At 39.6% G+C, this 1,118,392-nt stretch overlaps 6 protein-coding genes across 13 annotated transcripts; 3 read left to right on the top strand and 3 right to left on the bottom strand.

Annotated features, from left to right (window-relative positions):
- Positions 1 to 60,949: 60,949 nt before the first annotated feature.
- Positions 60,950 to 68,602, top strand: LOC136876323 (mitochondrial potassium channel). The gene is made up of 2 exons (XM_067150174.2): positions 60,950 to 62,227; positions 68,496 to 68,602. Exon 1 carries the CDS (start codon positions 60,960 to 60,962, stop codon positions 62,037 to 62,039), a length of 1,080 nt encoding a protein of 359 aa, XP_067006275.1. The 5' UTR covers positions 60,950 to 60,959; the 3' UTR covers positions 62,040 to 62,227; positions 68,496 to 68,602.
- Positions 68,603 to 105,461: 36,859 nt separating this feature from the next.
- Positions 105,462 to 178,800, bottom strand: LOC136876324 (CCAAT/enhancer-binding protein gamma). Of its 4 annotated transcripts, XR_010860569.2 has the most exons (6): positions 178,638 to 178,800; positions 147,347 to 147,503; positions 130,333 to 130,496; positions 113,439 to 113,566; positions 109,735 to 109,945; positions 105,462 to 106,275 (listed from the first exon to the last, which is right to left on the bottom strand). XR_010860569.2 is itself a non-coding variant. In XM_067150175.2 (4 exons), the coding sequence occupies exons 1-3, from the start codon at positions 178,788 to 178,790 to the stop codon at positions 130,336 to 130,338; spliced, it is 471 nt and encodes a 156-aa protein (XP_067006276.1). In that variant the 5' UTR covers positions 178,791 to 178,800; the 3' UTR covers positions 105,462 to 106,275; positions 130,333 to 130,335. The 4 variants fall into 4 exon arrangements, 1 of the variants encoding a protein (XP_067006276.1); XR_010860568.2 differs by lacking the exon at positions 109,735 to 109,945; XR_010860567.2 differs by lacking the exon at positions 113,439 to 113,566.
- Positions 178,801 to 179,509: 709 nt separating this feature from the next.
- On the top strand, positions 179,510 to 287,831 carry LOC136876322 (trafficking protein particle complex subunit 12). 2 transcript variants are annotated; one of them, XM_067150171.2, is made up of 9 exons: positions 179,510 to 179,633; positions 179,961 to 180,966; positions 188,677 to 188,796; positions 194,929 to 195,039; positions 218,494 to 218,745; positions 221,342 to 221,488; positions 221,569 to 221,744; positions 256,355 to 256,505; positions 287,414 to 287,831. In XM_067150171.2, exons 2-9 carry the CDS (start codon positions 179,968 to 179,970, stop codon positions 287,657 to 287,659), a joined length of 2,202 nt encoding a protein of 733 aa, XP_067006272.1. In that variant the 5' UTR covers positions 179,510 to 179,633; positions 179,961 to 179,967; the 3' UTR covers positions 287,660 to 287,831. The 2 variants fall into 2 exon arrangements, with proteins under 2 accessions (XP_067006272.1, XP_067006273.1); XM_067150172.2 differs by lacking the exon at positions 179,510 to 179,633 and adding an exon at positions 179,654 to 179,824.
- A 56,580-nt stretch (positions 287,832 to 344,411) lies between these two features.
- Positions 344,412 to 361,485, bottom strand: ND-B22 (NADH dehydrogenase (ubiquinone) B22 subunit). Its single transcript, XM_067150169.2, has 3 exons — positions 361,326 to 361,485; positions 360,957 to 361,099; positions 344,412 to 344,691 (listed from the first exon to the last, which is right to left on the bottom strand). Exons 1-3 carry the CDS (start codon positions 361,415 to 361,417, stop codon positions 344,498 to 344,500), a joined length of 429 nt encoding a protein of 142 aa, XP_067006270.2. The 5' UTR covers positions 361,418 to 361,485; the 3' UTR covers positions 344,412 to 344,497.
- Positions 361,486 to 361,775: 290 nt separating this feature from the next.
- LOC136876320 (tRNA (cytidine(32)/guanosine(34)-2'-O)-methyltransferase) lies at positions 361,776 to 447,956 on the top strand. Of its 2 annotated transcripts, XM_067150168.2 has the most exons (7): positions 361,986 to 362,118; positions 380,429 to 380,568; positions 388,655 to 388,724; positions 403,861 to 404,030; positions 404,157 to 404,366; positions 432,800 to 432,984; positions 447,670 to 447,956. In XM_067150168.2, exons 2-7 carry the CDS (start codon positions 380,538 to 380,540, stop codon positions 447,796 to 447,798), a joined length of 795 nt encoding a protein of 264 aa, XP_067006269.1. In that variant the 5' UTR covers positions 361,986 to 362,118; positions 380,429 to 380,537; the 3' UTR covers positions 447,799 to 447,956. The 2 variants fall into 2 exon arrangements, with proteins under 2 accessions (XP_067006268.1, XP_067006269.1); XM_067150167.2 differs by lacking the exon at positions 380,429 to 380,568 and having other exon boundaries at positions 361,776 to 362,118.
- Positions 447,957 to 581,878: 133,922 nt separating this feature from the next.
- Positions 581,879 to 1,107,400, bottom strand: Galphas (G protein alpha s subunit). 3 transcript variants are annotated; one of them, XM_068228382.1, is made up of 11 exons: positions 1,106,603 to 1,107,400; positions 1,106,398 to 1,106,470; positions 850,015 to 850,069; positions 782,357 to 782,476; positions 720,007 to 720,104; positions 645,058 to 645,112; positions 641,332 to 641,405; positions 624,671 to 624,850; positions 612,451 to 612,649; positions 600,503 to 600,783; positions 581,879 to 581,977 (listed from the first exon to the last, which is right to left on the bottom strand). In XM_068228382.1, the coding sequence occupies exons 1-10, from the start codon at positions 1,106,739 to 1,106,741 to the stop codon at positions 600,637 to 600,639; spliced, it is 1,140 nt and encodes a 379-aa protein (XP_068084483.1). In that variant the 5' UTR covers positions 1,106,742 to 1,107,400; the 3' UTR covers positions 581,879 to 581,977; positions 600,503 to 600,636. The 3 variants fall into 3 exon arrangements, 2 of the variants coding, with proteins under 2 accessions (XP_068084483.1, XP_068084484.1); XM_068228383.1 differs by lacking the exon at positions 782,357 to 782,476; XR_010860565.2 differs by lacking the exons at positions 581,879 to 581,977; positions 600,503 to 600,783; positions 612,451 to 612,649; ... (4 more) ...; positions 782,357 to 782,476; positions 850,015 to 850,069 and adding an exon at positions 1,017,378 to 1,017,817 and having other exon boundaries at positions 1,106,603 to 1,106,667.
- Positions 1,107,401 to 1,118,392: the final 10,992 nt, after the last annotated feature.

Here is a 1,118,392-nt window from a genome sequence, read left to right as displayed (position 1 = left end):
CATACTTAATCTCATTCACGCTGAGAGAAATGGTAGTTTAGGGGGATGCCTAAAATTTAATTCTCGAATATTTATGTTTTAGTGGTCCTATCTTAATGAAAAGCGAAATGTAAAGTACGGGAATAAGTCGCTATAACCTAGGCTATAAGTAATCTTTCACGCTGAGAGAAAACGAAGTTTAGGGGAAGGCCTAAAACTTAACTCTCAAATATTTATGTTAATCATGGTCCTGTCTTAATGAACATCGGTATGCAAAGTCGGAGAATAAGTCGCTATAATTTAGGTCACAATTCAATTCTCGCTGAGAGAAATGGTAATTTAGGGGAAGGTCTAATATTTTGTTCTCAAATATTTATGTTATTAGTGGCCCTACCTTAATGAAAATCGGTATGCAAAGTTGGAGAGCGAAATGGTAGTTTAGGGGATGGCCTAAAATGTAATTCTCAAATATTTATTATTAGTGGTCCTATCGACAAATGCTACATAACTGAAGCTACAGAGTATTAAATTTTCAATTATTTATGTCTTACATTTTCAATTAATTAATGTTATTTCTTTTACGTCCCACTAACTACTTTTAAGGTCTTCGGAGACGCCGAGGTGCCGGAATTTAGTCCCGCAGGAGTTCTTTTTACGTGCCAGTAAATCTACCGACACGGGGCTATGATAACAGAGATATTCATGAATTTGGATTTTTGTTGCTAAGTCCAAATCAGCGCCGAGTCACGAGAAAATGGGTAAACATAATTTATTGAAAATCCTTATGTAAAGTCGGGGAATAAGGAACTACAGTCTACGCTATTAATAATAAGGGAAGACGGTCTAATATCACAGAGTCGAAAGAAAACTAAATGTGAAGGCCTACAATACAGAAAGCTCATAACATTGATCAACAATAACATTACACTGACCATTGTTTATTGTGACGTGCTTTGTGTCTTTTGTTGCCACTCATCTCTTACAGACGGAATTACTGCTGTATACCGAGTATTTTTTTTAAAATTTGCTCTACGTCGCACCGACACAGATAGATTTTACGCCGACGATGGAATAAGAAAGGGCTAGAAGTGGGAAGGAATAGGCTCTGGCCTTAATTACGGTACAGACCCAGCATTTGCCTGGTGTGAAAATTGAAGAACACTTGAAACCATTTTCAGGGCTGTCGGCAGTGGGGTTCGAACCACTACCTCCAGGAGCGCACGGCCAACACGCCCGGTCGTACCGAGTATAACAGCCTGCCTGAATATCGGCAGGAAGTAGCTGGGGAGTTAGATAACTTTCTTCTTAAGCATGCCATTCCTCTGATATATACATTTTCTGATACTGCTGGTACGTAACAAACTGGTTCATCATAGCATTCGAACAATTCAATCCCTACTCTGAGGCACTGATTGGAATGTGCAGTGTGCATATTTAACGGAATAATGGCAGAGGAGTGTTCACGGCTGTCTGCGGCCTGGTCATTCCAGCACTGGAACTTTCGTCTGTTAGATCGCCACCGTAGTAATGTTCGTTAAAAGTGAGAAAATGTGCAGTTTTTTATTTGATCGAGTACCGGTATTTTATATGATAACGTTGGTTTTACTCGATACAATCTACTGATGTTTTTATAATGGCCTAAGCTGACATCGGTTAGGAAAACCATAAAAAAAGTCTTTCTGAGAATCCCGTAGCGAAGCACGGGTACATCAGCTAGTATAATAGAAATATAATAATAATGTTATTTGCTTTACGTCCCACTAACTTCTTTTTAAGGTCTTCGGAGACGCCGAGGTGCCGGAATTTAGTCTCGCAGGAGTTCTTTAACGTGCCAGTAAATCTACTGACACGGGGCTGTCGTATTTGAGCACCTTCAAATACCACCGGACTGAGCCAGTATCGAACCTGCCAAGTTGGGGTTAGAAGGCCAGCGCATTAACCGTCTGAGCCACTCAGCCCGGCTATAATAGAAATTGATGATATTCTAAGCTATTCTATGCTGCAATACCAATGTATCAAAGATAAAGTGCAAAGAATAAAACACTTCGTCTTCTTCTTGGGGAGAAATGTTTGGGCTCTTTTATTTCACCTATTCACAAGTGCTCTGCCTATACAGTATCATGTCTATACACGAGCCTGCGCTGTGCTACGAATCAGTTCGGTTGTACAGTGTGAAAGTTATTTACTTGGTGGTAGTGAGGAGTTCGTTCGTGCTTTGTGTATTGTGAAGTTAGCGTGTGATGGCTGCCACCAGTGGTGGGAGGCTCCCTCTCGATATCTCACAGTTACCAGTTGAAAAGGAGATTGAGATGGAAATGGAAGATATTTCTCTAAATAGTCAATCTAATACTCTGCGAACCATGTGACCTTGCCGTGGTGGGGAGGCTTGCGTGTCCCAATGATGCAGATAGCCGAGCCGCAGGTGCAACCATATCGGATGGGTATCTGTTGAGAGACCAGACTAACGAATGGTTCATCGCAAGGGGGGTAGCAGCCTTTCGGTAGTTGCAAGGGCGGCAGTCTAGATGATTGACTGATACGGCCTTGTAATAATACTCAACATGGCTTAGCTGTGTTGATACTGCTACACGGCTGAAAGCAACGGGAAACTACAGACGTAACTAACTCCCGAGGACATGCAGCTCTCTCTGTATGAATGATGTACTGATGATGGCTTCCTCCCGGGTAAAATATTCTGGAGGTAAACTAGTCCCCCATTCGGATCTCCGGGTGGGGACTACACGAGAGGGGGCGATCATCAGGAAGATGGATACTGACATTCTGCGAGTCGGAGCGTGGAATGTTAGAAGTTTCAATCGTTGTGGTAGGTTAGAGAATCTGAAAAGGGAGATGGATAGGCTAAAGTTAGATGTAGTTGGCATAAGTGAAGTACGTTGGCAGGAAGAACAAGATTTTTGGTCAGGCGACTACCGAATTATCAACACAAAATCAAACAGAGGAAATGCAGGAGTTGGTTTAATAATGAATAAGAAAATAGGGCAGCGGGTAAGCTACTACGACCAGCATAGTGAAAGAATTATTGTCGTCAAGATAGACACCAAACCAATGCCCACCACAATAGTGCAGGTCTATATGCCTACTAGTTCAGCGGATGATGAAGAAATTGAAAGAATATATGAGGAGATAGAAGATTTAATACAATATGTAAAAGGTGACGAGAATCTAATTGTGATGGGACTGGAATGCAGTGGTAGGCCAAGGAAGAGAAGGTAGTACAGTAGGAGAATTTGGATTGGGACAAAGGAACGAAAGAGGAAGTCGGCTGGTTGAATTCTGCACTGATCATAATTTAGTCCTTGCCAATACTTGGTTCAAACACCACAAACGACGGCTGTATACGTGGACGAGCCCTGGAGACACTGGAAGGTATCAAATAGACTTCATTATGATTAGGCAGAGATAAAGAAACCAGGTGTTGGATTGCAAAACTTTCCCAGTAGCAGATGTGGACTCTGACCACAACTTGTTGGTCATGAAATGCCATCTGAAGTTGAAGAAATTGAAGAAAGGAAAGAATGCAAAAAGATGGGATCTAGACAAGTTGAAAGAAAAGAGTGTGAGGGATTGTTTCAAGGAACATGTTGCACAGGGACTAAATGAAAAGTCTGAAGGAAACACTATAGAGGAAGAGTGGAGAGTCATGAAAAATGAAGTCAGTAGGGCTGCTGAAGAAATGTTAGGAAGGAAGAAAAGATCAACTAAGAATCGGTGGATAACTCAGGAGATACTAGACCTGATTGATTGATGAACGACGAAAATACAAGAATGCTAGAAATGAAGAGGGCAGAAAAGAATACAGGCGATTAAAGAATGAAGTGGATAGAAAGCGCAAGATAGCTAAGGAAGAATAGCTGAAGGAGAAGTGCAAGGATGTCGAAGACTGTATGGTCCTGGGAAAGGTACTAAGTCTGCTTGCCAGAGATCATCTTTTCCTCGTGTAATAACGCGTCTGCGACAGTAGGTGCGACGTGCTGGTTTATGTAACTCATGTGCGATGTTTACCTTTACAGGTGAGATCTTCTCTTGACGAGCCATTACAAAATAATACCGGCATAACGTAGTTCTCTTTCTATTTCTAGAATTTCTGATCCGTGACCAGTGTGACCAGCCTCTTGCGCTCTTAAAAGTTGTAATCGTTCAACGAGTAAGTTTGGGTCATTCCAGTATCTTACATCCACATACGGCAACAAAGGCTTGTAGATAACGTCTAGACTACGTGCAGTCGGAAACAGCTTAGAAATAAACTCACGATACTTGTAAATCTTATTCGAATTTACAGCTTCTGTTCTCTTGTAATTACGTCGTGTTGCGTCAGTAGCAAAAAGTATTGCTTTATATTTTTTAAGATCATCTTGTAAAATTATATCCTTGTCAGGTATTCGTGAGAAAAGAAGTTCTAAGAGTCCTTTCGTAGGTTTATAGGTAACACATTTACAATGAGTTTGTTGCTATTAATCTTAACATTTGAATTTCCTATCCGGAAACAGTCATCTTCGTAGCGAATACCGTAGGTAGTGTCAGTTTGTCCTGTAAAACGTTTTTCTATATAAGGTGCAAAGAGAGATCCATAGGTATCTTGAATAAAAGTTCTAAACTGATTGCGATACTCTGGTGTAATCATAACCTCAGACAAAGATGGTAGATTTTGCGTCGATGTAGTAGGTGTTTCAGCAATAACATCTGTAGTTAAAAACTCAACACGCTTAGATGGTGATGTATCATTAAGTTCTTCTTCTTCTTCTTTATCTTCCTCTTCCTCTTCTTGATCTACATCCTGCTTCTTCTCTTCCGTATGTTCTTCATGCTTTTCTTCTTCATGCTTCTCTTTATGATATGATGTTTGCATAGAAGCAAAACTTGAAGTAGACTGCGGTAATGAAGTAGAATTAAAAATTTCTTTGAGTGGTGTACTTAGTTGTGTTTTTAAAAATAAAAACGTGTCTGCTTGAATACGTTTAAGCTCTTTAAATTTCCATCGAATATTGTTTCGAGCTTGGATGATATGTTTTGTGATCTCCTTGCTAGATGTTAACATGATGGTGGTTTTTAATCAAGTAGTTACTGTAATTCTGTGTTAATGCATATAAAATGATCGAAACCCATGCGATATCGTCCATGCTGTACATCACTTTCTTTATCAATAACTAAAAAGCTGTAACGGTGTAATGACCAACATTTAGCACACATACGTTTAAAGTCATCGAATGCCATATCAGTGTTAACATGATCGTTATACACATGTCGCATGTTGCGCTCATCTTGCCGAAAAAGCACAATAACATTTGCGTTGTCGCGTATCAACTGCTTAGGCACACGAGAATAGGTTTGGCACAAATAGATGCAATCGACATATTTATGCCGACCCATACTAAAGAATACACGAATAACGTTTTGCTGTTCTGTTGCGACATCATCAAAGATCATAAGAGAATTAGGAAGCACATCGTCTGGTGATGGTACTTGCTCATGTGAATTAAATTTAAAATATCTTATTCCATCTTTAACTAGATCATGCATTACAGTTTGTAGAATAGTATATAGCGGCTGATAGAGTGACTTTGCGAAAACGTAAATATTCTCGAAGCGTACACCATTTACAGAAGTAATAAGTGTGAGTAAAAGATTTGTTTTACCGCATCCCGACGGACATACATCGAACAGTAAAAGGAAACAACGTTCCATGACGTTTTCTTGTAGTTGTACTAGAACTAGGTAAGAGATGTGGTACAATGTCGGTAACAGGTAGCGTGTCTTGCTGCTTTATAATCTTCATGATAACTGAATCATAAAGTACGTAATAGTAATATATATATTAAACGAAACAAGAGGCAACGGTTAGTTTATGATTTGCTCTTGACTAGTAAAGTCGTGTCCAGCATGGTGAAACAACGATATCCAAACGACATGAAGAAGAAGAAGAAAGTAAAAACTGTTGGATGGAAAGATGTTATAAAGGCTGCGCATAAAGCTATTCGAGGGGAATACAATCCTCGTGTAGCTATTACTAAGGCGTTACGCGCAGCAAGAGCGAGAATTTCTCCAAAGTGCAGAGCAATATTTAGTAAACGTGCACGAATTATTCCTGTACCAAAACGAGGAGGATTTCTTCCTGCGCTGTTTGCTGGCTTAGCAGCTTTAGGGTCATTGCTAGGTGGTGCTAGTGCTGTAGCGAGAACTGTCAAAGCTGTAGAAGAAGCGAAACAACAGTTGAAAGAGAGTGAACGTCATAACAAGACGATGGAGGCAATTGCGTTACGAGGCAAAGGTGTGAACATGAAGCTAGCGCCATACAAGAAAGGGCTTGGTATCTACATTTCTCCAAAAAACGTCTACTGAATGCACTGCCATATCGAGCTCTAACGCATGATGAAGTTTTTACGTTTGCTAAACAACTAGGAATTCATTATTTTCGAGGAGTGTATATGCGCGATCAACTACCAGTGTGCCCACGTGAACGTGAAAGTGCCGTAATTAACTTGGACGACAGTCGTGGACCTGGAACTCATTACGTTGCTTATGTAAAACGTAAATCTAAAGTATAGTATTTTGATAGCTATGGAGATTTACCTCCTCCTTTTGAGCTCATACGTTATTTCGGAAGCAGTGCAGACATTGTTTACAATAAAAACCGCGTGCAAAACTTTAATACACGCATGTGCGGACGATTATGTCTTATGTTCTTATATCAAGCCCAGACAGTAGAGAAAGTGCATTAGTGTCTACGTGATGACGAACAGTGAAAGAACGTTTGCTGTACGTGGAGAAGGACATGAAACAACCGTCTATTTTTATCCACCAATCGAACTTGATTATCAACCGCATAGTCTTGGACTAGTATCGTTTGAAAGCTACAATAAAATCTATAATGTGCGTGATGGTTTAAACAAGTTCTATTACGATGAGTATGTGCTAACACTACCCTCAGGTAGTTATACAGTAGACGATATTCACGACTATATTGAAAGTACGTTAATTGATCAGTTTAGGGAAGATAGTTTTAGTAATCATAATTACAAGTTCTCAATCACTATAAGCAACATTACACATAAATGTATTATTGAATCATCATTTAAGATTGACTTAAAATCACAACCTGATTCGATTGGACCACTGCTTGGATTTTCATCGAGGGAGCTCCTACCGAACGTACGTTACGAGTCTGATCAACCTATAAAACTCTTCGATGATTATAATGTGAACATTACTTGTAATATTATTACAGACTTGAATAGTAATCTACAACCTTCGCACGCCCTGCACGACTTTATTGTTACAGAGGAACGTGGATATACTATTTGTGAGAAACCAGCAGTAGTTCTTTATCATCCTGTGTCTGTAAAACACATTAGCAACATTACTCTTAGACTTGTAAATAAACATAATCAGCTTATTCATTTAGATCAGCACGCGTACGTAGCTTACAAACTACATCTTAAACCAGTATGAAAACCATCTATAAAACACGGTGTACATTCCGAAGACATACCACATGTGTGCAGAGACTCATCGAGTTAACAGATACCCATAAGCAGATACTCCAAGATTTAGGATATACACTACTACTTCAGAATGGAGGAAATGCTAGACATTACGAATACAGTAGAAAGTCGTGAAGGTGTAGTACGAAGTGAGCTTCATTCCTATCAACCTTTTACGTTTGGATTAAATAACAATGATGAAATTCATTTCATTATTAATCAACAAGATGTTTACACCTCACCACACGAAAGCTACCTCTATATTGAAGGACGATTAGAAAAGTCTGATGGAAGTGGACCGAGCACTTCACAACTAAACAACCATGCTCTAGCTTTTCTCTTTTCTGAAGCGCGGTATGAAGTAAATAATGTTGAAATAGATCGAACGAAGAATGTTGGTATTACAAGTGCAATGAAACTCTACCCTTCTTTCTGTGATGAAGAAAGTAATCTTTTGCGGATGGCTGGATGGTGTCCAAAAGCTACTAACAACTGGATGATTAATGAGGATGGAACTTTTACGGGTATGTTATCACTGAAACATATTTTTGGATTCGCAGAAGACTTTACACGTATTATAATCAACGCAAAACAAGAGCTTATTCTAATCCGTGATCGAAGTGATTACAATTCTCTTAAAGCAGTAGAAACACCTGTAGAATCGAAAATAACACTGCATCGTATACTGTGGCGGATTCCACATGTAACCTTATCTGATCGTGAAAAACTTCGATTGCTCAAGATTGTAGAAAATGATACACCATTACCTATACGTTTTAGAAGTTGGGAGCTGCATGAATATCCTGTGTTACCACCTACAAACAAGCATAGCTGGGCTGTTAAAACATCACGTTTTACTGAGAAGCCCTTGTACATTAATTTTTGGATTTCAAACTAATCGTAAATTCAATCACGAAAAAGATAGCTCACTGTTTGATCACTGCAAATTAAGACACGTTAGACTATATCTCAACGGAATTACGTATCCCTACGAAAACATCGACATTAACTTTGAGAAAAGTAAGTTTGGGATGCTCTATGACATGTTTTGTAAATTTCAATCATCGTATTATCAGAAAGAAGATCGTCCGCTATTTACACCTCAAGAATTTAAAAATAAAGCACCGATTGTAGTTATAGACTGCTCTTATCATGAAGAATCTATAAAAGAATCTCCAGTTGATATTCGTTTAGAATTTGAAACATCTGAAAACATTCCTGCTAACACAGCAGCCTATTGTCTTATTATTCATATGAGTGATGTTACTTACCATCCGCTAACGAATATTGTTACGAGACTATAAATAAGAATAGATCATTATCATTTTCATTAGTGTGTGCTTCGACATCGTACGCTATGGAACAAAAATGTAAATGTGCATGCTGTTTGCATGCTCATACGCAACATCTTATTTATGTTTCACGAGTGAGTAAGGCTATTAAGATGTTCTATAAACGTAGATCGTCGATGCCGAAACATCTTATTCAATACTTACCACCAGGATTTTTATATACGTACGCTGCCTCTTACGTACATAATTTTTGGGACATCCTTCCTCTACACAGTAAGATGTCGATCGAAGTAGCTTTATGCAGAACTTGTGAACGACATTGCAAGCATCGAGGAGAAAATGGTGATGATGATTGGGATGGACCAAATTCGAGGATTGAACACTGTACACAGTGTATGAATGAACTTTCTCTAGTACCTCATGATGATGATGATGATGATGATGATTCCGAAAAGGAATAACAGCAAGGTAAGAAGTATATGATCTTCTCTGTAAAGCATAACATACTTAGTATAATATATTTCTAAATGCTTTGTTTAATTTGAATGTTGCAGGAGGCATTACAGAAGCATACGTTGTTAAGAAGCACACTAACCTTGTCAGCAGCAAAAACGAACACTGTTGTAGTACATTTGTAAATAAATATTTGATCGCATTCAAAAAATGTTGTACTTATTGCATTGCTTTACACCGACTTACTCTTACGAAAAACGATCAGGTCTAAACATGCACAATGACGTCATCACAACAGCACGTGCTTACTCTAGCTTTCCCGATGCATGTTTAAACTTGTTCGAATTTACCGCTACCACATTCCTTTACACCGACTTACTCTTAAGAAAAACGGACAAGTCTAAACATGCATGATGACGTCATCACTGCAGCACGTGCTTACTCTAGCTTTCCCGATGCGTGATTAAACTTGTTCGAATTTACCGCCACCAAATTTCAACTAAAGAGTGCAGCAGCGAGGTAAGCGATGTAAGATAGCGGTAGCTAAAGATAGCAGCACGGTGCTCTGTTGATTAAAGATGGCTGCTTGTCAAAAAAGATTTTTTCAAATTATCCGCCACCACATAGAGTGCAGCACTGAGGTTTGCGATGCAAGATGGAATTTACCCGCAAGATAGCACCACGATGCTCTTTTCATTAAAGACGGCAGCTTGTTAAATAGAATTTTTCAAATTAACCGCCTCAAAGGTAAGTAGCTAAAGAGGGCAGCACTGTTCTCTCAGGATTAAAGATGGCTGCCTGTCGAAAATAATTTTTCAAATTAACCGCCTCAAAGGTAAGTAGCTAAAGAGGGCAGCACTGTTCTCTCTGGATTAAAGATGGCTGCTTGTCGAAAAGAATTTTTTCAAATCATCCGCCACCACAAAGAGGGCAGCACGGTGCTCTCTTGATTAAAGATGATGGATGACAGCTGAAGAGCGAGTAGAATTTGTTTCCAAACAAGAGCACGTGGAATTTGCCGCCACCACATAGAGTGCGGCACTGTTCTCTCTAGATTAAAGATGGCGGATGACAGCTGTCAGAAAAGCGCATAGGTTTGTTTCCAAACAAGAGCACGTCGAATTTGCCACCACCACATTTCAACTAAAGAGTGCAGCACTGTTCTCTCTGGATTAAAGATGGTGGATGACAGCTGTCAGGAAAGCACATAGGTTTGTTTCCAAACAAGAGCACGTGGAATTTGCCGCCACCACATTTCAACTAAAGAGTGCAGCACTGTTCTCTCTGGATTAAAGATGGTGGGTGACAGCTGAAGAGCGAGTAGAATTTGTTTCCAAACAAGAGCACGTAGAATTTGCCGCCACCACATTTCAACTAAAGAGGGCAGCACGGTGCTCTCTGGATTAAAGATGGCGGATGATAGCTGTCAAAAAAGCGCATAGGTTTGTTTCCAAACAAGTGCACGTGGAATTTACCGCCACCACATAGAGTGCAGCACTGTTCTCTCTGGATTAAAAATGGCGGATGATAGCTGTCAAAAAAGCACATGGGTTTACTTCCAAACAAGAGGACGTGGAATTTGCCGCCGCCACATTTCAAAGGTAAGTAGCTAAAGAGGGCAGCACGGTTCTCTCCGGATTAAAGATGGCGGATGATAGCTGTCAGAAAAGCACATGGGTTTGTTTCCAAACAAGAGCATGTAGAATTTGCCGCCACCACATTTCAACTAAAGAGTGTAGCACTGAGGTTAGTGATGCAAGATGGCGGATGACAGCTGTCAGAAAATAGCACGTGAATTTGTTTCCAAACAAGAGCACGTGGAATTTCCCGCCGCCACAAAGAGGGGCAGCGCTGTGCTCAAAGATGGCTGCTGTCACGTGGAATTGTCTGCCACCACAGGTATCTAGCTAAAGAGGGCAGCACTGAGGTTTGCGATGCAAGATGGCTGCTGTCAAAAAGCATTTTTCAAATTATCCGCCACCACATTTCAAAGGTAAGTAGCTAAAGAGGGCAGCACTGTGATTAAAGATGGCGGATGACAGCTGCACTTGGATTTGTTTATCTCGAGCAATGAGGTTAAGTTGGTAGCACTAAGGTTTAGGCCCGTCAAGATGGCAGCACTGCCGATGACAGGTGACGAATTTTACATCTACTACGATAAAGAGGGCAGCACAGTGCTCTGTAGTTTAAAGATGGCGGATGACAGCTGTCAAAAAAGCACGTGGCTGTCAAAAAGCACGTGGCTTTGTTTACTACGCGCTAGTTAGGTTATGTTGGCACTACTGAGGTTTAGGCCCGTCAAGATGGCAGTACTGCCGATGACAGGTGACGAATTTTACATCTACTACGATAAAGAGGGCAGCACAGAGCTCTGTGGTTTAAAGATGGCAGATGACAGCTGTCAAAAAAGCACGTGGCTGTCAAAAAGCACGTGGATTTGTTTACTACGCGCTAGTTAGGTTAAGTTGGCACTACTGAGGTTTAGGCCCGTCAAGATAGCAGTACTGAGGTTAGCGGTGCGTTGTTGTCTGTCAAAAAGCACGTGGCTTTGTTTACAAATTCAAATTTCGCGCTAGTTAGGTTAAGTTGGCAGCACTGGAAGAGGCCTCTGGCTGAGGTGGAGGAGGCATCTGGGAGGCCTCTGGCTGAGGTGGAGGTGGAGGTGGCATCTGGGAGGCCTCTGGCTGAGGTGGAGGTGGCCTCTGGGAGCCCGAGGTGGAGGTGGCGCTAGAACCCGCTTATTGTACTACTAACCACGCTGAGACAATATTAAATAGTGTGAGCCTCCCCCTTATTACATTTTGGACTGGCTTTGCGCCCTAGAATATCTGTGTCAATTGGCTGCTCTGCAATATCCCGTTTTAAGCTAATGTATCCCGCGCGCCATTCGTCTGGCCTTGTGTTTGGTTGCGCATAACTGCGCATGCGCCGGCCTACTACCAGAGTGACTTGCTGCTTCCTCGCGTCTGACGCGAGAGCTAGTTCGCTTGGGTCAGCCATGACGCGCGCTTGTGTACTGGTGTGCTGCACCATGGAGAGGTGGATTACCAGAAAACCTCCTTAATTGCTTCATTAACGGGGATTTTCCCCGGTGGAACCAGTTGGAGACCTCCTGCCATTTCTTCTGATCATATTTTAGCATCTATATTTCGTCTGGATACTCGGTAACAAGGTCTGATGCTGGTCGTGTGACTGCATTCTTCGTCAACAATGGCCAGGTTTGAAATTCTCACAATTTCTTCACCACCAAAGGTATGTACCAGTGTTTGAAACATTTTTAACGTCGTCCCGAAGAGGATTTTGATATTTTCGAAGATTTCAGGAAAAATAATAATAATAATAACGATTTGAACTTCGTCGCTAAATTGGTACCTATTTGACGTGTGCAGTTGTGAAAATCTGAAAAACAGTTTCGGCAACTAATCACAGTAATGTGGAAGGTTCACAGTGAACTGAATTGGGATTATTAATTTAAAATTTAAATGAGTTCTTTTTGGCACTTTAAATTGTAACCTTCCTTGTGAACCAAGGTACAGTCTCCAAGGTATCGGGCTTTACTTTCTTCGGCTTTCTGTTTGGTTTCCTGTGTTTTGTTTTCCAATTCGTTTGGCATGTTTTCTTCTCCCCTCCCCCTTCTGGGGTTTTTGGTGAATTAAAATTTTCTCTCGCCTGTTTTCCTCCTTGTTTTTGGAGGCGTTGCTTTTGTTTGGTGGTTACCTTGGCAACGGTTTGGTGTGGGTATTGTTGTCGGGTTTTAATGTTGTCTGGCGCATGGAGCCTGTGTGGATCTTGAATTATATATTTCTGAGTTGAGTGTATCGTTTTCTGTTTAAATGTTAATTTATTAATTTTGACCACCCTTTAAGGTTGTGTTACCATTTTCTTGCCCCGGGCTGTGTGTATTTTTACGTAAAATTCTATATGTCTTGGAAACCGTCCTTGGTGGAAACTGAACGTTTTTAATTTTGGTAATTATGAGAAGCGGCCGCGTTGAAGATCCATTTTATTGAAAACTTGTTAACTGAATATATTTTTTAAATTAATTAACTATCCGTGATCGATCACATTTTATTTCAAGGTAGTATTTATGTAAGGAAGTCAATTGGTTTTCCGTTGTTTTCTGATCACATTTTATTAGGTACGGAGGTCATCCTTTTCCTTTCTTTGTTGTTTTCATAAAAATTTCAATTTATTATCTGTTAAAGAGTATTTATTTACCATTAATTGTTAATTGATAATGAATTAATTTTTCTTTAAAACCATACCTGGGTATTTTCTGATTTATTTTATTTATTGCTAATTACTTTTCCACTTTTCAACCTTACGTTGACTTGATTTACATTTTGGCTTTACGTCTTAAAATAAACATAGGTTTTATCAACTTAATGACTTGGTTTGTTACCTACAATTTGCCCTTCAATTAAAATTCTTTAACTTCATTGGAGTGCTGGTTTTCATTCGCCACATTCGGTGGAGCACTGCCACCGATTTTCTTGTGTATTTTCTTCCACGGCCTTAAGTCGTCTTCCTCCGCTGCTCCCGGTAAATTATTTCTATGGTTTCTTGTTTTTTTTATTGTGCTTGAACTTTTGTTGTTGCTCTACTTGTGCCCATCTTCTCCCTCGTGTTCGCTATAACTCCCATTTTGGGGCGGACACGCTAGCAACCTTCTCACCAGGGTCTCTATCTATCTATCTCTCTCTCTCTCTCGTCCTCTCTCTCTCTGTCCTTTTTCCTCTCTCTTCTACTCTCACCCTGGTGGGTAAGGTTATTCACCTCATCATCCCTAGGTCGTACCGGGGACCTAGAGGGTGGTGACCGGTGAGAGTGGTATCAGAGCGGTGGTTGTTTGTTGTTCCACTGTTGTTCTGAACCCGATTTGAGTGGTAGCAGACCTGTTGTTGTTGTTGTTGTTGTTGCTCTGCTGCCTAATCTCAGTTGTTTCTGCCTTGTGCAGCCTAACTTTCCTCCCCTCCTACCCTTGCTTGGTGCAGTGCTGTGGCGAATGTTGGTGGATGGAAATCAAAAACTAAGAAGCTAAAAGTGTTATTGTCAATAACTATTGTAAAAGGAAATGCAAGGATCTCGTGTAATTCCCTATGTTATTTGTTTCATGTACCTGTGTTTTGGAGTTCCCTGTTGCTTTCAACTGTGTTATGCTGAGCTGTATGGACTTACCTACTTGCTGATTATGATTTTGAAACCCTTTGGGTACCTGTGCTGTGAATTCTGCTTCTGCCTTGCTGTTTCGAGGTGACCTGTAAATTTTTCTTCCTCTTCCTGGCGGATTTGGTGAGTGACTGCATGTAATTAATTATTCTGGGTTGGTGGAAGTTGTAAAAATTGAACAACTTGTAATGGAGTATGACTTGGTTGACTCAGGGCTACTGGTGTACTACCGCTTAGTACATGTCCTGTATTATGTGTACTGGCTGTCAACCTTGTATTTTTGCTGCCTACCTCCATACTGTGGTTGCGATTTCGGTGGGAAGTAATCTGGTTTTATCTTGGAGAGCTTTTCTGATCATTATGTTATGTGAAGGTTGCTCGGTTGCTTTTGGAGAGTGACATAGGGTGTCCTGGGATCATTTTATTGCGTTATCTGTTCTGGCCTTGCTTTGGGCTCCGAGACTTAATGATGTTACTATCATTTCTAGCATATTTCCTGTATGGTACCTCGGTGGTGTACATGCTAACAGTTTATTTGTCTTCTAAATTTAATACCTTCTTACTGCGTTAACTCTGGTGTGTGATTCTGATTATAATTTGACCTGGCCACTAAGCATGTCCAAATATGCCTACTTATATTTGTAAACGGTTATGTGCTGTAGTGTACGGTGATGTGTTATGCCCTTTCATGGTTTTGAACTGTGACCTGGTGTTATGGCGTTGATGGTTGTATGTGCTTTTCATTTAATTGGGGCTGTGTGGGTAAAGTTATTTGCCCCTACTAACTTATGGCTAACCTCTGTTGTTTCCATGCCAGTAACCGTTCTTGGCTGTTAGTATCTGATAATCTAGTGGGCAACATCATGGTATTCTGAAACTTACTAGCCTGTAATGTTTCTGTTCTCTTTGGTTGGTGTTTAATTTGGAAATTGCTTACCCTTACTCGTCTATTGTTATTTCTTTAAATTTGGTTTAGGTTACTGTTATCTGAAGTGTAGTTGGCTTTTAGTGTGCCGTTAAATATGCACCCTTGTGAGATCATGTCTGGGTTGTTTGACCTGTTACTAGAGACGTGTTCCCATCCTTGTGTGGAATTTGGTATATTGAAATCTGCCTATATGATGTGCCTCAATCATTACCGAGCTTTTGTGTGTTTGTGCTCTGGCTGAGTGCTGTGTGTTGTTGGCATGAGTGTCCTTTCATTTCATCATCCCATCCGTGAATATGTATGTATGCCTGGTCTTGGTTTGTGATTGGAGTTATCCTTTGGTCAACTGTTTGTGAGGCAGTTATCAGTTGTGGTTGGGCCATGTTGGCCGGTATTAGGTTGGAATAACTAGATGGCCTTGTGCCTGAGCTGCAATAGTTTTACCTGGTTTTTTCCTTCCTGATTATTGGTCGGACGTGCTTAGCTATTTCTGGTGTGTCGTGAACCATCTTCCTCGTGTAACCTATCAGCTAGTTGAAGTACATTTATCTGGTGTCTGGGCCACTTTTAGTTTTCCTACTCGTAACTTGTCTTGCTGTGTATTAATTAATCTGACTGACCTTTTCTGAACTACTGCTTTGGATTTCATCCTGCTGTAAATGTTACTTGGTAATTTGGTGTTTCTTATGCCTGATTATTCTCTCCATTTGGTATCGTGCACTGCCATGGTAATTATAGGCCTAGAAAATGTGTTGTCAAAATTTGTTAACCTATTGGTACTTATCTAATTCCTTTGAGTTGTAGGTTCAAGTATCCCTTACCATATCTACTTGTCGGGTCTTGTGTTGTGTTGTTGATGATCCTCTGCCTGAGGGGTGGTATATGCCCTTTTGAACCTTCATTGGGATGGCTTTGGACATATGTAAGGTGGTTGTGTTGTGACGGTACCGTGGATTATTTTTGGGGAACTATTTTGGGGTGGCATGAGAACTTCACGGCATGTTGTTGAGGATGTTTGTGTTCCTTTAATCCCTTTGTGGGGCTGACACATGTCCGGTGTGGTTTGTCATGGTTGGGTTATTCTTTTGTGTTGTATTATTTGGTGATGTTGGCACCTTGGTATGGGCAGTGTTCGTGTCTGTCTTTGATTTACCTCCGTGTTCTGTGGATATGGCCATTTTCTTCTACATGAATCTACTACTCTCAGAATTAGCTTGTTGGTTTTCAGTAATGTGTCTGTTTGGTATGCTCGGGTTTTACCTTCCCTGTCTCCATGCTTTTCCTATTGATCTGATGTCGTGTCTGTAACTTCTTCTACTGTACCGGGGACCTAGAGGGTGGTGACCGGTGAGAAAGTTTATCAACGTACCATTGCCTACTCTCCATCTCACAACATTTTCGAGGTCACGTTGCAGTTACTCACAATCTTGTAACTTATTTATTACTCTATAGATGATAACATCTGATTCCATTCCTTTACTCATATCATCCATGCTAAGTAAGCTACGCGAGCACTTGTCCCATGAGATGAGATAGACGCTGACGGCACGTTTCAATGTCATAATGGGAGTAAGAATGAACTATATCAACTGCATGCGCAAGAATTCTGGCAGAACGCGTAACCAATTGTTCAAGGTCGCTCATGCATAAGGCAAAAAGCAATCCAGTAGGATGTCCCCCTGGTGTAAACCAATGGATGAATGACGAGACCGCATAGAATGATGAGCAGATTGAATAATGAGGTTCCGATGGACTAACAAGCTGCGCAGAATATGTAAAAAACATTGTGCCGGTAGTCCTTTCTGAGCAAGGATGCTCCCCAGAATATGAAGAGGAACCGAATCAAAGGCACCAAGTATATCCAAGAAGGTCACAGTGGTGCTATTCTTACGGAATTTAGATAGTAAAATGTCTATAATTAGAATGTTAACGGCATCCTGAGCACTACGACCTTTCAAATAGGCAAATTTATATTTTGGTAATAACTGATAATATTAGAGACCCCACATGAGTCGCTGAAGTAATATATTTAAAAAGGTCTTTTAAGTCACGAACCGAGAACAATGCCTCGAAAATTACGAATCAGTAGGCAGATGACGTGGTTTAATAGGTAGCAAGAAATCATTCCAGGTTTAGGGGGCAACAGTAGTTAGCAAGATATTGTTGTAAAGGTTTAACGGTGTCGTTTTAGCACGTAGAAGGAGTAATCGAAGCATAATATATGAGATGTAATCGGGGCCAGGAATAAAGCTATTGGCCTAATGCTGGGCTGACTCAAGTTCATTGAGATTAATAATTTTCAACAAAACGCAAAGTTGAGGAGTGGAAGAAGACAGAGCGGGGTGAAATTCAGGCACTGTATAATCTGGGGTAAGCGAAGTAAGAAATGAGGATAATATATGTTTTGGAATTACAAAGGGGGTATGATGTGAGAAGCCCGGGTAAGGGCCTATAGGGCGTTCCATAGCCGTGAAGGAGTGATGTGGGTGTTTAATGAAAAGATGAATGATTGTCATGCAACACGACGTTTAGAATTGAATACAGGCTTGGAATGGGCTATAGATGTTTGAGACGGAAATAGTGTTGAGGAGCTAATGTTTTCCGATATATGCGACATAATCTGCGCCGTTTCATTACCAGTTGATGACACTCAGCATTCCACCACTTCAATCATTGATGATGTAGTTGGTGAGATGAGACAATTCTATATGGATGATGGATGTCTATATAATCTCGTATGATGGGAATAAAGTTTGAAAATGTAAATCGCAATCGGAAAGAAGGTCTATACGATGTGTAACGTCTGATGTGAAAGAGATACTATCAAAATTCCGCAGAGAGCGAACATTACTTACACGTGCATGGGAGAAACGGGTGAGAGGGGTCTACCTATACCATACGTAATCAAAATAGGAAAATGGTCGCTGATATGCGTGTCCGATAAGGTACACCAAGTGATTTCGCCAATGATGGTTCGACATTGCGATAGGTTTACCGCAGTTGGAGGGGAACCAGGAGGGGTTAGACGAGTAGGGGAACCATCATTTAATATAACAAAATCGTAATACTGTGAGGCGGCAAAGAGATGGAAACACTGAGTGGTATCAACTCAACATCCCCATGCAATATGATGTATGTTTAGGTCTTCAAGTATTAAAACCTCAGCCGAGAAAGAAATTGCAAAAATAATTGATACCAGAGAGAGTGTTTGATATAAATATCAGGCGGGCAATAAATATTAACAATATGAAGGTTTTTATATATAATGCCGAAGACAAAGGTATTTGGTATGCGGTACGATATCTGGAGAAGTTGATATGTTAACTGATGGTGAATAAACATGGCTACACCACCATAGCCAACATCATCACAGCGTTCAACATTAAATCCTTTGAGATGAATATCCGTAGATGGTGTAAAACAAATCTCCTGTAATGCTATTATCTCGAGGACACTCATTAATTCGAGAAGTGGATGTCATAGGTGACTCAGAGGATGTGGATCGTTGTAGGGGAAAGACTGATATATGCAAAGGCATGGGTGGAGGTCGGATAATATTTAGATATCCAGACCCATCAAATGCACGCTGGGAAGCTGTTCGTGGATCTTTACAACAACTTGCGTAAATTTACGCTTTCTGGGGTTTTTAACACGCGAGGAAGTTACGGGAGGGGGAGGAGATGTGCATTATCAGCAAGATTGAATTCAGGCGCCAGCATTCTTGAGGATGCTCCTGAAAATGGAATGTTTTCCAAATACATAATTATATGATAGCTGTTTGATGCTTATGTGTTGGACAGTCTAATGAACCGGTTGAATGTTCTTATTGACAATGTACATATCTTCACATATTTTCTAAGAACTCTGATGTAAGATGATTCAGAGAGCAATTACAGCAACGTGGCATCCTAGGTTGGACATTTTTTAGTATGGCCATATCGCTGGCTTTGGAGCAATGTTTTTATTATTTGCTTTACGTCGCACCGACACAGATCTGTCTTATGGCGAAGATGGGATAGGAAGGGCCTAGGAATTTGAAGGACGCGGCCGTGGCCTTAATTAAGGTACAGCCCCGGCAATTGCCTGGTGTGAAAATTGCAAACCAAGGAAAACCATCTTCTGGTCTGCCGACAGTGGGACTCGAACCCACTATCTCCGATTACTGGATACTGGCCGCATTTAAGCGACTGCAGCTATCAAGTTCGGTGGAGCAAATTATAGGAGAAAAATATATGGTTGAACCTCCAAAGGGATTTGGTATAATGATACGTACTGTGGAGGATATTGCGATCGAAACACAACTTTAATAGATCATGTAGGTACATACGTCACTCCACTCGGTTGAAAGACCTTACGTTTAAATCGCTGTACCGATTTGACTTTGATCGTAGACTAAAGTATTTAAGTATGTCCTCATCAGTTATATCCTTTTCATCACCACGAATTATGACAACTCTGATGATATTGGAGCTAGGAATGTACGCTTTGAGAACATTGGTAGATAAAATAGAATGGCATAAAAAGGTTCAATGGTGGAACTAGATTCCACCTACAAGCGGTTACGACCTTTAGGGGTTATGCCTTTAACGTAGATACAATGATCAAAGAACATACGTCCTAACGCCATCGGATGCAATCGTCCAATATTGTAAGTCCCCTTAACATGGACAAAAATAATGAACAGGCCATAATGGGCCTGCTGATTCAAACTCCGGTTCAATAGAAAGTGGGGTCAGTGAAACATTGCCTTCGGACGGATGAGATGATAAAGACTGTTGCTGAGTATTCACGATGTGAGTTAGATTTTTCGTGTCTGTATTCATGCACACATGCTCTTCGTGTTCAACGTTTTCATTTGAAGCAGGATCTGGTGCTTCGTCCCGTCCACTATCGGCATCCATGATAATTCAAAAGGACACAAAGTATTGGTCACTACTCGACAATGAAGGCCAAACACACAACACAATTATCGCCACACACCGACTGTCTCGGAGCACGATTCAGAACGGAATGTAAACTGAACGTGATTTCTTACTCAAAGAACTGTATATACTAATGAGCATGCGCACTTGGTAGGAGTATATTCTCAGCCCAACTAGTATGTACTCCGTTTGGTAAGAATAAAAAGTGTCTCCTCTGATGGAGTAGATACTCAAGCGCGCCTTGTGGATCATTTGAAATTGAGTAGATACTCATCTTGTGTAAGATCGTCAACTGTCGTCTTTGGTTACAATCCCAACAAAAAAAAACTAGATCTGGTTTACCTTGTAGTTTTTTATCGGTTGTTCGTTCGTCGATATGGAAAGCATTCCTTCGTTGACATTTTCAAATATTTTGCGGGAACATGCGGTACTATTGAGCACTCCCTGCTCGGTACGCACCCGATGGCTGCTTACACTGCCTGCTCATTCCATACTCAAAGGTGTAACACGACTTGCGAAGAATCCGCCCCTCCCTGGCAGCACCAAAATGGCCCTGGTTATAGCGGGAACATAGGTTGATAAGTACATAAGCGACGTTGAATCTCTGAAAACAAACTAGGAAAAGGAAATAGTTTTACTTATAAAGTTGTCCCCTAGAGATGTATAGCTTCAGGACTTCTGGAGAAGTAGGTTTCGACGGACAAGAACCTGGAAACTTCGTCTGTATTAGACTCCTCTACATTACTAAGCACGTCATAATTACGTGTTCAAAAGAGGTTAACACAAGCACACACAGCAAGCCTAAAAGGCGATGCGTGGAGAAGATGACGTGAGAGTCACGTGATGAACGGAGTAGGCAGGCAGCAAGTGAGCAGAGCAGTAGAGTGAGAGAAGCAGCGGCGGCGTGATCGGAGAAAGAGCAGCATGCGAAGGTAGGAAATATACGTAACATTTAGCGAAGATCGTAACACAGGGGTGGCCAGGATCCGCACATGACAGCAATATTTTTAGGAATTCTAGAACTCATGCCCAATTTGAAGCTGGAGTATTTCCCCTATATATGCTGTTGGGAGATAGTGGATACCGCTGTTATCACTATTTACTTACACCTACAATGCACGAAGAATGCCGCGCAGAACGAGCAAAATTACAGGGCATACAAGAAGAAAAGGTCAGTGATCGAACGGTCTTTCGGTGTTGTCAAAAGGCGATTTCCGTGTCTGAGAATGAAACTAGCAATAAAGTTACTTCGAGTTCCACCTATCATAGTGGTAACATTTGTACTACATACCTTGGCCATTAACGCAGATGAAGACACTCCTTATGTTGATGATACTGTTTTCAGAGGAAGGGTGATTTATCAAGAACTGCATGAACATGCTGTAAATCGGGGAAATGGAAGAGAAAACACATCACTTAGAACTGCACTGATTAACAACACTTTCCGGTATTTCTGAACTTTTAATTACACTATAATTTGTTATTAACACATTCTGAACTTTTAATTACATTATAACTTGTTATTTCAACTTATTCATTTTTCTGATATTCTTTCATTCTTATTTCTAGTCGCAAGTTCAATATCTTCATTTTCACTGCGTGCTCTTCCTCCAGACACTCGAGCCTCCTCTTATAAAAAGCCTTCCCTAAGTCTTCCTTCTTCCTTCTTCCTTCTTCCTTCTTCCTTCTTCCTTCTTCCTCTTTTAAGGCAGTGAAATTGAGGATCCTGGGTTGGAACTGCACACGGCCTCTTCATTTCGCTCTTCTACTTGAAATTCCTCACCTACAGTTATCACTAATAATCTTTAAGGACATTCGGGATCTGTAGTGACTACACCATATCCTTCACTTCGATGATAACTTCCGCATGGAAGCCAACATCAGCGACGAACTCGCTGACGATGGGATGAAGCTGCGGCTCGAGTACAGCAATAAGTTTCTGCCTACTATTGTCTAAGGAAGGCGGCATATACTGACTGCCCCCATTTTGTACAACTCTACCTTACACTCGGCATTTGCCTGTTTTGAACTCTTCTTCTTGTTCTCATAACATAATTTGAGGGACTTCCATTCCCGCTGGACCACGTTCCTGGAATTGTACTCCAATGCTAAGCGTTTCCAAGCTTCCTCCTTAGACTTCGCAGTGGAGCTGTTGGTCTTTTTATTTTCTATAACTTCCTTGTGTTCTAACGCAATATCAATTAACATATCTTTCTCTTCTTAAACTTTGCAGTACACGTCTTCTTACTTCTCCAATTTGCGGCTTTGTTTACGTATCGCAGACAAATGAATGTCGAATGGTGTCGAGAATTGTCGATCGTTTCCATACAAATCGCAAGTTCGATAGAACTCGATTCGATACAATCGCAATTATCTCTCTTATTTAGCGTTGTTGTCAACTCTGTTTTGTCGAACTTAGTTCAACACTGAACTTGGTTCAGTGATCTGAGATTAGTGTTATACAACTCACACAGAGAACAGAACGAAGTTCATTTCTGATCTTCGATCAAAACTGAACTGCAGTTAGTGATTTTTATGCAACCGGCCATTAGAGTAGTAGGTGACAAACTAACGTTGTCGTGGTAGTATGAAATATATAAGGGACTACTTAAGCGACAACAACTAACGTTTAGGACTATATCTCCTGAAGTATTAAAGATATTTTCATTTTCTTTCCACCACATGAATGATAGAAGATTAGTCATTCAAATAATTCATTTAAAATATTTTTTAGATCCTGAAACGTGTACCTCTCCTCTTTTAAATATGGTTCGTCCATAATTGGAATATGCAAACAGTGTTTGGGTTCCTCACCAGGTATACCTAATAAAAGAAATAGATGGCATGCAAACGAAAGTAGCAAGATTTGTAACAGGGGATTTCAAGAGAAAAAGTAGTGTATCAGAAATGCTACAGAAACTTGGGTGGGAAACTTTAAGTAAGAGAAGGGAGAAAAAATAGTCTTATAAGATTATATAGAGCCTATACAGGAGAGAGAGCATGGGGGGGAAAATCCGTGAGGGGCTTCAGTTGGAAATTAATTACAAGTATAAAATTACAAATTACAAATAATTACAAGAATAAAATCAGAATGGATTTTAGCAGAAGCGATTGGGGTAAATGTTAATTCATTGGGAAGTGCGTGAAGGAGTGGAAAGGTTTGCTCGGGGAAGTATTTGATACTTTTCCAAAATCTGTACAGATATTCAAGAAAAAATTAACTGCAACAGAGAAAATAAGTGTTAGAGGGCATGTTGTAGTAAATATAGAATTTTTGTGAATAAATTAATTCCATCCCCTGGTCTATGGAGATTGGACAGCCGAAGTAGGTGATTTCCTGTAGGTGTGAAGTACGGTGGGGAATTCGGGGGCCCTGGGACCGCTACGGTAGCTGTGAAGGCCCTTCAGGTACTCTTAAAGGTGGTGGCAAACGGGGCTCTGGTTAAGACACAGCAGGTCTTTATGCTTGTTAGGTACCAAAATGGGTTTATAAATGCAATTTAAATCTTAAACTTATAGCATTGTATGGTATTATTTGAAGCAATTCCACATACTGTATATGAGTTTATTATGTTTGTAAGTACAGAGATATTATTAGTGGAGATGTGCAAATAATCTAAATTTATTAAGGATGAGCTGTGTGTTTAATAGCATCATTGTTAGAGTCAATCGTATAATACTGTATTTTGGGATAATGTCTTTTTCTTCTGTTAATTTAAAATTTAGTGCTAGATAATAATGTATTTTTGTGTACCATTTGCCACCGTGGTAGACACCTCATTTGGAAATAAAATGATATTGATTGATTGATTATTCGATTGATTGATTGATTGATTGATTGACTGCTTGATTTATTGATTGATTTGTTGATTGATAGATCGATTGATTTATTGATTGATTAGTCGTTTTCATTCAATTACAACGTGTTTAACCGATGTGAATTCTATGTCTGATATCTTCGGCGTTTAACAGGGAGATTTTCAACATGATATCTGAAGAACGTTTTTCTGTCGCTCCATGGCATTTTATTCCGGAAATTATTAAATACCAGTTTCCTCTGTTGTTCTGGAACCACACTGCAACTTATATTCTTATTTAGACGAGTGTGTTTATATGTAAATCGTCCTTACTTTATTCGTTTATTCCTAGGCAGAATATAACTCGTTTTCCAAAATTCGTCTTTTCGCATCCTTGACGGTTTTTTTATTTAAGCACTGTTGTGACGGACCCCTTCCTTTTTTAGGTTTATGGGACTATCTTCCTTACTAGTTACAGCAGTAACCTGAAATTATAAATAATTGAGCAAATTATTAAGTATCTACTGAAATTTTGAGATATTTTTAGGATTCTAAGTATAAAATGAACATTAATGTATTAGGTGTATTACATTTTTAAATCACTTTGGACGCCCTTCTTCCTTTTGATTCTGTAGACTTCCTTTTATCGTCTTCATCCCTTATAGTACTGCTTACTCACTTTTATCCCATTCTGGGTTATAATTATCACTGCTGCCGCTAGACAAATCTGCATTGTCACTATCTACTTCACCACAACTTCTTGAAACACAATTTTCTGATGTAATTGAAATAGTTCCCACATCACGTAAAACAATATACCTATTGTCAATAAATTTTAAAAATCATATTTATGCACCAAAATGAAGCTTTTTTGACTAATTTACCTTCTTTTGTTAATCCAACAACCTGTGCATCACGGGTAGGAACCTGACTACAACACCGTTCTGATCGTTCTATCGTGTATGTGCTGAGCCCCCTTCATTGTTTTACAAGTTTAAGGATGAGTGTTGTTCTCTCACTCATATCTGAAAGCATAGTACTTACTGTAGAATCTGTGCATTGTAACGTATATCAGCAGTGACTGGAATCGAAACGGTGGTACCAATGTGGAAAAAAGTTCCCGGTCGTGATGTAGTTAGTTTAACTGAGTTCGTAGATGATAAAAAAATATATATATAGAGAGAGATGTTAGGTAAAAATATTGAATTAAGTTTAGAGATTGTAAACTTCGTAAGTAGCCCCATGAACACTGCTATGTGTGGTAAGAACACGCCACTACACATGCATTTAAACAGTTTCATTCCGAAGCTTAAATAGTTGTATTATAATTGTACCGAGGGTACACTTACTCCGTCCAGTTGTCTGCGCGCCTTCTAGAAGGCCATCTGAGCTGCAAATCCTAAACTATGTATCTGAAGATACTTAGACCTTTAATTTTTAGATGTCTCTACTAACGGCTTGTGGCCCCCCTCTGGTAGGAGGACGGACAATTAATTTAAAGGAAATTTTCAATTTTCTATATTGGTGAACCTTAAGCGTTGGTGGATTGTTTTTTGTGCTAAGGTTATCAGCACTTCCACGGATTCCTTCTTCCTTAGCTTTTAACCAATCAGGAATTTTTGCGTATTTTTCTCTAGCCAATTAAAATTGGTGGGTGTGTACTGTCCCCGACGTAGTCAGTCAGCGAACACGAGACACCCCAGGGGTGCTCAGTTCGATGGCTGTAGGCTTATAAATAAATGAATGTGGCAGGATTAGCATAGGGTTCATCGAATAAGCATGTTCCAGGTATAGAACAAATATGACACTTTTATTTAATTAAATGAAATATTAACCATCCTGAAGTCTGTGATTATGACTATGATCGCTACTTTATGTAATTTAATATGGCTCTTGATGTAACAAACCTAAGTGTAAACAAATGGGATGGTACACGGCAGTTGTTTCCCTAATATTCTGACAGAGTATTTTACATTGTTAATTTTCTTTATCGTCTTTAAAGTCATCAAATTATTTATTTAAAGTTGAATAAAAATTGTCATTCAGAAAAATGAGGTCTGGGCCAAGCCTTCATCGACAATCTGGAAAAAATGCAATAATTGTAAGAACGAGTATAGTAAAGAAATATCCAAAATTCAATAAGTTAACAATTATAGCAAAATAAATTTACGTTCGTTATATTAACAAATTTGTAGTTATAAAATGAAAAGTTGAATTTCCCTTGGTTTTCTCTAAGTTAATCCGAGACGTCGGATATACCTGTTCACGTCGTCTCACATCTCTTTTCGTGAGAATTAATACTGAACTTTAAGCATCTGATCGATAATTAAACAAAATAAAACGCCTTCTGAGCTTACGAACATAAGTAAATGGGGAGAATATCATCCATGTGGAAATCCCATCCACTATCCACCAATAATATCAAAGTGTCACACATTATCAGAAGAAAAACACATAGAAAATAATTCTCTAACTACTAGCAAATTACTACATCTACCGCTAACTACGGAAATTATCAAGAAGACTGTGATTACCAAGAGGAAAATATCTACACTATTTACATGTCGACGAGTGTCGATCAACTATATTACTCTCCTGTTAACAGATTTATTACGTTCCAGCAAGATTGAGTTACCTCATGAGAGCGAAAAATTGCATCACCGAATGAACTTGCATAGTCACGAATCACATATTATTGAGATATTTCATCGAAGATCTGTTCTTCAGACCTAAAGCCTTCGCGAACATTCACCTGTACCTTCAACTTGAAATTATTGAATTACTTGAGAAAAATTGGGATATTCCCACGAATTAAGAAGTACATCGATTAACATGGACTTTCATTCACTTCATCTGAAGACACTAATATTAGACTACACTGCATTCATCTCGAATAATTCATATTCACCTTACAACCTAATCAACACCAGGCATAATAATATCACGACATTAACATGTGAAAAGCTCAGTTTCATGAAGATTCATATCATGCGCAATTATTCCATATGCTTTACACGTACAGTATACCACAATGACGACTCTAACTTGTCGCATCCTAATCTCAAATATGTGTAGCCACGAAATATCAGGACCTACCATCGTCCTACAAATACATAATATCCACTTAAATGTGTCTCGATGATTAATTACGCCAATTAATTATCGCATGCCCCAATGCACATATTCACATTAAATTCGTACACAGAATTCAGACTTAATATCCCGATGACACGTTATCTCAGACACGAGGTACAAGTAGAAGTTCCATTACAAGGAAAATATGGAAAATATTGACAAAATATCCTATCATTAAATCCATCGGACATAAATTAACTCATATTCGTGACGAAATTCACTCAATAAGCAAAGATGGTGTCGATAACACATGGATAACTCTATCAGAACCCTCGCTATCAAATTCATGGCCACATGGTCATTAAGCAATCGCATGTGTCAGTTTTACGACATATTCGAGCAAATATACAACCATAAAATGTGTCAAAATAGATTACTAAGAAGAAAGAAAGAATAGAACAAAACTACATAGAACAGATATAAATGAGACGTAATCGACTTAACTTAAGGAGAAATCTTCACGTCTGGAAGTCTGGATTCTCAATCAGCCATGCTAGGATGAAAGAATCTGCATCCCGACGCCGCCGACGGTGGTCGATGGTTTAGAACTTCATGGTGAAGCACTGGTAATCCATAATGTGAAGTTCCGTCCTCTCCTGGAAATGATCACGTTCAAGTCTTCCACGTTCACTCGTGAGAAAGCTGAAACTTACACAAAGTGCTTTAGAATAAACTCCAAACACACACGTAACTGTATTTTGGAAATGACACGTACTTAAGGGATTAATATCTGCACATTCGACGTCTGATCACAGCACTGTTCTAAGTTGTGTACAATTATCAGAAGTGTAGAGCACAGGAGTGAAGCCACTGTTCCTGACGACAGTATTCACGATGTTCTACGTTGAAAACCTTGCTGTCAAGGGCTCTGAGCGACTGAAGATGATAGTTCGGGAACACGTCAGTATGTGAGAGTGAGTACTCTTATCACATGACTTAAATATCGTGTCTGGTACACATGCACGGAAGTAAAGTCAATTTAGATACTAAATTCTTCTACCGTATGAATATACAATTTTATCACCATTTTAGCCAAAAGGTCGTGTAAATTAGTTCAAAATTTTAGTTTGTAATTTATATCCTCTAAATGTGCTATTATTTATCCAGTTTATTTTAATTTAATCCTTGAGCCTTCCGTAATTATGCATGTCACGCCACCAAGGATATTATAAATATTTCATTCATATCGTTCCTCGCAATTACCAGTGACACGCGCTAGCATCTTTTTCTCTCGCCAACCTTCATTTTTTATTTTTTATTTTGTTAGCCGACCGGCCGCCCTCTTCACGTAAAAAAACTTGTTCTCGTCCTCGTCAAGGTCGTGCGCACCCCATCTCGCCGACAAGCGAACACAAGCCACACACCAACACCTGTCCAGTCAATTGTGACCTCCTCACGGTCACAGTACAAGCGTTCTGCCTAGCTCAAGAGTGTTTTGGAACTTTCCCCTCTGCGATGCTATAATAGCTGGGCGCGTTTGGGCCGTATTGTCAGCTTCATCACTCCGATCTAGTGTGTGTATGTGTGTGCATACGGTGATATAGGAGGCAATGGAAGCCTTGCCGTCATAGGAACACTCAACTACTCAGGGTAATGGCATATATCTCTTAACATGTGACTGATCCAGGCAGATTACTTGAGGGGAAGTTTTCAAACTTCTTTTCTTAACGCGAAATTCTAAAGTTTCTGTTTATATGTAAATTCTCGGCAAGTCTAAGGACTCTGCTGAAATCTCTGCTTGGAAATATCTAATTGAGGGTATAAAGAGTGTTCACCCACAATTAATTCCCACTCAACTTTGTATGGGGTGACTAAGATTTTCTAAAAGGTTAAATTCTACACACTATTTTGGTACATAATATTTCGAACCTTGCCACCCCTTTGTAGTATAAGCTTAGCCTCTGCTATTTCGGGCCATACGCTGATTTAGGATTTTAAAGTGTCTTTCAAAGTTAGTGCAAGTGTTTCGCCTCCTAGCATTTTGTTCATGGCCGATCGTCTTAAAACTTTGACTTTGTACATTAAGGATTTGATTTTCTGTTTCTAGTTTGATTGGGATATTATCGTCTGGATATTTGATGTTGTCCAAAAATCTTTAAACATGAAGAAGTTTGATTTGTGATTGTCTGTCACAATTCTTATGACAAGGAATCCACAATCCTCCACGGCTTTACTCACCTCCTGAAAAAGTCCGCAGCCTGATTCCAGTAATTTGAGAGGGTCAGGAATGGAATGAATGAAGCTCCTATATAGCGGCGAGGATAGGAATTGTACCAGCTGCCGAAGCCTGTTGCACTCCTATTGGGCAATGATTAATGAATGACTGATGAAATGAAATGATATTCAAGAGTGTTGCTGGAATGGAATATGATAGAGAGTTCCCGGAGAAAAACCTGTCCTGCCTCAGCTTTGTCCAGAACAAATCTCGCATGGAGTGACCGGGATTTGTACCACGGAACCCAGTGGTGAGAGGCAGGCATGCTGCTGCCTGAGCCTCGGAGGCTCCGCCACCTGCTTAAAAAACGTGTAAAGGCACAGATGCGAGAGTAATTTGATTATATACAGTTACTTCTTTTATTAGGTTCTTTCCTAGATAAAGCCGATAGCCGTTTTCCTTTTAATTACCTTCTAGGCGATATTTAATGGAGTCGTATATTTTCTGGCTGCGAAGAACCTTGCCGAGATTGGCAAAATAGTACACAACAGTTAAATATTTCTGTGAAAGAATCTGACGTTTCAGTTCTACAAAAAAATATACCTTGCACAAACGGAAACAAACAAGTACACTTTAAAATCACTTTGGTATATATATATATATATATATATAAGCGTAACATGACTAATTCATTTCACAGTCCTATACAAAATATCTCTTGAACGAACGGAAGTGACCAGACACGTTTACTCATTGTAAGAAATAACTCAGCTTTTCACACACATTCATGCACAAATAACACAATTCTACACCCTCACTAACAGCGATAATTGTTCGTCTACTACTTCAGGCTTACGGCGACTTGAAGAAATATTAGCATTCACGCCTTCATGTGTTAAACCAGTGGCACAGAGCAGGAAGTAGAGGATCGAGACGGCGGTGCGCGGGAGATACATTTTCATTTCTCCTCCTAGATAGCGACACTGTGCAGCGCGAAGTTCGTGTTTTCTACAGGCTAAGCAACGCATCATATTTTACTGCGTTGATTACTGGAATTGCGTGGTTTTCACAGGTTGATGCTGTTACGAGGTTTTCATTGCCTACCGTCGATATATGTTTTTCTTTTTTGAGTGGCATAATAACAAATTTTGAAAGCATGCTAGTAATGTTAAATCAACTGGACCCTAAACCAGACATTATAATACTCTCTGAAAACCAACCAAACAGGGACATACCGTTCTCTATATTTGGATATAATGACTACTTCTTACACCCACAAAATACACACATGTATCCCTGATATTAAATGCCCGCCTGGTAGCCATGATCGTTAAGGCGCTGAAGTCTAAAGTGGTCTGATACCGACGTTATCCGGATCGAGTCCCGTAGGTCGAAAAAATTTTCTACATCAGAATGTTGGCCGGTAGGGGAGGTGGTGGTATACAATTTCTAATCACTAGATTGCGTGCGAAGAGCCTTAGTGCTCATATTGAGTGAGGGCATATGACGCTGGCGATATTGATTCGTCCCTCGGATGGGGACGTTAAGCCTTGAGAAGACTCCTTGGTGCTAGTCGACAGGAGTAGTCTATGTGCCGGCACCGGGTTTCACCCTCTCCATACTATCATACATCGCGTCCTTCATTTCATCTCATTAACTCCTCTGATGATGTTGACGTCAAGAAGGGAATCCGATCATACAAAACCCACCAAGACAGATTCATCTCACCTCACACCCGACCCCGTAGGAAAAGGGACAAATTTTGGACAAACAACAAACAACCCTGATATAAAATGTTGAAATATCTACTGTGAAAGCTCCTAAAAGCAACAAATGTTAGCCTATTCAACTTAAAATCTAATAAAGAATGTTACTTGATACGTGCTATGTAGAGACCACCTTCCATAAGCCCAAAGAAATTCATAGAAGAACTAGGAAATACACTTCAGCGGCTACCTTTACCCACACATTATATAATAATAGGAGACATGATTGGGATTATGCCGTGTCAAGAAAATAAGGTGAAATTCTTGACATGATATCATGTCAATAAGCACGGGCCGTGAAAGCATCAATGGCAACAATAACAGGAGGTGTTAACATTGACATTTTAAGCACAACTGGTCAGTACGCTCAACAAATTAAAATTGAATACTTAAACACCTTAAGTGCTAATGGTTTCATTTTATACATCAACTCTGAAACAAGGATAACTCCAAAATCTAGAACCTGTATAGATCACATACATGTTAAATCCCATAAAAATAACAATTTTGAGTCGTATGTTCTACATACTAGTATCACAGATCACGTCCTATTTTTTTAATGCAAAAACAATATCAGAAATATCATATACCACAAATTAAACGAAAAACACAGAGCAATGCCAGAATAAATGATGAACCTTTAAATAAAGCCTTAGAAAAGGAAAACTGGGAATTTGTCCTGTATTTATATCATGTCCATCAAGCGACCGGTAGTTATCTTGGGATATTAACTGAATATAACTCTGGACACTCTATTAACACAAGACATGTAAGATCAAAATTCAGAAAGATAACACCATAGATCACAGATGGAATCCTAACTTCCATTAGAATAAGGGACAAATTACATCAGACAATTGTAAAACAATTGATGATAACCTCAAATAATGACGAAATCACAAACACTTTTAAGAAACACAAACATACCGAAACTGGACAAACAGGTTCATTAAAGTAGGAAGCAAAAGTACTACTCTAATAAAATTATGGCAAGCTCAAACAATTCTAAGATTCTATGGAATAGGAAAAATGATATAACAAGTAGGTAGGAGAACAGAAATTGAGATATAGATAGCATAAATCTTACAGAATTACAAGAAACAACCCAACCAATTACCATTGCAGACAAATTCGTAGATTATTTCAGTGGTATTGTTTAGAACTTGCTAAAATATTAAATACCAGCAAAGAACCGAATGACACATGTACACATTGTTTAATTCTGTTTATTCATTAATAAGCGATATTTAACGCAGAAGTAATATTGCGCAACATGACGCCAACTGTAAGGGCGTGATGCCATATAGAACGCGGGAATTCAGGAGGTGATTCTCTAGGCAGAGTGTGGTTATGCACATGCGAAACAGAAGATATGTGGGAGAAGGAAAGAGAGATAAGAATTTTGTTTTGGAAGTACCATACCACCCTAACAATATTTTAAGCGGGAGTAGTCAGGTTCACCACATCACGGGAATCGAGTGATATATCCTCTATCTGAAGGGTTTCCAGAATGACAAAAGGATGAAAATTATCTCCAGAATTTATGAAATCAATGATACGTTTAATGCTGTTAACAAGTAATGAGATTAATAACTACGTAATAATCCGACCACCGTGGGAAACTGCTTAGTGGCTGCATAGCAGACTCAAGAGTATTTCGAGGGACTTTCCCTCGGGTCGCTTCGCTTTTTGCCCCCTATAAGGGATGAGAGATGGGGAGGGAGGTTGTTCATTCGAAGGTGAAACTGCTGCTAGTTCGTGTCGCGTGTCTGTATGTATTTGCGCCAGAAACCATGGTTTAGGACAAAGACTGTGCTTACTTTAGTGCAGTTGTGCCGATCGGTGATCCATAAACTTTCCAGTAATTATTCAAATGTATGATGGTATTTAGACGCTGTACAGTGAGGTCTCGAGGGCCTAATTAACCGACTGTAGATGAGGCAGTACATATAGACTTTATCATGAAGCGGTATGGGTAACCCCGCAAATATATTGCGAAGTGCGGAGGAAGTGCAAACTAAGGCCAATTGTATTATTCCGCTAGACTTATGAGTCTGAATCAGTCGAGCATGAGATAATGACAATTTCAATCAATCAATCAGTACTGATCTGCATTTAGTATCAATCAATCAATTTGTTCGATCGATTAAGTTGCTGATTCCAGACAGTAGATATATGGCATACATACATTCGTGCGCGGTTAAGCAGCTAAAGGGGAACAATGACTTTTAGCGTCGCAGATCGCCAGTACTGATTTCTGCCTCGAAAATTAAATAAAAGTACCGGGAGTGATGTGCTGTTAATAAATTAGGCATTTCATTCTAGTGAAGACCTGTGCCGTGTTTCGAAAGACGTGTGATACGAGACTTTCCGACCACAACAGCAAGAAGACGACCTCATGAACGAGTCATCCTTCAAGAAGACGGCCTCATGAACGAGCTACGCACGGAGACTGGACCCAGAGGATCGACCCAGGACCACATCGCTACCATGATGGGCTGAGCGGGCACAGCCTAACCCTGACAGAGGGATAAGGAGGTCATCAAATGACAGATTAGTGAACCGTATTAGTATGCATGTGTTGGGATTGGGGGTTCGTTACACAGGAATGTAGTAGTTAAATTTGTAAATATTAGTATATGACTAGATTATAGCCCATCAGGATATTTATTGGATGATTTTAAAAGTACTAACATTGTAAAGTATAAATAATTTATGTAGCAGATAGCGACGTGAGTATGTTACGTGGTGGAAGAAGAGTATCTAAGGTTTTTAAGTTTGTTTAGTGGATATTAGATCAGTATATTCCTTAATGTCTATCGTCAGATAAAATTTTCTTGAAAGTAAGGATTATTTGGAGTAGTTTATCATTCTCTCTATTTCGAAGGATAGATAGATCTGCTTAACGTGGTGTTTGCATGCTGCCTGAATATGTTTTATAGCCATGTATTTATTTTATCGACTCCGGGTGGAATTAAACCACATCGTAGGATGTGTCATTAAAATCTTTGACTCCGTTTTACTCTGCCAAACACGGACTTGAACCTTAGACCTAGAAGCTACCAAGAGCACGTCATAAGTATAGACTGTGGTAATTATAAGAGAAGTAGCACGGTATAGTACTTATATGAGATAAATTAGGCCCATGGTGGTCAGTTAATATATAGCCTGATTTGTTCTATGGCTTGTTGGTTTGTCAAGAGAAGACGTGATTAAAAGAGCTTTTGTGAAGTTAGTCCCGAAAGCAGAGAAACCAGGCCACTGGCACCTTTATTTATGAATTTTTTGTGAGGGATGGGGAAGGCTTTACTGGCGAGACGAGCAGGGCAATGTCCCAACCCTTCACTCCGGGGAGCCACAGTCATTTTTAAAAGCCAAGTGTGGTAAATTATTCTTCTTCAGGCAGAGAATTATTTATGACAGCGTTTCTTTCTTTTCCCCTTTTCTTTTCCACTTGTCAATATATATGTGTATTTATATATATGATATCTTGGTACTGAGGAATTAGGATTATTAGTTTATCTAGTATCGATAAAGATTACTTGGAGGATGTGGGTTCACATCCCTATGTATTTTATATGTGGTCGGGTAACATGTAGTTTCAGTGTTGGGTTATTTTAGTCGGCGTTTGTAACATGCAGAGTTGCTATTTAGATGTAAATATTTCCCCAAAATATGAGGGAACTTATAATAATAACCTTATATCTGCGAAACGTCTCTAATCCTAGCATCATGCCTTTTTATTTTGAATTTCTATTGGTGCTGTTCCATATAGGGGACACGTTCTTTTTTGAATTCTCTGATCTACTCCTCCGCAAGGCATGATCACGCTATTTTATTTTGTAACGTCATTCATTCTATTCTTTGGAAATTATAAATGAAAGCCTTTATGGCATTTATCTTTTACACTACGAGTACAATCTACTGTAAAAAGGGAAATGGTTTTTAAAAACAGAAACTTATGACTTGTCAAATTATATATTTAAATAGCAACTCTATGAACATGGACCGTACACGCCCTGGCGTCAATCCATATTCTCCACTAAGCTGAAGTACGGGCGTTCCTGTTTCAATATATTGAGGCCAGGATTACTTCTAGAAACACGTAGTTTTTTAAAGGAGGGCCATGCAGTGAAAAACACGAAATAATGGAAGAAAACGTGATGCAGGGGAGACAATGATAGAAGGTACGAGAAATAAAGAGTTAACCGAATAAAACGGAAGAGCAAGTGTGCGTAAGATGGAATGTTTATAGGAGAGAAGAACGTGATAGGCATATAACAAACGACGAACTTGCGATAGAACGGAGAAGTCATTTAATAACTGTAATTTGGAAAGCAACGGGTGTTAACCTACAGCAAAGCGTTTAAATAAACATTTAGATGTGTTCATGTTACGACGAATTGGAACAGGGAGCTCACCGGTCTCAACAAGAAGAGCATTAGTAGGGGTGGACAACAAGGCTCCAACATAAATACTCAGGGCTTTAAATTGAATCGTATTTAAGTGGTTAAGAGAAGATTCAGACGCTGTATCGATAACATGCGCACAGTAGTCAAGTCTGGAGTGAATAGTAGCCGAGTATAACAACTGTGCTGTACCTGGTTCTGCACCCCATGATCGTCTCGTAACCGATTGGAGAATTTTAATATGCGCATCAGAGGAATTACGTAACCAAGTGATATGATGTTTCCAAGGTAAGGAGCGGTCTAAAATTACCCTAAGGTATTTATGAGAGGAACAAAAGGGAATGACATGTGGATCAAAAATAAATGGCTCAGAATTAAATCTACAATTAGAAGTAATACGCATAGCACATCATTTAGAGGTTAAAAGTTGAAGGCGATGGAAATTAAGCCTCCTTATTACTTGTTCCATTATCTGATGTAGATGATGACGACACACATCTACGTCACTGTGAGAATAATAAATGACAATATCATCAGCATAAGAGAGAATGCGAGCATTTTGTGTTACTGAGTGTTCAAGATTACTCATATACAGGGCGAACAAAAGACCACTTAAAATATCCTCCTGAGGAACTTCGACAGGCGAGTGACGAGATGGAAGGAAAGAATGAGCAGATTTAAGTGAGAGTTTCCGATAGATGAAAAAATTACGCAGGATATGGAGAAAATGAGCAGGAAATCCTTTCTGCGTAAGACTTTCCCAGAGAAGATGAAGGTGTATGGAATCAAAGGCGTCGCGTATGTCCAAAAAATAGTAATGGCACTTTCCTTACGAATTTTAGCCAACAAGATAATCGAGAATTAAAATGTTAACAGCATCTTGAGAACGACAACCTTTAAAGTATGCGAAATGATATTTGGGAATGAAATTATAATATTCAAGGGACCATAGGAGACGCTGAAGGGGAGTTTAAAGAAAAGTATTTTGGATACATGAACCTAGGACAATCCCTCGGTAACTATTAGCATCAGTGGAAATTTGACGAGGTTTAAGGATAGGCACCAAAAAATCACTCCAAGAGGTGGGAACAGAAGTAGTGAAAAGAATGTTATTGTAGAGACCTAATAAAGCTTGTTTAGCACGTAGGGGAAGAATACGGAGCATCCGTATGATATGCAATCAGGGCCTGGAGACGAACTCTTTGCGTTACACAAGGTGGCCTCAAGTTCAGGAAGTTGTATAGGTTGAAGTAAGACACAAAAGCGAGAAGGGAAAGGAGACATGGGAATAGTAATATCTGGCACGACATAATCAGGAGTGAGCGGAATTAAGAAAGACAGATAGGACCTGTGAGGGGTGACAGAGGGCGGAATATATTGAGAAGCTCGAGTAAGTGAGCGAATTGCACTCCCTAATTGAGAAGATGAAATGTGAGCGTTCAAGGAGGAGATGAAGGATCGCCATGCAGCACAGCGTTTAGAAAGAAAAACTCGTCGAGACTAAGAAGAAATACTTATGTTGTTTAAGACGAAAATAATGATGAGGTGCTAATGTTTTCCGATATATCCGAAATAAGCGGCGTCGTTTGAGCACGAGATTATGACACTCAGAATCCCACCATCGCAAACGGGAATAGGGACGAGTAGAGCGGGGGGAAACAAGTTTATATGGATGGTAAAGATCTAGATAATCCTGTATAAATTGAAATATTGTAGAAAAGGGCAAAACATTATCTGAAAGAAGCTCAAGACTATGTGTAACATAAGGGATGAAAGATACGCGATCAAAAATATCGAGAGAGCGAACATCACTGACACAGGTATGAGAAGGAGGAGAGCGAGAAAACCTACCAAGACCATACGTAAGGATAATAGGGAAGTAGTCGCTGGTATGAGTATCAGAAAGGCGATGCGAAGTTACAACCGAAGCCATTGCAGTACGACATAATGATAAATCGACGGCACTTGGAGGGGAACCGGGAGGAGTAAGGCGCGTGGGAGATCCATAATTCAAAATGACAAGGTCATGCGATTGAGATGCAGCGAGGAAATAAGAGCAAAGGGAAGTATTAATAGTACTTCGCCATACTGAATGATGAATACTGAAGTCACCTAAGAGGAAAAGCTCATCAGTGGAAAAAATGCTGTAAAAATTTATGCCATTGAATATGAGAAATAGAAATATCTGGAGGGCAGTACAGGTTAACAATGGAAAGGCGATTATAGGATATACCAATTACAAAGGTATGTTGTATACAATATGAGATATGAAGACGTTGGTAGGATAAACTATGGTGAATAAATAAAGCGACACCACCGAAGCCAAGACCATCACAACGCTCGACATTACAGCCGTTAAAATAAAACTCAGAGGAAGGGAAAAACAATGTCTCCTGTAATGCCATGATGAAAGGGATAGTTTCTGTTAACAAGAGTTGTAATTCATATCGTTTAGAAAGAACACTCCTAGCATTCCACTGCACGATTCGTAACATCTACAGAGAGAACATAGTATTAACACAATCACGGAGCTGATAAAGCGTATGTGTAAAATGGGGCTGATCCCCTAATAATTGAATAAGTTGAAGAAGTAGTTGTTGAATGTCATGTTGGAGATGAGCCTTTTGGCGTAGCACAGGGGAACTAGATGATTGAGAAGGAATTGGAGGGGAACACTAAGAATTTCTGGATGTAGACGGAAGAGGGGACGGGGAGGATGAAGATGATGTGGATGAAAAAACCGAGGTAAAAGAAGACACTGGAATGGGTCGACTGAGATTGAGATACCCGGACTTATCAAAGCCCAGGGGAGGAAGAGGAGGACAATCTTTCATAATCACCTGAGTAATTTTTTCCCTGGAAGTTTAAAATTCGGAAGAGGAACGATTAGAAGGAAGAGTTGGGAAATTATTGGAATTATTGGAGAGGTCAAATGAGGCCGACGGCATTCTAGCAGAAGCTTAAGAAAAGGAAAGATTTTATGTACACTTAAGTTTTTGATAGCAGTTTGCTGCTGATGTGCGGGACAGTTTGATGAAGCAGCATAGTGTTCCTGTTGACAGTAGACGCAGTGGCGAGTGTTTTCCTGACACTTGGATGTAAGGTGATGTAACCAACAATGACCACATCGGGGTGAAGTGGCCTGACAGTTTTTGATCATATGACCATATCGCTGGTACTTGGAGCATATTATCGGAGAAAATATGAAAGGGTGAACTTCCAGATGAACTTGAAACAGCGATACATGTTGGGGGAGAGTCTGAGAGGGAAAAACAATCTTTATTGTTCCAGTAGGAACACATGACACTCCTTGGGTTTAACAACCTTACGGTTAAGTCTCTTTACCGATTTGACCCAAACAGAGGATTTGAGATATTTGAGGATGTCAGAATCAGAAACGTTCTTTTCCACACCACGTATAAGTCCAACGCGGAAAATATTTGAGCTGGGAATATATGCCTTGAAAGACTGAGTTTCAAGCATCGAATGGCGTAAAAAGGAATTAGCTTGAATCGCGGAATTAAATTCCACTAGTAACCTATTAGTCGTTTCGCCGTTATACCTTTCACAAAAATATTACTATCATAGAACCATCGCCCAAGCGCCATTGGATGTAATCCACCAATGTTTTTAGACCTAGTCGATTGCACAAAGACAATGAAAAGCCCAAAATGAGCCTGTTGATAAACCTCCATCTCCACAGGAGATGGGGGACGTGGCGGAGTGTCATTATACTGTTGAGGTGTTAATGACTGTTGTAACGAATTCATATTGGAATTGAGATTATTCTAATCAGTTTGCATAGGCACAGTTTCCTCATGTACGACATTTCCAGTATAAGGGGGATCCGGTGCCTCATCTCCTCCATTATCGGTATCCATCGTCGAAGCCGACACGGACACACACTCACAGACATCTCTCACACCACTTGTCACTAAAAGCAAACACCACACTGCAATCAACGAATGACTGGCTCCGTACGATACACACGGACGGACTGAACGATAACGGTGTAATTTTATGAATTTTCCGTACCACGCACAACTGCATGTGTAATGCCAACCACTGCCTTCTATATTAACCCTCCAAAAGGGAATTTTACATTTCACTTGTTGGCGGAGATTGAGGGACCAATCTGGGAACTGCTTGGGACGCTCCCTGGGAAGGTCGAAGACCGACTCCAATCCTCAGACCTTAATGCTACTCCCGATCGTTCAAAGGTGGCGAATCGAGTAGCCGGAATTGTTGGAAATCTGGGTTTGTTTTTGTTTGTTGTTATCGTATGTAGTCTGTGTAATTTTTACGAAAGTTGACGATAAATGTTAGTTTCTTTTTAGAATAAAGTATGCGAGTGTATTTATATGAGTCAGTCGGCGTATACGATCTGTAATTATACGCAGTAATGTGAGAATACTTGTTTCGATCGCGTTTTTACCCATTAATGAATATGAGTGCACTAGGTGGACCAGGTTTTAGTCTAACTATGGCAATGCCTCTCGTACAACTATTCTTAAGTTTCCTAGGGAATAGAAAATTATGATAGAAATGAATTAGGAATATACATTTTGATTATTTTGAAGTTCATGACAATGCTGTAGCGTGCATGCATCATTTTGAGAATAAGTCTGGGGTTATGGAAACCATTTCTCTACATCCAAACTATTCGTGTTCCTCGAAAAAAAAAATGATTTAGATAGAATATAATTGATATTGTGTTATTCCATCAGTGTCTATCTGCTTCAAATTGTCGAGTGATTTAGATGCAAGTTTATTTTACAATAATCTGTGCTTTGCCTGCGGAAATGTTTGGCTGGATCTTGGAGTACCGGTATATCAAAACTTATAAGTGTGACAGTTGCAGCAATCTGTATACTGTTACACAGAATATATGGTGACCTGAGGGATTAGCTGGGTTTGTAACGCAGGTTTTACTCTACCAACACCTTCCGATTCATGCTATGGTTATGTGTTATCAAGCAGACTGCGCCGAACTGAAACTCGTGCATGTGGTAAAATATCAAAGTTTTTGCACTCATGTTCTTTAATGGGTAAAAACCTATTATATCTTTAGTGTCTGGACGTTTCATTACTAAAATTACTACTGTAACTTTGTGTGAAGTGCTGTTATGCCATATTTCAACATTATGCTAACATTACCAGGGCCGTTCATTGGGTTAACATAATAATTTCGGGTGTATTTGGGCTGAGTGACTCAGACGGTTAGGGCGCTGGCCTTCTGATTCCAAGTTGGCAGAATCGGTCCTGGCTCAATCCGGTGATATTTGATGGTGCTCAAATACGTCGGCCTCGTGTTGGTAGATTTACTGGCATGTAAAAGAACTGCTGCAGGACTAAGTTTCGGCACTTCCACGTCTCCGAAAACCGTAACAAATGTAGTTAGTGGGACGTAAAACCAATAACATTATTATTTCGGGTGTACTTCCTATTCGTTGGGTACTGAATTTATGGAATTGTCCACCACTTCAAAACTAAGGCAACAAATTGTGTTTCACAGTTCTCATGAGAGCGAATAAATCGAGGAATTTCGTACCTTAATTTATTTTGAAGTCCGCCTCTGTGGTGTAGTTGTTAGTGTGATTAGCTGCCACTCCCGGAGGCCCGGGTTCGATTCCAGGCTCTGCCACGAAATTTGAAAAGTGGTATGAGGGATGGAACGGGGTCTACTCAGCCCCGCGAGGTCAACTGAGTAGAGGTGTGTTCGATTCCCACCTCAGCCATTCTGAAAGTGTTTTCCTGTGGTTTCCCACTTCTCCTTCAGGCATATGCCGGGATGGTACCTAACTTAAGGCTTCCCTCTTCCTTGTCTATCCCTTCCAGTTCAGCATAGCAGGTGAGGCCGTCTGGGCGAGGCATTGGCCATCCTCCCCAGTTGTATATCCGACCCAGAGTCTGAAGCTCCAGGACACTGCCCTTGAGGCGTTAGAGATGGGATCCCTCGCTGAGTCCGAGGGAAAAGCCATCCCTGGAGGGTAAACAGATCAAAAAAGAGAATTTATTTTGAAACAGTCAAAATGATGTTAGAAGTAACATTTCAACAGTTTTGTCATGTATTTTCATCTATCCAGCGAAGTGAAATCTAAGAAAAGGCGTTATTTGACGAATTGAAATTTCTAAATAATCAGCTTCTTGGTCTCTTTTCTAGTAGAATATGTGTTATTCTTGTTGGCGGAGCGTTTTCATACGTGTAAAACTGATTTTCCCTATGATGTTATATTTATCAGGTTTATTTACCGCCGTTTTTCATGTTAGCCAATACCAGCAATCCGGCTACTTCGGCCGCCATGTTTTTATATTACGGTCTGAGCAAGATCAACTACAATTACATCAGACCAAGTCCCCACACCGCTGGCTGCACAGTAGCGTGTGACTGGGGAAGACATGTCCATGCGCGTACCGCCATGTTGCGGGCGCTCCCCAGCTTGACACGGAGATCGTATGGAATACGTGCTTTAACTTAAATTTCGCACTCATGAAAACATCCACCCTACAAAATTAATGACAGCCTACACCGACTACCGTGTACACACGCAATAAGTATTCATAGTATGAAGACTGTGGTAATATTAAAATATATTTCTCTATAAAAACGGAACAATCTACACAAATCCTTTGGATAGCCCATAGGTGGCGCACCTAAAAAATACAATAAGAAGACTGGAAAATACACTACTACGAAAATACACTAGCAGTACCTCGAAAATTATCACGTCGCTCACTTTAATAATGTATAAGGGTCAAGTTTGTAACTCATTTGTTAGAACATTGTACGTATCGCAAGAAGGCCAGACTCAAAGGACGAGGATCACGTGACAATCTGTCTCTTGAGAAACCTAGACTCCACAATTTAGCTTTATTGAAAATAAGAAGACATGTTCCAAGAGCAGTCTACAACTTAAGTATGATTACATATCGTGAGATAAAAATTGCCTGTCTCTCAGCAGACTGCAGAAGACAAATACGAGTATTTATAAACTCCTGTACCGATAATAATAATCTTCAATATCAACAAAAAAGGAAACATGTGAAATAAGGTGTTTCTATGAAAGGTAACATAGCTTACGATTCCTCTCTGATAAGTCATTAGGCCTACAGAAAAATTTTACTCAATTCTCTGAGTACATTGTTCAAAAGGTACATGACTGCAGAAATCATTCTAAAAATCAGATACATGTTTTATCATTTTCTGAATATGAAATGCCGGCTCTGCGGTGTAGGGGTAGCCTGTCTACTTCTTACCCGGAGGCCCCGGGTTCAATCCCCGGCCAGGTCACAGATATGTACCTGGATTTGAGTGCTGGTTCAAGGTCCGCTCAGACTACGTGATTACAATTACGGAGATATCTGACGGTGAGATAACGGCCGAAAGGATTCGCCGTGCTGACTACATGACACCTCGTAATCTGTAGGCCTTCAGGCTGAGCAGCGGTACCTTGGTAGGCCATGGCCTTTCGGACCTTTTGTGCCATGGGATTTGGTTTGGTTTGGATATGAAATAACGTAACTGGATGAGCAGAAGTTAAGTTACTGTATCATTATTGTGTGATTTGAATTTAGGTAAATGCTGCTTGACATTTGTTACACTAGTGCTAGTCTTCTGTTGTGTATTCTTAAAATGAAATGAATGTATACAGTAGGGTTAGTTCGAGTTTCTCTGCGTGATTTAGGGTTAAGTTTTATTTTTACCAACTTGCTTTACGTCGCACCGATACAGATAGGTCTTATCGCGACGATGGGATAGGAAGGGCTTAGGAATGAGAAGGAGGACCCCGTGGCCTTAATTAAAGTCAGCCCCAGCATTTGCCGGGTGTGAAAATGGGAAACCACAGAAAACCATCTTGAGGGCTGCCGACAGTGGGGTTCGAACCCACTATATCCCGGATGCAAGCTCACAGCTGCGCGGTCCTAACCGCAAGGTCAACTTGCCCGGTTAGGCTTAAGTAAGAATGGTATCATTTAAGGTGTAAAACCCTCCTCATAATATTATCTTCTTGAATATTACTGCTTTTACAAACTCATTCTGAATTAACATTATCTGAGCACATAAAAATTGAAAGTGCGTTCTAATTTTTCTCTAATATGAGCACCATGATTTACACCAGAATGAAAATAGGTGAAACTGAAAGTAAAGCACTTGCAAACAAAAAGATTAATATCATAGTGAATAATTATTTTGATAAGCGTTTTGTACTGCAGACTAGGATTGACAAGACTGTAATGAGCTTTATTTAGATTTTATATTGTCAGATCTTACTGGAATAGCGTATTAACAATTGTATTCTTTTATTATAAAGCAAATAGGAAAAATTGGAGAAATGAAGACATACGATACTAATAAATCATTTTTCAGATAATTGATAATTTGAAGCAATACCTTACCCTAATATTAAAAGGTTTTATCAAGTTGTATCAATCATATCTTACGGATTCTAGGCCTAGGTTTATCAAATGTATAATACCGCAACACAGTTTATGTGAAAACAATTATCTCCGATGAATTGGAAATAGGCAAACAAAATAAGAAGAAGCCTAAATATTCTAAATGTCATGTCCATGCGTTCTCGGAATCAATCACCCTATAACCTGTTTAGTTCTCGATTAACGCAAAATTAAAGTTGTTTTATAACAGTTCCATTTCTACTCACATGTGAAAAGAAATACCAGATCCCTTCCGATAGCAACCTGTACAGATGAAGGCTGCACACGAATTCACCCTCTTGAATATCTTTCCATTCTACAGGTAAGGCCTAACTTTAGGCCTAATATTGCCGAAACTACTGTAATATATCAGCTCCCATATTCCTTGAAAATATTTGACAATATATTAACACTCCGTCACATATAATACTAAAACAGATCCACTAACATGCATGATTAAAATGAAATCGAAAACATGCAAGGGTCTGTAAACATTACAACGTGCTAGTCATCCATTCGAAGCTGAAGCACCCGCAACATGGCGATGCGCGAAAGTGTTCCATATTCCGCATAGCATCAGCGCGCTCTGTGAGTCTAGATAAGTAATATTAAAGTCTTTGCATCAGACCGTAATCCAGAATAAGTATGGCGGACGTCGGTGTGCGATATGAGAGGTTGAGGGAAAGGTTATGCATGTTTATTTCGAGTCACCTAAATAAAATATCACAAGTCTAAAGTCATGAAATGCAACTCACAACTGAAAATATGAATAACTAAAGACCAAAAGTAGCATTATAGCGTATTGTAAGTCTAAATGAAATTTCAGAGGGGAAGAAAACGAAGGGAGAATTATTGTATGAACGTCAGGTTAAAACAAACACAGACTATAAAATTATTTCACATATGAATCTCCAGTTAGCAAATACGATATATAGATGTCAACAATGAACATTATTAACCTTACATGAAATACTATGTAACACCACCATTAACCACAGCCCATTATGTAAGACACGCAAACAAATTTCTCCAAAAAATTTTAACCCTCCAAAATCCACCTGTATTGTTGAGTAGGTACAAGCGATATTTGTATGATACACTTGACCATCTAAAGCACTCGTCAGCTTAAAATTCACCAGAATTGATGGTATAATTGTATTTTATATATAAAAAACATAATGCTCATGTTCACTCCACGGGAAATGGGGTTAGGTTTAGTTTACGCATGTTCATTGTAAAACGTTGAAAAGTAATTACATCATTTTTGCACCACCGTTTAAGAATAATTTAGTCTCTAAATCATACATTTTCGTCATGTCTGGGACTTATTTAATGTTCTTTGTAGTAAGGTACGTTGGCTGATAAGGCAAATGCTAGAATAGGCATCATTAGTTTGAACTTCGAAGTTTGCGCGGCACTCGAATTAGATAACTACCCTCTATGGGTATACAATACATTTGATTTCAAAAATGATAAGATGATTAATCCACACAACATTATTAGTCCTACAATTCGGTTCGAACTTTTCCTTACGAATGCTCTTAACCTAATTTTGTCTTAATGCTAGCTCTTACTTATATCCAGGCACACAGCATATTAAACTAAAATCATATTGCATAGGTAACTAAAAATGTAGGAAGAACTTCCAGAGAAGAACACGAGAATCAACATTAACCTTATCACCACCGATATTGTTGGAATAAATAAGCTCTTTGAGAACAAATAGCTTTTTACGGCACTGAAAGATGATCTGTAACCTTCTTAAGACTATAAATAAATATAATGTACGATTAATAATATTCAAATTTCCGTAAATATTTGGTGACAACACGGCTTACACAAATCAAAACAAACGCATGCTAGTACTCCAGCTGCTGCCATTATGGACAGTTTCGATAGGTATGTTAAGGTCTGAGCACTGCCTGCTCGATCTGCATCCGATGGCTGCTTATAATGACTGCTCATTACCATATTTTAACATGGCACTAAATGAAACACTCCGTTTACAAATACCCACAGCAGATGGCAGCACCAACCGGCTCCTGAACTGTCGGAATGAAATAGCGGGAAATACGGTACTAGTAGTACTGTATTTGTTTACAGTGAAAATGGTGTACTGCTGCGTGCCTTTCTGCAAATCAAAGAAGGGAAACCAGAATGCCGTGGTATTTCATTCCATGACACGGGCTTTTTCAGGAGATCCAGTTGAAGCCATGTTTAGTTCTATAAGAATGGGAGAAGAGTGCAATGACATGACTGACTCCCGGGCTACTCAGAATTCCATAAAAAGAATTCTGAAAGTCCGCCTCTCTGGTGTAGTGGTTAGGTCCGGGTTCGATTCCCGGCTCTGCCACGAAATTTGAAAAGTGGTACGAGGGCTGGAACGGGGTCCATTCAGCCTCGGGAGGTCAACTGAGTAGAGGTGGGTTCGATTCCCACCTCAGCCATCCTCGAAGTGGTTTTCCGTGGTTTCCCACTTCACCTCCAGGCGAATGCCGGGATGGTACTTAACTTAAGGCCACGGCCGCTTCCTTCCCTCATCCTTGCCTATCCCTTCCAATCTTCCCATCCCCCTACAAGGCCCCTGTTCACCATAACAGGTGAGGCCGTCTGGGCGACGTACTGGTCATACTCCCCAGTTGTATCCCCCGACCAAGAGTCTGAAGCTCCAGGACACTGCCCTTGAGGCGGTAGAGGTGGGATCCCTCGCTGAGTCCGAGGGAAAAGCCGAACCTGGAGGGTAAACAAATGATGATGATGAGCATTCTGAAATCCGGTATTTTAATGTCCACCGATGGTGCTAACGTTGTCCACAAAAAAATTCAAAATTTTCTGCCTCAGTATCCTCTCCCGGACTTGACGAAACAGAACCAGTGATGTCCGCTGAGTATGTACTTGATTTACTGGAAGATGTTCGTGAGCCCCCTGAGTCAGTGTATGTCACTTTGGAAACTGCTTCCCATGCATTAGTGTGTGGTTATTTAGTGCATGTAATCAAAGAAAAAACAATGCAGCACGTGCTTGAGTAACGTTTCCACCTCAGTTAATGCATCCCCATTGATGAACTTAATCAGACAGTCTGACAAAGGAGGCCTGCGCTACCCCCAGCAAGGATTTATTGGCATAATTATGGGGCTACAGAAATTTGTTGAGGCAGCTCTACCGTACTGCAAGAAATCTGCAAGTCTGCTCCAGACTATAAAAAACTATGTTCTACCCTCTTTAAATAATAATAATGTTATTTGTTTTACGTCCCACTACCTACTTTTACGGTCTTCGGAGACGCCGAGGTGCCGGAATTTAGTCACGCAGGAGTTCTTTTACGTGCCAATAAATCTACCGACACGAGGCTGTCGTATTTGAGCACCTTCAAATACCATTGGAGTGAGCCAGGATCAAATCTGCCAAGTTGGGGTTAGAAGGCCAGCGCCTTAACTGTCTGAGCCACTCAGCCAGGCTCTACCCTCTATGTGCCACTGTAAGATTTTAAAGTGTGTTAATAACAATAAGCACCAGGAACTTGTGTCAGAAACTGTGGTGGCCAAATTCGTGAAACCTCTACTTATTAATGTAGGGAAGTACCATACAGACAAACTTTACAGGTTTTCTTATTCGTCGAAATCTCTTTCTCGAAAAGTCCTGAAGCTATCACTCTCTAGAGCACAACTTTGTGCATACAATTCTTTAATTTTTCTGTTCCTTTCAGATTTAAAATTTTGCTTGTATATTTATCTAGCTGTATTCACGCGATAACTGGGTACGTCTGGTGCTGCGATCTAGCGCCAGATTGTTTGTAAGTCGTGTTACACGTTTGAATATGGAATGAGCAGGCAGTATAAGCAGCCATCGGATGCGGATCGAGCAGGCAGTGGGTCCGAGATATTGTAGTTGGTCTTGGTCTGAGCAAGACCGGTGCCTACGAGAGATACAAGGCCGGGACATAGCTACTGGCCCGACCGTGTTCACGGATTGGCCGCTAGATGTCAGGTTTCCATTCTGTTCTTGGCGGATTTGAACATATGCGGAGCAATTGTGATGCTGTGTTGATTTTGTGCAATTTATTGAGAATATTGTTTCTGTCGGTGAGTGTCTGTGAGGGTGAGAAGAATGTGCACTGTTGTGTACCTCTCTATTTCCGATGACACTGAAAAAGCATGAAAATTGACGTTCCATAGTTTCCCTTCCGAGTGTTGTTTAACGGAGAAATGGAAGCAAACTATTTCTAGGCAAAGTGATATAGTAGGATCTCTTTAGGTACCTAGCAATTCTTCTCATGAAACAGATTTCAGTGAAAGCACATCAATCAAATTTCCTTCTGTTTTAATTGTGTATCCTGTTCACAAACAGGAAAATGTCAAAAGCAGGAAGCGTCCAGCTCCCAAAAAATGATGTATTGCCATCAAAATTTAGTAAACGTTCCGATTCAGATAACGATGTGCATACCATATCTTTATACGTCAGCCACAAACGAAAAAGGAGTACGAGTCTCATTTCTATATCAAAGAAAGTCTACGAGTATCTCTGTTAAATCCAAAAAAATTACGGATGAGAAAATTAAATACCAGATTATAGAAAATAATCTGTAAATAGAGAAGTAGGATACGGGAAATGATAAAAAGGAAGTTTTACGGTATTTGAACTTGACCAAAAAGCAAACCAAATTGAAAAGCATGCTAAAATTGGTCATTTAGGAGCTTTATTCCTGTTAGAACGAATTTAATTTTTTCTTCCTTCTTCTTCCCTTTACCCTCCAGGCTCGGTTTTCCCCTCGGACTCAACAAGGGATCCCACCTATACCGCTCAAGGGTAGTGTCCTGGAGCACCAGACTTTGGGTTGGGGGATACAGCTGGGGAGGATGACTAGTACCTCGCCCAGGTAGCCTCACCTGCTATGCTGAATAGGAACCTTGTGGAGGGATGGGAAGATTGGAAATGACAGGCAGGGAAGAGGGATGGAAGCGGCCGTGACCTTAATTTAGGTACTATCCTGGCATTTGCCTGGCGGAGAAGTGGAATACCACTTCGAGGATGGCTGAGGTGGGAATTGAACCCACCTATACTTAGTTGACCTCCTGAGGCTGAATGGACCCCGTTTCAGCCCTCGTACCACTTTTCAAATTTCGTGGCAGGGCCGGGAATCGAACCCGGACCTCCGGGGGTGACAGCTAATAATACTAACCACTACACCATAGAGGCGAACACAAATTTTATTTTACGGGAAGAAAAAAGAGAAATACGGTGAAACGACGCTAAATATTTGCGTAACGGGCATAACATCGCCCACCAAACAGCGGCTTCAATACGAATGTCAAAATATCAGATGTGCGGAGGAAAAGATTGGATCGCTGATAATTGGATAAAGGGCGATTAAACTCAAAGTTATTTATGACCGCAACCTTTATCCGTTTATCGGATACTCTGAGGCACAATTAAAGGAATCGGTAAGAAGTGACAAACTCGGTATCAGATTTCTCTGCTTCTTTCGTGAATTGTAAGCATATTGTAAGAAATACGTTGTAGAAAATAAGTCAGACAATTGGTCCTGGTCTATCTTTGATCTCATATCTGTTTGCTGCCTTCTGAAATTACTAGTTTTATTGAATTTTTATAGTTTTTCATATTCGAACGTGTTGTAATGAGCGGGCGAGACAGAACAGTAAAGAGAACTCAAGCGGCACTTGCCGGAAGTATCTCGAGGACGAGTCTAGTGTGCTGTATTTCCCGGCCTTGAAAAAATCTCGTAGGCAGCGGCAAGACCAACAACAATATCAGACCGTAATCCAGAATAAACATGGCGGACATCGGTGTGCGATATTGTAGTTGTTAATCTACAGGAAAAATTTAAAGAGGAAATTAAAAGAGCAATGGAAGATGAAAATAGGACGCTCAAGAGGGAGACTGTAATAAGGAATGTAACGGAACGACGCACAGGCCTCTCGGCGAAAGAAAGAAAAGAAACAGAACCCGGCAGCATCATCCAAAGACCAAGAAGCTCTAGCGAGGGAGACCGTCCAGCAGAATATATACAGATGGAAACACGACAAACCGGCAGCATGGGAGTGAGAATGGAAGAGAAAGAGGTAGAAAAAGGGTATGATGGTCCTTGGACAATGCAGCGTAGCCGTAGAAGGCACACAAAATTAACGGGCACCACGGAAGAAGGACGGACAAAACAGGGAAGCCAACTTCAGAGACCCGGGTCTCATGAGAAAAGGGAGCTATTGCGCGGCAGTAAGCAAGGAGAGAGCAAGATCAAAGCAGCTGAGGGCAAGGGCTGTATATACATCGGAAGGCTCATTGCCGACACAACGAATGAGGACCTCGAGGAATACCTAAAAGAAAGCGGAATAAGTGACACTGACAGTCAACTAGTGAGCTCCAGACCTTCTAGTCGAGCATTCAAAATTGGCGTGCCCCTGAAAGACCTCGAGAAGGTATATAACAGCAAGTTCTGGCCGGAAAATGTAATCTGTCGTACTTTTCGTGCCCCTTGGAAATATAGAGGAAGAGACGAACAAAACCGTCAAATGTCTGTCGTGGAATATTGAGGGTCTAGTAAATGCCATGAATATGATGCCTAAAGACATACTCGAAGAATACGACATAGTTATTTTAGTGGAGACATTTTTGACAAAGGAGTGGTGTCCAAATAACGTTAATGCAGCGCATGTTCTTGCTATACAAGGAGAGAAAGGCAGACCGAAAGGCGGCACAACATGCCTGGTGAGTCCGAGACTAGCCCCGATCAGGACGATATATAATACTGACAATGTATTGGCAGTGAGAACAAACTCATGTGTAATTATAGGAGCATACTTCCAAGCAGAATGCAAAGAGGAAGAAATAATAGACGACATAGGCACAAGGCTAGCTAAAATTCACAGTAGTGAGACAGTTATACTAGCAGGAGACTTGAACTGTCGGGTGGACCGAGTTAACAAGAAAACAGACAGTATACTCAGTTATATACAAGGGAAAGGGCTGTCCCTTGTAAATGATCCCCACCACATGACGTATATATGCAGCAATGGAAGCAGCACAATAGACCTTGTTTTTACAAACATGAAAACGTGCACAATAACAGGTGGTAGAGTAAGGGATGTTGTGGTCATCAGAAAACATTTACCAGTAGAAATCACACTCTGTGTAGAACGAATGTCACCGAAGAAGACCGAAGCCAGAAATCCATACTCCAGGAAACTAAATCAAGAGATTCTTAAAAAGGCACGCGAAGACAAAAATCCCACAGATGGGCGAGATCTGAATCAGATACTGGATTATCTAGAGAGAATTATCAAAATAGCTGCCGAACGACCATTAGTTAACCCCAGACGTGCAAAGCCATGGCTTAATAAGCTATCCTACAAAGCCCGTAAGGAAGCGCTTCAAGCGCTGCACATATTCAGAAAATCCCAGTCTCAGTCTGACCGACAGGAATATACAAAGAAAAATAGGGAATACAAAACCATATCGAGAGCTACAAGGAAAGATTTTCTGCTGGATGAAGAAAAGAATCTAATAGAAGAAGCCAAGGCACATCCATATAAAACCCTGAAAGCAAAACAACCTCAATTCTCCAGGGATATACCCATGGAGATCTGGGAAGCGCATTTCAAAGATGTGTTACAGAAGGAAGAAACACGACCGGCACCAGTTGAAGATCACAAGAGCAGCGTAAACGTAGAACTGTTTACTGAAAAGGAAGTAGAAACAGCATTAAAAAAGCTGAATAAGAAAAAAGCATGCGGCCCTGACCAGATTTTCAACGAACACATAACAGAGAGCACAAATGTACTGACAGAAGACTGGACACACTTCCTTAATAACTGCCTACTAGAGTGCAACGTGCCAGACAAGTGGAGAAGCTCATTACTAAAGGTGTTATACAAGGGAAAAGGAGACATAGGTGACCCTAACTCATATCGGGGCATTACTTTTGAATGTGCAGGCTTTAAACTACTGACAAGATTATTGACGGAAAGACTATCAGACTTAGTGGACAGAAGATTACCTGAGGAACAACTTGGTTTCCGGAAGGGTCGTTCAACAATCGACGGCATAAAATGCCTACAAAATGATATCGAGAGATCATTGAGACTAAAAGGTGGCAAATTACATGCCATATTTATTGACTACTGCAAGGCCTTCGGCCTGGTGAGCAGAAAGCTTATAATAGAGAAGCTAGAATCCCTAATTGGACCTCAAAACTACATATCAATGCTTATAAGGAGTATTCTTGCGAACAACGTGGTCCAGATTGACGACAACAGATCAGTATCCAGTGTGTTAGAACAAACGAACGTTATATTGCAGGGCGACTCACTAAGCCCCCTACTGTTCAACATAGCTGTTTTGGATGTAGTACAAGTAGTTAGCATGAACAACGTCGCGATCTATATGTATGCGGACGACATGGTTCTAACTTCGGAATCGATTCAGCAGTTACAAGCAGCCTTCGACAAATTACTGAAATGGTCTAAAGAGAATAGGCTAAGGCTGAATAAAGTGAAAACGGTCATGATGACCTTCAGAAAGGGAGGAAGACTAGCTGCAAACCAAGTTATTAAATTAGAAGGGTCAAACCTGCAAATAGTGAACAGTTTCAAGTGTCTGGGTCTGACATTCCAAACCCATGGCGATATCTTCTCCATACATATAAAAGAGAAGGTAGCGTGCGCAGTGGCATCAATGAGTGAAGTGATGAATATCTGTAAACTCTCGCTCAAAACGGCTATGGACCTATTTAAGCTGAAAGTGACACCCGTCCAGACGTATGCTCTGGAATGTATATGGGACCACCTGAAGAAGAAAGACCTGAAACTATTAGAAAGTGTCAAAGCAAGGTATCTGAAAAAGGCTATGAATCTTCCAAAATTCACCCCTTCCCGCCTGGTGTATGTTCTGGCTCGGCAGGAATACTACATGGTAGAAATTCGCATGAAGTTGCATCTGCCATCTACTGAGGCATATCAACAATTATTGCACGAGCTGCAAGAGAAACGGAAGGAAATATTGGGTCTATTTCTATGCGACCGAAGCAATGATGTCAACTGACTGGATGGACTCGAACTACGAGCTTCGACATATAGTTACCCGCCTTGCAGTTCATGGTTTTCACCATAGAGTGTGTAGCATGAAGAAGTTCCACGACCCGGATATACAGTGTCTGTGTGAACTATTAGTCGGCCATGTGACAGATATCACGTACTGTGGTGTAATCGACGCGGTTCCTCTCTAAGAAAGTTCTGTGAAAATTAACTACTCCATGCACATTGTGCGAAATTATATACTATTATTATATTGTAGTTAAGATGGCGTCTTACAACAAACAAGAATATTTCGACACTAAAATATCAATTTTCTGGATTGTTTTCCTTGGCAACCGTAGAGAGGTATTGTTTGAACTTCAGCAAATAGTTTGAAGTTTATTTACTGGTATATTTTGAAGAAATTTGTGCCTCCAGTCGCTACCTAGTACTTACACAGTACGATACGCTTAGTCGTGTGCTCCGTGTTTTCAGTACTTGGTTGTGAGGATTCTTTTTTCTTGTTTTAGTGCTAGTGCCTAGTGTTATTACGGCTGCCTCCAGTGGAGGTGATAGCCTTTTGTTAGGAGATAAGTTAGTTGTCGCGCAGGAGGAAGAAGTTCGGATGTAAGACGAATCTTCTGGAAACCCGGCAGCTCAATCAAGTTTGACAGACACACAATTATCACAAAATTCTAATTCTAATGGTGACAATGTACTGCCGCCTATGGAACGTGAACAGTATTCGCATTCACACCTTGGACCTTATATTATATACGTTGAATCTCTGGAAAACAAAAATTTAGGGCAACTCCATCCTATGGCCCTTGGGAGACATTTTTATGAACGTGATATTTCCGTCCAGTCTATCTCCCGTAAAGGTCGTAATCGCCTACAAATAATTTTTAATACTGCTGGGCAAGCCAACGATTTTTTGTGCCACCCTCTGCTCACATCTCTACATCTTAAAGCATACATCCCGTCTTCTAATATTTTTCGTGTGGGGATTATTCGAGATGTGGATAAGAACCTTTCTGAAGACGACATTCGACTTTATCTTACTTCAACCGTGCCGGTTAAAGCAGTACAACGTCTCAATCGTCGCATTGTTTCCAATGACGGTGTTGGATATGTTCCCACTGGGTCAATTAAAATTACTTTTCGAGCCCAAAAGTTGCCTACACAAGTGTCTTTATTCCAAGTCTACTTGCATGTTGAGCCTTTCATTTTTTCCCCTGTTCTCTGCAGAAAATGCTTCCGACAGGCGACATGGCCATACACAGGCCCAATGTCGTGCACAGGTAGCACGCTGCGGGAAGTGCTCAATGGGGCACGCCACCGATCATTGTACATCTCAGATTGCAAAATGTGTGTATTGCAAAGGCCCACATCCAACGGGAGCAATAACTTGTCCGGAACACAAATATCAACAAGATATAAAGAAGGTCATGAGCACGGAACATATCTCATTTCAAGATGCTAAGAACAAGACTTCCCTCCCTCATTATCATCCTCTGTGGATCAGCGGTAGAGTGTCGGCCTCCGGATCCCAAGATAGTGGGTTCAAACCCGGCAGAGGTAGTCGGATTTTTGAAGGGCGGAAAAAAGTCCATTCGACACTCCATGTCGTACGATGTCGGCATGTAAAAGATCTCTGGTGACACATTTGGTGTTTACCCGACAAAATTAATTAAATCTCAGCCATAGACGCCCAAGAGAGTTTCGGTTTACTCGGTCTGCCACCTAGTGGGGGCCTAGAGTAAAACGGAACGTCAAAATTGACGAGCAGACAGCCAGATGGCGTCAAATTGAAATGTCTGCACACGGTAGCTGAGGCCATACGATTATTATTATTATTATTATTATTATTATTATTATTATTATTATTATTATTATTATTATTATCCGTCTCAACACCCCCAGGATTCCCCCCCTGGTACCAGAACAAGTCTCTTCTTCCCCTGTTCCAGGTTCTTCTAGAAAACGTAAATTTACACAAGTAATCCAGAAATCTGCCCCTCCGTCTTTGACTCCGGGTTATGATAGAACTGGTTATCTTGCCTTGGTACGCCCTGACCCTGGTTCTACGGGCCGGGTTCCATTATCTTCTCCTCCACCTGCTACAACATCATCTTCACTTCCCACAGCACCACCTCCCTCTACTTCGGGTCCTAGTTACCCGCCCCGATCCCACGACTCGCAACTGTTAATGCAAAGAAACCAAGTACATCAAGAAATCCAAAAAATCTTATTCTTGCTTCTTCAGAATGTGGGAGGAGAGTCTCCCTTTTCACCGGTAATTTATCAACTACGAGATCGCATCGCTCATATCCTTACCCTATATGATACGCGTTTTGCAGTGGAATGCAAGAAGTCTTTTTCATAAAAAACATGAACTTCAACTATTAATTCAGGAAACATGTGCTAACATCATTATAATACAAGAAACGTGGTTTTATGCAGACACCCTTTTTCATCTTCCTGAGTTTCGTGTCGAACGCCTTGATACTAATGGAAGTGAAGTCCTTGCCATTTTTATTCATAAGTCTATTCCATATGTCCCCTTTCCTCTGACGCATTGCATTCCAAATACTCTTGCTTTAGGTATTATCGTGCGAAATATATATTTCATCAATGTGTATTGTCCTCCTGATGTTTATATCTCTACCTCTTACTGGTCCCACTTCCTTACCCAATTTGATTCCATTGACTATGTTTTTCTCTTTGGTGATTTTAATTGTTCCCATACTGCCTGGGGTAGTTCTAAAGATACATCTAAAGGGACAAATTTTCTTACGGCATCTCAATCCCATCACTTTACCCTTTTAAATGACGGGTCCCCAACTCGACTCACCCCTCCTGGTTCACCCCCTAGTGCTGTTGATCTTTCGCACTGCCATGACCACATGACTCCTAATACCGTGTAGCATACACTCCGTGACACTCATCTGAGTGATCATTTCCCTATTCTTATTTCTTTTGGTGTTTGTAAACCACCCTTTTCCTCATCCCCACCCTCCCAGCTCAGTAATATTTGGTCTTTCCGAAATTTTGATAAACAATCGAATTGTAGTTTCCTTCACACCCGTTTCCTTCAATACACGCCCAATACCTTAGACTATCCTACCCTTCTACGCATTCTCTCCTCATATGTTGAGACTTTTCATCCATGCAAATTCATTCCCTCCCTCTGTCCCTGTCCTTATCAGAAAATACATTGGTGGGACGACGAATGTCACAAGTTAATACTGCGGCGAACAGCTTTATTTAAATTGTATCGTAAGAATATGACGCTAGCTAATTATTTAACACTGAAACGCCATAATGCATGTATCAAACGCATATTTAATGCAAAGAGACGCGAGTCTTGGAGAGCCTTCATCTCCTCTCTTAATCATCACGTATCTGCAACATCCCTTTGGAACGCCATTCGCGCGCTCATCCGTGTTACTTCTGTGCACCCTGCGCATTCGATTATTCTGCCTAATGCCCTTCTTTCTTTTCTATATACTGTAACACCTGACTTCACAATTCCGCCTCCATTTTCTCCCTTCCGTCCCATATCCCCACAATTTTCTGTTTTATTTCAACCCACCCAACTGTCCGAAATACAGTCCGTTTTACAAGCAGTTCGTAGTTCATCTCCTGGTCCTGATAGTATCACTTACACTATGCTCGGACTTTTACCCCATACCGGTCTTCTTGTTTTACTTTCTCTTTTTAATAATATCCTTCTCACCTTACAGGTACCGACACAGTGTAACAACTTTCATTTAGTCCCAATTCTTAAACCTGGGAAAGATCCCTCTTCTCTTTTAAGTTATCGTGGCGTTGTTTTAAGTTCCTGTGTTAGGAAACTTTTTCAAAAAATTCTACTACGGCGTCTTCTCTGGGTTATGGAGAAACATCAAATCCTTCCTAAATATCAAGTATGCCTTTTTTAAAGGACGTAGCACACAAGATGCACTCAATATTTTGTTGACTAATCTCCTACTAGCTAGACATCGTAAACATAGCACTATTACTGTTTTTCTTGATATTCAAGGAGCTTATGATTCCGTTCCTTTACACCTATTATGGTCTTGCCTTGATTCGCTTGGCTTTCCCTCTGCTTTTATTTCTCTATTAGAACGCCTGTATACTTCTCGTACTCTCATTCTCAAATCCCCCTTCCCCCCGTTTCCAGGAAGACACGTTTCGCATGGAGTCCCACAGGGTGATATACTAAGCGGTATCCTCTTTGCGCTTTATATGCGAGATTTAGAACGTATAATTACAAAGAACGCACGAGTTTTAGCTTACGCGGACGACTATGTTTTATACGTATCACTTGATAGTGTTGATGTGTGTAGGAGAAAAATAGAGTGTGTCCTTATTGAGGTTGCTCTCTGGTTACATGAACATGGCTTCTCACTCTCGCCTTCCAAATGTGCTGCAATCCTTTTTACCCATGCTCGCGCACCTAACCGTTCTCCTCTCCTTTTTGATCGTCTTACCATCCCCTTTGTCAATCAGCATCCCTACCTTGGAGTCATATTGGACCACAAATTATCGTGGACTCCTTCAACGTAAAACTGATCGTTTTATTTCTATATGACGTACGACCACCCGTCGAAGTTGGGGCGCTGACCCCGTTACAGCCATTCTCCTTTACAGAGCAATTATTCGATCCTTACTAGATTACTGTGCTCTTTTTATCGACACCGCTTCTGCTAATACCCTTGCACGTTTAAATACAATACAATACCGCGCACTACGTGTCTGTTTAGGAGCACTTAAAACTACACCAACCAATGCCTTATTAATAGAAGCCGGTGAACAGCCTTTAAAGATTCGGCGACAGACCATAGCCGCTAAGTATGTCCTCAAACATTTTACTGTCACCCGGTCTCAGCTTATCCCCAAGCTACGACTTTTACATTCTTATTATTCTTCCAAATCTCCCCGTGGAAACCGTGTCCCTGCTTTATATACCGCATTTCGTTCTCTTATACCAAGAGAAGTTGAGCTCCTCCGTTTACCCACATTGCTTTTATACTCTATCCCTTATGACAGTCAGTCCTTTTGTCCTCAAGTAATTATATCTTCTTATGAATCATTTTCTTGTCTAACACATTCTACTCCTCTTTCCCCTCTTGCAACTAAACGTACGGTATTCGACTTTCCCTCTACATAAGGGAAGTAAGTATTTATACTGACGGATCAAAATCAGCACACGGCGTTGGAGCGGCCTTTTATATCCCCCAACCGTATACTCTCTCTGAGTTTTCCCTCCCTTCTGCCTTTTCTGTTTTTACCGCTGAATTGTTTGTTATTCGACAAGCCCTCATTACCATCAGGTCACATGCTTATGATAAGGTTACGATTTTCACGGATGCACAAAATGTTCTGCATGCCTTATGCTCGAGTCTTTCTTCCGATAATTGGTACTCATATAGAGCGTTAAGTATCTCTTATATATCCTTACTCGTTCTGATGTTTATATAACTCTAGTTTGGGTTCCCAGTCACTCTGGTATCATGGGGAATGAGACTGCTGATCAAGCAGCTAAACGAGCATCACAACAATCTCCCCCTCTTTCTCTTGCGATCGCCCCTCCTGATCTCATTCATGAAGTGCGGGATATAGCATATCGACATTGGCGGACCGATTGGAATGAAACGTCACGAGAAAAGGGACGTTTTAATCATCAATTACAACCTGTTATTCCTCCTAAACCGTGGTTTTATTATGGTACGTACTCTCGGCGCCATATCTCATCTATTATACGTCTGAGTTTTAATCATGCCCTTACTCCCCAATATAAAAATCGTTTTTATCTTCCTCCCCCAACTTCCTGTGCTTGTGGCTTGTCTGATACTGACAGTAATCACCTCCTGTTACAATGTCCTGCTTTTGATGTTCCCCGCCAGCGCTTCCTATCCTCTTTGCTTAACATGGGCATCCCCTTCCCCACAAGTATTTCGTGTTTATTATCCTCTCTAACTCCTACTCTTTTTAACAGCATAAATCAGTTTCTTGATGCTGCACATATTGTATTATAATCATCTGTCAGTCTCTTTATGCTCACTCTTCCATTGCAAAATGTTTGTCATAATTTTGGTGGGATATAAATCACTTTAACCTCTGTCTTATATGTCATCATCGTTTCTTGTGAGACTCCTATGTTATTTTTTCTATCAATTACATTTTAACGTACAATACGAGTGATACATGTGTCAGTGTTGAAGGAATTAATGTTTTCGTGACTGGACGATAACACATGAGTCCAACCACACCTTTGAAGAAAAAGAAGAAGAATTATATTGTACTTGTTCCTGGCGTTGCCTACGAGATACATAAGGCCGGGAAATAGGAAGCAATTTGCCGCTGAAAAAGCGGCCCGATTGTGTTCACGGCTTGGCCGCTAGATGTCAGGTTTCCGTTCTGTTCTTGGCGGACTTTTAACATTGTGATGTGCGGACTAATAGTGATGTTGTGTTGATTTTGTGCAATTTATTGTCAGTATTTTTTCTGTCGGTGTGTGTATGTGAGGTTGAGAAGATGGCGAACTGTTGTGTACCTCTGTGTACTTCTGATACTGCTAAAAAGCAAGAAAATGTGACGTTTCATAGCTTCTCTTCGGAGCGCGGTTTAAGAGAGAAGTGGAGGCAAGCCATTTCGAGGCAAGGTGATAAACTAGGATGTGTTTAGGTACCTAACAATTCTTATCGAGTGTGTAGCTCGCATTTTAATACGTCAGATTCACCGAGCTCGATAGGTGCAGTCGCTTAAGTGCGGCCAGTATCCAGTATTCGGGAGATAGTAGGTTCGAACCCCACTGTCGTCAGCCCTGAATATGGTTTTCCGTGGTTTCCCATTTTCACACCAGGAAAATGCTGGGGCTGTACCTTAATTAAGGCCACGGATGCTTCCTTCCCACTCCTAGCCCTTTCCAGTCCTCTCATCGCCATAAGACATATCTGTGTCTGTGCGACGTAAAGCAACTAGCAAAAAAAAAAAAGTCAGATTTTAGTGTAAGCACATCAATCAAGCGAATTCTTCCCAACAAAGTTCCTTCTGTTTTTAGTGTGTACCCTGTTCATAAACAGAACAGCAACAAGCGCAGGAAGGATCCAGCTCCCAGAAATTACGTACCATCAAAATTTAGTAGAATTTCTGATTCAGATAATGATATATCTTCAAAAAGTAACGGTTCTACACCAGTCACAAACGAAAAAGGGTTACAAGTCTCGTTTCTATGTAAGGGAAAGTCTACGAGTAGCTCTTTTAAATCGAAATATTTATTGACGAGAAAGTCAAATACCACGTTAAGGGAAACAATATTTAAATTTAGAAGTAGGATACGGGCAATGAAATCAGAAAAAACGTTTTAAGATATCTGAACTTCATCGAAAATTTCCGATCAGGATGATGCGTTCAAGAATTTCCGAAGGAAATCCCTGAACCGCAAAGTGCTGAAATTTTGATAACTTCCTGCACCTCAGGTAAGCTAATCTTATGTATCGGTACGTCATACATTATAGATAATATTCTATGAGATTAAATGAATTGTTTCTTGTGATTATTTGAACATTAATGCTGCTGATATGTATTTGTCTTAATTGATCACAAAGTTTTCGTGAATTACTTATTTCGTCTTAACACAGTGTGAGACAAAGGCCTACGTTCTAGAAAATAAGTCATACAATTGCTCTTAGTCTATTTTTTATCTTATATTTGTTTGGTGTCCTCTGAAATTACTAGTTTTAATTAAATTTTATAGTTTTTCGCAAACCAACGTGTTGCAATGAGGGCGCGAGACAGAATAGTAAAGAGAACTCTAGCGGCGCTTGTCGGAAGTATCTTGACACAAGTTTAGAGTGCTGTATTTCCCGGCCTTGATGTATCTCGTAGGCAACGTTCCTGGTCTGAGGATTGGAGTCGATCTTGGACGGTAGATATCCGTCGATTACATCTTCTTATTCTAGTCGATACTCGGAAATTTTACATCATGGCCGCCCCGGTGAGGTACTTGGTGACAGGTATTCGGGGAAAAAGTTACGTGCGCAAGTGTAAGCAGGTAAATGATCATCGTTATGTGCAAACATGTAATTATGCAGGAGTCATTCAGTCTGCTGCGGAGAAATCTGACGGCTTTGTAAAGCGAAAACTTGCTGAACTTGTGATATGGTATGAACAGGTTACTGGTCTGGATGAAGTAAGGTTGGCTCAGCGTAGAGTGTTGGAGGCAGAAATGAAGTTTATATCTGCTCAAGAGAGAAGGAGGGAAGCAAATAAAAAAGTGTCAGACATTCAGAACAGGTTGAAGGACTTGTATGCTGAGTTGGATAACACTACAAGGGGTGAAGACCGTTATGTTCAGCTTGTTACTCAAGAACACAGAATGTTAAAGGAAGAGAAACAAATTGTTGAAGAATTCCATCGGTATGAGCGCGAAGAACGCGAACAGTTTTCTTTATTATCATCCTCTGTTAAAGAAAGCCATGAAAAAGAAAGAGCTCAAGCAGAAAGGACGAAATATTGGTCGATAATCGGATCTGTGATTGGTACTGTAATAGGCATCGCCGGTAGCTCAATTAATAACGAACTGAAAATGCGTGAGCTGAAGAGGTTAGTGAAGGAGTCATTAGTGCATAATAAATCTGGTATTGCTACAGAAGTTCCTGATGCCTTGTCCAGACATGAGAAAGAGTTGTCCATGATTTTAAGCGAATTAAAAAGTTCTACAAGCTTGCCAGCTGACCATGTGATCGGACGATTGAATGAACTGTTGCACACTTTGGACAATAAAGTGAATATAGACTCTGGGCAAGTTTCAGGTACTAGGGAAATCTTGGAGGCTATTAACAGGCAAGAAAATACAATCAAAAGGAACATTGATGAACTGAAATCAATTCTTACATCCTTACCTGTAGTACATCAAATTGGGGAAAAGGAATTTGTTACATTTACATTTGGTGTTGAAGAGAGGTTACAAAAAGAACATCGACAAACTCAATATTTGCTTATAGGATCTACTGTGATTGCAATTCTTATTCCGTTGATGTCAAGATATCTTGGTTTAATGTAATCTCAATTAAGGAGATATGAAGGCTGTTGGATCATTCTTGAATATTTATCCTGTGTTCTTGTTGATAAACTTTTTAAAAGTATATGTTATATATTTTTCAGATTATTATGAACTGTAGACTGTTCTTTTTATGCATTCATCTTACAGTCTGCAAAACAGGATGGAAGATACACAGCCACTTTTTTTTGGTGAGAATTTTCATAGTTATATGATTTGAATTCTTCAGTAGACTTGAACCTCTTTCCTCATGTATTATAACTTGCCAGCTTGTATTTTCAGGTATTGATCTAGAAATGTAACTTTTGTAGTTATATGCAATTTATTTATTATTTTTTTTTTTTTTTGAAAGCAACTGAAGATATTGAAAATGAGTGAAAAGATGATAATAATAATACTTTTTGTAGGCCTATAATGTCTCAACTTTTACTGGCCTTTAGGGTTGCCTGAATTTTGCCTAGGAAAGGGGTTCATAACTTGATGATAAATCTATTATACAGGTCTCTGTAAAACTCTCGAACAGTGGGTGCCACTGACATCATGATTGATCGCTACCTACCTCAATCAGCAGTGATATTTCATTGTGTACACACGTTAGAAAGAAGTATTAATACTCAACTCCTTGTGCCTCATTGTGCTAAGCATAGCAGAAGATGATATACTATAGACTGACCAGTTGTAGTAAATTAATACACTTGCATACAAGAAGTCTGATTCCCTGATGTCTTGCTTTGTTTGCGTATAGGGAGAGTAGAGCCACATTAATCTGTCACCTTTGGAACTGAGGGCATGGTACAAACACTAGGAAAGTCAGATTATAAGAGGAGCAATAATTTCTTTAATAGTATACATACCAATAAAAGTAAAATAAGTACATACAGTACAATAATAGACAGACATACCGTAAACACTTTAAGAATATAAATTGTCTGTAATGCTCGTTTGCCTGGTAGTCGATGATTTTTGGTTGCCATAAGGTGAGCAAATTTTTTACTGTAAAATACAAAAACTGTTCACTTTGTCAAGAAACACTGCATTAATGACGAGCACTCTCTAAACATAACACCAGAATGCACTAGTTGGTCAAATAGCACCAGCCAACTGACACAACAGTGTATTAGTACCAGTATTATATGTAATGTTTCAAGTGCTGACATGTCTTACAATGTACATAAGTTTTGTACATGCCTGGACCTGTGTCATGGTTATTATTGAATTATGCAGTATCAAACCATCTGAGGTTGGATTAATAGTGTTCTACTCTATACAGAAAAGAGGCCAGTAATTATAATTTGGCAGTTCACATGAATTCACTGTTGTAGTTTTGATGACTGCATTGCCCAGCATTCATCACAACTTTGAATTGGGACCCATCATTCAAAAATTTTACCCAGATATCTCAGATTTAAGTAGGTTGTACTTAAACATGGATTGATTGGGCTAATCAACTATGCTATGCAAATCAGACTCACTTTGGTAAATCAGTTACTGTAGCATAATATAATTACTTACAATGTGAAATGAATTAAATGAATCCATATTTCATATAGCATATTTATTTAGGGTTTTTAAAACCCATTTTTATTGTATATTTGCAAAATCTTGTGAATATTTTGTAAATATTTGTTTATATATGAAACAATTCTAGAATATATCAGTATGGATTTCATTGGCATCAATGAGAGAAACAGTTGTAACCATGCCAAGTCGTTAGAAGAAGAAATCGGGTTTCATTATTGCCGTTGTACGACTCCGCAGTTGTACAGTAAAGCTGACAAAGTTGCATTTGTTATATAGTCCGCGCACCTTTTAGCGATACTTCTTTTTATGGTGATGAGGTGTAAGGAGGGAGCTCTCCCAGTTCCGGTAATACTGCCAACTGAATGGAAATGAAATCTGAATATGATCAATCAATATGAATTTTCTGAACCTATATTATCTTAAGCTGTGTCATACACACATTATATAACATTTCTCGATGCAAATCTTGTTCCTAGCATGAATTTTATAGTTTGGATTTGCTGTGTAAACGACGACAGTACTAGTACGTAAAGTGTATGCCAGATGTCGCACAGCGATGCATAAGTGATTCATAGTTTGTGTTTCAAAGGTTGCCAATATGAATCTCGAAAATACCCGAGGTCGACCGATTCAGCTCTAGGGTATCCATGTATCGCTAAAAGGTGTGCGAACTATAGGAACCCATATAACGTGGATTTTTGTCTGTACGTAGGTTGGAATTTTTTTTAAATTGGTGTTTGGTTTAGGGTTGCCACTTTTTTTATATAAGAAATAAGGGACATTTAACTAAATATATGGAATTTTTCACAAAAACAAGGCACAGTCCTAAATAAGGGACATTTACCTAAAAATGCAGGGTTTTTCCACAAAAATGGACAGTTCATAAATAGGCCTACTTGAAAATAAAATGTTAGGTACTGTTTTCCCCTAACAATTTGCTTTTTGTCGCAACATAACAAATAGGAAAGGAAGCGACCATTGCCTTAATTAAGGTACATTTGCCTGGTGAGGAAATGGGAAACCAACTTCAGGGCTGCCAACAGGGGGGGGTTCGAACCCATTATCTCTGGAATGCAAAGGACCAATTTCAATTAGGTTATAATTAGTTTCATTAATAGGTTATAATTAGTTTCATTAACAGAATAAGATAATTATTGAAATTCATAGAAGAAGCTAACTTACACCCTGTTTACATACAGTACATGCATTAGGTATGGCAAAACATGCAGAATTTTTTTAAATTAGGGATAATTTCCTTCTTCTGAGGCTACAAAGAGAAAAAAAATGGAGCTACTTTGAACTTCAATGGCGCTTAAATCAAATACTGATTTAAAAATATTTAGTGACAAAAAAAAACGAGAGAGGGAGAGAGAGAGACAGAAATGCTCGTTTTTACAGGACAACGGCTCATAATATGGTACACAAAATTTTCACTTCAAATACGGGATGTCCTGTACAATATGGGACAGGTTAAAAAAAACCATGGCACTACAGCCCTTGAAGGGCCTTGGCCTACCAAGCGACCGCTGCTCAGCCTGAAGGCCTGCAGATTACAAGGTGTCGTGTGGTCAGCACGACAAATTCTTGGCTTTCTAGACCGGGGCCACAATCTCACAGTCAGATAGCTCCTCGATTCTAATTACGTAGGCTGAGTGGACCTTGAACCAGCCCTCAGGTCCAGGTAAAAATCCCTGACCTGGCTGGGAATCGAACCTGGGGCCTCTGGCTAAGAGGCAGGTAGGCTACCCGTACACCACGGGGCTGGCAGCAACCCTAATTTGGGTGTCCGTCATGTCTAAAAAATGGAACTTTTAAATTTTCGTCATATCTGTATGTATGCACATCACAAGAAAATGTCTGATAGAATTTAATGAAAATTGGTGTTTAAGCTGTGGGAGTAAGGGACTGGAATCTGAGCTATAAATAATGTTATTCATGCTGGGTGAAATAGTAGTTTAGGGGAAGGTCAAAACATCAATTCAAAAACCATAAATTCAAACATACCTCCAGTAAATGCTATTAAAAGAAAAGTTGTAAAAAATAAAATATCTGTTCTTATGCACAATACAAATTGATGTACGTTGAATAATAACTGTAACAGAAATTATATTTCCTTCCTTGCCTGTGTCATACCGATCTTGGCAAAGTGCTTTTTGTAATAAGGAGAGAAGGAATAGTAAATTCCGTTCGTGCACTTTTATCATAGTAGGTTACCCGTCCCAAAACTTGAATGTGTCGCCTGTCCCAAATTGGGCTGTGAGTGGACATTTGTGACATAGCACTTAGTTAAGCAGCTCGTCTTCTTTCTCCCAAGTTTTTCCAGCCCAAATTTTGCAACATTTTCATACGCTACTCTTTTGTCGGAAATCACCCAGAACAAATCGAGCTGCATTTCTTTGGATTTTTTCCATTTCTTGAATCAAGTAATTCTGGTGAGGGTCCCATACACTGGAACCATATTCTGGTTGGGGTCTTACCAGAGACTTGCATGCCCTCTTCTTTACATCCTTACTACAACCCCTAAATACCCTCATAATCATATTTACAATACTGTTTATGTGATTACCCCAATGAAGATCTTTCATCATATTACCACCTAGATACATACAGTGACCCCCATAAGGAATTTTCACTCGATCAAAGCAGTAATTAAAACTGAGAGGACTTTTCCTATTATTCAAACTCACAACCTGACTTTTAACCCCATTGTTCATTATACCGTTGCCTGCTGTCCATCTTATATTATTCTTGAGGTCTTTTTTCAGTTGCTTACAATCTTGTAATTTATTTATTACTGTACCAGGGAAATTTCACAGGTTCTGTAAAATGGTGTAATTGTCACTACTTCAAATTCTGTTCTTATTGTAGTTTAAGGAATAATGTTCACTTACTGTCTAAAATGTATATATATTTAGATGTTGATAGTCGTGACGTGATTTTTAAAAATCATTGCTTCAAGATATGGCATACGATCAGAAATACCTACTCGTTTCAGTTTGTTTTCATTTGCCTGTGTTAAGAAGAAACAGAGTTTTAACATTGTGTTTATCACACACAGTATTTGGTGGTGGTTTTTCATGAAGGCTATTACATTTGATTTTTAATGCCAAATAAATGATTTGCCAAATTACACTCTTCATTAAGGTCTGGAAGTTCATGTTCTAAAAACCTACTAAATATGCTCTTAAAGACCTCAAAATATTCCAATTAGTAGGCACTGTAAAATTGTCGCTTGACAGTGGAAAAGATGAGCTAGTAATAAATTGATAAACTTGCATTATTCCATAGAGCTTGAAGCAGAAGTCCCGTTGCTAATGTTTGCTAATGAATTATTTACAACCATTACTTTACATAAGTTTTCAATTGAAAAGCTTTATCTGTAGTCCCTTAAACCCCCCCTGGAAAATTCCATACTTTGCACATGCAATATGCTGTACATATATTATAAGCATACATAATCCCTATGGAAAAAATATGCAAATGCTTAAACTTCCAGGCCCTACTCATATACCTGAGTCAGGTGTTTTACTTAAGTATTTAAATCTTGCCAGGGTCGGGCTGGGTGGCTCAGACGGTTAAGGCGCTGGCCTTCTGACCCCAACTTGGCAGGGTCGATCCTGGCTCAGTCCGGTGGTATTTGAAGGTGCTCAAATACGTCACCCTCGTGTCGGTATATTTACTGGCACGTAAAAGAACTCCTGTGGGACTAAATTCCAGCACCTCGGCATCTTCGAAAACCGTAAAAGAGTAGTTAGTAGGACGTAAAGCAAATAACATTATTATTAAATCTTGCCATTTTTATTATTTATTTTATTTTTTTAAATTTTACGGCCTTCATTATTGGACTACTCTAGTCAGTTTTATAAAAAAGCATTTTTCAGTTAGAATGTGATTTAATAGTGCATGTACATATTTTCAATATTTTAATACTTATATGGCATATTTTAAAGAATTTTATGGTTTTCTCTTTTTTTCTTCTGGATGATACCACTGGCAGTAACATTGCATTTGATGCACAATTCGTCATGTACAAATAATTTTTTCTATAATTCCCCTGATGATCCTGTTTTATTGTGTCCTCAGTAGATGCCCAAAGAATAAGATTTGTTTCTTCCTGATGTTGTTCATTACCAGTACCATTTCCTTGTAGACTGTTTCATTAGAAGCTAGTCCCTGGTGTCCAATTTCTTGGTAGTTTTTGTTTATGCATGTTTTGATTATTCTTATTTCAGTCTTTAGTTCTCTATTTGTGCAGTGTTAGTTGTTTTACTTGCACATGTTTTTTCTGGTTGTGTAATTGTTTTATACCGGGCAAGCTGGCTGTGCAGTTAGGAGTGTGCAGCTGCGAGCTAGCACCCGGGATATAGTGGGTTCAAATCCCATTGTCAGCAACCCTGAAGATGGTTTTCCGTGGTTTCCCATTTTCACACCAAGCAAATGCTGGGGCTCTACCTTAATTAAAGCCACGGCCGCTTCATTTCCACTCCTAGGCCTTTCCTATCCCATCGTTGCCATAAGACCTATCTGTGTCGGTGTGACGTAAAGCAAAATAGCAAAAAAAAAAAAAAAAAAAAAAAAACCAGTGTTTTAATTTTGTGGCTATTGAGAGCCCTTTTTTTATTGTATGCGTTCTTGGTTATATATTCTGCTCTTTTTTATTTTATTACTGTTAGGTTATTCAGTCCTCCAAAACTAATTTTTAGTAATACATTTATAAACTGCCTGAAAGAGAAAACATATGGTAACAGTATTATACTTGAAAAAAGAAACAACTTAATTAAAATGGAATGATATGTTTCGTTCTTGGAAGAACATCATCAGATTCTATCAAATCACACTCAGATATTTAGAAATGTATAAACATTTGTTATTTCTGTTTAAATACTTAGGAACTTGAAATCTGGAACCTATCTTAATGGTGTCCTCTTTTCTCTCTAGCACAGAATGTGAGGTGTTGAAAAGCCCTTGTTCTGTCATTGGTGCAAGTCTAGCTGACTAGCCAGTCCATTGATCTTCGGCCACACCGCGCTCCCTGCCCTGGCTAGGTCAGTGGCACACTGTATTTTACTTTTATGTGTTTTATTGTGTTTTGGCCAATTTATTTATTCTCTTGTGCCATATTGGCTTTTCGTTGATGTTATCTATATATTAAAAGAGTTTACTAAAAACAGCCTGGCAAATCTGTCAGAGTCGACAAACTTGACCATGTAGGATGCTAAAAGGTTTGTTTTGTCAGCTATTCAATACATATAAAATTTACAATTTAGCAATTTATTACTGATTCCACTTGAGACATGTTTCACCCTTCATTGAGGGCATCATCAGTCAAATTATCTCCTCAAGGCAAAAATCAGGTACCTGGTTAGTAGTTGACATGCACAATAATACATATTATTAATACACATTACAAAAATTAAGTATGAGAAACAGTTGTACAATAGTGATGGTTGAACATATAGGTTTATAGAATAAGAAGTCAGCACCAATGCGTAAAATTAAAATAGTAGAGTTCGGCAGCTTATTTGTATATCGACCGTATTTCGCCAGAAGGGCGAATGTGCCATTTACAAAAATTTTCAGTATCAACAAAAAACTTATTTGTACTTACGTTAGTAAAGTAGTATTAATGTTCTATACAAATTTATGAAGCCTTATTTATTTTTCAGCTTCTAATAAAGATTATTTACCACTGAACCCTTTCATTTGTCACCCAAAAGTAAAAAAATTGTGAATTCTTGGTGTATTCGCCCTTTTGGTGAAGTAGAGTTTCCATACTTATCCTATTCGCCCCTACGTTCGCCTTTTTGGCGGCATCTGAAAGTTATATTCAACTTCCCATTTGTACTGCTTTAACTAGCTCTGTGTTTATTTTGATACATTTGTACCTGTTTCAAGGATACGAGTATATCAAATAAAGAAGGAATGATAAACGGGTATGATTTATTGAATCCCAAATCAATAATCAACTTTAATTTATTGCATTACTTAAACAAGTGTGTACAGGTGCTCTAATGGCTGCGTGATGATGGGAAGGAAAACACTGAAATTGAAAAGTTCCTTTGGGTACTCATTTCCTTCATCAGTTTCTTCCAAATTGTCTTAAACATTTCCAGAATTTGGCAACTGTAGGTATTCCTGATGGTAAATTGCTGGGATAATGTTGATTGAGCATATCTTCTCTAGGTTCTTGAATTTCTTCATAGGCAGAGGAAGTACGGTTTCGTAGGGCTGTTGGAGTATCTGCTGCTTTTTCTTATATCTGTTCCCTCTCACTGGCAGCATTTCTGCAATTGTCTTACTGTTCTCAAAGTGTGTGGGTGATATAAAGCCACTTTTCTCCCTTCAAAAACTTGACCGCACGGATGTTTTTAAAGGAAATTCTCTCCTTATTAACCATTATTTTAGTATCAGCAGATTTGCTCTTCCAGTCTTCAAAGTCATAATTGTTCAACACGTGACATACGTATGTTCAAGGATTAGTTCTGGAATTCCTGATCATTGTTGGCCATTCACTCGGAGCCCAGAATGTTATTTTATGGCAAACTGCTTCATTTGAGGCATGCATTGAATCCACTGGCATGTATGTGTGGTCTGGAACAAGATACGTCAGTTGTGCATTTCTGCAACATTTGGCTGAGGGTGTACTATCACCTGCTTATTCTGTCCTTAACAAGAATCACAATATAAATTTAAGGTAGTTATTTCATTTCTCTCAACGTCATGAATGTATTTCTTAAGAATGTTGCATTCTCCCCAAACATACGAAAAGCCACTTCTACTTAACTTTCATTAAAACATAAATTATATACAGCGTACCTCCTACTGTAATGCAACAACGTGCTGTCTCCCATCGGTGTACTGAGTACCTTCTGTAGGTCAAATAATGTAGTGAGGATACTGGAGTCTTCCATATGCACCTTCTGATCCTTTATGAATATCTCTTCTACATGTTGCTTTTCTTTAAGGTGGACATCCAACTCTGATCTTTGTTCTGCAGTTACGCTTTTTTCTGGCACATTTGTCTTTCTTTTGACTGTGAAAGCCGATATTAAAGGAAGTATTGAAATATCTTCTTAAACATTTGGATACTCACGGGATCAGTTGCCTGCTGCTTGAACTGTCTGTACACATCTTAAATATTTTTCATTTCAGCTGGAAGGTACTTTCATACTGTATTCTTCCTGCAATAATATGAAGGTACTGCTGGCAACCACATAATAAATTCCTTTACTTCTTTTACACTGCTATTCTTGCTTTAGTTATGTGGCTCATGGCGACCACGCATATATGGCTTAGCAACAATTAAATCTATTGAGTTTTCGACAGTGTATCCATTCCGTTTTCCTGTTTATCAATAATGCAGATAATGTGTCTGTGTACAAGAAAACGGATGCAGTAAGAACGAAAACAATAACTTTAAACTCTTATTTCTATAGAATTCTGTGGACATTGCCCTTCTGGTGGCAAGTATTACCCACGTTCGCCTTTCTAGATGTGAGATTCGCCTTTTTGGTGACAAACATTTATCTCATTCACCCTTATAACTTCTAAAACAAGTTCCTTTCCCGCCGTTATTTCCAATACTAGACGTTCGCCCTTGTGGCAATAGATTTTCAACATATCAATATTAGAAATGGCATAAAGTGAAAATCGCAAAAATTGGTCTATTCACTCTTGTGGCAAAATACGGTTGATATAGTAACTAACAGGTACTTTGCAAAAAGAAATGAAATAGAACAAAATCCAGTTTAGGAACTCCCCAAAAACAGATAAAATATTATTTGCAATTAAATAGAATGATGTACCTTTGACTGACGCTTTCTCTTGCCTTTTTAAACTTGGAATTTACAAAATTATAACTAAAAAAGGAAAAAAAAAAAAATGACCGAAGAAGAATGAAACATAGTTTTAACTACAAACTCAGCCTGCAAAATAGTAAAGCTACTAGCTGATGCTTGAGTACCTTGAATTGGTCTCATGGCTATTCAAACAATAAATCATACCCAGTGTATATTTGCTTTTGAAAGTTCACCACTGCAAATGTTAGATTGCACTTTGTTTTCTAGGTCTTCTGTGAAACACTATCAGGCTCATGACTTTCTCTTGGTAGCCATAAATGTGCACTAAAAATAATAATTAACCCCAACCCCATGGCACTACAACCCTGAAGGGCCTTCGCCTACCAAGTGACTGTTGTTCAGCCCGAAGGCCTGCAGTTTATGACGTGTGTTCAGCACGACAAATCCCTGACCTGGCCAGGAATCGAACCCAGGGCTTCCGGGTAAGAGGCAGGCATGCTACCCCTATGCCATGGGGCCGGCCAAAAATAATAATTACATTCAATAAATTATGAACAGGAGGGCACAGATTTTTCTCGTCCACCATAAATCAAAGGCTCTGGCTTAAATAACACGACAGTTTGTACTATCCACCTTATGGGTTGGTTAGAGTAAATCAGACCTACCACCTTTCTTGCACATATCCATAGCTATTTGCTCATTGGCTGTGAATGGAAGACTAAACCAACTCCAAATTCATCCAGATGACCAAGACATAGCAGTGTGTTATTGTTCTCGGGGTAACTATTCTTGAAAATCCCATATGACACATCTCATCGGCAAGGTGTAAAAAAGTTCTCCGGTTTGTCAAAACATGCACTCTTGTTTCCCATTGTTAGTTACGATGGGTTGATAGAGAATTGAGAGAAAGGCTAGTTGTTTTACGTCGCACCGACACAGATAGGTCTTATGGCGACGATGGGACAGGAAAGGGCTAGGAGTGGGAAGGAAGCGGCTGTGGCCTTAATTAAGGTACAGCCCCAGCATTTGCCTGGTGTGAAAATGGGAAACCATGGAAAACCATTTTCAGGGCTGCCGACAGTGGGGTTCGAACCTACTATCTCCTGAATACTGGATACTGGCCGCACTTAAGCGACTGCAGCTATCGAGCTCGGTAATAGAGAATTAATCATGCATCAGGTATGGGAAGTAGCAATACAGAGTAGAACCTACTTTGTTGTCACGTGGGCAGTATTTACAAAAATGATCAATCGTGTATTTTGCCTTTGCTTTTATGTTTTTCTCATCAAGAAGTTCTATATTTGCAAACATCATCATCATTTGTATTAATTCCTAGTCTTGCCATTTTTATTTACTATTGTTTACTTGATATGACTGAGCTTCTTAAACCTGAATATTATATGGAAATACTATACATTTCTAGACAAAGGCCTAATTTTTTTTTTAATCTGCTCAAATTTTGAGTTTGATGATTTGTTGTCCAACTGAAGAACCCAAGTCATTGTTCTAAAGAGATTGTGGATGAAATTCTTGCTGAAAAATCTCGGTAGCACATATAGCTGGAGTTCTCAGCTTCTCTCTTGGGTGATATGAGTAGAAACACATAATAGGATAAACACAATAACTGGTCATTACTGGAAGAGTGAACAGCAAGAGGAGACAAGAACATTTCCACAAGATGCACAAGTGTACGAAGATGTGTGACACGCAAATTTTGCTCTAAATATCAATTCTTCTCTTAGTTTTTACCAGTAATCAACACAGCTACATGAAGTTTGCACCCTATTATTTAAATAATGTACCAGCATGGGACAAAATATCTTTGCAGCTGGCAGCTACCAAGTTAGTTACATATACTTACCCAAAATCACAGAGCTGTTTTGAATTATTCCAAATGATGATAACTAGGAAAGAAAAAAAAAGAAAAAAACTCGAAGTTGTTTTATTTACAGCTTAACATTTAAAAAAACTTCTTCATTAAGTTCATTATGATTAGAAAAAATTCACAACATGAAACCAAAGAATGAGACCAAATTTTAAAAATGAGTAGGCATTTTTAATGTTATGTTATAACAATTTTGTACACATTTTTATAAGTGCTGTTTTTTCTGTTTTTACTATAAGAATTATAGAGGAATAAGAGAATTGTTAAACCTGAAATTTAGATTATGAATTATTCCTTTAACCATATCCCTAGTATTTCCCAGTACCAGGGAGTGAATACATAAGGTAGTTACCAATATCTGGAAATGATTTGATTAATGTACTCTGGCTCTGCAACACAACTGCTAACTTGAGAATGAGGCCATTAATTGCTGCATATCTGCTGAATGCATCACCGTATCAATCTGAGAAGGTAGTGCAATATTGAACTATTTTTTTTGTTTGGTATTTTTCTGCTCTAATTGAAAATTCAGTTGCAGTGCCATCATAAACAAATGTCAGTAGTATAGTTTCTGTGTGTCAGAGATAATGATATCCCATAAGATAATTTGAAACAGTTGAATTATAGAACCTTGAAGTCATCAGAATTGCTAAAACTAATCTGACAAGGCATCTTAATGTCTATAATAGTATTATCGACTGCAATCTTAGTGTAGAAGTATCACAAGCACCTCCATGCCTTCATTTGCATTGCAGTACAGATAGTAGTAGTAGGAACACAGTCTGGTAGAAGATAAAAATTAAGGAATCCCCTTATGAATGCATGAAACTCAGCACAATGACAGGGACAATAATGGTTTTCAAAAGCATTTGTAATGGATTTAAGATCACTGCAGACTACAGCTCCAATTTTAAGTCTACAGTAGCTTATGTTTAGTGTCCTAAACATAAAACCAGTGTTCTGGCCCCAGTTTGCGAACTGTAATCTTTATTCTCTACACCAGTCACAGTCTGTCTTCATGATGATAATCTCAGGTCCTATGTACTTATAGGTGCCACTTTTGGGGTTATGAAGTACAGGAAATGGTAATCCCTACAATGAAGTTGTGCTGTAACCATGGATTTCTGTACTTAGGTCTTAAAAAAGTATTGTTAGATGTGTGTGATCTTGCACAATTAATGGCCTTTGAAAAACCCCTCCAGAATGGGAAAAAAATGTATGTTTGTGTTGTACGATTAAGCCTTCTCCAACTGAAGTTAAGGCTGCATGAGAGATATCCAGAAAGAAGGTGCAAATTACAGAGAACATTGCCGTAAATTACATTTAAAAAAATTTAGAAATTTGTAATTTATTAGATATTATATACCATAGTGTTAACATGCGAGAGATTGCACCTGCGGCAATTTGCTGCACTTTTAAAATATTTGTTAATTTCGTTGCTAGCCACTGTAGGGCTTAGGGTGCTCGTTTCATCCCTCCCCTCCCTCTCTCCTGCCTTACATTGATTATCGTCAGTGTATTGCCTGCTGAGTTCTGGAGTAGTTTAAGTTTTCTTTCACTCTCGCATCTGCTGCGGCAAATTGCCTTCGAGCGACCCCTCGGGTAGTGTATTCTTACAATATTGCATTTCCAAGAATGTTTCTTAAATAAAGTTCATGAGGTTTATGGTGGCTTTCAGTGAAGTGTGGTGCTGTAGTTTTATTCTGAATTGTGACCAAATCATTCTTTGAAATGTACAAATGCAAACGTTGAGGCAATTTGCTCATGCACAACCTCTCGCGTTCTTTAAAAACTCATGTAATTTTACCAGATTTTGCAAAAACATTTCATTAATTTTTTACATTGAGAAAATATTGTTACTGGGTAATTTTTATGTTAGTACTAGTTGAAAGGCAGTTAAACAGGGTACATATTTATATTTTTATCAGAGCATTCACCGCAAAAGGAAAATAGCAGCTCATTAGAATATTAAGCGTGAGCAATTTGCCTTTGCGCGACCTCTCGCATTTTAAAACGGGTGCAACCTCTCGCATTTTAAAACGGGTGCGACCTCTTGAGTGTTAAAGAGGAAATTTCTGTACATCATATTATTGTATTTATTGGTAATGTTATGTTTTATGGACAGTTTAATAAAATGTTTCTTGACTGCACATTAAAATTGTTTTCTTACAATGAATTTCTTTCTTTTCAATGGATGTAACCCTCCACTTAGGAAGGACATTTAGCCATACAACAGGGCCAAATTCACATATGCATTTCAGTTTGTACCCACAACCCCATCAATGAGTGGTAGGGGAGAAGCGGTGGATAAAGAAGAAAGACTACAAAGGTCATCTTTATGCATTTCTTTTTTGGTTAGTGAATAAAGTTTTTCTAATCATGCTTATAGCGATTTAGAAATAAGAATGCGGGGAAAGTTGAATTACTTACAACCTCAAGCAGAAAAGGAATGCACATATTATTTTTACAATGCAAATATATTAGAATCTGGAAATATACTGGTTGGTTCATCAGCTCATTATGATCCATCCTGCATCCTGCCACTTTTACTACAATTCCGAAATACATCGGTCCCTCTCTCTAAACCATGGTAATATAACGAGATGTGTGGTTATGGGCTAAAAACTAGCAGGAATTGTGAGCGCCACTATTAATTCATTGTGAGTAGCCTGAATGAACCAGAAAAACAAGCAAAGATACAAAGAATATGAACCTTACAACAGGAGGTACACACTCAGAACAGAAACAGGTATTGTACAGGCTGGAAAGTGCACGCTGCATGTTAAGCCTTGCAATAACTCATTTGGCAGGGCACAGTGAGAGTTGTGATAGTGAACGGTCACCTACATGTGGAGCCCTGCGAAGGCAGGGCTCACCCATTCCTTATCTGTCTGATAGTGAACGGCGCTCAAAAGTTCAAATCCCACGCAAGTGTGGTTTTTTTTTACAATCAGTTGACTGGGATGTGGCAAAATTGCACACTTAATAGTTTCCAGACTTGATTTCTTTGGCCTTGAAAAGGGCCACTGGTATTGAGCTGGATTATAAGATGCTAGGAAACGTGACAGGATTTCAGTTAACTACGTCTTTTAACCTGCTCGAAATGATGACCTCCTTGGCCTTTACAGAGCTGCATGTGATGCAGTAAAGGACCGTATGGCACGTTGCAACATCTCTGGCATAACGGATCAGCATGCCTTGGTGATGAGCTGTCTAAAGCGACTAGGACTGCTTGTCTCCTGTGCATACACTAGTTTTATATAGTCCCACAGAAAAAATCCAGGGTCATAAGATTGGGCGATCTGACGAGTCAGGGGACAGGTCCTCCCCCATCCTATTCATTTATTAGGATACGTCTCATGAAGATGGTTCCGGATGACCACCACAGTGTTAAGTTGATCTCCATGATGTTCAAACCACATCCTGCAGCGGTCAAGGAATGGCACATGTTCCTAGAATGAAGGTAGATCATCTTGGAGAAACTGCAGATAGCATTCTCCCATCAGGGGTCACTCAAAGAAATGGGGGCCAATGAGGTGATCATGCTCGATGCCACACCATATGTTCGTGCCCCACTGTACCTGAAAAGCTGCCCGTCATATACAATTGGGATTATCCACAATCCAGTAATGCATATTATGTCGGTTAACAGTTCTATTGTTGTGGAACCGCGCTTTGTCCATAAATAAGATGGTCGCTAAAAAGGCAGGATCAGTGTCCACATGGTGTAGGTTCCATTGAGAGAATGCCACCTGTACTTCGAAATCATGACCATGGAGCTCCTGGTGTAAGTGTAAATGGTACGGGTGAAACCGCTGAGTATGCACTATCTGCATAACAAATGCCCGGCTAATGTTCGTATCTGCAGTGGCCCATGTGCTAGTGTGAGTGTAATGCCGGACAGCGTCCAACATAACCTTTTCATTGTGAGCTGACGTCACAAGATGAATCGAACAGGTCGTGTCCTTCCCAGGGGTGCAGTAGCTTGTAGATATCTTTCCACACTCCGAAATGTCATGCCAGTTAGTTGTCTATCTGGATAGCGTTCTTGATACAGGCATTGCATTGCGCCTGGTATGCATTCTGTCTAGTTTCTTTATAGATGAGTAGTATATCCACATACTCGTTGGTAACTTTCCATTTGTCATGCTCTGGTGATGTCTCTGGTTTTCATGGAAATGTAGTTATAGTATTTGAAATTTATAGGTTTTTTTTGTTGTCCTTTGTTCATATTTGAAATTGTTTTTGGAAATAATTTTGGGGTGTCTATTGAGCATTAATGAATTAATGAAATTTAAAGTGTAAATGAAGTGTGAAATTTTGGGCTTTACGATATATGACTTAATTTAGAGAGCGAATAACAGGGAATTTTTCTAGGTGTGTGTGATCATTGAAATTATTTTGGATGGCTTTTTTGTGATGTAAATAGTTTTTTTTTTACAATTTTGCTTTGCGTCGCACTGACACAGATAGGTCTTATGGCTACGATGGGATAGGAAAGGCCTAGGAGTGGGAAGGAAGCAGCCGTGGCTTTAATTAAGGTACTGCCCCAGCATTTGGCTGGTGTGAAAATGGGAAACCACGGAAAACATCTTCAGGGCTACCGACACCTAGGCCTATCTCCTGGATGCAAGCTCATAGCTACGCGTCCCTAACCGCACGGCCAACTTGCCCGGTGATGTGTATTTTTATTGTCTTTATATTTAATGATTTTCTATTATTTTTGATGTATAATATTTTAAGATTTGTGCTGATGTCTGTGAATTGGTGGGAGATGACGTATGTGTGTATACAGAAGGCTGAATGCCCGTTACATCCAATTGCGTTTTTGTGTTCTTTGTATTTATGTGGAAATTACGTTTATTTGGCCATCATGTGTGGCACTACAATTTGGTTCTTGGCATTTGAGTGTACATACTTCCAATGTGGAGTTTTTATATGCCCACCGCCCCATTTTTGGGGCAGCTGGAATTTTATTTTTATATTTCAAGGCATTTCTTCCTGAGGTAAGTTTGATATTATATCTCAAGAGGGTTGGTATTGGTGGATAAGACCTCGGTCCCTGCCAACACACGGCTGCTTCAACAGAACAGTTATTCATTGTTGACTACAGCTCATTCTGAACATGCAACATGACCCCTCAGAACAAGTAAGTATTTTAATTATTATTGATAATTATTAATGTGTCTGTGTGATTCCTTATGGTATATAACTTGCATAATGTTGCTGTAATATAATATAGCTGGTTATTTATAATTTGAGTACTGTTTCCAGTCATTTCTTTCAATGCCCCAAAAATGGGGCAATGAGCATTGGCGGGTACACCATATTTTATGATACAATAGTTACGGCAGCATATGTTCTACTTACTAAAATAATTTGTGGTATGATATGTACATATACACGAGTTACAGATTCCCTATCCTATGCCTTAACTGGTTATAAAAACACAATATGCACCGAGTAATCCAGCAAAAATGTTGTAAAAATAACGGAACAAATGATTATAGACTGTCATCTGCATTATATCAGTATTGTTACCTAATGTAGATATATCGTTAAAATATTTTCACATGTTTCTTATAACATTTTAGGTTGACCATCGATGAAATCTTGACAATTCTTGAGAGTGACGACCAACAATTTGCAAGTGATACAATATACACTTGTCCCCCAGAAAATCATCTTCACAGTGATGAAGAAAGTGGTGACGAAGACGAAAACATCAATCATCTATCAACTTCGGGCTGAGGGAGAGCTGCGGGCTACTGTCGTGGTATGGGAGTACCTGAGATTCGGGATGATACAACTAGCTGTGCTGACCAAGTAGCATCATCAGGTAGTCACAATGAACAGACTGCATCTTCAGCTATTTCTAGTGATAACTACATGTTATCACCTCCCTGAAAAAAAACATTGCTACCAACACGTAAGTGGGAACATGTTGATATACCCTCTAAACCTGAACGTCAATGGACAAGACCAGAATTTTTAAACACAAACAAATCTCCTATAGAGCTTTTCGAACTATTTTGGGATGCCCAATTAAAAAACGCCATTGCTAAGGAGACGAAACCATATGCCATGTTCAAAGGTAACCATAACTTTGATGTTGAAGTTAATGAAATCAGGTTACTTATTGCCATATTACTTTTGAGTGAATATTGTACTGTTGCTAGGCATCGTCTCTACTGGGATTCAGGTGCTGATACTTACCATCCCGGGGTCGCAGGTGCTATTTCAAGGAATAGATTTGGAGAATTACTTCGCTACTTACACATTTCTGATAATAACACTCTAAATCCCAACGATAAATTCGCAAAAGTGCGCCCACTTTGGGATCATGTAAATGAAAAATGGTTGAAATTCTTTCCTAAAGATGCGTATTTGAGCATTGTTGAATCCATGGTCCCATACTTTGGAAGACATGGAACCAAACAGCCCATCCAAAATAAACCGGTAAGGTTCAGCTTCAAAGTGTGGTCTATGTGTTCGCGATTAGGGTATCTTGTTCAAGCTGAGCCTTATCAAGGTGCCTCTACAGGTAACACAAACCCTGACCTTGATGTTGGAGGATCAGTAGTTGTAGACATGGTAAATAAACTGCCTCAAGTTTCGGCATGTAGTATATTTGCTGATCAGCTACTTGACATCCCTGCCTCTCTTATCAAAACTAGGACGAAGTGGTCATGACTGCACTGACACGATTCGTAATAATCGTATTGAAAAGGCCCCTCTCCAGGACCCTGCTGTAATGAAAAAGCTTGCATGAGGTAGTTATGACCAAGTCACAGATGTAAACTCAGGAATAACTCTCGTAAGGTTTAACGACAATAATATTGTAACTCTGGCAACCAACAGAACAGGTGTTTCGCCAATGGGCATGAGCAGTCGTTGGAGTTCCAAGGAAAGAAAGAGGATATCCGTAAAACAGGTAGCGCTTGCTGCTCAGTATAATCTATATATGGGAGGAGTGGACTGGCTGGACCAAACTGTGTCAGCTTATCAGCCTGGTAGGATGAAAAAATGGTACTGGCAGTTTATAGTGTTCCCGTTGAGCTGCAGTATCAATAATGCATACCAGCTGTATAGGATGACTCCTGCAGGAATGGATAAAGGCGCTTGTGATCTTTTTGGGCTTCATAGGTTATATTGTCCAATGTTACCTAGGAAAGTACATCAATCGTCCAGCAATTGGTAGACCTCTGAAATCTGTGAAACAGCGCGTGCAAGATGAAGTGCGGTTGGATGGTGTTGGGCATGTAATAATATCAAACCAAACCCAGATTCGATGCGCAGAATGCCATAAGAACACTACCAAGAAATGTAGAAAATGTGATGTGGGCTGCCATGCTAATTGCTTTGAGAAGTTCCATTGTTAAGTCACATAAAGCAAGTGATTTCCATCAAATGTTCTTATATTTTTACGTGTATAATGGTGACAAATGGAAATAATTTAACAATCTGTCTAACTTGGACACTATTCTTTGTTTATTTGACGAGTTTTATATTTTGTATCTGTATTTCTTGTGATGTAATTGAATATGTGAACGTAGTAAACTTCTAGTCGAAAGGGAAAGTAATTTGCTTTACATGCACCCTCCCATGCCCACCGCCCCATTTATGGGGCGGCACTTTCCTCACGACTGGAATAGGAAACAATTTATTTTTCATTTTTTACAACATCAGTGCTTCCATTTGACCATTTTATGTGAAGATGGAAGACGTTCAAAACGAAAAAAAAAGTTGGGCATATATGGGTTACATTCGCGAGTATGTTTATTGTGAATGCTATTTTTGAACCTTGCATTTTGAATACGTTAGCTGTTTTGTACATGTTCTTGTCAACCAAATTGAGAACTATATATTTATTGTTTATGGGTAGTGGTTCAAGTACACTTTTTCATTGTTTTTCAAATAAATGGGTTGTTGGGTGGATGGAATTTTCTTCCACAGTTTGTTTTATTTGCTGTGTTCATTGATATGGTTATTGCTCTGTGTTTCATTGTGTTCAGTCCTGCTAATTTGTGCATGTTTGGGTGATTGGATTCATTGTCTGTTGCGCATGTAGTTTGAGTGGATTTCCTGTATATTTTGTGACAGGTTATTTCTACTGATTCTGATGACTAAAAAGTTGATCTTTCTGTTTGTTTCTGGTTCCACTGTGAACTTGATTGAACTGTCTAAAGAGTTCATTGTGTTTAGTAAGTGTTAAATATTTCTGACATCATACTGAACTCAGTACACAGTTTAATCAAATTCACAGTGGAACCACAAACAGGAAAATCAACTATACACCACAATCAGTAGAAATAACGTGACATACAAAATATACAGGAAACCCATTCAAACTTCACACGCAATAGGAAAGTCCTGTCTCCTGAACACACACAAATTAGCAGGACTGAACACAATGATTCACAGAACTATAATTATACCAATGAACAAAACAGATTTTAACAACAAAATACCAGTACTAAAACAAATCACATAACAGAACAACCATCCACCCAACATAGTAGACCGTCTATTAAAAAATCAACAAATAAATATGTGATTCTGAATTTCATTAACAAAAACGTACAAAACAGCTAACTTACTCAAAATGCAAGGTTTAAAAATAGCAATCAGAACAAACACGTTAGCAAATGCAACTAAAAAGACCATTTTTCCAAACCAGGAGTGTATGAACTCTAATGGCAAGAACCAAAAGGTATTGTCACTTATTTTGGTCAAACAAACATAATTTCCACACCAGATACAAAGAACACAAAAATGCAACTAGACAACAGACACTCGCCCTTCTGTGAACGCCCCCACCAATTCAGAGATATCAGAACAGACCTTAAAATATTGCTCATGAAAATAATAGAAAGTCACTGGATATAAGAGGAGGCAATAGGAACACACTACCGAGCTCGATAGCTGCAGTCGCTTAAGTGCGGCCAGTGTCCAGTATTCGGAAGATAGTGGGTTCGAACCCCACTGTCGGCAGCCCTGAAGATGGTTTTCCGTGGTTTCCCATTTTCACACCAGGCAAATGCTGGGGTTGTACCTTAATTAAGGCCACGGCCGCTTCCTTCCCATTCCTAGGCCTTTCCTATCCCATCGCCGCCGTAAGACCTACCTGTGTCGGTGCGACGTAAAGCAAATGGTAAAAAAAAAAAAAAAAAAAAAAAATAAAAAAATAAAAAAAAAAAGGGAACACATAGTGAAAAATGCCAACGAAAATAACCAATGATCATGGACATCTCAAAAATTCCCTGCTATTCACTCTATGAAATTTCATCACATGGCCTTGGCCTACCAAGCGGCCGCTGCTCAGCCCGAAGGCCGGCATATTACGAGGAGTTGTGTGGTCAGCACGGCGAATCCTCCCAGCCGGTATTCTTGGCTTTCTAGACCGGGGTCGCCATCTCACCGTCAGATAGCTCCTCAACTCTAATCACGTAGGCTGAGTGGACCTCGAAGCAGCCCTCGAATACAGGTAAAAATCCCTGACCTGGCGGGGAATCGAACCTGGACCCTCCAGGTAAGAGGAAGGCACGCTACCCCTACACCACAGGGCCAGCACTAATGCTCAATAGGCATCCTAAAATAATGTCAAATATGAACAAAAACAAATGGACTACGCTGTAAGTACATTTCCATGGACGCCAATATCACCAGAGCGATGGAAAGGTACAGGCAAGACCGGCCAGCTGGCATGACACCAGCAATCATGTGATTTGTGATTCAGTCCACCCTAGACATCTGTGAGGAAGTACAATAGATGGAGTGCATTATTGAGATAAGTTCAAAAGCTTTTCCACATTTGTTAAGATGCTGAAAACGAATTTTAACATAAACGTGTTTCACTTGTTCAGAATAGTTGTCAATTGTTTTTTAAAATAATAATAATAATAAAAAGTGAGATTTGATATTTGATAATGTTCCTTCAAGAACAAAACATGTTATTCTTCTTTCCGGTGAGGCTTGCTAAGGACCACGTGTCAATTTCAATTCAGTTCTTCATACTTTGTTGTTTTCTCTTCCGCTCCTTCCAATATTCTTTCATCCTTTCACTATGCTGTTTCTTTCTGTCCTCAGACCACTTCGCACCAGGCTTCTTGTTCAATCTTCCTTGGAATCCTTCCATACTTACTACCCTAAAAAAATTTCTGTCCATAGTTTCTTCTTTTATATTATTTCTTTCTAAATCTTTCTTTACTTCTTGAATCCAGCTAGTTGTTGCCTTTTGGTTCCAAAGGGACTTGAAAATATTTTTTGTTAATCTGGAATCATCCATTCTGTAAATATGTCTGAAAAATTGCTTTTCTTATGGTTTCTGTTATGTTTGCTATGTTCCTGTATATTTCATCATTAGATCTTAATTTCCATACTACTGTTGTTTTCACAGGGCAAAAGATTTTTCTCATTATTCTCCCTTCTAGTACCTCAAGTTTATGTAATCTATAGTTTAGTACCAGGCATTCACTTGCATATAAGCATTCCAGTTTCACCACTGTAGTGTAGTGCCTTATTTTAAGATTTTTTAGACACACTTTTTGTTTAAAAATTCTTTGTGATACCATATGCTCTTTCCATCTTCTGTACCCTTTCTTCTACTGCAGATTTGTCTAAACCATTTTCTTGAATTATTTCTCCCTGATATTTGAATTTTGTTAATCTTTCCACTGGACCAATATCTGTTACCAAAAATTTTGGAGCGATCTTGATGTTTGTAATAAATTGTTTTTTTCTACAGAGATTCTCAAACCTATCTTGTTGGCTATTTCTTCCAAGAGATTGATTTGTATTGTTGCATTTGTTAGGTTTCCTGACAATGTAGCAAAATTGTCTGCAAATGCTAGGCAATTTATTTCAATGCCTTTGTCCTTTCTCCCCAAAGTTACTGGCAAAATATTATGTTCTTTAAGCTTTACATTCCAAATTCTTACAATTTTCTCTAGAACGCAGTTGAACAGAAGGGGTGACAAACCATCACCTTGCCGTACCCCTGTATTTATCTTAATAGGTTTTGATATCTCACCCATAAATTTCACCTTTGAAATTGTGTCCGTAATTGTTTCACGTATTAGGTTTGCTAATTTAGTTTTCACTCCAAATTCACAAATTGTTTTATCTATGGTTTCTCTATCAACAGAGTCAAAGGCCTTTTTAAAATCTACAAAAGACAAAACAATGTCTTTTGAATGTCATTCTGTTATTAAATGTTTTCTTTCTCAGGTATTTTCTAGTTTTATTAATCTTGCATTAGCTTCAACAGCCTGGTTATCTCCAACTAAGTCAAAACTGAAAAGAAAATGGCTTCCACTTTAACAACAACAACAACAACAACAACAAATATGGGAAATTTAAAAGCCAACTGAAGGTTGAAGAAAGGGGGAGATCACTATAACATTCTGGAAATGTGATTCTAGTTACAATCTTGAACTATAATATTATCCAAAATACCACATAACGTAAGGTTACAAAGGATGACGGTAAAAAAAATATGAAATTAAGCTTAGTCTCACAAATATCTTGGTTAACTTTACTGAAGGTCCTTTCCTTAACTACCTTTCAATTTTTTCCTGAAAAAGGATTCTTTAACATGCTCATTAATCTACTTAAATGTTGTCACTGCCAGGATTCAGTCTTGCAATCTTCAGCAAACAAGGCGAGCACCTATGTTACACAGCTACTATGTTCTTTTGAACCATGTGCATCTGATGAGAGTTCTTCTTAATTCTCAATCCGAAGATTGGTTGCTAACAATTCTCCTCCTCCACTCCTCTCTGCAATCTGTTAATCTCCTCATTTCCTCATGCGAACCTGCTCCTACATCTCTGATCTGTCTAGAGAATTGCAATCTAGGTCTTCCTCTTCCACTATTGCCCTGAATCATTCCTTCCATGACATTCACTATAAAACTACTGTGCCTGTAGAAATGGTCCATTAATTGTTCTCTTTTCTTCCTTATTGTTGATGATAAAGATTTTATTTTTGCATATTCTTCTAAGAATTCCTTTATTTGTGAGTTTTGCTGTCCATGACATCTTTTCCATCCTCCTCCAACTCACCACATCTCAAACTCCTCCAGACATTTCTTATCACATGCACCAATAGTTAACGTTTCTGAACCATACAAGGCCACACTCCCAACATAGCATTACATAAATCTCTTTTTTGTTGCCACATTTAGATTCCTTAATGTAAGCAGCACCCTGTTCTTATAATAGGTGATATTTGCCTGTGCAATTCTGCTCTTTATGTTGGCTGAACATTTTCTAGTGTCATTATTCATTCTAATGTCAACTGCAGAGGAATAATCATGATGGCGGAAGAGGATAGTCATGATATTGATAGTGCTCTCAAAAGTATCCTCGTTGTCGTGGATGAAAATAAAAATTTAAAGAAGCAATCAAAGACGTCAGTATTAGAATCAGTAAGTACTATCAGAAAACTCTTTTTTGATTTAAATAAGAGAGTAGACGATTTGACACGTGAAAATAATGAAATGCATAAAGAGGTTATTAATGTCAAAGAGAAGATCGACAGACTAGACACATGCATAATACCAATATAATGGTCCGTTATTGGACATTATAAATTTTCCAGCTAACTCATTCTTGGTTGCCTGCGTTTCGCCCTCGTGTGCTAAGTTGGGCTCATCAGTTGGGACTTAGCACACCTCCCAAGACGCAAGGCTAGTGCATACTGTGGAGGCCACTGCATAGGCTACTTGAAGCCACCAGCCGTGCCAATGCACTATGAGAGCTATGTCTCATTTCCAAAAATTGATGCCTGCCTGGCCATCAGATGATATAGATGTTGATACCCATAGGGAACTTATAAATTTACTCATTCAGGACAAATATTTTAAGTTCCCTATGGGTATCAACATCTATATCATAGACACATGCATGGCGGGACAAGTGGCGCAGTCTACAGGCCACAGCCGTAAACAGGATTTTAACAGCACAGCTGATGCACGCAGGGAGAGTAGGAGTCCATCTGGTGACATAAACAAGAAATCATTTGCAGATGTTGTTGCCAATAAATGGAAAGAGAGTAAGTTTAAGCTTATAGTAAAGACTAAAGGAAATCATTCTGCAGAAACATTTAAGAATATTCTGAAAACGAACCTTAATCCAGTTGAGATGAAAGTCGGCATCAGCGCATTCACGTCTCTTAAAGATGGAAGAATATTAATAGAAACATGCAGTAAGGAAGAGATAGAGAAAATAAGTAAATCTGTAGAAGAGAAATGTGGGAGAGAACTGGAAGCTAAGGTACAGGAATTACGTCAGCCACGACTAGCTATACAGGGTGAAGCATAATTCGCGCACTCGGGCATCGCAGCGCGACTCCTCACATGCCAGCAATAAAAAAATGTCTCTTACAAAATTTCGTCTTGCAAGTATATCCGGCAGAAAAACGACGTTGAAGAGTAGCAATCTGGCAACACTGTAACCACATGTATGGTAACTACCTCTGTCAACAGGTGCTAGTCGTACTGTACAGTTGGTGCAGTGGATAGAGTTTTGGGTTACTATGCAGGAGGTCGAGTGGTCGATCCTGGGTTCAGGAGTATGTTTTTTCTTTCGTAAATGTAGTCCAGGTGGTATGGTATCTGGCATCTTAATTCGTCAACAGCGATTGCAGTGGGTCCTCTAGAAACCATTTGCACTTACATACTACGATCCTAGAAATGGACGAACACGTCCACGTCGTGAGCGTGAATTTATTCGCAGCACTTCATCTACTAGATTTGAAACCTGTTTAGCTGTCTATTTCTTATTAGTCTAACCAGGTATTTGTTGTTTCAGCGTTACAAAATGTTGTAAATGCAGGATACATGTCACCTCTCAAACGGTGTCTTACTGTATTACAGTAGGTAATGTCAGATGGAAATTAGCAGATAAAAAATGCGCCTCAACCCAGGATCGAACAATCGACCTCCTGCATGCCAGCCAAAAACTCTACCCACTGCACCAACTGTACAGCACGACGAGAACATGCTGACAGCGGTAGTTACCCTACATATGGTTACAGTGTTGCCAGATTGCTACTCTTCAACGTCCGTTTTCTACCGGATATACTCGCAAGACGAAATTTTGTAAGAGACATTTTTTTATTGCTGGCATGTGAGGAGTCGCGCTGTGACGCCCGAGTACGCAAATTACGCTTCACCCTGTATATAATACTCCTGAAGAAATTACAACGGAAAACGCATATAATGTAATAATAAATCAAAACCCTGAATTACAATCGGAAGAGTTTAAGATCACGCCAAAATTCATATTTAACACTAAGTGAAATAAAAGGAATCTAGTGACTGAAGTTTAACTCCCAAACCCGAAGGTTGATCCAGACAATAAAGATGAAAATAGGATGGTTGATTTGCAATGTTGAAGATTATTTTTGAGTTAATCGTTGCTTTAAGTGTAGTAGTAAATACAATCATAGACATACAGATTGTAAAGGAGAAGTAACTTGCTCCATATGTACAGGCCCTCATAATTTAAAGGAATGCAAAGTTTCAGAAGAAGAATACAAATGCATCAATTGCTTAACCTATAATAAGTATAACCGTAATCACACAACGTGCATAAATCACACGTCCCTTGACAAGAATTGCCCAAGCTTGCAAGCTGCAATTATGAAGCAAATTTGGAATACAGGCTACTAATATGGATACAGCAACCAACACCAAGAAATTAACAGGTCTTAAAAACTCAAATAATTATGATAATATCAACTGCATACAGATAAATTTACAACACTCGATAGCAGCAACTGATAACTTGATGAATCTGATAGTACATGAAGGAATAGACATGGTATTTATACAAGAGCCATGAATTATCAACAATAGGCCTATTGGTATCGCAAATAGATACAGGAAGTTTGCGGCAAGTGAAGGTCGATATCGAACAGTAATGTTGGTGACAAACCCACAAATAGATGCTCTACTTATAAATGAATTGACTGACAAAGACACAGTAGTTGTAGAATTAACATACAGGGGTTTAAAATTTTTTCTGTTAACATGTATTTTGATAGTCAAGTAACAATAGAAAGGGACCTTAACAAAATCAACATCATCTTGAAGTATACAAGTGGACAAGGGCTACTCATTGCAATGGACAGTAATTCCAGATCTACAACATGGCACGATATACTCGCCAATGAAAGGGGAAAGAATCTAGAGGAATTCCTTATAATAAATCAGCTGTTTGTACATAATGGAAGCAGTAATTTAACCACTTTCCAAAGTAGTAGGGGGAAAAGTAACGTGGACTTGACCATCAGCAATAATAAACTTCTTAAGGAAATATATAACTGGAGGATAAGCAAAGAAGAGAGCTGTGCAGATCACAGAATCTTACAATTCTCAGTAGCACAAAACTTGTGTTATCATTCAACAGAAACCACATTCACTGGTATAAAATATATAACGAGAGAAGAGGATTGAGAATTATATCAAGAAATATTAAAGAAAGAAATAGTACGACAGTTCTGGGGAACAAGACATGAAGAACTTACTGAAGATCTTGACAATAGACTATCAGTGCACATAAATAATTCTGAAGATATGGAGGACATAGTAAATAAATTTAGTACTGCCCAAATAAAAGCTTGTATGCAGGCTTTCAAAGTTAGTAGACCATCTGAAAAAACTATTAGCCCAAAACACAGAACAGTGCCTTGGTGGAATGAAGAACTTACGATAATGCGGAAGAAAGTAAATTCCAGAGAACGTTAAATAACAATGTCCTCCGAGATCAGTGCAAAACTGAATACTTTGCTGAAAAAGCTAAATACCAAGCAAAAATCAGAAATGCAAAGATACTGTCATGGAAAGAATATTGTAGTAATATATCTTAAAATCCCTGGGACAAAGTCTATAAATCAGCGTCAGGTAAAATTAAGAACACTCAAATTGTATCACAACTCTTATGAACAATGAAGGTCACTACATAAGAGATTTAAAGGAAACGATGCAGTGCATATTAAACCATCTCATTCAGAAAGATGATGAAATGGAAAATACTGTTCAGCAAAAGCAAATACGGAAGGAAGTAGAGGAACCAACAGACACTCCGGACGACTGGGAATTTACAGAAGAAGTAATAAAATCTGCAATCAAAGACATAGGTCTTAAAAAGACACCAGGTGAAGATGGAATCACGAGCAAAATATTATGGTGGACGAATGAAAGTATCCCTAGAACTATGACATCATTATATAATGGTTGCTTGAAGAATGCTTGTTTCCCGAAGCGATGGAAAAATGCGAGAATCATACCAATCACAAAAACAGGGAAAGAGAAGCTTCAGGATCCATCCAAATTCCGACCAATAAGCCTGCTAAATGTGGCGGGCAAAGTACTAGAGAAACTTCTAATAAATAGAATTAATCACTACCTTCATACCAGTAAATTACTGAACGAAAATCAGTATGGCTTCACAGCTCAAAAGTGTACTACTGATGCAGCTATTGCACTTAAGTAATTTATAACTGAAGCATTCAAAAATGGTCAAATAACCATTATTGTTAGTTTTGATGTAAAAGAAACTTTTGACTCTGCGTGGTGGCCATGTGTCCTAGAGGCCCTAAAAGATTTTAAATGCCTGAGAAATTTGTACTACCTTACTAAGAGCTACTTTAAGGACAGAACAGCATTCATGAATTCCAATAGTATCCAAGTAGAAACAGTAGTTAATAAAGGATGTCCTCAAGGTTCATGTTGTGGACTGGGGTACAGTATAATGCACTGCTCAGTTTGGAATACGGGAAAAACACCAAAGCTATAGCATTTGCTGATGACCTTATAATTGCAGTCAGGGATGAAACTGAAATTGAAGCAGAAAATATTGTGAATATGGAATTACAGAAAGTTACTAAGTGGTCAGCAGACAACAAAACCCGTTTCAATTAAAGTAAGTCAAAAGTTATGTTGATTTCAAGAAGAAGAAAAGAAAAAAAGATAATTGACATCTTTATGAATTGGAAACGTCTTGAACAAGAAGAATAACTATAGACTTAATAAAGTCAGTGAAAAATGTATTAAATTAATAAACGCGTTATCAAAATCGGCAAGAATAAGATTGGGTCTAAAACACCAGGCTTTGGAAATAATATATAAAGGAGCAATATTACCAATGCTGCACCGATCTGGATAGTATCCCTGGAAAAGAAATGCAATCTGATTAAATACGTGAGAGTGCAAAGACTTCTATTGAGAATAGCAAGATCGTACTATACTGTATCACATGAGGCACTGTGCATCATCACAGGAATTACTCCAATAGATATCAAGGCTAGAGAGGTTGTTACTCTATACAATATCAAATCAGGCAAAACAACTATGAATTATGTCATTGATCACCCAGAAAAACCTATGAGATGGCTCCACCCAGCCAAGTTTCCTGGTACCGAAGACACAAGAATAGCATTAAATGAATATATCCCATGGAAAATTTACACAGATGGAAGCAAAAGTGAAGGAGTGGGAGGGGCATAGCTATATACAGATCTCATGAATTAATAGATCAATTGAAATTTAAATTGTAAGACAACTGTTCGAATAATCAGGCGGAGCAATTAGCCATATTAAAATCTCTGGAATTCTTAGTAACTACTAGGACAGAGGATGATGAAGATAAGAAAGCAATTATTTACACAGATAGTAAGATAGCAATCGACTCCATTGCAGACTTCAGAAATCATAACCAACTGACTGAGAATAAAAGAAAGACTACAGCTACTCTAAAAAGAAATAATTGGAGAATAAAATTTGAATGGGTTAAGGCACATATAGGAGTTGAAGGCAATGAACTGGCTGATAAAATTGCAAAGGAGGCGGCAAAATTAAGTGAAATCTGTTTCGATAGAACACCCATCTCTACATTAAAGAAAAATCTCAGAGAAGAATCAATTCATGAATGGCAGCAAAAATGGGAACAAACTTCAAAAGGCACACTTACAAAGGAATTCTTTCCAACAGTTGCAGGCAGATTAAAATCCAGTCAACTTAACACCAAATATGACTACAATACTGACTGGACATGGAAATATTGCTTCATACTTATGCAGACTTAAAATTATACGTAACTCCGAGTGTTCCTGTAACAGCAGCCCTCAGACAATAGATCATATAATTTTCGAGTGCAATGAAGTGAAAAATATTAGGCAATTCTTGATAAATAGTGTTAATAGAGGTGATAATTGGTCAATGCAGAAATCTGTGCTATTAAAAAAGTATTTAAAGGAATTTTCCAAATTTGTTAATGCTCTGGACTTTCAAGCTCTCAGGAAAAAGGAAGACTGATATTGATTGATATTGGTAAGATTAACAGTCATCTAGAAATTTAATTATTCAAATGTAATTTATGTTTGTGCATTTGCACGGAAATGTATTGTAAGTGCATGCAGTACTACTCATGTAGTGGAGCATGCAGAGAGTATGTACAGTAAATGAAAAAAAAGGCAACTGCAATATGTTGGCAGTTGCATATTGTAATTTCAGTCTTCTTTGTATTAATTTTTGCATGTTATTCTCTCTCAATATCTTGTTAATGCTTTTTGTAGTTTCTCTTCATTCCCCTCAATGACAGCTATGTCATCAGCAAATCTTATCATTTTGACTTCCACTCCATTGATCTTTATCCCTTCCATATCCGCTATACATTTCTCAATACCTTCCTCAATATACAGGTTGAACAACACTGGTGAGAAAGTACATCCCTGTTGCACTCCTTTCTGTATGTAAGCCTCCTGTACATCACCATGTATGTTTATGATGCCTCTTTGGATTTTATAGAGTTCATATACTGTTCATCTGTCTCTAAAATCTAGACCAACACTACCCATAATCTTCATGAACATATTTCAGTTCACATTATGGAAGGTACCGAGCACGGTAGCTGCAGTCGCATAAGTGCGGCCAGTATCCAGTATTTGGGAGATAGTGGGTTCGAACCCTAATGTCAGCAGACCTGAAGATGGTTTTTTGTGGTTTCCCATTTTCACACCAGGCAAATGCTGGGGCTGTACCTTAAGGCCATGCCCGATTCCTTCCCATTACTATCCCATCATCGCCATAAGACCTATCTGTGTCAGTGCAACGTAAAAACAACTTGTAAAAAAAAAAATATCAAAGGCTTTTTCGAAATCTACAAATGAGTAAACAATGGTTTTCTTACGTCCAGAATTTTTTTCTATAACTAGCCGTAACATTAAGATAGCTTTCCTTGTACTTCTGTTCTATCTAAATCCAAACTGGTCTTCAGCTAAATTTGGTTCAATTTTATTGCTTATTCGGTTATATATTATTCTCATCAATATTTTTGACGTGTGACAATAGGCTCAGGGTGCGATATTCTTCACATTTTAGAATTCCAGGTTTCTTTGGTAAATGGATTATGGGGCACTTCTTAAAATCATCTGGAAATAAATTTCCATGATCAGTTTATAAACTGTGGGTTTCAGCATCCAATCACTGTATAATTTCCCCAGTCACTTCATCGCATCCTCGTGCTTTATTAGTCTTCAGTTCTTTCACAGCCTTAAGATACTCTTCCTTTCTTAAAGAGGGTCCCAGTTGAGTTGTTTTGGTATCTTCATTTTCAAGATCATTTGTCCGCTAGATCTTCATATCATTTTTCTCTGTATCGCTTCGAAATTTCTCCCACTTCTTTGCTCTCAAAAAACAGTTTCCCATTTTTGTTTAATATGCTGCTACTATGGCCAATGTACAGGGTAGGTTCTACTCAAATGTCAACCTCATCTGCACGTGGTGCACCTTGCTTTTGACTGACGAGGTTCTGGCAACCGAGCAACTCCTGGGATAAGGAGTCCCCCTTTGCTATGCCAACGGCTTCCTATGAAGGTGGATGACCTGGCAGGGGCTGGGAAACCACCTCTAAAGGCGGAAGAACCATACATGATCAATGGCATAGAAAGTCCTCTACGGCGGACTGGGCATAGGAAAAACTAAAGCTTCCCTGACGGTTGGGAAGGTGGACAAAGGTTACAGCAGTTTCGGAGCCTCCAGTCGTCGTAACTCTTTTGCCACTGGGGGCAGGTTCTGAGTCTGTCAAGAAATGTGTGATTGTTGATGTGATGCAACATTCCTACACTAAAAGATGTCATGCACAGGCATCTTACGAAAAACTCAGCACAACACTACAAGTCCTGCGGCGATCGGGGAGCTGTGATAGGAGCAGGTTTGTGTAGTCTGGGAGCTCCTAGTGAAAAACCGGTGGGTAGGTGACGAATGTGCGATTGCTCTTTTGCTTGAGGAGAGGCTGTAAAGCAACTCGTATGCTGCATTCGTGACTGAGCAGGGCTATTCAGGAGCCACTTGGCGCACTCTAAATGGAGAGGGGGCTATGAAAGGTGGCCTAAACATAGTCAGCCTCAATACAACCCGAATGGGAAACCGCGGCCAGACAGTACATCATAAGTGGTCAGAAGAAAATAAAGATGAATTTTGCAAACTGGAACATCCGTATTCTAATGGACAATGATACAGCTAACTGGCCAGAAAGGAGAACAACTACCATGGCTCGTGAACTAAAAAGATTTAATATCGATATTGCAGCACTGAGTGAAATTAAAAGGCTCGATGAAGGACAAATTAAAGAACAAGCAGGTGGATACACTTTCTTTTGGAAAGGTAAAAATAAAAACATTCATGAGCCCCGCATTCATAGTGTTGGTTTTGCCATTGCAAACGAACTTGTTCCTCATCTTGATGAACTTCCTTCTGGCATAAATGAAAGACTCATGAGCTTAAGCCTCAAGCTCACTAACAATCAACCAGTTACAGTATTTAGTACACATACCCTGACCCTCACTTGTGAAGAAGGTGAAAAGGAAGCATTCCATTGGCAACTTGACATACCTCTAACAAGAATACCTCAAGCTGAGAAAATCATTCTCTTGGGCGACTTCAACATGCGAGTTGGTAGAGATTCAACACTATGGCCCAAAGTAATTGGAAAAGAGGGAGCAGGAAATTGCAATTCTAATGGAACCCTTCTGCTCACAAAGTTCTTAGAGCACAATCTAGTTATCACTAATACCCTCTTCAGCCAGAAGGATAAATTTAACACATCATGGAAACATCCATGATCAAAACACTGGTATCTAATTGATTACATAATTGTACACGCCCGAGACCAACACGATGTGTTAATCACAAAGGCTCTAACAAGTGCTGATGACTGCTCGATGGACCACTGACTTATACAGTCTATCATGACCCTTCACATCCACGTGCAGCGAAGGAAACAGAGAAAACTCACGAGACCTAAAATGAACACAGACCATCTCAAGGATTATAGTACTAAAGCAAAATTTCATCAACTCCTAGATGATAACCTGCTGGATGAATATCCTGAAAGCACTGAAGAACACTATGTAACACTGAAGACTATAATACTATCAGCTGGTGAAGAATCGGTAGGACACCGTAGGGACAAACACCAAGACTGGTTTGATCAAAATGACCAAGAAATTCAGACTCTAATAGACAAAAGGAGAACAGCTCACCAAGCTTGGCACATCAATCACTATCTAAGAAACGAGAATATCAAGAAGCGAAAACAGATGTTCAGAGGAAAACCCGTGTTCTGAAAAACGGTTGGTGGACGATGAAGCCTCAAGGAATGCAACATCTAGCAGAAACTAACAACACCAGAGCTTTTTTCAGCATGATAAAAACCATACATTGCCCAACAGCTCAAGGACTAAACCCTCTTAAATCTAGGGATGGCCCTACCCTCCTAAATGACAGCAATTCCATGAATGCACGATGGAAAGAACATCTCCATGAAGTACTGAACAAGGATCCAGACATCAACGAACTAGAAGTCTTGAAAATACCACAAAAATCTTCAAAATCTCATCTTGGCAAAGTTCCTTCTTTACAAGAAGTTGAAAATGTTATTAAACAACTCAAAAACAATAAAGCTGCTGGATCAGATAGAATTCCTGCTGAATTTTTCAAGGAAGTTGAACGAATTCTTGCTGAACATACACTAATGCTCATAGTCAAAATATGGAACACTGAAACAATACCTCCTGATCTCAGAGATGTTCTGATATTTACTATCTAGAGTCGAGGGGATAACTTAAAAAACATTTAATGAGGCCTCCTCAATAACAAGAATAACACAATATTCGGAAATAATTTACATGCTTCATTTTCATTGCAGATATTTTCAACATGTTATCTACAATCCACAAGCAACACCTACATATTATCTAATATTAAAGTTGAGTATCCCTTTAGACGAACGTCACAACAAGAGGCAGCAATTCCAACTTCAAATCAAGTAAGTACAAACAATTCTCTCTGACATTTCCATTAATTATACTGACAACAGGACCGAAGAATCAAGCCGGCTGTTATTCTTACGTATTTTATAATCTAGTGCCATTTTTCAAACAATCTAAACAAGAACTTGTAAAATAGACTATTAAGCCTGTACAATGTAGAAACTAAGCAGTATTTTAGAACATAATCAGGATCCTGATTATTGACTATGAGGTGTGATGTTGGCTGATGATGCCTGGCAGAAGAGTGAAACATGTCCCAATTACATGATTAAAATAAGGAATAAGTCCTAACTATAAGAACATTGCATGTATTGAATAGGTGGATTGTTTGAATAAATATTTGTGATTTTTAAGACAAATACCCTGGCTTGATGAAAATAATAATACTTCTGGGCTACAATAATTCATGTTTTAAACAGGATACTTCAATGAAATCATACCTACATACAGCATAGGTCAATGATTTGTAGATGAACATAACAATCAACAAGAAATCCATGTTAAACAGTAGCAGGCGGAGTGAATATTGCTTTGGCGGATACATAACAGGACTTCCTTGATAAATTAAGCAGATATGCAATAATGGAAAAAGGCTTTACACAATAAAACTTGTTGCCATTGATGCTTTCATGGCCCGTACTTACAGACATGATTTAGGCTTTTGGGCTTATGCCGTGTCAAGAAAAATGTTTCAATGATCATTGTTTAAGAAGCCTTTCTTGTGCACAGTCTACATTTTCTTCTGATGACACAGAGCACAGTTCTCTGCGAAACGTAAAGAATTTCACCTTATTTTTTTGACACGGCATAAGCCCAATAAAACTTGTTTAACGTAACACAGGCAAGATATAATAAATTACACACTGCAAATCACATGCTAGTTCGACTTAAAAGTCATACTTATTATTATAATTAGTCATATACAGTCGTATCAGCATACTAAATTTTATTTCAGAACTGGTTTTAAGACTCTAAGGTCCATCAACAGTGTTGAAATATTTTTAAAACATTTGATTTTACATGAGTGTGTTGTCACTGAGTTTTAAAACAGTTAAAATGGAGCCCTCTTGAGATCAACTGTGAAATAAGAAAAAGTGTAAAAGTATGCATACAGTACATATAAAACTTAATGATGATGTAAAAATATATATATATATATGACGTACCATATGAAGGGCTGGATTATTCTCATGATCTAGTATTAGACAAACATTCAGCTTTAAGTATGGGGCACGCTGGAAACACATGGTAATATGTCACCTCAAGGCTGCGAACAATATGTTGCTTGCGACTGTTTCATTTAAAATTTTATCAGGTTCCGTTATCTGCGCCAGGAATATTTCAATGTTTTCGCAGGTATTTAGTTCAAATCCATAATTACCTTTAACAATCAATTTCATGTCCTTTTTGATCCCTAAAAAGTTATAATTATTGTTATAAATGTGTTCCACAGAAGCTGAATATGTGTTGTACTTTATTCCCTTTATTGCCTTGAAATGTTCTTGGTTGTTTAACTTGCTTGACAGCAACATCAAATTCACAATGGAAAAAAAAAAAAAATGATAAGAAGTTAAATTTCTTGGACCTCACATTAACAAAAATCAACAATAGAATAGATTTTGATATTGTCAGAAAACCCATACAGTCCATCACCAACATCAACAAAAAGGTCTAACCACCCAGGAACTCACAAACAAGCAGCTTACAACAGCTATATTAATAGATTATTAAAAATTCCCACGAGTAATGAAAACAAACTGGAAGAAAACAAATTGCCAAAGCAAATAGCTACAACCCAGAAATGAAAGACAAAATTATACGTAAAAAATAAAATGGAGAAAAAAAGGAAAACCATGAGAGAAGGAAGGAAATCTTTGAACACAGTCAATTTGTAACATTTACGCATTTTGAAAATCAAGTTTTAAAAATCACTAATATATTCGAGAAATTTCAACTCAAAACACCATTTAGAATCAGAATAAAATATCAGAACAGATATATAATGCACATAGTATCAACAATCAATTCGGGAGTATATATGCTAATTTGTAAAGACTGCAAAATGTTTTACATAGGAAGGACTGGCCGAGCCTTAAATCAAAGATAGCAAGAACATTTGAAGGCAATAAAGTACAACAAATATTCAGCTTTTGCGGAACACATTTACAACAATAATCATAAATTTTTAGGGATCGAAAAGGACATGAAATAATTGTTAAAGGTAATTATGGATTTAACTAAATACCCGCGAAAACAATTAAATATTTCTGGCGCAGATAACGGAACCTGATAAAAATTTTAATAAAACAATCGCAAGCAACATATTGTTCACAACCTTCTTCTTCTTCTTTTCCTACCGCTTTTCTCCTCACCTGTTGGGTCGCAGGTCGAACTGTGTCACACATATGTGGATTTTGCCCTGTTTTACGGCCGGATGCCCTTCCTGACGCCAACCCTATATGGAGGGATGTAAGCACTATTGCATGTTTCTGTGGTGGTTGAGAGTATGGTATGTTGTCTGAATATGTTGAAGAGAGTGTTGGGACGGACATATACACCCAGTCCCCAAGCCAGAAGAATTAATCAGAAGCGATTAAAATCTCCGACTTGGCCGGGAATCGAACCCGGGACCCTCTGAACTGAAGGCCAGTATGCTGACCATTCAGCCAACGAGTCGGACATATTGTACACAACCTTGAGGTGACGTATTATCAGGTGCTTCCAGCGTGCCCCGTACTTAAAGCTGTACGTTTGTCTATACTAGATCACGAGGATAATCCAGCCCTTCCTATAGGGTATGCCATATATATATTTTTTACATCATCATTAAGTTTTATATGCACAGTATGCATACTTTAACACCTTTTCTTTGTCTTATTTTACAGGTGATCTCAAGAGGGCTCCATTTTAACCGTTTTAAAACTCAATGTGACAACACACTCACGTAAAATCGAATGTTTAAAAAAATATTTCAACACTGATGATGGACCTTAAAGTCCAAAACCCAGTTCTGAAATAAAATTTAGTGTGCCAATACAACTGTACTGTATATGACTAATTATAATAATCAGTACCACCATCAGTAGAACCCTGTGCTGATATATAAAATAATATCTGCATCTGCGAATGGTTATCACATCCGCAAAACGGTTATCCACGGATAATTTAAATATTTAACTACAGAATCTTAAAGACATACCATTTAGCGTAAGCCTACTCACACAAATCGCTACCTCCATGCAGATTCTCACCACCACCCAGCACAAAAACCGGACATTCTCATGACACTCATCACAAGAGCGACACGAATTACACCCAAGATATTGAAACGGGTAGATCTGTTAACATAATACAATAGGCCTGACACCTGGCACCATAACCCCTACAGTCGCATGTTTATGAGGGATTTTCTCATAACAAACTACCGACGTATTGATATTTGTTCCGTCCATTAATTGCGGGCAGGAGCCAGTTAGTCTTAGGTCAGATTTACAGCTTTATGGTCTCAAGGCTCTTTATATATCACTATTCTCCCATACCAATGTCAAGGGCCGCCTAACCAGAAACAAAAACACGAGTATACTTGAGTGAAAATCAATCAACGTCATTATTTAGAAATTATCAGCAAAATTATCCACAGTGCCATACAGTTTGTATCTGCTAAGACACTAACTTCGCAGATATCTGCATCCATGTAGGGCTCTAACAATCAGCACTGTTAATAAGATGGCTTTGATATTTTATAAGGATTATAATTTAAAAGTCATAGTTGTGGCCTTTATAGCTCCTGCAAACATTTTTTTTGTCATAACAAGGACCAGAACTTCTGGTCTTCAAAATAGAAATAGACTCTAGAGATTCATTGGACATGGGTGATATGAACTCCTTTCTATTTTTCTTCACAAGGCTGAAAACACGTTCACATTCTGCATTGCTATGGGTTACGGTGAGAATATAGAACATTACTCTAGAAATTTGGTTGTACTTAAGAAGTCCATTGGCTCCACGAATTCTTGATATTTGTGCCCAACTGGAATCACTTACAGCATCTTGATTTGCAGCCAAAGTGTCATCTACCTGAAGAGCTGTGAACTGCCTTTGAAACTCATTCACCACCTTATCTGTAGTTTCATTCTCTTCCTTACGTAACATGATAGGAAAATTTTCCAAGAAAAAACAAATGGAAAAAAACTGTGCATTTTCAATTTTGTCTAACCTAGCAATTTGAGCATGCTTTAATACATTATCCTTGAGTGGAAACTTGATGATGTAGTCACAGGTAGTACAAAATTAGTTTCTCACTAATGAAAAGAAAAGAGATTTATCTGTATCTTGGAGATCATTCACTATGTTCGAAGTCTGAATGCCAATAACTAACTCATCACTTCTTTGATTCTGAATCAAGTTGTACTCAACTTCAAGCAATGAGCTTTTGACAATTTTGGGCTTAACAAACTTGGTGAACAACTGCTTTAGCAAATCCATTAGAAGTTCAAATAAAAGTGAACTTGTGAGGAAGAAGTCTGAAGGGGAACATTGAATTAGTCAAATACAGGAATAGTCACATGAAGGAAAGTGCAAAAGGACTTGTTCAAATTTAAGGACAGGAACATAAACAATTTTTCTTGACATATTGTAGCAGAAGTCTTACTTTTAGGATGGGTTTGTCACATTTGTAAGAATGTGCTATTCTTTTAGGGGCATGTGTAGTAGCAAAACCAAGAATTCTCTTCTTCTGATACATTTTGGATCCACTTTGTTCAACTCTAGGTATTCTGAAAGATGTCAAGTTTGTGGAAATGTTTTGGGTACATAATATTCCTTCCTCCTTAAAGAAAGAAAGAAGCGGATCCCACTGTTCCAGTAGTCTATCCAAATATCTGCCTAAAGATAACCACCTAGTACATACACGCTTTAGAATTTTCTTTGCCTCTTTATTGTGCAAGTTCTGAAATTTCTGAAGGCGTTCTTTTCTTTTGACTCTCTTCTCTAAGAAATAAAATATATCTACAAGGATCTTATCCTCTTTAAGTGGTAATCTTCCAGCACCTTTTTCAGCTGCTAGATTAATCAGGTGGCAAATGCAACCTATGATGATAATACCTGGTTGAACTTTTTTCAGAACTGCAGAATCCCCATTTTTGTGTTCTATCATAACGAGCATTGTCGGAGCAGAAAGCCACACAGTTTTCAATTAGTATGTTATGAGAATTCAGCTGTGATAACGTCAGGTTACCTATGTTTCACCCTGTTCAGTCCCCGTCTAACGCTGGTACGGATAGCACAGTGCTCACTATTTTCTCCTGTGGAATATCATAGAATGTAGCAACAACAGGATACAACTTGGCATTCATATCATTGCTTACATCCGTTGCCAAAGAAAATGGTCCATTCTGAAGGCACTTAACAACTTCAGAAGATACATTTTTGCCATTTTATTTACAATGCATGTCGTTTTTGAGCGACCATAGCTCTATTTCTTTGCAACTTCTGATGTGGAAAACATCTTAAATAAAGCAGCAGCATGATCAGCCGCTCTTAAGGGCACATTGTGTTCCACCAAAAAGGAAGTAAAGAGACACTCGGCCCTAATTACGTCACTGTCAACGTTTCCAGACTGGGCAAAAACGGTGTTGAATTTCTTGTAATCTTCCTTCGATTTAAGAAAACTTACATGTTTACCGCACTTTACTTAAAGTTTCTTCCACCATATGCAATATTAATATCACATCCATATAACGTGCAAAAGGCAAATTTTTCTCCCTTTCCTGACTTTAGTATGCACAGAAAATCAACAGAATATGATTCTATAAATGTCTGGAGGTGCTGTTTCTTATTGGAATTATTCATGAATCCTACAACAGGAATATAGCTTATGAATATGTCTAAGAACAAATGTCTCGATATTTACTGAAACACCAACAGGAACCTGAATTACCAAACGTCACATAAAATTATAACATAAACACTCAAGGCAGTCAAACACTTCATTAAAACATGTCAAAACACACAAAGTCTTAAAACATTAAACGAATACGATGCCAACCTCGTGAACAAAGAATATGCGCATGGTAAAAAAAAAAAAAAACTGCACACACATATGGAATGAATGTAATTAGTCCAAGGCATGCAGGAAACTGCGAAGCGCAAAGTTACAACACAAAAACTTGAACACTTCATTAAAATAAGTCATAACCTTAAAAGGCCAACTTTGTGAACAAAGCACAACACTCACGTGGTCAAAGAATATGGGTTAAGTCACAACAAGCAAACGGAACGGAACAAAGAATTTGCAGAGCAGAGCCTGTCGACACCTAAGATTCACATGGAAAAACGGTTATCCCGGCTTCAAATTCAATTCCAATGATGACACAAAGATCACACGGTTAAAAGTACCAATCATATCAAAGAATGAGTTATCGACTATCGTGGACTTGCCTTTGACCCACGCAAACAATAGATTGTACGGATGTGGGTTTATTATCGAATGTTAACGTTTCAAATTTTTGTCCGCAAAGTCGTAAAATGACACTGTTTATCCATAAAACCGTAAAACGCTGCAATTTCCGTAAATTTTACGGATAAACCATAAAAGTTGGCAGGTATGTAAAAACAGTGAAAATGAACAACAAATGCACTTGTATTTGCTGATGATGTTGTGCTATGGGGTGATACAGAAGCAGAATCAAGTTAAACTAGATCTTTGGCAAGAAGAATTTGAAAGAATTGAAATGATCATCAGCCGAACTAAAATCATGGGTTAAGTGATGAGTCAAAATTCTGAAGCAGTCCACCTGTGAGTGCAAAATGAAGAAGTACACATTATCAATACCTTTAAATACTTGGAAAGCTTTGTTTCTTCTGACAATATCATAAACCAAGAAATAGGCAGTGGAATACAAGCTGCATCAAAATTCTACCATTCTGTTCATCAATTACTTTTTGATAACTCATTGCCCCAAACTTGCAAGCTCACGCTGTACAATACATATCTTGTACCGTTTCTAACATAGGGACTGGAAGCAGCAACATTGACTAGATCTGCACAAAGTCGCCTACAGGCCAATGAAATGAAGTTCCTTCGGTCATGTCTACAAAAGACAAGGAGAGACAAAATAAGGAATGAAAGTATTCAGTAACAACATGGATTTGACAGGAGCCTGTTGGAAACCTTAGAATTAAGTAGATTATGATGGTATGGACAAGAAAATTTTCAAAAACCTTGCCAAACATGACACAAATTTGCAGCAAAAGGTAGAACATCAGCTGTGGATAGACAGGACGAACTGGAAGAGGCTCATAAACACCCGCACTCGGCTTGCTGGAGCGGAAAATCGATGATGATGATGATGATGATGATGACTGTAATTTTATCTGAGTTTGCAGAAGATCTGGAGAAACTTCTAAATGCTATGGATTGTGGAGGAGTACAAGATGAAAATAAGTAAGTCCAAAACAAAAGTGAGTGCAGTCGAATAAAGTTAGGTGATGCAAGAAGTATTGGGAAATTAAGTCTTAAAGGGAGTAGATGAATATTATTACTTGGGCAGTAAAATAACCAACAATGGCAGAAGTAAGGAGGACATAAAATGCAGACTAGCACAAGCAAGGAAGGCCTTTCTTAAGAAAAGAAATTTGCCCAACTCAAACATTGATATAGGAATTAGAAATATATTTTTGAGGACTTTCGTCTTAAGTGTGACAATGTATGGAAGTGAAACATGGACAATAACTAGCTCATAAAGAAAAGAGAATGGAAGCTTTTGAAATGTGGTGTAACAGAAGAATGCTGAGGGTGAGATGCGTAGATCGACTCACGAATGAAGAGATACTGATTTGAATTGGTTAGAGGACATAGATTTGGCTAAATTTGACCAGTAGAAGAGATAGAATGACAGGACACATCTTACAAGAGACACCCAGGTCTTGTTCAACTGGTTTCTGAGGGAAGTGCAGGTGGAAAGAATGGCAGGGGTAGACCTAGGTATGCATATGACAAGCAGATTAAAGCACATGTAGGATGCAGCAGTTACATAGAAATGAAAAGGTTAGCACACGATAGGGTAGCATGAAGAGCTGCATCAAACCAGTCTATGGACTGATTGTCCAAACAACAACAAAAACAACAGTGGGGTTAACTAACTTATAAATAATGTTTTATCAGTAAGTTATCTGATCACTCATTTTCTTTGACTAACCATTCAACTCACCTCTTTATTGTAATGGATAAGAACTGGGCTTCTACTGAACTTAGAATCCAAATCACAACTACTGAACTTCATCAACATATTTGTTATGCATTGATCAAGATCTGAACAATAGCAAATAAATCACTGAGCTTACATGTATACTTCTAGTTCCCACAATGGATCAGTAGTGAAAGGAAACTATATTTTTTGTAGAAAACCAATGATCAGGCCACCAGAGAGAGAGTACTAAAAAAAGAAAAGGTCTGAAATGTAATTCAGTGAACAACTATTATCTGAATGTTGACATCCCACCAGTATGGAGTTAGAATTTCTACCAGGTGTGCCACAGTTAAAGGAATCAGCCTTGTTTCACAAAGAAGGCTATGAATACCTTGGCTATCAGTCCTCAGTATGAGTGTGAAAGTACCCAAAATACATATTCAGTGATGTAATAGTGTTTGCATTTGTAATTAACAATGACAAAGATTGAGAATGAAGTTGCTGTGCCCTTTGATAAAAGTACTATTGTCCGGCTCCATGGCTAAATGGTTAGCGTGCTGGCCTTTGGTCACAGGGGTCCCGGGTTCGATTCCCGACAGGGTTGGGAATTTTAACCATCATTGGTTAATTTCGCTGGCACGGGGACTGGGTGTATTTGACGTCTTCATCATTTTCCTCCTCATGACGCGCAGGTCGTCTACAGGCGTCAAACCAAAGACCTGCATTTGGCGAGCCGAACTTGTCCTTGGACACTCCCGGCACTAAAAGCCATACGCCATTTCAAAGTACTATTCAAGCAATTTCCTGAAAATGAACTAGAGAAACATTTTCCAAAATAGTTGATGACTGGATTCAAATTCAACTGTCTGCAGAGTCCAGGCAAATAGACACAGTGTAGTGAGCTTTAGCACACAAATCTATCTTATTTGCTGTGGGACTGTCTTAGTACCCACTTATGGTCAAATATATTTTATGTTCCAATTCTCAAAGTACTTTTTTTTTTTTTAATGCTGCTGGATTTTATGAAAGAGAGGTAGAGCACAGCCAACAAACACAAACTGCTGACATAATATCAGAAAAGAAGTTAAGAGAGAGCTTGGTAATATGTAAAATGGGGAATATTCTGTAATGAAAACAAGTAACTTGTTTTTGTTGATATTTGTTTTATGTCGCATCGACACAGATAGATCTTATGGCGACGATGGGATAGAAAAGGCCTGGGAGTGGGAAGGAAGCGGCTGTCGCCTTAATTAAGGTACACCCCAACACTTGCCTGGTGTGAAAATGGGAAACCACAGAAAACCATCTTGAGGGCTGCCAACAGTGGGGTTCGAACCAGTAACTTGTTCAAAGAGTTATAATGATCCACTGTATTTTCTTTACAAAGGACAGGTTGACAGATTTTTGTTGAGTAGTATTTCTGAAAGAGGATTGAGGACTCAATTTTTCTCACAACTCACTTTATTCACAAGTGTATTTATTAAATAGTGCTTCAGCTATGCGGGTGGGAGGGGGGAATGTCTAAAGGATCTTCATATCACTTCTATATAAGATAAAATGATATTTCTTCTATGCAATACCCAGCATAAGAGATTACATACATTTAAACAGAAATACAAATAAAACACAAATCTGCCTTTGACAAGATCTAACTTTCCAATTACTACAGAAGTTCCAAAAGTATAAACATTGGAAGTATTAATTATCTTTATTTTTTAATATACGGGTCATCAAATTTAATCATTCAAAATTATGACAAATACTTTTTACAAATGCAAAATCAAACGCAAAGTACATTGTAAAAATGCAAAATCTGGTTTGTTTTCAGGCAGCATTTTACAAAATAATTTAAAACACAGTAAAGCTAATGCAAGTCAATCTTATCTAAAAAAAGAAAAAAATCACTGTTTTCCTTCAAAAGCTGCACAAACAAACAAGGATTCATAACAAACTTATTTGCAACTTTCCAAGCATATCTATTTACACAAAAGGACAGTTAATTTTGAGGAAAAATAAAATAACACTGGTCTGTCTTCTCACAAACACTAACTACATGTCCCATTGCCTGCAGTTCCACATTAATACAGTACACCAGTTTCTAGCAACAATTCACACAATTTTCTTCAATTACTCATCACATCACTATCAAAACTGCTCTGCTTACAATATCCAGATCTACTGAACTGCAGAATGCAATGGCTACACAGCAAACCGAATTACTGAAAAAGGAATATCTAAGACAAATGTGTTCATCATAAGGACTTTTGATTTTCCAAACTGCACATGGAACAGTTATCTTTATATTATAATTAGTTTCACAATTTGAAGAGTATTTACTAAAATGCTTTTACCAAAATTTCTCTTTTAACAGTGCCACGAGTACAATTTCATTTTCCTGAGACTAACACTGTTTATGTACATTATCTGCTTCAGTACCAGGCTGCCCCTCAAATAGGAAAGGTGTAACACATGTTTACTGATTCATGTCAGTTTTGATGATGGGTAACCTAGAATGAAAAATATTTCAAATATACATTATGCAGTAATTACTGTTAGATAATTTGTGCACTGTTATATGCATACACCCATTTGAAAAAAAAAAAAGAAAAAAAAAAACCTGCACACCAAACCAAATCACTCCACGAGAATGAAGATTCCCACACAGTACTGTCATAGGTTGACATGTCCCGTTGGTATTTAATGCTGTTTGCTTGCATGGAAGAGTTACCATAGGGAATACATGTCTCTCCTCATTCATAGATGCAAGATACCGAACGTTGCATGCATCAACAACACATTTGACAAGCATCTGATCAGCTAGACATGCCTGAGAGAGAGGCTGAACCATCAGACTAAGAGAAGCAGGATGGACATTTCAGCATATTGCTCACCATTTGAACCATTCTCACAATACTGCAAGTCAGTGTTGGATGCAGGTATGTACAGGGTAAATACATGAGTCGAGAAGGGTCGCGTCGATCCTGGCAAAGCACCTGGGGAGGACTGTTTTGTTATCACGCAACAGGCTGTAATAAGCACTCAAAAGGCGTTGTTGTACACCATCCAGAGACATGTCACAACAGCTGGCAATATGCCTGTGTCTACCGTTACCACACCCAGGCTGCTAGCAGAGCAAGATCTGTTGACGTCTATCATTACGACCTAAGCATCGCCAAGCACATGTGAACTCCTGCCAGGAACGGGCAGCATAATAGTGTACGAATTGGTGCCAAGTGGGATTCAACAACAAATTACAGTTCTGTCTGGATAAAGTTGACTGCTGAATTTTGAGTCTAAAGACAGAATCGATCCATGCTTCATTTAGAGTGGCACACTGCCCCAAAGAGGGTTGCCATGATGAGTGATGCCATTTCCTACGATTCCTACTTCTCACTGGTGGTAACTAAAGGACCAGAAGGACCCTGATGGCTCGAAAATACATCCAGGAAATTCTGCGACCGTACATGCTTCATGTCCTGGTGCAGCTCGATAACCCCATTTTCCAGCAGGGTAATGTCCGGCATCACACAACACTGGTCTGCCTTCAAGTGTCAAAATGCTTCTTTGGCTAGCAAGCCCATCGAGAACATATGGGATCAGACTGGACAGCAACTTCAGCAGACTTGGAGGGTAAGTTGCACCAGTTATAGCAGGATCTTCCTTAGGAGAACATCTGGTGACTGTATGTTCCCACGCCTGACTGTACTGTTGCCTGTCTCCCTGTTAGGAGAGGTCCAAAACCAAACTAAGTGCATACTGCAGGCGTTTGTTACCCTGTAATAAATGTTTTGTGTGGGACAATATTCTGATGTTTTCTTTATACTACCATGTTCTTTGCCTATACCCATGCAGGTGCTCCTGAGATGGCTCCTTCATGGTTCACAATTATTTATTTTTTGCAAATGAGTGTATATTAATACATGTCAGTCATATAGAGAGACAGGAACAAGAACAGAAACACATAATAGGGTAAACAGAAGGTCAGCAGGAAGAGGAAGCGACAGAAAACAAGACAAGAACGAAGATGAAAACACAGAACGACAAGGATAATTTCTACATCTTCTTTATACACTGCTGGCTTCAAATAGACAGGTTCTCTTCTCATCAATCCCAGTGAAAGTCAACTCAAGAGCTGAGGAAAAGTATCCTTCCGTGTGTGAGCACTTTCCGTTTCCTCTTCCCGTCTCCGCCACAACAGGCTTATTAACGTCGAGCATCTATCTGACAAACACTTCATTCTCAAATAGTGTAGCATGAAAAGAAATTACTTCCTTTCACGTCGTCGTACTTTGTTTACATACCGTATCTATTTATTCCTTTATTGATCATGTACAACCTACAGATTACTGACGAATACCGAGACAAGAGAAGCAAGGTTTATTTTTATTTCATAATGCAATTTGTCTGAGGCACATGGGGACTTATGGAACGCATGACAATTCAAGTATATGATTCCACTCTCGTGCAACGACTGTCAGTGGCAATGCAGTACAGAAATATTTAAAATACTTATATTTTTTATATTATAAGTTTTCTTTACTCATTGATATGGTGTATTAGGACACAATACTTCTTTGAATTGTAAAAACAAAAGATTGTGTTATGTTGTTTTATTCTTTGATCTGACCACTGATGAAGGGAATGGTTAAATTCCGAAAACATGTTTGGTTGAATAAATAATTTTCTTTCATTAATAAGTGTATTGACAAGGCTGATTTAAATATAACTATTTTAAATATTTCTGTACTACATTCAAACTAGTCAATACGGATCAAACAATCATTTTAACGATTATGGTTGAGATTATCAACTGTCAGTGGCAATTTCTCACAGTCCACCAAGCTGAAAACCCACCTGTGAGTGGGAATGACAAATACAGTTTTTTCAGAAACGTTATAAATATTGTCTCGTCATCCGCAAAGTTAAAACGAACTCATGACAACATTTCTGCAGGTACAGGACAGTTACGAATATAAAGTAGGTACAAATTATATTTTATGATTATTATTTCGAGTACGCTAATGATCCTATACCTACACCATATTAAGGTCCTTCCTGCTTTACTTACGACGAGTACATAATTCAAACTGAGCTGATACACAGGCCTACTGATGAACAACCAAACGTTTTCTGTCACATAAATCTGGCATGTAGCTCAGTTTAGTTACGTTTTGTTTCACTTTCCTTATCACCTTGATTGCTTGTTTACATAATTCAGACACATTCTTATAACTAAAACTAAATTTTCAGCGACTTTAAGAAGACATGTTGTCAGAAACACTCACAGCATACTTAAACAACCGCAGGGCAGCACATACGATATAGTACCACAAGAAGACGTACAAATTCCTTTAAATTCCATGCGAGCCGTGTAAACACTCTACGTAGCAACACCAGTCAGCTGCGCAGTTTTTTCACCACTTTTTCCTCAGTCCACAGCAGATTCTCATCTCATAGGCTACTGAAAACGTTCAAAACAATTTGTTTCGACTTCTTACTTAATTTTCCCCATTTTTATTAGCTTTAAAGTATTTCAGTGGTGACTCGAGCGACACAGCATCACCCACGTGCTGCTCACAGCTGGCAGCCATTATGAATACTGAGCATGCTATTACAGCCAGTATTGCCAACAGTTTTCTTGGATCTATCTTCACGTCGTAAAAATTAAACAAACAAAACAGCAATGGAATGAACTCAAACAAAGCTTATTAAGTACACAATGCAATAAGATATCAAGCTCATATTAAATAATTATATATTTTGCTACAAATACAGCTGAGAACAATAACTATTCACAGCCATCTGTGTATAAAAGATAGGAGTTGGTAACGAACCCAAATAACATACAACTTGTCAATTATTTTCCATATTTTTACAGGGCAAAAAATTGTAACTGGTCAATTCAATTCACCAGAATATTTAACGAAACTCAGGGAAGCGCCCGACTTCAGAAACAAGCAACAAACCTAGAAACTATTTACTGCTGCGGAAACCTCTTCACTGACCAGAAGTCTGGTTAACATCAAAGGGACCGCTTATGTCTTGAGTTGACTCTCAGTATATATCTGTTTCTTCTCAGCCTCTGGCGAACTTATTTCTGTTTCACAGCTTCATAAGGCGGACAGGCTTCTAGAATAATTGAGGGATCTTTGCATGCAGATCTTCACTCTTGATATGCTAAGTGTGGAATAAGAAAGAAGTTGGATAAATACAGGAACAGGGAAGAGACAAAAACATAAAGATGAATACAAGTGGTACATGTGTACTAGAAATGCAGGACGAGCACAAAAGAAAAGTAACCCAATGAGTAAATGTAAATGACACTTCTTTGTGTTACATATATTACTTATATATATTAATACATATATCAAAAGACTAAACCTAGTCAATAAACAGTAGTAAATAATCTCTATCTTGATCTACAGATCTTCTTCCCTTGTGGTAGGAATTCGGTATGAGGTTGCTTTGAAATTAATGCATACCTACATACATAGTGACAGCTGCTCAGCCTGAAGGCCTACAGATTACGAGGTGACGTAACAAATCCTCTTGGCCATTATTTTCTTTTAAGATTGAGGACGCCATCTCACCGTCAGATAATTCCTCAAATGTAATCAAATAATCTGAGTGGACCTCAAACCAGCTCTCCGATCCACGTAAAAATTATAATACTAATATAAATGATCCGTTATTGGACATTATAAATTTTCCAGCTAACTCATTCCTGGCTGCCAGCGTTTCGCCCCAGTGTGCTAAATTGGGCTCATCAGTTGGTAAATAGAACACCTACCAAGACGCATGGCTAGTGCATATCGTGGAGGCCACTGCATAGGCTGCTTGGAGCCACCGGCAGTGCCAATGAACTATGAGAGACTTTGGCTTATTACGAAAAATTGAAAACTGCCTAGCCATCAGATGATATAGATGTTGATTCCCATAGGGAACCTGAAATATTTGTCCCGAATGAGTAAATTTATAATACCAATATAAATGGTCCGTTATTGGACAGTAGAAATTTTCCAGTTAACTCATTCCTGGTTGCCAGCGTTTCGCCCCAGTGTGCTAAGTTGGGCTCATCAGCTGGTAAATAGCACACCCACCAAGACGCGTGGCTAGTGAATACCGTGGAGGCCACTGCATAGGCTGCTTGGAGCCACCGGCAGTGCAAATGCACTATGAGAGACTTTGTCTCATTACGATAAAATTGATGCCTGACTGGCCATCAGATGATATAATGTCCAATAACAGACCATTAAGATTGGTATTATAAATTTACCCATTTGGGACAAATATTTTAGGTTCCCTATGGGAATCAACATCTACAGTATATCACCACGTAAAAATTCCTGACCTGGCCAGGAATTGAGCCTGGGGCCTCCAGGTAAGAGGCAGGCTGCTACCCCTAGACCACAGGGCAGGCAAATACAAACATACATCTTTAAGCCTCTGCAAATTAACTAAGTGCCTCCACCATCCTGTACTTGCAGCTATTCTGTGGACTTGTTTAGTTCCACACCTCTTGATTTCAAATATCTGAGTCTAGCTACTGTTGCCTTGATCTCCTTCTGCCTCTCTTACATTTCATGAAAGAATCCATATTAGCCTCACATGACCGCAACACCAAAGTTAGTTTATGTGCGCCAAGTTCATTCCTAACTAGTTTTTTATATCTGCATACCAGGCAACTTCCTGTCACTGTTCCCACAACCCAGTGGCATATCCTGGAATCTCCACTGAGGCATGCAACTAGTAACCATGCAGTTAACACAATGTATTAAGTAAATTTCAATTCTACTCACCCTAATTACATGTAAGTGAACTCGAGCCAAACAGTTTTACTGTAAGTTCCTGGATTGAACGTGCGTACACAATTCTTGTTTTCTATTTTTAAATTTACGAGAGTCCGCCTCTGTGGTGTAGTGGTTAGTGTGATTAGCTGCCACCCCCGGAGGTCCGGGTTCGATTCCCGGCTCTGCCACGAAATTTGAAAAGTGGTACGAGGGCTGGAACAGGGTTCACTCAGCCTCGGGAGGTCAACTGAGTAGAGGTGGGTTTGATTCCCACCTCAGCCATTCTGGAAGTGGTTTTCTGTGGTTTCCCACTTCTCCAGGCAAATGCCGGGATGGTACCTAACTTCAGGCCACGACCGCTTCCTTCCCTCTTCCTTGTCTATCCCTTCCAATATTCCCATCCCCCGCAAGGCCCCTGTTCAGCATAGCAGGTGAGGCCGCCTGGGCGAGGTTCTGGTCATCCTCCCCAGTTTTGTCCCCGACGCAGAGTCTGAAGCTCCAGGACACTGCCCTTGAGGCGATACAGGTGGGATCCCTCGCTGAGTCCGAAAAGCCGAGGGAAAAGCCAACCCTGGAGGGTAAGCAGATTAAGAAGAAGGAGAAAAAGAAGAATTTTTTTTGCTACGGGCTTTACGTCGCACCGACACAGATAGGTCTTATGGCGACGATGGGATAGGAAAGGCCTAGGAGTTGGAAGGAAGCGGCCGTGGCCTTAATTAAGGTACAGCCCCAGCATTTGCCTGGTGTGAAAATGGGAAACCACGGAAAACCATCTTCAGGGCTGCCGATAGTGGGATTCGAACCTACTATCTCCCGGATGCAAGCTCACAGCCGCGCGCCTCTACACGCACGGCCAACTCGCCTGGTAAAGAAGAAATATACGAGGGAAGGTAGAGGTCTCCCAGCTTGAACTATTTGAATCTTTTCATCAAACGAACGGCCTGTAAACTGATTTACAATTATATCCGTTTTAGACTCATCCATTGTTAATACCACAATAAGCGCAAAATATAATAAAAGACCGAAAACGACGAATAGCACAGGAACAGCACACACAGAATGAACTCACTAATCAGCAAAACACACAATGAATTAACTCACTAGTTAGCCACAACTGAAGCACTGGTGGAAAGTCACCTCAGTGGCATTGGTCAGTTTCGTCCCGTTGGGTTCTCGCTGGGGGATAATCTGTGGGTCCCGTTCGCTGTAAACATGTCGACTTTCTCCAAGTTGCTAACAGATGGCAGAGGGTAGCACGGGTATGGGGTGACAAATTCTGACCAAGTTTCAATTGCAGCGACATCGTTCGGAGGGTTTCAGAACTACGTCTGCCACCGAATGCAATTTTAAGATTGAATGCCTTGCATCCTTAACTCCGCCATGCTGTCTCTTTCTTCCTAGAGAGGAGACCTTTTGAACTTCTGAGAGATGAAATCGTTAATATTTGACTTAAATCGACCTAAAATCGTACATCAGACAGTTCTTTGTGTTATCATAACGCATGCAGTGAATGCCTTGCATTCAAGGAGAATACGCCCCTGCCACAACCTTTATGTCTATAACATCCTACTTATGAGTAAGACATCGTCAGTTCAACCACCTTTCACCTCCAAGCATAAAGTTAGTTCGTAAACAGACTGGTGTAAAGATAATTTTGTTCAAGAGCTAGTTTCCTGGTTCTTGCTGTACCATACCGTCACTGGATGTTGGCTTTCATCAGGACAATCTAGCTCTTGTTCTCAACAAGTCGGAAAAAATGTGGGGGGTACCGAGTCCATACCATTCTTGTAGATTCCGTAGCCAAGATATTCTCCTCCTTCCTTTGCTTCTCCTTTCTTCAGTCTTACCTTGTAAGATAAGCTGAAAGAGTCTATACTTACCAATTTGAAAGATATAGCCAAAGTACTCTTCTTTTTTGATGTTGTACATGATCTCTAGCTCTTTGTTCGGATGTTGGAGTGCTGCAGTATTACATATTCTATCAACCCACGATATTCTGAGCAGGCATCTGTAACACATCTCCAAAGATTAAAATTCTTTGTTGGTGTTCTCCGTTAGGGTCCAGGTGTTAGTACCATAAAGTAAGACAGAGAGAATCCATAACACCACAATAAATGGTGACTGAGATTAATACTAGTCACCGAGCTCGATAGCTGCAATCGCCTAAGTGCGGCCAGTATCCAGTATTCAGGAGACAGTGGGTTCGAACCCCACTCTCGGCAGCCCTGAAAATGGCTTTCCGTGGTTTCCCATTTTCACACCAGGCAAATGCTGGGGCTGTACCTTAAATAAGGCCACGGCCACTTCCTTCCCACCCCTAGCAGTTTCCTGTCCCATCGTTGCCATAAGACCTATCTGTGTCTATGTGAGGTAAAACAAATTGCAAAAAAGTCCCCTTTACAGAGGATTTTACTCATTCTCTTGAATGCAGTCCTTGTGTGTTCAAGTTCGGACCTCATTTCGACAGCACTGTTCCAAGTGTGATCAAGTACGCAACTGGGGTACTTAAAGTATTGACTTGCTCCAGTGATGTGCCAGCTACTGTACAGGTAACAGGTTGAACGGCATTTCCTTACGACTATTACTTTGGTCCTTTTCATGTTTAAACACAAACCTACTGCAGCACTGTGTTCAACCACACAGTTTAGTAATGTTTGTAGATCTTAAGCACTTGTTGCAAGTAGAACAGTCTTGTCTACATATCGCAGATTATTTATTGTAATTCCATTAACACATTGACGACAGGCTTCAAATGAAGGCCGCTACCCCTGTTGACTGGATCGTTCAAAATTAGTTTTAAAATGTTACAAAAGTTTATTTAGATGCACCTATTCAATACAGCTGAGTTCTTAAAGCTAAGATTTACATCCTGTTATACTAATTTGATGGGACATGTTTCGCCTATTGTATGAGCATCATCAGCTGTACCCTCACGCCTAAAAAACAAAGATCAGGATCCTGATTGCTTTGGTCAAAATGTTACATAGAGAAATGTAAGTATTATAAAAATATGTGAACTTGTATGAGTTCTTAAATGACAATTTATACAATTAAAACTTGCTTAAAATTGTTTGCGAGAAAAGTAAATAATGTTGGTGCAATTTTACACTAATATTTTAAAACACTTTATAAAATAGCCAACTAGTCCATATTTACATAAATAATAAGAAAGTCTATGGCTAAAGTTGAGGTCTTGAGTTACAGTATCAAACTAAGAGTGGAATATGGTTAAAGGCAACCAAATTTGAAGTTGTAAAAAAGGTTGAAATGAACCTTAAGTAGCTTAATCATTTAATATGACATTGAAAGTTTCTTGATGGAAGCTTGTAATGTTAATATATAGTATGACGCTGTGTGTGTGTTAGAGTTGTTGGAACTATTAAACGCGTAGTTTGTGAAGTGAGTGACTACACTGTTTGAAACTTACAAATTCACCATCAGATTGTAGCAGTGAGCAAGGAAACGTGAGGTGTATAAAAATAAGATTTCTCGGGGCCTGTTGGCCATATATTAACAATGATGACCTCCTGTTTTCCTGTTCAAGATTGCAAGAACAAAATTACACTGCTGCACTCAAACTAATGTAACTCGAAAAGTATTCAAGATATCAACTTCAAATGTGGAATATGCTCGCACCAGGTTACTGACTAGATTTGTTCTTGGAGCCTGGCACCAACTGTTCGCGAGTGTACTACAGGTTTTTTCGGGGCCTGTCAGCCATATATTAACAATGATGCCCTCCTGTTTTCCTTTTCTATACCTTTTAAAGCAGTACCCTTTGCAGTACTGTACATTACCAACATTTACATCTTCATCAAATGTATTGGAGTCGTTGCTGTATTCCAACACACAAGTTCAATGTAGAAATTCCAAAATCACTTTTGGAACAACTAACATCATTAGAAATATCCAATTCACTGTCACGTAATTCTTCACAAATGTTAGTATATATTATCAGGAATACATCTACATTTCCATTATTATTTTGTTAACTTCACGAAGGTAGAAAGAAAGAAAGAAATCAAGAAAGAAAGATGCAACAATAGCTGCCTTACACCATTTATTCCATGACTACACTGTTTGAAACTTACAATCTCACCATCACATTGTAGCAGTGAGCAAGGAAATGTGAGGTATATAAAAAGAAGATTTCTCGGGGCCTGTTGGCCATATATTAACAATGCTGACCTCCTGTTTTCCTTCCAGTGCTTCAATAAATAACCTTCCAGAGTAAATATTGAGGCGGAGTGGAGACAGAACAAAGCCTTGCCTCACTTTTTACTTTATTTCAATTGTCTAGAAGCTGGTACTATCAACCTTAACTGATATGATCTGATTCCAATCCAGGTTGGCGATAATTCTGATGTCTCTACCATTCTGCCCATTATCATGTAGGATATGCAGCAATGTTTCACATTTCACACGACCAAAGGATTTTTCATAATTGATAAAACAATACATCCACAGATATATCTACTCATATTTGTAACAAAACCTCCATCCCCAGTAATGCCTCTCTGGTGCTATATTCATTACAAAATCAAAACTGGGAATGCCTAAGTATGATTCACATTTGCTACATTATAAATGCTAAGGAAGAAAGCTAGCAGGAGTGAAATAAATATATACATCTAAGAAATAGTTGAAGAGCAGTGATTTACCATGTAAACACTATGTGAGGTGAGGGGAGGGGAGTGGGGGACGAACAGACAAGAGAATGAGGGGGGGGAGAAAGGAGCGGTTATCTAATGTTAAGGCCAGGTGCTTTCCTGGACCTGAGCACTAATTGAGGTCCCACTTCGGAATCTCTAAGGGCGAGAGCGAGGGAAGTAGGGGATAAATGTTTGTGGACTTCAACTGTGAAACATTCATCAAACGTGGTTTGTTGGTGCCTGGTATAAATGGGGACAGGTTTGATCCTGGCTCGGTCCGGTGATATTTGAAGATGCTCAAATACATCAGGCCTTTGTCGGTAGATTTACTGGCACATAAAAGAACCGCTGCTGGACTAAATTCCAGCACCTCGGCATCTCCGAAAAACTTAAAATATAGTTAGTGGGGCATAAAGCCTATAACATATTATTGGAAAAGCTTGAACCCTTACCCTGCAACTATTCTGAAACTAGAAGAATTTCCTACTATTTATATTTACTGGAGCTTAGTTTCCAACACAGTAATAGCTCCACCCAGAGGCATAGTCCTCAATATTGGAAGGTGCAGCCAGAATGGATGGACTGTCTCTCCAACACACAAATTGAGCCCTCTCTGTTAGCAGGATTTGTGCTTATGTGCAAATTATTCACATGCACAGTTAATTATTGAAATTATAAATGTAAATGATATTCGTTTTATGTTGCACAAACAACTTTTATGGTTTGCAACAAGGTGCAGGAAATTTTGTCCCATGGGAGATACTTTATGTGCTGATAAATCTACTAAAATAAAGCTGGCACATCTGAGCACCTTCAAATACCATCAGACTGAGCTGGGATCAAATCCGCCAACTTGGGCTGAGAAAGCCAGCAAGTGCTCTAATATTTTGGCCACTCAGCCTGGCATAGTTACTGTACGGTAAAGGGCACAGTTATATCAAGTTGTTATCACTGTTAAATACATCAATGAATAAAGATTAATTGTTGACGAGATGTATTTCTTACTGAAAAAGTTGTTTGACTTAAGTATCCAAAATTCTCTGGGAATACACTATCAAAATCTCATTCTGTGGTTTGTTTAAATATGGTGTTATACAGGTTCTTTCTAATGAAGAGACCTTTAAAGAAAGACCTTACAAGGAAGGTTACCATGCAATCTCTTTTCCCTGAACATGTCCACTTTCTTGTTAAGTAAAAAGGGCATCTGGCTGGGTTTTCTTTTCAGATTAAAATGTCTGGGTTTTCAAAGTTTTCTACAAATCCTTAAAATTTAAAATGTTAAAAACAGAAAATAACAACCAAAGTAACAATCCAACCACTAGATGCCGCGGTAGATAGATTACGATTTACGACTGTGAACATCAATAAATCTATACTCACAAACCATCAATAGTGATCGATCTATACCGCATAAAACAGTAGAAAAGAATCTCATGTCTTGCATATCGCATAGTGACAATGCTATTAATCACCCTAAATTATTGAAACTTATCCAGTTTTGTTTTGTTATTCCAGCTAGTAAAATATTGTTGAGAGGGTACTTTCTTTAATGAAGACACAGCGGCCCAATGAAAGAAATAAGCTAACCCCTGATTATGCTAAGAATAATTTCATTCTTCAGTACAATTTAAAAAATATGTGTTATCAACAGTTCTATCAATATGTGGAAGGAATGTAAAATAGCTAGTTAAAACAGGATCATCTGATAAATACGACCAGGTAAAAACAAAACATAAACCGAATGTACACTGCCTTAAATTGTATTTTGAGACATACTTGTGACACGGCAGTGATGTTAGAAGATCACGTGGCTCGTTTTATGTTCTTTTCTGAATAACAGCGCATCGACAAGAATATTTCAATCGTATGTTAAATGGTCACATATACATGTTCATAATACGGCTAATAATTTTTCCGACGAACAACAATCACACGGTGTACAATGCACACACTGTGGAAAATATTATCGATCCGATAGGGGCGTAAGCATACATGTTAGCAGAGCTCACCCTGCAGTGCACAGAGATATTCTGGTCAAGAAGCAGAGTAAACTCAGCAATTTACGAAATTCCCCAGAGAATCGTCAGTCCAATGAAACCACAACCAATACCGCTACTACTCCAGGTCCGAATATGGATGAGTACAACCGCGATCTGATTAAATGGAAATCAAAGTTTTCTGAAAACCTAACAGACGATCACTTCGACGAGGCCATTAATGACTTAGCTTCAGTAACACATATTATTCCCGGGCCGAAACACCCCGCCCAGAAATATTATGAACTGAGAAGAAAAGGCCAACTTAATTCTGCCCAATGTTCATATAGGACCTCTTCAAACCCTGAAAGATCAACGAAAAGGGGAAGAGAGAAGAGAAGAAGGAAGTACATGTATGAATCCACTCAGTTCTGCTATTACAATCAGCGGCGAAAAGCCATACGCAATGTGTTTACAAACGAACAACCAATTTGCACCCTGAAAGAAGATGTATTGCACACATAATTTTTGGACATATTTTCTAGGCCGAACAACCACAAAAGACCAGAATACCCTCAAAAACGCACTGAGAGTGAACTCATGGAGACTAACGACCTATACAATCCGGTCATATCTAAAGAAGACATTATTCAGGCAACACAGAAAAATCAAGATAGACACCGCAAGCGGTCCTGACCATGTAATCGTCCGAGCCATTAAAAACACAGTCTTTGCTGAGCTGAGCTAGTGAGCAGACGTGCGTGGTAACGGTCCGGAATTGCAGAAAAAGCAGTATGGGCGTAACAATGCAGCAGTATAGGAGTGTGATAGGGCGATGGCACAACCGGGTCAAGTGGATTAAGACGGAGTGTAAATTAGGATTTAATATAGAAATAGGAATGACATAACTGTTGATGGTGGCAGCTGTAGTGGCTACTCTATTAGTCATCGGAGGCGTCGAGATGAACCCAGGCCCATTGACTTGGGAGGACATGGAGAAAATCAAGGAAGTTGTCCGCGATGCTTCTCAGGCTGACCAGACCAAAGAAATGCTCAAAGCACAGTTCCAACAAATCAACGATATGAAGGACAGCATAACCAAAGATCTAACAGAAATAAAGGCGAAGATAAAAGAAGACAAGGAAGAAAGAGCTATAATAAATCAGAGGATACAGGTGCTAGAAGAACAAGTACAGGTACTTCAATGGCGAGATAGCAGAAGAACGGAGGAGGAGAATCTAAGATGGAATTGATGAGCTCAGTCTTTAAGCTAATGAGAGAGATTGATTGTACCGAAAGGGAGATAGATGATGTGTATAGGATGGGAAAGAAAAGGGGAAGAAGACCTGTTAGAATTAAGTTTGTTTCCTTATTAATGGCAAGCCAAATTTTGAATAGTGCGAGGAACTTGAAGGTCAGCAGAATTTGGATAAAAAATATGGACAGAAAAAGCCTCCAAGAGCAAAGAGTTCTACAATTCCATTTCATTCAGCAAGATGGTGCAGCAACCCATTCTGCTCTAAATTTTATGTGAGCAATTAGAAATATGAGGTGTGGCTATTAATAAACAGGACTGCTTTTCTATCTTCTATGGATGTACTGAGAGAGGAAGTGTTGATTGAATCTACAGGAATGCAGTGCAGATGGTTTCGTCTCGTTGTCTTTGTCAGTCTGCTTTTGAGCTCAGTTTGAAGTGAAAGCTGTCTCGTCTTGTTGCCATATATCATGCCTACTTTTAAGATTGAGCTGGCAATTTAAATGTTTTAAGATTGAGCTAGCAATTTAAATTCTTTGTGAAAAAAAAGAAAGAAAAAAGCCCACAGAATACTTTAAACTTAATGAAGGTGATGAATGAGGATTCTTCTATATAATTTACACAAGTTTTTGGGTGGCAAAAAATGTTTAGTGAGGGTTGGGAGGAAACCCTGTTTACAGAGGGGACACTTAATTATATGCAAGCCAAGCTTCAAGTAAGGACATGAGTATCTGCGTCGCCCAATCACATAAAAAAATAATACAAGCACTTGGAAAATTACTGAAATTGTGCTTGCAGATAGACGACTGAATATCAGGATGACAGCAGATATGGTGAATATTGGTAAAGAGACTGTAATATAAATTCTGAGTGATAAACTTAACAAGAGAATAGCATGTTTCAAGTTGGCTCATGCATCAGGACAATGCACCAACTCACAATGCTCTTTTCTGTGAAGACATTTTGTGAGTGATAAACGCATTCCCATTCTTGAAAATTCCCAATGCTTACCAGACCTGGCCCCTTGTGACATTTTAATCTTCCCAGAAGTGAAAGGTGCATTCCTATTCTTGAAAATCCCCAATACTCACCAGATCCGACTCCTTGTGACATTTATATCTTCCCAGAAATGAAAAGTGTGCTGAAGAGAACTCATTTTCAGTCCGTGGAAGAGATAAAAGCAAACACGGTAAATAAATTGCATGGTACGACAGTTAATGACTTTCAGCATGGTTATCAACAATAGAAGATCCATTTGTAGCAGTGGACAGAGAAAGGGACTACTTTGAAGGTGATAAAGTGAAGCCAGGACGAATAGAAATGCATAGTATGACGACTTCTGCTGGCTGATATGTTCCTATACTACGCGGTTCTGATGTAGATAAAGAGTGATCAGCTGTCTACGAACATGTGCTTCTAAATGAGATCTGATGCGACATAATTCGGAATTTGTTGTTTAAATAAATGATTTAAACCCGTGTGTTCATTATTGTGAGGTTTCAGGACTGTGTATTCTGTTTAGTGACCGATGACTGTGTTTATGTGCTATCTGTGTTTCGTTCAAATTAAGATATAGTGTTCCTTGTTTTGAACGTAGTATGTGAAAAATACGTAGGAAATATTTTACATTTAGTAATGACGTTACTTCTGAAAACGGATATCTCATATATGTATATGTCTACAGAACTAAGTGATATTTCATTAATTCACCACGAAATGAAACTTAGTTCAATTATCAATTATAACCTTAAAAAAACACATGTTCAACTGTTAGTGTATATGCTACGTAATATAAACATATTAAAACTCTGCAGGCACCCACATGATTGTTACGTACCGGTATGTCATACACATTTAATTCCTACATAACTAATTATATTTATATGTTAACATGCTCAGCTTAATGAATCTTAACAACACTTCACCCTATCAGTCAGTTAACTGGACACCTCGGACATTTTCCGGGTACGTTTTGCGGTCGTACGGGCTTGCATTTCTTTCCTTACTTCTTTTATTCAGAAATAAAATTGGTATTGTATGTAATGGAAAATTAATTTTTGTACCAAGTCCTGAGCATGTTCAGTACAGCACCCGAGTCCATAAAATAAATGGCATGTGGCCTCCGAAGAGGCCTGGTGCAGGTCTTTGATTTGACATCCGTAGGCGACCTGCGCTTCGTGATGAGGATGAAACGATGATGGTGACGGCACATACACCCAGTCCCCACATCAGGTGAATTAACCAATTATGGTTAAAATTCCCAACCCTGCCGCGATTCGAACCCGGGACCCCTGTCACCAAAGGCCAGCACGCTAACCATTTCGCCATGGAGCTGGTCTCCCAAGTCCATGAGAAACAGTAGTTGGAGGTAAACTATCCAAGTATTCTTGAAATATTTCTCCCCATAATGCTTCTTGTACACTAAGATTTCTCACAAAAACTTCCTCTACATGAGAAAACATAAATAATAATCCATTTGATGGGTAAATGAGGTAGTCGGATGAGTTACCTTGTTCTTGTAGATTATTAGGACTGAAAACGGACTGCCTTTTGCCTTTTCTGTATTGTTTTGCAGAGAACCAATAAATGCTGTACAGCCTGACACTTTGCTTGCATGTTTAACAATATACTCACAGAAGTGATGAATAACATTCATTTTTGAACTGGTGAAAGGAGCTATTTGTTCATCTGCCCAACTTGATATTGGTGGCTGATCAAAGGTATGCTTGATGTAATTTCTTTCCTGAGCTGTACTTATTATTTTGGCATTCTCTTTGACAACAGCTTTTGCCATGGCTCTAATGTGACTGAAAAATGATGTTGACGGTACTATCACTTAAAGGCAGATCTTGATGTGGGATAGCATTCGACCACTTTGAGAACAGAGTAGGATATTTTGGCAGAGAAAATAAATGCCGTTTTTCATTCGAATGTTTATTGTAACCCGACTTACAACCCGGGACATAGCAAGTTGTAGGCATATTCACATGCGGTAGTAAATTGAGGCATTTGCCAAAGTATATGTCCTGCTTCTCAAATGCTTAATCTTTTTCACTTTTCAGTTCACGAAAAGTTAACACTAGATATTATGCACATATAAAACTGGAGAATGTATAAAACTATCGAAAAAAAGACCACAAACTGTTTACACACTTCCACATTAAGCCGACAAAAAGCACGCGTACTTGGACTTTTTACAGTTAAATTGAATAATAAATATGGTAGTTCAACCTATTCAATACAAGTAAATAAGAGATGTAGAGATTACATTCTTATTTAATTAAAAGTGGAAATGGTACCAGTTTCAACCCCAGTCTGGGTCATCATCAGCCGATTATAACTCGAAAAACAATGCAAAAGTAAGAAAGAAGTTAACGGTCAAGTCCACACAATATCAGTTGAGGAGGCGATAGAAAAATGACAGGGGTAGGCACTGTAAAATTCAGACGAAGTGGAATGTAAGTTACTTTAAAGAAGTAAAGCGTAATCTTCCGAGCATCAGCACGGCATACGCAATGTTTGGCACTGTCTCACAATGTTCACGAAAAGCAGAGAACAGTTAAATGAGCCAGACTGCATACACCGTCAGGCACAAAGTCACAACACAATCCAAATATGAAGATCTAAAGTCATGAACAAGCCGAAGACGAGCAGCTCAACCGAAGTAACTTGCAAGCTCCAGAAGATCGGCGCGGTGTTTACAACGTCATGCGAGACAGTGCCAAACATTGTGTGTGCCATGCTGATGCTCGGAAGATCACACATTACTTCTTTTAAGTAACTTACATTCCACTTCGTCTGAATTTTACAGTGCCTACCCCTGTCATTTTTATATCGCCTCTTCAACTGATATTGTGTGGACTTGACCGTTAACTTCTTTCTTACTTATGCATTGTTTTTCGAGTTATAATCGGCTGATGATGACCCAGACTGGGGTCGAAACCGGTACCATTTCCACTTTTAATTAAATAAGAATGTAATCTCTACATCTCTTATTTACTTGTATTGAATAGGCTGAACTACCATATTTATTACTTCAATTTAACTGTGATACTTTTCAATGCGGAACAATGAAATTTTTATCTTGGACTTTTTATCGACAGCAGCGCTGCAAATGGTGGAGAACATGTACACCGTGTCTGTTAACATGTGATTCAGAGGGAGTCATCACATTATTCATTTCTATTCGTCCTGGTGAAGCTTTAAGATTCTTGCAATAAATCATATTTATGATATTGGTCCTGTTTATTAACCCTTTGTCAAGAGTGATTTGACACTCAAATATTAGCTATCCGCTCTAATATAGACAATGCTATGTTTACCTTCCGCAGAGCCATCTTATGGAACTCATGAAAACATTTCCCTGCTTTATGATAGTTTGTGGGAATTCTGCACCAAGCTCGTTTCTAAACTAGTTCATCATCTTCAGTCACATATAGAGCTTCCTTATTTAGATGCTTGTACAAAAACACAAGCTTGGAAGCTTTGTCTACACCAAGTCTGTTTCTTAATTTTGAATGAACACCACCAAACGTAGCAAACACACGTTCTACGCCTGCGGATGATGCTCTAGCTGTTAATATTTGCATAACTTTGTCTGCCACAAACTTGCCAATGTCATTTTCTTGAGATTTCCACCACTGCAAAGCAGACACACCTTGCACCACTTCATTGGTTGAACATTGTTGGAATGAAGGGTTGAAATTTTACTTTGATATTTCAGAAGTTTTGATAGAAATTGAGTTCCCCCATATTTTTACTGGGCAAATTGAAATGCACGTTCATGTTCAGACGGATGTAAAACATATTCCGAGTTGATTAATACTGAATGAACAATGAAAGCCAGAAAATGTGGTGCAGCCAATGTTTGAACAGTTTTCAAACATCTTAGTTTTTGCATCATTAATTCCAGATTTCCTTAACACTTGTAATTCCTCCAAGTCATACTTTAGTATTTTTCCACACAGCTTGTCCAATGGCAGAGTAACTTCCCTGGGTTGCATCGAGAGTTCGAGCTATTGGTTTTACCATATTTAAAACTTCTTCAGCATTTTGCTTTAACTGAAGGTCACTAACCTTTCTCTTAACGGAATCTTGAATCTTGTCTCTATTTTCTTCACAAATCTTAAATAATGTTATTTGCTTTACGCCCCACTAACTGCTTTTACAGTTTTCGGAACTTCACAAGTATTGGCTAGCTTTTAATGTATGATGATCACAAGTAGTCACCAGTTTTTAATGTAAGACTGAAGGCAGTCGGACAACAAATTCCATCGAACTTCCTGAAACAAGATTAATGACTGTCCTCCTTTACTCCTAAATTTTCCAGAAGAAAAATTATTATTGCAGAAGTATTTTGCAATTCCTACTATGTTTTCCTTTACATCTTAGGTGTACTTGGTAAGATCCTGGGAGAGAAAATTCAAAATATGAGCAGAGCAGCCATATGTAATTTACATCAATATCTTTCCTTTCTTTCAGACCACTCCTCAGTTTTGCCAGATTGCTTACAATGTCTGTAATGAAATTCCTCGAAGTGGTCAATTAAGTGGCTTTCTGATCTAGCACTTAACTGTGTTGAACAGATGTACATCCCCATTTTCACTGGTCACTGTAACACACACAATGGGCTCATAATGTACATTTGACCATATGTTTAAGCTCATACAAACTGTATTCTCAAATAAATCCTTGAAACTACCTAGGCTCCAGGCTTTCTTTAATCCCTTCCTGAAAAACTATACAGATCACAGAGGTGCCAACCTTTGGAGTGGGTTATCAATAATCCCATTTTTTAAATTGCCCCCCCCTCCCCCCCCCCCCCTCAAAACTTGTACGAGTCAAATCCAAAGCACCCCGATTGTCCTTTCCTACAGCAACCTATTCTAAAGTATATCATATTACACAATAAAATTTGCTCATTACCTGTTAGTTCTGCAATAAAAGAATTCCTTGTAGCTTGTTTTGCTCCCAGCAGCTGCTTTTCAGTGTAGATTTTCTTGAAACATACTTCCCCCTGAGATGATATTTTTGTCTTCAGAACCATAAGTGATTACAGTGAAGATGTGCTTAATGTAGGCCTGAATTCTGTCTGAATTTTCCTAACAATACTGAAAATTCTTTCTGCGGGAGAGTTACTGTGAGATACATTTAGTACTGCAAATACAACATTACTTAAAGTTTTATACTTCATTTGTCCACTTTCAGTTTTTAGCTCTGCAATGTTGCCCCAGTTCACATCAATGTTAGGTCCATGTAGATTATATTCAGGGAAAGTATCACACTGGTAAACTGCAAATTCCTCTTCAAGTTTGACATGTTTACTTTCCTTCACCAAATTTGGGAATCTTCGGACAAAATATTCAAGAGATGAATAGGAAACCTTCATTCTGAGAGAGATGTCTACAACTTCGGCATGATGAAGAAATTCTTCATCAAGGGGAAATTTCCTGATAATGTAACTGCAAGCTGCCATATTAAACTCTCATATAGAATTATAAAACATCTCTTCATCACTGTCATTACCTTTCAAGTATGCCCTGGCTTTTGCTCCAATTACCAAGTCCTCATTGGTTTTCTGGTATCTCCTTCTCTTGAATTCAACACTCAAAAGGGGGGTAGATTCTGAGTGAATAGAACATGGCTGAACAAATCTGACCAAGTAAGTTTCCTCCTAAGAAGTATGGCTGGAGCATCTTGTTGCAGAAATAAATTCACCGAGTTAAAGACAGGAAGTGTACTCTGAAGAAAGTAGCAAAACAGTTTTGTGTGTGGGTCTTGTATGAAAGATTTTACAGTTTCAAACTGCTTGGTGCTCTCATTTTTATGGTGGGGCTCACTACATAACATAAGTGTCAATGCTTCCCGGTGCTCAAGAACTAGATTGAAGAAGCGAGAGCCAACGGGTACCGACACATTTCAAAATTTTGTGACCCTCTGTGCCACAAACAGCCTTTCAACGTGTTTTGCCTTTTAGAACCCTTATCAAGGTAGTAATATAACTGAACCCAAAAGTTCTCTACATTTACTGGTAATTGGGCTGTTGCTTTTTGTGCACAGATGTGTATGAGATGACATGAACAACCTGGGACATAAACAGAAAAATGCCTGTCCTTCACAAATTTGGCAGCACCTTTATTTGCCCTTATCACTGTGTATGCATTGTCAGATGAAAAAGAAATGCAATTTGCCCATGAAATGGCTAAAGAGGACAATTCACTATTAATAACAGAGAACATTCCCTTGCCTCTATTATAAGTACTCTCTAACAATGACAATAGAAGAGTTGATATTTGGCCCCTCTGAACATTAAAGAAAGAGACAACTATAGGATAAAGTTTAACTGCATTTGAATCCGTACTACCATCAGTAGCCAAGGAAAAAGACGTTATTTACAAAAGTTCACATACTTCCTTTTTTTCCACAGATGCTGTGTACTGAACTAAAGCAGAGGTTTTAGTTCTTGCACAACCATATTTCTGAGATATTTTAGAGTCGGGAAACATTTCCAGCGTGGTCTGAAAGTAATAATGGAATATTATGCTCCAAAAGAAATTATGTGAACAGCAATTTGGCATTTATCACCGCAGTTTCATTACTTTTTAAGAAGAACGATGAAACAGACTGGTTTTGTAATTTTGATTCACCATATGTGTGATGTTTCTTGGATTCTATGTGTCTTCTGCAATCAACTCGTCCACCGTGAGTCACAGAGAAATCACATGAATACACACTGCAGAACATGTGGTTTTCACTAACATGTGAAGCAAGTAGGCATGGCCATTACCTTGTCTAACCATCTCAATATTTCTGTAACACTGCTACCTTCTTAGAAGAAGGTGCAATTTGACAATTGCTCTGCTTCATTTTACAAAAGCAATTACTTCTTTTTGAATCAATGACTAGGATAATTAGAACTGAAATGCACTAAATATACCACTCACGTCTACGTACACAACAGAGAGAGCCAAATGTGCGCAGTGGAGAACAGCAGAGCAAGGAGTAGAGCCTATGGCCAACTTGATGTGTCATTCTAGCTAAGACAACAGCGTATATCTACGTAGCTGGCCGTGATTTCACAATGCTCGCAGGAAACAAAAGGAAGTGATGACCAAATAACTGCCAAATTGCCAACATTGAAATGAGGAGGGTTGACCAGTAACATTGAACATTTTTTACTTCTTTCCTTTTTTTCATAGAAATACATTTTTATTGTGATAATGTTGCTTTTCCATAATAATTTCCCCTTCGACCATAATCACAAAGTGAAATCTGTAATAGTTGGCACCTCTGAAATCATGACCAAGCAAAATTCACGTTGTGTTAACGTTTACAAAATTTTACAACTACGGGTTTCTGTTCAGTTTCCCACACCCACTGCATGACAAAAGCTTGAAGAAAAGAGCGGCAAGAGTCTCTCTTCATGCGAAACAACCACCCTATTTCTAGAAAAATAATGTCATGAGTTAGGCTTTAGAAGAAGGAAAATTACAAACAAACATTTTATTTCTTTCATTTTAAAATGAACCCAATCTCTCTCTCTCTCTCTCTCTCTCTCTCTCTCTCTCTCTCTCTCTCAACTTCTTTGTTTCATTTTCACCATCAGAGTATTTGCGTCAATTGTTTGTTGATCATACCAATTGGATTGCACTGTTATTAGCTCACAAATTTCATCATCAATTACCATCAGTTCCTTCTTATCTACAAGTTCACCTTGAATTCCAGCACTGTAATTTGTTGGAAACCTGAGCCTATATAGCCCAGTCACCCTGTACAGCAATAGTATGACCATGCTCACTTTCTGAATTGCTACTCTTCTCACTAGACTAAAAATTCTTAACTAATTCATGAAGTTCAAGAGATTCTCTACAAGGAATGCTTGTGCTCAGAGTATTTACGAATGGTATAGTTTCACTGTCACTTTCCAAATTAAATTCACTAAAGCTATCTTCTTCACTAAGTTCAAGTATATTACGAATATTTTTACTTGGAAGGTCAAGTATCTGACATACTGACAAAAGATGACCAATACATCAGAATAAAGGAACAACAACAACAACAGAACAATAAAGTACACCAAAACAAAATGACAGAAACTGTCACAGCATGCACATTCGCATTAATTCCCTTACTGCAGTCAAGCAGTGGCGCACTTAGGTGGTTCTTACCCTTCACATCTGGATGAGATATAAAGGGGATTTCCGAACACTATTTCCTTGTCCTATGAAAACTTCAGAAATATAGAAAGAGATGTAAGTACCTTGCAGCAGTGAATACACTATTGAAGTTTCAAAGCTCCCACTTGCTTCACAGAGGAGAAAAATTAATAATGGCTCAAACCCGAGTTTCTTTTCTCCTTGTCACCAATGTGTTCTACCAACTGTACAAAACACTTTTCGTTTTGTTTCTGTTCTTTCATAAGTTTTATTCAGTATTATCCTTATCTTACACTTCTACACAGTGGCCAAACATCTCCTAAGAGTGCCCCTCACCTTAATGAGTATAAAATTTCTCTTCCCTAATGGAGCTGGAAAGTAGAAATGAGGTTATAGGGAATTGAGAAGAACTAAATACATACCTACTACAGGGATATAACTCATGTATAAAGATACAATTTTGTGAAGATGTGTTTTTTCATGTTCATCCTGATAAGATTCAGCAACTCCTACTGACATGACACAGTGTTTTTGCTTTTAGGTCTGCTCGTATCTTTCTATGTAGCTTCCTATCTTCCAAGGGTATCCATTTGCAAGGAGGATGCTCATCCCATAACATATATATATATGCACACACTGAGTGGCCAAAAGTCATGGGAAGACACTGAATGTGATGTTAATAACGAGTTGCTCCTCTGTGAGCCCTCAAAACAGCAGCAATACAGCAATGCATCGACTCTACAAGCTGTCAGAATCATTCTGGAGGGACTGGACCCACGCATCTTGCACTGCTACCCACAACTGGTCTTGTGCAGTTGGTGTGGGGTTCATGAAGCCTACACCAGTATCAACAGCATTTCATAAAGCTCAACTGGATTAAGATCGGGGGATTAGGAGGGCCAAGCCAAGGTCGTACCTTCACTGGAGTGCTCCTCCAACCACCAATGTGCCACCATTGACACGGCACAACTGCAATAGAACAATAGACCAGACCTGAGTCACCTCCCGCCTGGACACAACCTTGTTGACACGCAGGATCCATAGCTTCGTGGGGCATACACCACACTCTCACATGCCCATCAGTTCGATACAACTGGAACCGGGATTCATCGGACCATACCACATGTCGTCACTGTTCCAGGGTCCATTGCCGATGTTCGCGGGCCCGTGCACGTTGTTGAGCTCTGTGTCGAGGTGTCACCAAAAGGTACACGAGTCGGTCGTCGGCTGGTGAAGCCTATGCGATGCAGTTGCCTCCTTACAGTCCTGGTAGAAATGGCCTCCTGACTCCCAACATTCAACTGGGTGGTGATCTGACTCACACTAGCCCATTAAGCACCGAATATGGTTTCCTCGGAGGCGACGTGATGTCTGTTCGTTAAACACCTGTGGTCCTCCCGTGCAGCGGTTTATGCGGGTGGTAACATTCTTTCTGAGATACTGAAGATTCACCCTCAACACTGTTAACCTCGAAAACCCAAATTTGAGTGAAATCTCAGTGCAGCTATGACCCATGCGCCGATGATAATCCCACGTTCAAAGAAGGTTAACTCGCGACGTGATGCCATCTTCAAGTCACTGGTGTCTGTGACAGACTGCTCAGCTACGCCGCTGCTAACCGCAATGCTGAGAGGTCATACATGGCCCATTTTCTAATGGAACACCCCTTCCCGTGACTGTGGGCCACTCAGTGTATATCAATAAAGCCCACCTACTGGTTCTCAGTTTATACCTACCATCTACTTGAAGAGTGACTTGCCATCTTCACGACCAAGATGTAACCGTTCACCATCTTGCAGAGATTTTATACGATCTGCCTCCAATCCATCACTGTCCTTGGGATCATCTTGCAACAGGGTGTCAAGATCAACATTTTCAAGGTTCACTCCATGGGCAGAACCTGGTTATTAAAGCAAATGTTACCTACATTATAATTAAACTATATATCAAATACAAGTACACTGAAAATGACAAACATAGCAATAAATCTTGAATAATGAAATCTAAATCTCTATTCTTCTTACAAAATTGGAATCAATGATTCAGGGAATAAGTACAGTATATCCAAACAATGTTTAATCATATTTTACATAATTTAGACAAGCTACCCCTTTTTGTTATTTTATACAAAGTCTTGAACATAAATAACAAAATGAAAATCAACTAAAGCAGATCTATCTCCAAATAAGCTGGACTTCTTCCCTTGTTAATGTTAATTGATTTAATCTAAATTCTATATATATAAAATAAGAGTTTTGTCTGTACATTGCTCAGAATTTAAAAAGGATGGTATTTCTGTATCGGTCGTGTCCATCATAACAAAGAAATGTACTTGTTTAATTTTCTGTAATTTCTGTCTGTCTGTATGCATGTATGTATGTACACGCATCACGAGAAAATGGCTGAGGAGAATTTAATCAAAATCGGTATGTAAAGTCCGGGAATAAGTCGATACAATCTAGGCCATAAATAATCTTATTCACGCTGAGAGAAATGGTAGTTTAGGGGAAGGCCTAAAATTTAATTCTCAAATATTTGTGTTATTAGTGGTCCTATCAACAAATGTCTTATAAATTTTTACCGTACCAGCTATGATAACAGAGATATTCATGAATTTGGATTTTTGTTGCTAAGTCCATATCAGCGCTGTCACGAGAAAATGGGTAAACAGAATTTCATCAAAATCGGTATGTAAAGTCGGGAAATAAGGAACTACAGTGTACGCTATAATTAATTTTGTAGGACGCCATAATATTACAGAGTCGAAAGAAAACTAAATGTGAAGGCCTACAATAGAGAAAGCTCATAACATTGATCAACAATAACAGTACATTGACATTGTTGCTGTGATGTGCTTTGTGTCTCTGTTGCCACTCATCTCCGATAGATGGAATTACTGCTGTATACCAAAGTTTTTTTAAAATTTGCTTTATGTTGCACTGACACAGATAGAACTCATGGTGACAATGGGATAGGAAAGGGCTAGGAGTGGGAAGGAAGCAGCCCTGGCCTTAATTATGTTATGCTCCAGCATTTGCCTAGTGTGAAAATGGGAGACCACGGGAAAACATCTTCAGGGCTGCTGACAGTGTGGTTCGAATCCACTGCCTCCCGGATGCAAGCTCACAGCTGCGCGCCCCTAACCGCAAGGCCCACTCGCCCGGTCGTACCGAGTATAAAGGCCTGCCTGAATACTGGCAGGAAGTAGCTGGGGAGTTAGATAACTTTCTTCTTTAGCATGCCGTTCCTCTGGTTCATAAATTTTCTGATACTACTGGTACGTAACAAATTGGTTCATCATAGCATTCGAGCTATTCAATCCCTACTCTGAGGCACTCATTGGAATGAGCAATGTGCATATTTAACGGAATAATGGCAGAGGAGTGTTCACGGCTGTCTGCGACCTGGTCATTCCAGCACTGGAACTTTGGACTGTTAGCTCAGCACCGTAGTACTGTTCGTTAAAAGTGAGAAAATATGTGGGTATTTTTTATTTGTGAGTAGTTTATATGATAACATTGCTTTTAATCGCTACATTCCTACTGACGTTTTTGTAATGGCCTAAGTTGACTTCAGTTAGGAAAACCACAAAGACAGTCTTTCTGAGAATCCCGTAGCAAAGCACGGGTACATCAGCTAGTTCAGTATAAAATTACAATGTACTGTACACTGTTCAACAAAACATGGAATGAACGAAAGGACAAATCTGAAAAAAAAAAAAAAAAAAAAAGATACGTTGGCAGTGCCAACTCAATGGGTAAAGTAAATAAAACGTAGCAACTACTCAGTAGAAGCTACAATGTAGTGATAGCTGTAAGTCAAATCAAAGTGAATAAACAAATGTTAACTAATGTATAAAGTCTGTATCATGAAAGATGAACGATGACAGCTGTCATCAGTGTATGATTGCGAAACAATTGCTTCCCTCACCTCATCGCTGGATAACAGATATTTTAGGCCTAAACATGTGCAGTCATCTACTGTAACCTTCTGCGCTGTAAAACATTTTCATCAACAGCAAAATAATATTATATTGAAATGTTTTCAATATTTGTATAACTACTAGTTGAGGCTTTCAGGTGTAATTTCATAAAATAATGTGGTGACTTGATTAAAGGGACAAAATGACCTAAAGAGACAAAATTCTCCAAATCAAGGAAAATGCTCTTAAAATGTAAAAAAATCAAAAAATGCAAAAAGTGCTAAATAATAAGGATATAGCTGTAATCGGGGTGCCATGAACAGTTTGTATGTATTGGAGCATTGCACCTGACCACTCAATAAAAAGATGACATGTCGTCAACATCTGGGCTTTATTGATCAATATATCAGACAAGGTGCCCCACTGGCATTTTGGAAGGGAGGGTGTAATCAGTAGTTGCGGGTAAGTTGGATGAAAACCAGTGTGGTTTCAGACCACAGAGGGGCTATCAGGATCAAGTTTTCAGAATGTGCCAGGTACTGAAAAATGCTATGAGAGGAATAGACAGTTATGCTTACATTTCATAAATCATAAAAGCCCTATGATAGAGTACCAAGTGAAAAGACCGGGGGACTATGGAATTAAAGGTAGATTACTAAAGGCAATCAAAGGTATTTATACTGACAACTGGGTTGCAGTCAGAATTGATGGTAGAATAAGTTCTAGGTTTACCTCTGCTGTTCATAGTTGACTGAAAGGTATAAAGTGTAAAGGACGGATTCAGTTAGGTGGAAATGTAGTAAGCAGTTTAGCCTATGCAGACAACTTGGTCTTAATGGGAGATTGTGCTGAAAGCCTGCAGTCTAATATCCTGGAACTTGAAAACAGGAGGCAGTGAGTATGATATGAAAATTGGCCTTTCAATGACTTAAGTGATGTCAGTGCAGATTTGCTGCAGTTAACACCAAAGAACCCACACCTGAACCGTATAATGATTTTGTTGAGGCTGTGAAAAGATGCTTCAGAAGGACCATACCTCGTGGACATCATACATCCCTGGTCTTACTTCAGAGCTTGCTGCTAAGTTTCCAGAGTATACACTAGCATCAGAAAGTTTAGACTCACCCATGAATTTTCACTTACCATGAAAGATAGGGGCTATCTGTTGAAGATCAACATGGAATTACCTATGTTTTTAGAACTAACTAGTTTTATTACACATTTCACTACATTTTCCTTTACAATGACCATTCACAGGAAGCTAGAAACACAATCACAACATCTTAAGCAATCACACCGGCTGTTCATCAATGTGTCCATCCTTTGCTTTGATTACTGCTTTACAGATGCGTGGCATTCTAGCTGTTAATTTTTCCAAAGTCTCGGTATTTATACATCCCCAGGTTTCTAACAGACATTGCCACAACTTATCCACACTGCCTGGCACCTTTTCTTTCACTTTCCTGTCAAGTTCTTCCCATAAAAGTTCAATAGGTGACAGATCAGGTGACTGAGGAGGCCAGACCATTAATTCCAATTTTCCTTCAGCTTGTTTCCTTTCCAGATACTGCTTGCACAAATGAGAGGTGTGTTTAGGATCATTGTCCTGCTGTAAAACAAATCCTTCACCAATCAGCTTCATTCCAAATGGCACGGCATTGCGCGAAAGGATACGAAGATATTGTTTCTTTTCCAGTATTCCTTCTACTTTCACCAAATCACCAACCTCATCATTTCCACAACATCCCCACACCATCACATTTCCTCCTCCATGCTTCAGAGACGGAATTATGCAGGATTCTATAATCTTTTCGCCGGGGTGGCGACAAACGAATTGGCGACAATTGGAAAAGAATTTTTCAAATTTAGATTTATCCGTCCAAAACACACTTTTCCATTGTTCAGCAGTCCACTTAGCATGCATTTTGGCCCATTGTAGCCTTTTCTGCTGGAGTGCAGTTTTCAACAATGGTTTCCGTGCTGCTACGCGACCAAACAATCCCACCTCATGCAGACAATTTTTCACTGTTGTCACAGACACAGGGTTTTCTCTTGTTTTATTTACCTCTAAGCAAATATCTACTATTGTATGCATTCTGTCACGCTTGCTGAGGATTAAAATAAGGTTAACTTCAATTTTAGAAGTCTTCCTTGGACGCCCATTGCGTGGTTGATCCTAATTTTTTAAAACATTTTGTGTAGTTATTTCTAGCCAAGTGCAGCCCTTGAAAGGCAGACCCTCCGATGAGGATGGGTGGCATCTGCCATGTGTAGGTAACTGCGTGTTAATGTGGTGGAGGATAGTGTTATGTGTGGTGAGTGAGTTGCAGGGACGTTGGGATCAGCACAAACACCCAGCCCCCGGGCCAATGGAATTAACCAATGAAGGTTAAAATCCCCGACCCGGCCGGGAATCGAACCCGGGACCTTCTGAACCGAAGGCCAGTACGCTGACCATTCAGCCAACGAGTCGGACGGTTGATCCTCATGACTACCCGTTTCCTCTCTGCGTTTTACTGCTCTGCGAACGCTGCACTCTGAAATTTTCAATTTTTCGGTTCGACCAGCCAATTTCTTTGTAAGCATAAAGTTTGGCTCTGTTTTCTTGGGTTATATTAGCCTTCTTCCCTATATTCGATTGTTTGATGTGCGTTGTTACCGTAGTTATGCCCAGATAACAACAATGTACAAAATAAACAATTTGGTACAGAGATTAACATACAACTGCTCAGGATAACTTCTGCAGGCTAACTGTCGACTTCCAAGACAGTGAGGAAACAAGGACAAGAAATCACGTGAAAGAGGCATGTTTGTTACCTGGGAAATGGCCGGAAGTTATCCAAGTAATCACGTGAGAGAGGCATGTTTATTACCTGGGAAAGGGCTCGAAGTTATCCCGGTAGAAGTAGGCAGTAAGAGCTGGGGACCATAAATCTGTCAACTTCTTTGAAAAGATAAAGTAAAATCTTGCAATATGCACTGAAATAGCTTTATGCTTTTTTTTTTTGCTATTTGCTTTATGTCGCACCGACACAGATAGGTCTTATGGCAACGATGGGATGGGAAATGCCTAGGAAGTGGAAGGATGCGGCCGTGGCCTTAATTAAGGTACAGCCCCAGCATTTGCCTGGTGTGAAAATGGGAAACCACGGAAAACCATCTTCGGGGCTGCCGACAGTGGGGCTCGAACCCACGATCTCCCGATTACTGGATACTGAATAGCTTTATGAAAATGCTGAAGCATCCATACATAAGCAACAGAACTAAAGTACCACTTATCGTCACACAGAAAACAATTATTTAAAACATTATTAATTTTCGAACTGGGAAACCAACCAGTTTAGACAACATCCAAATGGAGAAAATTAAGAATGTTTGTCCATCAACAAGAGAATCAATCTTGCAGATTTTCAATACTTGCATGAGCAAGTGCTAAATACCAGAGATCTGGTGAAAGAGAAGAGTGATAGCTCTTCTAAAACATGGCAAGGAAGCTAACCATCCCAAGAACTACAGACCCATTAGTCTTCTTAGCCACCTCTATAAACAGTTTGAGCATATGATTCTGAATAGAATCCTTCCTGTAACTGACCCTCTACTCATAACCGAGCAAGCAGGGTTTTGGCCTAAGAAAAGCTGTACAGTACAACTCTTGAATTTCACCCAGTTCATAGAGGATGGTTTTGAAACTCACCAGGTGAAAGGGGTGGTCTTTGTGGATCTAACAGCAGCATATAACACTGTCCATCACCTGTTACTCCATGTTGAGTTGTTCAGTCTAATCAAGGACTTCCATTTAACTAAACTTATCAGCACTCTACTTTAAAATTGCAGGGTTTTTTTGTCAACTTCCAACGCCAGTGGAGTCACTGGAGAGCACAGAAAAAGGTTCTACCCCTGGGACATGTCAATGGCTCCTAATTCCTTTCAACATCTATACCAACGACCAGCCACTGACCCCAAACACAAGAAGCTTCTTATATGCAGAGGGTCTAGCCCTTAGTGGACAAGGCTAAAGGAATATGACAATTGCTCTTACAAATCTGTCAAGATACTACAATCAGAACCCACAAGACCCAATCCTTCTAAGACACAAGTATGTGTTTTCCATTTAAGGAACAGGGAAGCTCATCGTGAGTTACGTCTAGAACAGTTAATGGCAATGTGTTTTTCTGCTGCTGAATATTCTACTGAATATCCTTCCTCAGTATGGTACAGCTCATCTCATGCCAGACAGGTAGATAAGGTCCTCAATGAAACCTGCAGGTTGATTACAGGTTGCTTAAGGCCTACTCTGACAGATAAGCTCTATTACCTGGCTGGAATAGCGCCACAATGGGAGAGGAACAGAACAGTGCCCTCCTGCTGCATGGATATAGTCCTCCTCAGCAATGTCTGAGATCGCAGAAAAGATTCCTGAAGACATCTGAGGTGCTTACTGTCACCCCAGAAAAGGCAAGGCTAGATCTGTAGAAGAAGAAGAAGACCTTTCACCTCTATGGATGGATGCTAGCAGCTGAGCAGTGGTACCTGGACATAATGAAAGCTGACTGATGTGGAGGTCCTTGAACAGGCTACGATCAGGAGTGGGAAGATCCAGGGATTACTTGAAGAAATGGGGGTTCAGTACAAGTGAATACGCACAGGAACAAGCCACAAGCCACAAGATTCAGTACCCTCTGAACCCAACATCTTTCACAGAGGATGATCTCCTACAAGCTGCTCTGAATGCAATAGACAGTGCAAAATACTGGACACATGTAATATGAAGATCTCATATGTTATGTTTTGTGTACTTCAAAATGACTCGTACATTAACTGTAAATTTGTATGTTTTTGATTTGAGAATAATGCATAACTTAGGAGTAACAGCCATGAAAGTAGCAAGAATGATCACTGGAACAAACAGGTGGGAACAGTGGCAGGAGGATACCTGGAATGAGCAGATAAAGGCTAAGTGAGGAATTAACTCTATTGATGAAGCTGTATGCATAAACCGGCTTCAGTGGTGGGGGTCATGTGAGGTGAATGGAGGAGGATAGGTTACCTAGAAGAATAGTGGACTCTCTCATGAAGGGTAAGAGAAACAGAAGGAGACCAAGACGATTGTGGTTTGACTCTGGTTTCTAATGATTTAAAGATGAGAGGTACAAAACTTAACAAGGCCCAGAGCTAGTAAAACACAGAGGATTGTAACAGAGTTCAGTAAATTCACAGAGACTTGCAGGCATAATAGTCTATAATGAAACTGCATGTATGTAGTTAACATTTTTAAATACTGTACATACTGCACAGCTGTAAGCTTGTATTTGGGACATAGTGGGTTCGAACCCCACTGTCAGCAGCCCTGACCATGGTTTTCTGTAGTTTTCCTTTTTTACACCAGGCAAATGCTGGAGCTGTACCTTAATCAAGGCCACAGCCGCTTCTTTCCCATTCCTATCGCATAGTTGCCATAAAACCTATCTCTGTTGGTGCAACGTTAAAGCAACTTAAAAATACATTCCATAATTTAGGAACCGCCTCCCCACAAAAACAAAAATAATTATAATCAGTTAGTTCAGAAGCATAATTTTGCCTCTTGTTCTCTTAAGTTGGTAATCTCCCTCATATATATTGCATCCCAATATTTAATGAATGTACACATTACTGTTTGTGTGTATTACTATAAAATTGATATTCGGTTCCATATTTACTTGACAATTTATAGAGTCTCCGTGGCTCAGGCGGCAGCGCGTTGGCCTCTCGCATATGGGTTCCGTGGTTCAAATCCCGGTATGTGAGATTTGTGATGGAAAAAGCGGAGATGGGACAGGTTTTTCTCTGAGTTTCTGGTTTTCCCTGTCATCTTTCATTCCAGCAACACTCTCCATTATCATTTAATTTCATCTGTCAGTTATTAAACATTGCTCCAAAGGAGTGTGAAGGCCTCGGCAGACGGCACAATTCCTATCCTCACCGCAAGATGGGGGCTTCATTCCATCCCTGACCTGATCACTGACTGGAAAACAGGTTGTAGGTTTTCATTCATTCACTTGACAATTTATGCCAATAATTCTTTTTAAGAATTTATTTATAATGGTCCACTCATTCAATGTAAATTACAACTATCTACATAACTCTAAATGGTATATAGAGTCCTATTAAAAATTAGTACAAGTTTCAACCTTTGTTAGGTCATCTTCAGCTAATAAACTTATGAAAAACATCTTAAAATGGATCAAATGTTAACATTGATGCTTTCATGGCCCGTACTTGTAGACATGATATGGGCTTTTGGGCTTATGCCATGTCAAGAAAATAAGGTGAAACTCGTAACGTTTCGCAGAAAACTTAGCTCCGCGTCTTCAGAAGAAAATCTCAACTGTTCACAAGGAAGACTTATCTGATAATCTGATAATAAAAGTTTTGATTTAGACATTAATAATAGAAGTGTAAGTTGGTACATTCTTTGTCACCAGATGGCTCACCATACATGGTACAGCGCTAGCATTCGAATTGGAAGCTGATGGCACCATCAGAATCAGTCTGGGAGGGGAGTATAACTGGTGTACACTCATAACGTGTGACACTGACACAAGCCTGGACTGAAACATCTGGTGATGAGGAACGTACGAATTTGGAAAACACTGAAACAAAATAACAATACAATAGTGAAAGGACGGGGAAGAGAACTACTATGTAAATTTTTTTTTGCTACTGGCTTTACGTAGCACCGACAGAGATAGGTCTTATGGCAACGATGGGACAGGAAAGGGCTAGGACTGGGAAGGAAGCGGCCGTGGCCTTAATTAAGGTACAGCCCCAGCATTTGCCTGGTGTGAAAATGGGAAACCACAAAAAAACATTTTCAGGGCTGCCGACAGTGGGGTTTCAACCCACTATCTCCCGAATACTGGATACTGACAACACTTAAGCGACTGCAGCTATCGAGCTCGGTATGTAAATCCTTAATGGCTGGCAACCATCTATTGCTTAATTGATAGCCAGTGTCCCTGTTGAAATTGTTAGGATTTCTACCTATTTCCACAGCTTTCTTTTTCTAGTTGCTTTACGTTGCACCGACACAGATAGGTCTTATGGCGATGATGGGATAGGAAAGGCCTAGGAGTTGGAAGGAAGTGGCCGTGGCCTTAATTAAGGTACATCCCCAGCATTTGCCTGGTGTGAAAATGGGAAACCATGGAAAACCATCTTCAGGGCTGCAGACAGTGGGATTTGAATCCACTATCTCCTGGAGGCAACACAGCTTTCCGTATAATCCTGGACCTGTAGTGTCTAGTGGGGTTAAGAGCTCGAACATCTTGCAACACGACATCATGACACATCGATAGGGCGTGCTCAGCTAATGCTAATTTTTCTGGCTGGTTGAGACGGATATTTCTTTGGTGTTCCTTGATGCGAGTCGCAATGGACCGGCATATTTGGCCAATGCATACCTTGCCGCAAGTACAGGGAATTTTGTATTCCCCAGGGTGTAATACTGGGGACAATCTGTCCTTGCTTTTACCTAAACTGTGAGCAATTTTTGTGACGATGCCAATCATGGATTTTATATTGTGTTTATGGAAGTCCTTGGCAATTCAGTCTGTGATCTTGTGGATGTAAGGCAGGTAGGCAGTCCCCTTCACTTCTTCTTTCTGTGAGCTTTGCGTAGTTGTCCCTCTGGGATGTAAGGCTCTATGAATCTGTATATAGGGTCGTAACCATTACCCTTGAACGCGACTTTGTGTGTATCCATCTCCTCCTGGATATGTGATGGTTCACAAATTCGTGTCGCTCTCGTGGCGAGTGTCGTGAGAATGCCCTGTTTCTTGAGCTGGATAGTGGTGAGAATCTGCATGGAGATAGCAATCTGTGTGATTAGGCTTATGATAGATGGCATGTCCTAAGGAGCCGTCTGGTTTCTTTCTTATTAGAACATCCAAGAAAGGAAGGCATCCATCTGACTCCATCTCCGTAGTAAATTGAATTGAAGGATGTTAGTGATTTAAGTGGTGTAAAATTATATGAAATTTCTCAGGATCTTCTGCCCAGACCACAAATGTATCGTCAACATACCTCCACCAAATTATAGGTTTGACGGGCGCCGAAGCAATAGCCTCCCTTTCAAAATGATCCATAAAGAAATTAGCCACTACCGGAGAGAGTGGACTTCCCAGATAGTGATGGGATATTTGATTCATTTTATTAAATCAATTCATTTGATTCATTTCGCGTTACTGAATCAATACAGTGATCCAATTCACGGCACATCAGAGTCACTGTTCCTATTGCATATGTCTAGTGTGCACTGATAAGACAGCAGCAACAACATTCAATGCTTACACCGGCCATCTTGTCTTCTTTCTATGAACTGCTTTCCTATGCGTCATCTAGCTTTCAGATTCAGGTTTCTCCTACAGCCTCCTCTTCATTTCAAGTTTTGATGTTACAAAGCCTTTCGCCCACAGGGACAACTCTATTAAATAAGTATATAGAATTAGATGAAAAAATATCTGTACACACAATCATCAATGATCTGCATTAAGAGCTGTCGCTCAGGTGGAAGATTACCTGTCAATTGTTTGCTTAGTCTTTCCTTAAACGATTTCAAAGAACATGGAATTTTCATTGTATTCTCAGTAAGTACACAATACAAAACAAATACACTAAAATGCATAAAAAATAGGTACTTGTGCAGTACTATACATGCTTATTTTATTAGAGTACAACACTTACATAGTTAATAATAATAATAATAATAATAATAATAATAATAATAATAATAATAATAATCGACACAACTAAAATTTTCTGCAAAGACTTCTGATTTTTCATACTTTTCAGAATGTAACAACTCCATGTTTACAATAAGTGGCTTACATATTAACATACAAATGTTAAAAAATAAATGCATGTAAAATTACCACTCCAGTACATAAATACATCCATATTGAGTTATAGTGCAAAAAATTACATACCGAATAATAATAATAATAATAATAATAATAATAATAATAATAATAATAATAATAATAATAATAATAATAATAATAATAATAATAATAATAATAATAATAATACCTGACATAACTCAAATTTTAAACACTAACTTACGGTTTTCCATAGTTCACTGAAAGTCACAACTCTAATATATATACAGAATTAGATGTAAAATTACCTGTGTTCCCAATAAGTAGCCTACATTATAAATCAAATAAGTTTCTTTACGCCGCACTGGACAGATCGGTCTTATCACAATTAGGATTCAAGAAGGTTCAGCCTATTCAATACAAAACGTGTTGTACAAGGTGTTCACAACATATTATTTATTATTACTAGTACCGGTTTCGACGCTTAATGGCGTCATCATCAGCTAGAAATCACAAAGTGGGCATAGTACATGTCATAAAAGTTGTATAGATAATACATACATTGCAAAATACAAATGATAGGCTGTTTTCTTATTAAAAGCTAGAAGAATGATGTGTAATTTATTTATTTATCGTGTCAGAAGTACAAAGTAAGAGAGACAAAAAATAAAAAAGGTAATTTTAAATATTGATATAGTATAACACATAGAGGCGTTATAGTCTGATGAGGCAAGTGACTATTATATAATAAAATTCGTCTGATGAATGAGAATAAAAAGTCTTCATGATAATAAAATGATGCAATAAAATTGTCCACTCTTCTATTGTTGTTCAATGGAGACATCTTCTATTGTTGTTCAATGGAGACATATATAAGTCCAGGTCCAGTGTTGTATGTGGTTGGCAAGACCATCAAATATTTGTCAAAAGCCGGGACACCTAACGTTGAGAGGTTGAATAAGGTTGATTTTTAAGGTTGTCTCAGCTCAACGTGGGTGGTGAAGCTTAAAAGGAAGCTAAAAATGGGATCGTGGCTGAATATGATAGGATACGAGACTCACATTGTTTAGCGTGCTGGTTTTATGTTGTGAGAAGAGTTGTGGACGAGTGAGATGGGTGTGAGTAAGTTGAGTGAGTGTGAAGGTAGGGTGGGAGGAGCGGGAAGAGGAGGGGGGAGGGGGAGAAGGAGAGAGGAATGGAATGGGAGGGATGGGAAGGCGGAGTTCAAGGCGGGTCAGGGGGACGTAGTGGCGATGGTGTGGGACATTGAAGAGTGTTTTGGAGCTATCCATTTCATTAACTTGGTTTTTCCTTCCTTTTAAGCTTCACCACCCACAATGAGTTGAGACAACCTTAAAAATCAACCTTATTCAACCTCTCAACGTCAGATGTCCCGACCTTAGACATATATTTGATGGTCTTGCCAACCACATACAACACTGGACCTGGACTTATATATGTCTCCATTGAACAACAATAGAAGAGTGGACAATTTTATTGCATCGTTTTATTATCATATGACGACTTTTATTCTCATTCATCAGACCAATTTTATTGTAAAATACTCACTTGCCTCATTAGACTATCGTAATCTATAATCTTCAATATACCGTTAACAAAAGAAGATCTAAACAAAGAACTACAACTAATTCATGACATAGCTAAGAACAATGGATACAAGAAAGAAATGGTTAACAAAATCATTCACAAAATAAAATCCCAACCCAAAACCAAACTAACAAAAGTAGACGAATCCAAGAAAGATTACGCACTATTCACCTTCAATAATGCACACATATACCCCATAACCAACATTTTTAAAAAACATAACCTAAGAATAGCTTTCAGAACTACACACAATAGTACCAACATCATACACAACGTCAGAACAATCAATAGCAACAACAAAAACAACCACTCAGGGGTATACCGTATCAAATGTAATAATTGCGAGACAAGCTATGTCGGACGCACCGGTAGAAACTTCCTAACCCGATATAACGAACACATAAATGCGGTAAAACACAATAATTTTTCCTCAATAAGACAACATGTTGCAGACTAGAAACACAGTTTTACAAACATCGATAACGATATGCAAATCCTAAACATAAACCCCAAAGGCCCCCTGCTCAACATAACAGAAGAATTTTACATTACTCTAGATCAGTACACCAATCCAAATTACAACATAAATGAAATCACAGAAAAAACTAACATCATCTTCAATACAGTTATCCCCACTCTAAAAAACTCTTACCTTAAGTTAATTGACAAACAGAATGTGACACGTAACAGAAAAACATCAAACAACACACCCAGCTCCACCCTTACCCCCACAACAACAACTCTCCCTACCCCTCCTTCCCTTCCCCTCACAGCAGCTAGTATGAGCCCAAGAAGAACACGAAGTAGTACACTACAAGCTCGCACGTCAAACGCAACTCGGCTACACCAACAATAGTAAGTACATATTCAAATTTACACACATAACCTTTAGACATTCCTCCAACATAATATCTCTCATAGCTCAATCTTATCTTCCACAGATTAACATAACACCATTGCACAGCTACAAATGGGAAAGGAGCCATTACTTTGAACCCAATTTTACGGACGCCACAGGACAACAAGATTTGATTCTAACGTAAGGCAACATACATAGCAGAGCTGAACATATTTTAGCCGAATTTTATCCATACATCTGGCAATTTTTTAAAATTGGAAAGTGTTTTATCCCACATGAAGACTATATCTTTTACTCATGCAATTTTACAACCATATCTTTTAAACTCCAAGAACAGCAGCTGAGTGTACAACTGTAAATGGGACTTAAATACGAGAGTTGATGAATTGACCAACAAGCAAGATACGAATGTTCATGTGCACGAAATGTTTTTTATATATTGTATTTTATCCTGTACATATATATATAAGTTAGTTTAAGTGAAGATATGTTTTATACACTAATTTTAGGACCTCAACATTATATTTTAGACATACAGTTGCAATATTGTACATACTGACATATATGCCAATTCACGTTAAGACATGCCCCATTTGTATGTGACTAAATGCACATCATCATATGACATTCCTTTGACAATGCAATTTTAATCAAAGCTTCATCATATAAATATGTATTCATGGTTCAGCTGAAGATGACCTTGTATATGGGGTCGAAACTGGTCCTGTAGCTTAATATAAGCAATAAACAAGTATTGATTGGTGGAAATCCTTTCCTATTTTTAATTGTCATTAGACTATAACGTCTCTATGTGTTATACTATATCACCATATTTTACACATCATTCTTCTAGCTTTTAATGAAAAAAAACCAGCCTATCATTTGTATTTTGCAATGTATGTATTATCTATACAACTTTTATGACATGTACTATGCCCACTTCGTGATTTCTAGCTGATGATGACGCCATTAAGCGTCGCAACCGGTACTAGTAATAATAAATAATATGTTGTGAACACCTTGTACAACACATTTTGTATTGCATAGGTTGAACCTTCTTGAATTCTAATTGTGAATCTAAGTTCAATACGGGAAAATGAAGTTCTTAACTTATAGATAGGTCTTATGGTAACAATGGGATAGGAAAGGGCTAGGAGAGGGAAGGAAGCAGCCGTACAGCACCAGCATTTGTCTGGTGTGAAAATGGAAAACCATCTTAACGGCTGCCAACGGTAGGATTCTAACCCACCATTCCCTAAATGCAAGCTCACGCAACCCCAACTGCTTTGCCAACTCGCTCAATGATTTTTGAAAATGTGTCTTCTTTTTATCAGCAAAGGATTTTTTAAATCGTCATATTTTGTATAGGCTAGCCGAGATGTACAGTAGCCTTCTGATTTTCTGATTCAACATCTTTTTTATTTCAGCTAATGCATCAGTCAGCTCCCTTACTCACTGTCCACGTACACCGGTGATCTCGTAATTCGATTATTGAAGTCTTGTGTATGATGTGACATACGAACTGAGAGAATACTGTGAGGTTCTTCCCAGTATAAAACAGACAATCTCGAGTGGTCATGAACACGAATCATAAGTCATAGGGTAGGCTAGAGAACTGAGATGAATTAATTGTCGAATGTTAACTAAGGAATAATACTAATTCATTAAACTAATAAGTAGAGTAACCTTACTAGCAAGGTACTTTGGAATTATACTTCAACTTCCTCCTCAACACTGCAAATAAATCCATCTATTATATAAACCTCCCTGCAAGAAGAGGACAGTGAATGCAAGTGGGTATTATTTTCAAATGAGCTAAGAGGGGTAGTCCGTGATTGCATACGATTCTTTCAGTGTGGCACGACTCTGTATGTCTCGCTGCAGCGGACGTTTGGCTCCCCGCCAATGTCCAGTGTGCAGATGTTGATAGCCATACGGAACCTGAAATATCTGTTCCGAATGTGTAAATTTATAATACCAATATAATTGGTCCTTTATTGGACATTATAAATTTTCCAGCTAACTCATTCCTGGTTGCCAGCATTTCGCCCCAGTGTGCTAAGTTGAACTCATCAGTTGGTAAATAACACACCCACCAAGACGCATGGTTAGTGCATACCGTGAAGGCCACTGCGTAAGCTACTTGGAGCCACCGGCAGTGCCAATGCACTATGAGAGACTTAGTCTCATTACCAAAAATTGATGGCTGCCTGGCCATCAGATGATACAGATGTTGATTCCCATAAGGAACCTGAAATATTTGTCCCGTATGAGTAAATTTATAATACTGTACCAATATAAATGGTCAATTATTGGACATTATAAATTTTCCAGCTACCTCATTCCTGGTTGCCAGCGTTTCACCCCAGTGTACCCACCAAGACGCATGGCTAGTGCATACCGTGGAGGCCACTGTGTAGGCTACTTGGAGCCACCGGCAGTGCCAATGCATTATGGGAGACTTAGTCTAATTACCAAATATTGATGCCTGCCTGGCCATCAGATGGTATAGATGTTAATTCCCATAGGGAAGCTAAGGAAACAAACCCTTGTCATATGTCTTCATCGACCTTGAGAAGGCCTATAATAGAATATCACAGAGAAATTGTTACGGAGATGTCTGTGTAGGAAAGGCATTGAAGAGAAGTACATAAAATTAGTACAGACAAGAAATATACAAGGATAGCACAATTAATATCAAATATGCAGCCCATATCACAAATACTTTTTCAGTGTAAGTGAGAGTGCACCAGGGCACCACTATTATTTGCAATTTTTATGTACATGTGAAGTGATAGCATGATGATGGAGGTGTCTTAGTGTAAGAAGTTTGCAGATGACACTGTATTTCGTAGACAGAAGAAGGAAGAGGTAGAGGATTTGCTGTGGAGGAGCATAAAAAAGACTGAGTGAGAGTGAAGTGGGAAATTCTTGCAGAAACTAAAAGAAGCTGTGTTCAGGTGGTACGGACATGTTAAATGGCAAAATGAAGAATGTTGGGAGGAAGATGTTGGAGATGAAGCCGCCAAGGAAAAGGAACAGAGGACCAAGGAAAATATACATATAGATAGATAGTATAAGGGTGCATGTAAGGAACAAAAGTAGATGACAATGGAGTGTAAAGCATGGAGGAGAAAGATCTGCACCAGCGACCCTATATAAGTGGGAATAATTAGCTGAAGAAGAAGATCAAGTAAAAAAGCAATACTATGATTCATTTATCATGTACAACTGTACTCAAATTCCAAATTATGATTATGATAATAAATAAAAATAACAATCAGGTAAGTGTCTTGGATAACATCTACATACAGTACAACATTTCTTCAGATCCAGTCTGACTAACTAAACAACTAAGCTCTTTTAAGCTATAAACATCATAATTCTAAGGAAAAGAAAGAATGGAGAAAAATAAAAGATTTAATACTACAAGGTACAGAAACAAGAGAAAACAACTTCCTTACAAACACCAGGATATAGAAAATGTGGAGGAACATTAAACTCACCGGCATGAGCAAGAAAGAGATCCTTCAAAAACCCCAATTCTTTTGTTAACATTCTAATCTTCTCCTCCAACATTTCATTTTCTGTCTTGAGTTGATGGACCCTCTGAAGGGTCTGCTGTGTCCGCAACTTACTTTTAACACGACTGCGTTTTACAGCCTATATAAACAAACAAGAACACTAAAAAGCATACATGGCAAGACAAAAATATTAAGAGGGAAAAAAACACATTATGACATAGCAGTGTAGCTCAAAACCATGGTCATTTTTTCCCTTTTAAATCAGAGACTCTCAATTTTAATACAAGGGTTATCTTTTTTTATTTTAAAAATTAGTTCATGTGAAATTAATAATACCGGTACTAATAATAATAATTCTTCAACTAATGGTATTAAGAGAAACAAGATTTCCACAATATCGCTCACAAAATGAACTTCCAAGTAGGCCCATGCCTGTAAATCTAGTGAAATGAGTACTTCAAATTCAAAAACTTTTTAAATACTTATTGACTATGCAAGGATTCAATTTCACTACCTACCTACATTCTACACACCAGGAGAACATTTAAATAACCACACACAGCTTGCTATCTTCAGGAAACAATTTTTTTTAAACACAAGCCCTTTTTTTGTTGACAATGTACCGTCTGAATGTATGAACTATTTATGGACCCCAGTATTTCAATATAGGCTACAACAAATGATTGGTTTTCATACATTTCAAAAAGGATGGTAGAGAAAAGAAATGGGAAGACACTAATTCAAACCATTTTAACCTTTTCGCTGGTAACACTGTGAGAGACTAACAGAACCCTCCGTGCTGAATTATTAAAAAAAAAAAAAAGTAATGTCTCAAAATACATTAAAAATATGAAAAGTGTACAAAAATGATAAGCTATTTTATATGAACTGGCAAAATAATTCCAGAACAGCTTTCAGTTTTATTTTTTTCCACTAAAATTAAGAACAGAGAAAATCAGGGTTGTCCATAGGAGCCAAAAATACTCTTTCCTATAAAAAGTTTGATATTCTTCTTTCACAAGTGCTAAATTTTGACCAAATTGCACAACACTATTTCAACAATTATGAATGAGACATTTTAGCTATTTTACAAATCAGGGTTGTCCATAATAGGCAAAGTACACACTGGTCATTGCCTTGAATAGATCCGGTATGATTAATTATTTCCTAATAAAAAGCAATCAAAGAACATTTCTTCTTTCTTGCGAACTGGCCAAACTTAGGACCACGCCAATACCACTTCACTTCCTTCTTATCATCCCTTCTTCCTTCCTCTTTCTCCACAGTGCCTTCATTCTTTCAGAATGTTGCGCTCTTATCTCTTCAGTCCATCTTCCCCCTCTGCGCTCTTTCTTTTCTTCAACAGAAACTTTTATGTTGGAAAGTCCTTTCCTGAATTGGTCTCCATCACGACATTCTTCATCTGCAATTCCTAACCTCTTGAGTTCTTTCTTCAACTGTTTGGCATATCCCCCCCTGGTTCTTCAAGTAGTATATTTTATTAAAAATTTGTTTATTTAACCTTGCTGGATCCATTCTGACCATGTGTCCATAGAATCGCAGCTGTCTTTTCCTTATTGTTGTTTCCAGGTCTTCTGTTCTTTTGTATATCTCCTTATTTGAACGTAATCTGTAGTTTCCCTCTACCATCCTTGGGCCTTAAATCCTCCTTAATATTCTCCTTTCAATCTTTAGTAGTTTTTCCAGGTTCATTAGTGTTGCTGTTTCCACCCCATACAGAATCACTGGTTTTACCACAGTGTCATAATGTCCTAGTTTGGCATTAATGGAAAGATTCTTTTTGTTGTAAATGGCTTTGGTGGCAGGGTTTAGCCTTTCCAACCTAAGTCTCCTATTTTCCATGGCCTCTTTATCCATCCCGTTGCTACTGATAATCTCTCCCAGGTATTTAAACTGCTCTGTGACTTTCACTTCGCCATATTTCGTCTTCATTGTTCTCTTCACATAATTCCTGTCCATGCTCATCTCATCTCTGTTTTTGTGAAGGAGGTTTTTAAACCTGTTTTCTCGGCTATCTCCTGTAGTTCATTTATCTGTGTTATTGCTTCCTCTTCTGTCTCAGCGAAGAGTGCCAAATCATCAGCAAAGGCCAAACACTTGGGTTTGACATGTTTATTTTGACTACCTATTGTAGCACCTGAGTCATTATGTTCCCACAGTGTTTCCATGTCCTTATCTAGAAACACACTGAAGAGTGTTGGGGATAATCTGTCACCCTGTCTCAGACCTGTTTTTATCTGGAAGGGTTTGCTGATCTCTCCTCGAAATTTCACTTTGGATATGGTGTTTGTTAGTGTTAACCTAAATAAGTTGAGTGTTTTTGGATCGATGCCATATTCCCTCAAAATTTCCATCAATGTGTGTCTATCTATTGAATCGCATGCTTTTTGAAAGTCAACGAAAGAGATGAAGATGTTCTTTGGTTGCGCATTGTAATATTTGATTATCATTTTTAGACTCAAGATATGATCCTGACAAGAGCGCCCTCTCCTGAAGCCACCCTGATACTCTCCCAACTTGTGGTCAATTTGCAGTGTCAGTCTGTTCAATAGGATTTTAGAAAAAATCTTATATGTGACAGATAAAAGTGATATTCCTCAGTAGTTGTTGACGTCTGTTTTTGGTCCCTTTTTATGTAGTGGGTGTATTAATGCCACTAGCCAGTCTTCTGCTATTTTTTCATGTCTCCAAAATATTCCAGAACGGTTCTGTCGCTTCAGTGATAAAGGCGTCATTGGCTATCTTCCACAATTCTGCTATTACTCCATCTTCACCAGATGCTTTGTTGCTCTTTAGGGAGTTTATTACTTCCCTTACTTCTTCCTCATCTGGTGGTTTGGAATCTGGGTTCTGGATTGTGTCCTTCTCAATCTCCAATTTTTCCCGTGGCGTTTCACAGGTAAGGAGGTCTTCAAAGTACTTTGCAAGGATCTCACAGATATCTTTATTGTTCAGGGCAAGAGTTCCGTCCATTTTCTTGAAATGCAGGCTCGGTGCTATATAGCCTTTGATTCTATTTCTAAAGGCCCTATGGAATAATCTGGTATTGTTTTTCTTTAAGTTTTCACCCATTTCTGTGACTTCTGCCCTAAGGTGTTCTCTTCTGACTCTTCTCCGTGTTTGGTGTGTTTGTTTCCTTATTTCTCGTGATTTTTCCAAATTTGTCACAGTCTTATTCTCATTCCATGCCTCAAATCTTTCTTTGATTGCATTTTCGCATTCTGCAATTCCACCATGCATGCTTGCTTCGATGTTTTGTAGATGCTAATTCATATCATTATTTAATAATGTAACAAAAATTAAATTTAAGTCAGAGTTGGCCAAAATAAGAAATATAGAGAAAACACTAAGTACTAAAATATCAACTCACATAATTTACTGTACACCAAATTTTTTCATTATTTACAGCAGACACTCCAATATGTCAGTCTTCAAAACTTCACTAATGTGTGGTATATTTCGAAGCAGAGGTGAACACAGAGAGTCATGTCTCATTTGACACACATTTACCAGGTTTCTTGTCTTTTCTTTTTGCCAGTTGTGTTGGAACAGACATGGCAGCATCTTGTTGGAAATTTTCTCTTTGGAGTAGGTTGTACAGGGGATGGGATATGGCTCTCCATCAGTCTGAGTGGTTGGTCACCAGATGTAGGGAGTCCTTTTACTGGTTTGCCTAGAAATGTGGTACTTCTGGATGAGTTCCCTTATAAGCTGTAGCCGGAAATCTGCTAGAGGTATATTCTGTCCAGTTTTGGCATTGAAGACAGCATGAAAATTTAGAACAGTGATGTCCAGCTGGTGGAAAAAGAACTTTCTGTACCATTTCATTGACTTCCACAAACACACTTGATAGAACTGATCATCATGTCTGTCCAGTCATCAGGACCCATGTACTTGTTATAGTCAATAACGCAATGGGGTTTCTCTACAGGCAGTCTTGTCTGTCTGTCCATCTTCCTTGTAGGTCTCATGTTGTCAGTATGTCGCGTGGTCAGTGTTCAAACTTTGCTATGATCGAACCACCTGATGGCAATCGTGTTATCTGTCGCTTTTGATTCAGTTTGTCCTTTCTTCAATTTTGTAGTAAATTTCGGCATACCCCTCCTGTTTTTCCTGACGGTACCACATGTATTGGTTTTGTTTTTGTGTAGGTGATCATACAGTTGTGGACTTGAATACTAGTTATCTATCTACAATGTATGTCCTTTCTGCAAGTACCTTTCAATTAGCGTCAAGACAGCTACACCTAATACCCCAAATTCATGTTCAGGAATTATTTCTGTAGTTGACCCTGTGTAAACAATAAAATCCAGGACATATCCAGTCTCCCAATCGCAGATAACAAATGTCTTTATTCCAAATCTGTCTCTCTTTGATGGGATAAACTGTATGAATGAAAGCCTGCCTTAGAAAAGCGTCAAACTTTCATCAATGAAACTGTTTTTGAACAGGGTAAACGTTTCTCTAAACTTGTTTCTGAAATGGTCAATTACAGGCTTTATTTTATACAGCCGGTCACTTTCAGACTGACTTGTCAATGAAATGTACCAACCGCAATAATAAGAGATACCTGTCTCTAGACATGAAATCCGAGAACTGCGGGGTAATTATTAGAGAATCAGTTGACCAGTATTCAAGAATTGTAAGTTTCTTCATTCTTGCCATAAGCATTGTCACAGCGAAAAAGAGGTACAGTTCTTCAGGTGTGGTTCCCTCCATTTCTGTAGCCTTGAACTTGGAGACGGTGGCATTGTTTGCGTAACAAATACAAAATACTTGTTTGTTTCAACTGCTATATGCTCCATAATTTCTCGTGAAAAGCAGCACTGAAATATGTCTAAAGCCGCTTGTCCATCATGAATTACACCGAATGATATACCCGAAGAACTGCCACCAAAACTGTGTATTACAGGACTGAACATATTACCTGTGCACCATTGAAAAAAATCAGGTTCAGAACAAATTATTTTCCTGGTTTGTGGAGCTGGTCCTTGAGGCTCAGCATTATCACTGTCACTACTACTGCTACTGCTACTACTACTACTACTACTACTACTACTACTACTACTACTACTAGGACTATAATCACTACCCAAATCACTGGTATCTGAGCACTCATCTTCTGATTCAAGAGTATTCACAGCTTCTATAACTTCGAAATCGGAAAGAACACGCCGTCCCCTACTTGAAGCCATTTTTACAAACCCTGGACACACGTGCTTTCTGGGACTCCCAATCTAGGTTGCGCACTGAACTGAGTGCATTAATTCAGATATTTGACCACAGATATTGTTAAAATGCAGTCTCCGTATTGAGTGATGGTCCATATGTTGCTAAAAGATGTAGCTTGTTGCCACTCAAGTTTGGAAAACAAAGGCAAGTGCAAAGGTATCTATTTCCTTTTCAGAAATGTAGCTAAAGTTACCGACGAGATATCTCGGGCGCAGCAAGGACGTGACGTACTACCACGCCCGAAATATCAAGGGCGTAACAGTGTAAGGGTAAATACTGAAGATGATGATGATGATCTTGATGCTGTTATTGTTTTAGACATCAGTCCATACACAGGTTTGATGCAGTTGTCCATGCCTTGCTATCTTGTGCTAATTTTTTCATTTCTATGTAACTACTACATCCTACATCTGTTCTAATCTGCTTGTTGTATTCATACCTTGGTCCACCCCTACTGTTCTTACGGCTTACACTTCCCTCAAAAACCAAAAGTCCTGGGTGTCTTAAAATGCGTCCTATCATTCTATCCCTTCTTCTCATCAAGTTTAGTCAAACTGATCCCCTATCACCAATTCGATTCAGTATCCCTTCATATGTGATTCGATCTACCCATCTCACCTTCAGCATTCTACCTGTAATACCACATTTCAAAAGCTTCTATTCTCTTTCTCTCTGAGCTAGTTATCATGCAGTGCTATGCTCCAGATGAACGTCTTTAAAATAATAATTCTAATTCCTATATCAATGTTAAGGAAATATTTTATTTTTATTTTTTAAAGAAAGGCCTTCCTTGTTTATGCTAGTCTACATTATATGTCCTCCTCACTTCTGCCATCATTCATTATTTTACTACCAAAGTAACAATGTTCATCTACTTCCTTTAAGCCTTCATTTCCTAATCTAATATTTACTGTATCACCTGACTTTGTTCGACTGCATTATATTACTTTTCTTTTGGACTCACTTATTTTCATCTTGTATTCCATCCCTCTTTCCATACCATTCAGCAGTTTCTCTAGATCTTCTGCAGACTCGGATAAAATAACAATATCATCGGCAAATCTCAGGGTTTCGATTTCCTCTCTTTGGATCGTGATTCCCTTTCCAAATTCCTCTTTGATTTCCTTTAGCGCTTGTTCTATATAATCATCAAAAAGGAGGGGGGGAGAGAGAGAGAGAGAGACAAACAGCAGCCTTGCATCGCTCCTTTCTGGATTGTTGCTTCTTTTTGAGAGTCCTCGATTCTTATCTATCAAAAATGCTGGATCTGTTGTTTGAAGAAAGGAAGACAAACATGTCTCACTCATGGATATAGATTTTATTATGAGCTTAACATCTACATATTTTGTGTGTTTCAGCATAACATAAAAACATTTCCAACCCCATTCTCACCATAAGTATTTTAACTGTATGTGTCAGTTTTGCATTTACATGTATTTAGCTGAAGATGTTCCACATTTTAGGAACGAAACGTGTACTAATTTTTTAGTTTAATAGGTTGTCTTTTTTACAAGTTGCTTTATGTCGCACCGACACAGATAGGTCTTATGGCGACGATGGGACAAGAATGGGCTAGGAGTGGAAAGGAAGTGGCCGTGATCTTAATTAAGGTACAGCCCTAGCATTTGCTTGGTGTGAAAATGGGAAGCCACAGAAAACCATCTTCTGGGCTGCCAACAGTGGGGTTCGAACCCAATATCTCCCGAATACCGGATACTGGCCGCACTTAAGCAACTGCAGCTATCGAGCTTGGTAGTTAAGTAGTCAGACTTGAAGCTGGATTATGTCTGTATTTTCATGAACTAGCTATAAAAACACTAAGAATGGAAGGTGGGATTCTTCTTTCAACCTTACCGAGCTTGATAGCTGCAGTCGCTTAAGTGCGGTCAGTATCCAGTATTCGGGAGATAGTAGGCTCGAACCGCACTGTCGGCAGCCCTGTAGATGGTTTTCCGTGGTTTCCCATTTTCACACCAGGCAAATGCTGGGGCTGTACCTTAATTAAGGCCACGGCCGCTTCCTTCCCACTCCCAGCCCTTTCCTGCCCCATCGTCGCCATAAGACCTATCTGTGTCGGTGCGACGCAAAGCAACTTGCATAAAATATATATGTTTCAACCTTAGGTTTGAGGGGTTGACTAATGTACATTAGGCAACAGACAATTGACAACGTTGACCTGAGCTTTTTCTACAGGATCTTAAATGGATATTTCTACTCCAAATGTCTCTTTTCACCGTTCTCCTTCCATGTCCTTTTCCACTCCACCAGATTCAAATATCTCCTTCCACATTCCTCACACACAGCACACAATAATCCAATGATCATTTCAAATCAGTCTCTCCTAAACAACTTAAACAATATTAACATGAGACACAAGCTTGATATATCAGGCAGTAAAGATATATTCCAAACCAAGACGAATAACATCTTAAAATAAGTCAATGTGAGATACAGTGAGTCAAAAAAGTATTCAACTGCTGTAGCTACAACACATAAGAGACAGGAAAAATGTACAAACTGTGGGGTGACAGACAAACGGACAAGGGCAGAGGTCATGCATACCTGTGCGGCAATAGGGAATCACAAACAACGTTATTAGCTTGCCCAGTTTCCCACCAGGGGACAAAATGTGATAGGCCTTGACGCAAGTGTGATAAACAGATATAACTTGAAAACAACATTCTCTCACCCATGCGTAAATAATGCAAGTATCGAGCTTGAATTATTATTATTATTATTATTATTATTATTATTATTATTATTACTTTACGATTATGATTATTATTATTACTTGTAATGTATGGCTATGAATTGTTACATCAAGTTAGTATTTGTATTATTATTACGAAATGATTGCACTGTTTGTGAGGTTATGTCATGAAACGTGTGCTGTACATAAATATTTGTATGAGTTCAGTTCATATAAATACCTGTAAATTAATACTATATAATTTATTATTGCCTGTATTGATGTGTAATCTGCTACAGAATTGTGAAACACACTGTAACTTCCAGAATGGCACTAGATCATGGTAGAGTATTCTGTTCATTATAACCATGCTGTTAGGCACTCGAGAATTTACAAGAAGGTATTTTGGTAATGTATCTTTCTAGAAGCCTGGCCAGGCACGCATATAAGGAGGTGGTCTTGATAGTAGTGACGAGTTTATTGTTCAGTAGAGTTATGAGTTAACAGGTTATACTTGTGACCGCGTGTTGTGACATGCTTTCAAGCAGTCATCTGTTTCAACTGTGTTTTAAGGTTGCAATCTCTATGTGCATTGATAGGCAATTGTCAAAATGGCGGTTTGTGATGTGTTTTGTTTGTGACAGCAGTGATTAAGGTTATGTGTGTGTTTAATTTGTAAATAGATGTGAATAAATAACTGTATCAACTGACAGTATTTCGTATGTGTCTTTGTGGATACATTAGCCTGTAAGACAAACAAGTATTCAACACGGGACTACGGGAAGAGCACGGACCTGCAGTAGCGCAACAGCTTGTAGTGGAGAAGTGTCGCCATGGTATAGGACTGAGTTGCAGAGTGGTTAAGTAAGTGGAGCAACAATGGGACATAAACAGAAGGAAACAGTACAAGAAGAACACAAAATTGCAGTGAGGTTGTATTGCAAGGGGAAAACATTTAAGGAAATTAATGAAATACTAGAGAGACCGATATATACAGTGAAGAGCATCATTTACAGGTTCCAGAAATCTCAGACTGTACAAAAAAACATGAAGTGGCCGCCCGTCACTCCTAACGCAGGCCGAAAAATGCAACATAGTATGAAATGTGAAGAAAGATCCTAAATTGAGAGTGCCGAAAATTAGAAATGAAGTGGCATGGGAACTAGGAAAGGAGGTGAATGCGCAAACAATAAAACATACTGTTGAAGCTGGCTACAATGGCTGCACAGCCTGACGAAAACCTTATACATCAGTAAGGCAAACAGGAAAAAGCAACTGCTCTATGCAAAAGAACACTGCAGTGATACACATGAGATGTGGCACATAAAAGCTGATGAAAGCAAATTTAATATGTTTAAAATGGATGGAGGAAAAGGAACTGTGAACTAGAGGAGCAAAATCTGACAGCTACAACAAAACATGGTAGGGGGTTAGTAATGCCGTGGGGCTGCATGAGTGCCAGTGGTGATTTATATTTCATTGATGGCAACATGGACCACATGTGCTATATTAACATTTTAAAGGCCCACTTGCCAAACAGTGTACAGCAGTTGCGTCTTCCAAATGATTACATCTTCACTCAGGACAACGATCCCAAACACACCGCTCACAACATGAAGCTGTGGTTGTTGTACAACACCCCATGTTGGATGGTGACCCCTCCCCAATCGCCGGACATAAATCCCGTCGAGAATTTATGGCATATTGTCAAAGAAAACAAAAAAAATCACATCTCCAGCAAAAGTGACTCGAAGCGTGTTTTGATGGAAGAATGGCAGAAAATCATACACAAAATTATAGAACCCTTGGTGCAATCCATTCCTCAAAGACTTCTGGAAATTATTAAGTGAAAAGGAGGCCCCACGAAGTACCAGGAACGTTACCAGGGTCACAAATACAGCTGAAAGTATTTCAGTTGAATACTTATTTGAGGTAACATTACTAGTGTGTTGTTGCATCTTATGTACTGCTTACATTTTCTTCCTAATTCTGTCACGTTTCGTTTGTATTCGTCTCACTGTGGACAGTAAATATGTCTTTGACCATGACTAGTCACGTTTGTTTTCCTTCGACCACCTCAACTACTGCATTGTAATGCGGTGAATACTTTTTTTTAACCCATTGTAGCCTAGTTTACCACCATCTTGACCCAAGATGACTTGGCTATCAACATGAACATTCCTGTGATTTTTCAATAGGACACTTATTATTATTTATTTTCCTTAAATTGTACATGTACAATTTAGGGGTGGTAGATGGAGAAAGGGCAAGCCCCACATACACGGAAGTGCCTCCATCTTCACATGTGTACATATACTCTACTGAATATTTACATACAAACTTATGTAGACAATTTTAAATTTACATATTTACACTACAAACACTGTACCCTTAGAATAATAATTATCTTGATTTATCCTGAAAATATTAGAGTAAGAACACCCAGCCATTTATACTCTCACTCAGACCCCTGTATACACACTCATTCACAACCACTCCCACACGCGCACGCATACACATTTGCCCACATACACCTGTACTCTGCCTTTGCTGGCAGGACCTAGTGTTTACAGTGCACTATGTCTTCTGGTATGGGCTACAGCAATTTTGTTACTTTCATTGATCTGTCTCTGTCTTATCCTTGGCTTTGACAATATGAAAGTGACTGAGGTATGAGCGATGCTAGTAATGCCATTCCTTATGCAGCCAGTCCCTGCTATGAATGGTGTGAAAACATTGTTCACAGGGTCGGTTGGTGCATGCATTTCAGTGGGCTTGGCAGACTGATATGTAATAGCAACTCTGGCTCGGTGAGGAAAGCAACAGGAAACTACCTCACTCCTCATTTCCCTAGTACGCCTCTTCAGTAATGCCTAGGCCATTTATGACAGCTGATGGCAGAGCTGTTGAGGATCCAACCAGCCTTAGGGCTGAAGACTGAACATACACATACACCTGTACTTGCACCCATCCTTCTTGCAATTCTAATTTATACAAGTTATATACATCGCATATGGGTTTCTATTTACATATACATTTTCTTTACTTCGCGGAGGAAGTGAGGAAGAGGAAGTAGCTTTACCACAGATGGTATAAAGTTCCAGGTACGAGCAGCCCTTGAGTAAAACCCATTTAAATATGAGGTTGTTCTAGCGAAGGGAGGGACAAGAGTAACTCCTTGGCCTCTTTTAACAGAGCGGTAATTGAGCTGCAGGCGGTGGAAAGGGGAGAGGTGTGTGTTATCTGTCAGGGATTTCCTAAGGAAGGCTACATCTATTTATGTACATAACGAGTTCACTGGTGGCAATGACCTGGCAGTGTTTAAGGGGATGTGTTTGTTAATTAAACGTTCTGCTCGTCGCTGGATACCTTCTAGTTTCCTCATATTTTCCATTATAGTTGGATGCCAGAAAGGAAGGCCATATAATAGTATGGGCCGCACAAGGGAAATATAAGCCGTTCGTAGGGCTTTACTTCTTACTCCCAAGAGACATCTACGGACGAAATCTAGCGCCCTGTATGCCTTACACCTCACTTCCTCCACGTGTTTATTCCATTTCAGATTGTCGATAATGTGAATACCGAGCAGTCTGATGGAGTCGGCAGTTGGATTCCACATAGAGTAGGTTGGTTCTGGAGTGGTTGTTTAGCTCTGCTTAGTCTTATATATTTACACTTCTTAATATTTATATACATTCTATTTACCTCACACCACAGAGCTATACTATCCAGATCCGATTGGAATTTTACAATATCATCACTGTTTTTCATGGCTCTGTAAATGACTGTGTCATCGGCATACTGCGCCATGGTCGAATTTACACAATCCGGTAAGTCGAGAGCATAAATTGTGTACAGGAGGGGCCCTATCACACTGCCCTGAATTACTCCAGAAGTAATTGTGGTTTGGTCTGATTTGGCTCCTCTGTTCACAACACATTGCGTTCGACCCACCAAAAATGACCTCAACCATGACAGCAGTTTACCCTGAATGCCGTAGTTGCTAAGTTTTAACAGAAGTCTTTGATGTGACACCTGGTCAAAAGCTTTGCTCCAGTCCAGAGTCACACAGTCTATTTGTGAGACATCAGTCTGCTCCAAAGAGAACTGCCAGTCATCAATGACTTTTGTTAGAAGTGTTGTGCAGGATTTTCCTGGAATGAAGCCATGCTGGTTTGAGTTCAGCAGGTTTCTCTCCTTGAGAAAATCCAACATATATTTAGCAACTAGACGTTCCATACATTTACAGGCCCCTGATGTTATAGAAACTGGGCGGTAATCATCTACATTTTCCTCATCTCCATCTTTGAAAACTGGCACTACGTTGGCTTCTTTCCACTCCAAAGGTACAGACCCGGTATTAATGGAATAGTTGAAGAGAGCGCAAAGCGAGGGCGCCAAGCGACTGCACAATTCTTGAGAATTCTTGCTGGCACTCGGTCCGGCCCGGTCGCGGCATGAGGTCTTGTTTTCAGAAGGCTCTCCTTTACTTCATTCGTTGAGAAATACAGGTTGGTTAGAGGGAAGAGAAGGGTAGATGTCCTTGAATATAGCATGTTCTCTTCCTCAGTAGGGACGGAGAAGTTACTTTTCAATTTCCTGTTGAAGGTGTCTGCAATGTCTTGTGGTGTGGAGACTGCCGTACCGTTATGTTTAAATACAGATGGAGCTCTGTTGCAACCTTTACTTCTGAAAAGAGCCCAGAGTTCCTTGGAGTTGGTGTTGAGACTGTGGATGTAAGAATCGCCGGAATCTCTGATAGATTGTTTAGCCTTGTTCCTAGCCAGCCTGTATTTCTCCCACTCACAATCGGTTGTATTTCTTTTCCATTTCTGGTACAGGCGGTCTCTTCTTCGAATTTCTCGCACTATCTCCTTGGTAATCCATGGAGATTTCCGTCTGCTGGTTATATTTACTGTTGGTGTGGTTTCTTCTATGCAATGAAAGAAAATTTTCTTCCAGTCGTTCCACATCTTGTTTATGTCAGTACTGCCGGTGAAATCTGAGGTGAGAACGGGGAGGCGGTTGGATAGTAAAGTGGATAGATCGTTCCAGTTTGTTCGGGAAAAATTATAAACTGTTCTGGTATGGAGTTTGGGGGATGGTTTTAAATGGGTCAGTGTTGCGAGAATTGCCTGATGGTCACAGAATCCAGGAACAGTATTAAGAGATTGGACGGACTGTGGTATATTACTTAGGAAAAGATCAAGGGTTGAGCGTGTTGTTTGCGTAATATGCGTGGCTTTGAACATTAATTGATGAAGGAATAAATCATAGAAAGCGGAAAGGAATTTATTGGCGAGGGGGTTATTTGGAACAGGTGCAGCATTTCTGGACCACGTAATTTCTAAGTTGAAATCACCGACAATATAAATGGCATCGTAATTTTGTTGTACATGTTGCACACGCTCGAGAGAGAGGATTAGTTCATCGTTCATTTCCGGCGACGACTTAGGGGCGTGATAAATTGATCCAATAACCTCTTCAGACCTGGGGTACACATATGTGCACCTTCGGTTATTACGTATTGACGGTGTGGGGATTTGACTTATCTGCATTCTGACCTCGCATACACATTTGTGTACCATTGGGTTCTTTAAATCTACACCAGATTGCAGCAGCGCGTTGAACAAGCTTTTGCTGCAGACGAAGAACGAAAGCAGAGTTACCAAGAAGGCGGCACGACCAACCTCGCTTACTGGTAAATCCGTTTTTAATCAATATATACCTATTTTCAGCCAGGAAAAAATGTATAAACTTTATTACATGACTAATTATCACATTCATGTTAAAAGTTCACACAATTTTTGTTGATGTGTGCACTATTTGAGCAAAAATTACAAGGTACACATATGTGCACCTCAGGTTCAAGTTAACAGAAAATGTCTGTATCTCCCTATTTATTCTTACAGATTCTGGCTTAGGTGGTGATGATATTAGTGCCCTTCTGAACGATAGTGATGGATAATTTTCAGATTATAGTGATGAGGAATACATAAATGAACCCCTGGAGGTGCCAAATAACGAAGAAGTTCAATCAGAACAAGAAATAAGTCATGATCCAGGTAGAAATGATTTGGCTGATTCCAGTGTTACAATGTCTCCTACAGAATTGCCATGGGTTTCTACGGAGTAAATCTTCAGAGTTTATTAATGTTTCTATAATATTGTTGCAATATTGGAGTAAACTCGTTAGAAAACTAGAAAAATTAGAAATTAGAATGAGAAAAGAATCACTCTTCAATCATAGGTACTAAAACGACATAATTTGATGCTGATTCATGTGCAAAATTCCCAAGTTATAATAGGAAATTAATTAATTTGTTATGAAGGAATAATTTGTGTAATAGTAACACAGCGCATTGTTGTTCCATAATGACACCCCGTGGAGTGACTACTGATGAGGTGCTACCTCGAGATTCAGATTATTCAAAGGAAAAGCTGTATTCAATTTTTGAATATTTCATTTTACAGTTCTGGCAACTAGTAGCAGATTAGACCAACCTAAATTCTGTGCAAAAGCGCAGTCATAGATCTGTGAGTACTACAGTGAAGGAGATTGTGAAATTCACTGGAAGTCAAGTGCTAATGGGAACACTGAAGTTTCCCCAAAGTAGAATGTATTGGTCATAAGATCTGGCAGTTCCACTTATATGTGAGGCTATGACAAGAGATCCATATTTTGAACTGAGAAGTTATCTCCATTTTCATGACAACGAGGTGTAAAGATAAACTATTGAACGTAAGACCGATTTTAGACTGTGTTCTAAGCAGTGCTATTCCTTACCTCGAACAGTCCACCTCTCCATAGATGGGCAGATGATTCCTTTCTCCAGAAGGTGCAAATTTAGACCGTTCGTGTCATCAAAACCAAACCCTATTTGGCTGAAGAACTTTGTTCTAGTGGCAAGAGATGGTACTGCACTTGACTTTTACTTGTACAGTTATGACAAACAGGACTGGTCCTGTATTGAAGGAACTGAAGAGTGACAAAGATATGAACAGGGGAGAATGGGATGAGGGAGTTCGACAGGACGAAAATATGTGTATTCTAAAATGGAAATACAGTAAGTACGTAGTGCTACTGTCAACTATTGTGGGAAGTAGACCAGCAGGCACGTTCCCACGGTGATCAAAGAAAGATAACTAGAAGATTGATGTATCACGACCAGCGATTGTAAAAGATTATAACGTCTCAATGGGAGGAACAGACTTGTGTGATAGGCTTGTGGCCTATTACAGAACTGATGTGCGGATCTGCAAATGGCCAGTAAGAATATATAGCCACTTCACTTATCTAGTAATTGTAAACTGCTGGCTTATGTACAAGCGCTTTTGTGCACGAGAAAAATTCCGAAGAAAGACCTACTTGGACTCCTTGCTTACTGTCTGGCTGTCGCAAGAGCTAAGAATCAGTATTGAAGATCAACACGGGTCAAGAGGCTGACATAACACCAAGGAAGCAAAGAAGAGTTGTGCCACAACCCGATGCTGACGTTCGAACAGACGGTTTTGAACACCTATTCCCTACAATGACGACAATTTTGCCTCAAAATGCCGTTTTCCGGGATGCAAGTCAAGATCACGAGTTACGTGCGTGAATTGTAAAGTGTATTTTTGCATAATGAAAAACAACTGTTTTGAGAACTATCTCATAAGAAAGTTGAACTGTGACCTGAGGTGCACATATGTGCACCTTCTGTATATTTTATGAATAAAATAAATATTTCTTTTTACCACCAAATATGACTTACTGAGGTCATTTTTAAGTCAAAAAAGCAAAGAAATAATTTTTATCCCAACTTCCTTGCTCTCGGGTCTGAAGAGGATAAGGAATTTGCGTTTGTTGCAAGTCACTTCCACCCACAGTGCTTCGGCTGCTGTCTCCAGGTGATGAACTCGAGTTGGATGACATTCTGGCTTGGCTGCAATTAGAACTCCGCCTGCAGAGCGGTGGGATCGGTCCTTACGGAACAATGTCAGCGAGTCAGGGAACACTTCTGAGTCATTAATTTTGCTGGACAACCACGTCTCATTGACACATACGATGGTCGGGTCACGGCTTTCAAGCGATGCGTGGATATTTTGTAACCGTCCAGGTCGCATAATACTGCGCGCATTGAAGGCAAAAAGTTATATATTTTTATTTACATATGTACATTTAGAATTATTTACTAAGTCACTGGGCGTATCACTGGTAACTGTAAAGAACAAGTCTGATAACAGCGGCATTTCAGACTTCCAGCATAACCATGTACGGGAACCGTTCTTTATTTTTCTGAATTCAGACACTGAGAGTTTTGCGCAGGTTCTATGGCCTTTTAGTAAGCAATTATTACAGTGGACAAATAATTGGTTCCTCCTACCACTATTTCCGCAAATTGTGCACTGTTGTGGACCCGGGTTTAGTTCGATGTCCCCACTTAGGGCAAGTGCCAAGCACAGCAGTGGCTGATTATCTACAGGCAGTCTGACAACACCGCTCCCGTCCCTTCGCCGAGGCCGACCTATGGCTGCCATCCCCAGACTTTCAGCACTGCACCACGTCAAACCGTTAAGAGTACATTTTTCACTCACCAATAGTTTTTCCAATAGAATTATGTTTTCCACGTATCCAGGAGGGTTATCTGAAGCGATTGTAGCACTTTTGGAGTATTGCACTGCAATCTTTACCACCAAAAATACAATAATACTGTGCATAACACTCAGCGTCACTTCTGCACAAGCCACCATCTTATAAATAAATAAATAAATAAATAAATAAATAAATAAATAAAACCAAAATAAATAAATAAATAAATAAATAAATAAATAAATAAATAAATAAATAAACAATAAAATAAATAAATAATCAATCAATCTTGGAAATAGCACTGGGGCTCTTTCATCTTAATTAACTTTATAATCCGCTGCTATTGTTCTCTAATCAGTTCAATAATTAAAGAAAGTACAGTTTCAATAGAACTGTATAATTCTTCACTAGTATGTTTTCTCAAGTAGATGTTATTTCGGTCACAACCCTTGAAAAGCACATAACTGAGGTTTCACAGTCAAATGGCGTATGGCTTTTAGCGCCGGGAGTGTCTGAGGACAAATTCAGCTCGCCAGATGCAGGTCTTTTGAATTGACTCCCGTAGGCGACCTGCACATTATGATAAGGATGAAATGATGATGAAGACGACTCATATACCCAGCCCTTGTACCAGCGAAATTAACCAATTTTGGTTAAAATTCCCGACCCTGCCGGGAATCAAACCCGGGACCCCTTGACCAAGGGCCAGCGCGCTAAACATTTAGCTATGGAGCCGGACAGGTTTTACAGTATGTTGTTTGATATTTATCATGAAGACTAAAACAGGAATGTCAAAATGATGAACGTTTCTACTTCTATTAAAACCTGCTGCAGAAGAATACTGCAGTGAACACATTATGAACAGTTGGATTTTGCACCAAGGAGCTGCACACTGCCATCCTTAAGTGGTTGAGGTGTCATTAATGATTCCAGTTTTGGGTACTCTGGAAATAGTTGAAGACAACTGTGTCCTTTTGCAACAATACTACCCAAGTGCATGAAACATAAAATTTAGATTATTTAAGTTATACCTGATTCTAATGGTAATTCCACGTGATGTCACCAGACATTCTGTGGCCTTGGGTAGATTCACACACAACATAAGGCATGTCATTATAATCCCTCTCTCCTGCACTCCACATGACTAATTTCAAGGTCTAATTTTCTCAGTAGTTGTGGACTCGTTTTTCTAGGACCCATCTGAAGAATGACCACCAGCCATCTGAATAACGACCACTATCACATTTACATATGATGCCATCCCTATAAACAACTACATTTTCATCTATTACTTAGATACCAGAAAATGAGGTAAAATGAGGGGGCAATCATCAGGAAGATGGATACTGACATTTTGTGAGTCAGAGCGTGGAATGTTAGAAGCTTGAATCGTTGTGGTAGGTTAGAGAATCTGCAAAGTTAGACGTAGTTGGTGTAAGTGGAGTACTTTGGCAGGAAGAGCAGGATTTTTTGTCAGGCAACTACAAAATTTTCAACACAAAAACAAACAGGGGAAATGCAGGAGTTGGTTTAATAATGAATAAGAAATTAGAGCAGCTGGTAAGCTAATAAGACCAGAATAGTGAAAGGATTATTGTTGTCATTGTTGTGAAATCCTGGTGTAGTATATAGTATTTCTTTCCTCTGAGATTTATATATTCATATAATAAGCTATTTTATTTGTATTGATATTTTCATATCCTGGGACCCCCATGACCAAAGGCTAGCACACTAACCATTTAGCCATAGATGTAAAAATAGGAGTCTGATGCGCAATAAGTGCTCACAGAATTATAGGGCCTATTTTTTTGTGAAACAATAAATGTTGATCGATATATAGACCAGAGACTTTTACAAAATGTTTGGAAGACAAGTACAAAAATTTGCCCCTCCCACATTAATGCTGAAAAGTGAGGATGGAAAAACAACACATAATGACAAGGAAACTGCCGAAATCATGGCAAAAGCATTCATTAAACTTTTGAATTGTGAAGAACCCGAGGAACTTTTAGCAATTAATACAGGCACACCAAAACCCCACCTGAACTCATAAACCCCCCAACAATCCAAGAGGTGGAAACAGCTTTCAAAGAGTTGAAAAATTATAAGACATGCGGAGAAGACTAAGTTTTTGCAGAAATGTGGAAATATGCCAGTGATACAGTTCGAAAATCCTTACACATGGTCCTAACAAAAATCTGGAAAACAGAAAAGTTCCCCAAACATTCGACCACAGCCATAATCCACCCACTCCACAAAAAAGGAGATAAAAGCAATCCAGATAATTACAGAGGTATCTCTCTCTTAGACTGCACATACAAGATTTTCTCAAGAATCCTATACAGGAGGATCAGAGAGCAATTAGAGGAAGAATTACGTGAATACCAAGGAGGCTTCAGACCTTGGAGAAGCTGTGCAGAACAAATCATCACTTTAAAATTAGCCATAGCATATTACAGGAAGCAAAACAAACCTCTTTCAATAACCTTTGTGGACTTTAAAAAGTTTACGACTGTATCCATAGACCTACAATGTTGAAAATTTTAAGAAATTTTGGGCTCCATCCAAAATTAATCAAATTGATTGAACTCACCTTAACAAACACTAAATCAAAAGTCAAGTTCAAAGGGGATTCTCTGAGCCATTCATCATAAAAACAGGCTTAAGGCAAGGAGATTGCTTGTCACCACTGCTGTTCAACTCTGTGTTGGAATATATAATGAGGGAATGGTACAAGAGTAACCCAAAGAACATCCGAATTGGAAGACCAAAAGACAACATTGCCTAGGTTTTGCCGATGACCTTGCTCTCTTGTCCAACAATATTCAGGAAACCAGACAACAAGTTATATCACTACAGGAAATAGCAGAGAAAATTGGTCTTGGAATATCTTGTGAAAAGACAGTAATCATGTTTACTGACCCACCACTCATAAACAAAATTGCCATAGGAGACCAAGAAATCAAAATTGTAGATAAATTTAAATATCTGGGAGAAATCATAACATATAACCTCAATGAAAAGCCAGCATGGCATAACAGAATAAATAAACTGACCAGAGCACAATATATTATCAAGAAAACCTACAACAAAAAGGGTCTGTCAATAGCAACAAAATTAAAACATTACAAAACAGTCACTCAACCAGAAATAACATACGCAAGCGAAACCATCTTCAAAACAACTAACACTGCACAAATAGACAAAATACTCAAGATAGAGATAAGAATCATTAGAACGTGCATCAACAAATCATACCAAAAAGATGGACACTGGAGAGTAGCTTCTAATGAAACAGTCTACAAGGAAACAGAACCAGTAATGAGCACAATCAGGAAGAAACGCATTTCATTTTTTGGACATCTAATCAGGACACCAGAGAACAGGATCATCAGGAGAATAATAGAAAAATTATGGAATAGTAAGTGCAACATTAAGTGGATTACAGAAATCAAGGAAGATATGGATGAACTACAAATTACAGTGGAAGACCTAAGAAACAAAACCGACAAAATCAAGAAACTCACAGACAAACAAACCAGACTGCAAATCAGAATCAACAAACAGACAATAGGAAGGGTGATTTCCGATGAAGAAAGAAGGATAAGATCAGAGAGAATGAAAAAGTACTGGGCTGACAGGAAATTGAAAAATTCTTTGTATAAAGTTGGCTAGAGTGGTCCAATGAAGGCCATAAAATGTAAATAATAAATAATAATATAGACATCATTCTCAGACCATTCTTTCAAGAGCTGATGGAAGAAGAAAGGAGTAATGGTTATTTCATGCAAGATAATGCGACGGCACACACTGCTAATTAGTCTATGGAGGTAATACGGGAAGTTTTCGAAGATCGTGTGGTTGATTATCCCCCTAGATCTCCTGATTTATATCCCGGTGATTATTACAGTGGGGGATGCTGAAGGGAAAAGTGTATGTGAACAACCCTCACACAAGAGAACTACAAGAGAACATTACACAAGTTATTTTGAACATCACATGGGCTGAGATTCGCCAAGTTTCTGTAAACCTGTTTACGAGGTGTCAGGCGTGTTTGAAAGCTGAGGGACAACATTGTGAACATCAAATGTAATGCCAGGTAGGTTTTAGACTAATAGTTTCACTAGAGATGGCTTTCTATAAGAGTGAATATCCGTGATGTAGTGGGGAGGAAAAGCGTGCGTAATACCGGCTAGCAACGGAGTGTCACTGCACTGGTCGTGCCGTGCTCTGAGTGGTGCTGCGGAGAGAGCCAAAAAAAAAAAAAAAAAAAAAAAAGACCCTGCACTTCTGGGTGCCATTACAATAGACATAATGGTTTTGTATTGCTTACATCTGCATTCATCTGTGTCCTATTATCAAGAACCTTCTTCCTACACACTACCACAGTATTACCTGTGCAAACCTCTACAACAGCAAAGGCGGAGATGGTGATCATCAGTACGACGGAAGTGGCAGAAGAGTCAGCCCTTTCGAACTAAGGCATGACGTTAAACTGCGTCCACCGAATGACCACCGGTTTAAGTGGTCGCCCTCTACCAAGTTCCAACGGCCTCCTCGGAGGGCAGATGAGCGGGTAGAGGTCCAGGGCACCCTCTTGTACTTGGGGTGGGAAGCTGCTCCTAAAGGCGGAAGAGCCACTGGATGGCCAACGACATAGGATCAGGAAGGCAAGGGGAAACCACCTGATTATCATCCCATGAGCACACCATGCAGAGTCAAAAAATGAATATTTGTATGCTGCGCGATCTGAGTAGCGACCGGCATCAGATTGGGTCCGGGCCGAACGATGTGAAATGTGCGACTGGACGTGCAGAGATTAACGATCAGGCCTCACACGGTAAATCTGCTACTGATTGATCAAATGCAGACCAACTTCGCAAAGGTAAAACAATAACTATATGGAATGTGAGAGGGTTACTTCAGATAGGAAAACTTTGCACTGTAGAAAGAGAACTCTAAAGAACATCAAATTGACATTTATGGACTGTCAGAAACTCACTGGAAAGGATGTGGGCATTTTGAAAGAGATGACCATGAAATATACATCACCGAGGCAAATGATACAGGTCAGAATGGCGTTAATTAAATTGAAACAATATGTTGAGGAATACAGACCTATCAATGAAAGAATACCGACCCTCACTCTCAACACCAAACCATATAAACTACATCTGATCCAGGTACATCTACCCACCATCGCTGCAGACGACCAAGAGATTAAAGACTTCTACGCAGACATAGAAGATACTATAGCATCACTTAAACCAAGAGGTATTACCATCACATCGGAAGACTTCAATGCAAAAGTAGGAACCACATCGATGGACAACCACTAACGAGAAACTGTAGGACAGTATGACCTGGGTACACATGAGTGAGGCAATCGGTTGATACAGTTTGCAACCGACAATAGTCTTTCCATTATGAATACCATGTTTAGACACCATAAACATCATGTCTTTACGTGGACCTCCCCGAATGGGCATTTTAAGAACCAAATTGATTACATCCTTGTCGATAAAAGATGGAGAACCTCCTTCCATAACGTGAAAACAAAACCTAGTGCTGAATGCGGTTTGGATCATCGTCTACTCTGGGCCTACCTTAGAATCAAACTGAGCAAACCAGTGGTCAAAATAAACCTGAAAAGTTAACAGCCCCTGAGTCAATTACTTTCCAAGAAACACTCTGAAGCACTGGACCACCTGACCTAGAGGGAAGTTGTGACATGGCTTGGAAGAGAATTGAAGAATACATCACAGAGACAGCGAGCAAGGTCCCAAAGATGAACACCATAGTGAAGAGACAGCATTGGATGATTGACAAAACTTTGGCATTGTTGAAATGAGACTTAACATCTGGCTCACAGTTACAGATCCAGAACAAGGACGACTAATGGAAAAAATTAACAATGATATCAAACACGCTTGTAGAAGAGACAAGAATGAACATACTAAGAAACTGTGTGCAAAACTAGAGGCACGTGCGACCAAAAATCACAGCGCAGAACTGTACGACAAGGTGAAATACTTAGCTCGAGAGTTTATATCTAAGGCTCAGATTATAAAAGACAAACAAGGGAATATCATCACAAATGCAGTGGGCATCGCCGAAGTATGGAGAGAATACTGTATCAAGCTGTTCACTGATGACCAAAACCAATGCCAGGTCACCAGAACCCAACAGACATTGAACCAACGATCCTTAGAGAAGAAGTGGAATGTGCAATGAAAAAGGTCTGGAACCCGAAAGCACCAGGCCAAGATGGAATCATTGCTGAAATCGTAAAGAACATGGGTGACCTAGGTGTTGACATCTTCCACAAGTTATGTTAGAAGATATGGACATCTGGAAATTGGCCGGACCAGTGGTGCCAGTCCATTTCGACCACTGTTCAAGAAAGGTTCTCCACTTGACTGTGCAAACTATCGAAGTTGAACCATCGACTCTCGAGAGCTGGATTCCGTAGTCAGAGAACACGGGTAAAACAAGAGGGTCATGTTGTTGTTGTTTGAGTCATCAGTCCATAGACTGGTTTGATGCAGCCCTCCATGCCACCCTATCCTGTGCTAACCTTTTCATTTCTACGTAACTATTGCATCCTACATCTGCTCTAATCTGTTTGTCATATTCATACCTTGGTCTACCCCTACCGTTCTTGCCACCTACACTTCCTTCAAAAACCAACTGAACGAGTCCTGGGTGTCTTAAGATGTGTCCTATCATTCTATCTCTTCTTCTCGTCAAATTTAGCCAAATCGATCTCCTCTCACCAATTCGATTCAGTATCTCTTCATTCGTGATTCGATCTATCCATCTCACCTTCAGCATTCTTCTATAACACCACATTTCAAAAGCTTCTATTCTCTTTCTTTCTGAGCTAGTTATCGTCCATGTTTCACTTCCATACAATGCCACGCTCCACACAAAAGTCTTCAAAAACATCTTTCTAATTCCGATATCAATGTTGGAAGTGAGCAAATTTCTTTTCTTAAGAAAGCTCTTCCTTGCTTGTGCTAGTCTGCATTTTATGTCCTCCTTACTTCTGCCATCGTTGGTTATTTTACTACCCAAGTAACAATATTCATCTACTTCCTTTAAGACTTCGTTTCCTAATCTAATATTTCCTATATCACCTGCCTTCGTTCGACTGCACTCCATTACTTTTGTTTTGGACTTATTTATTTTCATCTTGTACTCCTTTCCTAAGACTTCATCCATACCATTCAGCAACTTCTCGAGATCTTCTGCAGTCTCAGATAAAATAACAATATCATCGGCAAATCTCAAGGTTTTGATTTCCTCTCCTTGGACTGTGATTCCATTTCCAAATTTCTCTTTGATTTCCTTTACTGCCTGTTCTATGTAAACATTGAAAAGGAGAGGGGACAAACTGCAGCCTTGCCTCACTCCTTTCTGGATTGCTGCTTCTTTTTCAAAGCCCTCGATTCTTATCACTGCAGACTGATTTTTATACAGGTTGTAGATAATTCTTCGTTCTCGGTATCTGATCCCTATCATCTTCAGAATCATAAATAGCCTGGTCCAATCAACATTATCGAATGCCTTTTCTAGATCTACGAATGCCATGTACGTGGGCTTGTCCTTCTTGATTCGATCCTCTAAGATCAGACGTAAAGTCAGGATTGCTTCACGTGTTCCTACATTTCTTCTGAAGCCAAATTGATCTTCCCCCAACTCAGCTTCAACTTGTTTTTCCATTCTTCTGTAAATAATACGTGTTAAAATTTTGCAGGCATGAGATACTAAACTAATAGTGCGGTAATTTTCACACCTGTCAGCACCGGCTTTCTTGGGAATAGGTATAACAACATTCTGCCGAAAATCGGATGGGACTTCTCCTGTCTCATACATCTTGCACACTAAATGAAATAACCTTACCATGCTGGTTTCTCCTAAGGCAGTCAGTAATTCAGAGGGAATATCATCAATTCCAGGTGCCTTGTTCCTATTTAGGTCACTCACAGCTCTGTCAAACTCTGACCTCAAAATTGGGTCTCCTATTTCATCAGCATCAACAGCCTCTTCATGTTCCAGAACGAAATTATCTACATCGTTACCTTGATACAACTGTTGGATATGCTCCTGCCATCTTTCTGCTTTGTCTTCTTTCCCTAGAAGTGGCTTTCCATCTGAGCTCTTAATATTCATGCACCTAGATTTCCTTTCTCCAAAGGTTTCCTTGATTTTCCTGTATGCAGCATCTACCTTTCCCAGGACCATACAGCCTTCGACATCCTTGCACTTCTCCTTCAGCCATTCTTCCTTAGCTACCTTGCACTTTCTATCCACTTGATTCTTTAATCGCCTGTATTCTTTTCTGCCCTCTTCATTTCTAGCATTCTTGTATTTTCGTCGTTCATCAATCAGGTCTAGTATCTCCTGAGTTATCCACTGATTCTTAGTTGATCTTTTCTTCCTTCCTAACATTTCTTCAGCAGCCCTACTGACTTCATTTTTCATGACTCTCCACTCTTCCTCTACTGTGTTTCTTTCAGCCTTTTCATTTAGTCCTTGTGCAACATGTTCCTTGAAACGATCCATCACACTCTTTTCTTTCAACTTGTCTAGATCCCATCTTTTTGCATTCTTTCCTTTCTTCAATTTCTTCAACTTCAGATGGCATTTCATGACCAACAAGTTGTGGTCAGAGTCCACGTCTGCTCCTGGGAAAGTTTTGCAATCCAACACCTGGTTTCTGAATCTCTGCCTAATCATAATGAAGTCTATTTGATACCTTCCAGTGTCTCCAGGTCTCGTCCACGTATACAGCCGTCGTTTGTGGTGTTTGAACCAAGTATTGGCGAGGACTAAATTATGGTCAGTGCAGAATTCAACCAGCCGACTTCCTCTTTCGTTCCTTTGTCCCAATCCAAATTCTCCTACTGTGCTACCTTCTCTTCCTTGGCCTACCACTGCGTTCCAGTCTCCCATCACAATTAGATTCTCGTCACCTTTGACATATTGTATTAAATCTTCTATCTCCTCATATATTCTTTCAATTTCTTCATCATCCGCTGAACTAGTAGGCATATAGACCTGCACTATTGTGGTGGGCATTGGTTTGGTGTCTATCTTGGCGACAATAATTCTTTCACTATGCTGGTCGTAGTAGCTTATCCGCTGCCCTATTTTCCTATTCATTATTAAACCAACTCCTGCATTCCCCTGTTTGATTTCGTGTTGATAATTCGGTAGTCGCCTGACCAAAAATCCTGTTCTTCCTGCCAACGTACTTCACTTATACCAACTACATCTAACTTTAGCCTATCCATCTCCCTTTTCAGATTCTCTAACCTACCACAACGATTCAAACTCCTAACATTCCACGCTCCGACTCGCAGAATGTCAGTATCCATCTTCCTGATGATCGCCCCCTCTCGTGTAGTCCCCACCCGGAGATCCGAATGGGGGACTAGTTTACCTCCGGAATATTTTACCCGGGAGGAAGCCATCATCAGTACATCTTTCATACAGAGAGAGCTGCATGTCCTCGGGAGGTGGTTACGGCTGTAGTTTCCCGTTGCTTTCAGCCGTGTAGCAGTATCAACACAGCTAAGCCATGTTGAGTATTATTACAAGGCCGTATCAGTCAATCATCTAGACTGCCGCCCCTGCAACAACCGAAAGGCTGCTACCCCCCTTTCGATGAACCATTCGTTAGTCTGGTCTCTCAACAGATACCCATCCGATATGGTTGCACCTGCGGCTCGGCTATCTGCATCATTGGGACACGCAAGCCTCCCCACCGCGGCAAGGTCACATGGTTCGCAGAGGAGGGAGGGTCATGTAACACTAAAAAAATCAGACGGTTCAACTTTAATAATGCTTATGTATATCAGCCCATGTCGGAACACCACAACAACTACACAACTACAGATATCAGTTGAACCACTCCAAAGGACAACAAAAACATTGAAACAGAAAGACCTCCAGCTCAAGACTGTTTTAACGATCAACATTTCACAGTTTTTTAAACTTTCATCATGCTTTTAAAAAAAACTTTTTAACTAACATTTCATTTTGTGTGTTTCCTATGTTTTTAATTCATTTTACATCTCTTAATGAGGATGACCCAATGATGGGTCGAAAAGTCTATTTATGTGTGAAGTTTCGTCTTAACTGGACGTAAAATATATAGTACGGTAATGACTAGGAGGATTAAAATAATTTTGTATAATTTTGTAAGAAGCCCTAAATGCAGATCAATGAGGACTGATTGATTCCAAGTGTTTTTTTTAAACAAACGTGAAAAATGCAGACCATATGGTCTGGAGTCTGAGGACTAGGAAAGTCCACCCTGAATGAATGAATGAATGAATGAATGAATGAACATGGAAAACTAAGCTAGGACAACGATGATGGTTAGGGCTAATTCAACTGAGAATGGTCAAAATCTGAATGGCCTACAGGTGGAAAAAATGAAATTTCTGGGACATACTGTATGTTACAGAAGACAAGTAGAGTGTGAGTGAAAAATGTGGAAAGTAATACAGATGAAAAAGTTAGGTGATAAAATATACAGTAATTCATTTACAGAGATGGTTTGGGTATAGCTAATAATAGATGAATGAAGAAAGGATGCAAAAACAAATGTAAATGTATGGAAGGACTTTGTTAACACAGCAAAACTAGGACCTGGAATTGAAAACTTTGAGTGATGAGAGGTGAAGTCAATGAAACCTGCTTGTCTGTATGTTTACAGCCGTTTTAAGGTGCAAAACAACTACATGAAGTAAAATGACTACTGCAGTGTCAAAATGAAAGGCACACTCAGTCAAGACTCAATCTTCAAATATTAAAATCCTACATCTCGGAGACTTGTTTTCCCTATTTAGTTTACATTGCGCCAACACCTCCAAGTCTTTTGGCAATGATGTGGAAGAGGCCAGTGATGGGACTGGGAAGGAAGCATCTTTGTTCTGAAGCAAGGTACATCCCCAGCATTTAGCTGGTGTGAAAATGGGAAACCACGGAAAACCATCTTCAGCGATGCTGACAATGGGGTTCAAACACAATATCTCTTGAATGCAAACTCATAGCGACGTGATCCAAACAGTGTAGTCGACTGATGACAATAAAAAATCCTTGAGTGCAACATAAGAATATAGATAAGAAAAGTGTTTTTCCACCAATCAATACACAATTTATTTTAAATAGATTAAACTAGTACCGGTTTTGGCTTTTTAACGGCCATCATCAGCTAGTACATGATTTGTTTCCAGCCATTAGACAATTCACAAGTTGTTATTGTATTAGACATCCGGATGTCTAATGGGGGATGGAAATGTATACAGTAGCATGTAATTAAAATATCAGTAGTCAAGGTAAAAAGTTACAATAAGTTAGAACATGAGTATGTAGGACATATTAAAACATATGGGTCATAATATAAAACACTTAAAAAGTTTTGACACATTAAAATTTGGTAAGTATAGGTAGACACTTGTTAAAAATTTTTAGTTCATGTTACATAGGTTCCATTCTTCTATCTTCTGTGTAGTTCCTTTGCTTTTATGTTATGTTGATTTTAGCTGTGAATGGTAATCTTCGAGAAAGTTCTGAAGCTGGTATGCGTCATATTGATATGGACCTTTGTCATGAAGAAATTTTTTATATTGTGTTATATATTCCAACTTGTGATGTACTCTGGTAAGTTTTAATATAGTAAACAGCAGGTCTCGAGTTTGAATTAGAAGTAGTTGGTGGCAACACCTCTCTCGTCTACGTTTGTGGTTGTAGTCTGTAAAGATAAGGTAATATAAGTATACCAGTGGTGTGTGTATGAAGGAATGCCTGGTGTGTGTATGAAGGAATGCCTGGTGTGTGTATGGAAAGAGTACTTACTTTAGTTGTTGTGGAAGTCTTGTGCCGATGTGTTTGAAGGCTTGTTGTGTTCTACTGCGAGAGCGTCTGGGGCTCATATTAACTGAGGAGGGGGATGTAGGTGGAGGGGAAGAAGGAGTGGCCGTTGGGGAAGTAGGGGCGGGGTCGGGCTTGTGATTCGTTGGTTTGTTGGAGCGTGTGTTTACTATTTTGAGGTAATCATTCTTTAATGCCGGAATGGCTTTGTCAAAAATGATGCTGGTTTTTTCAGTAATATCATTAATGTTATGATTGGGGTTAGCGTATTGGTCTAAAGAAATGTAGAAATCTTCGGTTATGTTGAGCAGTGGGCCCTTGGAGTTTATGTTTAGTATCATCATGTCGTTATTGATGTTTGTGAAACTATGCTTGGATTATTCTACATGTTGGCCTATTGATGAGAAATGGTTATGTTTTACTGCATTTATATGTTCATTGTAGCGGATGGTGAAGTTTCTGCCTGTACGTCCTATGTAACTTGTGTCACAGTTGTTACATTTGATACGGTAGACACCTGATTGGTTGTATTTATTGTTATTATTGACTGTTTTAGTGTTATGTATAATGTTGGTACTATTGTGTGTGGTTTTGAATGCTATTTTCATGTTGTGCTTCTTGAAAATATTAGTTATAGTATATATATGGGTGTTGTTAAAGGTAAATAGGGCATAGTCTTTTTTGGGTTTGGTTGTTTTTGCTAATTTAGTTTTAGGCACAAGACTTCCACAACAACTAAAGAAAGTACTCTTTCCATACACACACCAGGCATTCCTTCATACACACACCACTGGTATACTTATATTACCTTATCTTTACAGACTACAACCACAAACGTAGACGAGAGAGGTGTAGCCACCAACTACTTCTAATTCAAACTCAAGACCTGCTGTTTACTATATTAAAATTTACCAGAGTACATCACAAGTTGGAATATATAACACAATATAAAAAATTTCTTCATGACAAAGGTCCATATCAATATGACGCATACCAGCTTCAGAACTTTCTCGAAGATTACCATACACAGCTAAAATCAACATTTAAAAAAAAAAAAAAAAAAAATGAACCCCAATTACCGTCCGCGAAAGCCTACCCAAAAATACATAAAGAAGACGTACCTATGAGACCAATTATAAACTATAGAGCCAGTCCAACCTACAAATTATTGCAATTCATCCAAAATTGCCTTGAATACGCACTAGAGGTGACGTGGAATCATACGCAATAGCGCCCCAAACCATGATGCCGCGTTGTCTAGCGGTAGGGCGCTCCACAGTTACTGCCGGATTTGACCTTTCTCCACGCCGACGCCACACTCGTCTGCGGTGACTATCACTGACAGGACAGAAGCGTGACTCATCGGAGAACACGACGTTCCACCATTCCCTCATCCAAGTCGCTCTAGCCCGGCACCATGCCAGGCGTGCACGTCTATGCTGTGGAGTCAATGGTAGTCTTCTGAGCGGACGCCAGGAGTGCAGGCCTCCTTCAACCAATCGACGGGAAATTGTTCTGGTCGATATTGGAACAGCACATGCTGAAGAATGGCGGTTGACGTGGCGTGCGGGGCTGCCACCACTTGGCGGCGGATGCGCTGATCCTCACGTGCTGACGTCACTCGGGCTGCGCCTGGACCCCTCGCACGTGCCACATGTCCCTGCGCCAACCATCTTCGCCACAGGCGCTGCACCGTGGACACATCCGTATGGGTATCGGCTGCGATTTGACGAAGCGACCAACCTGCCCTTCTCAGCCCTATCACCATACCCCTCGTAAAGTCGTCTGTCTGCTGGAAATGCCTCCGTTGACGGCGGCCTGGCATTCTTAGCTATACACGTGTCCTGTGGCACACGACAACATGTTCTACAATGACTGTCGGCTGAGAAATCACGGTACGAAATGGGCCATTCGCCAACGCCGTGTCCCATTTATCGTTCGCTACGTGCGCAGCACAGCGGCGCATTTCACATAATGAGCATACCTCAGTGACGTCAGTCTACCCTGCAATTGGCATAAAGTTCTGACCACTCCTTCTTGGTGTTGCATTTGCTCTGTCAGTCAGTGTATGTATGTATGTTTCTGTTCATGGGCTTCACTTGCAGCTCCATTCCATTCAACTTCAGGCAAGTTTAGATCTCCCCCAATTATTACCATATCATTATTATTCTTATGAGTATAATCTATTATTTTCTCAAATATTTCCATGTCTCTTTCCTCTCTTCCAGTCCTATACGTTCCTATAATTCCCACCTCCTTCATATTACCACAAACTAATTTTATCCCTAATATTTCATCCCTTTCATCAGTAAACCATTCATGTGAACAATAAGTTTCCTTCACCAGAATAAACACCCCCCCCCTCCCATTTTATCTCTTCGGTCTCTACGATAGACTGTATACCCTTCTGGAAATACTTCTGTATTACCCACCCCTTCTCTCAACCACGATTCCACTCCTATCACCACATCAGTCTCGTAAGATTCCATCATTGTACCAAATTTTAATTGTTTATTTACTACACTCTGACAGTTTACCAAGAGCAATCTCAGACCCCCTTCCTCCCTAAAACTTGACTGTTGCAATTGGGTAACGTTTGACTCATGAGTTGAGAACTTCCCTGGAAGACCGGTAGACTGTTTATTTACTATACAGATAATTTGCCCAAAACAACAGCATGTTCTAAAGGTACAGTAGGTTTCTACTTTCAAGACAAATATTTAGAAAAGTAGCTTTTATGCTTATTCATATTTAGAAAGAATAAATGCTAAACATCCCATCATTACCACCCAAACAAATGATCAATGTCAAATGTCAAAATGAATGGTATATACTTCTGGAATAATATCTATACTTAATTAAAACCAACTAACCTGATTATTTCGATCTCTTCGTCTCCTATAGTCATCATCATATCCATCACCTCCACTGCTATGTCCACTAGTTCTTTCTTCACTTTTTCTTCCTCCTCCTCTGTGAGTTTTCTTTTGTCCACTCCCATTATTTTCTTTATTCCTGGGAGCCATCAGTACAGTTATACAGAATGCGGTACTAAAATTCAGTTTTAGATTAATAACACACAGATTGTCAGCTATCTTAATTCATGAACTCAGGATATTTTGAGAGAGCATCAATAGCAGAGTTGGACACCAGCTGTTGTGGCCGGATTAACATACATTTTTTACAAGTTCTAGATCGAACTTCACTAAGCCAACACTTTCCTAAAAGAAAATGTCATGCACGTGATTCCTGACGTTTCAAACGCGCACTACTTATCCCTTTTAATAATACACAATATAACTTGCCAGTGTACAAACCATCATACTTGTCATACACGCTGTCTACTATTTGTTTACAAAACATTGACCCCATTCGTTATACACTGTACACTTCCGGACAAGTACTAAAAGCACACAACTGAAGCAACCGAATATTAGTTTCTATCATTCCCCATTCTCTATTTATTTTATTCTAAAGATAACATTTTCAAAACTACTCACAGGCAAGTACTGTACTTATGATCAATATAATAAATAAATGAATAAGAATGTCGACTTGCACAATGACCTCGAAAACGTCAATATTAGATCATTAAAACTATATATGCTCCAAAGTTCTCATTTCAACACAGTTGTAAATAATGCACGAATGCACCAAATCGAAATATGACAGGTACTTTTCTTTGTACTTCACGTCTCTCGATCATTTCGCGTCTTTCGCCATCATGTTTTCGGGTGACGAAATACTCACCAACAGATGGCCTTGACGGGCTAGACGATAAACGTGTTGCGGTTGGTGGGGTCGAAATTTCTTCTTATGATGTTTTGTGTGATTGCATCATCGCATGACATCACACCCGCTACACGATGGTAAGAGAATATTTTAGTGAAGTTCATTTACTATGCCATCTCTACTCATTCTCTTTCTGCCATCTGCCTCATTAGGTCCCTTCGTCGTCAGCTTGTCAGGTTTCTTTGCATCAAGGTTGTCACCGATGACAGAACGATTCCCCAAGCATACTTTAGCATGAACGATTCTCTCCTTCCAATGTTTACCTCTCGTATGTACGAATGTTTCATGTCTTATTCTACCCTTATGCAGTGATAATGAAGAATTGTAAAATAATAATTGCTGGGAATAACTTAGTCACACATCTATGTCTTTTTTCATATTCACTAGATTTCTTCCTTTTCCAGATAAAAAATGGACTTTTCAAGAAATGACACCCATGAAATATCTGAAGAATTCATTCTCGGAACTCGTCAAAACATAGTCATAGAAGCAAGTCAGTCAGGAAGCAATTTCAAAGTTAAATACGAATCCGATAAAATGGATAAATCTAGCGCTGCTAAAAAGGAAACCAAAGAACAGCCATCACTTAGTCAGTATTTCTCTCGAACATCTTCAGCATCATCTACTTCAGCAGCCAATTTTTTTGATCAAATATCATCTAGTGGAAATGGACCTGCAATGATGACAAGTGTACGTGAAAGTGCATCTTCTCAAGACCTCTTCCGTGCGGCAAATAATCCTGCCCTTCTGATAACAACATCGCAGCCTATTCAGGCAACAACTACAGTATCTTCTACTACAATTAATACCACATTCCCTAAGCCATCAAAAGTAGAAAATGTACCACAAGAGTCTGTGTCTAGTCAGAATTCTGTGTCTGAAAAAGTAGTGGAAGAAAAGTCTAAACAGGTGTCTAGAGATGAACCTGTAATTTGTAGGATATTTTCAGCAACTGAGGTACCACCTGATAAATCTAATTTAGCCTCAGGAAAAGCTTTCTTTGATATGCTTGGTGGTGCTTCAACAGCACAAAATCCGAGATCTCCATCTAGCATCCCCTCACCTGCTGCCCCCCAAATGCTAGGTATAGATTTATTGATTCCAAGTGGTGCCAGTAGTTTGGTAACTTCACCAGATTTTACCACTACGACTGAGGGCTCATTTCTTACTCCTACTTCACCTACCACACCAACACCAACTGGAGACACATTTGCATCTGTATTAAATGAGGACACTTTCAACAAAACTAGTAGTGTCCATCCTAGTGAAGCTGATCGGCGAAGAGATGCATGGATTCCTTCTGAAAGAACACGTCATTCACTCATCACAGCAGCTACATCACCACCAGGTTCTTATTTCCCAGAGAGAGAACTATTGACAATGCCAGGAGTTGTTTTAGAAGAAGATATGGTAAGTGCTGCATTAGCATAATAATAGACATTATTATTTGGGAATTTCATCTTTCTGTATGCATTCACTAGATTTTATTTACAAAACCAAAGATTTTAACTGTGTTTGTCTGATATATCAGATAACTTATCGGAGACTACTGGCAAAACTGAGTGCAGTTGGACTAGACAAAGGAGTGACTGACTAGATGGCTATACTTCTATAAAATAACAACTAGGCCCGATGATGTTTTGCAACTTCTCTAATACGATAACTCTCTTGATCGTATCAAAAGCCTTAGAATAATCAATAAAGATTGCATGAAGTTTTCCCTTTGGAATTGCGAGAGCTTCATTAATATACTGTTGTAGACAATCTATTGCTTGAATGGTTGATCTTCTTCTTCTGAAGCCCTGGGAATCTGGGAGCTTGTCGTCTATTAATATTGTGAGGCGCGTACATATTAACTGAGTCAGTGTCTTTAAGAGTATGCATTCCAGAGCAATTCCTCTGTACGAATTAGGGTCTGCTGTATCACCTTTGCCCTTATACATCATTTTTATTGTGGACTTAGCCCAGCTGTCTGGTATCCTACCCTGTTGTAAACATTCATTCAATAACTGGTAGATGGATTCTTTCAACGCTGGGAATATCCCTTTCAAATGTTCATTATAAATGTTATCTGGACCACATGCTTTCCCATTTTTTAGGCTTTTAACAGTTTCTTCTATTTCTTTAAGCGTAAATCTCTCTGAGTCATTCGGGATAACTGTTGGGTCGACATGAAAATTGATTGGCCGTGTGTCCCTCTCCTGAAGAATTGCACGAAGGTGCGCTTCCCAAACATCCATTGGTATATTACGAGAAAACTTTGGCTGTTTAGGACGCAAAGCTTTGTAAGGGTCCTGAGTAGCCTCTTCAATTAAACGTTTTTCTTCCTTTTCCAAAAACGTTTGATGGGCTTGTTTAGCTATGGCTTTACATTCTCTTCTTAAATTAGCAGAGTACTCCAGCCGTTCTTTCGTGCGCTGCAATTTTGCTGCGTGCAGGGCTGACAAAGCTGTTTTTCTTGCTTTGTAGCATGCATCTGTAAACCATGGTTTTGCTTTTCTATTGTTAATTACTGTAGGAGGTATTGCCTTCTTAAGAATTTCCTCCAGTTTTAAAGCAGCCTGATTCAGAGTCCCTTTGTTTAGTGTATCGATTATTGCTTTGTTGATATAGATGTTGATTCCCATAGGGAATCTGAAATATTTGTCCTGAATGAGCAAATTTATAATACCAATATAAATGGTCCGTTATTGGACATTATAAATTTTCCAGCTAGCTCATTCTTGGTTGCCAACGTTTCGCCCTCGTGTGCTAGGGTTGTCTGAATCCTCTAGTACTGTTAACTCCAATGTTCTTCTCAACTTTAAAGGCTGTAACTTCTTACTGTGTCTCATACCGTTTATTAGCAGTGTTGTTTTCACGGGCAGATGCTTTTTCTCAGCTTCCATGATAACACTTTGACATTTGGTGGTTATACTAGAATTTATGAAGACAAGATCAGTTGTACTCATGCCATTATAGCAAACATATGTTGGCTGTTCCTTCTTGTTGATTATTAGCCCTTCTTCTTCTAGATAACTCAAAACTTCTTTCGACTTCTGTAGTTCTGTATCTACACGACAATTGAGATCACCCGCTAGGATGATGGGATTGTCCTTAGTTACCATATTCAAGCAGTTACCTATTTCTTCTATAATATCTGTGGATGTAAACTCTGGTTGAAAATAAACACATATAAGTACGCACTGCCTTGTTCGTATTGCTAACGTGTTCTTTGACTTATGTTGTATAGCGAATGGAGCGAGATTCTCTTTGAAAAAGCAGGCGATTCCCCCTTTTGGCCTGCCAGTTGGGCCTTTATGCGCCAAGACATGAATTGAATAATGACTATTGATGTTCCACTCCGTAGTTAGGAAAGTTTCAACTAAAATTGCGATATCGTAAGTCTGTAACATATTCTGAACTGTGTGTAAACTGAGAATAGAATCCTTAACAAAATTCTGTACAGACGACTGCTCATAAGAATTTTTTCCATGCACATTTGTGCGCAATAAAACATTTATTATATTTCTATAAAATAGAACTACTGGGAAAGTTGGCCGTGCGGTCAGGGGCGTGCAGCTGTGAGCTTGCATCCAGGAGATAATGGGTTCGAACCCCACTGTCGGTAGCCCTGAAGAAGGTTTTCCATGGTTTCTCATTTTCACACCAAGCAAATGCTGGGGCTGTACCTTAATTAAGGCCACAGCCGCTTCCTTCCCACTCCTAGGACTTTATTATTCCATTGCCGCCATAAGACCTATCTGTTTCGGTGCAACGTAAAACTTATTGTAAAAAAAAAAATAGAACTAGAGAATTAGAGTAGGTGAAGCATTATGTGATCCTGTAATCATCAAGAGGGGAATTCTTAAAGGCAGTGTTATTGAACCTTTATATTTTCTTATATATATATATATATATATATATATATATATATATATATATATATATAAAATATGGGTAAAGAACCGAAATCAGTGATACAACTTTTTGTCGATGATATTATTCTGTGTAGAGTAATAAATAAGTTATAAGATTGTGAGCAACTACAAAAAGATCTCGACAATGTTGTGAGATGGGTATGATGATAAGTAGGGTTAAAAGTTAGGTTGTGAGTTTCACTAATAGGAAAAGTCTTCTCAGTTTTAATTACTGCATTGATAGGGTAAAAGTTTCTTATGGGGATCGCCGTAAGTACCTAGGTGTTAATACAGTATAAGGAAAGAACTTGGTATAGACCTAAGTCCAGGATTAAGTTACTTGATTCAGGAACTGGATAAAATCCACACACAAAAAAAACAGCTCAGTTTGTTCTGGGTGATTCCAACAAAAGAGTAGCGTTAAAAGAAATAAAAAAACACAACAGTTCCACCTGATAGATACTGTTTATTTGCTTGAAGGCAAATTAAAAAGTGTAGAACATGTTTAGTCTGCTTTGTAGACATCTTCAGCTACATATGTTTAGCCGCATTGCATAATTAACAAGGACACATTCCTGTTATCTTTTTAAAGTTAAAACACACATTAAATTTTTTAAAACTTAATATACTAAAAAGTACCTGCTATGGAAAGGGGGAGAGGTCGTTCATGGATGGAAAGGATTATAGTACATTAACTAATTCTCATTAAAATATCCTGTTAACAAAAATAGCTTTAACTAGAAGAGATAACAGGGAAAAACTGTTACACAAAGCTTATTAAGAATATATTATCAGGAAACTATGTGAGAATATGCGATGATTTAGCACAGTCAAAACCAATCCTTCAGACGGTAAGGGTCCTTCAACAGGATCCTCTGAGTCCACTTCTTTTTAATGTAATAACACGTGATGTTACAGAAGCAATTGCTACGATTCGTGCAAAAATGTATCTATGCGCTGATGACATGGTAATTGTATCGCCATATCGAGATGAACTTCAAAAAGCAGTCACCAATCTGACAAATTGGTCAAAAGAAAACAATTTAGAAATTAATGATCAGAAGACAGTAGTCATGGTTTTTAGAAGGGGAAGAAGAAGAGCAGCATCAGACATAATACGCTACGAAGGTTCACCTTTAAGGATTGTCAATTCATTCAAGTATCTCGGAATGACTTTTCAGAAAACTGGAACCACATTTACAGCTCACATAAAGGAAAGGACTCTGGCTGCAATCATAGCAATAAATGACATAGATCACCTTAGTCAACTGTCAATCAAAACGGCCTTGAAACTCTTCCGCCTCAAAGTTATTCCAACTGTCATGTACAGCATTGAAACAATTTGGACCTTCCTGAAAAAGAAAGATCTAAAAGAGATTGAAAGGGTGAAAGCAATTTTCCTTAAAAGAGCCCTATGTGTATCTAAATACACACCCTCTAGACTTGTGTATGAACTGACCCGAGAACCTTTCTTCATTGAGGACTTGCGACATACAATGACTCTACAATCAACAAAGGCATATCAAGAACTCTTACATGAATTAAAATTAAAGAAGACAAAAATTTGAAGTGATTTCTATATAACGGATGCAATGACAAGTCAATTGGTGTCAGAGTTGCTTCGACCTCAGACATACAGTGACCCATGCAGCTGTCCATGGCTTCCATCACAAGGCATGTGTTGTACCTAGATTTCACGATGCGAACCATGACTGTGTATGTCGATGGTGTGAGAAGTTCTGTGGTCGTTACCACGCACTGGAGTGCCCGAAGAGACTGTGTTCTCTGACAAAACTTTGTAGTGATTAAGTTTATACCCCTGCACATTGTGCGCTTTTCTGTGTAAATAAAAAAATAGCTTTAAAAGTTTGCCAGTGTTACAGTTCATATGTTATGTAAAAACTTCTTGTGGCAAATCTAGCTCAATTTACTAGGTGTATGATTGTTTGGTGTCCTTATGCTATTCTTTTTTTTTTTGTGTTTGGAAGGGAGCCATTGTTTTGTTGAGGATTCTTGTGACTGTCCTGTATTTAACTACTGGCAATGTAGATGGTGGCTTGCAACCAGTTCTGCAATTGGGAAGAAAGGAAAGTGTATAACATCAATACGGAAAATGTGAATGATTGCTTGCAAAAGAGTAGCATTATGAAAATGTTTAAAGTTCGGAATGGGAAGACTTGGGTGAAAGTAGACGAGCTGCTGGTATGTTCCAAGCTGTCAGTGGAGAGTTAGCGTGGAATGACATTAGACGAATAAGTTTGAGTGGTGTTTTTAAAAGTGGGAAAGATCAAAATATGAAGATAAAGTTGGAATCCAAGAGGACAAATTGGGGCAAATATTTGTTTATAGGAAGGGGGGTTAGGGATTGGAATAATTTACCAAGGGAGATGTTCAATAAATTTTCATATTCTTTGCAATTATTAGGAAACGACTAGGTAAATAACAGATAGGAAATCTACCACTGGGGCAACTGCCCTAAATGCAGATCAGTGGTGATTGATTGCTTGCTTGCTTGCTCGATTGATTGATTGATTGATTGATTGATTGATTGATTGATTGATTCATTCATTCATTCATTCATTCATTCATTCATTCATTCATTCATTCATTCATTCATTCATTCATTCATTCATTCATAAAAGTTAGCCATGATGACAGGGACAGAGCAAGCACAAAGCTGAGGTAACTGTGGTCAGATATGGCCAGAAAGAACACAAACATGCATACAAAAAATTTTGTAGAAATGCTGGAGACTGTGGGAAGAATGTTAAGCATTCAGAACATCATTCAGCTTGCTCCCCTGCCATTCATAACACAAGGAAGATGTGCTAATTCATTTGCAGAGTGCTTGGGCACATACCACTTGTTTAATCATGTGCTCAATGTGTTTGTCAAATCTCCTGGCTTGTTTAATCACCAGACCCATGCCCATTGAGCATGTCTGGGTTTGACATTGTCTGGGCTAGGTTTCTTTTTTTTTTGCTACGGGCTTTACGTCGCACCGACACAGATAGGTCTTACGGTGACGATGGGATAGGAAGGGCCTAGGAGTTGTAAGGAAGCGGCCGTGGCCTTAATTAAGGTACAGCCTCAGCATTTGCCTGCTGTGAAAATGGGAAACCACGGAAAACCATCTTCAGGGCTGCCGACAGTGGGATTCGAACCGACGATCTCCCAGATGCAAGCTCACAGCCGCACGCCTCTATGCGCACGGCCAACTCGCCCTGTCTGGGCTAGTTTTAACTCTTCTGACAAACCATAAACCATAGGCTACCCAACTGCACCACCAGATGGAATATATGTGAAAATCCATTCCTTAAGATATTTGTCTCTTCATGATTGTTTCTGTGCAAGAATTGTGACCTTCATTGCTGCTAGAGAAAGGTATTACATGTTCAAAATATGATTGTCCAGGGTCTTCATTTATGCTTGGCAAGAACTTTCTCGCTCGACCTTGGCCGCCAGTGACGGTTCAGTTGCCGGCTACCACACGTGCGTATGTACGGCAGAATACGGTGCTCAAAATCATTATCATGCATTTTTCACCATGTTTACAGTTTATGCTCAAAATCATTATCATGCATTTATCATGCCTCTTTCTCACCATTTTTACATTTTATGCTGAAAATGTTCCCCATGCGCTGCCAAACATAATCGGCATCTCCTAATTAAGTTTTCGGTTACTCTACCAAGTTCCTCAGCATTGATAGATGCAATTGCAGCTCTTATATTGTCTTTAAGTTCATCTAGTGTGTGAGGGTTGTTCCCATAAACTACATTTTTTAACATTCCCCACAAATAAAAATTACATGCCGTTAAATCTGGGCTACGAGGGGGCCACAGATTTTTACTTATGATCCTCGTACCAAACACGCTTCAGTAACGAGATAACGACCTTTACGTCTATTTTTATTGTTTACTGAACCTGTACGTTTGAATCTCTTGGCCAGTTGTTTTATTGTCCGATTGATAGGAATGGGTCTCCCTGGAAATTTCGCTCAAAACTTTTGTCTTGTCCTAGTGCATGATTTTCTGCACTTAATGTAAGTATTGTGCAGATATACACATTCACGTAACGAATATTTCACATACATTACAGCATTATACACAATCACAATAAAACACTATGCAATACGACATACAGTACGCAGTAGCTTCATTGAACACCCTACTGTCTTAGAGCTCAGCTCTCAGCAACTGCAGGAAGTGCCGGAAACCGCGTGCGCCAGCGCCCTGTCATCGGCGGCCACCTTGCATGCTGGCAACAGGACGGCAATCAATTCTTGTCACGAATAATCGCCATCGATGAATTTTGGGCCAGGGCCTACGAACCAGAACTGAAACATCAGTCCGCGGAGTGGCGACATGCTGGATCGCCAAGGAGGCAAAAGGTCCATCAGAATACTTCCCCAGTCAAATTGATGGTGATCGTCGCGTATAACGTCAGGGGTGTCATTGTTTGCCACTTTGTTCCACATGGCAGAACAGTGACCGCACAGTACTACAGGGACTTCCTGGTGCAACAGGTACAACGTGGCGTTTGGGAGAAACGTCCGGATCTTGTGGACAGTGCAATAATCCTGCACGACAATGCAAAACTACATAAAGCAGAGTGTGGAGGGCAGTTACTGCGACGTTGGGGATGGGAAGAATTGGAGCACCCACCGTACTCTCCCCGACATTTTGCCCTGTGACTTTGATCTCATTCGAAAGATTAAGGAACCACTACATGGTAGGCGGTTTGCAACATGAGAGGACATTGCTAATGCTGTGCGCCAACAGGTGACCCGATTCACACATGGTGCGGCAAATGCTGAGGCAGATGGTATTCAGCGCCTCCCACATCGTTGGCAGCATGTGGTGTCAGTAGCAGGGGACTACTTTGAGGGTCTTTAGGCCCAGGTTTGTCATGTCAACTTCATTGTCCACACATGTAGTTAACACCTTGTCCTTTCGTCTGTATATGTCACATTTTCTAACTGGGCTGGTATCTTCAAGAAAAAAATAGTTGCCATGACTTTTGCCCCAACCCTCTTATATGAAATACTGAATATCTTTTGACATGTCCTGAAAATACTATTCAAGTGACCTTGTATGCAAGACTGTATATTATTGTAATGTACTTATAGTTAGACTAAAATTTTCAAACTTAAGGCAAGAGTACATTCTTTCTTCTGTTAGTGTACTTCATTGATATGAAATACACTTTTATGTTCCCTAGGTTGATCCAGTCCATGAAATCGTGAATCATTATTTAGGTGAAACAGAGGCCAGCAAAAGGAAAGTTCTTACAGCTAATGATGTCACACAGGATGAACGAGGCCTGAGAGAGCTTATCAAGGTATGTGTCGTTTTTTTTTTTTTAATTTGCTATATATTGTGGTAGAATGTTGCATTATAAAATGTTGTCAAAGAGTACTGTTTTAACCACAAAAGGTCAAAATAGGAAGTGTAGGCCTAATCCAAGACCTCAAAAATACCTTAGGCAAAAATCAGTCTGTACTGTCATGGAGAGAAAAAGGAATTAAATACAAACTGTAAAATAAATATATCAATATATCTTGCAGCAGTTTCTTTTGGCAAATCTGCTTTTTATGAGAGCAAATTTAAAAAAATTAAAATGTCAGCATAAGATTGTTTAAATATTTTTCTCCCAGAGATGACTCAAAACTATGGATGACTAGGTAAAATTTGATGTACTAAAGATTAATGTATAATTCAAAATTAATAGATGAAAGAACTAGAACATCTGGGTGTAACCTGAATGGGTAAAACTTAGATACCCAGTTTGGCAAGTGTAGGTTATAGATCCAACATGGTATAGCTGGAATGATATCACAGAGGTTAAACATGCAACATGGCACGGCTCGGGCAATCTCACAGCCTGCTAGACAAGGCTGCCAACTTAGGAAGCAGTGATAAGACCAATCTTATCTTCTCTTCTCTTCTCTTCTCTTCTCTTCTCTTCTCTTCTCTTCTCTTCTCTTCTCTTCTCTTCTCTTCTCTTCTCTTCTCTTCTCTTCTCTTCTCTTCCCTCCGCTTTACTCGATCTTTCCACCAATCTTCTTCTAGTACTTTACTGCTTTTGACACCTCTATTTGCAATACAGTCCAAAACAGAACTCCTCCATCTCATTGTAGGCCGTCTGCTAGACCTCCTTGCAGTCTCTGTATCCATGAATGTTCTCTTTAGTATTCTCTCTCCTGGCATTCTTATCATGTGTCCAGACCATTTTAGCTTTTCTATATCAATCTCATCTTGAAGTTTACACACTGCCACGCTTCTCCTTTATTTCCTCATTTTGTATTCTATCTCATCTTGTCTTCCCTTGTATGCTCCATAAGAACCTCATTTAAGCTGCTTGTATCTTACTTTGGTTATGCTTAGTCAATGCCCAGGCAGCTGAAGCATAGGTCAGTCATCATCATCATCTTCATTTCCCATTTCCAGCTTCCCAGGTCGGGTTGTGAATCAAGGACCTCGATCGCTGCCTGTCTCTTGACTACTCTTCTTCTTTTTTAAGTACATCTTCTAGTTTTCGTCCCCTCTTCTCTATACCCTCCCACACTTAATCTGTCCACCTCTTCCAGGGTCTTCCTCGTGGTCTCTTTCCTGTTAACTTCTCTGAAAAAGCTTTCTTTGGCCCTCTCTCTTCTCCCATTCTCATCATATGCCCATACCACTTTAGCTTTGATGCTTCTATCCTGTCTTGAAGTTTCAGTATTCCTATCCTTTTCCTTATCTCTTCATTTCTGATTCTATCCTTTCTGGTCTTGCCCTCAATACCTCTTAGGAATTTCATCTCCGCTGCCTGTATTCTGCTCTCCTCTTGTTTTGTTGTAGTCCATGATCTAGCTGCATAGGTTAATATGGGTTCATAATAGGTTGAATATAATTCTTTCTTACATTTCTTCGGGATATCTCGGTTCTACAAAATACTCTTTAAACTCTGGTAGAAGCTGTTTGCTTGTTGTATTCTTTTCCCAATTTTCTTGGTTATCCTTCCATCTTCTGTGATCACACTTCCCAAGTACTTGAAACTTTTTAACCACTTCCAGAATGTTACCATTCAGTTTTATCTTTCTTCTTCCTTCCTTACTTCCCCTTGTCATCACTATTGTTTTACTTTTCTCTGTGCTTACTTGCATCCCAAATTTTTCTATCACTGGGCAAGTTGGCTGTGCGGTTAGGGGCGCGCAGCTGTGACCTTGCATCCGGGAGATAGTGGGTTCGAACCCCACTGTCGGCAGCCCTGAAGATGGTTTTCCGTGGTTTCCGATTTTCACACCAGGCAAATGCTGGGGCTGTACCTTAATTAAGGCCACGGCCGCTTCCTTCCCATTACTAGGCCTTTCCTAGTCGCCATAAGACCTATCTGTATCGGTGTGACCTAAAGTAAATAGCAATTTTTCTATCTCTTGATTCCATACATATGCTTGTTTTTTAACTTCCATTTCATCCTCGCCCTACATCACTATATCATCTGCAAACAACATGGATTTTGTTGCCTGTCTTCCCAATCTCTGTTTAATGTTCTTATGAATTAGACAAGTCTGCCAGCTTAGGAAGCAGTGACAAGACCACTCTTCTTCATCCATTCCCTTTTCCAGATTCTCTCTGCGTAGGGTAGCATACCAAAGCCCTCCACCTTACTCGATTTTTCCACACTCCTCTTCTAGTACTTTACTGCTGTCGACTCCTCTAGGTCAGTGTAGGTTTATAATAGGATGAGTATAAAACCTTGCACTTCATTGGCACAACTCTATTCCATACAATGTCTCTTACACACTGGAAGAAATTTGCAGACTGCTGTATTCTTAAACCAATTTCTCCATCCAAATTTCCATCTTATGACATCATGCTGCCCAAATGTTTAAAATTTTTCACTACTTCAAGAGGTTCATTTCCTATTTTTATCACTCCCCTGGATTTTCTGTTACTTCTCGTCATGATCAAACTCGTGCTTTTTGCAGTACTAATCTTCATTCAAAAATATCTTATCTCCTCATTCCGTAAATCAACTTGTGTCTTGAACCTCCTTTTCATTATCTCTCCAAACTGCAATGTCATCAGCAAAGAGCATAGACTTTTCTTGCTCGCCCATCATCTTCTTGATATTATGTAGAATTCTATCCATGATGATAACGAAGAGTAAGGGAGACAATATACTTCCCTGTCTTAAGCCTGTCTCAACTCTGAACCATTCAGTTTGACCCACTTTGGTTCTAAGACAGCTTTCACAATTTTGATACAATGCTATTACCATTTGCACTGGTTCATTCCCAGTCTGTGCCTCTGACATTGTTTTCCATACCAGATTCTTTGGGACACTGTCATATGCCTTTTTAGTATCTAGAATCGTTACTTCCATGTCCTTTCCATATTCCCAATACCTTTCCATCATTTGACACAATGTAAATATTGGGTCAGATATGGATGTGCCACTTCTGAATCCATACTGGTGATCTCCTTCAAAAGATTCACTTGGGAGGGCTGTTACATCTACCAATATTTTCCTGTTACCTTTCTCTACCAAAATGTAATCAATCAGAGTTTTGATTTTGTTCTCCCAGCTATATCTTGTTATCTTCTGACTGTTTTTCTTTCGAAACCAATGTTACCAATGATCAGCTCATTTCTTCTACAAAAGTCTACCAAAATATCTCCAGTCTTGTTTCTCTTCCCATATCCAAATGGTCCTATAATCTCTTCATCTCCTTTTCTTTCCTGACCTACTAGGGCATTCATGGCTCCTATGATCATGGCCTTCCAGATATTCAAGGTATTCCTCTAGATCCGTATCTGTATATCCTTTTTGTGGAGCATACCCTTGAATTATATCTGTAACACCAGTTTCAAGTCTCAATCTGACCTTAATCAACCTTATGTTTTCCACCAATTCTAGGTATTCCTTTAGGTCTTTTCTAATTATGAGACCTACACCATTTTTGGCTTCTCTTCCTCCACTATAGTATAAGGTGTATCCTTAGTTTCCTCCCACCTTTTCCTTTCCATTTGGTCTCACTGATTCCCAGCAATGCTATATCTTTGTCAACCATAAAATCTACAATTTCTTCCACTTTCCCTGTTAGTGTCACTATAGTGATGTATTTGGTTACTGGTCGCCCATTTCTCACATTTCTCCCAGCATCACAAGAACAGCACGTTACTTGTGGGGAACGCCCTAGCATTTTGCTTGCCACTTGTGGGGAACGCCCTAGCATTTTCCGAGGCTTCAGTACACTTGTCATCATACAGGCTTTTATTACGATGGGTTTGCCACTCCCAGAGGCATTTTAGAGCTACTGCCAGCCGAAACTTGTAGGCCGCTCCTAACATGGAGAACAGACACCTTTTGTAGCCACTCCTCTGGAGTTCAGACGCTCCAGTTTCAGTTCAGTGACATTTCCACCACTGAGGACCCATCTCCCTTCTATAAAGACTCCTCCGCCCTTAGCCATTGGTCCTTATAGTGGGTCAGGCTATTTACCGCCGCCCAATACTCAGTGTTGAGACACTGGCTGTATGGTTTACTCCATTACCATAGCAGATTTAACTAACAAGACCACTATCTTTTAACAAAACAAGGCTAGTGAATAAAAGATAATCGCTATGAATTGGCTAGGTCTGGCGAGTGACAAGACTGTTGGGCTGGTTAGGTTAAGTCTGGCCAGTGACAAACCATTGGGCTGGAGATTGGTTCAGTTAGTGACAAGACCATTGGTTTGGGGACAAGCAAAGGGGGCCAGGGGGCATAAGCACCTAGGTTAGGGCCGTGAAGCAACTAACAGGCTTCTAGCCTCTCTTTCTTGTGCTAAAATGCATAAGTTCTGTCCTGCTAAACTGTTACAAATGAGACGAAGTGACAAAAAGTAACGTACTAGGATGATGGTTAATTTCTTTTGATCAATGTACAAAACACTGAATATCATGTGATCATGCCCACTTCATGCCATGGCTGTTTTAAATGCTGCTCTCTTTCTTTTACTGAATGTTGTAATGCTGTGGCCACACATCATGCAAGCTCTATCCGAGACAATACGAACATTGCCTTCCTTACAGCTGGCCATTAGGAACAATGAAAATGATGGCAATTTGTATTTTGAGGCTGCCTTGGTCTTAATTCTTCTATGTAAGTAAAAACACTGTTTAGTGTGGGCGGGTTGCTCCCAAACAAGCAAGATCCCAATTAGAGTATGGCTCCAGTGTATGGTGACCCTAACCAAGTTGATCACATAATAAACACAACTTCTGTAAAAAGAACTTCCTATCTCTAGTCTTTCAAGGTGTTCTGGTTTTTATGAACATAAGTGTATTTTTGATTTTATATTGTTCCTAAATTGTTTATGTATATTAAGAAAAGTAATGGACCGATTATACTGCCCTGTGCAATTCCCTTCCAGACTTTCTTTTCCTGTAATACATGACTTCCTACTTTGACTTTATGAACTCTTCTTATACAACGTTTAACCTTTATGTCCTTATGTGTGGTGTCCCCTGTGATAGTTAGGTCAATGTAATTAAGAGATTTATTTACTTCAGTTTCAAAGGTGAATTGAATATGGGGGTCTATAAAGTATAATCGGTCCAATATTATTGAACCCTTACCTATTTGTTGGTCAGTTATAACAAAGATGTCATCCACATATCTCATCCAAACAGGGATACCATAAATTATTAATGATTTTCGTGTTTTTGAGTTTGTCAATGTAGATGTCTGCAAAAATGCCAGAGATGGAAGGTCCTTCTGCTGGTAAATTGTATTGTTGAATGTGAAATAGTTGTTTTGTAAAACAAAATCCAAAATAGAGCTAAACTCATCTATCTCTTGTTTACTAGGGGAAATATGACTATTTACATTATTTTTTATTATTGCAACCATCTTGTCTATTGGAATGCTTGGGCACATGTCAAGGGAATGTAATGTTTAATGAGGTTTAATTTCTAAATCCTTTGCTAATTTACAAAATTCAATAGAATTACAAACTGCTGTCCTATTTGTGAAGACAAAATGCTTTTTAAGAAGAGATCGCACAAACTGTGATACTTTATATGTAGGGCTGTGTCTGAAGTTAATGATGTATTTTCTGTCAACACACATTGCCTACCTGGTCATTGCTTTGTTTTCCCATTTCCAATTCGCAGTTACATCCTTGACAGTTAACTTGGGCAACTTAAGAAGGGTAGAAATGGCCCTGATTGCTTACTTACTGATATAGCAACCCATAACCATTCCATTTTCAAAATCACTAAGCTCCCTTGCTCCACACATTCTCCAGGTATATCTTAGTACTGAACACTGATTCCTTAGCCAGTTGTAGTAATATCTAGATTCTAGTCAATGTGTACAGAGGGGGGGGTCCAAATCCTTCTGTCATATATTGCGTGCATGTATGTTTGTATGTTTTGTAAATCTATTTATGCTATTGATTGTTAAGTAATAGTTACCGCAAAGTTTCCTTTTTGTTTCAAGGCTGGTTGTTATCGAGCTGCTGTGAATCTCACTGGCAGATTGCTCACCATTTATGGCCAAGGAGCTGGAAGGGCAGGACATCCCAGCAAACATACTGTCCACTCTATTCAGGTTGAGTTTCTTATAGATAGTTAATTATTGTTCTGAAATACAAACATTTATCATGATGTGATGAAGAAACAAATGACAAATTGTCATTTTTAACAGGTATTTTATAGTTTTCTACTTGTTATATTCATTTATTAAAAAATATTATTATTTCTGGATTCAAGCCACTTACATATATTAACAAATTTTTAACAAAAAGCCGAGCTTTCCGCCTAGTTTCAGTGGCTTTCAGCAGGGCAGAACATTTGAAGGACTGTTGCTGACAGTCTGCATAGAAGTGCTTCAGTGAATCTGGAAGTCTGGTGAGCGAATAACAACCGCATTATTCACGGCCCCCTACTGACTGGACTCAGGGATCACTGTGCTGTGCTGCAGTGGTCAGGAGGGAAGTTACTGACTCACTGCCCTCTGTCGACAGTCTCCATGGAGAACTGTACTCCAGAAATACATATAGAACACTATCAGAAAAAAGTCCAAAGAAAAGCAGCTCGATTTGTTCTGGGTGATTTCCGACAAAATAGTACCGTTACAAAAATGTTGCAAAGTTTGGGCTGGGAAGACTTGGGAGAAAACAGATGAGCTGATTGATTAAGTGGTATGTTCCGAACTGTCAGTGGAGAGATGGCGTGGGAGGACATCAGTAGACGAATAAGTTTGAGTGGTGTCTTTAAAAGTAGGAAAGATCACAGTATGAAGATAAGGTGGGAATTCAAGAGGACAAATTGGGGCAAATATTCATTTATAGGAAGGGGAGTCAGGGATTGGAATAACTTACCAAGGGAGATGTTCATTAATTTTCCAATTTCTTTGCGATCATTTAAGAAAAGGCTAGGAAAACAAAAGATGGGGGATCTGCCACCTGGGCGACTGCCCTAAATGCAGATCAGTAGTGATTGATTGATTGAACAGGCACAGTGCGACGCACTCCAGAAATAATCTAAATGTTAAAAGACTGTACTAAAAACAGCTTTGGCAAATCTGTCCGTCCATTCTACTGGATCAATTTACTTCATTATTGTTTCTCTGGAATTAGCTGCCAGTAAATCATGAGTAGGGCCCAGATTTTTAAAACTGCATATGTGCTTATGCAAATGCAGATTTTGAACATTAGTGCATATAAAGATATATTTTTGTCTTATGTGTGATCGATTACTTAAGATTTCTGAACAAAATGAAAAATCTAATGAACTCTATATGTTGTACATCCCGTGGTAACACAAGAAGCCTTTCCTGATCAAGGAAAGTGCTTTCAGTGTTGTAGTACAAGCAGGTAGAGGGTTAATGACCCTTTTCACAGCAGCTATTTCCTTCCTTCTGGCATTCCTTTCTCTTTACAGTAGCCTCCCAAGGTTTGAGGGTATGAGGGAGGAGTTGGAGAGTTCGAGGAAGATAATTAGGATTCTCACAGAAAGCAGGAAGGAAGATAGGCCTCCCTCAAACAATGTACAAGTTACAGTAGATGTACAAGAGGGAGGGGAAGGAAAGGGGGGACTTGTAGAAGACAGGTGGTCTAATGTTCTAAGGGGAAGGAGATTACAGGCTAAGGACCCTATTCAGGATCAGAATTCAGGACAGGTGTCTGTGCGAAATTGGTACAAGTCACTCCAGGTAGAACAACTGAGGGAAGATGAGGAACAGGGAACTGTTGCTGTGATGTGTGGAAGTAGGAGGAAGGGAAAAGGTAGAAAAGGGAAATGTAGAGTGGAGGATAGGAAAAGACAGGTGGAACAGGGTCACAGGAAGGAGAAAAGGGAGGAGGAAGTAGCTTCTGCAGCTATCAGGAAAGATAGGGCTGACCAGGAGGAGAGGGCATCAAATGAGGTAGGTAGGGTTGAGGCTCTGGTCATGGGGGATTCCATTGTTAGACATGTGGGGAAAGTGTGTGGAGGAAAGGGAACCAGGAATTAGGTTGAGGCAGATGTTGAGGAAAGTAGAAGAGAGGGAGGAGGGGAAGCAGAAGGTGGTAGTGTTTCACGTTGGTACCAACAACGTAAGGCAAGCTGATATAAGTACCAACATAGTTGGAGATGTGTGGGATCTGGTAAATGCAGCACGGGTGAGGTTTAAGGAAGTGGAGATTGTTATCAGTGGAATACTGTGTAGGAGGGATACTGACTGGAGGGTGATGGGGGATTTAAATGAGACTATGGAGTGTGTCTGTGGGAAACTGGGAGTGAAATTTCTAGATCCTAACGGGTGGGTAGGAGATAGGGATCTGCACTCAGATGGCCTTTACTTAAACTGCAGTGGTACATATAAGTTAGGAAATTTGTTTGGAAGGGTTATAGGGAGGTACATTCAGGGAAACGGGGTGGCCTAGGGAGTGGTGATACGGGAACAGGGAACTGGAAATCAAGTAGAGATGACATAAAAATGTTAGTGTTGAACTGTAGAAGTATTGTAAAGAAAGGAATAGAATTGACCTCTTAACATACCAATTATTTACAAAATTGTGATCTTTTTTACCTAATTTTTTTATTGTTAAAATGGGGTATTTATTGAAAACTAATGACAGTGATAACAATGAAAATACATTTTTCGAACTTAACAATGAAATATAAGCCACCGAAAAGTTCCTGTTTTAAAATCCCGAGTATACTCGTGATATTTTTTATGGGTTCTAAAACAAATAACTCAGCACTAAACAGATGGCAAGTAATACAACATGACACTCAATATACTGTTCATATGCTTGTGGCTGTGTGAAATGCCCTAAAACAAGGATCAACACACAATGCTATATCGCACTCCTTACACATGTACCTGGATTCCCTCCGTGCCTCCTTCCCTCTAGTATCGCGCACACTGCTACACATCCTACACATCCTTGTTGGGTTTTGCTGCTTATCCGTCGGAGGAATCACCGAAGGAAAATGGCGGCCAATAAGTTGCATTGGGGTTGCTTTTGTTGAAGGACGACCTGCTGCTTTCGGAGAAAATTCCTTTCTATGATGTTGTGCAATCATTTCCTCAATGACAGACACACGAAAGTCAAGAGCATTCGTCCTTCCTCCATGTTTTTTGAAGAGGACAAAAGCATTCCATACTGCTAGTTCCAAGAGGTGAAAAAATATCTTCTTATAAAACTGTTTTCCTCTCTTCCGTGGCAGAGGGCTAGTATCAGTGTGTTGATCTACTTTATCAACAGCCCCCATTGTTTCGTTATACGCGAACACAAATTTAGGTTTCACAACTTCCTTTTTCCGTCCTCTGTGTCTTTCCATTTCTGCATTATGGATGGTAGATAGGATGCAGACATCTCTCTTGTCTTTCCATTTTATTGCAGTCAGTTTACCTCCCTGGAATGCTGCAATCTCGTCCTTCTTGAGTTTCGTGCTCCGGAAATTTGGAGGCATATCTGCTCTATTGGGGCGCACAGTGCCTAACATATCTGTGCGATTGGTAATCAGAATGTTGGCCATTTGGAGAGAACTGTAATAGTTATCAACAGTTAGACAGTACCCCTTATTCAGCAGGGCTTTCGTCAGTCATAACTTATGATGACATGGGTAGATGTTTGTAGTCATCATCAAATTTAGAGCCCTTGCCCGTGTATATGATCAGGGACCAAACATAACCTGTAGCTGACTCACACAGCATGAATGTTTTGATACCAAATTTGGCTCTCTTGAGAGGCAGATATTGGACCCAGCCCAGTCGTCCTTTATACAGCAGCAAGCTTTCGTCAGTTGTCACATCCCTTTCCGGGTTACACACAGTTCCAAATTTAATAGACATGTGATTCAGGATAGGCCATATTTTGTTTAGTTTAGGTTGTGCATGATTTTCTGCAACATATGTACTATTGTCTGAAAAATGTAGTTACCTCTTCAAGTTAAGAAATCTTTGAAAAGGAAGAAGTTACATGTAATAAATATCATTTTTGGTCTGTATTGATGATATTTGATTGAAATAAAACAGTAAGTTATTTATTAGACCACCTAATCAATACAAAGTCTAGTCTTGGATGATTTACATAAATTTGTTAACTAATAGTGGTACATGTTTCGCCTTCCCTGAAGGCTGTAGGATGTTAACAGGTTTGTTTTTTTCACCTATTCAATACATATTTTATAAATTAGGAATTTATTGTAGATTCCACTTGAGACATGTTTCGCCCTTCATTGAGGGCATCATCAGTCAAAATATCACCTCAAGGTAAAAAAATCAGGTAACTGGTTAGTAGTAGACATGTACAAATTATTACATATTATTAACAACATATAAAAATTAAGTATGGGAAAAAATTTGCACAAAAGTGATGGTTGAACATGTAGGTTTAGATGAAAAGTCAGCACCAATGCCTAAAAATAACAAAGTAGAGTTCTGCAGTGGTGCTCTGGAGAAACAGTTGACGCAATCATATGAAAATAAAAAGTTTAAAAAATATTTACAATAAAACAATTAAGGGAGAAAAGGTGTAGTGTTTGGCATCAATGTTAGTAACCAAAAATTGATGTCAAAGGTTGGTAACTATACAGTATTTACATAGTTCAATTGAACAGTTGAGATAAAGTTTTTTAAAAATATTTACATTTAACATTCAGCGTAAATGTTTGTAATAAAAACTAATGTTAATGATTGGATAACAATGATTTTTATCACTTGCAACTTCCCTGAAGGCATCATCAGCCATAGTCTTAACCTTAAATTAAAAATAAGCGTCTAAATAACATGTAATAATGAAATGAATTTTAAAATCTTGAGGAGATTTGAAGTAAAATAATATTAAAAATAACAATGATGGTTTAAAAAATACAATGTGATGAGATATAATCGTGGAAGTATTAACAAAATTAACATTAGAAGGCTGCTAAAATAAGTGCAATGGATAAAACAACAGATTGTTATACAACAAGTAGTAAGATTGCATAAAAATAAAGTTGCTAGTCTGGCAGTTATAATTAGACGATGGCGAAAAATCGTATATAATCAAAGTAAAGAAGAGAGAATAAAAGTCAAAGGTTGGTCGAGAGATCCGAAGTTAATCATAATCTTGAAGATAAAAGACGAAAGTCAGAGGCATATGGTGAAGTTGTAGAACACGTTGAGGATATGAAGTTGACGAACAGTTTCAAATAGGATCTCTATGGACCATCTCAATATTTGAAGTAATGCTCAAATGTTGCAAGTTGTGAGTTTGTAGATATTCTAGTTGAAAAGGCATATAATAGTGGAATCTGTAAAAGGAAGCAAGAAACGTAGAGTTAATTGTGTGAAAAGATATTTGAAAATATTGAAGTAGAATCGTGTGCACTTACCATTTGACGGTGACAAAGATAGCTTGTAACGTTATGAGTTAGAAGTATTTGCAACAGTAGACTTCTTGCTACGTGTGTTATAGCTGAAGGTTTGTGTTGGAGGGGGATCTGTTTGCGTTGACATAACTATTGGCTTGTTTGTAGTATTTGGAGGGGGGCTGCTATTGGTGGGAGGGAAGGAAGAGAGTGTATTACTGCACGTGTTGTATCGGTGTAAGGCCATTGGAGGGAGCGATATTACGGTGGGTGTGGCTATGGGTTTATTGGTTGTATTTGAATTAGAGGTACTAGCGGTGGGGGAAAGGGAGGGTAGTATATTAGCTGTAGAGGAGGTGGGAACGCTAACCAAGAATTAAATCTATTAGATAAAGGCATCAAACATAATTGGCCTAATCACAAAAAAGCAGAAGACATCATCACTACCATCGCTGAAACCGAAACTAATATCGATAAACAAATCCCGATTGATAAACAGAATGATGTACGTTATGAAGTAAAAAAGAAACTCCCAACTTTGATTAATGAGATAACATCTAATAATAACCACAACGTCTCGAAACAAATTCTAAACCTGAAATCCAAAATCCATAACAACAACGTAGTAATTACAAAAGCAGATAAGGGCAACACCATTGTAATAATGAACACACAAGATTACATCAATAAAACTGAAACTTTTTTTCAGACAATACCTATACCTTAATTAACAAAGATCCAACAAACAAAATACAGCGTAACTTAAGAACCTTCTTAAAAATTCTAACTTCATTTTAAATGATCAAGATTATCAGAAATTAACTGTAATGAACCCAAAATTACCTACAGTCAGATCACTGCCCAAAATTCATAAAAAGGATGTCCCCATTCAGCCTATAATTAATAGTATAAATAGTCCTACCTATAAAACTTCTCAATTCCTACACAAATTCCTGAAAAAACATTTCAAATTTCACAACTCCAACCCCTTAAAGAACTCGATCGAACTTTGTAATTCCCTAAATAAGTTCAGTCTACAACCAAACCACGTTTTATGTTCTTTTGACATCACCAACATGTATACTAATATCCCTATCGACAATACTATTAACATCATAAAAAAACAATCTGTTGAAACATAGCACATTGAGTAAAATCGAAATTGATGAATGGTTAAAAATACTTAATTTCGCTTTAGACAACACAACTATTTTACCTTCAATAAGAAAATTTACAAACAAGAAGGTCTAGCGATGGGAGACCCGTTATCTGGAATACTAGCCGATATATACTTAGATAATCTCAAGCATAGGAAAATTATTAATAAAATCAGCGGACTCTGTCTTTGGCATCGCTATGTTGACGATATCATAGCTAGCATTGATAAACAAATCAACAACACCAATAACATACTATTATTTCTCAACAACTTAGATAATAATATTAAATTCACTAAAGAAGATGAGTTCAATAACTCTTTGAACTTCTTAGACATCAAAATCACACGAGCATTGAACAAATTCGACTTCCAAATATACAGAAAACCCACCTTTTCTCCAACAACCATAAAAAATGATTCTTTACATCCCATCTCACATAAAAAAGCCACTTATCACAGTTTAATATATAGAGCATTAAAGATCCCTATGTCCTGTATTAATTTAAAGAAGGAATTACTATTCATTAAGGAAATAGCTAAATTCAATGGATTTAACACGAGTATGATTGATAAAATCATTAATAAAACCAAACTGAAACTAGCTACAAATTTAACTCCATTGAAACCCGTCAAACCAAAATACGCTAAATTCACGTTCACTAACCATAGTATTTATCCGATAACCAATTCAGTAATGAAGCACGAAATAAAAATAGCCTACACAACAAAAAACACTAATCGTAATTTATTCTTTAATCACAACTCTATTAACATCACAAACAATAGTTACTCTGGATCAGGAATATACAGATTGAAATGCTCTACATGTAATTTTTATGTTGGCCAAACTGGCCGCAGCTTCTCCACCAGATACGCCGAGCATTACAATGCCCAAAGACACAACAAATTCTCCTCAATGGCCAACCACATGAGGGACACAGGGCATAAATTCACCACAATAGAACAAGACCTCCATATCCTAAAAAGAGTCGATAAAAGTAAACTCATGCCAGAATATGAAAACTTATTTATTTTCCTCGACCAACATTTTAACAAAGATAAGAACCTAAATGACACTTGATACAAAAAGCCCCTTGTATGAACAGATCCTTATTTTATTACGAGAATCAACTCCCCTAACCAGCATATTCTTAAAAATCTTCAACCTCACGTCAGTTAGCGTTCCCACCTCCTCTACAGCTAATATACCCCCCTCCCTTCCCCCCACCCCCCGCTAGTACCACTAATTCAAATACAACCAATAAACCCATAGCCACACCCATCGTAACATCGCTCCCTCCAATGGCCTTACGCCGATACAACACGCGCAGTAATACACTCTCTTCCTTCCCTCCCACCAATAGCAGCCCCCCTCCAAATACTACAAACAAGCCAATAGTTACGTCAACGCAAACAGATCCCCCTCCAACACAAACCTTCAGCTATAACACACGTAGCAAGAAGTCTACTGTTGCAAATACTTCTAACTCATAACATTACAAGCTATCTTTGTCACCGTCAAATGGTAAGTGCACACGATTCTACTTCAATATTTTCAAATATCTTTTCACACAATTAACTCTACGTTTCTTGCTTCCTTTTACAGATTCCACTATTATATGCCTTTTCGACTAGAATATCTACAAACTCACAACTTGCAACATTTGAGCATTACTTCAAATTTTGAGATGGTCCATAGAGATCCTATTTGAAACTGTTCGTCAACTTCATATCCTCAACGTGTTCTACAACTTCACCATATGCCTCTGACTTTCGTCTTTTATCTTCAAGATTATGATTAACTTCGGATCTCTCGACCAACCTTTGACTTTTATTCTTTCTTCTTTACTTTGATTATATACGATTTTTCGTCATCGTCTAATTATAACTGCCAGACTATCAACTTTATTTTTATGCAATCTTACTACTTGTTGTATAACAATCTGTTGTTTTATCCATTGCACTTCTTTTAGCAGCCTTCTAATGTTAATTTTGTTAATACTTCCACTATTATATCTCAACACATTGTATTTTTTAAACCATCATTGTTATTTTTAATGTTATTTTACTTCAAATCTCCTCAAGATTTTAAAATTCATTTCATTATTACATGTTATTTAGACGCTTATTTTTAATTTAAGGTTAAGGCTATGGCTGATGATGCCTTCAGGGAAGGCGAAACATGTACCACTATTAGTTAACAAATTTATGTAAATCATCCAAGACTAGACTTTGTATTGATTAGGTGGTCTAATAAATAACTTACTGTTATTATTTCAAGGAAGAAGTTGACGAAATATGGGTGTAGCTAATATAGGAGCCTTGGACCAGTACATTTGATATGTAGGTTTCTTTACAATGCTTTTCAGTATTGTCAGCGCAATAAAAATATACATTTCATCAATTGTTGTGTCCTTCCATTCCAGAGCATTAGTCTGTCTTGCATATCTGTTAGTCTCGATCACCAAAATATCTATAAAATCATCGTCAATGAACTGACTGATATAGTGCATAACATCCTCACAACACGGCTGGAAATGTATTTCAGGATTAGCCTTGAAAGGAAAACCGGTGGGGCAGGTGGTAGTGTTTCGGAAGTATCAATTTCACACCACTGTCTGGCACTTGCAATATCACAATCAGATGAACTAGAACTACCAATTTCTTCTTCTGAACTGTCCTCAAAAACTTCTTCAGAACTATCAGACTCACTAAACTCAAAGTCAAACTCTTCTTCACTCTCCATTTTCACCTAACAGACAAAGTACACTTAGATAGCAACAAATACGGGAAAGCCGCGAAAACGAACTGCCTGAGTGACCGACATCCACTAGTGTTGAGTCAGAGACATCTGTTGGCAAAAATAGGACCCTAAAGAAATAATTTCATAAACATCTGGCGGAAATATTGAGAAACAACAAGAAACAAGTATATTCAGGCTTTTAAATTAGGTACGGATCAATGAGCGATATTCCCGAGTATACTCGGGATTTTATTTTATATAACTCGGGGTTTCATGTTAAGAGGTTAAGTAATTTAATAGATATATATACTTACCAGATATTGTACCGTTTTCATCGTCCTGATAAGGAAATAAATGATGTCATACGGCGTTGAAATTTGCCATGCACGGTAATGAGATCACGGAGATTATGTAATTGAGCCGTACATCTAAAAAGAACGAATGTATTAAGTTAAATAGGCCGTGATTTCATAATATATAATACGGACGGGTTTCATGTTAAGAGGTTAAGTAATTTAATAGATATATATACTTACCAGATATTGTACCGTTTTCATCGTCCTGATAAGGAAATAAATGATGTCATACGGCGTTGAAATTTGCCATGCACGGTAATGAGATCACGGAGATTATGTAATTGAGCCGTACATCTAAAAAGAACGAATGTATTAAGTTAAATAGGCCGTGATTTCATAATATATAATACGGACGCATAAAATCAAGGAGGCCATGAATGTGACGGCAAAGATGTTCATTTGGCGAATCAAGTATGCCTAGGTCATGAAATTAGACATAAAGATATAAAGGATCCATGCGGCCGTGATAAAAATAGTAGAAAGTTTTTAAAATTGTTAAAAAAAGTGAGTGAACAATAAAAAAATTTTACGCAAGACTTCGAAGCACGTTCATCCACGAAGAAAATAGTGCTCGCGGGAAGAAGAAGGGAGATATATAAAAGAGCAAGAGCTAAAGATCCAGCACATTGAAGAATTTTTAAAGTTACGCCGATATCTGACCTAATATCGAGGCGGAAAAGCAGAAGAAATTAAATAATATTTGGACAGTAGTCGGAATACAAACTGAAGGTCGTCGCGAAATACCAAAACAAATTAGACTTCTCGTATGCTGATTGTCTGAATGAAAAATTAAGAGCTAATTCGATAGTTTACTTGTTAAAGTCTGTTACGAGAAATTGACATTGAATTTCTGCTATAATAACCTGATACAAAACTATAATCTAGCTTCTTTGTAGTACATTTTGAAGACTATGGTCATGACATTAATTACGATGCTGGAAATGTTTCTTTCACATATGACTAACGGCTACAACATGAGAAGCTAAATCGGAGATGGGGCCGACTTTCCGACGTAGACCGCCCAGCTGTTCCTGCTAGCCCGAGTCTTGAGACTACCGCCTGATGATGACATATCGGATGTTGGAGACTATCTATGCAGCCCTAAGATGACAACATCGGAGCCTAACCCAGTCATCTAACATCGGCAGTCTCAAGTTAAGTTCCAAAGAATTATTTTATAATCTTGAAATTTATGAGTCGTAGACGTAGTATATAAATATTTGCAGTAAACATTGGTATGTAGCTTGTTATGAAGTTCTTCGTGATGAAATCTCAATCGATACTATCTTTGCAATGAGGTTATCCTAGTTGATTTATCATTATGGGAGTAGGTATTCTTCGAGTGTATATAATCAATGTCATGATATAGGAATGCTTAAAGTTAAACAAGGAGAGATTTCAAATTATGTTTTCAACCATTATGGAAATGAAACGACGTACACAATGTGATATATTCCAGACGTAACGTTTTAAAGAAGATAATTAATTGCTGAGTTGTTTAGACTTGGTTACTATTACGACGCGACTACATGTGAGTAAATATTAACTTATTTTGTTTATACATGCGTTTCCTTTACAGAATAACGTGATCATGTGTATTGCAAGTGAAACTTAACCCAGAAATGCACCGCTGTAGTATATTAACGATATGTTAAGATGATTTGCCGCCTAGATGGAAATGATTTATGTTTATGTAGGAAAGTAAGGATTTGAGCGACTTGTTGATGTGGTTATACGTATAATTATTCGTTGAGATATATTTATGGTAATGAATGATGCGGTATTATAATATTTAATATTGGTATATGGAGAGATAAATATACTTATGAATTTTTGGTAGTAAATACGATGTGTTACTAACCAATAATGTTATTTAACGTATGCGGCATGACTTTAAAGTAGTAATGCAAGATATATTGGGTTAATGATACATGTATACAATGAAATACGTCGCAGAATTCGTATGTTGGTTACCGTAAATTGTCTTCAGATTAAATCTCCGAAATAAGGAATAAATAAGGGTAAACTTGTTGTCTTCATGGAGAATATGTCAATGTTGTAATGAATGTTATTTGATGTTTGGTCTCGAGGATATATTTTAATGGATAAAGCGACTTAATAATTTGAATCTCTACCACAATTAAATAAATAATGTTACTAAATACATTCCTACGAATTTTATGGTACTTGATTGGACATAGTTGCAACCATAAATCATGATAGGTATAATTTCTGATAGAACTACGATAATAACTGATCATTATACGATACCTACATTTAATTTTAGGATGTAATATGATTATTTTTACCAAATGACATGGTCAAACTGACCAATATTTTTCTTTTAATGATCGATATATGTTCAAAATAGCCATTTTGAGCTAATATATACTTGGAACTTACTTGCAACTGCTGACGTTACAATTTTGGAAGATATGCCTTTGTTTAGTGACAAAATATGAATTCAATATCAACGAAAATAAGCAATTTAAAAAAAAAAAACAAGAGCCGAGGGACTCTAATTAAGCATATTTATCATGCATTTTTGTAAGGCTTAGGTTTTTTTAAAAACCAATATTAATTTATCTGCTTACCAATTGATTGTCGTTATTAATATGAGATACTTAATTTCAAAGAATATTTGACTACATCCTCATCAAATATGACTGATACATACGATTTATGTGATTATGAGAATTTTTCTTTGTTTTTATGATGCGGATAACAAGTAATTAGCAAGAGGATTAATTGAATCAGATCGTAGATAGTTTAGGTTTATATTTTTCAACAGAAAGAAGAGAAAGGTGATTGATGTAAATGACTGTTATTATATTTTCTTTTATGATTCTAGAATCATGAATAAAAGTGTAGATTTATACAATTTAGAGGTTATTATTGAAAATAGGCTGATATAATTATGGTAGATAAGATGATTTCGAATTAATTAAAAAAAATTTTTTTTTTCTTTCTCGAATGAATGGACATGGACAACTTAACATCGATTCCGACGGATGGAGGGTATCGCTGGTAATTTATTAAAAGGAAATGCGGTTTCCCAGTTGACCTCACGTAAAAAATACTATTCACAGATGCATTTTAATTATCCCTGAGAGGTGTCGCGTGGCAATTTTGATGACAGATGTGACATGTGAAATGGAGATTGCGGCGTTGATTAATTCTTTTTTAATGGCGCGGTCACTGATTTATTCATTGATTGATAGAAGCAAGCATAGCTACCGACACTAAGCATCGTTTTCATAAATGCATTGATCCATTCTACTGATCCGAAGAGATGATAGTCGGAGGAGGGGAAAATAGCCGGAGCATTTGATAGGTCGCCCATGATGGTGCAAGAAAATTATTCCCCGCAGGATGGTGCAATATTGTAATAGGAGTTGAATCATAGCTGAGAAATGATATAATGGATGCAGAAATTTTCTCACGTAACTGGAGTGTGTATCGTAGATTTAGGATAGGAATGGTGGGAGGGGGAGTATTCATTCTGGTGAAAGAAGAATTTGTAAGCTACAAAAAAGTTAAAGATGAAAAACATGAAATTTTAGGTGTATGGCTCATTTCTAAAGATAATAGGCAACTTGATATCTTTGGAGTGTACAGACCAGGAATGGGTAGTGGTGACACAGATTCAGAATTATTTGATAAGATAATCAGCTATGTGGGAAACAACATGGAAAGGAATGTGATTGTTAGCGGGAGATCTGAATTTACCAGGTGTCAATTGGGAAGGAAATGCAAACGACAGGAAGCATGACCAACAAATGGCAAATAAGTTAATATGGGAAGGACAGCTGATTCAGAAAGTGATGGAACCAACCAGAGGGAAAAATATCCTGGATGTGGTGCTGGTAAAACCAGATGAGCTCTATAGAGAAACCGAAGTAATAGATGGTATTAGTGATCATGAAGCTGTTTTTGTCGTAGTTAAAAATAAATGTGATAGGAAGGAAGGTCTTAAAAGTAGGACTATTAGGCAGTACCATATGGCTGATAAAGCAGGCATGAGGCAATTTCTAAATAGTAACTATGACCGGTGGATAACGGTAAATAAAAATGTAAACAGACTCTTCGATGGGTTTAAAGCAATTGTTGAGGAATGTGAAAACAGGTTTGTACCTTTAAAGGTGGTAAGGAATGGTAAAGACCCACCTTATTACAGTAGAGAAATAGAGAGATTAAGAAGGAGGTGCAGATTGGAAAGAAATAGAGTTAGAAATGGCTGTGGAAGTAAGGAGAAATTGAAGGAACTTAGCAGGAAATTGAATCTAGCAAAGACGGCAGCTAAGGATAACATGATGGCAAGCATAATTGGCAGTCATACAAATTTTAGTGAAAAATGGAAGGGTATGTATAGGTATTTTAAGATAGAAACAGGTTCCAAGAAAGACATTCCAGGAATAATTAATGAACAGGTGGAGTGTGTATGTGAGGATCTTCAAAAGGCAGAAGTATTCAGTCAGCAGTATGTAAAGATTGTTGGTTACAAGGATAATGTCCAGATAGAGGAGGAGACTAATGCTAAAGAAGTATTAAAATTTACATATGATAACAATGACATTTACAATAAGATACATCATCATCATCATCATCATCATCATCATCAGTGTTCTGCCATACGCCAGTTCTTTACATGGCAGCTCTCCACGCAATCCTGTCTCTTGCCACCCTCTTTGTTTCCTCATACTTGTATTCTATCCTGATACTGTCCAGCATCTGTTATCTTCTCCGTCCTCTTTGTGTTTTTCCATTTACCGTTTTTTCTATAGCATCTATAAGCAAGCAATCTCTCCTCATCCAATAACCAATCCAATTGTGCTTTCTCTTCTTGATTACTTTTAATATATTTTTCTCTTCCCCAACTCTTCTCAAGACTTCTACATACTTTACTTTTTCTATCCATTGTATACTTTCCATTCTCCTCCAAATCCACATCTCAAATGCTTCCAGTCTTCTTTCGTCTTCTTTTCTCAATGTCCAAGTCTCAGCTCCATACAGTGCCACGCTCCATACAAAGCACTTCACGAATCGCTTCCTCAAGTCTCTATCCTTGCCCCGACAAAAAAGTCTGCTCTTCTTATTAAATTCTTCCTTCGCAATCCCAATACGAGTTTTCACCTCTCGACTGCACCTCATATCCTCTGTTATTACACTTCCCAAGTATTTGAAAGCATCCACCTGTTCTATTATTTCCTGCCCTAACTTTATAGTTGTCTTCACTTTTCTTGTGCTTATCACCATACATTTTGTCTTTTTCTTATTAATCCCCATTCCAAATTCTTCACAGACAGCATTTAGATCTGTTAGCATCGGCATCATAGTTCATTCACTCTCTGCCATTATGACCGTGTCATCAGCAAATCTAATACATTCTATTATCCTACCACCAACTTTCACTCCTCTTTTTCCATTCATGCATTTCTGGATAATCTCTTCCAAATACATTTTAAAAAGTATGGGGGGAGAGACAGCAGCCTTGTCTTACTCCCCTTCTAATTGCAGTTTCCTCTGTCATCTCATTCCCTATCTGCACTCTAATCTTCTGCTGTAGGTACAGATTCTTGATCAGCCTTGTCTCCTTCCAGTCTACTCCGTTCCTGCTTAGAATGTCCATTAACTTTTTCCACTGTACTCTGTCAAAAGCTTTTTCCAGGTTAATGAACACAGCATATATTTCTCTTTCTCTTTCAATGTATCTCTCTCCTAATGTTCTTAATAGTCCAATTGCATCCCTTGTTCCTTTACCTCTCATGAAGCCATACTGTTCCTCAGAGATACAGTTGTCTAACCTTCTATGAAGTCTTCTGTTCAGTACTCTCTGTAATACTTTGGCTGCATGTGTGATCAGACTGATGGTTCTAAAATCTTCACATTTCTTTGAATTCTTTTTCTTTTCAGTCGGTACCATTACTACTGAAAGAAAATTAAGATACAAAAGTTGAAAACTAGAAAAGTGGCTGGAATTGATAAGATATCTGGAAATATACTAAAGACAATGTGTTCGGATATAGTTCCATATCTGAAGTACTTATTTGTTTATTGTTTGGTTGAAGGAGCTATACCAAATGAATGGAGAGTTGCTATAGTAGCCCCTGTGTATAAAGGCAAGGTGATAGACATAGAGCCGAAAATTACAGGCCAGTAAGTTTGACATGCTTTGCATGTAGGCTTTGGGAAGGCATTCGCTCTGATTATATTAGACATGTTTGCAAAGTTAATAACTGGTTCGATAGAAGGCATTTCGGTTTTAGGGAAGGTTATTCCACTGAAGCTCAACTTATAGGATTCCAGAAAGATATAGCAGATATCTTGGATTCAGGAGGTCAAATGGGCTGTATCGCGATTGACCTGTCTAAAGCATTTGATAGGGTGGATCATGGGAGACTGCTGGCAAAAATGACCGCAATTGGACTAGACAAAAGAGTGACTGAATGGGTTGCTATATTTCTAGAAAATAGATTTCAGAGAATTAGAGTAGGCAAAGCTTTATCTGACCCTGTAATAATTAAGAGGGGAAATCCTCAAGGCAGTATTATTGGACCTTTATGTTTTCTTATATAAATGATATGAGTAAACAAGTGGAATCAGAGGTAAGGCTTTTTGCGGATGATGTTATTCTGTATAGAGTAATAAATAAGTTACAAGGTTGTGAGCAACTGCATCGTGACCTCGATAATGTTGTGAGATGGACAGCAGGCAATGGTATGTTGATAAACGGGGTTAAAAGTCAGGTTGTGAGTTTCACAAATAGAAAAAGTCCTCTCAGTTTTAATTACTGCGTTGATGGGGGTGAAAGTTCCTTTTGGGAATCATTGTAAGTATCTAGGTGTTAATATAAGGAAATATCTTCATTGGGGTTATCACATAAATGGGATTGTAGATAAAGGGTACAGATCTCTGCACATGGTTATGAGGGTGTTTAGGGGTTGTAGTAAGGATGTAAAGGGGAGGGCATATATGTCTCTGGTAAGACCCCAACTAGAGTATGGTTCCAGTGTATGGGACCCTCACCAGGATTACCTGAATCAAGAACTGGAAAAAATCCAAAGAAAAGCAGCTCGATTTGTTCTGGGTGATTTCCGACAAAATAGTAGTGTGTACAATATAACTATTTATAATAGTTTATTTAAATCCGCCTTGATCAATACACTCATTAAATGAAAGAAACATTATTTATTAAACCATACATGTTTCGGGAAATCTCAACCATTCCCTTCATCAGTGGTTAGATCAAAGAATAACATAACCACTGATGAAGGGAATGGTTGAGATTTCCCGAAACATGTATGGTTTAATAAATAATGTTTCTTTCATTTAATGAGTGTATTGATCAAGGCGGATTTAAATAAACTATTATAAATAGTTATATTGTACATTCAGACCAGTCAATACGGACCAAACACAATATTAACCTATCATGGTTAAGTTTATTAACAAAATAGTAGTGTTACAAAATTGTTGCAAAGTTTGGGCTGGGAAGAATTGGGAGAAAGAAGACAAGCTGCTCGACTAAGTGATATGTAATACCAATATAATGGTCCGTTATTGGACATTATAAATTTTCCAGCTAACTCATTCTTGGTTGCCTGCGTTTCGCCCTCGTGTGCTAAGTTAGGCTCGTCAGTTGGGACTTAGCACACCACCCAAGACGCAAGGCTGGTGCATACCGTGGAGGCCACTGCATAGGCTACTTGAAGCCACCAGCAGTGCCAGTGCACTATGAGAGCTATGTCTCATTTCCAAAACTTGATGCCTGCCTGGCCATCAAATGATGTAGATGTTGATTCCCATAGGGAACCTAAAATATTTGTACTGAATGAGTAAATTTATAATACCAATATAATGGTCCGTTATTGGACATTATAAATTTTCCAGCTAACTCATTCTTGGTTGCCTGCGTTTCGCCCTCGTGTGCTAAGTTAGGCTCATCAGTTGGGACTTAGCACACCACCCAAGACGCAAGGCTAGTGCATACCGTGGAGGCCACTGCATAGGCTACTTGAAGCCACCAGCAGTGCCAATGCACTATGAGAGCTATGTCTCATTTCCAAAAATTGATGCCTGCCTGGCCATCAAATGACGTAGATGTTGATTCCCATTGCAATTTCCGCATTTTTCTTATCTTTCCTCAAAGTGTCTAGTTCGTTCTTGAGGTCATCATATTTTTCGGAAAGAAAGGTTGCTAATTTCCATAATTCTTTGTTTTCTTCCGTTAGTACTTTGAGGGACTCTTCAAGTTGTTTAGAAAAGTTTGCCATAACCTCATTTATGTTAGGTTGTGCAATGCAGTCTTCATGTTTACACGACCATTGGAATTGTTCTTCTTTACGGAAATTTTGGAGAGTTTCTTTGTTCATTTTTTCCCCATGTTATGTGGAACCAACGTTCGCATTTACCATCACAGCCTACAGCCTGTTGATTGTTTTTTATTTTCTTGCCACACGGGGAGCACACGAACACCATGATGTTGTTTATCATATTTATTTAGTTGTAGGTGTTTGAGTAGTAATTAGCTTTTGTTTTAATGGTTTTCTGAGTTATTAATGTTGCTTATCTGCAGTATATTCCTGAAGAATTGTAGATATTACTCACATAAATGTGGTTTTTTCCTCACTTCACTTAATATCTCACACACTCACTGCCGCCGTTTTACTTGAGCTTGTTCCTTCCCTGTTGATGGTCATTTCCACTGTCTTTGTTTTGCTCATCTTCAGTCCAAAATTTTTGAAAGTGTTGTTCCAATCATTAAGTTTCTTCTGAACTTCAACTTCTGTCTCTCCCCATAAAAGCACATCATCAGCAAATACCAGGGCGTTTGGTTCACTGTCCATTTTCTTGATAGGTTTGATGACCTTGTCCATTACTATTACGAACAGGGGTGGTGACAGAGCACTTCCTTGTTGGACACCTCTCTTTGTTTCAAACCATTTTGATCGTCCGTTGCCTGTCTGGACACAGCTGTAGCACTTCTGGTATAGCATCTTGTACTTTGGCACCTTCCTTTACTAAACCTTGTTATTGGTATGTGTTATTGATTAATTACTGTGACTGGTCCTTGTCAATGAGGTTATGCATACTGTGATATGGAAAGTTGAACCTGTGTAAGTTGAAAATTTATTTAATGACCTTGATTGTGATTTTTGAATTTTTTTTTTTTTTTTTTTGAGATTTATTGCTCATCGTTTTGTTGTTCTGATGCTGTAATGTTGCCTTTATTCATATTACCTCTGTGTCATTGAAGTCATTGAAGTACTGGCTGTGATTTATTTATAGGTGCCTGCAACTCATCTGGAAGCACCTTAATTGTTAAATGTAACCTTCCGGGGTTCCTGGTGAAATGTCTTGTTTCTATCCCTGTATTTGCTTGCATGACCCACTTTTCTGACGTCATTATGAAACTGTCTTAATATGTTGTAATGCTTCTGGCTGTTGACCTACCTGTCCTTGGTATTATATCAGGGAAGTTGACCTCTGAGGTATTATTTTCGTCTCACCATGTTGAGTTCTTGCTGGATAAGTATGGGTTATTCTACCAATTCTAAGTTGGTGCTGAAGGCATCGACCTGCTATTGATTAGGGGGTCTTGTAGTGCTATGTCTCCCAGTCTTCATAGTCCTATTGAACATTGGTTATCAATCTATTTGTTTACCTGCCTTTAGAGGTTTACTAGTGGTGTATGATGTAGGATTACTGCTCCCTTGTTTTTCTGTGGTCACCTGGTTTGAGGTAAATTTCTTTACCTTTTTATCTAATTGGGTGCCCATCATGTAGGTATATTTTGGGGTATTTCTATGGATTTGGTTAAACAGCTGATTTCAGATCATTTTATGTTCATGTGTACTATTCCTAAAAACTTCTGTCCTGTCCCTCCCATGGTATTTATGGTTATCTTGTATTGAGTTATTGCCTCTTCTATCTTGGTGTTATGCTGTGCTTGGTGTTATTTGGTGAATCTGTTGTCGATGACAAACCTAACGCGTACCCTCCATCTAATTGAGCTCGAGGTCTCCAACTGTGTTCATCTAGTTTCTCCTTGCTTGGCATGTTGTTATTTAAAAAACCATGGATTTTGGATGTTCTCTTATCCTTGTTACTACTCTGTTATTATTCTGCCGGTGTGATGGATTTCTACCTTTATTCTTCTTCTTCTTCCTTTTTCTTCTTCATTTTCTTCGTTGTGTATTGTGTACATATGAGATGTGAACAAGGCCAGTTGGGAATAAATTACATGATTTGGTTATGTATTTTAGGGAATTTTGAATCAACTCACTGATTTGTAGTTCTGATGCTGTAATGTTCTAATTTGATTTTGGTTTTAAATTTTGATTTCTTATGTCCTGAGTCTGTAATGTTATTTTAAGATATGCTTCTTCAAGGTCATACCTGGGTATGTTTACTCACTATTCTGGTGGATTGTATTTGATCTACGTTTGTTCCTATGATCATTCTGTTTCTGGGTGAATGATGCTGATGTTGCCTGATGAAGGGATTGGAATGTAGTAGGTGTATATGTATTTATTTTATTGGTTTATTAACATTTGTGCACTGACTCGTTTAATTGTTTTTCCGTCTGCTTTCCTTGCCCTTCTTCCTTATTATTCTTTTTTATGTAATTTTTCGTACCTTGTGTGTTATAAAGTGAGGTAACCTTGCCTTCTCTAGTTTGGGAGTCCCGAACCTATGTTAGTAGTGTAAAATATTGGTCTAGATAATTACTGTTGAGCCCTGATTATCAGTAAGTCTGTTACTCTTCAAGCTTGGTGCAACATAAATTTTGAAAACGTTTTCATTGATGTGCTACCGGTATGAAAATTAACTGTTGCAGTACTGTGGTAAAGTACCTAGTTAGAGATGTGTTTCCATGAATGGACAGTGATACGTCATAGACTAAATAGAGGACAAACAATTGGTAACTAACTGGATCTCTCCCATATTGTGTCAACCGTGCCTGTTACTGCTACTATGTGTCAAGTAAGGGTATCAGATTTCTTCTAATGAAAACATGTTGAAAATTGTTCCCTGGTGAGCTGTATGCCTCACCCATGTTGAAGCTTTGTGGGGGGGAGGCTATGACTTGTTTATTATGTATTTTGGAGTATGTGTAACTTGAAATTGTTGTCAAAATGCAGTTTAGCATGTAATTGCATTTATTGATGTATCGTAAGGCTGTATTTCATCTGAAGAGCTAGCCTGCTATTGGTAGTACGCACGACTGGCGCTGTGCTTTAAATATTGATCTGTGTGTTCCTTCTGAGCTACACTGTGCTGCCGTCTGGGTGCATACAATGCACTACAGAGTCGCCAGCGGGATTATCGATTGTGGGCGACAATGTTTTGATGCTTGTTTGTTTGTAGTTGTTTGAGGTATGTTGAAAAAGACTTATTGTGGCTGGTCGCAGGTAGCAGTTTAAAACACAACCAAAAGAGAAAAGAGAGGAGGAATGATGAAGATATTTGATCCGGGTTGAATTTGTCGCCAACCAACGGCAATTTCTAGTTTGATTGCGGTTTGCCTTATCATATATTATGTATATGTTGGAAGTACATTGGAAGACTGTAAGTAACTGATCATGTTCTTTTGCCCGACTGCATTTTACTACTGAGATACCTCCAACATACCAAGGATACTTCGTTCGGACTGAGTTGTTAAAAAAAAAAAAAAAAAAAAAAAGATTTAAAATTGGGGAAGTGTTTGAATTTATTGTAATGAAGATAAATATTTTTTTTGAGGTGATTCGGTTCTCATTAATTTACATTAAATTACATTAAATTATCCTTGATATCTATGCCTAATCTCATTAATTTGCCGTGAATAGGATGTAATAATAATTCACGTGGCTCTAAGTTCTTAAGTACATTGTAATATTTTAATTTCTAAACTGTTGTTGTAATAGTATGTTAAATGGCAAATTTTATGAATTACTGGTGAAAATCAAGAGTTGTTTTGATTATGGCTATCTAGTAAGTGTTGGGAGCCATCTTTCCTGTACCATGTCACGTGATTGGTTTCCATGGGTGCCTGTTGTAAACAAATGGGGGTGTGTCATCGTTGACAAAAAAAAACAGGTGATTGTTATGATTGTATCATGTTGGTTCGGTATGATGAGACGTATTGTGCTCTGATCCTAGTTCATTTTGGCTGTATTATACGATTTTAATTGAATTGTGTCCACTATTGATGTAACCTAATCTTATTGAGTATTTTCTTCTAATGTCATTTACCTTTGTTGGTAACATTTATTTACGGTTCTTTTTTTTTTTTTAACGAACTGGTATTAGAAGTCCCGGAGAAACAAATCTCAACTTACTGCTAATTATTTTCACTGGTACTCCAATTAAACCTATGAGTAATTATTTTCCTTAATTTAATGTGCTGAATTATTTTGGTTCCAAAATATTGATATCTCTAATTTAAAGGGTCGACCCATCTTACATTATCCATTGTGATTTTTAAATGTGATAATAACTCTTTTCAATTTGCTTAATTATCTTAGAGTAAGTTCAAAAGATTATTGTTTATCTTAAATTGATATTTTGATTCATTAAATTACTTAAAATTTAATTGATCTATTCCTTTCAAGTCAGTATAATTTCTTTAGGTTGTTGATCCACCTAGCCTGTAGGCCCAGTTTGTTTGTTATTCACGCTTCTACATTGGGACCTATGTGGTAAAGTAGTTTGTCTCTATTGTTTGCCTTGAGAGGTCCCGTGTTGTCCAACCACTACCAATTGGGAACATCTTGGAGATACCAAGGTAGAGTTGGGTAAATTATACTGTGGTGTTGTGACAATGCGTTCAATTCATTAATCTGAAAAATGTATTTTTTCACCTACTTGGACAACAGTATTAAACTCTGATGACTTCCCCCAAATTCTGAACATCCCTTTATGCATCAGATTAATCAGGGCTGTGATAATAACCACTGCAAAGTTCTTGAAATGTTGATTCACTATAATATAGGTTAATTTGAATGAAGAATGTCTATTTATTATAAAAACTATATCAACGGGCGAGTTGGCCATGTGGTCAGGGGTGCGCGGCTGTGAGCTTGCATCCAGGAGATAGTGGGTTCGCATCCCAATGTCGGCAGCCCTGAAGATGGTTTTCCATGGTTTCCCATTTTCACACCAGGTAAATGCTGGGGCTGTAACTTAATTAAGGCCACGGCCGCTTCCTTCCAACTCCTAGGCCTTTCCTTTCCCATCGTCGCCATAAGACATATCTGTGTCGGTGCGACGTAAAGCCACTAGCAATAAAAATACTATATTACATTGTACAGTTATTCTTCTGTTTCTTTTCTTTCTTTTTTTTTTTTCTTTTAATAAGGATTAAATCCTGTAACTGTCATGCATATGTTGTGATAGATGAGACATTACAATATTTATTATATAGACAGCTATTCCCTACATGTACAGTAGTACAGTAGTATGATGTTGTACAATTAAATTATAGTACCTTATAGTTCACCTGTTACTGCATTTCGTTGATTTAAGCAGCCCGCCTAGCGTCAAGTCTATACGGTCTTATACTATAGTTAGCCGGTTTGAGTCCTGTTTGTGGAAGAAATTTGATCATCAAAATGTTGGTATAAAATTTCTGATCATTAGATTGCACACCAACATCCTGGATTCAGTTCCAAACCTCTCCACAGTGTTCACAGGGAGTGAGATCATATGCCACTGTTGATAGTGATTCATCTGTGAGATGGGGACATTAAAGCCTTCAGCAGACGCATTGGTGTTATTCGACAGCAGTAGGCTATGAGCCAACACCAGGTTTCACCCTCTCCCTACCTCATTATCATAATCCCACATCCAAATGTGCAGGCCGCCTTTGGGCGTCAAATAGAAATATTTGCACCAGGTGAGCCGAACATGTTTGGACACTGCCAGCACTAAAAGCCATTACAATAAATAATTGACTTAAGTTTCTTTTTTCTCCAACAGCTGTGGTTCACCCGTATTGCTCTGCTCATTAAACTACGCTCGTTCTCGTTAGCAGAGGTAGAATCTGAACCATTTGGTGATTTGGATCGTCCTGATTTGTACTTCCAATTTTATCCAGAATTATATGGTGGTCGAATGGGATCCATGGTTCCATTTGCATTTCGTCTTCTTGTAGCAGAATTACCTCAGTACCTTTTGAAGCCACAGGAGGCTTTGGAACGTTTGCATTCTCTTCTTGCTGTTGTCAGAAAGGTTAGTAAACATACTGTATGATCTTTAACTGGGAAAAATATTATTTTGCTTTTGATTTATTCTGTATTCTGCTTTTGTTCAGCAAATATTTTGCATTGATTTACTTTACTTTAAAATTTTTATGTTATGTTTTCCTTGAAGTATATCAAGATACACAGACTACCTCAGCTATCAAAATGCATACTGGATTGTTGTTTGAATTGCAGCAGTCAAGTCACTAATAACATGGTTTGAGGGATGACTGGAAATCCGAAGTTGATCATATCCTCTAAATCCTCCCTCACATAGGCTCATAACACTTGCCATAATCATAACCTCAATAATTACATTTATACACATAATTCGATATATTGCAATGCTGCAAGATATTAAACTGGCCATACTGTTTCGCTGAGAAGTTAGGGCACTAGCCTGTGGTATCCATATTGACAGGTTCGAAGGTGATCATATATGCCAACCTCATATCAGTAGATTTACTGGCATGTAAAGGAACTCCTGTGAGACAAATTTGAAATCATAAGAGCAGTTAGTGTGACATAAAAAAAATAACATTATTATTAAGATGTAAAATAGTATCCTCACACAGAAGGTTTATGGAACTGTTGGATGAGGATGTGTGTAAATCTTAAAATGAATCAACAAAATAAGCTGAATCCCTTGTTTCCTGCAAGTGACCATCCTAAAGTCGTGTGTCGCTTACTGTTTTGCTTTTTAATTACCCAGCAAAAGTTGGAATTAAGAAAAAAATATGCAAGACTAAGAGGTATAAATTGATGTTTAAATGTAACCTCATGATAATATGCTATTTTAAGCGTATTCAAAATATCCTGTTATAGACTTTGTGGTCACCTAATTGTTGTTGGAAAAATAATTCCCCCTCACGCGCACACACGCACGCACACACACAGAATATTAATCGAAGATAATAAATGTGGGTATCTGGAAAGGAAAGTTACAAGGATGTGAAACATGACAAAATGATCAACAGTTTTCTCAATAACATCAGAATTGGACAGAGGAGCAGCAGAGGAATATTCTTTTCACTGGTGAATAAGCTCGCTCTGTGGATCAGTGGTGGAATGTCGGCTTCCACATCCCAACATAGCGGTTTCAAACCCGACAGAGGTAGTCAGATTTTTGAAGGGCTGAAAAATGTCCATTCAACACTCCATGTTATATGATGTCGGCAATGAAAAGCTGTCTAATAACACATTTGGTTTACTGAACAAAATTAATTAAAACTCAGCCGTAGATGCCCAAGAGAGATTCAGTTTGATGATGCTTGTTGTTTAAAGAGGCCTAACATCTAGGTCATCGGCCCTGAGATTCAGTTTAGTCTGCCATCTAATATGCTTAGAGTAAAACAGAACGTCAAAAGTGACAAGCAAGCAGCCAAATGGCATCAAATTAAAATGCTCGCATACAGAAGCTGAGGCCATACGAGTATTATTTTTATTACTACTACTACTACTGATGAATCACAGTTCAGCATCAGATAACCAGCAGAAGTAAAAAAAAATATGGGGAAGATGTGGGTAATGTTATGCCTCTTACCTATTGTCCGCATGAATGGCCTATTGAGCTTCCATTGGGATAATGTGTCTTAGTGGGAAGTGAATTATACTAATGCTAAAAAGACGTACATCTTAACTTTTATTCCTGGGTTTCTACTTCTCTTTGTTAAAATTATCCTTATCTAAATAAAAGAGTAAATTGATATACTTTCAAATATTATGAAGATATAGTGTTATATGCATTTTTAAACATTTTTGTATTACATTCTTACACCTACCTTTTTTTTTTTTTTTTTTTTTTTTTTGCTTAATTACTGTATGTGTGATGTATATATTCTTTTCACTTCCAGGGAAGGCTTAATATTCATCGCTGGTCATTTTAAAAGACAATATTATAATCTGGAATATGTCGCTCATGGCGTGAATTTATATGCATTTATTTCAGCAACTCTAGAAATACCTGGGATAAACTCAGGAAAGTACATAAAATATTGCAATGCATTTATCTCTGCAGAGAAGTTGGATATCCTGTAAACAGGAATTTAAGTGGATGTATTAATTTGTGAACTTTCTTCAGCTTTTCCCAGGTATTTCTTGGGGTTGCTGGAGCCTTCCTGTCTCAGTTTGGTTTTGACCAAGGTTTCAAGGATGCTCTTCCTGGCACCACATAATCTTTCAAGTGAGAATTCCAATCCGGGATCGACTGAATTCAGACCTCAGCTGTTCAAGTGGAAAGCCAGTCACTGCACTAGTGACATCACCTGAAGTATTATTTTATGTGATTGTGTTCAATATAAGTAAAATGATACGCTGGAAATATAAGAAAGGACTCTGTCATAAAGCTATTAGAGAGGACACTGTCATAATGCTATTCAGTTGCCAGTCTCATTAGCACGTTCAGTTAATCCTTGTCATGTTAGAGATCTATGGGATCTGTGAATGTTAAAATGTGATAATTCTGTGTAGTTGGCTTCCAGTACATTAAAAAATACGTGTGGAAAATATGATGCATCGTTTAAAGTTTATAGCACAGCAAAGGTAAGAAATGTTTAATTTGTTTTTTACCTGATGTATTCTTTCAGATCCTTAACAATCTGAAATCTGGATTATGTGAAGATGGTAGTCCAGCTGAACTTAGTGCAAATGATCGAACTGAATCAAAGAAACTGTGGAGTGGTCGTGAGGCAAGAGTTCTACATTCCATTGTTAACTGTGCGTTATATCAGAAGGTAAAATGTTCTTCCTGGTTTTGTAAAAACATATTCGTGTGCATTTATACCATTCTGAGTGAGAGTTCTTGTTCCTTTAGGACTACTCATTGGCAGTTGAAGTGATGGAACTCTTATTGTCATCACATGAATGGAGTAACCATCAAAGGAGAGCTCTGCAGTCAGCACTTGGACGCATATATCTCCAGTTAGGAGATGTTGCTGGGGCTGAAAGAAATTTTTCCATTGCCCGAGAACAACATCGTCAGCAAATGAGGTATTTCTTTGCCACTATTATATAGAAAAACTGCTTTGCAAGTATTTTGAACTTGCATATTCCTCCTCCTCAGACCTTTGCCCTTGACTGGGTGTGGTGACATCTCATGAAGTAGTTCTCTTGATGTGATCCTTTCAAGTGTACAAGTCTGGTGCTCTGTATCACCTCATGGGGAGATTACCCCAAATGGGACTGCTGCTGGTCCATCCATATGGTTTGGAATCTTCTCCATGCTGTCTGCTCTTCTAGTAATGTGGCCAAAGAATCTGCATTATGCTTGGCATACTCACTTTATGAGTTTTGTTTTTATGCTAGGTTCATCCAGCACAGAGATGTTGGTGCAGTTATCAGTCTAGGAGATCTTGAGGATATGCTGATATACCCACATTTAGTTGTGTAATCTGCAATAGGGAAAATAAGGGCATTGGTCAGGTGGAGCTTGGTGTTCTTTGTAATAGTACAGGCCTTCCAAATGCGGCTGAGCTTCATGGTGGCTAAACAACTCACGGCTGTCCTGCTGATTTTGCCAGGGCATCCTCTGAGTTGGAGATGAATCTAAGTAGGCGAATTGATCGACTGCCTCAGAGATTGCTACCTCCCTCATGTACGGTTGATTCTTTGCCTGTTGATGATCATTACCTTTGTTTTAGCTCTATTGATTCCAAACCTGTATTCTCTTCTTACCAGAGTCAGCTTCCTCATTACAGCCTGCAGTACATGTACACTAGCTCCTAGGATGAATGTATCTTCAACGTATATCAATTTGCTGAACTTCTTTCCTCCCACCGACATTCTTCCTCAATTCTGAAAGACATTTCTCACTTTCTGCTCATTGTATATGTTGATCAGAGAGAATACAGTCCTGCCTCGTTCCAGTTTGTGCTTGTAGTTTGCTAGATGTTGTCTGATTCACTCTGGCACTGTGCTGTATTCATATAGATTCCTGACAAGCTTTACAAGGTGCTGCGGCATGCATATTTCCAGAAGAATGGCCCAGAATAGTGCCCACTTCATGGAGTCAGACACTTTGGTGTAATCTATGAAACATATCATCATTGCTGGGAAGAAACCTCCTGTGTATAAAACATAAAATTTTACAGGAGAGACAAAAAACTCAGTAGAGCTGTGAAGTTGCACTTGACAGGTTTCATATTTTAAATGCCAGGTAAAAGGAAAGAAAGAGTGCCTGTCGAAAGAAAGAAGCGTTTATGAATTTCGTATTCATTAGAAACAAAGTTAGAAGTTTTGTGTCCCTATGTGAAAGGTGAGCGTATTGTCGACATTCAGCGTGCTTTTGGACTTAGTGAATCCACTGTGAAAACTATTCATGACGATGCAGAATCAATTTGAAAAACTGTTCAATCTTCTACTAACTTAAGTGTAACTAGAGCGACCAAATCTTGCTCGGAAGTGATGGAAAGAATGGGAAAAAATGCTAAGCCATTGGATTGAGCATTACAACCAACAACACATGCCTCTCTCTGGAACAGCTCTTCAAGCTAAAGCCAAGAGCTTATATGCAGAGTTAACGAAAGAAGAGGACGATCCAGCCCCTTTCTCAGTGAGCTCAGGTTGGTTTGATCACTTCAAGCATCGTTTTGGATTTCATAACATTACAATAACAGGAGAGGCTGCTGCGGCAGATGAAGTTGGACCAGAGGAATTTAAAAAGATTTAAATAAATTGTGACAGGAAAAGACTATAATGCAAAGCAGGTTTTCAACCTTGATGAAACAGGCTTATTTTGGAAACACATGCCTATTACATGTTACATATCTCATAACTGATCCGTATTGAAATGTACATTAATTCAACAATGATACAAAAGTTTATTGAGATCCACCTATTCAGTACTAGGTGGATCTCAATAAACTTTTGGATCATTGTTGAATTAACACATGCCTAGTCACACATTCATTTCTATCGAAGGAAAAATAGCACTAGGATTAAAGGCTGCCAAGGACCAATGCACCCTTCCTTTTGGAGGAAATGCTGCAGGAGATTGCATATTAAAACTCCTTAGGATCTACCACTCTCAAAATCCTAGGGCATTAAAAGGTTGTGACAAGAGCAGACTGGGAGTTCATTGGAGATGGAATTTAAAAAAAGGTTGGATGACTTCTGTTATTTTTAGTGATTATTTTGTTAATGAACTGAATACGGAATTGAAGGCTACTGTGAGAAAGAAAAATTCCTTTCCAAATTCTCCTCCTCCTCGATAATGTTCCCAGCCACCCACATTCCATTATTAAATCAAATAAAAACAGCAAAGTCCTATTTCTGCCACAAACACTACATTTATCCTTCAACCCATGGACCAGGAAATTATTTCTACATTCAAGGTATACTATTTGCATATAACGTTTTTCAGTCTCATAGAAGAATGTGATTCAAATGACGAACTTACCATCAAGATTTTCTGGCAACAGTTTAATATTAAGATGACGATTGATATTATTAGAGACGCATGGACTGACATTACTCCGAAATGTATAAATGGTGTGTGGAGGAAACTGTGGCCCAATGCTGTGTTATTGCTAGATGATGAAGTCACTGGTGCAACAATTGAATTTGCGGATATGGCACTGCAGATTGGATTCACTGATATTGATGAAGAGAATGTGTGTGACCTCCTAAACTGTCATTCCGAAGATCTTTGCAACGGATATTTGTTCATTTTGATTGAGAATAGTAATAAAGAAGAAACAGAAGTTGAGGAAGTTCAGCCTTTTAGAAAGCTGATAACGAAGGAAATGGCCGAAGCCTTCAGAATGATCGACGCTGAAATGGCAATTTTTGAAGAACATGATTCTGAAGAAGTAAGGAAGGAGTGCAATAGTGAAGAGAGAAATTGAGCATTGTCTTAAATGTTACAAGGAGGTGTATAATCAACTGGCAACAATTAATCTATTAAACATTTCTTTGCAAAACAATGTGGCACTTCAAATGAATGTCAAGCGCCCTAGCGAGAACACTTCAGCTACAAAGGATTTGCACAAACGGAAATCTGCGATGGAAACTGAACTGACTACAGCATTATCAGATTCTTCTGTTGTAAATGGTCCAGATCCTATTTAGGGTATCTAGATTGACTTAATGAAATGATTTTAGTTTATAATTGTGTGTTTCAGTGTTAAATGTTTAAGTGTACAAATTTTGCTTTAAAATGTGTTTCAGAAACATGGTAATGGTTATTTTGTGTAAAAATACTAAGAATCTCTGCTATTTTAAATTTAGTATGTAAGTAAACGGAAACCTAACCCAATATTTAACATATAAAAAGACTCTCGATTTACGCAAATTCGGTATGCGCAGCAGTTCCGCGGAACGTAACTATCGCGTATAATGAGGTCTACCTGTACAATACAACATTTCACTTCTTTTATGTTATCGTGAATGAATATAATAATAAATATAATAATCTGTCAGGTAGGAGGTATAACTTTGCATTGTCACATAGGATAGTTTTGGTCAGATTGTAGAGCAAGGTCTGGGCTTTCCGTTAGTACCAAAATCTCATTTTTACCCATTGCTGCATATAAGAGGTTTCTCCCCGGGAGCGACAATATATGGGTTTTGGCATTGAATTCTCAGGTCTTCTCCACAAACTAGTGTTTATTTATGATTTGGTTCTTTGTCTTCTTCAGAGACCAAGAAGTTCTTTAGCTGGTCATGAATGATATGCGGAAGTATCTTGCTGGCGTGAAGAATTAACGCTACTGGCTATTATTTTGAGGAGTCTGTGGGAGAGCCCTTTATGTACATTGAGGATGAAAGATTGAGTGGCACCAATCTTCTGTCCTCACTCCCGTTCTCCTTAGGTTCATAGCTGCCCACTCTCCTGATATTTTTTATATTGCTTCCCAACCTCCTGATCAGTTAATTGTTCATGATTTTAAGTCAGTGCTTGCAGAATTTGGAATATGTTTTGAAATCCCTGCTGCTCCAGGGTGTTGCTTTAGTAGCTGTTCTTATGGAATGCAGAAAGTCCTCTTACTGGTAGCTATGAGTGGTGAACATATGTCTCTTATTATATACTGTGTGGCCCGAAGTCCTGTTGAACATTAAAAGTTAATGTAGCAATGCTCAAATCTGGTGTTCATTGTTCTCCTTTGTGTTGCCTCGTGTTTTTATTTGCCATGATCATATTCATTATTGTAGCCTTCAGGAGGTAGATCAGTGTGGCTTGAATAAATTTAGTTGTGGTCAGTTGTTAACACAGTTTTGTTTAAAAAAGTGGTGTTAAGTGTTGGTTCATATGATAGAGCCAAAAATGGTGCTAATTTTCACATAAGAGTTAGTTTATCCGGCGAGTTGGCCATGCAGTTAGAAGCGCGCAGCTGTGATCTTGCATCCGGGAGATAGTGGGTCGAACCCCACTGTCGGCAGCCCTGAAGTTGGTTTCCCATTTTCATACCAGGCGTACCTTAAATAAGGCCACAACTGCTTCCTTCCCACTCCTAGCCCTTCCCTCTCCCATCGACGCCATAAGACCTCTCTATGTCAGTGCGACGTAAAGCAAATTCTAAAATGAAAATGAAAACCTACAACCTGTTTTCCAGCCAGTGACCAGGTCAGGGATGTAATGAATGAAGCATATATAGGCTATTTGTACGATGGGGTTGCCACTCCCAAAGTGATTTATTAATGACTGATAGATGGTATGAAATGAGAATGGAGAGTGTTGCTGGAATGAAAGATGACAGGGAAAACCGGAATACCCGGAGAAAAACCTGTCCCGCCTCTGCTTTGTCCAGCACAAATCTCACATGGAGTGTCCGGGATTTGAACCACGGTATCCAGCGGTGAGAGGCCGATGCGCTGCCTTTGAGCCACGGAGGCTACCAAATTCTTTTTTTTTAATTTAATTTTTTGTATTTGTCATCATTACAATACAGCATGTAATGTTCACTCTAGGTTTGATGTTTAATTGTGGCAAAAAATATATAATTCAGTTTTTCTAAAACAGTTTTCATGTATTCAGAATCAATGCAGGATTCATATTTTTTTCTGCTGTTTGCTGGTGTGATTATTTGAGTATCGTATGGCAGAAAAAGCAATATATCTACACTCTTAACAATGTTTTGTTTTTGAAGGTTGGCAGGGCCCAAGGCCCATAATAATAATAATAATAATAATAATAATATTTATTATTATTATTATTATTATCACCACCACCATCTCATTAACTCCTCTGATGAGATTGACATCAGGAAGGGCATCCAGTTGTAAAATAATAATATTTGTTTTTACATCCCACTGACTACATTTATGGTTTTCGAAGATGCTGAGGTGCTGCAATTTAGTCCCACAGGAGTTCTTTTACATGCCAATAAATCTACCGACATGAAGCTGAGGTGTTTGAGCACCTTCAAATACCCTCGGACTGAGCCAGGATCGAACTTGCCAAGTTGGGGTCAGAAGGCCAGCAACTCAACCATGTGAGCCACTCAGCCTGGTTGTAAAAGCTCAATACGAACCTTCATTTCACTTCATACCCGACTCAGCTGGTCACAGTATTCCTGTAACTGAACACATCCAAACACAAATTAATTTTTTTAAACATAATTTTTGACCATATTGTTTTAAAATTAAGATTGGACAATCTTAGTATGTTTTACTTTTTTATTTTTTTATTTGAACTTCTTGTAACACTCAATTCCAAGATACATAATTTCTTCCATTTAGTGAAAAAGCATTCAAACTATTTATGAAAGTGTACCAAAATAAACCCCCATCCAAATGTAGATTTTTCAAGTCTGTTGTAAATGTCCTCATTACTTTTGAAGAGCATCTCAAACAACCCATGTTACCATTGAGTTATTTGTTGCCTCAAGTGTCCTGCTCATGACATCTCCGAAAGTCATTCGAGGAATGTAAAACCAGTAACATTATTATTATTGTTCTGCTGGTAATTAAATTTGGATTACCAGGCTCTGAGCATTTGAGCTTGACAACCACCACATTTGCCATATGATAACCTAAGACCTCTGTTGTTTCATTCACAGATACCTAGACGTTAGCATCACATGTGTCGTGCCGCATCTCCTCTATTACCTACAATTATATAAGGAAATTTGAATGCAACTTGCATATAGTACACCGACTAGCCATTGGCAACTTATTTTTCCATTAGAATACATAGAATACATCGTACCTGTCATAAGAGGTGACTAAAAGGGGTGACCTTGGCAAGGCTTGGGTGGGAGGGTGTGTATACATCCACAGGTAATCCCTGCCTGTCATAAAATGTGATTAAAAGGATCATTTGGTCATTGTTCCCTCTCTTGAGGGTTTGACGGATTCAAAATTTAATGTGCATGGTGCTTGGGGAAGGGCTTTTTATGTGCGTGACTGTATCGTGGATGATTTTCACATCCCATCGAGTAGGAGTGCCATGGAGTCGGGCAGTGTTATCTGCCAGAAAACACAATCGTCTTCGTACAGCCGGAGATGGAACCCCTCTTTATACACTGTGAGGTACATACCTGTATGGCATCATTTTAACATCAGACTCTGGGCTATACCTTCGAAGACAGGCAGGTGTTGCTATGGCTGCTTGGTGGTGACAGAAACAACTTATGGTCGGTGTCAATGGCGTTCAGGTAAGATACTTTTGAGTTTAGCTTCGAAAAGACCGAAACCTGTCAAGGTGGTCCAGCACACAGGTTTTTAATATTTGATTCCCTTAGCAGGGTAACCCACTGGGAAAAAGCGCAGTTTGAAAGATAGGCTTCTGGTTGCTACCAGAACCAATGGGAATTACTTTTAGCTGGTAAAATATATCCTCTTCAGTAGGTACATTGAAGGTGTCTATTGCAAACTTGAAAAATCTGAAGAAGATTCACAACAGAGGCTTGTTACTGAAGATGCATACTGCAGCACAGGTTGGTTGGTTGCTCATGTGTGACCATTGTGGCAAACTTCCCGGCAAAGTGGTAGAGCACAGATCTCTCAGTGTGGTTTGCAGAGTTATCTTCCACCCTGACCTGATCTTGAACACTGACGAGCTAATGGAAGTCATAAAAAACATGGCATCACGCGTCAGGTACATTACATGGAAAATCATTGGCGAAGACATTGCTGCTGGTGCCTTCATTGTCTTGTTTAAGCTGTCACTGTTACCACAGAAAGTCAAGGTAACAACCTCTTGTTGTGACACCAGGCCATGCACTCTGCCTTCGATGCAGTGCTGTAACTGCCAAAGGTTCAGACATATGGTATCTTGTCGTTCGAACAAGTCTGTTTACAGAACTTGTGGGAAAAAATGCTCATGGCATGGAGCAGTGCACGCCTCTGAATAAGTGCACTAATGGCCTGGTCTTCATTCTCCTCAAGATAGAAATTGTCCTGTTTATCTCAGTGAGAAGAAGATCCAGGAGATTAAGACTCTGGATTGGATTTCATATTAGGAAGCAAGCCATAAGTTTAATTCCTTGAATGCTCCATCAAAGAAGTTAGACCTCAGCATTATAGCTCATAGTCTCTCAAGTTTGCTTTTTGTCACATCTTAAACATCTTCAGGAAAGTTCACTGCGCTCAAAGTGATTGTTGCTCCGGTGAGTAACGCTACAAAGAGTGAAAGATCGAAGGTGAGATCCACCCTACCTTCAGCCATAAAGAAGATTGTGCTGGTAGAAGATCACAGCAGCTAACACTGTTACCCTAAAGGACCAAGTAATAGACTCAGCTATGTATCTTGGTATAGTATTAGACTCAAAACTCTCCTGGAAAAGCCATATTAATTATGTACACCAAAATTACCCCTTTGATAGGAATAATGCACAGATTAAGATACGGTAATTTCTCTCACCAACAGTTGAAGTGTATGTATTATGCAATGATACACCCATATCTAACATTTAGGGAAGATGTAGGAAAGATTATTAATTTGGAAATCCTACGAAAAAGAGCCGTCAAAATCATGTATGGATTCCCCTTCCTGAAACCATCGCATGAAGTTTTTTCAGAGTCAAATATTCTGCCATTCCATAAACAAATTGCATTTTCATCATCAATCTTTATGTATAAGCTAGTCAGGAAATCAGCCCACTCTGCTGTTAACTTCTCCCATTTTAGTGAAATTCATAGATATGAAACTAGAGGACCATTAAGGATATATTCCTCTCACTAATTCAGTAAAGTATGGAGTGAAAGGCATAGAATCATCAATGTTTAGGGAATATAATGTGTTGCCTCCTGTTATAAAGAACTCGAAATTGGTTCAATGTTTTAAGAAAAAACTGAAGCAATATTACTCTTATACAGATATCTTAATATAGCCTCTATATAACTTACGTTAATACATGAATATATTGTCCATATCTAATATCTTACAGTCATGCAGTATCTGAATATACTTATGAAAAACTATGCTAACATGTTAAAAAACAACAACTATAGCTTAGTTATCCAAAAATGTACTTGTCACTTTACTGCAAAAGTTGTTGTATATTGTACCCATTTAAAGTTAAAAACTTCATAATTGATCCGTATTGAACTGAGAATCACAAGACTAAACAGAGAGATGTTCCACCTATTCAATACAAAAAAATGGGCACTACACTAAATATAACGAAAGTAGGCTTCTCTATAATGTAAGGGAATACACTAATATTATTAAATGAGAAGAGTTTTGTTCCCAATATTTACCAAGAATGTTATTAAACTGATAGAACCACACGATAAAATACACAAGATAATGCCATATTATTACACATAAAAAATTAACAATAGCAAAAGAAATCTTTGTATACAGTATGCCTCAAAGTCTTTGTCAGTTCATACACTGTTTTGGCTATAGCTTGGCATACTTTGAATCACTTTATTAGTGCGCACTAATACTATATACGCTTTACACAAACATAGGTTTTATTTATCTCTGAGCAGTGATATTCGATGGTATCTATTCATTGAATGGATTGACCATAAGGTCTGAATGACACTATCTTATTAGGCCATACTATTAGTTGGCCGTCCTGGTTATGGAATTTAGGCAAATAATTTAGTACATTTTTCCACCCACGAGATCACATCGCCACATATCGAATACATGGTCAACTTGACCACATCAATTACATATTATACTGAACACATACACGTATTTCTGGGTTTACCTGACCCTGTTATATACGAAGCATATCAACACAATGTTGGTTTCCTACCCATCACCATAAACACTTAAGAACAACATAAATACCTGAATACATTATACAAAGAAATAATAAACACATTGGCAAATAATACATCTTGAAGATATGGCCTAGTTAAGCAATATGGTGTCACCTCAAATCCATAGTCCTGTCGCGGGTCGAACCCACATTCACCAGCTTCCAAGGTGCAAAAATCTGAAACTCCTGTCACGAGCTAATTTAATAAATAAAAATGGGGAGGAATACATCCTTCACAGAATCATAAAATTCTCAACGCTAGTCATAATATATCATTAGCATAACTCGTTGTTAATGCAGTGGTGAGTGAAGGGGACTTACTAGGGCAAATGTTCTGAGGGCTCTTAAAGACGACTCGGTCCGCACACGGGACCAGACAAATCCCTTGCATCATAAATCTCTCCCTCTTGTTGTGGTCAGAGTTCTACCTTGCGGCCACAAAAACGCTCAATCAATCAATCAATCAATACTGATCTGCATTTAGGGCAGTCTCCCACGTGGCAGATTCCCTATCTGTTGCTTTCCTAGCCTTTTCCGAAATGATTTCAAAGAAATTGGAAATTTATTGAACATCTCCCTTGGTAAGTTATTCCAATCCCTAACTCCCCTTCCTATAAATGAATATTTGCCGCAGTTTGCCCTCTTGAATTCCAACTTTATCTTCATATTGTGATCTTTCCTACTTTTATAGACGCCATTCAAACCTATTCGTCTACTAATGTCATTCCACGCCATCTCTCCGCTGACAGCTCAGAACATACCACTTAGTCGAGCAGCTCTTCTTCTTTCTCTCAATTCTTCCCAACCCAAACATTGCAACATTTTTGTAACGCTACTCTTTTGTCGGAAATCACTCAGAACAAATCGAGCTGCTTTTCTTTGGATTTTTTCCAGTTCTTGAATCAGGTAATCCTGGTGAGGGTCCCATACACTGGAACCATACTCTAGTTGGGGTCTTACCAGAGACTTATATGCACTCTCCTTTACATCCTTACTACAACCCCTAAACACCCTCATAACCATGTGCAGAGATCGGTACCCTTTATTTACAATCCCATTTATGTGATTACCCCAGTGAAGATCTTTCCTTATATTAACACCTAGATACTTACAATGATCCCCAAAAGGAACTTTCACCCCATCAACGCAGTAATTAAAACTGAGAGGACTTTCCCTATTTGTGAAACTCACAACCTGACTTTTAGCCCCGTTTATCAACATACCATTGCCTGTTGTCCATCTCACAATATTTTCGAGGTCACGTTGCAGTTGCTGACAATCTTGTAACTTATTTATCACTCTATAGAGAATAACATCATCCGCAAAAAGCCTTACCTCCGATTCCACTCCTTTACTCATATCATTTATATATATAAGAAAACATAAAGGTCCGATAACACTGCCCTGAGTAACTCCCCTCTCAACTATTACAGGGTCAGACAAAGCTTCACCTACTCTAACTCTCTGAGATCTATTTTCTAGAAATATAGCAACCCATTCAGTCACTCTTTTGTCTAGTCCAATTGCACTCATTTTTGCCAGTAGTCTCCCATGATCCACCCTATCAAATGCTTTAGACATGTCAATCGCGATACAGTCCATTTGACCTCCAGAATCCAAGATATCTGCTATATCTTGCTGGAATCCTACAAGTTGAGCTTCAGTGGAATAACCTTTCCTAAAACCGAATTGCCTTCTATCGAACCAGTTATTAATTTCACAAACATGTCTTAATATAATCAGAAAGAATGCCTTCCCAAAGCTTACATACAATGCATGTCAAACTTACTGGCCTGTAATTTTCAGCTTTATGTCTATCACCCTTTCCTTTATACACAGGAGCTACTATAGCAACTCTCCATTCATCTGGTATAGCTCCTTCGGTCAAACAATAATCAAATAAGTACTTCAGATATGGTACTATATCCCAACCCATTGTCTTTAGTATATCCCCAGAAATCTGATCAATTCCAGCCGCTTTTCTAGTTTTCAACTGTTTTCTTTCTTTCTTTCTTCTCATTTTGCTCGTTTCCAAGTACACAATTATTCCAGGGCCACCAATTCTTATTGCTTATTATTCTGGCCATATACCGCCTAATTCAATACGTTGTGATAACCATCATTATTCTAATTCTATGTCATTCTGTCATCTCGAACATTTCACAAGTCTCATCTTCCCCATTTCATGCTACTGCATCTCAAATTCACCTTATTCATTTATATGGAAGACTCTATTCCCACAGGTAATGTAACTAATACCATCTTACTCGCGTATCTATATAATTCATAAATTGCACCTCGGGCTTGAACATCTTCAATGATTATACTATTAATTATTATGAAATCTATAAAAATACATGCATTACCATGTGAAGCAACTACATATCTATATTCAAATTACTATAAAGATCCATATCAGTTAGTAAAATTAGGAAGAAATTATAAATTTAGCTAAAGTACTGTTCTCCCTTGAAATATATGCTTCACACGCACTTGAATTTTATGGGATCTTATGTGTTACTAATTCATGCAAATAAGCCCGCTGAGATATCAGTGATTATCCTTAAATCACAGAAGAAATCCTAATTAAATTAATAAAATAATCTTTCCTAGTAACATGCGTATAGTGTCCCCTACATTTAATATTATTATATAAAAATAAACAAGACTAGTATTTACAATTATATCAATATGCGAACATGCAGATCTCATGCTTAGTATATTTACAAAAATGTACTTATCAACAGTTCGTGTGGTTTGTTGTCATCTCGATGGTACACCTGGGGCTTTTAGACCTGCATTACAACAGCTTCACTCGTAAATAATCCTTGGTTCCTCTTCCTCATGGTGCTGTCCATGTCTCTAACTGAGGTCTCCTACCGTTGGAATATCTCGACGTTCCCTGAAGAGATGAATGCTGGCGCTAGGCGCGACTCTAGTTGATTCCAATCCTGGGTTCGACGATCACTTATGAACATACAGGCAAAATGGGAAATTGGTTAATGAACACTATTTGTGCGTTTTTCAAAGAACCTACTGGTGATTAGATCCACTTATTGACTTAAATGGACTAACCCGAATAGTGGTAAGTTTGTATAAATCACTATTCATTTCCCCTTTTATCACACAGCCTGACTAATAGTTCCCGTTGTTTTTCCCCACCAGCTAGGTAACCCGTACCAACCCAGCTGATCGGCAGTACCACTGCACCACCCATAGCTAAAAGGCCCAGTACAAGAGAAACAAATCAGGAAGCGTCACACACCACTACACACCGAGAACAAAATGAGAAATAAAAACAGATTAAAACTTACCTCCAGGTGGTAGAAAACAACAGCAAACCGGTGGATCAAGTTACTAAACTGTTAGTGTTTAACATTAAGAACTTCATTCTTTAGGTTCCGTATTGAATCCAGATTCACAACAGAGAATTGGGAAAAGTTAATATCCACCTTTTCAATACAATGTATTACGTGAGGGTTTTACATTTAAAACATCACGTTTATTTACATCTGGTACCGGTTTCGACAATGTTTGATATCATCAGCCAAGGACAATTGTACAAAGATATATTACATTAATCATGACTCCTACAGTAATATAACATGTAATGAATATAAACATGAAAATAATTAAAAAATATATACATATATAAGCTGACAGTCAATGGGATAAAAGATTGTTTTTTAAGGTGTACACCTTAGTATTTTAGTTAAAAAAGGAGAAAGTATTGAAAGTGAAGTATAATAATCAGCTTTTAGTGACATATTTGTCTGTTGAACAGTAGGGTTGTGTTTTTGGAGTCTTTATAGCCATGTTTAACATTATAAAAGTAGACACATGCTTAGTTATGAGTGTTTCTAAATAAAAATATGTACAGTAAAATCTAGAAAGTACCGTATTTGAATATGGCTTGAGCTTGAGCTTAAAAGATTGAATGTCACTGCACATTGATGTTGGCATATAAAATGTCCGTTGGTGGATTCTATGTATAAGTTGTTTGTACTCTAATTTATATCATATTAGATAGAGCATTTTAGATTAAGAGCAGTTCTGTTGTAATGGTATTGAAGAGATTCTTGTGCTATGAGTTGCAAGTACATAGGTTGTTCGAGAAGGATCTTGAACCAAGGCGGAACCTATAAGAAAATATAATCCGCGATTTTAGAATTACGTAAGCCAGGAATGTATATTATTAATAAAAGAATAGCAGACTCACCTCGGATGCCAAGCTGGTATCAGATGTGTCACAGAGGAACCAACGGACTAACTGAAGGTAGAGGCGGGTCTGCACGAGTGCAGTGAGGGGCGGAGTTTCTAAGTGGGAGGGAGGGGAAGGGGAAGGGCAATAGAGGCGGGACTATAGTCAGGTGGGCGCGGAGAGCGGTAGGGGTAATACTTGAGCATGTTATGTATTGTTTTGATGACTGATTGATTTTTGGGTATTTTTAGATTATTTAAAATTTTAATGAACGTGTCAAACAAGATCGTAGGTTTCTCAGAGAGGTCATTGAGATTATAATTAGGGTTATAGTACTGATCAAGTGATATATAGAATTGTTCTGTTAAATCAAGTGCAGGGCCTTTATTTATTATGTTAGTGTGTCAAATAGTTTTGAGCAGAAACAAGACAAAATTTTCTTTTAACCAAGAAAAATATAATTCATAAACTCAAAGGGGAATTAACAGATAAAATAAATTACAGATCATCCTCGACGATTTGTGCAACAAGATAAAATATTGGTTACATGAACTAAAATAAAATCAGTTTGAAATCAAATTATCTTAAAAAACATCAAATTAAATTAAATTAACAGTAAAACTCCAATTAATTTCAAGTTGAACAGAACACATTAAATAAACGAAATTAAATTAAAAACCGCCGGTCAGCAAGAAATGAATGAAAAGAAATGAAATGGTACAATCATACCTTTTTCAAAACCTTTTTCTTAACAGAAGAAATAATTCCTGAATTAGGTAAATGACACTTGGTAAGAATAGAATTTACCAACGTTCACAACCTCTCCAAATACACCTTGAGAGATGGTTACTTTCTCTCCCGATTTACATCTTTTATAGGGTAACAAGATACACTGGGAGGTCCACCACAGGATATCAAATGCTTTTAGTAAAATTCTCAAAGGGAAAGGAAAACCTCCACAACAAAGAAACCGGAAAAGAAAGGGAATGAGCGTAAATGAGGGCCAAAATGAATCAATCACACCTAACACGTGTTTCATAAAAACCACAGAACAATATTACGAGAGGGCTGTCTACCATATAAAAATAATCATCATCATCATCATCATCACTTCTTTTGAAAAACAATATCACCAAGGCAACCATAATTAATTGTTAAACCAGGGGAGAACCAATCCTGTTAGTGGACCAACAATGATAGGAAAAATGGAGGAGAGTAAGCAACAAACCATGCCCAGATACACGTAAAAACCCAAAAGAGAAATTTAACGATATTAAATTAAAAGCATAAGAAAAGAACTTAGAACAAACGGCATCACACAAGATAATCCTTACTGGAACTCCCATGTATTAACTCAGTTTTAAAATAAAGATTATTTTGAAACAGCAGTAACATCAAAAGCTGGTAATAATAATAACAAAAATTTCCCATTTCTTACTTTTATTTACAATTTTGCCCAGAAACATTTTAAATTCCATAATGTGAAAGTTTACACACTAGGGGTATGAATAAACAGAACTAATACATTTTCAACCCAATGCTAGAAGTACCGCATGTTCATTAAATTTTCACCAGAATGGTTATCATAATTTTACGCTGCATACCACTTATTTGATGATAAAAGAGGTTCTTCGAAGAAATCACAGAAGTAGTTCACCGCCAATGAAAATAGCAATGTAAGTAAAGATGTGGACTTACAGTTTGGTTGCTCCAGCAGTAGAAAACTTTCAAACATGGCCAAGCCGTGCTAGCTTACCAGATGAAGATCACAAATTGCGAGAAAACAACAAATCTTATACAACGAGGATGAAAAAAAAGAAACTCCTGAGGGTGTGGAGCACAACCCTCCACCTCTTATGCTATTATCCATAGTCCATGTCGCTACTCCAGTACATAACGCAGCGACAAATACATAAGCGTCTTCTCTCCATGATGGGAGCTTAGCGAGTGCAAGGCTCCGCTTCCCTTCTTCCCTGGTGTCGAAAGTTTCCAAAATGGCCGACTCAGGCGTTGATTGGCCAGAGCAAGATGAAGGGGGAGGGCAGGAGATAGTTAGCATTACTGCCGTAAGGTGGCAGTAACAATCAGACCATCCAAGCGCTCAAAGAATTAAACATAACTAGGCGAAGCATAAGAAATAATTGTGAGAACACAGTTTAAGTTGTAGAATAATTGACACAAATTTCTACGCTGTAACAGCCCATGCGAAAACTTAGGCAGAGAGGAGACTAATACGAAACCTCGGTTTCAATTTACCATGAGTGTCCATGGAGTATACAAACGTTTTCCTATCACGAACACCGTTCTTTTAATTTACTGAGCAACACTCACTGTTTAAATGCCTTAAAATCAGCCACTATTAATTACTGAATATAATCGGCTGTCTCACTAATTCTGAGCGACCTTATGCGTTTGCCCATTCTTTGATAATTGCATCATAAGCCTTCATTGAAGTCACAAGTATTTAAAGCAATAAATGTTGAAATAACATCTCTATTACTCACTACCGTACTTTGTCTCATACCACACGGCTTATTTTGTGATATTTACACTGCGCTGATATGTTTTTTCTTCGACACAGCACTTCACACACTGTTATCTATTTTTGCATAGTTCCACACTGACACGTAAGTACAACGGCCGCACAAATTACAATGGGTTCCCACAACTAGGTCTGGGTTCCATTTATAGTATTTTGTCTGAGTGGTCGGAGAGGTGGTAAACCACGCCCCGATTCGAAATTCCGCTCCGCTAAATGTAATCTTCCAGTGCCGTGAGGGTAATCAAATTATAGCTCTTGACCCCTGTTTTATACTGATCTCGTTTCATATCTATCCGATCAGTGGGTCATTCACAATCTCAAAAGCGTCCTTTTCTAAATTCACGCGTCATGGTTTATCTCGTAACAACTCCCACCTTTTTCCTCACGTTGCTGCCAAATCTTAGCACTTGGCTTCAGTCTGTACACTGCTAAATAACGTGCATCATTACTGATCCACTATTAAAATATTGCATTTTTATGCATCAACAATTTGCATAAAATACGCTGGTTTGAATGAGTCCTGACTTATAAATTTCCATAGCTTATCTCAGAAAAAGGTATTCTTATTCTTATTCTTATTAGTCAAATATGGTGGATTGGCACCAATGAGTGCGCTATTGAATCGGTAAGGATTTTTATTTCTTGTGGGTTACCACACCTTAATTCACCCCATTCTCTGATAAAATACACTTTTACGCATAGCGTCCTCCCTTTTTCTTTCTCGTTCCAAGTGAGAGCGCAATTTCAAGGTTCCGCGGTAATACGCTATCCTTCTCTCTGTACAACACAGAGACCTGCTCCCTTCGATCTTGCGTACCGCAACTCATGTCGTGGTTTGGGGCTTAAATTGCTAATTTCAACACTATATGTCGCAGAATGTTGTGGAAAATGGCATATGTTGTTGCCTTGGCGTCCTATCATGCTTATGGTGTGGTGATGAACGGTTACATCATGAAATGTAATTATTGTGCTGCTTTAAGAAAAATATGTACTGTACTGTCCCTATCACGAGCCAGAGGCTCATGGGACCTTTTGTCACCAATAAATAAATAAAGAAAGCAACTAAGCCGGCACAGTAGGGGAGGAAAGCCAAGTGTCAGCGCCAGCTCTGTAGCCAGTGCATTCTCCTTGTAGAAGATCCCTCGCTGCTGAAAAGCATCGTGGAGGCCTTCCAGGTATCCTTTACTCCTCTGCAACCTCGTCAGATGACGAGGTAATGGAGGTCAAAGATTTACCTCGATCCTAGGATGGACATGGAAGCAGTGTTTAGGTCTGAGAGTGGCATGCTGCATAAAGTCTAACACAGATCAGCAAGAGTCCACACTATGGCACTGATATGACGGTTATGACAAACATCCTACTGAACTGAACTAGCTAATCGAGAAACAAAGCTCGGACCAGGTCACCATATGAACATGAGAATTTTCAGACTACTCGAGAAAACGAGATAATCCCAAATCTGCTGCCAGTGGCATTGATATCTTCACTCGTTCTGATACCTACAGTGAACCAGTTTCGTTAAGAAACAGGCTGGAAGCAGTAGCGGTACATGTTCCCTACAGTTTGTAATGTATATTTCCCATCAAACCAGCCTCTTAATATCAATAATGTATTTGACCTTATTGATCAGCTGTCAACAACTTTCCAGTTATTGAGTGATTTTAATGCTCATCATCCATTGTAAGGCTCTCAAATTGCCTTGAACCAGAGGAAGGAAGTTGGAGAAACTTATAATAGGAGAGCTGGAAGTATGTTTTTTGATTGCAGGGGAACCAACTCATTGTAGCATAGCACACAGAACAACTGCAACTGTGCGCTCAGTTCCCTGTTTCGGTTGGATGTACTGTATACAAGCACCACTGTGGTCATTTGCTTATCGTTCTTACTTTATTGAGACATCGAATAAGGCTCCTCCTCCTTGATGGATTTTGACACATGCTGATTAGCCTTTGTTCACACAACATGCTGTCTTTGCTGACTTTCCTGGCCAGAGCATAGATGAGGATGTGATGTATGTTACAGCATTTATTCTTGTTGCTGCTGAGGAATCCATTCCATCTTTCTCTGGGACTTTGATGTAAACTCTTCCCTGGTGGAATGAAGATACAGGAGCTGCTATTAAAAAACATTGTTGTGCTCATAATGCTATTGAAGGCAGTCCACTGTGTTTGATTTGATAACATTTAAGAAACTCCGTGCCAAAGCACAAGTTCTTATTCGACAGAGTAAGAAAACTTCATGGTGGTGCACGAATAATTTTTTGTACTGGGAATTTCCATTGTGGGCAGTATCGTCACTGACTTACCTTGAGTTGCTACAGTGGCCAGCATGAAATTAGAAAACTCAAAGTCACACTAAGTACATATTACATATTATTGCAAATGAACGATTTCAGAGTTTTGATATTAAGTCCGCAACATATACTAGGAAACAGTACAGTCCCCTGTATATACCACCACCCTCACTTATTGCCCATGACAAGCAACAAATGGATATTCCTTATGGAAGTAGTGCAGGATAGTATCTCCCTTAATATAATGCCACTCCCGCCTACTGCCATGTGCCATTGGTGGCTCGGGTATAGAAGTGCTGGATAATGTTATTACTTTACTTGATATATTGCCAACTACCGGTTTAAAATTATCTGATGGAACCTGGAAACGTTTTCTTTAAATGGAAACATGGCTTTTATCTGATTCTTTAGGAATGTGAGCAGATTGAGCATGCTACCGACCCTCATTATCTGTAGTTAATTATCTCGAGTAGCATAGTGCCGGGGATTTACTTGCTCTGGGACCAAATCATCTTGCCATAGATGGGAATTTCTTTAAGGTTTACCATAATGGACTGTTTCCGAGAAAAGCTTTTGAAGCCTGGACAAAGCGATTTGAAGATAAACAGCTTGACATTAGTACATCTTGACTTGCTTTAAACTTCAGTTTTGTCTATCTGTCCTGTGCGTACCAGTTTCTACGATGAATAAACAAATAATTTTATGTGTGAAACAAAATCGAGAAGTGTGTACTTATAAAGAACAGTATCCTCCTGTTAGTCAGCAGAACAATGCAAACCGTTTTTGAACATTTTGGGGGAAAAGTATAATTATGTTTCCTCTTATTATAGTCAGATTAAGTATTAGAGTATGTAACATATTCTGTCATGGGATTGTTGTAATGTAAAATACAGAATTCTTAAATGTTGATTAATAATATTAAGGAAATGTCCTGAATTACAGAGGTGTAAGAAGCGTGAGGGATGAGTGGGAGGACAAGGAATTGACTAGAGAAAAATTTAACACAATAAATTTTGAGATTTTATCCCTTTCCCTTTTTTTAAAATTTGATAAATAGAAGATCTGTATAGACAATAACATTCTTATAATGAGCCCATTAGCTCCAACAACATAGTGGACTTACAAGTCCGAATATCAGGTCCAAAAATTGAGAGAATTACAAACAATAAATTACATACAAAAGAGCTGAATTGCTCTTGGAAGGTGCCAAATTTACAAGAGTACGATTTGCTCCTACCTTTTACACCACAGGGGAGCCTGCGCTCCAATTATACCATAGTCCAGCCTCGCAGAGGCATCAATTTCTAATTGCGCACTTAGAACCTATCAGTTGTCCTTCAAGGTGGGCTTATCTATTGCTCAACAGTTTATGACTTCCTGTTCTTCAAGGGAACTTCACACCAGAAACAATTCTACACACCACAGTAAATTTACAGGGGCACAATTGCCCGTACTAAATGGCCTTAATGACAAAAGAAATGGTTGGTTGTAACTGGCCATGAACAAAATGCAAGGAGGCAAAACACCTGCACTCATTATAGAAAAACTTAAAACCCTAAGTGGGCTTATGGCCCAATGACACAGAGGCTAAGCCTATTGAACAGCAGGGTGAGAAAGTAAGAAATATTAAAGCCAAATAAGTGTTAAGAATTTTAGAGGTTTAGAAACTTTAGTCACCCCATACCAAGTTGAATGGGAATCAACAGAGGGTAATCACTCTTTGTTCCCGTACATTACCATATTTTCCAGTAGGGAATAGAACAGAGTCCTCAGACTGGCCAAAAAATTCTACATTCATACCACCGACTTTGAAATTTACATGAAATAAAAGAGATTGGAACCTTCCTCTAAAGCTATCTGCAAGAGTTATCACATGTTTATGAAAATTCTGCCATTACCTTGCTTTGCTGGGCCTTCCAAACGCCGCCTGCACCCTCTGCCTCCTTAGTACATGCTGCACTCAAATAACTGGAGCAAGATAAAGGCAATATGGCCCTAAAGCACCCAGCTTTTATAGTATTTTTGAGAGGGAAGTTTCCAGAACTCTTTACTGATAGGCTGGATTCCTGTACATCATCATCATCATCATCATCATCATCATCATCATCAATGTCCCACTCCAGCCGCCCGGGTGTGGTTAACAAGCCTCCTGCACTCCATTCTGTCCTTCCACATATCCTGCTCCATTACTTACGCCACATCCAATCCGGCTTCTTTAATGTCTTTCCAAATCTGATCCATCCACCTTCTTCTTGGTCTTCCAACTGGCCTCTTTCCCATAACTTCTCTTTCCAATTCCCTTCTTGCTACCCATTCCTTTCCCATTCTTTTTACATGTTCAAACCATCTCAGTCTTGCTTTCTGTATTTTGTGTACTAATGGTTCTATATTTAGCTCTTCTCTGATTTTAATATTTTGAATTCTCTCTCTTCTTATCTTTTTAACCGATGTTTTTAAAAATTTCATTTGTACTGCTTGGATCTTACTATCTTGTCTCTTTAGTTACCAGCGTTTCTAGTCCGTATGTTACAATTGGTATGAAATACTGTTTATATAATGTTAATTTCATTCTCTTGGGTACTTTGTCATCCCATACAAGCTCTCAGGTATTTTCTAAATTTTATTTCATGATTAATTAGGTTCTTTTTCAGGTATAATCTGTTGTTAAATGTTTTCTTTTTTAGGTATTTTCTAAGTTTTATTTAATCATTGATTAGTTTTGATAGACTGAATACCGTAACAGTTATAGATTAACAAAGTCAAAACTAAAAAGAAATTACTCCACTGTAACAAAACTATCTTCTTGTTCTATCACCACATTATTTCTTATTAAGCTGTATATTGTGTTTTGGAATTTAGGTTACTAGACCACCGTGTTCTATATTACTAAAAATATGGTTTTCCATTTTCACACCAATGGGGCCATGGCTGCTGCCTTTCCATTCCTGGCCTTTTCCTACCCCAGCATCACCGAAAACTTATCCAAGGTGATGTGATGTTAAAAGAAAGTAACAAAAACCAACTACATCAAGATGTCACCAATGTAGTTTATATTTCATGTACACTTTCTGCTATCATATATGATTTGATTCATTTCTTCTCATTAACTCCTCTGATGAGGTTGACATCAGAAAGGACATCCGTTTATGAAAACTTGTTGCAAAGACTCATCTCATTTCATACCGAATCCTGTAGACAAACCGGACAAGGGTTGAACATACATACATACATACATACATACATACATACATACATACATACATACATACATACATACAGTACCCGAAATGGTCACATGTATGACTCCCTCCCGATGTTTCCTGGGCGCATGTGTTTTTTGTCTTCACGATGTATTCTTTGGACCACACGGTAATACTGGGAAGTGATCCATCTTTCTGCCCGATGTCTTTGGACAACATGGAGGGAAATAAAACAGGCGCAGAGAAGAACTTTGTTCTCTATACATCCCGAAACACCGTCTTTACAACAGCGAAGTGTCTGTACATTGTCAGTTGTTCGAAATCTTGAGAAGGTTGTCATAAGATTTAAACATGTGTTCATAAACTTTACTTTGTTCGAGACAGTAGTTTCTACCACATCAAATTGGGCACTTGGATTTTGAACACTAACCCACATTAATGCCAGTATGCATAAATGGGTTGGAGCATTTGTTAAATTGTTAAATTGAACAGTAATCTTGAAGTATGACAGTAGAAGCTCATGCACGTTTGGATAGGGCATATTGGAACATTAATATGATTTACTTTGAAATGAACTACCAAACGCAGAGAAGTAACACATAATTAGTGTAAATATCCAGTGATTTTGTTAACAAAACAGTGTTCTTGTGTTTTACAAACTGTGACATGTGCACGTCAATCCTTGACATATGGTCAAGCTACATTTTCTTTTATGTGCATTCATTCTACAAAGTGTGACGTGCACGTCAATCCTTGACATATAGTCAAGTTACATTTTCTTTTATGTGGTTCATCATGTTGAACTTGAGTGTATTGAAACATGAATAGTTTATAATGCAAAGTAGAAAGCAGATATATATATAAAATAACTTGTCCTGAGTGACTGACTGACTGATTCATCATCGCCGAGCCAAAACTACTAGACATAAAGAAATGAAATTTTGGGGATATATTCATATTAAGATGTAGGTGCTCGCTAAGAGAGGATTTTTTGATATTCCGTCGCTAAGGGGGTGAAAAGGGGGGGGTGAAATTTTAAAATGATTGTATCTATATCTCAAAAGTTTAAAAGTTTACAGATGTAAAAATTGGTATTTAGAATCTTCTTTAAAAATAAGGAAACACATATTTTTTTGTTCTCAGAAAATCCCAATAGGAGGGGTGAAAAAAGGGTGAAAAAGTTGTTGAATGCCTTTAATCATGATACCGGTACTTATATCCCAGAAACTGAATATATTACAGACCTGAAAATTGGTACTTTTGATCTCCTTTAAAAATAAAGATACAGGTATTTTTCTGTTTTTGGAAAATCCAATTAATGGGAGGGTGAAAAGGGGGGGGGGGGGTGAATTTTAAAAATGAGTGTATCTATATCTCAAAACATTTAAAGTTCATAGATGTAAAAATTGGCATTTAAAATCTCCTTTAAAAATAAAGAAACATGTATTTTTTTGTTTTCGGAAAATCACAACAGGAAGGGTGGAAAAGGGTGAAAAGGGGGTTGAATGCCTTTAATGAGGCTGCTTATATTTCAGAACCTGAAGATATTACAGACCTGAAAATTGGTATTTGGGATCTACTTTAAAAATAAAGAAACAGGTATTTTTTCTTTTTTGGAAAATCCAAATAACGGGGGATGAAAAGGGGGGTGAATTTTTAAAATGTGTGTGTCTACATCTTAAAACTTTAAAAGTTTACAGATGTAAAAATTGGTATTTAAAATCTCCTTTAAAAATAAAGTAACGCGTATTTTTTTGTTTTCTGTAAATCCCAATAGGAGGGGAGTAAAAGGGTGAATAATGGGTGGAATGCCTTTAATGAGGATACATGTATCTCAGAAACTGAAGATATTACAGAACTGAAATTTTGTATATGGTATCTCCTTTAAAATTAAAGAAACACATACTTTTTTGTTTTTGGAAAATCCAATTAATGGCGGTTAAACAGGAGTGACAAATTGGGGTGAATTTTTTGAAAGACTATATCTAGAGAATATCTGAGAAACGTAAAATATTACAGACGTAAAAAGTGGGTATTTGGAATCTCCTGTAAATGTAAGGAAACATAGGTGATTTGATTCTGGAAACTCCACTTAAGGGGAACTCAAAATGGGTGAAATTTTAAAATGAGAATTTCTACAGTGTATCTCAAAAAACTTAACATGTTACAGAAGTGATGAATTGTATTTTTATCTCTATTAAAAATAAAGAAACGTGTATTTTTAGTTTTCGGAAACACCACGTGGGTGGGGGTGTGGGGTAAAAGTGACTGAAAATGGTGTTGAATTCATTTAATTAGGCTGCTGATATCTCAAAATTGAAGATGTTACAGACATGAAATTTGATATTTGGAATCTGCTTTAAAAGTAAAGAAACACGTATCCTCGAAAAATCCAATGAAGGGGGGGGGGGGTGCTGAAAGAATTCAAAAATTAATTGACTTAATTGTATGAGAATACATACATCTAATAAAAACTAAAGTTGTTACAGACGTGAAAATTGGTATTTGGATCTCCTGAAAATAGAAAGATAAACGCGTTTTGTTGGGGGGGGGGAACAATCTTGGGGGGCAGGAGTGAAAAGGAGTTGAATTCCTTTCGTGAGGATACATACATCAAAAACTGAAGAAGTTAGAGTCGTGATAATTGGTACTTTAGAAGATTCTTTCTATTAAATAAACAAGTATTTTTTGCTGGAAAATTCACTTAGTGGGGGGGGGGCGGGAGTGTGAAAGGAAGTGAAAAAAGTGAATTAATTTTAAGGGGATACTTATATCTCAAAACTGAAGGTAATAGACGTGAACATTGGTGTTTGGAATCTCCTTTAAACATAAATAAACACGCCTTCTATTAATTTTTTTGGAAAGGGGGGGTAAATAAACTTAACGGCGGTGGGGTGTAAAAGGAGGTGAGACCAATTGATTTTACTGTTCATAATGTACTTATGAGGAGCCACCGTTGCTCAGGCGACAGCGCGCCGGCCTCTCACAGCTGGGTTCCGTGGTTCAAATCCTGGTCACTCCATGTGACATTCGTGCGGGACAAAACGGAGGCTGGAAAGGTTTTACTCCGAATACTCCGGTTTTCCTTGTCATCATTCATTCCAGCAACACTGCCCAATATTTCATTTCATTTGTCATTCATCGATCGTTGCCCCAGAGGAGTGCCTCGGCAGCCGGCACAATTCCTAATGTCGCCGCTAGATGGGGCTTTATTCATTCCATTCCTGACCCTGTCGAATGACTGGAAACAGGCTGTAGATTTTCGATGTACTTATTCTGATCATAAACCGATCATTTTTAATCTTTCCTGGGTTCGTTTTTAACAGCCATCTTTTCCTTCGAAGGACATTCTTAGATTACAGTAGATTCTCCTGGCATATAAATAAAAATTTAAACACATTTGAAATAAACGATAGGAATGAGATGGACCGTCAAATTGTTCACCTCTATAATAAGGTCAATAATGCACGGAAGTATGTCATTGGTATTGCCAGAAATCCCGCACACTTGCCTACGCATGACGATGGTGCTGGTCACATTGTAACAATGACACTGGCAGCAGATGTCATTTACCGCCAAGTAGCGGTTTTGCATCTTGCTGTGGGGTCCAGAACATCTTTTAATAATAAATAATAATAATAATAATAATAATGTTCTGGACCGTTGTCAAATGTGCGGACCACCCTGGAAACGGGTCCTGGACGGGTAATGACTAAGAATGCAGTCCGGCCGCGGGTTCAGTACCGCCAAGGCACCCAAGACGACACCACGCCGGATCTCCTGAAGGATTTGATCCATATTAAAAACGCTTATAGGAAAAGATGGCAAAGATTTAGGGACCCAACTGACCGGGTGGAATATCTGGACCTAGCCCGGGAAGTACGAAATCGATTGCTGGATAGAAAGATTGATAAATGGGAGGAAACATTCCGTAATCTATTAGAAAACAAGTCAGATCGCGAATTTTGGCGGATTCTCGCAGAAAACGAGTCAGATCGCGAATTTCGGCGGATTATATATCTAAAACAATAAGCATTCAATTGTAAATTCCAGTATAATACCGTAGCGAAGCACGGGTATCTTGCTAGTATATATATATGAGCCACTGAGAGCCAAAGTGGTCTAAGTCAATTTTTTTCCATTCTGAGAAATTAAAGGTTTCACGTTTCATTTCATGTAAATTCAGGCTTTAGAAGAATTCATGATTCATTTGATGAAATATGCAGACGATACATTAAAATTATATTTAATAAAGACATTTAGTTATTTGTTTCGTAAATCGCTTTTTATCGGTCCTAAAATTTGGAATACCACTTTTCCTGTCGGCAGTTTACTCATAGCGAAAGGTAAAGTGGTACAAATCAAGAGTTGTACCACTCTTCCGATAAGTGTTTTGGCGAAGATGAATAAAAGGAAAATGTACCGTCAACACGGGTTACTTGGACCCAATTTTCAAGTCCTTTTCCACTTTTTTGCTTTATTAGTCGAATAAAAATTTAAAATGGGCCTGATAACTTTTATTTTATATAACTGTAGGTGTTATTTAAAAGCTTGGGAGTAGTTGTAATTGTATGTATTGAACACAACGTACAGGGGAGCTTTTTGCAAATTGGGTCCAAGTAACACTCATGTTTGGGCTACTTGAACCCATGTCGTGTTTTCCCATTATAAAACCATTGTAAGTAGCTCTGGGTCCAAGTAGGACTTAGGTTCTTTAATGACACCATTCGCATACACTGAAAAACATACAGCAAACATTTTAATAACCACCAGATGATAGGCACTGGACAACTTATTTTAGTTTTGAACAATATATTTTTATAACAAAATATTAATACCTCTGTGCTAGTTTGTCTGTTCTAATGTCACTAATTCATTTCAATTAACTAAGAGAAATAAAAAATCACACGCTTTGTCAAAGTGGCTCACGAAGGCTAGCTCTTCTTGTTCAGTAAACACTTTGGGATTACCCCGTTCCTGACTGAATTTGTTTTTTAATCTTCTCTTGATGGTTGATCGACTTATTTTAAAGACTTATTCAGCTTGCCTTTGCGACATTTGCCCTGACTGAATCACTGTTAAACATTCTTCAAGCTGTTGGTCAGTATAATCTGCATATTTTCGACTTCCAGGCAGTCTTTTATATTTGTACACCATAATGCTCAGACCTCTGAAGAACAGAGAACGAAGTTACATTTTAAAGTATGTAAAATATAGAAACAGGCCAGTTATCACATTCTATAAGATAAATTGAATGTTGCAAGCTACTTGGACCCATGTCAGCCCGGTTCTCGTGGTTATGTGTACTCACCCTATATATCACAAATTTCTACAAAAACCTTGCTACATCTGAAAAAGAATCCTACAGCATGTTATTGTCCTATATGTAATTGCTTACATGTTTACTTACCAATGTTCCGGCTTCCATGAAAATACAGTAGACAGATAAAAGTTTGTAGTGAACAAATCGCGTCACTTTAGTCAAACCACTGTATAGACCGCACTGCTGCTTAGTGGATTACTGCAAAACTAGTTTGAACGTGCATAGTCCTACATTGTGATGCCACCTAACGGAACGAACAGCAAAATATTTGGATAACACATTGTATAACGGGCTTGAGAACATGAAAACATTTTTTTCATGTAGGTCCAAGTAACACCTTAAGGGTCCAAGTAGCCCATCATTACGGTATAGGTTGTGTTTTAACCTTTAATATGGCAATGTATTTATAAAATAATTGTTAACGAAACATAATGTTGTACAATAGATGTGAAACTGCACGTACGGCTTCCATTACAACTTTTTCTCTCACAGACTGAGTTAAAATAATTGCTCTGTTTTTAAATGCTAGCTATGCAATCTGATCTAATAGTTCAGCAATACGAACACTCATGAATTATAAATAAATTGTTTTTCCCAAATGTCGAAATTTCTGAAAATTAAATTATCATGCTGAAATTTAAACAGACTTTATACTGGAAGATGCCAGTTTACTCAATTTCACAATCTGCGTCATCTTCCTCTTGTAATGGGTTGACATAATCAGGTCCATACTCTACAGCCAAATTCACAGTTGTTCGTTGATTGAAGAAAGTGTGGTGTACCGGAAGGATGCATGGGAGAAGGGTTATCATGTATCTCTTCTTAGCCTCGGTGATAGGTCGCACAGCATTGTTGAGAGGGATGAGTTGAACACCAGACAAAAGAGGATGGCCACGAACGCGATGTGAAGGAGTAATGTCCAAAGTTTTGAAAGGGATTCTTTCATCGATAGATTCCTTGTAGAGAATGAGATGAGGAGAGTCTTTATGAAAATGAAACCATTGAAATGAAGCCAACTGAACTTTTCATTCTGCGTGTTCATCTTTATAAATGTTACACTTTTCTCTATGTCTTTTGTGGAGACAAAGTCATTCAGAGCCATTCTATAAACGGCAAAGGGTTGTTTTCTCCTTGCCTTTTGAATGGTATTACACCAATCATCCGGAGTGAAAATTTGAGCAGTTCTTGATTTTCTCTTGATAACTCCGAAATCTCGATCGTTTGGAAGAAAGGAGTGTTCTGAAACCATGAACATATGGTCAACCACTTCGATTTCATTTCTCGAGTTCTTTACTATCTAGAATTTCAACATGCAGAGCGAATTTCCCTTATAAAGACTATTGTTACTTTAATAACACCTGAATATTACAAATCTAAATAAAGAAAACAATACTGATACTTACTAGTACAGTTACAAGGACTTTTTTATTTTAGAACGTAAATAACGATTATAATGAACACAGAACAACACAACCATATGGCCGTGATGCTTGACTTATACCACTATTCCTGTAAATGCGCTCCACTCTGGTGTGATAGGAAGAATGCATATAGCACTCTCAAGCGTCTCCCATGGGAGTTATCGTTATACCACTTCTTCACAACAAATTTTCATGCGTTATAAATACACTCAAAAACTGACATTTATTGACTTAGACCACTTTGGCTCTCAGTGGCTCATATATATATATATATAAAATTATTTCAACAAAGAGGTTATTTTGTGTTAAAGTTCAAAATTAAGTTACAATCACCTTACGGTATGTTACTCATGGTGTTAGATATCGAACAGTTCGAGGTGATCGTTTTTGCAAAAGTGAAGTGCAAATCTGTAAGTTCATTTCATCGTGGCACGAGTTCATTAGGGATAAGGTATCATATTATGACCTGCAAGACTTCACAAATATGTCCACATCCCTTTTCACCTGGATTTGGCATATATAGGAATTTGATAACGACCAACTAACCAGCAACCCTTTTCAATCTCAAGATGGAAGCTTAAGTCTTGGAGGAGAGCTGAAGAGTAAGACACATGTCGTAAAGGACTTCCAAAAAGAGACAGCAATGAGGTATGAATCTTGGAGACCGCCATGACCACATGGCGAGTGCAGAAGATCTATTGTGGATGTTGATAAAATTTATATTTTAGAGTTCAAGTGATAACCAAACCATGATTCATCCTTTAACATGCGTGAAGTTTAGATTCAGAATTTTTTTAAGTATGTACAGTTCTCAATGGCTGATATAATTTATTTGTGTGATCTCTTTGACATGTCTTAATCCAGCTTTAAAGTTGCCTTATTTGTATATTTTCTCTGACACTTTCTAGTCAGATGTTACTGTTGCCACTGAATTTGTTTATGCACCAGTTGGTCATCTTAAGTTTAATAAAACCTTATAAAAGGTGATTACATGTTCTTTCACATCAATTTATTAAACTTAAGAAGAAAGCAAGATAATGGAAAAATTACTTCGTCCGGAACGTTCAAGAACTTCATTTTGGCGTATCAAGTAAGTGACGCTGACAAATTACGCATATTGATCAACCATGTTTCACCTACCGTTTACGAATATATCAATGAAGCCAAAACTTATAATGACGCCATTAGTATCCTGGTTAGTATTTTTTCCAAGCCCGTGAACGAGATATTTGCCCGACACAAATTGGCAACTAGGAAGCAGCTATCTGGCAAAACTGTATCGATATATATACAGTCTTTAAAGCTTCTGAGCAAGGATTGTAATTTTAAAGCTGTGACGGCAGAAGTGATCAGAGACGATTGTATTCGCGATGCTTTCATTGCCGGCCTTCTCGACTCAAGCATTCGTCAGAGGTTATTGGAGAATCCTAATCTTACTCTCGAGGAGGCTTCGATGAAAGCAAAGGCTTTAGAGTCGGCACTGGAACAATCTATTCAGTACCAAGGACCTGCTTTAGTCAATACTGTCCAGGAGCATGGTTTCTATAGTTCATCTCACTCAATCTGCGAAAGACGTGAATGTAGCTCGGCGAGTAGTGAAATATCAGGTGAGGTTGTCGCCGCAACAACAAAGAAATGCTACTTCTGTGGACTTAATTATCACAATAGAAACTCTTATCCAGCAAGGGAGGCCATTTGCCGTGCCTGCTCAAAAATCGGCCACTACGCAAAGGTGTATAAGAGCTCAAAATCTTCAAGCTCCAACAAATGTTGCCATTGTCATGGAGACATTACCTGCTAGGAAGACATTTTCAACTCATCACTGACCAGAAGTCAGTAGCCTTTATGTTTGATACTAGACATCTTGGTAAGGTGAAGAATGAGAAGATATTGCGCTGGAGACTTGAACTCTCGTGTTTTGATTATGAAATAGTTTACAGACCAGGACAATATAACGAAGCTGCAGATGCCTTCTCCAGAGTTTGTTTGGCTATTGAGTGTTGCGGACCTAAACTGAAAATCCTCCATGAAGCTTTATGTCACCCTGGTATAACACGGCTTAATCACTTTATTAAGTCGAAGAACTTGCCTTATGATGTGGATGTTGATTCCCATAGGGAACCTAAAATATTTGTCCTGAATGAGTAAATTTATAATACCAATATAATGGTCCGTTATTGGACATCATAAATTTTCCAGCTAACTCATTCTTGGTTGCCTGCGTTTCGCCCTCGTGTGCTAAGAATGAGTTAGCTGGAAAATTTATGATGTCCCATAACGGACCATTATATTGGTATTATAAATTTACTCATTCAGGACAAATATTTTAGGTTCCGTATGGGAATCAACATCCACATCATTTGATGGCCAGGCAGGCATCAATTTTTGGAAATGAGACATAGCTCTCATAGTGCATTGGCACTGCTGGTGGCTTCAAGTAGCCTATGCAGTGGCCTCCACGGTATGCACTAGCCTTGCGTCTTGGGTGGTGTGCTAAGTCCCAACTGACGAGCCTAACTTAGCACACGAGGACGAAACGCAGGCAACCAAGAATGAGTTAGCTGGAAAATTTATGATGTCCAATAACGGACCATTATATTGAACTTGCCTTATTCGCTAGAAGATGTAAAGAAGGTCATATCAGCTTGTAAAATTTGTGCTGAATTGAAACCTAGATTCATCAGGCATGAAGGTAATCTCGTCAAAGCTACCCGTCCCTTTGAGCGCATCAACATGGACTTTAAGGGACCTCTACCATCCAAATCTAGAAACCGTTATCTCCTCATATTAGTTGATGAATATTCCAGATTCCCCTTCGCCTTTTCTTGCCCAGATGTCACCTCATCCACTGTCATTTCTAAACTTAAGCAACTTTTCTCCATATTTGGATTGCCTTCATATGTTCATTCCGATCGAGGCTCAGCATTCATGTCCCAGGAATTGAAGACATTCTTCACGGCTGTTGGTGTGGCGACAAGCAGAACGACTCCATACAATCCAAGAGGTAATGGCCAAGCAGAAAAATATGTTGGAGTTGTGTGGAAAACTATAGAACTAGCTTTGAAATCAAGGGAAATGCATATCCAACAGTGGGAAGAAGTTGTACATGATGCCCTCTATGCTGTCAGATAACTGCTGTGTACTACTACCAATGAAACTCCCCACGAGCGGATGTTTAAGCACCAGAGAAAATCCAGTTATGGACACTCAATCCCCTCGTGGCTTCTGACTCCAGGTCCAGTACTCCTAAGGAAGCATGTCAGGCAATCTAAGTTCGGACCACTCGTGGAAGAAGTTACTCTTCTTGAAGCAAATCCCGAGTATGCTCATATACAACACCAAGATGGAAGGGAAACTACTGTTTCGACTAGAGACCTGGCACCATTACCTTCTTCAATAGGCATTTCTGAAGAAAGGGGAGAAGATGATGCCGGAGGAGTAATAGATGGACAACGTTCCCATGGAAGCCCAGAACATTACCACACCCCTGTCTCCTCACCCAGATCTTCAGATCCAGCTCCATACGAGACGGAATCTCCTGAATCATTAAGGTTAGAAGAAAGGGGTCCAACCGCGTCTCCCACTCCTGACCAGCTACCGAGACGGAGCACAAGAATCCGTCGCTGTCCCGCCCACCTTAAGGACTATTATATAGGTGGGGGTGGATGATATAATTTATTTGTGTGATCTCTTTGACATGTCTTAATCCAGCTTTCAAGTTGCCTTATTTGTATATTTTCTCTGACACTTTCTAGTCAGATGTTACTGTTGCCACTGAATTTGTTTATGCACCAGTTGGCCGTCTTAAGTTTAATAAAACCTTATAAAAGGTGATTACATGTTCTTTCACATCATTGGGTGTACTTTGGTAACATTACATGTACGTCAATGCAAGCTTATTTTGGACTAGTTTAATTAACATTTAAATATTTATGAATTACCTGGATGAGTGTGATATTTGTAATTTAAGTATCTTTGACCTCATTTTCATAAGATGGCTATGGAGTACTAAAATATATGGTTTGAAGTTATTTGAATCCAACAATAAAGGACATTCAAGTGACTATGAGAGTTAATAAAGTGAAGAATTTAATAGTTGAATTGTAATAGAAGAGGAAGTAAAGCCACACCTGATTATAAAACTTATGTTCTGTCAAGGTCAAGGTAAATTCTTACTCACTGATGATTATGCCATAGCACAATTTTGGTTTATCAGTAGTGTAACTTGCCCCCCCCCCCCCCAACACAAAAAAAAGAGCACAATATGAAAAAGATGTCATTCTGTTTCAGATCTCTTAGTTTTATTTTTATTTTTGATGGATGTTTACCTTGAAAGTTAGGAATTTGTCAGTGCAATTATGACAGGCTGATATCTGTTTTATTTGATATCATGCTGGATTTGTGATGTAATGTTAATTTCCAAATTTTGTGTTTTGTAATATACATATATTCTTGGATGTTGTTTTTTTTTCCTTCCTCATTCAACTATAACCTTCTCTGTGTGAATCTAATCATCCCACAGCACTCATTGTTCCATGGCATTCTAGTTACCTATGGTAGGCGGGTATAATTCTCATAAATTCTACTTTTGTCCAGGGAATACCGATGATAATACGAGTAATAATGTAAATTTCAAATACTCATGAAATGACAACGCTTAAATACAAGAAACTCTAACATTTATTTTAACTTATGGACTCGAAGTAAAACAACAGATCAAATTGGCAATGAGCCATTTATAAATATTCATTCATTAGGCCAATAATTTCTGGTTGGTACTGTATTAATATTGGGTTAAGATCGTGTGGACAGTTACGGCTGGAGGCTAAATCATATTGAAATCACTTTCATTTCATATTCAATTCCGTATGGCATAAATAATTTCAAAATATGGTCACAATTGTTGGAATTAAAGAAAATTATCATGATCAATTTGAAATGAATAATTTATTTTCAAATAATATGTCAAAATTAATTATCATCAAAATGAAATATTTGTGCTTGTGACACCAGAATACCATGCCTTTACATGTCCTAACATTATTCCTTCATAAATTAAATATTTTTGAATCATTCTTTTAAATTATATAAAAGCAATTAAATCATAAACAATTCAAGTTTTAATTATATTTTACTTGAATGAAGCATAGATTCAGAATTACTGATTACATTAGTATTCTTGAAATAAGGCAATAAGAAAATATTCAAATCAAGACAACGAACCCTGTCACCTGCATCTGGTAACTCTCAACCTAAACAAATATTCGTAATTGCAAATAACTTGAACAGAGAAATACAAATACAAAGATCAACACTACACATAAATAAATCTCAAACGTAATAACTCTATAATATAGCATTTGCTGGAATAAAACATCAGAATCTACTCTACATGGTAATGTATAATTTTTTATGTTGTCACTTGTGGACTTTAATCAGTGTGACAATAAAGAATGCATGCTTAAATGAAAAAAATATTTTAAAATGATCTAAAATTCTTCAAATTATTACATATTGCCTCAAATCTCCTTGAAAGTTGAAATAATGACTGTTCATCCCAAATCGGCAAAAAATGCAAAAGAATGCAAAATAAAAATCTGTTATTATAGTTTGTTATATTGCACAATTAATTTCTGTGCTACTGAGCAACATCCTAATGCAAAGGGAAAAAGGATGACATTTCAACATCTGCCCCCTAATGATGATATTAATTAGATTCATGTGATATCTTCTTTCTTTAGCACTTTATTCTTTTTAATATTGTATTCACTTCACAACGCTTGTTTTTACAGAAAGAATTATTTCCTAATTTACTTGAAAGTGTATATAAATATGGACGTAATGATTTGCTGGATGTAGTGCTAGCACTTCGCCCTCAAAGAATCTGAGAACACTTGTTCTTTGCACTTGTTACAGCTTTCAGATGTTTTTCTCGTTTAATGTACTGTTGTACAACAAACTTCCTTTCCGCACTCACTTTAACAGTCTCTGGCACTCAAAGTTCTTTGTTGCAATGCAAAGGGAAAAAAATATGACATTTCAACAACAGCCACTTCCTAATGATGATATTAATTAGATTCACATAATATCTTCTTTCTTTGGCAGTTTATTATTAATATTCTGCTTCTTTAATTCAACCAACTTGCTTAAAATTCACCTTAATAAATCAGGTGGCAATATATTTCTGACAGTTATTGCCATGAAACACAAAGAATATCAATCCTAATAATAATAATAATAATAATAACAACACATTAAAACTCTAGATTTCATCTTAGTTCATGCATGACTATTCCATGATTAGATACCACCTTGATTCCATGATGTATGTTCCTTAAAAAGCTGTTTGGCCGTCTGCCATGTTTGATGCAACCTGATGTAAGGTCTTAATACATACATACATACATACATACATACATACTGGGGGAGAGAAGAACTAACATTATATCTTTTTTTACAGTGTGAGCGGTGTTGTGCCATCAGTCACTAGTTCCTCACCTGATCTTAGAGAACTTGTGGACCATGGATTAATGGCTGTGGCTCAGAATGGATTCCAGGAAGCTTATGAATATTTTCGTAAGGCTTCAGCTCTTGATCCAGGCAATGTTATGGTGAGTTCAACATGTTACACTAAACAGAATTTATTTTTTCACTGTTTTAACTTATAAATTATGTCAATCATTATAATGACAGAATTAATTTGAAATTTGAATTTGAAATTGAAGGTCAGAAACACAAATCTAAAGCTAAATTATTGTGCATTTCTGTTGAGAAATAATATCAGTCATGATAATTCCCACAGCTATAAATATTATTTTTTGAGATTAAAGTTTCCACCTTCTAAATCAGGCAGGTTCTTCATTGCTTTCATGATAGTGTGTCATCAGAGCATTGTAAGTTTAGCATACATGCACTGAAAGTAAGTTTGCACCTCATAATTATGCAATCAAGACATTTAATATAGAAATGTAAATATACCATATTTCTAGTACCTTTCACTAGAGGTGGTGATCTTTTGCTATTGTGACATTATACAAAATGCTTATAAAAACTGAAATTTTTGTATCTTTCATGACCGTTAAATCATTTTTAATGAGTTTTGAAACCACGATAAATGTTAAATTTACTCAAAATATGACATTTACACCAAATTGCTATATAAAAGCAAAAACTGATTTTTTGTAAATTAAAGCTTTATTTACGTTGTTTATTCTTATTCTGGAAACTTAAATAGAGAAATCCTTGGACTGCCTGCAAATGCTGTTGATTGTTAATGGGGAATGTTGAAGAGGAATGGAAAAGATTTAAGGAAGCACTAGTTGGATGTGCAGAAAAGGTGTGTGGTAGAACATCAGGAAATGTGAAAGACAAAGAAACACACTGGTGGAATGATAGGGTAAAGATTAAAGTGAAGGAAAAGAAAATGGCATGGAAGGCATGGAAAACATCTAAGACTGAAGAAAGTAGAAGAAAATATGTGGAGGCAAAGAATTTGGCCAAGAAAGTAGTGGAGGAAGAAAAGAGGAAAAGCTGGGCCTTATTCACACAGAAATTGAGAGATGATACGCAGGGCAGCAAGAAATTACTGTATGGTATCTTAAGAAACAAAAAGAGAGATCAAGTAAACACCAGATTTGTGAAGGATGAAGGTGGCATAATTTTAACAAAGCCGGAAGAAATAAGAAATAGATGGAGAGAGTATTTTCAGAAGCTGCTGAACATAAGAACGGATGACAGTCATTCAATGGACGACCAGGAAAGACAATTAGTTGACGAAGAAATGGATAAAGAAATTACAATGAATGAAATTGAAATGGCAGTAAGAAAGATGAAGAATGGAAAAGCTGTTGGAATAGATGAAATTTCAGTGGAGATGATAAAGGCAGCTGGAGCTGTAGGCCTGCAGTGGACATATCGGGTTCTCAGGAATGTCTGGGAGAATAAGGAGGTCCCTGACGATTGGCAAAAAGGAATAATCATCCCAATTTTCAAGAAAGGTGATAAGAAAGTTTTGAAGAACTACAGGGGAATTACTCTAATATCCCATGTTGCTAAGATAATGGAAAGAATACTGGAAAGTAGAATAAGGTTGAGGGTTGAGAAGCAGATACAGGAAAATCAGTTTGGTTTCAGAAGTGGAAGATCAACAATAGAGCCCATTTTCATTATGAGACAACTAATGGAAAAGCATTGGGAGTACGGGAATGATATGGTGATGACATTCATTGATATTGAAAAGGCATATGACAGTGTCCCTAGGACGAAAGTTTGGGACAGTCTGGTGCAAAAAGGAATTGGACAGGGATTAATAAAAATGATCATGGCATTGTATAAGGAATGTTGTAGTTGCGTGCAAACACAAGTTGGCAGGACAAGTTGGTTCAAAATAACTAGTGGGCTGAGACAGGGAAGTGTTCTATCACCAATCCTGTTTACAATAGTAATGGATGACATCATGAGAACAGCAAAAGCAGCATATAGAGGAAGAGAAATGAACATGATGTTATTTGCAGATGATATTGTGATTTGGGGAGAAGACGACAGGAAGGTTCAAGAACAGTTGAATGTGGTGAATGGGAAGATTGAAGAATGTGGATTGAAAATAAGTGTAGAAAAGAGTAAAACTCTTGTTATGACGAGAGGGGAGAAAGAAGGGAAAGGTCAGATTAGACTTGCAGACAAGCCCCTGGAAGTAGTGGAAACGTTTAAATACCTGGGGAGTGAATTAATGGAGAATGCTCGACTGGATGCTGAGATTAGTAAAAGGATTCAAGCTGGAAGTTGTTTCTATCATAGTGTAAGAAATATGTTATGGGACAAAGATGTGCCAGTGGAAGCAAAGGATACTATGTACAAGATGTATTACGTACCCATAACAACTTACGGAGCAGAAACTTGGACAATGACAAAGAAGGATGAGAGTCGAATACAGGCAGCCGAAATGAAATTCTTGAGGAGTATGATACAGAAGAGTAGACGAGACAAAATAAGGAACGAGAAAATCCGGGAAGAAATTGGAGTGGAAAAAATGAATGATAGAATAGAGAAGAGCCGACTAAGATGGTTTGGGCACATAAAGCGAATGAGCGACGAAAGAATGCCAAAAAAGGTGATGGAAATGCAAATCCAAGGAAGGAGAGGCCGTGGACGACCACGATTGAGATGGAAGGATACCATCCAACGCAGCATTATAGAAAGAAACCTGGACTGGGACACAGTGTTGGAGGAGGAGTGGTGGAAAGACCGAAGAAAGTGGAGAGGAACCATATTTGCCCCTACCCGGCTACAGCTGGATAAAGGGAAATGATGATGATGATGATGATGATGATGATGATGTAAGTGATAGGAGAAAAATGACAAAATAAAATGTTCAGGTATGTTCTATGATTTTCTAAAACAGTGTCACTGATTCATGTACATAGGTTGGTTTTTAAGTTTTGGCAATCGTGCTCCAGTGCAGCCAGGTAATGGTGCCGGGCTGTGTTATTCTTACTAGAGGTTGCTGACCTGCGTCCCCTCCCTCAGAGCACTTGACTTCGTTCTCCCCCCTTCACATGCTTTCACACTGGCCAGGTGAAGATGAGCAGTTGTGAGCAAGTGCTCACGAAAGACACTCGCCATGTTTTTCAAGTATGAACAGAGAAGCTGTTTGAAAATCCAGTGTGCTAGAGGTCACACGTCACAACATTGTCACCAAGGACTGCAAGAGACATGTAGTGAAGCTGCATTACCTTAGAGAATGGTAGCAAGGTGGGTTGCAGCCTTCCAACAAGGATGGAAACATGTTGGACATGCCTAGATCTGGTCACTCACTAGTGACGAACATGTACAGACTGTATCTGCATTAGCGGAGACAGGTCAGAACATAACGATATGTGAATTAGCACGAGATACAGGCCTGGCGCATTCGACTGTGCTTCACATCCTGAAAGCCCACCTGAAAATTGTGTCAGAATGGGTTCCGCATGAGTTAACACACATACATACGTCATCATTATAGATCGATATGCCTTTCAGCATTCAGTCTGCAAGCCTCTGTGATTTTACTAAATGTTGCCACAATCCTCTGTTTGCAACTAGTGCTGTGGCCTCATATTTCTATACCTCTTATCTTAAATCGTGTGAAACTGGGTCTAACCATTGTCGTCTTGGTCTCCCTCTACTTCTCTTACCCTCCATAATGGAGTCCATTATTCTCCTAGGTAACCTATCCTCCTCCATTCGCCTCACATGACCCCACCACCAAAGTTGGTTTATGTGTACAGCTTCATCTATCAAGTTCATTCCTAACTTGGCCTTTATCTTCTCATTTCGAGTACCCTCCTGCCATTGTTCCCACCTTTTGTACCAGCAATCATTCTCACTACTTTCATGCCTGTTACTTCTAACCTATGAATAAGATATCCTGAGTCCACCCAGCTTTTGCTCCCGTAAAGCAAAGTTGGTCTGTAAAGATAGTTTTTTCCGGGAGCTGACTTCCTTCTTAAGGAATACTCTTGATCGCAACTGCGAGCTCACTGCATTAGCTTTACTGCACTTTGATTCAATCTCACTTACTATATTACCATCTTGGGAGAACACACATCCTAAATACTTGAAATTATCTACCTGTTCCAGATTTGTATCACCAATCTGACATTCAATTCTGTTTAATTTTTTACCTACTGACATCAGTTTAGTCTTCGAGGGGCTAATTTTCATACCATACTTATTGCACCTATTTTCAAGTTCCAAGATATTAGACTGCAGGCTTTCAGCACAATCTGCCATTAAGGCCAAGTCGTCAGCATAGGCCAGATTGCTTACTACATCTCCACCTAACGGAATCCCTCCCTACTACTTTATACCTTTCAGCAGATGATCCATGTAATCTACGAACAACAAAGGTGAAAGATTACAGCCTTGTCTAAGTCCTGTAAGTACCCTGAACCAAGAACTAATTCTACCATAAACTTTCACAGCAGCCCAATTGTCAACATAAATGCCTTTGATTGATTTTAATAATCTATCCTTGATCCCATAGTCCCCCCCAGTATGGTGAACATCTTGTCCCTCCGTACTCTGTCATATGCTTTCCCTAGATTTATGAAACATAATGCACCATTCCGAGTCCAAATCACGCAGCGTTCAAGAAAATCCACAGCTAGTGTTGGTGAACATCTCAGGGATTACATCAAATATTTAGTTATTTTTTAACGTGAAATCAAATGAGAGTTATTCAATGCAACGCTTCCATTTACGCCAGACAAGTTTTGCGGATGTTTCACATTTAAATCAACCGCAGACTCGGCAAACATTTACTAGCTATGCCATAATATTAATTTATTTATTAATACTATATATTCTATAAATAATAATAATAATAATAATAATAATAATAATAATAATAATAATAATAATAATAATAATAATAATGAATTAAATATTAATAACTATTATTTTTATTGAAAAATATAGAATATGATGGGTAAATTAAATCTATCTGAAGCTTGAATATTTATCAGTATTTACAATAATATTCCTTTAAAAGCTTTGGTTGAATATCATCCTCTTCATCTAAACTGTCATAGCATTCAACAAAAGAATTTTAATCTCAGCTTCTCTCTAAGCTTTTGATTTTAAAATTAAATATATAATTGACCTCATATAAGACTTCATAGATTGGAATTATTTAAATAAAATTATCCTATCTTACACAAATTGTTTCTCACATCTTCAAGGTTTAAGCTTCTTATTAAAGTATTAAACATTCAAGAGCTTGTTATGTCAAAAGTAAATTATTTGAATAAAATGTTGGAAATGTTTAAAATCTCATAACAGGAAATAAAATATCTTTGATACCAATATTAAATATATTAAGAATATTAAGTACATTAAGAATGATTATTTTGATGGGTTTTTTTCATTATCAGGTGTACTCAATTCGATGTACACAATTAGGCATACACAGAATAAGATCAGTTTCATATATGTAGCTTCCAATGGCTACCTACCATAATATATATATTTTTTTTTTAATAAATAAATAACTAATCATAAACAATTATATTTGAAATATCTTCTCTGGAAATAAGGTGAAATTGCCCTAAATAGATTCAATAGTTTCATTGTCATTGTCAGGTTGCAATTATGTCTTATCACCTCATAAAATTCAATCATTTTGTTACAAGTTTTGGAAATATGAACAATAATGCTCCACATTAATGGTCTGCCGGGGGATATCGAGGGGAAGGTATGCATTAAGATCACACCATCCCTATCATAGGCAAAAATCAGCATTGTCTTCACACTTCCGAACTGTTTGTTTTCATGGCGAAGCATGATGACTCCACTCGTTCAATTGGCGTTTCAACTGTTGTTCATAAGATTTGGCCCAGGTCGCATCAATGGCAATGACATGCTGTAAGAAGTTCTCTCCTTCGCGCTCATAACACTGCAAGTGCATATGAGAAGCCTCATATCGCAGCCATTTATGCATGTCTGTTCAGAACATTTTAAGCAAGCCTCGGACCTATGGGAGTAACGGAGTCCCATTCCCATTTGACAGGCAAGGGACTTCTTGGAAATAACTTGGCGAACAAAATGGAATTCGATGGGGAGCTATCAATATCAATGGGGCTTGTGGAAGAAAGAAAGTAGAACTGGCTTAGTCAGCAAAGAGGATGCATCTGGATATTCTAGGAGTAAGTGATATTCGGGTAAGGAGTTACTGCCTGACCATCGCTAAGGAACTTTTACTGCCATCATGCTTGTTGTTTCTAAACTGTATCAGTAGAGAACTTTGCATTCAATCTTTGTAGGTTTAACATCCTTCCACGCTAAAAGGAAAGCAAGTGTGTAATTAATAGCACTTCTTAAATACTGCTACTAACTGAGCACTGTCGCTGCATTTAATGGACATTGAAGTATACAGTGCCAGTTTCAAAAGTCTCATTCATGTTTGATCCACCTTCATATTCTGAACCCTTTGTGCTATGGCAAATGAAATTCTCTCAATATGAGCAAACTAATATTTAATGGCCTTGGTGACAAATAGAAGAACTGTAACATGAACTGATACATATGTTTACATAGGTCATTAGGACCATATTTCGGAGTACATGACCCTCCAAAATAAAAATAAAACCTCACATGACGAAATGATTTTGTATCAAAAATTAAGTTCCCAGAAGGAAACCATAATTTAATTTCATTGATTGCAAATGTTAAAAACTTTTAAGCTCTTTAGGCCTTTTCAATCGTGAAATTACCAGAATTTCACCCCAGTGTAGCAGTGGGCTCATCAGTTGGATTGCTACTCCTTCCCAAGACGCTGGCGGCTAGTGCACCGTTGAGACACCACTGCAAGCCTCTTATGTAGGACAATGCAGTGACGGTGCACTAGGGAAAGCATGTGCCTCCACTTGTATAAATGCCTGCCTTTGGACTTTATTTCGTATTTCTGGGACCAAAGTTAAAATTAAACAAGAATAATACTTGAAGCTATTTGAGTGGTTAATGCCCACCTACCATTTACAAAAATATATCTATATATAAATACACTTGGTTTAAAGCCGTAAAATTACAGCCAGAAAATAAACATCTTGAGGCAATAAAGGGCACGACGGTTCCACATGTTAGTGGCGGTACCCCAACAGCGTCTGTTTCACATGTTAGGGGCGGCTGAATAAATATCTTCTACGGCTGACAACCGTAGTTGTAAATCGGAGCTTGCTCCACTTAAGGTAGATAACCTTTGATAGTCAGATATGGAAAAAAAAATTAGTAAAAGAATTCCACTGTCCAATGCCTCAAGGATGGAGAAGACTACATTGGATTCGGTGGGTAGTCGCCTAAAAGACAAGAATGAATATGAACACTCAAAAATACATACATATAACCAAATATACAAACATAGAATCAAACATAAGCATATTAACTACATTGCGATGCACAATATAACCTCCTTACTGAAAACTGTAAAGCTCAAGAACTTTACAGATGAATTAGATAGGCAAAATATTCTTGTGGTAGAGCTGTAAGAAATGAGAAATTTAACAGAAGATCCGTTTGAATCTCAAGGTTATAGAGTGTACAATGGGAAACCAGGCCAGAGGGTCATGAAACATTGCCCCCAATTTGCTGCAGGATTTATAGTAAATTTGGAGATCATAGATTCTGTAATTGATTTTAAAGCCATCTCACCGAGAATTGAAATTCTAACTTTACAAACCAAAAAACTTTACACCATCAGAAATGCTCATGCACCTACCAATGAAAAAAATTTCCTAACAAAAACTCTGCAAGAAGTCGATAATTTCTGGGATAAAATAAATATGAATAACATCTAGATCCTTATAGGGGACTTTAAACGCTCAACTGGGTAAGGAAAAGAAGTATCGAGATGTAGTAGGAAAGTGGGCTCCTCATAAATATACTAACAGAAATGGCCAAACACTCATAGAAATTTGCAGAACCCGTAGACTAATCTCCAAATCTACATATTTTAAAGGAAAACCACAGAAACTTAAAACATGGAAACTTCCTGATTGGACAAAAAGAGAATGGTAGGTAGACCATGTATGTATGGACAAATTCTTTCATAAGGAAATCCACAATGTCGAAGTTCTAAGGGGAACGACACTGGTTCAGATCATTACTTAATTGAAATCAAGATTAAATTTAATCCATAAGAAGAAAAAGAACAAAATAGAGTTGGAGAGAAAAGGACATACGACACTCATCAGTTAATCCAGAATGCCCAGTATCAACAAAGAACATGAACTAAAAGACTAACAGACAATAAGATGACCTAATACCAATTCTTAAACAGAGTGCAGAAGATCTAGCTCCATTAAATCCAACCTTCCTTGTGGAATGTAAATATGGACTTGCTTAAATGTATTTCCTTTCTCTCACTGGCAGTCATCACGCTCCTAAAGAAGGCCATCCATTAACACTGACAGTTGAGGGTTGACACATAACAGACATGGTCTGCCATTCGCATCGCTGGCACAGTCCTTCACCACACAGAGCCCTTCCCTGCATGAAAACCTCATACAGTACTTAAAACATGTCATTCTATTAAGAACATAATCTCTTTAATCCCATCTTGCACAAATGTCACTGCCAATACCCTTAGCAGGATAAACAAATCACAACTTAAAATAATCATATCGTTCTCACTATCCAATTCCTGCTGACACAGTCTCAAGAAATGTAGACCGGGGTTCATGACCTGATCACGTCCAAGGAAAAGCAACCCTCTTAAACTCAAATGACCTGTCATATAAAAAAAAAAAAAATACTTCTTTAAAATTCAGGAGAGTAAAGGAAATTAATATGAAAGTGCTTCCTTACGGAAAACTCCATCTACATGGAGGTCTTGGATTCGAATCCTACCACCGTTCATAGTACTCCATACAGCAAATCTGCAGCCACGAACCATATGCTACAAAACTCCTACTAATTTACATAAAAAAGAATATCATTATACCATTATTTACCAACAATTTAACCTTTATACTAATGCACTCACAAAATAAATAAAAAATTCCTATTCTGGAACGTTACATCTAATACATTCCCAAAATGTGAACTACATGATGACTGTGAACTAATAATTTAAGTTGAGTAATTACAAAGATCCCTTCATGATTTCTTGCAAATTTTAACTAAATTAACTCACTCAAAAGCTTCCTATACTAAATCTCTGAATAGGATAAATAGACATCCTAATCTAATAATGAATTATTTACAACCTACGCATTCATAATTACGTATAATGGGATTATGCACGTATATGATTACTGCATTGTGCTTTCCGTTCGAGCCTCGGGAAGACCCATGCTGAGAAGACTTAAAACAGCAGCGATCGTCCTTGGAACATAACAAGTACTATATCTGCACAGTTTACTTTCCCCCAAATTCACACTTAGATGCCTACTTATAATTTTTTAGTCAGTTAGAACAATATATTAATTTACTTGGAAATAACGTTATTATAGTGGGTGACTTAAATATCTCTGAAATAGTTGACAGTACGTATGATTTCAACAAAGGAAGTAATATAAGTCAAGAATTAAGCAGGGTCTTACATTTTTCGAATCTCCACTCTGTTAACAATGTACAGAATAGTAATAATAAGACACTTGATCTTGTGTTAACAAATTTATTAGGCATACGTATTGTTGAGGAAATTGATCCAATCATTCCAAAAGACGGGTATCATCTTCCCCTTCAGATAATACTTATAAACTTAATCGAAATAGGAGAAAAGAAAATAATCATCGTTAAGGAGTGCCCAATTCGAGCATTTAACGGTGATCTGAGGCTTCTACACCAAGTGACTCCGAGTGCTCTGGACTGGTTATCAAATTTGGACATTTCCATTTGATATTAGTTTTTTTGTGTACTTGTAAACCCATACGATATATATCATAGAAGGTATAATTTCACAAAGGCTGATTTTGAGAAACTTTACAGTCTGTTGAAGGAAATGGATTGGATTAATACTAAAGAATGCAGAGATGTTAATTTAGCCACACAACTTTTCTATGATAAAATGTATGCTGTATTGGATCAGTGCGTTCCGAAAACGAAAAGCTGCAAGAAAAAATTTCCCATCTGGTTTACAAATTACAAATTAAATTAAAAGAAAAGATTAGAAAGAAGAAATACTCTAAGTATTGCATGCATATATTTAAAACTCTCAGAGCAAAAATAAAAAGAGATATAGCTATTGCATTGTGATAGTACATATATCACACTCCCGAATTATATGTAGAAGTTACAGATATTATTGTCAGTATTTGATTTATTATTATTATTATTATTATTATTATTATTATTATTATTTGTATTGCATTTGTATATTTTGTCATTTATATTTGTAAGCTGGGAGATATCCACATATGTAGGTATGAGTAATTTGTTTTGCACGAGTGGGAAAACATTGCTATCTTGGACTCTGGTAATTCGTATGACTCATGTGGGCATCCCAGTGTCTGATGAGATGTGTTTGTTGATGTTATTGTACTAGGAAAGTTCTATGAGTCATGTGATATACCCCAGCGTTTGTTTATTTCTTGGGACCAAGTATGAGTTCAGAGCATGGTCTTGACGAGAGCATCACACATGATTGGCTGGCAAGGACCAATCCAGACGTATCATCTGAGAGGTAGGGAGAAGCGGATGTATATAAAAACTTCGACATCACTGTATGAAGGAACCACAACTGACTCGGTACGGAGGACAAGAAGGAGTACTGACACACTGTATGAGAAGGAAGTAGTGCTGGATATACGGTATTCGAGTGACACAGCTAAAAGGGACTGGACTTCAAACGTTTGTGGAACGTAGTCTTGTTATGTTCGTGGAAAGTGGCTGATCGACAAATTGTGGAGTGTTTACGCATTAATTATTGTAGCACTTGTGGCGGCCTGGCATTATATGTTGGTGAAAGCTATCTCAGACTTTCCATAATTTATGTTCAGGATCGATAAGCGTGTGTAGCTCAAATGTATATATCTTTACAACAAGTGTTAAAGTCTGTGAACACAGTATTACGAGGTACAGTATCTGTGTGATGTTAGAAGTGCTGATTATGAGAATAGGCAAGTCATATTGATGCAGAGACAGTAAAGGGTATTTATCTACATATATGTACATTGTTCATCGGACTATCTACAAATGGTAGTTAGTTCTCGCTTTCGTTTTCCCACTGTTTTCATTGTTGTTGTAAATATGGAGTCTTCCAGCAATATTTTATGTGTCTATTATATGTATAATTTTGTGTGTTGATGAGGTGCTCATGCACGGATTTTGTTAAGAATATAGTTAGCTATTTTAGAATCAGTGGAGTTATTGATGAACCTAGGTGCAGTTCCTACCTGTTTAGTTGTTTTCAGGAGGTTAGGTAAGGCCTGCAGTAGATGTACCAGTACGCAGCATTATGTACACGCCCTGGGATATAAAGTTTATCATGCTCTATCATAATTCGAGGGATCCATTCTGGTGAACTCTGGCGCCCATACTACGGACATTTCGATACATTATTTTGAGTAATATTAATTTATTTCAAGTATTTTATGAAGTTTTTGAATATTTTCATTTATGATATTTTATTGATTATATTTATTATTATCATCAAAAAGTTACAGCATACAACCAATATGTCCAGAAGATTGAAAATAACTTGAGTAATGATTGTAATGTATTCTGGAACTTTATTAATAATAAGAGGAGATGCTTAAAAAATAACCCACAGTTTGAATTTCAGGGTTGTTAGTTACAAGCACCAGATGACATACCTAATGGATTTGCAGACTATTTCAAAACTATATACTCTCAGTAAAAGTCGAAATATAATTTGGAATTTAGGAATAATGATCAATTAAACGAAATAGGTGTACTTAATATACAGCGTATAACTATACAAGAGGTCCTTAAAGCAATTGACAACCTAAAACCGAAGAAATCAGTAGGACCTGATGATATTCCCTCGTATATTTTGAAAGGTTGTAGAGAAGTGTTAGTGTATCCTTTAACCATTCTCTTCAACCTAATTGTAAAAACAGAGACATTCCCTGACTTATGGAAACATACCAAGGTTATCGTTCTACGTTGCGATTTTATTTTACGTAAATAAATATCATTGCACTTTATAAATTTCATACACGAGAACACGTTCACTTCCTTGTATGAACTACTTTATTTACACTGTACATCTCAACACACAATTATACACAGTAGTAAATTACACACTATATACAACACTCAATAGCGGAGTACCCTGAAGTCGATTCTGACAACTACAGATATCAACAACGCTGACGCGCACACTGTAACATATTCAGACTTGAATTCACTGCCTCGCTCACTTGAGTCCAGTACTCAGACTCCACCTCGGAGCCCAACAGTCACTCCCAGTCCATCACTTGCCTGATTCCCAAGAACCAAGATCTGCGAACTTAGAACTAAGAACTGACTTCACTGACTGACAGCTCGATATTTATACTACTCGATCAACCATCTTAGAATGATCGACTTCTGGAAGAGTTCTTACAGCACTCTAATGAAACACACTCGAAACATTGATCGACCAGCTAGTCGAATGGGTACTCGAACGTTTCTCCGATGTGTATGGAAATATCTACAACATTCATAATGTCTCTACATGTATCTGGATAATAAAACCTTACAGTAAGTTTCCAGAACCTTTCACCTGTACCAAATTATTATAGTAAAATAAGTCTAACATACGAACATTATGAAATTTTCTACCGCTTTAACTCTATAGATTTTGAGGTTATCCAATTTTATACTACATATTTACAAAGAAACCATATACTAGTCATGTTTAACACTTAATAAAAGATAATTTTTACTTTACAATGGCGAAAAATGAAAGTATCCTCCTATTCAATACATCATATATTCCGTCGTTAGATGGAGTAAACAAGTTCAGACATGTTTCGGCTCGTTTGAGCCATCTTCAGTGAAAAAATTAGGGGGGTTGGAATAATTTACATAATATGAGTTGAAAAAATGCTAAAAAACATAATGAAAGCGCAAATGAAAAAACAAACAAAAGAGAGCCTAGACGGAAACAAAATAGCACAAATATACAATATTTACATCAATATGCAGAGCAAAAAACAACTTATTGCAACAAAATTCAGTGAAACAGGAGTTAATTTGAAATAATAATTATTATTTCAAATTCAAAATAATAATAATAATAATAATAATAATAATAATAATAATTATTATTATTATTATTATTATTATTATTATTATTATTTCAAATTCAAATTAACTCCTGTTTCACTGAATTTTGTTGCAATAAGTTGTTTTTTGCTCTGCATATTGATGTAAATATTGTATATTTGTGCTATTTTGTTTCCGTCTAGGCTCTCTTTTGTTTGTTTTTTCATTTGCGCTTTCATTATGTTTTTTAGCATTTTTTCAACTCATATTATGTAAATTATTCCAACCCCCCTAATTTTTTCACTGAAGATGGCTCAAACGAGCCGAAACATGTCTGAACTTGTTTACTCCGTCTAACGACAGAATATATGATGTATTGAATAGGAGGATACTTTCATTTTTCGCCATTGTAAAGTGAAAACCGTCAATACGGAATGATTCTAATATCTTGTAATAAAAAATAAAAAAAAAGATAATTTAGCATTAAATAATCTATAATTAGAATATATTAAACATAGTAATTGAAGGTTTTACACCAATTACGATGTCGTACCTACGACAATTATCCCCCCTAAAACCTTCAATATCTACCCTGTGCATTCCTTACTCTAGGTCTTAAATTATATGTAGGTGTCCTTATATCTATTTTTACGTCTCTCTTAGTCCTCACTATTTAAATTACACCTAGACTACCTCAATCACACTGTCTTCTCGTTGGCGTTGTTGAAGTTCACATATCGCAGCCAGATAGTTCAATCGATGGCCACCACCTTCCCATGGGGGATCCGCTGGGTCCAGTTGACAGTGTCCCTGTTCTCCGTAGCAATGATCCACAGGTCCTCGCGCGGCAGTCGACTCTCCACTGACTTTCCCCTTGGTCGTGCCTTTGTGTTCTGCCAGGATGTACGCATCTTCGTAGTCCACTGGTGTGATGCACGGGAGAGGCTCACACGTCGTGGTCTTGGTCCTTTTGAGTCTCCTCTTTTTCCAGGGTGCTGAATTCAACGTTCCTCCCGGCATATGATTTTGTGCCGGGACTAGTGTCCTGGTCAGGTGGCACCCTTGTATGTTGGTTGTCGTCGCCACAATGATCCCGTCATCCCGTGGAGTTTCCATCTTCACGACGCCGGAGCTGCCATCACTGCTAGCAGGCTTCACCCGTGTCTCCAGAGCTGTCGTACTTTCACACAGCGCACTCGCTGTTTCCGCTGGGCCTTGAACTACGGACTCCACCGAGTCTCATACTTCGTTGTCCAACGACTTGATTTGGTCCTTTATTCCTTGAGACTGGGCCTCGGTTTTCCACCTGAGTTTTTCAGACTGGGCCTCGATTATCTGCCCGAGTTTTTTGGACTAGGCCTGAATTTTACCCTCGAGTTTTTTGGACTGGGCCTGAATCAACGCAGTTAGTTGTGCTAACATAGTGCTTACCCGGTCGTTGGTTTCTTCCTCCGAGGTGACTTCGAAGTTGAAACTGTCTAGGTCCTCTCCGTTGTCTATCAAATCCTGGTGCAGCATCTCTTGTAAATTCGCTTTTCTTCCAGCCGTCGGTAAACCTCGGGATGTCAGCGCTTTCCGTAACATCACCAAGCTCATTTGGTCAATCTTCATTGCTGAAGTTTTGAAGTGTCCTGTCATGGTCGCCAATTTATCATTCTACATTGCAATTTTATTTTATGTAAATAAATATCACACGAGAACACGTTCACTTCCTTGTCTAAACTACTTTATTTACACTGTACGTCACAACACACAATTATACACAGTAGTAAATTACACTATATACAACACTCAAGAGCGGAGTACCCTGAAGTCGATTCTGACAAGTACAGATATCAACAATGCTGATGCGTGCACTATAACATATTCAGACTTGAATTCACCGCCTCACTCACTTGAGTCCAGTACTCAGACTCCACCTCGGAGCCCAACAGTCACTCCCAAGTCCCAAGAACCAAGATCTTCGAAGTATTCTGAGAAGTATTCGATCGTCTCAAATAACCAACAAGACTAGTCACCACTCTGTCAACACTAGGGTTTTCAACACGCGCTACATTGCGAATTCTCCCACATCTAAGGCTTTATTGAACACCCTATTTGTTGAATCTACGCTAGACAGCTCGCGACTACAATCTATTACATTATTCTAGAAGGAAACACAACACTTCTATACTGATGCTTCAAGCGCCTTTTGACCTTATTACGCAACCACTTGGAGTCAATAACTCTGCTGTATTACACGTACCTGATTCTCAGTCAACAACGCTCGAAGATTTATTTTTCAATATTTTTAATTAATCCACGCTTCATTAATGTCAAACAATCTGTACAATCCAAATGTATGTCAGATCATTATGACTATGTCTCGTTCTACAAATAACTAATGTGTACTTTTTTAGATGAACACTAGTATTCATTCCATGTACATATAATACTATGACAAGTTCATTATTGAATTTTATTTGCATTTAAGTATTGCTTTTTCCACAAACTGGATTTTATGACTGTTTTATCTTGTATTAAAGCATGTATTATACTTTAATGAGAAACCCAGTTCAGAGCCCTGACTTAGCTTTAGATTAAGTATGGCTGAAGATGCTTACAAAGCCTAAATGAAACATGTCCCATTTTAACATGTATGTATTATTTGTATCTTAGACTTAGAGATTGTAAAGTATTGGAATGGTGGTTTTAAAATAAATTTGAAACTTTTACATTCTGTACTCCAATACGGCTATCATAATGAGACTCATAACGTGTAATAATAACTGGAGGGTGTATCGTAGAGATAGGATAGGAATGGTAGGAGGGGGAGTATTCATTCTCGTGAAAGAAGAATTTGTAATCTACGAAAAGTTAAAGATGACAACACGAAATTCTAAGGGCTAAAGATAATAGGCAATTTGATGTCTTTGGAGTGTACAGACCAGGGAAGGGTAGCGCAGATGCTGATTCCGAATTATTTTATAAGATAATCAGCTATGTGGGAAACGATAAGGAAAGGAACGTGATTGTAGCGGGTGATCTCAATTTACCAAATGTCAATTGGGAAGGTAATGCGAACGACAGGAAGCATGACCAACAAATGGCAAATAAGTTAATATGGGAAGGGCACCTAATTAAGAAAGTGATGGAACCAACTAGAGGGAAGAATATTCTGGATGTGGTGCTGGTAAAACCAGATGAGCTCTATAGAGAAACCGAAGTAATAGGTGGTATTTAGTGATCACGAAGCTGTTTTTGTGGTAATTAAAAATAAATGTGAAAGAAAGGAAGAGATTAAAATTAGGACTGTTAGGCAGTACCATATGGCTTTTAAAACAGGTGTGAGGGAGTTTTTAATAAATTACTATGAGCGGTGGAAAACGGTAAATAAAAATGTAAACAGACTCTTGAATGGGTTTAAAACAATTATTGAGGAATGTGAAAATAGGTTTGTACCTTTAAAGGTGGTAAGGAATGGTAAAGATCCACTATATTGTAACAGGGAAGTAAAGAGACTAAGAAGGAGGTGCAGTTTGTAAAGAAATAGAGTTAGAAACGGCTGTGGATGTAAGGAGAAATTGAAGGAACTTACTAGGAAATTGAATCTAGCAAAGAAGTCAGCTAAGGATAACATGATGGCAAGCATAATTGGTGGCCTTACTAATTCGAGTGAAAAATGGAAGTGTATGTATAGGTACTTTAAGGCAGAAACAGGTTCCAGGAAAGACATTCCAGGATTCATTAATGAACAAGGGGAGTGTGTATGCGAGGATCTTCAAAAGAGTGAATGAATACTGATCTGCATTTAGGGCAGTCGCCCAGGTGGCAGATTCCCTATCTGTTGCTTTCCTAGCCTTTTCCTAAATTATTTCAAAAACATTGGAAATTTATTGAACATCTCCTTTGGTAAGTTATTCCAATCCCTAACTCCCCTTCCTATAAATGAATATTTTCCCCAGTTTGTCCTCTTGAATTCCAACTTTATCTTCATATTGTGATCTTTCCTACTATTATAAACGCCACTCAAACTTTTTCGTCTACTAATGTCATTCCACGCCATTTCTCCGCTGACAGCTCGGAACATACCACTTACATAAAATCAGCTTCATGGTCCGTATCGCACTTCAATAGATTCACAATGAAGTATTTATTTATTTTCCACCTAGTCGATACAATGATTGCCTAAGGCAATTTTTATTGGTCAAAAGTGGTACATGTTTCGTATATTATCAACATCTTCAGCCACATAACACAGTTTAGATGAAAAATATAAAATTGACAAAGTAATGCTTTAGAGGAAGTGTCCTTGAAATTAACATAAGATTGACAAGATTAAAACAAACAAATAACTCAAGAGAAAATATATAAATTATTTCTACAATAGAAAGCAGTCGTCAAGGAAACACTTGTACAATATTCCATAGAGAAATTGTCCTAATAAATATTCTTTTCTTAATAATCCATGAAAAAAGATCAATTTATAAATTAAAAATTATACATTTTATAAGTAATTATTGAAATGAAGAAATCCTGATATCACAGTGCGGCTCTTATTATTAATGTAGATGAAAATATAACTAATTCCTAGTTGTCAAATCTTATTAAGCCTGCTTTCCTTTGGAACAGTAACGCATCATCAATATTACACCCGGCGCAAAACTGTGAAAGAATGACAGGAGTTACTGTTCCAAAGGAAAGCAGGCTTAATAAGATTTGACAACTAGGAATTAGTTATATTTTCATCTACATTAATAATAAGAGCCGCACTGTGATATCAGGATTTCTTCATTTCAATAATTACTTATAAAATGTATAATTTTTAATTTATAAATTGATCTTTTTTTATGGATTATTAAGAAAAGAATATTTATTAGGACAATTTCTCTATGGAATATTGTACAAGTGTTTCCTTGACGACTGCTTTCTATTGTAGAAATAATTTATATATTTTCTCTTGAGTTATTTGTTTGTTTTAATCTTGTCAATCTTATGTTAATTTCAAGGACACTTCCTCTAAAGCATTACTTTGTCAATTTTATATTTTTCATCTAAACTGTGTTATGTGGCTGAAGATGTTGATAATATACGAAACATGTACCACTTTTGACCAATAAAAATTGCCTTAGGCAATCATTGTATCGACTAGGTGGAAAATAAATAAATACTTCATTGTGAACATACCACTTAGTCGAGCAGCTCTTCTTCTTTCTCTCAATTCTTCCCAACCCAAACTTTGCAACATTTTTGTAACGCTACTCTTTTGTCGGAAATCACCCAGAAGAAATCGAGCTGCTTTTCTTTGGATTTTTTCCAGTTCTTGAATCAGGTAATCCTGGTGAGGGTCCCATACACTGGAACCATACTCTAGTTGGGGTCTTACCAGAGAAAAGTATTCAGACAGCAGTATGTATATATTGTTGGTTACAAGGATAATGTCCAGATAGAGGAGGTGACTAATACTAAATAAGTATTAAAATTTACCTATGACAGCAATGATATTTACAGTAAGATACAAAAGTTGAAAACTAGAAAAGCAGCTGGAATTGATAAGGTTTCCGGGGATATACTAAAGACAATGAGTTGGGATATAGTACCATATCTGAAGTACTTGTTTGATTATTGTTTGCATGAAGGAACTTTACCAAATGAATGGAGAGTTGCTATAGTAGCCCCTGTATATAAAGGAAAGGGTGATAGACATAAAGCTGAAAATTACAGGCCAGTGAGTTTGACATGCATTGTATGTAAGCTTTGGGAAAGCATTCTTTCTGATTATATAAGACATGTTTGCAAAATTAATCACTGGTTTGATAGAAGGCAGTTTGGATTTAGGAAAGGTTATTCCACTGAAGCCCAACTTGTAGGATTCCAGCAAGATATAGCAGATATCCTGGAATCAGGAGGTCAGTTGGACTGTATCGCGATTGACCTGACTAAGGCATTTGATAGGGTAGATCATGGGAGACTACTGGCAAAAATGAGTGCAATTGGACTTGACAAAAGAGTGACTGAATGGGTGGCTCTGTTTCTAGAAAATAGAACTCAGAGAATTAGAGTAGGTGAAGCTTTATCTGTCCCTGTAATAATTAAGAGGGGAATTCCTCAAGGCAGTATTATTGGACCTTTATGTTTTCTTATATACTGGTATATCAATGATGTGTAAAGAAGTGGTTCAGAGATAAGGCTTTTCACAGATGATGTTATTTTGTACAGAGTAATAAATAAGTTACAAGATTGTGAGCAACTGCAAAATGACCTCAATAATGTTGTGACTCGACTAAGTGGTATGTTGGTATAGATGTTGATTCCCATTTATGTCCAAGTAGGCATCAATTTTTGGTAATGAGCAGGGAACGGATTTATATGTAAATACATATCTCTTTAGGAAGCTAAAATTAATTATATTTTGCATTATCTTTACGAATCATGACGTGTGGAGTTGAAAAATGGAGTATTCATTTTCCATATTTTTCCATATTTTGGAGTTTAGCACATATGTTCCATATTCTTTGTCATTAAAATCAATATAGTCCATATTTCGACTAAAAAGTAGTCCTGTCAATAATGGAGAAATAAATTTAAAATCTATATTCGAAAAATTAATATTTTAACTGGTGTGCAGGTGATTATCACGCCTGTCTACGTCTGGGCTGATAAAATAAGCTCATAAGCCGGTGCGAAGAAAGAGACAGGTTGAGCCCGGAAGTGGTGGAGATCAGCCGGTCAGTACCCACTTACAGCAAATACAGTAGAGACAATACGCGACACTTACGGATTTCGCCTTGCTAAAATGGAAGACAATTCGACGGTGGCGCTCCTAGTGACTTGACCTGAACAAATCACGCTAAATTCAAATATCAATGGAAATGTATATACAGAAATGGATAAATAAATTACGTCTAGAAAGAAAGTGGTATTGAGATATTAACTTCGAAGTTGCTAAAGCAATTCTGGATAAATGAATGAAGAATTATTTAAAAGGTTATTATTCAAAGACTGAAATTAGACATATAAACAAGATATGAAATGGGCTGCTGTGAAATAGCTTTATCTTTCATTTATGCATTACTTTTTTAGCTTTAACATTCCTGCCTGAACTCTTACGGTTGGATTCGTCTTTTTTCTCATTTTAAAACATTGTATCATCACATTAAGACACTTGTCAATAAAAATATCAGCACATTCCTTACACATATGATGCAATGAATTAACATTTAATAGCTGGACAATTTTCCTCTTAACATGAAGCCTACTAACAGAAAGAAAATCTATAAAATCCCGGCTTTAATCTGAGAAGAGGGATAAAAGAAAGAAAAGTATGAAAATGTTGTCGATAGTGATGCTTTGAGGAATATTTGCGTACAATTAGAGTAAAAATGTAACATACCCTTGGCTGTATAGTTGAGGATTTTTAAAGTCGCTGGCCTGGAAATGATCTGAACAGATCTTATAATTCTTATATAAGCGTAACATCCCTTCTTTCTTGTACACCTTATCCAAATCACTTCCGTGACATTTCAAAACCCACAGATCACACCTACAACAACACATCGGTATTGAAAGTTAACTGCTGCACTATACAATAAAATATGCGTATTACATTTTTATGGGTCGAGCAGGTCAGAAGATTATGAAGTACTATAAAAATCTCTGTCACTGGAAGAGTATATATCCAAACACAATATTACTTACATGTTCTTGTTACGGGTGAACCTGAAGAACGACCGCGCATTTTTCTCTACTTCGTAATTACTGCAGCCAAACACAGCACTTACCTTTCCCCTCATGTTGAGGGGAGATATCAAGGAATGACACACGCTACTATTTAATTATGTCAACTCACTGAAAACGCATAAATAACACCAAAAACTTCACACAAAAATACACGTGCTCTTATGAGAGAATCAGTACTGTTCAGGTCTATCCGCTAGAGTGAGCTCCAATAGCTGTCCCTCGATATCTCGCTCAGTGTCGCGTATTCTCTCTACTGTATTTGCTTACAGCACTGATAAGCTGCATTACATAACATCGACTGTGTCTGTGACGTAATTTTGTAACTAGGGAAATCTCATTCATCGACTATGTGCTGGTGGTTTCCGGATTAGTTCGTAATTCTCGCATTCCCTTTGATTGCTTCATAACTCCATCTAGTTCACTACCAGTCATTCACAGTTTGAATTAGCAGTGAGACGGATCATAGTGTTCTTGTACGTTAAGTGTGTGCAGTTGTATAGTGATATTCATAGAAGACATTAACGTTGTTACAATATGCCTAAAGTAGCTCAGTCAACCAGTTTAAAATTGAAAAGTTACGTATCAGAATTTAAAGAAGATGGTTTATCAACTGACAGTAAGATATTATTTTGTAATTTGTGTCATTGTACAGTGACATCTACTCAAAGGTTCCTTGTGCAACAGCACGTTTCAACCAGTAAACACCAGGCTAACAAAAAACGAGATTCCAAGCAGAGACAGTTGTTTCCGACGCAACCAGCAACTTCCAGTGTAACGTCCGAGTTCAGCACCGATCTCTGCCGTGATCTCATCTCTGCTGACATACCTCTCTTCAAACTGAATAATCAGTGCTTCAGGGAATTTCTCGAGAAATGTACTAAACGATCCATCCCGGATGAGTCAACGTTCAGAAAAACGTACTGTTCAGCCATATACGATGAAACTGTTCAGAAGATAAGGCAAGAGATTAAAGACGGTCCAATTTGGGTTTCCATTGATGAGACAACAGACAAAGAAGGCAGGCTAATTGGCAATGTAGTCATTGGTTTGTTAAGCGAAGATTATTGTAAACGGATTCTCTTAGACTGTGATGTTCTAGAAAAGTGCGATAACAAAACTATAGCAAAACTGTTCAATGAGGCTATGGGTATCCCCTGGCCACAGGGCGTTAAGTATAATAAAGTGTTACTTTTTATTAGCGATGCCGCACCTTATATGATAAAAGCCGGAGAAGCATTATGTGTTGTATATCCTAAGATGACTCATTTAACATGTGTAGCACATGCCTTTCATCGTGTGGCAGAAGTGATAAGAGGCAGTTACCCCAAAGTAGATTTATTGATTTACTCAGTGAAAAATGTTTTTCTCAAAGCCCACAGAAGAGTTCATCTTTTGAAAGAAATGTACCCAGAGATTCCATTGCCGCCTAAGCCGATTCTAACTAGGTGGGGTACGTGGTTGCAAGCGGTTGAATATTATGTTGAATATATAGACTGTATTAAGAACGTTCTGCATGCCATGGACTCTGAAGATGCAGCCTCACTTGAAGCCGCGAAAACAGTTGTCTGCGATACAAGTGTGAGAAATGACTTATGTTACATTCAGCATAATTTTTCATGCATCACAAAAACACTGAAAAGGCTCCAAAACTCGCATCTCTCACTTTCTGAAAGTTGTGAAATTGTGAATAAAACTGTGGAACAACTAAATCGTGGTACAGGTTAAGTTACAGATGTAGCAAACATGAAGATGGCCACTGTACTTTCAAAGAACCCTGGATATGAAGAAATGACAAAGGTTTCTGCAATGCTGTGTGGAGATTTAAGTGTAAAATTAACATTGGATTTAACCCCAGCAGATATTGTGAAAGTGAATTATGCCCCTATTACCTCTTCCAATGTTGAACACAGTTTCACTCAATATAAATCTGTCCTTAGAGATAATAGGAGATGATTCACTTTCCAGCACGACCATTTTGTAATCCATTGTTTTGGTAATTGAGAATAAAGGATTGTGTGTTCTTCAAATATATTAAAATGAGAAATGCAACATTATGTTGCATGTAGATCTACTTTATTTAGCTTCTTCGAACTTTGATATTAAATAGAAATTAATGTTATATGTGTAATTTTAAGTCCATATATAATTCCACATTTTAATAAAAATAACTAAATATATATGTACATATTTCAGTAATTATTAGTACATATAAATCCGTTCCCTGGTAATGAGACAGGGTCTCTCATAGTGCATTGGCACTGCCGGTGGCTCCAGTTGGCCTACGCAGTGGCCTACGCGAATGCACTAGCTATGCGTCTTGGTAGGTGTGCTAGGTACCAACTGATGAGCCCAGCCTAGCACACGGGGGCGAAACGCTGGTTGCCATGAATGAGTTGGCTGGAAAATTTATAATGTCCAATAACGGACCCTTTATATTGGATTATAAGTGGTATGTTCCAAGCTGTCAGTGAAGAGATGGCATGGGCTTGCTTGCTTGCTTGCTTGCTTGTTTGCTTGCTTGCTTGCTTTTAATAGGAACTTTTGTAGGACTTTATATGTAAGGGTCCTTAAAATAGATTGAGTACCTTTGACAATTCCCATATGGTAAAATCAAAAATCAGTATGTGTGCCCCAAGTCGGCTTAGTATCCAAATAAAAATCCTAACAGCTTAATGGGTTCATTATCTTCATTAATTAGATGAGTAAAAATTAAAGCAAAGTAGCAAAGTCATCTCCGTACAGGCCATGAGGGCCCCTGGAGGGGTGGAAGGTAAAGGCTTCCACCATCCGTAACCTCGGCACTTGGTGGGGTAGAGTGGTTTGCTCTACGCCCGACCGCCTTTGCCCCCAGGAATTAACCTGGTACTCAATTTTGGTGTAGGCCGAGTGAACCTCAGGGCCATGTGCACCTCCGGAAGTGGAAATCTTGTTTCTAAAATTTTACGACTTCCTGACAGGGAATCAAACCCACGTCCTTTCGGGTAAACCGAGCCCGCCTTTATCGCCTCGGCCAGGCAGCCCCTTAATTAGACTTTGTTAACTGTCTAACTTTGTCTACAGTATTAACATTTGCTATAAAAGTTGTATCTTCCGCATATAAGACTGAACTGGCTGTATAGTTCACACTGTAAACTAGATAATTTATTAGCACACACCGCCTTGTGCCATGTTTAATATAAAGATTACATGACCCCACGCCTTCCACTTCAACTGCTTGTTTACGACGATCTAGGTATGATCTCAGCATACCTAGCTGCTTATCTTTAACTTATTAATGTGATTTTGCAATAAAATTTGTAACGTAATCTGAGCAAGCCTCTTCTTTTCTAAAGCAAAGAAAATGTGTTCAGGCAGGGAGTCAATTGGTCCAATAGTAGGTTTACCCAGTCAAAATCCAAAATGTTCATTACTTAGATTATTAGTTTTTAAAAATCTACCCATTGCTTTACCATAATACAGCCTAGAATTTTTCAAAATACTGGGACAACTGAAACTTACTGGTTGTTGCCCAACTCATTATGTTTGCCATTTTAAATACTAGGTTTACTCTTGAATACTGTTGAGTTTCTGGAAACACTCCCGTTTCCAAACTGTCTTTAATACAGATAGTGAAAGGTTTAAGAACATGATCTGTTATTGATTTCAGAAAATGATTTGATATGCCGTATGATTTGGCTGTGTGAAGCTTTAAGTTTCTTCACCATACTTTTAACTTCACGAATAGATACAGTCTTCCACCTAAAATCAAATTTTGGAACTGTATGGGTTCGGGCAGTCAAGTCCATAAAATCAATATTGAGGAGTCACCCATGTTTTGATACTAATCATCCACTGACTGGGACCAATGACCTATAGATGTTGGTCCCTTTAAACAGCATCATGTACTGACTGAACAAAATGATGAATAAATGAATTGCTTGCTTGTTGTTTAAAGGGAACTAACATCTAAAGTCATTGACCCAGTAAATTCATTGAAGGATATATCAGTTTTTTTTTTTTTTTTACCTAATTCTATTAATCTCCTTATTAATTACCACTTTTTATTTATTTACTGTCCCAGCAATAAAATTCTCATTGGCTTTCAACTTTAATTACTGCTTGTTTATATGATTTACTTTCATTCTTGTATAAATCTATATATTCCTTATTCCCATTCTCTGACAATATATAGCTTAACATGACTCGATTCCTCATATTCTCCAACTCTACTGTATACCAGTTTAATCCATTTAAGATTGGTCCAGAATTTTGACTAGGCCTACTATAATGAGAGGGAAGCACCTTTCAAACAATATTAAAAAGGTCTTGAAAAAAATAATCAAATTTTCTACCTTTGATATTATTTTGAACTCCACCCATCAATCTCCCCAATATACATAACTTAACCTTGCTATTACATTTTAGCCTTCTGTCTTCCAAAAAAATTAATATGCTCAAGGATGTATCCAGCTCACACGTAAGTAAAACAAACAAACAAACAAACAAACAAACAAAAACAACAACAACACGCACACGTTTATACAACCTATTTAACAGGCACTCTCTATCAGTTATTCTGATACCTACCTTCCTTTCTTCTTTCTCAGATTTTTTAAAATGACCTGAGGGAACGCAAGTATGAAGAGAGGAGCACCCACAACTAGCTTTCCTTGATTTCAATATGTCACGCACAGCAACATAAACCTTAATAAGGAAGTCTAATACAAACTAGCTTGTTTTTTATCATTGATATAGACTGAGAAAGAGCTATGTATCTGTAAACAGGTTACTAAACCTCTTATTCTAATGAACACGATGTCCCCGCATATTTGCGGCCCAACAATGCACTTTGAATAACCGTTGGACGTAGTACTGGCATTTAACATTAGATATCTGAGCCTGACACCAGTATGTCAATGATTCTTCATAAATTCTAAGAATTGTATCCAATTTCAACCTCAGCATATAGAACTTTTGTAATATCTAGTAATCTTGGGGCCAGTGTAAAACCCTTCAACCCCAAAACGGTACCATATGTATACATCTTAATGTTAAGTATTTTTTAGAATAGTGGCAATCACTAACATATTTTTCAGCAGTGATATAGATAGAGTATAAGCTATGTGTCCGTGAACTGGTTGCTGAAGCTCTTATTCTAAGGAACATGACGCCTCCGCATATTTTCGGCACAACAATGTACCTTAAATATCTCATAAACCATTGTACATAATAGTGGCATTTAGCAGTCCGACTCGTTGGCTGAATGGTCAGCGTACTGGCCTTCGGTTCAGAGGGTCCCGGGTTCGATTCCTGGCCGGGTTGGTGATTTTAACCTTCATTGGTTAATTCCAATGGCCCAGGGGCTGGGTGTTTGTGCTGTCCCCAACATCCCTGCAATTCACACACCACACATAACACTATCCTCCACTACAATAACATGCAGTTACCTACACATGGCAGATGCCGCCCACCCTCATCGGAGGGTCTGCCTTACAAGGGCTGCACTCGGCTAGAAATAGTCACACTAAATTATAATTATTAATATTATTATTATTATTATTATTATTATTATTATTATTATTATTATTATTATTATTATTATTATTATTATTATTATTGTACCGGGTGGTACACCTCCACGCTGCTAGTTCAAATATTGCGCCAATTGAAACTCCTCTACAGGAGAAGGTCTGAACTTTAAAAAACTGTATCAACTCACTGTTTCTCCGAAGATGGCTCTGTGTGAATTTTGAAGTGTTTTTGTTTATCATTGATCAAGAAGTGTGGACATTCTCTAACAGATGTCTCTACAAAAAAAAAAACTATGATCATGCACTCTGGTGCAAAGGAATGAACCTTCTTGAAGAAATTTTGTATTCAAAAGTTGTTGTCTTTACTAAAATTTTGTCTTTTATTTTTGGGTTGGCAATATTAATCCTTTCTTCCGCCAGGTTTGAACTTAGCCAATCCCGAATTTATTTAATTAATTCTTAGCCAATCATGTATGTCTTCTTCGATATGGATATGTAGCTCTAAGCTATCCAATAAAGTTGAGGGGGTGTGTCTACTCATTCTTGAAAGGTCTCGAATTTTCCACGAGGGTATAAAAACTGCTGATTTTCTTGTCTCCGGGCCACTGGTATAACATCTAACTCAGTGTGTGAATATGTAGCAGGGGGCGGGAAGCGCCTAGTTCTTCAGTCAGCAGATCTTCAACAAGGTAATGGCCTTTTAACATCTTTATTTCTTGCTAGCTCAGCAGTCTAACTCTCGGGGAGGGTTCGAATCCTTTAATATGTAACCCATCTTTTTAAAATGTAAATTCCTTTTCTGTCTATGTAAAATCTACAAATCTCTTCTACTGTAAAGCGGGGATAGAGAGTGCTTTACCCTCTCGAGCTCCCCTTCATTTTGAAATTGAGGTGACTACGTTTTCATAACTGTTTCTTCTCTTCCTTAATGTATTAAAGTTTTCTCATACAAGTCACCTCCCTAGCTTGGGAATAGCCCCTGTATTATCGGCCTAGCGCCACATAGGTTTTAAAAAAAAATTTAGTGTAGGAGTGCAAGTAATCGCCTCCATTCAATTATGTATTTTGGGCCATTTATTTAACTCGTTTTGTTTTCCTTCCTGAGAAGGCCCAGTAGATTGGGTACAAGGTACCCCTGTACCATTATATGTGTGCCTTGAGGGCAGTTAGTGTGAAGTCTGCTTATGGCCTCTTGATAGGCTTGAACTTTGAGAGCGGGTCTGTTTTCTAAATTTCATTTCTTAACATTGTAATTAGGAGCAAGTGCTCCTTGGCATGATGGGGTTTTCTGCCCCTTTGTTCAATTTTGTACCTTGGTAAAGTTGGGCTAATAGCTCAAGGATTGTGATTGTGGGGCTCGAAGCCCAGTCCTTGTAAATATCCCCTAACACTTGTAATTTCTTTGTATCTGATTTTGGCCTGTTGTTGACTTGTTAAGTTTTCAAATTCTATGTCTCCATTGTTAAGTTTTGAAAATATAACCTTTGTTGAAATTTTAATTCATCTTTCGAACTTGTAGTTAGACCCATTCCAGCCCGCACCTTCTTTCACTTCTGCCTTCCACGGATAACTCCGTAACAATTATTATTTATGGCATTTAGCACAGATAACTTGACACCTGAATGTCAGTGATTCTTGTTAAACTCTAAAAATTATATCCAAGTCCAACCTCAGTAATGTAATTTTTGAAAATAGTCCCTTAACCCCAAAACTGTACCATATGTATATATCTTAACATTAAGTAATTTTAGAATAGTGGTATCATGTTTATTTATTGGCATCCTTGTTTAATTTTAATTTTAGTAGTATTTATTCTGTACAGTCGCTATTAAGTAGGTTCTCTAGCGGCTGAAGATGACCTATTTACGGGTCGAAATTGGTATTGTCCTTTTATGTAAATAACATTGACACTGTAAAATAAAGTATTGATTAGGTGGAGAACTCATCCTTCATACTTGAACTGATTATTTGGCAGATTTTCTAGGTATAGTGTTCTCTAGCTTCAGTCAAAGGGCTTGATGATCGAAGCCTAGGCCAGTCATGGCTGTGTTGAGTGTGAAATGAAAAATGAAAATCTACAGCCTGTTTCCTGTCATTCGACCCGGTCAGGAATGGAATGAATGGAACCCCCATCTAACAGCGAGGATAGGACGAAGCCTGTCGCACTCCTCTGGGGCAATGATAAATGACTGACAGATGAAATGTTAATGGAGTGTGTTGCTGGAATGAAAGATGACAGGGAAAACCAGAGTACCCAGATAAAAACATGTCCTGCCTCCACTTTGTCCAGCACAAATCTCACATGGAGTGACCTTGGTTTGAACCACGCTATCCAGCGGCAAGAGGCCGGCACGCTGCCGCCAGAGCCATAGAGGCTCCTGTGTTGGGTGTACTAGTGTTAAAGATATTATCAAGGACTGCTTTCCCTCCTGTAGGACAGTAGTTAGCATAATAAAAATTGAAAGAACACAGCAAATTTAGAAAAAAATAGGTATGTTTTTTATCTTGAGTGACGTCGAAATTGATTTCTCCACAGATATACACCTAAACCCATTATATCAAACTAATTATAATGACAACCTTTCCATCTGTTCAAGAAATACATCTACATCCCTATTAGGAGAATGAAACAACAACCATATCAAGATCATATATGAACATTGCAGTAACATCAAAATCTAATCCTACACATAAAACGGAAACTTGTATTACCTTACATTTTAAAGTACCATACTCAAAGCAAATGCTGCCACATCCCCGTTTTTGTGCTCCTTTGTACAATATGTTGACTGCAGTACATAACCATTTGACATTACGGTAAGGGAAGAAGTTAATACTGTAGTCTGTACTGTGGAAAAGATCTTGAGTTGTTGACAACGTGGTAAACTATAGAAAAGATGGTCTTATTGCCAACATGGATGATAATAAACCGGTGGCCTATTTAGAGGAAAACGATATAATAGCAGTTGAACTAGATTCCAAAAATGATTGTGATAGTGATACGATAACAGGAACCCCAGTAGCATCACCAGCATCAAAGAGGGAGTGCTATTATGGTCGCAGTATATCGGATGAATGCAAACTTTTAAATATCTCCAGAAATATTACTTCTACCGAAAATGTTAATAATAATGATAGAAAATTGAATATCCAATTATATGTATCTAACACATTTTACAAGGCATATTTTTTAAGTAAGTACCATTTTGAAATAAATGAAAAACAAACAGAGATTTTTAACAATTTTATTTTTATATGAAAGCCCGTACATTACTCTACTTTTCAACATAATTCCCACCAATATTGAGGCACTTGTCGTATCATACGAGCTTTTGCATACCATCCTCATAGAATTTGGCCACCTGATTTGTCAGCCACTGCAACACGGCCATCTTGACACCATCATTGTCGTCGTGGCGTTTGCCGGCCATATATTTCTTCAATTGCACCAAATCTTCACTAAAGACTGAAGGTCACCCACTCCGTTCTTCATCATGCACATCTGCGGCCACCTTTAAATGCTTGAACTTATTTCCTAACCGTTCCATCGCTCGTAATGTTTAGTCCGTAAACTGCACAGATCTCACGATGAATATCGATAGCTTTCAAACCTTTTGCACTCAGAAAACGAATAATAGACTGGACTTCACAATGGGCGGGACTCTCGATCGGCGAGGCCATTTCAAATGCTTGCCAACAAACGTACACAGGGGCGACTATTGCCGTAATGCCGACCGCAGCGCTGCATCGGTGGAATATCAAAATGGTACTTACTTAAAAAACATGCCTCTTACAAAATATACCATATCCTTCACCATTACAAAATGTTGGTAGAATGATCTGGTTCCAGTAATTATTTTTCTTATCAGCAGTATAAAGAAACTTAGAGGTGCAGGCTATATTGTTGTGTACATTGTAATTTTGCAGTTTTAATGAATAACTTGAATGTAGAAGAAAATGACTACAAAATATGGATGAGATGGTCTGGTGGCATGATGTTTCTTTTCTTTCAGCTATTGAATAGAATTTAAGGGTGTATGTTCTTGAATTGTATTCATTGTTGCAGTTTTCATTAGTAATTAGGATAAACTGCAAAATGGATGAGCAATAATATTTAGTACCTGTTACGATAGACAGGAGAACATGATATTCAGAAACAGAAGGGATGAGTGCATTTTAAAAATACTGGTAACTTTTTGGGGTGGTTGAATTTAACAAATTTGTATTAATCGTTTTGTTAAAAATTGAGTGTAGATTTCACTTATGTTCTTGGATTCGTGCAATATGACACATGTATTTCTGAAATGAGACTTATAGTTCAAAAATAAATGTTTTTTTATAAACAGTTTTCACATTGATACCAATTTAAAAATAATATGCAAGTATTTTTTTTCCTTTTATGAGCATTTACTATTAAAGCATGACATATTGATTATAAAATGTGGCATGAATAATGCATCAGTCTTAAAGTTCAATTTTTACAGTAATTACCAGTAATACTTTTGTATAAAAAACTGCAGTGTCACTGAAAATGGCTTGGCACTTTTACCCAATATTTTAGGAAATGGCTTGGCACTAAGAGGGTTACTCTTTGTTTACAGCTGCTGAACAACATGGGCGTTTGTCTTCTGTACCTGGGACGTCTCAAAGAAGCATTATCCTTGTTGGAGGGAGCAGTGAATAATAACCCCACCCGTGGACTGCATGAGTCTCTTCTTCTTAATGTCTGTACTCTCTATGAGTTGGAGAGTTCCTTAAGTGATCAGAAAAAACTCAATATGCTCAAGCTTATTAGCACCCATAAAGGAGATGGCATATATGTTGGCTGTCTAAAACTGCAGATGTAGACTGTTATCTTTACGTAAAGGGCATGTTTTTATTCTCAAGTCTAAAGCTAGTATATCAAAATAATATAGGCACGTTTTGTTTCACATTTTGAAATTTCTGTATCACTCACTTCTGTTTATATATTCTTATGTACAGTATTTATCTTGTGAAAAATATAACTGTAAATTATGATTTAGTGTTATCATGTGAAGTTAAGAAAGGACAATGATGCTGATTCTCTAAAACTTTATTGCATCCTTCCCTCAATTGCTGAACAAGCTTTGTTATAGCTGTATGTTTTATGTTTAGGCAATTGCCGATGTAAAATGTGCCACCTTAGGGGCACCTATAGCCCCTAGAGGACGTCTTCAGGTGGTGATTGATAGTGAGGTTCACATACAAATGGATTTGGTTCAAAGACCCTGCAAATAATACCTTGAAAACCAACAGGTAGCTCACTCCTAGGAGCTTTATAATACGGGGACACCCTCTTTCCAGAGGTCATAAATATGGAGAGCCCAAGCACAAGGGTATGAGGGAAAATTCCAACATTTCACTTGAGAGAGAATATGGCTTCGATACAGCAAATGAAGCAGAAGAGGCATCTTTTTGAAATGTTCAACAGCTAAACAAGTGAAGGAGGAACCTTTATTGTAGCTTTGGTTTCCAGCGGCTGAGCAGGTGGAAAAGGCTATTGCCAGACGGCCTGGCTATAAAGGCACATCTCAATTATTCTTGAATCTGGAGCAGTTTGTTGCCTTACCGATGCTTGATACTTCATGTTGCCTGCAATATTCGTCATTGTGAATAGTTCTGAAATCATAGTGCATGGGTCACCTCCTGGCAAGTACAGATCCACCTTGAACTAATTCATGCCAGTGCCACTTTCTCCAAGTCACTTTTCACTCCATTTCAAAGTCCTATGGCAGTGGAATAAGGACACTGGGAGAAGGTTTTTGGATAAAACTAGAAGCCTCTGCACGTTGGCAGGAGGTGTGTGATAGTCATCTTTTTTGAGAACTGAGGCTACATGGAAATTTGGTCCAGTATCTGTGTTTGGGCAGGCCTATTTAAGATCACCACTACCCACCCCACAAAGGGAAGACCCTAGAAAAGGTGGGCTAAACATTAGAAATTACACGTGCAGTCAGAATACGAAATTGAATCAGTCATTGACAACTGTAACTTTGAATATTAGAACTTCAGTTGATGTGAAAGACAGTGACAGACCTGAAAGACTCTTGTTACCTATGAGCTTTAAACATTCATATTGCTGTGTTGTGTGAAACAAGATTATCTAGAGAAGACAAAATCATTGAGATCAGTTAAGATTTTACCGTCGTTTGGAAGAGTAAGGAGAAAAGAGATCATCACGTTCTTGGTGTAGGATTTGCTCTGAAGACATAATTGTTTTAATACTCTCCAGCTTACTCCCACTGCAATCAGCAAAATATTTATGACTCTCCATATTCCATATCAGGAGATATCTTTATGACTCTTCTCTACCCATGCTCCAACCTTAGATGCTGATGAAGTAGTTAAGAACCAATTTTATAACCAACTAGCCACAGCCAACTCCAGAGTACAAACCAAGATACGCTCTTGTTGCTTGTTAACTTCAATGCCAGAGTCAAGAGAGATAATCAACAATGGGAAAATATTATTGTTAAGCAGGGCCTCAGCAAATGCAATGCCAATGGACTTCTGATCCCTATGTGCAGTGTTATGAAAATGTTGCAAACTTACGGCTGGGAAGACTTTGGGAGTAAGGGGATGAGCTGCTCAGCTAAGCAGTTTATTCTGAGTTGTCAGTGTTAAGAAGGTGTGGAATGACATGAGTAGATGAATAAGCTTGAATAGAGTTTTTTAAAGTAGGAAAGATCATAATACAAAAACAAAGTTGGAATTCAAGAGGACAAATTTGGGCAAATATTCATTTATAGGAAGAGGAATTAGGGATTGTAATAATTTACCAAGGAAGATATTTGATAAATTTCCAACTTTGAAATCATTTCAGAAAAGACTAGGTAAACAAATGATAGGGAATCTGTCACCTGGGCATAGCTCTAAATACAGATCAGTGGTGATTGATTCATTATTTCTGAATGGCTCACAACCTCCTAATCTGTACTCAGGATCCCTCTCCAGTGTAAACCACATAGTAGTGATGGGCAGTCTGAGATGGGGCCTCAAGATTTCTCGAGACTAGTCTAGTGTTGGCACTGTTTCTCACGACAAATTTCAAGAGATCTTTAGAGCATTGTTCTCGCATTGTGTGGCAAGCAGCATGTCGTAGGCCTACGGGTAGATGGAGCTGAATGTTGTTTGTGCAGAATATGCAAATAGCCAACCACGGGCCTTCTCCCTTCCATTAATATGTGTCAACAAGCGGCTAGGGCATTCATTTCTACCAAGGTCTATTTTGACGCAGTATTACATAATTATAAAGGATACCCATTCTGGCAATGTATGCATCAGTAAGTAAACAAATGAGTAGGCCATGTACAGAACCTCACGGCTACTGTATGTGTACATCGTTATCAGATCCCACATTCTATATCCATATGACCCGTGCTTGTGTTTACCGATTTTTTTGTTACTAAGAAAATAATTACTTACAATGTTTTAAAGTATTTGCATCATAATTAGGTACTTCAGTATATGTCGGTGCAAAGTGTGACTGTGTCTAATTGTATACGACCTCATTAAGACGATGTCTGAAACGTGAAATAAGTCGTGGATGTAGGTTATTTTTAAGGGAGGCCACATAACACAGCCCGCTGTGTTGTTTATTCAAAATAAGTCAAATACGGCAGCAGAAATACTTCTGGGATGATCTGGCACTTAAAAACACATAATAGCGCTGAAGGGGAATCGTCACAGAGAACACCTCCGACCCGGCCTGCATCATAAGAAGCTATCCTCATCATCATCATCATTTAACTGTCTCTGGTTTCCCAGGTACGGTGCAAGAGTGCTCTCCACTTATGTCTATGCAAGTACATGTCTTCTTCCTCAGCATTACTCAATTCCACTCCTCTTCCTCGCATATCATCTTTTATTTGGGAGATCCATCATGTCCTGGGTGTGCCTCTAGGTCACTTTCCCTCCAGATCTTTGTTAAACCATTTTCGTGCTACCCTTTTCAAATCCATCCTCTTCAAGTGACCAAACCATCTCAATCTTGATGTTGCTAGAATTTCGTTGAGTGGTTTCACCTGGATGTCTTTGTGGACCTTTTCATTCCAGATCTTATCTCGTCTTGTTTTCTGCAGCATTGACCTCAGAAATTTCATTTCTGCAGCCTGGAGTCTGCTGTTATCCCTTCTGTTTATGGTGCAAGTTTCTACACCGTATGTTGTTATTGGTGCAAAGTAGGCCTGATACAAAGTTTTCTTAGACATTAAAGGAATTTGGCTGTCCCAGAGGTGGTTCCTGACTTGATGGTACAAATGAGCTCCTTTCTGAATCCTGTTGGTGATTTCATCTGAGCAACAGCGATCTTGAGTTACAATACTGCCAAGGTATTGGAACTGATCAACTTCTGCTACCTTCTTTCCATCCAACATAATATTCATACTTCTTTGCCTGCTAACCTTCATGGCTGCCATCTTCGTAGGGCTAATTTTTAGGTCAAACTCCTTAAATTGGTTGTTCTACAGTAGTTTCTGATGTACTTCATCCTCTGTGCAATCCCAAATCACCACATCGTTTGCAAAAGCCAATGCCTTGAAATCAGTACCGAAACACTTTTGTTTCATACTCGTTATGATTTCGTCCATGACACAGATTTATAGCAGTGGTGACAATGCACTGCCTTGTTGCACTCCCTTAGAGTAACATACCAATCTGAATATCAGCTTCCTGTTTGGACACAGCTCTGACAATAGGTATACAACATTTTTACATTTCTGATAAGAGAGTCTGGAGTGTTTCTTCTCGATAGACAATCTCTGACCTTGTCCCTAGGCATGCTGTCATAAGCCTTTTCAAGACCCAAGAAGACAAAGATGATTTCTCTTAGTATATCTCTATAATCATCTTAACAGCAAAGATGGGGTCAATGGTTGTTCTATCAATTCTACATCCACATTGTTCTCCTTCTAGCTGAGGTTCAATGTTGTTCCTGAGCTGTTTATCAATAATTTTTCTTCATAACCTTTAATCCATGAGACAGGAGTGTGATTCCTCTGTAGTTGCTAATTGGCATCTGCTTCTCTTTTTGAAGAGAGAAATTATAATCCCCTTTGTCCAATATTCTGGAATCCTATCTTCCTTCCAGATGGCATTCATAACTCTGAACAACCAATGAAGTCCAGGAATTCCCTCAGCTTTTTTCATGCCAGCACTCACTTGCCTTTTCGTATGTTCTTTAAAGCATTTTCAATTATTGACCAGGTTAGGGGAGGCTCACTTTCATACCTCTCACTCTTAGCTTCTAAACCTTCTTCTGCCTTTTCCATTGCATCTTTTCCAATGTATAACTGTGCAAAACAGTCCATCATCACTTATCTTATGTCTGTCTCTTTCCATACAACCGTTCCATCCTCATTTCCTATAGCTTTCACTGGTATATATGGTTTTCTTCTATTTTTAACAATGTTGTACAAGAGCTTGTTGTTTTTGCTGTCCTTTTCTAATTTGGCAGTGAAATCCAACCAACATTTTTCTTTCTCTGATTTGATTAATCTCTTAGCTTTAAGTTTCAAGTGTCTGTACTTCTGATCTAATTCTCTCAGTCTGATTCCCTCTTCCTTACAATCTTCTCGTTCTCCTTGTCCTTATCTTTCCTAGCCATATTCCTTTCCTTTATCGCTTTCTGGATAGTGGCATTCCACCAGGGGGTTTCTTTCTTCTTTACTTTGGTGTTTGTTTTACCAACTATATTGACTGCAGTGCACACAATTATTTCTTTAAACCTGTTCCACTCTTCTTGGTCTGGTCTTAATTCATCATGTGGTAGGTTGTCTTTGATTTTCTGTTGGTATGCTTCCTTTTTCTCAGGATATTCTAGATCCCAAACATTTATCTTTGGTTTTGCCCTTCCCATTTGAATGTTTCGCAAAGTGGCAGTTAGTAGCCGATGGTTACTATCGAGGCTTTCACGTGGAAAGACCTTTACATATGTGATGAGAGTTCCAGATTCTTTGTCAGATATAATATAGTTTATTAGGGATTTCAGGTTTCCATGCCAGCTGTACCTTGTGATTTTGTGGCCCAGTTGTTTCTTAAAATAAGTATTTTTAGTAAGGGGGGTTATTCTTCAGGCAGAAATCTAAGAGGTGTTCTTCTGCATTCCTGTTTCCAAACCCATTGGGGCCAATTACATTTTCATATCCCTGTCTATCAACACCAACTTGGGCATTAAGATCTCCCATCACTATTACGTTGTCCTCTTCGACATGTTCTTCCAGGTCTTCAAGGAAGGCATCTTTCTCCTCTTGAGTGCAACCTGACAGGCACATACTCCTGAACAATGGTCAAGATCTTCTTATTTGTTTTCCATTGTGACTTCATTATCCTCTCACTGAAATATTTTATGTCTGAAATTGCATGTACGTGTTTACTTAGGAGGAATGCTACACCAGGGGTTCCCAAACTGGGGGGCGTGGGGCTTTATCACGGGGGGTGGGGCAGGAAGTGATTTCTGAATTAATTCTTTTAACTCAAATATTACAATTTTGTGTAATAAACATTTTTTAAATCTCTCCAAGTGATTGTCATGCCAAGTCAATTGTTCAAAAGCACTGGTAATTGCCAGCTGTCGTCACAAACCTCTGTGGAGCCGCGAGGTTGGAGGTGAAATAAGGAATTTGCTGTGTTGTGAGGAGCAAAATGAAGCCTGAGAGCAGGTGCGAGAACAAGACCACTCAACGCATTTTAATTGCACGCTTTGTGGACCTACTTGTGTGAAAGTAAACTATGACCATACGCAACATGTTTCAACTCATCAACGATGTAGTAATTCCTTTCATTTTCCAGTATTACTGTTACATACTGTACGTCCGACTCGTTGGCTGAATGGTCAGCGTACTGACCTTCGGTTCAGAGGGTCCCGGGTTCGATTCCCGGCCGGGTCGGGGATTTTAATCGCTTCTGATTAATTCTTCTGGCTTGGGGACTGGGTGTTTGTATCCGTCCCAACACTCTCCTCTTCATATTCACACAACACACTACACTACCAACCACCACAGAAACACGCAATAGTGATTACATCCTTCCATATAGGGTTGGCGTCAGGAAGGGCATCCGGCCGTAAAACAGGGCCAAATCCACATGTGCGACACAGATCGCACCCGCGACCCCACAGGTGTGGGAAAAGCGGTAGGAAAAGAAGAAGAAGAAGAAGAAGACTGTTACATACTGTACAAGGGTTTTCTCATAAACAAAATATATTACATGAAGGAGGTTTTTTTTGCTAGTTGCTTTACGTCGCACCAACACTACATGAAGGAGGTACTCGTATAAATGTTGGTATTATATCAAATTGATCTAGTAGCAAGAACAACAGGAGATAAGGCAATAATAGTTGGCTCAATTATAGTAAACTTATTTAATATTACTTGTTAGGCTTTCACGGCTAGCGTGAAATTTTATGCAGGCCTACTGGTATTTTGTGCTACAACTAATTAATGTTTAACCAAAGCAATTAATGAAACAGTGACATTTTCTCACCAAAGATCTTAACTGGCACTAAGTTACTACAGTCAGCAGTCAACATTAACTCTGAAGAGCAAAGAATATTGGAGTTTCAGAAGCAACAAATGAAGTGGAAGTTCCTCCTTTCCTCTCACTCTGCGGCATATAGACTCATTTTGTGGGTAGCTCGTCCTTGAATGTTCTGTTCCCACCCCTACACATTCTTATTCTTCCCTTGCAGTCAAATTGGCGAGAGCTACGTAGTACAAATGTCCCATCAGAGATGGGCCAGTAATGGCCATGACAACACATCAGTGGCCAGGCCCTTCGACTGTTGATTCTGTGCCTCTTTTACTTTCGCAGTGGACATGTCTGTCAAGTTGTTTATTGTGAGTGTTGTGTATGCTTTGCTGTAACAGTGCACCTGTGTGAATTGTTTTATTTAATATTGTGACTTTTAAAAAGTTGATAACAATGTCCAAGAAGAGGCTGTACAATGATGACTGCATTAAATATGGCTTCACAGTCGTTGAACGGAGCGGAATACAACAGCCTCAATGCGTAATCTGCCACTGTGTTCTGAGTAATGATGCGATGAGGCCTGTGCGTTTGGAGAGACATTTAAACACGAATCATTCAGGCTTAAAGATAATTACAAAATATTAGGCCTGGGCAACTTTTAGGTAAACTGTCTTTCAGTGTATCCTGAAATAGCCAAAGTAGCATTGCGTGTCATTGTCCCGTTTTCAACGACATATTTATGCGAGTCAGGATTTTCAACGCTGAGTGTCATAAAAACAAGCAGCACTGTCTGCTTGATGTTGCGAGTGATCTCCGCTGTGCTCTGTCAAATATCAAACCAAACATACCGAATCTTACCAAGAGAAAACAGTGTCAACCCGATCACTGACATTTGTTGACTAATTTAAGGATTTATTGTAAAAGTGTGTTCTTTGTATTGGGCTAAAATGAAGTTAGTATGTCATAGATATAAAGCGTGTACTTCATATTATTTTTTCATAAATAATTGAATAATGGAATAATTCATTATGTAGTGTCATTAGGTTAGATCTATATCCTCCACGTCAGTTTATTGGAGAGGTTATAGAAGCGACAGGGGGGGTAGGGAGGGGAGCGTGATGACCACACGTATCTGAAAAGGAGGGTGTCAGCTGGCAAAGGTTGGGAACCACTGTGCTACACCATTACGTGCTTCATTTGTATTGCCATGCCAGTGGAGAGTGTAACCTTTGTGAAGAAATTTTACACCTTTCCCTTTCCACTTCATTTCACTCAACCCTAGGACCTCTAATCTTCCTTCTTTCCATGAGATCAATGAGCTCTTCACATTTAGCAGTCAGGATCATGATGTTTAAAGCCCCAATTCGTGACTTATTCTGTCTTATAGTGTTTTTCTCTTGGCATGGCTCTGTTTAACATCAGGGTGCTGACCGTCATTCCTAGTTGAGCCATGCAAAGATGAAGTCGCATTTGGGATTTTATTATGGTATCTTTTTAGTTTTGAAAGCAATTCCAATGTCTCTCTTTGCCGGCCTGCTAAGCGTAATGCTAGAGAGGATGTTTCTGTTGGTATGTTCTCCCTTAGCCTTTGATAGTCCCCTATCCAACCTGCAAGGCAGCAGGTTGTACTCATATTAATCCCCAAGTACAGGGCTACCCCTTCCGCTATCTCCACCGTACTAAAGTCCAACTTTTCCGCTGTAGATACCGTTGAGGTCTTCACTCGTGACCCTGAGCTAGGAACTTTACCAGATGTTACACACTGGGTCAGTGTGCTCTGGGACTCACATAGGCAGGGGTGCCACTCCCAGAGGAGGGCTGCCTCCAAAGTGGGGTCCCTACCTGCTACCTGTATCACAAGAAGCTACCCTGTTGACAACAATTGCGAGGTATCCAGGTAGGTCTACATCCTATCTACAGTTTTTCACAAATTATACAGGGTTATTCAGCTAAGATCTCCACCTCAAATAACTCATGAAACGTTTAAGGTACTGACATTCTGTTTTTACTTTCGTTAAAGGTATAAAGGGGCTCAAAGTTGAACATGGAGTACTTTTCTAGGCTTTTTACAAAATTTATCAGCACATATTGTCCCTGGAAAGGCAAAGTATCGTAAACGACAAAATATGAATTTTACCGGAGAGGATAAATTTGATTAGTGAGTTGAATACTTACAGTTTAGACAATTTCTATGTTTATTCTATTCCAGAAATGAATTTTTCACGTTACGTATTTATTCAATCGTAGTGAAAAGGAATTTACATTGAAGTTATGAGTGTCACTTATGATTGTTGGCAAATCATCGTTGAGTGCATTGCTTAACAAAGTGGTCCTCTTAGGATAGCTTTTGTAGCGCTTACAATATTTTGGAGAGATTGGTTTGAAGGACTATAAGGCATGAGAATAATAAGAGATTTTCTTAAATGACTGTATTAAGAAATTAGGAAAATTGACTTACTACACTACAAGAAGAGAATGAAAGTGGAAATTACACTGATTACAGTACAATATTTAGAAAAGAACATCTTTATCAGTCTTCTCCATCTGTTTCTGGTAATAGATCACTGCTTTTGGAGTCGTAAGTAATGTTTAGACACTCGTCTTGTGTCACCTGCTAATCTTCTTGTTGGATATCTCCCATCACTAGTCAGAAGTACACTCAGTTTCCGTAGTAACTCGCTCACAAATTTATTCACAAGATAACTACTGTCATGTCATGGCGTGTGGCCTTCAGAAAGACCCGGTGCAGGTCTTTTGCCATATAGGCGACCTTGATTAAAACCCTTCTGTTATTTCTAATCTCCTTCCAGTTGAAGCATAATACTTTTACAATACTTCTCAAACTGATACAACCTCCTTGAAAACCAATCCTCTCTCCTGACACAGATCCTGATTTAGTTACTGATGGAGTTGTTTTCTGATGAATGTAAAATTCATGGATTGTGCGTCGAAATCTTTAAAATCCGTTATGCGCTTTTTCCCTTTCCTCATTTTTTCCTGGTGTACCAAATGAAGTTTCTTCAGTCTCGTGCTGTCTCTGTTCTACTTTTTTTTTTTTCCTTAATGTCACACAAACACATTAAAGGTTTTGGCAACAGAGGGATGGGAAAGGACTAGGATTGGGAAGGTAGCGGTTTTGGCCTTAATCCAGGTACATTCCTGGCATTTGCCTTGTGTGAAAGTGGGAAACTACGGAAAACCATATTCAGGATTGCAAACAGCGAGATTCAAATCCACTACCTCCCGAATGCAAGCTCACAACTGCACGACTATAATTGCATGGCCAACTTGCTCGGTTAAAATTCTCTTGACCGTCTTCTACAGCACTTTAGTTGCATCTGTTATTCTTTGTTGTACTTTCAACAACTCCCTTCTATACTGTTCTTGTGTTTTATTCTTTCTGTCCTCACCTTCCTTCTTCTTAAAACTATGAACACTGAACAATCTCTCACGTTTCTCCTCTTGTTGTCGCAAACTTCAGTTTAGAATTTTCAGTGGCATAATTCATTTCGGGCACGAAAGGCAGGAGTATGTAGGGACAATGAACCGATTTGTTTAACTTACTGACCGTACTTGGTCAGTCAAGTCTGTCACAAGAAGCAGCCCCTTCTCTTCTCTTCCCACCCCTCTTCTGTATTCCAATAGTATACTAGCTATCAATCAACATACGATAGGTCCACCAGCAGACTTTGCCTTCTATTTCAAGTCCGAAATTGATTTGAGGCAGTTATAAAACATTTACAACAATGACCCGACAACAGTCATGAACAATGAAACTGACACATCTCACATTCCCTCCAGAATTAAAACTTGTCGCGTACGATAATCTGTATGCAAATTCCAAGATTCTAACTCAGGCGTTTACGATAACTTCGTGGTCTGTATATTACTGATCGTGGTTACAATAATTTATTTTTTATATTGTTTTTACCCTCTAGATTCATTTGACATTTACAATACTTTGCCAGCATGTGCAGTGGAGTCCGATTGACATAAACATCATAACCTAAATTTTGACAAAAGGTCGCTTGCCCTTCCAGGGACGATGTGTTTCCATATGAGAATTGGTGATCATATACTATCAAGCTTATGCTCATAGTTGGACATCACACAGATCGCAGCACAGGAAAACTGGTCTTGAGAGCATTGCCCTTCACTACCCTGTCGAAGGAAATTGAGAAAACTCGGGCATTTTAGATTACACGTTCCACTCGTGTGTAATAGCAGTTGCATATGGAGCAAGGCATATCTTGCCCCGTCTCAAGTTTGAATAATGCATGCCTCCAATATCCAGGTAGGTATACATCCTGCCTACAGTTGTTCACAAATTATGCAGGGCTATTCAGCTAAGATGTCCGCTTCAAATATGTCGTGAACAGTTTAAGATATTGACATTCTGTTTTCACTTTCGTTAATGGTATTGAGGGGTTCATAGTTGAATGTGCAGTACTTTTCCAGGCTTTTGACAAAGTTTTTTGGCACACACGTTTCCATATGAGAATGTTATTTCATGCAATAACTGCTTATGATATACTATCAAGCTTATACTCGCAGTTACAGGGACATCACACAGATTCCAGCACAGGAGAATCAGTCTCGAGATTCTCGAGCAAGAGCATTGCCCACCACTGCCACATAGACATCTCCAGAATCTGTCTAAATGGAAGTATGGCACTTCTAAACTTCTGGGTGAAACTGCAGTTGCGGTTTTCGAGAATATGGTCTCTGCCCAACTGTCAAATACTGCACCCAACACACATGCTGTAGAGCTTGAATGGACCATATTGCAGAAGATTGTCATTGAGTCAGATGATGAAACCATTTATTTTTATTTATTTATTTTTTTTTTTAAAGAAGAAGAAATAGAAAAAGCAAGATTTATTTGATCAAAATAAGGGCATTTTGTGTCTCATTCATTCTAATTCTTGTGCAGTAGACACAGAAAATGAGTTGCTGTATGCGGCAGTTCAATGGTGAGGAATGACGAGCAGCTTTGATGTCTTGTATCTCTGCTATGAACATTTGAGAAGTAACTGAAACACGAAAAGGTAAGATGGGAAAGAAGTAGTAAGAACTCGGTGGAGGAGAGACAAGGAGGTGGAGGAGAGACAAGGAATGATTTTAATAGAACCATGAAACTACTTGTGATTAGTACCATCACGCGGGGAACACCATGGGTCACCTTTACTTGAGAGTAGTACCACTATGTTAGGTACACACTAGGTTTGTGATTAGTAGCAGCAGAGTGTGGAACCACTTACCGCATTAAGAGGTACAGCAGGATACAAGTGAAATGTGTATTTCTGGTGGTATATCATTGATCGTTCTATTGTTTTATTATCACTAGCTAATATTATTATGAGTATGGTGTCTCACTGGGGTGGAATTTTATTTCTGTACCCGTGATTAGTACCATTGTAAGAAACACTACGGGTCTGGGCATTGCTTGTGATTAGTACCACTATATGAGTGACACCGTTGGTCTGCGTTGCCTGTGATTAGTACCCAATATATGAGGAACACCATGGGAAGACCGGTGCCCGTGATTAGTACACCTAGGTGAGGAATACCATGGGTTTGCATTGCCTATGAGTGGCACCATTATGTGAGAAACACCAACGTACAATACTTGTGAGCATTACCATAATGTATGGAACACTATGAGTCTACACTACTTTTGATTAGTACTGCAACATGACAAATACCATGGTTCTACTTTACTAGTGATAAATACCATGAGGGGCCGTTGACCTGGATTTTGGACCCCTTTAGACAACAAGCATCTTTGATTCAGGATTGTGCTTTAGAAGCAGTCCCTTGGTCAGTAAGACTATTGTTTATGATATTTTCTGGGTCAGATCCACTGATTGTTTTAAATTCACATCCGTCCGTCCATCCATCCATTTTTTATTCTGGTCAGTGAAAGCTTTTGAACTTTTAAATTGTCATTACATTTTTACATTATGCCCCTTTAAGCAACAAGCATCATCATCATCATCAGGCAAAGTATGATGGTTATGACGAACATGCAGTCGCGATCACTCTAGTTTTAGGAAAGATGATGACACATGGTCATATTTTTTAAAATTGCATATATACCTCACATACATTTTGAGCATGTTGTAGTCTTAGGGACAACTGTGGCCTCAGATCATTGAAAACAATATCACAATAGTCAAAATGTGGTATTACAAGAGCTTTGATTAATTTCTGTTTATATTGGTAATATATGTTTATATAAAGAATGTAGAGCTGAGTAAACCTTTTGGCAGATATGTAAGATATGTCCACACCAAGTCATGTGTTCATCCATGATAACCTGAGATTCTTCACTTGTGATACAAAAGGAATTGAAACGTTCTGAAGGATTACTTTGGGCAATGGACATTTACTTATACTTATTATTTGATTTTTATGGCCAAGAAGGATTCATTTTTACTTTGTAGGGTTCAGTTTCAGGCCGTGCGCAGCAGACCAGTCACTAACAGTTTGTAAGTCTGTATTTTTCTGAAGGTTTCATGCTGTAGAGTCTCTGTAGAGTTGAAGGTCATCAGCAGACATATGGTCTTTGCAATGTCATAAGTTCAGTGATATGTCGCTCATGAAGAGTGTGAAAAGAAGAGGTCCAAGTCCTGAGCCTTGAGGGACTCCTCTATTCATGTGGTGCCACAAGTAAACGATTCCATTATTTAGAGGTGGGGACGGAGCGAGTAATACCGATGAGTAATCCGGTTGTAGCGGTAGAGCGCACCACCGATCCCCTCCGCTTACAACTGCAAGTACTCGCGGAGGACCAGAGCACAGTGTAGCGCACGACACATGTTTAACAAGGGGAGACCACGCCTTTGAGATCACGGATCATCTTCAAATTTTGTACACTTTTAGTAGTCTATTAGGGCAAGATAATGTGCAAATAGTAAGGCGTACTATTAAGGCGTTTTCAAGAAAATCGCAAGAGAATTTCGAATGTGTACCGGTGCGTTGCGGTCACGAGCACGAGGTGGCGACGGTCGAGTGGTTAGCGTTTAAGCTCCGTAATCGCTGGATCACTGGATCGAGTCTCGCTTTTCACTCTTTGTTTTTCAACACTGGTCATATTCTTTTATATATATTGCAGGTCAGAGAGTCCAGGTGCAAAGCAGTTCCGGGTACCTTACTCGATTTCACTGTCAGGTATGAGGGATTTCACAAATCACGATAGGCATACATTTTCAGGAATACTTTATGCATTGGGCCGTTTACTTGTTGATAATTTTAAATTATATACTTTTTTGTAGTCCACCTCTGTCGTGGAGTGGTTAGTGCGATTGGCTGCCACCCCCTGATGTCCGGGTTTGATTCCCGGCTCTGCCATGAAATTTGAAAAGTGGTACAAGGGCAGGAACGGGGTCCACTCAGTCTCGGGAGGTCAACTGAGTAGATGAGGGTTCGATTCCCTCCTCAGCCATCCTCGAAGTGGTTTTCCGTCGATTCCCATTTCTTTCTCTTTTGGGTAAATGCCGGGATGTAAGCCCCTACCTAATGTAAGGCCACGGCCACTTCATTCCCTCTTCCTTGCCTATCCCTTCCAATCTTCCCATCTCTCCACAAGGCTCCTGTTCAGCATAGCGGTGAGGTCGCCTGGACGAGGTACTGGTCATCCTACCCAGTTGTATACCCGACCCAAACTCTCGCGCTCCAGAGGTGGGATTCCTCGTTGAGTTCGAGGGAAAAATGGACCCTGGAGGGTAAACAGATTAAAGAAAGATTTTTTTTTGTAATGTTAAACATTAGTAAAGAGCCAAATAACATTGGAAATCCAATAAAAGTTCATGCAAATATACCTTTTTCAGTATATTACCTTTGAATTGTAATGTATATGAAAGAATTTGACCAGTGTTGAAAAAGAAAACGACAAGCGGGACTCGATCCAGCGAGCCAGCGATTACGGAGCTTGAACGCTAACTACTCGACCACCACCGTTTCGCGCTAATGATCGCAACGCACCGGTACATATTCGACGCGAAAACTTCTCTTGAGATTTTCTCGAGAACGCCTTAGTAGTACACCTTACTACTTTTTTTTTTTTTTTTTTTTTGCTAGGGGCTTTACGTCGCACCGACACAGATAGGTCTTATGGCGACGATGGGATAGGAAAGGCCTAGGAGTTGGAAGGAAGCGGCCGTGGCCTTAATTAAGGTACAGCCCCAGCATTTGCCTGGTGTGAAAATGGGAAACCACGGAAAACCATTTTCAGGGCTGCCGATAGTGGGATTCGAACCTACTATCTCCCGGATGCAAGCTCACAGCCGCGCGCCTCTACGCGCACGGCCAACTCGCCCGGTAAACACCTTACTACTTGCACATTATCTTGTCCTAATGGACTACTAAATGTGTACAAAGTTTAAAGATACTCCGAGATCCGAACGCCGTGGTCACCCCTTGTAAGAGTATTATGCCTGTATTCAGTCTGTGTTTCTTAATTTGCGTCTATATTTCATCCGCTTGTAGTGTTGTAGGCAATGCAAAGTATAGTAGATTATAATTGTGGCATTAGTTTGATATTTAATCCCATTTTGAGATGGTATTCATGTTTTAGAAAATTTAAGGAATTGCATACATTTTTACTGAAATTTGTACCACAAATGCCACGAAAACCGTCTGCTGCATGGCAGTTCTTTGAAATTACTGGTGATAAAAATAAGCAAAATGCAAATTTTGCGGCCGCATTTACGCGACGGGTGGTGGATTATCAAGTTTGTGGGATTATATCAACAGGCATCACAAGGATGAAATGAGCAGGTCGGCTTCTCCAGCAGAAAGCAACATTGCTGTATTCAGCAAAATGGTTATGTTGTGAGAAAAGGGCATTGAATTTACGTTGCCATACCAATAACGTATTTAAACGTGCCGCCACATTACATTCACTCGGTAGTTCACTCGGTACTACCGGGTGATGACGTCACAACAACTGCTCCGCTCCGTCCCCACCACTACCATTATTACCTTTCACATTGTTGACGTCCATGAAGGCAGGACTGCATCCAACCATAAAGCCAATTGTAAAAGAAAAAAGTGTATTTATATTTTTCAATGATTGATAGGTAATGAATTTCTGGGAGGGTTTTGATGGCCGGAGGTTATATGAGATGTATATTGCATCATGTGCAGAAATACCGAGAACTCTGTCTGAGGTGCTGGTAACTATAAAATCTAATAGCGTGTGCAAATGAGATACGCGGTGAGTTGGAGAGAGAGACCAGTTATCCATATTATAGGCTTGAAACAATGTTTTGAGTCGCGTGATTTCGGAAGAAGTTACGCCAATTTGGCAGTAGTTTAGTTAAGTCAGCTTCAAAATCTTCTAAGTGGCCTGTATTCGGAGGTTTGTAACCTGCTCCTGCATGGGCTGTAAACCTGTTCACTGTTACAGTATTTCTACAAACATGTATTCCAGATTCCGCTCATACCTGCTTGGCGAATGACCTAACAACTTGGGTTTGAAGCTGGTTTGTGAGTGCGGTCATTTCTCAGAAGGTAAAGGAGCCATATTTCAGATAGTGTTTAGCTTGTGGCAAAATAATTTGCTTGATTAAAGTGCTATAATTTAGCCCACCTGATGGCCATAATCGTTGATGCGTGAAGTCTATAAAGAGTCTGACACCATGGTAAGCCGGTTTGGTCGGAAAAAATTTCGTTTCAGAATGCTGACTCGCAGGATACGGGGAGGTAGTAGTATACAATTTCTAATCACTAGATTGCATGCCAAAAGCCTGGATCAAATTCCAAAAATCTCTGCAGTGCTCATATGGAGTGAACGCATATGATGCTGTTGATTATTCATCCGTCAGATGAGGACGTAAAGCCTTGTGCAGACCCTTGGTGCTATTCGACAGGAGTAGGCTATATGTCGGCACCAGGTTACCCTTTCCCTACTGTCATATATCACCTCATTCATTTCATCTCATTATCTCCTCTGAAGAGATTGACATCAGGAAGGGCATCTAGTTGAAAAAAAAATTGCTACGAAGATTCATCTCGCTTCATACCCTAGCCCGTAGAGAAATGGGACAAGGGTGAGACAGACAGATATACAGTTGAACCTGACATACGTATATCAAGGGGAAGAGAAAAAACTACTTGTAACTCAGAATTACTTAGAATTCAGACTTACACAATACATCACATATTTACTGAAAAACCAATGAAATAGACCTACATGTGTAAATCCTTGCTAATAATAAATCCATTAAGACAGAAAATATTATTTTGAACTTGGTCCAGCCTTAAAGAAAACAGATAGTTTGGCTTGTTTCACTTTTCTTGCATGAAGAGTATAACCTCCTTTTGCAAATTAGTAATGAATTCAAAGCATTTTCACTACAACTTTTCGCACTGATGTAACGCCTACACACATCGATTTCACTTAACACTTCACTCAGTTCAAGTGTTTCAAGATTCAAGTCATTATCTCCACCTCCATCACTATCGCTTATAGCTGGTTGGCATACATCAGCAATAATCTCTTCATCCGGTAGTTCTCCACATACAGCCAGATTATCATCGAAATGCACAAAAGTATCGAATTCTACACCCTCCGGTAGCGTTAGCTCATTGCCAGACAAAACTTCATCCTCATAATCATCATTAGAGGCAGCCTCTTCTAGTAAGACACGAGCTTTGCGGAAACAGTTGCTGATTGTGGAGGGCGACATCTGCTTCCAGGCAGCCGAAATAAAGTCCATGGCTTGTAGCAAATTAATGGAGAGAGGTTCATTTCCTGCATCACTCAGTGTTATTACATGTTGAACCAGCAATTTTCTATAATGCCCAAATGAAGCGGTTGTAGAACACTGGTACAGTTAGCAGGGAAATGTTCCATTCGGACATTCTCCAGAACGATTTGAGGTGGATTTTTGCACATCGATTCATAAGAAGTAGGGTCGACGTCTTCTGTTTATTTTCCATTTTAATGTCCAGTTTTGTCAACCAATGTTCCATTAGAAGCATAGTCATCCAAGAATTTCTGTTGGATTCAAATCCGTAGGTTTTGTTTTCGCACCCTTAAAACACCTCGGATTCTTCGATTTTCCTATCACAAGTGGAGGAAGTTTGTCAGATCCATCTGCATTGGTGGCGAGAAGTACTGTTGCACAAATTTTAATTTTCTTCCCTACATGACACGAGTCACCTTTTTCAGCTAATGTTGCATTAGGAAGGACATTGTAGAATAGGCCGGTCTCATCACAATTGTGGATGTTTGGAGGCTGATAATCGCTTATGATACTCGTCAGAACCTTTCCTTTCCAGTGTTGCACCGTGACGTCGTCCATAGCTTTTAAGTCGCCGCAAATTGTTTTCCCTGTGATTCCATGACGATCTTTAAATCCTTGCAACCATCCTGATGAAGCCTTGAAATCAGCAGTGATACTCATCATTTTAGCTAAATCTATCGCCTTCGCCTTAAATGCCGCCACTAATCGGTAGAGCTGCAGCCCGTTTTTGCTGGAACCATGTGAAAAGTGCATTCTCCAAATCTACCTACCTTCCTTCTGTCTGACGGCTGCGCTTTGCTGATTTTGAACCCAGTTTCAAGAACTCATCCAAAATAGCATTTCTTTTACTGATGACTGTACATAACGTGATACAAGCAATCCCTAAGACTGAAGCAATTTCAATTTTTGTTTTGTCTAGATTAGCGTCCACTTCTCGTATAAATTTTACTTTTTCATCCAGGGTATAAATTTTACTTTTTCTCTTTTCCATGGCTAATTAAAAGCAATTGTATGACAAAACTACTGCTCAACAGTAAACACCAAATACCAGCACCGTGGACATTTTATTTCTCTGTTGTTCCCATGAAAGAAATTCTCATATTCAAATTTACTGTATTTTCTTTTGTTTCCGCACGGAAACCGCCCACTTTGCTTGTAATGTATCTCTTTGGCGGCAATGAAAAGGTAAAAAACGACGAAGGTAGAGGAGAAGCGAGATAGAGAGTGAAGGGGACTCGCTCGGTTGGCCTTTGTTAAGCCACCAGTAAGTAATGATCAACAATGTCACTCGGCGAAACTCTTTGTGTTCTGTTTCAACACCGAAACCCGACCGCTCTACTTCGGTCTACGCCGACAAACAGGAAATTTCGTAAATACGGTAGTTTCTTTTAAAAAAGTACGTGCTCATTAGAATTACGTAAAACTCAGATATATTTCACTGACACTTAATATGTATAACAGCAAATTACGTATAAACGGATTACGTATAAATAAGGTTTAAGTAACACGCCTTTAAATTACATTTTGCCGGGACCTAAAGGAAATTACGTACAAATACAAATTACGCAGAACAGAGTTACGTATAAAACAGGTTCAACTGTACATACATTGAATTGAAGTGCTAATTTGGTATTACACAGACTATGAAATCTACCTTGAGGGTTGGGCATAATAATTGCTAGGGATTATGTAATACTTTGATAATCCCATAACAAATACAAAAACACATTAAGGCTGTGTCTAAAACCAGTTTACTATTTTACTTTGCTTTTGTTTTGGCCATCTATGAAACATGTTTGACAATCTTTGCATTTTTGTTAGCCCACTCTGCCAGTATCTTGCTATTTATTTATCATAACTATCATAACTATTCATAACTATAACTGTAAGATAACCCCTGAATAGTTTTAGTCTTAATTGGATAATCCTTTCATTCCAAAAAGTGTAGCTATCAATTGTTGATCTTAATCTTTTGTGTACCATGAGCAGTACACCTGCCTGTGCTCTAGTATCTCTGTCAACCCCACTGTAAAACTGTAAATAATTTACTGTCTCTTTTGATCCCTGAAGCTTTCTTTTTGTTTCTGAAATCGCTGCAATTAAAATGTCTTTTTTTGCGAGAATGTCGTCCAGCTGGTCATCTTTGTGTGAGATACCTTGACATTACAGGTAGCACATCTAAAAGGATTCTTCTTCTTCCAATCTTTGTCCATTTCACTGTCCATTTCTTTGCCAGGAGAGGTTATGTATTCCACATTAAGTTAATTTTGGATAATATACAGAACAATAACAAACAGGTTAATATGCCAAGTTCTTCATGGTATAGATAAAATACATATAAAGTGTATAAAATTTCATAATTTTAAAATATTCACCGTATAAGGAAACTTCAATCTTCAAAGAATATAAAAGACTTGTCTATAATAAGCATAGCAACTGTCACTAATCGTTCACAGCACCATAATTTTCATATTATCCAAAAGAAAACTACCAGTAAGTGTATATTACAAAGATGACTTTTAAGTTTCATAACAACAGCATCAAATCTATATCAATTCAGAAAAAACAGAATTATAATAGTACTAATACAGAGCTTCTCATATATGTAATGATATAGTCGTGGCCACCTAATAAAAATGTCCAACATTTAAGTATAAAAATGCCGAAAACTGAAGTCGCAACAGGTTTTTCGAGGGCCGAAGAATACAACAGTGAGGGGTTCTATGTATTTGATGCTGCTAGAAAGATTCTAATGTATCAATAGTGTACTGCCGCGGTGGGGAGGCTTGCGTGTCCCAATGATGCAGATAGCCGAGCCGCAGGTGCAACCATATCGGATGGGTATCTGTTGAGAGACCAGACTAACGAATGGTTCATCGAAAGGGGGCTAGCAGCCTTTCGGTAGTTGCAAGGGCGGCAGTCTAGATGATTGACTGATACGGCCTTGTAATAATACTCAACATGGCTTAGCTGTGTTGATACTGCTACACGGCTGAAAGCAACGGGAAACTACAGCCGTAACTAACTCCCGAGGACATGCAGCTCTCTCTGTATGAATGATGTACTGATGATGGCTTTCTCCCGGGTAAAATATTCCGGAGATAAACTAGTCCCCCATTCGGATCTCCGGGTGGGGACTACACGAGAGGGGGCGATCATCAGGAAGAAGGATACTGACATTCTGCGAGTCGGAGCGTAGAATGTTAGAAGTTTGAATCATTGTGGTAGGTTAGAGAATCTGAAAAGGAAGTTGGATAGGCTAAAGTTAGATGTAGTTGGTATAAGTGAAGTACGTTGGCAGGAAGAACAAGATTTTTGGTCAGGCGACTACCGAATTATCAACACAAAATCAAACAGGGTAAATGCAGGAGTTGGTTTAATAATGAATAAGAAAATAGGGCAGCGGGTAAGCTACTACTACCAGCATAGTGAAAGAATTATTGTCGTTAAGATAGACACCAAACCAATGCCCACCACAATAGTGCAGGTCTATATGCCTACTAGTTCAGCGGATGATGAAGAATTCGAAAGAATATACGAGGAGATAGAAGATTTAATACAATATGTTAAAGGTGACGAGAATCTAATTGTGATGGGAGACTGGAATGCAGTGGTAGGCCAAGGAAGAGAAGGTAGTGCGGTAGGAGAATTTGGATTGGGACAAAGGAACGAAAGAGGAAGTCGGCTGATTGAATTCTGCACTGATCATAATTTAGTCCTTGCCAATACTTGGTTCAAACACCACAAACGACGGCTGTATACGTGGACGAGACCTGCAGACACTGGAAGGTATCAAATAGACTTCATTATGATTAGGCAGAGATTCAGAAACCAGGTGTTGGATTGCAAAACTTTCCCAGGAGCAGATGTGGACTCTGACCACAACTTGTTGGTCATGAAATGTCATCTGAAGTTGAAGAAATTGAAGAAAGGAAAGAATGCAAAAAGATGGGATCTGGACAAGTTGAAAGAAAAGAGTGTGAGGGATTGTTTCAAGGAACATGTTGCACAAGGACTAAATGAAAAGGCTGAAGGAAACACTATAGAGGAAGAGTGGAGAATCATGAAAAATGAAGTCAGTAGGGCTGCTGAAGAAATGTTAGGAAGGAAGAAAAGATCAACTAAGAATCAGTGGATAACTCAGGAGATACTAGACCTGATTGATGAACGACGAAAATACAAGAATGCTAGAAATGAAGAGGGCAGAAAAGAATACAGGCGATTGAAGAATCAAGTGGATAGAAAGTGCAAGGTAGCTAAGGAAGAATGGCTGAAAGAGAAGTGCAAGGATGTCGAAGGCTGTCTGGTCCTGGGAAAGGTAGATGCTGCATACAGGAAAATCAAGGAAACCTTTGGAGAAAGGAAATCTAGGTGTATGAATATTAAGAGCTCAGATGGAAAGCCACTTCTAGGAAAAGAAGACAAAGCAGAAAGATGGCAGGAGCATATCAAACAGTTGTATCAAGGTAAAGATGTAGATAATTCGGTTCTGGAACATGAAGAGACTGTTGATACTGATGAAATGGGATATCCAATTTTGAGGTCAGTTTGACAGAGCTGTGAGTGACCTCAATAGGAACAAGGCACCTGGAATTGATGACATTCCCTCTGAATTACTGACTGCCTTAGGAGAAACCAGCATGGCAAGGTTATTTCATATAGTGTGGAAGATGTATGAGACAGGAGAAGTCCCATCCGATTTTCGGAAGAATATTGTTATACCTATTCCCAAGAAAGCCGGTGCTGACAGGTGTGAAAACTACCACACCATTAGTTTAGCATCTCATGCCTGCAAAATTTTAACACGTATTATTTACAGAAGAATGGAAAAACAAGTTGAAGCTGAGTTGGGAGAAGATCAATTTGGCTTCAGAAGAAATGTAGGAACAAGTGAAGCAATCCTGACTTTACGTCTGATCTTAGAGGATCGAATCAAGAAGGACAAGCCCATGTACATGGCATTCGTAGATCTAGAAAAGGCATTCGATAATGTTGATTGGACCAAGCTATTTATGATTCTGAAGATGATAAGGATCAGATACCGAGAACGAAGAATTATCGACAATCTGTATAAATATCAGTCTGCAGTGATACGAATCAAGGGCTTTGAAAAAGAAGCAGCAATCCAGAAAGGAGTGAGGCAAGGCTGCAGTTTGTCCCCTCTCCTTTTCAATGTTTACATAGAACAGGCAGTAAAGGAAATCAAAGAGAAATTTGGAAAGGGAATCACAGTCCAAGGAGAGGAAATCAAAACCTTGAGATTTGCCGATGACATTGTTATTTTATCTGAGACTGCAGAAGATCTCGAGAAGTTGCTGAATGGTATGAATGAAGTCTTGGGTAAGGAGTACAAGATGAAAATAAATAAGTCCAAAACAAAAGTAATGGAGTGCAGTCGAAGGAAGGCAGGTGATATAGGAAATATTAGATTAGGAAATGAAGTCTTAAAGGAAGTAGATGAATATTGTTACTTGGGTAGTAAAATAACTAACGATGGCAGAAGTAAGGAGGACATAAAATGCAGACTAGCACAAGCAAGGAAGAGCTTTCTTAACCCGTAGAGCGGGGCTTGCGTCTCCATCCGCGCTTCAAACTCTGCGCTAGGGTGGGCGATGCGGCTCCAGACGCGGGACTGTTTTTATTTTTTTCTTATCTTCAATATTAGGCGCGAGCCTTGAAACTTTCCTCACATGCTTTGGAAGGTGCTGCCATCTTGACGATTTTTTTTCGAACTACGTAGTAAGAACGGTATTGCGACAGGGAATCCCCTTTCTGTTTCGTTCGTATTTGTTCAGTGCAAAAATCGCTTAAGCGCCGCATCACATTCAGCCCGTGCATTCGTCAGTAGGCCGCATGACTGGCCCTGCGCTGTACTAAGTTCACGATAAATAGAAGCTTCAGTGTGTTCCTTTTGCGTTTTTGAAATGTTTATTTTGTTTTATATCATAATACAGTATGTTTAAAAGGGCGGGGGATATTCCAAGTGATTGTACTATTCGTGATATCCTTGAAAATAGCGAAGATGAAAGTTGTAGTGACTTCAGCTCGGAAAGTGACGATGAATCTCCGTTATTAGTAAATATTCCAGGAAGTAGCTTTTCTAGCAGTGTTCCAAGACCGGTTCAATCGGTGCGGAGTTCGAGTTCCAGTGAAAGCAGTGAAACTGAAACTGCGAATGACGGTAATCCTGCTGCTGTACAGGGTGAATGGGATGTGCGGGGTTGTAAGCGAGCAAGATTTCCAACAAATTACAATGCTGGAATTCAGGGTGAACTTTTGGATAAGAAACAGCCCGAAGAAATTTACGAATTTTTTATAGATGACGGACTTTGTGATCTTATTGCACAGCAAACAAATCTGTATGCTCAGCAAATAATTACCTCAAATTCGTTGATGGCAAAAGTGAAAAGAAGAAGTCGTGAGAGAGACTGGGTACCCACTAACAAAAATGAAATAAAACTCTTTTTAGGAATCTTATTACTGCAGGGTATTGTTCAGAAGCCGAAATTAGTCCATTACTTTTCTCGTAATAAACTGTTAGCTACTCCTGTATTTTATGAAATTATGTCTGAGAAACGATTTTTCCTTTTACTTAAATTTTTGCATTTTGCGGACAATGAAGCATATAATAGACAGGTTCACCCCAAATTGTATAAAGTGAAACCAGTTCTAGACGACCTATTATCAAAATTCAGAACTGCATATACTCCAGACGATCGCCTATCTATCGATGAGAGCCTGTTATTGTGGAAAGGTAGACTGGGATGGAAGGTATACATACCGAAGAAACGGTCGCGCTTTGGTATGGAATCTTATAAGTTATGTAAAGCTAAATCTGGGTATGTGTGGAACCTCCTATGGTATACGGGGAAGGAAACTGATCTGGTAAACGAAGTTTGTGGAATAGATATTTCTGAGTACACTAAGCCTTCCAAAGTTGTATTTACACTGGCCGAAGGTCTGCTGAATAAAGGTTATCTAATAGCTGTGGATAATTACTACAGTAGTCCGGAGCTATTTGACCTGCTCAATGACCTTCAGACAGATGCTGTAGGCACCGTAAGACCGAACAGGAAAAATCTCCCAAAAGATGTTATGGGGAAGAAACTAAAAAAGGGGGAAGTTGCGTTTGCTTATCGTAACAAACTCATTGCTCTCAAGTGGAGAGACAAGAGGGATGTGTGTATGCTAAGTAGCATACATGATGCCGAAATGCACACTGTGAAAAACAGGAAAGGGGACACAGTAGAAAAGCCTGTCATGTGTATAGATTACAATGACTCAATGGGTGGGGTCGATTTATCTGATCAGTGTATGGTCCCGTACAGTACAGCCCGAAAGCGAATCAAGAAATTCTACCAAAAGATTTTCAGGCACTTGTTGGACATAACAATGTTCAATTCCTTCGTTATTTATCAAAAACATGGAGGAAAATTCACTCACTTACAATTTCGTATGCACGTTATCCAGAAGCTTTTTGACAAGTATGATAAATCAATCCCTGCTGAAGCCCAGCCAGTCAGATCAGTAGTGTCACTGTCAAATGACCCTTCGGATCGATTCTCGGGAAGGCACTTCCCGGATTTCAATGCCCCTTCAAAGACGAAACCCATTGCAAGCAAGAGATGTGTTGTTTGCAATGCAAATAATAAAAGAAAGGAGACACAGCACTGCTGCAAAATCTGCGATGTAGCACTGTGCCCGGCTCCTTGTTTCGGAGTGTACCACACCGCTAAAATATGAACTGAGAGGTGTCCATTGAACGTGTATTGTGAATAGTGTCCCTAATTGTGTAAACTCGTGTGTGTGCGTGCGTGTAGACAGTGACGGCGACTAGCGGATAAAGAAATTAGAAACAAAAGGGTAGGACCTACATTTGAACTGCGAATTTAATTTCTTTTTTATACGGCTAAAATGCAATAAAAATGTTATTTTTCCCCAAAATGTGGAGGAGCACTACCCCTAACCGGTAACCCCCTCCCCCCCCCATTGTCACCGCCACTGCGTGTGTGGATATATAGACTAGTTAAAATCTATGAGTGAAATTAGTGACTCGGCAGTTTCATATCCAGAACAAGAGAAGAAAGTAGATATTCGGTGAGTACATTTTTCTCTGATCATTTTTATATTCTTCAATAGTGTAATAATAGTAAAGTATAACAATATATTATAGTGCTTGTGGGACTACAATGACAGTTTGATTCGTAAATGTTTACTGCTTATGTACAAGTTTCAGAAAGTAATTATTACAATGCCCATAAGAGAAAAAACGGGAAATATGAGACTTATGCCTTTGTTGCACTAAAAAACGTAGTGCTTTAAAATCATTCTTTATCGTGAATATGCGGTGCAGTATCGAAATTAATGTGTCTTATTGTCACAATATACAAGTAATATTAGATAGATACATGTCGGGTTGCATAAATCCAAGTATTTAAAAAAATAAATAATGATGAAAACACCTCCCCACCGTAGTGTGTAAAGAGGAAGAGCTCGCTCCCCACTTAACGGGTTAAGAAAAGAAATTTGCTCACTTCAAACATTGATATCGGAATTAGAAAGATGTTTTTGAAGACTTTCGTGTGGAGCGTGGCATTGTATGGAAGTGAAACATGGACAATAACTAACTCAGAAAGAAAGAGAATAGAAGCTTTTGAAATGTGGTGTTACAGAAGAATGCTGAAGGTGAGATGGATAGATCGAATCACGAATGAAGAGATACTGAATCAAATTGGTGAGAGGAGATCGATTTGGCTAAATTTGACGAGAAGAAGAGATAGAATGATAGGACACATCTTAAGACACCCAGGACTTGCTCAGTTGGTTTTTGAAGGAAGTGTTGGTGGTAAGAACGGTAGGGGTAGACCAAGGTATGAATATGACAAGCAGATTAGAGCAGATGTAGGATGCAATAGCTACGTAGAAATGAAAAGGTTAGCACAGGATAGGGTGGCATGAAGAGCTGCATCAAACCAGTCTATGGACTGATGACTCAAACAACAACATGGGTTTTAGGACCAAGAGTGTCCGAGGACATGATCGGCTTGCCTAAAGTAGGTCTTTGTATTTGATGCCCACGGGCAAGCTGCGCATCTGGATGTGGGATGATTATATGAGGTACGGAGAGGGTAAAACCTGGTGTCAGCACATAGCCTATAACAGCAAGGGATCTGCTGAAGGCTTAACGTCTCCATCCGATGGATGGATCATCATCAACAACATATGTCCTCACTCCATATGAACACTGCAGAGAGGTTTGGAATTGAATCCAGGCCTTTGGCACACAATCTAGTAATTAGAAATTATATACCACCACCTCTCCTACCCTGCCGGCCAACATTCTGATGGCGAAAATTTTTTCAACCTATGAAAGTCAAACCAGCTAATCACAGTGTCAATTTATTCTTGGGGTCTCTAAAAGTTCCTTTTAGTGTCAACCTCGAAGATTTTTGCTACCATGTGTTTTCCTTCATCCTCACCTAGTTATACCTGCTCCCTTCAAAAAGTTGCAAGTCCTCCTTATTGGGTCTTCTCAGATGTTTCTTCTCTCTTCACCAGGTAAACCCAGTGTGGAGATTCTGATTCTTTCCAGCGCCTCACATTCAAAGAGTAGGTATTCAGCTGATTTTTACGCATTGTTGCATTTCCTACATACATTGTCTCATTACTCCAATTCTATTGTAGGTTTTCTTTAAGATGGCAGTGTCCAGTCAGCAGTCCTACTACCCATATTATATTTTCTCTGCTGAGTTCCAGCAGTTCCTTAGTATGCTTCTTGTTTGGGCTCTTGATTAGTTCTTTCACAAGCCTGCATCCAGGAGCATTTTTCCAGTTTCCCATTTGTGCCTCTATGTAGAGGCAGGCTTGTCTATAAGAAATTCCACATACTGGTTCTGGACCCACAAAAGGTGTTTCTGACCCTTTTCTTTTTCATTACCTTCTATGCCTGCATATCCAGGTACCCATATTATTTTAACAACATTGTCATCTGAGAGCTTCAGGAGAAGTGTATGACAATACCAAACAATTTTGGATGTAACCCGGACAGCTTCAAGTGCCTTAATGGCTGCTTGGCTATCTGCAAACATGAAAATATTCTTATCTCTGTAGTTAATTTTCAGGTTTTTCCCAAGACATGTAATGATGGCTATCACTTCAGCTTGGAAAACTGTAGGTGTGTACCAAGGCTCATTTGGATTGATCTCTCCACCACACAATATCTTCTCTATTAGTTTTCCATCTGTTAATGTCACAGTCTTTCTTTTTTAGTTATCTGGGTCTCAAATGTTTTCTCAAAGATATATTTTAGAATCATATACTCAGCTGGCATGTGTAAAACTTCCTCTGTTATTACCAAGATTGGGCCTTTGAGCCTTTCAGCATCCATTTTGCTCCAATCGATATGAGCTCATTCTAGCCTGTGCCTCTATAAAATGACTTAATGGAAGGAGATCTAGTAGAGTGTTCAAGGCTTCTGTCAGCTAGTTTTCGTTGCCCTGGTTATGGCTATGCATGCCATTCTCTGAAGGCTATTTAGTTTGCTGCTGACTTTTCTTTGACTTACTTTCATCCACCAAATGATTGCTGCATAGGTCATCCGTAGTCTAATGATCATTATATATATCCACATTACCATTGCCGGCTTCAAACCCCATGTTGTCCTGACTGCCCTCTTGCATGCATACAATATGTTCTTAGCCCGGGTTATGTTTCTTTCTATATGTGGATTCCAGGTTAACTTTTTGTCTAATATTACACCTAAGTGTAACACCTGTTCTTCCATATAGATTTCTTGCCCAAAAAGCTTCAGTGTTCTCGTCCCCTCTAATTTCTTCCTTCTTGTGAAAGGGACCAGGATTATCTTGCTCGGGTTGACTGCGAGTTGTTCTTCCCGACATCAGTTCTCCACAAGGTTAAATGATCTTTCATGAGGTCCTGGATGACACTCATCACCTTACCTCTTACCATAATAACTAGATCATCCTTGTGTGTAAAATCCCTGATCGTTGAACATGGCTATGATTTCATTCACCACAAGGTTCCACAGAAGAGGAGAAAGAACTCCTCACTGTGCACAACCCCAAGTGGCTCTAACTGTTAGTGTCTCCTCAAACAGAGTTGCCTTTATTTTTCTCCTGCCTAATGGATCTAATCTATTTTACAACAGTCTTGCTCACCATACTCTCTTCAACAGCTTTAATCATTGAGTTGTAGGTTGTATTACTGAAGGCCCCTTCTATGTCTAGAAATGCCGCCAGCGCAATTTCTTTGTATTCTAGGCTTTCCTCTAGTTTGCAAACCAATTGATGGAGTGCTTTCTCAGTGGATCTCCCAGATCTGTATGCAAACTGATTTTCATGTACAGTTGAGTTCAGTTGCACCATTTTCCAGATGTATTTATCCAGTATTTTCTCCATTGCTTTTACCATGAAGGAGTTTAAGCATAATGGTCTATAGGCTTTGGCATAGTTCGCCCTTTCAGACTTCAATATAAATACTGCTTTAGACCATCATTTTGGCACGTACTCCAGAGGTAGGCTTGCTCTAAAAAGGTCTGTCAGGACCTTGATGATTATCTCCTGTCCTTCCTGCAGGAGTATCAGGAGTATCTCGTCTGGCTCCGGAGCCTTTATGGTCTGAAACGTGTTAATTGCCCACCTCATATGGTTAGGCTTAATTAATCGGTTGGCACAGTTCCAATCTGCTTTTTGTGGTCTGGCCTCTGTTTCAACCATTTCTACCCCTTCTACTTCCTCAGCCTCAGGAAAATGACAAGCTAGCAACACGTCCAGCGTCTCCTTTCCCATCTGAGTGTATGTTCCATCGGGATTTTCCAGTGTTCCCACTTCAGCCTTGCTGCTTCAGTGCTCGATTCCACTTTCTCACAGAACAGTCTCCAGGAGTTACTTTTTGCTCTCCCTATTTCTAGGTTATATTCAGTGAGTTTCCTATGATATACGTCCCACATACCATTTCTTGATGATATTTTGTACAACACTCTAACCTCTTTTTTCATTTTGGCTAGATTGTTAATCTACACCTAACATTTTTTGCAGTTTTCTTTTCTCTAAGGGGACAGTTGTCATGGTATGTAGCTGTAATGGCCTCATCCAATTCCCTCCATCCCCTTACATTCATTTCAATCTTTTGTACAGTCTGTTCTAGAACTTCTCTGTATCCATCCCAATTTGTTCTTTAAGGATCTCTGTACATTTCAATAACACATTGCCTCGCATCTGTCGCAAACTGGATATGCTGATGGTTTGCCAAGGATGGCTCCTCCAGCACCTTCCAATCCTTAATGAAGTTTGCAATTAAGCGTGGTGCTCCATGTGATATCTAATACTCCTTTATGATTCTTATTTATGAATGTAAGTTTATTTCCTAGGTTTAATATTATCAATTCTGTTTTAATAATAAACTCTAGTAAGGACTCACCTCTTGCATTGCAGTTAGTACTGACCCATGCAGTGTGATGTGCATTTGCATCTGCTCCAAGTACTAGGTGTTCACCTTTCCTCTTTGCTTTCCAAATTAATTCTTCCACGTCTTCCGATGGAGGCAAATCCGTTGAGTCGTATGGAAGGTATGCAGAGCCTATTGTTATTTCTCTGGGACCTTCCCATTTCTAAGTTTTGTCTTGGCCGCCACTAGATCCCTTGAACAATGATCCTGTAGCAGAATGCATGTTAACTTCCTGCTCACAAGTAAACATGTTCTGGGCATATCCGATGTAATATTGTACATTAGCTTACCTCCAGATTCTGCCAGTCCTGCTACTCTGCCCTTAACTACACATGGCTCTTGTATAATAGTCAATAGCCTCGGACTTGAACTTCCTGACGAACTACAGCTTCTTCTTTATGTTGAAGGTTGGCCTGAAGAACTTTCAGCATCATCCTTGCCAATGCTAGGTTTTGTTTTTCCTTTAATTACTTGAAATTAGGTCTGCCCAAGTCCAAGCTTGGCCTTAAGGCCTCTCTTCTTGAACTCTTCAAAATATCTTTCATTAAGGGCCAAAACAATTGTCCTTCCAGTATCTGGAAAGGTTTTAGTTATTATGGCTACCTTGACTGAAGTGTCTTTCCGAAAGGGACAATGGCCATTTCTTCTTTCTGTTTCTTGGCGGTTGGTTTTGTAGCCGAACTTGATGGCGTACTATCCTCCAACCTTAGCCTTTTGGGCGTTGTAGGATGGACAGCCTCTCGCCGATCCCTGTTCCTTGGATTCTTCTCCGTCCAAGTTTCAGCCGCTATTTTGGCTTCCTTCCTTGCTCTCCTCCTTTCCTTATACGAGTAGTATGCACTGTTGCGAGGTGGTGTGTCAATATGTAATCTGTTGATTTTTGATGCAGAGATCTTCAGTTCTGTCTCTACAGATGTTCCTGATTTGCTTGTGGGAGCAGTCTGCTCTACTGAAGCTTCTGTTGCCATTTCTTATTTTGTGTAGGTGACAGCCTGTCCTACTGGGACTTCTGTCTCCATTTTTTTCATCTTGGGCTTGCTCCCGGATCTGCTCTGCTGTAGCTTCCATGGCTTCCCTTGATGTTGGAGTTTTTGAAAATGGTTCTTCTTGAGCTTCCATGTTTCAATCATCGTAGGGTTTTTGCCCCTTCTAGGGTCCTGAGCATCGTTCTCACCATCTGTGATGTGGCATACAGTCGGACTTGTTCTCCCGCAACTCAGGCTCTCCGCAGCAGAAACCACGCCCCTCAGTCATCCATCCAGTAGTCCGCCCCTGGCCCGAACCTAGCCAGGTTTGTTCCCTCTTCAGTAGACCTACTCATGTGGTTTCCACTTGCCATTTCCATGACTGAGTTCACAGCCATGAGTTTCCCCCTAGGTTGGGTTCGCCCCTCTCCCAACCCGCAGCTCGTCCAGGCTACGTAGAGCACGTACTGGTTCCAGCACCCCGCAGTGAGCCTTCACCTCAATCACCAGTACCACTTCACCTGAACCACCGTATCACCCACGTGGAGTAACCATGGATGCCTCTCTAGCATGTGTGGGCGAGGCTTCCACCTCCAAGCCTTGGCTTGGGCTAGTAACAATCATAATGCTTTAAGACGTTTTCTGGCAATACCTGTTTTTGGTCCGCGAGAGGTATTTCATTTCCCTCAGTCCCTCCAGACAAGTCTGGTGAGACCCCCTATCCGCCACCTGGGACGCCCGATAGGGGAACAGGTAAAGAAAATCCCCATGGGTTGTTAGGAGTTCCTCAAATCAACATTGAGATATTAACTGATTTTTGCAAAGCACAGTCATGAACACAATAAATCACAGATGTACGTTTTCCATTGTCCACTCTCCGTTCCTGCACATAACTCAGGAGCCCATCTCACACACCTCGTGCATCTAATTCATTGTTTTCCACATTTGTCGTTAGAATATAGCTGACCATAGCACAAACATTCATTGTCCGCATCATCTTCGTCATCTATCAACGCTATAATTGGTTCATTAGAAGAGTCATCAGAGTCAGATTCTTGAAAGATTTCAACCCTTTTCTTGGTTGCTCATTTCAGAAATTATTTTTGTTTATAGGGTCTTTTCATGATGATCGATGACCCAGCATCCTTACAAGAAGCAGAGAGATTTTCCTATCTTTGCTGTAGGAGTTGTTGAATGCTGTTGATTTAGTCTGAAAGTTAAGTGGTTGGAGGTGGTTTCTGTTCCTTGGCTGTCATTGTGTCCTGCCCATGAGTCTTAGACATTGTTGATTGCTGGTTGGGTGGTGTTGCAAGCTGATAGTTGCGTGTTTTCTCTACAAAATTTTGACTCCGAAACCTTTGACGATTATACAGTGAAATGCCACATTTCCTCCATTCAGTGCCACTTCCATCCTAGCAACTCATATGTATGTCATGCCAATTAAAGAGCCGACTTGGTACACTGAGACTGGTCTAAAAGGGTAAGTAACGAACCAAGTTTATATTTCAGCTGAATATTATGACCTGAAAGGCTTCATGAAAGAAACATCAGAGGGTTGAAGACTGTGTGATGTATGAGGAAGTATGTAGACAATTACCAATTACCACTCTTTGTTGCCATGCTAAAGAAATTTTGTCCAAGTTCCTAGTATGAGAATAGTGCTCATCTGGTTTCAAGACAACGTGATTATTAACTGGTGGACGAGCATATTGCATGTAGTGCCTGTACTAGTCTGTAAAAGTATGTAGCTGCATTCGGCCAGACAAGTGACATGCAGGTATGGTACCCAGCGGAGCCCCTCGGAAACATTAGAAGTGACAGGATGAAATTGTCTGCAGCATTCATACAAGTGACCATGGTTATTAGTTTTACTCTCTCTCTATCTCTGCAGATGACAACTTGAAGACATTCTTTTTTCCCATTAATGCTGATCACTTTCGAATGAAAGCCCTGCACCACTGTCACACCTGTTTCATCAATGTTACTTATTCTGGAAGGATTGAAGTTGACTTTCTGCTACTCTGGTTGTAGCAAGTTAAAAAATGAGCCCATGGCCTCTTCTGAGAAACCTTTTGCTTTACTGATGGAGACATTGAGGAGTTCAGTACAACAAGTGTGGATGCCTTTGCTTTTCTTGAAGTTCCTTTTTCCCTTCCATGCCCTTTTCACTCAGAAAGGGATGATCCAAATTGTTTTAAATCTTCTTCTTCTTTTATGACCGCATAGGATCACTTTAGTCAGTCCATCGTTCAGGTCTCTTTGAAGGGATTGTTCGGGCTTTGCAGTCCTCCCAGTACTTCTTCAGACGCTGCGATCTTCATGCCCTTTCCTCAGTTGAAAATATACGTGTTGTTGGTTTGTTTTGTGTAAGGGTAATGTGGAGTTTTGTATTCAATTTTATCTTATTTGTGGTGTCTTCCGTTGTAAGGCCTATTTCCTTCAGATCCTCTCTTACTTCTCTGATCCATTTACATCCTAGCGTGGTACTTTTTGAGACAAGATTGTGTTGTACTAGTTGTTTCAGAAGTCTCGAATCCTGCATCCTCGTGATATGTCCAAAGAATCCCAGTCTCCTCTTATGCATAGTATCTGTAATGGGTTCTAGCTCTTTGTACAGGACTTTGTTAGGTATTATCCGCCATTGTCCATCTTTTGGTATTTTTTGTTGATGCACGTTCTTCCCATCCTTCTTTCAATTTTCTGAAGTCTGTCAGTCTTTGATTGTTTATTCAGGTGAAAAAGTGTTTCTGCTGCATATGTAGCTTCTGGTTTTATAACTGTGTTGTAGTGTTTTATTTTTGCATTTATTAATAGACATTTCTTTTTGTGGATATCCCATGTTAAATTTTGTGCTTTAGCTAATGTATTTGTTCTTGTTTGGATTGAAATTTTTTTCATTTATATTATGTGTTATTACTTCTCCCAGAATATTAATTTGAGTTACTATTTTGATTTTATTATCATTTATGGTAACTTCTTTTAGTTGTATTGGTTTCTGGGGCATAATTTCTGTTTTTTCAAATGATATTTTGAGGCCAATTTTATTTGCAATGTTTTGAAGTTCTGATATCTGGGTTTTTGCTTCTTTTATGTCCACTGCTAGTAATGCTAAATCGTCGGTGAAACCCAGGCAATTTGTTTTGATTTTTCGGCCAAACTTTATTTTGGGGGGACATTTGCTACACCATTCCCTCATTATCATTTATAGAGCACAATTAAATAATAGTGGTGAGAGCCCATCTCCCTGCCATAGTCCAGTTTTAATTTCAAATGTCTCTGATGTTTCACCTCCTAAACTTAACTTTTGATTTGGTGTTAGTGAGAGTCAATTTTATCATGTTTATTAATTTGGGGTGTAGTCCAAGGTGTCTTAAAATTTTAAACAGAGATTCTCTATGGATGCAATCATAAGCTTTCTTGAAATCTACAAATGTTATCACCATATCTCTGTTTCTTCTTCTGTTATAGTCCATTATCAACTTAAGACTCATGATCTGATCAGGACAGCTCCTCCAGGGTCTGAAACCTCCTTGATATTCTCCTAGTTCTTTCTCAAGTTGTAAACATATCCTATTGAGGATGATTATTGAAAACATTTTGTATGTTATGTCTAGGAGCAAGATTCCCCTGTAGTTATTAGGGTTGGTTTTGTCTCCTTTTCTGTGCAGTGGGTGAATGAGGGCTGTTGTCCAGTGTTCTGGTAGTTCTTCTTTAATCCAGATAGAGAAGTTGATGGAGGGCAACTTTTGTTGAACATCCTGCATATTTCCAGATTTCCGCAAAGGTCTGATCTTCTCCTGGCGCTTTATAGTTTTTTAAATTTATTCAGTGCTTGGTAGACTTCCTTTATTGTAGGGGGATTGATGTTCTCTGATGGTGTTTTCATCGGGGTGTTGGTGTCTAAATGAAGGAGTTCTGTAGGTTCCTCCAATTTAAAAGCTTGTTGAAATATTAAGCCAGAATTTCTGCATTCTTTATTATTATGAGCCAGCTTACCATTTTCATCCTTCATCAGTAGAGTCGGGGGTTCATATTTTTGGAGCTGTTTTCTGAAGATTTTGTAGCAGTCCCTTGATTGAGTTTTATTGAATTGTTCTTCAATTAACTGCAGTGTGTCCTTATGATGCTGTCTTTTTATTCTTCTTAAGACTTGGATAGTTTCTTTTCTGTTTTATTAGATTTTGATAGGATATTTCTGATTTTTGGGACTGATGTAATAGCCATGCCTGATGTCTTTTCTCCACTGTTCCATCACATTCACTGTGCCACCACTGGTGTTTTTTATGTGGTTTAACTGGAGCCAGGTCTTCTGCAATTTGTTTAAGGTTGTGTACTAAGTCTTCAAGTTTATCTGTGATTTTTATTTTTTCAGTTGCTTTCTGGTAATTTTTGTTGTTGATTAGCTGGCTAGGATCTATTTTTCTTTTAATTTTAGCGGCTTGCTTTTGTTGTCTCCTCTGAGGAGTGAGTTTAATTTTAACTACATTGTGATCTGACCTGAGTCTATTCCTCGGAGGACTTTGACGTTATAGATCTCTTTGTGGTGGTATTTGTCCAGGCATTTGTGATCCAGTTGCCATTCTCCTTTCATGTAGTCAGGGTATTTCAATGTTTTGAGTTTTTCTCTTAAAACATCTAGATTTTGAGATTAAGTTATGGTTTCTACACAGGTCAACTAGTCTCTCTCCATTTTTATTTGTTTTCTTGTGTGCTGGCCACTTTCCAATGATGTCACGGTATTTTCTTTCTCTGCCTAGTTGAGCGTTGAAGTCGCCTATTAATAATTTTACATGGTGTTTGGGGATGTTATCTATGGTCTGGTCCAATAGGTCCCAAAATTCTTCTGTTTCCTCATGCTCTTTTGAGGAGTTGTTTTCATCATTAGTGGGAGCATGGGCATTTATATAGTATACATTTTATTAGATGCCTTTAAGGCGAGCGTTGAGAGTCGTGGAGACTGTGATTTGAATTCTTGAACTGAGTTTTATATTTTTTAAGGTTAAGCAAAAATTCTGTTCCAAATTGTGGGACATTCTTCATCACTCTCTTCCCGGGTATACCTTTATAAAGTCTGTACCCTTGAGATTCCAAGGCATTCTGGTCAGTGTTTCGAATTTCCTGTAATCCCATGATAAGACATTGTGTTGGTCCATTATGTTGGTGATCATTTTTAGTTTACCGGTTTGCATGAGTGAGTTTATATTGTGTGTAGGGAAGTATGGTATCTGCTTCAGTTTTAATTCTTGATTTTTTCTCATTCGTATATGTGGTACTGGGGTATTTCCGTGCCTCCGACTTCGCGGTATCTTTTAAGTGGCGACCCACTGTATCCGAATGCTGCCTTCTCTGAACTCTTGGTTCAGCTGGTAGAGTATTCCTTAAAAGAACTTCCATGGTTGACTGTCAAGGTGTCACCTGTGTGGGACTAGGTCACGAATTACAACTCTGGACGTGATCCAGTAAGGTAATAATGAGGCCGCTCCTCTGGAGTACAGACGCCTTGTGCAGCCGCCCCTAACCTGGAGAACAGATGCTGCGTAATGGATTCCAGTGGCATTTCTTCCACTGTGGGGACCATCACCCCACCTAAAGTGGCTCATTCGCCCGAAGCCGTTGGCCCCCTTAGGGAGTCAGGTTATTTCCCGCCGCCCAACACTCGGCGCTGGCAGTTTTACAGCTGGGTGCGAGACCACCAAATCCTCCTCCTTTCTCATTCCAGACTTGGGACTATTTTTAAAAATGGATGTATGTATTGTACCGGTTACGACCTGTACATGCATATTTTTTTGAGAGTTGATCGTATTTTATCACCACGCGTATTACTCCGTGCAAGCCTGGTTTGTTTACATTCAGCAAGACGAGCGAGCAAGCTGAGAACAGCTGTATGCGTGACGTAGCCGCAGGGGCTAGTTAGATCACCCACCTGTCATGCCACGTGCAGCTAGCCTGAACTCGTATGTTCCAGATTCAAGCGTCACACCTTCCGGAACATTCGATGGAGAAAAAATTTAAAACTCCCATAATAATTGGGGTAGCGACTTGATCAACATGTCATCTTAAGAAAATCCGTCGAGGGATTCAGGAGATAACCAGCTTCACGGCATATGTGACGTAGATGTCCCAAACCAAATATAAGGAGGGCTCCATATAGCCTGATATCTCAGTCTATCGGTGACAGTCGAGCAGTTAACGTGTCCCTACTCGCTGCCATTATCGTCGGAAGCTATCTTCATGTGGTTATAGTCTTACTGAGGAACTCTGAATTCTTCTAAGTCTTTATAAATGGGACTTGCGATATTTATGAGTGTTGAGGAACTCTGAATTTTTCTAAGACCGGGCGAGTTGGCCGTGCGCGTAGAGGCGCGCGGCTGTGAGCTTGCATCCGGAAGATAGTAGGTTCGAATCCCACTATCGGCAGCCCTGAAGATGGTTTTCCGTGGTTTCCCATTTTCACACCAGCCAAATGCTGGGGCTGTACCTTAATTAAGGCCACGGCCGCTTCCTTCCAACTCCTAGGCCTTTCCTATCCCATCATCGCCATAAGACCTATCTGTGTCGGTGCGACGTAAAGCCCCTAGCAAAAAAAAATTTTTTTTCTAAGTCTTTATAAATGGGACTTGCAATATTTACGAGTGTTGAGGAACTCTGAATTTTTCTAAGTCTTTATAAATGGGACTTGCAATATTTACGAGTGTTGAGGAACTCTGAATTTTTCTAAGTCTTTATAAATGGGACTTGCAATATTTACGAGTGTTGAGGAACTCTGAATTTTTCTAAGTCTTTATAAATGGGACTTGCAATATTTACGAGTGTTGAGGAACTCCGAATTTTTCTAAGTCTTTAAAAATGGGACTTGCAATATTTATGAGTGTTGAGGAACTCCGAATTTTTCTAAGTTTATAAATGGGACTTGCAATATTTATGAGTGTTGAACTTTAACTTTTCGCCAGTAATTATTCAAAGACTTGTAATCTTTACCAGTGATGGACTCTTAACTTTTCGCCAGTAATTATTCATATTTAACAGTGATGGACTCTAACTTTTCGTCAGTGATTGTTCAAAGACTTGTCATATTTAGCAGTGATGGACTCTATCTTTTCGCCAGTAAGACTTGTAATACTTACCAGTGTTGGACTTTAACTTTTCGCCATTGATTATTCAAAGACTTGTCATATTCACGAGTGATGAACTCTAAATTTATACGAAGTTTCCTTGAGCCTAGGCTTGTGATCATTGCCAGTGATTACTTAAAGACTTGTAATTTTTTTTCATTGATGAACTACAACATTATTGAAAGTCTTCATGACCACGGACTTGTCATTTCCATGAGTGTTAAAGAGTGGATTCTTGAAAGTCTTTATGAACATTGTCTCGTGATTTTTACTAGTGGTGAGAAAACTCATTACTCAAGGTTTTCATGAACTTTGATTTATTCTGCGAGTGACGAAGAGCACATTTTCGGCGTTTGCATGGATTCTACCAACCTCATTGTACTTGGGTAATGTGACTGGTGGTGGTGATTATTGTTTTAAGAGGAAGTACAACTGGGCAACCATCCTCTATATAACACTAATCAGAGGGAAAAATGGAAGGGGTCCGACACTTCGAAAAATGAAGATATCGGCCAAAGTAAGACAAGGGCCACGAAGGGCGTGAAAATGAAAGACTCCCTAGCCCTCGCAAACCTAATAGCGTCGGGGTCGGAAAAGAACAAGAGTTGACCAAGGGAGGTCGGATAGGATAGATGAAAGTGAGGAGCCTGGCACAAGTAAGTGGAAGCAATGCCAGGACTCAGCTGAGGGCCCCATGGTCGCCAACCCACGCTCCAAAGTTCAGAGCCCCTGGGGCGGGTAATGTGACTACCCTCAACATCGTCAGGAACCAGCGGAGGTCATCACGAGCATCGGGAACTTGAGGCGTATTCCGGACCAACCAACCTGGATGGTCCGTCCGCATCTTGACGGAGTACTTGGGCATCTTCTGGAACGTGTTCCGGCCGGTGCGGCCTGCTGAGCTGGAGACCCGGGCCATTTAAAGGACAATGTGGAAGACAATCCCTATCTACCATGAGGTGATGTGCAATTTAACATGCATTACATGAATAAACTCTTATCAAATCAGATTCAAATTTCTCTTGTAGATAGGACCCTGCCTCCTGTACCAAGCCCTAGCTATTATTCATCCAGTTTAGCCCTGAGAACTATTCCATGCTTGCGTTGAAAATAAATCTTAAAGTCGGGCTCTTTTACTGGTACAGTATGTGTGTAAATGACAGATCTCCTAAACCACTGAAATAATTTCAATCAAATTTTGAACACTTATTATTTGTTATCTGGAGACGAGCACTGTGGGAGTAAGCCATCTCTAGCCCCCTTAGGAGCGGGGGTTAGGTATAAAAATAATCGACAATAGTGTCAAATCCATAGTTTTCAGGGTTGCTGAGGTGAGTAATAACACTTCGAATTCTTTTAAAATCCAAGTTCAGCCCTCTTTGTGCTGGGGAGCGAGGGGGGAGTGAGATATAAAAATAATTGAAAATAGTGTCGAATCCATAGTGTTTGGCATTGCTTAGATGAATAGTAACACTCCGAATTTTTAAAAGTCAAAGTTCAGCCCCCTTTGCATTGGGGGGTGAGGGGGCAGTGAGATATATTAAAAAAAAAAAAAAAATAGTGTCCAATCCATAGTTTTTGGGGTCGCTTAGATGAATAGTAACACTCCGAATTTTTTAAAGTCAAAGTTCAGCCCTCTTTGCGGTGGAGGGGAGGGCAGGGGGAAGTGAGATATAAAAATATATCTATGATGATGGTGATGCTTGTTGTTTTAAGGGGCCTAACATCGAAGGTCTTCGGCCCCTATCTATCTATCTATCTATCTATCTATCTATCTATCTACAGGGTGCACGAAAGGATATCTATGATGATGATGATGATGGTGATGCTTGTTGTTTTAAGGGGCCTAACATCGAAGGTCATCGGCCCCTATCTATCTATCTATCTATCTACAGGGTGCACGAAATGATTTGTGTGGTTTCAAAAAATTCCTGTTCGTTTATTATTTGTTGTAACATTATAAAATTATATAGACAGACAGAAAAACTCACATTTTTTATGAGCCTACAAGTGCTCGATATGTGCTTCATGAGTGACTCAACTCTATAGTCAAGTTCATCCCACGCCCGATGCAGCATGTCGCTGTCAATTTGACCAAAGGCGTTGATGATGCGGGCCCGTAGTTCTGTTAGATCAGCCGGTATTGGTGGCGTAAAAACTACGTCTTTCAAATAACCCCATACGAAGAAGTTGCAAGGGGAGAGATCAGGAGAGCGTGGAGGCCACGACCTTCATTCCTGATACAACCAATCCATCTTTCTGGAAATCTTCTGTTCAGAAAGTCACGAACATCAACATCAACATGGAAATGAGGTGGAGCACCAACTCCATTATCGATGATATCAACAGTTCAAAACCACTGGATGTCTGTGCTAGGGAGAATCAACAGGCCGGGCTAGTGTGCCTGAAGAAACGGTTGAGTGTGTGCCATCTTGAAATTTAAAGTTTACGGTCCCTTCTTCTTCACTGAAAAATCCATTACAGGGCACATCTACCTGGATATGCTGGAGAATTGGCTCATGCCACAGTTGGTGACCAATAGCATGAACTTCATCTACCAACAGGATGGTGCTTGTTTACTCACCACTTGAACACTAAAATGTTAAAGGCATGGCCTTAGTTTACAGGTACTTTAGCCGGGAGTATCAGAATCCATCCTCCCAACACTCAAATGTCTTCCAAAACACACGCCACGGCACGTCCATTTTGGAGCTCGGTTGAAGGACAAGTCAGCGCCTAGCAGGAACTGCCGGTCTAGAAATGAGTTTCGTGCATGCGCGCTAGTATTGATTTTCTACTGAACGAATGGGATAGATCAGAGTTTCGATGCAATAATAGCAGATTACAGATTACACCAATTAAAAACTTCTCCAAACAATGGACACTTAGGGGGAATAAAATCCCAAGTACACAAGCCAAATAAGCTCAAATAAATATGGTTCCTCATGCTCACGTCACAGAATTGACAACCTCCAACGTTAGTGAGGATCTAGCCATGAAAGGCACGAGTATCAAACTGGGGAGAGCTTTCAATCTCTGTCAGAACGTTTGTAAGTCCAAATCCATTTCCCTTCACTTCAAACTTCGACACTATGGAATTGTACTAAGACCTGGTACTGAATGCCTTAGAATCCCAGAATCCATGGTCAAAAAGGGACAACTCAGGAATCTGGAGTGGAAAGAACGAAAGAACCTGAAAAAAATTGTGGGCACCATTTAAAGAGGGAGGTGAATACAGAATCAGGCATAACAACAAGCTTTATCAACATTTAGAGCATAACATCAACCGTGAGAAAAGGGAGACATCTAGTCACATAGAACGGACAAGACACTGACCTCAAGAATCTTCAACACCATTTCTAGAGGGAAGGGGACAAATGCTAAATGGACGGAACTGGTTTGAAAAGATCTATAGCTCATTGAACGTTAAGAAAACAGTACTGCTCTTATGGAAGGTGTGAACACATACACCCCCTCTGAGGCACCAATAATTCCTCATGATTAAAATATATTATACTGTACTTTGTAATGTATTATGAAAGATAGATAAAAAGGATGAGGCATTTTTGCCTGTGAGTTATTAAAATAAGTACATAACATATTCTTTTTCATAAATATGTTCATAGGGAGGAAGCACAATGGCAGGAACAACCATCGCTTCATTGTCTTCGTTCATTTTCCTTCTTCTGTGTTGCTCTGGTACAAGCATCGTGTAGTCCCTCACGCTGTGAACTGCTGGTAGGTCACTTCTATAGTGAGGTCATCTACAGTATTTATTTGTTGGAGATGTGTTTTTAAGCTTTAAATCACTGCGTACTTCTCTTGTGTTGAGTGAGAGTTGGTTGTATATTGCACAGTATGTGTGTGTGTGTGTTCTATTATTTTCGTACTGTACAAAAGTTGTTACTGAAGATTTTGGTGTTGTGGTGAGCAGCAATACATCATGGCATAACTTGCACTGATAGCGCATTATAATTTTACTACTTGTTTTCATGACAAAATTTTAATTTTTACTATTGTTTTTATGAGTGATACGGCAGCACAGTAGTACCTCGCGTTGCCTGGGGAAATTTATTAAATGCATCTCTCTCCCCTCGAACCCATAAAAAAATATTATTTTTCTATTTTCTCCCCCAATTTGCCTTATACTTCAATGCTGAGGATTTTGTATGTGCCGTAGTTTACATCTGATCCTGTACAAACCAAAATTAGCCCCTGTACCCCGTCCCCTATAGTTCATAAAAATAATTTGCAGCTTAGTTTCTTCTCCTTTTTATCTTGAACTTAAATACTGAATTTCACAAATTTATGTGCCGCCGTTTACCCGTGATGGTGTTGAGCAGAGCTGTTCGATATGGCAACCCTGTTGTTGTATGAGCAATACTGTTTTCTTAACATGGAATGAGCTACAGAATTTTTAAAAATTGATCCCACGTATATATTCAACAGGGATGAATTTAGAATGCTGGTCAGAACATCCTACACACTCCAGTCACTGACAGCTAAAAGATTGCATCCTGAAGTGGACTCAGGGAAGGAAAAGAGCCCACAGTACAAAGATGAAGCAATACTGGGCTACGAAGAAAGCTCACCAGAGTTAGGAACCACATGGTCCAAGGGGCCTCAACGAAACAAGAAGAAACAAAATAAAAAATAAACCTTAAAAGAAAAAAGAACAGAAGAAGATGATGAATTTTGCAACATTCACCTTCAATAATGAAAATATCTATCAGATTACTCATGTTTTTAAGAAACTTAATTATAAAATAGCATTTTGCACAAATAACACTAACAGCCAATTAATCTACAACCACCACAGCATTATGCCAAACACTAGATATTTGAATTCTGGAATATACAAACTAAAATGTTCCCAATGTGAAACATCATACATTGGATATGGCTAGTGTTTGAGAAGTGAAGTGATTTATCCAGGACCAATGCCGTAATCCATCGCAAAATATGTGCATTGTGTGTTGTTTTGAGTTTACAAAATAAATATATTGAATATATGGAGTCAGATAAACTGTATTACAACATTTTGGTGATCCTGGACGTAATGAATGTTGTATGTTTATTTCTATCCTAGAGGAGAAGGAAACTGAAGTACAATAGCACAGGTACCAAATCAGTATTCCTTCCAAGACATGAAGTAATAAATATGGAGAAACTGAAGAAAGGTAGGATACCTGTGAAAAAAATGCTTCACAAAGAAGATAAATGACATAAAGGGAATTCTCGCAACAAATACATCTCCTAATCTTAATAACGCACTTACTTCAAATTTCAGTCGTTTAGACGCATTAATGTCGGAGCTTCATGAATAAGAGAGCAAAATAATGGATGCACTTTTTAAATAACAGTGATGATGACTGTAATTGTACCAGAAAAAGAAACTTCCGAGAAGTACAAAGAATTTGAGATTATATGGATACAGGTGAATAATGTTTTCATGCCCCAGAGATCAGACAGTGACGCAGAGGAAGGGACCTCATATCACAGTGAGGACTTCCTAAGATTGAAATTAAGAAATTTAATGATGATTTATGGGAGTGGTTAAATTTGTAGTCACAATTTCAGAAAATTCATGATGATAGTTTGCACGACAGTAACAAATTTCAGTATTTATTGCAAGTTACAGAAAAAGAACTTAACCTCACAAAATTGTGCTTAAATATCAACAGATGTCAGAAAATTACCCGAAGGTCCTTCAAACTCTGCAAGAACGGTTTGGAAAAGCGAATCTTCTCTTACAAGTGTACATAAGAGAATTATTGAAGTTCGTGATTTCAAATCCGACACAAAAGCACAAGCTTCCATTACCCCCACCTTGTTAATCAAGTTACCGGTATAGTCTCACCTTCGATCCATCAGTAGTTTGAATCTAGCATCTGCAGACCCAAGTATATGGCTCTTCCTATTAGTCGAATCTAGCTTCCCAGAAGAGACAATACGAGCTTGGCAAAGAAGTCTGTTCTTGAAACGAGAAGGAAGTACAAATGGAGAAGTTGGGTCTCGACTTGAGTGCCTCGCGGAATTTCTACGTACTGAAGTCCAAAACGAGCAATGGATTCTATTGGCTCAAGTAGGATTTAGTAATTTGGGTGTGAAAAGTAAGAATGAAAAGAAATTAGGTTCTTCCAAAACGCAGAAGAAACACAATAAAGAACATGTAGATAGACCCGTTCCTACTGTTGCTGCACTTTACAACAAACAGTCCTTCAGTGTCATGCATTTTCTGTAGTAAGTTTCATGAAAATGATAAATGTTCTTTTACTAGGAAATTGAGTATAGAAGAACGAAGATCAAAAATGAAAGAAAAAAGTCGCTGCTACTTGTGTACAACACCTAACCACTTAGCTAAGAACTGCAAATCTTCCATTCACTGCTTACTTTGCGGAAATAAGCACATTACAGTTGTAATCATATTCAGTTAACGAGCTGAGAAGAGTGAATTGAAGATTGAGAAGGAAACACAGCAAACACTAGTTACATCCAACCTAGCTAACCATACTTATATCAATCAAGTTGTCCTACAAACACTGATGATCATACTACAAGGGAATGATAAACAGAAAACAGTATGAGCATTCTTAGATTGTGGCTCACAATGAAACTACCTCCTTCAGAGTACAGTTAAAGAGTTGAGGCTAGAACCAAAAATAGTATCCCATGTTTTGTTTGGTGAAGATCAAACTTCTAGCATTAAACACAAGAGATATCAACATACAAAGAAATGGACAATTCAATTGTGAAATAGAGTTATGGAATCATACTAGAATTTGTCAATTGATTCCATGATTGGCAAGATCTTAAGACTTGCTGAAAGAGTTGAAAATGAATAGGATATGGATCACTGACCTGGGTGACGATATCCCCGAGACTGAGCTCCTCATACCAAGGATGTACATGCTAAGGTGGTTCAGTTGAAGAAGGGACTCCTAGCTATGGAAACAAAACTACAGTGGACTTTGGCTGGTGAGAGACAAGACCAATATGTTAATGCTAGTCTGAGCAACCTCACCATCTCAACGGCTTGTGATGATAAGTGAACCATAGCTGAGCTTTGGAACCTGGAGACTATTGTTATCTGTGACAGATAGAAAACAAAATGACTGAAGAGGTCAAGCAGAATCTCCTCAGCACTTTGAAAAGAGATGACAATCATCACTATATAATAAATCTCCTGTGGAGAAAAGGTCACCCCAAGACCAACTGTTAATAAGCATATTGCAGAGACGAGTTCTGAGTCTACAACTGAAAAGATGAGGAAGGCAAACAGGTTCACCAGTTATAACCAGATTTTCACCGACTGTGGAAGAAAGAAGGATTCATAGAAGAGGTACTGAATAAAGAATTGGAAAGATGCTGCCATTATCTTCCTCATCGGCCAGTAATTTTCTTTGACGCATCCTGCAAGATAGAAGAAGGTGTTTCTTTGAACGACCGCCTAGAGAAGAGGTTCAATCATATTCAGTTAACTGCAGAGATACTCCTCAGATTTAGAGAGAACGTAACTGGAGTTACTTCAGACATCCGAAAAGCCTTCCAAATGATGAGGTTGTAAGAATGGGTGGGAGAATGACTATGTGAAGAACATGGAAGTTTACAGACACTCGCGGGGTTTTTTACAACTACCTGCAGTCTGTTTATCCTGGGCGCTGTAATAGAACACCATATTAACAAAGTCCATAAGGAAGACAAGTCAACAGCACAAAATAATGGGGTCAATGTATGTCGACAACTGCGTGACATCCAATTGCTTCGAGGGACGAATTTGATATGTTTCAAACAGAGTGTTAAACTGCTGAATGGAACTTAGGAACTGGGAGTATTCAACAGGAGGAATATTACCGAGGAAGGACGGTGAAGTTGAACAGGGATACATTACAAAGGTCCTCAGACTATAGTGGAACAGAAGATCACATACACCAAGGGTGGCGTGCACCATCTTGGGAGTAAATTACTCCGGAAGTAGCGTTTACTAAAGAAGTCCATACTACACAAGTAAACTACAAGAGTATTTACTCCGGAAGTAACGTCAGAGAGTTGAAGTACAATGTACCCTTTTAGTTACTACTGTAGAAGTAGCATTCGTTACTCACAGAGTGTAGTTGTGTTTGCGTGTTTTCTTTAAAGAAATGTAAGTAGATAAGGTTGTGTGATAGGAAACAGGGGGAAAACCGTAAGCGAAAAAGATAAATGCTTGTTTGTAGAGATAATGAAGATCTATGCAAAGTATATAGAGTGTAAGAAACACGACAGAAAGATGCTGGGTAAGAAAATTAATTCATGGACAGCCGTGACAGAAGAATTCAATTCTTTGAGGGACGGAAAACGCAATGAAGAGCAAGTTAAAATTCTGTGGAAGGCCTTTTTTATGTATAAAAAAGCAGAACGTTATGGACACACAGGAAAAATTAAAACTAACGGTGGTTTCTTCATACAGATCACCTACATCCACAGCGAAATTGTTTCCCATTTTCACACCAGGCAAATGCTGGGTCTGAACCTCAATTAAGGCCACAGCCGCTTCCTTCCCACTTCTAGGCCTTTCCAATCCTGTCAGTTAAAAAAAAAAAAAAATCCCTTCCGATTTCTGAAAAGTTCACCATTGCCACCGGGAGGGCAAAAAATGGGAATATGCGTGCAGTCAATTACACCCACGATGTTTGGGAACCTGCCAACGTGAAGAATTTTATTTTATTTTCCGAACAATCATCATTTGCAGGCGTACTTCCCTCTTAACCTCACTAGTGCTTTAACTACGCGATGAAAGATACGGCCATCAGTCCTGCGGTAAACGTTAATTAGATCATCGGCAACTATACTGAAATGTTCCGGTATGAAACACTCGTAGGGCACACAATAACTGTACTCTCAGGAGATAGACACCCGTGAAGACCCCTTAGTTTCCAAAGTCTCATCTCAGAACATTCCCCAAGCATACAAAACCTGCAGTGGTCACACAGTGGCCACCAATTAAAAAATTCTGCTCTTAAGTTCTGGACAATGAAACTGTGCTGAAGGTCCTGTGATATTTGCAAGCATAAGTTATTTGCAATATTAAAGTGACTGAAATTATTCTCACAATTTCAAGGTGAGAGGAATGTTGAGAATTTAAGTTGTTTTTGACTTGTGTAGTTTTTCTCTTTGTTTTTGTTGTGTGTCGTGCCTATTGTTTGAGGAGTGAAGTTAATTATCAACGACCAAGGCTGTAATCCATCATGAAATATGTGCATCACTTGCTGTTTTCAGTTTACAATATAAATATATTGAATGTATGGAGTCACACTGACTGTATTACAACAACTATAATAGAACATGATTTAATTTAAAATTTTATGGCAGAAAAAGGTATCCTAATGAACATTTTACAAACAATCTATAAATTTCAACATAAATGAAATTACAGAAAACAAACATATTGTATTACTATTACAAGAAACTTTAAAAATATCTTCACAAAAATATGTAACTAAAAAATTACCTCAAAGTAGATAATGTTGTGTGGCTTTCTAAGAGGCCTGGTGCAGGTCTTCCAAGTTTGACGCCTGGTAGGCAAATTGAGCGTCTATGAGAATGGGGTCCTACCTATGATGAATTCTAATGATCAAGACATCACACACACCCAGCACCGAGCCATCGGAATTAACCAATTAAGGTTAATATCCCAGACAAGGCCGGGAATTGAACCCGGGACCCCCTGGACCAAAGGCCAGCACGCTAACCATTTAGCCATGGAGCCGGACACCAAAGTATATATGAACACCCTACCAATCATAAGCTCCTACTACTACAATAATACTTCAAACACTCCCTCTGCTACCCCTTCCACACTTTTAACCAGTCAGCTGTTTGGCGCTAGCAGTCAGCTACCAGCCACACGAGTGACAGTATCTAAAGGGACCAGCGACGAGGTCAGTATTTAATATTTGAACGTCCCCACACAGCAATGGCATGGTTTCTTCACACTAAACCTCTTTTCATCTTTTCCTCTTCTAGACTCCTAAATACAAAATTAGCATCACATTGGCCAATAGACAATACATTTGTATCATACCTCAGTTGCGGTCGAGTGGAGTTTCCTCAGCTAAGAGTCTCTTTTACTATCAACATCAAACACCAGTAAACAATTCAAAGAAAATGTTTATTTAAATTGAAATGAAAATGCCATCATAATATAACAACAGGAAGATAGTGTCTAATTTTAAGAAGAAAAAAAAGGTTGCTAAAATCAGACAAAAATAGTGACACAAAGTTTTTCTAGATTTTTTTTTGCTAGTGGCTTTACGTCACGCCGACACAGATAGGTCTTATGGCAATGATGGGATAGGAAAGGCCTAGGAGTTGGAAGGAAGCGGCTGTGGCCTTAAGGTACAGCCCCAGCATTTGCCTGGTGTGAAAATGGGATACCACGGAAAACCATCTTCGGGGCTGCCGACAGTGGGATTCGAACCCACTGTCTCCCGGATGCAAGCTCACAACCACGCGCCTCTGACCGCACGGCCAACTCGCCCGGTCTATATTTATTTTTATTTTTAAAAACTTGTCCACTGCCCTGTTTTAGATATAGCCTACAGTATACTGTTATACATACATAATCATTATAGACTGTTATGCCTTTCAGCGTTCAGTCTACAAGCCTCTGTGAATTTACTAAACGTCGCCACAATCCTCAATTTGCAACTAGTGTTGTGGCCTCATTTAGTTCTATACCTCTTATCTTCAAATCGTTAGAAACCGAGTCTAACCATCGTTGTCTTGGTCTCCCTCTACTTCTCTTACCCTCCATAGCAGAGCCCATTATTCTCCTAGGTAACCTATCCTCCTCCATTCGCCTCACATGACCCCACCATCGAAGCCGGTTTATGCGTACAGCTTCATCCATCAAGTTCATTCCTAAATTAGCCTTTATCTCCTCTTTCCAAATACCCTCCTGCCATTGTTCCCACCTGTTTGTACCAGCAATCATTCTCGCTACTTTCATGTCTGTTACTTCTAACTTATGAATAAGATATCCCGAGTCCACCCAGCTTTCGCTCCCGTAAAGCAAAGTTGGTCTGAAAACAGACCGATGTTAAGATAGTTTCATCTCGGAGCTGACTTCCTCCTTACAGAATACTGCTGATCGCAACTGCAAGCTCACTGCATTAGCTTTACTACATCTTGATTCAATCTCACTATATTACCATCCTGAGAGAACACACAACCTAAATGCTTGAAATTATCGACCTGTTCTAGCTTTGTATCACCAATCTGACATTCAATTCTTGTCGAGTTGGCAATGTCTGTTTCTTTACTCTTTGGGTTTTGTGTATTCTGTGGTCGGGTGTTAACATGTTTTTGATTGTGAATAAAAGTTGTTTATGAATGTTGAAAACTGAATTAGTTGATACAAAAAGAATGTGTATTTACGACATAATCTACATATGGCGACCGTGACAGGACTTAACGTAGACTATGTTGAGTTATAATTTGATAGCGAGTATAACTGTGTCTGTATATCCAGTATACCGTATCCTGTTGTTTACATTCGTACCGGTACATCGTAATCATGGCGTCTACACAAGTAACTAAGAAAAGAGCTGTTATCCGCACACTGTTCACGAAAACTTGCAATGCTATAGACGAACTAGTGACGCAGAGGGATGCAGATTTACAATTATTAAGCGCGCGTTTACTAGTGCTCGAAGAGAGAAGAAACGAGTTATCGGAACTGGACAGTCAGATTTGTGAAAACATCTGTGCTGAAACAAAGGAAGAGGAGATTGAAGAGGTGCTGATGGCAGAAATGGAGAAAGCAGAGGAGTATACCTTACGTTACCACAGCATTAAAGGTAAGGCATCTGATTTGATCACAATGAATAGTGCTGCCCTCACTTCATCTAGTTGTGTTGGTGATCGTTCGGGAAACGAAATATCTCTTCGTCTACCGAAATTGGAATTAAATAAGTACGACGGGGAAATAGCCGGTTGGATATCATTCTGGTCACAGTTCTCACAAATTGACGAGAGTCAGTCGTTAAGTAGGGAGGAAAAGTTTCAGTATTTAATTCAAGCTACGAAAGAAAATTCACGAGCACGCGCGGTTGTTATGAGTTTTCCTACCTCAGGTGAAAATTACGGGAGGGCTATTCAAGCACTTAAAGACAGATTTGGGCGTAATGACCTCCTTATCGAGTATTATGTTCGGGAGCTACTAAGTTTGGTTTTGGAAAAGAAGACAGTCAAGATCAGTATTTTGTATGACAAACTAGAAACTCAGTTACGGGCACTGGAGGCATTAAATGTCTTCTCGGATAATTACGCCGCATTATTGTTTCCGCTAATAGACTCGTGTCTGCCCACAGACATATTGAAGGTGTGGCAATGTTCCAATGAACCCAATAGGACACTCCAGGAGCAAATGGATAACTTAATGTTGTTTTTGAAAAGAGAAGTAGAAGGGGAGGAGAGAGTCGCAATGGCAAACAATCAGTCCCTTTCCTATAGCCAGGCTAAGAATCCGGGGAAATCACATGATAAGGACAAGGTTAATTTTGCCTCTGCAATCGATCTTGCTACTCTCGGAATTGAATCTGACTCTCAGAAGTGTGTATTTTGTAAAGGAGTGAATCATTATTCAACAGAATACCTCCATGCACAAAAAATGTCACTTGAAGATAGGAAAGGGGTTCTGTTTAAAGTTAAGCGCTGTTTTTCTTGTACCAAAGCAGGCCATTCTGCGCAGCAATGTCGAGCACGGTGTGTTGTTTGTCGTGGGCGGCATGTGCCATTATTATGCCCCTCTGTTGAGAAGTACCAAGTGGAAGAGAAAGAATGTATTGAGGGTAGCCATCCTGAGAGCAAACGAGAAGAGGTTTCCTTGTTCAATACTTCATCTCTTGATAACAATTTGACAGTTAGCTCCCAAACGGAGGTCTATCTACATACTCTGTTAGTTTATGTAAAGAATGGTGACAAAATCAAGAAGGCCAGGGTACTGATAGACAGTAACGTTCGTACATTTCTAGTAGTTTGTCCGAAGAAATGAACTACTTTCCGATTGGGGAAGAAAATATTATACACTCTCTTTTTGGTGGTAAGCCAACAGGGGTAGTCAAGCACAGATGCTATAAAGTGCACTTACTCAGCTTATGTAATGACTTTGCATGCAACTTCATGGCGCTAGACCAGAGAACAATTACAGCTGCGGTTCCATCAGTAGAAGTCAGGGAGGAAGTGAGGGAAGAGTTGCTGAGAGAACACATTCCAATGTACAGAGATCGTAGGGCTCCGATTGACATCTTGATAGGTTCTGACATCGCGGGAAAGTTGTGGACGGGCAAAATGAAGACTCTACCTTCTGGACTGGTTGCCATTGAAACCCGTTTAGGATGGACGGTAACGGGGAAGAAGAAGGAAGTATGCACCATAGGAAGAAACGATCTAGCCCAGCATGCAAGTATTGCTAATAGTCACTGCACTCAGTATTACTCAACTACCTGTATCTGATCTATGGAAAATGGAGACCATTGGGATCACCGATCCAATAGAGAATGCAACAAAGGAGGAGAAGAGGATGTCAGCACTCAGATATTTCAAAAATACGGTTAATTTTGTAGATGGTAGGTATGAGGTACGTCTTCCATGGAGGAGAGATGCTCCAGACCTTCCAACCAATAGAGAGATTGCAGAAGGCAGTTTAGTTCGAATGACCCGAAAATTAAAGGCAAAGTGTGGACTCTACGAAGAATATGATACCATCTTACAAGACTGGGTGAAAGAAGGCATTGTCGAAGGTACAATGGATCTATCTACAGGACACTACCTTCCTCACCGCCCGGTATTGAAGGAAACTAGTGCAACTACGAAAGTGCGTCCCGTATTCGATGCGTCGGCGAAAAAGAGAGGTTTCCCATTACTGAACGACTGCCTTGAAGAAGGACCGAACCTCGTTGAAATCATACCAGAATTGCTCTTGAGGTTTCGACAACGGAGGATAGGTATCACAGCTGATATAAAAAAAGGAATTTTTGCAGATAAGAATACACCCAGACGAGAGAGAGACTACTTGAAGTTCTTGTGGTATGAAGATAATGAGAAAGACCTACGAGTCCTTCGTCATGCCAGAGTGGTATTCGGTGTTACCAGTAGTCCGTTTCTTCTTGGAGCAGTTATTGGGTACCACCTAGAAAAATGTGTGGAATCAACTGATCCAAAGGAGGCAAAAAATCGCGGCATCGTTGAAGAATAATTTTTATGTTGATAATCTAGTGACAAGCCTCGACCGAGCAGAAGAAGTAGAGGAATTCGTTTATCTTTCGAAGACCATTATGGCGAGGGCCGGGTTCGACCTTCGAGGGTGGGAGTGGACTGGAGACAACTCTCCCCAGGAGTCTACACTGCTTGGCATTAGGTGGAATCATCGAAATGACACTTTGAAGATCAATATGGATTGGTGGGAGAAATCGTGGGAAATGGAAAATCTGACAAAAAGGACTGTTCTTTCAATAGTTCACCGCATTTTTGATACGATTGGACTAACCGTTCCAGTAACGATAAGGTTGAAAATGTTAATTCAAGTGTTATGGACCAGAAAGTTAGGATGGGACGACCCTATTGACAAAGATACTCAACGACAATTTGAGAGGTGGTTGAAGGACCTGCCTCACCTAAGAGAAATCGAGACGATGCGCCACCTCAGCAGCGAGGAGGATATCTCACTGCATGTATTCTGTGATGGAAGTCAGAATGCATATGCAGCTGTTGTCTTTATCAGGAGTGGTTACCAGGGAGAGGTACATATTCGGTTAGCGGTAGCCAAAGCAAGAGTAACACCGCTTAAGCGCCTGACCATTCCTCAAGTGGAATTATTAGGAACTCTTATTGGAGCTCGTCTACTGAAATCAGTTCGAGAAAGTCTAGATATGAAAGAAGTCCCTGTTCATTGTTGGACCGATTCAAGCACTGTGCTAGCCTGGATTCTTGGCAATGAAGACAAGACTGTGTTTGTTAGGAATCGAGTGAAGGAGATAAGGGAACTCACTGATGTACGAAGCTGGAGACACATACCAGGTGAGTTGAACCCCGCAGATCTGCCCTCAAGAGGATGTACTGTAGCGCAACTGCTCGAATCCGAATGGTGGAAAGGGCCTAAGTGGCTTGCTGAAGGAGAAGGAAACTGGCCTGAATCTCACATAAGCTATGGAGTGGCAAATGAATATAATCTTATTGCAGTCACTCACAATACTAAGTGGCTGTATCACCGGTTCAGCAAATGTGAAAATATTGTGCGGATGGTGGGATGGATCTTCAGATTTCTCAACAACTGTCGACACACTGAAATTAAAAGAAGAGGTTCGTTATCGACAAGTGAGGTAGCTGCAGCTGAAGATAAACTTGTTCTGCTCATTCAGGCAGAGTCCTTCGAATTCCCAGACGATCAGAGACTTAAGAATTTCCAAGTATTCCAAGATGAAAAAGGCATAATTAGACTCCAGACACGGATAGTCGAACGTGTGGACAAGGGCCCCTTCAGACTACCGGCCTTGCTGCCTCCCGAACATCCGGTGGTCAAAAGGTACGCGGAAGAAGTGCATCGTAAAAATAATCATCCCGGTCCAGCAACTCTCCTAGGTTTGTTACGCGAGAGATTCTGGATCATTAAAGGACGCCAGTTTGCGAGAGGAATCGTCAACAAATGTGTTATTTGCCGGCGTTTTCAAGCAAAAACTTTGACACTCAGTCCCCTCCTTTGCCTGATCTTCGAGTTAAGGATGCAGCTGTATTCGAAGTCATCGGGTTAGATTTTGCAGGACCTTTGTATCTTCGTGATTCGTCAAAGACATGGATTGCCCTATTCACGTGTGCTTGCTACCGGGCTGTCCATCTGGAACCAGTTCCGTCTCTGTCAACCGAGGCATTCATAAGAGCACTGAGGCGTTTCATCGCACGGCGTGGTCGACCTAAAGTGATCCTCTGTGATAATGGCACAAATCTTGATTAATAAATTTCATGATGTTCCGTATTGATATCTATAGTATGTCATAGAAAGAAAGAGATCCACCTTATCAATACTAAATTTAATAATGTTTTTTAAAACAGGACCGGTTTCGACTTATCACAAGTCATCCTCAGCTGTCATTTACATACACATTAGAATACATGTTTTAACAGTTGTATCTTACAAATAAACATGTCATGTTTGATAGACATTAGGTAGTATGCCTAGAAGTGAAATTCTGCTTCTTACATCTAAGTTTAGAGGATCAGGAATATTAAAAAGATATCTATCTTTAACACATTAAAAGAATTATAACACATGATAAAATTTGTTGTTTACACCTGACCTTGAATATAGCATTAACGTTCAAGTTTTACTAGTAATAGTTCTTTAAAAGGACTTTCATATTGCGTTCAAGGTCAGGTGTAAACAACAAATTTTATCATGTGTTATAATTCTTTTAATGTGTTAAAGATAGATATCTTTTTAATATTCTTGATCCTCTAAACTTAGATGTAAGAAGCAGAATTTCACTTCTAGACATACTACCTAATGTCTATCAAACATGACATGTTTATTTGTAAGATACAACTGTTAAAACATGTATTCTAATGTGTATGTAAATGACAGCTGAGGATGACTTGTGATAAGTCGAAACCGGTCCTGTTTTAAAAAACATTATTAAATTTAGTATTGATAAGGTGGATCTCTTTCTTTCTATGACAATGGCACAAATTTTCGAGGAACATGTAATGCTATGGAAAAGTTAGATTGGGATCAAATTGTTACATACAGCACCGGGGAACGTATAATTTGGAGGTTCAATCCGCCTACGGCTTTGAGGTGGGGAGGCTTCTGGGAACGATTAGTGAGCCTGGTGAAGCAAATTTTACGGAAGACCCTGGCGAAGGCCGCATTGTCATGGGATGAACTACAGACTGTACTTATTGACTGTGAAGCAGTGATCAATGCATATACTGGTGAAGATGATAAAGATTCTATTCCATTAACTCCATCAATGCTGCTACAAGAAGTACGAGAGGCAGGAGTGCCTGACTTGGACTGCATTGAGTCTGCAAGCATCACTCGGAAAATTCGGTATCTGCAAAGACTGAGAGAAGAGCTAAGAAGACGTTTCCGTTCAGAGTATCTGGGACAGTTAACTTGGACAAAACGACGTGAAACTCGGAAGCCTGTAGTTGGTGAGGTGGTAATAATAGGATCGGACAATCGAAAGAGGATGGATTGGCCTTTGGCAAGAATTGAGCATCTCATTCCAGGGCGAGATGGAAGAGTCCGGGTGGTTCAACTGAAGACTAGCAGTGGTACCGTTGTGCGTCCTCTACAGAGTGTGTACCCCTTAGAGGTTCACTCTAGCATCGAGAGTTGCCAAACAAAAGCCCAGCTCAAGGAAGAGGTTTTTTCTAAATCCCCTGAAGAATTAAGAACAAGAGCAGGAAGAAATGTGGTTCCTCCTAAAAGACTAAATCTTTGATTTCATGAGGCCGGGGAGAGAGAATCCACTTGGCATCCATTGTTCAGTTACCCTCAATGTTTTGATAATTTCCAATTTTGAGAAAATTGTAAATTAGGTGGGAGTATGTCGAGATATTTGTAGATGTTAAAGTTGGCAATGTCTGTTCCTTTACTCTTTGGGTTTTGTGTATTCTGTGGTCGGGTGTTAACATGTTTTTGATTGTGAATAAAAGTTGTTTATTAATGTTGAAAACTGAATTAGTTGATACAAAAATAATGTGTATTTACGACATAAGCTACGATTCTGTTGAATTTCTTACTTACTGACATCAATTTAGTCTTTGAGATGCTAATTTTCATACCATACTCATTGCACCTATTTTCAAGTTCCAAGATATTAGACTGCTATTAGACTGCAGGTTTTCGGCACAATCTGCCATTAAGACCAAGTCGTCAGCATAGGCCAAACTGCTTACTACATTTCCACCTAACTGAATCCCTCCCTGCCATTTTATACCTTTCAGCAGATGATCCATGTAAACTACGAACAGCAAAGGTGAGCCTTGTCTAACCCCTGTAAGTACCCTGAACCAAGAACTCATTCTACCATCAATTCTCACTGAAGCCCAATTGTCAACATAAATGCCTTTGATTGATTTTAATAATCTACCTTTAATTCCATAGCCCCCCAGTATAGTGAACATCTTTTCCCTCGGTACCCTGTCATATGCTTTCTCAACTGTTATTATAGCTGAACATATCTCGAAGTAGAGATAAAACAAGTCCTAATATTAGTGTAATATTCCATCACGAAATATGTGCATTATGTGCTGTTTTGAATTTACAATATAGATATAATGAATGTATGGAGTCAGACTGGCTGTATTACAACAACTACAATAGAACATGACTTAAAATTTTATGACAGAAGAAGGTATCCTAATGAACATTTTACAAACAATCTATTAATTTCAACATAAGTGAAATTAGAGAAAACAAACATACCAGGGATGGGGCTGATAAACAACATTCTTTACATACATGCATTTAGTGGGTCTGTAAGTCAGCATCATTCTGAAAAGGTAAACTTAGCTGTTTAACAGTTTAAGCAGCACAGTGATTATGTGTTTGTCCAAGATATAAAAAAACAATGATAAAAGTGTATTGAAAGGTGGAAAATTCTCTCTATTACAATTAATCTCGGGATAGTAAGGAAAAGGAATGGAAGGGCAAATATGTTTAGTAGTAAAGGGTGCAGCCCTAATTCACTTGGGCAAATCAAGGAAGCGGTTCAAAGTAGATCTGCGAAATCTTATATTTTATTATTTTTGAATAATTTACTGAAAACAGAATATATTTAAGAATTTATTATATTGCAATTTCTTATATAACAATTAAAATATACTAATATCATAAACTATACAGTAATTTACATCAATTAATGATGGGAAGCATCTTGCGTTGGTTTACCATATTGTTTCTCCCACATTTCAATAAATTCTTTTTTACGAAGCTCACGGCGAGCAAAGTATTCAGGATACTGAGCCTTCTCTAGGGGATGCCAGTAATCCAAAACCCAGTCTGGAGGTATCACTTCTCTACCAAAGGCCACACCACCAGGAGATCTGGGGACTGAAAAAAGAACAGAGAATCAATTCACAAACACCGCATAATTTGAAAATAGATTTAGCATATGATTTAGACATAAGTATTTTACCTGAGTCACCCAAAAATAAGCAAAATATGTTAAGGGTGTCTTCCCTCGGACTAACATTTATTAAAAGTTGTTTCCTGAAGGGTCACAGTTACAGCTCCAAGCATTAAGTGTTGCTTTTCAGAAAAAATGTGTTGCAACAAAATGTGTAAACAGAATCTATTTTAATGGCCAATCATAATTTGTCTGCAAGATGGAATACACACAGTTAAATAATCTCTTGCGTTTTGAAGCCAAGCCATGACAAGTTTGTAACAAGGATCGGTTAAGTCAGCATCATTCTGAAAATAAAAACTCAGCTGTTTAACAGTTTAAGCAGCAAAGTGATTCACAGATTCCCACACGGCAGCAGCAGTAGAAGCAGAGAACAGATGTTTTCTAAAATCATATGCAGCACATGCTAAAGAAACCTCCCTTAACTTGCAACATTCACAAAGTCTGTACCTTGGATATTTCCGCATTGCCACCAATGGAAGGAACAGCCAAACAGCACTCCTGCATGTACCACCAGGTGCAGCTGTGGCTGGGAACCTCCCAAACTCATGGGATGGGAGCGTAAGAAGAATCAGCTCATGCCAGTGAAAACTAAAAGACCTGTCACACCTGGGGCAGTTTTAAACTCCATATTCTGCAAGTGTACAACTGGCTGTGATGGAGGCAAGTGTGAATGCAGAGGGGTTGCAATGAATTGCAACATTATTTGTCATAAGTGCCATGGTGAATGCCTAAATGGCACTAGTGTAACCTTGGAAGACCATGAGGAACTGACATCTTGCTACCACTTCCTGAGACCAGTGTTGATGGTGACTGAGGACCGTTCATATTAGCCATTAATGAACCAATCTGAGCCATCCCACCCCAGGAAACGAAGAGAACTTCGTAAATCAAATTAGAACCAGATGTAATATGTAATGTAATATGCAATATCAATCTGTGATTCAATCAATGTTTAATAATTCAATCATGTAATTGAAAAATTAATAATATTATGAAAAATCAGTACAGTAATGAACTAACCAATGAATGAATGTTTTGTTTAAATTTAAAATTTTTCATTATATTTACCAACCCCTCTCCCTTAACACTCATACAGGTTTGATTCTATGTTACAATGATTGCATTTGATTGTGATAATTTGTAATATTAAGATTCACCTATTTATTGAACAGCTGGAATTAAAAAATTACACAAGATACTCATTTTGAAGACAACCTGATGCTCTGGCAATATTTTTTGTCAGCTCTTTCTTGAAACAACTCGCAATTCAGAAGATGTGAGCTTATTTGTATGAAAAACGTAGCAATAAATACAGTGATCAAAGAAAAAAAAAATACAACGGTGGCACCTTATTATTTCACAAAGTATTAAAAACACAAAGTGAATAGGACCTTTTTTGTAGGTAAGTTTGTTAACTATAATTTTTTACATAACTTGTTTTGGACTACAACCAATGTCTAGAGATATTCAAGAAAAAAACGAAAATCCGTACCAATTTTCAAGATGGAAGCTTGAGCTCACCTCAGATTTTACAGGATTTTTGATAAAATCTTCACTAGACTGCTAGGAAAAAGTGTGTCATGTTTCAAAACTCACATTTATCTCTTTTGAAAAAACCTACTTTGACTAGACTAATGAGAGGAAAATAAACAGTTCTGCTCGTTTCATCAACTTATTATCACATTTTTAGACAAGGACATCCATAAAAATATATAAATTAGGACTGTTTGTAAAGTTTTATAAAGACTTTATTATAATGCCTGTTGCTCACGGTAAAATTCTCTGTCAAATTTATTGTACAATAATTTAATTTTATAAAATTTCTGTTGCTCACGGTCAAATTCAAGTTTTATAAAACCTTTGATAAAACTTTTCATAAAATAGGACATGTTCTATTCTGTAAAATTAATTTTACGAAACGAACCAATCAGCGAAGCTGACATCACGATGATGCTGGCGCTACGTCGTGAGAAGATTGTAAAGCTCGATTGTAAACAAACACTTCTTTCTAAAATGGCAGGATCCGGATGGACTAAAGAAGCTGTTGGTGTTTTACAGGACTAATATCAGAAATATCCTTGTTTGTATGAAGTTAAAACGTCACTTTATCACAACAGAAATGCAAGAAGAGAGGCAGAAAACACAATCGCCAAATTCCAATATGAATGCTGGTCTTCTAACTTCAACTAATTTTCGACCAAGGACAGCAATCCTCCACCTTCTTCTCTTCTTTTGATCCAATCCTGAGTCCAGCATTTCCTGGCATTTCTTTTCTTCCATTTTACCACTGTACAACAAATAATTGCAGCTAAAGCAGCAAATTTTGCTTTGTTTGTTGGAGCCATACTCTCAAACACACTGTAAGTGGAACAGCTGATTCTTGGTTTAAAAGTTTTTCAATAGATGGCAGCACAGACAAACCTTAGTTCAGAAGTGAGTTCATAGATGGCCATCCTGATGCTTCCATGGATTTTATAAAATAATTTTACTGTGAGCAACACAACTTGTTTTCACCAAATTTTTATAAAATTAATTGTACAACATATTTTACAAAACATTTTACCGTGAGCAATGGGCATAAGAATATTTTAATTACTCTCATCCATCTCGCTCATTTTTTAACGCATGTACCTACATCATCATCCTCACATTTATAATTTGTAGTTTTTCTTTTTTAAAAAAACTACAATTAAGAGCAATCAGGATCCTGATTTATTATCTTTAGGGTTTGAGATTGGGGCTGAGGATGCCCTTAAAGAAGGGGCGAAGCATGTCCCTATAATTTACTTAAGTTTTGATTCTTGATTAAAATTACTCTATGTATTGAATGGGTGGAATTTGATAGGCATTAATTTTTCTTTGACTTTAATGTACAATTCAATACGGACCAAAATACGAGAATTATAACGTATAACGTGTAAGTGGTATGTTCCGAGCTGTCAGTGGAGAGATGGCGTAGAATGACATCAGTAGACTAGTAAGTTTTAGTGGTGTCTTTAAAAGTAGGAAAGATCACAATATGAAGATAAAGCTGGAATTCAAGAGGACAAATTGGGGCAAATATTCGTTTATAGGAAGGGGAGTTAGGGATTGGAGTAACTTACCAAGGGAGATGTTCAATAAATTTCCAATTTCTTTGAAATTATTCAAGAAAAGGTTAGGAAAACAACAGATAAGGAATCTGCCACCTGGGCAACTGCCCTAAATGCAGATCAGTAGCGACTGAAAAAATTGAAAATCGATGCCGAAATACTGATGACGATGATGATGATTGTTGTTTAAAAGGGCCTAACATTGAGGTCATCGGCCCCTAATGGTACAAAATGAAATAACAAAAGTTTCAAATTAATCCACTGACCAAAATAAAAAAAAATCATGAAGAATGAATGGATGGACATGATCCCTACAAAAAACAAACAAACAGACAAGAAAACAGTGGATCAAACTCAAAAAAGATCATAAATAACCGTATTACTGACCAAGGGACCACTCATAAAGCACAATGATGCTTGATGTCTACAGGGGTGCAAAATCCACGATTAAGGCCCCACAGAATGGTACATGTCACGAGTAAAGTAGAACCATGGTATTTGTCATTTTGGGGGACTGATCAAAAGTAGCGAAGACTCACGGTGGTCCACACAAGATGGTACTACTCACAAGTATTGCAATTCGTACAGGGAACACAGACCTATGGTGTTTCTCACACAATGGCGCCACTCATAGCCAACGCAAACCGGTAAGGTTCCTCACCTAGGTGTACTAGTCATGGGCGCCGGTATTCCCGTGGTGTTCCTCACATAGTGGGTACCAATCACAGGCAACGCTGACCCACCCACGGTGCCGCTCATATACCGGTACAACTCACAGGCTACGCCCAGACCCGCGGTGTTGCTCACATGAGTACAACGCACGGGTACTGGAATCCACCAGGCCAGGCTTTTTACTGCAACTAATCACAAACCTATTTCGTACCAATTTAGTGATACTACTCGGAAGTACATGCAACCCATGGTGTTCCCCGCATGATGGTACGAATCAAGAGTAGTTTCATGGTTCTAATTCAATCATCCCTTGGTCGCCCCTTATAGCCGCCTCTTACGACAGGCAGGGTATACCGCGGGTGTATTCTACATGTGCATCCCCACCCGCAGGGGATAGTGTGTTTGGTCCGCGAGAGGTATTTTATTTCCCTCAAGTCCGCCGGCAAGCCGGTTAGGACCCCCCTATCCGCCACCTGGGACGCGCCACGTGGGAGTATCACCTCTCCCCCTGCTACGCCTGCGTAGCAGGTTTATGGCCGAAATACTGAGAGAAGGGTAAGTTATTACAGTACAAGTTCAGTATGTCCTACGGAAGTTCAATAGCATTCTAATGGAGTTGAAATCAAATATGTTACAAAGATAACAACAGAAAGCTGGCGTGAAAACTTGAGACAGCGACTGTGACTCACTCTGGTGGCTCGAAGTGTACACTAACAACCCAACCAGGCATCAAAAACGGTGAAGAAAAACAATGTTAAGTGTGAATACTATTTAATTATTTGAAGGAAAAATTGCTGGAAGAGGCAGTATTTGCTCTATATACGGTTGTAATAATTACAGACAGTAAAATGTGCCAAAGTCTTTTATTTTAATGCTATTTGTTCGGGGCATCGACCCATGTGGATCTTTTGCCCCTACTGGCACCATATTGTATGAACCTGCATGTAATTGGAATGGTGGTAGTGTGGAATGTTGTGTGTGACAAAGGAAGATTAAGGATGTCACAAACCCCCAGGCCAGGGATATTAATCATTACAATTAAAAACCCCTGACCCGGCTGGGAATCGAACCCGGGGCTGCCGGGTGACAGGCGGACGCGTTGCCTCCTACACCGTGGGGCCGGAGTGCCAAAGTCTTTCTATAAATTTCCATGCATAAGTATGAGTGGAAATGTTGGTACATATGACGCATATGTGATAACTAGAGCCTGGATTTCCATGCAAATGCATGTTCCTAAATGAGCTGGTTACACTTTTGAAACTTAGCAAATATTCGTTTTATGACTAATCAATTTCAAACAACCGTACTTTTTCCAGACATGTTTGCACGTTTTGGCCTTTTTGGGAGAAAATTCATGCATAATGCATATTTTAACAATTTGGATTTAATAGCGAATGACTGAACATTTATATTGGATTATATGGCTTATCTTCTGGCTTTGACGCATATATTACGTTAACTTGCAGGATAGTGCCTTTTTTGTCCATGGGTTTGCGGAATTTGGGACCGTACATTCACGCTATTTGTATATTCTTGAGAGAGAAAGAAAATGTATTCCAAAGTTAGATGCATAGAGGTCCTACAATCCAGTTAGCCAAGCACTTTGTTTGGTGCTTGAGTAAACATTGACATAAGCAGGAAGACCCCGCGACGACCGCTCTAATCCTTAGAAATAAGGTGTCCCAGTAAAAACTGAACCCTATGTTAGACGAAGAAATCAAAACTCGAATCACACTACTGTGACGCCGCTTTACTGAGATAGTTACTTACGAACCTCTGTTTTGCACTGAATCCTGTTTTGTTTTCCTGGAATTTCCTACCCCGAACTCCGAACTCGCATTGTTCACACGTCTGAGGCCAAAATAATTGAGAAAAGAAGGGAGTTGGAAACAGCACGCTTACACGCTTCAAACTGCAATTTAGTGTTAGACTGTGCTGTTAAGTGTTGAGGTGTCATGCCACCTGTTAAGTCTACGAAAGTCCTCGTGTCTAAATGGACTGAGATAAGGAATTTCTAAGTTAATTTTCGAAAAAAGATCTTCAGATATATTTTGTCCTAAATGTCTTTAAGTCACTGTCACTTTTTGTGACGTAGAAAGATCATTTTCTGTGTTCAGGAATGTTCTGTCAGATAAACGAATGAACTTGAATGAGGAAAATGTGGAGAAATTAGTTGTACAAAGTTTCAAAAGGAAGTGAAACTATAACAATGTTGAACTGAATTTTGAGACTGCATATTTTCCAGTTTATTGTGCATGTTCCATCATTTGATAGCGCATGAATGCATGCATATTTTGGGATTTGATAGTGCATGAAAATCTGTGCTCTAGTGATAACTGTTTTCTTGTTGGCCCATAAATACTTTGGAGTCGTTTCAAGCCTTTGAAAATAACACATTCCTATACATCAACAGAAAAGGGGAAAAAATGTCAAATTACAGAAAGTAACACATGAGATTTCACGTTAATGTGGATCTACATAATATAGTATTTACATAATTATAGTATGGGCATAGTTGTCACTGTACACCTAAGTGAATTTAATGGAAAGATGGTTGCATGGCCTATACCGAGCAGAGTAGCAGCGCGTTACGTGCTACGGCTATGGAGCTAAGCTCTGCATTCAGGAGATGTGTGGGCTCCAACTCCACCGGCGGGTGCCCTGAGAATGGTTTTCTGTTACTTCCCATTTTCACTTCCAGGCAATATAGTAGTTGTCACTGTTCATGCCTTATCTGAAAACTGCAAACAGTATCACATGCAAGTGTAGGTGTCCCAGTTTTTGGTCTTGCTGGAGACCTAAAATGGATGTCAGTTTCATGCCTTATCTAATGACTTAAAAAATTTTATAAACCCAGATCAAATATTTTGTACTTGAAAACCAGCTCCAAAATTCCTTTAAACGAAACAATACATTTTCATACACAAGTGAATTTTCGAGATTTCTGGTTCAGGTATTATGTCATAGCAGCCAACAGCTGTAAGTAGTTATAACTGCAAGCCGCTGTATAGCGTTAGTGGCGCTGTCTTGTCTGAAAACTATGCATTTGAGATAGGTTTCGCTATTATCTTTGTAACCTATTTGCTTAAATGATGTAAATCTTATGTAGAATATCTTCTGGAGGAGAGCTGTGTTCACTGCAACATAGGGATCGACCCGCCAGCCCCCGGTACATTTACTTTTATACCTTAACTACTGGCCTATCGCAGCAATAGCTGCAAACTTATTTCTTGTAATACCAATACAAATGATCCGTTATTGGACTTTATAAATTTTCCAGGCAACTCATTCCCGGCTGCCAGCGCCTCGCCCCAGTGTGCTAAGTTGGGCGCATCAGCTGGCAAATAGCACACCCACCAAGACGCATGGCTAGTGATACTGTGGAGGCTGCTGCTGCTTAGTTATTTCATTCTCCCTGTTTGGGAGAGGGCCACCAGTCCAACTAGGAACTCTTTGGCTGGTGATTTTGGTAGTTTTTGTGTACTCTAGTTATTTATTGTAAGTGTGCTATGGCACACATATTTTTACATTGTTGACATGATATGGGTACTGGCGTGTGGATTGTCACAACAAGGCGTCGCCCAGTGTGAGTCCTGCACCAGATCCACCCAGCTTTTGACCTGCTATCCCCCGTTTATTGAAACTTTTTGAATTACAATTTTTACAGTATGTACATTATATGTTGTATTCATTTCATCTTCTTTTAGAGTTTTTGCTCATTATGAATTGATCATTATTCATATAATAATTTCACATTGGACTTCATTTCATTGCACTTTCCAGTGGGAGTCCTCTCTTGATGTTGATTTTTACATTTTTCGATCTTTGTTTTGCACATATGTTACATTTTGAAGGGGTGTAATGTGTTGTATCGTGTGTGACATACATATTTCAATTAGATTCACTGTAATATAATTTCATTTTCAGTTTGAGTTCTTTTGCTTGCTGTTTTGATATATTACAATTATTATAGTTGTGTTTTGTGTTGTTATTGTTACATTTTATATTCGTGTAGTGTGTTGTTTGTGTGTTCGTGTATAGGGATATAATTTAAACATTTTTGTGTATTGTGTGTCTGAGTGTTTAGATTAATTGGTGTATTTGTACTTTAGTTGATGGCGGTGGTGTCGCCTTCAAGTCAGTACTGTGTGTTGCCAATGGTAAAATTATTTGTGAGGTCTTAGCTACTTTTGCGCCATCTGCAAAGGTTTATTGTAATTTTCTTATCGTTTGTTATTTTCGGGCAGTGGCTGGGAATAGGTATGTGGTAGCGGGTGTTGGCTGTTGGTTTAGGATAGATTGAGCTAGCGGGGATAGGTTGATGGCTTCAATCGGTTGTGGGAGGTTGCAGGAATTAGCATTTTTAAGGTATTGCAATCTAAGAGAATGAAGGTAGGAGCGGATTGTAGGGAATGTGTATAAATCATTAATTGTCTCTATTCTAGTTTTAGGTCCGAGGCTGTATGCAAGTCGAATGGCGTGTCGGTCTAATTTTAAAATGTCTAAATAGTGAATGGGATGGGCTGAGATCCAGGTTAGGGAGGCATAGGTAATAATAGGTCGAACAAAGACTTTATACGTGTTAATTGAGTGGCTTTTAGTCCCCAGGTTTGACCTTTCAACCAGCGTAAGAGGTTAAACCTGTTGTATGCCTTTTTATAAATATTGTTAAAGTGTACATTCTATTTTAGATTATTTTGAAACGTGATACCAAGGTAGGTAAGGGTTGAGGTTTCTGTAAGCGGTTGATTATTAAATGTGAGATGGATTTTGTTAGTAGGTCGGTATCTACGGTTGCTGTTTCTAAAAACTATAAATTGGGTTTTGTTTACGTTAATTTTGATTTGCCAAAGATTTAGCCATTTTTTGAGTTGGTGGAGGTAGGGTTGTATGTGTGATTGGGGGGAGCGGTTGTAAGTTACAAGGGCGAGGATTGCCGTGTCGTCTGCAAACTGATATAGTTTGAGTGGGGATGAGGGTTGAGGGATATCTATACAATATAGGACGTATAATAGGTGACTCAGGGGTTGCCTTGTGGTACTCCAGCTAATAAGAGAAATTTATATGATAGGGTGTTGTGAATGGTTATTTGAGCACTATGTCGGTTGAGAAAGTTATCTAGGAAACGGGTGATTGTGACAGGTATTGGTAAATGTCGCAGTTTAAAAATGAGTCCTGAGATCCATACTTTGTAGAATGCTTTTTCTACATCTAAACTGATTAAAGCGGCTCGTTTCTTAGGTGGGAGATATGATGTAAGGGATGCTGAGATATGGAAGAGGTGATCTTGTGTAGAGTGGTGTGGGTGGAAACCTGCTTGTGATTGTGGAATTAGTTGGGAGTTCAAGAAGGAATAGATTCTACGGGCTAGGATGATTTCTAATATTTTACTTAGTCTGGTAACAGGCTTATTGGACGATTTGAAGTTACCTGGGAAGGTAGTTTGTTAGGCTTTAAAAATAGTAGGATTTTCGCATGTCCCCAGTGGGATGGGAAGGAACCTGTTTGGATTATAATATTGTATATATATTGCATAGTATTTGAAGGAAAAGGAGTGGTGCTTCTTTGATATGTCTATACGTAATTTGGTCAAGGCCAGGAGCTGTGTTCTCTTTGTGTTTTAAAAGCTTGTGTATGTCTTGTACTGTAATTGGTGTATTTAGAGGGTGTTGTTGTTCAATAGGTGGGGGAAAGGGGGGGGGGGGGGTGTTCGAACGTGGTGTGTAGTGGAGCTTTTGTAATGTCCTGTATATTCAGTTATTTCATGATCTGGATGGTAGAAATTAGGATCAGTAGGAGGTGAAAAGACTTGTCTGTAGTAGTCTGCAAAGAGATCAGCTTTTGCTTTTGGATTGTTTGGTGCAGTGTTTTTGTGTATTATTGGTTAGTGAGGGAATGATTTTTTAGTTTGTGTAAGTTGTTTCAATTTAGTCCAGTATTTACGTGTATTGTTTGTGTTAGATAGTTCACTGCAAGTGTTGTTTCCAGGCTTTTCGTTTTATGGCTTTAATAAAGGAGCGTGTGTGTCATAGGGTTGTTCTGAGTTCCCGAAGAGTGTTGGGGTCTCGTGTTCGAAGGTAGGCTTTGTACAGGTCGTGTGCGTATTGTAGTAGTTGAAGGGCTCTAGGTGGGAGTGGTGGTTTTGAAGGGTGTGAAGTATGGCGGATTATGTGGAGTTGGTCTACAGTAGTTAAGGCTGTTTCAAGTTGTTTTATTGTGTTGTGTAGTTCTTCTTGGTTTGTCAGTGTCATAATGTTGTGGATCATGTCTGTGATAATTTGTCTGTAGGCTGACCAATCAGTGCGGTTATAATGTCGTACTGGTGGGGGTCGTTGGTTGTGTTGGAAGGGGTTAGTAAACATGGTATATGGTCACTTCCGATAGATGGTAACATAAGTATATCACTATTATTTGCTAATGTTGGTGAAAGGATTATGATGCCACGTGTGTTATTATATATAGATCGTGTGGGAGAAGGGAAAAGGATATCCACGCTCTGGATGTCGCGTAGAATTTGTTCATAAGTTCTATCTTGAGCGCTATCATATGATGTAACATTAAAGTCTGCCATAATTAAATAGGTTGAAAAATTTTGATTAATATATTCTACAAATTCTTTAGGTGAAGGTGATCCTGGATTGATTGCCAATAGTTAGCTCAATTATTAAGTTTTCTGTTTGATATTCTTGTAATTGGTGATAGTGTATTTTTGATGTAATAGATTTGTGTACACTGCTACCCATCCACGGCCCCTGTTAGGGGGGTCGGAGCGGTAGAGTGTGTGATTTTTAATTTGTGGTTTTTGTTTTCAGTTAGAAATGTTTCATTAAAAATTATGACATCTGGGTTGTGTTGATCTGTCTGTAATTCAATGAGCGGTCGGTTGTTTCTTAATGAGCATACAGTACCATAGTAGACTTTCACTTTTTAAAGTAGCGGAAATGGATTTAGTGGAAAGAACGTGCAGTGCGTTTTAGTTCCTGAATACATGGCATCCAGATCGAGTCTGGAATACCAACCGAGTCGCCAATCGAATCTGATCGAGTACATGGGAATGTTGGAATGGTAGTACATTCTGTAGGACTAGGGTGATGAATCTAAGGATGTTCTCCGTGGAGGGGGGAGGGAGAGTGGAGGTAAAGGTTGGGGTGGGTAGGTTAATGGGTGTTATGGTTTCAGGTTGGGATGGGATGGGTTGAGGTTTACGCCTACATTTAGCGGAAAAAGTGGGGTGGTTTTCCTGACATTTACTGCACTTCGGTGAAGCCTTATTAGTGCAGTTTGCTGATGTGTGATTACCACTGCAGATAGCGCATACTTGATCTCGGGAAACACGGCTGGCTGGGTGGATGGTTGTATCTTTGGCAGCGTTCACAGTGTATGCATTGTGGTAGGGACGACCTTGACGACTCCACACGGTGACGTTTGGCGTAGATAAGGGCGCCATCTCTTAGCAGCTGGTCCAGGGTTGAGGTGTCACGTGACAGGATTCGAATGAGTAAGGTTGGTCCTCTGTCGTTCCTGATGTGTATAGTTCGAAAAATTTGCAGCTCTTGTTGTTGTAGTTGGGCTGCAACCTCATCGTCTGAATAGCTACGATCCACACCGTAGGCCACAATTGACAATGTGGGTGCTGGGCGCGTAGGTGGTGTATTGCGCCTTGGTTGTACTGCCATATTTTGAGCTATGGTGTGCTTACCGAAGTGTGCTAGTCCGATAGTGTTGACCAGTATGGATTAAAATGGCCTAGAAGTCTTGATATTGTGGTGCTCTTTACTTCTTTGTATTTCCAAGTTGTACTCCTTCTGTACGTTCGGAAGAAATCTTGTTATGATGGAGTGGATGGCCTTTGGCTGGTTTTTATCGGGGTCCAAGTTCTTTAATTTAATTATGTAGAATTGAGTTGGTATTCCTGTATTCGTAGCAGTTCCGCTCCAAAGTCTTACTTGGTTTGGTAGTGCCGGGTTCCGGGCAGCTTCTGCGTAGCTCAGAGTAGATAGTGGCATAAAGCCTGGCGAACGGTTTTCAGATGGTAGGTGAAATAGAGCCGTAATATCTGCTGTATTCATGTTAAGGGGCGACATGCCACTTGGTGATGGGTTTTCAGCATTGGAGAACAGGGTGTATGTGCTCCCCGTTGATGCACTTGGCTCTCGTTGTATTGCTCTACGTTTTCTATCCTCTGGGCTAGGCGAGTCCCAGTCGATTTTCCTCCTCAGCATTCTAATAGTTTCGTCTTCCATGGATGAAGCAGGAGATACAGAGTGATCTCTAACCGTGGAGTCGAAACTTGTAGGGTTTCGCATGGCGACATCTGATATTTTTCTGCCGTACTTCTTCCTTGTACCAGTGGGAGTGCTTTTGGCGACCTCTGGAGTAGTTGAGCCATATTTATTCATGGTTCCTTCTGTATCCGTCGCGCTTGAGACGGCATCTTTGGCTGGATGATTCAACATCGTCTTGGTATATACTAAGTCTGATGAAGCCTCTGGTGGCAGAGTTTCATACCTCGTAGTATCATAACCCGCAGCGGCCGAGCCTGGTTCTTTCTTGGCTCCCTGCTGCTTTACTTCATTTTCTAACTTCTTATTAGTTCCCGTATTGCTTGCCATCGTGACCCACTGGGCTAGACAGCGTAATACTGACTTGGATGCTGTGGAGGTCACTGTGTAGGCTACTACGAGCCACCGGCAGTGCCAATGCACTATGAGAGACTTTGTCTCATTACCAAAAATTGATGCCTTGTTGCTTGTTGTTTTAAGGGGCCTAACATCGAAGGTCATTGGCCCAAAATTGATGCCTGCCTGGCCATCAGATGATATAGATGTTGATTCCCATAAGGAACCTGAAATATTTGTCCCGAATGAGTAAATTTATAATACCAATACAAACGGTCCATTACTGGACATTATAAATTTTCCAGCCAACTCATTCCCGGCTACCAGCGCCTCGCCCCAGTGTGTTAAATGACCCTGTGCACCGTAACTTCATAAACAGCTCTTTGGTTTGGGCATAATGCCGAAGTTTGTTAACAAAAGTTTATTAACTATACTGAGAAATGTTTTCATTAACAATGTTTATTAACTTTGTTTTGTTAACAGTGTTTATTAATTTTGGTGTAGACTACCCGTAAGATGATCTCAGCTGGGAAGAAACTCAAGCGAAATGTGATTGGAGACATGGAAGATACATCATCACATTGTTTAACTTACATTCTGGAAATAAAGAAAAGGGTTAGATCAGCTACAGGCTCACCTGGCACTTGAAAACTTTTATACAAAGCCTACTACACAATGTTTCTTCAGCGCAGACATCCATTGCATAGTGAGGATAATTTGCTATCTATTTCAGTAGTGAAGTGCCGGTAGTTACCTTTTCATCATAAACTTTGTTAAATTAATTCACGAATGTCTAACCACTGCAAACTTAGAATTAATGGACATGTGGGTTATATGGTCACCAATGGCTATTAGCTGAAAAAGAAAAGTTTGTCAATTTTGGTCAACCGTTCTGTGATGTATATATACAGACATGGATGTAAGTAGGCCTATTCGTATAGTGAAACATGTTACAGTAAATGACTTATACCTCTTCTGATGTAACTTTGATTGACCGTGAGAGATCCAGGATCTAAGTGGGGACTTCGAGAATACCCTGCCTGTGATTGCGGTGCCCCTTTCCAGTCAGTGCAGCACATTGTTGAGGCGTGTCCTCTGAGGAAGTATGATGGACCAGCCCAAGATGTCATCAGTGCTACACCCCCCCTTCTTAGAATGGCTACAGCAACTGGACATTGATTTGTAAATGTGAACGCTACCAACATTCTTGTCCTTGTATATAGTGTAAATTTTCTTTTTCTTTGTGTATACGTGCCATACGATAAATAAAAATATAATAACTTATACCTCGATTAATATTTTGTGTGCATACTCTATTCCCCTTGGGTGCCACAGATCAGCTACAAGAGCAATACCGTATCTTTGTGTGAAAACGAGAAATGTTTATGTTGTAATGCCCAGATCTGTCCGGACAGAAGTATTCGAACAGTTGGCTGTCAACAAGGAAACAACAGGCAAACTCGCTGCCTACCACACTCAGTCTCTCGGGTACTGACTGCATGTTACATTAACTGTACTGACTAACTAGTGGATTCAACTGGTTTGGTTGAAAAAGAAAGAAAACTGCAGTGGAAATGAGTCTGCTGATTGTCTCATTAAATAGTGAAGGAAAATTGTATTCCAAAATTGCAAACATCAATGGGAGAAGTCATTTGACTGGGCAGAGTATAATTAAGTGATTCAAAGAAACAAACCTGCTAAAAACAAAGATTAAGTTGCCCACAAAAACTGACCACCAGGGAAACTAGGCAAGTGGTTCAAATGATCAAGAAGGACCCAAAATCTACATCTAGTGGGGTAGCTGCTTTTGTTGGAGAACAATTCGGAAAGCGACACCCCCGTGGAATAATGTCACTCATAAATCGTGCAGGATATAGAGCTAGGGCACCCAGAAAAATGCCCTACATTAACAAGAAGAATTAGAAGAGCAGATCAGAGTTTCCTAAAGCTTGTGTAGGCAAGGACCTCACTTTCTCGAACAGCGTTGTTTTCTTGTACAAAAGTAAATTCAACCTATAATAATAATAATAATAATAATAATAATAATAATATCTGCTTTACGTTGCACTAACTACTTTTGCGGTTTTCGGAGACGCCAGGGTGCCGGAATTCAGTCCTGCAGGAGTACTTTTACGTGCCAGTAAATCTACTGACACGAGGCTAACGTATTTCAGCACCTTCAAATACCACAGGACTGAGCAAGGATCGAACCTGCCAAGTTGGGGTCAGAAGGCCAGCGCCTCAACCGTCTGAGCCACTTAGCCCAGTGAAATTCAACCTGTTCCATAACGATTGCCGTGTTTTGGTTTGGAAAAGGACCAATACTGGTCTTGAGATCCAGAATCTTCAAGCTACTGTGAAGCATGGTGGAGTTAGTGTTATGGTCTCGGGATGTATGGCCGCATTAAGTGTCGGGGAATTAATTTTCAATGAAGGAACTATGGACAAATTTGCCCATATATATATATATATATATACTCAAATAAAATGTGAAGAGTGTAGAGAAAGTGGGTCTCGGAAACTAATAATACTTACAGCACAACAACGATGCAAGCACACAGCAGAGATTTTCAGATTATGGGTGCTTTATAATATGCCCCACATTCTAAAAATCCATGCACAGTCTCCCAATCTCAATCCTATTGAGAACCTCTGCAGTGAGCTGGAAAAAAAGAGTACAAAAAGACCACACCTCTAGCAAATCTCAACTAAAAGAATTGCTTCTGAAGGAATAGCATAATACTGAAGCAGAGACAACTGGAAATTTAGTGCACAATAAGAGCAAGAGACTGAGGGAAGTGATTCACAGGGGTGAGGCATACAAAGTACTAAGGGACAGAATTCACTGTTATTTCTCTCTCGAGAAGAATGTTACATGAGTGTACGAATACTTTTGTCTGGCTTAAAACTCCTACTGACCGAAGGAAACATGACTTTTTGTTTGAAGACCAGTAAAATCGTATCATTACCTTGTCCATACTTTTAAGTGACAAGTTATCTTCATGTATATAAGAAGTATTTAAGTTTGTTTGTACTCAGAGTTCCACAAAGGAAACGTTGATTGTGTCTTAATGGCTGTATGAATACGCAAGTCCATGTCTGTATATATATATAGTCGCTGCCGGGACAAAACCTATGTGAAATATTTTAGCTTAGAACTTGGCCAGTAAGGTTCTGTCATCTAAGGTGCAATATTGTGTGAATACTGTCAAGGTATTCTCGCTCTTCATAATGTATGTGCTGCGGGTCAATATGTCTCCAAAAATATTATCACATAGGAGGTTTTGTCCTGGCAACGATAATATATTCTTTTTCAATTTGTTTTACATTGCAGCAAAAGAGATAGGTCTTTCGGCGACGATGGGACAGGGAAGGGCTAAGGGGTGGGAAGGAATCAACCGTGATCTTGATTAAGGTACAGGCCCAGCATTTGCCTGGTGTGAAAATGGGATACCACAGAAAATCATCTTCAGAGCTGCCAACAGTGGAATTTGAACCTACTACCTCCCGAATGTAAGCTGACAGCTACGTGATCCAAACCACGCAGCCATTCGCTCGTAAATATATTCAAAACATCTAGTTTCAAGTGCACGGAAGCTATCAATAATTTCTCATTGGTGAAATCTATACTTGACAATGAAGTAAGACAGTTCATATATATATAAAGAAAACAATTTATGTCTTGCCAGTCTTTAACACTTACAAAGATTTGGGAATGTAATATAAATCAATACAAATCTACGACCATAATACTGCCATGAAGCAATACACTGTTCACCTGATCGAAACAAATGTTATACATACATTTCTTTGGTTGATAATGCTGATTATTGAAGAGCTCTTGCTCGCCTTGAATGAGAAGTTCTTTTGCTTTTCTCATGTCCACTTCACAGCGATTTTGCTCAAAGCGCTGTCTAAGCAGAACTGCTTGGTACCGGAAAGCAGGGCTGAAAGAGATTAACAGTGTATAGCAAGAACTACTAATGCCCACCCGGGTGATTAGTTTTTACTTAATGGAAATTAAAAGGGACGAGAAAGTCATACAATTATGCGTTCGCTTGGAAATCATAGCTTAAGTGAATCAAAGTTGAACAAAGTCAGTTGGATCATTTATTTGCAAATTGCCTTGATTCAGATCTTCAAAGTCCGGTATACTCTAATTCAAATACCCACCGTCTATCATACCAAGACTCCAAATTACGCAGAGCTCTCTTATATAGACTACAAACTTTCCGAGTGTGCGAAACTAATTCTCCAGTAGCCATTTTGCCGTAACCTTATTCAGTATTCACCCTGAACCCTGATTGAAAGAGAATGTGCTCTGATTCTCTATTCTATCCTCTTTGCTCCCAGCTGCATCTAAGTCTCAAAGAATACAAAGCAAAGAGATACACAGATGCAACAAGTCTCCACACTTTTAGCATTTATATCCATAGCCATGATTTATGCTATGGTTACTACACAAACATATCTTCATAACGACGATTGAAGAAAAAATAAAATGCATCCATGATCATATTATGGAATATTTTCATACAGCCAAATAACTTGCGACACTTTTGTCCTGTGTTGGAAACGTAGGGTTGGAAACACTGATTGTGATCATGGTGGCGCATCTGTCCACATGTGTTTAAAAACAAAAGAATTACGATCAGCAGGTTAAATGTAAACAAGTGTGTTGAATAAAATTCGTATTTTGAATATTTTTAAGCAACATACTCTTCCCTACATCTACTACCAAAAAAGATTGTTATAAAATACACCATTCCTCTCGGAACGTACCGTGGGTTGTTGGTCAAGAATATATTTACATCGAAGCGTCCAGCTTCGAAATATACATCTGTAATGGGAAGAACTTCTAAAGACAAGCGTGATATTTATTACCGACTTGCGAAGGAGAAGGGATGGAGAGCACGGAGTGCTTTCAAACTACTGCAAATAGACGAACAGTTTAAAATATTGGAAGGTATGCTCTGGATGTTTTTATTTGAAGTATATGTTGCATAAATATACAGTGTAGTTTATGATTTTTTTATAACTAGTGTTCCCATCTCTTATCTGAAATATGCAAAAGTGAATCATAATTTACTTCATAAAAGCAGTAAAAGACTATTCCCCATTTCAAACATCTTTATTTTCCACTTTTAAATAATTTGCCTTGAAATCATTAACCTAAATATCCAGTGTGATGACCCAACATATTTTCTTTCTGTACTATTTATTTATTTATTTATTTATTTTAAATTCTTCCTACAGTATCTGCAGGCTGCCTCAGAGACAAAGAGTACTTTACACATTTTGGTTAGACATGAACCTACATTTTAGAAATGTAATAATCAAAGAAAGAATCATGCGGCGTGTAATCTTCTTCTGTGAATCATGTACAGGCATAATTAATAAATAATTTATTAAGGTGCGCTCGAAAGAGCATTACTTAACCTAGTAAAAACATTTACAAATTAGCAATTTTTATATTCTCAGTTCGAAACTTTAGAGTTTTCCCTACTATATTCGCTAATTGATTTCACCCTTTTTGGACATTCCGTTATATGATATAAACTGCACTTCTGATCACAGAGGGTGCAAACGCACTCATTGTTTGGTTTATGAAAAGTGGTATTCCTGCAAATACAGTGATGAAAGCCATGTATGGCCAGCCTGGTAACAACATGGCTTTGTTCTTGACCTTCTTTAGTCCAGCTTCTGTCACATATAGCGCTTGTGCTGTAGAACTCCTCTTCTATCTCTTCTCTCTTCGCCTCTCTCTGTCGTTGAAGCTTCTGGCTTGATCTAGTAGCTGGCAAAGAGTGTTTTAATCGTATGTCTTCTATGAAGAAGGATTCCCTCATAAGAACATAAACTAGCCTAGAAGGTGATGCCTTACTCACACCCATAACTCTCTTCATGAAATACGCCTTCACCTTCTCAATTTCCGTTAAGTCACTAAATGACAGCTTTTCCCATATTATTTCAATACCATAGGTATCAGTTATGTTTATTTCATATCCTCTGTAGAACAGGCATATTTAATACTGGTATGAGTAAATGTTTGGTCCTCTAAGGGCATACTCATGATATGCTGTGACAGTTGTTGCAAAATAGGACTTCACCCCACTTGTTCATGAATGATGATAGGTTGGTACCTAGTTCAAACTCCTGAGATATCTTCTCCACACTTTGGAAGGTTTCAGAAGGAACAGTTTATTTCTAGAGACAACTTTAGGTAAATTTCTCAGATGGTGAATGCCAGTACATTGTCATATTGACTGCTGAATAATACAGTAATCAAAACTATTATGGTGAATTCATGTGGAATGTCAAATTATTGGTCTCCCTCCAGTATATACACCTCATTTAGTTTATGTGCATATGTGTGTGTATGTGTATGAATTTATCACCATTGGTTCATTTATAGTATATATGCTGAACAAAGCAGAGCGTAAGTGACTAGACTTCGTTCAAGTGTGTGTATGTGACCGAATATTTAAATATCACTGTTGCTCGAGATCGGTAACTTCCAGTGAATACCAGTAGGGTCTAGCACCTGCCGTTCAGGAGTTCTGCCCAACGTTTTTATTTTCTTGTAGCCACAAAATTCTATAATCTAGGATGTCATATTGACTGCCTTGAGAGGAAGCAAATACAGTAGAGACAATACACGACACTTACGGATTTCGCCTTGCTAAAATGGGAGACAATTCGACGGTGGCGCTCCTAATGACTTGACCTGAACAAATCGCGCTAAATTCAAATATCAATGGAAATGTATATACGGAAATGGATAAATAAATTACGTCTAGAAAGACAGTGGTATTGAGATATTAACTTCGAAGTTGCTAAAGCAATTCTGGATAAATGAATGAAGAATTATTTAAAAGGTTATTATTCAAAGACTGAAATTAGACATATAAACAAGGTGTGAAATGGACTGCTGTGAAATGGCTTGATCTTTCATTTATGCATTACTTTTTTAGCTTTAGCATACCTGCCTGAAATCTTACGGTTGGATTTGTCTTTTTTCCTCATTTAAAAACAATGTATCATCACATTAAGACATTTGTCAATAAAAATATCGGCACATTCCGTACACATATGATGCAATGAATTAACATTTAATAGCTGGACAATTTTCCTCTTAACATGAAGCCTACTAACAGAAAGAAAATCTATAAAATCCCGGCTTTAATCTGAGAAGAGGGATAAAAGAAAGAAAAGTTTGAAAATGTTGTCGATAGTGATGCTTTGAGGAATATTTACGTACAATTAGAGTAAAAATGTAACATACCCTTGGCTGTATAGTCGAGGATTTTTAAAGTCGCTGGCCTGGAAATGATCTGATCAGATCTTATAATTCTTATACAAGCGTAACGTCCCTTCTTTCTTGTACACTTTATCCAAATCGCTTCTGTGACATTTCAAAACCCACAGATCACACCTACAACAACACATCGGTATTGAAGGTTAACTGCTGCACTATACAATAAAATATGCGTATAATATTTTAAGCCCGTTAAAACATGGGTCGAGCAGGTTAGAGGATTATGAAGTACTATAAAAATCTCTGTCACTGGAAGAATATATATGCAAACACAATATTACTTACATGTTCTTGTCACGAGGGAACCTGAAGAACGAGCGCGCATTTTTCTCTACTTCGTAATTACTGCAGCCAAACACAGCACATACCTTTCCCCTCATGTTGAGAGGAGATATCAAGGAATGACACATGCTACTATTTAATTATGTCAACTCACTGAAAACGCATAAATAACACCAAACACTTCACACAAAAATACACGTGCTCTTATGACAGAATCAGTACCGTTCAGGTCTATCCGCTAGAGTGAGCTCCAATAGCTGTCCCTCGATATCTCGCTCAGTGTCGTGTATTGTCTCTACTGTATTTGGTGGAAGGTAGGTTTTGACAGTGTTATTCAAATTCATAATAGATTGCTCTTCTTCTATTTCTGCAGCGTTTGTCCCTCCTGATGGTAGGGTCTGCTACATGGATTTGTTGTCTCCATTTAGTTCTCTCTTGAGTCACGTCAGTGTGGATATTGACGCTCTTCATATCTTTATAAAGATTGAGCATTGGCTCACCAACGTTTTAGTTGCCCCTTTGGTCCCCTACCGACTTTGCGATAGTATCAACCCCTGTCCTTAGTACATGTCCAAACCATTATAGATGGCACTTGCGCATTTTGTCTTGAATCGGTGCAATGTCAAATATCTCCGTGATAGTTTCATTGGAGATGCAATCCAGATTAGTGACACCAGCTGTCCATCTCACTATCTTTGTCGCTTTGGTGCCCAGTTGACGCTCTGACTCAGCCGCAGTTGGCCAACATTTGCAACCGTAAGTTACAGTGCAACAGGTTGGACGACTGCTATAGATTTTTGATTTGAGATTATCTTTCATTCTTCATTCACAAGTGACGTTGGTTGTTGCTTGCAGTTTCATCCAGGCTGTGGTTATCCTTGCATTGATCTCTTCAACGAGGCTGCCATTATCAGCAATTGTTGAGCCAAAACACCCGAATCTTGTCATGAATGGTTCCAATTACTTGTGGACCTGACATCATATATTCAGTCTTCTTTTCATTGCGCACAGACCTTATTTTTCCAGCCGATTGTTCCATTTTTGGGTTTGCCGTTACAGACTAACCTGGGTCTCAGAGGCCAACATAACATCATCAGCGTAGAGAAGCGTCCATGGTAAAAGATGGTGCAAGTCTGCTGTTACAGTGTCATCACTAGATTGAACAGGAGTGGTGACAGTGCTGAACATTGGCGAATGCCAATGGTGATGGGAAAGTCATTGGATGCCCCTGCGGCGGCCTGAATGTAGCTCCTTGGGTCTACATAAAGCAGCTGCACCCAGCTGACAGGGTATTATCTTGCAGTGCTAGCCAAATGAGGTCATGTGGTATGCGATCAAAGGCCTTGTGAAGGTCCAGGAAAGCGAGATGGATTGGCTTATTCTTCTCATGATGTTTTCATCCAAGAGCCATGCAGCATGGATTGCATTGATTGTACTACAATTCTTAATAAATCCAGTTTGGTTGCTGGAAAGCCGAACGATCTTGCGAATCCTTTTATCAAGAACGCATTCAAGACTTATACTTTTCTTCACTATAGGTCGAGGAGACCTGTATGTAGGATAACGTACACGTCTATAACGTGGCATTGCTTCACTCAGGATGAGCAAGCAGCAGCTTGCACGCGCTTATATATCCCTCTAGCCACGCATGTGCAATAGCACTGATAAGGCACTTAGAAACTCAGAAGTCAGATTTGGCAGTAATCAGCAGGTTCAGCAGTGGTCCCTTTCATTTTGAAGATGGGTACAGTGATGCTCCATTGCCAATCAGTCTGTATTCGATCTTCTTTGATGATCTACTTGAAGAGTTGTATGAACCATTCTGCCGCATCCCACTGTTGAGCGTACCAGAGATTGCTGGAAGATCGCTTGGGCTAGTGGCTTTCCCTTGCTTTTTTTCCTTCAGAGCAACCTTCACCTCTTCAATATCGCTCTGACTGGTCCTTCCACAGCTGTACTGGCTGAGATTGGTGGATAGGGAAATTCCTCAGTTGACATCTACTCGAAGTAACTCCGCCAGCACTCTCTTGCCTTCTTCCAATCAACCAATAAGTTTCTTGTTTCATCATTGATGCTATCAAAGTGCTGGATGTGTTCTGTTTTATGATGTCTCGATTTGGTTAGTCAATATAATTCCCATCTGCCTTCACAGTTTTGTATAAAGATCTGCACAATGCACAGTTTTTGTTGTACCTATGATCTTTGCATTGTTGCTGGGTATCTTGTAGCATTCCAATTGCAGTGGCTTGTCTTTATTTTTCCTTTTTTATAACTATTACGTTCTTCAGTCAGCTGAAACTAACTTTGAGTAAATAAATTTATAAAGTACCTGCAAGAGAAAACATGTGGTAAGAGTATTACTCCTGCAAAAGAAAGAAAATTAAAATAGAATGACAAGTTTCATTCTTAAAAGAATATCGTCAGGTTCTATCAAAGGTAGGTAGATTTGATTAGGTACAGGAAGTATAAACGGAAAATAAGACACATTAAGTCCACCAATCAGTTCAAATCTACCTACTCGCCCCCCACCCGCCCCTCCTCCCACATCCCTCCTCCAATCCCTGCCATCATAAGCTATACTCCTGCTCCCTCTCAACAATCAGTCTGGTGTTGGTATCCGTACCAAGTGCATGTAACTTACGAACAACATAGGGGTGAGTCTCATATAGCTATAGGCCTACATACTTATCTTGATCTTCTTGCTTCCGTTATATTCTCAATTATTTACTTCAAATTATTTTGTTTTCAGACATTCACCTCCAATTAAATTAAACAATAGATCACTATATTGATAATAAGGAAAAACCTATTTAAAGTACGAATGTTCCCCTTAAAGCTACATAAGTCTTGACCCATATTACTATTGAACAAAAATATCAATCAAGTTGCTCGTCTATACAGAAAAGGATACCAATTCCCAGATCAACTCAAAAAGCAATGGCTGCTTTAGAAATGACAAAATAGTTTGCCATCAACCACAACATTCTTGATGTGTTATTTAGTTTTAAGTGTGGATATGTTATTTGGACTTCATCAGTGGTTTAAATTAAGACTATAAATTGTGTCATATCAGTGTTTATATCATTATTGGTTATATGTATTCTTGCCGGGCTGAGTGGCTCAGACGGTTAAGGCGCTGGCCTTCTGACCCCAACTTGGCAGGTTCGATCCAGGCTCAGTCCGGTGGTATTTGAAGGTGCTCAGATAAGTCAGCCTCGTGTCGATAGATTTGCTGGCATGTAAAAGAACTCCTGCGGGACTAAATCCCGGCACCTTGGCGTCTCCAAAAACCGTAAAAGTGTAGTTAATGGGACGTAAAACAAATAACATTATTATAATATATATTCTTATGTCTTCCAATTGGAGCGTGGCTGAAGATGACCCAATAAATATGGGGTCGAAACAAGTCCCAGTTTTATAAGACAATATACAAACTAAGAGTATTGAATAGGTGGACCCTTCCTACCCTTTGATATTGATATACTAAGGACACGATAACACTGCTAAATAAAAAGGTGGATTTGGTGACATGGGACAGGCGAGAAGGCCCATATTGTCAACATTAGGTACGATCAATTTATGCAATTCAACAAAAGTCCGCCTTTCTTTGACTCATTGCATGAAGCTAATTTAAGTATGGCATTAACTTGCACAGTCTATGTATACAGTCAATGATGTGTGCAATATTCATACAATGTTGTGGTATCAGCAATATCAATTCATTTCATAATGCCACTCATGCTGCATTAAATCTGTGCAATCCACGGACACAGTAATATATTAACCTGTGTAACATTTGGACATAGTATTTTACATCATATTCATCATATTCATGTCATTTTTAAGACTCATCCAATATATTACCAAGGTTTTATTAACAAGATGCCAACACATCGCGTTGCAACAAGGTGCAAAGATTTTTTATAAATTTATAGTATATACATACATTCATAATCATTATAGACTGTTATGCCTTTCAGTGTTCAGTCTGCAAGCCTCTGTGAATTTACTAAACGTTGCCACAATTCCCTGTTTGCAACTAGTGCTGTGGGCTCATTTAGTACTATACCTCTTATCTTTAAATCGTTAGACCGAGCTCGATAGCTGCAGTCGCTTAAGTGCGGCCAGTATCCAGTATTCGGGAGATAGTAGGTTCGAACCCCACTGTCGGCAGCCCTGAAGATGGTTTTCCGTGGTTTCCCATTTTCACACCAGGCAAATGCTGGGGCTGTACCTTAATTAAGGCCACGGCCGCTTCCTTCCCACTCCTAGCCCTTCCCTGTCCCATCGTCGCCATAAGACCTATCTGTGTCGGTGCGACGTAAAGCAACTAGCAAAAAAAAAAAAAAAAAAAAAAAATCGTTAGAAACTGAGTCTAATCATCGTCGTCTTGGTCTACCTCTACTTCTCTTACCTTCCATAAAAGAGTCCATTATTCTCCTAGGTAACCTATCCTCATCCATTCGCCCCACATGACCCCACCACCAAAGTCGGTTTATGCGTACAGCTTCATCCGTCGAGTTCATTCCTAAATGAGCCTTTATCTTATCGTTCCGAGTACTCTCCTGCCATTGTTCCCACCTTAATTTCATTTCAGTTAAGTGAAATTTACAGTAATATAGAAAAATACTCTCCTTCTCTCCAATGCCATTCCAGTGGAGCTGATGGTATCATGATATAACAAATGGTTTGAACTTGCACTATGCCTCTGTATAGTGCCATTGTAAAAGTTTGTGATGCTTTGCTATTAGTTTTGCGGTTCTACTAATTTTGGAAATATTTTTCAGTTTATCTGTATGGAATATTGTTATTAATTTACATTGTGAAATTTACGTATGATTATAAAGCCATTTACAAAAATTGAAAGATAGAAAAGATGATAGGATTGATAAGATTTCTGGGAATATATTAAAAGCAGTGGATTGGGATATAGTGCTATATCTGAAATATTTGATTACTGTATGCTTGAAAGAGTTACACCAAATTAATGGAGAGTTGCTATAGTAGCCCCAGTGTACAAAGGAAAGGGTGATAAAAATAGGCTAACCTTTACAGAACTGAGAGAAAACTCAATAAATACAGTTCAGAGAAAGAAACCGTAGCTTCTAGAACAAAGTTATGTAGGACATGTCTCAAACCCTGGAGCTCAGTTTACAATTATGAGTTATAAACGCTCTTTATTGGTTTAGGAGATCACATTAACCTCTTAACCGGGTGTGACAAGTAAATTTGTCTACCAATAGTTGTTACTCAATTGGCTAATGACCAATTAGCCAGGCTGAGTGGCTCAATCCGGTGGTATTTCAAGGTGCTCAAATACGTCAATATCATGTCAGTAGATTTACTGGGACATAAAAGAACTCCTGTGGGACTAAATTCCTGCACCTCGGCGTCTCCGAAAACCGTAAAAGTAATTTTTTTAAAAATGCTATTTGTTTGGGGCGTCGATCCATGTGGATCTTTTGCCCCTACTGGCACCATATTGTATGAGCCTGCGTGTAATTGGAATGGCGCTAGTGTGGAATGTTGTGTGTGAGTTAAGGAAGATTAAGGATGTCACAAACACCCAGTCCCCAGGCCAGGGATATTAATCATTACAATTAAAAACCCCTGACCCAGCCGGGAATCGAACCCGGGGCCGCCGGGTGACAGGCGGGTGCGTTGCCCCCTACACCGTGGGGCCAGACGTTAAAGTAGTTAGTGGGATGTAAAGCCAATAACATTATTATTAAATGACCAGTTAACTTATCTAGAGCCTTTGAAAACTGTTATCTACTGGGTGAAACATCTTATCTCGTCTCTTTTTGTTGCTGAGTGTAGTTTTATGATCACTTTGTAGATGTCAATATGTTCCAGACTTGCTGCGCCACACGGTGCCAGTATTTCATTGCATTTTCTTCCATACATAATTGCTAAGGCCTTTGGTTGTAGCATCATATACAACCATTAACCCGGCTCAAGGGAGACAGGACCACCTTCCCTGTCCTCAGCTTGAGTAATTGTTGCCTTGCGCGTCCACGTCGCGGGGGTGGGCATCCTACACTCCATGAGGTTGGAGTGATAGGATGGCTGAGTTCAGACAGGGACCCAGTCCCATGGGGTATATCATGGAACCCATGCCCAGGGTTATGGGTGAAGACCTCAACGGCAGTGAAGACGGAGATGATGATTCGGTACGGCAGAGCTGGCGGAAGAGGCAACCCATCCTCTGGGGTAGTACAGATGGAACCCACGGCCTTGTGGGATGAAGAGGGATCCTCAAAGGCTAAGGGAGTAAACCCCGAAAGAAAATCTTTCTTTATGTTAGGCCCAGTGAGCCAGTAAAGAAGTAATTGTTTGATTGCTTTCAGTGTACAGACAAGCCTCCGATCGAACATACCAGAAAAATACTCCATTTCTGGCTCTTCTGGAACGAATGATGACCCTAAGAAGGCTGACGCTTATCCTGAAAATGCAAGAAGATATACCGATCAAAGACATAACAACCAGAATAGACCTTACCAAGAAGCCAAACTGAGAGTAAGAACCCAGAATATAATTACACTGACCAACCAGTGTGAAGAGATAGTCGACCTGATGGAAAGGAGGAAGATTCATATATTAGAAATGAGTGAGACAAAATGGAAGGGGATTAAATCAAAGAAACTGAGGGAAGATTACAAGCTGTACTGGCATGGTAACAAGAAGGAAACAAAGAATGGAGTTGTGGATTTCTGCTGCATAAAGATATTGAAGACATAACAGATATCACATACATAAATTAAAGAATGATCAAAACCAGAGTAAAACTTGGCAGTAACAGTCTCACAACAATCATAGTATATGCTCTGCAGACAGGATGTAATGATGAAAAGCAAGAGTTCCTTGAGAATTTGGAGGACCCTGTACAAGAGGATAATATTATTATAATAGGGGATCTAAATGCCCAAGTTGGAGTAGATAGAACAGGCTATGAACAGGTAATGGAGCCCTTTGGATATGGGGGAAGGAATGCTGAAGGTGAGAATGTCCTAGATTTCTGTGCCAGAAATAACATGACAATAAAAACCACCTTCTTCAAGAAACAAGACAGCCATAAAATAACGAGATACAGCTGAGATGGAAGAACTAAAATAGTCATTGATTATGTAATAACAGATAGAAAAAGTGGAGAAGGCATGAGAGATGTGAAAGTTATTCCCAGTGAATGTTTAGACAGTGATCACAGGCCACTAATAGCTGACTTGAACTATAAGGTTGTGTGAACACCAAGTACACAGAAAATACCAAGAATAAAAGATTGGAAATTGAAAGATGAGGCAAATAAAAAGCTCTTCAAGAGTTGGTAATGGAAAAGGAACTGAAAAATAATAATAATAATAATAATGCTATTTGCTTTACGTCCCACTAACTACTTTTAAGGTCTTCGGAGACGCCGAGGTGCCGGAATTTAGTCCCGCAGGAGTTCTTTTACGTGCCAGTAAATCTACCGACACGGGGCTGTCATATTTGAGCACCTTCAAACACCACCGGACTGAGCCAGGATCGAACCTGCCAAGTTGAGGAACTGAAAAATGAAACACAAAGTGCACAGGAGGAATGGAACCTGTTTAAAACAAGATTAGTGAGTTAGAAGTATGTGGCAAAACAAGAGGAGGAAGAAAGAACAATTGGTGGAGTGAAAAAGTAAAAGAAGCTGTAAGACCGAAATATGGCAAAGAAACACAAAGATGTTGAGAAGCAAAAACAAATGCAAGGTGTCTTACCACAAAACCAAACCCTATGGCACTACAGCCCTTGAAGGGCTCTGGCCTGCTAAGCGACCGCTGCTCAGCCTGAAGGTCTGCAGATTATGAGGTGTCGTGTGGTCAGCACGACGAATCCTCTCTGCTGATATTCTTGGCTTTCTATACCGGGGCCCCTATCTCACTGTCAGATAGCTCCTCAATTCTAATCACGTAGGCTGAGTGGACCTCGAACCAGTCCTCGGGTCCAGGTAAAAATCCCTAACCTGGCCAGGAATCTAACCCAGGGCCTCCGGGTAAGAGGTAGGCACGCTACCCCTACACCACGGGGCTGGCTGGTGTCTTGCCACAAGATGACCAAAAAATAGCCGACCTCAAACAAATATATAGAGATAAGAAATTATTAGTGAAGAGAATTGTGAAGGAAGAGAAGGATAAGAGTTGGGAGATATTCACACAAAAACTAGAGGAGGTCTCAAAAGGGAATCAAAAGATGTTGTATGGAATATTGAAGAGTGGGAGATCAGACAAAGAGGACATTAAAGCAATTGAAACAGAGGATGGAATCGTAATCCGAAATATAGAACACATGAGAGAAGAAATGGGAAACTATTTCGACAATTTGTTAAATGGCAATGAAGAAGAGAAGCACGAAAACAATGAACCTATCCATGGAGAAGAAGAAACACCAATTACATGGTCATAAACAGAAAATACCATGAAGCTTATGAATGGAGGTAAATCACCAGGAGTAGATGGATTATCTGCAAATATAATCAAAGCGGCAGGCATACAAGGTCTTCAATGGCTACATTGTCCGACTCGTTGGCTGAACGATCAGCGTACTGGTCTTCGGTTCAGAGGGTCCCGGGTTTGATTCCCGGCCGGATTGGGGATTTTAACCTTAATTGGTTAATTCCAATGGCACGGGGGCTGGGTGTATGTGTTGTCTTCATCATCATTTCATCCTCATCACGACGTGCAGGTCGCCTGCGGGCGTTAAATAGAAAGACCTGCACCTGGCGAGCCGAACCCGTCCTGGGATATCCCGGCACTAAAAGCCATACGACATTTCATTTCAATGGCTACATTGAACACTAGGAGTAATCTGGAGAAAAATAAGATACCAGATGAATGGAAAAAAGGATTGATCATACCAGTATTCAAGAATGGAAGCAGAAGAAAGTGTATAAACTACAGAGGAATTGCCCTGCTACCACACTGCCTCAAGATGGTTGAGGCGCTGGCCTCCTGACCCCAACTTAACTGGTTTGATCCTGGCTCAGTCTGGTGGTATTTGTAGGTGCTCAAATATGTCAGCCCCGCGTCATAAAATTTACTGGCATGTAGAAGAACTCCTGTAGGACTAAATTCTGGCACCTCACAGTCTGCGAAAATCGTACAATTAGTTATTTTGACATAAAGCCAGGAACATTATTATTATTATTATTATTATTATTATTATTATTATTATTATTATTATTTAAGAATGATTTGAAGATTGTTTTAAAATTATGTACAGTATGCTACAGCACTTTACTTCTATTTTTCACTCCTTTTCTTGCTATATTGTTATACAACAAATTAATATCGTGTAATAATAATGTGGCCATGTGGTTAGGGGCGTGCAGTTGTGAACTTGCATTTGGGAGATAGTGGGTTCGAATCCCACTGTCTGTCTGCAGCCCCGAAGATGGTTTTCTATGGTTTTCCATTTTCATACCAGGCAAATGCTGGTGCTGTACCTTAATTAAGACCATAGTCGCTTCTTTCCCTCTCCTAGCCTTTTCCTATCCAATAGTGGTCATAAGACATATTTGTGAAGGTGCGATGTAAGGCAACTTGTAAAAAAAAAAAGTACTTCATTACAACAATGGCATTGTTTTATTGGCTGTTACTTAAGTGTCAGATGTAGTATCATAATGTAGTTGCAAGAAGTCAAATCAAGTATTGAATTTCCTAAATGATGCAGATCAAAAGAAACCACTTTTCTCTTTGTAAAAATCAAATGATCATAAATATGTTTCTCGGTCATGGCCATCCATCAAGGGCTGCTTATTTGAGATGACCACCAGTCATATGACATAGCCTACATGGTCGCTAGGGTTACACTATTGTCACACATTTTGTGACGCTAACTTCCGCAATGCAAATTTTCAGGTCACAACCAGCCATAAGACATATTTATGTCAAAATGGGCAGGACTAGATAACTCGTCTTCCGCGAAGGCATGCACGCACAGTGGGCGGGGCGAGTTCCTTTGTCATTCGCAGAAGAGGAATGGACGTGATTAGGTAGCTTGTAATCCACATCGTGATAATGGGCGTGAAGAATTAACTCGTTTTCAGTCAAAATATATTTCCCTCCACAAATGTTAGTTTGTCAGTGGAAACTCCCTGGTTAAGAGGTTAATGTTAATTGTCCAACACCACTGACACTTGGAGCAGCAAATACATTCTGCTCCAAATGCCCAAACACTACCCTTAACTTATAGGAAAGCCACATATGAAGAAGGATCAAAAGATCCGGATGGTTTACAGAGGCTAAAGCCCATACTACAAGTCTTGAAGAGAGAGAGAGAGAGAAGAAGGTACACTGAAAAAGTTGAGAACAAAATATGAAAAATGGAGGCTGGAACACTTAAAGCATTCCAGTATTTACGATCAAAGAAAAGCCTAAAAGTGGATAAGCAATACTACTTGGTGACTAAGGAAGGCAAAACTAAAGTCTGAAAGGAAGGTAGATGAATTTAGAAGGTAGAAAACTTAGTCAACCAAAGATAAAATGTGAAGAAGGGAAACGAGGGTACATGCTCATTCATCCGTACATTTTATAAAATCCCCTTTATAGGTGATAACTTTAAAGTACAAGGACTGCCTAGCAAACCTACATTTTAAGTAATAGGGAAAGCTATATACATTAAAGTCCAAGTAAAACGCAGGTCGACCTAGCTGTTACATGCTAAGGGGAAATGCTGGAATCTTCCCTTTATTCACATGTAGTTGATGCTCACATAGATGAAAATTCTGCCTTTACCTTGTGCCAACACCTTCTCACACCAGCCCCCACCTGAACATCTCCCGAGGGACACCTCCTCAGTAACGTAGTACACTCAAAGATACACTGGCGATAAACCTCTTAGCTCAAAAAATGTATAGTGTTTATAGGGGGCTGGCATATAGTTCTATAATAATAATAATAATAATAATAATGTCATGTCTTGTTTTATTGGTGGAATTGAATTTGATAACGAACTTGATAGGCGGATAAACTTTTTAACAGTGATTATAACTCCAACATAACAAATAAACAATTGAAGGGAGATTAGGTTCCAAACCTCCAAACACAAACATTCTCGATAATTAGTTATAGTACCAAACACAAGGTACCACTAGAAAATTGCTGCTAGGGACTTCTTGTTCCCTAAGTTAAAACTTCTAGCATATAGCAAGTTTGATCTGTCTCTGGTAGATTACACTACAGCCACACGGAATAACGGGGATTCAAACTCAAAATCAGGTTAACTATTGTCACAGATCTCCCCCTCCTAAAATTCTGGAAGAAGCAGTAAACAATTTATTTCTTGCAATCTTGAGAAAATTCAAAAAATTTGCAATCTTGATGAAATCAGAAAAAATTGCATAAAAGTCGATATTTACAATAGAAAATTCAGTCCGAAGTCCAAAGTAATTAATAAGTATGCATATTCAAGATGTCCAAGTCCAGGCAGCAGTGCCCCAGGTCGACGGCAAGCACAGGTACAAGGAGTCAGACCCCGAAGTACCCTCAGATACTGGCCCCTGAGAGCATACCCCGAAGTACTCTCAGATACTGGCCCCAGGTATAGTGAGAGCTAAAGTATGTGTGAAGGCAGGCCACAGCCAAGACCATAGCATGAGGCTGCATGTAAATGGGCGTTTTGAGGTTGAGTCGATGCAAGTTCTCCAAAATGAGAGAACTGGGCGAGCAACTAGTTGGTGTGGATGCTGGAACTGGACGTGGCCGGAGCAGAACAGCATATCTCCAAGGTAAATATCATCACACCCAAGGTGTTGTTTTTGTTATGGGAACTGCAATATAGCACCACTCGATGACAGAAAAAGTTTTTTACACTTCTGTATAGAAGTTAGATGTCGCTGTTCAAGAAGGGAGGGGAGCCATCGTCGCATGCAAAAATTTATCTTTAGAGGCAGGGGCAACTTAGCAGAATGTTTACAGAGAAGATATTACAATTAGAGACGCCAAAAATAATATTTTAAGAGTTTACCATTGCTTTAACTCTTCGCCGTCCCTAACACTCCAGAGCGCTTGAGTATTATCATCCGCCTGCCGTGCTGAATGCTCCAAAGCGCTTGTCTCAGTCGTATTCATTAGAAGTGTGTTAGGAGAAATATTGAAGGGTCTTGTGAAACCACACTATATTCCCTTGACTCAGCAAGCTGTTAGGACCTTGTAGACAGCATTTCCTATGTGTATTTTGTCTTTTATTTTTTGGCCTGGACTTAACAAAATCATGGATTGTCTGTGAAATCCATAGACATGGCAACCTTAATTTCACTTCAACTTCTCACACACAAGAAGCTACAGACAGCAGCAAATAAGCACAAAGAAATCGGAAGTTCTTGTTCCTGAACATCTCACAGAAGTATAGACGAGATTTTGTCAACCGAACAAACTGTAATTACTTTACATAACGAGAAATATACAGTGATTTTTTTAGATAATTAAAAGCAAATATGTAAAAAAAACTAGCCTCTGATTGGCTGATGGCCTAGCAGACTTTAAGACAGTATATGGTATGATTCACAAAAAAAAGGACAGTGTGTGTTCTGTATATTTTGCACAAGTTCAGAAGACAAACAGGTAGAGAATCCAGTTAATTTGCCAATCCACAATATACAGTATTCTTTTGAATTGTACCCATCTGGAGATCTAAATGGAAGATTATTTTGCATGGGAAGCAGCTATCATCAGTGTATCCTACAGTAGTGTAATACAAAGAGAGCTGCATATCTCTTGGTAAAATAATGGCTTACATTCAGCAGTGCAGAGCACCAACGTAGATAAGTTATTGTTGTTGCCGGTGAAAAATCTTCTGTGTGACTCCAAGGGCAGAGACAAGATTTTGGTACCAAATTAGGTCTACTTCCCAAACAACATTGAGCAAAAGCTCTTACAGTATATGCCTGAGAATGTTTAAGGTAGGATATACAAAATTTTGAAACCTAGCATGGGTCAGCAGATTTTTCAGCAAATTCCAACGTGAATTAGTTGAGAACATGCGTGAACTTAGGAGTTGTTCCACAGTATTCAAAGGGCTTAAACTCATGCCAAAACCTCTTATGTGAACCTGTTCTGGAGAGCAACACACACAGGATTTCTAAATGGTCTCTGTCGTCACCTGTAGTTACATAGGAGAATTTTCACTATCATTGATGTTATTTTGGATAGCCTTGCAAGGTCGTTTCAGTCTGTTGTTCAGGCATACCCTTGCAACTAATGAAAAGTCTATTGCCCCTTTATGAGAACCATTCATTAACCTGACCTCCCCATAAAGAGCCATTCAGTGTGATTTAACCTATGATTCTGCTTAGTATTCCCTTGAGATCAGCAAGCATCTGAGTGGCTCAGACGGTTGAGGCACTGGCCTTCTGACCCCAACTTGGCAGGTTCGATCCTGGCTCAGTCCGGTGGTATTTGAAGGTGCTCAAATACCTCAGCCTCATGTCGGTAGATTTACTGGCACGTAAAAGAACTCCTGCGGGACTAAATTCTGGCACCTCACCATCTCCGAAAACCGTAAAAGTAGTTAGTGGGATGAAAAGCCAATAATATTATTATCATCACAGCAAAGTAATGGGATCCTGAAGGAAGGTGTGATAAAATGTAAAATGCATATACTTAATTTCAAGCTTTAAATGCATTTAATTAAAAGTCTCTGTGTTTAATGTTAAGGCCAACACAGACTTGTGGAAGGACGTACTTTGTGTATCATTTCCTTGCTTTCATTCTTTATAGTGATCAATGTAGGTGCTGTTTCCTTGCTCTTCAGCAGACAATGCAGAATGAGAAAGTGAAAGACTTGACAAAAGTTGACAGACTGGAGGGAAAAAAAGGAGAGCGCCTATATCTCATCGTATAGCAGCGGTATGTCTTATATCCCATGTCAATAGAGATCTGAAAACTATGTTTATTTGCGAAGTGATGTAGCTCCAACATGTATTTATTTCCACTGTGTCTTATATCCGATTGACCAATCTGCTGGCACTGTACATGCTCTTGGCAGGGACTGGTATCTCTACATGTGGAAAACCTCAGCTAGGGAACATATTAAATCAAAACTGGATTTTAATATCTCAGAGTTAAAAACTCCTCAGATAAGTGGAAACCAAGTGTTCTGCAAATCCACATTTTCAGGGCTCTCAGGATGTTTTCACACATTGTTGAAGAGGGGTAAAATATGGTCTTGTCTCAAGCCCACACAAGAACAGTTAGGCCACCCAGTGAAACAGGAGAAGATAAAAAACATAAAAATGTTTCTAAATAAACTTGGCATAACGGAGGACCATCCTGCAACGCCATTTTATCAACATGTGTTTGCTCTAGCTGGCAATGTTCATGATGATAGTGATGGCGATGAATGAAGATGATGTAATGTACTCCATGTATTGAACATTATTTTAAAATGTATTTTACTCATGTAAGCATACATTGTTGTGTTTAAATCATTCAAATATCAATAAATGATTTGGTTCCAAAATGACCTAACTCCAACTTAGACAAGATAATTACCTCCATTTCCATTGATAAGAAATTTGTAACTCAGTCAAAGGTAGGGAAGGTACAATTCAGTACAATTAATTTTATGTTTCCTGTTTTATTAATAATGGTATTAGTTTTGACCTTTTTTACTTAGGTTATCTTCAGCCATGTGTACCAAAATAGAAACAATAGCAAGGCAAAAACATTCACCAAATATAAAATGAAACTTGGCATGTCTTAAATTTGTTGCCGAAGAAACATGTTCAAAAACACATTGAGTCTTAACCTGCCTGGCCCTGTGGTGTAGGGGGCAATGCGCCCGCCTGTCACCCGGCGGCCCCAGGCGGAGTCCTGCAGCCAGGCCCACCGCACAGCACTTCAAACCCATGGGCTTCGGCAGCCCAGCCCGTGCAGTGCCGTTCTCTTCTGACGCGGCAGCGTACTGGCCCACAGCACTGGTCTCATACAGCCCACCGCAGTCCACCGCACTGGGCGGGCTCAGTAGAATAACCTTGAGTACTTCTCCACAATAACATGTGCGCCGTGCACAACGAAATGTACACATCACACTACTATTCGGATCATTCACTCTACAAATTCCCGTATGCTAATAACATATTTTAAAGTAGGCTAATCGCATTTTGAAATTAAACGTTAGAGATTTCTCCTGCACTGTAATAATAATAATAATAATAATAATAATAATAATAATAATAATAATAATAATTTAAACAGAAACATTATTATAAACTAATATTCCTTTGCAATTGACATCAAGTTAACTGAAAATGAATCTAAATAACACAAAGCATATGCATAGGACTTCATTCGCATTTACCTCAAAATAAAATACAAACAGAAATGACGTGCAATGTAGCAACAACAGAAACAAACCTGAACATAGCTTTTACTAGTGTGCGTAGTTTATTGGTCATTGTTAATGTGGTGTAATGGAATTACTGTGAATGAAAAGATTATCAGCATTGTCTGGTTGTAGAAGAGACCATCGTGCGTTGAGAATGAAGCCCGCTGAACTGAAATTTCTCTCTGAGGCTAAACTTGATGCTTGCATACATATTACTTTCTTAGCAATCTGGTGAAATTTTGGATAGTTTTGTCCATTTTTTTTCCAATAGGATGCTATATCTATCTTCTTCCATTTCACAATTTTGCTTTAAATATATTTCCAGCTCATCTGTTGGAATAGGAGCATCATTGAACGTCAGTCCACGAAGAAAACTTCATTACTTTGGCAGGTTGTGGCATAGTCGTGGAGTCTGATGACACAGAAACATTAGAATGCTCATCATTCAAGCACACCTCGTTCATCGTAAGTTTTGTATCTAATTATAAAAAGACAAAATCGGTCCGACACCTTTAATCTATACTAATATAATAATGAGAGAGCGCGAATTTTGTTAGTTTGTGTAAGAGGTCGAAACCGGTCCTAATATACATGTGAATTCTATCATACATGTGATAGTAAATAAGTATTGATCAGGTGGAACAATTCTTTCTTTTATGACATTTAGTTTGTGTATATCTGGATGGTGATTTCAGAAACTACTGGACCGATTCTACAAATCCTTTTACCGAGCTCGATAGCTGCAGTCGCTTAAGTGCGGCCAGTATCCAGTATTCGGGAGATAGTAAGTTCGAACCCCACTGTCGGCAGCCCTGAAAATGGTTTTCCGTGGTTTCCCATTTTCACACCAGGCAAATGCTGGGGCTGTACCTTAATTAAGGTCACAAATCCTTTTACTAATGTAAATACACATTATCCCTGAGGGACATGGGCTGTATTTTATTTTCAAAACAATTCTAGGTGGGGGGCGATGGGGGAGATATAAAAATAATGGGCTAATATAGGCAAAATATCGAATTTGTTGTGCAAGGACGAAACTAAGCTCATTTTAAGCCCCTTGACCCAAAGAACAAATCTCGGTAAGCCCAAGACGCACGAAAACTATGTTTTAAGGCCCTAAAACCGACCGTTATGGAGATATTGTCACCACACTGCCCCTGCTCTCGGAATCGGATAAGGAAATGAACTGCCGTAACCATGGCAATGCCAGCTCGAGGATTCTACAGCAGCGAGATTATGCGTGTACGTTTGGGCATAGCTGCCAACCAAAATTTGTAGTCTTAATCCCTGAGCACATCTACAATATATTTCAAAAAGTTAACATGTTACAGACGTGAAGTGGTATTGATAATCTCTTTTAAAATTAAAGAGACATATATTATTTTGCTTTCGGAAAAGACACTTAAGGGGGGGAGGGGGGTTAAAAGGACTGAAATGTGGGTTGACGTGAATTTTTAAGATGAGCACATCTACAGTATATCTCAAACACTCAACATGCTACAGATGTGAAAATTGATATTTTTAATATTTTAAAAATGAAAAAAACAGGTATTATTGTATTTTTTGAAAAACCAATTAATTGGGGTGGGGGTAAAAGGGACTGAAAAGGGGGTTGAATTAATGTTATTAGGGTAGTGATATCTCAAAAACTGAAGTTGTTACAGACGTAAAAATTGGTATTTAGAGTCTCCTTTAAGAAGAGAGAAATACTTTTTTTTTTGCTTTTGAAAAATCCACTTAAGGGGGGGGGGGGGAGGGATGAAAGGACTGAAATATTAGTTGAATTATTTGTATGAGGATACTTATATCTAAAAACCTAAAGATGTTGCTGACGTGAAAATGGGTATTTGAAATCACCTTTAAAAATTAAAAAAACGCTCATTTTTTGGGGGTAAAATTAACTTCGGAGAGGGGGGGGGTGTTTGAAATAGGTGTTGAATTCTTTTTCATGAGGATACAAATATCTCAAGAACTGAAGATGTTACAGTCGTGATAATTGGTATTTGGCATCTCCTTTATCAATAAACATCACTTACGGGACTGAAAAGAATTGAAAAAGCAGGTGAATTTTTAAAATGAGTACCGGTATATGTACAGTGCATGTCAAAACTTTACATGTTACAGACATGGAACTTGGTACTTGGAATGTCCTTGAAAAATAAAGAAACATGTGTCTTTTTTTGTTTTTGGAAAATCCACGTAGGTGGGGGAATCAATCAATCAATATTGATCTGCATTTAGGGCAGTCGCCCAGGTGGCAGATTCCCTATCTGTTGCTTTCCTACCCTTTTCCTAAATGATTTCAAAGAAATTGGAAATTTATTGAACGTCTTCCTTGGTAAGTTATTTCAATCCCTAACTCCCTTTCCTATAAATGAATATTTGCCCCAGTTTGTCCTCTTGAATTCCAACTTTATCTTCATATTTTGATCTTTCCTACTTTTATAAACGCCACTCAAACTTATTCGTCTACTAATGTCATTCCACGCCATCTCTCCGCTGACAGCTCAAAGACGAAAGGACTCTATCAGCGTCGAAAAACCTTTAACTTTCGCTCATTCAAACAAGATAAATACATCTATAGACGGAATGCTTTTTCCTTACTCCTACAATTACTTAAAGAAGACAGTTATCTTATCATAACGCATTCAACTTTCACTCCTTCAGCCAGTTAAATAGTCTATAGGCAGCTGAACAGCCACTTAAGAAGGCTGTTGTCTTTTCACAACATACGAAATTGGCATCTGTGACAGTTTATCAGCTTTGCTTTTTCTGATCCTCTAACAGGAGTATTCAAGGAGGCACATTTCTGTTTCATTATAAAGACTGAGCTGTTTATTACTCTACCCCAACAAGTTTTTCAACGCTCCAGAAAGTATAATTTTGTGAACTTTTGACATGCAGCTTGATACTGCAATTTTAGCCAAGGACATTCTAACAATTTGTATGTTTGGACAGACACCTACAATATCATCTTTTTATGACTTGTAAGAGCAATCAGGATCCTGATTTTTCACCATACAGGTTTGAGTTTGAGGCTGATGATGCCCTTAATATGGGCGAAACATGTCTCTTAACATTTTGTAATAATATTTAATTTCTAAAAAGATCTCTTTGTATTGAATATGTGGATATAAATAATAATAACACTTGTAACATACTTTGTATTTACATACCACTTAGTCGAGCAGCTTTTCTTCTTTCTCTCAATTCTTCCCAACCCAAACTTTGCAACATTTTTGTAACGCTACTCTTTTGTCAGAAATCACCCAGAACAAATCGAGTTGCTTTTCTTTGGATTTTTTCCAGTTCTTGAATCATAATCTGAAGATGTTACAGATGTGGAAATATGTATTTGTAATCTCCTTTAAAAATAAAGAAATTTTTTTTTTTACTTGAGAGAAGACGTTCTCATGTGTACAGTTCTATGTTGCATTGTCATCTCAGCCCCAAAAGCCAATACCACAAACTTAGTTTACAAAGAGTTTCTGGGATAAATTAAACTTAATTTTTCAGTGAGGTTTCATACTTCAGGGATTTTCAGATAATGTCTTAGTACAGTACCGAGGACCGAGCTCGATAGCTTCAGTCGCTTAAGTGCGGCCAGTATCCAGTATTCAGGAGATAGTGGGTTCGAGCCCCACTGTCGGCAGCCCTGAAGATGGTTTTCCGTGGTTTCCCATTTTACACCAGGCAAAAGCTGGGGCTGTACCTTAATCAAGGCCACAGCTGCTTCCTTCCCACTCCTAGTCCCTTCCTGTCCCATCGTCGCCATAAGACCTATCTGTGTCGAAGCAACGTAAAGCAAAATAGCAAGTAAACAGTACCGAGGAACGATTACTTTTATCATATTATGAAATCCACACGAGAAGCTGCGGGTAACTGCTAGTATGTACATATAAAGTTCAAGTATCCAGTATTCGGGAGATAGTAGGTTCGAACCCCACTGTCAGCAGCCCTGCAGATGGTTTTCCGTGGTTTCCCATTTTCACACCAGGCAAATGCTCGGGCTGTACCTTAATTAAGGCCACGGCCGCTTCCTTCCCACACCTAGCCCTTCCCTGTCCCATCATCGCCATAAGACCTATCTGTGTCGGTGCAACGTAAAGCAACTAGTAATAAAAACATAAAGTTACCGCAGATCGTACAGCACACAAAATTAACGTCTTTCCCATCACCTTCAACTGCAGGCTTGAATACCAACCAAATACGATTTTTAAGTTTAGGATCCGGTTCAGAAGTCTTGTATTGTGTGGCTTTTAGTTAATTTGTTGCTTCTTTTTTTACTTCACGATGTTTTGCCATGGCTTCTTTCCTTTGGAACTACAGTCCACATTCGTTTCCGATAACAGGCTAGACGGAGAAGTCAAACTGAAAACACAGCTTGATCATCTCCACTCGACCGTAATGCAACGCACTCCGCTGACACGCAGTACACTGTACACATTAAAGCAGTCAGCCCATAGAACTACCACAGCGCTGTCCTTGGCTCACCGCGTACGAATTACAGAGCGCTGCCTAGACCGGCCCGTGCGATGACGTCAGGGGCTTCGTATGTTCGAGTCTTTCAAAGCCCATTGCAGTCTACTGCCGAAGCAGCTCATGGACTGGGCCTCTCTGCAGGACTCTGGCCCCGGGTTCAATTCCTGGATGGGTCAGGTTTTTTTAAATTGTAATGATTAATATCCCTGGCCTGGGGGCTGGGTGTTTGTGACATCCTTAATCTTCCTTTCCTCACACACAACATTCCACACTACCACCATTCCAATTACATGCAGGTTCATACAATATGGTGCCAGTATGGGCAAAAGATCCACATGGGTCGACACCCCAAACAAATAGCATTTTAAAATAAGAAGAAAAAGAGTCTTAACCAGGCTGATGTTGATCAGCTAGTAAATACAAAGTCTAATGGGGCTTGTGTGACAACTTATCTCCCCATATTAGAATGACTAGAATCTTAATTCATAAAATTGTGTACATGAATGTGAAATAATACAGTTAAAAACAAAGTGGAAGAAACACATTAAAACATATCTATAATTATGCTAAAAATTGTGGCAGTTGTTCTTGTATTTTCTTCTTGATTCTTGACTTGTCTTGAGGTCAGTTGATCAAACATATACAGGGTAGTGGGGCTAGGGAGCCACGAGCAACAATACTCCAGGTCACTGATAGGTGAAAGACTCAAAAATAGTGTAGTAAAAGATGCGTGGATTAGGAGAAAACAAGGTGAAATTTACGGTGTACATGGTAACCACTTGCAGTAGTTAACTACACAGTAGTATGCGTAAGACTAGAACCATGAAAAGTCTCCTAGGGATGAGTCAGTAGTTACCTCGTATTGTGGTCAGCACGAGATGATGAAGTGTGACAAACAGGTTTTATGTGTATAAACATCAAACATACCGATCAACATATCTGAGAAACATAAACAAGGTTACACGTGACAAACATGCAGCTATCAACCATGCCTGATCGACGGTTTCTTTCATGAGTACCAGATGAGTTATCAAGTGATAAACAATTTGCAGATGCTGAATGTATCAAAGAGGATTCTGCCACAATTAGATCCTACATTTTACTATGATGGCGCTAATAACAAATCACGGCAGATTACTCACCACATGTTAAGATGATGCCGGTAGTATACGCCTGCGATAAGACACAAGGCTCCAGAGGAGAAGGTAACACTAGCTTCACAGTCAAGCATGACATAGCCAAACAAGGCTCACATTAGTGACACAGACATAAGAGTAAAGTGTATTCCGTTTTAACTCATAATAAAAAATAAAAAACGAAAAAACATAAACTCCTCGAATAAATGTAAACTGTTTGGCGTCAGCCTCCATCCCGCTTATACACCCGATGCTGAGCACTTAAGAACATGTACCCCATACTGAATCACCAACAAATGAACAAACGGATCCTTTCATTGGACCAGAAAGCCCACAGATTCAAACTGTAAATATCCCACAGCCTTACAATAACTTATAAATGTATATCACCTGTTCAGCATGGAACAACTTTTTAAAATTTAAGCGCTTTTCATATATGTTTAATCAACTGACTTCAAGACAAGTCAAGAATCAAGAAAAAAATGCAAGGACCATTGCTACAAATTTTAGCATAAATATAGATGATAAGTTATAATGTGTTTTTTCCACTTTGTTTTTAACTGTATTGGTTCATATTCACACACACAATTTTATGAACCAAGATTCTAGTCATTCTAACATGGGGACGTAAGTTGTCACTCAAGCCCCATTAGACTTTGTATTCACTAGTTGATGAACATCAGATTAGTTAAGAATGAATGTGTTTTAGAACATGTTTCTTCGACAACAAATTTAAGACTGCCAAATTTTATATTTGGTGACTGTTTCTGCCATGATATAGTTTCCATTTTGGTACATATTGCTGAAGGTGACCTAAGTAAAAGAGGTCGAAACTACTGTAGTACCATTATTAATAAAACATAGAAACATCAAATTAATTGTATTCAATAGGTGGACCTTCCCTACCTTTGATTGTGATCAATTTGTCAATATGGATCCAGAATGAAATTCACTGCTTACGATTAAGAAATGTTTAAATGTTTAAAACACAATTGAAGTAATGAATGAAACTACATTATATTCATAATCATATCTGAATTTAATTTTAAGAAAATAATTGTGATTTATTAAGTTTTGCATTTCATGGATTTACGTCACTTTGGAAATAAGCTCTTCAGTTGATCTACAGAAATAGGGTCGATGTGATATTGAACAGACAGAACAATAAATTTCAATGAAGCTCATTCCCGAAATCGTGATTCTCGTCTTCCAAGCCTCCATCAAGATCTACAGCACTGAAATGTCACACTAAATTACTGTTTACCATATCTTTGTTATAATTTAGAGTTTTCTTCAATCAATATAACTGTATAGATAAAATTTGATATAATTTACCTTGTTTTAATGGCAGCCTGTAAATGCAGGAGGTTGTTCCTAAATAAATGGAAATGTATACACGGTAAAACGTGTTCAAAGCAGAACTTAAATAAAGCGGAAACTTGTCCACCACAGAATATTTTCTTGGTCCCGGTGAAGCTTACGGCGTTATAATGTTCTTACTTTTGTGTGATGCAAAATCTTCTCAATGCGGAAACAGAAACGAAAAATGAAAGAATTCTTTAAAATATACTTGTACAATGCAGAGAATATTAGCAACTGATGTAATTCTACACACAGTATTTGTGCATTTCTGGTGCTGGTATGATCAGTGTCATTGTTTGGACAAACTGACGCATGTGTTTGGAGAGAGTGATAATACTGATGGTGGAACGAATTATGTGCTTTAAAACGCATCAGCAATATCCAACTTGTGTTAAGAAATACATTTTCGAATATGCAAAACAAGATCCAAACCACGAGTAGGCTCACAGTGCTTTTGTGACGTAAAGCATTTTGCCATTACATCAAACTCTTCCACTTTTCTTGAACGAATGTACTCAGCTCAGGACTGCATCCAGAAGGATACAGTTAGAAAGAAGAAGCCTTTCTCGTGGACAGTTCATATTTTCTTCTGATGACGCAGTGCACAGTTCTCTGTGAAACGTAAAGAATTTCACCTTATTTTCTTGACACAGCATAAGCCCAAAAGCCTATACAGTATCATGCCTATAAGTACGGGCAAGAGGAAACAAGTTTCTTTGTTTGATCTGTGGAAGAAAGCTTAGTGTTGTCAAGTACTGTATAGAATTTTGTGATTTAAATAAGTTAAGGAGCATATATACCCAGTGTTCTGAAATAGTATAATATAGTGTTGTGATAGTGCCAAAATAATATACTGTGCATCATTCTGTATAAAATAATAAAGCACACCAATAATAATAATAATTAACAATTCGGTGTACTACAGTACTTTGTACATCAGTCTGGATATATCTCAAATATTATTATAATATTTGAGATATACGTCAACTTCAATACGGAACCAAAATGAGAATAGTTACTTGTAACTCAGTCTGGATAGTCGAACGTCATGCATAGGCCGATACAGGTAAGCTCTAAATAATATTTAAAATGACTGTTTACTGTTTGAAGACAAAACCTGATGTTTTATATAATTTGGAAACTTGTCTAAGATTTTTTTGTCCTTTTTTTAATTCTGCTTTTCGAGCAAGTTTTACTGTGTGTTGAATGCCAGTCTTAAGAGTTGTCAGAATTTGGCCCTAAAATGTTCTTAACCATTTTAGACAACCCACTGAACAATACTGTCAATCAATATATAGAATTAAACTAGAACCGAATGGAGCAGGAAGAAAATTTGAAATCCATTGGTTAATGAGACTCTGCATTCAAGCATCTTAACACACCACCCACCCTCATTGACTAGATGGAGATACAGTATTAAGTTTCTATGAGTGTACTGGCATTTCATCTAGATGGCTGAGGTTAATATCCCAGTGGATTCTTTGGTGGAATTGACCAAAACTTGACCAGTGTGGTTCGGTAATAGCTGAAAAACTGCTATAAGCTGAAGAAAGTTTTTTGTTTTTTTCCAGGTGTTACAAGAGCAGTAGATCTGTGTGCAGCACCTGGAAGTTGGAGTCAAGTTCTCTCAAGACATCTTCAGTGAGTTTTCATTTATGTCTGTATTTCTTATATCAGCATTCTAGCCTTATGGTCTGAGTATAATAAGTGTTCAGTGTTATTTTGCAGTCAGGAATCCATTATAATGAGTTAAGGGGAAAAACTTTTGTCTGGTTCCTGGGCCAAATGGTAGCATAACTGGACTTCGGTTGAGTGCAGGTTCAATTCCTGAATGGGCTGGCAATTGTAACTATGTATGGTTAATTCCCCTGGCTTGGAGACTGGGTGTTTATGTTCATCGTAATACAATTCTCTTCATACTGTATGTCACAGTTTTCTCTCTGGATGGTAGAATTGCCTGGCTGCCATTTGAAATGAGTGTCCGGCTCCTGGCTAAATGGTTAGAGTGCTGGCGTTTGGTCCAGGGTCTCCCGAGTTTGATTCCCGGCTGAGTTGGGGATTTTAACCTTCAATTGATTATTTCCGATGGTTTGGGGTCTTGGTGCATGTGCTGTTTTCGTCATTAGAATTCTTCATAGGTAGGGCTTCATCCTTATAGACGTGCAGGTCACATAATTTTTGCAGGTCTTTTCTGAAAGGTAGATGAACAGCAGATCTTCCTGTAGGATCTTTCATGGTATTTTGCACAAAGTGTGTTTCACATTGCTCTTATTCCTTTGTACACGGAGTCTGATGTAAACTCTTCAATCTCTCAGAACCTTGGAAACTGCTGTTGGACTTCACCATCTGTCTTAACAAAGCATGATGGTACTGGCCACCATGAATGCCTGAAGGATGTTTGCTAATGGGGATATTCATGCAAAACTTGTCCATTAGGCAGCGTAATGGTAATACATGGTATGCGCTTTCCGCTTCTCGATTGTTTTACACGAACCTTATATGGAGTATTCCTACAATTATGATAATCAAAACAAAACTGCTACTTTGATGCATGAAAATGAAATTACCATATTCTGCTGATGATTTGAAAGAGATGGGAAATAATATAGGTGCAATGACGATTGCGAATTTGAAAGGGGAATTGAAGGAAAAGGGCACAAAATTATCCGGAAAGAAGCAAGAGTTGACTGAAAGGGAAGGACTAAAAGTAGCAACATTTCTTTCAGTGTTTTTGTTCATATTGAATTGTTTAAGTGCAAATAGCATTTTGAAAACACGCGTAATAATATAGTTTAAGTTAGAGGTGTACGTAAAGCACGATATTGGTATGGCTGCAGTACCAGAGGCTATATCCAGTAGTTCTGAATTGAATTTCTCTTCAGTGCACGAATTTCAAGACCTTGTTTCATGTCATAAGACAGATATAAATATTTTAAATTTGGAATTGATGAATTATTTCATGTTCAGGAAGAAGTCTGGAATTGATGGTGCTCCACTGTCAAATTATAGGTCTCTCTGTGATTAAGCGTACACTACCACACATGGTGTCTCGGATGCTTCCTTACTTCTAAATATTCTTGCTCTCGGGATTATTTCCAAGGTGCCGGTGCCACTCCATAAAAATATCGAAGGTACAGTGTCCTCCTTGTGTCTTCATCTTTCACCTAAAATTATTGAATAATACTGAAAATGGAAATCCTCAGCCTGTTTCCAGTCATTCGACCAGGTCAAATGGATGAGCAAAGCCCCCATCCAGCGGCGAGGATATGAATTGTGCCGGCTGCCGAAGCCTGTCGCACTCCTCTGGGGCGATGATTAATGACTGACAGATGAAATTAAATTGGAGAGTGTTGCTGGAATGATCGATGACAGGGAAAACCGGAGTACCCGGAAGAAAAACCTGTCCCGCCTCCGCTTCTACATGGAGTGACCGAGATTTGAACCACGGAATCTAGCGGTGAGAGGCCGGTGCGCTGCCATGTAAGCCACGGAGGCTCATTGAATAATAATGTTGTCCCTGCAGGAGTTCTTTTATGTGCCAATAAATTTACCGACACGAGGCTGATGAATTTGAGCACCTTCAAATACCACCCAACCGAGCCAGGATCGAGCCTGCCAAGTTGGTCTTAGAAGGCCAGCGCTCTACCATCCGAGCTAAAATGATCCTGGCTAAAATGATTGAAATAGGTCATATTAACTAATCAGAACGTCACTAACTTATTATAAAATTATTTCCTAATTAGAATAATTATCTCATTCACTCGTTTCAGTAATGACAAAATCTTTAACTGCATAATGCTTTGAGCAGTCATTGCTATTATGATCACACTTTTATTTCTTAGGACCTGTCTACTAAGCGCACGGAACCACTTTTTACCAAAGTAAGATTGACACTGATTTTGGAACACTGGAATAGTGCAATAATCAAGCAAAACAATTTTCTTGTTTTCTTTTCTGCTATTGCGATATATTAAACTTTAACTTCATCAATTAACTGGTCAATTTCCATTAAAAACATTGAGGAACAAACGACGATCGACAAGCGCATACCGTGCACCACTCATGAGACATCTATCGGTAGTGTTTCAGTACATCCCTATTGTGTATCTTCTGGTTAGAACCCATCCCAGTTTGGCTTCCTGAAGAACGGGATGATTAGCTTCTTTGGTGAGCCTGCTGGCTGCTGAATGTACGGACAGACCTCAGCTCCTAGAAGGATGTTGATCTTACAGGGCTTATAAAACTCAGGATCAGCCAAATCAATGTTTTGGGGAATGTTCCAAGGTGCAGAATGAATAATGTGACCTGGAAAGTCATCTGTTACCTTAGGAAGCACAAAACAATTTGCTGAATTTTTGAAGTCACTAGTTCACAAGTCATGTTCTACTGAAACACAGTATTTGGTTTCTGAAATGGTGTCTTTCACACTAGGCAAATGCTGGAGCTATACCTTAATTAAGACCACGGCCACTTCCTTCCCACTCCTAGGCCTTTCCTATCTCATTGTCACCATAAGACCTATCTGTGGTGAAGTACTTTCTCAGTGTTATGTGTTGGTGAAATGTAGAGTCTACATGTACAAGAGTATGATGCCATTTGCCACAAGTGCGGCAAGTATCATAGTGTAAAACAAAAGCTAAAGGTTTCCACTTATTCAATACAGTTTGTTGTAACGTTAAAAAGTTATATACATATATATATATATATATATATTTGTTGAAACTAGTTTTGGTCTTACTAGAGACCATCATCAGTCAAAATCAAAGTAAAAGCAAGACATAAATTAAATAAATAAATAACAAATATATATATAAAGCAAGCATGAAATTCAAGACAGGTAAAGATTTTGAAAACATTCATCACAATCACATGTCCTTTGCAAGCTCTCAGCTTTCCTCCAATTGGAAGACTGTACCTCACAGAAGACCAGGTGAAACACTAAAATATCAGCACTAGAGGAATCTTCTAGAACTCAGCTCAGCTGAAACAAGTGCCGTGTCTTGCCTTGTCACACAAACACACACGCGCACGCATGCGCTTCATTGCAGTAATTGCACTGTGGAGTGGTCATCACATATGACTTCTGGGTTTGAAGCTGCTTACGGCAGGATGAAACGTGCATTCTGGTGTTTAAAAGGGTTGATTTTACAGGGAAACTAGAATTCACGATCTCGAGAAGACTTGCATTTCGTCCTCTCTGCGAATTGACGTTTCTGTTTGTTCAAGAAAGAGCTGTGAAACAGTGAAGTCATATAAAGATATATTTAGCTCTAAAGCCTTGCGAGCATTCTCATTACTCAGAGCCTAATAAAGAAAGTCTGAATCGAAGCGATGCGCCGAAAAGGGATCTAACCAACCTTTTTTCTGAAAGTGAGGTTTCATCGTAATAAGGATCTGAATGGACGTTCCTACGTAGTGGTGTAGTCATGTGGAAGAATTTGGAATGTGTTGCTGTGCTAGGGGTGCAGAACTTGTGTCTCATGCGAAAAAGGTATCTAAATCCAGTCCAAGATGGCAGAGCATAGTTCATTGCTTGTGATGACTGCATTCAAGCATGAAAATTCAACTAGGAAACGCAACCATAATGTGAATGAGTGGCAGGACATCAAGCGCAAATGTCTTAGGAATGTTGGCTTGGCATATAATTTAAAGAAAGGTGTCAGTCCCATCAAGAAAGGCACTGGAATTGGTGAGTATATTTGCATGGAATAGGGATCTAAATGCATGGAGTGGAGTTGGTCAGAATATTGAGTACGATTTTTAAAGCTCTCACTGATGAGTGCTGCTGTGTTTTGTTTATACTGAGCATGTAACTGAGTACGTTGTGCTGCTGGGTTAATAATCCTGCTATCGGGATGTCGTAGGACAGGTATCCTAATCATGATAAAACCTTCAATAATCATATTTTGTATAATAGAAAAATATTATCACCGAATGTATATGAATAGGTCCAGTGGAAAGGATTTGCTCTGAAGACTTGTAACATTGCAACAGACACTCAGACGTTCAATATGGCGACAGATACATCACCATTAGGTCTCTGATGTGAAATACATGTTTTCTTTGTAGATTGTTTTTGAGGAGTGATTGTTTTCTTCTTCTGGCAGGAAAGAAATAAAGTTAGCACTGTGGTGTTTAAAAAGAGAGATTGACGAGACTAGGATAACTTTCGTAGTGATAATAAAGTTGTTTAGAAATACGTAAACGTGTTCTCGGGTGATATTTTTATTTCGTAAAATAAAAAATCGCATATAGAGAACAATAAATTGGTGACCGTGACAGGACTTCCGAAACTTAACGATGAAAATTGATCAAATGACCGTAGTGATTTTACAAAAGGTGCTGATATCCCGAGGGTTACTGACGGCTGGGAGCAAGTCGGAACTACAAGAGAGGCTACGCCAGGATCTGATAGAAAATGAGGAAGACCCAGGCAGTTTCGATTTTGAAGTCGTCTCGGAGAAGGAAGCCAACAACCAGGTAGGCATTATGCTTACACAACTAACTACTTTGATTGGGACACAATCTGAAAAACTCGAAGGGAAAATAGAGGCCCAGGCTCAAGAGATAAAAGGCCGAATCGATTCCTTGGTAAGAGATCTGGAAGAGGATATTTCGAAAATTAATGAAAAAGTCAACAGCGTAGAATTAGATGTGGACAAAGTAGTAAATAATATGCATACCTCGGAAAACAAAGTCGAAGAGAAGATTGGAGAAATCGAGCACGAATCCAACCATTTTAGAACCGAAGTATACCAGAAACTTACGAAGTTTGAATCCGAGGTTAAGAGAAAAATTTCAACTCTGGAGGAAAACATTTCTGTAGGCAGTGGTCAACCTAACAGAGGTAGGGACCTTTCCCTTGGGATACTGGTCGATCCCAGAGTAATCAGAGATAGCCTACCAGAATTTCATGGGAGACTGGAAGAGTGTCCTAAAGCATTTTTAAAGACATCAGAATCTCTACTAGTTAGGACAAATATACCTACGGAGATATACTTACAAATTGTCAGTCAACAACTAAAAGCATCAGCGGGGACTTGGTGGCAGAATATAAAAGGGCTCAGCCTTGACTGGGAGGAATTTAGGAAGGAATTCGTCCAGAGATTTGACTCGGAGTCTGTCCAAACGTCGGCCCAAAAGAAGTTCCTCACTGAAACGCAACCCAGTGGGATGAGAGCAGGAGCTTTCGTAATTCAAAAACTCCAACTATTTAAGCGAGTCCATGAAAAAGAAAATATTGATACGAGCGTTCCTTATATAATCGAGTTGCTACATGATAAGATACGATCACTTGTTAAAGTGGCACAACCAAAAACTTTTGAAGAGCTCCGTCACATCGTAGCAAAACTGGACGAGGAAACAAGTTACCATTCCTCAAAAACGAAAACCTCAACAGCGGGGGAACCCAAGAAATGTTACCGTTGCGGGCAGACCGGGCATTTTAAGGAACAATGTACGGAAAACTAGCTTGAGACCGTTCGAGCTGGGGGAAGGAGGGTTCCGGAATGAAGAAGCCCCAGATACATGGCACGTGGCTGGAAGGTAAATATATTGGTCAAATCTGTAGTGATGATGAGCCTAGTTCACCCCACCCGGCTATTAATTTGACGATTGATGATAAGCCTGTAATCGCTATCCTTGACACTCAAGCTTCACACTCGTTTGTGAGCATGAATGTGGCTAAATTTTTAAAACTTATCCATCCTGATAAGGTGGTAACAGTCAGAGGAGCAATTCGCCACATACATTATCAGATTGAGGGTTGTACTTTTCTTCAAGCCAAATGCTCCACTGAAGTCATAGACATACCGGTGAAGGTTATCAAGGATTTGATACCTGAAATAATATTAGGACATGACTTCTTAACTAAATATGGGGTAGTGATAGATTACACAACTAATGAAATATTCTTTGGTAATAGGAAAAGATGTAGACTGGCATGAGTTGAAAATAAAGCTCTCGAGTCACAAACATTAGAACCCAAGGTTTGTGCGAAACTGAGAACAGGACGGTTGAGGGTGGAGGAGAAGGAAGATCTTGAGAAGTTACTGAATAAGTTCCCTGAGGTCATCACTGATAAAATTGGGTTTACCACAATGGTAAAACATAAAATAACATGCAAGGATAATACCCCAGTTAAACAAAGGCCCTACCCACTTAACCCAGATAAACGAGAATTTGTAATAAAAAAGGTCAAGGAAATGGAGAACCAGGGATTGATTGAACCTTCAGTATCAGGATGGGCTTCTCCGATAGTATTACCTAAGAAAAAAGTGGGGATTACCGACTTTGTGTAGATCTGCGTCAGGTAAATAACAAGACTATATCAGATGCCTACCCCATGCCGGATCTCCGACATCTGATAAAGCAATTGACTAGGGCAAAAGCCTTCAGTACCCTCGATTTGAACTCTGGCTACTGGCAAGTGGAAGTCGAAGAAGAGTCTCAACCGATGACTGCTTTTTCTACCCCAAGAGGACTTTATCAATTCAGAGTCATGCCATTTGGTCTTAAGAATGCTCCAGCCACCTTTATGCGTCTGATATACGAAGTCTTATCAGGATACACAGGAGAATTCTGACAGGTCTATTTGGATGACATTCTCGTGTATAGCAAGATATTTTCGGACCATTTGGAACACCTAGCTAGAATATTAGAAAGACTGAGGATTCACGCACTTACTTGCCAAGTCAAGAAGTGTCAGTTCGCATCAAACTCGATGTATTGACGGACAAGGGATTAGAGAGACAAATTGAGAAGAATAGGGCCATTCAGGAGCAAGAAAGACCTCGAACGAAATGCCAGGTACGTCAATTTTTAGGCCTCTGCGGGTGGTACAGTAGTTTTGTGCCGCACTTTGAGACAAAAGCTGCTCTGTTAACCGACCTCCTCAACAAAAACATACCATTTAAATGGACTCAGAGGGAAGAAACAGCCTTCCAGGAGATAAAAATATCTATTTGTGATGCTCCAAGTCTAGCCTATCTGGATACAAACCGGGAAGTCTGCTTACAGACGAATGCGAGTGACATCAGTCTTGGGGCTGTACTGTTCCACGAGAGAGAAGGAGGAAGCAAGGATATAATTGAGTATGCCAGTAGGAAACTTTCTGCTCCCGAGAGAAACTATTGTACAGCCGAGAAGGAAGCATTAGCAGTGGTGTGGGCTGTCGGGAAGTTTAGAGGTTATCTAGAGGGAAGGAAGTTCAGACTATTTACGGATAACTCTTCACTTCAGTGGTTGAACAAAGTATCTGGATCGAAGTCCAAACTGATGCGATGGGCCTTGATCCTTGCCGACTTTGACTTCGAGATCTGTCACGTTCCTGGGGCAACCAATCAAATGGCGGATAGCCTCTCAAGAAATCCTAAGGACGGGCAGGTATCAGCAACGAATTTATTAGAGAGAGAAATTCCTGTGCCAACTAAGAGGCCCCAAACCGATCATGTGCTTCTGGCTATCCAGCGAAGGAATAATGAGATCGATTTAGAATTAATAAGAAAATGGCAAACTGAGGACATGTCCTGTAACGGAATGAAATCCTGGATCAGCAAACGCAGCACTAATTGTCGATCTGTCCCAGTTCAGTTTAAGATGTGCTACAAGAACTTTCGACTCGAAGACGGCATATTTAAATACATTTCACATCTGCCTAGATCTTCTCCGGTCATCGTCATCCCGAAGTTGCAAACCACTAGGATTTTGAATAAATATCATGATGATCCAGAAGCCGGACATCCTGGTCAAGAGGAAACATATTCCTCGATTCGGCGACGTTTCTTCTGGAAACACATGCGGCAAGAAATTAAGAGCTAAGTCCAAGCATGTTATATCTGTACTCGCACTAAGGCGAACAATCAGAAGGCAAGTACCAGCATGAGAGGACGCCGACCCCATCAACCTTGGGAAGTACTCGCCAGTGACCTTATGGGACCCTACCCTAGGACATCTTGGGGAAAAACACAAATCCTCATGGTGACTGGCCTATTCACCAGATGGGTGGAAGCATCCACCATCCCTGAAGCTACATCGGGACGTATCATACAACTCTTAAAGACAGAAGTCTTCAGTCGTTATGTATATCCTCAGTGTATACTCACAGACAATGGTAGTCAATTCACTTCAAGACAGTGGTTGCAAACTTTGTCAGAATGGGGAATCGAACACTGGACGACACCGATCTACCACCCACAAGCGAATCCAACCGAACGGAGAAATCAGGAGCTGAAGAAGATGTTTCAAATTCACTTGGTTGACAAAGAACATACCAAGTGGGACTAACACCTTCTGGCCATCAGACAGCGGATTAATCGCGTCACAGGTTTCTCGCCTGCAGAACTTTTTCTTGGACGTCCAATCAAGAGAACCGGCGACTGGAACTTCATCCATGGGCTAGAAGAGGAACTGGAGGGTCTTGATACATGGCATGTGCAGAACCAGCAGCGTATTCAACAGGCGCATAACCAAGCTGAAGAGCGTTCCAGGAGAGAAGCCGAGAACAACGATACACCGGAAGAAATGGAGTTCAAACTGGGAACACTAGTTCTTCATCGAAACCATCCCCTCAGTAACAAGCTTCAAAGTTCCATGCTGGGATGGCTCCAAAATGGCTCGGACCTTTTGAGGTGGAGAAAAGGTTGGGAAATGGTGTGTTTCTTCTGAAAACTATACCGCCGACGAAGGTGCATACGTGAGAATTAAAGGTATTACCTCGATCCCTAAAAGAAGGCGGAGGGACCAGCGAGTGGGCTCTCTCTAAAGGACCCCTAGGTATAATTTAAGACCTAGAAAAATAAAGGTCTAGGATAGGTATTGAAGGTTTTAGGGGGGGAATAATTGTCGTAGGACAGCTGTCCTAATCATGATAAAACCTTCAATAATCATATTTTGTATAATAGAAAAATATTATCACCGAATGTATATGAGTAGGTCCAGTGGAAAGGATTTGCTCTGAAGACTTGTAACATTGCAACAGACACTCAGACGTCCAGTATGGCGGCAGAAACATCACCATTAGGTCTCTGATGTGAAACAATGTATATTTTCTTTGTAGATTGTTTTTGAGGAGTGATTATTTTCTTCGTCTGGCAGGAAAGAAATAAAGTTAGCACTGTGGTGTTTAAAAAGAGAGATTGACAAGACTAGGATAAGTTTCGTAGTGATAATAAAGTTGTTTAGAAATACGTAAACATGTTCTCGTGTGATATTTTTATTTCGTAAAATAAAAAATCGCATATAGAGAACGATAGGGAGACAGATCTGTTCGAATCTGTCCAGCAGCCATCCTGAAAGTGGTTTGCCATGTTTCCCAGGCAACTGTAGGGTTGGTCCCCTTCGAACAGGTCATGGCCGATTCCTCCATAACTTCTCATTCCAGCTCATCTTTGCCGATTGGAAACCAGAGATTGAATATTGTTAACCAAGGCATTATTTCTCTATGGCTATTTAGCCCTTTCGATTACGATTTATTTCTACTGACCAGAAAAATCTGTGGGTTTTTTTCCACACCAGTTAGGTAATGAGGAAAGAACACTATATGTAAATTTTCATGAATTTTTTTGCATGGTTTTGGAAATACATGATGTCCTCATTTGGGGACAAAAGTACTTATTGCATTGCATGCAAAGACTTCTCCTAGAAGCAGGATGAATGACCGTAGATACCAGTTCTATAATACATAATATTAAAGAATTCAGCTCTTCATTAAGCATGACCTACCCATTTCACAGCATGAAAAGTTCTGAAACACTTCATTTCCTTGGTCAGACCAAGAAAAACTTCACATTTTCAACAGTGCCTTTGTCATTTCCATGGGAAGATCTCAAATTCGATGTGGATGAGCAGGTCGTTCATTCCATTCCTACCCCTAATTCTGGCGCATGTAGTGGATAAAAGGATCTGTTTGCTTGGTTCCACAGCGGGCCTTTCGTATAGGCCTAGTTTCAACATCCACACGCTGCCAAGCTGAAGGCTCATCGCAAGAAGGGCTGCTTGTTGACCGACATCCTCTTTTGTTGCTTCTTGCATTCTTTCCTTTTTTGATGAGTGACTCATGAATTCTGATGTGAATACAGTATGTAGAATATCTTTTCTCTCTTGGTATGGTCAAATTAGTGTGGAAAAAAACCCAGTGAAACCCCATGCTATTACAGTCCCGATGGAATTGTCGTATCAGGTGGCACTGGTTGATGTTGAGGAGATGCATGGTCAGCGCGACGGAGCAGTTTGGCCGTTATTCGTGTATTTCTAAATTGAGGCTGCTATCTTACCATCGGATCCATAAATGTTCTCACATAGGCAGAGTGGATCTAGGTAAAAATTCTGATGTTGCCAGGAATTGAACCCGGGGCCTCTGCTTGAAACGCAGACGAGTTACCCGTATATTAAGGGGCAAGATCTATTCTCTGTCAGGTTTAGTATATCATATGCATTGAGGGATGAAAATTATATAGGATATTGCATGAATAAAATGATAACAATGTACCTCTTGGTTCATAAGCTGCAAGTTACTTTCTGTACAGATTGCTCCTTTGTGACACTGTGTCCTCAAATGAGGACAGGATATTTACAATGTTGTGCATTCTTTTAGGTTTCTGAAAAATCACAAAACAAATTAACATACATGAACATTATATCTTCAGCCATGTTTAACCACTCATCATCATCATCATTTTCCCATTTCCAGCTGACACCGGGTGAGAGCAAATATGATTCCTCTCCACTTTGTTCTGTCGTTCCACCATTCTTCTTCCGACACAACGTTCCAATCCATGTTTCATTTTCTAATGGCACTCTTCACCAAGTCCATCCACCACATTCGTGGTCTTCCTTGTCCTCTCTTCCCTGTCATCTGTCCTTCCAGTGCTCGTCTTGGTAGTCTTACTTCATTCATCCATCTGACATGTCCAAACCATTTCAATCTGTTTTGCTCCAGTTTGTCCTTTAATTTCTTTACTTCCAGTTCTTTCTGCATAGGTTTAAAATTTCTTAGTTATTGGCAGCTATATACGTATGTGGTGTGAAAAGTTCTCGGAATGTACTAGAATTAAGTATTTTACCTCAGTGGAACTGCTTTTATTTTTCAACATAGTCTCCCTGTAGACTAATGCATTTGGTCCAGCGTTGTTCCAATGCCTTGTTCCCATCTCGAAAACGAGATTCCTCCAGGCCTGCAAAATACCTCTCCAATTCGGCTGTCAGTTCTTCCCTTGTAGAAAATGTCCGTCCACTGAGGAAAATTTTCAGCTTGGGGAATAGATGAAAGTCTGATGGTGCCAAATCAGGTGAATAAGGTGGATGTGGCAACAATTCGTACCCCAGTTCATGAAGTTTTGCCATGGCAATAACACTTGTGTGCAGAGGAGCGTTGTCCTGATGAAAGATGACCTTTTTCCTTGCCAAACCAGGCCTTGTTTCGCGTATCTTCTCCTGTAGTTGGTCTAGGAGGTTTGCATAGTATTGTCCTGTAATTGTTTGGCCAGTAGGAAGATAATCTATCAGCAGAATGCCTTTTGCATCCCAGAAAACTGAGGCCATGACCTTTCCGGCCAAACGCACTGCCTTTGCTTTCTTTGGTGGTGGTGAATCAGCATGTTTCCACTGCTTTGACTACTGTTTTGTCTCTGGGGTATAGTAGTGGACCGAAGTTTCATCTGTAGTCACAAACCAGCACAAAAAATCTTGTTGGTTGCGTTGAAAATGGGCCAGACTTTGTTCGGACATTTCCAATCTGGTGCGTTTATTGTCCAATGTCAAGAGCTACGGCACCCATCTTGCGGATAATTTTTTCATACCCAATTCTTCGGTTAAAATATAATATACCCGTTGAGAAGACATCCCTACAGCTTCAGCAATCTCCCGCACTTTCAGTCGACGATCCTCCATGACCATTTTATGCACTTTTGCGATAAATTCTGGGGTCGTTACACTGTTTGGCCATCCACTACGCGGATCATCATCCAAGCTTTCCCGACCAAATTTAAACTCGCTAGTCCACTTGGCAACCGTTGAAAATGAAGGAGCAGAGTCCCCCAGTGTGTTCTGAAAGTCGGCATGAATTTCCTTTGCTTTCATACCTTTCTTTACAAAGTATTTAATCACTGCTCGAATCTCAGTTTTTTTCCATTGTCACAAATCGCTATGCGGGAACAACAACAAAGAGTCGTCACAACCACACTCCTGCAGCTAGAGCACTGACGCACCACGTGTTCACTCACAAAGGATGTGTGATTATTGCGCGGGAACCTCGTTGCTGTAGCACTGACACCTAGCGGTGGTTCCGAGAACTTTTCAAACCGTCCTCGTAATGTCAATCAATAATAGTCACCACTCCCCTTACTAGAGAAGCCAGCCATGACTCATTTCCTTATATTCTATTTCATAGTTGATCCAATTGAGACCAGCAAATTTCTAATGACTGCATAAAGGAAGGTCAGAAGAAAGATATATCAGATATCCAGGCCACTTCTTCGGCATGCCTAAGCATTCCAGACAGTTATGTCCTCTATAGTGATGAAAGGGTTAGAACAAGTTGACGTATTATTGAGCATAAATTCCTCTATACCCCCTGTGGGTAGGGGACGCAGACGAAGAATACACCCACAGTATCCACTGCCTGTCATAAGAGGTGACTAAAAGGGGCAACCAAGGGATGATTGTATTTGTACCATAAAACTACTTGTGATTAGTACCATCATGTGGTGAACACCATGGGTTGCCTTTACTTGCGAGTAGTACCACTATGTTAGGTACACAACTGGTTTGTGAATAGTAGCAGCAGAGAGTGGGTTCACTGTGGGTTTACATTACCAGTGATTAGTATCACTATACGAGTGACACCATGGTCTGCGTTGCCAGTGATTAGTACCCATTATGTGAGGAACACCACGGGAATACCGGCGCCCATCATTAATACACCTATGTGAGGAATATGATTGGTTTGTGTTGCCTAATAGTGGCGTCATTATGTGAGAAACACCATAGGTCTGCGTTACCTGTGCGACATATGGTACCTTTGAGTACTACCATAATGTGTGGAACACCGTGAGTCTACGCTACTTTTGATTAGTACCACAATATGACAAATACTATAGGCTAGTTCTACTTTACTAGCAATAAGTAGCATTATAAGGGGCCATTGACCTTGATTTTGGACCCCTTTAGACATCACACATCATCGTTTCAAGAATGTGCTTTAGAAGCAGTTCCTTGGTCAGTAATACTGTTGTTTTAAGATAGTTTCTGGGAAGGTGGGGCATTGCAGATCGGATCCACTGATTGTCTTAAATGTATATTCATCCATGCATTCTTCATCATCACGTTTTGAATTCTGATCAGTGGATGATTTTGGACTAATAAATTGTCATTACATTTTGTCTCATTTTGTTCCATTAGGATCTGATGACCTAGTTGTTAGGCCCCTTTAAACAACAATCATCATCATCATCATCATCAAATTCCTCTATTGATTTATTCATTATAGCCTACTTCATTCACAATTTCCATAAATGAAAAGCGTTTTTGCATGTGCCTGAAGATGTGTGGCATTTATGCTGTTAGTTATAAACATGTACCAAACTTACAGAAGAAAATGAAGAGTGGAATATGAACCCCAAAAGATGGATGGGGATTAAATAGAAATCAGCCACATCGAATATTAGATGATGATAAGCAACTCATTCGGGAGCATATTGCCTCGTTTCTAATGTATGAAAATCATTATTCCTGCAGGAAGAATATTGGGAAATCTGAGTATCTCAGCCCAAACCTTTCATCGAAAGCATACAGTAAAGTAAAATTTTGGCTCTACAGAAATGTATTCCACAATATTTTCAGTTAAAGTTTGGTCATCCAAGATCGGACACTTGCAAGTAATGTGATAAGCTGTACGTGAAACAGCTTCAAACCAAATTAAACAATAGAGCACTACATCTGATGAAAAGGAATACTTATTCAAATTATGAATTTTCACCTTCAGTAAACCATTACACATATTACTATTGTACAAAACAGTTTATAAACAAGGTGGCTCATTATACAGATGGGGAATGCCTACTCCCAGATCAGCTCAGGAACGTTTGGTCACTGTAAGAGCAACGGCATAGTTCGGCACCAACTGCAACAGTTTTGATGTCATTTGATTTCAATTTTGGATGTGTTATTGGACTTCATCAATATTTTAAATTTGGGTTGTAAATTGAGACATACCAGATTGTTTACTTTATTATTGGTTGTATGTGAGCATATGTTTTTTTCCAGTTGTATCGTGGCTGAAGATGACCCAGTGTATATGGGGTCGAAACTGGTCGCATTTACTGTATATAGAACACTATACAAGCTAATGGTATTGAATAGGTGGACCCTCCTCTACCCTTTCATAGTGATCAATTGTCAATACGGACCATAATGAAATTCATAACTTATGATTCCTGAGGCTAACGGCTTGTTCCTTGAAGGATGCAACTTACCCTATGAAGTTCAGAAATTCAAGGCATTTTAATGTTATCACGAAATTGTGGTGAGGGCTCTTTCTTACCTGAGTTGGAAATCGCATTCGTTTCACAAGGAATGAAAAATAACATTTTCAGGGCTAGGAAAAATGTGATCGTACTAAGCGGTAATAGTGAAAATTAATGACGCAATAGGTGAGGTATTTTTATATACATTTAATATGGTGAGAACCGGGACTTTGAACTTACGATTTATTAAGCAGGAAAACCTGTTAATTAGGAATGCACTAATGAGGTTTCACTGTATTTTGTTTTTCTCTCTTCAGAGGCGGCAAAGATCAAATGGTTGTGGCTGTGGACATCCAGTCAATGGCTCCTATGCCTGGTGTAATTCAAATTGAGGGGGACATAACAAAGCATTCTACTGCAGAGAAGATTATTCAGCATTTCCAAGGACATAAGGCTGATCTAGTGGTGTGTGATGGGGCACCTGATGGTTAGTGTTTTGTAAACCTTGTTAACTTTTCAATTGTTAAATATTGACATAATCTGGTTTTGTTGTTACTGTTATATGCATGCTATTTTCAAATATTTGTTCTGATAAAACATTTCTCCTTTTTAGTTACTGGACTACACGACATAGATGAATACATCCAGTCTCAGTTGCTGCTGGCTGCACTCAATATTTCAACGTTTGTCTTAAAACCAAAAGGCACTTTAGTATGCAAAATCTTCAGAGGAAAGGATGTCCATATTTTATATTCACAACTCAAGCTGTTTTTCACAACTGTCACTTTAGCCAAGCCAAGGAGTTCCCGTAACTCTAGTATAGGTAAGAAAAATGGATTTGGATATCATGGCATGAGCAAATTAAATTAATTTTCTGTAAGCTTAAGGTAAATTATTTCCATAATGAAGTTCCTAAGGATATTACAGATAAGATTATACAATAAAGAATATGTGATGAGAAGATGCAGGAAACAGTAAACAAACTTATACTAGTCAAGTTAAAGTGGTTTCAACACATGATGAGAATGTCAAAGGAGAGAATTCTGGAGAAAGAATGGAAACAAGGCTAGATCATCCTCGAATGAGAAGGAAGGACTTGATAGCAGAAGTTACAGAAACAAGAAGTGTTAGCAATTAATACCATACATTTAAAGATGAGAAGGGAATAGAATGAAATAATGAGTTGTGATATGCTACCCTACCCAGAACCAAGCTGGAAATGAGAACTAGTGAAGATAATTATTTCCATAATCCACTTGCTTCTCTGAAAAATATGCTGCATCTGCCTGTCGATCCCCACCTGTGAAAATCAGATGATGATGATGATGATGGTGATTATTATTATTATTATTATTATTATTATTATTATTATTATTATTATTATTTTGTATAAGTATCCTATTTCTCCAGTGCTGATTGATGCGGAGCAAAAGAGTTATCAGCTCTTCTTAAATCGTATCCTGGGAGAAAGAGGGGAAGTTCTGTCCTTTGAACAATGAAGGATTTTGTAAAGGAAGTGAAGGATTACGATACATGTGAAAATACTCCTTAGGTCTCGTAAACCTATCACTCTTGGAGAGGGAAAAGAACAAGAGTTTGGTAAGATACTTTGGATGGAAAAGGCTAATCAGAAGCACTGATGACAGCATTCATTGGGACCCTGTGATTACCTCTCCATATGCATAAGTTATGAGTTGCTGGGAAGTTTATTTCTGCATTGAAACAAATGGAAAGAAATGTTTTTTACTATCTGAAGAGATTGTTGGACGCGCTTGTGAATGGTCGTCTGTTGAGAAATGAATGGTCGTCTCTTGAGAAAGCTCTTGCATTATCGTAGTGATAAAGTAGTTAAAACCTATTGAAATTGTTTAATTTTTTGTATGTGTAATCCATTTAGTGCTATTTATATATTGGTGTTTAGTGCTTGTTGATATAAATTGGGAGTAGTGAAATTTATTTGAATTTTATATCAAGTAGTTCAGTTGGTGTTCAGTAGATTACGTTTTCTAGGTTAAGTAGGCTAGCTAGGTGTACTTTGTTTCGAATTTAGATTTCGGAAATAATTTAGGTAATAAAACTAACTTTCTTTAAATTTAAAAAAATATATATCTGTAGGTTCTTTGGTATAATACTTATCATAAGGAGCTGTAACTTCCGCAGCTTTTCCGGTATTTCATATAGATATCCGTTCAAGCTATCACAAAGGTAAAAATGTATTCAATTAAATAGTACAATACGCCTGTAAACTTTGATTAAAAAGAAGTTAAAGAGAGCACACAGTATTTCACTGGATAATTACTCAACAGTCTTTGGATTGTGGGCGATTGTATGCTGCATTCCGACGAGTTCAAGGAGTGTATGGTAGTTGAGTAAACAAAGAGAAAAATCAGCTGATTACTGTATTCTAATAATTTGTAGTTCTAAGTCCCAGGCATACTTTTTACTTTTGTTTATTCATCGAGTAAGAGTTAATAATCAAATTCCTTTATCCCAGTAATATTGCAGTTCAAGTCACCAGCATAGTTTTGACAGAAGGTTTTTTTCTTTTCTTAGAAATTGTCGTAGACATCCTCTTATTTTTCAGCATTTAAGGACACTTTTACTCTCCGCATAGAAGGGAAAATAATAGTAATCCACCAGCTGTAAAAATCATATAACCACATTTCAGTTGAGAATTGTGGTGTAGATACGATATATTAGGTAGTATCTTGCCTGCTATCTTCGTATGTATTTTTCGAGTGTATCTATTAGAGCATAATAAGGATAAAATAGTATTAATAATAATCTGTACGCATTTAGCTTTGTTGGTAATCTTTGAGTAGTTCTTGCGGATTTCAAACATGCAATTTTCATTTCTGTGTGTGCTTAGTAGTAGGCTGATTCCAGAGAATTGTCAACCAAAGAAGGAAAACAGCAAAGTTTAAAATAAAACTCAACAATTGGTTTTTATGATAGATAAAACATTAAATTTTATTAATTTTATGATATGTATTAATTTATTGATGTCTTTCAATTTTTAATTGTGTGGTTAATTGAACCTGTATGTGCAGTCTAAATTCATTTGATATTACTCAATGTTTTAGGAATTAATGTTTATTATGATGAAAAGGTATCAAAATAATTATGGTAAATGTTAATAATTCTAATGCTCTTTCTCTTCGTAGTAAAGTACTTATTTAGGTTATTAACAGTTTATATAAGGTATAATAAGGTGCCGAAAAAGGTATGAAATTTTCTATAGACGAAAAGTGCGTGGCTCAGTTTGAATAAAATTTTGGTATGCAAAGCCAATACTGTACACCCTTTCAAACTACTATATCATTCATTTAAAATTTCAAATGGATTCATATGAAGCTGATAGTAAAATACGTCGCATGTTTATGTTCTTGCGAGCGGGCGGCCGGGGAGTTCCCCGTTGCATGGAGCCATGCTGGAGACGAAATTGAGTGGTACCAGTGGCAAAGTGATGATGGAAATCATGTATCTTGAATTAATGATACTGGCACAGTTAGAGAGTGTTTTGATAAACTAGTAAAATCGTGTCCCTTGTTTATGAAACACACATTTATTAAAAGAATGCAAAGGAAAATGTTCAAAGTGCAGAAAAAACAAATTTTGCAAGTTTTGCAAGTGGATTTCGCAGAGAATTTCCCTGTTCTTCCACAAGATGAAATTCATAGTTGTTATTGGCATCAGTGACAAATTAAGATATTTACTGCTGTTGCGTGGTTTGCGGGAGGAAATCATGCTTCATATGCGATTATGTCTGAATTATGGAGCATGACAAATATGCCACGCACTCATTTTTTTGCAGAGTATTAACAGACATCAAGGAAAAACAACCGGAAATCACAAGAGTGTTCATCTTCTCGGATGGGGCGGCGAGCCACTTCACAAGCAAAGGTTCATGTTTGCAAACCTAACGTTTTTTAAGGAAACTTTTGGAATGAATGTAACTTGGAATTTTTTTTGTGCCTGGTCACGGGAAAGGTGCTGTTGACGGTGTTGACGGAACACTAAAACGTAATTTGACTGTTGCTCTACGTGCAAAAAGAGACCTTATAAACGTGCACGATGTCGTGGAAGTAGCAAAAAGAAATTCAGCAAACACAAATGTTATATGTTTTCCTTCTGAAGATATTAAAAGGAGTAAACCCTTTCTGAAAAGCCGCTTCGCTGATGTCTGTGCAGTACCAGGAACACATGATATTCACTATGTGGAATCATTAAAAGAATACATAGTTCAGGCAAGAAAATATTATTATTCAGAAACAACTACCACACACTCTCTACATCCAGATTGAAGCAGATGATAAAAATCCACCCCATGATATGTCTTTTGAAGTGGGAGACTTCGTCCTTGGAAAATACTGCGGAAAGAAACATTCCAAGTACTACGTGTGATGGTGATGTTTATTTTGTAACCAATTTTTGCAAGTGCAACGATGAAGCTAAACTGTTTTGTGAACCACCGACTGAAGACAAGTGCTTTTTAAATGAAAGTAGAATCAAAAGAAAATTATCGGTGCCTCGTTTTACTCGTGGGAAACAGTATTTTGATAAGTCTATACCAGAAGCAAAATGAACATAAATTGTTTTTTCATTTTTTAAAATTTTTTTTCCTGATCAAGCTTTCATTCAAACTGTAGGCTACATACCGGTAAGCTTTGAATCTCCAGATATTTAAAAATATTTTAGTTCATTTTACATTCACTGTTATTAGTGTTAAATAAATGTGTGACGATTCATAAAAGCACTTTACTTAGGCCACATGTCCGTACCAGTATCTGTAGTTATAAATATTATTATTATTATTATTATTATTATTATTATTATTATTATTATTATTATTATTATTATTATTATTATTATTATTATTATTATTATTATTATTATTATTATTGGGAGGAAGGAAGCTTGTAGTTTTACGTAACCAATATTCACACTATCATAAGCGACGGAACCTCATACTTTACGTGATATCCAAACCACCGGACGTGACTTTCATGTCGAAAATCACAGATGCATTAATCGGGACTCGAACCCAGTCCGTCTTGATGGTTGCAAGCAGTTTGACCGCTGCGCCATCATGCCCCTCGTTTATTATTACTTGCTGAGATATTAAATATACATTTTATCATTCAGTGATCGTATTTGATGCAGAGTTAAAGATTTATTAGCCCCTCATGCCATGTCACCATAGTGCAGATCCGCGTGTGTAATCCCACGACGCTGTCAAGCAAACACACGACGACGCTTTTAAATATATTATGCAGACATTATGCAACTTACACATTTGGTTTTTTTCACAAAATGTACATTTCTCCTTTAAACAATATATTAACATTACTAATAAAAGTTACCACAGTTCGCAGAATTTAGAAAAAACATAAAGGTATGGGAAGTTAAAAGTCCGTCCCATGTAAACACTGCTCATTACATTTAAAAGTTTATAAAATCGTATGAATCAGGTTTATAACAATGAAATTTGTGGGGGTTATTAAGTATCATCTAGATATTATTATGCATAAATCTCAGTTTGTTTAGGTGGTAAGTTTCATATATGTGTTAAAAAGAAATGTACAAATGTAAACATGCGACGCCTGGAATTGGCCAGTAACATATTGTAATTAGGATATGTTTGAACGTTTTTTAAAATTATTGTAGTGTATTGTAATATCTTATTAGAAATTAGCGTGCTTATTCTGTTATTGCAAAATATTTGTATGGTATAGTAGAACTATCTGTAGAAACTCGCTTACTAGAATTCTGTTGTAATTAGGACAGGATTAACTGCAGTTTAGAATTGTGTAATTCTTGTGTATTCTTTTCGGTATTCAGTAATTAATGGCAGTTATTAACCTGTTAGGGTGTTGTAGGATAAAATTTAGTACGACTAAGTAGTATTGAAGTGTAGTAATATATTAATTACTGTCGTGTGATCTTTGTGTACTATCCTAGACAATATTTCTTTCCTTTCACTTTTTGCACATAATAAGTTATATTATTTTTCCTTTTCTTTCCATTTTTCCATAAAGAATGGCTAAGAAGTGCAAGTGTAGGAACTGTGGGTATGGCCAGACATTAAGGAGTATGAGGGAGGAGTTGGAGATTTTGAGGGAGATAATTAGGATTCATTCAGAAAACAGGAAGGAAGGTAGGCCTCCCTCAAACAATGTACAGGATAGAGTAGGTGTAAAAGAGGGATTGGAAGGAAAGGGGGGGGGGGGAATTGTAGAAAACAGGTGGTCTAATGTTGTAAGGGGAAGGAGATTGCAGGCTAAGGGTTCTATTGAAGATCAGGATTCAGGACAGGTGTCTGTGAGAAATCAGTATGAGTCACTGAGTATAGAACAACTGAGGGAAGATGAGGAACAGGGAACTGTTGCTTAAGAGTGTGGAAATAGGAGGAAGTGTAAAGGTAGGAAAGGGAAATGTAGAATAGAGGATAGGAAAAGACAGGTGGAACAGGCTCATGGGAGAAAGTAGATTCTGCAACTGTCAGGAAAGATAAGACTGACCATGAGGGGAGGGGGTCAAATGAGGTGGGTAGGGTTGAGGCTCTCGTCATGGGGGAGAAGAAGGTGGTCGTGTTTTAACGTTGGTACCAACAATGAAAGGCAAGCATGTATAAGTACCAACATAGTTGGGGATGTGTGGGATCTGGTAAATGCTGCACAGGTGAAGTTTAAGGAAGCAGAGATTGTTATCAGTAGAATACTGTGTAGGAGGGATACTGACTAGAAGGAGATTGGGGATTTGAATGAGACTGTGTAGTGGGTATGTGGGTAACTAGGAGTGAGATTTTTAGAGCCTAATGTGTGAGTAGTTGATACGGATCTACGTTCAGATGGCCTTCACTTAAACCACAGTGGTACATGTAAGTTAGGAAATTTATTTAGAAGGGTTAAATGGAGGTACATTTCAGGAAACAGGGTGGTCTAGGAAGCGGTGATGAGGGTACAGAGATCTTGAAGTCAAGTAGGGATGAAATAAAAATGTTAGTGTTGAACAGTAGAAGTATTGTATAGAAAACAATATAATTAATTTAATAGATATATGCTTACCAGATATTGTAATGGGAGTAGAATCATGGCTGAGAAATGATATAAGGGATGCATAAATGTTCTCACAGAACTGGAGTGTGTTACATGCAATAACTAGAGTGTATCATAGAGATAGGATAGAAATGGTAGGAGGGGCAGTATTCATTCTGGTGAAAGAAGAATTTGTAAGCTACGAAAGAGTTAAAGATGACAAACATGAAATTCTAAGTGTAAGGCTCATTTCTAAAGATAATAGGCAACTTGATGTCTTTGGAGTGTACAGACCGGGAAAGGGTAGCACTGACGCTGATTCAGAATTATTTGATAAGTTAATCAGCTATGTAGGAAACGAATTGGAAAGGAATGTGATTGTAGCGGGAGATCTTAATTTACCAAATGTCAGTTGGGAAGGTAATGCGAACGGCAGGAAACATGACCAACAAATGGCAAATAAGTTAATATGGGAAGGACAGCTGATTTAAAAAGTGATAAATAAAAATGTAAACAGACTCTGGAATGGGTTTAAAGCAATTGTTGAGGAATGTGGAAACAGGTATGTTCCTTTAAAGGTGATAAGGAATGGTAAAGATCCACTTTATTATAACAGAGAAATAGAGAGACTAAGAAGAATGTGTAGATTGGAAAGAAATAGAGTTAGAAAGTAAGGAGAAATTGAAGGAACTTACTCGAAAATTGAATCTAGCAAAGAAATCAGCTAGGATAACATGATGGCAAGCATAATTGGCAGTCATACAAATTTTAGTGAAAAATGGAAGGGTATGTATAGGTACTTTAAGGCAGAAACAGGTTCCAAGAAGGACATTCCAGGAATTATTAATGAACAAGGGGAGTGTGTATGTGAGGATCTTCAAAAGGCAGAAGTATTAAGTCAGCAGCATGTAAAGATTGTTGGTTACAAGAATAATGTCCAGATAGAGCAGGTGACTAATACAAAAGACGTATTGAAATTTACCTATGATAACGAGGATATTTACAGTAAGATACAAAAGTTGAAAATTAGAAAAATGGCTAGAATTGTTAAGATTTCTGGGGATATACTAAAGACAATGGGTTGGGATATAGTACCATATCTGAAGTACTTATTTCATTATTGTTTGCATGAAGGAGCTATACCGAATGCATGGAGAGTTGTTATAGTAGCCCCTGTATATAAAGTAAAGCGTGATGGACATAAAGCTGAAAATTACAGGTCAGTCAGCTTTGGGAAAGCATTCTTTCTGATTATAACTGGTTCGATAGAAGCCAATTCAGTTTTAGAAAAGGTTATTCCACTGAAGCTCAACTTGTAGGATTCCAGCAAGATATAGCAGATATTTTGGATTCTGGAGGTCAAATGGACTGTATCGCGATTGACCTGTCTAAAGCATTTGATAGGGTGGATCATGGGAGACTACTGGCAAAAATGAGTGCAATTGGACTAGACAAAAGAGTGACTGAATGGGTTGCTATATTTCTAGAAAATAGATATCAGAAATTACAGTAGGCGAAGCTTTATCTGACCCTGTAATAATTAAGAGGGGAATTCCTCAAGGCAATATTATTGGACCTTTATGTTTTCTTATATATATAAATGATTTGAGTAAAGGAGTGGAATCAGAGTAGAATCTATAGAGTAATAAATAAGTTACAAGATTGTGAGCAACTGCAAAATGACCTCGATAATGTTGTGAGATGGGCAGCAGGCAATGGTATGATGATAAACAGGATTCAAAGTCAGGTTGTGAGTCTCACAAATAGGAAAATTCCTCTCACTTTTAATTACTGCATTGATGGGGTGAAAGTTCTGTATGGGGATTGCTGTAAGTACCTAGGTGTTAATATAAGGAAAGATCTTCATTGGAGTAATCGCATAAATGGGATTGTAAATTAAGGGTTATGAGGGTGTTTAGGAGTTGTAGTAAGGATGTAAAGGAGAGGGCATATTATAAGTCTCGGGTACGATGCGCAAAGGTATCACCGAGATATCACTATAAAATTTGTCACAAATGGAACATAGCAATTGCTTTTACGCATATCAAGTGAAAAATTCCTGGCAAATTAAGAAATATTTCATTTTTGGAGTATATTATGTATGCGTACTTTACCACTTTACAAGTACATTTGGTGTTACGCTCACAGTGACACACGTATGTCTTTTGTCTCACACGTTGAACAATTTCGTGTGTAATGTCTTTGTTCGCTGAAGTTCTTTGATCACGATGAGTTGTGGACTTGTGCCCTAACTGATTCATTAAGTTATTTATTGGTCCAGGGATCATGCTACTTCGGCAATAGCTTAAGGTCTTGTAATTTAACAATAACCTGTTCATTTGCCTCATCGAAAAATGAATACTGTTCACCTCCATTTTGCTTTTTGAACTAGCCGCTCTACTCATAATGGACAAAGATAATGAGAATCCACAGACATAGCACTCGCATTCCTCGGTGCTAGCCCTGGACCTCAAGAAACAAAAGACGGCATCAGCAGCGGAATACGACATAAACCAGTCCTGTCTACAAGCCTTAAGTATGTTTTCATATTTCTCAAATAACGACGGTATTTCTTAATGTGCCAGGAATTTTTCACTTGATATGTGTAAAAGCAATTGTTATGTTCCATTTGTGACAAATTTTATAGTGATATCTCGGTGATACCTTTGCGCATCATACCCATAAGTCTCTCGTAAGACCCCAAGTAGAATATGGTTCCAGTGTATAGGTCCCTCACCAGGATTACTTGATTCAAGAACTGGAAAAATCCAAAGAAAAGCAGCTTGATTTGTTCTGGGTGATTTCCGACAAAAAGAGTAGCGTACCAAAAATGTTGCAAAGTTTCTGTTGGGAAGACTTAGGGAGAAAGGAGGCGAGCAGCTCGACTAAGTGTTATGTAAATTCTAAGTTCCCATGGAGGGAATTAGATATTTTTCCACCAATAGAGCATACACCCCAGCGTCAGTGGGTAGGGTCTGACACATCCCACTCTGAGGAGTCTAGTGTCAGACCTAAGACGAAACGCTGGTTAATAGAGCAAACGCCTGAAAAGCCATAGATCTAATTTTTGTTCGGATTAAGTGGTATGTTACAAGTGATAAATATCATTTTTGATCCGTATTGTTGTTGAAATAATAACAGTAAGGTAATTTATTAATTTGTCCACCTAATCAGTACAATAAATCTTGTCTTTGTTGAATTACATTGACATGTTAATTAAAATGGTACATGTTTCGCCTTACATATAGGCACCATCAGCCATGGGTTTAACCTTGAAATAAAATCAGGCACCTGATTTACATATAAATAAGATAAAACTAATTTATAAAAAGTGTTGAAGAGACTTGAAAGAAAATTAACATATGGTAAAAGACTAGTACAGTGTTGGTTTTAAAGACAATGCTATGAGTGAGAAATTTATAATTGGGGAAAGTATTTACAATAGTAACATTGAAAGGCTATTAATACGAATAAAATGAATAAATCGACAGTTTGTTATAGACAAGTAATAAAATTGCTGTAAAATGATGTTGACTGGCTAGCGGTTAGAACTAGATAATAATTAGAGTGACGATCGGAATCGGATTTTTAAAACATAATGTTGAATAAAATAAAGTTGAGAGATCATCAAATGACCTGTGATAATTTGTTTACATAAGTTAAAAGTCAAAAATCAATAGCATATTGTGATGATGTGGTTCACTTTGATGAAGAAGTATGAGGTTGTTGTTGAAGGTTAATATACAATGTTTATATTGGACCTCTGTGGACCATCTCATTTGATATGATGTTATAACGTTGTCTAGAATATGGGTTTGTTGACGTGCTGGTCGAAAAGGCAATGTGACAGTAGAATGTAGCTAATATGTTGAATCAGAAGTAAAATCATTTGATGTTGGTGAGGGTAACTTGTTATGTTATGAGCTATAAGTTATTGATGACTCAACATCTAAACATATGCTGCATTCTAAGAAAGCCAAGAAATGAATACATTGGGAAAACACAAGAGCTCAGTGCTGAGCAGACCAAACATTATCACACCAGTGAAAGAGAAGAACTTACCGAAAATAGCAAAGAATTAAGAGGGTTGTTAATAAAGTGTGAATACAATGAAAAATGGTGTGAACTGAGTATTCATGTGAAAGGAGCTATACTTTAGCAAGAACATACACTACTGAAGCACCAGATTGAGACTCTGAATGGTTGAAATCTGAGTGGACGAAAACCCTCAAGCTACAGTATAATAACGTTCCAGTGTGTGCCCTCCCAGAACAAAGCTGAAATGGAATCTGCTGCAGACACTGCACCAAACCCAAAACCCTTGCACCATTCTCGGTTCTTATCAAGTAGTGGAGCTCCTTAGAAACACTAGTACTTGTGAATGAATATTGAATTTTTATAGTTTTTATACTTTTTAATATGTATATTTTAAATAATCCATGTCAATTTTATGGGATTGGCCTTTATTGTTTCTTTTTTATTCTTCACCATTAATCTGCAAGTTTATAACTAGTGGTAATTTCTGAAATTAAAAGTAAACCTCAACAAATGAAAAAAGGCTTAGTATGACTATGAGTATTGGAAAGGGACAAACCCAAAACACGAGGAGGAAACTTAATGAAACTTCATGTGTTGAGAGGGTATGTGATGTTATTTCAGTGATTACAAAATTGAGTCAAATTTACAAAGGACTGGCATTTATTAGCATGATGTTGCACTCCCTCTGGGCTGAATGAATGCACCGATTCGGTTGGGAAGAGTGTCATAAAGCCATTGTATCCTCTGCTGAGACAAGCTGGCCCACAATATTGTCAAACTGGTCCTTGATATCCTGGATACAGGCACTGGGATGGAATTGACATCCAAGCTGGTTCCACACATGTTCTAGCGGTGACAGATTTGGAGATTTTGGTGGCCATGGGAATACGTCAACATCATGCAGACAGTTCATAGAGACACGTGCTGTGTGTAGACAAGTTTTGTCCTGTTGAAAAATGGCACCACAATACTGATGCATGAGAGGTAACACATGAGGACGCAAGATGTCCATGACATGCCATTGTGCCATCTGAGTTCCCTCAATTACTACCAGCCATGACCTGAAGTCCTACCCGATGGCTCTCCACACCATGACGCCAGGAGTCACAATCGCTGTGCCTCTCCGAAACATAGGAAGAATGGGCCCTCTCCCCAGGTCGCCGCCAAACTCGCAGACGATGGTCATCTGGGTTAGTGCAGAACTGTGATTCATTGCTGAACACAGTGAGATGGAATTCATCAGCACTCCATTCTTTCCGGTCACAGTATCACTCCAAACATAACCGTTTGTCATGTGATGTTAACGGCAGCCTATGCATTGGACGTTAATTTCCCAGTCCAGCTGCTGCTAGTCTCTGACCAATAGATTGGTCACTGTTGTGAAGGGCTTATGATGTGCTTGGTGCCCAATATGGAAATCCTCCCATGTGGTGGTCAGACGTGGTAGACCTGAACCATAACGACAAGTATTATGCCTGCCCTAATGTTCCCATACAGTCCAACATTGGGCCACTGTCACATCCAAATGCCCCACAAATCTGGATATTGCACGATTTGACCAGCCGACCAAATGGAGACCCACACTGGGGCCCCTTTCAAACTCTGTCAGGTGCTGATAACGCTGTCTCCATGTCCTTCACAGTGATCACACAACATCTTATGGTGTTCATGCCCCTTATGTACCCTACCATGCCTGGTAACAACATTAATTCACTCTGGTGGTCTTTCTACCGTTCACAGAGAATTGTAGCTCTAAATCATTTACAGACCCGCCGATGGTGCGTATGTGATTACAAAATTGAGTCAAATTTACAAAGGACTGGCATTTATTAGTATGATGTTGCACTCCCTCTGGCCTGAATGAATGCACCGATTCGGTTGGGAAGAGTGTCATAAAGCCATTGTATCCTCTGCTGAGACAAGCTGGCCCACAATATTGTCAAACTGGTCCTTGATATCCTGGATACAGGCACTGGGATGGAGTTACATTGACATCTGATCATTTCTTTGGGAGGCTTCATTATTTTTTGTCAGGTAGTGTGTGTGCGCGCACACACACACGGACAACCGATTATACTGAGATAGGGAACGAATGGTCAGAAATGCATACTTATTGTGTTACAGATATACACAGTGTACACCCCATAACAAGAACAAGCTCATAATAGATATTCAAAGCGACAACGGCCAGTCTCACTTCATGTATTGCAACGGCACAAGCAGTTCTGGCGCACTCTTGCAAAAATCCTTGCGTGTCTGTTGTACACTAGAACAGGCAGCAGGTGATAAACAGTGTACACCCCTGACCACCAAACAGATGTACTATACACAACTTAGCACATAGCACATGTGCCATGTGACGACCGCATAAATCGCACCGGAACATTAACCTGTTTCAATTAACTAATCTCATTTTGTTCCGTATTGAAGATACAATAAGTAAAATTCTTTCTTGAATAAAATTACTGTGTCCATCTATTCAGTACAATACAATACAATTGTGTCCACCTATTCAATACAATACAATACAATAAAATTGTATTCAATACAATACAATAAAATTGTATTGAATAGGTGGACACAGTAATTTTATTCAAGAAAGAATTTTATATTAACCTGTGCCGCACGCACACCACTATCCCTGGTGACAGTTGTCTGTTGTATCAGACTGCTTGTGGTGTGTCCATGGTGAGGTGTGTTAATATGTACAGTGCATGTCGCATAGTCAAAGATGGAACGTTACTCTATCGTTCTCTATATGCGATAGATGTTAAAAAGGTAACATGATCGATAAAGAAACAAGATGAATTGAACCACAAGGTTTCTTCCCCCTGTGGGTGGGGGCGGTAGAATAGAACCCACGGTATCCCCTGCCTGTCGTAAGAGGCGACTAAATGGGGCTCCAGGGGCTCTGAACTTTGGAGCATGGGTTGGCAACCACAGGGCCCTTAGCTGAGTCCTGGCATTGCTTCCACTTACTTGTGCCAAGCTCCTCACTTTTATCTATCCTATCCGACCTCCCTTGGTCAACTCTTGTTCTTTTCTGACCCCGACGCTATTAGATTTGCGAGAGCTAGGTAATCTTTCATCTTCACGCCCTTCGTGGCCCTTGTCTTCCTTTGGCCGATATCTTCATTTTTCGAAGTGTCGGATCCCTTCCCTTTTTCCCTCTGATTAGTGTTATATAGAGGATGGTTGCCTAGTTGTACTTCCTCTTAAAACAATAATCACCACCACCACCACCACCACCACCACCACCACCACAAGGTTTCTATCGATCGTTCTTCAGAAAAAACAATAATCACCACCACCACCACAAGGTTTCTGTCGATCGTTCTTCAGAAAACCAAAATTGTAATAAAATATTATGATTACATTTAAGAAGGTGAGCATAACTTCGACAATGAAATTCACAAGGAAAATTTAACAGGGAATATAAACATAATTATAACCGTCTTATAAGGCAAATAGAAAAAGAGCTTTATAGATTATTACCAATGGTTTACAAAGAAAATGACAACGGAATTTAAAATTTATCGCAGAGGCCTTTAGAGATGCTGCCCTCTCCTAATACGCATCAGCGAGAGACGCATAGTTCAACAGGCTTACCCTAAATTGATACTGGACTACGGGTGACAACCCGGATGGAAAATTAAATTTTACATTACACAGTTGAAAATGTTAATAAAAGGGAATTGCCTTCAAAAGAAAGGATATCCCTAGCTGACGAGGTAAGGCATTACAATACAAAACAGCGAAAACCAGGGTGTAATGTAAACTCCGAAGCAATAAATTTACATGTTAATTAAAATTTCAAGAAAAGGAAACATGCTTACCCTGAAGTGCCTGGAGCCTCTGACCGGACCACCCCGATCGTGAGGACGTATGAAAACCAAAGACGTGGACAAGAGCCCTGCTCCTACCGAGGAGCCAAAAGCCGGAAATGGAGAAACACACAACAGCCAATCAGGGAAGCTTAGTACAATTCGACCCGGAATTTTCGCCAATGAAAAAGGTCGTTATTTTGACCAATTAAAATGCATTTCCATATATGGGCATATGGACAACACATTCTAGAGGTTTTGATTGCAAAACACAGCGATTTCGTGATCGAAGCCTCCATGTGGCAAATACAGGGTGATACAAAAGGTTATTTACCAGATTGTAAGTTATAACAAGCACAACTATGGGAGATCTCCAATACCAAAATAAATGTCTTTCTTCCCATACTCATAATGATTAAATAAATATAATTAACTGTCTTTCTTGTGAGTCCTGAAAATTCTTAATATTTCTACATAAATTAAATTCACAACAAAAAACTCAAATATTTAATTGACTTCTTCAAAAATGTCTGAGAGTTCCTTAGTTTTTTCAGTGGTGATTTTACAAAATTTTTTAGCATAATGACAAGAAGTAAATAATCCCATCCACGTTACAAACTTCTCAGGCGACATCCTCCACGTCCTAATCTCGAGTTCTGCTCGATTATTAAATTAAAAACACGTTAAATCAAATGGAGGTTTTAACTGGAGGCCTGAAATCTGTGGAAACGCACTGATTCCAACACATTGCACCCACATCTTGATGCGATTCTCACTAGGAATATCCTTTTGAAGCAGAATTTCCTAAGCTCGACAACAGGTATTGCTGTCCACAGGGTTGCTGACATCAGCTGCCTGCCAACAAGTAGTAAAGCATGGCACAGTACTGAGGAACTGCCACCACCAGGAACTTCGGGTCACTGCACTCCCAAGTTGGATGCAAACTGGTCAGGAATTCATAATGCCCCTTCCAACAGGCACAGCAGGTTCCCTGGATGGACCAGGTTATTGTGATCACTGGAACAGAGATCAATCCGCAGCAGAAAACAAATTTATACAGGAAAAGCCATAGCTCGGCTAAGCAGAAGAGTCTGTTTTTCTTGCCAAACTTATTACTAAATAAGAGGAACCGTTAAAATTCCGTGCGAGGAGGATAACCTCGCACCAAATATCTTTGCAAACTCCAAGCCCCCCCCCCCCCAGGGCAAGCATGTTTAATAATTTACCAAATATAAGAAACCAAATAAAATAAAAGTAGTTTACTTGAGTTTACCTTGATGCCCAAAAATTTTCCAAGTGATCCCTAGTTATGACAATGAATGAAGATCTTAACCTACCTGAAAACATTATACTAAATTAAACCTAAAGTGATCTCAAACGACCATCCTTATTACAACTAAAATTCCTAATTAAACTATAAATTCCAGGAGATTACGGCCAGACTTTTACCCAAAAGAAAATTTTGCTTATAACTAAATTCCATATAACTAGTAAAAAAAAAATTACTGTGTGCATTCTTAATTGCCCAACATTAAGAAAAAGAACAAAACAAAAGGAAAAATTTAGAATGTTGCAGGGAAACTCAAAACAGGGAAATAACTACTTAATTACGTTAGCTTGCAACCTTACTACAATATTCAATTGAATGAGGTTAGTAAGTCACTATTCATTTACCATATCATGTACTCATTAAAATTTTAACGCAGATAAAACTCACATTACGTATCATGTGTCACACCAGTCAAATTAAAACGCAATTAAGCCAGGAATACAAAATTGAAATCACATTACTTTACCGATGAACAGAAAATCCCAATGAAATGATGAAAGTAATTCAAGAGTGCGCGTACAGAAATCCAACTCACTGATATAAGCAATAAAACAGTACGAGTAACACCTTCATACCAGAGATTACCCGATAACAGCACGGCAAACAAGGCTACCGAGCCCATCTGTCCTTCAACACACGACACAAGAACACTCACGAAACACAAGTGCAACCAACGGTAAAAGGCAAAAACGACCTCAATACTGATTCCATCGCACGACATCACAAGAACACACAAACAACTGTGCAATGACACATCAAGTAGTACCCAGAAAGTAAAAGGACGAAACATGACCACAAATGGCAGAATATGACCTCAAGTACCTTTGAATTTATCACACAACAATGAGACTCTTAGGGCCAATATTGTACTCCCAGGAGAGGAACGGTCTCTCAGCACCTTAAGCCCTACGTCTAAGTACACACACAAATGCCTTCCCACATACAGTTATTTACAAAAGTAGGACAGATACAGCCTGGCTACCCAATTTTGAAAACTTACTCAGCCCACAAGATCCCATACTCTGGCAAACTGAGTAAATAAATTTAGAAGACACGAAAGCCGTAATGAAAGAAATTTTAACATCGAGAAAATAGAATAAAACAAAACAATCAGGAAAATGAATTGACTGGCTTAGCTAAAACATGACACCTCCAAAATTTCACTAGTGACGAATTTAAAATAACCGAAACAAAAAAATCTTGATGACCTGCAGGCCTACTACCAATTTAACATAAATGAATAGCTCAGCATGATGACACCAAAATGAACATTTGCAGAAAATCTTCCTACTAATCATTTTTACAATAACAAGGGATATCATTTTCCATCTAGCCACCTAATACAAAGAAAAAGATTACGAGGAATCTCATACCAGATGGACCAGATTTCAAACATAACACGAGCACAAGTGCAGATCTGTAACCCGTCAAAATTTGCCGGAATGGCCTCAGCGGACGCTGGACTATTAATATGGTGAGCACGTTTCACCCTATGAGACTATCTCTGTCGACGTAGACCCTCCCTAGCATGTATAGGGATACACGGATAAATAAAAAATAACGTGACCCGGAAACAAGACATGTACACGATGGAAATGCTCACAAGACACACTAGGAAATTTTCACTCAGATTAAGAGATCCCATATTCTCTAATCTGAATTTAGTAACTGGCTGGGAATAGCTCCAAATAGTCCCATACCTACTTGGAAACGAACCCAGATACAGCAAAAGACCAAACACAACACCACATGACCGGAAATTTAAAACCATACTGAGTTAAAACACGTCGTAAAAAATAATTTTAGAAGATCACACACGTAGAATACTGCCAAATAGAATACAACAGGCAATAAGAAACAAAATTTTGAAAATACTTTGCCAAAACATGAGATTTGCAAACAGAAGAAATAGACAAAAATTACGAACTTTAACGTCAAAATTATTGCTAAAAATTTACGAAAACAAGATGTTTCGAAAAAAACTAATGGAACTCCATGCTAAAAATTAACCAGAACACTATAGTATGACAATCGACTCGACAATTTACGTCATCTGGATGAAGAACAAGATTACAACACGAGTAAATTTATAAGATGCGTGCAGACTTGAGGTATAGGTCAGTAATCAGGTGTCTCTAACAGATAAGCACACCAGCTGTTTGAAAAATAACACGCAGTCAGACAAGGGAGTACAGTACTTCGCATAATTTCACGACGTAGTTTAAAGCAACCGACAATTATAGATGTTACAATCGGAACACGGATCGAAGAAACTACTGCAAGTTAACAACCACACCTTGAAATTTATCACGGAAGACTTCATTTAGAACACGGCACACGCAGTGTGATACAATAACTTTACCAAAAACACGTGGTCAGCTGAAGACCGGCCACGAACGAAAATTTAATGAAAATTAACAATGAAACAGAAACTTGTTATGGATAGTGACTTACCATTTCTTCCAACCGTTAATTACAAAGTGAAACACAGCAACACAAACTGCACATCGCGGAACGAAAAACACTTTCGGACTGCCTCATCGGGGAATAAGAAAGAAATGAACAGGAATTAAGAATGCACAAATAACAATTACAACCTAATTTTACAAGAGTTAGCCGAGAATTATTATCGTCAACCTTTCCTCCTTCCTCAAATGGAAAGGGGTAGGGACCAGACGAGACATGTTTACAAGAAATTATGTTAGGAGATGATACTAGGTTATTTTAGGTTAGTTCAGGGTTACCGCTTTCTCGTCTCTTTCTTTTACAACCATGCTCTGCTACCAGATGTGTGTGTGTGTCCCTGAGAGCTGGTCATATAAAATTTAGCACATATAAAACAAATTAAATATCAAAGTAACAAACCTGAAGGAATATACGTCAGCCAATAACACACCAATAAAAACATCGGAAGTTTCAAAACATACACATGGCCAGAAACAAAGATGCGCAGGATTACCAACATGACAACTAGAGAAAGGATGTACTGTAGGAAGCGGGCCGGAAACCCTAAGAGGACTTGATCTTACATGACGTAGGGAAAAAGACGTGAGAGCGTCTGGTTTTCAGTCTGGTTTACTAACAATAATAATAGCAAAAGGTAACATGATCAAAAAAGAAACAAGATGAATCGAACCACGAGGTTCCTGTCGATGGTTCTTCAGAAAACCAAAATTGTAATAAAATATTATGATTACATTTAAGAAGGTGAGCGTAACTTTGACAATGAAATTCACAAGGAAAATTTAACAGGGAATATAAACATAATTACAACCATCTTATAAGGCAAATAGCAAAAGAGCTTTACAGATTATTACCAATAGTTTACAGAGAAAATAACAACGGAATTTAAAATTTATTGCAGAGGCCTTTAGAGTTTCTGTCCTCTCCTAATACGCATCAGCAAGAAACGTACCTAAATTGATACTGGACTACTGGAGGCAACCCGGATGGAAAATTAAATTTTACATTACACAATTGAAAATTTTAATAAAAGGGAATTGCCTCGAAAAGAAAGAATATGCCTAGCTGATGAGCTAAGGCATTACAAAACAAAACGGCAAAAACCAGGGTCTAAGGTAAACTCCGAAGCAAATAAATTTACATGTTAATTAAAATTTCAAGAAAAGGAAACATGCTTACCCTGAGGTGACTAGATCCGATCGTGAGGACGTACGAAAACCAAAGACACGGACAAGAGCCCTGCTCCTACCGAGAAGCCAAAGGCCGGAAATGGAGAAACACACAACAGCCAATCCGGGAAGCTTAGTTCAATTCAACCCGAAATTTTCGCCAATGAAAAAGGTCGTTATTTCGACCAATTAAAATGCATTTCCAACACATGGGCATATGGACAACACATTCTAGAGGTTTTGATTGTGAAACGCATGATCAAAGCCTCCATGTGGCAAATACAGGGTGATACAAAAGGTTATGTACCAGATTGCAAGTTATAACAAGCACAACTATGGGAGATCTCCAATACCAAAATAAATGTCTTTCTTCCCCCACTCATAACGATTAAATGAATATAATTAACTGTCTTTCTTGTGATTCCTGAATATTCTTAATATTTTACATAAATTAAATTCACAAAAAACACAAATATTTAATTGTAATAATAATAATAATGCTACTTGTTTAACGTCCCACTAACTATTTTTACGGTTTTCGGAGACGCCGAGGTGCCGGAATTTTGTCCCGCAGGAGTTCTTTTACATGCCAGTAAATCTACCGACACGAGGCTGACATATTTGAGCACCTTCAAATATCACCGGACTGAGCCAGGATCGAACCTGCCAAGTTGGGGTCAGAAGGCCAGTGCCTTAACCGTCTGAGCCACTCAGCCCGGCAATATTTAATTGACTTCTTCGAAAATGTCTGAGAGTTCCGTACTTTTTAAGTGGCAGTTTCACAAAAAAAAATAGTATAATGACAAGAATTAAATAATCCCATCTATGTTACAAACTTCTCACCACCGGCGACAATTTCTTGAGACTGGGCCTCTATTTTCCTTTCTCGAGTTTTTCAGATTGGGTCTCTATCAAAGTAGTTAGTTGTGCAAGCATAATGCCTACCCGGTCGCTGGTTTCCTTCTCCGAGATGACTTCGAAATTGAAACTGCCTGGGTCCTCCTCATTTCCTATCAAATCCTGGTGCAGCTTTTCTCGTAAATCCGCCTTGCTTCCAGCCGTCGGTAAACCTCAGGGTGCCAGCGCCTTCCGTAAAATCACCACGGTCAAGTCATTTGATCAATCATCGCTGAGTTTCGAAAATCCTGCCGTGGTCGCCAATCCATTGTTCTCTATTTGCGATTTTTTATTTTACAAAATAAAAATATCACACGAGAACATGTTTACTTATATCTGAACAACTTTATTTTCACTACGAAACTGTTACTTGTCTCGTTAGTTGCTCTTTTTATATACCATTGGTTCACTTTTTTATTCCTCCCAGACTAATAATCACTCCTCTTAAACAATCTACAAAGAATATATACATGTTTCACACCAGAGACCTAATGGTGATGTTTCTTGACGCCATATTGGAAGTATTTGCGTCTTAGTACGTCCATTGCTATGTTAAGCAGGATAAGCATATGGATGTTATACGTCCAGGGACATGAAACATTAATATATATTAACATAATTTATAAATCATCTCAACTCCTATTATATTATCTATTATGTTCAATATGGTTATTGAAGGTTTTATCATAATTAGGATATGTGTCCTACGACAACTCGTCACAAGAGTTGGCCAACATGGATTTAATGTACGGTGCGGGGCAGGATGTAGTGCCTCATAAAGCAGCACGAATGTACAGAGAACGCTTTCTCAACAGGCGTCATTCTAATTGGAAGAGGTTTATCACCATGGATACCAATTTACGATAGACGGGTCGTTCACGCCACAGAGAGCCAGCCAAGGTTCCCGCCAAAGACTTCTATGAACACCAGATTTTGAGGAGATGGTGTTGGATCATGTGGCTGACCACCCAGCAATAAGCACCCGTCAGCTTGCCCATGAAATACACACTTCGAAGGATACTGTGCGGAGAGTACTGGCGGAACAATGTCGTAGGTATGACATCGTAACTGGTGTAAAACCTTCAATTACTGTGTTTAATATATTTTAATTACATTATATTAAATGCTATATTATGACTAATACATGGTTTCCCTGTAAATATGTATTATAAATTTGTATAACCTCAAATACGTATTGTATATAGGTTTAACGCCAAAATGTATATAATACCAATATAAATGGTCCGTTATTGGACATTATAAATTTTCCAGCTAACTCATTCCTGGTTGCCACCGTTTCGCCCCCGTGTGCTAGGCTGGGCTCATCAGTTGGTACCTAGCACACCTACCAAGACGCTGGATAGTGCATACCGTGGAAGCCACTGCATAGGCTAATTGTAGCCACCGGCAGTGCCAATGCACTATGAGAGACATTGTCTCATTATCAAAAATTGATGCCTGCTTGGCCATCAGATGATGTAGATGTTGATTCCCATAGGGAATCAGAAATAATTGTTCCGAATGAGTAAATTTATAATACCAATATAAATGGTCCGTTATTGGACATTATAAATTTTCCAGCTAACTCATTCCTGGTTGCCAGCGTTTCGCCCCCGTGTGCTAGGCTGGGCTCATCAGTTGGTACCTAGCACACCTACCAAGACGCTGGATAGTGCATACCGTGGAGGCCACTGCGTAGGCTAATTGTAGCCACCGGCAGTGCCAATGCACTATGAGAGACATTGTCTCATTATCAAAAATTGATGCCTGCTTGGCCATCAGATGATGTAGATGTTGATTCCCATAGGGAATCAGAAATAATTGTTCCGAATGAGTAAATTTATAATACCAATATAAATGGTCCGTTATTGGACATTATAAATTTTCCAGCTCCAGCCTAGCACACGGGGGCGAAACGCTGGCAACCAGGAATGAGTTAGCTGGAAAATTTATAATGTCCAATAACGGACCATTTATATTGGTATTATAAATTTACTCATTCGGAACAATTATTTCTGATTCCCTATGGGAATCAACATCTACATCATCTGATGGCCAAGCAGGCATCAATTTTTGACAATGAGACAATGTCTCTCATAGTGCATTGGCACTGCCGGTGGCTACAATTAGCCTACGCAGTGGCCTCCACGGTATGCATTATCCAGCATCTTGGTAGGTGTGCTAGGTACCAACTGATGAGCCCAGCCTAGCACACGGGGGCGAAACGCTGGCAACCAGGAATGAGTTAGCTGGAAAATTTATAATGTCCAATAACGGACCATTTATATTGGTATTATAAATTTACTCATTCGGAACAATTATTTCTGATTCCCTGCGGGAATCAACATCTACATCAAAATCTATATAGTCGAAAACGGTAGAAAACTCTATAATGTTCGTATATTAGATTTATTCTACTATAATTTGGTATATATGAAGGGTTCTGGAAATTTACTGTAAGGTTTATTATACAGATACATGTAGAGACATTAGGAATGTTGGAGAAATTTCCATGTGTATTGGTAAACAGTAACGAAAGTTCGAGTACTCCATTTGACTAGGTGGTCGATCGATGTTTCGAGTGTGTTCCATTAGAGTGTTGTAAGAACCCTTCCAGATATCGATAATTCTAGATGGTTGGTCGAACATTATATATATCGATGGCCTAGAATGGAAACCTCGTATCTGAAAATTTTTCAGAAATTACTTTTTTTTATTTTTGGATGTAAAACCTCGTATCTCATGTTCCTGGAAAAGAAAAAAGAATACTTCAACATCATGGTGGCCTCTATCAGGGAAAAATCAAACCTCGTATTCGGTGTGGTAGCCATGTTGAGTGTTAAAGGCATATTGTGAGCATTTACCGAGTTGTTTATACGAAATTTTACTGAACTTCTAGAAGAAATCAGCATCGTTTCATGCTGGATACTTACTCAGGTAAGAAAATTTTCTCTATATTGCTTATTTTAATAACTAAAACCCATGTAACAACCCGTTTTTTGCTGACCTGAATTGCTGCTATAACATGGAAAACCTCGTATGTAGGCTACAAAGTGGAAGTGTAGTATGAAAAACTTATAAGTCAGAGATACGAGTGTTTCATTTATAAATTGGCCATTGATGTTATAGTCCCTTGTGATTTCTTAATGAGTTACATGGTCTTCGAATTTGTATTTGAATCGGTGAGTTGAAAAATGTAGACAGTCCAAAATCCTTACTTTTCAGGAGAAAGGAAAATCTGTTTTGTAGCTAAAGGAGAGGTTTGATCAAAAAAGTTGCTATTAGGCATTTGTACATCATATATCTGCATATTCAACTACAAAGTATGGAAAAAATATTACATATGTTTTTCATGTTATACCATTGTTCATATAAAAGAATATTATGTTCACTTTTGCACTCACCAATTCATTTGAGCTCGTCAGTTTTTACTGCATTAAATTACAGGTTGATAATTATTTAATTATGGATTAAGTACACTAAATAGAGTAATTTTATGTTGTCGTCGACTGTTTAATGTAGTGGGTGGTAGTTTTTCAGATGGCAGACTCAAGGGGTTCTAGGCTTGTGAAGATGGCTCTTGAGATTCTTAAGGACCAGGATGGTAAAAGAATAGCTGAATCAAACAATACTGGTTCTATTTGTGCAGACACCAAAATCATTGCCGATAAATCTGAAGATGATACAGGTTAGTTTTCATCCATACAGTTTCACAGGATGTATTGGTAAACAACCACTCTCCTGTTGCGAGTTTGTCTGCATAAGCAAGGGAAGTTATTGGGTTATAAATTTTTTCTAATCCTAAACTGTTATTCTAGGTCAAGAATGCGACTCAGTTCAGCCCAGAAATGAAAACAGCTTTACTATCCCAGAAGCCAACGGAAGTGGTAACTACCTTCAGAAAATTCAGCCTCAAAATGTAGGAGATGCTTCCTATCTCCACACTTCACCAGACAATAATCTTCAGACTGTTAGAGGAGTAGAAAGCTTTCCATTATTGAAACCTTTCAATCTTAATGACTCATCATCACTAAACAATAGTAATTTTGGTTTTAATCCAGTTAATGTATTTGAAGATATTTTGTCACTGACAGTCATATTCAGTGATTCAGTTCTGCCAGTTGAACCAGGAAGTAAATCAATAGACGATACTGTATTGAATAATTCATTTAATTTGATTTCTGAAGAGTTAAGTGAGAGTACCAGTGGTCATTCAGTGAATAAGGCAAATAAAAATGTCGGAGAGAACTTGGGTACCGGTACTGTTTTAAAAGAAGTTGATCATCATGAAGAACCAATTCATCAGTTGAGTGATGTTGAGTTGGATGACCATCAGAAAGAAAATGAAGATTTACCCGACAACAGTTATGAACCGTCAAGTGAAAGCAGTCTTGATGACAGTTATGATGGAGTAAACCATAGTAAGGAATTGCCTCGAAAACAAAAACTTGCCAAACAAGAAAGAGCTGACCAAAGTAAATGGACAGCTACCAAAAACAAAATTAAACGAATGAAAGGAGAACAATACGAAGGACGGAGGAAGTCTAAGACGGGAAAAACAGCGTTTGATGTCAAAAGACCCGAAAGGATTATTCAACCTTGCTGTTAATGTGACAGAAAACAAAGGAACAAGTTCATATGTACACAGATCACTGATGAAAGAAGGCAACAAATGATCAGAAACTTTTGGGCATTAGATTGGAACCAGAGAAAGGTTGAAGCACATCATCTTGTAGATTTGAAGGATGTGCATCAAAGAACAGTATCTGGTACAAAATCTAGAAGGAATGCCTCTCTGTTGTATCATCCCAAACCTCAAAACAACTTACCAAAAATATGTGTATGTAAGACAATGTTCCTAAACTCCCTATGTGTAGGTGAATGGATGATAAGGAATTGGGTATGTCAGAATAAGATACAAGGACAAGGTGACCAAAATGTAATTAACGATGCACATGAACAGGACAATAAAGATAAAGAAACCGAGGATACAGCAACAACTAGAAAGGGAAAATGTATCAGTAATGAACGAAAACTTTTAACTGAATTTTTCAGTAATCTCCCCAAACTAGAGTCACACTATTGCCGAAAGGACATGAACAAACTTTACCTCGAACCTCATTGGCAGTCTAAAGCACAACTTTTCAGGGAGTACCAGTTGTATTGTAAAAATGACGAGAAAGAACACTTAGTTGTATCTAGTTTTACGTTCCACGAAGTGTTTGAGGCTCACAATTTCGGAATTTTCTCTCCCAAAAAAGATCAGTGCGATTTGTGTTGTGGTTACGAACAAGGCAATGTGAGTGAACCGGAGCATGTTGCCCATCTAATAAGAAAAAATGCAGCAAGAGAAGAAAAGACTAAGGACAAAGAAGAAACAGATGAAAGGACTGCCGTTATTACCATGGATGTTCAAGCAGTTTTCCTATGCCCTTCCTTAAAAGCTTCGGTTCTATATTATAGGAGGAAATTAAAAGTTCACATCTTTACATTTTATAATTTGAAATCTTGCGAAGGTTACTGCTACCTCGGGGATGAAAGTGAGGGGGGAGTAAATGCAGACGAATTTGCTACGATAGTTACTCACTTCATTTCAAAAGAAATCGATCTGGATATAGTCAAACACGTCATCTTGTACAGCGATGGTTGTACAAGCCGAAACAGGAATTCAGTATTGGCCAGTGCATTATTACTGTTTTTGCACAAAACTGGGGTGACAATAATCCAAAAATATTTAGAGAAAGGCCATACAAAATTGGAATGCAATAGCTTTCACAGTAATATTGAAAAAAAATGAGGAACAGAGAAATTTACTGCCCAGCTGGGTATTACAAGTGATCAGCTTTAACAGCTTCATTTCAAGTAATACTAATCCCGTATTGACTATAATCAATCAATGAATATTCAAGATAAACTGAAGTAAATAACATTTTAAATTATTTAGACTTGAAAATTACTAGAAATAGTCAAAACCTTTCCTTTAACATCTTCAGAAAACCAACACAGAGTGTCAACATGATCAAAAATGATTCTTTACACCCAGGAGCTCATAAAAGAGCCGGCTTCTTTAGCATGATTTACAGAGCTTTTAATATTCCGCTTTCAACCCAGGATTTAAAACAAGAAATTAATACTATATACCATTTAGCATACAAGAATGGCTATAATAAAGAGTTTGTAAACAGGATTATAAATAAAGTAAAAAGTAAGCCTAAGACACCGAGCTCGATAGCTGCAGTCGCTTAAGTGCGGCCAGTATCCAGTATTCGGGAGATAGTAGGTTCGAACCCCACTGTCGGCAGCCCTGAAAATGGTTTTCCGTGGTTTCCCATTTTCACACCAGGCAAATGCTGGGGCTGTACCTTAATTAAGGCCACGGCCGCTTCCTTCCCACTCCCAGGCATTTCCTGTCCCATCGTCGCCATAAGACCTATCTGTGTCGGTGCGACGTAAAGCAAGTAGCAAAAAAAAAAAAAAAAAAAAGCCTAAGACAATGTTAATACAAGAACAAAAAGAAAAAAAGAATAAGAAATTTGCCGTATTTACATATAATAGCAGTAAAATATATAGTATTACGAATCTATTTTTAAAAAATGTAATTTAAGAATCGCTTTTAGGACTAACAACACAAACTCGAAATTGTTTTATAACACTCATATCGTTAATAATAATAATAATAATAATAATAATAAAAAATTTCAAAATTCAGGTGTTTATAAACTGAAATGTGCTAGTTGTTTAAAAAGTTACATAGGACAAACAGGTAGGAACTTCATTATAAGATATCAGGAACACACCAGAGCCAAGAAATACAACAGATACTCGGCCATGAGCGAACACATGACCAACTCCAATCACATGTTTACAAACATAGATAATGACCTCAAAATACTGAAAACCTTAAAGAAAGGCCATTTATTAAACATATATGAGGAAATCTACATTTATCTGGACCAGAGAAACAATCCAACAAATAATATCAATGAGCTTTCTGAGAAGTATGACATTTTATATGAAGAACTATTAAAAGCGAAAGTTAGGAAGAAACGCCAGACTCTAACACGTCACATGCTTGGTGACACTCAGGTTATTCAACTTAGGACACACTCTCCTACTTCCCCTCCACACTCCCCGCTCAGCGTAGCAACTACCAGTACTTGTTTTAAAGCAGATGCACACTTACCTCGGTAGAAGTGAGTCCTTCTCCGCACATCGGGGCCAATAATAAGGAGTAAGTAATACGATTTTATTACATTACATTGTTTTTATTTCATCTTCCATTTCACGTTACTTACACTTATATTATTTTTTCATTTTATTTCAGATAAAGTTATATATATCCATTACCACACAGAACTTTACCATCACAGCCCCGATCTGACTTTAAATTCTGAAGCACTTAAATTTTAGTATACCATCTAAGGAATGCTTATTAAGTTTTAACAAATCTTTCACCAAGGAATACAAATCAAGTGTGCTTTTTACAACAAATGATATTTTAAGATTTTATAAGCAAAACTGGTATTTTCCAAGAACATCAACAAGAGAAATATGGACAATTTGACTGTTTTACCTGTCTTATGACTTACATTTTTAACAAAATTTGAAGATCTTATTTTAAATTGTCAAAATTTTAATGTGTCTTTCCAATTTTAATATTTATTACTGATATATTAATGTTAATTTGTTATTAGCTGATGATGTCCCTTAGGGGACGAAACATGTCCTAGATATTAATAAATTATATATTGTATTAATAGGCGGACCGCTCAATTATAATATTTAATTTTATCTTGAATATTCATTGATTCAGCTGGGTATGTCGAGGTTTGTAAAGTGGTTCAAATTAAACCCCAGCTATACAAAGTAGAACAACTGGATCACACTTTCTTCAAGAGGTATAACGACCTTAACCTTTTGTCAATGTATCCAGTATAAACCTGACTGCACAATACAAGTAAAACTGAACCATCAGGATCAATTTTCAGACCTCCCAAGAAGGAACAAAGGGAACAAGAAGCCTTCATTTAACAGTGTTGAACGTCCTCCATTATACAACTCGCGGTTACCCATTGATTTTGTAAAGTTTAAGCATCTTCAGGAGCTCAAATCTCTGATCCCCAAAGACATTCACTACTTCTATGACAATCTGCACAACCTGCCTTAAAGATTGTTTTCTGTGGTTTCCCATTTTGACACCAGGCAAATATTGGTGCTGTACTTCAATTAAAGCCATGGTTACTTCCTTAGCAGCCCTAGCCCTATCCTATCCCATCATTGCCATAAAACCTGTTTGTCTCAATCTGTCATAAAACAAAAGGCAAAAAAAGGCAAAATCTGTCATAATATGCAGAATAAACATTATGAGTCTCACTCCTAGTTCACTCTGCTGGGTGAGATAACTGTGACTTCAGAACTGTTTTGAGGTCAGTAAGTTAGTTACATAGTTTGGGTCAAAATTGCTGAAGTGTTCTGAGCTATTTCTTTCTGTTTGACAGAAGCCTTTGTTGTCTGCCAGAACTACAGTCCACCTGAGGGATATGAACCAACAATGTTGAATCCTCTTACTTTTCATAGTGAGGATGATCTGAGAAACACAAACGCAGTCAATCGCTACATCGTGCCATTTGTGGCTTGTGGTAATCTGTTACCTTTTGATTCAGACACAAATTCGTCATTACAGGTAATTTGTTTCAAGTTACTTAAGTTGCATGTTTTCATTTTATTATTCTCATAAAATAATGAGAATATTGTATTTGTAAATATCATTTTGCCTAACAAATTTTTAAAATTCTGACTGTGTATGTATAATGGGTTGCTCAGAAAAATGTATACACACTTTAATAGAGTATAGTTTATGTATTATCATATTATAACAATCTAAAGTGAAAGTCAGAATAGATGTATAGTTTGTTGGTGCAATTACAATAAGTGCTCATATTGCAAAGCATCAGTCTCCAAACACTTCTGAGCACAATGCGCAACACATATGGTGACATTTTCCAGAGTAGCCAAAGGGATTGTTGCACAAGCAATTACAATCTCGTGTTGCAATTGTGCTAATTTTGAGTGGCTTCATACCATACACCACGTTCTTGAAAGTCTCCCACAGGTAAAATTCAAGGTGGGGGGGATGTTCGTTCAGGTGAATGTTGTGGGTACTTAGTTGGGCGCCTTCATTTCATCCTATCCAATAGGCCAGTTGAGTGTCATTGAGATAGGTATGCACATTACTGTGAAAATGGACAGGGGCACCATCTTGTTGGAAGTAAAATGGATTATCACCAAACAAAACATGAATGGATGATATTATTAATGTGTCCTACATCTCCAAGTAAGTAAACCTGGCAAGTTACCATATATTTGAAAAAGAACGGTCCACTCAGTCCCTTTGGGTCCAATCAGTCCCTTTGATGATAGCCAGCACCAGACATTGAGTCCTGGAGCATTGATCACTTGCTCGACATGAGGATTTTGTGAGGCCCAGTACACACAATTATGCCGGTTAACCATGCCATTTAATTTAAACTGTCTCAAACCACACCACTTTGCTAACAAAATTCTTTTCATCTTCCATCTCCACATTCATGCTCATGGTCATGGAAGCATGCAAGGAAATCAGCTCTCTGTTGAAGCAAATTTTGTAGGTGAACAGAAGCAGTGTGTGGTGTGGAAAAGTGCATATCTGTGGAACTTGTGCCAGGGTTCAAGTTGAGACCAGTTTTAAATCGATATTGTTGTGTATATCAGAATAATATTAAAAATGGGTAGTCATCCTAATAAAACTAGCAGCGGTTGTGCCAGCAGTGGTGTCAATGAAATCGAACAGACAGTGAGAAAAGCACTGGATGAAGTCGTACTCTCCGAATGCTTCGTGGACAGTATTGTAAGTGCAGTGGTGAGACAGGTGACGGAAATTGTGGTGAAAGAACTTGAGCATAGTCTCCAGTTCAATGTCGAATTGGTGATTGAACTAAACTAAAAACTTGACTGCCGCGAAAGAGAAATAAAACATCTCAAAGAAGAAGTTGAGGCGAAGTGCGACTCCCTGGAACAATACCAAAGGAGGTCAAGTTTACGTCTGTTTGGTATTGCCGAAAGTGAGGGTGAGAACACAGAGAACATTGTTGTGAGCCTCTGCAATAAACTGGAGGGCAAGGTAACCAAAACTGACATTGACAGGAGCCACAGAGTAGAACCGAAGGTGCCTGGAAAACCTCGGCCCATCATTGTGAAGTTCATGTCGTAATTCTGAAGGCAGCCATCATTGTTCATGGACTGAAGAACACTTGGACTGATCACGGGGATGTCATAATTAAGTTGGCAGATGGTACAAGGCGTCGTATCAACCGCATGTGTGATTATTCCTAGATTGTAATCTGCAAACATCACTACCCATCACTACATCAGTACAGAACTACATTCGCTTTTAATGTGAGTACCAAAATATTGTCTTCCCTCGCTTTCATAGTAGGAATACACTACAGTTAACTAACACACACACACACACACACACACACACACACACACTCTCTCTCTCTCTCTCTCTCTCTCTCTCTCTCTCTCATAGCCAGTTAGAACCCTCTAATGTAAAATTTAGACTCATTTGTGTGATTTACGTTGTATAATTTGTCTGTAGTGTGTTCTATCATTGTTAATTAGCTTTGAATTGTATTTAACCGTAGTCCTCTCATTAGTCCTGTTTTAGTTTTACTTTCTGTTCCGAAGTTGGCATACCTTTTAACACAACAAGGACATGCTTTCGACGACTGCAGGCCTAAGCGCATTCCTTTAATTCCATCCCCTTACCCCCTGTTCTGTTAATGCTCCCTTCACACACATAGCTGCTAGAGCAAACCCGGGTCCTCTTCCAGCCGCTACTATCTTGAAGGAAACTGTGAAGCAATTTCCGAGGGTTCTATGTCATTGTAATGTGCAATCTTTGCTCTCCCAAACATGCATGGATGAAATGCATGACCTGTTTTCTTCGCGTCATTTCCATGCAGTTCTTATGTCTGAAATGTGGTTAAGCAGCAAATGCCCCAGCTCAGGTGTTGACATGGGCGAGTACGTCCTTCTATGAAATGACCGCAAGGGTAAAGGCGGTGGTGGGGGGTGTCTGCTTATGTTGCCAGAGACCTCAACCCTCAAGTAATTAGCCATTCACCTTCACAGTATGAACGTAAACCGGAGTTTTTGTTTGTAGAGATAACAGTGTTTAGAGCGAAATGCTTGCTAGGAGTGGTTTACAAGCCTTCGAAAGTAGGGTATTTGACCGAGCTTGAGACTGAAATACTAAACCTTCTGCCAGACTATGAACGTGTTATTATAATGGGAGACTTCAACACAAATTTGTCAGTACCGCAGCTTCAACTTGACAGTTGCGTAATATTTTTGAAGCATGTCACATGACCATTTTACCCCTCGGACCAACCCTTCACACTAATTGCAGTCACACTCTTCTCGATCTAATAACAACAAAACAATTCAGCAAAAGTTCTACAACATGGACATACAGCCCCGGGACTATCTGGACATGACATAATCTACCTGTCCCACCAATTACAAAACCCGAAACCAAGGACGAAAATATTATCATTCAGGGACCTCAGATGAATTGACGCAGACAAATTAGAAGATGATGCTCTTTCCATGCCGTAGATGGAGATAAATTGCACCGATAATGTAGAGGAAATGGTTTCATCATTTAATAACCTATTAACACATCTCTATGAGCGGCACTCCCCAGTGCGTACGGGGAAAGGTTCCAGAGCTCTAAAGCCGTGGATAGACGACAAAATTCATCACTTAATGGCTCAACAAGACACTGCTCATAGACAATACAAACACTACCCAATGGAAGTGAACCATCAGACTTATAAAACACTGGGTAATAAAACTACCTCTAAAATTTGAAGCACTAGACTACATTACACCCATAACTTGATTAGACCTGATGTACGCCCTGCAACGATGTGGAAATGTATGAAATATTCTGGCATCAGTAACCAGGAATCTAATGAAGAACTAAATGTTAACGTAGGTGAATTAAACGATCATTTCATCTCACCAACGGGAATTAATCCAGTCGTGAAAGAGAAAACAATTAGTACATATGGTAATACGCCATCTCCACACAGAGATAAATTTTACTTCAGTCACGCCACACTGCAAGATGTGATTGACTCAATAATACGCATCCAGACCAAGGCTAGGGGCGTAGATAATATAGGCCAAGAAATGTTCATGAAAATTCTCCACCACATCATTTCTCCATTGGTGAATATCTTTAATTATTCACTGCAATAGGGGACTTATCCAGAAATATGGAAAATGGCCATAGTTCACCCACTTCCAAAAATAAGACTGGCAAAGGACGTCAGCGACTATCGGCTGATTGGCATCTTACGCATATTGTCAAAAGCTTTAGAATTCATAGTTCTCAAGCAGATTACCAATTATCTTACTCAGCACAATCTCCTCGATATCCGCCAGTCCGGCTTCAGACCGAGATACAGCACTTGCAGTGCATTAACACATGTGACTGATGACATAAGGCAAACTATGGACAACAAACAATTGACAGTTCTAGCGTTATTGGACTTTAGTAAAGCTTTCGACACTATTAACAGAGACATACTTATATCCAAATTAAATAGTTTAAATTTCTCCGCGAGTGCACTCCTGTGGATCAGTTCTTATCTCGCTGGTCGCCGGCAGTGTGTACTTAATAACAACAAGGAATATTCAAAGTGGCGTACGGTTGACGTAGGAATACAACAAGGATCTGTACTAGGCCCCCTATTTTTCTCGTATAAATGGCATAGCTTCTGGATTAAAACATTGTAAATACCACTTACATGCAGATTATTTTCAGATATACGAAGGTTGACCAAATATAAATGGGATTTTTGTTCCTGAACATCAACAGTTGGTAGGATTGGCCCAGCACTTCCTAAGGAGTGGGGAGAGCATTGTACCGCACCTAGTGTTTTCTATACTTATTTTCCCAGAATGGGCTTGTTAGTCTATTCCCTGATACAGAATTCACATGTCTGTTATTCGGTAATGATAACTTTTCTCTGATTTGACATCTACCTCTTTCACGGTTAGACAGATGGCGCCTCATGCCGCTATGATTTTCCAAAGCATTTCTTTCAATTCTAATTTGTTTGCTTTACTCTCTGAGAAAGAAATGCCAGCCTTAATAAACAAGATGGACAGGCTGTATTATGAATCGTGTTTCATTTCATATAAGTGGTATATTAAGAAAGATTACTATTTAACATACGTGGCTCTCTGCCTGGAGCTAACGTACATGATTGATACATATGGACCTTTTTCCAGGTATTTATTTATTTCTTTACTTCCTTTGGGTTGCCACAACTATGCTAAGCTAGTGTTCATTGTGATCCCGGTTTTGTTCTTTGTTCCTTGTCTTGATTGTGGAGAACTTATATTCACTGTTCCCTTTTCATATTTTACAGAATATACATTTACGTATCTGTTCCTACGTAGAGACGAAAAGGTAGCAGCACTAACCCGTTTTAATTTACGGGTGTGTGGTGCCGTTTGATTGCGATGTATTTGTATTTGAGACCATGTCTCCTGCAATGTTTTGGTTGAGCTCATATGACGACGTGTATTTAATACGCTACTTAAAAAAAATTAATATTCGCTACCATGAAGCGATATGAGTACGTCCCATTGCGTATTTGTGGTTAGACTATTGCTATGAATGAGCATTGCCTTGTATTGCGGCTGCCCTGATATTTGGATCTGGACTCTCAGATCGAGCTTATGGACCTTGAGTCACTTATCTCATGCTACTGCGGTTTTGTCGCGGTGTGTCTTGAATCTGTATTTATATTGCCTTATGCGTCTGGTCTCTAGGTGTGCTTGTATGAATGCGTAGTATGAATGTCGGATTTGTGTTATTATTTTTTTGATACCTTATGTATGTTACTTTCCGTTTTTCTGATATGTGTGTGTATTTGATTGCTTTACCTCTATTCCTGGGTGGTTTAGCCATTTTATTTTTATATTTCAGGATCTGGTATTAATGTTTTTCATGCCGTCTTTGACAATGTTTATTTTCTGTGTGGGTATGGCAACGCCCCTTGCCTTTTCTCCATGTTACGTCTTTGGGGGTTGTAAAAAAATTTGTTGGCTGATGTGCGTCCCTTTTTTTATCTTTAAAACTTCCATGAGGAGTTACTCTGTGGGGATTGTTGTTGGTGGTGATGCTTTGAAAAAGAAGAGAGTTTTGCCCTTGTTTTATCCAGGGACATCGTATTTGATTCTCGGAGATATAATAGTTTCCTCCTTCACAAGAGAAATGTTTTGAAGTAAATACAACATACCTTTTGTTGGTAATGTCTGAATATATGAATATCATTTCTTCCTATGTACCCATATAAAAGGGAAGTAAGTGAGGAACTCTTTATGATGGTTTCTGTAGAAGTAAAAGGCTTCTATACTTGTTAATGAAAATGCTATCCTCCATGAATATGTATGTAAGTAACATTTATATTCTTTATGTATCCTTTGATTTGTGTTTTGCTCATCGTATTCTCTGCATCAGCCAGTATTATGAAAATAAACTCCAGTCTATGTTAAAACTATTTCTGTCTTGGGTTCTTGCCTTTTATGTGTGATTCATTTATATAAGTGGCCCGCGTTCAGCTCCTGGTTGTCATTTAGCCAGTTTCGAGTTTCGACCCATCCACATTTTAAAATCCTCGGGGTAGTGGGTGGAGTTGGTAGGCAGAGCGTGGTCTGGTGGAAATGTTTCACCAGAAGGTTGAATTTTGGTGAAGCAGAGCTGGATTCGTTGTAACCCAGACTTTTCTCATTTTATATCTGTGCATCGTAACCCAATATTCTCATATTTTCTAATTATATTGTTTCCTTGTGTGTGTATTTTGTTACGTCCTGCACGTAATTTTCGTGCCATTACCTTTAGCTTCCTTTAGTGGTGTGTTATACTTTCCATGTGTTGTCACACTCATTCAAACTGAAAATCATGGAGAAAGAAAGTGAAACTGTCCCAAAAACTTCTCCCAGGGTTGAATACATGAGTCTCATGCCATGACTAACAATTTTACTTCTCCTCAATCATGTACAAACTGCAGTGATAATGATAGTAGTAGGATTGATTATGATGGTAATGCACTCTTCCCTGATTCTGACAATAAGGTATTGGACCAGACTTCCCATTCGGTCGCGACTAGTTCGTCCTCTTTAAATTCTGCCTTTGACGTTGTACGCAAGTGGAATTTAAAATTCTCCGGTGAAGAAAGGGGTCTTTCTGTCATTGAGTTTCTGGAAAAATTAGATGATGTTGCTGCATGCACCTTGTTGTCTTTAGATTCTTTTGTATCAGTTATTCCCGATATGCTGGAAGGTTCTGCCAGCAAATGGTTTGTTGTGCAAACACAAAATTCTATGTTGGTCCGATTTTGCCAAAGAAATAAAAGTAAGACTCAGCTTGTCCGATATGGACTTTATACTTATATTTTATACAAGCATGAGGGTGCGGTAAAGAATTTTCCTGTTGTATTGAACTGAGAGATCATACACCCTCCCTTCAGTTGTTCTCCTCCCAAACTCACTGCCATGAGGAAGTGTGTTAACGAATTGTTAGAAAAGGGAGTGATAAGCCCATCTAAGTCACCTTTTAGGAGCCCCGTCTTTCTAATTCCCAAGAAAGACGGTACTTTATACCCAAGCAAAAAATTCTCAGACGGACTCAAGGCCGAGAAGAGTCTATCGATGATTACGCCACGGGCATTCTAACCTTGTTCAATCGCCTAGATATCAGGGTACACGAGTCCGAAATCTTCGATACTTTCTATCAGAATCTGGCCCCTCAATACAAGTTATCTATCAAACGTTCTGAAGTAAACTGCATCGACGACATTATAAGTCTCGGCCGTGAATTTGAATCAACTTTACAATTAAACAATTGGTACCAAGCCCCACCTCCTCCCAACAAATTTTTCCCTTTCCTGATGAGGCTTGCTGCGTTTGTCCCAAAGCTGTCTCCTTTGCTAGATCGCCCACCCATGGTCAGCATCCTAGAAGGCCAGTTGAGTATTTAGACTTGCTTCGCTCCTCTGATCGTGTAACCAGCGCCCTTCAGTGTCATATTGCGCCTAGTCGTTAAGGCAACGACTTCTGTAAAGTGTTGGAATTGCGGAAAAGAGGAACATATTTCTAGAAATTGTAGATCTAAGTCATCTCCAGTATGTTATCAGTGTGGTCTAAGAGGTGTGCACCGAAACATCTGTCCTAGATGCAACGGAAATCAGGGAAACTAGCTTCGCACCAACGTGGCGGCCCGTTGTTGGTGTCTAGTTGTAACTCAAATCGTAAAATTTGTGGACTCCCTTCGTCTTTGCCTTGTTTCTTGTGATTCGTGCATCATGTACGCCCTTTTAAATACTGGATCATGTAGCTCTTTTGTCGACCAGTCCTTTGTTGAAGGGATGGTGTTAAAATACATACATACATACATACATACATACATACATACATTATCATTATAGACTGTTATGCCTTTCAGCGTTCAGTCTGCAAGCCTCTGTGAATTTACTAAACGTTGCCACAATCGTCGATTTGCAACTAGTGTTGTGGCCTCATTTAGTTCTATACCTCTTATCTTTAAATCGTTAGAAACCGAGTCTAACCATCGTCGTCTTGGTTTACCTCTACTTCTCTTACCCTCCTTAGCAGAGTCCATTATTCTCCTAGGTAACCTATCCTCCTCCATTCGCCTCACATGACCCCACCACAGAGGCCGGTTTATGCGTACAGCTTCATCCATCGAGTTCATTCCTAAATTAGCCTTTATCTCATCATTCTGAGTACCCTCCTGCCATTGTTCCCACCTGTTTGTACCAGCAATCATTCTTGCTACTTTCATGTCTGTTACTTCTAACTTATGAATAAGATATCCTGAGTCCACCCAGCTTTCACTCCCGTAAAGCGAAGTTGGTCTGAAAACAGACCGATGTAAAGATAGTTTCGTCTGGGAGCTGACTTCCTTCTTACAGAATACAGTCGATCGCAGCTGCGAGCTCACTGCATTAGCTTTACGGCATCTTGATTCAATCTCGCTTACTATATTACCATCCTGGGAGAACACACAACCTAAATACTTGAAATTATCAACCTGTTCTAGCTTTGTATCACCAATCTGACATTCAATTCTGTTGAATTTCTTACCTACTGACATCAATTTAGTCTTTGAGAGGCTAATTTTCATACCATACTCATTGCACCTATTTTCAAGTTCCACGATATTAGACTGTAGGCTTTCGGCACAATCTGCCATTAAGACCAAGTCGTCAGCATAGGCCAGACTGCTTACTACATTTCCACCTAATTGAATCCCTCCCTGCCATTTTATACCTTTCAGCAGATGATCCATGTAAACTACAAACAGCAAAGGTGAAAGATTACAGCCTTGTCTAACCCCTGTACGTACCCTGAACCAAGAACTCATTCTGCCATCAATTCTCACTGAAGCCCAATTGTCAACATAAATGCCTTTGATTGCTTTTAATAATCTGCCTTTAATTCCATAGTCCCCCAGTATGGCGAACATCTTTTCCCTCGGTACCCTGTCAAATGCTTTCTCTAGATCTACGAAACATAAACACAACTGCCTATTCTTCTCGTAGCATTTTTCAATTACCTGGCGCATACTGAAAATCTGATCCTGACAGCCTCTCTGTGGTCTGAAACCACACTGGTTTTCATCCAACTTCCTTTCAACGACTGATCGCACCCTCCCTTCCAAGATGCCAGTGAATACTTTGCCTGGTATACTAATCAGTGAGATACCTCGATAGTTGTTGCAATCCTTCCTGTTCCCTTGCTTATAGGGGGTGCAATTACTGCTTTTGCCCAATCTGAAGGTACCTTACCAACACTCCACGCTAATTTTACTAGTCTATGAAGCCATTTCATCCCTGCCTTCCCACTATACTTCACCATTTCAGGTCTAATTTCATCTATTCCTGCTGCCTTATGACAATGGAGTTTATTTACCATACTTTCCACTTCCTCAAGCGTAATTTCACCAACATCATTTTCCTCCTCCCCATGAGCTTGGCTGTTTGCAACACCACCAGGATGATTTCCTTTTACATTGAAAAGATGTTCAAAATATTCCCTCCACCTCTCCAGTGATTCCCTGGGATCTATTATGAGTTCACCTGAATTACTCAAAACACTGTTCATTTCCTTTTTCCCTCCCTTCCTAAGATTCTTTATTACTGTCCAGAAAGGTTTCCCTGCTGCTTGACCTGGCCTTTCCAGGTTATTACCAAAATCTTCCCATGACTTCTTTTTGGATTCAACAATTATTTGTTTCGCTCTGTTTCTTTCATCTACATACAACTCCCTATCTGCCTCGGCCCTTGTTTGGAGCCATTTCTTATAAGCCTTCTTTTTACGTTTACAAGCTGCTCTCACTTCATCATTCCACCAAGATGTTCGCCTTTTCCCATCTTTACACACAGTTGTTCCAAGGCATTCCCTGGCTGTTTCTACTACAGCATCCCTGTATGCCACCCATTCACTTTCTACATCCTGAACCTGCTTAGTGTCTACTGTTCAAAACTTCTCACTAATCATATCCATGTACTTCCGTCTAATTTCCTCATCCTGGAGATTTTCTACCCTTATTCGTTTGCAGACAGATTTCACTTTCTCTACCTTAGGCCTAAAGATACTTAGTTCACTACAGATCAGATAGTGGTCTGTATCATCGAAAAATCCCCGGAAAACTCATACATTCCTAACAGATTTCCTGAATTCGAAGTCTGTTAAGATATACTCTATTATGGATCTGGTACCCCTAGCCTCCCATGTGTAGCGGTGAATAGCCTTATGCTTGAAGAATGTATTCGTAACAGCTAAACCCATACTAGCACAGAAGTCCAGCAAACGCTTCCCATTCCCATTAGCTTCCATATCTTCCCCACATTTACCAATCACCCTTTCGTATCCTTCAGTTCTATTCCCAACTCTCGCATTGAAATCGCCCATTAGCACTATTCTATCCTTGCTGTTTACCCTGACCACGATGTCACTCAATGCTTCATAAAACTTGTCAACTTCATCCTCATCTGCACCCTCACATGGTGAATACACGGACACAATTCTAGTCCTAATTCCTCCAACTGACAAATCTACCCACATCATTCGCTTTTACGTGCCTAACAGAAACTATGTTCCGTGCAATGCTATTCCTGATAAAGAGCCCTACCCCAGACTCTGCCCTTCCCTTTCTAATACCCGTCAAGTACACTTTATAATCTCCTATCTCTTCCTCGTTATCTCCCCTTACCCGAATATCACTTACTCCTAGCACATCCAGATGCATCCTCTTTGCTGATTCAGCCAGTTCTACTTTCTTTCTTCCATAAGCCCCATTAATATTGATAGCTCCCCATCGAATTCCATTTCATTCGCCAAGTTGTTTCCAAGGAGTCCTGAAACTTGTCCTGAAACTTATATGTCTGCCAATGGTCATCGTGTACTTCCGATAACACATATCAGAACTCATTTAAAGATTCACAATTTCTCTTGGGACTTCATTTTCGATCCTTCTCTTTCCGTTTAAAATCTAATGAAAATTTCCCTTTTGATTATCTTTTCAAAGAAAAACTATTGTGTGTCCTATCAGAGTGTAGCCCCCTTGTCAATCAATGCGATTTATCTGAAAGTCAAGCTCTCATCCTGAATAACCTTGTTGAAGAATTTCCTGAGGTACTCAAGGCGAGCACCTTGGGACTGGAATTTTAATGTTGTTCCAGGTTTGACCGTTCCACGTGCCAATTTTGACATATGGGAGTGAGACCTGGACCATGAGGAAAAAGGATGAAGCAAGGATTCAGGCAGCTGAATGAGATTCGTCTGAGCAATGGTTGGCAAAACAAGGCAACATAACATTCATAATGAGAACATCAGGGATATGGCTCAGGTTGGCAGAATGCAGGATAACATAACTCTGCGTGGACTCAAATGGTATGCTCACATGCGAAGGATGGACCCTGATCGCATACCCAGAAAAATGTATGATCTGCAGTTAAAATATTCAAGACCAAGAAGGCAGCCAAGAAAGCGATACACAGACATGGTGAAAAACAACATTCAGCAATGAGGAGGGGACTGGGACAGCATTGAAGAAGGAGAAAAGTACAAAGACAGAAGTTGGAGGAGGGGCTTCATTCGCCGACCCTTCATATAGATGGAACGACGTGGGATATGTATGTATGTACTAAAAGCCTTACAAACACCTTTTTTCTTGAAATTAAATTGTTAATAGCTAGAAATTGTGTGCGTATTTTTTCCACAGTAGGGTGCAATCCGTTTGTTAAGCTGGTTTTGGTTTTACATGTGTAAGAAGTAGTTGTATTGTGTTCTTCTTCTTCTTTCCCTTCTTTGCTGAAATTTCTTTTCACATTTCACTTCCTTCAAGCATACTTGACAATAGACGACAATGCCGTCAGTTGAATAATCACTATCACCTGACACCCACTGATTTAATAAATACTTTCTGATGCTCTTCTCTTTAGGCATTTTGAGTAAAGGATATGCAAACTATGAATAAAGTAACAAATTAACTGAAGAAACTCCTTACAAAACTAACCCCGTCGCTTAAGTGTGGCCAGTGTCCAGTATTTGGGAGATAGTAGGTTCGAACCCCACTATCGGCAGCCCTGAAGATGGTTTTCCGTGGTTTCCCATTTTCACACCAGGCAAATGCTGGAGCTGTACCTTAATTAAGGCCACGGCCGCTTCCTTCCCACTCCTGGCCCTTCCCTGTTCCATCGTCGCCATAAGACCTATCTGTGTCGGTGCGACGTAAAGAAAAAAGAAAAAAAAAACTAACCCCGGTCTAGTGGCTGCCAAGATGGTGAAAGGACTTGAAATAGCCAGCCAGCATGCTTGCATAAAATACTGTTATCTCATTATCTGTTTCTCAGAAAGTTGCTTACAAGGGATGTATCTAGGAAACCCACAAAATATACATCTACATATGCATTTTCAAAAATCCAGCCCCTAATGATGACATTCCTTGATTTAGAAAATTGCTAAGTTTGCCCAGAGCAAAGGTTTGGAAAACAACTGATAGAATATGTATAAGTAATGTACAAAAATTGTTGCAGCAGTACAGATGTGGGGAGGACAGAGTGGTTATGGATGAAATTGTGAAGGAGACCAAGGCAAAATATAGATACAGGGAGCTGAATGTAATACTGTTTGCAGATGATATTGAAGTGTGGGGAGCAAACAGAGAGGAAATACAACAGCAACTCGATATATTAAGTGAGATTATCAAAAATTATGAAATTAGAATCACATGGAAAAGAGTAAGGCAGTGTTGTAACTAGTGGAGAAAGGGAAGGAAGGGAAGGGAATTTTAAAAATAAAGCTAACAAAACCTTGATTGTGGAGAGCTACAAGATGCAGGGCTGAACATGGAGATCAGTAAAAGGATTCAGCAGGAAAATGCATTCTATCAGAGTATGAGAAACCTGGTGTGGAGAAAGGAATTACCTATGAAATGTAAATAGGTGATGTATAATATGTACCACCGCCCAATACTGACATATGCAACAGAGAACTGGACACTGATAAAAAGACAGGAGAATAAAATCCAGGCCAGTGAAATGACATTTTTAAGAAGAATGATAGGAAAAGTCAGAAAGGCCAGAGTAAGAAATGGGAATATCAGGAAAGAAATCCGAGTGGAGGAGCTTTACAAGAAAATGGAGAGGAATTTAGTTAGATGGTTTGGACATGTTAAGAGGATGGAAGAGGGAAGCTTGCTGAAGCAGGTGATGGAGACCCAGATAGGAGGGAGGGTAACTGGGAGATTCAGACTAAGTGGTTGAAAATAATCAAGAATAGTATAAGAAGAAGAAACTTGGATTAGAACACAGTTAAGGAGGAACAATGGTAGTTAGACAGAGGTAGATGGAAAGGTGCCATAAACATCCCACTCTGACAGAAGCTGGATGAGGGAAATTTTGTATGATTATGATAATGAATAGTTGTTATTATATTTCTTGTATTGATATTTATTGTGAAGTTGTTCAGCGTGCCTCCTAACTCTGTCACAAATAAAGGAATTATCTGTCTCTCTCTACTAATAAGAAACATTAAAAGTTCTTAATACGTAGACTTTCATGACCACTAAATGACATCATACTACATAATATTGGAGATGTTAAGTCATGTAGTACTTGTAATATGCTGATGCATTTTGAACCTGCAACGAGGATCATCTTCAGTGGAATAACAAAGATTTTATTGGCAGCTGTCTCGCCATAGTAGTCAGGCTCAAGATAGAGAGACCCTGTTAGAAATGCAGTTCATTAGTTCATTCCAGGGCCAATCAAGGAGAAAGATGTTGACAAGTTGATCTACGCAGTATATAGCTGTCCCTTTTGTTAAAATTATTTAGGTATTTGGCAATTTCTATCGCCTCACAAATGATTCTAGGTATAAAATGTTTCTTTTTACAATTGACAGAACTTGCATAAAAAATGATTTGATGGTCATTATGTATGGAATGTTCTGCCACAGCAAACTTCTCTGGCTGGTAAAGATGTAAGTGCCTGCGATGGTCCTTAACCCTCGTTGCTACCTTCCTACATGTTTTGTCAACACAAATTGATCCACAGGAGCAAGGAATAATATATATATTCCAGCACAGTTTAAACCAATAGGATCTTAAACAGATCGCAAGCTATTGCTGATGCTATCTCTGACAGATCACACGTATGGCAAGAAGGCCAGACTCAAAGAATCACATGATATTCTCTCTTTTGGCTTAGGATGTACTTAGAATCATTCATGTGGAGATGGAAATTGCAATGGCTATATACTGGGTAGATCATAGCTACCCTCTATAGTTAACTCGTCAACATCTTTCTCTTTGACTCTGGAGGCCCTGGAAAGAACTACATTTCTAATAGGGTTTCTCTGTATTTAGTTTGGTTACTATGGAGTGACAGTTGCCAATGAAATCTTTGTTATTGCTCTGAAGATGATCTTGCTTGCAGGTTCGAAACGCATCAGTATATTATAAGTACTAAACGACTTAACATCCTCAAAAAATTATGTATTATAATTAAAAGTTCTCCTTATCCAAAATAAATTGTGCATTTTGCTTGCATATTTTTAAGACTGACCTTCTAACGTTCTTAATCACTCTCCACATAAATAAAATGTGCAGTGATGTTCGGAAAAAGGGAATGTTTGCAGGCAAAATTCATACCATCCATTTAATGTTCAAGATCTGTTATAATGGTATAAATATTTTTTAAATTTGTTTATTTCTCAGGCAACAGATGACAACTACCAATTCCGAGAACCAGTGCAAAAGCCAATTGCTCCACCATATGCAGAATCTGTGGCGTTGAGAAGAAAAGCAGCTCTAGATAAACCAAGCTATCCTTCAGGATCAAGTTGACCAATTCAGACAGACTTGCCTCATCCCTTAGCGAGTTCAGTGACCTCATTGAATCTTACATGAAATTGCAGCCCAATATTTTTGCTGTGTATACTTACATCTGTATATTAATATTCAAAGAATGAAATAAAACAAATGGAACTATGTCCTGAAAAAAATGGCTTCTTCATCCACAGATTCAAATACAGTGTTCACAAAAATAATGTTGAATATGATTTGAGAGTTCTGCCAGAGGTTTTAATTTGCATATAAAATAAAATAACATTTCTCTATATTTTCATTCTTCACTGGCAGCATCCATTATGTAGTTACAATAACAATTCTGTGAAAAAGTTATTTAAGTTTCAAAATTCCAAGTAGGGCTACTGTACTTCTCTCTTTGATACACAGTAAATAAATATGTTTAATTAGGCTTCAGTATAATATTTAATTAAATACTGAATTTTACTGTTGTTTCTTATCCTAAATTTGTTCTACTGTACTGGTTTATTAAATGCATATAAGTTTATCTTTCAGGTTCCATGCTTAAAGTGGGGGAAGCTTTGTTCTGCAGTTTATTATTATTATTATTATTATTATTATTATTATTATTATTATTATTATTATTATTATTATTATTATTATTGTTCCGGGGTATTTGTGGACCGCAGAGGTGAAAGAAGGTGCCGGGATGAATGGGTCTAGCTACAATGTCAAGAAAAGAATTTAAAACTTAAACTGAAGGTTATATTTTTGAAAAACAAAATCAAAATCGAAGAAGGCAGCGGTGATAGGTTGAAAATTAATTACAGAAATTTGGGATTGGCTAGATTCAAAACTGGTGGAAAGAAAAAATAAATATTGCCAACCCAAAAATAAACTTTTCACTTAGTGAGATAACAATGACATTTCAGGTACAAAATAGAAAAAATCCAAGATTTCAGAACTTTAACACTCTTGGGCTTCAAGCCCCTAGTTTTACAATTTTTGAGCTCCCAGCACAAATTTACAAATGAGCACAAATTTGTTCAAAGGGCAGAAATCCCCTAATCCATGGAGCACTTGCTCCAGCAATTACAATATCAGGCCTCCCAGAGGCACTTTTATACACTTGAAAAAGAGCCAACATGCTCTCAGTTCTCAAGCCTACTCAAGGCAATACCAAAAATATCTTACATCTTTTGGCCTTCCGTGGCCCAACTTACAAATTGAAACAGGGGTATCTCGTACCCAACCTATAGGGCCTTCGTGTAATAGGAATAACAGTTAAATAAATGGCCCGAACACAAATGAAAGGAGGCTAATGCTTGCACTCCTAGATATGAACACTTAGAACTTAAGGGGCACTAGGCCAATGAAACAGGAGCTATTCCCAAACTATGGAGGTGACTCGTATAAGAATAAATTAGAATATTAGGGAAGGGAAGAAAACCAGTTTCAAAACATAGTCACCTCAGACCAATATGAAGGGGAGCTCAAGAGGGTACATCACTCTCTATCCCCGATTTACAGTTAAAGATTTTATGACGTTTTACATTAGCCGGCAGAAGGTTACATTTTTAGGAAAACTAGGTTACATAGTTAATGTTTCGGACCTTTCCCTCAGGTCAAGCTGCGGAGCTAGCAAGAAGGTAAGATGTTATGTGGCCATTACCTTGCTGAAGAACTGCTGCCTGATGAAAGAGGCGCCACCCACCTACTGCTTTGACACACACACTAGGTCAGATGACGATCAATTGGCCAAGAGACGTGAAAATCCGCAGTTTATAAACCCTCGGGGAAAGTTCGAGACCATTCCAGATTAAACTAGCCACACCCTCTCACATTTATTGGGTACTTTAAAAGTTACACTCAAAATCGAAGAAGGCGGCGGTGATAGGTTGAAAATTAATTACAGAAATTTGGGATTGGCTAGATTCAAAACTGGTGGAAAGAAAAGATAAATATTGCCAACCCAAAAATAAATGAGCATCAATTAGTAAAACAAAAACTTATGGATACAAAACTTCTTTAAATCAAAAGTTCTTTCACTTCGCACCAGTGTGCATGATCATAGTTTTTTTTGCAGTGACATCTATGGAAGAATGTCCAAACTTCTTGATGAATGGTTAACAAAACAAGTAGAAATTCACACAGTAGAGGAAACTTCAAAATAACAAAATTCCATCAGATGTTAGTGGTGACATCTTGTGTGTAAAGTTTTAAGTAGGTCTAGTTTCAAGTTCACGGTTTCTCCAGTAGAGGAGTTCTTTTAGGCGCTAGATTTAAATGCACGGTGTTGGGGTGTACCTCCCGGTACAATTATTATTATGATTATATTATTATCATTATTATTATTATTATTATTATTATTATTATTATTATTATTATTATTATTATTATTAAGAAACGGAATATTTGTTCATCGCAGTAAAATAGAGAAGTGAAAACTGTTTGAACATCCTATAGCAGGCCTGGCTGTTTCATTCTCACGTCTCGCTGATGACAGTAAGAATCCTTGGTTACTGTATTCTGGTTTATGTCAGTGTAGGAATGCCGCCAGAATGAAACCTTGTTTCAGGTGTTCTGGCAAACATCAGGGCGTTCTGGAGAATGTCAGAGTGTGTGGGAAATATTCCACCGTTATGTGAGAAGATTCGAAGACTGCTCGTTAAAGTTCTGCACATGATTGGTCGATTGGATTGGTTCCCTTGTTTTGGAAGGTTGTTGTGTAGAAACTGACGGGAGGGGGTTATATCTTAAGATACAATGTTAGCACCTCACTTCTGGGGCCTGTTTCATAAAACTAACTAATAATATTAGAACTCATAAAACAAATTATTAGTTATCAAAATTCTGTTTCATAAAGATGTATGCATGACTAATAAAATGGCTTCACTAATAATATTAGTTCATTAGTCAGCTGATACAGTTTGAGGTTAGAATCGATTTGTTGCATGTTCTTACAGTAGTTTGTTTACGTTCCTTGCAGTAGGCTAGCGCTTGACCCACTCATACTCTGTGCTTTTTGTGTTTGACTACAACCGGAACCGGCTATTCAGTGCAGTTTCAGATTCTTGTCAGTTTATATAGGCTACAGTGGGTAAAAGAAACGACAATAATGCCAGGAAAGAAAGTTTCCTTAGAAAAGTGCTGGAGTTGAAGGGGCAGTTGTTCAGAGCCTTTTCACTAACCGTGACAAAGGACTCGAAAAGGCAAGCGTGGATGGAACTACGGGATTTTGCTGTGGCTATTGGGCTGGTCACAGCCGACAAAGATCACACTTATGTGCGGGATGCTACTTGGCCTAACATGAGGAGCAGAACAATGGTAAGTTTTAGCTGTTGTTTTTCTCTTAGTTGGAGGTTATGTTAGTGTTTATTTACTAACTTCAAGCCACCCTTTTCTCAACTGGATGTCGATATTTTTTAAAGGGGGAGAGGGGGAAATAAGGAGACTATTAGCTCCGCAGTAGAGTTTACTGTGCTGTATACTACCCATAGTAATTTAACATTATGCATCATACATCCATCCTGTGTGTTTTTATGACTGTGACTGAGCAGAACATAACCTGAAATGAATTCCAGTGATATTTATAAATCTTTGTTATAATATGCAAAAAAGCATACAAAAATTATTGTATACAATAGATGTAGGTAGTACTTTAGTATAGTCAGTTATAACAGGATGTCCTTCTTCTAGACTTACATGGTTTCTTTTATTTACAGGCAAAAGTTGATAATGCTTATCAGACTGGAAGTGGGGGAGGAAGTAGCAAAAAATTAGATGTCATAGACCACCTGGTTCTTGACATTATCGGAAGAGAATCTCCTGTTTTACAGGGATTCGGAACAGAAGATTCTCTTGGAGAAATCGTTCTTCCTGCAATGGGACCAACTTCAGCTTCGACCAGCGACTATATAGTGGCGTTGGAAGAAAGTAGGCCTATATCTGCCACTGAAATTGATGGAAGCTGGCAAAATGGAGAGCTCCAGCATCAGCAGGAGACACCTAAGGCTAGAGGTAAGCTGGAAATGATTTAACTTAAGACTGTATTCTGGTATCTAATTCCACCTCTTGACTGCGACTTCTTTGTGTGACTTTAAACTTACAGGCTCAGGCTGCCCGCTAGTAACCAAGATCTGTTTTCTGGATTACATTTAGTGGAACACTGTACATAATAATGTGATGCTTGAGCATGTTTATCATACTCTGGTATAGTCATCTTGAAACATATTTTGCATGAACACTAATGGCATAAAGAACCTGAAATAAATGTATCATATGTCAAAAAAGCTACACTTTATCATAAAATATCAATCTGTGAAGTGGATCATCACCAATCCCATTGTACACAGCCACTACAACCAACAAAAATTGACTACATTGCTCACAGCAAGCCATCAGTCATTCTTCTAATGCCTGTGCTCATCAGGGAGCCTTTCTTGAAATTGGCACGAGTGAGCATACCAGTTTTAAACACGCTCATAACAGAAATGTGTGGATTAGTGTTCAGAAACTTGGCTACGTTCCCAGTTACTGTCGCAAATGGAAGTGTCGTTAAATATGTAAGCTGGTCAACTAGTGTGTACAAAAAAAACCCACCACTGACACAGTCCTTTATTTGTAGAATTCTTTTCTGTGATAACTCCCTTTTTCTATAATATTTTCTCCTTAATAGCAAGGGAAAATCTGGGACAAATATTCGTTTATAGGAAGGGGAGTTAGGGATTGGAATAACTTACCAAGGGAGATGTTCAATAAATTTCCAATTTCTTTGCAATCATTTAAGAAAAGGCTAGGAAAACAACAGATAGGGAATCTGCCACCTGGGCGACTGCCCTAAATGCAGATCAGTAGTGATTGATTGATTGATTGATTGATTGATTGATTGATTGATTGATTGATTGATTGATTGATTGATTGATTGATTGATTGATTGATTGATTGATTGACAATACTTGAGCACCTCTGCGGTATGTAAATTATATGGGCAGATTTTAAAACATTGGGCGTTTGAAAAAAAAAACATTAAGAAGATAAGAGTTATTGTCTTTTTAATCTGTAATATTATAATTTAAATTTTGGTTCAATGATTACAAGGCAATTAGGCCTACAAATTTATATTATTATTCCTAGCATTTACCCATTGGTCCAAGGTCCGCCATTTTGCACGATCTTGGGCATCGTGTGGTCTTAACATGAGAGTCTTCGTATCATTTACTGTGTCATGCCAGCTTTGCTCTGGACGTTCGTGTGGACGTTGCCCATTAATTTCAAAGGAGTGAGTTAAATTGGCTCCGGGCGAGTTGGCCATGCGGTTAGGGGTGCGCGGCTGTGAGGTTGGATCCGGGAGATAGTAGTTTTGAATCCCACTGCGGAAGCCCTGAAGATGGTTTTCTGTGATTTCCCATTTTCACACCAGGCAAATGCTGGGGCTGTACGTTAATTAAGGCTACAACCGCTTCCTTCCAACTCCTAACCCTTCCCTATCCCATCGTCGCCTTAAGACCTATCTGTGTTGGTGCGACATAAAGCCGCTAGCAAAAAAAAAGAAAGTTCCAGATGCGGCACACAGGATATGACCGTACCATTTGAGATGCTTTTCCTGTGCTTTCTCAGTGACGGGTGCAATGCTCATTTGCTAGTGAATGGTGTCATTTTTGACATGATACAAGTGTGATGCCTATCAACAGCAAAGCGTATACATTTCCATATTATACAATTTATTAACTTCATTATATATACCCGCATTGACTTTTGCTCACCTGTAATGGAGTGTGTTCCACCTTCCAATACCTATTTTATTGTAGGCCTTTATATGTTTAGGATTAACACATTACACACGGTATTGATAATATTTAGGACAAAAAATAGCTGAAGATGTCTCTAATAGAGACTAAAACATAATAGCCAAAGATGTCTCTATTACAGATTATTTATAAAGGCTGGTGTTTAACAATTTATTCCTGTCATTAGTCTCAGGGTACCCATTTTCTGGAAAAATAGGGAAAGCATGGAAAACACAGGGAAATGACTTGTTACATCAAAATTAATCTTTCAGTGTAATACTGTACCCAAACGTAATGATCGAGGGAGACTGATATTAGGCGCGACACGAGCCGAACGCAGTGAGTAGTATTTTGAGAGAGAGATAGAGACAGATAGTGAACACATGCGGTAATGAAGAAGAGTGAATGAAAAAGAGAGACATACTTGCACGAACCGCTCAAATGTTCCATCAGCCGTATTCTTCCAAATACAGTGTGTCCCACTCCCAGCATGGCCAGGAGACTACATGCATGTTCTGAGCGGTATATTCATAACCTTCTGCGTATTCTGTGTCCACTATTACAACATTTATTGCTTACTCATGCATCCAATAGCCTTCATCATGAACACTAACCTCTTTAATTTCACTATGTACGGAGGATTTTGAGATACCGACTTCTTGTGCAACACATTGTACAGATGTACTGGGAGATCGTACGAATGATGTGTTAATGTCGATATTTTTTCTAATAGAATCCTTCGTTTCAGTTTAGGAATCACAACATTAAGTGATCTTGTTAATTTATTCACGAGATATCTGTTTCTCTACCTGGAAGAGGAACCCCAGGAAATCTCTTCTGAAATTGCCTACTCACCTCTTTATGAGTCGGTTTTTACATATGTGTCATACATAAGAATTCTTTGTTCAAGTATGAATTTAACTGGCATTTCAACATTGTGATAATGTAATTAATCTAATTAATTCTACTGTAATTCAGCCCGACGCGATCTTGTAACAAATGTATCGCTTCACGGCTTCCCACAACACACAAACTCGAGTACTATATGCAAACTTTTTCTTGAGCCCGATTTTTACGGGGTGAGGGGTAAGTAGGGAGCGCTGATGGTTCCGGTTATACTGCCAACTGGGTGGAAATGAAATCTGAATTGAATCGATAATATGATCGATCGATATGAATTTTCTAAACATTTATTATCTTACGCCAACAACTCTGTTACACATATATTATTTAACATTATATAACATTTCTCGATGCGAATCTTGTTCCTAGCATGAATTATATAGTTTGGCTTTGCTGTGTAAACATCAGTACTAGTTTGTAAAGTGTACGCCAGATCTCGCACAGCGATGCATAGTTTGTAATAATAATAATAACGTAAATGTTTCCACCTTTTCAATACAATATATTCACAAAATTACAAAATTATACGGTACTAGTTTCGACCCATCTAGGGGTCATCATCAGCCGTATTGGAGCAAAGATCATTTGTGGCAATATGGATGTCGAAGATAACCGAGGTCTACCGATTCAGCACTAGGGAGCTCAGGGCTCAAGAAAGGGTTTGCATATACTAACTGACCTCCTCATGGCACTGCAGCGAGTCAGCGTGAGGTTATGAATACACCGCCCGGAGTGTGCATGTCGACTACCAGCTCCGCTGGGAGCGTGACACACTGTACCAGCTTCTCCACCGTAGCTACCATTGTGGACTTCACTCATAACCCTGGCTGGGACCCTCCGTATTTATTTGCGGATGCAGCCTCTGGAGGTTGGCGGGCTCCCCCGAGGCAATCACAAATCAATGGGGGAAAGTTATTATCTATGAACATTTAATTTTACTATCAAGGTCTGGAATTACGTTTCATTAAGAGTGAATTTTAAGCTACACCACATGTAATACTAGATACATCACACATCTCTTGCACTGCCTCCTTTAAGCGGTTACCACAAGTACCGGTATGTCTTTTTCATTAAATGTCTTTCGCTACCACACGTGCGCACTCTATCTGTCTCCATCTCTCTCTCTCAAACTACTATTCGCTGCGTATGACTCACGTCGCATCTAATATCAGTCTCTCTCGATCGTTCCATCTGGGGTACAGTCTTAGATTGAAAGATTAAATTTGTCCATAAAATGGCTACCCTGAGATCAATAGCGGGAATAAATTATTAAACATTAGCCAATATAAATTAGCTTAACTGTAAGTCTTAACTTTCACCTAATTTTCTCCTTTTTTTTTTTTTTAATAGGTACTGTCAAGAAGAGGGTACTCGTCCAGCATCCCCAGGAAAGCAAAGAAATAGAGTCCCTCAAAAAACGGAAGCTTCAACTTGAAGTCCGGAAGCTGGAGCTGGAGGTGTGGGAGAAGGAAAATTTACTCAATATTGAGCATTCACCCCTCACAAGTGGTGTTCAGGAACGTGGAAAAAAGGAACTTTTTTATTTTTTATTTGCTAGGGGCTTTACGTCGCACCGACACAGATAGGTCTTATGGCGACGATGGGATAGGAAAGGCCTAGGAGTTGGAAGGAAGCGGCCGTGGCCTTAATTAATGTACAGCCCCAGCATTTGCCTGGTGTGAAGATGGGAAACCACGGAAAACCATTTTCAGGGCTGCCGATAGTGGGATTCGAACCTACTATCTCCCGGATGCAAGCTTACAGCCGCGCGCCTCTACGCGCACGGCCAACTCGCCCGGTAAAAAAGGAACTTTCTGTACCAAACAATGAATATTCAATTGTAGAAAACAATGATGGTAACTTTGTTGTGGTTCAGCCTCAGATATAAAAAATGTAAATAAAAATCATAAAAAGCACAAAATTACTGTGTTGGGTGTTCATATGATTTGTCTTTTATTCATCACAGTGTCTGTTCACACGAAGTGGTCATAAAGGAATTGCAGTTTTTCTTGAGCCTGGACTGGAACCTCCTCACCCTCCTGAATATCCTCTTGCCCCAAATGATCCTCTTACATTTCAGGAGCCATGTAGTTATCTAGACGTCTTGACAGGTTACAAAGTACTACACAAGCATTGATAACTTTACAAGCAAAGGTGGGATTTATTCGCATACCAATGCTAAGGACAGGAAATTTTTCTTTAAGGAGTCCTATTGCACACTCTATAACCCTCCTTGTTTTTTTATGTGCTCTTAAAAATCTTTGTTGAGACTGACTAGCAAAATCTCGGATTACTGGTGGTATGAGCCAAGATTTTAAAGGATAGATGGAGTCTCCAAGCAGAACTGCACCAGGGAAAGGTCTCCAGCCATTAGCCATCCTATTGTTCAAGCCACTTAATCTTAGAACCCTAGCATCGCTGACACTGCCAGGCCAGTTTGCACATACATAGTAGAATTCTAAATTTGGCCCACATACTAGCAGAACATTCAAGGAATGTTTCCCATGTCGATCAACAAATGCCGGTTCATATGCACTTGGTGCATCAATTTTGATAAGTGTTCCATCAAGTACTCCACAAATTAAAGGAATACCACCAAGTTCAGTGAATCTGGCAACTACTTCACCACAGTCAGCTGGCCAACGTACAACATCCTGAAGAAGAGTGTCATTTATCGCAGTCACAACTCTGCAGACTGTTGCTTTTGAAACACCATGCATATCAGAAATACAATGATACTGTGCACCACTACCTAACCAGTGTAGTGCAATCTGAAGCTGCTGTTTTGAGGTTAGTGCTTCATTCTTTGCAGTGGGAGATTCTAAGATATTACCAATCCTATCAAGCACATATTCAAATGTTCTGTAATCTAACCTAAATCCCTCATTGTATTCATATGATTGTTCCATACCCGTATAGGCTGTTCTTGGCCTAAAAGTTCTTGGACGGCGAATATAAATTCTCTCCTCATCACTATTTGAATCAGAGTTAACCATTTCACTGATCTTCACAATTTTATGCCAATATATCAATATACCACACACTTTGGTTTCACTAATAATATGAAATATGAGTCAAAATACACTAATAGAAATAATCCCAATAATATGAGTAAATTTTATTAGTTATGTTGTCTATGAAACAATTTACTAATATTATTAGGAACATCTACTAATAATTTAGACTCATAAACTAATAACTAATATTATTAACTAATAATTTTATGAAACACAATACTAATATTATTAGTTAATATTATTGGTTTTTACTAATAATATTAGTGAAATATGTTTTACGAAACAGGGCCCTGGAGTACTCCATTCGACTAGCTGGTCGATCGATGTTTCGAGTGTGTTCCATTTAGAGTGTTGTAAGAATCCTTCCAGAAATCGATAATTCTAGGCGGTTGATCGAACAGTTATATATATCGAGCTGTCAGTCAGTTCAATCACGGCCGACTGAATCCCTCACTGCGATCCTTATACTAGCCTTGACAATCACTTGTGAAGCCCAGCATAAAGCTGTAATTGGAAAGTTTCACCGTATTCCCGATAGGGCGCTGGCCCCCTAAGTCACAGACGGGAAGCTGTATACTGCGAATTACCGCATTTTCAGTTTTATTTATATTGTTTTGCTGTCGTAAGTGTCGGTAATGTGTTCGCAATGAGGGCATTTGTTCGCTTGTTATTGAGAGTTCATAATTATGCACTAATTAGTTTATTTTTTTATTTTTATTTTTTAAATTGTGTTGACAAATTTTGGAATTTGTGATTTTGTGCGCCTTTTTGTACAGAAATTTTCTGCAAACAAGAACAAATGTAATGAGTGGCTCAAAGTGATTTCTTGCCGTAACTTTGTCCTAAGCAAGAAATCTAATTTATGCACTAATTTGTTTTTTTTAAATTGTGTAATGTAGTGATTTGTTTTTCTTTAACTGTGTTTGAAAATATTCAAACATGTATCGCTGTGTGCCTTTTTGTACTTCGAACAGGAAAAAGAACAAAGGGACACTATCATTTCATGAATTCCCTGTAGATCAGGACAAAACTAAGGAGTAGCTCAAAGCAATTTCTTGTGATAATTTTGTCCCTAACACTAATTCTGCTTCTTCTGTTGTCTGTAGCCTTCATTTCAAAGATGATGATTATTCATTTGTAGGCAAATGTAGAAGAGTACTAAAGGAAAGTTCTGTACCTCCCCTTATAGGGGACTAGTACCAAGAGTCCTAGAAGAACAATTATTAGAACCGCCCACCCTCACCCAAGAAACACAAATGAGTTGAAGCTGCTCATCATTTTCAGAATCCTGATGCAAGCCCTTCAATAGCCAATAATGAAGGTACAGGCAATTTTGAATCTAAAATTGATATAGGGGCACCCAGAGTGATGCCTTGAATATTGAGGAAATGCGAAGAACTATGAACCGGTTGTGTGTGAAGGTAACTCGACTAAACAGCACTTTACAAGAGAAGCAGAAAGAACTGACGAGGGCAAGAATAAAACTGAATGAGATTGAAAATTATAGTTTTTACAGGGCATTAATAGTCTTGAAGAAAGATGCTACAGAGGGCAACATCCATGCCAAATTCATTTTAGAACAGCTTCTTATGTCCCATAAATGCAGGCCAATTTGGAGTAGTGACATCTTTAGGGAATGCATTATTTTTCAGTAAAGGTTATTTGCATGTACACACCAGAGAACTCTTAAAAGTACCATCCACAAGAACTATCTGCAGATATTCTGGTGACAGTAATTGTGCCGCTCGTGTCACTAAATTTATTAAGGATAGACTGACCTTGCAGGCAAAAGATCTGCATGAAGTTGAACGCTTTTCTTTCTTGATTGTAAATGAGGCTGCAATCAATCCTAAAATAATTTATGATAGGAAACTTGACTGTTTTTTTGGGTACAAAGAAATAATCCCTGAACTTGACTGTTTTTTTGGGTACAAAGAAATAATCCCTGAAAAGTCAAATGAAGACAGCAAACCCAAATACCAGACCATCGCTAATAGAGTACTGTGTTTTGTGTTAAGGGGCCTTTCCACAAATTATCAAATAGCATGTGCTTTCTTCTTCATAAAACAGTTGTCAGGGTGAGAATTACATCAACTGGTGTTGAAAGTAATTGAAGAGGTGGAAAAATGTGGTTTTGTTATCATTAGGATTGTGTCTGACAACCACAAAGCCAACACTACCACGATGAGGCATTTAGGAGGAGGTACTTTACAACCAGTGGTTGAACATCCATTCGATGAAACTAGGAAGCTATTCCTTAGCTTTCATCAATGTCACATCCTCAAAAACATAAGAACACAGTTTCTTGAACAAGAGATGACTGATGGCATGGGGATAATATCAGCAAAATATTTGACCATTCTGTATAAAATGCAGAAGGATGAGATTGTGAAGCCTGTGAGACATCAGACAAAAAAAAAAAAGTATTGAGCCGAATCCATTTGAAAAGAATGTCAAACGCGCCAAAGAAACTTTCTCACCAGCAGTCATTGGTGCCATTACTGCTCTGAAGGAAAATACAAGTGCTCACCCAGAGGCACACAAATTTAAATATGCAGATGCAATCTTACTCTTCATGAAATATGTTGACAAATGGTTTGCCATACACAATATTAGTAATGCATACCAACATCTGCAGAGCAGAAATTGAGATAAGGAGCATTTCTTCTCATTGAATGACCATCGTCTGGATTGGCTGGAAAATGATTTCCATTCTTATCTTAAAACTGTGAAATCTGCTAACAGTGTACATGAGAAAGGTTTCCTGACCAGTGAGACATATGAAGCGATTAGACTGACAACCAAATCAGCTGTATAGTGCATAAAATATCTTCTGCAGAATGGCTACCACTATGTTCTGATCCGTGCTTTTTCCAGTGATCCTGTTGAGTCACTTTTCAGCACCTTTCGGCATATGTCAGGATCAAATGATACGCTGGACTCAAGATCAGTAAGTTTCACTTTGCAGAAGATACTGAAAACAGGAATTGTATGCAGTTTATTATTCAGCAACGTAGAGAACTCTGCATCAAACATCACAGATGGTCCAGATCTGGAGCTGATGCCATCAGATGCATCTGACTCAGAGGAAGAAAGGCCTGCCATTCCTGAAACAGTTATGAGCATACTACAGGAGCCAGGTTAGCATTGGCCTCTTAAGAGAAGTACAAAATGCAGTGGCGGCTCGTGGATATGAGCGGTGGGGGGCGCGCCTTAGTTTCATAATTCCATAATATATCTCAAGTTCTTCAAACCATGTCATCAAGATACACACTTCGAACACTATACGGTGCAATGCATATGCAATTATATTATTATTATTATTATTATGCGTGAATGGTCCCTTTTGGAACACACGAAGCTTTATTTATGATATGCTTTCATCTGTTGACTAAAGATCCTCTTCCTTTCTTACGTCCACTTGGTACCTGCTCTTTTTGGTACTTCATTCTCTGGAGTAACTTCCCACGTGTCAATTTTCTTTCTATATATGTTTCGATTCAAAATGTCTTCGGGTTGAATTTGTGCATTCTTCATGTCCGCTTTTGTTTGTATTATTATTATTATTATTATTATTATTAATATTTGCCTGTTCTTGTCCACGATCAAATTATGTTTACGAATAGTTTCGCTGTAGTGATCACTCAAACAAGACACAACATTGACTTTACCAAGCATTTCAAAGTCCATGGTACTATTGATATCACCCCTGTGGTGATCCATTTATCTCCTTTCCTAGAACGGGAGAATAGCAGGCAAGGAATGCAGTAAAAGGTTTCTGAGATATCACTTCCACATATCCGCGCATTCTTGTTATATACGTCAGGAGAATTAATTTGTCTTTGGAAAGCTCTATTTTCATTTTCCTTGGTCTCCGGTCTTTTCAACGAGAAGTCTGGTGTCGGCCTACCACACTCCTTCAGTTCGACTTTCTTCTTGATAGAAAGAGCAGAAAACGTTAGTTCTTTAATATGTTCGATGGTAATCATACTGTACGAAATGCAAACATAACACTACGCCTACATATAAATCACAACCTTTCTCCTAATTTCACCTCGTCACAGTCACCTCACGATATCATTCATCAACACACAGCTAAACATCTTCATAAAAGGAAAGAAAAATTCCACCTAATCAATACATTTATTTTCTTGTAAACTGTTACAATCTAGGACCAGTTTCGACCCTTCATAGGTCATCCTCAGCTATATCAGAATCACATTTGCATTTCTATCTTATACCTCTGAAAGACCTTCATGATGTATTGTTTCATAATTTTTCAGTGAAAACTTATCTAAAAACTTACAAATTTCTAAGCGTTGTGTTAAATTTAAAAATTAAAATTACAAAACTTTGTCTATTATATACATGCCCTTGGGCTGACAGAATGCATCCTTGGGTTGATTAAGCACATATCTTAAGTATTGCTTACTCTGTTGAATCGAAACCCTTTTATACTTATGTACAATCGTGAATAGACTATCAGTAAAATTTGATAAATAAAGCTTGCGTGATAATTATAATAAAATATCATGTTACATCTTTATACCTTATTGCTGGAGTGATATTATTTTAGGCAAAATATAAATGCGTGTTGACCTCTATAAAATATTTTTACATAAACACACTAATGCAATAAGTATTTTAGACTTTAAAGTACAGACTTTAAAGTACATTAGTGTGTTTATGTAAAAATATTTTATAGAGGTCAACACGCATTTATATTTTGCCTAAAATAATATCACTCCAGCAATAAGGTATAAAGATGTAACATGATATTTTATTATAATTATCACGCAAGCTTTATTTATCAAATTTTACTGATAGTCTATTCACGATTGTACATAAGTATAAAAGGGTTTCGATTCAACAGAGTAAGCAATACTTAAGATATGTGCTTAATCAACCCAAGGATGCATTCTGTCAGCCCAAGGGCATGTATATAATAGACAAAGTTTTGTAATTTTAATTTTTAAATTTAACACAACGCTTAGAAATTTGTAAGTTTTTAGATAAGTTTTCACTGAAAAATTATGAAACAATACATCATGAAGGTCTTTCAGAGGTATAAGATAGAAATGCAAATGTGATTCTGATATAGCTGAGGATGACCTATGAAGGGTCGAAACCGGTCCTAGATTGTAATAGTTTACAAGAAAATAAATGTATTGATTAGGTGGAATTTTTCTTTCCTTTTATGAAGATTGGTAAATGTCAATACGGAAAATGAAATTCATAAATCAACACAGCTAAACATCGCGCTCTCCAGTGTGTATGGCCAACATGAGTCAAGTGCGAGGAGACAGTAGTTACAGTCATTACTCGTTTCGTTAGTTAATAATCCTAAAAACTACAAGACTATTTTAAATATATACCGGCACATTTAACTCAGGTAAGTGCCTCAGTAAAATAGTTCCTAGTTTTAGGAGAGAAATGGCACAAACTGACCCCTGTTAAATAGAAATCAAATCAGCAATGTTTCGGGTAGGTTGGCTGCAACCATTGGCCGCGGCAGAAACGCGCCGGAATCTCCGTTAGAACAGCACATCTCTACTGTGCCTCTGATTGGCTCCCTCAAGGCCAGTCGAGCGAGACTCGGAGTATTTGGTCCGCTCTGAGAGAGCGCCCTCCTGCGCCGGGCCAGCAGCGCATCGGGCCGCAGTACAGTACAACTCGCGCCCTTGATAATAATAGTAAAATATTTCGCTTGTTAACATTTAAGATTAAAATTCCCTAATTTAATGGAACCCTGTGGGGGGCGCGCGCCTTAGCGCCTCCCAAACGAGCCGCCACTGACAAAATGAAAAACTTATTATAATATTAAGTTAACATTATTTAAGAAGTTTTGTTTCATTTTCAGCATCACCACTGCCAACCATGAAGACTGCAAGCCTGGCGTATATTGGTGGCTACACAGTGCGAGCAATAGAAGAAAGAGTTCATTGTATGGAATGTCTGAACTGCATTTCCCACAACTCCAACAATTTTCCCCTGATGAGTCTTATTTCAAATCAAGATGTGGGAAATCTGTGTTATCCCAAACCTACATTTGTAACAGTATTATCTATTCTTCAATATTTTGTTGAAATAACAGCACTGTATCTTTCAAGCAAAAATGTGTTGGAAATCATATGTTCACTTATTGTCCCTTTACTAGCTAGGTGCCCACTTCTTCAGTGCCCAATTCGTAATCAATTTGGTCACGAGCGACTTGCCAGCATTATTGCTGAGAAATTTGTCGGACCACTTTTAGACATTATAGCAGAAACTGTCGCTGAAAAGTTGGTGGCATCAAAGTATATTTCACACAAACCACTTAGCAGGAAAATCCTCAGAGCCTGACATAACTGTGCAGTGACAGAGATGTGCTTCATTGATGTGCTACAGTTACATAATAATAATAATGTTATTTGTTTTACGCCCCACTAACTACTTTTTAAGGTCTTCGGAGACGCCGCTACAATTACACTGTCATCAAACATCATTTAGGGCTGTCTTACAGGTGGCAGATTCAACTGCTTACCTAGTCTTTTCTTAAATTATTTGAAAGAACTTGCACATTAATCAACCATTTTCCTTTATAAATTATTGTAGTACAATCTCTAATTCGGATCCCACTGGTGTCTTATTGGCCATTTTTGTTCTGTACTTAACATCTCTTCAACACGTAGTAAATGTACGTAACATGACCTAATATGTTGAAAGTCGGTTTCGATTCCATTGAAGATTATTTATCTAGTAATGTCATTCCATGTTATCTCTCCAATGGCAGCTTGTAATGTACTGTTTAGTCGAGCAGGTCCCTAGTTTTCACAAACCAAAGATTGCTACATTTTTGTAATGCTACTCTGTTGTCTGAAATCATGCTACTTTCCTTTGGATCTCTTCCAGTTCCCACATCCAGTAATCCTGGAGTAGGTCCAATACACTGCAACCATACTGTAATTGCGGTCTTACCAGAAAGTTATGTGCCATTCTCTTTATGTACTTACTACAACCCATAAATACCCTCATACCGTATGTAGAGATCTGCAACATTTGTCTTGGTTATAAAAACTTCAGTTTTGATGATATCTGTAAACATTTGCTTCCATTATCAAAGTCTTTTTGGAGTTATTCACAATTCCCATAACTTATCTACTACTCTATACAGTATAACATCATCAGTCTGAGATGAGCAGTATGTCGTTACCTGTGGACAATATCATTTTACTGATTTCTCTAAATCAAGTAGGCTATTTAAAAAAAAGATGTTAGATGAGTCAATACAGTTATTGAGAAAGTGGTTAATATTCCAGTTTTAAAACTTCAGTTTGAAGATATCTGTACACATTAGTAGCACAGAGATAAGTAGGTATGGTATTTACAATGCTCTGAATTATTCTGTAATGTTAAGTGATGTTAACTAAGTATTGTATTTCCTTTCATAACCATTCCTTTTAAAACTCTTGTTAATATTTCAATTGTAAAAACTAGTTTTTAAGATATCTGTACAGTTTTACTACCAGAGAGAGATATATGTGTACTGTCCATCCCACAACACTGTCCAGGTCTTCTTGAAGTTAGCTCACATTCCTGTAACTTATGAACTCTATACAGTATAACATCATCAGTCTGAGACTAGCAGTAGGCCTACAGCATTTCATGTGAACAACATTATTTTACTGGTTTCCCTCAATCAAATACTTTTAAGAAAATGTAAGAGGGGTCAGTACAGTGTTTCTTTTGAGAAAATTATTGATAATATTCCAGTTCTTAAAACATCTGTACCCAATATTACCAGCGAGATAAAAAGGTGTGCTACTTACATGTGTTCTGAATTATTCTTTTCTGTGTTCATTGGTTTCTGAAATAATGGTATTAGGTGGTAAAATTTGTAATCTTTTAAGAAATCACTTCAAAGGTTTTGCATTTTTCACAAATCATTTATTGCCTCCCACTACAACAAACAAGCTGACACAAAGCTGAGAACATTACATTGAAATGTACAAAAACATAATCTGATGAATTCTGATATTGTTGAGATTTGCTTACAAATTAATTTTAAAATGCCATTTTCACTGTGGAACTACTAGCATAAAGTGAAGACATGCCGGAAGCAGAAATGACATTACAAGCACAAGGATGACTGAAACACCAAAGTTTGTATTACACAACCACCCTTTAGTTAGCACTTTCAGATTAGTTTTCCAATTCTATTTTCTGGTATTTATTACCCCTACATTTTTTTTCATTGAATAATCCTTTAGTGGGAGTCATATTTGCCATATGATAGCAACACAACACATTTTTATCCAAGATAATCTGAACTTTAATATAACATTTAAACACTGACAAGTTGGAACCATTACTGTTATGACAGTAAGGCCAATGTATGAAGCGAAGTGTTACCTTTGCAATGAACAGTTTACCAATTATTTACTCAAAATACTTTTCTCTCACCGAATGTTTATTTGAAATTCTAGTGCAGTGTATGGATGAAATTTAATCTGAAAACTATATATATTGAAATTAAAATTTAAACATGTTTAACATGTTTTTTCTACTTAAATATTCATGTATGGATAAGACTTTTATGTTTTGACCATGCCTCCTTTCTAACAGCAGCACTTGAAGAACTTTAAAACTCTAATTGAACAATGACTCTATTACTCAAGATTATCATCAGAAGAGAAAAGTATTGTAGTAAGTTCTGTTATGTATCTAAATACTATGCACAGTTACTATTATTCCTCACAGTTAAGGAATGTGAGTTGGACAACTCCATCAGTCCGCAGTTTCATTTCATGACATTATTTTGTCAAATATAAATGAAACTAGCCTTTAGGATTAACCTATTAATCTTTTTTAACAGTATTAGTCAATGTAACATAATCCTTCATTCCTCTAAATTACGATAAATCAGCAATCAAAGTCAATATCAGAACGTCAGCTGGACCACTCCATCTCAAATATCAGATCAAAAATTAGATGGATGGCTTTTCCAGCGTTTCGTCTTACGTCTGACACTGACTCTTCAGAGTGGGATGTGTCAGACCCTACCCACTGACGCTGGGGTGTATATGCAGTTATCAGACTGTGCTTCATAAATAAGCTTCTGATAAGTTCACCTGCATACACCCCAGCGTCAGTGGGTAGGGTCTGACACATCCCACTCTGAAGAGTCAGTGTCAGACCTAAGACGAAACGCTGGTTAATAGAGCAAACGCCGGAAAAGCCATCCATCTAATTTTTGATCTGATTTTTGATATGCTCTATTGGTGGAAAAGAATCTAATTCCCTCCATGGGAACTTAGAATTTCCACTCCATCTCTCCGCATTTTCATTTTACAACATTATTTTGGCAAATATAAACGAAACTAGCCTTTAGTATTAACTGATTAATCTTTTTAACAGTATTAGTCAATGTAACATAATCCTTCAATCCTCTAAATCGCTATAAATCGACAATCAAAGTCAATATCAGAACGTCACCTGGACCGCTCCATCTTTTTTTTTTTTTTTTTTTTGCTTTACGTCGCACCGACACAGACATGTCTTATGGCGACGATGGGATAGGAAAGGCCTAGGAATGGGAAGGAAGCGGCCGTGGCCTTAATTAGGGTACAGCCCCAGCATTTGCCTGGTGTGAAAATGGGAAACCACGGAAAACCATCTTCAGGGCTGCCGACAGTGGGGTTCGAACCCACTATCTCCCGATTACTGGATACTGGCCGCACTTAAGCGACTGCAGCTATCGAGCTCGGTGGACCGCTCCATCTCTCCGCAGTTTTATTTCACAACATTATTTTGGCAAATATCAATGAAAGTAACTTTTAGGATTAATCATTTTAACAGTATTAACCTATGTAACACACTCCATGCCTCTAAATTACGATAAATCGCCAATCAAAGTCAATATAATTCATAAAAAAGTATGCATTTCTACCGCAAATAGCTAGGCCGCCAGCGCCATGTGTCGAGCTGTGTAACTACTCCGATTACAGTGCGTGGACCCGATTGTCAAGGCCGGTAAGGAACTAGCTAGAGCGACGCATCAAGTCGGCCGTGGTTCAAGAGTGTGTGTGTTATAGTGAGCGAGTCAGTGTTGTTGATATCCGTACTTGTCAGAATCGACTTCAGAGTACTCCGCTATTAAGTGTTGTAGTGTCACTTGCTATTTTGTGTAATTGTGTGTTGTGACTTACGGTGACAATAAAGTTAGCCTCCAGTCAACCATAAACATCCATACACGCTGAGCTAGCCATTCTTGGGTAAGTGGGAACGGCACTCCACTGCACATTCCACTTATGAAATCACGATCAGATATTCCGCCTACTTTTTTTTTTATCAAGAATTGTTAACATCGTCACGCCACCAAGACGAACTCAATACCATTTTACTGGAACCCTCACTCATGTTTAACATATGTTTATCAATCGCCTTCATTCTACTAGAACTAAATATTGTGCTCCATATCACCAAGTTTCTACCGATACATCGGCAAACTGTATGTCAACACATCATCATCACGTTAAGAAGGACTCTATTACCAATTTTATTGAACCATCTCGTGGGGACGGGAGGAATCCTAGTAACTACAGGCCTATCTGTATTCTTTCCATAATCTCCAAAATATTAGAAACTATTGTTAAAAAGAGACTTCTCACTTTTTAAACAAAAATAATTTCTTTTACAATGCACAATATGGCTTTCGTGAGAACTCTAACACTGAAATAACAACCGTAGATCTCATAAATATGCTGCAAGAGTCAATAGATTTTAATAGTTTTGCTGGTGGTTTGTTTATAGATCTAAAGAAGGCCTTTGATACAGTAGACCATGAAAGACTGTTAGCTAAATTAGAGAGAGCAGGAGTTCGTGGTGTTGCATTGAAGTGGTTTGATAATTATCTGTCCGATAGAAAACAGTATGTAGTGCTGAAGAACTGTAGGAGCTCAGCAATTAGGGTAACCCATGGCGTTCCACAGGGTTCAGTATTAGGGCCGATTCTCTTCCTAGTCTACATCAATGATATTGCAACTTGCCGCTTGAAAGGACGTATCACACTGTATGCCGACGACACAAACTTGTTCTATACTGGTAGTAATATAGACTCCATTGTTAAGGATTTGCAGGAATACCTCAATACTCTGTGCTTTTGGTTTCAAGCAAATAAATTAACTATTAATGTGCAAAAGACTAATTATATGATAATGACAAAACAAGGTCAGAATGAAATCCCACACAGTAAAATATATATGCCGAATACTGAAATAAAACTAGTTAGAACTGTCAAATATCTTGGGTTGGTGATTGATAGGAACTTGAACTGGACAGACCATGTTGAATACATTACTAAAAAGATCACACCTGTTGCAGGAATTTTAAAGAAACTTAGTTATCTTATCCCAGAACATCTTCTAAAACACATCTACTACTCTTTAATTCATAGTCACCTACAATATTTGAATGTAATCTGGATGCGCTGTAAGAAATCCGACTTGAATGAGCTAATGGTAGTACAAAATAGAGCTGTTAGAAATATACTTAATCTTCCCTACTTAACTCCAATAAAATATCTATACCTAAGTGCTAAAATACCACCCCTAAGCATGAGTGCAGAATTCAATACAGCTGTACTCTTGTATAAAATAAAACATAAATTTATACAACACAACACTACATATACTCTGAATTCTGACAACCATCCATATAGTACTAGGCATGCAAATGACTTTGCCTTATACAATGTTTGCTCTTATAAATATGGTGTAAACAGCTTGAAGTTCTCTGCGATCCAGTTATTTAATAACATCCCTGTGGAGATAAAAACAGCACCAACTTTGGCAAAATTCAAACAAAGAGTCAAGCATTATTTTTGGGAAAGGTACAGTGCTGTTTAAATCAAAATATCAGATGTCATTTAAGGCATTCTCCCAAACAATCTTGCAAACTGTCCGGAACTATTCTTGTACCTCTACAACTTTTATGTTATGTAAATATAAATACTCTAATCTGTTCTTGTACCTCTGCAACTCTGTGTTATGTATATATACTGTAAATACTCTGTAATCAATTCCTGTACGTCTGCAACTTTTGTGTTATGTAATTGTAAATAATCTGAAATCTATTCTTGTACTTCAGCAACTCTTATGTAAATGAAAATACTCCATAATTCATTCTTGTACCTTTGCAACTTTCATGTTACGTAAATGTAAATACAGTCAGAAATAATTCTCTGTAATCTTCATATTGATGATGTACATATTTTATATATTGTATGTGTTTATGTGTTCAACCATTTACTAATTATCTTATATACACAAACTATATTTTGATGTGTAAGTGCCCGCCAGTATGTAATGTCCTGTACAATTCCTATGTATGAGCCTGCAGGCTCGTTGGAATTAATTGAAATAAATGAATGAATGAATGAATGAATGAATCTCATATGTACAATATTTTAATTTTCACTTTTAACAGTATTCAAGTGTTGTGCTCAGAACATTCCAGGATATTCTTCAACATTTTAACTGACGCATACGGCAGTCTGAATTATTTTTAATGTGTTTTTGTCCTTGTCCTTTGTGCTTAATCTTAAAAACGTTTTGGCTGATGATGTCTACAAGATAGATGAAACATGTTCCGTTATTTTTAAATGTTATTTAAATAATTAAATAAATTATTAATATTAGCATGTTATACAAGTAAAATACTTACAGACAACACCGCCTTTGTTAAGCCCCATTCACAATGCAAAGGTAACGTAAAGGCCGGTCTCCACTGATTAACATTTAACACCAACATGTTAAATTTAACATGTTACAATTGACATGTATATTGTGATTGTGTCTTCCAATTGGCTTTGCATGTTAACTCAGAATGTTGAGGTTAACACTTTTAACATGTTGGCGTGTTTTCCGCTCCAAGTGGAAAACATGTCAAGTCAATTTGTTGTTCGTGAGATGTTGGTACTGCTTCGGCAACTTCCTTGCCGTTACCATGTCAACATATAGGCAAACGACGTGCTTCTCGTGAAGTAGGATTATAGTTAGAACACTCCGCAACACGCATTCTCTTTGTTAAGGCCGGTCTCCACTGTTTAACATTTAACACCAACATGTTAAATTTAACACGTTACAGTTGACATGTATATTGTGATTGTGTCTTCCAATTGACTTTGCATGTTAACTCAGAATGTTGAGTTAACACTTTTAACATGTTGGCGTGTTTTCCGCTCCAAGTGGAAAACATGTCAAGTCAATTCGTTGTTCGTGCGTTGTCGGCACAGATTCGGCAACTTCCATGATGTTTCCATGCCAACACATAACCTAAACGATGAAAACGACGTGCTCCTCATGAAGTAGGATTATAATTACAACACTCCGCAATACTCCTTCTCTTTGTAATAAGCTACAAATACAGTACACGCACGTGTGTCGTTCTCTCTGCACTATACTAAAATGTCAGAAATGGGGTAGAGCAAGGAGATTACTCTGGACTTAATTAATGATATAATAGAAAGGCCTTATTTGTGAGATATCTCATCAGAGGAATACAGATATAAAGCGAAGAAAGCCGACAGTTTCCAGGAACTCAAAAATATCTATAATTGTTCCCGCGAGTAAATCGAAAAAAAAACTAGCGTCCCTCCGCTCCCGGTACAGTCGAGAATTGCAGAAAGTTCAGAAAAGTCGGTAGTCGGGAGCGGACGAAGTTTATACCCTGTACTTCAAAGTGGTTTGCTTTTGAAGCTATGAGCAGAGTGAGGGGAGAAAATGTGCCTAATAAAACTGAATTTCTAAATCATAACAAGAAGCAACAGCGGCAATAACAAAGGCCAGTTCCTCTTCATCTGAGTCCATTGTCCTTATTTAAAAATACTAGACACCATCTAAATGTATTACCATAAATTGATATGATGAACTACCTGTATATAAACAAAGGATGTCAAGTTTAACATGTTTATTAAGTGTGGACACAATGTTAAATGAAACAGTTTTTGACATTTAACATTTAACATGCTGATGGTGTCACCAGTTAACATTTAACACTTTTAACATTTAACATGTTGTTGTTAAATGTTAATCAGTGGAGACCGGCCTTTATAAGCTACAAATACAGTACCGGTACCGGTACGCGCACGCGTGTCGTTCTCTCTGAACTATACTAAAATTTATAGTCAGGAATGGAGTGGAGCAAGATTATTTTGGACTAAATTAATGACATAATAGAAAGGCCTTGTTTGTGGGATGTCTCATCAAAGGAATACAGAGATAAAGCGAACAAAGCCGACAGTTTCCAGGAACTCTAAATTATCTATAATTATTCCTGCGAGTGCTTCGAAAAATAAACCTGGCGTCCCTCCGCTCCCAGTACAGTTGAGTATTGCAAAAAAAAAAAAAAAAAAAAAAAAAAAAATCAGAAAAGTCGGGGGCGGGTGCGGGTGCGGACGAATTTTATACTTCAAAGAGGTTTGCTTTTGAAGCAATGAGCAGAATGAGGGGAGAAAATGTATCTAATAACTGCATTTCTAAATCATAACAAGAAGCAACAGTAGGAATAACAAAGGCCAAATTCTCTTCATCTGAGTCCATTTTCCTTGTTTGAAAATACTAGACACCACCTAAATGTATTACCGCAAATTGGTATGATGAACTACCAATATATAAACAAAGAAAGTCAAGTTTAACATGTTTATTAAGTGTGGACACAATGTTAAATGAAACAGTATTCAACATTTAACATGTTGTTGTTAAATGTTAATCAGTGGAGACCGGCCTTAACGTAAACTTAAAATTAACATTAACTTACAAGTTAGCGGCCATGTTATCTAATGGAACCATGCACAATGCGCCGACGTAAACTCGCACTGCACACTGGGGTCCCATAGACCCAGCGGAGATTTTGATTGCACCGAGCACGATAGCTGCAGTCGCTTAAGTGCGGCCAGTATCAAGTATTCGGGAGATAGTAGGTTCGAACCGCACTGTCGGCAGCCCTGAAAATGGTTTTCCGTGGTTTCCCATTTTCACACCAGGCAAATGCTGGGGCTGTACCTTAATTAAGGCCACGGCCGCTTCCTTCCCACTCCTAGCCCTTCCCTGTCCCATCGTCGCCACAAGACCTATCTGTGTCGGTGTGACGTAAAACAAGTAGCAAAAAAATTTGATTGCATAAGGTGCTACTATTTGTGACTGGATGATTTTATTTCCCACTTGTAAACTCAGTTGGCACCCCTGTGCCACTTTTACCAAGGTATGTCACAGTCATTGAACATTAGCAAGGGAGTGAAAGCAGTAGGGATTTCGGGTAAGCTGAACCCCAGTGTGCAGTCCGTGTTACATTCTTTTACGTCTTGTGATCTGCACTGTTTTAGATACCCAATAGACTTATTGCAGTATTGTTCTGCTGTTTTCATCTGGTGCTAAGGACTTTACATGCTAAGTAGTGGTAATCTAGTATGGCTTCAACATCTAAAATTTTAACGACAGAAGAGGAAACATGCGATGCTCTAAACAGTGTGTTATTAGATGAAAATTCAGACAGAGTGTATTTTGGTGAAGATAGAGGAGAGGAGTGCTGGGGAGGAAGATGATGATCACGAAGCTGTAAGACGGAACATTCGAACTCTAATGAGGAGATTGAGTAAAGGCTTTCTGAATGTCGGCAGCCATTTAGCTACCACACAAATATCAGTTCTAATGAAATAGATGCCTGCATTGGACTATTATATCTTAGCAGTGTTCAGAAGTCAGCCCACTTATGTCGAGAAGAGTTATGGTCTGACAAATTCGGACACTCTGTTTCGAGTTTACTGTGCCCATGCGGCGCTTTCAGATTTTGCTATCGTGTCTTCGGTTTGAAGATAGGAGAACTCTGAAAGAAAGACTAGTATCTGATATGTTTGCAACCATCGGAGGTATCTGGGAGATTTTTATTAGTAATTCTAAGGCATTGTATACTCCCTTTGAATACTGGGCGATAGATGAACAGTTGCTAAACTTCAGAGGAAACTGGCCATTCCGTGTTTATATTGCATCAAAGCCAGGGAAATACGGATAAAAATAGTCATGATGAATGACTCAAAAACATTTTATATGCTCTATGCAATTCCATTTGTAGGGAAGGTACCAATGGAATGAAAAGAAAGTGTTCCTTCTTACTATGTGAGAAAACTCTATGAACCGATACACAGAACGGGAAGAAATATCACCGTGGATAATTGGTTTTCATCCATACCACTGATACAATGACTCGGGACTTCAATTTGACGATACTGGGCACCTTGAGAAAAAACAAACCTGAGGTACCACCCATGTTCCTGGAAGGGAGAACTGTAGGAGAAGCCCTGTTTGTATACAACAACAAAACTCGTGTCCTTTACACAAAAAAGGAATAAAAAAGTAATTCTCATCTTGTCAACCATGCACGATTCATACACCTTTGACGATACCGCAGAAAGACCCGAAATGGTAATGGACAGCCATAATACAAAAGGAGGTACGGATACATTCGATCAACTATGTGGAAATTACAGTACAGCCCGAGCGACAAGAAGATAGCATCTGAGAGTAGTATTTGCGATCCTTGATGAGGCAAATGTAAATGGTATGGTACTCTTTTTCCTTGCAAACTCACAGTTGAAAAACCCTCCGCGGAACTTCATCCACGAACTAGCATGAGGTCTCATTGAATCCCACCTCCAAATCAGAGTAGAGATTGCAACAATGAGAAGACCTTTGAGGGTCGCATTTCAAGAATTACTGGGGATCGAACCGAGACCACAACAACAGAAATGACTTTTGAGGAAACATAGATGTTAATTTTTCCAAAGAAGTAAGGACAGGAAAACCAAATTGACCTGCCGTTCCTGCAAGAGACCAATGTTTGATGAACACCGTGCACAGATATGTGAGGAGTCTGTGTGAAAAACTGACAAGTTCAAAGTGCTGTGTAAGATAAAGAACTGTGATTTTCATGTGCATATTTGCTCTTGATTTCTACCAAAGGTTATTATAAACGATTTTATATCTTATCAATTACAAAACTTATTACTGGTTTTTAGCAAAAATCATAACTTTTCTTTTGTGTTTTTCATCAGAAAATGAATACTATATTACTTTTTGTGTGTTTATAAATAGGTAATTAATTTAAACTTTTCTTTTTGACATCATTCCTAAAGGATAGACTTTAAAAAGGTAACTAGTGGGTAAAGGAAGATTATAAAATTAAATATACATTCATATTTTAATAGTTATAAAATTGGGTCCAGCAGACCCCAGTTTGCAGTCCGCGTCACATTAAAATCAGTGTACATTGGCAGGGTTAACAGCGAGTCCGTAAAATTTAGGGATTGCAAACTCCAAGCTCTTGCGGTTAATTTTACGTTAGCTTTAATTGTAAAGGTGGAACATTTGACCATACCTTTTAAGTAGACAATAAAGTAGTTTACACAAGGAAGTGAACGTGTTCTCGTGTGATATTTATTTACATCAAATAAAATCGTATTTGAGAGCAACAAATTGGCGACCGTGACAGGACACTTCGAGACTCAGCAATGAAGATCGACCAAATGACCATGGCAATTTTACGAAAAGCGCTGGCATCCTGAGGTTTACCGACGGCTAAAAGCAAAGCGGACTTACAAGAGAGGCTGCGCCAGGATTTGATAGAAAACGAGGAGGTCCCAGGCAGTTTCGACTTCGAAGTTGCCTCGGAGGAAGGAACCAACGATCGGGTAAGCATTATGTTCGCACAAGTAACTGCTTTGATTCAGGCCCAGTCTAAAGATATCGAGACCCAGTCTGGAAAACTCGAGGCGAAAATCGAGGCCCAGTCTCAAGAAATAAAGGGCCGAATTAATTCTTTGGTCAAAGATCTGAAAGAAGATATTTCAAAAATTAATGACAAAACCAACAAATTAGAATTAGACGCAGATAAAGTAGTAAGTGATATGCACACCTTGGAAAACAAAGTCGAGAAAGAGATTGGAGAAACTGAGCAGGAAACCAACAATTTTAAAACCGAAGTAGGCCAGAAAAATACGAAGTTTGAAGCCGAGGTTAATAGAAAAATTTTAACCCTGGAGAAAAAACATTTCTGAAGGCAGCAGTCAATCTGGCAGAGGTATGGACATCCCCCTTGGGTAGTGATGTAAAATACCCAGATATTTATAAATCGGGGTAAATACCCAGGGTATATAATCAGATAAATACCCAATTTGGATAAATACCCAGGTATTTTAGACTTTTCATTAAAAATCCTGCGTCGTGGTAAGTTGAACCTTAAAAAAGGGTATCGGTATGCAAACTATTCTGTATTAACTTTTTAGAAATGTAACAACATTAGATAGTTAATAAAATTAAATTTAATTAGAATCGGGATTTAAAAACAGAATTAGAATTGGGAATTAGATCAGGAGATAAAATTCAATAGTTATAATTTGAAAAACTCGCATTGCCCGAGGATGTTAAATTAAAATTTTGGCTGCTACTTGAACTCAGCCCTGGATTTGATTCTTCTGGTTCAAAAGACACATCTGCTTCCAATTCCTCTTGCTGTTGAAGATATTCAAGTGTTTTCTTTTTGCTAGATTTATGAATGGAATGGCCAACTTTTGTACTTACAGTCTTTGGCTGAACAAGAATTTTCTTCATTTCTTCAGGACATTTAAAGCATTTTCTGATATGATTGGTCATTTTATTAATATTAGCATGTTATACAAGTACAATACTTGCAGACAACACCGCCTTTGTTAAGCCCCATTCACAATGCAAACGTAACGTAACATGAACTTAAAATTAAAGTTAACTACAAGTTAGCGGCCATGTTATCTAATGGAACCATTCCAAATGCGCCGACTTAAACTTAACAACGAATCCGTAAAATTAAAGGATTGCAAACTCCAAGCTCTTGCGGTTAATTTTACGTTACCTTTAAGAACCAGCCAATCAGAGCAAATGCAAACATTGTATTTTGTGCACGATATAATGACTTCTTTCGATGAAATACTTGTAATTCTCTTTCAAAATAATCTTTGTGTGTACCGTATGTATGATAAAAGGAAAAAGAATTAAAGACGCTGTACAGAAAAATAATAGCCTACATAGAAATAAATATCCTGTAGCAATGAAATATGACGGTAAATGGCAGGAGACATGCTCGCAGAGCTGGCGAACGGACGAGAGACATTCCCTCTCATGGATAAAACAGTGTCCCTGTATATTTCTTAACATTATGACGGACTACTAGTTTATGAAAACGATATCATCCAAACATACAGATACATACATCTCATCGGGGTGTGATAGCTAGGGTCACAGGAGACCTTACACTTCTTTTTATTAGAAAAGAGGAATCACATCGTAAGATAGTGTCAAACAGTTCACGTTTCATCCAAATGTACAAAACGAACTGATAAGGGTCATTTTTTACAGTAGATTACCGAAATCGCTCTGAGATAACATTTTTTGATTCAATGGATGAACCCATTTTCTGCACCGTTGCTTAGTTCGCCTTTTCAAGTACACAGCTTCCAGAAGCAAAGCAAGAGGTGTTTGAAGTAATATGAAATCCACTACCACGTTGTTTGATTCCATCGAGGTATTAAAATATAAAACTACGAGATAGCCCAAAACTTCCGTGCCAAATAACATGGCAGTGTTTTGATTGGCTGTTGGCTGCTGTGTACTCTTTTACGTACCTCCATTGTGAATATCTCAAATTTTACGTTAATTTTACGGTTACGTTACGTCGTTAAGTTTACGGTTGCGTTTGCATTGTGAATGGGCCTTATTGTCTTTAAATAACTGCCAAGCTGGACCTTTTTCTTTTTTGCCCATATTTCTCACATTAATAGTTCACAAAAATGATATCAAGTGTTTTGACATAAAACATCAACTTAAGCAAAATATCCCTTCATATACAAGTTCAGATAAAAGACTGAAATGAAAATCTGTTGCCACTACAAACTAGCAAATCCACTACACAGAAAAAGTTAGGTTACGTATAGTAGGCATCAAAGAATAGAAAATGGGAGGGAAGTACAATGGTACAGTGTCAGTTTGAATTCTGGGTAGGATAAGCTGAACAGTGTTGGCAACCCACATGCTCGCTGGCATACATCTTAACCCATCATAGAGCCCACATACTACAAAAACTTCCTGACCTGCATTTATATTATTCAGAGTATGATTTAAAAAATATTTAAAATTGAATGAAAAATAACTTAAAGCACTTTTACTAAGACTTTATTTATAAATGTACTTTCTATTGAATATAATTATTTTGTTACCTTTTGAGTTTTGGCATACACATATTTCAATTAATATGCATATAGCCTACTCTTACTACAAAAATAGCTTTTCCCTCCCACATCTTTGTCGCTCATTTCCAGTAGGCTACCGTAAAAAACTCGACCTTCTAAATATCTTAGTATTTATTAAAAATTTAAAACACAAAACAACCAGAAGGTTGTATCCAATACTTTACTTTAGTTCAAGGAAAAACACACACTTTAAGAACTAAGAAAGACAAGATTACAGTGCCAAAACATATAAATACCGAAAAAATACCCGGACGTCGATTTTCCTTTTTTTAGTTTTGAAAGATCAATATTGTTCCTGATTTCAATTAAGGCATCAAATATCTGTGTTTCAGTCCTTGTTTGTCCAACACTTCATCAACACATCAAAAAGTGATGTACAAAGCTCAAAAACAGAATATACCCTCATTTTGGGTATTTAAATGACCACTGGGTATATACCCGAGTAAATACCCAATTTATATTTACCTTCCCACTGGGTATTTACCCGGCCGACATCGCTACTCTTGGGGTACCAATTGATCCCAGAGTAATCAAAGACAGCATACCGGAATTTCGTTGGAGGCTCGAGGAGTGTCCTAAAACATTTCTACTGGGCGAGTTGGCCATGCGGTTAGAGGCGCGCGGCTGTGAGCTTGCATCCGGGAGATAGTGGGTTCGAATTCCACTGTTGGCAGTCTTGAAGATGGCTTTCCGTGGTTTCCCCTTTTCAAACCAGGCAAATGCTGGGGCTGTACATTAATTAAGGCGACGGCCGCTTCCTTCCAACTCCTAGGTCTTCCCTATCTCATCGTCGCCATACGACCTATGTGTGTCGGCAAATACAGTAGAGACAATACGCGACACTTACGGATTTAGCCTTGTTAAAATGGGAGACAATTCGACGGTGGCGCTCCTAGTGACTTGACCTGAAAAGTCGCGCTAAATTCAAATATCAATGAAAATGCATATACGAAAATTGATAAATAAATTACGTCTAGAAAGAAAGTATTATTGAGATATTAACTTCGAATTTGCCAAAGCAATTCTGGATAACTGAATGAAGAATTATTTAAAAGGTTATTATTTAAAGACTGAAATTAGACATATAAACAAGATGTGAAATGGACTGCTGTGAGGTGGCTTGATCTTTCATTTATTCATTACCTTTTTTGCTTTAGCATTCCTGCCTGAACGTTTACTGTTAGATTTGTCTTTTTCTCATTTAAAAGCATTGCATCATCACATTATAACACTTGTCAATAACAATATCGGCACATTCCTTACACGCATGCTGCAATGAATTAACATTTAAAAGCTGGACGATTTTCCTCTTAACATGAAGCCTACTAACAGAAAGAAAATCTATAAAATACCGACTTTAATCTGAGAAGAGGGATAAAAGAAAGAAAAGTATGAAAATGTTGTCGATAGTGATGCTTTGTGGTATATTTACGTACAATTAGAGTAAAAATGTAACATACGCTTGGCTGTATAGTCCAGGATTTCTAAAGTCGCTGACCTGAAATGATCTGAACAGATCTTATAATTCTTATATATGCGTAACGTCCCTTCTTTCTTGTACACCTTATCCAAATCACTTCTGTGACATTTTAAAACACACAGATCACACCTACAACAACACATCGGTATTGAAGGTTAACTGCTGCACTATACAATAAAATATGCGTAGGGTATTATATTTTAAGCCAGTTAAATTATGGGTCGAGCAGGTCAGAAGATTATGTGCTATAAAAATCTCTTTGTCACTGAAAGAATATATATGCAAACACAATATTACTTACATTTTCTTGTTACGAGGCAAACGGAAGAAAGACCGCGGATTCTTCTCTACTTCATAATTAAAGTAGCCAAACACAGCACATACCTTTCCCCTCATGTTGAGAGGAGATATCAAGGAATGACACACGCTACTATTTAATTATGTCAACTCACTGAAAACGCATGAATAACACCAAAACTGCACACACAAATACACGTGCTCTTATGACAGAATCAGTAGTACTCGGGTCTACCCGCTAGAGAGAGCTCTAATAGCTGTCCCTCGATATCTCGCTGAGTGTCACGTATTGTCTCTACTGTATTTGGTGTCGGTGCGCCGTAAAGCCACTAGCAAAACAAAACATTTCTAAAGACATCGGATTATCTATTGGGTAGGACAAATATACCTACAGAAATATACTTGCAGATTGTCAGCCAGCAACTAAAAGCGTCAGCAGGGGCTTGGGTGGCAGAACATTAAAGGGCTCAGCCTTGACTGGGAGGAATTCAAGAAAGAATTCGCCCAGAGATTTGACTCGGATGCTATCCAAACTTCGGTACAAAAATTTCCTAACTGAAGCAAACCCAGTGGAATGAGAGCAGGAGCTTTCGTAATTCAAAAACTCCAGCTATTTAAGAGAGTTTGCGTGCGGGAAAATATTGACACTAGCGTCCCTTATATAACTGAACTGCTGCATGATAAGGTTCGATTGCTTGTTAAGGTGGCACAACATTTAAAGAACTCCATCACATCGTAGCAAAATGAGACGAAGAAACAACGAAAATCTCAATAGCGGAGGAACCCCGGAAATGCTACCGATGTGGGCGGACTGGGCAGACTGCTGCCCAGAAAACTAGCTGGGACCGTTCGATTCGGGGTAAGGATGATTCCGGAAGAAGGAAGAAGCTGGCTAGAAGGTAAACATATTGGTCAAATCTATAGTGATGATGAACCTAATCCACCCCACGTGGCTATTAACTTGACGATTAATGACAAGCTTTCAATCGATATCCTTGACACTCAAGCTTCACACTCGTTTGTGAACATGAATGTGGCAAAATCATTAAGACCTGTTCGTCCTGCTAAGGTAGCAACAGTCAAGGGCGCAACCCATGACACACGTTACAAGATTGAGGGTTGTACCTTTCTTCAAGCCAAATGCTTTACTGAATTCATAGATATACCAGTAAAGATTGTCAAGGATTTGATACCTGACATAATATTAGGACACGACTTCTTAACTAAATATGGGGTAGTGATAGATTATACAGCCAATGAAATATTCTTTGGTAGTAGAAACAGAATTAGGTTGGCATGGGTAGAAAATAAAGCCTTTGAGTTGGAAACTTAAGAAACCAATGTATTGGCCGAACTGAAAACACGGCTGTTAAGGGTGGAGGAGAAGCAAGACCTTGAGAAGTTGATGAATAAGTTCCCTGAGGTCATTACTAATAGATTACCACAATGGTAAAACATAACATCACTTGTAAGGATAATGTCCCAGTTAAACAATCACCTTCCCCACTTAACCCAGATAAACGAAAATTTGTTATAGAAAAAATTCAAGGAAATGGAGAACCAAGAATTGATTGAACCTTCAGTTTCAGGATGGGCTTCTCCAATAGTACTACCTAAGAAGAAAAATGATGATTATCGACTGTGTGTGGACCTACGTCAGGTAAATAACAAGACTATATCAGATGCCTACCCCATGCCGGATCTCCGACATCTGATAAAGCAATTGACTAGGGCAAAAGCCTTCAGTACCCTCGATTTGAACTCTGGCTACTGGCAAGTGGAAGTCGAAGAAGAGTCTCGACCGATGACTGCTTTTTCCACCTCAAGAGGACTCTATCATTTCAGAGTCATGCCCTTTGTTCTTAAGAATGCTCCAGCCACCTTTATGCGTCTGATGGACGAAGTCTTGTCCGGAGAAACATGTGAATTTCGCCAGGTCTAACTAGACGACATCCTCGTGTACAGCAAGACGTTTTCAGACCATTTGGAACATCTAGCTAGAGTCTTAAGAGAGGTTGAGAATACACGGACTTACCTGCCAAGCCAAGAAGTGTCAGTTCGCATTAAACTCAGTTGAGTACCTAGGTCATGTATTGACGGACAAGAGCTTGGAGAGACAAACTGAGAAGAATAGGGCCAATCAGGAACAGGAAAGGCCTCATACGAAACATCAGGTAGTCAATTTTTAGGTCTCTGTGGGTGGTATAGTAGCTTTGTACTGCCCCAATTTTCCCGAGCTAAGCCCAGCCATCGAGCGAGAGATCCCAAGGTGGACCGTTCGATCGTTGGCTATCACTTTCTAGAGGCATTTAAGGGATGTTAGGGATTGATGACCAAGCAGGATAAAAAGAAATGTTAAAACAACACTCTGACATTTATTCACATAAGCAAACAAACAAATAAAATATTCTTGCTGATATTTTTTTCTTTAACAGAGAACTTTCATAATATTGCATTTCTTCCTCGATTTAGAGTGACACGTGTTCTTAATCTCCAGCCTTACTGTGCTGTAATGAAACCAAAGAAAAATTAGGCCTCTTGCCTTTTCAAATCAAAATATTTGACTGAAAGAATTAAGTAAATTAACATAGAAGTCCATAAAATCATAAACAGCTGTCTTGCTAACGAGGGTTTTACAATAAATGTGTTCAAAGCTTTACCAACTCAAAGTAGTCTCAACACGTGGTTTTAAGATGTACTTAACTGAATTCGTCATTTACGGTATTTAATAATAGTCAATGACACCAACATGAACTTCAGTAGAAAATGAAAATTGATTTCAAAATTCTCAAAATTAATTAATTATTATTCTGATTATTATTATTATTATTAATTTCTCATCATTTAATTAGCCCATGTTTCATTGTCACACGATCGTGTTCTTATTAATTTTCCACTGCATTATTTACCTAATGATCGTCATTAGCATTTCAGAATAATTATTTTGAATTAATTATTAATGACTTATTTTCACCATAACTCCAAATTAATCATGCGGCTAACAAATTTCTACCTCTGATCTTTATATTTCATTTCTATTTAAATTAATCTTAAAATATTTCAAATTTTAGAAATTTGCATTAACAACGTGTGAGCTAGTTAAATAAATTTTATTTACAAATCGAGTGCCTTCATAAAGTAACGAGATGATCTTTCCTTTTAAATCTCGCTAATTAAGAAAATAAATTCTTCCTAGTCTTCCTCGACTTAACTTAATCAAACTTTCCCTTAAGGGCATGAAAATTATTTCTTAAGGCAACACACAACGATGCGTGTAATCTGCGTCACAGCGAGTGCGTGACCAGATCAAAATTAAATGAAACCAACATGACACAAGAGAAATATACATATTTACATACACACACACATTCACACTAGGGAAACACGTTTTTATGTACATTATTTACATCGAATCCTGTTTTGGCAAGTTTATTTATGATTTTTATTGGTGGACAGGTCGCGTAATGTCTAGTAGAAATAATCCGTGTACTGAAATTATCCTTCATTTATAGTGGCTAGTGATCGAAGTCATGGGTATCACTTGGTAGAAACACATTTCACATATCAATGTAAGTTCATCTAACTCATGAAATTATAATGGAAGATTCTAGTAAAATCCATAAGCACTACCATCATTTGGGCTACAGGTTGAAATTACCGCAAGCGTGAGCCTTACTTGTATTACTTTTATTTCCTACCTGTGAAATACACTCGCAACACGTGCTCCAATAATTATAATCTATCTTGCGCTCCCAATACACAAGAATAAGTCAAATATCATCATTAAATCATCAACTGCACAATTATACAACAAGTATCCCTCAGGATTGGTCATATTCCAGACCCTTCATGAACAGAGCACATTCAATCTCACATATAAGGACTCTACAGTAATTTTATGGCTCACGAGCGTTTAATTCTGTTTTACCCGATCTTTAGTCAATATTATTATTATTTAAGTGATTATTACATCTACTGATCCTCGTGGAAAATCGTAAAACTAGATGACTTCATCATAAATACAACAAGTGATCTTAAAAGACGCTAGGTTCGACCCTATTCACTCAAAATGTACACGTAAATTTCAGTCCAGTAACTTCCAACATTACAAGGAAAGTAGATTTATCGCGTGGTCAGTGATTATTAAGTATAAAGCTCCTAAGCATGGGAAATCATTCAAAGACAACCTACATGTCTACTCTAATAGATTCCAAAATTTCATTCACACGTACCTAGTCTACCACGACACCTTAAGAAGTGGAAAAATGAAATATTTCTAACTACAACAAACTAATAGATCTACGACTTAAGAAGAAAGACCTCTAGTTGTACAAAAGATAAGACAGATAAATTAAATTAAAAAGGTACTCAAGTTTTGATGTAGTTCGATTCCCGTCGACAGTCAGTTATTCCAGCATACTCCTCCGGTCAGTCTCCTTCCAATTACCAGATGCGCCTCACATTTTACAGCTCCATGGAAGCTCTGCAACAGGTGCCCCTCGATGAAATGATGTTGTCGGTGGTTGCGGAATTATCCATCTTGAGATGTTCAATTCTACGACGACTTCCGTAAGATGCCGGTCACAAGCTGTAACTGAGATGACAAAATTAAGTACTTTGCACAAGCACACGCCGAATATAAATAGCTCGTCTACACTGTCACACTTAACTCGGCTCCTAGGCGTCTTTATTCCATAGAATTCACTAATGGTTTCTCTAAATTCTAGCAGAACGGCGTCGACTTGAACTGAAATTACTTCTCCACGTGGTCTGAGGATGTGGTGCAGCACAACACGACGAAGGATATTCAGAGTAAGAGCTTCAAGAACATTAAGAGCATTAAGAGAGCGATTTACTCGAAACAAGGCCTTTTATCTAATTAGCCAGGGAGGTGTGATCTTAAGCGAGGACGGTAATTGGCTGATGGTCTCGTTTAATTGGCTCAGACTATTCCAGAAACAAGCTGGGTTGCGCGCGTGCGAAGGTAGTCACGTGGTCTGCTCTGACCTTGGCACAGTCTTGCTGGTGTGTCACCCCTCTGAACGACGAAAAAAACTCGTTCTCGGCTCGCCACTACTCCCCAAATGATATACTGCAGTTACAAGCAGACAATAAAATTTTCACTTTCCACTTGTTAAAATATTCGTAATATCGCCAATTTTAACGGGGACATCTCTCCCTTGGTTGGAGTATAATTTCGTTAGCAGATGAAATTATAACATGACAGTATCCATTTCTATTGTTCCGGAAAATTGGCTGATAAATCACATGGTAGTGACGTAGTAGATCTCGCGACAGGTGTCCGTCCTCCTCGAGACTCGGAGTTTTTCGTTCCGCTCCTTGCATCCAGTAGCCTAGTCTCTCCATACAGGGTGTTCCACAAGTTTTGTCTCCATCTTCAATAACTAATTTTCCCTTCTCATAGATGGTTACACGGTGTCAGTTAATGGTGTAGGTGTTCGGTAGAGTCTTAAATTAGCGGCATTGTGGACAGCTTCGTAAGATTTATCCAGACTTTGTATTTTGTAAGAATTATTGCCAAAGACTTTAATAATCTTATATGGTCCCACAAACAAGGGTGCAAACTTTTGCATAGAATTTGCTCGTAGGCTCGGACACAGCAGGTCTCCTCAATAATACATATTCGTTTAATCGGAGAGGCCGGTGAAATTTTCTCCCTTGAACCCTTCGGTTACGCCTCTCAGCGTGGCGTCTCAATGATTCCGTTGCTTTTCAATGTTTTCCTGCGGAGTAGGTCTTACGGTACCAGGACACTGAATGATGTGATCCCAAGATCTCACAGGGTAATTATTAAAATGAAGCACTGATGGAATCTGGGAGGTTGCTTCGTGAACAGTGCCATTAGAACACTCCATAATAATTGGAAGTACATCTACCCATTTCCAATGAGCATTCCCACAAAATATTCTACAGAACTTGGCCAGCTCTTGCATTACACGTTCCGCTGGATTACTGGACGGATGTCTCACGGAATTTAGGACATGTTTGATGCCCAGTTGGGTCATGGCTTGCTTGAATTCGGCCGAGGTGAATTGCGGTCCGTGATCTGTTAGTATGGCCTGAGGCTTTCCCATGTGAGGAATTATATTCCGGGTGATTCTCCACAGAACGGCTTTAGTAGTGGCCTTCTGGATTGGATACAACGTCACGTACTTGGAAAATACATCGATGGTTACAACCACATGACGATTTCCTCTCTTAGAAGTTGGAATTTGACCGAACAAGTCCATTGCGTAGAGTTCTTTCGGAGCAGATGGCAAAATAGGAATGGGACTTTGCTGTAACAAATGAGAGATTGGTTTGACTCTCTGACAAGTGTCACACGTCCTGATGACATCATTTACAAAAGTTCTCAATCCTTCCCATGTGAATGATTCCAATATCGTGGCGACAGTCTTATCCACTCCACCATGACCTGTAATCCTATGGACGTGCCAAGTAAGAAGTTCCCGTAGCTTCGGTGGAATAACAGCTCGTAATTTCGTCTTGGCGGGGTCGATAAACTTATACAGGATTCCATTGATATAGCGGAAATTTTTAGCTTGCCTCCTTATTTTCCTAAATCCTGGCTCGTCTGGAGTAAGCTTGTCTTCAAGACAGTCAATGATAGGTCGTAACTTAAGGTCCCGTTTCTGTGCCTGTCGAAGGTAACCAAGTTTGCGTAGGAACTCGTGGTCTTCCTGTATTAATGTTATCTGATGTATCTCTGCGACTTCAGAATTAGGATTGCGACTTAAGCAGTCGGCTAACAAGTTGTTTTTCCCAGAGCAATGTTCTAACTGGAGATTAAATTGTTGTACAAAGAGTGTCACTAAGTTTTCTCTCTAAGTTTTTCTCTAAGTTCACCTGACTATTATTGAGTTCAAAGAGTCCTTTCTCTAAGTTCACCTGATTTTCACTAAGATCATTAAGTTTTTCTCTAAGTTTTTCTCTAGGTTAGTTTGACTAATATTCAAGTTGGCATTGATCCTCTCCTCCATAGCCAACAACATTTGCCTTAAGTCCTCCATAGTTACAATTATTCATTAAATGGCTATTCTGGTACTGGAAGGATTCTGATCGGGATACTGGAATGTTAGGAATCGAACTCCATCAAATTTATGAAGGCAACGATTTGTCGATATCATGAAAGTTCCGAATTTTCACCAATATCGGTCACAATTGTTAATTTAACTTTAATTAATTATCATCGCAGCAAATTCGAATTTCTAATTACCAGCAAGAATTTTTGTCGTAAACAAAATTCATATAAGTTACATTTAACATGTGCTTATGTTGGCCACAAGAATTTGGGCGAATAAATGTGTCAGAGTCAGCCTAATTTAATTGGTCATCTGATCTTGTCAATGTCATAAACACTGGACAGCACAAGACCATTTTCGAGCTTGGATAAGCCAATCTCGAGCCCCACGCTTGGATTAAGCCATCTTAAATGCCCCCATTTTTCCCGAGCTAAGCCCAGCCATCGAGCGAGAGATCCCAAGGTGGACCGTTCGATCGTTGGCTATCACTTTCTAGAGGCATTTAAGGGATGTTAGGGATTGATGACCAAGCAGGATAAAAAGAAATGTTAAAACAACACTCTGACATTTATTCACATAAGCAAACAAACAAATAAAATATTCTTGCTGATATTTTTTTCTTTAACAGAGAACTTTCATAATATTGCATTTCTTCCTCGATTTAGAGTGACACGTGTTCTTAATCTCCAGCCTTACTGTGCTGTAATGAAACCAAAGAAAAATTAGGCCTCTTGCCTTTTCAAATCAAAATATTTGACTGAAAGAATTAAGTAAATTAACATAGAAGTCCATAAAATCATAAACAGCTGTCTTGCTAACGAGGGTTTTACAATAAATGTGTTCAAAGCTTTACCAACTCAAAGTAGTCTCAACACGTGGTTTTAAGATGTACTTAACTGAATTCGTCATTTACGGTATTTAATAATAGTCAATGACACCAACATGAACTTCAGTAGAAAATGAAAATTGATTTCAAAATTCTCAAAATTAATTAATTATTATTCTGATTATTATTATTATTATTATTATTATTATTAATTTCTCATCATTTAATTAGCCCATGTTTCATTGTCACACGATCGTGTTCTTATTAATTTTCCACTGCATTATTTACCTAATGATCGTCATTAGCATTTCAGAATAATTATTTTGAATTAATTATTAATGACTTATTTTCACCATAACTCCAAATTAATCATGCGGCTAACAAATTTCTACCTCTGATCTTTATATTTCATTTCTATTCAAATTAATCTTAAAATATTTCAAATTTTAGAAATTTGCATTAACAACGTGTGAGCTAGTTAAATAAATTTTATTTACAAATCGAGTGCCTTCATAAAGTAACGAGATGATCTTTCCTTTTAAATCTCGCTAATTAAGAAAATAAATTCTTCCTAGTCTTCCTCGACTTAACTTAATCAAACTTTCCCTTAAGGGCATGAAAATTATTTCTTAAGGCAACACACAACGATGCGTGTAATCTGCGTCACAGCGAGTGCGTGACCAGATCAAAATTAAATGAAACCAACATGACACAAGAGAAATATACATATTTACATACACACACACATTCACACTAGGGAAACACGTTTTTATGTACATTATTTACATCGAATCCTGTTTTGGCAAGTTTATTTATGATTTTTATTGGTGGACAGGTCGCGTAATGTCTAGTAGAAATAATCCGTGTACTGAAATTATCCTTCATTTATAGTGGCTAGTGATCGAAGTCATGGGTATCACTTGGTAGAAACACATTTCACATATCAATGTAAGTTCATCTAACTCATGAAATTATAATGGAAGATTCTAGTAAAATCCATAAGCACTACCATCATTTGGGCTACAGGTTGAAATTACCGCAAGCGTGAGCCTTACTTGTATTACTTTTATTTCCTACCTGTGAAATACACTCGCAACACGTGCTCCAATAATTATAATCTATCTTGCGCTCCCAATACACAAGAATAAGTCAAATATCATCATTAAATCATCAACTGCACAATTATACAACAAGTATCCCTCAGGATTGGTCATATTCCAGACCCTTCATGAACAGAGCACATTCAATCTCACATATAAGGACTCTACAGTAATTTTATGGCTCACGAGCGTTTAATTCTGTTTTACCCGATCTTTAGTCAATATTATTATTATTTAAGTGATTATTACATCTACTGATCCTCGTGGAAAATCGTAAAACTAGATGACTTCATCATAAATACAACAAGTGATCTTAAAAGACGCTAGGTTCGACCCTATTCACTCAAAATGTACACGTAAATTTCAGTCCAGTAACTTCCAACATTACAAGGAAAGTAGATTTATCGCGTGGTCAGTGATTATTAAGTATAAAGCTCCTAAGCATGGGAAATCATTCAAAGACAACCTACATGTCTACTCTAATAGATTCCAAAATTTCATTCACACGTACCTAGTCTACCACGACACCTTAAGAAGTGGAAAAATGAAATATTTCTAACTACAACAAACTAATAGATCTACGACTTAAGAAGAAAGACCTCTAGTTGTACAAAAGATAAGACAGATAAATTAAATTAAAAAGGTACTCAAGTTTTGATGTAGTTCGATTCCCGTCGACAGTCAGTTATTCCAGCATACTCCTCCGGTCAGTCTCCTTCCAATTACCAGATGCGCCTCACATTTTACAGCTCCATGGAAGCTCTGCAACAGGTGCCCCTCGATGAAATGATGTTGTCGGTGGTTGCGGAATTATCCATCTTGAGATGTTCAATTCTACGACGACTTCCGTAAGATGCCGGTCACAAGCTGTAACTGAGATGACAAAATTAAGTACTTTGCACAAGCACACGCCGAATATAAATAGCTCGTCTACACTGTCACACTTAACTCGGCTCCTAGGCGTCTTTATTCCATAGAATTCACTAATGGTTTCTCTAAATTCTAGCAGAACGGCGTCGACTTGAACTGAAATTACTTCTCCACGTGGTCTGAGGATGTGGTGCAGCACAACACGACGAAGGATATTCAGAGTAAGAGCTTCAAGAACATTAAGAGCATTAAGAGAGCGATTTACTCGAAACAAGGCCTTTTATCTAATTAGCCAGGGAGGTGTGATCTTAAGCGAGGACGGTAATTGGCTGATGGTCTCGTTTAATTGGCTCAGACTATTCCAGAAACAAGCTGGGTTGCGCGCGTGCGAAGGTAGTCACGTGGTCTGCTCTGACCTTGGCACAGTCTTGCTGGTGTGTCACCCCTCTGAACGACGAAAAAAACTCGTTCTCGGCTCGCCACTACTCCCCAAATGATATACTGCAGTTACAAGCAGACAATAAAATTTTCACTTTCCACTTGTTAAAATATTCGTAATATCGCCAATTTTAACGGGGACAGTACCACACTTTGAAACGAAAGCTGCTACGCTAACTGACCTCCTCAATAAAAAATACCATTTAAATGGACCCAAAGGGAAGAAACAGCCTCCCAGGAAATAAAAAGATATTTGTGATGCTCCAAGTCTAGCTTATCTGAATACAAGCTAGGAGGTGCGAGTGAGATTGGTCTTGGGGCTGTACTGTTCTACTAGATAGGAGGAGGAGACAAGGATATAATTGAGTAGGCCAGTAGGAAACTCTCTGCTCCCTAGAGAATCTATTGTACAGCCGAGAAGGGATTAGCGGTTGTATGGGTTGTCAGAAAGTTCAGAGGATGTCTGGAAGGAAGGAAGGAAGGAAGGAAGGAAGGAAGGAAGGAAGGAAGGAAGGAAGGAAGGAAGGAAGTTAGTTCAGACTCTTTACAGACAACTCTTCACTTCAGTGGTTGAACCAAGTTTCGGAAACTATGGGCAAACTGATGCAATGGGCCTTGATCCCTGCCGATTTTGACTTCGAAATTTGTCATGTTCCTGGCGTAGCCAATCAAGCTGCCGACAGTCTACGAAGAAATCCTGAGGACGGACATAAATCAACCACGAATATACCAGAGAGAGATTCTTGGGCCAGGTAAGAAGTCTCTAACCGACCCTGTGCTTCTTGCTATCCGGTGAGGAAATAATGAGATAGATTGACATTTAATAAGGAAGTGGCAGGCTGAGGACATGCCCCGTAATAGAATGGCATCCTGGATCAGCAAATGCAGCAATAATTGTCAATTTGTCCCAGCTCAGTTTAAGATGTGCTACAAGAACTTCCAACTCCAAGATACTTAAGTATACTTCCCACCTGCTTGGATCTTCTCCGGTCATCGTCATTCCAAGATCCCAAATTGCGAGGCTTTTGAGAAAATACCATGATAATCCAAAAGCCGGTCATCCTGGTCAAGAGGAAACCTATTCTTCGATTCGGCGACATTTCCTCTGGGTACACATGAATTAGGACATCAAGAACTACGTCCAAGCCTGTGCAATCTGTGCTCGCACTAAGGCGAACAACCAGAATGTGAGTACCATCCGCAGGTGAATCCCACCGAACGGAGAAACCAGGAGGTAAAGAAAATGCTTCGAATTCACTTGGTCGACAGAGAACATACCAAATGAGACCAGCAGTCCCTTCTGGCCATCAAAGAGCGGGTTAACCACATCACAGGTTTCTCACCTGGCGAACTTTTCCTTGGACGTCCAATGAAAAGAACTGGCGACTGAGACTTTATCCATGGACATAGAGAGGAACCGGAGGATCCTGATGCATGACATGCGCGGAACTAGCGGCAGATTCAACAGATGCACCACCAAGCCAAAGACCGTTCAAGGAGAGAAGTTGAAAACAACATTGCACCGGAGGAAAGGGAGTTCAGACCTGGAACACTAGTTCTTCGTCGAAACCATCCCCTCAGCAACAAGCTTCGGAAGTTTTACTCTGGGATGGCTCCAAAGTGGCTTGGACCTTTCAAGATTGATAAGAAGCTGGGAAATGGTATTTATCTCCAGAAGACTACACTGCTGACGAAGGTGCATACGTCGGAATTGAAGGCGTTACCACCCCTACTAGAAGACGGAGAGACCGAGGAGTCGACACACTCTACGGAAGAATACGGACTTCATGGAGGATCAACACCGATACCTTGACACTTACCTCGGAGGATAAGAGAGATGAAGACAGATATAAGGACACCTAGATATAATTTAATACCTAGAGTAAGGAATATACAAGATAGATATCGAAGGTTTTAGGGGGATAATTGTCGTAGGTACAACATCCTAACTATTATGTTCAATGTATTTTATTAAATGTTAAATATGACTAATACATGGTTTCCCTGTAAATATGTATTATAATTTTGTATAACCTCAAGTACGTATTGTGTATAAGTTTAACCTCAAAATCTATATAGTTGAAAGCCGTAGGAAACTCTATAATGTTCGTACATATGAAGGGTTCTGGAAACTTACTGTAAGGTTTATTATCCAGATACATTTAGACACATTACGAATGTTGGAGAGATTTCCATGTGTATCGATAAACAGTAATTGAAAGTTCGAGCTGGATTTATTAATGGAGTATTCCATTCGACTAGCTGGTCGATCGATGTTTTATTCTTCTTCATATTTGATTGGGCTCGGTATTTAGATCGATGTTTTGAGTGTGTTCCATTTAGAGAGTTGTAAGAACCCTTCCAGAAATCGATAATTCTAGACGGTTGATCGAACATTATATATATCGAGCTGCCAGTCAGCGAGTCAGTCAGTTCAAAAGAGTGTGTGTTATAGTGAGCGAGTCAGTGTTGTTGATATCTGTACTTGTCAGAATCGACTTCAGGCTACTCAGCTATTAAGTGTTGTAGTGCCCTTGCTATTGTGTGTAATTGTGTGTTGTGACTTACGGTGACAATAAAGTAGTTTACACAAGGAAGTAAGCATGTTCTCGTGTGATATTTACGTCAAATAAAATCGCATTTGAGAGGGATAGAGATTGACTTCACCTGAACCAGTCAGGTTTGGTGAGACTAGGTGAACTCTTTTCGAGGGTTACCGAGTCCTTTTCCACCCAACCGGATGACGGCGCAGAACGGGCAGTCGAATGACGATCCACGACGGGACCAGCTACAGTGACAACGGGGCCACCAACAGGATATTGTGGGAGGCAGTGATACTGGATCGGGTAAGTATCTTAGATTGTTGCAGGTAAACTGTGAGAGTATTGGTAATAAAATCGCAAAATTCAAAAACTTAATTGATGCGAGTGACCCTAGTATAATGAAATGAAGTATGGCTTTTAGTGCCGGGATGTGTCCGAGGACTTCGGCTCACCAGGTCCAGGTCTTTTGATTTGACTCCCGTAGGCGACCTCCGCATCGTGATGAGGATGAAATGATGATGAAGACTACACATACACCCAGTCCCGGCCAGGGGAATTAACCAATTACGGTTAAAATTCCTCACCCAGCCGGGAATCGAACCCGGGACCCCTGTGACCAAAGGTCAGCACGCTAACCTATAGCCATAGAGCCGGACACCCTAATATAATTGTGGGAAAGGAAAGTTAGTTATCGGATAATATATATAATTCAGAAATATTCAGTTCAAAATTTCTAACGTTTAGATGGGATAGAGGGTCGAAGTGAGGAGAAATTTTCATTTGCATTAGGTCAGAGCTAAGCAGTGCGTTAAAATGGGTTTTCGATGACTGTAAAATAATTAGGGTGGAGGAAAATAATGCACCTAATACACAAAATATAGTCATTATAGGAGTTTTCGCCCGCCAAAATCAGGTTTAAACACGATCACTCGCCTTTCAGAATTGACATGTGCTAATATAAGCTACGGGAAAAGAACTATAATTGCAGGGGATCTTAATCTACTGTCAGTAAAAAGGAAGCATTTAACTTATTAGTGTGGAATAATGGCTTTTCCCAAGTCCTTAGAAAGAATAATAATTAACCAGTTCCAAGACTAAGAATGTAATGTGAACATTGCATAATATAGTATTCAAAAGGTGAACCGTTAAATCATAAGTTCAATTATTATTGTGATCACAATGAAGTTTATATCCTACGATCGTTACAAAGAACATGCGTAAATGAGCACTTTTGGATGTTTTTAGTCAGACCGAACTACATATATCTTCTGACGTAATTCAGGGGATTAGTGATCACAGTGCAGTGGTACTCGATCTCTCTTGGGGAACTTGTAATACGAGGCACGTGGGAATTTCTAAGACTATTTGGTGCTATGCGAGGGGAGACTCCGTAGATTTTCAAAACTATTTGATGTTGTACTATACTAATTGGTTAAAGGAGGGCAAGGGGATGGACGACATCTGGGAGAATTCAAAACCATTTTAAATGCAGGACTGAGCAAATTAGTTCCCAAAAAGATAATTAGGGAAAAATTAAGATCCACTGTACTATACCGTGACTATTAGTCAGCTTAAAAGTAAGACTAGGAGAAGCATTTCGGAAAGGTTTTTAATCTGGCAGCACAGTTATTCAGGGACAATTTTTCGAAAACGAATAATGATTTCCAAATTAAAGTTTTATTATTGCATGAAGGTCTTCCCAAACTCAAAAAAAATCTCGTGGGACAGTTTCTATTTCCGAGAGGTGAAGCGATCCTACCATACTTAATAAGAACTGAACAATACGAAGGTTCCAGACGATTGGAAATTGGCTATTGTAGTTCCTATTCACTGCCACAGACTGGTGAGTTTGACGTCAATCATATGCAAACAAATGGAGCAATTAATAGTAGATTATCGGTACTTGAGGTTAAAATGGGGCTCTTCTGGAATGATATTTAAGGGGCGGCACGGTTTTAGGGAATGCTTCTCCTGCGAAAGCCAGCTCTAATTCGTATGTCAAGATATGTCGAAAAATGGGTCAAGAATTAATGCTGTAGTGATTGATTTTGCTAAGGCATTCGAGCTTGTGCCACATGACATCCTTCTTAACAAATTAGCGCGTACGGACATTGACATCAGAGTGGTGAAATGGATACAAGAACTCCTCAATGGAAGATCTTTGAGGGTGCGCATGGGAGAAACGCTATCTTCTCCAGTAAACGTTACGTCTGGAATAGCTCAGGTTAGTGTTATTGGGCCATTCTTTTCATACTTTTCATGAATGACGTGCCTGATTCGATAAAATTGGAAGTGCACCTCTTTGTCGATGATTGCGTCATATATCGGGAGATAAAGGCAGAAGAGAACCAACTATTGGTTCAGCAGGATTTAGATACGATTGAAAAATGAGCGTGTGAAAATCGAATGAAAATCCGCAGCGGAAATAGCAAGATTGTGTTTCAGTAAAAGAAAAATTACAGGAAAGAGGGATTACGAACTTGGGAGGGAGTGTGTTATTGAAGTTGATAGTTGATAGTTATAAGTACTTAGGTGTTACTGTTAGAAAAGACTAAAACTGGTCAGAGCAAGTGGAAAATGTAGTTAAGAAATCCTGGAGATCGTTACATTTTATTATGCGGAATCTCAAGAAAGCTAATTCCTGGTGCCAAAAGTAAAGCTTACAAATGCTTAGTAAGACCGATTCTCGAATATGGGTCTGCGTGCTGGGATCCGTACAGGTTAGGTTTAATAAATTCGCTAGAAAAAGCTCAAGGAAGAGCGATGCGTTTCGTAAAGGGGAATAAGAGAAATACCATTAATTGGGAAAGTCTTGAATCTAGAATAACTAGAGCACGCCTGTGTGGTCTTTATAAGCGATACACGGGAGGGACTGCCTGGAGTAGTATTAGGAATAGGTTGGAACCTCCCTCGTACATCCCAAGAAATGATCACAAGCATAAAATTAGGGCCAGAAAAAATCATACTGATGTGGGCAAGTTTTACTTCGTAAACAGGACCATAAGGGATTGGAATAAATTACCTGCAGCAGTATTTGATAGATTCCCTTCCTGTTTCATATCATTTAAGAAGATGATTAGTGCTAGCGTAAAGTGAAAAGTAAAAAAATTGTAAACGACCGACATTGAATTTGTGATTTTTTGTCATATTTTCGATGGAATTTCTTGATGTACTCTAGTTGTTGTGTAATTATGTTAATTTCACTTCATTAGTACACTAATGTAAGTGACCATTGCCACCGGGATATTTCCCATTTGTGATGTATTATGTAATAATAATAATAATAAAAAAGTAAGATTGATTCAAGGTGCAATAAAGCTTATGCAGTGAGCTCGCAGTTGCAGTCAGCAGTATTCTGTAAGAAGGAAGTCAGCTCCAAGACTAAACTATTTTTATATCAATCTGTTTCCAGACCAACTTTACATTACGGGAGTGAAAGCTGAGAGGACTCAGAATATCGTATTCATAAGCTAGAAGTAACATACATGAAAGTAGCGAGAATGTGTAGAAGGTTCGTGACTCGTTTACTTACTTGTAAACATACTAACCTGAATTTAAATTGAAAAATATAAAGAATAATATTCACTAAATAAAATACTCAATCGCTGACCCTTGGTTCTTACCTGATTACTTACACATACGCTTCAATTCAATCACTACTGATCTGCATTTAGGGCAGTCGCCCAGGTGGCAGATTCCCTATCTGTTGTTTTCCTAGCCTTTTCTTAAGTGATTGCGAAGAAATTGGAAATTTATTGAACATCTCCCTTGGTAAGTTATTCCAATCACTAACTCACCTTCCTATAAACGAATATTTGCCCCAATTTGTCCTCTTGAATTCCAACTTTATCTTCATACTGTGATATTTCCTACTTTTAAAGACACCATCCAAACTTATTCGTCTACTGATGTCCTCCCACGCCATCTCTCCACTGACAGCTCGGAACAGACCACTTAGTCGAGCAGCTCGTCTCCTTTCTCCCAAGTCTTCCCAGCCCAAACTTTGCAACATTTTTGTAACGCTACTCTTTTGTCGGAAATCGCTCAGAACAAACCGAACTGCTTCTTTGGATTTTTTCCAGTTCCTGAATCAAGTAATCCTGGTAAGGGTCCCATACACTGGAACCATACTCAAGTAGAGGTCTCACCAGAGACAAATATGCTCTCTCCTTTACAGCCTAACTATAGCCCCTAAATACTCTCATAACCATGTGCAGAGATCTGTACCCTTTATTTACAACCATATTTATGTGATTTCCCCAATGAAGATCTTTCCTTATATTTATACTAGGTATTTACAATGATCCCCAAGGGGAACTTTCACCCCATCAACGCAGTAATTAAAACTGAGAGGACTTTTCCTATTTGTGAAACTCACAACCTGACTTTTACCCCCGTTTATCATCATACCATTGCCTACTATCCATCCCACAACATTATCGAGGTCATTTTGCAGTTGCTCACAATCTTGTAATTTATTACTCTGTACAGAATAACATCATTTGCGAAAAGCCTTATCTCTGATTCCACTTCTTTACACATATCATTGAAATATATAAGAAAACATAAAGGTCCAATAATACTGCCTTGAGGAATTCCCCTCTTAATTTTTACAGGGACAGATAAAACTTTACCTACTCTAATTCTCCCAGTTTCCCACATACCCACTCCATAGTCTCATAATAATATCCGTTTCCTTAAACTTCATCCGTGCTGCATTCACCAGATCCCACACATCCCCAACTATGTTGGTACTTATACCTGCTTGTCTTACGTTGTTAGTACCAACGTGAAACACTACCACCTTCTCCTTTCCCTCCTCCTTCTCTTCTACTTTCCTCAACATCTGCCTTAACCTAATTCCTGGATAACACTCTACCTTGGTACCCTTTCCTCCACACACTTTCCCAACATGTATAACGATAGAATCCCCCACGACCAGAGCCTCAACCCTACCCACCTAATTTGATCCCCTCCCCTCCCGGTCAGTCCTATCCTTCCTGACAGCTGCAGAAGCTACTTCCTTCTCCCTTTTCTCCATCCCATGACCCTGTTCCACCTGTCTTTTTCTACCCACTACTTCACATTTCCCTTTGCTACCTCTTCCCTTTCTCCTACTTCCAAACCTATCGGCAACAGTTCCCTGTTCCTCATCTTCCCTCGGTTGTTCTACCTGCAGTGACTCGTACCGATTTCTCACCGACACCTGTCCTGAATTTTGATCCTGAATGGAGCCCTTAGCCTGCAAACTCCTTCCCCTTAATACATTAGACCACCTGTCTTCCACAATTCCCCATTTCTCTCCAATCCCTCTATTTCACCTACTGTATCCTGTACATTCTTTGGAGGCCTACTTTCCTTCCTGTCCTCTGAGAGTATCCTAATTATCTCCCTCAAAATCTCCAACTCCTCCCTCATACTCCTGGCCACATCCACAGTTCCTACACTCGCACTGCTTAGACATTTTTTACTAAATAATGAAAAGAAAATGAAAAAGAAGGTTACTTATTCTGTGCAAAATAAAAATGAAAGGAAAGAAATATTGCCAAGGTAGTTCACAAAGAACACACGAAAGTAAGTTACTTAATATAGGCTACTACTACACTGAAATACTACTTAATTGTACTATCTTTATTCCTACAACACGCTAACACGATGAAAATTGCTGTTAATTACTGGAAACAGAGAATAATACACAAGAATTACACAATTCTTAACTGCAGTTAAGTCTACTCTAATTACAACAACAGAATTTTAGTAAGAGAGTTACTACAGATTCCACAGAAACGGTACTATACTATCTTCACAGTAATAGAATAAATACACTACTTTCTAATAAGATGCTATAATATACTACAATAATTTTAAACTACGTTCAAACTAAGTACAGATACTACAATACACTACAATAATTTTAAACTACGTTCAGACGTATTCTAATTACAACAGGTTATTACCAAGCAAAAACAGAAGAGAAAATTACCATTAAAGTTCGAAACTAGCAAAACTACTCAAAATTATAGAATAGGCACTTTGATGGGCGCCAGCTACCACTCAGTGCAGCAATAATAGAATGAGAATCTTGACTATCTCTACGGTGTGGGGTAATAAGCTTACTTTTGACAACATACCATGTAAGTTCTGGGAAAAGGAGATTAGCGTTCGGTTTGCCCATTTAATTCGAGGTTATCTAATTCTGTCATTCAAATAATACTACGAATTCATTTGATCGAACAAAATATATTCTTTAAATTGTATATAAAAATAGTAAGTCTTGCTGCGATAAAACAGTTGAGAATATGAAATTATGACATTGCAATTGTAAGAAACTGGGCATGAATTTGAATTCTTCTTGACCGGACATTTAACAATTATACACGAAATATATCCCTCACGTGTTCACTTGACTGTACCTTCAACACTTTGAGTGTAATTACAACGTATTCCTTTGATCTGGTGTTTACTGTAGATGTGTCACGCCTAATTTGGTGATGTATCCATGTGACTGCTTGTTCTCCGTATCATATGACTTCTTGGTAAGTCTGTATTGTAGGACTTCATTGCAAGTGTATCCTTCCGTGGCTCCATGGTAAGCCTTTACGTCCGTATCTTCAACTAAGTGACAGACCAACTGTAGCCTCACTCTCTCAATTACCAATGAGTAATGGCTTACTGAGTCTTCTCTATCTCGTTCACTCTCGTTGACTGACCGACTGAGGCCTCTCTATCTCGTTCACACTCCGACCAACTGTAGCCTCTGCTTCCAAATGAATAATGACTGACACTACAATATGCAGCCATGTAGACGTCGGTTGACACACGTAAGTAATCTCCAGAAATAACTATGATCTACTCCCATCTCGTGACAAATATTACACCCTATGGTGAAACCACCCGCGGCACCCTGGGTATCTCAAAGAAAGTGAGCTCATCGCTAAATGCTCACGATGACATAGCGATGACTTGCCAGTAACGCCAGCAGTATTGCACAATGTAACAATGTCATATCCACATCTGATATATAGCAACTCCTACTGTACATGTTTTTAGTGTTAATCTACACACACGTATATATGCATACATTTAACTACAATCACGCAAGCGACAAGCATTGCAGAATTGAATTGAATAATAATTATAAAACAAAAATAGTAAACTCACAGATAAAATAATAATAATAATAATAATAATAATAATAATAATAATAATAATAATAATAATAATAATAATATCACAGTTGAAATAATAATAAAAATATAGATATCACTTTGTAACGGGATATGAACTGCTACAAATGATTGCTTAACAAATAGGTGGGAACAATATCAGGAGGAAACTTGGAACGAGGAAATAAAGGCTAATTTAGGAATGAACTCAATGGATGAAGCTGTATGAATAAACTGGTTTCGGTGGTGGGGTCATGTGAGGCAAATGGAGGAGAATAGTTTACCTAGAAAAGTAAGGGAGTCTGTTATGGAGGGGAAGAGGGAGACCAGGGGGACGATGGTTAGATTCAGTTTTCAATGATTTAAAGATAAGAGATATAAAAATAAACGAGCCACAGAGCTTGTTACAAATAGAGGATTGTGATCCGATTAGTAAATTCACAGAGGCTTACAGACTGAATGCTGAAAGGCATAACAGTCTATAATGAAATGTATGTACTGTATATATGTTTGGGAAATACAGAGCTTAACACTTGAAAATTAGAAGCCACATCTGCATCAACAACTCGGGTCAGAACGATGACTTCACTATGGTAGCTACGCCAAAAGTTCTATTTCAATTCACGGGGTGACTATGTTGGAGGTTAGATTTTGTAAATCTCTCTCCTGATTGAACAGCTACAGCCCAAGCTGGGTACGTCATGACAAGTAGAAGGGGGAAGGTGGAGGAATATACAAGGTGTGGACCTTGTATATTGTTCCATTTCCATTACTAATTGTCACTAGTTGGTGAATATAGTATTTCTATCGTCGGGGTTACCTGGTGTCCTGTATTGTCCACTATTTTGGACCTCGCATTAAATACACCAGTGTTTCCACTTCTAATGAATACAGACAACTTCATTTATTTAAAAGGAACAGATTTCTTAATTCCAGAGTTGCTTCCTTTGGTATGGAAGTTCATGCCTAATATTTTTTGGTGGTTCTTGTGTTGATTTCATTGTGGCCCACATCTTCACAGTGTGTACCGATCTCTCTGGCCTAAGATAGAGCCTTGGCCTGCAGGAGACACTCAAGGCCGTGGCCTTAATTAAGGTACAGCATTTGCCTGGTGTGAAAATGGGAAACCACGGAAAACCATTTTCAGGGCTGCCGATAGTGTGGTTCGAACCTACTATCTCCCGAATACTGGATACTGGCCGCAATTAAGCGACTGCAGCTATCGAGCTCGGTCAAACTCATATTAGCTGATGACGCGACTGCTGCTGATCTCGTCATTCGCTTTATATCTGAGAGTGGATTAATCAAGGGTATGCAAATTTCAGGTGTTCTGTTACTCGGAGAACTTACATTCCCTTTTGATTAATTAATGACCTTTACAGCTTAATACATTAACTTTTGTTTTATTTTCTAATTCATTTCAAAATTCCTTTGTTGAATAAATAATTTTGTTTTATTTTAAACTTCTTTTCCATTTAATTTTTTCAGTGAGGATGATTACCTTGTACTTCCGCTTAACCTCTTAATTGGGTATTATGGATGTGCTTGGTGTAACCTGCCCTGTGTATTTTTTCAGCAGATTGTTGTTACACGGCAGGATAGGCAGAAAAGTTAGTAATATCATTTACATCATTCATCGGTGATACAAAAAGTAAAAAAAAAAGTTTTAATTATCATCATCATCATCATCTGTTTACCCTCCAGGTTCGGTTTTTCCCTCGGACTTAGCGAGGGATCCCACCTCTACCTCCTCAAGGGCAGTGTCCTCGAGCTTCAGACTCTTGGTCGGGGGATACAACTGGGGAGTATGACCAGTACCTCGCCCAGGCGGCCTCACCTGCTATGCTGAACAGGGGCCTTGTGGAGGAATGGGAAGATTGGAAGGGATAGGCAAGGAAGAGGGAAGGAAGCGGCCGTGGCCTTAAGTTAGGTACCATCCCGGCATTCGCCTGGAGGAGAAGTGGGAAACCACGGAAAACCACTTCCAGGATGGCTGAGGTGGGAATCGAACCCACCTCTACTCAGTTGACCTCCCGAGGCTGAGTGGACCCCGTTCCAGCCCTCGTACCACTTTTCAAATTTCGTGGCAGAGCCGGGAATCGAACCCGGACCTCCGGGGGTGGCAGCTAATCACGCTAACCACTACACCACAGAGGCGGCTTAAGTTTTAATTAATTAATTTTAATGTTAGAAAGATGTTCAACCATTCTTACACTAACTGCAAGGTCATCTACCTAGTTAGAATTTGAGAGTTTGGCCCATATTTTATAGCCGAAAGTTGAAGCAAATAAAAGCAAGGGTTTTTTTAATATTATGCATGTGACATTCTGAATCATTTTTATTAACTGCAAGGCCATTTTACCTGGTTGAAATTTGAGTCTTTTGTTCATATGCTAGCACATAAAATTAAAACAAATTAAAAAGGAATATCTATGAATTACACATCATGCCAGTGACATTGTGAAAGATTTTACATTAACTTCACGGTCAGTTATGTCATTTATCTCACTAGAACTGCAGTGATTTGTCTCAGAGTTAATTTTCGAAAAGTGAGGGGTTGCGATACTTTCCTATTTTGAGATGTACATACTGACTTATGGCTTATGAACTATCCCCTGCAGCATTAGAAGTCCATTTAGAGTTTTTTACTCAGTTGGATTTGTATCCACCAATCTCTCTCTCGTGACCGTGATTTCAATTTCAGATGGGCTTCTAAAATCTGTTTAGCGTACACATTGGTCTGTTCGGCAATAAGTTGAAACATATCATCGCCTTTGAACTGTTCAGCATATTCCAAAACATTCAATTCATCGACGAAATCCATATTTACATCACTAGCATCAGAAAATATGAATTTCTGACGTGAAACACCACGAGGCGGGAAAGGTTGAAACATGTCTAGCACTTCGCCTTCATCCGATTCGTCATGTTGTTCACCTTGTTCTTCATTCTCATTCTCTGAACCACTTTCACTATCAGACTCACCTTTATCTGTATCAAACCACTCATCTTTCGATTTCTGAGAAGATAAATCGTCACAATCATTCTCCAAGTGTTGAATAATCTCGTCTTCTTCGAGCGTTTTCAACTTATGCTTTGAACTAGATGGTGCCATATTTGGCCTACAGCGGACAAGTAGCACCGCACAGTTGTAAAATAAAAACAAATAAGCTTCAAGAAGCGTGACATGTGGTATTTGCTGTCTTCAAGCGGGAGAAACATCAATTAAGACGACAATACATGGCGTGGCAAAGTAGCTCGTCATACCCAGGATATATTCGCAGTTAAAAATGAGTACGGATATATTAGTTTCATGCCATTACCCTGTAACATTCAGCGTACGAATATATATCATGCCCAGTTAAGAGGTTAAAACAAAAATCCCCACGACCACCTCTTGTCTCTGTTAAATAAATCATAGAAACAATGCCTCAAATGTTGTTTTTCTTTTTCTTTTTTCAGCATTTTCTGGCACTTGCCAGAAGAATACTTTCCGTCTTACGTCTGGTGCATCACCAATCACTAACCGCCTTCTCCAACTCCATACTCATCTCCTAGCTTTTTAATTGTCTCCCCTTTATTGAGCCTTTTTAAAGCATCTAATTTCATTTTTAAACTTCCGTTTGCTTTTATACAACAGCACTCCTCAACCATTACGTACTGTATGCTGTTCTAGGTAGCAAGTCCAACACAAAGGTAGTGAGTGGGACCAGGCGCATATTCTACTGACAGGGAGGGAAGAACGTGTGACAAGCAAGTACATGATCTCACAAGGGAACACACGTGTTACACTCGGATCCTGTTGAAATTGGGTAGGAATATTCGTGGGAGGTAGTAGAATGCTAAGGTGAAAACTGCATGTGCCCTTCGCAAGTTTGAACACCAATATTGAACAAATAAATAGTCGTAAAATTAAAAGTGCTGCAGAAGTATCGGTGTGTGGCAGAGAGGTAGGGAGGAGCGAAGCAGGGGGCGTGATCCAGCCGGGCCGTGTCGAGCCGCACCATCAGCCAGGCAGCGTATAGTTAGTGGTTCCCCACAACTTCCCGATCAGATGTGCAAAACGTAAATAAGAAAACAGCACATGAAATGATTGTCCGCAAGGATGACCTTTAAACAATTGTCAATAAGGTTTGAAAAAATTCACGCCCGAGTTCTTTTTACTCATTGTAAATAGTTCAATAATGATTGTTTACAAGAAAGTGGACAAGGCGCAGATACTATGTGCACCATACACATCTTACAGAACTGTCGCTTTTACAAGTATTACGTTCACTATCGGAAGGTTCTTCTTTGAAACATTAATCGACTGGATTAACAAATTGAGAAGGTTTCTTATTAACATATCCACATTTGTACCAACTGTACTGCCACATGCTACGAAAACGTGGAGAGGAGAACTGGCTGTGCGTCAAAGATTATACTTTTAAAAGGTTGTTCCTTAAATGTGCGTTGATGTCTAACGAGTTTAACAAAATTAAAACGCACAAAAGATGAATAAATTGCTTCCAAATGCGGAAGCCCACACCTCTAATGACTGGATAAGTCCAATGGCTCCTTCAGAAATTGTTTGAACATTAATGGTTTTCTTACTCCTAACTTTATCATTTAAAATATTTTTTATTTCTGTCCGGTCCACGAATCCAGAACGAAAACATTGTACTCTGGTACTAACTAGCTCACAATAAACATCTCGTAACCATTTCTACACCAGTCATTTGGTCAGTTTTCCACTTTGAAGGCAAAGTGTACAAATTTGGTGTGGCAAATTGTTTTTTTCTATATTAGGACCAAATTTGCCATTTTTTCTTTGAATACCACTAGCATAAATTGTTAGTGTTGAACTGTAGAAGTATTGTAAAGAAAGGAATAGAATTAATTTAATAGATATATATTTACCAGATATTGTAATAGGAGTTGAATCATGGCTGAGAAATGATATAATGGATGCAGAAATTTTCTCACCGCACTGGAGTGTGTATCGTAGAGATAGGATAGGAATGGTGGGAGGGGGAGTGTTCATTATGGTGAAAGAAGAATTTGTAAGCTACGAAAAAGTTAAAGATGAGACACATGAAATTCTAGATGTAAGGCTCATTTCTAAAGATAACAGGCAACTTGATATATTTGGAGTGTACAGATCGGGAAAGGGTAGCACTGACGCGGATTCGGAATTATTTGATAGGATAGTCAGCTATGTGGGAAACGACATGGAAAGAAATGTGATTGTAGCGGGAGATCTGAATTTGCCAGATGTCAATTGGGAAGGAAATGCGAAAGACAGGAAGCATGACCAACAAATGGCAAATCAGTTAATATGGAAAGGAGAGCTGATTCAGAAAGTGATGGAACCAACCAGAGGGAAAAATATACTGGATGTGGTGCTGATAAAACCAGATGAGCTCTATAGGGAAACTGAAGTAATAGATGCTATTAGTGATCATGGAACTGTTTTTGTAGTAGTTAAAAATAAATGACCGAGCTCGATAGCTGCAGTCGCTTAAGTGCGGCCAGTATAAAGTATACGGGAGATAGTAGGTTCGAACCCCACTGTCGGCAGTCCTGAAGATGGTTTTCCGTGGTTTCCCATTTTCATACCAGGCAAATGCTGGGGCTGTACCTTAATTAAGGCCACGGCCGCTTCCTTCCAACTCCTAGCTCATCCCTGTCCCATCGTCGCCATAAGACCTATCCGTGTCGGTGTGACGTAAAGCAACTAGCAAAAAAAAGGGGGTTAGAAAGGAAGGTCTTAAAAGTAGGACTATTAGGCAGTACCATAGGGCTGATAAAGCAGGCATGAGGCAGTTTCTAAAAAGTAACTATGATCGGTGGAAAACGATAAATAAAAATGTAAACAGACTCTGGGATGGTTTTAACGAAATTGTTGAGGAATGCGAAAACAGGTTTGTACCTTTAAGGGTGGTAAGGAATGGTAAAGACCCACCTTATTATAATAGAGAAATAAAGAGACTAAGGAGGAGGTGCAGACTGGAAAGAAATAGCGTTAGAAATGGCTGCGGAAGTAAGGAGAAATTGAAGGAACTTACTAGAAAATTGAATCTAGCAAAGAAGGCAGCTAAGGATAACATGATGGCAAGCATAATTGGCAGTCATACAAATTTTAGTGAAAAATGGAAGGTTATGTATAGGTACTTTAAGGCAGAAACAGGTTCCAAGAAGGACATTCCAGGAATCATTAATGAAGAGGGGAAGTGTGTATGCAAGGTTCTTCAAAAGGCAGAAGTATTCAGTCAGCAGTATGTAAAGATTGTTGGTTACAAGGATAATGTCGAGATAGAGGAGGAGACTAAGGCCAAAGAAGTAATAAAATTTACATACGATAACAATGACATTTACAGTAAGATACAAAAGTTGAAAACTAGAAAAGCGGCTGGAATTGATAAGGTTTCGGGGGATATACTAAAGACAATGGGTTAGGATATAGTACCATATCTGAAGTACTTATTTGATTATTGTTTGGTCGGAGGAGCTATACCAGATGAATGGAGAGTTGCTATTGTAGCCCCAGTGTATAAAGGAAAGGGTGATAGACATAAAGCTGAAAATTACAGGCCAGTAAGTTTGATATGCATTGTATGTAAGCTTTGGTAAGGCATTCTTTCTTATTATATTAGACATGTTTGTGAAATTAATAACTGGTTCGATAGAAGGCAGTTCGGTTTTAAGAAACGTTATTCCACTGAAGCTTAACTTGTAGGATTCCAACATGATATAGCAGATATCTTGAATTCTGGAGGTCAAATGGACTGTATCGCGATTGACCTGTCTAAAGCATTTGATAGGGTGGATCATGGGAGACTACTGGCAAAAATGAGTGCAATCGGACTAGACAAAAGAGTGACCGAATGGGTTGCTATATTTCTAGAAAATAGATGTCGGAGAATTAGAGTAGGTGAAGCTTTATCTGACCCTGTAATAGTTAAGAGGGGAATTCCTCAAGGCAGTATTATCGGACCTTTATGTTTTCTTATATATATCAATGATATGTGTAAAGAAGTGGAATCCGAGAAGAGGGTTTTCGCAGATGATGTTATTCTGTACAGAGTAAAAAAATAAGTTACAATATTGTGAGCAACTGGAACGTGACCTCGAAAATGTTGTGAGGTGGACAGCAGGCAATGGTATGTTGATAAACAGGGTTAAAAGTCAGGTTGTGAGTTTCACAAATAAGGAAAGTCCTCTCTGTTTTAATTACTGCGTTCATGGGGTGAAAGTTCCTTTTGGAGATCATTGTAGGTTTCTGGGTGTTAATATACAGAAAGATCTTCATTGGGGTAATCAAATAAATGGGATTGTAAATAAAGGGTACAGATCTCTGCACATGGTTATGAGGGTGTTTAGGGGTTGTAGTAAGGATGTAAAGGAGAGGGCATATAAGTCTCTGGTAAGACCCCAACTAGAGTATGGTTCCAGTGTATGGGACCCTCACCAGGATTATCTGATTGAAGTACTGGAAAAAAATCCAAAGAAAAGCAGCTCGATTTGTTCTGGGTGATTTCCGACAAACGAGTAGCGTTACAAAAATGTTGCGAAGTTTGGGTTGGGAAGAATTGAGAGAAAGAAGAAGAGCTGCTCGACTAAGTGGTATGTTCCGAGCTGTCAGCGGAGAGATGGCGTGGAATGACATTAGTAGACGAATAAGTTTGTGTGGCGTTTATAAAAGTAGGAAAGATCACAATATGAAGACAAATTTGGAATTCAAGAGGACAAACTGGGGGAAAAATTCATTTATAGGAAGGGGAGTTAGGGATTGGAATAAATTACCAAGGGAAACTTTCAATAAATTTCCAATTTCTTTGAAATCATTTAGGAAAAGGCTAGGAAAGCAACAGATAGGGAATCTGCCACCTGGGCGACTGCCCTAATGCAGATCAGTATTCATTCATTCAATTCTTCCACAAACAGTGTCGCGTTACTATTAGTATCTTCTTGTTCAAATTGGTATTTTTAGACAAAAATTTGCAAATCGTTCTTGATCCAAGTTTAGATTTCTTTTTAGAACACATTAACAAGGAATAAGACGCTCGAAACGTGTCATAGCTAACTAGACGAACGTACTTTAAAGCCCATTTTTAATATGTATGTCATGAACAATTTTGTTTCGTTGTTTACTTTCTTTGATCTTATGATAAGTCTTCTTCTTCGTAACAAATTTATTTTTTTCTCTCGTTGTGCGCCGTTTTCCAATTGTTGTTCCCATCTGTAAAGCTCTTCCCGGCATTTTAATTCACGCATGATGTGTTTCACTGATGCGAAGCTCCTCTGTTTCCCACCTTTGTTTCACCAGTATTCGACGACCTTCTTCTTATAAGTTATTGGGATTAGGCATCGTTCAGCCATTGTTGTGGATGCAGGGTTAGAAGCATCAACTTCGGAGACGGGTTCAAATATCGGTGTTTCAATATTGTCTTCCTTGAAAACGAAGTCATCATCTGACATATCCAATGTGCCATCCAGTTCGACTGTCACTTCGGTATCCAAAACTCTGTCGGCAATTAGACCTGTAAAACGGAGACAAGAACACATTTCCTGTAAATGCATGTTTTTTCTTAAAAGGAAATATACAGTGGGCACCGTTTATTATAATCACGGATAATGTAATCAGTCATATTATATATAATCACTTTTATGTCCGGATCCATGGCTAAATGGTTAGTGTGCTGGCCTTTGGTCACAGGGGTCCCGAGTTCGATTCCCGACAGGGTCAGGAATTTCAACCATCATTAGTTAATTTCGCTGGTATGGGGGCTGGGTGTATGTGTTGTCTTCATGATCATTTCATCCTCATCACGACGCGCAGGTCGCCTACGGAAACAAATCAAAAGACCTGCACCTGGCGAGCCGAACCCATCCTGGGATTTTCCGGCACTAAAAGTCATACACCATTTAATTTATCATTACTTTTATGAAGTCCCGTATGGACAAATACTGAATCATTGAAAAATCTTCCGTTTATTGTGACAATGAATTCGGTTTATGTTATCACGTTAATATTCAAGGATTTAGTTCTCACGTATGCGAGTAGAGTGGATACAAAGAAAATGCTCCATACCTTTAAAATCGCGTTTTTACACTGCGCCTGTTTTCATGGCCACATTCACGTCTCGTCTTTTTTAGCAAGTGTACGGTAGAAAACCGATCAACGCAGGTGGTAACCCTCCCGCATACACTTTCTCTTTTATTTCTTCCCTTAAGGTAGTTTAGCCAAGGACCACTCATTCGAATCTTGCTAAAGTTTTCTTACTGTGAAGTTCTTAGCATTGTAATGCAGTGATGGCTAGTGTGAAAAGCAGACTTAAATACTTAACCATTAAAGAGAAACTTTCAATGATAGGATGTTATGACAAATTGCTTACAGTGAGTCAACGCAATGCTGCTGTTAAGTTACGAATTTCATAACCTCTTCTGTGCAAGCTATTGAAAAATCGAGACAATATTCTTAAGGCAGCAAAAGAAGACAAGACTTCAACTGTAAGCAAAATCGTGGTGGAAAAGACGGTCAAGTTGAATCAGCTCTAAAACTTTGGTTCTCAAATGTGCGTGAGAAAGCTGCTCGTGTTGACTGTCCTCTAATGCGGCTAAAGGCCAAAGAACTGGCAAATATATTGGGAAAAAATAATCTCGTGCCAACGGAAGGATGGGTTCACCGTTGGACAAACCGAGAAAATATAGTGTACAAACGAACGCATGATGATCAGAAGGACGCTGATTCTGTTGCTGCTGAGAAGTGGATAGAAGAGGAGTGGCCTAAAATTGCTTCTGAATTCCCTCCCGAGTGTGTGTGTATAATCCTGATGTGACTGCACTGTATTATAGCGCCTTGCCTGAACACACTTACTTGTTCAAAAATGAAAGTACTAAATGCTGTAAAACCTCCAAGGAACGAGTAACAGTTTTATGTTGTGCGAGTATGTCCGGTGAAAAGAGAAAACTGTTAGTGATTCGGAAAGTTAAGAACCGACGTCGCTTTACAGGCATCAATAAGTTTCCACTGGACTATCATTCCAACTCTAATGCATGGATGACTGTACTTATTTTCAGTGAATGACTAATGAAGTGGGATAATAGGCTGGACCGTAAAATAGTTTTACTGGTTGACAACTGTGCACCACACATTGTGAATTGTGAGCTCAAGAATATCAATGTGGTTTTCTTACCGGCAAATACGACTTCATTAATTCAACCATGCGATCAAGGAATCATTTGCACCATGAAAGCGTATTGCAGCCATGAAATGCGCACAACAATCTTAGAAAATATAGAGGACTCACATAAAACTAGTGCCAATGCCATTGCCAAAACAACCAGCCTCCTCGATGCCCTGCATCTTCTAACCATATCATAGGATAATGTCTCAGCACATACAATAAGGAACTGCTTCCGGCATGGAAGATTTTTAAGAGTTACCAGAAGTAAAGGCGGGTGTTGAGCTTTGTTTAACAGACTTAACGGAAGACGAATTTCAGGAATGGATGAACACTGATGAGGGCATCGTTACTGATGCGATACAGACAGAAGACGACATATGCGAGGTGGTTACTTCCGCAGAATTAGATATGAGAGGTGAAGAAAACGGAACATAAGATAGCGATGCTGATGATGACGATGTTGCTGAAACTTCCTGAACACCAACGAATGCTGAAATGCGACAGGCACTAGATATCTTGCGACGAGGTCAGTGGACTTCCAGAAACATTATGAATATGAAAGATTCATTAACAGACTTTTGAGAAACAACCAGAAGCAAACAACAATTAGAGACCGCAGCAATTTATGAGCAGTACAGATGTCATTTCATACAAGTGAAAGACTTGATATAACTTTTGTATAACATCATTGAAAATGATGAAATGGCACATAATGTATAGAACACTAGTGAGCATCAACATCATAGAAACTAGCAGTCTCGATCATGCACTAATTGAAAACAGTTCACTTCATGCAAAACGTATGGCACTCATAAAGTTCAGAATTAATTTCTAACGGAGCTTTGAGGCTTACCTCAGTATTTCTTATTTGTACTTCAGGTCAATACGGCGGCATGCTGTGGCAGCGAAAATGTCTATCACAGCATCGTAGAAATTAGGCCTCTTCATTAAGTCACTCAGAAATTTATTCTCAATCGCAATCAAATAAAGCGCAGAGAGCCTGTCCTGTACTTGTGAATTTCTTTGAAAGGTGTGTATGCTTTTTTGAGACTGGGAAGCTTCTTTCAGCGTAAGTGCTCGTTGCTGGGATGGTGAGAATGAGGTCAATCAATTTCGTTGCTTTTGGATATGCTTTCTTAAGACCACTGGTTTCAAATATTGGTAGAGGTCATACGCATTATTTTTCACAAGGTCCGGCTTCGTGTAGGGGACAGACAGTTCACTTTTAAGTTTCTTGCAGTCGTAATTTCGTCCATAGGTCTTCACTAACGATTGATAGGCACTGTTCGCGAACTTCTTCGCGAACCTGTTAATCTGGTCAATATCAATCAACTGAAGGAACTGTTGTTTGTTAATATCAGAAAATCTATCTGATAGTTGCAGAGATATGCTGTCAATTATATCCAAATACAATCGGAGGTACGAAGATTTCTTAGTTCCTATAAAATCAATTCTCTGGCTCTTTTGAGGGTAATCTTGCCTCCCTTCATTGTCTTGACCACATATTTTCAAAGTTATTTCTGGTAGTCTGCAAAATACGCTTTAATCTGTTGGATCTCTTTGGAGCCGAAGGCAACATTACATATTTGCTTCTGAAGGATCTGATACAGACGATCAAATTGAGGGAGCACTTCAGCAAATAAATTTAATAGGAAATAGAAATAAAAGTCTTGCAGAGTAACATAGTAACCCTTAGCTTGAATTATCATTCCACGACCCATTCGTCTGCGTTATATTTCATCTCTCTGAAGAATTCAAGGAGATGTATATAGACAGAGGACACAACTTCAACCAGCCTACCAGCATATACCCATCGGCTAGGCGCTACTGTTGGTAATCGTCCCTGTATTAATTTGTCAAAACATCGGCTCTTTTAGGGGATGATGAAAATCCCCCTGCTAACCCGGACAACGTCTGAAAAAATACTTTGCATTTTTTGATGTGGTTAACAGATTGCTGTAACATCGAGTTGAACCTATGACCATAGCAGTGAACAAATGCAGTCTGGTCATATCTATCCCTGACTAACTCCTGCAACCCACTGTGCTGTCCTGACATCACTGCTGCGCCATCAAATGTTTCTGCTACTAACTTTTCACCTCACTGAAATTCTTGTAACACTACAAAGAGATGTTTAGGGACAGAAACAGCAGAACGGTCACCGCTTACATTCCTGAATCTCAAAAGTCTCTTTTGAATTTCGTCTTTGGGACTAACATATCTAAATACAGTCGAGAGTTGTGTCCTGTTAGAAACGTCCGTACTTTCATCCAAAAATAACGGAAATAAAGTCTGCCGCCTTTATTTTCGCTGGTCATAAAAGCTGCTATGGCTTCAATAGTATCATTTTGTATATCAAATGAAAGTCCTCAGAAAACTGTAGATGTTTCTAAGTGGTGCCGAAATACGTCATCTTTCTTAGCCATTAACGCTAGTAACTCCCTGTAATTACCTCTGTTATCAGATTCTTCAGTTTCTCGATGACCCCTGAAAGGTAATCCTTGCTTTAAAAGAAAACACACAATATCTATTAAAGTGCTGACAATATACCTGTTATTTTGTTACTAGCTCATGATGCTCGTCAATTTTCTTTCTGTAAGCGGATCTTCCGAACTGATTCATATCGGAAACAGCGTGGATGTGTGCTTGAGACACCTCATGGCGTCTCCTTAAAACTCAAAAACTCAATTGTTCACAACGTCTTTCTCCAAGCATTATTTTCTGATGAAAATAGAATACATGACCAACAGTACAGTTCATTCATTTTCGCACAACCACATAACCACTCCAGATTTATGTACCACGAGTCACGAAAATATCGGCTGTCCTTTTCGATTCCTTGACTAAATTTTTAAGAGAAGTCGTGGGTTTACCCTTTTCAACTATGTTTTTCTTTTCCTTAAACTTTCTTAACGAAAATGGCGTGTTCATTAAACTTTCTATTATACATGAACATTCTGGACCCGCCAACTCACTTATTTTCGAGGTGGAAGCGACAGCGCTTATTTTTAAGGTTTAGTACGTTGTGCAGTTGTATAAGCTATCCTTACCTAACATAAATTAAATATAAATTCACACTTTAACAAGAGAAGTCACATCGTATTACAATAGGGAACAAAAGCACAATAATATAGCAATGCGCTGTCGAGCGTGGCGGAAAGAACAGGTGGAACAGCTCAGCCCATACGTTATAAGCTTTTGTTTCCACTTTCCACTGTGGTAACACGACCAGAGAACGTTGCAGGATACATCTCAGTGACCAGGGGAGAGGGCCTTTGCTTGGCGTAGGCGCAGTAATACTCGCCTTGCTGTTAGAAGAGACTCAACGCGTAACCACTGCATGGAGTGGAAACAGCCTCTTGCTCAGCTTTGGCGGTGGCAATCTGACGCAATAGAGTTCTCGCGACACGTCCAGGCGAAGAAACAAAAATATTAATATTAAAGAATATTCGACTTTTATATTTTCAAACTGTTAACCAGTGGTAACAGTGGATATTAGCACGTTTCGCGAATGCTCACCTTGACACTGTATTGAATATTCACACGCCAATAATTTCTTACCATCAGCCTTGTATGTTCTATGATCCGATAGGTGACGGAATTCTCCCAATTTTATATTTAAATGAGATCGGAATAGGGTTCTCAGACGCACCTCGAGGTCCAACTAACACGGGTTCGATACGGTGTGATATCGACGGCCTTAGATCGACACCAGGAGGCGTGTGAAGGGTCACAGTTTCAGAAGGCATTAATTGTGTGATTTATTTATTTATTTGTTTGTTTGTTTTACATGGGGTGGCTCAGGCTACGAAGCCTGCTGTTATGCCAATCCATTTCATATGAGCTACATTGTACAAACTACAGGGTATTGAAATTTCTAATTACAAATAATTAATTATACAATTAAACTTAAATAATAGTTATAAACAAAAGGTAAATTTCTGAGAGTTACTATAAAAAAGCATTAAATACTAATTTCTTAAGTCAATGTACCACTTATAACATTTTTTAAAGTACATTTCTACTATGTATGACTCTAATTACAGCCGAAAGGGAATTCCAGGAGCGTATGGTCGCGGGTATGAATGAGTTGCCGTAACCGGTCGTGCGGTAAATTGGGAAGCTCAGCAGGGAAGAAGTTTCGGACCTTAGGTATGCTGTTTGGGGATGACAAGTATTTAAGATCCATTCTCAGATAACTTGGTGTGTCTGTGCGGAGAACGTTGTGAACAAGCTAAACAGAGTGAAGGTTTCTTCTCTCCGCCAAATATAACAACGCCAGCTGTTCAAGACAAGGTGATATATGACAATACTTGGGCATATTTAATACAAAACGGACGCATGTATTATAAGCCCGCTGAAGTTTAGCGTTGTGTGTGGTGTTTAGGTTGTTGTATATTACGTCACCATAATCGAAGATTGGTAGAATTAGGCTTTACCACGAACCTACTACGATGACGGAGCAGGGGGACGTGATACTCCCACGTGGCGCGTCCCAGGTGGCGGATACGGGGGTCCTAACCGGCTTGCCGGCGGACTTGAAGGAAATAAAATACCTCTCGCGGACAAAAACACTACCCCCTGTGGGTGGGGGACGCAGATGAAGAACACACCCACGGTATCCCCTTCCTGTCGTAAGAGGCGACTAAAAGGGGCCCAAGGGGCTATCAACTTGGGAGTGTGGGTTGGCGACCACGGAGCCCTTAGCTGAGTCCTGGTATTGCTTCCACTTACTTGTGCCAGGCTCCTCACTTTCGTCTATCCTGTCCGACCTCCCTTGGTCAACTCTTGTTCTTTTCCGACCCCGACGGTATTAGAGTATTCGAGGCCTAGGGAGTCTTTCATTTTCACGCAGTTCGTGGCCCTTGCCTTTCTTTGTCCGTTACTTCATATTTTGAAGTGACGGATCACTACTTTTTCTTCTTTTTTCTCTTTATCTACCCCCTGTGGGTGGGGAACGCAGATAAAGAATACACCCACAGTATCCTCTACCTGTCGTACGAGGCGACTAAAAGGGGCGACTAAGGGATGATCAAATTAAAATCATGAAACTATTTGTGATTAGTACCACCACGCGAAGAACACCATGGGTCGCCTTAACTTGCGCGTAGTACCACTATGTTGGGTACCAAATAGGTTTGTGATTAGTAGCAAACGTTGGCACGACGGCTCTTACAGTACCCATGGTTCTGGCTTGCCTATGATTAGTACACCCTAAGTAGTATAATAGGCGGATTCTGCGGCCTCCTCCTCCTCCCGCGGGAAATTTGAATTTTGGCGGGAAATTTGATTTTGGCGCGAGATTTGAATTTGTAAACAAAGCCACGTGCTTTTTGACAGCTGTCATCGACAACAACGCATCGCTAACCTCACTGCTGCCATCTTGACGGGCCTAAACCTCAGTGGTACCAACTTAAACTAACTAGCGCGAGGTAAACAAAGCCACGTGTTTTTGATAGCCACGTGCTTTTTGACAGACAACAACGCATCGCTAACCTCACTGCTGCCATCTTGACGGGCCTAAACCTCAGTAGTACCAACTTAACCTCACAAGCGCGAGACAAACAAAGCCACGTGCTTTTTGACAGCCACGTGCTTTTTGACAGCTGACATCCGCCATTTTTAAACTATAGAGCACCGTGCCGCCCTCTTTATCGCAGTAGCCGCAAATTCGTCACCTGTCATCGGCAGTGCTGCCATCTTGGCAGGCCTAAACCTTAGTGCTACCAACTTAACCTCACTAGCGTGATATAAACAAAGCCACGTGAATTTTTTTGACAGCTGTCACCAGCCATCTTTAATCTATAGAGCGCAGTGGTGCCCTCTTTAGCTACTTACCTTTGAAATGTGGTGGCGGATAATTTGAAAAATGCTTTTTTGACAGCAGCCATCTTTAAGCACCGTGCTGCCCTCTTTAGCTACTTACCTTTGAAATGTGGTGGCGGTAAATTCCACGTGCTTTACAAACCTATATGCTTTTCTGACAGCTGTCATCCGCCATCTTTAATCCAGAGAGAACTGTGCTGCAATCTTTAGTTGAAATGTGGTGGCGGCAAATTCCACGTGCTGTTGTTTGGAAACAAATCAACATGCTTTTGGACAGCTGTCATCCGCCATCTTTAATCACAGTGCTGCCCTCTTTAGCTACTTACCTTTGAAATGTGGTGGTGGTAAATTCCACGCGCTCTTGTTTGGAAACAAACCCATGTGCTTTGCGGACAGCTGTCAACCACCATCTTTAATCCAGAGAGCACCGTGCTGCCCTCTTTGTGCCGGTGGCAAATTCCACGTGTTTTACAAACTCACGTGCTTTTTAACAGCCTTCATCCGCCATCTTGCATCACAAACCTCAGTGCTGTACTCTTTAGCTAGATACCTTTGAAATGTGGTGGCGGCAAATTCCACGTGCTCTTGTTTGGAAACAAAGCCACGTGCTTTTTTGACAGCTGTCATCCGCCATCTTTAATCAATAGAGCACTGTGCTGCTATCATGCGGGTAATTTCGTCAGCTGTCATCCGCCATCTTTAATCCACAGAGCACCGTGCTGCTCTCTGTAGTAGCGGGCAATTTGAAAAGTTCTGTTAGCTGTCATCCGCCATCTTTAATCAAGAGAGCACCGTGCTGCCATCTTTAGCTACATACCTTTGAAATGTGGTGGCGGCAAATTGAAAAATTCCACGTGCTCTTGTTTAGTAAACAAACTCACGCGCTTTTTGTCAGCTGTCATCCGCCATCTTACATCGCAAACCTCAGTGCTACACTCTTTAGTTGAAAAATGGTGGCGGATAATTTAAAAAGAAAAATTCTACAGCAGCCATCTCTCGACGCTAATTGCACAAGATGGTGGCTATACATGAGTCCTTAAAGGTGCTTATGCAAGATGATCGCTATACATAGGTTCTTATGAGACCCCCTTGGGACGCTTGCACAAGATGGCCGTTATACAAGGCTCCTTATGAGACACCCTAGGGATGCTTGCGAAAGATGGTGGTTGCTCTTATGAGGCGGCTTAAGGATCCTTGCACATGATGGCTAGAGTTGCCCCCTAAGGATGCTTGCGCAAGATGGCGGACGCAAGATGGCGGCTATACATAGCTCCTTATGAGACAGCCTAGGGGGTGCTCGCACAAGATGGCGGCTACTCTTATGAAGAAAGCTAGCTTAGAGGCTACTGCGCAAGACAACGGTTGCTGTTATGCATGCGGTGGAGAGCAAATTGAAATTCTATGTGCTTAATCAACAGAGCACCCTGCTGCCCTCTTTAGCTGAAATGTGGTGGTGGATAATTTGAAAAATTATTTTGACAGGTGTCATCTTTAAACAATGATGACTATACATAGGCTGTTAAGACCTTATCATTCTCCTCCTCCTCCTTCTCTTCCTCCTCCTCCTCCGCCTCTTATGTCAAGGCATAGCTTTATATCGAACAAGTTTAAACCTGCATCGCGAAGGCAAGCGTGTGCAGCGATAACATTATTGTACATGTTTAGACTTGCGAAACATAAGAAGAGTAGAATCAAACGCTGTACTCGATACAACATGTGATCAGAACATTGATTGATGTGTTCAGAACACAAAATAAGTGATCAAGACTAGAATCGAACACTGTACTCGATACAACATGTGATCAGAACATTGACTGATGTGTTCAGATCACTAAACAAGTAGAACCGAACACTGTACTCGATACAACATGTCAGGGGATAACTTTGTTCTAAGAAAATTAGATTGAAACATAACAAGACTAGAACCGAACACTGTACTCGATACAACATGTTAGGGGATGCCTTTGTTCTAAGAAAATTAGATTGAAACATAACAAGACTAGAATCGAACACTGCACTCGATGTCGTTAACCTTAACATGTGATCAGAACATTGATTGATGTGTTCAGATCACTAAACAAGTAGAACCGAACACTGTACTCGATACAACATGTCAGGGGATACCTTTGTTCTAACAAAATTAGATGGAAACATAACAAGACTAGAATCGAACACTACACTCGATGTCGTTAACCTTAACATGTGATCCGATACAACATGTTAGGGGATACCTTTGTTCTAAGAAAATTAGATTGAAACATAGCAAGACTAGAATCGAACACTGTACTCGATACAACATGTGATCAGAACATTGTTTGACGTGTTCAGAGCAAAAGTACAACTTCAATGATTTACCTAGTGTAAAAATCAAAAACACACTGTGCACATATCGCGAAGCTATCTCGCCTATCACTTGCCTAGTATGACAATCAAAAACACACTGTGCACAAATCGCATAGCTAACTCGGCAACACTTCAAATGATTTGCTTAGTACGAAAAAATCTATACCGCGTAGCTAACTCGTTCACCGCACTGCTAAGACGCTTAGTAATTGCAAATACACTGATATATGTCATGCGAAAATCAAGAAAGCACACTGCGTAGCCAACTCGCTCGGTCACTCGCTTGGTAATTGCAACACGACTAGAACACTGATACACGTTACTCTTTTTTTCTCGAAACACACACACACGGATAAGAATGTTGCGAGATACTACATACTTACATGTTTTTTAAAAAATATTGGGGGATGAAAGATCATAAATTATATGTACACATGTTGTCTCCTCCAAGTTGTAAGACGAAATAGCCGCAGTACTGCGAGTTTCCGCTATAGCTGGCGAACGGAAGTAGCATGATATCTCAACAAAAAAAAATACGCGTGAGCTTGCATACACGCAAGTCAGACACAATGATGGACACCGCGATTCAAATCCTGGCAAATTATGCCGTCAGGAAGGGCATCCGGCTAGATCATGTAATTACATGTTATGACGATCGCGCAGGTCCCTCGCCTATTATTTGCTATTTTTACGGCTTCCGACAGTAGGAGTTCGAACCCGCTATGTCCCGAAGTAGCGAGAATGATTGCGGTTACAAGAGTGTTGAGGGTGATTCATTTGTCGGATGGAGGCGATTCTACTGTTGCATAATACATTCTCAGGTAGTTTCGAGGGCGTGCAAAAAGCCAGCATTAAGTAAGGGCTGTTGATGGGGACGTTAAACCTTGTACAGGCTCTTTCGAAAACGATTGTGAGTACAAGGTGTTGATGGTGATTCATCTGTCGGATGGAGGCGATAAGCTGTGTGCAGGCTCTTTCGGCAGGAGTAGGCTATGTGCCGGCACCGGGTTTTACCCTCTCCCTACTGTAGTATATTACATTCTTAGGTAGTTTCGAGGGGCGTGCAAAAAGCCAGCATTAAGTAAGGGCTGTTGATGGGGACGTTAAACCTTGTGCAGACTCCTTCGAAAATGATTGTGAGTACAAGATGTTGAGGGCGATTCATCTGTCGGATGGAGGTGATAAGCTGTGTACAGGCTTAATCCGTAGGAGTAGGCTATGTGCCGGCACCGAGTTTTACCCTCTCCCTACTGTAGTATATTACATTCTTAGGTAGTTTCGAGGGCGTGCAAAAAGCCAGCATTAAGTAAGGGCTGTTGATGGGGGCGTTAAACCTTGTGCAGACTCCTTCAACAGGAGTAGTCTATATGCCGGCACCGTGCAGGCTCTTTCGATAGGGGTAGGCTATGTTCTGGCACTGTGTTTTAACCTCTCCGTACAATCACAATATTTTATGTTAGGAACTTACACGAGCTAAATGCTACACGGCTAAGAAAACGTTCCGTGAGTTACAAGTGGCTTATCAGCACACAGTGTCCTCGTTCAAGGTTAGTACAGCCGGAAGCCGAGTGTACAATTTCAGTCAACGCATTCATTCCTCACGTCGCTCTGACAGACTGCGCCGATGCAACTTCAAAGACTGTGGAACAAAAAAGCAGTGGAACAAAAAATGTAACCCATAGCCCGTTCCTAAAGCTTAACACTGTAAATGTTTGGAGCTCCTATTTTTACAGCTAGATGTGGTTCCTAACGTAACAGGGCCGGGATTAAAAATATATTTTACAGCCGAGTGCCCCTTCCTAACATAAGATTTTAAAACACAAGAATCTGTGTTACAACAGGATGCCCTTCTAGGATTTTAAAAAGCAGTATCTAGCCTCTTACATCATACACTATTGTTTTACGGTACGGCCGGTTGCCTTTCCTGACGCGAGATTTTAAATCACAAGAATCTGTTTTACAACTGGATGCCCTTCTGGGATTTTAAAAAGCAGTATCTAGCATCTTACATCATACACTATTGTTTTCGACCGGTTGCCCTTCCTGACGTCAAAGAACTGGAATTAAGAATCTGTTTTACAACTAGTGGCCCTTTCTAACACGAGAATCGGGGTTTTACAGCTAGATGCTCTTCTTGGTGCAGGAACTAAGATTTTAAATCGCAAGAATTTGTTTTAAAACTAGTTACCCTTCGAGATGCAAGAAATAAGATTTTAAATTACAGTATCTAGCCTCTTACATCATACACCATAGTTTTACGGCTATTTACTCTCCTTGACGCGAGGACTAAGATTTTAACTCGCAAGAATCTGTTTTACTGCTAGATACCCTTCCTAACGCGAGAACTAAAATTTTAAATCACAAGAATTAATTTTACAGCCGGGTGTTATTTTTGATGAGCGAAACAAGATTTTAAAGTGTGTCCCACACCACAAACTATTGTTTAATAGCTAGATGCCCTTCTTGATGCATAAACTATTAGTATCTAGCCTCTTACATCATACACCATAGTTTTACGACCGGTTACCCTTCCTGACGCTAAAGGACTAGGATTTTAAATCGCAGTATACGCGACAAATCTGTTGTAGCAGGTTTTATAACTAGATGTCCCGGTACCGGCACATAGCCTGCAGTGTTCGATTCTAGTCTTGTTATGTTTCCATCTAATTTTCTTAGAACAAAGGTTGTATAATGTTGTATCGGATCACATGTTGTACAGTGTACGGTTCTACTTGTTTAGTGATCTGAACACATCAATCAATGTTCTGATCACATGTTAAGGTTAACGACATCGAGTGCAGTGTTCAATTCTAGTCTTGTTATGTTTCAATCTGATCTTCTTAGAACAAAGGTATCCCCTAGCATGTTGTATTAAGTACAGCGTTCGATTCTACTTATGTAGTGTTCTGAACACACCAAACAATGTTTTAATCACATGTTGAAGTTAACGACATCGAGTACAGTGTTCGATTCAAGTCTTGTTATGTTTCAATCTGATCTTCTTAGAACAAGGGTATCCCCTGACATGTTGTATCGAGTACAGTGTTCGATTCTAGTCTTGATCACTTATTTTGTGTTCTGAACACATCAATCAATGTTCTGATCACATGTTGTATCGAGTACAGCGTTTGATTCTACTCTTCTTATGTTTCGCAAGTCTAAACATGTACAATAATGTTATCGCTGCACACGCTTGCCTTCGCGATGCAGGTTTAAACTTGTTCGATATAAAGCTATGCCTTGACATAAGAGGCGGAGGAGGAGGAGGAAGAGAAGGAGGAGGAGGAGAATGATAAGGTCTTAACAGCCTATGTATAGTCATCATTGTTTAAAGATGACACCTGTCAAAATAATTTTTCAAATTATCCACCACCACATTTCAGCTAAAGAGGGCAGCAGGGTGCTCTGTTGATTAAGCACATAGAATTTCAATTTGCTCTCCACCGCATGCATAACAGCAACCGTTGTCTTGCGCAGTAGCCTCTAAGCTAGCTTTCTTCATAAGAGTAGCCGCCATCTTGTGCGAGCACCCCCTAGGCTGTCTCATAAGGAGCTATGTATAGCCGCCATCTTGCGTCCGCCATCTTGCGCAAGCATCCTTAGGGGGCAACTCTAGCCATCATGTGCAAGGATCCTTAAGCCGCCTCATAAGAGCAACCACCATCTTTCGCAAGCATCCCTAGGGTGTCTCATAAGGAGCCTTGTATAACGGCCATCTTGTGCAAGCGTCCCAAGGGGGTCTCATAAGAACCTATGTATAGCGATCATCTTGCATAAGCACCTTTAAGGACTCATGTATAGCCACCATCTTGTGCAATTAGCGTCGAGAGATGGCTGCTGTAGAATTTTTCTTTTTAAATTATCCGCCACCATTTTTCAACTAAAGAGTGTAGCACTGAGGTTTGCGATGTAAGATGGCGGATGACAGCTGACAAAAAGCGCGTGAGTTTGTTTACTAAACAAGAGCACGTGGAATTTTTCAATTTGCCGCCACCACATTTCAAAGGTATGTAGCTAAAGATGGCAGCACGGTGCTCTCTTGATTAAAGATGGCGGATGACAGCTAACAGAACTTTTCAAATTGCCCGCTACTACAGAGAGCAGCACGGTGCTCTGTGGATTAAAGATGGCGGATGACAGCTGACGAAATTACCCGCATGATAGCAGCACAGTGCTCTATTGATTAAAGATGGCGGATGACAGCTGTCAAAAAAGCACGTGGCTTTGTTTCCAAACAAGAGCACGTGGAATTTGCCGCCACCACATTTCAAAGGTATCTAGCTAAAGAGTACAGCACTGAGGTTTGTGATGCAAGATGGCGGATGACAGCTGTCAAAAAGCACGTGAGTTTGTAAAACACGTGGAATTTGCCACCGGCACAAAGAGGGCAGCACGGTGCTCTCTGGATTAAAGATGGCGGTTGACAGCTGTCAGAAAAGCACATGGGTTTGTTTCCAAACAAGAGCGCGTGGAATTTACCACCACCACATTTCAAAGGTAAGTAGCTAAAGAGGGCAGCACTGTGATTAAAGATGGCGGATGACAGCTGTCCAAAAGCATGTTGATTTGTTTCCAAACAACAGCACGTGGAATTTGCCGCCACCACATTTCAACTAAAGATTGCAGCACTGTTCTCTCTGGATTAGAGATGGCGGATGACAGTTGTCAGAAAAGCATATAGGTTTGTAAAGCACGTGGAATTTACCGCCACCACATTTCAAAGGTAAGTAGCTAAAGAGGGCAGCACGGTGCTTAAAGATGGCTGCTGTCAAAAAAGCATTTTTCAAATTATCCGCCACCACATTTCAAAGGTAAGTAGTTAAAGAGGGCACCACTGCGCTCTATAGATTAAAGATGGCTGGTGACAGCTGTCAAAAAATTCACGTGGCTTTGTTTATCTCACGCTATTGAGGTTAAGTTGATAGCACTAAGGTTTAGGCCCGCCAAGATGGCAGCACTGCCGATGACAGGTGACGAATTTGCGGCTACTGCGATAAAGAGGGCAGCACGGTGCTCTATAGTTTAAAGATGGCGGATGTCAGCTGTCAAAAAAGCACGTGGCTGTCAAAAAGCACGTGGCTTTGTTTATCTCGCGCTTGTGAGGTTAAGTTGGTACTACTGAGGTTTAGGCCCGTCAAGATGGCAGCAGTGAGGTTAGCGATGCGTTGTTGTCTGTCAAAAAGCACGTGGTTGTCAAAAAACACGTGGATTTGTTTACCTCGCGCTAGTTAGGTTACGTTGGTACCACTGAGGTTTAGGCCCGTCATGATGGCAGCAGTGAGGTTAGCGATGCGTTGTTGTCAATGGCAGCTGTCAAAAAGCACGTGGCTTTGTTTACAAATTCAAACCTCGCGCCAAAATTCAAATTTCCCGCCAAAATTCAAAGTTCCCGCCAAAATTCAAATTTCCCGCGGGAGGAGGAGGAGGAGGCCGCAGAATCCGCCTATTATACTACTACCCTATATGAGGAACACCACGGGATAGTACGAGTCTCTGTGGTCAGTACTTAGGTTATGAACATGATTAACTAGTGCTGTTTAGTTCTTGGCAATTTGTGACCCGAATTTTCCTGTCACCTCGTTTCACTATCACTGTCCCGTCCTTCGACCACGTGTTTTTCATGCCGTACTTCGAAATTGCCTCCTGGAGAAGCTGTAGTCTCAGGGGAGTGAGATCTTCTCGGATAATTTTGTTTGTGCCCTTCAGTTTTTTCTTGTTTGTGAACATTGCGTTCCTCTTCCGATAGGACACAAACTTCACTATTATTGGTCTCGGACGACCGCCTTCTCTTTTCCCTACCCTGTGAAACCTATCAATGTCTTCTAGACAGAGATCGACCCCAATTTCCTCGGCGATATTTAAAATTATGTCGTCCGTGTTCTCATGTGCGGACTCGGCTACTCCGTACACTCGCAGGCACTGGCGCCTCGTGTACTGTTCCAGATCGTCGGTATTCTCCTGTAACTGGGACTCTAGTCTCTTTATGACTTTGTCCCTATCTTCGAGGGCACTCCGCAAGTCTTCAATTACCTTAGTAATGAAGTATCTAGATTCCTGCATTTGTTCTACCACTACATTTGTCACTTGCTCCTGTATTAGGTTGGCAAGCGTGCTCAAGATATCCTGCTACACAGCGCGTCCTGGACGGCTTGCTTCACCAAGCCAAGACCAACTACAACCTATCTGACCTTAATGCAGAATCCAACATGGCGTAAGCATTGGGCTCACTGTCTGCTGTGGGAAGCAGCTAGGCATTAATTCCTAACTAATATAATTAACGCCGATAACGTTCATAATTCATAATAATCGTAAAGAAGAATTAATACATGAAATATAAATCATGTTTCTATAGTTAGAAAGCACGGAACGGTTTAAAATAATGTACCAAAATCGAAATAAGTATTCAACCAACTTACACAACCCTACAATGACAAAATGTAAGTACCGTAATTAATATTTGTTGGTAAAACAACCACGCACAACACATTACAAAAAACTCCATAAGAGTGAAACGACACACTGTGCTTAGTAAGTAAGATATTTAGCAACCAGGTCAACTTTAAATATCACACGACTCAGTAACATAACCCTGCAACACTTGAAATCGACAACGTTTAATAATATTTGTTGGTAAAACAATAGTGCACACGCAAAACATTACAAGAGAAAAAACTCTTAGCACTGAAATAGCGTACCGTACTCAGAAAATAAGAAATTCAGCAACCAAGTCTACTTAAAATATTCACATGACTCACTAACATAACCCTACAGCCAGTACATTTGAAAATGACAAAATTAAAGCAGCATTTGTTGGTAAATCACATCAATACACAACACGTCAGAACTGGAGGCTGGTTTGATCCTCAACAGTTCCACCATCAGCTATCAGAGGTGGCCTAGGTGTCACTGAAGAGGCATATTAGGGAAATGAGAAGTGAAGTAGTTCTCCGTTGCTTTCCTCATTGAGCCAAAAGTTGCTATTATATATCAGTCTGCCAAGCCCACTAAAATGAACGCACCGACTGACCCTATGAGCAATATTTTCACACCATCCATCACAGAGACTGGCTGCATAAGAAATTGCATTACTAGCATCACTCATACCTCGGTCACTTTCATGTTAATACCAATATTGTTGGTCTGTTATTGGACATAATACATTTTGCAGCTAACTCATTCCTGGTTGCCAACGTTTTGCCCCAGTGTGCTTAGTTGGGCTCACCAGTTGGTGAATAGCACACCTACCAAGACACATGGCTAGTGCATACCGTGGAGGTCACTGCGTAGGCTACTGGAGCCACCGGCAGTGCCAATGCACTATGAGAGACTATGTCTCATTTTCAAAAATTGATGCTTGCCAGGCCATCATGTTCCCTATGGGAATCGACATCTATATCACTTTCATGTTGTCAAAGCCAAGAATCAATAACTCTGTTGGTGATAAATAAACAAATCAAACCAGAAGACATTGTGCACTGAGAACACTAGGTCTTGCCAGCAAAGGCATATTACATGAAAAATACAAATTAATCAGGACAGTGAAATAACATGCTCTACAAATACACATTCACCAGCTACATTGGTTAAATATGCAATTAAAGGTGTATTTATAAGAACATCAGGTTATTTTCAATGACACTAATCGAGATTAGAGACAAACTTAACTGATACATTTAAAAAAGCTTTTCAATCTGTCGAGCACACAAGTTAAATATAGGCTAACATGCTTCATTCTTAAAAGAACATCAGATTCTATCAAGTCACATTCAACATTTTTAAATATTTGTTTACTTTGTCCAAACACCTATGAATTTGAAATTTGGAACTTACGTTAATAAGGTCGTGCCTTCTCCAACTCCACCATACATTGTGAGGCGTCTGCAAAACTGTTACTCCTTCAATGGCTCGAATCCCAACAGCTACAAGTCCTCTGCTCTTTATTACATCACTGTCCCAACCTGGTCAGGTCAATGGCATGCTGCACTCCTCCTTCAGGTGCTTTACCTCTAGTGTGTTCATAGTAATACTATTCGTTGTAGTTGCTATCATTATTATTTCTCATATTACAATTATTTTTTTAAAACTACGCAAGGGTTTTTAATGAGCATTTAATGGTCTGCCTATTATACCAGAACATTTTTAATTAGAGAGTCCTTGTAAGATGTTATTTTTAGTGATAAATGATAATCAATTCAAGGATCATCTCAAGTGGCGAGGGCGGTACGTAAGTTCATAGAACCTACTATAGATAAGAATATCCTAACCCACATTCCAGGCGTTTAAGTCAGAGATTACCTCCTGTGTGATTCATTAAGCGCTAATGTAACAAGTGTGAACGAGTCAATACTGGAAAATAGGGCTTCCTTCTTAACAAATTAAACTGACACGTTATCTTCTGAAGACGATCATTTACTGCTAAGTTTCAACACTTTGCGTTGCTTAGCATTTTGACTTGGTTCTGCATTTGCAGCATCACAGGTAATTCTCTTGAAGTTTTTAGATTGAAGTTTCTTTGCCAGTTCTTTTGAGACATTTCTTTCCTCAAGGGCTTTACCATAATTATTGATGAAAACATTTGCTATCACGTGAATGCACTTTTTAATCATTGTTTTCAACTTCATACCACACTGATACTTATCACCAAGGTTGCACACACTACTCTCAATTAACTTAAATCCTAACACTACCAGTGCCTCTCTTTGATTGTGTAACTTAAGAAATTCTGGTTCGTAACTGTCACTAATTAATGCCTGGAAAAGTCTGAAAATGTTACAACACAAGGACATGACCATAGACGATGGACACTTCAAACCACCTCTGTTCACTAGATTAAAATACATCATCTTCCCTGTCACTATCCACAAGTAATTCATTTTCACTCTGCAACATTTTAATACAGTCATCACACTTTTTACACAATATTTCAATCACTTGCAAACTGGTGTAGCTAGCAATGCACACTAAAATCCGCAGTGTTTCAAGGGGAACCGTGATGTGAACTACTTCTTCTAATGCAGACTCTAATGCATCTAAATTATCAATAATTCCATCATGGCTATTGTTATGGACATTATGAGCAAAGTCTTTCAAGGAAAATTCACCTAGTTTTGCAGACCTCATCTTCAATACTCCTAACACTTTGAGCTTTCTTTCAGACTCAAGAATTTGTTCCACAGAAACATTATAAGTGCAACCACTCAATCTTCTATAGGCACCAAATCTTCCCTCTAAACTGTCTGTCTGCAATTTGGCAGTAAGCACATAAGACCAGTGGTATTTCCTGAAAATATATTTACATAGTTCTACCACTGTGGTAACAGTATGTGTCAAAGCAGTATACGTTTCACTTGTTAATCTTCCTTATGTTTGTGACATGTGCCATATGTCTACGTATGTTTTTAAACATGTAAGGAATGAAAGTTTCTTGTCATCAGGCCCAATAATTAGACTAGCCTCTTCATTCCTGGTATATGTACCTTTCATGGGATGAGGTACATTACAGATTGACCACCACTTTTGAATTAATTTTACAAACTGGATACTGCCATCAGAAACATCCACACCTTGACTTTTAAGCAATTCCAAAGCAGCAATATTCTTAGGATCAAAGATTTTTACTGCTAACGATACATTTTGTCTCTCTATTGGTGTTGGATACAGAGCCTTTCTAGATAAATTTGGAGCCATTTTTAACAACAATCTCTTCTCTGAGTGAAACAACTCTCTGAGGTTTGAAAATCTGGCCTCAGTAGTTGTAAATTTACAGACTGACTCTGTACCAACATCAACGTTCACCATTTCACTTAAAACAGCAAATGTCTCATCAACGTTTGGTATAATGAAGGTTTCATCTGATCTGTTTAACCAATTATTTCTAATGCACTTTACAATATGTACACTGTCAAAAAGAAGAAACAAGGACTTACATGGATCTGCTGGATTTTGAATACAAGGTTTCAAGTTATTACTACCACATAAAAGTTCAAACATTTTCCTGTTGGTGCGATGGTTATCAGCAATCAAGCAGACAACATCAAAACCTAATTCAAACATGACTTCTAAAACCTTAAGTGTGAGATCATGCAGTGTTTCAGAGTTCATATTCTTCACCGGAAAAGGACCAATTACATCTTTATTACCAGAATGCAATGACGAAGCCATAAATACTTGCATGGTAGATGCTGCATCATACTCTGAACTATTTCCAGCCATTCCTACTAATTTACCAGCTTTATATGAGATTTTCGAGTTTACATGAACCTCGTCAAGCTTTACTGACACAACCTTTTCATTCTCCTTCAAAAGTTTGCTTTTTTCTCTCAAACAAGCTACCTGTGCAGGACCTATTCCTGGACTGCTGGGGCCTATTTTCGATAAAAAAAACTGTCTTAAATATACATGATGAGGCAATGTCATTACATTTGTTTTACGCAAAAAATTGTATGCACCAGGGTACGAATAAGAGAAAGTCGCAGCCCATATCAGTAGTTCTGGGGAGTATCGTATTTGATTGTTTATAGAGAGCTCTAATTGTTCCAAGACAAATTGTATTTTACTAGTTCTCTCTTTACTAAACTCACAGTCTAAGTCAAGTGCATTTTTCACAAGCTTCATCAAAAAAGAAAGTTTATCAGTGAAACCAATATTATCATCCGAATAACTTGCGAGATGACTTACCAAAGTGTCAAACTTTGTCCATCTGTCACACTTCAGGTCTTCACAACCATCAGATTCCAATATAAACCTAAAATGCTCTGTAGGCAAACACACATTTTTGTAAAACACTTGAACTGTAAAAGAACTGGAAACCTTAAAGCTCACTGAAATTAATGGAACGTTAGTAAATGACTATCAGCATCCACCTTCACAAACAACACGTGATCTTCCTTCACTATTGCAGTGAATGGTTTAACACATTTTTTCTCAACTTCACAGATGAATGTGTTAAAATCAGTAATTTTGTCATTTTCACACCACTTATTGAAATTCTCCTCATCTCTCCTAATAAGCTCTTGGACTCTGTCTTCGGGATTTGTCCTTTGTTTTGAAACACTAACAGTGTGATAAGAGGGCTGATTAGGAAATATAGCGGGGTATGCATCAGGAGTCAGTTTTGGGATTTTTCTGTGCACTCTAATGGGATCACCGTTGAGCACAGGAAAAACATCTTCACTTATAATAAACTTAGGGTCAAAATGTTTAATGCATACCGAAGTATTATCATTAACCTCAAAATGGTCACGATGAATATTCCTAACCCATTTGTCTCGTAAAACATTGTCCTTAGGAAACCTAAAAGTTGTAGTATTGGAAGATCCATAATTTGATCGACAACCAGGCACAGAACATTTACGACCCATTGTACTTATCTAACACATTTATACACTCCACCAGACCAAACTCACCGAAGCAGCAGCAAATAATATACGGCACTAATAACCTCTAAAATACTAAAACTAATTCCACTCCACCAGATCAAACTCACTGAATCACCAACACATTACATACGGCCCTAATAACCTCTGAATACAACTAAAAACATCACTAGCGCTTTAAAAAATAACTAGATAACAAATAACAGGACAATGAAACATTATTTAACACACAAACATATTCGGTGGATAATTAACTTGCGAATTCCAGTAGCAAGATAACCTCAACGAACTAGACACGTGCTGAGCTTACACCAAACTTAATGTAAACATGGCCCTACATGCCGGATACACGCAGCCCAATGCGGCGGTCATTTTGTGACGTATCGATATGTGCCTTCAGGTCTGATAATATTGTAGTTGGTCTTGACCAAGCTTTCCATCGGCACTTGCTTCACTTTGCGCGGCATGATATTTTTGTCTGCTGTTAGGTGTTAATCACACGTATCACGTCACTAACACTTCTGTATAGGCATAACAATGCTAGGAAAAAGTATCAGCGTCACAAATGATTTACACTGCAAAAGTACACCTTCAAACTTAACGTTAATCAGGAGCCTTGTCTTGTCCGACTATGCACTGTCCGCCCATTTTTCATGTGTTTGTACTTTCGTGTTATATCATTGTGTGGTGACTTACAGGATACGAACGTTGTATGGGCCCGCTTTGTATAATAGCTGGATAAGATAATACCCCGGAGAAACGCGCATGTGCGATAAGTGATATATAACAAATGTAATCAAGTATATCTTATTTGCGACGAGCGATATGATTGTTATGGTTATGGTGGTATGCGGAATTGTAGCTTACAAATAGATCTCAAGACCATGATGAATGTTGTTAATATTTTCTTCACGAGAAATGCCATCTCTGTGAACATAAAGTGTGTGTTGTGTACCAATTCATTGCCCGATTTGCGTCATGATCGGGAGTTACATCCCTAATACTTGCCATGCACCGCGATAAAAATGACGGAGGTTACATAATGAAAGAGTATATTCTAGAGAGAAAATGCAGATATAACCAGTCAAGTAGGCCATGAGTTGATATTACGACGATCGGACCTTAGCAAACCAAATGGCCGTGATAAAAGAATCAGATTGTTGTCCCGAGTAAAAAAAAAGACGACACTTTTAGAAAAATGTATTGATCATCGGAACGAAATTGTGAGCAAGAACTGGTATCCAAGAAAAGAAGAGGTTGAATTCAGAGAAGAAAACTGCTAATAGTATAATTACGGCGGTATATAAACCATATATACGAATTAAACGCATCGGGCGAGAAAGAAGTGAAAGAAAAAAGAAGATATCGCCCATAATATTTCCCAATACAGACGCATAGCCGAAATCTTAAAGAAGATTTAGAGATCGGCAGCTTATTCTTTAAGCTAGCGACAAACAAGAAATACCTAAAGTATTACGCTAAATATTGCATCTTAACGAATAACTTACTAGATAGCTAAAATATATATTCAAAATCATTTATTCCCTGTCTGGAGAATGCACCTAATACTAGCCTTCATTATGTTTCAACCGCACGTAATCGACGGAGATACGATGGATGAGTAAACCAGAAGAATGGGATCACAATCCGGTGGGAGCCCTTGCCAGCCGTCATGACCCACACCCGAGGCCAGTCACCGGTAACCAATGATGACGTGAACCGCAACTCGAGTCGGGAGCCAAGGGAGATCCAGAATGAAGACCATCCCAGTCGAATAACGAAAGCAAGATAAGTCAAGTTCCTTATATTTAAATTTTCGTAGCTAAAATTACTTATATTTGGATGAACGATAGTAAATATTTAATTTAATATATGATGGTAGTATGGTCAATGTTTAATTCTTCAAGATAAAAGTTCTATGAGTAGGGTCATTAAAAAGGAATCCTTATAGCTTATTTAAGATATGGACTTAGGTAGTCTTTGACGTTTCAAATCTATAATCAATAAGTAGGAGTGCTTGTTTATTTTATGTGAAGCTTTGGAAAACCGACATTATCAATGTGATTCTCAAGATTCATGCTTTTCATTGGGTAATTCAACTCCATTGCAATGCAGAATGGTATTAGACCGTCTTCTAGAGTAAGAGAACTTAATTTAACGATAACTTGACACCAAAAGTAAGTAAGTAGAACCTGAAATATTAACACTCGCGTTATTTTGCTGAGAATATGTGATTGCGTGTGTTACGGAATACCGTAAAACCATGATAGGTGATGAGATTATGTGAATGGATTATACGTATACTGCACGACAGTTAAAGCAACGAATGATTTCACTAGGTGGAATCGTTGTTATGATCGATAATCTTAAGAGATTATAGGCTAATATAATGGAGATAGGGAAGTGTATAAGTAATGAGGAATTGTTATTGACAAAGTGCGTATTCGGTGAAATACGACTAGATTTGAGCAGTTGGTAATATTTAAGCAACATAATGCTAATGTTACGTTATAGTTGATGTTTTCGTCATGTGAATTGCGTAGCAGTATACGAAGTCGGGTTATGTGGCACATGCATACGATTGTAAGAGGTTAATGAACTTACAGGCTACGTATGGTATACGGTCATCAAACATTATATCCTAAAACAAGGCATTCGCGATTGAAAGTCAACATTTTTTTTTTCGGTTGAATCTCACATAATAAGCTAAGCCTAAGTTGAAGTTCTGTCAAACGCATGTTTGGAGGGAGGAAACGTCTTCATGACTAAAATGACTACTGCTTGTGGACAGGTAAATTTCCGATACCATTTTCTGTTTTAATTTCACGGAAAGATGTTTATTTACGAATGGAAGTATTGCATTCCTAGATGTTTGATTAGCTTGTTTGCACATGTATGTTATGATAGGCTACTCCTATTTATTTTCAGATGGTTTTATGACCAAATTAGTTTACCTAGTAAAAAGAATATTTTATTTTCGGTTTATTTGAGTCGATATATAGCTGTACGGTAATTTTTGAACCATAATTATGGAACTTACTTATGTTGTTTTCGTTATTACACAACGAAGACTTGAGAAAACAAAGAAAGCAAAGATCATACATATGAATTTTTTAGGGATATTCAATGAAATTCAAATGATATTTTAATGATGTCTAGTTGATATTTGAGTGGTACTTAGTTAATATTCTTGATATTTCGACAGTATGTCACCTATATTTCAAGGTACTTCAGTCATTTCGATGACTTTTCAACAATTTTTAAGCAATATTTAAACATTATTTCGCCGATATTCCAAGGTGCTTCAGTCACTTCAGTGACTTTTCAATAATTTTTAAGCAGTATTTAAACATTATTTCGCCGATATTCCATGGTGCTTCAGTCATGTCAATGACTTTTCAACAATTTTTAAGGAATATCTAAACATTATTTCGCCGATATTCCAAGGTGCTTCAGTCACTTCAGTGACTTTTCAATAATTTTTAAGGAATATCTAAATATTATCTCACCGATATTCCAAGGTATTTCAACCACTCCAACGACATCTCGACAATGTTTAGGGGATATTTTATAAGGTTTCAATAATATTTCGACGAATTATTAATATTTCAAAAATATTGAAACGAGATTGTAATATTAATATCGACGATTTTTCTTTATATGATAAGAAAATATTGAATTGTATTTCAATTTGGAATTGGAATTCCTAAGAGTGTAACTGAATATGTAATTGTAATTATACTTCATTCCAAGTACAATGAACTTTCAATAAAATAGGAGATAAGGATCTCAACCGGAATTCTTGTTATTTATTCAATTCACTATCGGAAGAGATATTAGATGGAGTACTTATAAATAATCAATAGATAAAGTCAAAGATGTATTTTATTGTTGGCTACAATTAATTGGAATTGGTTTTGCGGACGGATTTGGGGAAAAGGCTGTGCATTTCTCAGTTGAGTCCACGATAAAAAAGGTTAATTGAAATGAGTATCCCTGAAAGGTATTGTGCAGCAAACGAATATATGATTTGATAACAAAATATGGTTCTCATGTGTTATTCACCGAAATAAGCCAATATCGGTGTAGATAAATGAATGCACATGTTGGATGGGATGGAATATACAAATGATTTTTTTTGCAGATACAGATGATTGTAATATGATTTGGTCGCAGACCTAAGTTGATGTAATTATTTTATTCTTACATGCGTATCGTCCTGAATTTTTAGGAGATGATTATATTTATTTGTCCATCCAACATTTTATATTAGATTATTAGCCGGAGTATTTGAGGCAGTGAGGGAAAAGGCACAATACGAATAATGTACCCCGTACGGTGCAGTTGATAGAGATTAATATAACGGATACCAGCAGGTATCGATATTAGGTGACAGGGATGTACACCTATTTTATTATAAAGTGCAGGATACGTGTGTTCAGTGTTAATATAAGTTGATTTGGGAGAGCCAAAATGATATTCAGAAAATAGACTGATATGAACGTTATCGGTATACCCCATATGGCCGATGACCTTCGATGTTAGGCCCCTTTAAACAACAAGCATCATCATACCCCATATGATTTATTTTTTCTTTGTGTTTAATAACATGGCATTTGCTCGTGAGTATCAATTTCTCTGTGATTATCAGTATAGAACACCCTACTTTCAATATATTTAGAGTTAATGCTCACTTATTTGCGAACAGACCATTGGAACTTAGCCGCTGTGCCAGTGAAATAGGGAAGATGGGACTTCGATACCCGGGATTGATTTCCGAATTTCCTCATCCAGAAATTCATTTGTGGAATTTTTATAATCAGTGCCCTGCTGAGGCCGTGACAGGTGCAGTTGATATCCGTGAATTGGTGAGAGCTGTCATGTGTGTGTTCAGTCTGTCTCATTATGTTTTTGTTCTTTGTGCCTGCTTTGGAAATGACGTTTTGTCTGGCAAATGTACGTGGCGTTACAATTTGGTTTTTGGCATTTGAGTTCATAAATTCCTGATTTAGAAAATTGTTTTTATTAAATTCAGTTCACAATAACCTATTTGTTTCTGTAATGTCTTGTTTGTTCTGAATGCTATTTTAAACCCTTCCTTTTTGAACATGTTAGCTATTTTGTACGTATTTTTATTCACTAAAAATTAAGAACCACATATATCGTTTTCGGATACGGGTTTGCATATTATGTTTTCCATTGTTTTCTTATAGCCAGTCTGCTGTGATGGGCAAATGGTTTTCTACTGCGATTTGTTTTATTATTTGTATTTCGTTGTAAAATCTGTTTTGCTCATCGGTACAGTTATTGCTCTGTTATCCTGCTAACTTGTGAGAGGTTGGGTGATTAGAATCGTTGTCTATTGTGTGCGATATTTGAATTGGTTTCCAAAACATGTTTAACAACAAAATATAGGGTCTCTGCATAAGTTTGTGCGGTATTCTTCGGGTTGGCAACAATGCGGCGTGAAGGGATTGCTTATCGTTATTCTGTTGTTTTAACTGAGTTTGGAGTTTGTGTGTCGTGAAACACCTTTTTGATTGTGAACGTTATTATTTGTGTATATTTCAGACAAATGGATATGAAATGTCAAGTTCAGAAAAGTGAGCATTTCCGACAAATTTTACTCTTTGAGTTTAACCGAGGATCCAGTGCAGCAGGAGCTGCGAGAAAAATTTGTGAAGTGTACAGGAATAAATCAATTGCTGAAAGAGCACCATAAAACGGTTTTCCCGCTTTCGAGCAGGACGGTTTGTTTTGTCTGATGATCCATGTTCTGGAAGACCTTCAGATTTTGGCGAAAATCGCTTGAATGAGAATCCTCGTCAAACAACGCGGGAAATGGCGCAAGTTTTTGAATGTGATCAGTCAACTACTGTACGCAATTTCCATTCGATTGGTAAGGTACAGAAATTGCTAAGTGACAATACTAAAAATCAACGAGTACAAATCTGTTCGTCATTGCTTGCCTTGCACCGGTTGGCTTGTGATAGGGACGAAGCATTCCTTTCCCCTTTTTTGTTAGTGTTGACAATGTTGTTCGTCATTACTTATGAGGCTATTTACTGACAAAACACATTCGAGTGTGTACAGTGACACAGGCAGGTTCATTCTTTGGTGTGGCGTGTGCGAACAGAACGCGCTTGTATTAGTGCTCGTTAGTGCTATGAATTCAGGATAGCCGCCTCAAATGCTGGGGGGGGGGGGGGCGGTCAACCTACGGGTGAACGGTTAGTGAGTCAATAAGTTGTAGTGCCTATGCATATTGATACCAATGAAAATTCTACATTAGAACAGGATCAACCACCTCTTCAACAGCGTGAGCAAGTCGATAAAACTCCTCCGGCTAAAGTCGAACAGGAACAGTATCCCCAGAATCACTATGGCCTATTTACTGTTTTCGTAGAATCTACCAACGACAAAGTTATCGGCCAGTTAATTCCAATGGCATTAGGCCGTCATTTTCTTGAAACTAACATATACGTTAAATCTATCTCTCGTAAAGGGCAAAACCGTTTGAAAGTGACATTTAATTATGCAGTTCAGGCTAATGGTTTTTTGCGTTTCCCATACTGGAAGCTCTTAAGGTCAAGGCCTATATATCGTCCTTTAATTATGTATTACGAGTAGGTCTCATACGTGATGTGGATAAGGAAATATCGGAAGATGATATAATTTCCAATCTCAAATCGACAGCGCCAATTAAGTCGGTCCAACGGCTCAACCGAAAAGTTGTAAACAATGATAAAATTGAATATATCCCCACTGGCTCCATTACAATTATTTTTCGCACTCAGCAGTTGCCCGAGCAAGTGTCCTTATATAGTGCCTATTTACATGTAGAGCCGTTTATTATTGGTCCTACAATTTGTCGGAAGTGTTAAAGATATGGACATACAGTGAAGCAGTGCAAAGCACATGCCTTTCGGTGTGGTAAATGTTCTCTTTCCCATCTTACTTGTAATGTACTGAATCCTTTCGAAAATGTGTGCATTGTAATGGAGACCATTCGACGGATTTACTTTTGTGTCCGGAGCATAAATATCAACAGCAGATAAAAAACTTATGAGTACGGAGTATATCACATTTGAAGCAGCTAAATCAAACGTAGCCCTTCACGTTTATTATCCGAATAAGCACTAACAGCACTTCGTCCCGCTTTCCCCAGAAACCTCTGTTCCCCCCCCCCCAAGAGAAAATCCCAGAAAGAGGAAATTTACACAAGTTGTAATGCAGTCCCTTCGACTCATCCCTACTCCAGGATTTGATAGGGAGGGTTACCAGGCAATAATCCGTAATGAGAACATCCCGTCAGGGAGGCCTGTACTTTTCAACCACCTTCCACCCACCCCCACCTCCGCAGTCTGCCTCATCGGCTCCTCCAAATGTGGTACCAAATAATCGGGCACCGCAGCAAGAACACCGCTTACAAAGTCAAAAGGATTACTTATAAGAGGAAATTCATCAAATTTTATTTCTCCTACAAAATGTAGGCGGAAAATTGCACATTTCATACGTTGTCTACCAACTAAGAGATCGTATAGCACATATGCTTGAGTTATACGATAAATCTATTACACTGGAATGCTCGGAGCGTAGCTCCTAAAACTACGAATTACAATTACTCATACGAGAGACTTTATCTCAAATACTTGTAATTCAAGAAACATGGTTTTCAGATTCCACCCTATTTTTCCTTCCAGGTTTCAACATTAAGCGCCATGATGGACCCGGTAGTGCAAGAGGAGCGTTTTTTATACATAATTCTTTAAATTATCAATTGTTATCACTTTCTTTTCATATCCCCCACACATTTGTTGTGGGAATTCTGCATACACATATTCATTTGATTAACATATATTGTCCTACAATCAATTCCGTATTTTTGCGTGTGTTCGGTTTTACGATAGTGTGTGTTGCGTGTGTATAACATTAAAGAATCTATCGATAATCAGAGAGAACGAGTGTTCGAATCCATGATTTTTTCTAGAGTTTTTTTTTAATGTACGTCGGATAGGCATAAAGCCTTAGCGACGGTGTAGTTTTGGGCTCCCTCCGATTAACATGTTTTATCTTGTGTAAATCCTTAGCAACTGTGTAGTTAGGCTCCCTCCGAGGGGAAGGGGCATCTGTCCGTAAAACTGTGAGGAGGAGGTATTGTGCTGACCACTGAAACTGTAAGGAGGAGGAGGGATTGCGCTGACCTCCGTACCGGTACGCTGTCGAGAATAGGAGGGATGGTGCTGACCTCTGTAACTATAAGGAGCAGGAGGGATTGAGCTCACCTCCGTTACGTTACGCTGTCGAGAAGAGGAGGAGGGATTGTGCTGATCTCTGTAACTGTGAGGAGGAGGAGGGGGGATTGAGCTGATCTCCGTAACGTTACGCTGTCGAGGACAGCCAGCCTTAAATCTAGAATCCTGAGGCCCCCCTGTGTCAAGGAAGGCGCATATCGAGAAGTGGCAGCTAGGCTTTAAACTTTAATCCACTGAGGTTAAGTCCCCTCTAAGATGGTGTCGGGGAAGGAGGATGTCGAGAAGGGCAGCTAGCCTTAGAACTATATTCCTGTGTAGTTAGGCCCCTTGGCTATGTCAACAGCAGTGAGGTTAGGGTTGCTCAAATTCGCGTCAAAACAAGTGCAAGTGGTTAGGACTTGTCAAGATAGCAACAATCATCTTGACAGCTGTTTAAATTCCGCGCCCCCACCTACTTAAGATGACAGCAGTGATGTTAGGCCCTGTTAGGATGGCAGCAGTGTGGGATAGCCACGTTCACTTATTCAACAAGTGCACGTGGTAAGGACCTGTCATATTGATAGCTGTTTAAATTCCGTGCCCCCACGTAGTTGAGATGGCAGGAGTGAGGTTGGACCCTGTTAAGATGGCAGCAGTGAGGTTAGTGATGTTAACTTGTTCGAAAATCCGCGCCCACGTGGTTAGCACCTGTCAAGATGGCAGCTGTCAAAAGCATGTAGATTTTAAATTCCGCGCCCTATACGTCGTTAAGATTACAGCAGTGAGGTTCGGCCCTGTTAAGATGGCAGCAGTGAGGTTAGCGACGTTCACTTGTTCAAAATCCGCGCTCACGTGGTCAAGATGACAGCTGTCAAAAGCACGTGGCTATGTTTGTAAACAATGTGATGTCACGGTCACGTGGTCAAGACGCCATGGGTTCAATGACCTCGGGTGCTGACTCCGCAGAAAAATGCTGACGCCAGTGATTTAGAACATACATAGCCTTACTACTACAGTCGAAGTACACACGGCTCGATTAATATTCTCATTGTTGATATACTTCTGGCCGAACATTGTAAGCAGAGTACTGTTGCCGTATTTTTAGATATTAAAGGGGCATACGACTTTATACCTTTACATATCTTGTGGAAACAATTTGCTTCGAATGGATTACCTTTTCATTTTTATCAATATTGAATCAATTATTAACATATCCCTCACTTATTATTATATCTATTTTCAACTACCTGATCGTCTATTCTCGCAAGGCTTACCGCAGGGAGATATTTAAGTGGTATATTGTTTGCCTTGTATATGCACGGATTAGAACGGATTATTACACCTTATGGTAGGATCTTGGCTTATGCGGATGATCTAGTCGTATGTGCTTCCCATGATAACACCGAGGAGCGCAGAATGCTTTTGGATAACGTCATGCACAATGTGTCCATTTGGTTCGATATGGATGGTTTACAGCTATCTATTTCTAAATGTGCAGCTATGATCTTTACTCATAAGAGATCCTATGCACATTCTCCTTTTAAGTTCGATGATTCAGAAATCCCCCTTACTACCCATCATAAAATCCTAGGTATTATATTAGATCAAAAGCTCACTTGGAAGCAGCATATAGCTTCGATACAACATAAAGCGGACGGGTATATTAAAATCCTGTATTGAACAGATGGATCTATAAATATTATAATATTTGTGATATATGTTAAAATCTTTCGTACAGTAACTCGCCGGCAATGGGGAGCGGATCCCTCTACTGCCCTAGACCTTTATCGTGCCACGATACTTTCTATTATGGATTATTGTGCCCATATCATAGACACTGCGTCTCTCACAGCTTTACAACGTCTTAATACACTTCAATATGAGGCTTTAAGATTTGCATTGGAGCCCTCAAAACCACCCCGACTAATGATTTTCTGGTGGAAACGGGAGAATACCCCTTGTGAATTCGCAGACGAATGCTTTCATCGAAATATCTCCTTAAAAAATTCATCGTATCTCAGTCTCCCCTCATTCCGAAATTACAGCTACTGCATGAATACTATACTCGAACACCCTCCAAGAGGTGGACTTACTCCAGCAATATATCAAGCATACGAATTATTCTGCCGCCAGAAAATTTATTTCTTGCATCTCCCTGTACCTCCCATGTAGGCTACTCCTTTATGTTTGATAGTTTATTTTTTACTCCTCATACAGTAATATCCACGGTATCGCTATTCCCCGATCATTTATATCAGTCATATTGTTATACATCTGCACAAAAAAGGTTACGAGTATCTCTTTCTTCATGTGGTTCAAAAACCACTCACTGTGTTAGGGCCGCATTTTTATTCCAAATCCCCTTATCATCGAACGTTATCATTTACCGAATTATTTCTCCATATTTTCTGCTGAATTATTTGCAATCCGACAAGCTTTACTTTATGATAAGAGCCACGCTTACATAAAAAAAAAAAAAAAAAAAAAAAAAATTACGGACGCTCAAAGTGTACTGCAAGCGCTAGTTTCTCACACATCATCCTATAATACAATGCGAAATTTCTAATGTACCAACTTGAGCTTTCCGGAGTATACATTACGTTGGTATCGATTCCCGGCCATTCAGGAATTTATGGTAATGACAAAGCCAATCAAGCTGCTAAAGAAGCGAGTAGTCAGTCCATTAGACCACTTACAGTAGCTATTCCCCCACTTGATTATTTCCATCAAAGAAGCCGCGGTTCAAGCTTGGCAAGAGGAATGGCAACACTCTGCACGTAAAAAGGACAAGTCTTATATCACCTTCAACCTCACATTCCTTTTAAGCCATGGTACCTCAATGGTACATATGCCAGACGGCACACCACTAATATCATCCGTTTAAGGTTCAATCATGGGCTTACTCCGCAGTATAAATACCGTTTTCGCCTTTCTAATCTCCCCCATTGTTCATGTGGTGCTCTAAACGGGGACAGTAATCATTTATTGTTTCAATGTCCGAAATACGCTTTTCCGCGCTGTAAATTTACGTCTCGCTTGAAGAGTTTGTCTATCCCTTTTCCCACTAGTGTCTCCTGTCTATTAACTTCCCTCACTCCTACATTAATTGAATCTATAAACCAGTTTCTTGATGATTCCAAGTTGCTTTTGAAGGTACGCGTTGGTCTTTTATTTAACAAAGCTATGCTCCTATGTTAACATTGTAATTTGAGTTAACTATCGTGTATGTGATCCATTGTTCTGCATGTGTATATCGTAATACTTTTAGTGATTCTGATTATATGTGAACTCTACTCGCGTATATTTGGCGGAATCAGCTGTGTGTTAATATCCAAGTGAAACAATATTTGTGTGTTGTGACTGGGCGAAAGTTACAGAGGCCACCCCCACCCCACTCTCAAGTAGAAGAAGCAGCAGGATTCCTTTCGAACATTGTCACCGGTGACGAGAAATGGTGCCTGTATTTCAACATGAATAAGAGGAAAGAGTGGCTCAGCACATCAAATAAAGTAACTCTTCGTGCAAAGGATAGTGCCCATCCACAGGAAATCATGCGGTGTGTTTGGTGGAACAAAGATGGCATTCTTCACCATGACCTTCTTCCGAAAAACGTAACCAACCAGTCTTATAGCTCCATGATAAAGCGCAACTGTCCAAAGGTGTGATTGCTGAACTTGGCTAGGAATCTCTTCCTCATCCTCTGTATTACCCTGACCTTGCCCCCTCAGATTTCCATCTTTTCTGCTCTCTTTCTAACCATATTGAGGGGCAAGTGTTTCCTGACAAAGCTTCTCTAGACCAATGGCCAACAGATTTCTTCCAGTCAAAACCAAAACAGTTCTACAGGCGAGGCATTCAACTGCTGCCTGAACGTTGGCAGGTCATAGAGAGTGGAGGTGAATACATCACTGAGTGATTGTGAGTTCCAGTGCTTGACAGTGACAGTAAAATAAAATAAAATAAAATAAAATATAAGAACCGCACAAACTCATGCATTGACCCAATATATTCACAAAAAGAAGGATTAGCCATGGGTTCAACATTTTCAGGAATAATAGTGAACATACTCTTAATTATGTTATAGACAAGAAAGTTTCCATCTTTTCAATACAAATTTATTTATGTAAAATTCAATCTACAGTACCGGTTTCGACCTTTTTACACAACGGTCATCCTCAGCTGTACACTATTACTTTCACATAAGTCAAGTTCTTTGAATAGCCTTGTCCATTATAAAATCATGATATAGAATATGTCTTACGTTCTAATAGGGCATACATAAAGTTAAAAATGACTATATACACATCTAAAAAGAATGAATCTTTTTAGGCCTAAAAATTGTATAGATGAATTATTATTAAGTATACAGGTACATTATCATTTCAAAATATGTGGTACCGGTACATGTTGACTGATTTGTTAAAATATACAGTTCATGTTGAAATCTGTTATAATAAATTGGAACACTTTGTTAAATTGAGTTTGGCGTCTTGCATTCGTCGAATTTTCTATATTCAGTATGAATGGAGAATGTCCGATGGAATAATGTCCTGGAGAAGATACGTGGATGATGTAATGTGCATGTAATACAATGACGTCACAAATGTACAGTATGTAGAACATTTACTAGACACAATAAACTCGTTACACAATGCAATCAAGTTCACAATGGAACCAGAAACAAATGAGAAGATCACCTTTATGGACACCATGATCATTAGAAGTAAAGATATACAGGAAACCACTTCTAGGGAAAGAAAAGGAGGCAGATGGATGGCAGGAACATATCTAACAGTTGTATCAACGTAAAGGCATAGATTATATGGTTCTGGAGCAAGAAGAGGCTGTTGATACTGATGAAACGGGGGACCCAATATTGAGGTCAGAATTCAACAGAGCTTTGAGAGACCTGAATAAGAACAAGGCACCTGGAATTTATGACATTCCCTCTGAATTACTAACTGCCTTAGTAGAAATCACATGACAAGGTTATTCCATTTAGTGTGTAAGATCTATGATACAGGAGAAGTGACATCCGATTTTCAGCAGAATGTTGTTTTACCTATTCCCAAGAAAACCGGTGCTGACAAGTGTGAAAACTACTCCGCCATTAGGTTAGTATATCATGCCTGCAAAATTTTAACGCATATTATTTACAGAAAAATGGAAAGACAAGTTGAAATTAAGTTGGAAGATCCATTTGGCGCCAGAAGAAATGTAGGAACACGTGAAGCAATCCTGACTTTACATCTGATCTTAGCGGATTGAATTAAGAAGGATAAGCCCATGTACATGCGTTCGTAGTTCTAGAAGCATTCAGTAATGTTGATTGCACCAAGCTATTTGAGATTCGGAAAGTGATCGGGATCAGATACCGAGAACGAAGAATTATCTACAATCCATATAAAGATCAGTCTGCAGTGATAAGAATTGAGGATTTTGAAAAAGAAGCAGCAATCCACAAAGGAGTGAGGCAAGGCTGCAATTTTTCCCCCTCTCATTTTCAATGTTTATATAGAACAGGCAGTACAGGACGTCAAAGAAGAATTGAAAAGAGAATCACAGTCTGAGGAGAGGAAATCAAAACCCTGAGATTTGCCAATGATATTGTTATTTTATCTCAGACTAGAATAGATCAGGAGAAATTGGTGAATGGTATGGACAGAGTTTTGTGGAAGGACTACAAGATGAAAAAAAAAAAAGTTCAAAACAAAAAAATACTGGAGTTCTGTTGAACGAAGTGAGGCAATGCAGGAAAAATTAGATCAGGAAATGAAGTCTGAAAGTTGATGAATAGTATTACTTGTGTAGTCAAATAACTAACGATGGTAGAAGTAAGGACATAAAATGCAGACTAGCACAAGCAAGGAAAGCCTTTTTTAAGAAAAGAAATTTCCTTACTTCGAACATTGATACAGGAATTAGAAAGATCTTTTTAAGACATTCTTATAAAGCAATGCAGTGTATGGAAGTGAAAATGAATGATAACTCGCTCAGAAAGGAAGAGAGTAGAAGCTTTTGAAATGTGGTGCTATGGGAGAATGCTGAAGGCGAGATGGAATGATAGGACACATCTCAAGATACCCAGGACCAGTTCAGTTGGTTTTTGAGAGAAGTGCAGGCGGTAAGAACGGTAGGGGTTGACCAAGATGTGAATATGACAAGCACATTAGAGCAGATGTAGGATGCAGTAGTTATGTGGGAATAAAAAGGTTGGTGCAGGATAGGGTGATATGGAAGGCTGCATCAAACCAGTCTATGGATTGATGACTCTTAAAAAATAGTAGCTTTATTTAAATGAACTCTAATGTCAAGTAACGAACTGCAACAGCACATACATAGGCCAAGCAAACTAAATTTCCACACCAGATAAAAAAAAAAAAAAGAAGGAAGCGAAATATGACATAACGGACAATCACTGGTACAATAGGCAGACCATTAGATGCTCATTAACCAATTCGCATCCTATTTAAATACTGTAGCAGTTCACTGAGGCAACACATTTAAATCCCGCACTACGGCAGTCTGCACAGTATTATTTTAAAAAATCATAAAAAACCAACCAGTAAAGATTTCTTTCTGAAAATTTGCATGCATAATAATGGAGGAATAAGCTTACCAGGGCCGCTTTTCTAGTACATATGCTGAGTGTGGTACACCTCAAAACATTCTTCTAAGTGAAGTGCTACACCACACGTTTTGCATTGCCAGCAACTTTCACTTCTCTTACACTGGCTGTAGCACACAACACACCTTTTTGTGACTTTTGTTTTCTTCTCTGTTGGGGGAATATGCCTGGGAAAGTGGGCCCATGATTTAGTTTGTAATCCGGTAGGGGTGGTGCTCGCTGAAGGTCGACCTCGAACAGAGTACTCCGGCAACTGAACAGTTTCAAGTAACTGCTTTGCATTGCTAGTTCTGAAGTCAGTGCAGCTCGTCTTTTTGTTAGCAGCGATATTGTGATACACAGTGAAGGAATTGAAAATGCATATATCTAGGAGGTAAAATAATATTTTTCTACATCCTTTTACTGTGCGTTGCATGACAGGGAACAGAGCTGTCACCTGATCCTTAAGGTCAACCCCACCCATTCCCTTCTGGTATTCAAGGCTACACTTGGGCTTTATCACTTCCTCTCTAGGGGTTTGTCCTCTCTTTCGTCTGAGTTTGCCTGTCCCCGTCATGTCAGCTGAATTATGTTTAGTGGTGACAAAGCAAACATCCTTCTTATCTTTCCATTTCACACATAATATACTGTTGGCAGCCCATGTCTCATACTCTCAACGTTTGATATCGCGAGGCATGTCTTTTCAGTTCTTTCCAACAGTTCCAATTACATTTGTCTTCTTGTCATGCAGCCTTTAGAATCAGTCTGGGGAGGAATACCAGTTATCTAAAAACAATGTATGCCCTCGGCCTAACAATGGTTCACACATATTGAGCACAACGTTTGTACTTGCCGCCAGACTTGGATCCGTTACATCATCACCTAAATTATTTTGAAGGTTAGACAGTAGCCAGAACTAGATTTGCAAATTTTGTAAATTTTTATCCAAACCTTGAACGTTTAGACCTATTGCACTGGACATATGAAAGACGGCCTCTGAACTTCATTAGACTTTCGTCTAGAGCAATGTCTTGAGAAGGTAAATATAATTCAAAAAATTTGGAAAAGAAATGTTGTATTATAGGTCTAACCTTTCTGAGTTTGTCACTACTATTGACTCGTTCATCAACAAAATGTAAAAATCGTAAAATTATAATGAATCTTCATCTACTCGTGGTTTCACGAAAAATGGGAGTGTCTATACACCTGTTTTTACTCCAGTATAACTGAATTCTTGATTTTCACACTTGTGACATTAGTATAACTAATGCAAAGTATGCCCTAATTTCGCTCGGTATAGTCTCAAACCATTTGTCATCGTCTTTCACTTTCTTTCTGTCAGGATTGCTCAACTGTCTTGCTGCATAAGCATTTGTCTCGTCAGATATTTTGTCAAACAAAGGGTTCGTGTTTTCACAAAAAACTGCGAGTTCAGATAGTGACTGCATATCAAACTTTTTCAATAAGTTATCATTAACCCTACTGTATTCACTAAACATATGTACATATGTACAGTTTGTCCAGTTCCAATCATTCAAGTTAGTCTGCGCAGAGGTACGAACTCGTTTCGAAAGACTTGGCCCACATTTGTATCACTTTCCATGTCATCAGCACTATTATATGCATCACTCGAACTAAGACCTTCAAGGTCTATTTCGTCGTCACAAACATCACTGTCTTCATAATCACTCTCTAAAACACTATCTACTAGCTTTCGTATTCCATCTTCACCAATACCAACACATCTGCTTGACGCCATGATTGCAACCGATGTACCGGGCGAGTTAGCCGTGTGGTTAGGGGCGCGCAGCTGGGAGCTTGCATAGTGGGTTCGAATCCCACTGTCGGCAGCCCTGAAGACGGTTTTCCATGGTTTCTCATTTTCACACAAGGCAAATGCTGGGGCTGTACCTTAATTAAGGCCACGGCTGCATCCTTCTAACTCCTAATCCTTTCCTATCCCATCGTCGCCATAAGACCTGTCTGTGTTGGTGCAACGTAAAGCCACTAGGAAAAAAAAAAAAAAAAGAAAGAAAAGCAACCGACATGAGAGAAATAATATGAACAAAGATTCTTTTATCTCTTGTTCCAGAAGTGTGTGATAACCTGGGCATGGGAAATAACCGAAGCCACATGCCTAAACTTCAGCTCAGAATGCATACAAGTGGCATCTGTGAGTTAGTCTGAACCACATGTATTGATATACAGCAGTGCATCGCCGCGAGCTGAGCGTCACTGGATACATATGTCAAAAGATGCGATTGGGTTAAGATCATTTGCTTAGTTTACAAAAGAATTGTAATACGAGGATAACAATAATAATTTTTATGATAGTAATAATAATAGCAACAGCAGCAGTAATAATAATGATAAATAATAATAAAGGGGAGCACTAAAAATAAAATCCCTAAAAGTAAAAATACAGCACGTCAGTGACCTAACCAGGGCGGGTGCGGGGGATAGTGGAAGGTCAACAAACTGAACTGGCCAGTTAGAATCGTGCCAGTGACAGAGCAACGTTTGTTCATCACCTCGCATTCTATGCTGGAGTGGAGAGGAAACAGGACTGTATTAAAGTAAGTTCCAGATTTTCAAGTTCATAAGTATTTAAACAGAAATAAACATAAATGTTTATACTTTTCTAAATATTTGAGTGTGATGTGACAGAATCTGATAATGTTCTTTTAAGAATGAAACATGTCATTCTATATTAAGTTGTTTCTTTTTCCTGCATAACACCGTTACCATGTGTTTTCTTGCAGGTAGTTTATAAATTTATTATTCAAAATTAGTTTTGGCAAACTGAAGAACCTGACAGTTATAAGATAACCGAGTCAAAACAGAAAAGAAATGGTTTCAGATATATAACAAAAAAAATCTGAATTACATCCAACCTTTTCTGACTTTCACTTGATTAATCTGAATTGAACGTGACACTTTCTGACTTACAACTGAAAAAAAGGTGTAGTAAAGGTATAGTCAAATGTTTTTTATATCACTCCTTCCACCTTAAGCTATTTTTCTACATTGCCTCCTCCTTTGTTTCAATATTAATCAGGCCAATGACCTAGATGTCAGGCCCTTTAAACAACAACAACAACAATCATCATCCAACGTTTCTACAGGTGCACAAAATTTACATAGCTGTAGCCGATCAGACAAAGAATAACCCCCGTGTCAATAAATTACCATATGCCACAAATACTCACTGAGCTGCATCATTTAGGAATAATAATGAATAATTTTTGTCTTCTCCTACAGTATTTACTCAATACACACTTTTTAAATCATATGCTATTATCATAACTTGCATTACAATTTCACTGCACCCTCCCCTATTTTGATATCATCTGATGGGTTCATAAATATTACCTACAGTTCAGACAGGCACTTCATACTTTCCTTTTTTCCTTTTCTTCTTGGTCACTGGCCTGTATCCTACACTTCACTTAAAATACCATGACCCAATTGTGCCTCCGTTGAAACTAGGTCATCATCTATTGTTGCGTACACTTCACAGTCACATTGATTCAAAATGTAACAACACTTTTTTTTTGCAGCAATTCAGATAACAGTAAATTATCATTGCTGTCATCTTCAGCTTCAGAACGTTCAACTGATGATAGATAGAGATCTCAAATACATTGATTCTTAGAAAATCCTTATCCAAATCAAGGTCTGAATTGATGTTAAATACAAAGTGGAATGTTGTGTGTTACTGTAGTCACGTCCTAGTTCGTGAACCATGGGCAACGGCTGAGTGGCCTAGTAAGTGGTTCTGAGAGTCAGGATACCAGCTGCTATGGAATGGGAGTGAACATCTCAGATATATTCTGAGTCATGGCCCTCCTTGTGCTCAGGCGGCTAGGACTATACAATTCACCGGTGGTCCATAACCCGTTAGAGGAGAGATCCTCACTTGGACTATGTGCAAGTAGGGTAGCATCCTGCTTCATGAATTTACCGAGCTCAGAACATCTTAAGCACGCCTCGGACCTATGAGAGTAACGGAGTCCCACTCCCATTTGACAGGCGAGGAACTCCTTGGAAACAACTTGGCGAACAAAATGGAATTCGATGGGGAACTATCAATATTCATGGGGCTTATGGAAGAACGAAAGTAAAACTGGCTGAGTCAGCAAAGAGGATGCATCCAGATGTGCTAGGAGTAAGTGATATTCGGGTAAGGGGAGATAACAAGGAAGAGATAGGGGATTATAAAGTGTACTTGACGGGTGTTAGAAAGTGAAGGGCAGTCTGGGGTAGGGCTCTTTATCAGGAATACCATTGCACGCAACATAGTTTCTGTTAGGCACGTAAATGAGCGAATGATGTGGGTAGATTTGTCAGTTGGAGGAAATAGGACGAGAATTGTCTCCGTGTATTCACCGTGTGAGTGTGCAGATGAGGATGAAGTTGACAAGTTTTATGAAGCATTGAGTGACAGCGTGGTCAGGGTCAACAGCAAGGATAGAATAGTGCTAATGGGCAATTTCAATGCAAGAGTTGGGAATGAAACTGAAGGATACGAAAGGGCGATTGGTAAATGTGGGGAAGTTATGGAAGCTAATGGGAATGGGAAGCGATTGCTGGACTTATGTGCTAGTATGGGTTTAGCTGTTACGAATACATACTTCAAGCATAAGGCTATTCACCGCTACACATGGGAGGCTAGGGGTACCAGATCCATAATAGACTTTATCTTAACCAACTTCGAATTCAGGAAATCTGTTAGGAATGTACAAGTTTTCCGGGGATTTTTCGATGATACAGACCACTATCTGACCTGTAGTGAACTAAGTATCTCTAGGCCTAGGGTAGAGAAAGTGAAATCTGTCTGCATATGAATAAGAGCAGAAAATCTCCAGGACGAGGAAATTAGACAGAAGTACATGGATATATGATTAGTGAGAAAATTTGAACAGTGGACAGTAAGCAGGTTCAGGATATAGAAAGTGAATGGGTGGCATACAGGGATGCTGTAGTAGAAACAGCAAGAGAATGCCTAGGAACAACTGTGCGTAAAGATGGGAAAAGGCGAACATCTTGGTGGAATGATAAAGTGAGAGCAGCTTGTAAACGTAAAAAAAAGGCTTATCAGAAATGGCTCCAAACAAGGGCCCAGGCAGACAGGGATTTGTACATATATGAAAGAAACAGAGTGAAACAAACAGTTGTTGAATCCAGAAAGAAGTCATGGGAAGATTTAGGTAATAACCTGGAAAGGCTAGGTCAAGCAACAGGGAAACCTTTCTGGACAGAAATAAAGAATCTTAGGAAGGGAGGGAAAAAGGAAATAAACAGTGTTTTGAGTAATTCAGGTGAACTCGCAATAGATCCTAGGAAATCACTGGAGAGGTGGAGGGAATACTTTGAACATCTTCTCAATGTAAAAGGAAATCATCCTGGTGGTGTTGCGAACAGCCAAGCTCATGGGGAGGAGGAAAATGATGTTGGTGAAATTATGCTTGAGGAAGTGGAAAGGATGGTAAATAAACTCCATTGTCATAAAGCAGCAGGAATAGATGAAATTAGACCTGAAATGGTGAAGTATAGTGGGAAGGCAGGGATGAAATGGCTTCATGGAGTAGTAAGATTAGCATGGAGTGTTGGTAAGGTACCTTCAGATTGGACAAAAGCAGTAATTGCACCTATCTATAAGCAAGGGAACAGGAAGGATTGCAACAACTATTGAGGTATCACATTGATTAGTATACCAGGCAAAGTATTCACTGGCATCTTGGAAGGGAGGGTGCGATCAGTCGTTGAGAAGAAGTTGGATGAAAACCAGTGTGGTTTCAGACCACAGAGAGGCTGTCAGGATCAGATTTTTAGTATGCGGCAGGTAACTGAAAAATGCTACGAGAGGAATAGGCAGTTGTGTTTATGTTTCGTAGATCTAGAGAAAGCATATGACAGGGTACCGAGGGAAAAGATGTTTGCTATACTAGGGGACTATAGAATTAAAGGTAGATTATTAAAATCAATCAAAGGCATTTATGTTGACAATTGGGCTTCAGTGAGAATTGATGGTAGAATGAGTTCTTAGTTCAGGTTACTTACAGGGTTTAGACAAGGCTGCAATCTTTCACCTTTGCTGTTCGTAGTTTACATGGATCATCTGCTGAAAGATATAAAATGGCAGGGAGGGATTCAGTTAGGTGACGACTTGGTCTTAATGGCAGATTATGCCGAAAGCCTGCAGTCTAATATCTTGGAACTTGAAAATAGGTGCAATGAGTTTGGTATGAAAATTAGCCTCTCGAAGACTAAATTAATGTCAGTAGGTAAGAAATTCAACAGAATGGAATGTCAGATTGGTGATATAAAGCTAGAACAGGTCGATAATTTCAAGTATTTGGGTTGTGTGTTCTCCCAGAATGGTAATATAGTAAGTGAGATTGAATCAAGGTGTCGTAAAGTTAATGCAGTAAGCTCGCAGTTGCGATCAACATTATTCTGTAAGAAGGAAGTCAGCTCCCAGACGAAACTATCTTTACATCGGTCTGTTTTCAGACCAACTGTGGTTTACGGGAGCGAAAGCTGGGTGGATTCAGGATATCTTATTCATAAGTTAGAAGTAACAGACATGAAAGTAGCAAGAATGATTGCTGGTACAAACAGGTGGGAACAATGGCAGGAGGGTACTCGGAATGATGAGATAAAGGCTAATTTAGGATTGAATTCGATGGATGAAGCTGTACGCATAAACCAGCTTCGGTGGTGGGGTCATGTGAGGCGAATGGAGGACGGCAGGTTACCTAGGAGAATAATGGACTCCGTTATGGAGGGTAAGAGAAGTAGAGGTAGACCAAGACGACGATGGTTAGACTCGGTTTCTAACGATTTAAAGATAAAAGGTACAGAACTAAATGAGCCCACAACACTAGCTGCAAATTGAGGATTGTGGCGACGTTTAGTAAATTCACAGAGCCTTGCAGACTGAACGCTGAAAGGCATAACATTCTATAATGATTATGTATGTATAAAGTGGATGTGTTCATATTCAGCAATACTGAAAAATAATTTCCATATAAGGAACATGTTAGTACCGAGCACCTGGTGCTATAAACAATGTGCCACTTAAACCGATGTCACTATAACAACGTTCTACTGTATATACACATTTCTTTTTTTGAGAGAAATTCGAGAGAGAAAACTCTTACCCCAGTTATTTCTGGAGATTGCTGGAGCCACCCTGGCTCATTTTGGTTTTGGCTGAAGCTTTCAGGCTCGATGCCCTTCCTGATGCCACATGATTTTTGAGATGAAATATCTCAACCCAGAATCAACTGGGATTTGAACCTGTCGTAAGGATGGAAATCAGCAACCAAGCCACTGAGCTCATTAGAAAGGGGAATCCAAGAGGTAACAAGGTAATCTTTATTCATCTAGTGTCCTGAGTCCTAGTTAAACACTGCATAATATAATTTATACTGATTTGAAAGTGAAATTGCACACAATGAAGGAGCTATCGCAGAGGCATGCACACAAAGTGGATACAGGCAAAGGACATAGCAATATAAAGAAAATATTGAAAATATTGTATTATACTAAGCATTTATTGCAGGATGCACTTAGTAGGGTGCTGGACCACTTGTAGCAATGAGACAGGCAGCGATGCGACTGGCCATGGAGGCACACAGACGTCAGATGCTCCCCCAAGGAAGATCCTGCCACAGCTGACGTAACTCACCCACAGAATTTGCCATAGCTCCTGCTGGCTGAAGTTTCTGTGTGGCCAACGAGTGCTTCATTCTGATTGGCTCCGCCATGTTTTGGCCAAATGTCCTGTCAGTTGATTTAAAAGCATGTATTCCGTACAGGGTAAGATTGCTCAGTGTGCAATTTCAGGAGTACAGACTACCTGTTTCAACCTTAATACAACCAAAAATATGTTTTTATTAAAAACGGAAGATTATTTAGTATTATTAGTTTTGAAATGTGTGTGAATTTACGTATTTCTGAATTTTGAACAAAGTCATGCCAGGCTATTATGCTTATGGATTCAGAAACAGGTCCAGAAAGGGTTTTAAAATGAAATTGGACAATAATTACTTGTTTTCAGCTCTGAAAGTAGCAGGTTATAAGGCGCTTTCAGCAACGAGTATAAAACAGAGTTGTCTCATTGTCATTGCATTATAATGGAAACAATAACAACAAAATGGGTTAGTAATTTTATGGAGGCAAAGGCAGTAAATGTCAAATTTCTCCGTTAATATTCGCCGTATCGAAAACCTGTACATAACGAAAGTTGTTTAGAATATAGTTTCCTATCGTTTACGTTTCGTGCGATTTTACCATGTAGGGTAAGGAAAAATAACAGATTTTCACGATTGTATTATTTTTCACAAATTTTGACATTATCCCCGAAAATATCTGTTTTATCTAAAACCTGTACATAACAAAAGTTACAGGAAAGTTCACTCTCGATTATTTACTGGAAGTCTCATACATTTTAACCGTATCAGATATTATGATTGATATATTCTCGAATTCTAACTTTTATGGCTATTCATCTCTTACAAGACATGGTTATAAGTGCTGCCTAGCATCAAGCTCAGTTTTCCCATACATCACAATGATAGCAATAATAGTCCGACTCCGTGGCTGAATGGTCAGCGTACTGCTCTTCGGTTCAGTGTCCCGAGTTCGATTCCCGATCGGGTGGGGTATTTTAATAGTTCGGGCTTGGGGACTGGGTGCTTGTGTTTGTCCCAACACTTCCTTCTTCATATTCAGACAACACACCACACTAGAAATCACCACAGAAACACTCAATAGTGATTACATCTCTCCATATAGGCCTGCGATTGGCTTCAGGAAGGGCCCGGCCATTAATCAAGGCAAAATCCACATGTGTGATGCATTTCCCACCCACAACCCTACAGTTGTTTTGTAAGAGCGGTAGAAAAAAGAAGATAACGATAACAGTAGTAATAACAATGTATTAGCAAAACCGATGGTAGCAAATAGAATGTTTTAAAAATACAGCGGATATCTACCAGTACTAACCAAACCGCGGCACAGAATTAGTGGGATATCACGGAGATCGAATCGTGGGTGGTCGGTAATTGAGTCCTGAATACGAGTACTCCGGGACCAGGATAAGTGCTTGTTTTCACCGAACTACAAGTAGTATTTTCTCAAACTATAGGCCTATTGTATAATAATACTACTATTTAATTCCTCATTGCGGGGATCAAACCGTAGCCATCATTAAAGCAGCACTACACACAACTACCCGGGAACCATGGCAGTTGCTTGTTTTCACCACTAAAGACTAGCAGGTTTTTGTCATTACTTCTATTAGTGCCACGAGTAAAATAAATATGGAGCTAGGTAATACAATTTTGTCTACCCGTCAGTTAACTAATAATATTACTTTCTATCTTCTGCGTGTGTTAAGATTATATACATCAGCTACCGACAAGTCATATATAAAAAAGTACATTTCTATGTGTAGTTTGATGATACTGCATTGTATAGGAAAGCAACAGATAGGGAATCTGCCACCTAAATGCAGATCAGTATTGATTGATGATTGATCGATTCTGTTCAATCTGGTACCAAACACTCTTAATGGATTAAGTGTCTGGAGATCCTGTTGGCCAAAGAAAAGGAGAAAACCGTGCTCTGTGAAGCCAAGCATTATCCTGTCAAAGGCTTGTCGAATATGTCGCCGGGGCATGCTGCATATTAACTTAGCTCCATGACTCACACTATTATTAAGGCCTTATTCGGTGTCATGTATCTATGAATGAAGGGGAGTGGGGACATATGTCCAGTCTATGACAATACTGTGTGGCAACCTTCACTGAATTCATTTGATTCATTCATGGTGTGCAATTCCTTTGTTTGCAAATGTGTGTATTTTAGACATTAACTTCTAGTTCTACATGGTCCCTATCATATTAAAATGAAAATCATTTAGTAATGAAAGATTTTTATCCATATACTGTAAATAATACATCTAAACACTACTAACCATGTACATACAATAAAATGGACGGCTAACACTCTGCCTGACTTGATCATAACCAAAAATTCTTCAGAAAGTTTTAAATCATGGACAGCTTGCAGTGCTGGGTATTTCTACCCTTGATCTAATATTATATGTTTGCTGGTCATTAAAGATGCCAAAATATGAAGCTAAATATATAACATATAGGGATATAAAAAATCTGGACACAGAAAGAATATGGCACGAATAATATTACCTGCCGTGGAATGATATTTTACGGATGAATGATACTGATGTAAAAATAACCCAATTATCTGGTCTGGTATTAGAACTGCATAATAGAATTGCTCGCAAGAAAGAGATCCGGGTAACTCATCCTTCTCCGTTGTTCACTAATGAGATTAAATCAGAAATGGCAAAGCGTGACTCACGGCACAGGAGGTATAAATGAACGAGTAATGCTAATGACTTTGAAAATTACCATGTTCTCTGAAACAGGGTTAAACAGTTAAACAGAAACAGTAAATATTATAAACACATGTCAAGTATCAAAGAGCAAGAACTCGACACAAATATGAAAACAATTACGAACAATGGGTATAGGTTGAAAGTTATTAAAGCAAGCACTGAATGTATCCCCTCATGATTTAAATTTACACTTCATGTAAGTCAAATCAACTCTAAATAATAATAATTATTTTTATAATTATACAAATAACGTAACAATAATTTTTCTGCAATTCAAGATACATTTGTGTACTCTCTCAGATCAAATGGTGCTGAACACGATGACATACCTGTGACTTTCTACAAATATATCATTGGTGCCATTCTGCCAATCATAACACACATTTTAAACTATTGTTTGACCCACGGAATTTTTCCTATGGCATAGAAGGATGCCCTAGTCATCCCGATCCGGCAACAGGATGCATCAAGTATTCCTTCATATTACCGACCAGTTTCTATCCTACCACATTTCTCTAAAGAGCTGGGACGCCTTGTACACGAGCAAATCCTTATCTACTTACATAAATACTCTCTACTCGACTCTTGCCAGTCGGGCTAGAAAAAAAAGTACCGTGACAACTCTGCTGAAAGGGGCAGAAGACATTGGATACGCAATGGACAACAAACAAGTAACAATACTTACCTTTTTCTTTTTTTAAAGATTTTGGTAGCACATTCGATACTGTTGGTCTACAGCTGTTTCTTCCCAAATTACAGCCCTTAAACTTTAGACAGAAAGTGCTGGAATTTTTCTATTCGTACCAACTACCGGCAGTGTGTAGCTGTACATAATAATAAATCAACAATGCGAACAAAAAATCTTTGTGTCCCACAAGAGTCAGTTTTGGGCCGTGTCCTGTTCACTTCATACATAAAATTTATATCATTTAATGATATCATCAGATCAATTAAGTACTGCAAGTATCATCTCTATGCTGATATGCAAATATATTACCACATTAGAACTAACAATACAGCGTGATTCAGCCCCCCCCCTCAATGTAGTTTTATGCAACCCACAAACATCCTGAAAACATCTACCCTGCCGGTATGCTCAGACAACACAACCGGATATCTTGGTATTTACCGCCTCACCATGATAGGACGCCGTAATGTTATACACTTATTAAACACCGGAAGAAGTGCGTGTGCCTTCTAGATCATATGAACCTGACACGCCGTCGAAAAACTAAATTGATACTGTGACCGCAGTAAACCTAATACTTGCTATAAGCTGCCCAGTGTACCGTAAGGAATCGTAGTGTAGTTGGTAAAGGTGTGGCGGAGTGGGCTAGCATGTCAGGTGGGAGGCTCGATGCCGGGGTGAAGATAACAAATTTTTGAAAAATTTGTTTTATATATACCGCACGCAATGCAAGTTCAATACCTGCTTTTCATGCAAATTGTGTGTGAACGAATGTGTTTGCGGCCCTAAGAAGGGCCGATTAGTTAGCAGGCCGGAGACATACAGACTAGAAATTATAGGAACCCAACTGCCCTGACAATGTTTTATCGCAGCAAATCCTTGATGTGATGACCGTTTTGGTTTATGCACATTCGGGCCCGGTGTCCAATAGATCGTCTTGCACGGTAAAGCATTCCAGGTGTAATTTCTCGGCAGGCGTCTGCGACGAGTTGCCGGAGCTGGATGGGGTTTTCTTGTGCTTGAGTGTAAACGACATTCTTCAAATGTCCCCACAAGAAGAAGTCTAACACGTTAAATCCAGTGATCTGGTGCGCCAAGAAACAGGGTCTCCTCGTCCTATCCATTTCCCTGGCAGTTCCTCGTTCAGATGGTTACGAACGGGCAAAGTCGAATGTGGCAGAGCTCCATCCTGTTGCAACCACATCGTCACATGATCGTGCAAGGGCACATTCTCCAGCAGTAGTAGGAGTTCCTGACGCAGGAAGTCCAGGTAGCGTGGGCCCGTCCAATGGCCCTCAAAGAAATACGGTCCAATCAGGTGATCCACCAAGATTCCAAACCAAACATTCACTCCTCATCATACTTGATGGGCCACCTGTCGCACCCAATGAGCATTGTTCAGACTCCAATAGTGCATGTTGTGGCGAATGACGTTCCCATTATTGTGGAAGCACGATTCGTCTGAGAACAAGATATGCGGTATGAATGCTGCATCATTGTCCAGCCTGCCTAATAGCCACTGACAGAACTCCATTGGAACTTCGAAATCTCACCCATGGAGCTCTTGATGTAGCTCAAGATGGTATGGGTGAAATGTATGTTCATGCAGTATTCGCCAGTCGGATGGACGGCTGGTTGGTGTTCACCTGCCTTGCAATCGCCCCTGTATTGATGTGTGTATTATTATGAGTTGCCTCCAGAATGGCCTCTTCTCTTTCACCCGATTTAACGGGCCTATTGTGGACTGGTAGCTGGTAGGAAATCACACCTATTGTCCTTAGGTGTCTTTCAACATGGCAGAATGTCGCCTATCAGGATACCGTTCCTGGTACAGACACAGTGCCTCGCACGCGTTTTGTCTTGCTTCCCCATAAATGAGGAGCAACGTATTCCTCTGTGGAAAACATGCCGAATGTCAGCAGAGATTACAGTACATTCAGGCCCTAACCAGCAGAGTATGCACAGGGCACAAGATGAATAACAGCGTCATTCTACTGTTTGAATGTGGCAAACATGGGCCTGTGTTTACATATTCAAACATCATACCGATGCAGAATATTTGAACGATGCAGGATTCGAACTGCTGCTGGCACATCCCGTCGATTGCTAGGCAAACGCCTAACCACATCTGCTACGCTACACTGCTGGAAACATGCTGGTAGTACGATGAGAGCAGAGTACATACGCCATCCGGTTCGGTGTTTAAGACATTAATTACTGCACTGTTACCTAGTTTTATGCATTGATTCCCCTCTTCGTTACACCCGGTTACAAGGCACGACACATTAACATAGTTACATGGTAAAAGGATGTTGCTACATGATTTTGAGACGTCATGTTTTGCGAACGGATGATAAAATATTTCGGTAGGTTTGGAAGCATGTGCAAAATGTTCTCACTGGACATCCGTACCATACAGTACGCTTGCAGGGGAATAGCACCCCTATAACCATGTGCATGTTAACTGGGCTGCAGCAAATGATATTGAAAGTGGCTGCTGAATCACACTGTATACAACAAGCAATATTTAATGTAACTGCTGACCTTGAGCTAATTAATGGCTATGCAATTTAAAACAAGCCGACGTAAAACGCATGCCATTATCATTGGTATCCGGCCCCGTAGTGTAGGGGTAGCGTGCCTGCCTCTTACTCAGAGGTCCCAGGTTCGATTCCCAGCGACGTGAGAGATTTTTAATTGGATCTGAGGGCTGGCTCGACGTCTACTCAGCCTCCGTGATGAGAATTGAAGAGCTATCTGATGGTGAGATAGCAGCCCTGGTCCAGAAAGCCAAGAATAACAGCTGAGAGGATACGTCGTGATGATCACACAACACCTCATAATCTGCAGGCCTTCGGGTTGAGCAGCGGTCGCTTGGTAGGCCAAGGTTCAAGGTGCAGTGCCATGGGGTTAGTTTATTTTCATTGGCACATAAAAGAATCTTCATATTTTAAAACAAAATTGCATTTTTCCCATAACCTGAAATAATATTGTTGTACCTTATTGTGGAATAGTTACTAACCTTGGAGTTATTATAATGGAAACTTTAAATTTGTCAGCGCAAGTTACGAATATCTCTAAAAAGGTGTATCGTGGCTTGCATCCCCTAAAACGGTTCTGAAATATATTACCTCGATCACTAAAAATTCAGCTTGTTCGGTAATTATTATTTCCCATTTTCAATTACTATGGTGTAATTTTTATGGATATAAAAAGTGAATTAAGCCTGAAACGACAACGCACTCAAAATGCTTGCCTTAGATATGCTATGGATTTACAGTATGTTGCTAGAGTTTCTCCGTACAATTATTTTGGCTATGACTAGACTAGACATAAATGTCATTCAACTACTCTTGTGTACCAGGAACTGCTGGTAAGAGGTTTTAATTAAATACTTTTTGATGCAGCATCCTTGATGTCTTTAGGAGAGCATTCCACCATCTTCAAGGCAGTGACAGTGAATGATCGATGGTATGTGGTTGTTTGGTGTACAGGTATTTCTAGGAGGGGCACTGAGCAAGTATCATGGAGATGTAAAGATCCAAGGTGACAAAAATTGTTGGAGAGATAAGCAGGAATGACTTCTGAAAGCATACCTGCCAACTTTTGAAAAGGCCTATCAGTAAAACTCACGCGCGACAAAAAATTCTCAGGATTTTCGACATACCCTGGCTTGCTGAAAATAATAATACTTCTGGGCTACAAAATACAATAATTCATGCTTCAAACAGGATATTTCAATGAAATCAAATCTACTTACATCATAGGCCAATGATTTGTAGATGAACATAACAATCAAGAAGAAATCCATGTTAAACAGCAGCAGGTGTGGTGAATATTAGTTTGGAGCATACATACCAGGACTTTCTTGATAAATTAAGCAGATATGAGATAACTGAAAAAGGCTTTACACAATAAAACTTGTTTAATGTAACACAGGGAAGAAATAATAAAATACACACTGCAAAGCACACACTAGTTCGACTTTAAAGTCATAGTTGTGGCCTTTTTAGCTTCCTGCAAAAAGTCTTGAGAAAATGTTTTGTCATAACAGGGACCAGAACTCCTGGTCTTCAAAATAGAAATAGACTCCAGAGATTCATGGGACATGGACGATCTGAACTCTGTTCTATTTTTCTTCAAAGGCTGAAAACACGTTAACATTCTGCATTGCCATGAGGTATGGTGAGAATAGAAAAATTCAGTTATACTTCAGAAGTCCATCGGCTCCATGAATTCTTGATATCTGTGCCCAACTGGAATCACTCGCAGCATTTTGATTTGCAACCAAAGTGCCATCTACCTGAAGAGCTGTGAACTGCCTCTGAAGCTCATTCACCAACTCATCTGTAGTTTCATTTTCTTCATTGCATAACATGATAGGAAAATTTTCCAAGAAAAAACGAATGGAAGAAAACTGTGCAAGTACAAAAATAGTTTCTCACTTCATTCATTCATTCATTCATTCATATCCTAAAGGCAAGGCCTTGTAGCTGCAACCACATTTGTCTCTCCTCTGCTGAGCGTTTCAGGTCAACACAAATTTTCAAATTAAGCCTGTCCATCATGGAATCCAGATACTTCTTCCTCGGCCTTCCTCTTCCCTTCTTACCCAGAACTTTTCCTTCCAGTATAGTTGTGAGGATTCACGGCCATTGTGTAATATCTGGAAACGAGAAAGCTGATCTTCTGGCGAAAGCAGCGGCTACATCTAATTTGGAAATTTCTTATGACAAAACGTCACCTAGCTACGCTAAAAAAATCATAAAGAAGCACTTAATCCATCAATGGAACAACATTTGGACTTCTTCCACTAGAGGTCAAGTCACCAGAGAAATATTCTTCCCTGAGGTTTTCAACCGCCTGCAAAGTAACGTGTTGGTGCCAAGCTTTGAAATTACTCAATTTTTGACTGGTCATGGCAAACTTGGTTATTATTTTCACCGATTCACAATCAATCGTCCTGATGGCTATGTGTGTGTTTGCGGATCCTCACAAACAGTGGACCACCTACTATTTGAATGTGCTGCATTTGAAAGAAGAAGGCATGACTTGAACTCTCATTTGATTATTGCAACATTGCATTATCAAAACCCCTGTATCATTTGTTTAAGAAGCCGTGCTGTTACAAATATTTTATTAACTTCATCCACTTCATTTTCCGTCGATTATTTACATGAATTCATTTTCATTGTAAAAGTGAATATGTATTTTTACTACAACCCTAGTATACTATGTAAAATAGGGTTCCAAACTGCTTTGGATATTCAACAATAATAATAATAATAATAATAATAATAATAATAGTTGTGAGGAATGTGTTATGTCAAAGTGTGTGGCCAAGGATTTTGATTTTTATCTTTTCTACAGTATTGATCAATTCCCTTGTTTTGTCTATTTCCGTAAGGACCCTATTGTTTGACTTTTTCTCTGTCCGACTCATTTTCAGCATCCTCCTCCATATCCACATTTCCATTGCTTCCAGGCGTTTTATATCCTGTTTTGCTAAGAGTTTCTCACTGATGAAAAGAAAAGGTATTTATCTGTATCCTCGAGATCATTCACTATGTTCAAAATCTGAATGCCAATAACTAACTCATCATCACTTGTTTGATTTTGAATCAAGTTGTACTCAACTTCAAGCAATAAGGAGCTTTTGACAATACTGGGCTTAACAAAATTGGTGAACAACTGCTTTACCAAATCCATTAGAAGTTTTAATAAAAAGTGAACTTGTGGGGAAGAAGTCTGAAGGGCAACATTGAATTTGTCAAATTCAGCAACAGTCACATGAAGGAAAGTGCAAAAGGCCTTATTCACGTTTGAGGATAGGAACATAAACAATTTTTCCTCATATGTTGTAGCAGAAGTCTTACTTTTTAGGATGGGTTTATCACATATGGAAGAATATGCTATTCTTTTAAGGGCATGTGTAGTAGCAGAATCAAGAATTCTCTTCTTCTGATACTCTTTGGATCCACTTTGTTCAACACTAGGTATTCTGAAAGATGTCAAGCTTGTGGAAATGTTTTGGGTAGGTAATATTACTTCCTCCTTGAAGAAAGAAAGAAGCGGATCCCACTGGTCCAGTAGTCTATCCAAACATCTGCCTAAAGATAACCACCCAGTACATACATGCTTCAGAATTTTCTTTGCTTCTTTATTGTGCAAGTTCTGAAGTTTCTGATGGCGTTTTTTCCTTTTCTTTTCCTTTCTCTGCTCTAAGAAATAAATTATATCAACAAGGATCTCATCCACTTTAAGTGGTAATCTTCTACCACCTTTTCAGCTGCTAGATTAATCAGGTGGCAAATGCAACCTATGATGACAATACCAGGTTGAACTTCAGAACTGCAGAAACCCCATTTTTGTGTCCTACGAAGGTTATGCCGAAAGTTTTTACCAGCACGTGAACTGTAATTCTGAGGACAATGGGATTATTTTCATTTGAAAGAGCGATGTCTTTCGACCTTGGAACATGCGCGCGCAACCCCTCCTAGCAGTAGTTCCACCACAGGGAGGGAAAAAAGCACAGGCAGTGCTGAGTCAGACACGGTGCAAGATGGATCTGTCACGCCGCGATTTTTGAGCAAAGATTTTTTATGATTATAAAAAGTAATTAAGTGCTGAAGGATGCCATTATTCTTTGCTGCGCGTTTTTGGTGAGGCTGTCCCTTCCAGAGCCACTTTGCGAGTTTTCAAGGGGTCGGCAGTCAATTGAAGATGAACCTCGTCCCGGTCGCTCAGCAACAGCTGTGACTCAAGAAAACATTGATGCTGTGAGGGAAATGATCAAAATAGATCCACATCTTACATTTTGTGACATTGAAGGGACCTTAAATATTGGGTCAAGAGCAGCGCAGACCATCGTTCATGATTATTTAGGCCTTAGCAAGAGATGTGCCCGTTGGGTGCCACATTCCCTGACAGAAAGCCACAAGGAGGAGAGAGTGGACTGGTCATTTCATGCTAGAAAAATTCAATGGAGGACAGTCCGAAGACACCTACAATACCGTTACAGGTGATGAAACATGGGTCTACCATTATGACCCTGAAACGAAGAGACAGTCTTCTGTGTGGTGCTTTACTGGGGAGGAACCACCCACAAAAGTTTGACGAAGTCGGAGCTCCGGAAAGAAGATGGTGGAAACTTTTTTTTTTACGAAAATGGGGCATCTCACCTCTGTGACATTGGTCACACGTTGTACAGTCAATGCTGAACGGTATGTGAATGACTGTCTTCCCAAAGTCCTCGCCACTTGGAGGTCACAGCATGAGTGGGCATCTTCTGCTGTATCACGACAATGCATCTGCACACAGGGCTGCCAGAACAAGGGACTTTTTGGAAAGGGAAATAGTGGGAGTGTTACCTCATCCCCCCTATTCACCTGACCTGGCCCTATGTGACTTCTTTCTGTTCCCTAAGACCAAGGAAAAAATACGTGGGCAGCGGTTTTCGTCAGATGAAGAGGCCATTGCAGCGTACGAGAGTGTACTAAGTGACATCCTGAAAGAAGCTTGGACTGAAACATTTTCTAAGTGGTTTCAGAGAATGGAAAAATGCATACGTGCTAATGGACAGCATTTTGAAAAGTTGCAATTGTTGTTTTGCAAATCAATTTTTTTTCTCACACTCTGCTAAAAACTTTCGGCATAGCCCTCGTATCATAACAGAAGCATTGTCGGAGCAGAAAGCTACACAGTTTTCAATTGGTATGTTATGAGAATTCAGCTGTGATAATATCAGGTTACCTATGCTTCGCCCTGTTGAGTCCCCCTGTAACGCTGGTATGGATAGCACAGTGCTCACTACTTTTTCCTGCGGAATATCGTAGAATGTAACAACAATAGGATACAACTTGGCATTTGTATCACTACTTCCATCCACTGGAAATGGTCCTTTCTGAAAGCACTTAACAACTTCAGATGATGCATTTTTTTTCCCATTTTATTTACAATGCATGTTGTTTTTGTGCGACCAAAGCTGTATTTCTTTGCAACTTCTGATGTGGGAAACATCATCTTAAATAAAGCACCAGCATAATCAGCCACGCTTAAGGGCACATTGTGTTCCACCAAAGAGGAAGTAAACAGACACTCGGGCCTAATTACGTCACTGTCAACGTTTCCAGACTTGGCAAAAAAAGGTGTTGATTTTCTTGTTATCTTCCTTCAATTTAACGTAACTTACGTGTTCACCACACTTCACATGATTACTTAAATCGTTTCTTCCACCATGCGCAATATTAATATCACACGCACACACCGTGCAAAAGGCAAATTTTTCTTCCTTTCTTGATTTTAGTATGCATGGAAAATCAACAGAATATGATTCTTTAAATGTCTGGAAGTACTGTTTCTTGTTGGATTTATTCATGATAATCTACAATAGGAATGTAGCGTATGAAAATGTCCGAGAACAAATGTCTCTATATCCATTGAAACATCAAAAGGAACCTGGATCACTGAACGTCACATAAAATTATAACAAACACTCAATGCAGTCAATCATTAACCCATTCCAGTCTGGGCCTTAATATCCCTAACTAACGTTCTGGACTGGGCATTTTTAAGGATATTTAAAACATTATATCTCTGTACCTGTAGGAGATATTTGCATGATTCTTTTTTCTTTATGCTTGTTTGAGCATCTAGTTTTGAAAAACGCTGTTTTTAGTATGTCAACTATCACTTGAGATTTTAAAATTGCTTGCATATTATACCATGTTTTGCGAATGGAAAAAAGTTCTGACAGATAACTAAGCAAGTACAGTTTTCTGAAATACTGTTATATTTACCTTATTTTGCTAATAAAAATGTGCATTGCAATTACAAAACAATGACAATAATGAGTACGATATAAAATTTTTTTCAATAATAATAGTAATAATTACAATAATGAAAATGGGAGATCTTATGAAATTATATTTTAATTGATAAATTTTGTCAAAAGTTACTCAAATGTAAAAATATTGCTCCATTTACCACAAAGGACATCTAGAAAGAGAAAATACAGTCATCTAAACGGACAACTGTACTAATATGTAGAAATCTTACGTATTCTCGCAAATTTGAAATACGCGGGAACATGAGCTAGGCCGTAAAACGAACTCCAATAAATTAAATGTAAGAAGTTATTTCGAGTTCATATGTCAATAATATGTTCATTGGCGCACAAACATATTATATATCATAAAATATTGAGAATATCACTTTCGTCAAGCACATGTTTGCCGCAAGAAGCCATGTCTTGGTGCTCACCAAAGAGAAAGCTCACTGAGTGACAACATCTACTGATGCATGTTGATCGAAAATATCGTACATTCTCTGACTTAGACATATAAAACTGTCATCTGCTTAAATACTCTCGTAACTAATACACGAAGAAACACGATGTAACCACCAGAATGCGTGCATAGCTCGTTCTCGATTTTTAGTGAATTGTCAAACCTTACTACGGGCTATGCCCGCAGCGCGGCCTGAACGTAATTACGGCCGCTGCGAGCTATGCTCGCAGTTAGACTGGGAAGAGTTAAATGAACACGACTCTAATAATGTTATTTGTTTTACGTCCCACTAACTACTCTTTTACAGTTTTCGGAGACGCCGAGGTGCCGGAATTTAGTCCTGCAGGAGTTCTTTTACGTGCCAGTAAATCTACCGACACGAGGCTGACGTATTTGAGCACCTTCAAATACCACCGGACTGAGCCAGGATCGAACCTGCCAAGTTGGGGTCAGAAGGCCAGCGCCTTAACCGTCTGAGCCACTCAGCCCGGCGAACACGACTCTAACCTCGTGAACAAGGAATGTGCACATGGTAAAAAACATACACACACCTGGAACGAATGCAATTTTTCTTTTTTATAATTTAATGGGCTTCACTAATAGTGGTATACCCGGTCACTGGAACGAGTGTAATTAGTCCAGCAAATACAGGACACTGCGAAGCACGAAGTTATAACACAAAAACTCGAACACTTCATTAAAATGTCATAACCTTAAAAGGCCAACAAAGAACAACAATTACATGGTCAAAGAATATAGGTTAAATCATAACAAGCGAACGGAGCGGAACAAAGAATTTGCGGAACAGAGCCTGTCAACACCTACGATTCACACGGAAGAACTGTTATCCCGGCTTTAAATTCAATTCCAATAACGACACAAACATCACACGGTTAAAAATACCAATCATATCAAAGAATGTGTTATCGACTATCGTGGACTTGCCTTTGACCAAGACCGAGCATGGTTCAACCCATGCAAACAATCAACTGTACGGAAGTGGAGCGATTATCAAATGTTAACGTTTCAAATTTTCGGCCGTGAAGTCGTAAAATGCTCCAATTTTCGTAAATTTTACGGATAAACCATAAAAGTTGGCAGGTATGTGTATCCCAATCATTTAATTAAAATTATCAATATATACCAATTAGAAGTAAACATAGTAGAAATTACAGTACAGTGTTTAATTTTGATCCAATAGTGCAAGAGTTAGTTACATTTTATTTAATTTTTTTATTATTAGTATTTTCACTTCTGCATTTGTTTGAGTTACTTTATTGAAGTTAATGTTTTTCAAATCTGTATTATGTATACAGTTCCACTTTTTTGTGTATTTATATTTTTGACTTAAACATGAGTGTTATTTGTAGTTCTTAGTATTTGAAGTTTCAGTTAGTTTTATAGTAGGCCTATTAACCCTTTCACTCCAGTGTAGCGAGTACGGTGGCGTGATCCTCTGGATGCGAGCAGCGAGTGGCTGACGAGCTTGCTGTACGGGATCTTGTCTCGCTCCACTCTCCCGTCTGCATACAGCTCGCAACGTGAGGAGAGAACAGGAAGAGGTTAAGTGTATTTTATTTTATTTTATTTTTAATGCAAAATGCACCTGCAACCAACTTCTGAGAAAAGTATCTATTAGTCTCCTCGCACAGAAGCGTTATGATACTCGTGTTCAACAACAGCTGAAAGAAACTTATCATTGTCCACTTAACTTTTCAGTCCGAAAATAGCTGTGTCGAAATTATGTTTCTTTGGGTTGAGGTTCTCCTTTTTCCAATTTAGTTTTCTGCTCGGTGGTTCAGGCACATGATTTTCATTCCTACTATCTTCATCTTCAGTCGAATCATCGAAGTAGGCTGACCTTTTAGACGACGAAGCGGTAACTGAAGTAGAAGGTATGATTGAAGTCGTTCTGTCACCAAAATCAGATGATAAATCACTACCATCGTCATCTTCTTCTTCTTCTTCTTCAAAGTCACTACCCGATACGAGGCAAGAGATTTCTCCGCAGTATATATTTCTCCGTCATCAGGCCTTTCACAATTTAAAAGTGATTGAAAGCTAAAAAGGAGAAGCACAAGCACGTCAGTACAGGGGAGCAACTAGGCACGAAGTGAGTAGCATACCAGACATATTGCTTTCTTCTTCGAAATGAGTACTCCTGTCATCTGGTTATCATAGCCGTAACTATAGACTCCCACGTCAGCCATGAGAGACCTCCAAGGCCGAACTTCCCCAGCAGTCTATTGTAGCGAAACTGAAAACTGCCGAAAGACACACGACTTCTACAGCAGTCGACCGGCTATGAGGCACAGCTCCTGCACGACTGCTACAGCAGTCAACCGGGTGCGCAGCACAGCTCCCTCCTGACAGCTAGAGCAGTCGACCGGAGTGAAAGCGTTAATAAGTAATAGTATGTATATGGTTAAGTGTAAGAGAGGACCAGGAGCCCTAACTTTGCCATGGTTGATAAAGGCTTTATCTATCGATATAAACAGCATCACTTTGAATTAAGAAAATGATTAATACAAAAGGAGAGCAAGCAAAGGATATAAAATTCAATTGTGTAGTAACATTACTACTCATAAATAAGACATTGTAAATTTATTCACAGTTACACAATGTACAGTGATCAATAAAGCATTTGAGATGATTCAGCCAGAAATCGTGCTATTGTTCATTATATACGTATAACCATAATGATGACACATGGGTGGTTGTCTTGTTTAGCTGGACACTTCTCGGGAAAAGGTAATTTAATTTTTGTGTGTTTGTGTGTGTGTGTTTGTTTTTTAAATACATTGTACAAGATTACTACTTTGTATACCACAAGTGTGTTCTCTTTGAACACACATCTCTTTGTTATTTATGAAGATAAATGTAACCAATAAAGAGATGTCATAACTGAATCAATCAAAGGCAAACTGTGACAAACATCATAATAATCCAAATCCTGGCCAGAACTAATGCTACTTTCAGTAAACACAATTGGGCTTGAGAGGGCTTCATGAAATAATAACATTATTTAAAATGTTTTGTAATTTAATTCTATTTTGATAACATAAAAGAAGAACCAGAACAATAATTTAAATACTAAACACCACACTTTTGTACAAAATGACAAAAGCATTACTTCTTAGATCTCTTTTTCATGTTCTCATATATTATTCATCACAATGCATTCAAACAATCACACTTCAACACACACTAAACAAGAATCACTGTAACACATATACACTGGCTTGTGGACTATTTTTACACTAACATGATTTTATAATTCATTATACATTTTGTAACATAGCCAACTTCACACACTTCAATGAAGACAAATTATTTTACAGAAATAAGGTCTCTTACAGTTAAACAAAGTAACAATACTATTTCTTTTTATCTTTGCAGGTGTGTTATAACAGCTTGAATAAAAATGTACACCATTCATGAATGAGCATTTTAAATGTGCCATAGTAATTCATAGATCAGTATTTCTTTAAAGAAAGTTAGTCTCTAAAATTCCACCATAACAAAAACAATGCAACATTAAATTCACAACTTCAATATCTCTGATCATTATATAAACATAACAATAAATTACTTAAACACTAATTTTCTAAGAAAACATACTTTATGCTGATATGTAAACATTATATCACATATCACAAACACGTATAAGAATGTACTGTTAACTCAAAAATTATAATTGGAAATCATGAATTATCATAGCCATTTTAAATTGCCTATTTTATCAAATGTAATCACATACTGCACTATTTCATCAGAACTCTCATTTTGACACAAAGTTACACAAAAAAGTAAATAATTATGCTCGAGAACAAACTATTTCTCAACAACAGTAATTAACCAAGAATTAATGGATATAAAAGCAGAGGCAGATTTGTGATGATAATTTTCTCAATGATATTTTACACTGACTTTTTCTTATCCTGCTTTCAATACAAAACTCACTTTCATAAAGTGTATTCAGATTGCTTCTGATGTATACTAAGCTTATCATGAACTTCCATTTTAAACTGACTTGAGGCTTTCAGTGTAATTTTATACCGACTTCATAAGCTTTATCGTCAATAATTTTCTTCTGATATTTGTGTATAAATATTAAAAGAATTCCGACAAAAGGCAAAAATGTCTGTGGTAGACATGTGTGGTTACTTGTATGCTTAGGCCTTTAAACTATACTGTTAACCAGTTTCAGAAAATAAATAATAATAATAATAATAATAATAATAATAATAATAATAATAATAATAATAATAATAATAATAATGTTTTGAATTATACTTTCACAGCCCCCTACAGTTGGACACTCTCTCACAATAAAATTCCAAAGATGTCATGTCTAATAATAATAATAATAATAATAATTTAATGTTGCTTTTCACTGCTTTAAGTGCATGACAAAATCTCTTACATTTAAGCATCCTTGAAAGTTAACCAATTTTTTGTTTAGTATGTAAAAAGCCCTCTGAAAAGACTCAATGGTGCCTAATAAACTTAATTTTTTGATCAAAATGACTTAATTTAATTGAAGCGCTTTACAGTACAAAGTCAATGAAAATAGTTGGTTTCCTTCTACCTACATTGTTGTTGTACGGACATAAATTTCAGGCAGTACAATAGCAGAACAATATGGAAATTCTGTGTGTTTCATGGGGAACTATGCTTTGTGTTCAAGCTTTTTGCATGAATTTATGACTGTTTGGTTCTTCAGCCTGCCAAAACTAATTTTGAATAAATAAATTTATAAACTACCTGCAAAAGAAAACATATAGTAACAGAATTATACATGAAAAAGAAACAACTTAAGGACCTAACTGTTATAAATTAACTAAGGCAAAACTAAAAAGAGATGGCTTCAGATATCACTAACTATTTTTAATGCTTGAATAAAACATTAATTTAGAATACTGGGATACAAAAGCCATAAAACAAATACCTATATTCTTGCGTTGGGGTACCTTTTACTTATCCCAATGCAGCGGCTCCGACCCTATTTCCAGACTGTCACGTTACCGCTACTAATTTTTCAATATCCTTATTGTTATCCTAACTATCAAAGTTAATAGTTTTAATGCATAGTTATTAATTCCCAGAACCATTGTCTTACCTTAATTTTTAATTCCGTAACTGTCTAAAGTATCCAGTATTTCTTGCACCTACTTGGTATCGTATTTCCATACTTCGTTCTCTTTAGGATGTTTTCCAACAAAATGATAAATACCAAAGAGAACATAACATGGCCGTGTTATAAACCTTCTTTCATTCTAAATTAACTTCTAATTATATGTAGTTGTTTGCACTTTGATCATATCTCTCAATTTTTGCAAAAGTATCAGTCTTATTGTACAGTAATTTGATCTCTGAATACCTAGAAAGACAACAGTAACTCTGCTTAATTTTTCCTCCCAAAATATTCTTGCTTCAAAGACAAAGTCTGTAATGTTATTTTCTATTCTTCCAGTAATGTCACCTCTAAATGTTATTAAAAGTTCTGAAATTACTTTTTCAAAATTTGCATGGAATAACATGGAAGTGAAATTTCAGTCTCCACCCACATTAGATTTCCATTTATTCATTCAACAGAGGTACTGTTGCACCAATCACAGGGGTGATGACCTAGATGTTAGGCCTAAAAAGCAAGCTTTTAGTTTTATGTGACTATAGCTACAAGACCTCCATTTTAACGTGGAATTCAAATCACAGGGACTTGACTTTTCATTACAAAAATTCCACATGCACTGGTCACGATTCAAACGATGGCAGCTTTGGCGAGAAGCCGCTACTGACGCCACTCTGTCATGCCCCCCGCACTGTAGGCCACTTAAAATGGCAATTATAACTACAATAGTCATAGGATTTTAGTGACATTACTTTAGGAATGAAAATGAAAATCCACAGCCTGTTTCCTGTCATTGACCAGGTCAGGACTGGAATGACAAGTTGCTTTTATGTTGCACAGATAGGTCTTATGGTGACGATGGGACAGGATAGGGCTAGGAGTGGGAAGGAAGCGGCCGTGACCTTAATTAAGGCCTGGTGTAAAAATAGGAAACCACAGAAAACCACTTTCAGGGCTGCCGACAGTGGGGTTCAAACCTACTATCTCCTGAATGCCGGATACTAGCCACACTTAAGTGACTGCAACTATCGAGCTCAGTGGATTGGAATTAATGAAGCCCCCCACCCTGATGGTTTATTTGGAAACAAAAAATTTATTAGAGTGGGTAGTTTATAAAAGAAGTGGTTAAATTCAGGTATTTTGATACCAATGTTTGATGAAAAGCAACAATTCAAAGCAAATTATTTAAACAAAATAATATTCACCTTCCCTGATCTGATTATTATGTACATACCTATACTACACTGTAGTTCTTAAATTAGCCTAGTCCAATACTGATGATAAACTGATCCAACTACTTTTGCTTTGTTAAGTCTGCTATTATAGTTTTCTTTTTGGCTATTTATTTCAAGTCTCACTAACACAGGCAGGTGTTATGGCGATGATGGGATAGGACAGGGTTAGGACTGGGGAGGAAGTGACTGTGCCCTTTATTAAGGTATAGCTCAGGCATTTGCCTGGTATGAAAATGGGTAACTATGGGGAACTATGGAAAACAATCTTCAGAACTGATGACAATGGAGTTCAAACTCACTATCTCCCAAATGCCAATTCACGACTACATGACCCAAAGTGTATAGCCAATTTGCTAGGTCTGCTCTTATAATCTTTAGGTTAAATTATCATTCTACTTTCCCCACATGAAGAATTCATTGCATTTCTTTCGCCAAATTTAACAATTTTTCTGGTCGATTCTTAGCTGGAATTAAAACTATCATCCCGCATCTTCCTTGTCGTCCTTGAAGAAAACACGATTTGTAATTGCAAGTAGGTCTAACGAAACAAACACAACATGCATAAATATAAAAGTAGGAAACCAGCATCCTTCGAAATGCCTGTACTCATGCTTGTACGTATAAACAGATTAATAAGTACTGTTACAAAGAAAAATGCATGATGAATAGTACAACAACAGTGCAAATATATTTGAGAAGTAATTGAAAAAAATAACATGGATAATGTTGTCTAACGTCTCCTCAACTATTACACTATTATAGACTTTAAGAGTTCTTTAATGTGTGCAAAGCCAAATAACACAAGAGAATATGTTGAACTGCCTCCAACCTCAACAAGGATCAAACCTATCTTGACAACAGAGTGACAACGAATAAACTATTAGCACCAATAAACCAAAGCAAAGCAAAGCAAACCAAACCCCGTGGCACAACAGCTCCGAAGGGCCATGGTCTACCAAGCGACCACTGCTCAGCCTGAAGGCCTGCAGATTATGAGTTGTCGTATGGTCGGTATGATAAATCCTCGCTGCCATTCTTCTTGGCTTTCTAGACTGCGGCCAATATCTCATCGTCAGATAGCTCCTCAACTGCAATCACATCAGCCGAGTGGACTTCGAATCAGCCCTCAGATTCAGGTAAAAATCTCTGACATGGCCAGAAATTGAATGCAGGGCCTCTGGTTAAGAGGCAGACACGCTACTCCTACACCACAGAACTGCACCACTGAGACTGGTAGTTCTTGAGCACTTCCAATTCTTAACTCTGATATGTTTCCAAACATAGTTACTTCCCAACAATGAGAGAGAAAGAATTTGTCAGCAAATACACATTAGCTTCATTCTTTTCCAGCGAAGTGTATTGTGAAGGATTAAGTATCATTTTTGTTAAAAACGTTTAAACTTATGTTTACATATATAAGTTTAAACATTGACCCTATAGCCAAAGATAATGGGAATTTTGCCTTGTGTCTACACTGGTTGCCAAATGAGAAACCTCTGTAGAAAGTTAATCATTTCACCATAAGCCTAATATGTAATGATTCTATGATTAAAATCCTGGAGTTGACAGCAACTATCTTGCATGAAATTTTAATTTTGTCCCTGGTCTTTTCACACTTGCTCCAGCTGATTTCAGAATGATACCTTATATAAATACCCCAAGCAGAAAGGGGCCTAGTCAAATTTTTCATTTATGAGATTTTTTTATCATTCTGAAATGAGCATAAGGCAGAGAACATTATAAAAAAGAGTACATGCATCTAGGTGCAATACCACAGAAGATATTCATTATTGACTGTTGGTATTTAAAAAAAACCTGTATTTTGAGAAAAATGCAATTACACTTTGCACTAATTTTCTTGCCACTGTACCAAGTTTTCATGACATCGAGTGGCAGACTCGAACTGCTGAATAAGTTTCTTAAGAAGATCCACAGGTAGTGCAAGAAGTCAAAACATAGAAAGGTAATTTTTACATCACGGACTTCAGCACTCCTGTAAAATTGCCATTGCCGATTTTGATAGAGTCCCTTTCTGTGCAACGAGTCACAAGTGAATATCAATACAGACACAGAATTATCATCAATAACAATGTATAACTCCACAAATTCCCAATAGAGTTTAGATTTCTCTTCACCCTGGTAGAAAACAACAGATCATCAAAACTGTCATGTAGTCGACCTATTGTAAATGGCATCAAATGTAAATGTCTGCAACATGGCAGCTGAGGCCAAACAATGTTGTTGTTATTATTAAAAATTGTCTGGCTCCATGCCTAAATGGTTAGCGTGCTGGCATTTGGTCCAAGGGGTCCTGGGTTTGATTCCTGGCCAGGTCGAGGATTTTAACTTTCATTGGATAATTCCAATAACTCGAGGACTGGATGTGTGTGGCATCGTCAACATTAAAATTATTCGCTTGAAGTGACTTACGCTAGTGAAACATGATTTGAATTGAACACCAAAACAACAACATAGGGCCCAACCTCAATGATGCGCAGGTTACCTCTACGGCGTCAACTGAAAAGACCTGCACCAGGCCTATTTATAGAGGCCACATGCCATTATTATTACAAATTTAATTTGAAAAGAACAAAAGAAGCCAAACTTCAAAGTTGAAGCACCAACTGTTCTACCTAAACAATACCAACAAATTAAGATTGTAAATAAGTTTAAATATCTTTAAGAAATTAAAAGCTGGAACTCCAATGAGAGAGCTCCAATAGAAGACAGAACATTTAAATTAAAACATGCACAACGAATTACCTGGCCAACATACAAGAAGAAACCTTTAGATGAATGCCAAATTTCAACGTTACTATTACATCATTAAGCCTGAAGTGACTTATGCTAGTGAAACACTATTTAAACTGAACACCAAATCAACAACATACAGACTGCAAAAGGTTGACAGAAGTATTATCAGAACAATCATTAACAAAAAGCACCAGGTAGACGGCCAATGAAGATTGTTGCCTAAGGCAGTGGTATACCTGGAAAGTGAGTCAATAATAGACACAATGAGAAAAAGGAGAATTGCCTTTTTTCTGTCATACCAAAATTACATGAAACCAGGCTACTGAAACAACTATTTAAGCACTTTTGGAAAAGTAAAACAAAAAATAATTGGTTCAAAGAAGTCCAAGATGATTTAGAAGAATTAAGTATTACATACAATGCAACAAATTGCAAAGAAAGAAATGGGAAGAATACTGAAGAATAAACATATAAGACTTAAACTAAAAACTTTTCAACCAAAAACATTATATTTGATGATGAAAGGGCAGCCAGGTCAGAAAGAATGAAGAGGTTTTGGGAGAGGAGGAAGATGATGAAAACTGAATTCCCAGTTAAATCTTTGAAGACTTAGATGTATATGGTTTGATTAAGTGCTCCAATGTGGGCATGAAGTATGTAAATAAATAATAACAGCCTTCTTAGCTTCAACAATATGAAAGTAAGGCTAGTAATGCCATTTCTTAAGCAGCCAGTCCCTGTTATGATTGGTGTGAAAATGTTCCTTATAGGGTCAGTTGGTGTGTGCATTTCAGTGGGCTTGGTAGAGGAAAGCAATGGAAAACTACCTCACTCCTCATTTCCCTAGTATAACTTTTCAGCGTCCGTAGGTCATCTAGGACAACTGATGACAAAGCTGTTGAGGTTCCAACCAGCCTTCGGGCTGAGTACTCAACAACATTACCCCAAAAATAAGAACAGAAAGAAGAAAATTAGACAACAATTATCAACTATTATGGCATACAAGACTTCCTACTGATGAATATTTTTCACACTGTTATGTTAGTAGTAGTAGTAGTAGTAGTAGTAGTAGTAGTAGTAGTAGTAGTAGTAGTATTGAGGTATTGAAGTGTGAGAATTCTACACCAAGAGATGGTTCTTTAGTGTTTAAATGGATCTCTCAGATTTAACCACTCTTCACTGCCAAAGATTCTGCTAGGCTTTGATCCTGCAACCCTAGTTTCAACAAATGTGATGATTTTTGCAGAGAATGGATTATATATGGAAATAATACTTCTTTTTTGTTACAATATCTCATTGCTCTAATACTTCTAGTATAATATATACAATTATTGATTTTGTGAAGTCTGCAGAAAGGTGTTCTAATATTGAGTAATAAAATTTAAATCATTTGGAAAACTGCTTTTACATGGACAAGCAAATGGTTAGAAAAATACTGTAACTTGTCATAAGTTGTGGATAGCCAAAATAATTAAATTGAGATAAAAATGACTAATAAAGCAAGGACTCAAATCCAAGTGTATTTTAAACCAATAACAGCTACTGCACCTGAAGGAAGCCTCAAGGAACTTACAATATTGTTACTAATTTAAATTATAAGCTAAGAGACATCTTTCCTAATGTGCTTATGGACTAGAGAAGAATGTTTTCTTTCATACCAGCACAATTTCCTGAACACCTATTACAATGTTTTGTTCCTTCTAAATATACTTTATATAAGAATTCAGCAAACTGTCTATTATGATTTTTCTCTCAGAAGGTTAGCACAAATATCAAAATTCACTGCTGAAATCATCGTATCACCACCCAACAGTTTCCAGTCACTGGCCAGGTCTGTTTACTGTAGTCATATGCAGCTAGAGATGAGCTTAACCAATATTTCAGAATATCGATGACAGGCACATCTGTGAAACAAAAATATATGTGACTTTTATCTGTGACTCAGTCACAGGAAGCACGAGCATATGATTATCGTCACGGGTCATGGTTAGAGATGAGCTTAAATGATATTTCAGAAAATCGGTGACCGGCGTATCTGTGATACAAAAATATCTGACGTTTATCTGTGATTCAGTCACGGGAAGCACGAGCATATTTATGATTATCATCACGGTCCTCTTTGGTTGCGGGCGGCCAGTGTGGAAATACTTCTAGTTGATACGATGACAAAGTTGGGTTGTATTTTTCGGGAGATTCAGGACATTAGAAGTGGGAAAAATAATATTCACATTTATAATTTGAAATTTTAATAATGCATAGGGAAAAGGTTGTTAACATGATGCGCAATAAATTAACAAGCGGAATGTGATTACTCGTGTCGTGTCTCCGGGATACCAATTATTTACAGTACGGTACTTAATGTAGGTTTAAAAATAAAAATACTAAAAATAATAAATTTATGAACTTAATACAAAGATTTCTCCCATATACAGGGCTACTCAGGAAAGTTGTCCACCTCAAATAACCCGTGAAGGGTTAAAGGTATTGACATTTTGTTTTCACTTTCAGTAATGGCACCGAAGGGCTAAAATCAGACTAAGTACTGTGTCATGACATTAATATTTTCTGGGATCATGGTATGAACTTTTTTTTAAATGACACCACACTATTTTGTACACATAGCCTTACATCTACAAATATTACAAATTCAGCACCGTGATTATTTTGAAAATCGGACAAGTAATATTTGAAAAAAATATTTGTATTCAAACATGCCTCATTTGCATGCTAAGGACTAATCTGTTTGATTCGTGCTACGTATGAAACATGAGCTAGCTACTGACATATAGAGTTGTTAGACAGGTATTCTCTCTACTGTGCTCAAATACACTATGATAAAATGTATGTTTTAACACCTTTAATATCGCCGTAGGTAGCTGGTAAATGAAAAACGGATATAGACCTTGAGCTACAGTAAGCGTGATCCAAGTACACAATTTAAACTATATTTTGTCACAGATACTTCCGTAACAGCGTATCTGATATATCGGTGACAAAGTAACAGGCTGTGATTTATCAACCATCTCTATATGCAGCTAGTATGCCATAAAATGAGGTAAAACCGATCACACGTAGTAAAACTGACCGTTTGTGCCGGATGTCGTTAATCAATTGTTACCATCCAGTGGATTACTTATAGGACAGTTTTGTTTTCTGCACAGTGTGCCTCTTGCTCTCCTACAATTGACTTGGTATAACTGACAATCAACACTGAACAAACATTACTTAGAATTGCAAGATAGTTTGATCGAGCCTGTTGTCACATGACAATAAACAACTACTGCATGAAAAGTTCGATTGCAATTGAATCTCCTTCCAATAAACGTGAATACCAAGTACCATCAGTACAATTGTATAGTGTTGTGGTTTTCGTATGTCAATCTCCATTTTTCTTAGAGATCTGAATGTACGAATTTCTTATTTTATACAGTAAAGCGTATCATGTGATATTTTATAAGAAGAACAAAATTGCAATGTGGAGCGTCTGCAATAATGCAGTGTGTGCTCTACAGGAAGGTGTCTGCCACATACTCAATAAAGAAATTAAATTCGAAGAACCATTATTTCATGTTTACAGGAATATCGGACATACAGCACGTAAAAAAACATGAAACTCTTATGAAGGTTAAAGGATGTTTTCCATTAGATGAGGAAGGCATGTTTTTTGATGTTTAAATGATGCTGATGTTGAATAGGCACTGTAGTATTACTATCACTTCAAATGAAATATTTTAGATCTTAGATGAAACATCACAACAAATAGATGTTGCGTTATATATAATTTTTATATCATTAATTATTCTAGCAATTGATCATAGAAATTGCATTTAAGTTTTAAGTTACCCTGTTGCACTAACTCTTAAAACAATAATCTCCACCACTAATACCAGTAAATTACATCTATTACTGGGATATTTATAACTGTGATCAACTTCTGAATGATAACCTCGCCCGTTAACACAAGTACTGTACAATTTATTTTACCATGTTTTACATCACACCGACACAGATAGGTCTTATGGTGATGATGGAATAGCAAAGGGCAAGGAATGGGAAGGAAGTGACCATGGCCTTAGTTAACTTATAGCATTTGCCTAGTGTGAAAATGGGAAACCACAGAAAACCATGTTCAAATATTTGCACAATTTCTATGATATTTTTTAGTCATATTAATGCATACATCTCTGACATCTGAACGATATTTATATTTTGCATCTGTCTCACTTTGTTCACAAAGGTTTAAAGTGCTAATTTACCATTATTTTCAGTTGTAACTACTTAAAATAATTATTGTCATGCCATTTAAACTGTTAGTTCCTAAAGATGATCAGACAATCAAGGCAGGTAGAGTATTATACTATTTATTTAACAGAATCTACTTTTGCCTCAAAACTAACCATCGTTGTTCTTCATTTTGCCAAACAGCTTTTGTCAAAATTTGGACTTTGTTAGGAAATGGATATGACAAGATTCCACGAAACTCCCTAGAAATCCTTGAGTTGAGGTTGTTGACCATTACCTATTTAGACTACATAAAATTATAAAAATACATGTGGGGAAAAATGGCATTATATCACAGCCAGAGGCGTACAGATTCTGCTTTTAACTTGCCCACGCTTATTTGGAGAGCAAGCAGGCAAGCTGGTCACAGGTTAACAGCAGTACAGGCTGGCTGCTGTACTCCTGTCCATGCCAAGCTCAGACCAACTTGGGCAGGCTACAGACAACTTTGCTTGCTTGCTTTCCTTCTTTTCCCTACTGTACTATAAAATGTAGCACTAAGGTTGGCTTTTCTTCATCCTCATGATCAATAAATTTAGGCTTCCTTAAATATCTTAACACTATAAGGTGACATCATAGCCTAGCATTTTGTCGGAGTGGCACCTCGTTCTTTAAAAACGTTTCCACAGCATCTGCCTGAGAGAGAACTGATTGCAGCCTGTCAAAATAGCTGTTCCACTGAGTGGTAACACACTATTTTAATGATATGCTGGCCAGTAATATCCTGATCATAACCCAGCATTTTATCGGAACAGCCCCCATTCTCTGAAATTGTTCACTGCACCTGTCTGAGAGCGAACTGATTGCAGTATCTCAAAATAGCTGTTCCACTAAGTGATGACATACTATTTTAATGATGACTGTACTCTTGCTCATAGGAAACCAGAGATTTTACTGAATGTATAATAGCTAATACATCAGGAACATTTTATTTCAAAAAGGCTCCAAGACTGTATTAATAATAATAGTCATGGATGAAAGTGGTTTGTATATGTTGAGAGCGTAACAATATTGCTTTCTCCATTCGTTACAAATTTAACATTGCAAACATGTTCATGAAAAAAAAACGCTTTTCAAATTTTCTTCCAACTCGCTGCGAATATTTGCACTAGTTTTGGGACAGTCATGGAACGGTGAACATATTAATATTTATTCAAATATCACTCTACAGTTACATAGTGCATTCCCTTGAGATTATTTGCCCACAGATCAGTGGTACATGGACATATACTATCAGAAAACATCTTACAACTCACTTTGTCTGCAAATGTTTGTACTCTCCTGGCTACTGTGACTCAAAGGGGTATAAGACTTTTAGCAATACTTTTTGTCCATTTTGATCTACGTTTGACCTGAATTAAACAATAAAATTAAAGCATTCACCTTGATAGTAGTATATGCTCTCAAGTCCTTGGCACACATTTCCATGCATTTGTCAGCCTCAAGTTTTTACCCTTCTCAAAAATATTTAACGGCAATGGTAAGTTTAGGTCAATTTTGCTAACGTCTTAACATATTTGAGGGTCCTGAATGTGTGCTTAGTAGCTTTCTACAAAACAATGCATTGCAAGGAACCTGCTGACTTCTTTGATAGATGCTCATGAAACACATGAAAATGTTTGCAAAGCTGGAGTTAAGCCCTTTTTAGTATAAATCCACTATTTCTTAATCACTCCTCAATTTCTGTTACAGGTGGTTCGTTTATTTTATTTTCCTACTGCTTGGACCGCTAACAGCAACTGAGCTGTGCTGAAGCTACACTACACATAGCAACACAGTGATACACACTCTTGTCAAGTTTGGCAGTCAACGGATCCTGCGAAACTTGGCAGGCTTAAGCGAACCCAGGTTTGGTGGCTTTGGCTTGTACACTCCGTATGACTGCATGCCTCTTGCTTTGCTGACGTGCAGGCTAAGCTACTCTGCTTGTTCGTTATTTGGGGCAAGCAAGCGTGACGTAGAATTTGTACACCTTTGATCACAGCATGAAGTAAAAAAACCTCTCTGTTAGAACAAAGTTTTGAAAGAACCTTTCTGAAATCACTCTGATCAAGAAATTTCGTTCAAACTCTGCAATATCTTGCTTCTTTCTGGAGAAGTCAAAGTATTTCTCAAAAATTCTTTGCTTGGGGAAATTGAAGTACGGTAACCCAAAGCGTTTCTGCAAACAGCAACAACAACAACAACAACAACAACAACAGGACCACCACCAATCTATGGCTTCAGCTGTTAAGTTGCAAACCTCCTGAAGTGGTGCCATCTTAAGCAGATTGCTGATTGATATTCCTAAATCAGTTCTATTGGGATGACTTTATGGCCGAATTAGTTTAGTTTTTTAGGGTGATGAAGTGCGTCAACAGACATCTTTAATATGCCAACAACAACAACAACACAGAGTGCAAAGATTTTGGAGCACGCTTAACGAAAATAGACTGCCTCAGCTGGGATCTAACCCAGGACCTTAGGATCATGAGTTGGACACACTATCATTTGTCTACCAAGGAAGCTACTCAAACTACTGAATAGGTTCCTTGGTCACACAAGAGTCAGCAAAATTCAATTCATGTCAGTATTTTAAAACAATACCCTAATTATCTCTATTCCAATAAAGTTTTTAGTAGATGCACAGGGCTGATAATACTGTTATAATATCCATTAAAACAAAAATTGCTGATAATCTACATGCATGCATACATGTGCGCTCAGTCCTGAGTGAAGTAACATCGTCTTTAAAGAAGTTACAGATATATGCAAAAATGCAACAGATTTTAATAACCATAATACTGAATACCAAAAGTAATTTTTGATAAAAGTGCGTAATGCAAATTACAATGACTTATCAGGTAAAAATACAGTTATTACATCCAAGAATCATCTTACTTTCACTAGATTGGAGTATATGAACATTATTATTTGTGTCACCAACCATATTTTCACTGGGTAAATAACTGCATTTCATCAGTTTCTTTAATTTGCATTGTGCTGCACTTAAGTATATTTTTAAATTTTCCTAAGACTTTTGTTCATATTACCACTCTTTCTTCCATAGCCATTTCTTACATGAGACTATAATTTTTTACACACTTTGGTAGAAGATACTCAGTCCTAACCAAGGAAGGAAGGAAGGAAGGAAGGAAGGAAGGAAGGAAGGAAGGAAGCAAAACTTAAAGCATAACATATTATTGTTAATTTTTAGGTTTAAGTTCCTTTTTTATCCTTCACACTCTAAAAATCATAAACAAACATCAAAGCATAACATTTCCAAGTGGATATGATGCACGAGGATTTATTATGTAACAACAAAAACAACAACAACAACAAGATATAAGAAACATAACACACACTTTATTTAATCAAAATTATGGTCATTCTCCATAATCTTTTTACTGTTTTCTTTAATTCCAAACAAATTAAAAAGGTAATGAGAATAATAAATTACAAAGCCATCAGTTTAAAATATGGAGCTCATTTTAACCGTAATGTTACAGTCATCGAAACAACCCTGACATCATTCTCTATAAATCTCTTTCAATGACTTAGAATATACATTCGAATAACACATTAATTACTATTGATTTTACATGAAAAGGATAGCGATTTCTTTTTCAGGTAGTCTTGACCCTCTAGCAAAATGAGGAGATAAAATGACTAGAACTAAAAAAAAAAAGAAAAAGAAAAAGAGGAAAAAATGAATAGCATATACGAGCAAGTACCTCAAAGGTCACAAACTTTCTATTTTGAACAAATACTAATGAATGATTGATGACGACTAGGATAATCAATAACCAAATCTCATAGCAGTCTAATATATCTTCCCTTTGGATTGCAGCTTTAACCCTACAGGTTGCTAATTTCTTTCAAGCAATCTGAATACAGAGCAAAATTAAAAGTTTTTAAAATTTGGAATTTCAATAGCTTTTCAGTTGATAGTTTTGGAAAATAATATAATACACACATTTTTCTCACACATATACATATAAAAAGCAGCCATCTTTATTTCTCGGAAGATTCTACAAGTTTTGCACAGTCCTGTACAGATGGAGAGTGGTTACAAAGTTGATGAAGGGTTCCTGGCAAAATGGAAACATCAATGTTAATAGAGAGAAATACGGCAGTAATTACTAAAATATCAAGGACTTCTAAACATAAGAGAAAGAAGTGTACAGTTTCAAATGTGAATGAAAATTTCAGAAATCTTATCCAAACACAGTAGCATTTATAATGAACTGAAGAAAAAAAAAAAAAAACACACCTTTCAAATTAGTCATGAAAACACTTCAAGGTATTAAATCCTGCACTTTATTCTGAAGAAAATGAAGAAACCCAAAACTGCTATTCACAACTGAGAGCACTGGTAAATTTTGTCGGAAAATTCCAATATGCTGGTCCGGAAGTTTTAATTTCTTAATAAGATAATGAGCATAGCAATTCTGACTATCACTCTTCATATAAATATATTTAGTTTATATCAGCAAACAAGGGGATAAAAACCAAGATAGGTGAAACCAAGATACTTAAATGAAACCTTTCTACTTTTTATACTGGGGGATTTGTGGTTTAATTGAAGTTCATACAATGTATGGATTTGGAGTTATTGGATGTCTTGTCTTAGTCCTATGAGCCTACTCTCCAAAGGCTGAAATTCTAATTCATTCCACAGGAAAATCACCTACTGTAGGGTCCGTCATCTACTCTCTCGAAAAGGATTGAACATCACAGAACTTGAAGAGGTACCCATAGTTTAATCTGATATTGAAATGTTATCAATTTAGAGTGACTAGAACACACAATGACATGAATCCCCCAAATATATATAGTAGGACCAATAAAAATGGAAACGGACAGAACTTGAGACGTACTCTGAAGTCTAGTTTTCTTGTATATTTTAGATGACTAGAGTGATTTATTTATTTACAAACATGAATGCAGATTGAAATCATCTTGTTTTCTGGAAAGTAGAAATCAAATAAGAGTTAAATGGGCTATCTCTTGCATGGAATGTCTCAATGGGGGTCAAATGAAAATCCTGCGCTTGCCTTCTATTTATACATTTCAATGAGTAATAATTAATGGTAAATTACATTATTTTCAAAATTTATCATATTGCAACTCATCACTTAATATGGGATATTTATCTTGTGTCCTTCAAACCTAAGAAAAATCTGTGTTCAGCACCAAGTACAGTTGACATCACCACAGATCTGCCATGGCACAAAAAGAAACTTAAAAGTATACCAGTAATAATAAAATGTTTCACTAATCAAACAGTTGAATTTAAGATAACATCAGTAATCAGTATATCTCCAACACAACCTATGTATTTAAACATATGGTAGACTGTTGAAAAGCCAAGAGAACACTAAATTTCAGAAGGTTGTCAAAAATTAACTGGCATACAAAGTGGAAATTCGTAAGTATTACTGTGTTATTGCTATGTTATCAATTCAGAATGACTAGAACACACGACGACAACATGAATCCCCAAATATAAGTAATAGGCCCAAATAACATGGAAATACATTCATGCAACATACATACTATCAAAATACAGCAGATGATTTCATTATTTGTATACAAAACAAATAACAGATATTATAAAGAAATGTATCAAATAATGGTAAAAATTTGAAACAGAACATTCTACCGAGTTTCCAAAAGGACTAAAAATACTGTAGACCCATAATGCATCATATTAAATGTATGTATGGATGTATGTATGCCAAACTGTGCTGCAAAAGTATTTATCTCTGAGCTTAAGATCCCAGAACTTCTAGTCACATGTTATAGATATGCTAAAATTAATCACTAGCTGCATCAACAGGAGACTTTGCAAGTATTTTTACATAAAATTAACTATTCTGAAAATATCAGATTCTTCTATTGACAGTCCCCCCCCACCACACACACACTGTTTAGGTAGGATAAAGTTAAAAATTTCATTGTTCGGTACTGAAGAATATTACAGTTAAAATTGAAATAATTGATAAAGAGATTCAACCTATTCAATACAAAAGAATAAGAAATGTAGTGAATTACATTCTTATTTAATAATAAGTAGAAGTGGTACTGGTTTCGACCCTAGTCCAGGTCATCATCAGCCGATTAAAACATGAAAAACAATGCATAGGAAAAGGAAATAAAAGACCAAGTGCACTCCGGATCAGTAGAAGAGGCGATATAAAAATGAACCGGGTAGACACTGTAAAATTCAGAAGTAGTAAAATGTAAGTCACTTTTAAAAGAAAACAGTGCGTAATTTTCTGAGCGGCAGTATGGCACACGCAGTGTTAGGCAAAGTCTTATAATGTTTATGAATAGCGGAGAACGGTTAAACGAGCTAATTTTTAAACACTGTCAGGCACAGAGTCATATCATAATCGAACACATACGAAGATCCATAATCGTGCAGGAGTTGAAGATGAGTAGATCTACTGAAGTAACTTGCCAGCTCCCGGTCATCAGCGCGATATATTTAACATCAGGCACTGTGGTTTCAAACACCAAACAAAATGGAGAATAGCTTGATGATCCAGTAATTTTCTTCGGTTGCGGGAAAGTAAGTATATAGATAAATATAATTCAATATAATTGAATAAGTAATTGTGCTCCTATAGAATTCTTAGAACAGTTGACGTGAAAAAAACAATTGTGAAGAGAAAAAAAATAGTAAAAAGCGCAATACCGGAAACAAATGAAAACGTATATGCACAGTGTGCAATTTTTTAAAACGTAAAAAAATTCAGGTCATGATTGAAGTAGTCGAAATCGGCGCAAGGCAGGAGTTGAGTATGAATGAGAAGAACCGTAATGAAGGTGGAATTGATTTTTTTTTAAAGAAAAGATAGAATAAATTAATAGAGGAAGAGGAATAGTGGAATAAGAGAAGAATGAAAGAAATTGAAGTTAAATGGTGTTATTCTATCTTTTCTTTAAAAAAAAAAATCAATTCCACCTTCATTTCGGTTCTTCTCATTCATACTCAACTCCTGCCTTGCGCCAATTTCGACTACTTCAATCATGACCGGAATTTTTTTACGTTTTAAAAAATTGCACACTGTGCATATACGTTTTCATTTGTTTCCGGTATTGCGCTTTTTACTATATTTTTTTCTCTTCACAATTGTTTTTTTCATGTCAACTGTTCTAAGAATTCTATAGGAGCACAATTACTTATTCAATTATATTGAATTATATTATATTTATCTATATACTTACCTTCCCGCAACTGAAGAAAATTACTGGATCATCAAGCTACTCTCCATTTTACTTTGGTGTTTGAAACCACAGTGCCTGATGTTAAATATATCGCGCTGATCACCGAGAGCTGGCAAGTTACTTCAATAGATCTACTCATCTTCAACTCCTGCATGATTATGGATCTTCGTATGTGTTCGAATATGATATGACTTTGTGCCTGACAGTGTTTAAAAATTAGCTCATTTAACCGTTCTCCGCTATTCATAAACATTATAAGACTTTGCCTAACACTGCGTGTGCCATACTGCCGCTCAGAAAATTACGCACCGTTTTCTTTTAAGTGACTTACATTTTACTTCTTCTGAATTTTACAGTGTCTACCCCGTTCATTTTTATATCGCCTCTTCTACTGATCCGGAGTGTACTTGATCTTTTATTTCCTTTTCCTATGCATTGTTTTTCATGTTTTAATCGGCTGATGATGACCTGGACTAGGGTCGAAACCGGTACCACTTCTACTTATTATTAAATAAGAATGTAATTCACTACATTTCTTATTCTTTTGTATTGAACAGGTTGAATTTTATCAATTACTTCAATTTTAACTGTAGGTAGGATAAGGCAAGTTGATCTTGAAGGTAATAGAATCTTGAAGTTTTCACACATAACTGAAGCTGCTTACGCCACATGCTATTCCATTTACACTAATATTTCCAGGTATAAAACAACTAAAATTACAAGTTTATCACTACATTTGAAACTGCACCTTTCTTACTCAGCACATAAATGTTCCAAGACCGTTCACTATGTCCTCTTTAACAAAACACTGAAAATAAAGATGAAGGTGTGCTTCATTTCTGAAATTTTTTGGTGTCCATTAGAAGTATTTTTTCTCTTAATGCGAATGTATAATTTATTTTTATTTAGTAAATTAATGCCTCAGTATTTTCATGTTTTCCATTTAAAATAGTCTTAATTTCTATATACAAACACAAAAACAAGCTTTAATACATAGTCAAGCTGAACAATTACTTTTCCTTTTGAGTCCATCACGCAAAATAGATAGCTTTAGATAGAATAATTCATTTATTCTAATTATAGTACATATTTTTGCTTCCTTGTTATATTTTATACTTATAGCCCCATAACTGACACGTTTTCCTTCAGGTAAACTTATCACAATCCAGACAGTCTAAATGAAATGTTATTAGAAGAAGCTGATGCTAAATTTTACTCTCCAAAATCTGCTCTCCTAACAAGAATTTAAAGAACATGTTGCCTCCCACCTACAACACCTGCTAACAAACTTAATGCAAACAATCAACAGCAAGATTTAACAGCTTTTTCTGAACTTGATGCATGCTATAAAAATATGTAAGAATTAAAAACCTAACTAACCTTTAGGAAGGGCTTCATTTGTTATGCCATCCTTTCATCCCACAATTTTTGATTCAATATCTTTATGTAAGAGCTAATTCTAGCTCTGAATATGGAGATCAGAATTTCTTACACTGCATACAAATTATATGATTGAATACACAACTAAAATGAGATGTTAAATTAATTTAAATGTTTATTCTGTGTTTACTTCCTCTCAGACATAAAAGTCACAGCCCTCTCCATACAAGTTTTGAAAACCCTTAGAGAAATGGAAGGTAAAGTTTCTACTTCTGTATCCTAGACACTAAATCAGATGGAGTGGTTAGCCCTATGCCTGCTCGTTTTGGCAATTTGGAATCAGATTAGTTTCTGTTGTAGGCTGAATGAATCCCAAGGCAACATGCCATTCCAGAAACAGAAATCTTGTACATAAATTTCTTGACTGCCTGATAGATAATAAACACAGAGCATACCTAATCACCCGACTAGCCAACTCTCCCCATCATACAGGAACATACACTACTAAAATTTCTCAGTTTCGTGGAGCTGAGAAATTATGAGCATGGCAGGAATGGGCAGCATTTTCAATAATCTTGGAGGGAAACTTTTGAAAGTATAAAATAACTCCATAAAATTTATAATCTCTTGTTAAAAAACAAAAAACAACCCACATAAACTGCCACAACTCTATTTCAAAACCATTCCATTCTAACAAATATTTTACTTGAAAGAATCCTTCCTATATTATAATGCCTGAAATAAAAGTATGAAATTTACCACATGATCTTGTTTGGAAACAGGTCTCTCAATTTCACTCTCCCAATCCATAAACCTTGATAGCTTTTAAGGACCAATGTTATTAAAACTCCCCTCCCTAAGAATAACTGTCAGTTGTGGGGTTAATAAAAGTAATAGTTACTGTAATCCTCCTTCAACATATATAAAAATATACCTTTGCAATGCAAAGCAAATTAAATGTAACAACACTGGATATGTAAAACTTACTTGATGTGCGTGATTTCACAGTTTGCAGTTTCACTCTGTTTTCTTCCATTACACTTTACATTCCACTTTCCAGTGAACAAATGGTTATTTATTTCGAACTTATGAGTTAGTTTTATGTCAAATGAACAGTAAGAAAGAAAGAGAGAAAGAAAGAAAGAAAGAAAGAAAGAAAGAAAGAAAGAAAGACTACATGTTTCACACATTCAGATTTCTATGATAATTATTAGTGTGGAAATGGGCACAAATGAGGATTCACTCTTTCTCTTTTTGTAATTTTTCTTTCAGTTTTCCCCTTAAAATTTCCCTCCTTGAAGCTATCATCATGTGCTTCTAAGTTTATTGAGACGGAAGAGCAAGTACAAATAAGATATGAACATTATACACACATCCAAAAAATAGAAAATGAAAAGAAATAAATTATAATACATAGGACTAGCAACGCAAGAATTCTCTTTTTTTATATATATTTACTTTTCTCAATAATCCTTATACCTTTAATATACACTCTATTTATATATATTTATATATATAAAAAAATTCATATATCACGTTACCTAATGACATTTAAACCTACAGCTCAACACTCACACATGTACACACTCGCTCACACTTGCATGTGACTCATGGGTTTGGTTAGCTTGCAACAAGTTTTCCTAGTTTGCAGTTTTATCTTATTTGTAGAGATTGGGGTGAAATAAGTTGGACTTTCCAATTTACACTTGTCTTTTGCTTTCTTAGAACAATGATAATTTCCCAGAATATACAAATTCAATTAAAAACACAATAATGCACATATGTTATAATACTTCAACAATATTACATGATAATTGCAACAGATTATTAAAATGCACTAAACTTATTATATGAAATAAATGAACAAGTTAGTCATATTTTAAAATAAGAATGCTATTGCCAATGTCCCTTCATATACATATGATTCTTAAATAGAAATGAATACGAGTTCTTTAAAGGATATGGCTTCAGTAGTGACCCAGAAATATAAAATATCACAGCTTAGTGGCAGCAAATATAACTCTTCCATACATCATAAGCAGCAAGCACAGCAGACCATTTCTCAGCTCTGAAAGTATTTAGTACGCCTACAATACAGTTGACAAAAAAGAGAGTTAAACCAAATATCTACAATCATGAAAGTATTATAGTGAATTGGTTTTAAATTACTTGACAGTACTAACAGAACCGTAGACTAATTCCTTTAATTCTAGTCTCTCTATTAAGCACCAATGTGATACCACAACTGTTAAGTCTTTTAAGTCCTAGTTTTATTTACAGCTTGGCTGTGGAGAGGGTACAGTTTGTCAATAATATACAGCTCCAAAAAAGCCTGCCATTACACTGGATGTATTCTCCCATTTAATTTGTTCTCTCTTTAAAAACCAAGGGGAAAAAAATAAATGTTTAAGATGATGTCAACTGTTAACTTTAAACCAGCAACATGCACATACCTGTCAATAATATAAAAACTTTTGCAAATAGGGTTTCTCTGAAGCTCAACATGAAACAAATGATGAGACCCTTGCCCATTTTGCCTTACATCCTGTAAGCATGAAGACTCAATTTTAGCAAAAAGACAGTCAGCCTGGACTTTGCTTATTAACCCACTGGCGCAGGGTCACGGAACCATTCCGTGCTCCGCTACTATGAACGTGAGGTAGAACCATGGACCTGTTCTGTGTTGACGCATTACGATGCAATTTAACCGGTTCCACAATAGATGGAGATAGTTGTGACTCTGAATATGTGTGAGTGACATCTCTTTTCATATTCCTTGGATACATATATCAATAATCGACGATAGTATGGTGTCATTTGATATTTTCAAGTGGTTAGTTTTCAACTTTGACACAAGTACACGAACATGGCAGCTCATCAGCGGCTGAAAGAAAAAGAGATCGAATCTTTGCTTGAAAGTGATAATAATTATAATTCTTTTGATGAAAGTAACAAGTGAAGTGAGTAGTATCAGTTCTAGTTCTGATGATGAGACGAATTCAATAGTGCCGTAAATGAAGAGGAGGAGCAAAGAGAAGATAAATGTGATGCATACATGTGCCAACGGACTGGATATGGGTGTAGGACAATAACAGAATAAAACATATTCCATGTTCTGCAGTTCATGGAGTGATGTTGGTATGTTACGGAGGCTAGGAAATAATCGTACTGTTAGTGACGTATCAGAATTTCTATGTGATAAGTTTTTTTTACATGATCACCACAGAAACCAATGACAATGCAAAGGATTTACTGGGTAATCATAACAGAAGTAGACTGGAATCAGACTCATACCACACATGCCTGAACTACTAAAGAGACTGGAAAATATGTTTTAACATGAAATGTTCTGTGCTTTATCATATTCATTTTCTTTTTATGTTTCAAAAGTTCGAAAGTTCCCTAATTTTAATTCTTTTTCACAGAAAGTTGTAGACAAAAATTTCCTTTAAAATTATTCCTGCTCCAGGGCATATTCATTGCGCCAACAATGTCTGCCTTAATGGTTTAATAGATATGTACCTACCTCATTCTTGATCTCCTTTTTATTATTTATTTATTTATTTACATATTTTACGCCCACATTGGAGCACTGAAATCAATACATTTGAGTTAATTTCTTCTTCTTCTTCTCCCAGAACTTTTTCATCCTCTCCGACCTGGAAGCCCTTTGTGTGTCCGATATAGTATATTGTTTCCGTTCAACTGCTTTTAGTTTGAGACTTATGCTTTTGTTCTTCAAAATCCTCTTCTCTTTTCTGTCTTTGATTTGTTGCCGAGTTATACCCAATTCTTCCAAATCGTCCTGAACTTCTTTGAACCAATTATTATTGATTTTATTCTTCAAAAAGTAATCGAATAGTTGTTTCAATATCCTGGTGTCTGCTAATCTTGATATGTGACAGAAAAAGGAAATTCTTCTTTTACGCATTGTAGATATTATTGATTCACATTCACGATAGACAATGTTGTTAGGCAACAATCTCCACTGTCCATCAACTTGGTGTTTTTTATTAATAATTGTTCTAAGAATTCTTCTCTCAGTTTTCTGTAATTTGTCTGTTGTAGATTTTACATTTAATTTGAATAAAGTTTCACTAGCATAGGTTGCCTCTGGTTTAACTATGGAATTATAGTGTTTCAGCTTAGCGTTTATCGAAAGAGATTTTTTTTTATAGGTTGGCCAGGTAAGTCTTTGTGCTTGTTTAAATTTAGTTGTTCTGTGTTCTATTGCTTCTTTTTCATTTGTGTTCCATGTTATTATTTCCCCAAGATATTTGAATTTCTGAACAATTTTAATCTCTTTATTACTGTTCAGCTGAATAACTGGTAAATCAACTTTAAAAGTTGGCATCATTTCTGTTTTTTCAAATGAAATTTGTAATCCCATTTTTTTAGCTATAATTTCTAGTTGTTCAATTTGAAATTTAGCCTCTTCTATTGTATTTGCAAGTAATGCTAAATCGTCCGCAAAAGCAAGGCAGTTGAGTTTAATATTTCTACCGATCTTGATAGTTGGTTGGCATTTCTTGTTCCATTAAATAATAATAATAATAATAATATAATAATAATACCATTCACTTCCTGCTATGTATGAGTATTCTAGGTGATAATAGTTTTAGCATATAATGATAAAACAATAATGCAAGAAATGCATGTGTACAAATCAATACCTAGTTCTCTAACAAGGAAAAGACAAAAATGAAGTAATTGTATTTCAGTATACAGTATATTAAGAAAACTCTTGCAAAATTTTCCTACTTAACGAATATTAAGAATAATATTAAAACTTCTTTTTAAAAAAAGTAATTCAGAGCTGAAAATATTACATTTGTTAGGTATATAAATCTTAACCCCCTCCCCCCAGTTAGTTGTCAAGACATCTTTAACTTCTGATAAAAGGTTAGGGTGTTGAGTCTGATGCAAGTTTTGCATTTACAATTTTATGAATATGAAATATTTAAAGATGGTAAATACTAATCTCAATATATTTTACAGCATCAAAATCTTTTAAAAGTTCCATAATATGTGTATATATATTTATATGTATTTTATTTTTACAGCATTTCTATTGAATTTGCACGAGTGCTATAAAACCAAAATTTTGAAGTTAATACTGGTACTTTTGAAACTACCATTTCTCAGTTCTATACTGACAATTTAAATAATCTAATTAATGCACTTCTGTCCAAGGTAGTAAAGCCAGGCACCACTTCCATGGTGACATATAATTACGGACTATACCTGCGAAGTAATAAAGGCTAAGCAAACATTTGGAGAAATTAATATTTTCTTTTTTACTAGTAGCTTTACGTCACACCGACACAGATATGTCTTAATTCGACGATGGGATAGGAAAGGCCTAGGAGTGGGAAGGAAGCGGCCGTGACCTGAATTAAGGTACAGTCCCAGCATTTGTCTGGTGTGAAAATGGGAAACCACAGAAAACCATCTTCAGGGCAGCCAACGGTACGATTCGAACCCAATATCTCCCGGATGGAAGCTCACAGCCGCGTGCCCCTAACCGCACGGCCAACTCGCCCGGTGGAGAAACCTAAATTGCTTGAACTTATCCAGCATAGATTTCATAAACGGTTGCATAAATATGAACTTAGGATGCAGATTGTCATCTTATCATTTGAGCCAATGAGAAGAAAAATATCCTTCAGCGTGCCTGGGCTATTTGTGAAGTTGTTAAATGCACCCTAGGGTCATTTTACTAATTGCTTTTCCCATTTCAATCTATTCAAAATACCTCATTGTTTGTCTAAAAGTAGGATAGAAACCGAATGACAATAATGGTTCATTGTTCATTAGATAGAATCAATTACACATTTTTGTTGAAATTATTGGATTAGTACAACTAAATTAAGTGGAAAACTGTATACAGGAGAAATAAAAAGTAAAGCCATGCAATTCCAGTGTCAACAATGTTAATTAAATAATAAATATTGTTTATTATGTCCCTTGTTGTAGTTACAGCTGTAGGAACATTTTTAAAAATGTATAAAAATGACAATATGTTACAATACACTCCCTGTAGTTTAGCTTTGGTTAGATAGGTCGCTGGAAAGTCCAGTTGACACCTGTCTTTGAGTCATGCGTCCTTATCTACCACTCCGTTCAGACAGACGAGTTAGATCTTGGCTCTCTTGTTCCTGGTTACATGGTAATCATAGATCATTTGATTGATACAATAGTTCCATTAACGTGTAGACGTACTGTATAATATACTGTATTGTGTTCTATGCTTTCAAAAGGAAATGTACATATGTTAGTATGGAACGAAGACCACACAGCACATTGCTGAAGGTGAAACAGTACTAGCGTCTGTAATCTTAGTGTCAGAAAACGCATAGTTAATGACTTGCACCATAATAGAAAGTACTAAAAATTGTTTGTAGATGATGCATTGTGCACTTGTTTCATGCAAGAATGCTGAAGAGGCACTCCAATAAGTGGCTCATTTTAAAAGAAAAAGCCATTATTCTACACTCAAAACTTCAAAACGATGGCACAATGTTGGCTAGTAATGGATGGATGATGGAAGAAAAGTCATGGAATTAATTTCCTTAGTGTATGTGAAAAAAAAAACCAGAACTTTTAGCTGACCATTCAGTAGGAAGTCATTTTTCAAACAATTCAGTGGCGTCATTACTAAAGAAATTCTTACTCCAGAACAAGTGTATAATATGCCTGAAAAAAACTTTTGCTTGTGCTAAAGAAACTTAAGCCTCAATTCTTGTGGCCAGTTAAGAAAAAATTATGAATGTGTTATGTTTAAACACCTCAGGGGCCCATAAGCCGACCTTTTTCCTGATTGATAAAGAGGCAAAACCAAGGGTTGTTATGAACTAGAATATGTCATCTCTTCCAGTTTACTATAGGTAGAGCCCTGCGTGAATATACAAAATAATATCCGCATCCGCACTGCCTTCATCCACAAATGGTTATCCACATCCACAAAATGGTTATCCGTGGATAATCTAAATATTTAACTACAGTATATTACACCCAAGGTATTGAAACGGATAGATGTGTTAACTTAATACAGTAGGCCTAGCACCTGGCACCAGAACCCCTACAGTTGCAGATTTATGAAGAATTTTCTCTTGCGACAACTGCCAACGTATTGACTTTTTTCCCTTTTTTTCTATTAATTGCGGGCAGGAGCCAGTTAGGCTTAGGTCAGATTTATGGCTTTGTGGTTTCAAGGCTCTTTATATATCATTATTCTCCTATACTAATGTCAAGGGTCCCTTAACCACAAAAAAAAAAAAAAAAAAAAAAAAAAAAAAAAAAAAAAAAAAAAAAGAGAATACCTGAGTGAAAATCAATAAACATTATTATTTAGAAATTATCAGCAAAACTATCCACACTGCCATACAGTTTGTATCTGCCAAGACACTAACTTTGCGGATAGCCACGGATATATCAGCATCCGGACAGGGCTTAACTATAGATCACAAAAATCAGCTTGGATCAGCTCTTGTCTATTGAAGGAGGGGTCTATTAGTGAACTTGTTCCTAGAGTGAAATGCCTCTTAAGTTTGAAGTTGATAGTAAAAGCACTGCTAGTGCTAGCAACGCACCCACCTGTCCAGGGAACTTGAATGCGAAGGCAAGAGTGGTACTTAATTATTGCTTGTCACTGAATGTTAACAAGCATTGTACAGCCAATGGACTAAAGAGTTTTTTTTTTTTTAATAGTTGCATTACGTCGCAGCGACACAGATAGGTCTTATGACGATGATGGAACAGGAAAGGCCTAGGAATGGGAAGGAAGCGATCGTGGCGTTAATTAAGGTACAGCCCCAGCATTTGCCTGGTGTGAAAATGGGAAACCACAGAAAACCATTTTCAGGGCTGCCGACAGTGGGGTTTGAACCCACTATTTCCCGGATACAAGCTCACAGCTGCGCGCTCCTAACCACATGGCCAACTTGCCCGGAAAGGATTTTTTAAACGTCTTAAGAAGAAGAAGATGAAGAACCACAAAAGCTTCTTTCCAAGATTTTAGTAAGGTTGAATAATGAAGACAATCCAAATCTGACCGAGGTCTTGAAGAAAATCAACAAGGGAAATGTTATATGACCAAAGAACGTGATGAAATACCAGCATCCATTGTAAATTCTTGGAGAAAAGCCTGGTCAAATGTAAAAGTCATTGTTGAAACATATAAAGAAGAACTCCCTAGAGCAAATGACCAGCCTTAATCGTCAGGTTTCTGGCCAAGATGACACTGCAACTCTGTTAACAACTATCTAACCTTGGCAATCTTGTAAAACAAGATTTTCTGGATTGGACTGATGGTGAACAAGAACTTGACAGTGAAACTTTGCAAGCCGTCATTTGTCAGGACAGAGATAAAGAAGTAGAAGAAGGCATCGGAGAAGAAAGTGAAGATGGAAAAATGAGCCATGCTGAGGGAAAAGTAGCTTTACAATTGGCAGTGACTTACATCAAGCAGCAGACAGAAGCAACAGCAATTGATAAAATGTTTATAAAGAAGTGGAATCATTTTGCTTCCAATAAAAGCACTTGAAACCCCCCCCCCCCCCAAAAAAACTGATTTTTTTGTTTTTATATTTTTGAGTTCTGCAGAGTTTAAATCACAGCACTACTGTATATAGTAGTTTGATTTGTTTTTGTTTACAATGCTACAACAGTGTATGTGATTTTTATACGAAGTGTTATGTTATTTTTACCAATTAAATACAAAGTTTTTGTAATAATATTTTGTGAGTGAGGTGAGTGAAACAGGAATACAGCATGGAGATATTAACTCATTTTGGGCGAGTACACTTAGTAAATACTATCTTACAGTTAATGATACTGTATTTCATTTAGGCTAAATATCAGTATTTATAGCGTATTGTCAGTTAATCCAGCTATTTTCTAGTCTAGCCTAGGGTTGGTCCTGAGGTGGCCGAATAAGAGGGAGTTTACTTTAGTTATGTGATAAACAAAAAATTTACATTGAAGTATTCTTGAATACAACAACAACAACAACTGTAACAATGTTATTTTCAAAATATAGCTCTCTGCTTAAATTTTGTTAGGTTATTACACTTCAATAACAGTAGTAGAAAAATCACAATCCACTATGATGTATATATTACAATGAAACTTGTTAATATGGAGTGGCTAGGTGCCACACTTTTTATCTGTTGCACAACGGTTTCAACACAGAATTTAGTGAACCACGGACATTTTGAAGATGTGCATTAATTTCTTATTCATTTGTTAACTTACTAATTGCCAGACAAGAAGATTTTGGGGGATTAAAAATGAATGAGAAAATGTTCAATGAAAGAGGAGGTATTACTAGTATACTGCATAGAATTAGGTTACAATGCAGTATGTCTCATATTTGCCACAAACCGAAAAATATAATGAAGTACTAGTTTTATACAAAATGATCCAGTTATTGATTTCAGAAATACTGTATGGTCAGTATTTCTATGTCTGCATGTTGGGAGAGCTGCTTCTAGTACCAGTATAGGTTATTTTTCACATTTCTATAACAAAACTTGACAGAACTAAGCTGATATTAGAGCAATGTATGAATAGTATTGCTATCACTGGTAAGGACATCATCTACAGGCAAAACTGTAATCAGTTCATGATTAACAGCAAAAACAATCAAAAATATAAAAATGAGTTGGCACGTGGCAATGGATATAACAAATTACTGTATAGACGTGAATAATCTGTGCACCCTACTTTTAGGAGAGACATAAAAAGACGAAAAGAAGTGGCTTTAATTGGTGCGTTATTTACAAGAAATAAATCCTACATAATGATGTACTCCAAAACAGAATAAAATATACATTTGTTTTAAGAAATAAATCATAATGTTCACATATTGTTGGTTAGGCAATCAGCTCAATCAGTACTGTCATGCTGTTTACTTACCTAGTTTTGCCTATGTGTTGTAATGAGCGTGCTGTCTGGTATTAGCTGTATAGGAATGTGTTGTATGAAATGCCTAGCGATTACAGTTTAATTTTTAAAGTCACTTTAAAAAAAAAAAAAAAGAAATTTTAAATTCACCAGTCACAAGAACAACTTCCTCTGACAATGTACTGCAGTTTCCACTGCTCTCTGCATCTTCAATAACACTAAGCTTTCCTTTAGCCTTGAACACACAATTACAAGATCTTGTAACCATACTTATTATGTGAGCCACACTTCACTTCTAAAGCACTACCGATGCCACACAGACCAGGACAAGGCAATACTACAGTATAACGGGATATACTACGAGAGGCCAAGTGGTACTTCAAAAACTTTATTTCAAATAACGCATGCACCAAATATAGTATATGTGTAGAGTATTCGCATATACCATATATGATACTAAGAACTTCCTAACAAGGCAGAACATCCACAGGGAATATGATACAAAAATAATACAGATATTGTACCTTCTTGGAAACATTTCCGACACAATGTCGTACACAAAGCCTGGTCAAAAAATACATCACAGTGGGTCACAGTAATTATCACTTATACATATGTAAAGGTCAAAAATTCAACGTTGATTTGAAATAAGTAAATAAATCATTCAAAATCCTGAAATACACCAACTTGTTGGGCAGTACGTACACGAATCTTCTGCAACAATAATTACTACGTCAATGTGTTTCAAGATTTAAATGATGATGATGATGATGATGCTTGTTGTTTAAAGGAGCCTAACAGCTAGGTCATAGTCCCCTAATGGTACGAAATGAGATGAAATGTAATGACAATTTAAAAGTTCAAAATCATCCACTGACCAGAATAAAAAAAAACCATGATGATGAAGAATGAATGGAGAGATATGAATTTAAAACAATCAGTGGATTCGACCCAGAAATTATCATAAACAATAGTATTACTGACCAAGGGACTGCTTCTAAAGCACAATCCTGTATCGCGGATGCTTGTTGTCTAATGGGGTCCAAAATCCTGGTCAACAGCCCCTCATAATGGTACTTATCGCTAGTAAAGTAGAACCATGGTATTTGTCATGTTGTGGTACTAATCAAAAGTAGCGTAGACTCAAGGTGTTCCACACATTATGGTACTACTCACAAGTATTGTACTTCGCACAGGTAACGCAGACCTATGTTGTTTCTCACATAATGGTGCCACTCATAGGTAATGCAAACCCAGGGTGTTCCTCATGAGCGCCAGTATTCCCGTGGTGTTCCTCATATAGTGGATACCAATCACAGGCAACGCAGACCCACGGTGTTGCTGATATAGTGGTACTAATCACAGGCAACGCCCGGACCACAATGGTACTAATCACGGGTATTGGAAAACCCACACAGACTCACCTTCTGTTGCTACTAATCACAAACCTATTGTGTACCTAACATAGTGGTACTACTCGGAAGTAAAGGTGACCCATGGTGTTCCCCGCGTGATGGTACTAATCACAAGTAGTTTCATAGTTCTAATACAATCATCCCTTGGTCGCCGCTTTGAGCTGCCTCTTATGACAGGCAGGTCATATTCTTCGTCTGCATCCACCACCCACAGGGGGTCAAGGTTTACAATCATCCCAATGATCATGTCTGCAATGAAATTCAATATTATACAGCAGTTTGGAGAGAGAGAGAGAGGTTTTTTTTTTTTTTTTTTTCCCCTGCTAAGAATTGAATGCTAATCAGAAAATAGAGTAAAACGTGCTGTGAAGGCCAAACTGTACATTTGCTAGCCTAAACGATGGATTATTTTTGGGATAAGTACAAATGCCATTCCTCTGGATTAATCCTCTGGACTGTAATAATGTCCATGCTTGCATCACTAATTTATTGAGATCTATAGCAATTCAGGTCTACTAAATTTCTTAAGTGTTTCAAAAAGTTAATGTTCCACTTCTATTTGTTTCTCTTTGGTCTGATCATGGTTTACTGAATATATACAAGAAACAAAATATGTGAAATTATATTCATGCCTGCTTTATTTCACATAATATAAGCTAAGCCTTTTCCTTCATTGTGGCATGAATGTAAGCAGTTTCATGATATTCATGGACGGAAAAATATTTCAAGATGACAGATGTACAATAAAAATTAAGAAAGCAAACCACTATCAGAGCTCCAGTGAGTTTCTTTATGAAGACGTATTCTGAGTAGAAAAGAATATTAAGATAAGATTTACCTGAAGCTAACACAATCTGTTGCAATTCTCATGCCCTCAAATTAATATGCATGCAACTTTAACATGTTCTTCAAAGAGACTATACTGCCACATAAGCTTATAATAGTTCAACATACATGTAATAAAATTTAATAAATTAAACAAAAATAAAATACAAATGAAATAAAAAACAAAACTCAACTGGCATAATATTTTCCAAATACAGTGTGTGATTCTCATATCAAATTTTCTGGTAAACTTTACTTCATAAAACAACAATAATAAATATTCTGATAAATAACATCTCTGATAAATGAATGGTGGTAATTCTGACAATTAAAATATATGTCAACAACTTAAAATACCATGTAAAAATGATCTACAAGCATAAAACATTACCAATAATAGAACTATCATTTTAAAATGTCAACCATGAACAAGAAACAATGTATTCATTTGTGCTTGCTGCAAGAGTCAATCAGATCATTAATAAACCCAATTTTCAAATATTAAAACTAAGTCATCTTTATTTCAAAATATGCTACAGATCCAGGAAGTGAAAAAAATCTGAATACAAAACAACAAAAGATTAATATTAACAGAAACAGCCTGCACGAGCAATATGCAATAAGAATTTCACAAACTACAAATGGCAAGCCCAAGAAATAACTTGATAAATTGTATATGTGGTTGCTTAATCATTTATAACACAACAGTTTCTTATACTTATATCTGTGATCTTCTACAGAAATAAAGATGACTCGTTAGAGAACACAAACAATTTAGGCTATTAATAAAAAGGGGAATAAAAATAAACACATTTTCATTATTAGTATTTTGTTCTTAAGTGACTAATTTTTGGTCGTTTCTTGTCAGATTATAACTCCAACAGTGCATACTGCAATGGCATTATTGTTTTGTAATTTGATGACATAACTGTCAGATAATTTCTTTTCTTTCTTCCACATGTAAAAAGGACTCCTTCCCTTACTTTCCTTTTCCCTTCAAACATGAAATTTAGTCTTCCATTTATTGTATTTTCTGGTAGGATAGTCTTGTTCAAGTTATATATTCCCAAAACAACCATTTTAAGAGGTTTTTAACTTCTCATATCTATGTACATAAATGAAGAACCTCTCAAATAATCCAATCTGACTTCCACTGATCTATATAATTGTGCACGAGTGGAATGCATTCCACTATCATCTTCTGGGTGTTTTTAAAGCTTTGTTACAATGAACTATCAGTAAATAAATGCTTTAGGATTATGAACAATTCATAACTAATTTGATGGTAAGATGCATTTTTCAACCAATTTCTCCCAACACTAATCGTGTTGGTATGATACTGTCCGACAGCACTTGTAGCTGGCACAACTGCCAACCCTACACCCTCCATCTCACTGCATATACAAATGGCAATAACGACTTTGCTCCAGTGACTCCAATACTTCATCATCAAAATAATGAACAAATCCTATGCAGATCAATAATTCATCACTGTCATGTTTTAACGTAAGAAGAATAAAATATTACACACCTCATCAATGACAAAGATGTTTCTGCATGTACACTGCTCATTATCACAAATACAGTGATTTAATTAAATATTCAATCAACATTTATAATTAAAATCCTTATTTGACCAGTTCAATTAATTAAATTACTTCTGCTTTTTGAAAGAAGGAGAAAGGAAAAATCTGAAGAAAAAGGAAAGAAAGATAAGGAAAGACAGAATGAAAGAAAAAAGAAAGAAGGATAGAGAAGAAAGATAAAAGAAATTGTAAAGAGATCAAATATCTCTGTCATATAAATCTTTATAATTAATATCTTCAACATGATATAATTATGGCAAATGATTACCCAAACTGGAAGATGACCCATGGCTGCTACATGCTGGTTACAGGAGGAGTGATGGCAATGACTATCGGGCGGGCGATCAGTTGCCACATGGCAACTCTGATCAGTGAACGAGCGTATGTACAGGCGCATAGACATCACAACAGCTCATACTGGCGTAGATGCATACGCTGGATGATGTCGCGGCAGTCGTTGAACACACGCCTAATGTTCTCAGTGTCAACGGCACATGTGAAGTGTGGGTAACAATAGTGCTTCCCATCCCCACTCGCAGTGCTGATGCGCTAAAATAGAATATAAAATGTTGTTTTAATGTAGAAGTAAGAACACAACATTTCAGAAAAATAATTTTCTGCAGTAATACCCCTTAGTATACTGGATCTCAAGTTTTATTGATTTTGACTCTTTAGTGAATAACTACAAAATTAAATAAGTAGTGATAATTAAAATGCATAAATATAAACAAAATAAAATATGTAAGTATTTATATAATCTATACAGAGAAGAAAACTTTCAGCACAGAAATATACTGTTTTATTTTTGCATTTAAACTCCTTGAGCCACATCATCATGTTAACTAAACAGTCTTTGCAGTCAAATGTATTACTGTAGATCTTTCAGAGTAACATTCTAATGAATTTATATAGAAACATGCAATAAAATGAAGGCAAAAATATGAAAACTAGTGGCAATATACAGCTGCAGATTGGTTGAAGTTACTGATATTCTTAAACCAGATTGGTCATTGGAGCTGTGAGCTAAATAATCTCCAAAGGAGCTCCACCACTAAAACTGGCAATCCATCAGTTCTAGTCTTTACTTGCCATCCAAGGATGAATTTAGATATGATGTAATCCAACTGATGAGCCCAAATGTCATGTCTTGGCAAAACTTGGCAAACACACAAGACCTAACCACCCAAAAGCTGGTTCTATTCCTGAGATTTTAAGCTACAGATATTAAGATATCCTTCTTGTTTTCATATATTATAGGAAATTATTTTTATTTAGGCATATGAATTTTCACTACAATGAATGGTGCAAATAATTAGTCAAATACACCTTTAAATTTGGGTTTCTGATATTACGACTTATTTGTGTTAATAAAAGTTGTTCAATCGAAATATTAAGACTGGTGTCTAGAAAATTTCACTAAATGAATAGGATAACATTGTATCAATATGACAGCAAACTGATGATAGTCTACAGATAATCCACTCCTACCATTCATGCTGAACAAGGTTCTCTATACCCTCCACAATGAAGGATGCTGGATGAACCACTCTCCCACAGTGTCAGGAACAACGTGATCAGTGATAAAATGTTTACTCTTCATGGTTTTCTTCAACAGACCAAAGGCATGACTGTTGCAATAGGAGAGATCGTGCCTTTAAGGCGGATAATTCGTAAGACTTGAAACATGCTTCATTAGCATGTTCCTCTAATGCGAAGATTTGATATGAAAAGGAGTTGTGTCAACCTCGATTCAATATTTTATGCGTTTCCATGGCTGCACTAGAGAGAGCAGCACTCTCCATAATATGTACGGAAGATCGTTTCTTTTACGAGATAACTAGTTTAATATCTTTGAGGCGTATCTTTGCCTTGTTTACATAAGATTGATTAACAATGGAGCCCAGGCGGACTGGTATAGCTTTCCTATGTTTTAAATGGATATTTAACATATTTAAAATCAGCCTTAACTAGCATTCATTTAGTAGGATAAGTATGAATATAACAGGTATGTCTGTCTTAGTTTCTAACTTTGATATTGCAGTGTCTGTAAGACATTCTTTACTGTCATTGATAGGTGATCGATGTGCATCTTTGTGCTTCGCTGCGTGAAAGCGATGTGTGAGAGTTATTATGATCATGATATGTTTGGAATTTTGGTCTCCAACTGATTGCAGTTTTTGATACTGCGTTTTGTGGTACTTCGCCATCAATGAATGTACAACTTTTGTGTCGACTAGAAGTTTCATTCGGGTCACACGAAGCTCGGACCTGATGGATTTTGGTACGCGATTCTCTCTGTTTTCCCTGTGCTAATTGCTTGAGTAGTGTACAACACTAGTGGAAATATGCGAGACAAGTGTGACAAGGTGAGTCATATTATTTGAATTGGTATATGATCTTTAACTTGCGGGGCCACTCGCATTATTACTTTCCGACATTGGCATAGTGTGAATGTTCGAATGAGTGTTAGTGACTGAGCGAAGTGAAAAGATGACCTGTCAATTAGTTTTATTTTCATTTTTAATCCTGTTTGTGTACCTTCTATTTTGTTCTCGGTACAGATTTATTTGTTTTGTCGTGTCTCCGCCTTGGACCTTTTGCCTGCCTGAGAGGCAGTCATGTTTATCTTCTTACATTTAAGTTACGCACTTGCCTGTAATCTCCTTGTTTATTATTTCTTTTGTCCAGAGATTCTGCTCTCTGAGCCATGTTGATACCTTTTTAAATCTCTGGCTTGTTTTTTATCTCTTTGATCTTTGATCTTTTGATCTCTTTGGACGTGTGGGCTTTCGTCTCTTGTGAAGGTGAGAAGTATTACAAAGATGTGTGATATGAGTAATGTGAATCTTGTAAAAGGTCGAGCTTTTGGGCCGTCTGCGCGGCAAAGGTATTAATACTTAATGTAACGAGGTCATTACTAAAACAGCGAGCCAGTTTTAATATCTTGAGTGTTCGATTAACAGTAAAGTTGAGCTCACGCCATGATGTTGAGACGTACATTTGAGAAGGTATGTTCATGTTTATGTCCATTGGTTCGTATTGCTTATTGGCTTCATTTTCCTGCTTCTTGTTTTAAATTTTACTCTGCCAACAAACCCTCCTTTTAATTTTAATTGAAGTTTATTGCTAGTAGTTGTAGTACTGCCCCTGTCACTATATTGTTTATATTATTATTTTTTAATTTTGTTTTTAGGGTTGAGAGCGCTGTTTCCAGTTCGGAGCTGTTGCCTGCCTCTCCTAGTCAGGGTCTACGCCTCGGGTTCCTCCGACTTGTGTTTATTTCTTTAAGCGTAGGTGTCTGGTCGGTAAGGGTGGGGTACGCTTCAGACTCCAATGAAAGAAAGCTGGCTGTTCATTGCTGGGTTGTCAGTGTTGGAGTGTGTTACCATGGAGCACAAGCACACCTCATGGCAGTTACCACATTTGCATTTTTATTGCATTACATTATGTAAATTGGGATATTAAGATTTTTTTCTTCACTTTGTGCTTTCGTTCATTAAATTTGTATATCACAAGTTGTACCTCATTTACTCACAAATCAACGCAAATTCCTGTCCGTTTAGATCTTTAAGATCCTTTTAGTTATATATTTGAGGCCACAGGACCGTACACGAGTTCTCCGGCTGCTATGCGGTGCAATCAGGACAGGAATAATAGGTAAGTTGTAGAACCCCCTTACCCACTTGACTTACCCACTTATTTATGCCCTTATAGGGTATATTTATTGGCGCCCAAATGTGAATGGGCTGCTGTTGTGGATTATTGGGCATATTTATTGGAGACCAATAGTCGCGTGGCCTGATGAATTGCGTTGTGTGAGTTTTCTTTTATAAATGAGGATTAGAACAGAGGAACCAATAGTTTGGTAATTGATCTGTTCAGTTTTGTTGTGTTATTAGGCAATGGCAAATATTAAGTACATTCAATCGATGTCGGGAACAACAGAAGGATTTCCCAGCTATGAGGTAGTGAGAGTGATTTCCTTCAGAAGTCATAATCACGAAACGAGCCATTGATTTATAATTCCCTTGTCTCAGGATAAATATCGGTAATCTTGAGATTACCTCAGTCTCGAACAGTAGGGAAGGTTGATATTGCAATTGATATTAGCGGTTTGTGGCTGGATAAGTAATACCGTAAGACAGCCCAAAGCGTTGGTATTGAGAGTAATATGTGACACTAGCTGTGTATTCTAGCAGCGAAATTTGAACCCACTGATAGGCAAAAGCCTGGCAAGTTCAGTAATTTCAATCTAGGGGCTGAGTAATGTTGTATCTTTTCCAAATTAACGTGTTGTTTTCTATGGATTATATCCTGTATGATGAAAGCACGAGTGAATATTTTAATGCAGCTTTAAATCGGTTGTTTGTAGATTAACTTTGTTTTGTTCGGGGTTAACGTAAGTTAGGGTAAGCTGCATGGTAAATTTTTTTGTTGAGATCGGAGTCCTGATATTGCTTTAACGTAGACCCAAGTTTCATCTAGAAGGACTGGCGTATCAGTTATAGCAGAAGATGGCGTTAACTATAGAAGGACTATGGGAGCTTATGAAGGAGTTCGATCAAATGAAGGCAGAATTAGCGGACATGGAAATTCAAAGTTCCCTACGAGGGAATTAGATATTTTTCCACCAAGAGGACATGACGGTGCAGGCCGCGAAAGTCAGGCAGACTCGGTTAGAACAAATGAAGGAAGTTAGTGAGAATCAGTTTGAACAAGTAAAGGCAGAATTACAGGTACAGGTCGCGGAAGTCAGTAAGAAACAGTTGGCGGCAACTAAACAACAATTAACAGGTTTAGAAACCCGCACTATTGAACAATTAACAGGTTTAGAAACCCGCATATAGGAGAAGTCAACAGCACTAGAGGAGCACACTAACGCTAAACTCTATCGGTTAGTGCCCGATGATCAAATGACACAAATAAGATTGGTAGAAGTGCATGAGAAAAGTGAGAGCATGCGTATATGCTGTACGGAAAGCGAGGAAGATTTAAAGAATGCCATTGAGATGGAAAGGCGAGTCGAGTCGACACTATCCACTCAGATAACAGAGCAGAGAGAAGACCTGAGAGACCTACCGCAAACTAGTGAGGGGAAGTAGGCAGCCAGCGGATCTCAAATGACTAATGCGGTGACGACAACAGATGAGGATAGTGGCCTTTATGAAGGAAAGAAAGAAGCGAAGCCGGAGGTCAACACTCACCTGGATGCTGACCGGAATCTACAAACTCCAGACAGTAATCAAGAAACGTCTACGAGGGAATCGAACAAGAATCCTCAGAGTAAGAGAGACATTGGTCAGCATCATAAACGAAAGAGGAGAGGTCCAATGGATCGTCACAAAAGGAGACTACGGAATAGACGATTTCTCTGTAAGTACAGTCGGCATAGCATATACACTGACTGACAGAGCAAATGCAACACCAAGAAGGAGTGGTCAGAACTTTATGCCAATTGCAGGGTAGACTGACGTCACGTAGCGAACGATAAATGGGACACGGCGTTGGTGAATGGCCCACTTCGTACCGTGATTTCTCAGCCGACAGTCATTGTAGAACGTGTTGTCGTGTGCCACAGGACACGTGTATAGCTAAGAATGCCAGGCCGCCGTCAACGGAGGCTTTTCCAGCAGACAGACGACTTTACGAGGGGTATGGTGATCGGGCTAAGAAGGGCAGGTTGGTCGCTTCGTCAAATCGCAGCCCATACCCATAGGGATGTGTCCACGGTGCAGCGCCTGTGGCGAAGATGGTTGGCGCAGGGACATGTGGCACATGCGAGGGGTCCAGGCGCAGCCTGAGTGACGTCAGCACGCGAGGATCAGCGCATCCGCTGCCAAGCGGTGGCAGCCCCGCACGCCACGTCAACCGCCATTCTTCAGCATGTGCAACACACCCTGGCTGTTCCAATACCGACCAGAACAATTTCCCGTCGATTGGTTGAAGGAGGCCTGCACTCCCGGCGTCCGCTCAGAAGACTACCATTGACTCCACAGCATAGACGTGCACGCCTGGCATGGTGCCGGGCTAGAGCGACTTGGATGAGGGAATGGCGGAACGTCGTGTTCTCCGATGAGTCACGCTTCTGTTCTGTCAGTGATAGTCACCGCAGACGAGTGTGGCGTTGGCGTGGAGAAAGGTCAAATCCGGCAGTAACTGTGGAGCGCCCTACCGCTAGACAACGCGGCATCATGGTTTGGGGCGCTATTGCGTATGATTCCACGTCACCTCTAGTGCGTATTCAAGGCACGTTAAATGCCCACCGCTACGTGCAGCATGTGCTGCGGCCGGTGGCACTCCCGTACCTTCAGGGGCTGCCCAATGCTCTGTTTCAGCAGGATAATGCCCGCCCACACACTGCTCGCATCTCCCAACAGGCTCTACGAGGTGTACAGATGCTTCCGTGGCCAGCGTACTCTCCGGATCTCTCACCAATCGAACACGTGTGGGATCTCATTGGACGCCGTTTGCAAACTCTGCCCCAGCCTCGTACGGACGACCAACTGTGGCAAATGGTTGACAGAGAATGGAGAACCATCCCTCAGGACACCATCCGCACTCTTATTGACTCTGTACCTCGACGTGTTTCTGCGTGCATCGCCGCTCGCGGTGGTCCTACATCCTACTGAGTCAATGCCGTGCGCATTGTGTAACCTGCATATCGGTTTGAAAAAAACATCAATTATTCGTCCGTGCCGTCACTGTTTTTTCCCCAACTTTCATCCCTTTCAAACCACTCCTTCTTGGTGTTGCATTTGCACTGTCAGTCAGTGTACAAGATTATTTCAGAAACAGTATTGCATAGCAGGATATATGAGAGTAGGACCTGGAAGGTGCAAAAACGGAGAGGACAGAAGAGTTCTAAAACCAAGACGCTATATAGAGGAATCCAAGAGGAATAGACGAGTACTGGAGGAAGAAACACGAGAGAAAATGTATCCAAACCTAATGGATGAGACAAGTCCCGAAGCTGTAAATCTCTTGTAACAATTCAATACATTAATTAGAAGTAATCATCTAGATCAGGGATGGCGAACCTATGCCACGCATGTCATTAGGTGACACACGAACACGATTTCGGTGGCACACCGCCTGCACATATTATAACATTTATGTACGCTTTGTGCTATAGACTATACATATCTTGTGCATCGTATAGTCATAGTGTTTTAGGTTTAAGAAATAAATTCCGAAAATCTAAATTCTAGTTCCATTCGAACGTGCATTATGGCAACACTACAACACTGATAGGTCCGGAAGTCGCCGACGAGCCATTCGCTCACCCATATCAGTGAGTTAGTGGAAGTTTGGCTTGGATGTGGTTGCCAGCATCGCGTAATTATTCTTAGCGAGTAACTGTTGTTGTGAACTTTGTAAGACAAATAGTTACCAAGAAATTATCCCAATTTCGAGATTTGGAGAAGCTATCGCACTTTATTTCAAAACCTCATATTGCAGAAATGAGTTGTGTTTTTTTTTTTTTTTTTAGTGGTTGGATATTGATAGTTTAGAAATGGAGTTGACTGAATTTTAAGAAAGCATATATGGGTGGAAAAGTTCGTACAATTTCATAAAGCATTAGTGAAAATCGAGTGTGCTGTTGATGGTGAATACTCTCTCCAGAAACTGTAGAACTTAATACTTGAACCGTGGAACAGCCTCCCACAAAAGTTTTCGGCCATGAAGAAACTTGTTACAGCGCTACTTACTTTGTTTGGGTCATCATACGCCTACAAGCAGCTATTTTCTAAAATGAACGTTGAGAAGACAAATTATGAACCTAACATAAATGGCATAGCTACTAAGTATTTTTGAGGTATTGGGAAAGTACGATCATGAAACATGCAATCACATGTATTTGGTATTTTACAATATAACATATTGTGAAACATAATTTGGAATTAGGGATGGAAGACGATAGTGGCGGTGCTGAGTGGGGGCGGGGGTTGTATCCATTACAAACGAAAATAACAAGTGGCACAGTAGACAGTTGAGAATAATAATCCAGACCTAAAATGGCACACTAGTTGGAAAAGGTTCGCCATCCCTGATCTAGATCAACTTAGAAAGTATACTACCCGCCTGGACAACTTCCAGCAGATGGTGATTTGGGAAACGATGAGGTAGAAGAGGAAGAAGAAGAAGATGGAGAGGAGGAAGATGATGCAGTAGGAGTAGAAGAGCCCGAGGACATCCGACGGAAGAGACGAGGACGCAGGCAACGACACTAATGAGGTAGCTGTCAGAGGTAGTCTCGCAGGAGAGCCGTGAAGTCAATGTGGGAGCTGAGGACGACTGTCGTGAGCGCAATGGATATCAGAGAAAATTTCTTGCCTTGCCGGATGTTTATTACCAGAGGAAAGAACATGAAGAATTATTAATGAAGGCCAAGGGATCCATGAATAGTGAATAAGGAATGAAATTTGTGCTACAGGTGTTAAATATCCAGTTTTTAAAAAATACAAAAATGGCTTTTCGTATCTTTTCTTGTATTGTGGGGTGGTTATGAACCATACTGTTTGTGGTGAGAAAGATGGTATTTAACGCAATTATTGTATTGCACAATAGGACACTGATTATTGGCGCTAAACCATATTGCATGCGGGAGCTTGGCGGTAGTCTACTAGAACGGGCGTAGCATCATATGTGTGAGAGAGAGAAGATCTTGTCAGAGTGGGACAGGAATATGTGGGATTTTGACTGGGGAACGACAATGCCACCATGACGAAACTTAATGCGGCAAAGAAAAAGGCTTGTCGCTTCGAGGGAATCGAGCCATATCTACTCTCCTTAAGGGTTCTTAGAGAAGATAAAACGACGGTACTGATCCTCAGAATTTTTGGAATATTATGATGTGTCTTATGTCATTAATAAGTAATAAATTCTATAATACAGCATTAGCGCGCACACTGTGGGAAACAGTCAAGTAGACACATACCGATCTTAAGAGTGTTTCTTGGCGAGTCCCCTAGTGTGGCGTGCCTTGATGCTCCCTATAAGAACTGTGTGATCTGGAGGGAGGTATCTCATTCTGTAACACGATTAACTTCTGTGCGTGTTGTGAGTATGTTGATTTGTTTGAGTAATTGCACCATAAACTTTGCATAGGACAAAGACTCAGCTTACCTTTGTGCGGTTGCGGAGGTATTTATTCGGCTGATAGGTGATTTATGAACTTCTTAGAGACCAGTTTAATTGAACGAAAACGTTCAGACACTTTACAGTGCGGTCGCAAGTGTACACCTATTTGACCGGAGATAAGGCTGTATGCATAGACTTCATCATAGAAGCGGTACAGGCAACCATGTAAATATAAAACAATGTGCGGTATAGCTGGAGATATAGACACGAGCAATTAATATTGTTACCGCTAGACTAACATGTGTGTGTAGTTGAGCAGGAGGTAATAACAATTTTGTTCAACAGATTAGGCTATTGATTTCAGCTTACAGTTGAAGTTAGCCCACACACAAGTTCGCGTGCGATTAAGCAGTCGACGGAGAACAATGAAACTTAGCTTTGCAGATCGCCAATAACTGATTTTATGCCTGTGAGAGTGAATAGGAGTATCTGTAGTGCATTGCTATCAAGTAATAGGCATTTGATTGTAATGAAGACTGGTGTCGATTTCAAGAGCTGATAAGCACGAGACCTCACGATGGAGCCATCCATGGAGACGGGACCAAGAGGATCAACCCAGGACAACAACATTATCATGATGGTCTAAAAAGGAGTAGCCATGTCTAGACGGAGGAAGAAGAAAGGTCATCAGCCATGAGATAAGCGAATGGCATGTGTTAGGGATAGTAATGCTTTCGCAGAAGCTGTTTGTTTAGTTATATAAGATGTTAGTTAAGCCCTTCTGGCAACCTTGTAATATAGCTAAGAGATTGAGTAAGCCCTTCTGGAGATTAGTTAATTTCCACAGGACTATCGCATGTGGGAATTGTATTGTTAGCTATGATTTACGGGAAATTAGGGAAATAGGCATAACGTAGGTTTGTCACTACGGAAATATTCCAGTTTATTCTTTATGCATGTTAATGTACTCAGTTGAACCGTAAGTGTCTTCTAAATGGAAAGTTCTGCTACTTTAAGATGATGTATGGGAAGGTAGTAAAAATGTAAGTTAATTTAATGTCAGGATTCGTACGATTTTATTTTACATGCATGATTTTTCAGTGACCTGGGCTATGCTGTGTGTAGGCTGTTGCAACATCGGAACAGAAGGATTATCTAAATTTCTGGCAGAGTTTTCCACCATTATGCACTCGACTTGAACCTGGAACTCAAGGACGAAATGTTACGCTAGAATGGAAGATACTCCCTAGCATTTATGATGAACTGATACATGAGAGTACTGTTATTTAATGAAGTAGACTCGAGAAGAGGTCAGGCGCTTAAGCCTTTATGTTGATGAGACAGAATGATCCCTTGTGTGTTAGGGAACGGCTAGTAACAAACACAATGCCTCAAGAAGTTTTCTGGCAATAACTGTTTTTGGTCCGCAAGAGAGTATTTTATTTCCCTCAGACCCTCCCGACAAGTCCGGAGGGCTCCCTATCCACCACCTGGGACAAGCCCGATAGGGGAACAGGTAAGAATCACCCCCCTGGGAGATATTCTGATCGGAGTTGAATCATGGCTGAGAAGTGATATTACTGATGCAGAAATTTTCTCATGGAACTATCACCAACTACATTCATCTACAGTATATATTTACACTCAACACAAATAAAATAACACTTGAACACTGTATATATATATATATATACACACACAATAATTTAGAACTGATATGCGAAGCATATAATAAAGTACCACTGATCCAAGGTACCTCACTACATCAACAACTGACTGTCTCCATTCATCACTCCACTAAACCACGATTAATCTGCTGACACAGTATCAACAACACAACCTCATAACAACTCACTGCCGATCCGTGATCTTGCGGTATCAAAGCAGCTGAACTATGATAATACCAACTCCCTTATATCTCTTTACATGTCAACTCCATAATATATAAATGACTAGGATTCTAGATAATTCTGCTTTCTTACAACATAGAATTACTACAAGATGCCTGGAAGGCTCTATAAGAACAACAGAAGACCTTTGTAAGTACCTGTTCTAGAAGTGTCTCGAAAAAAGCTTGTCACTAGGGCACATAACCTAAAGATATATATTTTCTTAACAAGTTGCTTTATGTCACACCGACACAGATAATAATAACAGATAGGTCTTACGGCGATGATGGGACAGGAAAGGGCTAGGAATGGGAAGGAAGCAGCCTTGGCCTTAATGAAGGTACAGCCCCAGCATTTGCCTGGTGTGAAAATGGGAAACCACGGAAAACCATCTTCAGGGCTGCCGATAGTGGGATTCGAACCTACTATCTCCCGGATGCAAGCTCACAGCCGCGCGCCTCTACGCGCACGGCCAACTCGCCCGGTAATCTTAAAATTTACCTGTTTTTCAAACTGTAATTTTCACTGATGTTTGCAAAATAAAATCAGAAAACATTCAGTTGAATGGATTTATATGTAATGCAATCTAATACCTAAATAAAGTCAGAAGATGGGTTTCAAGAACATTTTAAAGGAAAATAACTGATGACACATTAGACAGGAGAAAGTAATAAACAAGACCTTAACTAACATGCTAGTCAGTAAAGGTTTGCCATCCATCCCTGATCTACAACAATATACAACAGGTTGCCATTAATGCTTTCACGGTCCGTACTTATACACATGATATTGCATAGGCTTTTGGGCTTGTGCCGTGTCAAGAAAATAAGGTGAAATTCGTAACATTTCGCAGAAAGCTATGCTCTGAGAAATGTTACGAATTTCACCTTATTTTCTTGACACGGCACAAGCCCAAAAGCCTATACAATATCATGTCTAATATACAACATGTCCCTAGAACATGAAGATTCCAGAGCTCACTTTTGTTTACTTAAATACATAATTTAGCCTATAACGTGTGAAAAACTGTTTTCGGTTATACACATAACCTAACTTTTGCCAACCAGAACCAGTCTATTCAACATGGTTTGGCCGTTAGCCTGGTACTGTACACAGAACTTAATAACAAATCACTTTTCAGGACCTCATGCAAGTTAACATATGAAGAGCAGAGAGGTGTGTAATTAAAAACTGCACAATATTCATCTTATAACAATAATAATGATAACAGCATAATACAACCTACCAGGAACTCATCCCGAATGAAATACTTTGCACGGATGACTTCTGGGTTGTCCCCAGATTCCATCTGGGCATCCAACGGTGTTTGGTATCTTGTGAAGTCTGAAAAATACTCCTCAAGACGGGACTTGCCAGCACCAATTTTTTCGGCGAGGAGATCCTGCTTGTTTAGAAACAGGATCACAGATATCGTCCTCAGCCACCTAAAAGAGTATATTCAATATGATCATTTTTGTAATGATATACGTAACTTAAGACAATGATGCAAAATTATTAAGAGAACACACCCCTTATTCAATGCAAATTTAATTCCACTTTTCCAACCCATTTTATCTACTCCATGTTAACTACAACCACCTTTGCTTTCTGGGAGGTGCAGAGTCACAGTTCTCACCAAAATCAATTTCTATCTGCAGTGAAAACATTACTGAAATATTTGGGCTTTGTAGAGTTTTGCTCTTGATACTGTATGTCAACAAATACAAACTTTTACTTTACCGTTTCTACAACTAATAAGAATAAGAATTCTCAACTACACTGACTGGCAAAGAAAGTGGATAACATATATATATTTAACTTTCTCCTGCGGTCCTAGCTGGACTAGTGAGAAGAGAGGAAGCAAGGGGGAGTACATCATTAATTCATTATCTGCAATTGTCCCATTTTTGGGATGCTTTTTTTAAAAACTTTTCTTACAAAGATAGAGGTATTTTTTGCAGTCATGTTAGTCAAAGTGGTTGCTGTTGAACTAGGAAACAAACAAGCATTATGTTTAGTTTCATGCTCTTCCACAAGGAGTGTTCTATGAACATGTATTTTTCTTAGGTTCTGAAATTGTTCTGAAGCTGAGCATATGTTCTTAGGGTGATTTTCTGAAGCTTATTCTGGTATCAGTAATATAGCATGAAGTTTCCAGACTGCAAATGGTGCACCAACTGCCCGTTAACTACTATATAAGTAAGAACTACAAGTGTTTATTTGTACCATCCTATTTTTTGGACATTGGTATAAAGCAGCAGCATCCACATTGGTTCTTTATTGAATGTTTCATCACTTACAATGCTGCCTTTCTCTGCTTGTAGTACATTACAGTATATTAGCATTTTCAATCAATAAATCTATTCTTGCTTTTGTAGTACAGTGTTTCCGAATCATTTCTTGTATTACATGTGATAAATATCATTTCTGATTCGTATCGATGATATTTGATTGAAATAATAACAATAAGTTAATTTATTACTTTGACCACCTAATCAATACAATAAATCTTGTCTTTGTTGAGTTACATTGACATGTTAATTAAAACGGTACATGTTTTGTCTTACATATAGTCATCATCAGCCATGGGTTTAACCTTTAAATAAAATCAGGCACCTGATTTACATATGAATAAAATAAAACTAATTCATAAAAAACCTTGAAGAGACTTAAAAATTAACATATGGTAAAGACTAGTACAATGTTGGTTTTAAAGATATTGCAAAGTGAGGGAAGCCCATCTCCGCTGGTACGGCCACGTCATGAGAAAACAGGACGACTCAGTTGCCAAAACAGCGCTCCACATCAACCCAGAGGGAACAAGACAACGAGGAAGACCGGCAAAGAGATGGACTGACAACATCAGGGCAGACATGCACAGTGTTGGCTTAACACCAGAAGATGTCAATGACAGACATTTTTTCTTTTTTTTTTGCTAGGGGCTTTACGTCGCACCGACACAATGACAGACAGAAATGGAGGAGATGTAGCAAAGCAGCAGACCCTGCAAGTTGGGATTAATGCTAAGAAAGAGAGAGCTGTGAGTGAGAAGTTGACAATTGGTGAAAGTATTTGCAATATTGAAATTGGAAGACTACTTTTGTACATAAAAAACGAATAAAGCAACAGTTTGTTGTAGACAAGTGGCAAAATCCGTGATGAGTTGCCGGAGCTGGTCGGGTTTTGCGGCGCTTGAGTGTAAATGACGTTCTTCAAATGTCCCCATAAGTAGTCTAACGACGTTAAGTCCAGTGATCTGGCAGGCTAAGAAACAGGGCCTCCTCATCCTATCCACTTCCATAGCAGTTCCTTGATCAGATGTTTACGAACGGGCAAAGTCGAATGTGGTGGAGCTCCATCCTGTTGCAACCACATTGTCAAACGATCGTGAAAGGGCACATCCTCCAGCAGCAGTGGGAGTTCCTGATGCTGAAAGTGAAGGTAGCAATGGCCTGTCCAATGGCCCTCAAAGAAATAAGGTCCAATCAGGCAATCCCCCAAGATTCCACACCAAACATTCACTCCTCATAATACTCGATGGGCCGCCTGTCGCACCCAATGAAGGTTGTCCGGACTCCAATAGTGCATGTTGTGGCAATTGATGTTCCCATTATTGTCGAAGCGTGATTCGTCCAAGAACAAGATATGTGATACAAATGCTGAATCATTGTCCGGCCTGCCTAATAGCCACCGAGATAACTCTATTCCAGTTTCGAAATCCCACCTAGGGAGCTCTTGGTGTAGTTCAATATGGTATCGGTGAAATTTATCTTCATGCAGTATCGCCAGACGGATGGCTGGCTGGTGTTCACCTGTCCTACAACCGCCCTTGTACTGATGTGTGGATTATTACAAGCTGCCTCCAGGAGGCTTCTTCTACTTCACCCGATGTAACGGGCCTATCGCAGACTGGTGGCTGGTTGAAAATCCCGCCTGTTGTCCTTAGGCGTCTTTCAACATGGCGGAATGTCGTAGCGGCCGGGTGTCTCCTGTCAGGATACCGATCCTGGTACAGACGTAGTGCCTCGCACACGTTTTGTCTTGCTTCCTCATATTATTTAGCGTATGGCTTATACAGACAATATCAGTAATATATATTTGCAGATGAGAAACAAAGTAATTTGTGCTTCACAATTGAATATCTAGTTCTTCAATCCCACATACAGCATCTGGAGTTACCGGCAAGAAATCAGCTTCATCTCCGTGAAACGTGACTCAAATTTTGCATTCCCGGACGATATGATGAATAGTCTGGTGTGGAACTCTGCAGTCCCAGTCTGAATTAAGTAGCTTTTTCCACTTATGGAGAGCGGCTCTGTTCTGATTCTATTCAGTGCAGTCCAGGTCTTGCGTGGTAGGTGGGATCCGCTTGGAGGTCTGGGACCTGAGAAGAAGGTATGCAGGCACACATCTGTTGCTGCTTCCCATCAACCTTTCCACTCATCAAGAGATTTAAAATCCTTAGCATCTATGTCAGCATCATCACGCAGAGTTGGATGGCGTGATTTTAGTCTACTAAGATTCAAAAGTGGCAGGTCACTATGCACGGGTAGACTAGGATTTCTGGATATCTTGTTGGAATTCCTTCATAAGGGCATTAGACTGAAGTAGATCAGGTGGCATTATATCGGTTAGCAGTGGAAGCCAACAAATTGGAGTAGATGTAATTGTGCCAGATATGATGCGCATTGTGGTATTAAGCTAGGTGTCAACAAGCCTTGTATGATGACTGTTCAACCAAACAGGTGCACAATACTCAGCACTTGAATACACCAAACCCAAGGCTGAAGATCGCAAGGTGGTTGTTGAAGATTCCCAGGTAGTTCCACACAGTTTACGGAGGATCTTGTTTCAAGACCTCAACTTTTCTGCTTAGTTCAGGAGGTACTGTTTGAAGGATTAGTGTACGGTCCAAGATAATGCCAAGGTATTTTGGGTTCCAATTATGACGAATTCTGCCTCTGAAACTAACATTCAGTTTCACATTTGCCAAACAACACACTTCTGTTTTACTCACACTGGGTTGAAGTCTCCAGATTTTGAAGTGGTTTTCCAGTAAAGACAGGTCTTTGGTCAGAATCTCTTCAGTCATCTCCATTACCTGATCTTGTACGGCTAGAGCCAAGTAGGGAGGTTGCCCTACACGTGCCTCCTGGGTGGTGCTAACTGAGCAACAGCGAAAAGAGGCACGCAGACTATCCATAGGATCTCCTGGCAATGACATATCGACGAAATAATAAAAACAGTTCTTTTCAGAACTCATTAACAAGAGACATTGGTCCATCTATCAGACTCCTACCACTGAATGTCGAAAGCATTAGTAAGGCTTCCCCATAAATGAGGAGCATGACAATGTATTCCTCTCTGGAAAACGTGCCGACTGCCAGCAGAGATTACGGTACATTTAGGCCCTAACCAGCACAGTATGCGCAGGGCACAAGATGAATAACAGCGTCATTCTATTATTTGAATGTGGCAAACGTTGGCCTGTGTTTACGTATTCAAACATCATACCAAGGCAAAAATATCTGAATGAAGCAGGATTCGAAACGCAGCTGGCACATCCCGTCAATTGGTAGGCGAACGCCTAACCACATCCGTTACACTACACTGCTAGAAACGTGCTGGAAGTACGACGATGGCAGAGTACATACACCATCCGGTTCTGTATTTTAAGGCATTACCGTATTTTCTCGCATAATTTGCGGTTAATCGTCGTTTGGCGTAAAGTTCCGGCATGAGATTTTTTCTGAAAAGTCAAATAGGGTACATCAGGTAAATTGGACACGTGGGTCTGAAGTACCGACACTGGAAAACATTTTTCCCATTACGAGCTGACACAATATCACCTGATGTGAAATAAACGAGTACAATTCATGTAAGTACATAATAATGACATGCCAGCAAAAAAAGAAAACTGTCAAACACGAGAAGTGCTGTCCATAGGAGGGACTCCTGCTATATTTCCACAAACTGTTCGTATCCAATCTTGTACGAGTGACGTGTCCATCCACCCTTGTTTTGGATATGAACGTGGATCCCTCGCAGAAATTTTACTTTAGGTATAGGTTTACGTTTCTGAACAACATAAGGTGCAAGCTTTCTGCCATCACCTGTTACAGCAGCATTGCCAAAGAGAATAGCAGTGCAGTACATAATTCTTTTTCTCTTCCGGTAGCATGTACGATAACACTTGATGTCCCTTTCTTATCGATTGCTTGACTTTGTGGCATACGAAAACTGATTGGCGCGTGACCTGTGGTTCCTATTTGGGAGAGCAAATATTCCTTCACTTTACGCTTCTCAATCAGAAAGTGATGAAAATCAATTTGGGTTCAAATCATTCGGCATTTTGTAGCATAATGGTGTTCTTCGAAGAGAAAGTTCATTTCTCTTCACAAAATTAATCATCAAGCCTTGGCTTACCTTCAAATACGAGACACTGATTCCATGTGCAGCAGCAATTTCTCTTCCTTTAAAATACAGCATTTCATGAGAAACAGCTTATCCTACGTTGCGTAGTAAAATTATATATTTAAGCAGATCCTCGTCTTCTTGCCGAAACTTGCCGGTTTTTAGTCCGCGAAATGCCTTGCGAGACTTGCTGGTCGTTTGAAGTGCACTTCTCCGTTAGTGCGGTAGCGCACGTTGCATTTGGACACTGAATACCTGGGGCCTTCTGCCCTATCCTATTTCCGTATGTTTCAGCGTAACTGATCACCGCAAGTTTATATGATACAGTATTAGTCGAATACTTGATCACTGAACTAATGAACAATTTTGAGATCAGAGAAAATGCATGTCCGGTACCCGAAACATTCATAAAATACGTTTGTACCGGGACTGGAAAAGGGGATCACTAGTCACTTCTGCGCTGATTCTCTCATTGAATTAGTACAGTGGTATTTCCTATCAGCTTATAACAGCACGTTTCCCGGTATTTGGAATGCCTCATTTTGCAATAGGAAGGCTATCAGCTTATAACAGCACGTTTCCCGGTATTTGGAATGCCTCATTTTGCAATAGGAAGGCTGCTACCTGAGTAGTTGACATCTTTTTACTTCGAAAAGTATCCGGGACTGTGTGATGGATGTTCGAAGAAGTGGGTATGTCAAATACGTGAACATTTCTTTTTCTCACTTTGGACCCAAAAATATTGGGGTGCGTAAATTATGCAAGGGCGTTAATTATGCAAGAAAATACGGAAATTACGGCACTGTTACCTAGTCTTATGCATTGATTCCCCTCTTCGTTACACCCGGTCACGAAGCACACATTAACATAGTTACATGGTAAAAGGACGTTGGTTGCTACATGATTTCAAGGAATCTTGTTTTGCGAACGGATCATATAACATTTTGCAAGGGGTCAGAAACATGTGCAAAATGTGCTCACTGAACATTACTACCATATAGTACGCCTGCAGCGTAATAGCACCCCTATAATCATGTGCACATTATTTGGGCTGCAACAAACGATACTGGAAGGAGCCGCTGAATCACAGTGTATATCTTAGATTTTAAATACGAAGTGACCTTAAAACAATACACCCTTAACGGTTTTTGACGGGGAGGCAAAATCATATGACAAAAATATTCACTTCTTTCAAACCTTTTAACTTACAGAGTAAAATCTCAAATGATATCCTAGGAGTTAATACAGAAGGTTTGAAAAGAAACCCTAAAGGAGTGCAATGGGGGCAAAAGAAAGAAAAAAAAGAGAATTCCTCCAAAACCATTAACAAACGAAGACAAAATTCCAAACTGAGGTGAAAATGAAAATCCTCAGCTTATTTCCAGTCATTTGATTGGATAAGGAATGGGATGAATGACGCCCCCATCTAGCGGGATGGACAGGAATTTTGGGGCAATGACCAACAGACGAAATTAAATAAAATTGGAGAGCGTGGCTGGAATGAAAGACAACAGGGAAAACTGGAGTACATGGAGAAAAATCTGTCCCGCCTCTGCTTAAATCTCACGTGGAGTGACCGGGATTTGAATCATGGAACCCAGTGGTGAGAGGCCAGCGTGCTACTGCGTGAGCCACGGACGCTCTACTCTAAAATGAGGTATATATTTTAAATCCTAGGTGTGTATTTTAAAATATTCCACCCCTAAGGAGTTAAATGGGGTTAGTTCCAAAAGCAAAATTAACCTTCCCTCCAAAACTATTTGATGTACAAAACTGTAATTTTATAAAGAGGTCACTCTTTCATGTCCTAGGTGTTGTGTATCATATATCTCAAAATATTTCTCCTGTAAGGTGTTTAAATGGGGGATGACCCTGTAAAATCAAAATATTTATTCTTCCTACACCATTTCAGTTCAAACTTTACAAGAAGGTTGATCATCTATGTCCTAGATTTTAAGTAGGGGATATTTTAAAAACATTTTACTCCTAAACAAAAGCAATCATTCCTCCATTACTATGCAATGTACGAAGTCAAAATTTTGCAGGTTGGTCACTTCTGCATCCTTTATAAAGTACAGCAGAGTATCTTAAACTTTTCGTCTCTGAGGCCTCCTAAGCATAATGCAGCCATGTTCAAGAACCTCACAGAACATAATAATACATTCAGTAAACAAACAAAAGAATTTTGTAAATATACCATATTTGATTTTATTCGCATAATACAGTATAGAACTAATATTTACTTTCTATGAAAGTTTAATTGAACTTCAATTACATAAAGATACTTTATGAATGCACACAAATTATAAAACAATGCAACATTCGGCTAATAATTACAACAGTTGGAATCTGGAAACTTACTTGAGAAAATTCACGTGTTGCCGTTGTTGGATCAATAGGACTGATGATGCTGTTTTCAAAAGACCAAACATTTTACAAGCGTAGTCACTCGAAGCCGAAGATCAGCCTCTACATTAGCGCTGTTTCTGTACTTCGTTTTTGTTTGTGTGAGAGCAGAAAAAGTATTCACATATGTATGTTGTCATGAAAGTCATTAAACGCAGTATTTCCTTTCTAGAAATTGTAGGGTATAGGGGATGTCATGGACCTAAAGGTCAATCAGAGATGCGGAGTGGAGATACGTTCATGAACTGGAGCTAAACATGCCACTATCTGATTCTGCACCCTTATCATATTTCAATTTATTTTTCACTTTCTCTCTGCCAAGATACTTCAGGTAGTTGATCATCCTCAAGGGAGGGCAGTTTATGTTGTTTCGAAGAAGAGATTTCTAATCCACGAGATTATCTCAACCAGAGGAGGAAAAAAAGGTCTGAGTGTGGATACTAGCAAATCCAAGGGTCTCACAATTACTTCACTTACACTGCCTTGTAGTATTTCTTCTTTTTCTGCTGCTAACTTGTACCATCCATGGGCAAAATTAAGAGTTACATATACTGTAACTAATACAACAGTGAAGACATAATTCCTAAATTTAGTATAATGGTCTATGAATGTGAATTGCATGTGTACAATAAAATTTCGCTCTTCAAATACTTACAACTAACATTGTTATTCTGGACCTCTTGGATTATCGTTGCAGCCCCCCAGGGGTCCTCAGACCACAGTTTGGGAATGGCTGAGGAAGGGATTTAAAACATACCAATTCTATGGGGTTCAAATGAGTGTTAAATCTGAAAATAAATAATCATTCCTCCAGAACCATTTGACAAATAAACTGAGGGTGTATTTTACAGGCTAAGCCGACAACGGACTCCCCAAAATATAAAACTTTGAATGGTACGTTACATTTTAAACTATACAAAGCATGGGTACCTTGCTATAATAATCTTGTTTGTTTGAGCATGTCCGGTCCGGATCATCCCGCTAATGTATATAACAGTAGACTGTACTACCTGCAACTGTCTGGCCGAGGTTCAAGCAGCCGCTACCAAACTTGACACCCGCGGGGGAGGGGGGATGATGGTGGTGGTGGTGGTGGTGGTGGTGGTGGTGGTGGTGAAGCTGCTACAGGTGGAGAAGTCCTCCCTTTTGAAGCCAGATGAAGCCTTGGTGTAGGAAATGACACATAAATCTACTAGAAAGGGGACTATGGTCAATGATATTCAGATTGGTAGGAGACTCCAGTCCGAACGGCACATAAAAGAGAAGAACTTTCTCCAGTCAGCAACATCTGTATTTCAGTGAAGCAGTTGCAAAAGGTGCCTGTACTACTGAGGAGCAGCCTAAAGTTACAGTAGATATAAAATGCCTCCGGGAGTGACAACCCCACCATAATAATAGCCTAAATATGAATATGGTACTTTTAAACTTGCCTTGGAAAATGTTAGGGCGTACCCTCCAAGCGAAGCACAGTTCCTTGTGTGCTGGGGGAACTTTGATAAATGGACAACCAATAGCCCAACATCATGAAGGTAGGCATAATGTCAATGCCATATGTTACGAACACATGCTATGTGACCCTCTTAGACTGGTTCTGATGGTTCGGTCAGCTTCCGCTTCGAACGGTAGCGCTGTGCCGCGTCCAGGGAGCCATCTGGTAACGAATGAATGTACCATTTCTATTTCTATTATAACGTCTAAATTTATTTCAAAACTCCATTGTTTAAGAAGCCTTTCTCGGGGACAGTCGAGATTTTCTTCTGATGAAGCAGAGCACAGTTCTCTGCAAAACAAAGAATTTCACCGTATTTTCTTGACACAGCATAAGCCCAAAAGCCTATACAGTATCATGTCTATATATACGGGCCGTGAAAGCATCAATGGCAACAAGAAATTAATTTCATTATTATGCCCATATTGTCGACCTTAACAAGTGTTACAGTACTTTCAGGAGAATTCCACCTTTACAATACAAATCACAATTATTCCCTTCAGAATAACTTATTGGTACACGTTTCGTCTTCATAGGGACCTCTTCAGCCACGTTCGAAAACAAAAATAGAACATGGATACATATTAATCTACTTTAAAAGATACTGGACAAGTATTGTTAACTTGTCCTGTCTGTATGCTAATTAAAACATTTTCTAAAATAACAACTTCTTCCTTTTGGACCTTTTCTAACTTAAACATCTTTTGAACCAAGCCCGGCCTTTCAGTCTGTAAATACTTTTAAGAGAAGTTCTCCCTCTTGAACAGCATAATATAACAGCCTTCAGCTAAAACAAAGTTGAACTTATTTCTTTCAAGACCTACTCCATACAATTTACTGTAAAAACTATCAAGATTTTAACTTACACCAACTTGTATTTTATGTGTTATCAAATTAACACCAGTGTATTTTTCATATCTAAAATGTGTGATATGGGGGATGCGAGGTTTTAAACGAGTTTTTGACCAATTAAAAAAAAAAAATTTTAAATTCAATGTGCAAACACATTAAGGTGACAGTGTTTAATGTTTTAATCGACACACTGGCAGGACAAGTTAACAACACTCATCCAGTGTCTTTTAAAGTATATTAATATATATCCTTATTCGATTTTCGTATCTGAACTGTACCTGAAGATGTCCCTATGAGGACGAAACATGTACCAATAAGTTAATGTTATTTTAAAGGGAATAAATATGATTTGTATAGTGAAGGTGGAATTCTCTTCAAAGTACCATAGAAATATATTTCATGCGATTTATCTGTTTGTCCAACCCTTTCCCGTTTCACAACAGGGTCAGGTACGAAGTGAGAAGAATCTTCATAATGAATTTTTACAACCAGATACCCTTCCTGGTGACACCTTAATCAGAGGAGTTAAGGAGATGAAATGATGACATGGTATATGATAGGAGGAAGGGAGAGTGTGAAACCTGGTGCCGGCAAATAGTCTACACCTGTCGAATAGTACCAAGGGGTCTGCTCAAGGCTTAACATCCCAATCCGACAGACAAATCACAATCAACAGTGTAATATGCCCTCACTCCATATGAACAGTGCAGAGAGGTTCAGAACTGAATCCAGATGTTTGGTTTGCAATCTGGTGATTAGAAATTATATACCACCACCTTCTCTGCTACCCAGTCGGTCAATATTCTGATGATGGCGAAATGTCTTCTGACCAACCGGCTAACCACAGTGTCAGACCATATAGACTTGATGCCTGAACAATCGTGGCACTGGGTGGGCTAATTTAATCTGATTTATCTAATCTAACTCAATATTAGACAGAATGATGTGTAGGTGTTCTTATGTCCAGGCACAATGAAAAGAAGTCAACTGGCTGTGATAATGGTTGATTTAAAATTTTCATTTATTGGTACGCACCATCTTTGATTCTGTCCCTTTATGTTTTAAATTCCTTTCCCTCTTCCTCTAGTCAACACCATTATCTTATTCTTTTCCATGCTGATTTTCATTCCATAATTTTCAATGATCTTATTCAAAATGTCGAGCTGTCCTAGTACTTCAACTCTGTTTGCTCTGCACACCACAATATCATCTGCAAACAGCTCCCTGTCCCCATATTTTACCTTTGTCTGCTTCACAATTTTGTCCATAACCATCACAAATAACAGTGGTGACAGCATACTTCCCTGTCATAATCCAGTATGTCTACTAACACGGAAAATGGCCACATGACACATAGATACAGGTGATACAACTGCCATAAGGTCAACTGTATACAGTTTGTCACGGCAGCAGAGAACTAAGTTAAATTTTAGTAGGTCGAGTGCCTCAGACTGACTGGCTTTCTGAGCTCAAGTTCACTTGTTCAACCCCATTCACTCTGGTGTTACCTGAAGGTGCTCGAATATGTCAGACTCATATTGGTGGATTTATTGGCCAAAATTTTAACATTGGGATTAAAATATACGTGACATAGGAATCAAAACAAATGTGTACAGGTCATGATGTAATTATGAACAACACTATTATCAGGATCGAAAGGAGTCAACTAAGATGAAAGAAGGATGGAGGAAGAAAAAATATCAAAACAGATGATGGAGATCAAGTTTGAGGGAAATAGAGTGAGGGGGAGACCTACAACAAGGTGGATCGATTCGATGAAGAGGAGTGCAAGAAGTAACCTGAACTGGGACAAAAATGTGGAGAGGAAGGTGAAGAAGTGCCATAAATTCCCCAACCCCACAGGAGCTAGATAAGGGGAAGGGATGATGATGATGATGATTTATTAGGATCGTTTTATGAACATACGTATGTACATCTGTAGGCTCCTATTTTCAGATCAGAGTCATGGCTATGAAATACCACAGTTTTAACACTTATTTCTACAACACAACAACTAGCAAGAAGACACTGTTGTATCTTAGGTCAACAACAACAATAACTGTGGTCAAATAGAACTGCAGATCTAACTAGTATAAAAATTAAATTTCAATGTATAGGTTCAAATGTTACTGAAGAGTATTTACCACATTATTTCAATTTCCAGAAATTTCACTCAGGAATAATAAGTATTGAGAACAAATTTTAAGATCAGTTATAAAAAGTAATTCAAATAAAACAGAAGATGCTTGTAAACTGAAATAACCACCAATCAATAACCATGAAAATGCCTGAGTTTTGATTTTACCTATTATTCCAAATACTTTTGAAGAGATCCAGTGACTCTCGCAACCTATTCTGCGTAGGGTCTTCACGCAGCACCATGTTATAACTACTGCATGCAGTCACGAAGATGATGGCAGTCACGTCGTTGAAACACTGAATCCATTTCCGCCTCTCATCACGTTGGCCTCCCACATCAAACATGCTGTACACATAAATGGATAAAATATTAAAATGCTCTCAATATTGTACATGCCATGAAAATCCATTTACATATATTTCATTTTTTACTTACAATAAAAAATAAAATTAAGTCCCTTCATACAAATAATGAGAAAATTTTCACAAGCTGAACATTAAGAATAAACAAGAAGTGATTTTTTTAGTTTTTAAGGCCTGAACATAAAATATTTCTGTTGGTGAGTCCAGTTCCTTCAACCTCTGGTGAGCTTCATCACCAATTTACAATTTCTTGCATAAAAATAAGTTATTCACGCAAATTAGCCACACTTGAACATTTGGAATGAATACAGAAAATCAACAATGTACTGAAGATATCTAACAGAAATTGATTAAAGTGCATATAGAGGAAGATATGTTCATCAAACGTATTCAAGGAGAGTTCGAAATTTGCAAATGAGGAAGAAGTAAAGACCAGATACCTATCCAATGATTCCACCTAGCTCATATATATTTTTAAGTTTGAAGAACAATTAAATAATCAAAAATGTTTGGCTCTCAAAGCAAGCCACTGATGTGGACAGAAAACCGTCATCTTTGGAATGTAGTACCTCATCCGAACAGTGACTGAACCATAATATTTTACTATACATGATAACAAAGTGATCCCATGTCAGATAATCAGTTGTCTGATGAAACATTCCAGGCGTATTAGATTATATCCACAACCTACGAAGAGAAATGAATGCTGAAGTTGCATCTATGCTGAGGAAAAACAAACATACTACATATCAGTGTTAGATACATTAAATCAATGGTCAACAAATAAAGCAATGTGTTCACTTTTGTGAAGTCATTTGGGTAAATTATCATCATCATCATCATCATCATCATCATTATCATCAATGGTTCTTTCCACATTAAGTGAATAGGGTAGCTAGCTTCCGTCAACAAGTCGCGTTCGAGGTGGTGTTCTACCCACCTAACGTTAACTGTTTGTAGGTTTTCTCTGAACATTGGCACCATGCTTTGTGTGGTTTGCCTGGTGTCCACCTCCTGCCTGATGGTTCCCATCACATAGCGTTCATCAAATATCAACCATCTGGTAAGCGAAGAATATGGCTGGCTAAAGCATTTGACATCCCACCATAATATTTTGTCATTTCCTGCAGCCACTCTGCTGCAAAATATCCTCACTGGTGACTCGGTCATGCCAAGTAACACCCAAAATTTGGCATAAACAACATGCGTGGAACACATTGAGCTTACGTGAGGTCTGTGCTGTAATTTTCTATGTTTCACTGGCAAAGATCACTGTTGACATGATGAGTGTTTTATAAGTTTCATCTCCTTATAGATCACTGACGTGGACCAGATGGGTCACAGCCACTGAAAAACTGCCAAGAGGTTGCCATTTCCATAGCTGACATCCACATCTACACTAATAAGACGCTACTGAGATAAATGAACACTTTCACTAGGTCAACTGGCTGTTGCACAACAGAGATCGGTGTGATACTAGCATGTTTACCAGGGAATGTATTTAATGTGCTAGAGGACTTCAAAATATTTGGTACGTATAAAAATCATTACAATATATGGTTTGAATATTATATGATCTTCAGTATTTATAAATTATAAAAATCACAATGATGGTGCAGTGAATAACAAAGACTTTCTCTAAACTTTACACCACAAAGCAATGGAGGCTGTCTTGGAGCAATGTCCAATACTGGGAGGAGGTTCAATGTAACAAGAAGACTAGTATTTCATCAAAAATGTCACATACAAATTCTCAATTTCACCCATATAGTTTTGCCCTTTGAAAACTTCAGCAACTTTACACATGGTATGATATCCAAAATTGTTATGAAGCACACTTTTAAATTTCTGATTAATAATTTTTAATTAATTTTGGGGCCTTTGGATGAATTCTTTTCTCAGTGCCCATGCACCTCAGTAACTGTTCCAGTCAACAAGTTGGTTGATGTTTCTTAACTCTTTATAGAGTGATACAAGAAACTAAAGATAATAAATCTTTTAATGAACTGTCCGTAAGCTAGTTCTAACGAATTTCAATTGATGAAGCATTATCCTTATTTAGCCTATCACTGATTTAAAATTTTGAAAATTGTCTGCATAAAATACTACTGCATTAACCATGTCCCCCAATGAGTAACTATGGGTCTAAGTAAAAGGGGAAGATTTGTAGTTTTGGCTTTGAACCAAGCTGTTGTTGTTAGGGCTTGCACAACCAAGTTTTTGCTGTTTGAAATTCATTTGTCCACTTCAGCACACCATCATATACAGAGCAGCATCCATAAGATTAAAACATTAACAAATTTGACCCCTTTCAGTCATAAAAACTGCAGAGAATCACTGAATAAGCAAGCCATCGTAATATGGTTCAATGCTGACATTTCTCCACATGGTAATAGAAAACACTGCTTGGAAATTACTTCATTATTTTCTAGCACACCTAACACAACTCTTCTCACTTTTCTAGCAAAAGAGTCTGGTAATTCGATCATGCTTACTCATTTTTTAATTTTTAATTTTCACATACCTGCATGGTCTTTCTTAGTGCTTCTTTGTAACATGCAGGGATGTCTAATTTTCAAAATGTTGATTCTTCTTGTGTTTCAAAATGTGTATATTTTGTAAACTGTCTGAGCTCTTGGACTTCTCAATTTAAAAAAATGAGTTATCAGATATAAATCCAGTTTTGTATAAACCTGCATAATACTCAGAATTTCTTGAATATGGGGAATGTGAAGGGGAAATTACTTCGCCTCAAAGAGCTTATCTCAAGCTTGCATGTGAAATGGCTATTCTATCTATCTATACTATTTGCGAACTGCTGCAAGACTTGAGATCACTGATCTGAACTTACAGATTGTCCACTCTTTTGTAAAAATTCCACTAAATTCAGCAACATATTGGTGAAAATGAGAACATTTGCTTTCACTTTCAGCATTATATCACCAATCACTTTACTTATATATTGGTACTGTATAAGCAGTCTGAATTAATCAAGGCAACGCCAATGACCGAAAAACACTTGATCGGAAAACATTACTTCATTTCACATATAACGGATTCAGTTTCGAAAGGAGAGTAATCAAGCCAGAGCGTGCAGTCAAGGCCGCAATGCAATATTTATTTTTTAAATCCATCGCCTAATGATTACTGATCAACATGGTTTTTGTCTTGTCAATACTAATACATTGTCCAACCTTTCCTGCCTCAGTGTCTAAGCTGTTAGTTGAGTACTGTAGAGAGGTGCTCGTTTCCACAAGCAATACAATGTCGTCAGCAAAATCGAGGTAAGTTCCACAAGGTCAATCCAGGGATTCCAGCGCTTGGCCCGTTCATTGCCTACTGAATAAGGAAATCAATAGTTAGGAGAAAGAGAAATGATAAAATACAGCCATGTCTGATTCTTGTATCAATGACGATGATGAAGTTCGTTGTTTAACAATCAGCTCTCGCACAGGAGCTGCTGTTATGATGCAGGCTTTTGAAGACTTTGATCCATTTATCTCAGCTACTGCAGCTTCTTACGACATTCAACAATGAGTCCCAAAGCTGTCAAGCTTCCTTGAAATCTATAAAGTGTTGATACATAGTACCTAGGGTATAATAAAGTATCCCAGAGATTCTTCAGCCTTGTGGCAACAGTCAACTCTCAAGGAAAGCAAGTTATTATGGGCACTTTGAAAGGCTCATGCATGATGGGACACCCTCTGATGCGATGGATTATGCAGATCATAAATTATACTGGATAAAGTTTCTCAGGAACGATCCACATAGCCAACAGACAGACATTTGGACAAGATTGACTCGTGGAGTCACCACGTTCTTTCGAGGACAAAAGGAATGAGGAGGATAGTGTGTTTATTGCCTGATACTGCAATGACATACTCTTTTCATATAACATTGCACAGTCTGTTAAGAGCTTATCATTTGCCTTTTATACATACCCATTCCAAACTTATACAGGGAGTTCAGAACCCAGTGCCACGTATGTTCTGCCAGTCCTGACCCTCTGCCATCTGGCAGACAATGTCATCTAGACCTGGCATCTACCGATTGACCGTCAAGACGAGCAGTCTCAAGGCCAAGCTGTATCACACCATCTGTTGGCTGCAGTTGTTATATGAACTTGTCAGAAGTGTAATAGCGGAGATGCATTACAAGAGAGAGCATCAGATATTTCTTGTCGAGATGTATGTTTTAAAGATGTCTTCAGTTGTATGAGAATTGTTCACATCAATTTTACCGTCACTATCTGGAGGCTCCTTGGCCATCCACAAGTACTATAATGTGGTTGTTTAAGAAGTGGAGGGAAAACAGACTCTGTGATTGGAAGAAGCAGTGTACTGAACAAGCTCTTACCAAAGAATGGCTTCAAGATATACAAGCAAGGTTGCAGAAGAGCCTGAAAAAATCGATCCAGCAGCTTTCTCAAGAATGCGGCATGTCTATAGGTTCTGCCTGTAAAGGCCTTAAAGTTTCACCCATACAAAATATTTGCGGTTCATACATCGAATCGTACTGCTGATCCGGATGTGTGTTCTAAGTTTTGGAGGTGGATTTTACAATCCATACACAATGAAACTGTAGATCCCACACTTCTTTTTTTTTATGAGTGACAAAGCTTGGTTTCATCTGAATGGTTATGTGAGTGGTCAGAATGGTAGCATACCTGCTAACTTTTGAAAAGGGCTATCAGTAAAATTAACATGCGGAAAAAAAAAAAAACAACCACAAAAACACAAAAAATAACGATTCTCGACATACCCGGCTTGATAAAAATAATAATACTTCTGGGCTACAAAATGCCAGGTACATGGGAACTTCAATCTGCAAGTCAGCATGTGCACTTATTTCACATTAATGATACAAAAATGTATTACTTCTGTACTCAAACAGTAATGGAAAGGAAGCAACAAGTGATGAATCAAGTCATATATAAAAGGATAGGAACATGAAAAGGAACATATCGTCGTTGCTGCAACAAAACCTCCTATGTAATAATATTTTTGGTGATGTACTGACCCGCAGCACATACGTTATGACGAGCAAGAATGCCTTGGCAATATTCACATAATATTGCACCTTAGATGACAGAACCTTACCGGCCAAAGTTCTAAGCTAAAATATTTCACAGAGGAGGTTTTGTCCCGGCAACGACGATATATACTGTAATAGGATACACAAGACTAATCAGCACTGAAAGAGGGAGGAAAAGAGAAGGCGACGTCGTGGACAATCGCCACACCTTGTAATATACACCACCTGATCAAAAGTAACAAGATACCTATTTGAAATTGCACTTAGAATTTACCTGTGTCATGTTCCCTATCATAAGATACCAATACGGGGATCTTTTATTTATTTAATGCGCACAATGTGCAAAGAATTATTAAATTAATAATCTAACATATCCTGAATATCCATAAAATATGAAGTCATACATTAAAGAAGAAAAACTTCATCCAGCTCTCTACCAGGTGGTAGTGTCCCGAGAATGGATGTGACATCATCACGCATTAGAACTATGCTGATGCGCTGAATAAGATAAGCAGTTGACCGCTTATCGCCAGAAATCCAAGCAATCCATTGGCCAATTTCTTTGATAAAATTGAGGCCCTCATTATTCCAGGTACCACTCAATTCAATGGCTACTGGCACGAAGAAGAATTTGTCCAACAAATCGCTGTATTTTCTTCTTTTAGCATTTTTCCTATTCACGGCTGCACCCCCAGCACTCGGTGACGAAAGGGGAAAATTGGACTGGGCTAACGCGTCGGCACAGGTAAAATCCCACAAGACAGATTTACCCCTTTTCCATGGCACAAGTATCATTCCGTCTGGCCTTTTACCGTCTGAACGTCAGCAGCCAGTGGGTTCTCGTATGGAAGGAACATCCACTGAAATCAGAGCCCGCAAGATGACATTGTTTATAGCGGAGTGGCGTACGTGTCTGCCTTTAAGCCTTTAATTTTCAAACAGGAAAGGATATGGAGGCCACGCTGATCAACATAGGCACCACAAGCTGAGCATCGGTGAGGTTCGTACAAGGCTGCTCCCAAACGTAAAGCCACAGCGATTGGTATTAATGGAGTTGACAATAGACTAAAGAGTAACAGCGAAAAGAGCAGGACCAAGTGGATCGCCTTGTTGAACTCCACATTGAGAAAGACAAGAGAAAAAAAATAGTTTACGTCTGGATCTCTTTTTATTTCCAAAGTGCCCTGGGCCATTGGTTGACACATAAAAGTAATATTAGGAGGAAGAAACATGGCTCTTATATCATTGTCCCTTAACTGATCCATATCAGGTTGGGATGAGGCACTGCCAAGAATAAAGTGTTTTATTTCCTTTGGAGATTTTTCAATTCTAGAAACTTTTCTACCATAGAAACACGTTTCTTATAAAACCAGTCCTTAAAAATGGTTCCATTCATCCATGCATTTCACTGTTTCCTGTACCAAGCAAGCAGATTATACAGAATGTCTCAATCCCATTAATGGACTTTTCTATGTTTTTAAATGGCAGAAGCTTTTTTGCTTTTCCAATGAGCATGAGTTTGAGCTTATGGCTGCCTTTTACACTGCTGCATGCCAAGATTATAACTCTCACTGTACTACTTTTATAGCCTGGGATCAATTTTTCTTCCCTGAATGCAAGCGTTTTCGAAGGCAGCATTCAAAAATTCAAACCAGACTTGTCACAGCTGCATATTTGATCCCCAGATAAACCCTCCTTTTCAATTAGTCTGTGGAAACTTTCCTTGAATTAAGTCGACAGAGAGTTTTTCGCCACAAACATTTAACTAATGCCGTAACGATTCTTCCACCTGTCAAGCCAGCCATCACTAGCAGTAAATCTAAGCTCCCCTTCTTGAAATTCCTTACAGAATTCAAGGGCATTCTCTGGCAAAATAGGTCGTGAATTGGTCATTCCTTTTTCCCTTTGCTGCCAAAACCACAAATAAAGCGCCTCACGCACCTTCTCCTATTTGCCACCTTTCATATTTCTCCATTCATTTAAACCATCTGTTGGCCTACATACTCTTTTCACACACTAAGACATGATTTCAGACCTCTTCTTCTTCCACCCTAATATGGTAGTTCATCGAACACCTAAATCCATGGCAATTTTATTAACTCTTCCCCCTCTGTCTAGTCTCTGTAAGGCATTTAATTTCATATCCATTGTAACATTAATTCAGGGGCGCAGGATCTTTTTCTGAACTGAGGAGCCAGTTCAAAACTTTAAGAGCCAGCAAGGATCCCACCAACCTGATACCTATAAATAATCGAGTTGCACTATTTACCATTGACCTTGGTATTGCTTTTTTAAATCTTAACATTTGAACCACCCAGAAAAAATGAATTAAACAGATGTAGCAGGACTATTAGCTGCAAACGCTAGTGTCATCTGTATTTTAAAAATTTATAAGATATTGAACACAGGCTTATAGTTCAATCTTACAGGCTAATGACCTAATTGTTGCATAGTCATTTGTGGCAATTGATGTACCTTGTGGTCTTCCTACTAAAAACCCACCAGTCCAGTCCTTACAGGATCAAATTCCTTTACTGCAGGTATTCATATTAAACATCAAAATCCCCAAACCCCATGTGCAACAGCCCTGGAGAGCCATGGTCTACCAAGCGACCACTGCTCAGACCGAAGGCCTGCAGATCACGAGGTGTCATGTGGTCAGCACGACGAATCCTCTCGGCCATTATTCTTGGCTTGCTAGACCGTATACACTTCAACAAATCACACAAAATGTTTATTTCTAATGACAATCTGAAACTGTCTTTATAAGGTTCATCTGACTAAATCCTCACTCACACAATGCTGTAGACTGTAAGAACAATAAACAGTAGCTGTACCAAGATAGGATACCTGACATTGCTTGCCAACTTTAACTATTCAAACAATTTTTGAACTCATACCACAAATTTTGTATGCACTGTGTGTAGTTCCCACTGCTCTCACATTTTGCAAGCTGCATCCTAAAATATTCTGCCATTATTGAAATCTCACCAACACCATTTTCTAGATCAGTTCCAGTTGATCACACAAAGGTACAAAATATAGCTGAGCATGAAAGAGTTCCTGAACCGAAAATCTTTCCTTGAAATATCTGACATTATGATTAATCGACTTTTCTTACTGCAAATCAAGAGTAGAACTATCAGCCGGACCAACGCACTTCAGCTGTATCTCTTGGAAAATGCCACTAATGGAGGCGTTTGTTACAAATTTATCTTTATTTGGGTAGTTTGGAGTATTTTGGGTACATAATTCAAGTGATGCTACTGTAGATACTGCATGTAGTCCAATAGTGCTGAGAAACAGCTGGTCACTCTGAAATAGGACAAAGAAATTCTTAACTATTTTTAAAAAGTCCAGGGAAAAAATGCAGAATGTAAACAAATTTTAAATCGGTAACAGTCACCCTTTTGCTACTGGAGTTGCTTTATCTCTACTCACAATAAAATCTTCGAAGTGCACAATATCACATTTCCAATCAGTCACTAGAGCTGATACACAACCAACTTTGCTTGCCATCCATCTTACACTGTGAAAGTACTGAAATTTCCAAACACTTGTCTCAAAGCTTTCAGCAACCGTTTTCAGTTCTCATGCTCTTGGGAGACGGCAGGTAAAATTTGTGGAGCGACTTCAGCGACGGATCAAGTTCATCAACATAGTCCACATTTTTACAGAACTTAGAATACTTAACTGAAGCCAGTGTGCTATGCAGTGCACAGCAAAAATATGTTTAACTTTTTTCCTAATGTTATGAATTAATCCATTTTGTGCACCAAGCAGAGAAGCAGCACCACCTGTTCCAACACCAACTAGCTCTGAACCAGACCACCATTCCGAAATGCCAAACACTCTGGTTTCCTTTTCTCGTTTCATGTTCGAAGGCTAGTACAGTATTCAACACCCACAAAAACACAACATTTATAAAATATATAAGATATATACAGTAGTCCTATCTGCAAACTACTACGCTTTTTGCCATGTGAGAAAATTGCATGACTTATTGATAGCATGCTTTCATGTAATACTGGGTAATGGCACTAGCAGTGAGAAAACTCTAAACAATGGTCTTCCCCAAGGTTCTGTAGTAGCTCCTCTGCTTTTCAACCTGTACATAGCTGATATGTCTGAAACTTGCTCTAGGAAATTTGGATATGCTGATGATTGGGCTCTGGCAGTACAAGATAAATTCATGGAAAACATGGAAGAAACAGTGACAGCTGATCTTACCACCTTGAGACAGTACTTTCGCAAATGGAGATTACAACTGAATCCAAACAAAACTGAAGTTCCATGTTTTCACCTTAGCAACAAAATGGCCAATTGTGAAATGAAGGTTTAGTTTGAGAACACTTGTCTTGCCCACAACAGACATCCACAATATCTAGGGATTACTCTTGACAGAACTCTGTCCTTCAAGAAACATCTCGAGGAAACAGCTGCTAAGTCATAACTCATAATCAAGGAACACCACCTTACAGAAGCTATGTGGAATCACCTGGAGATCATTAACATCTACCGTACAGTCTTCACCTCTTGGTTTCGTGTACTCTGCTGCAGAATACTGCTCATCGATATGGCTGAACAGCAGTCATACCAAATTAATTGCACTCAACTGAATCACACTATGCATATGATATCAGGGACAATTAGATTTACTCCAACTTTCTGGCTACCAGTTCTATGCCATATTCCACCACCTCACCTCCGTTGGGAAAACGCTCTCCTACGAGATTATAAGAAAATAACTAACAACAGTCAGTTGCCAACCATTCCAAAATGACAAGTATTTCAAGTTCCTTTTCAAGGGCTTTCATGCACCCAGCTGCACTTCCATTGAGTCAACTTAGCCTGTTTTGATTTATCCTCATGCTCTGGTTTCCTTTTTCATTTCATGTTCGAAGGCTAGCACGACAAGGCTTCAGGCCTGGAAGCAAGTATGGATATCCAATGCTCCATCAGAATATCACAATCTACCATGGCTGAAAAACAAACCACAGAGTTTTGAACTTCCAGATAAGACCTGGACAACCATCAACAGGATTCCCACTGGCCATGGCAGATGTGCCGACTCCCTCCATAAATGGGGAATACTTAATTCAGCAGCGTGCAGTTGTGGTGCTGTGAAGCAAACAGTTCGGCACATTATGGAGCAGTGTCCTCTCACCGCCTACCAGGGAAACCCTAGAAACTTTTTTCTGCTCTCATCTTTGTGTGTTGACTATGTAAATAACTTGAACCTGTAAATATTCCAAACTGTATATATTATGTATTACTACTGTATTTATATGTAATGTGATGTGTTAGCCATACGCTAAATAAATAATAAATAGTAGGCCTAAACCCTGCATTTATTAACTCTTGAATAATAACAAAGGACATGCTCAGAACCACTAAACTGTAACTCAGTTCCACAGATTCACTGTACTTTCCATTACATGGATAATGAAATACTGGTAAATACGTCTGAATTCTTCTAGTAAAGACTCTGCTGCCGAAATTTACGAATGTCACCTGCATTACGCGCATCAACTATCCACTATCGATAGTGCTTGAATTCTTCCGCTAAAGACTCTGCTGCCAAAATATACGAGTGTCACCTGCACTACACACATCAACTATCCACTATCGATAGTGCTAAGTCTACATTAAATCAATAAAAGGAACTTCCACTTGTTTGATACTATGTATTTGCTTTAAGCAAATTAATTATTTGTAAAACATGTTTCATTCCGTAGGAACATCTCCAGCTACATAACATTGCTTAGGTGAAATTACACAGAATTTTCTTCTTCTCAAAAAAAAAACATCATAAAATAGTACCTTTGTTGTGCTAAGTCTCCCACTCACAGATATACAGTACATTGATGGTCCTGTGCAAAGAATAAATGTTATTAATGTTATTCATATTTGCAGACGATGTGGAGGAAAAGCTGCAGAAATGGAGTGAAGAGTTTAAGAGATATGATTTAAATATCAACAAGGCTAAGATGGTGGTGGTGAAGTTACAGAGAGATGACAAACAACAAATCAGAATAAATGATGCCAAACTAGACAGTGTTCCAACCTTTATGTACTTGGGTAGTATAGTATCAAAAGACAACCTTGCAAAATATGAGGTGGACAGTCGAATTAGCAAGGCAACACAAATTTATTACCAAGTAAGACAACGGCTGTGGGATAAACAAGTACCACTGAAAGCTACGATGACATTATATAAATCATATTATACACTCATCCTCACGTGTAGCTTGGAAACTACCATGTTAACTAGACAAGAAAACTCAAAACTCCAAGCTGCAGAAATGAAGTTCCTATGCACTGTGATACAAAGACCAGGAAGGACAAGTTCAAGAATGAAAAAGTCTGAGAGGAGGTGGGAACAGGGTGGACAGACCCCGAGGAAAATGGACCAATCTGGTGAAGAAAGATATCGAGGAGAGAGGACAAGATTGGGAGAAGATTATGAGAGAACAGTTGTTCATGGACAAAGATGGAGGGAGTTCGTATACCACATCTGGGCAACTTGAGATGGTCAACAATGATGATGATGATGATGATGATGATGATGATGATGATTATTGACTCTACGTCCCACAAACTACTTTTACAGTTTTTGGAGACGCCGAGGTGTCGGAATTTAGTCCCACAGGAGTTCTTTTACGTGCCAGTAAATCTACAGAGACAAGGCCAACATATTTCACCTTCAAATACCTCAGGATGAGCCAGGATCGATAGTGCTAAGTCTATATTAAATCAATAAAAGGAACTTCCACCTGTTTGATACTATATATTTGCTTTAAACAAATTAATTATTTGTAGAACATGTTTCATTCTGTACGAACATCTTCAGAGCTACATAACATTGCTTAGGTCGGAAGACCAGCGCCTCAACTGTCAGAAAAGTATCTATATTATCTTAGGACTCGCTTGTTTACCTTTGAGAATATTGTGGCATGGTTTTAAGCTTATTTGGTAACATCATATGTCATGGAGCTTTCGTTGCAGATTGATGTATAAGGAGAAGAAAGAAAGTATGAAAAAGTGATTGTTTTTATTTGAGCGGGGGGGAGGGGGGGAGGAGGGGCCGCCGACGACGACTTCTGCAGCCCTGCATCAATTTGTTTTCTTTCGTTTTTGTTTAATATTTTCAATTGCACAGACAACACTTGTAAGACTGTATGTAAACTGAGAAACTGTGCTGACAATGAACTCAAAGTTTAGCTTACAATAGGGAACAAAAAAAAATCAAAAAGTCTTTAGTCAAGCCCGCTAATGGCCAAAAATAATAGAAAGGAATGTGAATGTTGATTGACAAGGGCTACCTACCTTTCACCAGCAACTTCTAAAATTCATAATGGGGTAGACTGCAATATCCACAAAAAGAACAGAACTTGTCACCAATTTCCACAGACAGCTGCACGAATGAATGTCACAAAGCCAAAGGGATACAAATTGTACACTTTAACTAATCTCAACACGAAACCATGCAGATATTCAGACGCATAAATATGTACAGTGTTTTTAGTTACAATAATACAGTTAGTTACAGTACTGTCATTAAAAAAATACTTACACTGTTTGCAATGTTTACGCAACGATAGAAATAACAGTACTACATTTTTAGAAAAAAAAGATAGCCTATCTATATTTTTATTAACAGACCATATTATTTCAGTGATAATGTTCTGCTTGACCAGCAAAAATCATTTAGCAATGAAAAAAGGAAAAAAAATAGTGCTTGTCAAGTTGCTGAGTTACACATAATGTTGAGTTATTGGGATTCTATTGTATTTCAGTGAAATTTATTTTCATCAAATGACTGTTGCACTAGGAAGATTTGGCTACTGTACATAACTTATCAACCAGATTATTTTTGAAAAAATGTCTTTAAATTTGCATTTAGATCTCTTAAGATTTAGGTAAAGAAATAAATAAATGCAAGGTACACATCTTGATTTGGAAAAAGAAATGTTTGTTCTACATCTATATATATAAAATAAGAGTTTTGTCTGTACATTGCTCAGAATTTGAAAATAATGGTATTTCTGTATCGGCCATGTCCACAGTAACAAGAAAATGCACTTTTCACTTTTCCGTAATGTCTGTCTGTCTGTCTGTCTGTCTGTCTGTCTGTCTGTCTGTATGTATGTATGTACACGCATCACGAGAAAACGGTTGAAGAGAATTTAATGAAAATCGGTGTATGAAGTCGGGGGATGAGCCTCTACAATCTAGGCTATAAATCATTTTACTCACGCTGAGTGAAATGGTAGTTTAGGGGAAGGCCTAAAATTGAATTCTCAACTATTTATGTTATTAGTGGTCTAATGAAAATCGGTATGTGAAGTCGGGGGATGAGCCGCTATAATCTAGGCTATAAATCATTTTACTCACGCTGAGTGAAAGGTAGTTTAGGGGAAGGCCTAAAATTGAATTCTCAACTATTTATATTATTAGTGGTCGTATTTTAAAGAAAATGGGTATGCAAAGTTGGGAAATAAATTGCTACAATCTAGGCTGTCAATAATTATATTCACGCAGAGAAAAATGGTAGTTTAGGGGAAGGCCTAAAATTTAATTCTCAAATATTGTTGTTATTAGTAGTCCTATCTTGATGAAAATCGGTATGCAAAGTCAGGAAATAAGTCGCTGTAGTCTAGGCTGTAAATTATTTTATTCACGCTGAGTGAAATGGTAGTTTAGGGGAAGGCCTAAAATGTAATTCTCAAATATTTCTTATTAGAAGTGTAGTCGATGAATGCTAGATAACTAAGGTTATATAGCATTAAATTTCCTATTATTCATGTCTTATACATTGTTACCGTACTGGCTATGATCACCAAGATATTCATGAATTTGAATTTTTGTTACTAAGTCCATATCAGCGCCAAGTAACGAGAAAATGGGTAAACAGTATTTAATGAAAATCGGTATGTAAAGTCGGAGAATAAGAAACTACAGTTTACGGTATAAAATATTTTACAAATCACAGAGTTGAAAGAAAACTAAATGTGTACGCCTACAATATAGAAAGCTCATAACACTGATCAACAATAACATTACATTGACCATTGTTTGTCGTGATGTGCTTTGTGTCTTCTGTTGCCCCTCATCTCTGGTAGATAGGATTACTGCTGCGTACAGAGTATTTTTTATTTGATTTCCGTCGCACCGACATAGATAGGTTTTACGGCGACGATGGAATAGGAAAGGGCTAGGAGTGACTTAGGCCTTAATTAAGGTACAGGCCCAACATTTGACTGGTGTGAAAGTGGGAAACCACGGTATACCATCTTCAGCGCTGCCGACAATGGGGTTCGAATCCACTATCTCTCGGATGCAAGCTCACAGCTGCGCACCGCTAACCACACGGTCAACTCGCCCAGTCGGACAGAGTGTAACAGCCTGCCTGAATATTGATGGGAAGTAGCTGGTAAGTTAGATAACTTTCTTCTTTAGCTTGCCATTCCCCTGGTTTATCAATTTTCTGATACTACTGGTACGTAACACACTGGATCATCATAGCATTCGGGCTATTCAATCCCTACTCTGAGGTACTGATTGGAATGAACAGTGTGCATATTTAGCGGAATAATGACAGATGAGTGTTCATGGCAATCTGCGGCCTGGTCATCCCAGCTCTGGAACTTTGGACTATTAAATTGGCACCGCAATCTAACCGCAGCACTGTTCGTTAAAAGTGATAAAACGTGCGGCTTTCCATTTTATATGATAGCATTGCTTTTAATCGCTACATTCATACTTACGTTTTTGTAATGACTTATGTTGATTTCAGTTAGGAAAACCACAAAGTCAGTCTTTCTGAGAATCCCGTAGCAAAGCACGGGTACATCAGCTAGTCTATAAATAAAAGTAAATATTCTCAGTATAATTTAAGGGTTTTTTTTTTTTGTTTCACAGCCAAGGTAGGCTTAGTGCATAGGAAATCACTCTCGAGAATAATGCTTGCCGCAAAAAATCCCGCTAAACATAAAGCTTGAGAAGAACAGGGCTGCTGAAGAAAATTCTGCTCGATCTGGGTTTTTGTTTGGTCAGGGAGCTGGGCTGTGCACCTTGTTTTATCCTCTCTGCTCTAATTGTATCTCTTATGTTTTGTCTCATAAGTCTGTCTATAAGTTTGGCTAATACATAAGCTAGTGTGCGTGTTCTTGTTTGTGTACATTGGGTTCAGGACTGCCGACAATGGAGTTCAGAACCACGATCTCTTTAATAGAAACTCACAGCTACATGACCTGTACTAAATACTCATACAATGATGTTTTTCAATGTAGAGTTCATTGTTGAGCTTACTATTTGTTGTATGAGTTCCAGTGATGTGATGCAATTTACAGTTTTGTCATGTTCACATCTGAGTTGATCATGTTCACGGTCAATTATATTTCTCAGATTGCATTTAGAGTGATTATATTAAAGAACAAGTTTGTTTAGTATTACTTTGGTTTCATGGGTTGTGAATACAATGTTAATGAGGTCAACTGTTCTTAGATGACAGTTGGTGGTGGTGGTGGTGGTAGTAGTAGTAGTAGTAGTAGTAGTAGTAGTAGTAGTAGTAGTAGTAGTAGCAGTAGTAGATGTAGATTTTACTGCTGCTACTGCTGCTGCTGCTGTTGTTCAGTTTTGTCTGTTGTTTCTGTGAATTTTATTTTGTTGTTGTCCAATCAATGATTTATAACTGTAGGAAACAATTCTGGCTGTACATTATAAAGAATTGAATGTGTCCATATAGGAATTTAGCACTGATTTTGTACTCCTTTTGTGTAAGTGACTGTTTCTTTGTTATATAATACACAGACTCATACTTGTGTTTTAAGTAGAGTTGTTACTTATGCTTATTTATTTCTAAATGTTAGTGTTTCTTGTCATTGTAGGCATGGTGGTTTGTTATATTTCAAGTGTTTGGCTATACTTCAGTCTTATTAAAATTCTAACCACGACATCCACTAGGTTGTGCTCATAATTTTACAGAATTAAACCAACTTGCAAAGAACTGCTTTCTCCATCAAGGGGAAGGGGTACTGATAATCCAGAAAGGCTGACAAGTGTTAAGCAGGGTTCTAGGAGGCTGAAACGATATGCTTAATAATAATAATAATAATAATAATAATAATAATAATAATAATAATAATAATAATAATAATAATGTAACAGAATATTCAGTGCAATGATTATTAACTCTGCTCATAGGTTTAAAGTGTTAATAAAAAAATTAATGACTACTTGTAAAACAGCATACAAGAGATATCCCAAATAGAGTACTGAAGAAAATAACTTTTCATGTCCTAGTGATAGCACTGCCAGTGTTTTGTACCAGGCTGCAACCAACTTCACAACTGAGTGAAACAGAAGAAAAACACACATATATGACAGAGACAGAGAGAGAGAGAGAGAGAGAGAGTGGAAACCTACTGGAAGTTGACTTTGTCCACTTGGAACTTAGTTTCGAAGATTCCTGAAGTTAGGACTCGACACCTCAGAATATCCTACAAGAAAAACACAAAAAAATATCAATACAACATAGTGTATTCTGTTCATTTTAAAAGTCCAATTACCCTCTTTAACACATAATGTACTCCACTTCAATGCAGTACCATAGCCAAATCAATACAGCCAAGATGTGACCAACATTTCAAACAATAACCCTCTCAGACCCTAAGACACAATTTAAAAATTTTAAAAATCTATTCTTTTTAGGCTGTAAAAGAATGAAAAATTACAAGAAAAACATAAAAACGAGAACCTTTTTAACACAAATTTACAGCCTAAACACTCAGTGATGAGGGTCATAACAGTTAGTTTACCTCATTTTTTTCTCCAACTTGCTGTACATCATATTAACAGACATAGGACTTATGGCGACTATATGATAGGAAAGGCTATAAGTGAGATGGAAGCGGCCATGGCCTTAATTAACGTGCAGTCCCAGTATCTGCCTGGTGTGAAAGTGGGAAACCACGGAAAACAAACCATCTTTAGGGCTGCTGACAGTGGGGTTCGAACTACTATCTCGCGAATGCAAGCTCACAGCTGCGCACCCCTAACCGCATGGCCATCTTGCTCTGTTTACCTTAATTCTTAGCTATTATAATAAGCTAATTTCAACTGTAATGACAGAATATTTGAACTATTAAATGACACATATTGCTTCAACCCTCAAGTTTCACACTTCCTGCGCAGTAGGTCATCACGACAGCAGCCTGGGTCATTGCTTTGGTCACGGATGGAATGGCCAACACAGCGACCAGCAGGATGGCTAATGTTAACATCAGTCTGGAAATGGAGCTTTAGCATATTTTTACTGAAGAAAACACAAATTCAAGAAAAGTTATTGGGGACATCCACCATTAAGCTATAGATCATCAATAGGAATGTTTGGTACCGTACATTTTTTTTTATTTTTTTTTTCAGAACTGAGGACATTACAATCCGCAAAATACAAATGCATGCAGTTTTTTTTTTTTTGGGATACTTTTAATCCAATTTTGCACATATACGTTAAATGATGGAGGAAGCTACAACCACCTATGATAATTATTTCACATTTGGGTTGTGATTCCATGGGAAAAATAACACCTAAAAGCACCTTTTTAAACTTTGAATAAACAAATCTCTTGAAAATAAAAACATTCTGTAACACCTCTGCTTATTACATTTTAGTTTGTAATTTAAAATAATGGAATACATTTTAGGTTGTTGTGTAAAAAGAAGCAGAAACTTTTTTCTCATCCTCTGAGACTTTTCTTGTAATTCTCGTGCTTCCCTTGCTTCGACCACTTCCTTCAACACTAGATCGACTAGATCATCAATCCTACTTTTCTTGGTATGAGATTGGTTTAAACACAAATAGGGCCTTCTACGTGCCTGTCCTCAGATCTGTTCTGTGTATCCCTGCTGATATATTTGATCAGTTTCATTCATAGACGTCTGATTGTTTAAAAAGGTCAATCATTGTAATAAACATATGATGACTTCCTTGCACCTGCAGAACCACTTTTAATGTTCTTAAGATGCCTCTTCTCTCTTGTGAAACTACTATGCATGTGTTTTCATATTATTATTATTATTATTATTATTATTAGCGTATTCTCCCAATAATGGAAGACGTTAAGCAAACAACTCAATCAAGCTTTCTTTGGGTTCTTCTTGTTCTTCCAATAGGCTTTCATTCTCTCTGAGAAGGCTTGTTTACGTTCTTCCGACCATTTCGGTCTGCACTGTTTTTGCTTTGGTTGCTCTGATGTAACTTCCCACTTGTTGACTTTGTGTCTGAAGGTGTCTCTTTCTAAAATGTCTGTTGCACATATGTTTGCGTTTTTGGGGTCCTTTCGAAGTTCGTCCAGCCAAGGTGTTGATTTCTTAAGTGAGCTAACATAATTTAATATTCTTTTTGACAGTCGATTTTCTGGTAATCTTGTGAGGTGTCCAAAGAATTTCATTCGTCTTTTCTTAACGTCAATTTCAATGTTTGAAACTTTTTCTGTTGTTTTGATTGATTGTAGCCTGTAACCATCTTGGGTATATCTTGCTCCTAGGATTTTCCTGATGATCTTCCTTGCTTTTTTATTTCTTCTAAATCTTGTTTACTGTTAAGTGACAATGTTTCACTTGCTTAAAGGACTGTTGGCTTTATGACTGTGTTGTAATGCCGAATTTTTGTCTGTCTTGACATGCATTTTTTATTGTAGATGTCTTGAACTAACCCTAATGCCTTCTTGACTTTTTGGAGACGGTTTTGCTGTGAGTTTTTTGTTTTTTTTTTTTTTTTTTTTTTTTTTTTTTAAAGGAATTAACTGAACCAAAGTATTTCATATTTTAGATATTTGGCAATGGAATGTACAATTGCAGATCTTCGCCATGCATTTCAACTGGGTGAAACGACTCTGAGAGATAGAGAAGAGTGTGGCAAGCAATCTGGATAAATTTAAAATACACTTCCTTTAAATGAAACCTACAAGAGAGTGGTGGTTAGAAATAGCTGAATGTTTTGACACAACAACAAATTTTCCTAACTGTGTCATATTTCGATGGAAAATACATACACATACGAAAGCTAAAATACAGTGGCTAACTTTATTATAATTAAGTAGTGTACAGAGAAGGAAGTGAATGCTCTCTCGTATGTAATAGGTGGTGGTGGCAGACGGTGCTAGTGTTGCTTTGGCTACACCTCGCTGCTCATGTTAATATAATAAGCGGATGTGGCAAAATAAACGTGATGTTATAGACATTGATTCCCGTACACCAAGAAAAACTGTAAGACTTCCATTTGACATCATGACCTTTGAGTTATTTCCTTTCATGTACTATATACTGTATGTACATTCCAGGAATATTTGAATAGAGTGAAGCGTGAACCCTGAAGAAATGCGATGAGAGAAGAATAACTACAGCTGAAATGAAATGGAACTTCGTAAAGCTAACAAAGACATAATTTGCAGTTCCAGAACCTCTAAATTAAACTGCTTCCAAAAAATCACAATGAATCGAGGAATAGTCCCTTGAGCTCCCATCATTAATCTTATCATTTTCATATCGTCCTTCAATATAATTTATCTTTACCGGTATAATAAATTATGATTAGTTCATAGATAAACTTTATTTCTCCATCAATGTCTTAGGCTAGTTTGTGGAGATTCAAAACGAACTATGGGGTATATTAGATATATCCCACACCCTCCGATTCCTTGTAGGCTCTGATGTCAATTCACCTACTGCTACCGTTATCGGCAAGTCCGGATACCTCTTCGGCGATCCTATAATTTTTCTTTCTGTTTGCATTCTACACAATTACATGTGGCATCGTGATGGTTTTTAAGCAGATTCAGAAAGGATTAAATTCAGGAACTGACTATCTAACCTTCCAGAATTTTGGAGCAAAACTGAATAGAAATTTATTTTCTGTTACAGATTATTTTCTAGGTGAGGGTAGTGTTCTATGGCAAGATGAATGTGTATGAGAAATGAAACAAACAAAATAGGCAATATACAAACATAGTTTTTCCTTATTATCTCTAATATATATGAATATCTCACAACCAAGGGCTGCAACTCCTTTGTGATTATTGGAACATCAACAGAAAGACCAAAGCCTACACTAACATGTGGTACCGGAATATACTGTACTAGTTTCCTTACCTGTTCTGTAGGGGAGTAGTTTGGTTGTTTTATTATATGTACTTTGTCTAGGAAGCTGAAACAAAAAAGGGGAAAGGGAACATTAATTACTACATCTTAAATAATAGTAACAACAACAACAACAACAACAACAATAATAATAATAATAATAATAATAATAATAATAATAATAATAATAATAATATGCTCTTACACATCCCCTCCATAAATAATAATAAACATCCTCTCCATAAAAATGCAATAAAGCAGATGTGAACAACTACAGAGGTATATCTTTTCATTCAGTTGGCAATAAAATCTTGACAAAAGCACTTCAAAGTCACACTGAACCTATTGCTGATCCACAGATAGGTGAATATTAAGCCGGCTTCCGTAACATCTGATTCTGCAAAGAACAATTTCTTTTCATTAACGGGAATCATCAAAATCTATCCCTTTGCACCAAACCACTTATACTGACTCCTGTTAATTTCAAGAAGGCCTACGCCTCATTCGCCTCATTCACTCTTCTAAGATATCAAGAAGATGGGCATAGACAACAAGATTTATTCCATCAGCAAACAAACTCTAAAGAACACCTACCCAGAAGTGTAATTCATGGGGGATATCTGTAGATCCTATGTTGGCTGAAAGAGTATGATTTCTGGTCAGGCAATTACAGAATTATGAACACAAAAACAAGTAGGGGTAATGCTGATGTAATCGTGGAATAAGAAAATAGGGCAACTGGTAATTTACTACGGCCAGCATATTGTTGTAAAGACAGACAAAAGATGAAGAAAATTAAAGATTACATGGAAAGATAAGATAATTTAATATAAAAGGAAGTGAAAATACAAATTGTGATGTTTGAGCACTTCATTGTGGATTTTGTCCAGTTCTAGAGTCGTGTCCCTGCATAGCGCGGCACTACGCAATTGCCACTCCATAAAAGGCATGGTATTGGAATGTGAAGCACTAGAGGCAAATGACAGGTGATGAGCCTCTGCTTCGCACTTGACAGGCAGAAATGCTCTGAGATGGACATATCGGCGAAATGTGAGGCAATGTGATCTGCAATGACTGAAGGAATCTTAACTATATCTCAGTTAGTGGAGATTTGGAGATTGAGAGAATGTTCTATACCCCAACAATACGGTGGACTTTAGTCCACACTTGTGATGACAGTATGTACCATCATGGATGACACTTTTCCCAAGTACCGTAGCTTTCTTATTCTCTCGAATCAAGAAAGGGGTATTAGCGCGCAGGCGCTTGAACACAATATGGTTGACCATCATAGAATTCCGACGATAACGCCTAAAAGTTCGTCGGCGATCACGTATGGCTGCTGCAATTTCGTCAGTCCACCATGGGACTTGTTTCCGGCGAGGGATACCGGATGAGGAAGGTATTGCACCCTCAGCAGCAGCCAGAATACCACTGGTAATGGAAGAAACGTGGGCATCACATCAACATACCCCAGCACTTCTTCGGCCGCCACGCTGAGTGGCTCAGACTGTTGAGGCACTGGCTTTCTGACCCCAACTTGGCAGATTCGATCCTGGCTCAGTCCGATGGTGTTTGAAGGTGCTCAGATACGTCAGCCTCGTGTCGGTAGATTTACTGGCACGTAAAAACTCCTATGGGACTAAATTCAGACACCTCAGCGTCTTCGAACATCGTAAAAGTAGTTAGTGGGACGTAAAGCCAATAATGCCACCATTATTATTATTATTATTATTATTATTATATTATTATTATTATTATTATTATTATTATTATTATTATTATTATTATTATTATTATTATTATTATTATTTCTTCGGCCATCACTGCGCGTTCTGTAAACTGTGTCCAATTTCTCGACGAAGTAATAAGGACTTCGGTACTTCGGGCTGTCTCTGATTCAAGAGCGTGAGAAATATTGGGAAATAGCCACTATTACAGAGGTCATCGTGTACTTGCCTCCGTAACAGGGGAAGTAGCGCACGGGTGCTCAAGGTGACATCCAGGTGGGAGAGAGCGACATGTGCACTACCGAAGTGAGTATGTCCCCCTATGTTGAGCACACGAAGATAAAAATGGTTGATCGATCGTTCAAGCTCCCCACTAGCGCAGGAAGACGGACATCTCTCGAGGGTGTTACGGGCGTTCACGTCTCCAAGCAAAAGGAGGGGATGGGGTAAGTGGGCGATCAAGTCTTGGAAGTTCGTGGAAGTTAAGACTGTAGTATGGTGGAAAGTACACGCTGCACACAGTTTTCATTACAGGTAACGGAGCGCGAACTGTAGCTGCGTCCAACTGCGTTAGTAGCGGCACATCCTCACTGAAGATGTCAGAACGGGCTAGGGGAGAGACTCCCCCAGTCATCGAGCCTTCCACAGCTACTCGGCCCATGGAATGGAGACTACATTCTCTCGTAATCGTGTCGTGCCCAGGCCTCAGACTAGATTCCTGTAGAAAAGACTATGACGGCCGCATTACGGATATCAATTGATGTAACTTAGCCAGGCAAAGTCGGCGATGACTCAATTTGTGGCTTCCCAGGAAGTACGGATACCTTCCTGGTTTCTCATGTTACTTCGATTACCACAACTTGTTGCTGGCTACCCTTGACTTTCGATACTTGTGCTATACTAGTGACAGGAGCTCTCTGGTTTGATCCGTACCTGAGCGACCCTTTCAGCGAAGGAGACTGACAACTTCGGAGCAGCCACGGATTGAAACTTTCTTCGGGCACCTGGATAAGATAGCTTATCCGGAGTTTTGATCTCCTGGATCATCTTCTCCTGCTTGAATGTGGGACACTCCTCGGAGCATGCACACCTGGACAGATGACGCACACAGGTGGTAGCGTGCAGTCAACACCAGCATGTTCACCTTTATATCGCAATGAGGTGTGACCAAACGTCCGACAGTTGTAACACCTCATTGGAGCTGGAATGTATCGCCAAACAATCAGTCGGCATACTGCAACCTTTATTCGTTCAGGCACGGTCTCAGCATCGAAAGTCAGGATAAAGCGCCAGTATCGAGCAGATTATCACCGACACGCGTCTTTAACCTCTTCATGTCGGTTACACCCCGACGTGCTAGGTTTCGGAACATGTTATCATCAGAAGCCTTAACCAAATCCCTGTGGAAGATAACTCCCTTGCAGGATTTGACGGTTTGGTGCTTCTTGATGTTGACCGTTGCCTTTCCGAACATTTTGGCCTTGAGTAGCCGCCTGGACTGTTCTGCCGGTGATGTCTTAATAAGTACGGATCCGTCACACAGCGTCCGCACCTCGTCGACTTCGCCAGCAACAATTTCTTCTACGGCATTGTTAATCAGAGAAAGGAAGCTCTTTCCTTCGACCCTGGATGCTTCCAGGAATCGAGGTAGACGTTCGTCACTTATGTAATCAATAGGCGATGGAATAACTTACAGTGGCTCAAGAAAGTATTGGTCTGTCCATAGCCGTGGTATGAACGGAACAGTATAGTACAAATATGGTGTATATAATGAAATTAGATGTATGTAATATGCAGGACAGTCAAGTATATCAGCAAGTTGAATATGGAGCCAAGGAGATTCACGCTGTTTGCAAACGGACGAGTAATACAACAGCGTGTGTCATTACACGCCAAACAGGTATTCGTTTAGTAAACAATATCATCGTGACATCGTGCTGTCTGCCGCAATTCAGGTTCAGTGTGTCTGTGCTGACACGTTGGAAGGTAATATTCAGCACTGTTTCCGTGTTCAGCTAGCAATGAGATAGAAAATGAAAGAAACAACTGTGGAAGAAAGGAGGATTGCAGTGCGACTATTTAAAAAATGTAAATCTTTCAAGGACACACGTGAAATTATTGAAAGAGCTGTTACAACTGTTAAAACGATTGTGTACAGGTAAAAAGGCGAACAAAGACAATAGAAAATAAACCAAGAAGTGGCCGCCGCTCAAAGTTATCAGTACAAGACAAACAGCAAATTGTGCGTAAAGTGGTCCAAAATCCTCATCTAAATGCGCCGAAGATAGCAGCAGCGTTACAACAAGATGTAGGAGTGCAAGTGTCATCTGAAACCATTCTAAATGTGCTACGTGAAAGAGAATATGCGGGCAGAACAGCCCATAGAAAGCCGTTACATCAGTAAGGCTAATAGGAAGAAGAGTCTTGCGTACGCTAAAGAGTACAGAAATGACAACTGTGAGGATTGGAAGACAGTCGTTTTTACCGATGGGAGTAAATTTACCCTCTTCAGGTCAGACAGACGAGTAATGTGGAGGAAGACGAATTCTGAACTTGAAGAGAAGAACCTGACAGCTACTGTGAAACATGGAGGTGGTTCGCTGATTGTGTGGGGTTGCATGAGTGCGAATGGTGCCGGCGAATTAGCCGTTATTGAAGGGGACTATGGATCACAAAGCATACATTAACATCCGCAAGACACATCTACCATCAAGTGTACCAAAAAATGGGACTCTCAGCAAAGTACACGTTTACGCAAGATAACGACCCCAAACACACAGCCCTGAACGCGAGTTATGGCTGTTATATAATAGCCCGCGTAGGACGGAAACTCCACCACAATCTCCCAACATCAAGCCCATCGAGAATTTCTGGCACTATTTGGAGCAAAACGTGAGAAAACATGCAATATCAAACAAAGCTGACCTGAAAGAATCCTTACCCACCGAATGGAAGAACATACTAAAGGAAACTACGGAAACCTTCGTACGACCTATGCCAAATAGGATAGCTGAGATTATAAGGAGGAAAGGAGGGCCTACCAAGTACTGAAACGTTTACGAATGATCAACAAACTGCGTTATGTTAATTTAGACCAATAATTTTTTGGTATCAAGTGAAAATGAGTGCTTTAATTTATAGTTTTTAGTTGTATGGACATGGAAGAATTATGTTTTTTTACATGTACATATTACTCAAGGTGATAAATAATCAAGGATTCTAGTATATGTAGAGCCTCCGTGGCTCAGACGGCAGCGGGTCGGCCTCTCACCGCTGGATACCGTGGTTCAAATCCCGTTGACTCCATGTGAGATTTGTGCTGGACAAAGCGGAGGCGGGACAGGTTTTTTTCCGGGTACTCCGGTTTTCCCTGTCATCTTTCATTCCAGCAACACTCTCCATCATCATTTCATAGCATTTATCACTCAATAAATCACCTTGGGAGTAGCGAACCCCACTGTAATAACAGCCTATATATGTTTCATTCATTCCATCCCTGACCTGGTCAATGACTGGAAAACAGGTTGTAGGTTTTCATTTTCTAGTATATGTCAATTGTTATCATCATTCCCTTCGATTCCTCGTCCTTACATGTAGTATATCTCGATAGACCAATACTTTTGAGTCACTGTATATCGTTTTCTTTACTTATGTAATCAATAGGCGCTGGAGTATATCGTTTCCTTTTCTTACGTTTTGTAGACGCTGTTTTCTGAAGGGTGTCACCCTTAGAAGGTAAACAAGAGGGTTAAACGTCGTAATATGCTAACTGACTGAAATTAGGAGTATCTAATGTATGTAGGCCCATCAAAAAACTGGTTAACAACAGACAAGCACACTCTTTCAGTTTCTGGTGATCCGGAAGTAGGGGAAGGGAGGGTGTGTCAACTCCTTAGTCCCGTTTCCTGGTACGGGGTCATGGATGAGACGTGATAAAAATGTGGGTATATCTTACGGCCGGATGACCTTCCTGACGCCAACCTCAGTTAAGGAGCTAATGAAGATTAAATGAATGATGGTGAACGAATGAAATTGGGTAAGGTGATAGAAGGAATTGGCTGTGACTTATAATAGGAACTATCACGACATTTGCCTGGAAAACAGAAAACCAGTCTCAAGACAACCGACAATGGGGTTCGAACGCACTCATCTCCCGAACGCAAAACTTGACTCCATAGCCGTAGCGCGTTAACTTATCATGGAGTAATTATTCCTATTTTGTGCTTCACGTATCCGAGTTGCCGTCTCGTGGATGTCGAACCACTCTCTGAGGACTCGTGCCTGGAATAATCTCCGCCCACGTTCACTTTTATCTTTCCATCTATGATCGGTGGTATCAGGTTGCATTTATTATTTCGAAAGTTGATGAAAAACGAGCAATAATAATTGCGTTAGATTATTCTTTTATCAAAGTACTAGTAACATATATACTCACAGGAAAATGTATGGCTATGGTTTACGAACCAGAAAACATTACTATAGCCTACATTTAGCATTTTTTTAGACCTGGCCAGGAAAACGGAGGGGTACTCATTCAGCTCGAACTCTTCGGGGCCATCCCTCACAATCCGTAGAACTTGCACATTTACAATGAACGCTCTCTATTATCAATGTTAAGCAGGCACTTAAAAGTTTCACTAGAAAACTTTCTCACGTTTAACCACGTAGTTCATAGTACTATTCATAGAGCACGCTGTACTATATTTTGTGACTATAAAAGGAATGTGGTTTAACGCCGATCGAAGATTTAGAACGATCTGTTTTATGGTCGCCCGATGCTAAATGCGGCTGATTAATAGCACGCGCTACCTACCACTTACCTACCCCTATGGAGAGCGCAGTGTTATTGCGTAGTCGCCCCTCGGTGCTTACGTCACAACCACCCCCGCGCACGACCTTGGCTCTGTTGCTCCCTCCCCAACCCCCTCCCGCAGCATCGGCCCATGAATGTCCTTATGTTTATTTTCCACGCTGCTGCCATTTTTAGTGTGGATGCGATCTATAAATAGAAGTCCTAGTCTTAGGTTCAGTCGGCACGGCACGGAATCAAGTAAGACCATAAAATCGGCACGGTGCGGAGCACAATACCACGACTCAGCACGGCTAGGTCCTTGCAACAGTGTTACAAACATTTCAGAATGTTCAATCCTGAAACGAAGGAAAGAAAGAAAGGAGGAAAAAGAAAAAAGAGTCCTTTATCAACGAATATACATCGTGTTCCTTAGTCATGAACGGTTAAATCCTCGTGACCAAGAACAGAATAATTTATATCACGTATCTGAAACGAACCACGTGCTACTTGTGCCACTATATTAATTCATATTTTCCCCACTTAGGGGAGATGGTTGGATTCATGCACATTATGTCGGCAAAGGGAAGATGGTTGGTTGACTTCATACATATTATGTAGGCACTTGCAACAGTTGCGTTACTTTGTAGCTATCTGATAAGTATAAATAGAGTCAGCTCATCGTCACAGGTGTATTTGGACTGTCCTCACGACCGTCCAGATCTACATATTCATGGTAACAGAAAACGGTAGTGACCAGATTATCCTCAATAAACGGACACACGTCGCAATCCGAAACATTCTCATACGCGCACCATACACTTTCGATTCCTAATGCAGCGCACTTATAATGAAAAGTTGTTCAGTTGCTTATCCTAAAACTGAGCAATAGTATGTTATTTCTTCTTCACTACGGTTTATTTCTTATTTATCATCTTCAATATATACTAAATATTCACAGCTAACTTTGAAGTCAACTTAGCTCTTCAATATTTATGCCATATTCATTGGACATCACGTCGGGAATCTAAACACGTATTTCACGAAATAAGAATGTTCTTAAAACTACGAAACTGTTCCCTGCAACGCCATTCATATAGGCGGAGCATCTTGTCTTTGCACGTGAACATAGACATAGTTCATTCGATAAGCCATCGTACTCACTCGACTATATGGGAGCTCTAAATAAATAGTACGTCGCATTCATTTTTATGTTATTGCTTTTATACAGTTCTGAAGAGTATGTAATCAAATTAAAGCGTCTATCATGTAACAGAGTAGAATCAACAGTATTCGGACACTTCAGCAATTTCAATTTAAAAAGGTAATAATACTTCCGCTCCTGTGGGTAGAAGTGAAATTCGGCATGTCAGGTGCATTAATGAGCTTACTTCCTAAAACAAGCGAGATTTGTTTACTAATCACCAAATGAAGCAGGTGGCCTGTTCCACGTTCCGAAAGGATTTTTCTTTCAATTTGCTTTACGTCGCACCAACACACACAGGTCTTACGGCAACGATGTGATAGTAAAGGCCTAGGAGTGGAAAGGAAGCGGCTGTGGCCTTAAGGTACATCCCCAGCATTTGCCTGATAGCAAAATGGGAAAACACAGAAAGCTATCTTCAGGGCTGCCGATAGTGGGGTTCAAACCCATTATCTCCTGGATAAAAACTCATAGCTGTGCGTCCCTAACCCCCACGGCCAACTCGCCCGGTGCTCCAAAAGTATTCGGACACTTAATGGAGAGAAACAAATGAGCGCGTTGTGCCATAATTCCCGTGTTTCAGAACCATACTGAGTGCCTCAGGAGTACAGTCACACTCACAATGAATGTGTTACACCTTGTACGAACCGATATTTGATTGGAAATGAACATCCCCTCTAAATGATAATTTCCGATAACATTGCTTAGTTAATTCACTACATATCCAGCCTTTAGGGACTATGAAGATGCGCGTCATTTCTATGATTATCTATATAGTGTTACTCACAAAAGTATGCGTGCACTAGAGGTATTTATAAATGAAAGGAGATTTAATGTTTCAATTGTGGCTTTATTTATGAAAATGAAAAGGAATACAGGTTGTACAAATTATGAACTTAAGTCATTTCTGACCTTTACATACGACAATGGTAAGAAATATCAGAAAATCATAATACAGTGGCCACGATCGTATTTGTACCCATTACAAGTATTCGTACGCAGCACAAAAGCATGCATACAAAACGAATATTCTACAAATTAGTACATGGTAGGATAACCTTTCTGTTGTATTACACTTTGTAGCTGTTCAGGCATTGATTTTACCAACTTGCTTGTTATTGATGGTGAAATTGCATGACATTCTTCTTGAAGTTTTTCAAGATCTGTAGCATTTTGAATGTCATGTTTCGAAGTTGTTTTCCAAGGTGAGACCACAAATTTTGCACAGGGAAACAACCTTTCAAGTACGTACAACAGTGTATAGTGAAGAGAACACTTACATTCAGCATTATTTATGTCTGATTTCTCTAATTTTGACATGCATATTTTCTGAGCAACAAAGAACTGTTTCCCACATCACATAAAATGCTGTATGGAATCTTTCACAAGTAAAGAGGCTGTATGCCACACCAATCCAACTGTAAATACAACTACCTCAGATGGCAAAGGTAATTTACTCATATCCAGTTCCCTAACAAAATCATATGAATCCACCGTAAGTTCCTTACTTAGGTAAAGCCACTACATATATCACAATCGTATTTAACCTTTTTTAAAAACCTTTCTAGTTTACTAGTTAATAATTACAAATTAGATTCAGTTAGGTACGAGGATGCGGTAAAAACACTAAATCACATTTCCGAAGAGCGGTGTATGTGGGGACTCAATCTATATATAATAACAGTGGCGGCCGGTCAGTACGTGCTACCGGGCTCCAGCACGTAGCTTGGAACTGTAAGGAATATTATTTATGTACAGTACAATTATCCTGGTGCCTTTTCGTTGTTTTGAGTACGATATGAATTTGTGTTTTGTGAAAATCAGGACGAGATCTGTCGAACACCTAGCGCCGTTCTCCCGGGGAACAAGGCTCGTGCTCATGTGAAGTGAGCCCTTGCCTGTAGCCTGAAGGAAGCAATACGCAGGCGCAGCCAAGCTTGCAACACTCCCCCTAGCCGGCGGAGTATACCGTAAACCGGGATCAACTTTCACTGATCCCGTTTATAGTTACTTCCTCTCCCGCAAGGGGGTAGAATTACTCGATGTCTCCTGCTACCCGGAGCGCAGCGAGGGATCCAGTCGGCCGTGCTTATGTTGAACGTGGTAAGCGAATCTGCCACTAGAGAGTAGCATCGTCTGGGTTCGAAAGTAAAGCGTAAGTGGAGGCAATCTATCTCACACATGCTTATTAAAATATCCATCTTCCTTTTGTGTCAAAAATAAGGAATTCGTAGGTGAGTCAAAGAATCTTTGACTGACCCTAAATGTTATCCCGCATTACAATGTAATTTACTCTGGTGAAATGAAATAGCGTATGGCTTTTAGTGCCGGAAGTATCCGAGGACATGTTCGACTCGCCAGATGCGGATCTTTTGATTTGACACCCGTAGGCGACCTGCGAGTCGTGATGAGGATGAAATGATGATGACGACAACACGTACACCCAATGATGGTTAAAATTCCAGACCCTGCCGGGAATCGAACCCGGGATCCCTGTGACCAAAAAGGCCAGCGCGCTAACCATTTAGTCATGGAGCCGGACATTTACTCTGGTAACCTAATAGGGGAGGTCTCAATGAATCAGTTGGCAGCTCTTTCAGTTGCTTTGTGCAGTTTTTAATCTCGCGGTTATATTACTGGTGCGTGTTTTTCCTCTCATTGTGTTAGTGCTAAAGTTTATACGAAGATTTATCAAATTATTTATCCACTGCAGTGTATATAAAGTGAAATTAAATTAGTGTTCTTAGTGGGGATCTATATTCCCACGATTCTATTTGCACTGATGTAAGTTGCGCCATTAGGTTAGTAAAAACAATATTTCTTCAATGAATTATTTATCTCGTAGACAGTTGTCGAAGAATTCATCTGCTTCCAAATTAATGTTGTTTTTGTTTGTTCTGAGTAATAAATTGCGAGAAAAGTTGTATTATTATTATTATTATTATTATTATTATTATTATTATTATTATTACTATTACTATTTCTATTATGATTATTAGTAGTAGTAGTATTATTACCAAGTTTGAAGTATGCGTTGTTCATCATGGCAATATGCAGATTTAAAACAGCGTATTTAGCTTGTTTTTTGTAGCACGTAGGACGATTTTTTCACGAGCCGCCACTGTATAATAAGAGTTCTGTCTGTACATTGCTCAGAATTTGAAAAGAATGGTATTTCTGTATCGATCATATCCACAGTAACAAGAAAATGCAATTTTTACTTTTCCGTAATTTCTGTCTGTCTGTCTGTCTGTCTGTCTGTCTGTCTGTCTGTATGTACACGCATCACGAGAGAACGGCTGAAGAGAATTTAATAAAAACCAGTATGTAGAGTCGGGGGGTGAGCCGCTACAATCTAGGCTATAAATTATTTTATTCACGCGGAGTGAAATGGTAGTTTAGGGGAAGCCCTAAAATTCAATTCTCAAATATTTATATTATTAGTGATCATATCGATAAATACATGACTTCATAACTGAAGTTGTGTAGAATTAAATTTCTGATCATTTACGTCTTATGCATTTTTACCGTACCGGCTATGATAACAGAGATATTCATGAATTTGGATTTTTGTTGCTAAGTCCATATCAACGCCGAGCCCCGACAAAGTGGGTAAACAGAATTTAATGAAAATCAGTATATAGAGTCGGGGAATAAGAAACTACAGTTTAAGCTATAAACAATGTTATTCAACCTGGGTGAATTGGTAGTTTAGGGGAAGGCAGCTAAAATTTAATTTTTAAATACCTTTCTTGGTCCTATGGAAAAGTACTACATAACAAAAGTTATAGAGAATATAATTTCCGATCGTTTATGTTTTATTCAGTTTTACCGTACCAACTATGATTAGAGTGGTATTTCAGAACCAGAAGACAATTAATAATGTGACGGCCTACAATATCGAAAGCGCGTAACATAGATCAACAATAACATTACACTGACCGTTGTTTGTTGTAATGTTCTTTGTCTCTTATGCTGACATTCAACTCCGATAGATGGGATTACTGCTGTGTACCGAGTATAACAGCCTAACTGAATATTGGCGGGAAATAGCTGAGGAGTTAAGATAACTTTCTTCTTTAGCATGCCAATCCTCTGGTTCATACATTTTCTGATACTGCTGGTACGTAACACACTGGTTCATCATAGTATGCCAGCTATTCGATACCTACTCTGACGCGCTGTTTTGAATGAGCAGTGAGCGCATTTAAGTCAGAGGCTCAGTTAGTAGTAGTAGTAGTAGTAGTAGTAGTAGTAGTAGTAGTAGTAGTAGTAGTAGTAGTAGTAGTGTGAACTGGTCTGGAATTACAATTTAGCCCTTTTCCAAACTATAGTACCAGAATTCACTAAATAACTCAAAATTCAACCTTGAAAAGAGCCGTTTCTTAGGAAAAGCTTCTTCCTCTTCACTTTTATTTTATTCCAAATTAGCAGCGAATATGTGGTCTCTTCTCTGCCTTGGAGGAAAAATTGCCTCTACGTCAGATAGTTCTTTCCCCCGCCAGTGTAGTGAATTGAGATTTTCCAACTCATCGGGTACTCCCAGGAAGCTGATAAGTAAACGGGCATAGTTTTTGCCCTGGGACTGTCCACTATTTGAACACCCCCCTCCCCCGCCGAAATAAAGGACGAAGATTGTTCATGGATCACGGATGTCTGCGTCTTGGTCATTCCAGCTCTGTAGCTTTGGACTGTTAGTTCGGCAGCATAGTACTGTTCGTTAAAAGTGAAAAAATGTGTGGTTCTTCATTTGATCGAGTATTTCATATGAAGGCATTGCTTCTAATCGCGCCATTCCTACCGACGTCATTGTAATGACCCATGTTCATTTCAGTTGGGAAAACCACTAAGAGAGTCTTTCTGAGAATCTATAAAGGCAGGCGGAGAGTGAGTGTCTGCCATTATAATGAAAACTCCCCAACCTAATTGTGACTGACGGTAGGCAAGGTGGCCTACCATTACAATGAACATTCCCTAACCCAGTCATGATATGAGAAAAGACGTTGGTGACTTGCCCGTCGTGCTTCTAGGGCAACGTTAAGAGCTATGCAACTTAATACAATCTTGCTCACAAAGTTTACACTACCTAACCTAGAATTCTGTATAAAATTTAGAATTCCGTAGCGAAGCACGGGTACATCAGCTAGTAAACATACAAACAAGATGCCACTATAATGGTTCTGTTGCCATACTGTCTGTTAATTTTTGAGGCCTGCGACACATTACGTTGTTCAACAATAAACAATAATGAATTGTCCATTCTCATTGTAACTGGGAAGAGTTTGTATAATTTGGATAGCACTCAACCTTATCCCTAATAGTGGGCACTATTTCTCCCTTTTCCACCTGTGACTTAATACTTTCTAAAGCGTTTATAAAGTTCAACGTCTTAATGTGTTTTAAGGGCGAATGTACACTGAAGTCATTACCGGTCTTTATATTTACAATAAATGTCAAATCTTCGAGTATAGTGATAAAGGAAGTAACACAAGATATTTCCCTCTAAAAATACCAGGACACAAATAAGTAATTCTCCGATGCTTAATCATCACAGTCTGCTCTTTGAAATAAACTTGTCGGGTTCCTCGGAACAAACCAATGTCATTTAGACACTCCACGGAATCCTCGGCAAGGTATAATTTATTGGAACCTATACTATTCTGAATTGCCGTTCGAAGACTATCCTCTTCTATATCAGCAAGACGTCTTACTTTAGTAGTCGACTTCGAACAATATGAAGGTGTATTCGAAAAATAGTTGGCACAGCATTTTTGGTAAGTTACGGAATTATTCTAGAGAACTCTTTCAATTCTCCCTTAACCGTACCCCTATCTACTCGAATTATGTAAGACTCATCAAAATGTTTTATGCATACTCAACGTTACTAATGGGTTTTTCAGTTTAGAAAAATCCGTCCATATGTGACGAAGCCATAGATTACGGCGGCTTTCATCCTTCGGTAAATAAATGGTCCCAGTTTTTTCAGTTCCTGTGTTATAATTCGACTGACAGTCGACACTACAGCGACGAGGCATTTTCAAGTATTATCTCTAAATCCATAGCAATGAAGTTGTAATTTATCCTACTTTATAGGAACTCGTGTATTGCAGCTTAACATTGCTGAATGAAGAGAACGTTGAGGTTAAATACACATTTTTGTTGATAAATACTTACTTATTCTTCCATACACCACACTGCCAACGTAAGGAACTGTCGCACAACACCTATATATTCAGCATAAACACAAAATCTCCGTAACATACTTCCATAATTCACAATAAAGTAGCAATAACACCGCAAGAACATATATGCTAACCGGCTTTATTCCGCCAGTCCTCGGACTGGTCTAATCACGTGACTTTACCGGGCCATGGCACTGCCTTCGTGATATACAGGCCGTACGGTAGCGAACGCGGGAAAGCAATCAGCTGATCGTTAGGGGGGGGGGGTTCATCACGTGAGTTAGTTGAGTTACATGTGAATTCTTCGTTGTTTTATTGAAAATGTTACGTTGTCCCCATGTTTACTCAGATATATATAAGACTGAGTCGTCATCGACTGCATTATTGAGTAAAAAGTCCTCAATTAGTGAAGAAAACCTAGTGTGAGCGTGTATTCATGTGAGGCTATAGGTTAAGAATATCGCTCTGTAGTGTTTTCATTTTGTAGTTTATTTGTGTAATGTTATATCCATAGTGTAAAATGAATTAAGTTAGTGCATTCAGCGATTTATTATAAACTACGATGTGTATATAATTGAATTAAGGTTACCAGTGAGAGAAATCACCATGCTAAGAGTTTCTGTGTGCCAGACTGCAAAGCCAATTATAAATGAGGAGAATACACTCCAGTATTTGTGTTTCCTTCTAATGAAGAAAGAGTTAGGTTATGGAAGAAGGCTATTCCTAGGGAGAAATTAATAGTTAATCAACACACAGTTGTGTGTACAACCACCTTTCTGAAGACTAAATCTTGAGGGAAATAAAGAGTGTCTCGTCCAGATGTTGAGTTAAGATTTCTTATTACTTCAAAAACGTGGGTAACATTAGATATATTTTTATGCAATCAGACTTACGGCTTATGAAATTCGGTGTATTTGAACATTCAAGTCCAATTTATCCATTTTACCATTTTAGGTAGAAATGTATTGTGAAATAAGACTGCCAAAATTTTTCCTATCAAATTTCGTATCATAGGCATTGGAACAGGGTTATTCCATGAAAACTGTATGAAAATAATTGTGTAAGCATTATTTGCTGTTTAAAAATCTAAAGTTTTAAAACAATAACTGAATTTCATGACAGTGATAGTAAGTGTTTTGTTACTGCTGGAGGTTAGCTTACTCGTAATCTTTCTTGTAGGTGCTGAATTGGTGGCACAGAAATAATTTACATCTGAAGTATATTGTATTGGTAATTGGTTGCTTGTTTTCTATCAGTGGGTATGATGTGAATGTTCCAGTTGTCTAGAAAATGGATAGAAATCGCAAGAATATATCTCAAAGTGTTAGCCTGTACTCATGGAAACTAATGGATATACGCGAGAAATACATTACGGGGAAGGACTAACAAATATTTAAGAATAGTTTTTGGTTTTATAAAGTGTTAACAGTTTCTTAAGTAATTTAAACAAATGTGTTATATTCAAGCGGCGCGGATGCGTATCGCCTCCAAGTCCCACCCAAAGCGTGACGTCATCAGTGCTACAGTACGGCCTGGACATTACGAAGGCAGAGACCATGGCCATCTTTCTCGTAGGCCTCGGTCTACGCACTTGTATTGGTCCACCGTGCCATCCATGAAGACTAGACCACCACCACCACCACCACCACTGGAAGACATACAACTCCATACTAGTACTTAACCACCCCTGTACTTAACAGTGGAACTAAGATTTTTTTATATTTAGTTCATTTGCTTTTCTCCATGCTATTTGCCCCATCCGACCCAAAAATGTTAAATTTACTTTCATCAGTAAATATAACGTCCTTCCAAAAGTCCTCTGTTTTCATTGCATATTCCACAGCAAACGCCATTCTCTTTTTGCGATTTATTTGACTGATATACTTCCCCCCCCCCCCCCCCCCTAGCTACTTTCCCATTATAATTGTTCCTCCTTAACACTCGCCTTACAGTTTCTGTAATTGCGTTTACACCAATACTGTTTTCACAGCTAGAAGCAATCATGGGAGCACTCATTTTTTGGATTTTATTTTATTTTATTAACAATAAATCGCTTAACTCTTGGAGTCAGTATTCTAGGGCGTGCTGATTTTGGTTCACCTTGAAGCCCGTCTCCTTTCTTGAATTTCTTTATGATTGACTGCATTGTTGAAACAGATTTTCCCGTGATTTCTTTAATACCGAGCTCGATAGCTGCAGTCGCTTAAGTGCGGCCAGTATCCAGTATTCGGGAAATAGTAGGTTCGAACCCCACTGTCGGCAGCCCTGAAGATGGTTTTCCGTGGTTTCCCATTTTCATACCAGGCAAATGCTGGGGCTGTACCTGAATTAAGGCCACGGCCGCTTCCTTCCCACTCCTAGCCCTTTCCTGTCCCATCGTCGCCATAAGACCTATCTGTGTCGGTGCGACGTAAAGCAAAAAAAAAAAAAAAAAAAAAAAATCTTTAATCTGTCGGTATGTTTTACCTTTCTTGAAATGATCAACTATCAGCTGACGTAATTCAACAAATATGTTTTTACTTTTACGCGCCATTGCACTGTTTGTAGGAGCAGCAGACTGTTGCGATCCGTGTCTGTATCACAACTGCTATCTTGAGTGCATCCTCGGGTTCGTTTCCATTCAGGACAAAACCAAACCGATGATTCAGATCTATGTACAAATACTTTTGTGACGTGTCGTTATTGTTTCAGTTGCATTACTTAACGTTTCGCAGGACAAAACTGTTTTCTGTACACAGGGTACCCAACATGGGCTTAGACTGTACATTTCGCATTCTACAACATTAAAACATCTGACGGTCATAATTATGTTATTAACATTGGACGATGATTAATATCTTGTGTGTACGAATACTTTTGTAACTGTATATATAAAATAACATGTCCTTACTGACTAAATGACCGATTCATCACTGCCGAGCCAAAACAACTTGACACAAAGATATGAAATTTTGGGGAAACATTTATATTAGAGCGTAGGTGCTCACTACGGGAGGATTTTTAGATATTCCGTCGCTAAGGGAGTGAAAAGTTGGGTGAATTGTTTAAATGAGTATATCTCTATCTCCAACATTCAAAAGTTTACAAAGTAAAAATTGGTATTTGGAATCTCCTTTAAAAATAAAGAAACAAGTATTTGTTTTGTTTTCGGAAAGCCCCATTAAGGGGGGGGGGGTGAAAAGGTGTTGTGTTGAATACCTTTTATGAGGATACTTATATCTCAAAAAATGAAGATGTTACATACATGCATTATCATTATAGACCGTTATGCCTTACAGCGTTCAGTCTGTAAGCCTCTGTGAATTTACTAAACGCCGCCACAATCCTCTATTTGTAACTAGTGTTGTGGCCTTATTTAGTTCTATACCTCTTATCTTTGCAAATGCAGTCATAGTAAAAAGTATTCGTACACTTAATACTGAAACAAAAAATACTTTATTTAGTACACTTAGCCTATTGTCAGGAAAGCCTACGTTGTATAACACATATAGGTTAACTTTCTGTATACTATGTAAAGATATATCATGGAACATAAAATTGATAGACGTCTCTGCCATTAATACATAAATGAAAATACTATGATTTCATACTCATACAAAGTATTCGTACAGTCTGGTTTTACTTTCATTAATCACTGATTTTAGTGTGCATTTAGTATTTTGTTGGCAATCCTTCTGATTTTACAATGGCCTCAAGCGGCCTAGGCATTGAATGAACTAGCTTGGGGGGGGGGGGGAGGGTGAAGGTGGGCTCAAAATTACCCAATTCTTCCAAAAGAGCCTTTCTCAAAGCTGACTTTGATGAAATATTTCTTGTGCTCAGTCTCTTTAAGATAAGTCCACACATCTTCAATCGGATTCAGATCCGGGGATTTGGGGGAGGGGTGTTACCATATCTTTGGGTGTGTTGTATAAAATCCACAATCGTGTATCTAGGGACGTGTTCTTTGGATCATTACCTTGCATGAACACATAATTACCCAGAAGTCCAATTTTTTCGGCGCTAGATGCTAGATGTATTTTCTAAATTTCAATGTAGTATTTACGGTCTATCTTCCCATCTGTGAATTCTAAAGAACCTACTATTTTCAAGAAAGAAGGATTTTTTTATGTTCAGCTACTTCAATTCTGTATTTTACTAAATTTCCGTGTTGTATTTTCAGGGAAACGGATGCCCTCTTCCCCTATTCCCAAAAGTATGCATATAATGGACTAGCCCGTACAAGGAAGTTTTTGCTAGTTGTTTTACGTCGCACCGACACAGATAGGTCTTACGGCGACGATGGGACAGGAAAGGGCTAGGAGTGGGAAGGAATCGGCCGTGGCCTTAATTAAGGTACAGCCCCAGCATTTGCCTGATGTGAAAATGGGAAACCACGGAAAACCATTTTCAGGGCTGCCGACAGTGAGGTTCGAACCTACTATCTCCTGAATAGTGGATACTGGCCGCACTTAAGCGACTGCAGCTATCGAGCTCGGTGTACAAGGAAGTATATTTGCCTCTAGCGTACGTAGAAGGCTGCAGCTAGCAATGAGTCATTGAGTTCGTGAAGTTTCTTCGAGCCGGAAATGCTATTCTATTAGACACGAAGTTACGATATGCCTAAAGTGAAGCAAAATTGTGTCTGTTAAACTAAAACAATTTGTTTCGCATTATGGAGAAAGGGTCCTCACCACTGACGGGACAATACTTTACTGCAAACGTTGTGACGTGAGAGTGGCCTCTGTAAAAAGGTTTACGGTTGACCAACATGTATCGCGTGAGAAACACAAACGTGGTCTGCAACGACTTCAGGATGAAGGAACATTACAATAACAGAAGCTTCTTGAAGAAACCCATTCATCCTTTTCACCATTCTTTGAAGAACTGTGCAGAATGTTTCTTTGTGCTGATATCCCACTGAGTAAGTAAAACCACCCTAAACTGCACAATTCGTTAGAGAAGCACGCTGGCAAATCCATATCAGATTTTTCAACGTTAAGGAAAATCTATGTTATACGACGCTATGAAAAACTTCGGAAGAAATCAGGAAAAGAGTAGGTGATGATGATGATGATGCTTGTTGTTTAAAGGGGCTTAACATCTAAGGTCATCGGCCCCGAAAAGAGTAGGAAATAAAAAAAAAATATGGGTATCGACGGATGAGACGACAGACTGTTCAGGACGATATGTAGCTAACGTGTTGGTAGGAACACTGGACGAGGATGTTCCTGGGGAACACGTTATACTGTATTGTGAGCATTTACAAAAAGTGGAACTACTCAACAATCAATCGTTGACATTATTGTGGCCTGATGGCATTCGGCATGACAATGTGTTGCTTTTAGTAACGGATGCAGCCCCCTATATAATCAAGGCTGCTAATTCGCTTCGTGCTCTCGTACTCTAAAATGGTGCATTTAACTTGTTTGGCCCAATCATTACACCGAGTCGCGGAGGTGGTTCGCGGTCATTTCCCAGAAGTTGACCAACTGATAGGATGTGTGAAAAAGGTATTCTTGAAGACACCCTCTCGAGTTTCAACTTTCAAGTCAGAAGCTCCAGACATTCCACTTCTGCCTTCTCCCGTTTTGACAAGATGGGGAACTTCGATTGAAGCCTGCACGTATTATAGCGAGAATTTACAAGGGGTGAAACAAATCGTGGATTCATTCGACAACACAGAAGCTGCATCAATCCAAGCAGCGCAAAAACTTATGGTAGACAGTGAAATTGCAGGGAAACTTGCTTACATAAAAGCAAATTTTGGATTTTTCCTACTGTCATAACTGCTCTGGAAAAGTCGGAAGTGCCGCTAGTGCAGCAATTACAATTTGTGCTGAAAGTGGTGAGCTAGCCGTTCAAGTGAGGTTACGCTCGCACTCTTATGCAAAATCCGCAAATCGACATTGCTCACCTACAATACTAGGGGTCAATGATCTTGCATTGGAACCTGCATTGCTACACTATTAGACCTCGGGTGCCGACTCCGCAAAAAAGTGCTGACTCATTTCTGGGAGTGGAAAACTCCACTGCTCGCCTCAGTAGATAGCAGGAGGTGCGCGCGCACATGTTGATCTAAGCATTCTCTCCCACCCCACTTAACGTAGGTATAAATACGAGTGTAAGACAATGTGACCTCATCTTCTCTCCAGGATCTCAAATCTGGGTAAACCTCAAGTGAACTCCACAACTCGTCGCAGAAGACACTCCTGTTATTTTTGATCGGCCGGGTGGCTACACATCTTTATTTTCCACTCGCGCCGAGCCAACAAAGCATATAGGCCGACTCCTCGTTGGATGTCAGCCTCCCTACCACCAACCACCATGACGACCACCACCACGACCATCACCACTACCTTTGCGACCGCTGCTCACACCTTTTCCTCGCTTTCCATCACAACTGTTACGTCGTCCCATTCATCGCCGCTTCTATCCACCCCTCTCCCCGCGCTACCTCCTGTTGATCCACCTCGCCTATTACGTATTCCTCCCCGCTACTTCACCCGCCCTTCTACGCTGTCTACATCTGCCTTGCCGACCACGATATCACCACCACCATTGTCCGTCGTAACAGCAGCAGCCGCTCATCAACCTCCAACACCGTCAGACACATCAGCCACAAACGAAGTCTTCAGTTGCGTCGTCCGCGGCGTAAGCCCACTCATCCCGGCAACCGACATTCAAGAACAACTTCGCCTTCAAGCCATACCCGTCAAGAGGGCATTCCGTATCTACAACTCCACCGGTCCGACGTATTTAATCAGACTTCAGCTTTCCAGTGCAGCAGCCGTCGCCCACCTGATCTCCAGCGGAGCACTTCTCTACGGCCGTCGTCATCCCGTCGAACCCTCTCGTTCACCTCCCCGCCCTAGATATCACCACTCCACCTCTCATCGCCATACCCGGCCTGATCATCCTCCCTTCCAACGCTCTATCTATGTCCGTCCAACTCCTTCTTCTGCTAATATCTCCCTCCCACCACCACCGACCCTTGAACATCTCCGACACCTCACAACTGTCCTCTATCACATCGCTTCAACACTTTACCACCTTACACTTCCACGAAACTTCCTTCTCGACACTCCTGTATAAATCTCAATCCGTATAGCCAGTCATCCAAATTTTCACACCGTTTTTCCCCTCTTCTTCATTTCAAACATCCCACTGTTCTCTCCACATCTCCCGGCCCGAGAGATCGCGACACGATCTAGGGGGCCCGCCCCGTCCTTCGGGCGGGGAATGAAAGCTCTGCAGCAGCAGCAATGTGACCTTGCTTGTCTCGTAAGAGGCGGCCATGCCCTGGCCCCCAGGGCAATCTTTTTTTGTAGAAGAGACATCGCTACGGCGGTGGACCTCTAGGGAGAGAAAGAGAGCACTTCTCTCACTCACCCGTCCCTTATTTTTTGGTAAGGGGAGATAGGGGAAAGAGGACTAGCTCTTAACCCCCCCCCCTTCCTATACCCCCCGAAGTCAATTACTTAGGTTAGCCTAAGATAAGAGCTATGGAATTTCAAATTTCACGTCCTAAGGTGGCATCCATGAGGATTTTGCTCCGTCAAGATTGCAGCACTGAGGTTAGCGATGCAAGATGGCGGATGACAGCTGTCAAAAAGCACGTGGCTTTGTTTACAAATTCAAATCTCGTGCCAAAACTCAGATTTCTCGCGCTATGACGTCAGCAGTGACGTGACCCGCTCCGTGGCCTCTCATTGGCCCACCGTAGGAGCCCCACAGCTCCTCTACTATCACCATATAACAAGACTGAATAATGTTTCCATGTTTATATGGACTATGCAACGAAAGTCTAAATTCATGAATTACTTTGTTATCATAGCGGGCAAGGTAAAGCTGTATACGACATAAATGATCGGAAACTGCATTCTCTACAACTAATGTGAATATAATTATTTACACCCTAGACTCTAGTGCTTTATTCTCCGACTTCACATACCGATTTTCGTCGAATTCTGTTCAGCCATTTCCTCTGGGCTAGGCGTTGATATGGAGTATGCAACTTAAGTCTAAATTCATGAACATATCTGTTATAATAGCCGATAAGGTAAAACTGTGACATAAATGACTGAAAATTGTATTCTCTATAACTTATGTTAAGTAGTATTTATCGATAGGACCAGTACTAAAATATATACTGTATTTACATACATACATACATTTATTGAACATAACAGGCGACTTCGCCCCTATACATGTTCACATGCAATAATAATAATAATAATAATAATAATAATAATAATAATAGTAATAATAATAATAATAATAATAAAATGGATAATAATAATAATAATAATAATAAGGATAATAATAATAAGAATAATTAGCAGTCATTAGCTGAAGCAGTTCACTCACTCAGTGTTCATCCAGTGTCCTTATTATGCTCTGTACTTGCGTCACATTCTTGTTACTGACCTACACCTGATCAATAATCAAACAACAACACTCAGCATTTCAGCACTTGCATTCCAGCTAACTTTAAAACAAACAGACCATGCAATCCTGTCCTCTTACCCAACTCCACCTAACTAAGTACTCAGTCCCTATATTCCCTAATCCATTAGAATTTTAACATACTATCCCCTTCCCTTATACAGATAACTATTCCACCCCCCTATTCCCCTGCCCACCCTCTAACTCACTCTCCTTCATTTTACTCTCGCAGGCCTTTTTTGTCGCACAAAAATACCTGTTCAATTCACCCCCTTTTTCCCATTGTTTAATAATCCATCTCAGTATTGCGTTCTCATCCCCTCTCCCCAATATTTCCCGATGCTCGGCACTCAATAATCCATGTCTTAACCCCCTCGTTACCTCACAGTCTCTTAGCAAGTGAAACTCATCATTCACATCTCCACAAAGTACACACCTTGTCTTATCCCTCCCCTGTAACCAGCCTGTATTCCTTGGCAAACCTAAAAGCCACCACATCATCCCATATCGTTTTGACCTATCGACGTATCTAATATTCAACCCTGCTATCTCCTCTATTTTCGTCAAAACAGTCAGCGAATTTCTTAGTCTGCTTTCCCCCAATAATTTCTGCCTATGGATATCTCTAATTCTCCTTTCCAGTATATTCATCCCTCTCACTTCTGTCTTTGACCAAACCTCCCCCCACAGGTGTCCTAATCCTATCCTCTCCAAATATCCCTTTATTTTTTCTAACCATCCACCCTTATACATGCTCTTAAATTGCTGTACATATGCTGCCTGTAATACTCTCCCACCTTCCTGTCTTTTTAAATTCATCCAGTATCTAACTATTCTTTTCATACCCTCTGATTCCAAATCCTCCCCACACATTAATTCCGCCCCTACATTTGCTGTACACCTCGGTAAGCCCATCACTAACTTAGCAAAACTACTAACAATCCTTCTTAGTTCCTCTCTTTTCTCATCCAGCCCCCAAACTTCTGCTCCGTATAATACCCTCCCAACGATTACCGACCTGAACACGAGTCTCAGTGTTTTATAACTGATCCCCGGGTACTTGAGTAGCACATTTCTGACTGAGGCTAAGGCTGCCAATCCTCTATATTTCACTCTTTTGATCTGGTCACTCCAAGTTCTTTTATCATTAAAAATAACTCCTAGATATTCCAACTTCCTTACCTGTTCCAATCTTTCTCCCTGAATTACCCAATTTCCTTCTATCTTTCTTCTTTTGTCCACCTGTACTACCAATATTTTAGACTTATTTCCATTAATTTTCAATCCCCATTTCCTCGCAAATAGCATCACTGACTCTAAGGCCCTATTCATCGCCCCTGAAGTTAGCGTCATCAATAACACATCATCCGCAAATATCAGTCCTGGTACTTCCAAACCATTAATTACTGGTACAGCCCAATTTTCTGCCCCAAACCCCTCTAAAATATCGTTGATAAATAAAATAAACAGTATTGGCGATAACTTGCATCCTTGTTTTAAACCCACCTTGGACTCTAATGGTCCACTCATTCTCCCTTCTCCCAATTTTACACAAAACCTGACGTCCCTATATATTCCTTCCACTGCCCTCAACATCTTCTCCGAAATCCCTAACCTACCTAATTTCTCTAGTAGGGCCTCTCTATTCACCTTGTCAAAAGCTTTCTCAAAATCTATTGCTGCTACATAAACCGTACTTCTAGCCATATTCTTATACTTTTCTAAAATAGTCTTTACTATCATTATATTATCCACTGTTCTTTTCTTTTTCCTAAATCCCCCTTGGTAATCTGTCAAAATTTCATTTTCTTCCGCCCACCCGCTTATTCTGTTCGCTAGCACCCCAGTATATATTTTACTCAAAGAATCCAACAGAGATATACCTCTATAACTGTTCACATTGTTCCTACTACCCTTCCCCTTGTATATAGGGCATATAATTCCTGTTTCCCATTCCTTAGGGTAATTTCCTCCCTCAAATATCCTATTGAATAGTTTAACCATGCCCTCTATCATTATCTCATTTTTACTAATTTCCTTCCAAAACTTGTTATTTATACCATTACACCCCCCGGCCGACTTCGCTCTGGCTCTGCTTATCACTCTCCGGATTTCCTCTCTTGTGATTTCTTTATCCAGGTCATAAATTGCCACTCCCCTATTCCTCCAAATTACTTCTTCTCCCGAACCTCTCCATCTATCACCCCCCTTTTTTCCTAGTAATTCATCAAAGTGCCTGACCCATTGCACTTCCTCAATACTCGTTCTCTCTATATTCCTTCCACCCTTAATAATTCTATTAATCTTATCCCGAACTCTCTCAAAATTGTTTGTCTTGCAGTCATTATTTATGGCTTCCATTTGTTCCTCTAACCACGTCTTTTTTGTCTCAGAGATTTTCTTTTTATACTCCTTCCTCAATCTACAGAAAAACTCCCTTTCTTGGCTCCCACCTTTCCTTCTATATTCTCCTAACGCGTCCATCACCTTCCTCCGCAATCCTTCACACTCCCTATTAAACCATTCTTCTCCCTCTTTCTTATTTCCTTTTCTAGCTTTCACCTTCTGCGCTATCATCTTTATTGGATGTAGCAACAATTCCAAGGCTTTATCAGTATTATTCTCTTCTAACGCCCCTTCCCACCCATATTTCAGAAGATGTAGCTCCTCCTTTACTACCCTATTCCAATCCCGGCCCACCTTCTCTGTCCATTTATACTTATTATAACCACTCCCTCGTTTATCCTTTGTCTCATCTTCCTTCATTGTACACTTCTCTTCCTCCCTTTTCAGCATAACCCTCACCGGGAAATGGTGTGATTCAATCCAATCTCCTATTTCCATACTTACAACTTCCTCAATCATCCCTTCCGAACTTAAAACCATATCTATCACACTACCCCCCTTCTCCGTAACATATGTCAATTTCCCCGTCCTGTCACCCTCTATCCACCCATTCAGAATATACAAATTTCCCACAGCACACATCTCTAGGAGCTTCTCTCCATAACTATTTGTAATTTTGTCCTCACTCCTTCTACTTTCCAACAAACACATTCCATCCTCCCTACTATAAACTGGGCTCTGTTCTCCTATTCTCGCGTTCCAATCCCCAAATAACAACATATCCTCCTCACCTGGATACATTCCCCTTATCCTACCAATATCCACCAATAACTCTTCAAAAAAATATTTATTTGCATATGCTGAATTACTAGGGTGGCAGTAAACAAAAGCTAGATTTATTTTCTTCCTCCTTCCCTCACTCCCTCCCAAATTCAATCTCAGCCATATGGTTTCCATCATATCGGTCTCTATATCCTCTACTCTTTCACTAATTTCTTCCCTAATTAGAACTATCATCCCTCCTGGTGCTCGTCCCTTATTCCTCTCTTTTCTTCTATATTTATATTTTATCTCAAACCCCTTCCATGAAATCTCCCTCCCTGTTTCCAACCACGTCTCCAAGAGTGCCACAACATCAAAACTTTCAATTACTTCCCGAACTTTCTTGTTTCCTAATTTGTTCCTTAGTCCCTCAATATTCACACATCCTATCTTCCAATATAGTTATAACTTTCCCTCCCTCCCTTCTAGGTCTCCCCCTCTATTCTTACTTCTAGTATTTATCGACCTCTCTTCCTCTGTATCCTCCATCCCTTTACGTACTTTTCCCCATATGTCTTTTAAGCTCTTACTTCTGACTTTACTCATAATTTTTTTACCTTCTTGTCGATCTGTCTCCTCTTGACCTTTCTTGTTCACTACACAACTGCACCCTGTTCTCACCCCTTCTTGCTGCTCACCCCCACTCACCCCCTCACTATTTTGGACTTCTGAACCCACCTTCCTTTGTCCTTTCTTGCTCACTGCACCTCTACACTCTACTCTCCCAGTTTCTTGCTGCTCACTCTCACCGTCCACTTCACTATCTTGATCTTCTGTCTCCCGGCTGCACTGCCCATTTTCTTCCGAGATGCTCTGCTCTCCTGCCACGTCCCTCCTCCTCTTCTTTTCTTCTTTCTTCTTCCCATCTTGCCTTGTCCTCTCACCACCCTCAACCCTCTCGTTTTCGTCCATTTCCTTTAGCTTCGTCACTGAATGTACTCTAACCCACCGCCCGTTTGTCACCTCCAACCTCAGACCTCTTATTCGGGCCTTTAGCCCCTGGTTCCTCGCTCTCCATAGGTGCCTATTCAAGATCTTCATATTTTCACTTCCTTCTCTTCCCATGTCTCCTTTCACCCCTATTTTCAGCCCTTGTAAATTCTTGCTGTTACCTAACACAGTATCTGCCATTAAGGTTGAGAACAATTAAACCCTAATTGGCCTCCGACCTTTGATTTTACCAACTCTCTCTACATCATCTATGTCTATCTCACTAAAGTTTATCTTCATTGCATCACGTATAACTTCCACCACCTTATATATCAGCTCAATCTTGCTCTCTCTCGCCCCTTCCTCAACTCCATATATAAATATGGCTTTTTTCAATCTCTCCTGCCTGTACCCCTCCGCTTCTTTCTTCATCTTCATCACCTCCTCTTTCAGATGTTTCACTTCCCCTCTCAATAACTCGATTTCTTTCTCGTTATTGACCACTCTCCTGCTCGATTCCTCTGTCTTCATTTCAAGCCATTTCTTCATGTTCCCTATCTCCTTTCTCTGCTCCTCCATCATGTCCTTTATTTCCTGCACCTTATCCCATTGACACTTTTCCTGCATAACTTCACTTACAACCACCCTGAGTGCGGCCAAATCCTCCGTACTATATTTTCCACTGGTATTTGGGCCTGGGTTTACTTCCACCCCCCCAATAACCAGTAGCACTGCTATCACTGTCACCACCAGCACCGCTTCACTCATTTTCAATCCGTCCGTACTTATCACCAATCCACTCCTGGTCTCCTTCTTCTGCCTTGCCTGCCATTTCCCAATAGCGGCCCGGTACTGTTCAATGCCGACCATGTTTACAGCACGCACTTCACTACGCAACCTCTCTCCTCGACCGCTCGAGCTAGACTGTATATACTGTATTTGAGAAATACATTTTAGGCCTTCATCTAAATTACTATTTCACCCTGCGCGAGGAAGAAAGCGTTCACCGTGTTCCTCGCTTACAGCTTCTAAATTGGGCCTAAATAAATCAATATAGAAAACAAATAAATAGCGCATTTTCACTGACATTCTACATCCAAGTACATGCTAACTTAGTGTCAAATTCTCAATCAGTTGCTTGTAATTTTCACTTCTATTGTTGCTCAAAAACTGTTCACCTTTTAACTCTGCTTCAGATAAATTGAGCAACATTAGTCTGATGAGGCTTAGAGTCTTACTGTTGTTATCTAAACCTTTGATGAATTGCTTAACACGTCCCAGTATGATAATATGAAGTGGCAGTAACAGAATCTGCTCCCAGGACAGAGGGGGCTCGTTTATCGAGATGTGTGCACTTAAAACGAGTTTTTTCTTCTTGGCCATTCTTTCCTGGTGTAATACTGATTTGCTGTCCCACATGCAGAGGAGGCAAGGATATTTGATATAGTCCCGTTGAAGCCTCAGATGAAATCCCCACAACTTAAAATCACAACAAATATCCCATTTCGTCATTGCACCTGCAAAAACCACTATGAGAAGTGTTTTAGCTAAGAATTTAGGACGGTAAGGCTCTGTCATCTACGGTTCAATACTGTGCGAGTATTGTCAAGGAATTCTCGCTCTTCATAACATACGTATGTGCTGTCCAAAAATATTATCACACCGGTTTTCTCACGCTCAACGATTTGTAATGTCCATTTTTGAAATTTCCAAGTCTCTAAGTCGTGCAGAATGAGCTACTGGTGTGGAATGAAACTTGTTCCCATTGTGCAGTAGGCCTAGAACAGATTTGAAACTTGAGCCCCCTGCACACGGGGACAGTAGTGGCAGTCAGTAGTCATGGCCAGTAATGGCCGCTATTAATTATCCCTCTACCGTCCCCTTATGCAGGAGTATTGTCGCTTCAACGTCCAGTTGGCTACTGGCGGTCACCAAACTCAAGCATGTTTATGTTCAGTGGACGCCAAAGGGCCAGCAACAGAATCACGCGAACTAGTGGCAGCCATTATTGGGCGTGTCTTAGAAGGTACTGGCCGCCAGTACAGCGCTAGACTCTGTTGAAAAAGGAATTACTTTTGTGATTTATTTTACGTATTTACTTCCCGATGCGAAATGTGTTCATAATCTGAAACAGCGAAGACAAACCAACTCCTAGTGTAAAATGGAGTACGGACAATATCGGTACATTTTTAGAAACTTACATAAACTTTTTATGGAACGTTCGACATTCTGGTTATGCCAACAAAGCGAAGAGAAAGAGGTAAATGATAAAGGGTGAATTTATAGCATTAGGGGTCGCAGTTCCCGACTTGGAGTTTTTTGGGAGCCCGTATAAAGCTACGTACAGAGGTGAACTCCTGAGGGTGAGTAAATCAAAAGGAAGTGGAGTGGGCATTTTTAGTTAATATTTCTTGAAGTTGTACAGTATCACAGTTTCATCAACAGCTTCCTTGTACTCGCAACCTGCTCCATGTTCTCACAAATCCTCCGACAATGTTGCACTCGCCACGTCCACACAAGAACTAGCTATTGGCTGCCACTAGACCATTAACATTGAAGCCATTACTGTCCTCGTGTGTAAGCCATTTCACTGGCTGCCACTTCTAGCCGCCAGAACTGGTCGCCACTTCTGTTCCCGTGTGCAAGGGGCTTTATACGAGAGCTATCTACAAGATGTATCTTAATTACACCGACAATAACAAATCAGAGATGCTCTTCGTGTTATATAAACAACGACAGCGCAATCGGATTGGCGGAGAAAATTTTTCTTTTCGAGAAAATACGGTTACTTCGTTACTGCCGGGAGTGCGTTTCAAAATTACGAACACGTCGTATTTGCTGTGCCAGAGCGCAAATCGTTGCCCGCTAGTGTGCTGCGGGGAAGGGAGGGGAGGGGAAGTGGGGTGTATAATAGGCGGAGACAAAAGAATAATGCTCCGCGCGAACGCCCAGTTTATTCGTTCGACTCGCACAGAATATTGTCCTTGTCTCTTACAGGCATATCCACACACTGTTTATTGATGATGCTTGATACTTGTTGTTTAAAGGGGCCTAACATCTAAGGTCAGCAGCCCACTCTGTTTATTAAGCAGGCCCCAATTGCACACACAGTACAAAACTACACACTAACTATGACAATCTTGCTAGTCAAGGAATGAACCCAATCATTTCTCCTCTCGATTGTTGGTCTCAGTAACGTTCTTTTTAATATGCTCGAAGATGCATCGCTGCCGGCACACTATTGTGCATTCCATTACTTACAACAATGGATATAATGAATGAAATACTGAACGGAAGAAAAAATACGCCCAATGGTTTGATTACTTTCTGCGTTGATCTTCACCTATCGAGAAAAATCCATGGGAGTTATATCGGCCGACCGTGGAAGTCATTTAACAAGCCCACCACGGCCTACCCATGTCCCTCGATAATGATCATTTAACGGCTGCGTGACATGGTGAGTGAAATGCGGTGGAGCGCCATTACGAACACAGTGGCAATCGATGCCGAGTATCCAGAGGAACATCTATAAATATATAAAATAAAGGTTTTCTTTGTACATTGCCCAGAATTTTAGAAAACGGTATTTCTGTATCACTCGTGTCCACCGTAACAAGGACATGCACTTTTTACTTTTCTGTAATTTCTTGTCTGTCTGTCTGTCTGTACGTACGCACATCACGAGAAAACGGCTGAAGAGAATTGAATGAAAATCGGTATGTAAAGTCGAGGAATAAGTCTCTACAATCTAGGCCATGAATAATTTTATTCACACTGAGTGAAATGGTAGTTTAGGGGAAGGTCAAAACTGTAATTCTCAAATATTTATGTTATTGCTGGTCCTACCGATAAATACTACATAACTAAATTTATATAGTAGGCCTACTAAATTTCCGATCATTTATATATTATACATTCTTACCGTACCGGCTATGATAACAGAGTTATTAATGAATTTCGATTTTTGTTGCTAAGTCCATCGCCGAGCCACGAGGAAATGGGTAACAGGATTTAATGAAGATCTGTACGTAAAGTCGGAGAATAAGGAACTACAGTCTACGCTATAAATAATTGTATTCAGCGTTGAAATTACAGTTTACGGGAAGGTGTCTAGCTGCCACTCATCTCCGATAGATGGGATTACTGCTGCGTATCGAGAATAACGGCCTGCCTGAATATTGGCGGGAAGTAGCTGGGAAATTGGATCTCTCTTCTTTAGCATGCCATTTCTATGGTTCATACATTTCCTTATACTACTTGTTCGTAACACAATGGTTCATCGTGGCATTCTAGCTTTTCAGTCTCTAAACTGAGGCACTGATTGGAATGAGCAGTGTGCACAATTAACGGATTTATTTAGCTTACGGCTTTACAAATACAATACAAACATAACGGAATAACGGGAGAGGAGTGTTCGCGCCTGTCTGCAGCCTGGTTATTCCAGCTCTGGAACTTTGGCCTATTAGAAGAGCAGTGTAGTACTGTTCGTTAAAAGTGAAAAAAGTGCGGTTTTTCTATTGATCGAGTATTTCATATGGTAGCATTGCTTTTAATCGCGACATTCATACTGACGCTATTGCAATCTATGTTGACTTCGGGTGGGAAAACCACAAAGACAGTCTTCCTGATAATTCCGCAGCAAAGCAACTAGTCTTCCAATAATCCAGGCAGTGATTCTACCGAGACACGGTACCATTCCCCACCATTCAGGCGAGGAGAAAGGACATACGGCCGAAGTAAAGTCACCAACAATGACGGCCCAAATATTGACACTAAACCGATACTGAAATGTGCGCACTACTGTCAAATGAGGGGTTTCTTCCGTCCTTCACGCAGTTGCATACCAATGGACACGAAGGTTGAATTAGGCTGGCGGCAATTAGGGTGCCGGGCGCCATAAATTAATGCGGCTTCTCTCCCGTTGACATTTGTTACGCATAGGCTAGTTGCATATCAGCCATTTCTTCGTAGGTGTACCGAGACGGAGCCGTTCTCACCAATTTATACCGCAAACTTAGTAGCTAATCTGAATAAATACATACATTATCATTAAAGACTGTTATGCCTTACAGCGTTCAGTCTGCAAGCATCTGTTGAATTTACTAAACGTCGCCACAATCCTCTATTTGCAACTAGTGCTATGGCCTCATTTAGTTCTATACCTCTATATCTTTAAATCGTTAGAAAATGAGCCTAACCATCGTCGTCGTCGTCTCCCTCTACTTCTCTTACCCTCCATAACAGAGTCCATTATTCTCCTAGGTAACCTATCCTCCTCCATCCGCCTCACATGACCCCACCACCGAAGCCGGTTTATGCGTACAACTTCATCCATCGAGTTCATTCCTAACGTAGCCTTTATCTCCTCATTCCGAGCACCCTCCTGCCATTGTTCCCACCTGTTTGTACCAGCAATATATTTTTGCTACTTTCATGTCTGTTACTGCTAACTTATGAATAAGATATCCTGAGTCCACCCAGCCTTCGCTCCCATAAAGCAAAGTTGGTCTGAAAACAGACCGATGTAAAGATAGTTTCGTCTGGGAGCTGACTTCCTTCTTACTGAATACTGTTGATCGCAACTGCGAGCTCACTGCATTAGCTTTACTACACCTTGATTCAATCTCACTTACTATATTACCATCCTGGGAGAACACAAAACCTAAATACTTGAAATTATCGACCTGTTCTAGCTTTGTATCACCAATCTGACATTCAATTCTGTTGAATTTCTTACCTACTGACATCAATTTAGTCTTTGAAAGGCTAATTTTCATACCATACTCGTTGCACCTATATTCAAATTCCAAGATATTAGACTGCAGGCTTTCGGGACAATCTGCCATTAAGACCAAGTCGTCAGCATAGGCTAGACTGTTTACTACATTTCCACCTAACTGAATCCCTCCCTGCCATTTTAAAACCTTTCAGCAGATGATCCATGTAAACGACGAACAGCAAAGGTGAAAGATTACAGCCTTGTCTAACTCCTGTAAGTACCCTGAACCAAGAACTCATTCTACCATCAATTCTCACTGAAGCCCAATTGTCAACATAAATGCCTTCGATGGATTTAAATAATTTACCTTTAATTCTATAGTCCCCCAATATGGCAAACATCTTTTCCCTCGGTACCCTATCATATGCTTTCTCTAGATCTACGAAACATGAACACAATTGCCTATTCCTCTCGTAGCATTTTTCAATTATCTGGCGCATACTGAAAATCTGATTCTGACAGCCCCTCTGTGGTCTGAAACCACACTGGTTTTCATCCAACTTCCTCTCAACTACTGATCGCACCCTCCCTTCAAAGATGCCAGTGAATACTTTGCCTGGTATACTAATCAATGAGATACCTCGATAGTTGTTGCAATCCTTCCTGTTCCCTTGATTATAGATAGGTGCAATTACTGCTTTTGTCCAATCTGGAGGTACCTTACCAACACTCCACGCTAATTTTACTACTAGTCTATGAAGCCATTTCATCCCTGCCTTCCCACTATACTTCACCATTTCAGGTCTAATTTCATCTATTCCTGCTGCCTTATGACAATGGAGTTTATTTACCATACTTTCCACTTCCTCAAGCGTAATTTCACCAACATCATTTTCCTCCTCCCCATGAGCTTGGCTGTTTGCAACACCACCAGGATGATTTCCTTTTACATTGAAAAGATGTTCAAAATATTCCCTCCACCTCTCCAGTGATTCCCTGGGATCTATTATGAGTTCACCTGAATTACTCAAAACACTGTTCATTTCCTTTTTCTCTCCCTTCCTAAGATTCTTTATTACTGTCCAGAAAGGTTTCCCTGCTGCTTGACCTAGCCTTTCCAAAATCTTCCCACGACTTCTTTTTGGATTCAACAACTATTTGTTTCGCTCGGTTTCTTTCATCTACGTACCAATCCCTGTCTGCCTTGGCCCTTGTTTGGAGCCATTTCTGATTAGCCTTCTTTTTACGTTTACAAGCTGCTCTCACTTCATCATTCCATGAAGATGTTCGCCTTTTCCCATCTTTACACACAGTTGCTCCTAGGCATTCCCTTGCTGTTTCTACTACAGCATCCCTGTATGCCACCCACTCTCTTTCTATATCCTGAACCTGCTTACTGTCTCCTGTTCGAAAGTTCTCACTAATCATATCCATGTACTTCTGTGTAAGTTTCTCGTCCTGGAGATTTTCTACCCTTATTGAGATTATTCCAAACCGAGCTCTTCAACGAAAATGTGACATAGAACACATTAAAGACAATGAAGACGTCAAGATAGGAACAGCAAAATTGAATCCGCAAAATTGGTCACAACTCCAAGCAGGACTTCTACAAACAGCAGAAAACATAGCACCACTAACGAGGATCAGAAAACATGCTTGGTGGACAGACGAATATGCCAAGCTCATACATGTAAGACGACAAGCTTGGAATAACTGGTCATGTAACAAAAAAATTAGTAGGATAATAATCAGAGTCCAAGTCTAGTCCTTTGAGGACTGAGTTTCATGATTTCTGTTGTATTCATGCGGGAGATTGGGACGTGGTCCAGTTAATATTCACCTAACAAAAGGTTAGGCGAGACCCAAGTCTTAGTTTTGGAGGGTTTTTTCTTGAAGAAAGTTGATGTAAAAAATAATGACTTATGCATATCTCAGTAAGTCGTATGCCATTCGTATTAGTCTGTTTAAGACCAGTCCATTTACCAACCCAGTACCAATATTAATTTTCTTTACCGATTCGGGCATTGAAATCCCCCATGAGTACTTTAACATGATGTGCTGGAACTTTTTGTAAAATATTATATAAATGGTTCCAAAACTGCTCTGCTTTATCAGGCTTTTCTTTGTTAGTAATATTAGTTGGCGCATGCCCGACTATAGCCTATATTTTATTTCCTGATTTTGTAGTTAGGGTGGACAGACACCCTTAGTAGGACTTAAATGTCACAACTGAGTTCCGTACTGATTTATCCAAAATAAATACAGTTCCAAATTATGGACAATTCACCATAACTCATTTGCCCGGTTTTCCTTTAAATATCCTGTAGTTTTCTGAATCGAAGGAACATTTATCTGTATATCGTGATTCTTGAAATCCAATAATTGGAATGTTTCGCTATCTAGATTTATTTAATATATATTTTCAATGTTTCGATATCTAGATTTATTTAATATATATTTTCAATTTCCCAGCTTTCAAAAGGGAATTGACATCAAATATCATCAGCCACATTCGTGATTTGGGTTTAATCTTCATCTTACGGGGATTTGAGGTACTCCGACTTACCTCGTTGCACACTTCTGTGGTCTCCTTAGAGTCCGAATAGACCACATGCGGTGCTTTCTTCATGTTGATTTACTTGGTTGAGTTTCTTGACTGGGGTTTCAGTCGATATACGCTGAGAGTTCCACTTCTGGGGCCTCCATATTTATAGCCCTTGGAGCGAGGGTGTCCCACTATTTTGAAACCCCAGGAACTAGCCTGCCTGTTGGTCTGTATTATTATAGTCTGGTACGAAATGCTGTATATAGAAGGATGGGAATACGCCGTAATGTTCATGAAGTATTTTTCTTGATAGGAGGTTCATGTAACCGGGCAACTCATTGCCTGTTATTTGGAAATAGCAGTCCAACATGCCGTGTTCGAGATGTACTTTCATGTAACTATGCAACTCATTGCTGAGGAATTTGTTCATTTTCGCACAAGATAGAAAAACAAAGAATGTCGTGTATCCACTCGCGTTGCTTTTATGGAAACCTAATAGAAATAGTTTGAACAACAGACATACGATTCTATAAAAACAGAACATATTTACAGTAATTATTTCTTTGTTTTGTAAGTGAAATTACAAGTAAATGTAATAAGAAAAATATAAATAACAAAACAACCAAAAATAACGAAGACATTTTTAAATAAAAAATGCATGAAGTAGAATTAATTAAAAACACCTTTTCTTTATCGAAGCGTAGCAGCGCACGCCGGGTATCAACTAGTAAAAATGTAAAGCAAAAGGCTATTTTGGCTGAAATAATTATGTGCATGGTTCAGATTAAATCCTGTTCACGTGATGTGTTTCTCCCAACCCAATGTAGAGGAAAAGATGGTAAGCAAGGAGGAAGGGGGCACTTAAGGACGACTGGGATGCACATTTAAATCATCTTGTTTAAGAGAAGGTTGGCGGCCCTGGAGATGGAGGTGGCGAGATCAATAGCAGGCAGCCAGGCAGGCAGGAGGCAGACCGACCCATGTGCCAGCCGGTTTCCCGACCGGCCGTGCTGAGCCGCGCTCTCACAACCGCCAACCTCACCTGCTGCATTAACAATCAAAACACTACGGAACAATGCGGCAATATTCAAGGCAATCGACCCTCAGTTATAAATAAAAGGAAAAACAAGAGTCGGAAAGGAAAAGTCTCACAAAATGGTACAGCATGATGCCTAAAGTTACAGGAAGTCAGATTTCGAGTTCATATTTCTACCAGCGTTGAAATCTCTCTAATAGCGCCCGAAAGGAAAAAGTGCGCAGAGCTACTCATTCTTACCTTTTTTAATAAATCTACATTAAAGCAGACCATACCGTACATAGGCACGCATATTGTTTCACTATACAGCATACTTTTTCGTTTTATTTCGAGGCGTGGATAAGAATATGTCTTATAACTTGAACTACGTTTATGTCCACAGAACTCTTGTGATTATTTGGGGGGTTAAGGATACGGACGAGCTGCCTAAGGCTTGGAAGAGGGTACTTTATCAATATTTACCAAAAACTAATAATATTTCAAACGGGTACAGATATCCGGAAATGCGTGGTTTGGGTGCTGGGGTGCATTAAAGATTATTTTTGTAACATCGTGTCAATGTGTTTCGTTTTAATAGCGTCATGTCTAGGTAAGGTATCTGAGATAAGTGATGATAGAAGTTCTGGGAAGGTTGGAACATTTTACACTTTGATACATCCAGTAGTAGAGTTTCAATTTCACGTTAGATTTTATTAGAATGTGTTTGAATGCAGGTTTCTTGAATCCTCACTTATGAACACTCGGAGTGCAAGTGATGGAACCATGTATGTATGTATGTATGTATGTATGTATGTATGTATGTATGTATGTATGTATGTACGCACGCGCATTCCAGAAAATGGCTGAATAGAATTTAATGAAAAACGGCATGTCCAGTCGGAGAATAAGACTCTACAATCTAGGGTATAAATAATTTTATTCATGCTGAATGAAATGGTAGTTAAGGGGAAGGTCTAAAATTTAATTCTCAAAAATCTGTATAATTAGCGGTCCTATCAATAAATACTACATAACTAACGTTAGGCCTATATAGAATTAAATTTCCGATCATTTATGTCTTACGCATTTTTACCGTACCGACTATAATAAGAGATATTCATGAATTTCGGTTTAATCTCTTTTAACTCTCCGAGTCGGTAACGCGTAAGGGACATTACGAATTATTACTTCAAGTTTTTATTTTATTTTTTTATTGTAGGGCCCTTCAAAGTATGACATTAAAGTTTGTATCAACGCCGAACCACGAAAAAATGGGCAAACAGGATTTAATGAAACTCGCTATGTCAAGTCAGGTAATAAGGCACTACAGTCTAGGCTATAAATAATTTTATTCACGCTGGATCAAATGGTAGTTTAGGGGAAGGCGCCAAAAATTTAATTTTTAAATACCTACAGTACGTTATTGGTCCTATCGAAAAGTACTACGTAACAAAAGTTATAGAGAATACAATTTCCGATCATTTGCCATACAGTTTTACCGTACCGACGACGATAACAGAATTAATTTAGACCTTTTCTCTCTAGTCCATATCAACGCCGAGCATTGCTAACATGGAAATATTGTACACTCGTATTAAATGGCGATGGTTTTTGTCATGATTGTCCTAAGGTGTAAAACCGCGTGGTCATCGGTCCATATCGATAAGGAACATATTGAAGATTATTGTAAACAATATAAAAAATAGTAAAGGAACGATCGCTTGAAGAATAAGAGGAAGTCATTAAGAAGGAAGGACTCCTTTTACAATAGATACCCTAATATCACAGAGTCGGAAGGAAACTAAATGTGAGAGCCTACAATATCGAAAGTTCAAAAAACTGATCAACAATAACAATACAGTGACCACTGTTGTGATGTGTTTGGTCTCTTCTCTTCCCACTCCTCTCCGACAAACGGGATTACTGCTGCGTCCCGAGTAAAACAGTATGCCTGAATATTGGCGGAAAGTAGCTGGGGAGTTAGACAACTTCGCCAATGCTATATGACTGTCCAGTCAACGACGAGTACTAGAGGTAGCTACAGCAAGGAAAATGGTAAATATGACTATCGAAATGAGAAAAAGTCGTGAAAGAACGCAATGAAAGGAGGAAGACTGACTCCCTTTACATTAGATGCCCTAATACCACAGTGTCAAAATCATAACCAGACCCCCGCCCCAAACTAGTGACACACTTCCCATCAAGACAAGTAAGAGAAAACTAAAGTTCGCACTTCCTTAAAGCTAATCACCACCGAAGCACTGGAACCTCGGGCGCAGCCGAAGCGGGACACAACAAAGACGCTAAACCACAACGTTGCTATTCAAAATTCATGACAGGGTCAATAACAGCAGACACGCAAGAATACAGAATGTACGTAGGTCGACTCATAAGTCATGGCAACTTTTTTTTTTTCTCGCGAACAGGATACAACACGGAAAATCTAAGATATGCATTTGGAAACGTACGGTATGTACTTGCGTATGATGCCACTAGATGGTGTATGTAAACAGTGTAGGTCTAAGCATGACCCCAAGTTCAGTGTGTGAGTGAGAGCGTCACAAAATGGCATACGATGTTGGTGTTCTTGTGTGTCATCCAGTGCGTGCGGGGCACACTGTCAATACAGTTTATTACAATACCTTTTTGCTGCACCAATTGCGCCGTGCAGTGCGAACCAAACGTCCAGATCTTTCGGACAACGTCATAATCCTACACGATAACGCGACAGCTCACACAGCAGCCATCGTTCAGCGTCGCTTACAACGGTGGGGATGGGAGGTTCTTCCAACCCGTCTTATTCGCCTGATTGAGCCCATGTGACTATGATCTAACCCCAAAGTCAAGAAGCCAGTACGTGGACAACTGTTTGCTAACAAAGAGGACATCGTAACAGCAATTCGGAGAGAGGTGTCGCACGTTAGCGATACACATGCAGCGAATGGTATTCAGCGCCTGCCCCACCGCTGGTAACGTATAGTGGAAACCTTAGGTGATTATTTCGAAGGTCTGTAACCAGTGGATACCTGTCCTTTGTACATAGTTTTGTGTATTTGCTGTCTATACCATAATAAAACAATGTTTACCATTGGCCTGTGTTCTGTCACTTTCCTACGAGAATCTCCTGAAGTGAGAATTTGTCTTCAGGCACTATGCATAAGTACATGCCCTATATTTCCAAATGCGTATCTTAGATTTTCCGTGTTGTCTCCTGTTCGCGAGAAAATAAATAATTGCCATGACTTATGACTCGACCCTCGTATATTAATATCTTGCCAGAAAACCAGCAACAAGGCCCAGTACTGCGAAACCGAAAGCAACACTGGGCGTGATCAATACGTGGATGGGTCACCATACACGTATGCCACTTGTCGCTGGAGCATACACATTAATAGTTAGTACGACAACACCTCAGCCATGCAATCACACTCCATGTGCGAAAGACTGGGCCATTTGGCAAGCAACATCTAACCAGTGACGACCTAATACAAACTTTAACAAAAAACTTCCAATTATTATTCTCGTTTTGGGCCATTAGACACAAAATCTACAAGGAATTTCTGGAAGCGTTTCTTGCAGCCCAAAAACGTTGCATTTTTTCTCTGGCCGCCTGTCTTCTCTCTTCTGTCCAGTCGCTGTTCCGCTTTTGCTTATCGTGGAAGCCCTTAAAGCTGTTGATCACTATCTGTATTTTGATCGGTTACAGATTTCTCTCCTGATTCACTCCCATGCTTTTGAGGCCCTTCCTTACTTCCTTGAACGTTAGGTCTGTTACCCTACACTATTATTATTATTATTATTATTATTATTATTATTATTATTATTATTGTACGGGAGGTACACCCACCCCGCGCATTTAAATTAAGCGCCTTGGAGAATGCCATCTAAAACATAAAACTTACAACAACTAGTGCAAGAAATTTGAACATTTCTCAACACATGTCGCTACTATAAACTCATGTTGTGCCCTCTGGTGTGAAGATGAACTATTAAAATTCTAGAGTAATTTTGTATGCAAAAGTTTCCTAAACTGGAATGTCGAAAGTTTGTTTTTTTGATTTTCGAAAGTTTACAACACTTCTATCTTCTCCCGCCAACCTAAGATGGCCAATGAAAAATTGTGTACATTTATTTTTCTACCAATTAAAATTTTCTGATATCTGATTATCCAATGAGAATTGGGGGTGTGTCGGGCCTTAGCCCAGAGTTTTCTGGAACTTTCCCCTCTACTAAAAAAGCTGGCACATTTTCGGACCAGGTTGTCTTAGTGATCGCTCCAGTCCAGAGTGTGTTTCTAAAGGAGGCGCCTCGTCCATCTTCGAGAGGTCCACCAGCTCAAGGTAATGGCAGATCCTGATAAAAATATTTTAGTCTTTCAAAGCTAGCTCGAAGGGAAGTTTTCAAACCTTTAGTGGTGCAACTTTATTTTCTAAAATGTAAATTTCAAACTCTAAATGTAGCTAGTCGAAAGAACTCTAAATGTAGCTAGTCGAAAGAACTTATCCGAAATCAGGGAATACAGAGTGAGGTACCCTCTCGTATTCCTTCTCAACTTGATTTTGAGGTGACTACGACTTTGTAACATTTTCTATCTTGTAATTTCTGCAACTTCAAGATTTTTCTCCATCTAGTCACCTCCATAGTATAGGCTTAGCCTCTGTAACGTCAGGCCACAAGCCCAAATAGGGTTTTATGCATCTAATGTAAATTTTAAGGAATGCAAGTGTCCGCCTCCTCACCATTTTGATTTCTGGGCCAGTAACTTTAACCGCCCCCCCCCCCTGTTTTTTTTACCAAGGGCTTTGTAGAATGGGTACTCGCTACCCTTGTTAAAGTCCATTTCATTCTTTTCATGGTAAAGATATCAGACTGTTGAGCATTTAAGACAGTGAATACTGTTTAGGGGGCTGCAAGCTAAAGCTTGCTAATTTGTTATTTGTTGATTGTTCTGATTTTCTAAAAGTTGTTACCTAGCTGGTGAGCTAAGTTTTGGTACCTGAATTTGTAAAGTCTAGTGTTTGAAAAAAAAAAAAGGCTCTAATTTAAATTAATCTTCTGACTGTCTTGTATCCACCCATTCATGCCCGCACCTTCTTTCACCTCTGTAAACCACGGTATCCCCGTAACAATAGGGAACATGCATGATCCGGGGTTTTAATTAAAAATATGCAAATTTGATTCAAAATTTCATGCAGAGTTCAAAAATGTGATCGGAATGTACAAATAATAACTCTAAACGTGATAAAAATCTACGAAAATGTCACGTCACGCAAGTACGCGATCTCATTGGTCTGACGTCATCGTACAGGTTGACTGAATTACCAGACGAAATAACACAGTGTGCTGTGAGAAGCAGGATACACTTCGCGTATTTCTACTTTACGTTAGTGTCTAGTATGGTTAAATTCGAGGTCTACACATTGGATAATAATCTGAGTGGTATATTTTAGACTTGAATCCTGCGCAGACAGTGAGGCAGAAAACTTATAAATGGTGTAGAGTTCCGATGTGCAATAGCACATCGCATACCATACCAAACAAATTGTTTATAAATGTTCCAAAGACGCTAAAACTAGGGAGAAATGGATTTTGGCGAGCCGGAGAAATGCTGGTGATATATCGGAAAAGTCTACAGTTTATTTTTTTGAAGATTTTAACGCAAGATGAATTTGTTTGAATTTTCAAATCACTTTTCCATGTCAGCTGTTCTAGTGGTAAAACTTTAAATTTTAATGTATGATGCTTTATTTAAATGCTTCAATTACATCTTGGAATATGAAAGTAATAAACAGTGCATTAAATAATGCTGATTATTAAAGTATTCTCCAAACCTAACCTATGTTTTGGGTGATCCATGTCAAGATAATAAATCAAAGGGGTTATGAACCATTTTGACAGCTCTAATACTACCAATATATCTTGGCATGGGGCAGTTATGTATGTCTTTATTGAAGAGCTTAATTGGTAAAGAAATTTAGGCTATATCTAAATACTCTATAATGTAACAAATAATAGGCGTGTACATCATGAAAGGAAACAACGTGAATTTAACAAATGTATAACTCTACACAAAACCAATGCTTGTCTGTTGGGGTCTTATAAGTTAACAATGCTCAATTATAATAATTATCATAATATTAATGACATAAATAACATAATTGCACACAGGTGAAAATAGTGATGTAGGTGTTTAAAATATTATCCAACTTAGCCTAAGTTTTAGGTTATACAAGCCAAGTCAATAAACCGAAGGGTAAAAATACCGCGCGAGTTCGCCGTGCGGTTAGGAGCGCGCAGCTGTGAGCTCGCATCCGGGAGATAGTGGGTTTTGAACCCCACTGCCGGCAGCCCTGAAGATGGTTTTCCGTGGTTTCCCATTTTCACACCAGGCAAATGCTGAGGCTGTACCTAAGGCCATGGCCGCTTTGTTCCCATTCCTAGGCCTTCAGGGTTGGTTTTCTCTCGGACTCAGCGAGGGATTTCACCTCTACCACTTCAAGGGCAGTGTCCTGGAACGTGAGACTTTGAGTATGGTGATGAAACTGGTGAGGAGGGCCATTACCTCGCCCAGGCGGCCTCACCTGTTATGCTCAACAGGGGCCTTGTTGGAGGATGGGAGGATCGGAAGGGATAGACAAGGAAGAGGGAAGGAAACGGCCGTGGCCTTAGGTGCCTGGAGGAGAAGTAGGAAAATACGAAAAACCACTTCGAGGATGGCTGAGGTGGGATTCGAAACCCTTCTACTCAGTTGACCTCCCGAGGTTGAGTAGACCCCGTTCCAGTCCTCGTACTATTTGTTTTCAACTTTCATGGCAGAGCCGGGAATCGAAACCGGGCCTCCGGGAGTGGCACACATTAACCACTACACCACAGAAGCGGACTAGTACTATAATGCTACCTTTATGTTTATGTTAGTGCTGAAATCCGATTTCTTACTTTACTAATGCTGAAAGCCCGAAAATTTAATGTTATTCTTTAATAGGGGAATCAGTCTAGAAGGAAATGTTGAAATGTTGAAAGTGATGTGATATCTATCCAGGTTCGTCGTTATCCTAATACTATGGGTTACAGTACATTGCACGTATATAAAAGACGCCACTTACAAACTTGCTTGTTATCCGCGAATTTCTGCGGCCACAAAAGTCACTACTTTTCAAGAATGATGACATCTACACATGATAGATTGTCTGACTGTGCTGTTTTGAACCTTTCTTCTGTCATTTCGAAGTTATTCGCGATCATGAATAATAAACAATCGGCTTTTAGCAACGGCTGATGCACAGTGGCTGGTAGAGCTCCATGCGGTACTGGATCGTGACGTCACAGCGCGCCGCTTACGTCAGCGGCCGTTTCACTCGCCTTGCGGAAAGGCACTATTAAACATTTTTTTAATGGTAGAAAACAAGGCAACATACCACAATGTAATACGTTTACGTACTATTTCATTGGTGTACTTTTCAAAAAAAATATTTTTGAAAATGATGCATGTTCCCAATTATAATCATCATCATCATCATCATCATCATCATCATATCTGCCACCTGGCATAGTCAAAATAAAACTAGACATAAAACTAGGCCTACAATAGGGCAACCTCAGAATCTAGGAAACAATGATATGAGAGGTGGATAAAAATATTATCATGCACATGCTAAGTAATTATCCCGACAACGACGGGTACTTCTGCTAGATCCACGATATGTGAAACCCATGTCATTGTGATAATCCCCTGTTTTCTGCCTGATTTAAATCTTAAGTAAGCCTTAGGTACAAAACCGTCCTCCCAACTAGCATGAATGATAAATCGAAACAAGTTTAAATAGGACCTGCCGTGACTTGCCACTCCATCCGTATCGTGTCGTGTGAATGTAAGTCTCGTCTCGTCCATGTCCTTAGTCCATATGACAACTATTCCCGGACATTTGGATACTTCTCAAGTAAGTAATTCATTTGGCACAGATACTGCTGTATTACTGGAGTTCTTTTCAGTTTCTTCTTCCACCTGAATCCTAGGGTGCAAAGATTTTTTCGGTGTGTGTCGATACTTCCTTCGAAATTTACGGGTCTGTAATTTTTCATAAATTTTCTTTAAAGTGGGTGTTCTTTTTTCTGTAATATAGAAATTATTTCCCATATGGCGAACGACTTAATCAGTAAAACTGTCTGAAGTGGCTCTCTAAGTTCTTCTGGACCATACCTAGTGGGGTGAGAAAATGACCAGGATTCGCTTGCCTGCCTGGACACAATTTTCAGCTCATTCTTGATTCCCCGATGGAAGTCAACAATGCGCCAGTGCTTCGACCACGCGTTTCGGTGCGGATTTGAATTTAGTAATTTTATTTGCTTTACGTCCCACTAACTACTTTTCGGTTTTCGGAGACGCCGAGTTGCCGGAATTTAGTCCCGCAGAAGTCCTTTACGTGCCAGTAAATCTACTGAGACGAGGCTGACGTATTTGAGCACCTTCAAATACCACCGGACTGAGCCAGGATCGAACCTACCAAGTTGGGGTCAGAAGGCCAGCGCCTCAACCGTCTGAGCCACTCAGCCCGGCGGATTTGATTTCAATGGAGTAATAAGCACAGGTTCTTACTTCATGAACAGGGTAGACACTAACAGCTGTTTCATGGGTTTGAGTATGACGAAATTTCTCCGGTAACTTGCTTTGTAATGTACGTTCGACCAGTACAATACAGGGAAGTTAATCTCTTTTAGCTCTTCGAGTCGGTAACGTGAAAGGGACATTACGAATTATTACTCCGAGTTTTTTTTTTTAAATTGTAGGGCCCTTCAAAGTATGACATTGAAGTTCTGATACTTTAAGAATTTGGTTACAAAACGTAATCACTGAGAGAAGAAGTATTAATTTTGATATTTTTTGCCGCGCTGCTGTGTAGTCACTGCTGGTTACACCATTTAAGTCTTTAATAATTTGCTGATAATTGTTAACATATTGATGAAAGATGGGTGGAAAATTAACTTTGGGTTTTACAGGGGGGGTTGGCCGTGCGGTTGAAGAGCGCGCAGCTGTGATCTCGCATGCGGGAGACAGTGGGTTCGAACCCCACTGTCGGCAGCCCTGAAGATGGTTTTCCGTAATTTCCCATTTTCACACCAAGCAAATACTGGAGCTGTACCATAATTAAGGCCACGGCTGCTTCCTTCCCACTCCTACGCCTTTCCTCTCCCATCGTCGCCATAAGACCTATCTGTGCCAGTGCGAAGTAAAACAAATAGGAAAAACTCTGGGTTTTTAATGGGGCAACGTCGTTATCTGCACTGTTCTCATCCATAAGCTCAAGAGGAGCATATTTATTAAGAAAGGCTGTACGATATAACATATTTACTGTTTGATCTAACTGCTGATATAATTTGCTTCTTACTGGGAGTCTGAAAACCGTCGTCTTGTTGCAATAATTGATCACGAGAAGCAATATTTGCATGTGCACGTCGAAATTATACAAGCTTACTTGATTGTAAATATGCAACTTTAAAGCTTTTCAGTATGTTGAGCACGACCGAGCTGGATAGCTGCGGCCAGTATCCAGTATTCGGGAGATAGTAGGTTCGAACCCCACTGTCGGCAGCCCTGAAAATGGTTTTCCGTGGTTTCCCATTTTTACACCAGACAAATGCTGGGGCTGTACCTTAATTAAGGCCACGGCCGCTTCCTTCCCACTCCTAGCCCTTCCTTGTCCCATCGTCGCCATAATGCCTATCTGTGTCGGTGCGACGTAAAGCAAAAAAAAAAAAAAAAATGTTGAGCACGAATATAACCCCTAACATACCTGTAAAACAAACACACCATTTAAAAAAAAATGTTTCGTTCTCGAAAGAACATCTGATTCTATCAAATCATACTTTTTATATATACATTTATGAACATTGCTTAAAATGTAGGAACATTTGTTTAAATTTTGTTTACACCCTTTAAAACTAGATAGATAGATAGATAGATAGATATATAGATAGATAGATAGATAGATAGATAGATAGAACTTATCTTAATGAAGAGTTCCAGTAGTACATTCTCTTCCCTTGCTAAAGTAAGCAAAATAAGTGGTGTTTGTCACTGGCGTAAGTCCACCTGGCTAAGTTGTCAGTTTCTTTACGTCATGTTCCGGTTGATATCAACGGCTACTTTCAATTATACTTTTAGCTTTATTATTGTTATTATTACGTAACTATAATTGTTTTGGGAATTATATAGGGATTCTTTAATGAGCATTTAATGGGCTGGTTAGTTTACCGGTAATTTTCCATTACGGCATTTTCCGGTGTCGTCAACGCCATACGTGGAAGTGTATCATCATCATCATCGTATATTTTTACATCGTTATGCTTGACGAAGGAGTGCGGATGTTAATCGCTTGTGATTATTCTGGCTCGGGAACTGGGAGTTCGTGTTTGTCGCAACACTTCTTCATAATCAGGCAACATAATACACTACCAACCACGACAGGAACACGCAATAGAGATTATATTCCTCCATATAGGATTGGTGTCAGGAAGGGCATCCGGTCGTATACAGGGCCAAATCCACAATTACGACGAAATTCGTTCCCTCAAACCCACAGATGTGGGAAAAGTGGTAGAAGAACCTATAGTAATGTCGAATCCATTGTTTGTGTGTCGCTGAGCTGAATTATTGTTACGCTCTGGATACCGTTAAAAGTCCACGTTCAGCCTCCATTGAGACGGGGGTCTGAAATGGGCTTAAAAGTAAATAGTCTAAAATAACCGAGATTAGTGTTGAATCCACTGCTTTTGGGGTCGCAAGGATGATTGGTTGCAGTCCCAATGACAGCTGAAATCGTGTACATCGTATCTATAAGGCGACGGCTAAATACATATAGTTATCACTTATGTTTTTGTCAGGGTCAAATACTTCCCAGTCAATTCCAGCTTCCACAACGATAAAGTTTTACTCGAAAATTAAATAATCTAAAACTTTAAATCAAAAACATTTCAGTAACTCTTAAACCTACATTATGTATGTATGTATGTATGTATGTATGTATGTATGTATGTATGTTTAGTCCTCAGCCCGAAGGCTGGTTGGATCCTCAACAGCTCCGCCATCAGCTGTCATAGATGGCCTAGGCATCACTGAAGAGGCGTACTAGGGAAATGAGGAGTGAGGTAGTTTCCCGTTGCTTTCCTCACCGAGCCAGAAGTTGCTATTACATATCAATCAGCCAAGCCCACTGAAATGCATGCACCAACCGACCCTATGAGCAATATTTTCACACCATTCATAGCAGGGACTGGCTGCAGAAGGAATGGCATTACCAGCATCACTCATGCCTCAGTCACTTTCATTGTCAAAGACAAGGATAAAGCTGAGACAGATCAAAAGTAACAAGATTGCTCTAGCCCATACCAGAGAAGACACAGTGCATTGTAAACAATAGGTCCCGCCAGCTTAAAATATCAATCAACATTTCAAAAAGGAATTATATAAAAATTCACTTCACACGTAACTAAATGGTAATACAAATCTTTACGGTAAAAATTCAAAAAATAACCGGGCAACGCCGAGTACTACAGTTAGTATATATATAAAGCAGAATGTCTGTCTGTCTGTCTGTCTGTCTGTACCTTATACAAATCCATACCGTTCCACCAATCTGAGCCAAATTTGGTATACTTACATTTTAGGACCCTGCGGGTAACCCCATCTACCAGAAATTTTAAAATCGCTCTCCATTCTCTAGATTTAGGCCCTTTGGCACATTGACATAGGCTAATATAGGCGAAATATTCAATTTGTCGTACAAGGACAAGACAAACCTCATTTTAAGCCTCACGACGCGTAGAACAAACCCCGGTCAGGCCCTACGGGCCCCGATAACCATGTTTTAAGGGCCTAAAACCAGCCATTTTGGAGATATTGGCATCACACTTACCCCGCTCTAGGAATTGGATGAAGAAATGACCAGCAGTAACCATGGCAACGTCAGCTCAAGGATTCTGCAGTAGAATACAGGCCTGGTGTTCAAAGTAGGCAAAGTAGCCACGTGCGTAAATGTAGGCTAGGCCAAGGAGAGATTCTGATACACACATGGCTGTCTCGAAAAAGAGACGAACAGTGACACTCCGCATGTCGTTTAAGCCCAAGTTCAGTTCCCATCGGCATGGGGGTGAGAAGGGCGGAAAAAAGTCCAAAATGGCCCAGTTTATGGATTTATTTGTGTGCACCCCTCTGAGCGAGAGTGGAAAGGGGATGAAGTATAAAAGTAATACGAAACGACCAATACTGAAGTAGATCCATACTTTTAGACATCGCTGGGATGAATACTGACACTCCAGACGTCGTTTAAGACCAGGTTCACCAGCATCGGCACGGGGGTGAGAAGGGGTGAAAAAGAAAATATCCTAAATAACCGAGCATAACTTTCAAACAAACAAACACACAAACAAGCAAACAAAAAAGGACTGTGGGAGCAGGACACCCCTTACTCCGTGACTCTTTGGATGCCGTTTAACTAATACTTCAGGCCCAGTCGGAATGGAGGTTGAGAAGGAATGAAAAAAAGAGTGTCCAAAATGACCGAGATTATGGATGTATGTTACATTCCAGCATAGCTCTCAACTAAAACTGGTGCACACATGACTTACTATATTATCTGAACAAAAATTACGTGGGGTAAGACATCCCTAGCGGAGGGGATGATACTAAAAATAATCGAAAACGACGAACATTACTGTCGAATCCATAGTTTCTGGGGTCGGATAGATGAATACCGACACTTCGGTTGCCCTTAAGTTTAAGGTCATACCCCATCACAGCTCTCAACCAAACTCGGTACGGATGAGTTACTATCTCGTAAAGATACTGTAGGGATAAGCCACCTCTGGGGGAGAGGTGACATGCAAAATAATCGAAAACAGCCGATATTAGTGTCGAATCCATAGTTTCCGAGGTCACTGGAGTGAATAGTAACACTCCGGATGTCGTTTTAGTCCAAGTTCAGCACCCATCGACATGGTGATTCAGAAGGGGTGATAAAATAACCTAATTCACCCGGATGTTGTTTACACAGTTCTCGGTGTCGCTCGGCTGATTGGTGACAGACCCTGTGACAGCTGAAATGGTGTGTACATCATATCTGTAATGCGACGCGTAAATACATTAAGTTATATTTTTATTATTGTTTGAAAGGGTCAACTATTTCCCTGACAATCTGGGCTGCCTCAAGGAAATAATTTAAGGCAAAACAAAATAATTACAAGCTAAAACGTAAAATTATACACACATAATGGTACTTCTATATCGGTCGTGTCCACAGTAACAAGAAAACGCACTTTTTACTTTTCCGTAATTTCTGTCTGTCTGCCTGTGTGTATGAACAAGCATCACGAGAAAACGGCTGAAGATAATTTAATGAAACTCGCTATGCAAATTCGGGGGATGAGCCTCTACAATCTAGGCTATAAATCATTTTATTCACACTGAGTGAAATTGTAGTTTAGGGAAGGCCTAAAATTTAATTCTCAAATATTTATATTATTAGTGGTCCTATCGACAAATATTACACATCTAAAGTTATATAAAATTGAATCTCTGATCATGTATGTCTTATACATTTTTACCCTACCGGCTATGATAACAGAGATATTCGTGAATTTGTATTTTTGCTGCTAAGTCCATATCAAGACAGAGCCACGAGAAAATGGGTGAACAGAATTTAAAGAAAATCGGTATATAGAGTCGGAGAATAAGTAACTACAGTACAGTCTAAGCTATAAACAATTTTATTCACTATGGATGAAACTGTAGTTTAGGGGAAGGCTTCAAATATTTAATTTTTAAGTACCTATGTTATTTGTCCCATCGAAAAGTACTACATAACAAAAGTTATAGAGAATGAAATTTCCGATCATTTATGTTTTATTCAGATTTACCGTACTGGCTATGGATACGAGTGGTATTTCAGAGTCGGAAGAAAACTAACTGGGAAGGCCTTCAATATCGAAAGCGCATCATTGATCAACAATAACATTACATTGACCATTGTTCGTTGTGATGTTCTTTGTCTCTTATGCTGCCACTCAACTCCGATAGATGGGATTAATGCTGCGGACCAAGTAAAACAGCCTGACTGAATATTGTCGGGAAATAGCTGGGGAGTTCGAAAACTTTCTTCTTTAGCATGCCATTCCTCTGGTTCATATATTTTCTGATACTGCTGGTACGTAACACATAGGTTCATCATAGTATTCCAGATATTCGATCCCTACTCTGACGCGCTGTTTTGAATGAGCAGTGTGCAAACTTAAGGCAGAGGCTAGTAGTAGTAGTAGTAGTAGTAGTAGTAGTAGTAGTACCTGGTCTAGAATTACAATTTAAGCCTATTCCAAATTATAGTACTACAATTCACTAACTCAACATTCACCCCTGCAGGGAGCCGTTTCTTAAGAAGAGCGTCTTCCCCTTCATTTTTATTAAATTCTACATTCATTTTATTCCAAATTAGCAGTGAAGAGGGGGTTTGGCCTCTGGCTTGGAGGAAAAATTTGCCTCCAAGTCAGATAGATTTTTCCACCGCCATTCTAGTGAGTTGAGATTTTCCGACTCATCGGGTACTCCTAGGACACATTAGTAAAAGGGCATTGTTTTTACCCTGGGACTCGCGACGCCACCTCCCCCCCCCCCCCCCCGAAAAAAGACGAAGAGTGTTCACGGATCACGGCTGTCTAAGGCCTGGTCATTCCAGCTCTGGAACTTTGGACTGTTAGATCGGCAGCGTAGTACTGTTCGTTAAAAGTGAGAAAATAGGTGGTTTTTCATTTGATCGAGTATTTCATATGAAAGCATTGCTTTTAATCGTGCCATTCCTACTGACATCATTGTAATGACCTATGTTCATTTCAGTTGGGAAAACCACTAAGACAGTCTATCTAAGGATGTAAAAAGGCAGGTGGAGAGTGAGCGTCTGCCATTATACTGAAAAATGTTCAACTAGATTCTGACTGGCAGTAGACAAGTGGGCCTACCATCATAATAAAAACTCCCCAACTTGATTGTGAATGATAGTAGGCAACATTCTTCACATGAGAAAAGACTTATCGAGAATCCCCCTCGCGTTTCTGGGGTAACGTTAAGAGCTATGCAATTTAATGCAATCTCACTCACAACGTATACACTACTTACAATAATTCTGTAAAAAGTGTAGAATTCCGTAGCGAAGCACGGGTACATCAGCTAGTTGGTATATAATTCAAGCTCGTTTCACTTTTATCGCAAAAGAGAAATGACGGTAGAATGAGTTATTGGTTCAGGGTACTACAGTATTATTATTATTATTATTATTATTATTATTATTATTAAAATCGAAACTCACCAATTCGAGTATGACTGGCATTAGGAAAAAGGGCCTGTCGTTATCACGAAAACAGCGTAACTCAATTTTGACTGGCAGCCGTGAAGGTGCTTGCCCTTATAATGATAGCTCCTCAACTGGAATATGTCTGGAAGTAGGAAAGGTGGCCTGCCATTTTAAGGAAAACTCCCAAAATCGATTTTGATCGACAGTAGGCAAGGCAGGCTCACTTGCCGACAGAAATTCACAATCGAGTTGGGAAGTTTCATTATAATGGCAGGCCTGCCGTTATCATCATAGCTCTGCAACTCGCACCTTGCACGGGAAAGAACGTATGGGAACCTCCCCACAGCGTTTCTTTGATAATACTAAGTGGCATGCAATTTAATAAAATCTCAATCACCGCGTGTGAAGTAATTTACGTAGAAATCCGTACACGATGTAGAAACCGTAGCGAAGAACGGGCACATTTGCTGCTACATTCTAATGAGTTCTTGCATGATTCGGAGCGTAACAGACGAGAGGCGTGATCACTGACGGCTTTCGTTCGAATTTCGACCGATGCATGAAGAATTTTTAAACCATGTTGTGAGGATTCCACATAAAATGAAGAGGACCTGTGCCTACAAACACGAAATCAACAATCGTGTAAAACTACATTCTTCCTTTCCTCATCTTGCATAATTCGACTCCAAGTGTGCCAGTAATTTTCGTACGAACATGCCACGATAGTCTTACCGGTATGTCTAGTTTCAGGGTATCTATTCATATCAGATGTATGCATACGTCTTTCGCTAAGAGATGGCGCCAGCGAACAGTAGCAGCGTATGAATTTGACACATACGTCAGTCTGTTCGTCTGACATTAACATACGAATACACAAAAGTTGAGTCCACCAAACACTAGCGTCTGTGATATATCGTTCAGCGATCATGTCGAAGTTTGTGCCTGAAAGAGACCATTTGCGGCACGCACTGCTTTTCTTATTTAATCAAAAGGTACATTCAGAGAAACGGGGTTGTCTAGGGAGCGGTGATAAGGGTACAGAGGTCTGGAAGTCAAGTAGGGATGACATAAAAATGTTAGTGATGAACTGTAGAAGTATTGTAAAGAAAGGAATATAATTAAGTAATTTAATAGATATATATATTTACCAGATATTGTAATATGAGTTGAATCATGGCTGAGAAATGATATAATGGATGCAGAAATTTTCTCACGGAACTGGAGAGTGTATCGTAGAGATAAGAAACGAATGGTGGAAGGTAGAGTATTCATTCTGGTGAAAGAAGAATTTGTAAGCTACGAAAAAGTTAAAGATGAGAAACATGAAATTCTACGCGTAAGTCTCATTTCTAAAGATAATGGGCAACTTGATGTCTTTGGAGTGTACAGACCGGGAAGGGTAGCGCTGACACGGATTCAGAATTATTTGATAAGATAATCAGCTATGTGGGAAACGACATGGAAAGGAATGTGATTGTAGCGGGGGTTCTGAATTTACCAAATGCCAATTGGGAAGGATATGCGAACGACAGGAAGCATGACTAACAAATGGCAAATAAGCTAATATGGGAAGGAGAGATGATTCAGAAAGCGATGGAACCAACTAGAGGGAAAAATATCCTGGATGTGGTGCTGGTAAAACCAGATGAGCTCTATAGAGAAACCGAAGTAATAGACGGCATTAGTGATCATGAAGCTGTTTTTGTCGTAGTTAAAAAAAAATGTGTTAGAAAGGAAGGTCTTAAAAGTAGGGTTTTTAGGCAGTACCATATGGCTCATAAAGCAGGCATGAGGCAGTTTTTAAAAAGTAACTATGATCGGTGGAAAACGGTAAATAAAAATGTAAACAGACTCTGGGAAGGGTTTGAAGCAATTGTTGAGGAATGTGAAAACAGGTTTGTACCTTTAAAGGTGGTAAGAAATGGTATAAAGACCCACCTTATTATAATAGAGAAATAAAGAGACTAAGGAGGAGGTGCAGATTGGAAAGAAATAGTTAGAAGTGGCTGTGGAAGTAAGGAGAAATTGAAGGAACTTACTAGGAAATTGAATCTAGCAAAGAAGGCAGCTACGGATAACATATAACTGGTGGTCATACAAATTTTAGTGATAAATGGAAGGGTATGTATAGGTATTTTAAGGCAGAAACAGGTTCCAAGAAGGACATTCCAGGAATAATTGATGAACAAGGAGAGTGTGTATGTGAGGATCTTCAAAAGGCAGAGGTATTCAGTCAGCAGTATGTAAAGATTGTTGGTTACAAGGATAATGTCGAGATAGAGGAGGAGACTAATGCTAAAGAAGTATTTAAAATTTATATATGATAACAATGTCATTTACAATAAGATACAAAAGTTGAAAACTAGAAAAGCGGCTGGAATTGATAAGATTTCTGGGGATGTACTAAAGACAATGGGTTGGGATATAGTGCGATATCGGAAGTACTTATCTGATTATTGCTTGCTTGAAGGAGCTATACCAAATGAATGACGAGTTGCTGTAGTAGCCCCTGTGTATAAAGGAAAGGGTGGTAGACATAAAGCTGAAAATTACAGGCCAGTAAGTTTGACATGCGTTGCATATAAGCTTTGGGAAGGCATTCTTTCTGATTATGTTAGACATGTTTGTGAAATTAATAACTGGTTCGACAGAAGGCAGTTCGGTTTTAGGAAAGGTTATTCCACTGAAGCTCAACTTGGAGGATTTCAGCAACATATATCAGATATCTTGGATTCGGGAGGTCAAATGGACTGTATTGCGGTTGACCTGTCTAAAGCATTTGATAGGGTGGATCATGGGAGACTACTGGCAAAAATGAGTGCAATTGGACTAGACAAAAGAGTGACTGAATGGGTTGCTATATTTCTAAAAAATAGATCTCAGAGAATTAGAGTAGGCGAAGCTTTATCTGACCCTGTAATAATTAAGAGGGGAATTCCTCAGGGCAGTATTATTGGATCTTTATGTTTTCTTATATACATAAAAGATGAGTAAAAAAGTGGAATCAGAGGTAAGGCTTTTTGCAGATGTTATTCTGTATAGAGTAATAAATAAGTTACAAGATTGTGAGCAACTGCAACGTGACCTCGATAATGTTGAGAGGGACAGCAGGCAATCGTATGTTGATAAACGGGGTTAGAAGTCAGGTTGTGAGTTTCACAAATAGGAAAAGTCCTCCGAGTTTTAATTACTGCGTTGATGGGGTGAAAGTTCCTTTTGGGGATCACTGTAAGTATCTAGGTGATAAAATAAGGAAAGATCTTCATTGGGGTAATCACATAAATGCGATTGTAAATAAAGGGTACAGATCTCTGCAAATGGTTATGAGGGTGTTTAGGGGTTGTAGTAAGGATGTAATGGAGAGGGCATATAAGTCTCTGGTAAGACCCAAACTAGAGTGTGGTTCCAGTGTATGGGACCCTCACCAGGATTGCCTGATTGAAGAACTGGAAAAAGAAAAAGAAAAGCAGCTCGATTTGTTCTGGGTGATTTCCGACAATAGAGTAGCGTTACAAAAATGTTGCAAAGTTTGGGCTGGGAAGAAATGGGAGAAATGTCAGCGGAGAGATGGCGTGGGATGACATTAGTATACGCATAAGTTTGAACGGCGTCTTTAAAAGTAGGAAAGATCACAATATGAAGATAAAGTTGGAATTCAAGAGGACTAATTGGGGAAAATATTCATTTATAGGAAGGGGAGTTAGGGATTGGAATAACTTACCAAGGGAGGGGTTCAATAAATTTCCATTTTTTTAAAATCATTTAAGAAAGGGCTAGGAAAACAACAGTTAGGGAATCTGCCACCTGGGCGACTGCCCTAAATGCAGATCAATATTGATTGATTGAACTCTCGAAGTCTGGCGAAACCGTTAATGCACAGCGCTATCGCCAACAAATGATTTAAATTAAAAACGCATTTATCGAAAGACGACTGGAATGGGCCAGAAGACATGCCAAAGTGATTGTTACACGAAAATGCACCGTCTCACAGAGCAAAACCAGTGAAAGACACCTTGAAATCGCTTGGATGGGACATCCTTCCGCACCCGCCGTACTCCCCGACCTGGCGCCATGTATCATCTTTTCGCATCAATGAGGCACGCGCTCGCAGAGCAGCACTTCAGTAATTTCGAGGAAGGTGGAAAATGTCTCGATGAATGGTTTGGCGCAAAAGACAAGCCGTTTTACTGGCATGGTATTCAAAACTTACCTGAAAGATGGGCGAAGTGTGTAGAAGCAGACGGTCAATATTTTGAATAAACAATCAATGTATTTCCATTGAAAATTACGTGTTTTCTTTACCACAAAAAAAAAAAAAAAAAAAAAAAACCGGCAAAAACGTATGCATACAGCTGGTACATCACGCCGAAACATTGGAGACATACTTACCTATAGTTCGACAATGGAATATCCATAGTTCAGATATTAATACACGTTGGAAAAATTCAATCAACTCTCTTGCACATAATTAGAGCACACGGATTACTAGACATTCGCCACGCACATCTAATATCGAATCAACAACATCTGGTATTAGATACTGGCAGCTCAACTACAATTCTTCGACCACTAAACAATCCAAGGTGATCAGCGAGGAGAATTGCTATATAGTATTAATTCAGAGGGTGGCGTCAACTTTGGGGAAAAAAACCCACAAAGTCCTCAAAAGCTGGATGTGTAAATTTTCACGCTTCAGCGGATATCAAACGCATCCCAAATCAGTAGACTAATGTGTAAAAGGGAGGGCCCGCGACAGGACGTGTCAGATTGCTACTTATCTCCCCTAGCTACAGGCCCATTATCTCTCTGCTCCCGTATGGCACAAGAAAAGCGACCACTGATGCTCACCATAAGGACAGCTTCAACTCCACACAAATAAACAGAAATGCATTAAAATACATTGGAGACAACAGTTTAGCAGCTCGTCAAAGTTGAACTGAACGACATTTCTTCAACAATGATGACAAACAACAACAATATGCTGTGCTTAAAAGCGAATCAAAAATAGATTTATATCAAAGTAAAGTTTATTTAATACGACTATTCATATAACACATACTAAATTATGTACCCGTACTTCGCTACGGGATTCTCAGAAAGACTGACTGTGGTTTTCCTAACTGATGTCAACATAGGTCATTACAAAAATGTCAGTAGGAATGTAGCGATTAAAAGCAATGTTATCATACAAAATACTTAATCAAATGAAAAACCGCACATTTTCTCACTTTTAACGAACAGTACTACGGTGCCAATCTAACAGTCCAAAGTTCCAGAGCTGGAATGACCAGGCCCCAGACTGCCGTGAACACTCCTCTGCCATTACTCCGTTAAATACGCACACTGTTCATTCCAATCAGCGTACCAGTAGTATCATAAAATTTACGAAGCAGAGTAATGGCATGCTAAAGAAGAAAGTTATCTAACTTCCCAGCTACTTCCCGTCAATATTCAGGCAGACTGTTACACACTGTATAATCGGCCGAGTTTGCCGTGTGGTTAGGGGTGCGCAGCTGTGAGCTTGCATCCAGGAGATAGTGGATTCGAACCCCACTGTCGGCAGCGCTGAAGATGGTATTCCGTGGTTTCCCACTTTAACACCAGGCAAGTGTCCGACTCGTTGGCTGAACGGTTAGCGTATTGGCCTTCGGTTCAGAGGGTCCCGGGTTCGATTCCCGGCCGGGTCGGGGATTTTGACCTTAATTGGTTGATTCCAATGGCACGGGGGCTGGGTGTGTGTGTGCTGTCTTCATCATCATTTCATCCTCATCACGACGCGCAGCTCACCTACGGGTGTCAAATAGAAAGACCTGCACTTGGCGAGCCGAACCCGTCCTGGGATATCCCGGCACTAAAAGCCATACGACATTTTACCAGGCAAGTGCTGGGACTGTACCTTTCTTAAGGCCAAGGGCGCTTCCTTCACACTTCTAGGCCTTTCATAAACCATCCCATCGTCGCCATAAGACCTATCTGTGTCAGTGCAACGGAAAGCAAATTTAAAAAACTCGGTACGCAGCAGTAATCCTATCTACCGGAGATGAGTGGCAACAGAAGACAAAGCAGATCACGACAAACAATGGTCAATGTAATGTTATTGTTGATCAATATTGAGCTTTCTATATTGTAGGCCTTCAGATTTAGTTTTCTTTCGACGCTGTGATTTTTAAAATTATTTATAGTTCTGTTTAAGATACCCATTTTCTCGTGACTCGGCGCTGATATGGACTTAGTAAAAAAAATCCAAATTCACGAATATCTTCGTGATCATAGCCAGTACGGTAACAATATATAAGACATAAATTATCGGAAATTTAATACTATATAACTTTAGTTATGTAGTATTTATCGATACGACCTCTAATAACAATTATTTGAAAATTACATTTTAGGCCTTCCCGTAAACTACCATTTCATTCAGCGTGAAATAAAAATTATTTATGGCCTAGATTATAGCGATTTATTCCCCGACTTTGCATACCGATTTTTATTGAGATAGGGCCATTAATAACATAAATATTAGAGAATTAAATTTTAGGCCTTCCCCTAAACCACCATTTTCTGAGCGTGAATACAATTATTTATATCATAGAGTGTAGCAACTTATCCCTCGACTTTGCTTACCGATTTTCATTAAAATACGACCACTAAAATAAATATTTGAGAATAACATTTTAGGCTTTCCCCTAAACTACCATTTCATTCAGGGTGACCACAAATGTTTATGGCCTAAATTGTAGCGGCTTATTTCCCGACTGTGCATACCGATTTTCATTAAATTCTCTTCAGCCGTTTTCTCGTGATGCGTGTACAGACAGACAGACAGACAGACAGACAGACAGACAGACAGACAGACAGACAGACAGACAGACAGACAGACAGACAGACAGTAATTACGGAAAATTAAAAAGTGCATTTCTTTGTTACTGTGGACATGACTGATATATAAATGCCATATTTTTTTAATTCTGAGCAATGTACAGATAAAACTCTTATTATATATATTAAAGATTTTCTTAGACTGAAACGAGCAACGATCTACAAAAGAACAATAACCTGGAGGATATCCGCATTTAACTACTACATTGTCTAGCCCAAATGTTATCCCGTTTAAGAGGGTCGGCTCTTCTGAACAGTTGTTTCTATTCTGCACAGTCTGTATCGTATTCCTCATTAACGCTGGCAGCTTGCATGTCTTCAATGAATTAAGCCATCGTTCCTTGGGGCGCCCTATCACACCATTTCAGGAAGCATTTTTTTCGGACTATAAGATGCACATTTTTACCCAGGAAATACATCCCCACCGAGCTCGATAGCTGCAGTCGCTTAAGTGCGGCGAGTATCCAGTATTCGGGAGATGATAGGTTTGAACCCCACTGTCGCCAGCCCTGAAGATGGTTTTCCGTGGTTTTCCATTTTCACACCAGGCAAATGCTGGGGCTGTACCCTAATTAAGGCCACGGCCGCTTCCTTCCCACTCCTAGCCCTTTCCTGTCCCATCGTCGCCATAAGACATATCTATGTCAGTGCGACGTAAAGCAACTAGAAAAGGAAAAAAAAGAAGAAAGAAATACATCCCGAAACTTTCCTGCATCTTAAGGTGCGAAGCTCTATAGGTATTACTTTGTCAATGGCCGTTCTCTTTATAACACTGTAACATGGCCTTGAGCAAGCTATCTAACGGTAACGATATTAATCAGGAAAGAGGGTGAGAGAGGAAGGAATGTTTTTGTTACCTCAACTGCATTGTACTGTCGCAGACGCGAATAGTACTGTAACCGGTTTTCAACAATTACACAGCGTCATTGGTTACGATATTTTCCGCATAGTGTAGCATTTGAATTAGAAGTAGTAGGATATGCAAAAGAACACGACAGAAGAACGACACTCTGGACCAAGGGCGCCCATACCCGGGGGCAAGGTGGGGCCGCGGCCCCCCTCTAGCTCTCAGGGAAAGGCAAAACTCTAGTGTAGCTACGTGTTTTCCTTTCAAGAAAATGACTTAAAAGTCAGTATTACGTAAAAGCGGTAGTACCGTCCCCCACCAACAGGCAGGGGATACCGTGGGTTATTCTACCACAGAGTAGATTTCGCCATTTATGTTCCAAAATATTAAAATCACTACGTACCCCCATGTCTAGGCCCCCATCTAGAAACTGTCATATGGGCGCCCATGCTCTGGACTACCACCTACGAAAAAATATGATTCGCGAGTGGCGCAAACCATATAAGTTATCAGCTCTGCTGCGGCATGGTCCCACTTAGAAGCAGTGGGTGACAAATCACAAAATTAATAATGGAATATCTGTGTCAACGAATATTATCATGCACGACGCAAGGGGATAACGGTCGCACATATCATCACAGATTTCATGGGAACACCTACTTAGTGCTGACGTTTTAGCACACACAAAAAAATGCTAGCTAAATATGAAACGAAAATAGTTGACTTCCATACGATTCATCACTGATGCTCGAAAAACGAACTCAGTTCGTACTCGGTCAAATTGGAAATAGGCGTGCACTTCCTTTCATTGCGATGTATTATCCAGCAGTAGGTCAGATCAGGAACACCCTGCTACCGTATGTGACAGCAGACGGTACTACCTGCGACTCTCTGGCCGAGGGTCAGGCGGCCAGTAACAAACCTGGCAAACTAGGGGAGAACCAACGGCTAAAGGGCGGATGAGTTCTCCCTTAGTAGGTTTGATGAAGCCTTTGTGTAGGAAATGACACAAATTTATCATAATTCAAGGCACTCTCTTGCCCTTGGGAAGGAAAACTTCCCCTAAAGGCGGATGAACCATATTTGGTGAACGGCACAGGAAGTCCTCAACGGCGGACCAGGCGTAAGGACAGTAAGTGCCTCCTCGGCTGGAATGGCGGACGAAGGCTGCAGTGACTAGGAACCCTTCAATCGTCTTGCATCTGCTTGCCACTGAAAACAGTTCCTTAGTCATCAAGTACAGTGCGTTTGCTGAAGTGCAGCAACACTCTCACTCTAAAAGAACCTCACGCACAGCAGTCTTCCAACAACAAATTGACTCTTCCAGAAGTCCTGCGGCGATCATGAAGTTGCGACGGGGGCAGGACTGTGATATCTGGAAGCCTCTACTGATAACTTGACACGTAAGCGGTAGATGTGTGATCGGTCGTCTTGCTTAGGATTGTGGCTGTAGAGCAATTCGGTTCCTGCATCTACGACTGACCAGTCCTATTTAGGGTCCACTCTGCTCACCTCACATAGGGAAGGAGCTAGAAAAGGTGCCCTAAACATAGCCATTTCTAGTACCGAATGGACAGCCGCGTCCAATGGCATCACCTCAATGCGGTCGAACAAGAAAAAAAATATATTTTGCCATATGGAACGTAAGAACACTTAATGCTGACCCTTTAAAAGAGACACGAAAGGAGAACAGCCCTTGTGGGTAGAGAGTTACGAAGATATAATATAGACATAGCAGCACTCCAGGCGACCCGTCTTGCTGAAGGTCAGTTGAATGAAAATTGTGTTGGATACAGTTTCTTCTGGAAGGGTAAACCTACCAACGAACACCGAATACATAGAGTACGCTTTCCCATAAAGAATAAGCTTCTCAGAGACCTGCTAGAGATTCCAGCTGGACAAAATGAACGCATCATAACATTAAGACTTCGATTAAATGGCGACTAGCATGCCACAGTAATTTGCGTATATGCCCCGCATTAGACTCTGATGATGACATCAAAGAAACATTCTATTCAGATCTGGATGACATCCTATCAAACATCAATCGCCTAGACAAAATCATCTTGCTTGGTTATTTTAATGCCAGAGTGGGAAAGGACCACAAAGTATGCTAGGGGCTTTACGTCGCACCGACACAGATAGGTCTTATAGCGACGATGGGACAGGGAAGGCCTAGGAGTTGGAAGGAAGCGGCCGTGGCCTTAATTAAGGTACAGCCCCAGCATTTGCCTGGTGTGAAAATGGGAAACCACGGAAAACCATTTTCAGGGCTGCCGATAGTGGGATTCGAACCTACTATCTCCCGGAGGCAAGCTCACAGCCGCGCGCCTCTACGCGCACGGCCAACTCGCCCGGTCACAAAGTATGGAATGGTGTTATTGGTAAGGAAGGAGTTGGCAGTGAAAACTCCAACGGTATTAGACTCCTCTCAAAATGTGCTGAACATGGAATAGCTTCAAAACATCATGGCAGCATCCTAGATTGAAACACTGGCACATCATTGACTATATAATCGTCCGCAAGCAATATCTATGCGATGTTCTCATCACTAAAGCAATGACGGGAGCTAATGACTGTTGGACAGATCGCCCACTTATTAGATCAGCGATGCTTTAATCATTGTACATCCAGAGGATGAAAGAACAGAAGAGCTGCAGACATACTTCCGACACCGAGAAGTTTGGCAATACAGAAATTACTTCAAAATACAGAGAGCTCCTTCATCGGACTTTGCCGAAGAAATATCAACCTGATGATACGCAAAACTGGGAGAGTCTGAAGACCACTCTTCAAGATGCTTGCAAAGGAACAGTAGGATATAAGACCTGAACACATCAGGACTGGTTTTATAAAAATGATGAAGAAATTGAAACATTGATCTCAGAAGAGAAAAGCCTTGCAAGCATGGCGAAGGGACATGGACTCCCACTCTATGAAACAAGCCGTAAGTATTGCCAAAGCAAATATCCAAAGAAAAACCCGTGAGCTCAAGAATGCATGGTGGACAGCAAAGGCAAAAGAGTTGCAATATCTAGCAGATAAAGATTCACGACAGTTCTTCCAAGCCACGAAAGCAGTTTATGGTCCCACCACCTTTGGGGGGAATCCCCTTTGGTCCAGCGATAAGAGTACACTTTTAAAAGATCAGTACTCCATCATGAATAGGTGGAAAGAGCATTTTGAAGACCTCTTGAACCAGGAATCGATTACTGATGAACATGTGTATGATATATTAAAACAAGCTCCCATCAATGAAGAACGTGGCTCCCCGCCAATACTAGATGAAGTTAAGCATTCTGTCAATCAAGCAAAGCGTCACAAAGCCTCCGGTCCTGATGGTATACCAGTGGAAGCTCTCAAAGGAGGTAAGGAACTCATAAGACACATACATGAAATGATTGTCAAAATTTGGAACACTGAAGAAATGCCGCCTGATTTTAGAGACAGTCTGGTAGTTCGTATATTTAAGAAAGGGGATCGAACAAACTGCAATAACTATCGGGGAATATCCTTACTGTCGTGCCTGGGAAAGCTTATTTCTCGAATCTTGGCAAATCGTATTGTACCCTTGGTGGAGAAAATACTTCCAGAGTGTAAATGTGGCTTCAGGCCTTCTAGAGGAACCACAGATATGATATTCACAGCTCGTCAACTTCAGGAAAAATGTAGTGAACAAAATAGACCTCTTTATATTGCCTCTATTGATCTTACTTAGGCATTTGACTCTGCGAACCGAGAAGCTTTGTGGAAAATTTTAGCTGTATATGGTTTTCCGCAGAAATGTATTGCTATCTTGAATTTGCTCTACACTGATATGATGGCAGCTGTCATTGGCAACGGCTCTATTGGAGAGCCATTCCATATCAATACCGATGTTAAGCAAGGCTGTGTGATAGTTCCCTTTATGTTGCCGCTGTCATGGAACTTGTCAGAGATGATCTCCTTCCAGGAATACATATAACTTACAGGATGGATGGTAAACTTCTTAATTTGAGCCGTTTAAAGGCAGAAACTCGGATATTCTCTGCAGCATTAGTTGAGTTACAGTACGCTGATGGTAATGCTGTCGTAGCTCAGGCACAATAAGAGCTTGTGATAATCCTGAATGCTTCTTCCGCTGCGTATAACAAGATCGGACTCAAACTGAATACCAGCAAAACACAGATCATATACATACCAGCCCCTGGGGAAGGTCAAAGAGATATCAATGTCACAACTGATGGAGTGAGCCTTCAAGTTGTAAACATCTTCCCATACCTTGGCAGCACCCCTCATCAAGCGCAAATATAGATTCAGAAATTCAACACAGAATTAACCGTGCAGGAGCATCCTTTGCTAAGATCTCGAGTTTTTGACAATCATGATGTCAATATCGCAACAAAGTTCCTTGTGTACAATTCTGTTGTAGTTCCAACCGTACTCCACGGATCTGAATCCTGGATATGCTACAGTCGACACCTTAAGAAGCTGGAACAATATCATCAGCGTTGCTTGAGGAGAATACTGCAAATAACTTGGCAAGACAGGCGCACAAATATCAGCGTTCTTGAAGAGGCACACATCACCAGTATAGAATTGATGGTTTTAAGACGCCAGCTACGATGGACAGGGTACGTAGTTCGCATGCCCAATAATCGCATTCCCAAACAGGTGTTTTACTCTGAGCTATCAGTACGTAAACTCTATGTAGGCGGTCAGAGGAAGCGATTTAAGGATGTAATCAATGCTAACTTGAAGAGATGTAACACTAATGTTGATATTTAACCTGAAGAGCACCATCAGGTACACGAAGACAGCAGGACACAGTTACGTGGTTGTGTTTGTTGACTTTCAGAAAGCATATGACTCCACTGACCGCGAGTCATTAATGGATATTTTGGAAGAGTTTGGAGTGGACGATACGTCAAGAAAATTGATCAAACAAACTCTAACCAACACAGTGTCGAAAGTACAATTTATGGGTGAGATCTCAGAACCGTTTACAATCAGAACGGGTGTCAGACAGGGAGATGGACTATACCCACTCCTCTTCAACTGTGTTTTGGAAAAAGTCATTCGAGAGTGGAGGAAGTTGTTAGACCAAGAAGAAACAATGGAAGATCAGTTCAGACTTGGTCCTAAGCAAAAAGGGGTGTACGTTGACTGCCTGGCCTTTGCGGATGATCTGGCCATATTTGCTAACAACATAGATTCAGCAGTCAACAAGATCAATAGGCTGTCAGAAGTTGCTGAAAAGGTAGGACTCAAGATTTCTATTCCAAAGACAAAATATATGACAAACATCTGTGATGGACCTAAATGGATGATCACTAATCTTGGAAAAATCGGTCGTGTCAAGAATTTCAGATATCTTGGTGAAGTCATCCAGCAGAATGGATTAGAAGAGGAAGCAATTAATGTCAGGATGAGGAAGTTAGACTACGCATACCAAATGACAAAGGATATCTAAAATAATAAGTCTATGAGTATAGGGGCCAAGTTCCGACACTATAACACAGTTGTAAAACCTGAGGGATTATATGCGTCTGAAACTTTGACATTAAGTAGTAAAGGTCAAGCTGACCGGCTGGAAAAAAGAGACCGCAGGATAATAAGAAAAATCCTAGGTAATAGGTGGGTTGATGGACAATGGCGAATGAGACCAAATGAGGATTTGTACAGCAAGACAAAACCTCTCACAGCGTCAATTAAGAAGAGACGGCTACTATTTTATGGTCATCTCTTGAGGATGACTGATGATCGACTAACAAAAAGAATATGGAATTTTATTCGATCTAAGGCAACAAGGCCGAGATGGTTCCAGGAATGCGAAAAAGATCTGAGGCACATTGGTATTTCAGACCAAGAAATTCATGACAGGAACGCATTCAGAAGTTTGGTGAACAACTATCAAGGTTTCCAAATGGCATCAACTTCCAGAAGACGGAAAGGACCTTTGTCTGAAGAGCATAAACAGGCACTCGTCGCTGGGCTTAGAAGATACTGCCAGGAAGTCAAAGCCGGAACAAGAACAAGACCTAGACACTGAAATGAAGCTGGTTGTTACCACGGAGTCCATAGAGGCTCAACTGGATGTATTTAAAAAAATGTTGATAACCGGGAGAACTTAGCCCTTGACCGCTCATCCTGGTGATCACTAGTCCATCATGGCACACTATCTTTTGAAGAAAACCGCCGACGTACAGTAAATGACATGAGGCAACGTAGGAAAGAAAGAGGAGTGCTGAGAAGAAATAGAAACAACATGACTGCTCCACCTGGGACTACCTATCATCACTGTGGCAAATTGTGTAACTCCCGCATTGGACTGTATAGTCAGTCAACTTCGAACGCATACAGTGAATCACCTTAATATTCGGACACCGGATGGCATGTGACAATCTGAACATTATATTTGTATTTTCTTGAGCATACAGAAAGGAAAGTTTGACAATACAAAACACCAATTTTTCCAATATGATTACATAATAATACAAGTGTATCAGAAATAAAATGACTAGTAGATAAAAACAATCAGTCGTCACCTTATCACATAACAAAACCACTTTAATATTCGGACACAAAGATCATAATGACCGAAACTGTAGCGTAACATGGAACTCAAACCAATCTAGTACTTGGTGGCATTGCCACGTTGTTTCATGACGGCTTTCAGTCGTTGTGGCATAGAACAAACTCACTTTTCCGTGTCCTTAGGGCTAATATTAGCCCATTCTCGTATCAGACTTCGTTGCAGTTCCTTCTTTGACGTTATTTTGGACTTCCTCGCTCTCTTGTCAAGTTCACTCCATAAATTCTCAATGGGATTAAGATCCGGGCTCTGGGGTGGAGTTTCAAGCACCTTTGGGCAGTTGAACAATAGCCACATTCGGAAATTCCACGCTTTATGCTCAGGATCATTATCTTGATAGAAATGAAATGTGTCCCTGATCCCAAGCTTTGTAGCACTTTGGTGTAAATTCTGCTTCAGGATGGCTAGATACTGTTTATGGTCTACTGTATGTTCAATAAACGACATTTCACACACTCCAGCAGACGAAAAGCACGCCCATACCATTGCATTCCCGCCTCCATGTTTGACAGTTTCGGTTTTAATTCGTCATTTGGTTTGCACCAAACCATTCTCCTCCCATCCGATCCATAAATATTAAATTTGCTCTCATCACAAAATAACACGTTTCCACCATTCTGTGTTCTTGTGTACATATTGCAAGGCAAACGTCACTCTTTTCCTTCGGTTCACTTCACTGATAAATGGCTTTTTCCTCAACACCCTCCCGTTAAATCCGGCCTTTCGAAGAGTCCTGCGCACAGTTTCAGGGTGCACTGATTTGCCAGCTTCCTCTTCTAACTCCCGTGCAAGTTGTGGCGCACTCAGTTTAGGATCATTTCCTATTTTTCTTAAGAGAAGTCTTTCTTCACGATCAGTTAGCTTTTTCTGGTGACCCGTTTGGGGTATAGACTCAATCCTGTCCTCTTCTTTCAATCGCCGTACAATGTCATTGACAGTACTCTTACTCATATACAACTTTCACGCAATATCTCTGCAACTGCGTCCCTTTGCATTGTGGAAAATAACCAGTTGGCGCTGTTCAAACGTTGTGTTTCTGCCTTTGCGCCCCATTGTACGTACAGACTAATCCCTGCCATTCTGTACAGCGCTGTTCACTGCAGTGAAGTTCAGGGATACGTATCCTACTCCTTACGTTTCTCCCTTGCCGCAGTTGGGTCAGGTATTCACGTGCAAATGGAGTAACGATGACGTGTCCGAATATTAAAATGATGTGTAGTATCCCATTATTTCCTTTTCTATCACTATCGGAACACTTCACCAATTCGCCTGACATTTAATCTTGTTGTGATACGTGCGCTAAATACTCACGAATTGTTGGACGTATGTTTGTTGTATACACATTTGTTTGCGAACAAATTATGTCAGGAAACATGCCATTATCTGTGTTGTCCGAATATTAAAGTGACCCACTGTAGATGAAGAGGCATCCTGTCTGGAAGACAAACCTACTCGATTACGAGTGTTTGCTATCATCATTATCCAACAGAACTGTACATGATAAAGATGAAAAGACAATCACCATCAAAACATTCGGTCATGAAATAGGAACAGTTGTTTTATTATGGTTTGCAGACGGAACCAAACTTGCGCCTACGCTCATTTTTATATGGGAAACTGTTCCTGGAGATAACATACCGCAAGGAAATTGTTATTTACATTCACGAAACAGGGTGGATGGGGGAAAATGAAACGAAGGCGTGACTGGAGAAGTGTTTTTTTTTTTTGTTTTTTGCTAGGGGCTTTACGTCGCACCGACACAGATAGGTCTTATGGCGAAGATGGGATAGGAAAGAAGGCCTAGGAGTTGGAAGGAAGCGGCCGTGGCCTTAATTAAGGTACAGCCCCAGCATTTGCCTGGTGTGAAAATGGGAAACCACGGAAAACCATTTTCAGGGCTGCCGATAGTGGGATTCGAACCTACTATCTCCCGGATGCAAGCTCACAGCCGCGCGCCTCTACACGCACGGCCAACTCGCCCGGTCTGGAGAAGTGTAGGCTAACATCCGAATTGCTTCCTGAAAAAAGCCAGCCCTCGGTATGTGTGACCAGCTAAAATAACACGTAACAAAAATATCTAACAGAAAAGTACCGAACGCTAACTCTGAATTGACATCAAGTAAGGGGCTCACAAGTCAGTTGCAGTCAATGGATGTATCAATTAACAAGCGTTTAAACTTTACAAGCGTGAAGACTGGACAAAATGAATTGATACACCACACCACGATCTAGTATCGTGATTATGATGATGATGCTTGTTGTTTAAAGGGGCCTAACATCTAGGTCATCGGCCCCGAATGGTACGAAATGAGACGAAATGTAATGACAAATCAAAAGTCCAAAATCCTCCACTGACCATAATTCAAAACACGAGGACGAAGAATGAATGGATGGATATAAATGTCAAACAATCAGTGGAACCGACCCACAGTGCCTCACATGCACAGGAGGTGGCGTAACACAATAGTATTACTGACCAAGGGACTGCTTCTATAGCACGATGCTGAATCGATGATGCTTGTAGTCGAAAGGAGTCCAAAATCCAAGTCATCGGCCCCTCATAATGGTACTTATCGCCAAGAAAGTAGAACCATGGTATTTGTCATGTTGCGGTACTAATCACAAGTAGCGTAGACTCCGGGCATTCCACACAATATGGTACTACTCACAGGTAATGAAATTCGCACATGGAATACAGACCTATGGCGTTTCGCACATTGCGGCGCCATTTAAAGGTAACGCAAACCTATGGTGTTCCATCACATACGTGTATTAACCACAGGGACCAGCACTATCCCTTGGTGTTTCTCATATAGCGGGTACTAATCATAGGCAAGCCAGAACCATGGTTTCGTGGTACTGTAGAAGCCGGCAACGCACTCTGTTGCTATTAATTATAACTCTATTTGGTACCTATAGTGGTACTACGCACAAGTTAAAGCGACCCATGGTGTTCCCCGCGTGGTGGTACAAATCACAAGTAGTTTTATGGTTCTAATACAATCATCCCTTGGTCGCCCCTTACGACAGACAGGGGATACTGTGGGTGCATTCTTCGTCTGCGTCCTCCACCCACGGGGGGTTGTGTGTTTGGTCCGTGAGAGGTATTTTATTTCCCTCAAGTCGACCGGCAAGCCGGTTAGGACCCCCTATTCGCCACCTCGGACGCGTCATGTGGGAGTATCACTTCTCCCCCTGCTACGCCAGCGTAGTAGGTTCATGGCGATCTAGTATCAACAGCCAGATTGAAGAGATCAACAATCGGACAAGTGGTGTGAATGGAAATAAGTGAAACAAGAAATCCGGTATCAGCAACGCTCACATTCGTTTCTTACATATCCACAGGTAATAAACCGCATTAACAGAATCTGTGCAGATGCATTCAAGCCAAATCTCCTGAAGGAGAGAAAATACCGACATGCACATTAAACCACATTTTCAGTTTGGCAGGATTGAGAATGGCGACGGTGTTGTCGAGTTACCTGTGGTTCGCATAGTACGGAGATGAAGGTGAGATACGACAAAAACAACAGGCAGTACTTCAGTGACATGCCCAACGAGCTAGAATAACATACGAGGGAGTGTATGGCTTATATCAGCGGAGGCAAGTTCATAAAGGACAACCATGTTTTGAGTTGTCAAAACAAACCGAGTTGGCACTAGAACATATGCCCAGTTGACAGCAGATTGTGCGTGGCGATTTAACATCGTAACTTTTGAGAAATGAAAAGTTATTTTTACGCCTTCAAGAATACCATCCGTAAGCTCAGCGTATGGCTCGACTAATTGGAATAAAGTGTAGCGTATGTATGGTGATTGATGTTCCCTTTTTCCGACTTACGATAAGTACTGATTTCTTGGTGCCTGTTCATCTTTTGCCCTTGGGAGTTCATTTTTGTTACCATCTGTTGTTGGTCGTGTATGATTCACTGAAGTTTGATATTCAGGTTATTTTTTCTTTTTCCTTTTTCGCCCTCCACGACGGTCCTGAAGGCTGTGTGTCACTCTGCGTCTTGTACTTGGGCATTGGTTTGATGTAGGCCTATTTCAGTCATACGTACACCGAGCATGGCAAATACAGAATGTTACTGCTGTTTGAGAAATTTATGAAGTGTTTATTGTATATGTCAGTTGCATTAATATTTAAAATTAGGCTACATTTATAATGAACAATTTTCAAGGTTACATTTCAGCTAGTAATCCCAGTATGATACGGTAATGGGAAAAATGCTTATGATTCCTACATTACAATAAACAATTGTATTTAAAAAATGTAGTAGTCCGCCTGGTGGCCGTGATCGTTAAGGCGTGAAGACTATACGGTTTGGCACCGTGCTTAGCCGGTTCGAGTCCTGTTTGTTCGAAAACGTTTCGCCATCAGAATGTTGGCCGGCAGGGAAGGAGAGGTGCTGGTATACCATTTCTATATCATTAGACTGCGTGTCAGCAGTATGGATTAAATTGTAAACCTCTCCGCAGTTCTCATATGGAGTGAGGGGTAGAAATTCAAAAGTCAGCGTAAGTTTTATAGGATTGTAATGGAGTAGAAATGATGGAAATCTTATCTGGAATACCTTGTACGGGAGAGGTAGGTTCACTGCGACAGCCAGCGACCCATCCACCAGCCCCCAGAAGTACATTTACAGTGGTGGAAATATTTATTGCATCACCATGAATTACTTTGTCTTTTGGTCTTTTACAGCTGTTTGCTTCAGTTTATACCAGTCCCATTATTGTTAAACATTGCTGAAGTATTCTTGCCTTCATAGTTAGACTACTACTCAATTTTTTTCAACAATACACAACTCTTTGTTGTTGTTGTTGTTGTTGTTGTTGTTGTTGTTAGTTTTTACAATGAAGACATTCTGAGTTGAGACTTTGCAGCGAGAAGACGGGCAGGTCAGTAGAATTAACGCCAGAAAAGAAAGCTGCAATACTTGCTTATTCGTCTGTTGGTCTCAGTACGAGAGAGATAGCCTCTAAGACAGGTTTCAATCAGTCTACGATTTCGAGGTTACTGTAAAAATACAGGGAAAACGGAAATGTTGGTCACGAGAAAGGAAGAGGTCGAAAAAGGGCGTCTACTGCCAAACATGACAGGGTACTGAAAAGGCTTTCGCTAAACGATCGCCGCCTGTCATCGACTGAACTAAAGCGAGACTGGGAAGAAATGTGTGTCTCAGTAACCAGTAGAACTGTAAGAAATAGACTACTGAAAGCTGGACTCTCAGCCTGTCGACCCAGAAAGAAGCCTTTATTGACCATGACAATGCGACAACAGCGGCTAAAATGGGCAAAAGCACATGCGACATGGACACCAGAGATGTGGAATAGAGTGATCTTTTCAGACGAGTCCAAATTTAATCTGCATGGCTCAGATGGAAAAGTGTTTGTGCGTCGAAGGAAAGGTGAAGAATTTTTGCCATCATGTGTAACACATACAGTCAAACACCCAGGACAGATGGTCTGGGGGTGCATTTCCAGTCATGGAGTAGGTCGCCTGGACTTCATAAATGACACTGTCAACGCGGATGCCTACATAAGCATCCTTGAAAGGAAGCTTATGCCAACGATAAGAGACCAGTTTGGAGATGTTTCCAACTGCATTTTTCAGGATGACTCCGCTCCTTGCCACAGAGCTTTGAAGGGGAGTCCTATGATTAATATTTGTACCAGGCAGAAAGCAGATGATGTTAATGGTTATTAATCCTGTATTTCTACATTTCAGGTAAAATCCTTCCTCAGACAAAATGAGGTTCGAGTGTTAGAGTGGTCTGGAAATAGCCCTGATCTCAATCCTATTGAGAATTGTTGGAAGGTTATGGGAAATTCTATCAGCAAAAAGAAGCCACGGAATAAACGGGAACTGCTGGAGACTCTTGTCCGCGTGTGGTTTCATGAACTGAGTGAGGAGTATATTAAAAAGTTAATTCTTTCAATGCCTTCACGATGCCAAGCGGTGATTAAGGCGCGCGGAGGGACAACAAAGTATTAAATGGCAACAGTGCATTCGTATGATGCAACTGTGTATTTACAAACACTAAAATCAACCAGTGTTATGTTCGAACATTATTGTGCAGTGTTTCTTTCAACATTAGTATTCATATTTCAGAAGAGCAAACACTTACACCCATTTTCAAGAAAGTGTTAAATTTAAAAAACAAAGGGCTTTTTATAGAAACAAAAATGAAGAATAAAATAAAATAGATAAAAATTATTGTGTATATTCATTTCTGATAGAAATAGAGAGAAATCAGGCCAATTTAGCTCAATTATTCAATGATTATAACAAAAATGTTAATTTGATGCAATAAATATTTCTACCACTGTACTTTTATAACCTAATTTAATTTAGCACGCGCCATTTTCCATCGCTGAAGCACGCACTAGCATTTCCACTGGCTGTGATATAATCGGATATGACATAATTCGCAGCAATCAAGACAAATACATTCAGTTACCAACCCGCACGCAATAAAAAGCAACTAAATGCAACCTGTAATCGCTCTACGGAATGCTAGAAGCCTTAAGCCGCTTTGCGGCCCTAACCTGGGGTTTTACGCCCCCAGACCCCCTTTGCTTGATCACAGTCAAATGGTTTTGTCACTAGCCGGACCTGACCATTGCTTTCACATAACAATGTACCACTAGTTCGTAACTTCTTGCACCTCTTAAGGAATACCATAGAATATATATATGTATTCTCCTCAATTTAGGTATTTTTCAGTTCTTGATCCAATTGTTGAATAAATGCAAGAGCCACTGTTTACTAGCAGGAACAAATCTTTTGAGTTGTTCGATGCAGATATTATCGAAACCTGCTACTTTACCATTTGTGCACTTATTAAGAGCTTCATTAAGACCTTCCAGAGCGAAGCGATGAGAAATAATGTTTGCCTCGGAATATATATTTTTTTTCTGCATCTGCCTTTGGTTTGACTGCAGCTTTATTTGGTTTACTACTCTCCACGAGTTGACTAGCAATTTCATTTCCAGAGATGTTCTGTACTGAGGTCTTAGTTGTATCGTTAATGAGGTCTCTGAGTAACCTCCAAGCGTTGTAACTATCTCTTCTCATATCTAGCTCCTCCATTAACTTAATCCATTGGTTGTATTTGGGTTCAAAAAAGGAGGAAATGACGCGCCGCCCCCTTGAGATGGTTTCGTTAGTGAAATAGTTCTTTTGGAAAAATCAACTTACTCTTTCAACAGAGTGGATGCTTCAGAAGTAAGGCCTTCAATATAGGTGGTCCTACAGTCTCTAGAATAGCTTTCCGGGAATAACACTTGACAGCTTCTACAAACACTTCGTATGCCTCTGGAACAGGATGTCTTCTTGTAATACTCTCATTGAGCATTGCGGTGAATTTTCGCCAGTTTGCTTTCCTGAAATTGTACCATCGCCTGGTGTGTACGGTGCGTGGATGAATTGCTGGTGTTAAATGACACATAACTGGACGATGTTGTGTGAGGGATGGTGTTCTCTATTTTTTCTACAGCTTGCTTTACATCGCACCGACACAGATAGGTCTTATCGCGACGAGGGGCTAGGAAAGGACTAGGAGGGGAAAGGAAGCGGTCGTGCCTTCATTAAGGTACAGTCCCAGCATTTGCCTGGTGTGAAAATGGGAAACCACGAAAAACCATCTTCAGGGCTGCCGATAGTGGATTTCGAAACCACTATCTCCCGGATGCGAGCTCATAGCTGCGCGTCCCTAACCGTACGGCCAACTCGCCCGGTGGGAGAATGGTGTTCAAAATTCATTTATGATGACAATACTAGAGCCCGGATTATATGCAATTACATATTCTGTTCCCATATATATAACTACAAGAAAAGCTGAAATGTCGGCGAAACACACTAAAAGGACTATTATTCCAGGAGTTTAAAGTTACATATTTCGATGCATAAACAACATTTTTATAAATATGACATATTTTAAATATTTTGAAGGATATAGCGCATTTGAAAGAAAACCAATTTTTTCACTAATTTTACATCGACTTAAGTTCTTTAATCAAACACTTGAAAACAGTTTAAAAACCTTGTACTGTACGTCTCTAAAATCCAAAAATAATTTAATAATTTAAAGTGAGGTATTCTGTCGAAGAACCGCATCCCTTAGCTATGTTGACGGTGCACGTTTTGGATGTCTCGAGCTGTGGCTATCAATATACCCTGGCACGAACTTTGTCACATTGTACTCCTCTCAGATTCAGTGACTCTTCTTTTGCGATCCCTTCGTCAGTCCTCGGTTTAATGTCACATGTCAAAAGCGCCTTTTCTTTCTTTCTTTCTTTCTTTCTTTCTTTCTTTCTTTCTTTCTTTCTTTCTTTCTTCTTCGGTTATTGTCCATGATTCACTTCCATAAAGGCCTACACACCATACAAAAGTCTTCAGGAACATTTTTCTAATAAGCATATAACTGTTTCATGAGATCAAATTTCTTCACTCTTAATAAGGACCTTTCCTTGCTTGAGCAAGTCTGCAATTAAATATCTCTAGCCGGGCAATTTGAAATACGCGCCAGTAACTTCATGTGAAGTTGAAGAGTATTTTTCTATATATAAGAACATCCCAACAGGCAGAAGGCATTCGATGACCGCAGAAAATTTGCGCCTCCAAATGGAATTTAGAGGTTTGAATAACATCTGCACTTTTAACTTTTTTTGTTATTTTTTTTCTTTTTCTATGTACGAGAATACGTCAAATAAAGCTTAGATATTAAGTTACATATTTTTTTATTTATTACATATTTAACTACCTATTTTGTCAATTTTAGCTACAAATTTATGTACATATTTCTCATTTTTATATTACATATAACCTGAGCTATATTCCAACAGTTCCAACGCAAGCATGCCATATTCACAGTAGAAAAATCGCAGGCTATTACAAGTTTTTAAATACGTTAAACACTAAAAAATGGGCGGGGAGGTGGGATATTCGAAACAGCAAAGCGAAAATTTTCATACCTGGAGGTAATTTGGATTCTAATATTCTCATAACTGTCACTTGGCTGCCAAACCACTGAAAGCGCTGCGTTCATTTTTGTTTAAACGTTCTAACATGGACTAAGCACTTCTGTTATATAATTGGTTTCTCTGGGGGCTATTAATAGAAATTACATGCCGCGCTTCCGCGCACATTACATGAAAGCTTTTCGTAGCCGAAAACAATACAGTGTGTTAGAAATGAGTCTCTGCAGTGACTTTGCCTGGCGGTACTTGATCTTATCTTATGTCCTCTTACATTTTTCCTAACTTATTTTCAGACACACTGTATATCAGAAGGAAAACAACCAAAAGTCATCTAAAAGGAAATCTTATAAGACTCATCTCCAAAAGTGGAAAATTGCGCCAGTAGACGGATCACTATTTAAAAAAAATATAATTAGACCGGATAACATGTTCTATCACTGTATATCACACTTCTAAACTATTTTCAAGTTCTAATGAAATTCAGAAAGCGTTGGTACTACACACGCCACATTCGGGTCCAAGCGACGGTGTCATCAATGCCTTACTCTGAAATATTGCCCCTTCAAGAAGAATTATCCTCCCCCAATAGTCCAATGACATTACAATATTTTAAAACAAAGGCGTAATGGTTCACTTACTATTTTGCACAGTCGATAAGCTGATACTCATTCGACCTCTCGAAACACGCTTGAACACCTCTGTCCTTCCACAAGATTTCCGTATGCTCGTAGAATTCCTGGAACAGAGAAAAAGCACGAAGGGTATTAGTTGCTCAGTACTACAATAAAACGTAAAATCATTTCGCAAAACACTAATAACGCTAACGGCAATAAACTCATTCACCAATACCATGCTTTAGATAACTATGGATCAGGTCTACATATCAGCCAAGAAAAAGAATTGATTCTTGGCAGAGAATGTAATCAAGAGCCAATCTGTTTATTGAAAGGTATCAGAATATATATAAGGATTTTTTTACTGGAGGAGAAGAGATTTCTTAAATACACACATAAAAAAATGTTTGCATCCCCTCCGACAGAAGAGTTCTTAGCTCTAAAAAAAAGAGATACATAGAGAGATACCATACCAACGAAACAACAAATGAGAGCCTCTACAACACAGCTTTGCTTTCTCAATTTGAGTTCCCGAATAAAGCTCACACCACTACCTTAAACAGCGAAAAACCCGTCCCTTGCACTGACGCATGCCTGAATTTGGCTTGGCATACTGTCCACTAGTTCATCGAAGTAATGGTCAAAACTGTCCCACACATCACTGATAATTCGGCGCAGATCGCGCAGAGTGATTGCTGGGTCGTGGCATCCATAAACAGCCTCCTTTAATTTATTTTAGGACTAGCAAGATACCCGTGCTTCGCTACGGTATTATACTGAAATTTATAATTGGATGCTTTACGTTTTATATATAATCCGCCGAAATTCGCGATCTGACTCGTTTTCTGAGAGAATCCGCCAAAATTTGCGATCTGACTCGTTTTCTGAGAGATTACGGCAATGTTCCTCCCATTTTTCAATCTTTCTTTCCAGCAATCGATTTCGTACTTCCCAGGCCACGTCCAGGTATTCCACCTGGTCAGTTGGATCCCTAAATCTTTGCCATATTTTCCAATAACCATTTTTAATATGGATCAAATCCTTGAGGAGATCCGGCGTGGTGTCGTTTTGGGTGCCTTGGCGGTACTGAACCCGCGGCCGGACTGCATTCGTAGTCATTACCCGTCTAGGACACATTTCCAGCGCGGTCCGCACATTTTGACGACGGTCCAAGACATTATTATTATTATTATTATTATTATTATTATTATTATTCGTAGTCATTACCCGTCTAGGACACATTTCCAACGCGGTCCGCACATTCTGACGACGGTCCAAGACATTACTATTATTATTATTATTATTATTATTATTATTATTATTATTATTATTATTATTATTATTATTATGGACCCCACAGCAAGATGCAAGACGGCTACTTGGCGGTAAATTACATCTGCTGCCATTGTCATTGCTGAAAATGTTACCAGCACCATTGTCGCGGTTAGACAAGTGCGCGGGATTTCTGGCGATACGAATGACATACTTCCGTCAACTTTCCGTCAACTTCTCGTCCCCACCTCATATTTGCGTCTCGGTTTGAATCTGGTCCATGGACGCGTACATTATCCTTGGGATTTTTATTCTTCCGAAAAGAAGGTTGAGGTGAAAGAACAGTACTAAGGTTCATTGGGTCCATCCATCGAATTCATATCGCCTAGAACGAGGAGCTCATCGTTCTTCTAGATGAACGTACCAATGATCTAAAAATGTTCTTCATAACTTTCGTATGAGTGGGAATTTGTTTGAATTGTTGTCAATCCTTGAAGCAAGTTTACAGCGTCAGGACACCAACATGAGAAAATGTATTCCGCCGATATTTTGAAACAAAAACTTCAAACTTGTGAAGCACACAATGTTGACCGTTTGAACGACTGATTTAGTGAGGTACCAGTATGGCCTTGCTACCTACACCTACCTTCTGTAAATAAGACTGGTAGTTCTCAAGAATAATATTGTTTTGTTTTTTTTCAAGTTGCTGTACGTCGCACCGACACAGATAGGTCTTATGGCGACGATGGGACAGGAAAGGGCTAGGAGTGGGAAGGAAGCGGCCGTGGCCTTAATTAACGTACAGCCCCAGCATTTGCCTGGTTTGAAAATGGGAAATCACGGAAAACTGTCTTCAGGGCTGCCGACAGTTGGGTTCGAACTCACTATCTCCCGAATACTGGATAATGGCGGCACATAAGCGACTGCGGCTATCGTGTTCGGTCCGAATAAGAAAATGTTATTATGTAATTTAATTGGAAGCAGTTCTTTTGAAATGAAGACTGCTAAAAAGCCTTGATTAATTATTTTTCAATGACCCATGTTATTGTAATATCGAAAATAGGAAATTTGTGGTAAGGTTTCGCTAATCTAAACAAACAACTTCATTATGAACAGACTGCTCACTGCATTGAGGTATTATGCCACTGGTTCCTTTAACATAATTGTAGGTGATGCTACTAATATACACAGAACAGCAGCAGCTTGGATTTTATACGACGTACTATTATAGCTTCCTTTAGTCAACGCTATATTTACTCCCCAACATCGCAGAAAAGAGGGAGGTAATGGAAAGCTTTTTAAATATTATTAGATTCCCTGGTTTAATTGGAACCATCGACTGTACCCACGTTCGCATCAGATCTCCAGGTGGAGAAAATGCCGAGATATTTCGGAATACAAAAGGTTATTTTTCCATAATTTATCGAACAATAAGTGACAGTAATTTACTCGTGAGAGATATTATAGCTTATAGGTTTTGTCTACGACAGTACAATATTTCAGAACTGCAGTAAGAGGGCACAATTCGAGAGAAGTGAAAAAAAAGATGGTTATTTATTGGGAGATAGTGGGTATTCGTGCAAGCCATTTCTCTTAACACCTCAGCTGAACCCGCAAACCAGGGAAGAGCATATGTACAATAGGGCGCATATTAGGACTAGAAATACCTTAGAAAGACAGTACGGTGTATGGAAGCGGAGGTTTCCAGCTTTTTCTGTTGGTTTGAGGTGTAAAGTCCATAAAGCTCTAAATATAATTGTTGCTACAGCAGTATTGAACAATACTGCAATTTCAACAAAAGAAGAAAAACCCCCCGGATGATTTAATGGTTCAGCACTTTAAGAAGAGCTCCAGCAAGCCCGGGGTCCTGATATCAAAGATGGCGAACAATCAAATCCAGTACATCAAATGTATAGAAATGATGACAATGCTGGCAGAGTTTTTCGCCAGGTTTTAATTAATGGTCATTTCAGGTGAGTGAAATTTATTAACTTTTAGGAAAACAATACACTTAGCAAAATTAGTATTTTATCGACCGGCCACACTCCTCATCATCCTAACCTACTAACACAAATGAACTTGACTTTTATAGAAGATAAAAACACGCTAATAATAACACTAGGCTAGGAAAGCAACAGATAGGGAATCTGCCACCTGGGCGACTGCCCTAAATGCAGATCAGTATTGATTGTATTGTAACACTCGCCGCTTTCACAAAACCCATTAAGTTTGGCCTATTTTCCTTCTTGTTCATATTTTGCCAGTGTTTTAGTTTTTCTTTCATAATGTTTAGTTTAACCTCCTTATTTCCATTTCTTTCTCATGTTCCTTTCTCATTACTTTTAACTGATATTCTAACATTGAAATTCTTCTTTCACAGGAATCTGTCATTTTTTCTCTGGGTGTTGACAGTTTACGCCGACGAGATTTAGCTCTGTCTGATAATACAGTATCAGCTGATGTTGAAGGTTGTGCTGCTGTATATGAAGACGGTAGAAATGCTGGTTGTGTCACTGAATTTATGGGACGTTTGAGTAAGGGATTCAGTGCTTCCACTTGACCTTGACTTTGAGTTCAAGTTTCTGCAGCGTCAGCAGATACTGCTACTACAGCTGGCAGTGTTCCTGTTCCACGTGCTTTCGTTTCGGTGCATCTTTCTTCCAATTCCACATCATCAAACGGAAGGACTTCAACAGAAAAAAAATAAGAAAACGTGTAATTAATATGATTAGTTAGAGGTTAACTGTTAAATGCTTGATAAAATCTGCATCAGTATACTCTGTATCCATAGACTTACCTTCATTCACATGTCCTTGGTATAAAGCATGTGAGTCATGAGCGTACATAAGTGGTGTGATAGTCGGTTGTACAAAGGGCGCTAGGAAAGTTTTGCAATGTGAGTGAACGCTTTAGACTTTTTCAAAATAATTCCACCACACTCAATACACTTCTCCATACGTCGAAACCAGTCACTGAACCAACTCGACCACTTTTCTTCGGTTACAGTTTCACACCCTTGATCCCATGCTGCCAGAAGCTCCTCGTCGGATGCAAAACGCCGCCCTTTCAGCTTTATCTTCACTTCTGGGAAGAGTGCGAAGTCACATGGGGCAAGATCAGGACTGTATGGAGGGTGATCAAGCACAGTCGACCCTGATCTGGCAAGAAGATCCATTGTTACATTAGCACGATGAGCTGGAGCATTGTCGTGATGCAAGAGTCAAGTGTTGAGCCGTGACCTTAGACGGAGCTGCTTAAGAGCCTGGATGACCTAAGGCAGACAAGTCTCACTGTACCACTTCGCAGTAACTGTCTTTTGTGTTTCTAGCACAACTCGTGTCAGGATGCCCCGTTTAGTGAAGAATACTGCAATCATCCTTTTCTTCACTGACCTTGACTTTCGCACAGTCACAGGAGTACCCCAATGAGCACAGAATAACATAGAGATGGCAATGCCTACCGCAACGCATTGGCTCGCTGAAGCCAAGTTTTGCGCGCATCGCCATGTTGGTATTACCAGCAGTGCTAGTTAATTCCTATCCGAGTCTGTCATTTTAAAAGATTTCTGTAACATTATTTCATTGGTTAACGTATCTAACGCAGTAGAAAAGACCTTAGTCTTAATGATAAGCACGGGACAGTCCAGAACACTGTTTTAATCGCAGTACCGGTAGTTTAAAAGTCGGAAATACGAGCTCAAATAGCCTGTTATTATATCAGATTGTACAGTGGTCTGCCAAATTATTATACTCAGAATGAAAATACATGGATTTGCTAACATTTTGGCAAAATAAATATATTTCTGGTAAAATTTCATGCATTTTCTTTATTTCATTCATATTTCACATATTCTATTTACCATTTCCCATAGACAAAACAGTTTCTTAACTACAATTGTCTTTGTAATGATCAAACGTTTAGTATTTTGTGAAGCCACCCTTAGCCGCAATCAGTGCAGAGACCCTTCTTGGCATACTTGAAATGCATTTCCTTGCCTGTTCCTCCATATATGGGCTGTTCCAAACCTCATTAAGTCTTTCTAGAAGCATGTTCTTGCTTGTAATGACACCTTTTTTAGTAATTTATTTCTTCAGTGCCTTCCACCTATTTTCTATAGGATTCATGTCAGGTGAGTTGCCTGGCCAGTCCAATACATTAATTTTTTGATTCTGTAGGAATGCTGTTACCAATTTAGCCTTGTGGCATGGTGCTGAATCATGCATGAAGGTAAAATCATTTCTTAGGAACCATTCTGAGACTTGAGGCAAAAGTTCGCTCCTTAGCACCAGCTCATACTGATCCTTCCGCATTGTGCCTTGAACAATATACAGAGGCCCATTACCCTTGCTGCTAATCACAGACCAAATCATTATGGAGAGAGGATGTTTCACCCGTTCCACAACACAGTCTTCATTTAATTTTTCATTGGTGCGGCGTCGAACAAACTCGGTTTTATCATCAAGGATCTGTATGGAAGATTCATCTGAGAAGCAAACCTGAAAAATAAAATGCCAGTGTAAGAAAGTATTAATATATACTATCTTATATCATGAGAACACAAGAAATTGCATGTACAATTTTACAAACCTTATTCCAATCTTCCTCTGACCAATTTTTGTGATCCTTAGCCCACTGAAGCCTTTTTTGTTTCATAGCAGTTGTCAACTTTGGTTTCTTTAAAGGGCGGCGGCACTTCAGACCCATCTGTTTGAAACGCCGCTCTAAAGTTCTTTGCGATAAAGCAATCCCAGCATTCCGAAGTTTATTGATTAACACTTTAGCAGGTGTACGACGATTTTTTGTTGCATAATTGCAAATTATTCTGTCCGTTCTAGGCGAAGTTATCCTCTTTCTGCCACACCGACCTCTGCGGCATGAGTCAAGAGGTGTGCTTGTTTTCATTTTTTTGGCAATCTCTCTCACCGATGACTGTGAAACTCCCACGATTGATGCAATCTGCCTTTGGTTACACTGACAGTGGGATAATAGTGTAGAAATTGTCGCTTTCTTGCGAGGGCTTAAGTCACAACGCTTCCCCATCTCAATTTGTAGGTTAGAATCCCTAAACAGAGAATAACAACGGATTAAATGCATTTTCCACACACCTGTTTATTACTAAGTACTCTGCATTCCTTACTGTAAAAGTAACTTGTAATTACTAACCTTAAAATAGAAGAGATAGACCGCAATAACCAAAGGACATCAACGAACAATAGTAATACACAACTTGCGCGCCAACAAGGCTGAAGTTCCAGGCTGACCAACAATGACACAACACTATTTGAGGACTTGCCAACGTCTTGATATATGTAGCAGCCTCCAAAGTACAAATAACTCATGAATGGGCAAGCCATAGAACTAACAATGGAAAATATAACAGCTTTACTGTTCAAAAAGGCAAATATTTGTTCCGAGTATAATAATTTGGCAGACCACTGTATTTAGCTCAAACGAATTGCCGATTTGCAAGGTGCAGCTCAAAATAATGGAACATTTTCATAAAGACCTATTTTAGAGAAAGAATAAGACAGGTTATGGACCATGAATATTTATATAGATACCATATACAGTACAAATCCACTCAAAATTTCATACACAATAAAAATATACACAGTCTTTAGGCTTATAAATAAAATAATACACGGTTCAATGATAAAGATATCCTGGAAGACCAGTAAGTATGAGGTAAATAGGCCTAATTATTATAGAATTGTTGAGCCAAGTAAATCATTTCAAAAAAAATAGAGACATGTTTTTACATTAGTACACTTGATGAAATTAATTAATTCATCTCAAGGATTATTTTGTAATGTATACATACATACATACATACATACATACATTATCATTATAGACTTATGCCTTTCAGCACAGCCCATTCCCTCAGTCTTACGACACACAATGAAGTACGATCAAAATCTTCAGTAAAGTGAGCTGAACATATGGTGCTGAAAGGTGCGGGTGACCAATTTTCCCTTCGTATAACTCTTATGCATTTCTTCCGTCGTTCATTATCTTTAGGAAACTGTAAATTATAAAGGGGCTTCTTAACCTACACTGCATGTGCAAGGGGAAAACAATTCGGCACTGAATATTCGCAAAAACATATTGCTTACCTGTGAAAAGTTATCCCTGGTATTTTCTTTGAAGCTCTGTTTGCACATCCATACGCTACACAAGTCGGCATTTTAAAATCATAACACAACTTCCTTTATTTACTTCACACGTGGCGCACTGTTCACTTATTTACACTAATTGGTCTCCAATGTTTTGGTACAAACAACATGGCGGCCGCTTGTGTCCACCGACTTCAACTCAGACGACACATTGCCATCTCTATGTTATTCTGTGCTCGGTGGAGTACCCTCATCTTCAAACAACCACACCTTGTTCTGGGATTTTGTTGGGACATCGTAATAATAAAGCCAAGTTTCGTCACCTGTAACGATGCTACTGACGTTACGCGAAGTCCCATTTTCAAACTGGTTTAGCATTTTTCGGCACCGTTTTACTCGATACGCCCTTTTGTTCCTACGGAAGTGAATGGGGCACCCAAAGGGAACAAACATTCCAACATGGAGATGGTCGTGTAGAATTGAATGAATAGCTGGTGCAGGGATGTGGAGGGTCTCTTCTACCTGCCGATATGTCAACCGCCTCTCTTGACATTTTCCTCACAGCTTCAATGTTTTCCTCAGTCACTGATTCAGACGGTCGCCCAGAACGAGAATCGCCTTCAACCCCAAAATTTCCCCTCTGGAACTCTTTGTACCAGCGAAAAATTGTTGTCCGATGAGTACAGTCTTTCCCCAGCACAGGAGTCATTTCCTCCAGGCACTGGTCAACAGTTAACACACGAGCAAAATTGTAGCGGATAATTGCGCGATATTCACCTTTAGACCACACTGACATCTTAACTTGCTTTCAATCCCATTGCTTGGTAACAACTGGTGTAAAGATCGCGCCTTGCTGACTTCTAGACCGGTTTTCAACCCTCACCATAACAGGGGTGTCCAGCCAACCGTTTTTGCGTATTGCAAAATTTTCCTAATGCCCTTTGTATTAGGGCCATAGCTTTTACAATAGTTTTAGACAATGTGGGTTTAAAGATACCACCACAAGTTGCGTTCATTATAATTTTATTGTCTGCACATATTTTTCTTGTTTTCAAGTTCCCATAACAGGTCTTCAAATTTCTTGCACTCCTGCAAGACACCCCCCCCCCCAAAAAAAAGAACTATAACATACTGGTGTGATAACATTAGTTTGCTTTCACTATTTATAAAATTAAAGAGTACCTACTTTTAATAATAGTTTTGCAGTATTGTTTTTGAAAATAATCTGAATTTAGAAGGCTTTAAACCGCAATAGCACAGATAAATAGAATTATAGTACACTAGTGTATTAACATTGTTTTGTCGTATAATTTTACGGGGATAAATAAACCCAAGTACTTTTAGTTGTAGTTTTGCAGTATTGTAGAGGGAATAGTCTGCCATACTACATATTCTGTTGACCGATTTTCATAACCTAACTCGAAATACTGTATTAAATCACAATAGTACAGAGAAATATAATTGCTTACCTACGATAAAATAGAATTCTTCTGCGAGTTTCTTCCATGTTTCATCTTTCTGCTTTACTGTGACTTTAGCTGTCTTTTTATTTTCTATGACATCTTTGTGTCTGACCACTAATTCAGCCACAATATCGGTTTCAAAATACGAAAAATTGGACGCCCTTTTCCTCTTTTGTTCATCCATGTTTCTAATAAGTGCTTTCAGGAAAGAAGAAATTAATATTCCTCTTCCTAAGAAAAAAAAGTAACACAAAATCACCGAAGCGCGTTCACTATTCTTCGCTACCAAGTTAAACATCAGGCTAGTGTTTAATTCGACTGCCAGCTAAACGAGCTTAACTAAAAATTGATTAAGAATGGTGCTCCACACTGCCTTCTAACCAGTCCTTAAATTTATAACATGTTTACGTACACACTGGTTAGCCGAATCTTAAACGGGGTTGGTGCACTTGGCCATGAATAGTTTTACTGAAGTTTGTACTGAATTAGAAGTGCCAGGCCGTCGGCGAATGCCAGGCAATCAATAGTGAGTCCATTGCGCTTGTGTCACAGGGAGATACTATATAAAATACCCTGTCTAGTTAACTCATTTCGCCACTCTCCTGCTGCCTTTTCCAGTGCACAGTTAAAGACGAAAGGAAAGGGGAGGGGAGAGATCATCTCCCTGCCTTAGCACTGTCTTGATTTCAAAACTTCCTGAAAGTGTTCTTCTGAATTTCACTCGTGACCTGGAATTATTTAAAGTTTTGAATGTTCATTACATACATATTTTTGGTGTATTAATGATGTGCTCGTGCACTGATGCGAGTCAGAATATAGTTATTTTATAGGCCGTGGAGAAGCTATTGGAGAACTTAGGTGCAGTTCCTACCTGTTAAATAGTTGTCAGAGGGTTAGGTAAGATCCGTAGCAGATGTATCCCAATACGTTGCACATGTACATCTGAACACACCGAAGCACAAAGTCTCAAGTCGATTAGGTACCTACCTGTGCTGATGTTACGTCCCTGTCCATTGAATGAACCGTTTTCATGCAAACCAGCGTACCGAACCTGCCTTGCCTATACTTCATTTACCTCTGCACGACCAGAAATCGATAGTGACTGCCTAAAAGGTCGAAAGCTAATGTACGAAGAACACACACAGTACCATGGATTATGCAATGGAGGAATTCCATAGAGAATACTTTGTAGGGAGTAGACTATCACCAATGAGTTCTGGCTGTTAATATGACTGCATCGTTCAACGTAGAACAGCGTCTTGCCATAGTTTCTCTCTTATAGCGCGCCAATGAAAAAAGAAAAAAAACTCATGTATGCAAAAGATGACAAAATCAGAGGCAAAGTACTATATGCGGCAGCGTGAAGGTACGGCATGAGTAACAGACTCTATTCTTAGGTACAAACATCAGTCGTGACAGACACCGCGCGCTCCGAATCCGTGCATATTCATTATTCAGTACATACAGTAAATATGTAACCAAAGCACAATTTCCCTACCACTTTGAAACTTCACGGCAGCACGTCATTCGCAAGAGTACCAAATTCTTACGTGCCAACCCTGTGGAAACCCCTTTTGATACTTCGTGGAAGGGACTAGTGAGTCAGTCGACCGGAAAGCTCGAAGCCGGTCTGGAGGGCATGGCTGGTATTACCGTGTGCTGTTTTCGTCAGCTGGCTTACCTGTGAGTTTCCTGGAGATTCAACGGAATTTTTCCGCCTCGAGCCACCTCGCAAATGTTCTGGTTCACATCACTCGAGCTATAAAAAGGGAGACTAGCCGCGGGCAGTCAGATAACACCCACGGTTATATTCGACGCCTGTCTGATTAGTTTTATATAGAGGATGGTTGCCTAGTTGTACTTCCTCTTAAAACAATAATCACCAACCAACCACGTGACAACCACGAGCTGGACCCGCGCCTCTTATATAAAAGAATTACATAAAAAAGGCAAGACCCAAGACAGAAATAGTTTTAACATAGATTGGGGTTTATTTTCATAATATTGGCTGATGCAGAGATACGATGAGCAAATAAAAAATCAAAGGATACATAAATAATATAAATGTTACATACATATTCATGGAGGATAGCAATTTCCTGAACATGTATAGAAGCCTCTTACTTCCACAGAAACCATTATAAAAGCTACCTCACGTATTTTCTTTTTATATGGGTACGTAGGGGGAGATGATATTCATATATTCAGACATTACCAGCAAAAGGTATGTCGTATTTATTTCAAAACATTTCTCTCGTGAAGGAGGAATAGTACCGAAAGTAAAATACAACTGTCCCCGGACAAAACAAGGCAAAAACTCTCTTCCTTTTCAAAGCATCACCACCAACAACAATCCCCACAGAGTAACTCCTCATGGAAGTTTTAAAGATGAAAGAAAGGAAGCACATCAGCCAAAAATTGTATTACAACGCCCAAAGAGGTAACATAAAGGGCAAGGAGCGTTGCCATAGCTACACAGAAATTAAACAGTGTCAAAGACGACATGGAAAACATTAACATCAGATCCCAAAATTTAAAAATAAAACGGCTAAACTAGCCAGGAATAGAGATAAAGCAATCAAATAGACACACATATCAGAAAAACAGAAAGTAACATACATAAGGTATCCAAAAAAAAAAAAAAAAAAACACAAACCGGACATTCATACAACACATTCATAGAAGCATATAGATCGAGCCAGCTAGGAACACATCTGGGAGCGTATGCGCACTTTGGACTATCCCACGTAGCGTATCCCCTCCTAAGAGAGCTCCTGCTACAAGGACAGTTCAGTGCAGAAGTTTACACTCAGCTGCTGCGCTCTGCATTCTAATTTCCCGTTTAGTAGTTGTGGTGGTGGTGGTGGTGGTGATTATTGTTTTAAGAGGAAGTACATCTGGGCAACCATCCTCTATATAACACTAATCAGAGAGAAAAATGGAAGGGGTCCGACGCTTCGAAAAATGAAGATATCGGCCAAAAGGAAGACAAGGGCCACGAAGGGCGTGAAAATGAAAGACTCCCTAGCCCTCGCAAACCTAATACCATCGGGGTCGGAAAAGAACAAGTGTTGACCAAGAGAGGTCGGATAGGATAAGTGAAAGTGAGGAGCCTGACACAAGTAAGTGGAAGCAATGCCAGAACTCAGCTAAGGGCCCCGTGGTCGCCAACCCACGCTCCAAAGTACAGAGCCTCTGGGGCCGTTGAGTAGTAACTGTGGATAGTGGTGGTGTACATTAGGCCTATGTGTGACAGTATGGAAGGCGTTAAAAGTAGCCTGCATCGTAAGGTGCTAAAGAGTCAGACTCGTGCAGCAATCTTGAACGTTATAGACTTTATGGAAAGGGAGGCAATGGAAGAAAAGTTCGTGATAGATTGTCAGAAAGTTCTTTGGTACGGATTAAGAGCGAAAAACGAAAGAATTAGGAAAACCTATGGATAGTCTGTTTGAAACACCAAACAAAAACAGAATGCGCACAAAGAATATTACTGGAATGGACGACTTTGACGAAGGTGCCGTACCTCGTATTGTTAGCAATTTTTATTTAGATGAAAAATGTTTACCTACAGATTCAAAAATTCGTGCAAAGTTAGGTAAAGACTTAACGTCCAAAGGATCCAATACTAGTGTCAAGCGAATCCTTCGATCATTAGGATATCATTAGGAAAAAAAACTACACTAACAAGAGCATCCTAATGGAAAAACCTGACATAAAATACAAAAGGTTTATTTTTTTAAATGCTCAGTATCGGGCGGAGGATAGTTGTACATGCTGGCGGTGAAATGGGTTTCATCGAGAACTGTCTGCTAATCTGGAAGTCTGGCAGCAAGAGTGGCGACTACCACGATGACATGAATAGTGACCTTTTTTTTAAGATAATGGAAGATATGAAAGATATCTTCCACCTTGAAGTGTTCTCGTGATTAACTACGCGTCATATCACAACAAGGAAGTAGATCGTGCTCCAACCTCCAGCTCACGTACAGTGACGATCTCCTGGCTAGTGAATAGGGAGATTCCACCTGTGAGACGATGTACAAACACGAGCTTTATGAGCTTATCAAATGGCACAAGCCGGCACACAAAACCTACGTCCTAGACGAACTCATGGAACAGTACGGACACTCGGTAATTCGACTGCCCCCCCCCCATATCACCGTGAATTAAACAGTATTGAAATATTGTGGGGTAAAGTGAAGAAATAGGTAGCTTCTCACAACGTCACCTTCACTACTGACGACGTAGAGAAACTCACTAGACAGAAATTCGCGTCAATATCCGCCGAAGACTGGAACATAAGGGATGAGAAACATCTTGAAGACATTATGGAGTCCGTTGCGATCCAGCTGGGAGCCGACGACACGTCCGGTAAAGACGACAGAAGTGATGACGGAGGACTCAGTGGAATTGAAAAGATGTAATGGACACAATAAAACAAGAATGTCCTCATTTTGTGAATAATTATAGCGTCATTATTTTATTACTTATTATTTCTAGTGCCATTTAAGTTATCTTCGTATACATACGTTGTTACTCAGTATATGTAGACCCTTTATGGCGTTTCCTTTTATGAATTATATTTTGTTTCTGTACCTGAGAACAATTATATAATTATATATGGCATTTCGTTAAGTCACATTTCTTATTTTACGAGAAAGCAACAAAATATTGGCATTAAGGAGCTAGGGACAAATGATCACATAGTTTAACACTGCTTTCTCGCCTTAAAGAAAAAGTAATTATTATTATTATTATTATCATCATCGAGTTATTTTACATGACGTGGCTCAGGTTATGAAGCCTGGTGTTATAGCAAACCATATTCTACAGTGTACATCTACAGCGTCGTAAAGTTAATTTTAGATCAAATTATAATTTAAAATAAGGACTACGGAAATTGATACACGGAAACTATTTTGACAGCTACTGTAATAAGAGGTTAAATTGTTCTAACTCCTTCAATCTATCTGTCATCTGTAACACTTCTAAATACATTCATTTCGGCTAGGTATGTCTGTAATTTACAGCTGGAAGGGAATTCCACTAACCGAAAATCTGCGGAGTGTTACATGTCAGTTATAACAAATATTTCGGGTCAACTGTACGTCGCCACAACACTGAGCGAGGAGGGGAAGTCAGCGTTCTCGCTCCCACGGCTCTGCTTTCTCACTCGCACACTTCCCCTCACCGGGTGTCTTCCTAGCTGGCCCGATCTCTACTTAGAGACCAGATGCATAAGGCAATATAAATACAGACTCAAGACACACCGCGACGAAACCGCAGTAGCATGAGATAAGTGACTCAAAGGTCCATGAGCACGATCTGGGAGTCCAGATCTAAATATCGGGGCAGCCACAATACAAGGCACGGCTCACCCAATCACAGCAATAGACTACCCACAAATACGCAATGGGGCGTATTCATATCGCTTCACGGTAGCGAACATAAATTGTTCCTAAGTAGCGTATTAAATACACGTCGTCATATGAACTCGCAGGAGGAGAGAAGAGACATGGTCTCAAATGCAAATACATCGTAATCAAACAGCACCACACACACGTAAATTAAAACGGGTTAGTGCTACCTTCTCATCCCTACGTACGAACAGATACGTAAATGTATATATCCGGTAAAATATGAAAAAGGAACAGTGAATATAAGTCCTCCACAATCAAAACAAGGAACAAAGAACAAAACCGGTATCACAATGAACACTAGCTTAGCATAGCTGTGGCAACCCAAAGGAAGTAGAGAAATAAATACATACCTGGAAAAAGGTCCATATGTATTAATCAATCATGTAGGTTAGCTCATGGCAGAGAGCCAGGTATGTTAAATTGTGAATCTTTCTTAATTTATATGAAACGAAACACGTTACATAATATAGCTTGTCCATCTGGTATATGCTCTTTTAAAAAATGAAATAATGATTAAATAACAAGAAATGAAGGTACAAGGCGTGGTGTAATACAGGAAGTCTTCTCGTAGTGGGGGAAAGTCCCAAGCTGTACAGCGTGGAGATGAAGTGTTGCATCTTGCAGTAGTATTCACAGTGAGAGAAATGGAGCAAGAGGTAGGACCATCGCGTGCAGTGAAGTACAAAAGAGGAAAACCACTCAGAAGTGACCATAGGCAGTGCATTGTTAAGGTGTTCAATAAACTAAGTGAACAGAATCCAGGTTTAGTCGTTTATTCAGAAGTTCAGATCTTCGCACTGTTGTATGCGATGCCCACACTGTACGTCCGACACGAAGACGTTGATGGGGTGGAGGTCGGTACTGCACGCTCAGCGAATCTCAACTCTTTCTTTGGCGGAGGCGTGGACATACCATGTTTACATAAGGATTAAACTCGGAGAAGTGAAAGTAAGGAGTTAAGTCGTCCCCAGTTAATTCCAACCCCCCCCCCCGGGACTCCCTTGTGTATGTAAGGAAGAGAGACGTGTAAATAGACAGTAATTAGTGAGTGTGGCCATTCATAGCTGAATAGACGCGCGCGTGTACATTTATTGGGTCTTCCTGAAATAAATTAAAGTAATTAAAAGACGGAGTTTTATTCGCAACAAAATGTTTGTCAGGCCTTGAGATATGAGATAAGCGCGTGCGCGGCAGCCATGCTTAACCCTCGCAACTCTTTACAAAATTTTAATTCAAATCCTTCAAAAATGAGTACAGTACTGTTTGATTATATGTCTTTCACTTTTGGTTTTAACATATAACTAACTTGCTCTCAGATATCAATATTTATATATGTACAATTTACAAGAGAGATAAACGAAATTTTGTAACTGAAGATATGCATATAAATATTTCAACAACAAAAAAGATGTACAGGTCACCGTCAACCGACCGTCCCTTGCAATAGTAACGATGCAACCCAACCTTCAAGAACACGGCAGTCTCATTTTTGCAGTGGGAATGTGTCGCGTAATTGCGAAAATTAAAAAGAATACACTTTAGTTGCTTCCAATAAGAGAAAAATTCCGTTAAAAAAGAGGCAAAGAGGTATTTATAGATTATACAATAAAATAACAAACAGTGCTGTATGCGACCCTGACAGCCCGAAATGAACACTAATTAAATCGTGTGTATTGTAACGTGATGGCGGGGTACTAGATAAATAAATATTTTACTGGAAGCTTCTACACTAAGAGTTATTAAGTCTAAGAACCAATGACACACAGGTACACAGCTACACTCTATAGCACTCTCTGAGTTTTCACTGTTCCGTTACACTAATGTTTCAGTCTAATACAGGCTAAACAGTTACGTTAAAACACTTCACGTACACACGCACTGTACCTAGTCTTGCCATAAATACTGTTACAATCTTTTGACGCACGCTGTGCAATCGGTTTAATGGGTAAAGAACCGCCAGTGTGCTCACGTTAACCTTGAACCATTGAGCTTGTCTGTGAAAGAGGATGCATTTAGCTGAAGGTTTAAACATGGAATGGGGTGACCACGAAAATCGTGTTGCCGTGATAGCGTTGCATAAAGTTGCAAATTCTGCAAGTGGCATTTTCAAGACGCTACAAATGCTCAACATGAGTTGTACGTTTGTGTACCGGACCATTGAGCGATTCACTGAAACCGGGGCTGTGAAGGATCGTCTGAGAGAGGGTCGCACACGCAGTGTTCGGAGAAGTGCCATACAGAAGCAGGAAATCATGGCCCGTGAAATGAATATTTCGAGAAGGTCAATGACCAGGGTTCTGTCAGAGGACCTTGGACTTATCGCCGAGGAACAGGACATTACCTTGACACACACCCAAAGAAGATGAGTGTGCTAAAATGTCGACGTCTCCTGCAGCGTTACACCCATGATGGCAATCGGAAAATCCTCTTCACCGATGAAAAATATTCAACATTGAAGAGTTTTTGAATTGTCAAAACGATAGGGTTTATGCAACAACCTCTCAGAAAATCAGCAAAAAAGTTCCAAAAGCTCAGAAGGCCCATCATCCTTCTTCAGTGAAGGTTTGATGGGGGGGTGAGTTATTCTGGCGCCATCCAGCTGCATTTTTGCGAAAAGGGAGTTAAAACCAGTGACAGAGTGTACGAAAGCACCATTTTGGAGCCGACTGTGAAGAACTTACAGTAAGTGGCACATTGTTTCAAAACTCAACCCTGGACTTTCCAGCAGAATTCTGCTCCAGCCCAGAAGGCAAGGTCAACTCAATGGTGGCTTCAGCGTCAAGTCCCTGACTTCATTTCGCCTGAAGATAGGCCCAGAAGCAGTCCGGACCTGAACACTTTGGGCTACCGATTGTGGTCACTGCTTGAGGGCATCATCTGCAAGAGGAGACGCCTAAAGATTGAAAGTTTAAAGCGTTCCTTGTTGGCAGCAGTGGAGGATTTTCACTTGGATGTCATGTGTTCCCCCCATAGACGAGTGGTTACAAAAACTCAGAGCCTGTCTGTGGAAAAGGTGACCATTTCGGAAAATGATTGATGCTGTGTGTAGTGAATGCATGTAAGAACAACATCCTGAAAGAAAAATTAAAATATCTCTCATGACAGTTGCGTTTTTCAGTTTTAACAGTATTTATGGCAAGACTTCGTATACTATTGTTTTGCACCATATGGAAGTTCAGGATAAAGCGGCCGCCCTGTTCACAATTTAAGCGTGCGCACAACAGTCTAACAAGTCCGTATGTAGCGCACGTTTCTCACTCACACTGCAGACACTCTTCTGCACTGTAATCCCTTATTGTCCACTCACAGATCTCCGTCGACTCTGTAGCACGCTGACCCATTATTCAGCGGTACACACCTACCAGCGCCGTCTCGCTGACAGCACTCTTCTCTCATCAAACGGTTACACATTCAGTTTACACTTTGAACTGAACTGATATGATCGTTCTCATCCGCTGACAGCCTAAGTTCACACTGCACTGTCTCAAACTTGCCCGCTGCCTTTATACAGACATGGACAAAAGTATTCATACCCCTACCCATCCAATACAAAATGCTTTATTGCTGGACCGGTACGGAGTACAGGTCAAAATTACAAACCCAAACGTATACCTTGTACAACAGTGGTCATTACAAAGCACAAAATAAACCGGAAATAAATAACAATACATAACAAAGTAACAAATGCGTACTCCATTGCACTACTTGTCTGGACATAAGTATTCATTCCTTACGTGTAAAAATGGGGTTTGAACGAGTAAAAAGAAACCTGTGTTGTTCTGTGGCATTAGTTATGTAGTAGATGCAGACAGAGACGGACTGATCAGCTGGGCAGGGATGGTACTAGGCCAATGGCGAGGAAAACTATGGAATCGTCTGTTGAAGAGAGACTATTCTACACCTTCACCAACAACGAAAATCGTATTCTGAGATCGGAAACATCATTGGAAGAAGTAAACCAACTGTCCAAAGCATCGTACAAAGGTTAAGAAGACAGTATGTTCTTATAAGCAAGAAAAGAAATGGGCAACATCGTTTGCTGCTATGCAGTTTTTCGTGGGTGGGAGTCCCAATAGTCTTATCTTTTTTACTTTCTAAATGATAGTCGGTAGGGTACTAGAGGTGATAGTACACATTTCCTAATCATTAAAAAGCGTGGGTTCTATTCCAAATCTATCCGTGACGCACATATGGACTAAAGGTATACGACGTTGTTCTTGGCGAGTCGTCCGTCGAATGAGGATGTTAAGGAGGTTATATTTCTTTTACTTCATAACAACTTGCTACAAACGCATTTATGCTAAAGTGAGATTGCCAGTTACTATTCTCACATTGTACTGAAAAGAAAGAAACGAACTACTTATTCAATGAGCAAACAATAAATTGAATTACTGATAAAATGAATGATCCTACGCTGGATCAGTGGCATTAATCACGAATATAAACTTACTTTGGCCGCAACGCGCATACTCGTAAATAGTACCAGACAAAAAAAGATACATAACCTGAATATCAACTGCTGCGACCAGGTCACATTTTCAGTGTTTTTATTTTCTATAACAGTTTCAGTTTCGTTACACAGTTAATTAATTTTAACATTCCTTCGTATGTGTATATTTCAGTCCTAATTCTGTTTTTGACCTGAACTTCCACATTATAGCTTAATAAGAGTCTGATATTGGATTCTAGTAATACAATTTCAAAACGAATAGAGCTAAACAAACGAAAACACCACGGAACACGTATACCACCGCGCTAAATTTCACTATATTTTCAGTAAGCTTATTACCAACCCAATAAAAATGTTACTACATCTTCCGCATTTCAATACCGTCGTTAAAATCTGTTGGTAGTATGCAAGAAAATATTTAACTTCTAGTTTGCAAAACTGCAGCTTACGTATCTGGCTGTTTACCTGACAGTCGTAAGTACAGGCCCTTAACATGACAAAAAAAAATGGTCAACTATTGGCATATAGTCCCCCAGCCCTCAATTTTAAGTACAGCATTTATTAGGAGAAACCCCCCAATAAGGACTGGATACGGAAATAAACCCGTCGTTTTCAATGAAAAGTCAGCACTGTGAAGCGAGGAGGACAATCCTCAATACAAGCCATAAGTAGCTTTAATGGGCCGGTTGAAGCTTAAGTCATGCCTGTTCGCTAATCCCGACAGACTGGAAACAAATGAGGTGATTCTTTAATGTGAATTTGACGAACTTTTTATACTATTATTCCTTGTCAGAAGACGCCAAAACAAAATATATTACTGTAGACTAATATTAATAATACGAAACAGGAATTCCTTTAACACTGATCACTTGTACAATTTGTATAGTCTAACTATAATTTTTTTTACAATGAAATGAGTGCGGATAAGTATGTTTCTGCATCGAAAGCAATTCTTTTGAAGAAGAGACAACATTCGTCCACCAAGAAGATGAAGGATTCAGGGAAGTTTCATTGCATAGCTACTGAAGTTATAAGAGTCTTTGGAATCTGGTTTAGCAAAATACTACGGAGCCATCGAGTAGAGCAAGAATGTTTGATAACCCCCATGATGCCGAGAGTATAAAACAACACGTCACTGAAATGGCTGCACTTGTAATCGAGTCATAAAGAGAACGTGGAAGAATCCAGAAGTTCTGCAGTAGCGGCAACTGCTCCCGAAGATGAGCTTGGCGAATTTTCTCCGCGGGCCTATAATGAGGATTTCGCCAGTTGACAGCAACTATAAAATTCAACTCCTTCGTCGAGAGTTATTGTGGAAGTGAACAGGTCAGTACAATACCTAATGTTTTCGCTCTATTAAGCCTATTATCCGGTTTTGAGCATGTACATCTTAGTATATACGGATTATTATATAGTGTATAAATGCATATTCTAAATGTTTTCCTTTCCCAACAGATATTTGATCAACCCTTGGGTCGGCAGATATGATGATCCCTTGAAATGGTGGTTAGGAAAGAAAACCCAGTATCCCAATCTTGACACTCTAGCTGTCAGAAAGTTGTGTGTTGTAGCTGCGTCCGTTAAATCTGAATGCGTCTTTTCAAAAACGGGACAAATTTTGACGAACAGACGGAATCGAAGACAACAAAAGAGAAATTATTCATCTTAAATATTAATGGAAAACTTCTTCAACGATGCTAAAATTATTTCCTTGAATAAAAGTACTTCTAACTTAGCCACGTGCGTCTCAAAACGTGCTAAATTAACTATGCAATATATTCAGAGTTGTACGTAGATACTGATAGTGCCGCGGCACCGATGTCTTGGCACGATGCCAAATGTGGCACTGGCACTGTGTGCACGGGTGCCAGTAAAGATACGGGATTTTGTAACACTTTTCGGCAGCTAGCCTCCTTTCTATAACCCCGGTGAAGAAGTTGCAGACATTTCAGGGTGCGGCCGGAATGAGAACATTCAGGTTACGCCTTCCAGAAGTTCCACGAGAAACAAGAAAAAAGACAATATAAGAGAAAAGCCGTCACTGCGCCCTCCGGCTTGTAGGTTTCAGCTGACTTACTAGTTCCTTCCACGAAATACTGAAGAGGACTACAGACAGAGGGCTGGCACGTAACAAATTATTTAGTTCAAGTCAATTACAATTAGTAAAATTATAAATGGTGACTTAATTGTCTGTAGGAAAGTTAAAATTCTCCATGAATTTTCCAACCGGTTCCGCGGTCTACGGGTAGAGAGCATCCCTCTTAACCGGAAGCCACGGGTTCGATTCCCAGCCACCGGGCGAGTTAGTCGTGCGGTTAGCGTCGCGCAGCTGTGAGCTTGCATCCGGGAGATACTGGGTTCGAATCCCACTGTCGGCAGCCTGAAGATGGTTTTCCGTTGTTTCCCATTTTCACACCAGGCAAATGCTGGGGCTGTACCTGAATTAAGGCCACGGCCGCTTCCTTCCCACTCATAGGCCTTTCCTGTCCCATCGTCGCCATAAGACATCTCGTGTGTGGCGGTGCGACGTAAAGCAAATAGCGATTCCCAACCAGGTCAGGGATAGTTTTCATCTGGATGTGAGGGTTGGTTCCAGGTCCAGCGAACCAAAGCCCGACTGAGTGAGTTGCCATGCGGTTGAGGTTACATAGCTGTGAGCTTGCATTCGAATCCCACCGTCCGCAACCCTGAAAATGTTTTTTCGTGCTTTTCCATTTTCACACCAGGCAAGTGCTGGGGCTGTACCTTAACGCCAAGGACGCTACCTTACCAATCCTTGCATCACCGAAAACCTTCGATTTGTTAGAACGACGTTTAACCACCAACACTGCGTACATAGGAGACTTCCGTTTTAGTCTTACCTTTGGTATGGGTAGTTGCCAGTACACACTCCGATAGGTTGCGCAGCGTTTGACTTGCTCACTGGAGTCACCTTCTAAACACTCATGAGTTTAAAACACACAGTCGTTGTCATATTTAGTCCTAATTTCTTGGCATTGAAGAGTTTGTATGGTATCAAAAAGTAACAGTGAAATAATAAAAACGAATATACACTGCCTGACAAGAAGTGGCCCAATAATATCCCATTTCGGTACACATGCATACCATTGATGTGTGAGTAAATGATTAGATTTACAGAGATCTATAATGTGTAGAACGCCCACGAGAGTGCATACGCAATGACACCGTCCTGTTGTTGATAAGTTGTTACCAGTCAACTGCTGCGAGTCAGGCGGTTAAGCAAGGCGTGCAAAGAGGACTACGCACAGTACGAAGCACCCGCGATGCCTCGCAGACGCGTTAGACAACCTATCCACCAAATGACAGCATTTGACAGAGGCCACATTGTTGGACTGCATGAGGCTGGTTGGTCGAATCGTGCAATTGCCGGACATGTGGACCATACAGATGTCACAGTAGCACGATGTTGGACTCAATGGATACACGAGGGCACCCAACCACGTCGTGCAGGTTCGGGTTGACCAATAAACACCACCCCGAGGGAGGACTGCCGTATGCTGCGCCAAGCATTGCGTGATCCCAAAACTTCGGCACCGACCATCCGCAAACATGTACTGGAGACTCTACACAACATCCTACGAGTTTCCGCACAGTGTCTCGACGTCCCGCATCCGCCGGATTGGGGTCCTACCGCCCCATACGTCGGTTGCCATTGACACCAGAACACCAACGCCTGCGTTTGGAGCGGTGCCTTGCCCGGGAGGCATGGACAGGACGACGATTGGCGTCGTCTCATGTTCAGTGATGAGTTCCGCTTCTCCATAACCTCCGATCACAGTAGCGTGCGGGTTCGGCGGTGTCGAGGACAGAGGGGAGGTCCTGCCCATATTTTGGAAAGACACAGGCGTAATCCCCGGGCATCATGGTGTGGAGAGCCATAGGATATACGTTCAGGTCACCTATAATAATGCTTCGGCAGACTTAGACGGTACAGAGATACGTCATAGACTTTCTGCGTCCGCACGTCCTACACCTTCTGGCACAGCACCCTTGGACAGTGTTCCAACAAGATCCCCGGACCTCTCATCATTGAGCACGTGTGGGATGGCATTGGAAGGTGACTCCGTCCCAGTAACAACCTGCGGGATCTGGAGGGACAGCTGCAACAAATGTGGACGAACTTGCCTTAGAAGAGGATCCAATGGCTGTTTGACACCATTCCGAACCGCATAAGGGCATGCAATGCGCCCACGGGGGGGGGGGGGGGGGGGGGGTGCGCGACACCCTACTGACCTGGCGCCAACATTCCACCTGTAACTGCTAACGACCTTGTCTCTTTCATTCCATATGGTAATCAGTTCATTAAATCACATGGTCTTCAGCATATGTAGTTTCATTCACTTTCAACCACACCTTCTGGCTGCTTAACTTCTTTTTGTCAGGCAGTGTATGTTACAATAATAATAATAATAATAATAATAATAATAATAATAATAATAATAATAATAATAATAATAATAATAATAATAATGGTGATAATCAGAGGTGAGCCTGGGCTGTGTAATGTTTGTAAGCCTTTACACTTTCTCCCTTACATTGTGCGTTGTCGACAAAATTTGTAACCGTGTTAAGTTCCATCAAACAAAATTGTAAGCGAATATGCCGAGTTGCTTCCTTCCCAGGTGTCGATCTGGTTACGAAGCGTTATCTACAATAGGTAAGGACTTAATTTAACATCCAAAAGGCAAGGATAACTTATTTAAATGGGCTAAATCCATTCTGAGAAAATATATTAAACCAGTCGAAACGGAGAGAATAAAGTAGAATTTGAGGCCTGATGCAGTCCACATACAGTGCCTCCGTGGCACAGGCGGCAACGCGTCGGCCTCTCACCGCTGGGTTCCGTGTTTCAAATCCCGGTCACTCCATGTAAGAGTTTTGCTGGACAAAGCGGAGGCTGGACAGGTTTTTCTCCGGGTACTCCGGTTTTCCCTGTCTTTAATTCCAGCAACCCTCTTCAATATCACAATTCGTATTCTCGCCGCAAGATGAGGGCTTCATTCATTCCATCCCTGACCCGGTCACTGACTGGAAAAAGGTTGTAGGTTTTGATTTTCATGCAGTCCAGACATATTTTCAAACTTGTCCACATATTTAACAACGCAATTGAAAGCGCGCAAATCTCCTCCGAAGGGGACTGTGAAAAACGGGCAAATTGAAATCGTGTATCAAAACTTTAGCAATTATTTCATCAGTGATAGTACCAGGTACTTCATATGGTGCAAATGAGGTCGATGCCAACAAAATCACTGCCCGTCTCAAACGAAGTGAAAACTCCTATTAGAAATCTTGCGAGAACGCATAAAAAGCTATTGAAAGAGGGAGAAAACATTGCAAGAGAGAGAATATGCAACTGTTATCCCATCCCAGTCCCACTGTAAGTCTAAGCCGAATTTCGTGAGCAAGTTATAGACGCTGTGCTGAAGAAGTGCTAAACAAACCGAACTAGTGTGAGATATAGTCGCCTGCGGGAGACAAAATGGTGATTTGGAGAATGATCTCCCCTTCTATATGAATACAACATTCGGAAACAATGCTTGGTTTATCATCATCTAGCAAGATACACTGTCAAGCAACTACAGAAAGGATTCAGGCTTCGAAGTCTACAATAACCCGTCGAAGTGAAAGGTCTTCAGACAAAAAACTGCAACATTCACTAGGCTCAATACATGCTATTTCTTACCTAACTAACCTGCCCGAGTGTGTCTTAAAACATTCCTCTACAGGCGAAAGTAGTCACTGAGTCTTCCCACTCTAATTTATGGGGTGATATTTTTTTTTATGAGTGGATAGAAATGTATGTTTTACGGCCGAGTGATTTAGGATGATGCATGGAATAAACTGAATTAATTAATCATCACTGACCTGAGTTAACGTTTTTCTTGCAGTTTGCCTTCGAGATTTCCACTTCCGGAGGTGCACATGCCCTGAGGTTCACTTAGCCTACACCACAAATGAGTACTAGGTTAGTTCCTGGGTGCAAAGGCGGCCGGGCGTAGAGCTGACCACTCTACTCCACTAAGCGCCGAGGTAACGGATGGTGGAGGCCTTTATCCTCCACCCCTCCAAGGGCCTTCATGGCCTGTATGGAGATTACTATACAGGGTGAAGCGTAATTCGCGCACTCGGGCGTCGCAGCGCGACTCCTCACATGCCAGCAATAAAAAAAATGTCTCTCACAAAACTTCGTCCTGCGAGTATATCCGGCAGAAAAAGGACGTTGAAGTGTGGCAATCTGGCAACACTGTAACCACATGTAGAGTAACTACCTCTGTCAGCACATATTAGTCGTGCTGTACAGTTAGTGCAGTGGGTAGAGTTTTTGGTTGGCATGCAGGAGGTCGATGGATCGATCCTGGGTTGAGGCGCATTTTTTATTTGCTAATTTCCATCTGACATTACCTACTGTAATACAGTAAGACACCGTTTCTGAGGTCATATGTATCCTACATTTACAACAACATAATAATAGTAGTAATAATAATAATAATAATAATAATAATAATAATAATAATAATAATAATAATAATAATAATAATGCATTGAGATACGTACTAAACAGCATGCGGTTACCAGACGCAATGTTGAAAGGCAGAATTATTGGGACCGTGGTGATAACACATACAAATTGTAACCGAGTTTGGACATTATTCGCAGAGCACGTTGCTAGGCCTACTGGTAACGTAAGGCCCTAACGAAATGTAATGGACCTGAACGAGGCAAGAATAATAGTTGGTACTAATCTATGGGATCATTGGAAGAGGGTACAAAGAAAACAGGTTTCACATCTAGTAGATGAAGTGGTGCGAATAAATTCACGCCCACGACGTGGAAAGGGCGCCTTTCAAAGCTGACCAATGAAAACGATTGTTCATCCATTTCTAGGATCGTAGTATGTAAGTGCAAATGGTTTCTAGAGGACCCACTGCAATCGCTGTTGACGATTAAGATGCCAGGTACCATACCACGTGGACTACATTTACGAAATAAAAAACATACGCCTCAAACCAGGATCGAACACTCGACCTCCTGCATGCTAACCCAAAACTCTATCCACTGCACCAACTGTACAGTACGACTAACTTCTGCTGACAGAGGTAGTTACCCTACATGTGGTTACAGTGTTGCCAGACTGTTACTTTTCAACGTCGTTTTTCTGCCGGATATACTCGCAAGACGAAATTTTGTAAGATACATTTTTTTTTATTGCTGGCATGTGAGGAGTCGCGCTGCGACGCCCGAGTGCGCGAATTACGCTTCACCCTGTATATATTTGCAGTTTGTTTTACGTTGCACCGAGTCAGATAGGTCTTATGGTGACGACTGGAAAGGAAGCGGCCGCGGTGTATATTAAAGTACAGCCAAAGCATTTGTTTTGTGTAGATGGCAAACCACGTAAAACCAAATTTAGGGCTGCCGACCGTGGGGTTTTAACCCACTATCTCCTGAACGCAAGCTGACAGCTACGTGACCCAAACAACACAGCAATTCGCTCGGTGATCTGCGTTTAGGGCTGTCGTCCAGGTGGCATCAATCTGAATGGTTCTAGAATAAAACGCATCCAACGTTTTGAAGTACATCATCCACTTGATTAATTGATGAATTGATGTTATCAAAACCAAGCCAATAGACAAGCAGTTCATTACCACGACAACGAATAACACGGATCAGGTAATGATGTTTTCTGCAGCTCTTCGATGTAGAATCCTCCTTCGATAGGCTGTGCTGAAAGATCGTGGAGTAAATAAGTGACTGCATTAGTAAATTTAACTCGGTCGACTTGAAAAATTTCTGTGCTTCAGTTAGGGGTGTATTCTGATGAGAAGACAAGTCTTGTATTTGCTGATACGAACAAAATAACCTTTTTGGAAGCGATGACGCCATGGATCAACCGTCTTGATTAAATGATGAAGAGCTTCTAAACGTGATGTATTCTTGGTAACAAGATGTGGCGTTGTACCGATGGTGCGATGAGGTGTATCATTGTCTAGATAGGATATACATCCAGCGATACGAGCCTTGAGCTGTAAATTCTCGCAGCATCATTGTTTTGAGTGCCCGATTAAAGCGTTCTACGACACTTGCTTTGAGACTGCTATATAGAGATGAATGCCAAGTGTCTTGAGGGTAAAAAGAAAGTACGTTATAAAGTTCTTTACCTTGATCAGTTTGAAGAACACAGCGTTTTGATTGCTGAACAATAAGTTTAAAGGCGTCTTTGACTTGAGCTGCCGTCTTAGAGCACAGGTTCTGCAAAAGCAAACTTAAGAGTACACATCGGTAACATTACGTAAATATTTATACCCCTTATTGCTACGGACATAAGGAATCGTTTCTACTAAGACAACTTGACAGAGATAATCTTTTCCACGAGTAATAACGCGTCTGCGACCATAGGTGCGACGGGCTGATTTATATAACTCGTGTGCAATGCTTATCTTTACAGGCAAGGTTTTGCTTTGAAGAGTCGCCGGGATTTTGAGAGGCTATTAGAAATTGCAAACGTTCTACGAGTAGGTTAGGGACATTCCAGTATCCTACGTCTACATACGTAACAGAGGCTTGTAGATGACATTAAGACCACGTGCAGCTAGTTGATGCGAAGGAAAAAGCTTAATATTTGCGACTCCTGCTTGCTCCTTTCAGATTCTGCCCTCGTGTAATTACATCGAATAGCGTAATTAGCACAAATAATTGCTTTATATTTTTATAATCATCGGCGAAGTTGTGTTCTTGTCAGCTATTCGTGAAAAGAGAAATTCTAAATGACCTTTAGTGGGTTTATAAGTCACACCCTTTACGATAAGACTAATGCCATTAATCTCAACATCAGCATTACCTATACGAAACAGTCGTTCTCAGTAGTAGGGCAAGGCCGGTTCTAAAACACCGTGTCAGCATTTTTGTGCTGAGTTAGCACCCGAGGTCATTGGCCCCTAGTAGTGGAGGTACGGCGTTCTGACCCAAGGTCGTTGACCCCTAGTATAGTAGTAGGGCAATGGGGATTCGCGGATTTTGCATAAGAGAGCAAGCCTAACCACACAATCGCCATCTTGGAGGGGCCTAACCTCACTTTTACGACCAGATGCCCTTCCCGAAGCCATCTTGGAGGGGCCTAACTACACACGGCACAGTTTTACCGTCTGATGCCCTTCCCGTCGCCATTTTGATCCTCCACCACAAGGGGCACATATAGCCTAATCTAGTTTTTACGGCCAGGCGCCCTTCCCGTCGCCATCTTGGAGGAGCCTAACTACAGAGGGCACAGTTTACGGTCAGATGCCCTTCCCATCGCCATTTTTATCCTCCCACCAGAGAGGGCACATATGGCCTAACCTAGTTTTACGGCCGGATGTCCTTTCCGACACCATCTTGGGGAGGCCTAACTACACAGGGCTCCGTTTTACGCTCCGATGCCCTTCCCGCCGCCATTTTGATCCTCCCACAAGAGGGGGCACATATGGCCTAACCTAGTTTTACGACCAGATGCCCACCCCTATGCCATCTTGGACGGCCTAACTACACATGGCCCAGTTTTACGGCCAGATGCCCTTCCCATCGCCAGGTTTTTTTTTCGAGGGGCCAAACCATACTGGGCCCAGTTTTACGGTCAGACGCTCTTCCCATCGCCATTTTGATCCTGCCACTAGAGGGGGCACATATGGCCTAACCTAGTTTTATGGCCAGATGCCCTTCCCGATGCCATCTTGGAGGGGGCCTATCTACACAGGTCTCAGTTTTACGGTTATATGTGTCTCACGTCCCATTTTTGGAGGGGCCTAACTACACCATCGCCATCTGTGTTGATACCGCTAAAATAGGATTATTTCTTTCGTTTAGTACTTAACAACTTTTAGTTCCTGTCTGCTAAACGTACACTGGTGACATGTTTTTCTTTTGATATCATGTGCATCCTTTGCACTAACAGAGCACTTAACAGTTCGGTGTTCATACTAGCACGGAATTCAGTCTTGATCTTCCTCATGCACATCTGAAAAATTGTGACTACACATACTACAAAATACGTGTGAATGAGGTTTTGAGGAACGCAGCAAACAGGGCCATTCTTTCGAGTATTCCTCGCTAAATTTTTGAACAATTTTTGGTTTATAACTAATATCAATAGTCATGGTAACGTCATCACACGTATTTTCCTGCACAATAAATTGCTTCGTTACTTCAAACCTTTCGTATTTCGTAACACGCGATTAGCATATATCCTGGGAGAGCAATATATGTAAATTTGGCAACCATAATCGCAGTAAATACTTCAACAGTCACGCACACAGAATTCACAATGAAACGGAGTTGGTCACCACTTTGCCGCCAAAAGAGAGAAAACTCGCATACTTGCATGGAAGTCTGATCATGTGACGAACAAAGACAACAACTCCGCAAGATATACCACTTCACAGGTGCATATTTCACCGGTATTGGAAGCACACACTGCGTTCGGCGCGTGAAAACTCGAAATATTCTTAAACGAGGGACAGGAAATGATTACTGAGAAATTCGAAAATAATATTCTGAGAATTCAAGCTGTAATGGCATTCCTTGTGTAACCTTTTGAACACTTCATACACTTAGATTTAAAAATCAACATAAAATCGTAATGTGTGATGTGTGATTCGTAAAGGCGTAATTATGATGGGCAATTCGTAATTATTTCGATTGAATCGTAATAGTACTAATCTAGTGTTTACGATGTGGTAGTACTGAACGGTGACCCATCCGGATACTAGTCACGCCTAATGTTGCTTTAAGGGTTAAAAAGGCTGCACCGTAAGATTCGTGCTACTTATTTATTGCGAAAATTTAATAAGTTATTGCGGATGGAATTTGAAAAGCCGCCGTTAGTTGTTGCGGCGCTCCTTCCGGCTATGTCCGTGGTTCCAGTGGTTCGGTGGACTTCAGCAGTTGAAGAAGCGAGAACTTATTCGGGAGTAATTTCTTGGTTGGAGATGGGTAATAATAATAATAATCGTATGGCCTCAGCTACCGTGTGCAGACATTTCGATTTGACGCCATCTCGCTGTCTGCTCGTCAATTTCGACGTTCCGTTTTACTCAAGGCCCACTAGATGGCGGCAGAGTAAACCGGATCTCTCTTGGGCGACTGTGGCTGAGATTTAACGAATTTTGTCGGGTAAATACCAAATGTATCACCAGAGATCTTTTACATGCCGACATCGTACGACATGCAGTGTCGAATGGACTTTTTTCCGCCCTTCAAAAATCCGACTACCTCTGCTGGCTCTGATTAGGCTTGTTGGTTAAGGTATTGAAAAGGAAGGAGTGGTGGGGGAGGTCTGTTTTGGCTCGAGAGAAGATTTAGAAGTAGTATGTGGAGGATATCTGTATCTGAGCTATCTGGGTGTGCGGGAGGGAGTGATAATGGGTCCTGGGTTCGAGGGTGGTTTCAACCCACTGTTTCCCGAAAGCAAGCTTACAGCTGCGCGGCCTTAACCGCACGGCCAACTCGCTCAGTTAATAATTTAATATGCTTGTATATAGTATGTATATATAGGGAACAAAACTATTGACGAAAGTACAGGACTCAGATGTTCACACGGTGTTGCACATCTAGTCTCTAAATTGTAAAATCTGGTAAGGTATGAATGGGGACTGCTACACGTATTGCACGAAGGGAAAGAACAAACTCGATATACAGACAATATATTCAATAGCTTTTAACACTACAAATACAGACAAAAAGTGAAAACCTGAGCACAGTTCCAGGCTATCATGCATATATTTTCTTATTTGTACCAATCTGCTTTACGTCGCACCGACACAGGTCTTATGGCGACTATGGGACAGGAAAGGGCTAGGAGTGGGAAGGAAACGATTGTGGCCTTAATTAAGGTACAGCCTCAGTATTTGCCTGGTGTCAAAACTGGAAAGCATCTTCAGGGCTGCCGACAGTGGGGTTCAAACCCACTATCTCCTAAAGGCAAGTTGTCAGTTACGTGACCTAAAGCCTGCAGCCACCACTCTCTCGGTATCATGCACATGCCTTTTCGGGATATTCGCTTTCAAAGGCAGGGCCATTCAGTGAAAGGATAATACCATTCCTTGTATTTCCTAAAACATTAATTTCAGTCTTCAAGGTAAGATCCAAAGAATCTCATTCGCGCCGACAGTGGAATCAGTCGCGCAGTCAGCGCAAGTAGGCCAATTCACATTACAATACGTGTCACGCAAAATATAATTTTAAAGCACGGAAATTAATTTCAAGGAAACATACCTATGAAATGATAACGTTATTGCCCTTTATGAACCTCTCTATGCAGCCGTAAGCTGTACAGGAGACTAGCATTTTCCTTCAGAGAAATATATACTTCAATTTATCGGCAAGCTCCAGTAGTGAAAGTGCCAAACAGCGCGCTCGCTCAATTTCGCACGCGACTGCAGCGCCAATGCTACCTCTAGTGTATTATTTACTATCTCTATGGTGGTCCATCTCACCTCACCACCACATCTCTGTTGCAGCGGGTGGGTTCTGAGCAGGCTGCTACAGAATGATTTAGACAATAGTAGCACTGTGTCACTAGCGGTGGACGGGGACGAGTGTGGGTTCGAGTCCCTCTAATAGTTTTAAGTACCGAGCTCGATAGCTGCAGTCGCTCAAGTGCGGCCAGTATCCAGTATTCGGGAGATAGTAGGTTCGAACCCTACTGTCGGCAGCCCTGAAAATGGTTTTTCGTGGTTTCCCATTTTCACACCAGGCAAATGCTGGGGCTGTACCTTAATTAAGGCCACGGCCGCTTCCTTCCCACTCCTAGCCCTTTCCTGTCCCATCGTCGCCGTAAGACCTATCTGTGTCGGTGCGACGTAAAACAACTAGCAAAAAAAAAAAAAAAGTTTTAAGTGTTGGTTGTGTATGGGACTTGGGAGCAAGGATTTCACGCCAGTTCCTAGTCTGTGTGGCTGTGCTCAGTGTTTCTAGGTTTGAGACTGGGTTCGGTACCAGTACTGTCCCGGGCTCGGTTTGTGCTTTTTGGCTGTATGAGGGTGGGGGAGCTTTGGGTGGGTGGTGCAGGTTCAGTTTGTGTGACTGATTCTGAGGTAGAGCGTTTGACTTCAATGAGTTGGTGCCGGGTCTTTTTAGGTTTAGTAATGATGGTTTGAGTGTCCTTGGAAATAATACGTTTTGATTTTCACTGGTTTGGATATCAATTTCTACACCGAGTAGAGGGGGAGGAGTTTGGCTACTCACTGTCTGTGTGTCTGGTGGGGTCCTGGGTTCAGGCGTGAGGTCACGTTGTTTGGAGCAATTGTTGATTGGGTTAACTTGGATGAGGGTGGGGATACCTGTGTTTTGGAGTGTGGCTAGTAGGATGGAGATAGATCGGTTACCTTTTCGTGGTAACTGCCAGTGGTGTTCATTACTGTTAGGTTGCGAATGCAAGACGACCCTTCATTTTTCACATGAGATTCTGACTACGAGATGACTGTTGTGAGTTTAATCTACGGGTCACGATTGATGTATCCGACGGCCGCATGAGGCCCGACTACTATGTTGCAGACCACGGGAGTTGTAAATTTTCCTTTTACGTGTTCCGTGGATCATTTTTGTGTGTTGACACCTGAAATTTTCTCTTCGTTTAATTTTAAATACCATTGTTTTTCTAATCCTGTTATCATTTAGTAAGTTTGGCGTTACCCTCGGTAGACTCTTCCTTACTTCAAGTAATAGCGGGTTCAATTCCGGCGGCTAATACTGACCTAACCTGTGGTACTTGGGGTTTCCTCTGGCTGCTCCTTGTCCTTACTGGATGAGGGGGTTACGGATTCGGTGCAAAGACTATAAATAAGGATACATCTACATCATTATCATCAGTGTGTGCTCCTACAACGGAGATTATGGAACAAAAAAAGAAAAAAAACAGACTGCATAGTTACAAACAATAACCTTGATAACTAACAAAACTGTAAATACGCAACCTGTTTGCCTAGCAGCCAAATGGGAGAGGATGCAGAACATAGAAAAGGTGTAGGATTGCTATTGAATGAAATGGCAAAGAAGAGCCTCCTTGATTGGAAACCCATCTCAGAAAGACTGATGACAGCTCGATTCAAGACCCGGGTTCGCAATGTGACTGTGATCCAGTGTTATGCTCCCACAGAAATGTCAGAGATTGAAAAAAAGGAAGAATTCTACTGCCAGCTAAATGAGACTCTTAAGAAAGTGGGAAAGAGAGATATTATTATTGTGATGGGGGATTTAAATGCAAAGGTTGGTTCTAACAATGAGGGACTGGAACAAATTATGGGAGTGCATGGAGTTGGTGACTGTAACGAAAATGGGGAGCTTTTCATTGATTTCTGTGCTAGCCATGATTTGGTAGTATGTGGCACTTTATTCCCTCATAAACGATGCCATAAGATTACATGGGTGTCGCCAGATCAGGTTACAGAAAACCAGATAGACCACATTGCCATAAGTAGAAAGTTTAGAAGATCATTGACTGATGTTAGAAATAAAAGAGGGGCAGATATTGGAAGTGATCATCACCTGGTAGTTGCAGAGTTTAGAATGAAAATTGTGGCAAGTGGAAGAAAATTTGAAAGGCGAAACAAGAAATTTGGTTCAGGTAAATTGCAAGATGAAAGTAAAAGGAAAGAATTCCAGATAGAATTAAGAAACCGCTTTGAAGCTCTTGCTGTTGAACCAGAGCTTATGATGGATGTTGAATTATCATGGAAGAAAGTCAAGGACACATATTTAGACGTTAGTGAGGAGGTGCTTGGATTTCACAATTATCTCAAGAAGGAATGGATGTCTGATGATACTTGGAAAAAAATAGAGGCCAGAAAGCTAGTTAAGGCAAAGAATAATATGTGTAAAACAAGACAACAGAAAGCCGCAGCACAAAAGGAATATGTGGAAGCTGATAAGAGTGTGAAGAAAAGTGTAAGAAAAGATCATATACAGTGGGTAGATGAACAAGCACGAATGGCAGAAGAGGCATCAGCAAGGGGAGATGCTAAGGAATTGTATAGTATCACAAAGAAACTGTCAAGGAGAGGATTTATCAGGAATAAACCCGTTAAAAAGAAGAGAGGTGAACTACTGACCACCCGGGAAGAACAGCTGCAGAGATGGAAGGAACATTTCTCAGAGTTGCTCAATAGAGATACAGAACAGAATGGTAACCAACAAATGGAACCAGTAGATAGTGACCCAAGAATAAAATTACATCCTCCAACCTGTTCAGAAATAGAGAAGGCCTTGAAACAGTTAAGAACTGGAAAAGCACCCGGTATGGATAATATCGCGCCAGAAATCCTTAAAGCAGACATTGAGACCTCGGCAAAATTATTGCACCCTCTGTTGGAAAGGATCTGGAATGAAGAAAAGCTACCAGCTGAATGGAAGAAAAGACCTGATTGTTAAGATACCAAAGAAAGGGGATAATACTAAGTGTGATAACTGGAGAGGAATTACATTGTTGTCGGTACCAAGCAAGGTGCTTTCAAGGATCATTTTAGAGCGGGTGAAGGATGTTGTGGAATTGCGCCTTAGAAGGGAACAGGCTGGTTTTCGTAAGCACCGTAGCTGTGTCGATCTCATAAACACTCTGAGAATCATCTTGGAACAAAGTGCAGAATGGCAGAACACCCTCTACTTGACTTTCATTGATTTTGAGACGGCCTTCGACTCTGTAAATAGAAGAGTTATGTGGCAAACACTTGAAGAATATGGTATACCACAAAAGATTCTGAATATTATAAAGGATATGTACGAGGGTTATAAATGTCAGATTCTGCATATGGGAGATCTTACTGAACCAATAGATGTGACCTCAGGAGTTCGACAGGGGTGTATTCTTTCTCCGACGCTTTTCCTACTTGTGTTGGATAGTGTGCTCAGGAGAGTGTACCGAGGTCGGAAAAGGGGGATCCAGTGGGGCTTACAAGATAGGTTAGAAGACCTTGTTTTTGCAGATGACATCTGCCTACTGGCTCAACGGTTCAGAGATATGGAAGAGAAGATTAAGCGGTTGAAGGAGGAGGCAGAGGATGCTGGACTTAAAATAAATATTAATAAGACCAAGGAGATGAGGGTCAATTCCAAGATTGATGATAAATTGTCTATAGATGATAAAGAGGTAGAACAAGTAGACTCCTTTATGTACCTTGGGAGTATGGTTACTACGACTGGAGGAGCCGAAGAAGACATTAAGAGTCGTATCAGGAAAGCAAATGGTGCTTTTGTCCAATTGTATCCTATATGGAAAAACAAGAACATTTCTAGAAAAACTAAGCTACGACTTTTTAACACAAATGTTAAGTCTGTTCTGCTTTACAGCTGTGAAACGTGGAAAGTTACCCAGAAGACGACTAAACAACTGCAAGTCTTCGTGAATCGCTGTCTAAGACGTATCACCAACAGAAGATGGCCGGATGTTATTTCAAATGAAGATCTATGGGAAGAAACTAATCAGCATCCAATTGAAATGCAGATAAGGGAGAGAAAATGGCGTTGGATAGGACACACTTTAAGGAAGCCCGCTGGAGCCATTGAAAAGACTGCGCTCGACTGGAACCCCCAAGGCGCTAGGAAGCGCGGACGTCCAAAGAAGACCTGGAAAAGGACAATCGAAGAGGAATGTCTAACAGTGGGAAAAACTTGGAATGAAGTGAAGAGGTTAGCCAACAACAGGAACAGATGGAAGTGTTTCACGGAAGCCCTATGCTCCAGGAGGAGCAACAGGAAATAAGTCAAGTAAGTCAACTAAGTTGCCTAGCAGCGAGACTGATACGCTACATATTATCTACCACTCTCAAGTGCGGCTATTAAAATGTTCTAATAATATCGAACCTTACAACGGATGCCAAAGCATCTGATTCAGTGTTTGCCGCCAGGCTTTTTGTCGACGTATGGTGCTCACGACGTAGATACCGTATTTCTCCGAATCCAAGACGACCCTCCCACCTTTCCTTCAAAAAATGAAATCAGGCTTAAAAAGTGCTTTGTAAAATCATATGAATTACTTTCTTGTACAGTACGCATTCTTAGACTACCTTTGTCTTCACGCGAACGCCAAACACTGGCTTTAGAATTTTTTTTTATATTTTGCGGCTGCAAAATATTTCCGCGGGTTTAATAACCATTAACTTAAAATTGGCATCATAATATCAAGGAAAACCCGCCGAAAATTTGCCGGCAAACCTGTTCTACGTATCTCTAGAATACGACGAGCCATCAAGGGAAATGCTCGACGTTGATACATGACTTCATTCCTTGCAACTTGTTGTCTGCGTCGTATCTCAGTAATTACGCTGAGTTACTTCTTTAGGGACATATTAAACAAACCTGGAATGTAATAAATCCATTGTTTAGACGCGTTAGCCAGGTGAAAATTTGCAGCAATACCTGTTCCACATATCTTTACAATACGACGATCCATCACGAAAATATTACTGCCGTCCACAAAACTTAATTTTACTAATGGTCAGGTACAGTAGACGCGTTATAACTCTGCCACTGACGTGAGTAGCCGTGGCCTTTTTAATAATTCGAAGGCTCGCATGTTTTGATGCCAATTTGCGGATTCGAGAAATGTTTTTGTAGAGGCTAATAGAATGTCATTCTCTCTTCACTATTTCTCGAGATACAATTACGTTACACAGAGGCAATGTACAACCGGTTGCCGCGGCTAGCGATGTATAATAAACAAACAGACGTTGACTGTCAAGTTTTGTGTGTGCACGCGCGGGGGTTGAAAAGAAGCAGCGTGGTTTTCGTGGTAACTGCAAGTGGTGTTCATTACTGTTAGGTCGCGAATGCAAGACGACCCTTCATTTTTCACATGAGATTCTGAGAAAAAATCGTCTTGGATTCGGAAAAAATACGGTAGTTTTGTCATATGCTACCGCACTACAGTAATACAAGCAACGTAACTGCATGCAGACGCAGTCGACATTTCAAGTAACTTGGTCAAAATCTGTTGTTTCCCGATCCCAACGCTACTAGGGTGTCATCCATTTTTACGCCCTCCGTGGCCCTCGTCTTTCTTTAGCCGATACCTTCATGTTTCGAAGTGTCGAACCCTTTCCATACTTTTTCTCTCATTAGTGTTAATAGAGGATAGTAGTCCAGCTGTTCTTCCTCTTAGGCTAGGTTTACACTAGCAAGTAATTTGAGCAAGTTACTGTTGCAAAGCACTTTCTATTTCCCGAGATACAATTACAAACACTAAGCAAGTTACTTGCACAAGTTTTTTCACGAGCAACTTGCAACAATGACTTACAAATACGGTACTGTTTACATGTGCTTGCAGTGCCCGCGAACCAAAATGGCGACGTAGGAGGAGATCATCTCTTAATTCTTATGAATAAAGGGAAAAGAGGTAGAATTAGGAAGGTTAGGGTTAGGGACTGGATAATCAGAAAACCAGGGTATGGAGCCTACAATAATCTTCTGCAAAAACTGAGATTTGAGCTTTCAACATGTTTGTAGAATGACTACAAAATATCTAGAGTGAGCATGCAAATTAATTAGAACGAAGTGGAAATGTGCTGCCTGACAAACGTTCTGTATGCTTTTCTCCTAGAGATCAAACTCTCAATAAACGGGCCCACCCACTTCATACCCAAGGTATATGACAATGTTAAACAACCCTGTTCGGTAAAACACTGCTATAAAGTATTATTTCACTTTCCAGTTAAACTATTTAAACTTTCTACGCTTTGTCAATGTTTCATTTGTAGCATATGAACACATTTTATATCATACGGTATTACTACTTCTATCTATATATATAAAATAAGAGTTTTGTCTGTACATTGCTCAGAATTTGAAAAGAATGGTATTTCTGTATCGGTCATGTCCACAGTAACAAGAAAATGCATTTTTTTACTTTTCCGTAATTTCTGTCTGTCTGTCTGTCTGTCTGTCTGTCTGTATGTATGTATGTATGTATGTATGTATGTATGTACGCGCATCAATAGAAAACGGCTGAAGAGAATTTAATGAAAATCGGTATAATGTCGGGTGATGAACCACTGCAATCTAGGCTACAAATTATTGTATTCACGTTGAGTGAAATTGTAGTTTAGGGGAAGGCCTGAAATGTAATTCTCAAATAAGTTATTTATCTATGTTATTAGTGGTCGTATCGATAAATACTACACAACTAACATAACTTTAGTTATGTCGTAAGTTAGTAGTAGTTATGTAAGAAGTTATTAAATTTCCGATCACTTATGCCTTATACATTGTTACCGTACCGCATATAATTAGAGATATTCATGAATTTGGATTTTTGTTACTAAGTCCATATCAGCGTCGAGTCACGAGAAAATGGGTAAACAGAATTTAGTGAAAATCGGTACGTAAAGTCTGAGAATAATGAACTACAGTCTACGATATAAATAATTTTGTAGGAAACGCTAATATCACAGACTCGAAAGAAAACGGATGTGAAGGCCTGCAATATAGAAAGCTCATAAACTTTATCAACAATAACATTACATTGAGCATTGTTGTGATGTGTTTTTGTCTTCTGTTTCCTCTCATCCTCGATAGATAGGATTACTGCAGCGTAACGAGGTTTTTTAATTTGCTTGACGTCGCACCGACACAGGTAGGTCTTATGGCGACGATGGGATAGGAAATGAATAGTGGTGTGAAGGAAGCGGCCTTAGCTTTAAGGTACAACCTGGTGTGACTGGTGTGAAAATGGGAAACCACGGAATACCATCTTCAGGTTTGCCGGCAGTGGGGTTCGAATCCACTATCTCCCGGATGCAAGCTCACAGCTGCGCGGCCTAACCACACGGGCAACTCGCCTGGTCGTACCGACTGTAACAGCCTGCCTGTATATTGGCGGGAAGTAGCTGGGGAGTTAGATAACTTTCTTCTTTAGCATGTCATTCCTCTGGTTCATACATTTTCTGATATATCTGGTACGTAACACACTGGTTCATCATAGTATTCGAGCTATTCAACCCCTACTCTGAGGCACTGATTGGAATGAGTAGTGTGCATATTTAACGGAATAATGACAGAGGAGTGTTCACGGCAGTCTGCGACCTGGTTATTCCAGCTCTGGAACTTTGTACTCTTAGATCGGCACCGTAGTACTGTTCGTTGAAAGTGAGAAAGTGTGCGGTTTTTCATTTGATCGAGTATTTTATATGATAACATTGCTTTCAATCGCTACATTCCTACTAACATTTTTGTAATGGCCTATGTTGAATTCAATTAGGAAAACCGCCAAGTCAGTCTTTCTGAGAATCCCGTAGCGAAGCACGGGTACATCAGCTAGTTCTGGAATAAAACGTTCGAACGCCCGGCATCCGAAATTTTCCCCGTGCGAAAATCAGCTTGCTGCTTCGGTCAAGAGACTTATAGGTACACGATTTTCACTACTTAGCACGGACTTCTACAGTCAAACTTGGGCAACAGTCCAAGTTCTTGTATGGTTTTCTTTTAATCAATTCAGTGTTTTTCTAAGAAGAATGTAAATAATGTAAATAATCAAATCTCCTTATTTCAATTAAAATTTCAAGTCTTCTCTCTTTATCATCTTAAAAACTGTTATAGTTTGTCCTTTTTCAGGAAACATTAATGCAATAGCATCTAATCAATAATAGTGTTCTACAAGATTTTTCATTTCAGACAGTACAAAGTAAAATATTGGACTAGCGAGATTTTCGCCTCTTTTTTTTTTTTTCATATCAATTTTTACATAATTTAAAGGTTATCCAGTCAAGAAGTTAATCTTCGTCAAATCAAAATTGTTAACCTTTTCTAATTGTTATTGTACCGGGAGGTACACCCCAAAGCCGCGCATTCAAATTCAGCGCCTAAATGAACACCTCTATTGGTAAAACAGTGAAACTGAAACTACACCAACTTCGAACTTTACTCAGAAGATGTCATCACAGAAATATGATGTAATTTTGTTATTATGCAGTTGCCTAAACTGAGTGAATTTTCTCCTAATTTTGTTAGCTAATTTTGTTTGGACATTTCTCCACAGATGACATTACCAAAAAACTACTGTATGATCACGCACCCTGGTGCAAAGTGTAAGAAGTTACAATTTAAAGAAGTTTTGTATTTCTAGGTTTTTGTAACTGATTGATGTTCATTTATTTTGGGGTTGGCAATATTGCTTTTTATTTCCGCCAGTTTTTTGATCTAGCCAATCCGTAATTTCTGTATTTAATTTTCAACCTATCACAGGTTTCCTGTTCGATTCTAAGTGTAACTTTGAAATTCATCCAATAAAATTGAGAGGGTGTGGCTAGTTTAGTCTTGAATGATCTCGAACCTTCCCTGAGGGTTTATAAACTGCGGATTTTCTCGTTTCTTGTCCAATTGATCGTAATCTTACCGAGTGTGTGTGTGTCAAAGCAGGAGGCGGGCGGCCTCTTTCGTCGGTCAACAGAACATCTACAAGGTAATGGCCACATAACTTCTTTCTTTCTTGCTACCTCCGCAGTTTAACCCGAGGGAAAGGTCAGACTCTTTAGTTATGTAACAAGCTTTTCTAAAATGTAACTGTCTTCCGGCTAATGTAAAAACCTTCACAAAATCTTTAACTGTAAACCGGGGATAGAGAGTGATGTACCCTCTCGAGCTCCCCTTCATCTTGGTTTGAGGTGACTACGTTTTGTAACTTTTCTTCTGTAAGGTGTTATAGCAATTCCTATACGAGTCACCTCAGTAGTTTGGTAATAGCCCGTTTCATCGGCCTAGAGCCCTTTAGGATTTTAAGTGTTCATTATATTGGAACGCCGTGTGTTTCCATTCACCTTGTGTTTGGGCCAGTTATTTAAGGTATTCTTTTCCATGAAGGCCCGGTAGGTAGGGTATTAAATACCCCTGTAAGTTCAATTTGTAAATGGTGGTTTGAGAGACCAGAGATTGATGTAATGTTGTCTTGAGTAGGCTGAAAGAAAACGGAGACCCTGTTAGCTCTTTTTTTTTTTTTTTTTTCAGTTTTGTAATTGTAAAGTGTGCCTCTGGGAGGCTAGATGATGTGATTTAGGGAGTGTTAAGGTTCTGAATCTTGGATTTTTCCCAATCTTGTTTAATAATCGCTAATTGTACCTGTTATGTTGTTATTTGTTGATTTTTGAAATTCTAAAGAAATATAACCTTTGTTAAAGTTTTAAATTAATTTTGAGACTGTAGTTAGACCCATTCAAGCCCGCAGCTTCTTTCATCACCTCTGCGTTACACAGATACCCCGGAACAGTTATATTTGAGATTATTTATTGTATACAATGTTTTGATAATAGAGTATTTGAAAACTATTGGGTTTCTTCCATTTCCATTCTTTCTTATGTCACCATCCAATCTACCTGCCAAACGTCTTAACCCATCTCTTGGTAAGTCTTTACCGTTACCACACCAATTCCATCTTTTGAAAACTGATAATTCAAATCATTCACTTTATCCAAAGTTCTTCCGGCTGTTATGTCCGAGGAGACACTTTTATAAAAACAATTTCTTCACTTCCTAGGAAAACTGTTATCAAGTTGTGCGATTTTCTCAGTATACCCTTCGATGGCGTGTTAAAGTCCTCCGCATGGGTAATGAAAGCATTGGATGCCTTAATTCTGTCTCTCAATTCACTGTTGCTCTCGATATTTTGTATTAATTCACCTAAGCCATGCCCGGCTCTATGGCTAAATGGTTAGCGTGCTGGCCTTTGGTCACAAGGGTCCCGGGTTCGATTCCCGAGAGGGGGCTGGGTGTATGTGTCGTCTTCATCATCATTTCATCCTCATCACGACGCGCAGGTCGCCTACGGGAGTCAAATCAAAAGACCTGCACCTGGCGAGCCGAACATGTCCTCCTACACTCCCGGCACTAAAAGAGATACGCCATTTCATTTACATGTGCCATTCCTGGACAATAGAGCGGTGTAGTGCTTGCATGCATTTAATTCCGTTTTCTAAATTAAATTAGAATGTACAGAGAAATAGGCCTAAATGTGCGAAATATAATCACCTATTTACCAACTTCCGCTTTCCACTTGCACAAAATAGGATCGGATTATATCCGTGCAAGTTACTTGCGCAAGCTCACGACGTGTTTATCACACTGCTAGCAAGTGAATGGGTGCAATCGTCTTGTCCAAGAAATTCCTAACCGATGCAAGTTAGCTGGCTGAGAGATTTGGACTTGCAACTGGCGCAACAAGTTGCTCCGTGCAAGTGAATTGCTGTAATAACTCGCTAGGGTAAACCTTGCCTTAAAACAACAACCACCACCATCTCTCGTCGCTAGCAACGTGTTCCAATTGTCAACAATGGAAAGTTTCAGAATCGATATCCAAAGAACACCGCTACCGGGCTGCTGTCAAAGCAGTCAGGGTTTATTCCTTCTCAATAGCCCCTCACAATCGAAGTACAATGGAACACTTGATCACAACGGCGTTCTAAGCGGCTATTCAATGAACTATCTGTACCCGGTTCCTTTGAAAGATAGGTACAGAGCACATCACATCGCAAGAGTAAACACGTGGGAAAATCACCGAATGAAAACGCCGTGTTCGTGCAGTATTTCAACATGGGGAAACCATCCACGGTTACTGTGCATTCTCGTGCCTTGGAATATGCTAAAGAAAACTACTACAATTTCATGTTCCCAACGACATACAAGCTATATACTCCGCGTTTGTAGAAGTTCTAGACCTAGAAGAAAAAACAATGCAATATGGCCTACGTGACATTTCAATTTCGGAGCTGTTGCTCATACAGATAGTTATCCACGGACAAACACAGATCATAGTCGGATGGACCGATGTCGGGAGAGTAAGGAGGTTGAAATAAAACTTCCCAGCAAAGTGTGTTCGTTATGTCCTTGGTCGCTTTCGCCATATCCTGAAGAAGAATCATTCCTGCTCTGTTGACGAGTGTTGGCTGCTTCTGACGCAGTGCAGCTGCAAACCTTTGCTTGATCCTTCATCAGCATACCGCACATAAGCTATTTGCATCTCGGAGTCAGAGTCAGTTCGCATTTTTTTTATCGAGAGCGAGTTAGCTACATACATTTTAAATCATATTGGCCGTTAACTTGTACACAAGAGACAAGAAGTGCGAATCCCCACTTAGAGAACAGTTTTACGTAATTTCTTATTTTGACATCGAGTCGACATACCTATGTCGCTCTAGCGTAAAAACTACATTCTGTTCAAAATGCCGTGTTCGATTCACATTCAGGCTGGGGATTTTTTAAATTGCACGCAACTCAAACGTTAGGTTCTAAGTGATGTAAACTCTATAGCAGGCAATTACAAGTATCCAGAGTTCAAATCTACAGCTCAGAGCTAAATGCGGAAACAATGAACTTTGTATTCCCAATCTCAGCAAAATAAGTTACTTCCAAGTCTAGTCAACTTGCTCGTATCATCATTTTGTTTAAGATGTGCATTTTATACTAAATTAGCTGCATTCTCACTCCGTATTCAGTTAACGTACTTTAAACTAACAGTTCACACTTAGTCTTCAGTTAAAGAAAATTTGCCATCGATTTCAGGTCGGGTTGAGGATTTTTCTTCTTATACACTTAGACTCTTTAGTTCAGAGTCTAAGTGAGCTCCAGGTTCGAAACCCCGAGCCTACGATTTTTTTCTTCGCTCAGAGTTAGGCGTTTGAATTTTCGGAGTTATATTTGAATAGCACTTCAGTTTTGAGTCCAAGCGAGCTCCATGTTAGAATCCTAGTCGGGGTGGGGGAGTTTTAATTTTCCCGAAGCTCAAACGTTAGGTGTTTTGAATTAAATAATAGCACTTCAGCTTTCTGTACAAGTGAACGCCAGGTTTGATCCCAAATAGGTCGGTAATTTCTTGTAGCGCTACAGCTAGGTGTTTCCATTAAACGCACATCTTTTAACGTACAGTCATGCTTGTTTACTGCCCAAGTAGAGGAGCCGCGGGTACGATTCCTAGTCGGGGCGTCGATTTTTAAATTTCGTGTAGCTCTAACGTTGGATGTTTTGAATTTATCGCACGCTTTCAATGCAGAAGTCATTTACTTAGAATAATACTCAGCAGTCATAAGGGAAAAGCCCTTGGTTTCATTCCCCTGTCATGTGTAGCGCAAACCTTTTTCGGTTCTGAACACTAAGTTTTAATCTCTAAGTTAGGTATGTCAACATTACAGTAGGCAATTGAAAGCCTCTAGAGTACAAACCTAAAACTTCGAAATGTTACAATAAAAAATTCAGTTCCAAACACCAAAAACCAATAGCGCGCTACGCATCACCTCACACGCTAGTATATTTGACTCTGCAGCCGCTCAGTTTCAAGACATTGAAGTAGCTTTCTAAAGTCGCTATGAATAAAACACATCCCCCTAATCCCGCACCACCATCGTCTTCCAAATTCAGCTTTTAGCCATTTTGCCCTCCTGCCGTTAGGTCTTTTAGCTATTTTGCCCTTTAGTTCTTTTGCCATTTAGCCCTTTTGCCCTCCTGCCCTTTAGCCATTTAACCCTTTTGCCCTTCCAAATTTAGCTCTGATCCCTCGACCATAGTTTATTCCCTTTAGCCCTTTTGCCCTTCCAAGTTTAGCTCTGATCACTCGACCATAGTTTATTCCCTTTAGCTCTTTTGCCCTTCTCTTGTTCTATGCTCAGCATCAAAGCCACTGGACCACGGCTCATCTTGCCTAATGAGGTGAAGCCTGGGCTCGAACCTCAAACTTGAATCTGTAACGCCCATGTAATGTTTACGCCTGACATGAAATCCATGCATGTTAGATTAAGCTTCGAGTCGAAACGTGCCTGTTAGGTTAAGCTTGCGCTCAGGAGGACGAGGTAGTCATACGCTACTAAGTCTATGAGGAGGAGAGGATGAAGAGGATGAATTTTAAGTCTACAAGAAAGAGGAGGAATGACTCTGCAGTCGCTCAGCTTCGAGCCCCAAAGATGCTTCCCAATGTTACACCCTTATGAATAAAGCATATGTATTACGCCTAGCACCAGCTCCCTAGTCCCAAAAATACAATGTGTGTAGCCGCCATCTTGTTCCAAGATCAGTTCCACGTCCCTGAAGTTGCATTCTGACGTTACGCTACTATGAACAAAGCACATGTATTAAGCCTTACACCACTTCCCTAGTCACATACTGCTATCTTATTCCAAGTTCAGCTTCAAGCCCCTGAGGCTGCCTTCCAACGTTACGCCCCAATGAATGAAGCACATGTATTAAATCTTACACCTTCTCCCTAGTCCTATTAGTACAACGTGTAGCCGCTAAGCTCGTGTAGGCAAGAGCAAGCGGTTAGGTTAACGCATGGTAAGCGTGCGGCTAAGCCTGCACAATTAGGTAGGGTGTAAATTTATGCCCGAACTGGTATAGGGAAGGACAATCAGCCAAAGTTCAAACGTATGCATATTTTTTCACGCGGTAGACCGGGGCGATGGCATGTACGAGCACCCGGCTGAATGCACAAAAAAGCTACATACGCAAATTTTTGCCAGTTAGTAACCCTTTCTGCTTGCAGAAAAAATTCTGCTGAGACGTGACACTGTTCCCTTCATAATACATTTTCAACATTCCTTTTCCTGTAGTGGATTGAGGTTACACTACTCTTCGGACCGAGGAAAATCTAGTATTCCATTTCCTGGTTATGTTGAGCTTCAGTCTCAGAGTGTTTTAAGTTATATGTCCATTCTTCTTTTGTTCAAGGGAGTCCTAGACCGTGACCACCGATAGTCACGCTTAGACTCGATCTCTGTGTACGTTAGAAAGTTTGACTAATGTTACTTTTGTTCAACTTACGAATCAAGCACATGTATTAACGCGAACACTATCTCCGCCGTCCCGCGTGGTCATCTTTTTCCGAGTTCAGCTTCCAACGTTACAGCCTCTATGAGTAAAGCACATGTAGTAAATCTTACAACATCTCCCTAGTCCCATTTGTAGCCGCCATCTTGTTCTGAGTTCAGCTTCCAACATTACGGCCCCTCCAAGCGTAAGGCGTAAGGTTAAGCCAGCACTTTCAGTCAGGGTGTAGGGAAGGGCAACCGGTTAGGTATATGCCTTTTCAGCGTAAGGTTAAGCTTGCACTTTTAGCCAGGGTGTAGAGAAGGGCAACCGGTTAGGTTAGCGCCTGTTCAGCGTAAGGCCATGCCTGCACATTTAGCCATTAATATCATGTAAGATTAAACCTACACTGTTATGCTGTTGGCCTCGGCATCAAACTTAGGTCTGTAAGGTTAACGCCCTTAGGCCTGGGGTCGAACCCGGGATCTGTGAGGTTAAACCTGGACACGTCATGCCTGATAGGTTAAGATTGCTCTCTTACCCATAATCACTTTGGCTGTTAGGTTAAGCTTACAGTCTTGGATATCGATCTTGGGTCTATACGGTTAACGCCCTTAGGTCTACAGTCGAACCCGAGGTCTATAAGGCTAATCTTGAGAATGTTGCCAGCGTAAAGTCATGTGAGGTAAAGAGCGCGCTCTTAGCTAGCAGCCCGCACCGCGCTGTAACGTCACTCACGGAATCAGGCCTCGTCCAGGGGCCAACGACCACTGGATGGGGCCGAACCATCTATATTACCCTACTAATTACCATTGAGAAATTGCAGTGTACTATTTAGGTTAAATCATTAACATTTTATGCGCTATCGGTAATGAAAATGTGCACGCACACTGGGAAGCGACGCCAGCGAAATAAGCAGAGTATAACGGAACCTTCAACTATTTGAAGAAGAAAACAGGGTTTCTACAAGAAGATAAGACTTCAGATATAACGATCAAGTGTACACACTGTACTGAAAACCTCCGTAACGCAAAAACACGTTTTTAAAATCTGGCAATACGAGCTCCCAAAAATTGCTGCACACTGTTTATCCATTCCCATCTTTATTTCTCTACGCTAACTGCACAGAGATAAAGCATTCAGCTTCGAATATAATCTTAAAATGTACAGAAAGTGTGAGAAAAACTTGCAAGAATCAGCTATTGAATTACGCACAGCAGTTCACCAGAACTCTAATTACTGCCAAGAACTTCCGTCTGTATGTTTAAAAAGTAACAGGAGATCTGCGCGAGTCAACTATGTGCAAGCTCCATGTTTTATGATGAGAAGTTAACGAAGGTTAATGCAGGAGTTTCTTCATTACATAATAAGACAGGCTAGCCTCACAAACTCAGTATTCCTTCATCAACATCAAAATATTTGTAGCATTGGACAATGTTTGTAAAAGGATACTTCACAAAGAACTTGTATATGGCAAACCATGAATATGACATACAATTCGAACTTACTCTCGTCCCGGCAGACAGAACAGGCGTTACAGCATTATTTATTTTGTATTACCCGCTGATTCGTATTGTCCAACACGGAAAATAAAACTGATATTTTAAAAATTCGTCAAAATTTACTGCACGTGCACGATGCAAAAATAAAGAACGTACAGTCGTCATTTTGAACATCTCTGTCGTTTACCGTTTGGTGTTATGGTAAGAACTGCTCGGACAATGTTACGTCCATCTAACTGAATCCTACCCTGGCACTTTATACCTTTCAGTAGATGAAGCATGTAAACAATGAACAATACCGGTAAAAACTCACAGCCTTCTCCGAGCCCTGCAAAAACCTCGAACCAAGAACTCATTCCACCAACAAGGTACAATTTTCGCGTTATCTTCATTTTTTTTAATTCGGAGGCAGAATGAATAAGTGTGGGCACACGTTTTTGCTCCGTTTCACATGAGTTAAAATGGATCGTGCAGACTTTTTATAAGAGACTTGTTCATTATATTCTAAACCAGAAAATACACAAATTTGAAGGGCACTGAAGCACGACATTGCAGTATAGTTTTAACACTAACATCTCGTACATTTAAACTGCTCAGCACTGGGCATATAAAATAGGCAAACGGAGATGGTTTAGTGTCGTTAGATTAGGTCTGTATCCGAGCTTCAGACTCGTTGATAGACCAATCAACATGTGGTTCGCAGTCCAATGTGAGTGAACGTATGAAATGGTGAACAAAAATCCCGATGGGGTACTTACTGTCAATAAATCACTATCAATCACTACTGATCTGCATTTAGGGCAGCTGCCCAGGTGGCAGATTCCCTATCTGTTATTTTTCTAGCCTTTTTTCCAATGATTGCAAAAAAAAGAAATTTATTGAACTTCTCCCTTGATAAGTTATTCCAAACCCTAACTCCACTTCCTATAAACGAATATTTGCCCCAATTCGTCCTCCTGAATTCCAACTCTATCTTCAAATTGTGATCTTTCCTACTTTTTAAAGAAACCACTCAAACTTATACCTCTACTAATGTCATCCCGCGTCACCTCGCCACTGACAGCTCGAAACATACCATATAGTGGAACAGCTCATCTCCTTCGTCCCAAGTCTTCTCAGCCCAAACTTTTCAACATAACGCTACTCTTTTGTCCGAAATCACGCAGAACAAATCGAGCTGCTTTTCCTTGGATCGTTTCGAGTTCTTGAATCAAGTAATCCTGGTGAGGGTTCCATACAATGGAATCATAATCTTTAATGCTATTCGCTATACGTCCCACTAACTACTTTTTCGGTTTTCGGAGGCGCCGACTTGACGGAACTTCGTCCCGCAGGAGTTCCTTTACGTGCCAGTAAATTTCTACCAACACGACGCCGACGTATTTGAGCACATTCAAATACCAACGGACTGAGCCAGGATCGAACCTGCCAAGTTGGGGTCAGAAGGCCAGCGCCTAAACCGTCTGAGCCACTCAGCCCGGCAGGAACCATACTCTAGTTGGAGTCTTACCAGGGACGCATTCGCCCTCTCCTTTACTTCCTTATTACGGGGGCAATTCAATAAGTATCTGAAATCAGTTTTATAATGTATTACTAAAAGTGAACACACTTTTTACTTATGTCATTTTTCAACATTGTCACCGTGCGTTTCAATGCCCATCGTCCACCGTTTCACAAGCTTTCTGATACCCTCCGCATAAAAGTTCCTGGTTGCGCAGCAAGCCACGTATGCGCCGCTTCCTTCATCTGTTGATCGGAGCTGAATCTACGGCATCTCAGAGTATTTTTAAGCGACCCAAACAGATGGTAATCCGACGGGGCGAGATCGGGACTGTACGCACGAACACCTCGAAACGCAGCACCTCAAGAGTCCGAGCAATTTGGGCGGCGGTATTTGGAAGCGCATTATCATGCAACAAAAGAACTCCTTCCGACAATCGACCTCTGCGTTTGTTGCAAAATGCAGGTTTCAGCTTGTTTACCAACATTTCTCTGTAACGTTCATTGTTACTGCTTCAGCCTTTTGCTAGTAATGTTCCAGGACTGGCCCTTGAGAGTCCCAAAACACTGCGAGCATCACTTTTCCAGCAGAAGGTTGACCCTTGAATTTCTTTTTGACTGGGGATCCGGGATGCTTCCATTACATGTTCTGACGTTTCCTCTCTCGTTCGAAGTGGTGAACCCACGTTTCACCTCCAGTGATGATCCGTTTCAGAAACGTTTCACCTTCGTTGGCATGACGGTACAAAAGGTGCTGACAGATTCTCACACGTTTCCGCTTCTACTCTTTATTGAGTTGTTTTCGAACCCATCTCGAACAGACTTTGTTAAAGTTAAGCCTGTTATGCATGATTCCATATGCAGAACCATGGCTAATGTGCATATGGCTTGCCACGTCATCAACAGTCACTCGTCTGTAATTCAGGATCATATCAGACTCTTGATCAATACTGGCATCAGTTAGCTGCAAAGGGACGCCCAGATCATTCCTCATCCTTCACTCTCGTGCGACCCCTTTTGAACTGTTCAATCGACTGGTAAACACTTCGTTGACGCAAAACACTGTCCCCGTATTGTGCTGAAAGTCTTCTATGATTTTCCGCTCCTGATACACCCTCAGACCACAAAAACGGATTAAGGAACGCTGTTCTTCCATGATGCAAGCGCCGCCATCTATACGCCGCAACAGCACAACCTGTACTGATCTGATAACGCTGAAACCTACCACAGACGTAGACAACGGTGCCATTTGGCGGTTGGTGAGCACACAACGCCATAGAGCCGACCTACAGACAATTACAATTACTTATTGAGTTGCCTACGCAGAACCCCTATATACCCTCATAACCATGTGCAGAGAGAGATCTGTACCTTTTATTTAAAATACCATGAATGTGAATACCCCAATGAAGATGTTCCCTACTTTTAACACCTAGGTACTTACAATGATCCCCATAAGAAACTTTCACCCCATCATAGTAATAAAAACTGAGAGTACTTTTCTTATTAGTGAAACTCACAACCTCACTTTTAAACCCCGTTTATCATCATGCCATTGCCTACTGTCCATCTCGCAACGTTATCGAGGTCATTTTGCAGTTGCTCACAATCTTATAACTTATTTATTGCTCTATACAGAACAAGATTATCCGCAAAGAGAATTGTGTCTGATTCCACTTCTTAACTCATATCATTTATATATACTGGCGGACAAAGGTATCCAAACAAGAAGGGGTTGTGCTAGATTAACGAATGTTGGCAGGCGTGTTTATACAGGTGAGAGATGACGTTGATTCAAATTTCCCGCAAATCGCAATAGCGTGGCGCTAGTAGCGGCCCATTTACTGTCCACATCAGGTTTGCTTTAAATACGGGCTGTACTCTGCAAGAGCGTTGACAGGACAGGCTTGACTGTGCTAGCGAGAACACGTACGTGCTTCTCGCTCCGCTGTCCCTCTCCTCGCCAGGCGATCTGTACTTCCTAAGTGCAAGGCAGGCAACTGTACTTATTAGTACTTTTCCGAAGGAGCATTTGTCAGAGGTGAGCACTTCTCAGTGCTCGCTTTCTGTTCTCTTTCAGGATTTCTTTTCATGCGGACCAGGATGGAGAAGCTATCCGTACGAGCGAGACCGGTCGACTACGACTACGAGAAGGCCGTGGAGAGACTACAAGCCGCGCTCAGCTTGGTGACCGCCCACGATGTCAGACTCCCGGCGCTGATGGTGTACAGCCGGTGGGGAAAGTGCACCTACGAGGAGACGACCCACGTGATCGATCTCCTTAAAGCGATCGCGGACTTCATCGGAGATTCACTCTTCGAGAGCATCGGCAGGGTGATCCCAGGCTGGGCGGTCATCCGTCCCAAGGACGCAGCCTTCTTCCAGGCCTACGAGGAGCTGGTGTCCCAGCACCACCAGGTTGTCCGGCTACCAGGAGTCAGGAAGCAGATGGACGTCTCAGGCTACCAGGAGGCAGCCACGCAGACGGAGCCGAGGACCGAAGACGACGGCGCGACCCCAGTTGGACCACTGTACTTAATGAAGTACACGCAGACCAACAAGGCCGCCATCCAGGAACGTCGACCACCCGCCAGGGCAAAGTGGACGCAGACCCAGGCCCACCAGGAAGGGCCTGTAACCCGGGCGCAAACCAGGAATGCGCCCGATGCGCCCGTGACGGTGGATGGCAGCACAGCAGTGGAAAAGGACGCCCCCTGGCGTTCTGAGGCTGCTGTCCAGGTCCAGCCTGCCTGCATGTCTGTCGAGCTGCAGTCCTCGACGTACGTCCCTTAGGACAGAGAACGCAATCGAGTGTTAGCAACGACCGACGCCACCGCCGCCAGCCAGGAGGAAGAAGACGGCGACGCAGCGGAGCCACCCGCTACCCCGGGGTCACAAGGTCGGGAGGAGGGCCACCAGGAAGAGACCTCTTCCCCTGGCGAGAAGAGATCCCCGGAAAGAAGATGACGCCGCCCAAGGACCAGGAGGAGGAAGAAGACCCCGGGCCACCAGGAGAGAGCCGCCCAGCCGCCACCCAGGACTGCTCCCAGGGCAGGAGGCTACCGTGGAGCCAATCAGGAGAGGACCTCAGCGGGTAGGGGCAATCAGGCGAACGTCCCCCTCAACAGCTCTTGCAGTATTTTCCGCTGTTTGAGGTGGGGCCACCGGCAGGAGAGGTGTGGGCTCCAAGTGAGGTGCAACCGTTTTGGGGTTATCACCACTACACGGCCTGCGCAATACTTAAGGAGGCGCCGGTGTGCGCTAACTGCGCGGGGGGCCACCCGACGTCCCATTGCAGTTGTCCAGTCTACCGGGCCATGGTGCGGGCAGAGAGGAAGGAGGCCCGGCGTCATGACCCACCCCCTTCCAGGAGGCCCCCCGCCTCGGTGGGCTTGGCCTTATTCTCCGGGATAGGAGACTGGGTACCCCAAGGAGGTGGCGCTGTGCGGCGGGCCCTAGTGGTACTCGACACATGGCTCCGCAACCGGCAAGGCCCGCGCTAGTCACGGCAGTGCCCAGACGGACTGATCCCCTGGCAGATGGAATGGCGAGACGACGGATCATGGCTGGTGCATGATACCTCTTCTCAAATAACACTAAGACTGGGCCTTTCCAGCCCACATCCTTGCATTTGCTATCACAAGATGTCAGGTTTTCCATGTAGGCTCTTTCTCTTTTCTGCCTATGTGGTATTTCACTGACCCTTCAATACCACACCTTAACACCATCCAACCAATACAACCTCGCCCGGTAACGTGTCTGAAATGGAAACAGGCAGCTGTAGTAGCGAGTTTACTCGGAAAACGGTAGATACTCCTTGTACCACTTCCCACTCTTCCCTGCTATCTCTTTCTTCTTAGAAACTAATAGCATGTCGGAGGCCATGTAGATTGAGTCGATGGTCACGCGGGGGGAGAGGGCTTCGGGGGCCCCCCGAAAAAAAAAAAAAGAAGCGAGAGCGTTAGTTACCTGTGAGGTTGGACGGAGCCTACAAGTAATAAAAGGCCTGCCAATAGCCATTTATAGCTGTCCGCCTTGTGGATGCTATATTTGCCGACAGAGGCGCTGCAATTCAACCTCACATGAACACCTCGGTTAGGGCTATTTCTACACGTTGGATGCTTATCGGTGACGTCGTAATATTAAAATACGTCAATTATATTACGAGGGTGTATTGTTGCGCACCGTTTTGTAAACAAGGTTCTAGAAATAAAGTCCCTGGAACTAGTTTCCATGAATCCCCTTGCCAAGAGCCTACTAGGGAATTATGGATTAAAGCAATAAGCAGACAAGGTATGGTACAGTAAATACATAGACCCCGTGACGGCAAAAATTAGGTTACTTATTATTATTATTGCTCCTATTCTGATGATAATTTCCTTATTCTGTTGTGTAGGCGGTACCAAGGATAACCCTACTGCCCGCTCCGTCCGGAGCAGTAATCACTTCATGTAATGTTGACTACAAACCTGAACCAGAGCTAAAGCCATTAAAGTCTGATGCGGAGACCAGCGTCTTTAGTGATTACCCGCCAAGTAAGAAATTCAAACTCTCGGTGCCAAGAGGATGTACTGTAAAATCGATTATACCCAGAACATCTCCCAATGCTGGTTCTTTTCCGAATAATTCTTGTGCTCCTGATGAGGCCGCCCCCCCCCCGCACCACGCCTAACTGGTATCTCAAGTGGTTATGATTTAGCCAAGAAAAATGTGTGTACACAAACAAAGTTACATCTGCGACATGTAAACTCCGGGAATATGACATCACAAACATTGCGTAGGTAGGTCAGTTCAACGTGAAAGGCAGAAGATACCTGCACTGAGGCGTTACCAACAGCAACTATATATATAAAAGGGTCAGTAGGCTAGAGAAAAAAATGGTCGATTATAATCTAGACGCAGTTGAGGCTTCGAGTGCTGAAGGAAATTTAAAAGCGAAGTTTCTACAAGAACAGCTTTAAGTATTTGTACAAAAAAAGAAGCCCAGGTGGAGTGATATAACCGTCAGGTATTTCATTATCTGCCCTCCGGCAGGTTACAGATTTATAAGTAGCGAACTGTTAAGCTTGCCTTCTAAGTCTACTATTAAACGTTATGTTGGAAGCACTACTGGTGTATGGTTTCAAGCTTAACAGTAAAGAAACTGCAGGAAGAAGCAAAATACATCGAGGGAATAAATACATTTGGCTCGATTATTGTAGATGAGATGACTATTCAACCCCGTGAGCTTTACTGTTAAGAAGCTGATGAACTGCAGGGACATGTGTCACTGGGTGGACTGGAAAAAGATTTAGGCCTAGAAAAAGTGATTGCAACAAAACGTTTGTTTTTTGTATCCGTTGCACACGCTGCTCATTTTAAAATCCCTGTGGCTTTTTACTAACGACCTAAAGGCTGAAGTATTTCATCAACTTGCTATTGAAGTTATTGATAAACTGGAAAAGGCTTATTTTCGAGTTGTACGTATAGTGGCAGATAATCACTCCACAAATGAAAAACTTTTCCGTTTGCTTTCTGGCGGTAGTACCCCCCCCCCCCCTTCCCGGTTGTGCCATATCCTCTGACAGCTAACGGAATGTTTCTCTCTTATGACCAACGTCATATATTAAAAAATATGTATTACTAGACGTGACGAAGCATATGGTCAAGGATGGGAAACCCATATCTGGTAGGTTCATCAGAAAATTGTACGACTTACAGAAGGGCACGAAAGGAAAATCAGCAACAAGACTGTCACACAGACATACCTACCCGACAACATTTGAGAAGATGCACGTGGGCAGAGCCGTGGATATTTTCTCTTCAGATGTTATTTCGGCGATCGATTTCTTGAGGCAATACGGGTCTCGGTTTGGAATAAAAGAATTTCAGGATGTTGAAGGTACTATTGAGTTCTTGAAGACAGTTAATAAATGGTTCACCATCCTCAACGTGAAGAACACTTTGCGGCATATTCACTATCGGAATGAAGACAATGCATTTCTTCTCAGTTGATGATGAAAGACTCGAATGGCTGGAGAACGACCTCATTTCCTTTCTGGAACTCTGGGAGAAAGCATCAGCAAGTCCAGCGGAATTCATAAGTAAAGAAACTTATCAAGTAGCTTGTCTGACGACAAAATTTGCCATCCTGTGTGTCAAGTACCTGCTTGAGAATAGCTTCCATTTTCTGCTAACCAGAAAATTTTCTTCTGAAGTAGAAAGCGTATTTAGTTGCATAAGACAACTTGGAGGTAGCAAAGACCAAACAAACGCTGCAAGTGTTACACAGGCCCTACATAAAATTTTAACAACTGGACTGGTCAGTGCATCTCTCACGGGAAACGCAGCACCTGAATCCGCCTGTAGTGTATGGATGGAAACATCTAACTCAACAGGGAAACGTACTAGATCAACAATTCACGCGCATGAACCGGCAGGAACGAATCCAGAGTTAGCAAGAAATTTTCGAACACAACTGGAAAGCATCGAAAAGGAAGCGATTCTATGCCGAGTGCTGCAATAGCATATATTGTAGGGTATTTGGTAAGAGTTGTCGAAGACCATATGCCATGCCGAGAGTGCCTTGATAAAATTAGCAGAGTCCATCTCCACTAACGTCATTAATAAAAATCGAAGAAAGAGGTGGTCTCAGGTATCCAAAGCCAGGTTTTGTTTCACTGATGAAACTGGGGCAAACAACGGACGAAAAGATATCCGTACGCTGGGCAGTCCAAAAATAGCACAAATATTAACTGAAATATGTCGCCACATGTTGCTAAAAATCCTACTCTACAGTGTGGGAAAAGTGATCACCCTGAGTAACTAAGCAGAGAAGTTTCTGCGCCCCTGTGTCACTAACTACGCTAGTGGCATGATGAGTATCGCCGAGACTACTTCTGGAGAAAAAACAATTTATGAGAAGAAAATAACAAGGAAAATGGTTAAAGTCGTTCCTTTTCACTGAAAATCTACGATGTGGTAGTAAAAATATCTAGTGCAGACCTTATATCCTTTGAAATTACAGACATTAAATTCGACAGTTATGTGTGTTACCTAAAATGAAAATCCACATCTGAATTTAAACTGCTAGGGGTCAAAGGTGAAAATTTATTATTTTCTACGAGGGGCGTAATATATTCATTTACACTTTATTTTTTGCAGTCCGGGTATGGTTCACATTTCACTTTTGAAGGTGGTGACGTGTAACTAGTATCTTGGTTCTACCGTTTGGTAGCAGCACACGCACAGAGGCCAAAGAATGCACTCGTCATAGCCATTTCATAACAACACTGTCAGCGTAGGAGCAGACAACATGGAAATCAACCGCCAGGGACAGCGCTATAGAACTTTGTTCCTATAGAAATAAGGCGTGACCACTGCAGAAATCCATCTGCGCTTGGCGGCAGTCTGCGGAGAATATGCGCCGTCATGGAAAACAGTTTACAACTGGGTGGAAGGTTGGGAAACAGGGCGCACATCGGTGGCCAAGGGAACCAGTTCTGGAAGGAATGTGACAGTGTTAACACCAGCCAGCATTGCCCGGGTCGAACAGGTCATCCAAGGAAACGAAGGCATCACATTTACGGAAATGGAGGCAGCCACGGGAATTAGCTGAAACACCCTGCAGCGGATCAGGCACGGCCACTTACAGTTGGGAAAGGTGTCATCCATGTGGGTGCCTAGACTCTTGTCTGCAGACGAAAAGCAGAGGCGTGTGGACGTGTGCAGATAACTTTTGCAACGCCATGATCAAGGTCCAGCCGACTTCATGGCTAGGCTTGTGACAGGTGATGAGACATGGCGCCATTATCATGAGCCACAAACGAAATAATCGATGCAATGGAAGCATAGGGGCAGTCCACCGCAACAGAAATGTCTAACAGTGCCAAGAATTAGCAAGTGAACATGAAGAAATCTCTGTGTGGTCGCAGTTTTGCGGACTTTGCAGAACTGGAAACAGCTGTCAAGGCATGGGTACGCAGCGCTCCGAAAGAATGGTTTCAGAAAGGTCTGCAGAGACTGACACATCGATGGCAAAAGTGCATACAGTTACAGGGAGATTAGTTGAGAAGGTGGGCGCAACAACTGATGTGCAATGTACTTCTTTAGGGTAGAAAAATACAGTGTAAAACAATATAGTTCGTCCTTCGTACTTCATTCTGCTCAGTAATGTACAGGAAGTATAGTGTAAAATTTGTGCTGGTTTAAACTCCCGTTAGCAATATCAGTGACTGCTGATGTGAACTGGTATATTAGCGCTGCAGTGCTCAAGACGCGCACTGCCAGGCGGACACTGTATCTGAAGAGAGCACTGCGAGAGAGCAGGCTTTGCGTTACTTGTAGGCTAAGGACGGAGTGACTGAGTGGGTCAAAAATGCTTTTACGATGACGAAGAGGCCAGTTTCAACGGCTCATGGCGGTTGAACGAGGCCGTACAATAGGGCTACGTGAAGATGGAGTTTCCTTCCGCGCTACTGTAGAATGACTTTGCAGGAATGTCTCCACTGTGTACATGTGCTGGCAGCAGTGGTCGCGAGAAGGTATGCTCGCAAGAAGACCGGGCTCCGGACGTCCCCGTCGCACCACCCAGAGGTAGGACCGCCGTATTCGGCATATGGCTGAGGCGCAGCGGACTGCGTCTGCAGCAGCAATTCGAGCGGCAGCTGGCACCACAGTGACGCAAAGAAGTGTTCGAAATGGGTTACTTAAAGGACAGTTCCGAACCAGACGCCATGCTGCGTGAATTTCACTTACCCCAAACGACCGCCGCCTGAGATTTCTGTAACGTCAAGCGAGAGCTCATTGGAGGACAGAGTGGAGGTCCGTTGTGTTTTTCGATGAAAACCGGTTCTGCCTTTGTGCCAGTGATAGCCGTGTGTTGGTTAGAAGGTGCCCATGTGAGCGCCTGCACCTACCTGTCTGCGGCGTCGACACACTGGACCCACAACGGGAGATCTGGTCTGGGGAGCAATTTCCTATAGCAGCAGGAACACTGTCATGGTTAACCCACGCACCCTGACTGCAGATGGGTACGTCCGTCTGGAGATTCGACTCGTGCTGCCATTCATAAACAGCATTTCGCGGGTGTCTTCTAACAGGATAATGCACGCCCCCATTCCGCGTAACCCAACGTGTTCTACAGAGTGTCGACATGTTGCCTTGGCCCGATCTGTCCCCAATCGAGCACGTATGGGACACCATTGGAAGACAACTCCCAGCGTCATCCTCAACCGGCATTAACACACTCTGCATTGCCCAACCAAGTGCAACAGGATGGAACTCCATCCCACAAGCTGATATCCGGCACCTGTACGACACAATGTACGCACGTTTACATGCCTGCATTCAACAGTCACGCGATTACACCGGTATTAATGGACCAGATGGCTTTTCTCGCGCAGATATTGACCTGTAGTCTTGTACCTTTAAACAAATATGTTACCACGACAAAAAAAAATTACCAAAATATCCGTATTCTGCATTCCTTATTTCATGGTGTTTGGGTATTTTTTCCGCCAGTGTATGTAAGGAAAAAAGGTTCAACAACAGCCTTCAGGAATTACCCTCTTAATTATTACCAGGTCAGATAAGCCTTCGCCTACTCTAATTCTCTGTGTTCTATATTCTAGAAATATAGTCATCCATTCAGTCACTCTTTTCTAGTCCAATCGCACTCATTTTTGCCATAGTCTGCCATGATCTACCCTATCAAATGCCTTAGATAGGTCAATCGCGATACAGTCCATTTGCCTTTCTGAGTCCAAGAAATCAGCTATATCTTACTGGAATCCTACAAGTTGAGTATAGTTTCCTAAACCCGAAATGCTTTCTATCGAACCAGTTATTCATTTCGCAAACTTGTCTAATATAATCAGAAAGAATGATTTCCCAAAGTTTACACTGCAATGCAATCAAACTGACTGGCCGGTAATTTTCAGCTTTATGTTTATCACCCTTTCCTTTATACACAGGGCCTACTATAGCAACTCTCCATTCATTTGGTATAGCTCCTTTGTGCAAATAATAATCAAACAACTACTTCAAATATGGTACTATATCCCAACCCATTGTCTTTAGTTTATCCCCAGAAATCTTAAGAATTCCGGCTGCTTTTCTAGCTTTCAACATTGTATCTTACTGTATTGTAAATGTTTTTATTATAGGTGAATTTTAATACTCTTTAGTATTAGTCACCCCCTCTATCTGGACATTATCCTAGTAATCAACAATCTTTACATACTGCTGACTGAACATTTCTGCACACACTCTCTTTGTTCATTAATGATTCCTGGAATGTCCTTCTTGGAGCCTGTTTTTACCTCAAAGCACCTATACAAACCATTCCATTTTTAACTAAAATTTGTATGACTACCAATTATGTTTGCCATTTGAATTAAGCAAAGTATTTTAAAGCTATGTACTTTTAAACCTGTATCTCAGATGTGTTAATATAATTGTGATAAACTAGAGAAACGTTATTCATTTATTTCAATAAGCCTATACCTTTATTCGCCACTCATAATACCACAATCTACGTACAATCGTACATTCATCAATGAACATTTGCACAGCTATCCAGTATAATTTTATCTGCAACGTGCTACGAGTAAGTATTATTTATGTTCCAGTGATATGACTTGAAACTGTTGTCAGTATATATCAGGTAAGTCTTACCATCCCTTGTTAGGTACCCGGTAAGTAGCGCAAAACAGTTTTCGGTTCTGAACACAAGGGTTTAGTCTCCGGGTATTATCAACAACATTGTAAGCTACTGTAAGTCTCCTGAGTTCAAATCTATAAGCCCCGACGTTCAAATAAAAAAATGAGTGTTCCAGATACTAAGTGTGGCGTGCACCATCTTGGAGTAAATTACTACGGAAGTAGCGTTCACTAAAGAAGTCCATACTACAGAAGTAAATTACTACGGGAGTTATTTACTCCGGAAGTAACGCCGGAGAGTTGAAGTACAATTTAGTTACTACTATAGAAGTAGCGTTCGTTACTCGCGGAGCAGTGTTGTGTTTGTGTATCTTCTTTAAAGAAATCTAAATGGATAAGGTTATATGCGATAGGAAACGGGGAAAAAACGTAAGCGAAAATGATAAATGCTTGTTAATAGAGATAATGACGTTCTATGCAAAGGATATAGGGTGTAAGAAACACAACATAAAGATGCTGGATAAGAAAAGAAATTCATGGAAAGTCGTGACAGAAGAATTCAATGCTTCGAGTGACGGAAAACGCAGTGAAGAACAAGTTAAGATTATGTAGAAGGACTTAAAAGCGAAGGCGGAAGCAAAGCAGAAAGTCATGGACACGCGGAAAAAATTAAAACTGATGATGGTTCCTTCATACAGATCGCCTACATCCACAGATATATTTTCCCATTTTTACACCAGGCAAATGCTGGGTCAATAGGCCCTACCTTAAGGCCATGGCCGCTTTCCAATCCCTAGGCCTTTCCTGCCCTATCGTTGCCATAAGACCTATCTGCGCCGGTGCGACGTTAAGCAAATTGAAAAAAATAAAGATAAATACCTCTTCCGATTTCTGAAAAGTTCACCGTTGTCACCGAGAGGGCAAAAAATGGGAATATGCGCGCAGTTACAGTCAATTGCACCCACGATGTGTGGAAACCTGCCAACGTGAAGAATATCCTTTCATTTTCCGAACAATCATCATCATTTGCAGGCGTACCTCCCTCTTAGCCTCAACTAGTGCTTTAACCACGCGATGAATGATACGGTAAACGCTAATTAGATCACCGACAACTGTACTGAAATGCTCCTCCAGTACGAAACACTCGTAGGGCACACAGCAACTGTAATTTGAGATATACAATAAAATTAAGGGAAGAATTTAGCTGTAAGTGATCTCCAAGTAGATTTAGAAGGAAAGTAAAGGATTCCTTCCTAAGACCAAAAACATTCCTGAAACTCTCCGTGTGCAGATTATACGGCTCTCGCCTTTCACGCACTGTTGGCATACGCACTATTACATTTCCTTTCGTTTTTCTGCGTCGAGATCGTCAATATAATCTAAGTAATCCATAAACACGTTTGAAAGGTCTTTCCTTTCATATACGGCACGATCTTATCATTAGTCAACAAGTCTAAACCTAGGTTACTCCATGCACGACGTGAGAGTAAATTCTAACCTATATTCGTTCGTTGTTTACTTCTTTAGTAATATACTACAAGATGGTGCTCTTTAACATTTTACTCTTGTAGTAATTTAGTCCAGGAGTATCTGAAAGGACCAAAATACTTCGGAAGTAATTTACTCTCGTATGGAAGTCGCCGAATGCTGACTTCAAGAGTACTTTACTACGGAAGTAAAACTTCCTCTAGGTTGGTGCACGCCACCCCAAAACACGAACAGCGCGTTGCGCGTCATCACAGGCACCATCTAGTTCCAAGCTCACCTTAAGTCGCTTTCCAATGTTACGCCCCTATGAATAATGCATATGTCTTAAGTCTTATAGCCGCCATATTGTTCCAAGAGCAACTCCAAGTCTTGAGAGGTTAAGGTTAACGCGTGGTCAGCGTAACGTTAGGCCTGCAGTTAGCCCGGGTATCGAAATTTAAGTCTGTTAGGTTAAGCTTCTACTCTTATGCGGTTAGCCCGTGTGTTGAACTTGGAGTTTCTTAGGTTAAATCTTGTTCTCTTAGGCTTCAAACTTGGGTCTTAGGCCCTTAAGCCTGGGGTCGAACCCGGGGTCTGTGAGATTAGGCTTGGAGTTGAATCCGTACCTGTTAAGTTTACACTCTTGACTAAAATCACGTTAGCAGTTGGGTCCAGCTTTCACTTTTGGCATAGAATTTGGGACTTAGGCCCTTAAGCCTAGGGTCGTACCCGGAGCCTGTGAGGTTAAGCCTAAACACGTAGCCAGTGTAAGGTCATGTAAGATTACGAGCACGCTCTTAGGTAGCAGCCCGCACCGCGCTGTGACGTTACTCACCGGATCAAACCTCGTCCAGGGGCCACCGGATTCCGGATGCGGCAGAACCCGTGCAAAAGCACTTCTAAAGTACATCTAACTAGCCTACTTAACCTAGAAAACGTAACCTACTGAACACCAGCTGAACTACTTCACATAAATTTAAGTAAATATCACTACTCCTAATTTCTACCAATAAGCTCTAAACACCAATGTATCACACACACACAAAATTATACAATTCCAATAGGTTTTAACTACTTTATCACTATGATAATCCAAGAGTACTCTCAACATCCAAACATCACAAGCGCGTCCAACAATGGAAGTGATGTTCGGGTCCAATATCTCCAGAGTGCAAGCTTACAGCCACATGACCGATATCACGTAATGAACTCGCTAGGTATGTATATACTGTATGTATGTATGTATGTATGTATGTATGTATGTATTTAGGGCTAGAATTTTGCAGGAAGGAAGGAAGGAAGGAAGGAAGGAAGGAAGGAAGTGATCGATGGCTATAAATTAGGAACCATTCTGACACTGGCCTGGATGCTAAAAGGTCCTAGCAACTACTCGTAAAATAATAACTATTTCATGAGAAACACAGCCATTTGCAGAACTATCGTTTCCATAAATGATTTGTAATTAGCATATTCTGTACGAAAGTTGTTCTAATTCTCGGCACTGTCGTTCATACAATCGTTTCACGAAACAACATCGAAAGGTACCCTAAAGTAAACTGCCGCCTTAAAGGACACACGTTAATTAAGTGACGGACTGAAAGTATACCATTATAATGTCGTCTAGACGCCGGATGACCACTGAGCATCTTGCTTCCATGACATTCAGGCAACTTTCTTTTTACGGAGAAAAAAAAAGGAACTGACAAAAATATTGAAAAGTTTCCGCACATTTGTTGGGAAAAGCGTTATCTGTAATTAAAACAAGACTAGTCGAAAGACTTACCGGCGGGTAGTCGAAGTCTTTTTGCGAGGCTACGTCCTGGATGTAGTCCACTCTGCTTTGGTTGGAAGGCTTTTCCAAAGGGATGGGCGGCGTCAACGTACTCATGGCGCCCGTAATGGTCTGCAAATCAAGAGAAAGTTGCGCATATTAAATGTACAGCCCCATTTCTCCCTAACTGTGAACACGGACCAAATATAGCAAAATAAAAGGCTTCTGACAGAACTGATACTTATCAACTACTCGAAAACGCAGATGACGATAATACATAATGGAAATATAAATTCAAGAAACAAGAAAGGTTGTAATGAGTGTCTAAAATTTCGATCCGATGAAGAACGATTGTAGCTATAAGAGAATTTTAAGCGTCAATACATTTCTGAACACATCAATCTAATCGATGAAACACAGTGTACTTACCAAACGAATTTAATTTCGTAACTATAGAACCAGCCCGCTAATAGTTACACAATTAAGAACATTTTTGGCCGTCGTTCAATAGAACTTTATAAATTAATAGATGGGACGAACATCTGAATATTTGGTGAGCTGCAGGAAAGTACCTACGAGAGTTCCTAACTGAAGACTACAGTGTTCCACTATTCCCAAAATCAAATCTGCTGGGTTGGCTATTGGGTAAGTCGCCCACACAGGTCTCATGGCGACGCTGGATACGGCAGGGCTAGCATTGAGAAGGAAGCGACCGTGGCTTTAATTACGGATCAGATCAACATTATAGGCTTTAGTCGATTTTCAGGTGTGATAGGTATTTACAAGGACAACGATTATTACGCACATTCATGGAAACTTGTAACGCACGGAAGGGCAACTTGTTACCGGCTTCATACCGAGGCTATCGAAGTTTATATCTCGTCGAATTCACTTAAATTTTCTTTGCTAGTTTTGTGTTTCTTTGGGTTTTAAAAGTCAAAACGATAATGACACAAGGATTGGCATGGTAGCGTACGTGGCCTTAATTAAGGCACAGTCTCAGCATTTGCCCGGAGTGAAAATGAGAAACTACAGAAAACCTTGCAGTGAAATGTTCTTTGAAAAGAGGTGCTGTTTCATAATCACTATATAAACAGTCTCAGAAGCTCCAAATTTCATTACTTATTTTTAGTAGCTTGTACAGTACGTATAGACCAGAATATCAATAATAATAATAATAATAATAATAATAATAATAATAATAATAATAATAATAATAATAATAATAATAATAATAATAATAATAATAATGTTATTTGTTTTACGTTCCACTAACTACTCTTTTACGGTTTTCGGAGACGCCGAGGTGCCGGAATTTGGTCCCGCAGGAGTTCTTTTGCGTCCCAGTAAATCTACCGACACGAGGCTGACGTATTTGAGCACCTTCAAATACCACCGGACTGAGCCAGGACCGAACCTGCCAAGTTGGGGCCAGAAGGCCAGCGCCTTAACCGTCTGAGCCACTCAGCTCGGCACCAGAATATCTGCTGAACGTGAGATGCTGCAAATGGTTGAGCGATGGTTCAGTATGTCAAAAGTAATGAATACTATTATGTGAGATCCTATATGACTTCGAACTACAGAGTCTCTATTTGACCTATAATAATAATAATAATAATAATAATAATAATAATAACGGCCGAGTGACTAGCCGGGACGGTAGATAACTCGCCTTCTGATCTGAAGTTGGCGGATTCAATCCGGGCTCAGTCCGGCGACATTTGAAGAAGCTCAAATACGGCACCCTCGTGTCGATACGTTTACTGGCACGCAAAGACACTCTTTAGGAACAACATTCCGGCATCTAGGAGTCTCCAAATAACTTACTCAAACTTCGGGAATAAAGAGTGAAGAACCCTCTTGTATTCCCTCTCAACTTGATATTGAGGTGACTATGATCTTGTAACCTTTAAATTTATCTCTTAATTTTGTAAACTTCCTCTCCATCTAGTCACCTTCGTAGTGTAGGGTTAGCCATAAGCCCACATAGAGTGTTAAGTATTTTCGTGTGAATTTCAAGGAGTGCAAGAGTTCGCCTCCTAACAATTTCCTTTTCGGTCAGTAACATTAACCTTTTTTTTTTATAACCAAAGGCCATGTAGAATGGGTACTTGTTATCCCTGTCAAACTCAGTTTCATTCATTTCATTTTAAGGCAAATCAGCATAGAAGACAGTGTCTACTGTTTGTTTTGTTATGTGTAAGTTGTACATTTCATAGGCCTGGAATGTTAGTTTTGGAGAATAACCTCCTAGGAAGTAGTAGTGTAGAGCAAAGACGCTCGCCCTGCTGGTGTGAAATTGGGAGCTCCGTCTCCTTGTGTATGAAGTGAAGGGAGCAATGGTGTTCTGGTTAAATTTGTAATTAGGGGGCTTCAAGCTCATATTGTTAAATTATTGTTATCTGATTATTCTAGACCTCTCTCTGAAATTGTTGCTCCAGCTTATGAACTAAACTCTTGTACTAGATTGTTATTTTGTAACCCTGTTTAAAATTTGAAAAGAAAAAAAAAAGAAAAGAAAAGGAAGAAATATAAATTTTAAATTTGTAAATTAATCTTTCGTCTTTTATGTATCCACCCATTCATACCCACTTCTTCTTTCACCTCTGCGTTCCACGGTATCTCCGGAACAAGGGGTAGCAAAGCGTGGTGCAATGGGTCTGGATGAAGCCCCTTTTGACGGCACCTCATAGAATTTGATACCGAGCTCTAAAATTATTTTTAGTTTTTGGAATTTTCAAAAATTTGTCCGTTTTTAACTATGATGTCTGGTCGCGAGAAGTCCTTGCACCGGGCTACCTGCGCAAGGAGGAATAATTAATCTATGAACTCTTAATTAGGAAGGTCCAGTCTGGTGGCACGGTTGCGGCAGACATTGCGAAACTTAAAGATTCTTTAGAATTTCCCATCTGTATACCAGTATTTGGGGAGAAGGCCATTGATGAGGCTCTGTCCACTATCACTGACAATACCACTGAACTATTATCTGTTGTAAGTTTCTTTGAAGTAAATGACCCTTCTACCAATCAGCTTAAACGTGTTCAAGCTAGACTGTTCCGATTTTACAATAGGGCTAGGGACCTATTATCTCTAAAATTAAAAGAGGACCATACCAAGGAAGCTAGTAATTTAATGGATCATCTTTCTGACATGTCCAGTAGGGTTAGTCAATTGTTGTCATGGGCCGCTAGTGCTAAAAGCGACCATATTCAAACGGTCAACTGAACAACGGAAGAGGACTAGTAGGTCTGCTGAGAGTAGGAAGTCGGTGGTTACACAACAAACGTCTGCCCCATCGGAAGAAGTACCTGATCATCTAAAACAACTGCCACCTTTCTTCATTAGTTTTTTTTTTTTTTTTTTTTGCTAGTGGCTGTACGTCGCACCGACATAGATAGGTCTTATGGCGACGATGGGATAGGAAAGGCCTAGGAATGGGAAGGAAGCGGCCGTGGCCTTAATTAAGGTACAGCCCCAGCATTTGCCTGGTGTGAAAATGGGAAACCACGGAAAACCATCTTCAGGGCTGCCGATAGTGGGATTCGAACCTACTATCTCCCGGATGCAAGCTCACAGCCGCGCGCCTCTACGCGCACGGCCAACTCGCCCGGTCTTCATTAGTAATGAAGCTTTTGAACCCCCTCCAACTTCAATGCCGTCCCCTATTATTTCGCCAGGTTTTAGCAGCTTAGCCCATCCCTTAGCCTTGTTACTAAGGACATCTCCAAATTTTCGATCAATTCAACTAACGATGTAATTTCATTACTGAGATTCCTAGTTGAGTTTAAGGATCATGCTTTGGTGTTCGCTCTGTCTCATTCGCAAAATTCTCCAAATAATTTACCCGTATTCTGTAGGCGTCCTCTCGTATAAAATTGTGAAGGCAATAGCTGACAGATGTTCGATTGACGATTTCCATGCCCATCTGCTGGCTAACTTCATTCCAGCTAGAGCAATGTCATCTCGAATACAGAAGTACTACTTCCGAGTACTACTACGAGAATTCGGCCGATTTTATCCAAGACGAAGTTCTATACGAGAGTATTCGCTCTCCATTTTCCCGAAGACAAATCGTACAGACCATTGTCGAAGGAATTTCTCCATCATACAGGTCGTATTTATGTTTTGCTTTTCGACCTCAAACCTTCTCTGAATTTGAGGCAATGGCAGTGTCAGCAGAGGGAGTGAGGTACGCTGACAACTTACGAGTCGCCAGGGACACCCCCCCCCCCCCGGTCACCTAAAACAGTTATCAGCCACCACCTCACCGAACCTTCCCTCCGCGCAAGTGTTATGCGTGCGGATCAGCAGAACACCTTACAAATAAGTGTCCCTTGGTAAAACCTAGTGGAACTAGGAATGGAGCAGGCCCGTCCCAGGGCTATTTTTACTGCGGGTCGTTCTCCCACCTGGCCAAGAATTGTACTTCACCTAACAGCACACCTTCCTGTTCTACTTCTGGTGCTGCCTCCAATAACTTACGCGATAGGAAGTAACTAGCACCGTCGGCTGAGTCAACAAGTTCAGCTTCACGAGGCTCAGCCCACGTTAAATCAGGCACCGTACCTTTCAATGGAGAGGTAAGGGTAAGGGTGTATTCTGCCCGCAGGCAGGTCCGAACCTCCGCAGAGATGTGCCTGAGTCGGAGTTTACGTACGGTAGGGTGGCTAGTTCCTTTCCGCTCCTCCATTTCCTTACCCCCACCAACACCGCGTGGGAACCCACCCACTTCTTGACCACGCCCAATGTTGCTTAACTTCGGAGATCTCGCGGGATACGGTGTGTCAACACGGCTAAACCCTCTCTAATATATCATTTAAAATACCCAAGGAATGCCTTGGAATTATTTCTGAGACCCCAGGATTCATGCCATTTCTTAAAACTGAGGTAAATAAAGAACCCGTCACTGCACTATTAGATTCAAGAAGCGTTAGCTCCATTATTTCTGAGGAGTGGTACTCTAAACTGAAAGCATGCTGTAAATTTCCAGATTATTGTTTGTCTGCTATCAAATGCGTTTCAGCAAATTCTTCACCTTTAGAGATTCTAGGCTTCAATTTTGCTGAAATTCGCATTTCGAAATTTACTTTCAAAATTAAGCTGTTTGTTGCTAAACAGTTGTCTTGCCCTTTAATACTGGGGGCCGATTTCATGTTGCATTCTGGTCTTGTGCTCGATCTTCAGAGCAAGTCGTGCACATTCAAATTTAATAGTATCGTAAATATCCCCCCTTTTAAAATGTAATTCTTCATCGTCTTCATCTATTTCGCCTACCCAGAGTGAGACGTCGTTAGATCTTTGGCATCTGCCTGAGGACCAGGCTGAGAATATTCGAAAGTTATGTCAGTCTTTTCCCGATGTATTTTCGGAAACCCTTGGTGTTATTGACCTAATTGAATATAAGATTGAGGTAACGGATTCTATTCCTGTAAGATTTCCTCCATACAGGCAATCTCCACCTAAAATGAAGGCCCTTAAGGAGATTATGGACCAAATGTTGAAGGATGGCATTATTCGATCTTCAAAGTCTGCGTATTCATCGTCCATTTTTCTAGTACCGAATCTCTAAGGTGGTTTCAGGCCTGTCACTGATTACAGGGCTTTAAACCGTAAGGTTGTATTGCAGTCAGTGCCCCTTCCTGATCTTCACTCGTGTTCCTCATGGTTTCGTACGGCTAAGTTCTTCACCATCTTACATCTTAACCAAGCGTATATTCAGATTCCTCTGGCGGAAGAATCCGAACATCTGACGGCTTTCGCTACTGATTGGAATTTGTATGAATACAACCGCGTGCCTTTCGTGCTCCCCACGGGCACGGCAGTGCTTACTAGACTGCGGGATAGGGTCTTCCCCGACATCAAATCTGAGTATCTTTACCATCATCTTGACGATGTTGTGTTTTCTGAAACTTTGAAGAACACCGAGATCATCTTAAGGAAGTTCTAAATCGCCTTCGTAAGGCAGGGTTGATAGTTAAGTTGTCTAAGGTTGCTTTTGCTAAGCCTTCTAGGTCATTCTTAGGACATATTGCGTCGCCCGATGGAGTTTCTATCGACCTTCTAGAGCGCAGGCTATTCGTGACTTCAATCCTCCTCCTAAGGACATCAAAGGAATCGCTAGGTTCATAAGCATGGTGAATTTCTTTAGGAAATGTATTCCCAACTTCGCTAATAGGGCGGCGTCCCTAAACCTACTTCGTAGAAAAGGTGTGAAGTTCGAATGGGGGCCCTCGCAGCAAGCTGCGTTTGAAGATCTTAAGTTAGCTTTCAGTAACGCTCCGGTATTAGCTATGCCAGATTTCTCCGTGAGATTCATAGTTCAAACTGATTCCTCTTCATCTGCTGTTGCTGCCGTCCTCCTTCAAGAAACCGAACTCGGAAGGCGGCCTATTGCCTATGCGTCTAGGACCTTATCGGCTCAAGAAGCAAAGTACTCCATATATGAATTAGAAGGACGTGCAGTCCTATTTGCCTTGGAGAAGTTCCGCCTGTATCTGGAGCATGTTACATTTGAGTTAAAAACTGACAATCAGGCTTTAAGGTGGGTTTTAGCCAGGCCTCGTCGTACAGGACGTATCGCACGTTCGGCTATCCGTATTTAAGCTTTTCAATTCGATGTGCGACACATTAAGGGATCTGAGAATGTGGTCGCAGATGGTTTAAGTCGCATGTTTGCTGGCAACGTTGATTCCAGTGAGCAGGAGGAAAGTACTTCTCCTTCCATTTCCGTACCTTCTTGTGTTAGTGCTATTTTGACTGATGCTCCTATGTTATTTCGTGATACCGGTATCGAAAAATATCAACTGGAAGATCCAGTGCTGGCTCCGTCCCTTATGTGCTGAGGAATGGGGTTCTGCGTTGCACTTCGAGGCATGATCAATGATGAAAGTAGCAGTTCCAGCTGTTCTTGTGCCCATGATAATCAAGTACTATCATGAGACACCATTAGGGGGGCATGTAGGGGCATCTTCAAAACCAGAAAGAAAATTAGAGAAATGTTCATCTGGAAGAGTATGGACGGCGAAATCGGGGAAATGATTAAAGCCTGTAAATCTTGCTTGCTCAATAAGCCCACCTTGTCTACTAAGCTACGGCTATTGTCATCTCGTCAAGCATCTCGCCCAATGGAGCGTGTGTATAGCAGATTACTTCAGACCCTCCCCTCCATCTAAGGGGAACAGGAACAAATTCATCCGTGTGTGTGCAGATGGCTTTACCAGATTCTCATGGTTATTTCCGACTAAGTTGGCCACCGCTCAGTGCACTATTTCTTGTCTTAATGCTATTTTTGCTTCTTTCGGTCCTTGTCAATATATAGTCTCCGACAATGCTAATGCACAACGCACATGTAATATATTCCGAAAATTTTGTTCTGACTTATCCATATCCCATGTCAATACTACTGCTTATTACCCACTACCATCTCTCGCTGAGCGGGTTAATCGTAATCTTCGATCTGCTTTAATAGCCTTTCATCATGAGGATCATTCTAGGTGGGATACTTCTCTGCATTGGTTATCTTTCGCGCTAACTTCGGCTGTTCAAGAGTCACGCAAGTTTACTCCTGCCTCTCTCATGTTTGAATTTATTCCGAATATGCCGTTGTCTAATCTAGGGTCCATCGATGAGATTTTGCCAGAGACAATAGATCCCAATAATATCTGGGACCTGTGAAAGAAGGCTAAAAGTAACCTTAAGGCTTCTTATGAAAAAGTTATAGAGGGATACGATCGTGGACGGAGGCCCACCAATTTAAAAGTCGGAGATCAGGTCACAGTGGAGAATTTTGTACCTGCAGGCAAGCTTGCCCCCAGATTTCATGGACCGTGTATTATCTTGGATTTCTTAACTCCGGTTACCTTTTTTGGTGAGCAGCTCAGCCACCGAAAGAATTTTTAGGGTTCATTTGTCACAAGTAAAGCACGTACGAAACCCCTCGTTTTTTTAGGGTAGGCTGCTAAGTCATGGCAATGAGAAAATAGTTATGTTTCTTTCCTTAACACCACAGAATCTTTAAGTTCATAATTTAATTTGTAAGTTGAGAAGAGGAGGCCTTCTGCCACGCTAAAATATATCTAGGGTATTACATTTTATGTACCACCCTGTACAATTTTTCCTCGCTAGAATGATTTGCTTTTTCCTCCGTTGCCCATCTGTCATTACCTTTCCCCGCCTCAAAAACCGAGCCTCCATTTCGCACCCTCATCCTCGATGCCGCCCGCCGTATCTGCACCTCTAACACAAATATAAAGAAACTCTCTCTCCATAAAAACAGTCACTGTCACCCAGAAAATCGGTTCAGTGCCCTAATTGTCTTCTGCGGCCGAGTTAGAACAACTGGCCCAGTCTCCTTCACGACAGCCAAATTGAGCACCATACTTCCCGGCAAGGGCTGAGGTGCGGTGCCACAACCGCCTACTTCATCATGGGGCAGTGCTCCAATATCTGGTCCGTGGAGACTATCACCATGGCTACCCCTCTGAAGGTAGCGGGAGAGATGTATCTGAGGGTACTTGGGGGATTCGGGGGACCCCACCCTGGCATGAGCAGTGACGGCTGCTCTTTTAGTCAAACGTGAACATTACATGCCGGATATCTACGGCTTCATGAATACCTCAAGACTTATTTGCTGCATAATAACTTACAAATGAACTCTCCATCAAGAAGTTTTCTGACTTGCGGTAACACCGCCACGTGCATTTAAAAATAGCGCCTTGTAGACGGTCACCTGTAACTGGAAATCTAAAACTCATTTCGGAAATAGTTTGAACATTCTCAACAGATGTCGCTACTATCAACATATGTTGTGCCCTCTGGGGTGAAGATGAACTATTAAGTTTTGAAGTAATGTTGTGTATCAAGACTTCCTAAACTGAATTGCTTATTGGTTGTTTTTGGTATTCTGAAGTTATCAACACTTCTATCTCTTCCCGCCAACTTAATATGTTACCCAAAATTTGTACATTTAAGTAACCAATCACGGTTTTTGATATTTGATTGTCCAATGAAAATTGGGGGGGGGGGTGTCAGGGTTTCGATCCAGAGAAATCTGGAACCTTCCTCTCCACTACAAAAGCTGGGACATTTCGGGCCATGTTCTCTCTGGGATAGCTCCAGTCTAGAAGTTTTGAGTGTGTTCATTCGTAGCGGAGGCAGGGGGAAAGGGCTCCCACGTCCATCTTCGGGAGGTCCACCAACTCAAGGTAATGACAGATTCTGCTTAACAATGTGATAGTCTTTGAAAGCTAGTTCGAGGGGAAGGTTTCAAATTTCGTTCGCAATGTAACTTTTATTTCTTAATGTAAATTCTCACTCAAGTCTAAATAACTTACTCGAACTTTGGGAATAAAGAGTATTCCCTCTCAACTTGATACTGAGGTGACTATGGTCTTGTAACCTCAAAATTCTCGCTTAATTTTGTAAACTTTCTCTCCATCTCGTCACCTCTGTAGTATAGGCTTAGCCAGAAGCCCACATAGGGTTTTAAGTATTTTAATGTGAATTTCAAGGAGTGCGAGAGGTCACCTCCTAACATTTTCCTTTACAGTCAGTAACTTTAACATTTTTGTTTTTACCAAAGGCCATGTAGAATGGGTACTTGTTATCATTGTTAAACTCAATTTCATTCATTTCATTTTAAGGCAAATCAAACTGTTGAGCATAGAGGACAGTGTCTACTGTTTGTTTTGTTAAATGTAAATTGTACCTTTCATAGGGCTGGAATATGAAAATTTTGGAGAATAAATTCCTAGGAAGTAAACGTATAGAGCAAAGACGCTAGCTCCACTGTTGTAAAATTGGGAGCTCCGTCTCCTTGTGTATGCAGTGAATGGAGCAATGGTGGTCTGGTTAAAGTTCTAATTAGGGGGCTTCAAAGCTTATATATTGTTAAATTATTATCTGATTATTCTTTTTTTTTTTTTTTTTTTTTTGCTAGTGGCTTTACGTCGCACCGACACAGATAGGTCTTATGGAGACGATGTGATAGAAAGGCCTAGAAGTTGGAAGGAAGCGGCCGTGGAATTAAGGTACAGCCACAGCACTTGCCTGGTGTGAAAATGGGAAACCACGGAAAACCATCTTCGGGGCTGCCGACAGTGGGATTCGAACCCACTATTACCCGGATGCAAGCTCACAGCCGCACGCCCCTAACCGTACGGGCATCTCGCCCGGTCTGATTATTCTACAACTCTCTAAAATTGTTAATGACCTAAACTCTTGTACCAGATTGTTATTTTGTAACCCTGTTTAAAATTTGAAAAAAAAAAAGACACAAGGAAGAAATATAAATTTTAAAGTATTAAATTAATGTTCCGTCTTTTACGTATCCACCCATTCATGCCCGCACCTTGTTTTACCTCTGCGTTCCAGAGTATCCCCGGAATAACAACACCGAGCTCGATAGCTGCAGTCACTTAAGGGCGGCCAATATCCAGTATTTGGGAGATAATGGGTTCGAATCCCACTGTCGGCAACCCTGATGATGGTTTTCAGTGGTTTTCCATTTTCACACCAGGCAAATCCTGGGGCTGTAACTTAATGCCACGGCCGATTCCTTCCTACTCCTAGCCCTTTCCTGCCCCATCGTCACCATAAGACCTGTCTGTGTCGGTGCGACGTAAAGCAATGTGTAATAATAATAATAATAATAATAATAATAATAATAATAATAATTTTATTATTATTATTATTATTATTATTATTATTATTATTATTATTATTATTGCTTAACATGCTTTGAATCACAGCTAGCGTCGCCGAAGATCATTTCTTAAGCAAGAACATTTAGAAATTCCCTGATAATTGCTAGTTACACCTGTTTTTGTTGCTTTTACTTTCCTTTCTGCTATGCTATTTCATCAATTTGCAGATATATTTTAACTAATATTTTGGCATCATGCACTATGTGTGATTTGCAATGAGTTGAACAATTCACATAGTCCGTATCCAAATTCTGGTATTGTGAGAGATATCACTTTAAAATTGACTAATATGGTATTTTTCTTTGTGATTTTAAGATAGCTGCTCGCTACCCACCCGAAAAGCTGAGGTTCGAATCCCGGCCGACCCTGGATTGAGATTTTCGTCTCAAACGGCACGTGGCATCTGGGAGGGCATCCGGCCTTAAATCCCGACCAAAACCAAAATGAGCCTGGGTTTTAAGATCACTGTTGGTATACAGAATGCATCTAATTTATACCGGCAAATAAATAAATAAATAAATAAATAAATAAATAGAGGGATACTCTTCGTGTTATACATAGAACGATGGCGCAATCGGATGAGCGGAGAAAATTTTTCTTTTCGAGCAGGAATAAGCAACATTTTGCACGTAAGACTCGGCGCCGAGATACGGAAGAAAAACTGAAGAAACTGCAATCTTGCGTACATGTCCAGAATCCTTGAAGAGAAAAACAGTATATTTATGTGTGTTTTAAGTAGGATTTTTCGGTTTGTTTGCAATCTACTAAAAAAAATCTGCAACAGCTCCAGCGAGAACAAATGGAAATCGCATCATCAGTGCCGGAATGATAGGTTCCAAAGTGTGCTGCAAGTTTTCACTTATGTGATTATTTTCGTTTATGCTCGTTGTGTCCTGATCAGTGAAAAGTGACCTGTTTGCTAACTGCTGTGTATTTTTATGATTTTACTGACGACAACGATCAAGGTAAAATTTCTAACGATACTGCGTAGTGTGAATAAGAAAGAAGGGAAAATACATCTTTGCATCATTAGATCGTACATATATTCATATTATGAATCAGATTTATTGAGATGATTGTGTTCATATTTGCCAACCATTTTTCATTGTAGAAAACTCCTGCTAGTAAAAGTAACTAGATATTACCAAAATAACCCTAAACACATTTGCGTAGAGACATCTATAGGAGGATGAGAGATACTAAACATGACGATAACTGTACTGTTTATTACCAGGGCTTATAAATCTGGATTTAAGTTTCCGGAAACTCATTAAAGTTAACAGCGCATTTGAAGTTACAAGCGCATTTAGGTAACTCAGAGGTAACTGTGGTGTACCGGAAACCGGCCATTAATATGAACAGTAAGCTGATTTTGTGTTACTTATTGCACCTGAACACCGTCTTCTTTTATCACGCATTTCTCCTGTATTTATGCTTTTTGGGCCTTCTCTTTTGTTATGGAGGGAAGCATCGCAACTATACTATAGTATCTGAGAATGTTTACATGTAAGAATTTTAAACAAATATCTATATTCACACTATATTCACACAGTTTTAAGTCCCCTATTTACATTGATGAGCACAGCGGAATGAGCTTTTTGTCAAACAGCTGAGATTTCAACATGCTCCTGTCGCTACAGTGATACTCTTGCACACGGTGGCGCCGCTGCTACCTCTAGTGTATTACAGTATTTACTAACCAAGATGTAAACCATTCTGGTTGTTCTTTAAGCTTTATAATTTTTGTTGTCTCAGTCATTGTGTTCAAATGCCCGAAAAACGACTATCTTCTTTTTCGTATGATGTGTATACTATATTCTCCGTACGTATGTGGCCTGTTGTATTCTGCTCTTGTCATCCTTGGGCCAAGTATACTTCTAACCAGTCTTCTTCCAATGTTCATAATTTTGTTTACCTCACCTTTCCGTCTTAGTTTTGGTGTTTCGATTCCATATAGAACCTCAGGTCTCACCACTGCATTGCGATGTTAAATTTTGGTGCCCCTTGATAATGCCATTTTTATTTTGTTATACATTTCTAGTTACCTGGAATGGTACGTTCATCTTTTTTTACTCATACCTCTATGCTGTTTCTGCTTATTGTTATTTAGTATTCATTCACCTAAAAATTTAAAGGTGATCAGGGCAATCTTCAACATTAGCTATAGGCCTACATTTATTCTTTGGCACGGAGATCTGTCGCTCTCATCAACAGAGAACGGCTTGCCAACTGTCTCCAACGGCTTCCCGACATTTGGCAAAAGGTAACAGACTTCGCGGGTGACTACACCGAAGGAATGTAATGCAATTGTACTTGTTAGTTCCTTAATGACTGCGTTCTATCAATATTACCACTACTTTATGTGCAGCCCTCGTCGGTCTACTTCTTGTTCATTCAATGATGCTGCAATCCTGCAAGGCAATTACCCTCTAACTTCAACTCAGTTGCTTTACAGACGGAGGGAACTTTTATTTTGAAATTATGGCTTCTTAGCAGATTTCTCATGCTTTCTTAAAACGTCTCTGACATGTTATTGGCCCACCACAGCTTACATCTTACGGCACTCTTTTCCTTCTCTAATTTCTATAATCATGGTTGTGGGTGTGTAAAGAGCGTTAGGTCCAGTAGGTTGTGATTAAAACGATTTTTACCGTTCTAAAGGGTATTTTATGCGTGATTATAGAGCGTTATCTTGCTCTCCAATGGGAGTTCCTGTCTGTTTTCTTAATGATTCATGTCAAGGCAGAAGTTAAGCATGTAACAATGTTTTCCGCTACACGTTGTAACTGTACAACCGGGTTACAGATTTCGTTCATCATTTATTATTATTATCATTAATTGACCCGATTCATTAGATTTTATATTCTGTTTTTCATCATTTAGACTGTAATAAGTAGGTATCACGCATATTATATTATTTCATCATTGGATAAGGGAATTTTATTTGTAATTATTCTGTATATTAATAAGTGAGATTTGTTGGTTGGAGATAGTCATACTGTAACTTGTAACTGTGGCCAGTTGAGCTGGCATATTATTTTGCAATCGAGGCTAAGTTTAACCGAGACTGTATGAGGCAAGTAAATTTTCCGCTGACACATGTTATATAGTCATCGTTTGTAAGCGTGGTCAAGCTTTAAGACACATGACTGATGACATCAGTACGTGGTCATGTGGTTTCGACCGAATGTCTGTATCCGCTAGCAACTGTATGTGTACGTGGAAGGAATGACGAGATAGTAGGGAGATGAGTGATCATTACGAGTTTATAAAAGTAGAGGTAAGAATAGTTGGCCCGTCTAAGAGTGGTGGTCACTGTTCTAAGAGTGGTGCTCAGTGCTAAAAAGTGGTCTAAGTGTTCTAAGAGGCGTTTGAAGAGGTCTACGAGTGGTGGTTTGATCTGAGTAGAGACTGGTACTGGGCTGATAGTAAAACTTCATTTACTCGTGAGGAGGGACTTCACGATGTAAGTTTATTTAAGTAAATTCATCAGAGATTTAGTGCCGTGGTTTGCATAAGTATAGTAGATATATATCAAATTTTACCGATATATGCACTCAATTGTCGTCAAGGTACTTCGAATTCTTTACTGAATTCTATTATACAATTCGCGAACTTGGTTCGAGAATGGAATTTAACGTAGATGCATAGAACTGTTGTATTCAGTTCAACAGTCTCTATATCAGAAATCAGGACGTGTGAAACTAGATAGTATGCCTGGATATTAGACTACAGGTGTTTCAATAAAGTTTTCCAATTTCTACTTATAAATATTGAGTGGACGTAACCGCATTGGAAGTCACTACACTCGGAAAGGAAATGTAGGTCAACTCCAGGTTACATAAGAAGATAAGATTACAGCAGACTGCTTCTGACTTCAACTCAGTGGTTTTTCCAGGAATTTCAAGTTCAACAGTGGTGTGTGCAGACATCAGGTAATTACAGCATCCGACATGTTATGCTTTAATAACATGAAGAAGAATATAATCAGCGGCGATATCATATTTCACTTCAAGTTCATGCCAATAGCTTTTTTATTTAGATCAAATTTTCTGCATCTGTAACGACAAATCTCACAGGGTATATTTGTGTGTTAAATTAAAATACGGCAATGCTAGTTCATTGTGACGTAAAGTATAGTCATAAATTCAGTTTTCTTTTAATAATAATAAGTTATTCTATTTCCAAGTACAATTCTCAATTGTGGAAATGCAAACGTAATCTACAATTGTCCTGATCCATATTCCTATATATTGCCAGATGTGCGAGTTTATCACCTCACGCCTTGAGGATAAGTGCGATAAGAGGCATGCTCTCCGAATGTTTTTATTTTTATAGCAAATGGCGCTCAAAAAATGTAAAGTATATTGTGTGAAGGAAAGTAATAGTAAGAGTAGTAGTAGGAGTAGTTACAATGTGTTGGACATAATAAAAAGTCATGTCGCAGCCATCTGCATGGCGTATTACACTGACAAATGTACAGTAATTTGCCTCAAGTTACAGGTAGAATTTTAAGTACATACAGTTTGTTACTGTTTTATTTTTCTATCATCAAGCAAGTTAAAAATGTTTACTTTTATAAATATAAACCTATTGCTATTGTATTTCCATTGTTTTGCAGTGTGTTCTAGAAAGAAAACACATAAAAGCATACAATAATAATAATAATAATAATAATAATAATAATAATAATAATAATAATAATAATAATAATAATAATATGTTATAACGGTAAACATATCTTAACATTTTAAATGTAGGCTGGTATACAAATATTTTAATAGAATATTTATGTAAATATTGGTGATTTTTGGGAACTCCTCAAATTTTAAAATTAATTTATTGCAATGCTAGTTCATTGTGACGTGGAAGAAACACACATTACCCATCCACCGACCCGCCAATTATTTTCTCGTTTCTTAACATCTGTTTATCCCACTAAAATAAGAAGATGACAATTTCCATCAGAACAAACAGGAAATAATTTCACCTCGAAGCCTTCCACCTCCACCACCTAAGACGATATACGAGAACTCTGTTGTACATACTCATATCTCACACCTCCCTCTCTCTGCGAATTGTTGGGACGCTTTGTCTTGAGATCGTGTTGAGATCTACTTTGAAGATGTGCGTTCGATAATGCGTCAAGAAAAATCTTCTAAGTCCTACTGGCTGAGGCAGTGGATCACTGGAGATCTCAACTTTACTACTGGTGGAAGGGCAAGGCTTCTGCCAAACCTCCAGTAAGGAGATAAAGTTAATTTGCCCCTTTTATCCTTTTGTGATTGAGGATTACGACCGCATTTCGTTGTAGCATTTATAGGCCTATTAATTTTTGTGGCAAGTTGTTTTGTTGCAACGCTATAAAGCAGTGAACTTTCAGAAAGTTATTTCGGTAAAATGTAATAAAAAATAATTTCTGGACGAGGAGACAACCACGGCGGTCTTGTCACAGAGTGTATGAAAATTAAAAATTAATATTTGAACTGTGATTCATTTCTTGCGAAAGAGGTTTAGATAATCCCATTTTTAAAACTCCCTTTTAAATAATTCGTAGGTAACTTTCACCAGCGCTGTGTTCAACTCTGGAGAACTCTATACAGTACTGCCAAAGTATAACTAAAATATCCTCACGAACATTATCCTACGCAATCTACGAATTGATTCCCTGACTCCCACTTTATAGCTTCATACTTCCTGAAACAGTATCATCTCTAATAGGCTTATCTCTTTTTGTATTAGACAATCATGTTATTGGTATTACGCCTCACTAACTACCATTACGGTTTTCGGAGACGCCGACGTGCCAGAATTTTGTCCCGCGGTTATTTTTTTACATGCCGGTAAATCTACCGACACAACGCTAACGTATTTGAGCAACTTGAAATACCACCGAACTGAGCCAGGATCGAACCTGTGAACTTGGGCTCAGAAAGCCAGAGTCTTAACCGCCTGAACCACTCGGCTCGGTGTATGACAGTTGCATGATGTATGCTAAGCATTAATGCCAATTAGGCCAACAATAGAAATAGTAATGTAAGATATAGGAACATTGCCACTCAAGTCAACGTTATTTTTCATATCAAATGTGAAGAAAAAAAAAAAAAAACCCACCACATAATGTATATCAGCGCAAAACTTGCTCTGAAGTGAGTGGAGAAGACTGCATCAACGTAGCCTTTCTACCACACCTTCTGAACGGCTACTAGCAAATATTTCCTTCAGATCTGTGTACTTGGCGGGAGACATCCCACTGCAATTGTGGGAGACAGTTAATATCCCACAGCAAACACTGGAGCATCCAACATTTAAAGAACCGGGCGAGTTGGCCGTCCGGTTAGGGGCACGCAGCTGTGAGCCTACATCCAGTAGACAGTGGGTTCGAACCCCACTGCCAGCAGCCCTGAAGATGGTTTTCCGTGGTTTCCCATTTTCACACCGGACAAATGCTGGGGCTGTACTTTAATTAAGGCCACGCCCGTTTCCTTCCCATTCCTAAGTCTTTTCTATCCCATTGTCGCCATAAGACCTATCTGTGTCTGTGCGACGTTACGCAACTTACATAAAAAATAAATAAAAAAGCATTTAAACATCCCTTTTTAGAAAATACACAAAATCATACGACGTGCATCAACACCGCAGAAAGCCAGTCATGTACATCGGTTCGATCGATCAGATTTCGAGTTCCTGAAGGCAAACTTCAAAAGCTGCCGGGAGAACTATCGCAGGACATAATTTCGGCACCACGGCGTCTCCGAAAACCGCAAAAATAGTTAGTGGGACAGAGTTGGAGAAGAGTAGCACGCCTCTTTTGTAGTCTATTAGGATTGTAGAAGAAGTTAGGGGAAGTCCTCAGCAAACATGTGGGACGATAGCCGCAGTCAGGGAAACAGGGTTATGTAACGAAATTCAGGGTGGAAAAGAGATAGTAAATGTAGCCAATGTGCTACGAGGTGATGTAGGTGGAACAAGATGAAGCCAATGAAGCCAGACGAATCGGATTCATTGAAGTTTTGTCCCATCACTTCATGTGATGTTGAGAGACCTGAAGTATATGAACATTCTTCATATGATTGTTACCTGAAAATATTGAAAAGTTGCTGGTTGTAAACTCCGTCCACAGTCGAGAGTTTACATTGAATTGCAATTAACTTTCCCCTGTCTGGCTCCATGGCTAAATGGTTATCGTTGGTTGGTTCAAGGGGCCCAGGGTTCGATTCCCAGCCGGGTCCGGAATTCAACTTCGTCTGGTTTATTCCTCCGGCTCTGGGACTGGATGCTTGTGTTCGTCTTATATGTATAAGTTCATTTCACCAAGTCACCAAGAAACATACAAAATTGTAGCTGGCTAAATGGTCGATCGGACCGAAAGCCATTTTTTTTTAAAGGGAGAAAAAGTAACTTTGCCATGTGTATTTCGTTGCCTATTTTACATACTGGTGTCTATTACAACCGTTTTAGTGTCTATAAATCCCGTCCCTAGTATTACTGCTACGTCATTCTTACCTTCCGCAATAATTGGGGTATATAATCACGCATCTGCTCCTCTATCTCCACTTCTGCAGCCTCTTCTCTCCACTTTGGCCCAGGAATTCTATACCTGTTCACCTTCTTTGTGTATTGATTTCCGACCAATAACTTTAACTTCTTTTTACTAAGGCCAGGTAGAATGGGCACTTATTGACTCTGTTAATTATTCCTATTCCATTTCCTATTAAATGTGACAGACTATTGAGCGAATGAGACAGTGTCTACTGTTTTTTTTAAAATGTAGATTGTGCCTTTAAGAGACCTGGATCTTAATTTTGGAGAATAGTCTCCTTGAGAGCAACTGCGTGGAGCCAAGATGCTCTTTCTAATGTTGTAGATTTTAGAGCAGTCTCCCGACTTGTAATAGACTGGAACAGCAGTGCTCTTGGTAATTGTAACTTTTGTGCTTCCTAAATTATCTCTTTAAAGTACCTGACAACTCTTAAACGTCAAATAAATATTGTTTCTAGAGCTGAAGAGCATCAAATTGTTATTTTTTATTGTCTAACGAAGCATAAAATCCGAAAAGGAAAACAAACGAGGGAAGAAATAAAGTTTTAAATTAAAATTTGATCTTTTCTCTATCCACCCATTCATGCCCGCACCTTCTTACACCTCTGCGTCCCACTGAATCCCCGGAATAATAATAATAATAAGAAGAAGAAGAATACCCGTGTGGGGATTTACCAGTTACCTCCATCGGGCGCGTCCCATTGGAATTGGGGAAGCTCGCTGGCTCTGCCGCCAGCAGAGTCAGAGGGTAGTAGGGAAATAAAATACCACCGTAAAAAAAAAAAAAAAAAAAAAAAAAAAAAAAAAAAAAAGGTCCCTTGCCAGGGTTACGGCGAAGACTGGTAAATGACCAGAAGCCAGAAAACATCTTGAGGCAACCTCTAGGGCTACCAACCCTAGTTGTAAAAGGATGGGTACCCGTCCAAAGCAAAGTCAAGTCAAAAAGCATGATGGCACAACATTTCAAGAAACATATCCCAGGGGGTAAATCTTCGGATAAATCCCTCGTCGTGAACGCCACGGCGCACGAGTCCCGTTCGGATTCTGAGGGAGACTCGACATCATGCAAGAGACGAGTCGGAGCGTCTCGGTGTACCCCAAAGAGTCTAAAACTCAGGCCAAAATCTAAAACCTTTCTAGCAACTTTCAACATAAATTCACTTACACAAACTGGCAAGCTGAAAACCCTCACCAAAGCTCTTCACGAAAATCAGATATCCATAATGGCCCTACAGGAAACAAGATACCCAGATGAAGAGATTTTTGAATCCGAAGGCTACCGATTTTTCAAGAGCAAAGCGCAAAGAGGAATCCTCAATGGAGGTGTGATGCTTGGAACTGCGTTTGCTGTTAGAACCAAGATCCTTAAATCGGTTGCAAATTTCGAACCTGTGAATGACAGATTGTCTATACTCACAATTAAATGCGCGAACAAAACCTACGCTCTAGTTAACGCACATGCTCCTACAAACGATAAGAACAAGTCTGATCCAGACGAAGTTGATAATTTCTGGGACCAACTGGATGAAAAATTAAACAAAATCCCCAAACACCATGTCAAGCTTCTTTTGGGTGACTTCAATGCCCAACTAGGTCGTGAACAGAAGTACAAGAAAGTTATAGGAAATTACCCTGCAACAAAAGAACCAATCCCAATGGCAAAAGACTGGTATCCATTTGCGAAAATCACAACCTGCAGGTCATGTCGACCCACTTTCGTCATCTACCCAGAAAGCAAATGACTTGGCGTTCCCCCGTCCAAACTCTCGGAGAGTTCAAAATTGATCATGTTGCAATCTCCAGGAGAAACAGCCCTGAGATTATGAATGTCAAGGTAAAGAAAGGCATCAATGTGGCCTCAGATCACTATATGTCTCGTATCAAATTCAAACCAATTCCCACAAAACACAAGGAAGACAACCAAACAGATCACACGTTTCGACAATGATAAACTTCGGCAAAGGGTCGAGGAGTTACAGGAGAAGGCTAGACCAAATGACTGTGACTTTAACAACGCCAAAAGTCTCCTTGTTGAGGCCGCCAAAGACGTTGCAGAAATCAAGAGAAGCAAAAAAGCATGCCTGGTGGAATGGTACCTGCGAATCAAGCCTCCAAGAAAGACTCAATGCTTGGAAACAGTACTACTCTATGAAATCAGAAAATGATTGGGAAACCTACAAAAACCAACGTGCCCAAGCAGCTAGGGTGTTCAGAACTGAGAAACGTAAATACGAAAAATCTCTCATTGAAAAGATAGAACAAAACCTTAGGAAGAATGAAAGCAGAGAGTACTACAGGGCCTTCAAACGCAAACTCACTGGCTATAAACCACCATCTCTATGCTTTGAGCGAAAGGACGGTACACTGGCGACGTCAGATGAAGAAAATTGCAGCATTCTGGCAGATTACTTCAAGAATTTACTTAACTGCTCTAAACCGCAAAGCCCCGTTGAGACCAAGGAACCCTTACTCAGGTACCCAGATTCCAGACCACCCGACAGAGATGAAATCAAGCGCCACATTGCCCGCCTCAAAAATAACAAAACGCCGGGGGAAGACTCAGTAGTAGCAGGACTATGGAAATATGCCCCAGAGGAATCACCTGATATCTTGCAAAAGCAAATAGAAGAAATTTGGAACAAGGAGACCCTACCCGAAGATTGGAAAATAGCTTTGATCCATCCATTACACAAAAAAGGCAGCATGAAGAACATCAACAACTACAGAGGAATATCTTTGCTACCCGTGACTTACAAAATTCTATCACTTGCCATCCTGGAGCGTTTGGAAGCACAAGTCGAACATCAAATAGGTGAATACCAAGGAGGGTTCAGAAAAGGTCGCTCAACAGCCGAGCAGATCCAAAATCTCAAAACGATCATCAGATATTGTACACTAAGGTCCAAGCAGTATGTGTCTGCCTTTGTGGACTTTAAGAAAGCGTACGACTCCATTGACCGGGAAGTCCTGCTAAACATCTTAAATGAATTCGGAGTTGATTTGAAACTGCTGGCATTAATTAGAGCCACCCTGGCCGATACAAAATCCAAGGTGAAGTTCCACGGATGTCTCTCGCATTCCTTTGACATCAAAACAGGAGTCCGACAAGGTGATGGGCTATTCCCGATACTCTTCAACTGTGTTCTTGAGAAGATCATCAGAACCTGGCGGATGAGATTACAGGAAACCAACTATAGTCCATTGAGAATAGGAACCAAATCCAAGGCGATCGCAACAGACTGCTTAGCATTTGCCGAAGATATTGCTGTTCTCTCAAACGACATAGAAACCGCTAGAGCTCAAGTTGAAATTTTAAAGGAAATTGCCGAACAAACTGGTTTCCAGATATCGTTTGAGAAAACAGAAGTAATGACTAACATCAAAGAGGCTCCTCCAAAGCTCCATACAAAATACGGGGACATCACCCGGGTAGACAAATTCAAATACCTGGGTGAGATCATCATGAAAAATGAACTGGACAAAGAAGCACTTCAGGAGCGAGTACGCAAACTGGAAATAGCCTACCAAACATCCCGCACAATCTACAACAAAAAATGCCTTTCCCAAAACACCAAGATACGTCACTATGAAACCGTTTTGAAGCCAGTAGTTCTATATGCAGCCGAAACCCTGTCTCTAAATGCCAACAAAGGACTCCTTGAAGAACTGGAGAAAAAATAACGCAAAATTGTGAGAGGAATCTTGGGATCAATGTACAGAAATGGAATCCATCAAAAGAGATCCAACGAGGAAGTCTACAGTAAAATAGAGAAAATTACCGACACAGTCAGAAAAAGCGGGCACGATTTTACGGTCATCTGAAAAGAATGGACGGAAGAAAGTTAACTAAAGAAATCTTTCACTTTTTTGATTCAAACCCCAATACCACAATTCCCTGGTTTAGAAATACCAAAGAAGACCTGCAAATGCTACATATCTCAGCTGAAGATGCCCTTAACAGAGATCTCTTCCGCAAGAAAATATTGACGAACGGGCTAAACCGAGACGAGCAACCGAAGAGAAGACACGGTGCCCCTTGGACAGAGGAGCGTAAGCAGGCCCACTCACAAAGAATGAGGGAAATTTGGGCTCTAAAGAAGGCCAAGTTCAGTGTCAAATGCAAGAAGACTTAACGTGGTCCTTGATGCCCCCAGCGAATTTATATATATATATATATAATAAAGAACGCAGGGTATTGTATAATTCTTCCCAGGTAGGGCCTACGCTTTTCTGAGAATCTGTTGAATCCACGTGCATATGTTTGTTGTGAGTATGCACAGGGCTTGTTTCTAAATGGGATATGAATCATATGTCGGTGATTGTATAATATCAGTGATACAGACCATCCGAAGCTCTGTAACTGCTTTGCCTCTGCCGGTAGTACCGGAGATAACCGGAGGAGCGCTGTAACAGTATTATCCGATTCAATCAACAGGAGGACCACCTCCTCTTCACAGCGCTAGTGTGAGCACGCAAGCCCTCTCGCTTGACTGTGACGTACGCTTCGTATGTAAGCTGCTCGCGTTCAAGACAAGGGAGCCCAAGTGCACTGGGCTAGCATCAGCGGGCGTCTAGCACAGCACCTCTGGTCTCTTGCATGTCTGATATCGTCTGGCTGTCACTTCCAGCCACTTGCTCTCAAGGTACTATGTCCTTTTCTAATGCCGAACTGTGAAAGGTCACAGAGAAAATTCCGGGTCAGGTATTCAGTGATTTGTGCATGAATCACACCTTCAAAAGTTTTTGGAGGGGTAGAAGAATGGACACTGGGCAACAATTTGATGGAGAATCCAAGGTAGTGGTTTTCGGAACGGGTCCTAGCTCGTCTTTCAAACGTCAGGACATACTCCACTAGTCAAGCAGTAGTTAAAATGAACATGTATTGCCAATACAGTCCCGACAGTGTTTTTAATTATAGAGATGCAATCATTACCTATCGCGTCGGTAATGACTGAGAACAGCACATGTCTATCCATATCTGACGGCACGCTCGGGAGGAAATGCGGAGTTGGAGGGTTAACAGGTACTGGAAAATGTCTTAATTTGGACTGAGAAAAGGAATTATTTAAAGTGTCAAGAAAAAAGTGTGACTGTATTCCTCTACAGCTTTGCCTATACCTGAAGATCGTAGCTTCTTCCAGGTTTGGGTTAAGTTTTTACTTGCCACTAATTGCTGAAATGAGTGATATTAACAGTTTCTACTTAGCTGCTTAACTCTGTGCCTTAGTTTCCTGCATTATTCGGCTTTGTCATGTATAGTTCTGAACTTGCTGTACCAACGGTACCGTCACGGATCGCCATAGCAGATCTTATCTCGGCAGTTAGCCACGGCGAAGAAGGGCGGGTACATCTTACCTCCCTCATCGGAAAATGAGCTGAACCATCAAATACGCCTTCTTTGATTTTTTCATCTGATAATGGGGGAAATTTAGTGGATAAATATTGGAAGCATAGGCTACTTTTATCTAATGCCTTGACATACAGTTTCATCAGTCCTAATTTGATGTGCAAGGGTTGAAGTAGAATTTTTCACGGTCAATAAGACTTACATTCAAGAAATTTTCGGATCCTGGTTGTGGATGTTTCCTTTCTGACCAATTCACTGTATACCAAAGTTTATCCTGTGCCCTGCTCTCCCATTCGCATAGGAAACGGAAATTTTGTATAGCCTTTTTGTTGTCCCAGCAACAATCCAATGATCTTCAAATCACCGCAAATTTGCCACCCATGCTCATGATATGTTAATTTTTCAAGCACCAACTTTAAGGTCTCGTATGTTTCAGACATTTTTGTGGAGTGTGCAAGTGGACGGATGCCAGAACATTTGTATTATGAAGCAAAACAGCCTCTAAACTTATTTTGGAAGAGTCAATAAAAACACGCCAGTTACTAGGATCATACTCTTTCTCTCCCAATTGACGTACAAGATTTGAAACATCCGTACAAAATACAAGTTCATCTTCTTTAGTATAATACTTTCGGGCTGTTATCTTTGAAGGGAAACTGCTTTATCAGTCCACCATAAACATTGCATAAGGGCTGGGGCTTTCAACACGTCTGTTTATTCAAGTGGTCTAAGATGAAAGACAAACTCTCAACTGTCTTATTTTCAATCCTACATACCACGCGGTTTATTGCGTATCTGGGGGAGTTTGTTATGAATTTATCAGGAAACCCCTAACTACAAAATGAAAATTTAGACAGCAATAAACCTATACTAAAATGCAAACAATAACAAATCAAATGACATAATTGTTTTCTAAGAATAGTTGCGCGAGAACATCTCTCAACATTACATCTTACGAATTCATGCAGATACTAAAAAACCGAATTGCGTCAAAAATAGACGTGATAGAAGAAAATAGCACCATTTTCGGAATCAGGGCAGCGATTTCCATAAGAAGTACATATTTTCTATTTTACCGCAAAATCATGTTGGCTAGTGTTATTAGCCAGCAAACATTAAAGATTGTTTCGGGATACTATGATCGTTAGTGTTAATGTTGTAGGTCTATTTTGGCGACGATGATAATGACGATAATAGTAGTGGTAATAATAATCCGACAGTATACTTTTACATAATCGCCAATATTATCTTCAATGAGTCCGGCCCCGCGGTGTAGGGGACAACGCGTCCCCATGTCACCCAGCGACCACGGGTTCGATTCCCGGTCGGGTCAGTGGTTTTTAATTGTAAATGATTAATACCCTGGCCACGAACAAATATCATTATTTTTTTTAAACTTCAATGACGTAAAATAAAAAAAAACGCGACTGCTTAGAGTGTGATTTTACAACAAATATTTTACCAATCATTGTGCGTCATAATAGCCGCCTCCGTAGTCTAGGGAGGCCCAGGGATCGATTCCGGCCAGGTCAGGTACTTTTACCTGTATCTCAGGTTTCGTGATGACGGCGAGGTAGAGACCGGGTCTAGAAAGCCAAGAATAACGGTCCAGGGGATTCGTCGTGTTGAACACACGTCACATCGAAATCTACTGACCTTCGAGCTGGGCAGAGGTCACAATGCCTACCAAGGGCTAGCGCAAAAAGGGGCTTTTGTGTATAGCAATAATAATAATAATAATAATAATAATAATAATAATAATAATAATAATAATAATAATATAATATATTTTGACAGAATAATCTTCAATAATCGCCAACGTGAACCTGAAGTACATAATACAAACAACTTTAATTTACTAATGGAATATTACAACACATTTTGTACCAATTGTTCCTTGTAGTATTAATAATGTATCATGACAGAATCGCAAGTAATCGCCAATATGAAATTCAATTACATAATAACAAAACACCGGCGAGCGTATTACGTATGACAACAATTTATTATCAGTTATTGCTTATAATAATAATAATAATAATAATAATAATAATAATAATAATAATAATAATAATAATAATAATGATGATGATGATGATGATGAAAACCTACAACCTGTTTTCCAGTCAGTGACCAGATCAGCAACGGAACGAATGAAACCACCAACTTGCGGCGAGGATAGGAATTGTGCCGGCTGCCGAGGCCTGTCACACTCCTCTGGGGCAATGATGAATGACTGACAGATGAAATGATATTGGAGAGTGTTGCTTGAATGAAAGATAACAGGGAAAGCCGGAGTACCCGGAGAATCCCGCCTCCGCTTTGTCCAGCACAAATCTCACATGGAGTGACCGGGATTTCAACCACGAAATCCAGCGGTGAGAGGCCGACGCGCTGCCGCCTGAGCCACGGAGGCTTTCAATGGTTTATTCTATGTTCGAATTATGTTAGTGGATTTACCCATATCAGATTTGTTTTCATCGTTCATGTGCAATTCATAACGATTTACCATCGATATCTGTTTATCAATTTCCTGATCACGACAAATACATACATACATACATACATATTCATTAAAGACTGGTATGCATTTCAGCGTTCAATCTGCAAGCCTCTGTGAATTTACTAAACGTCGCCACAATCCTCTGTTTGCAACTACTGCTGTGGCCTCGTTTAGTTCTATACCTCATATCTTTAAATCGTTAGAAACTGAGTCTAACCATCGTCGTCTTGGTCTCCCTCTACTTCTCTTACCCTCTACAACAGCAGTATTCTCCTCGGTAACCTATCCTCCTCCATTCGCCTCACGTGACCCCATCACCTAAGTCAATTTATGCGTACAGCTTCATCCGTCGAGTTCATTCCTAACTTAGCATTTATCTCCTCATTCCGAGTACTCTACTGCCATTATGAATAAGATATCCTGAGTCCACCCAGCTTTCACTCCCGTAAAGCAACGTTGGTCTGAAAACTGCGAGTTCACTGCATTAGCTTTAGTACACATTGATTCAATCTCACATACTATATAACCATTCTGGGAGAACACACAACCTAAGTACTTGAAATTATTGACCTGTTCTAGCTTTTTATCACCAATCTGACATTCAATTCTGCTGAATTTCTTACCTACTGACATCAATTTAGTCTTCGAAAGGCTAATTTTCATACCGTACTCATTGCACCTATTTTCGAGTTGCAAGATATTAGACTGCAGGCTTTCAGCACAATCTGCCATTAAGACCAAGTCGTCAGCATAGGCTAGACTGTTTACTACATTTCCACCAAACTGAATCCCTCTCTGTCATTTTATACCTTTCAGCAGATGATCCATGTAAACTATGAACAGCAGAGGTGAAAGATTACAGCCTTGTGTAACTCCTATAAGTACCCTGAACCAATAACTCATTCTACCATCAATTCTCACTGAAGCCCAATTGTCAACATAAATGCCTTTGATTGATTTTAATAATCTACCTTTAATTCCAGAGTCCATATGGCGAACATCTTTTCCCTCGGTACCCTGCCATATGCTTTCTCTAGATCTACGAAACATGAACACAATTGCCTATTCCTCTCGAAACATTTTTCAATTACCTGGCGCATACTGAACATCTGATCCCGACAGCCTCTCTGTGGTCTGAAACCACACTGGTTTTCATCCAACTACCTCTCAACGACTGATAGCACCCTCCGTTCCAAGATGCTAGTGAATACTTTGTCTGGTATACTAATAAATGAGATACCTCGATAGTTGTTGCAATCCTTCCTGTTCCCTTGATTATAGATAGGTGCAATTACTGCTTTTGTCCAATCTGAAGGTACCTTAGCAACACTCCATGCTAATTTTACTACTCTATGAAGCCATTTCATCCCTGCCTTCCCACTATACTCCACCATCTCAGGTCTAATTTCATCTGTTCCTGCTGCTTTATGACAATGGAGTTTATTTCCCATCCTTTCCACTTCCTCAAGCGTAATTTCACCATCATAATGTTCTCCTTCCCATGAGCTTGGCTGTTCGCAACACCACCAGGAAGATCTCCTCTTACGTTGAGAAGATGTTCAAAATATTCCCTCCACCTCTCCAGATATTCCCTGGGATTTATTACGAGTTCGCATGAATTACTCAAAACACTGCTCATTTCCTTTTTCCCTCGCTTCCTAAGATTCTTTATTACTGTCCAGAAAGGTTTCCCTGCTGCTTGACCTAGCCTTTCCCGGTTATTACCAAAATCTTCCCACGGCTTCTTTCTGAATTCAACAACTATTTGTTTCGCTCTACTTCGTTCATCTACGAACAAATCCCTGTCTGCCTCGGCCCTTGTTTGGAGCCATTTCTGATAAGCCTTCCTTTTAGGTTTACAAGCTGCTCTCACTTCATCATTACACCAAGATGTTCGCCTTTTCCTGTCTTTACACACAGTTGTTCCTAAGCATTCCCTTGCTGTTTCCACTACAGCATCCCTGTATGCCACCCATTCTCTTTCTATATCCTGAACCTGCTTATTGTCCTCTGTTCGAAACTTCTCATTGATCATATCCATTTACTTCTGTCTAATTTCCTTGTCCTGGAGATTTTTTTCCTTATTCGTTTGCAGACAGATTTCACTTTCTCTACCCTAGGCCTAGAGATACTTAGTTCACTACAGATCAGATAGTGGTCTGTATCATCAAAAAATCCCCGGAAAACTCGTACATTCCTAACAGATTTCCTGAATTCAAAGTCGGTTAAGATATAGTCTATTATGGATCTGGTACCCCTAGCCTCCCATGTGTAGCGGTGAATAGCCTTATGCTTGAAGAATGTATTCGTAACTGCTAAGCCCATACTAGCACAGAAGTCCAGCAAACGCTTCCCATTCCCATTAGCTTCCATATCTTCCCCACATTTATCAATTACCCTTTCGTATCCTTCGGGGCTATTTCCAACTCTCGCATTGAAATCGCCCATTAGCACTATTCTATCCTTGCTGTTGACCCTGACCACGATGCCACTCAATGCTTCATAAAACTTGTCAACTTCGTCCTCAACAGCACCCTCACAGGGTGAATACACGGAGACAATTCTCTGCCAAATCTACCCACATCTTTCGCTCATTTACGTGCCTAACAGAAACTATGTTGCGTGCAATGGTATTCCTGATAAACAGCCCTACCCCAGACTCTGACCTTCCCTTTCTAACACCCGTCAAATACACTTTATAATCTCCTATCTCTTCCTTGTTTTCTCCCCTTACCCGAATATCACTTACTCCTAGTACATCCAAATGCATCCTCCTCGCTGACTCAGCCAGTAATTCTTTCTTCCATAAGCCCCATTAATATTGATAGCTCCCCATCGAATTCCATTTCGTTCGCCTAGTTGTTTCCAAGGAGTCCCTCGCCTGTCAAATGGGAGTGGGACTCCGTTACTCCCATAGGTCCGAGGCTTGCTTAAAATGTTCTGACTCGGTAAATTCATGAAGCAGGATGCTACCATACTTACACATAGTCCAAGTGAGGATCTCTCCTCTAACGGGTTATGGACCACCGGTGGATTGTATAGTCCTAGCCGCCTGAGCACAAGGAGGACCAAGATGCCCACTCCCATTCCATAGCAACTGGTATCCCGACTCTCAGGACCACTTACTAGGCCACTCCGCCGTTGCCCATGGTTCACGAACTAGGACGTGACTACAGTAACCCACACCATGAAGACGAAATTAAATGCCCGTGGTCTGCTATGCCGATACTTTCTGACTTGACACGTTTAATGTTATTTCAACTACACCATTACGCTCGTTGACTTCGTTAACGATACCGTACTTCATTCTACAATACCCATAAAAATCCCAGTGGGCACATGAGCAGCAACATATATGATATTTCATGTTATTTTCCGCGCCTTGACATGCTAGCGGCCCCGCGATGAGAGTTAAGTTAGCTTGGAGTCGCGAGGCCTCATGCGAAGCGACCGTGCGGCCCCGCAATGCGCATCGGGTTAACTTGGAGTCGCGAGGCTTCATGCGAACCGAGCCCGGTGTTCGGAGTCGATGGAGTCGACGCTCTCGATTCCAGGCTTCAGTCGCGCCCATCCCTATGGCTCGTTACTAGGCCGAGTACTCGGTAGGTGTAATGCCGGCTTTAAGGTTACGTAACGTCACAGCTGAGCACCGATTCAACTCGAATAAACAGGCTGTGGATTTTCATTTTCACTCCGTGTAGCGCTGCGGGTGCTTCAGTAAACCTTCCAGCCAGGCTACACTAGCAACACCACTGTGCTGTTGTTCCGACTCCGGACTGAGACGTCTGTTGTATTCGTATGTTACCTTATACATATATCACTGTTTAAAGTTGTTGCGCTATATTTTATATCGATATTTGTAATAAGAGAGAAGCAATAATGCCACGGAAATCCTCCCAAGCGTTGCAGTATTTTACTAGCAGTCCAGGTAGAATATCTGCTACTTGTAAAATTTGCATTCAAATCTATTGTACAGGCGGAGGAACGTCAAATTTATGGATGATGCGTGTTCAAAGGGGCCTAACATCTAGGTCATCGGCCCCTAATAGTAAGAAACGAGACGAAATGTAATGACAATTTAAAAGTCCAAAATCATCCACTGACCAGAATTCAAAACGTGATGACGAAGAATGAATGGGTGAATATGAATTTAAAACAATCAGTGGATCCGACCCGCAAAGCCCCACATTCCCAGAAACTATCGTAAAACAACAGTATTACTGAGCATGGGACTGCTTCTAAAGCACAATCCTGAATCGATAATGCTTGTTGTAAAAGGGGGTCCAAAATCCAGGTCATCGGCCCCTCTTTATGGTACTAATCGCTAGTAAAGTAGAACCATGGTATTTTGTCATGTTGCGGTACTAATCAAAAGTACGGTAGCGTAAAGTCGCGGTATTCCACATATTATGGAACTACTCACAGGTAATGTAATACGCGTATATAACGCAGACGTATGGTGTTTCTCACATTGCGGCGCCACTTGCAGGCAACGCAAACCTATGGTGTTCCTCACGTAAGTGTACTAATCACAGGGATTCATACTATCCAGTGGTGTTCCTCACATAAGTGTACTAATCACAGGGATTCGTACTATCCCGTGGTGTTCCTCACATAGTAGGTACTAATCATAGGCAACGCAGACCCACGGTGTCGCTCATATAGTAGCACTAATCACACGCAACGCCCAGACCCCGTGTGTTTCTCACATAATGGAACTAATTACAGGCAACGTAAGCCCGTGGTGTTCTGCATGTAGTGGGCACCGTAAATCCCACCCTGATTCACACTCTGCTGCTACTAATTACAAACCTATTGTGTACCAAACATAGTGGTACAACTCGCAAGTAATGGCGACCCATGGTGTTCCCCGCGTGATGCTACAAATTACAAGTAGCCTCATGGTTTTAATTCGATCATCCCTTGGTCGCCCCTTTTAGTCGCCTCTTATGACAGGCAGGGGATACCGTGGGCAAGTTTATGGAATCACATAAAACGGGCGCGTAAGGACATGATACAAGATACAGTTACACATCGTGAAAGTAATCCCATACCTAGGTACGGAAGAGACTATGCAGAAAAAAACTGGACAGGATTTTGGCTGCCTCTGTATGCTAAGACATACGTCACTGAGGGCTGTATAATATAGAGGATTCAAGAAGTTCGTCGGAGACTTAAATCCAGGTTACGACCATCCATCCCGCCGCACTCTTTCAAATGTAAGTAAACACAAATGACAATACGTAAAGAATTCAAAATTTGTTTCAGTTTTTACACATGCTGTTTATTTTCAGGCGTTAATTCCTCAACTGTACGAAGAGGTTATGACCAATGTGAAGGCAGAACTCAGCATAGCAAAACACGTTGCTCTCACTACTGACTGCTGGACGTCCAAGTGTCGGGATGCCTACATTACAGTTACAGGACATTTTGTGTCAAACAGGGAATTAAAATATGTTTGTCTGGAGTCAGCTCAATTGAAAAGATATCACACAGCAGATAATATTGCCAATCGTCTATCTGAAATCATACGTCGATGAGGGTTAACAGGAAAAATGCCGGCCATAACCACCTACAATGTAGGAAACATGGTTGCTGCGATATATATATATTTTTAAAAAGCTAAATCTGCGGCATGTGGCCTGTGTGGCGCATACATTACATTTGGTGTTAACGACGGGATCAGAAGTAGTCCTCCTCTTGACTCTTTGCTCCACGATTATCACATTTTTTAAAGCACAGCAACACGGCATATGAAAAACTTAAGACCTTGCAACGTTCGGCAGGCGTCCAAAAATTACGATTAATTCAAGTGTCCTACAAGATGGAACAGCAATTTCAATATGACAAGTAGACTGCTGGAAGTTAAGGGGCAACTTATTCTTGCTCAGTGTGAACTACTAAATGCACCTAAAGCCCTGAAAGCCCAGGAATGTCAAATCATGAAGGTCCTGTCAGCAACCCATCATGTAACTTCCTCCCAAATCATTCCGTTAGTTCACAGACTAACTATTTTTTCAGGTCTCGGAGAGGAAGCCGCACACTGAAGTGGCGCTCGTGGTCTAAAGATAAATTTTGGACGCCAAGAGGCTATTTCCTTATGAAAGCCGCTCGGTAACTAGGGGTGCTACACTCGTCGACCCACGCTACAAGAAAATAGCATTCCGAGTTTCCGGAAAAGCTGAAGCAGCTCGCCAACAGGTGGAGAACGACTTAAGAAGTGTCCTCAAAAATCGAGCGACAAAATCGCAAGAAGATGGTGCAAGTACTTGTACGCTGTCTTCAAATTTGGAAGGGGCTGCAGATGATCTCCTATGGTTCATGAAAGTGAAGGTGGCACAAGTGAAGCAATCACTGCTGCGATCATAATGACAATTTCTAGAAATACATCCGCTCCCAAGTACTGCGGATCCGGTTGACTATTGGTCCAGCAATAATTTTAATCTAAATTTAAGTGAAATTTCTCTTGCTTACTGCTACATCTGTGCCCGCAGAGGAGGTGTTTTCATGAGCTGGACAAATTATTTGAGACCGAAGGTCGTAGCTTTCTACAAAACGAGCTTAAACTCTCGGTATTTTTGAATAGAAATTGCTCCTTATAACACTTGTGCTGTGCAATACAGAGCACTAACGGTACTTCCCATACTGTCTGTGCACAACGTATTGTATCTGATTTTAATGCTTGCCACAAGATGGAAGAATTGCGTTCATTTGTATACTTTACTTATTTCCATTGCTGATGTTATCTTAACAGATTTGTCATTTAACTCTATACCACATAGTTATCAATGAAATGTTTGACATTATATGAGTTTAGGCAAACTTCCAAGAACTAGATTTCGTTCTTCAATTACCACATGCTTTATGGAATACGTTTATCCGTATGCATTAATATTTTATTTATTTATTTATTTATTTGTATGTTTATTTATTTATGTATATTTGATATGCCTCATATTAAGCACAGATTTGTAAGTACAATATTTGTTATGTTTTTAATTTATATTGCATTATAAAAAGTGCAAATAAACAATAATATAAAGTACAAAGTACAGAGTATAGTACCACTGATAATAATTGATAACCTTCTTTATAAATGTAAACTGTAGCTTAGGTCAATCTGAATTTACCGCTATAAAGTTGTACTCGGTTTAACCGAGTAATGACATCATAGTACTTGTTCCAAAGTGAACCGCTCCGTCCCCACCACTAGTGAACACGCAGCATGCTTTATACACCAGTGAGCAATTGAATTACAGATAGCTGCCGTAGTGGAGAAATGGCGTTGTGCTCGGCCCGGCAAATGTAACAGGAGGGCATGGCAAGTAACAGCGAGGACACCAGACCTCGTACGGTGTGCATGAGTAACAGCTGACTACAGGATGGGTAAGACGCGAGACCTCGGCGCATTTGATCGCGGCTAGATTGTCATCGCCGTGCGTATGGCCCACTCCATCTCTGAAGTGCAGGCGCTGGGCTTCCAAAACTCACCGTATCAAGAACATTCCGTGAATACGTGGATTCAGGCAAACCCACCACCGTCAAGGTCAATTGTCCTGGTGTACGACGCGTTCATCAATCATCAATCAATACTGATCTGCATTTAGGGCAGTCGCCCAGGTGGCAGATTCCCTATCTGTTGCTTTCCTATACAATGCAGTATCATCAAACTACCCATAGAAATGTACTTTTTTATATATGACTTGTCGGTAGCCGATGTATATAATCTTAACACATGCAGAAGATAGAAAGTAATATTATTAGTCAACTGATGGGTAGACAAAATTGTATTACCTAGCTCCATATTTATTTTACTCGTGGCACTAATAGAAGTAATGACGAAAACCTGCTAGTCTTTAGTGGTGAAAACAAGCAACTGCCATGGTTCCCGGGTAGTTGTGTGTAGTGCTCCTTTAATGATGGCTACGGTTTGATCCCCGCAATGAGGAATTAAATATTAGTATTACTATACAATAGGCCTATAGTTTGAGAAAATACTACTTGTAGTTCGGTGTAACAAGCACTTATCCTGGTCCCGGAGTACTCGTATTCAGGACTCTCCGTGATATGCCACTAATTCTGTGCCGCGGTTTGGTTAGTACTGGTAGATATCCGCTGTATTTTTAAAACATTCTATTTGCTACCATCGGTTTTGCTAATACGTTGTTATTACTACTGCTATCGTTATCTTCTTCTTTTTCTACCGATCTTACAAAACAACTGTAGGGTTGTGGGTGGGAAATGCATCACACATGTGGATTTTGCCTTGATTAATGGCCGGGCCCTTCCTGAAGCCAATCGCAGGCCTATATGGAGAGATGTAATCACTATTGAGTGTTTCTGTGGTGATTTCTAGTGTGGTGTGTTGTCTGAATATGAAGAAGGAAGTGTTGGGACAAACACAAGCACCCAGTCCCCAAGCCCGAACTATTAAAATACCCCACCAGATCGGGAATCGAACTCGGGACACTGAACCGAAGAGCAGTACGCTGACCATTCAGCCACGGAGTCGGACTATTATTGCTATCATTGTGATGTATGGGAAAACAGCTTGATGCTAGGCAGCACTTATAACCATGTCTTGTAAGAGATGAATAGCCAAAAAAGTTAGAATTCGAGAATATATCAATCATAATATCTGATACGGTTAAAATGAATGAGATTTACAGTAAATAATCGAGAGTGAACTTTCCTGTAACTTTTGTTATGTACAGGTTTTAGATAAAACAGATATTTTCGGGGATAATGTCAAAATTTGTGAAAAATAATACAATAGTGAAAATCTGTTATTTTTCCTTAGCCTACATGGTAAAATTGCACGAAACGTAAACGATAGGAAATTATATTCTAAACAACTTTCGTTATGTACAGGTTTTCGATACGGCGAATATTAACGAAGAAATTTAAAATTACTAACCCATTTTGTTGTTATTGTTTCCATTATAATGCAATGACAATGAGACAACTATTGTCCAATTTCATTTTAAAACTCTTTCTGGACCTGTTTCTGAATCCATAAGCATAACAGCCTGGCGTGACTTTGTTCAAAATTCAGAAATACGTAAATTCACACACATTTCAAAACTAATAATACTATATAATCTTCCGTTTTTAATAAAAACATGCGTTGATGACAGGGGTCTCTCGGATCGTAAGAGCGGACAGACTGAACAGTAGATCACTCGACAATTCAATGCGAGGGTACCTCTGTTCAACACTCGTCACAAAGCACAACGAATGGCGTGGATAAAAGAACATCACCATTCGACGTCGGAAACATGGGAAAAGGTCGCCTGAACAGATGATTCGAGTAACAGATGGTACACGCTGATGGCCCGGCTACGAGTGGGCCGTCAACGCTGAAGAAGCCTGCTGGCAGATCATATTCACCCCTATGTTCGCTTCTAGCAAACTGCCGGCGAGCTATACATACAGCAAGACAACGTTCCAGCCCATCGCTCCCGATTTGTGACTGGTTCGAAGAGTACTCCGAAGATGTGAAGATACTTGCCTGCCCCTCGAGAAGCCCCGATCTCAATCCCATTGAGCAAGTCTGGGATGCTGTCGACAGGGATGTGTGGCCAAGTATCTCTAATTTGCACATGGGTGCACAACTGCCGGGTGACAACTGCAATCAACTTGAATACTTTGCATTGCGCTAGAGCATTAATTGTAACATTTTAAAAATATAAATTTTCGTACTATAATTGAATGTAATTATCAACTGGCAATTTCCAATGAAATACAATTTAAAATAAATAAATAAATAAATAAATAAATAAATAAATAAATAAATAAATAAATAAATAAATAAATAAATAAATAAATAAATAAATAAATTACCCCAACAACTACAGAGGCATATATATCCCTTTTACCAGTTATATACATACAAGGTTCTATCTAAAGCGCTATTAAACAGAGATGAGCAACAAACAGATCATTTGATTGGGGAATACCAAGCAGGCTTCAGAAAAGGTAGATCGTGTTCTGAGCAAATTTGGAGTCTGAAGACGATATTAAGGACACGCCGCAGTATCACTACATTTGTCACCTTTGTGAACTTTAAAAAGGCGTATGATTCTATCGACAGACAAACTGGTGCGGACATCCTAGGAGAGCTAAATGTGGACAAGAAGACCACAGAATTAATCCGCCAGACTCTGACTGACCATCTCAAGTGAAGTTTCTAGGTGAACTAACAGAGCCTTTTGAAGTGCATACAGGATTTCGACAAGGAGATGGCCTCTCCCCGATCCTTTTTAACTTAGTGTTAAAGAAAGTCATTAGGGAATGGGGAAAAGAAATCGAAGGTATAAACATTGGTACTCTGGGACAAAAAATTAACGTGGAGTGCCTAGCTTTTGCTGATGATCTAGCTATCGTTACCAAGACTAGTGAAGAAACCAGGTATGCCATAGAGAAGTTACAGGAGATAGCATCAAAGACAGGCCTCCAAATGTCGTATGAAAAGACTCATACCATGACTAATGGACACCAGAATATCCTAAGATCCCCACTACAGACAAATTATGGAATAATCACACAGGTCCCTTCCTTCAAATATCTAGAGGAAATCATCGTACCATCCGTATTGAACAGGAAAGCTAATTTAGAACGAGCCACCAAACATGGAATCACTACAACGTCACGAAATGCAAAACTTTGGCATTACAAGACTGTTCTTCCGGAAGCTTTGTATGTCTCAGAAACCATATCTCTAGGAGGCCACTCTAAAATGGATTAAACTGAAAAAACAAGAACGAAAAATTCTTAGAAAAATATATGGCCCCGTTCATGTAAACGGTCTATGGATCAAAAGAAAAACTGTATATTTGTACAAAGCAATCGACAAGTTCACAGATACCGTACGCAGGAGACGATTGGAATTCTATGGCCATATCTGTAGAATGGTCGACACTAGAGAGCAAAATAAAAAAATGTTTGGTATAATTAATTCAAAAGAGGTCAAAATTAGTTGGTTAGAGGAAATAAATCAGGACTTAAAAATATGATCACAGAAGATACTATCAGGGATCGCAAGGCTTTTGGAATCTGGCTGCAAAGCACACGTTCGCGGAAGAGGCTAAAAGAACCACAGGGAAACAATGGACGAAGAACGCAAGGAAGAGCATAGCGAGTTCATGAAGAGATTTGGGAGGAGGAGGAGAAGGAGAAAGGAAAACCATCATCAAACTAGCAAGTTCCAACGCGCTCTGTAAACGGGAATAACGAAGAAATAAATGACTATAATAATAATAATAATAATAATAATAATAATAATAATAATAATAATAATAATAATAATAAACGGAAGAGCTCAGAAGATTCTACTCAGGTGGGGTTCACAGAGCTGCAAAACTGGTACTCTACTGACGCGGCCTTACCTACTACCATAAATAAATTTTAACTGTTTGACTTTAATATACTGTATCTACATATTTTAAAAAAACAAGATCATGTAAAATTTTACAAATTCCTGTTTTACAATTTTCTGTAAAAAGATCAGAAACCTAATCCCACATATAATCTTCTTTCTTACCATCCTTAGAATAGATGGTTACTCACTCCCAGAGCTTGCTGCTTTCGTGCCTGGATTTGAAGCCACGTGTTGCGGAACTCCAGAGCAGTCCTCAATTCGACGCTTCCTGCGAAGATCCGGCTCCGAACTCGCGCTGCATTATCCCCTCTCGTGCAGGATACGCCTAGTCCCCGCTGACATTTAGTGCCAGCCCAACTGGACGCACTTGGTAAAATTTATCAAGCTACTCCCCACGTAGCCCGATAGACTGACGATAGTTCGTGTGCGAGCGAATTGCGGCAGTCCACAGTCTGCGACTCACTTTACAACAATGGCATACAAATACACTCGCTCAAACTTTATACATTTTGGACTGGCAGCACATTATAATGACAACAGTCAGAGTACGGACTGATAGTCACCACAGAACAAGTGTTAAGCCGACAAGCCGTCCTCTGAACTCCAATAAGCAATCTTCACCAGACTTCCATTTCCTACATATTTACGTCCTCGCTATTCATATTTTCTATTTCACTCAAAATGAAATCTGTTCCGTTCCATCACTCCACATTTTCATCAAGAAGTGCTTGGATAAACCCAGCCTGCCAAGTTTTCTGTTCTGCATGCATCATAAATACACGTGACTCTGCTTACCTGGATATTCATGTCCATAGTTTTATCCAAGATTACAAACACAGGCTAAGTTAAAATGTTCCAGAACAGGCTGTCCGGTTCTTACTAATAAAACATATACAAGTTTAACAAATAAACGCTCAAAAATGCCTAACTTAATTATTATAACTTATAACTCATATGCACTTTAAAATATTAGAAATTAATTTTGACATAACAACATGATGGTCTCCATATTTACTTACGCAAGCTGTTACACATTAACAATACAAAACAACCATACCTTGTAACATGGTGCATGCTACACAACTGAGTTCAACAAAGATATACTCAGGTTGCAAGAGCAGGCTTGGGTCTGACGTGCAGATAATCTTAACGTTTTAAATCACTCCTGTCGTGTCCGACTCGTTGGCTGAACGGTCAGCGTACTGACCTTCGGTTTGGTTAATTCCAATGGCACGGGGGCTGGGTGTATGTGTTGTCTTCATCATCATTTCATCCTCATCATGACGCGCAGGTCGCCTACGGGAGTCAAATAAAAAGACCTGCACTTGGCGAACCCAACCCGTTCTGGGATATCACGGCATTTCATTTCACTCCTGTAGTAGAAAGCTACTCCACCTCCTAGTCTGTCAGTGCGATCGTGTTACAGCCCCAGCATTTGCATGGTGAAAAATGGGATACCACGGAAAACCATCTTCAGTGCCGTCGGCAGTGTGGTTCGAACCCACTATCGAGATTTACTGCTGAGGAATGTACATGTTTACGTAACAAATTTTCTGATTTGCCAATACAATGACCTTCGACAATAGCCAGGAATTCTTCACGGTGAGCTACGATGGATAGCGAATTTAAATAACAGTAGAAAGCTCTTGGGTGGTCCATCAGTTGTCCTATATGTATGGACAAATACTTTAATACACCAATACCTCACAGCTGTATCTCAACAACATTGAGCGGAGTGCGAACAGCGACGGTGGTGACATCCAGCGTGTAGGTGTTACAAGCCCAGGAACTGCACTCTTCTCTATGCTACAGTTCAGAGAAATTAATCTCCACTCATTGGAAATTTTTGTTAAAATAATTTAACAATCATAACTGTACCGGGTGGTACACCTCTACGCCGCACACTGAAGATGTCACTGTGTGAATTTCGACTTGTTTTTATTTTCTATTTATCAAGAAGTGTGGACATTCTCTCATAGATGTCTCTACTAAAAACTATGATCATGCACCCCGGTGCGGAGTGAAGGAACTTTATTTGAAGAAATTTTGTACTCAGAAGTTTTTGTCCTTACTAAATTTCGTTCTTTCATTTGTGGGCTGGCAATATTAATCTTTCCTTCCGCCAGTTTTGAAGTTAGCCAATCAATTATTTCTGTAATTAATTTTCAGCCAATCCCGTATGTCTTCTTCGATTTTGTGTGTAACTGTGTACTGTAGCCAATAAAAGCCTGTGGGTGTCTCTTAATTATTCATGATAGGTCTCGAACCTTCCCCGAGGGTATAAAACCTGCTGATTTTCTTGTCTCTCGGCCACTTGTTTAACATCTAACCCTGTGTATGGAAGTGTAGCAGGAGGCGGAAAGTGCCTCGTTCATCAGGCAGCAACTCTTCAGCAAAGTAATGGCCACTTAACATCTTTATTTCTTGCTAGCTCAGCAGTTTAACCCGCGGGGAAGGTCCGAAACCTTTACCATGTAACCTATCTCTATAAATATGTAAATTTCTTCCCGTTTATGTAAAACTTAAGTAAATTTGTAACTGTAAATCGGGGATAGAGTGTGCTTTACCCTCTCGAGCTCCCCTTCATTTTGATTTGAGGTGACTACGTTTTGGTAACTGAATTTCTTTTCTTCCGTAATGTTCATATTTCTTTCTTATACGGGTCACCTCCATAGTTTGAGAATAGCCCCTGTTTCATCGGCCTAGTGCCTTTTAGGTTTTAAAAAGTTTCATGTATGAGTGCAAATTCACGCCTCCATTCCTTTTGTTTGTCGGGCCATTTACTTAACCTGTTCTTTTTCTGCTACGGCCCAGTAGGTTGGGTGCAAGATACTCCCGTTTAATTTTGTAAGTTGTGCTTTGATGGCAAGTAATTGTAAAATTTGATGTTGCCTTGAATAGGCTTGATTAACTGAGAGCCTGTTAGCTCTTTTCAAAATTAGATTGTTGAGTGCCTTTTGAAGGCTTGATATTGAGTTGGGAGCAAGTGCTCTAGGAATTAGGGGATTTCTGCCCTTTGAACAAATTTGTGCCTTGGTAAAGTTGGGCTAGTAGCTCAAGGATTGCAAAACTTGGGGCTTGTAGTCCAGATTGTTAAATTGTCTCTAAATTTTGGATTTTCTTGTTTAGGGTCAAAGCCTTGTCATTTTACCTAACATTTCATTGTTATAAAATTTGCTAAAGTTGAATTTAAAAAAAAGGAAATATAACCTTCAGTTTAAGTTTAAAATTTTTCTTTTCTTGGCATTTGTAGTTAGACCCATTCACCCCTGCACCTTCTTTCACCTCTGCTGTTCCACAGAAACCTCGGAACAATAACAATTAAGAATGAAATTTTAATACTGTATATGGAATATCTCCTTCATACACCTCCAAGTGACCATTATGCTAGCCGTGCCTTTCGCTAGGTCTTAAAAATTAAAAACCGAATTATTCTGAGGATCCACCCAGCCTCTCTGGCCTTTTCCCAGTTACTTGGTTACTTGGGACCGGCACTTTCAATAAACTTTGCTTAGTCTTCCGGCCGGATGCCTTTCCTGTCTTCAAACATATGTGGAAGTATGTTTTCACCTTTACTTTTTGCGGACGATGTTATTCTCTATGGAGTAATAAATAAGTTACAAGATTGTGAGCAACTGCAATGTGACCTCGAAAATGTTGTGAGATGGAAAAAGTCAGGTTGTTTCTGTTTTTGTGGAGGTTTGTCGTGTTGTGTGTGTATTAAAACGAACACGAAAACACAGCCTCCGAGCTACATGGATTAAAAGACCCGATTAAAATCCCCGCTCAGCCGGCCCGGTGAAATGAGTACTGCTAACACAATTCGTTTTACGTCGCACCGACACAGATAGGTCTTACGGCGATGATGGGATAGGAAAGGCCTAGGAGTGGGAAGGAAGCGGCCATGGCATTAATCAAGGTGCAGCCCCAGCATTTGCCTGGTGTGAAAATGGGAACCTACAGAAAACTATCTTCAGGGCTGCCGACAGTGGGGTTCGAACCCACTCTTCCCTGGATGCAAGCTCACAGCTGCGCGCCCCTAGTTGGGAGCGTGGGTTGGAGAGCACGGTTCACCAAGGTGAGTGTGACATTTCCACTTAATAGTGTTGAGCTCTTCACTTTCATCTTTCTTTATATGATCTGTCTTGATCAATTTTTGTTATCTTCCAACCCACCGGGGTTAGGTTTGCGAGGTCTAGGGAGTATTTCAATTCCACGCTCTTCGTGGTCCTTCCCTTTCTTTTGCCGATATTCTCCGCAGTGTCGTACCTTCTCCATTTTCTTTCTAATTAATGTTAAGAGGGAATGGTTCACCAGTTGTACTTCCTCTAACAGTGCAATCACCATGTTTTTAGAACAAAGAAAGTCACTTAGTGCAAGTTACAAGTGCATTACTTTCTATGTCTTCATGGTTCTGTATGAGTTGCGCCGAGTAAAATTTGCGCCGTGGAGATTCCCCGCCGGGAGTAGAAGTGGTTTGACAGCTGTCTTAAGGCTTGGTTTCTCAGAACCGACGCATGCGATGTGCGAGGCCCGCCTCGCACAAATCCAGACTACACGAGCTTATGCAAGTGTTGTCTCAAGCTGCGCGGTGCGCAGTGTGCGCAACATCGCAGCGTCACCGCGCACTGATTCATCCGGCCAGATTTGTGCGAGGCGACAGAAGTGCGAGGCGACATTGTTTCTGTTCTTGTTTTTACTGTTTTAAGCAACACGATGAGCTTTACGGACGAAGAACAGATTGAAGAAGTTCGAATGCACCCAGTGTTGTATAACTTACAACACAAGAGCTACAAAAACAACGTTGTGAAAGACAACTTATGGAAAATGATATCACTGAAGTTGGATAGAACAGCTAATAAATGTTGCTAGTTTTACGTATTATACGATGGTCTTGAGAAGGAAAGAGTTCGTAAAAATAGAAACTCCAAAAAACGGAGGTACCGGACGATTAATGTTAATTTACTGCCATTTGGAACCTCCGTTCTTGGGATTCTTTGCTTTTTCATTGATGTGGTAGCTGCCTCTATGGATTGGCAGTAGGGTGTCTATTATTAGACCTATTATTATTATTATTATTGATGTTACTTATAACAAATATAATGAGTTCAGTTTCAAAGGATTAAATAATTAACAGATTTAGAAATGACATATCAACCAATAAATCCATTACTTTAATATCAAATATGCCAATATATATAATTTTACAAAATTTGACTTCAGTATTGTTCATATAATAAAATCACGTGTTTTATTTTAATAACGGTGTTCATTCTGTTATTATGCTAATTGAGTCACAGAAAAAGTAAACTATAGGTAAACAAACACATGTTTGTCCGTTAGAAAAATCTTTCACTCCACCCTGTTAGCATATTCTCTTTGTCATACCGATTCTCTCTCCCTGCTACAAAAATATTTCTTGAAGCTGTCTCTTATCATAAAAGCATCATGTGTAGAATTACCTCCGTTGTCAGCTGCCAGAGGAATCATGTTTTCTTCTGTTAATTCCAAATTGACAATAAAGTGTTCATTTGGGCAAGGAATTCGCTCATTCCGGAGAAGGTTGTTGACGATACAGGCTGACATCACAAGATCATCAACAGTTTCCATTGATACTGCTATAGGGGTGAAGAAAACCCTCCAGTACTGACACATAATCCACTTCCTCTTCCAACATTAGCGCACAGGCTGCGAGACATGTGCTCGGCAACTGATCCGCTTCGCAGCTTGGGAAACCACGAGCCTCGCAGCGTCATTGGGACGAAAGTACGCAACGTCGGCCTCGCACCTCGCATGCGTCAGTTCTGAGAAACCAAGCCTTTAAGCATCTGCTACCTGCGCTGCACCGCAGGGGGGTATTTCCAAGTTCAAGGAATGTCTGAATATCTGTAGTACTGAGATTTTGAAATTAATATATAAAAATATTATTCACTCTATCTTTTTTTTCGCTAGTTGTTTTACGTCACACCGACACAGATAGGTCTTACGATGACGATGGGACAGGAAAGGGCTAGCCGTCCATGACGGAAGTCTTATTTTCTTTCATAATCTCTTTCCCCTGTTCAGTACAAAAATCATTATTCTTTCCTCATCATCCACATAGTCAGCCAAAAGAACAGAACTTCCATCAGACATTTTAAGAATGTTTTCGTCAAGGCATATATCATCCGAACGTTCTGGTTCCCTGAGGATTCCTTGCTCCTTCCTTCGTAGTGAATACAACGTCGCTTTCACGGTCTCATACTGTGGCATTGCTGTGACCCGCTCGTACCCTCTATTCTGGAGAAGTTCCAATTCTTCCTTGAATATCTGAAAAGGAGACGTTAATTTTCAAAATTCAACTTTCATTCAACTTTCACTAACATGTTATGTGCACAATACATTATAAGTAACTATTGGTTGTTTCGATCTACTATAATCTGATATAATATTAAAGACAGATTACGAAAATAGCATAATTGGAATACGTTAGAAATAATCAACATTTACGTACCTGAGGAATTGAAGTGCTGGCATCTTCTCTGGCTCTTTTTTTGGCTTTTGAGACTGCAACGCGCACATCCACGGCAGCTTCGTTCGGAACACACACATGTTCTTTTACTCCGATTACTTGATCTTTTAGGCTCACTACTGCCCCCTTCCAACATTTGGTTTTCTCGTGGATACATTGCCATACAATGGAATTGTCTTCATTTGTTCTTCATTTTTGGTAGCAAAAACCTTCCAAAACTAAGCTTGTTCTTCCCTTTGTAGTTTCGATGAACTCATCACTTGCGTTCTTCAAGTAAACAACGCACAACGAGATCCAGGTAAAAAATTACGAATAGTTTTATGCGTGCGTGACGAGGGTTTGTGACGAGGCTGGAAAACCCTGATAAGAGGTAAGTAGGGAGTGGACACTGTCACATTCTCAAACACGAAACTTCCCTGTGGAATTCCCAAACAAGACCTCTAGTTCCTAGAATGATTAATGACCACGGCGCAACTTTTACTCGGCGCAACGCATACGACACCGTCTTTATAACTAGTATTTTTCTTCCTGTCTTCCACATACGTCATTCGTTTCTTAAAAAAAAAAATTAATCATTACATTGAAATACTTATTAACGTAAGCATTAAAACAATCCTTACATATGCAAAGCTCATTTTGCTTGTCAACCATATGACTTCGAACAGTTTGCAATACCGTAGTGGCTGCAATTATAAACTGTACAAATAACGCCATCCATAATACTTGCATTAATAAACGGCAATTTAGTGAAACACGCTAATAATTATAAACACGCCAGTGCGCCAAGAATCATACAAGTTGCAATGTGATACTGAATTGTTCCTCACACCAGACCATGCAGGTAGAAGCACTATCGACTTTCTCGCTGAAAACCGCAAGCTGTCCGGTATTGGTGTATTAAGGTATTTCGTATAGATCTCGTTGCCGCGGCGTATGGGATGGATAACGGTTGGGTTGAGTGAAGCGATGAGGGGAGGTGAGAGGTACGCCGGTTGTCGACGGAAGAGATAGATTCGTTTACCAACAAAGGAAAACTAATGATAGGTAAAGAAATACGATGAATTTACCGGAGAACAGCACTAAATACACTCACTGACTTTCACATTACACACACATGTAAGCAACTGATTATGTACATAATCGAAACTAACAGTCTACGCGTTTCAGTCTAGTCGGCTAAGGAATTTAATGGTGCGATCGTGCATATTTGAGTCTCTGCCGTCTTTGAAAATACAATCTCCCGACCTGAGTCCAACAATATCTTGGTCCCCAGAAGTCCCTAGCACGATTTAATATAATTTTTTCTCACGCTTGCGAGGGACTCGGTGAGAAGCAGCTCGCTACCCTTCAGCGCACGCTTGGTGCGGCGCACACGATCTCCATCACGGTAGCGCAGGAATCTGATTATGATAAAGTAAATCTAGCGCTGAAGTACTGATTCGATTGCTTAAATGATAATGTATGCAATGCTGTTCCATAAAAAGAAAGTTATCAATTTAATTCAAATTAATCTAAATGTTTCTTGTACTCTCAGAATATAACATAACAACCCAGGGGCAACTGGAACTGCTCCAGAGATGAACTTGGCTTATTCGTTGACAAGAGACTCTACTGTAAGTGGAGAGGCTTATTAACGTAACGCAGCACAAGTACCGAGAGATACCTCCACTTTGAGCCACGATAATGCTTGCACCCTAATTACCGGGTGTATGTGAGGTTTACCGCCCCCACGCTTACTTCAGCCAGACAAGTCAACAGGTGGCCGCAATGCGACATAACGACCTCACTTGGCCACAGGCGAGAAATTCGAATCTGCTTAATTATAGCGACTTACAACGAATTAGAACTTCAAAATGGAAGCAGCTACCCGAGTAAGAAAGATATTGGAATTTTAGGAAGAATAAAGCACAGAAACGAAAGCCAGTACATTGCATATTACTAATCGGATTCAGTTATATGTACTTTTAAAAAAGCAGAATATGCCTTAAAAGAAAGTACTACAATGAAATAATATGCCTGCCTTCCAGAAGTGTAGTAAAGTTGAAGAAAAACGTATAGGTACAATTATTACTGAATATGAACGTTTAAGAATTAAAAGCTGTTTTCCGCTCTGTACTGTATTCTTACATGGATCTATTGCGACTACATCCCTATAATCAATATTGTTCCAACCCTTACTTATCGAGGCTTGTTGCTGGTGTCTAGAAACCAGAGAGACAGCCGAATCCAGTCGGCTTACGCATTCAATAGAGAGCAGGTCCCAGAACCGTGCTGGCACAGGACGTAATGAACACCTTCAAGACTGTATTGAGTTTCTACGCTTGCGTGTGGTCGGATAATTTAAGAATGACTCGAAACGAATTACGATGAAAGAGGGATTTTGAAGAGTATTAGTAAACAATACTAGTTTGTACAACCCGTTAATGTTATTAGGTGTTAGAACTGACAAGCCCAGTTGAGCACATCTGTTCCCATTTCCCTAAATTGATGCCTAGTTAAATAGGCACCGTGCATGAGGACACTGTGAAGAGCATGAAACACGTTTGACAAAACAGATATTCTGCCTTACTCAGTGAAATTATTGACAGCATTGTCTATAGTCACCTCAATGTTGCTGCCGAAAAAAGGCAGTCAAGGAGACAAGTATCAAATTGTTCAGGTAACGAGTAAAAATAATTTCTAGAATGGTATTACTTCCTACCATACGTAATTTGCAGAGGTGGCAGAGCTACTGTGGAAGTAGTATCCTGACTTTATTACGAGGAATTTCAATTAAACCTTTCAACCTCTAAACTGCACTTTGATATTAAATTCCGGCAGAGTAGTGTAGTCCTGTTAACAAAGCGAGGGGAAAAATGACAACAAACAAACATTCGTATAAATTAAGACTCGTATTGTCCTAAGAAAGTATCCAACTGATAAACTTGGAATTATTATATTCGTCAAGGCAGTTATGTTACAGAAAATCAAATCAACCACTATCAGTAAACGAGTACGCTGTAGAGAAGATCGCGGCCTCATGTGGACACGAGTGTTGCAACACTTTCCATATCACTGTGTTTCAAACCCCATAGAACTGATCTGGGCTCAACTGAAGTCGTATGCTTCGGGTGCTAATGTGTGTCAATTTTTAAAACAATCGGTCCCGAGAGCTGGTCTGCTTGTGTTCGACGCACAGTTAAGATAAATTTGTGATTCACCTAGCAGACAACGACGAGGTCAATGAATAAAGGTAACGTAAACATGGAATTTTTATTTTTTTTAAATAGATAAGTTTGTTGGCAATTTTGTGTTCCAAATACAAATTTACATTATTATTATTATTATTATTATTATGTCCGGCTAAATGGTTAGCGTGCTGGCCTTTAGTCTAATCTGCAATAGTTAAAAGGGATGTAAAACCCATATCATCAACACAGTCCCTAGCTCGTGATTTTACTTTTACTTTCTTCACAGAAAACGAGAGACTGATACTATCAGCATAAAAGTAATATTTTAATATGCCTACTTTGTTATGGATTTAAGTTTAGTACGTTGAGAGAGCTGTTATTTGTATGGCGATCACTGACGGCTATTTGAAATTTCTTTGTCAAGTTTATTCGACAATTCTTTCTTTCTTTCTTTCTTTCTTTCTTTCTTTCTTTCTTTCTTTCTTTCTTCCTTCCTTCCTTCCTTTCCTTCTTCTAACATCTGCGAACACTGCACGGGTTATGCACCAAACAAAATATTCTGCGATATTGGTTTATACTATGGTTCAAGATCACGTTTTCATATTCATATTTTATGTTAAGAACAAATTAAATGCTAAGATGTTCAAATAAATGACAAAAAATATGACAATTATGCTCTTGACCGTGCTAGCTTCCCTTCGAACGACGCGCGCTTCTTGTGTCCAGAGGAAATATGCCGAGAGGCAACCCTCATTTTCATTAGCGCGGACCGGGTGGGGATCCGTCGGTCGTCTCCACCTTACTTTCACCAAATAAATAAATAAATAAATAAATAAATAAATAAATAAATAAATAAATAAATAAATAAATAAATAAATAAATAAATAAATAAATAAATAAATAAATAAATAAATAAATAAATAAATAAATAAATAAATAAATAAATAAATAAATAAATAAATAAATAAATAAATAAATAAATAAATAAATAAATAAATAAATAAATAAATAAATAAATAAATAAATAAATAAATAAATAAATAAATAAATAAATAAATAAATAAATAAATAAATAAATAAATAAATAAATAAATAAATAAATAAATAAATAAATAAATAAATAAATAAATAAATAAATAAATAAATAAATAAATAAATAAATAAATAAATAAATAAATAAATAAATAAATAAATAAATAAATAAATAAATAAATAAATAAATAAATAAATAAATAAATAAATAAATAAATAAATAAATAAATAAATAAATAAATAAATAAATAAATAAATAAATAAATAAATAAATAAATAAATAAATAAATAAATAAATAAATAAATAAATAAATAAATAAATAAATAAATAAATAAATAAATAAATAAATAAATAAATAAATAAATAAATAAATAAATAAATAAATAAATAAATAAATAAATAAATAAATAAATAAATAAATAAATAAATAAATAAATAAATAAATAAATAAATAAATAAATAAATAAATAAATAAATAAATAAATAAATAAATAAATAAATAAATAAATAAATAAATAAATAAATAAATAAATAAATAAATAAATAAATAAATAAATAAATAAATAAATAAATAAATAAATAAATAAATAAATAAATAAATAAATAAATAAATAAATAAATAAATAAATAAATAAATAAATAAATAAATAAATAAATAAATAAATAAATAAATAAATAAATAAATAAATAAATAAATAAATAAATAAATAAATAAATAAATAAATAAATAAATAAATAAATAAATAAATAAATAAATAAATAAATAAATAAATAAATAAATAAATAAATAAATAAATAAATAAATAAATAAATAAATAAATAAATAAATAAATAAATAAATAAATAAATAAATAAATAAATAAATAAATAAATAAATAAATAAATAAATAAATAAATAAATAAATAAATAAATAAATAAATAAATAAATAAATAAATAAATAAATAAATAAATAAATAAATAAATAAATAAATAAATAAATAAATAAATAAATAAATAAATAAATAAATAAATAAATAAATAAATAAATAAATAAATAAATAAATAAATAAATAAATAAATAAATAAATAAATAAATAAATAAATAAATAAATAAATAAATAAATAAATAAATAAATAAATAAATAAATAAATAAATAAATAAATAAATAAATAAATAAATAAATAAATAAATAAATAAATAAATAAATAAATAAATAAATAAATAAATAAATAAATAAATAAATAAATAAATAAATAAATAAATAAATAAATAAATAAATAAATAAATAAATAAATAAATAAATAAATAAATAAATAAATAAATAAATAAATAAATAAATAGTGGACCCGTGCTGCTCCGCAGCATTCATTGATATGCCTTGATATGCCAGTCGCAGTCATACTGTTTTGTCTGCCATTTTCAATAGTTTTATGAACATTTAATACCGGTACACAGTAACTGATTCATTCGTGTTTGTGTTTGTCCCACCATTGTCCCGTTTCTCTACGGGGTCGGGTATGAGGTGAGATGAATCTGTCGTGGCGGGTTTTTATGACTGTATGTCAACCTCATCAGAGAAGTTAATGAGATGAAATGAATGACGTGATGTATGATAGTAGGGAGAGGGTAAAAACCGGTGCCGGCACATAGCCTTCTACTGTCGGATAGTACCAAGGGGTCTGCTCAAGGCTTAACGTCTCCATCCGACGGACGAATCACCATCAACAGCGCCATATGCCCTCACTCCATATGAGCATTGCAGAGAGGTTTAGAATTTAATCCAGGTTTTTGGCACGCACTCTAGTGATTAGAAATTGTATACTACCACCTCCCTTACCCTGCCGGCTAACATTCCGATGGTGATTTTTTTTTCGATCAACGGTACTCGAACCGGCTAACCTCGATGTTTAAACTTCAACGCCGCAACGATCACAGCCACCAGGCGGGCATAATGATTCATTCGTAATTTAGTTTATAACACTTCTTTCCATACAATATTTTCTGTGCTTCGACCATTCGGCTGTATCTGGATCTTAATATTTTCAAACGATCTTCCCCGAGATAGTGCGCAACATACAATTGACCATGGCTGTGCGCAACATACAATTGACCATGGCTGACGACTATCCAGTTTTTCAACCGTTTGTCCCGGCGTTTTATTAATGGTCGACTTTATATTTTCCCGTCTGTACGTACATAGACTGCTGTCATTTCTTGATGGATACAGTACTTTTGCATACATCTCCTGGCACAGGCCAGACTAAAGTCCCAGTCAACACCCATGGCTGTGACAATATGGAAGCTGCTGGGGTATGGGTAGTGCTGAGTACTGACATTCAGAGCATGACGAGTGCATCTGAGTGTTATGAAAGGTGTTACTCATAGGGTCAGTCGTGCAGCAATAGTACTTTCTGACCCAGTGGGGAAAGCAATGGCAAACTACCTCACTCCTCATCTTGCCTAGTACGCCTCATTTTGGTGCTACCATTGGTTTTTGGGGTTTCCTTATAACCACATAACCCTTGATGGTGCTATCTGAGGATCCAACCAGCCTCTGGGCTGATGACCTAACAGACAGACACGTACATAGACTGTTTTCTCGTAGCAGCATGTACGTTATTTGGAACGTTCTGCCATCTGTTGAATATATTCAGATGCTGAGTAAGGTCAGAGAATCAGAGAGTATCTAGCAGAGAATAGTATTCTTCCATCATCAGAGAAAGTGTTATTAATGAAGGACGTGTTAGTCGCTTAGCAACCTGCGAACTACAATGTATTGCGGGTTACGGTAAGCCTTCGCCTGCAATTATTGGAGTGTTCATTATGATTTGGTCTTGAAAATACATACATTTCCGTTGAATTTTCAAGAAATGCAAGATTTTTCCTGTTTGCTATTGAGACGATTTTGAAGATTTTGGTACAAACTGCACCATTTAACTCCCTCTGGTTTAAGAGCTTGAGTTTTGTGAAACATAACGGTCGGTCTACATAAATGTCGAATGGTCGTGTCAAGGAGCGTACAGAATTTCGTGTATCTATCTGTTTTATGAGTGTGTGAATCAGTAAAATTATTTATGGAAATTTAACAAAATTGACCAAAACCGGGGAAAGGAAGCTCAATCTAAGGTACTAAGTTAACAGACTTCGAACCTGGAATGATCATCGGTGCACAGCGCATGGGTCATAGCACTGCGGAGATTACACATGAATTCGGGATACCAAGGTCAAGAGTGTCGATGGTGGATCTTCAATATTGCAGAGAGAATGTTACCACCTGTGTAAACCGCCCCACGGGAAGACCAGACGAGTTTAAAAAATGGACATCCCGTCGCCTCCGCAGAACCATACTGGGCACACGACGGGCTATTGAGAGTCAGATCACTGCCCAGTAGAATGTTGGGAGTCAGGAATCCATTTCTACCAGGACTGTAAGGAGGCAACTGCACCGCATAGGTTTCACCAGCCGATGACCAACTCGTGCCCCTTTGCTAACACCTTGACACAGAGCTCAACGACGTGCATGGGCCCGCGAATATCGGCAATGGACCATGGAACAGTGGCGGCGTGTAGTACTGTCCGATGAATACCGGTCCCAGTTGTATCGAGTTGATGGCCACGTGAGTGTGTCGTATGCACCACGATGCTATGGATCCTGCGTGTCAACAAGACCGTGTCCATGCGGAAGTTGGCTCAGTTCTGGTCTGGGCGGCGTTCTCATGGTCAAAATTAGGCCCCATTGTACGGTTGCACGGAGCGCTGACAAGTGCACGTTATGTGGGCTTTATTTAAGACCATCTGCATCCCTTTCTCGCCCTAGAGTACCCCGATGGAGATGCCATGTTTGAAAAGGACAATGCGGCATGTCACCGCTCTGTGGTGGCACGCAGGTGGTTGGAGGAGCACTCCAGTGAAGTTAACGACTACGAATTGGCCCTCCAGATCCCCTGATCTTAATCCAATCGAGCATTTATGGAATGCTGTCGATGCTGATGTACGCTCCATGAACCCTGCATCAATTTCACAAAACCAATTGTGGGTAGCAGTGCAAAGATGCGTGGGTCCAGTACCCTCCAGAACTTTTCCAACACCTTATAGAGTCGATGTCTCGCCATATTGTTCCCTTTTTGAGGGCTCGTGGAGGAGCAACTCGTTATGAACTTCACATTCAGTGTCTTCCCGTGACTTTTGGCAATTCAGTGTATATAATTTACCAATCTATCTCGTTACTGTATGTATTTATCCATTATTGTTTTAATTACAAAAATATTATCTAGTTCTCATTCCATTCATGTATCCTAACTAGTACACCGAGAGTACATAGTTAAAGATATACAATCTTGGGAATTTCCTACCATCAGAAAAGATTGTTAAATATTGTAATTATTATTTCAAATATCTGACTGTTGTTACTTAGCTCTTTCCAATATTCTGAGTGTTGTAACCTAGTTCTTTCCAAAATTCGTAAGTCGTTCCACTAATAGCAACTTACCCCACTTTCCTTTTTTTTTTTTTTCAATGTCTCTGATACTTCATCCACAGTTCTGTACTGTCTAGTTTGAGCAGTGTGTTCTCCATATGTCAAAGTATACCAGTCTCATTTTTATTCACTTTACACTAATCATTACCTCTAGCAGTCTCTTAAAATACTCTATCCACTCATCCTTACTTAAGTTAGCTTGGTTACTACTTTTGTTTCTTTACAACTGCTGTTTATTCTGTTCCATAGTTATTTTTGTTTTCTTTACAATTTCCATTTAATAATTGTACCTCCTTGGCCTCCCAATTCATTCTATTTTCACTCATCCAATTTTTGCACTCTTTCTTTTTCTACAGAATTCTATCCATAACTCCCAGGATCCCTCATTTCTGTACAATTTTAGTGTCCTTATCGCTTCAGTTATATTTTTCATACACTCGTCACTATGCCATAAGCTTTGCTTATTATCCTTTCTCTTTCTTACGACCATTTTACTGGCAGCTATTACTATTACTGTCTCGCTGAAAAACGTAAGGTGCCCGGTACTGTCATAATAAAGTATTTGATGAAACCATGCTTAGGGCAGAGAGAGTGCACGCGCGCGCGCGCGCGTGTGTGTGTCGGTTGCCACCAGCGTGATAAAGTAGTCTCATAATGAACTAGTGATGGGTCGAACTAGCTCTTTTGAGGGAGTTAGCTCATTCGTTCCCGCTCCTAACTCAGTGGCGTTCAAAAGAGTCTGTTCGTTATTTTAGAGCTGGAAGTGGGAAGGTTGGAGCGAGCCGGGAAAGTCAGGCTGCTCACCGTCTCCAGGTTAGTTCGTTCGTTCATCTGGTTTTTCGAGCTCCAGAGAAGACGGATTCTTCTTGGCTTCCATTCATACAGTATATGCGCTGCTGGCAACATTGGTAACTAATTAAATGATACAGTTTTATATACAATAACGAAGAAACGTATATACAATAACGTATGCCATCTAATATTGCCATGTCTAGTTCCATTCTCTTCTCCCTTAAAATTATGTCGTTCAAGACTGAGTACAACGAACGAGACATGCGATATATGGGCATTCCTTCCTTAGATGAAGCCAGAAATGTGTAGATGTATGTGGAAGACATTTTCAACATATTCAGTGTCAAGGTGAGAAATTATTTTACTTTGATTATGCGCTATTATATGTGCTTACTATTTACTCATACATGCGATTCATACGGGCGCTCTCCCGGTCCTAAGCTCAGCGAGTTGCCATGTGCTCGTCTGACGTTCAGCTCCCTCATCTACCCGCTGCGCTCCGCCGGCCGACTGGCCGATCCCACTTTCAGTAAAAGACCCTGGACTATTGCACGAGTTATATACATTTTAAAGAGTTATTGTACGTTTTCTTTAATTTCGATTTAAAACTATATCATCTTACCCACTGAAACATCATAGAGTAATGTTGGCAATTGGCATTATAATGTATTGATTCATAACTGTAACCGCATTAAAGAAATAGCTGAGGAATGGTCAGGGAATTTCTTAACGATTTCAGAGAGAAAAAATTTACGTTGTTTTCTACTTATAGGCAGTGTATTCGGTGCTGTGGATGGTGACTTGTTCGAGCATAGTTCTGGAAAGTTAACCTCAACCTGACGTCGTTTATTTGTCCTTAATCTACTGTATTTATAACACATCCTTCACACGTAGATTATAAGTACAGATACTTACTTCGTACACGTCACGTTATGCGAGAACGGGACGTACATGTGCATAGATTTAGGGGCAAATATCAAAAGGTAATATAAATAAAACAGGGATTGCATAGTTTGGAATTTTAGTTATTTATTAGTTATTAGGTTATTACCATCAAGAACTGCTAAGAATATGAAGATATGGTTTATTTTAACTGGCAAAGTTAGGGACACGTGTCCCTGTCTTACACTTAACCAGTGAAATACATAAAAATATATAAAATACTGAATAAAAGAAGAGTCTGAAGCAAATTACTATGGTACTATGCTATCCTGCTGTACATAAAAATATCTATTATAATACCAATATAAATTAACATTTTGCTTCCTAAGTACAATAATATAATACCTATGAAGAAATAATAATAATAATAATAATAATAATAATAATAATAATAATAATAATAATAATAATAATTGTACCGGGCGGTACACCTCCGCTCCGCTAATTCAAACATTGCGCCCGTTGAAACTCCTCTACTGGAGGAAGCCTGAACTTTAACTACCGTGTTAATTCTCAAGTTTCTCAGAAGATGTCCCTACTTGTAAATTTTGAAGTGTTCTGAACTGGGTCGTTTTCGATGTATTTTTGTTTTCCCTGTAGTAAGAAGTGTGAACATTCTCTTCTAGATGGCACTACTGAAGGACTACAATTGTGCTCCCTAGTGCGAACTGAAAGAACTGGTTTTTTGGAGAAATTTTGTGTTCATAAGTTTGTTCTTTGTTAAATTTCTTTCAGTCATTGTTTAGGTTGGCTGTATAACCCTTCTCTTTCCACCAGTTTTGAATTCGACCAATGAGTAATTTTTGTAATTAATTTTCCACCAATCCTGGTTTTCTTCTTCAGTCTTGACATGTAATCTTTTGGTCGTCCAATAAAATGCTTGTGGGCGGGTGTTATCATTCATGAAAGGTCTCGAATGTTCCGCGAGGGTATATAAACAGCAGATTTTCGGGTCTCTGCGCCACTTCAGTAACATCTATCATAGTGTAAATTATGTAGCAGGGGGCGGGAAGCGCCTCTTTCGTCGGGCAGCGGTTCTTCAATAAGGTAATGCCCTTTTAATAACTTCTTTTCTTGCTAGCTCAGCAGTTTAACTCTCGGGGCAGGTTCGATACCTTTTACCATGTAACTTTCCTCTAAAATGTAAAAGACTCTTGGTATAAATTTTGTCTCTTTCAACTACAAATTGGGATAGAGAGTGCCTACCCTCTCGAGCTCCCATTCATTTCGTTTGGAGGTGACTACGTTTTCATAACAGTTTCCCCTTCTACTCGTAATGTCATAAAGTTTTCTATCGTGTCACCTCCGTAGAATGGGATTAGCCCTTGCATAAGCGGCCTAGGGCCAAATTAGGTTTTAATAAAGTGTATTAGGAGTGCAAGTACGCCTCCACTCAAATTGGTATTTTGGGGCCATGTCATTGACCTGTTTCTTTACTTAATAGGCCTCAGTAGGTTGGGTACTTTTACCCCTGTATTATTGTTCTTGGAGGACAGCTTGAATGTGGAGTTTGGTGTGGCCTTTGATGGGCTCGAACTTTGAGGGCGAGTTGCTCTTTCTTAAAATTTGGTTTCTGTGTGCCTCGAGGAGGCTTCACCGTGTAATGGGGAGCAAGTGCTCCTAGGCATGATTGGGGTTCTCTGCCCCTTTGTGGAATCTTGTATATAAGTAATGTTGGGCTAATTGCTCAAGAATTGTGTCTCTGGCTCTCGGAGCCCAAATCCTGTAACTCTGTAATTGTACATTAACCTTGTTAAATTTTAAATTAACTTTAATTTCGTTGATTGAGACCTATTCATCCCAGCACCTTCTTTCACCTCTAACTACCTCGGATAACTCCGTAACAACAATAATAATAATAATAATAATAATATAGATAAACCTACTAATATTTACAATTAATTTGGCCAATTCCAGAAATATATCACATTGACGAATGTTACAGTTTTCGTGTGTTTACTGTGGGTGAAAAACATTACAAAATGGGGATCGGGATAAGGATAACTATGCAGAAAACCACAGCTGAGTACTCTCTAACACTATTTATGGATGATATAATAATAAGAAGAAGAAGAAGAAGACGAAAGACCCTGAGGAGAATAAAGCGAAGGGGAAGAATAAGACTAAGAATAAGAAGAAGACTGTCGCACTACGAGCTCGTTTCATAGAGATATTTTGAGCACCTATTTTTGATTCTTCCGTGGTTTGATATCCCTCTGAGCTCCTGCGGAAGGAAGTTCCATTCACCGATGGCCACAACAGTGAAGGAATTGTTGTAGGTTGAGGATTTATGCTTGGGAATAGCGAGCAATGTCGAGCTCAGCGCTCTGAAATCGTTCATACAGATAAGTTGGCGATTGTAATGTAACGATTCGGTGCAATGAAGTCAGCGTATGCAGCTTGCGTCTGTCTTCAAGACGTAGCCATCTGAGGTCGACGTAAGACTGGTTAACATGATCTGAAAATTTCAGATTACATATAAATCTAACACAGGCATTCTGTGCACGTTGTAGTTTCTCTCGAAGCTCGGTTTTTGCGTCTTTGTAAACTACGTCACAATAATCGAATATTGGAAGAACGAGGGTTTCTACTAGTTTCTTCTTTAAACTGAACGGAAAAGTAAATTTGAAATTGTTTAACGTGTGCAACATGGCAAAAACTCGTCTACTCACAGACATTGTTTGATCCGTCTACGAGAGGTGCTGGTCAATGGTTACTCCGAGATTTTGTACGCCCTTGCAAAATGGCAAAGCTTGATTTTGAAGTCGTACGTCAGGGATGGACAAGCGGTAATTACTGGAAATAAGTATTGGGTGGGCAATTACTATGGTTTGGGATTTTTTGGGGGTTTAAAATAAGTCCATACTGGGAAGATCATTTACTCATGGCCTCTAGATTCACGTTAATTTGCTCGATTGCTGTCGAAACGTCTGTTAGTTTTGCATGGATGTACAATTGTAACGTCGTCAGTATAGATGTTTGCAATGTGTCAGCTGTTTAGCTAGGTCGTTGCCATAGACAAAAAATAGCAAAGGAGCAAGGGTTGACCCTTGTGGGACACCTCTTTTTACATATTGCCACGAAGAAAATGCACCTTGATTGATGACACGTTGTTGACGTTCGTGTAAATAAGCTTCCAACCATCTCAGAGTACTGTAGGAGAACCCTAGGTGATAAAGTTTGGATAGGAGCAGCTCATGGTTTACAGAGTCAAATGCTTTGCTGAAGTCCAACAATACTAGAATATATTGTCAGTTCTTGCCCATCAATAGCCTGTCTTATATCGTCAGTCACGCTTAGTAAAGCAGTACATGTACTGTGATTGCGTCAGAAACCTGACTGGTGTGGGTCTAGTATGTTCTGGTCCTTGAGATAGTTGGAGATTTGATTATGCACAATATGTTCGAGTCCCTTGGCTACTATTGACAGTATATTTATAGGTCTGTAGTCACTGTTTAGTCTAGGAGAATTTGTCTTCGGCAAAGGATGTACCAGGGCTTTTTCCAGACAGTTGGAAGTACACTATTTTGAAGCGAGAACTTGTATATGAATGTCAATGCTGGAATAACAGCGTCGATAATTTTCTTTGGCATTATAATACATATATTGTCCACCCCGTGGATTTAGTTTTAATTCACATGATAGCCGCTTTCACTTGCAGGGGTGAGACATAACTAAAATAAAATTTGTCTCTGCTTACGGATGGTGTGTTATAATTTGCACACAAAAGATTTCCTGTTGCTTCTTCGTTTAATTGTACATGGGAGGATACGAAGCGATTATTCCATTCATCAAGAGAAACTTCCAAATCGTCTTCCTTGTCCGGTTTATTTAGTCCAAAATGGCGGACTGACTTCCATAAAGTACCGAGTCTTACGTCAGGTTTTATAAAGTCATGGGCGTACCGTAGTCGAGCGTTTCTTACTGTCTGAGTCGTTTTATTACGTAGTCGTTTGTATAGATACAGTTTTCCTCTGTCGGATCTGTCCTATGAGCTGCATCCCGCTTAGCCACCATTGCTCTAATACAGAGCCTCTCAAACGCCCAAAATCTCACGCGTGCAGACAACAGCGCAGAGTTCCTGTGCACAGTGCATCGGTCCCGCTCGGCTCGGCTCGGACCAACGCTTCGTCTCTGGGCTACTCGGCCAAACTCGGCTCGGATTTGGAGCGCTACGGAGCAAGCGAGGAAGAGAAAGACAGGGGGAGCGAGCGAGACAGGCATGGGGAAAGAGAGAGACAGCGCTATTGCTCCAAATCGAGGAGTGGGGGTCTGCACTCTGGTGAACCAAGCGAAGTCGTCTTTTACACCGTGCGCAGTGCATGCACCAGGCGCATGCACCCTGAGATGCCCTGCTCTAATATAATGATTTAGCCGCGGGGAGTGTCTTTTACAGACGCGTGCTATTCGTAGAGAGGCGTGTTTGTCAAAAATATGTAGTATCATGTTATTGAAAGTGGTGACCATGTCGTCAATATTAGTTTTATGAGTTAACTCCTGCCACGGCAACGAAAAAGCGTTCGATGTTAGGCCCCTTAAAACAACAATCATCATCATCATCAAGCGAAAAAGCATCTTCTAATAATTTTTCGTTGTCAATGCGGCTATAGTCTCGGTAAGTCACGTACTAAGGTTTATGTTTGGGGTATTGCAGTGAGTAAGTCATAAAGATAATGTCATGGGTTGACAGTCCGGGAGATGTCTGGCCGTGATGTAATACTCTCTCAGGGTTGTTCGTTACTATTAGGTCCAGTACTGTGTGTGACGTTTTAGTATGGTGAGTGGGAGAATCGCCAATCTTCATGCCTGAAACGTATTCGATAGATGGGTAGCTTCGGAAGAATCTGGATCTAGAAGGTTTGTATTGAAGTCTCCCATCATTATAAAATATTCGTACATAGGTAACAGTCTGTTAAGATGAATCTCTAAGTCATTCAGACGGCGAGCTTTAGGCGGTTTGTATACAACACCTTCCAAGCACTTCACAGTAGCAACCTGTATCTCTATGAACATGTACTCAGGTTTACGCTCATACTGTTGAGGCGACTGACAGATTTGAGGTTTCAAGCGCGAAGAGACAAAAGCACATACCCCACCGCACCCTTTGCCACGTCTGTCATTTCTCAGAAGGCAGTAGCCAGGTAATTCCAGATTCTCATCCTGATGTTTTACTTTCAACCAACTTTCACTGCATAAGACAGTATCAAAGGATAGTGGAATGAGAATCGCCTTTAGTTCATCTATACGAGTTTGAGAAACTAAACTCTGGGCATTAAGGTGACATACAGACATGGACAAAAGTATTCATATCCCTACCCATCCAATGCACAATGTTTTATTGCTGGACCAATATAGAGTACAGGTCAAAATTACAAACCCAAACGTAAACCTTGTACATCAGTGGTTATTACAAAGCACAAAATAAACTGGAAGTAAATAACAGTACATAACAAAGCAACAAATTCGTACTCCATGACACTACTTGTCTGGACATAAGTATTCATACCTCACGTGTTAAAATGGGGTTTGAACGAGTAAACAGAAACATATGTTGTTCCGTGGCGTTAGTTGTGTAGTAGATGTAGACAGAGACGGACTGATCAGCTGGTCAGACACGGTACTAGTCCAATAGCGAGGAAAACTAGGGAAACGTCTGTTGAAGAGAGATGACTTATTCCACTCCTTCATCACCAAGGAAAATAGTATTCCGAGATAGGAAACAACATTGAAAGAAGTAAACCAACTGTGCAAAGCATCATACGAAGGTTAAAAGGACAGGATGTTCTTATAAGCAAGAAAAGAAGTGGACGTCCGAAGAAACTGTCCCCACGAGAAGAAAGGTTCATAGTAACCACAATTAAAAAACCACCACACACTACATCTTCGGCAATAGCATCGCAGCTGGCAGAATATTTCCATCATGCAGTGTCACACAAAACAGTAAGGAGGCTCCTACATAGTGCTGGGTATCGATCTAGGTTCCCAAGAAAGAAACCGCACATAACAAAGTCGAATCAATGGAAAAGACTACAATTTGAAAAATAGTATGTGGCGAAAGGTAATGCGTTTCGGTCGAGAGATGTTTACAGATGAGAGTAAATTTAATATTTTCCGAAGTGATGGATGCATTTTAGTGTGGAGACGCCGTAACACAGAGCTCGATAAGCAGAACATCGTTATCACTGTGAAGCACGGCGGGGGTGGGGTTATGGTGTGGGGCTCAATGACCGCTTCAGGTGTTAGGGAGTTGGTATTTATCGAGAGGACTATGGACAGATTTCAATATTTGAATATCCTGAAAGAAAACTTTTCAAAAGCGCCGAAAAGCTTGGGATTGTTAATTGTTTTTACTTCCAACACGACAATGACCCCAAACATACAGTAGAAATTGTTCGTTTGTGGGTATTCTACAACACACTGCACACATTAGAAACACTACGTCTTTCGCTGAATACCAACCCCATCGAACATCTATGGAGTGAATTAGAGTCCAGACTAAGAAAACACCACATAACAAGTAAAGCACACTTGAAACAGTTACTACAACAAGAATGGGGAACATTTCATCTGAACTAACATGGAAACAGGTGTTCTCAATACCCAGCAGGTTAAAAGAAATAATATACATGAAACGCGCTACTGATCGAGTAGGTAATATCCGTTTCTTCATTGAGTTGTGAACTCTTCTGGGATACGGTATGAATACTTATGTCCAGACAAGTAGTGTCCTGGAGTACGAATTTGTTGCTTTGTTATGTACTGTTATTTACTTCCACTTTATTTTATGCTCCTTAGTGCACACTGCTATACACGGTATACGTTTGGGTTTGTAATTTTGACCTGTACTCCGTATTGCTCCAGCAATAAAACATTTTGTATTGGATGGGTAGGGGTATGAATACTTTTGTCCATATCTGTATGTGAAGTGAGCTTTTATGTCTATTTAGGGCTGACTGGAGAATGTGTGTTTAGCTTCAAGGGGTGAGGTTTGAGTCAATGGACTAGCAGGTAGACTGGTTGAAGGGATGGGTGGGGAAGGGGAAGTATGACAAGGATAAGTATTGCTATGGTCCGAGGGATTACTGCTGTTTATGGTATGCATTGCCAATTGCCAAAATGAAAACTAACTAGAAGTAAAACACAGCATGCGAATACATCCAATGAATAATCAGCAATTTACGTATTTTAGATAGTTAAATTGTCTTATCAAAATAATAATAATAATAATAATAATAATAATAATAATAATAATAATAATAATAATACCTACGAATCAGTCCTCCAAGAAAGACTCAATGCGTGGAAACAGTACTACTCTACGAAATCAAAAAATGATTGGGAAACCTACAAAACCCAACGTGCCCAAGCAGCTAGGGTGTTCAGAACTAAGAAACATAAATACGAAAAATCTCTCATTGAAAAAGAACAAAACTTTAGGAAGAATGAAAGCAGAGAGTACTACAGAGCCTTCAAACGCAAACTCACTGGCTATAAACCACCATCTCTATGCTTTGAGCGAAAGGACGGCACACTGGTGACGTCAAATGAAGAAAATTGCAGCATTCTGGCAGATTACTTCAAGAATTTACTTAATTGCTCTAAACCGCAAAGCGCCATTGAGACCAAGGAACCCTTACTCAGGTACCCAGATTCCAGACCACACGGCAGAGATGAAATCAAGCGCCACATTGCCCGTCTCGAAAATAACAAAGCGCCGGGGGAAGACTCAGCAGTAGCAGAACTATGGAAATATGCCCCAGAGGAATCACTTGATATCTTGCAAAAGCAAATAGAAGAAATTTGGAACAAGGAGACCCTACCCGAAGATTGGAAAATAGCTTTGATCCATCCATTACACAAAAAAGGCAGCATGAAGAACATCAACAACTACAGAGGAATATCTTTGCTACCCGTGACTTACAAAATTCTATCACTTGCCATCCTGGAGCGTTTGGAAGCACAAGTCGAACATCAAATAGGTGAATACCAAGAAGGGTTCAGAAAAGGTCGCTCAACAGCTGAACAGATCCAAAATCTCAAAACGATCAGATACTGTACACTAAGATCCAAGCAGTATGTGTCTTTGTGGACTTTAAGAAAGCGTACGACTCCATTGACCGGGAAGTCCTGCTAAACATCTTAAATGAATCTGGAGTTGATTTTAAACTGCTGGCATTAATTAGAGCCACCCTGATCGATACAAAATCCAAGGTGAAGTTCCACGGATGTCTCTCGCATTCCTTTGACATCAAAACAGGAGTCCGACAAGGTGATGGGCTATTCCCGATACTCTTCAACTGTGTTCTTGAAAAGAACATCAGAACCTGGCGGGTGAGATTGCAGGAAACCAACTACAGTTCATTGAGAATAGGAACCGAATCCAAGGGGATCGGAACAGACTGCTTAGCATTTGCCGATGATATTGCTGTTCTCTCAAACGACATAGAAACCGCTAGAGCTCAAGTTGAAATTTTAAAGGAAATTGCCGAACGAACTGGTTTGTAGATATCGTTTGAGAAAACAGAAGTAATGACTAACATCAAAGAGGCTCCACCAAAACTCCATACAAAATACGGGGACATCGCCCGAGTAGACAAATTCAAATACCTGGGTGAGATAATCATGAAAAATGGACTGGACAAAGAAGCACTTCAGGAGCGAGTACGCAAACTGGAAATAGCATACCAAACATCCCGCACAATCTACAACAAAAAATGCCTTTCCCAAAACACGAAGATACGTCACTATGAAACAGTTCTGAAGCCAGTAGTTCTATATGCAGCCGAAACCCTGTCTCTAAATGCCAACAAAGGACTCCTTGAAGAACTGGAGAAAAGAGAACGCAAAATTGTGAGAGGAATCTTGGGATCAAAGTACAGAAATGGAATCAATCAAAAGAGATCCAACAAGGAAGTCTACAGCAAAATAGAGAAAATTACCGACACAATCAGAAAAAGACGGGCATGATTTTACGATCATCTGAAAAGAATGGACGGAAGAAAGTTAACTAAAGAAATCTTTTACTTTTTGCTTCAAACCCCAAAACCACAATTCCCTGGTTTAGAAATACCAAAGAAGACCTGCAAATGCTACATATCTCAGTTGAAGACGCCCTTAACAGAGATCTCTTCCGCAAGAAAATATTGACGAACGGGCTAAACCGAGACGAGCAACCGAAGAGAAGACACGGTGCCCCTTGGACAGAGGAGCGTAAGCAGGCCCACTCACAAAGAATGAGGGAAATTTGGGCTCTAAAGAAGGCCAAGTTCAGTGTCAAATGCAACAAGACTTAACGTGGTCCTTGATGGCCCCAGCGAATTATATAATAATAATAATAATAATAATAATAATAATAATAATAATAATAATAATAATAATAATGTGCAACAGCAGATTAGACGTACCGAATAACTCGAGTAGGAGTTTATTTTACGTAGTGTTGACGTTAGATATATGTAGATGTATGTAGACGTAAAAACGGGGGCCTGACTTAAATTAGAACCCGTTAAGAAAATGTATTAAAGAGTAAGTCGATCGACAGGTGGTATGATAAGAAGACAAATAAGCTAATAGATATTTAGACCAATTAATACGGTAAATAGATGGATAGGTAGATAGATGATAGGTAGGTAGGTAGGTAGGTAGATATATATATAGATAGATAGATAGATAGATAGATATTCTTAAACTAAATAAAACGATAGCTTCTCGGCTGTGACTTACGGTAAAGGATGGGAGTGGACTCACATTGTCAAGTGATAAAGCAGCACTGCAACAGAAAGCTTCTGCCATACGCACGCTCTTACTTTCATCCCGTCCGCCTTCTTGATTATGATGTCTCCTGAATCAGTCCAAGTGGTTGTAAGTCCAAAACGCTGGATTGCTGTCTTCAAGATAGACTATCTGATAGCCGTAAGAACTTCACGGATTGTTGTAGATGATCCTTTCAGTTTCATTTTCTTTGTGAAGACGTCATGCCGTGAGCGATAAGACACAAATTTCGCTAGGATAGGCCGTGTTTTCCCTGGAGATCGAGGTCCTACTCTGTGACACCTATCGACGTCATTAAGTTTCACATCTGCACCTACTGCTTTGCACACGTTCAGCACTAGTTCGTCGCAGTTTTCGTTCGAACTTTCAGGGATGCCGAAACATTTTACATTATTTCTCCTGCTGTATTGCTCCAATGAATCACACTTTGCGTCAATATCCTCCTTCTGTTTGCGGATTTCCGCCTCCTTCTTATCAAGTTTTTCAGTTAACTCAGACAACAGTTCGATATTAAATTTTAAACCTTTTTCAAGTTATTTTATGACCACTTCTGTTATGCGGGTCGAAATGGCCTGCACAATTTTTTTCAAGGATGCTGACCGAGTTAATGAAGTCGTCCAGCGCGCACTTCACGAGGCGGTCTACGTTGGCAGCACTGGTAATGGCCGGGCTTCCAACTCCGTTGTTTCGGCGACCCATTTTCTTTACAACGCGAATTTGGAAGAAAAAGAAATCAATGCCAACAAAACGTGTGTGTATATTGATCGGTAAACACAAATGTAACACTTCCGCAAACCTTTATCACTCTCACTGCTGTATAGCACCTTCCAATCACTTGATTACTGTGGAGCCACACTCACTCACTCACTCGCGTCCGTCACCAAGTATTGCCTCTGAAACAAAAAATACAACCGCATTCCCTCTAAAGAATTACACACGAAACAATTATTCGTACACCATTTCCAGTCCGAGAAGTTTGTTCATTTTCCAATACTTCGTCGGGTTCACCTTTGCCTTTATTATTGCCTGCAGTCGTTGTGGGATGGAAGCAACTAAGTTCTCGGTAACCGATGACGCAATGTTGTTCCATTCTTCCAGTATGGCAGTTTGGAGATCATTCCTGTTGGAGATTACCCTGGATAGTAATTTACTGCCCAATATCTCCCATTCTTGCTCTATCGGTTTGATGTCGGAGGACTGAGGGGGGGGGGGGGGGAGAGGAAGATGCTTTGTCACATTCTACAATATCCACATCTTTGTATTATGGGCGGTATCATGAATATGAAATATGTTCCAAACAAAGTTTCCTAGCACTGGGTTTAAGATGGGGTTTGATAATATTTATGTAGCATTTGTGATTGACGGTTCCATGTATAAAACACAAATTTCTGACACCGGCAGCACTCATGACCCCCTAGACAAGAACGGAGCCCACTCCATGTTTGACTGTAGCAGTGAGATTTCTGGGGTCCAGCTCTATGTTCGGTTTTCACCACACTAATCTTCTCCCAACGGAAGCAAATACGTTGTATATACTTTCATCGATGAAAACCACACGCTTCCAAAACTCGTCCGTCTTATACACATGTTTTAAAGCGAATTCTAGGCATTTATTGCGGTTCCTTTCACTAACAAAAACATTCTCCTAGACACTCGACCAATATACCCTGATGTTTTCAAGGTATTTTAGGCAGTATTCGTACATAACTTAACGCCCCGCTTCTCCAACTCGGCAGCAATCTGATGGGTACTAGCTTTCGGATCCTTTTTCACAGTTCCAACAATAAACGCCCTGTCCCTCTGAGACAGTACTTGGGGACGACCGTTTCTGGGCCTGTTCTGTAGACTTTCAGCCACACAATACCTGTCAATGACGGATTGAACTGTCGACCGAGGTCGATTGATTATTCCTGAAATCTCAGACAGGGACTTGGTTTCATTGTGAAGCTTGATAATTATTTTCCGTTCCTCGTATGTTTCGTGCCTCTTTCGTCCCATTGCGCTTGTTTGGACCTGCGTCAACTGCAGGCGTACACAGCGATTGCACGTGGACTGCAGTATTCGCGTGCTACTGCATGTACACGGGCCTGGGAAGGGCCCTGCATGTGACTATAAGGACCTGTTTCTTGGTGTACGAATACTTTTACGAGGTGCGTAATGTCATACTCAACCTGCACAATCAACGATCTAGACCTCTTGATGCAATGAAATGGGGCAGCGGACGTTCAGGCATTACGTCTCGTTCTATATTAAGCCATACAGACCCAGTGCATATCAATATATTTATCCAGAGACGCCATGAATGTATAACTAGTCAGCATTTTCAAGTGTACGAATACTTTTTTTGAGTACCGGTACCTGTACATACAGGAAGTGAACTGGCAATTAATGCTTAATTACATGTTACTTTATTTCATTTTGTTGTTTCGTTAGGTAGCACGCCGTCAAGGCCATGGCACCAAAAAAATGTACATGACATGCAGACCGTGACCACAGCGCTGATTGAGTGAAAGTGAGAAGATGCTAGACTGGGTAGCCTACAAAAAAAGCGGCATCTCTATGTCACGTGATTATCTAAATATGCCACTGGCCAAAAATGAGCGACAGTCGATATCAGCTAACTCTAGGACTGCGATTCATGAAACAGTCTGTCCATTCATAAGAGTAGACTCGTATTTTAACGTCCGGCTCTCAAGGAGAGAAAGAATGAGTCGTTCAAAACAGTCGGTTCGTTCGTGAACGACCAACCACTACAATGAACAGTGCCAAGGTCAAGGTGAAATGCAAGTCTACGGAACACTCGGGCTCCGCGTATGTATCGGCAATGAGTGTAATTGGTATAATAAATCCCTATTCTTTTAAGTTTTATATTGGTGCTTCATTACGGTAAACGGCCTACTCCTACATCCACATTTTCCTGATCATAAAAACATGCACAAAAGTAGCTAATGCTATGGCTTGGTGGCTGAGTGGAAGGGATTATACAGTAGCTCCACAAACTATCACTCGCCAAACTATATCTTTTGTACGACATTTCATAGCTGAATCAATATAATTGATCAAGTTTATACAATGTAATTGAACACCTATTTCATAATAACAACGTTGACAACACAGCAACAAATATATGTTCTACATTCTGATCGGTTCATGTGTATGAAGAGTTACAATTGTGAATCCATACAATTTATATAGATCGAAGAGAAACACACTTTCTAACATATTTACTGTATTACTATAGCTTCATAATTTCGGAAGTAGATGGAATCCACTCCACAAAGCGCCGAGCACTAACACAGACCACCGTGAAATGAATACCGGTGAACACAAAATATGTTTTGCCAATATCGATAACAGTTTAATTTTTTTACCATCAGTTCACTATATTTGTAAAAAACAGCTAGCAGGCCTAATTTAATTTCAGAAGACATTAATTTATTACTTCAGACATTCAAGATGAAACCTTGAGATATCGAAGAAAAGATTTTATAAGCCATAAAAATGGAGGTGTACTTACTAATATTGCATCTCGCACGTTCTTTTTAATATCCTCTATTTTCTGCTTTTTCTCTCTGAAACCAAAACAGAACACTTATACAGATACACGTAATCTCCAATCTTCCCTATGGTCTGAAATGAGTGCAAACATTAATGGCCACCAATTACAAAATGTAATAAAACAGTACCCCATATCGCTACGCAAAATCATTAAAATTACGGCTGTCGATCAACTACAATTTTAATCGGTTAACTGAATGCATTTAATCGATCAACCGTATTCATTTTGTGCATTGTTAAGAAGACCATATTATTGGATTATTATTATTATTATTTGTCCGACTCGTTGGCTGAATGGTCAGCGTACTGGCCTTCGGTTCAGAGGGTCCCGGGTTCGATTCCCGGCCGGGTCGGGGATTTTAATCTTCATTGGTTAATTCCAATGGCCCGGGGGCTGGGTGTTTGTCCTGTCCCCAGCATACCTGCAACTCACATACCACACATAACACTATCCTCCACTACAATAACACGCAGTTGCCTATACATGGCAGATGCCGCCCACCCTCATCGGAGGGTCTGCCTTACAAGGGCTGCACTCGGCTAGAAATAGCCACACGAAATTAAAATTAAATTATTATTATTAGTATTATTATTATTATTATTATTATTATTATTACTTTAATGCAACACTACATAATTTCAACAACAAAGCCGTCGGCTGGGGATGCTGACCTACTACAGTACCCAGGAGGCAGTGGGATGGGGAAATGTTTTTTTCTTGCACGAATTCTTGGAAGTTTTTCGGTGTCCCCTTTCGTCTTTGTTATTTACAAAAGGGACTGCAAGTGTTAAAACCAGAAACAATTGAGGCGTAGCGAGCGACAGCGATCTTCCATGACTTTCTCTCTCTCTCTCTCTCTCTCTCTCTCTCTCTCTCTCTGTATATATATATATATATATATATATATATATATATCCAGAGTTTGGTGTTTGAACTCCTGAAAAGAAATCTAGCCTGTTGGCATATTATTTATTCATTCTCATTACCTTAACATGACTTCCGTTAATTCTGAATTCTTGAAAATACATGGCATCGTTTTTTAATATTCTTGAAAAATGAAGACCATAATTTTGACATAAGTTGAAAGGAAAGAAATATATCTGTAATACTATTTTTAAGCATAGTTATGGCATTACGATTTCAAGGTTGTGAGAAAATGTAAAACAGAAATGATAAAAATCCATGGATATACAAGAACGAATCAAGGGGCTTAGGAACCTAAAAGAACTAAATCTTATTTCAATGATATTTAAACGACATTATTTCAAATGCTGGATTATTTATTTTTCTATACTCACAATCATGAATCTGGATCAACCCCATCACCATGTGACACCTGTGGCTGGAGTTCACTGTAGACACAATGATGGTTTGGAGGGATGTAGGGCAGCATGCTCAAGAGATCTTTGTGTTTGACAGCAGCAATCTTCCTTCCTTTCTACAGTTTTCTCCAAGTTCTAAACTTTCAACATATTGGACAATTATCTTCCCGTTGTTTGGTGTTCTTTCCTTTAGTTGGTCTACCTGTCGTGTTCATAGTAACTTGAACTTTCTCCCATGGTGCAAGTGATGAATAATAGGTCTTGTATTGGATTAACCTGGCTTTTTTGTTTTCTACTCGTACTTTCAAAACAACAAACTTCCGGAGCTGTATCCTCTGTACTGATTGACCACTCATTTTCCTAGTAATACAACATGTTGCAGCTTGAAAATCGAAAAAAAATCATCTTTCGCCATCTTTACTACACGAAAATGATTTTTCACTCGTGCATTCTGAACCAGTCGATACCAATCCCCAGGAGTGAAAACATAATCAGTATTCCGAATTTTCATGTCTATTACACCGAAATTACTATCACACGGAAGGAATGTGTGACCTGGTACTATAGGTCACTCCATGTTAAGGAAACAAGATTGCTCTTATGACAACAGGGTTGCCACATCGAACGGTTATGCTCAACAGCAACATAGAAAAACCGTGGCATATATATTGGTGAAACTCAGTCCTTAAGTTCAAAATAAAAAAAAAGAAACTAAACTGCAATTAAAAAAAATCTAAGGTACATGGGCTGTAAAGGCAGGGAGGGAAGGGTATTTATGTTTATGTTTTCACATTGGTAGACTAATGCAACAAAAATACCTCAGTATCTTAGTTCAAGGCAAACTGGAAGAAAATAGACAACAGGTAATTTTTATAGGCTCGGGGTGAGAGATGCAGTTAATTGCATTTCATAAATGTGTCCAGGCAATGCCGGGTGCTACTGTGCCGTCATATCGACCCACGAAAAGAATGGTAACAAATGCGCTTCAGAAACAAAAGCTAAATAACAAAACCAAGCAGAGATAAAAACCATAGCGAATTGCTGTGTCAGTACAAGTCATGCCGTGATGTATCGCTGCACACCACTGCATCCAAATCTTCAACAACTACGGCTGTACATTACGAGAATATTAATACATACACCCAAATAAATTGATGACTTCTCCACAACAGTTATAACCTGTCGGCGATTCACAGAGTAACGCATTACGCGTTGCATGTACTAGAGCAACTCGGAAGGAAAATGAAGGAATTGTGCTTCCTCCCCGCAAATGTTGGCTAGTTATGAAATAGAAAAGCTTCATTAATTATTTTAATAACTCACGGGCAAAAACATGCCCCATATTTTCTTCATTTCATAATAGAATCTAAGAAATTGTGTGAGAAGATTGTATGCCTGTGTAGCACCATACTGATGCAAACGAATGACTAGCGGTATGAAGTAGTCTTCTTTAGATAACCTCGCATCACATAACGTTGCACGTGCCTGTACGTGGCATCTTGAAACCTTGAAACATATATTAAATTTGTTATTCAATATAGTTCTGTATGTAGTATATGCAACACTTTTCATTCTATTTTTGTAACTTTCTTCCTTATATAACCTACACATCTCAGCTACCGATTTCATTGACCGAATAAATTTCCTAATAGACTTCTTTCTCGTGTAATGACTAGTATACAAAGGACATTTCTTTAAACGTTCAATCACTTTTTTCTTAAGTACTGAATACTTCTCTTTCTACTTTCCATTGTCAAATTGAGGAGACTATACTGTGTTTCGTTTGTCATTCACATCAATGCCACTATCACTGCACTCATCAACCTGATCCTCGGACTTCTCTGCAGATTTTTCTTTCCTGTCCCCTCCGACTGTAGACCACTGTAGACATATCTTTTCGAAATTCCGAACTTGTTACAAAATCCTTTAAAACACACACTCACAGACATACCTTCTTTCTTCACGGAATAAATGAATGAACATTTTCGTCTACTCACTTGACTTTGATTTTGTAATCGTATACATTCCGACTGACAAGGCTAAATAAATATGCATTTTGGAGGTTGTAGTCACCAATCTTGTAGAACTCAGTAAAAATACCGTCTTTCTTATCTGAACCGAGAGTGTGAAAGTCACATCATGTGAGGTTAGACTTGTCCGCCTTCGTTACACAGTTACAACCTTTACAACTCCATTTTACAGGTACAACCTTGTTTGTTTTAGATCTACTACAGTCGAACACCAGATTTCTTCTAACTTTGGCTTGTGTCTTTCTCCAATTGTCTTCATTTCTCTTCCGTTTTCTCGATTTTTCACAACTACTCGGAACTGACATAAACCATAATAATGTGACTACAAGCGGGTGCAATATTTGGTTCAGGGAAATGACGTTCGGCATAACTCACTGTCGCACAGCACTAAGACGAATTTTCATTCTTATGTATATCTAAACTTACTAACAAATAATGTAAAGAGGCTATGATGAGCAACATTTTTAAATGTGATAGAAAATACCTAATATAATATAATTACGCAAATATCTAAAAAGAATTACCAAAATGTGGCACAGTCCACCATCGTTCGCTACGCCTCTTTGTAATATTATACTCAACATCCGCCCCTCTGTCTTCAGTCTAGGAAAAACGCACTTGAACTAACAAGTCTGTGCTTCGAAAAGATCACACTTTAATGGCAACCAAATTTTCACCTGCCGGTGAACGAGAAATAACCAGATGCGTACACCACGTAAGTTTCTTTCGATACACGATTAAATTTATTCGGTTCTATCAACCGATGAAAGAACATTTGATCGGCTAATCGAATTTTTAAATTGATCGGTTAATCGCTTGGATTCATTCCACAAAACTATTTAAATACTCGCATGCATCTAGTTATGACTTTACAAATATAATTCATATACGCAATATAAGCAACGTATTAAGGGCCCAATAACGAATAACATTCGCAATATGAGCAATGTTTACGGTCCCAAACCATGACTAATTAAATCGTAAACTGCAAAAATCCAATGGTACACATTTTGATGTATTTTTGACTTGTGATATCCTCCAGACCAGAATATTATTTTATTCTTAAAACTTTCTGCCGAGAAAATAATATTACAGCCAAGTAGAAATGTAAATACAGAATGCCTTCACGCTTTAGCACAACAGATCGCTTGTTTAAATTCATTTCCATTGCATTTTAAATCTATCTTAATTAGCTATAGAAAAACTCACTGGTCACAGTCGGTCTTTAAAACTGGAAGCCACTGGTCAACGGAAATAAAATAACTTCAAAAAAGGAAGACATCAGCATCCCTACTAATAAAAAAACATTAACCTAAAAGACCTCAAAACACATACACGAATCACCTGGCATCTCCAACGGACAACTAATGAAATTGATAGAACACGGTAAATAATATTACTGGAAGTAATTATTTGAGTTATGTAATAGATGTATTGATCACGGTGTTTCTAGAACCAACATACCTATACAAACATTTCCCCGGATAAATCAATACTGATATACCGAAGTAACTTGCAGCCAACAGAATTGCATACAAGTACTCGGAGGAAGAAGTTGAGTCTGTTATGCTGTGAGACAATGGCACCTATGCTAATGCATTTATAAATATCTGGATTTGGGATTTAGAACGGAAAGATTTTAACCCACATCTCATCAGATTCCTTTAGAATACCTACTTCCAATGCTCAATTCGTGATATAGCGGGGAAAAAACTCTGAAGAGGGAGGGGTAGAGGTAGCTACTGCATTCACATGCAAAGAATAGAGGTTAGTGCGTTTCGATAGACATGCTACGCAAAAAATATTGCAACTGTAGTTCAAAACCGTATCAAAAGACAATTACATATGTTTATCATGAAAATGAACTAGGGTAAAACAGGGGAGACTGGCGCAGGGGCTAATGGACAAGATGGCAGCCGCGCGCAACAACCTTTGATACCTTGAGGTATTAGGATAACGCCACCCGTTTCGCTTGCCTTCTTCCAGTACGTAAACATATGCAGCGTATTTTTTAAATAGCAGATGAACATTTTTTTAGTTGAGTAGCTTACTTTTTCAGATAACCGGATACTACGTAGCCGCCTTTGTTTTAAAAGGGTGATAACATAACAATTCTAAGAACAATGCAAGCCATTTTTATAATAACTGTACGAGTTTGAACGAGTTCTTACTGGTATTTAGATTATGACAATACTGGACGTAGTGCTAACTTGAGCGAACTATACCCCAAGAGCTAAATGCCTGTTGCCGGTCACGTGACTGATGCCTTCGCAAAACGCGGGCGATTTGGAAAGTGGGCGAGGCTGCGTGACACCTGTCACGCCAAGTGGGGGCGTGTGCAACGTTCTCGTGAGCAATTTTAAAAACTAGGCGGCTACGTGTGCAGGCTTGCCAACCTGACAGAGGAAGTGCCAATCTTACAGACAAAAGTTCGATGCCGATAAGACTCCAAACTTCACTGTTTTACTAGGTAAGATTTGATGCTATTCACTGTGACAAATGGCAACAGTTAAGCAACTTCTTCTTAACAGAATGCCCTTCCTTTCACGAGCTCGTAGGCATCTGGCGCAAGGCTACTATGAAAGATGGCTGCTATACATTGGCTATATGGAAGGTTTTATTCTCTCTGATTAACGAACCGTTCTTTTATGTTGTTGATTACTTAGCAGCTTGTAACATCGCAATCATCAGCCCGGTGTTCTTACATGTATGTAGAATTTGTTTGGTAACCTGTGTTACTGTATTGACTGTAAGTGCGTCAAAATGTACGTGTCAGGGAGACGGCGAAAACACCCCTTAAAAATGCAGTACATCCTCAACCGATGGTCGTAGAAAATAGATTTTCTGCTAACAATTGAAGCTGGGCGCTAAAGATTGATCAGTGAGTTGTTCATCTGAGCTGCACTGTGCTGTTATCTGGCCCCATGCGTGCTAATCCCTATGTCGAAATTTTGTCGAAGCAATTGTAAAGCGACAATGTTTTGAGTGTCAGTTGTTCTGCTTGGACCGTTGAAGAAGACACGCCATGCCCTGGTCGCTGGTGGAAAGTTTAAGACAAACTAATAAAAGGAGGAGAGATGATGCCAAAATTCTACCCAGGGTGATCTAATCGCCATCCGGCGATTGCGCCGAGTTTTGTTGTGATTTTTCCAGATCACTGTATTCTAATCTATTGGAATTACTGTAAGTAGCTACTCAATGTTTCTTCGTCCCCTGGATTGTACTACAGAGATGTCTTCGATGTATCAAACATAACTAGGCTAGTTCCGACTGAATAATTAAAATTTTATTCTAGTCATGGAAATTAGTCGACTGATTATCAATCAAGATTTTTAAATGTGAAGGGTGTTGGCTGATCACGTATTGGTGTTACGCATTATTTTCGGGGCTCTAGTTAAGCCAATTAGCTGGTAACATTTTGGCTTCGATTACCTTCTTTGTAAATTATACCTAATGGAGGTGAATCTCGCGGAAATTATACGTAAACCAAATGAGTTGGAAATTGTTTCTGGTGGCTATCCGGTAATTCTTTGGCAGCCTTGTTCCTCCTTCTTGGCCATGTGAGCTGGTTGCCATAGGCCACATTTTGTAATCTTAAATGGAGGTATGACCTCTGTTGACATTGAAACATGCGAGCTTCGACGATTGAGTCGTGATTGTTCTGTTTGATGTCGTGGATTGCATTTTGAGTTAAGTTGCCTGAATCTGTATGCAATACGGTTTTAATTGAATTGTTATTCTAAATTAATATTGACTTCGGGAGTTATTTCTTTCCTGAGTGTATCATTGCGTGTGTTCTTTCCGATATCACATTTTTGCCTTATGGCAATATTATATTTGCACTTCTTATGTGAGCATTGGAAATCATGGAAAAACAATTCTATACTCAACATTAATCTGTTATATTTCGAAGTTATTCATCCTATTCAAATTAATTATTTGCGTGAAGATGATGTTAAGCTCAACTTTAATCTTCAAACAACTGATTATATCATTTCTTGGAGACATTGATGTGTGCATAGTAATTGGGTCGACCTTTAACCATGAATTTTGAAAGAGTTTCTAAACTCATTGATTATTCGTTGTGATTTTGAAAAAAAAACCATTCTAAAGTTATTTAATTATTCATTTTAATTGAATTTAAAATTAATTAAAATGTTTATTCTGGAGTTCCGTCTATTTCTTATTTAAGTCAGTATATATTTTTTTTACTAATCCGCCTGACCTCAGGGCCCAGGTTGTTTCAATTCATTCTTGCTTCTACCTTGAGACAGTTTTGGTGAATACATTTACTTGTCTCGTTGTGATTTTATTCATGCGATAGTCCCATGTTGTCCAACAACTATCGCTAGTGAACACCTTGCAGATATGCGACAAATGGTGACATCACTCATAAGAATAAGACAATACGCTGTGGTGTTAGCAGGAATATCTTCAGATGTTTCAAATTCTAAACGAATATCGACAGGAGATTATTTTAGAGATTCTTCATGGTAAGAGCAATCTATAACTACAATCGGTGCTTTATTTCTAAATTCTTCAGGCGAAAATAGCCGACGATCTTTTTTCTGACAATACGTTGATTGGAATTTATAAAAGATGTCATAGAGCAATCCAAATTTTTTCTCTCAAATTTAATGTCCATGTTTGCGTAGGGATACGTAATTCCGTTGAGATATAGTCTAATACTTCTTGATTTACACTGATCAAACCGTGAGATATCTTTTTCATGGTTGAATTTACGATGGGTTTGAAATCCACAACTAATATATAAGGGCTTTTCAGTAAAACGTGACGCTTTAACTGCCCAGCTGTGCTTGTTTGTAGGTGATAACACAGCTCCCAATTTCGAAAACGTATAGGTAATGGTGTATCATTTTCTACAATCTTGAGCAATCGAAGTTTTTCACGATCAGATACTGTTACACGTGGAATCCTGTACAATATACGATGAAGAGTAATTTTCGACTCTACTGATGATTCTACTGCTTTATGAGCATTGTAATAACTTCGATCACGTATCAGAATTAACTCTTGTTTTGCGTATATTATAATACGTCTAAAAGCATCAGCTAAACTGAGAATATGTTTTAATGGTTACATACCACAAAAGTACCGTCCTGATTAATCATCCATTTGTTATTAGCTTTCGGACACCATCCTGCCACCCGTGAAATATTATTTTAGTCACTATAAGAAGGGTAGATTTTTTCTAGTTGCTTTACGTCGCACCGACACAGATAGGTCTTATGGCGATGATAGGGTAGAGTTTCATTGCACTTGTAATACCAACATTCTTCGATCTATTTCCACATTCTTTACTTCGTAACGCGCTTCAGAAAAGATAAAAGCTAGACTATGGTTGTTTAGTTGAGATGTGCTTGATCCACTTCCATCTGCCTTATGTAAGCGTCCTTCAATATAGAGGTAGCTTTCGTGTGGTAGGGTGTATACATCTCGCTGATTAATGATAAAGCGAATTTCGTCATTGTTATTGAGTCCAAACGTAAAAGCTAGAGAAGAATGAAGCTCACTTCGTACTACATCTTCATGAGTTTCTACCGTGTTCATGACGTCTAGCATCTCTTCAATTTTGTTGCAGTAGCGTATAACCTAAATCTAAGAGAATCTGCTTATGGGCATCTGTTAACTCGTTGAGTCTTCCCAAACATGCAGTATATCTCCTGAATGTACACCGTGTTTTATAGATATTTCATACTGGTTTAAGATGAAGCTTGTAACCGATCTAAATTAATGAGCTGATTATGTTTCTTCACAAGCCTAAAAGTGATGTTACTAATGTGTTTTACAGGCACAGGATGATAAATAACTATTGACGGTTTCTCAGGAATAGTGTAACTACTTTCCTCTAATAATGAAGTTGTGCAGGACGCGTGAAAGTTGATTACTATACAAGTCTGTAATAAAATTACAAGTGGTGTTTACATCATGATCATCGAAGTGTTATAGGTTGATCAGACTCGTAACGTACGTTCGGTATGAGCTCTCTTGGTGACAATCCTAGCAATCGTCCAATCGGAGAAGGTTGTGATTTGAATTCAATCTTGAAATGAAGACTCAATGACACATGTATGTGTGATGTTGCTCACAGTAATCGAGAGCTTGTAATTATTATTACTCTCAACAGCATACTGTTCAGTTAACAGTTTCAATGTAGTCATGAATATCGTCTACTGAATAACTGCGTGATGGTAGCGTTAGCACACACTCATCGTAATAGAACTTGTTTAAGCCATCGCGCACATTATAGATTTTATTGTAGCTTTCGAACGACACAAGTCCAAGACTATGTGGCTGATGACAAAGTTCAATCGGTGGATTAAAGTAGACGGTTGTTTCAGGTCTTTCCCCGCGTACAGCGAACGTTCTTAGCCCGTTGGTTATCACGAGCACACTAATGCTCTTTGTCTACTGTCTGGGTTTGATATAAGAACATAAGACATAATCGTCCGCACATGCGTGTATTGAATTTTCGCCTTCGGTTTTTATTGTGTACTATGTCTGCACTGCTTCCGAAATTACGTATGAGCTCAAATGGAGGAGGTAAGTCTCCATAGCTATCGAAATACTATGCTTCAGAATTACGTTTTACGTAGGCAACGTAGTAAGTTCCAGGTCCGCGACTGTTGTCTTAATTACAGCACTCTCACGTTTATGTGGGCATGCTGGTAGTTGATAGCGCATACACACACCGCGAAAATAATGAATTTCTAGTTATTCAGAAAACGTAAAAACTTCTTCGTGGGTTAGAGCTCGATGTGGCACTGCAGTCAGTAGACGTTTTTGGTGATATGAAGATGCCAAGCCCTTTTTTGTATGGCGCTAGCTTCACGAGTACGCCTTTGCCTCGAAATGCAATTACCTCCAATGTCTTGTAATGACGTTCATTCGCTTTCAACTGTTGCTTCGCTTCTTCTATAGCCTTAACAGTTCTTGCTACAGAACTAGCACCACCCAGCAAAAACCCTAAAGCTATTAGTCCAGCTAACAACGCAGGAAGAAATCATCCTCGTTTTGGCACAGGAATAATTCGTGCACGTACACAAAACACTGCTCTGCACTTCGGAGAAATTCTCGCTCTTGCTGCCCGTAGTGCCTTAGTAATGGCTAGCGGATTGAATTCCCCTAGAGTAGCATTTCGTGCAGCCCTTAAAATTCATTTCCATCCAACAGTTTTAGTTTTCTTCTTCATAACGTTTGGATATCGTTGTTTCACCATTATGTACACGTCTTCACTCGTCAAGAGTGATTTATGAACTGACAATAAAATTACTCGTCCTTCGTTTATGTTTATATATATATATATATATATATATATATATATATATATATATATATATTCAATTACTATGAAGATTATAAGCAAGCAAGACACACTACCTGTTAGTGACAAAGTACCGCATCTCTTACCTAGTTCTGGTACAACTACACAAAGATGTCATGGAACGCTGTTACCTTTTACTATTCGATGTATTATAACCGGCCCATCGGAATGCGGTAAGACAAATCTTTTACTCACACTCATTACCTCTTTAAATGGCATGCGCTTCGAGAACATTAACGTTTTCGCAGTCACTCTATCAACCACTATATACTATTCTACAAATTGTAATGCACGATCTGGTCAAAATATTTGAAATATTTTCAATTTAATGCACATGAGCAAGTACCATCACCGGATGATGTGCTTCCCAATTCTCTTGATATCCTTGACGATGTCGCTGCAGAACAGGAACACGTTATGTAGATTGCATCTATTTATGTCAAACGTATACTCGTGTGCCTAAGCAATTGATACGCGACAACACAAATATTGTGCTTTTTCGGCAAGATGAGCGCAACATGCGACATGTGTATGATAATCATGTTAACACTGATATGAGATTCAATGACTTTAAACGTATGTGTGCTACATGCTGGTCATCACATCGTTACGGTTTTATAGTTACTGATAAAGAAAGTGATGTTCATTATGGACGGTATCGCATGAGTTTTGATCATTTTATGTGCATCAACACAGAATTATAGACTCCACTTGATCAAAAACCGCCACCATGACAACATCCAGCAAAGAGATTACACAATATATAACCCGAGCTTGAAACAATATTCGACGAAAATTTAAAGAGCTTAAACGTATTCAAGCAGACACTGATTTATATTTGAAAACGCAACTAGGTACATCACTGAAAGAAATTTATAATTCCACTTCATCGCACAAGTCTACTACAAGTTCTGTTTCCATGCAAATACCATGTGATAAAGAGAAGCAAGAACAAGAAAAGCCTGAAGAACAAGAGAAGCAGGGTGAGAAGAAGCAGGATAGGGATGAGGAAGAACTTAACGATACTTCACCATCTAAGCGAGTTAAGTTTTTAACTAAAGATGTTTTTCTAAAACACCTACTACATCACCACAAGATCTACCTTCTTTGTCTGAGGTTATGATCACACCAGAGTATCGTAATCAGTTTAAGACTTTTATTGAAAATACCTATGGATCTATCTTTGCTCCTTATATAGAAAAACTCTTTACAGGACGAACTGACACCACCTACGGTATTCACTATGAAGAAGACTGTTTCTGGATAGGTGATGCAAATCTTAAGATTAATGGCAACAGTCACACTTTGAAAGGTGTTACCTATAAACCTATTAACGGTCTCTTAGAACCTCTTTTCTCACGAATACCTGAAAAGGATAATAATTTCACAAGATGATCTTAAAAATTAAACCAATAATTTTTGCTACTGACGAAACACGACGTTATTACAAGAGGACAGAAGCTGTAAATGCAAACTCACAGAAGGTTAACGATAACACATGACATATTTAGGATAAGGCTGTAAGATAAAAACTGATCAATGCTCGAACAGATACAACGCAAGAAAATGGAACTTGAACTCACCATCTAGAATAGCTCGTGTTGCTATTAGATTCAGTTCCTCCCAAGGAAAAAATCCTATAAAGGGATTATACCACACATTTCTGAGTCATTATCAGCATTGTCATCCTTGTTGAGGTTTCGCTCACGCTTGACCGTAACGAAATAATGTCTTCAACATAATCGTCTGAGATACTTTCCCTCTCCCAAACTTCACTTATCTCGGATTTTGTCTCACAGCCTGCACTTACACGGCCTACGACTTCCCACAGAACACTTTCAACTTCCGAAGCTTGAAGAGTCGGTTATTCGCAGGTAAATATTCCTTTACTTGGGCCCAAGTGAGTTTTATGGCGTGTAAATGTAATTGGTATGTGAAAGGCGAACAACTTTAAAGACCATGCCTCCTACCTATTTCATCCAGCGCGTAAACTGGGTACTATAGCTTGTTTTGTTTCACGAGATTCATGAGGTCCCCCTTCCCCATGTTATCGCGAACCGAAATATTGTGCTCCTAGGACCACTCAATCAACTCATTACTTCTAGCCGCCAGTGTTCGTGCTTTGTCAAGAATGACCGACTGAACTTGACACAGACCGCGAAAAGAACTGAGCACAACACACAGCTGATAGCACGTAGTTACAGGAAACAGATCGACAACACTGATAACCGGAACTAGACTCATACGGGCTCTACCGGAGCGATCGGCTGCCTATGACTGGCTGTTTACTAATTCACTTAGTCTCCGCAAAAAGGTAGCGCTCAAATGTCAAGTCGACTCAAAAACTTAACTACACAAGCCTTTGTTGCCGTATGTGACGCGTTATTACACGCGGAAAAGATGATATCTGGCAGACAGACTTAGTAGAAATGAGTCCATATGCCTCTAGCAATAAGGGGCATAAGTATCTACTTACTGTCATCGATGTCTACTCTACGTTTGCTTTTGCACAACCTGTGCGTTCTAAGACAGCAGCTCAAGTCAAGGATGGATGCATTTAAACATATTGTTGAAAAATCAAAACGCTGCCGGAGGCTTCTTCAAACCGATCAAGGTGAAGAGTTAAGGTAATATTAAAGGCCCTATACCAACAATGTTAAATATTCTACAATTGTGACCCATTATCTCAGGAACTATTTAAGATAGAAAGCCGTAACTTTCATCAGTTTTACACAGAACCTGTGACAGTTTACTGATCTAGATTCAAGCAGATCAGATGATTAGGAAAAAACTGTATTTTTAAAACATTTATTTTTTAAGAAAATATTTACATATTTCTCGTCATAAAAAGAGTTCTACCGGTGAAATACAGCTGAGTGTAGATCTACATATGCTGTACCTTATTTTTAATAGTACGTGTAAAAATTATATTTCTGTTGTGTCTCATTTCTCAGAAAAAGGGACAAATGTGTGGAAAAAACTCAACTGAGAAAAACTGAGTTAAAGTTTCATGATGTCAACATTCCTATTGTTTGTTGATGATCTACTGCTAATAGCATCCTGCTTCATAGTCTGAGCCTTCTTCTTCATCCCTGATACCTAATTTCTTCCTCCTCTTCTTTCTTGCCACCTTAGTCATTTGTTCAGCCGCAATTTCAGCTTTGCGCACTCATTTGTCAAGGTGCAGCAGGGCTATTTTCCATGTTACGTCCTATCTTCACTCCGAGCTTATGGAGGACCTTGAACCTACCCTTTGTGTCATCATCTGATACATGCAGTCTCAATGCTTTTATGCCAACAAAGTCATTTTTTGTTACTCGAGACCAGATAATATTGTTGAATGCCTCGTTGACATTCTGTGTCCGCCCATGAAGACACTTTTTTAGTAAGTAAGGGTGTGCTAAGTCTCTGGAAACTGGTTTCACTGCTTCCATTACTGCCTCAGGAATTGAGTGTTTATGCTGGAACTCAACAAATGTGCCAGCTGCCTGTGCTTTTATGTACCATGTGTTTGGTGCAGATGGGCACAGGTGGTGAACTGGGTTCTTATCAGTAGACAACCTATGGAAGTCGGTTGCCCACATAGCCCTTCTCATTGATTCCAAATCATGGGTATTTTCTCTGATAGTTTTTCCATAGTACTCTTGGAATTCATCTATGACCTTATCGGTAAGCCTACCAGCAATTTTTATGCTTTTGCCATCACATAATTTCGTGTCGCGCAGTTTGCTTTTCAGTTGACGAAGTCGTGCTCCCATTCTCTTCTTTACGTGGCCTACACACTCCAACTTTGTGATAGGTTCATCATAAGGGTTACTATTCAAGACAGTTGTGAATGATCCAAAGTACAGTCTTCTAGATCGAATAATATTCTGTAGGTGAACAGTTTTCCAGTGTGATGCCCAGAGGCCATATTTGCAGTCATGTCACAATTTTAAAAACTCTGTATATAATATTTATAATTAGATTTTTATGATAAATAGTATACGAAAATATTCAGAAAAGACCACATAATAATATAATGCCAAAAAATTTCAATATTTTGAAAATTTGGCCTCTGATCTTACCTTAAAGGAGGATTTTCTTGTTACCTGAAATTACTTAGCATTCGTCACTACTCTACGTACATCAATCTCAAGGCAAGTGTTGTAGAACGCTTTAATCGTACACTTAAGACAACGATGTGGCGAGAATTTACAGCTCAAGGTTCTCATCGTTGGATGGAACTGCTGCCTAGACTCGTGTCTACCTACAACGATACACCTCACCGCACTAAGAATACACCACGCTTAGGTGCTATTCATCTTGTAATCAAAACGGCTGATCGCGCCGCCATCGCTTTACATAGGGCGATTTCGTTCGCATCAGCAAACACCTAACTGGAACACAGAAAATGTTCAAATCAGGAGTGTTAAGCTTACTAATCCAGTTACGTATTTACTTCATGATCTTTTAAGGTCAGCCTATTGAAGGAGGATTCTAAATCGAAGAACTGCAGAAAACAAAATATCCTGAGCACTATTTAATCGAACGCGTTATTGGTCGTGTTGGGAATAAACTGTATGTCAAATGGCTCGGTTTTAGTAACAACTTCAATTCATGGATTAATAAAGAGGATGCACTTTAACACCTTCATTTTTTATTCTAGAACCTCTACCTTTCCTTTCTTCTACTGCATAAGACAAGTTTGAACTTGCAAGTCTACATTACCACTAGCAGTTATTTTAGGATATGGTGTAGGGTAGGATTAATATAAAAATCATACGAAACCTGCATTGTGTTTCACAAATCGTATTTATTTTGGCATATATACGATTCTCTTTCTTTAAGTAAATCTGTTCTGTCATTTCTTACATAGATTATTTCTACTGTCTTCGCTGTTTAATGCCACCACCCAGTAACAGTTTTCCTTTCATTGCACCGGCAACGAGAAGTGCTGCTTTCGTCTCACCAACTGTAGTATTAAGTGCCGACATAAGCTGCATAGCTTTATGAAGGTGATTTTCATCAGCTACACGTCTTAGTTGAGGTTTGTATTGACGATAAGCAATGCCATGCTCATTGCAGGCAGCATCTAACATATTAATACCAGGATCACCACGTACCATGCGGACGTCGAGTAGAGTTCCAGGGCAACAGTACTGGTAACTAGGAAGATTAAGCTCAAAAGGAAGAAAATCAATCACCTCATTAACGAGTCCACGGCCAGCATTTTACCTCACCTTTCTTCCAGCATGTTTCTTCACCTTTTTCTGTGACCGCTTGCTTACTCGTTTCGAGCCATAAGTATTTATAAGCGAAGACAACTCGTTAGTTTTAGGACCGTGATACAGTTTAATGAGTTAACATGTACGGCACTGTCTCGCTGAAGGTCTCCTAGCTAAACTCACTTGTTCATGATATGAACTACATGTTTGAAGCTCTGAAAAAGAAACAGAATCTTGAGTCCACTCACTAGGCACCTTATCCCAGATCATCTTTGCAGCATTCGCAGCTACACTGACCCAAAATGCCTTAGGTAATGCATTCAACTCTTCTTCAGTAAGTGTTTAGTTTATTTTTCCAAGCATAAAACTATATGATTGCATTTTCGACTACGTTATACTTAGTATCAGATAGAAATGGCATCATGTCTTTACAATGTTTCTTTCACACCGTCGTCATTCCTACACTGCAATTTACATATTTTGTTCACTTCCCGGCATGCACTACGACACAAGTAATCGACCATGCACACATGCCGTGAAGACTGTTTAATATTTCCTCCACTATACTCCATGAGAAGAGTTTTTAATGATGGACATCCTGATTCATGCATGTCGATAATTTCACATGTTGATGGTAGATACTCACCCAACCATTGCATCTTTTCACAACCCTTTAAAAAACAAATGAACATTCATGATCATAGATAGAAAGCGATAAGGTTTTATTTTTCTTCCCAATGCAGTCCTAAATTTTTTCAATACACTGACTGCTTTTTGTCTTCATCTGTTTGCAAACAGTAAGGGAAAGGTGGGCTAAATACTAAACTGACGAGTTTTGGCGCCCACAACACAGTGCAATCCAACACAGCCACCTCTTTGAACAAAAATTTGTTGCCGTTCGCTTTGAAGTCTTGTACATCAACTATTAATGTTGACATGATGAAATAAAGCGTCCTACTCTGTATCACAGTAACTTAGAGACTAAAGAAAATATTCTCACTTATAGCATATATAAAGGCTTGAGTATACTAGAGAGTGACCTTGATAACGAAAGTCAAAACATGCATAACCATGTCGACGTGAACGCTGCATGTTAAAACAGCGTGACCTTAGTATGGCACATGCTCAGTCCCGCTATAATAGAACTACATATAAAGTATGTGTAATGTGTTTGATTCTCAGTTCTGTTACACAATTTGAAAAGTTGTACAAGGCCTGAAACGGAGTCAATTCTGACACAGGTGCTCAATTAAGTAGAGATGCGTTTTAGGAGGAGAAGTGGAGGAGGAGTGTTGATAGTTATTTGTCCGTCGGATGGAGACGTAAAGCCTTGAGCAGACCTCTCAATGTTTATTCGTTAGGAGGCTATGTGGCACCATCGGGTTTTACCCTCTCCCTTCCTACTATCATGTATCATGTCATTTACTTCATATTATCTCCCTTATGAGGTTGACGTCAGGAAGGGCATCCGATTATAAAAATCGGTCTTGACAGGTCAAACCCTTGCCCCATTTCTCTACAGTGTTCGTGTATGAGGTGATGTAAACCTGCAAAGTTTGCAACGGAAGGCCAGCGTCCGAAACGCATGAGCCATTCAGCCCAGCAGGTAAGGTAGGTGGTGGTATAAAATTTCCAATTACACGATTGTGTGCCCGAACAAGTCTTGATTAAAGTCCAATCCTCTCCGCAGTGCTCATATGGAGTGAGGGTATATAACGCTGTTGACAGTTATTTGTCCGTCAGATGGAGACGTAAAGCCTTGAGCAGATCTCTCGATGCTGTTCGACGGGAGAAGGCTATGTGCCACTACCGAGTTTTACCCTCTCCCTTCCTACTATCATATGCCATTCATTTCATCTCACTATCTTCCCTCATGAGGTTGACGTCATGAACGGCATGGGGTTATAAAAATCCATCTTGACAGATTCATCTCATCACAAACCCAACACCGTAGAGAAACGGGACAAGGAATGGACACACGTTAGGTTATAACGTCATGCACCCGTAGCCAACAGTCCGCATTTCAAATCTCCCACGCTGTGACAACACAACTCTGTCAGCAGAAGGCCCGCGCGTTCGGTTATGTAAAGCACGCATTTTTAAATCACCCGCGCTTATTACGTCACAGCTCCGTCACCACACCAAGGGGAAGCCGGGCAAAGAGCCTATGAGTGCATGAATAATTTGCTTTAACAGTAACTTGCAAACTCGCCGTCAGAGTACACCTCAAGCTGATGTACATGCGCACTAGCTATTCTCCCCTGCTTATGTCTCTAGTGGGATCTAATAGTCATTTATTTACAGTATCTCACGAAGTCGCGGCGATTGTGCACTGCTATGTCTTTAGCGGGATCTGATAGTCTTCTGAATACAGTAATCACGATGTCGCCGCGAGAGCGCTCTGGTATATCTGTAGCGGGATCTGACAGTAATTTGTCACGCTGTGACGTCACAGCTCTGTTAGAAGGTGGCCTGCACGTTCGCTTATTACGTCACACCTCCGTCACTACTCCACACCTACAAGTCACCTCACTAGTTCGGCTCATCCAAGGGGAACCCGTCTGAGGTTAGTTTGGCGTTCCTCGTAGCGACATTAGGTTAACACGTCATAACCTCAACTACTAGTCACCTAACCGATTGGAACCCTCCATGGGAAGCCTGTGTGTGAGGTTAGGTTAGTGTTTGTGCGCAAGGTTAGTTTAACATGTCATAATGACGTCTTAACTTCATCTGCAGATGAGCCAAACGATTTGTGCCTCCTCCGTGGCCGCCCGATCGATTCGGCTCATTCAAAGGGGTACGTGAGGTTAGCATTGCCATCGTACGTAACGGGTCCGTGACCTTCCCGACTCGGCTCCTTCAAGGGGGCCCGTCCGATTAGGCTCCTCCAGTCGTCCGTGAAGTTAGCATTGCCCTCGTACGTATGGGGTCCGTGACCTTTTCGACTCAGTTCCTCCAAGGAGAGCCCATCCGTTTAGGCTCCTCCAAAGTGGCCCGTGAGTTTCTAACGTAAGGGTATGACGTGTAACCTCACCTAGCGGTCAACTACATTCCAGGTTTACCAGTGACGTTTGCATTGTCCTCATACCTACGGGTATGGTGCCATAACCTCACCTAGGGGGAACCAAAAAACATCCCAGTTCATCCCATGACCAATTAAGCCCCACTATTGGAGTTTGTGAGGTTAGGCTTGCTGTTGTACGCAAGGTTCCGCGTTCAATGGTTTAAAACCTGCAATGCCTTACTACTCAACCAGGGTTCAATGACATTGTAGGATCGACATAGCCTTGCTACTCAACTAGTAGTCAATGACCTAGAGGGGAAAATGCTGCCTCCCATTGTTTTAGAACATACACTGCCCTGCTACTGCATACGTTATATGTTTGAAGGTGGAAGGGACAGTGGTGGTGTGATAAGGAAGATACTAATTTGGGGGGGGGGGGGGAGTGTGAGGTGGCGGGAGTACGGTTTCGACTGAGGATATCGAACGCGATGGGGATGAGGATCAGAGTATCGGAGATTACAGGATTCATGTGCTGAAGACCATAAAGGCATTTAAAAAGGAGGCCATGGATATGTGTAATGATGGTAGGAAAAACATATAAAGTTTGGAAAGTTTGCAGACGGAGTATCATAGGGAAGATGGAAGGCAATGCGCAGGAAGCGTCGGTCGGTGTAGGTCAGATAAGTCATTGTATTTATCTGTTCGAAGTTTACATTTTAATGCTTTAATATACGAACGAGCGTGACGTAGTGTGCGTCGGCTTTAAAGTATTTGGGTCTTTGGTTCGAGTGTAGTAGTAATGGTATTAGTAGTAGTGGTAAAAATGAAATGAAATGAAATGGCGTATGGCTTTTAGTGCCGGGAGTGTCCGAGGACAAGTTCGGCTCGCCAGATGCAGTCTTTCGATTTGACTCCCGTAGGCGACCTGCGCGTCGTGATGAGGATGAAGTGATGATGAAGACACATTCACCCAGCCCCGTGCCAGCGAAATTAACCAATTAAGGTTAAAATTCCCGACCCTGGCGGGAATCGAACCCGGGACCCCTGTGACCAAAGGCCAGCACGCTAACCATTCAGCCATGGAGCCGGACAGTAGTGGCAGTAGTAGTAGTAGTAGTAGTAGTAGTAGTAGTAGTAGTTGAGTCATTCATAAGTTAAGAAGACCACAGGCTTTGGGTGGGATTGGGTGTTTGTATGGGTAGGAGTGATGAGGTGAACTAAGGTTCGCCTGTGATAATGGCGTGTCCAAATTTTGGTATAGAGAACGGGTGTACTGGATGTTTGGTATCATACAGGTTCTGTTCTGAACAATTCCAAAAACTCCAGAACCAACTCATTACTCCACTCGGATAATGTGGACATCGTCAATAATAGACTCCAGTAAACTGTTCAGCTTGCTAACTCGCATGTGACCATCCTCAGGCTGCGTGACGGACGATGCGAGGACGGCTCTCGCATGATCGCACGTATTCCATCACGAACTTCCTTTCACTTGTGCTAAACCTTCATACATTGACAGCATAGTCCACGTACTCAACAGGCCCCGTATCTTGCCCACCACAATACCCTAGGAGTCCGAGGCGTCGAAGCAGGCACTGAGACTCCGAACTAGGGTGCGCCGCGTGGAAGTGGACGAAACTCCGCGGCCAGAGGAAGTAAACTCTCCAGCAGACTTCCTCGAAGCCATAGGAAGGTTTTACGAAGCCGAGGAAACCCAGCGAACGAGGCAACGGAACAACGCTCGAACTAGCGGATGTCCCGAACTGCCACCTGCTGGAATTGTGGTAACGGTTGGCCAAATAAGCCGCAACTGCGAAGACCGAAGGCTCCAAGTGACGGGACGCCCGACAAGTTAGGGAAATGACCATTTGCCAGCCTTACGAGGCGAAGGTTGGCCAAGGATGGATGTCACGTCCAAGCAACCCCGGCATGTGTAGCAAGACAGCGATCCGGCGGTAGCTGCCTGACGGCAGACGGACGACGGGATGGCGCAGAGTGTACTGATGGGCAATGAAACAACGAGGACAATCGTCAAGCCGACGATTACGCAGCGGTGGAAAATTCGGTCCTTGCCGGTGAACCTGAGCTTGGGGACTGACAACTGGAAAGACAGTGACGGAATTTCCCGTGGGACGGCGGAAAGTGAAGTTCTGGATTCTTGTGGCAGACATCGCGGCTGAGATACTCAACTGACTGGACTTCGCGAATTATCATAACATCATGCTGGATCCAACACGCTTCGATATGGAGATGAAGAGATTGCCATACGACCGGCGAGGGAAGACATTGCTGCGAGACGACCATCATAGCTAGGACCGAGGTGGATGCGGCTGTGCTTAAACAGTTAATCACTTCCAATTTAACTTTACTGCATTAAGGAAAGGTATTTAATCAATTACATGTTCAACATTTCAGTATGTTATTATCTTTTATGCAGTGTCCTTGTGTTACAGTGTTTATTGCATTATGAACGAATTGAACCTGATGGCATTTAACATTTCGGTATGTTTGAAGGTCAAATTTTGTCTCTTTGAATTTAAAATATATTTATACAAAGAAAATGAGCACTCAACATCAACGGAAACCAGAGGGTATTACTTGGTTTTTACTCTAAACTCCAAATGATTGCACTTCACTAGATTTTCAATATAGGGACTCCTTGATGATGAGCTTGCCTGAGTTTTTATTTTACAAATCCCTCAAGCATGTTGTTGGTTCTTTCAACCACGCTGCACTGCACCTTCTTGGATAAACACTGCTCTTCCAGTTGCAAGATGGCGGCAGGAAGAAACCTGAACGTATGCACTGCGTACAGCTCTGTCTCCAAATTCGGGTCACTCAATAGGTCCTTCGCTTATCCGACAGCAGCGGATTCAACATCGTCCGACGGCAGAAAAAAAATATACTTTATCTTAGTAAAATGTTCACAAAGAAAAACAGCACATGAAATCCATGTCCCCCATTACTGTACTTATGATGGGACACTTAGGTAGTGGCAAGCCTGTAACTTCCTTGTAATGTTGTATTCTACTTGGAGCTTTAACAAACGTCTTCAGATAAGAAGGCGTTTGCAACAATACATTCATCCCTTATTTTTTGACATACCCTAAGCAAAGCAAGCGCAATACAAGTTGTATGGTGGAGATTAGAATACATAAGCGTGAACTGTACAAATGCTGAGACCATGTACGATGCTTGGTCCGTAACAACTTGCCATACTTTTTTGTACTGCATTCCTGATGGTCAGGGTTTAAAACAACAGTCACAAACTCTGCATTATAGATGTAGTGTTGACTTTTTCCAATACGTACATGACAGCCAACATTGGTTTTGATGGATCTCCTGTCAATGGCATCACAAGAATGTTTACGTAGAATAGCTCTTAGCCAACTGGACGACTCCAACTACCTCCTTAACGTTTTGTAAATTAGCTTCATAAATTGGTTGTAGGTAACTCTAAGTTTACTTTCATCAGGGACAGTGCATTGTATTTTTCCAAGAAAATCTTCATTGAACAAAGGTAACTGTGAGGTCACTGAAAAAAAAAAACCGTTTTGTTCCCTGCTTTCTTGTTCGGACTTATGAAAAGATTCCTGTTAAAATGACTGTTTCGAAATTTGGGCAAGAAAAGCTTTGTTTTTCTCGTGTTTGGCATACTTGAGATGCTGAATTATTATGTCCTTTATATGTTTCCCATCTACTTTAATATCAATATCGCATGGAGAACATCGAATAACGGTACCATCCGTTTCAATTAAATAGTCCTTGTAACTGCTTATCGCACTTCGCATTTTACCGCTAAAAGACGACTTCGCTATCACTATTACGAGCTATTGCTATTTCCTGCTGCCACCGGTGCGTGCTATTCTCTATGCTCTGCTACTGAAGCGAGCAAGCGACTGTAACTGCTTCACACATTCTGGAAGGGATGCGACGAGTCCAACAACACTTGGGGGTGGGGTGAGCGGGTGCAGTGGGCGAATTCAACTCTGGGGTTAGTTCGGTATAAAACCCGCGTTAATTCCTTTTTCCCTTACGGTGCATCAGTATTCTATGCTTCTACTTTCCCTCGAAGTAAAATAAATTCTTGAGGTTTTTGCCGCATATTCTTAAAAAGGGAAAATAAGCGCAGAAGTAGGAGAAAAAGGAAACAAGGCTAAAAAAAAAGAGGTAAAAGGGAAGTTAAAACACTGCAATGTTGAGTTTTAAATACAGTTCTCACCCATAGTATCGATTATTTCTTGTTACCAATTATTTTTAAAGGTATTTCCTTTAAAATCCGATCTCTACTCATCAGAAATCTGACTGCCCAACTTGAACGATTACGTCATTCACCTAAGCACAACACTCGGGAGTTTGCGAGCCCGTTGTATGGATTGCCCGATGCGAAACCATCGAATCGGATCGGCCACTCCAAGCAGACATAGGAGTGAGAACAGGATGGAACATGCCAGAGGCCCTGCGGAAGGTGTATAAGAGATCTGCTGAAAACCGAATAAGATGAAGACTACCACTGGAACGTGGAAGAAAGCCAGAGGGCGGAAGACGGACAGGGAAAGACTGAGGAGGGTCTCCACGACATAAAGCACATTTTTCAGGTCGGCGCTCTGTCCCGAAGACCTTGTCCAAGATGCTGCCAGTTCTGTTCAAAGAGGGAGGGAAGGCACTAAGATCCTGCCGAAGGACCACCGCGAAGTTCGAAGTAATCTGGAGCCGTGACGCTTGGATGGAAACGCATGACTGGGATCGTCATCTCCCTCACTCTTCACATCGGCTTACCAGTCTGCAGCGCAGACGGCCACGGAATACACACGAGCAAGGACGCTGTTTGGAGGACTGCTTCTCCAGGTTGATCACGCCACTATATTGAAGACACTAAGGATGGAAACCAATGAATGAAGGCATGGTATGCCCAATGAGCGGACGCTTCAGGAAACAATGAGAACGATCTCGGGTGGCGGTATAACTCTGTAAGGAGCAGGGGTTTCTCTTACTAACTCCAGAAGGCGCGCGGAGGTCTTCACCGCGTTCCGAGGACAACTGACAAATACAATGGAGGACAAGGTGGAAGAAGATGGTGGCACATCTGGACCGATTGGCGTCTTACCAAGGAACAGCTTCGAAGACTATTAATCGGGACGATAAGCTCTTAAAGGGGGGCAATATTATGTGTTCATGCGCTGACCAACCCTCTGGAAACTCTCTTTGGTATTTCCTGGAAGTGATGAGCGAATCAGGCCGGGGACCTCCCAGCTTGCCTGGAGGAATATGCTGACCTCTCCGTGTATTGTGCTTTCGTCTAGTGTCTGTACAGACTTTCTGTAAGGCGAAACTCGATTGTTCTCATTGGGGTCGAGCCCCGAAGAGTGTAGTGCTTCATCGCCAGGGATATGAAAGGAGGCCGCGAACAAGAGTAAGTGGTGAGTGTCTCACAGGAGTGTGTCGCATTGTTAGAGCAGAGATATGAGTGTTGACAGTGTGCCGTCGTGGTGGACTGTTGGAAAGGAGTGCTGGTTAGCTCTGTTGTTTTTAGTAGTGTTGGTTGTCATTGTTGGGTATACTGGGATAGTGCATCGGAAAGTAATGTTGAAGTGTAGACAGTGTTCGTAGTGCAGTGTTACTGTCGAGTGATACGTCTTGAGTAGCTCAGTGTGTGCAGCAGGCACGTTGAATTAGAGTTAATTGTGTTAAGCTGATTGTGCCGGTTATTAGCCTTGTCTGGAGTCGAGTTAAGTATACAGCATAGTCGAATTGAGTGTACCGCATTCGTGTATTGTGAAGCCCAGGTTCGTGTATTCCAGTGCCTCTCAAACGGCCAAAATCTCACGCGTGCAAACAGCGGCGCAGAGTTCCTTTGCACAGTGCATCGGTTCCACTCGGCTCGGACCAACGCTTCGTTTCTCGGCTAAGCTCGGCTCAACTCGGCTCGGATGTGGAGCGCTACGGAGCAAGTGAGGAAGAGGGAGACAGGGGAAGCGAGCGAGACAGGCATGGGGAAAGAGACAGCGCTATTGCTCCAAATGGAGGAGTGGGGATCTGCACTCTGGGCAACCAAGCGAAGTCGTCTTTTGCATCGTGCACAGTGCATGCACCACGAGAGGCCCTGGTGTATTCCAACATTGTCAGCAAGGAGCTGCTGTGTGAAGAGACGGGTGATTGTGTAACGAAGAGAAAGGAGAGCTGTCATTCAAGATTACGGAAAGAGTGCCCGTTCCAAATGAAGACCGCCCATCTGGAGACCTGCTGTGAGGAGTAAAGACTTTTGTAAACAGCAACTATTTAGTGAACTGATGTAATTCATTTTCAACTATAATTACGTGTGTTTATATATGTATGTAGTAAATTGGTCATCCTAAATTAAATTAGATCAATAGAACAACAGCGTTTTCTTCGTAACAATATTGTAAATGTCTACGGGCCACCTGGTGCAGATGGTTGCAGTTTTCTTATAGGGAAATCAAAGTGACTTATTAGCCCTTCTCACATTGAGTGGAAAAAGAAACGAAAAGAAATATATATTGAAGTGAAGTAAGTTATTTAATTCTACAAAAATATAAAAATGAACGGAATACATAAATAGACAAAAAGAGCAAGCAAACCCATCTCTGGGTAAACCACGAAGAGTTTTGGGAAGTGGGATAGTGGGATGGAGTGGTAGGCTATACGCCAGACCACCTTTGCCCCCATCAATTAACCTGGTACTCACTATTTGGTGTACTCTGAGCGGACCCTGTACCTCGTCAGAAGTGCGTACCTCTTTTCAATAATGTTCAAACTTCCATGCGGGAATCGTGTCTACGTCCTTCTGGGTGAACCGAGCACGCATTTACCGTATTCTCTTTCTATATCCTGAACCTGCTTACTGTCTCAAATATGCAGCCTCTACCAAAACAGAGATATGCATATAGAATAAAAGAGAACGCTCCTTTAAGATGCAGACACTAAAAACTGATAATTCTTTAATAAGTCTGCTATCATCCACAAAATGATTTATATCAACAATTATGTTGTCATTAGCTAAAATGAGAACGAATATTTCTGGTAGGTTGAGGATAGGTCACAGATCAGAAGATCAAGGAAAAACCGGGCGAGTTGGCCGTGCAGTTAGGGGAGCGCAGCTGTGAGTTTGCATTCGGGAGATAGTGGGTTCGAATTCCACTGTCGGCAGCCCTGAAGATGGTTTTCCGTGATTCCCATTTACACACCAGGCAAACGCTGGGGCTGTACCTTAATTAAGGCCACGGCCGCTTAGGAAGTTCTAAAAAAAGGAGGTCAAGGAAAAATGGGTCGCCTCCTGGAGTCTCCACTTACACGATTCGTACCGCGCAGTTCACTCGCTTGGCAGATGTAATATTTCATCCAGTTCGTTTGCTATCTTTCTTTGTATCCAGAACTGGTACATCGCGATTTTCTTCTCCAGAATAGCATACTTCATTTCCAGTTTACGATATAGTACGTTTAAGTATCACACGCAACCCACAATTTGATCCTGCTCTTGCCGAGCTTTGACGGCATGTACGGGGGAAAGAGGCGTCCATTTCTGAAAGTCACAGGCTCATCGAACCTATAATATTGCCACGAGACACAAGGGGAATTTGTAAAGAAACATTTTGAACAAAGTGATTATTATTATTATTATTATTATTATTATTATTATTATTATCATCATCATCATCATCATCATCATCATCATCATCATCATTTAAAGGCGACTTACATCTAGGTCATCGACTCCTAAACAAAGTGAAGTTCTGCGCGTAAAAACAATCCTCTTTCTTCAAATAGACAAAGTCTATCGATTTTCCTATGTCTTGTGGTCTACAGGTCCAGGAAACATGTCCTTCACGATCCATATGTGTCTCCCATTAACACATCCGTTACGAGTTCTATTATGGCGTGGGCTTAAACTCTTCTCCAGCAAATCAAACTCGTGTTGATGCAATGGTATACAAAATACTATTTCTCAACATTATCAACACAGAGGCCAATAGTCTTAGTCTCTTTTACTTTAAAAGTACCGTTGAAAGAGTATTGCTTATCACTTTTACCGCGAGAAAACGAGAGTCGTTCGGCTTCTATTTGTCGTGATTTTCTCCCGTCCATCTATTTTAACACTCCACTGCCTAAGGAGAGGATGATAATGTTGTTTTTTACGTCCCATTAACTACTTCTATCGTCGCCATAAGACCTATCTGTGTCGGTGCGACGTAAAGCCCCTAGCAAAAAAATAACTACTTCTACGGTTTTCGGAGACGCCGAAGTGTCAAAATTCGGTCCCGCGGGAGTTCTTTTACGTGCCAGTAAATCTACCAACACGAGGCTGACGTATTTGAGTACCTTAAAATACCACTGGACAGAGTCAGGATCTAACCTGCCAGGTTGGTGTCGGAAGACCAGCGCCTCAACCGTCTAAGGACTTACCCCGACAGCAAGAGAAGTGTTTTCATGTCAAACGAAGTGCTACCCAGAGCGCAGTTCACTTTCTTGTGTGAAACGTATTTGCGTTCGAGACGACACCGAGAGAGTTGAGTGCGTAATTCACGTCGCGTAGATGTGAGCCTGCAATTCGGGAGATGCTGGTATCGAATCCCAACGTCGGCAGCCTTGAATGCGATTTTCCGAGGTTTCCCATTTTCACACCAGGCAAATGCAGTGACTGTAACTTAATACAGGCCACGGTTCCTAACTTCCCAATACAGTACTAGCCCTTTCACATCCTACGTCACCGAAAACCTATATGGTAGTGTGACTCTGTACCATTAGAAGAAAGAAAATAAATACAACTTAAAAAATTGAGTGCACTCGCTCGGCTTGCTGTGCTATCACATTCTGACAATCTCGTCATTGGCATTCCTAACCCAGAGCAAACATTTTCGAAAGTATATTCTTCAGAAAATCTATTATTTCCCAACATTAAGCCAACGGTGAACGTCCGCGGCTTCTTAAAATACCAAACCTATCATTGCCAGTCTCTTGTGAACAAATGACTATCTAACCGATAAGAAACGAGACGATCCTTGCTATAAAAATTGAAATTAACTGAAATGACATAATGCTTTGTCCTATGCGTACTGTCCCTTGCATGTACTCAGTACTACGCAGCTCTTGATCAAGGACAATTGAGTTACAGGCGTTTGTTGAGATGCCCTTGAATCACTAACTGCACTAATTACACTTTGACAGTATACCTGCACAGACGGCCTCTTGGCGTTATTATTTGGCGGGGATTACTTACCGAAAAAGAGAGGTGAGAATGAGACGGTCCTATTACTTCAATTAGTCCACCCGGTAGCGTGATCATTAAGACGTCACCTCTCAATGGTCTGACACCGTGATTAGCCGGTTCGAGTCCCGTTGGTGGAAAAAATTCGCATTGACCGGCAGTGGTATGAGATTTATAATCACTAGATCGCGTGTCAAAAGCCGGGGTTCAATTACAAACCTCTTCACAGTGTTCATATGGAGTGAGGGCATATTATGACGCAGTTGATGGTGATTCGTCCGTTAAGGGAACCGGGTAGTGTGAAATGACATTACTATTTTTTTTTCAGGCTCAAAAAATTACCTTCTCTTTTGCGATTGCGGCAATATATAACACATTGTTATTAGGAGTATTTTCTGAGGTCATAGCGAATATATTAATGCAATCATGAATACGTCTTCGTCTTGTAATGCCACGCCCTCTTTTTTTACCCAGCAATATTTCATCTTCTACTTCGTGTAGCTGAAAGCGGATTATTATCTTCGTCACGTTGGCTAGCTCGAGTATGATTTAACGATCTTCAATTGTTTTCCCGCCTACTTAATGTTTATGTGTACATGTCATATCCTCATTGGCTCACATTGTGATTGTATTCAATAAAGTGTATCTTGCTTGTGATTTATTTTCAAAGTGTAGAAAGTGTTTTCAAAAAATAAATTTCATGGAAACCAGCATGCACCGACTGGGAAGAAACAGGCATGTGAAGAAGCTATGTCTGATTAAATTACTAAGAACGATACAACTCCACCTGCGATCGGAAGTTATGAACGTCAGGAAGAAAGAGAAATCGACCGAAAACTCATATATTATGCCGAAATGCAGCTGAATATTCAACCAAGAAAGGTAGAATGAGAAGACAAGAAAAGAGAAGCACTGAAGAGGAGAACGATGGTTACCGCTCTGGAATGTTTGAAAATCGCTGGCAAGTTCTTACTCGAACTTCAAACTCATTTTCCCCGCACCAATTCCTCGGGGTCTACCAAGTATACAGACGAAAAATCTCTATCAAATTCTTAGCAAATACCAACACACACACTATAACAGAATGGGTCTGATTCCATTAGTAGTTATTGAAATAATAATAATTATTATTATTAAATAGGAGCAAATTTTTTAGCAAATTTTTTAATGCTGAAAAATTTGCTCGCTTAGATTTTTTTTTATAAAATCAACCATAAAAGCAATCACTTTAAATCTGCTGGAGAAATAAGCATGTGTATTTAATTGTATGCACCTATGTTCATGACCGTATCACCTGAATCACAAGAAAGGGTATATATAAAAAGCAGTGTTTCTTCGTATTTTTAAATTCTGAGCTTCCTTCATTGCTCACTGGATCTATCAATCCCTACTAAATTCATCAGATGTATACCCACAAGTCATCGTAACAATACTTCAAAATCTCAAAGATTGTTCAAGTAGTTTAGAAGATATTAACGATTTATTGGTGACTCGCGTTTACGCTAACCCTTGGTGTTATTCGACAGGAAAAGGCTACACGCCGACACCGCATTTCACCCCTTCCCTACTACATTACCATCATAATCTCACACACAGGCGTGTAGGTCGCCTATGGGTTATGGGCATTAAATTGAAAGACCTATACCAAGCAAGCCGAACAGGTCCTCGGACACTCCTCGTACTAAAAGTTACACGACCGGGCGAGTTGGCGATTAGGAGCGTGCGGCTGCGAGCTTGCTTCCGGGAGATGGTGTGTTAGAACCCCACTGTAGGCAGCCTGAAGATGGTTTTCCGTGGTTTCCCATTTTCACACCAGGCAAATGCTGGGACTGTACCTTAATTAAGGCCACGGCCACTTCCCACTCCTAGACCTTTCCTACGCCATCGTCACCGTAAGACCTATCTGTGACGGTGCGACGCAAAGCAAATTGCAAACAAAAGCTATACGCTAAATTAGTAAATAAATCACATTAAGAAAACTATCGTCTAGGACACCTTCGATAAACAAAAGCGGCTATAGCAACAGCCTCGCCGGGCTGAGTGGCTCAGACGGTTGAGGTACTGGCTTTCTGACTCCAAATTGGCAGGTTCGATCCTGGCTCAGTCTGGTGGTATATGAAGGTGCTCAAATACGTCAGCCTCGTGTCGGTAGATTTGATGATGATGATGATGCTTTTTTTTTTTGCTAGGGGCTTTACGTCGCACCGACACAGATAGGTCTTATGGCGACGATAGGAAAGGCCTAGGAGTTGGAAGGAAGCGGCCGTGGCCTTAATTAAGGTACAGCCCCAGCATTTGCCTGGTGTGAAAATGGGAAACCACGGAAAACCATCTTCAGGGCTGCTGATAGTGGGATTCGAACCTACTATCTCCCGGATGCAAGCTTACAGCCGCACGCCTCTACGCGCACGGCTAACTCGCCCGGTGATGATGCTTGTTTAAAGGGGCCTAACATCTAGGTCATCGGCCCCTAATGGTACGAAAATGAGACGAAATGAAATGACAAATTAAAAGCCCAAAAAAAAAAAAAAAAAAAAAAACATCCACTGACCACAATGCAAAACGTGAGGACGAAGAATGAATGGATGGATGGATATGAATTTAAAACGGAACTGACCCACAGTGCCTCACATGCACAGAAGCTGGCGTAGAACAATAGTAGGACTGACCAAGGGACTGCTTCTAGAGCACAATATCGAATCTATGATACTTGTAGTCAAAAGGGGTCCAAAATCCAAGTCAGCGGCCCCTCACAATGGTACTTATCGCTATGAAAGTAGAACCATGGTATTTGTCATGTTGCGGTACTAATCAAGATTAGCGTAGACTCGCGGTATTCCACACATTATGATACTACTCACAGGTAATGAAATTCGCACATGTATTACAGATCTACAGTGTTTCGCACATTGCGGCGCCGTTGACAGGCAACGCAAACCTATGGTGTTCATCACCTAAGTGTACTAACCACAGGGACTCGTACTATCCTATGGTGTTCCTCATATAGTGGGTACTAATCATAGGCAAGCCAGAACCATGGGTTCCCTCATCCCATGGTGTCGCTCATATAGTGCTACTAATCACAAACCTATTTTTTTTGTTTTTTTTTTTTTGCTAGGGGCTTTACGTCGCACCGACACAGATAGGTCTTATGGCGACGATGGGATAGGAAAGGCCTAGGAATTGGAAGGAAGCGGCCGTGGCCTTAATTAAGGTACAGCCCCAGCATTTGCCTGGTGTGAAAATGGGAAACCACGGAAAACCATCTTCAGGGCTGCCGATAGTGGGATTCGAACCTACTATCTCCCGGATGCAAGCTCACAGCCGCGCGCCTCAACGCGCACGGCCAACTCGCCCGGTAAACCTATTTGTTACCCAACATAGTGGTACTACTCGCAAGTACAAGCGACCCATAGTATTCCCAGCGTGCTGGTACTAATCACAAGTAGTTTCATGGTTCTAATTTGATCATCCCTTGGTCGCCCCTTACGACAGGCAGGGGATACCGTGGGTGAATTCTTCGTCTGCGTTCCCCACGCACATGGGGCTGTCGGTAGATTTACTGGCACGAGAAAGAACTCCTGCTGGACTAAATTCCGGCACCTCGGCGTCTCCGAACACCGTAAAAGTAGTTAGTGGGACGTAAAACTATTATTATTATTATTATTATTATTATTATTATTATTATTATTATTATTATAGCATCAGCCTCAATTATGACGCTGCATATGTTGTGTACTATGCGCGAGCATTTCAAAGATGCGCACACATGATCGTATTCAAACGTCACACGGAAGAGCCAGGCCATTTAATGTACTGTGGCTGATGTACACCTACGTATGACAGTGAAATGAAGAACGGATCTTGAGTACACTCCGACTTAATGTGCTGCATTGTGGCTGTATGAAGGACATATCTCGTCCTCTTCAGTTTACCTTTCAAGGGTAGGACAGAACCAAAACTGATAGTAAACATGACTATCAAAGTACTAAAATTAAAACGGTTAGTCTTGACGTCATAAGTAGCCCATCAAGATGCGCTCTCCGTATCGCAATAATGGTTTCCGGCCACGTGGCAAGCCACAGGTTCCGCAGCTAGACGATGAACACACTGTCTAAACGTCCGACTGGTTTAGACTATCCTGCAATTCCCAACTAAAACACATTACTGAATTTTCTAATTATAGCCATTAAGTTGATTACAACTGACAGTGACAATGAGAAAATTACTCGTTAACTAAGTTGAAAGATTGCTTTGAATGGCCGTGATCTTACAAAGAGAATTGCTGTCGTCTTTGCAAGCGCTTCAGAAACGAAGGCGTAGTTCCAAATGTTATTGCGGGGAAACAGGGACCTCCAGATGTAAACAAAGACGACCATCATTAAGATTCAAACAAGACTTATTAATTAAAATAAACAACCAAAGACGTCAAACATTACAATTAAGTGCGAAGCTATTTATTGGAATCATTTAACTAGCAGTCATGATCAACAGTATACATCAAGAATAAATCACACTTATGATTTTTAAATTTACCAACCTCAATCTGTGTGTCATACTCTAGCCTTTGTGTACCCTTACTGTTCTTACTGTCAACACTTCCCTCAAAAACTGAACCAAGAAACAAGTCCTGGATGTCTCGAGATGTGTCACATAACACTCTCTCTTTTCTGGTCAAACTTCGCCAACACTCCAGTAATTCTTCATTCGTTATCCGGGCCACACACCTCTCCCTAATCTTTCCTTTGTAACACCACATGCCAACAGCTTTCCTTTCTTTCTTTCTTTCTTTCTTTCTTTCTTTCTTTCTTTCTTTCTTTCTGAGTTAGTCAATGTTCAGTCTTCACTTCCACATATTGCCACGCTCCAGATGTAAGACTTCAAAAGCATCTTCGTAATTTGTATATCAATGTTACAAGTGAGCAAATTTTTATTTTCTTAAAGAAGGCCTTCCTTGCTTAGCTAATCTGCATTTTACGTCCTCTGCTGGCGTTGGCTATTCCACTGCCCAAAAGTAACAATACTCATCTACTTCTTTTAAGAATTTTCTAATATTTCTAATATTTCCTGCATCACCTGACCTCGTTCGACAGCATTCCAATACTTTGGATTGATTTCTGTATTTTCGTCTTGTACTGTACTCCTTCTCAAAGTACTCCTTCCATACCATTCTACAATTTCTCCAAACTCGAATAAAGTAATATCATCAACTAATCTCCATGTTCTGATTTCCTCTCCTTGGATTGTGATTTATTTTCCAAATTCTTCTTCGATTTATTTTACAGCACGTTCTATTATATGCAACAATAACGCGAAGCACTGATATAATGTGTTCCAAAGTTAGCTATTAAAAAAATTAACTATGGTATAGCAATAAGATCCTGCCTCATATGACAAAGGCCTTCCTTAAGAAACGAAACTTAGCTCACTTTAAACATCGATACACAAATTACGAAGATGCTTTTGAAGACTTACATCTGGGGCGTGGCATTCTACGGAAGTGAACCATGGATAATAAGAAAGAAAGAAAGAAAGAAAGAAAGAAAGAAAGAAAGAAAGAAAGAAAAGGCTTTCCCTTTTCTATTTAAAATTTAAAATCTGCAAAGGGTAGAAAGCCAAATGAGGATTATTCTTGGAGCAAAATGTCAAATATGCACTACTGTTTGATGTTCATTATCGGTAGTTTCAATCCTTAGACTGGTTGGCAGCTCCACTATTCTGGACCATCTTCCTCATTTCCAAGTACGTGTTGCATCCAGCATCGCTGATAATTTGGCGAATATAACTGTACCGCGGCCTTTCTCTGTATTTCCTTCCCTATACCAAATCCTTCCACAATAGTTCTGCCTAGCCTATCGTGCCTTAATGTGTGCCTTCCTCTCAGTTTCATCTTTCTTTTCACAAGGCTCCGCCAGAGGATTTCTTCCCCTTTAATCCTTTGAAGGATCTCATTTGTAGTCTGTCCTTTACTATGCATCTTTAGCACCACATTTCTAGCGTCTCTAAATGCGTTCTCTCGATTGCTCCTACTGTCCAAGATTTTTGCAACCATACAGAACGATGCTTCACATAAAATATTCTCATTAACGTTTTCCTAACCTCATAGCTGATATTCTGAGGTGAGCAAGGCTTTCTTGTTCTGGAAGGCTAATTTTGCCAGATGGGTCCTACCTACGGTCACCTTTGTGCTCCTTCTATCTTCTGTTACATTGCTTCCCAAATACGTTCTTTCTTCCACCTCTTTATGCGTTGTCCCATTCAATTTGATGTTTGTTCATGGTATAGGCTGTCTATTGCATCAGGATTTTTGTTAACTTTTCATCTAGGGGTAGCGTGCCTGCCTCTTGCCCGGAGGCCCCGGGTTCGATTTCTGGCCAGGTCAGGGATTTTTACCTGGGCCTGAGGGCTGGTTCGAAGTCCACTCAGCCTACGTGATTAGAATTGAGGAGCTATCTGACGGTGAGATAGCGGCCCCGGTCTAGAAAGCCAAGAATAACAGCCGAGAGGATTCATCGTGCTGACCACACGACACCTCGAAATCTGCAGGCCTTCATGCTGAGCAGCGGTCGCTTGGTAGGCCAAGGGCCTTCAAGGGTTGTAGTGCTATGGAGTTTTGGTTCTGTTTTGTTAAGTTTTCAGTTGTAGTCCCTCAGAATATCCTACTCATGACGCCGTACTCATTAACTCCTAAAATAGCTAAATAAACGGCATATCGGAGGATAATTATCTCTTTTCTCCCCGTCAATAAAGATTAGAGTGTCATTTTCTGTCACACATCATTCAGCGCCTTATTTATGTGGATATTAAAACGGTTGATGACAAGGAGAATCATTCCTCGACACCTTTCTCGATTTTGGTTCTTTCAGATGCTCGCCGCGCACGACCACTTCCGTTTCATTCGCACACGGCTTAATGTTATGTATTGCTAAATTAGCATTTTTATTTATTTCAACGATAGGACGTATATGATTTCCGAACTGTCATTTTATTTTATTTTATTTAAATGTGCTTGGTACTGGTTATACATAGAATGAAACAGTATTTTATGATTAAGAAAACTGGGCGCTGCCTAAGGGATAAGCACGACGTTAGAAGCACGTTATTGTAGTCATTTTACAGCAATAGTCAACAGGCAATATGTTCACTACACGGACAAGATTTCCACCAACCCGTTTTGCTTTACTGTAGCCATTCGTAATAATGTACGCTGGACCTTTGACAAACTCGGCCAATAATCACGTTAACCCCAAGAGTTCACATAATGCTGTGCGAGTTCCGTTTGGTCCTGAAGTACTTCCGAAAGACCTGTGTCATCGGGCGGATCAGATGAGTGGGTAATTACCATACATATATACATGGGACAAGCTCGATTCCCGTCCAGAATCCTTTGTACCTTTTTACTCATTTTTCAAGACATATTTTTGTTTCTTCTATATTATAAAGTTTTGTCAAACTCAGTTATGCCGCTCGCAAGCCTGGGGCCTCATCGTGCAGACGACGAAGGAGCCGGAGAAGAACACCTCATTCAATACAAATTTAAAAAATGGTCCAGTTGGTCCGGCTGGTAGTACATTTTAAGAGCCCCTTCCTAGGGCTCAGGAGAAGACAGTCAATGGTTCTGAAGGCGGAGGACACCTTACTCCAATGGCGGATGAAGCGGAGGAACTATCTACTAGCAACGTCGGTACTCCAGAGGAGAGGCCTGTATCAAGCTCTGGGGCTTACAACCTCAGTTCTATTACCGACCCACACTTGTATGAACAACCAAGGATGATGGCGTGGAAAGTCGTCAAAAGAAAGCGACAACCCGGGTGGTCACTGTTCGCAGAAATCCATCGCTTTCAGGAGCGCAAACTGATTCTGGGGAGCCTGCGCGCAGATACTAGGAGGAATCGGTTGAATGTACTGAAGGCAAGACAAAGCAGAATTATTACACTGGGACGCTGAATGTTACTTCATTACTTAAGGTAGGTAAGCAAAAATAACTGATAAAGATGATGGACAATCCTGACATATCAGTCTTAGCCATCCAAGAAACAAGGTGCCTGGACGAAGACATAATGGACATAAAGGGACACAGAATTTTTAAAGGCAAAAGGGCAATGACGAAAGGCAAAAATATGCCAATGTCTGGCACAACTTCCGCAGTAAGAAAGAAATTATCAGCTCGGTAGTAGATTCGAGTCTTGAGAGAAGTTCCCTTCTAACTTCTAGCTGTGGTAACAAAGGAACCCTTATCAACATACGTGCACCAATCAATGAGAATGACAGAGGCAAGCAGAGAATGTTGGAAAATATTTGGACTTCTTTACCAGCTAAGGATATCAAGATCTTTCTAGGTAACCTTAACACTCGATTGGCAACAGAGGCACGATACAGATGAACAGCAGGAAGATATCCTGCTCTCGCGATGACCAACAGAAATGGTGTAAGACTCGGGGAACTGTGTCACACCTTGGGTCTTCAGATAATGTTGACATTCTGCAAGGGCAAACGAAGACATATCGGTCACCTGGCAACGTGAATGGAGAGAAAGACTGACCCTGTAGGAATCTTCATCAAAGCCATCATAGTGAAACTTTTATTTGCCGGGCTGAGTGGCTCAGACGGTTGAGGTGCTGGCCTTCTGAACCCAACTTCGCAGGTTCGATCCTGGATCAGTCGGGTGGACTTACTGGCACGTAAAAGAACTCCTGCGGGACTAAATTCCGGCAACTCGGCGTGTCCGAAAACCGTAAAAGTGGTTAGTGGGACGTAAAGCAAATAATAATAATAATAATTATTATTATTATTATTATTCCTCAGATGTAGGCCGCTTTTACCTGGGTTATGCTACGCAGTGGATTGCAATTGATAGCGCCACGGGCTACTACTTAAGGGTAAAAATAAGTCGCCTGGGTAGTAGCAGGACTGCTATGGCAACGATTACGTCACAGAATTGGCTGGCGAAAATCCTTTCTCCCCATGCATCACCGGGCATATGCATTCTTCTGATCTCTCAACTGTTAAGTTACAGAAACATAATATCAGCTGAGAGTTAACTTGCAATTCCATTAACTTCTAATGTACTTTACAGCGGCTCATTAGTTTGTCGTAGGAGTTGAAGCCACGATTGTAATACCGGTAGTCTATGATCTGAAGTGTGCGAACAATATCTTCTAATACACCGAGTCTGAACTTTTAGGGTGGAGATAGTTCGTACTCGATTTAACAATTCGTATTGTTCTGGAGATAGTCAAATACTGCTTGAACAACCACCTTCAGGCGCAAGATCTTCATTTCCTTCAAACTTAGTATAATCTATTCTGCGTACACAGATAGGTCTTGCGGCGACGATGGACAGGAAAGGGCTAGGAGTGGGAAGGAAGCGGCTGTGGTCCCAACAGTGTTTCTGTAGCTGGAACAAACACCGAGCTAGACAGACTGTGCTATAATCCACCTGCTTTGTAGGACCATTCATGGAATTGAAATTTCGGTGCGCTTCCTGGTATGAATGACCCATCCAGGATTTTCCAGATAGGATTCTATCTCGAGAGAATGAAGATCAGAACAGCAGTGCGCATGTCTGGAGGTGTGCAATGTTTCGCGCCAGAAGTAGCAATTTCTGGCAATTGTAGCACCGAATCGGAGGTGGAATGCACGGCAGCACGTAGCAACGATAGGCTGTTACCTCGACTTTCTCGGTAGCACTGACAATTTGAAGGAGACAATAAGACACAGCTGGCAACGTTTTCACTGTTGACTTGCTGCGTAATGCGCCTGACGTGTGTCACGCCCCAGTTCTTGATATCCTTCATCAGCTTATTGTCAGTGTTCAAGATTATGTCGCAGTGAAAGATCACTTCGCCAACCAGATTCAGAGATTTGTATTCCTACACTTTGACGGGAATTTCAACAAAGTGGTAGCACTTGAGCAACCGATCGGCCTTTGGTACGGTGGGCGACTTCAACAGCAAACTACCATTGCGCATCAAGTTCGTGGATGTGTCTTCCGAAAAGAATCGACGTAACCAGCTTGAAGCCACTCCCATCGGTTCTGGTAGCGACAGGAACCTACGGAAGCAGCCATGCCCGAAAGTATCTTCCACGAATGTTACCGATTCTGCTCGGGCAGTTTCTGCAGCCACCACGCAGCCAAAGCAATACCAACCTGGATGGCATGTACTCCATTACTATACATACAGAGCGGTTCCTGTTCAGGCATTCGTCCATGCGGGGACGTATGTTCTCACGCTGATACTACCACAGGGTATATGGCGCTCCCCGGACGGGGTGCAGAAACTGTCAAGGTTTTTGGACGTAATCACAAACAAAAGAGGACATTCCTCAAGCAGCACGCACATTTAAATTTGGAATCGGTCTCAAGAACCCTTAAGAGAGGATCGATGGTCGCATGATTCTACCAATCACCTTCTATGACATGCAGATATTACATGTGGAAGTATTCACAGCCTCCCACCCTCAGCGGGTCCCATTCAAAATTCCAACGTCGTAATCCTGGAAGACGCCAGGGTCACCCTTTTAGTCACCTCGTGCCACAGATACCGTGAGTGTATTTCCACCGCACCCACCCACAGAGGGACTACTGAAATTTATACATTATTTACTATTCCCAAATAATTTCAGTGAGAATGTACTGTATTTTAAACATATAGCCTAGAACTCAGTACCGAAGGTGCACACAAATTCCCCTCCTGAAAATCAAACCCGTATTTCTACCAGCGGAAGAACACGATCGCACACTGCACTGAGTCTGCCTCAGTTTACCACATGACCTAACAAGTAAACCCGCCGCCTCCCTTGGCGAAACAATTTGAGTGCGACCGCGTGGAAGGTCCGACCGAGCGAGCGAGGACTGACCTCCTACCCGCTCAATAGATCGATTAGCAACACGTGCGAGATAAGGTTCTCCAGGACACGAGTTCTCATCCCGCTTCATTTCTAGTAACTCACTCACTACAACTGCGTTACACAAATTAAAATGTACTCATGTGTATTATTATTATTATTATTATTATTATTATTATTATTATTATTATTATTATTATTATTATTATATAATTCGCTGGCGCCATCAAGGACCACGTTAAGTCTTGTTGCATTTGACACTGAACTTGGCCTTCTTTAGAGCCCAAATTTCCCTCATTCTTTGTGAGTGGGCCTGCTTACGCTCCTCTGTCCAAGGGGCACCGTGTCTTCTCTTCAGTTGCTCGTCTCGATTTAGCCCGTTCGTCAATATTTTCTTGCGGAAGCGATCTCTGTTAAGGGCATCTTCAGCTGATATCAGGTCTTCTTTGCTATTTCTAAACCAGGGAATTGTGGTTTTGGGGTTTGAATCAAAAAAGTGAAAAATTTATTTAGTTAACTTTCTTCCGTCCATGGACGCATAACCCTCACACCAGCACACGGGCCACTACACAGTAGACGAACATCAGCCGAGCGTGTGTTATGCGGATATTGCATACTCAGCGGTTTCACCCACACCATCTGCACTTACACCAGCAACTCTATGATCATGATTTCGAAGCCCGGGTGGCGTTCTGTCAATGGACTCCATAGAATGTGGACACTGGTCTTGCTTTCTTAGCGACCATCTTATTTAAGGACAAAGCACTGTTCCAAAAACAATGGAATCGTTAATCGGCACAATATGCACTACTGGAATGTGGATAACACCATTGGCTATGACAGGCAGCTTTTCAGGTACAGTGGGGCGTGAAGGTATGGTGTGGCATTGTGGGTGATCATCTCATTGGTCCCCATTTCTCTCATGGAGCTCTGACGGGAGAACGCAATCTGCGGTTTCTCCAATATGAACTACTGCCGTTGTTGGAACATGTGCCACTCTTTGACCGCTGCAGAATGCTCCACCGCACGCGCCGGTGGTCATCCAGAAAAATGTCCGTGCGACGTATTCTGATAAGTTGATAGAAGGGGAAGACATGTTCCTTGACCCGTCAGATCACCCGATCTTACGCCCCTGGATTTTTTTTCTACGCGGGCATGTAAAACAACTGGTGAATTCACAGGTGCCGAGCAATCCTTTTTCATCTTAGAAGCTCATCACCGAGGCATGCCGATCCGTCACGCCGGAGATGTTGCAACATCCCAGACGGTCCTTACATCGCGCGCAACTTTATATCGAAGAGGATGGTCGTCAGTTCGAGCAAGTGCTGCGTTAAGCGATGTAGGTGACTCGAAATCATGTCACATACATCCACGCCTCTTCCAATCCTGCTCCATACCATATGCCATCATGCCAATGGCCCTTTACAAGATCAAACAAATAAATCAGTATGTGGAAACTATCAAGTAGGCCTACGCAACCTTGCTACACCTCACACAATCGTCTGTAAAAATAAAAATAAAAAATAAAAACTTGCTTGGGATTCGAACCTCCTAACCCTCGAGCTCTGTTCTCCGAGATCTCCGACCGCGCCCCTGCCTAGTGAGCAATTGCGAGGCTTGACATGCAGCGGGCAGTTCCCAGTCTATAACAATACCTTTTCCTGATCTACGTATGAACTCCCTGTTGTAAGATATATGTGCTTCGTATGTGTCCTAGATTTAAGAATTCATTCGGGCTAATGATAATTAAAAGTGGCGCTCACGATTACTGCTGTTATCCAGCCTGTAACCACAGATCTCGTTATATTACCCCGGTTTAGGGCGAGGGATCGACGTAGGGGCCGGGCAAAGCGAAGAGCCTGGGCAAAGCGAATGCGTAAAATTTACGGAAAATTACGCTAGGTGTGTCTGAATTGCCTCTGCAGAAAGTTCTGCAATCTGCTGGAGACATAAGAATCAGTGGTACACAGACTGCAGTGGTAAACAGAGTGAGACTTGAAGTGTTACAAGATTTCTGCAATATTTCTTAAAATTTTATCAAGGTAAGGAACACGCTGTTATAACTATTTTAAAAGTGATTACATTGTACTTTAGTGTTCTTCCCAACCATTTATGGAAACACTTTGCTTGCTTTTTGCCACATTATATTTAAGCCTTCAGTCACGATTTCCTTAATGGAGCACAGCTGGGCAAAGAGAATAGGACAAATACTTTGTCCATAATTACTTTAGAGTGAATAATTGTTTATCTTGATAGAAATACCGAACTATTTATTTATTTATTTATTTATTTATTTATTTATTTTACCGCGCAGACCTGTGTAAACTGGTTGGTCCAGTAGGATTGTAACCTGTTCAAAGCAGATTAATTTTAACAATTACTAAATAACATTTTAAAAAAAAACATATCAAGTGTATCAATAATAATCTGAATATTGTAAAAAAATGCAGATGGTTTACAATTACAAACGAACCAATGATCAGGGCAGCTGGTCCGAAGAAACGATGAAGAACGCTTTGGAGGAATGTAGGACAAATCCTGTTAACTCCGTTGCTACAAAATACGATCTATCTTTTTCTACGCTGTGCCGACACTACAAATCCGGCTATAGCAAGAAGCAGTAAGGCAAATTTAGAATAGTTTTCAGTGAGAAACAAGAACTCGAACTAGTTGACTATTTGAGAGAAATGGACCGTCTCTTCTATGGACAAGATGGGAATTTATGAAATTAGCATATAGTTTTGTCAATAGAAATAAAATCCCTTGTCCTTCAAGATACTGGAGTTTCCTGGCTGAAAGGGCTTCAAAGTCGACATCCCGAAATTATATTGTGGACACCAGAACCAACATCAGTTGCAAGGGTTCACGGGTATAGGGCCGGTATTATAATAGAGGTTTAAACTGTCGGTTCAGTTTAAACTTCGATTTATCTGTTAGTCGCGTATTATAAAACTTAATATGAAGTTTACCTAGAGATTAATTTTACTGCCACTCATCTACCGTTTAAACTGAAGTTTAAGAATACATAGCCTTATAACATGGCAGAACAAATGGATCTCGACGATATTTTTGAGGTGTTTGAAAAAATACTAAGCGATGATGAAGAAAAGTGGTTCAAATTATTGAACGACCACGGGCACCACGAGTTTTTCGAGCAAGGGCACGTCACTTTCACATATAGAACGAACGAAACAGAGTTTTTAAATAAGTATAGGCTTAAAAAACAGACTGTCATAACCCTATTTCAGCAAATTGGTGCTGGAATAAAACATGCAATGAAAAGGTAAGAATGTAAAAATGACTTTTTGAACTGTTTGAATGTCAAAAGTGTAAATTTTAGAAAATAAACTAACTTCCTTCTATTTCAGAATTCATGCTGTAGAACCCCTCAGTTAGCTACTAATAACATTGTGGTTTTATGCCTCAGGTAGTATGTATATTACAATGGAAGATTTCGGAGGAATTCATGAGGCCACTGTTTCAGAGACTATATAAATAAATATTTCTGTACTAATTGCACAAGCAATTCCATTTCTTTACAAGTAAAATTAGGACAACGTTTATTGTTTTCATTCGCCATTTTACTTACAACAAGTAAACAAAACATTATCAATAGTCATCTTTTCTTGCAAGTCACTGCAAAACATTATCGACAGTTATCTGTTCTCGCAAGTCACTGCTACCAAGATCGTATATATCCTCTTCACCTCAGTTTAACTTAGGCCGGCCATTATAAGACTCAACATAGGTTTAAACTCAAGTTACAGTTTAACTCAATCTTCAGTTTAAACCTTCATTATAATACTGGCCCTTAATCGTCCTCGAGTGGATCGATTCTACAGTGCCGGCCCGATGATGGTTAAAATTCCCGAACCTGCCAGGAATCGAACCCGGGAACCCTGTGACAAAAGGCCAGTACGCTAACCACTTAGCCATGGAGCCTGGTTCGTCGGTAAATACAGCCGATATAAATCTTTACGAAGAACAATCCCAACGACTACGTGAAAGGTTTGTAAATAATAAAGAGTGCATTTCTATCACGAAAGTTCAAATAAAACATGCATATATTCTATCACCACAAAGGTAATATCTAATTTTAAAACAAACTCAAGAACTCGTCGTACAAAACTAAATCAATGTAATGTATAGTTTGGAATGCCATAAACAGAGATATTCCTCCCCAAGAGAAAACACAGATGGGTCATAAATAATGCACAGATATTTTACGGTCAAAACCCTAAATGTACAATCAGGTAATTCTATACAGAATACAACAATAACGTAAGTTCAGTTATATTTTAACGAAGGTTATGTCTGTAAATAATAATAATAATAATAATAATAATAATAATAATAATAATAATAATAATGTTATTGGCTTTACATCCCACTAATTTATGGTTTTCGGAGACACCGAGATGCTGGAATTTAGTCCCGCGTGAGTTCTTTTACGTGTCAGTAAATCTACCGACACGCGGATGACGTATTTGAGCACCTTCAAATACCACCGGACGGAGCAGGATCGAACACGCCAAGTCGGGGACAGAAGGCCAGCGCTTTAACCGACTGAGCCACTCAGCCCGGTGATTATATTTGTTTTACAGTTACCTTACCTATAAGTTCTTGGGGATCATGAAGTTCAGTCCCTGAATTTTCGGAAATCAGAAATGACAGAGCAGCATTTTCCTAAGTTGCTTTTGAAGAAATTACTGCGGGAAACCGGTAGTTTTTTACAACACGAAATATGGTTATGCGTTTACGTTTTATCCTACAACATGCCCTTATATGGAGCTGCGTTTCCATGTCTGGGAGAAGTTACCAGACAGTTTATCTCAGTGAGTTCCGGCACTGCCTGTTAGGGCTATTTAGGAAGACGGCTGGGGTCGAAACCCGCGTTGGCCATCCTTAAAAATGTTTTTCGTGGTTTCCCATTTTCCTTTCCAACCAAATGCCGGGACGGTACCTTTCTCATCCCGACGACCGCTTCCTTCCCATTCCTAGCCCGTACCATTAAAATTACACCCACAGACAACACCCTCACACAGTAGTAGTAGTAGTAGTATATGTAGCTCACTCCCATGGGGTGTTCTTCCGGGAAAAGGAGCTACAGATCTGGCGAGCCGAACATGTCCTCGGACAATCCCAACACTAAAAGTCATGCGCTTAAAAAAAAAAAAAAAAAAAAAAAAAAAAAATTCAAGGTAACCATAGGAAATGGTAGAAATTAATCAGATACTTCGAAAGTTTCGTGAGATCTTGTTACATAATCAAACCACATTCCAGTATAATAGTCGCTGCCGGGACAAAACCTCCTATGTGAAATATTTTAGCCTAGAACTTTGGCCGGTAAGGTTCTGTCATCTAAGGTTTAATATTGTGTGCATACTGTCAAGGCATTCTCTTTCTCCATAATGTGTGTGCTGCGGGTCAGTATATCTCCAAAAATATTATCACATAGGAGGTTTTGTCCCGGCAACGACGAATACAGTATGGAAGGTAACCGATGCACCAAATTAACACAGTAGATCATGGAGAGAGGATCAATATACCGTAATTTGCAGGTCTCTTGCTTGCACCGTTACGCTAAGACTTGGGAGAAAGCAAGCTGCTCGACTAAGCGGTATTAATAGAAAAGATCACAATATGAAGTTGGAATTCAAGAGGAAAGGTTGATGCAAATATTCATTTATAAGAAAAGGAGTCAGGGACTGGAATAATTTACCAAGGGAAATGTTTAATTTCTACTGAATGAAGATTGTTATGCACCTGGAAACATTGCAGAGGGGTTTGCCGAGTATTTCTCATCGGTGTGAGTCAACACGGATTTTACTTATATCGTGGAACATCTTTTTTGAATGAAGTTTCTGTTCTTCCCAGGGTCGATAAATTGATCACTATTCACATAACGGTAGATGAAGTAAGAACAGTTATTAATAAGAAGTTAAAACCTGAGAAATCCACAGGACCGGATGGCATTCCACCTTACATAATCAAAGGCTGTGCTGACATAATGGTTGCTCAATTAACTTTCATGTTCAGTCTTTTAAAGATATCCTGCTTCCCGGAAAAGAGAAACTGGCAAAAATTACTCCAATTGTAAAGGGAGGGAACTCCGAGATGATAGCAAACTATCGCCCTGTTTCAGTAATTAATGCTATACCAAAGGAATGTGAGCACATATTGTATTCTACGATTTAAAACCATATTAGAGCTATCACAATGTCAGCATGGCTTTATGCCCGGCAGATCTGTCATTACTAACTTGCAGCCGGGCTGAGTGGCTCAGACGGTTGAGGCGCTGGCCTTCTGACCCCAACTTACCAGGTTCGATCCTGGCTCAGACCGGTGGTATTTGAAGGTGCTCAAATACGTCAGCCTCGTGTCGGCAGATTTACTGGCACGTAAAAGAACTCCTGCGGGACTTAATTCTAGCACATCGGCGACTCCGTAAACCGTAAAAGTAGTTAGTGGAACGTAAAGCCAAATAACATTATTATACTAACTTGTTGGATTTTACTCAAAAAATTTAAAATGCCTTAAGACACAAACAGAAGAACCGGTGTGGATCTAGAAAAGGCCTATGATAAGGTGGAACATAAAATTATTTTGACAAAGCTGCATCAGTTCGGAGTTTCTACACCATTACTTCAACTATTAAGTTCCTATTTAAAATTTAGGCAGCAATTTGTTTCAAAAGTGAAATTTCACATAACTTTGTTCTTCTTCTGGTGTGCCACAAGGGTCCGCTCTTGATGATGATGATGATGATGCTTGTTGTTTAAAGGGGCCTAACATCTAGGCCATCGGCCCCTAATGGTACGCAACGAGACGAAATGGAATGACAAATTAAAAGTCCAAAATCCTCCACTGACCAGAATTCAAAACGTGAGGACGAAGAATGAATGGATGGTTATGAATTTTAAACATTCAGTGAATGTGGCCCGCAATGCCTTAAATTCGCAGAAACTGACGTAAAACAATAGTATTACTGACCAAGGGACTGCTGCTATAGCATAACACTGAATCGATGATGGATGCAGTCTAAAGGGGGTCCAAAATCCAAGTTATCGGCCCCTCATAACGGTACTTATCGCTAGGAAAGTAGAACCATGGTGTTTGTCCTGTTGCGGTACTAATCAAAAGTAGCGGAGACTCGCGGTATGCCACACATTATGGTACTACTCACAGGTTATGAATCTCGACATATAATAGAGACATGGTTTTTCTCACATTGCGATGCCATTTACAGGCAACGCGACCCTATGGTGTTCATCACATAAGAGTACTAATCACAGGGACCTGCACTATCCCGTAGTGTTCCTCGTATAGTGGGTACTAGCTTATGTACCCGTGCTTCGCTACGGGATTCTCAGAAAGACTGACTTGGTGGTTTTCCTAACTGAATTCAACATAGGTCATTACAAAAACGTCAGTAGGAATGTAGCGATTGCAAGCAATGTTATCACATAAAATACTCGATCAAATGAAAAACCGCACACTTTCTCACTTTCAACGAACAGTCCTACGGTGCCGATCTAACAGTCCAAAGTTCCAGAACTGGAACAACCAGGTCGCAGACTACCATGAACACTCCTGTCATTATTCCATTAAATATGCACACTACGCATTCAAATCAGTACCTCAGAGTAGAGATTGAATAGCGCGAATGCTATGATGTGTTTTTTTTCTTTTTTGCTTTACGTCGCACCGACACAGATATGTATTATGGCGACGATGGGTTAGGAGAGGCCTCGGAAGTGGAAGGAAGCGGCCGTGGCCTTAATTAAGGTACAGTCCTGGCATTTGCCTGGTGTGAAAATGGGAAACCACGGAAAACCATTTTCAGGGCTGCCGACAGTGGGGCTCGAACCTACTATCTCCCGATTACTGGCTACTGGTGAATACTATGATGAACCAGTGTGTTACGTACCCGCAGTATCAGAAAATGTATGAACCAGAGGAATGGCATGCTAAAGAAGAAAGTTTCCCAACTCCCCAGCTATTTCCCGCCAATGTTCAGTCAGGCTGATATACTCGGTACGCAGTAGTAATCCCATCTATCGGAGTTGAGCGGCACCATAAGAAACGAAGAACATCACAACAAACAATGGTCAATGTTAAGTAACTGTTGATCAGTGTTAAGCGCTTTGGATATTGTAGGCCTTCTGAAATAGCACTCTTATCATAGTCGGTACAGTAAAACTGAATGAAACATAAATGATAGGAAATTGTATTGTCTATAACTTTTGTACCGGTATTTAAAAGTAAATTTTAGGCGCCTTCCCCTAAACTACCATTTCATCTCGGGGAAAATAAAATTATTTACAGCCTAGACTGTAGTTTCTTATCCCCAACTCTATATAGTTGTTTTCATTAAATTCTGTTAACCCATTTTCTCGTGGCTCGGGGCTGGTATGGACTTAGCAACAAAAATACAAATTCATTAATATCTGTGTTATCAGAGCCGGTACGGTAAAAATGTATAGGACATAAATGACTGGAAATTGAATTCTATATAACTTTAGTTATATAGTATTTATCGACAGTACCGCTAATAATATAAATATTCGGTAATTAAATTTAAGGCCTTCCCCTAAACTACCATTTCACTCAGCGTGAATAAAATTATTTATGGCCTAGATTGTAGCGGCTCATCCCACGACTTTACATACCGATTTTCATTAAATTCTCTTCAGCCGTTTTCTCGTGATGTGTGTACATACATACATACATACATACATACATACATACATACATACATACAGACATTACGGAAAAGTAAAAAGTACATTTTCTTGTTACTATGGACATAACCGATACAGAAATACCATTCTTTTCAAATTCTGAACAATGTACAGACAAAACTCTTATTTTATATACAGTGTGAAGCGTAATTCGCGCTCTCGGGCGTCGCAGCGCGACTCCTCACATTCCAGCAATAAAAAATTGTCTCTTACAAATTTTCGTCTTGCGAGTATAATATAGTGGTATAACACGCAAGTAAAAGCGAAACATGTTCTCCGCGTGGTGGTACTAATCACAAGTAGTTTCGTGGTTGCAAGACAATCATCCCTTGGTCGCCCCTTTCAGTCGCCTCGTATGACAGGCAGGGGATACCGTGGGTGTATTCTTAATCTGCGTCCCCCATCCACAGGGGGTCGTGTGTTTGGTCCGCGAGAGGTATTTTATTTCCCTCAAGTCCGCCAGCAAGCCGGTTAGGACCCCCCCCCCACCTATCCGCCACCTGGGACGCGCCACGTGGGTCCGATCTTGGGCCTCTCCTATTCCAAATTATGGTTAATAATTTGCCAGGAACGATTCGTTCCTCTGATTGTTTGTTGTTTGCTGACAACATAAAGTTACATAAGACCATATATAAATGCAGTGACGTGGGTGATTTGCAACAGGATATTAATTATATTATATTATGGTGTGATAGCAATAAATTATTCCTAAATGTTAAGAAATGTAAAGTTCTGGTATTTACCAGGAAAAAGGAATATATAAATCCAACATATTTTGGTGAAACACTCCCTTGAAACTGTAACGTCTTTTAATGATTATTTTCGACAGCAAATTAACATTTAATAGCCATATTGAAAAAGTAATGAGTTTAACAAGATGCTTCGTCTTATTATTAGAAATTCCAAATTGTTTACTCAACCGGGAGTATTTTTTTTTGTAGGAAGTTTCGTACGAAGCAAGTTAGAGTATTCAACGTTAATCTGGGACCCCCCCCCCCCCTTTATAAGGACCAAACACGTCACATTAAGACTGTACAAAATGATTGGTGTTGAACAATACAGAGCAACTATAGAAAGATGGCAGGGGAGAAAGAAGAAAGAAGAAGCGAAATCAGGTGGGTGTAAAATGGAAATGAAGATTAAAGGAGAATTATTGCTTGCAGCGGCGGTGGTTATGATGTTGCTATGGATTGGGGGGGTCGAGTTGAAACCAGGTCCGACATCTAGTAGAAATGAAGAATGGGCAGACTTTGAAGAATTCAGAAGCCTTGTAAAAGAAGTGGTTGAAGAAGCCTGCCCCTTTGAGCAACTGAAAAATATGATTCAAGAACAAACCAGGGAGTTCGAGAAAATGAAGACATGGCTACGGGAAAGGACTGACGATATAACACCTCAAGTGAGGAGTAATGCTGAAGAAGTGGCAACACTGAAAAAGAAAATAGGACGATTAGAAGAGGAGACGCAGAAACTGAAAGCAGAAGTGGAAGCCAATACTTTAAATCGCAGGAAGAAGGGCCTATTTATATATGGTGTGCCGGAGGAGCGGAGAGAAGACAGAGTGATTACAACCTATAAAGTAGTGGACTTAAGGTATGTTTTAACGTTTCGAAGGAAAATCCACAACTCTGAACCGATTTTTTTGAGTTTCGTACCATAAAACAAAACATATTAGACTAACAGTTTCGTATAACGCAATCAAAATTTTGTGCCTTATCTTCACCCAAAAATTTAGTTTAATGAAAATTACACATAAATTTTCAAAATGTCATAAAATTTCCAAAAATGTTATAATCTTGAAATTGTTTTCACCAAGTTGAAGTATTACATTCATAGAATGTTGTGAACTAGGATCTTCTAATTATCAAAAACAGAAAGGGAGCTAGACATAATTTTTGACAAAAGTTTAAAAATAATTAATCACCCGTGTTACAATAGCTATAAAAATAATAATAACAATAACAATATTCACAATATTAAGAAAGTACTAGTTTACAACATTCCCACATTCATTAGCTTTAATTTAATCTATCATTGATTTGTCTATCTCAATTTTAAGGATATTTAAATGTATTTGAAATGTGGGAAGGTGTGTAAAAAATTACATTAAAGAAAAACAGCACTGAAGTTTTTGGACTAAGTTATGAACATAACCCACTTATTTGGGCACCTAAAAACTTGCCTGTTCCATAGGCTGGACCCTCTTTTAGAATTTTCTTGTCTTCTTTTAGTTTCCTTCTGCCTCTCAAGTACTGACTCCTCTGCTTATGTTCTGCAGTACTTTGATTTGCACCTTTGTGCAACCGTACTGCATAAGCTTCAAGTACACCAGATGATGTGTACTAGCCAGGAGCAATTCCCATCCTCTTCAGTATTTCTATTTCCACTCCGTTTTCCCAGTTTAAATAGCAAACAGCATCCATCACTCCTAATTTTAAGGTTTCAAGCCCCACATTTATGTCTCCTTAGGACACCTTCTCCATACCATGGCATTGAATGACTCATTATTTTGAGTCAATCCACATTTCTGGGTCGGTGAGTAGCTCATATATAGGCTTCACTGTTTGAAGAATGCCAAAGGACAGGCCTGGTTTGAATTAAAATTGTTCTATCTCATTATTTGCTTTAGCTAACTGATATGAGCACCAGCTGTCAGTTCCTACAGGACACCAATGGTGGGTGGGACGGTCCTTTGTTGCTGTCAAATGGTACAGTGTGGCCCATATGCCATTTGACATGGCGTGAATACTGCTTGTGTTGGAACGTAAAGCAATTCCAAATAATTTTGCATCTTATCGATGAGTGCTCCTGTCAGTTGCGGAATTCATAATCACAGTTGCTGCAAAACAATGTAAGGGACATTCCCCAACCAAATCTCAGAATTTCTAGGTTTTCTACAAAAACTGTACTACAGCTGAAGCAACTAGGGCAAGCTAATGCAGACAATATACGTGTAAAGCACTCTATGTCAATAATGATATTGTAAATGTCACTAACACTATCAGATTCAATATTTACAGATGAAAGTTTGAACTGAGAATCACTATCAAATGATTCCCTTACATTAGGCCTACCTTCCGTCTCACTATTTATACTGATAGCACAAGTAACACTGACATTCACCTTGCTATGTCTGTTTCCATGAAATTTTCTCTTTTTCTTTGCTCTACATCGGCTTTTAGAACCCATTTTATACACACTCACAGAGAAACAAGCTCTTTGGTCACAATGTGAAAGACCACTTGGCCACAAGGAAGGTTTGTTTATATCCGTTGCCTATCAATGGAATAAAAGTCTTTGGAGTATACAAGTATTGACATCTGTTAGTCAGAACTATGAACTATGTACTCAGGAGGCATGTCACACCAAAGAGGTAAATTTGAATAAGAAAATCTGACAAGATGTTTACATGTAAGCAGGGCACTGCAGTCACGCCCCTTATCACGCGCGCACGTGGCTATTTAAATCTTATTTTCGGATACTTACAGTTGGAATATATGTATGAATTATATCCCATTTTGAAGTAGAGACTTCAAACTTTCATTTCCAGTGAAAAAAATAAAATGGCATTTTTGGGCGAAAAAGGCGATTTCGAACGTTAATACATACCTTAATACAGGGGAAAATGAAAGTTAATTTTAGTAAAGTGGACATAGACGATGTGCAGAGAGTGGGAAGAATTAGGGGCAACAGGCCTATCAAAGTTCAACTGTTTTCTACGCTGATGGCTGATGCTGTGATAGGCAATGCGGGTAATGTGCAGAGGGAAAAAATATGGATTAAGAGAGACGTGGGAAGAGAGGCGATTAGAAATGAAAAATACTTATAAAGCACAGGATTCTAGCTATAAATCAGGGGCTGAGAGCAACTATCAAAGGTCAAGAACTAGTAGTGTCAGGCAGCAACTGGAAGAGAATCTGGACTGTGAATAGTTTGATGGACTTAGAAAGGAAGATAAAACAAGATGAAGAAAAAGAGAGAAGTGCTGCGATCAGTGGAGAAGATAGGCAAAATACCAAAAGTAACAGTGTACTGTGTGATCAGAAGCAGGGAGAGGTACCAAGTGAAAATGTGACCAGAAACAGTGAAGAGGAAAGGCAGGAAAGTCAAGGCAGTAAAGTAAGGGAAGCGCAGGGGAAAAAAGGCAAGGTCAGAGGCAACCTGGGGAAGTCTTGATCTGAGTAGGAGCAGAAGCTTAAGGGACCTGAATGGAGCGGAAGTTGGTGGCAAAGGAAGTCAACAGAGTGAAGATAGCGATGATACGGCGGCCAAGAGAGGTGGTGAAGAAGCAGAAAGGAATAAAAAATTGACACATGTGGGGTACAGGTGGAAATGAAGGGGGTATGATTACTCGAAGTAAAAAACATTAGAGTATTGAATAGTGATGCCAGAAGTTGTAATTGGATGTATAAAGTGTAGTTGGCGGAGGGTTATTTATTGATGAAATATATGTGAGTGATGAGAGGGAGTAGAGTTAGGATGGTGGAGGTTGAAATGTGGAGATGGAGATGTGTAATGCGTAGTTGGTGGATGGTTAGTTGTTGATGAAATGTGTGAATGTGGAGAGGGAGTAGAGTTATGATTGTGGAGGTTGACATGTGGTGATGGAGAAGTGATGGTATAGGGTTGTAGTATTAGATATTGATGTATATTCGGTATCGATGAATTATTCATTAGAGGATGGACATGGCATGAAGGCAGTGGGGATGGCTACTGGGTGACCCTGTGGGGGTCATATATCCGGAGTATTCGATGAACTTCATGGCATGTCCAAGGAGTATGTATATGTATGGATATTGAATGATGGAGAAGCGATATTGTAATTGGATGTATAATGCGATAGTCGGTGGATGTTATGTATTGATGAAATGCGTGAATGTGGAGAGGGAGCAGAGTTATGATTGTGGAGATTGAAATGTGGTGATGGAGAAGTGATGGTAGAAGGTTGTAGTAAATGGATGTAAAATGAGAAGTTGGTGGAGGGTTATTTATTCGAATCTGGTAATGGAGAAGTAATTAAGAAGTGGTGGTGTGTTTATTGTTGTATTAAATTATTAAAGAGTGAAGTTAAAGCATGACGAATATAAGAACCAAGTGTGATGACTCAACTGTCATAGCGTGGTAGTTTGTGGACCCGCCACTGGGAGCACTACAAACGTCGGTGTCCAACACGTGCTTCAATAGACCGGCAAACCATGTGTTGAAAAGTGCGGGAGATGTTATTGTGCGAGATATTTCAATTCAACAAGTTGAATTTCCTTTGCTTTCAGTTCCTAAACTCACTTCACTGTGTGTTGAGCACTTAAAACACGTGTGTTATGTGGCCTGATTAAATTAATAGTTCAACATGCCGTACTGTTTTGTGTCTGGATGTAAGTCAGGCTATGGTAGAGTAGTTAATGGTATAAAATTCTTTCCACCACCGAAGGATAGAAATAAATTTGAAAAATGGGCCAGAACTATTCCACGAAAGGAATAGTAGAATTTGTCAAGTTCATTTCTCTGATGATTTGGCAGTAAAATCAGATAACTTTATAGTGAATGGTGAAAAAGTGGTTATGCCTCGTTAGAGATGAAAATTACGTCCAGGAGCAGTGCCTCACGTTTTCCCTAATTTGCCGAAATACCTTTCAAGTGAGATTAAGTCCCGTGAAACTCCCAACAGGAAAAAAGAATCTAGACACCACTAGGAGAAGAAGAAAGAAGCTTAAAGACGGGAGTGTAGCAGCAAATGGAGAATGAAAAGGTCAGTCTAATGTTGATCAAAATTTGGGTTATTCCAGTGTGCTTTCTGATGCGCCTAAAAATGCTAATCGAAATTTATTTCGCGCTAGATTCAGTCTAAACTCAGCAAAATCGAGAACTAATTTATTGGAGAAGCAGGTTAGAAATACACAGTTCGAAACTCCTCGATTGAGAAGTGTTTAGTGTACCATTTGGCTAGGTACGTTGTTAAGCACTTTTCTAAATTTAGTAAGTGTTCGCCCTGTGCCCATTCTCTACGCGACAATAACTATAGCACATTTTCAGTTCTCTCCTAAATAACAGACTAGGGTTTAAGCAATAATGAAGTGTTTTTAACACGCCCTTCGAAAAGTATATGCGACATTCTTTTCCACGCCGAGAAAGTATTTAGTGAAAAACTGAACTCAAAATCGATGTGGAGCGAAATATTTCTTGATTGTATCGATTCTATAGACAAAATTTCAGTTGATCCTTCAGGTGCTGGCTGTTGTCTTCAACATGTTATGGATATAATCCCCAGCCTTGATTATCATTATCTGAAGTGCCGATTTTTCTTCAGAGTGAAAGAAATCCGGCGAGATTTATAATCTCGAACCATCCGCCAAATCTTCACGCAAGCTTTCGAAACTCCAGTAACCGACAAACTGAGATGATAAGTAGAGTATTACCTTTAAATAGTTGATGGGTGTTTTTTAACATGCTGGGAGTTGTGTTATTTATGTATATATACACTCGAGTAACTTGTGTTTTTCGCAACATGTGATGAAAGTCGTAGCTCTTATTTCCGTGTATGATATTTTTCCATTGTTCTCTGCCGTGGTATTTTAATTGTGATCTCTCATTTTTTAAATAAAAGACAGTGTATATACTTATCAGTTACGGAGTAATACGTTTCCTGTGTCAGCATTCCTAAGACCAGCTGATAGGTATTGTGGAGCTATCGAACTCTAGCGCTGCCTGGCGGGGCGCGCCTCAACTCGATGAGTCATCACACTTGGTTCTTATATTCGTCATGGTTAAAGTATTGGCTGAGAGGTGATGATAGAGGTAAATAATGAACTGTGTATCTTTTAACTATATGGTATTTTAGAGAAGTAGTACATAGGGGTCTATATGTACTTGTGAGAGTTGGGAAATTGTGGTTTTGTGGACGAGATGGCAAATTTAATGTTGAGTATGGATTGGTATTTGAATTAGATCAAGCATGGTTAAGCAAGGACGTTGCAACAGGAGAGGAAAAATGTAAACACAGACACGACGGGTGAGGTAAGGTTGTCTGGGCTCAGCAATACGGAGTAGGTCAAGCAGAACGATGGCGGTGATGGAATGTGCCGTGTCGACAAGGACAGTTGGGAGAAGGTGTAGTCTTGCTCCGGGATTACATATGTGGTATTCTATGTTTATTTTTAAGTATGCGCTGGCCTTCCTTTTTGTCCTTTTTTTCTCTTCTTTCTAGGGCTAACGGTTCCTAGAGGGAATTGAACGTGGGCCATTTGTTTGTTTATATGTCGTTTATTATGTAAGGGTGGTCGTAATGGTAAGGGCTGGGTATTTTTGAAGTGATTATTTAAGGCTAAATTTTATGCTGGAAGGTGGTGCAGGAGAAGTATAGAGAAATGATGGGGTAGATGGCAAGGAAAGAGGGACAAGGGTGAGGAGGACTCACCCGTAAGATGTCGGGGTGGGGAAGGGCCCAAGACAAATATACTTAGGCGGGACACGACATGAAAACACTGAGGGTGACTACTGGGTGACCCTATCAGAGGGAGTCACATATCCGGAGTATCCGACGGACTTCATGGCGTGTCCAAGAGATATGTTTAGAAATGGAATGGTGAGAGGGAAAACATTGTCATCTGGTTAGATCTTGGGACCTTCAGGAGGTCTCCACGGGCAGGGCCGGTTGGGTCATCATCGGGAGGGCGGCCTTCTTCTCACCAGGAGTGATGACTCGCCGGACAGTAGGGGCCGATTGCAGAAACGGCATTTAGACTATGTCTACGGTTAAACAATGCCTAAGTATGGCTGCCGCATTGCAGAGACGTTATTTATCACTTAGACACTGTCTAAAACCGATGTCCAACCGGTCATGTTTAAACACTGCCGAGAGCACCGTTTAACCTCAAATGACAGGAGTGAATAACAATTAGAGGTTATGTACCGTGAAATACGTAATTTGTATTATGATGTTGAGACGATCCCGAGAAGAAAGGTTAGTCCGACGGCCTCTCTGTGGGTCGCCCGCTGCTAAATCGCAGCAATTCGTTTGACATGCACGGGGAGATAATCATAAAATAAGGTTTCACTTTACGAGAGACTTGTTTCTTGAGACTGACAAAGTGACAGTCCGGTAACTGTCAACTTGAATAAATTCTTGGCAATCGATATATTTTATTATATACATGGGGTACTTTCCATGGAATTACAGATCACTTCGACTACATACATATCACAATTACGTATCCCGATCGTCTGAGGGCTGTCACATACATCAACCGGGAGAGGTTCACTTATATTTGCTGCCAAGTAAACACACATAATAGTGAAAACTAAAAAGTAGGTTGTATGGTATTTACATATATATAATCGCATAGGTTTTCGGCAACTATCAGATAGAAAAAGGCAAGTGGTGGTGATAATCGTTTAAAGAGGACTGGGAAAGAAGTGCCGTGGCCATAATAACAGCCCTAGTATTTGCCTGGTGTAAAAATAGGGAAACTATGGAAAACAATCTTCACGGCTGCCGATGATGCGTTTAGAATCTATGATCTCCAGAATGCAAGCTATATGGCCCGTGCAACACACTCGGTTACACACTACATTACTCTGTTCTACTGTATTTATGAGTAAATTACACTCACTGTAACAATGAAAGCGTAAGCTACACTTCCCCGTACGGTGGCGTGTCGCTTTAGTGTCGATAATATTATGAGATTTAATTTGCACCCAAAGCGATACTCTTAACTGTGGGCAAGCCATGCCAGCCATATTTGAGTAATGTGTAGGAAGACAAACAGCTGACTGGCGTTCGGCGCGCGCACCGACGAATTTCATTGGTTGCGACAAGCAAAGAGTTGCATGAAAGATACTTCTGTCTCCATTTTCAAACCAAAATTGAAACTTTAAGGGATGTCTAGTTAAACATCGACTGAACATTGTTTATGCAATGGAAGATCGTGAATGATTTAGACGTTGTTTAGGTAGACGATGTCTAAGGCTTAAAACTGGTCATCGTTTCTGCAATCGGCCCTAGGTTTTTATGTGGTGTTCTTTTCGTTTTGTCTTTGTCTATAATATGTGGTGTTCTTTTCTTTCTTTGTATGTATATTAACTATGTCTGTTGGTTTTAAAGTTAGTAGAAGTTCGTGTGTGTGGCTAAAGTTGAACGCTGTTATTTTTCTCATTCAAGGGATCAATTTGGTATTTGTTTACTGTGATCTAGAGAATAATAATAATAATAATAATAATATTAATAATAATAATACCGAGCTCGATAGCTGCAGTCGCTTAAGTGCGGCCAGTATCCAGTATTCGGGAGATAGTAGGTTCGAACCCCACTGTCGGCAGCCCTGAAAATGGTTTTCCGTGGTTTCCCATTTTCACACCAGGCAAATGCTGGGGCTGTACCTTAATTAAGGCCACGGCCGCCTCCTTCCTACTCCTAGCCCTTTCCTGTCCCATCGTCGCCGTAAGACCTATCTGTGTCGGTGCGACGTAAAACAACTAGCAAGAATAATAATAATAATAATGTACCACAAGTAACATGACAGCAAGTACTATTTCACATGCCAAGATCTAGAAGCGTTCATCACTCTAATTCACCACTAGTTAAAACATTATCGGTTTTTAATTCAGTTAATGCACAAGTTGATTTATTTGCTGGCGCTAGGTTGTTCTATAAGCAAAAATAACGGCTATTTTTTTTACTAAATCATAACCATTATTAAATTCCTTTTTGCTGGAATGCTAGGTACCCATAAGTTTTGTGTTTTTGTTTGTGCTCTTTTTCTAACTTGTTCAGTAATTTTCTATGGCTGATGTATAGCCTATATTATTGTGTTTTTTTATTTGTGGTAATAATTTTAAATCGTGTTCTGCTTATTAGTTTTCTTCATTTCCTTCTTCTTGCTATTACTGTTACTACTGTTATCATTTTTGTTTGATGTATTTAAAGTTTAAATCCCATATGTCATGAAGGAAGGTAATTGGACTCGGCCTGTGTACCTTCGTACTATCAAATAAAAATACATTAATTATTTTCAGAAACTCTGAAATAATTTAAGAAAAGACTAGGTAAACAACCGATAGGCAATCTGCCACTTCGGCGATTCCCTAAATACAGATCAGCGGTGACTGACTGACTGACAGACAGATTGGTCGCATGCGACACGATGTTTAATCCAGTCAGTCGCTAGCGGCATATCAGCGTGGTCGCATCCGGCACGGTCACTTCTGGCACGTAACCGTTCAACGGGAGCACTTACTCGTTGGCGGGGCATGGTTGTGTCCTAGAATGAATGTTGTAAACACGGTTCACCTCTAACCTCAGCACAGGCACTGCCTGCAGAGTCGAAACGCAGTGCGGACTGACAGGCATCCTAAGCGCCATCTGATCACCGATGTGACAAATGAATCACTAAAACAACCACCCCACAGTATGCACATATTATACCCTGGTGCCACCGAACACAGTCCTTGAATATGTTGCACGTTTTCTTTTCGTTTTTCCAGCAGTGTAATTACACTTTTAAATGTATTTATCTGAAATTTTGTATTCACATTTTCAGCACTATACCTGAAACCTTGGGACTATTTAGAATATACGTAATTCTGGATTTTTAAAACGAAATATAACATTGTTTCAAATATTCTGAATTTTATGGTGTAATTTCTTCAGGATGACACTGTATTTTTTCTGATAGTTTCGTCATACGTTTAGTTAGCCTCAACTTAAAATCAAGCGAAACAAAATTTTGATATGTCATATCCGATTATATGTTGGCCAATATCAATGCCAGTAGCTATTCTAGCAATGGTGAATGGCTTGTACTACTCTTTTGGAATGGGAGAGAAACTTGTGCGGGAAGTTGGACTAACACAAGATACTGGAAGCAGTGTTAGGGCCAGTTTCACTAACCAATGTTAAAAATCCGGAACGATGCGTTAGTTACCATCTGGTTAAGATTTTAAGGTGGCGTTATGGAAAACGCGTTTCAAAGAACACTATATCAAGCTCGTTAACTAAGCAACGTTAACGTTAACGATCAAGTCAGCAGTGTTTAGCATTAACATTATTTCGCTCTTCTGAACGATGCCGGGTATAATGTTGTTCATTTTTCACATTTCCCCTGTACTCTTTTTGCGCGGAATAAGGTGTTCCATTTGAAATTGAACTTACCCCGGTGATAGGAAAAAAGTAAATTAGACTACGCACAGTAAATTTATTTTCAAAAATATGTGGGAGCGGTGGAGGGGTAGTGTTCCTGCCCCTTGCACTGAGGCCCCGTGTTCTACTCCCGGATAGGTCAGGGACTTTTACCTGATTCTGAGGGCTGGTCCGAGGTCCACTGAGCCTACGTGATTACAATTGAGGAGCTATCTGACGGTAAGATAGCGACCCCGGTCTAGAAAGCCAAGAATAACGGCCGAGAGGACTCGTGATGACCACACGACACGTCGTATCTACAGACAAGTTGGAGCGATCCTAGACTGAAGGTGATACATTTATTAAAACATTTAAATAGAGTTGCATTAACTGCATTGATCGGCGACAAAGGAGCCTCTTCGTAATGACGTTGACGTGTGATGCAGAATATCATGGCAAGCTACAATATTTCTTTATCATGAGAAATTAGAAATGTCTTTATTTTAAACGATGCTTTGGTTTTAAAGCTTTCTTGTTATTGTGTGAGATCTCTCTTTCGTATTACCATTCGGAAGTTTTAAGCTGAACTGTATTAACTGGACAGATCATTAATAACTACAATACAGCAGTACAATTATATTATAAACTAGCAAGATACCCGTGCTTCGCTACGGATTTAAACTGAAAGTTATCATTCAAAGTTTTACATTTTGGAGAGTCCACGGCCAGCTGAGCCTGTGAAATACGCCCACAGTTCGTACGTCAAACAGTTTTGGGGGAATGATTATTTTCTGATATAACACTCATTTGAACCCCATAGGGAAGAATTTGAATGTTTTAAACCAACCGTGAAATTTGTATTTTTTACGTCGAACAGTAATGGAGAATGAATACATTTTTAAGGGGGGATGTTTTTAAATATTTATTAACATCTAGGATATAACAGACCACCCTTCATAAAAAAATAAATTCGTGCCTGAAACTGTTTCGGAAGAATGAATATTGTGTTTTGAGAGTATTCCACCATCTAAACCCCTCAGGGGAGAAATATTTTGAAGTATACGATATTTTACACCTAGGACATAAAATAAGACCCCTCTCGTCCAATTACAACATTGTACTTCGAACGGTTTTGGAGGGATGAATAATTTCGTTTACGGAGCTAATCTCATTTAACACTTAAGGAGTGGAACGTTAAAAAAATATTTCCTATTTCACACCTAGGATTTAAAATATATACTGCTATTTGGAATTTTGTCTTGGTACGTTAAACCGTTTCGGAGGACGGAATGAATTTTTTTTTTTTTTTTTTCGGATCTTACCCCCGTTTAACTCTCTGAGCGGTTAAATTTGTTTCAAACCTTTTGTTATTTAACACCTAGGATATCATCTGCATTTTTAACTTCATAATTAAAACGGTTTCATTTAAATGCATATTTCTGGCATCATCCCCCAGCCAAAACCCCCTTAGAGGTGTATTGTATTATCGCCTTCTTTATTTGTATCGTCATAACAAATAATTAAACTCTCACGTCTGTAATACACAGTATGTGTATATATATATTAGGCCTACCAAGTTAAACTTCGTGAAGGCTACATGTGATTATGATCTCCCTTCCTTTCAGTTTACATTTCAATATAAAACTATTATTTGTTACATCTTAACAAGTTAATGGAATACCAGTATACGTTATGTACCTCTCTTTTTTCCACAATTTACTACTCGGGTATCTCCCGTAACGATCCGAATAATCCCACTGCATAATATCTCAGTGCTGCAATGGAGACAGGTGAATTTCATCCTGGTGTTTATTCTAACTTATCTTCTATCTCTTCGAGTACTTTCCTCACGGCAGGTTTAGATAACTTATACCGCTCCATAAACTGCACTTCTGTGAGATCAGGTATGTCATATTATCTCTGTGGAACTTCCTGTCTCTCAGCGTCTTGAAGGTAATCTAAATGGAGCATCTAAGCACCAAACAGAAAATCTCTTGCAGCCTTTTTTATTTTAACACTAAGTTAAGCAGCTTAACGGGACGAGAGTGCTACGTTAAATGAATTTAATGACGCGTTAGCGTTAAAGAAGGTTGATGCAACAGCCATTCTTTTAACAATCCGGATTAAACAGTTAAACGTAATATTCTATCCTCAACGGAGTTTGATGAAACCGGCACTTCCACTCACTAGAAACCCAATAATCGCCACACACATTTCACAACTTATTAGCCCCCGGGGAGATAATCGTTACACAATCATCACTTCAGCATTTATAACCAGCAAGGTCAGAGGCAAATGAATGGTCAATTCCTTCAACACTTAGTACATAGAAAGCAAATGTTTAAAACTTTCCACATCAGGTAAAATGGTGACCGAAATATTGATACAATCTTATTTGTATGAGGATTAAAACCAAGAGTATGCATTATATGGTAGGATTCGAAAAATCACCTAGAGTATAACATGCTGGAATAGCATCGTTATCCCAACTTGTGCTGAACGTCAAAGCTTTGTAGTTTGTTAGTTGTTTGGGGGCTGTATCTTCTGCAATACAATCTTACTCACTGATCCATTCGTATTGACATACACATTAAAATGTCACACTCGTTAAGTGTGTTAATTACGCACCTATCCAACAGAACGTTTTACTTCATAGAAATACAATTAGTGCAGTTCATATTGTATCAATAAACAGTATTCGCTCTAAAAAAGACTCAATTAACTAATTTTGTTACCTCCCTCCTTTTACCGATTCCAAGTCCCATAAACAATTTCTAACCATCGATTGAACATATTTAGTCAACGTCGCAACCAAAGTAGGCCAATCTTCAAAAGAAAGATTACATAACTTTGTAAACAGCAAATGTGTCATGCATGGATGAAATTTTTTTTTCTCTCTCTCTCGTGGTTTAACGTTGCACTAACACATCTCCTGAATACCAGCTCACAGCTACGTGGCCCTAACCGCACGGCCAACTCGCTCGGTATATGAACTGTAAAGGATTCAATGGTAGGGGCAACCTGTCGATTTGTTGGCGGTGAATTATTTATGGGTACTACCAAGCTCGTTAGCCGGTCCGACTCGTTGGCTGAATGGGCAGCGTACTGGCCTTCGGTTCAGAGGGTCCCGGGCTCGATTACCAGCCGGGTCGGGGATTTTAATCGCTTCTGATTAATTCTTCTGGGTCGGGGACTGGGTGTATGTGTCCGTCCCAACACTCTCCTCATCATATTCAGACATCATACCACACTACCAACCACTACAGAAACACGCAATACTGATTACATCCCTCCATATAGGGTTGGCGTTAGGAGGGGCACCCGGCCGTAAAACAGGGCCAAATCCACACTACGACGCAGTTCGCACCAGCAACCACACAGGTGTGGGAAAAGCGGTACGAAAAGAAGACCGAGCTCGTTAGCTGCAGTCGTTTAAGTTCGGCCAGTATCCAGTATTCGGGAGACAGTGGATTCGAACTCCACTGTCGGCAGCCCTGAAGATGGTTTTCCGTGGTTTCCCATTTTCACACCAGGCAAATGCTGGGGCTGTACCTTAATTAAGGGCACGGCCGCTTCCTCTTCACTGATAGCCCTTTCCTAACCCATCGTCACCATAAGACCTATCTGTGTCGGTGCGACGTAAAACAACTTGTAAAAAAATATTTATTGGTACTAGTTTTTATCGCAGTACTTTTAAGATATTCATCAGTTCCGCAATTTCTCTAGGTCTAGTCACTTAGGAGTTACGTGTAAATGAAGCTGCAAGAGTAATGTAGGACGAATTCTTAGCTTGCGTTGAGATTTTGTCAATTCAAGAAATACGAGTCGTTCATTTTACAATCTGTAATACGTTCGCGAACGTTGGGAGATCATTCTGGCGTTTTCAATGTAATTCGACTGAATGTTCTAGGAAAATATGATAGGTTTAATCAAGAACCTGTATTACACACTTTCATTGTAATTCTTTTTACAATTGGCTTTATGTCGCACCAACACAGATAGGTCTTATGGCGGCGAAGGGATAGGAAAGGCCTAGGAGTGGGAAGGAAGCGGCCGTTGCCTTGATTAAGGTACAGCCCCAGCATTTCCCTGTTGTGAAAAAGGGAAACCACAAAAAAAAAAAAAAACATTTTCAGGGCTGCCCACAGTGGGGTTCGAACCCACTATCTTCCGGATGCAAGCTCACAGCTGCCCGCCCCTAACCGCACGGCCAACTCGCCCGGCCACCATTGTGTTTCAACTAGGGAATTCTGGATGATGATTTCAGGGAAACGAAGAATAATAAAATGTCAATATACGTAATTCATCTAAAAAACGGCAGGTCTGAAGAAAGGGCCCTGCTGTTTACACAGAAATTAGCGTCGAGATCGAAAGGGGCCGAAATTTGCCCAATGCGGTTAAAAGTAGAAGTAATATTAAGCTCAGATCGAGGTTCCGTTTGAGCCCCGTAGGGAGGATGACAGTATTTACATTGCATGTAATGCGAAAGAATACGTACGGGTAAGTTATTTTCCACAAATCCCCATGAAATAATTCTTAATTGACGTAAAAAATTATGGAAATTTTCAATCAGGTTGAACGAGTTCTTAAAATTGATAATAAGTCAATGTGCACGTCTTTTGATTCGAACGAACAATTCAGTACCAGGTAAAGCCGTAGAACATTCGCAGTAAGGAAAATCAGTAGCTGTGTCTACCAATCTATTGATCTAAGCCTGTTGTAAACAAATGTTATGAATAGAAGCCAGTACCTATCAAGATACTGCGGCTCATTACACTTGGACAAACAATACAGTTGATTTAGACCTCCTCCAATGTGTTAGCTAGGTGGCAAGTGGTACAGGTTCGTATTTCGAGCAGAGCAAGCAATGCCCAGCGTGAGGGCGAGAAAGCAGTAGACAAAGACCACCACACCAGCAGCTTGGCGTCTCCCTGCAATCTTCGATCGCAAGCCGCCGGGGCACGTCCGCCCTCCCACCTCAAAAACCCTAACCAGTTCAACGTCGCCCTGCCCGGCCAGCCGGCACCGGGCGACTCTTCAATTCTGGAAAAGGTCAAGGACACACTTGCTGAAATATTTCAGTAACATTCGATTCATTTTACATACATGCAATACAACTTCCAAATGACGAATATTTATCTTCCACGTACGAAACACGAAAGTAACAGATAAAATGCGATACCCCTACAACTACACTACTCGAAATGGAAATTGCAACACCAGGAAAGGTGAAAATGACTAACCCTTAATTCAACATAAAAAAGAAAACAGCTCACTAATGCCATGATAAATCTGATATATCTGTGTGTGCAGTTACAAAGTTAGTGACTCCCTGCTGTTTTATTTCCTGTACGTAATCGAGTGGCCTCTTTAATAATAATAATAATAAATAATAATAATAATAATAATAATAATAATTGTGCCGGGCGGTACACCTCTACGACGCAAGTTCAAATCTTTCGCCAATTGAAACTCCTCTACAGGAGAAGCTCTGAACTTTAAAAAAGGAATCAACTCTACTGGTTATCAGAAGATGTCACTGTGTGTTTTTGATTTGCTTTTGTTTTTCATTGATCAAGAAGTGTGGACATTCTCTAACAGACGTCTCTACCAAAAACTATGATAACGCACTCTGGTGTAAAGGAATGAACCTTCTTGGAGAAATGTTGTATTCATAAGTTTTGTCTTCACTAAATTTTGTTCTGTGGTTTGTGGGTTGGCAATATTAATCCTTTCCTTCCGCCTGTTTTGAATTTAGCCAATCAGTAATTTCTGTAATTAATTTTCCTCCAATCATAGCTTTCTTCTTCGAATTTCCATGTGTAACTCTTAGTCAACCAATAAAAATTGAGTGGGTGTGTCAACTCATTCCTGAAAGGTCTCGAATTTTCCACGGGGGTATAAAACTGCTGATTTTCTTGTCTCCGGGCCACTCGTATAACATCTAATTCAGTGTGTGAATATATAGCAGGGGGCGGGAAGCGCCTCTTTCTTCAGGCAGCAGCTCTTCAACAAGGTAATGGCTTTTTAACATCTTTATTTCTTGCTAGCTCAGCAGTTTAACTCTCGGCGAAGGTTCGAAACCTTTAATAGGTAAACTATTAAACATGTAAACCCTTTTCCTGGTAAACTTCAGTTTTCCTGAACTTTAATTCGGGGATAGAGAGTGCTTTTCCCTCTCGAGCTCCCCTTCATTTGAAATTGAGGTGACTACGTTTTTGTGACCGTTTCTTCTCTTCCTTAATGTATTAAAGTTTCTCATACGAATCACCTCCCTAGCTTGGGAGTAGCCCCTGTGTATCGGCCTAGCGCCACTTAGGTTTTAAAATGTGTATTTAGGAGTGCAAGTTCACGCCTCCAGTCCTTTCTGTACTTTGGGCCAGTAACTTAACCTGATGTGTTTTTTTTTTTTTTTCTTTCTTCATGCGAAGGCCCTGTAGGTTGGGTACAAATACCCCTCTTTCTTTGTAAGTGTGCCTTGAGGGCAGTTAGAAGTAAAGTTTGTTGTGGCCTTTGATAGGCTTGTAAAATTGAGAGCAGGTCAGCTCTTTCTGGTATTTTGGAAGGTGCCTCTAGGAGGCTTGACTTGACTAAGCGGGAGCAAGAGCTCCATGTAATTAAGGGTTTTCTGCCCTTTGGTATTTTGTCGTTGTGAGCTGAGAGCTCAAGGATTGATGAATGTGGGCCCGTAGCCCAGAATTTGTAAAGACCCCTTAACCGGTGCTTTCTTTGTAAAGTTGCATTGTACCTGATTTTCTTTGTTTCACCTAGTGGAAGTTGTTAATTGTTAAAATTGTTATCAGTTGAAAATAATACCTTTATTTAAATTTTAAAATTCATCTTTCGGACTTGTAGTTAGACCCATTCCAGCCGGCACCTTCTTTCACCTCTGCTGTTCCACAGATACCTCGGAACAATAATAATAGTGGTATTTGTTTTACGTCTCACTAACTACTCTTTTACGGTTTTCGGAGACGCCGAGGTGCCGGAATTTAGTCCCGCAGTTCTTTTACGTGCCAGTAAATCCACCGACATGAGGCTGACGTATTTGAGCACCTTCAAATCCCACCGGACTGAGCCAGGATCGAACCTGCCAAGTTTGGGTCAGGAGGCTAGCGCCTTAACCGTCTGAGTCACTTAGCCCGGCTGTAGCCTCTTTAAGGTGATTTCAGTACTTCATTATTATTCTCATAAAACATAGTATGGTAAATACTAGCGTTTCATAGTAATATAAACGGCGGAGGATTTTTCTAACGACACGATAAAACAGCAGACGGCGCCGATCGCAATGAACTGTTCAACAGGTATTTCATCTCCAACTTCCGACCACCCCCTCATAAGAACAACCACTCCGTCACGTAGGTACAGTTTCAAATAGAACCCCACTGAGTACAGCTACCACACCGAGTTTAAGTTAAAAAAACTTCTTCAAACGATTTACACCGTACAAGTTGATTTACGTCGCACCGACACAGATAGGTCTTATGGCGACGATGGGGCAGGAAAGGGCTAAGAGTGGGAAGGAAGCGGCCGTGGCCTTAATTAAGGTACAGCCCCAGCATTTACCTGGAATGCCATCTTCAGGGCTGCCGACAGTAGGGTTCGAACCCACTATCTACCGAATACTGGATACTGGTCGCACTTAAGTGACTGCAGCTATGGAGCTCGGTAAACGCTTCGTACCAATAAAGCTGCCGGTCCCGACAGTATACGTCGTCTTTTCTTGAAAAATACTGCAATCAGCCTTTGTCTCTCTCTCTCTCTCTCCCTCCCTCAATTATGTAACAGATGTTTCGCCACGGACTATTTTTCTGCGACCTGGAAACAGGCAAATATTGTCCCACAACTTACATCAGGCAATCAATTTAATGTTTCTTCTTACCGACCAACTTCTATTCTCCCCACACTATTCTTTACCTTTGAAAAAAAGTATACACCAATGTGTTCCCGCATTCACCTCGCCGTGTATCTCCTTGTCTAACAAACCTGACCACTGCATAGTTTCGCATCACATGCCATTGCAGTTAAATCACAGCTGGATATTTGCTACGTAGACATTTCGAAAGCTTTACTCCGTACACCACACACTGCTGCTTCATAAACTCTCCGAACCATTATTTAATATACATGGCAGTTTGTTTTAACCTTCTTGCTTGCTTTCTACACAACCGATAACATAAGGGTCATCATCCTCATGGTTACCAGTCACCTCCGGTGTCCCACAACGCAGTCCTCTTGGCCCTTTGCTGTTTCTCTCGTTTCCCTCATGGTTACCAGTCACCTCCGGTGTCGCACAACGCAGTCCTCTTGGCCCTTTGCTGTTTCCCTCATTTATGGACGATCTGCCTTCCAAACGAAACAGCGAATACCGAACTCTGCTGATAATGCAAGATATTTAGGGAGATCAGAAATCCAGATGATGCAGTTCTTCTACAGTCCTCAATTAACGTCCTCTCGAACTGGTGCCGTACAGGGAAACTAATCCCCAATTCACAAAAACGCAGCGACATGAGCATCAACCTATATAAATCTCCTCTACCGATAAGTGGGCAAGTTTTCCTTCGTTAACAGGACCATAAGGGATTGGAATAAATTACCCGCAGCAGTCTTTGATAAACTCCCTTCCGGTATCAAGTCATTTAAAAAGACCATTAGTGCTAGTGTAAAGTAAAAGTTGTAAATTACGGACACTGAATTTGTGATTTTCTGCTTGGTTTAGATTGTGAAACTAGGTTTTTTAGATTGTGAAACTAGTTTTTTCTTGTGGTATTCTCTTTCCAGGGAATTGCTTGTTGTACTCGAGTTGTTGTTATTGTTGTTAGGTAGTGTGTTTTTAACTTTACTTTATTATCACTTGTAGTGTTAACCCAGTAGTAAGCTCAACCTATAGTATTGAAAGCCGCAGTGTTAAGCACTGGAAATACTTAAGATTTGTGTGAATTTGTATATGATGATGCTGGATTTAGAATGTTAAACTACTAGTAATTCTTATAATATTTTCTTTCCATATATTTGCTTGTTGTACAATTGTTGTTTGTTTGTTTGTTTGTTTGTTTGTTTGTTGTTAGATAATAACTTATGTTAACTTTATTATTAGATTAGTGTAAGTGACCATTGCCACCGGGGTATTTCCCGTTTCAATGTATTTGTTAATAATAATAATAATAATAATAATAATAATAATAATAATAATAATAATAATAATAATAATAATAATAATAATAATAATACAGGTCTTATCACATCATAATATGCGTAAAAGTGTCTCACTCTTCTCACTCCGCGTTCCTTCCCGCTTCACGAGAGTCACAACCCTTCTCCACATTCCTCAAACTTAGCACTCAATATTTCAACGATATTTTCTAATCCGCCTCCCAACTCTCTTCAACACTATAAGAGACAAGAGCTTGATCTAGTATTAAGTAAAACTATATTACAGAGGGGTGTAAATTATATCTTAAGAATAAGTTGATGTGTAGTGGTTAAACCGCCATCTTGACCCACGACGACTTCGCTATCATCATCAATCAATACTGATCTGCATTTAGGGCAGTCGCCCAGGTGGCAGATTCCCTATCTGTTGCTTTCCTATACAATGCAGTATCATCAAACTACACATAGAAATGTACTTTTTTATATATGACTTGTCGGTAGCCGATGTATATAATCTTAACACATGCAGAAGATAGAAAGTAATATTTTTAGTTAACTGATGGGTAGACAAAATTGCATTACCTAGCTAATAGAAGTAATGACGAAAACCTGCTAGTCTTTAGTGGTGAAAACAAGCAACTGCCATGGTTCCCGGGTAGTTGTGTGTAGTGCTCCTTTAATGATGGCTACGGTTTGATCCCCGCAATGAGGAATTAAATATTAGTATTACTATACAATAGGCCTATAGTTTGAGAAAATACTACTTGTAGTTCGGTGTAACAAGCACTTATCCTGGTCCCGGAGTACTCGTATTCAGGACTCTCCGTGATATCCCACTAATTCTGTGCCGCGGTTTGGTTAGTACTGGTAGATATCCGCTGTATTTTTAAAACATTCTATTTGCTACCATCGGTTTTGCTAATACATTGTTATTACTACTGTTATCGTTATCTTCTTCTTTTTCTACCGCTCTTACAAAACAACTGTAGGGTTGTGGGTGGGAAATGCATCACACATGTGGATTTTGCCTTGATTAATGGCCGGGCCCTTCCTGAAGCCAATCGCAGGCCTATATGGAGATATGTAATCACTATTGAGTGTTTCTGTGGTGATTTCTAGTGTGGTGTGTTGTCTGAATATGAAGAAGGAAGTGTTGGGACAAACACAAGTACCCAGTCCCCAAGCCCGAACTATTAAAATACCCCACCCGATCGGGAATCGAACTCGGGACACTGAACCGAAGAGCAGTACGCTGACCATTCAGCCACGGAGTCGGACTATTATTGCTATCATTGTGATGTATGGGAAAACTGAGCTTGATGCTAGGTAGCACTTATAACCATGTGTTGTAAGAGATGAATAGCCATAAAAGTTAGAATTCGAGAATATATCAATCATAATATCTGATACGGTTAAAATGAATGAGACTTACAGTAAATAATCGAGAGTGAACGTTCCTGTAACTTTTGTTATGTACAGGTTTTAGATAAAACAGATATTTTCGGGGATAATGTCAAAATTTGTGAAAAATAATACAATAGTGAAAATCTGTTATTTTTCCTTAGCCTACATGGTAAAATTGCACGAAACGTAAACAATAGGAAATTATATTCTAAACAACTTTCGTTATGTACAGGTTTTCGATACGGCGAATATTAACGAAGAAATTTAAAATTACTAACCCATTTTGTTGTTATTGTTTCCATTATAATGCAATGACAATGAGACAACTCTGTTTTATACTCGTTGCTGAAAGCGTCTTAGAACCTGCTACTTTCAGAGCTGAAAACAAGTAATTATTGTCCAATTTCATTTTAAAATCCTTTCTGGACCTGTTTCTGAATCCATAAGCATAACAGCCTGGCGTGACTTTGTTCAAAATTCAGAAATACGTAAATTCACACACATTTCAAAACTAATAATACTAAATAATCTTCCGTTTTTAATAAAAACATATTTTTGGTTGCATTAAGGTTGAAACAGGTAGTCTGTACTCCTGAAATTGCACACTGAGCAACCTTACCCTGTACGGAATACATGCGTTTAAATCAACTGACAGGACATTTGGCTAAAACATGGCGGAGCCAATCAGAATGAAGCACTCGTTGGCCACACTGTACATAGTCACTGTAATAGAGACTAACATTAAACGTGAAGATAAATTTAATTATCAATAGGTGAATGAAGAAAATGGAAAAATTAACCCATATCCCAGCAGGGGATAGTGCAGAGCACTTAGGTTAGTTCCTTGTTCAACACAATAGCATAATGTGTAAGCACAGTTCTCATTTTGCCACTTTTTTCTGTTAACGGTGTCATCTATAGGTACCTTTACCTTATAGACTACTGTATAATGTGTGACAGTCCGTATTCATTATTATTTCAGTCCTCCCATGATATATTCATATGCACCCCTGAACAGGTTGATGGAAAGAAAAAGAATGAATGCAAAGATCTACATAAAGGTCTTATAACTGGGCGGAATGTACAAATTAAATTACAGAAAATGAAGACACCTGTGTTATTGCAGACGCTGTAGTAAGAAGTTCAATAAGTATTATTCCAGCCTAAGATAAAAGTGATTTAAGGTGTAAATTAAGTACACTACTAATGATTATGTTCATGGGTTAGTGGTTAAGTAGGAAGGTTCATGTAGAGTAATAAGTGCAAATAACGTAAAGATCAAAGTTTGAAATTCTGTATTTAAAAAAAAAAAATCAAAACACACTTGAAAAATAAGATATCCAACATCTGAACCCGCTCGAATGACAGTTAAAATGACGTTTTCTCAGTGTACGTAAATAATCTCAGGAATGAAATAAGGCTAAATAATCTAGGCATATAGCCTACTCCTGAAAGTAGCTAGGCTACATAGGAATTTGTATTCAAAACATTGTATGCTCTGCATTAATTAAAAGTTAACAAAACAAATTATTCAATACTTCGAAAAAGAAAAAAAAGCATAACTAAATTTGAATGAAGAAAGTGATTCAGACAAAATTTTAAGTCAGGCTGAATAGCTCGGACGGTTGAGTGCTGGCCTTCTGAGACCGACTTGGCAGGTTCAATCCTAGCTCAGTCTGGTGCTCAAAATACATCAACCTCATGTCAGTAGACTTAATGGCACGTTAAAGAACTAACGTGGACAAAATTCTGGCACCTAAGTGTCTCCGAGAACTGTAAAAAGTAGTTAATATGACGTAAAATCAATAACATTATTTATTATTAAATTCTTCGATACAATAAATGGTAATGAACATGAACATGCACATGATTTGCGATCCGGACAGTTATTAGTAGGCTGTGTACATGATATTGTTACTCATTTGTTTTGTTTGTTATATCTTGTTATGAAAGTTCACGTTATTTGGTAATTAGTCTGTTGACAGTACAAGTGAAATGTGCTCAGTGTAGCTGTATCTTGTGCTTTATAAATACATAAAGAAATATATAAATACACTTTCTTTTACAAGTTGCTTTACGTTGCACCGACACAGATAGGTCTTATAGTGACGATGGGATAGGAAAGAGCTAGGAGTTGGAAGGAAGCGGCCGTGGCCTTAATTCAGGTACAGCCCCAGCATTTGCCTGGTGCGAAAATAGGAAACCACGGAAAAACAACTTCAAGCTGCCGACAGATGGGCTCGAACCCACTATCTCCCGATTGCAAGCTCACGACCCAACTCGCCCGCTAATAAATGAAGTAAAATAAATGAATAAATATTACGCATACGGCTACACCATATACCTTTGAAGTACTGTAGTGAATCAATAATCTCAGGTCGCCTAGAACCATCTATATCACGCGCGAAGTTGGGATCCTAATACAGACAGAAAAAACATCCAAACTACCATGAAATAAATGTAGAATGCGGAAATTTTGACAATACATTTGTAGAGGTAACACATTTAATTGATTAAAAGGTACAAGACTAGCCTACAGGTTAACATCCACGCGAGAAAAGCCATCGCAAATGTGCCACGCTGGTCAGTTAATAACCGGTGTAATCGCGTGGCTGTTGAATGCAGGCATGCAAACGTGCATGCATTGTGTCGTACAGGTGCCGGATATCAGCTTGTGGGATGGAGTTCCGTACCTGTTGCGCTTGGTCGGTCAATACAAGGGACGGTTAATGCCGGTTATGGCTGCCGCTGCAGTTGTCCAATGGTGTCCCATACGTGCTCGATTGGGGGCAATCGGGGGATCGAGCAGGCCAAGGCAACATGTCGACACTCAGTAAATCACGTTGGGTTACAACAGCGGCACGGGGGCGTGCATTATCCTGTTGGAAGACACCCCGGGAATGCTGTTCATGAATGGCAGAACAACAGGTCGAATCACCAGATGAATGTACACATCTGCAGTCAGGGTGCGTGGGATAACCACGAGAGTGCTCCTGCTATCATAGGAAATTGCTACTCAGACTACAACTCCCGGTATAGGTCCAGTGTGTCGACACCGCAGACAGGTGGAATGCAGGCGCTCACACGGCCTCCTCCTAACCAATACACGGCCATCACTGGCACCAAGGCAGAACCGGTTTTCATCGGAAAACCCGCTTGACACTACTGAAGACGGCGGTGATTTGGGGTAAGTGGAATGCAAGCAGCAGGACGTCTGGCTCGGAGCTGTTCTTCAAGTAACGGATTTCGAAGAGTTCGTTGCGTCACTGTGGTGCCAACTGCCGTGGAATTGCTGCTGCAGATACAGTCCGCTCCGCCACAGCCATAGGTCGAATACGGCAGTCCACCCACTAGATGGTACCACGGGGACGTCCGGAGCCAGTGTTCTCCCTAGGACCTTTTAACGGGCGCACTGCCCTGCCGTTTTTTTTTACAGACCACCCGGCTAATATAACCTAGATATGTGCTAGTTACATAATATTAATACATATGAGTCATTGGGTTCTCCAAATAAACATGTACAGTGATAGTCAGAATTTTTCGGACAGAATAATCTATACATGTAATACCCCTGTTATTAAAGAAAAAAACAGGTAATCAATTCGAAATTAATAAACTCTGAATTTAATGCACTTCGAAGGTACTGTAATTATCCAACTGCGATTTGTAGATGAATTTACAAAGTATTAACACCTTTCCCTTATTTGAGATACGAAAATTTGCTGGTCAATATTTTTCGAACAGGAGATGTTTAGCTAGTCGAGGCATACTTTGCACTTGTTATGCGCTGTGCAGGCAGGTCCCAGTCAGTGCCTTCCTCATGCAAAAAGCACACGCAACGATTCCTGAGTGAAATGGAACGCAGGGGAAAGAACAGTACATCTGATCAAAGGCAATTAGTAATACTCCATCATGAAAAAGGGATAACATGTCGAATAATCGCAGATTTGCTGAACATGAGGAAAAGTACTGTTAACGATATTATCTGCCGATGCAAATTTCAAGACAGAATTGAAAATTTGCCACAGACAGGTCGCCCAAGGGTCCTTACTAGGAGAGAAGAGAGGGCAGTAGTAAGAGAAGTGAAAATAAATCCACGTCTTACTACAACCACTATTGCTGCTACAGCTGAGAGCGAGTTTGGAAAGAGGATCAGTGCAAGTACAACCCGGAGGGTGTTATATAAGAGGTAATTATCACGGGCGAACTGCAAGAAGGAAGCCTTATATCGACAAAATACAAACGACAACGATTTGCTAAGGAACATCTTCGCAAAGATATGAACCGGTGGTAGACTGTAGTGATGGGACATTCGATTCATTTTACTGAATCGATTCATTTGATTCCGTTCACGTTACTGAATCAATACAGTGATCCGATTCACGGCTCATTGGTCACCGCTCCTCCTGCATCTGTGTAGTATGTGCTGGTAAGACAGCAGCAACAGCATTCAGTGCTCGCAGCTGCCACCTGGTCTTCATACTATGAACTCCTTTCTTAGAAAAAATGCTAGTTACTCTAATACATCGAATGTTTCCGGCGACGCAGGATGGGAAAGGTTAGGATTAGGAAGGTAGCAGCCATGGCCTGAATTAAGGTACAGTCCCAGCATTTCCTGGTGTGAAAATGGGGAAACTACGGAAAACCATCTTAACGGCTGCCGACGGTGGGATTCGAACCCACCATCCCCCGAATGCAAGCGCATAGCCACGCGATATTAATGACTCGCTCAGTCATTTTTGAAAATATGTATTCTTCTATCAGCTGAGGATTTTTTTAAATCGTTATATTTTGTATAGGCTACCCGAGATGTACAGTAGCCCGCTGGTTTTCTGATTCAACATACTGTTATTGCGTCTGTCCACATATGATTGAAGTCTTGTGCAACGATGTGACATATGAACTGAGAGAACACGATTCTTTCGCTGTGCCATGGCTCACTGTATGTCTCGCTGCAGCGGAAGCTCGGCTCTCCGCGTGTCCAGTGAGCCGATGAGGAGCCGTGTGTATCATGTGTCTCACTGAGCCGCGCTCGTTCAAGATTCTTTCGATGTGCCATGATTCACTGTCTCGCTGCAGCGGAAGCTCGGCTCCCCGTCAACGTCCAGTGAGTGCGCCACTCAGCACTGTCCGCTGGGAGTAAGCTGAATCGTGTGCCGTGAGCTCGCCGTTCCTGTGAATCGATTCACTCGGACACTTGAATGAATCGATACACTGCTTCGAATCATGCATTCAGTAGCCAACACTAGTAGACTGTAATTTTCTGCGATGAATCGATATTCAACGTTTCTGGCTCAGATGGGCGCATCATAGTTTGGAGACAGCCCAATAAAGAGTTTGAAGAAAGAAAAATGAAGGCAACGGTAAAACATGGAGGGAGCCATGTTATGGTGTGGGGCTGTACGTCGGCTCAAGGAGTAGGAGAGGTGATTTTTATAGAAGGAAACATGGACCACCGTCAGTATCCTCGGATTAAAAAAAAAAAAAAAAAAAAAAAATCTGAAGAAAACTGCAGAAAATATGGGAGTTTGGGACTGTTTTAAATTTTATCCGGATAACGACCCGAAACATAGGGCCTATAATGTACGGCTATGATTGTAGTACAACTGTTCTAAAGTTGTGAATCCTCCCCCACAAAGTCCTGACATTAATCCCATAGATAATTTATGGGATATACTAGAAAACAACATCCGCAAACATCCCATTAATTCCAAAGCTGATGTGAAGAGACGACTGCAAGAAGAGTGGGGAAACTGTCCCATTCTACCACAAGAAAAATCGTGAAGAGCATGTCGAGACGCCTGACTGAAGCGCTTCGCAGGAAGGGAAGGATCACGAGTATTAATATTTCTACATGGACTCCGTCCTTCATATTTTTGTTGCACGAATATTTATGAACAGGCAATTCTGTATTATTGTAAATACATTCATAAGTTTCAAATGTTTTGTGTATCATGAAATGAAGTTCATGTTTATTTTTGGCATCTGTATGTGTAACTTCATTCTGAAGTAAGCAAAATTAAACTATCTCGTATGTTTGCTATTAATCTTTTTATAAATTAAAAATTATGACGGTCACTGTAAATACTGTTAGTTTAAATGATAAATCATTATTGTCAGCATAATTGCATCAATTACATCCAGGGGCGGCCATACCTTATGTGCTGAAGTGCTGCAGCACATTGTCTATTTGAAAAATAAATTACTTTAATAATATTATCTACAATCAAATACAGAGCAATAAAATCAAATACAGTGCCAGCCAAAGAAGAACAAATCATTCAACTCCCCTCACAACCATGTTAGTCGTGCGCTCCACGCCGGGTGCTGGCTGTGCAGATCACAGCTCAGCGTGGCTCAGCGAGAATTTCCAAGCCTTTTGCCACAAAGCAGGAACTCCGCCTTTTGCGCATGCGTGCCTAACTTCTTCGATAGGCTGTGGAAAGAAGAGCCAAGAAATCGCTTTACAGTAGTGATGGGCTAGCGACGGAATCGAGTAGAATCGAGTAATGTGCTCTTAGAATCGGTATACTCTACTCCAGACTCGAGTCCAAGCATACTAGTGTCGCTATCTGTGGACATGTCTTATAACTATAATCTATTGAACTGGAGTGCACGGCATTCAGGATCACCCACAGAATATTTTCGTGATGTGGATTGGAATATGTTTTGCTGCTGATGATTGGTTTTGTTGAGTCATCGGTCGTCAATAATTTGATTGTTACGATAATAATTATTATCGTCATAGGCAAAAGAATCATGACTTACTAACAAACTGTCAACTTGAAAGATAGACAAGTAGGACCGAAGATGAGCGTGGGATGGGGACAATTTCCACACTGGGTACCCCACCTTTTGTAATGTCGATAACGGCAGAGTTCTATTATTATTATTATTATTATTATTATTATTATGCATGAACGGTCTCCGGAACACACAAAGCTTTATTTATGGTTTCGTTTGCGGAGGATCCAGGATGCTTTAATCTGTTGACTAAAGATCCTCTTGTTTTCTTCCGTCCACTTGGTATCTGTTGTTTTTGGTACTTCATTCTCTGCAGTAACTTCCCACTCGTCAATTTTCTTTCTATATATATTTCGATTCAAAATTTCTTCAGGTTGAATTTGTGCGTTCTTCATTATTATTATTATTATTATTATTGTTACGGAGTTTTCCGTGGTAGTTAGAGGTGAAAGAAGGTGCGGGGTGGTGAATAGGTCTCAGGCTACGAAATTAAAGTGAATTTAAAATTTAACAAGGTTATATTTTCTTTTTAAAATCAAGAAATAACAAATATGGCAGGTACAGAGTAGCAAGACAACAAAAGTACAATACAGTATTTACAGGATTTGGGCTTCGAGCCCCGCGATCACAATCCTTGAGCAATCAGCTCAGTTTTACCCCAAACACAAGTGTCAACAGAGAGGGGAGAACCCCATTCATACCTAGGAGCACTTGCTCCAAAATACACAGTAAGGCCTCCTTGAGGCGCGCAGAAAACAAAATTTTCGGGAAAAGAGCAACTTGCTCTCAAAATTCAGGCCTGTCAAAGGCCACACCTAATTCTACTTTCAAGCTGTCCTCTCAGGACATATACACAGGGGTAAAATACCCAACCTACTGAGGTCTGTTAAATGACAAGAAGGTTAATTACATGACCTCTAAATCAACAATTTGAGAGGAGGCGATTTGCACTCCTAATGTATTTGTTTCAAAACCTAATTTGGCTCTAGGCCACTGATGCAAGGGCTAATCCCATTCTAAAGAGGTGACTTTAGAAATTGACAAATTTACATAATGTTAAGGAAGAATAGGTTGAGAAATCAAGTTCACCTCAAAACAATATGAGTGGGAGCTCGAGAGGGTTAAGCACTCTCTATCCCAATATGTAGTTTAAAAGATAGAATAGATACAAGTTCCTTTACATTTAAGGAAGGTTACATAATGGAAAAACTTCGGACCCGCCCCGAGAGTTAAACTGCTGAGCAAGCAAGAAAAGAAGTAATTAATCGGCCATTACCTGGTTGTTGACTGCCGCCGAAAAAAGAGGCGCTTCCCGCCCCCTGCTATGTACTTTACACACGAAAAGATGGAACAGAAGTGGCCCGGAGACCCTAAAATCAGCAGTTTATATACTCTCGCGGAAAGTTCGAGGCGTTAGGGGAATGAGAACACCCTCCCACAAACTCTTTATTGGGTAGGATACAGCAACATATTCAAGTTGGGGGAAGATACATCCGATTGGTCAGAAATTAATAAAAGAAATTCGGAATTGGCTAAATACAAAACAAGGGGAAAGAGAGGGGTATACAGCCAACTTAAACAATAACAGAAAGAAATTTAACAAGAAACAAACTTTTGAAATAAAAATTTCTCCAAAAAAATAGTTCTTTCACGTCGCACTAGGGTGCACCATTGTAGTTTTTCAGTAGTGTCCTCTAGAAGAGAAAGTTCACACTTCTTACTACAAGCAAAACAAAAATACGTCGAAAATGACACAGTTCAAAAACTCCAAAATTTCCAGGTAGTGACATCTTCTGATAAAGTAGAAAATTAATACCGTAGATAAAGTTCAGACTTCCTCCAGCAGAGGAGTTTCAAGTGGCGCACATTTTTAAACTAGCGGCGTGGAGGTGTACCGCCCGGTACAATTATTATTATTGTGCAGTCTGGAAGTAGCCACCAGAAATTTGTTGATAGCTATGAAATATTGTTCCCGCGACGTCCTTGTAGGGAAACGTGTAATAATATTGTGCGAAATAATGACAATATTACTGCCAGAGAAATTTATTGCAAAGATACATGTGTAGGGCGTTCAGAAACATATATGTGCTGTAGTATCGCTTATTGGTATTGTCCGACTCGTTGACTTCGGTTCAGAGGGTCCCAGGTTCGATTCCCGGGCGGGTCTGGGATTTTAATCTCTTCTGATTAATTCTCCTGACTCGGGGACGGGGTGTTTGTGCCCGTCCCAACACACTATACTACCAATCACCACAGACACAAGCAATAGTGATTAAATCCCTCCATATAGGGTTGGGGCGTCAGGCAGGGCATCCGGCCGTAAAACAGGGCCAAATCCACATGTACGACACAGTTCGCACCCGCGACCCCACAGGTGTGGGAAAAGCTGTAGGAAAAAAAGAAGTATCACTTATTGGTATTGTATTCACGCATTCTGCATAAATAACATGCAAATCTCACCTGTTTCCTATTTGATTAAATCACATTAACATTCACTGGCCAGTGGCTAAGTGGGGTGCTCCCTGAAAAACCGAGCGAGTTGACGGTTCGGTTAGGAGCGCGCGGCTGTGAGCTTGCATCCGGGAGATAGTGGATTCGAATCCCACTGTCGGCAGCACTGAAGATGGTTTTCCGTGGTTTCCCATTTTCACACCAGGCAAATTCTGGGGTCACGGCCGCTTCCTTCCACCTCCTAGACCTTTCCTATCCCATCGGCGCCATAAGACCTATCTGTGTCGGTGCGACGTAAAGCCACTTGCAAAAAAAAAAAAAAGTACCGTGATGTATATTTCTTCAGACAATTAACACACAAAGGACTGGGTTCATATCAACCTTTAAATGACAATATTAGTGTTGTAGGTGTCGACCATTGTTGCTCTACGTCATGTTTCCTTTGGGAGAGAGAACTGCTGTATTTACAACAAATAAAACTCCCAAAACTAACCTACTCCCTGGCCAAAGAGTCCCTAGTAGGATTAGTGGTCCGCTCCCAAACTGGGAGAGTGAAATAACGATCAGCAGCAACAGCAGCAGCAGCAGTAGCTGTATTTACAGAACCCTGTTACAACTGTGAGCGCTTCGATCACCCTTGACCATAACGGAACTACAGTATACTGCATATTTTTGTTGCTGTAGGAGACATCAAAGTACTCCAATACAGCCGATCTCTTCCTACTTGACATTGTTAATGTTTACAGTGCTGCTTACATCCCGCCGCTATTCTTCGACCTTCGCTCAACGTCTAAAGACTACACTCGGTTTTGTTCCTTTGCACAGTCATGTGTTGCACTGATAAACGTCAAAACGGAGGGTGTATTTTATTCATTGCATTCAATCAGATGTTTAGCTAGAACAGAATGACGTTCTGTCTGATGATTTGCTGCGTGTACATACATCACATTCTGGACGCCTAATCTTAATACCCTACATTATATGTACCGGAAGTATGATGTAAATATAAACAATTCACCTGTCCCCCTCGGACGATTGTAGGCTTTGGCGCGGTTACCAATGGTTACAACACACAGACTATGGTTACAACATGTATACCGTGAGTGATTTTAAACAACAACAACAACAACAACAACAACAACAACAACAACAATAATAATGTTATTAGTTTTACGTCCAACTACGTACATTTATATGGTTTCCATAGATGCCGAGGTGCCGGAATTTAGTCCCCCAGGAGTTCTATTACGTGCCAGTAATACTTCCCACACGAGGCTGGCGTATCTGAGCACCTTCAAATACTACCGAACTAAACCAGTATCGAACCTGCCAAGTTGGGCTCAGAAGACCAGATAAGCTACGTTATCAATATTAGAATAGATGCCATATTCCGTGGAGTGGATGAGAGACGCCGTGAACGGATATTTTCATACTTTATTATCCGTATATAGTTGTTGTATTATCGTTCTCAAGTCATCAACAAATTCAGTTTATTTATTTTGCTCATTTATTAAGAATATTTATATCGTACCGGTCTACCGCAATCCCATAAAACCTCAGCGACCACTTGTACATAAGCTCCATCCATCCAAGAGCGGGCGAGAGAGCGAACGCGTGACGCCATGCTGTCATCGAGTCTTCGCAAGCGAAACGAGTCCGAGCCTGGACTCGAAACAGTCGAGTACCGCGATTCCAGGCATCACTCGCGCACATCACTACTTCACAGCGAGTCTTCGTTCGACCACATAGAGGCAGCACTGATCACACCAGCATTTCGACCGAAATGAGAACGTGGCAGGTGTTTCAGCGGTAGTATTTACGAGTGGATCGCTCAAAGCAAACGGGAAACTAAATACTGTAGAGGAAGCCATCAGCTGTAGGTCTTTTAATACTCCCAACTTGCCTACACCATAGCCACATTTGTAAATCGAACTATGAAATGTACTTTTTATGTTGTGAAAATAAGGATACCGGGCGAGTTGGCCGTGCGTGTAGAGGCGCGCGGCTGTGAGCTTGCATCCGGGAGATAGTAGGTTCGAATCCCACTATCGGCAGCCCTGAAAATGGTTTTCCGTGGTTTCCCATTTTCACACCAGGCAAATGCTGGGGCTGTACCTTAATTAAGGCCACGGCCGATTCCTTCCAACTCCTAGGCCTTTCCTATCCCATCGTCGCCATAAGACCTATCTGTGTCGGTGCGACGTAAAGCCCCTAGCAAAAAAAAAAAAAATAAGGATATGATATTGTTATGTCCTTTACTTACAAAATGTCTAGTTTATAAATTTCACTAAGTAAACTCGTGTCCTCATCCTGAGATGGTGCAGCTCTTATCAGGCACACTCCTAATAGAGGGGAGCTGCATGTCAACCACATACCAGCCCTCCTGCCATTCTGCCATTCTTAAATTTCTGGCAGTACCGGGAATCGAACCCGGGCCCCCGAGGACGGCAGCTAATAACATTAACCGTTACACTACGGAGGCGGCCATAAATTTCACTATAAGAACATAACATATACTTTTGCATTACAATGTTGCTGATTTTATTTTAATGATTTTTTTATAATGTTGCGAAGTTCTGTTTCTGCACGCTCACACCAAGTATTTCTGAGTTCGTGAATGTTTTGTGATTGAAGGTGTTATTGTGTGTTTAATTAGTTTTGTATGAAGAATGTGTATACGTATTGGGGTTGTTTGCGTGTTTGTTCAGTATGAAAAACTCAGTGGAGAGCCTCTTGAAAACCGCATGTATTTCTAAATATTTTTTATTTTTGGGCAGCCGCCACTGATTACATCACAGATAAAGTGTTTAGCTTGACCACCACGTAGTGTCTTACGCGAGCGGGATCTGGCTTTGTGTGGAATCGCATATGAGCCCCCTATTCCGCATGACGTTACAAACTAGTATGGCAGTACACATGTCCACAGCAACCGAGTGGTAGCCCTAAGTCCGCTGTTACGTGATTTGGAACGAGCAACAGAACACTAGAAGTTTACTTACGTCCATGAATGTAGGCGCCCTATAAAAATTGTTGCCTACATGCACACAAATTGATCTATGTCACCGATATTCCATACGGGCCGATGACCTTGGATGTTAGGCTCCTTTAAACAACAAGCATAATCGATATTCCATACAATACCCCTTAACAAAGAACGCATTGTCATTGAGAATAATTAATGCATCCTCACATTTGTTATCAAGAAAATTTAATTATCATCGACATATAATTCATATCCCGGGAGCCTTCGTGGCTCAGACGGCAGCGTGTCGGCCTCTCACCGCTGGATACCGTGGTTCAAATCCCGGTCACTCCGTGTGAGATTGTGCTGGCCAAAGCGGAGGCGGGACAGGTTTTTCTCCGGGTACTCCGGTTCTCCCTGTCATCTTTCATTCCAGCAACACTCTCCATTATCATTTCATAGCATTTATCAGTGATTCATAAATCACTTTGGGAACGGCGCCCATTGTACTAATAGCCTATATATGGTTCACTCATTACATCACTGACCCAGGTTTTCATTTTTCATAGAATTCATATCCCATGTACCTGTAGGTACAATATATCTAAATAGGTTCAGTTGCTTCTCAGAAAAGTGCAGGCCCTACCTGTCTACAACTTACACAATATACTTCGCTCATTATCATTTATTATCATTATGGCAACATTCCCATTACATTGGCGCTAGAATACAGTAGTTTCAATTTAAATTTGCTTTTAATTTCTGGACACAAAAGACGTGACCAGAAATATGGGATGATTATTTACAAGCTGACGGAGGAGTTTACGGCTGTAAGTGCTGCGCTGTAAAACATGGCACAAACGAATCGTAAGCTCCGGGTGGAAGTACACCTGCAAAGGATATTACTACCACCCGAGTTTTCATTCCATCCTTCTTACGGCCGGTGGGCCTCCTAGACGGTAACGTCGTCTTTCAGACCAGAGAGATTTTATCCGGTGAAGGATATGTTCTGTCAAGGTGAAGGGGTTGGCGTCAGTGGCCTATAACAGGAGCACTTTCGGCATTCGCCTTAGTGCAGGAGAATGGAAATCCCCGGAAAACCATTCTGAGGACTGCCGACGGTGGGGACCAGCCCAGGAGGATATAATTCTGCCCAATAGCGATTAGGACAAGAGCCAAACAGTTGATGAAATCGGTTCCACCAGACGAGAGCTCACCGAGCAAGTGACCGCGTAGTTTGGGTCACGTAGCTGTCAGCTTGCATTCGGACAATAGTTGGTTCGAACCACATTGTCGGCAGCGCTGAAGATGGTTTTCCGTGTTTTCCCATTTTCACACCAGGCAAATTCTAGGGCTTTACCTTAATTAAGGCTAGAGCCACTTCCTTCCCACTCGTAGTCCTTTCCTATCCCATCGTAGTTGCGATGTATTAAAAAAGCACAAGACGTGCGCTCTACGGATTTCCCCGGTACAACTGCCCGATGTTTTGCTCCACTGGAAGGGAACGGAACAATCGAAGGCCCGCGGCCATCAGTTCCTTCATTTACACCGCACAGGATTGAACGGGAAGGAACAGGACTGGAGGCGATATTTGTTATTTTCTGATACCGCACTTATTGATTCCAGGTACGTTCTTAAAATACTGACGTTTTATTGTCTTCTGTATTACGTCAGGTCTGGTTGTTGTACACTTTCTAAAATAGCAGTGCTTTTAATTACATTAGTTATGCAATAACGCAAATCAGAAGTCTGGAATTTCTTCGAGAAGGTTGAAGGTGGAAAGAAAGCCAAATATGGTTTGTGTGGCCGGTCGTACTCCTTGGGTGGAGGTACCTCCAATCTCAATGACCATCTGAAGCGGTTCCATAAAGATTGTGTCAGTCGAGATGTAAACGGTACCAAAATACACCCCAGAGAACGCTGAAATCTGAAAACTGACAAGGCTCTGAGAAAATTTATTGTTTGTGAAAGCCAGCCCTTTTCAATAGTCGATGAGGAGTCACTTCGGGCCTTTATTGAGGCTCTTCTTCCGAGATACCCATTACCATGTCGTCAAACGATCAAAAATGTAAGTTAAATACATCTATTCAGGTTACTTTCGAGCAGGAAACGTGCGTGGAAACAAATTCAAGAAATATTCTTTATAATCCTTATTAGGTGATATATTCATGTCCTACTTTTACAGACGTAAAAAGACTAGAAACCTTTAGGTCCATATTGCACACGAAATTTAGTTCGTGCCCCTTCCATGTTCGTCCCTAAAGGGGAAAAATAACGTGTGAGGTAACTGAGTATGTTTCCGACGTACATAGTAAATACTTGTGGTTTGCGTACTTTCTTCGTATCTGAAGCGTCATTGCTCATGAAGGTTTGTGTGTGTTATTTTTTCTTGCCTAAATGTGTTTCTTTCCACAGGACAGTTTATACAGCGCATGTATACGGAAGTGAAAGACGTTGTGCAAGATACCGCACAAGCGGCCCCACAATTTCCTTGACTGTTGATGCATGGTCATCTAACAGGCAAGACTCATATTTAGCTGTGGCGGCTCACTTCATAAAGGACACAGATCTGGCGTCCACTTGCCTTCAGTGTTCTGTATTCAAAGGACAGCACACAACTGAAAATACAGGGTGAACAAAAAATGCCATACGTGGAGGTCGGCATGCGCTTCCTCGTCGAAATTCACGACAAAAATTTATCTTGCAAAACATAGTCCCACCAATAGGTTTAACAGAAATGCGAATTAAGAAACAATGCTCTGGCAACGCTGTAACGGCGTGCAGCGTGGCCAAGCACATGTCACATGAACTCGGCGCTCTGCCGGAACTGTCTCATTAGCTCAGTGAGACGAGGTAATGCCATAAATGCCGCTTGTGCGGACGCGCCGATGTTCGAGTCGCGTTCGCGCCAATTTTTTCAGTTAATGTATCAAATTGTATCCAATGTACACCTCTATTATGCAATATAATATGTTCTTTCTTACCGTTACAGTTACCTTTATTTTAACATTCAAACATAACATGAACTTCTTACAGACGTAAACGACCACTTTGACTCGTCCATGGCACAAATAAAGCCAATACGTAGAACATAATAGTGGATACAGTAACATCGTCTCTATCCAATTCTACAAGGAAACACAATACAGTACAGTAGGTAGGCTACACTGGATTGCCCATTACGCTACGCACAATAATTCCATAGTGTACGTGTGACGTCCAGTCTTATCTTCACAGAGCCGGTACACGAGCAACGTTCACGTCACAGCAGATGTTCAAAGCGACCACCTTGCATTTGCAAACACTTCGCCTCTCGCTGGAGCATACTTTGCCGGACCCTACGCAAGACATCTGCATCCACTATTGCCGATGCAACATGCACGCGAGCTATTACGTCTTGTACATCCTTGGGTGGAGTACTATAAATATGCTCCTTTACGTGTCCCCGCAAATAAAAATCTAGAGGATTATGGTCCGGGGAACGTGGAGGCCAGAACATTGGACCTCGACGACCAATCCATTTCCCTGGAAACGCTTCATTTAACCAGTTACGCACAGTCATTCCAAAGTGTGGCGGTGCACCATCGTGCTGAAACCATAGCTGTCGCCGAACACCAAGTGGAACGTTTTCTAAAGCGTCAGGAAAAGTAATGCCCAGAAACGTGCGATAGCGGGGCGCATTCAACTTGTCCGGCAATAGGTAAGGGCCTAAAAGCACTCCTCCCACGATTCCAGCCCACAGGTTTATGCCAAAGCGTGCCTGAAAGGCACGTTCACGGGTGACATGTGGGTTGTGGTCAGACCAATAATGGCTGTTGTGATGGTTGAAAATACCTTCCCGAGTGAAGCTACATACGTCACTTCCTATCACATTCTTTATAAAATGTTCGTTATCTTCAACTTGTTGCAAAAGCCATTCATGTACTCGTTGAATGCGGTCTTCTGGCCGCTGGTGTTGAGTTAACGTGTAATGATATGGATGCAGTTTTTCGTCGTGCAACACGTCAACAACCAGTGTTTGAGATACCTGGAACCGCCTTGCAATATCACGGGTACTTCGCTGAGGTGATTGGTGAACGGCTTCAAGAATGTCGTCCTCTGTTTGTGAAGTATGTCTAGTCCTTGGACGACCTCTGTCCACTACTTGTGGACGAAGATTACCGGTTTCAAGCAGGCGTTGCTCAGGGCGACGAAAAATATTCTTATCGGGATGGCGCCTTTGAGGGTACCGTGCTGCATACTCACGAGCAGCAGCAGCAGAAGCTTGGTTATCGGATGCACCAAACACTAAAAGCATATCGACGTATTCGCCGTTTGTGTACTCCATCCGGTAGCCGCCCTACTTGCACTTGACAGGACCAGTTATGGTTGTGCACTACGTGGTTAGTGGACTCATGCATTCGGTTGCATTGATCCCCGTCATATGACAACAGGATGTCATGCTTACGAACGCAGTTACACGACGGGAACTAGGGACCTGACGTCACACACACAAAAGGAAAAAAAAAACTGACGTAGATTCGAGCCGTTGCTCCATGGTGCATGTGGGTTTGATAACCCAGCCGTCTACTCAGTGAGCTGCGACGGCGGGTACGGTAGAGCGGGATGATGCACGTTCCTCTATTACATTCCGATGCACGCAGGATGTGACAGTGTTGCTAGCTTCTCGTTTTCGACTTGTTTTCCAACAGCACCAGATCCGAATTGGCTATAGAAACGTTTGTCTTGCAATGGGATGAGGAATCGCATGCCGACCTCCAAGTGCGCATTTTTTGTTCGCCCTGTATAGCGGGAAAATTGAAAGAGGTGACTGCACAGTGGAATATTACGGGCAGCGTGACTGCTATAATAACCGACAACGCTGCAAATACTATGGTGGCAGACGTCAAAAGTTTGTCAGTTCGACATGTGCCTTGCGTTGCGCATAGTTAAATCTCGTATTCTCGGACAGCATGAGGAATACGCCTGATTTAATGCAAGTATTAGACCACTGCGCAGAGATAGTGGCATACTTACGTATAATTTGTGTGCTGTTATCTCAGTATGACAGAAACGTTATATCATACAGGCAAATATCAATATCCACTGTTGTCCCTCCTTTTTTCAGGCATAGTAACATCGCCAGTGAAAAAGATTGGTGGTGGTGGTGATTTTTGTTTTAAGAAGAAGTACAACGAGGTAATCATCCTCGCTGAACTGGCCAGTATTCAGGTCTCGGCTGGTAAACAAAAACTACACGTGAAGCAGCATGTCGTGACGCGATGGAACAGCAAACACCCGATGGTCCAACGTTTGCTGGATATTAAGGATGAAATTGTCCTAGCTCTATCGGACCTAGTCAACGCGCCGCGATCATTCACAGGTCTGCTGTAATTTAGTTTGCACTCACTTGATTCTGAAATCCTAACTAACGAAATTAACGTGTTGATAATTTATATATTTATTTATTTTAACGGACGAGTGGCGAATATTACACGATATGGTCCTTGTTGCCTCTCCTTTGCTGACAATGACGGAGGTATTATCAGGAGATCAATACGTCACCTTTTCGCAGATAATTCCGCTGGTCCATGGATTGTTTCTGTACGTGAAGAAGAAGCAGGGGATATTAACCAACGAAGTGTCCAAAATGTTATCTGCTTCTCTCTTTTCGTCGATAGAAAAGAGACTTTTCCCTTACGAGCCTCGTTCAAAAAAAGCTTCAAAAAGCTGCTTTTCGATCACCAGAAGCTGAAAAGACCCGAAAGCAAGCGGAATCGGAAATTGCTGCATTTCTTAAGAAGCATGAACAAAACTACTGTCCGACTCGTTGGCTGAATGGTCAGCGTACTGGCCTTCGGTTCAGAGGGTCCCGGGTTCGATTCCCGGCCGGGTCGGGGATTTTAACCTTCATTGGTTAATTCCAATGGCCCGGGGGCTGGGTGTTTGTGCTGTCCCCAACATCCCTGCAACTCACACACCACACATAACACTATCCTCCACCACAATAACACGCAGTTACCTACACATGGCAGATGCCGCCCACCCTCATCGGAGGGTCTGCCTTCCAAGGGCTGCACTCGGCTAGAAATAGCCACACGAAATAATAATAATAAAACAAAACTACTTAGCGCACCGCCCTTCTGAGGAAGGCGCGGCAGGTACTAGATCATTCAGTAGTGGGTTACTGAACTTTTTATTTCAGAAGAACGCTGAGAGGGTGTCAACTGCAACGACTAACGCTATAAGTGTCTGTCAGTGCATTGAGAAGGCTCCCGCGCCTCCAACTACCAATCCAGTGACATATTGGAACAAAGAAAACAAAAATGCCGGCATTAGTGATGTAGCCTTATGGACCTTTCCGTACCAGCAACATCCGTTCCGGCGGAGATAGTATTTTCTAAGGCCGGAGAAATTATAACCTAGAAAAGAAACCCTCTTCAACCGAAAACGGCTGGCGTGCTTGTATTTCTGTATGGAAACAAACAATACTTGTGAAGGAAGACTTTTGTTGATGATGGTGCACTATTACGAAATAATTAATACTGTCACCAGTCATAATTGTTATTAAGTTGTATTCCACAACGCGATTTTTAGAGCTTATACTGTATCGTCCAATGGTGAAATGTAATAATAATATCACTAACTACTTATACGGTTTTCGGGGACGCCGTGATACCAGAATTTGGTCCCGCAGGAGTTCTTTTACCGGTCATTAAATCTACCGACACGAGGCTGACGAATTTGAGCACCTTCACATATCACCGGACTGAGCCACGATCGAACCTGCCAAGTTGGGGTCAGAAGGCCAGTGCCTCAACCATCCGAGCCATTCAGCCCGGCATGCAATGGTAATAGTATCAATTATTTCATAATGAATTAATTTACAGTCACGAACAAGGCCTACATTATAACATGTTTATATTTCAGATAATACATAATTATGTAATAATGCTATGTCTAATACCGCCAAATAGGTCCAGTATTAAGTTAAAAGAGGAGCGTAGTTTCACGCAATAATAGGGACAAGTTATAAATTCCTGTGAAAATACTCGTTCATTTCTCCCGTACCAAGTTCACACTACGCGGTTGTCATTCAATCGGAGGTTCTTTTACATAATTTTTATTTTACCGCGAGGTACACCCGCCCCGTTCATACAAATGAAGCGCCTTGAAAAATGCCATCTTCAATAGGCTATAATAATTGCAACAACTAGTGCAAAAAGTTTGGACTTTTCTCTACAGATGTCTCTACTAAGAAAAACAGACGCTATTTCTGTTTTGTAGAGGTGTTAGAATACCTTATAAATGAAATTGGGAGACCTGTCTCCTTGACCACTGAGTAAATGGAGCCATAGTGCTCTAGTAACATTTGTAAAATTGGGAGCTGTAAGCTCAGATGATTAAGTGACAAATTTTGTTGACTTTCTAATTTCCCCTACTTTGTATCTACTGAAATCTTGTTCTGTCGCCGAGCAACGTATTTTCTTAGAATTTGGCATTTGAAAAAAAACAGCTAAAAGAAATATAACCTTAATTTTTAAGATTTAATTATCTTTTGATTGTCGTACACCTTCTTTCACCTCTGTGGTCCACAAAAACACGGTAACAATTATGTTTGTACGTAAGAATGCTATCTGTAATATCGCCAAATAACTGAAGTATTAATGGAGGGGCGTAGTTTCTCACATTAATAGCGACAAGTTATTAATTCCTGTACAAACGCTCGTTCATTTCCCCCGCAGCAAGTTTAAACTACGCGCTTGCAAATTCAATCGAAGGTTCTCCGCAGGCACCGACTGAAAGCGCCCGAAGCCTCTACTCCATGAAAACCGCTCTGTTAATAGCGTTAGTAACTAACGCTCTCGCAGAGTGCAGCCCGTATTTAAAGCAAACCTCATGCGCATTGTCATGTGGCCGCTACTAGCTCCACGTTAAAGCGATCTGCGGGAAATTTGAACCAACGTTATCTTTCAGAAGTACAGGGAGAATAATTTAACAGTTCAGACTTCCGCTCGCATGCCGTGGGAGTCCCGAGCGAGCGCCATATGGCTTGTGTCAACACTGGCGAGATAAGAAGAGTTCACTGCCAGCGCGCAGTTCGCTAGAAACTATTGGACTTTTAAGGCGTGTTGTGAGGTTATTATCACGATGGTTAAATACACTATAGAGACAAAAATATATTTGGTCGAGTGTTATTTGCACAAGAAGAAACCAGTTAAAAGGTGCCTTCGAAAATTCCGTAGACAATTTCCCGGTGCGACAGTACCATCAAAACGTTACGTGCATCAGCTCGTTTACAAGTGGCGTAGTACTGGTTCCGTAAGCAATAAGAAAAAGAAGCTAAGGAGAACAGCTTTCTCACGGGAGAGGTTAGAAGATATACAGGCAACAGGTCAGTCCACGTAAGTCGCTTCGGAGAGTAGCTCAGGAAAGTGGTATTTCACCTTCTTCAGCACGTAATGCAACAAAATTGTTATTTTTACGATCTTACCGGACTCATTCAGTCCATAACATACTGTCTACAGATTTCGATGCAAGAATACGATTTTGCAATTGGCTAATGAATAGTGTCCACGACGGTATTGTGGATCCTAACTTTCTTTTTATGAGCGACGAAGCCTGGTTTCATTTGAGTGGATATGTCACTTCACACAAGAATAGAATCTGGGATACAGACAACCCGCACATTTTACAGTCGAGACCTCCGCACGATGTGAAGGTGGGTGTGTGGTGCGCTATCAGTGCCCGACTATATTTTTTCAGGACACGATTACTTCTGACCGTTATATTCACAACATTCTGGAACCATTCTTTGCTGAACTGACTGAAGAAGAGATAAGGCAGGATAGTGCAACGGCAAATACGGTGCGTAGCTCTATGCGACGGTTACAGGAAGTGTTCGATGATGGTCAGATCAGTAAAGGCTTATGGCCCCCTCGTTCACCTGATTTAAGCACATGCGATTTTTATCTATGGGGAAATCCTTAAAAAAAGTTTACAGGAATAATCCTCAAAGTGCAGAAGAATTAAAAATTGAAATTAGGAACATTGTGCGTTCTATTGGTGTCCAAGAACTACAAAGTGTGTTTCGAAATCTCATTACAAGATGTGAAGCTTGCATTGCAGCTGAAGATCACTTTCAGCATCGTCTGTAAATACTGGTGAGTTCAGTTTAATTTCCTAGTTGATTTATTTATTTGTTTATTCATTTACTTACTTGTCCAGAGCATCTACGTAGCCGGTGAGTTCAGTTCTGTTTAGTTTCTATAGGCGTAATCATGTGGCTTCTTTGTCCCGACTACGCCTGCTTGTCATGGCGGGCACTGCGCTCGCTGTCTCCGCTTCCCACCGCGTCTAATCGTCGGCATTCCGCTCTGAACTTTTAAATTAATCACCCTGTACAAACACGTCTACTAAAGTTCGTTAAGCTAGCACAACCCCTTCTTGGTGTTTGGATATGTTTTTCCCTTCAGTTTATAAATCATGAAATTCTCTGTACCGGTACGCTCAAGACTGCTGCAGATCACGGTAACTATTGTATATACACTGCCCGCCAAAAAATGAAGTGGATCACTTTGAAAATATTGTAATCGGAAACAAATATACAGAGACGGCATCCGCTTAGAGAGGTTTTATGAGTTAAGAAACATATATTCAACAATATTAGAGGTAAGAGACCATAAATGCCACTCCATGAGCTGCTTTTCAACCCTAAATGGCAGGCACTGATTTTACTGCATCCACAGGCAATAAAGTTTTAAAGGCTTTTATGAAAACGGAGCAGAACCTGTTGGTGGATTATCAATGTGTGTGTGTGTGTGTGTTTTTTTTGTCAGAAGTAACATTTTTTTCAGTTCTTCTCTCAGTATAGAGCTATCGCGTTAAACCACGATGGACGAAGCATTCGTTATGCCACTAATGTGATCCGTGCACCGTTTGGAAGTATTCAGCGTGTTCCGAGATGATCTTGTGAATTCGATACCTGTCAGAGAACGTGAACAAGGCCGTCGGAAGGTCCAAAACTGCCACGGGTGAGAGGTTCCTGGTCCTTAAGACCTCGATAAGATTGCCACGCTATTGCGAACCAGGCCAGAAACAATCTCAGGGAGTTTTTAGTGAGAGGATTATAATGCGAAGACTTCTGGAAGCCAACCTGAAGCCAAAATGACCCATCACTGGTGGGGAGCTCACTCCCCGGCACCGAACAGAAGAGTGGAGTTCGATACTCAGGATATGGGAACAGATATACAGTGGCGGAAAATGAAGACCCAACACAAAGAAAGAGTTGTGCTAGATATACGAAATTCGGGAGGCGTGTTTGCACATCTGAGAAATGACATCGTCTCAAATTTGCGCGCTAGTCGACGAAGAGTGGTGCTAGTAGAGCCACTATGACGCTTGTGAAGCATGTTTGCTCTAAATACTCGCGGCACACTTCGTAAGCGTTGATCATCCTCCGGTGTTGACGTTGTGAAGTAGGTGTGAGTCAAACATGTCTTTAAGGAAACGACGGAGGCACTATCGGAAGCTTACAGAGTTTGAACGAGTTCATGTAATAGGCTTACGAGAACGTGGATATTCTTTCCGCGATACTGCAGAAAGACTTGGCAGGGATGTATCCACAGGGCAATGTGTTGGCAACTTTGGTCACGGAAAGGCACTGTCTCAAGAAGACCGGGGTTCGGCTACACACGGGCCACTACGCAGAGCGAACACCGCCGTATTCGCCGCATGGTTGTGGTCAATCGTACTGCATCTGCAGCAGCCATTACAGCTTCAGTTGGCACCAGTGACACAGCGAACTGAAACAAATCGATTACTTGACGGACAAATCCAAACCAGACGTCCTGTAGCTTTCATATGACACTAACCCGAATCACTGCTATCTAAGACTTTAGTGGTGTAAAGCTAGAGCTCACTGGACAGTGGAGTGAAGATCTGTTGTGTTCTGTCTTTGTATCGGCGATAACCGTAAGTAGTAAGGAGGCAGCCGAGTGAGCTCTTGGAACCAAGCTACCTCTGGCTGACACATTGGACCTACGCTAGGAGTTATGGTCTGGGAAGCGATTTCCTTTAATAGCAGGAGCACTATCGTCGTTATCCCAAGAACCTTGACAGCGGATCTGTACGTCAGACTGCTTGCACGTTTGCATGCTTGCGTTCAAAATCGTGACGACTACAGCGGTTATTAATGTATTCGCGTATACTTGAACCTGTGACCAGGAAACTTCAATCAAATAAGTATGTTACTTAGAAACTATTGCTTCGCCTAGTTGTATTCCTCTAATGCCTTTTTGGCGTTGGGATTTCATTTTTCGCCCAGTATAAGTAGTATTATAGTCGCTACAAGATTCAAAATAAACACAAAAATTTAACTACAGTACATTAAATTGGGACTCGTTAATGAAGTACAGTAGTAGTATTTGTTACAGTTTCTTCCATTTCCTCATTTCGGAATCTGTAGCCATGGCCCAAAGACCTTCACTTCTTCATAGCATGCATCCTAATTAATGTTCTAATTTTACTGTAACATTGCACAGTGAATACGCCAATAATTTGTATATTTGGTCTTTACGTCAATAACTGGATATTGAGTCTTTCACTCTTATTCTCAAAACAGTTTTCTTGACATGTGTATACAAGACACCTGCTTACAAATTAATAGCCCCAAATCGATAATAGTTCCAAACCATCCTCCCTATTATAATGAGAGCCACTTTATTGTAACCAAAAGGGAAGTGATTTGTAGTTTACCGTTACACACTGGAATTTCTGTTCTGATAAATGGATAGCAAGTGGAGGACCTGTCCAGCAGATTGCCCGACCTTGCGCCCCTAGATTTGTTCCTGTACGGCCATGTAAAACAACTGGTGTATACACAGGAGCCAGCCAATCCTATTCACCTTAGACAGCTCATCACCGAGGCATGCCGATCCGTTATGCCGGAGAAGTTGCAACGTGCCAGATGGTCCTTGCAACATCGCGCGCAGCTCTACCGGCACACCTTAACGGAATAATGGCAGGGGCTCACTTATGACCTCGTCCAGAATTAAAATTCCGGCCTATTCCGAATTATAGTACCATAAATAACTAAATACTGTAACTCGAAACACAAACCTGAAAAGAGCCGTTTCTTAAGAAAAGCTTCGTGCTCTTCACTTTTATTCAATTCTACATTCGTTTTATTCCAAACTAGCAAATGTACCCGTGCTTCACTACGGTATTCTACCTTGTACACGGAGTTACATGTAAGTTACTGTACACGCAGTGAGTAAGATTATATTAAATTACATGTCTCTTAGCGCTCGCTGAGAAACAAAATGGGGAGGACCACATACGTAGTTTCCGATATAAGCTGCACGTTGGAGAAATTTTGATGGTAATGGCAGGTCACATTCCCTACAGCCATTCACAATTGAGTTCCGGAGTTTCTACAATACAGACTCACTTGCCATGTGCCATTCAAAATAAAGATGGATAGTTTGTATAATAATGACAGGTGCTATTTCCTAATGCCAGTCACAATCGAGTTGGAGAGATATGATTATAATCGAGAAAAGCTGCTCTATGTAAAGTATGAAGAATCGACATAAGACTATAAGGCAGAGGACCAAAGTTGAAGATCTCTCCAAACTGGGCAGCGATTGTGTAATCGGCTTTGTCAAATTACTTACCGTTTAGAAAGCAGTTGCCAATAAACGAATGATTGAGATTGCCTCCATACATCGACATTTTCCGTAGCTTAAAAGTAATAAATTTGAATAGCCTGGAAATTTCCCTCCAAGGAAAGACTGTCCAGTGACCAAGAGAAATTATGTACATAACAAAAGTTGTTTAATATGAGGCGACGTTTCACATGTAGTCCACAGATTTTACAGGAAATCGATAGTATAAGAGAAAATGGAAGAAAACTGTTGTGGCTTCCCTATAAACCCCCATTCTATTGAGTGATTTTTAAATCGTATGTATACATAAACCTTTTCCTGGATGAGTATACTCTATGTAAGTGAAGTTTGGTCGAGATCTATCCAGCCGTTTCGCCGTGATGGTAGAACAGACGGACAGACACGAAAGCTAAAATCCACTGTTACGGTCTTGAGTTGACCTAAATCGGATAAATATCTGAAAACTTAGCAAAACAAACGAAATTACAGACAGCGTACCCCCATACAACTTTATTTATATAGATTTGCAGCCAAGAGGGAGTTTGGAGTAAAATTTTGCCCACAAGTCAGATAGACCCCGCCCCCTGCAGGTGTAGTCAATTGAGATTATCCGAGATAGTTTTTGCCCTGGGACTACACTATTCGCTTCCTCTCCCCCCCCCCCCCCCCCTCACGAAATTAAAGAGTGATCATAGTTCACGGCTGTCTGCGGCCTGGCCATTCCACCTCTGGAACTTTGGACTGCTAGATCGACAGCATAGTACTGTTCGTTAAAGGTGAGAAAAGGTGTGGTTTTTCATTTGATCGGGTATTTCATATGATAGCAATGCTTTTAATCGCGACATTCCTACTGGCGTCATTGTAATGATCTATGTTGACTTCAGTTGGGAAAATCACTAAGACAGCCTTTCTGAGGATGGAAAAAGCAGGTGGAGAGTGAGTGTCTGCCATTATAACGAAAACTCCCCGACTTGATTGTGACTGATGGTAGGCAAGAGGACCTACCATTACAATGAAAATTCCCTATAGCCCAATCTTCACGTAAGAAAAGACGTTTGATGACTTCCCCGTCGCGTTTCTAGAGTACCATTAAGAACTATGCAATTTAATACAATCTTGCAATGTGTACACTACCTAACCTAGAATTATGTATACAAAGTAAAATTCTGTAGCAACGCACAGGTACATCACCTAGTCTATCCATCAATCATTGTATATATGTGTGTATGAACTAGATCTCCCCCTAAACCACTGGAGCGATTTCAACCAAATTTGGTACACTTATGACTTAGTATAAGGAGACAAACCACGTGGGGGTAAGATAAGTGGTGATGGTGGTGATCATTGTTTTAAGAGGAAGTACAACTAGGCAACTATCCTCTGTATAACACTAATCAGAGAGAAGAAGTTGAAGGGATTCGACACTTCAAAAAAAGAAAATGAAAGAGTGCTCTAATACCGTCGAGTACGGAAAAGAACAAGAGTCGACGAAGGAAGGTCGAATAGGATCGGTGACAGTGACAGTGAGAGCCTGGTGCAAGTAAGAGGAAGCAAGGGCAGGACTCAGCTCATGGCCCGTGGTCGCCAACCCACGCTCGGAAGTTCAGAGCCCCTGGGGCCCCTTTAAGTCGCCTCTTACGAGAGGCAGGGGATACCGTGGGTGTTCTTCTACTGCCCCCACCCAAAAGGAAGTGGGGGTAAGACACCCCAAGCAACCTTAGAGGCGCGAGGCGAAGTGGGGTGAGGTATAAAAATAATCGAAAATAGTGTCGAATTCATACTTTTCGGGGTTGCTGAGATGAACAGAGAAACACCGGATTTTTTAAAATCCAAGTTTAGCCCCCTTTGGGGTGGGGGAGATGGGAGAATACGATATAAACATTACGGAAAAGAGTGTCGAATCCATATTCTTCGGAGTCGCTGAGATGAATAGTGACAATCCGGATTTTTTTAAACGTCCCAGTTCAGCCATCTTTGTGGTGGGGCGCGAGTGGGGAGTGAGGTACAAACATAGTCGAAAATAGCGTCGAATCCACAGTTTTAGGGGTCGCTAAGATGAATAGTGCCACTCCGGAATTTTTTTAAGTCCATGCTCAGCACCCTTTGGGGTGGAGGGCGCCGGGGTGAGATATAAAAATAATCGAAAATAGTGTCGAATCCATAGCTTTCGGGGTCGCTGAGATGAATAGTGACACTCCGGATCGTAGTCCAAGTTTAGCCTCCTTTGGCATCGAGGAGAGAAAGGATGAAAAAATAAAAATGCCCAAAATGACCGAGAGTATGAATGTATGTATGTTCCAGTGTAGCTATAAACCAAAATTTATTTAGTATGGCTTACTATCTGGAAAAAATTACGGATGATTATGCTTGTTGTTTAAAGGGGCCTAACATCTCGGTCATCGGCCCCTAATGGCACGAAATGAGACGAAATGTAGGGACAAATAAAAATCCATACTCCTCCACTGACCAGAATTCAAGACGTGAGGACAAGGAATGAATGGATGGATTTGAAGTTTAAGCAAACAGTGGATCCGACCCGCAATGCACCACATTCCCAGAAACTAGCTTTAAACAATAGTATTACTGACCAAGGGACTGCTTCTAAAGCAATACTGAATCTATATTGCTTGTAGTCTAAACGGGTCCCAAATCTAGGTCATCGGCCCCTCATAATGGTACTTATCGCTAGGAAAGTAGAACCATGGTATTTGTCATGTTGCGGTACTAATCAAAAGTAGCGGAGACTCGCGATATTCCACACAGTATGGTACTACGCACAGGTAATGTAATGCGCACTTGTAACACAGACCTATGGTGTTTCGCACATTGTGTCGCTATTTACAGGCAACGCAAACCTATTGTGTTCTTTACATGGACTAACCACAGGGTAGTAACCATAGGCAAGGCAGAACCATGGTGTCGCGCATATAGTGGTACGAATCACAGATAATGTCAAATGCATCCTGAGCACACACTGTCGCTACAAATCACAAACTTATTGTGTAAGTAAAAGCGGCCCATGGTGTTTCATGCGTGGTGGTACTAATTGCAAGTAGTATCATGGTCCTAATTTGATCATCCCTTGGTCGCCCCTTTTAGTCACATCTTACTACAGGCATGGAGTACCGTGGTTATATTCTTCGTCTGCGTCCCCCACCCACGGGGGGTTGTGTGTTAGGTCCGCGAGAGGTATTTCCTCAAGTGCGCCGACAAGCCGGTAACGACCCCCCTATCCGCCAACGTAGTAGGTTCGTGGGGGGAAAAAATACTGCGGGGGTAAGAGACCCTTAGACTGGAGTAGGGGTGAAATGTACAAATAATCGAAAACGGCAGATATTTGTGTCAGAACCATAGTTTTCGGGGTCGCTGAGATGAACTGTGACGCTCTGGATGCCGTTTAAGACGAAGTTCTGCTACAATCGGCAGAGGGGTGAGAACGGATGAAGAAATGAAAATGTCCAATGTGACCAAGTTTAAGGACACATGCGTGCATGTTCTTGTATACCTCAACCAAACTTCGTACACATACTACTTACTACTATCTGGACGAAATTGCTGTGGGGATAAAATACCTATAGCACTCCTAGGGGCGGGGGTGAATTATAAAAATATAGAAAGAGGGGTGACATAGATAACGACAAATATTAATGGACAGTCCATACATTTTGTATTCGCTGAGGTGAATAATGACACTACGGATGTCGTTGAAGTCTATGTTCAGCCCCCATCGGAATGGAGATGAAAAAGGGTGGAAAAGAAAATGTCCAAACTGACAGAAATTACGGATGTGTGTGTGTTTCTTCCAGGATAACCCTCATACAAAATTGGTACAATATAACTTACTATCTGAAAAACATACTACTGGGGTAAAACACTCCTAGGACTCTTAGAGATGCGGGTAAGTATACAAATAAACAAAAATGACTGATATAAATGTCGAATACATTGCTTACCAGGTCGCTGAGTTGAACTGTGAAATTCTGGATGGTTGTCATACTTCAGCCGCAATCAGTACGGGGGTGAGAAGGGGTGAAAATGAATGTAAAAATAACCGAGATTATAGGTGTATGTGGGTATGTTCCAGAATAGCTCTCAACGCAACTGGTACACACATGTGACCTACCATCTGAAAAAATAAATACTATGGAGATAAAACATACCAACCGCAGCTGGGGGTGGTGAATGGGATGGGGGACATGTAAAAATAATGGAAAATAACCGATATTAATGTCGAATCCATTGTCGCGGAGATGAATTGCGACGCTCTTGATACCGTTTAAGTCCACGTTCAGCATCCATTGACCCGGAGGGCTGGGAGGGGCTAGAAAGTAAATAGTCTAAAATGACGAGATTAGAGTTGAATCCACTGCTTTTGGGGTTGCGAGGCTGATTGGTGACTGTCTCATTGACAGTTGAAATCGTGAACATCGTATCTACAGCTCGACGGGTAAAAACACATAGTTATCACTTACTTCCTTTTTTTTTTTTTTAAAAAAAAAGGATCATATACTTCCCAGTCAATTCGATCTTCCACAAGGACAAAATTTTCACTAGAAAATTAAATTATCTAAAACTTGAAGCATCTAAATAACTCTTAAACTGCATAAAAGGTTGTAAAATATCAATCAAGATCTCAAAATGGAATTCTATAAAAATTCACTTCACACATAACTAACTGGTAATACAAATCTTAAAGGTAACATTCAGAAACTATTCGTGCAACGCCGGGTACTACAGCTAGTTCGTTTTAATCATATGATTATGTTAAGCGATTTGCGCAAGTACGAAGAGTTCTACGATACCGGTATATCATCTGGATGATCAAAATTCGAATTTGTCACTGTGAAAATTGCGAAAATATAGACGAAAATTGAGTCACTTATTACTTCAACTGCAAGAAAAATAATGATCTGGAATTAAATAATTAAATCTCCTCACGTCCATACACGATGCCACCTATAGACACAAGTTTCATAACGCTCCAGTAACGATCAGACGATCTATTGCGAAGTTCCCTCAATTCAAGATCCGTCACATAAAACAATGCAGTCGCAGCTGGTGCTGAAAACGCAGCCGTTAGCCTTGAACATGTCGAGGTCACACCTAAACAAGGGACTTCGTGCACACAGTTCTCCTTCCGACTAACGAAACTTTTTTTTTTTTTTTTTTTGCTATTGGCTTTACGTCGCACCGACACATAGACTATGTCTTATGGCGACGATGGGACAGGAAAGGGCTAGGACTGAGAAGGAAGCAGCCGTGGCATTAAAGTACAGCCCCAGCATTTGCATGGTGTGAAAATGGGAAACCACGGAAAACCATCTTCAGGTCTGCCGGCAGTGGGGTTCGAACCTACTATCTCCTGAATACTGGATACTGGCCGCTCGGTACTAACGAAACGTCGAACACATACAACACAACGTGAACAGAACAATAATCCCAACTGTCCACTCAGGAAATAAAGAATGGCAGTGTACTAAACTGCTCGGTCTAGACCAAGAATTGTCAACTGAGAGGATTCGGTACGCTGACCAGCGGTCGCTCGGTAGGATAAGGTCATGGGATTTGGTTTTGGTTTAATGCAATACCCAGAAAGATACTAAAACAAGCATCATGGTGAATACACCCATTTTGGAATAAAAGCTGTTTTTATTTATTTTTTTGCTAGTGGTTTAACGTCGCACTAACACATCGAAGATTTTCGGCGACGAAAGGGAAAGGACTACGACTGGGAAGGTAGCGGCCGTGGTCGTAATTAAGATACAACCCCAGAACTAGCCTGGTGTGAAAATAAGAAATCATGGAAAACGATCTTCAGGGCTGCCAAATTCAAGCTCACAGCTACTCGACCCTTACCGCACGATCAACTAGCTCGATTACAAGCTAGAGTTAAGTTGTATAATATAGGCCAATGCCATTTTCACAGATATAGAAACTCGTGAATGCTCGTTCGAAATTTTATTTCGTTCCCTACAAAAGTCTGTCTACGAGACTTCTTCCCGCCCCCCTTCAAGACATACATACAAAATTTCTCCATACGTCTTTTCATTACTTGCATTTTATGCCTACACTACTACACTGAACTCTCAGAGTTATACTTCGTACTGAAAATGGACATCTTGCGTTAGATTCCATTGCTGTATTTATCAATATTTATCTTTACAGCAAGAAGTATGTCAAAACTCTAATAAGCTCCTACACAGGGGCTCAAGACCTGTTTGTTTCTTTTTTTTTTTTTTTTTTAAGTCGCACTAACAAGTCGAAGGTTTTCGGCGACGTAAGGATGGGAAAATAGTGGCCGTGGCCTTAAACAGGGATTCAAGATCTACTTTTATTTTTGTAGGTTTTCACAGGGATGTTATCATATCATGCAGGCACTTACCTGGTGTAAAACTGTTTTTGGGATTACCCTCGTATATCACAGAAGTGTGTTTAAGAATATGATTCGTGACTTTTCCATGTTGACACTCTTCAAGGATTTTTACCTGAAGAACATTAGTTATCAAGTCACCCAGCTGCATCTTCTCTGATTACAGTACCAGATACCACTTATCTTGAATTTGCTCTAACATCTCAGCATAGGCTATTGTCCCTATTCAACTTATTCTTCCAAACTACGCCAACAAGGTCTCGGCGGTAAAGAGTCCTTTAACACCGCTTATATTTAGTACCCAAGTCTAGCCCAAATATACACCAATTGGCTTTACATACCTCCTAAACGCTCATTTCCTCAAGCTGAAGAACAAGAATCGCCAAACTGTCAGGGGTAGCTACTCCTGAAAAGACTGTTCAAACGTGGCCATTCAGTTCCTGATTTTAGGTTTACAGCGGAGATTCAGTTAAAATCTGGCCTACAAACTTGAAGTTTTATTTTAAATTCACAGTATACAATCACCATTTATTACAACAAACAGCGAATTTAGTCTACTTTTCTTTTTTAGGTATTCACATAGTGGTTATCATATCCAAGTCTTTATACTTAGGCACAAAAGCATTAATGACAAATTTCTGCAGATAATGTGTTCCTTAACAGATTGTTACACATTCCATAACTTCGCTACAAAGCCTGATAGGAACCAAGAATTGCATTCTGTAGCAAAAGAAAAGAGTATAAAGAATTATTGGTAAGAACTAAAGTTTTGTGGCAGAAGAAACAAACTGACAACTTAAACAGAGAGGCTCTGAATAATAATACTAAGAAGGTATGGCTTAAAATAAATCAAATTTGTAAGGATAGAAAAAATATAACCCAGGTAAATATAAGCCATAGAGAATGGATAAATTACTTTAGTAAATTATTAAGTGGTGAAGATAGTTGGAAACAGGATGTTCAGAAGAGGGGAATCTCGAGAAGATTGCGGTGCTCCCTGCCCGATTTAGATAAGGAAATTTCAGCCGCTGAAGTAAAAGAAATATTAGAGAAAGGGAGGAAAGGGAAATCAGGAGCAATTTCAGGAATAAACAATGAATTCTGGAAGGAAGCAAGCAAAAATAGCTTTATCATTGCTAGTATAGTCAAAATATTTAACAAGATCTTCGAGGGAGCTAGATTCCCTAAATCATGGCAAGAAGGTATCATCTGTCCTGTATACAAGAATCGTGGAGAGGGATCTAACCCAAGTAACTATAGAGGGATTACGCTGCTAGATTCTTTAAGCAAGATATACACAGGGATATTGGCAAAAAGATTAATGAATTGGGCAGAGGAGTACTCGATCTTGTCGAGATTACAAGCAGGATTCAGAAAGGGAATGAGGACTAGTGACAATATAATGGTAGTTAAAACAATATTAGATAAATATATCAGAAAGAAAAGAGGCAAGTTGTACATTACCGTAATAGAAAAGGCTTTTGATTCGGTGAGTAGAAAAGCTGTTGCCCATAAGTTGTGGCAGATCGGAGTATCAGCTAAAATTATAAGAGCAATTGATAATATATATTCGGAATTTAAATTTCAGTCAAAGTTAAGAATGGTTTAGTAGTGGGAGAGATAACTTCTAAAGTAGGCCTTAAACAAGGGTGTAAACTGTCCCCCACATTATTTTTTTGTTTATTAACGATATTTTCCACTCGAAAGAATACGAAAAAGGAGCTTCTCCATGTCTTGAGTGCCAAGATATTCCAGGCCTAATCTTTGCGGACGATATCATTCTACTTGCATTAACACCCAGCAAGATGCAAAATAGTATTAATGAGGTAGAGAACTACTGCAAAGAGTGGAATTTAAAGGTTAACCCACAGAAAACCAGAGTAATGGTCTGTAAAAGGGGTGTTAAGCATTCTAAGAGTGAACAGTGGTGGATGGGTAGGACAAAGTTAGAAGTGGTAAAAAAAATCGAATACTTAGGGACGATTATAAGTAGTAATGGAAACTGGTCTGATCAAATAAAAAGATCCAAAATGAGGGGAATAAGTGCTTTGGCTGGTAGCAAAATATTAGATAAAAAGATGCCTAACGTAGAATACAAAATCCAGGAAAACATATTTAATGCAATAGTTAAAGCTAAAGTACTGTATGGATTAGAAATTTGGGGAGTAGATCAGGGAATTGTAGCTTTAGATGTAATCGATAGCAAATTTGCCAAAATAATTATGGGACTACCTAACTGTACTGCAAACAGTGGAGTAAGAATGATGTGTGAAGGGGTGAGTATGCGAGCTGAGATTGCTAAGCGAATAGTCAGGTATTGGTTAAGATTAAAGACTGGGGGAGGTGGTGAAATATTAGGCTTAGCCTACCATCATCAAATGAAGCATTTAAACGAAGGCTATTGGGTGGATGGGGTGAATAAGCTTCTAGAGTACATAGGAATGGGATCATACTGGGTGACTAATATTGAAAGGGATGACAGGGGATTGCATAAGAAAGTAGTTCAAAGAGTGAAAGATATAGAAAGACAAACAATTAGGATAGAATGCAATAGTAAGAGAACACTAATAGAATTTTGTAAAATAAGTGAGAATATGACAACAAGGACACAAATGTTAACAAAAAGGGTAATGAGAGGAATAATCTGGTGGCTGATGGGAGTGTATAAAAATAAAGCTTTAAGAGAAAAAAATGACGAAAATAAATGTATTTTATGTAATTCAAATATGGAAGTGGCTCATTTGATTAAGGACTGCAAAGAAACAAGAAACATTGGAGAGAAATACATAGAAAGGAAAGAATTGGATAAAATTCTAAATGAAAATGAACTGTACACACTCTCTAGTCTATTAAGCAGAGAATGGAAGAAACCGGGAAAGGTAGCCAAATTATTTAATATTATGAAAGGTATTTGGGAAAAAATGTAAAGAAAACAGAGATAATTACATGTAGCTACGTTCAAAGATATATGTAAGCAACTATTAATGAATATGTCTGTGGTTGTAGATTATAACTGAATATGGTACAAGTTACAAGTAAGTGACAGTTCGAAACTGAACAGAACCGGTGACATGTGATAGTGATGGATGCGATGATCGGACGGCCTCTCCCCCGTAGTGGCGGCCATCCTTGGATGGAGGGGGAGGGGGTGATGTCCGTTCATTGTTTTCAATCGGTCGTGTGGAATTAATATATTCGATTTATTCACAGATATGGAACATTATATAGTATAACTCACTAATAAGTAAGGGCGACAATAATTATAAGTTTAGTATTATGTTTCGTTTTTTTTATATTTGTTCAGTTTTGTCTCTTTGTTCCTTAGATATTGTATATTTCTAATTAGTAGATTCAATTCATTGATATGTAAGCCGTACTGTATACCTTCTAATGAGATTGTTGGTTGTTTGTCTGCCCGTTTTATTTTATTTTTGTTTTATTTTAGTTTGGTTTTGTTAGTTTGTTTGTTTTTGGCTGCTGACATACAGTAGAGTTGGAAGAGGGCGGGATAGGCCTGACCTATCTCACGCTAAAGTGTTGATTCGGTACGTCTGCACATGTAAAGTAGTGAATAGTGTTAGGTTAGAGGAAGTAAGTTGTCAATGAGACAGTGAAAGATGAGCAGATTTATGGAATCCGTCTCGGCAGTGAAATACAGGTGTGACAGCCTACATGTAGAGCTAGGCAATCCGCACATATGTGGGTTGTTACAGGAAGGAGTGGTGAGGAAATAACATTGACAGCTTAAAGGTGTATGAGGTATCGGTTTCCGAGCCTCATGAGACATGTCTGGTCGTGACATCCCAGGGAAGGGTGGTAGCAGTTCCTCACCAGGGGTGATGTCGCGGCCCGACAGATTTGGGATAGATTTAGTATATATTCATGTAGTAAAGTAGTTAGTTTAATTAGGTGGTGTGTTGCATGTGGAGCTGGCGATCCGCCCATGTGCAAGATGCTACAAAGTAGATTTAGAAGTAGTTAATTAGTATATTCATGTAGTAAAGTAGTTAGTTAGGTGGTGTGTTGCACGTGGAGCTGGCGATCCGCCCATGTGCAAGATGCTACAAAGTAGATTTAGAAGTAGTTAAGTAGTAAGTAGTTAGTGTCTAGCTATAAATAGTTTGTGAGTGTTTATTTTATTGGAACATTGTAACTGGGCGAAAGCCTGTTATGTTCAGTTCAATAAATTCATTCATTCATTCATTCATCATTCATTCATACAAAGTCTGATAACATTCTAATGTTGATTTAGATCATACTTATTAGACTTGTTTCTTGGAAGATGTAACGAACTTGTTCAAAATCAGGGAATAATTCGTCTGATGTCACCTTGCAGAATGCCTACTCCTAATGGAAGGAAACCACATTGTGGTTACGAGTCAGAGTCGTGAGCCAATTGCATCCCGAGTGAAGATATTTTCCCAAAAACCAAACTGTGTCGACCAGATCTCCCCCACATAAATGGCATTTCTCTGATATCTCAGGTATGAGTGTGACGACGGAAGTGCAAAAATTTTCTGGTCATTTTCCTTTCTTAAAAGTTTGCTAGTGCTAGCTCTCCACCATTATTGCTTAATAAGTTGACAGATGTGTAGATATCTGGTGCTTTGCTAGGGAAGAATGATTTAAGATTTGCTTCAAATTCTTCTCTAGAGTACTCTATCTGCCTAAATCCATCTCTGGTGACATACACTGTGCAGAATGCACTCTCTCTTCTGGTCAGGGCTGGAACCTATTTGTTACTTTAATTTTTCTGTCTTCAGTCACATCCTTTGCTCTGACAATATGAAAGAGACTACAGTATGGGCAATGTTAGTAAACAACATTTCGAACGCAGTGTAGCTTGGTCCTAAGATGAATGGCGTGTAGGTAGGTAGGTTGGTTTTCCTTTAGAATTGCCTTTACCTCGCAAAGACACAGATATTATAGCAACGATGGGATAGAAAAGGCCTAGGAATGGGAAGGAAGCTGCTGTTGCCTTAATTAAGATATAGCCCCAGCATGTGACTGGTGAGAAAATGGGAAACCACAGAACACGATCTTCAGGGCTGCCGACAGTGGGGTTCGAACCCACTGTCTCCCGGATGCAAGCTCACAGCTGCGCGCCCTTAACCGCACGGCCATCTCATCCGGTAGGTAGGTAGATAGATAAATGTACTTATACCGGCAAAGTTAGGAACAACTATCCCTGTCTTACACTTAACCAGTGAAGAATTAGACTGATAAATAACTTACTAAAAATCATTAAAAAGTAACCTGTCTTAAACTATGTAGAACTACTGAACTATAGCTAACAGGAACTACTTTTACATTAAAAGTTACAAAATAGAATTATCTGTGAAGTGAAAGTTACTCTTGTACCGTGAGTTTCCACCGAAGTTGAAAAAGGCACAAGGGAAGGATAAAGTAGACCGGGAGAAAAGGATTTACAAGAAAAGAGGACGGGGAAGTAGGAAAGTGATAATGTCTAGCTGTCTTGCTATTTGTGTGTTTCCATCCGATATTTTATGCACGCACGTTTAAATTTCTTGGCCACAGATATCCCTCTGAGGTCTTGTGGCAAATCATTCCCAAGAGAGTTTCGGTTTACTTGGTCTGACATCTAGTGGGCCTAGAGTGAAACGGAACGTCGAAATTGACGAGCAGACAGTCAGATGGCGTCAAATTGAAATGTCTGCACACGGTAGCTGAGGCCATACGATATTATTATTATTATTATTAATTATTATTATTATTATTATTCCATCACGAATTGCAGTAACTGTGAAGGAATTGCCATATATTGAGGACATGTGATTGGGTATGGTAAGTATATGCATTTTCTCTGCTCTTGTGTTTCTGATGGTGTAAAGAGACATTATAGAAACGTTCTTTAAGGTAAGAAGGAGACTTGAGATTTTAAGTTCGTTGCATTAAGGTTAGGCATTGAAGGTTACGTCCGTCTTGAGGACGGAGCCCGCTGAGTTTGGTGTAGGATGATGTCACATGGTCCGTGTATTTAAGGTTGCAGATGAACCTCTCAGAAGAATTTTGTGACCGCTGTGATTGTACTGCTCATAGGATAGGTTCGTGTATGCATTTCAGCGGGTTTGGCAGACCCACATGTTATATCACCTTCTGGCTCGCTCAATAAAGCACATCTCCTTAATAAGACCTAGGGTATACGAGAGCCGAAGACATGCTGAGGATTCAACCGCCCTTCAAGCTGAAGACTCCAGCTACGAATTTTATTTCTAGCCGGGCTGAGTAGCTCAGACAGTAGAGCGATGGCCTCCTGAATCCGACTTGGCAGGTTCGATCGTTGGCTTAGCTTGGTGGTATTTGAAGGCGCTCTAAATATGTCGGCCTCGTGTCAGATGTACTAGCACGTAAAAGAACTCCAGCAGAACAAACTTCCGACCCCTCAGCGTCTCCGAAAACAGTAAAAGTAGTTCGTGGTACGTAAAATAAATATTATTGTATTTCTAGTAAACAAGACAAAATAATGGAGTATGTTCCTTGCAGGTCCTCTACATGTTTTCTACTACTTTTCGCACTCTAATGGGGTCACGGGTGCGAAATGCGTAGCTCGAGGACTCAACCCAGTTTTATAGTCGAATACCCTTCCTGACGCCAACTCTATGTGGAGGAGTATGTTCACTAATACGTGTTTCTGTGGTGGTTCTTAGTGTAATGTCTTGCGCGTATATGAGGAGAGTACTAGAATAAACTCCTCGTCCCCGAGTCAGAGGAATTAATCACACTGGGATTAAAATCCCCGAACCTGCCGGAAATAGAACCCGAGACCTCTGAACCGAAAGCCTGGATGTTCAGCCAAGAAGCTGGATTAAGATATCCTCCACATGCTCTTCTGTATGATTATGATTAAAATGATATCTAAAACTCGGTTGCCGCTTTATTTGAAATGAAATGCGAACATTTCTTACGAATAGAGAAAGAAAAAAATACTGATCACAGCGTTGTTAAAGATCAAAATGTTGACAGTGACGACGCCGTTTGTGAGGTATCTAGGTACATAAGCGAGGTATTAGTATTTGTCTGTCAAACGCGTATTACGGTGAACAGCCTAAAGTGATGCTTCTCCCGATGTGGTCTATTTTACAGTACTTTCAGTAGCACTAATTACCACTTTAACAATTTAGTAGGAATGTACACTCCCCGACAAAAAGAAGAAAAAAAGTTGTCGGATGAAAATTTCTACAGGCATGACTCAAAGGAAGGAGCATACTATTATACAGATTCCTTGGTCATTACAACGTGGACCAGTAGAGCACGTTGCCAACAAAATGATACACTTTTATCCTTTTAGAACGAGTTTAAATAACAATTATAAAATGCCCTGAACACTACTTGTCAGTTCTTTAGCATAACAGAAATATAGGTAAACTGTCTTTTGGACAAGACCTATTTTATTACGAAATACCATAGCACGGCACGAGGTGTACAAAATTTGACGCTGATTCTTCAGTACAAGAGTCCGCTTAGTTTGTCAGGAACTGTGAAATAAGAAAGATGAATTAAGCATTACTTTCATTTACGGTGTTACAGAAATTCCAACAAGAAAGGAATTATACCTACATGCATGCATCATTATAGACCGTTATGCCTTTCAGCGTTCAGTCTGCAAGCCTCCGTAAATTTACTAAACGCCACCACAATCCTCGGTTTGCAACTAGTTCTGTGGTCTCGTTTAGTTCTATACCTCATATCTTCAAATCGTTAGAAACCATCGACGTCTTGGTCACCCTCTACTTCTCTTACCTTCGACAACACACTCCATTATTCTCCTAGGTAACCTATTCTCCTCCATACCGAGCTCAGAACATTTTAAGCAAGAACGGTATCATTGCACGTTAAATTATATCTTTATCACGTACTTCTTCGCTTACTGCAATCGACATCTGCAAATATCTCGCAGTAGGAGGAAGCTGGAACTGCTGTGCAGTACAAATATAGCTACTAACGAGGGATGGTGATAGTAGTGATTGTTGTTTTAAGGGGAAGTACAACTGGGCAACCATCCCCTCAATAATAATCAAAAATGGAAATGGAAAGGGTCCGGTCCTTCGAAGAATAAATGTACGGTAAAAGAAAGGGAAAGGCGAAGAAGGCATCGCAAACCCAATACCGTCGCAGTGCGATATTTTAACAATCTAAGGGGATTTAATGAAAAACGTTTCAATCGACATGCAATTTTCAAAAATTTAATTCGGAAACGGTAAACCTGAACGTTGTGATGCAGTGTATGAATTTGTTTTTTAAAACAATCGGGTCGTGTGAGATTCTTTTATATTTTTTTATTTATGTATTTATTTATTTGTTTATTTAATTTGGCTTCTTTCAAGTGGTGAAGTTTAGGCGGCTGGTCTTCTCTTACACTTAACCACATTTACAACACTTATCTGCAGATGCATTAACTATAATCTAGCAGTTACATTATACGTGTGAGAAGACGTATAAAATAATTAAAATAATATACTGTACATTGACCAATATGAAACAATATTGCTCACATATACACACGCCCACATAATTACACAACAATCAACTACGTGTACATACTACACAAGAGAAACACTCGCAGTCCTCTGCCATTCACATCTCAGCTGAACAAAAACACGTCTGTCAATAGTTTTCAACGGGCAATCTTGGCAGGATAATTTTAATTTAGTTCATGCATTTAATAACTTTTAAGAATATAAAGGTTTGTTTGAGAAGTGTGTGGCAGCAAATTGAAGTAAGGCAAGACAAATCTGTACCCGAGAGCCAAACCAACGTGTCACATTTTATGAAACTTAGAGTCATATAAAATGAAATCCACTGTCGTTTTATATTTATGGCAATAAAATAATAATTAACCATTTTAAGTGTAAGTTATATTAGCAAAAGATTTCAGTGATGAAAATTACACAAAATATATCAAGAACAATGATGAACACATATTGCCTAAGTCATAATGCAGCAAAAATTCTCTTCAACTGACGATTCTCCTCTCCTGTAAAATGACTAAAATGTGACTTACGTAGGTTTAGCTCTCAGGTACAGAATGTACATGTATTTAGTTTCTCTCTTCTTTAACATCAATAATAATAATAATAATAATAATAATAATAATAATAATAATAATAATGTTTGTGTCACGTAGCTGTAATCTTGCATTCAGGAGATAGTAGGTTCGAAACTCGCCGTCGGCAGATCTGTATATTCTGTATCTGAGAGCTAAACCAACGTGTCACATTTTAGTCATTGTACAGGAGAGAGAATAAACGTAGGTTGTAGAGCATTTTTGCTGCACTGTGACTTAGGCAATAAAAATTCATCATTGTTCTTGATATATTTTGTCACAGAATCCATCATTAATATAATTTACACTTTAAATGGTTAATTATTATTTTATTGCTATAAAATAAAATGACGTTTTATAAGTTTCATAAAATAAATAAAATGTGACAAGTTGGTTTGCTCTCAGGTACAGAAATGTTAAATTCGTAGCAGATTCCTGAAAAGCTATTCAGACTGCCTACAAGAAAATATTACCTTTCCTACGTGTGTTTATCTTCCGATCAATCATATTCTGGTCGGGTAGACCATCAGAATCATTCAAATGGTTTTAAAAGACGAAAAGGCGGAAGACAGGGACATTACTTAGTCAACAAACCTGGAGGAAATAGTCACTGCTGCTAAAATGAAGTTATGTGATGACAACGAAAGGCACTGCCTTCCGAATGTTCGCCAATTCCACTCGCACGAATGTTCATTGAATATCTGAAGGTGGGTGTACCCGTACACATTACGGTACGCGAGCACACCACCACTTGCTTACCATACGAGAAGTGAAGATGGAATAAATACAATTTCCTGGCTTCAGAGTTAAGTGATGCTTTCTATATTAAATGGTGACCGAAAAATGCCATGAGAAGGTCCTTTTTTTTTTTTTTCGTGTCACTCACTGAATTATCAACACTAAAACCACTGATCCTCATCCCCGCGTCATTCACCTTTGTTTTGTTTTTATGAGCTGGATGTAAATTGTTAAGTTTGCTAACTCGCATGCGACTGTCCTCGGACTGCACGATGTGTGAAGGGTTCACTCGTGATTCCACGTATTGCGTCACGAATTTCCTTCGACTCTCGTCCATAAAACCTACTCCAGACGGAGCACTGCTCGCACTGGACGCGAGTGCCGAATACTCCGAAGCAAGAGAGGGAATACTTCCCACAGCTTGCCTCTTGGGATCGCTCACCTAATGTTTGGCGATGTGTGGAGGAGGCCTGAGAGTTAAGGAAGGATCCCTTGCATCACCTTCTGGATGCACCTGAATACGCAGTCGGCATCCAGTCAGCTGAGCAAGCCCAGTAGCTGATAGGACGCCAATCCTTTCAACGGCAGTTGCAGAGTTGATGATGATGATGATGATGCTTGTTTAAAGGGGCCTAACATCTAGGTCATCGGCCCCTAATGGTACGAAATGAGACGAAATGTAATGACAAATTAAGAGTCCAAAATCCTCCACTGACCAGAATTCAAAACGTGAGGATGGATGGATGGATGGATGGATGGATGGATGGATGGATGGATGGATGGATGGATATGAATTTAAAACAATCAGTGGATCCGACCCGCAATGCCTCACATTCACAGAAACGGACGTAAAACAATAGTATTACTGACCAAGGGACTGCTTCTATAGCATAATAGTGAATAGATGATAGAGTCCAAAATCCAAGTCATCGGCTCCACATAATGGTACTTATGGCTAGGAAAGAAGAACCATGATATTTGTCATGTTGCGGTACTAATCAAAAGTAGCGTAGACTCGCGGTATTCCACACATTATGGTACTACTCACAGGTAATGAAATTCGCATATGTAATACAGGCCAATGGTGTTTCGCACATTGCGGCGCCATTTGCAGGCAGCGCAAACCTATACTGTCTTACTAATAAAAAGTCCTTATACAGTTGTTTAACACTTGTATAGTTATACAGTGAATAAGCCCTGTATAAGCGTTTTATATTTTTCTTACTAATAAACGTGATATACGCATTGTATTAATATACAGCACGTATACACTCGTTCCAAGGCGTAGGAATCTCTTCCTGCAGTTCACTGGCGTTTTTCGCACGTTCACCGCCTTTATGATCGCTTCTGCTGGTTATCTACGAGCAAAACTTTTCGGAAAGTCGCGCAGTAGCACGGCATATCGAAAAGGCACTGGCAACACAAAGTGAGACAGCTGGAAATTGGCTTATACTGATATCAACATTTCTTCAGCTTGCTTGTGTAATAGAAATGGGCACTATCGACTGAAAACCACTATCGACTACTCGGACGATAGTCCCTTCGAACTATCGACTGAATAATCGAATGTTTTCAGTCGAACAAAAGTATTCATTACTTCCTGTTGAGAAGACTGAACAGTCGAATGATTTCAGTCTAATGAAAGCATTCATATCACGCAAGTAGTCATTCCATGAAAAACATTCGAATGTTTCCAGTCGAAACTCTCCGTAACAAAAGTGGAGAGTCGTACTTTTACGAATTCGACTCAATTTAACGCAATTTACCAATAATTAGAGATCACTTGTATAGACACCCATTAGAAAAACAATTGTTATATTGAGTGACTTACAAATTTATTCAAAGGGACCCACGTTCGCAGCCGAGAAGTCCACTGCGCTCCACATTAGGAATAAGAAGCTGCACCACCTGGATATCCCAGTTCCGTATTCCGTTCACTGACAGCGGATACCAGTTTTCCATGGGGGTTTCTACATCCATTCCTGGCAAATGCCACAATAGTACTGTACCTTGGGCACATACCCCAATCCCGGATTATATAATCACACTATCGAGGAATTCACAGTTGCGTAGATTAAAATCCGGTTTACACACTCGTCCGTACACGGGGATAACAAATATAGAGATGTCCTTAATACGAACCAACATCATACGAATCGCCTTTCTTGGTGCTAAATGGACAGTGAAACGTAGAAAGACGACAATGAGGCTCTATTCCTGAACAATGCTAACAATAATATGTAAAACTTGTTGCTGTAGGCTAGTACACAATTAAGATATATATGAGAATAGCCAAACACACTATCGTACTACTGTATTTTCTAGATTATTATTATAGTTATGCCTTATAAATGAATAACGTAATTAATATAAACAAATATGCAACGAAATAAAGAGCACATAAAGGACAAGAAAAATACGCCATATTAAGTAGGTACCTATAAAGTTAACATATTATAAATTACATATCCGAAGTGACCATAAACCGATAGTTCCATTCGCTGTGACGGGAGTGCGACTGAATTCAGTGGACTAGTTTTTAAAAGCAGTCGACTGTTACGATAGTTTAAACTATCGACTAGTTCGATAGTTATCAGTCGATAGTGCCCATCTCTATTGTGTAATGAACGCCAAAAAAGAAATGGAAAAGCTTAAGAAAAGATCAATAGCTCCTATCTGGGATAGTACGGAAAACTTAAGCAATTGCAAAATGAATCGGCGAGTTGAAAAGGGTACACATTCCAAAATCCTTACTTTTCAGGAGAAAGGAAAAACTGTTTTGTAGTTTAAAAGAAAGGTTTGATCAAAAAAGTTTCTATTAGGCATTTATACATCATATTTCTGCGTATTCAACTACAAAGTATGGAAATCATATTACGTACGGTTTTAAAGTTATACCATTTTTTATGTCGAGGAATATGTCCCTTTATAGGGTACTCAAATTTGATGAAGATCTTTGTAGAGACAGATAATGTATAATAAACTCGCAATTTCAAAAGTCTATTAAGCAGTAACACATTATTACATAAAAATACGCCCAACCATCATTTCTTTTTCGTTATTCATTGTCATTCCGTCTCTTTAAAGTGTTTTACTTTACGAAGATATCTAGCCTACGTAACCTCTGAATGGTGTATGTCTTCTATGTTTAAAATACCGTGAAGATCACCAACGTTATCGTCCATTCTTTCAATGTGTGTTCAATGTTATATGGATAAGTCGAATATTTCACCACGATTATATTACTGTAGACAATAAATACCACGAAAATAAACTGTTCACTCGTTTCTTTCTTTCTTTCTTTCTTTCTTTCTTTCTTTCTTTCTTTCTTTTTCCGCTACTCGCTGCTATCACGGACTTCGTAATGATCAGGCCATACTGTAGGAAGCGCGCGAAGGCAATCAGCTGATCAATTAGGGCGAATGTTACGAGTTGCATCTGTGAATGTAATACGAAGTGATTGAAAGATTTCTGTGAATAATAGGGGTTACTGAAAGTCAATTATTGATTTTTGAGTACGTTAAATGCATTTTCTTCTAAATTATCTTAATTCATCAAATCAAGATTCACATAGGTAGCTGTAATTGAAATAGTGAGACAATGTCGTTTAGGTTAGGCAGAGTTAATTCAGAGGATATATTGCTCTTTGTTTAATACATTAATTGAATATTTTCTGTTCTGTGTAAATATAATGTGTTCTGAGTTGAAGTGTGTGTGAAAAGCTATTGCCACTATGCCAAGAAGTTGTTGTGTGCCAGGATGCAAATCCAACTACACAGGTGAATATACACCAGTATTTTCATTTCCTTCGTATGGGGAAAGAATTCATTTATGGACGAGGAAAATACCGAGGGAAAATTTAACAATTACAAGAAATACGGGAGTTTTCATCATTCATTTTCCTGAAGACCAGATTGTGCGAGAAATCAGAGCAACCCGTGCTGATGGCGAGTCCTGCTTTTGTCTTTCTTCTTGTGGTACAGATTTTTAGTAGTGAGTTTTGCAGAATAAGCCTACAAGTAATTAAATGGTCAATAACTGAGCCTGAAGTTGTGATGTTTCTTGGGTAGGGAATATTGAGAATTAGCTGCCTTTTTTCCTCTGATGCTACGTAAGATAAAAGCACAGCTTAAAATGTAGAAATGAATGGTTTATAAATCCTAATCTTTGTTAAATGATTTTAGTATTATTATAACACTGCGAAATTAAACTATTGCAATTTTCAATGTTTCTGAGATGATCAGAGATAATAATGCAGCTTCAGACCAGGTCATATCCAACGAAATCCTTTTGCCTGCTGAATATGACCATGTCATAAATGAAAGTGAGGAAATTGAGATGGAATCCTCTACTATCCATATCACTTTGTTCAGTGTTGTTACGACACTCATTTTCATTATCACTATCGTCCTGTCAAGGCCAACATTTATGATGATACTAGCAAATGTATCCGTGCTTCGCCACGGTATTCTACATTGTATACGGATTTTTCCGTGAATTATTGTCAAGTCAGTGAGTGAGATTATACTAAATTGCATCTACAAATGGACTTCACCATGCGACGCCTCGTTCAGTGTTCTACATGGTTGGTCCTATGACATTTACTGTATCTCCTATATTTATGGTTTAAAAACAGTCATTGAATGGGGTGAATTTTTGTACAGTTTTCACATACTACTTTATATTTTTGATATCCATGTGACACTGGAATCATAACATTTGGTGAACATATGGCCACTGGTCATGTCAATGTGCGTGCCAAATGTCATGATTGCATCTTTCCTATAAGTGTGCCAAACGATAACTTGTACGTATAAAAAGTACAAAATTAACTTGAAAGAGAGAACTACAGCTCTAATTAACGTATAAGGGATAGAAATAAGACAAAAAGTCATAGGAAACCCCCACCAAAATGAAAGGCGATTGTGTTTTCTGTTTTGCGATACGACTTACCGTTTAGCCACCAATTATCCCGAAACTAAGCTCTGCACCGTCGTTAAAATTGATCCATGTTCCGATATCTTCCGGGGCCAAAAGTTATACATTTGCACATCTTAGAATATTTCCTCAAAGAAAAGTGTGTCCAGGCTTCGGGATTAGCATTCGGAGTAACAAAATAACAGTTAAGAAAGTTGAAATTAATAGAAAATAGGTTAATAACTGAGGACAGGCGGATAGGACAATAATATGTAAATACCAAGTGAATGTATTGGAAAACCAAATGCCCCTCAATAAATTATGCTGATGTGAGTTAAGGATATAAGAAAGCGATAACAGAGAAGAAATTTAGGAGCAGGGATACTTAGGTAAACAGATAAGAAGTCTACCCAAGGAACAACCGCGACTTTATAGGAATGATGACGAAAATGGCAATACGTTACTTCCTTGCTGGCAAGGAGTTAGAGACGTTGCCATGGTAACCTGTAGGTTCGTTGTCGGTCTGTCGGTCACTCAACGCAGAGCATGATACCCGCAGAAAATAGTGAATTTCTCGGTCATTTGAAGAGTAAAGTAAATTATGAATATAAAAAAATGTTTATAATGAAGAGGCCTTTCAGATACAGTCCACATCGTTTACAGAAAGACAATAGTATAAGAGAAAATGGAGGAAAACCGTTCGTGTTTTCCTTAAACACCCATCTATTCCAAGATTTTAAGATGATATGCATATCAAAACCTTCCCCGGGATGTGTATACACTAAATATTTCGTTTGGTGGAGATCTATCCAGCCGTTTCGCCGTGATGGTGGAACAAACAGAGAGGCAGACAGACACGAAAAATAAAAACCACCGATTCGGTACTGAGCTGACCTAAAACGGATAAATATCTGAAAAATTGGTAAAACAAACGAAATTACAGACAGCGGATCCCCTACAACTTTATTTACATAGATTTTCTATGGCTTCCTCCATTAACCCATCCCTGTACCAAAAACTTTCCTCAACTGTTCATACTTTTTCGCAAGCTTTTGCCCAGTCCTGTTGAGTGATTTCACGCAAAGGAGTGTTGGTCAGTTCCTTTAGGGTTTTTAAGCTAATAGCACCAATCTTTTGTTTTAACAAATTCCAAATAAGTTCAATCGGATTAAGGTCACAATGGTATGGAGGGAGCCTTAAGACAGTAAACCCCTTTTGTTCTAACGTTGTATCCACTCTAGATGCCGGTTTTGGCTTATTGCGTGTTGTAAGTTTCAAAAGTTGATCTCGTCTCCAAGTGGGATCGCAATATATGTTATCCTGAGTAAGCCAGTCTACCATTTCAGCCTTACGAGATGCATTAGTGGGGCTTTGTTGACTTGCACAGTACGATAGGGCGCGTTTTCGATAACAACTACGCTCTCGGGTGGAATATTTGGAATAAGTTTATCTTTTACTCAGTGTTCTCCCCAGAAATTTTTGTCAGCCGGGTGGCAGGAATAAGTAGCCGGGTGGGGGAATACTACTTCAAATATGAGTGATAAAATTTCAATAAATAAATTGTTTATTCCTCTCTGGTTGATATAGGTGGGGCACATGCTTGGATTAACAATAATATCAGAGAGGTAAACATAAACTGAAAAATTGATTTCACTGTTATCACCAACAAAATAAGATATAGCTTTTTCTACCATTAAAAATTGAAATTTACTTTTTGCATGACATTTTATATGTTGATTCTTCTTTTCTTCTTTGAGGCCCAGTTGTCTGCCGCTCTTACATAATTGAATTCTGTTGAGTCTGGTCCCTCTAGTGAAATCAGCATCAAATTGTTGAGTGTGCTCTGCTTCATACGATTCTTCAAAGAGGTTTTAACTCTCTTCAAAGCCGAAAATCCCCTTTCACATTCAGCTGTGCTCACAGGTATGGACAGTCCAATAGCAGCTAGTTTTGCTAAATTTGGAAAAGATTCCTTAAGCTCGCATGTTGTTGCAAACTTCATCATTATTTGTTTAGGTTTTAATCCAATGTAGGACTCTCCTTGGAACATTTTTGATGCAACGGACCATTCCAGTTTAGCGCTATTGTAATTTATGACTGGAGGGCTTCCCATTTTAGAGTAGAAATCAAGAAGCAACTCAGAAGCTTCATTCTGATCTTGACTTTTTGCATTAAACACTCTTGAAAAGCAGGAAATGATGGGCATATCTGGAAATCTGTGTTCTAGATGTTGGATAACAGTATCTATGTACTTGTTATAAATTGTTGTCTTGAAGGTCACAACATCGACATCTGAATAAGTGATGTGAAAGTCTGACCATTCACCAGCAAGATGGTGACTGAGACTATGAAAATGATTTCCTGGAGTCTCTTTCAATTTTAAGACGCTGAGTTTTGTGGCTTCTAAGATTGGCTCAATTTCTGTCAAGTCAATATCTTGCGTTTGCCAAGCTCTAGACAATGTGCACAGAAGAGGTAAGATATCTGAAAGCATCATAATTGCAGCTAAGAAATTGTATGTCTTCATGTACTTGCTTAAGCCTTCAGCTGTAATATCATTCCTTTCAGTGCCCTCTCTTTAAAGTGCAGCAACAACACTCACCATAGATCTTCTTAGAGACTGTACAGCAGAGTCATGAGACAACCATCTAGTATCACTGGCCAATTTTAGTTTAATTTGAAGGCTGTCCATGATATTCTGGATTTCAGTTAAACCAGCCATCCTGACTGAGGAATTTTGAAAAAAGAAAAAGAGTTGTCTTAAAATGTCATTAAACTTCACTAAATAAGGCACTTCAGCTGCTGCCTGGGCACTAGCAAGTGCCAATCTGTGGTTAATGCAGTGACAGTTTACCACGAGTCCATTTGTTTTCTCTCTTAGCAGTGTTTCTACTCCCTTTTGCTTACCAATCATGACAGCTGCCCCATCAGATCCTAGACCTACCAAATTACAAGTTTTTAACCCTAAATTTTCAAGGATTTCAGTTAGTTTATTTGTTATGGTCTCAGCTTTACCATCAATGATTGTGCAGGTTGACACAAAACTAACATTAACCTCTTTTTGAAGTTGGTTGACATATTTTATGTACACAATAAGTTGCTTCAGTACAGAAATATCTGTAGTTTCATCACACAAAACACTGAAATAATCTGCTGAATGTATGTTCTTTAATATTTCACATCTAATTTCTGAAGCTATAACATCAAGTAACTCCTGCATTATTCTTTCTGAAGTATAATTAGCATTATCACCAATATTAAGATGCTTTAGATATGTACAACCCATAGCCTCACAGTGTTTGAGCAATTTTCCGTATAATGTAGTGTGTGGCAGCTCATTTTTTGCCAACCAATACATTGATCTTAGGGCTCCGAGAAAAGCATCTCTCTGTAAATTGTTTAAAATAGAAACTGATTTTTCTATTTGCCCAAATCCAGTTTCTTCGAATGCACGTCTTTCACTTAAATTTGAACAAGAATCGGTATGCAGCTTGCTTTGTTCATGGTCAACTAAACTCTCCTTTCGAAGTCTTGCACACGGTATAGTCACCCAAGTCACTTCCTTCTTTGTCGGTTTCTTCAATGAACATTTTATACATGTGGAACAAAACCATTTTCTTTCACAACTAACCACGTAAATTGCTTAAACCAGTCATTACTGATGCCCGATAAGCGGTGTTTAGAAGAATGTTTCACTTGTGGTTTTTCATTTTGAATACTTTCCACTTCACCAGATGAGCCGGCCTCAGCAATGTCCTTTTCGGAAATCTCTCCTGGTGTTGAATTATTACTTTTACTAGGTTCTTTCTTAAAGAAAGTTAGAAGAGTAGATGTTTGACGAGATTTCCTACTCATTTTGAGAACACAGAATTTGGCGTCAAAAACATGAAGAAAGAAACGGGCAGTTCATTTAGGTAATTCCCGGCAAAAGATTGAAAATAATACCAATATTCGTGATGAATTAGAAAGTAAAGCACAAATGGAAAACACTGACAACAGTAGTTAAAATGTAATTAAATCGGAATAATTCAACTGAAGTCCATTGTTAGCAGTAGTAAATGTTAAAGAAACAAAAAGACCACCGAACAAACAGATTTGCTTCGAAAACAACTAAGTTGGTGACACTGAACACTAACACATACTCTATCGATTCGTATGTTTCATATTCGATTGTAGATCGATATTTTCCGTCAAAATGGCTGCCACAGCAAATGCGCAATACCAAATATTGTATTGAAGGATTTGGTAAAATGTTGTGATAAGCTAGCGATGGAGTGAAGTCGAGAAAGTCTGTCTCGAGTTGAGTTCTATGCCTGGAAATGGACACTGCGCCGGAATCGAGTCCATGGGAACACGCATCGGTATCTCTGACCGTTCGTAAAATTATCTGTAACAACGAAACTAGCGGGAATGAAATCGTGATGTAACGAAGGAAGTGTGTTTAAAATAACACTTAATGACTCCAAGACAACGATATGGTTCAATATATGCGAAGTACATACATATCAAATCAAGAATAAAATAATGAACAAAACCCCAAACTCGGTTAAATCTTAACTTAGCATAATCTCATTCGCGTTACCACTTCATGAAGTTAAGTATGGAAGGACTGAATGTCAGTAATTTCTGTGTAGCTGCTAGTGATATTGTTGCCCGGTCGAGCGGCTTAGACTGTTGTGGAGCTGGCCTTCTGACCCCAACTTGGCAGGTTCGATCCTGGCTCAGTCCGGTAGTACTTGAATGTGCTCAAATATGTCAGCCTCGGTAGATTTACTAGCACGTAAAAGAACTCCAACGGGACCAATTCCGGCACCTAGGCGTCTCCGAAAACCGTCCAAAGTAGTTACTGGTACATAAGGACAACATTATTATTATCAGTATAACACTGTTAATGAATTCACCAAGGTGACTGGGAGGATGCCGGTACCAAGCATCACATTGGGATGCATGACTTTAATAATGCTGCTGCAACATAATCCTCTCCAATTGATTCGTAAATGTATTTCTGTATTGAGAGAATGTAGTTAGAATTTTGTGTTTTAGAACGCTACTAATAGATCACAATCACCATCTCGTTCTTATAATGGTCTCTAACGATCCTGGCCAATATTATACGGTGTATTTCTTCCATTTGTATTGCATGGAATTTGTTCTAATCGTTATTAATTCAAGTATTGACAGAGAATTTTGAACTTCTGGTGTTCTACCGCTCGTTCATAATCGTGTATCATCGTGCTTGCCATTCCGCTGCTGTGGAGTGCCGTGCGGGTTTGTGACGTCATACGGAATCGAGACGAGTGCTCGCAAGCGATTTACGCTGATCCAAGAGCCGCTCACGCACAACGCTACGTTATAGCGAAGCAAAACACTTAAACTCCAATGTAATTATGCTGACAACAATGAATTTTTATCATTTAAATAAACAGTTTCACAGTATTTATATTTTAATTCGAAACAACCAATGACTCAACTACTGTATGTGTTCAAATAATGTAACTAGCACACATCTAGGTTATGTTAGCCGGGCGGTCTGTAAAAACAGCCGGGCGGTGCGCCCATTAAAAAGGTCCTGGGGAGAACACTGTTTTACTACCCATTTCTGATAATTGCAGCCATTCATTCATCATGGTAATCTTGTGATTTGGATTTTGAGTCATAAATTAAATCTGCTCCCTCTATGAAACCCATTTTCCCTCCCGCATGGACAACAATAGCTCGCTGTGTTGGACTGATTCGTCATAACCGCTGCGACGTCTTCATATTGCCAACATTTTTTTACAGTGTAGCATACCTGCCAACTTTTAGAACCCAAAAATAGGAAGATTTTTTAATTCTTGGATTTCATCACGTATATTTCACCACAGTCTACGTCAAAATAGGTCAGGATAAAAGGCATACATATCTACAGTTACAATGCGAATTGATCATTAAATTTAAAATCTTAAACTAAAGAAAACATAAAAATGGTTACAAGAAAATGTACCTAATCACTCTCATTTATGACACTTACATACGAATAATAATATTTATGTCACCCCGACACACACAACAAAATCCTACCATATTTTCTCGCGTAATTAACGCACTTTTTCGACGAAAAATACAGGCGACAACTGCGGATGCGTACATTATTCAAGGAATTCTATCTTTACAAATTATTTATAATTCATTTACATTTAAAAGATACATCAAATATAATATAAAGACAATTGGTTCAACTCATTTGCAATTATCGTCACACAGCGTAAAATTCCGGCGTGAGATTTTTTCCTGGAAAATAAAATAGGGTACATTAGATAAGTTAGACACGTGGGTTTGAAGTACCGACACTAGAAAATATTCTTCTCATTACGAGCTGAAAATACGACCTGAATGGCATACCGAAAAAAAAAAGAAAACTATCCAACACGAGAAGGGCCGGGCATCGAAGGAGGGACCCTGCTACATTACCCCAAACCGTTCGTATCCAATCTTGTACGAGTGACGTGTCCATCCACCTTTTCTGTTGAATACGAACGTGGATCACTCGAGGAAATTTTGCTTTAGGCATTCTGCCATCAGCAAGCATTGCAGTACATCGTTTGTTTTTGGCTTCCGATAGCGCGTACGATAACACTATATGTTCCTTTCTTATCGATTGTTCGACTTTGTGGCGTACGGAAACCGATTGGCGTCTGACGTGCGGTTCCTATAAAGGGAGATCAAATATTCCTTCATTTCACGCTTCTCAATCACAAAGCGATGACAATGGTTGAAATCATTCGTCATTTTTTGGCATAATGTTGTTCTTCGTCGAAGAGAAAGTTCATTTCTCTTCAGAAAATTAATCAAGCCTCGGCTAACCTTCAAATCCGAGATACCGATTCCATGTGCCGCGGCTATTTCTCATTCTTTTAAACACAGCATTTTGTGAGAAACGGCTTATGCAACATTGCGCAACAAAATCATATATTTAAGCAGATAATCCTCTACTTGCGGAAACTTGCCGCTTTTTGTCCGCGAAATGCTTTGCGAGACTTGTTAACCGCTTGAAGTGCACTTCTGTTACCGCGGTAGCGCACGTTTCATTTGGACACTGAATACTTACTGCCCGCTGCTCTATTGCCGTATGTCTCGACGTAAATGATCACCGCGAGTTTGTATGATGCAGTATTACTGGAATACTGTGGACTGACAAACAAGTTTGAGATCACAGAATGTCCCGTACCGGAAACACTCGTAAAACTAGTGCAGTGGGATTTCCTGACGGCTAATAACAGCACGTTGCCCTGTGTGTGTAATGCCTTTTTCGCGATAGGAAGCCCGCTACTTGAGTATAGTTGACATCTTTATTTCGAAACGCATCCGGAGCTGAGTGATGGATGTTCGAAGTTGTGGGTGCGTCAAATACGTGAACATTTCTTTTTCTCCACTTTGGACTCAAAATTATTGGGATACATAAATTATGCAAGGGCGTTAATTACGCGAAAAATACGGTACGGTAGTTTCACTTAGACGGTAAAATGAACGGAAATTTATAGGTATCTCTGAACACTTGGAGATAACGTTTGTTATATTTTTTGGCCATAACGAGAAAAGAAAATGCCAGAAACTGTCACCGACAAGAACCCCCTTAAAAACATTCAATTAATTACAATTATGCACTTAAATACGCGAAACTATCACATGCAGAACAATTCAATATGTCCCATACATTATTAACAAACTACTTTGACAGAGAGGAAAAAACACGTGGCCTACCACTCCGACGAAACTGCGCACAGAAACGCTGTCAACAGCGCGCGAACAACACAATAAACGCATTCTTTCGTCCCGATTAACTGAGTCGCGAGCGCGCGCTAGCCTCTTGCTTGCAGGACGATTGCCGCCCCGAATCCCCAGCTGCATAAAGCGCACACGCTGTTGTGGTGAGCGGGAAACACGATACACGAAGGCGACGGACGAAACACTCACGAAATAAAGCAACAAATAAATACGCTTGAAAATAAGGTTTCGTAAATTATACAAGTACGTAAGAATTTATCCTTTATCTAAGGGGAAGAGTATTGGCGGTACTAGAGGTTATATTAGTGAAAAATCGGAAGAAGTAAAAATAAATCGGAAAATCGGAATACGAGTTAAAAACCGGAAAGTTTCCGGGTAAATCGGAAGGGTTGGCAGGTATGCAGTGTAGTGTGTATGAACCCACGTTTCATCCGTGTACACTACTGGTTTATTTGGACCCTTTGCGTTATTTCTTAAAGCTCGTAAGTAGTCCGCAACAATGTCTGACCTTTCCGCGAGGATAGTTCGTTTATTTTTACACTTCCGGAAATAAAACCGCATTTCTTATACAATTTTCCGGAAAGTTTCCTTTCCTCCCTTAAACTGTATTTCATGTTTCGCAAATACAAGCAGTTTCCGCAGTGTTGGAATTTCTTTCTTTTGTTCATAATACTCTAGGAATTTTCTACGAAAAGGACATTTTTCAAAGTCATCTATAGAAATCACTTTTCTTTCAGACCGTTCCTGTCGTGGTGTTGTAACCTTTTCACCGGCTTGCTCCGCATTTTCAATGTCTTTCAAAATATTTCTTACGGTTTTTTTCGGACTTACCAACCATATGTGCTGCCCTTAAAATTGCTTTTTGAAGATGTATAATTACTTTGTTCTCTTTTTTTTCTTGCTTACAAAACAGCACGACATTGTATATCATTTTCTTCTCCGCGGAATGAGTCCATTCCCCCCCCCCTTTTTTCTGTTTCGGTGTTTCCATTATTATTATTATTATTATTATTATTATTATTATTATTATTATTATTATTATTATTATTATTGTACCGGCTGGTACACCTCTACGCCGCACATTTGAATTTTCCGCCTTAAAGTACTCCTCTGCAGAAGAAACTCTGAACTTTAAAAACTGGATCTACTTATAAGTTTCTCAGAAGATGTCACTACCGTAAATTTTGTGATTACGAAGTTGTCAATACTGTGTGGATTTCAACTTGTTTTGTTTTCCATTGATCAAGAAGTGTGGACATTCTCTTATAGATGTGTCTACTAAAAAACTATGACCATGCACCCTGGTGCGAAGTGGAAGAACTTTATTAGAAGAAATTTTGTATTTATAAGTTTGTTCTTTACTAGATTTCGTTCTTTCACTTTTGGGTTGGCCATATAAATCTTGTCTTTCCGCCAGTTTTGAACTTAGCCAATCCAGAATTTCTGTAATTAATATTTGACCAATCGTGTCTTTCTTCTTCGATTTTGATGTGCAACTGTAAGCTACCCAATAAACGCCTGTGGGTGGGTCTTAATTATTCATGAAAGGTCTCGAATCTTCCCCGAGAGTATAAAAACTGCTGATTTTCCTGTCTCTCGGCCACTCGAACAACATCTAGCATAGTGTGTGGAAGTGTAGCAGGAGGCGGGAAGCGCCTCTTTCATCCGGCAGCAGCTCTTCAACAAGGTAATGACCACTTCACATCTTTATTTCTTGCTAGCTCAGCAGTTTAATCCGCGGGGAAGGTCCGAAACCTTTGCTATGTAATAAACATATAATCTCCCATCGTTTTGTAAAACTTCAAATATCTTTAACTGTAATTCGGGGATAAAGAGTGCTTTACCCTCTCGAGCTCCCCTTCATACTAGTTTGAGGTGACTACGTTTTGTAACTGGTTTTCTTCCTTTCTATAATGTCTTACATTTTTTATATAAGTCACCTCCATAGTTTGGGAATAGCCCCTGTTTCATCGGCCTAGTGCCACTTAATCTGTTCTTTTTCCACTGAGGCCCAGTAGGTTGGGTACGAGATACCCCCGTTTCATTTGATGTAAGCTGTGCCTTGATGGCAATTTAGTGTAAAGCCGGGTATTACCTTTAACAGGCTTGGGAAACTGAGAGCGGGTCAGCTCTTTGGTATTGGAAATGTGCCTCAGAGAGGCTTGACATTGCTAGGTGGGAGCTAGTGCTCTATGCTATTAGGGGATTTCTGCCCTTTTGTAAATATGTGGTTGTGAGCTGTGAGCTCAAAAATTGTAAAACTTGGGGCTTGAAGCCCAGATTGGTAAATTTATCTCTGGATCTTGGCTTCTCCTGATCTTGTACCTGATTTGTTAACTTGTTGTTATTGGTCAAACTTTGAAATTCTATGTGAAAATTGTTAAGTTTTGCTATTTCCGAAAATATAACCTTTAATGCAATTTTAATCAATATCTCAGTTTTGTAGTTAGACCCATTCCAGCCCGCACCTTCTTTCACCTCTGCATTCCACGGGTATCCCCGTAACAATTATTATTATTATTCGTACTATGTACCATTATTATGTTAAAGTACATCTAAATAGTCCACTGCTCAACGAACAATATAGCCTATTAACTGTTTTCACTTACGTACATGGGTTCACCAATCTATAACGCACAATGCACGACCCAGCACGAATCATTCAATCACGCGACATGCGATGAAGTTTCGCTGGCGACAACTGCACTTCTATCGCAGGCGTGTAGCTGGGCGGAGCGCATTAGTTCCGATTTCCGCCACCGGCAACAAGTCGCTGGCTGGGTTATACTAACCACAGGGACTCGCACTATCCCGTGGTGTTCCGCATATAGTGGGTACCAATCATACGCAAGCCAGAACCATGGTGTCGCTCCTAAAGTGGTACTAATCACAGGTACTGTAAAAGCCGACAACGCACTCTGTTCCTACTAATCATAAACCTATTTTGTACCTAACATAATGGTACTACGCGCAAGGAAAAGCGACCCACGGTGTTCCCCGCGTGGTGGTACTAATCACAAGTAGTTTCATGGTTCTAATACAATCATCGCTTGGTCGCCCCTTTTAGTCACCTCTTACGACAGGCAGGGGTTACCGTGGGTGTATTCTTCGTCTGCGTCCCCCACCCACAAGGGGTTGTATGTTTGGTCCGCGGGAGGTATTTTATTTCCCTCAAGTCCGCCGGCAAGCCAGGGCCCCCCTATCCGCCACCTGGGACGCACATGTGGGAGTTTCACCTCTCACCCTGCTACGCCAGCGTAGTAGGTTCGTGGGGGAGCGATTCTCACTGGTGGCGAATGACATATTCGAGCAAACCTTCAACAATATGGGCGTTTTCCTCAAAGAGTTGGTATTTTTCCATGGACAGATATACATATTTGGCCCATATGAGGGAAGTTAAAATATTATTTTAAAACATTGAGACGATGAGGGACAAGGCTACAAAGAAAAAATATTTACAAACAATATTTACGCGGAAATATGTCATTGATATTCAATTTATACTCTTCACAATCCAGTTAGTATTTAATGTACGGATTCTTCAAATACAAACTACCTTCATAATATTAAGCGCCACAAAAATGGTCCCCTTTTCTATCACTGCCGAACAAATACCAATGGAACACATTGACCGCCCATGAATAAACCTACTGATATAATGCTCGAAATTTAATAATACTAGGCCCTCCGGTGGTTTTTAAGAGACGCCGAAATGCTGGATTATTGCCTTGAAAAGAGTGTCCTTATAGTGTCATGACGACTCTAACATTTCAGCAATCTTGAATCAACTGTGTACGGAGCCCAAAGAAGTATCCTTTACACCAGTTTAAGCTAAATGTGTCAAGAATAGAAACAAAAAATGTGGTAGGCTATACTAGGTAGAATAGCTAGAGTTATGTACGTGAAACGCCTCTCGTGTATTGTAATTATAAATGATAAACAAGGTCAAATCCTTTCACTGTTTCATGTATTCATTTAAATTTTCATTTGCACAATGTTTGGCAATTATTTAAACATTTTATTGAACAAGGGTGAATGGTGTGAGAAGTTAGAGATGCATGATTTACAATAACGTTTTGACTTGTCGTTAGTTCGACCACAAGACCAGCCCAGCACTGCAGACTCAACTTTGCGACGCGACAGTAGCCATCTCCTTTGTTCCGCAGATGTACAGTAGTTTTGGTCTCATTCGATTCCTAGTTGAGTCTAGTTTCTCACGCATGCGTGTTATATATACTTCTATCCACTTATTAATTTTGTTTGGACATTCCAAAATTCGTTAATTTTCAGTCACAAAACCTTCAATATCTTCTTTATTTACTCGAACATTTTATTTCTGCGGTGTTTCTCATAGATCTCGTAGAAAAATTCAAATGACACCTCATTTTGAATAATATCTACGCCCCAAGCTACAGCGCGTGGAATGTCACTTTCACTGCTATAAAGGCCATTTTGAGTTGGCGTCATACGCATTACGTCACCTACCGTGGTCACGTCTTTTGTATGCATCCTTCTAATCTAAAATAATATACAGACCATTCTCGTCAAGCTATACTTTTTGAGCTATAATATTTTGAAATGTTTCATAAATAGCGTTTCGTCTATTTTTTGCTCGGGGCGGCACAATAATACCTACGGTATCCCCTGTCTGTCGTTCGAGGCGACTAAAAGGGGACCAGGGGCTCTCAACTTGGGAGCGTGGGTTGGCATCCACGGTTCCCCTACACTGCTTCCACTCTTGCCAAGCTCCTCGCTTTCATCTTTCATATCCGATCTCTCTTGGTCAACACTTGTTCTTTTCCGATCCCGACGGTATTAGCTTTGTGCGGCCTAGGAGTCTTTCATTTTCACGCCCTTGTCCTTCTTAGGATGATGCCTTCATTTTTCGAAGTTTCGAACCCCTTCCACCCCCCCACCCTTCCCTCACTGATTAGTGTTAATAGAGGACGGTTGCCCAGTTGTACTTCCTCTTAAACAATAATTACCACCCCAAGCCTCGTTTGAAAGACGTTCCACATAAAAAAAAAAAATACATGAAGGTTTCACGGTAACGTATAGTCTCTCAAAAGAGTGACGCAAGGTAATGTACAATAGGCCTACATTACTCGTACTTAATATTTTATCAGATTTAATTTTAAACATCAAAATATACTTCACTTCCCATGGATATACAAACCCTTTGAATACCCACGATAAACGTTATATTTACAAGATACTTGTTTCCGAGAAAAGTGTACCTGCCAGGAACGTATACAATACCATGCGCTTCTTTCTTTTTGAGTGACTGAAAATCTCAAAGTTCAGAGAAAAATTGCAGGTTTGCGTTGATACTGATCCGGTCAACAAGGAAAATATGAACATAAGCATCTCACGATCCGGTTTCTCCATACTTCAAACTAACACATCAACAATGTTTCAGGACAAGATGAAGCAGCAGCACCCCTTCCATTTGTTTCAATCAACACAAGTGTTTCTAATAACAACATTTCCCAAATCGTTTGTAAAGCCACCAGTAATAATGGCTATTAAATTATATTTATGAGTTTGTTAGTAGGCAATAAAAATAAGAGGTTATTTCTAGTAATTATAAGAACAATATTAACTGTACAGTATTGTGGAGTCGGAAACTGAAAGATCGGATTCACGGAGAAGTGTTGTAGAACCGATGCTCAGTAAATTAAAAAGCATCAAAAATAGCAACTCTTCCGTCCCAGAAATTTACCGTATTGAATATTCCATTCAGTTTTAGTCATAGCTCGTCTAGTTCCCATGACCATTAAGACGTCAAGTTCATAGGATCTCACAACTTGGTCAGCTGGTTCGAGTCGCGCTGGTGGAAAAAATATTTCACCATAAGAATGTTGGCCAGCAGGATACAAGAGATGGTGGTATACAATTTCTAGTCACTAGATTGCGTGCCAAAAGCCTGGATTCAATTCCAAACCATTCCACAGTGTTCATATGGAGAGAGGGCATTTTGACTGTGATTCGTCCATCGTGTGGGGGACATTAAGCCTTGAGCAGAGCCCTTGGTGATATTCAACAGGAGTAGGCTATGTGCCGACACCAAGTTTCACCCTATCCCTACCTAGTTATAATCCCACATCCAGACGCGCAGGTCGCCAATGGGAATCAATAGAAATACCTGTACCAGGCAAGCCGAACATGTCCTCGGATACTCCCGGCACAAGTAGTCCCACGATTAATATGATAAGAGAGGAACATAACATACGAACACTACACAAAATATTACCGCAAAGTGGCGCTCTCAAAAATTACGCAGAGAAGCTCACAAGTTGCTCGCAATTAGTATCTAGAAAGTACAATATTATGACCTAAGATAGTACATTAAGAAAAATGAGACCTACTTTGGCACTGGGTTTCAAACTGGAGTCGGATCTAAATGTGTATTCAGTTGGCGCACGTTACTGGAATGTTTCAAAATGTGCACTGTGAGAGTTATTTTTATCTCTACGAAGTATATATGGGTGCGGTCGCAATGCAGTAAAGAGTATCATCATCGCTCTGTTTACGTCTTCCAATTCATCGCCGGCATTAGAAAAAGAATCAATAGGACTTACTAGAGACCGCTCTCATAATAGGTGAGCCACTATCTTCCTCTCGAAAGTCTTGTTCCTTTTCCAGGATGCCATATTGCATTTGTCCACCATACAGTTCTTCTCTCTCACGTATATCTTCTCCATTCCTCCTAGTTCTAAACTGTTTTGTGATTTCTGTTGCAGAATGCAACTGTTTTAAAACTCATTCACTTCATATTTTAGTAGTGAAATCTTACATTCGTTCTTAAACCGATACACGAACTATGCCTGAAACCAAATAATTATCTTGAACTTATCCAATCATGACCATCCTCCTAAACACCTCACGGAGCTGAAAGAATATTGGAAGGTTTCATTTTTCTCCACAAAATTTTCCATATACATATATCACCAAAAATATATTTGATCCTCGACTACGGGGAAATGGTGGTTGTTCCGCCATTTCCTTATCAAATCCAGACAGTTCCTACGAAACAAGCTTAAAGCATTATTTAATGCACACCATCCTCCAGAAACATACAGATATGGAAAACGGTATAGTTGTAGCAAGAAATTTGCGTTCCTAAGTGTTGAACGTCCCTTCCAACTTCAGTACCAATGGCTTTGAGAGACTTTCGTTACAAATTAAGTCTTCATTTCCACCGGTTTGAAATAGGGGTGGGGAAATACTGTAGTCTCCTGGGTGCGTTAGAATAATAATGCAGCGAACTGAGCGAAAAATCGTGGACTTCATATTGTCCGACATTCTCGTGAACACACCGCTACCATTTCGAAATATTCAGCCAATCCCCAATATAGTCAACGCACAGCATTCAAAATTGCAATCGTGTCCATAGCCAATTACTAGCAAGTTCATCACATACATACATCATTATAGACCGTTATGCCTTTCAGCGTTCAGTCTGCAAGCCTTCGTAAATTTATTAAACGTCGCCACAATCCTCTATTTGCAACTAGTGCTATGGCGTCATTTCGTTCTATACCTGTTATCTTTAAATCGTTAGAAACGTATTCTAACCATCGTTGTCTTGGTCTCCCTCTACTTCTCGTACCCTCCATAACAGAGTCCATTATTACCCTAGGTAAACTATCTTCCTCTATTCACGTCACATGGCCCCACCACCGAGGTCGGTTTATGCGAACAGCTTCATCCATCGAGTTTATTCCTAACTTAGCCTTTATCTCCTCATTCCGAGTGCCTCATGCCATTGTTTCCACCTGTTTGTACTAGCAATCATTCTCTCTACCTTCATGTCTGCTACTTCTAACTTATGAATAAGATATTCTGAGTCCACCCAGCTTTTGCTCCCGTATAGCAAAGTTGGTCTGAAAACAGATCGATGTAAAGATAGTTTCGTCCGGGAGCTGACATCCTTCTTACAGAATACTGTTGATTGCAACTGCGAGCTCACTGCATTAGCTTTACTGCAACTTTATTCAATCTCACTTACTATATTACCATCCTGGGAGAACATACATCCTGAATACTTGAAATTATCTACCTGTTCCACTTTTGTATCACCAATCTGACATTTAATTCTGTAGAATTTTTTACCTACTGACATCAATTTAGTCTTCGAAAGGCTAATTTTTATACCATACTCATTGCACCTATTTTCAAGTTCCAAGATATTGGACTGCAGGCTTTCGGCACAATCTGCCATTGAGACCAAGTCGTCAGCAGAGGCCAGACTGCTTACTACATTTCCACCTAGCTAAATCCCTCCTCGCCACTTTATACCTTTCAGCAGATGATCCATGTAAACTACAAACAACAAAGGTGAAAGATTACACCCTTGTCTAACCCCTGTAGGTACCCTGAACCAAGAACTCATTCTACCATTCTCACTGCAGCCCAATTGTTAAGATAAATGCCTTTGACTGATTTTAATAATCGACCCTTAATCCCATAGTCCCCCAGTACGGTGAACATCTTTTCCCTCAGTACTCTGTCATATGCTTGCTCTACATCTACGAAACAAACACAATTGTCTATTCCCGTAGCATTTTTTAAATTACCTGGAGCATACTGAAAATCTGATCCTGACAGCCCCTCTGCGGTCTGAAACCACACTGGTTATTATCCAACTTCCTCTCAACCACTGATCGCATCCTCCCCTCCTGGTATATTAATCAAAGATATACCTCGACAGTCGTTGAAATCCTTCCTGTTCCCTTGCTTATAGAAGGTGCAATCACTGCTTTTGTCCAATCTGGAGGTACCTTACCAACACTCCATGCTACTCTCACTACTCTATGAAGCCATTTAATCCCTGCCTTCCCACTATACTTCACCATTTCAGGTCTAATTTCATCTATTCCTGCTGCCTTATGACAATGGAGTTTATTTACCATCCTTTCCACTTCCTCAAGCATAATTTCACCAACATCATTTTCCTCCTCCCCATGAGCTTGGCTGTTCACGACACCACCAGGATGATTTTCTTTTACATTGAGAAGATGTTCAAAATATTCCCTCCACATCTCCAGTGATTCCCTGGGATCTATTATGAGTTCACCTGAATTACTCAAAACACTGTTCATTTCCTTTCCCCCCCCCCCCCCCTTCCTAAGATTCTTTATTACTGTCCAGAAAGGTTTCCCTGCCGCTTGACCTAGCCTTTCCAGGTTGTTACCAATATCTTCCCAGGACTTCTTTTTGGATTCAACAACTATTTGTTTCGCTCTGTTTCTTTCATCTACGTACAACTCCCTGCCTGCCTCGGCTCTTGTTTGGAGCCATTTCTGATAAGCCTTCTTTTTACGTTTACAAGCTGCTCTCACTTCATCATTCCACCAAGATGTTCGCCTTTTCCCATCTTTACACACAGTTGTTCCTAGGCATTCCCTTGCTGTTTCTACTACAGCATCCCTGTATGCCACCCATTCACTTTCTATATCCTGAACCTCCTTACTGTCTACTGTTTGAAACTTCTCACTAATCATATCCATGTACTTCTGTCTAATTTCCTCGTACTGGAGATTTTCGACCATTATTCGTTTGCAGACAGATTTCACTTTCTGTATTCTAGGCCAAGAGATAATTAAGTTCACTACAGATCAGATCGTGGTCTGAATCATCGAACAATTCCCGAAAAACCCGTACATTCCTAACGGATTTCCTGAATACGAAGCCTGTTAAGATATGGTCGATTATGGATCTGGTACCCCTACCCTCCCATATGTAGCGGTGAATAGCCTTATGCTTGAAGAATTTATTCGTAACTACAAAACCCAAACAAGCACAGAAGTCCAGCAAAAGCTTCCCATTCCTATTAGCTTCGATATCTTCCCCACATTTACCAATCACCCTTTCCTAACCTTCAGTTCTATTTTCAACTCTCGCATTGAAATCGCCTATTAGCACTGTCCTGTCCTGGCTGTTGACCCTGACTACGACGTCGTTCAATGCTTCATAAAACTTGTCCTCTTCATTCTCATCTGCACCCTGACATGGTGAATACACTGAAAGAATTTTCGTCCTAATTCCTCCAATTGCCAAATTTACCCATACTCTGCCGTTCCCTTTTTAGCGGTTACGTGCCAGATACGACCGTGCCGGATGAGACCCGACCATTATCCTGCCAATAACGTCCGAGCGGATAAGCATCGTGCCGCATGCGACCCATCAATCACTTACAACTGATCTGCATTAATGGCTATCAAGTGGCAAATTGCTTACAAGTAGCTAACTTAGTCTTCTCTAAAATAAAGGTCCGACACCATTGTTAGCAGGTTCGAGTGCCGTTGGTCGAAGGAAAAATATAATAATGTTGCTGGCTTTACGTCCCAGTAACTACTTTTATGGTTTAAGGAGACGCCGAGGTGCCAGAACTTAGTCCCGCAGGACTTATTTTACGTGCCAGTAAATCCACCGACACAAAGCTGACGTATTTGAGCACGTTCAAATACCACCGGACTGAGCCGGGATCGAACCTGCCAAGTTGGAGTCGGAAGACCAGCATCTCAACTGTCTGAGCCGCCTGAGCCACTTAGCCTGGATGAAAAAAATCACCATCAGAATGTTGGCCAGCAGGGTAGGAAAGCTGGTGGTAGACAGTTTCTAATCACTAGATTGCATGCCAAAAGCCTGGATTCAAATCCAAACCTTTTCGCAGTGTTCAAATGGAGTAACGGGATATGATGCTGTTGATGGTGATTCGGCCGTCGGATGGCGACGTAAAGCATTGAGCAGACCCCTTGGTATTATTCGAGATGAGTAGACTACGGGTTTCATCTCTCACTACTTCATTATCATAATCACACACCCAGACGCGCATGCCGCCCAAGGGAGTCAGGTAGAAAGACCTGCACCAGGCAAGGAATGGGCAGGAAGCGGCCCTGGTCTTAATTAAAGTACAGCCCCAGCATTTGCCTGGTGTGAAAATGGGAAACCACGGAAAACCATCTTCAGGGCTGCCGACAGTGGGATTCGAACCCACTATCTCCCGGATGCAAGCTCAGGGCCGCGCGCCTCTAACCGCGTGGCCAACTCGCCCGGTGGGAAGAGACGTAAACGCATCACCATGTTTCGTGTTGTAAAACGAGTTTCCCCCAGAAGTGTTATGTAAAGAAGGAGCAGTAGCTGCTTATAGGACTTTGACAATCTGCTTGTCAACGCCGGTCGCATCCGGCACGGTTACAGATTATGCGGTCGCTAGTGGCACAGGTCATATGCGGCACAGTCGCATCAGGCACCCCGCCCTTTTTAGCACCCGTCAAGTACATCTTATAATCCCCTATCTCTTTCTCGTTATCCCCGCCTACCCGAATATCACTCCTAGCACATCCAAATGCATCATCTTTGATGGCTCAGCCAGTTCTACTTTCTCCCATAATCCCCAATAATATTCATAGCTCCCCATCGAATTCCATTTCGTTCGCCAAGATGTTTCCTAGGTGTCCCTCGCCTGTCAAATGGGAGTGGAACTCCGTTATTCCCATAGGTCCGAGGCTTGTTTAAAATGTTCTGAGCTCGGTAAATTCACGAAGCAGGATGCTTCCCTACTTACACTTAGTGCAAGTGAGGATCTCTTCTCTAACGGGTTAGGTACCACCGGTGGATTGTAGAAGTTCATTTTGCACAAAAATGAATTCTGTCGCTTCATTTTAAAATCTTTAGGATATCTCAGTTATCACCTTTATATATATATATATATATATATATATATATATACTAGTCGACCTACATAGAGAAGATGGCGAACGTTACGAAAGCGAAGGTGTAAACTCAACAATCGATCATGTCAGGCAAATGATCTACACGGCAATAAACATTGGGACAGGGGTCAGCAACAGACTAAATATAAAATCCTCTTGTCATGGCAACAAAGTATTGGTAAATATAGTAAATATTAAACAGTTAATTACATAATCAATGTTTTGACATTTCTTCGAATAATAATATAATAATTTCGTTTGGCTATTTCTAGCCGAGTGTAGCCCTTGTAAGGCAGACCCTCCGATGAGGGTGGGCGGCATCTGCCATGTGTAGGTAACTGCGTGTTATTGTGGTGGAGGATAGTGTTGTGTGTGGTGTGTGAGTTGCACAAACACCCAGCCCCCGGGCCACTGCAATTAACCAATGAAGGTTAAAATCCCCGGCCCGGCCGGGAATCGCACCCGGGACCCTCTGAACAGAAGGCCAGTGCGCTAACCATTCAGCCAACGAGTCGGACATTTCCTCGAATTATCATCAATCAATCAATCAATCAATCAATCAATCAATACTGATCTGCATATAGGGCAGTCGCACAGGTGGCATATTCCTTATAAATGTTGTTTTCATAGCCTTTTCTTAAATGATTGCAAAGAAATTATAAATTTATTGAACATCTCCCTTGGTAAGTTATTCTAATCCCTAACTCCCCTTTCTGAAAACAAATATTTGCCCCAATTTGCCTTCTCAAACTCCAGCTTTATCTTCATATTGTGATTTTCCTACTTTTAAAGACATCATTCAAACTTATTCGTCTACTGATGTCATTCCACGCCATCTCTCCACTGACAGCTCGGAACATACCACTTAGTCGAGCAGCTCGTCTCCTTTCTCCCAAGTCTTCCCAGCCCAAACTTGGTAACATTTTTATAACGCTGCTCTTTTGTCGGAAATCACCCAGAACAAATCGAGCTGCTTTTCTTTGAATTTTTCCCAATTCTTTAATCAAGTAATCCTGGTGAGGTTCCCATACACTGGAAACATACTCTAGTTGGTGTCTTATGCCCTCTCCTTTACATCTTTATTACAACCCCTAAATACCCTCATAACCATGTGCCGAGATCTGTACCCTTTACTTGCAATCATATTTATGTGATCACCCCAATGAAGATCTTTCCTTATACTAATACCTAGGTACGTACTTACAATGATCCCTAAAAGGAACTTTCACCCCATCAATGCAGTAATTAAAACTGAGGGCACTTTTCCTAATTGTGAAACTCTCAACCTGACTTTTTACCCCGTTTATCATCATACCATTGCCTACTGTCCATCTCACAATCTAATCGAGGTCATTTTGCAGTTGCTCACTATATTTGCAACTCTGTACAGAATAACATCATCTGCAAAGAGCCTTATATTTGATTCCACCACTTTACTCATATCATCGATATATATAAGAAAACAAAGGTCCAATAATACTGCCTTGAGGAATTCCCATTCTAACTATTACAGGGTCAGAAAGGTTCGCCTAATCCAATTCTCTGAGTTATATTTTCTAGAAATATAGCCACCCATTCAATCACTATTTTGTCTAGCCCAATTGCACTCATTTTTGACAGTAGTCTCCTATGATCTACCTATCAAATGCCTTAGATAGCTCAATCGCGATACAGTCCATTTGACCTCCTGAATCCAGGATATCTGCTATATTTTGCTGGAATCCTACAAGTTGAGCTTCGGGGGAATAACCTTTCCTAAACCCGAACTGCCTACTATGGAACCAGTTACCTGTGTGTGTTAAACGGTTAGACTGATGCCAAAGCTCTACGGTCCAATGAAAAGAAAATTGATTTTGTGGTCTAAACTATGTTTCTCTGGAGATTACACCGTGAAACAAATACGGTAACTAACATAATCTCCCGATAAATAATCACCAACTTTACTCAATGTTCATCTACAATCATTAAACGATAATCTCATATCTACCGGGCGAGTTGGCCGTGCGGTTAGGGTTGCGCAGCTGTGAGCTTGCATCCGGGAGATAGTTCCAACCCCACTGTCGGCAGCCCTGAATATGGTTTTCCGTGGTTTCCCATTTTCATATTAGGCAAATGCTGGGGCTGTACCTTAATTAAGGCCACGGCCGCTTCCTTCCCACTCCTAGGCCTTTCCTACCCCATCGTTGGCATAAGACCCGTCTGTGTCGGTGCGACGTAAAGCAAATACCAAAAATAATTTTCTTTTCTTTGCTAGGGGCTTTACGTCGCACCGATACAGATAGGTCTTATGGCGACGATGGGATAGGAATGGCCTGGGAGTTGGAAGGAAGCGGCCGTGGCCTTAAGGTACAGCCCCAGCATTTGCCTGGTGACACTTCGTATGGCGCAAGCTCCGTCCACTCTCGTCAACAGCAGGCTGCTGTCAACCGGCCTGAAGTGTCTTCCACTCTGTGCGACCGGAAGCTCCCTAAATCAGATTAGCTCGTTCAGACGGTCAAGATTGTGCGCGCCACAAGTTCGAAGTTCTTGTTTCAAAATCTCGGTTCCATTCATAGATACCGAAAAGGTAATAATAGAAATACAAAATCACCCTTGCCTGCGGGATTAACGAACAATAGACTATTCAAATAAAATTAAAAGCTTCAAATGTGGAATGAAGTTTCCCATGAAGTGATTCCACTTTTTGCCGAACTGGACAACTCCAAAGAGAGAGAAGTTGATAACTTCAGTAATAGGCTATATGTATAGGCTATGTGTTATATGTTAACTATTTATTCGATATTACAATAACATGGGCCATTGAAAAATAATTAATCAAGGTTTTTTAGCAGTCTATATTTCAAAAGAACTGCTTTCAATTAAATTACATAATAACATTTTCTTATCCGGACCGAGCACGATAGCTGCAGTCGCTTAAGTGCGGCCATTATCCAGTATTCGGTAGATAGTGGGTTCGAACCCAACTGCCGGCAGCCCTGAAGACAGTTTTCCGTGGTTTCCTATTTTCACACCAGGCAAATGCTGGGGCTGCACCTTAATTAAGGCCACGACCACTTCCTTCCCACGGTAGCAAGGCCATATTGGTAGCTCACTAAATCAGTCCTTCAAACGGTCAACATTGTGTGCGTCACAAGTTCGAAGTTTTTGTTTCAAAATATCGGCGGAATACATTTAGCTTGTTTCAAGGATTGACAACAATTCAAACAAATTCTCACTTATACGAAAGTAATTAAAGAACATTTTTGGATCACTGGTACGTTCATCTAATTCTAGAAGAACGATGAGCTCCTTGTTCTAGGTGATATGAATTAAATGGATGGATCCAATGAACCTTAGTACTCTGCTTTCACCTCAACCTTCTTATCATAAGAATATAAATCCCAAGGATAACGTTCGCGTCCATGGACCAGATTCAAATAGAGACGCAAAATATGTGGTGGGGACGAGAAGTTGCCGGCAAGTTGACGGAAGTGGACAGCAAGTGTCTGAGAAGTGGAGTGGAGTGACGTGACGTGGAAAGCAAGTGGACCGTGTGAAAGGAGCCTAAAACAACAATAACTGTCAAGTTGACAGTGATAACGCCCGCCAGTTTATGAGGAAACATTAGCAATGGACGAGAGTCGCACTCCTGAATGCTGGTCATGAGCGAGCCACCCGCCCGATGGTAAAAATAAGGGAACTTGGTTAGAATAATAATAATAATAATAATAATAATAATAATAATAATAACCCGTGTGGGGATTTACCAGTTACCTCCATCGGGCGCGTCCCATTGGAATTGGGGAAGCACGCTGGCACTGCCGCCAACAGAGTCAGAGGGTAGTAGGGAAATAAAATACCACTGTGAAAAAAGAACTGGTCCCTTGCCTGGGTTACGGCGAAGACTGGTAAATGACCAGAAGCCAGAAAACATCTTGAGGCAACCTCTAGGGCTAACAACCCTAGTTGTAAAAGGATGGGTACCCGTCCAAAGCAAAGCCAAGTCAAAAAGCATGATGGCACAACATTTCAAGAAACATACCCCAGGGGGTAAATCTTCGGATAAATCCCTCGTCGTGAACGCCACGGCGCACGAGTCTCATTCGGATTCTGGGGGACACTCGACATCATGCAAAAGACGAGTCGGAGCGTCTCGGTGTACCCCGAAGAGTCAAAAACTCAGGCCAAAATCTAAAACCTTTCTAGCAACTTTCAACATAATTTCACTTACACAAACTGGCAAGCTGAAAACCCTCACCAAAGCTCTTCACGAAAATCAGATATCCATAATGGCCCTACAGGAAACAAGGTACCCAGATGAAGAGATTTTTGAATCCGAAGGCTACCGATTTTTCAAGAGCAAAGCGCAAAGAGGAATCCTCAATGGAGCTGTGATGCTTGGAACCGCGTTTGCTGTTAGAACCAAGATCCTTAAATCGGTTGCAAATTTCGAACCTGTGAATGACAGATTGTCTATACTCACAATTAAATGCGCGAACAAAACCTACGCCCTAGTTAACGCACATGCTCCTACAGACGATAAGAACAAGTCTGATCCAGACGAAGTTGATAATTTCTGGGACCAACTGGATGAAAAATTAAACGAAATCCCCAAACACCATGTCAAGCTTCTTTTGGGTGACTTCAATGCCCAACTAGGTCGTGAACAGTAGTACAAGAAAGTTATAGGAAATTACCCTGCTCACAAAAGAAGCAATCCCAATAGCAAAAGACTGGTGTCCATTTGCAAAAATCACAACCTGCAGGTCATGTCGACCCACTTTCGCCATCTACCCAGAAAGCAAATGACTTGGCGTTCTCCCATCCAAGCTCTCGGAGAGTTCCAAATTGATCATGTTGCAATCTCCAGGAGAAACAGCCCTGAGATTATGAATGTCAAGGTAAAGAAAGGCATCAATGTGGCCTCAGATCACTATATGTCTCTTATCAAATTCAAACCAATTCCCGCAAACACAAGGAAGACAACCAAACAGATCACACGCTTCGACAATGATAAACTTCGGCAAAGGGTCGAGGAGTTCCAGGAGAAGGCTAGACCAAATGACTGTGACTTTAACAACGCCAAAAATCTCCTTGTTGAGGCCGCCAAAGACGTTGCAGAAATCAAGAGAAGCAAAAAGCATGCCTGGTGGAATGGTACCTGCGAATCAGTCCTCCAAGAAAGACTCAATGCTTGGAAACAGTACTACTCTACGAAATCAGAAAATGATTGGGAAACGTACAAAACCCAACGTGCCCAAGCAGCTAGGGTGTTCAGAACTGAGAAACGTAAATACGAAAAATCTCTCATTGAAAAGATAGAACAAAACTTTAGGAAGAATGAAAGCAGAGTACTACAGGGCCTTCAAACGCAAACTCACTGGCTATAAACCACCATCTCTATGCTTTGAGCGAAAGGACGGCACTCTGGCGACGTCAAATGAAGAAAATTGCAGCATTCTGGCAGACTACTTCAAGAATTCACTTAATTGCTCTAAACCGCAAAGCCCCATTGACCAAGGAACCCTTACTCAGGTACCCAGATTCCAAACCACACGACAGAGATGAAACCAAGCGCCACATTGCCCGTCTCAAAAATAACAAAGCGCCGGGGGAAGACTCAGTAGTAGCAGAACTATGGAAATATGCCCCAGAGGAATCACTTGATATCTTGCAAAAGCAAACAGAAGAAATTTGAAACAAGGAGACCCTACCCGAAGATTGGAAAATAGCTTTGATCCATCCATTACACAAAAAAGGCAGCATGAAGAACATCAACAACTACAGAGGAATATCTTTGCTACCCGTGACTTACAAAATTCTATCACTTGCCATCCTGGAGCGTTTGGAAGCACAAGTCGAACATCAAATAGGTGAATACCAAGGAGGGTTCAGAAAAGGTCGCTCAACAGCTGAACAGATCCAAAATCTCAAAACGATCAGATACTGTACACTAAGGTCCAAGCAGTATGTGTCTGTCTGTGTGGACTTTAAGAAAGCGTACGACTCCATTGACCGGGAAGTCCTGCTAAACATCTTAAATGAATTTGGAGTTGATTTGAAACTGCCGGCATTAATTACAGCCACCCTGACCGATACAAAATCCAAGGTGAGGTTCCACGGATGTCTCTCGCATTCCTTTGACATCAAAACAGGAGTCCGACAAGGTGATGGGCTCCCCGATACTCTTCAACTGTGTTCTTGAAAAGATCATCAGAATCTGGCGGGTGAGATTACAGGAAACCAACTACAGTCCATTGAGAATAGGAACAAAATCCAAGGGGATCGCAACAGACTGCTTAGCATTTGCCGATGATATTGCTGTTCTCTCAAACGACATAGAAACCGCTAGAGCTCAAGTTGAAATTTTAAAGGAAATTGCTGAACAAACTGGTTTGCAGATATCGTTTGAGAAAACGGAAGTAATGACTAACATCAAAGAGGCTCCACCAAAACTCCATACGAAATACGGGGACATCACCCGAGTAGACAAATTCAAATACCTGGGTGAGATAATCATGAAAAATGGACTGGACAAAGAAGCGCTTCAGGAGCGAGTACGCAAAGTGGAAATAGCCTACCAAACATCCCGCACAATCTACAACAAAAAATGCCTTTCCCAAAACACCAAGATACGTCACTATGAAACAGTTCTGAAGCCAGTAGTTCTATATGCAGCCAAAACCCTGTCTCTAAATGCCAACAAAGGACTCCTTGAAGAACTGGAGAAAAGAGAACGCAAAATTGTGTGAGGAATCTTGGGATCAAAGTACAGGAATGGAATCCATCAAAAGAGATCCAACGAGGAAGTCTACAGCAAAATAGAGAAAATTACCGACACAATCAGAAAAAGACGGGCACGGTTTTACGGTCATCTGAAAAGAATGGACGGAAGAAAGTTAACTAAAGAAATCTTTCACTTTTTTGATTCAAACCCCAAAACCACAATTCCCTGGTTTAGATATACCAAAGAAGACCTGCAAATGCTACATATCTCAGCTGAAGACGCCCTTAACAGAGATCTCTTCCGCAAGAAAATATTGACGAACGGGCTAAACCGAGACGAGCAACCGAAGAGAAGACACGGTGCCCCTTGGACAGAGGAGCGCAAGCAGGCCCACTCACAAAGAATGAGGGAAATTTGGGCTCTAAAGAAGGCCAAGTTCAGTGTCAAATGCAACAAGACTTAACGTGGTCCTTGATGGCCCCAGCGAATTATATAATAATAATAATAATAATAATAATAATAATAATAATAATAATAATTTATTCTGACAAAGCAATGTACTCCCTTTCTTACATTTAACCAAGTCGAAAGACCTGCACCTGGCGAGCCGGATATATCCTCGGACACCCCCGGCACTAAAAGCCATACGCCATTTCATTTCATTGCCAGTCTTAACCTAGAAGACAACTACTACTTTTAACTGATGCCTCCTCCCCCAAAAAGTGACAACAGGAAAAAATAATAACTATAATAATAATAATAATAATAATAATAATAATAATAATAATAATAATAATAATAATAATAATAAAAATCTTTAAGTACATTGTAGGATTGAAGGCCACCACTAAGTGGGTAGAAGAGGTCAAAAGAGATGCAGAAGAAGTTGGAATTAGACTAGAGGTGATCAATAAAAGGAAAGAGTTTAGAAACAATCAACAAAATCAAATTTTTTGAGGACAAACCATCTAAAAAGAAGCCCAACCGGATAATCTCTGAGGAGGAGAGAAAAATACGAAGCGAGAGAATGAAAAGGTTCTGGGAAGAGAAGAGAAGAAAGGCCAACAAGCCTTAAGTTCTATACGGTCCACAGTTGGCCAAATTCGAAATAATAATAATAATAATTATAATAATTATAATAATAATAATAATAATAATAATATCAATAAAATTATAAAACCTAGTGATATTAAGGAAGAATCATATAATCTACATACAAAAAGTCACATTCATGAAAACATGAATATTAAGTACTAGATACACTGATAAAAAGGACGTTTCATAAAGAGAGAAATTCCAAGATGGTACCGAAATATCGCCTTCAACTGGGAAGTGAAAAAGAAGGAATAGCACGAAGAGGAAGAAGAAAATGATCTGTGAAAAGAAGAGAAGTAGTAGGAGGAGGTATTCAGAGGTCACAACTAGATGATTCGTTCATATTTACGCAGGTATGTTTATAAGCTTAGTTTTCGGACGTGCTTCTGACGTCCACTAGGAGATTTCATTGTCGGACTGCGATAACGATGAATTATTTCGCGTCGTTTATTGTTCTGTGTACAGGAAGGGATAAACACATAGTGCTGCAGGATCGGGTATTTTTATTATGGTCTGTGGAGAGGAGTTTGATGCGATCACAGAGATACACTGGTTAGAAGTTTTAAGAACGCTATGCAAAAAGCAGAGTATGAAGTGTGTGGCACACTTGCAAGCGAAGCCATCCGAGTCGCGTGTACGACAGCGTGGCATGGTCTGCGTAACGAAGCCCATAGATACATCTCTCACAAGCATTCTCAGCACACTGTAATTTCCTTCCCATTCTACTCCCAGGTTGTTGTAAGCTTTATCGCAATAATAAAAATGAGGTAATGCAAGTGATTTAACAATAAATGTCTTTAGTTTAGAAGGAAAAGTGAATTTAAATTTACTGAGACAAGGTACGGTTCCATATATTTTTCTACACACAGATATAGTTTGGGAAGACCAGGAGAGATGTTCGTCAAATATTATGCCAAGATTCCTTACGTTTTGGCTATACTGTACGGAAGAGCCATTAATGGACAACTGTGGTAACGCTGTTCGATTGCGTCCGCAATATAATTTAGGGTAACACATTACTGCCTGGGATGTTGGTGGGTTTAATTTAAATCCTGATTTTTGGCTCATACGTCTATGGTCATCACGTCTGCATTCAGGTGAAATGTTTGAATATAGGTTTTCGGTTTTATTAGGTATATTGAAATAGAAACGCTGATATAGCGCCCACCTCGACGTATTTAGAGTTCAAAATACGCGCTGCTCACGAGAAAAACCGACCATAGCTGACGAACTTGGTGCGAGCTCGGTGCTGGCCAGTTAAGGACAGGCTACGCAACAACGTTCCATTCATTCCTTCCATGCTTAATAACTCGATAAATAAGTTAGCATCACTATTTGAACTACATCATCGTGTATCCAATGCTAAACTCTATGTAATGAGGAAGTTTCAGGTAAATCCATGGAAAATTAAACAAGTTATTACAAGCTGAAGTTATAGAGAAACCTCCTGACGCGAACAGTGGATTTTGTATAAAACTAGCAATTGTACCCGTGCTTCGCTACGGTATTCCAGATTGTATACGGATATCGAAGTAAATTACTGTACATGAAGTGAATAATAATTTTTAAATTGCATGTAAATTGGCGTTATCCGAGAAAAAGCATAAGGAGGTCCGCAGACGATGTTTCCAATGTAAAGTGCGAGTTGTGGAGTTGTGGTGATAACGACAGGTGCACTAGTCTACCACAATTCATTATGTTTTAGAAACGTTGAACAGGGTGAAATTTGTGTAAGATTTTCACACAGTGCATTACTTTTCAGATACTTATGCGACAGCTTCAAACATAGAATTTGGCTCACATATGGCTACTGGATGGGCCAATATTCGTGTACAATCTGATGATCCCATGTTTCCTATAAGTGAATCAAGCCATCAATTGTACGTGTACAAAGTGCAAAATTTAGGTAAATCCAGAAATAGAGAAAAAATTAATGTATAAGGGATAGAGATACGACAAAAGGTCCTAGGAACGAAGTTGTAGTTCACTCTAAATTGAACGGAGATTGTGCCATCCGTTTTGTGATACGACTTACCGTTTAGCCACGAAATACATCGAAAGGAAGGACTGCACCGTCATTAAAATTGCCTCCATATTTCGTAATTTTTTCGGGGGTAAAAAATAAATTTTTTAAACATCTCGTAAATTTTCCGTCGGTTACATTCTAAAAGCTATAATTTTGCCTAATTTTAATTTTCTAACTTGTCTGGGAGATTGTGCTGCTATCTTGATATGGGGGAGTGGGTTAAAAATCAGGACTTTAAGGAAGCTTTTAAGCCCAAAAAACCTGTAGGTTCTGGATAAATATCACCGACTGTGTTCTTATGCAGGTTTGAAACTCCCAGCATGTACCCCTCAGAGAATTATGAGAATTTGAGATTTTTCCAGGGATCCTGAAGTCATCAGGTTGTCTGGTACCAAGTTTTAAATTTCGAAGATGCCTAGAATGGTCTCACTAATTTACGTCTGGTTTCATTTTTATGCCTTAATTTATGTATATATATAGTACAGTATATATAGATCGCGCCAAACAGACTTCCATTTATTAGTGTGGATAATATTTTACCCGCTTCCCTAGTGGTTCTAGGGGCGTCTTACACCCACAGTACGTTTTCCAGGTAGTAAGTCATACTTGAAAGTCATACTGGAACATACACACGTCCATTATTTCGGTCATTTCTAACAATTAATTTTTTCACCCTTTCTCACCCCCTATGCCAAAGGGGGCTGAAGTTAGACTTTAAACATCCGGAATGTTACTATTCATCTCAACGACCCGGAAAACTATGGATTCGGCAGTATATTCTATTACTATTATATCTCACTCCCCCTTCCCCTACCCTAAAGGGGGCTAAACTTTGAGTTTTAAAAAATCGGAATGTAACTATTCATCTCAGCGACTATGTATTCGACACTATTTCTATATATCATATTATTTCTATATATAACTCTCCCAACACCCCCCACCACGAAGGAGGCTGAACTTGGACTTTAAAAAATTCCGGAGTGTCACTGTTCATCTCAGCGACCCCGAAAAGTATGGATTCGACACTATTTTCGATGATTTTTATATCTCAGCCCCTCGCCGCCCCCCACTGCCCCTAAGGGCTCCTGGGCTGTCTCACCCCCACGTGGTTTGTCTCCTAATACTAAAAATCCGGAGTGTACAATTCACCTCGGCGACCCCGAAAACTATGTATTCAATACTATTTTCGTTTAATTTTATATATCACTCCCCCTCGCCCCCAACCCAAAGGGGGTTGAACTTAAAAAAATTCTGGAGTGTCAATATTCATCTCAGCGACCCCAAAAAGTATGGATTCGATAGTATTTTCGTAATTTGTTTATCTGACCCCCTCGCCCCCCCCCCCTGCCCCTAAGGGTTCCAGGGCTTTCTTACCCCCACGTTGTTTGTCTCTTGATACTAAAAATCCAGAGTTTACAATTCACTTCAGCGACCCCCGAAAACTATGTATTTGACATTATTTTCGTTTAAATTTATATATCACTCCCCCCCCCCCGCCCCCATGCGAAAGGGAGCTGAACTTGGACTTTAAAAAATTCCGGAGTGTCACTGTTCATCTCAGCGACCCCGAAAAGTATGGATTCGACACTATTTTCGATGATTTTTATATCTCAGCCCCTCGCCCCACCCTCTGCCCCTAAGGGTTCCTGGGCTGTCTTACCCCCACGTTGTTTGTCTCCTGATACTAAAAATCCGGAGTGTACAATTCACCTCGGCGACCCCGAAAACTATGTATTCGACACTATTTTTGTTTAATTTTATATATCACTCCCCCTCGCCCCCCACCCCAAAGGGGGTTGAACTTGAACTTTAAAAAAATTTCGGAGTGTCAATATTCATCTCAGCGACCCCAAAAAGTATGGATTCGGCAGTATTTTCGTTAATTTGTTTATCTGACCCCCCTCGCCCCCCCTAAGGGTTCCTGGGCTTTCATACCCCCACGTTGTTTGTCTCCTGATGCTAAAAATCCAGAGTATACAATTCACTTCGGCGACCCCCGAAAAATATGTATTCGACACTATTTTCGTTTAATTTTATATATCACCCCGCCCCCATGCGAAAGGGAGCTGAACTTTGACATTTGAAAAATGGGGAGTGTCACTGTTCATCTCAGCGACCCCGAAAACTGTGGATTCGGCACTTTTTTCGATTATTTTTATACCTTGCATCCCCTGACCCCCCACCCTTAAGGGAGCTACGGATGGCTTACCCCCACAGTGCTCGTCTCCAGATAAACAGTCATAAGTGTACCAAGTTTGGATGAAATTGCTCCAGTGGTTTAGGAGGAGATGTGTCATTTACACACACACATACATGCATACATCCATTTTTATATTTAGTAAGAAGAAGAAGAAGAAGATTATGCTTGCTTTATTATAACACAGAGATATTTTATTTTGAACACTGCAGAGATCTAAACTTAAACTGTATATCCGAAGAAATTATTCGAATCCGAGGAATGAATATTACTTCGCTCGCGGCATGCGCAATCGTGAGAATGGCTTCAATAACATTAGTCATAAGTTTCAGAGTCGTGTTCATCGCAGAGGGCAGGATTCTTATTCTTAACAAGGATAATTGGTGCCACAATCGTCCGCTCTAAGATGTTCGAGGGTACTCCAGGTGACTCCAAGTCTTTCGAAGCGCTGCCGTGTAGTCGATTGACTTGTAAATGTGTAGAACATCGGGTAATTCTTATAAAAGTTGCTTGTTGAAAGAAATGAATGGCATGATATATGATAGCAAGAATGAAGAGGATGAAACCCGGCGCCGGCACATATGCCACTCCTCTCGCAGAGGTGCCAACCTTTGAAATGGGTTTTCAGTAATCCCCCTTCATATAAAAAGTATCGCCTACCTTCTCGATAATGACATCTCTTTTGCCCTTCACGACAACAATCTGAAGTATTTGATATTACACAGTAAAATTTGCGCAATACCAGTTAGTTCTGTTAAAAATATTCTCTGTAGCTTGTTTCGCACCCAGCAGCTGCTTTTCAGTGTGGATTTCCTTGAAGCATCCTTTCCCCGGTGATGGAATCTTCGCCTTCTGAACCATAAGAGATTCCAATGTAGATATGCTCAATGTAGACCTGAATTCCTTCAGATTTTTCCTACCAACACTGAAAAAAACCCGTTCTGTGGGAGAGTTACAGTCAGTTACACTTAACACTATAAATACAATATTACCTAAGGTTCTATAAAGGAGAAGAGCTCTTTCAATCACAATGAATTTTCAACGCTCAGGGGTAGCAAACGGAAGTGACGATCGAAGAATCGTTACCAACTCACAACCGCTGAAAAGAGAAGGGTTGAGCAATAAAGCTCGAAAGGATGCATTTTCCCCCTTTTCTTTTTCTCCCCGTGGAAATTTGTTTTTGTGACCCTGTCGCTTTTTCGTAATAATATCCCCTTTGACCGTAATGCCGTAATCGTGAGGTGAAATCCGTAATAATTACGGATAATTCGTAATAGTTGGCACCTCTGCTCTCGAATAGCTCAAGACTTAACGTCCCGATCCGACGGACGAATCACCATCAACAGCGTCATATGCCCTCACACTATATACTGTGAGACCAAAACGGTTTCCTACGCCCTGGACGTAAAATGGCTCCTTGAATGTTGTGTTCTCTACCTATCTTATGTACGTTGCCTAGCGACAGCGACTCTATGCATTTAATCTTGGTGACCACGTTGAATTGTCATATCCCAATGCACGTTTTCCGATGGTTTTTCGTTCATAACTCACCAACGAAAGCGAAAATGAAAATTCCGGCTTCGAGGTGCATTCGGACTCCTTTCCATCTACGTATGTTCAAAATTTCAGATCTCTGCGTGCTGTAGATTTTGCTGGGCATCGCGCACAGACAGACAGACAGACAGACAGACAGACAGACAGACAGACAGACAGACAGACACTTCCTTTTATAATTATAGATAGATGGAGACCAGGCTACAAGCCAGACACGACGAATTTGGAGTCACAGCCAGAGGACGTACGTGCTTCTCGCTGAGTCAACTCTCCTCGCCAGTCTGTTTGTACTTTCCAAATACTGGTCAGGCAACTGTACTTTTTAGTACAAATAGGAAAGAGCAGCGTTTGTCTGTGCCATTTGAGGACGAGTTTGGCAATCACAACGAGCGGACGTACTGTACGTACTTCCCGCTGAGTCACTCTGCTCGCCAGGCGAACTGTACTGCTGGTGGGGACGGAGCGGTGCGAAGCGGAGCAGTTGTTGTGACGTCATCACCCGGTTGTACCGAGTGATTGTACTTTAGCGGCACGTTTAAACACGTTATTGGTATGACAACGTAAAGGTACAGTCACTCCCATAAATATTCGGCCACTGATAAAATCCGCGAAAAAGTGATGAGAATAACGCAACCATGAGCAGGAAGTGAAACAAAGTGTGTGTAAGTAATGGAACTACGTGGTTGCTTATGCCGAAGAGGAATCAGGGAGCATTGATTTACATTATGCTGTAAAAGGAAGGATATTGCTCACATGGGTGAAATTGACGCGCCTCAAAAATATTCGGTCACCCGGAAAGGCCAGGATTGCCGTTGTGTCCATTGACAGAGACAGGGCAGATAGCGTTGCAAAACTTTCAGTTCAGAAATGCGGTGCCGCAAGATCCATCGTGCCGAAGTCATTCGCTGTAGTGTTGCGGACAGGTATCAAATAGGGTGCAAAAGACAACACAATACCACGTTTGAAGAACGCCAACTCGTGATATTCCATCATGCTCGAGGTAAATCGCATAGAAAGATATCGCAGATGGTTAACATAGTTGGAGATATAATCAGACGATACAAAAATGAAGACAGAATTGATTCGGTTCCTCACACAGGCAGGCCAAGAAGGCTGAGAGAACGACAGGAGCGGTTTGTGCTTCGGAGTGGGAAACGAAATCCAAAAATTAGTGCTCAGAAAGTGGTAGCAGCTGTCTTAGAGGATTGTAGAAAGAAAGTGAGTTCTGCAACCGTGCCAAGAGCACTGCGAAGGAATGAGTTACTTGGGAGAAGAGATAGGAGGAAACCATTCATTAGCGCGGTATATGAAAAGAAGCGGTTAGAGTTCGCAAAACCTACGTAACCAAACCCAGTGCTTGGTGGGAGGATGTGTTATTTGTCCATGAGTCAAAGTTCAACGTGTTTGGGTCCGATAGAAAGCAATTGATGTGGCGGAAACGTCACGAGGAACTGAAAACAATTTACAACCAACGGTAAAACATGGTGACCGGGCGAGTTGGCCGTGCGCGTAGAGGCGCGCGGCTGTGAGCTTGCATCCGGGAGATAGTAGGTTCGAATCCCACTATCGGCAGCCCTGAAGATGGTTTTCCGTGGTTTCCCATTTTCACACCAGGCAAATGCTGGGGCTGTACCTTAATTAAGGCCACGGCCGCTTCCTTCCAACTCCTAGGCCTTTCCTATCCTATCGTCGCCATAAGACCTATCTGTGTCGGTGCGACGTAAAACCCCTAGCAAAAAAAAAACATGGTGAAGGAAGTGCAATGGTGTGGGGATGTATTGCATCGAACAGGGTTGGTGCACTGAGTTTCACTGAACATATTTTGACAAAAGAGGGCTATTTGGCTATCCTCAAAAACAATTTGCGATAATCTGCGGAACAACTTGGTATACAGCGTACTTTCAAATTCTATCAAGATAACGACCCCAAGCACAAGTCGTAACTTGTCAGGGAGTGGCTGCTGTACAACTGTCCGAAGGTTTTGGAGACTCCACCACAATCACCCGACCTGAACCCCATCGAGAATGTGTGCAGTCAAATGAAGGCAGCTTTGCAATTCCGGCCGACAAGTTCCCTCAGAGACTTGAAGAGGAGACTGCTACAAGAATGGGCAGCCTTAAGCCCTGATTATATCAAGAAAGTTATCACTAGTATGCCGAATCGACTGCAAGAGGTCATAAAACATGAATGTGGACCTACAAAGTACTGAATGTGTAACAGGGTTGTGAATTATGCGAGTTTATGTTGCTTTTTTGTACAGTGGCCGAATATTTTTGAGGCGGCACTGGAATTATCGCTTATATTTAAATGTACAACAGATGGCGTACTAATGACTGCCAGAAGAGTTTGACTTACATCACAATATGTCTATAACGTTGTATTATATTTTCCTACACGTTTCGTTGTATTATATATTATCATTACAGTGTAAGAATAATTATCCAATAAAAGTGTATCAAAAATCAGAGTGACCGAATATTTATGGGAGTAACTGTATTTCGCCCGTCTATTCGATGCCCTTTTCTCAGAACATAAACTGTTTTGATTAATACAGTAAGGTTGTTTTCTGCTTCAGAAGCCGACCTGGTCATTTCATCCTTGTGATGCCTCTTGATATGATCCAACAAATTCAATACGCCACCACCCGTCGCGTAAATGCGGCGGCAAAACTTGCATTTTGCTAATTTTTATCATCATTAATTTAAAAGAACTACCATGCATCAGGCGGTTTTCGTGGCATTTGTGGTAAAAATATCTGTAAAAATTATTAAATTCCTGTAAATATTCTAAAACATGAATATCAACTAACAATGGGATTAAATATCAAAATAATACCACAATTATTATCTAATATACTTGGCATTTTCTACAAAACACAACAAGGGGAGAAAATATAGGCGACAATTTAATAAGCACAGACTGAATACAGGTACAATACTCGTACAAGTGGAGGCAACGACGTTCGGATCACGGAGTATCTTCAAACTTTGTACACATTCACTAGCCCATTAGGACAAGTTAATGTGCAAGTAGTAAGGCGTACTACTTGGGCGTTTTCGAGAAAATCGCAAGAGAATTATCGCGTCGAATATGTACCGGTGCGTTGCGGTCACTAGCACGAGATGACGACGGTCGAGTGATTAGCGTTCAAGCTCCGTAATCGCTGATTCGCTGGATCGAGACCCGCTTGTCGTTTTGTTTTTCAAAACTGGCTATATTTTTTCATATATGTTACAATTCTAAGATAATATAATGAAAAAAAAACAGGTGTATTTGCATGAACTTTTATTGGATTTTCAATGTTATGTGGCTCTTCACTAATTTTCATCATTACAAAAAAATTCTTTCTTTCTTCTTCTGTAATCCGTTTACCCTCCAGGGTAGGTTTTTCCCTCGGACTCAGCGCCTCAAGGGCAGTGTCCTGGAGCGCGAGACTTTGGGTCGGGGATAAAACTGGGAAGAATGACCAGCACCTCACCTGCTATGCTGAACAGGGGCCTTGTGGAAGGACGGAAAGATTGGAAGGGATAGGCAAGGAAGAGGGAAGGAAGCGGCCGTGGCCTCACGTTAGGTAGAGGCCTACATACCAGCATTTTCCTGGAGCAGCAGTGGCAAATCACGGAAAACCACTTCGAGGATGGCTGAGGAGGGAATCGAACCCCCTCTACTCAGTTGGCCTCCGGAGGCTGAGTGGACCCCGTTCCAGCCCTCAACCACATTTCAAATGTCGTGGGGAATCAAACCAGGGCCTCCGGGGGGTGGCAGCTAATCACACTAACCACTCCAACACAGAGGCGGACTAAAAAAAAAAAAAAAAAATCAACAAGTAAACGACCAAATGTATAAAGGTTTCCTGAAAATGTACGCCTGTCGTGATTTGCGAAATCGCTCATACCTGACGGTGAAATCGGGTAAGGTACCAGGAACTGCTTTGCGCCTGGACGCTTTGACCGAGAATACATATGAAAGAATATGCCCAGTATTGAAAAATAAAGAAGCGATGAGCGGGACTCGATCCAGCGATTGCGGAGCTTGAACGCTAATCACTCGACCGTCGCCATCTCATGCTAGTGACCGCAAACGCATCGGTACATATTCGACGCGATAATTCTCTTGCGATTTTCTCGAAAAAACCTAAGTAGTACGCCTTACTACTTGCACGTTGTATTGTCCTAATGGACTACTAAAAGTGTACAAAGTTTGAAGATAATCCATCATCCGAACGTCGTGGTCTCCCCTTGCTGAACATGGGTCGTTTTTTTTTATCGGGGGGGCCCCCGAAGCCCGCTCCCCCCGCGTGACCATCGACTCAATCTACATGGCCTCCGACATGCTATTATTTCTAAGAAGAAGAAAGAGATAGCAGGGAGGAGTGGGAGGTGATACAAGGAGTATCTGCCGGTTTCCGAGTCAGACTCGCTACCACGGCAAAGTTTGTATTGGTTGGATAGTGTTAAGGTATGGTATTGAAGGGTCAGGGAAAAAAAACACATAGGCAGAAAGAAGAAAGAGCCTACATGTAAAACCTGACATCTTGTGATAGCACATGCAAGGATGTGGGCTGGATAAAGTCCAGAGGTTGTGTTAGTTAGGAATAGGTGTCATGCATTCATAACCATTTCCTTGCAATTTTTGTTATTATGGGGATCAGTCCTTCTTGTCACTGCCGGGTCGGCTCGGGTCTGCTAGCGTCTGGGCTTTGGTCCACAGGTTCGTCCCACTGTCCAGCAGCCAGCAGTCCCTGGTGCCAAGTCTCCTTTTGGAGAGGGGGGAATTAGAGCCAAGCCTTGCATGCAAGGGGCTATCTTCTTCCTCCTGTCGGTGTCCCTCTATGCGGTGTTGTTTGAACACACTTGTCACTGCAGATCTAAAAACTAAGATTATTAATAACATATGTATATACAAGTTCTCATTGGAGTGCCGGCTGTTTGCCTGCTCTCATGTCCAGCGTTCAACCTAGATAGGAAAGAGATAACTTATTAGACAGATAGAACATGGGTCGTGCGCTACACTGTGCTCTGGTCCTCCGCGAGTATTTGCCGTTGTAAGCGGAGGGGATCGGTGGTGCGCTGTAACGCTACAACCGGTTTACTCATCGGTATTGCTCGCTGCGCTACCAGCTCTAATCTGTACTTTCCAAGTACTAGCCAGGCAACTGTACTTGATAGTGCATCTTCCAAAAGAGCATATTCTACTATTTGTACTTTTAATTACGCTGTATGAGCATTATCAGGAAGCAATTCTCAGTGCTAGCTAGCTCTTTTCATTTTTAATTTTTTTATTTCAGGGGGACAAGGATGGAGCAGCTATCAATCCCAGCAAGACCAGCCGACTACGACTTCAGGGCAGCGACAGAGGATCTCAGCGCGAGGCTGTGCTCAGCACTCGCCCCCAACCTTAAGACTCCCGGCGCTGATGGTGTACAACCGGTGGGGAAGCACACCTACAGGGAGACGATTGCCTAAATCGATCTCCTTACAGCGACTGTGGAGCACTTCGGAGAGGAGACGATCACCCAGCTCATCGGCGAGGTGATCTCTGGCTGGGCGGTCATCATCCGCCCCAACGACCCAAACTGCCTCCGCGCCTACGAGAGACTGGTGTCTCAACACTTCCAGGTTGTCCGGATACCAGGAATCAGGGAGCAGCTGGACGACACAGGCAGCCACGAGGCAGCCACCCAGAAGTCACAGGAGAAGTCCACCGTCCAGACGCAGACTGCCAGGAGGCAGAGAAACACAGACTACAGTTCATCATCCGTGACGAATTTGAGAAATATTCCCTTACCACATCACCACAGAATCTCGTTAACTGTTGTCGGCAGATATGGGCAAAGCTCCTAGGGAAGAAAAGCATTGTGCTATGTCGGGGGTGTGAGAATTACACCATGAAGAGAATGATTCACTTAACCTTGATAACCTTCCTCCGGCAGGTCAAGTTGGCCATCAAGATGATTGAAAGCATCATGTCTCTTCCGTTTCGCTGGTATGGATGATGATGCTTGTTGTTTAAAGGGCCTGGCATCTAGGACAACGGCCCCTAATGGTACGAAATGAGACGAAATGTAATAATAAATTAAAAGTCCACAATCCTCCACTGACCAGAATTCAAAACGTGAGGACGAATAATGAATGGATGGATTAATGAATGAATGAACGAATGAATGGATATGAATTTAAAACAATCCGTGGATCCGACCCCCACTGACTAAGGGACTGCTTCTAAGGCACAATACTGAATCGATGATGCTGCGGTCTAAAGGGGTCCAAAACCAAGTAATCGGTCCCCCATAATGGTACTTTTCGCTAGGAAAGTAGAACCATGGTATTTGTCATGTTGTTGTACTAATCAAAAGTAGCGTAGACTCGCGGTATTCCACGCATTATGGTACTACGCAGCCAAGATAATGAAATTCGCACATGTAATACAGGCCAATGGTGTTTCGCACATTGCGGCGCCATTTACAGGCAACGCAAACCTATGGTGTTTATCACATAAGTGTACTAACCACAGGGACTCTCACTATCCCGCGGTGTTCCTCACATAGTGGGTACTAATCATAGGCAAGCCAGAACCATGGTGTCGCCCATATAGTGGTACTAATCACAGGTACTGTAAAAGCCGTCAGTGCACTCTAAGTGAGGGGCTGACAGCACGGTGCTCCTGCGTGCTACCAATCACAAACCTATTTGGTACCTAATATAGTGGTACTACGCGCAAGTAAAAGCCACCCATGGCTTTCCCCGCGTTGTGGTACATATTACAAGTAGTTTCATGGTTCTAATACAATCATCCCTTTGTCGCCCCTTTTAGTCACCTCTTACGACAGGCAGGGGATACCGTGGGTGTAGTCTTCGTCTGCATCCCCACCCACAGGGGGTTGTGTATTTGGTCGGCGAGAAGTATTTTATTTCCCTCAAGTCCGCCGGCGAGCCGGTTAGGACCCCCCTATCCGCCACCTGGGACGCGTCACGTGGGAGTATCACCTCTTCCCCTGCTACGCCAGCGTAGTACGTTCGTGGCACTGCTATGGAGAAAGATTTCCAAGCTCCGTTGCAACTGGTCTGGAAAGCCAACAATGGTCTTCTCTGAACCTTGATCTCTATTACTGGCAGGGTCGTAAATGGCGATTTTTTTTTTTTTTTTGCCAAATTCTTCCAACTCCTAAACTTTGTGTGGTCAACTGTTACAACGTCGAACTGTGAGGGCTTCTGACGAGAGTTTTAAATGATAGAGATCCAATCACTAGGAACAATATCCTGGGCTTTTGAATTCACCAAACCCACATTCTTATCCGTTTATTACAGAAATGGCTCCGTACTGGGAAAGTTACGATTATTGACTCCATTTTTTTCTCCACGTTCACCATGTTGAAGTGGAGCCGAAGTTCTTCTATTGTCCACTACACGAGTCACAGAATATACTCTGGTGTTTACATTAGAATGGTTCTAGATGAAGTTATGCAATATAAGGATCATACACCGTCACTTCTCGTTTTGCCTTCATGCTCCGGATACACATGAATAACACTTTGGGAAGTGGACAGTACAAGGACGATAAATGTACACACAGATAACTGTCTCCTGTAGTAGACATCATTCCTGGGCATGTTAGAAACAGTCAAATTTTTCCCGCAGTCGAACGAAATCGCCTCAAATTCACGTTGTCTTTTTTTTTTCTCCTTATGTCTTCTTTTTCTCGAATAAAATGCTTCTGCTTTTTTCTTATGAATGGCGCTCATTAATGTCAGCCGACGAAATTCTTCGACCAATCTGCAAACCTCTACATTCGTCGCATATGCTACAGGTATCAGTCCTGGGATAACCGACAGTATTGTTGAAATTCTTGCACAATATCGTCCCTGTTCTGCGAAAACGGCGAATGTTACAATGCTCTTCCTATCCATTATTTCCCTTAAGACTGGTCACGCCTTCCAGCCACATATTGAAATGCGGTCCATCAGAACAATTTCCGTTGAGTTCATTTTCCTATGTGCGTGTGTAAAGGAAAATGAACCTTACTGTACCATACTAAAGGAATGTATGATTACATGACATTTACCCACTCCTAGTGTGTGATGTATTTAAGGTTCATTTTCCTTTACGCACGCGCATAGGAAAATGAACTCAACGAAAATTGTTCTGATGGACCGCATATCAATATATAGCTGGAAGGCGTGACCAGTCTTAAGGGAAATAATGGATAGGAAGAGCATTGTAACATTCGCAGTTTTGGCAGAACAGGCACGATATGCTCTTGTAAGTTTCACAGATTACTTGAATGTCTCGATGTTTTTCTTTGAACACTTGAAACATTTTGTGTATGAGAACTTCCGGCAGATAAAGTTTTAAGAAATTGTAAGATGTAGAGGCTTTGACAGCCTCTGAAAGAATTCATGTGCTGATATACAGGATTATTCACCTAACATGTTACACGGAAATAACTTCGAAACCATTAAAGATATCGCCATTCTGCTTTCATATTCGTAAATGGTACCCAGGGTCTTATAAAATAACGTGCTCTTTGCCTCATGAGGTGATTAATAACCGAGATATTGATACTAACTCCATATTTTTAAATGGAACGGCACAAATTCATGCAGCTGGCATAGAAGTTCAACTGCATACAAGTTCAAATATGTAATTATTTTCAAAATCGGACAATTACTTTTTGAGATATAAATAAGAACAACATGTCGGTTTTGCATGCCGCATCAGACGGCGTGAAGTCGGGCAAGGATATATTGGCGTGCAAGTAGTTTCCTGGGGGTGAGTTCAGCCACAGAATGGATACCAGGCATGTAAGCACCTCGTACACATGTGATGGGTTTGCAAAGTGTATATGACAGGTGAACTCATGACAGGAAAGGGAGGGATGATGTGTTTAAAAGGAATAAAATAAGTACTTTGGCTTGAAAGGAACATAACGAAAGCTATAATTGTCACTGGTTTTAGTGCACAATACATACTACTGTACGAGTTGAGAAATAAACATAACACAAAACACCGGAAGAGCTCCTTCTAGAAAAGCAAATTAATAATGTCCGAGGTACGTGATTAAGACACTCGAAGGGGTACAAAGAATAGTGGTTGTTATTTCATTTCCGGAACTTGAACATCGTGGTCATGTAGCCCCTTTTGCATGGGTGTGTGTGTAGTACAAAGCGCATTTCGTTTTGTGCTGGGTTATTTCAGGCGAAGGAGCAGTGTTACCAATGCTGGATTATTTGGGTTGGGATAGGTTAGACATTAGGAGACAAACAGCTCGACTTATTATGTGGGATGTTCAGAGCTGATCGTGGTGTGATGGCAGCAACACTATCATTTATTTATTTTACACGCATTAATCTCCGCGGAGCTCAAGCGCGACTGTAGTAGCGTGCATTCGGGAGAGCGCAGGTTCGAGTCCTGCCTCGCCCAACCTGAAAGTAATTTTCAAAGTGTCCCATGTTCAACACCAGGCAAATGCCGGATACGTACCTTTGGGATAGGCTACGGCCGACGTCTTTTCCAAATCCTTCCCATTTGTGAAAAACGACTCTAAACTGAGCGCAACCTATTACACATGGATGTCAAAACAACACAAAACATACATACATACATACATACATACATACATAATTATAACTGTTATGCCTTTCAGCGTTCAGCGGGCAACGGCTGAGTGGCCTAGTAAGTGGTCCTGAGAGTCGGGATACCAGTTGCTATGGATTGGGAGTGGGCATCTCGGACATATTCTGAGACCTGGCCCTCCTTGTGCTCAGGCGGCTAGGACTATACAATCCACCGGTGGTCCATAACCCGTTAAAGAAGAGATCCTCACTTGGACTATGTGCAAGTAGGGTAGCATCCTGCTTCATGCATTTACCGAATTTACGAACACAAAACAACTTTAATCTCCCTTCCCCGTTGTGTGTTTGCCAGTCATACAATAACGTTGCACACCCAGGGTATGTTACGGTACATCACATTATGTTTACAGTACATGCCTGGTATCTGTTTTGTGGCTGGAATCAATGCCAGGAAGCAGCTTGCGTGCCAATACGTCATTGGCCGACAGCACGCCGTCTGTTGCGGCACGCAAAAGCCCAAATGCGGTTTTTATTGATCTCAAAGTAACTGTCCGATTTTCCGATTTTGAAAATACTTACATATTTGAACTTGTACACAGTTGAACTTTTAGGCCCGCTGTATGAATTTGTGCCATTCCATTTAAAAATATGGAGTTAGTATCTCTGTTATTAATCATCCCATGAGACTAAGTAGCACGTTATTTTACACGACCCTGAGTACCATTTACGAATATGAAAACAAATGCCGATATCTTCAATGGTTTAGAATTATTTCCGCGTAACATGTTAGGTGAATAACCCTGTATACTACTCATAGTGTCAACACTCAATTTGCGTTTATGTTTTCCATGTTTCCCTCGCATATCCATTAGTATTGAACCTGTTTTTTTTTTTTTTTTTTTTTTGCAAGGATTTCACAAGATACTCAATTCTTCCTTTATTATACCAGGTACAGACGTAAAGGCTTTCCGGCATATATCAAATTCATTCACAACTTCCATGTCATCTTCTCTAACTGGACTACGGACCTTTTACTTGTATGCTGCACCATAATGTACGGCAGATTCATTAGCTGAAGGTCTATTTACCGGTACCACAGAGGCACATATTCAGTTCATCGTGTGATATAAGAACACTGAATAGTTGTAATATCTTGTTTCTTCCGGAAGTCTGAAAACAGTGGTGTGTGCAATTACAGCCATTACCTATTTCATAGGACTGCTGTTTTACCTTTTACACGTAGTCCTCCATGACTAATCCTGTGTATTCTGGCACCACTGCCGGATGACTGTGTGACGTGGGACTACGTTCACGCCAACCGTTACTTCTCCCTTTAACACTACCATCGTCGACAATGACTAGAATGGTGTAGGTTCAAGGGAGGCTTTGAGGAGAGGCTGCGAGTGGTCTTCAGTGGCGAACCCCGCTTCTGTCCTGGCGAAAATGACAAGCGAATGCGTTGTGTGGAGGCACCCTGGCCAGTGGTAGGACAGACAGTTGTTGAGCGTCACAAGCACGGGTATCATGGTGTGCGCTGCGAATGCCTACAGTGCCAATTACCTCTGGTATTCGTCATACTGGCTAAAAGTTGAAGAGGTCCTTCAACCCGCTATCCTACTTTTCTTGAACTCTTTGCGGGGTACTATTTTCCAACAGGATAACGCTCAATTATGCATTACTGTCGTATCGAGAGCCCGTCTTCAAGATGCAAACGCAATTTCTTGGAACACGGCATTTCCGATTGGGAACGTGTCGCATGAGATGGGACGTGGCATCAACCTTAATAACCTTAGCGCGAAACATGGAGGAACTGCGTGCAAGGATTCAGAATGCATGGGATGGATTATCTCAGGACATATCGAACACCTCCAACAGTCCATACCAAGATGCTTGTTGGCGTGCTGTGTGAGCTCCGTACTGAGAGACGCTACTTACTGGTGTATAGCTAAATAAATAGGTGTCAACGCGCACAGATTGTAGTACTTTATTGCCACAGGTACTCTATATCTTCGTCCCACAATTCCCTCCATTTCGACTCCTGGGTAAAACTTAAAAAAGAAAAATCTCATGACTGTCTAGACATCCACAAGTCTGAAGATTAATTTTTTCTATTGTATGTAACCGGCTATATCTGATAATTCATTAACTGGTAAGAAAAACCAAAGTATGTGCAACTCGCCTCTATGAGAGAATAAGAACATCCACACCAGTGTAACTAGGTAAACATCTCTTCTTAACGCCAATCAGAAGAGAAAAAGAAATATGTCCGATACTTCGAAGAATGAAGGTAACGCCAAAAGAAAAGGCGTGAAAATGACCCACTAGGCCTCGCAAACCTAATACCGTTGGGTTCGGAAGAGAACGAAAGTCGACCAAGGTTGGTCGGGTTTGAAATATGAAAGCTAGGAGGCTGATGAGAATGGAAGCAGTGTCAGACTCAGCTAAGGGTCCCGTGGCCGCCAACCGAAGAACTCCTAAATTAATGGGTTCCTGGAGGCTACCCCTTTTAGTCGCCTCTGAACACTGGCAGGGATCACACTGAATGTATTCCACGACCCCACATACAGGGGTATCACAATGAAAAGAAGTGACCTACTTTCGATGGCGGGGTAAACTGTTATTCTGCGCATTGAAGGATTCTCCTTTTTCTTTTTAGAATTGAAACTGAAATCGAACAAAAGCCATTGACCTCGTCAGCAAACAATACATTAAATTCTTCTTTTCTTCATGGGGCCTCTATTAGATCCTAATTAGCGTCGACGTCTAAGATCTTTTGCTACCATGTTGGTCCTTCATTCCCACCTAGATACCTGCTCCCTTCACAAACCTGCAGGTTTTCTTGATTATGATGCTTGTTGTTTTAAGGGGCCTAACATCGAAGGTCATCGGCCCCTAATGGAACGAGATGGACGACGCGACATATGATAGTTAAAATTTTAAAATGTATCCACTGACTAGAGTTAAATAATGGTGATGATGAAAAATGAGTATGGGATAAAAACAATCAGTGGATCTAATTCGCAATGCCTTATTTTTAATAAAATAAGAGAAAATACAGGAAACAAAGGAATATGGCATTGCCTGGTAGTACAGATATATATACCTAATTTACATTAGACGTTAAAATAACACATTAAAATACGCAACACAAACTAAAATGAAGTCAATGGGATAAAAGAGCAATTAATACAAATACACTAGGACAAAGGACATCATTACACACAATAAAACAGACCACTATCCCTCATAAAGCGGATGACGAGGTCTGCTTACTGCTCGTCATCTAAGGGAGATTGTACTCGGGAGGTTAAAACTACGGCGCAAATCGACCAAGTCCACACACTCCGTAACGATGTGTACCACGGTAATATGATCGCCGCAAGTACAGTACACACCGGATGGGGTTCTCCTTTCAATAGATGGGAGTGTGTCAGTATACCGTGGCCAATCCGAAGACGACCACTGCTTCCCTCCGCGAACCCCGAAGGGAAGTCCTCCATACCTTCGTTGTTCCTTTTATCGCTCTCAGCTTATTTGGAAGTGGAATGGCCTGCCACCACTACATCTCCCAATGGGACATAACCAGCCGTCTCAGCTGAGTGCGAATATCACATGCTGGAACCTTGAAAGGCAACGGGGGGCAGTGTAACTGCCTCCTTGGCAGCCTTATCTGCTAATTCATTTCCCTCTACACCCATGTGGCTTGGGAGCCACATAAACGTGATTCTGGTAGCGGCATCCGAACACCCGGCCAGCAGGTCCTGGACCCGCTGTACCAGAGGGTGCTGAGGGAAACAAGTATCAATAGACTGTAGCGAGCTCAAGGAGTCAGCACACAAAAGAAAGCGTCGGCGCTCATCGGACAGTGCGTACCGCAGAGCTTCACAGATGGCATAGAGCTCTGCTGTGTACACACAACAGGTTTCCGGGAGAGCAAAAAGAAACCTATCATTGTCGACAACGAACGCACAGCCCATCTTCGCTTCTGTCCTTGAACCATCCGTGTAGACGACGACAGAACCTGAATATCGGCCAACAACGAACAGGAAGAGCCTCCGATAAATCTAAGGGTCCGCCTTTTACCTTCGGACCAGTGTGCAGATCCAGGATTGTTTCAGGTCGTCGTACTACCCACGGACGTACCCTACTTGCTTGTCTGGCAAGGCAAGGAACCGAAGGCAGGTGAAACAAGCTGTAACTGCTATCCAAGCGAATACCAACAGGCTACGTTGCTCGAGGACAAGCAGCGTACAGCAAACGGTTACCATTGTTGAACACGCAAGGATAGCTTGCATGAAGTGGCATCTGTCGCAAAATTTGCAGCATACGAAATTAGGAGCTGCTAGTGCCTCAGGTATAAAGGCGGCACACCAGACTCAGCGAGCAGGCTGGCAATGGGGCTTGTATGAAAAGCTCCCGTCGCCAACCTAACCCCGCTGTGGTGGATGCTTTTCAGCTTCGTAAGGACGGTTGGTCTTGCTGAGCCATATGCTGCACTGCCGTAGTCTAGCCGGGACAAAATACGTGTCCTATATAATCGTAGGAGCACCGTGCGGTCAGTACCCCAATCAGTGCTGCTAAGAAACTGCATGATATTCAGCTTCTTAGTGCATTGCACTTTTAACTGCCGCACGTGTGGCTCCCACGATAATTTGCTATCGAAAAGGAGCCCAGGAAATCGGTGTCAACAACTGGAAGAACGATATTTCCTAAATAAAGCTCAGGATGTGGATGAAGAGTACGGAGCCGACAAAAGTGGACAACAGAGGACTTTGCGGTGGAAAACCTAAAGACATGTTCAAGGCCCATTGTTCCACTCTCCTAATAGCTTGCTGTAATTGTCGCCCTGCGACTGCCATATTACGCGAGCTATAGTGCAAAGCAAAGTCGTCCATATAGAGCGACGGTATTACTGCTGAACCAGCAGCAGCAACAATACCGTTTATGGCAGTCGCGAACAGAGTGACACTAAGGACCGATCCCTGTCGAACCCCATTTTCCTGAACGTGGTATTGCGAATATGTCCTCCCTACTCGGACACGGAACAGACGGAGGGAGAAAAAATTCACAATAAATACCGGCAAGTAACCTCGGAATCTCCACTGATGCAGGACTGAAAGGATACCATATCGCCATGTGGTGTCATATGCCTATTCTAAGTCAAAGAAAACAGCTACCAAATGCTGTTTGCGGAGAAATGCATCCTGGATAGAGCTCTCCAGGCGTACCATGTGGTCAGTGGTCGATCGAGCGGCTCGAAAACCACACTGGTACTCGGACAAGAGTTTTTGATTCTCCAGACACCACACAAGTCGGCAATTTACCATCCTCTCAAATAGATTACACAGGCAGTTTGTAAGACAAATCGCTCTGTAACTTCCTGCATACTTAGGATCTTTGTCAGGCTTGATGACAGGAATGACGATGCCCTCTCGCCACTGAGACGGAAACTCACCCTCTATGCAGATTCGGTTGAGCACACGAAGGAGATAAAGTAGATACTAAGGTGTTTCAACATCTTGTTATGGATGTTGCCTGGTCCAGGAGACGTGTCCTTACAAAGCGCTAAGGCGCTGCGGAGTTCCCACTCCGTGAAGGGCACGTTGTAGTCCTCTGAAGCTTGAGTGGCAAAACTAAGGTAATGACGTTCTGCCTCCCGCTTCAGAGCCAGATACATCCGCGAAATGACTAGCTAGACGGTTAGCAATCGAGAGTCGGTCTGTGACGACACTGCCTGCAATGGGAATTCCCGGTACAGAAGATGATCCTTGGATACCCGAAATACGTCGAAGCTTAGTCCACCCTTGAGATGATGGAGTATGTGACGCCATAGACCACACATATCTCTCTCATGAAGCCTTCTTACTTTGGCTAATAAGAACTCGCGCCTTAGCGCGGAGTTTCTCAAATGTTACCAAGTTGGCCACAGTAGGCCGTCTACGGTAACGTTTATGAGGGCGACAGCGTTCTTTGATAGCTGCTGCAATTTCTTCGTTCCATCAAGGAACGAGTTTTCTGCGAGGAGTCCCTGAGAAGGATGGAATGGACTCCTCAGCAGCAGCAGCAGCAGCAGCAAGAATAACTTGGGTGATGTTTCCTCGCCGACGGTTTGCCTGATATCGTCGTTAAAGACAGCTAGTGATGTGACTTTGGCCAATCAGCACGTTTAAGAATCCGTCAAGGCTGCGCCTGTTTCAACAAAGTAAGGATGATGGGAAAATGGTCATTGTCACAGATCATCGTGTGTATTCCACCGAAACAGCGGAACCAACGTTCGGCTGCACAGACTCATGTCTATGCGAGAATATGTGCCGTAACGTACAATGAAGTGAGTTGGTTCCCCTGTGTTCAAAATACACAAATCCAGCTCTGTTACTAATCTTTTCAGCTCTCGTCCCCGGGGACAAGGTATCTCAGAGCCCCATATGGGGTGATGAGTGTTAATATCACCCAATAAGATGAAGGGAGGTGGAAGCTGACCTATAAGATCATTAACAGCATTTATGTTAAGAGGCTGGCCTGGTGGAAAATAAACGTTACACACTGTTGCTATGACAGGCAGCGGTACCCGCACCGCAATTGCTTCCAGTGGGGTCCTTAGAGGGACCTCTTCGCTATAAGTATCAGAACGGACAAAAATACCCACGCCACCAGACGCCCGGTGGGCATAATATCGTTCTGTCAAGTCTAGTCTGAAACTTCTCAAGACCGTATGATGACCTGGTCTGAGGTTTGTCTCCTGAATACAAACTACGACCTTGTGGGGGAGGGAGGCGTTGTCTTTTACCCCATCTGTGCCGGCGTAGGTTTCTTAGCCGGCACAGGCTTATTGGTGGTCGAAGGTCGGGATGGACCCGCCTTCGAGCTCGTTCTCTTTGCGGCGTTGGTCACAGGAGCAACTGCCGCCTTGGGCGCAGCGATCTTCCTGGAAGGTGTTTCAATAGAAAATGACGAACCTGGGAGAGACCGGGCTATCATGCTGAAATCTAGTGTCTTGGCCGGTGCATTCAGAGAATTAAACTTACGACGCGCTTCCTGGTAGGAAAGACCATCCAGGGTCTTGATCTTCTAGATCAGGGCCTCTCAAACGCCCAAACTCTCACGCGTGCAGAGCGAGGTGCATAGGCTCTGTGCACTGTGCATCGGTACGCTTCGCCTCAACTCGGCTTGACTCGGATGGTGTAGTGTGCTGAGAGCGACGAAGCGTTTGGTGGTAGACGACGTGTTTATCAGTGAAACAGATAAGCGCACGACAACAACATAATAATGGAGCAACCTGTTTCGAAGAAAGCAAAGACTTCCGAAAGTCCATTTCAATCGAACTGGGAACGTTCGTATTTTTGTTTGTTTGTTTGTTTGTCGTGACGATAACGCCAAATGCTTAATCTGTGGGACGATAATTACGTGCGTAAGAAAATCGTCTATTGAAAGACACTACAACAGACTACATTCGGAAAATTATTGTGAAATCATAGGAGACGTCAGAGAGAAAGAATTAAGGAAGCTGAAACAGCTTGAAGAAGAGCATTCTATATCCACAAATGAGGTTTGTTCCAGTAGTGTAGCATTTTCATTTTGGTTACGGTTTCTGCATTTTTTTAAATTATGTTTACATTCCTCTCAAACATGTATGTGTATTTCTAATTCACTTTTTAAATTTTTTTAATAACACTGGTAACCTTGTCCCATACAACTGTGCGTCTCCGCTCACCACACGTAAACATTTCGCAGTGGGGGAGAAACAGCAGTGAAGGTGAGGAACGCGGAGACAGGCCGAACGGGGTGACAGGTGTAGGGAGAGAGGAGTGGGGGGTCTGCACTCTGGTCAACCAAGCGAAGTCGTCTTTTGCACCGTGCACAGTGCATGCACCACGCGCATGCACCCTGAGAGGCCCTGTTCTAGATCTTCTTCTCACTCAGGTCGGACAGTTCCGATCTCGAGGAAAATGAAGACCAGAGCAGTTACTGCACTTGTAAGGAGGTGTGCACCCTTCCGCGCCGTGAGCTACTTTCCCCACATGTACCACACACAGACTGATTCGAACAACGAGGTTCCATATGTCCGAATCTCTGGGACTGATAGCATCGCATAGAAGGCGATGTACGGCCTCAAATCGCAACCCGGTTGTTACCTTGACTTTCTCTGGCAACACTGACAATTTGAAGGAGACTATGAACGTTGACTTTGCGCGTAACGCGGCGGACGTGTGTCCCACCACGGTGCTTCATGTCTTCCATCAATTCGTCGCCAGTGTTTAGAATAAGATCACGGTGGGAAATAACCCCACGAACCAGATTCAAGGTTTTGTGCGCTTCCACTTTGACGGGGATTTCGCCAAAGTGGTCGCACTTAAGCAACCGATCGGCTTGGAGCGCAGTGCTCGCCTTTAGAAACAAACCACCATTGCGCATTTTCTTTAGATCCTCAAGTTCGCCGCACACACGTTTGATGTGTCGACTGAAAGAATCGGTTTAACGAGTTTGAAATCTTGCCCATCTGTTCTGGTAGCAACCAGGAACCTAGGGAAGCTGGAAATCAGACCAATACGCTGCATTTGTTCCCAAGGGGTTGCCCCCCTTAGGCTAGCGAACTAACCGAGGTGGCAGGAGGAAGTTGTTTCGACGCCATGCCCGAAATCATCCTCCCCGAAAGCCACCCACTCCGATGAAGGGTCTCTGTAGCCGAACCAAGCAGCTAAGGCAATACCCACCTGGTCATAGCCGGTACTGCCCGGGGTCCGATGTTGGACGATGCCTAACACGGGAGAACTACGGCAATGAGCACTAGGACTCCCTTCGTCCAGTCACCCGCAGTAGCATGTACCCCATAGCGTGTACAGAGCACTAAATATAGGTAAAAATAAATGAAAATAATTAATAATAATATGGCCTTCTGGCATTCGGCTGTGCGGGGACCTGTGTTGTCAGGCGGATACTACGGCAAGGGTACACGACACCCCCACCCCCCGCTTCCTGGGTGGTTACTGACACGGGCTTTCGAGCGTAGTCGCACACGTAGGAGGTCCATCTCTGTGCACCACGCACATCGAAATTTGAAAATGGTCTACAAGTAACCCTCAAAAAAACAATAAAAAATAAAGAGGGGACCATGGCCACATGACCCTTTAAGTCGCCTTCTACGACAGGCAGGGATTACCTGTGAATGTATTCAGCCCTCCCATCCACAGGAGGTCCAACACATTATACTAAACCGCAATCCATATCCGCGCCTAGGTCGCCTCTTACGACAGGCAGGGGATACCGCGGGTGTTTTCTACATGTGCGTCCCCCACCCGCAGGGGGTGCAGGTTGTTCTTATTGGGATGCATTAAATTACTATTCAAGTAGTCAAGATGAACATACTCTGCACTCCAAGAAAAATATCACTTATTAAAAAAAATAACTCAGTTTAAGGTAGCATAATTTATTATTTTATTGTCAAAATATCATTACAGAATCTTTCCATACCTATTCCAAAGACAACAATGCTCAAACCATTTCAATTTAAGAATATACGGTATTTTGAAATAAATGAAGCAGAAGCTGGCAGATTTTCTGATTACTAAAATTATTGAATTAAATGACGTAAAATTAAGAAAATGTACTATAATTTCATTTGGAAGTTTACATGATCAATAGGAAGTACTGACAAGGCTGACTGCAATTACCACCGCGAGTCTTCTGGGCATGCTCCTGATCAAGCCCTGGATGTCCTCCTGTGGCACGTTCTTCCGTTCTCCCTGCACGATCACCTTTAGTTCTTTTTGTTTGTTTGTAATATCTGAAGCCGTCTCTTTTCAGATTTGACTCAGTTAATAACTGTTAGGTTCTTCAGTCTGCATTGTATGCTAGGATGGAGAGAAAAGAGGACTTCATTAAGATACGTTCCAGATTTCAAGTTCCTAAGTATATAAACAGAAATAAACAGATGTTTATATTTTTTTAATGTTTGAGTGTGGTCTGATATAATCTGATGATGTTCTTTCAAGAACGAAACATGTTATTCTATTTTAAATAAGTTGTTTCCCTTACAATATAATACTGTTACCATATGTTTTCTTTTTCAGGTAGTGTATAAACTCATTACTCAAAATTACTTTCGGCATATTGAAGAACCTAACAGTTTTAAAATTTTTAAAAAATGTTAGTTCAGTCAGTTTTTTTGAAAATTCGGTGCCGAAGGCTACGGCCAATCACGTTCCACAAATACTCTCAATAGGGTTGAGGTCTAGACTCTTGGCTGACCAGTCCAGAGTGGGAATGTTGTTGACCTAAACTCCATGATAAACTGAGCAGCATGGGGTCTTCAATTATCGTGCATAATCACGAAGTTAAGCTCATTCAATTGGCATTACGTGATTAATAAGAATCTCATCAACGTACCTGTGTGCGGTGAGGGTGCCGTTCTCAAAGAGTAAAAGATCAGTACGTTTATGTGAAGTTACGCCATAAAAATGCATATGCATGCAGCTTTGCTACCTCTGATTATGAAGACGACTTGAAAAATAGTTTGTTAGTTCGCTGTTTAAAGACAAGACTGAAATCAAGTGCTATCCCATCTCTGAAAATGTCAAATCATGCGGAAAAGCAGTGTATCGGGAAGTACAACTCAACGCCGCGCATCCAAAATTAGCGCTTAAATGAACTCCTCTATTGGTCAAACAGTGAAACTGATAACACAAGTTGGAACTTTAATTAGAAGATGTCACCACTGAAAAATTAAGTAACTGTTTTGTGGTGAAGTTTCCTAAACTGACTGAATTTCTCCTGGTTTTGTTTTGATATACATCGAGAAGTTTGGACATTTTTCTGTAGATGACACCACTAAAAATTATGATCATGCACTCTGGTGCAAAGTGAAAGAACTTCACGTTTCTTGGCCAATTGACCGTCATCTATCTAAGTATGCGTGTTTAAGAAGGAGGCGGGCGCCCTCTTTCGTCGGCAACCAGAACATCTATAAGGCAATGGCCACATAACCTTATTCTTTTTTGCTACCTCCGCAGTTTAATCCGAGGGAAAGGTCCGACTCTTTAGTTATGTAACAAACTTTTTAAAATGTAAATCTTCTTTCGGCTAATGTAAAAACTTCGTAAACCTTTAATTGGAAATCGGGGATAGAGAGTGAATTACCCTCTCGAGCTCCCCTTCATCTTGATTTGAAGTGACTACGTTTTGTAACTGTTTTTCCTTCTGTAATATGTTAAAGTAATTTCTATAGGAGTCAACTCGGTAGTCTGGGAATAGCCCCTGTTACATCGGCCTACAGCCCTTTAGGTTTTTAAGTTTTCATTATCTTGGAGCGCAGTGTACACCTCCATTCCTTTTGTGTTTGGGCCAGTTACTTATCCTGTTCCTTTTCACAAAGGCCCTACAGGTTGGGTACTAGATACCCCTGTTTCAAATTATTGTTGGGCCATGGAAGGCCAGAGAGTGTAAAATTTTGTTGATTGCCTTGAGTGGGCCGTAAGAAACTGGGAGCCTGTTTGCTCTTTTTTTGAAAGTTCTGTAATTGTGAAGGGTGCCTCTGGAAGGCTTGACAATGTAATTGAGGGAACAAGTGCTCTTGAAATTACGGGGATTTCTGCCCTTGGATAAATGATTCCTTAATTGAATTAAAGTTTCGGTAAACTGAATCCGGTATCTCGGACCTTGTAAAAGTAGGGGGCTTGAAGCCCAGAATTTGTAAATATCAATAATCTTGGATTTTTCCTGTCTTATTTAATTATTGCTTTTGTACCTGATATATTGTTGTGTTCACTCAGTGAAAGATTGTGAAGTTTGAAGTTCTAAATGGAAAAATATAACCTTTTACAATTTTAATTTAATTCTTGATATTGTAGTTAGACCCATTCAAGCCCGCGCCTTCTTTCACCATCTCTGCGTTCCACAGAAACCCCTGAACAAACAGGATACAAGTAATTCAAATTCTATTTTGCGACTTAAAGTAAAAAAAAAAAAAAAATCTTTTAGCTACCTTAGAAAGACTAGAAAATCTAATCCCAAAGAAACCACGCACAGAAATACAGTAGAAGAAACTTCTACGGATATCTCCACTGAAGAAATGAATAGGGCCGTTCTCACTATATTCATTACGGCCAATTACGGTACCGGTACTTCAAGAACACAAATCTGTGCATTTCACGTTTTGAAAATAAACTTGAATGTTTTGAAAGAACGGAAACATCGTAAAATAATTACCGATAAAAACCGAAATTAATACAAACACATTCGGAAGTATATTGGCAAGGCTCAAGAATTTATACGAGAACGATGCGCCGTTAAATACATAAACTAAAACTCTTCCTTAACGAACTGGCCCACTTGATTGTTCACACCTACGCAGATGAGGTTGGCACGTGGAGGAGAAATTACTCGATGGGCAAGCGATGATATTTCCCGTCAGTACCGCAATGATAAGGGCCTAACCCAGCGTTGCCAACCCCCGTAAATTGAAAAACCGCACATAAATTCAAAATAAACCGTATTCTTTATCATAAAACTGCACAGTACTAATATTCACCCGAATACACTAAAATGCAATAGAATGCGTGCAATAACAGCAAGTAGCAATAATATCAAATAGGAATACTATACCGAAACGTATTACTAGAAGTAAGGAAATGCAACATATACACTTTGTCCTTTCTTCACATGTTGGATCAGGACGCAACCACTTCCTGTACTGTCTATCCCGGGACCCTCTGGACCAAAGGCCAGCGCGCTAACCATTTAGCTATGGAGCCGGGCTATACTGTCTATACTCTCCCACGACTGCATGTACTTTAGTTTCCTTCTGGGTGTTTTATCAGAAAGTTTGAATTTTTTGAGCATCGACGGACCTGCATTATTTTTGGAAACCGAAGTTAACCGCATTTTTACTTATTTAACATATTTATTTAAAATAAACGCAAAGAAAATAATACAGGGTTATTCACCTAACATGTTACACGCAAATAACTTCTAAACCATTAAAGATATCAGCATTCTGTTTTCATATTCGTAAATGGTACGCAGGGTCTTGTAAAATAACGTGCTACTCAGTCTCATAGGGTTAATAACCGAGATATTGATACTAACTCCATATTTTTAAATTGAACGGCACAAATTTATACAGCTGATTTAAAAAGTTCATCTGCGTACAGGTTCAAATATGTAAGTACACTGACTGACAGAGCAAATGCAACACCAAGAAGGAGTGGTCAGAACTTTATGCCAATTGCAGGGTAGACTGACGTCACTGAGGTATGCTCATGATGTGAAATGCGCCGCTGTGCTGCGCACGTAGCGAACGATAAATGGGACACGGCGTTGGCGAATGGCCCACTTCGTACCGTGATTTCTCAGCCGACAGTCATTGTAGAACGTGTTGTCGTGTGCCACAGGACACGTGTATAGCTAAGTATGCCAGGCCGCCGTCAACGGAGGCATTTCCAGCAGACAGACGACTTTACGAGGGGTATGGTGATCGGGCTGAGAAGGGCAGGTTGGTCGCTTCGTCAAATCGCAGCCGATACCCATAGGGATGTGTCCACGGTGCAGTGCCTGTGGCGAAGATGGTTGGCGCAGGGACATGTGGCACGTGCGAGGGGTCCAGGCGCAGCCCGAGTGACGTCAGCACGCGAGGATCGGCGCATCCGCCGCCAAGCGGTGGCAGCCCCGCACGCCACGTCAACCGCCATTCTTCAGCATGTGCAAGACACCCTGGCTGTTCCAATATCGACCAGAACAATTTCCCGTCGATTGGTTGAAGGAGGCCTGCACTCCCGGCGGCCGCTCAGAAGACTACCATTGACTCCACAGCATAGACGTGCACGCCTGGCATGGTGCCGGGCTAGAGCGACTTGGATGAGGGAATGGCGGAACGTCGTGTTCTCCGATGAGTCACGCTTCTGTTCTGTCAGTGATAGTCACCGCAGACGAGTGTGGCGTCGGCGTGGAGAAAGGTCAAATCCGGCAGTAACTGTGGAGCGCCCTACCGCTAGACAACGCGGCATCATGGTTTAGGGCGCTATTGCGTATGATTCCACGTCACCTCCAGTGCGTATTCAAGGCACGTTAAATGTCCACCGCTACGTGCAGCATGTGCTGCGGCCGGTGGCACTCCCGTACCTTCAGGGGCTGCCCAATGCTCTGTTTCAGCAGGATAATGCCCGCCCACACACTGCTCGCATCTCCCAACAGGCTCTACGAGGTGTACAGATGCTTCCGTGGCCAGCGTACTCTCCGGATCTCTCACCAATCGAACACGTGTGGGATCTCATTGGACGCCGTTTGCAAACTCTGCCCCAGCCTCGTACGGACGACCAACTGTGGCAAATGGTGGACAGAGAATGGAGAACCATCCCTCAGGACACCATCCGCACTCTTATTGACTCTACCTCGTCGTGTTTCTGCGTGCATCGCCGCTCGCGGTGGTCCTACATCCTACTGAGTCGATGCCGTGCGCATTGTGTAACCTGCATATCGGTTTGAAATAAACATCAATTATTCATCCGTGCCGTCTCTGTTTATTCCCCAACTTTCATCCCTTTCGAACCACTCCTCCTTGGTGTTGCATTGTCACTGTCAGTCAGTGTATTTTCAAAATCGCACAATTACTTATTGAGATATAAGTAAGAACCGCATGCGCTGTTTTGCATGCCGAATCAGACGGCGTGAAGTCGGACAAGGACATATTGAGGCGCAAGCAGTTTCCTGGGAGTGAGTTCAGTCACAGAATGGGTACCAGGCATGTAAGCACCTCGTACACATGTGATGGGTTTGCAAAGTGTGTATGACAGGCGAACACATACCAGGACAGAAAGGGTTGATGTGTTTAAAACGAATAAAATAAGTACTTTGCCTTGAAAGGAACATAACGAAAGCTATAATTGTCACTGGTTTTAGTGTACAGTTCATACGACTCTATGAGTTGAGAAATAAACATAACACAAACCACCGGAAGAGCTCTTTCTAGAAAAACAAATGTTCAGAGCTGATCGTAGTGAGGTGGCAGCAACACTATTATTTATGTTTTGTTTTACACGCATTAATCTCCGTAGAGCTCCAGCGCGACTGCAGTAGCGTGCTTTCAGGAGAGCGTAGGTTCGAGTCCTGCCTCGCCCAACCTGACATCGATTTTCATGGTGTCCCATGTTCAACACCAGGCAAATACCGGATAGGTACCTTTGTGATAGGCCATGGGCGACTTTCTTTCCAAATCCTTCCTATTCCCATCCGTCAGAAAAAAAACGCTAAACTGAGCGCAGCCTATTACATGTCAAAACAAAACAATACAACTTTTATCTCCCATCCCCGCTGTGTGTTCGCCAGTCATACAATAACGTTGCACACCCAGCTTCCGCCTTAATATGTCCTTGCCCGACTACACGCCGTCAGATGCGGCATGCAAAACCGCGCATACTGTTCTTATTTATATCTCAAAAAGTAATTGTCCGATTTTGAAAATACTTAAAATATTTGAACTTGTACGCGGATGAACTTTTAAATCAGGTGTATAAATTTGTGCCATTCCATTTTAAAATATGGAGTTAGTATCAATATCTCGGTTGTTAATCACCCCATGAGACTAAAGAGCACGTTATTTTACAAGACCCTTCGTACCATTTAAGAATATGAAAACAGAATACTGATATCTTTAATGGTTTAGAAGTTATTTGCGTGTAACATGTTAGGTGAATAACCCTGTATATGCTTAATACATAGTACACTAACCAACAAGAAATCGAATCATGCACAGTCACGCAATGTAATTTGTAAGTACACCGAAATAATATTCGTAAGTTTGACAAAATCTCGTTAATCACAAGATTATCAAGTAGACGCTGCACTGTTACACCACGCTTCACACTGGTTAATAAATGATTGACGCGAGTTCGGTGTGGTCTGATTCATGAGTGTGACTGAACAAATATACGACTAAGAGATCCAGAGCTGATAAAGTTTGAAGTAGGGTAATCCCGGCCTCAGAGTGAGACAGAAAAATCCCACGTGTCAGTCTATTCAGGCCCTTCAATGGTTGATCTGAAACCAGCTCAAAGGTGAATCACAACATTCAAAGTTTGGGAGTCCCCTAGATAAATGGATGCCACGTCATACATGTCTAGGATATGAGGTATGTTCAAAAAGGAGAAAAATTAAGTTTGCATACAAAATCGAACATTCCCATTAATAAAAAATGTGCACTTAAACATTTCGCAGAATCATATATACGCGTACGACTTGATATTAGAACCTTGCACCGTACATAGGGTAAAAATTCAGTAGCACTCAAGCAAGTTTATAACACAGTAATCATGGCTGTCGGTGGGCGAATGGACTCTGCCACTGGTTGAAGGCTAGTCCAATGAAATGTTGTTCCCATAATTCAATACAGGCGGAAGTATGACCAACTTACGCGATGAAAAAACCTAAGAGTGAGGCAATCTAAAAGAATAATCATATGAAACAAATAAGAGCAACAATATCTGGCTACCTTGAAGTATGGCAGTGACATTTCATAGGGCAAATCTTCAGGCGATGGTAGAATCCATTCGTGCCACCGCCAGCCACGATCATATATGAACACACAGAAGAGAAATAAGAACATGTTGAAATAGTTGAGACGTTGCGATGCAGTAATTACGATTCTGAACACTACAAATCATAGATTGCGCTAGTTACGCTTAAATATGAATATGAAATAGAGGCTTAAATCCGCGCGACTTTTGATTGAATATTAATAAGAAAAAGAGGCCTAATTTTTAGAAGCACGTAGCGTTGCCGATCCCCGACGTAAACAAACAAAAAAAAAAGGAAATATAATCTGAATGTTAAAACAATGTATAATAGACAAGAAGAATGTTTGTAAATGGAACGAGCCTTAATGTAGTGGAGGATACAATACACTTCCAGCCTTGAAGAATTCATGCACCATCGTATCCAAGGGAAAAGAGGTTTTGAACAGGAATTCGGCGAGTTCCAACGAAATGATGCCTTCTCCTGCCGAACCCTGGTACCGAGTAGCTGCCGTGCTTTAGGTGCCTCCACCTATTCTCGATATTTTGAGTGTGCACTTTTGGCCTGTTGTTTGGCAGCACTCTTCTGTTTCCCCTGTTAACTTTACCACTCTTGTTCGTGTCCACGAACTGAATGGAGTTGTTTACCCGAAGATGCACAAATCCCTCGTGTTAAAGGCAGTCGTAGGCCTTCCAACAGTCCGAAATGATGATTGTTCCGGGTGAAATCCACTCTTTGATAACTGCTAGCAAAGCATCTCTCTCTTTTCTCCACTGGTACTATGAAGAAGTTCTTGTGGTTATCTCTCTCAACTCCTCCGAACCACCATTGGCCTTCAATATGCCTCCCTCTGTGGTACTCCGATTTCCAAATTTCGATTAATCAATTTCAACAATTCCGGGTCCATCATTTTTTTTCTTATTGGCGTCAACCCACACCACACAAATTTTGCGACAAAAGCTGGACCAGTCGACGATAGTAGGTCCCAGTGGTTTAGGTAAGATACACCAAAGTACTGCAAAACAACCTATTTGGTACAAGTTCAAAAGAGAGTCACCAAAGAAAGTATTTTTTCTAGCACTGGCATACCAACCACATTCCCGGCCCACTTGTACTCGGCGACGACATGAAAAAGCAACACGATTGAACTTCTCATTCACTAATAATTTAACGTCACGGCCACACCTTTCACATACTCTGCTATTTGAAATCAAATTGTGACGTACATACAATTGAACTAAATTATTAAAGTTGTTCTTGTAATTAGACGAAAAACTTGTAACATTAATAACGCATCCATCGCACGATGCCATGTCAATAGAATAGGGATGTACTGAAACACTAGCGATAGATGTCTCACGTGTAGTACCCGGTATGCGCTTGTCGATCGTCATTTGTTTGTGTTTTTAATGGAAGTTACCTAGTTAAATGCTGAAGTTAAAGATTTAATATATCGTTACGACAACAAAGACAAGAAAATTGTGATGCCCGACTATTGCTGTATCCCAATGTCCCAAAATCAAGGTCGACCGTATTCATAGCATCAATTTCCTAAGCAAGATGCTTTCCGTAAAAAGTGGTTGCATGCGATTCGTAGGCAAGACCTACGAAATAAAAATATGACTTCTAATATCAAAGTCTGCTCGAAACATTTTACAGTTGAAGATTATGTCATTATTGAAACTGGTAAGTAAGCTAATTAGTACTAATTAAGAAATAATTCTATAATAAGGTAGTACATTCTTAAAAGTTTATATGACCTATTTCAATTATTGAAACTGGTAAGTAAGCTAATTAGTACTAATTAAGAAATAATTCTATAATAAGGTAGTACATTCTTAAAAGTTTATATGACCTATTTCAATAATTTTAGGCGAAAGACGAAGACTAAAGGAGAACGCTGTACCTTCGATATTTAATGGTGTGGCACCGGTACCTTGGAAATAACTCCGAGAGCAAGAAGAAGATATAGAAGTAGGAAAACAGCCATAACACTGTGTGTGGTTCGGTACCCTGAATCACACAGTGACCTATAATTCGACACTGGAGCACCATCAATTTCAGACTTCCTGAACAAGAAATAACTCATTACTTCCAAATTTGAAATTTGTATACCGGTATTTGTCTTATGATCCGAAACAAGTTCCTGAAACTCGTGCGCTACACGGAAATGAAGTCCAGTCGTACTGGATGTAGCCCCAGGCACTGCCGTCACACCAATGTCGTGCCTTATGTACGCCTATAACCGGCAAAGAAAAGAAAAAATACTGTATTAGGAATGTTTTCAAAATGCTATTTGTACTTTAAGAATTCAATCTTAACAAAAACGCTAAAAGAAAGAGTTGCTGCATTTATTCCTTAGTGGTACCTTTCAATCAACTCTTGCATTTTCCCGGATACTTTTTCGCCCCTTTTCTTTACTTCTGCTTCCAAATCCGCAATCGTCATTGCACCTATACCATTTCCCGTCTTGTTGAAAACATTAGCAGAATACGGTAACTCCATTTTAATGCATTTAAAGCAAAAGTTTCGTTCCGATGATCGCAAATGTAGGAATACTCCATATAAGTCTCATGTAAAACAATCGAGCAGCGAAAAGCGCATACCGGGTATTACCATTACGCTGCCTAGCGGACAAGTTCTGCGTGATACATCCCTATTAGATATGTTTTCTGTATCAACAATGGACAGATGCACTGCTGCCTACATGTGGAGGCGCTATGTACAAAGACGTAGTAGGCTTTGCTGCTATCAATCGTTACATTTCCTGACCAGTAACCCATATAGAATGCCGTGGTGTAGTAATGTGAAAAGGAAGGTAATTGTGGTCCAGGGCTCAGTACTCTAACGAATCCAGACAACTGGTCTAGTCCATGCCCTACCCTAACCAGTACAGACCAGGGGGCTTACGCCCCTAGACCCTCTTTGCTTGCCGTCCGCGACTTGAGCTGGGGGCTTACAGTGGTTCGCAGCTTTGTGCTTCGTCGTCGGCGAGTCGTCTGCGAGAAATAAACATAGGACAGTCATACCACGCGTAGATACTGCCGATGCAAGCAGTAACTATGGTACTAATGTTAAGTGACATGTATTGACCTTCTAATGTCTAGAACTTCTGGAAACTGATCGAGTGGCCGTGTGGTTTTGGCCAGGTAACTGTCAGCTTGCATTCAGGAAATAATGGGTTCGAACCCTACTGTCGGCAGCCCTGAAGATGGTTTCGCATTTTCACACCAGGAAAATGCTGGCGCTGTCTTAAGGCGACGGTCACTTCCTTCCCGCTCCTTGCCCTTTCCTATCCATCGCCGCCATACGTCCTATCTGTGTCGGTGCGACGTAAAGCAGATTGTAAAAAAATTAAAAACTTTTGGACAGGCTTGGATTCCCTTTGTCCTAATCATCTTTAAGCAAGTGGTGCGCGAAGTTTGTTTTCTCGGTATTCTTGATAATGTACTAAAGTCGGTGTCAAAATGTAGAGAGAATTTACCCACGGCAGTTACATCTTGATATAGTGAAAATTTGCCATGGCAGATACATTTTGTTTCCTGAGGGTTGTTTATAATGTTAGAATGGCTCAAATTCTTGGTCCCCACTCGAAAGTTCGCGTAGTACTGATCATACGACTGTGGCATAAAATCTACATATATACAATTGAATATATTACAATAACAAGAAAACATTTCATACCCTTTCAACCACTCTACTACCTTTGATGATATAAAGGAATCAGTCCAGCTACCCGAGTAAGCACGTAGCTTGCAGTTGCCAGTGATGTGAACGATGATTTGCCGTGGGGCACCACAGTCGCATTCCGGTGACGTTATGCAATTCCATCTAGACTGAGTCCCTGCATCTTCCATGGCCTGTCCGAACTCTGTTAGGAGTGGGCCACTAATGCCTGCGCCCTAGATCGAATCCACTAATAAACTGCGCACCTGAAAATACGTTGTGAAGCGAGAAGTCTCTTGAAGACCAACTCCGCCAACACCAGCGCCCGAGTCCATCACCAACCCCAGCTGCGTCGTGCGTGGCGTGAACCCCGGGATACCAATGGACCTCATAATTCACGAGTTACGCCACGCAGGACTGCAAGTGAAACAAGCTTTCGGATCCAAAACGAAGCCGGGCCCATGTACATGGTGAGACTTCAGCTCCAGTCATATGAAGACGCTCAGCGCCTCATCCACGAGGGGATACAGCTCTTTGGCCGACAGCACCAAGTGGAATCGTCTCGCTCTCCCCCGCAACCTCCCACCCGCCCCATCGCATCTCGTAACCGTCCCCGGCTTCCCACCCCCCAGCCCCACCTACCCAACCCACATAACCGTTCCTACCTTCTCAATCTGCTACTCACATCCCTGGCCAACATCTCCTCCTACCAACAAATTGTACACCTTCTTCTCCCCAGCAGTTAAGTCTAAATATAAGCAACTCTAGAAACAACTCAATTGTAATAATGTAACCATGTATGATTGTAAAACCATGTTAAATACCAATGTAGAGATTGAACCAATAAATAAAACTTTTACATAGCCAGGAGGTCAAAACCCCTACCATCTCCACCAATAAAACAAACCTCCTTCCCCCTCTCCCAAATCAGTCAATTCCCCAAACCCACCAAATCTCCTGGCCAGAGAGAAGGCGTTACCTTCTAGGTGGCCCGCCCCTCTCCTTCGGGCAGGGGAATGAAAATTTCCCCTAGGTCCTAGGTGTGTGTGTGTTTAGATTTTACGGTACTCTCTTAAGATGGCGTTCGATCTGTGCAGATCAGGTAGCTACAGTGACCATCATAATTTTTCGGACAGACAGAGTTCCTTTAAAATTAAAAAAAGAGAATAACAAACAAACATATATAGTTTAATTTTGCTTAATTCAGAATGAATAGTTACACCTGCAGATACCAAAAGTAAACACGCACTTCATTTCATGATATACAAAAAATTTGAAACTTATGAATGTAATTTTACAATAATACAAAATTGCTTGTTCATAAACATTTGGACAAACATGCGCAAGTACAACAAAGATCTGAAGGATGGAGTCCATGTAGGAATATTTATACTTCGTGATTCTTCCCTTCCTGCGAAGCACTTCAGTCAGGCGTCTCGATATGTTCGCCACGAGTTCTCCTTAGGTAGAATGGGACAATTTTTCCCCACTCCTCTTGCAGTCGTCTATCCACAACCAGCTTTGGAATTTATGGGAAGTTTCCGGATGTTGTTTTCCAGTATACCCTATAAATTCTCTATGGGGTTAATGTCAGGACTTTGTGGGGGAGGATTCACAACTTTAGGACAGTTGTACAACAACCATAGCCGTACATTATAGGCTGTATGTTTGGGGTCGTTGTCTTGATAAAATTTAAAAGTCCCAATTCCCATATTTTCTGCACTTTTCTTCAGGTTGTTTTTCTTAAATCTGAAGATACTGGCGGTGGTCCATGTTTCCGTCTATAAAAATCAGCTCACCTACCCCTTGAGCCGACATCCAGCCCATCATAACATGTCCTCCTCCATGTTTTACCTTTGCCTTCACATTTCTTTCTTCAAACACTTTATTGGGCTGTCTCCAAAGTATGATGCGCCAATATGAACCAGAAACGTTAAATTTCGATTCATCGCAGAAAATTACAATCTTCCACCAGTTCATATCTTTGCTAAGATGCTCCTTAGCAAATCGTTGTCGCTTGATTATATTTATTTTGTTGATATAGGGCTTTCTTCTTGCAGTTCACCCGTGATAATCACCTATATATAACACCCTCCGGATTGTACTTGCACTGATCTTCTTTCCAAACTCGCTCTCAGCTGCAGTAGCAATAGTGGTTGTGGTAAGACGTGGATTTCTTTTCACTTTTCTTACTACTGGCCTCTCTTCTCTCCTAGTAAGGACCCTCGAGCGACCTGTCTGTAGGATATTTTCTATTCTGTATTGAAATTTGTATCGGCAGATAATATCGTTAACAGCGCTTTTCTTCATGTTCAGCAAATCTGCGATTTGTCGACATGTTTTCCCTTTTTCATGATGGAATATTACTAATTACCTTTATTCAAATGTACTGTTCTTTCCTCTGCGTCCCACTTCACTCATGAATCGTTGTATCTGCTTCGTGCATGAGGAAGGCACTGACTGGGACCTGCCTGCACGGCGCATAACAAGTGCAAAGCATGCCTCGAGTAGCTGAACATCTCTTGTCCGAAAAATAGTGACCAGCAAATTTTAGTATCTCAAATAAGTAAAAGGTATTATTACTTTGTAAACTCACTACAAATCGCAATTGGATAATTATGGTACCTACGAAGTGCATTAAATTCAGAGTTTAGTAATTTCGAATGTATTGCCTATTCTTTCTTTAATAACAGGGGTATTACATGTATAGATTACTCTGTCCGAAAAATGTTGACCGTCACTGTATATTCCCGTGAGCAGCGGAGCCAATAGATTGGCGTGGATCTGATCGTGCCCAAAATAAGGCGCATGCTGCTGTTCAGCTGTGTATCAACATATCGGGTATAAGGGCTATTAAGCCACACAGGAGAAAATACTCTGCGCTGGAATAAACTAGACCAAGGGCAGCATGTCGTAGAGTGCCTGCAGTAGATCCCCAAGTTGTCCTGCACAGTTTCTGAAAAATATTGTTTGGAGTGTTCAATTTTTTAGGTAAGTTCAATAGATGTTGCTTGAATGATAAAGTGCAATCCAAGGTTACGCCTAGATATTTAGGAAACCAGTTATGGCGAAGAAGTCTATTGCAGTGTTTATGTTACGTCCGTAGATATAACATTAAAAGTACCCTACACGTGACCCCTGGGTGATGCTAAGCGAGCAACAATATTCTGGCAGCCAATCTATCTGAAAAGATCTCCTGGCTATTACATGATGGCATAGGACTGTGCGCTATATGGAAACAGCCTGTATATTTTGATTTCGATGAACTATGAATCGATCACTACTTTTCAAGATCATCACCGCTGTAGAAATTTCAGGAATTAAAGTCTGCAGAATACACCACCTACCAACCTATTTACTCTGGATCGGTCGAAACTCTCTAGAAACAGCTAGGAGCTGAATCCGGGCCTCTTCATCATCATCATCATCATCATCATCATCATCATCACTGGCACGACAGCCCTTTGTGAGCCTCGGCCTTCTGAATGAGTTTTCCCCATTATTTCCTGTTAAGTGCAGAGCTCCTCCAATTCTGAACTCCAATTATCTTTACATTCTCTCTCACCCCTTCTTCCCACCTTAACTTTGGTCTGCCAACTTTTCTGATTCCTTCTCGTACTGCATTAAATATCTGCTTTATCATTCTGTCATTAGCACGCAACACATGTCCTGCCCACTTCAACCTTCTGATCTTTATACAGTTAACAATGTTTGGTTCGTTACATATTATACAATTCATGATTATATCTTCTTCTCCAGACACCATTTTCTTCCACTGGCCCAAAAATTTGCCTCAAAATCCTTCTTTCAAATATACCGAGCTGTCTTTCATCAGCTTTCGAAAGTGTCCAGGTCTCAGCACCATATGTTTATACAGGCTTTACTGAAACTTTATACATCAGGACTTTAGTTTTCCTCAACAGCAGCTTAGACTTCAGATGTTTTCTGAGGCCATGATAGCACTTGTTAGCAGACAGTATACGTTTTGGATTTCAGAACTAACATTGTTCTTGGAATTAACTTCTGATCCAAGGTAGGTAAAGCTACGCACATCGAACTTATACGAGCCAATTTCTATGAATGTAGACCCACTCAGGTAGTCTTTCTTGGTTACGGGCATATACTTAGTTTTTCCTTCATTAATATGTAAATTCATCTTTCTTGCTGCTTTTTCGAGGCTTGTGAAAGCTTCTTCCAATGCTCTTGGTGTTCTTGCGATTAAATCAATATCATCTGAATCCGTGCCTCTTAGACTAGAGAAACAAAGTGTAAAGGAAATGTTCCCAAAGCAGAGAAACAAATAACGTAGAGCAGAAGTCAATTAAAACGAATAAGGTTTATTAACATAAGCTTAGCAAGAAAATATTAAGATATGGGCACAGGACAAGCAAAATGGGGAAACACAGGGAGTCGAAGACTCACATACATAGTTTTTGAAGATATATCAATCCCAATCGAGTCGTTTGTCTCATCAAACTGGATCTTACGAAATTTTATACTGCCGCAACAGAGGTATCATGAGCAATGATACAATTATATTCAATCATTACCAGACAGTGGTAATTAAAACGTGATCCAAAGTATTTCTTTCTTAGCGACCAAATGTCAAAGAGGTGAAAGCAGCAGCTTTCACACAACACAGGAAAATATTATCATCGCTCCGCAGATAAAGTCAAGGCTTTTATAAAAAGAAACATAGCTCCCAACAATCTCCATAGAGACTGTATCCCCAAAAATAAAAAACGCCAGTGCAGCAAGGCTGGCAGGAAAGAAAACAAATATGGAACACAAGAAGGTTAAAAAGGAGTTGCCATAGTTACGGAAACAAAATATGAATCAAATAAACAAGTAAAATTAGAGTAAAATCCCGAAATAAACATGTAAATCGGCTGAGCAAGCCGGAAACAATAGCGAGATAAAATAATAATGATAAAAGCAAATATCCATAAGATACTGAAAAATAACACAGGTCCGATAACTAACCACACACACACACACACACACACACACACACACACACACACACCAAATATGCGAAGCAGAATGAATAAATAATAATATAATATCAAGACACGTTACGATAAGAATCGTAACAGCATGACAAGAATCAATAGATGGCTCATGAGCTCGATCTGAGAGCACAGATCTGATATCTGGGTCACCGCAAATAGGCCTGGCTAACCCAGTCTACACCATAAACAAAATAACTTACACGCCGCATGCCACGCATTCATATAGCACATCAAGGCGAACATGAATCATAAAGCATCAGCGTTAAACCATATTACAGAACATAAGCTCAAGCCAGACGTCGAAGCAGAAGAGAAATAAAGTGTCTCCAATCAAAAACCACAAACTCATCAAACACACGAAACAATCGGATCAGTGCTACCTTTCGCTCAACGTAGGAACGTAGTAACGATAACATAATAAGCAGAATGAAGAAAAAGGAAGGACAATGAAATAAGTCTGCAGCAAATAAATAAAAGAATAATACACAGAACAGAGATCTCTCAGTAAACAAACCTAGCATAACTATGGCACGCCAAGGGAGGATACATAGGATGAATACCTGAAGATTGAAGAAATTGCATTGATTCTAAGTAATCATATTCACTGACACTGAACTGAGAGAGATATACAGGGTAAAATATGAATCTTTTTTGAAATACTATTTATATGATATGAAACTGCCTGCTGTCATTTCTTGATAGAGATACAGTACTTTTGCATCCATCTCTTAGCACAGGCCAGAGTAAAGTGTAGCATCCACCGAAGTCCCAGTCAACATCCATGGCTGTGACAATATGGAAGCTGCTGGGGTATGGGTAGTGCTGAGTAATGACATTCAGAGCACGACTAGTGTTATGAAAGGTGTTGCTCATAGGGTCAGTCGTGCTGAAATAGCACTTTCTGACCCAGTGAGGAAAGCAATGGCAAACTACCTCACTCCTCATCTTGCCTAGTACGCCTCATTTTGGTGCTGCCATTGGTTTTTCCTTATAACAGCATAACCTTTGGTGGTGCTATTTGAGGATCCCAGCCTCTGGACTGATGACCTAACAGACAGACAGGAGATGAAAATCATCTCGTAGACTAACGTATCCATCTTTGTTATCCAAGCCATTATTGTCCCCAGATCAGAGATCACACAAATCAAAGATAAGCTAGAAAGAAATGCTTCGGCAATCCTCCCTTACATAAGGTGACATCTGTCTAATCAGGATGAACTACACGTTAAGTTAGGCATAGGTGAATACTAACCAGTCACAACTAGTGTGGCTACTGAATGTATGATTCGAAGTAGTGTATCGAATCATTCAAGTGTCCGAGTGAGTCGATTCACAGGAACGGCGAGCTCACGACACACGATTCAGCTTACTCCCAGCGGACAGTGCTGAGTGGCGCACTCACTGGACGTTGACGGGGAGCCGAGCTTCCGCTGCAGCGAGACAGTGAATCATGGCACATCGAAAGAATCGTGAACGAAGCGGCTCGGTGAGAAAAAAGATACACACGGCTCCTTATCGGCTCACTGGACACTGGCAGAGAGCCGAGCTTCCGCTGCAGCGAGACATACAGTGAGCCATGGTACACTGAAAGAATCGTGAACGAGCACGGCTCCGTGAGACACAAGATACACATGGCTCCTTATCGGCACACTGGACACTGGCGGAGAGCCGAGCTTCCGCTGCAGAATTGTATGCTGTAATGGACTCTCGAGCTCAGCTCATTTGAAAATAATACCCATTTGCATTCACTGTCCTCTTCTTACAGGAAGGTTTAAATAATAGATTGATTTATTTGCAGTGTTAAAAAGGTACTCAAAACACAATTCTGAACTAGCTAGTAAGTAGGTAGGCTATTAGATTATACTATTTATTAGTTTAATGAATCTTAGTATTATAACTTAGTTGACAATTAAACTCGACTCTAGCCTGCCCTATGACTATGAGTCATGATCATGACCACTCAAAAGTACCTGTTTTATATTGGGATGAACGGCTCAGTATTCTCTCAGTTCATATGTCACATCGTTGCACAATCATATGTGGACAGACGCAATAACTTAACCAACAGTATGTTGAATCGGAAAACCAGCGGGCTACTGTACATCTCCGGTAGCCTAGACAAAATATGACGATTTAAAAAATCCTCAGCTGATAGAAAAATACACATTTTCAATGACTGAGCGAGTTGTTGTGCGGTTAGTATCGCGTAGCTATGCACTTGTATTCAGGGGACGGTGGGTTCGAATCCCACCGTCGGCAGCCGTTAAGATGGTTTTCCTTAGTTTCCCCATTTTCACACCAGGAAATGCGGGGACTGTACCTTAATTCAGGCCATGGCTGCTAACTTCCTAATCCTAACCTTTCCCACCCTGCGTCGCCGGAAACCTTCGATGTATTAGAGTAACTAGCATTTTTTTTTTTCTAAGAAAGGAGTTCATAGTATGAAGACCAGATGTCAGCTGTGAGCACTGAATGCTGTTGCTGCTGTCTTGCCAGCAAATACTACACAGATGCAGTAGGAGCGGTGACTAATGTGCCGTGAATCGGATCACTGTATCGATTCAGTAACGTGAACGGAATCGAATGAATCGATTCAGTAAAATGAATCGAATGTCCCATCACTAGTCACAACTGACTGATCTATGACATCGTAAAGAATGAGATATCAGTAAAGTAAGATATGAAGGTAATGAGGTGCGGCACAAGACTCTCAAAAAATATATGCATTTTTCCTGACCTGTCCCACTACAACAAGGAACCCCTTTCTGGACGAAGGGATCGCTGGAAGATTGTGTATGAAGTCACGTAATCTTGCGGTTGCTGCACTATAAGCATCGAAAGCAAAGGATCCTGTGCATTTATGAACAGCATTATTAATAAGCTATTCGAATGAAGGCTGTGGTATCACAATTCGTTATCAGTGTAGTAGTATGATGTGCCAATAGTACGAATTTAGCTAGACCAGAAAGCATTGTACCTGGCTTACAAAAGCGCTGCCCAGTGCTGGCTGGCTCATGAACGCGTCGCTTCGGCGAGGCGAAACATTCTAGGCAGCAGTGGGCCAGCCCTTACTATACGGTCCTGATACAGATGACCTCTGTAGTGGTGACGGAACTGGAGTACGGATCTTTCATGCGGTCATGTCTCGGCAACGCTTCGAGTTCCTATTTCGGATGTCCCCCTGTGGGTGTGGACGGTAGAATAACAACCGCGGTATCTCCTGCCTGTCGTAAGAAGCGACTAAAACGGGCCCCAAGAGCTGTTAACTTGGGAACGTGGGTTGGCGACCAGGGGGCCTTCAGCTGGGACCTGGCATTACTTCTACTTGTGTCAGGCTACTCACTTTCATATCTCCTATCCGACCTCTCTTTGTCAACTCTTGTTCTTTTCAGACCCCGACTGTATGAGAGCATTCGAGTCCTTGTCTTTCTTTGGCAGATACCTTCATTTTCGAAGTGTCGGACTCCTTCCATTTTATCTCTCTGATTAGTGTTATATAGAGAATGGTTGCCTAGTTGTACTTTTAAAACAATAATCATCACCACCACCTATTTTGGATGATTCGTTTTGGCGATAGCCGATAAGAGAACCAGGGAATAAAGATTTGCTGTTGACAGACTGAGCAACGAGCTAGAATATGATACATAGAGTGGCTCAACGACCTAGACCAATATTATACTACATAGACTGGCGGATGACCTGCCATCTTTGAATCTGAAAGCTGCTCCGCCAGGTTTTCTCGGGGCAGAATGGAAGGGGGTGCGACAACATAATGTATCAAATGGATAGCCGAAGTAACTTCTGTTCATTTGTCGAGTCACTGTCTGCATTCTGTTAATCTAATTGTGTTGCAAATACGGAGAAGAAATATTAAATACACCACATTTCCAGTTATTGATTATTTAAATAACTAATTACGGTTTGACACACATTTACGATATCTGTAACTGCCTAGGCTATTCTCACTGGCATATACTACGGTACATTAGTGTGCAATTAATATGAAGGTGCATGCAGGTTACAAATGTGGAGTAGAATAGTGGTTTATTGTCACAATACATTTACAGTATGTGGCTCAATGCTATAAACAGATAACTCGTCGAAATACGAATCAATGAGAATATAGCGACAACAGAGAATACGGTAATGTACATCTACCGTAACATACTTAAAATATACTCGTTCAGAAGACTATGCCTTCTAGACAAGAACATTTTATTCTTAAATAACTGCTGGTGGAAAGCGGCCGCGCGTGTTAACGCGTTACATCTATGGAGCCAAGCTCTGCATTCAGGAGACGCATGGTTTCGATCCCCACCGCCGGCTGTCCTGAAAATGGGTTGTTGTGGTTTCCCATTTTCACTTCCAGGCAAATACCGGGACAGTTTCTATTAACAGTCTACAGCCGATTCAGATTCCTTCCACCTCATCCAATTTCATTCAACGTCATTCATTTCATGCTTTTATACAGTATCAGTAATCCAGATCTGTCTCTGGTGAGAGACAGTGTCCAGACTGTGCTGTGTCTCCTGGTATCGTCTAGTCCCTGTGATGAATGGTGTTCGTCATCGGGTTAGTTGGCGTATGCATTTCAGTGGGCTAGGCACACTGACAGCACCTTTTGGCTCTGAGAGGAAAGGGACGGGAAACTACCTCACTCATTTTCCTGTAACACCTCTTCTATGACACCTAAGCTGTTTATGACAGCTGATGGTGGATCTGGTTTTTTTTTTTTTTTTTTGCTTTACGTCGCACCGACACAGATAGGTCTTATGGCGACGATGGGATAGGAAAGGCTTAGGAATTGGGAGGAAACGGCCGTGGCCTTAATTAAGGTACAGTCCCGGCATTTGCCTGGTGTGAAAATGGGAAACCACGGAAAACCATCTTCAGGACTGCCGACGGTGGGGCTCGAACCCACTATCTCCCGATTACTGGATACTGGCCGCACTTAAGCGACTACAGCTATCGAGCTCGGTGGCGGATCTGTTGAGGTTCCAACCAGCTTTGGGCTGACGTCATATAACATGGGGAACTTTTCATACAGCGAGAGTATGCGCATATTTTATATTTTAATGTGTTCTTATTCCTTGTGTTACAGCTGTGATTAGTCTGGCTGCTGGCATAGCTATCACGATTGCCACAGACATAATTATGCCTACATAATTATGGCATACATCTGAGATAGAAAAGTATATAATTCTAGATAGTTGTCTGCATCATGCTCTTTAATGTGAACGAGTCACTATTATGTAAAATATTACTCAGGATTTTAAAAGCAGATTCTCATCCTGTAGCGTCATCCCAGACAGCTCTGCCATGTGCCATGATTAATGAAAAGAGCTGTGATATAGGCACTACCTTTTTAGTCTGCATGATCGTCATCTGAGTTAAACATGACATACTAAAAATAGCACCATCTAGCTTCCTCCTGACATACTGTAATTTGGTACGTTTGACCATAGTAAGTATATATAGAGAGAAATAGAGTTTTGTCTGTACATTGCTCAGAATTTAACAAGAATGGTATATTTTGTACCGGTCATGTCCACAGTAACAAGGAAATGTACTTTTTTCTAATTTTCCGTCAATTCTGCTTGTATGCATTGTGACAGTTTCGTTATGTCTGATGAAGTGCTTTAGACAGGCAAAGTGTCATATCTTTATGTAAGGTGGCGTTGCGCACGTGTCACCCTAGTTTGACGAGTTGTCATATTTTGTTTAATTTCCTCATGGTTATTTTGTATCTGCTGCGAGATTCTCGATTTGTGTCGGCGACAGCAATAAGTAAAAAATCCAGTTGGCAGACCAACTACAGGTGCATTATGTTGTACTGAAAACAGAGAAGTTAGGGCCCTTTCACACGGTTCACTTGCTTTCCGCGCCACGCCACGCCACGCAACTCCACTCCACTTCTCAGACATTTGCTGTCCACTTCCGTCAACTTGCCGGCAACTTCTCGTCCCCACCATATATTTTGCGTCTCGGTTTGAATCTGGTCCATGGACGCGCACGTTATCCTTGGGATTTTTATTCTTACGAAAAGAAGGTTGAGGCGAAAGAAGAGTACTAAGGTTCATTGGGTCCATCCATTGAAACCATATCACCTACTGTGTAGAGATTAGAAGAATGCAAGAATGAGGAATGTGGCCTGCAAGCACGAACTCCCTGTTCTGCCCAGACAGATCGGCTCTTATCTGCTCGTATCTGCTACACGAAAACATTGACTCACACTTCGCAGTTTGCTGGATTACAACAAGACCGAAGAGCTGCCAGCAGAAGAGAATATAAAGTCGCCTGGACAGTAGCAGAGTTGCTATGGTAACCATTGCGTCACTGGCTCTGCTGGTAAAAACCCCTTCGCCCCGTGCCTCACCGGGCATGTGCATTCTTCTGATCACCCAACAGTAGAACGAGGAGCTCATCGTTCTTCTAGATGAACGTACCAGTGATCTAAAAATGTTCATTAATTACTTTCGTATGAGTGGGAATTTGTTTGAATTGTTGTTAATCCTTGAAGCAAGTTTACAGCGTCAGGACACCAACATGAGAATTTTGAAACAAAAACTTCAAACTTGTGACGCACACAATGTTGACCGTTTGAACGACTGACTTACTGAGCTACCAGTATGGCCTTGCTACCTACACCTACCTTCTGTAAATAAAACACTGGGAGTTCTCACGAATAAGATTGTTTGTTTTTTACAAGTTGCTGTACGTCGCACCGACACAGATAGGTCTTATGGCGACGATGGGACAGGAAAGGGCTAGGAGTGGGAAGGAAGCGGTCGTGGCCTTAAGGTACAGCCCCAGCATTTCCTGGTGTGAAAATGAGGAACCACGGAAAACTGTCTTCAGGGCTGCCGACAGTTGGGTTCGAACCCACTATAGCCCGAATACTGGATAATGGCCGCACATAAGCGACTGCAGCTATCGTGTTCGGTCCGAATAAGAAAATATTATTATGTAATTTAATTGGAAGCAATTCTTTTGAAATGAAGACTGCTAAAAAAACCTTGATGAATTATTTTTCAATGACCCATGTTATTGTAATATCGAATAAATAGTTAACATATAACACATGGCCTATACATATAGCCTATTACTGTAGTTATCAACTTCTCTCTCTTTGGAGTTGTAATATTAAATCAGGACATGAACTTTACTACTACTTCCGGTGTGTGCGCGTCGTGGTTTTACAAACCATACAGTTAATAAATGAAACGCTAGAGGTAGCATTGGCGCCACCGTCTACGAGAGAAACAGTGTAGCGAGCGGAGCATGTTGAAATCGCAGCTGTTTGGCAAAAAGCTCATTCCGCCGTACTCATCAATGTAAATCGGGGCCTTTTAAAACTGTGTGGATATGCATAACGTTTAAAATTCTTACATGTAAATATTCTCAGATACTACAGTATACTTGTGATTCTTCTGTCCAGTAAAAAAGAAAGCCCAAAAAGCATGATTACAGGATTAAATGCGTAATAAAAGAAGACGGTGTTCAGGTGCAGTTAAGTAACAAAAATCAATTTACTGTTCATATTAAGTCTTGTTAACAACATACGTTTAGAAGGAGGGCTCGTATATTTCGCTATTTTTTGTGTAAATGACCAGAAATTTGGTATAATTCTGCCCAACGACCGAAAATGTCCTCTCTCGTACGAAGCGCATGAGCGAGATTGTAGGCCTAAAAACGTTGGCGCGATTTTGGGGTAAAGTAGACAAAATATTATCATCGCTGGTTTAGACCCTAGCTTTCTGAGCCCAAATTGGCAGGTTCGAGCCTGGCTCAATCCGGTGATACTTGAAGGTGCTCAAATAAGTCAGCCTCTTGTAAATAAATAGATTTAGCGACACATGAGCCGGCCCCCGTGGTGTAGGGGTAGCGTGCCTGCCTGTTACCCGGAGGCCCCGGGTTCGATTCCCGGCCAGGTCAGGGATTTTTACCTGGACCTGAGGGCTGGTTCGAGGTCTACTCAGCCTACGTGATTAGAATTGAGGAGCTATCTGACGGTGAGATAGCGGCCCCGGTCTAGAAAGCCAAGAATAACGGCCGAGAGGATTCGTCGTGTTGACCACACGACACCTCGTAATCTGCAGGCTTTCGGGCTGAGCAGCGGTCGCTTGGTAGGCCAAGGCCCTTCAAGGGCTGTAGTGCCATGGGGTTTGGTTTGGTTTGGTTTAGCGACACATGAAGGAACTTCCGTAGGAAAAAATTCTGACACCCCAGCGTCTCCAAAAACCGAAGTACGTAGTGGGACGTAAAGACAGTTTTTTTATTATCACCACCATCACGATTTTTTTTACATCGTTATGCCCTACCAAATACTTTAATACACCAATACCGGACAGCTCTATCTCAACAGCATTGAGTGGAGTGCGAACAGCGACGGTGGTGACATCTAGCTTGTTGGTGTGAACTACATACTTGTCTATGCTACCGTTGAGAGGAATGCACTACACTCATTGGAAACATTTTTGTTAAAATAATTGAATAATCACAATAATTAAGAATGAAATTTTAAAACCTCCAAACGAGCATTATGTTAGCCGTGCCTGTCGGTATGTCTTAAAAATTATACAGCAGAATTTGTTTGAGGATCCACCCAGTCTCGGGGGAAAATATTTAACAACTACACTCTCCTCTTCTTTCTAGCCTTTTCTCAATTACCTAGTGAAAGATTTTGTATGGACTTAGCCTAGTTTTCCGGCCGGATGCCTTTCATAACAGCAATCATATATGGAGGGATAAATACCGTACTCACTATTGCGTGTTTCTGTGGTGGTTTTATCGTATGATGTGTTGTATGTAGTTGAAGATGCGTATGAACACGAACAAAAACCCGTAGCCCTCGATTTACAGGAATTAACAGGTGCGATTAAAATCTCCGACTCAGCCGGGAATCGTACCAGGGCGCTCTGAACCGAAGGCCAGAACGCTGACCATTCCATGGTGGTGATTATTTTAAGAGGAAGTACAAGTGGCCAGCCATCCTCTATTAACACTAATCAGGAGGGAAATGGAAGTGGTCCAACACTCCGAAGAATGATGATGATGCTTGTTGTTTAAAGGGGCCTAACATCGAGGTCATCGGCCCTCTCTCCAAGGAATGAAAGTATCATAAAAGGGGGAGGGGGACACGAAGTGCTAACCATTCAGTCAAATCCCCAGAGGGGGCAGATAACTTAACAACATCCATGATTCATTAAGATTTTGGGAAAGGGAAGCTATAATTAAGGAAGAGGAGTTTTGGTCCATTACTTTGACGACTTCTTCTTCTTCTTCTTCTCCTTCTTCTTCGGTACGGCCGATCTTCCCGAACTCTCTAGAGGAACTCACCTCACGCTGCTATTTCGCTTTTGCTATACATTGAATTTCCTGTTTTACCTCTGAAGACAGAAATAAATAATATATATATAACACATATTGGGGTTACGTGAGTGAACTACGATGTTCCTGACAAGGAAGAAGTGTTCAGAATTTCCTGAAGTCTCTTTCAGAAATTTATGCATGAAGAATTACCATACACGTATTAAATTAGCTGGATTGGTGCTCAAGCTTATCCAATAATACACTGAAATAATTTTCTTACGCCGGGCCGAGTGGCTCAGACGGTTGATGCGATGGCCTTCTGATCCAAATTTGGCAGGTTCGATCCTGGTTCAGTCCGATAGTATTTGAAGGTGATCAAATACGTCAGCCTTGTGTAGGTAGATTTACTGGCATGTAAAAGAATTCCTGCGGGACTATATTCCGGTACCTCGGCGTCTCCGAAAACCGTAAAAGTACTTAGTGGCACGTATAGAAAATTATTATTATTATTATTATTATTACCTTACAGTAAAAGAAAAGGTGACTGGATTCGAAACTTATAGCCTTCAATTTTCAATTTCAAGACTACCGCGATAACCATTACTCCAAAGGCCCATACGTTTTCGATTGTGAAATTTATGGTACTATTTAACAATGTGGACACTCAAGTTTGAGTGTACGACAGTTCCATATTTGTTAATATTATTGGTTTTATGTCCCGCTAACATTTCAGTAGAGTATTTGATTGATTTTCTTAATATAAGGGGCAAAGAATGTAACCTCAACACAGATGCGAGGTCATTCATTTTTTTAATACTTGCGGTCCTTACCAGTTCCCAAGCCCATTATCTTGCTGGGTAATATGTTCAGCGGATAACACTTTTCTTGGAATATAACTATAATGTAATATTATTCAGTGACAAACACAGATACATTATAAACAACAAGGCAGTGCGCCAAGAATCATACAGATGGCAATATGTTATTGAAGCAGTTGGTCACACCAAGCCATGTAGGTAGCAGCACTATCGGCTTTCTCGATGAAAACAGCAAGCTGTCCGGTATTGTCATATTAAAGTATTTGGCCCTACTCAGGAGCAGGGTTGAACTTGCTTAGCTGATGTGTTGGCCTTCTCTTCCCAAAATCTCTTCATCCTCTCGCTGAGCTGCTTCCTTCGTTCTTCTGTCCAAGTTATAGTAGCTCTGGTGTTGGGTTTGTCTTCAAGTGGTGATTGTCGATTTTGGTTCTGAATTTACATCTGTCCTGTACAATGTCTTCTGAGATGTTGATTTCCTGGAGATCTGTTTCAATTTCACGAAGCCAGCTGTTCTTGGTTTTAGACGAAAGGGCCAGACTGAGAATTCTTTTGGTACCTGTTAGTGTTCATTCTGATGTGTCCATAAAATTTCAATCGTCTTGTCCGAAAAGTGTGAGAATTTTTTTCAGAATGACAATATATCTCCTGGGATGATTTTTTTTCTCCATATTCCATCTATACAAACTGGGCCAAAAATTTTTAGTAAAATTTTCCTTCTTGTTTCTCAATGTCTTTAGTTAAAGACCACCATCACCATTATTATTATTATTATTATTATTATTATTATTGATGTTTTCTGAACGTGGTTAAAAGTGAAAATATGTCACTCGGTTGTGGTTTCGGCCTATTATGGAGTTTTTGTTTAGCTTTTCCTGAAATGTATCATTTGCTTTAAGAGTTTAACTCGTAAAATGATTTCCGTTAATGGAAAGGGAGAGTGGTAAATTATATGATTGAAGAGAACAGAAAAATTACTTACAATATTTTTTACAATTTGATTCACATCGCACCGACACAGATAGACCTTACGGCGATGATGGGTTGGGAAAGGGGAGGAAGCGCCCGTAGGCTTAATTAAGGTACAGCCCCCGCATTTGCCTGGTGTGAAAATGGGACACCACGGAAAACCATCTTCGGGGCTGCCGACAGTGGGGTTTGAACCCACTATTTCCCGAAAGCAAGCTTACAGCTGCGTGGCCCTAATCGCACCGCCCACTCGTTCAGTCAATAATACATTATGCCTGTATGTAGTCCTATGTGACATTTAAAGGAATAATAATATTGACGAAAGTAAAGGAATCAGATGCTCACACGGTGTGGCACATCTAGTCTCTAAATTGTAAAATGTGGTAAGCTATGAATGGGGACTGCTACACTTGTATGAAGGAAAAGCAACAAACTGTTTGTCCAACCCTTGTCCCGTTTTTTATGACCGGATGCCCTTCCTGACGTCAACCTCATCTGAGGAGTTAATTAGATGAAATGAATGACGTGATATATGATAGTAGGGAGAGGGTGAAATGCGGTGCCGGCACATAGCCTACTCCTGTCGAATAGCACCAAGGGGTCTGCTCAAGGCTTAACGTCCACATCCGACGGACGAATCACCATCAACAGCGTCATATGCCCTCACTCCATATGAGCACTCCAGAGAGGTTTGGAATCTAATCCAGGCTTTTGGCACGCAATCTAGTGATTAGAAATTGTATACCACCACCTCCCCTACCCTGCCGGCCAACATTCTGATGGTGAAAATTTTTTCGACCAACGGGACTCGAACCGGCTAACCTCGGTGTCAGACCGTTTTAGACTTCAGCGCCTTAACGATCACGGCCACCAGGCGGGCTGAAAAGCAACAAACTGTATATACAGAAAATATATTCAATAGCTATAAATAGGCCTACTATAAACACACACAAAAAGTGAAAAACAGACCACAATTCCAAGCCATCATGCACATCTTTCCTTATGTTCTTTTTTTGTACCAATTTGCTTTACGTCGCACCGACACACATAGGTCTTACGATGACTATAGGACAGGAAAGGGCTAGGTACAGGTCCAGCATTTGCCTGGTGTGAGAATTGGAAACCATCTTCAGGGCTGCCGACAGTGGTGTTCAAACCCACTATGTCCTGAATGTAAACTGACAGATACGTGACCTAAAGCCTGCAGCCACTCGCTCGGTATCATGCACATGGCCATTCGGTGAGAGGAAAATATCATTCCTTATATTTCGTAAAACATTAATTTCAGTGTTCAAGGTAAGATCCAAAGAATCTCATTCATGCCGACAAGAGAATCAGTCGCGAAGTCAGCCCAAGTGGGCCAATTCACATGACAATGAGTGTCATGCAATGTATTGTTTTATACGTACGGAAATTAATTTCAAGGAAAATACCTGTGAAATGATATGATATGATATGATATGATATGGCCCTTTGTGAACCTCTCTACGCAGCCATAGGCTCTACAGGAGACTGACATTTTCCTTCAAAGAAGTGCATACTTCAATATATCGGGAAGCTCCAGTACTGACAGTGCCAAACAATCCAGCTTTTGCCAAACAGGGCGCTCGTTCAATTTCGCCAAGGTCTCTCTAGGGAGGTCTGGTCACGCTACCACAATCCTTTGCGGTGGCGGCCATATTGGGTCTTAAATATAGTTTTATTGGGCGTGCCCACTGTAATGATGTGAGTTATTACTTGTATTTTGAAGGAAAATGGGATACTGCGCCGCACCAAATTGTCAAAATAAGACAACTGACGGAATTAGAGTGCTTCGCTTCCCGAGCGATAAGCAAAGGGGAGCTCAGTGGGTACAAAACTGTAGGCGTGACAAATGGCGATCTACAGATAATTCCGTCTTGTGCGCGGTTAGTGAAGTTATACATTCGTATTATTCCTGAATAATAATATGTTTATATGAACGATGTTTTATATTTATAGGTCTTATTATGTATTTTCTTCTAGCATAATTTTGAAGAATCGCAATTTGAACTAAAGGGGGCAGATGAACGTAAACTACTCAAGTGGATTTCCATTCCAAAAATTTTCAACGTCCCTAATCCACCCAAGTCTTTGACATATAATAGGAAACCTCCCAAAGAAAGAGAATTGTTTTTCAAAACAAGCAAGAAAAGTAACAGGAAATGTGTAACAGTAGTACTGCTGTTTATGAAAATTTCCTGTTCATGTGTCCGGCTCCATGGCTAAATGGTTAGCGTGCTGGCCTTTGGTCACAGGGGTCCCGGGTTCGATTCCCGGCAAGGTCAGGAATTTTAACCGTAATTGGTTAATTTCGCTGGCTTATCACTTCAAACCAACCATTTGTGTCCAGCTTGCCATCATTACAACAATTTTGTGAATAGCACTCTTATACGGTACTGTAGTTATTATTTACAGCTATACTTCATTCATCTTAAACACTCTATGGAGTACATTATATGGCTGGACAAATACTTAAAAATCACAACACTCGCACTAACCAACTACTGTAATTTAACGTACCATACCGTAGCCTAACATAATATCCTAATATAATACCTAAAGTAGCCTAACCTAGGTTAAGTCAACTTAACAGTGACTGAATTTCTATTTCTTATGGAATATTGTCTACCAATGGCTTTAATTTTCTTAACCATTATTATTATTATTATTATTATTATTATTATTATTATTATTATTATTACCGGGCGAGTTGGCCGTGCGGTCAGGGTCACGCGGCTGTGAGCTTGCATCCGGGAGATAGTGGGTTCGAATCCCACTGTTGGCAGCCCTGAAGATGGTTTTCCGTGGTTTCCCACTTTCACACCAGGCAAATGCTGGGGCTGTACCTTAATTAAGGCCACGGCCGCTTCCTTCCAACTCCTAGTCCTTTCCTATCCCATCGTCGCCACAAGACCTATCTGTGTCGGTGCGACGTAAAGCAACTAGCAAAATAATAATAATAATAATAATAATAATAATAATAATAATAATAATAATAATAATAATAATAATTATTATTATTATTATTATTATTATTATATGCATGTTAAGACTCAGTTAAGAGCCCCGTGGTCGCCAAACCTCGCTCCCTAGTTAGGGAGCTCCTGACGCCCCTTTCAGGCACATCTAATAAGAGGCAGGGGATACCGTGGGTGTTATTCTATTGCCCCCGCCCACAGGGGGAAATCAATTTGGGTTGTGACTACGAGGCCCTTAGCTGAATCTTTACATTGCTTTCACTTACTTGTGTTAGGCTCTCACCTATTCTAGCCCATCCGACTTCACCTGGTCAACAGTTGTTCTTTCCGACCGCGACGGCATTAGCGCATTCGAGGCCTAGGAAGTTTTCATTTCCACGCACTTTGTGGCCATCTTTTTTTCCGATACCTCCATTTTTCGAAGTGTTGGACCCCTTCCATTTGTTTTCTTCTGATTAGTGTTAAGCAGGACGGTTGCCCAGGTGTACTTCCTCTTAAAACAATAATCACCACCACCACTTTGTACTATATAGCTACATGGGTTATCAATAAACTAGTTAAGAGTAGCTAAGAACATCACTCTTGTTGCACGTGTGCAGAGTATTTTTGCCTTAGAACCCAAAGAAATACCACAAGAATGGATAACAACAGTTACCATACATGATTTAATGCACTCAACTCAGTGCTTGTCAACATACTGGAGTAACCTTTTAGAAACGCAGTATCGGTAATTACTTTCTTAATAACGAAAACGCTGAAGGTAATTCATTACAACTGTCTTTCAGTACTTTAAATTCAGTATTTCATGTACCGGTAATCATAATATGACACAGGTACTGTACAGATTTCTATGTTTATGTTAATAAGATTACGTATTTGACAGATGATATTAATAAGAAACACAGTAAGACCAAGTTGTAAGGAAGTAAAAGAGTAGGACATGAGCTTTTCTCTTGATACTTGTTTCTCAAAAAAAAAATCAGGATCTGTTAATTATCAGCCTATTCAAATAGCTCTGAATGTATCCATATCATTTGAGTGTTATACAGTTATATATACATGAACAGTAGATGCCCAATTAAATTCTTTGTGAAAAATAGTTGGTATTTTGTTTTTATTTCAATGTACGGCACAGAAATCCTCTAAATTCGAATACACTTGCCTTTGGGTACGCTCGCTTAAAGACCCAATATGGCGGCTCCATAAGAAGCATTCGTGACTTGACCTCCCTAGACAGACCTTGATTTCGCACGCGACCGCAGCGCCAATGCTACCTCTAGTGTTTCATTTACTAACTCTATGTTACAAACGCATTCGCCTGCCAGCTGTGACTTACTTGCTTGAGGGTCAGTCGACCTCAAAATAAAGCATTTCTACCTTGGAGGAACATCGTGTGACATTTTGACCTGTTATACTAGCCATTCTCAGAGTCATGTATAGTATTGTCGCTAACAGACGTCAGCGTTACCAAGAATGCTAAAGTACGTATTTGCCTGTGATATAGGATAGGACCCACAACCAGACAACTTTGTTAATATTTTCTGTACGAGTTTCAGCCACATTATTCATGAAGACTTTGCCGGCCGATTCAACACGAGGACATTACCCATCGCCGAGTGTAACATCAACTTCACCATGAGAGTTTAAACCCTCCGCGAACCACGTCCAGAAGAGTTGATTTTCCTGTAGTGGTAGAATGGTCTTATAAGATAGTGTAATCTTGTAGCTCTCACCTTCTCATTTGTAGTTGTTCCTGTACACAGTCTCCGTGTATTTTTACTTATCACATGTAAATTCAGAGGATTTTCGGATGGAATAATTTAACTGTCATGGTAGTGGTGATTATCCACGAATCTTTAAATAATTTCAGTTATTCATGTGTGTTGAATAATTAAATCGAAATTTCTGTGATTCTCAATTTATCAGCTTAGTGTAGGCTTGACTTGATGTGAAACGTGTTCAGCTGATCACAAGACTATAATTTATTTCCTTTGTAAGTCGTTTAGAATTTTATGCGTGGTTTATGTCGCAGACATTACGAAGTCATAAGATTCGAGTGACAGAATTGATTCCACTCTTTTGAATCAAACTTTACGTCTAGTGGAGAAACTCTTAATTTCTGATTGTGATAGTGAGAGATACGCTGGATCTTTAAATCCTCTTCGATGGTGATGGTGATTATTTTAAGAGGAGTACAACTTTGCAACCATCCTTTACATAACACAAATCAGAGAGAACATTTTGAAGGCTGTGTCCAACCCGTGTCCCCTTTCTCTACGGGGTCGAGTGTTTAGTCAATGAGTGTTTAGCAACAAATAAATGATCGTTACTGTAAAAAAAAAAAAAAAAAAAACTTCAACAGACGAGAGAACTTCAGTCTGTAACTTAAACATGAAGTTTACCTTCGCCACAGCGACTTTTTTTCTGAATACTGTACTTTTTCATCCACGTGCCAATTTCACATCATGAGCTGGTAACGATACTATATTTTACATCTTTCTAGGCAACAGGTCCTTTCTTCTCTTCGGAATGCTGATCAAACATAACCTTCTGACACTCGTGGCATTTGATTTTCTTTCCCACCTATGACATTTTCTGACGTGCACTCAACATTTGTAGAGTACTTGGTGAGCGACTCGTAATTTGGAGCATAGTGATGGTGGTCAGTAGAGGTGCTGTCTTCAGAAGGAACCGTAGTACATAGATAAGAGAAACACACCACTTCCTGATGGTTTACAATTTACAGAGGTCAATGAATCAATCTGTCCTAGTAAACACTTCCTGTATGGTGATCTGAATTGCTCTGCATTGAGATTCTTTCATTTTTCTCTACTATTACATATAGATGAGAAGAGCAATTCTAAATTGTCGGTACTGCGTTGGGCAGCTAACGCCTGCTGCCATTAACTGAACATCCGACCCCGCAGAGATACGGGACACGTGTTGGACGCGCACACATATAGAGCTCTTCAAATGTTCTGAACAAAAAGTATTTTGCTGGTTGGGATACCACTAGTCTCTCTTCATGTTCCCAATGCCTAGTCAGCTATTTGTCGGTTAGTGAGAACCTGTGACGAGAATTTGTGTTTTGGAGTGGCGAAAATTAAGATGATCTTTCAATATACATAGGTTTCTTACAAAGGGAAAGAAATGAACTTACCTGAAATAAGACACACTGTGTTGCTCGAACAAAAGCATGCGAAACAGAATGTAGGCATATTCACGCTACAATAAATAAAGCCAAACTACAAAATAATTTGTATCAAAGAGGAACTTGACACATCCGAGATTACTTGGACAACTGTTGTCGTTAGCTGGTACATTTATATCATGGCGACCGTAGTGTTGCTTGCCTCCGTCCGGAGTGCTAATCGAGCTGTGGTGCTGGTCGTGATTATATTTTTTAAGAGGAAGTACAACTTGGCAACCATACTCTACATAACACTAATCAGAGAGAATATGGAAGGGCTCTGACACTTCGAAAAATGAAGGTATCGGCCAAAGAAAGACAAGGGCCATGATGGGCGTGAAAATGTTCGTGGAAAACTGTAGTAAATACTGTTGGTGAATACACAACTGACGAACAGCTTTGGGCTTTTAGGGGTCATTATAAATTTTGCAGGGAAGTAAGAAACACGCCAGATAAGTATGGTTTAAAGGTTTTCTTTCTCTGGTAGATGCTAGGACAATTTACTTACGTAACATGGAGGCGTACCTGGGAAAACAGCTTTCGGGACCCTTCGGCTTGTTCAACGTATCTCCGGTAGAAGGTGCAATGCTACATTTAATAATATTGGTTTACCAGCATCACGCCTACTAAAGAAAATTACTGAATGATTACAACTTGATAATGGTGGACAAAGGAAAGACTGTAGTACTGTTGAGTACAAAAGAGAGATCAAGGCATTGGACACTAAAATAAGCCTTAAATGATAACATTTTTTAGTGGAACCAAGGGTAGACCCGACACTGCTGATTAGGTGCTTTCAACTAATTCTTATGCAAGGAAGTCAAACACGTGGCCACTAACTGCATTTAATCTCGCAGATATAGCTGGAGTTGGTGGCATATAAGTTATACAAGGAGCTACGAGAATACTATGACTAGGCAACAGTTTTTTCAAATGACTCGCAAAGGGGCTGACTGAAGACCATATAAGGTCACGGATATTTCACCAGAACCTCCCGAAATTCCTGAGGACAGCCAAAAAATGGTCCTGAAAGAAGGCGAAAGTAATTCCGTACAAGCAGCCATCGCGGAAAATCTCTGGTAAAGAAAAAGATGCTACTAATGGCAGGCAGAGATAGGAAGACATCCTTTACCTACCCCAAGTGTCAAAAAACAATCTGTGAACATGGAAAAATTATCTGCATGGAAATGGACTGAATGGATATAATCCCGTTTCCACGTGTTTTGAATACAGTATATATTTTATTTTCTTCTGACACACATCCCACAGATGCATGAAACTAATCATGTTATTGTACGAAACATTCACGAGGAAAATACTTCCAAGAAACCGGCACGAATACGTTAATCTGACAGATTTATATATGTACACAGTTGTGAGAAAATATCTGGAAATATAAGTGTCAGTCTAAATTCTAGACCACTAAGTTCAAGTTACTTACTTCAGTCATTAGCTGCGATGGTGATATCCCTCCCAGTGTCCGCACTAGCGTTAACGCAACCTGGATGAAAAGGGGACAAATCACCGAGTCCTTTGAGATAGGCGGATGCCCGAAAGGCTCGAGGCAAAAATATAGAACACTGCCGTTCGTCCTGTCGCCCTCTATGGAACCGAGTACAGGCCGGCAACATAAAGGTACGAACGTGCACTCCATGTGAAGGAGATGCAGATGATGCGTTTGAACCTTGAGTTGACACGATGGGATCAGGTGTCAAATGGGACTGCAATAATGTTATTGCCTTTACGTCCCACTAACTACTCTTTTGCGGTTTTGGGAGACGCCGAAGTGCCAGAATTTTGTCCAGCAGGACCACCCTGCTACTGTGCGGGAATAACGCAATGAAAGGAAAAAAGAAAGGAAGAAAGAAAAAGTGTGAATTCTCTTGACTTCTTACATTTATACAAAAATGTGTCCATTTTCCGTAGAGTTCTTAAAATGTTCTAGGAAAAGGATAATAAAATAGTATTAACTCCATTGCATGAACTAAAATATTGTCCCCAAAATTTACAAATAATAATACAGCAAAGGATGGGTCAGAAAGACTGTAACAACATTTGTGCGATCATTCGAGGGCTAGCCACATAGAGCCTGCAAGCGAACATTCTTCTCAGTCTATGTATGTTCTCACTTGACCTGTATGAGCCTTACAATTATTATTAAAGTGCTACAACTAAGGCACTTAAGCTCATTACAATTTCATGTCATTATGTCAACGTTCTATGTTACAGAAGAACAAGCAGTTGGCATGCGATACTCAAAAAGATCCTCCCGTCATGCAACTTGAAATATATTCTCAGGAAAATGCAGTGCAATATCAAGCAAGAAAAGGCTGCTTCTTCAGTATGCAGAGTAGTGACGATAGTGCTGATAACGATAAAGTACAATAATACCTGATATTCGATGGCCGCACAAGAATAACATTCAATGCCATCTCAAACAGGCAGCAAAGAGGCTTAGCCGCGTCTGGTTAATTCACCTAACTCGTGTCCGGCTCCATGGCTAAATGGTTAGCGTGCTGGCCTATGGTCACAGGGGTCCCGGGTTCGATTCCCGGCAGCGTGAGGAATTTTAACCATCATTGGTCAATTTCGCTGGCACGGGGGCTGGGTGTATATGTTGTCTTCATTTTATCCTCATCACGACACGCAGGTCGCCTACGGGAGTCACATCAAAAGACCTACACCTGGTGAGCCGAACATGTTCGCCTACACTCCCGGCACTAAAAGCCATACATTTCATTATTTTAACTCGTGAACTGTGTGTGTGTTCACCTTAGGCCGAACCCCCTCGCACTCCTCTGAGGCAATGATTACTGACTGACAGATGAAATTAAATGATACTGAAGAGTGTTGCTGGCATGAAAGGAGACAGGGAAAATCGGAATACCCGAAGAAAATCTGTCCCGCCTCCGCTTTGTCCAGCACAAATCTCGCATGGAGTGACCGGGATTTCAACTATGGAACCCAGTAGCATCTAGTGTGTGTAGAAAATTAGAAAATGTACTGAAAATGAATAGCGGACTTTTGTACCTAGGTGGAATAAGTGACACTTTGTGGAAACCCTTTATATGGATTATTTTTCAATTTGCTTTACGTCACACCGACAAAGATAGGTCTTATGCCGACAAATGAAATGGCTTTTAGTGCCGTGCTGTGTTACCAAAGGTTGGACGCATTCACAATTACTGGTCTGAAAATATTGCTGGATTTTTAATTTTCTTTCTACTGCATTCAATTTACAGTCATGGTGAAAACTTGTGAATTAACCCCTAGAAAGAAAAAAATGCATCGATGTTTTACACAACGAAGGCCTAAACAACAGTGAAATTGCGAAGAGATTAAACTGTTCGAGGTCAGCTGTGAGTCGCAATCTGCAGAAGCTGATGACCAGAAGAAATATGGAAAATTTACCACGAAGCGGGCGCCCTCGCATTTCTTCGCCTAGGGAGGACAGAATACTTCGCAGACTAAGCCGGAAAAACAGGAGTGCCACTTCATTGGAACTGGCAAAAGCATGGCAAGAGTCAACGGGAGTCGATTCTATCTCATCAGTTATCAGGAAAGGACTCTGTGCAATGGGAATGAAGGCTCCAGTTGCCAAGAAAAAAACACTTTTAACTGCTGCAATGAGGAAAAAGAGGCTTACATGGGCCAGACTCCACGTAAACTGGAAAACCGACCAGTGGAGAATGGTGGTATTTTCAGATGAAAGCAGGTTTTCCATGATGACTGATAGACCACAGCTCATTAGATGTGAACCCAATGAAAGGATGGATCCTGACTGCCTTGTGCGAACAATGAAACATACTCCATCGGTTATGGTGTGGGGAGCAATGACATACCAAGGTGTCGGAAGGTTGTACGTTATTCAGGGTACAATGAACAGTTATCAATATGAAGTTGTGATCCGGCGCCCTCTGATGAACACTGCACGTGACGCTTTCCAGGATGCGCATTGGATTTTCCAACAAGATCTGGCTCCATGCCACACATCAAAGAAGGTGAGTTTTGGTTATTTTATCTTTGTAATACAATTTCTAAGGTTACTTTGTTACACATCGTCCAAATCTATAATTTCAGATTAGTTTTGTCATGACTGAACTGGGTATCAATGAACTTCCATGGCCAGGAAATTCACCAGACCTTAACCCAATAGAGAATTTGTGGAGTCTGGTTGGCAAATGGGTTCGGAAGAAGAAACCTGCAACAAAACTAGAGCTATTGGAGGTGAATGTGAAAGTGTGGAACCATGAAATTGACATCAGTATCATTCGAAAATTGATTGACTCCATGCCCGACAGAGTGAATGCTGTCATACGAGCCAAGAGGGGTACAACAAAATACTAATAGTATTTAAAGTATGACTACTGAATAAGTCATTTTTGAAACAATATTTTACTGTATGATCAAATTAAATAGCAATTTAATCAAAATACTTAATATTTAACTTCAATATCTTCAGAGAGATGGCATGTTATTGTACATGCTGTTGACATATTTCCTTGAATTAAAATATTACAAATAATCCTGTCCTTCATTATAAGGTTCCCTCCCACTTGTGGAATATCATAATTTAATAAATATTTGAAATTTCAAAGATGAATGCATTTTTAGAAGCTCTGTACTAGAATTTTCTAAATTTTATGGGGGCGTGCAATACTTTAGAATAGTGTATGAGCAGCTACATATACCATCAGACTGAGCCAGGATCACGCCTATCCTCGGAAAGCCAGCTACCTACAGCCTGAGCCACTAAGCCTGGCATTGTTCAACTATATTTCTGTGCTAAGAAGGAAGAGGAGTGTATCAATTTACAAGCAAACAAATTAGGAGGATTGCAAGAACCATTCAGGTATAGTCCAGATCAGTGTTTCAGATAACATGTTCATATGCATTAGGAGAAAGAGGTGATTGATCACTGGTGAGAATAAGATGAACAGCACAGTTTAAAATCACACAGGCAGTCAGGACCAGATTTTCAGTATAAAGCTAAGTACCATACCTTGTTATGCGAGGGATAAATACTATATTGTGCATATAAAAGTGCACCAAGTGAAAACATTACTTAAAAGTTATTACATGATATCAGTTAATTTTAACAGCTAACATGCAGCAAGCAATACCGCATCGTACAATTCTAGTTTTCAAGTGGTTCAAGGTTGTATCTCACACTCTTATTATCCTGAACTTACAAGATTCACTTACTAAAAGGTACTGATCATGGTGGAAATCTAGAAAGCAGATTACATTATCTTGACAACCTATTTACACACAGAGGTGGTGAAAACCATAGTCAGTAAATAATGCAAAGGTAGCACTGGCGCTGCGCTCGCGTGCGAAGTTGAACGAGCACGCTGTTTGGCAAAAGCTGGAATGTTCGGCACTGTCACTACTGGGGTTTCTCGATAAATTGAAGTCTTGTACTTCTATTAAGGGAAATGTCAGTCTCCGGGGCAGCTTATGGCTGCACAGGGACGTTCATGAAGGGTAATGGCGTATCATTTCAGAGGTATGTTTATTTGAAATTCATTTCGGGTGCGAATAAAATAATTTGTGTGACGCTTATCGTCACGTGGATTGGCTTACTTGCGCTGACTTCGCGATTTATTTCCCTGTCCGCGTGAATGAGATTCTTTGGACTTTACCATGAGGAATGAAATTAATGTTTTAGGAAATATAAGGGAAGACATTTTTATTTAACTGAATGGCCATGTCTTTGAAAGCGAATATATAGAAAGTCCAGCGAAGGGGTATACGAATATAGGTCTATGTATACACCGAGTTGGCAGATCACACATGCATCATCCCAATGTTCGAAGTAGGTTAACAAAGACAATTTGGTCTCGTAATCAATAGGTTGATAAAATGTTACTCTTCATTATAATCAGAAAGTAATGTTGATTTCTAAACATATTTCTTACAGTGCTGATTATACTGACGGGCCATGATTAACCAGTGTTCAGAGGTTAACCTGACGTATTTCACTTCCTTTCTTGTAATGCCACTGATGTGCATGATAACGAGCGAGTGGTTGCGGGTTTTGGGTCGCGAAGCTGTGAACTTGCATTCGGGAGATAGTGGGTTCGAACTCCACTATCGGTAGCCCTGAGGATGCTTTTCCGTAGTTTTCCACTTTTACACCAAGCAAATATTGGGGCTGTGCCTTAATTAAGGCCACGGCCACTTCCCTATTATAGCCGTTTCTTATCGTCTCCATAAGACCTATCTGTCGGTGCGACGTAAAGCATATTGTAAACAAACAAAATATTACTGTAAAGATGTTTTCTCTTCAATCATATCATTTATCACTCTCACTTTCCATAAAAGGAAGTCCTTTCATAACTTAAAATCTTAACGCAAATCAAATATTTCATGAAAAGGCAAATTAAAAAAAAAACTCCTTAATAGACAAACTACAACCGAGTGTCATATTTCAATTTGTAATCACGTTTAGGAAACAGTGGTGATAATAATAATGTTATTGGCTTTACGTCCCACTAATTACTTTTACGGCTTTAGGAGACGCCGAGGTGCCGAAATTTTCTCCCACGGGAGTTCCTTTACGTACCGGAAATTTTCGACACGAGGCTGGCATATCTGAGCACCAAATATCACCGGACTGAGCTAGGATCGAACCTGCTAATCTAGGCTCGGAAGGCCAGCACCTTAACCGGCGATGAAAATATTTTGTCTACTTTGTTCCAAAATTACGCCAACGCTTTTAGGCCAAAAAACTCTCTTATTCGCTTCGCACGAGAGAATGTTTCCGGTCGTTGAGCAGAATAACGCCGAAATCCTGTCCATTTATTACATTTACACAAAAGATAGCGAAATATACGTATCCCCATTCTAAAAGTATGTTGTTAGAAGACTTAACATGAACAGTAAATTGAGTTTGTTTACTTAACTGCAATTGAACAAATATCAAGCATTTGTCCTGTATTTCTTATTTTTTGGGCTTTCTTTCTATTGCAGAGAAACGTCGCAAGTATATTGTAGTCTCTGAGAATGTTCACATGTAAGAATTTTATACCATTTCAATATCCACACAGTTTTAAAACTCACCTATTTAGATACACTGATGAGCACAACGGAGCGAGCTTTTTTGCCAAACAGCTGAGATTTCAACTTGCTCTGCTGGCTACAGTGATTCTCTCGCAGACGGTGGCGCCGCTGCTACCTCTAGTGTATTATTTACTTACTCTATGGTGAAAACTTCCAACCTAGTATCTTGAACATTAATGATAAGCAAATCAGTACATCAATGGCAATTCGAAGGCTAGAATAACACCAGAAAAGAAGAAACCTAAGACAACTGAACTTGGCAATTGAAGGTCAGGTGAGAAACATAAAATCGAAGCAGGTAGAACATTTTCAGCATTGGAACACAGACTCCTTAATGACGGCAGTATAGTGAAATATCAGAATCGAGGCATAGGACAGAAAATACAGCAAATTTGCATTGGAGATTAAATCATATTATAAGGAGAAAACAAGTTAACAAACCAAATTATGCTTATATTGGTGTCTTCAAGACTTAACAGAAACAGTGTGAATCTTTGGCAGACTTGGGGTTTCTTATTCTTAAGCTCAGCTACTTGACTGCAGGCCTTCTGAAATGGTTCTATCAAGGGATACATACCAACTAAGTTGTTCTGCTTTGCTGCTCTCTAGCAGAGCTCTTCCTGATGGTTTCTAAAGGTACATAACATTTTGTTAACAGGACATAGAGCACGTTTCCAGAGGTCCTTTAATGAGATTAATAATAATAATTGTACCGGGAGGTACATCTCTACGCCGCGCGTTCAAAATGAGCGCCTTGAAGAACTCCTCTATCTACCAAATGTGAAACCAATAATACAACAAGTTAGAACTTTACTCTGAAGATTTCACCACCAAAATCTGATATAATTTAGTTATGGTGAAGTTTCCTGTACTGTGTGAATTTCTACTTGTTTTGTTTGCCCTTCACCAAGAGGTTTGGACATTCTTCCATAGATGTCACTGCTAAAAAACTATGATCATGCACCCTGGTACGAAGTGAATGAAATTTTGATTTAAAGAAGTTTTTTTTTTTTACTAACTGATGCTCATTTATTTTTGGGTTGGCAATATTTATCTTTTCTTTTCACCAGTTTTGAATCTAGCCAATCCCAAATTTCTGTAATTAATTTTCAACCTATCACAGCCTTCTTCTTCGATTTTGAGTGTAACTTTTAAATCCACCAATAAAAACGAGAGGGTGTGGCTTGAATGGTCTCGAACTTTCCCCGAGGGTTTATAAACTGCGGATTTTCACGTCTCTTGGCCAACTGATCGTCATCTAACCTAGGGTGTATATCAAAGCAGGAGGCGGGAGGCGCCTCTTTCATCAGGCAGCAGTTCACCGACAAGGTAATGGCCACATAACATCTTTATTTCTTGCTTGCTCCGCAGTTTAACCTGAGGAAAAGGTCCGAATCATCACCTATGTAACCCACTTTTCTGAAAATGTAACTTCTGCCGGCTTAGGTAATAACTTCATAAAATTTTAAACTGTAAATCGGGGATAGAGTGTGATGAACCCTCTCGAGCTCCCCTTCACATTGGTTTGAGGTGACTACGTTTTGTAACTGGTTTTCTTCCTTTCGGTAATGTCTTAATTTATTCTTACATGGGTCACCTCAGTAGTTTGGGAATAGCCCCTTTAGGTTTTAAGTGTTCATACGTAGGAGCGCAAGCATTCGCCTCCTTTCATTTTGTGTTCGGGCCATTTATCTTACTGTTATTTCTTTTTACACGAAGGCCCTATAGGTTGGGTACAAGATACCCCTGTTTCAATTTGTACATTGGGCCATGGACGGCCAAAAGGTGTAAGATATTTTGGGTGTTGCCTTGAGTAGGCTTGAGAACTGAGAGCACATTAGCTCTTTTTCAAGTGCTGTAAAAGTGCCTCTGGGAGGCCTGATATTGTATATTGGGAGCAAGTGCTCCATGAATTTAGGGGATTTCTGCCCTTTGAACAAATTTATGCTCGTCTGTAAAATGTGAGCTGGGAGCTCAAAAATTGTAAAACTAGGGGCTTGTAGCCCGAGAGTGTTAAAGTTCTGAAGTCTTGGATTTTTCTAAGTCTTGTTCCTGAAATGTCATTGTTATCTCGCTAAGTGAAAAGTTGTAAAGTTTGTTGTTTTTCGAAAATATAACCTTCAGCTTAAGTTTTTAAATTCTTTTCTTGACATTGTAGTTATACCCATTCATCCCGGCACCTTCTTTCACCTCTCTTGCACCACGGGTAACTCCGTAACAATAATAATAATAATAATAATAATAATAATAATAATAATAATGTTACTGGCTTTACTCCCACTAACTACTTTTACGGTTTTCGGAGACGCCAAGGTGCCGGAATTTAGACCCGCAGGTGTTCTTTTAAGCGACATTAAATCTACCAATATGAGGCTGACGTATTTGATCACCTTCAACTACTACAGGACTGAGCCAGGATCGAACTAGCCAGGTGGGCTCAGAAGACAAGCGCTTCAACTGTTTAAGCCACTCAGCCTGGCAAACGAGATTTCTACCCATCGTTCAAAATAGGCTACCTAGGCTGGATTCGAATTTGCAATCATTGGGACATGACAGATACTCTCTCTGGAAAATATGCATAACACAAACAATCCTGCAGTCAGACGAAGTGTACGGAGGGGGCTCATTACCTAGACAACTAATCAACTCTGTAAAGAGAGGTAAAAGAAGTGGGCAGCCTAGAATGGTTAAAAATGTTTCATGATTCCAAGAGTTGCAGAAAAAGAGGTTGCAGTCTTCAGTGGTGGACATAAGCTTACAAGTAATGTTTCATTCATTTCCACAGGTTAGCAGTTTGAATTATGAAAATGTATGTATGTACGTATGTAATGTATTATTGTACAGAACAGAGATTGCCAAGCACAAATTAGTTTTACACATTCAAGATTACCTAAGAATAGTCCTACAATATGCATACAAGCTTTTAACAGGTATGCCGTACGAAGTCGGTTAGTTTTGCTTTGCTAGAAAAACACCACATTTGACAAAAGGAAGAAGCTAAGGTCCATTATCTGCCATTTATAACAAAGTGGCATGTACTGCCCTGCAATGGGGAAAAAAACCAAGCAGGGTAGCATGTAGGATGCCATTTTAGTTACCATGGAGCGTTGGACTGTGATGCATCACGCTTTTGTGATCGAAGCGTATTTCGAAAGTGGTGACAGTGTGGTAGCTATGCAGCGGAAGTTTCTACAGCAATTCAACATTGGGAGACATGGAAGAGTACCAGAACGGCACACAATTCGGAGGTGGGTTGAACAGTTTCGTGCTAACGCAAGTGCCACAAATAAGGAGCCACGGGGGGAAGCCAAGGACAATGCGGACGCCAGAAAACATTCAGAGAGTACGGAATGCTATTGACAGAAAGCCTAGGCGTTCAGTAAATAAACATGCTGCAGTTTTACACATGTCGGACAGAAATGTGCGCAGCATTCTCCACAATGATTAATTTATCATCCATACAAAATGCAGGTGACTCATAAGTTATTGCAGCATGACTCTGCCACCCGGAAACAACTCTGTACCGACTTTATCGACTTACTGGAAGAGAACAGGGACATTTTTCCCAACCTGATGTCGGATGAAGCACTCTTTTTGAACTGACAAGCTATGCCAACAAGCAAAAAGTGCAATACTCCATGAAAAATCACTCCATAGTACAAACGTTGTGTTTTGGTGTGGTGTTTCGGCTTCCAGGATTATTGGATAGTGAATTTGGATCGTTACAGAGGCCTACTGATGACCTTTCTGATTCCTAAATTACAAAGTCCAGGCGATTCCGCTTGAAATGCTGGTGAAAGTAATGGACAGCTTCATTCGTCTACTCCCTATGTGCATGGCAAGAGACTGTGGTTATTTAAAAAATGTGATTTTCGAAAAATGAAAATAAAACACGACATCTTATTGTCATAAAATGGCATTATCTTACCTACCAATTACCACTCTAGTCACTTACAACCCCTATTAATCACTCTTTTCCCAGCAAGATGTGGCAACTGCGCATACCGCTCAAGACACGACGGCAACGTTACGTACGGTGCTCGCGGGAAAAACATCTCAAGTTTCGGGGACATACCATGGCTGGCCAGATCCCCGATTTGAGTGCTTGTGATTTCTTTCTGTGGGGGTATCTCAAGAGCCAAGTGTTTTCATCACGCATTCCCAACTTCAGAGATTCTGAGGCGACTCATTCGTGAAGAAGTCCAGGCGATTCCGCTTGAAATGCTGGTGAAAGTAATGGACAGCTTCATTCGTCTACTCCCTATGTGCATGGCAAGAGACTGTGGTTATCTAAAAAATGTGATTTTCGAAAAATGAAAATAAAACACGACATCTTATTGTCATAAAATGGCATTATCTTACCTACCAATTACCACTCTAGTCACTTACAACCCCTATTAAGTGTTGCTACAGGAACTATACTAAAATGTTAAGATTGTTTCTGACGGACCCTGTACTGGATGTGGTAAGACAGAACCCCCTAATCTCGTACAACTTTATGCAGGTGACCAAAGCTATCAAGGTTTGATACTGTCTTTATGGATAACAGAATTATTTCTGTTCAATAATGCTGGTTTCTGCTCATTTATGGTACCATTTCTCCAACCGGTTGCAACACACAACCAAATTGACTACATGGAAGTAGAGCATGGACTTTGATATAAATGTTTTGCAGACCATTGAACCAACGATTTAATATATATAAATAAACAGTACACCCTCCATACAACAAAGTTTAGTGCATAAGCTTTAAAAGAGCTCCATTTAATTTTTCTTTAATAATTTCAGATAATGTTGAATATATTACACAGTATGCCTCTTTTAGTTCATAAATTAACCATTCATCAGATGTCAAGATAAGTACACACTCAGAATCCTAACATCTTCCAGTTCGAGACACATAACATGGTATGGTGTTAAATAAACAGAGTTTAAGAATATCTGGAGTGTTTCTTTTGTTATTTCAACTTCTCTGACAACAGCTTTGTAAATAATGTAATTGAAACTGCATAACACATTAACATACAATTGAAGAGCTATTACTATCTGTACACACTTAACAGTGTAATACTATATTTGTGGCTTAACAACAGATAACCTGTCTGAAGTATTTCTTATAAACAAAATAAACAAGGTATAAAAGCATTACTATGAGTTTTGTTTATTTATAGGCCTATTTCAATATTCTCAAGAATAAAATTTTACACTTCTTTGGGGCTATTTATTTTAAATGTTTGTTTTCCATATAAATCCCAGCTCTGGTGATTACTAATGCAAGTAACACCCAGCACTAATTTGGAAGATTCTATTTTCCCCTGCACCACCACCATCTGCAACATTAAATGCAGAAGCAAATTTGAACACATAACAGGTTATTGTCATTACCCCCAAAAAGAAATTTTTTTGTAGTTCCAAAAACAAAAATAATTGTTCACAAATGTAGAAACTAATAATAATAATAATAATAATAATAATAATAATAATAATAATAATAATGTTCAGCTACCAGGTTGCAAGACTTCTGAAGAGGTGCCAGTTAGGGAGCACTGAGTATTTATACAGATAGGAAACTATGAGCAGCAAAAATGGCACAATTGTTGTTATGAAATAAGATGTATGTTTAGGCCTAGACTGATGCTTTCAAAGTTTAAAATAATAGATAAATCTGTTGGATTTCTGTACCATTTGAAATAAGACAAACTGCAGGGAATCTGCATATTCCCCCAAGACTTAGCTCTAATGCTTCAGAAGTGATGGTGGTGATTCCTGTTTACCACAACCAACCACAACTAATCTAAAATGCTGTAAGGTTTGAATAGTTAATGTGGGAAATTACAAAAGAGCTTTTCTTCACCTTCTGATATTAAAAAATACACACACATGTTCACAAAAAAAGACTTTATATTTATGTTTTGAACTCAATAAGGTATTGAAAAGGTCACTTTTCCTGACAAGAAATTCAATTAACATCCACGCATCTAGTAGTAGTACATTTTGTGGTGACTTCTAATGTAGCATTTTGTACTGATATAATATAACTTTTGCACAGTGCAGCCTCACTACTTTGCTGATAATATGGAACAAACAAACATGAGATACATTCAAAAGGTGCACATGTGCTCCTCTAAAATCACATATGCCATCTGGTGTCCACTGCCACTGCCTTCGTAATGTCCAGGCCGTACTGTACCTCTGATGACGTCACGCTTTGGGGGGGACTTGAAGGCGATACGCATACGTTACGCTTGAATAACACATTCGTTCAAATTACTTAAAGAACTGTTAACACCTTTTAAAACCAAAACTTATCCTCAAATATTTGTTAATTCTGACATACAGTGCATATCCTTCTCCGTAACGTTCTATTTCTCGCGTATATACGTTCGTTTGCGTGAGTACAGCCTAACACTTTGAGACATATTCTTGCGATTTTATCCATTTTCCGATCAACTGGAATATTCACATCTTACGCACTGACAGAAAACATGCAGCGAATTACCATTACTATTTATTACAAATATAAATTATTTCCGTACCTCACTGCTTCCACTCCATGAACACTGTAGCTTTCCTGGACCTCTTACAGGAAGTTACACCAGTATGGAGTAGGTCTGCTCTCTTTGAAGCACTTTGTTGAATACACAAGTCGGTGTGAATTTTGGAAAAGTTATTTAAAAATATATTCACCCAAATATACTGTATATACACTGTCCGGCCAGGTCTTCCGATTTCTTCCCGCAGTCACAAATGACTAGGGAATCTGCCAACTGCATTGACTCCAAAGCCAAGGATTTTTTGACACAGGATTGTCTGAATTTAGAAATACCATCTTATATATATCTGACACTAACACACAAAATACTTTGTACACCTCAATTCCAAGTTCTATTGACATGTCTGATGGATACTTTAGGCTCCTAGATTTAGGAAATTCAGATATCTTACTTCTGGAGGTAATTCATAAATAAGATCTGAATCTGTCAGAAGATAAGATTTACATACATCACACTGTCTCCCGAATACTGGATACTGGTCGCACTTAAGCGACTGCAGCTATCGAGCTCGGTGATACTCATAAATAAGACTTGCATTTTCAAATGCACCGAATTAAAATAAGCCGTAGGTCTGATTACATAAAAAATATAGGGCCTACCTAATGTTACCCATGTTTATGACATAATAAAAAAAATTAACTCACCATCTGGACGAAACACTCTTATTTCTCTCAGGATGTGATTTTCAGGAAAGTGCTTGATACACACAACTGTGTTGTGATTAACTATTAAATTCTCCCTGGGAATAGCCTTCTTCCATAACTTAACTCGTTCTTCATCAGAAGGAAACACAAATACCGGAGTGTACTCTCCTTGTTTATAATCAGCTTTGCAGCCAGGCACACAGCAACTCTTAGGCATGGTGATTTCACTCAATGATCATCTTAATTCAAGTATATACAATTCGTGGTTAATAATAAAACACACAATGCACTAACTCAATTAATTTTACACTATAAATATAACTTTACACAAATAAACTACAAAATTAAAACACTTAAGAACGATCTTCTTAACCTATAGCTTCACATAAATACACGCTCACACTAAGTTTTCTTCACTAATTAACGACTTTCCTCTTAATAATGCAGTCGATGACGACTCATTCTCACATATATCTGAGTGAACATGCGGCCATCGTTAAAAATTTCAATAAAACTGCGAAAATATATATTTAACTCTACTAACTCATGTGCTAAACTTCCCCCCTAACGATCAGCTGATTGCTTTCCCGCGCTCGTTACAGTACGGCCTGGTCATCACGAAGGCAGTGCCACTGCTCTATTCCTCTATCTACTATCCTGACAGGTGCCTTGGGTAGTGGTGGTGGTGATTGTTTTAAGAGGAAGTACAACAAGGCAACCATCCTCTACAGAACACTAATCAGAGAGAAAAATGGAAGGGACCCGACACTTCAAAAAATGAAGGTATTGCCTAAAGAAAACAAGGGCCACAAAGGGCATGAAAATGAAAAGCTCCCTAGGCCTCGATACATAATACAATTGGGGTCGGAAAAGAACAAGAGTTGACAAGGGAGGTCGGATAGGGTAGATGAAAGTGAGTGGCCTGGCACAAACAGGTGGAAGCAATGCCACGACTCTGCTAAAGGCCCCGTGGTCGCCAACCCACGCTCCCAAGTTCAGATCCCCTGGGGCCCCATTTAGTCACCTCTTACAACAGGCAGGGGATACTGTGGGTATTATTCTACTGCCCTCACCCACAGGGGGTGCTTTGGGTATGTTCTGGTCTTAATGTGTGTGCTTGCACCAAAGGACATCAGCTGCTATGCTTGATTTAGAAAATCAGTGAGGTAACTCTTAGGGCCTGTACTACGACAGCCAGATAAAAGTGCGGTATAAATTTATTTGGCAGTTTGGACATTTATCTGGAAGTTCGGTTGAAACCGCGTACTACGACTTTCGTTTATGTGCAATCTGGGAAAATATTCTCGAGTATAGCTATGCCGAAGTTGGAGAGGCTGTTAACGCTCTTATCTGGGACTTAGCTCTTATCGGGGACGCTGCTGTAAAGAATCAAGATGGCTACTCATGAAGATGAATCTACATCTGCATGATGCTGTGCGAAATTAAGTTGTTACAATGTAATTTATGTATATATTTATGAAGTATGTCATGCTTCCTGTCCAGCTATCACAGAATTCTTAAAAAAATTCCAAGCTAGTAAGTTGTTGCTACTGAGTATATCAGTAATACACAAGCATTCAACCGCATACTTCATAAGTAGCCGTGGTCGTTAGGGCATCAGAGTTTGTTGTTAAGCAGTTTTTCGCGCGTTCGAGTCCCAATAGTCTAACTTTTTTTTACTTTGTAAATGGTCGTCGGTAGGGTACTAGAGGTGACAGTACACATTTCCTAATCATTAAAATGCGTGTCAAAAGCGTGGGTTCTATTCCAAATCTATCCGCGACGCACATATGGAGTAAAGGTATACGACTTTGTTCATGGCGATTCGTCCGTCGAATGAGGATGTTAAGGAGGTTATATTTCTTTTACTTCATAACAACTTGCTACAAAAGTATTTACGCTAAAGTGAGTTAAATGCTTGCCAGTTACTATTCTCACATTGTATTGAAAAGAAAGAAACTAACTACTTATTCAATGAGCAAACAATAAATTGAATTAATAATAAAATTAATGATCCCACGCTGCATCAGTAGCATTAATTACGAATATAAACTTTACTTTCGTCGTAACGCGCAACCTCGTAAATAGTACTAGACAAGAAAAGATACATAACCTGAAACTTTACTTTTGCGTCCAGGTTACATTCTCAGTCTTTTTATTTTCTATAACAGTTTCAATTTCGTTATACAGTTAATTAATTTTAACATTCCTTCGTATGTGTATATTTCAGTCCTAATTCTGTTTTTGACCTGGACTTCCACATTATAGCTTAATAAGAGTCTGATATTGGATTCTAGTAATACAATTTCAAAAGGAATAGAGCTAAACAAACGAAAACACCAGGGAACACGTATACCACCGCGCTAAATTTCACTATATTTTCAGTAACCTTATTACCAACCCAATAAAAATGTTACTACATCTTCCGCATTACAATCCCGCCATTAAAATCCGTTGGTAGTACGCAAGAAAATATTTAACTTCTAGTTTGCAAAACTGCAGCCTACGTATCTAGCTGTTTATCTGACAGTCGTAGTACAGGCCCTTAGTCTTCAGATCATTTCTGAACTAAAATAATGTATATCTATCCCTTAGTCCCATTTCTGGATACGAGGCCAAGGATGAGGTGAGTAATTTATACAGAATTTTTTACGGCCTGATACCCTTTCTGACACCAACCTCAGTTGATGAAGAGCATTTACATGGAAGTGAATATAGGAATCCACAGAAAACCATTCTCAGAACATTCAACAGCGGGGTTTGAACCCATGCGCCTCCAAAACGCAGAGCTTGGCTCCATAGCCACAGAGCGTTAACATGCACAGCAACTCTGCTCGGTTTCTAAACTACAATAATATTTACATAAAATACTAGGCATTTGGAAAGGTAATAACAAGAAAAGTATGTTCATGTGACTTGTATGGACGCGATACAAACTTTATAGAGTTATTTACAACAAAATTTAAAACAGGCAAGTTCCTTGTCAATTTGATGATCCTTCTAAATATAATAATGTAGCAACAGCTTATGGCACCATGATTACCCAGATCCAGCTACCAGCCAAGCCTTACAATTAGTTATAACACTAACTGTAGGATGGTAACAGCTCAACATGCAGTCACTCAAAAAAAAGTATGTTCCTCGCACTTGGACTTAAAATCATTATCAAACTATAATTCACCTCTCATGTAGATACAAACCTTGTGGATAAGTTTACCCACAATAGGTTCAACTGGTTCCAAGGAAAATGTACCAGCGAGGAACTTTTATATAATATTATGCGCTCGTTCTTTTCTTGAATGACTACACAATCTTTCTCAATTTATTTAAATGTGCAATGAACGCAGTTAGATAATTATACATTTAACACACAAAGACGCAGTAAAAGACTAAGTAATGTGCTCTTGTCCAGCACTACTTTAAAAGATCCTCACATATGCTTATTGCGAACTTTGTCATGCATAGTGATGCCCGCCGAACATCGCAGCATTCGCACCTCTGTGACATCCATTCAATGATCATGCCCAACATCCGGAGCCATACACAAGGGCACGCCAGATAGTGGTTTTCTACACTTTGCCCTTCAGCTTGACTGGCATCCGCTTATCATGAAGAACGCTAGCAAGAGACCACCATTTCGTCCAACTAACACAGATGCGGTGCTTGACATCTGTGTCGATATTACCATCAGCTGCGGTGACTGATCCAAGATATCTGAACATGTTAGTCATCATCAGCGGTTCTCCAGCAAGGAAGACAGTGTTGTGTGGGTCCGTTTGTCCGGGCTGCACAAAGTTGAAGAATCCGGTCCCTGTCCTTAATGTAACCATGTTAGAATTTTTAAAAACTTAGTATAAAAAAATTCTGATAAGTTTGGCACAACTAGCTGATGGCTAGAACAAAAAAAGGAATCTGCTTCTAAGAATCTTTACTTTTTACACCAATTTTTCTATTTGTATCCTTAGTCCCTTGCTTTTGGAGCATGTCTGGCTTTACTTTATGTAGTCAATGTCAGATCTTCCATTTCTTTACGCTGCCTCCCCTGCTGTGATCTAGCATTATGTGGTAAACTTATCATAAGAAATATCATGAAATGAACATGCAAGTGTTACAGGATCTAAATAGTTACTCTCACTGCACTCTCTTATCACTGTTCAAACAGGATACTGTAGCACAGTTAAAATGTAATACGCCTACATTAAAATTCCAATTTTGAATATTCTGCCTGCTACCACTTCTTGAAGGATGCAGTAATTTTGGATCTGTATCTTGGCACAGGCCAGAGCAAAATGTATCTTCCACTAAAGTCCCAGTCTCATTGATGGCTGTGATGGTATGGATGGTGCTGACTAATGACATTTGGAGCTTAACTAGTGTGTCTGAGTGTTATGAAAGGTGCTACTCATTGGGCTGGCTGTGCTGCAATAGCAATTTTGGCCCAGTGAGGAAAGCAAAGGCAAAATACCTCACCCCGCATCCAACCTAATACGCCTTATTTTGGCACTGCTATTGGTTTTTGCAGTTTCCCTATAACAGCGTAACCTTTGGAGGTGCTATTTGAGGGATCCTAGCAGCCATCAGGCTGATGAACTAACATACAACACACTAATACCAGGTGGTCACTAGCACCTTGTGATTTATTTTTATGCATCCCACCGTGTTTACTATAATTTTGAAATACATCGGTCCCTCTCTCTAAACTGTGGTATTATGACTAGATGCGTGGTTAAGGGCTGAAAATCAGCAGAAATCGCGCATGCCACTTAATTCATTGCGAGTACCCCAAATTAACATGTAAAATGAGCACATATTAACAATACATAACTTACAACAACAGGTGCACACACAGACCAGGAACAGGTACTATACTATATAGGCTGGAAACTGTGCAATGAATATCAAGCCTTGCAATAGTTCACTTGGCAGGGGCGTGGTGGGATTTGTGATAGTGGCTAGTGCTCAAAGGTTAGAATCCCAAAGTTCTGTTGGTGTTTTTTAATTATTTTTTAACATTTTATTTTACAGACAGCTGACTGGGATAAGGCAAGTTTGCAAACTGGTGTATGCACAGGTGCCAAGCAATCCTGTACACCTTGGACAGCTCATCACCGAGGCATACCGATCCATTACGCCGGAGATGTTTCAACGTGCCAGATGGTACTCACAACATTTCACGCAGCTCTGTATCGACCATGGAGGGAGTCCGTTCGAGCAGGAGCTGTGTTAAAAGATGTAGGTAACCAAAATCCTGTTATATGTTTCCTAGCCTTTTCCAGCTTAGCTCCATACCATATGCCATCATACCAATGTCCCTACCGGGCAAGTTTGCTGTACGGTTAGGGGCACGCAGCTGTGAGCTTGCTTGCAGGAGATAGTGGGTTCGAACCCCACTGTCAGCAGCCCTGAAGATGGTTTTCCATGGTTTCTCATTTTCACACCAGGCAAATGGTGGGGCTGTACCTTAATTAAAGCCACGGCCACTTCCTTCCCACCACTAGGCCTTTCCTGTCCCATCGTCGCCACATGACCTATCTGTGTCAGTGTGACGTATTAAAAAAAAAAAGGACCCTCAGGTCCAAATAAACAAATCTCTATCGAAACTGTTACATATGGAACCTTACCACATCCAAGGTAATTGGTGGCAAAATAAAAAATTTAAAAAATACTTGTGTGGGATTCAAACTTTCGAGCACCATCCACTATGACAACTCCCACCACAAGCCTGCCAAGTGAGCAATTGCAAGACTTGACATGCAGCATGGTGTTTCCAGCCTACACAATACCTGCTACTGGTTTGTGTGTGCACCTCCTGTTGTAAAGTACATGTTCTTCGTATCTGTGCTCGTATTACTGTTCATTCGAGGTACCCATGAGTTAATAGTGACGCTCACAATTCCTGCCATCCTCTAGCCTGTAAACGCACATCTCGTTATATTACCCCGGTTTAGGGAGAGGGACTGATGTATTTCAGAATTGCATACCTGCCAACTTTTGAAAAGGGCTATCAGTAAAACTCACACGCGACAAAAAATCTAACGATCTTCGACGTACCCGGGCTTGACGAAAATAATAATACTTCTGGGCTACAAAATACAAGAATTCATGCTTTAAACAGGATACTTAAAAGAAATCATATCTATTTACATCATATGCCAATGATTTGTAGATTAATATAACAATCACGAAGAAATCCATGTTAAACAGCAGCAGGCATGGTGAATGTTAGTTTGGAGCATACATAACAGGACTTCCTTGATAAATTAAGCACATATGCGATAATTGAAAAAGGCTTTGCACAATAAAACTCGTTTAACGTAACACAGGCAAGAAATAATATAATACACACTGCAAATCAAATGCTAGTTCGACTTGAAAGTCATAGTTGTGGCCTTTTTAGTTTCCTGCAAAAAGTCTTGAGAACTCCTGGTCTTTAAAATAGAAATAGACTCCACAGATTCATTGGACATGGATGATCTGAACTCTGTTCTATTTTTCTTCACAAGGCTGAAATCAAGTTCACATTCTGCATTACTGATAGGGTATGGTGAGAATAGACAGCATTACTCTACAAATTCGGTTTTACCTAAGAAGTCCATCGGCTCCACGAATTCTTGATATTTGTGTGCCCAACTGGAATCGCTTGCAGCATCGTGATTTGCAACCGAAGTGTCATCAACCTGAACTAATTCACCACTTCATCTGTAGTTTCATTCTCTTCCTTGCATAACATGATAGGAAACCTTTCCAAGAATAAAACGAATGGAAGAAAACTATGCATCTTAAATTTTGTCTAACCTAGCAACTTGAGCATGCTTTAACACATCAACCTTGAGTGGAAACCTGTTGATGACGATGTAGTCACAGGCACTACAAAAGTAGTTTCTCACTGATGAAAAGAAAAGGGATTTATCTGTATCCTGGAGATCATTCCCTATGTTGGAAGTCTGAATGCCAATAACTAACTCACCATCACCTAAATTGTTGCCTCCACCATGTGCAATATTAATATCACACTCACATACCGTGCAAATTTTTCTCCCTTTCTTCATATTAGTATGCACGTAAAATCAAGAGTATATGATTCTTTACATGTCTGGAAGTACTGTTTCTTGCTGGATTTATTCACGATAATCTACAATAGGAATATAGCAAATGAAACTGTCCAAGAACTGAAACATCAAAAGGAACCTGGACCACTGAACGTCACATAAAATTATAAACACTCAAAGCAGTAAAACACTTCATTAAAACATGTCACACACACACACACACACACGCGCGCGCGCGTGGAACGAATGTAATTATTCTTTATAACTTAATGGGCTTGGCTAACAGCAACGAATGTAATTAGTCCAACGAATACAGGAAACTGAGAAGCACGAAGTCATAACACGAAAACCCGAACACTTAAAAAAAGAAAATCATAACCTTAAAAGGCCAAAACATTCTACATTTTAGTTATGTACGGAAAATCAACAGAATATGATTCTTTAAATGCCTGGAAGTACTGTTCGTAAACAAAGAACGACACTCGCGTGGTCAAAGAATATAGGTTAAATCACAACAAGCGAACGAAGCGGAACAAAAGAATTTGCGGAGCATAGCCTGTCGACACCTAAGATTCACACGGAAGAACTGTTATCCCGGCTTTAAATTCAATTCCAATAACGACACAAACACACGGTAAAAATTAAAGGTGGGGACGGAGCGAGTAATACCGATGAGTAATCCGGTTGTAGCGGTAGAGCGCACCACCCGGCACCAACGATCCCCTCCGCTTACAATTACTGTAAGTACTCGCGGAGGACCAGAGCACAGTGTAGCGCACAAGTGTTTAACAAGGGCAGACCACGACGTTGAGATCACGGATCATCTTGAAATTTTGTAAACTTTTAGTAGTCTATTAGGACAAGATAATGTGCAAATAGTAAGGCGTACTATTAAGGCGTTTTCAAGAAAATCGCAAGAGAATTTTCGCGTCGAATGTGTACCCGTGCGTTGCGGTCACGAGCACGAGGTGGCGATGATCGAGTGGTTACCGTTCAAGCTCCGTAATCGCTGGATCGAGTCTCGCTTTTCACTTTTTGTTTTTCAACACTGGTCATATTCTTTCATAATATTGCAGGTCAGAGCGTCCAGGTGCAAAGCAGTTCCGGGTACCATACTCGATTTCACTGTCAGTTATGAGGGATTTCACAAATCACGACAGGCATACATTTTCAGGAATACTTTATGCATTGGGCCGTTTACTTGTTGATAATTATAAATGATATATTTGTTTTGTAGTCCACCTTTGTCATGGAGTGGTTCGTGTGATTGGCTGCAACCCCCAGATGCCCGGGTTTGATTCCCGGCTCTGCCACGAAATTTGAAAAGTGGTACAAGGGCAGGAACGGGGTCCACTCAGCCTCGGGAGGTCACCTGAGTAGATGGGGGTTCGATTCCCTCCTCAGCCATCCTCGAAGTGTTTTTCCGTAGATTCCCATTTATTTCTCCTCCGGGTAAATGCCGGAATGTAGGCCCCTACCTAATGTAAGGCCACGGCCACTTCCTTCCCTCTTCCTTGCCTATCCCTTCCAATCTTCCCATCTCTCCACAAGGCTACTGTTCAGCATAACAGGTGAGGTCGCCTGGGCGAGGTAATGGTCATCCTACCCAGTTGTATACCCGACCTAAACTCTCGCCCTCCAGGGCACCGCCCTTGAGGCGGTAGAGGTGGGATTCCTCGCCGAGTCCGGAGGGAAAACCGACCCTGGACGGTAAACAGATAAAGAAAGAAGATATTTTTTGTAATGATAAACATTAGTAAAGAGCCAAATAACATTGGAAAGCCAATAAAAGTTCATGCAAATATACCTTTTTTAATTATATTACCTTTGAATTGTAATGTATATGAAAGAATTTGACCAGTGTTGAAAAACAAAACGACACGTGGGACTCGATCCAGCGAGCCAGTGATTACGGAGCTTGAACGCTAACCACTCGACCATCACCGTTTCACGCAATGATCCCAACGCACCGGTACATATTCGACGCGAAAACTTCTCATAAGATTTTCTCGAGAACGCCTTAGTAGTACACCTTACTATTTGCACATTATCTTGTCCTAATGGACTACTAAATGTGTACAAAGTTTGAAGATACTCCGTGATCCGAACGTCGTGGCCACCCCTTGTAAGAGTATTATGCCTGTATTCAGACTGTGTTTCTTAATTTGCGTCTATATTTCCTCCGCTTGTTGTGTTTTGTAGATAATGCAAAGCATAGTAGATAATAATTGTGGCATTAGTTTGATATTTAATCCCATTTTGAGATGGTATTCATGTTTTAGAAAATTTAAGCAATTGCATAAATTTTTACAGAAATTTGTACCACAAATGCCACTAAAACCGTCTGATGCATGGTAGTTCTTTGAAATTACTGGTGATAAAAATAAGCAAAATGCAAATTTTGCGGCCGCATTTACTTGACGGGTGGTGGCGTATCAAATTTGTGGGATTATATCAAGAGGCATCACAAGGATGAAATGCGCAGGTCGGCTTCTCCAGCGGAAGGCAACATTGCTGTGTTTAGCGAAATGGTTATGTTGTGAGAAAAGGGCATTGAATTTACGTTGCCATACCAATAACGTACACTGACTGACAGTGACAATGCAACACCAAGGAGGAGTGGTTCGAAAGGGATGAAAGTTGGGGAATAAACAGAGACGGCACGGATGAATAATTGATGTTTATTTCAAACCGATATGCAGGTTACACAATGCGCACGGCATCGACTCAGTAGGATGTAGGACCACCGAGAGCGGCGATGCACGCAGAAACACGTCGAGGTACAGAGTCAATAATAGTGCGGATGGTGTCCTGAGGGATGGTTCTCCATTCTCTGTCAACCATTTGCCACAGTTGATCGTCCGTACGAGGCTGGGGCAGAGTTTGCAAACGGCGTCCAATGAGATCCCACACGTGTTCGATTGGTGAGAGATCCGGAGAGTACGCTGGCCACGGAAGCATCTGTACACCTCGTAGAGCCTGTTGGGAGATGCGAGCAGTGTGTGGGCGGGCATTATCCTGCTAAAACAGAGCATTGGGCAGCCCCTGAAGGTACGGGAGTGCCACCGGCCGCAGCACATGCTGCACGTAGCGGTGGGCATTTAACGTGCCTTGAATACGCACTAGAGGTGACGTGGAATCATACGCAATAGCGCCCCAAACCATGATGCCGCGTTGTCTAGCGGTAGGGCGCTCCACAGTTACTGCCGGATTTGACCTTTCTCCACGCCGACGCCACACTCGTCTGCGGTGACTATCACTGACAGAACAGAAGCGTGACTCATCGGAGAACACGACGTTCCGCCATTCCCTCATCCAAGTCGCTCTAGCCCGGCACCATGCCAGGCGTGCACATCTATGCTGTGGAGTCAATGGTAGTCTTCTGAGCGGCCGCCGGGAGTGCAGGCCTCCTTCAACCAATCGACGGGAAATTGTTCTGGTCGATATTGGAACAGCCAGGGTGTCTTGCACATGCTGAAGAATGGCGGTTGACGTGGCGTGCGGGGCTGCCACCGCTTGGCGGCGGATGCGCCGATCCTCGCGTGCTGACGTCACTCGGGCTGCGCCTGGACCCCTCGCACGTGCCACATGTCCCTGCGCCAACCATCTTCGCCACAGGCGCTGCACCGTGGACACATCCCTATGGGTATCGGCTGCGATTTGACAAAGCGACCAACCTACCCTTCTCAGCCCGATCACCATACCCCTCGTAAAGTCGTCTGTCTTCTGGAAATGCCTCCGTTGACGGCGGCCTGGCATTCTTAGCTATACACGTGTCCTGTGGCACACGACAACACGTTCTACAATGACTGTCGGCTGAGAAATCACGGTACGAAGTGGGCCATTCGCCAACGCCGTGTCACATTTATCGTTCGCTACGTGCGCAGCACAGCGGCGCATTTCACATCATGAGCATACCTCAGTGACGTCAGTCTACCCTGCAATTGGCATAAAGTTCTGACCACTCCTTCTTGGTGTTGCATTTGCTCTGTCAGTGTATTTAAACGTGCCACCACATTACATTCACTCGGTAGTTTACTCGGTACTACCGGGTGATGACGTCACAACAACTGCTCCGCTCCGTCCCCGCCACTAGTAAAAATACCAATAATATCAAAGAATGAGTTATCGACTATCGCGGACTTGCCTTCGACCAAGACCGAGCATGCTTCGACACACGCAAACAATCGATTGTACGGAAGTGGAGCGATTATCGAATGTTATTTCAAATTTTTGTCCGCGAAGTCGTAAAATGACACCGTCCATCCGTAAAATCGTTAAATGCTGCAATTTCCGTAAATTTTACGGATAAACCGTAAAAGTTGGCAGGTATGGAATTGTAATAAACATGGCAGGATGCATAAAACTAAATCGCAAAGGTCTGATGAACCGCCCAGTATATTTAAAAAATGACCTTCCTAACTATAGTCGCCTGACAAGAAGATGCGTGGATGCGGGATAAGAGGTGCGAGGGGTAAGCATGGCTTCTGCGCATGCGCCAATCTCAAATTCTGACAAACATCTGTTCTGATCGCAGAGGATTGAGGTGCTGTAGAGAAGTTTCAAAGAGGTAGGGCAATTGTGCCTTAGTTACACAATTACTGTATGTACTGCATACTGAACAGTTTGATAATGAATATGCATTGATTCATTGTCTGTTACAACGGATGTTTGTAGCCGAGAGAGTAATATTTGTTACTTGTGCCGTACCTACAAGCTGCCGCAACTTCTCGTCAGACACAGTGAAAGTCAACGTGGAGTACTCCAAAAGTGTGCCTGTCCTCAAGCCGGCTGGCTCGTCAGTTCTCCAAAGCGTTGCCCAGCTGCACGCAGTTTTGTCCAGTCTTGCTGCTCGCCAAGTAGTTAAAACAGAGAGTTGACAATGCTGTGTCTGGAGTTGGGAAATCTTTGTACCTCATGGACAAGGAATGTAAATACAGCCAGCTAGCTAGCTAGGCTTGAAAAGCTTGCTGGCCGTTAATGAGCAAACTGCAAGAACTAGTAAGTTCTGCATTTTGTTGCCACAACTGTCAAAGAGTGTGATCACCTAGGCCTGGCTGTAGAAACTATCTTCCAACCCTTCCAGGGAAATATAGGCCTGCCATTGAATAACATTCCTTTTGAGTTCTTCAATTTGAAAATGTATATTCAAATTGCTTAAATATTAAACATAATAATACTTTTGATAAGCAACACAAGTACATATATATCAATTAGTTAATCAAACATTTCAGGTAAGTACACGGATAAGAGTCAATGGTTGGAGAGGCATATTATTACCCAGATGAACGACAAATCTTTTACACGAGAGAAGAGATCTAGATATCTGATAACAAATGGACAGTGTATGAATAAATACAGACAAAAGGTTATTTTACAACTTCCCTAATTAAAGGGTTGCCACTACGACAAAACATACTTCAGTTTCCATTATCTATGTTATAAAAGTTATACAGTCCCATGCATATAAGTTCAAAACCAGAATCACAATAAACCAATTTGCAAAGTATTTCAATTCAGAAATTAGAGACACCAAGTTTTTCCATACGTTAACTTTCTGATATTCTGTTATTTCAAAATCTGTTTCTATACAGTATGAGCGGTGCTAATAAGTTTCGGTCAGAATCTTTAAAAATTGTTATTCTTGTGTCGGTCATGTCCAGAACAAGAAGAAAATACCACTTTTAAATTTCCATCATCTTTGACTATGTATGTATGTATGTATGTATGTATGTATGTATGTATGTATGGAGAAGTTGTAAAATAAAATAACCTTTGACTCTATATAAGTTCGACTATTCATACAATGTCCACGAGAAAACGGCTGAACAGAACTTTATGAAAATCAGTATTTAATGTCATCGGGAGGTGCATCACAATGAAGGCTATAAATAATTATACTAACGTTGGGTGAAATAGTTTACAGGAAAGTCTAAAAATTAATTCTCAAATATCTCCATTAATAACACTACATAACAAAAGATGCATAAAATAAGAATTTTTGACCTCATATGCTGTAGAAATTGAGTCTACGACGAATAGTAACGGAAACACTAATATTTTTTAAAAACTGTCCTACTGTAAAGAATTTTAATCTTAACAAAGAGGGGAGGAATATAAAATTCCATGCTTCATACTTTATTATCCTAGTAGAAAGGTTCCTCATACTTGAATGTACTGTCTGTACCACAGCGGGCAACAAAGAGATGTCTGCAAGAAAAATAATGTTCCTCTTTTACCTTTCAATTCCTCTAGATCTTACATAATCTGATAACGAACTAGTACTTGACTTCCTGGTCCAACATAGTCTTTCAGCTATTCTATCTGGGATGCTATAGAGGTGCTGATAGAAATGGGGAGTTTTACACACTGAACTCAGATTAGTCTTCATTGGTGTATGTGGCCAGATCATTCCAGCACTGGAACTTGGCACTGGGAGATCGCAAGCGTAGTAGTTAGTGAAGAATGAGTATCTGTGTCGTTTTTTCATTTGATTTTTCTTTTTACATGGCTAGAAAAACACGTATATATATGAATGCAAACCAAAATAAACTTTCTCAGTATGATGAATGTGTGAAATAAGATGACCACAGCATACCTGCCAACTTTCAAAAAGAGACATCCAGAAGATCCTAAAATTTGTTAACAACACGCACATGCGTCGCAAAGTCTTGAGAAAGAGTGAAAAAGGACGATAAGGGGGGAGATCATTAACAATACTGATACAAGTCAAATACATGTTATGATCACCCCTGAAATTAAATACTTACACAAAGTTGCATCTTGATGAGGGCTCATCTGTTTTCACTGAACAATGGGAACAGTACACAAACAATGTTTTTCTACACTTTAAACTTGCAGGTCACAATATGAATGTCACCATCAAAATTAAACATGTGAACTTATTTACAAACTTCTGTCAAGTTCACAATATGCAGGCTATTATCCATCACAGGTTGGAGAGGACAGATGGAGACGAGTTGGTTTCCTTGCTTTCTTCAGAAATTCTGAAGGAAAACTACTCTAGTAGCATGGACCAGTATTTCTGGTTTTCAAAACAGAAATAGAAACCAGAATTTTACTTGACATTGAGAACCTAAACTGATTGTTTCTTTTTCACCAAGTTGAACACACATTCACCCTCAGCACTGTTGTACGGTAGAGTCAGAACAGAAAGCATTAGCCTGGATATTCTATCATACTTAGGAACACCATCAGCTCCAGGATGGCGAGCACATTTGGTGTCATCTGTCACATTCTCACTCAAAACAGTAGCCACAGTCATCAATCTGAAGAGCTAAAAATTGGTTCTGAAGCACATTCATTGCATCCTCAACCAATTCACTGTCCTTCCTTGGCAGCAATGATGGAAACTCTTCTATAAAGAATTGTACAGAAGAAAACTTCTTCAATTTTTGAAACATCTGCAACCTTTGCATGTTTCAGTACTTCATCATTGAGAGGGAACTTGTTAATAATATAATCACATACTGTGCAGAAGTAAGCCCTGGCAGATGAAAATAATGTTGATTTATCCCTATCAAGTTTCTTCACGAAGTTCATTGTCTCAACGCCAACAACTAGCTCATCATTGTCTCTCGGCTTCTCAACAGAATGTATGGAACTTTTAATAAAAAGGGAACTTTTAATCACTTCTGGTTTAATAAATCTGGAAAGCAGCTGCTGTAACACGTTCGTCATTAGTTCTAGTATTAATGAATGAGGGGCAGCACTCTGAAGTGTAGAACTGAGATTCTCAAATAAAGGAATGACAGCATACAGGAAGGCACAGCATGCCTTATTTAAGCCTGATGACAGAACCATAAAACAATTTCCTTCACAATTTTGAATAATGTTCTTATTCTTTAGCACAGGGGTGTCAGATTTTGAGACGCATGCAAAATCTTTTGGGAGCGACCAATTCTGATGACTCAGTTGCTGTCCTCTTTTCATGGTTTTGGAACTAAGAGGCTCCGGTTTTGGGATCGTAAATTATGTTAAGCTAGCAGTTGATGCACACTGAGCATTAACAAGCACCTCATCTTTCAAGAAACCAAGAAGTGGATCCCACTGTTCTAACAGCCTCTGCAGACACCTTCCTAATGATAGCCATTTTTTGCAAACATGTTTCAGTATCATCTTTGTTCCGTTGTGAAGCTCTTGCAATTTCTTACAACTCTTTTCTACATAACAGAAGATGTCAACTAATAGTTCATCATCTTTTAACAGGCAAATTGCTTACACCTTTCTCAGCAGCCAGGTTAATCAAATGGCATGAGCAACCCAGTACGAAGACAGATGACTGTGCTTCCCTTAAAAAAGTAGCAACTCCATTCTTTTTTCCAATCATGACTGGAGCACTGTCTGAATAGAATGCTACACAATTCTGAATTGGCATTTCGTAATGTTTCATAGTGTTTTGAAATAAAAGGTGGAGGGCAGAGATGGGAAAACAAACGTAAACAAGACAAATAGCTCAGCGGAGTTGCGTAACTTAAAAGTATGCAGCCCCGCTGCACGAGACCCATATATGGAGGCGCGTACACACACCCCCTATCCGTCCTATGTCAAAATGTCACGGCACTATTTTTTGTTGAATATTTTTCTACTTTCTGTATGTCTACATATTATTTCCCCCCCCCCCAAAATACATACAAAAATTGCTTTTAAATCCACATTTTGGTAGGAAGTTAAAAATTTGGATTCAGCGACCCATAAAATATAATGTAAGCCAATTTCCAAAATTACCCAGAATTTTTCCGGGTGAGGTGGTCCTTGTATGGTCTCAATTGCCTGGACTAGATGTCATTATACCGAAGTTTTAATATATAAAGTGAACATAACAAATATTTCGACCTAAATACAGATTATGGACAAATGCATTCTGTATACCACAGTCAGCATTATGCTGGACCTATTCAATCAAGTGATAGATACATACTGCACTCATTAGTAATGGTTACCACTAGTAGGGCTCAAGAAGGGCATAACAAAATATACTGCGGTCGTTGTCTATATATTTTATTTTTCCTAGCACTTAAGTACTCGCATGGAAGAAATGTACATAAATACCCGCGTTGGGTCATTTTGACCCACGCTTGAATATGGAAAAGTATGCGTGTATTCATGGCATAATATAACAGAAATTATTAATTCATGTACACAATATGAAGTCCCGGTCCTTTGGTGAATGATCATCTTAGTGGCCTTCGGTTCAAAGGACCCTGGGTTCGATTCTTGGGCGGGCCAAGGACGTTAACTTCCTACAGTTGATTGTGTGGCCTTGTAAAGGTCCGCTGCAGATTTTTTGAGCTGAAACCTCTGGACTAGCTGCCCTCTCGTGAGAGTGGGGAAATACATGTGATGAAACCTAATGTTGAAGGTGGCACAAACACCCAGTCTTGAGTTGGAGGGAACAACCAATGAATGTCAAAATCCCTGACCTAGCCAAGAAGTGAACCCAGGAACCCTTGGACTAAAGGTCAGCATGCTAACCGGTTAAGTCATGGCGTCGCTCCAAAGCTTAACACTTACCACATAAAATAAATTTGTTTAGCTGCTCACTAATTTTTTAGTCATTCCTACGCATATCTTCTAGCAGAACACACACACTCGCATCGAGTTAAATCTCATAGCAGATGCAGAAGAAATTATTGTCAACAATAACCCCTATCGCACTATGACTAGAGCCAAGATTACCATATGTAATATAAAAATGAGAAATATGTACATAAATATGTAGCTAAAATTGACAAAATACATAATACATAAACAACATACATACATTATAGACTATTATGCCTTTCAGCATTCAGTCTGCAAGCCTCTGTGAATTTACTAAACGTCGCCACAATCCTCGATTTGCAACTAGTGTTGTAGCCTCATTTAATTCTATACCTCTTATCTTTAAATCATTAGAAACTGAATCTAACCATCGTCATCTTGGTCTACCTCTATTTCTCTCACCCTCCATAAGAGAGTCCATCATTCTCCTAGGTAACCTATCCTCCTCCATTCGCCTCACATGACCCCACCACCGAAGCCGGTTTATGCGTACAGCTTCATCCATCGACATTCCTAAATTAGCCTTTATCTCTTCATTCCAAGTACCCTCCTGCCATGGCACCCACCTGTTTGTACCAGCAATCATTCTTGCTACTTTTATATCTGTTACTTCTAACTTACGAATAAGACATCCTGAGTCCAACCCAGCTTTCGCTTCCGCAAAAGCAAAGTTGGTCCAAAAACAACCGATGTAAAGATAGTTTCATCTGGGAGCTGACTTCCTTCTTACAGAATACTGTTGATCGCAACTGCAAGCTCACTGCATTAGCTTTACGACACCTTGATTCAACCTCACTATATTACCATCCTGGGAGAACACACAACCTAAATACTTGAAATTATCGACCTGTTCTAGCTTTGTATCACCAATCTGACATTCCATTCTGTTGAATTTCTTACCTACTGACATAAATTTAGTCTTCGAGAGGTTAATTTTCATACCATATTCATTGCACCTATTTTCAAGTTCCAAGATATTAGACTGCAGGCTTTCGGCACAATATGCAATTAAGACGAAGTCGGCAGCATAGGCCAGACTGCTTACTACATTTCCACCTAACTGAATCCCTCCCTGCCATTTTATACCTTTCAGCAGAATATCCATATAAACTACGAACAGCAAACGTGAAAGATTACAGCCTTGTCTAACCCCTGTAAGTACCCTGAACCAAGAACTCATTCTGCCATCAATTCTCACTGAAGCCCAATTGTACCTTGTCAAATGCTTTCTCTAGATCTACGAAACATAAACACAACTGCCAATTCCTCTCGTAACATTTTTCAATTACCTGGCGCATACTAAAAATCTGATCCTGACAGCCTCTCTGTGGTCTGAAACCACAGGGGTTTTCATCCAACTTCTTCTCAACGACTGATTGCACCCTCCCTTCCAAGATGCCTGTGAATACTTTGCCTGGTATACTAATAAATGAGATACCTCGATAGTTGTTGCAATCCTTCCTGTTCCCTTGCTTATAGATAGGAGCAATTACTGCTTTTGTCCAATCTGAAGGTACCTTACCAACACTCCATGCTACTCTCACTACTCTATGAAGCCATTTCATCCCTGCCTTCCCTCTATACTTCACCATTTCAGGTCTAATTTCATCTATTCCTGCTGCTTTATGACAATGGAATTTATTTACCATCCTTTCCACTTAAGAGTAATTTCACCAACATCATTTTCCTCCTCCCCATGAGCTTGGCTGTTCACAACACCACCAGGATGATTTCCTTTTACATTGAGAAGACGTTCAAAATATTCCCTCCACCTCTCCAGTGATTCCCTCGGATCTATTATGAGTTCACCTGAATTACTCAAAACACTGTTTATTTCCTTTTTCCCTTCTTCCCTAAGATTCTTTATTACTGTCCAGAAAGGTTTCCCTCTTGCTTGGCCTAGCCTTTCCAGGTTATTACCAAAATATTCCCACGACTTCTTTCTGGATTCAACAACTATTTGTTTCGCTCTGTTTCTTTCATTTACGTACAAATCCCTGTCTGCCTCGGCCCTTGTTTGGAGCCATGTCTGATAAGCTTTCTTTCTACGTTTACAAGATGCTCTCACTTCATCATTCCACCAAGATGTTCGCCATTTCCCATCTTTACACACAGTTGTTCTTAGTCATTCCCTTGCTGTTTCTACTACAGCATCCCTGTAGGCCACCCATTCACTTTCTATATCTTGAACCTGCTTACTGTCTACTGTTCGAAACTTCTCACTAATCATATCCATGTACTTCTGTCTAATTTCCTCGTCCTGGAGATTTTCTACCCTTATTCGTTTGCAGACAGATTTCACTTTCTTATCCTAGGCCTAGAGATACTTAGTTCACTACAGATCAGATAGGGGTCTGTATCATTGAAAAATCCCTGGAAAACTCGTACATTTCTAACAGATTTCCGGAATTCAAAGTCGGTTAAGATATAGTCTATTATGGATCTGGTACCCCTAGCCTCCCATGTGTAGCAGTGAATAGCCTTACGCTTGAAGAATGTATTCGTAACCGATAAACCCATACTAGCACAAAAGTCCAGCAAACGCTTCCCATTCCCATTAGCTTCCATATCTTCCCCATATTTACCAATCACCCTTTCGTATCCTTCAGTTCTATTTCCAACTCCCGCATTGAAATTGCCCATTAGCACTATTCTATCCTTGCTGTTGACCCTGACCACGATGTCACTCAATGCTTCATAAAACCTGTCAACTTATTCCTCATCTGCACCCTCACATGGTGAATACACTGAGACAATTCTAGTCCTAATTCCTCCAACTTACAAATCTACCCACATCATTCGCTCATTTACGTGCCTAACAGAAACTATGTTGCGTACAATGGTATTCCTGATAAAGAGCCCTACCCCAGACTCTGCCCTTCCCTTTCTAACACCTGTCAAGTACACTTTATAATGTGCTATCTCTTCCTTGTTTTCTCCCCTTACCCGAATATCACTTACTCCTAGCACATTCAGATGCATTCTCTTTGCTGACTCAGCCAGTTCTACTTTCTTCCATAAGCCCCATGAATACTGATAGCTCCCCATAGAATTCAATTTTGTTCGCCAAGTTGTTTCCAAGGAGTCCCTCGCCTGTCAAATGGGAGTGGGACTCTGTTACTCCCATCGGTCCGAGGCTTGCTTAAAATGTTCTGAGCTCGGTAAATTCATGAAGCAGGATGCTACCCTACTTGCACATAGTCCAAGTGAGGATCTCTCCTCTAACGGGTTATGGACCACCGGTGAATTGTATAGTCCTAGCCGCCTGAGCACAAGGAGGGCCATGACTCAGAATATGTCCGAGATGCCCACTCCCTTTCCATAGCAAATGGTATCCCGACTCTCAGGACAACTTGCTAAGCCACTCAGCCGTTGCCCATGGTTCACGAACTAGGACGTGACTACAGTAACCCACACCATAAACAATATGTAACATAATATCTAAGCCTTATCTAGTACACAGAAAAGGAAACAAAACCGAAAAAGTTAAAAGTGCAGATGTTATTCAACCTCAAATTTTCATTTGGAGGCAAAATTAATAACTAAATATTTTTCCAAATTTTCTGTGGTCATTGAATACCTTCTGTCTGTTAGGATGTTCTTATATATAGAAAAAGACCTTTCAACTTCGCATGAAATCACTGGCGCTTATTTCAAATGAGGAATGTACTGAAAGTACACATTTACCAATCACCCTTCGTATCCTTCAGTTCTATTTCCAACTCTCGCATTGAAATTGCCCAATAGCACTATTCTATCCTTGCTGTTGACCCTGACCACTCTCAGGGAGATGCACAGACTCAAGTAACTTATTTGGCATACATTTTTTAAAAAATTGTTTCTGTCTGTCTGAACATCTGTATGCGCATCACGAGAAAACGGCTGCAGAGAATGTAATGAAAATCAGAATGTAAAGCCAGGGAATAAGTCACTGCAATCTAGGCCATAAATAATTTTATTCTCACTGAGTGAAATGGTAGTTTAGGGAACGCCTAAAATTTAATTCTCAAACATTTATGTTATTAGTGATCCTATTGATGAGGTTGGATACGATAGATGAAAGTGAGGAGCCTGGCACAAGTAAATGGAAGCAATGCAGGATTCAGCTAAAGACCCCCTTGTCGCCAACTCACCCTCCCAAGTTCAGAGACCCTGAGGCCACGTTTAGTCGCCCCTTACGACAGGCAAGGGATAACTTGGGGGTTATTCTACCGCCCCCACCCACAGGGGAATGACTATAATAAGATAAATCATGAATTTAGATGAATACACACTTTTGTTGCTTAGCCCATATCAACGCCGAGCATTGCTGACACGGAAATATCGTGTTAACTGGTGGTGTTTGTTGTCATGATTGTCTTAAGCTGTAAAAACTCATGGTCACTGGACCACATTAACGAGGAAAATTGTGACTATGAGCATAAAAATGAGAAAAACTTGTAGAGGAACGATTGCTTGAATAATAAGACAAGCGGGAGTCATGAAAGAAAGGACGACTCACTTTACATTAGATGCCTAATATCACAAAGTCGGAAGAAAACTAAACATGAAGGCCTACAGTGCTTATAAAATTGATCAACAATAACGTTACATTGACATTTGTTTTGACGTACTTTGTGTCTTCTGCTGCCGCTCATCTCCGATAGATGGGATTACTCCTGCGTACCGAGTATAACAGCCTGTCTGAATATTTTCGGGAAGTAGCTGGAGAATTAGATAACTTTCTTCTTTAGTATGGCATTTCTTTGGTTCATAAATTTTCTGATCCTTCTGGTACAAACACATGGGTTGATTATAGTATTCCAGCTAATCGATACCTACTATGAGGTGATGATTGGAATGAGCAGTGTGCACACTTAGTAAGGGCAGAGGAGGGCTCATGGCTGTCTGCAACCTGGTCATTCCAGCTCTGAAACTTTGGACTGTTAGATTGGCAGCATAGTACTGTTTCTTAAAAGTGAGAAAATGTGTGGTTTTTCATTTGATAGAGTATTTCATATGATAACAATGTTTTTACTTGCAACATTCCTACTGATGTCATTGTAATGATCTACGTTGATTTTAGTTGGGAAACCACAAACACAGTCTTTCTAAGGGTGTAGAAAAGTGGGCCTACCATCATAATGAAAACTCCCCAAATTGATCGTGACTGATCGTAGGCACGAGGACCTGCCATTACACTTAAAATTCCTTAACCCAGTCTTCACATGAGGAAGTGTACAGAGACTTCCCCGTCGCGTTTCTGGGGTGTTAAGAGCTATGCAATTTAATACAATCTTACAACGTGTACACTACTTATCCTAAAGTTCCGTAAAAAGTTTAGAATTCCATAGCAAAGCACAGGTACATAAGCTAGTTATCATATAGGCCTATCAAAGAAAATTGAAATTCACTTGGGTCTCTGTGACCCGACATGTAATTGTGTTGTCTATACATTTTACTCTTCCTAGTGAATTAACGTCGCACTTACGCATGAAAGGCTTTTGGCGACGTAACGATGTGTCTATACATTTGAGTAATAATTCTTGTACAGGTAACCACTATGTGCAAGGTGATGTGTACGTGAATCGTATTACTCTCTGGAGAAGCAAGACGCAATGTGCAAGAAGCAGGGTGTTTATACCAAAAACAATTTCCTGGATAAGATTATCGTCTTCAAATATGGATCAAAATGGGTTTAACCCATGAGGGGTCGCATCCTGTCATTTCAAACATTTCTGTTTATTTTGATCAATCCTTCCGCGAACACTGTTTATTATACTTCCTCCCCCTCAGTACCTTTCAATGGACTCATCTACACTCCTTCAGTGAGTGACAAGCTGGATATTCGGTCATTTTGTTCGCATGCAACTCCTCACGTTACCTGTCTCCAGTCTATTCAACCATACGCGACCCATGGCGTAGACTTATTTATAATGCGGAAAGTGCATTGTTATCATTCACTGTAGAGTAGAGGGAGAAGGAGCACTGTCTAGATGTGTGTTAAATGAAATTAAACATTTTAAAAGTATTTTCCATAAACAGAACTTGAATTTGTACTTTCAATTTCATCAGCAAAAGGCAATCTCATTATAATTATGTTAAAAAATGTTCGTTTAAATAGTATTACTTTATATTATTGTAACAATAAATAGCGTATTAAGCGTTGATTTCCGGTCTAAACGACCATACGCGACTCTTGACACACTCGGCAGAATGCGCCAATGACACATGATGGTAACGAAGAAGATATGCAAAAAACAACCTGGCAAATCCATGGTTACAGGTGTGACAGTTGTAACGGTATAATACGTGATAATTGTTAAGAAATTACAACTTTTAAATTTTACTAGCCTGGAAACAATACAGCCATACCTGCTCAGTAACCTAACCGATTAAATTGTTACCTACCACTGATTTAATAACAGTAAAAACTTGAACTACACATGGGCACAGAAATGACAGGAAAAGGACATCACTTTTGTGTCTGAGAAGTTTAACACATGATGTCTGCGAACCTCTCCGCTTGAAAGAGATCGTACATGTACCCAAGATTTTACCCATTTTGACATCAGTAGCAATTAGCAATGAATAAATAATCCGAAACATTAATTTTGTAATCAATGATTACGGGTGTGACTGAGTTGTGTGTGTATAATATACCTAAACTACATGTCTTTTTCTAGCCAATATAAGTTTATTTTCAATATATTCTCAAAAGCTATATTAGAAAGGGTTATTTCATTACATTTGATTTAAATGTCGTATGTTGCCTGCTGTTCAGAACTCTTGGTTGAGGAAATTGGTAACTGGGACTCCCCGTCCATGACAAGTCTACCATCATCATCATCCTGAACCATCTCCAGTTTCCCGGGTGTGGTATATGAGTCTCCTCCATCTCATCCTGTCCTTGTACCATTCTTCCTCCACCAACTTGTCCCAACCTCTCAGCAGTACATCGTTCTTAACTAAATCTATCCATTTCCTTCGTGGCCTTCCCACGGGTCGCCTTCCTTCTACTTTTCTGTCAAATTCTTCCTTGCAGTTCTGCTTACTGGCATCCTCTTCATGTGACCAAACCACTTCAGTTTTGATATCTGAATCTTATTGAGGAGAGAATCATCTATTCCTACTTCTCTAATTTTCTCATTTCTAATCTTGTCTTTCCTGGTTTTCTGGATCATAGTGCGTAGGAATTTCATTTCAGCTGCCTGAAGTTTGGAATTATCTCTAATGGTCAGTGTCATGGTTTCGAGACTGTATGTAAGAATTGGTGTATAATAGGACTTGTACAATGTCATTTTTGTTTTCATGGGTATTTGCTCATCCCACAGCAGGTGTCTTACCTGGTGGTAAAATTGTATTGCATTACTAATTCGATTCTTCACCTCATATTTTGCTAGGTTGTCATTTGATATAACGCTACCCAAGTATTTGAAAACTGGAACGCTGTCCAGCTGGGCTTCATTTAACATGTCTATTGGTTCTGCTCTTTTCCCATACACTTTCATCACCACCGTTTTGGTCTTGCTGACGTTTAAACCATATTTCTTAAACTCCTCATTCCAGCTTTGCATTCTCTCTCCCAATTCCTCTTCTGAGTCACTCCAGATCGCATCATCATCTGCAAATGTGAAGGCTTTGATATCTCCATGTTCTTTCCTTTTAATAGATTTCATTACTACATCCATTACAATAATAAATAGATGTGGTGACAATGAGCTGCCCTGCTGCACTTCTCTCTTTGTTTCAAACCAGTCCGACAAACCACATCCTACTTGAATACAGCTTCTATTCCCACTATACAACATTTTCACTTTGTCTATGAGGCTGTCTCGCACTTGAAGTTCTTTCATGCATTGCCAAATTCTTTCCCTTGGTACACTGTCATATGCTTTCTCAATGTCCAAAAATATTAGAAATAAAGGCTTGTTCTTCTCCTAGTATTTTTCCATTAGCATCCTAATTGCAAATATAAGGTCTGTAGTTGACCTTCTTGGTCTGCAACCATACTTCTCTTCTTCCAAAATTGGTTCAACCATATCTCTGATTCTGGTCTCTATTATTTTTTCCAATATTTTCAGGACATGAGACAGCAGTGAGATACCATGGTAATTAGTACATTTTCGTTGGCTTCCTTTCTGGAACAAAGGTACAATGATGCCCATCTTCCAGTCCTTAGGATTAGTATTTTCCTCCCATATCTTGCTGAGCAGTCTGTAGAGCCACTCGATTCCTGGAATTCCCGCTGCTTTCAGCATATCTGCACTTAGTTCATCTATGCCCACTGCCTTTCCTTTCTTCATGCTCTTGAGTGCATTTTCAACCTCAAGCCATGTAACTGGTGGTTCAGTTGTGGTTCCTTGACTTGGCTCTCCTCTATCCGTTATGTTTTCTGTATCTCCATTCAGCAGCTTTTTGAAATAGATCTTGAGTTCTTGTTTAATTTCTCTCTCTTCTTGTGCCAGAGTTCCATCATCACGTTCTATTGCTCTTATTGTCCCTTGATTCCTTCGCTTGTTTTTCACTACTCTGTATAGCAATTTCATATTTCCTCTACCGTCCTCTTCAAGTTTGTATGCAAACTCATTCCATTTCTTCTCTTTTTCTTCCCTCACAATGTTCTTTACAGCAAGTTTCTTGTTCCTCTATACTCCATGTTTCCAAGAAATATTTTTGGGAACAGCAGATATTTCTTCAGTGGAATAGTACTAATTCAATGGAAAATTAACCATTTCAATTAAAAGAATATTAAACTAGACACATTTATCCACAGACTGAGATACAGTAGATGCCTGAAAACCAATATTTTATTTTAACCCCTTGAAAGACCTCTGTACATCATATGGACCTCCTTTTCTTCACATGCTACCGACCTCCATGCATGGCATAGACCCTTGTAGGCCTAACTTCATTTTCTTCTACCTTGTCAAGTTCTGAAGTTGTCGAGATGGAAACAGTATATCTGCCAGCCTTGTATTTATGAATCGGCCCAAATCAGCGTTTCTTTTTTCTTTCTAACGAGTTTGAAGTAGTCTGACTTCTTCCCACTTGGGAGCATACGGACTTAAATTTCTGCTGCATTCTGGTGAATGTAAGGTAGATGCACCAGTAGCTGACACTTAATTTTTTTTTAAATAATCCAGGGAAAAAAATACTGCTATAAGAAGTCACACATTATCTTTATATACCATCAGTTAGAACTCTTCGTGTCCAATAAGATGCATAGAAAGAAAATATTAATGTAATCAATATTTATCCCTTAAATTTTTTTTTAAATGTGTGTTTTTGTACCTGTTGCTGACCCCTCATTTTTTCTCATCTCCTAAGGCTGACACTTCTTTCACCTATAGTGGACACAGATTATACTGTATGATACAAAAAGATACATTACCCTTTATAATCAACTAATCATTGTTTATAAAGTTACAGCCTAAGCATTACAGATATCCTATACATTGTAAGCAGGGATACTTTCCCCTAGCCTTGTATTGAAGAGTAGTTTTTGGTACCCCTTATTTTGAACTGCCGTATTTACTGGCATTCCTCGCTTCACCTCTTCTAACGCTGCAGCCATAGACGACTGTGGGTACTTCACAAATTTATTTTGCTGAGGGTCCATTTTATATCACCACCTGAAAGATAGGTGTGACAAAAATTTTAAAATATACACACACCATGTACCAGCTTTGGGTTACGGTTTATATCAGCTGCCTACACCTGACACATGGGGTCATCTTCATGTTCCCTTATTGGAGAATTACATAAAAAGAAAAATTATAGCTAGCTAGCATGTATGCATGTTCAAACTTTGTCCCATTTCTCTACGGGGTCAGTTAGGAAAAAAGAGGTAAATCTTTGTAGCTAGTTTTTATGACCGAATGCCCTTTCTGACGTCAACCTAATCAGAGGAGTTATTGAGATGAAATGAAGTGTGATGTGGTATACGATAGTAGGAAAGGAAAAGGTGATATCCGGTCCAGTACATAGCCTACTCCTGTTGAACAGCACCAAGGCAGAGGTGCCAACCTCTGAAGTGGGTTATCAGTAATCCCATTTTCAACTCTAGCACCGCCCCGGTCAAAACGTTTACGAGTCAAATCCAAAGCAGCCTGTCAGCCCTTTCTAACAGCAAACTATTCTAAAGTATATCATATTACACAATAAAATTTGCTTATTAAGCCTACCTGTTAGTTCTGTGATAAAAAAATTCTTTGGAACTTTTTTTGCACCCAGCAGCTGCTTTTCAGTGTAGGTTTTCTTGAAACATACTTCCCCCTGAGATGACATTTTCGTCTTCAGAACCATAAGAGATTCACATGTATTTGTACTTAATGTAGGCCTGAATTATGTCAGATTTTTCTTAACACTGGAAACTCTTTCTGTGGAAGAGATACTGTCAAGTACACTTAATACTGCAAATACAACATTATTTAAGGTTTTATACCTAATTTGTACACTTTCATTTTTAAGCTCTTCAATGTTGCCACAGTTCACATAAATGTTTGGTCCATGTACAATATGTTCAGGGAAAGTATCACACTGGTAAACTGCATATTCCTCTTCAAGTTTGTCATGTTCGCTTTCCTTGACCAAACTTGGGACTCTTCAAACAAAAAATTTGAGAGAAGAATAAGAAACCTTCATTCTGAGAGAGATGTCTACAACTTCGGCATGAAGAAATTCATCACCAAGGAGAAATTTCCTGATAATGTAACTGCAAGCCGAGTATTCCTGTAATTTTTTCAATGCCTTGAAACTTCTTATGACTCGTAATTACTTAGCTCGTTGTCACTTTGAAACACGATATTAGGTAGCGCAGAAGCATGGCACGGCGCAGTCTGAATGAAAGAGAAGTAATTAAGGTTAAATAAATCAAACAATAACAGCACTAAACCAGGCTGAACTGAGCGAAGCGACAGTGGACGCATAACATCAGGAATGGGAGCGTGTGGTGCGTGAAGAATTAATGGACGACAAAATACGCCAAAGTACCTGCTCTCTTTCGCATGAACTAATCATTTCATTAACCTGGAATTTGTGCTAAATAAATCTTTGAACGATTGTTCCCGGATCTTCCTGCTGAAATTTTCCAAGACAACGATTACCCTAGTTTTCATTGCATTGTTAAACAACCCTTGCACATAAAAGAACATCACTTTCATTCCAAGGATTTAAAATGTTGGAGGTCTCTTCTCCATTATTACACTATAAGATAAATATAAAGTCAATGAATGTAAACTACATTCCTTTGAAAATAATCTGAGCTAAACTGTTGTAACAGTGGATTTTCTTTAAAGAATTTGCTTTAGGCCTACAACGCTCCGACACTGTCACCGGACGAGTTGGCCGTACGGTTAGGAGCGCGCAGCTGTGTGCTCGCATCCGGGAGATAGTGGGTTCGAACCCCACTGTCAGCAGCCCTGAAGATAGTGTTCCGTGGTTTCGCATTTTCACACCAGTCAAATTATGGGGCTGTACCTTAATTAAGGCCACGGCCGCTTCCTTCTCATTCCCAGGCCTTTCCTGTCACATCGTCGCCATAAGATGGGATAGGAAAGGCCTAGGAGTAGGAAGGAAGCTGCCGTGGCCTTAATTAAGGTGAGTTTGCACCCAAGAGATAGTAGGTTTGAATCCCACTGTCGACAGCCCTGACGATGGTTTTCCGTTATTTCCCACTTCCATACCAGGCAAATGCTGGGGCTGTACCTTAATTAAGGCCATGGCCGCTTCCTTCCAACTCCTAGCCCTTTCCTATCCCACCGTCGCCATAAGACCTATCTGTGTCGGTGCGACGTAAAGCCACTAGCAAAAAAATAAAAAAATAGAAGTAAAAAATAGAGAGAGATTATTAGAATCACAATGGCTTTTGTTGCAGGGTCCTAGTGCAAGTAATTCATGAAATATGGCGATTTCCACATGGGAGTACTATCCATTCCACTTTGCCAACTATACTAGTGTGTACAATAAGTGTTTGTAATGAGGATTATATTATGACTTGCTAGTCAATAACTTTGTGGTATTGCATAGAAGAAAGTGATATGTGATAGGGTAGGGACGACGGTATTTACAAAAGGAAAAATGCAACATTAACCTTGTGTACCATGCTGTGCATTTATGCAATCTGTACGCTGACAAATATCATGATGAATGTCACATTTCGATGATGCGTATTTGCAAATCTCATTAATCAACTCCATGACATTGGAAGTGTAACCCCTGAAAAATGTTTTCTGAAATAAATGAGTGACTGGAGAAGAAGATGAAATTTATGCTCTAGCTGCTGTTATTGTACATCCCCACATTAGATCTGGGGCTATTATGAGGGGAAGTGGCATTAGTTAAGACAGAGTAACTTAGTACATATTCTGCTCATAGGTTCCCATCTGTACCATGTCTCTCAATTGAGAGCTATAAGGAAATATTTTCAAAATCATGTCAATTTTTGTAAATGGGTATGAAGACATGATACTCTGGAGTTGTCATGTATCTTGTTTACAGAAAAGTAAGTCAACCTTAGAAACATGCACGGCTGGTCAGTAAACAACCCACACACACCGGGCGAGTTGGCCATGCGGTTAGGGACACGCAGCTGTGAGCTAGCATCCAGGAGATAGTGGGTTCGAACCACACTGTCTGCAACCCAGAAGATGGTTTTCCGTGGTTTCCCATTTCCACACCAGACAAATTTTGGGACTGTACCTTAGTTAATGCCACGGACACTTCCTTCCCACTCCTAGGCCTTTCCTATCCTGCTATATAAGTTAGGAAACTTGTTTAGAAGGGTTATAAGCAGGTATATTCAGGAAAACGGGGTGGCCTAGGGAGCGGTGGTAAGCGAACAGGGAACTGGAAATCAAGTAGGGATGACATAAAAATGTAAACAAAGGAGTCGAATTAATTTAATAGATATATACTTACCAGATATTGTAATAGGAGTTGAATAATGGCTGAGAAATGATATAATGGATGCAGAGATATTCTCACGGAACTGGAGTGTGTATCGTAGAGATAGGATAGGAACGGTAGGAGGGGAAGTATTCATTCTGGTGAAAGAATTTGTAAGCTACGAAAAAGTTAAGGATGAAAAACATGAAATTCTGGGGGTAAGGCTCTTCTCTAAAGATAATAGGCAACTTGATGTCTTTGGAGTGTACAGACCGGGAAAGGGCAGCGCTGACGCAGATTCAGAATTATTTGATAAGATAATCAGCTATGTTGGTAACGATATGGAAAGGAATGTGATAGTAGCAGGTGATCTCAATTTACCAAATGTCAATTGGGAAGGTAATGCGAACGATAGGAAGCATGACCAACAAATGGTAAGTTAATATGGAAAGGGCACCAGATTCAGAAAGTGATGGAGCCAACTAGAGGGAAGAATATTTTGGATGTTTGCTGATAAAACCAGATGAGCTCTATAGAGAAACCGAAGTAATAGATGGTATTAGTAATCACGAAGCTGTTTTTGTCATAGTTAAAAATAAATGTGAAAGAAAGGAAGGTATTAAAATTAGGACTATTAGGCAGTACCATATGGTTGATAAAACAGGCATGAGGGAGAGTTTTTAAAAAGTAACTATGATCTCTAGAAAATGGTAAATAAAAATTTAAACAGTCTCTGGGATGTGTTTAAAGCAACTGTTGAGGAATGTGAAAATATGTTTGTTCCTGTAAAGGTGGTAGGGAATGGTAAGGATGCTCTATATTATAACAGAGAAGTAAAGAGACTAAGAAAGAGGTGCAGACTGGAAAGAAATAGAGTTAGAAATGGTTATGGAAGGAAGGAGAAATTGAAGGAACTTACTAGGAAATTGAATCTAGCCAAGAAGTCAGCTAAGGATAACATGATGGCAAGCATAATTGGTGGTCATACAAATTTTAGTGAAAAATGAAAGAGTATGTATAGGTACTTTAAGGCAGAAACAGGTTCAAAGAAGGACATTCCAGTAATCATTAATGAACAAGGGGAGTGTGTATATGAGGATTTTCAAAAGGCAGAAGTATTCAGTCAGCAATATGTAAAGACTGTTGGTTACTAGTATAATGTCCAGACAGGGGATGTGAGTAACACTAAAGAAGTATTAAAATTTACCTATGATAACAATGACATTTACAGTAAAATACAAAAGTTGAAAACTAGAAAAGCAGCTGGAATTGATAAGATTTCTGGGGATATACCAAAGACAATGGGTTGGGATATAGTACCATAACTGAAATACTTATTTGATTATTGTTTGGTTGAAGGAGCTATACCAAATGAATGGAGAGTTGCTATAGTAGCCCCTGTGTATAAAGGAAAGGGTGATAGACATAAAGCTGAAAATTACAGGCCAGTCAGTTTGACATGCATTGTATGTAATCTTTGGGAAAGCATTCTTTCTGATTATATTAGACGTGTTTGTGAAATTAATAACTGGTTTGACAGAAAGCAGTTTGGGTTTAGGAAAGGTTATTCAACTGAAGCTCAGCTTGTAGGATTTCAGCAAGATATAGCAGATATCCTGGATTCAGGAGGTAAAATGGACTGTATTGCGACTGACCTATCTAAGGCATTTGATACGGTAGATCATGGAAGACTACTGGCAAAAATGAGTGCAATTGGACTAGAAAAAAGAGTAACTGAATGGGTGGCTACATTTCTAGAAAACAGAACTCAGAGAATTAGAGTAGGCGAAGCTTTATCTGACCCTGTAATAATTAAGAGTGGAATTCCTCAAGGCAGTATTATTGGACCTTTATGTTTTCTTATATATATCAGTGATATGTGTAAAGAAGTGGAATAAGAGATAAGGCTGTTTGCAGATGATGTTATTCTGTACAGAGTAATAAATAAGTTACAAGATTGTGAACGGCTGCAGGGTGACCTTGATAGTGTTGTAAGATGGACGGTGGACAATGGTATGATGATAAACAGGGTTAAAAGTCAGGTTGTGAGTTTCACAAATAGGAAAAGTCCTCTCAGTTTTAATTACTGCGTTGATGGGGTGAAAGTTCCTTTTGGGGATCATTGTAAGTACCTAGGTGTTAATATAAGAAAAGACCTTCATTGGGGTAATCACATAAATATGATTGTTTATAAAGGGTACAGATTTCTGCACATGGTTATGAGGGTAGAGTATGGTTCCAGTGTATGGGACCTCACCAGGATTACTTGATTCAAGAACTGGAAAAAATTCAAAGAAAAGCAGCTCGATTTGTTCTGGGTGATTTCCAACAAAAGAGCGTTACAAAAATGTTGCAAATTTTGGGCTGGGAAGATTTGGGAGAAAGGAGACGAGCTGCTCGATTAAATGGTATGTTCCGAGCTGTCAGAGGAGAGATGGCGTGGGAGGACTTCAGTAGACGAATAAGTTTGAGTGGTGTCTTTAAAAGTAGGAAAGATCACAATATGAAAATAAAGTTGGAATTCAAGAGGACAAATTGGGGCAAATATTTGTTTATAGGAAGGGGAGTTAGGGATTGGAATAACTTACCAAGGGAAATGTTCAATAATTTTCCAATTTCTTTGCGCTCATTTAAGAAAAGGCTAGGAGAACAACAGATACGAGATCTGCCACCTGGGCGACTGCCCTAAATGCAGATCAGTAGTGACTGATTGATATCGCCATAAGATCTGTCTGTGTTGGTGCGATGTAAAAAAAAAAAAAAATCCACATTGGTTACATAAATAAATGGTTACGAGAGATTATTATGAAGGATACTGGCCTATGGTCCTAAGGGTCTCAAGTTTGATTCCCAGTCAGAACGGGGATTTTAACCATCAATGGTTAATTCCAATGGCTCGGGTGCAGAGTGTGTGTGTGTGTGTGCAGTCTTTTTTAGCATCAGAATTCATCACATATAGGACTGAATTCACACAGACGTGCAAGTCGCATATTAGGCGTCTTAAGACCTGCAACAGGCCTCTCCGGATGCTACATGCCATTATAACTGGCTTCGCTAAGTGAAACAATAACTTTCACAAGGTGTAAACGTGTGGTGAGGAATATTGGACTATCATCTCAGAGGAACATTTTCGTTGACAGATCACTGAATGCCAATGGGTATATCACCTACCTAACACAGCAACTTCCACCAATGTCAAAGAACATTCCATAGCAGATGAGGAGGAACATGTATTACCACGATGGGTGACCAGCTCATAGCATAAGACAGCTCCATGGCTAAATGGTTAGCGTGCTGGCCTTTGGTCACAGGGGTCCCGGTTTTGATTTCTGGCAGGGTCGTGAATTTAAACCATAATCAGTTAATTTCGCTGGACATGGGCTGGGTGTATATGTCGTCTTCATCATCATTTCATCCTCATTACGATGGCAGGTCGCCTACGGGTGTCAAATCAAAAGACCTGCATCTGGCGAGCTGAATGTGTCCTCAGACGGTCCCGGCTCTAAATGCCATACGCCATTTCATTTCAGCGTAAGACAGAGTACAGCTTGTCTTGAACAAGTGTTCCCCGAATGCTGTATTGAGTAAAAAAGACCTGTAAGCTGGTAGGCCCATTCCCCTGATTTGACATACTGTACATCTAGAATTGTTCAGTGTAGTGATGGGACATTTGATTCACTTTACTGAATCAATTCATTTGATTCCATTCACGTTACTGAATCAATACAGTGATCCGATTCACGGCACATTAGTCACCGCTCCTACCGCATCTGTGTAGTATGTGCTGGTAAGACAGCAGCAACAGCATTCAGTGCTCACAGCTGACATCTGGTCTTCATACTATGAAATCCTTTCTTAGAAAAAAAAAAAAAAAAAAAAAAAAAAATGCTAGTCACTCTAATACATCGAAGGTTTCCGGTGTTGCAGGGCGTGAAAGGTTAGGATTAGGAAGGTAGCAGCCATGGCCTGAATTAAGGTACAGTCCCCGCATTTCCTGGTGTGAAAATGGGGAAACTACGGAAAACCATCTTAACGGCTGCCGATGGTGGGATTCAAACCCACCATCCACCGAATGCAAGCGCACAGCTACGTGATACTAACCGTATGACAACTTGCTCAGTCATTTTTGAAAATATGTATTTTTCTATCAGCTGAGGATTTTTTTAAATTGTTATATTTTGTATAGGCTACCCGAGATGTACAGTAGCCCGCTGGTTTTCTGATTCAACATACTGTTGGTTAAGTTATTGCGTCTGTCCACATATGATTGTGCAACGATGTGACATATGAACTGAGAGAATACTGAGCCGTTCTTACCAATATAAAATAGGTACTTTTGAGTGGTCATGAGCATGACTCATAGTCATAGGGCAGGCTAGAGTCGAGTTTAACTGTTAAATGTCAATTAAGTTATAATACTTTCATTAAACTAATAAATAGTATAACCCAATAGCCTACCTACTTACTAGCTACTTCAGAATTATGTTTTGACTACCTTTTTAACACTGCAAATAAATCCATCTATTATTTAAACCTCCCTGGAAGAAGAGGACAGTGAATGCAAAGGGGGATTATTTTCAAATGAGCTGAGTTCGAGAGTACATTATAGCATACGATTCTTCCAGTGTACTACCATGGCTCACTGTATGTCTCGCTGCAGCGGAAGCTCGGCTCTCCGCCAGTGTCCAGTGAGCCGACAAGGAGCCGTGTGTATCTTGTGTCTCACCGAGTTGCGCTCGTTCACGATTCTTTCGATATGCCATGATTCACTGTCTCGCTGCAGCGGAAGCTCGGCTCCCCGTCAACGTCCAGTGAGTGCGCCACTCAGCACTGTCCGCTGGGAGTAAGCTGAATCATGTGCCGTGAGCTCACAGTTGACAGCGATGTCAAGCATTAGGATTTTTGTTCTGCAAGGGAGTTGGCTATATTAAAAGAGTTACTTTTTAACACACAAGGAAAACAATATTAATTTCATTGTAATTTGCCTCCCAGAACCAGTAGTTGATGAGGGCGAGGCCAACCACTGGTGTCCAAGGTGTCAGGCATTGGCTCGATTCGTTTTACAATTTTTTTAAATCCCTAGATTCAAAATGTAAAAAATGATTTTAAATTATTCACAAGAGTACCATGACTGATGCAATTGAAGTGAGAAATGAGAGTTCTACGATGGCAACGACCAAGGGAGTTCCTAGGGTGACACTAATGTATAAAGTCACTTGATTTCATTTTGTTTGTGTTGCTTGAATTATTTTAAAACTTTGAAGAATTATTTCATTGCATTTTAACTAAGAAGACTGATCTCATAGCTTTTTTTTCTTAATTTGAAGCCTGAATCCATCACCTTTTTAAACTTTAAAGTCTCATTTCATTCATTTATTTTTATATATCTGAGACAGGCAACGCATACCCATCAGCCTTCAAACAGTTTGGCAAACGTTTGATCTCTCGGCCACAGGTTTGCCCAGTAGGGGGCGATTTATGATGGTAGTGGGTTTTAAAACAAAAAGTTCTCATTCCCGAACAGAAATCCTCACAGCTCTGTTGCCAACACACTTCAAATTAAGTAGACACCAGTCTCATTTCTCAGTTCAGAAAATTTGCACATGCTTTGTTTGCTGTTTGAAAGTCTTGTAATGTCTGTGAAGTGTATTGCTTTCCACTTAGCTTCATGTAATAATGTAGAAGCCGTGGGAATCAAACCTAGAAATTAACGCACCAGAAGATCCTGAATTAAATCTGCCAGTGCACACAAACGATCCTCAACCGAGCATCATTAGCACCAATACCTGACCAAATAGTACTGGTTCGGTGCCCACGAGTGATACTCAACCAAGTAGTAGTAGTTCTGCGAAGAAAAGAAAGGAGGCTAAACGTTTAAGTTAGCAAAGACAATGGCTGATATGTAATGCGTACAAATACAAAAGTACATTACAGAGAACGTCGGCAAGGGTTATTATTATTATTATTATTATTATTATTATTATCATTATTTCTTTCTTCATTATGCCCAACTAAGGAGCATGATGTTGTTGCCTTTTTTCTTCTCCCAAAATCTCATCTTCTCGCTGTGGCTTTTCTTGCGCTCTTCTGGCCAGGTTTTGTTGGTATTGGTGTTTGGATGATGTTTAAAGCAGTGACAGTTGACCAATTTTCTGATCTTCGATGTAACACGATAACAGCTGTGATTCCTATTTCCTGAATATATTTTCCAACTTCAAGCAGCCATTTTTTAAAAAACTTTCCTTTATAGGGCAAGGTTCAGAATTCTTTTGATCAATCTCTGATTACTCATTCTGAAAATATATTATCTTCCCAGTTCATAATTCATGATTTTACTTTTTCTTTCTTTACTGAAAGCGAGACACTGATATTAGTTGCATAAAAATATTATTTTAATAGGTTTACTTCGATGTATTTAGGAAGACCTGCTATTTGTATTTAAAATAACTCATGGCGAACATTTACGGCTATTTGAAAGTTCCTTGTCAAGTTTAGTTGCCAATTCCTTCTGTTTTCCTTTCTTTATTTATTTATTTCCTTCTTTCTTTTTCATTCTTCCTTCTGACATCTGCGACCACTGCACGGGTTATGCACGAAACAAAATATTCTGCGATTTTGGTTTGTGCTGTGGTTCATGATCAGGTTTTTATATTTATATTTGTCGTAAGGATAAATTAAATGCTAACCTGTTCAAATAATCGACGCAAAATATGACAACCCTGCACTTGACAGCACTCGCTTGCCTTTTAAATGACACGTGCCCCTTGCGTCCAAAGGAAAGAAACCGACTGACAACCTTCATTATCAACAGAACAGGCCAACTGACAACCCTCATCACTAGGGCAGGCCAAGTTTTGGGATCAGAAGCTGCCGCATGGGTATATGTTAAGCGTCAGGAGTATACTTCTGAGACTGACTTTTTATATTTTTTTAAGTACTAGCAACGGTTTTCCTTGTAACACTGATCTAGATTAAATGTTTTTGAGTGTTTTAAAATATGCCATCTATTGGGCCAAGACGTATGTCATCTATTGGGAATCTTTTTTTTTTTTGCTAGTTGCTTTACGTCGCACCGACACAGATAGGTCTTATGGCGACGATGGGACAGGGAAGGGCCAGGAGTGGGAAGGAAGCGGCCGTGGCCTTAATTAAGGTACAGCCCCAGCATTTGCCTGGTGTGAAAATGGGAAACCACGGAAAACCATTTTCAGGGCTGCCGACAGTGGAGTTCGAACCTACTATCTCCCGAATACTGGATACTGGCCGCACTTAAGCGACTACAGCTATCGAGCTCAGTATTGGGAATCTTTACTTGAGGTGTGTCACCTATAGGGACTACAGTGACTCTATATGTAGAGTGTGGAAAAGGCCAGTAGAGCCACCATGTTTTAGCCAAATACTCAATCAGCTGATAGATGAAGGAGAATGATATTACTATTCTTTCAATAAAAAATAGACTACTTCAATGTTTTAAGATGTTATTTATTTTGCTTATGCTGTGTGTGTGTATATGCATATATATCAGTATATTCAGAGTCTGACGTAAGTCTTCAAAAGTTTAGATTTATACGTGGTATAGGTCGAGTCACAATTACTGAAGAGGTTAGAAATTCTGTGTAGGTAGCTAGGCCTATAACGACATTAATATTAGAATACATGTGGCATAAAATAGTACAGTCATTGTCTTGAATAATGTATGTGATCACTATAAAGTTAGCCTATATTTAAATGAAAAAAAATAGCACAACCACATTCCAGGTCACATGGTTTTACATATAATCATCAATCAATACTGATCTGCATTTAGGGCAGTCGCCCAGGTGGCAGATTCCCTATCTGTTGCTTTCCTATACAATGCAGTATCATCAAACTACCCATAGAAATGTACTTTTTTATATATGACTTGTCGGTAGCCGATGTATATAATCTTAACACATGCAGAAGATAGAAAGTAATATTATTAGTCAACTGATGGGTAGACAAAATTGTATTACCTAGCTCCATATTTATTTTACTCGTGGCACTAATAGAAGTAATGACGAAAACCTGCTAGTCTTTAGTGGTGAAAACAAGCAACTGCCATGGTTCCCGGGTAGTTGTGTGTAGTGCTCCTTTAATGATGGCTACGGTTTGATCCCCGCAATGAGGAATTAAATATTAGTATTACTATACAATAGGCAGATAGTTTGAGAAAATACTACTTGTAGTTCGGTGTAACAAGCACTTATCCTGGTCCCGAAGTACTCGTATTCAGGACTCTCCGTGATATGCCACTAATTCTGTGCTGCGGTTTGGTTAGTACTGGTAGATATCCGCTGTATTTTTAAAACATTCTATTTGCTACCATCGGTTTTGCTAATACGTTGTTATTACTACTGCTATCGTTATCTTCTTCTTTTTCTACCGATCTTACAAAACAACTGTAGGGTTGTGGGTGGGAAATGCATCACACATGTGGATTTTGCCTTGATTAATGGCCGGGCCCTTCCTGAAGCCAATCGCAGGCCTATATGGAGAGATGTAATCACTATTGAGTGTTTCTGTGGTGATTTCTAGTGTGGTGTGTTGTCTGAATATGAAGAAGGAAGTGTTGGGACAAACACAAGCACCCAGTCCCCAAGCCCGAACTATTAAAATACCCCACCAGATCGGGAATCGAACTCGGGACACTGAACCGAAGAGCAGTACGCTGACCATTCAGCCACGGAGTCGGACTATTATTGCTATCATTGTGATGTATGGGAAAACTGAGCTTGATGCTAGGCAGCACTTATAACCATGTCTTGTAAGAGATGAATAGCCAAAAAAGTTAGAATTCGAGAATATATCAATCATAATATCCGATACGGTTAAAATGAATGAGATTTACAGTAAATAATCGAGAGTGAACTTTCCTGTAACTTTTGTTATGTACAGGTTTTAGATAAAACAGATATTTTCGGGGATAATGTCAAAATTTGTGAAAAATAATACAATAGTGAAAATCTGTTATTTTTCCTTAGCCTACATGGTAAAATTGCACGAAACGTAAACGATAGGAAATTATATTCTAAACAACTTTCGTTATGTACAGGTTTTCGATACGGCGAATATTAACGAAGAAATTTAAAATTACTAACCCATTTTGTTGTTATTGTTTCCATTATAATGCAATGACAATGAGACAACTATTGTCCAATTTCATTTTAAAACTCTTTCTGGACCTGTTTCTGAATCCATAAGCATAACAGCCTGGCGTGACTTTGTTCAAAATTCAGAAATACGTAAATTCACACACATTTCAAAACTAATAATACTAAATAATCTTCCGTTTTTAATAAAAACATATTTTTGGTTGCATTAAGGTTGAAACAGGTAGTCTATACTCCTGAAATTGCACACTGAGCAATCTTACCCTGTACGGAATACATGCGTTTAAATCAACTGACAGGACATTTGGCTAAAACATGGCGGAGCCAATCAGAATGAAGCACTCGTTGGCCACACTGTACATAGTCACTGTAATAGAGACTAACATTAAACGTGAAGATAAATTTAATTATCAATAGGTGAATGAAGAAAATGGAAAAATTAACCCATATCCCAGCAGGGGATAGTGCAGAGCACTTAAGTTAGTTTCTTGTTCAACACAATAACATAATGTGTAAGCACAGTTCTCATTTTGCCACTTTTTTCTGTTAACGGTGTCATCTATAGATACCTTTACCTTATAGACTACTGTATAATGTGTGACATTCCGTATTCATTAGTATTTCAGTCCTCCCATGATATATTCATATGCACCCCTGAACAGGTTGATGGAAAGAAAAAGAATGAATGCAAAGATCTACATAAAGGTCTTATAACTGGGCGGAACGTACAAATTAAATTACAGATAATGAAGACACCTGTGTTATTGCAGACGCTGTAGTAAGAAGTTCAATAAGTATTATTCCAGCCTAAGATAAAAGTGATTTAAAGTGTAAATTAAGTACACTACTAATGATTATGTTCATGGGTTAGTGGTTAAGTAGGAAGGTTCATGTAGAGTAATAAGTGCAAATAACGTAAAGATCAAAGTTTGAAATTCTGTATTAAAAAAAAAAAAAAAAAAATCAAAACACACTTGAAAAATAAGATATCCAACATCTGAACCCGCTCGAATAATGACAGTTAAAATGACGTTTTCTAAGTGTACGTAAATAATCTCAGGAATGAAATAAGGCTAAATAATCTAGGCATATAGCCTACTCCTGAAAGTAGCTAGGCTACGTAGGAATTCGTATTCAAAACATTGTATGCTCTGCATTAATTAAAAGTTAACAAAACAAATTATTCAATACTTCGAAAAAGAAAAAAAAGCATAACTAAATTTGAATGAAGAAAGTGATTCAGACAAAATTTTAAGTCAGGCTGAGTAGCTCAGACGGTTGAGTGCTGGCCTTCTGAGACCGACTTGGCAGGTTCAATCCTAGCTCAGTCTGGTGCTCAAAATACATCAACCTCATGTCAGTAGACTTAATGGCACGTTAAAGAACTAATGTGGACAAAATTCTGGCACCTAAGTGTCTCCGAGAACTGTAAAAAGTAGTTAATATGACGTAAAATCAATAACATTATTTATTATTAAATTCTTCGATACAATAAATGGTAAATAAATGAAATCATAACTACAAGGAATTTCAACCGCTTTAAAAAAGAGATCATCAGTTTGTCACTTAAATACAGTACAGTAAATTCCTGATCAGGCCTATTTGTGCATCCTAACAGAGTTATTAAAATTAAAAACAAGCAAGTAAAATATAATGAAGTATACATTATTTTTTTCTGCTAGCCTTTCTCTAAGTTGAACTGTTATGGTGTGTAGCTTAAAACATAATTCTACGCCAGGTGTTATCAGTCTAGCAGCTCGGTGAAAATTTTAAATTTGTTTTGTTCATCAGTCTGTATGGTTTTGTCACATGATGGCAAAAAAATCCTGTTAAAATACTGTTTTAACAATAATGAAAACATTGTAGAATAAAAGATTAAAAAATTGAGAAGAGAGAGAGTTGACTGCTCTGTTGGCAGCAGATTACGGAATAGGAATGCTGTACAACCCACCCGCAATTTTAAGAGAAGCTAGAAGATTTTGAACAGAACAGTGGTAGCATTGGACCCTCAGAACATAAAAGTTGTTTAAAAACCTACATAATATGAAGAATGGGCTGTCGCAGTTCTAGGACGGTGGCCCAACAAAATAAATTAAAGTGAACTAGAGGGGTTGAGGAAGAAGTTTTCATCATATGTACAACGTGTACTGAGAAAGTCTATTTATTCCACAAAATTGGGTTATCCAAGTTTCTAGATTTTTTGTGCATGCTCTCTTCTCTATTAGCTGAATAACCGGGAGTTTACTGTACAATGATTGTAAGTAGGTAGGCCTACTGTGTTGTTTGCAAAGTACCTTATTTTCTCTAGACGAGTGAATTTCTACTTAATAATTATTTTCTATATGCCTAGTTCTATAATTAATTTCCCAACAGAAATTATTTCGTTATTGACACCGGAGATCAGTTCTATTCAATGACCGCAAGATTAGTTATGATACTTCAATAGAGCAATTAAAATATATTTTTATACTTTCAAGGGTACGGTCCATCGACTTAAGTCGTATTATACATTTGTCTAGAGTGATTTCCGTATAAACAATTGTTAAAAGGATTTAAGGTCAGGGGTTTACCAATGTAAACAAACTTCTATGTACTTAGCTGATAAGTGGTTTTAAATAGACGTTATTTACAGGATAACTCTTTTACTTAGAGTTGATATATGTAACTTTTTTAAAGCTCTCTAGTTATGCCCTATTGGAATTACAATTCACTTTGGCAAATTCAATTTGCATGATGATCTAAATTATTGTTAACCATAAACAACAGAAGTTACAATGAACAGGTATTGAAGTTAACCCTTCATTAACCACCACCATTTCATAGAATTTTGAAACTACGATCATTCTACCCCTCCCCACAAATACAATGTAATGTGCCAAGATAAGCCATTCCTTTGCTGAACATTTCAGACCAAAATAACCACAGAAAATCGTAGTAGAGCACAACAATAATACATTAATGCGAATTACATGAACTAACGTAACGTATTTCCAATCATCTCAGTTGCCAACCGGCGTCACTATAGACATTATATAAAATCTAAGTTCAAGTTTCAGCATAGAAGGGCAAGATAATAAAGGTGGTAACTTACTCTTCGCTAAAGCCATTCACGTGCAATATCCTCATCTGCTTGACAATTGTGCTTTTCCCTGATTCTCCGGCACCTTGCAAAAGATGAAAACATTGCATATCAACAGCAATCTAAACACAAAATTAATCAACAAGATCTTCTACTTGCTCAATATGGCTGACAAGACTAGACGACTGACTACACAGCCCAGCTATCCGATATTTACCTAATAATAACAATCTGTGCGTTGCTTTGTACACTTGTTTATCCTTCTGTAGTTGTGCGTTTATCTTTTTATTACGTTCACTTAGTATTTTTCGTTCTTCTTGGTCCGCTTTTGAGCCACCACTTCCAAAACAACCCATGGCATCAGGCCAGTTATCAAGAAATATGGTGGGTAGGCAGCACCGATGGGTCTCGCGCTACCTCTCGTTCAAAGAGAGATTCCCTATTTTGTAGGCGTTAACAGTACTCGCACAACACACCACACTTAACGGCACGTATTTTTAAACGCATCCCGACACTTGTCATCCATCACAAAACCGTTAAAATCACTATTTATCCAGAACTATACATCAGAAGAAACTTGCACCTCACTCGGTAAAGGGCTTGCACTTCACTGCCAAGGGTGGAAACGTGATGCATTGTGGGTTATCCACTCCTTCCGAGATTCAACTTTTCTGTGACCATCGGATACATAATATTACGATCCCTTGCATATTTATACAAAACATTGAAATATAATTCATACTGAAGTATTAAATGCACTGTCTGTTGATGCCATGAACGATTAAAAAAAAAAAAAAACTTCTGTCAAAAACAGCTCCAACAACAGCTCAACGCAGGCCGGTATCTGTACAGAATTTCTGCTTAGCCTTTTTGGGAATTTTTCATGGGCAAATTATGAAAAACTCCTTTCAAAATCCCGTTCCTTCCAGATGTCCCAAACGTTAAAGTGTACGTCACCACTGTTTAGAAACTGAAAGTACTTTCAAGGGATATGTTGGACACATCCCACATGGTAGAAAACCTCCTACTAATGCTATCTGACAGCGATTCATGTGACTACGATCAACTTAGACGTACAGTAGTGCAGCCTGTGAGTATTGTAAGCAACTACGGTAATTACTGATTAATCGTGATACTAATTCCACGGAAAGAAAATCCTCTCTCTGTCGTTTCAAATCTCAATAGCTCGAAACAACTGCGATATATTATATTAGTCTCTTCACAGCCCTGCATGTTGATATCACTAAAGATGGGTTTACACTATGTGTTATATATATGCAGTAGCGGCGATAGGGACTTTGGAGATGCATTTTCGTCGAAGTCTCCTTTTAAGTGGACTCATATATTCTCTCACATATCCTCTATTTTTGTGCGGCCGGGATGACACCTCAACTATACATCTCACCTCGCCGGGCCAAATAGCATAATTGGCTGTCCCTAAGTAGGTTGACGGCCTTCCCCAGCAATGTTATCCCACTTGCATCATCCAGGACATTGATCCCGATATCCCGGAAGAGGACATATGTGAAGCCCTTCTCTCGACCGGTGTCTACTTTGTTCACCTCCTCTACCACGGCACCGACCCAGCACCAGAGGTCCTGCTCTACTGCACATCTGCCGCTGCCTGTCTCTCAGTCCAGAAAACCGGCGCTCTCATCTATCACAGCCTCGACTCCGTGGTTTCTACACCGGCTCACATCCAAGCTGAGATTGAAGCAGACGAAGAACTGGCTGCTAGTGCTGACACTACGCCTCCCCAGTCCCCACCACCCCCCTTACTAATGTCTTCCTGCCCTTCCCCTCCTCCTACTACCACCGCCGTATCTACTCCAGCTTCCCTTACTACTCCTTGTATCGTATCCGCCACCACCACCACTACCACCAATGTCGCTCATACCTCTGCTTCTCTTACTACTCTGACTATGTCTCATCCTTTCCTCCTCTCGCAAGCTTCTCTCCCCCTCCCTCCCATCACTGCTCAAACATCTCACCCTCCTTCTAGGCAACCATCTGCCGAGGGACATACCGTCACTAATCCGGAGAACGTGGTACGCCTACCTCAGCACTCGCCACCAACTATCTACAGCTGCGTCATCCGAGGGATCGATCCCAGCATAGAGCCTGCCGTTCTTGCCCACGACCTCCGTCAGGCAGACATCCCTGTACAGCGCCCCTTTCTCATCTATAACTCAGACGGACCTACCTTCCTGGTGCGAATTCAACTACCCACTTCAGACGCCGTCCAGCGCCTCATCGCTTCCGGAATTCACATCTATGGTCGCCATCGTCGTGTGGAACCTTCGCATTCTCCTCCACAACTCCTGCACCGTCCTAACACACCTCGCAGTCGTCCCCGGCCTGACTCTCTTCCTATCCCACCTCGTCCACATCTTCGATCACCTACTGTCCCAACCCTGCCACCCTATTCCTCCCCCACTCCACCAATTCCCGATCTACTCCACCTTCTTCTTACTTCCCTCACCAACTTCTCCTCATTCTACAATACCTTCGCCTTACACTTTTTCCCGAGCCCACTCTCATAAATCATAAGGCTATATCTCTGCTCTGTGTCTTTCATATTGCATCTCTGCATTTTAATTTAATGGAAACAATAAAAACTCATCATACTACTAAAGCTCCCTTAGCCTCGAGGCCTTTCCTTCTCCATCCAGCATTCTTCACATCGCCTTTTCACAACTCCCAATTTCCGCACATCTCCTCCTCCCCGCTCAAGCTCTCGGCGTAACCCTTCAAGTGGCCCGCCCCACCCCTTCAGGGTGGGGAATGAAAACTTTTCGCACGCCCACATGGGATTTTGCAACACACAAATCCCTCCTCGCACGTCGCATGTCTACAGTTTTTTCGGCTGGGTGGCCCTCTTCTCTGCTTCAACTCTGTCGGCCCAAGAATAATTAAACAGGCAGACGCCTAGTTGTCTGTCGCCTCCCCCATCCACCATGCTCACTAGTTATCTCACCAATGTGGACGTTACGCTTGAAGAATCCTACATTCTCACGGAACTCTGCAAGACCGGCCCTTCAGTACTCGATGTCATCCGCCTCCGGGACAACTCCACATCCGAGCCTGCACGGGTGGTCCTAGTCACCTTCCGACATGCTGCCGACCAAATAGCTTGCCACGACAGAGGCGCAACTATCAACGGCCGGTTCTATGAAGTGGTCCCCACTACTGAGAACATCTTACGCGACCTGTTCCTTTACTACCTTCCTCCATCTAGTACATCCTCACTCATCACCACTACTACTACTACTACTACTACCACAACCATCACCACTTCTGTCAATTCTCCCCCGTCTACTTCTACCCTTACTACCACGAATAGCCATCCCTCTCCTATCATGTCGGCCCCCGTCACCTCCCTGTTTACCACTTTAACAAGTCCCCAGCAGCCCCCTGCCAACTTCATGGATGCCACCATCGCAGCTCAGCCACTCTCCCCAGGACAAGAAGACGCTCTACTACCGCCCAACAGCAGTCCCCATCCCGGAGTTGCGTCATCCGTGGCATTGACCCTGCGATCGCCGAACAGGACATACTGCACGAACTACAAATGGCAGGAGTTCCCGTCAGTCGGGCATACCGTATCTTCAACTCTAACGGCCCGACCTTCATGATTCGCCTACAACTCTCATCTGCAGCCGACGTAGACCGTCTCATCACAACCGGCGTCCGTTCCCGCAGGCGAATCTACCGAGTGGAGCATTCTCGCTCCCCACCCCGTACCGACCGCTCCCCTCCCCATACCCCTTCTCATAGTCCACCACCCACCCCGCCACCCACCCAACCATCACAAGCCGTCAACCTACCCGCTCCACAACCGAACTTCATCCTATCGCCCCTCCCGACATTAGACCTTCTTCGCCTACTTGCCACTTCTACCACCAATATTACCACAACCCTTTACTACCTTCTACCATAACACTACCCTACTCCTTACTCCAACTTCATACCAGCTCAATATACACTGACTGACAGAGCAAATGCAACACCAAGAAGGAGTGGTCAGAACTTTATGCCAATTGCAGGGTAGACTGACGTCACTGAGGTATGCTCATGATGCGAAATGCGCCGCTGTGCTGCGCACGTAGCGAACGATAAATGGGACACGGCGTTGGTGAATGGCCCACTTCGTACCGTGATTTCTCAGCCGACAGTCATTGTAGAACGTGTTGTCGTGTGCCACAGGACACGTGTATTGCATTTAAAAATTTGTAAAACTTGTTTCTTGTTTACTACAATTTTCTAGCACATTAAAGTATAATTTTAAAAAATTAAAAGGGGATCAGACATCAACTTATACTCCCACACAGTTTTATTCATTTTCACAACAGTTTGAAAAAGTGCACTTAAGTGGTTTCTGCAATTAGCGATCCAATTAGCTTTCCTGGACGTTCTGGTGAAGAGGAAGAATGATGGATCCCTAGGGCATCAAGTATAGCGAAATAAATGGGATTGCAAATAAAGGGATTATTGTACATATTTATTGGAAGTATTGGGCCCAGGCTAGGATTCAGTTGATTTAGACAGGAGAAGTTGTTGCTGATGAGTGGAATATGCATATGGGTGGGAAAAGGACGCAATGGAGGCATTGATAATGTCACATGATGCACTGTAAATGATTTGAGAGCTAACAGTATTTATGATATATGCACTGTGGTGGATTGTTGTGTGTTTATTTTTGAGGTATCTTGACATGTTACTAATATTACCTCCTTTCGCACGAATTTCCGCTTTGCAGCGTCGACATATGCCTTTATTTTCCGTATAGTTGAAATGAAGCCACATAGCACTTCTGCGCTTGGACATCTTCACCTATGGCAAAGAAATAATGGTCTAAGCTTTGAAACGTATGAGAATATTAGGCCCCTACTTAATTATTTTTCGCGATAAACTGCGAAAAAAATGGAAATATATTTGTAGAGTCCGCTCATTCTTAATGGTACTTTTTCGCTAAGTGGAGATTTGGTAAAGGATTTGGAAGCAATCAGCCATGGCTCGAAGAAGGTTCAAATTGTTCCCAGAGAGAAAATGAAAAACTACGGAAAACACTTTAAAGAACAGTCGATGGAGAGATTTGAACACACAGCGCCTCCCGGGTCGGTGTTACAAGCAAGCAGTGCTTACCGCCACGCTACACCGGTCGGTAATAAACTATGAGATTGTTCGGTGATTCCACAATTTATTAATATTTTGATTATGTAATTTGGGCTATGATTTCAAACCCTCTAAATATCGCATAACCTGCATTTGAGTTAGTCCTATTTCAGCTTTGAGTACTTTACATCACGAACACAAAAATGTAAAAATTTTGTGTCGAGACGTAGATAAATTTACGCCAAGTTTTATGATTTCCTTACTAGTGTTTCGTATTGCAATCAATCTACATAAGTAAATTTACATTTCAATAATCACTGGCCACTGGCCACTGGCCAACATTCTGTTCTGATTAGTCTTACTCCTACCAAATATACATGAGACAATACGTGACACTTTCGGATTTAGCCTTGTTAAAATGGGAGACAAGTCGCAAGTGGCGGTCCTAGTGGCGTGACCTGAAAATTCGCGCTACATTCAAATATCAATGGAAATGTACGTACGGAAATGGATAAATAAATTAAGTCTAGAAAGAAAGTGTTGCTAAGATATTAACTACAAAATTGCTAAAGCAATTCTGGATAAATTAATGAAGAATGATTTAACAGGTTATTATTTAAAGACTGAAATTAGACATATAATCAAGATGTGAAATGGACTGCTGCGGAAGGGCTTGATCTTTCATTTATGCATTACTTTTTTAGCTTTAGCACTCCTGCTTAAACTTTCACGGCTAGATTTGTCTTATTTCTCATTTAAACGCGTCTTATCATCACATTAAAACACTTGTCAACAAAAATAGCGGCACATTCCTTACACACATGATTCAATTAATTTACATTTAAGAGCTGGATAGTTTTCCTTTTAACTTGAAGAAATATCAATGGAAATGTATATACGGAAATGGATAAATAAATTACGTCTAGAAATAAAGTGTTGCTAATATATTAACTTCTAAGTTGCTAAAGCAATTTTGGATAAATGAATGAAGAATTATTTAACAGGTTATTATTATTATTATTATTATTATTATTATTATTATTATTATTATTATTATTATTATTATTATTATTATTATTATTATTATTATTATTATTATTATTATTATTATCATTATGAGCAGAAAGAAAATAAAAAATTTAGCCGCAAAAACATTCACATTTTCCCCATAAGCAATACTTGCCATAATGCCATTACGTCAGGGATAACAAATTTGCATCAACATAATGTTTCAAAAAAATATGTACATTTCTTAAATCACCCATATTTTCTTCAGTGCTTGACAACGCATTACGGCATTCCAAATGGGGTAACTTGGAACACAACCAACCACACACATATGCATATGTATTTTTCTTAATTAAATCAAACCCACAGATCACGCCTACAACAACACATCGGTATTGAAGGTTAACTGCTGAACTATACAATAAAATAACCTTATTATATTTTAAGCCAATTAAAATGTGGGACCCGCAGGTCAGAAGTTTAGGAATTTCTATGAAAATCTCTTTGTAACTGGAAGAATATATATATATGCAAACAAAATATATATACTTACATTTTCTTGTCACGAGGGATACGAAAGAACGACCGCGGATCCTTCTGCACTTCATACTTATTGCAGCCAGACACAGCACATATCTTTCCACTCATATTGAGAGGAAGTACAAAGGAATGCCACACGCTACTATTTACTTATGTCAACTTAATTCAAACGCATAAATAACGCCAAAAATTTCACAAACAAATGAGTCGTATAGTTCCAAAACCTGCCTTCTCCTCAATAATAAAAAAAGAGATATTGACACCAAATTATAAAATGGCGGAAGCTCTACAGATATCAACTCTTGGTTTGTTCCCAAAAAAATCTTATCTCAGGCAAAAACACTGACAAAATATTGAGTTTATTCCAAAAAGAGTCTAATCCTCAACTAATTTGTTCCAAAACACGCCATCTCCACTCCATTCCAAAAACTGCCATATGCTGCAGTGCATAAATATGGCGAAGGAAGTTGTAATTCCAAAACATGCCTATTCCATGTAATGTATTTATTAACCTTATACTGTATCAATCGTGTCTAATTTGCCACAATAACAGATTTGGCTGGCATGATTTCGTTTTTCAGGTTGTTTACACCGGTTATTATTTTGTAAACAGAGTAGCGGAGGCTGAGAACAATAGAGTGTTGTTTTGTTGCATCGTTGTTGCATGAGGTTGTGATTATAGAGCCCCGGTTCTGACAGGTACAAAGATTATAACATCTTAATCCGAAATGGATAAGAATAGTTTTGTTCGTCGTCAAGAACGAGGTCGTAAAAGAAAAATAATTGAAGAAGAGTGGACTAAATAAAAAAAACCTGCGAAGCTAAACGATGTGAATGAGCTCCTATCGAGTCATTTTGCAGAAAACTGGCGAGATAATCTAGATCTGGCTATCTGTGTTCTCATTCTGGACAGAGGGTGTGAAAATGTTGAAGACGAAGAAGTGTGCGAACATGAATATGATTCTTGGGAGAATGAATTAAGAGTTTAAAATCTTTTGACCAATGATGACATCAAACCCCTTTTTCTTATGGTTTTGTAATGTCTAACCCTTTATCAATACACAAAAGAATACATTATCATTCAAGGTTACGACGCAACCATGATTCCTTCATTCTAAAGCCTGCATGCATCATTGTTATTCCCAAAACTACCTTTTGCATATTTCAAGAGATTGTTCCATAAACTTCCTTATCCAGTGGAAATTGTTCCAAAACCTGCCTACAGCCATGTGCATTTCCAAAAGCTGCCTTATCCTTCATCAAAACTGAAATTTAAATAATACACACGTATGTGAATAACATTTCAATATACAATTAAATTCTACAATTTAAGATGTTTTAAACATATAACATATGTCAGGTATACCTCAACATATCATGTTGAAACAGTTTTTGCTCTTTCCTGTAAGAATTAAAAAAATGGATTAGGCAGGTTTTGGAACTATACGACTCAAACATACGTGGTCTCATGACAGAATCAGTAATTTTCAGGTCACTCGGCTACACAGAGCTCTAATCGCTGTCCCTCGATATCTCGCGGAGTGCCGCGTATTTTCTCCACTGTATTTGTTCCTACTTCTAGTTCCACCATGTTTCGGTCATAACGCATGCAAGCGCCTTATTGCTCGGTTGGGACTTCGAGAACTACAACACCGTAGATAGTCCTTCCTTGAAGAGTTACTCATCCCGAGGAGCAGTTTTTTGGAGCCGTTCAGTCTGGAACGACACATCTCTAAATTTGCTAAGGGATCGTATTATTTAAAGTAATTATTACCAAATAGAGTATAGAGAATGCGTGACACTTTGCGAGATATCGCAAGACATTGATTGTCAGCAAATACAGTAGAGACAATACGCGACACTGAGCGAGATATCGAGGGACAGCTATTGGAGCTCACTCTAGCGGATAGACCTGAACAGTACTGATTCTCTCTTAAGAGCACGTGTATTTTTGTGTGAAGTTTTTGGTGTTATTTATGCGTTTTCAGTGAGTTGACATAATTAAATAGTAGCGTGTGTCATTCCTTGATATCTCCTCTCAACATGAGGGGAAAGGTATGCGCTGTGTTTGGCTGCAGTAATTACGAAGTAGTGAAAAATGCGCGGTAGTTCTTCAGGTTCCCTCGTGACAAGAACACGTAAGTAATATTGTGTTTGCATATATATTCTTCCAGTGACAGAGATTTTTATAGTACTTCATAATCTTCTGACCTGCTCGATCCATATTTTTTTTGCTATGGGCTTTACGTCGCACCGACACAGATAGGTCTTATGGCGACGATGGGATGGGAAAGGCCTAGGAGTTGGAAGGATGCGACTGTGGCCTTAATTAAGGTACAGCCCCAGCATTTGCCTGGTGTGAAAATGGGAAACCACGGAAAAACATTTTCAGGGCTGCCGATAGTGGGATTCGAACCTACTATCTCCCGGATGCAAGCTCACAGCCGCGCGCCTCTACGCGCAGGCCCAACTCGCCCGGTGATCCATATTTTAACTGGCATAAAATGCAATACGCATATTTTATTGTATAGTGCAGCAGTTAACCTTCAATACCGATGTGTTGTTGTAGGTGTGATCTGTGGGTTTTGAAATGTCACAGAAGCGATTTCGATAAAGTGTACAAGAAAGAAGGGACGTTACGCTTATATAAGAATTATAAGATCTGTTCAGATCATTTCCAGGCCAGCGACTTTAAAAATCCTCGACTATACAGCCAAGGGTGTGTTACATGTTTACTCTAATTGTACGTAAATATTCCTCAAAGCATCACTATCGACAACATTTTCATACTTTTATTTCTTTAATCCCTCTTCTCAGATTAAAGCCGGAATTTTATAGATTTTCTTTCTGTTAGTAGGCTTCATGTTAAGAGGAAAATTGTCCAGCTATTAAATGATAATTCATTGCATCATGTGTGTAAGGAATGTGCCGATATTTTTATTGATAAGTGTCTTAATGTGATCATACAATGTTTTTAAATGAGAAAAACGACAAATCCAACCGTAAAAGTTCAGGCAGGAATGCTAAAGCTAAAAAAGTAATGCATAAATGAAAGATCAAGCCATTTCACAGCAGCCCATTTTATGTCTTGTTTATGTGTCTAATTTCAGTCTTTGAATAATAACCTTTTAAATAATTCTTCATTCATTTATCCAGAATCGCTTTAGCAACTTCGAAGTTAATATCTCAATACCAATTTCTTTCTATACGTAATTTACTTATCCATTTCCGTATATACATTTCCACTGATATTTGAATTTAGCGCGATTTGTTCAGGTCAAGTCACTAGGAGCGCCACCGTCGAATTGTCTCCCATTTTAGCAAGGCAAAATCCGTAAGTGTCACGTATTGTTTCTACTGTATTTGTTGTCAGCCCACCTAGCGGGACGGCCTTGACTCTGAGTGTAATAGTATTACCGATCAGCTGATGTAGTGCGAAATTTTGTTCTTAAATTTCATTAATTTTCCCGGTGACAAAAGTTTAAGACTTGCAATCATACAAGTATTAAACCATTTTTCGTAAGATTTGTGCTGTTTTTGGCTGCAATACCTTTGAACTTGTTCAGCTATCGAAACTTTTCTTCCGTTTTCCTCGAGGCAAAACAGTGTAAGTAAATTCCGATACTGTAAAATATTAGTGTACACATCACATTAGGTTTAATATTCAGTTGTCAACATGTATTCTTATTATAGACTAATTACATGAAGGAAATTAAAACAAAATACATAAAACAAAAATTCTTCTTATCCTAGTTCTACCGCTTTTCTCACATCTGTGGGCTTGCGGGTACGAGCTGTGTCACACAGGTGAATTTGGTCGTACTTTACGACCGGATGCCTTTCCTGACGCCAACTATATGTGGAGGGATGTAATCACTGGACCTTGGATTTTCGAGAATATCCTATTTTGTTCTTGGAGAGATAACTTATAATGAACTTGTATTTACACATTTCATGTGTTTATAAGGTTATAAACGGTGGTCATATAGTGCCTAAAATGCCTGAATTGACGTTAGAATCTATATTTGCCTATACTCTTTTAATTCGTATTTTTATTTCTAAACCGGTTATAATGCTATTAATATATTTCGATAAAATAAAATAACTGCTGTCTAGTTTTCAGTACCTTAAACAAAATATTACGATCGGAAAGCTGTAAAAACTACACTCCCCGGGATGCCTTAAGAACCTCTCGCAGCGAACACTCCCGTTGTCTGTCACTAGGCAGAAGACAGTACCCATCGAACTGCTAAACATACTCCATTTCATTCCGTGAGAAGAGTTCGGTATTACCGATGGTTCAGTGTGCGAAATATGCTCAAATTGTCAGGTTCCAAGACGTCCTCAATTAAAAAGTGGTTAAAGGAGTTCCCCTTTTCAAATCGGATGGTAAAATTCTCAGACGTTTGTAGCAAATAGGTGAGTGAAACACGATTTATATGTCATCCTAAAGGGTTATTATCAATTTAACAAAATACACATGGTATTTTAATTTATGCCTATTAAAAACGTAAAATTGAAACTTCCTGAAATATTTTAGTACCTACTGGAGAGTCTATTTTAGGCAGCTAAATAACATTTTAACACCAAGGAATCCGAGGTCTCGTAATCACTATTTCATGTTTCTGTGGTGTTTGTAAGTGCTTTGTGTTGTGTGAATATGAAGAGAAAAGTGATGGAACAAACACAAATACCCAGTCCCAGAGCCAGAAGTATTAATTATACGTAATTAAAATCCCCATCAGACCGGGAATCGGATGCCGGATCTTCTGAACAGAAGGCCTCAATGCTTGATATTTAGCTAAAGATTCCGACAAAACATAATCATTATTAAGTTACATTATTTTTATCAGCATAAACATTTGACTTTCGTAGTAGGAAAAAGCAGAAATAATTATTTATTTTCAACCTTTATATCAGTTTTAACATGCAACTTTTGTAGTTTCATCTTGCCGTCTGATGTTTAAAGTCGGGACGCCAGGTGCGCCGCTGTCAACCTGTCTCTCAGTTTAGTACGGGAGAATACGGGAGTGTCCAGTATTGTCTATAGTGTATTTGTTATAACCTTCCTGTGATTGACTTGTGGAAATAGCGTGTCAATTGCCTGTACGAATGTAAACACCTCGGAAGTTACAACGCCGGGTAATATCCTGCATTTGTAAATTAAAATTAAGATGTTAATATTAATATTATTTCTTCTTTGTCACATCCCGAAATCGAAGGAGAGTAATAACTAACCTACAACACGTAACCTATCGAAACCCTACGGAACTACTCGCTAAACTCACTAAACAACTATGCTGAACCAAATGAATCGCACATCCATATAATTACTACATTTTGA

Source organism: Anabrus simplex, chromosome 6, assembly GCF_040414725.1.
Source record: "Anabrus simplex isolate iqAnaSimp1 chromosome 6, ASM4041472v1, whole genome shotgun sequence".
Classification (NCBI taxonomy): domain Eukaryota; kingdom Metazoa; phylum Arthropoda; class Insecta; order Orthoptera; family Tettigoniidae; genus Anabrus; species Anabrus simplex.
The sequence above is the reverse complement of the archived record's forward strand: the minus strand, read 5'-3'. Positions and strand labels throughout refer to the sequence as shown.

Bases quoted from the DNA above. Each gene is read 5' to 3' on its own strand.
- LOC136876323 (XM_067150174.2), top strand. From the start codon at position 60,960: ATGGCCGCCCCGGTGAGGTACTTGGTGACAGGTATTCGGGGAAAAAGT.
- LOC136876324 (XM_067150175.2), bottom strand. From the start codon at position 178,790: ATGGCTCCCAGGAATAAAGAAAATAATGGGAGTGGACAAAAGAAAACT. The intron at 147,504-178,637 runs GTTAGTTGGTTT...TTGTTTATATAG, and splicing joins GAAGAGATCGAAATAATCAG to GCTGTAAAACGCAGTCGTGT. The intron at 130,497-147,346 runs GTGAGTTTAATG...TTTAATAACCAG, and splicing joins TCTCTTTCTTGCTCATGCCG to GTTCTGCCCATGGAGTGAAC.
- LOC136876322 (XM_067150171.2), top strand. From the start codon at position 179,968: ATGGACTTTTCAAGAAATGACACCCATGAAATATCTGAAGAATTCATT. The intron at 180,967-188,676 runs GTAAGTGCTGCA...TATGTTCCCTAG, and splicing joins TTGTTTTAGAAGAAGATATG to GTTGATCCAGTCCATGAAAT. The intron at 256,506-287,413 runs GTGAGTTCAACA...CTTTGTTTACAG, and splicing joins TTGATCCAGGCAATGTTATG to CTGCTGAACAACATGGGCGT.
- ND-B22 (XM_067150169.2), bottom strand. From the start codon at position 361,417: ATGGCTACTGGAGAATTAGTTTCGCACACTCGGAAAGTTTGTAGTCTA. The intron at 361,100-361,325 runs GTGGGTATTTGA...AATCTCTTTCAG, and splicing joins GAGTCTTGGTATGATAGACG to CCCTGCTTTCCGGTACCAAG. The intron at 344,692-360,956 runs GTATGTATAACA...TTCTTTTTTCAG, and splicing joins GCATTATCAACCAAAGAAAT to TCCCCAGATCTCCTGGTGGT.
- LOC136876320 (XM_067150167.2), top strand. From the start codon at position 361,998: ATGGGAAGAACTTCTAAAGACAAGCGTGATATTTATTACCGACTTGCG. The intron at 388,725-403,860 runs GTGAGTTTTCAT...TTCTCTCTTCAG, and splicing joins GTTCTCTCAAGACATCTTCA to AGGCGGCAAAGATCAAATGG. The intron at 404,031-404,156 runs GTTAGTGTTTTG...TCTCCTTTTTAG, and splicing joins GTGTGATGGGGCACCTGATG to TTACTGGACTACACGACATA.
- Galphas (XM_068228382.1), bottom strand. From the start codon at position 1,106,741: ATGGGTTGTTTTGGAAGTGGTGGCTCAAAAGCGGACCAAGAAGAACGA. The intron at 1,106,471-1,106,602 runs GTAAATATCGGA...ATCTTTTGCAAG, and splicing joins GCACAGATTGTTATTATTAG to GTGCCGGAGAATCAGGGAAA. The intron at 850,070-1,106,397 runs GTAAGTTACCAC...TTTTGGTTTCAG, and splicing joins GTGAATGGCTTTAGCGAAGA to AGAGAAAAAGCAGAAAATAG.